Consider the following 1,153,433-nt stretch of genomic DNA (forward strand, 5'->3'; position numbering starts at 1 on the left):
GCTTCTTCAAGCAAAAAAATAACAGCTCCACAAACAGATGCGTGCGCCCTAGTTGTTTGCCAAGTTCTTATGTTTCTGTAATTTGATTTTTATATGAATGGGGTATAATTTCATGATGTGGTGTGATGAAGTAATTTAAATGTAAACATGAAGTTCACATAATAATTATAACTTGAAATTTTCCAAAATACATGAAATTACGCCAGTGTGATGAAAAATTCACCCGGGCCTATAGTATACTAAAAGAGGAATGTAATCACAGACATCAGGACGATTCTCTTATGCCAAGATTGATAGACCAATCAAAGGTGATGAGTAGGAGGCTGAGGTTAGATGGCAGCCCGGCAACACAGAATCTGACTTTCTAGATAGTACTACAAGAAATGGCAAATCATCCCTTTGTAGACCGATATGTAAATTCAGGGCCTGAATCACATAGGTTAATACATATTTTACAATTAAATAATAAATAAGTACTACATTTATATTTTTATCATTCATTTATATTTATATATATATTTGTAACTATTTTAAACAATAGAATTTATTTAACATAATTTCCTATGGAATTTTATTTCAAGTTCTACTGGACAGTGTTATGTAGTGCTAGCCCTGCTACAAAATTGTAAGTTCCTACAAAAGTCCAGTTTGTGAATATCGAACAACAGTAAACTTACTCAAAATTGTAAACTTACTCAAAAGTGCAGTTTGTGAATCAGGCCTTCAGGTGAAGCAAGCACTTCAGAGAATACTGGGATCTAGTCTCTTTTATTCCTAAAAAATCACCAGCAGCCTTGCACCCTATTTCTTCATTATCAACCATCATATAACAAGATGAAGTCAACATCAAGGCTTCAAACAATACATTGGTCCAATACGATGCACTAGCACACCTCTAAAGGCCAATGTAGGGTATGCAGCACTACGTTTCCCATTCAGGCATATTTACAAAAAATGTGCGTACGGCGGTTCCGCAAGTCTCTTTGCTGTGCTGCCTTATGCCAATTGAGAGGGCAGGAACGCACCATATTTATGAGATACAGTGCATTCCTATCCTTTCAGCCAGCACCGGCACACAATTTGGTGTCTAGCGCCCACAAGGGCACAACATGGTTCAAAGGAGGTCTGCATTGTTGGCAGGATTGTTTTTGCCCCTTCTTGCACATAAACAAGCCACGGAGACATTTTCTCTTTCTATTGTGCTGCAGAATGCAGCACACATAGAAAGGTGAAAAGATGAGGTGAAATAAAAATATTTGTCCTTGTTACACCTCACTTAGGCAGGTGTACGGTTTTGACGCATTCCTAGGTTTACACATCCCTGTAAATCTGGGAATGCGTCAAAACCCATGGTTGTTACCTGGGAAAACCCACTGGAATGCTTATGCAATCCCCCTAGTCGCTGTGTAAGGCAATGTAGCGACTTGTGCTGCGTTGCCTTACACCATATCTATGAGGCCATGAAAAGTCACATAAAGTGGCTTTGCATGGCCTTGTAGTCATGGGTCTGCACTCTGCACCACCAGAGTTTCAAATAAAGTGATGCGCTGGTGGTGCAAGGTGCTTGTAAATGTGCCCCTCAGTATGTAAACTGGACTAAATCTTAATTGCACCCAGTCATTGGCAGTCAAGAGTCTCTGCAAGGCTTTCCAACTCTCTGGTAATGAGAGCAAAGAGGCGACTGTTGATTCTATCTTCAAAAGCAATCCAGATTGTCCTCTAAGCATTGCACAGAGGTGCACAGTCACAGTAACCAATACATGTAAGAATAAGTGAAAAAAATAAGCCAATGCTATGTATATTATACAAAAACTATTAACAGAGCCAGAAGTGCCAAGATCAGCAATTAAACCAGCTTCCATCAGGCCACAAAGGGCCATGGCCTTTCACACCTTCCTATCTGGTTGAAAAACTGAAAGGATGGGGGGCCCAGCAACAATAAAGAAAATGATGAATCCCTCCTGCTCACACCTCCCACATTCAGGCACTATAAATAAATAAATCCAAGATTTGTAAAGTGCAGCAAATCACCCATGAGTGTCTCAAGGAGCTGAATTGTAGGCAAGGGGAGATAAGTGATTTGCAAAGCATCACAGGATGTTGAACCGATGCAGAAATTCGAACCTGGTTCCGCCAACTCTTAAGTCAGCAGCTCAAGCCATTGCGCTATTTCCTCTTCCCTGATGAGCTTTGAAACAGTCTTTCTCTTGAAGTGAAACAAAGCTCTGGAACTCCCTCTCACTAGAAAGTCACATAACTCCTGCTTAGGTTAAAAAGAATCTCAAAATCCTCTTATTTGAGAGACACTGTGAATAAAGCAAGATTAATTGCATCGCCTTTTGATGCTGTGTGTTTTAGCTTAGCCTTAGGGTTCTTTTATTACAAATGTTTCTAAAGTGCTTCTTTTTGGCATTGTTCAGTTGCTGATATGACATTCCTATTCCTTTTGTTTTGACCAGTAGCAAATTGGCTGTTTACTGATGTTTGCTTTGCGGAATGCATGTCTTGCTGTCTTGTAAAGAACTCTAATGCATTTGGACTGCATTTGGGTTACAGAAAACCATAAGTAAATAAAGGGCCACTGCTGTATTTGAGCATACTATGGGTTGTAGTCTGGAACATCGAGTAGAGAATATTGAGTTATCAGAGTATCAGTCAAAATACTGAGAACTAAAATATCAAGGTGGTAACTGCAAATAGGTAAGTTTGGATCCACTATTCTTAACTCTAGCTCAACATAGCTTGAAGCTGTATTGTCCACATACATATATGTGGAGTTAAGTACAGTAAGCCTATACCTAACTACATATACTTGGCTATTAATATTTGGGTTCTCAAAATGTTGGCAACAATATTCTTATAACATGATATTCCCTATTAGGCATTCAATACCTCCAACATTACTCTGTACACTATGGGGGTCATTCCGACCCTGGCGGTCCAAGACCGCCAGGGCCGGGGACCACGGAAGCACCGCCAACAGGCTGGCGGTGCTTCCCAGCCCATTCTGACTGCGGCGGTAAAGCCGCGGTCAGAAAAGGGAATCCGGCGGTTTCCCGCCGGATTTCCCCTGCATGGGCTGAATCTCCATGGCGGCGCTGCAAGCAGCGCCGCCATGGAGATTCCGACCCCCTTCCCGCCATCCTGTTTCTGGCGGTTTTTACCGCCAGGAACAGGATGGCGGGAACGGGTGTCGTGGGGCCCACTGGCATGGGCATGGGCAGTGCAGGGGTCCCCTAACAGGGCCCCACCATGATTTTCACTGTCTGCTTAGCAGACAGTGAAAATCGCGACGGGTGCAACTGCACCCGTCGCACCCCTGCAACTCCGCCGGCTCCATTCGGAGCCGGCTTCATTGTTGCAGGGCCTTTCCCGCTGGGCCGGCGGGCGCTCTTTTGGCGGTCGCCCGCCGGCCCAGTGGGAAAGCCAGAATGGCCTCCGCGGTCTTCTGACCGCGGAGTGGCCATTTGGCGGTTCCCACCAGGCGGGCGGCTCCCGCCGCCCGCCAGGGTCAGAATGACCCTCTATATTCCTCCAAAGAGAAAACATCTCAAAAAGGGAAGTAAGAACTTAAGGGATGTGGAACCTCCTGGAAAGAAGTCTAAAACAAGGAGCAAACTGAAACTGATAACAAAAAAGGGGCACATACATTAAAATGCAGCCATATATTACTTATACAAATAGTACCATGGGTATACCACTAGTATGATGTCATAGAGTAGACTGGCATGCAGTGGCGTACGGTGGAGTAGTGGAGTAGAGTGGAGTCGTGTCATAGAGTACAGTGGAATAAAGTGGTGTGGAGCATCATAGAGTGGAGTAGTGTGTCAGAGTGGGGTGGAGTAAAGGGTAGAGTGGCATAGAAGGAGTGACATAGAGTGTAGTACAGTATTGTATAGTGGCACAGAGTGGAATAGTTGTGCATTATCATATAATGGAGTAGAGTGTTGCACAGTGGAGTGCCATAGAGTGGAGTCCAGTGTGATAGAGTGGAGAGACAAAAAGTGTTACAGAGTAGAAAACAGTTTAATAAAGAGGAGCACAATGGAGTGGCATAGAATGGAGTGGTGTACAGTGAAGGGAATAATGTAGAGTAGAATAGCATAGAGTGGAGTGGCATAGAGTGGTGCGGCATGGAGTAGAATGGCGAAGAGTGGAGTGTCGAAGAGTAGTGTACAGTAGAGTGGTGTAGAGTGGCGTGGTGTAGAGTGGAATGGTAATGGATTAGAGTTGAATAGCATAGATTGGAGTGGTGTGTCATACAGTGGAAAGGTGTGGAGTGGAAAAGTGTGCAGTGGAGTGAAGTAGAATGGAGTGCCATACAGTGGAATGGCATAGAATATAGTGATGTAGAGTTGAGTGACAGAGTGGAGTGGTGTTTTGTAGAGCAGAGCAATGTTGCATGGAGATGAGTGTCATAGAGAAGTGTGGAGTGGTGTGTCATGCAGTAAAGTGATGTATCTTAGAGTTCTGTGTCAAAGTGTAGGGGTGTAGAGTGGAGTGCCTTAGAGTTGAGTGGCATAAAGTGAAGTGCCGCAGAGTGGAGTAGCATAGAGTAGAGTGCAAAAGAGTGTCATACAGTGGAATGTCATACAGTGGACTGCCATTCAGTTGACTGTCATAGTGTGGAGTGTTGTACAGTGTGGTAGCGTGTTGTAGAGTGGAATGGTTTACAGTGGAGTGGCATAGAGTGGAATAGTGCACAGTAGAGTGTCATAGGATGGAGTGGGGTAGAGTGGAATGGCTTGGAGTGGAGTAGCATAGAGTGGAGTGACATTGAGCGGAATAGTGTACAGTGAAGTGGCGTGGAGTGGCATAGAGTGAAGTGATGCAGAGTGGAATAACGTTGCGTGGAGTACTATAGAATGGAGTGGTGTAGAGTGTAGATGGAATGTGTGGAGTAGAGTCAAGTGGCATGTCATAGAGTAGAAAGGAGCAGCATAGAGTGGAGCGACGCATTGTAATAAAGTGGATTGTCATGTCAGAGTGGCATGTCATACAGTAAAGGGACACAGAGTGGAGTGGCATAGAGTGGAGTGTCATAAAGTAAAGTGACGTAGAGTGGGATGGCATAGAGTTGAGTGTCATAAAGTGGGGTGTTGTAAAGTGGAGTGTCATGCAGTGTTGTAGACTGGAGTAGAGTATAGGGGCATACAGTGGAGTACAATGTTGTAGAGTGGAGTGGCGCACAGTGGAATAGAGTGTCATAAAGTGTGGTAGAATGGAGTGGCATAGAGTGATGTGGTGTGGAATGGTATGCAGTGGTATAGAGTGGAGAAGTTGAGCTCATTGGAGTACAGTGCAGTATTGTCTCATTGAGTGGAGTGTGGAGTAGCATGGAGTCCCATTGAGTGGATTGGACTGTCGCACATTTCAGTGGCATTACTGTAGAGTGAAGTGGCATAGAGTGGAGTGGCATGTCATACAGTAGAGTGGGGTGAAGTGGCATGTGGTACAGTGTCTTAGAGTGGAGATGTGTATAGTGGAGTGGGGTAGAGTGAACTGGAATGTCGTAGAGTGGAGTAGCATGTGGGACAATGGAGTGGCTGATGTACAGTGGAGTAGAGTACCATAGAGTGGAGGATAATGTTGCAGAATGCATTGAGTGGAGCAGACTATTGTTGAGTGGAGGAGTGGAGACTATCGTAGAGTAGAGTACACTGTTATAGAATGGAGTTGCGTGCAGTTGAGTGACATGTTTTAAGAGTGGAGTGGCGTGTCACTGAATGGAGTGGTGTGTTCTAGAGTGGTCTGGAGTGGCGTGGAGTGTGGAAGAGTGGTGTGGAATGTCATAGAGTGGAGAGACGTGTTGTTGAGTGGAATGGTGTGTTGTAGAGTGGAGCGGCAGGGTATGGAGTGTCAGAGTGGAGTGGCGTGCCATCGAGTGGAGTGGCGTATGGCAGAGGGGCATGTCAGAGTGGAGGTGAGTGGTGTGTAACTGAGTTGAGTTGTGCAGAGTGTCATAGAGTGGAGTAGTGAGTTGTAGAGTAGAGTGGTGTGTTGTAGAGTGCAGTAGTGTGTCATAGAGTGGAGTGACATGTCATAAAGTGGAGTGGCATGTCATACGGTGGAGTAATGTGCTGTGTCATTGAGTGTCATTTAAACATATGTAGTGGGAAAATGGCTGTACAGATTTTGTTGAAAATTGCCAGGAATATAGATTATAGTGAAATTGGTTCAGTAGTTGTAAAGTTAGAAAGAAGAAAAACTTAGGGGGTCATTCTGACCCTGGCGGTAATTACCGCCATGGCGGAGGTCGGCGGTAGCACCGCCAACAGGCTGGCGGTGCACCGCTGGGCATTCTGACCGCGGCGGTTCAGCCGCGGCCAGAAAAGGAAAGTCGGCGGTGTCCCGCCGACTTTCCGCTGCCCTTGAGAATCCTCCATGGCGGCGGAGCACGCTCCGCCGCCATAGGGATTCTGACACCCCCTACTGCCATCCAGTTCCTGGCGGTTCTCCCGCCGGGAACAGGATGGCGGTAGGGGGTGCCGCGGCATGGGCACTGCAGGGGCCCCCGTAAGAGGGCCCCAAAAAGAATTTCAGTGTCTGCCTAGCAGACACTGAAATTCGCGACGGGTGCAACTGCACCCGTCGCACCTTCCCACACCGCCGGCTCAATTCTGAGTCGGCGTCCTCGTGGGAAGGGTGTTTCCCGCTGGGCTGGCGGGCGGACTTTCGGCGGTCGCCCGCCAGCCCAGTGGGAAAGCCAGAATGACCGCCGCGGTCTTTTGACCGCGGAGCGGTCTTTCGGCGGGAACCGCGTGGCGGGCGGCGACCGCCGTCCGCCGCGGTCAGAATCACCCCCTTAGTGATATATCTGGTCATGGTATACTATGCCAATTTTACAGTATACCGCAGTACATCACGTCTAAACAGTATATTATTGGGTAATGAAAGCCCTTACAAAACTAAAAGGCAGCTATATTTTGTAGACCACACTTAATCTGTGTTCTGGGTTTTAAGGGATTCTTTAGAGGGGACAATCACGGGAGAGGAATTGCTCTCACGAAGGCTTGAATGGCTTCTGAAGAAGCACCAGGACTTTGGCACCATACGACCCTACAGAATACCACAAAGATCCATGAATATCATGCTGGAAGTAAAGGAATGTCCCATTGTGACCACAGAGTGTCGTCTTTTGTGGCTACTCTGCCTCTTTATTGATTAACTATGCTAATAGGCCCTCAGACTTGTCACCCTCTGAGTAAATAACACCCTTCTTGCTTTATTGCTCCAACAGCACCACCTCATCCTCCAGAATCTGAAGGTAGCAAGTCTGGAGTGAAGGGTTGTTCATCATCATCTGTTTGATATTGAGAGATTGTTGTTCTATATCGTTCAAATCCCGATGCATTGCATGCCTTTCACCGAAGGTCATACTGACGTACATCCCTCAGATATAGAGATAGCCAGTGGCTGTGTACTAAGATGGTGCGCACTTCCAAAAAATGTTCTTCTTTGCTGGTATTAAAATCCCAAAAAGTACATATTATTGACAGTTAGACATATATAATATACGGAGTGCCAGAGTGGCTCCACACCCAGCCACAAGGTGTGTAGATTGTGATCCCGAAGGTCCACAATGAGTAAATTAAGTTGAAAGAACCACAGCACATCCAAGCATTCCAAATGTAAGTCCTTTATTCTTCTTGGGTATTCAATGAAAACAGCAAACGTTGTACCAATCCATGTATATACAGCCGACACGTGTTTCGTCTTGAAAACAACTTTTTCAAGGCTCATTAAAGACTTTAAGTTATTTGATTTGTGTCACAATGTGGTCATCTAGTAATATTCGGTGTAGAAGTTGCCGTGGTTCTTTCAACTTAATGTACATCCCTCAGATGACCACTTTAAAGGCCTTGCATTATATAGCCAGGGATGAGGTGGAGCCCATTGTGCTCAAAATAGTCAGTCATATGATCTGCTAATGTGCCCCAGAAGGCTGGATCCTCCAGCATCGAAGGTTGTAATAGCCAAGTGGGAATAGGGGAGGGCGCTCTGCCCTAGGAAAAAAAAGACATTATGGGATTGTGGTCCGAAACCATCCAGCCCAGGTAAACAAAAGATGAGAATGACGAGCAGAGGGCAAATGAATACACAATAGTGTTTACCTGCCCAGATAAACTTAAAAGTAGTGTACAAGGGAGAAGAAGTAGAGTTTGACCCCAGACTTTGAAGGTGCCAGGCATCCTGGAGGGACCTATAAGTGAGTCAAAAGACCAGGTTCTGAGCGCTGGCAACACCGGGGGCTTGAGGGTGAGGAGGGTGTTAACGATCTATCTGTTTCTCTAAGATGCTGTTGAAATTGCCCGCTGTGACTCAGGGGAAATGTGTCTGTTTTCCTAGTGAAGTAGAGAGGAGCTGCAGGAAATGAGCCTGGTCAGATTTAGGGGTGTAATTGCATCCTATGATAAGTGGGGAGCCGTCCAGTTTGGCTTCCAACAGGACAAATCTACCCTGGGGACTTAAACACAATCATCTTCACACACTATCCGTATGGAGACTTGAACAACGCTATATAACACACTATCTTTGTGGGGACTTGAACACCACTGTAATAGCATACCATCTCTCTGGTTGCTTAAGCATTCCTGTAATTACACATAACCACTGTTCGGACTTGAACATAATTAGCTTTGTACTCTCTGGATGGGGATTTAAGCTCTGCCTTTACCACTATTTCAGTGGAGACTTTAATACAATCATCTTCCCTCTATGTCTCTGTGGGGACTTGAACGTCAATATGATAACACAATATCTCCATGGGGAGACGAACATCACTATAAAAACACACTATCTTTGCGGGGACTTCAACATCACTATTATAACACACTATCTCTGTGGGGACTTCAACATCACTATATGAACACACTATCTTTGTAGGGACTTGAACATCACTATAATAACAAGCCATCTCTGTGGGTGCTTGAACATTCCTATAATTACGCACAACCTCTTTGTGGACGTGAACATCTTTATAGTGGGATTCAAGCTTTGACACACTATGTCAGTGGGGACTTAAACGCAATCATCTTTACACGTGATCCCTGTGGGGACTTGAACATCACTATAACAACAAACAATTTTTGTGGGGACTTGAACATAACTATAATAACATACCACCTCGGTGGGAACTTGACTACTCCTGTAATTACACACAAGCTCTGTTTGGACTTGAACATCATTAGCTTAACATTCTCTGTATGGGGGTTTAAGCTTTGTCTTACACATTATTTCAGTAGGGACTTCAACACAATCATCATCATGCACTAACTCTTGAGACTTGAACATCCCAATAATCTCAAACTATCTCTGTGAGAACTTGGACTTGATTACATTGAGTACTCCTACAATCATATGCTATTTTTGTGCCGACTTGAATAAAATTATTATGGTTGAAGTAGCCATGTCTGTACAGATGCTCGTGCTACTGTGATCACATACCACCTCTACTGATTTTATCACAAACCATCCCAATGTAGTAATGACATACCACCTCTGTGGGCATCATCTGACACTACCCCTTGTGCAGACTTTAACATTACATGCATTCCTAGGAAGATGTGGTCTAATAGCTATTTTGGCAAACATGTAAGCAGCTAATCCAGCTCTGGGTTCTATATGACCATGTTCCTTGGTTCCAAATGTTAATTTCTTTATGTGTTAGTTCCCTTATCTCCAAAACGTTTGAACACTAATAAATAGGTTAAATACATTTTAAAGGCTTTTTCTGTAATCATGAAATTAGATTTTCTGAAATATTAACATAATCTGGCTTTTGTGTACACACCTGGTATATATATTCAGCAATTCATATATAAATATGTTGCAATGTTTTTTGTGTATATTGTTGGTAAAATAAACATTTAGCCATGTGCCTTTGACTGTATTCAATCACAAATAGTATTATGGACTAGGTCCTCATAAGGATAGTAGCACGTGTTCAAGTCCCCACAGGGGTGGTTCTGTACGCGCAATTAAATAACTAAATATTTGCACATTTGAAGCAGGATCCTGAATCATGTTTTTTTCTCAACATTTTTATGTTTTCAATACATGTCAAAAATATTGGGAACGGTTAGGCCCCCCCATGCAGATATCCAATCAATCAATCAATAATTGTAAAGCATGGCTACTCACCCGTGAGAATCTCAAGAGGCTGGGGGCAAGGGGCCTCATCCAAAGAATCACGCCTTGAGGTTCTTCCTGAAGATGGTGAGCTACGGGCTTTGTCTGAGGTGCAGGGCGATTTTGTTCCAGTTCTTTGTTGAGGTGTAGGTGAAATATCTTCCTCCGGCTGTGGTTTTTCGGATGCGAGGGACGGTGGCCAGGGCCATCTGGGCAGAGCGGAGGGATTTAACAGGGGTGTGGAAAGAAATGCAGTGGTTCAGGCAGGTTGGTCCTGCGTTGTGTATGGCCTTGTGTGTGGGTGAGAAGCTTTAAGGTGATTTGATCTCAACCAGTAGCCAGTGGGGGGTCCTCAGGTGTTAGGAGATGTGTTCTCAGTGAGGGAGTTCCAGAATGAGTCTGACAGGGGTGTTATGGATGAGTTGAAGTTTTTTGATGTTCCTAGTTGAGGTGCCTGCGTAGAGGGCATTGCCGTAGTTGAGCATGCTAGTGACTAAGGCGTGGGTGACTGTCCTGTGACAGTCTGCTGGGATCCATCTGAAGATCTTCCGAAGTTTGCGGAGTTGGTGACAGAGTTTACCTGTTGGGTCTTGGATAGGGAGGAGTTGAGGATGATTCCTAAGTTGCGGGCGTGCTCAGTCGGTGCGGGGGGGGGGCGCTGAGGGATGTGGGCTACCAGGAATTGTCCCAAGCTGAGGTGGCGTTTCCGAAGATGATGAGCTCAGTCTTGTCGGAGTTGAGCTTGAGGCAGCTTTCTCTCATCCAGGTGGCGACGGTTTCCATTCCTGAGTGGAAGTTCCTTCTGGCCATGTCCGGGTCTTCAGTGAGGTAAATGATGAGTTCTGTGTCATCAGCGTATGACACGATGTTCATACCGTGGCTTCTGACGATGGCAGCAAGAGGGGCCATGTATACGTTGAACAGTGTGTGACTCAGTGAGGATCCTTGAGGGACTCCGCAGTTGACTCCTGTGGGTCTGGAAGTGTAGGACTGGAGTCTGACCCTCTGAGTCCTCCGGAGAGGAAGGAGTGGATCCATTCTATGGCTCTTCCACGGATTCCTATGTCATGGAGTCTGGTGCACAGAGTGCTGTGGGAGACAGTGTTGAATGCTGCTGAGAGGTTGAGGAGTATGAGTGCTGCGGTGTGGCCGCGGTCTAGGAGTAATCGGATGTCATTGGTGGCTGCCAGGAGTGCTGTCTCAATGCTGTGGTTGCTGCAGAAGCCGGGCTGGGAGCTTTCCAGGGAGTTGTTGGCCTCGATGAAATTCAGTAGCTGTGCATTGATTGCTTTCTCCAGGACTTTGGCGTGGTAGGGTAGCAGCGAGATGGGCAGGAAATTCTTAAGTTCTGATGGGTCGGCCAAAGGTTTCTTTAGGAGATGGCGTATTTTGGTGTGTTTCCAGTCCTCGGGGAAGGTGCCCATGTTGATGGAGCAGTTGATTGTGTTACGGAGCTCGGGGGTGACAGATGCGCTGGTTCTGATACATATGTGATGCGGGCAGGTGTCGGAAGAGGCCCCGGAGTGGATGCTGTTCATGATGTTGACTGTTTTCTCTGTGGTGAGCGTGGACCAGCTGTGGATGATATTGGTGGATTCTGGGGGGTGGGTTGGTCACAGGTTCCAGTGCCAGGATTTTCCGGGAGGAAACTGTTGTAGATGTCCTGTGATGGTGGGATGCTGGTGGCTTCAGAGGGAGGGATTTGTGAACTCGTTGATGACTGAGAAGACTTCCTTAGGGTTGCGTGCGGAGGAGTTGATGCGCTCCTGGAGTGCGTCCTTCCTTGCGTTCTTTATTTTTCGTCAGTGGGCGGCGGTTGTGGCTCTGAATGAGGTGAGGTCTTCGCTGGATTGGCTGTTCCTCCATTTTTTCTCTAAATGTCTGCGGGTAAGCCTTGATTCTTGGAGTTCGCTGGTAAACCAGCTGGCTTTCTTGGGTACACGTTTGGCCAATGTCAGCCGGAGAGGGGCTAGAGTGTTGGCGTATTTGGTAGTTCATACTTTGAGATTGTGCGCTGCTGTGTTGGCATCATTGGAGGGAGGAGGAAGGGATTTGGCGAGCGATGAGGTGAGTTACTCGTTGGTGATTTCATTCCATTTCCTATGGGGGGGTCCTGGAGGTGCGGGTGTGGCTGCTGGTTGTGGTGATTGTGAAGTGTTGGTCGGTCCAGTCTGGGGTGGAGATGGTCTCGATGGTGATCCAGTTCCTTGAGGTGAAGGTGGGGTCCAATGTGTGTCCTGCGATGTGTGTGGTGTGGAGACCAGCTGTCTGAGGCCGAGGGTGGCGAGGTTGTCGAGTAGAGAGGTGGTGTTTGGGTCGGTGCGGTCCTTGAGGTGGAAATTCAGGTCGCCAAGGAGGAGGTAGTCGACTGACGCCAGGTCCTCGGTGTAGTGATGTCTACGACATCGTCTATGAAAGCTGAGCTGGGGCTGGGTGGCCTGTACACCAGGGTGCCGCGGATGGAGGAGTTGTGGCTGGAGTGGATCAGGAAGCAAAGGTGTTCCATGGTGGTGCATTGTTGTTCTGGGACGGCCTTGACACGTAGTGAGGACTTGTGTACGACGGCGAATCCTCCGCCCGGGTGGGAGGGCCGGTCCCTTCTCAGGATGCTGTAACCGTTAGGTATGGCGATGTCTGGACCCAAGGTGGAGTTGGTCCAGTTCTCAGTAAGGAAGGCGATGTCCGGTTGGTGGTGTCGATCAGGCCCCAGAGTTCAGTGGCGTGTTTGTGGAGGGAGCGGATGTTCAGGAGCAGGCAGTTGATGGGGTTGTGGAGGTTGTTGGTATCTTTGTGTGTGGAGAGTACCTTCGGCTTGTTGAGGCTGACACTGAAGTTGCAGTTCCTGGAGGTGAAAGGTCCATGGGTGTCTTTGGGGGAGATGGTGCAGCAGTTGCTGAAACATCCAGTGTTAGGGCAGAGGAGGGTCTCAGAGTTGTAACAGAGGCAGTCCAGGGGGTGGTTTAATGGAGATCTAGGGTTCCTGTTGCTTGGCGCAGTCCAGGCACAGACAGGTGCAGATGGGCTTGCCACATATAGTCCCCACAAGTATCATAACATGTGTATGTATGTGTTTGTGTGTGTGTGTGTACCCACAAAGTTGTACACCCCATTGACAATGCTTCTTGATACAGCCTCCCTCCGCTTCACCCCTGAAGGAACCCCCAATTTTTTTCTCACAAAAGCACACATTTACCACAAACGATAAAATAGCAAAGCTGTGGATTTTCTGCACATGAAAGTTTCACCTGTCGTTTTAGCAACCGCAGATCCTTAACTCTTAGTTTAGGAATCTGCCCTAAAGATCAAAGACATAATGAAATGCTCTAAGGAGATACTATTTTTACCTTGACTGTGTTATATTGATAAAATTATTGTATTGTGCTACAATAATATACTCCTTTAGACATCCAGTATTAAATCTTGGTGGACTATATTTGTGCAAATATTTATAGTTTTTTATGTAGATACCTGAAACATCAAGCTATACTAACAATTGAATACACAGGCAACAGAACATACAAGAAAAGTCTTTTTTTTTTCTTGAATCAATGCTATTTCTCCACCAGATAGACCTTATTGAGCCACTTGCAAAATGGTGTAGATCTGGGGGAGGAGCACATCAAACATAATGCAAGGAAATTATTTTACTAGTTCTATATCAGATAGAGAATCAAGACCACTCTCTACGATAATATCTGACCCTTCACTTAAGCCCTCATTACAAGTGTGGCGGTCTTAAGACCACCACACTCACAGTGGTGGTCAGGCCGCCGCCAAAGTGGCGATCCAACCTCCACATTTCGACCGTGGCGAAAACGTCATGGTCGACCACCAGCACTACCACTTTTAGGCTGCCAGACAGCCTGGTGGTGCAGGAGGTCGCTGCCTGGGGATTACGACCCCCGTGTCTTCCAGCTTTTGCATACTGGTTCCACCAATATGCAAAGGCTGGTGGAGACAGGGTGCAGGGGGACTTGGCATGGACAGTGCAGGGGCCCCATGGACTGCCCCGTCGCGCTTTTCACTGCCTGACTTGTAGGCAGTGAAAAGTGCGACGGGTCCTGTCACACCTGACACACCACAACATTGCAGCTGGCTCAATTACGAGCTGGCGTCAATGTTGTGGTGAGTTTCCCACTGGGCCAGTGAGCGGAAATGCTGTTTCCACCCGCAGGCCCAGCAGGAAACTTGTAATAGGGCCAGTGGGTGGAAATTCAGAGTAGAGGTTTTTCGGCCCAAAGAGTTTAGCGGACGTCCTCCGCCACCCTCCAAACTCATAATGAGGTCCTTAATTTGTATGACTGAATCACTGAGCAATTTGTAAAGTGCTCGACCACTTGACAGAGTGTCCTAGAGCTGCAAAAAAGAGAACCAACCACTAATAAGATGAAAATAACTGAGTTTTAAGACCCTATAAGAAACAAAGATCCATTCAAAATGGACAGCAAAGGCTGAGGAAGCCTGTTCCATTCTTTACTTTCTAGGACCGTGAAGGACCAACCAACCTATCTGACTCAGCAGAATCTTGGAATCTTTGCCTACAAGGCTGATGTGGACCTGAGGGTTCCTATTCGAATGGAAATGCACTGCCCTGTATATAAGATATTTAGGACCATGTTTAAAGAAGGCTCAGTAAGTGGTAATAAGGGCCTTAAAAAGAATCATTTTTAGGAAGGTAGTGTAGATCTCTTAGATGCTGTGAAACCGAGTCTTATTTAGGGATGTTCAAAATAACTTGCATCGCTGAGTTTTGAATAACCTGAAAATTGCTCATCCATTTTTCAGGAAGGCCAAGATATAAGATGTTAGCGTAACCTAGTTTTGAAGTTACAAGCACATGCACCACAGTCTTGCATGGTGCGTGAGTAAGAAAAGGTAGAATTGTTTTTGGGGGGTGCAGTAAGGCAAAACAGGTTCCAAGTGAAGCCAAAATTCCGGGTTGGAAAGAAAGCTTGTCATCAAACCTGATATCCAAATCTTTGGGTGCTAGAGGTGGGGGAGGATCATTAGGCCAGCATTTATTAAACCACTAGTCTCTTAATTTACCGAAGTGAAGCATCTCAGTTTTCTCTGAATTGAATTATATATCATTCATCTGCTTCCAAGCTTGAATTTTCCAGGTTGCAGACTTCAGGACTGAGAAAAGATTTTGCAGTTTTAAATATTTTACGCAGAGTCTTGAATCTAGGCAAGGCGCTTGTTTTAAATTCATTGGCAGCCACCGTGAAGCTCAAGGGGATGGGCAGGCAGGGAGGAGGTATGGGGAGGGCTAAAAGAAAAATTAAAAAAACGTACCTTTTGCTATCACCGTCGCCACCTCACTCCTCTGCTCTTCTTCTGGTGTCCCAGCATTCACTGGGACACCAGCACCGGGACACCAGCACAGGTTCCCCAGCAATCCTGGTGCTACTTTCATGCTAAACCTAGCATGAAGGCACCATCAGGATTGGTCTGAGCGAATTGGACTGCTGCTAAGACACTGCCATGGGGCCTGCGCAGTTTTTCCAGCATGGCTGTTCAACACCTAAGTGCGCATGTGTGTCTGGCCGGCCTAAGACGGCCAGCCAAACACACATGCGCACTTAGGTGCACTCTCTCCTCCTCCTCCTCTCTGTTCCCCCCTCCCGTGGCCCAGCCCCGCCCCTCCCTTCAAAAAGATAAAATGGTAAAGAAATATCGTTTTTATTTTTCAGCTCCTGGCTTAGCCCGGGGGTGACGCTCCTTCGCCATTGCAAAGGAGCTGTCCCTGTTTAAATTCCCGATACTGTTGCTTGAGTGTTTGTTACAGTGATTCACCACTCAGAGGTTCCAGCCACAGATCAAGATCGTTCGAACAACAGTGAAACCTTGCACATGCGGCAGGAACCCAAACTGCAACATCCCTCTTCAGAATATTTGCCACCAAAGTGGTTAATATAATTAAGCTTGTGTAGTTCACCCACAGAACAGTGAGTTCTACCTGGGCACTGCATGAACTTCAATTCACCAAAATACCAGGGGTAGCAGAAGTGACATCACGTGCTCTTTGACCTTCAGTTTCATAGTTTTATTCACACACACATACACACATTCACACTTACACTCTCTCATGCAAACACGCACACACACAACATGCATTTAAAAGCGTTTTTACTTACCTCAGCTGTCAGGGAGGGCCATAGTCCAGCTAATTGTATTTTTATTACATTAATAGAGAATAATTAAACATTAATTACTAACAGTGTAATAACAAATGAGAGAAACAATGAGAAAGGAGTCTCAACCAACGTCCATAAAGACGCTGTGCTCCTGGCACTGATTTTTCCACCTCTGAAGCCAGGATTCGCAAGGGGTCACAAGGGTCACAAGGGGCAAGCCGGGTGGTCCCAACTGTGACCTCTGGCCACCCCTGAATGAAATCCAAGGGGTACTGTGTTAAATAGAAGAACATGGCTAGTGCTGGCTATGAATTAGATACGGACAGGTGCAGGTGGGCTTGCCTTTGGACATCAGTGAAGCACCTGCTGGGCGCGTCCCCTGCATGCCTGCTCCGGGTCCTGCTTTTAATAGCACACGGGGGAAGAAGATTAATTAGCACCAGAGTGCACAGTCCATCTAAAATGGAGGCTCAGGTTATCCCTAAAGAGAAAACAAAATGTGCACCTGTGCAGACGCGCCCTCTCTGCGCATCCAAGTAGCTGACCAAAGAGCAAACATAGAAACAGTAATTAAAACATAAACAAAGTGCAAATGTGCTATATAGGAGCAGAATGCTTATATCTAGAAGGCCTCTTTGTTCTATGCAATACACTGACTGAAACTACAAGGGCTTATCAGACAATAAATGTCTGAATAAAATAAAATGAGTTCCATCTGCTCCCCGGCAGTGTATAGCTGCAGGGCCTCTAGCACTTGCCTGCTGACCCAATCCTTGCCTCAACTGGCCACTAGATTCCAAAGTCTCCCCAGAAGCTCCTGCAGGTCACTGTCCAGCTCTGGTTCCTCAAGATTGTCCTGGCTGTCCTCCACGTGCTTAGCTGGCCTTGACCGCCCCTCATTGTCCTCATCTTCGCTCCTTCCTTGACCGCCCCTCATTGTCCTCATCTTCGCTCCTGTACCTGGCAGACTTGCATCCCTCCCAGAGCCTGAGGTATGAGTGCCAGCAATTTTAGCTCTGGCCATTGCGCACTCTTGTTCCCGCCTTGCACCTTAGGTTGACAGTGTACTGGTGCCACAAAGCTGATACTCTCTTTTTAAGCTAAAGGCGCTGCTCCCCCTAGGGCTCCATTGTTCCTGGTCAATACTGCAAAGGAGGGGTTGACTTTAAAACCTAACCAGTGGGCTAAATCCACTAGATGTCCAAGCTCTTTTACCAAAATTTGCTCAGGCTCCCTTTGTTTGCCTGTACGCCTGCTTGTTGTTACTGCAGTTCGCCAGATTGCCGCCACCTCTTATGTTTCAGCAGAAGGAAGCAGAATTGCTCCTGCTGCGGTTTCCACGCTTGTTAACCAAAGTGGCTGCTGTTTCCCCGAAGGGCAGCCGGCTCATATTCCTCAGAGAAGGGAAGGTGGAGCAGCTCCTGCCGCACTCCCTTTCTTTGTTGACCCATCTTCCTGCCGGGCCAGGCATGCACCATAGAGTATGTCTTGTGTGCTATTTAGAATGCCTCTTGCTTCTATGCACTACATTGACAGTGACCAGGAGGGCTCATCAGACAGTAAATGTCCAAATAAAATAAAATGAGTCTCCAAGGCAAGATAAAAACAGTTAAAAACACTGTAATCAGCAAAAACAAATACCTTAAGCTAAACAAATTATTTTCGGGTAATAATACCAATCCAGAAAAGCCTGATATCGCAGGGACCCTTAACGTAGGTGGTGTTCACCTTGTAGCTAAAGATATGATACATTTATACCATAAACTACGCACCCTGGATTTTATTTTCCTAATGTACTTGTTATAAAAAGTTAAAAATCAACAGTAATGCTCCAGCAAAACGTATAATGGATTATTATTTTTAAAAAATTCTTGAAGTATGAATCTGGTTGCAGAAGACAACAGACCTCTGTACAGATGAATAGTTTAAAGTATATAAATAGTAAACAATTATTTTACCTGTTACTATTATTATTATTATAATATTATTCATAAAAGTCACCCCTATGGGGTTACAGGAGTGGACGAAAGAAAACAAGAAATAGTTGTTTAGAAAATGTGTTCCTAATGTTCAAATTAATGCAGTGGTCAATCATCTATCATATCTATATATGCCTGGACTTTACTGAAATCAATAGGATAGGGATGGGAGGAGCCTTTCTTTCGGTGGTAATTTAAGTGGCGTCAATTTGCAAGTCGGAGGCTATTTAAATACTAAGACGCGTGATGATGTTTGGACCTCCTTCCACTTCTCTCCGGGAAGGTACTATAACAGCCCTGTAAGACAAGGGAGCAGAGAGAGTCTTATAGGATGGTGGAAGACCTGACAATGTAAAGTAAGAGAGTCTTGGTTAATGAATGGCAACTGTCACACCTTGGCAGATAAGGCACTGTGAAACCTCTAGGTTGCATAGGAGGCAGGGGGAATGGAGAAGTCAAGCAATGAAGGGGTTAAGATCAAGAGGCACACCACCTGGGCCTTCTTAGCAAGCTTCTGTATACAGTGTTTACAGAATGGTACCAGCCAGCATGTTGCAGTGAAGAGCAGGCTAAACCTGCCTCATTCTCTCCTCGCAGCATATATATATACATATAGAATATGTATATAGAATATAGAATAACAACATTTACATGGATAGAGCCGTATTGTGGGTGCGCTATATCGATGATCTGTTCATTATCTGGGATGGCACTGAACAACTATTGTTGGAATACATAAATGTACTAAATAACAATCAATTTAACATCTATTTGGAAGCTACTTTCAGCAGAGACACTAGTGCTTTTTTAGATGTTCGACTGAAAGTGGAAAATGATCATCTAGAGACAACTATATATCGCAAACCCATGTCCTGCAACTCCATACTACATGCCAACAGTGGGCATTCCATGGCATTAAAATGGAGTATACCCTATAGCCAGTTACTGCGGGCTCGCAGAATATGTTCAGATGAGAACAGATATGACTTGGAAGCCAGGGCAATGGTGGAAAGATTCCTAAGTAGAGGTTATCCTCCTAAAATTTTGATGGATGCACAGCACAGGGTCAAAAACAAAAGCAGAGATGAGTTACTCTTTAACAACACAGTAATCAGCAGTGAGCCTAAACAATCATCACTTAGAATATTCTTTCAATATAATCAACAACATGATTCATTAAGAACCATACTTCAAAAAAATTGGCACATTTTACAGAATGATCCCACCATTAGGGATAACATAGGTGCACATCCGTCTATAACATTTCGTAAAGCGCGCTCACTGGGAGATTATTTGACCAGAAGCTATTTCTCGATGAAAGCTAATACATCCTGGTTGAGCCCAAAAAAATTGAGGATTTTGGAAATGTGGCCACTGTAAGGCGTGTAAGTATGCCCATAACATGCAAAAGTATCAAACTTTTGATGGTCGCCAGTGTGATATTAAAGACCGAATCACATGTGACACGGAATTTGTGATCTATGTTATTGAATGTGGGTGTCACAAAAAATACATTGGGAGCACTATTCACAAGTTAAAAGTCAGATTTTTACAACATTTTAGAGCCATAAAAAGCCAAGATAGAACCTATGTTGGCTAAACATTTCTGGGACACACACAAAGGAGATTGTATTACATTATCCTTTTATGGTGTCAAATCCATCAAAAACAATCCTAGAGCTGGAAATAGAACATTAGAGCTCAGACAAATGGAATCGAAGATGATTCTATTATTAGGCTCTGAATCTCCTTGGGGGCACAATCTTGATGCTGAGCTATATGTCCATCTTAGATGATACTATAACCATCAATTGTATTCATTTTTTGAACTTAGAAAGAGACTCTGAATGTTTTTTAATTCTGTAAACATAACTGTGAATATGATATCATCTTACTATTATCATGTTTATGAAGGTAGATGAGAAGATTATAACCATCTTAAAATCCAAAGGGGTAACTATTTATGAACTTATATTTATTATTATTTTTATCCCCAATTGAAGTTTTAGGAACTTTGTAGAAAAATGGCCATTTTTCATGATTATATATGTCTCTTTTTGCAATTGGCTCTAGGATCATACCTTCCTTGTAACTTAAGAAACGTAACAAATTGAATTAACATATATATACATATAGGATATAGGACTAAAGAGAAAGAAACAAACAAAATCTTTTTAATTAATATTATATGTTTTTTAACACTTAGTTGCACTTTACATGCACATTTTGCACATATGACTATTTAATCACTTAACACTTTGCACTTTAAGCCTAGGCCCTGTTTAAATACAGATTAATTACATACATTTATAGAGCTACTCTTTATATAGATAAGGACGGAGAATAATTAATTCAAAATATACAGGTAATAGAGACGTATCTAAGTATCATAACACAATCAAATATGATTTTGATGTAAGGCACCAACTGGATATATATACAAAAAATAAAAAATAAAAAAGATATTGTAGGCCAATTGCTAATCAAGTAACTACAACACGAGACCATAGATCATATTTTATTGAAAGTTATTTAGATATTGCAATTTATTATTATCAATATGAGGTTGCATTGATGACACAGAAAAGATTTTGAATATAGATATAATGCAGTTGACTGTTGTTATATATAAAAAATTACATATTGAGAAATCTTTGTATGACAAATTAAGGTTTTTTATGATTAATTAAATAATTATTTAATAATCTTGTAATAATTTTCTATAGTTAATCTTTTACAGTTTATCAATTTTTAGGATTGATTCATGTGTAATAATAAATTATTTGTATTGGTTTTTAACATTTTGCAATATTTATAAAATTCGTGATAGGCTGATGGTGTCTATAAATTTAGAAAGCTATATATAAATATTTATATACCTGTGTAGAAGAATACAATCCATAGAAATTTAACAAAAAAAATACGTTAAATAACATTTGATCAATTTAATTGATTGTAGGTTGACCAGAATAACTGATAACTGTGGTCTTGATGATGAATTAACATACATTATCATTTATTGAATAGTTAACCTACGATTGACATCAGAATGAATCAATGATATGTATTGTTTATTTGAATTTTCTTAGGTGACACATATAAGATATCTATGTCGCACCAATTTAAATTATTTAAATCACGTAAAGTATTTCTATGGATGTAGGTGATTCTAGTATTAATTATGGAATTAAATTATAGATCTTTGCATGTTCAAAGATGTCCGCCGCTTTAGATCAAACTAGGTTGTTATGGAAATAAATGAAGGATTTTAACTTGCATTTAAATGATGCCGGCTTTGTAGCCAGATTTGTCCAGTAGAAGGCGTTTTGCTGAAACGCATTGACATCGTATTCCAGGACTCTGTGTTACCTGTATAAAGAAATAAACTAATGAACTGAATTCGAGCTTGCTGGATTTGATTTTGTTTCGATAACTGGGAACTAACCAATGGGATCGGTGCAGCCGTCAGATGGCCATCAGTCCATCTGTTGAAGATTTATATATATATATATATATATATATATATATATATATATATATATATATATATATATATCTGTTAAACAAAACAAGTAATATATATATTTAAACACTATTGATGTATATATACTACACGATTCCTTCTCCAGTTTATGCAACAGCAGAGAAAGCATTAGAATTCGGAGGGGTAAGATTTACTATTCTCTCTACATTCTGTGCAACAGTAGAGAAAGTGATGGACTTCGGAGGGGTTCAATTTGCAATTCCCACTCCAGTCGGTGAAATAGTAGGAAAAGCGTTGGACTTCGAAGGGATAAAATGTATATTTCCCACTCCAGTCTGTGCAACAATAGGGAAAGTGTTGGACATTGTACGGGTTAAATTTACTATTCCCACTCCACTCTGTGCAACATAAGGAAAGCGTTGAACTTCGGAGGGGTTAAGGCCCACATTTAAGAAAAGTGGCGCTGCATTATATGCAGCACCACTTTTCTTGTGCCCATCAGCATCCCGTAATGCCGCAATGTGTCTGCCGTATTAAACATACGGCACACTATGGCGCAGGTTAGGGACAATAGCATCAACACTTGTGATGCTATTGTACTACATTGTAGGATTAGCACCAAAAATGTTGGCGCTAATCCTGCAAGGTACATAGGGGCCCATTACGAATAATGGTGTGCCCCTTTTAACACCTGCTTTGTGCAGGCATTAAAAATAGCTGCGAAAAATGGCGCAGTTGAATCTTGTAGATTCCACTGTGCCATGTTTGTGGTACCTCTAATGGGAGCGCCCCCCTTGCGTACATTATGCCTGGTGCAGGCATGTCGTGGCACATGGGGTTACAAATTGTTGTGCATGCAATGCGCAACTTTGTGAATCTGCCAACATTTTGGTGCTACCCCAGAACAGTACATAGGGGGCCATTGTACATAATGGTGTGCCTCCTTTTAATGCCTGCTCTGAGCAGGTGTTAAAAGTGCCCAAACAATTACGCAAAGACATCTCATTTTTCCAGCCCCTGTAACAGGGGAATTCCCCCTTTGCATACATTATGCATGGCGCATGCATAATGTAGTGCAAAAGGTTACAAAATGGCACAATGCATGCATTGCGCGACTTTGTAAATATGGCGCGGCGAAAAGGCAACCTTAATGCCTCCTTAGTGTAAAAAAAATATGCTAAGGTGGCACTAAAGGGGTGCTAGGCCTTCTTAAATCAGGGCCTAATTCCTGTGCATTGTGAAAGTGAGTTGATCCATGACGTAGACCTGGGTCCCAGTCTTTTTAACACATATTAATTGACCATTCCAGCGATGGCATATATTAGTATGGGACAGAGTCTGATGAAGGACAATTTTATTCAGTTTACTTGTTGCACATTGGCACTCATGAAGCTGCTTTACAAGTAACTTGCACAGCGCACCGAGACACTTTATTTCCTGTATGCTGCTATGAATTGGATTTTGGATTTGTTTAGATGCTTTGCACCAGATTACTTGAAAGCTGCTATGGATCTATTTCTATGTATTCCGAAATTTAGTTGTTCGATGATGCGAATACTTTTGTCCCATTCTTTCTATCATATATTTTTATTTCGTCACATTAGGGATGGAATGTATTATCATGGGACAGAGTCTGATGTAGGGTAATTTTATCTTATTTATTTGTTGCACACTGACACTTTATCCACGATGCAGCTATACAAGTGACTCGACTACACAATGTTAACCAAATATGCCAATATGATGAGTTACTGTTGGGGACCCAATTGAATCATGGTGCATACACATATATAACATTTCTGAGGATCCGACTAGTGAATAATAAGAGCTTATCTTAAAACTGCTGCTATATGTAGCTTCTAGATATTCTGACATAGGTGGTGAATATTGCATTGATGCATTGGGGTACTTCATTTCATGTATGCTGCTATGAATCTGATTGCAGATTTGATATTACAGATATGGTTAGATGTTATGCACCTGGTTAATTCTACTATTTGGATGTTAGGATTCAGGTTTGTCAACTGTGGAAAATAAGGGGTTCTGTTGAACCTGCAAAATCATTTGCCCCTTGTCTGCCTCTCATATATTATGATCTTAACATTTTAAAAGAGATGTGTGTGTATATATGGGACAAAGTTTGATGTGGAGTATGTTAAGTTGTATATTGCACATTGACACCTTATCCGCAATGTTACTATAAAAGTGACCATTTTGCAAAATGCTTTTCAAGAATGCATATATCATAGGCTATTGGTGGGACTTCATTGAATCGATGTGCACATGCACACATACGCATGATTGGAGAATTCAAGTTCTTAAGTATTGTGTTTAACAACAGTCTCCAAAAACATTAGCCAATGACACAATGTATAACAATATCCTTTTCCAGGCTGCATTTATATCATATACAGGCATATTCCTAAACACTGACATGTTGTTTGTGATGTAGCTATAAAAGTTACCCTTTTGTACAAGGAAAAGTCAGGATGTAAAAACAACGCATCATTGTGTGGGGCTTGATTGAACTATTGTGATTATTCACATATTTACACTATTCTAGATTTTTAGAGCTCCATGTAGTGTTCTGTGATAATCTTCACCAACAGATTGTAATGACTGAATTCTTAAAGATGTATAAAATAATTTTTACACTAACTTTTACACTATTTTGTCACTTGTATGTATAATTATGTATACGCATTGCAATAGAGTGCAATTGTATTCTGTGGAAGTTGCTATAATGTGAATGCATATATTCATTCATAGAAACAGCTCTGAGTCAGAATCATGGCACCTGAATAAAGCCTCAATGGTGATCAGGCAGCAGGTAGTCTGTTAGGCTGAGGGAAAGTGCAATCAAAGATTGACTGGTTTTAGAACTATATAGATACATTGGTGGTGGGATGAGGATTGCCCAGTTGAAGGCGTGATCCAAAACACTTTGGCATCCTGCTTGTTTGATGTTCACATATGCCAGAATAAAAGTTGTTCACAACACACAACGTTTGGAATAATCATATGCCTACCCTCTACGTTGGTCCGGCTGCTTCACTGAAGTAACGTCACTGTATGGATCAATATATATTACCCAGTAGTGCTTGCTACTAGATAGTTATAGTTAGGGCCATGTGTCCATTGAAAAAGTGTTTTTTGACTTGCCTATATCTTTTGCACCGTTTAACGAATCTCCATGAAATTTTCCAAAAATCTGGCCCAGTAATTCTTGGTGCTCATGGAAAGTTTTGGGATGATCCGTGAAGCAGGGGCCGAGAAAAACATTATGTTTCCCATGTTAATCCCCATAGGATCTGTCAACACATGTACAGCCCAAACCACTGGACAGAATTACACCAAATTTGGCAGAATGCTAGCTAGCTGTCAGTACGCAGATTACTCCTTTTACTAATTGGTGTAAATCTGTTCAGTAGTTTTTGAGAAATTTAGGGAAATTCAAATTTGTTTATCTCTAGGCAAAAAGTTTTTGCGAACAGGTCCATCTGTCAAAATCCGAAACTTTCATCTCTGTCCCCTGCACGCGTACATGGGACAGAGATGAAAGGCTTCAGGAAGCAGGGAGGTGCTGTCAAAGCAGCTCCGTGCTTGCTGAAGCAATGGCACAGCCTTGGAAGCCTTAAGGCTTCCCCTGCAGTGCTAGGTATCCAGTAAAGGCTTTTTATTAAAAAAATAATTTATTAAAACAAAATATATATATATGCATATATATATATATATATGCATATATATATATATATAGGGGCTCTGCTTCACCGCTGTCCCAGAAACCCCATAAAGGGCTAAACATTTTTGTTTTTAAAACCATAGCTCATTGTGAAGGTTGCAGACGGTCACACTGAGCTTTGCGGGGTTCGAGGCCAGCTGAACTCATTACTTAAAAAAAAAAAAATATTAATAATATTATATTTAAAAAACAAAACAGATACATTTCTTATTTTCAATTGGAGACAAATATCTCATTCTAAGTATATCAGACATCAAAGCCTAAAAAACTCTTATCTCTCTCCCTCTCACTTTCTTTCTCTCCCTATGTCTCTCTTTCAATCAATTTTCCCCACTCACACACTCACTCAGACACTTACACACCCACTCACAGACCCACTCAGACACGCATGCACCCATTGACAGACCAACTCAGACACTCACGCACTCACTCACAGTCCCAGTCAGAACCTCACACACCCACTCAGACAGTTAGGCACCACCTCACACACCCACTCAGACTATCACAAACCCACTCACAGACCCACTGACACCCAGATGCACCCACTCACAGACCCACACACATATTGACACACCCACTAAACCACTGATGTACACACTCTCACACCCAGACAGACACTCTGACAGCCTTACTTACCCCCAGATACAGCCTCTCAAATCGATTCTCACACGCACAGAGGCCACGGCCAACTTCTGTGTTGCTTGCGCAAAGGGCCGTGCACAGCATCGTGTTGGGTCGTTAGAGGGGTTGGCTGCAGGCCAGCCCTTGCGAGCAACCCCTACTGCACACAGGAGAAGGGCGTGCACGGTTGGGTGCTTAGAGGGGGTTGGCCTCAGGGCCTGGCCGCAGGCCATGTGCAGCGGTGGTTGGATTCACGTGTAGCAATGAAAATTACTATATGTTAAAAAAACATAGATATTCACTGAAAAAAACAAAGGTTACAGGGACGTTATAGTTAGGTACTTAATTTGCTCGTACAAAACCATATAAATTCAGCAGTTATAATTAAAATTCTTTCAAGTAACTAACATGCGAGCCCAAATTAACTATACCTTGTGCCTTCACCATGGTCCAGTGCTTCATTATTAACCTCCTTGAGCTTTGGCGCTAACAGTGCAACACACTGTACATAAAACGCAGCCAGATAGCCATCACCATCTGGCATCTTACCAGTAGTTATGTCCTTTATGACCTTCCTGATCTTCACTAATTCAAGAGTGCTGCCAACTCCAGTGCCTGTAGTGCACTCATCTTCACTAAATGAGCCACATATGCAATCACACTCTTATGTGCTCCCTAGGCATTGTCTGTAAAATTTGATGCACTGCCTCATTTACTTAATCTTGCACCATCACTAAACCACACGTTTGACCTCATCTCTGTCAGTAGGCAATAGGTGTGTGCTACTCTTCTATATACAACAACCACGTCAACGACTTGTCCCCTTCATTACATTTCCTTTCCTGATGCTCTTACAGTGAAGGCGATCCAGTCTTCTCAGTGCGTTTTTATGAGCCTGAACAAGATGCTGATGCTGGTTGTTTCTCTCCCCTGGCTATGCTGTTTTCTTCCAAACTGAGTGACTCTTCAAACATAAGCACTTCATCATTCAGCTTTTTCCAGACTCCAAAAATAGTTGTAAAGCACTATGAAGGTATCCTAAAATTCGTAAGTATTCCAAGGATCTCTCTCTATAACCAAAATACTACAAAATATGCATCTGTATCATATCAGCACATACTCTGTATTGTATAGCCAAATATGAAGAATCCATGTTGATATCCTGAGCCTATGATGTCCCCAATCCAGTGGACCATAGTCAGAAAGTGCACATGGGAGATAACCATTCCATGATACACAGTTCTGCAATTGGGGAGAGTGTAATAGCAAATTAATTCTAGAATACAGCATATGCACACGTAAATAATGGAAATATATTCTGCCTTCAGATGTTGACTACACTAGGTATCGACCATCGACCATGCTTGCATTCATGTTCGCAAATCGGCTGTAGCCTGTACTGATAGCACACTCTGCAAAGGTGGCTATGATTTTTCAATATCACTGTGCGGGTCACCGGTTAAATCGCCACACCAAGGTATTGGTTGACCCATTCTAGAGTGCATATGTGTATGAAATTTGTCTAAAAATATCCAATGACTAGCAGTGGGTGCATATAAATTAGCTATTGTGAGTGCTCAACCATCTAATACTACATCCAGTATGACATATCTACCACCTGGATGCTTTTATTTATTTAGTTACTGTATTTATAGAGTGCAAGCATTCGTCCCCTGGGGAATATCACGGTGCTAGAAAGCTCCCTATCCTTCTAACTGTGAGCACTGGAATGAAATTTATGATTAACTGTTGAAAATACAATAACCTCTGAAAAGCCATGTTTTTCTTTTTTTTATAAACCAGAGATGATTGTCTAGGGGTGAAGTGTTCCAGTGGGTTGCTGCCAGATGTGAGAACGAGCAGCAACCAGCTCTAACTCTTTTTATCAATTTGGCTTTAGCAAGAGCACGTTCAGTGACCTCAGATCAAGCGCTGGATTGTAAAGTTCCACTTTAGCTTTAAGGAGTTCGGGTCCGGTGTTATAAAGGGCCTTATTACGAGCTCGGCAGATGGTTTAGGCCGTCCGACGAACGTCCGATGAGGAGGTTGCCGCCATAGTGGCTACCTCTCCACCAGGCTCATTAAGAGTTTCCCGTTAGGTCAGCGGGGGAAACCTGAGTTTCTGCCCGCTGGCCTAGCGGGAAACAGCCTACAGCATTGTCTCGGGCTCGTAATCGAGCCGGTGGCAATGCTGTAGGATGCAGGGGTCGCATTGTGATGGTGCTGGCCAGTGGGGCCCCCTGCACCTGTTCTCTGCCAGCCTTTTCATAGCAGTGTTACTGCCATGAAATGGCTAGCGGAGTACGAGGTCGTAATCCCCACCAGTGCTGCCCTGGCGGACAAGGACCGCTGCAATCGCCAGACCGTCAGGATCTAAAATCCTGGTGGAGCTGGTGGTCCCACCGCAGCCCAACTGCCATGGTCCCTAATATGCCGCTCTGACCACCGCATTGGTGCTGGTCTGACTGCCAGACTCGTAATGAGGCCCATAGTGTCTTGTGTGTAAAGCAGAGAAGTTTGAAGCTGGCTCTCTTTCGCAATGGCAACCAATGTAGGGTTGCCATGCAGGTGAGGCCCAGCTGCATCTGTCCATATTGCATACCACCCTGGCAGCAGTGTTTTAAATCATCTGGAGTCTCGTGGATATATAATCATCCATACCCACATACAGGGCATTGCCATAGCCAATCTGCAGATTATAAGAGCTTTGTTCTTTGCCAGTCAAACGGTATCCACCGGAACAACCTTCTCAAGAGTTTGAGGATATCAAAGCATTTGTCACAAGTGGCACTGACTTGTTCTTGCATGGAAAGTGAATCATCAGTGATGACCCCAAGATTTATTGCTGTTTTCTTGGTTTAGGCGCATCTCCTACTGCTCCAGGCCACCAGGAGGAGTCCCAGATTCGGTAGGCCCTAGTAAGCAACTAAGGGCCGTATTTTTAGGCCTCTAGCGCCACAGCAGCGTTACTTTTTGTGACGCTCCTGTGGCACTAAGCACTGCGCAGTATTATTAGAGAGAAACACTCCCAATCTGTTTACAAATATCTTCTATGCTGGGGTTCTCAGGAATCTAGCACACTCAGATCCCTGTAGAGCTATCTTCCTTTTCATGTGGCCAGAGTGCTACAGGTCATTTCCATGCTACAGCACCACAGCCGCTCACTTCGGTGATAATGCTGCATGGGTCTTCCATATTGTTAGAAATAGGGCTTCTGGTTGGCTACGGTATGCACCTAAGCCAGGCAGAACTCACCACTCTAATCAGGGAAGGGAGCTACACGCCCAAGATAAACCTGCTCACTCCCATAGTAGCTTGGCTAGAGCAGTCAGGCTTATCCCAGAAGCAATGTGTAAAGCGTTTGCACAACACACACATACACACCACAAGAGACTCCACACTCTATTATATGAGAATACACTGTATTGCATACAAATCACATAGATCAATAATTACTTTGCCAACAAGGCAATTGTACCAGCATCCCAATGAGTGCAATAAAATAAATATTTAGATGTTGCACATGTCATTAAAACATCCTTACTGCACCTATACTGTAATCTCTGGGAGAATACTCGTTATCCTGTTATATCAGAACAATCCCGACATACATCACCTCATCAGGGCACAGCATGCAGCAATTAGATGCAGAACACATAAGTGTTACCAAAACACCACGAAGGAAACATTACTGTGCATTATCCATCAATCACAATGCCCTGATTCATAAACATTGTACATATCATATTGCCACTAGAATAATACACATTATTCCGGGTAATACAATAGCCACCCATGATATAATTAGGGCATGAAAAGGCAGCAGTAAATGGGAGAAGACGCACCAATCGCCAAATATCGCTAACAGTAACAAAAGCAGGAGAAATCACCAGGTAACACTTAGAGTCCCCAATTTCCACCAAATGACAGTACGGGCATTGACCCAATGCACTTGCTCTCCTATGAGGGTCAATATGGTACTTATGTGGGCCGTCATGGAGGCAACCCCTTTGCTCCTCCTGAGGGGGTTGCCGTGGCGACCTACTACTTCAATGCGGAGAGACCACAGGCCCAACTCAAGGTAAGTAAATGCCACAGGGAGGACCACACACACACACAGCTCACGCCGTCAGAAGTCCCTGCTCACGGAAACTGGCTGCCCGTGAGCACGTGGCACAGCTCCTACAGCTCACTATCTGCCACAAGACATCCTCTACTCAGGGCTCTGGCATCAGCCTCCCAGGGCCTGCTGGAGGGCCACAACACTCCTCTACCCTTTGCAGGCGATAACAGCCTCACAGGGCCTTGGCAGGTTTACTTGGGCCATGGCTGTGAGAGCCAAAACAGATGATAGGAGTGCTGTTTCACTCAGGGCTCTGACAACAGGAGTGGATGCCTGCTTGTGCTCCAGGGGCACTAGGATGAGTGTGCTTCGTCTGCACAGATACCTCCTTCTTCCCGGCCCCTCCTCACAGGGGTAAACTCCGCTGCACTCTTGGTGTCGCTGTAGAAAGAAACAGCCTTGGGGGGAAAACAGTAGTACTCACCCAGCGCTGTTTCTCAGAAGGCTCCAGTACAAAATACAGTGCTCCCCAGATGCTATAGCTGCAGGGCCAAGGGGCAGCGATGAAACAATAGAAATCCTATGCTGGCCCCTGGAAGATCACTGAGGGCACACAAGCAGGAATGTAGGCAGCAGGCCAGCACATCGGATCCTTGTGGCAGAGAGGCAGTCCTTCTTGTGTCCCAGCAGGCAACAGGACACCACAACAAGCAGGTCAGTCCTTATGGCGGTTCCTCCTGGCTGCATAACAGTTCCTCTTGGCAGTGTGTAGTCTGTAGATCCAGCAGCATCTGGTCACACGTCCAGGCAGTATCTAAAAACATGTGGTCACAGCCCCTCTACTTATACTCAAAATGCTTTTGATATAGGGGGAACTTCAAAAGAGCCTCAGAAGTGTACAGCACCCACTTTCACCCCCAACCCTGGCTGCAGTAGGAGTAAACAAGCCCTTTGAGTGAGTGCAGGATATAGCCTATACAAATGTACGTGTGCCCCGCCTCCCTCTCTCCCAGCCCAGGAAGTCCTTTCAGTATGCAGATGTAATCCTGTTACACCTCCACCCTCCCTGTGTGATGGCTGTCAGGAAAGTATGTACAAAAACCCAGCTGTCACTCTATCCTAGACATGGATTGGAGTCAGGCTGCAAAGCACGAGTCATAAACACAGTGAAATACCCACTTTCTAAAAGTGACATTTCCACAATAGTAATAACAAAATCCACCTACACAAATAAGCAGGATTTCTCACTAACAATTTCAAACATACCAAACATGCCCAGGCCACTCCTCACAGATCAGGAATTACCACTTAGACATATATAAAGGAATTCCCAATTCAAACCTATGAGAGAAGCAGCACTCACAGCAGTGAGAAACCAAATAGGCTGTTTGCCACTACCAGGACATGCCACACAATGAAGGCAAATGTCCTACCATTTATCTACACAGCGCCTTGCCCATAGGGTTACCCAGGGTCTAACTTAGGGGTGACCTATATGTAGTAAAAGGGGAGTTCCAGGCTTGGCAAGTAACTTAAGACGCCAACTCAATATGGCAGTAAACTGTGCACGCAGACCATGCACTGACAGGCCTAAGACAGGTTTGAAAAGGCTACTTCTGTGGTGGTGCAAGCTGCGCTGCAGGCCCACTAGTAGAAATTAATTTACAGGCCCTGGGTATGGGGGATACCACTGTACAAGGGACCTACAGATAAATTAAATGTGCCAATCAGGTGTAAGCTAATCATACCAAGTTTAGAGGGGAGAGCATATGCACTTCAGACTGATCAGCAGTGATAAAGTGCCCAGAGTCCTAAAGCCAACACAAAGAGGTCAGAAAAATAGAAGGAGGAAGCCCAAAAGTTTGGGGATAACCCTGAAAAAGGGCCAGGTCCAACACATATCTCATGGCCCCTTTTATAATATTCTTGTGCTCAGAGGCCCCCCTATGTAATCGTTCTGTCAACAGTGGTGCCACAGACCTAGGACTCAACAAACAGATCTCTTCTGCTTTGCAGCTCCTCTGACCTTCCAACCCATGCTTTGTAGTGGGTGGTGGGGAAGGGAGGAGCACGCACTGGGCAGCCCAAACCATGGCAAACCCAGAACAGACAAGAATGCCCGGTCCTGACAGTGATCCTTATCGTGATGAGCTCCCTCGGAGCTAGGGTGTCCACCTGGCATGGAGGCAAATTCAGTACAGGATTGTAAAAAAATTCAAGACAAAAGGTCAAGCGTCAGGGAAAAATTCAAGTCAATGAGTCAAAATTCAGGGGAGAAAATTAAGATAAAAGGAGAAGCAGCCATACTCTGTTGGTTTATCAATACATGTATTTACTATGTTTTACATTGCAGAACTTATCCACTGTGCTGTGAACGAGACTGGTTCTAGGTATGCTACATTGAGATGGCACTTTATGTCCTTGTTCAATAGTAAATCGATGCCCTTGAGCATGGTGTCAAGGCATCACTCCTACCCACACATACCCAATCTTTCTTGGAGAGAAAGCAACAGCAACATTTTGATTATGTTTCTAAACATTTCAATACACATGCCAAACAGTTTAGGATATGTTAGGTAAGTGACTTTTTCACCTTGAGCTACTCTAGGCAGGTTGAACAAACACATCTGGCTCACCTGACCCTCTACTAGACGTCAAATCTAATAATATTACTGAGGCAGAGCAGATGGTGTGAGTCACAGTCTCACACCAATTGTTAGGATGTAAGGTACCCACATGTCGTGGGTATGTTAGTGCTTATCCTGACCTGGATTATTGGTAAAAAAGAAACAGACACATGACTCCTTACATGGGGATGAGAACATGATTTATTTTTATTTATTTTATATAATCTTTTATCTTTCTTTCTTTTCTCTTCTTATCCATCTCTCTAGTCGTCTTCTTCTGGGACTTTTTAGTAATAGCTTGTTTTTTTCTTTTCTTCCAAGGTATATCTCTGTTTCATGATAGGTAGTTCACCACAGAAGGATGGGCAAGAGTGGAAAAAGAAGGAATGGAGGGAAAAAGGTAAGTATTTTAAATTTTAGCGTTGACTAGTAAAACCTGGTGGGAGGGGGAAGGGAAAACAAAGAACCCAGGATCAGTGAGGGACCGTGCTAATAGTGTACATTTAGTGTATATTCTTTTAGTCTCAGCAGAGTGGCAACGTGCAGCCAAGGGAAAGAAAGAATAAAAAAAAACAAAGAAAATGATAAATGATAAATGAGCCCTGTTTATGTTCTGCTTTCTATTATTTTATGTCTTTTTCTGGCAGTTTCTTTTGGTAAATTCAGGTTTTCCTCTTGTCTCCCTCTTCTCTCATTCCTCTCTCCCCTCCTCCCTCCCCCCCCTTCCCCTCTCCCCATTCCCCCTTCCAAAATATGCACTGGGGTTCAGTATGCAGGCACGTACCTGCATTAGCCATGGTCTCCTGGGAGGTGGCAGGTAGTTTTGGCTCCTTCTGTGGTCTGCACTTCGTCGGCTTGGGATCTCGTTTCCCCAACATGTTCTGCCTCGCTGGGGCCTCCCACGCTCTCCTCTCCTTTCTCAGCATCCTCCTTTCATTTCTCTGTGTTCTCCTCCTTTCCTGGGTTTCTCTGTCCCACGTCTCTCTTCTCTAGGTCTTTCCCGTACGTGTCTTCCTCTGCCCCTTCCTTCTCGCTGGTGCCTCCCTTCTTCGTGCGCCGCTCCTCCTCCTCCTCCTCTTCCTGTGCCGCTTCTCAACCCTCTATTTCCAGGTCAGCATGCATGCTTCTACGTATGTAGCTTTCCGGGGTGCCCCCGGGGCACTCCTCTGTCGGCTCCACTCGCGTAGTGGTGTGCGACGTAGTTGTAACCCTGTTACACCACAACTTGTCTGTAGTCTCACAACACCAAGAAGACCCAAATGCTGCATTAGAGGACTCTATATTTATCTCGGAATTTAGGGCCGAGCACAAGACAAATAATTAAAGACCAGGATGAAGTCAGGAACAGATGGAAGATCCACAGCAACTGATTGAAAGGGTCATTGCTAAAAAACAGATAAATAAGAAAGAGAAAAACAAGGTGGGACCATTCCTAAAATCAGATAGGCCCTCCATGAATACTGGAAAGTATTGCTTACCTGGGGAGTAGTTTCAGAAGACGGGCCAGAAACAGAAGAGGCACTGTCAACTGGTTGAAGAAGCAGTACTCTGCCTCCCTGCCAAACTCTGACAGTGCAATGGTACACTGGTAGTGCTTGTGGAGGGTGTGCAGGGGCCCGCCCCTTGGAATGTTGGGCCCAGGGCAGTTGCCCACTTTGTCCATATCTTAAAATGGCCCAACATTCGATGCAAGCCTGAACCAGTGGTCTTGCTTATCCCTAAGTGCGAAAGAGCATGCAGAACCCTCACAATATTTGGGATACGAATTACACAATACACAAAATAAAAGAACATTATAAAGACTAAAATGCAGAAAGTGCTTCTTTAACACCTGGAAGTGTTTAAATTTAGTATATTAGATCACAAGATTGCATTGACATTTATTTGAAAGTTTATAAACATGAACTTTACATTTATTAACCCTTCCTCTAGACAAAGCCATGAATGAAAATTCATACAAATTGTCAGGTGTTCCATATATCATATTATTTTTATGGATGGAGGGACATTACAGACGACTTAAACATATAAAAGTGAGGGTTTCACACAGGCTACATCTCGAACTGAATTACTTGAATGTTCTCTCAAATGTCACTACCAAGTAAACTAGACGTATGACGTAACTTGTTTTGACTTAAATCACTTAATTTAGTCATGCAGATGAGCCGGGATTTGAACCCAGGTTTCCTGGTCACACACAGTGCAATTAAGCAACTAACTAGATTACTTTCTTTTTCTCAATTCCTTGTAGCACCGGAGGACACTGTTTTTGTACAATTCTGTCGGATGAACAGTACACTGTGTTAATCAAATACAGATCACATGTTGATTTGATACAATGTCTAAATACAGGGAGTGCAGAATTATTAGGCAAGTTGTATTTTTGAGGATTAATTTTATTATTGAACAACAACCATGTTCTCAATGAACCCAAAAAACTAATTAATATCAAAGCTGAATATTTTTGGAAGTAGTTTTTAGTTTGTTTTTAGTTTTAGCTATGTTAGGGGGATATCTGTGTGTGCAGGTGACTATTACTGTGCCTAATTATTAGGCAACTTAACAAAAAAAAAATATATACCCATTTCAATTATTTATTATTACCAGTGAAACCAATATAACATCTCAACATTCACAAATATACATTTCTGACATTCAAAAACAAAACAAAAACAAATCAGTGACCAATATAGCCACCTTTCTTTGCAAGGACACTCAAAAGCCTGCCATCCATGGATTCTGTCAGTGTTTTGATCTGTTCACCATCAACATTGCGTGCAGCAGCAACCACAGCCTCCCAGACACTGTTCAGAGAGGTGTACTGTTTTCCCTCCTTGTAAATCTCACATTTGATGATGAACCACAGGTTCTCAATGGGGTTCAGATCAGGTGAACAAGGAGGCCATGTCATTAGATTTCCTTCTTTTATACCCTTTCTTGCCAGCCACGCTGTGGAGTACTTGGACGCGTGTGATGGAGCATTGTCCTGCATGAAAATCATGTTTTTCTTGAAGGATGCAGACTTCTTCCTGTACCACTGCTTGAAGAAGGTGTCTTCCAGGAACAGGCAGTAGGACTGGGAGTTGAGCTTGACTCCATCCTCAACCCGAAAAGGCCCCACAAGCTCATCTTTGATGATACCAGCCCAAACCAGTACTCCACCTCCACCTTGCTGGCGTCTGAGTCGGACTGGAGCTCTCTGCCCTTTACCAATCCAGCCACGGGCCCATCCATCTGGCCCATCAAGACTCACTCTCATTTCATCAGTCCATAAAACCTTAGAAAAATCAGTCTTGAGATATTTATTGGCCCAGTCTTGACGTTTCAGCTTGTGTGTCTTGTTCAGTGGTGGTCGTCTTTCATCCTTTCTTACCTTGGCCATGTCTCTGAGTATTGCACACCTTGTGCTTTTGGGCACTCCAGTGATGTTGCAGCTCTGAAATATGGCCAAACTGGTGGCAAGTGGCATCGTGGCAGCTGCACGCTTGACTTTTCTCAGTTCATGGGCAGTTATTTTGCGCCTTGGTTTTTCCACACGCTTCTTGCGACCCTGTTGACTATTTTGAATGAAACGCTTGATTGTTCGATGATCACGCTTCAGAAGCTTTGCAATTTTAAGAGTGCTGCATCCCTCTGCAAGATATCTCACTATTTTTGACTTTTCTGAGCCTGTCAAGTCCTTCTTTTGACCCATTTTGCCAAAGGAAAGGAAGTTGCCTAATAATTATGCACACCTGATATAGGGTGTTGATGTCATTAGACCACACCCCTTCTCATTACAGAGATGCACATCACCTAATATGCTTAATTGGTAGTCGGCTTTTGAGCCTATACAGCTTGGAGTAAGACAACATGCATAAAGAGGATGATGTGGTCAAAATACTCATTTGCCTAATAATTCTGCACTCCCTGTAAACAAGGTACACAGTGAAGGTGAGGGACTGAGGAATAACATGCTAAAACACTGACTTTTTCAGTGGTTGAAGAGCATGAAAAAATATGGATACTGTGAGCCTGAGTGCAATGGGGATGTGGTCAATGATCATGGAGGCACAATCAAAGGCGTAGCTACAAAGAACAAAATATTCTGTGGCTATTTTTTTATCTTCCACCATCAGGTAACTGCATATAATATAAAGCACACCTTAAATGAATAGTAAATGGAAGTCGTCGAAAATCAGTGTGAAATACACTATTTTATGTTATAAAACCTCTGTTGGTTACTGTGATCACTATAGATGCACGTGTGTGCAACCAGAGGCCCAAATAACTAAATTCTGTTTGGTTCAGTAGGGAGTAGTCACTTGCATATTTTTTTTTTGCTAGGAGGTCCCTGCCCATTACAGAAAGCACTGTGAATGTGTGAGTCGTTATTATAAATTTGCATTACACACAGCATAAGATAGGCTGAGCGAAAATGAAGACATAAATCTAGGGTAAAATAAAGAAAAAGTGTTTTCAAATTGTACATTAGTAATGTGGAGATTGCACCTAGTGGAAACAGTTTTACAACTATGCATTAAAAGCATGCACTCCACAACTCAGCGTGGAACACCTCCTACAATACAAAACAATAAATCTTTGCCTTCAGGAAGCTTAAAGTGTCTGCATCAATTAACACCACTTCTACCGGCTCCTAAGCAGCCTATACATTTACAGATGAACCAACTGCACAGATTTACATTACTTCTCAGGCATCCGGCACCCTGATGATAAGGTTTGTTTCTTCTGTAAATGTCTGTCCCTTCCGCAGGATCGCAGCACATGAGCTGAAGCATTTAAACTGTAACATACATTTTTTAGCACAAAGGTTAAAATGACAGACAAATACCATCCACTAAAATCTTCATCACACACACATTAGGGTTTAGGCACAGACAGTCCATGAAAATTATGGACGAGTGGTCATCCTAGACGAAGCACATCTCCTCAACCTAAGCCTTGCTTCACGCAAGGTTGCGCGCTTCCATCCTCTGTTGGCACAACATATCATTTCTGTTCTATGGGTAAGGAGCTTTGCTATAGTCAAACCCCGTTACCACAAGACACGCACAATTGCTTCCGTGCTGACGGGAACTGACAATTACTGCAGGATTCCGTTGGATTCATTCATGGGTCCAGGAGCTGCATTGAAACATTCCTAGGCAGCTATGTTAGATAAGCAATTTCCACTTCATGATAGGTTAATGACACCTTCCTTGTTTTAGTTTTTTTAATTAACCACTCAAATTTTCCAAGCAGTGTTCCTAACTCTTTGTGGTGTTTCTCACTCGATGATTCAATCTCCAACTCTACCATCCGCTCTTCATCCTGGTAGGTGATAGCTTAATCTCCATGCTGTACTGAGGATGGGGTTGTCTCTGCAATGGTCCTACTTCTAGGGGTTCTTCCTACTTTTTTTCTTTACAAGAGTCACATGGTAGATATGTTCTATTTGGGCCCGCTGAGGCACCTCTACCCTCTACATGACTGGTGTAACTGTCTGCAAGACTTTATAGGACACTGGTTACCTAGTCAACAATTTATTCTCCTTAGAAGGCAATTTATCTCTAACCACCTTTGTATTTCTATAATACTCTTTTTTGTCTCTTGAGCAAAAATTCAGGTTTACTTTAATTTGTTCCTACAAATTGCTCAGAGTATTTTTAAAGTTCACAGTTGTATTATAATATGGCACATTCTTCTTTTCACTTCCCAATGCTTGACAGCCGTATTGTAAGATATTGGCTCTTGGTTGTCTGTGGTGTTAGACCTGGTCAACCAGTAACCACAACTTGTTAGACACAAGTAAACACCAAATTAACCTGTGCTCAACCCTCTGGTAGATTGCCACAGAGCAGTCAGGCTTAACTTAGAGGCAGTGTTTAAAGTATTTTTGCAACACTTCAGACAGTAAAAGGGTGAAAACACCACACAAAAAAGATACCACAACAAGTTCGAAAAATAGATAAAAATTAAGTAAATCAAACAAGACTAAAATGAAAAAGAGCAATAGGTAAATCCAGAGATATTGCGTTTTGAGGTCTTTAGGTAAAATATTGCCAAAAGGCAAAAAGCAGAAAGTGGTGACATCTGGTCACATCAGACCTGGACTGTCACAAGTTCAGGCCAACCACGATAGAGAGTGGGCTGGCTATGGGGACCCAGTTGGGCCTGCTGAACAAAGTACTTTAAATCCTGTGTGCAGAGCGTTGCATGCATGCAAGTAAAAAATGTGTCACACAGCCGAAGCGATGTGATGGTTCCAAGATTTGGCGAGGCTGAGGTGTGAGGTCCTGGTTATGTCAATGTCGAGCATTCTGTTGACGATCCTTGCGATGCGAAGTCTGGAGTTGGGGATGTATCTCGCAGAATGGGTGATGTACATGATATGAGGAGCTGCAAGGCTATGATGCAGAGTTGAGCGCCATCGTCGAGGCTGTCATCGACAATAGCTGCGAGGACCAGCACAGAGAAATGCGTCACGTAGCAGCAGCTCCGAGGGGCGATGCAGGCTGCAGCAGTGATTCCAGTCCTTGCAAATGGGTCAAATCCACACAGCTGTGGCAATGCGTCACGTCTGTTCAGGTTAGCACCGTGCAGCGGAGGAGACACATCAGTTCCCCAAGTTCACAGATGGAAAATTCCAGGTGCAGATGTAAGGTTGTTGGAAGCCTGTTATGTAACTGGGCTCCAGGTCAGGAGGCCAGCCAACTAGGCCTGCAGGTGGCATTTCTGACATCGCTGACAACTGCTTCTAGAGACTTAAAATAATCCCGGCCTATAGAATATTCTAGCCGATTTGTCTGTTTAATGTGTGCCAAATTTATCCCTCTGCCTTGATATGAGGTAGGTATAGTACTTTTTCTGTGAAAGGTTGTGGTACCACCAACTACTTTATCTCACTTTTCCTTACTGCGCTGTTTAACAATTCAACAGTCCCTTCATTATAAGGAAGTCTGTCCTACCTATTGAGGATCATACAACTGAACTGCTTGCTGCCAGGGATCCTTGTTGGGCCACCTGGAAACTTCTGTGATGCTCCCATCGTATTTCTGTGAGTAAGGATTCAGTGTTTGCCTCACATGGGGTATGAACTCAGGTGATCAGTGATATGCACAAGTGATGCCTGTAGCTTTCGAAAGGGCAGCCCAATGATGTTGGTTAATCCAATTCTTTTTACGGAGTGGTAGGGCACCTAAATATGTCTCCAAATATATTTTTTCAACATCTATTATAAACTATCAGTACTGGGTTGGAACCAATGATCCACAAGATCCTTGACATTGTGCTAGTGTCCATTTAAATTCTCTAAACCATGTCTGGTGGCCAATCCAGTCTCTCCAAGAGTGATGTTTTTTATCTCCACATAACAACTATTGCCTGCTGCGTTTACTGCTTGATATGTGGTTTGCAACTCCTCTGATAATAAGGGTGGTATACATTTCCACATCTAGTAGTCAGGTAGCATTTCAATTCTCAACTGTATCCAGTAGGTTTCCAAATCCCAACCCAGTCTTTCAAAGATGGATTTTGTTTTTTATTTCCACATAGCGAATATCATTTGTAGGATTTGCTACAAGATATGCAGCGTGCAACTTGCCTGGCAATAAGTGTGCTATATTTTACACCCAATGGTAGTCAGGTGGCACTAGAAACCACATGTTCAAAATTAATGAGCAAAAAATCAAGGCCCCTTCCAAGATTATATTTTTGTAATACAGACCTTGCTGATTACAGTAAGATCCCACAGAGCTCGCCTTGCCCTGCATTGTTTTTTCTGTCAGCGAAGAATAGCTTTGTCTCGAAACAAGGGGAGACCCAGCATAGGTCAAATCCAAACACTCACAAGCTTAGAGTGAGAGTTCTAATGAGAGGGAAACACATCTCAGGAATAGCCTCCAGGCATCACAGGTTGACTTGGATAGTATTTTACTAATCCAAAGCTGTATTACTGTACCTGGAGTGGTAAACAACTTTTGTCATTTTTCAGCTCTGTGGGACAGCACTAGTTAATTCTTTGCTTAAAGACTTTGCTGCAAAAATGACAAAAACCATTGTTGATTTTGTAGCTCAGCATGAGTAACTCTGTATTAATCCTATGCTTGAAAACTCTGCTACAAAAACAGATATTTGATCGGAGCCGATTTTGAGTGTTGCTGGTGTTGTAGAAGCACTCCAACAAGAGCAGATCTTGGATTTTGGAACTACCCAGAATTCCGAACCTTGTTCCGCATAATTTATGTGGTACTCTAAGCTTGTGAGTGTTTGGTTCTAACACATACTGGGTGACCCCTTGTGTTATGACAAAGCTATACTTCTCTAACGAGTTCTAATGAGAGCGAAACACGTGTCAGCAACTGCTTTTATGCATTCCAGTTTGGCTTGGATAGTATTTTACTAATCCAAACCTGTAATACGTGCCTGGATTGGTTAAAGACTTGTGTCATTTTTCAGCTCAGCATGATAGCACTGGCTAACCCTATGCTTAAAGACTTTGCTGCAAAAATGACAAAAAGCTTTGTTGCTTTTCTAGCTTCCCATGGTTAGCACTGTGCTAATCCTATGCTTGAAACTCTGCTAGAAAAAGAGACATTTGAGGTGGGCAGATTAAGAGTATCATTGGTGTTGTAGCACTCCAACAGGAGCAGCTCTCCACCTAAACGTGAAAACTACCAAGAGTACTTACCACTGTTTTGCGCTAAAATATATGCTGCACTCTAACATGTGAGTGTTTGGTTTTGTTCTACACTGGGTGGTCCCTTGTGTGGACACAACATCATACTTCTCTGATGAGCTCTAATGAGAATGAAACATGTGTTGGGACTTGCTTTTATGCATTCCATGTTGGCTAAGTTAGTATTTTACTAAACCAAAGCTGTAATACTGTGTCGGTGGGGTAAAAGACTTTTGTCATTTTTCAGCTTGGTGTTGATAGCAAAGGCTTATCCTGTGCCTAAAATCTTTGCTGCAAAAATGACAAAAGGTTGTCACTTTTTTAGCTCGGCATGGATAACACTGTGCTAACCATATGCTTAAAAACTGTGCTATAAAAGTAGTTTATATATTTTACAAATTTGTTTATATATATATATCCGGCCAAGTCAACACAGCCACCACGTCCTATTTTCACACCCTTAGGATGGAGACAAAGTGGCTACCAAATAACACATATGCCTTCATTACCAGCAGGCTAGGCTATGGGAACTCCCTGTATGCAGGAATCCACAAAGATACTACAGACTATCCAAAATGCAGCAGATAGACTCAACCTCCTCTGTCAGACTCGCATCAAACCACTTCAGACTCCATCATACCACCCCTGAGGTTCCCTTAGTGGCTCTCAATTTACAAGTGCACACAATTCAGGCTTCTCACCTACACATACAGAGAATTTTACAACTCAGGCCCAGTCTATGTGAACAGCTGCATACAATTCCATCAACCCTCCAGGCACCTCATCTGACCTGAACTCTTACAAGCACACATTTGTGTGTGTTTACATATATATATATATATATATATATATATATATATATATATTTTCTTTGTGTATTCATATATATTTTTTTTTTCACTGAAAAAACAAAGGTTACAGGGACATTACAGTTAGGAACTAGAATTATAAAAAAAAACTCAGTAGTTCACGAGAAAACCAAAGGTTAGGTCAACCTTATATTTAGGTTAAACTTTTACACACAAAAAAACATGGAATTCAGCAGTTACAGTTATACTTATCTCAATAAACTATAATTCGTGTCCTAAGATAAATATAACTCGCACCCCCACCATGTACAGTTTTTTCATCAATAAATTTATTGCAAATGTTGCAGTGATATTATGAATAATGTCATAGAAGATGACATGTCCGATGTAATATGTGGGGAAATTAGCAGTGCATGGCGAGGGTGTGGCTTGGACTAAACATGTAATTTTTTTTGGGAGGAGGAGGGCGCGGCTCACCTCCCCAGGCCAAACTCGGCCACGGGGACCCCATTCCCTGAGGCCTGGCCTTATGAGGTTTTTTTTGGGGGGGGGCAGCGTAGCCCCTCCGCCAAGGCCGATCTTGGCCCTGAGGACCCCAGGGCCCACACTATTTTTTTATTTTTCTTGGGAGGGGGTCACCCCCTCCTAGGGCCGATCTCGGCCCTGGGGACCCCATTCCCCAGGGCCTGGCCATTTGACCTGGATGTCCCCCAGGACACCCGGCCTCAATGTTGGAGACTGTTGGGGAGGGGGGTCTGAAGGCCCCCACGGTCCTAGCATGATCCCCACCTCCTGTGGGAGCCAGCATTGCTGTCACAGAGAGGGAGCTGCTAAAGCAGCTCCTTTTCTGTGAGAGCGAGCAGACAGAGGAAACTCTGCTCCGATGAAGGGAGAGCTTATTGACAGCACTTCAATAAGCATTGACCCTGGGACTTGGCCCACCCAGGGGTTTGAAAAGGACGAAACGCGGGAGCCTGCGCTTTGTTTTTTAAAACCATTTTCTCCGGATCAGCTGCGAATCGTGGCAAAAATTGAAAAAAAAAATTGTTTTTGCTCCGGGGGGTCACTGTGAGAACTTGGCACCAGAGCTAAGGGGTCAGGGTGTCTAAACCCTGGTCAGTATTCTTTTTTTCACATTAACAATTGTCTTACTTTTATGTGGTTGTGTGTTGTGCGTTAGCATATTTTCCCGAAATCCTGCCTTAAATTTTGCTTATCATTTTTCATTTTCCAAACACTCCCCATTGCCCCTCCCATATTTGCTACTAAATCCTTTACTGACGTAGGTGGAGATCTCTGCCACCTAGAAGCAGAGATCCCCAGCCATAGGTTTGTGAATTGCATTTTGTAGTACATTAAGTAGTACTACTGGAGTAGCACTTTACATACTCTAATATGCCTTTTGTGATTCAGGCAAGTGAGAAAAAATGGCAGTGGAAGCATTCTCCACCCAGCACAATGAAGGTGGAATAAAAATGATTTACTATATAGAAAAGTAAATTAAAATTACAGGATTTTGTAGAATATTATTGTTAGAAATGGGGTCTCTAGTTGGCAGAGGAATGCACCCTATCCAAGTAGGGACCATAATGACAGGGAAAGTCAGATACACAACCTAAATTAACCTGCACACACCTTCGGGTAGCTTGGCACAGAGAAGGCAGGCTTAACTTAAGAGGCAATGTGAAAAGTATTTATGAAACACTTAGGCCCTCATTACAACTTCGGCGGTCTTATAAAAAGACCGCTGAAGCCGCAGGTGCCACTATACCGCCAGTGTTGGCGGTATTTGTGGCTCCCGATTATGACTTTTCCGCTGGGCCAGCAGACGGAAACAGCGTTTCCGTCCTCTGGCCCAGCGGAAAATTCACATCAACATTGCAGCCGGCTCACAATAGAGCCAGCGGCAATGTTGATGTGCAGTGGGTGCAGCAGCACCCGTCGCGCATTTCACTGCCCAAAATTCGGGAAGTGAAATGCGCAATGGGGCTGTGCCTGGGGGCCCCTGCAATGCCCATGCCAAGGCACCCCGAGACCCTCTTACCGCCAGCCTTTCCATGGCGGTGTTTACCACCATGAACAGGCTGGCGGTTGGGGACTCATAATCCCCAGGGCAGCGCTGCTTGCACCGCTGCCCAGGGGATTTTGACCGCCTGGCGGAAGCCTAGCGGTCAAGTGGAGGGGCTGGCGCTATGGCCGTGGCTAATGCGCCACGGTCATAATACACTTCCGGTACACCGCCAGCCTGTTGGCGGTGTTAACAACAGTGTACCGCCGGCCACCAGGACCGGAATGAAGCCCTTAGTTACAGCAACAGAGTGAAGGACACCATAAAAAACTCCACAACAAGTTAATAAAATAAAGGCTATTTATCTGAGCTAAATGAGACCAAAATGACAAAAATCCAATAAATATTCATCCAGATATAGCTATTCAAAATCTGTATGTAATCAGTTCCGGTGGGAGCACCTGTGTGCTCCTATTCAAGTATTTACAGTAAGTTTCTTAGGGTCACAGCAGTCTCCTCCGGGACTCAACAACTGGGTTCCTGACACGTTAGATCGGGACACAACAATGCTCCACATTTTCCTAAAGTGATGTGCACAATGGAAACCTCCCTCGGTCCCTCGTGTTAGTGAATTCACAGCCCCTGCTATCGTGTAAGCACAGAGTCACTGTACCTTAAATTCACAACTCCAGCTGCCCACTAAAGCACAGTGCAGTCACTCGGGTTGCTCTTGCAACACAGGGGCGGGGGAGCTGCACTGAAGTAATCCAAATACCAGAGGCTTCCTCAAACGATCGGGTGCTGCGGCATCATTCTGGTTGCTCTGGCAACACAGGGGTGGGGGAGCCATGCTGAAGGAGGGCTTCCTCCAATACTGGGTTGTCAGCGCAAGAGTCTCTCAGCTGCAGGAGCAGCCCAGAGTTGAGGTGAATGCCCTGGATATAACCAAGCACTGGGTGCTGGGCACGTGCCGATCAGCAAAGTTGTAAGCGCTGATTCTTAGAGGCATCCGCGGTGGTGGGGATGCCGTTGAAGCCTTTAAAGGTCCTGAGACTTCAACAACAGGGGGACAAGTTACCAAGCCCTTGGAGTTCTTGGGTTAAAGAGGATGTAGATAGCCAGTTTCAAGCCTTCCTCACTGCAAGAAGTGGCAGGCAGCATACCAACACAGCAGAGCAAGTTGCAAAGTGTCAGTACCTCCTGGCAGCACAGCCATCAGCAGGCAAACACAGCAAATAAAGTGGCAAAGTGACAGCACAGCTCTTCTTCAATGCAGAGTCTCTCTTCAGGAGCCCAGAGTGAACTGATTACGCGGGGTTTAGGGTCCAGTACTTATACCAAAATGTGTCATTGAAGTGGTGGAGACTGCAAAAGAGACCTTTGAAGGTCACACGGTCCCTTCTTTTTTCTTCCCTGGCTCCAGACAGTCTACAGGGGGTGTGCAGCCCTTTGTGTGAGGAAAGGCATGGCCCTATTCAGGTGTAGGTGTCAGCTCCTCACTTCCATCTAGCCCACCCACACCCATCAGCCAGGTGATGGGCCATTAGAATGCTACCCCCAAGCTCCCTTTGGGTGTGATTGTCTAGTGGGAATGTACAAAGTCCAGCTGTCATCTACCCCAGACATTTATTTAGAGACAGGAAGAGGCACAGAATGGTTAAAGTAAGAAAATGTCAACTTTCTAAAGGTGGCATTTTCAGACTTACAATTTAAAATTGAACTTCATCATAAGTTGCGATTTTAAATTATAAGTCCAGAGACACCAAACTCTGTATTCCTATATTTTCCCAATTGGAAGTTACACTTATAGGATGCTTCAAGGTAGCCCCAATGTTAGCCTATGCGAGAGACAGGCCTTCCAGCAGTGAAAAACGAATTTAACAGTACATGTCCAACTTTTTAAATACACTGCACCCTACCCTCGGGGTTTACCAGGACTTCCTTAGGGGTAGCTTAAATGTAATAAGAAAGGAAAATTTATGCCTGGCAAGTGGGTGCACTTGCCAGGTCAAAATGGCAGTTTAAACACAGGCTCTGCAGTGTCAGGCCTGAGATGTTTACAGGGCTACTGTGGTGGGTGGCGCAATCAGTGCTCCAGGCTCACTAGTAGCATTTAATTTACAGGACCTGGGCATGTATAGTGTACTTTAATAGGGACTTACAAGTAAATTAAACATGTCAGTTGTGGATAAGCCAATGGTACCAAGATTAGAGTGCAAAGCACCTGGACTTTAGCGTGGTCAGCAGTGGTAAAGTGCCCAGAATCCTAAAAGCCATAAAAAATGAAGTCAGAAAACAGAAGATAAGAGGGCAAAAAGTTAGGGGAAACCATGCCACGGATGCCTGGTCTAAAAATTATGAAAAAAAGAAAAAGGACATGAAAGAACTTTGCAACATTATTTTCAACTTTATTTTTCCTTTCTTAGCCTACACACACCACACTAAGAGAAATCAGAAAACATTACAAAATATGTTGACAAGACAAGTGTACAAAAAAATATATAACAGCTAACAAGGAAATGGCTAACATGGTAGCCCCATGTTGTCGTTTGAAAGAGATAGTGGTTTAATTGGTGCTTTAAGAAGCCAAAGCATTTAAAGTAGTAAAAAAACAAATACAGATTGATGGCAAAACCCTAATAAAATTTAGAACTAAAAGAAGAACAATCATGGCTAAGAAATACTGATAAAATGTTAAAACATAAAAGAAGGTCCATGGGCAGTAATGGAGAGTGATAAATATTCATGTGGAGGTCAATGGAAGCAGAAGTGCAAAGCAGTGTTAAAATTATGAGCTAATATCAAATTATATTTCAGCTTTTTTTTAAGTCATAGAGACGTAGACAAAATTGGCTAAAATGAAAATGATCTTTGCATGTCTGTGGTATGGGACACTAACAAAAAATGAGGACCCTGAAGGCTATCCTTTGAATGGAGTGCAGTAGACTCTTACTGAAGAAAACAGAGTAATGGTTTGAGTTTCTGGTAAGGAAAAAGAGGTGCTAGAGGGATGGCCTGTGAAGCATAGGCATTACTAGGAGAATTTGATTAGCTACTTAAAATATACTTGAAGGCTGGTTCACAACTTTTTTGCCAACTATGTTCAGCTTATTACAGAACTTTACTTTTGTAGGGTATACTTACTCTGTAAAAAAGTGCTCAACGTGAGAATATGTGAGCATTCAGAACTTTATATTAAAAGGAAGAATACAGGAATTCTTGGTGGTGCAGTCTGCAAACGTTCTACACATTTGTACATTTGCAGGTATTCACATACATCTTGCAAGTATTTTCCCACCCTGGGAAATCACATAGATTTGCTTCTGTGAAAGGCAGGAGTTAATCAATTTAAATGGTGGGAATCAGGAGAAACAAAACCCACATCTTAATGAGATTGAAGGGGTCTGTATTATTCCACCGGAGGAAATATTTAAACCATGGAAGGAAAAAAACTGTATACTTGCGTCTCACATTTAATAATACTGAATCTTCCATGTGATATAAAGTCTGTGTTAGACCTGGCAGGCTGAGGTGGTGTTTCCCAAAACCTTTTTACTTTTTCTAATAGGTTTGAGCTGATTTCCCCTTAGTGGCCTTAGTAAGTACAGTGTAAAAGTGCATGCATGTATTCCCACATATGTTAGGAGGTAGAAATGGCCTGTATGTGCGCACTAGCACCACAGGTGTTTTAAATATGTAACTCGCCTGGCTTAGCAGGCCTGTGTGGCCACTTGCTTCTATGGTGCTCTTAAACATGTGTCCAGTCTGCCAATGCAAGCTTGTGTGTGTGCAAAGGCACGTATGCCCAGAGAGTGAAGAATACCAATGTGTGTTTTCACTACATATGAGAGCTGCTCTGTCCATAGGTTAACATGGGGGGAGTGTTACAATTACTCCCAGCTGCAACAGTGGATTGCAGCAGAGCATTGTCATAATGTTTATTATCATTGGATCCGTCTTGACAAAACCCTTTCTGTAGTAAAGGTGGTTTTGACAATAATCATGGAGAAATGCTACTTCTAGAAAGTGGTCATTTAAAATGTTAAAATGTTTTGTGGGCTTTTTAAATCGCTCAAGTCCACACTAGGGGATGGAGGAGCACACCTGTGCATTTCCCATCAACAGCTATAAAACCTAGGCGCACAACTGGAATGAAGACCTCTGCCATTTGTGGGACTTGCTGGACAGATTGTAGGGAGAGGTTATGACACTTGCCTTCTTGGTGCCAGATCATGGCCTCACTAAAGCTTGAGATCTGCATTCCACAGCCCCAGGACAGACAGGACTGAAATTTAGGGGAGACGTGTGGTTTAAAGGGGAATCCTCTGAACCTCCCCTAACTTTAAAGCGTGACCGTGCGTTGGACCTGGCCCTTTTTACAGAGTCATCCCAAAACATTTTGCCTTCCTCCTCCCATTTTTTCTGACGTCTTTATGTTGGCTTTAGGACTCAGGGCACTCCATCACTCCTGATCAGTGCTAAAGTGCATGTTCTCCCCCTTCTAAACTTGGTATGATTGGCTTACACCTGATTGGCTTATTTAATTTACATGTAAGTCCCTTGAACAGTGGTATCCCTATACCCAGTGCCTGTAAATGAAATGCTACTAGTGGGCTTGCAGTGCAGCTTGCACCACCCACAGAAGTAGCCTTTCAAACCTGTCTCAGGCCTGGGCCAGGGCCTGCATGCGTAGTTTACTGCCACATTGACTTGGCAAGTCCAACTACTTGCCAAAGCCTAAACTCCCTTTTTACTATACCTAAGCCAACCCTAAAGCAAACTCTAGATAGCCCCATGGGCAGGGTGCTGTGTATGTAAAAGGTAGGACATATGTTTTGATGTACTACATGTCCTAGAAGTGACAAACAGCCCATGTAGTTTCTCACTACTCTGAGAGCTGCTCCTCTCATGCCCTAACATATGTCTGAGTGGTATTGTCTGATCTATGAGGGCTAGCGTAGGCATTTTTGGTACGGTTGGAATGGTAACGAGAAATGCTGCTTACTGGAGTGGGTGGATTTTTTATTACCATTATAAAATTCCACTTTTAGAGAGTGAGCATTTCTCTGTTCTTATGACTCTGATGTTTTGCATCTTGACTTCAAGCCACGTCTGGGGCAGAGTGACAGCTGGGCTTTGTGCATACTTCTCAGACAGCCTGTACACAGGGAGAGTGGAAGTGTCACAAGAGTGCATCTGCAGACTGAATGGTCTTCCTGGGCTGGGAGAGGTGTAGGCGGGGCACACCTGCATCTGTAAAGGCTGTGCCCTGGCCTCACACAAAGGACTCGTTTACCCCCCTACAGATGTCTGGAGCCAGTGCTGGAGGAGAAAGTGGACATCTCTGGAACCAGTCAGTGCTGGCTGGAGCCCCCTCTTCCCCTTTGTGGAAGATGTGCAAAATGAGTATAAATACAGGGGGCTGTACTCCACATCTTTAAAGCACTTTTGGACTTGGAACCCAACCTCTGCCAGAGGGACTGTCTGACTGCAAAAATGAATCATCTGGACTGCTCTTCTTTTGTTGCCCTGCTGCCTGCTGTTTGCTGGATGGCCTAAAGGACTCATCTGGATGGTATTTAAGTGTGATGCTCTGTTGCCAGCCTTTCCCCCGAATCTGGACTGCCAGGGTTCTGTGGGGCAGCTACAGGGAACCACCACTGTAACTTCTTGTTGGGTGTGCTGGTCTGTCTGCCCCCCCCCATGTACCCTCCAGTGCCTTCTGAGGAGCTCAGCATGTGGGGAGCACTACATCCCGCTCCTTGACCCCATTTTACAAAAATGAGCATGAGAGGAGCGCTATACCTTTTTGAATCAGCACATGCAGAGCGCTTTATTTTTATCTTCCTGGGTGCAGGGAGTGCTTGGTGGACTCTGTGGTTGTACGCCTCCCCCACCCCCCACAATCGACACAGGAGAGGCTGAGAAGAGCTGCCGGCTGCCTCCCGGCATAAGTGCCCCGGGGCACTGGCAGGCACTCCCTTCTGTGGAACTCACTGCCCAACCCAGGTTTGATGGAGAGTGCGAGCCGGCATTTAGAAGCCAGAGGAGGGGGCACACTGATGTGCCTGCGATCCCGGAGCCTCATTGGCCAAGTGCGGGCGTCCATAGGAGTCTGGAGTGTGTAGCTGAGAGAAAGCAGAAGGTCCTGGCCGGGGGACTGAGGAGCCTGCAGCGCCTATGGGGTCCCTGAGGAGGAGTGGTGGCCGTGCCAGGGAGAGCAGCCCCTCCCCAGGGCACAGACTGCTCCCAGGAGGCCCACCCGATACCACCACATTCCTCTTGTTGCGGGTCAGGGCCCAACTGGTGTGCGGATTTCCTCCCCCCGCATCGGGATTACTCAGGGTCACTGGGGCCTTGTTGGCGTGGTGGTCACGGGTGAGAGATGATTCCCTGCCCACTGGGGACTGCATGTCCTGCGGCGGCATCTGTGAGAGGACCAGGGTCACCTTCCCTGTAGTACCGTAACTTCCATGAAAGGAGCGCAGGAGCTCTGGACCTGGAACGTGGAGGGTAAGACTTGGTTGGAGCGACATCGCTCAGAGGCAGTATCCCAGCTGAATGGACAGGGAGGAAAACCTCAACAGTGCCTGTCCAGCTGACTTTCTGGTACAGCATTCTTGGTAATAGGGGCGCAGGAGCTCCCGGTCTCCGCATGGTGAGCGGTGACCCACCTTACTGTTTCTAACATAAGCACAGGAGAGATGTGAGCCTCACAGACGTGGTTTATGGTGAGTCTTGACGGTACGGCGTTTGCACTACCGGGTTTACTGCCCTCATTTCTGTATTATTCACAGTGTGCCCTGGTGTAAGGATATATGTTGTGCTTACCTTAGGTGTATACCCTAGCCAACCAGAAACCCCATTTCTAACACCGTGGAACTAAGTATTGCGCCTGGAGACCGGATTTGCCTGGTGCAGAGCTTTCAAAGTCCTGCGTGCATTCAAGAAGTGTGACCCTTCAGCGTGGGACCACGACACTCATGGGTGTCCTGTTGGTAGTGAGTGGATTGACTGGTTGCGGGACCCTGCGTGGCCCACTTTTGTTGAGCATGCCTCATTTCTCTTGTGCGACACCCAACTGCATTTTCATTGTGTTTCATTGTGTGCGGTGTCCGATTCATTGGTTGTAACTCTCACAGGTGGGGGCCTACCCGGAGCAGTGTCACATTCTACCTCGTGTGGCACCGCCGAACTTGCGACTCTGTGTGTGTGACTGGATTTGTCTGGTGCGGCTCAAGTCATCACGCACCAGACGTTGTGCCTCATTCAGGGAGGCACAGGAATGGAACTCTTCATGTGTGTTCAGAATTGTTTGGTGCAACTCAAGCCACTGCGCACCAAACGTTGTGCCTCATTCCAGAGAGGTACGCAATTAGTAACTTTTAGTGTGTTCGGAATTGTCTGGTGCCACTCAAGCCATCTCGCACCCAATGTTGTGCCCCATTCCTGGGAGATACAGCATTGGTAACTTTACGTGTGTGTGTGGAATTGTCTGGTGCAACTCAAGTCATCGTGCACCAGACATTGGGGGTTATTCCAACTTTGGAGGAGGTGGTAATCTGTCCCAAATGTGACGGATTTACCACCAGCCGTATTACGAGTTCCATAGGATATAATGGACTCGTAATACGGCTGGTGGTATATCCGTCACTTTACTGTCACTTTTGGGACAGATTACCACTTCCTCCAAAGTTGGAATAACCCCCTTTGTGTCTCATTACGGGGAGGTACGGCATTAGTAATTCTTTGTCGGTGATCGGAATCGTCTAGTGCGACTCAAGTCGTCGTGCACCAGATGTTGTGCCTCCTTCCAGGGAGGTGCAGAATTGTTGGTGCAACTCAAGTCACTGTGCACCAGACGTTGTGCCTCCTTCCAGGGAGGTGCTGAATTGGTAACTATTTCTGCAATAGAGTGCCTGGCTTAGCTGGGCACCTCTGTGAACATTGTGAGTCCCAAGGCTTCCCTCCCACTGTGCTTTGCAGATTGGGGCATGTGTGGAAGACACGGTGTGAAGACCACTGAGTCAACTTCCAGAGTGGTGGCCAAACTTGCATTTGTCGAATGTTGCCTGATCAGCCGTTATCTCTTTCTTGACCCCCAACTTTGCCCTGGGACCCTTGCTGAGTATGACTTCGGCTGCAAGCTGCCTAGCATCCGGGGAAAGGGTGCTTTCATCTCCAGCTCATGGGGGACAGGGTAGTAGGAAATGGTGGAGGAAAGTTTGGACCCAGAGGGGTATGCGAGGGCAGTGATGACTAACCTGCTGGATATCAGTGCACTGCATTAGGGTGATGGGAGCGAGTGTGTGTGAGCGCGTGTTATACTAGCCTGTCTGATATCCGTGGCACCACATAGTGATGCTGAGTGAATGAGTGGGAGTGACTACCTGGAATTGACAACACCGGACAGCGGTGTCTTTGTCAGAGGACTATCACAGTTGACATTGGGTTTAACCTGTCCTTCTAGGCCTCGGAGCTATTTAAAAGTGCTGCAATTCTCTGTATGTACACATTGCTGCTATTAATGTGAACCCGGGTGCACTCTATAACTCTATGATATTGAACTGAGGTAATCGCTAGGGTGAGTCTTGTGCTGACAATATTTTGGCACCGCATGAAAGTGCTGGGAGGAAAAGTATTATTTTTCTCATTCGTACACACTGCTAATGTTGTTTTAACACAATTGGGCCTAGTACTGCTAGTGATAATTCTAAATGTGATTTAGGCATCGATTTACATGATGTTCATGTTGTGTTAACTAATGTGTGTGTTGAATAGAAACTTTCTTTGCATACACCTCATGTGAAGTCTCCTTTGTAATACTCAGTGTCTTTGTTGTGTGGTAGTGCAGTGCCAATGCTTTACACATTGCCGCGTGATACGCCTGACTGTGCTGTGCCAAGCTACTGAAAGGTGAGTACAGGTTATACAGTGAGTGTAATCACCCCCTCCCCCCGACAGAAGTGGTAGGTTCTGCCTGGCTAGAGCCTCACCTCAGCCAACCAGAACATGCCACCTCCAACATTTGGCAGTCAAGCAGTAGGATAGGACTTGCATTTGCACAGCACCAAAAGATAACTAACTGCCCGCCAGGACTTCACGTAGACAAAAGTGTTCCTTTGTTTTCCAAGGGCTCCCTAAAAGGGACAGTGAGGTAGCCGGGAGGGGTGACCAATTTTCTTCCTCATAGAGCTCTATTTCTACTTCCACTAGTTTGCTAACATGTCTGAGAGCCTACTTGAGGTAAAGTTTGAGTTGGCTGATCTGGACACCTACATAGTGACACAGCTCAAGGAGGTCCTGCCAGGCAAATAGGGTGGCTTACAGGGCAAAAGCTAAGAAGGTCTGGGCAGAGGCCCACCTCGAAGGGCAAGTGGACAATGGAGAAGAGTTGGAGAGTGGGGAAGAGTCAGAACAGGGCCAGGGGAGCCCTGATAGACAACCTACAGGGGGGGAGGACCCTCTTTTCCCAGAACTGGGGGGCCCTTCTAGAACCAGCAGCAGTATATCCTCAAGGAGCCGGTCCCCAGAAGAGCTGGAGGACAGGATGGAAGAAAGGAAGTTAAAATTAGAGCCTGCCAGGATTGCCAAGGAGTATCCCTAGCCCTGGCTAGATTAGAAAAAGAGAACGTCCTGCCCAGATTGGACAAACAGCAAGCTCTGGCTGAGAAGACACTAGCAATGGAAGAAAAAAAGATGACCCATTAGCCTAGCCTCAGAGAGTTGGACATTAGAGCCCTACAAATAAGGTCTAGCAACAGTAATGGTGGCAGCGCTCCTGTCTCACAGTGAGAGCAGAGGTTGAATTGCAAAGGATATGGTACAGGATTACCAGGTGGGGGATGACATAGACAAATGGTTGGCAGCGTATAAGGTGGCCTCAAAGGTACACCAGGTCTCTGAAGAAGCTGGGGAGGTAGTTTATGGAGGTACAAGACCTCGTGAGGAGTGACACTCTGCTTACCTTAGGTGTCGGGGACCAGACTAACTACCCTGCCATGAAGACCATGCTGGTTAAAAAGCTTCAACTGACCCCAGAAAAATACCGCCAGAGGTTTATGGCCAGCCGCAAACTAACCACACAAAACTGGGTTGACTTCTTTGATTACATGAGTAAGGCAATGAAGGGATGGGTGCTGGGCAGTAAGGTAAATGATTATGAGGGATTGTACAACTTAATCTTGAAGACGCACCTCCTCGAGACTTGTTTTACCAACCTGCGCCAACACCTGGTAGACAGCAAGCTGATAAGATTGCTGGAAGCCTACTGAGGAAGCCAATCTCTGGGCCAGCACCGAGTGTCCAAAAAGATCACTGAGGGGGGCTCCTAAAAAAGGGGCCTGCGCCCCCTCACCCCCCCAAAAAAGAAGCAGGGGATCACAAAAAGAAGGAACCTTCTGCCAGGCCCCAAAAACATTCCCCGGGGAAAGGGTCTGGCCCGAGTCCCCAATCTGGTCCCTCAAAGAAAACATCCCAGGACAAAAGCCCCCCCCCCCAAGATTTCGAGGTGCTACGAGTGCTATGGGTACTGACACTACAAGAGAGCTCTTAAGTGTCCAAAGCGAGTCCCACTCCCCCCCCCCACGAGGAGGGAAGGCTCCTGGGGTGGCTAGCGTGGTAATGGAGGAGGATGGAGCCCCCAGTAATGGGGTGGGAGGTTAGTGGTGTTACCCTAGTGTCCCTGTGCGACAGTGAGATGGTTCCCAGGATCCAAGGGCCTGCTAACAGCAAAATATAGGCAGAGGGTCACCGTCAATGGACAGGGGGGTAGAGGGTCTGAGGGCTGCAGGGGCCAGAATGACTATGGTAATGAGTCAGCTGGTCTCCCCAGAGCAGGTCATCCCCCAAATCACCCATCAAGTGATGGTTGCTGATAACAAAGAGGGTTGTTACCTGGAGCACACTATCCAGAAAGAAGTGGAGCTCTGGGCTCATGTAGAGATGCTGAGGTTACCCAAATGGATCTGTGCAACCATACAGTCTATGGCTACCCAAGAAGGGTATGTAGACCTGATGGGGAATATCTGGTGACCATGGACCTTGAGTCTTTATATACGAATATACCCCAGCAAGAAGCCATTGATGTTGTAGCACTATATCTAAACAGACGGGGAGATGATCCAGCATTGAGTTTCAATCTGAAATGTTTGGAAACTGAACTATTTAATAACTACTTTGATTTTAATGGCAAAATGTATCATCAAATCAAAGGAGTCAGTATGGGTGCTGCCTGTGCACCTAGTGTGGCGAACCTATATGTGGGAGCATTCGAGGACAAGTTCATTTACAACGAAATGGCCCCTTTCTATGAGAATGTGCAGGCCTGGAGTAGATTTATTGATGATGTTTTCTTCATTTGGAAAGGCAATGAAGACCAACTACTAGAATTTTACAGTTGGCTCAATCTGTGTGACAGCAACCTCAGATTTACGATTAAATACGACCATCATTTGGTTGAATTCCTAGATGTGTATATCAAACACTATCAAGGGCACTTGCTTATGACCCTATACACTAAACCCACGGCTAGGAACACGCTGCTTCACTTTGATAGTTTCCATCTCCGTAACCAGAAGCAGTCTATTCCTTTTTCACAATTCCTGAGACTCAGGAGAAATTGCACCAGCATGGCAGACTTTTTGAAACATGCAGCAGATCTTACGTGCAAATTTGAGCAGAGAGGTTATCAGATTAGAACCATCAAAGATTCCTTAAAAAGAGCCAAGTTTTACAACCGTGAGGCCCTGTTTTCAAAACAACGATGCAAGACCAGTGACCGGCTAGCCTGTGTGATTCACCATTCTACCCTGAATAATCAAATCAGGGGTATTATTAACAAAGAATGGCACATTTTGAATTCCAATACTGAAGCGGATAAACTTGAAAAACCATTGTTCGCTTTCAGGAGGAACAAAAACCTACGGAACCATTTGGTGAAATCAGCTACCAATTTTGTATCTACTTTTGGCCAAAAGTCACTAACAGGATCTAATCCAGTTACGGGCAATTACAAATGTGGCCAATGCCATGCCTGTGACTCAGCCATTGTTGCAAAAGAGTTTACATTCAATGACAAGACTATCCCATTTATGGACATGACTAATTGTAGATCTAAAATGTAATTTACTTGATTATTTGCCCCTGCAACCTGGGATATATAGGTGAGACCTCCAGGGAATTTAGAACTAGGCTATCGGAACATAAATCTGCGATTAGGACACAAAAGATCAACGCCCCCCTAGTTGCTCATTGGTTATCTTTAAACCACAAGGAGGTAGATATCAGGTGGATTATTCTTGAGAAAGTACTGACAAGAAATGATGTGGACCCTGAAAAACAAAGGAAAAAGAAAGAAGTGTTTTGGATTTTTTCTTTAAACACATATGAGAATGGCCTGAACGAAGATCTCCCTTGGAGCAATGCCATCCGAGTACTTATGTACAGGATTGCCTGAGGGGTCAATAATTTTCCAGCTGCCTACCACAGGGTTGCTTTGTGCTCTCCTGTGGTGGCCCTTTATCTTACTTTGAAGTGAATTCTTCACTTTATCCGATAAAACCGTTTTCGGTTCCTTCTTATAAAACCTTATGTTATCGATTTGTATTATATACACGATACGTATTGTATTTTACTAACCCATTTTGTGCCTACCCTTGGGACATTGAGTACCCTGTACTTTGACGTTCCAAGATGGCGCCCACTGTTTTGGGCGTGCTGGTAAGTGATATCTACTCTTTGGTTTGATTTAGAATTGGCCATTATTTTTTATTTTTGGTTATTTCCTTTTGCCACTACTATATGGCTATGACTCTACAGTTTGATTGTACCTCTTATTCTCTGTAGATTTTGGCACATTTCATGCTGTTTTGACGGTTCTAAGATGGCGCATGTTTGACCATTTCCTTAGATGGCCCCTACGGGCCTGTTTCTATGTTCATCGCATCACCTGTGGTGATTTGGTTTAAATAGGAGGCAGCTGGGGAAGTACGGGTTATTGCTCCTCGAGAGATCATTGTGCTGGTCATATGTCCTGGATCCTGCTGATACTGGTAGGCTAGCTTTGCTGAACCTTTGTGGATTGAATTATTTTATACCGTCTGGATTGTGTCATTTCTATCTGGCTCATGACTCCCCCCTGTTCCCTTGCAGTTAGCAAGTTGTTCCCTACCAGTTTGGTATCCTTGTGGGTTCCCCCTGTGGATTACATTTTTTAAACCATGTGAACTTGTAGGTAAGTCTGTAGTTAGCGATTGTACATATGAGCAGATTTTTTCTTTTCTATCCTGTGGACTTTCCTGCCCTGTGCAAGCTAATGATTTCATTATGTTTGCTTTTAGAGTGAGAAAGCATAGCTTCATTTAGCTATATCCATGTGTTAGTCCTTCATTTTGGACTACAAATTTGAAGTTGGAGAGTGTTTAATCCAGCCTGTAAGGGATATCTAAGTTCTTTCATATCTAAGGTATTTTATCTTATTTTAATATAAACAAACTAGTCTTTTACTATTCTTGACTAGATTCTCTCGGTGGTAATCCAACACTTTTATGCTATAGGTGATTCTATTTCTGCACTTTATCTAGTATTTTGCTGGACACTAATGGTGCTTTCCTTGGATCTTTAGATTTATTTACCTTTATTAAGCATTGGTTTTATAGATTTTGATCTTGGGCACTTTATCGGTGTTTTTTCTTAATTAAGTCACTTGAGTTGGTCTGGTTGCAAATCTGACATGATTCGAGCCTTCCCCCAATGCAAAGAATTGTAATGAATAATTTTGATGTTTCTTTGATAGGCAGATTACAAGATGTACGTATGCCAATTATACTGAATCATAAAGTCCTGATGAAGGTGTATTTATATTTTTCTTCACTCACCGAAACGCGCGTCGGCTTGTAAATTGGCATGTCTTGAACATTGGCATGAAGTGTTTGAAATTGGCAAATTTGAAGCCCTGACCAGGATTGGCTACCATCAGGCCTGTAACACGAGAATTTGAATCAGGAAATTATAACCTAGAATTGGCTGTTATTATGTTGAATTTTATACAATCCAAACTACAACGCATAATTGTAGCATCAAAGCAGTAACTTTATTGTGCTGTTTAAATATCCTCTCATGTATGAGGCGGTTGTAAATTTGTATGTATACTATTTTGTGATTTTGTTGGTTCTGTGTTATTTGTTTATTTTTGTGTATTTACTGGTATGTTATTTATGTTTTCATATATGTATGTTTCATTTAGGGTAGGGGGCTGTATTATATTTTTTTGGTTGATTCTATGTTGATTATATTATGTGCGAACTGAATGTTTAATTAGCTATAATAAATATCTAAATTGAAATATATTGTATGTTGTATATTTGAATTTAAGATTTCCATTCCTATGTTTGCCATGTTAATGGAGAGTAAACTACGTTATACTCATAATACCCAAGAAGGGAGCCAGAATGGACTGGAGACTGAAACAATGGCTCAGCCCCCTGCTAAGGGGGGAAGAGGGCAAGAACGGGGAAACCCCACCATGGAATGTACCCCCGGTGAGACAGACATGGAACTGTCTGAGGCTGCCCCGGCATCCACTGGAGAGGACATTACTTCTCCTGGTGCTCTGGCCGAGCTTGCCGAGTGGCATGTGCAAGGAGGACCCACCAGGAGGAGTTCTTTAGGGCACAGAGAGAGTGCCCCACCCTCGAGGGCGTGAGGCAACAAGCTAAAGCCCAAGCAGCCGGTGATGAATCCGGGACTCATCAACTTTACTGGGAGGACACTCTTCTGTATAGTGAGCTTAGGGCTCCTGGCCAGGGGTCCCAAAGACCCTGCTGGTCCCCCAGTGTTCCTACTGCAATTGGCCCATGACATTCCCCTGGAAGGACATTTGGGCAGAGATAAGACCTTTGCGTGACTTGCTCCCTACTTTTATTGGTCCAGGCTGAGAGTTTCTTTAGATGCATTCTGCAGGACCTGTGTGACCTGCCAGACTAGCGGCAAAGCAGGGTCAAAGCCCTCCCTTCAACCCTTGTCCATCGTTGACACCCCATTTGAAAGGGTGGGCATCGACATAGTACAGCCTATATATCCTCAGACGACAGCCAGACACAGGTTCATTGTGGTTCTGGTGGTTCATGCTGCTCGGTACCAAGAGGCAATTCCTTTGAGGACCATGCTGACACCAGCAGAGGTGAAGGCCCTGATGGGGATCTTTACCTATGTGGGATTCCCCAAGGAAGTGGAGTCTGACAGGGGCTTAAACTTTATGTTGTCTTACATGAAAGCCATGTAGAAGGAGTGTGGGGTGACATATAAGTTCTCAACCTTATAACATCCCCAAACAAATGGTCTTGTTGAGAGATCCAACAAGACCCTGAAATGCATGATCAGAGGCCTGCCAGAGGCCCTGAGGAAAAACTGGGATGCCCTCTTACCATGCTGTTGTTTGTCTACCAGGAGCGCCCTCAGAAGGGAGTACAGGGGACCTCTGAGTGTTTTCAAGTAGGGCTGGGAGCAGTCTCACAAGAGAACTCCCAGGGATGTATTAAGCTACATGCTGGCCTTCCGAAGTCAAATGGCCAAGTTGTGGAAGCAAGCCTCCCACAACTTAGAAGCCAGCCAGGGTGTCATGAAAGAGTGGTGCGACAAGAACGCCACTCGAGTGGAGTTGACACCTTGACAGAAAGTGTGGGTGATGGAGGCTGTAGAGCCGGGGGCCCTCCAGGACTGATGGACCAGGTTCTACGAAGTGATTGAGAGGAAGGGGGAGACCACCTACCTGGTGGATCTTAACACCCTGAGGCAGCCTCTCCGGGTACTACACATCAGTCGCCTCAAGCCACACTTTGAGAGGTCTAAGGTCACCATGCTAATAGTGATGGATGGAGAAGAGGAGGGCAGCAAGCCACTTCCAGACCTCCTGAGGAGAGGGATAGGTTAGTGGAAGGAATCATCCTGTCCCCCAACCTGACTCTCGACCTGCAGAGGAACTGTCACCAAGTGTTGAGGCAGTTTTCCATGCTGTTCTCCCTTATCCCGGGGACTACCCATCTGTGTACCCATGAGGTGAACACACGTGACAACCTCCCTTTCAAGAGCAAATCCTATTGGTTGTCGGATAAGATAGGTTCTAGCATCAAGGTGGAAGCGTCTAAGATGCTAGAACTGGGGGTCATAGTACCCACCAGACGCCCTTGGTCCAGTCTGGTGGTTCTGGTACCAAAAGCCAATGTGGCAGGCAACACACCTGAACTAAGGTTCTGTGTAGACTATAGAGGGGTGAACTTGGTGCCTCGGATGGGTGCCCATCCAATTCCCTGTGTGGATGAGTTGATTGACAGGTTGTGTGTGGCCCGGTACTTAAGTATCTTACCTCCGGGTGCTGGCAGATCACCCTCACCAAGGAAAAAACTGCTTTCTCCACTACGGACAGGCATGACCAATTCAGGGTGAAGCCCTTTGGGTTCAAGAATGCCCCCACCACCTTGCAGAGGCTGGTGAACCAGGTCCTTGCCGGTATGGAGGCCTTCTCAGCTGCTTACCTGGACGATATTGCCATCTTTAGTAACAGTTGGGATTGACGATCTCTTCCACCTCCAGGAAGTACTTCAGGCTCTGCAGCAAGCAGCCCTCACCATCAAGGCCAGTAAATGCCAGATAGGGCAAGGATCACCGGTCTATTTGGGACACCAGGTGATAGGGTTAAGATGCAACCCCTCCAGGCTAAGATGCTCCCCAAGAACCCAAACCGGCATCAAAGCTTTCTTGGGCCTCACTAGGTACTATCTGAAGTTCATCACGGGATATGGCATGCTTGTGGCTCCCTTGGCAGACCTGACCTCAAAGAAGCAGCCCTGAAATGTAGTATAGACTGAGGCCTGCCAAGCTGCGTCTGACTCCCTCAAGCAGGCCATGTGCACCGAGCTCCTGACTACTCGCAGGAATTCGTCGTTCAGACGGACACCTCCAAACGCGGTATCTGGGCAGTACTATCTCAGCTGAACGAGGAGGGCCTAGACCAGCCAGTAGCTTTCATCTCCCAAAGGTGACTTCCCAGGGAACAGAGGTGGAGCGCTATCGAAAGAGAAACGTTTGTGGTGGTCTGAGCCCTAAAGAAGTTGAGGCAGTATTTCTTTGGTACTCATTTCTTGGTCCAAACGGCCATAGACCCCTCAGGTGGCTGACAAAGAAGAGGGGTGAGAATCCACAGCTGTTGAGGTAGTCCATTTCCCTACAGGGGATGAACTTTAGGGTGGAGCACTGCCCAGGGGTAAACCACTCCAACGCCGACGGTCTATCTAAGTTCTTTTGCCTTAGTGAGAAGGACTACCTAGAAGGTGCGTAGAACCCCACCACTTTCAGCTGGAGGGGGACTCATGTTAGACCTAACCTTGATGAGGTGGTGTTTCCCCAAACTTTTTTGCTTTTTCTAGTAGGTTTTTGCAAGTTCTCTCTTAGTGGCCTTGGGGGCCCTAGCCACTTTCCCATGGTAAGTACGTTGTCAAAGTGCACGTGTACCTTCCCACATATGTTGGGAGGTGGCACTGGCCTGTCTGTGCGCACTAGCGCCATGGGTGTTTTACACATGTAACTCGCCTGTCTTAGCAGGCCTGTGTGCAGACTTGCACCTATGGTACTTTTAAACATGTGCCCAGCCTGCATATGCAGGCTTGTGTGTGCGCAATGGCACTCATGCCCAGAGAGTGAAGAATACCCATGTGTATTTTCATTACATACGACAGCTGCTCTTCCCATAGGTTAACATGGGGAAAGTGTTACAGTTACTCCTAGATGCAACAGTGGATTGCAGAGTAGTAGTCTCATAATGTTTACTATCATTGGATTTGTCCTAAAAAAAAAACTTTCTATAGTAAAGGTGGTTTTGTCAATAATCATGGAGAAATGCCACTTCTAGAAAGTGGACATTTCTCTGCCCTAAAATTCTTTGTGTGCCTTTTAAATTGACTCAAGTCCACACTGGGGGATGGAGGATCACATTTGTGCATTCCCCAGCGACAGCTATAAAACTTGGGCACACAACTGGGACAAAGACCTCTGCCATTTGTGGGCCTGGCTCGATTGACTGGAGGGAGAAGTTTTGACACTTGGCCTCTCGGAACCAGATCATGGCCCAACTAAAGATTAACATCTGCATTCCACAGCCCCATGGCAGACAGGATTAAAATTTAGGGGAGACGGGTGGTTCAAAGGGGTACCCTGTGAACCCCCCCAAATTCAAAGGCACACTACAATATGGTGCCACATTGGTGACACACTGCAGTTTGCCACACTGCAGCAAATAGGGAACGTGGGATGGAGACCATGCACTGCATGGTGCACTCTGTCAGAAAAATCTGTTGTGCACAAGGAGTAGTTAATGCCCTAGGAAAGAGACCGCACACCCTTCCTGCATCGTGGCTGGCCGTGGCAAACTAGTTGCTTCTGTGTGGTCCTCTGAAGTGTGCTCTCTAAAGGCTTGTTTGCTTGCCCCCTGTTCTCTTGTGGAGGTCTCAGAGACATCAAAGACCTCCCACGAGGGACCTACACCTTCTACCTGTGTCATCTGGAGTGCGGTACCCTCTTAAGTGCCCACATCATCTGCTGGACATCACTTGTGTGAGCGTGGAACTAAATATTGAGCCTGGAGACCACATTTGTCTGGTGAGGATCCTTCAAAGTCCTACCCGCATTTAAGGACTGTGGCCCTTCATCGTGGGGCCACAACACGCATAAGTGTCTTGTTGGTAGTGAGTGAATTTACTGGTTGCAGGACCCGTGTGGCCAGCTTTTGTCAAGTGCTGCATTTCTCTGGTGCGACACCTGAATGCATGCACATTGTGTGTGGTATCCAATTCACTGGTTGCGACCCTCGAAGGTAGGGGGTGTACCCAAAGTAGTGTCACATTCTACCTCGTGTGGCACCGCTGAACTTGTGTATGTGTGTGTGCGACGGGATTTGTCTGGTTCGGCTCATGTCATTGCGCACCAGACGTTGCGCCTCATTCCAGAGAGGTACGGCATTGGTAACACTTTGCGTGTGTTTGGAATTGTCCAGTGCTACTCAAGTCATTGCGGACCAGACGTTGTGCCTCATCCTAAGGAGGTACGGCATTGGTAACTCTTTGTGCATGATCAAAATTGTCTGGTGCGACTCAAGTCATCACGCATCAGGTGTTGTGCCTCATTCCAGGAATTCACAGAAATTAGTAACTCTTCGTGGGTGATTGGACTCATCTGGTATGACTCAAGTCATCACGCATCGGGCGCTGTGCCTCCTTCCAGGGAGGTGTGGATTTGGTACCTCTTTATCTGCAACTAAGACTGTCTGGGGCAACTCATGTCATTGTGTCCCAGACATTGTGCCACCCTCCAGGGAGGTGTGGAATTGGTAACTATTTGTGTATTGGAGTGCCTGGCTTGATGAGGTGTCACTGTGAACAGTGTGTGTCCCAAGGTGGCCCTACCCTGTGCTTTGTAGACCAGGGACTGCGCCAGAAGGCACGGTGCAGAGACCCCAGGGTGAGTTTCCTGAGTGGTGGCCAAACCTCTATTTGTCGATTGTTGCCCGATCATCCGTTATCTCTTTCTCCCCCACCTCCACCTTTGCCTTGGGATACTGAATCAGTGTGACTCCGGCTCATGGGGGACGGGGTAGTAGGAACTGGCAGGAGGATGGAGGAAGGTTTGGACCCAGAGGGGTCTGTGAGCGCAGTGACCACTACCCTGCCGGATATCAGTGGACCGCATTAGGGTGCTGGGAGCAAGTGTGTGCGAGTGCATGTTATATTAGCCTGCCGGTGCAGAGCTAGTGAGTTGGAGTGACTGCCTGGGACTGACTACACCGTACAGGTTGTTTCTTTGTCAGAGGACTACCACTGAGTTTTACCCGTTCGGCATAGGCCGCAGAGCTATTTAAAAGTGCTGCAATTCTCTTTATGCTGCTATTGATGTGAACGGGGGTGCACCTTACAATTGTCTGATTTGGAATTGGAATAATCGCTAGGGTGGGTCTCGTGCTGACAACGTTTTGGCACCGCATGAGGGTGCTGGGAGAGAAAGTATTATTTTTCTCATGCTAATGTCTTTTTTAACACAATCAGGCCTGGTACTGGTAGTGATAATTCTAAATGTGATTTATGCCCAGATTTACATGATGTTCATGTTGTGTAAACTAATGTGTGTGTTGAATACAAACTTTATTTACATACACCTTGTGTGAAGTCTCTTTTGTGATGCTCAGTGCATTTGTTGTGTGGTAGTTCTGTGCCAATGATGCTTTACACCTTGCCCATGTGATAAGCCTGATTGCTCTGTGCCACGCTACCCAAGGGTGAGAGCAGGTTATTCAGTGAGTGTAAGCACTCATACCTGACTGAAGTGGTAGGTTCTGCCTGGGTAGGGCCTTGCCTCAGCCAATCACAATGTGCCGCTTCCAACTATCTGCATGGGTAAATGTTTGAAATGTGAGTACCACAGGTATATTGTGACTATCGTAGAGTTCATAAAGTACTCTAAAGGCCCAATTCACGAAGACATTTAAATCTGTGAGCTTACGTTTGTGGCTAAAAATCCCTTCATATACTGCTGCTAGAAATTCAAAGAGATTTGTGACGTGCTTAAATCGTTTTACTACAGTAGATTTCTCCCCCAGAAGTGCAGAGAAATCTGCAGTAGTAAATACCATGCAAAGGATGGGAAGTTGAGGAACAATTTGTGGATTGCCTTTTGGTTTGTTAACACCCACAAACATGTATGTTCATAGGCATTCATAAACTGAAATCAGGCCCCCTCCCACCATGGAAATGGTCATAGATTTCTTCCCACCAAGTGCTGGGATAACTCCTCTTCCAGAATGGGAAGAGAATAGCTTGCCATTGAGCATAATTTTAGACTATGTAGACCTTAACACAGGGCAATTAGGCAGCCTAGAAAAAGTCATATGGCAGGTGCAATCTTTCACGTTTAAATGTGCACCTGACATGGCTTTTCAGGTGTACTATTACATCCGTTTATTAAAATAAACAGAAAAAAGTGTAATAGTAGGTTTAGTCACAGAGGTAGAACTCCATCCATACTTTTAGATTTTTCTTTGCGATTCCAGCACTTAAGATATCGAAACATCCAGAAGTTTACTTCAATTCTAGTGGTAATGGTATGAGAGCAAATGTCCAACGTATAATAAGTGGGCATTGTCAATTAGGCCCCAAATCCTCAAGTGGGATTCAGTACAAAGGGCCTGATTTGAAAGTCGGTGGACAGTTATCACGTCCGCTGAAACCTGAATCCCATTATGTTCTTAGGGATTTCGATGGACAGGATATCTGTCACCGTTGTGACGGAGTAACCCATTCGAGCTCCAAATCAGGCCCATAGTTTGTTAACATTTGCATCTGCAATGACTTGGCTAAGACAACAAATGAGAGTACTAGGGCTTGTGATAGGAGTGCTGAGGTTTAGGTATGGCTGGTCAATGTTGAAGTCAATTGATAAACTGAAGTAAAATACCGTTAATTTGTAAAGAAGGCGGTCATCACAGGTGGTGAAGGATGAGGGGAAGCAAGGGTTGTAACTGAAAGAGCAAACACCAGTCTTTTAGAATTACAGAGAATGGTGCAGCAATTATGTGCAATAAACAAAAGTGAAGGCCTTGTGTCTTGAATTCTGTCAGGATTGGGGGGGGGGGGGGGGGGAGTTTCGCGCTGGCCAACGGCCAGAGCTGCCGACCCGGAACCAGGCTCGAGTCCCGGCGTCCGCCCAACATCCCGTGCTTCTGGCAAATCACCTATTCCATCCCTGCCTGAAAAAAGATATGCCCTGTGTGATGTACCTGGTGCTCATGTTAAGTGCTCCACTACCTTCGGACGTATCTGCATAAATACAAGAGTCCGGAGATAAGTCTGAAACGGAGAAAGACACAGTGTGTGCTCAGAATACGATTTACTTTTTTTGAGGGTCAAGAAAGTAGAAACAAATTGATTCTTGCTGCAAAGAGAAGAGGCGTGACCTCAAAAGAAACTCTTTTACTTCTGAGCCTGTTTCTGTGTTTACCTCTATCACTCAACAGTTCTGAAGCCAGTTTATTGACCTACAAAGGTAATTGCTCAACGTCCTGCGAACTTAACAGCTGTGTCACAGGTGGCACCCGCCAGGAGAATAATTGTTTTTGATTTGTGATTCGATGGGAGTTGACCCTTACACTATCACAAACAACTTCGAAAGGCGGAAGACTTTTGCAACATTCACCACAGCACGGTGATCAGTGCTATTTTTTATGTCACGAGGACTAGAAACAGTCATGGAATTAGTGTACTGAAATGCCAAGCCCAAGGGAAATGAGCCAGACGTTTCTTCGTTAATGTCTCATTAGGCATATGCACAGATCTGGTGAGCTACAAACAAATCAATTCATACTGGTACAATATTTTCAGCGCAGTGTAGGGCTTGATTACACGGATATTTTTGATAAAAGACAAAAAGATCAAGGATTGAGATGCAGGTTTACTGTGCATTGTGCACCCTCGGTATGAATACACAATGAATGCACAGTCTGAGGACACATTAAGAGCACTTGATAAGTTGCTCGTAATGTGACATATTGAAGTAAACCATAGTCCTATGTGCATTGTGAGGACTGTCACACAACTGTACAGCATAACATGACCAGAGAGATCATTGACTGAGAAACTGTGTGTCCAGGAGGGGATTAAGCATCTTCTACCTCATGAAACTGACTGCAAGGCCGTGAGAAAATGCATGTATCCTGTTTCGAAACACTGGCTGACAAGACATCCAAAGTCACATCTCTCAACATATGAACACACATGTTCCATGTAAGGCACTCTGGATCTTGAGCGGCTATATGGTGAACTTTTGAAGTTAGGTGGCTGGTTCGTGGATGAACCTCCACACTCAAACACTGTTGATGGTGCTAGAACACAAGTTGTGTTTCTTCTTCTGAAACAGATCCTGAAGGCGCTAAGAAGGCAGCAAAAAGCCTCGGAGGTGCTAAGAATGCAGCAAAGGGAGCACAGGAGCAAGAATGTTTCAGAATCTGTTGATAACATTGCACAACCTTTCTTAAGAAATGTAACACAGATCTACAGGTTCTCCTGTATGGTTTGAAATGTCAGTCTATAATTCAAAGCATAGAAAGTCCACTGAAGGGAGAGTTTTATATCACCATCGATGTATGAGACTTACGTATTGATAAGTTACCATTGAAACCTGGTATGAAGTATAAGAACTGGGCAGTTCACTTGAATATGGGGCTCACTGCGCTGAACGGGGCCATTCAATAAAGACATGCTTTAAAATTCTCACTTGCCAGCTTGTTCTCAGAAACAACACAGGGCCACAGGCTGGTATATTTCCTCCACTTCAAGTAAAGAGATGGCCATCAAGACCACCAAGTGGGAGAAGCATCCTGAAGTAAGTTTGCAGCTAGGCATCTGGCAGGATTTACCACCTTAATTTCAGCGCTTTACAGATATATTTCGTTTGCATACCTCATTACATTCAGCATCACCTGTTTCTACGTTGGAAAATAATTTCACATTAAAGCATATTGATTATTTATGTGAAGGAACCAGAATCACTCAGCAGCACTTCTTGGAAGAGTGCAAGTTCTATGTCCCTCTATCCATCTGTCACCCTAGCTTGTGTGGTGACATGACTCAGCCCTTTTCATTTAAGTATCGTATGCCAACCATGATGACCGCAGTTCAACCTTCTTTTGCTTGCATGTTCCACTGGCAGTGGGCATCCATTCCTTCTTTACTGCCTGTTGTATGCTCTTTAGGTTTCTCTTATTGCAAACCACTTTATGCACATTTTATGTATCTTAGTTTGAATGGCTCTAGGCTCTTACCACTGATCCTGCTTTAAAGTACAGTGGGCATCTGCGTGGGCTGGCTGTATATATTCGCACAATGGACGTAATGCAATAGCTCCCTAGACTCTGAACTTTATTCTCCATTGATATTGAACACCTTTATATGTCTATGTATATTCATCAGATCCCGTACATTTCACTTCATTTTGTCCTAATTATTTTCACTATATTCCTTCATGGCCCATCTCACTCTCAAAGCCTCAATAATGCAAGTTCAGAATCTTCCTTTCAGCAAAATATGAGCACACCAATCTAGATCCCTAATTCAGCATTTTTTATTTTATTCTTAAGTCAAGAAGCTTCACATATTCTGACATCTGCGCACTCTGTGGCGTATCTCCTCCTGGCTACACCTCTCAAGAACAATGTCCTCCTCGACAGCATCACCATTTGAGAAAAAACTCAGCTATGCTATGTAGGCTGACTGTCCACTCGGATAGGACCCTAGATCATTTTTCTTCAACTTTATCTCAAACACATGTGAGGGAGATTCTATATAAGGTACAATTATATCACACTACTCTCTTTGTTACAGTTCAACTTTTACCATGTGATGTATATATCACCATATATAAAAATATTCCATGTGCCTGCTAAACTGAGCTGTTTGAGAAGAATACATGACATTACAGATGTGTTTGGTACATTAGCTAGCTACTGCTTGACATCAGCCCAGAGCAATAGTGAATCTCCTTTTAAATATTTTGAAAGCAGGGAGGGTCTTTTATTCACTCATTGTAGGAAGCTCTAACGGGTCTAGTACATTTTTAGAGACCAGATCTTACAGTAAGAATTTGCAGTACACTCTGCACAAACCATCCCGAGACCTCTTCGGTGATGCTTTACCATACAAGTGGTTGCTGGAAGAACAGTAGTAGCAATGCTCTGTTACTCTGATTTTGATAAGGCTCCTATGAAGCAATGGCCTTTCCTGAGCACTGAGTCGTATAATGTGATCTTTTCTTTGTATATTGTATTACATAACGTCTATGTAATATTAACAGAGGGAGCATGAATATGTATCACTACTTATAAAACATGTATTTTCTACTATATTCCGCAACAGGGCTTCTGACGAAAACAACTCAGATTTCCTCCGCCGCCTTCGGGAAACACTTTGAGAGCACTCTGCTCCCTTATTTGGCTTTGATGAACATCTCCTTGTCAGGAGTGGTAGCATCCCCGAGCTTCTCAGTCCTGGTCTCCACAGTGCCCGATGCAGACATAATTAGCACTGTTTTGTCATCTGTGTGTGCAACCTTTTGCTTCTGTGCGATGGCCGCACAAACGGCCACTATCTCATCACTTTCAAAGTCATAGTCTGGAATCAATTCTCGGGCAGAAGCATCTCTGTCTTCTGCTCCGGACAGCTCTGCCTTTTCTGCTCCTATTTTCTTCTCCAAAAGTTGCCTTGCCCATGACAGGTCTTCCTCCCACAATTCTCGGTTGTCTGGAAAGATGTGCAGCGCCACTTGGAAACTTCGAATGGCCTATAACGACAGAAGGACACGTGTCGACAATCTTGCAAAGTTGTACTCTTACGATAAAACACAAATACATTATTTAGATTGTATATTGCAGGATTCTCACCCTACTGTATGTTCAAATCCTGTTGTGTGAAACATTTATCTTATTATAATTACTTTTTAAAATTAAATGAGGCATCATGTACCATGTTTCTTTAAGGCTATGCATTCCCAATGTGCTCAGAAAGCAACCATTTTATAAACAGGTCTGCCTTTATTTGCAGACATTTAAATATATCTTTGCCTTTCTCAGCTTTAATAACCTACATTAGCTATCAATTTCCTAAGTAAAGGATGTAAAAAACGTGCTAGTCATTTTAGACATGGAGCTCAGGGAAACTGGTGCACTTTTCTCCTGAGACCCACCTCACAAAGATATTTGTGCCCATGGCCTTAGCTCAGCTGCTCAGAACCCTTCATCTAAGAGAGTAAATTCCTATTCCAGATTCACTAAATCACGATTGGTGAGAATGGACACTCTTAAATGAGATACACTGTACAACAACTTCCACTTGTAGGGCATGGAACATGTGCAAATAACTTTTCACACTGAATTGACTCCAGTCAGGGGTATAACTAAATCTGTTTCCAGGGCTGAAATGGGGAAAGAAGTTGGTGATATGATCTGCGCTTTTTGAAACCCTGGAACAGTGGATCCCAACCTTCTGACTTCTGTGGAGCCCCACTTTATCAATACTGGAACCCGAGGACCCCAATGAATCATTACTGGAATCTGGGATCCCTTACTGAGCCATTATTGAAAGCTGGGGACCTAATCTGTTAAAATTATTTACTTTTCTAAGCAGTCGCGGACCCCCTGAGAAGGCTTCGTGAACCCCCAGTGCAATGCGGACCACAGGTTGGGAACCACTGCCGTGGAGAAGAGAATGTGAGAGAGAGACAGCATGAAGACGGTGATGTGTGAAATTCGATCTCACCAATTATTATGTAATCATAAATTGAGACAAAATAGAGCAACAAACAACAGTAAACAGTAACTAGACCAAGGAGAAGTCCTAGTGGTAAGATGCAAAGACATCAAAAACAGATATAATATTGAATTTGTATGAAAAGTTCTCAAAACATAACCTCGTTGTTAGAAATGGGGTCTTTTGTTGACAGTAAACTTACCCCCTGTTCAGGCAAGGATCCGCAGGGTAAAAGAGAATCTCCCTCAGCTAACCCCTGCTTACCCCCTTGGAAGCTTGGCAGAGCAGTAGGCTTAACTTCAGAGTGCTAGGTGTAAAGTATTTGTACCAACACACGTTTAGAAAAATAGGAAATATTTATCTAAACAAAACAAGACCAAAACGACAAAAATCCAACATACACAAGTCAAGTTATGAATTTTTAAAGATTAGACTCAAAATTAGCGCTTAGAAACAAAAATGCTTCAATGAGATGTTAACACGGCGTTGTGACGGAGTGGTTCCCAACAACCCGACACCAGCGACGCCGGACACGGAGTCGTGTAGACCCCCAAGTACAGTACCTTTGGTGAAGAGTGAAAACAAGCCGATGCGCGAAGTCGGGGATCGTGGCGTCTGTGCGAAACGTTGAATCCACGCACTTCGAGTGGCGTCGGTCACGACGTGGTGCGGCGACTTCCACGGAGTCGCGGACGTCAGCGGGGCTGCAGCGGCGTCGGGCCTGCGAAGAGCGTCGCGTTCCAGCGAAGGTCACGGCGTCGGGTGCAGGCGGCGTTACCGGATTCAGCAGCGGCGTCGGTCCGGAGTCGTCCGAAGTCGATTTCCTTGGATTTCCACCAGCTTTCCTTCCAAGGGCCCAGGAACTGGATAGGGCGCCACTTGTCAGAGCAGGAGTCTCTCCAGAGACTCCAGGTGCTGCCAGAGAGAAGTCTTTGCTGTCCCTGAGACTTCAAACAACAGGAGGCAAGCCCTTGGAGATTTCTTCACAAGATGGAAGGCACACAAAGTCCAGTCTTTGCCCTCTTACTCTGGCAGAAGCAGCACTGCAGGAAAGCTCCACAAAGCACAGTCACAGGCAGGGCAGCACTTCTTCCTCAGCTATCAGCTCTTCTCCAGGCAGAGGTTCCTCTTGGTTCCAGAAGTGTTTCTAAAGTCTGTAGATTTGGGTTCCCTTCTTATACCCATTTTAGTCTTTGAAGTCATCTTTCTTCAAAGGGGACTCACACCTACTTGTGAAATCCTGCCTTGCCCAGGCAAGGCCTCAGACACACACCAGGGGGTTGGAGTCTGCATTGTCAGAGGCAGGCACAGTCCTTTCAGATGAGAGTGACCACTCCACCCTTCCCTCCTAGCAGAGATGGCTAATCAGGAAATGCAGGTTACACCCCAGCTCCCTTTGTGTCACTGTCTAGTGCGAGGTGAAAAACAACCCAACTGTCAAACTGACCCAGACAGGGAATCCACAAACAAGGCAGAGTCACAGAATGGTTTAAGCAAGAAAATGCTCACTTTCTAAAAGTGGCATTTTCAAACGTACAATCTCAAAATCAACTTTACTAAAAGATGTATTTTTAAATTGTGAGTTCAGGGACCCCAAACTCCACATGTCCATCTACTCTCTAGGGGAATCTACACTTTAATCATATTTAAAGGTAGCCCCCATATTATCCTATGAGAGAGACAGGCCTTGCAACAGTGAAAAACGAAGTTGGCAGTATTTCACTGTCAGGACATATAAACCACATTACTATATGTCCTACCTTATCCATACACTGCACCCTGCCCTTGGGGCTACCTAGGGCCTACCTTAGGGGTGCCTTACATGTAAAAAAGGGAAGGTTTAGGCCTGGCAAGTGGGTACACTTGCCAAGTCGAATTTACAGTGTAAAAATACACACACAGACACTGCAGTGGCAGGTCTGAGACATGATTACAGGGTTACTTGTGTGGGTGGCACAACCAGTGCTGCAAGCCCACTAGTAACATTTCATTTACAGGCCCTGGGCACCTCTAGTGCACTTTACTAGGGACTTAACAGTAAAACAAATATGCCAATCATGGAGAACCAATTACGTACACATTTTAAACACGAGCACTTGCACTTTAGCACTGGTTAGCAGTGGTAAAGTGCCCAGAGTAACAAAAACAGTAAAATCAGAGTCCAGCACACATCAACAACCTGGGGAACAGAGGCAAAAAGTTAAGGGAGACCACACCAAGGATGAAAAATCTAACACTCGTTATGTAACAATTAGTAATTAGAAACACGAAACAAATGCAGCAGGCCTGTAGTCTGTAGAATTTCTCGCCCCCAGTGATGCAGCGACTGATGGTTGAAGCTGTACACAGCGCCAAGCAAACCAGCAAAAACAACAACGTTAGGGGAAATTAGAGCCCTGGTGCCCAGAACTGCTGCAAGCAGGAGAAACCTCTCCACAAAGGCAGCAGAAAGCAAGAGTCCCTAATTACTTCCAATACTGTTGATCCAGAATTATGAAGGTTCAGTAGGCGCCAACTTATGTATACATTTAGGTCCAACATCCTGAGGTTACACAGGATCTCAGTATTCAGAGTGGGAAGACGTACTAATGTCAGCTCTTATGAATCTGTACTGGGAACTGTATTGAATACTTGTCTGCTGCACGTTTGGCACTTTTTGGTCAAAGCCTATTACCGAACTGTGGCAATTATTATAATCCTTTCCCCTTGGAAAACTGAGAAACAGCATGTTGCTTATACTATATATAGGCCATGTTGGGATGTTCCTCACCATGGGCAGATAACTGGCTCCTGAGAGTACTCTATAAACACAACAAAATTAACTGACTTCAACAAAAGCCTTGCATAGCATCAGCTGCTAAGATAAAGCTACAATATATAGGTAGGAGTAGATCGAACAAGGAGCCCTATTGCCATCCAACTCTCTTCTATATCTAATATGTGCTAGGAAATTACCAAGTAGGGGAAGTAAGTGTTGTGGGGCTGAAATACTAGTGGGTCAAGCCGTGAACTGGCCATTTCAATACTAATCTGTTTGGGGGCACAAAGGTTCTGAAAGCTAACAAACTGTATATAATCTATCTATAATGCTCCATTGCAAAGGGTGCCTGCAAAAACCTGCTTCAGCAAACTGGCTGAATCCTTCCTGTCAAACTGTGAAGTCCAGGAGCTCAGGGTCTCAGGCTCCGAAACGGAGGTCTGAGTGGAGACATGCCACCTGGCTGGATGCATGCAACAGAAAAGTCCACTTCTTAGGTTGACTTTACTCTTTGTTCAGCCACATTATTTAGACATTTAAGCAACTTCTTCTTAGGGGACCAGTTTGATAGCGACCACAGACACAGGACATTTTTCTCACAATCCATTTCTCAAATCTGCAGATTGCTCCCTCTACCAGCTCTGGCGTATAAACAGAAAAACCCTCAAGGGTGAAATGGGATGAAGAGATCACCTCTGAGGCAAACACGTGGATTAGAATACAATACTGTGCAACTGCATCTCGTCCCATCTGCCATATTAAGTGTTGGACACCTTTTACAGATTTATAATCCAGAACATTCAAAACACACTCAATACTCAATCTAAGTCTATTGAGTCCACTGCCAGACTTAAATTAACACGCATTCAGAAGGCCTTGAAGAGTGAACATGCATTACCTTCTACAGAAGAGGGCTTCAAACTGGGGGGTGGGCCCCTATAGGGAGGCCTCAAGTGATCCGGGGGGGGGGGCTCGCCAGACTCCAGCCAATAGAAGCATTATACAGACAAAAGACCTTTGTTATGAGCAGAAGCATGTTATTGCACTTTTAAAAAGGTATCAGTACTTAACTGCAATGTTTAAATAGGTCTAGACATATTTAAACATTGCCATCTTTATCAAGTAATTGTGAAAAATTCTGATGGGGCCCAATGATTTTTTTTTTCAACTGGGGGGGGGAGGGGCATTAAAAAGTTTGGAGACCACTGTTCTACAGCATCCTTTCTTTTCAATTGCAAAATGTAATCTAAAAAACTCTAGGGCAAACCTTAGGCTATCAATCTGGCTGTCCAAAAGAAAACAGAACAACGATTTTTGTGCCTGACTTCTGCATATGAGCAAGAAAAAGAATGGTAAACAATTGAGGTCTATGGACAACCAAACATTAACAGGAAACAATAAAGGCACCAATGAAAACATTCCTGAAGCTGCCTGGGTTTCATTCTTGAATTTTCACTTTTCTATTGACAACAAACAGGTGATTTTGTTACCTCTTCAGCCATGCCTAAATGACCACCCTGCCATCTTAGAAGCCCTACAGATTAATGTAACTGATCTTCCGGAGGAATGTTCAGGGGTTAACATTTCAAATAACTAAACAACCTCGACAGAAGACTGCTTCAGACTGAAACTGGAGAGAATGCAGAAAGACGAGGCTCCTTGCCCAAATTCGTTCCCAACAGCCCTCTTTACATTTGATCCCTCATTCTGGGCTGCTGCAATATCACCACTTGCAGGATCCTACTTGACAACCAACTGAATTCCAGACTCCAGGAGAGGATCGATCATTCAGCCAATCTTTGAAGAGAGATCAAAATTGGAACTTCACAACTACCGTCTTATAGTGCTTATTGACAATGATCAAAACTTTTCACCAGCCTCCTGCTCGACGACCAAAAAGCTGATGAACGATGATGAAGGTCAGATTATTCCCAGAAATCAGTGTGGCTTTAGAGACAACTGCGGCGTGACTACAAATCTGATGGTTCTGGCCCTAATCCCGACAAGGCCCTTAGGAGAGGATCTAACCTATAATTTTGCTTCATAGACTTTAAAGCTGCTTTTGACAGCATTCCCAGAGCTTTCACGTGGTACAAATTGTAGGACCGCGGCCCCAGCCAACTTATTGAGTCCAATAGAGAAACTCTATTCAAACACCTAGGTGTGGGTCAAACTAGGGGACAGAAAGCGCATCTAAAGAAAAATACCAACAAACTTGGGTTTGAAACAAGGCTGTGTACTCGCCCCCTTGCTTTTTAATCCTTACATCCCTGATCTGTTGGAGGACCCAGTTAAAGTTAACTGCCACCCTCCCAAACTGGGAGGCCAACGTATAACACACCTGTCCTACGCAGACGAGTTTGTGCTGCTAAGCCAAAGCAAAATTGGCCTTAAGCATCAAATCTTCACTAGATACTCATACACAGTCACAGACTGCATTGAAATAAACCGTACAGAAACCATGACAGTTACCTTTGGAAGAAAGCAGCAGGTCATGGCCGGTGGCACCGCAACAGGGAATGGGTTTCAGCACAACACCATATATAGATATCTGGGCATTTACCTGGACAGTCAAGGCTCATTTAAATCTCCCTTGTTCTCTCTGAAAAACAAGAGCACCAGCCTCATGTTCACCCTCACGAAACTACAGGGACCAAGCCTAGGCCTATTAAGGTGCTGAAAGCAAAAGTCATTCCCAAACTGTCATATGGGAGTGAAATCACTCTGGGCTTGGAGACTTCTGAGCTCGAGAAATCTGTTACTTGTAGCTATAAAGTTGCTCTTCAGCTGCCAACGAGAGCTTCACTGGCGCAAATGAGGCTAGAGTTCACCTTAAAGCAGTCCTGGGCCAGAAGCTGCATTTCTAAATTTCTGTCACAGGCTTCGACTTGCCCCCAAAGCACTATGAATGCACTATGATGCATGACTTCGAGAGTATGGGATCCTCATTCAGTTGCCACTTCCAAGAAAAATGAAAGGAACTTTCAGTTAAGGGGGCATGGGAGAGAAATCTGCCACACCAAGCATTTAAAAAGCTTTTGGCAGTTTCTGCAAAAACATTGTCAATATCAGAAGACATGGCTGCACTGTGCAAATGCACACGCATGGGTAGTAATTAATTCTCAAACCCCGCGGAGCAAGCAGAAGTTCTTCACATGCACTTACCCGCTATGCCTAAAAGCTAGGCTTAGGAAGTGGAAATTGAGCACTCATCTACCCGTGTGGTGAAACACTGCAACTCAACAAACAATATGTCGCTTCTGCCCCTCATAAAAACTTTGCATACCATAAAGCCCTTCAAACCTTTGTTGCACCCTTTGGCACTTGCTTTGCTTTCCATCTACATTGATGATAAGTATCTCTTTATTAAGGACCGCTCCTCTTGCTTTGCGGCTAGGTCTTTGTCTATAACATTTTTGCTTGTTTTATATTATTTTATCCAATTATTGATAAAAATTAATTCCCTTGGGAGTCTAGGGGTTTTTTCGCTATTTTTGTGTGCTTTAATGGTGGTTTGAGACGTGCTTTAAACTGTTGTTCGAATATGCTCATTTTTAAAGGTTTTCATTAACTGCACAATAACATTTTATTTACTTACTTACTGGACCCTAGTGTGATAGAACGTTTCTGCAGTTCAGTACAAACATAATTGAATTTTCATTGGCGTTCACACTCACTGCACTGATCCTATATTCCCACAATATATATTTATCATTTACTAGTAGTTACTAGGGTAACCCTATTGGACATACTTGTTTTTGTAATGACATCAGCACTTAAACTTCACAATGCTGCAGGCTCTAGTAATTTAAAAACATCTTTACTACTGCTACTACTAATAATATTATTGACAGTAATTTCATTGATATTAACAACTATAATATCTTGTCAGACCATTCTCCTTAACCTGGCATAGTTTTTAAACACTTCACTTAGCAGAGAGGTAATTTCTATCCCGTGCATATTACTTCATCCTTTGGAGAGATCATAATTAGGTGTCGCCTACAGACCTGTTTGGAACAATAGTTTAACTTAGAGAGTACTTTAGTTCAGCCCATTGCTTACATTTACCTGGCCTTGCTGTCAACCTCATTTGCTTGCTTCTAATTTGATGGCTATCTTCCTCTTCTTCTGTTCCCTTACCCCAGCGCATAGCTCCCTTGCCATTCTTCTAATTGTATAATTTGTATTTTTCCACTGTTCACATACAAGGAACAACTTTTTTCCTTTTCTTTCACCACTATATAGGAGTGCATTATTTCTTGTTCTTTCACTTGTCTGTTACTTTAAAAGATCACCCCCACTCCCTGTTGTTCCTTCCTCCTTAATCCCCGGCTAGTCTGTTGCTTCCCCACCGCTGGAATTTTTGTTTTGTTTTTAGATTTTTAATTCTCCTCCTCCTTTCAAAGCGTCTCCATTGATCTGCCCATTTCCTGAGGTTATCTTGCCCTCCCTGCAATGACTTCTCCCACCACTCTCTCCTCTGTTACTCGCAGCCCCTTTCGGTGCATTCTTTGCATTTTTTGTAAATAAGAGTTATTTTTTAAGGCCCTACTACCGAGCTACTTCTTTAGCTCTGATGAGTGTTCAGAAATGTTTTCACCGAAGATAAGCACCCACCAATTTGGATCAGTAAGTTAACAGTAAAAAAAATGAAATAAGCACTGCATGACATATGTGTGGTGAGCTGCGCGCATATATACAGAATCGAACTGTGGAATGTTTCTGTTTTTTTGGCCCTATGCTCTCCCCGATTGACAACCACGCATGTTTTTTTCTGTATGGCGATGCGATTCAACATCTGCAAAGCCAAACGGATGGAATCATCATTGGCAAGGTGAGACCTTTTGACTTTGCCAATGATTGATTTGCAGAGCAACTATTTTATCCCGCCAATCCGAGGTTTTCCTTTTTTATGTGGCTGGTTCACGAGTAACCTACGATCACGTTGCACCTAGACAAGCAATTACTAATCCATTTTCGACTGTGGAGTGTGCAATGATGTAGGATGTGCTGCTGGGCTCGTGTAGATTTCTAAATGTACATTATCTAATTGAAGTCAAGTGCTGCCGATCCACTTACAAGTCTGTATGTGGGAATTGGAAATGAAAGGGAGAAAAAGCAGAGAAGTGACCCACTAATGTAAGAAAATAAACTTGCCGACACAAGATGTGCGTAATTGGGCCTTTGTCAACGTTCATGTGCGTACCAAAAGGTTGTGTCAGATGTTCTTTTCATGCGTGATAATTTACAATTACTTTAATTATTTACACTGGTGTGGTTTGTCTATGCTCTTGTTCCGTTTAACGATTTTTCATCAATAACTTGCTATGCACTGAAGCCCACAGCTTACTTTTACTACCGTAGGCCTCGGGTGTAGCGTTCTGTGCAGGAGAACTGTACAGAGAGGTGCTACATATAAGAAACGAGTGGCTGTTCTTAGGGAAACTAATGCTGAAAGATGGCGGGTCTTGCGGAGCCGCGGGTCTTGCGGAGCCAAGGGCTGACGTCAGTCACTCAGAAGAAACCCCTGCTTCTTGCAGCGAGGCGGCCGTTTACTTAGAAAAGTCAGGCTACATGTGAACCAGAGTGACGTGGAACGATGAAAACACGCACAGAGATCGGGTTTCCCACAGCTCTATACACTAGGATTTATGGGTTCTAAAAAAAATTAGACTTACCAAAGACTTCTCTTTCCTGTCAACAAAATAAAACTGACATGTTTCAGTGATTAACCGCTGTCTGTATTACAGGCCATCCTTTGCTGTTCTTGCGTTCAGAAGCTCCTATTATGTCACTTTTTTGACTCAGTGGGCTACTTTATTGAAAGTGTGCTACGGGTAGAGTGCCTTTTGTTTAGTGCAACTATTTGTTTTAAGCATATGGCCTATTTTCAAATGCATTTTTGCCTGCATGCTTGTGATGGCCTGGTTAGAAGAAAACTACACTGCAGGCCAATATAATTATTTGCTTCATATACCCTGTAAAAACTGGGGTGCTTGGTGTTTTGTGTAGACTGGTCTCTACTAGTTTGTTCAACAAATTAGTCAGACACAAACACAGATGAGTAAGGTTCACGTTGAAAGGGCAGATGTTATATGAATGTATGTATTTGGTAATTCTATAGTGCAAACCTAGTCAAAGGGAGCAGAGCGCTGTGAATAATAAGAGAGGTAGCTGGGTTGTGGATAGATCATGCACTGTGGTGTAGTATTTTTTTAAAGAGGTGCATCTTCAACTCTTTCTTAAATTGAAGCAGCACTGGATAGATCCTGATGGATAGGAGGATGTTGTTCTAGATCATGGGTGCAAAGATGGAAAAGGCCTGTTGTCTTGTTTTTACTATTTTACACTTCTTAGTCGGTATTAGTGTCCTGGCAGGTGGTGTGCTGAGAACCACCAGAGATGGTAAGCAGTCTATAAGATAAGCGGTGTGTTGGTCGCAATAGCTTTGTAAATTATGCTGCTAGTTTTGAAGGTGTGGTTCGACAAGAGGTGCCAATTGAATTCCCTCAAGATGAGGGTGTTATGTTCCTATTTCTTGAGGCTCTGTGTAGTACTACCCCCGAGGGGTGCCACCATGAAGTCCGGGAGGTCATGAAGTACGGCATTACCACCATCCAAATGCAAAACAGTGAGGCCTTGAACATTAATTCTGAGGTTTTTAGGAAGAATTTGTATCACTTTCTTTAGAAGAGAAAACTGGTATCAGGCATCTTTGATTTTGTTTTGCAATGTGTCCCCTGAGGTTAGGTTGGTGTCCAGAGAGGATCCAAGTGACTGCATTTGCTAAAAGTTGGGGTTCAAAGCCGTAGAAGTTCATGCCACTATTTCTTGTTTGTTGTTCTTGTGAGATAATAGGAATTCTGTCTTGGTTGGGTTAAGCTTCAGGTAGGCACTGGACATTCAGGTCTGGATGATGTGAAGACAACTGTTAAAGAAGCTAGATGTCTGAAGAAGAGCAGACCTAAGTAGAGTTTTGTAGTGTCCCCATTGTAATTTTATGCTTGCTCTTCCTGGTTCTAGGCCCCTACCATGGATTTGCCATATTCCACGCACAGGTGGATCCATACAATATTCTGTTGGTGTTACTGCTTAGCTGCTGTTGGGGATTTGAAAGGTACTCAGGGAACTAAGAAAATAGACAAAATATACCAAAAGTGTTTTTTGATGGCAAAGATGTGTTGTGCAAAACAAATTTTGTTTTCTAAAAATGGCATCAAAAAAAGGTTTGCTTTGGTAATATCAGTATTTTCCTAGCTCTCATGAACAAGCAGAGTTGCAAAAAGAAAAAAAGAAAACATTTTTTAACCACAGTTTAAAATTTTTACAAGTTTTTCCATTTTTTGTGCGGATTAAACCTCCTTGCAGTTTGTGGTGGCAATAGGTGAGAAAGCCATGGGCGAACTCAGAAAGCTAAACATTTATCAAAATTAGATAACATTTTGAATACAGCAAGGGATGTAGTTCGCTCATTGTTTTCCCAGAGATGCTAACTGCTGAAATAAAAAAACATAATGAAAATAGTAGAAAAATAGCAATTGATGTCAACATTTTCCCCAGTGGCTGATTTACAAAAGTCATACATCATTGCATTTGTCAGACTCCTCTGGTTGCAGATATATATAGTACTTGTTGAAAAGCACGTGATAGCCAGATCCAACAAGTGAGCTACAGAGTCTAATGAGTTTTATTGTGTACCAACCATGCAACAATTGGTTAAAATCAAGGGGGACTACCGTGGAAACTTAGAAAATATCATATAAGGTCTTTATCTCTAAATGACGCTGGCAATGTCAAAGAGGAAAGCATGTACAGGGAGAACGGCACCACCCATTCGGATTATAACACATGACTTGGAAGTCCCCCGTCCTCCATCACCACTAAAAACTCAAGTGCCCTCAAGTTGCCAATGACCAAACATCATGCTTTATGAAAGTGGGAAAAGCGGAAACGGGAAATCTTCACACCGGAAGCCAGGACTTTATGCAGAGTCTACCCACCCGATCTCCTTTGAAGCAGCACAACTGTTCGGGCCTTAAAACCCAAACAAAATATGACGCACACACCCATGCCCAAAGATGGGTGGCACAAGTCCAACAATCAAACTATCACCAATGTTATTAAACACACCATTACCTCATAATGTGGAGCAAATGGAAGCACAGGGTAACGGAACTTACGATTCTTGTTACTCAGAACACCCAATAAGACAACAAAGAAGAACAGTCACTGCAAAGGTCCATAAGGCACACAAACACAAGCCAGTGGAGGGTCAGCCGCCTTCTGGGAAAAATAAGCATAATTTCGCGCAGTACGCCCCCAAATCTTATGTCTCTCGTAGACAATATATTGTCAAAGGAGGCTTCAGTACATCAAGAACAAACGGACTCTTTCCAAGTGAGTGCCAACTACTCACTGCATGGCTGCTCCCTCAACGGGATTAGGTTATTAAAGTCGATCAACTCAACACTCACGGCAGTCATGAATGCTTTGACGTGGCAATCCCACAAACTGGAAGTGAAGGTGGAATATATTTCCACTTACAATGGCAGAAATGGCCAAGAACATGGAAGACATTGAGAAAAGAATCACTACTAATGAATGTCTTTGCCTGGATATAGTAGAAAAGTGGCCCACTCGTCCAACAGATCTCTCAATAATGGTCGCCGATTTGAAACAATATCTTCAGCCAGGACCACAAACCACTGCGGAAGTGGAAGGTGGAATTAACAGTCTTGGGGAACAAACAGTGACAAGTGAAAAGGAACAAAGGGAAAATCGTACAGAGGCAGTGGGGGAGGCAGGGAAACAGATTGCAGTCTCCACCACAGGTGACTTAACCATCAAAACGACTATCAAACAGCTCCCCACAGTGGAATTAGAGAGACAGCCTGACAATGAAGAAAGAGCAAGACATCGAACTCCCATGCCGTTGTCACAGATAGCAAAAAAAAGTCTTAAAAACATCAATAAATGCTGAAGAATCAGCACGTGAAAAAAGGCAGATTAAAGGCCCAGCATGATCTACTGGGGGCGGAAAGCCATATATACAATCATCTCAATCAATAGAGCTCAAAATATAGCCCAACAAGCTTGAAAGCAAATGGGCTCTTCAACTTTAAATACTATCACATATCCACAAGTAGTGCAGCAGCAAGTTTGAGAGAGTAGCAACTAAACCAATAGCAAAGGGATAACAGAATCCCCTAGGAGGTCCATGTACGCAACATGCAAGATGCAAGGACCACGAGAAAACAACAAGTCAATGGAAACAGGAACGCTCAAATACTGGGCTAAGTTCTCAAGATACAAACACAGTACCATTGGATGCCATCAGGCACATGCATGAGGGATCCACAGGCATTTCAAACACCATCACTTTCATACAAGCCTGGGAGCAACAACCCAGAAACATCAGGGATTTAACAAAAAGCAAAGGAAAAAGTGGGTGTCCCCCTGTAGAGATGTCTAGGCTAACTACAACTGGAGAGGCACTTGATGCCCCCACGAAGGCAACTCATGCAACATACGAAGATCACGTGGTCTCAACAAGTCAAGGGGGCCCAGACTGCCCCAGCACTTGGATAAGCTCTCTTTGTAAATATATGGTGAAAGCGCAATCATTGAATACGGGCGTCAGGCGGGCCATGTATGAAACACCGGCGGATAGTCGCCAGTTGACAAAAGCAAACATATGGCCTCAAGCACTAGACATGGATTTCTCCAATCCAGAAGAAAAGGGAGTATCAACAAAGACAATATTCACCCACAATATAAATACTGCGACAAACTAGATGGTTTCAAATGATCCAATATTCTTAAACTCTTATAACACATCCCCTCATTAGCCTCCATCAAAAGTGAAGACATACTAGGCATCCGATTTGACTCTACGCCCCAAGGGAAGCAGCAAGAACCCCTAATAATAGCTTGGAAAAAGTAGGTATTGCTAAAAGGGTGTTAGTGGAGAAAGAGCACTTTGCAAACTGGGGAATTGCTGTGTGAACTAAAGATGTTGAAAAATATCCCCATTTGCTAAAAAACATGGGCGACTTCCACCAGTCACAGCCCACAAAAAAGGGAAATATGGTCAAAACAAGCTGGCAGCCTAGTCCCAGCTTTAGCAATTTAACTTTTGCCCACAAGAGAACAAACAACAATTTTGCTGCAGGGAACAGCAAGGGACCAAGCAAACGACTGGAGCTGGATCGCCGCAAGCCTTGCTCTGGATAACCCCAGACACCCCTATCAATAACGGCACGGCCACAGGAAGAGAAAATCACCAGGCCACAACAACGAAAATAATACAGTGGAATGTCGCAGAATCACTAAGGGGGTTATTCTAACTTTGGAGGAGTGTTAATCCGTCCCAAAAGTGACGGTAAAGTGACGGATATACCACCAGCCGTATTACGAGTTCCATAGGATATAATGGACTCGTAATACGGCTGGTGGTAAATCCGTCACTTTTCCGTCACTTTTGGGACGGATTAACACCTCCTCCAAAGTTAGAATAACCCCCTAAGATCCTACAGAGTAAGACTGCACTCACTTTATTGAATGAAGCAGGCCTTGTTTGCCTCCAAGAGACCTGGTCAACTACACTCGCACTTCTACCAGGGTTCGCAGAGATCCATAAGCCCGCAAAAAGGCTCACTTATTTGGAAGGCCAGCTGGTGACACACTGATACATGTAAATCACTCAGCGAAACCTGCATAACTGAAATTATAGTCAAAACAGAAATGATGCAAGCTGCTATTCTTGAAGGATATAAAACCAATGGAGGCTCACTGTCAATTGTAATAATAAATGTATATTTTATCTTTCAAGGCAGAAGGACACTGCAAAAAACAGAAAAGACGATCACTCTCTTGGAGGAACTAATTAGTGAGCACATGACATCAGAAATAATCTTAATGGGTGACTTCAATAAGCATAACCTTGGACAACACCAGCACAAAGACATCCTGCCACGTGAGTGGGAGATTTAAAACATTTCTAAAAGCCTACAAACTTTAATCAGGTCAGATAACAGCAACGAAAACGGACCCACTTATTAGACAGCCCCACACATACAATAATTCAACCACGATTAATTACATCTTTTTGAGCACCTATTTGAGTAACACCTTACTGGACCTCAACATAGCCTAGCGGGTACAAACAAAAGGTGAGGAACGTCATAAACTGATAAGAAGGATAACATGGACAGCACAAATATCAACCAGGGTGGAGGGCTGAAAGGACAGTGGGAGGGCCGGTCAATTAAAGTGCAAAATCAGGACTTCATCTAAGGCTGGTCAAACCTGGTTGTCGACCCACGCTCCTTCTCTTAGGAAACTGCTGACTCAAACACAAAAATTCTAATAATTTCACCATAGGCTTCGTGCAGGAGGTTAAAACAAGCATTCGCAAACTAAGGGGGTGGGGAGCCATACAGGCAAACAATAGACTAGGAACTATCACCACACTGCAAGAGATAGCAATGGCAACAAGAAAAAACACAAACTACTTCTATGGGCCCAAAAAAGGAAACAAAAGGAGGCCGAATGGATTAAAATCTTTGATCAAAAAACAAACAACAGTAATTTTGGCATTACACAAATACTCTATGCCACAGCAAGAGTGAGAGGCAGATTCGGTATCAGCAGACAAATGGGTAGCACATGTCATGACCCTATACTTTGAGAAACCAGATATTCAAATGGGGCAAAGAGAATCTTCACGGACCCTGTGTACGGCAAAGGAAGTCAAAACACTCATGCAATCCGTAGAGATGGATTTCGCACTATTGTAGGAACAGGCAACAACTAAAGTGCTGAAGAAGATCTGAAGGGATGGAGCACCAGGCCCCTACGGTCTTCCTGTGCCTCTATTCAGAGAAGACCCTCCCTTCTGGGCGGCCTCCTCTCTCCATTGTACCAAGAGTGCATAGTAAATGAGGACGTCGTCCCAGACTTGTGGTGGGGTTCCTTACTTCAGCCGATCTACAAGAAGTGGGACAATACAGACCCCCAAAAACTGCAGGTTAATTACACTATTGGACATCGAGGGGAAGGCATATGCAAGCATCTTACTAGAAGAGTTAGTTAAATGGGTCTCAGAAGAGGATCTGCTTCCCTTCTACCAAACCGGTTTCTGCGAGGGAGGATCAATGTTAAACATTATCGTGGACCTCTCATATATAGCTCAACAAGAAGCTGCTCCCAACTGCTTACCTGTGTTTGCATGTTTCGTTGAGAACTCAGCTGCGTTTGATGGAGTGGTGAGTTGCAAAACTGGAACATATCTAACAAACTGTTGAAAGCCACCATGTCACTCTACACCAAGACATGGGTATGCATAAAGTTCTCTGGTGAAACCGCTAAAACTCCGATGGATCATGGGCTCAAAAAAAGGCTGCATTCTTGCCCCTATTTTATTTAACTTGAATATGGCTTACTTGGCCCCCGCGCTATCAGGAGCCAACCTGGCGACCCTGAGGATAGGACAAGATCGCCTCCATCACATGAAAACAGGACTCTAGAAGGCACTGGATGCATTAAATAAATACAATGAAAAGAATGAACTTATTCCCAACCCGAGGTGATTTTTGTGTGCCAGCCAAAGAGAAGGGCCCAGAAGTGGAGGCTTTAGTAAAAAAAGATTGAGAGTGCCTGTACTTACAACTATCTTGGGTCATGGCTTAATGACATGGGGAAACCCACCACACAACAGCAAATGATGAAGATAAAAGGAAAAGTGGCATATGCACCCCGTGCAAAATAAACAACATTCATCAGTCTCGCATGGCATTTAGACAGTGATAAAATCAAAACTTATTCCCACTGTCAGCTATGGCCAGCTAGCGTATCCTAGCTTACTGGGGTCTGAATTAGACAAAATACAATGCACGGGGTATAAGCGAATCTTTCAGCTACCTCCACATATGCAGAATGTATTGGTTTGCTTGGAGTTTGGCCTCACACTACAAAATCTTGAATGCATGGCCATACGTGCAAAACACTTATTTCGGATAATTTCAGCTGCCGAAAACACAATGAAAGTGGTTTTAAAATATATGTTCGCCATTGGGACCAATACAAGGCACAGCTATTTGAACATAGCAGCAGAAACGTTAATTTTGGCCATAGAAAATTAGTGCAAAGACTTGATCCCTTATATTGCCATTAAATCCTCCGTAAATAACACCTACACCAACTGCCAGGAGGAACAGATATCAAGGCTTAGTTGGAGAAAGACACATATACCCCATTTATAACATCTTATACAACATGTAACACACAACCGTACCTGCACCAAGCATTGGACAAATGTTGCTTAAAACAAATACTGTGGGCCTGGTTAGTTCCTTTTCTCAATAAAAGAGCTGGACGTTGGCTGGAAATCTCTCACTAGGATTATACGATGCAGACTGTGGGAATCCAAAAAAGAGTCGCTGACCCATCTGTTATGTTGTTGCGCACTAAGGCACAAGGCTCAATGCAGGTTGCTGAAGACAATATTTTGTCATCATGGAACACGCACGGCTGCAGAGGTGCAAACCTCTTGTTTTCTCTAGAAACCACTTCGCATCTGCCAAATTTTGGCAAATTGGTCTACCGGGTGTGGACACTGCTAAATTATAGGTCACTCATGTTGCAATATGAGGGCCCTACATCGTAGATTCCGTTTTCCTTGCTGTAGGGGGTAGGTCATCATTTAAATACGTCCTTAACTAAGGTCTTGATCATCAACTAGCAAAATTAGCATAGCGTAGGAAATGCTTGAACCCATCCTGTAAACAAATACACAGCACAGGCGGTCTGCATAAATAGTTGTATAGGGCACTTCGCACTTTAGACCAATAGTGGCATGCTGGACTCAGCTATATCTATATCTATATATATATATATATATCTATATCTATATAGATATAGATATATATATATATAGACTCTTAATGCAGGGCTTTTATGAACTGAAACTGTTCTCTTAAATTTCTGATGAATGTATTTTTTTTAATTGCATGTCTTTTTTTTATCTATGGTATAATTTTAAGTAATCGCACCGTAAGTTTTCAAACTGAAATTCAAATACACATCTTTAAATGTGCTCAAAACACTGAGTTTAGCAATAGTGTTTATTTGTACAACCCTGAGTTTGGGGTTATCTATACTACCAAGTGGTTCAGAGAGCACTTTGAAAATGTGTTCTTTCTGGCACACTAACTTACATTTGGAAGCCAAATATGGAGAGAAATCCAATCGATAATAAAAAATGTTCTGCTGTTCTGTATTTTTACACTTCTCCCAATATAATGGTACCCCACTTGTTTGCGAGGGCCTATGGTCTGCAACAAAAAAGCCCTCCATCCGTAACATAAAGACATAAAGGGGGTCATTCTGACCTTGGCGGACGGCGGAGGCCGTCCGCCAAGGTACCGCCGTCAGAACACCGGGCGGTGATTCTGAGATTTGCCCTGGGCTGGCGGGCGGCCGCCAAAAGACCGCCCGCCAGCCCAGGGCAAATCAACCTTCCCACTAGGTGGCCGGCTCAGAATTGAGCCGGCGGAGTGGGAAGGTGCGACGGGTGTAGTTGCACCCGTCGCGTATTTCAGTGTCTGCTAGGCAGACACTGAAATACTTTGTGGGGCCCCCAGGGGCCCCGCGGCACCCCCTACCGCCATCCTGTTCCTGGCGGGAGAACCGCCATGAACAGGATGGCGGTAGGGGTGTCAGAATCCCCATGGCGATGGAGCGCGCTCCGCCGCCATGGAGGATTCTGACGGGCAGCGGAAAGTCGGCGGTACACCGCCGGCTTACCGCTTCTGCCCGCGGCTGTACCGCCGCGGTCAGAATGCCCGGCGGAGCACCGCCGGCCTGTTGGCGGTGCTACCGCCAACCTCCGCCATGGCGGTAATTACCGCCGGGGTCAGAATGACCCCCAAAATGTTTACCATGAAAAATTACCATTTCAAAGATGTGAGAGACTGCAGAATATGGGCCCGAGCTCAGCCGCCACCCAAAGAAACCTATCAAACCGAGACATTTCTGAACACTAGACACCAATGGGAGTCCATAGTGATGTGATTTGCGTGGATCCCACTAGCTTTTCTTACTTGGAATGCTCTGCAAATCTAAAAATTTGGTTATAATTACAAATGTTCCTTACATTTCTGAAGGAAAATTTCGGAATCTGCAGAGCATAAAAATGCTAACCAACTTGTGTGGCTGGCCCTATCACCTGCAATGGAAAAGGCCCCAATACACAACGTGGCAATATCAATTTTTTGTCATGAGAAATGACACATTTTGGTGATGTGGGTAGCTGCAGAATTTGGGCCAGGTTCAGCCGTAGCTTAAGGAAACCTATCAAAGCCAGGCATTTCTGAAAATTAGAACAGGGGAGTCAATATTGGATGGTGTGACTTGTACAATTCTTTCCCAGAATGCCCTGCAAACTTTAAACTTTGGACAAAATTACACTTTTTCTTGTCATTTCAATGAGGGAATGTTCCACAATCTGCAGGGATCCATAGAATGCCCACTACCCAACATTGCCACACTTGTTCAGACTAAAACAGTGCCCCACTTGTGTTGGTGTGTCTATTGCCAGTGACAGGAAACGCCCCAAAATACAATGTAGAGATATCAAATGGTCGTCATGAAAAAATAACCCATTTTGGGGATGTGGGAAGCTACAGAATTTGGGCCCAGTCTCAGGTGCCACCCAGGGAAACCTAACAAAGCCAGACATTTCTGAAAACTAAACACAGAGGGGAGCGCAGCATTGCCTGATTTGTGTGGATCCCACTATTTTTTCTTAAGCAGAATGCTTTGTAAAACCTAAACTGTGAGGGAACGTTCCAATATCAGCAGAGAACCACAAAATAACTACTAAGCAGCATTCCCACACTTGCCCCAATTTAAAAAGTGCCCTACTTGTGTAGTGGGCTTGCTACAGGAAGGGCCCTAAAATGCAATACAAAGATACCAAATTTACTTCATGAAAAATTACTGATTTGGTGATGTGGGTAGTTTCAGAATTTGGGTCCAGGTTTGCCATTGCCCAGGGAAACTTACCAAACCCAGACATTTTTAAAACTTATACCCCTAGGGAGGTCCATGAGGGTGTGACTTGTTTGGATTCCACTACCTTTTCTTACCCAGAATGCCCAGTAAAATTAAAACCTTTGTTAAAATTTGATATTTTTCTTATATGTATATGAGGGAAAGTTCTAGAATCTGTGGGGATTGGCAAAGTCCATACCACCCAGTAATCTCACACTTCCTCTGACAAAAATGGTATACCACTTGAGTGGCTAGGCTTAGCACCCTTGAAAAGAACGGACCAAAATGGGATCCATGCGAAGACCACATTGAATTCATACAGTTTTCACACACCACAGTGATTGAAAAAAAATATTTCAGAATGCCAGGGAATCTCTTTTATAATGAAATCCCCTGTAAAATCATTTTCTCAGGGACTGAAGACGACGAGACATTCACATCCTTCGCACTGTAAAGGTTAACAATGCCTCCAATGGGCACAGTCACTCACTCCTTAGTGGACTCCAAATAGACTCTCCTTAGTTGGTTTAACAGTGCCTACAGTGAGTAGCACCCCTGTTGTTCCCATGTGGACGCCATACAGAATCATTTTGAATGATTTAATAGTGCTTCAGACAGCTGTATCCGCTGTTATTACTGGGTGGACTCCATATATTATCCAGTTGGTTGGTTTATACTTGCCTCCAAAGGGTGGGCCTCCATCTGTCCTAATGGAACCCCATGTAATACTTCCCATGGTTGTTTAACAGTGCCTCCCACGGGTAGGATCTCCTGTTGTTCATGGGTGTACACTATATAAAACCAGCTTGGGTGGTCTAATAGTACTTGCAACAGGTGGCCCGCTATAGAATCTCAGTGTATTCCTTATAGTATACCCTTGGTTGGTGTAACACCACCAGCAATGGGAGCGCTCCCTGTTGCTGCTGAGTGGATTCTTTATAGTACCTCTCAGTTGGCTTAACAGGGCCTCCAATGGGAGCGTCCCCTGTTACTCCTGAGTGAACTCCATAAAGTACCACATTGGTTGGTTTAACAGCACCTCAAATGGTTTGAGACTCTTGATGGTATTAATTGGTCACCATATACCCTGGTGGGCCCCATAGAAGCACGTCAATGGCAGTTTCTTTATCTGACATAATCCATCACCTATTCTTATCCTCTCTGCAACACCCCATGCTTTTCTATAGCAACAACAGGCACAGCATGCTTCCATCTCATTGTTTAAACCTGAAACACCTCACTCAACATGTCTCTATTCCACTCTATGCCCATTCACTGTATACCTCTGTACTACATTGTATGACACTCAACAACATGCCAATCAACTCTTCTCTAAGATGTACCACTCCACTATATGACACGCCACTCCATTCTATGACAATCTCCTCCATTGTACACAACAACACTCCACTTGACGGTACTCCAGTCTGTGGCACTCTACTTCACCCTACTCCACTCTAAAACACCATATTCTACTTGATGGTAGTCAATGACACCCTACTGTACTGTTTGACATGCCATTCCACTGTACAACTTTCTGCTCCAATCTATGATACTTGACTCCACTATATGAGACACCATGCCACTACAATGTATAACTACACTACACTGTATGATACACTACTACACTCTACTTCACTTGATTCCAATCTACAAACCTCCACTCTGACAGTAGACATCTCCACTGTACTGTACGACACTCCACATAACAGCTCTCCACTTACGACACTGGACTGTACAATTTGAAACACATTTTTATTAACAATTTAAAAAAAACATTGAAATTCACTTAAAAAATAAAAGATGAAAGCTTAGTTATACTTAGGAAACCTTATTTTCCCTATAACAAATCATGTTTAAACTACACAAACTTTAAAAATTCTAAAGTTATAGTTGTAATTTTCATTTACAATTTATTTACCACCTGCACATTATTAAAAGTAGCGTCCTTCATTACACAATCTTTTAAGCTCACTAACCGGACAACACTAACTACAACTTGCCACTGTACTATGCACTATGTTCTCACAAATAATGAGACTCCACTGTACAACACTACACTGTACGGGACTCTCTGCCATTGTTCTGCACAACACTGCACTCGACAACACCGAACTATACCGCACTCTACTCCACTGAACTCCTCTCTATGCCACTACACTCTACAACACTCTGCTACTCTCTATGCCGCTCTGCAACACTCTACTTGATGCAACTGCAGCCCACAAAACTCCATTTCATGACACTCCAGTCGACGATACTCCACTGTACAACACTCAGCTCTACTGTTCGACACGGCACTACACTGTACAATACAGTGCTCCACTTTGCGATACTCCACTCCACGATACAACACACCACGCCACTCCACTATATAACACTTTACTCCACTGTATGCTACGTCACTCCACTAAGCTCAACTCCATTTTATTACACTCTACAATACTCCACTCTATGACACTAGACAGTACGACACTCTCCTTTACTGTATTGGACTACACTACACTTTACGACACTCCAATCAGTGACACTCCACACTGTGAGTTGAAACACATTTTTTTTAAAAATGCAAGCCCTTAACATACAATGAAAAAAACCAAAGGTTAAGGATCATTTATAGTTAGAAATACCTTATGTATTCTTTGTATACAAACCCAAATTAAAATACACAAACATTAAAAATTGTAAAGTTATAATTATAACTTAATTTTGCAAATTACTCACCACCTTCAAATTACTATGTTGCGCCCCTTCTGAACAGTCTTGCCACCTCACTTGCCACATTACATTAACTATAACTCATGACTTTTGCATGTCTTGTGTGTACCCTTGCATGCTACATCAGTTATAGCATCTGAAATTATAGCATTCATAACATCACTTAGAACTTCTCAAATTACATTATTTATTACAAAACAGTTCATGGTAAAGAGGCGAGTTATAGTTAGTGTTGTCTGGTTAGCGAGCTGATAAGAGTGTATAATGAGGGCCGCTACTTATATCAGGTGGTGGATAAATTGTAAATGAAAGTTATAACTTTAATTATAGATTTTTTACAGTTTGTGTAATTTAAACTTGGTTTGTATACGGAAAATACGTTTTCCTAACTATAACTAAGCTTTAACTTTTAGTTTTTTCATTGAAAAAAAAACTGTGTACTGTGATTGCATCAGGGAAGACTGATCGACTTCGTGCTTTCTATGTTTCTATGCATTCCCCATCCACCCCAGCACTCGGAGATAGCAGTCATGATTAATTCATGATAAGTGGATCTGCGTAGCTGAAGTGCTGACTGTATGTCTCCCATGTGAAAATCATTTCAAACTGTACCCTCCCTTCCTGCATAGATTACACAAGGAGCAGAACAGGAGAAAGTGTGAGGTGGTTTCTACACTTATTAGAGGTACTGCATGAACCTTTCCACTCTGGTGCCGCTCCGAGTTATTCATTGAAAATAGACTTCTTTACTAGGAGAGGTTCTGCTCTCAAAGGAGACCGTAACCAGATGTCTCATGGATAACCAGCCCGACTCCAGAACAGTTTATGTGCTGGTGATATCAAGATTCTCCCCCAAATTTATTTCAACCAATTACTTTTAAAGAGCCGTTTGCGTTTTGTAAACTTTCTGCACATCTGAGCTACTTCGAAACTCGAGTTTGTAGTTTAAAGAAACTGTAGGTCTACCTTGCAGCAGTTTGGGAGACCCTTCTGTTGAGATGCCCTACAAACTTGGTCTCCCAAGAATAATGCAGAGTAACAGCCAAAGTGATGAGACAGCTGCCCAGGCATTTGGGGGCTTTCATCCTTAACGCTTACATGTGCGGTTAAATGTTATCTAACCAAGAATGTCACTGATGATGTGTGTAATGTCACGCACAGTGTTATTTGAGGTGTCATGAGCAGTGCTTTGAATCAGTATGCTTCCTCCTCCCTGGGAATGAGCGTGGCTCTTGGGTCCCCAGATGACTCCCTCATTTTTTTTTAACAAAGAGATTTGGAAACCCCATTTGATGGGCAGCTCAGATTAAATTGTTTTGTTTCGGGATAGGCTCTAAAATGAAATTGACATATATTATTGCCTTATTACACTTTGTATTTCAGGAAATATTCACAAATCTGCACCGGCAGGTGCATTACCTCGCAGGGGTGTAGATTAACAAATGTATTGGAACTCTCAGAGCTTTCCATGTTACTGCTGGAAACGTGTGCAAGTTACATGTATCCAGGTGTAATCCTGGGAAGGTCGTTAGAACTAAATTTTTATGTAGAAATGTACAACTGTATATTTACTTGGAAGAAAACAAGTGCAAATGCACCAGCTAGCTTTTTTTTACATTTCTGTTTATTGTCATTTTCAACTTTTACTTCACAAATGTTACAGATGTATGTACACACCACATTCCTCAACTTAAGCACAAACAATATTGCTAAGCATGTAGGTCACCACATTATATCAATTTGGGCTATGATATAGAAAATAAGTCCTTTGCTGCTCCAGTCATTTTCCATGATTGACTCTGTCCTTACTAGCGAAAATTAAAATCGTTGGGTGGTGGTCTGATTATATTCAAGTATTCCCACTATGCACCCCAATCTTTGTATGTCCCAGTGGTTATCCCGTTGCAGGGCCGGCTTTAGCGCTGGTTACGACCGGTGCAAGTCTTTTGGCACCCCCAAGCCATGACTTCCTCCTCGGATTCCATCACTATCACTCATCAAAAGTGACCCTCATCTCTCCATAGCCCCTCTCTCATATAGCTTTCATTTGTTTTAAAGCGCTGGTAAAGAGTGACTTTACGAATCCACTTAGCTATCCACATAAAATACAGATCTGTTCTTTACAGCAGGCATATTAACCCTCTGTGCCAATTTATGGAGAGTTAAAACTGCCACTAGGGAAAAACTCCATCTTCTCTCTCCAGGAACATTAATCACAAGAGTAATCTTGACATTATTATTACTGATTCAAAGCTGGACGCACAAGGAACTCTGCAGAAGGTACTTTTTTTTTTTGGGCCGGACTGGTCGTACCTACCTAAAGCCAGCCCTGCTTCCTTGCCCTGTACACTGGTTCCTCCATGATGGAGCAACAATCCATTCCTCTGAGCCGTTCCGTTCAGGAAAAGGAAGGGCATCCTTTGACCTCCAGTGACGGCCGAGATCTCGCATGGCAATCATGCAACCAATGCCAGTCAGCTATCTTTGCCCCCTGTCTCTAATATGAGATGGTTTACTTACGTAGAAACCTGAATAAATGCCCTTAACGAGTGTGAAAAACACTTTTGTACACAAATGTCGATTTGTACTCATAAAATATGCTATTTGCACCTATAAGTCAAACTTGTGTAAACAAATTGCTGTGTTTTTTTCAAAAAACACTATTCTCATTTGCACCACCAGGATGAACCAAATACTTTTGGTCCAGGTTTAGTTTTGTTTCATCAGTGATTTTAGCTGTTAGTGAGCAAAAACGTTCCTTTTTTCACTTACAGTTTATTTGATGGCATTTCAGTGCTGTTGTATTGCTTGTGTTGTAGTAATTAGATTCATGTATGCCAAGCATAAGTGCAATCTACTAATATACTGTTGATTAGAAAGTCGTGTATGATTTTAGACCTCCTCATTTTACTCCTGCAGATAGAGTGAAAAAGTAGTGTTATTTACTAAACTTTTTTCATTTATATCGCTATCTCAATACCACTTGCAAGGCCTAAAGCTCTTTCTGTGTGATCAGCTATCATTGTGTTTATAGACCTTCAATTCCCATGACAGGACTGTGTGGTGCTCTTATTTGTGTCGGGTTCCAGGGATCCCTTTGGAGTTAAAGAGTGGATTTGCATTCAGTGGAGTACAGTGTTGGACAGTGGAGAAGCGTGGAGTATAGTACAGTGGCATAGAGTGGGACAAAGTGTAGTAGAAGGGAGGATAGTGGAGTGGAGCACACTGGAGTGGGGTACTGTAGAGTGGAATAAAGTGTCAGGGTGGAGTGGTGTGTCAGACTATAGTAGCATGGAGTGCAGTACAGTAGAGTGGCATAGTATACAGTTGGGTAAAATGTCAGAAAACTGGAGTATGTGTTGGACAGCAGAGTGTAGTGGGGTGTCATACTGTACTGGAAAGTGATGAAGACTACAGTAGAGTAGAGTGACATACAATCTAGTTGATTTTTGTAAAGTGGAGTAGTGTACAGTACAGTATTGTAGAGTTTGGTAGAGTGAACTGACATACAGTACTATACAGTACAATGACACAGAGTGGCATAGAGTGGAGTGGTGTCAAGTGGAGTAGTGGAGTACTGTGTCAGTGCACAGTGGAGTGAAATGGGGTGCAGTGGCATACAATGGGTTGCAATGAGTACTGTATTGTAGACTTGAGTATTGTAGAGTAGAGTGGAGTAGAGCTGTACAGTGGCATACAGTATAGTGCAGTGTTGTACAGAGGACTGGAGGACCATGAACAGGAGTAAAGTGTCAGAGAGTGGCATACAGTGTAGTAGTGAGTTGTAGAGTGGAGTTGCACAGAGTTGTCGAGTGGAGTAGCATAGAATATAGTAGTGTGTAAAACAGTGAAGCTGCGTAGAGTGGATTGTTGCATAGTAGCATAGAGTGAGGTACAGTCTTGTGCAATGGAGCAGAGTTGAGTGAAGTGGTGTAACGTAGAGTGGAGTAAAGCACAATAGAGTGTATTGGCGCATCGCAGAGTACCATGACATCAGTTAAGTGTACTGGTGTAGCGTAGAAAATAAACTGTTATATACTGGAGTGGGGTCTCGTACGGTAGAGTGGAGATTTGTATCATATATAAAAGTGTTGTATAGTGGAATAAAGTGTTGTACATTGGAATGTGCAGGTATACAGTAAAGTATGAAGTTGGACAGTGGAATGTATGAGGACAGAGTGGAGTAGAATGTTGCATAGTGCCATGAAGTTTGGTAGTCTTTTATAGAGTAGTTATATAGAGTGGAGGAGAGTGTCATACAATGGAGCAGTGTAGAGTGGATGGGAGTCCACTGTATTGGCATACAGTGGATTAACGTAAAGTAGAGTAGCATACAGCGGAATAGAGAACAATGGAGTGTAGAAGAGTGAAGTGCCATAAAGTGGAATAGCGTAGAGTAGAGTGGTGTAAAGTAGAGTGGCATAGAGTGAAGTAGGGTACAGTGGATTAGCATAGAGTGGGGTGGTATATATTGAAGTGGCGTAGCGTAGTCGAGAAAACTGTTATAAATTTGAGTTGGGTCTCACACAGTAGAGTGGAGTGCTGTTTTGTACTGTACTGGAAACTGTTGTAGAGTTGCGTAGAGTGTTGTACAATACAGTGTACGGTCATAGAGTTGAGTGCAAACCTGGATAGAGGAATGTACGGGTTAGAGGCAAGTAGCGTCTAGTAGAGTGACACAGAGTGTAGCAGAGTTTTGTAGAGTGGAGGAGAGTACACTGGAGTGATGTAAAGTGAAGTAGCATTCAATGGAGTGGTGTACAGTGTAACAGCATATACTATAGTAGAGTACAATGCAGTGGCGTACAGTGAAGGAGTGTAGACTGGAGTGGTGTATGGTGGGGTAGAGTGTAATACCATACTGTGGAGTGGCGTACAGTGGAGTGGGGTTGAGTGGAATGAGGTACAGGGGCAAAGACTAAAGTTGCATACAGTGTAACGACGTAGAATGGAGTGGCATACATTGGAATAGTGCAGAGTAAAGTACAGAGGAGTGGCACAGAGCAGAACAGCATAGAGTAGAATACTCTAGAGTGGAGTTGCATACAGTGGAGTGGTGTAGACTGGAGTAGTGTAAAGTGGAGTGGGGTAAAGTAAAGTAGCATATAGTGGAGTGGTGTAGAGTGGAGTGGCGTCAAATGGACTACCGCAGAATGGAGTGGCATAGAGTGGAGCGGTGCACACTGGAGTGGGGTAGCATATAGTGGAATGGCATACAGTGGAATAGCGCACAGTGGAGTGGTGTACAGTAGAGTAGGGCAGACTGGAATACCAAATAGGGAAGTAGCGAAGAGCGCAGCGGCATACAGTGAAGTGGTCCAGACTGTGGTGGACAGTAGGGTGGTGCACAGTGAAGTGGCGTACAATAGAATAACCTATCATAGAGTAAGGTAGAATGGAGTGGCCTACACTGGAGTGGCGAAGAGAGAAGTAGCATAAAGTGGAGTGGCATACAGTGGAACAGCATACAAGTGCATGGCACACAGCAGAATTTAGTAGAGTGGAATGGCATATACTGGAGTAGCATATAGCGGGGTGGCATACAGTGGAGTGGCGTACACTGAAGAGGTGTAGAGTGTTGTTGGTACAGTGCAATACAGTAGAGTGGACTGCTGCAAAGTGGAGTCGATTTTAGTGTAATAGTGTGGAGTGGAGTAGATCGGAGTGTTGTACAGTGGAGTGGCATAGAGTGTAATAGTATATAGTTGAGTAGCATATAGAGGAGTGATATATAATGGAGTGGTGTAGACTGGAGTGGTGTACAGTGGCGTGGGGTAGAGTGTAATAGCATACAGTGGAGTACATTGGAGTGGGGTCCAATCGAATAGCGTACAATGAAGTGGTGTAGAATAGTGTTCCATACACTGGAGTGGCGTAGAGTTAAGTAGCAAAGAATGGAGTGGCATACAGTAGAATGGTGTAGAATCGAATATCATTTACTGGAGTAGCATATAGCAATCTGACAAAGTGGAGTGGCGTACACTGCAGAGGCGTATAGTGGAGTTGCATACAGTTTAACAGCGCAGTGTGAAGCTGTGTACAGTGGATTAGCGTAGAGTGGACTGGCATTAAGCAGAGTGTTGTACAGTGGAGTGGTGTAGAGTATAACAGTGTATAGTAGAGTAGCATACAGTGGCATATAATGGAGTGGGTGGACTGGAGTGGTGCGCAGTGGCGTGGGGTAGAGTGTAATAGCATACAGTGGAGTGGAATACAGTGGAGTAGGGTCTAATCGAATAGTTTAGAATGAAGTGGCATAGAGTGGAGTGCCAAACACTGGTGTGGCGCAGAGTGGAGCAGCATACAGTGGAGTGGCATGCAGTCGAACAGTGTACAGTGGAGTGTTGTAAAGTGGAGTAGCATACAGTTGAATAGAGTAGAGGGGAGTTGCATACAGTAGAATTGAATAGTGTGGACTAGTGGATAGTGGAGTAGCATAAAGTAGAGTGGCGTACAGTCAAGTGACAGAGATTGGAGTGGTGTACAGTGTAATAGCATAGAGTGGAGAGGCGTAGAGTGGAGTCTCAGAGTAGAGAGGCATAAAGAGGAGTGGTGTAGAGTAGAATAGCATATAGTGGAGTGGGTACAGTGGTATGGCATACAGATGTATGTGAAATCTAGCAGCAATGTATATAATAGAGTGCAGAGTAATTCAAAACAGCAAATTGCGCTGACTGTCATTTCTCCAAATTTGACAATCAACACAGGGCCACGCATAGTGGCCTTGTGTTCTTTAGTAAATCTGACTTAGCATAGCATTGCCCATGGAACACCATGAGTGATACAAGGGTACTGCAATGAAATAATACATCTAGAAATAAGTTATATTTTGGGCCACGATATACCGTGATAACTTTGCAGTATACCGTAGTACGTGGTGATGACAAGCCAGTATATAATTAGGTAATGGCTGTTTTTAGTGAATGAAAAGGCAGCCAGATTGTTTTTACTATACTTTGGCTGTGTTCAGTGTTAGGGCCTTTGACATAGGTAAGTAGCAGGCTCCCACCTATTACCACCAAAGTTGGCAATAGGTAGGGAAATTTACTTACATTTTTAATCCATTTTTCAGTATGTTTATGGCCATTTACTGCAGTAGTTTCACACAATTTTGTGAAATTCCGCGAAGGTACTATATATCATTAAGTTTAAATGCCCTATACCTTAAAAAAATACTTAACTACGGTACCCAAAAAGCATCATCTCTGCAACATAATGTACAATCCTAACAAATTTCATGTAACACCATTTAGCCGTTTTCACACTACATCAAATACAATAGTCGATGGAAAAAGCATTGTAGGAAAAACACATTTTGGGATCCCCTTTTACATTTGCACTCCCTTAAGGATTCATTACAAAAATGTACATCATCTAAAAATGCTATAGCTCTGGAAAGTTTTGTTGTGATTCATAAAAAAGGATGGAATGTTATTATGGAGCTAGTATCTGAGGAATTCCTATCTTTGGGAATACTAACTATAACTACACAGTGGCAATCAGATTTAATGTGATTTTTTTCTTTTTATCTATTGTATTTGTTATGTATTTGCTTATTCGTTTACATAATTATATGACTATAATTGTGCCTTTTAGTTGTTCATGAAGTAATTCTGAAACTTTATATATGTAGTCTAGTTTATATTTGTGGGCTTATTTGCTACTTTTAGTAGGATTATGGTACATTTGAAGCCGAAAGTGAATGAAAGCCAATAATTGTTTCAAAATTAAGATTAAGCTTTTTTTTCCTAATGGTCAATTATCATGTCCTCCATACAGTAGTTTGTGTGGCTCACTGGTAAGGCAATTTTCCATTTTGTTGCACAGGGGTCCATAAAAAAGATGGTTTTTGTTTGGCTTGTTCAGCCACTTTAATTTTGGTAAGCTAGAGAGCATGTAAAGACAATTTACATAGATTAAGATATTTTCTAATTGCTATGTAATTGTTTATAGGTGTTCATTAGCATATGACCCGTAAATGGGTCTTTCAGTAGCTCAAGTAGTAAATCTGAAACTTTACATATGTAGTTTAGTTTATGCTTTGAGCTTCCTTGCTACTTTTAGTAGGATCATGCTACATACGAAAGCCAAAATGAATGAAAGTCATTCATTGTTTTTGTTATGAAAATTGAGATTATTATTTTTTTCCTAGTGGCCAATTATCATTTCCTCCAAATAATAGTCTGCGTGGCGCACTGCTAGGTCAATTTTTCATTCTGTTACACAGGCATGCATAAGAAAGATGGTTTTGTTTGGCTTATTTGGCCAGTTCTATTTTGTGAGCCAGAAAGCATATAAAAAAAACTTATGTAGATTAAGATGAATTATATTTGTTATGTATTTGTTTGTAGGTTTATAGGTGTCCATTACATGTGACCATAAATGGGTCTTTCAGTTGTTCATGTAGTAAATCTGAAATTTTATATATGCAGTATAGTTTATTTTTTGGACTTCCTTGCTACTTTTAGTATATTGTGCTACAAGAATTCACTGAGTTTGAAAACCTTATAACTTAGGGAATACTTACTCTACCTACCTGCAGTATCCAAAAGAATCATCTGTGCACCCTAATATCCAATGCTGTCAAATTTTAGCAAAAATCTGACTGGCTGTTTTCGCACTATGCGAAATAGAAAAGTGCATGTAAACTGCATTGGATTTCAAACCTGTTTTGGGATCCCGCTTTTTTCTTTGCATCCACTTGACGAAATATCATGAAATATTCAGTACTCAGACAATGAAACAGGGGCAGCAGGTCTGCAGAGTTTCACGGACATTCGCAAATTGAGAGCAAAGTTATTAAGGGGCAAGAATCCAAAAAATCACAATCTCTGGTCACCTTAACTATAACTACAGAGTGGCTATCACCGCTCTGTTATGGTTACATATATGAATGTGTATGCTTGTATGCTCTTTTAGGACTATTCTGTACACTTGTTTTGCTACTGAAATAAGTAACTTGACAATTGTGATTGTAAAGATGTTTCACATTTTAACTTTTGTCTGTTTTAATGCCTCATTGAGAACGTATTTCAAACTATCTGATATTTTGTAGAATATCATAGTATAATGCCAGAAAATAATTAAAACAAACAACATATTTAACATTACAATAATGACTTTTCTTGTAAGTAATGTAATTTAGCAATGTGTTGCAAAATGAATAAACTGCTATTTACTTTCTTTTTTATAAAGATTGCTGTGCAGCCTATGTTACTATGCTATATAATAGGTATAAATACTTAGATGTTTAGAATAGGGGATATATGTATACGTCATGATAGGGCACTGCTCAATGTATCCATTATGGGATTGTTTTTGCAGTAGATAGTAAGTAATTTGGCACTGACATTAGAGCAGAGGCCAAATTACATATAGGGTCCACTGTCCTTATCTGAGTCACGGTGCACCTTTAAGTGGGTGCGCCAGGCGCAAACAGGGACAGTACACTCTATTACAATTAATATGCTGCCTCTAGGGCAAGTGTGAACTCACACTGTCCTGAGGGCAGCACATTTAGAGCGGGTACTGAAAGGCACTGCCTGCACGGTAGAGAAGGGTAAGAGATAATCCTGCAGGTGGGTGCAGTGAGTGACTACACCCATCTGCAGTGGGATATCTGTGAGGTCCATGGGACCCCCTATTAGCCCTCAGGACGGCTGCCCTAAGTGGTGCATTGACAGTACATCACCTTTTTGTAGCGCAGCGTAAGTGGTCCTCCTAAGGGCATGTTTGCCTCTGCGCCTATGCTGATAATACGGCGAGGGCTCAGAGGCAAAGTGATTCCCTCATTTGCATGGGGCTACACCCTCATGCAAATGAGGGAACGCCCTATCAGGAAAGCAATTGCACTACATATGCACCAGCACTATCAGTAGAGAATGTGGCTCATTCTGGAATACGATAGTGCCCCAGGGTTGCAAAAAGGAGGGGCAAACGTTCATTGCACCCCCAGAGCATCATAGGCATGCGGCCCCAGGTGCATTTTTAAACTATTTCCTGAGCGGTTGTTTGAATATGCTGTTTATAATGTTTGTATATTGAATTCCAGATGCATTGATAGATGCTCTCAGAGTCAAAGGGTGCCCTTTGTAGAAAGCACGTGTATGCTTGTGCATCAGATATACATTCAAAGTAGAGGTTCTGGTTGGATAGGGAGGTTTTTTCCTATAATATATTACGTGATACGTAGTTTAAGGGCTGTCAGGATCTGATGGGCACGAAGTGGAGCACAGCCGTGATGTGCTCCTGCTTTCTTGGGTTAGCTACCAGTCTATCACATGTAATTTGCAAATCAAGATCTATTTCCCATAGGCAAAAACACAACTTGTTTTAGCAGCTAAGGTGCTAGCAAGAAAAGGCATGTTTTGAAGCAACTGCAATTAACAAAAAGAGTTGGAAGACAAATGGGGTGCATCTCAAACGGACTTGTTTTGTTGGCAAGGGATTCTATACTTGTGTATCTGTATTTATTTTTCATCAGAGCACCTCAAATACAAATCTCCGCATGAGGATATCTAGAAACATAGATGTTGGTGGTAATGGAAAACAAATGTCTGGTAGAGAACGTTGTGAGTAAGAAATTACAATATGATTCAAGCAATTACATCAAATGCTGTACAAAGTACAACCTCCTAAGACTCTGTGGTTTTACGTATTAATAAATATACATATTAATAAATATCTGACCTTCATTTAGTCCTCATCAATTTCTAACAGTAAATACATTTAACACACACAAATTTCACTAGGTCTTTAGTCATTAAGCAAAATAAATCAGTCAATATTCAGTAGCTTTTCCAACAAAAAAAAAGTGTTCCCTGTGATTCATCCCTGTGATTCATTAATGTCTGGAGCCCCAATTAGCAGCTATTACTTGAAGTACGTGTTTCCTGTAAACGTTTAACAGTACCTCACGCCACCTGGGAGGAATTCTGGTCTACTCCTCTCTGCCAAACTAGTTCGGTAAATCCTTTATGCACAGTTCTCTTTAAGAATGGACTGAATACAAGCGAGGCACATCAGAGGAAGAGCTCAGCAATTCCCTCTGCGAATGATGAATGCACATAGATTTCAGCAATTTCTTTGAAGAGGCAGGTGCAGTTTAACAGAACGACTGTGCACATGCAATGCATTTTGCTTATATAACTTTAGTGAATCAGCACATTTCAAAAATTCACTTTTTTGTTATGACTGTATGTTCCTGCATTTCGCCTTAGCCATGGAGCCACTGGCAGGGAAGCTTAAACAACAAGGCCAGGAGTGGGGCATAATGCTAGAAGGGGTGACACACACTGTCTTCCTATACGCTGACGACGTACTGCTATACATTGTGATATGTGAGCCAGCATATCCAAGATCACAAACATTATGATGCAGTTCCTGGCCGCCTCAGCCTTGGGAGTCAATTGGTCAAAGTCCTGCATGTTTACGATTAACCCCGAATGCCAACTGCAGCTCTTATTGGTGGACACGCACCTTCTCCGCTAGGAGGCACACACCTTCCATATGTGGGTATTAATATTTACCATACCACACAAGATCTCTTCAATGGCAACAACATTACTAGAGAAAGTGCCTCCCTCCATCCTCCAAATGGTGTTATGGAGCACACTCCCACTCACTGTTCTGGGTAGAGTGTCATTGTCTAAAATGGTGCTGCTCCCACAGCTACTATATTTCTTCCACAACCTCCCAGTGGGCATAACCCGGAGCACATTCCATGCCTTACATGCAATGCTGGGGGGCTTCCTCTGGGATAAAGGCAGGGGCCATGTCGCTCTGCACAAGCTGCAGCTACCAATGATAAACGGGGGGCTTGAGGTCCCTAACTTTGAATGTTATTACTTAGCTGGCTTCTAAGGACAGTCACAGTGGGTGGTGCAGGAGGCCTTTCTGCCAGGTGATAGGATTTACCGGGACCCCAACAATCTGCTACGTGCACCTTAGATCACCTTTTGCAGAAGCCTGCGCCTCATGCCCTTCAGGAACCTCATCGGGAGGGAAGGGCTGACGATATGAGAAGTGGCCGGAGTGAGTCCCCTGGGTCCTCAGTTTCAAAAATGCGTGATCATCTCTTTCGAGAATCTATAGACCGACCTCGTATTGCTGGCGGACCACTTCTTGGCCTATGGCTGATTGCTGGCCAAGATGGACCGACAGTGACAGATTGACGACACTTAGCCAGAACCTTACACACTATAGGCAGGGGCAGCCAGCTTATTACCTGGCTCACACGAGCCCTGGAACACACAACACAAGATACCTTGCTACTGACCCATAGGTGCTGGGAGTAAGATATAAGATGGGACTTGACACAGACAAAATGGGACAGAATACTGTTAAATCTGCGCAAACTGACCTGCAACGCCAAGTTTTTTGTACATCCAACATAACATCTTACATAGAGCCTATCTCTCCATGGGGAGGTTACACAAAATATTTGGGTCTGCCCCGAACTGTCCCTGGTGTCAGATACCAAACGCCAATATGGCGCATATGTTGTGGACATTTTGCTCGTGACAGTTGATTTGTGGCAGGAGGTCATGGATGCACTGACTGGCATCACAGGGCACGAAAACCTCAACACCATGGCGAGCAGATTGTTGGGACTGTTTCAGTGCAGGAAGGCAGGAGGTGCCACAAACTGTTTCATAGACCTAGCACAGGATACAATCTGGAGGTCCATTGCCAAGCACTGGAAAGCAAACACGTTGCCTGGGTTGAGGCATAGGTGTGCAGCAACACTTAAATGGGGTAAGGCTGAATCTGTAGCACTTAGGGGACAGGAGACCTAAGAACTGCGTAGAGTCCTCATACCTGCAGACTGGGACAATTCATGGTATGAGCTGCAAGTGTTTCACGAGAATCTCCCTGGGAGAGAAGGGATCGTGCCCAAGCTGCTGACCAATACGAATCTCTGAGATCCTAGGGATTTCCACTCCTCACTGCCCAGAACATTAATGCAAAAAGAGTGGGGGCCATACTGTGCTGGGGTACCGTGGGGTGGTGCCATGTTGTATGTTCATGCAATTGTCTCTCAGAACAAAGGCGTGAATGTGCGGAGAACTGACACTCGAGACGGCGATGGTTGTCTTATCTTTATTTTCCTATATTCGAAACTGCAACTGTCATGACTTACTGTTAACTAGGTTTTCATTGTTGATCTACTGAACCAATCACTCCTGTTGGACCTGATGTATTGCAATGTATGCACAGGGGCCACGATGGGGTCATCAAACATGGATGTGCAAGATTGATCGGTACGTTTGTCATGTGCCTATGTGATACTAATATCAAACGTAATAAAATTGGTTAAAAAACTGCATGTTCCTGCAGCAAGGCTGCAGGCACAGTTTTAAATGTCTAACCTAGATAAAAACCACACCTTTTGACAGAAACTTTCTAACAAAATCAAACGTACTTCGTGAGTTTAATTTCCTGTTAAATTACCATGCTTGCCTAGCCTCGTCCGAGCGCTGCCTGAGAAAGGTAAAGATAAGACAACATAATGTGGTATCTTGAAGGAAATGTTTGCTTTGCATCATTTGAGAGTTAAAATGTAAGAGGATTCTACATTCCTCAGGGAGACTGTGAGAGATTGTTGGAGGTTGGAGTTGGAGAGATCAGAGCTGCTTTGGAAATCTATGTGGATGGGATAATCCTTATTTTAATAAAGAAACTTCTGGAATCTACTATCTTCAGATTTTCCATCTTTATTACACTGGCGACGAGGATGGACATTTGAACCAAATAGATTGTGTGTAATCATGACAGATGCCAGTACCAAAGGCTTAGGGGCAGTATTATTACAAAAAGGGAATGATCAGGAATTGAAATCGGTGGTGTACAATTCAGGAACACTGAAGGGAGCAGAAGTAAACTACTCCACTATTGAGAAAGAGGCCTTAGCAGTATTTTGGGCTATCAATAAATTTAGGAACTTTGTGTGGGGAAGGGAGTTCCATGTTTACACGGACCACAAACCATTAGTGGAAGTCTTCATGAAAAAGGGGCTTGACCAAATCTCGAGCAGGATCAGTAGGTGGGTTGTAAATCTTCAAGACTTTGATTTCAAAATGTTTTATGTACCAGGAGCCTGTAACAAAACAGCAGATTGTTTATCTAGACTTGCGTCGGAATCCGAGGAGAACTTGAACAATTGTCAGGAACACGAATTTAGTGTGTGTAGTGTCACAGAAGGAATAATTGAACAAGATGAGTGGGTGAAAGCAGTTGCAAATGATCCTGTGTTACAACGGGTATGTAATTTTCTCAAAAAAACTTGGGATTCTGAGTTGAAGAATTCTGAAACATTTAGAGGATTCTGGAAAGTAAGGGATGAATTATCTGTGGCAGATGAGTTGTTGTTTCGGGGAGCAAGATTGGTGGTTCCAAATGTTTTAACTGAGAAAATTATTCAGTTGGGACATACGGGACACCAAGGTATGAGTAAAAGTAAATCTAGAATTCGCCTCAACTATTGGTGGCCAGGAATGGACTTAAATATCGAGAGAATAATTAGAGAATGCCCAGATTGTTGTAATAGTGATAAGATTTATAAAACAAGAGTACCTTCAATGTGTGTCAGGAGTTTAGCAAGCAGACCGTGGGATGTAGTTTCTATGGATATTGTAGGACCAGTTCATGGAAGAGCGGGAAGCAATTACATTTTAGTCTTAGTAGATCAATTCTCCAGGTGGGTTGAGATGGGTGTAATCAGCAGTGTGGAAACTAAGAGGATAATTGATCTGCTTGAAGAAATTTTTGCTCGAGAGGGATTCCCAATTCTATTTTGGCAGATAATGGTCCACAATTTGTCTCCAAGGAAATGGAGGAATATTTTAGGAGATTGGGGATCATGAATAAATTATGTTCGTTGTGCCAATCTGAAGGGAATGGAACTGTGGAAAGGTTCAACAAGCGTGTGAAGGAATGCGTGCAACTAGAGGTAGCTGCGGGGAGAAATTGGAAAGAAGGTTTAAAAAACTTTCTTGTGGCGTATCGATTTACTCCACATTTGACCACAGGAGCAGTCCCCTTAGAGATGTTCAGGGGCAGAAAAGGTAATACCTTGTTAGCTCCAGGATGGGTGCCCGGGGACAAAAATTAAGCAGTTTCCTGGGCTCAGGAGGAGTATGACAGAAGCAGTGAAATTGTTCGCATGGAAAACAGGAAAGAGTATTTTGATAAAAAGAAAAGCGCATGTGTTGTCAAAGTAAAAGTTGGAGATGAGGTTTTGATTAAGAAACCAATATTAAGCAAAAGTGGTAGCAAATTTTGGGGTTCCTTTGCGGTCACAAAGCTGTTAAAAAAGGCATTCAAGGTAAGTGATGGGAGAATATGGAACCTCAATCGTGTTGTGATCTCCAGGAAGAAAGATGTTTAATTTCTCTCTTTTCCATTCTCTAATGCAGGAGTATTTTATTAGGATATTTTAGCATCGTTTATTGTTATTATAAGATTCTTAGTTTTCTTTTAGCCCTATATTACTTATCACATTCTTTGGGGGGAAAGTGTGTGGTATCTTGAAGGAAATGTTTGCTTTGAATCATTTGAGAGTTAAAATGTAAGAGGATTATACATTCCTCAGGGAGACTGTTAGAGATTGTTGGAGGTTGGAGTTGGAGAGATCAGAGCTGCTGTGGAAATCTATGTGGATGGGATATTCCTTATTTTAATAAAGAAACTTCTGGAATCTACTATCTTCAGATTTTCCATCTTTATTACACATAATATGACGGAAGAGGGTGGATTTGTCTCTAGCTTTTTATTGAGTCTCAGGGACTGGAAAGATGGTACAAAGGCTGAGGGTCACAGTCTCTTGCTAACCCCCACTAACACAGAGCACAAAAGAAGTCACTAAAGCCTGTTTTTCCCTGTGAAACATTTTTCCTATAGCTGAAAACTGAAGCAACATCCGGAAGAAGAGAAACTTGTGGCTTGTCTGGAAGAAAAACTGAAGGCAAATACCATATTGGCATTTTTCTCTTTCCATTGTGCAGATGGACCTGTTTACAAAGTGAACTTCAGTTGCTACACAGAAATCCGAAGAACCATATATGACTGGGCAAACAGCTGTGGACCGGAACTAGAGTTTTGGGGAACCCACACATTCAAGTACTGATCGCCTTTGCCTTGCTTCTTTTCCATACTTATTTGGAGACCATTTGGTGTGCACTGTACTTATCCACATAATCTAATAGATAGATAGTACCAATGTACCCTTGTCCAAGGAACTAGCCATGGAATATTGGAAAAATTTGGAATCAGGAAATTTAAGTTAAAGAACTTTTGCTAAAGTTAGGGCTGCAATATCTGGAAAACTAAAACAATGTGGTAAGCCTACCATAAAAAACACAAACAAGTTGGCATTAATCTAGTGTTTTTTCCTGCTCAGTGTTTTTAGTGCAAACTTGAAGGACACAGTGGGACTGCTCAGCAGATATATTCCATTTCATTAAGCCCTCACCGCGATATCTTCCAAGATCTCAGCCTTTCCCCAGAAATAGTTTTTAGTAGGTTGGTAGAATTTGTCACTGGCACACCACCAACCTTTACCCAGCATGGTACTGAAAGTGACCTGCAAAAGGTGCCTAGGGGCCAGTCAACAGCATCCCATAAAAACACTTTTCCAGTGGTTTTAAGGGAGCACTCTTTGCTTTCTCTCTCCTACTCTTTATTCTTTTTTCTTCACGTCCGTACCATTTTACTGATTATATTTTTCTATTTTATCCAACTTTCTTTGAGAATTTTAATCTCTCTGTTTCTCACTTGTATTGTTGTTTTGGTATTGTTCCATATCTACCACATGCATGTTCCTGATGAAATCCTAGTTGCTTTGGTCAAGCTATAGAGAAGCTTGTGATTTTTAACAGAAACCAATATACCTGGAGTGTATGACGTTGGTACTTGTGAAAGCTCAGCCACCTCTCTCAACGAGACGGTGGAATCTTTCTCCAAAAGCTTAACAGTCCACTGAGCAGTGAAACATTTGTCTTTGGATACTAAAGTCTTAACAAATGGGGTATTTGCATTTAATGTCAAAGGGAAGCACACTATTAGAAATATTTTGCCAAGAGCTGAAAGCTTCCAGCCACATGCCACTATATTTTGGCTACCATATAATTTGTTTGTAATAATTTAGCGTTTTTATATGTTATTACTAATTTGAGGACTATAGCTAAAGAATTCAAAATAAAGTTTGTGTGAGAAATAAAATCAGTTGCCATTGTTTACTAAGACAGTGAAATAAACAAGTCTGTTTGTCCCTGTGAAGCACGTTTCCAGTAGCTGGAAATTTAAGGAATATCTGGAAAAGAGAAATTTGTGGCCTGACTAGAAGAAAAACACTAAGCAAATTAAAGTTTGATATTTCCTACTTCCCATTCTGCAGATAGTCTTGTTTACAAAGGGAACATCAGCTGTTGCACAGAACTCAAAGGAGACGCTTGGAACTGGGCAAATGGATGTGGACCTTAACTAGAGTTGTGAGGTGCCCAAACATTCAAGTCCTGATCATCTTTGCTTTGCTTCTCTTCCATACTTATTTGGAGACCATTTGGGTGCGCACCGCACTTACCCAAGTAATCGAAGAGATAGATAGAACCCATGCACACTTTTCTAAAGAACTAATCAAGGAGTATTGGAAACATTTCGAATCAGGAAACTGAAGATCATGATTTATATTGTGTTACACTGGTGCCAAGGAATACACCAAATTTTAGTTTTGAGACTACTTTTGCCAGATCAAGCTATATAAAAAAATTCAAAAACTTTACTCTGATATTCCACAGGAAAGACTTTTAGAAACATAATTTGTGTGTACTTATTTTTTTTTAAATGTCATGTCTGTGAAAAATGAATTCTTTGAGCTATAAATAGTGTCAGCAGGAGATGGGGAGAGAGAGAGCGTGAAATAGAGAGATATCATGACTTCCTCATAAAAAATAAATGATGCCAAGCACACTTGGGTCATGGAGGATACACCAGGTTATGTGTACTTGTAAAGTACACATTCACCGCAAAGGTACCCTGGCGATGAGCAGAAGTGTATACCTAGCCCTGCCTAGAGTGGGTTAGTTAATTGAAAAACCAGGGATTAGGATTAAGTTTTGATGTGAAGCGGGAGATCGTTCCATGCTTTAGGAGCAATACAAGTAAAAGGATCCAATGTGGATAGGGTGATTTGTATAGATTTAGCTTCATTAAAGATTTTTAATGTCTTCAGATGCGGAGGTATCCTTCACTTTTCCTTAATTCTTTTCTTCTACTGAAAAAGACTTCCACTTTGATTTAAGAGAAGAGCATTTTTAATACTACCTCATTCCAAGCCAAGTCATTAACGATACAGCTTCCAGTTCTGAACAGTTCACCAACAAATCACTGATTTCAACTGTGTTAGTCTAATGAGTTCAATGGAAACAAATCACAATTACAACACACAGAAGGCATTAAACCTTCATGCTAACGTCCAGGACTAAATACAGAATCCGCAATGACCTGTTGGGAAGTGGTCACCCTAAGTGCTGCCTACATTAAGTATTATAAATAATTTGATGTCAAAGAACCACAGCTATCTCCCTATACTGAAGGGATCAAGAGTTTTGTGATAAAAGAAGGCTCAGGATTCGAAAAACAGGTTTGTATAACAGCAGTTATGCCAATGTTTGAGATGCATCGTCAGCACAGACACCTCACTCTGGGACTCTAGCCTGCTTGAACCCTCAATCCTCCCGGCAACCCACGCAGAGAACTTCAGAATAGACAACCAACCCATCATGACCGGTCAAGTGAACGCAGTTTCTGTATTCTGCTTTCACACACTCAAGATGGAGAGGATCGTCAAGTGGCTTCCCATCAATGCTCACAGAACTGTCACCCAAGCCCTCACCACCAGCAAGCTGGACTACACCAACGCACTCTATACCAGAGTCAAAGCTCAACTGACCAAAAGACTCCAGACCATACAAAATTCAGCGGCCAGTCCCACCCTCAAATTCCGACCCCTGCACTCACATCTTCCTGAATCATATAGAGTTGCACTGGCTTCAAATCCACAAACAAACACTCTTATATCCCTCTTGCAGACATACAAAGACTTACACAACATTGGCTCCACATATCACACTAACAATATAAACTTTCGCAAATGTACCAGACAACTCTGCTCAGCTGGACTCCTATTTGCATATTCCCTGCACATGCAGAACAGATCCGGTGGTCGTGCCTTCTCCTGCTGGGCTAACTAAGCCTGGAACAACCTGCCCCTGCACATCAGAGCTGCCGTCACAGTTTTTGAATCCCACAATAAATTGAATACCTGGTTCTTCACCTAGCCCCAGCCCTGGCTCAGCCTGCACAGCTTGTGGTTCAGGATACCCTCCCATGTGAGTTCTACGTTATATAAACACACATAGCATAACATGGTAGAAAAAAGGGTTTTTAACTATTACTTTGATGTTCATAGGGTTGGGTTCAAACGTGCTGGCTTCCACGCACACCACATCACCCTGGAGTTCCCTGTTTCAGAAATTTCCGGTGTTGCAGAGTTCACCGAGTTCCAGCTGGCTCTGGACCTGCATGTTGCAGTCCTTGTGAAAAGAAATAGGAAACTCAGTCTTATCAGGCCTATTTTTGATGTTTGTAGAGCATGCTGGGTAAGAAAACATGCTGGAAAATACACATGTTCTCACACAATGAATTGAGACCTTAATACTTCAGCACTCCTCCACAGAAAGAGAGTGTTAATAGGATGTTTTGGTATTCTGGGTAAGAAAATGTGCTGGGATACATGCAAGCCAGGACATCATAGATTCCCAGAAGGTCTCCAGTTTTCAGAAAAGCCCTGGCTCGATATGGTTCTCTGAATGCCGATAACTAGAGCCCAAATATTGCAGCCAAAAGTATTTTATCCAAAGTGTAGCCTGATGCCAAGGTGGTCTGACATCCTACCCTTTAACCTTTCTCAACGTCTTTGCCTGGTACTCTGGTGGGTGTACTGGCCACTAGGGGACTGATTAGTGGTTAATGCCCACATCTGTCTATATAAATGCAACTACCATGTAGTATAGTCTGCCTTCTGAGAGAGGAAGAAAAACTGTCTGAGGCACATGGAATTGTGCGGCCACCCGATGCCAGATCGGAACTGTACCTCTACCCTTATATTATTTTTTCAATTTTTCTTTTGTCCTGGTATTTTAGCGGGCTTCTTAACAACCTGGGTGACAGACTGGGGTGTTCATACCCTATCTGACCACTCCAGGGAGGGCAAGAAACCCACAAGACAACCAGAGAAAAAGTGAGACACATTACATGGGTGCAGGGCTTGTCCATCCTGGCACTGGACTTCGTCTCCATCTCTGGACACCAGACAGTATTCCTGCAGCCACCCATCTTCCTACCCTAGGGGGACAGAAAGCAGACCAGGCACCAGAGATAGGTGTCCAAAAAAGGAATGGTATGGGACATTGGGCTCTCTTGGCATTGGGTTCTCCACCAAAGCATTAGAAATCATTGTGAATTCAGCCCTCTCTATGATCCCCCGGGTAACAGAATTGACCAAATGCACATTCCACACTATGGTGCCACAAACGCACATCTTTCCTCATCTTGGATTTCCACAGAAGGTTTAGGCAACCAAACCCCCTCACGCATTTTATCTCACCTAGACTGTGGCAAGAGACTATACCATGAAGTATCAATATCTACTATGTGACAGCTTCAAAGAATTCATAATGTAGTGGCAAAGCAGCTTCTGCACCTTAAGTTTCAAGACCACATCTCACTCAGTCCATGATGAACTAGGCAACAAACGGAAAAGCGTCAATAGTTTTACAGTTTAACTCAAGACATGTTCCCAGAAACAGACACTACGATCCAATATTACCCACCACTAACTGTCCTATCTTATCAGAAGAAATGTGCCTGTGGGACATCCTTCTCTGTCCAAACTGCCAAACTGGAATTCACTCCCAGCAACAATATGGTCTATCATAAATCACCTGGAGGTTAGAAGGAAGCTGAAAATGTGGCTGCTACCCACTTCAACTTCAGAGTATAAAGTAGAGTGAGGATCCCACTAGCATTAGTAAATGGGGTCCTAGAGTAACACCGAGAAATTAGATGGATGGTTTACTCCCGACCAATAAAATAAGTGTGTCTGCGAACAACATACCTAACATAGCATTGAAAAGATGGAATTAGCATTTTACATCTGGAAACGAAGATGAAATCTTGCTTCTACATCTACGGAGTCCCAAACAGCAACAGTCAATTTCAGTGGTACATATTGTACAGGATACAATCCTGTAATTAATGATAAAATCAAAATGTCGTCCTAAACTGGTACTCTTTGGCACAACACAGCAAGTGAGCTATCATCTCATTGTGAATGACTTGCATACCATTCTTATTATGTATTCTTACTAACGGAATCCATGGCATGTGACATATCTTTGTTACTACAGTGCTTGACCTTCAAGACTAAATCCAAAGGAGCTCTTCCCACCAGGCTCACTGACCCAGCCTATATAACCACGAACCAAAATATGTATAACTGTATTCTCCAATAACAATGCTGCCATCCAATAACACAGCGAACTTACTTGGACAACCAAACAATAGAATAATACACTCTTCCCCCATCTCTTTTATTTACACAGATTTAGGAATGCAAATCAATACCTACCTAAAGCATTTGCATTAATAACAATCAACAACTAACTTTCCAGTACACTGGGAATTGCATTCAACAATTCTGTGTACCAATTCTAACAATGATGCATATTTTACGACTAACTGCAACACTTGTAACTAACACTAAAAACGAATTCTGGGTTTCACGTAGTAGCAAAGTGTTCAAAATATTGTGGGTAGTACGTGCCACATATATGTACAATACAAGTTAAGCATTAATAAAAAGGATCAGTGGATCTGTGATTGGTGAAAGGAGACACTTGATGCTACAGAAGACATCCAAACAAGAATGCAACTCCAAACAAACCCCCATATACAAGTGCAGATGAACCGAGGAATTACTCTGCCTGCTGAGGAAACACTGCCCTGTGCTAATGTTTGCTTTACTGTTCGTATTAACTTCATCCCTTCCCATTTGAATCTCCCCTTAGTCTAGTCTAGTATATAGCATTTATAAAGCTCCTAAACCAAACAGAATACAGGCACTCTGCAGAGCCAAGTCAAGGGCTGCACCTCATGCCACATAAAGATTGTATAATATCAAAACAATAAGTTGGTTCCATAGGTGAGCGCTCACTAACTGCATGGGCCTATCCTCACATAGTTCTTTACAAATTGCAAAACACTTATTAACTTTAAGGTTTTGGCTCTAAAATATTTTGGGGGAATTACCGATGAAATCATAGTTTCCAGTATTTCGGGCAAATTTTCTAGATGGTTTTATAAACCACTGCAAGGGATATAAATTTGATGTGTGATGCAGTGGGCAGCCAATACAGTAGTAGCTCGTCCATATCTGGTGTTAAGGCTCCACCCTACCATTAATAAACAGAGCAGCAGAAATCTTACAAAATAATGCTCCAAATACATAAAGAATTAATTTTACCCTCTTAGCCTAAGTGTCATCTTCCAACAACAAAGATTTTTTTGTGTCTGTGCATATTGGGGTGTTGTTGCCACCATCCCTAAATCACTCAGGCAGACATGTTAACCTTCGTGAGACAAGAGTGAAGGGTAGCAGTCGGGCTTAACAAAGGCTCCTTAGGCGCATGGTGTAACAGGTCAGGACCAGAATAATGACGTCAAACGTGTCCTACTGATTCGACAGAAAACATAAGTGTTGCTGTAACAGAAGCATGCCACCGTGCTGATGAATGCATTTAGAGATATGGCACATTTCAGCACTGCTGTCTGAGGCACCGATGAACATAATAAGTTTTCTAGGTACGCCGACACGCACTTCATGACAAGGGCACATGTCAACTGCATTGGAAACTAAACATATGTCACAGCCCGAGCGAGCTACGTTCAAACCGCATTAAAAATATGAATTCTATTCTTGACAAGCCGGAAATACAGCACACTTCCACGGTTTGTTGTGAACAATCCCTTTGTCCAAAACCATCGATTTTAAGAGGACCTCTTTTCTCTGGGCATCATCCTACCACAAACACTTTTGCATAAGAACAGGTAAAGTGGTTTTCAAGGTGAAAATGTTTATAGTTATTTTTTTGTCTGAAAACATATGATGGAACTTTCTCCATTGCACTTCAACCATAATGTAGTTGTAATAACGAATGGCTGGTCAACTTGTAGGAAACTTAAAAAGATTTTATTTTCAGCTGAAAGTCCTTTTCCTAAACTCTTAATTTTGGAATGTATTGATGTGTTTTCACCTTGAGTTGATTTAGTGTTCTTACTGTGCTTTTTGTATGTTCTGGTTCATTCAGTACAGGGCACTAACTGTGATAAAACACACTATGTTGTCTGATAAATTATCCTGACCCATGTCCCCATGTACAAATCCAAAGATAATACTTTTCTATAATTTTTCATACATTAGTGCCATTTACAGTCCTGCTAAGGGGCCACTCTCCTACTACCATCGCTGTAAGATCTTGCATTATTATTCTGGGTGGGCGACTATCTACCTCAAGGAATAATCATAGTTCTTTTAAGGTGAACTCACAAAGTCACTAAATGAACCTAAGCTCAATCCCCTGCTAGCTACTGCACAGAGCAGACAGGCTTAACTTGAGGCAATGTGTAAAGTATTTAAGTATTTATGCAGTACCAAAACAGTAATAAAGTCAAAATGCACAACAATAAAAATCCCAAAACTAATTAGAAAAACATAGTAAAATTTAATTACAAAAAGTGACACCAAAATGAAAAAATTCCCATAAGGTGAACCAGAAAAATGCACTGTTTTAAGCTTTATACTGTAATAGGTCTAAGAAGCACAAAGCACCAATGATGGACAATGGTCGTGGCAGACCAGGACAGAGGCACAATTTGATGCTGACCACAAAGGAGTGCAGGTCGGATACACCAACCAGGTTTGTTCTGTTCAAAGATATTAACTCCTGACCTAGTCCATTAGGTCCTAACCCATCACAGGAGTACACTTGGGGACTTACAGGGTGTCAAGCAGAGGCCAACAGCAGGGTCCAGTTGCCACTGGTCAGATGGGTCCTTCCAGGAAAAGGCCTTTTGTAGCTTATTCTTGTAGCATGAGTTCCTGGGGCCAATCTTACCCACCTTGGGCATTTTAAAGATGGCAACAGTCTCTGGCCACATTAACCTTGGGCTCTGAGGGCTGGGTGTGTATGGGGGTGCTGTATGATAATCCTAGTGTCCTCCCACATCTAACACTAACATCCAGCTTAAGGCAGCCACTGTACCCAGAATAATCCCAGAGACAGAATACGGAGGGGCAAAAGCAGAGTTGTTTAGCAACCAGACAGTGTATCCACAAGATTTGTCTTGGCATTCTGTTCTCTTCCCTTTCAAGTGTGCCCCAAGAGTTATCGGTTGCTTCACAGACCTGCAAAGCAGGATTAGACGCTGGACTGTCAACAGCAACAGGATGGGCACAGCCCTCACCTTTCTACTAAGCTCAAAAGAGTCATCCTTGTTCATTCAGGTCAACTGGTCAATCACAGTGACCTACTGTATAGCTCCTGGGAGGAATTCACACATCATTCATACCTTAATAAGGCCACGTACAGGTTGAAAGAAGGTAGAGAATTAATGCAAATTAGCCTTCAAGAAATATAGGGGAAAAGGCAACTCTCTAAAAGTAATTTTTCCTTAGTATATATTAAAATTTGAATTCACAATTGAATTGGATTTTTAATAACTATTAAAAATAGTTGTTTAATTATTTTTCTAACTGGTCCCTTTCCCAATACAAAGTAGTTTGATCTGTACTCTTGTTTTCTACATAGAACAGCTAGAATTGCCACAGTGAAAATAACTTTTGGGTACTAGTCACTGTAAGGACGTTAACATTACATTTCTACATGTCCTGCTTTAAATACCATGCACCCTGTCTTCTGGGCTGCAAAGCATAGATAAGGGTGACTTGTTTATAAGTAAAATTAAGGTTTTTCCTAAGAAAAAGAGATCTTTTTGACAGGTCGATTTACAGTTTCTACACTGTTACAGTGAGGCTACAATGTAGGCCTAATACATGTTTGCACTGCCTCTGTAGTGGATGGCACAATAGGTGCTGTAGTCCACAAGGGACATTTGATGTTCCAGGCATGGGTACACTTTGTATCAGATACTAGGGACTTATAGGTAAGTCAAATATGCCAGTTAGGAGTATGCCAATTCAGCCATGTTTTAACAACACTTTACTACTGGTTAGCAGGAATAACGTGCACAGAATTCTAAAGCCAACCCAAATATAGTGTCCAGTAAAAGCAAAAACTGTTAGGTCACCACACAGAAAAGGCGGATTTCTAACAACTGCCTTTCCAGCATGCATCCTTACCCCAGTAATAATTCCACATTTAGCAGGTTGTCCTGCTCTAGATGCCATGTCGCTGTAAGGGTGGAAGTAAGTGTGGCTTGGATGCTGTTCTCACTAGACCAAATTTTAGTGAGGAAGTGAGGCCCCTCCATTTTTAAAGTTCACCAACCTCGAATAAGCTAATATGCAGGCGTCTCACCAAATCTGTGAACATATGCATAATAATTTTTTGATACCTAGTAAAGATCTTTTTGATGTTTCGAAGAAAAATAATCACACTAGTTTAGGCAAGAGCTCTTAAAGGCAGCCCTGTGCTTTTCTTCCAGGAAAGGTTTTAATTCTGTTTGCATTTTCAGAGAGGAAATACAGCTCTTACTCAGTTGACTGGCTTGTTGTTCCAAGTCAAACTGTGTGTCAAATAAGGCAACAAAGATCTCATTATGAGTGCCCCTGTAATTATGATGGGGGCCAATAATGGGCATTATTGTCCTCCTGGAATTATGAGCTCAGTGGATTTGTCATGGATCCGGTGTGCTGTGTCCAGAGACTTTGTCTGCACCAAGCAGGCGGAATCCCCGATCAAATCTCAATGGTAACATGGGGAATTACCAAAAATGGGTTTGAGGTTGAAGATTCCACTGTAATCCCTCTTTTTTTAGCAAGCACCTCATACTCCAAACATATTCCACCTGCTGAAGACAGAGGATTATCAAAATACCAGGAGTAAAAGCAGGGTACTTGCAAGGAGGCCCCAAGTGCTTTACATTTTTGAGATACATTAATACCACAGTTAGCTATCTTCATTAGTTCGAATGAAGATTTTAATTTGGATCGTACATGCCTTTAACTCAACACTTCTTTGGGGCTGGTGTTCTTTAGTAGAAGGAGGGTGACAACTGATTTCACATGCTCAGTATGAAGATCTTTCCCTGTTTACTAAGATTCTCTTAGCTTTGCAACATCTTTTTGGAAAAAATCTTGAACTATGAAAGGGATTTCTTTTGTGATAATTTTAAACTCCGGACATGCATTCACTTAACTAACATCTCTTAAAATGCAAAATAACTTCCTTCCCACTTGCAGTTTAGTAAAGCCTATTAGCTTTCACCTGAGGACATATTATAGAAGTGCCCCTGGGCGCAACATACACCCGGAGCACTTTGGTATTACAGAAAAGGGCCGCAAACGCTTGTGCGGCCCCTTCTGTAATACAGATAGCACTATGGCACATATAGCGCCAGAGCTATCATTGGTCATTGGAGGGTGTTCTCTCATTTGCATGAGGGTATGGGCCCATGCAAAAAATTGATACATTTTGCCACCGTGCTCGCACCGTATTACCGAAATGGGCGCAGAATCAAACATGCCTTTAGGAGGTCTAAAGAAAGTGCATCACAAAAAGGTGATCCCCTTTCAGTGCGCCTTCTAAAGGCAGGCCTTAGAGGTACAGGGGGTGGATGGGGGGAAGGGGTCCCATGGACCTCTTGGACATCCCCTTGCAGGTGGGTGAATCAACTCAATGCACCCACCTGCAAGATCTCTAATCCCCCTTGAAAGTGCAGGCGGAATGCCACCTGCACAGAGAAACACGGAAGAGCTTTTACACAGCTGCTCCGTATTTCTCTTAAATGTGCTGCCCTGAGGGCTGCACTAGTTCTCGGCTGCCCTGGGGCAGCGCATTCTCTCTAATGTGGCACACTTTCCTTGTTTGCACAGGGTGCACCGTTTGAAAGGTGCACCATGGCACAAACAAGCAAAGTGCAGTGGCGACTTGTGACTTTAGCAAGTGGGAGGGCGGGTAATAGTTAAAAATGCTTAAAACGGACAGTGAATAGTTTATAAATAAAAGGTGCCCCAATCACCTCTGCATTACGAATTGTATTCTGAAGTGCAGAGGGGATCAGGGCACATTCTATGTATAAAGCATTTACCCCGTTACAATGTAAAAAATAAACAAATTCTTCTTACCTTCAGCTTGCAACTGTAAATCCTCAAGTGTTCCATTCTACTGCATTGCGCTGCCTCCTTGCACATGTGTGCCTGCTGGTCGCACAGAAAGAAAGCACCAAGCACCCCAGGTAATCCAAGCACTGCTTTAGTGCTTCTTATAATAGTAAACAGCATTAAACCGGTGGCAGGATTAGCTGGGTCAGCCAAACACAATGCTCTGTCGGAACTAAGTGTGGATGTACCTCTGCTGTTCAAACTCCCTGGTTTATTTATTCTGCAAGCCTGAACTGCACGTGTTAGGCTGGCCACATCAAACATACTGGCCAGTCTGACATGCGCAGTTCAATTAGTACTGCCTCAGCTGCTCCTGGTCATCACTATCGATCCGAGAAAGACAGCCCTGTAGTTCCGCAACTAATGGAGAAAAAATGAACGGCAATATGGGGGAAGTATTTAGGGGAAAATAATTAGCTCATTTTAGGTGTAGGGGGTCAAAGCCCACACGCCTCTATGGAGTAACCACCTCTGGCAAAGTGTTGTATGTGTAATACGGCCCTTGGTGTGTTGCGGGCAGTAGAACATCCTTAGGCTAAAAGTCCCAGAGTGCCAGAAGTCATGTCCAAAGGTCTGATGTGGGGGTCCCCTGAGACTGCCTTTCAGAGCAGATGTCCAGAATCCAGCAGGTTTTGGCACTTGTCATATTCATATTCCTCATTCATACTGCTCTACAAAAGCCTGTGTAGTCCTGAGTCCAGAGGCTCACACACCATTGGTTCCTATGTATTCAGGACAGAGATCTGTTCCTCATGACTGCTGAACCCTTGACCGAGAGACAAAAGGAGTCCCAAATTCACAGATATCTAGTTTTGAAGCAAGTGACACATTCAAACACAAAACAAGAGATAAGCAATATGTTTCTGATCACGTAACTGTGAAAGCTGAACCCTGAGACATGTGAATCTCCCATTATAGAATCGTCTTTACTTGCCATAAAGGTTGAACCAATTGTATTGCTCATTTTCGTAAGATTCCTCGTGTTCATGTTTAGCAGCTGGAAACTTTGTTTAGAGAGTAATCAGAATTTTAGTGGGATGATCACAATCCACCACTCTATACAAAAAGCATAGTGTAGATGATCAGTTAAGGACCACCAACATTACCTATTGTGTGCTAGTCACACCATCCGGAACTATGCACAAAATCAAGTGTTGTGATGAGCCATTATGCAAGCAATACTGGTGAGCGAGCTGCCACATCTGAGGGGTGTTGACTGTTAACAAATAAGTAATTAAATCTAGGCGCTTGCTGCTTTCTGCCATCCTATATGTCACTTGTTCCCAATGAGTGAGTCAACGGTGTTTATGCTAACCAGTGGGGAAGGCATTACAGAGGGATCTTGCAGAGTTTCAGTGAGATCAACTAGCAGTTTGGCATATGTAGATGTTAGTGGTAAATCTGCAAAGTTAAACTAAGGCCTGTCATCTCTTGCACTGTGTAATGAGGGGGTTTCTGAGTGTGCTCCCCATTTGGTTTGGCTTTGTTTGGCAACTGCTTGCCTCCATATTTTTTATGCCACCCAGGTGGACCCCTGCAGACTCAGAAGCAGGGACATTAGGTGGGCTACCACTTACAGATTGTTTGCAGTAGGGCTGCACCTGAGCCCCAGATAAAGTGTTTATTGTTGGGTGTAACACCCTTGTGGCGCTTCCATCTTGAGTGCCTGTGCACAGTGATCACTCTCCTGAGTCTGTGTAGTTGTTGCAGTCGCTACCCCATGGTACATCACCTGTACTAAGCATTCCATCAGGATGGTGGGTGTTTGTGGCTTATGTGAATGTGCAGGGATGTATGGGTGAAAGAGCGGCATAGCATTGACTGCCAGAAGTCTTTGATTATATGTGATTGGGCGTTTAAGCTTTCTCTTTCACACAGTGTTTAGGGATTTAAGTAATTTGTATGCACCTAGGGTATGATGGTGAACTGCCCCACCTTGAGCATATTTAAAAATATGCATGAGCAGACCTGACTTGTCCTGGAAAACTTTTGCACTTTTATTTCTCTTGGTTAGAAGGGGCATGAACAATTCTCATGTTTAGGCTAGTGCTTTTTTGTTTACTGCTGACCTATGTTAAAGTGAGAGATTGGGAGGACTGCTGGGCCAGTTTGATAGAGGTCAAATATTATGTCATATTAGTGTTTTAAGCTACTTGTTTTCATGCTGCTTTTATGAGGAATGTAATCAGTTTGTTCATGCTCAGAGTGATACTAAGGAACATATCAACGCTGCCTTTTTCACATCTAAATAGGAGCACATATAAACGTTTATGGGTCTGTGCTCTTTGTTAAATATTAATGTTAAGTTCACTTGATATTGCTCAAGAACCACCCCCCTCCCCCAGGGGTATCTTTGCGCTTCCAGGTAGTCGACAGGCGAGAAATTGTTAGAACAAGACTGTTTTGAGCTTTTTCTTGAATTGAAGGTGGTCTGTACATGATCCAATGTAGAAGGGAAGTTTATTCCAATATACAGGGGCCACATAGGAGAAAGATCTGCCACCTGCTCTTGACTTTTTAATGCGGGGACTGTCAATAAGGCTTTGTTACTGGATCTGAGGCATCTTGTGGGGCAGTAGGACTTAAGCTTCTGGGAGAGGTATATGGGGCCTCTTTTCATTAGTGCTTTATGAATAAGGCAACAGATTCTGAAATTACTCTTTTTCTAATCGGCAGCCAGTGCAGTGAATTCAAAGGAGGTGCTGACGCCATGCCAGCTGGGAGATTGCAAATAAGATGTGCTTCCATATTTTGTACTACCTGGAGTTTTGCAAGCAAGGTCTCATTTGCAAAGCTAATAGAGCATTGCTGTAGTCTAACCTATTAATTGTAAGCCCCTGAATTATGATTTCCCTAGCTCAAAGCAGAAGAAAAGGGGGAGCTTTCCTCTGAAGGTAGGGCGTATGAAAGCATGTGCCAACCGTGGGTACAATCTGTTCTTCCGTGGTTAGCTTAAGGTCCAGACGAACTCAGAGATTTTTCATTATCTGTTTGGGAATAGGCACCCGGCCTAATTACTTAGGCCACCAATCCACTGCCCAAAGCTACTGGGCTTTCCAAAACAGCACGATCTCGGTTTTATTAGAATTCAGTTGTAGGCAATTGCTAGACACCCAGGCAGCAATTGCTTTCAATCCCATGAAAAAAACATTTTTGTTTTTTGCTAGATCTTTATTAAAAGAAACCACCAGCTGTGTGTCATCCGCATAGTACCGCAACTCCAGGCCATGTTCTTTCACGATGTTTGCCAAAGGGGCAAAATATAGGTTAAAAAAGCGTGGCCTTAAACAGGAGCCTTGATGTACACCCTTATTAATTTGCATTGTGTGTGATTTAAACGAGTCTAATAAGATGGTTTGGGTTCTATTATCTAAAAAAATGTCGGGACCATTTTAGGTCCACCCCATGAATTCCCACGTCTAGCAGTCTCTGTAATAGCCTTGAGTGGGACACAGTATGAAATGTGGCAGATAGATCCAACAACACAAGCATGACTGGAGTGTCGGAGTCAAGGGCTAACCTAATATGATCAGTTACAGTTACTAGAGCTGTTTCGGTACTGTGACTTGATCAAAAAACAGATTGAAAAGAATCTAAAATTTTGTTTTCCACAATGTAGCTTGTGAGTTGTTTATCTATTAGCCCTTCGGGAACTTTGCCTAGTAGAGGAAGAAGGGAAATAGGATGATAATTTGTCAAGTCAGAGTGGGTGAGATGAACCTTTCTTGATTAGGTCTAACTTGACCCTCTTTCCATGCTCAAGGGATTTTACCTGTATTGATTGGCAGGTCAACTAAAGAACATACTAGTGGCGCAAATTGCTTTGAGAGTAAAGCAACCATTTTAGGGGGACATATGTCAGCTGGAAAACCGAATTTTACTGATTTAAGAGCAGTATACATTTGCTCCGAGGTGAACAATGCAAGGTTTGGTAAGCCACAAAACATATTGGAGGGGGGAGCCTAGAGAATTGAATCAATGTCATTAAAATCAGGAGCCTATGGGGAATTTCGATATATATAAGATTTCTTTTTTGTTCAAATAAAACCGCAAAGGAATTGCACACGTTTTTGAGATTTCTTGCACACAGGCTCGTGGGTTAGTGGATTAGTTCAGGGTTTTATAGAGTATTTTGGGTGAGTTCCCAGCTTGGTCAATTTGATGAGTAATATACTTTTTTGCGGGCCTGTTCAATATTTCTGTGATATGCTCTGAGAGCTGCTTTGTAAGCTATCTTGTCACTGGTGTTACTAGTGGAGCGTCACTGTCTTTCAATTTTTTTGCATGCAGATTTCTCTAGAATCAGGTCATTCGAATGCCAGACTTCATGAATTCTGCATTTAGTTTTTGCACATATTTTTGCAAGTCCAAGTCCAAGGCCTCAGGGGTAGGGTAAAGCTCAAATTCCTTGGAAAAGGACTCGGGATTAACTCTGTGCCAGGATCGGAATACCCCTTCCGTTGTCACTATTCATTTTAGCACTGTCAGTATCAGATGATGATCAGTCCAGACCAGAGATAGAGGGGGTGCACAGGTAAGAGTTTGACAGGTAGGAAATGTTAGACCTGACAGCCTTCATGTGGTCTTCCCCCAACTGTTTGCCTGCCTCCCTCTATTTTTCTGATCTAATTTTTGCTGGTTGTAGGACTCTTCGCACCTTATCACTGCTGACCAGTGCTAAAGTGCTTGTGCTCTCTCCCCTAAACATGGTAACATTGGCTCATACCCAACTGGCATATTTAATTTCCCTATAAGTCCCTAGTAAAGTGCACTAGATGCCCTCAGGGCTTGTAAATTTAAAGCTACTAGTGGGCCTGCAGCACTGATTGTGTAACCCACGTAAGTAGCCCCATAACCATGTCTCAGGTCTGCCATTGCCAGCCCTGCAGTCTCAATGCCACTTCGACTTGCCATTTTAAACTACTTGCCAAGCCTTAAATGTCCCTTCACATATATATAAGTCACCCTTAAGATGGCCCTAGGTCACCCCTAGGGCAGGGTGCTAAGCAAGTAAAAGCCAGGACAAGTACACATGTACTTATACGTGTTACATGTCCTGGTAGTGAAACCCCCCTAGAGTTGTTTTTCACTGCTGTGAAGCCTGCTCCTCTCACAGGCCAGTATTAAAATTCCCTTATATGCTTTTGAGTGGTAATTTCTGATCTGAGAGGAATTGTTTTGTCATGTTTGTTATGGTTGAAATGGTAGTGAGAAATCCTACTTACTGGTGAAGTCGGATTCTATGTTACTGTTTCAGAAATGTCACTTTTAGAAAGTGGGCCTTTCACTGCACTTACTGCTCTCTGTGCCTTACAGCCTGTGTCCAACCCACATATGGTCTAAGCTGGTTGACCGCTTCCACCTAGACAGCCATAAACACAGGACACTCAGCTGCATCTGCATCCATCTGCATACTGATGGGTCTTTCTGGGCAGGAAGGGTGGAGGGGCTCTCATTTACACTTCAAAAGCCAGTGGCCTGCCCTTACACAAAGGCCTAATAACCACGTCCCTCCCCCCCCAACAGGGCTCCTGGCAGACAGGACTGGGCTGAAAGGGGAACTTGTGCACTTCAAAACCACTCTTTGAAGTTTCCTCAAATTCAAAGACACTTTGGGGTATATATACTGGGTCTGTGACCCTACCAAATCAGACACTTCTGGATCTACAACCAGACTCTGTCAGAGGGGCTGCCTGGCTGCTTCCTGTTGACTCCTGACTCTGCTGGAAGGTCTCTGCCTTTCTCCTCAAGTGCTCTCCAAGGGCTTGGATTGAGCTTGCCTCCTGTTCTGAGGTCTCAAAGCTCTCAAAGACTTCACCAAAGAGAAGAAAATCCAGCGTGTCAGAAAATCAACGCAACACCTGCAAAATTCGATGCAACACCTGTTGGATCGACACAGTGCCTTCCTTGTGGCTCAAAAATCATCGTATCACCTTCTGGATCGACGCAGCACCTCTTGCCTCTGCTCAACGCGTTCTGGATTTTCCACGCATCGTCCCTGGGTGTCAAAATATCGCTTCATCGCAATGAGAAGCAAGTCAGAAACTGACACATCGCCTTTCAGCGTGCAATGAAACAACGCATAGCCTTTGCCACGCCGGAAAAATCAATGCATCACTTTACTTGTCAATGCATCTCCTCCTCTGTTGCCCTCTGCATCGTTATTTTTGACACATCCCACGTGCTGTGTCTTAAAAGGATACAACCACTGATTCTTGTGGATTAAGATTCATTTAAACCTTTAAAAAGTGATAGTCTGAATTGTGAACATTGGATTTTTGTCGTTTTGGTCTTATTTTATTCAGATAAATATGATCTATTTTCCTAAACTGGTGTGGAGTACTTTTCGTGGTGTTTTCACTGTGTTACTGTATGAGTTTTTGCACAAATACTTTACACATTGCCTTCTAAGTTAAGCCTGCCTGTTCTGTGCCAGGATACCAGAGGGTGTGCACAGGATAATTTAGGTTGTGTTGTTACTTAGCCTGACTAGGATTGTGGTCCATACTTGACAGGTGCATATCTCTGCCAACAAGAGACCCAATTTCTAACAGTAAATAATGTATCCAGCATGTGACCAGCAACATGGGTCGGCAGATAACTTTCTGCTGTAAGCCTAGAGTTGCTAAGTCCGACATAAGTTGTGTGACATCTGAGTTAGAAGAATCTTCACCATGGAAGTTAAAATCACCAAGCAAAATGAAGTGCTGTGATGTGAATACGTGTGTCGCAATATATTCCATTAAATTATGGCTGAAATCTTTTTGGGGCCTGGGGGATAAACTAATGGCCTTCCGACCAGACAATGTTAAAACTCTATTTTAAAAGTGCTTATTTTTACCCAGTCTGTAATTCATGTGCTATAAGAGTGACCTTAATTGATTGTTTGTAAACTATAGCAATGCCACTGCCCTGCTTGCTGCCTCTGCCGAGCCTTAAAATGCAAGGAATAGCTAGTATAACGGCTGGTAAAGAGTAAGGGCCAATCCAGGTTTCAGTAAGGAAACCGATATTTGGAGCCCAGGAGGAGAACAAGTCCCAGAGTTTGATGGCGTGTTTAGGTAAGGACCTGATATTACACAGAAAACTGTTAAGACTTTCAGAGGCCGATAAATAGGGTAGATAGATAGCTGTAGTGATTTCATTACTAAGGGTTATATCTTCTTGTGGCAAAGAGGTACAGTCCTTGAACTGGGTATTCTTAAAAGTAACTCTGAAAGAGTCTTTACTGCAGTGAAATTGACATTTTGAGCAGGCCACCGGTCTCTCTAAATATGATGGGAAGAGGCAGGAGCAATAAGATTCAGAGGGATTCGGAGGGGTAACTAACCCTCTAATTCTGCACAACGCCTCTGTAGCGTATCAAATACTATTCGGGTTACTAACCTCAAAAAATGGGCCAGGGATCCTGGCTCCTGGTGGCAGTCGGGTGCAGATGAGCGCAGATGGGCTTGCCTTTGGTGTGCCTTCACCACGCTGGTGGCACGTCCGCACTGCCATCAAACTTAAATAGCAGGAGGGAGATTGACAAACAGACCGCAACTTCAATAATGGTGGTTCAACCAGGAAGTGTGGCCAAGTATGATTGCTTTCTCCACTCAAACTCTGACCGTGGCAGACCCACTGAATGAAATACCACGGGACCCGATGTGCAAAAATGTAAATAAGTACGTAAAAAGTCAAACAAAAATGTTAAAATCCCACTCACCAACTTTAAAAATCAGCCCCCAAAAAACACAGTGACTTGTTTGAGTCGCATTCAGACTACCTATTGCAGCGTGTCTGCACTGCCATCAAACTTAAATAGCAGAGGGTAGATTGACAACTAGACAGCAACTTCAATAATGGTGGTTCAACCAGGAAATGGGGCCAAGTATGATTGCTTTCTCTGCTCAAACGGTGACCACGCGGACCCGAAAGCAATGAAATACCACAGGACCCGATGAGCGAAAATTAAAATAAGTAAAAAGTAAAACAATTTTTTAAAAATCCTACTCACCAACTTTAAACACCAGCCCCCAAAAGACACAGGCCCTCATTATGACCCTGGCGGTCCTTTGACCTCCAGGGTTAATGTGGCAGTATCAACGCCAACAAGCTGGCGGAGTATACCGCCACATTATCAGTGTGGCGGGTTGGCTGCTGCCAACCCACCACATCTCCACTCATACCGCCATGGCGGTATGAGCCGCCAGGCTGGAGATGTGCATCCAACCTGGTGGTCCACACAAGGCCAACGGCGGTTTTATGAGCCGACCTAACGCCATGGTTTTGCGGCAGTAGCACCGTCACGAAAACCATAGTGGTAGGGCTACCGGTGACAGGGAATTCCTTCCCTGTCACCGGTAGAAGGCTCCCCCACACCCCCCAGCAATCACCGAAAATCCCCAACCCTACTAGAGTCACAGCACCCACCCAACCCATCACCACCCACCCCCCTCCCCAATCATGCACACACACCCACACGCACCATGCATACACCCATTCACCACCACTTCCATACACGCATTCACTCACACGAATACACACTGACATGCACTCTCTGTAACATACATACACACATTCACTCACATGTATACAACTACTGATACACCACAACACTCACAGATGCATTCATACATGCACACACAAATTCATACACACACGGAGACACCACACACAACATCCCCCACACTCCCACCACCCTCCCCAGTTGGACGTCTGACTTACATTGTCTGGTGAGGAGGTCATCCGGTAGGGAACGGTTAGGGGCGCTGCTACTGCCAGCAGCGCCCCACCAGTAGGACAATGCCAGGCGATCTCTATGGTTAAAATACGGCTGGCAGAGTCCTACTGGTGGGGCAGTGCTGGTGGTAGCAGCGCCAGAACACCACTGCCCGCAAGCATGGCTACTGCCAGATTTCCAACCAAAGTGTGGCGGAAATCCAGCAGTATCCATAATATGGCGGACGGATGTTCACCTCTGCGGCAGTATGTTGGCGGCCATTACCGCCCCGGTAGGCAGCAAATACCACCAATTTCATAATGACCCCCACAGTGACTTGTCTGAGTTGCGTTCAGACTACCTATTGCCCTTTAAAAAATTCTTGCTCATCATCATCATTAAATATTTATTTGGGAATGAATTTGAATCACAAAAGGTAATTTGCAGATTAATACACTAGTTTTTAGATTCTGTTGAGGTAATGTTTGATTACACACAGCATCATTTAAAAAAAAAAATCTGGGCTATGCATCTCCCCATGAATCGCCTTTTCACATCCACAACTCAAAGGGGTCCTAGGTTCAATGGATGAACAGCTAATTATTGAAACCAGGACCTCTGCACTGACAATAATATGTTGTGTAAGATTATAATGGTATAAACAAGACTACAAATACCCAAATGCAAAGAAATTATGGACTGGTTGAGCTACTCCTGCATAGAATCAGGCAAATTGAGAGCTAACTACATCATCCCTAAAAAAAGTGCATGGCCCAACTCCTTTACTGCCCCACACACTAACTTTGCCCCTCACCTCAATGCCTCCTCACATCTTCTTTGAACAGTTCCACTGTAAATTACACCCCTCAGTACCCATGGAAACTCCATGCCAATATGTCCACACTGTTCCTTCCCCACTAATGCCACATGCCTTTTTCCCCACGCCTTCCCTGCAGATACACGTATGCTACCAAACATCAATAGTCATATACTCACTTCCTTCCCACACACACAGTTTATTAATCCCCCCCCCTTTCAAATTATTAAATAAACTACAAAATCCAATGGTCCTTTAGGCCATGTATTTTTCAGTGGCTGAATGGAAAAAATAACAAGTCACCAATGTGATCCATGTGCTCTTTTCTGTACATTATTCATCCGTATGAAGAATCATAAACAAATATAAAACAAAATTGGCAATGCCTGTTTTTATTTGTAAACAGGTTTCTGCAGAGACGTGAGATACTGACAAAAGCCACTATAATTATGAGCGGTGTAGAATCGCCTTTCACTGGTCAGCATGTGTTTACATTGAAACTTAGGGCAGTAGCTGTACCATCAAAGGGGTCACATAATAGGCAGCTTGTTATCAGCATCTTTATGTTACGTGATTCTAATGAGAAGGATGTGAGGAATCCCTAACACAGCAGAGAATCAGGACTAAAAGAGCCAGTACTGTGGACAATTGGTTATATGCCTGGAAACATGTACCTTGAGTGAGAAGTGCCCTAGAGAGAAAGGAATATTACCTGTGTGTTCTGTCATGTTTCATGCATGCACTGCACTTCTTTATGAGTGGCGTGGAAAAGAGGTTGAGTAGGCGCCCAAGCTCTCACCTTAGTGGGAAACACAGATCCTGTGTAACCGGATATGCTCAATGTAACAACTGTATTTACTTCTGTTATTTTGTTGCTGATTAAATATGCGTGCTTGTCATGGACCAATATTTTACAGTGTATCTACTTGTATTTGTTTTATGTGTTGTAAAAGCACTGTACTTTCACATAAAATAACACCACTCACTGGACATCCTTTGCTTTATTGGAAATGTGAAAGTGTGCTGAATGGTACCTTGACATACCATTCAAGCCACCAACAGCAGCTGGGCCTTCACAGCTAAACCAAGCTACTTCGAAAGTCAAGGATGTTGGAGGCCAATTTTTGTCACAGACCAACTGCTCAGAATTCTGGTCACTGGGAAGCACCTGCAATCATCTTACTAGACTGCCTCTGTGACTGGATAGGGAGGAAAAGCCTGACACCATGCGTCTCCAATACTAAGAGCTAGGCTTTGGTTCCATGTAAAGGGAAGCTATCCTTTCTAATTCCTGTGTATTATGTGTAGACCAGTCTGATGGATGAAATATTAGCAACAGCAGACCCCCTATGTAATTGAAATAGCTGTTTACATATACCACAAAATAAGTTGTGTTTTGTCCACATTATGGTGGGGAAACCTGCAGAGTTCTGTATCTCTGGCCAGTTGTATTAATTCTGCCTGAGATGAAGAATAGGGAGCACAACAAAATACACGCCACAGGACACAGGTGGCACAACACCCTTACCAAGCTGACTTTACTGAGGCAAACTGAAGAAGTCCTCGAAACATCTTATTTCATCCACATGTGGCATTGGCTAATCTTAAGAGTTAAGTCTAATGCTACACTGCCCCCGGAGCTACGTCCACGCTTTATTAATACTCCCAATAAAACAGAATAAGGTTCTCTGAGGGAAGGGGGACAAATTCTACAACAGTTCAAAAAGCAATAGAGGTAACGGAATAAAGTTCACAAAATCAAATATTATCTAACTACTATAACAGAAAAAATGAGAAATTGCCTTTCTAATGAAAGGCAAAAAGAAAGCTTTAACATGCAGTGGGTGAAAAACGTTATCCTTTGAGCCGCACTGAAAAGTCAAAAAATGACTTGTGTTGCTAGAAGCGGCTGCATTTTTTCATCACAGAAGAGGTGGTGCGTCCTATAGAGGACCCTTGAACTGGGACCACGGTAGCATCTTCATCAGCAGCTCGTCACATGGAGGACCCTTGGACTGGGGCCACAGCAGCATCTGCAGCAGCAGCTCGCCACATGAAGGACCCTTGAACTGGGGCCACAGCAGCACCTGCAGCAGCAGCTCGCCACTCCTTTCATGCGAGAGCAGCTGAGGGGACACTGAAGGCAGCACAGACTGTGATGACTCAGGTGCCGGAGAATGCTACTAATGCTGCTTCAGACACAGCTTAGCGTGTGGGTGCCATGGCAGAGCCTCCTGCCTCAACACTGCACACATACACAAACTTTAATGAGTGCTCCTGTTTCGAAGCTTCATGCTGTGTCAGAGACTGGCTCCTTCACCATGAAGTGTGTATGTCTGTGTGTGGGCAAATACAATCATGTACCAATGTAACCTGGATGGTGGTACAGAGTTAAAACTCCACACTCCCAATGCATTTAATGTGGGCTGATTTAAATGTGTATGATAAATCCAGCAAGCAACCATAACCCATTGGTTCTCTCTTGGTATCGTGTATTAACTGCATAAGTTTTGGCAACAGCTAAAGGTATCCCTGGCGAGACCTAAACACCAGCTCACAGTGAAACACATAACTACAGTGACACAAGAAATATATAAAAAATGGAAAGTAAACATCTGGTCAAGATGTAGGCTTCAATATGTATTAATGTTTCACTGCCCCAACTGTATTCACTAACTATGGGCCTGATTATGAGTTCAGCGGATGGAAAAGCCCGTTTGCCGAAGTCCCGACGGGCAGGTTGCCACTAGTGCGGCCACTTCCCAGTCGGCCCCATTACGACTTTCCCACTGAGTCAGCAGGCAGAAAAAGAGTTGCCAACTGCTGGCCAAGCGGGGAAACGGCGTACAGCATTGTCGCTGGCTCATAATGGAGCCGGTGGCAATGCTGTTGTCGCAAAGTTCCCTGTCTGCAAAGCAGACAGGGAACTTTGCGATGGGGCTGGCCAGGGGGTCCCCTGCACTGCCCATGATAAGTGCATGGGCAGTGCAGGGGCCCCCATGAATCCTGTCTCTGCTAGCCACTTCATGGTGGTGCTACCGCCATGAAACCGCTGACAGATTAGGATCGCCAGCACTGCCAGTCTGTCCTGTGGAGAAAAACTGGAGGTGCTGGCAGTTCAACCGTGGCGCTACATTGGCGGCAGTCTGACTGCCACTGCGACCCTGGCGATCTTAAGACCGCCAGGGTCGTAATGAGGGCCTATATGTTTATTTAAATGCAGGCAAGTCAGATCTAAGGAGCCGGGGACACTTTATTGGTAATGAGTATGTAGTATAGCGTATATTACACAATATGCAACATGAACATCATGTTTTCAATCTTTTGCATGTGTGAGGGAGGTAAACATACTACCACTTTAAGAATGTACTACTCGTCACTGTGGAAATAAGTAGCAGAGCCAAACAACCTGCATTACATTATGAAATGATAGATGTACCCTATATAGGCAAAATTGTTTCTGTCACAGAGATGCAATAAATATAGGTTTTATTGCCCAAACCTGCTCTAGGCATGGATGTTCTGAAGGAAATCTTATTTCCAAGGGACGCTCCAATGACTTCTACCTATAGAGCGTGCAAAAAAGTTGTACTTAAGACTGAACAATGAGGAAAATGGCATGCTTGCAAAATTTATATTGATTGCACAAGAAAAATCCTTAACAGTAAGCACTGATGGTGTGCTCACGTCAGCAAGAAAAATGTTGTCAATAAATAATTACTCCTGACTCCAAAGAAACTGCAAAGAGGAGGCCTCCTTTTACAGTGTTAGCAATTACAGCTATTTATGATTAACCTTTTAAGACTGCTTGCTCAAATGATATTCGAAGGTGTATATATATGAAGAGCAGAAGTTCAATAAAATTAGGGAAGATGATTACTTGATCTGTCTAAATCTAAATCAAGAAGGTAAACAAGAGTAATGGTAACTGACATGTTAAGGCACACATTTCCGTAATATGACCAGCACTTTCTAGCAGAATTCAGGGGATAGGGTCCCCTGGGTCGAAATAGGCCTGGGGAGCAGGCCGTGTGCACCCCTCCCTCATAAGTATACAAGCGGGGGATGGGGTTCCTGGGGCCAAAATTTAGCTGGGTGGGGCACATGCCCCCTCCCTGAAAAAAATGCTCGAGGCCCCAGGGGATGTGGTCCCCAGGACTGAAATCGGCCCCTGGAGGGGGGCTACATACCCTCCTCCCCCTAAGAAGTACTGGGCCCCTGGAATGGGGACCATCGGGGAGGTTTCCCCAGAGATGGAGTCCCCAGGGCCAAAAGCAGCCTGGAGAGGGGGGGCAATCTCCTAAAATGCTCTAGGCCCATGGGGATGGGGTCCCCAGGGCTGGAATCAGCCCAGGGAGGGGTCTCTGTGCCCCCTCCCCTTTAATACGGTGCTGGACCCTGAGAGATGGGGTCCCCAGGGCCAAAAGTGCCCCTAGGAGGGGGGCCATGTGGCCCTCCCCCAGAAAAGTGCTCTGGAGCTGGAGGGAGGGGGTACCTCGGGGTCACAATTGGCCCAGGGAGGGGGGCTGTGTGCCCCCACTTCCCTTTAAATATGGTGCTGGGTCCTGCGGGATGGGGACATCAGGGTCAAAATCGGCCCTCTCCCCCTGAAATATGTTGCTGGGCCCCGAGGAATGGTGCCTCGGGCCTAAGGCAGCCTGGTGGTCGGGTGCCCTGTGCTGCCTTTGGGGGTCTGGCCACTACAGCATGCCAGTTCTTGGGGCCAATCCCACCACTGTGCACAGCCAAAGCAAGGGCCTTGCGCATCATGGGGTTACCTTCATGTGGCTCAGCCCCCCACCCGCCACGCATAACTGAAGGCCATGCGCTGCAGCAGTTGGACTGACGTATGTAATTACATATTACTTTACATTTAAAAAAAACTAGAAATTCACTGATAAAAACTAAGGTTACAGTGACGTTATAGTTAGGAAATAGTCTTTAAAAAACATAGAAATTCACAAAAAAAAATACAAAGGCTACAGGGACGTTATAGTTAGGTTCAGATTTAACAAATCCAAAACCACAGAAATTTAGCAGTCATAGTAATAGTTTTCTCAAAAAACTATAACTTGCGCCCTAAAGAAACTATAACTCGCACCCTCACCATGCACTGGTAATTACCTCACATATTACGTCAGTCATGACATCGTCTATGACATCATTGATAATATCACAGCAACATTTGTATTGTATTGTATTGTATTGTAATAGTATTTATATAGTGCTTACTGCCCCTGACGAAGCATCAAAGCGCTTTTCGGCGAGTAGCACGCTACTACGGAACCCAACAAGAATTAGTGATGGATTAGTATTGGGAAATATGAGTACAGTTTTAGTATTATTATGAGATAATTTGAGCCGCGGATATGAGAGTTTGTTAGTTAGATTGACTGGAGTAATGGAGGGGTGGAGGAGGAAAGAAATCCAGAAGTGTTAATTGGGGGTATATCCCTCATTTACTCATCCCAAGCGGGATGGAGGAGGGAAGAGTCTGTGGAAGGATTAGGGAGATCATAGTAGCAGGGTGAGATAAATGAGGGCGAATTTAGGAGGGTTATTTGGGAGGTCATGGTAGTAGAGTGAGGATTGGTGAGTTAGATGTGGAAGCGGAGGGAAGAGCTTAGGCAGAGTTATTTAGGAGATGGATTTGGGATAAGTCAGAGTGGGAATATAGGATAGATTGATGGGCAGATAAGTGTGATAAGATGAGAGCAGGGATTCATAGATATCTAGTATAACAACCCACCCAGGAGCCAAGCAATGACCCACGAACATGCCAAGCACAGAACAACATACACACATATATATATATATATATATATACACACACACACACACACACATGAATACACACACATATATGGACACATATATGTACATACAATACATAGTTAGAACCATGGGTAAATATACTTAGTCAAACAGGTTTAAAGAGTGTGTGTGTATTTTACTGTTATGGCATAGTAACGATACATATTTTCTAAAGAACTATACATAACTAGAAATATACACATAATCAGAAAAAATATTTATCAACATAGGTATATGCAGTCCATAGTTGTTTAAATATGGTGGTTATGAAGGAAAGAGCCAACTCTTAAGTAGTTTTCTGAAGACAAGAAAGTTATCTGTGGCTCTTATAGTTGGGGGTAATGAGTTCCATAGTTTGGCTGCTTGAACGGAGAAGGATGTACCACCTATAGTCTTGCAATGCTTTACACATTGCTTCTGAGATAAGCCTGACTGCTCGTGCCAAGCTACCAAGGGGGTGAACAGGGGTTATCTGAGCGGGTATCTCCCTTATCCTGACTAGAATGAGGGTCTCTACTTGGACAGGGTTCAAACTGACTGCAAACTAGAGACCCCATTTCTAACACATATGTCATGCCTTTTCCGGTGTTTAGCCCTCCTCGAGTGCACCAACTACTGAAAACATACAAGGCTCCATGTTTTCAGCCTGGTTTCTGCACTACTTTATCTTTTTATTGTCCATGCAGTGCAATTGCGCTGGGTTTTACATAGCTCGATCATGCTCAGTTTTTTGGTTTTCAATTTCAGCACAATTGCGCTGGGTTTTACATAACGCGATCATGCTCGTTTTTTTCTTTCAATTTATGTGGCATGAAAAGTCCGGTTAGGAGTTTACAAAGCTAATAGCTGTAACTCGAGCAAATGCGAGACCTGTTTTTTTTACATTAAGTTTTATTGGTACTTTTATAGAAATTAATTTTAAAAATGCTACAAAAGTTGTAGCATTGTACATATAGGCAAAAAAAGAAAAAAATGTCAATTGAGTTCAGCCCCATTTTTGACCATATAGTCTGTTGAACTTCTGCATGCCATGTCCTATAGGGCTGTGTGGTCTGTACCATCACTGGTGTGTCTCCCTACGGGGTGGAAGGTGTTGTTAGTGCTAGATCTGCTTCTCAGGTGGCAGGGGGGACTTTTCCAAATCTTATGTCTTTGTTTGACTCTCTTCCTTGCACTAAGGGAACCAGTGGCGTAGTCAGTGTGTCATGGGCCCATGTGCAAGGAAGGAAATGGGCTCCCTGTCCCTTGTGTGAACTGTGAAATACAGCAATAGTCGGGATTCAGTGGGCCCATCACGCCTCTGGGCCCCGGTGCCACTGCACCTACTGCAACAAAGGAATTTATGGCCCTGATGGGAATGACAAAGAGGTGGAAGAAAGATAGAGGATTGGGTGTGGGAGGTCAAGTCTGGGAGCTAAATGTTTGATGCTGATGGATAGTTACTATCTTCAGGAGCCAATATCTTGGACAAAACTGCCTTAATTTGGTCTGAGGCTCTGTAAATTACCTTTCCAAGGAGGCTATTCTAAATAGTTCTTTGAGCAAATTAGCGGGATTAGCCATTGCTGGTGACCACCAACCCTGGAGAAACACATACTTGGGCTCATGACAAAGTAGTCACAGCAATCGTTTCCAGTGCAGATTCACATCTGGGAAGTCATCTACATTGTGAGGCAATGTGAGTTAGGCTATCAGTCTTAGCTGAGGTTTGCTAGATTCATTCACTACACCCCATGTGCCAGACCAGCAGGAGCTAGGATGGGGAGAGAACCAAAGGATACTTCCTATATTGGAGTGTGCATCCTTGCTACTCCAGCACCTGGAATTCAGTGCGGCATCCAATGCCAATTATGTCAAATTTTAAAATATATAAATTTGAGTATAGCTTCTCTCATGCTGAAGACATGTATACTAAATAAGGTATAGTGGTTGCCTCATTGCAATTGTGATATAGCATGTGACCAAAAGGCTTATGTGCATTCTGCGGTAAGTGTAGAATGTAATTCAGCAATAAAAGCCTTATAGACCCTGGACCACATGGTGTGTGGGAACCCCAAGTCTGTGTATAATGTAATATTTGTGATTTTTTGGGAGATCAGGGAGAGGACCATGTCTTTGATTTTTAGAAGTATTGCTACGCTAGCTTCTAAGGTTGGTCGAAGTCTATGTTTAATTTTGCAGTTGTTTTCAGTTGGTCAATTGTTCTCATTCCAGTCTTTACTTGTGAGGTTGATCCCACCCCACGTCAAGAAAGAAATCAGGAAGTTGGAGTAAATACGCTGTAATCCTCTGGGTGCTATATAGCATCGTTTACCCATAATCTTTCCTGTTTTTTGCTGTCTTGTGACTGAGACAAGGAGTAGGACGTATGGGACCCATGCTAGACTTGGGCCACCAGCAAGGTGCCCCTAATCCTTCCTGTGTTGGCTAGTAGAAGACCTGGGTAGCAATTTGAGCATGCATCATGCTCCTCCAACGAGGGAGAAGCAGAGATCACTGGAGAAGAACGTAGTCATTTGTACCTGGAAATGGGATTGTACAAGATGACTTCTGTGCATCAATTCTAATATTGAATCAGGATTTATATTGCAGTCTGACGGTTTGCTGAGTCAGTTGTGCGTGTTGTGCAGGACACAAAGAGCGTTATCTTTTAGTTTACACCTCTTGGGGGAGGACAGAATTAGCTGCTCACGTACTTCATTTTGGAGAGGAAAATTCTGTGTTCTTGTTTTTTTTTCAGCATTTAAAAAGTGCACCGAAGAGGTACATTTGTGTTAGGCTGTTAGGACAAAGTAGAGCTGTCAATTACTTTGTAGAAATCACCTAGTCGAAAATGGACAAACAACATCTGAACCTGGGCTGAGGCAATTCCAGAGACACAGGCACCTAGGTTGGCATTGCCTCAACATGTTCTAGGTGTAATTTCAAAGCAATGAAAAGACCCTGCTACAAATATTGTACACTCTTCCATGTCTGATCTATCCAATTGAAGACATAGGACAAAAGATTCCTGAATCTGTGATGTTGGATGAAATGGTGAATTGCCTGCTGGGAAGAACTTCAATAGCTGAGGAGAATATGCTAAAGAACTTCACAGATAAAAAGATTAACTCTGCTTTGAAGAAGGTATATGCAGAACCAAGAGATCAGGCACATTTGGAGTGTATGCTAACCAATCCTTAATTACAGATTTCAGGGAGCGATTTAAGGAATTCAGAAGACCACAGAATGTTATCCATTATTGGAAAATATGGGAAGAAAACAGGTGGAATTTCTGTCTGGCATTTCCTTTGATGTAGTCCGTGCAACTACTCTCACAGAAGGTGCAGTGCAATAGGATCAGCAATTAGTTCACTGATACTGAAGAATGTGCATTAATATTACTATTTGCAGTAAAATTATTGATGAGAAAACTGTGCATGGCTGGGGTGCAAGTTATAGTTACCTTAGGGCATGAGTTATAGTTTCTTGAGATAACTATAACTATAACTGCAGAATTTCTATGGTTTTATGTCTGTAAAATCTGAACCCAACTATAACGTCTTTGTGTAAAGTAATATTTTTCGTTACCATACATAAAGCCAAGCCCATGGCTTGGCCAGATGGCCTGGTATGCCCATGCCCTGCATCCAACAACTCCTCCCCTGCAGTCAACCCTCCAGGGCTCAGGTTCTTCAGCTGCAGCCAGGCCCTATGGTCAACCCACCTGGAGTGAGCAAACCCCATTATGCACACTTCCTTTGGTGATTTCACACAAATAAAAATAAAAAAAGAAAAAAAAAAAAGTTTCCAGATGGGACCCATACACCAGGCCTAGGGGTCAGGGTATCCTTACCCAGCCCCCTATGTTTTTTTTAAATCTTTTTATTATAGGATTCAAGACCCCAAGTCCTAAGATGGCTGCCAGCACATTGTTGTTGATGTAGTAGCAGCCAATCAGATTCTCCAAGAGATCTGTCAGGTGTGTGGATACTCTTTGGTTTGAAATATAATTTTTTTTAGAGCATTAATCACTCAAAAACTACTGAACAGATATGCACCAAATCAGAAAAAAGCACTCTTCCTGGACCAGGATGTACCTTTTTGCCAAATGTGGTGCAAATCTGTTCAGTGGTTTAGGCTGTAGATGTGTCAAAAGTGCATATGGAAAAATTAATGGGTAAATCGGGCTTTGGGACCCTCCTTTTTTTCTCAGCCCCTGCTTGAAAGATCACATCAAACTTTCCATGTGTATATTAGCCAAGACGTTGCATTTGTTTGCAAAGGTTCATGGAGATCCGTCAAACGGCTCCAAAGTTCTTAGCAACACAAAAGGAATTTCCTATGGAAACACAATCCTATCTTTAGCTACCCAAAGGGTACTCAGCCCACTTTTCATTGAAATGACATTTTTTGATTTGTCTATAGATTTTCACCTCTTGGATGAATTTGCTCAGAAAAAGGCAATTTACTAACTGAGGGCCAGATTTATAATCTGGTGGATGGCCCGTTTTTCCGCCACAGCGACAGAGTAAATTACTCCATCATCCTGATGGCTGTACCGTCTGAGAAGTTTAAAAATGATTGCCGAGCAGGAGGTCATTTCTTAAAGCGGTTCCTGTCAATGCTTTTTGCAGTTTGGTGCAGGGCTCTATCTACATGATGGAGCCCTGCATCAAACTGTTTTATTTTTTGTCAAAGCAGGATCCTTTTTTTTTTTTAATTAAAAAAAGAAAATGTTCCCCTTGCCATAGGAGTTCTCTCCCATGGCGAGGGGATCATTCACTGCCTCTTAACACCAGGGCTTTCCTGGTGGTGACATCAAGTGGAAAGTAACCTTTAATTCTGCCTATCTAAATTGTGTGGGCAAAATCAGAGGTCTGCCTCCGATGGCCCTCACTCCACAAAGCCACTAGAGGGAGTTACTCATGCTGAAGCTGAAGTAGTCTTTGCTGTGATCAAACCAAAGGTCTGCTCGCATCTAAATTAAGCAGGCGGACCATTAAGTAGGCGGTAAGCACACTCCATGGCCATGGCATACTCCATTGCAGTTGTAATGGAGTATGGTTACTGCCAACATATAAATCGGACTCTTAGTCAGCTCAGTTTCTGTATGACAGGTTTCAAAAAGATCCATTCAACATAAAAAAAAAGCTAAGGAAGGAGGTGAAAAGGTTTGGTACTTCCCATTTTAGCTCTCTTACAACATTTTGCCAAATGATAGGGAAAAAAACACTGAATAGATTCTCTCCAAACTTGGCATTAAAGTAGAACTTTATTCGGGAAGTGTGATTTTTTTTAATTTGGTGTACATATGGTCAGTAGTTTTTAAGATACAAAAGGTGCCTGGTGGGATCTAAAGAGTTTTGTTATGTTATGTTGATTTGTATAGCACACTAATCACCCAAGAGGATATCTAGGTGCTTAGGCAAATTGAGTATTTACAAGGTGCGTCTATGAAGAGCCAGGTCTTCAGCTTCTAGTGAAATGCAATAAAGGAGGAGGCGTCTCTAATGTTTTGAGGCAGGCGTTCCCATGTCTTGGGTGCAGTGTAGGAGAATGAGTGATCTCCAGTTTTGCTTTTGCAGATGAGGGGTGTGTGTTTGAGTGAGAGCGAGGCACAGCGTAGGTGTCTAATAGGTTGGTGACAGTGTATGTATCTGGTCAGATATTCTGGTCCTGTGCTGTCTAGAGCTTTGTATGTACGCGTGAGAAGTTTGCTTTGGCGGCACTTGTGAATGGGTAGCCAGTGAAGCTTCCTGTGGTACGGTGTGATGTGGGTGCGGCATGGGAGGTTGAGTATGAGTCGTTCTGTTGTGTTCTGGATGGCTTGGAGTCTGAGTAGGAGTTGTTTAGTGACCAAGGTGTAGAAAGATTTGTCATAGTCCAGCCTGCTGGTGATGAGTGCTTGTGTGACTGTCTGTCTGGTGTTCTGAGACAATCATTTTAAGATCTTTTGCAGCATGCGTAGGATGTGGAAGCAGGAGGTGCATGATGCTTTGACTTGAGCTGTCATGTTGAGCTTGTCATCTAGGATGACCCCTAGATTTCTTGCCTGGTCTGTGGGTGTGGATGGTGGTCCTAGCTCCGATGGCCACCAGGTGGAATCCTATGAGGAGATCTTGTTGCTGAAGGCCAGTACTTCAGTCTTGTTGGAGTTGAGCTTCAGGCAGTTTGTTCCCATCCAGTCTGCTACTATGGTCATGCAGTTGATGAAGTTGATTCTGGTGGTGCTGCCTTGCCTTGCTGGGTTAACACTTTTGTTTGTATCTGCTGTTTAAACTTGTGAGTCATTCCTGTAAATCACATTTTCAAAGTTAGCATGATGAGCTGGAGTAAGACTGAAAAATGCTTTGGGTGGCCATCTTGACACTCGTGAGTTTGTACTGACTCACAAATTTCACGCCTTGCAAAAAAAAGTACATTTTTAAATAAAGTTTTTAAAATAGCCTTGGGGACCCTGCTTTTCAAGGGACAGCCACAAAGAAAAATTAGCGTGGTCCTGCATTCTTTCCAGAAGATACTCCCAGGAACTACCACCACCTCGGGCACCGAACACAATATTGAGCGTTGCTGTGCTGCTTTAACATCTGTCCACTGGGCCCCCTACCGCCCCCAAGACTGAGGACATCATTGAGAGTCACTGCTCGGAATCTCTCTGGTGCTGCCAGGGAGGGTCAGAGCCCCAGAGCACAGTAATGCCCTACCTCCCACGACCCATGCTCATGCTTGGGAGAAGCGGAGAGGACTGCACACAAGAGACTTCCCGGAGCTGGCCACGGTGGAATTAGGCTGCCTGCTGCCGTGCCTGCACAGAACAGTGCCAGCTGGCCAGCACGGCTCCCATGTGCCCATGGGGCTCATAGAGCCCAGGTGCTACACAAAACAGCAGAGGCATGTGGGTCCGTTTAAAAAGGAATGAACCCACAAGCACAGAATTAGTCATAAAAGTTTTACTAGATTTGCTGAGGTCCCAATCAGCTAGCCCCAAAATCACCCTTATAGCCCTAGAGTGTAGGGCTAAAAAAATTACATTTTTTTTCTGTGGTGCCTCATGTGTTCTGGGACTACAAGGAGTCCAGCAGCCACCTCCAGAGCCCCATCTACGATTTGAGTCAAAGTCAACCAAAATATCCCAGGCTCTGCGGCCAACCCTGCTTCTGCTTCCAGAGAAGGCTATGTGCAACATGGCTTGGCCGGGCATGGGTGGTTAGTCATAGGACCTAGCCAAAGGCGAGGCCTTACAACCAACTCCGCTGTGTACGGCCAAACATTCTTATGCCATAAACTCACACTGCATTCATGTGCGCACTATTGGAATGCTTTGTGTGCCATTTTTTTTACCGATTGGAGAAGGCAGGTGCCACTGTAGTCTGTAAATAAATAAAGTAAAATATGTTTAAGCAGTGATTTAAAAAAAAAAAAAAAAGTAGTGGGTGTTGGGGGTTAACTTTTGTAATAATTCATTTACTTTAATGGTTCAACTGTGGGCACCCCTTTTTTCGAAAGATCAGCAAAGAACTATAGCAGGAGACCATACAATGTTAAATGGGTATAGTAGGTATAGTAGGTTCTTTGTTAGGTTTGGTAAGAGCACAGAGATGAGGGGGGAAAGAAGCATATGTCAAACACTTCTGATGGTAATTTATACTTTTAGGGCCATATGTACAAACACATTTTCCCATTGACACAGAATGGGGAAAACCCTTTGCTACATCTGGCCCTTAGTCCTAAATCGCATTTCCTCTATAATAATGGAATGTCCAGAGAGCAGATTATTTTTATGCAGCACAATAGTTTCAAAATAAGATCATACACTCACCCAGATCACATGAGATGACCCTGCACAGAGCTTCCAGTGATTAATCCCAACTAACAGGGAGGGACCGGCTTAATGAGCCATCAAGCGGAAGTCGGACTGCAAACCATCAATAGACAACCGTTTACTTACCGGTACATCCAAGCATCTCCAACTAACTGGGCTGGGGGATTTGGTAACCCTATTTCTAAAAACACGGTCTCAACTTGGGGTATGTTGAGCCCTGAGGGTACATGACTCCCAGTCTGCGGGCCCTCGACTGTTTAGGAAATCAAAGATTAGAAGGTTAATAAAATATACAAACATAAAAACTGCAGAACTGAAATTTGATAACGTTCTGTAAATCTGAAGGAATGTGAAACTCAAAGCTAACAACTAAGTTGGTATTCTTGGCTTGATTCGTGGGAGCATTGGAAGTATAGGAAAAAACTCTAGTACGGGCAATTGGCTGCCTCATTTGTAGCACTGCTATGTGCCCACAAAAGCAGAACATACATTAGGACCAGCAAGACAAAGTGATAGTCAAGCATACTGCTTCGTCGTTTAGAAATCAAACCAAATTTAAAAAAGCTCCAACCCTCCAAATAAAATTAACATATCTGTTTTTTTGCTGAATTAAATCAAATATTTCATATTTACTGTATGTGATTGACGTATACTTGTTTCTGTATTTTGTGTATTGCTTTCAGGTTTAAAGAGTAGAAAATGCTTAGGCTGGGGTCCCCAGCTCTCCTGTAGTGATTCAGTTGAGGTTCCAGAAGTCAAAAGATTACAAACCAGAGGTCTAAAAGGAACCTACCAGTGAAATATGAAGGAGAGAAACTCCAGAGAGAGAGGAACCACTAGACAGGGGAACCTAGATGTTGTAGAAGAGCTTCCTAACATACGTAAAAAGGAAGAAGGATGGATCACAAATACTAAAATCCTCAACCTCACACTCAACACGAAATAGATTAGGTAAAGTCGAGGCCCCAGCATCTATGGAGAACTACTATTAGCCTCTAAAGGGCAATGCCCCCAATCCAGAACCCAGAACAACTTATGTGAGATGAAGCAAGAAACTCACAAAACCTGGATCTTTCAAAAAGACGGAGGCCTTCCAAACCCCACAGGGTTCCGTAATTATATTAGCCATTAGAGGAACACCAAGAATGATGCCCAAGTAATACAAATTCCAACAAAAGCCCAGCACTGAAGGAGATGTTGGATATGTTATTCAATTGCCATTGCTTTATTGTATTAGAGACTGTGATTTTTGCAAAACAAATGACAGTGCGTACATACGAATAGGGCTAGTTGGGCAAATAGAGTACAGGCTCCCACCTGGAAAACGCCATTCAATGCTATCCTGCAGCGATAATGCCATTAGGGGCACCCTAGACCCACTCTATTGCCCCCCCAACATACAGAGCTAAGCACTAGCACTACATCAGAGGCCAGGAGCAGTAGTTTGCAGTGTTTGGCGAGCCGCTCCAGGGCCCGGAGAGAGGCACCAAAATGGCGCATTGGGAGTGAGCGGCTTGAGAGCTCCAGCTCTTCTTTAGCTAACTGCACCCCTGAGAAGAGAGCCCCGCCGCACTACCAGGTGCACTGCCTACATTGTGGGCACCCCTTTTGAGGAGGTCAGCAGTGGAAGACTAGAAGAACTCCTGGGAGAGCTCCAGGGCCCCTGGGAGGAAAAAAAGAGCCAGGAGCCGCAAGGAGATGAGTTGAGCGGCCGCCAAGGACCGAGGCACCTAGTAGCACCACCAAAGCCCCTGCACAGGAAAGAGGGCAAAAGCCCTGTCATAAACTGTGCACCTCTCGTCCGGAATAAGCGCAGAGAGCCGAGCTGGGCAGACAAGTATCAGTAGGGTGCAGGGCCTCCTGGGAGGAAGGGTAGCTGCACTGAGGGAGCGGTTCTGTTTTCACAATGAATTGCGGGGCAGAGGCGCCACCAGGCCTTCGAAGCGCAACACAACAAACATAAAATTCTGCAATTCTAAGAAAATAGTGACTTGCCTCCTAATGCGGTGCCTTCAGTGAGTACCGACCCTGTACTGTAGCGGGCCCTGTAAAAGCCTGATGGGACTGTAACAACCCTGCTGCAGAGCCAACTATAGGTCACAAGGACCCCCTTTGGGAACTCAAAGGGATCCTAGCACCACTGCGCATTGCCCTGGAACATGGTCCTAGCTCCTCCTGACTACTGACAGGGGTCCCACAAACAAAATACTCCTAGACCCCTTGAACTGAGGATCAATGAACCTCATATTACCCGGGGATCCCCCAGTGGCAAACGGGACCTTTACATAAGCAATCCCCTTGAACTCTCCTCTATCACCCGAGGGGACACCCCGTGCGTAGGGCCTTCGATTGTTGTTGGCATGAAGGAGGCCATGAGGAGCTTCCACTGTCCTGGTGGAGGACCTACCCAATCAAACAGGAGCCCTGGGTATCCTAGAGCGGCAGATACTGGCCCCTTAAGGCAGACATAAGAGAACGAAGCAAAGAAAAGCCCCAGCGGCTCCCCAGGCATACATCTTAAGCTGCAACTGACAGAGACCCCTGCTACTCTCTGAGAGTCTGTAGCCCTCTTGAACCTGAACTGAACATACGTAAAGCTTGTTCACTCACAACCGGATCCAAGGGACTGTTCCCCTCTGTCTATCAGCAATGGCCAAGATGGCCCGAAAACGTGATGTGGACACATGAGGGGGCCCGACCATGACTGGACCCTCTGAGAGTATCTTAACAGGGCATACTATAAGCAATCACCGCCTCCCTGTAAGCCCTAGAGACCAAGATTGACACACAGGGGTAAGATCTAAGTCTCCTGAAAGATGATCATCAATGCCTTGATGAAAAAGTCACGACTACAGAGAGGACGATGGCCGAGGTGCATACGGAGATTGCAATCCTGAGGGAGCATCTCACTTCCATGGAGAACACACACTGGAATTCCGAGCAGTAGATAGTGAAAACAGGTCGTGAAGGAATAATATTCTAATTATTGGGCTTCCAGAACGCGTGGAGGGAAATAACACAATGTTATATCTGGAACGCTGGCTATGAGACAAGGTGGCCCCAAAGGGTCTCTCACCATACTATGCCCTAGAGCGAGCACACAGGATGCCTGCTCATTCACCTCCCCCCACGACCTGTAGTGGCTAGTATTTTACATTATAGAGATCAAGATCGTATCCTAGTTATCGCTAGAACCAAAGGGGACGTCAAAGTGGACAACTATAAGATCATGATGTTTCCAGATTTTATGAAAAAAGTTCAAAAGCACAGACCAACGTTCACCGATGCAAAGCGTCAACTTCAACAAATGGGCCTTTAATACGCCATGCTATTGACGGCTTGATTGCGGATGATGATTCCAGAAGGCGTGAAGCTCTTTCACACCGCACAAGAAGTGTGGGACTGGATAGAGACGCGACCACAAGCTGGTCCAAGCCGCGGAACACCACAAGAAGTGCTACAATCAAGAAGAAGGAAGCAATGATGGAGCTAGAGGAGCTGCAAAGCCCCAACAGATGCAGAAATGCAAAGAGAGCAAAAGCAAGCCCTGGCACTGGCAGCAGCGATAAGTGGTAGGGAATCAGGCTCGCCCTCCTCAGTGGGGAGGGAGAGGGACTAAGACTCAGATGGGTCTACCCACTCTAGCTCCCATGACCACTCTGAGGAGAAACTGCCTGAAATCACTCCCCGCACAGCAGATGAAATCGTCTGATGGTACTGGTGAACTGTAAGACTTGTACTGTACTGATGAAGATGGAGGATCTCATCTTACTGACATGTATGTATCCTTTATGAAGCTCATGGCATATCTAGGGTTTTGTAGTTCCCTTCTCCTACTAAGGTCCAGTGGGGGGGGGGGGGTTGCTGGGGCGGTGCAGCAGTTGGTTCACTACCCTCGTAGATATCTGGTTTTAATAGGTGCACCCCCGAATGCATGTTACTTACTCCTTGTTTTTGGATGGGAGGTGTTGGCCTGCTTTTCCTGGGGAGCTGTGTAAGTTTCTATAGTTTAAACTTGATAGGTGGATGGTGTGTGGCTCAAAACAATATTGTTTCTCTGATGGATGGAAGAACTCAATGGGAAAGTGTATTATGGACGTCCTGGGTTCCCCAGCTGGGTAGTGACTGTGTCCAATGGCCTCTGTAACATATAAGATTTTAACATGGAATATTAGAGGGATGCACACTATGACAAAGAGACATAAAGGCTTCTCATACCTGAATCAGAGGAGAGAAACAAATAGCTGTTCTCCAGGAGACACACCTAGTGGCTAAGGAGGGTCCAGCGCTACAGTGTAGTTGGAGAGGACAAGCCTTTTACACCACCTACTCGGCTTACTCAGGAGGGGCACTGTTATGGATTTGGCCTGGGGTTCCCTTTCAACATACGGGTCATCTGGTGGATCCGGACGGTCGATATGTGGCAGTTACAAGATGTTAAGATGGCAGGGAGGTCACTATAGGGAGTATTAAAGGCCCAGACAGATTTTTTGCCGACCTATCCCAAGTGCGTGCCCCCCACCTAGTGGGTTCTGTTATTTTAGGGGGCGACTATAACTGTGTAGCAGACCCTGTGAATGATAGACCCCACTGTCCATTATCAGACTCACCAGCTCACAGAATAGTCTGCACATCTTTCACATGGCAGAGGGAATGAGGATTACTAGACTCCTGGTGATTGCATCACTGTGGGGAAAAGGAATATTGTTTTTTCTCGGCCATACATGAACTAAATGTGTGGCTCAATGCAATCCTTGCATGTTAGATGTGCACAAGCAGGTCCATACCACAGAATAGCTTTCCCGTACCATATCTGAGCATAATCCCTTATTGCTTTGGATTAATTGGGGGGTCACGCTCTCTTGAATTCCGACCTGTAGACTGCGACCTGAGGCCCTGAAAGATCTGGTCTTTTTCAATACAATTGGGATGGCCATGAAACAGTACTTTGATGAGAATGCGGGGTCAACTGAATCGCCTCAATTGGAATGAGTACACATTTAAAACCGTCCTCAGTGGCAGATGCATCTCAGAATCAGTAGGAATTAGGAAAACACTCCTCCAAGAGATTATAACCTCCATGACCACGTTGCGGATGTGGGAACGGAGCAGATCTGGGCATCCTGAACTGCAGTCTGACCTATTAGGTCGAAATCATATGGTGAGGGCCCATGTGGAGAGGGATCGGACTGGGACAATGCTGTCGTGGTTAGCTAACCCAGGGGATCTCGGGCACACAAGCAGAAAGATACTGACTGGCAATTTTACGACTATTATGCTACCCTTTGTCGTAGTGTCACTGACGCCACTGAAACTGATATTGAGACCTTCTTGGTACCCCTACAAGTGCCCACAATTTCTCCTGAGGATGCTGAGCAGATATCACGATCCTGTAGATCCATGCAGTCATTAAATCCATGGCTCAGAATAAGATTCCTGGAATAGATGGCCTCCCAATCGAGTTCTACTCAGCCTACTTAAAGGAGCTCGCCCCCAGACTGGTGGTCCTCTATATTATAGCCAGACATACCGGCCTCTTACAGCAGTCGACTTGTGAAGCGTTGATCGTCTCCCTACTGAAACCAGGAAAAGAGACACACGATAAAAGGGCTTACCGCCCCTTATCAATGTTAAATACAGATTCTAAAACCTTGAGCAGGGTCTTGGCAAATTGACTGCCACCTCACATGCCTCAGTTTACCCACAGCGCCAAGGCAGGATTCATCCTGGGCCACAATACAGGCCATAGTATTCACAGATTATTTGCAATCTTTGAAGCCACCACATACAACAAAGAGGATGCAGTAGGCTTCTCTTTGGACATAGAGAAGGCTTTTGATAGTCTGGAGTGGTCATACTTGTACAAGGTAATGGAACACATGGGTCTGGATTGTGATTTTATAGCCTGGACAAGGTTACTATATACTGACCCGTCAGCTAGAGTGAGGACAGGTCGTATTATATCAGAAAGCTACAGAGTTTGGACGGGCAGAGTTGTCCCCCTCTCACCCCTGCTGTTTGCCTTGGCTATGGAGCCATTGGCCATCCATGCTAGACTGGGACATGCTTACTAGGGCATTAGTTTAGGCACCCAGACTTACCATATAGCGCTATATGCAGATGACCTGATTTTCCCTCAGGATGCAGGACTGAACCAGGTAGATGCCCAGGAAGTCTTGGAGTGATTCGCCGCCCTTTTGGGCCTTCGCATAAACTGGCAGAAGTCCTGCCTCTTCCCGACGCAAGCTTCCGGAGCTCTGCTGGCGACGTTGGGAGCTCTACTGTGGGAGCCCAGCTGCCTGACCTACCTTAGAGTATGAGCTTATCAAACCCCCACAGATGTGCTAGAAGAAAATATAAATAAGGCCATATGCATTCTGCAGAGTAGCGCAGACTTTTGGGGAATCCTCCCATTGTCAGTGGCTGGGAAAGCAGTGCCCCTAAAGATGGTTGCCCTTCCTCAGCTGCTGTATTTTTTTTGTAACACTTCCGATATGGATCCCTAAGTAGTTCTTCAGACACATTGATAAGATTATCACAGGTTTCCTTTGGGGATCAGGCTGTAGGAGAGTAGCCTTGACCACTCTTCAGCGGCCGGCGACGGAGTGAGGCCTAGCTGTGCCTGATTTCGAATCTTACTACTTGGTAGCACAGCTCCAGGTATTAAGCCAGTGGATGGCAGGAAGTCTTACCACAGGAAGGGAGATTCCCCCTATGCTCCAGATTGGAATGGGCTAGCCAAAGCACTGTTAGGGCTCCTGAGATCTAGTGCCAGTGACAGCACTGAATTTAAAGTTCTACGTCGCTGTTGCAGCTGAAATCTATATAGTATTTAATTGCATCAAAAAAGACAGTGAAGTGAAGAAATACATCAGGTATTATTCAAGAGTTCAATAAAATGTAGATGTAATAATTAAATGACAATTAAATGACAACAATCTGATATACTGTAGAGATCAGGAGTTATTTTTTTTTTAAAGAATATCTACAACAATTAGGAAATGGCATTTTAGGAAGTGCAGTTGAACAGCACCTCAGCACCTTTCTGACCAACCATGAAGAAGCAAGGGGCAAAAATAGTGTTTGTTACCAGTCGACAGTTCTACATGTGAACCTAGAAAGTATTTCAAAGCTCAAAATTATTTAACAGGGCAAGGGTGGACAACTAGGGCTCCAAGAGGTGTGATTCATTCTTTAACAGTCCTGTGGCAACCTTTGTGCTCAAAAGCTCCAAGCAGGACAACAGTGTGTGCCAATGTTGCAGCTTTTTTTTAGGTGAGCTAGGCACCTTGCCCTGATTGAAAAATTAGCTCCTGGATAATCCAGTTGAGTTCAAAATTTGATCTGAGTCTCTGTTCTTGGGATACCAGGCCACGTATTTCAGTAACTGGCTTCTTAACCACTCTTGTTAAGGTCCCAGCCAAATGTCCAGTCCCTAAAAGCCATTCTGGTTTTCTCCGGTCCTCTACTCCTTAGTAATTCCTCTCTTTTTTAGGACTAGAAAATATAATCCACATAAGTAGGCAATCTGGTTAAGAACTGAACCCCCCTTTTCCTTGTGGAGTGCAATTGACCAACTATCCTGGCACTGAGATTAGCTCATAGAAGCAGAGATTCTAGGCAAAGCACAAGTTCAGAATTCTACAGTATTCTACAGTCTTTTCCCGAATTCATCCAGGGAGATGCTTCTTGCTAGTCGCTGTTCCAGCAGCATTCTGAGTTCAACATGGTGGAGCCTTCCTCTACAGGGTAACTCACTAGTGACTGCTACCTCTCCATAAAACTCTCAAGTCAAATTAACACATACTCCTGCCTAACATTGCAGCACTTATATAGCCTTATGGCACCTATAAGTTAACCTCTTTCGAAGGGGTGGTGACAGGATATGCATGGGAAGGCTCTCTTCAAAGTGATTCTCCACACTGTTTTCCGTTCGGCATGTAATGGGTAAGACATACATCCTGGACTGTTTTTTGATGGCTACAGTAACACACCTATTTCATTTGTGTTCATGGATGCATGATAAACATAGGACCGGCCCCAGGATGCTTGTTTCCGGTCCACCTGGCTTGACAGTTCGGGCTGGATTTGCATATGGCTGGGTCCAAACTGGGGTGGCATTGTGAGCAAAAGAACGATGGGCACCTTGCCCTGATTGAAAAATTAGCTCCTGGATAATCCAGTTGAGTTCAAAATTTGATCTGAGTCTCTGTTCTTGGGATACCATGCCACGTATTTCAGTAACTGGCTTCTTAACCACTCTTGTTAAGGTCCCAGCCAAATGTCCAGTCCCTAAAAGCCATTCTGGTTTTCTCCGGTCCTCTACTCCTTAGTAATTCCTCTCTTTTTTAGGACTAGAAAATATAATCCACATAAGTAGGCAATCTGGTTAAGAACTGAACCCCCCTTTTCCTTGTGGAGTGCAATTGACCAACTATCCTGGCACTGAGATTAGCTCATAGAAGCAGAGATTCTAGGCAAAGCACAAGTTCAGAATTCTACAGTATTCTACAGTCTTTTCCCGAATTCATCCAGGGAGATGCTTCTTGCTAGTCGCTGTTCCAGCAGCATTCTGAGTTCAACATTGTGGAGCCTTCCTCTACAGGGTAACTCACTAGTGACTGCTACCTCTCCATAAAACTCTCAAAGTCAAATTAACACATACTCCTGCCTAACATTGCAGCACTTATATAGCCTTATGGCACCTATAAGTTAACCTCTTTCAAAGGGGTGGTGACAGGATATGCATGGGAAGGCTCTCTTCAAAGTGATTCTCCACACTGTTTTCCGTTCGGCATGTAATGGGTAAGACATACATCCTGGACTGTTTTTTGATGGCTACAGTAACACACCTATTTCATTTGTGTTCATGGATGCATGATAAACATAGGACCGGCCCCAGGATGCTTGTTTCCGGTCCACCTGGCTTGACAGTTCGGGCTGGATTTGCATATGGCTGGGTCCAAACTAGGGTGGCATTGTGAGCAAAAGAACGATGGATTAAACCCAGATCTGTGACTGGGGGTGAGTGTTTGCATTGTTCAGCACTCCGTCCATCATCCTTTTGTGTTGCTAAGGCTACAGTAACACATCTATTTCATTTGTGTTCATGAATGCATGATAAACATAGGACGAGGCTGACCTGTCAGTGCCAAGTCCTTAAAGGAAAGAGATAGGTTTCCCCTGATTGCTAGTATGTATGAATCTGGTGCAAGTACAAGGTAAGTTTAGCTGTGAAGCAACAGAGTACTGAGTAGTATATGAAGGCCCAGGATTAGGATTCTGATTGGTACAGTAAGGCAGGTGGCGTTTCAACTGTGTAGGCAGGTAACGTTCCCAGAACAGATGTGTTTTAAATTTCTTTCTGAATTGCAGTAGGGTTAGAGCAGTTATGATGTTAATGGGGCTGTTGTTCCAGATCCAGGTAATCATGTCTTCTCTTTCTTGCAATTCATTGTCTTTAGTCAGATAATTCCCTCGCCCCTGCAGTGATGAAGATCACAACTGAAGTGAATAACATCTTGGCCAAATCTTGTGTAATTTCTGATGGCCCTTAAGTGATGCACCTAGTCTTGGGGATGGTACGGGCCTGCATACGGAGCCAGTGCAAATCTTCAAACATTGTGGTAATATGGTCAAACTTTTTCATACCCTTGATGAGATCTGACTGTCTAAAGGATACCTCTCATGGGGGCCAACACAGTGTCTGGGAAGCTTAGCATAGCATTGCCTCCATCCGGATAGGAGAGGACAGCACTCACACTACTGTTCAAAAGATGGTTCTGGCAGTAAGGGTTTAACTTTCTTTGAGAGGGAGTGCTGGTACCACGCTGATTTGGTTGTGTTGGCTATGCGTTCCTTGAATGTCACTGGAATTAAATGTTTAGGTGCATCTTAGCCCAAATTGCCAGAGTGAGTTTTAAAATACTAGGTAAACTTTACCAATGCAAACCACCACAGGTAATAACAGAAACTTTACATCCTCATAAATTTTGAAACAAGGAAGTTGGTGCAACTTCTATGTTTTAAATCTGACCATTATGCCACTAAGATTTATATCTTGAAAGTGAAAGCGCACCAGTTTTGACATGCTAACATTAAGGTTTTGCCTGCATTGTGATAGACTAAGGGGGTAATTACGATCTCGGTGGGTTTTTCCACCGAGATCAGCGCTGAGGGTCGACAGAAGACCGCCAGCGAGAAGAACCCCCCGCCGGCCACATAAAGAACATCCAGCTGGGCCGGCGGGCGGAAACACTGTTTCAGCCCGCCAGCCCAGCTGGAAACAGGGCCTGCACATTGAGCCGGCGGCAATGTGGCAGTGCGGCGGGTGCAGCAGTACCCGTCGCGCATTTCACTGCCTGTAATTTGGGCAGTGGAATGCACAATGGGGCTATGCATAGGTAGTGCAGGGGCCTCTGTGGGGGCCCCCGAGTCACTCATTCTGCCAGCCTTTTACCGCCAGGGAAAGGCTGGTGGAATATGACTCATTATACGGAGGGCTGACCTGGCGGATCTGAAAGGGCGCCACCGCCAGGCTGCCTGGTGGCGGGAGCCTGGCGGTGGCGGCGTTTCATCCGTGGCAGTTCGGCCACGTTAGTAACATGGCGGTTTGGACCGCCATGCCGTTGGTGGCAATTACCACCACCATGGCGGTCCAGACCGGCATGTTCATTATGAGGGCCTATGTTTTTAATCTTATGTGTAGGTGGCTGAAAGTTTGCTGAACTCACACTGTGTATTTATTGGGTACTCCATGTGCGCAGACCTTGCACACTTTTACGGTGGACGTTTATGTAAGTCCAATGTGCCAATTGCAGTTTTTCAATCAGTCGTCATGTTCTACAGAAAAAGCATTTGCACTGACAGAGATCGAAAATACTAGCATTCTAGGTTCATAAGTATATAAAAATCAGCCTCTGTGATGGTGAACCACACTACCTAACCATGAAAGAGATGCCATGATCATTCTGCTTCATGCAGAAGATGGGTCACTACAACATTTAACATGGAGAAGAGAACTGAAAGCTTTAATAACCCATCCAAAGAGTCACTAAAGACTGCCCGCTTCGGCCCATTAACTCGGACAGCAGCTTCTTTTTTCCCGGAAATATGGAAGGAAGTGGTTGAAAGGAAACCAGAAGATACTCTACTAGAAAATCAATGATGATTACATCTCTTGAATCAATGGAATCTGTACCAACACAGAGTATCTTACAACACAAAGCAATGGAAGCTAGCATTTATAAAAGCATTAGTGTGCAATACTCAGACCACAACTGTCAGCCAACATCAGTTCAATCTATCAGAGAAATTGAATTCCCACAGAAAATGGAAGAGGTGGTTCTGGATTATAAGTACACTTTCAGTCTTCCTACTAAGAGGCCAGCTGTGCTATGACAAAAGAACTACTGATTTCAATTGCTTTTACAGCAAAACATTTTCTTTCTGATGCCAACGATTTGATATGCTGGTTTAGTTCTATCGAGAGTATGCAGAAAATAGGTACAGTGCGCTCTGGAAATTACATCAGGCATGACTGGAGATATGCGACTGACTCATTTATAATTTGTTTTAATTACATTTGTGCCTATTAGTAACACGTCCATGAAGAGTATGGATACTGTGAAAACAACACTGAAACTTACAAATCATGTTATGCAGTGATAAGATGTTAATTAGGCGATAAATAGGGGTTGGTATCATCAATCTGTTTCACCAGAAAGCAAAACGTTTGGTAAGAAGGGGTTACTTGGAACACAAACAGTTTATGTTTTTCTAGTTAGTAAAAGTTTAGATTGTTAAACATCTATCTGATTGCCAAGTCCCTTGCTTAGACTTCCACAGAAAAATACAATGTAATCAGGACTACACTGTTGATTAACACTCTGAAGGTAAATGAAGGAATTCTACGTTAATTCACAGTATTATTGCTACAACCACTACTGCCAGTGTTTCAGGTTCCCTTTTACTTCAGACAGCTGACTAACCTGGCCAGAATGAAGGCAACTCACTTTTAATGTCAGGTGCCCAGGCAATGCTAAAAAGCGAGGCGGCATGACCGAAAGAGTATGTCCCACTAGGGAAGCTGCAGCTTTGTGCACCATGGTTTCCCAGAGAGTTAAGCAGAGTCTTCTTCCAGGTATATTTGACACTGTTAAATAAGGTTGTGTATAGAATTGATATATAACAAACACAACAGTACGCCCCTTTACCTGGGGTGATGGAAAAAGGTAGACAGCAATACCTTGGCTGAGTCACCAAAAGCCTGCATTAAGGGAACCCAAGACTGGATGATGCCTAAGGAGTTGTATTAAACGGAGGAAATATATCAATTAGCCTCATCCCCAAATTTGACCTTGTTCAACTGACCCAAAACCTGTGAAACTGGGTCAAAACAAGGCGCTCAAGAGTGAAATCTGGGGTCACAATTAAACAAGAATCGTTCTATGCACCAGCACATGGAATCAGTTATAAGGCACATTATCACCTACATGTGACCAAAGTTGACAACAAACATCCCTTTCGAAGGGGCGTGGCTGGCAGCCCTTGGAGTAGACTGGGTTATCTTCTGGGTCAGTTGCCGACTGCCCAGCAATGAAATAAAACCTGTTTAATTTCCCACTCCAGAACGTGGAGACATCTAGTTTTCTGGTAAACCAATGCTGGGCGTTGACTTTATGCAGTGAGACATGACTGATGTGCCCCTGCATCAGTGAACTCATGATGGCACAAGGGAGATGAGAGGAGTCATCATGCATATGATGTAGAATAGCAGCAGACCTAAGGGTTTGTGGTTCGAACGTGACTCCATCAGGGTGGCCTAATATAGAGCTATTCAGTAGCTGCCTGCTCAGCAGTTATAAGGTCATGGCCGAGTCCATAGGCGTGGGAAAAACTGTACCTTCTTGGAGCAAGGTGGCATGGGTTGAAGTGCTGGATTCCTTTGTGGTGAGGCCACTTCCACCCTCTTGAAACTCCAGAATGACAGGACAAGGGTGGAAATAGGAGAATGTGTCCCCTGTTTAGAAAGATGCACCAGGTCTTTAATGAAGAGGGTGAAAAACTGATCTGCCAGTCTTTGCCCTGGCCTTTTTGGAGGCATGGAAAAAGAAGCCAATGAGTATTGTGGGGCTACCTACAACTGTAGAACCACTGGTAATACAACTGGCATTATCTCTCAACCATCCAACTCTGTCTTCCTTTGATGCCAAGCACACAGCAATACCACCTACACACAAAGCAAACAGCACTCACAAACTAGAGGACTTTGGGGGTGCCACGTGAGCAAACAGTAGAACACATCTTACTAGAAGAGCCTGGTTGCTGAAGATTCTGTAACTACTGGTATCCAAATTCAATAGGCCAGAGGACACAGTTAGGGTCCCTCTACCCTGCAAAATCAGAATGAGTGAAACAAAGCAGATTAAGCATCATCCTTGCATCACATTACCTTCGCCACAAAGGACAGGCAAGCAGCTCATTCCTTATCTCTTAATATCATAGCAATGACGAATCAGGTTCAGTCTAACTCATAAGGATGCCTTAGAGGCACTGGAAGACAAAATCAATACCATGCCGTAGGACTAAGGCCTTTTAAGAGCGAATCAGAATGATGTGGTGGAAAAGAGTGACTGTGAACAAACACCAACTAAATGTGTCAAGCCCAGAAATGAAGACACTACAAGAACATGTTGCCAAGTTAACAAGTAGAGCTTATTTTAGCATTCTGGGACTATTTATCTGTTTCACGCTAGTGGTCACAATAATAACCATATTATTTTTCATTTTCCTAATAACTGCAGCTCATGCCTTTTATCATAGAATGCAGTTCTATGATAAATGTATTAAAACATATTCTGCATTCCTTGTCTGTCTTCGCATGTATGAGACTGGTGCAAATAATTTCCCCAAGGAGACAAAAAAGTCATGCGTTAGGCTGTCACAAATCACCTTTACTTTTCAGGTTGGGTGAGGGGTTGCTAGCCAGCCGAAAACGGTTAGACCAACCGCTTCCAGTCGGTGCGGGACTGACTCAGTCACCCATACGCAGTGGTTCTGCCGCCCAAAACCTAAGCAGGCTTACCCTTGTGGTAAGAGTCCTATGACAATGAGTATTCTAAAAAGTTGATTCTGGTGCACAGTGCAAAGGGGAAATTGACATCTAACTGCATTATCAGGAGTATCAGGAGGAAGTGAGAGTTAATAACCTATAATGGAACTGGGTTTGAAACATGTAGTTTTTGTTTTTTTAGGAGCAGACAGGCTGTTACTGGCTAGGGTTGCTGCTGAGTCAATCTAACGTGTATGGAAGCAAGGGCATCAGCATGGCAATGCAACCAAAAGCCACAAAGTGAATGTCATACATAGCGGGGGCAGCCTGGGGGAAGAACTTTGGGAAGTCAGAAAAAGTGTCATTGATGCACATCACTATGACAACATTATCCAAATATGTTCTTTGCCAGGAAAGTTAGGGGACATGATCGTGTCAAAGAGATTCAATAATCACACATACCAGAGAAGAAGGAGATGCACATCTCATAGGGTCGGAGGTGGGACATGTGAAAAAAAGAAGGAGAGGGCAAACATTTTACACAATCCACTCAGCATTGAGGAAAGAAGAGAGAGATGACGAAGGCAGATTTATACTCATTATGGCAAAACTGGATTGCAACACAACTTTAATACACAATCTCAATATTTATGTACCCAGTGTAGCACAACCTGACTTCCCAGGTCATATGTCAACACACATAGCCATATTAGAGCATCTCCCATGATCACGGGTGGGGGGAAATCAAGATTCTACTAAATGAATACCTGGACTGATCCAGCCCCCTGCAAGGCATGGTTGCATGTAAAAATGTAGTCACAATGCACACCAAAGTGGACGGATGGAACCTGGGTAAGGGTCACTCCACAATCAGGGACTATTCTCAATCTGCACACATAGATGAAGTGTTTCTAGGCATGAACCAGGTGCGAGGCAGTCCATTATTGATGGTCCTGAAGTTGGCCAGACAAGAACTGTGCATTCCAAATTGACACAAGGAGGGAGACTCAGTCACTTATGCAGCATTTAAGGAGTCCATCAGAGATTGCTTTTCAAAGACACAGGTTTAGGCGAGGATGTCCTACTTGAATAGCAAGAGTTCAAAGTTGTGATCAGGGGGATAATCGGTGCTGCAATTGGACAATGGAGGTCGAATTAGGATGCTGCAAGAAACTAGCAATGAACAATCCTGAACAAATCACTAAACTCAGGGAGAAAAGGAAACTGCACATGTGTTAGACAGATTCTGGGTTTTCATTATAGGGTAATAGGGAATATAATGCAAGACGATATTCTCATGACAACAAAACTGGTTATTTACTCGTTTAGATCGGCTGGGGCTGACATGCCCAGTCACAACATTACATTTGGCAGACGAGTCATGGGTGATCTTGCAACTAGAAATGAATGCTACTTTTGATGAGTATTACAATACACATTGCTATATTCTCAAACACAAACCTGGATCATAATCTACTAAATCTCTACCTGAAGTGAGCCACATTACATAGACTACAACTGGACATGGGAGAAGCACTGGATGTATCTCTCACCATACGAGAAATAAAAGGAGCAATGATACACAAATATGCTTGGAAAGCTCCTCAGCTTCAAACATGCAAACCCTCAAGCACACATTATCCAGACCTGGATGCCTGGCGCCTAACTGGAGCAAAACCCAACCAAGACAAAACTCCAGTTATTTTACAAGAATAACAAACAAGAAACCTAATTTAATGACACCCTGATGGCTTCATACACCAACTTTCACTGAATGCCAAATCACTTGGCTTCACTCTGGATACCAATTTCACCCTCAAGGAAACCACTTTAAAAACTTCTACTCAAGTCCCTTCCATATCACGTCGGATATTGGGAACATCCATACTCCATACTGGTACCCCTTAAGAACAATCCTACACTCAGTAGTACGTCTCACGGAATGCCAGAGGAAACATGATCACATCAACCACACATCCTGATGGAATTCCATTGGCTCCCCTTGCCACCCTGAACCATCTGCAAAACCAGCTGCATCATTTGCAAAACCATTGTGACCCCATCATGACCCCAGCTAACTTTGCAGACACGCTCACCACTTAAGCTTGTTATTGGTACATCACGGATATCTTCAGACTGCAGACTCACATTTGTAAAAAAGAAAGAACAAGGCAACAGGCATTTTGAATTTACATACCCATAATCTGGAACAACATCACTATATCCTGTAGCATCAACTTTTCTCCAATTTATTTAGAGTTGGAGACGCATCTCTTCAAAGTACACTCCATCCCAATGCATCCTGCAGTCCACAAACAAGTTACTTCTCCTATTACACATTGACTTTATGGTTGCCTTTGATCATGTATATGACCCTGCTGCCTTTTGGCTAGGTTTACACTACAGAAATTAGCCAGGAGCAAGGCACTGGGAAACAGTGGTTCCCTTATCGACTTCCATGCCACAATCAGGGGCATTCTGGTGCTGAATAGTAATGTGTACCTATCTTTTGAACACAGACAGTGCCGCACTACCCCATACTACCAGGTTATTGAGTTATTACCCAAACCCCGCATTGATCTGACAGATTTGACATCATATTGCTTGCGATCATTACTCAACTTGAAAATACTGGATAAAATCCTGGCAATTGGTCTGCTACAGGTGTTGCCTTTGCTGATGCAACCAGGTTTTGTGAGAAGGGCACATCTACCATTATTCACAAAGTATTTCACATTTTGGGCAGGGTGGCAGAGGGCATATCTGATGTAGTAGTGGCCTTAACAGATATCAAGAGAGCCACATCATATTATTCATGTTCCTGGCCTGAAGGACCATTAAATGTTTACTTGTAGCATTGAGGAGCTTGTCCCTATCTCTATATATCAGATATATCTGTTGTTTAGCATACTTTTTGGGTGAATGTTCCAGTGGACACGCCTTTAGGTCCTGATCTTTTGTGCTATGTCTAAGCATATCCAACAACAAATGGGGTCTGAAAATAAAGATGGTGTAAGGATGCCACCTGCCTCTAGTGTATCCAGTGATTTTGCATTTTTCTGTACCTTGTTTTAACAATTCCCTACTGCGAACTACATTTTGAAATCTGTATAACAATATCCCTGTGGTGCTCATATTAAATGGATGGATGATATCCCCCCCCCCCAGTTACATGTGTAAGAAGAAAAAAGGCTGAGCATTAGTGTAACCTATCGGTCAGTACCATGTAATACAGTTGTGAGAAAAAGGGCACATCTACCAATTTTTATGTAAAAGTAGTCTGCTCAATATGAAAATAAATGCGGCAATCTCTTTTAATCATAATGCATGTGCCTTGTGTTTGCCATTTGCAAGTATAAGGAACAAACAGACGCCTAACGGCAGGTAGATCAATGAGCTCTAAAATGAAGAAAAGGTTTAAATATGTAACTTCTTGGTGGCAGCCCCTACATGACGGGAAAAATTGTAGATTGTGTTTAATGAAACTCAGGAATTTGAAATTAGTTAACAAATTTTATTTCTAAATTTTATGTACATAAAACAACTGACTCATGCTGGTACTCAGGGACTGGAACTCCTCTACAAGTGTCAAGTGGATGGCCTCCTGGTACCTGCTACATGGACAAAAAGGCAGGAGGGATCCTGACTTCGAGAAGGCCCGGCTGACCACTGCAGACTGGACCCTGCAGGAGCACTGGATTCATGGAAGACTGACCTGATGTCCTAGGGCTGCTGGAGTGACCAGGAGTAACCTTTTTAACATTTAGTAAAACGTTAGTTTTAATAATTTGTTTTACCTCTGGGGCACTGGGACAAATTGCTTAGGCTTCCCGAGGGAGGATGCACTTTCAACAAGCAAACACAAAAACAGCTTTGTCCCACTCATAGGTTTTTACCATGCTGAAAACAGTGGAACTCAAGAGAAAGGTGAAGTTTTCTAGCCTTGTGGAGTCTTGACCAGCAAGAGTGTGTGCTGTAAAAGCATTTTGAGAACGAAAAAAGTGACTAAGCCTGAAGGTAAAACTTTGGACCGGGGTGAAATGGCAAACCTATCCCTGCTACGAAGTGATCTTAGCAGCCACGGAATCCAGTGTTGTCCTGCATAGAACTTTTAGCACCAAAACAAATAGCTTCAGCAGGCAATACTCAACTTCAAGAGACCCTCACCAATTTCAGCTTTGGTTCTTGCCCCACTGGAAAACCTTGAGTTCCAAAAAAGTAGACTAAGTTCCACGGTACAAATTGTGCTCAATGCTACCTGCTTGCTGTAGCCAACCTCCGTACCATTGCAGTCAGCCTGAAATCATGCTTAGGTACCAGATCATCTGTGAACTGATACCTTACATGGGTGCTTTACAGTTTTAGGAACTTTCTTCCTTCAAATTTAAAAAATCCATATCTCCAGTTTGCTTGATCTGATTTTAATCGTTTTGGTGTATTTTTGCTCATTACCTTACTCCATCTTAATTGGTTTGGAATTTTTAATGTGTTGTTTTAAAGAACAAGTTACTTACCTTTAGTAACGCTCTTTCAGGTAGAGACTCTATCTAGCTGTAGATTCCTTTGCTGTTTTCAAGAATGTCCGCACCCCTAGACACAGAGCCACAAAAGCAAATTGGTGTGACCAGTGTGCAGGTTCCTAGACTTGGGATCTTATTAATGGATAGAGTCCAATCACAGAAAATGGAGGATGGGAGGGTCATTGAGAAATCTGCAGCTTGACAGAGGTTTACCAGAAAGAGCATTACTAAATGTAGGTAAATTGTTCTTCTGACAGAGACTTCTAGCTGCAAATTTCTCACCTTTTGAATAGATACACAATTAGAACCCATTTGGAGGTAGGGCTGTGACTGGACTCAAACCTGAAAGTCCTGCAGGACCGAGGGGGGCCAAATCCCCCCCACGGCGAACCGGGACTGTCAAGGCAATAGTGCTTAATAAACCTATGGAGGAATGCCCACGTAGCTGTCTGGCAAATGCCCAGGACACGAACATCACATGCCAAAGCAATGGTAGCAGATTTGGCCCTGGTAGGCAGATTTTTACCCACTGAGTAACAGATCTTAATACAGAGCACAATACAGAGGAAGATGATTCTCTTCTGTACAGTCTTGCATTTCTTCTATCTAAAAAAACCCACAAAGAATTGATCATTCACCTGGTGTTCTTTGGTACGATCTATGTTAAAGCTGACCGCTGTCTCTGGTCCAAGCAATGAAGCCTCTCCGCTTCCTAAGAGGGGAGAGGCGAAGCATAGAACATAGGCAAGGTGATGACCATGTCCGCACAGCCAGCTTGTCTGAAAAAAAGGTGGTGCATGGTGGGTTAACAGAGTCCACAGTTCCACACGTCCACAGTTCTCCTCATTGCCAAGTCTGAGTTGTGAATGATTACGGAGTCCTCATTAGGTTTAGCAAAACAGATTTATTGGTTAAATTGGCATAAACGTAAACCGTGTAGTATAGGATCACAAGAGATCACATCTAGTTCCAACGGCTTCGCTGGTTCTCTGCTCGAACATTCTCATGGAACCTTTACATGTCATACAAGAATATTTACTATGTCACTACAGAACAATCATGAATATAAACTAATCTAACGGATGACAGTATCACAGGTCCCACTGTGGCATAACAAAGGGAGAGGGAGAAAAAAATGTTGTAATCCTATGGAGACATAAACAGAGAGCTTATCTGGCAACGACAAAAAAGCTGGAAAAGCCAAAAGGTACCCTATCACTGTGCCCAGAGCAAAGCATTACTGGGCTAGGGACAAAACAAATAATGAAACATCAGATAACCTAGCCTGGGGGGGTCTATCTGCGGAGCACCACATCAAGCTACAAATTTGTCCCAATCACATGCGTATACAGTTTTTGTCAAGGGACGCCTGCCTGCCAAGATGACTTCAACCACCTCTGAAGTAATGTTGAAGGGGTTCAAGCTACTGTCTCTCATTCTTTAAGCATGGAGGTGGGGATTGTGAAGGCATGGGTGCTGAACCCTACACAGTTGCTACACAGTTGCTACAACAGTAGGTCCTCCCAGACGGGCAGTGTAAACAGATAACAGATGCTCAAGCCCAGGAGTTCTGGATACTATACTCTTCATGCTAAATCCGGAGCCACTAAGATGGCTTGGACGTGGTTGGTCCTGATCTTCTGGAGATCTCAGGGAGGAGTGGTCTTGGCATGAAGGCAGATAGGAGTCCCAAGTTCCACTCAAAGTGGAATGAGTCTCAAAGAGAGAGATGCCTTTCAACACACAGAACTGCTGACATTGCATATTTTTGGCAGTGGCACACAGATTGATCCAAAGTTCTTCCCATTCATGGAAGAGGCCTTGTGCCACCTCTGGGAATAACTGCAACTTGTGATCCCCTAGCCACTGACGGGTTAGCTCGTCCACCTTTGCATTGAACAATCCTTCCAGGTGGTTCACTACCAGGAAAATTCCTTGGTGGGTGCTCCAGTCATTTCCACGGGTGCAGGGCCTCCTGACACAGGGTCCTTGCCCTCACACCACTTTGCTTGTTGCAATACTACATGAAGGTTGTGTTGTCCGTGAACACCTGTACCTGCACCTAGCGTGATGGATGGAAGTATGATTTTCAACTCCAAAAGGAAAGCCCTCAGCTCCAGCAGGATATGAATCCAGCTCTCGGGTGGGAAAGGGAGAGGGGTATGCCGCTGACCCAATCACTGTCCAGTAATCACCAGCGCAGATTGTTAGCAGTCTTCTCTAAAATTTTAACATGGTTGTAGAGGTCACCTTGATGCAGGGCACACTGAGTCTTCCGATCCCACTGCGGAGCCTACATATGCCACCTGTCATGCTCAACCAGCAGAATGCAAGAGGCTAAAAGTTCAATCAGCCTCAGAGCAGACCTTACTGTAATCCAGGTCCGAGGCTGAAAGATCAGGATCATAGCCTGAATGTCCTGGACTCCCATAGAAAAAGACACACAACTGAGCCGTGTTCAGAACAGCTCAGATGAAAGCGAGCATCTGAGAATGAGTCGATGTGGCTTTGGCACGTTAATAGTAAACCCCAAGATAACAGGAGATTTGTGTAGTCTGGAGGTGCTTGGTGACTGCTTGAGGTTAGCCTGTCTTCAACAGCCAGTTACTGACTTAGGAGAACAATGGCACCCCTGACTTTTGAAAGTATGCTGCTACCACTGCCACCACTTGGTGAACACCCAAGGGGCACTGGTAATACCAAAGTGGAACACAGTGAAATGAAAATGTTTCCGTCCCACCATGAACAGCAGGTAGCACCGATGGGCCGGCAGGACGGGTATATGGAAATAGGCATCCAGTAGGGCCACTGACACCATCCTGTCTCCAGGGTCAAGGACAAGACCTGGGTCAGAGTGAGCATTTTGAATTTCTACTTCTGGCGGAAGGCATTGAGACACAAATCTAAAATAGGATTAAGGCCTCTTTCACTCTTGGACATCAGAAAGTAGTGGAAATAACAACCACATCCTACTTCTGGTGTGGGCATCTTCTAAAAAGCCTCTTTGGCCAAAAGAGCGTGCACTTCCTGGCAAAAAAAGAGAGATGTTCTTCTGTCAGCCGCTGGGGGGGGGCAGTTGATGGTGTGATGTTGAAGAAGGGTAGGGCATAGCCTTTACTAACAATTTACAGGAATCATCTTTCTCATGTTATGTTCTGCTAACCCGGCAACAATTGCTAGGTCCTGCCTTTCAACTCATGGCTGTGCTCGGCTAAGCACACACTGAAGGGGTTTGGCAGATGGGGCTGCAGGGAGGGGTGGTGAACTGGTTTGCCCATTGAGCTTGTCTGCGAGGGTGGTGGGCACCATGGCCTCGATCAAGAAACTGCTGGGCACCTTGTGGAGGTTGCACTGGCAGGTGGTTTGGGGCACCTCTGCCAAAGCTGCTGATGTGGATGACTAGGAAGGGCAAAAAAGCCCAGAGAGTGTGCTGCATCCCTGCTCTCCTTGAACCGCTCAAGAGCGGTCTGGGAAACAGGTGAATCCTGTTGAACTGCATGTCCACGAGTGACAGCTGAACATAACTTGAAAATCCAGTGGACAGCAGCCAAGTGTAGCAGCGAATGGCGACACTTATGCCAATGGCTCACCCTATGGAACTGATGGTGTCCAAGCCACAAAGAATGGTTAACTTAGCAGAGTCATGACCGTCCAGTATGGCCTAGATGAGGACAAGTCAAAGATCTTCAGGGATCCTTGGGAAGACTTGACCCAAAATGCCTGGGCATAGCACCCCAGCAGGTGGACAATAAGCCCTGTTTTCAGAATGTCTCCACCAGTTTTGGCTCCTGAAATGGGGAAATAGTAGGGAACATATTGAGGTTAGTCTTAAATGCACCACCAAACGTTCAGGAGAGGGGTGCTGAGATAAGAATGCAGGGTTGCCTGTGACAGGGCGGTGGCATTGTACAATTTGGAGGTTGACTGGAGGGCCAGAGCAAGTTTTGGCTCATGCCTCCAAGAAAGTATCTGTAAGGGTCTCATAAAAGACAATAGTGGCTCATTGGATGTTTGCCCTGGCTGAAGGACCTGTGTAAGAACATTGATCTTGACCTCCGAAGTGGGAATCTGGAGGTCAAGAACTTCAGCTGCTCTATGCATTTACCATGGCATAAGAAATACACACCTCAGTACCAATTCTCCTTGTGAAAAGGTTGGTCAATCTCATCACTCACATCATAATCATTATCCAAATCTGTGCAGACATGTAAAGTATGGTGGGCATTTGTCTTGGTGGAGGCAGGTCTAATCGAGGAAGCGGGCCTCCATGGCGGCAAAGCTCAGGCTCTGTCAAGGTTGAGCCAGCACCAGCCGGAGCTAATCCAGGTGGAGAACCTCCTAGCTCCATGAGGTCCGCAGGCTCATCAGAGGGAGCAGCAAGGATCCAAAGAGTTAGAGCATGGCCTTGCTGAACTCTTTGATCTGTTTAGGCATAGCAGATGGCCTAGAAACCCAGGATGTGCCGGAGCAAGTTGTGGGATCAGCTCCAAAGTTTAACAAATTTGGGACTGAGCTAGAGATATATGGGGACACTCCCACACCTTATCAGGAGAGTGTGAGTAGCAGGAAGGAGCTGGGTGCTGCTTAGATTTCTTGTGCTTATTTCCTCAACTTTAACTCAATTTTGATCAAGATGAAGACTTACCTCCGCAAGGTATCCCTTGACTTCTGGATCTCAAATGGGACTGCGACTGAACTTTCGACTTGGATTGGTTTTGTTGTGGAGTCTTTTGGTGCTTGGATATGTATAGTTTCACCTCACGGTCTGGTATTGCCTTTGGTTCATCAATTTGCAGTCACCGCAGGTCTTAGAGTAGCGGCTCAACCCCCAGCCACCAGAAAAATCTGATCATTATCTGTCACAGACATTTTTTGTGGCAGTTCTTACAGGTCTTAAAATCTTTCATTTTGGGAGGTTACATAACCTTGCACACGTTAAAACAGTTTTTTGATCAAGGTAAGGGTCTCAAAGTGATGAGAGGTAGTTCCGGATTCGTTGCTGGTGGTGTAGAAAGAAAGAAACTGACGGAAGTGCATGGAAGTGGCAACTATATAGGCCCTGCACGTCATTTTCAGAGAATAACGGCATAACTGTTGAGCTGTGCGGCACCACCTACTGGCACACACAGTTACTGTTCAAAAGTTTCTGGATCCAGTCTGACACCTGGGAAATATACAAAAAGTGAGGAATCAGTGGCTGAAGTCTCTAACAGAAATTGTAAATACTGTGTGACCTTCACATGCATTTCTCTGGGGATTGCCAGCTGTCAGTGCTCAATCTAGTGTTTTTAGCAGATATCCTCTAAGAATCTTGTTTTAGCATGTCCAGATTATGGGGGTCATTACGACCTTGGCTACCGCCGCCCGCCAAGCGGCCGCACTCCCGCGGCCCCCATTACGACATCCCCGCTGGGCCGGCGGGGATGAGGCCGCAACATAGGACCCATAGCAGACAGTGAAAAGCTGGCCGGGGCCCTGTTAGGGGGCCCTTGCATTGCCCATGCCAGTGGCATGGGCAGTGTTGGGTTTCCCAGGGGCCCCAGGACACCCCTTAGCGCCAGCCCCTTCCTGGCGGTGCAAACCGCCAGAAACAGGCTGGCGGTAGGGGGGTCATAATCCCCAGTGCAGCGCTGCTTGCAGCGCTGCCCTGGCGGATTATCACGCCGGGGCTAAAACAGCAGGAAACCGCCGGCCGCGGTCGTAATAAGGGCCTCCGTACCACCAGCCTGTTGGCGGTACGGACGCCACATTACCCCTGGCGGTCTCTGACCGCCAGGGTCTTAATGACCACCTATGTTTATTACATTGTTAGATGTTTCCACTCCCAAATGAATAACTCGATTTTGACACCTACTGTTTCTGAGTTCAGTTTGTATCGATCTACCCCTGCTCTGAAAAAAAGGGGTAGTGAATCAAAGAGGGAGAGAGATCTTTCTATAGGAAAGAGATTGTGGCTATTCTGGTATAAGAAGAAAGTTAGTTTAAAGTATAAATTAGGCTGCCCGTTTTAAATAAGAACTGGACATATCACACTGCAGAAAAAGGATGTGAAGGTCAGGTTAGGGAAACATCAGAACGTGAGCCTTGAAACGTACATAACTAGGATGAGGAATTTACGGTTTTAGGCACCTATCTAGACATACTGAACCTTCATGGCTTGCACCAGTGTCCATCCTGGAATTAACCTGCGTACCTGCGATGAGGATGCCAGCTTCTAAAAGGAGAACTGGAGTAGAGAAGAACAGAGGGAAGAAGGGCAGGAGAAGAGCAAGCTCATGCAGCCCCTCAGCATGCCTCTTCACAGTCTGTGCCCCCTAAAATGCAAATGTAATGAGAGAAATTGGCACTTATGCAAAAAAAATTGTCTTGAGATTCAGGCAACTAGTCTGAAAACATCCTATGTGTGGGAATCCCCTACCCTGTGAAACTTATTTGGGGACTAAAAATCTGCTAACAAAAAGTATGCGATTCTAACTGAGCTGAATGTCTTTTCCACATGGACCTCAAACTCGCTGCTCACTTGTATTCTTTCCAAGGATTTCACCTGCTTCAAGCAGGCGAAGTCTCTGGGTGAATACAGGAGGAAAATGTGGAAATCAGCATGTGAGGTCTGATTTCGGCTTGCTATTCCCCAAGAACTCAAAACCCACAGTAGTTCCCCTCCCTCTGAAATCACTTACACAAGCTAACGTGTACTCAGAAAGAAACTGGAGTTCTGTCCCTTAGTTCAATTCTGTGACTGCCAGTATGATGAGATGGGGATGGCCAATTTCAGCAACACTGCTTACATTCAGCAGCATGCCTGTATGATGGGAGATCACTCCCCAGGGCAAATTCAAGTTGAATATTGTCAGAGTCCCCTCAGATATGAACACCCCACAGAAACACAGCTATTTCTTTAGACGCAGTGCAAGTACATGCTGTAACAAATGCAATGCTGCGTGCAGCAGTTTACATAATCACTACATAAATAAGCAGTAAAAATGGGAAAGAGCAGCTTAGTGGACGATGCATCTCGGCAATGTCCCAAAGTGGTGTGGGAGTCCGGATGAAAACATGGTACAAAGGTATATTGTGCAGATGGAAATATGATACTACTCTTGGGAAAAACAGAAGGCTTAAGGACAATCGAATTCCCATAGAAAAGCATACATGGTTCGTGAACTGAGAAAAGCTGAATCTTAGCAAACCTTAAGTAGAAATGCAAACTTGAATACATTAATACACATACCTTATAATGAGTAGTGAAACCCCGTAAATGGTGCAGATTTCTAATAAGTGCTTACATAAACCAACGTCTTCTCTGTTAACTATAGTAATACAGTGTTTTAGTAAGCTTTTCTTCCTTTCTATTGCAACAAAATAAAGGACCTCAAGGTGAGCAAAAAATAGATTCGATTATTGCACAGGTGTTTCTCAGTAAATATAAAAAAAGAGAAAACACTATTCACATCATCTTACAGTGGGAGCGCCGAGTGGCACAGATAAGCCATCCTGGCATAGGGCTATTGTGTTAGTGTTACCATCTTATATTTTGTGGAGTCATAGCTATCAAATTCATAGTAACTAAGCTCTTCTTAAGTTAGCTTTTTAAGATCAATATAATATCAACGTATTATAAGAACATATTATAAGAATCATTTTGATCTTCAATCGCTGACCAGTCTCTGTACTGCAAGTCATAAGATTACAAAAAATACAAGTGACTTGCACTAACTCGTGACCCACTCAACATTTTTAGAGTTTAAATCATTTACATCATTCTCAACAATAAATAATGCAGAATATGTTGAGCCGATATTAAAAGAAAAAAACGTAGCTGCATTTTATTCATCTGAAGCCCCCAAACAGGGACTCCTTCCACACGAGTTCACCATCCAATAGCGGAGACGTCTGTAATCATACATAGCTAATACAAGAGCTAGGAAAAGAGGACCCTTGTTACAATCGCTATGAAGACAAAAACTTTCTTTCTAATGTATGCACAATTTCCTCCAACTGGTTTTATGGTTGACTCTATGAGAGGTTTTCAAAGAGGTAAATCTACACACTAATTTACTCGTACGTTTTGTAGTGAATTTACTACTTGTGGCTACTCACCATTTACAAATGTGAATGTAGTACAAAGTGTAGACTTACATGTCCACACCCCCTGAACCAAGGTGGAAGAGCTACATTTATGAGTGTAAAGTTACTATCAGTAACATTTTACACATAGGTGGAGATCTCTGCCAAAGGGACGAGATCGCCTGATAGTAATATATAAGGACAATTTAAGAAGTGTATAGTGCTTTAAAAAATTAGCAAAAATGTTTTATGTTAAATATTAATTTAAATGAATTTATATATTTATTTTAAATGTAGAAAATAAAAAATTCTATAGCACTATTAACGTAATTGAGAAAGACATATTTGAGTCATTCAGACATATTACATTAAACTAAAATATTTTTTTAAAGATTTATTAAGGAAAATTCTCACCTAAAGTGAAATATTTATATTTATTTATTGTGTATTAAAAAGTACTAAAGATTATGTACAGAAGTAATTTAAATTAATTTATGTTTTTAAAAAAAGTTGCTTTTGTTTTAAAAAGGTTATCGAAATGTTTTAAAATAAAATGCTATCCATTTGTTATTCATGTATAATTATTCCAATATTAAAATGTGTTCATATACATTTTTAAAAGTAGAAATACATATAATTTATTTTAACATTATTTCCTATTGAGTCCCATCATAAGGCCCTAACTCCATTATTTTCTATGGGAAGGTTATGCAGTGCCAGTAATTCGCCATGTGTGATGCTAAACTTACTCCAGTTCTGAGTTGGAGTACATGTATGGCTATTTTGTGTCTTTTGTGACTGTAATAACTTTAGCAGTACAATTTGTGAAAAGGAAGGGACTAATGCATTTGTGGGTGAGAGCATGTCCCCACCTAAACCCTTCCCTAGCTACACTTAATGCCTCCTCACTCCTCCTTAAACCCCTCCCACTTAGTCATTTGTATTCCCCATTTTACAGACACTCCCCCGTCCCTCCACATTTACTACAAAAGTGTATGCCTACATGTGCGGAGATCTCCACACAGAAAAGATAAGCAAGCCAGACACATCGACATCCATTAGTGAACAGCATTTGTAGTATGTGATAAGTACTATTGCAGTACTACTAAACATATTACAAAATGACATAACCATCAAAATAAAGAACCTAGAACAACAACCTCCCCTAGAATGGGGCCCCCAAACCATATTTTTTAGATGACAAGTCTTCTGATAAGGAACCCTGGTCTATGCCATAGAAAATAGCAGGAATTAAAGAATCCCAGCAGAAAAAGCCAAGAAAAAGGGCCACCCAAAAGGTGGCCTATCGACTTATGCGACGCTGGATAAGACTTTCAACATAAGCCAATTGGAAGTCAATTTGCCGCACACACTTAGCATAATAATACATAACTGGAACTTTGAAAGTTCTACAGGCCCAATTATCATCATAAATGCATACATTAACTCTAGCTCCTCTAAAAAAACATCAGAATATAAAGATGTTACAAAAACTCCTCATGAAATAGGAAGTCTTGCACAGTGGAATCCCATAAATACTCACTGGCAATTTTAATCTTAATCTGGCCAATCACCTGAGAATAAGTGGGGGCCTAAAAAGAACGGATATACTCTGCGGTATCCCGATTCAAATCTTTAAATTCAGCTACGCCAATAAAATAGACTATGAAGTCCTTCACACTTTGGAGGCTCCTGGTTTACAGGCACTGAACTGGAGCTGCCAGGGAGATGTTCCAATGTTTGCCACAGGAAAATCTTGCAAAACAAAATCTGTCTTGGTCTACACTTTTTTATCTCTCCCTCTTTTCCATAAAATTGTTGGTTTTAAAATAACTGCAAGGTGCTAAAGTGATCACTCTCCGCAGATCATCAACATCAAAAATTCTGAGCTGCTGCAAGCGCATAGATCTATTGGCACACAAGACACAGGTAGCCACTGGCAAAGGTTCAGGTGGAACAACCTCTTGCCGGCCCGTTAAGAGGATTGGGAGCAGACCAGTATAACATCTAACTGGGACCCGTTAGATCCAATCGCGCCATGGCAGAAGACCCAGGAGGAACTTAGGGCCATATGTACGAACACATTTTCCCATTGACACAGAATGGGAAAAACCCTTTGCTACATCTGGCCCTTAAGGCTAATTTCTTATAAACGTCCAAACATCGGTCCCTGCCAATGCTACGCCCTAGAAAACAAAAATGGTACTGAAGTACATCGATCTCCACTCAGGTCTTGCATCCCACTATGGAAACTTCTGAGATGTACGAAAGGCTTACAAAAAATGCAGTCTGGGTGGCAAAAAGGGCCCAAGTTGACCGGGATTCTAAAGAGATTGTGCAAGCCTACAAAAACAATAACAACAAATTGCTCTGGTTGCTATGAAACCGACTTGACAGAGATTCAATGGGCTTGGCAGGCAATAATGTCACGCAAGAAGCGTGGCTGATTTACAAAGGCTATCTAAAAGGCAGCCAGGATCTAAATCCTCCCTCCATATATAAGGTCAGCTCACAACGCCCTTGTCCTTCTCTTAGAGAAAAATCAAAGAGAAGATCAAGCAAAGCAGGAGTAATGGTGCCCCCGGCCCAAAATGTGTATACACACACACAAGACTGCGATTTCTGGAGTGCCTGTTTTCACACAATGTTTAACTTCTGTCTATCAGGGGAGGTCATACCAGAATCATGGATCAGGTCCATTTTCCAACCAGTCTACAAGAAAGGGCATTATGCTTACACCAATAGTTATTGTATGATTGTCCTTGTGGATACAGAAACAAAAATCTTTGCTGGTCTGCTATTGTCTGAATTGGAGGACTGGGCTGCAAAGAGAAAATGTAATTCCATTTAACCAAACAGGATTTGGGGCCAAATCTAGCACTACAGATAACCTGGTTGTGCTCTCTATGATAATTGAGAAATGCATGTTCAAAAAAACAACTGCTGTACACTTGTTTCATGTATTTCTCGAAGGCCTTCGACCATGTAAACTGAAACCATCTGTGGAGAAAGTTGGCCAGCTGGAACATTCCCACAAACTTAACACGTACCATCCAACTAATATATTTGAATAACTGGGCAAAGTTCAAACGTGGCCTGAACAAAGGGTTGTCGTCCAAAATTTCAATCAAGGGGGGTTTGAAGCAAGGGTATGTCCTTGCCCCAATACTTTTTAATCTTTTTATAGCAGACGTAAGTTCACATTTAGATGCAGGTAAATCTCATCCACTAAGCTTAGGGCATTGTCAAGTGTCTTCATTGCAATATGCAAATTTTTTAATTCTCATGAATCTGACTGTAATCGGACTGCAGAGGTTACTAAATAATCTTTACACCTACTGTATTGAAACTGAAATGGCTGTCAACCTTACAAAAAAGGTTGTGGTGTTTGGAAGGAAATATTGAAAAGAAAGGAAGTTGGTATTTGGGTCGACTCCCCGTTTCTAGAAGTACATGTTAAAAATACCTTGAAGCCTGGCTGCAGGATTGTTTGTCTTATTGCTCACATTAAATTCATTAAAGCCAAGGTTCGCTTCCTTGATTGCATTGCTTCAACCTTTGCATTGTAAATTAGACAGACCAACTATCTTGCCTCTTCTCACAATGATAAAGGCCACATTTATCTCAATAATCAGCTTTGGAATAGAAGCTTTCCCGGGAAAGTTTGGGGCTTTCCCAACTCTGCACAATGCAAAGTATTCCACCTCCTCTTTCACCGCCCTCAAAACACATCTCTATCCCGGATCCGGTTGGAATTTGGCCTGATCAACCAAGAACTAGCACAGAATGTCTCCATATTCAAGTACATGTTTCTATTAAGACCATCAGACCAGGCAACATTACGCTACTTGCTATGGAAAGAAATTCAAACTGGCCTTTTGACAAAAACAAACAGCTGGAAGCAGGTCTTTGAGCTGGCCCTGAATGACTTAAAAGCAAAAGACGTATGGGAACAGACATTACATCATAACTCCTTTAAAATAGCCCTAAACAAACCAATAAATAAATAAATAGGATCTCGTGGAACAGGGACAGACAAGATTTCAGCAAAAGAAGCCATGCATGGTTGACTATTAACTGCAATAAGCAGCCCTGCCCGCAGTCATACCTAACAGTTTACCTAGAACATTTTCTAAAAACAATTTGCTCCATCTTTGCTTTGGTTTGGGTCAACCAACTGACTGCCTGCCTAAATGGCTCCTGAAACCTTTTACCACTAAATGTAGATTTTGCCACCAACGTGAAGAAAAGTTGACTCATATCTTATTGATTTGTCCTATGCTACTAACTGAACACAAGGGTCTGCTGCAGAAAATGTCCAACCAGCATGGTATTAGATGGTGCTGACATGCATTACTCTTCTGTTTGAAGGGTGACGCCCCCAAAGCGAATGCAGCCCCCATTAAATGTATTATAAAAGCGGACAGACTACTGATAGCCAAAGGGCTGACCACTCCACTGCAGTCAGCATAGTAAGCAATAGGAGCTACCAGCACAGCATTGTAATATTGCCTTTAGTTTATGTTTCCTTGGGTACGGTTCGCATCGATATCTCCATCTTTACCTCAGGAATTAGAGGGCTTATAAATGTATGGACGTGGTGATACCACCTGTACTAGAGCGTATTTTTTTTCTTTGCACTTTACAGCGAAATTTGCACCAACATATTGACTTTAATGTATGTTTCCTTCGGTGCGGCACGCATCAATATCTCTAATTTTACCCCAGTACATAAAGAGAATATGAATGCATGATTGTGGCGATACCGCCTGTTCTAGAGTACAGTATAGTTTATTTCTGCGCTTTATACCGAAATTTCCACCAACACCTTTGCATTTTATCTTAGAAGCATGAAGAGTCAATATAAGATACTGCGGGAAACCTATAACAAGACTATTAAGCAATATGAGTATGAGGCGGCCTCGTGGCCAGCAGTGACAGTTCTTCGTTGATTTATTCTTTGTACTTTATACGCTCGGTTTGCACCAACTTCCCTGCATTTTAGCATGGGAAAGCCAGGAGCTACAACATCTGGCGCCGAAGAGGCACGTAGAAGACTAGTCCGTGCACTTTCTTCTAACGTTCCCACGCTCACGCTAAACTACTGGTCTGTAATAATGGACTTATTCGTTTTTGATGTCCATTTTTTACATGCATTTTAATTACTTTAACATTTCAATCTTTGTATTGTGTTGCAAGATATGTTGTGGTTTTAACTAACTCAAAATAACAAAAAAACATATTTTGAACTTTAAACTACAAAATGCAGTTTGTTAATAGGCCCCTAAAGCTCTTACAGAAACAGCTAAAGATTCTTATACAAATATTGCATATAGGCGTTTAGTAATCAGTTTTGGTGCTATGAATTCGAGGATACATTCGATGCTAAAATATAGAACCAAATGGCAGTTTAGCACTTCATATAATTATGTGTAATTTTTCTGACATTTTGTGTAATTACACAAAAGCAAGGTACGCATATTTTGCCCCCCCCCCCAACCCCCCCAAAGCAGAAAATATATATATCGACAATAAGCTGAGCTTTGGTGTTTCCCTGCAAGTGGACAAGTGGAGCCTCTGCTGCAATGAAACTGGCCGATATTAGAGGTCAACACGATGACACAAGAAGGTTTACACAATACTGAGTAGTACATTTTAAGTCTTTTGCAAGGATAAAGGGTCACGCTTATCCAGCTACATATATTTAGAGGTATGCAGCTGTGAGTAGGATATTTTCCCCAAAAAACGAAATGTCTCAAGTGTTTTCTTCCATGCCACACAGACAGCAGAAATATTTGTGTCTCCAGAACATATTTTGTTTTACAGTAGTTAATCAAAGCTGGCATCAGATTTGAGAAGATTGTTACACAATTTGTGTAATTTCGACAAAATGTCAAAGCACAAACCAAATTTCAAACATCTCGTTTGTTTACAAAGTTAGAGCAATGTGACTTTTCCAGCTAACGGTGAATCAAAAGCTAAATCCATCCCTGACTTGAAGAGAGAAACCAACAAGCTAATGCAGCTTTGTGTGCCACGACATTTATGCTCTCTCCACTTTCAAAGGCTTCGTGGCCAGTAGGGGGAGTTTAGAGAATGGATACCTCTGCATGAAACTGTGAATGAGGCCGACCAGCCACGTCGCACAGCTGTATTGAGCACATGTATCTCCATGGGCTGTTTCTCCACTGTTTGAGGTATGAATCATGCCTATTATTTAGAATGGGTGGGCTTATATGTATTGCGCCGGTTTGCTAGATTGGCACTGGGTAAAAGGTGCATCATTCAAAGGGTGTAGAGTTTCTGCTGAGTTCCTGCTTTGCCTTTTGAATGATACAGAAGAAGATATCTCCTTTGCATCAAAAATTAATCTTTGTCCCCAAGAATTTGCTACAGAATTGTGGAAGACCACTTTCTGTGAAGACCTCAGGAAGACTTGGGCTTAGTTTTTTTCACCAAGCTGGTGAATCGAGTGCATCTAATTTAAAGCTTCGTTCTTCTGATACTACTTGATTCTGTGACCTGCTGCATCAAAATGACTTCCACAATATTATCTCTAGGAATGAAGGTAAAAACTCTGATTAACACAAATATTCAACATCTACTGTAGCATGTGCACTTGCAGGTTGGTTTACCGTATCATGATCTGACTTTCACAAGGGGTTCTTCTCATTTCTTTCAAGATAGCTGCATACCCTATAAGTCAGCTTCCCTGCAGGGCTACTATAAAGGTTTCTGAATGGTGAATTGCTAGATCAACCTGCAGATTTAGGAGCAGACTACAAACTCTCTTCAACTAAGATGGCCTTGTACTGTGTTGCACCCTCAGTTAGATGAGATCCAAAAAGGGAAATGTCCACACACGCTTAATCCAGTTGTTATATAAATTAGTGAGCCGGGTCAGGAGAATAGACTGGATCATCTGATGAAGTAAAGGAGAAGTTAAGAGAACAAGGAACTTTTTACATCTGTGATCCTGCACTTAGGCAACAAACAACACATAATTTAAAATTATACAGCAAACAGGATATTCTCCCCATACTAAAGGACATCTGTCTCCCTTGAAGCTGAACATATTGTAATGGAAACCTAAAAAGCCAGCACATTAGATGTAAAACTATTCTACTCTCTACTTTTACAGGAGAATAAAAAAGGGTATGTCTACTTCTTTCATCAAACAGTTATTCACTGTCATGTGCCACCACATACATGGTGAGTCGATCCTCTATAAGTGAAGAATTTAGAATGTTGTTCTTCACAGTCATAGGCCAAGTCTCTTTTAAATTAATAGAACATATGGCCAGGTTGATATGGTTGGTAAAACAACTGCTGCCACTAACACCCCTGATGAAAATGACAAACCCAAAAACCCTTTTAAGAGGGACGTGACAATGGGCCATACATATCAAACCCATTTGGAAGAGGTTGCATACCCAGCTTAGAACCCGATTTTTATCAGAACCAATTTCAGTCTTTCTAGAAAAAGCTGAATTTGTATTACCACCTGAGACACCCGATTTGCAAGAACCCCAGCAAAACCAGAAATCTTCGAACCACGATATTCCTTGAAAAGTTCAGATAAACCTTTCCATTTACTTCTAGATTAGATGGCCTCATGAGTGATCAACAAGCGATACACACACACACAGAGGAGATTACACAGCAGGACAGGACCCATCTTTTAAAACCATATGTGTATCACAGAAATCACTCAAATTGATTGGTAAATGTCTGCTAGCACTTTTTGCCACTAAAAGAAGCAGACACCTATGGTCTCTAAAAAATGAAAAAAAAGCTGGAATCTACGTCAAGCAGCAGAACGAGTCAGGGTCAAATGGTCCAATACCTGGGCCAAACTGTTAGCAGTATGCTTAGCAAACAGCAGCATGGGGTCATAAGTAACTTCGGTTACAGAATGAGAAAGTAAATTACCAATAAAGGCTTCTTTGTTTTTCAAAATAAACTCCTTCATTTGATTTTGTCTGAGTGACTAGATCAAGTCATGAAACTCTCCATTTTTCAAAAATTTTCACCAAAGGAGAAAGACCTCCCCCCTCCCACCCTTGCTGAACATGTAATAAGAACTTAGAGTTCATAAGGCACAAAGTGTGAAGCCAGAATATTCACAGATGTTTTAATGAGAATGACTAACTGAACAAATGATTTGTGTAATGATAGGACTTTATGCCTAAAAACAGCCCCAAATTGACAATGCAGCCAGTGTACTAACGGACCAACAGAGATACATAAATCAAGTAAAACTACAAGGAAAGAGGACTTGCTGGTTAACTTAGAGGATTAAAAAAGTAACTTTACTATTAACAAAGATGTTAGGCCATGTTTGGGGACCATCTGGCAGATAGCAGCTCCTGGGCCTCAACTATGGGAAGTGAGGTTGTTTCAATTTACTGTCCTGAAGAATAAACTACGAAGACTTTGAAAACTGGGTCAAGTACAATCCCTTCAGCACGTGACTCTGAGTGGTAGCGATGACGAGTAATTGCGGCTTCCAGAGAGGTAGTGTGTATGTGTACAAGCTCAGGACTCAACAATCACAGAGCAGTCACAGCGTAATAACAGATTCCAGAACCCAGTGCTTTACTTTCAAGAAAGAAAAGAACTTTAATGCACACCACAATGGAATTCTATAGACATGACAGATGCAAGATGGAATTTAGTGCCCTGCGGGCTGAGGTCAGGCTGTGCCTCTCTCTGCTAACTCTTCTCTGTGTGCCCTCACCCCCTTTTTGGTCTAGGCAGTTTTCCCGTAGGATTAAGGAAATAGCGTATTTATGGCTCAGATTATCCTCTCAGTTGTTTGTGGTGCTCAGCCTCTCACAATTCAATTGCTAAGATCAGTTGCTCAGTTCTTACCACACTTTGTGGATCAGTTCATTTGGCAGCCACTCAGTTTTGTATACCAAAGCCAGCTCCTTGCCACTTCTGAGGGGGAAATGGTGTAAATCAGTGACTCTTTTTTTTCCGGTTTCTTAATTGACTGCAGGCATTCTGCTGTCAGGTGCATCCTCAGTAATGCTGCATATTTTCCATGACTGTAGGCAGCAGTTTAGTAGGTAGGGACTGTGGTCCCTGCAGAAGAATGGACCACGTACGGAATTGGTGGGTAGTTATTAGACCTGTCAGACTGTTAGACCAAACTTTTTGCATGCGCTCACTCCTTAAAACATGCTAACACTGGTCTAGTCCCAAATGGAATATTTAATTTACTTATAAGTCCCTAGTAGAGGTACTACATGTTCCCGTGGCCTGCAAATTAAACTCTACTGGTTGGTCTGCATCACTGATTGTGCCACCCAGGCAAGTAGCCCCTTTAAACATGTCTCAGGCTTGCCACTGCAGCTTGTGTGTGCAGGTTTCAAACTGCCATTTTGACTTGGCAAAATAAACCTTTTGCCAGGCCCAAACCTTTCTTCTTCATACATATAAATCACCCCTAGGATAGGCCGTGTTCAGCGAAAGGGGGCAGGGTGAAGTGTATTTAAAATTAGGATACATCATTTTGGGTTTTACATGTCCTGTAATGAAAAACTCAAATTCATTTTTCACTACTGAAAGGCCTACCTCTCCCATTGGATAACATTGGAGTTACCTTAATACATTTAACAAGCTGTATTTTCCAAATGGGAGAAAGTGACCAGTTCTTGTTTGGTGTCTTTGAAATTGTAACAAAAAATACTCTCTTGTGGTAAAGTCAGTTTAAAAATTGCAATTTTGAAAATGCCACTTTTAGAATGTTGGCATTTTTCTGCCTAAGTTATTTAATGCATGTAGCCTGTCTCTGGGTCACGTATGGCTGAAGGTGGGCTTTGTTTATTCCTCCTAGACAACTACACACAGTATATAGCTTAGGTGTGCCTGGATGGGCCATCACTGGCAAGATGGAGAGGTGAAGCTGGGCACAGCCCTACTTACACTTGAATAGGCTGTGTCCTGCCTCCACACAAAGGACAAAAAGAACAGATGACGGACGAAATATTGAACAAATCAAACATTCACCCCCAGTCACAGATCTAGGTTAAGTCCATTGTTTTTTTTGTTTGCCATGCTGTAAGGAAATGCCTCCTTGGCATGGTTGCCCCCTGACTTTTTGCCTTTGCAGATGCTATGTTTACAATTGAAAGTGTGCTGAGGCCTGCTAACCAGGCCCCAGCACCAGTGTTCTTTCCCTAACCTGTACTTTTGTATCCACAATTGGCAGACCCTGGCATCCAGATAAGTCCCTTGTAACTGGTACTTCTAGTACCAAGGGCCCTGATGCCAAGGAAGGTCTCTAAGGGCTGCAGCATGTCTTATGCCACCCTGGAGACCTCTCACTCAGCACAGACACACTGCTTGCCAGCTTGTGTGTGCTAGTGAGAACAAAACGAGTAAGTCGACATGGCACTCCCCTCAGGGTGCCATGCCAGCCTCTCACTGCCTATGCAAGTATAGGTCAGTCACCCCTCTAGCAGGCCTTACAGCCCTAAGGCAGGGTGCACTATACCATAGGTGAGGGTACCAGTGCATGAGCATGGTACCCCTACAGTGTCTAAACAAAACCTTAGACATTGTAAGTGCAGGGTAGCCATAAGAGTATATGGTCTGGGAGTTTGTCAAACACGAACTCCACAGCACCATAATGGCTACACTGAAAACTGGGAAGTTTGGTATCAAACTTCTCAGCACAATAAATGCACACTGATGCCAGTGTACATTTTATTGCAAAATACACCCCAGAGGGCACCTTAGAGGTGCCCCCTGAAACTTAACCGACTATCTGTGTAGGCTGACTAGTTCCAGCAGCCTGCCACACTAGAGACATGTTGCTGGCCCCATGGGGAGAGTGCCTTTGTCACTCTGAGGCCAGTAACAAAGCCTGCACTGGGTGGAGATGCTAACACCTCCCCCAGGCAGGAGCTGTAACACCTGGCGGTGAGCCTCAAAGGCTCACCCCTTTGTCACAGCACCGCAGGACACTCCAGCTAGTGGAGTTGCCCGCCCCCTCCGGCCCGGCCCCCACTTTTGGCGGCAAGGCCGGAGAAAATAATGAGAATAACAAGGAGGAGTCACTGGCCAGTCAGGACAGCCCCTAAGGTGTCCTGAGCTGAGGTGACTCTAACTTTTAGAAATCCTCCATCTTGCAGATGGAGGATTCCCCCAATAGGATTAGGGATGTGACCCCCTCCCCTTGGGAGGAGGCACAAAGAGGGTGTACCCACCCTCAGGGCTAGTAGCCATTGGCTACTAACCCCCCAGACCTAAACACGCCCTTAAATTTAGTATTTAAGGGCTACCCTGAACCCTAGAAAATTAGATTCCTGCGACAACAAGAAGAAGGACTGCCCAGCTGAAAACCCCTGCAGAGGAAGACCAGAAGACGACAACTGCCTTGGCTCCAGAAACTCACCGGCCTGTCTCCTGCCTTCCAAAGAACTCTGCTCCAGCGACGCCTTCCAAAGGGACCAGCGACCTCTGAATCCTCTGAGGACTGCCCTGCTTCGACGACGACCAGAAACTCCCGAGGACAGCGGACCTGCTCCAAAAAGACTGCAACTTTGATTCAAGGAGCAGCTTTAAAGACCCTGCAATCTCCCCGCAAGAAGCGTGAGACTTGCAACACTGCACCCGGCGACCCCGACTCGGCTGGTGGAGAACCAACACCTCAGGGAGGACCCCCGGACTACTCTACGACTGTGAGTACCAAAACCTGTCCCCCCTGAGCCCCCACAGCGCCGCCTGCAGAGGAAATCCCGAGGCTTCCCCTGAACGCGACTCTCTGAAACCTAAGTCCCGACGCCTGGAAAAGACCCTGCACCCGCAGCCCCCAGGACCTGAAGGACCGGACTTTCACTGGAGAAGTGACCCCCAGGAGTCCCTCTCCCTTGCCCAAGTGGAGGTTTCCCCGAGGAAGCCCCCCCCTTGCCTGCCTGCAGCGCTGAAGAGATCCGTTGATCTCTCATAGACTAACATTGCGAACCCGACGCTTGTTTCTACACTGCACCCGGCCGCCCCCGCGCTGCTGAGGGTGAAATTTCTGTGTGGGCTTGTGCCCCCCCCCGGTGCCCTACAAAACCCCCCTGGTCTGCCCTCCGAAGACGCGGGTACTTACCTGCAAGCAGACCGGAACCGGGGCACCCCCTTCTCTCCATTCTAGCCTAAGCGTTTTGGGCACCACTTTGAACTCTGCACCTGACCGGCCCTGAGCTGCTGGTGTGGTGACTTTGGGGTTGCTCTGAACCCCCAACGGTGGGCTACCTTGGACCAAGAACTGAACCCTGCAAGTGTCTTACTTACCTGGTAAAACTAACAAAAACTTACCTCCCCCAGGAACTGTGAAAATTGCACTAAGTGTCCACTTTTGAAATAGCTATTTGTCAATAACTTGAAAAGTATACATGCAATTGAAATGATTCAAAGTTCCTAATGTACTTACCTGCAATACCTTTCAAACAAGATATTACATGTTAAATTTGAACCTGTGGTTCTTAAAATAAACTAAGAAAATATATTTTTCTATAACAAAACCTATTGGCTGGATTTGTCTCTGAGTGTGTGTACCTCATTTATTGTCTATGTGTATGTACAACAAATGCTTAACACTACTCCTTGGATAAGCCTACTGCTCGACCACACTACCACAAAATAGAGCATTAGTATTATCTATTTTTACCACTATTTTACCTCTAAGGGGAACCCTTGGACTCTGTGCATGCTATTCCTTACTTTGAAATAGCACATACAGAGCCAACTTCCTACATTGGTGGATCAGCGGTGGGGTACAAGACTTTGCATTTGCTGGACTACTCAGCCAATACCTGATCACACGACAAATTCCAAAATTGTCATTAGAAATTGATTTTTGCAATTTGAAAAGTTTTCTAAATTCTTAAAAGACCTGCTAGGGCCTTGTGTTAGATCCTGTTTAGCATTTCTTTTAGAGTTTAAAAGTTTGTAAAAGTTTGAATTAGAACCTAGAACCAGTTGTAGATTCTTAAAAAGTATTCCAACTTTTAGAAGCAAAATGCCTAGCACAGATGTGACTGTGGTGGAACTCGACACCACACCTTACCTCCATCTTAAGATGAGGGAGCTAAGGTCACTCTGTAAAATAAAGAAAATAACAATGGGCCCCAAACCTACCAAAATACAGCTCCAGGAGCTTTTGGCAGAGTTTGAAAAGGCCAACCCCTCTGAGGGTGGCAACTCAGAGGAAGAGGATAGTGACTTGGAGGACAATTCCCCCCTACCAGTCCTATCTAGGGAGAACAGGGTCTCTCAAACCCTGACTCCAAAAATAATAGTCAGAGATGCTGGTTCCCTCACAGGAGAGACCAACACCTCTGAAATCACTGAGGATAACTCCAGTGAAGAGGACATCCAGTTAGCCAGGATGGCCAAAAGATTGGCTTTGGAAAGACAGATCCTAGCCATAGAGAGGGAAAGACAAGAGATGGGCCTAGGACCCATCAATGGTGGCAGCAACATAAATAGGGTCAGAGATTCTCCTGACATGTTGAAAATCCCTAAAGGGATTGTAACTAAATATGAAGATGGTGATGACATCACCAAATGGTTCACAGCTTTTGAGAGGGCTTGTGTAACCAGAAAAGTGAACAGATCTCACTGGGGTGCTCTCCTTTGGGAAATGTTCACAGGAAAGTGTAGGGATAGACTCCTCACACTCTCTGGACAAGATGCAGAATCTTATGACCTCATGAAGGGTACCCTGATTGAGGGCTTTGGATTCTCCACTGAGGAGTATAGGATTAGATTCAGGGGGGCTCAAAAATCCTCGAGCCAGACCTGGGTTGACTTTGTAGACTACTCAGTAAAAACACTAGATGGTTGGATTCAAGGCAGTGGTGTAAGTAATTATGATGGGCTGTACAATTTATTTGTGAAAGAACACCTGTTAAGTAATTGTTTCAATGATAAACTGCATCAGCATCTGGTAGACCTAGGACCAATTTCTCCCCAAGAATTGGGAAAGAAGGCGGACCATTGGGTCAAGACTAGGGTGTCCAAAACTTCCACAGGGGGTGACCAAAAGAAAGGGGTCACAAAACCTCCCCAGGGGAAGGGTGGTGAGACAACCAAAAATAAAAATAGTCAAGAGTCTTCTAAAGGCCCCCAAAAACCTGCACAGGAGGGTGGGCCCAGAGCCTCTTCACAAAACAATCCTGGGTACAAGGGTAAAAACTTTGATCCCAAAAAGGCCTGGTGTCGAAACTGTAGTCAGTCTGGACACCAAACTGGAGACAAGGCCTGTCCCAAGAAAAGTTCCACTCCAAACTCCAATCCAGGTAACACTGGAATGGCTAGTCTCCAAGTGGGATCAACAGTGTGCCCAGAGCAAATCAGGGTCCACACTGAAGCTACTCTAGTCTCTGAGGGTGGGGTGGATTTAGCCACACTAGCTGCCTGGCCCCCTAACATGCAAAAATACAGGCAGCAGCTCTTTATTAATGGGACAAGTGTAGAGGGCCTGAGGGATACAGGTGCCAGTGTCACCATGGTGACAGAGAAACTGGTTTCCCCTGGCCAATACCTGACTGGAAAAACTTATACAGTCACCAATGCTGACAATCAAACTAAAGCACATCCCATGGCAATGGTAACTTTAGAATGGGGAGGGGTCAATGGCCTGAAACAGGTGGTGGTCTCCTCAAACATCCCAGTAGACTGTCTGCTTGGAAATGACCTGGAGTCCTCAGCATGGGCTGAGGTAGAACTAAAAACCCATGCAGCCATGCTGGGTATCCCTGAACTGGTGTGTGTAAAAACAAGAGCACAGTGCAAGGCACAGGGTGAAAAAGTAGAGCTGGAGTCTGGAAAAATGGCCCAGCCTACCAAGAGAAAAGGAAAGTCAGTTGGGAAACCAACTGCAACACAGTCAGAAAAAGGGAACCTCTCTTCTCAGGAAGAAGTTCTGCCCTCTGAGGGAACTGAGCCTTTGGAGCTTGAACCTTATCAGGTTGAGCTCTTGGGCCCAGGGGGACCCTCAAGGGAGGAGCTGTGTAAGGGACAAGAAACCTGTCCCTCTCTTGAAGGCCTTAGGCAGCAAGCTGCTGAAGAGTCCAAGGGCAAGAAAAATGGAACACATAGGGTCTATTGGGAAGATGGACTCCTGTACACTGAGGCCAGAGACCCCAAACCTGGTGCCACTAGGAGAGTGGTAGTGCCTCAGTCGTTCAGAGAGTTTATTCTGACCTTAGCCCATGATATTCCCCTTGCTGGGCATTTGGGACAAACCAAGACGTGGGAGAGGTTAGTCAACCACTTCTACTGGCCCAATATGTCCCAGAAGGTTAAGGAGTTTTGCCTCTCCTGCCCCACCTGTCAATCCAGTGGTAAGACAGGTGGGCACCCAAAGGCCCCCCTCATTCCACTTCCAGTGGTGGGGGTCCCCTTTGAAAGAGTGGGTGTGGACATAGTTGGTCCACTGGAACCTCCCACAGCCTCAGGAAATATGTACATCCTAGTAGTAGTGGATCATGCTACTAGGTATCCTGAAGCTATTCCCCTTAGGTCGACTACTGCCCCTGCAGTAGCCAAGGCCCTCATTGGTATCTTTACCAGAGTGGGTTTCCCTAAGGAGGTGGTGTCTGACAGAGGTACCAACTTCATGTCAGCATACCTAAAACACATGTGGAATGAGTGTGGAGTGACTTACAAATTCACTACACCATACCATCCACAAACTAATGGCTTAGTTGAGAGATTCAACAAGACATTAAAAGGCATGATCATGGGGCTCCCAGAAAAACTCAAAAGGAGATGGGATGTCCTCTTGCCATGTCTGCTTTTCGCTTACAGAGAGGTGCCACAGAAGGGAGTAGGATTCTCACCCTTTGAACTTCTGTTTGGTCACCCTGTAAGGGGACCACTTGCTCTTGTTAAAGAAGGCTGGGAGAGACCTCTTCATGAGCCTAAACAAGACATAGTGGACTATGTACTTGGCCTTCGCTCTAGAATGGCTGAGTACATGGAAAAGGCAACCAAAAACCTTGAGGCCAGCCAACAGCTCCAAAAGTTTTGGTATGACCAAAAGGCTGCACTGGTTGAGTTCCAACCAGGGCAGAAAGTCTGGGTTCTGGAGCCTGTGGCTCCCAGGGCACTCCAGGACAAATGGAGTGGCCCTTACCCAGTGCTAGAAAGGAAGAGTCAGGTCACCTACCTGGTGGACCTGGGCACAAGCAGGAGCCCCAAGAGGGTGATCCATGTGAACCGCCTTAAGCTCTTCCATGACAGGGCTGATGTGAATCTGTTGATGGTAACAGATGAGGATCAGGAGGCAGAGAGTGAACCTCTCCCTGATCTTCTGTCATCAGACCCAAAAGATGGCTCAGTAGATGGAGTGATCTACTCAGACACCCTCTCTGGCCAACAGCAAGCTGATTGTAGGAGAGTCCTACAGCAGTTTCCTGAACTCTTCTCCTTAACCCCTGGTCAGACACACCTGTGTACCCATGATGTGGACACAGGAGACAGCATGCCTGTCAAAAACAAAATCTTTAGACAGTCTGACCATGTTAAGGAAAGCATCAAGGTGGAAGTCCACAAGATGCTGGAATTGGGAGTAATTGAGCGCTCTGACAGCCCCTGGGCTAGCCCAGTGGTCTTAGTCCCCAAACCTCACACCAAAGATGGAAAGAAAGAGATGAAGTTTTGTGTGGACTACAGAGGGCTCAATTCTGTAACCAAGACAGATGCTCATCCAATTCCTAGAGCTGATGAGCTCATAGATAAATTAGGTGCTGCCAAATTCCTAAGTACCTTTGACTTGACAGCAGGGTACTGGCAAATAAAAATGGCACCTGGAGCAAAAGAGAAAACAGCATTCTCCACACCTGATGGGCATTATCAGTTTACTGTTATGCCCTTTGGTTTAAAGAATGCCCCTGCCACCTTCCAAAGGTTGGTGAATCAAGTCCTTGCTGGCTTGGAGTCCTTTAGCACAGCTTATCTTGATGATATTGCTGTCTTTAGCTCCACCTGGCAGGATCACCTGGTCCACCTGAAGAAGGTTTTGAAGGCTCTGCAATCTGCAGGCCTCTCTATCAAGGCATCCAAATGCCAGATAGGGCAGGGAACTGTGGTTTACTTGGGCCACCTTGTAGGTGGAGGCCAAGTTCAGCCACTCCAACCCAAGATCCAGACTATTCTGGACTGGGTAGCTCCAAAAACCCAGACTCAAGTCAGGGCATTCCTTGGCTTGACTGGGTATTACAGGAGGTTTGTGAAGGGATATGGATCCATTGTGACAGCCCTCACTGAACTCACCTCCAAGAAAATTCCCAAGAAAGTGAACTGTACTGTGGAATGCCAACAGGCCTTTGACACCCTGAAACAAGCAATGTGCTCAGCACCAGTTCTAAAAGCTCCAGATTATTCTAAGCAGTTCATTGTGCAGACAGATGCCTCTGAACATGGGATAGGGGCAGTTTTGTCCCAAACAAATGATGATGGCCTTGACCAGCCTGTTGCTTTCATTAGCAGGAGGTTACTCCCCAGGGAGCAGCGTTGGAGTGCCATTGAGAGGGAGGCCTTTGCTGTGGTTTGGTCCCTGAAGAAGCTGAGACCATACCTCTTTGGGACTCACTTCCTAGTTCAAACTGACCACAGACCTCTCAAATGGCTGATGCAAATGAAAGGTGAAAATCCTAAACTGTTGAGGTGGTCCATCTCCCTACAGGGAATGGACTTTATAGTGGAACACAGACCTGGGACTGCTCATGCCAATGCAGATGGCCTTTCCAGGTTCTTCCACTTAGAAAATGAAGACTCTCTTGGGAAAGGTTAGTCTCATCCTCTTTCGTTTGGGGGGGGGTTGTGTAAGGAAATGCCTCCTTGGCATGGTTGCCCCCTGACTTTTTGCCTTTGCTGATGCTATGTTTACAATTGAAAGTGTGCTGAGGCCTGCTAACCAGGCCCCAGCACCAGTGTTCTTTCCCTAACCTGTACTTTTGTATCCACAATTGGCAGACCCTGGCATCCAGATAAGTCCCTTGTAACTGGTACTTCTAGTACCAAGGGCCCTGATGCCAAGGAAGGTCTCTAAGGGCTGCAGCATGTCTTATGCCACCCTGGAGACCTCTCACTCAGCACAGACACACTGCTTGCCAGCTTGTGTGTGCTAGTGAGAACAAAACGAGTAAGTCGACATGGCACTCCCCTCAGGGTGCCATGCCAGCCTCTCACTGCCTATGCAAGTATAGGTCAGTCACCCCTCTAGCAGGCCTTACAGCCCTAAGGCAGGGTGCACTATACCATAGGTGAGGGTACCAGTGCATGAGCATGGTACCCCTACAGTGTCTAAACAAAACCTTAGACATTGTAAGTGCAGGGTAGCCATAAGAGTATATGGTCTGGGAGTTTGTCAAACACGAACTCCACAGCACCATAATGGCTACACTGAAAACTGGGAAGTTTGGTATCAAACTTCTCAGCACAATAAATGCACACTGATGCCAGTGTACATTTTATTGCAAAATACACCCCAGAGGGCACCTTAGAGGTGCCCCCTGAAACTTAACCGACTATCTGTGTAGGCTGACTAGTTCCAGCAGCCTGCCACACTAGAGACATGTTGCTGGCCCCATGGGGAGAGTGCCTTTGTCACTCTGAGGCCAGTAACAAAGCCTGCACTGGGTGGAGATGCTAACACCTCCCCCAGGCAGGAGCTGTAACACCTGGCGGTGAGCCTCAAAGGCTCACCCCTTTGTCACAGCACCGCAGGACACTCCAGCTAGTGGAGTTGCCCGCCCCCTCCGGCCCGGCCCCCACTTTTGGCGGCAAGGCCGGAGAAAATAATGAGAATAACAAGGAGGAGTCACTGGCCAGTCAGGACAGCCCCTAAGGTGTCCTGAGCTGAGGTGACTCTAACTTTTAGAAATCCTCCATCTTGCAGATGGAGGATTCCCCCAATAGGATTAGGGATGTGACCCCCTCCCCTTGGGAGGAGGCACAAAGAGGGTGTACCCACCCTCAGGGCTAGTAGCCATTGGCTACTAACCCCCAGACCTAAACACGCCCTTAAATTTAGTATTTAAGGGCTACCCTGAACCCTAGAAAATTAGATTCCTGCGACAACAAGAAGAAGGACTGCCCAGCTGAAAACCCCTGCAGAGGAAGACCAGAAGACGACAACTGCCTTGGCTCCAGAAACTCACCGGCCTGTCTCCTGCCTTCCAAAGAACTCTGCTCCAGCGACGCCTTCCAAAGGGACCAGCGACCTCTGAATCCTCTGAGGACTGCCCTGCTTCGACGACGACCAGAAACTCCCGAGTACAGCGGACCTGCTCCAAAAAGACTGCAACTTTGTTTCAAGGAGCAGCTTTAAAGACCCTGCAATCTCCCCGCAAGAAGCGTGAGACTTGCAACACTGCACCCGGCGACCCCGACTCGGCTGGTGGAGAACCAACACCTCAGGGAGGACCCCCGGACTACTCTATGACTGTGAGTACCAAAACCTGTCCCCCCTGAGCCCCCACAGCGCCGCCTGCAGAGGGAATCCCGAGGCTTCCCCTGACGCGACTCTCTGAAACCTAAGTCCCGACGCCTGGAAAAGACCCTGCACCCGCAGCCCCCAGGACCTGAAGGACCGGACTTTCACTGGAGAAGTGATCCCCAGGAGTCCCTCTCCCTTGCCCAAGTGGAGGTTTCCCCGAGGAAGCCCCCCCCTTGCCTGCCTGCAGCGCTGAAGAGATCCGTTGATCTCTCATAGACTAACATTGCGAACCCGACGCTTGTTTCTACACTGCACCCGGCCGCCCCCGCGCTGCTGAGGGTGAAATTTCTGTGTGGGCTTGTGCCCCCCCCGGTGCCCTACAAAACCCCCCTGGTCTGCCCTCCGAAGACGCGGGTACTTACCTGCAAGCAGACCGGAACCGGGGCACCCCCTTCTCTCCATTCTAGCCTATGCGTTTTGGGCACCACTTTGAACTCTGCACCTGACCGGCCCTGAGCTGCTGGTGTGGTGACTTTGGGGTTGCTCTGAACCCCCAACGGTGGGCTACCTTGGACCAAGAACTGAACCCTGTAAGTGTCTTACTTACCTGGTAAAACTAACAAAAACTTACCTCCCCCAGGAACTGTGAAAATTGCACTGTGTCCACTTTTGAAATAGCTATTTGTCAATAACTTGAAAAGTATACATGCAATTGAAATGATTCAAAGTTCCTAATGTACTTACCTGCAATACCTTTCAAACAAGATATTACATGTTAAATTTGAACCTGTGGTTCTTAAAATAAACTAAGAAAAGATATTTTTCTATAACAAAACCTATTGGCTGGATTTGTCTCTGAGTGTGTGTACCTCATTTATTGTCTATGTGTATGTACAACAAATGCTTAACACTACTCCTTGGATAAGCCTACTGCTCGACCACACTACCACAAAATAGAGCATTAGTATTATCTATTTTTACCACTATTTTACCTCTAGGGGGAACCCTTGGACTCTGTGCATGCTATTCCTTACTTTGAAATATCACATACAGAGCCAACTTCCTACACATGCCATTCCAGTTTGGACCCAGCTATATGCAAATCAGTGTTGCACCTGCACCCCAGGGGAACAGTCCACCCTGAACTCCCAGGCCAGGTCCTACCTGGACAGGAAAGAAGCATCATGGGATCGGTTTCCAGGTATCACCCCTAGCAGCCAGGGTAGCTTGAATCCAGTGGCACAGTGAGCATGGGGCCCTAATGCGATTTCTGGTCAGTAAAAGGACATTCAGCAACATTTTTCTAATGCGGGCGGCTGTGACAGTTCGCAGTCACAAGGCTGCGGCTAGAGTTGAAAATTTGTTTGAGTGGCAGCAAAGTCAGATCAAGTAGTTGCTCCCTCTGGCAACCTGCGTGGTGCCGTTGAAGATGATTTTTCAGCTCGGGACACATTACCACCACTATATCACCGAACAGCAGAGTGACGTGCCTATTTCCATCCGTTGGCGGAACTCCGTGGAATTTCGCAGTTTTTATGTAACTCTGCAGAATTCCACGAGTTCCACCCACCACTACACAATATCTAATGGCGCTTTAACATAGGACAAGCTCTAGTGAAACAAGAACCAAAGATTGCCCTCTGAAAGAAATCTAAAAGCCAGAGGGCCTGCGTGTGCCCAAAAACAATATCTCACATCATACAGCATCAGGTCAAAGTTCAAATGACACCCTCACCTGGCACCGGCTGAAAAAACGAATCGTTAAAAACAAGGTTGCATTAATGTGCTCCAAATGCCACTAGGTATTTGTTTGTGCTGTTTGAGACTCGTCGTGACTGAAAAGAAAAACATTAAAGGAGTACGAATGTAAAGAATGTGCTTATCTGTAACATTTAACTGGAGTAGAAAATACGCACGTGGAACACTTATGCCAAATGATTACTTGTTCTATTCATAGGATTTGCGATTTGTCGCAGGAGTCTGCAGGGGGTAGTGTTATACGGAGGGGTGGAGCCTGTTCAAGGATACAGCTTCCATAGCCAGAGAATGCACAGCAGCGTGGACCTTAGGAGGGAGACCCTAATAGGGCCCTGGGCATCTCTGTTTGTCTTAATAAGGGCTGTGAAATAAAAAGCTAGGTTTGGAGCCGGCCTCCATAGAAAAGGAGAAGCAGAGCAGACACAACTAGAAAGAGTTTTCCTTATTTTTCAAGCTTCTTTTAGAAAGCAGTCTCATAGAGGGGGTCACTCTGCAAGGTTCACGTTTCGGGTGGAATCTGGTTTCATACAAGTACCAGCAACATCAAGGCACTGTTTGTTGACAGTGGTAACATGAGAGGCTGCTTATCTTCCCCACGCCTTCCCCTTCAAGAAACACGGAGCCTTCTTGCGTGACTGTGACTGGAGCTGCTCTCTGTATGCAGTGTGCGTGAACCACAAATTACACAACTGCGTATGTTCATTTCTATACTGATATGTACTTACTGATACATGTACTAAAATGAGTGCTCTGGTCCTTTCTCCTTTGTGTAAGTACAGCTCACAAAACATTAGCTCCTTTTTCAAAATATTACCACAACATGCCTCAGTTAAATGCACATTATTCGAAGTGGCCCCACTTAAAATGTGTTCACGTAATCTAAATGAACGTTGTACTTCAGCACACCATTGCTTGTATTTCACTTTTTAAAATGGAGGCTGCTGCTGCTTCTGAACACCAGTACTGTGCTGGCTACACTGTGTAGGGGAATGGAAAATTTCCAGTAAGCTGACGTTTGTGGCTCTGAAAAAACAGCATGTGTACTAATGGTGATAACTACTGTAGGGAGTTTTCTGCTGTCATTTGAAGAAACAAATCAGATGTAACGCGTCCCACAGCTGGCTTTATTACAGGGTAAAGTTAGCCATTATGTTCTAACAGATAATGGTTAACTTTAGCCCATAAAGAAAGCCAACTTTAGACCAATGAATGGTGTCAGCATTGAATACAGACACGTGCTAATGAGCAACGCCTCATTCTTATTGACTGACTATAGGGCAGATCACTTCAGAGTTTCAGAATTTTCAGGTGGAAGAGGGGGTCAAACATAGGGAACTTGCTTTAAGACTTCAAGCTAATAACCAATCACATCAAACAGCAGAGACTTCCGAAAGCTGTTGCACACTATGACCGACCTGATAAAACAAACCGAGTAGTCAGAGTGGACAGTGCTTGATAAAATGTGTTGCTCCTTAAATTATCTTAAAGTCTCCAATTCCGTCCACTTAAGCCAAGGTGAAGGTTAATGTGCTTGATCTCAAACAGGTGAAGGAGCGTCGCCACCTTGGCTGAGCCAGCAGCATGTGTGTGTGTGTATGTGTGTGTGTGGAGGGGAGGATAGGGGGAACGGGGAGTGGAGGGGTTGTTGGGCCATGGGAGGTTGAAGGGGAGGAGAGAGTACACCTAAGTGCACATGAGTGTTTGGGCAGCCGTCGCAGGCCGGCCAAACACACATGCGCACTTAGGTTTCTCCAGCCTGGCTGTGTTTATCAGCTGGGTTGGAGAAACTGCACAGGCCCCAGGGATGTGTCTGGGCAGCAGTCCAAGCCGCTCAGACCAATCCTGACGCTGCTTTCATGCTAGCTTTAGCATGAAAGCAGTGCCATGATTGCTGGGGAGCCTGTTCTGGTGTCCCAGGGAATGCTGGGACACCACATCGAGGGAAGAGGAGCGAGCAGGAGACGGCTGCGTCCGTTGAGGTTAGTTTATTTATTTATTTATTTATTTTATTCCCTGCCCCACGCCACACACCCCTGTCCTCCTGTTTCCGTCCCCGCCCCTCCCCTTGAGAGCTGCGGTGGCCGGCGCTGGTGAAGATACATGACCGAGAAGGGCATTCATCACCAACAGTGGCATAAGGCAAAATAATAACACCCCCCTATAGAATGTGCAGAGAGGACCCCGAATCTCATATTTCACAGATAATCATTGGCCTTGGCTGAACGGTGTGGTTCGGGGGTCGTGAAGGGTGGTCTGCCTGTACCCCCGTACCAAAGGGGCCTGCGTCATGACCCTGCTCACCAAAAAGAACCAATGTGTTCTACTTTATGTTAAGACAGAGACTAGGAACATACATGGACCATATATGATGTGCGAGCCTGAGTGAGGGCACAGGCATCCACCCTTACAACCCCGCGCTCATGCTCACCTTTTCGGAGCTGTAAGAAGTAGGCGCTTTAAGCCCAGTGTTTACAGCAGCGGTTTGGTCGTCGTCTCAAGTAAAGATGATTCAAGCTGATACACTGGTGTCGACACATAATTACTCAGTGCTAATCTGAGTTTTGACTTCGGTGCATTAACAGACAAAACCATTTTACGCGGCATTACCTGCACAATGTAGATAGATTATGTTTTTGCTGCACAATAAAAAAAAGGTTTGGCATCAGCTCCGAACATTCTGTGCTCCAGCAACTAAAAGACTGAGTCATTTGTTCTCGCTACCATCCCAACATTTTTCTCAGGTTGGTTTTCACGTGTTTGTCGGGTGATTGCAATCTTGGTGAGCCCAACGCGTGGTAAAACGCACCGCGTTATTGCCATGGAAGACAAGTTTGTTTGGAAACAAAGCTGCAGCACAGAAGGCATCTCAGAATGCTATTTTCAGGCAATGCGTATTTCCCGAAATACTTGAAAAACAGTATTGTACTGAGGTAATGGTGATGTCATTTGACTAGTGCGCGCAAAAGGTGCAAAATACATCTTTTCTTTCCAATGAAGATTTAATTACAAAAAAATAAAAATAATGACAACAAAACATTAGTGTCAAAGACAGTATTTTAGCCACGGTGCCTTGATGTTTACATAATAATTATGCATGGAAATATAACATGGAGGCGGAACTGCTCACAATTTCAGGCACACACTAAAATGTGTATTGAACAGACCCTCATTGGTTGGATATGGGGGTTGGGGTAACATGGGGGTATTTACCATAGCCACTCCCCCTAGCTGGCTGTGTACCAAAAACTGGCAACTCTCTCAAACACCATAACATTGTTCCCAGGCTTATCACAGCCACTGTCCTGGTCGCGTCGCAGATGGCTACCATTCCTTCCCGGTTACAAGTTAGATGCAAGCCACCAGACCCCGAAAAGCTGGTAGCTCGGGTGATTTTCAGACAAACAGAAGAACACAATCTCCTAGACGGCTCTCATGCTGCTGAGCACTTTATACTTTCAGTGAGGTACAGGATGAAGTTGGTGATAATGATATCTGGAACTTTGCTGTGCAGGTTGTTCTATGACACTGAACAATCACCACACCTGTTACTCTATGACCCTGAAGCATTACTGGGCCTGTTACTCTATGACCCTGAAGCATTCCTGTGCCTGTTACTCTATGGCTTTGAAGCATCACCGTGCATGCTGCAGTATGACCCTGAAGCATTACTGTGCCTGTTACTCTATGACACTGAAGCATTACTGTGCCTCTTACTCTATGACACTGAAGCATTGCTGTGCCTGTTACTCTGACCATGAAGCATCACTGTGCATGCTGCTTTATGACACTGGCCCTAAAGCATCACTGTACATGCTGCAGTATGACACTGACCCTGAACCATCAATGTGCATGCTGCAGTATGACACTATGACCCTGAACCATCATTGTGCATGCTGCAGTATGATACAGAACCATGAGTTTGCATGCTGTAGTATGACACTCTAACTCTGAAGCATCACTGTACATGCTGCAGTATGACACTGAACCATCCCTGTGCATGCTCTAAAAAGACCCTGAACCATCACATTCATGCTGCAGTATGACACTAAGACCCTGAAGCATCACATTCATGCTGCAGTATGACACTAAGATCCTGAAGCATCACTGTACATGCTGCAGTATGACAGTGAACCATCCCTGTGCATGCTCTAAAAAGACCCTGAACAATCACATTCATGCTGCAGTATGACAGTAAGACCCTGAAGCATCACATTCATGCTGCAGTATGACACTAAGACCCTGAAGCATCACTGTACATGCTGCAGTATGACAGTGAACCATCCCTGTGCAAGCTCTAAAAAGACCCTGAACAATCACATTCATGCTGCAGTATGACAGAAAGACCCTGAAGCATCACATTCATGCTGCAGTATGACACTAAGACCCTGAAGCATCACTGTACATGCTGCAGTATGACACTGAACCATCCCTGTGCATGCTCTAAAAAGACCCTGAACCATCACATTCATGCTGCAGTATGACACTAAGACCCTGAAGCATCACTGTCCATGCTGCAGCACGCCATTATAACCCTGAAGCTTTGCGGTGCATGCTGCAGTATGATACTAAGACCCTGAAGCATCACTGTACATGCTGTAGTATGACACTGAACCATCCCTGTGCATGCTCTAAAAAGACCCTGAACCATCACATTCATGCTGCAGTATGACACTAGGACCCTAAAGCATCACTGTGCATACTACAGTATGACACTAGGACCCTGAAGCATCACTGTGCATGCTGCAGTATGATACTAAGACCCTGAAGCATCACTGTGCATACTACAGTATGACACTAGGACCCTGAGGCATCACCTTGCCTGCTGCTGACACTAGAACATAACTGTGTTATGTTTTTGTCCAGCTCAATGTGGCTGATGTCTTTTGTTTGCAACGAGGTTAATCTGCGTCCGTGTCTTTTGCGAGATTCAGTTTTAAAATACTCTGCCCTGATTAATCAAGGCCGGAAAAATCAGTGACTCCCTCGTGAAGAAGGTACAGAGAACACCCCGCAAACTCCCGGGGAGACCTGCGCTCCATTGTTTGCTATGAGACGAGGATCCTTTGTTACTTAGCAAACAGGGCCACAGATTAAGAGCAAGTCAATGAAAAACACAACAGGCATTGTAACGGGGAAAATGAGACATGTATTACTAGCTACCGAAACTTATAAAAAAACAGAAGAAAATCGATAAAAGGAAACTGTGGATACGCCCAAGTGAGCATAGGTTAACGAGAAGTCATAGAAAATATCTCCAAAAACTCAAGAGTTGTGCCAGCCAGCATCTATCCTGCAGTACTAAGCACCTATTCTGCCTCTAAGTGATGGTAGTATCACGGTAAGTAAGGCTGATAAATCTGCCATAATTAAAGCAGGAAATAAATCCACTACTATGTTGTCTGATTTAATTCTAAAAACAACCACCGGAAAAACAAGACAGGAAATAGCAGAGAAAATGTTAACATGACAATGCAGATGTGCCCAACAGCTGGACTAAAGAAACAGGACTGTGGGTAATCACGGAGTACCTTCTGACTAGAGGTACATTTGCATTACTAGCAGATACAGACAGAGATCCTGCAGCTGGCCCCGGCCTCTGCATTAGACTCCACTGGTGTATTTGATTACACGCTAAATTCGCTGAAACTCGAAGTTACTTTTTCTGTGTCTTGAAACACCAAAAAAGCTGTTAATAAACTGAAGCAGAGCTTGAAGGTACAAATGAAATATGTGTGAACATAGCTTTAGGGAACAACACAGGAAAGAGTTGTGTAATATCAATGCTTAATTTGTGCTTGTTGTTTCCGGTGCTGAGCATCGGCACTTATTTGTGAGGGCCGGGGCTTATTCTTATGCCTCAAGCATTTGCTGCGAGCAAAAGACACATATGAGAAAGACGGAAGAAGGAAAAACTAAAAAGCGTCATAAAGGGAGAAACTAGAAAGTTGCAGGATGAGCTGAAGGGGCAGGGGAGGCCGTAAATGGATTGAAGAGACCCGAGATAGCTTCAGGATTACGCTGCCTCAGTATTCAGTGCTGGCAGATTTAATTACAGCAGTCTCGTGTTTAAGAGAAGGGCTTTGAGCACCAGCACCTCTTTATTTACAAATTAAGCAATGTGTAATATACTGTATTGCATCACCTGTATAGCGCTTCATAACTCCGAGGAGGCCGCGACAAACTTTGATTTTTATATTATGTTGAAGTAGAACAGTTATTTTTTTGAGTGACTTTGGCTAGTGCAGAAACTTCGGAAATAAATGGTACCTTGTGACCATGTCAAGAATTTTCTCCAATATGCAAATGCCTGCATTTTTCCACAGGGGTCTGTATGCCGAATCACTGGTAGTAGGCATGCATTTTGCCATGGGTGCCCTTCCTTATGCCAATAATTATCTCCAATATGCCAGCAGTAGTATTTTTACCTTGAGTGCCGCCATAAGCCCAGAATTATATTAAGCATGCCATGGCTAGTGGCAGACATACAATCATAAAACAAACACACTCTTACTTACTCACACTCACTCCAACAAACTCCCTCTCACATTCACTCTCTTCCCCCAACACTAACTCTCACTCATTCTCACTCCTTCTCAGTTACCCACACATAAACATACCTGTACACACTAGTTCTCACTCTTACAAGCACACATACACTCCCGCAACTGTTGCATCATTGATAGCTCTACACCCCTGACTCACTTCCATGCCCCTCTCACAATCTCCAATCACTCACTCCTAACACACTCAAACTCCTTCACTCACTCCCTCACACTCACTTTTACTGATACACACTCTCAAACTTAGATTCTCGCTCACCTTCACTCTCTATGCCACACACACACACACCCTTTCCCTCAATCTTATTTCCTCTCAATTATTCACAAACACATTAACAACCTTATATACAGATTCATTGGAAGCATTTGATTTTTTACTTACCTTGCTTCCTTTGCCGGCAACTTGGAGGCCCAACAGCAGGAGCAGAGTTTGATATTGAAACCAGCAAGCCACATTCCTAATGATGAGCTAGACAGAGTAGCAAGGCCGGGTTTTAAAAGGGGAAGATCCACCTGTCACTGTTTCTTGATATGACTGGAAGAACTTGCCTATAAGAAGCCGTGACGGGTGGGAGCAATAACCAACCTCCCTTGTCCCAACTGGCTTCCTTGGGGTCCTCTGGGAAGGGTCCTAAAACGTGAAAACTCCAACAGCGACTTCCCCATGTTATCCTATGGACACTGACCTGGGGTTACAACTCTGCACACAGGCGACTGGGGAATCTTACCTACTTACCTTTGGGGTTTTAGCACTTTCCTGCCCTAAGGATTCTTGAGTAGTAGTGTGGGTTGGGAGTGATTTTCTCATTCCATTATTTTTAGAATACGGTTTGGCCCCCCCAGTGGGGCCCATATTATTCTATGCCATTACTTACCTGTTGCTAAGTATATTTTTGTATGTTTATATCTCCGGTTAGGAGATATACCAAAGTTAGTTCTAGAGTGTGTGTTTCAATAAATATAACCTCATTGTTAATTTCTAACACTGTTGTGGTTCTTTCCTGTGTGTACATCACTGACTGACCTATGTGGTATTTGCAATCACTTTACACCCTCCTGGATAAGACTAAACTGTTCTCTACAGCTACCCTTATGAGCGCTGTGGTTTTCTGGAACCGCCTACAATATCACTAAGGGTTACTTGGACTCAGTACAGGGTGCCTCACCTATAAGTGTTCACTATATACTGAGCCAGCCTCCTACAGTCAATATGTGCAAAAAGCAATTAAGAAGAATTAAAAATATACTAAGCCGGCCTCTTACAGTCAATATGTGCAGAGAACAATTACAAAGAATTAAAAAATATCTTCTGTGCCACATAGGTCTCTATTTGCTGCACGGTCACTCCAGCATCTGCTTTATACAGCTTTTCCCTATCACGCCAACAAAAATGGCAGTCGAAAGCGTCCCGCTCTAATCGGTTAGGAACAGCGAACTGTTAAAAATACCCCACAGTAATCAGCTACTAAATACTGTTAAAAAAATCAAAGTGCATCAGTATTTGCAAAGAGAAATTATAAATATTTCAAAATATCTCCTGTGCCACTGAAGTCTATTATAGAGTTATAGATGGGAAATGGTACAGTGATATCCCTGTATACAAAATCGATGTAGCGCCATATGATACAGGACTGCCTTTCACTAAATACGTAAAGCAACCTTTAACATAAAAGAAAAGCGGATAATTTCTGCAAGAAAAGCGTCAGACAATATAGGTTGTTGCTGTTATAGTTCTAAGAGAGTTTGCTAAACATTTTTCCTGGGTTACTGTAGGGCTTGTGACTGGTGTTACTTTGGTCGAGAGGTGTTTTTGATATAAATACACCCCACCACCATTTCTGTGTTCGCTGTAATGTCCTAGGTGGCCAATGGTATGCCCAGACGTGGGTCCCTGCCTCACTGCAATTCACTAATGAAGCCTAACATGGCTGCATACAGTCTGGGGTTGCTTGTGTTTTATTCTGAAAGGGGTCCTCGCCTGGCAGTTTGTGACGGACTGTTCCCATGAGGGCCAGGTCTGAATCGTATAAGTTTGGACTCTGTCTACCGCAGCACAATGGGTGAAAAATGAATGGCTGGAATGCTACACGAGGCGGCTGTCAGTGATTCTGATTATTTGCAAGTATTCCTCCCATCACTTTTTGTGTATTTGCTACAAATATTATGTCTACGGCTTCAAATCCCAGCTCTAAATATCTTAAATAAGTCTTTCAGTGCAAAGTAGGATGATAGTCCATAAATTCCAGCTTCTCTGCAACAAAGGACTATATGATGTACATCCTCATAAAAGGTTCTGCAGAGCAAATGGCATCTCATACTTAGATGGCCATTACCAATACGTCTCCTTCTTGACATCTTCGAAATCGGCATCATTCAGAATGAAATTAAAAAGAAAATATCTCTCACTGGCAAGATGCCATTCTGCAGTAACGTTGATGGCCGAGTCAATTTAATAGACAAAGTGCACATGTTCTCTGAATTGTCCTACCTACAGCTTCCAATAAGCACATTCATGGAACTGCAGTTTTTCCTTTGCCACACAAAGATGATTTTCCTAGTTTGTAGGTTTCCGTGCACTTTGGAGTACAGCAAGATGCCCTGTCATCCCGCTCAGACACCCCACGGATTGCATTAGTGTCTAAAGTCATTTTTTCATGCAGATTTCAGAGCCATGGGAAGCTGGGTTGAAATAGCGGTGCCTTCCACAACATGAAGAAATCCATTACAGGCTATAATTGCACTGTAATGTGGGCCTGGCGTAGATTAATGCAAAGCACTCTAGGGCTGGTACCATTTGGAAACATCCTTTGTTACTATCGACCTCTCAAATGATCTCACGTTTTTGCAGTTACAACAGCTCAGAGCGATGTTTCTATGGACTATTAGCAATTATAATCATACTACTTTCGATAGAAGACAATAAAAAAGGACTCTCTACGGAAGATAAAATAATAGGTATTACAAGCCAACTAAATGGTACTCATTTTAGCAATCTTTTTAAGAATGAAAGGTTGAGTCAGTTCCACGGGATGTAAGATGCTAGTGGCAGAAATGCTGGTAAAGTCCATCTTTTTACAAATTAAATTTATGTTCAACTGCCATGCTCTTGTCACACTTATTAAGCCCATAACAAGTAAGCATCAATAATTGTGTGTAGCTGTGTCTTGTTCCTTATTAGATCCTACGGGTAGCAGATCCTGCCTGGCCTATTCGCTGGTTCCTGCTATAACCACATAAACCTCTAGTCATTTTACACACTGATCTCAGTATGTGGGTAGTATTGTTACTACTGATGCGGACTCGGTCTGCTGTGGATGGGGCGCTGTGATGCCAAACGCACCGGAGGGATACCTCTATGAGCTGAATGTCTGTCGCTCGACAAAGCGGTGATCAGCAGGTGACAACATCACACCCGACTCAGCCACCCATCCTCCCAAAGGAAGGTAAATTGAGACCATGAGTGAACAGTAGTAACGGCTGTTTTTTTTATAGCACTTAGAAATGGCAGAAGTGCAGTATGAAGTGCTACATAAAAAACACAAGTGATTACTTCTGCCATTATTGGCTGACACAAATGTGCACCTGAAAGAAAGCGATTGACAAATGCATCACCTTACTGCATAGAACAGGAAAAGCAAGTATGAACTCTTCGTTGATAATCCAATTACCTGATTTATAAATGGGTGGCTTCCCTTAAGGCATCGTTCTATTGTTTTGCTCTAGTCTTCCAACTAAAGTTTTTGAGGCTGGGTTCCCATCTGTAGCCACATTAAGGGTATAAGGGATTCGTTTACTATAAGTGAGCTGGCTGTAGCTCCTGAGCTGTGGCGCACTGGAGGAAGAAGAGGGCAAGAACCAGAGTAATCTAACCAATCATAAGCACCAACCAGCAGTCTCTGACCTTGCTATCAGGCCTGGAGTGTAAAATGCACTTGTGAGGCTACCACTGACAGGTACACGGTTGTATGTCACAATATCGAGGCCAAGAATATTGCTCTGCACATATATCAACGCCACAATATTTATTACCAACATATCTACTTTGTAAATATATATAGAGAAACATAAATTTAGTATCTACTGCTGCAATGTGTATATAATTGCATACCAGACACAATTGTGTGGAGGAGGAGTCAAAGAATATTAATTAATGTTCATTACTTTAGACATGCACATACAGGAAAAATAGGAACTTGCTCAGAAGTCTCCAGCGAGTAGTAGAGAAGTATTTCAAACAGCTGAAAGTAGGTACCCTTTTAGTAGGGCAGGATGGTAGATAAACACTGAAGTGTATGGGAGTCTTGTAACCTTCAGTTTCAGAACCACACGTTCGTGACTAACATAGAGACAGAGAGTGGATTATACAGAGACACTCTTAGATAACTATTGATATCTACTGTTAGATTAGATGGCATGTTTAATACTGTACATTATTAAAGATGTCAGTAGTGGCCCGTAATGTGCAGAATGGGTGGGGGGAGCGCCACATACGCTAACACACTCATTCAAAGCATGCACACACACACATACACAACATATACACACTCTCTCTCTTTCACACATATACTCACACCCACCACATACATTACCACACCCATTCAAAGCATGCACACACACACACACACACCACGCACACATATACTCACATCCACCACATACACTACCACACTCAAAGCATGCACGAACATACTACACGCACTCTATCCCTTTCACACATATACTCACACCCACCACATACATTACTACACCCATTAAAAGCATGAACACACACACACACACCACGCACACACATATACTCACATCTACCATGTACACTACCACACCCATTCAAAGCATGCACGCACATACCACACACATGCACACTCTTTCGCATATATACTCACACCCACCACAAACATTAGCACCCCCATTCAAAGCACACAGACACACACACCACGCACACACTCACACACATATACTCACATCCACCATGTACACTACCACACCCATTCATAGCATGCCCGCACATACCACACACACGCACACTCTCTCTTTCACACATATACTCACACCCACCACATACACTACCATGCCCATTCAAAGCATGCACACCCATTCACACATACACACACGCATGCATGCATGCACATATGCAGCCAAAATTGCAAAAACAGAAACAAACCGGGCTGCATCTCGGATGGCAGTACCTTTTGCAGCTCAGCTGCTTTCCTCTCGCAGGATGTTTTGTCTGTTCACCGGCAGCACAATATGTGGCTGAATAAGAGCCCAGTTCTGCGGCCGCAGGGGGCCCTTTGTAGGCATCCCTGAAGAATAATGTCCCATTTCGCCTACCTACAAGGGAAAAGGATTTACCATTGCCTATCTCTCGTCATATGCTTTAGGAGTGGCCTGGAACCCAAAAGTAAAACTGATCAGATCAAAAGCAGAAAGCTTGACACCAGACTCAATTCTCTTTAGGGTTGGTAACTGGCACAGAGGCATAAAATCAGGTCACATTCATTCCAGTCCTTTTTTATGTGTTAGTAAATAAATAGACACTTTCAAATATTGCTGCATATATTTGATTATATATTTAAGCAACTCCAGCTAAGGGTTCTCATGTTAGTGCCATTAAAAGAAAAATATAATGAGGCAAAATGCCGAAAGAAGATTGATAAGAGATCTGAAAACCAGTGATTGTTCCGCTCGGAAACAGTGGGGTGCTGGATGTAGGCAATGTGGTCTAAAGACTGCATCATGCCATTAGTACTAAATTATGAAAGGGGTTTGTTGGGTGTACAGCCCACGGAAGGCGTTGGTCGGTAAACAACCTTGGATATCCCATATGGCAAATGCGTCCAAAGAGGAAGAGGTTAGCACTATATACAACCTACAGAATCTACAGACTTGTACACCAAGTGCATTGGATGACAGACAAAAGCTCTCTAACGGAGGTCTGATAAAGACACTGTTTAATAGTTAAGATTTAGCTTTTGAAAGAGTAAGCTTGCACACCTCATCGTGCATACCTAGCAGTATAAAGCAAGCAATGGCAAAGCCACTCGTCTCATTTTGCTAATGCTTATTGTTTGCTGCTTCAGGCTTCTCCTGCTGATATTGGGTTTGCCCGTGTTTGAAAAATGACATCACAGGCATTGGCAAAGCAAACTGCAGTGACCATCTCTGAATGTTAACTTATTTTCTTTCAAGAAGGCCTCCACCTTGTGTGTACATGTAATGTGGCACCTATTTTAAAAGTGTAGAAAATACGTTTCCAAGATGGACAGCCACTGCTAGTGCATACCACTGCGACTGTGCCAACACTGGTTAAAATAACAGCTGCAGCAGCAAGTGGCAGACACTTAAAATGAGACATGGGAGGGGAGCTAAAGAGGCACCAAGACACAGAAACAGAGCAGGGGGGAGTAAGAGTAAGAAGGGAGGAACCATCAAGAAGAAATTAGATACTAGTTCTTCATTATTCATATAGACACATACTTGAATCATTCGCTGCTGTCATGCTGGAAATCTCTGGTAACATTAAGTTGCAGAAAACAATGTTAATTTGAAAAATAGTTTGTTTAGTAGCTCTGCCATCTCAATTGAAACAACCGAACTTCAGCCCATGAGGTAAAAGTGCTGAGCTCTCCTTCTCTCCTTAGAAGGCATCCTAGCTCAGATTTCGTACCGTAAATGTGAGGAGTGCATATCACAGCATTGGGCCTATGACCACTGCCGAGCCAGTGCTATGTTCGCATCCAGGAAGTAATGTCTGGTGAAGTTATGCCAGCTTTTCCACACGGCTGCACTGCAAGTTTCCTGTAAAGACACTCCACCGTAGAGTGCAAATGTTGCTGCCATGCTTCTAGTGGAATGCACCCTCATTCTGCCTTGGAGAGGATACCTTGTCTAGTTGTGACAGAAGGTGATGCAAGCAGGCAGCCAGCATGTGATGCCTCGTTTGGACAATGGGCGGTCTCTTCCTGGATGTTGGAATGAGACAAATAATTGACCTGAAGAACGTAGAGTCTTAGGTTTTGTCCATGTAGAATCTGACGCACCAGCAGACATGCAGTTGGCACAGGGTGTCCCAGCAGACGTGGATGGAGTGGGGAAGAAAGATGGCAGGATGACAGGTTCATTCAAGTGAAAGTCTAGAGGCTTATGGCATGAATCTTGAGTTGGTCTGTAAAATCACTTTGTCTCTGGTGAAGTGAAGGTGTGGTTCCTTAACAGTGAATATCTGTAATTCTTACTATCTCCTTGCTGAGGTGAGAACGAGTAGAAGAGTGGTTTTCCACAAAAGGAAATTTACTTACACTCTAAAGACTGGTTTCAGAAGAGGCAGAATTAGTTGGTTCTACTCAGTGTTTAGCTCCCAAGCAACTACAGGACGCCTCACTGGAGGAAAGTCCTCAAAGAGCCCTTTCATGAATTGTTGTATAATTCTCTGTTAGATTAAAGAGGAGGAAGAATCTTTTGCCTTTTGGAATCAGGACAATGCGCTCAAGCGAACAAGGACTGATGAATACCTAAGACCACTCTTTGCTAGCTCTAGAAAGTACAGTAGCACCTCAAGAGGTGGCGGCCCCTGAAGAGGTGACTGCTTTATCTTTGCCTCACATGCAGAATGTTGAAAGAATATTCAGATGGCAGTACATTAAGCGATCAGGAAACATACAATCAGGTTCAGCAACTTGAGGTCGGGATGGAGAATCTCTCTCTTATGTTCAGAGAGGAACCTGTGATGATTCATCTTCTGGTTGAACCATGATTCTGGTTGGTATGTGGACAGCCTCAGTAAGTTGATGTACCAAAAAATGACAAGGCCATATTGGGGGCAATCACAATCAGGGAACAGTGGTCTGATTTTTGTCTTCCTCAGTACTCTGCCAAAGAGGGAAAATGGATAAACAGTGTCCGAAACTGTTCTGGAGTTGCTTGTGTTTGCTTCTGGAAGAATTACTGTACCCTACTTGCTAGGGGCTTATGAAGTGTGATGGGAGTATGCCAGTTGAAGATACATTTAATTTGTAAAAAGATGGACTTTAGCAGCAATTGTTCCTCTAGCAGGTAACATCGTGTGGAGCTGATTCAACCTTTCATTCTTAAAATGCTTGATAAAAACAGTACTATTGAGTTTGCTTATAATACCAATTGTTATCTTCTATAGACATTTCTCTTTTTTGTTTGCCATATTCCCCTTGCGAGTAAAACTGCATCTATGCCTATTCCGACAGATCAGGACTTTGCTTCTCCTTGCCTTACAGTGTAATGCATCAAGGTTGCATTGTCCATCTGGATCAACACTGATGGTTTTCCTGACCTCTGAAGGAATAACTGGAGGCATAGTGTGATGAACCGTATTTCCAGGACATTTATGTGAAGTTTTTTCTCAACCTCTGACCAGAGGCCTCTTTTGTACAGCTCTTGCATGTGTGTGTCCCATTCTTCCAGCGATACACGTGTTGTCATAGTTATCCTGCTTCTGGAGGTTAAAAAGGAACACCTACTTTGAGGTTTGATGGGAACCTCCACCAGAGCAAGGGTTGTTTGAGCCATCGGGAGAGTTTCACTGTGTTGCTCCTCAAGGCAGTCACCTGTATCCACTGCAGAGCCAAATCATGCTCAATATGCCTCATCTGAAGACTCTGGAAAGGAATCAGGCTGATGCACTAAAATGACATGAGACCTAAGAGCAAACTATATATCCTTATGGAATCTGCTACTTCAAGCAAAATCCCTTTGCCACGGCCTGGAGTTTTGTTGCTCTTTCTTCCAATGGGAAAACGTAATCTTGCTGTGAATTCATGAGAATCTCCATGAATTGCAACCTTGTTAAAGGATGGACGTAATATTTCTTGATGTTCAAAGTCAGTCCTTGTTCTTGGAATAACATGCAGCTGTGGAGACATAAGTTGTGCCTTAGATGGAGCCTTAAAAAGGCAGTCATCCAAGTATGGACAAACGTGGTGACCTTGTAATTTATGGAGGCAGCTACCTCCGCCGGATTTGTAAAGATCCATGGGTCAGACTGTGGAAATGCCTGGAATTTATAATGCTGCCTTGCCAATGAAAATTACATATATTACCTATTATTTGGATATATCGGGGTGTAACTATATATCCTGAAGATTGAGGGAGATGAGGTACTTCCTTATTGAAGCATCAGATGGACTTCCTGGAGCTGTACCATTTGGAATTATTTTTTGCTAGGAATTTGTTCAATTTTCACCGAGCCAACATTTGCCTTCACTTGGCGGGATTTTTCTTAACCAAGAGAAAATCAGGAGTAGAATCCCGATTTCTGTGGTTCTTTTTGCTTGGCTTGTTTTAGAAGAAGGATAATGTTTTGCTGTGGCTACCGCAAGTGCAGTTCAAGTACCTTTCCGGGTGGAAAGGTGGGTGTTTTCTCTATAAACATCAGCCTATGACCAGATTGCACCATTTGGACCACCCAACGATCAGTAACAGAGATTCTTCTCCACATCAGAAGCACGGTAAAAGGTAGGGGAGCAGCTGAAGCTCTCTTCCGGTTGTCCTAGGAGTGTGAATAGTATGCTCCTCTCTTCTTTCCTGATATCCTGCCATAACCTTGGTGCTGCCCGTTTCCTGAATAGTAGCCTTGATAATAGCTTGAGTGTCTTGGAAGTCTTCCTTGTTCTCCTTATTAAGAGAAGCCCTCTCTGTAGACATTAAATTTCTGTGAGCCACAAAAAACAGTGGAAGTGGGGATTCTGGGCTATAAAACTGTAAAGCCCCTAGGGTGTGTGTCATTTTTTGTCTTGACCAAAAGTTTTCCATATTTCCTGCGAGGGCCAGATATCGTGCCAATATATTCTGCAATGCGGCCTGATAATAAACTTGAAAATTAGGGAGTGCCAGGCCACCCTGATTACTATTCAACTGAATAACTGAGAGTCTTACCCTTGGGGCCTTCGCATCATAGAGTCCAGTACATGGAAGTAAGAACTATTTATTCTTATTGGCACGTTATTAAATAAAAAAAGCAAGAACGGGAAAATTGACATCTTAATTAAGTAGACTCTCCCCATCAAGGTCAATGGTAGAACTCTCCATCTGTCTAAAAGCGCTTGTACTTTTGCCAGCATTCTAACATAATTAAGATTAAACATTTGACCATAATCCTTTGTGACATAAATTCCCAAATATCTGATAGGTTCGAATGAATTAGCTTGGTGATGCAAAGCATACAGAAGATTCTCTACTTCTACGTTAAATAAAAGGACCTCTGTTTTATTTTCGTTAATCTTGTGTCCCCCTATTTGGGTGAACTCTTTAATCTTATCCAGTACTCTTTGAACGTTGCCGATCTCTGGTTTTAAGTATAAAATTATATCTGTAGTATTGGTTTCTAAAGTAGTTTTGTGTTCTATTCATTTTATTATTGTAGTTGTAATGGTATGTTCCATCCTCCCCTGTCCCGGCACAATGTGATCTCTTGGAATGTGTTATCATTCTAAAGAGATCAGTTGGAGAGGACAGATTGCTGTGTCAGGTGTGGGTGGAGTTTCTTTGTGTGATACTTATGAATAAATCTACAGAAATATCTCAACTGGATTCCAGATCTTCTTCATTTCATTGTGCAGCGTTTACTACAATTTTGGCGACGAGCTGTGGACTTTTGGACCTTTCTGAAACTTCAACACATCGTTTCTGTTTATTGCCACATCATTTTATTATGGAGGTATTGTAACTTTCAGTCTTGTAACTCTTTTCAACTTTAACACAGATTTTATCTCTTTGAATTTCATTATTTTCATCCGTGTAACATTATTTTTCACACAGACTTCGTTCAGCTGTTTAGTTGCCAAGCAACGCGCTTTTGATTTCCTCGCGCTTCCTGCTTGGAAACCAAGTGCATTTCTTCACGCTTTGCTCAGCTGTTCTGTTACCTGGCAACAGAGCGTGTGTTTCAAACGCCGCGCTGTTGTTTTTCTCTTGTTCCTGCTTGGAAACAGTATCGCACTTCATAATCTCGCACCAAGCTCTTTAAATCATCAAGATTTCAGTTCGAAACAGCACGCTTTTCATTTCCCCGCGCAAATTGCTTGGAATCTTGAGCGCATTTCAAGGTTTTCACATTTTGGACTTTCTTGCTCGTATTGTGCAGTTTGGTCACACATGAAGTTGTTTCAAAATTTTGATATTTGGCAATCAGAAATATCTTCTTTAAATTATACCAAGGATTTCACATGTAATGCTTGAGACTTTTAAATGGGAAGAATGGACAATACGGAAAATTTAAATTAAAATTGAATTAAAAAGAAATACATTTTTTTTTGTTTTTTTGAACATTACTAAACGAAATAATTTTTTTCAATAAATATTTGTCGTCGTTATGCAAAATATTTCACCACCTCCATTTTTCCTATCAGTTCCTGGAGAACCACCTATTCCATGAAAAAAATGGAAAAAAGTGTTTTTAACTTATCTTCGTGTATGTGGCAGCAATTTATCTGCGGATAGGAAAGCATCTCTTCTTCAACACTGTCTTGGAGCTGAAGGGCAAAAGATTTTAGAGACGTTACCATCAATCACCTCGTCAGATGGTGCAGAAGGAGATTCTTCGGTTAATGAATTGGACATTTGTTTGCTCAAATTGGATAAACATTATTTACCGAAAATTTCTATCGTTTTACAGAGATATCATTTTTGAAAATGTAAACAGAATGATGATGATGAATCTGTGGAAGAATTTGCGAAAATTAGCAGCTCAGTGCAATTTTGGTGGAACTCTTGAGGAACGTATTCAAGACCAACTTATGCTTGAATGTAGGAGTAACAAGATTAGGGAAGCATTATGGTAAAAAAATGATCCATCTTTTGAGGAAGTATTAACAATTGCAAAACAGGTTGAACACTCAGAAATGTGCATGGATAATCTGAAGAAGTCTAAGGAGAAACTAACTACTGTCCAATCTCTGAATTTTAAGACTAAGGACAAGACTTTTGCTGATAAAAAATTCAAGTTAAATTGTTTTAGGTGTGGTTCTGTTTCTCATTTAGCTAACTGTAAAGAATGTCCAGCTGTGAGTGTAATTTGCAACAAATGCAAGAAGAAAGGGAATTTTGCTAAATATTGTAGGTCTGGGACTAAACTAAAAATGCAAGTCAATGAAGTTGAGTGTGATGATGATAACCATGACTTCATTTTACAGGTGATCAATGATGTCAAGTGTGTCTCCAAGGTGGGGTGTTGCGATTATCCATCTGATTTTGTGGAAGTGAATGGTGTGAGAGTAGAAATGATGATGGATTCAGGTGCAAAACTAACTTTGGTATCTGTCACAGATTTTGAAAATGTATTTAAAGGGAATGTGGCTTTGGAAAAACCTGATGTCATGCCTTATGGTTATGGTGGCAAACCTATTGATCTTAAGGGATATTTTAATGCTTCCATAATGTTTAAAGGCAACAAAATTTACGGGAAAGATTATGTTCCAGTTGTAGGAGACACCATCTTAAATTGGCCGCATCAGAAATTATTAGGTATTATTCTTAATCCAAATTCTGTACCTCAAGTCCAAGTTCAAAATATATGTGACTTTGGTGGAGAGTTGTTGAGTGAATTTCCCAATGTTTTCAGTTCTAAAGTGGGATGTATTAAAGGTTACAAGCATCACATAGTGTTAAAAAATGGTGCTTTACCTGTTGCATGTAAGGCAAGAAATATTCTGTTTAGTTTGAGGGAAAAAGTTAAGCTTGAAATTCAGAATCTTAAATCTCAAGGAATAATTGAGGATGTAGAAGCTGCTCAATGGATTGCGCCCATAGTTGTAGCTTTAAAAAAAAATGGGGATATCAGGTTGTGTGTAGACTTGCGCAACCTGAACAAAGAAGTTATTGAGGACAGATTTCCATTACCCAATATCACTGAAATGGTGGGGTCATTAGGCAAAGCTAAATACTTCACTACTTTGGATTTGAGCTCTGCCTATCATCAGGTGCAATTATGTGAGCAATCTAAATTGTTAACATCCTTCATAACGCAGTTTGGTGTGTACAAATTTAACCGGATGCCTTTTGGTCTTTGCTCAGCAGCATCTCTTTTTCAAAGACTCATGTCAGATATATTGGGAAATACAGCTAATGTGAAGTTTTTTCAAGATGATGTGCTCATATATACAGATACTTTGGAGCAACATAAAGAGAGAGTGAAAGCAGTTTTGAAATTTTTTGAAACCAAAGGAATAACTCTTAAAAGTGATAAATGCAAGTTTTTTAAATCAGATATTACATATCTGTGGCATGTAAATTTCTGGTAGTGGTGTCAAACCCAAGGATGATTTGGTCAAAACCATAATCAATTTGTCTACGCCTGAGAAGAGAGAAGATGTTCAAGTTTTTCTTGGAATGGCTGAGTATTATGCAAGGTTTATTCCTAACTTTGCTAGGAGGTCTGACTCCATTAGAAAGTTACTTGGAAAGGTGTGATGTTTGATTGGTCTGAGGATTGTCAGAAGGAATTTATAGATCTCAAACAAGCTCTATCATCTGCTCAATCTTTAAGTAGCTTTCTTCCAGGTTTGCCCTGTTGTATTATAACTGATGCATCAGAAAAAGGCTTAGGTTGTGTTCTTAAACAAGTAATTGATGGAAAAGAAAGTATAATCGCTTTTGCTTCTCGTGGATTACGGGATGCTGAATGTAGGTACTCTACTATAGAGAAGGAAGCATTGGCCATATATTGGGCCATTAAGAAATTTAAACAGTTCCTTTGGGGAAGAAAGTTCACATGTCAGACTGATCACAAACCTTTGCGTGAGATTTTTGAGAAAAAAGGATTAGACAATGTTTCATCTAGAATTTGCAAATGGGTTGTGGGACTACAAGATTTTCATTTCTCTATTAATTATGTTCCAGGATGTGAAAACAAAACTGCGGATTGTTTATACAGGTTGGGAGTTGAGAATTTGGAGGAGAGAGAGAAAGATGATTCTTGGTGGATTGATGAAGAAGTCAAAGTATGCAGTGCGACGGATGGGTGCATATCAGAAGATGAATGGTAGCATGAATTAGGTGAGGATAAGGAATTGTTAGAGATCAGAGATTTATTGTTGTCCGGGAAAAGTTGGAATGATTCTGAAGGTAAAAATTTGTCTTTTAAAAAAGTATGGGACGAGCTCTCTGTTCAGAATGGGGTAGTTTTGAGAGGTTGCAAGTTGATACATCCACAGAAACGTCTTGAACGTCTAGTTGATCTGGCTCATTCTGGCCATCATGGAATATGTAAGACTAAAGAAAGGATGCGAGGTGTATATTGGTGGCCCGGTATGGATTTAGTGTTGGAGAGAAAAGTCAGAGACTGTGTTGAGTGCAAACTTACTGACAAGTCCTTGAAGGTCAGGACACAACCCATGGAGTTAAAAGAGATTCCTAAGGAAGTTTGGGAAGAAGTTTGTATTGATATTATGGGGCCCATTTGTTGCGGTGGTGTTGCCAAATATGTTGTTGTACTGATGGATGGTTTATCACGGTGGCCAGAAGTATTAATAACTTCAGAAATAACGTCTATGGTTATTATTAAATTTCTTTCTAACGTGTTTGCAAAAGAAGGAAATCCAAAATGTATTTTGTCAGATAATGGGGTTCAGTTCACCTCTAAAATGATGAAGGAATTTTTAAGATCTAGAGGGATTGTTCATAAAAAAACAGCGTTGTGTCATCCAGAGTCGAATGGAATGGTTGAACGCTTTAACAGAACTCTAAAGGAAACTATTCAGCTGGCAAAACACTTGGGTATAAATTGGGAGAAATCAGTATCGTCTAAAGTGGAGGATTATAGGTTTACACCTCATTCTAGCACGGGTTTATCACCGTTTGCGTTGTTCAAAAAACGTATACACCACACCATGATTTTCCCTCGTTGGGTGAAGGAGTATGTTTCAGAACAGTTCAATTATGATGAGCAGAAGGATTTTGCGCTGAAGAAAAATGTGTACCTTCAAAAGAGAAACAAATGTGTGTATGATGCTCGTAAATCAGTCAAACATATTGATGTGAAGGTGGGAGATTCTGTCAAAGTAAAATTGCCTGGTAAATTTCATAATGGTCAATCTCATTACAGTAATGTATTTAATGTGATAAAAGTTTTCAAAAAAGCTGTAAAGCTTGACGATGGTCGTATTTGGAATGTAAACAGAATTGTAAAGGTATCAAATGTATTTCTTTTTTTTTCAGTTTTTTTTTTTTTTTTTGTATTCGCATTGTTTAAAGAGAGGAAGGGATAAGGGATGTTATATTTTCTTTTGTTTGTTAATAAGGGAGATAGTGTAGTATTGGTTTCTAAAGTAGTTTTGTGTTTCTATTCATTTTATTATTGTAGTTGTAATGGTATGTTCCATCCTCCCCTGTCCCGGCACAATGTGATCTCTTGGAATGTGTTATCATTCTAAAGAGATCAGTTGGAGAGGACAGATTGCTGTGTCAGGTGTGGGTGGAGTTTCTTTGTGTGATACTTATGAATAAATCTACAGAAATATCTCAACTGGATTCCAGATCTTCTTCATTTCACTGTGCAGCGTTTACTACAATATCATCAGCAAAAAGCTTAATTTTGGGCATATCTGCTATAGGTGACATGACTTGCTTCGAGCTCCGTATTATCTGGGCGAGAGGCTCAATGAAAAAGGCAAAAGGTAAAGGGTAGAGAAGATATCCCTGCTTAGTAACTCTTTTGATCTGAATGTTGCCTCTAATCTTTGAGTCAATAACGATTCTAGCCTGAGCACCCTGATACAACCGCCTTATCATTGAAGTTAATTGTGAAGGGAAACCAAATTTAGTTAGGATGTAAACCAAGGTGCCCCAATTGACTAAGTCGAAGGCTTTCTCTGCATCTAGCATTATCATTACAGCAGGAATTATGCTGACCGAAAAGTACTCAGTTGCCTGTATCAAAAAGTTAGTATTGGATGTCATCAACCTGCTAGCTACAAAGCCATTCTGATCCTTATGTATTAGTTGTTGCACAACTGGTGTAATCCTGATAGCCCAGACCTTTGTTAACATTTTATAATCAGCATTAAGTAGACTAATTGGACGATATGCATCTGGTTTGAGTGGGTTTTTATATTTTTTTTAATAAAAAGTAACTATTGTTGATTCTTTGAACGTGGATGGTATTTCTGCTCCCTCGAGTATTGCATTATATAATTCCGTCAAAAACAGTACAAGCTCTTCACCAAACGTTTTATAAAATTCTATTGGAAAGCCATCACCAACACAAGCTTTAGCACTTGGCATTCTCTGGATAGCTTCCTTAATCTCCGATGGTGTAATCTTCTGTGCTATATCGTTTTGAACCTTGAGTGGAATTTTAAGTAACGTGATGGGCTTATAATACTGATCTAACTGTGAAAGTGAAACTGCGTAGTCATTCTCATATATTCTGGAATAATGTGAGATAAATACTCAAGCTATTTCCTTGTCCTCATTAACAATCGCACTAGTCTCGGGATCCTGAATTTGATGGATTGTCTGCTTTTCGTGGTTTATGCGAGTGGTCCAGGCCAAGTGTTTACCTTTCTGTTGACTTTCTTCATAAACCTGCTGCTGATAAGCCTTCAAGCTAGTTACTTATTTGAGGATAAAAAAATCTTTAAGTTTAGCCCTCGTTTGATTGAGATTATTCTTTGCCACTCCCTGCCCTCCTGTTTCCATACACTCACTTGTCGCCTTGTCTATTGCCATCTGTAGTTTTTTAATTTGATGCTCTCGTTGTCGTGTCTGGGATACTTTAAAATAAATTCTTTGGCCCCTGGCTGTAGCTTTAAATGCTTCCCATATATTAAACAGAGATGCAGAATTCTGACTGAGTTGGAAGAACTCATATATGAATTTACTCATGTCTGTGACCCACCGCTGATCAGCTATCAGTGATCTATCGAGCTGCCGTCTGGGTCTCTCTTTAGGAGCCACCTCCAGTTCTATCGTCACCATGACCACTGAATGATTGGGAAAAGCGTTTGCCCAAATATACAAAGCTACCTTCTTCAATGAGCGAGATATTAAAAAGAAATCTATCCGGGAGGCGATTTTGTAACAATGTGAAAAGCAAGTATTTCTAATGTCTACAGGGTATTCTTCTCACCAGGGATCTATTAGCTGAAAATCACTTTTTATTATATTCAGAAGTCTTTTGGTTTTAGGCTTTAGTTGCCTTTTCGCCCAACTAAAGGTATCTAGTACTATAGCTTGAATATAATTAAAATCCCCTCCAAAAATCAAGGAGCCCATGGCACTCATTGCTATATTATAAAGTTGCATTAATGGCTGTCATTTCTGTCGTGATGTTCTGTAGGGAGTCATTTACATGCTTTTCAAACAAAGTTTGCCCATCAAAAGGCATGTCCAATATTTTAGCCAAAACTTCTGGATGGAACAGAATTGATCAAAGCCATACTTGTCTGCAAAGAAAAACTGCCACTTGTAGTTGTCGAAGCCTCTGCATCCTGAGAGGTCAGACAACAAACATATCCCTATGGCCTCAGACCAGTGACAGCATAGCTATCCCTTAATTTACAAACCTTTACAGGCTAAGTCATTTGATAGCAATGCTATTCCACGGCACAGGCACATCTGATGGCTCAGATATCTGAGAGAAAATATATAATTTGAATTATTCAGTTCTTTCAGACTCCTGCTCATGAACACAGAGATTGAAGTGAAGCAGGTTTAGTATGGGTAAGAAGTCTACACGCGGAGCCACTCAGCTCATTTGAGTAAGAGAGGCCTATATATTGTCACCACAAACAAATTGTCAGATAGGACTATTCAATTAGGTAAATGGAGACCCGGGAGTATAAATCTTGACAAAAAAGTCATTATAATAATACAATTACTGAACCAACTACACGCTGATTAGAACCAAGGAGAGAGTAACAAGGGACAAATCCTGGGAGGGGCGCATTAGTCACACAGAGATGAGTTACAAACAGACTTAACTGTTCCTTGGTAGGGCTCTGAAAACTCAGAACACAAAGGACAATGATTTTTTTTTTTTTAAATACCCCCGACCCATAATTAACTATCAGCCAATACTATCATACACTGTTGTCAATCATCTAAAAATGTGGTTATCCCTCTGGTATGGATAGTGACTAGACAGAATCCTTAGATATCACTCTAACAATATCGGATATTAGATAGGGCTATGAAAACTCACAACACAAAGGACAATGATTTTATTTTTAATACGCCTGACCTAGTGTCAACTATCAACCAATAGCATCTGTTAGAAATGGGGTCTCTAGTTGGCAGTCGGTTTGCACCCAGTCCAAGTAGGTACCCTTACTCTAGTCAGATAACCCCTGCTCACCCCCTTGGTAGCTTGGTACGAGCAGTCAGGCTTATCTCAGAAGCAATGTGTAAAGCATTTGCACATAACACACAGTAATACATGAAAACACTACAAAAAGGATACCACACCAGTTTTAGAAAAATAGCCAATATTTATCTGTGCAAAACAAGATCAAAACAATAGAAATCCACATACTGTGTTAAAGATATGAATTTTGCAAGATTTACTCAAAAATACAGTTCCTTGAAGTCAAAAGCTCCACCTGGGGCTATCACGGCGTCATGATCAACAAAACCAACTGTTCAGGCTAGCTGCGGCTCCGCAGGCGATCCACGGTGTCGGGAAGACTTGTAAACAGTACCTTGGATTGATATGGCGTCCTAATCCTCGTGGTGAGCTCAGGGGAGCGGCGTCATTGACATCATGGTGTCGGTGTCAGTGCAGGAGTCATTGGGCCCTTGAAGTCACACATGTTGCAGACCGAACTCCGGGCTGATGAAGTCAGGAGCACTGGCATGGATGGTGTCGGGGCTGTGGTGCAAAGCGGGACAATGCGATGTGTGGTGCCCACAGGTCACGGTGCAGGCAGCGGCTCGGTGACGGCATCCAGCGGCGTTGGTGAGACCAGGGCTGCGGTGTGAAGCGGGGCGGTGAAATGTGCATTGTCCACAGATCACAGTGCAGGCAGCGTCGTCGTCGTTGCGGAAGCGCTGTTGTCGGTAGGCCCAAGCCAGCGGTGCGGGACAGTACTTCGTGTCACTCACGAGTGGTATCCACAGGCCACGGTGCAGGCAGGGATGCCTGGTGACGACACTGGATTCAATGGTGCTGGCTTCGGTGGACCGGGGCTGCGGTGCAGGACGGTGCTTCATGCTCCTCATGAGCGTTGTCCACAGGCCACGGTGCAGGCAGCGGCGCCGGTGTCAGCAGGAGCGTCACCGTCGGGGAGGCCCAAGCTGCGGTGTGAGCAGGCGATGCCGGAGTGCGGGGTCCACAGGTCACAGTGCGTGCAGCGGCTCGATGAAGTCGTCTGATGACGGCGTCGGTGAGACCAGGGTCGCAGTGCGAAGCGGGGCAATGCGACTCCATGCAGCATTGGCAGGAAACGGTGCAGGCCAGCGGCCTCGTTGGTGGCGCTGCAGTAGTTTTTCTTCTTGTACAGGACAGAACACACAGTTCCCAGTGCTGCAGGTCGAGGAAACTGAAGTCTTTGGTGTCCCTGAGACTTCAAACAGGAGGCAACCTCTACTCCAAGCCCTTGGAGAACTTTCTCAAGCAGGACACACAGCAAAGTTAACCCTTTGCACTCTTTTAAGGCAGAAGCAGCAATTGCACTCCAGTCCAGCAAAGCAACACAGCAAAGGGACAGTACTCTTCCTCCAGCACTTCAGCTCTTCTCCTTGGCAGAGGTTCCTCTTGATTCCTGAAAGGTTCTAAAAGCTTGGGGTTTTGGGTCTTCTTCTTATACCCTGTTCTGCCTTTGAAAGTTGGCAAACTTCAAAGCAAAGTCTCAAGTGTTTGCAAGATCCTTCCTTGTCCTGGCCAGGCCCCAGACGCACATCAGGGGGTAGAAGACTGCATTGTGTGAGGGCAGGCACAGTCCTTTCAGGTGTGAACGATCACTCTTCCCTCCCCTTTAGCTCAGATGGAGCATGGCTACATCCCACCCCCTTTGTGGCACTGTCTAGAGAGGTGCAAAACAGCCCAACTGTCAAACTGACCCAGACAGACAATCCACAAACTGGCAGAGTCACAGAATGGTGTAAGCAATAAAATGCCTACTTTCTAAAAGTGGCATTTTCAAAAAGACAATTTAAAAATCAACTTCAATAAAATATATATTTTTAAATTGTGAGTTAAGAGACACTAAGCTCCACATTTTTATCTACTCTCAAGGGGAATCTGCGCTTTAAGGATATTTAAAGGCAGCCCCCATGTTAACCTGTCATTCTGGGTGTCCGGGGTTCAAGAGGTGCAGGTCCGGTTCTTCTCACCCAGGCAAAAGGGTAGCAGGTCAGCACAGCAAGGAAGAAGCACAATAAGGCACTAGTCCAGCAGGGCAGCAGTCCTTCAGCAGCACAACAATCCTTCTTCCTGACAGAGTATGCACAGGTCCGGAAGTGTACTGAGGAGTTGGTGTCTGAGGTCTAGTACTTAGGCCCAGTAGTGCCTTTGAAGTCAGTGAGAAGATTCTAGCGTTTTTCCATTTGAAATCCCCTGGCATTCTGTCCTCCCTGTCCTGGCTCCAGACTAATTACAAGGGGTATTCAGCACTTTGTGTGGAGGCAGAGCACAGCCTATTTAAGCGTAAGTAGGGCTGGGCCCAGCTCCTCCCAACCATCCTATCAGTGATGGCTCATCCAGGCACACCTAAGAACTCTATTGTGTGTGGCTGTCTAGGAGGAATACACAGGGATCAACTGTAAGCTACACCCAGTCATCTGACCAGAGACAGGCTACAGGCACTAAATTGCCACTAAATGGCCAAAGCAGGAAAATGCCAATTTTCTAAAAGTGGTATTTTCAAAATTGAAATTTAAAATCCGACTTCGCCATAAATTAGGATTTCTCATTACAATTCCAAAGACATCAAATATGAACTGATTATGAACTTTCATTTGGAAATTACAGCTTATTAAATGTAATAAGGTAACGCTAATGGTATGCTATTCTATGGGAGAGTTAGGCCTTGCAAGGATGAAAAACAAATGTAAGAGTTTTACACTACAAGGACTTATAAAACTCAGAAATACATGTTCTACATTTTATATACACTACACCTTCCTCCTCTGGGCTGTTTAGGGCCTACCCTAGGGGCAAATTATAAGTAAAACAAACAGAGCCAATAGGTCCTATCTATGCGATTGTGTTTTAGCCATGTTTTAGCCATGCTGTGCACCAGTGTGGCTGCTTTTCAGCATGGCTAAAAGTTAGTGGCATGGAGCAGGGTGGAGTGGGGTATATTGGAGTGGGGTACACTGGAGTGGGGTAGAGAGGCATAGGCTAGATGGGAGTACAATGAGTGGGGTTGATTGGTGTAGAGTGGAGTGGAGGCTAGAGAGGGGTAGAATGGATAGGAAGGATTGGGGTAGATTGGAGTGTGGAAGTTGGATAAATTAACATGGTAGATTGGAGTGTGGTAGATTAAATTGGGGTCTATTGGGTGGAGTGGTGTGGATTGGGGTGGAGTAGGGTAGATAGGAGTGGAATGAGGTAGACTGGAGTGGGTTATATTGGGGTAGATTGTACTGGAGTGAGTTGGGGAAGAGTGTAGCACAGTGAATTGGGGTAGATTGGATTGGGGAAGACTGGAGTGCAGTAGATTAGAGTGGAGTGGGGTAATTTCGAGTTGAGTAGTTTGGAGTGTAGAAGATTAGATTGGAGTGGGGCAGACTGGATTGGGGTAGATTGGAGTGGGGTGAATTGGAGTGGAGGGAGTAGATTGGAGTGAGATAGAATAGGGGTAGATTACAGTAGATTGGGGTGAACTGGGGTGGATTGGAGTAGGGTAGATTGGAGTGGAGTCAGATAGTGTGGTGTGGGGTAGATTGGGATGGGGTGGGGTAGAATGTAGTGGGGTAGATTGGAGGGGAATGGAGTAGAATGGAATAGAGTAGATTGGGGTAGATTGGAGTGGGGCAAACTGGATGAGGTAGATTTGAGTAGGGTGGTTTGGTGTTGAGTGGAGCAAGGTAGACTGGAGTGGGGCGGAGTGGGATGGATTTGGGTGAAGTGGGTTAGACTGGAGTGGGGTAGATCTGAATGGAGTGTGGTATGGAGTGAAGTGGAGTAGGGCAAATTGGGTAGAATAGAATGGAATGTGTTTGACTGGGGTAGAGTTTAGTGGAGTAGATAGATTGTATTGGAGTGGATAGACTGGGGTAGAGTGGAGTGGGGTAGAGTGTAGTGGGGGTGGAGTGAAGTGGAGTTGGATACATTAGATTGTAGTTGAGATTGTAGTAGAGTGGGATAGAGTGAGGAAGAGTGTAGAGGGATAGATCGGGGGGCTGGGGTAGACCAGGTGGATCAGAGTAGGGTAGATTAGAATGAGTTGGGTAGTTTGAAGTGTGGCAGATTGGAGAGGAGTGGCGTAGATTGAAGTGGTGTAGACTGGAGTGGGGTGGAGTGAGGTGTTGTAGATTGTAGTGGGGTGGGGTGAAGTGGGGTAGAATGGGGTAGAGTAGACTGGAGTAGAGTAGACTGAAGTGGAGATATAATGGGTGGTCTAGATTGGGGTGGGGTACCGTAGAGTAGGGTACAGTGGGGTGGAGTGAGATAGATTGGAGTGTGGTGGAGTGGGGTAGACTGGGGTGGAATGGGTTAGACTGGAGTGGAGTGGCATAGGTTTGAATGGAGTGGGGTAGACTGGAGAGAAGTGAACTGGGTTAGATTTGGGTGGAGTGGAATCACAAGAGCAAAGCAGTAAAGATTAATTGCATGAATGTCAATGACTTGTCACATTATGCGAAACAGGAGTAGAAATTCCATTACTTCAGTAATAAACACTACATTATGGTAGAGTGGCGGGGATAGACTAGGATAATAGGGTAGATTGGAGTGGTGTGGGGTAGATTGGACTCAGGGTAGAGTGGGGTAGACCGGGGTAGAGTGGCTTAAACTGGGGTAGACTTGGGTGGGGTAGATTGGAGTGGAGTGGAGTAGATTGGGGTGGAGTGGAGTAGGCTGGAGTAGCGTGGGACAGCCTGGAGTGCGGTAGATTGGAGTTGAGTAGTTTGGTGTGGGGTAAATCGGAGTGGGGTAGTCTGGAGTAGAGTGGAGTGAGCTATATTGGGGTAGACTGGAGGAGAGTGAGGTATATTGGGGAAGAGTGGAGTGCTGTGGATTGGGGTAGATTGGAATGGGATAGACTAGAGTGGGATAGATTGGCGTAGAGTGGAGTGGAGAGGAGTAGAATGGAGTGGAAAGCGGTAGATTGGAGTGCAGCGGGGCAGACTGGAGAGGAGTAGAGTGAGGTCGATTAGGGTGGAATGGGGTAGATTAGGGTGGAGTGGGGGAGATTGGAGTGGATAGATTGGGTGGATTATGGTGGGGTAGATTGGAGTGAAGTGGGGTAGACTGAAGTGAGATAGATAGGAGTGGGATTCTTTGGCGTGGGGTAGATTGGAGTGGAGTCCACAATTACTTGTCACTCACATTGTTTCTCTTTGACACAGGAATGACAAATCCAACCCCCACCCTGGTTTGGTGCTTGGCTGAAGGCAGTGATTAGTTTGTAGAAGAATATGTGCTGGAGTCTAAAACTCTGCTCAGAAAGCCGTGGCCACTGCTATTGAATTCCGGTGCATCTAATACCAAGGCTGTGTAGTCTTGAATCCATCTCATGCCTCTATAAGCCACTGTGGTGCACACCCTGACCCTTAATCTCACTCCTGCTTTATCCCTTTGTACCGGTTTTCGGTCTTTTTCTTCCTCCTTCTTTACCAATTGTTTGTTTCCCTGTTTTGCTTTTGATAAATGTCAGATGAGGAAATAAAAGTGCAGATCACCAAAAATGAGTGCTGATGAGCCCCATCGGCAACCACCAGCTCAAATTAAGCACCGGCTGAAGGAGACCTGAAGAGTTTCTAGAACTCAAGGCAAAAGAAATAGAGGACTAAAGATGAAATGTGAACAGATGATGAATATGGAGCAGTGCTAAAAAAGTTATATATTAATTATTTCAATATCATCAATCACAACAAAGCTGCTCAGTCACAAACATTCTGGTGCACGACCATAATCTTGAGTCCTGATGACATCAAGGTTTTACAGAAAAGAAAAACCTCTTTCACACAAAAGGTGATGGGGGGAATGCTTGCAATATGTCTAACCACTGGCAAAATCACTTGGGTAGTGTTCCAACCCATTGTTCTATTGCCCGTCATGCCACCTCAGTTTGGACCCAGGAATCTGCAAATTGATCTTGACCCTTACTCCAATAGGAGCAGTCCAGCCCGAATTGCCAGGCCAGGACCTCCCTGAAAAGGAATACAAGCAATCCAAAACTGGTTAAATCCTGATTGGGGCTCTTCTGCTGAGTATAGCTTAGTACCAGTGGCACAGTGAAACCGGGACCCATGTCTCGGCGCACCCTTAAACTTAAAGCGATTGACAGTGGTTACCCAGTTTAAGATGGTTAAGGCAGTGGTTAATGTATGGTCTTCTATGGTCTCATTCAATGGGGCATTAACTTTGATGGAACCCATTTTATCAGCTAATGCCCCCCCATACCAATTTGGACAATATTTCAATCACACCTGGATCTACATATCAGCTATCTGCTATGGGTGACGAAGCCTGGTACTGATCTGGAGCCACTTCTAATCATATTGGGCGTGGGTTCAATTATTTCTGGTGTCACTATAGTGTGTGTTGCATATTCTAGCTAGTAGAGAGCTATGATACAATGATTATTACTCTTTAATGTCAGGAATTGGGTAGTTCTGGCCAAGTACATCTCTTGTGGCCTCATCTAGGGTCGGATGTACGACCTCCAGTGTTTGTGACTCGCGGATTGCAAACACTGATGTACAATAGTGTCTGAGATACTGTTTGTGATTCCCAATGGACTAGCCTCATTAATATCCATTAGGCAGGTCGCATTTGGCAACCCAATAGGAATGGTCTGCACTCACAGGGATTTTGGACAGCTGGGCTCAGCCGACCACCATGTCTATGACTGCTTTTTAAATAAAGCAGTTTTTTTTTATTTATTTTTTTAAATGCAGCCCATTTCCCTTGAGGGAAAACGGGAAGCATCTTGTAAACAAGCATTTTCAATGGAATGGGTCTCCCATTTGCACGGGTTAGAAGTATTAGTGTTGTATGTTCCTAACTGGACTTTTCTTGCCACTTAAATTCAAAATGAAAAGTAAAACAGTTGACTTAAGCAAGCCGATTCAAAGCACCATGGCCGCCATAAGCACGAAGAAGAGACACAAAAAGAAAAATAAGTTTGCCTGCAGTTAAACATATCAGCAATCGTGCAATAATCCATGTAACAGGGGCAGTCTGCAAGGCAGTGACAAAACTGCCCCAAGGAGGGACAAACATAAAGCATTTACCAATGATAACAAAGGATTTTTGAAAGGCAAGCCCAGGAACGATTGAAAGTGATGGGTGTGTGGTGGGTGTGGTTAAAGGCCCACAATACTTACAACAGGTCTAAGCGCTTGTGCACTCGAACTAATAAAAATAAAAAGTTTTCTTTTCATTGTTTAAGAGTAGGGAGTGGTCTGTAGAACAACTGCCTGCTCTGAAAAAATGTTGGTGCCCCTATTCGCAAAGGCGAAGGGGTCCCTTTGATACCCCTTCCCATTTGCGAATGGGTTACCGCCTCTTTCAAGGAGTCCATAAAGTGCGAATATTTTGTGACTGCATTCCCGGTCACCAAACATTCATACATACCAGTGCGACTCGCTATTAGGAAGGGATGCCCTTTACATGCCCCTTCATAATGCTGAATTGCAAAAGCAAAATGTGAGTCGGTAACAAGGTACAGACTCGCATTTGCCTTTGGTACATGATAAAATGCATTTTACCGGTTGCAAACGGCCTGATGGGCCATTTGCCACCAGTAAAATGTGTCGTACATATGGCCCCTAGAGGAGAGCTAGATCTTCAGTAATCTCAATTCTATGAGGTTGTCAGTAGTTTTCATCTTTGCTGGAAGTAAGAGCACAGCTTTAATGGTGAAAAAAATATAATATTTGCACTTTTTCGTGTAAGGCAGGAATTAGTTGTGGTGCTAACCTGCTGAGGTTTACCTCTTTATACATGTAGGATATGGTGGGAAACAGGGGTGAGGAGGTTAGCAGGAGTAAAAGTTATTCTTTAAGAGGGAAGCCTGGGCAAGGTTGAAGGTGGGTGGCATGGGTCTGTCTTTTTTAAGGAGAGGGACTGACAGAGTGAGACAAAGGACAAAGGACAAGAGACATCAGGTATGCTTTATGTTTGCCACACAAAACATCTCCTCATCTTAGGTTAGTTCAGGGATAAGGAATGCATGGATATTGAAGACTGACTACCAGCCCAATGTAGTGGACTGCTTTTCCTGCCTGGATTAACACCATAGCTTCAGGTTAGTCTTCCTTTCTGTATCTGCTCCTACATTATGATTATTCTGATATTTCTCCTTTTTATTTCTGCCACAGGCGGTGGGTGGATGGTGTTCTCCATGCATAACCATTCGTAATCTGAAGAACTTCCTCCTATTGTCCCTGATGCTTTATTAAACAGACCCAGTTAGTGAAAACGGCCTTTCCTAGCGCAGATTCTGCACTGAAATATGCACTTTTCCTCTACCTTGTTCTTATGCGTAAAGACGAAATGGTGACAAAAATAACAAGCATTTGAAAATACAATGGGTCTCACGATTAAAATGCTTAGCGAGTGCCTTTGCCAATGTTTTTTGCCAATCCAAAGCGTGTGAATGTGTCAGGGTGCCTGCATATGTATGGCCAGAACTGCTGAAGTGGATTTTCTATAACAGGAAATCCATGCTAAGACTGCTTCTGTCACGCATGCGTCGTGATGGATTCGCCCTCGAGTCAGGACACATGGCAGCCACTTGTATTCGCCATGGCGGATGGCCATGATAGAATGGCAAACTAAATGTAATAAAGAACAAGCATTTACAATGCATCGGGTCTCGCGTTTGCTCATGTTAGAGCTGATCGCGTTGTAAACTCCTAACCCGACTTTTCACCTATCGGGCAAAAGTGCATTTATGTACATAACCCGAAAAAGTGAAATCAAGTATGTAAAGCGCTCGACTTCTGCCAAGCGAGATCGGGCTCGTAAATTAGAGAAAAAAAAGTCCACGAGCCCGATGGAAAACAGCGAGCCTCGCATGTTTTCTGTACTTGGTCGCTGCGCTGGAGGAGGGCTAGCCGCCGGAAAAGGCATGACATATGCGTGCCTTCCACTAATGAAAGCAACCAGATTTTATTAGGGGAAGCCCACGAACCAATAAAAAACACTGACGTGAAGTTGACAGGGCGCCGAGCCCTTTTCTAAATACAAAACAGTCTCCCTGCTAAACGCTTGCGCGAGCGCATGCAACACAGGCTCGACCCTAAAAAGTAAAAACCAAGTGCATGTGAAGCATAAACAGGGAAGAGAAGGGGTCAAAGAGCATTTTGGAACTGTCACGCCACATTATAAAAAAAGGTAAAAACAACAGTTTAAAATGTAATACACACAACTGGGAAGGTGAAAGTAAAAGCAGAAAAATGAGGGGGAAGGAAGAGAAAAAAGCAGGGAGAGCAGGGAAACACAAGCACTCATATTAGTTACCAGCTGGCCATATTGGCATTGCCGAGGCTTGTTTCTACATGTGCTACCCTGTGGAGAAGTGTGGCACAATGGTTAGAGCGGCAGACCCTGAAGCAGAGTTCTGGCTCAAGACCAGCGTTCAAGTCCCGCTTCGGCAGGTCTTGGGCTCAATTCCCTTGGACCAGATAATTCTCGCCTCAGTGCCTAATCTAACTAATGAGTCCCACTCTGCAACTCTGGGCAATAGCTTGCTTAATCTCCACACCGGCCCCAACAGCGCTTGGATGCCTGGCTTCACCCTGGGGGTGCCCAGGAGTGGGCACCTCACAGGGAAAAGCCAGGAGGGGTTCCATAGCGGTATGAGTACAGCGCCTTGAGACCCTAACGGGTGAGTAGTGCGCTATACAAGTGCAAAGTTTACAGTTTTACAGTATGTTTCAATTTAATAACCGCGTGGAAAAGCAAATAAACAAAAATGTGAAATTAGCATTGGTTTTAAAATTAAAACAACATTTACTAAGTAAAGTTTTAAAGAAAGGAGAAGTCCAGGGGTTGAATTACTTAAACTACCTAAGAGCAAATAGGGTGAAGGGTGTAATTTTGCTGAATTTCTATTTAGTAGGTCATAATTTCTTACCACAGCTAATAGTAATGTTTGTATTATGTCTACATTAGCAAAATACGAATAATGAGTTTTGCAACCATAAATCAGCAGACTGCCAATACAAGAAATGGTCAACAATTGCAGATCCTTAAAAAATGTATAGTAGTGCTAAATATTCGCCCCCCCAAAATCCCTTTGAAACATTTGCTCTACAGCATTGGTTCCCAACCTTTTGACTGTAATATATAGTAAACTTTAAAAAGGTGTGTGTTCAACTCTGTCCTAAATAAGAGCATCTTTGGGGAGGTGCTGATCAATACCAGGCTGTTGTTGCAGATCTTGGGTGCACAGATGGAAAATGCCTGAGGATTTTTTTTCCCTTTTCTGCGCTTTATAATATGTAGGGTGTATGCTGTTCCTTGAGGCTAGGCCCTATGCCACTACGGACCAGAAATGGGGGGCCATGTAATGCCTTTCTGCCCGGCAGTTATGATTACTAGTTGTCATACCCCCCCACCAGTAGGTTTACCACTGAGGCAAGTGTCAGTAATCATTCTTGATTTAAAAAAATAAACAATCTTGGGTGAAGCAATTCGGAGGTCTCATTGAGTGACACAGACACACAACCAGACAGTTAAGGAACTTCTGGCCCCCTATTACAAACAGGGATAGTGTACCCTATTATGATAAAGGTGCTTTCCTCAGGGCAGCCGTAAACTCATGTAGAAATATGGAGTGACTGTCTCAGAGCTAATCTGCATTTCTCTGTGCAGGAGGCAACCCACCTACACTTCAAGGAGGTGTCCGAGATCCCTCTGCAGGCGAGTGCAGTGAGTGACTGCACCAGCCTTGTTGCAGGGGGATGTCTGGGGTCCCATGAGGCCCTATTTTCCCCCTCCAGAGGGCTGTTCTCAGCAAACGCAATGACAATCTTTTTTGTGGAACACTGTCAGTCTGCCTCTTAATGGCCTGTTTGCCTCTGCGCCTGCATCCATACCACGACATGCAATAGATCTAAAATGAGTCCCTCATTTGCCTGAGGCCACAGCCCCATGTGAATGAGGGAAACCCACTCAAGATATCGCTGGTGCTACATGTATGCCAGTGCTATCAGTGTTATAGAAAGGACTGCACAAGCATCTGCTGTCCCATCTGTAATACCACAGTGCCATTTAAGCACACAACCATTGTAAATGCGCACCCCGGCCGGGGCTCTATGTATAATACGCCGCTGGTGGAAGACAGGAGGTGCCCGGCTCACTGGCTTTGTGACTAACAATGCACAGAGCAGGCAACACTAGTAAGGTTGGTGCAACACATTTCATTAGCTCTTGCCTATGTTGAAGCAGTCTTTAGTAACAGCAGTTGTGTAATACAGTTGGAGGGCAGAATGTTTTATAAGGAAACTACAAAATAAATGCAGTTTGGCTATGAGGGAAAGATGAAAATATTTATCATGCCTTTGTGTAATGCAACAGAGAACGCTACTCAGAGACACTCAGTCTGTGAACATATACAGGAATGCATTTGAGTGAACCTGATAGACTGATTAGGTGTGCAGCATTTATTGCAACATGCTGCATATTTAATCACCAAGGCCAGAAAAGATGGCAATCCTCCCTGGGGGTAATGGGTCTAGAAATTTGCCCCGTGGTTGAAGGTGGTCAGGTGAGGTTGGAGGCAGGCTGTCTATCAGCTTCTGCAGGCCAGCACCGTCAGGCTCAGAATCTTTTTGATTTAGAATGGGGAGAGGGTTTCAACCACTTTTCCACAGCTGAATACCATGCATTATGCTTCCCTTTTTTCATGCTTGATTCACCTTGTAGGGGAAGCTCTGATTATTTCTGCCTGTTCGAAATGGCATTTTTGCAGGGTTACCCCCAAACGTTTAGCCTTTTTCCTCTTTTTTTTCAGATCTGTTTTTGCTGGTTTATTGGCTGCATACTTTACCACTGCAGACCAGTGCTTAAGTGCAAGTACTCCCTGTGTAAATTGTATTGGTGATTTGTTTAGCCATGACTGGCATATTTGATTTACTAGTAATTTCCTAGTAAAGTCACTATGTGTGCCCAGGGCCTGTAATTCAAATGCTACTAGTGGGCCTGCAGCACTGATTGTGCTGTCCACATGAATGACCATATAAACATCTCAGACATGCCACTGCAGTGTTTGTGTGTGCAGTCTTGTGCTGCCAATTCGACCTGGCAACTGTACCCAATTGCCAGCCCCACACTTTCTCTTTTACTACATGCAAGTCATCCCTAAATTAGGCCCTTGGCAGCCCCATGGGCAGAATGCAGTATATTTAAAAGGTAGGACATGTACTGGTATGTTTTACATGTCCTGATAGTGAAATACTGCCAAATTCGGTTTTCACTATTTACCAGGCCTAGCTCTCCTACAGGTTAACAAGGGGACTACCTTTAAATTTATTTTAAGTGCAGTTTCCAATTGGGAGTAGACAGAGATCTGGAGTTTGGGGTCTCTGAACACACACTTTTAAAATACATCTTTTGGTAAAGTTAGTTTTTAGACTGTCAGTTTGAAAATGCCACTCTCAGAAAGTGGGCATTTTCTTGCTTAACCATTCTGTGCCTCTGCCTGCTTGTGGAATCCACGTCTGGATCAGACAGACAATTGGGCTGTTTGTGAATTCCCTCTAGACAGTGACAAAGAGAGCTGGGGAGTGTCCTGCATATCCTCATGAGTCTCCTGGGATACAGTGGGGAGGGAGGAGCTGACACCTGCACCTGGAAGGTCTGTGCCTGTCCTCACACAATGAAGTCTCCAACTCTCTGGTGTGTGTCTGGGGCCAGGCCAGGGCAAGGCAGGATCTTGTCACCAACAGATACTTTCCTTTGAAATTTGCCTCCTTCAAAGGCAGAAATGGGTCTAAGGAGTGGACCCAAAACCCCACAGAGCCATGCCCGTTTCGCATCACAAACCTGGTCTCACTGGCCACCTAATGCCGTCACCAAGCCACTGCTTGCACCGTGACCTGTGGGCCCGCACTCCGCACCCCATGCTCACACCGCAGCCTTGGTATCCATGACAACGCTCTACGCTGACATCAACATCGCTGCCTGCACTGTGGCCTGAGGACACAGCTCGTGAGGTACACGAAGCACCGTCCCCTCCAGCACTGCAGCCCCGGTCCACTGACACCAGCACCATCGACTCCAGCATCATCAACAGGCGCCCCTGTCTGTACCATGACCCATACCGCCACCTTGGGCATACCGACGACAGCGATCCAGCAACAATGATGCCGCTGTCTGCACTGCGACCTGTGGACACCGCACGTCGCACCGCCCCAGTTCACACCGGTACTTGGACAGGGTGTAAACTGACTGCCAACTAGAGACCCCATTTCTAACACTGCCCAACAGATTGCATAAAACGTGTTTATGCAACAACCCCTCAGGACATCTTATACCAAAGCTTTTCCATGGTGAGAGCACTGGATGCACTACATATTGTTAAAGTGTTCTCCCGAGGGAGGCAGTGCTGCCTACTGTGATGAAACTTCAACTGAACGTATCTTGTTCCACTGTAGGGCATTTCTCTGAGTTTTCAATGTTATTTTGGGCGCTGCATCCATTAATTTGGAAATCTGTAGTCAGGCAGCTTTATGAGGTTGTGAAAATGCATTTCCATGATCCATTATCAGTTCCTATACTATTTGTGCTCCTTCACAACAAAATTACGCGCATCTTCTAGACATATGTGTTGCATACTCATGCAGTGGATGTGCCCACCTCTAAGTGTATGCAGGGTGTATTGCCAGAATGAGGAATGCACATAACCTACCTGGAAATGATATAGATACTATGCTTGTAAATGTAAGTTTAGCAACAACAGTATTTTTTTAAGCTTGCCATCCTTGCCCTGCTATAGCTCTATCTTACTGACTGACAAATTAAGTGTTGCTTTTATCAATTTAGCAAGGGTGCCAAGGATCCTAATGAAATTGCCTCCCTGCCTCCTCGTGAGGTATCAATAGAAAGCACAATAGGAGTGTTGTTGCCCCAATCACACTATTGCTCCCTGAGACAGAACCACCTCCTGCAGTAAATACGGTTAGGCTTGTGCCTGCTTCACTGAAAGGTTTCATGCCATGTCATGTTTCTGTCTTTCAATTCGGAAGCTGCCATAGGTATTTGGTACTCACATGAATTCCAGACTCCCTGCCCACTTTTAAGGCCACCAATCCATTACCAGATGGTCACAAAGATGCGTGTATGAGGTGTAATCAGAGATTCCACCCGTTGGGTGTTGGGAATTTTGGCCACTGTAAAAGGTAGGGAGGGAAACGTCAACAGGCTCTTAGATCATCAGATTGGGACACTGACTTGAATGTGTGCACCGGTCCTTAGTGTTTGTAGGTGATACCCCAGAGTTTTTTCAGAGATAGGGTAGCCTCCGCTGCAGAAGTTCTTCAGTTGGTGTTATTGATTATTCTCGGAACAGGGGCAGGGAGATTGCTTTAACAATAAGTGTGGAACCTTCTTACCCAAATGACTTGCTGGTCTGGTGTAGGATGCCCCAATATTTGATTTGGTGGCAACAGCACAAATTCAATATATTGTACTGGGGTTTGATGACTATTTTGATACTAGACAGAGGTACCTTTGAATAAGAAACATTATTCACTGCTAAAGCACTGTGACCCCTTGACAGCAAGATACTCAAAAGTTACTGATTTAGGGTGATATCTGAGGGGCAAATCTATAGGGTTGTAACCAAACAGTAAAAAATATAGGTGTTGTAAACTGCATACTGTAAGACATCCCGAGATATCCAGCAGAGCAATTATACCTTAAGCGTGAAACCTGATTTTCCTATTAGAAATAACCAGTCTGCTCAAAAGTATTCAGTTCAGTAATGAAGCTATTCATAACAGTTTGCCAGTACAAAGATGATACAATTAATAGAAAATTACGTCAGGGATCTCTAACCTTTTCAATAATAAGAGCACCTTGTCTTCAATGAAAATCATTCAGCGCTACTAATATTATTCCAGGTGTCATAGGGACTAAATCAGACTAGATTAAATTAGTGACCACCATATGCAGGACTACCAAACCAACAGTGATCACCTCAGTGCATCAGGCACAGTCACCAGCAGTAATAAGAGATGCTTTGTGAATCTGCAATGCCTCTACTTGGGTGAAAGAAAACAGCTATTTTTACAATGCCTATATTACAAAGGTAATAATATTAGTAATAATTCACCCCCACGATGCATGATTTATCAATTTTCACCTCTAAATATATTTTCTAAATTCAACCATTTTTCTCCAAACATCCGCTTATGAGTTCTAAAAATGCATAAATTTTCATCTTGAATACACACTTCAATTTTGGTAACCATATATTTATTCTGACAAGCAAAAGGAGAGCTGTTTAAGACTATGCGAAGAGCTACCCGTAGCAGCAGTCTGGTTTAGGTAATGTAGGCATCAGGCTATTTTTATCAAGACTTATTTTAAGTAGAGATATTGACATTAAACTTAGTTACCTACATAATATGTAGTCTGAAAGTGTCCTGGCTGCAGGTGTGCCAAGAACCATCATAGGTGGTACGCCTGTGTTCAAGGTAAGTGGGGATGCTATTTGCGATGGCTTTGTAACTGATGAACTTGATTTTGAAGATGGAGCGGGCCAGCATGGGAGCCAATGGAGTTCCAACACAATTGGGGGGGTGAGTTTTGGGGGCAGTTCAGGGGAGAGGGTGTGTGACTATATTTCTTCAGGCCCTGGGTGAGACATGCTGTGGAGTGTAGGATGACCTTAGGGGTGTCAGTGAGGGGTCTGGAAGGCCAGAGAGCAGGGAATTACCACCATCAAAACAGTCCTCTGAGTATATAGAGTGGAACGCTACCTCACACCCGATCAGAACCCTGCCAGGAGGCCAGAGAGAATACTTTGGACAATTACCTGGCCACCAGAGCGCTTTTTGGAGCAAGATCCAAACTTTACAGGATGACCGCCATAAACGATAATGGAGTGGTCCTGAAGCTGCAGGATGCAAGCTCAAGGTTGCTCCTGATGCTTTGCGGTCCACGGGGTTTAAGTCTAGTAGAAACCTCAATCCATAGTGGGGTCACAGAGTTCTGGGCCCTACGAAGTCCTCCTTGCAGGGTTGCCAGGGCCGCCGACGCAGACCTGGTATTTTTGCAATACAGCAGCCATGGTGCAAACCTTTAGTGGAGGCTAGTGTTCCTTTGGGTCGATGAACCTGATCACAACCAATACCCACAGGTCCAGCAGACATGGGTGCACTTTTTAGCTATTTCGGAATTGTTCTTATGAGCACCTGACATCCGGCAGCGGCAAAACTTCTACAGCGGCTACCGGAGGTGTGTATTAGGCTCCTGTAGCTTTGATGTCCCCAGTGCTTTCCAGGGGAGCCAGTCAACTGACTCTTGGAGTCTCTGCTTCAGTCTGGGGCCAGGGATCAGTGCTTCCTCGATCTAGGCATGCAGAACAGGGTCCAAACTCCACTAGCCCAGGGTGCAGTAGGTGCAGTTGAGTCTGCATCGCAGCCTCTCTTAGTGCGCTTCCAAAAGATGCAGAGTGGTATTCTTCTCGTCCTCTTCCCTGATTCAGTGAGTACTGAAAGTCAACATGCAAGGAGTGTCATATTTATCCCAGGAAAGTGCTCTGAGAGGACCACACAGTGACTATTCAGTGGGCTCCTGGGATCCCTCCTACCTAGTGACGAAGTTCCTTTGATGTGTGGCATCTGGCTACCCCAGAATGCCACATTTTTGTCCCTTCCTAGATGGCACGACCCTTCCTTGGTTCCTCCGTAGAGGAGTGGCTACCTAGGGACAATACACCAAAAGTAAAATCAGTTTTGGGGTGATTTTCCCACCTCTTGCCCTGTCTCCTTTCTGTCTGTAATGATAAGAGGTATCCTGCTCAGGGGTGTTGGGCCAGGTGGCCCATCAAAGGCACTTTTCCCATTGCCCTGAGGCTAATCGGCACTGCCTTTGTCCTTGAGCCTTGGAGTTGTTCCTACCTGGGGGGGGAGGGGGTAGGGGAGGAAGAGAGAGAGAGAGTGGTCACTTTTGGAAAAGTGACTTTATAATTACCCAAGCATCAGGTCACATTTTCTGTCACAAATAATTTGATACCTCAAACGACCTGGTTTGGTAGTCTCAGTTAAAAGTTAGCCAGGTGAGGACGCCACGCAGTACCCGTGTTTTAGCCAATTTGGAAATGTTGTGTTGAGAGATATTGTAATACATATGTCTTGCTTAACAAAAAATAACTCACTCCCAAAGGACTCCAAATGCCTTTCTTAGAGGAGACATATATGTAATGTTAAGGGACAGGGTGGCTTTGCAGAGTTGAACTGACAGTAAAAACACAGTGGCAGGCTGGGAGTGGTTTTGCACCTTGTCACACAAAGGGTGGCACACGCAAGGCTGCCTTATCTGCTCCTGTGTACCCTTGGTGCCTGATATACTAGGGACTTATAAATAATTGGGCAAGTCCAATTCAACATATACTTTGCTTGGGGTCAGAACACCAGCACTGAGGTCTGGTTAGAAGGCCTCATTTTACTCTCAGAGTTGTAAAACCAGCAGCATCAGTCCAAAATGGTGGGGGTGAATATGCAAAAATAGGCATTTCCTTACAGACAAACCACTGAATCAGGAGCGGGGAAGACAACAAGTAATCAAGTCAAAAGCAAGAGTCTGACCCAAATCTCACTCTAAGTAAATCTGATGTGCTAGAAACAAAAAGGCTGCCAAAAGACAGCAAAAACCGCCTGTAGCAGAGATCTAAAAACTGCCAACCAAGCGCATATTGGTAGAGTAGCGATAACCAGTTAAATAACATTGCAAGAACTTCACTTATACTCAGAGCCGCTGGAATTATGCAATTGTGCAGCTGCAGCGATTTTTGCATAATTATAGATTTACCACTTTTGCCACATGATGCATCATCTGTCGCATAATCTACAGATTTTAACGAAAAAAATTGTTTCGAGCTCAAACAGTTCAAAAGTTACTAAAAATGCAGCGATAGGGGTTGCCGTGCAGTGAAAGCCCCTCTGCAAAGCTAGATAGGTCACTTTTCTGTTGCTTGTAGCTATATTTAGGTGTTAAACGGGTGCTAATAAGATGCAACCAATGCAAGTAATACTATTGTAAAATGTGCTGCATTATGCCACATATTTTGCCTTTTGTTGCCGCATAATTTGGCTCTCTCCTGCCGCATATTTCCAGCTGCCCTGCTTATATTAAAGAACCCAAGTATATTGACATTTGGAGGCAATATTTTCAAATTTGATTAATAACATATATAACTAACTGACATTTTTCATTTTCAAATTTCTTCTTGATCTTTTTCTTCATGCCAACATATTTGGGTTTTTTTGCATTTGTTTTTCATTTTGATTATATGAGATGAACTCTGTTATTGATTACAGTATTTATTTTTTACTTTGAAAGAGCGAAAAATAATGTATATACACTGCAAATCATGATAATAATGACAGTTCTTATGTTGGTCACCTTATATACTGAAGAGTTTTCAGGCAATGATACATGGTGTCATTAGCCAATTCAATGGTACTCCTCTTATCCAACTCAGCAAGAGAGCAAACACACTGGGATCTGAACTAGTGATCTTCAAGTCTAGACACCGATCTCAGCAAAGGGTGGATCCGGCCATTGTACTGTATAATCCATTACAGTGCATTCTTTAAGTCTGTCTTCACAGCACAGCTGTTGCTAGACCTTATGTGATCAACAGAAACAGAACTTTCAGAACCATTTCTGGAGAGTGGCTTTGACTTCTCTTACGTGTTAACTTCCTTAAATTCAGCATTTGATTGGCAAACGTTGTGTTTCCCCTGAAAAACAGTGCATGCATTACAATGTATGTATGCCTTGTTGTAAAGTTTGTACAATATACTGTCCTGAATTTGTTACGGTGGTACGCCACTACGTCGTTTGTCAGATGCTATAGGTCTGAGTTGATACTATCAAACGTTACAGCAAAGGCAGTAGGCCGAATTCATTTACTGTGAAAGGCATATGACAATGTCAAAACCCGTGCAAGGATGGGTTGTAATTACATTTTGATAGAGCCTGTATACAGGAATTGTGTTACATAGAATCTCCCAGATTACCATAATAGGCTAAGACTTTGGTGTTGCTTACCCTCTCTGACAAACACTTTGTGTACAGGATTTGCACTGTGAGAATCCCTGTTATGCCCAATTGGTGGAGTGTATATTAATTTGCCAAATGTATGTCTCTAATTTTTGACTGTATAAAATGGTTGTCTTGTAGAAAATCCTTTGTTCACTACATAGGCCTGAATTCGGTATGGTAAAAATTCAGTGACGCCATTTGTCAGATGTCTTATTTCTGGCCTTTTATTAGCAAAATGTACAACAAAGGCAGTAGGCCTGGAAAACATATTTTAAAGTCAAAAGGCCTTTAAAGGTTGATTATTATTACATTGTGGTAAAACCTGTACACAGTTGTCAGAGTTTACCATATTAGGCAAGCATTTTGGTGTTGGTTACCCTCCTTAACAAATCCTGAGGGTTCAAGACTTGCACTGCGAGAATCCCTGCTATGCCCTCATAGGAGCAGTGTATATTGTTTTACTAATTGTAATTGTTAGCATATTTGTCATTTCATCACTGGTTTCCATGTGGGAATGCCTTGACTCAATATGTCAGGCCGATGTCACTCATGGTGAAAAGCAAATGATAAAGGCTATTGGCCTTATAGCGTCGTTAGGAAAAGTTAAGTCAGATGCCATGGGTCCAATCTGTTTATTATAAAAACTTACATCAAAGAGTATAAGGCTGACATATTTATATGGAAACACATATTAAAGCCAATAGGTCTTTCAGAGAGGATTGTCATTATCATGTGTTAAAGCCTGTAAACAGGTATTTTATTGCACAGAATTTCACAGGCTTACATACTTAGCAAGAGTGTTAATGTTGGTTACCTGATTACCTCCTCTATAAAACCCTAAAGGTAGAAGATTTGAATTGCAATAATCCTTCTTTGTCCTCCGAGGAGAGCTTGTATACTGTTTTGCCAGCTGTAATTTTGTAAATACTGGTAATATTATGACTGCTACCTTGTGGGAAGGCAATAGTTGTTGTGCTGCATTCCACTTAAAAAAATGTTTTCCACATAAGTGTAATTCTATAACAGTATGTCTGATGTTTGGTCTATGGGAAAACTTATAGTCAAAACAGTAGGACTGAGTTTTTTCACGGTGACAAATCATTCATAATGGTTATAGGGCTAAATGGTCTATTGGGAAACATTAAGTCAGATGTCAAATATTTGATATTTTATTAAACGCTATGAGAAAAGCAGTAGGCCCGATTTATTGCTTGTGAGTGGCATAACAGGCATTTAAAGGTGGATTATCAGTTGGTCACCATAGCTGACAAACTCAGGGCGTAAATATGCACTGTGATATTCCTTGTTGGACACTCAATGAGAGCTTGTATCTATTTTTGTCAAATATAACGCGTTTTCTCAATTTGTCAGATATATTTGCATATTGCATATTTGCATACTTGTAGGTTTAAGGCTGAATGCCTGCATTGTGTGAAAATGTATGCACCATACAGTAGGTCTTACTTAGGTAGTTATAGCGAAAAGCAAATACCAAAGATCTAGGCCAAACTAGTTAATTGGAAAATTTGTGAGATGCTAGAGTCTGACTTATTTATTGTGAAAAGCATAAGTTAAAGCCAAGATTAGAGGTTGTTGTTATACTGTATTAAAGCCTGCACTCAGGTTTTTTTGTCACAGATTACTATGGGAGGCAAGGGTTTTGGTGCTGACTACTCCCCCATCCCCTCAATATTTGGACTGTGAGAATTCCTGCTAGGCCCAATTGGGGGGAGGAGGGTTTATTGTTTTGTCAATTTTAGTTTTGCAAGTTTATACCTTTATGCATCTATGACTGGTGGTTGTCTTGTGACAAAGCGTATGCTCAATACAGTAGGCGACTGTTGCTCATGGTGACAAGTAAAGTAGAAAGGCTACAAACCTGATTGGTGAATTAAATAAAAGTTTATGTCAGATGCCTTATATCTGTTCTGTTTAATAAAAAAAACTAAGACAAAGATAGCATGACTGGATTATTATGGAAAAACATAATAAAAAGATTTTTTTTTTTACGGGTAAATTGTTAGTACACTGTGTGAAATCCAGTGGGCTGGAATTTTGGTACATGAAATCTGACAGATTTCTATAGTAGGTATAAGATTTGGTGTTTGTTATTCCCCTCCGACAAGCTCTAGGGGTAGACTTGCATTTGAGCAATGTTGGTATGTCACTCAGCAGGGGTGGCTTTTTGCTTTGTCTACTGCAATTTATTATGTTTATAACTTTATGCATCACATTTAGCAGTCTGTGTATTAAAGCACTTTTAGATACGTCCTGACAGCGTTAGCCTGTCTGCCAGGCTCTTGTAATAAAAACACTCGTAGAAATACCTATAAAGGCTTTGGGACCGTCCTCTTCAGCCATTGGCTCTACTGCTCTCTGACTAATGGCATTTGTCCTCACCACATGTGCACATCTGCCTGAAATCGAGTACATTTCAGGGCCAGGGCTTGTGCGCCAATTACTTTAGTTTTGCATTTTCTCCTTTTTTGCTTCATTCTCTTTTTTAACTTTGGTTATTTTTGGAAGCGCGTGAACACTCCCTAGGTAATGCTTCTGACTGCTCGTTTACAGTTCATTTAATCTGCAATGCACTGCATCCCACGTGTCCACTGCTTCTAAATTACATGGCTGTCTTGAAGGGCAGTGCCTATAGCATATCACCATTTTACCATTTCAAGATGACACCTACATTTAAAAGCAACACATCAGCCAGCTGAGATTGGTATAGCAATAAATCATTATGCACAATGCCTTTCCAAGATGGCTGCTCTGCTCACTGCTAGGTTTTTTATTTATATGAACTACAAGCATATACACGCCATGTTTAGGAGGTAGCACTTTTCTTCTTTCACGTCCATTCTTTTAATGTATCTTGTATACCTGTGTTGAGTTTGTGTTGAGTTTGTATGTGTTTCATTATAGATGGGTGAGGTGAAGAATATAAGAATGAGTCTAAGGGTTAATAAATGGATGCAAAAGTGCAAGGATGAGTGACAGAGTTCATGTGTGCTGAGGCAAGGGGTTCGAAACTTACCATTATCTGAAAAGGCCCTTTGGATTATGAGTCAGACCTACTGACCATGCCTGTTTTAAAATGCATTTTATTATAGCATGACTATTAACCGCACGTTTGTACTCAATGTATATGTAAAATGATTAAAGAAAAACGCGCATTTGGTGCTGCATAATTGAAGCAGTGCAAATATGTCAGTCGTATTTGTGATCGTGGTAGTATAGTCAACTTCATCGATTTCATCACACAAATACTGTAAAAACACACCAACATAAAATATTCTATGATACTTTTTGTGGCTGTTGACAGTTTCAATGTCAAAAGCAATCAAGCAAAACATAATGTATGTAACTTGACAGCATACGTGATTGGCTGCGATGTTGACTTGGTGTTTCCAGGAAATTGCAGAGCGACATTATAGGGACATAGAGGTGGAAGCCCCATAGTACATTATAAATGCATGATTCCCGATGCATGCGGCCCACACAGCACTTCTATTACATTGTATTCCCAGCGGGGTGCATTAGGCCCTGACCGCTAAAAGCATAAATGCATACCAAGGCCTTTGTAATCAGCACTAGGAACTATGGCGAACCATAAGCCTCTGGCGATGTGGCAAGAGTCTGTCGTTAACATATATTGTTTTTCAAATGCAAAAACACTGGACAGGCTGATGTGCACTTCAGCCCCATGGTATGGGCAGGACATGCTTGGATGCATGCATCCAGTTAAGTGTGGGCACGTTTTACAGCTCAGGAGGACTTTGCATGTAATAATATACTAGAGTAAATCAAATCCCAGTAAAAATGAAAATCGCTTTCCAAATTAGAATAATCTGTGAATTAAACTGCTGCTATATAAAAGGTTTTTGTAAACTGCTAATAAACACAAACACAACATCAATAATAAAGCTAAAATAAATAAAGCAATAAACGAAATAATATTAATTACAATAACAATCATATTTACATTCATCATAATACTAATGGTTCCACTGAAAAACGAGGACTAGAGCACGAAGCCTTATGAATAATTAAAAAAAACACATCAAGGTCTGCCCATCCAGTAAAAGTTTTCTGCCAAAGTCAATAAAGTAAGGTAGCGCTGCTGGGACAGGTGGAATGTGCTGCTGGGGCACCGAGGACGGGAAAAATATGGAGAATGATGAGACGAATTGTACTTACTATCAGTATATTTTTAATGAAGTGGGAACATAAACCAGCTTTAGTGTAATTACACTGGGGGTTCCAGACCTAGGGACTTTCATATCCTCATCCGTTGACTGGAGAAGACAAGGACGTCAATTACGCCTAACCAGAAATAGCAGGGACTAATCAGAAGTAGGAGGAACTACCCCTGACTTGCTCTTTGCTACCCCTGGTCTCAGCGGTCAAGAAGATAGCCACAACAAAAAAACACAAACAGCCTTAACAGTTTGCACAGCTTCCCCCTTGGCCTTTCCTTAGGTGATTAGCTTTGGAGTGGCTATGTTAAGCATCGGGGTCCACACTGTGATGGCAAGAGGGGTTAATGAGTGCCCCAGATCACTTCTGCTGCCATCTTGATGAACTCCTTAAATAGTAGAGTATTTGGCAAACATTTCAAGGTAGGGATTTCTATGTCTTTCATTAGTCCCAAACAACTCTGACCTCTTGGTCAGCGTCTGTTCGTCCACTTCTGTGCAACTCCACCTGTTTGCTGCTGCTGCTGCCTCTGCTACGAGCGAACGGATAGCCTTCCTGACTCTCAGTTCAAGGCCCACCTCCAGCCGCAGGCTCCCAACTGGTGGCCTAGTGGCCATCTGAGTGTAAGTATCTGCTGTCTCTTTTCTTTTTGCAATTTTTTCTGTCATCTTTATTTTTTCTTTTCATTCTTGTCTCTTTCTCTCTCCTTTAAGCCTTCCACTCTCTCTGCACTACATTCCCTGCCACTTCTGCCCCTACGGGCCCGCCCCGTCCCTCCTGCAAATCGCCCTCCCAGCTGACTGGATCCCCCCCACCTCCATCCCCTTCTTAACGGTGGCCACTGTGCACAGAGAAGATGGCTTCTCTGACCTCCTGGTCAGTGCCCATTCGCCCTTCTCCGTGCAGCTCCACCTGTTCGCTGCTGCCTCTGCTGCAAGTGAACTGAGAGCCTCCCTGACTTTCAATTCGAGGCCCACATCCAGGTGCAGGCTCCTGCCTGCACCTCATCCCTGGTGGCCATCTGAGTGTAAGTATCTGCTGTCTCTTTTCTTTTTGCTATTTTTTCTGACATCTTTATTTATGTTTTGCTTTCTTTTCATTCTTGTCTCTTTCTCTTTCCTTTTGCTCTCTCTGCACTCCGTTCCCTGCCACTGCTTCCCCTGTGGCCCTGCCCCCCTCCCTCCTGCAAAGCACTTTCCCACCCTCCCACCTACCAGCTGACCAGACCCCCTGCCCTTCTCCCTTTCTAAATGGCGGCCGTGAGCAGAGGGCGGACTGTTGGCGCACCAAAGACAAGCCCACCTGCGCCCATCTGTGTCTGGACTGCACCCAGCACCACGAACCCTGGTACTCTGACCTTCCATCGCTGCATCTTGGAGACCCTCCACGTGATGAAGACAGGACGCTCTACCGCCTGCCAGTTCGCATCACACAGAAACACCCATGGACCGTTCCTCTGCCTCTACTGCCACTGCACCCTCACCCCAAACCAAGCTCTGGACCCCCCCTGCCACAGAGCCACCAGAACCACCGAGCACCTCAGTTGCATCCTCCTCAATGTTCGATCCCTCACAAAAATGCTGTAGAACTCTAGGACCTTCTAGACTCCACCCACCCAGACATCGCCTTTCTCTTCGAGACATGGACAAAACCAGCATCTACAAACTGCTCTGCAAAGTCCGTCCATCTCGCCCAGGCGACGGCCTGGCCACCGTACAAAAATCCACCCTCCATCTGACAACCAACACGGAAGAACACTCCTCTCTTATGAAGCACCTCCATTTCCAGATTCACACCATCCCAAGTCTACCTTCCACAGCACCCTCATCTACCGGCCACCCGGCCCCCACCCAGCCTTCGTCAACTCCATTGTCGACATCATCTCTCCTCACGCTCTCACCTTCTCGAACTACTTCCTCCTTGGTGACCTCAACTACCACATTGACAACAGCAACAACACCAACACCGCTTCCCTGCTCGATAACCTCACCAAAATAGGACTAAAGCAACTGGTAACCTCGCTAACACCATCACTGGAAACGCACTCAACGCCATCTTTTCCACCAGCAACAACATCACTGTCTTCAACACCTCTATTCACCATCACCTCACCGACCATCCATCTCTGCACATTCTGAGCCCCAAGCAGAAAATGGAACCAGATCACTGAAGAACAGCTCACCAACACCCTCAGCAAGTCTCCACCACACCTCACTGCAGACGCTAACATTTCAGCACAGAAGTTCCATCAATGGATCTCTGAATGCACCAAAACCCTAGCACCTCTCCGTAAGAACTCGGGCAAACAGCACCTCAAGAAGGCAGCTGGTTCTCTCCCGCACTCCAGGAGCACTGCAGACAGCTAGAGATAAAATAGAGTAACAGCAAGCCCCAGAAGACTTTGAAGCCTTCAGAGCTGCCACCAAATCCCACCACCACCTCATCAGAGTTACCAGGAAAGCTGGCCTGCAGGATCGTATCAGCACCACCGCTCACAACACGAAAGAGCTCTTCGTTGTGGTCAAGGAGTTTGCCAAACATCAGTTGGAAACAGCAAAACTCCTCCATCTCAAGACTTCTGCGACAGGCTAGGCACCTTTTCTACTGGAAAATCAAAGACATATACCCAAAGACCCTCCGAGCCCTCCTACAACCCCCCAGCTCCGACCACCCCCGAACCATCACAGATCCTGCACTGCTGGACCACCCTCACCACAGACGAGACCCACACCATCATGAGTAGCAACCACTCCAGAGACCCTATGGACTCCTGCCTTTACCACATTTTCAACAAAGCCAACACCTCCATCGCGCCCCCGAGCTAGGCCACACACTCAACTGCTCTATAGATACAGCCACCTTCCCAGAGATCAGCTGTAGAGTTCCATAGGGCTCCTCCCTGAGATCCACACTCTTCAACATCTACATGGCCCCGCTCGCATCCATCGTCAGGAACCACGGGCTGAACATTTGTCTCTTATGCTGATGACACACAGCTGATCATCTCTGAGAGAAAACCCCACAACTGCCAAGACGAATTTCCATAATCAAATGGAAGCCGTCACCGCAGGATGAAGGATAGCTGCCTCAAGCTAAACTCTGACAAGACTGAGATCCACATCAGCCTGGAAGGACTCCTGATGCCATCCACCCTCTGCGCCCCCTCCCACCCCTACAGATCATGCACGCAACCTCAGCTTCATCCTGGACTCATGAAGGATAGCTGCCTCAAGCTAAACTCTGACAAGACCGAGATCCTCATCCTGGAACCCTCCACATCAGCCTGGAATGACTCCTGCTGGCGATCCACCCTCTGCACCCCCTTCTGCCCCTACAGATCATGCACACAACCTAGGCTTCATCCTGGACTCATCGCTCACCATGAAATGCCAAGTCAACTCAGTTGCAGCCTCCTGTTTTCACATTCTCTGCCTGCTCCAGAAGATCTGCAAATGGATCCCAAAGGACTGCTGCAAAACTGTGTCCCACACCCTGGTTACCAGCAGAATCAACTATGGCAACACCCTCTATGCCAGCACCACCCAGAAAAACCTGAAGAAACTACAGCACATCCAAAATGCCTCTCCCAGACTCATCCTGGACATTTACCGCTGTGAACACATCTCCAATAACATAAGAGACCTTCACTGGCTTTCCATCGAGAACAGGATTAACTTCAAACTCCTCATACATGCGTATAAGGCCCTCTACGACCTAGGACCCACCTACCTCAACGTCTGCATCACCTTCTACTCCCCCACCAGACCTCTCTGCTCAACAAGCACTAGCCATCGTACCCCGCATACGGAAGACATTGGCTGGTGGAAGAACCTTTGCCTTCCTCGCAGCAAAGAGCTGGAACACCCTGCCCCTCCACCTCAGGCAGTCACCATCGCCCCATCAGTTCAGGAAGGACCTTAAAACCTGAAAAACCCCCTCAGCGTCTTGTGACCCCTTATGGGTAAGTAGCTGCCGCTTTATAAACTTTTATTTGAACTGCAGCTCTGAGAGGACACATACCTGTCAGGTTAGACATCTTGTGATCTAAATATACAAACCTATCTTAGTTACAATAGAAATGGGAATATGCATGATCTCTTTATTAAAGAGGACACTAGTACAAGTGTAATATCCTTTTGTGCAGAATGCGAAAAACGTGCACTGTCTAGAGTTGATCTAATGACGCACACAACACACCAACCCCAACTCCTCCAATACCACCTTCATTAGCCAATCAAACACCTAAAATAAAATAAATACAACATAACAATTTAGAGGTCAATGGATTACCTTTACAGTCACTTATGAAATCACATTTTCTGAGCTTGATATTCAAGAGTTGATCTATAAAGATGGACAGAACAAGGTTCAGGTTCCAGCCATAAGCTGATTCACTCATACCTGGATCAGATGTTCTTTTGCAAATCCACTTATCATCCCTATTTTTAGACAAAAAGAAAGAGATGGTGTTCATGGACTGACATCTGGGGTAGACAGAGGCAGAAACTGCTCCCACTGACCTGCCGTCTGCTATACCAGTTACTGGTCTTCCTGCCACTAGTCTTGAGGGATCATGAAGGCAGGGACAGCAACAGAAAGTAAACTCTTCCATGAATCATAAACACTTTCTGTAATTTCCAAGCTTGCCCTTCCCTTAGCCCCATCCCAGAAAACATTAGCTTACTGAGAGACTATGTAAGAGGCAAAGGGAGACAAAATATTTGTGATGTTACCTGCAATACACTTGGCACTTTGGTGAATTGAAGTCCAGGCTGACATACTCATCTGCTATATATTTAGCAACACAAGAAGACATTCTAATAATGTCTTCTTGAATGGGCTTGTTTGAACAAATTTAGCTAAGTTTCAACATCGCCAACTGGACAGGTACACAGAAAGAAATCCTACTGATGCAATCAAAAAGCAAATCCATCTAATCTCATACCATACTATTTCCACTTGTGGAAAGTTCTAGACTGGTCTATAACTTTGAGCTCTGATGCAGAAATGGTGAGATGCCCATGTTGCAGAACAGAGGAAACTCGAGAGGATAACACAGTTGGAACAACAAAGCGTTGCCTTAACAGTTCTTCCATTTACTTGGATATGTCCAATGGTTTTGGAAAGAAATGTTTCTTTTCACTCCTGGGGCCCTCCTAGACTTTCTTGCTCCAACCCATCAGGAGGAATCACCAGTATGTGAGAGTGTGGCTGGGGAACAACCACAGCTCCTTCAGGTGAAGGAAGGTAAAAGCAATTTTGTTTTAGGGCTCAAGAGAGGAAGAGCGTCAAAAGGAGGTTGATAATTACCAAGAAAACAGTCAATACTGGATGATGGGAACTCTCCAATCACTGGCTAGGGCTCATTATAAGATTTGCACCTCCCCACCACCTGCTCAGAACATTCCTGGACCTGAGCAGAAAATACATATAACAAAGAAGAGTAATTTGTGGGGGCCACAGGGGCATCTGGGGAAGCATACACCTATCCAGGGTAAGTGTGCAATCCTGAATATGGAGGTGTCAGAACAGAATCAGTATCCACACATGAAGGCAGATGTATTCAAATGTTTTGTGTCTCTCCTGGAAACTACTGCAAGACATTAGGGGCACCCCAAAGGAATCACTGCAGTTCAGCAGTCTTGAGAGGGTTTTGTGGATGTGTCATTAAGACAATGGAAGGTTGGGTGAATGCCAGCAAGGTCAACATCTATAATGACCTCTATAATTTTTTTATGTGGAAGCACACTTTGAGTCACGGATTTACAGACTCAAACCAGCACTTGACAGATTCCAAGCTCTTTGATTAATGTGAGTTTGGGGGGAAAACTGATTCAAAGAAGTTGCCACGGAGTAGCCACTAGAAGGGTGAATCAGGCCCAAGCGGACAGGGTTCCCAAACCTCTAACAAGACAGCCCCTCTTCAGGAAACCAGGAAAGCAGGAACCCAGAGTGTGTGGGGGGAAGAAGGACTTCGAGAGGGCAAGAGCTTTGTCTGACATCAGTCAGGACACAAGATGGCACACTGCATGCCACAGGAAGGCACTCACTGGAAAGCATTCTGCAGGGAAGGCTAGTATAGTGCTGCGGGAGGTAATTACTAGGAATTACTGGGTACAGCATGCCATAGTGTAATTAGTTGAGAGGTGGAATAGAAGATCAGCCAGTGACCATGAAGTTTTATTTTAAGTCATTCTTGATGATCACAGTTACCTGGGTCCCTATTGATGCTCTGTGGGATAACTATGCCAGTTGGACTCTGGTGCTGGAACAGCTGGTCTCAACAGAAAACAGAAACAAACCTACAGAAAAAGATATGTAGAGTGAGGAATGCCTGGGGGAAGAGGGTGAATGCTGTATGGTCACAGTCTCTTTAAAGTGGAGAGGATAGTTGCCCAGGAGAAGGTATCTGTATGTTTCTGCTTACCAATCGGAGCCTTCGTAGTGAACTTCAATATCGGGTAGAAGAATCAGTGAGTGAGAGGATCACAGGTACCTCACTGCAGGTTTCTATGGGTACTGACTCTAAGGTTAGGCTGAAGGAGTCCAAGAAAAGAGTATAAGTGGGAAGCAGGTGCCACCTGAAGTGGGAGGAACAGTGGACCACTGATTACTTCCTCTGACAAGAGAGAACCCGAAAACTGGTAGTGGTGCGATCACGTCTCTCCCAGTGGGGCTGCTTCCGCTGAGAGACAAGCAACAGAAAAGCCAGACCAAGCATGCTGTTGCACGTCACAGAGTAGTCCACTCTTGTCACGGGCTGTGTATTCATGCTGGAATCCCTGAACTCCCAGGCAAGTGCCCAGTCTCCGGGTATAGATTCTTAGCTGTGAGGTCAGTCTCACTGTGATGCGTCTGACATGTTAATAGTGCAAGTTGAAGGACGGTGCGTGTAGAGTGAAGCAGTAGCCCTCCACACTGAACGCATAAGGTGGTCCAAGAGGCCTTAACAGAGCTTCTTAGCCAGTGGCTTACGAATGGAAGAGATTGCTAAGGCAAGGAACGTCATGGGTTTTCCCTGCATTGTCCTCTCAAAAACATTTCATGGAACCTTGTGTGGAGTCTTAAACCCTGTTCCTGACTATGCCCTGAAATAAACTGGCACTGGGATGTGTGATTCCTCCAGGGCTGAATGAGCGGAGAAGGCTTGGATTATGTCCAGATAGGTTCCTAGAACCTGTAGGTGAGTCCTTGTCAGCCCACAGGCTGCAAGTGAGGCCTGCTCAAGGCACTCGATTTGCACATTTACCTCTGTATGGCCTGATGAAATCAAATTACAGCTGTCAGGTATCTTGTTGGTTACACTCCAGTCATACGTGGCCATAGGAAGTAGACAGAGATCTGACATAGGTGTCAAAATAGGCCACATAAACTGATTGGTCATGTTGGTATTGTTTGCATAGTGAGACCCATTTATGAGTAGGCAAGTACTAGTCCTCTCACATGTGGAGTCTACAGATAAGCAGGAAGTGTCCCCAGAGACAAGGTTAGTGGCTAGGGCAAGTCTTGGCAGAAAGATATAGTGCCAAGAAGGGTATAGAACAGACAAGTGCCACTGCAGAGGTTGTAAATTTGGCACTGTTCTCTCACCTGAATAAGGAATTGCATCAAGGGATTGATCAGCTTTCCCTAACTTTTGAATGGGAGTGGCCTGCGCACCTTGAGTGTGCTATGCTACTAAAATTGTACAGTAAAATTGGTTCACCCAATTAGTGATTTTTAACTCTTCACTTAAGCCTTAGTAAGTTGGAGCATAAAGTCCACCAGTGGGGTGAAGGGTAAATGTAATACTGTTGCAACTACAAACAGGAATCAATAGAGAGTAGCCTTGGTTCCACAGGGGCGATGCAATTGCCATGCAAGAAAGATTTCCTGGGTCTTGACCTGGAACCTCAGCCCGGCATTGGCGAGGGTAGCCCTGGAGAGTTTCCACTGGTGGTAGTCTGCTCTATCCACAGTACAGAGTGCTGGACTGCGAGTGCTGAGGGAGTACAATGCGACAGAGGCTGAGATGCCAGACAGATAAAAGTCCAGATGTTGAGCATTCAATCGCTCTTCTAGTGCCTCCCATACAAAGACAACAATATTATCCTGTGATGGTAGATGTGGTTAGGGTTACATTCATTCTAAACCAAGATGGTTGTCTTCCCAATTTCTGCTCCAAGATCGTCCTTTTCTAAGATGGAGTTCGCCCATTTTTTGTTCTACTCATGTTTAAGTGAGTTTGGAACTGAGAAGGTTGTGAGGCATATGTGTGCATGGAACAGTATTAAGTCAGTCTCAGTTTTGTAACAGAGTGTGATCCTAGTGCTATTTGATGAGGCTATTGTGGATAGATTCTCAGAAGAGCCAGCTGGGCAAGGTAGCAGAAGGACCTGATTATCAACCACTCAAAGTGGCTAGCATGATAATTAATTCCAGAGAGACCAAGAAAATATTGGGTTGGTTTCTCCATTCTTTCTACAAAGGACAACTGATCAGCAGTGCAGTGAAGTGAAGATAAGTGGGGCAGATTAAAGAATTTACCAGAAATAGCAAGATAAGTATGGCATTTTTGACTCAATCATGAACTTGTGCAGCATCAAGAGTAACCTCCACACTCTTTGAATGTGGTGGTGCACTGGAATACCACATACCAAAAGGAGTCCAGATACTGGGGCCTGAACAAGGGATTTTGTCAAAGGAATTCTGAACTTGGATGCACCATGAATATTGAGACCTTTGTCACTACTGTTCATGCTTTTCCATTCGGTTATTGCTCTGTAAGGTATGGTTCTAGATACTGTTCTGCATAATTGACAATGAAGCTATGGTTTATACCTTTTCAACCTACTTATAATGCTTCAGTTTCAGCAGGTGGAAAGCCAGAGTGGGCTGGTGATTCTGATAACTCATTTTGCGCCGCAGCCTCGCCACCAATGCCCATGACTGTAATGCTGCCGTAGTGGTGACAGCAATCAGGACAACTCCTCTTCTTCTGCCATCGACCTACAGAATCAGATTCAGAGCTAATTTCAACTGATGGCCCGGTGAATTTCAGGATCACATGGAGAGTCTCACTAACTGCTAGTTCATTATTCAAACAATCTTGGTCTCCCAGATCTGATTACTGAAAAGTCTGGGATGCTTGTGTTTGCTTGTGCCTAGGATAATGGTTAGATCCTATGGCATCTTTCTTTCCAAGCCTTATATACCCTACTGAATGGGCAATAACCTATAAAAGTGTTTTTTGTGGATGCTGACCATTTATCTGGTCAGGCTATGAAGGAAGTGAAGGTTAAAATCCTTCCAACAAATAAAATCACAAACAGCCTTTTGTGGTAAGGTTCTTGAATGCTTTGCTCCCTTCCAAATCCAGAAACACCATTCTGTTAGGACTGACAAGGCCAACTCAGAAGCAGTCACAGTATTGTACAGTTTTCTGTGGAAGCCGTCACAGCTCCCATGCTTTTCAATTTGTACATGTAACTGAGGGAGGGCCCAGGTATCACAATTCACCAATAGGCATAGGACGTGTTATTATATTTGGTGATACTTGCTTGAGTTACACATGATGAAGATTAGATCCATGAATTATATCCTGGTCAACTCCACCAAAACACAGTTGTGGCTGTTACTCCAGTGACTCTTCTGACAAACTATCCTGGGTATCTCAGTTTTAGGATGACAGGTTTTACTTTATTATCTCCTTGTAAGGCAACTATCTGGATCCTTTCTTAGACACTCGCCTTACAATCGGTGACCATGTGAACAAAGTAACAATATTGGTAGACTAAGGTCCCTCTAAAGAATAAAGCCAAATAATGGCCCCTTCCAATGATTTGTATTTAGTAATGCACACCCTAAGTGAATACTCCAGGAAGCCTGCCACAATTTGCACTGGGCTCCTTGCAACCGACATTGTTCTTTTCTTTTTATGGACTGCCAGGGGGATCAGCAATTGGATCCGATGAGGAATCCTGCTGACCCAGTCACAGGAGGGTCTGGGGACGGTTAGCTGGATGGGGAAAAGGAAGCGTCACTACATTGAGTCCTTAAGGGATAGATGAAGGACTCAGCCACAGTTCTCTGGGAAGGGGCCCTACAGGGACAACATGTGTGTTCTTGCAGATTTGTCTTGTTTTTCATACTTTGAGATCTCTGTTTTTTTAACCGTACTTACTCTCTGCCTTATGTGATGTTTTTCTCCATACCTAGGCTCATATGTAATATCTTGTTTAATATGTAAGACAACTATCAACACTGCATTCTGCTGCAAATCACGTCTTTGTTTTATTTTTCTTCACTATTTGCAAAATGATAAACCATTTTTTTTTTTTTAAAGACATGCTGTTCTTAACCCTTTCACTCACAAATGTTAATGTCTAAATATATGTGCCTGCCCCACTGCCTCTCACCTTTGGTTTTAATAAGAGCTGTTCTCCACACGGCAACTTAAGTCTGACATCTGGACATCTAATGAAAAACTGAATTTCTGGTATGCTCTACGTGCCTGGGCCCTGGGCAGAGATTGCCATATTGAGGCCACCAGAGCTGGTGTGCTTCCTAAAGTGGTGGGTACTCCATAGCACACAGATGCAGTGTTTCACTATGATCACTGACCCTCCTTAATATTTTCATTCTTGCTTGCAGTTTTTGTGGCAGATCTGAGTGTACATTTATGCCCATGATACATTTTAACACCTAAGTGCAGCACTCACAAACATGATGAGTCAAAGTCTTTTAAAAGTAACACACGGATCTATATAGATTGATTTGCCAAGCTCAAAATTCTAACTCAGCAAGGAAGGCTATAAAGTAGAGAAAAAACTTGTTATTTCCCTTGCACAAAATCTTTTTGGTGTATACTCTATTTAACCACAGATTCCTCACTTGTAATATACAGGGAGTGCAGAATTATTAGGCAAGTTGTATTTTTGAGGATTAATTTTATTATTGAACCACAACCATGTTCTCAATGAACCCAAAAAACTCATTAATATCAAAGCTGAATATTTTTGGAAGTAGTTTTTAGTTTGTTTTTAGTTTTAGCTATGTTAGGGGGATATCTGTGTGTGCAGGTGACTATTACTGTGCATAATTATTAGGCAACTCAACAAAAAAAAATATATACCCATTTCAATTATTTATTATTACCAGTGAAACCAATATAACATCTCAACATTCACAAATATACATTTCTGACATTCAAAAACAAAACAAAAAAAAATCAGTGACCAATATAGCCACCTTTCTTTGCAAGGACACTCAAAAGCCTGCCATCCATGGATTCTGTCAGTGTTTTGATCTGTTCACCATCAACATTGCGTGCAGCAGCAACCACAGCCTCCCAGACACTGTTCAGAGAGGTGTACTGTTTTCCCTCCTTGTAAATCTCACATTTGATGATGGACCACAGGTTCTCAATGGGGTTCAGATCAGGTGAACAAGGAGGCCATGTCATTAGATTTCCTTCTTTTATACCCTTTCTTGCCAGCCACGCTGTGGAGTACTTGGACGCGTGTGATGGAGCATTGTCCTGCATGAAAATCATGTTTTTCTTGAAGGATGCAGACTTCTTCCTGTACCACTGCTTGAAGAAGGTGTCTTCCAGGAACCGGCAGTAGGACTGGGAGTTGAGCTTGACTCCATCCTCAACCCGAAAAGGCCCCACAAGCTCATCTTTGATGATACCAGCCCAAACCAGTACTCCACCTCCACCTTGCTGGCATCTGAGTCGGACTGGAGCTCTCTGCCCTTTACCAATCCAGCCACGGGCCCATCCATCTGGCCCATCAAGACTCACTCTCATTTCATCAGTCCATAAAACCTTAGAAAAATCAGTCTTGAGATATTTCTTGGCCCAGTCTTGACGTTTCAGCTTGTGTGTCTTGTTCAGTGGTGGTCGTCTTTCAGCCTTTCTTACCTTGGCCATGTCTCTGAGTATTGCACACCTTGTGCTTTTGGGCACTCCAGTGATGTTGCAGCTCTGAAATATGGCCAAACTGGTGGCAAGTGGCATCGTGGCAGCTGCACGCTTGACTTTTCTCAGTTCATGGGCAGTTATTTTGCGCCTTGGTTTTTCCACACGCTTCTTGCGACCCTGTTGACTATTTTGAATGAAACGCTTGATTGTTCGATGATCACGCTTCAGAAGCTTTGCAATTTTAAGAGTGCTGCATCCCTCTGCAAGATATCTCACTATTTTTGACTTTTCTGAGCCTGTCAAGTCCTTCTTTTGACCCATTTTGCCAAAGGAAAGGAAGTTACCTAATAATTATGCACACCTGATATAGGGTGTTGATGTCATTAGACCACACCCCTTCTCATTACAGAGATGTACATCACCTAATATGCTTAATTGGTAGTAGGCTTTCGAGCCTATACAGCTTGGAGTAAGACAACATGCATAAAGAGGATGATGTGGTCAAAATACTCATTTGCCTAATAATTCTGCACTCCCTGTATTCCCTAGGCACCAGACTGGATGTGAAAGTTTTCAAAGCACTTCTCCCACATGCTGCAAGGTGGCAGCATGTTGCTCCGCATTAATTTCGTTCTGCCGCCGTAGTGATGGAGCGTTGCTGCGTATAGGCGCCTCCACTGCACACTTACAACAGAATCTTGATTGATTCATTTTATGCCCTCCAATATGGAACACATAGCAATTGTCAGTACCAGTGTGCAGATCCCTAATTTTGGACTTCCTTCTCTGTGAGAAGGAAGTGAGAAATCTGCAATTAAATACAGTATCCAGCAGAAAGAGTGTTACTGAAGATAAGTAACTTGTTCTTCTGATGGATACTTCTAACTGCAGAACCCTCACCTTTAGAATGGATACTAAAGCAGCACCTCCCCTAGGTGGAGGGTCTATGGAATGAGCTCAGATCAAAAAGCCCTGCAGGACCAAAAGGGTGAAATGCCCATCCCATTAGAACTGGCTAGCAAGTCAGTAGTGCTTCATGAAAAGTTGCACTGATACCCATGTCACAGACTGACAGATGTCTAGAACCAGCAGTCCATGTCCCAGAGAAGTTGTACCACCTTTGCCCTGGTGAAATGAGCCCTCCATCCTTTCAGAGGCTGCTCCTTGGCCAATGCATGTCAGAGCTTAGTGTAGAAGGCTTTCCACCTAAACAAGCCCTTTTCTACAATGCCTTACCTTCCTTTGTGTCAAAGCCCAGTTCACCTGAGTTCTTGTTCAGTTCTGATGGAGGTTGAAGACAATCCGACCCCACCCTGAAACTGCTTGTTCCAGCACACTAGTTTTTAAAACAGTGCACTAAGAACAGAAGCTCAAGGGAAGGGGGGAAGTGGATAAAATAAAAAAAGAGAGACAACACAGTTCTTGCGTTTCCACTGTTGAAGTGCTGCACAAATCTGCGGCCCTTTCTGACTTCTGTAGAAACTGGTGCCTAATCAAACATAAACAAAGAACAGATAAGTGCAACCTATTCCTAAATGGGTTCCTGACTATCCCTTTATTTATTAGAAATTCTTTTCTAAAAGTACCTCTTGGATCCTGGTCTCTAGTTTCCAGGTTTGGAATGTGTTACTGCTCTGGAATGTGTTTTCTATTACTGTAAAGCTTCTAAAACATTAAACAAATACCGTTATCAGAATTACCAATATCAAACATTCATCATAATATAACTAAAGCCTAAATTCCCAATAGCAGACTCACTTTTCCCATATTTCCAGAATCTTTTATAAAACAAATACTGTACTTTTACATCAAAATACAGCATGTAATTTGTGCAAGTCCTTGATTTACTGTTTGCCTTGCTGTTAATGGTTTCCACTGTTCGATTCTTAAAAGTTCCATGAGAAAAAACAATGTTTGCTTCACAAAGTTCTGCAAAATATTCTTGTAACAAAGAGTTTGAATCACAATGTTCGTGGAAGGTATTTCGTTTCAAATTGTCTATACACGAATCCAGAAATTGTTGTCAAAGTTCTTTCAGGTAATAAAAGGTTTTGCACTTACTTGTTGCTGGCAAGAGATACTGATCAGTCTAACCTTGTCTTCTTTCTCTTTTGCAGGTTACTCATAGAAGAGAGGCTGAAGCAAGGAGGAACCGGAAACCGGAAGAAGGAAGAGCCAGAAGCTGCGCCCATTGAAGTCAATGAAAGTCTGTAAAGAGCAGGAGTGCCAGCGCCGAGGGATCTGTTCTCAGGTAAGCGGGAGGTAGACGAGCACAAGCACTGGGTGAGGCTCGGGGGATGCCTTTTATAGACAGGGCTGGGTGTGGTTTGAAGGGCTGGGTGTGGTCCTCACATGCTGCACATGTTCTTGGAAGGTGTGCAGAGCTGGGTGTGGTTTGAAGAGCTGGGTGTGGTCCTCACATGCTGCACATGTTCTTGAAAGGTGTGCAGAGTTTCAGTTATTATACAAATGAGTTGGATTAACACATGGCCTAGGGAGGAGTATTTTAAAGAAGCCTTGGTAAAAGCAAGGCCCAATGTGTAAACAAAACAGCACATTAAACAACATACACAGAAGCCTGGGGGGGGGGGAAGGTGAGATAACAAGAAAGGCTTTCAATAGTAAGTTTAAAAGGGAGCTATTACAGAACCCACTAGTGCAGTGAGAGGGGACATGCTCTTTGCTGTGTACAAACCCTAACAGTTGCCCCCCTCAAAGGCCCTCCTACAGGACGGGGTTTTCCTGGATGTTTTAAATAAAACCGTCTAATCAGCTGTGGGGCATGTACATATGATGCTGGTTCCCATGAATTCTCAGATTCATCATATCCTTTCCATTCTACTAAATAAAACAGACGTCCACTAATTCTTTTTGAGTCTTTTATGCTTTTCACTTCATATTCCAGATTTCCCTTAATTGGTATGGGTGGAGGTGGTGGTTCAGGTCGGGTTTTTGAGTTGTACGGCTTAAGCAAGGACACATAGAATGTAGTATGTACTGGATATTCTTTTGGTAAATCTAATTTTACTGTTACCGGGTTTACTATGGCAGTTATACTAAAGGGTCCAATGAAACGTGGTTGCAGCTTTCGGGATCCCTCTATGTTTAGGTTCTTTGTGGAGAGCCATACCTTGTCACCAATTTTATACATTGGGGCCTCAGACCTGTGTTTGTCTGCTTGTCTTTTCATGCTTTCCTTGTACTTTAATAAATGTTTCCTGGCTTTGTCTTGTATGTCACCTAACCTCGTTAGTCTATCCGTTACTGTAGGCAACAGGGAATCTTCTAACAAAATGGGTATAGCTCTTGGATGATACCCCTGCAAGAAATAGAATGGTGAGCAAAGTAGAGCTGAATGCTCAATATTATTATAAACAAACTATGCTACAGGGAGAGCTTCCAACCATTCACTAGAATAATCAGCCAATAAACAACGTAGCGTTTGAAGTAAGGTTTGGTTCAGTCGTTCAGTCTGTCCATCTGTCTCTGGGTGGAAAGCAGTGGATAAGGCCACATCTATTTTCAGTTTTTCACATAATTTTTTCCAAAAGCTGGAGTTGAACTGGCTCCCTCGGTCTGACACCACTTTGCTTGGCAAACCATGTAAACGCACAATTTCCCTTATAAAAATATCGGCAAATTCTGCCGCCGTGGGTAATTTCCGTAATGGTACAAAATGTGCCATTTTAGATAAACAATCCACTATAACCAACACTGTTGTGAAGGATTTTATAGGTGGTAAACCTACAATAAAGTCTACGCTCACAGTGTGCCAAGGTTGTTTGGGTGTTGGCATTGCTATTAACAAGCCGTCAGGAGCCTTATGAGAAGATTTATGTCTTGCACAAATTGGACAGGTAGTGACAAATTGCTTAATGTCCTTTCTTATAGTGCCCCACCAAAAGTGTTTTTGCACATTTTCCAGGGTTTTTACCCAACCAGGATGACCTGCCAACGGTGAGGCGTGATGCCAAATTATCACCTGTGTTTGTAATTCAGAGGTGGGCACTAACAGCATGTTGTCGTGATACAATAAACCTCGTTGTATTATGTTATGGGAATCCTTTAACCAATCCTGAGGTGCTATTTGCATGTGTGCATTATATAAATCTGTGATGAAATCCTTCTGTTGTACTGGTGCCAACAACTTTTGGGGAGGAATAATGGGTTCTCCTATTTTATCTTGTTTCATGTCTGAGGTATGTCCGTATCTAGATAACACATCAGATTGAATTTGTTGTGCACCTGGTCTATAGGTTATAACAAAGTCAAATGTGCTAAAAAAAATTAACCAGCGCATCTGACGTGGTGTTAGTGCTTTAAGTGATCCAAAAAACTGTAGGTTCTTATGGTCAGAAAAGATTGTAACTGGGTACTTGGCTCCCATTAAATGGTGCCTCCATTCTGAAAAGGCTACTTTGATAGCTAGTAGTTCCCTTTCAGCCACAGTGTAATTTTGTTCAGCTGGCAATAACTTTTTAGAATAGAAGGCTATAGGATGTAACTGGCCATCTACTGCATCTCGTTGAGAGAGAACTCCTCCTAAAGCTACTTGTGAAGCATTCGCTTCAACAAAAAAGGGCAAGTCAGGATCAGGATGTTTCAGAATTGGGGCTGAAGTGAACTTTTGTTTTAGGAGTTGAAAGGCGTGTGCCGCCTCATCAGTCCAAAGAAATCGTTGCCCTTTCCGCAACAAGGTAGTTATTGGGGCCGCAATGTCTGCAAAATGTGCAATAAACCTCCTATAAAAATTGGCGAAACCCAGAAATTTCTGAATATCTTTTACAGAGGATGGTTCTGGCCAATCAGCAATAGCACTGATTTTCTTTACATCCATAGTTATTCCTTGAGGTGACAGGCAGTATCCTAAAAAGTCCACCTTGTTGACATTAAAAGTACACTTTTCTAACTTAGCAAAAAGATGATTTTCTTTTAACTTTGATAATACTGCACTAACATGTTGGGTATGTTCTTCTGAGTTCTTAGAGTAAATGAGGATGTCGTCTATGTATACTATGACACAAACGTCCAGGAATTCGTGTAGGACCTCATTTATAAAGAACTGAAAGGCCGCAGGGGCATTACATAACCCAAAGGGCATTACTGTGTACTCAAATAAACCAAACTTTGTCTTGAAAGCTGTCTTCCACTCATCCCCCTCTTTAACTCGGACCAGGTGGTAAGCTCCCCGCAGATCTAGTTTAGTGTATACAGTAGAATGTCTTAATTGATCCAACAACACAGGTATTAGAGGAAGAGGATATTTATTCTTTATTGTAGCCTTATTTAGTCCTCTATAATCGATACACGCGCGCAGGGATTTATCCGGCTTCGGGATAAAAAAGAGTGGAGATGACACCGGAGATGTGGAATGACGGATGAACCCAGACTGTAGTAGGTCATCTAGGTAGGTTCTTAAGTATTTGGTTTCTTCGTCAGTCAAAGCATATACTCTGTTATTAGGTAAAGGGGCCCCTGGGATAAGATCTATACGGCAGTCATAAGACTGATGTGGGGGCAGCACACTAGCCTTTACTGGATCAAAGACGTCTTTAAAGTCAGAATATTCAGGAGGGAGACTTGGTTCATCTTGTGTAACACTAGCACAGTGTAATACTGTGCTCTGTTTTGTACCTGCCTCTTGATAGCAATTGGTTCTACAGAAAGAGGAATCCAAAGTAACAGTTCTATTCACCCAATCAATTTTTGGGTTATGAGTTGTTAACCAGGGTACCCCGAGAATCAAACCAAAATTAGGAGTATCTATCAGATCAAAGCTAATCACCTCTGTGTGCCCGTTCTGACAGACCATAACAAGTGGACTTGTTTGTTTTGTGATTAATCCAGAGGTCAATTCTGACCCATCCACTGCACATACTGCTTCTGGACAAGGCTTTAGGCACATAGGAAGTCCTAAGATTTCAGCTAACTTATTATCCACAAAATTTCCTGTCGCGCCTGAGTCCAGTAGGACAGGGAGAGAATGCCTCACTTGGGTAGTAACAATTAAAACGACCTGAATTATGAAATGTCTAGGTATGTGCGGTACCCTGAAGGCTGCAGCATTAGAGGTTTGATTAAGATGTTTTCTCGAACAAGTAACCTCTCCCCTTGTCGAGCTTAATCGTTTCCCGATTCAGTTGAGGAGGTGGAGGAAACAGCACCCTTTCGTGGAGTTTTAGGCTTTACTGGACATTCTCTGGCAAAGTGACCTGCCCTGCCACAATATAAACATAATTGAAATGTTCTCCTTCTTTCTTTTTCCTCTGATGTGAGTAGACCTCTGAGTGTCCCTATTTGCATAGGCTCTGGTTCAGGGAGTTTATTATCTGTGTCTTTCTTCTCGTGTCTAATAAAAGTTAACCGTGATTCCAGTTTGTATTTATCTCCCTTTCTTTCTCCTAGTCTATGTTCTAATTTCACAACTAAATCTACAAAGTCCGAATAGTCTTTTGGCAAATCAACGATATGAGCCAGCGCGTCTTTTAACTCGTCTCTCAAACCTTTATAAAAAAGGGAGACACGCTTTTCTTCTGGCCACTGTGTCTCGGTGAGTAAACGATTAAAACTAGTGAGATAGGTCAATAAATCCTTGTTACCTTGTTTAAGATTTAAAAGCTCATTATCACTTGCCTGCATGAAAGTGTGTTTTGCAAAAAGGCTGGTCATGGTACGTTTAAATTGATTCCAATTATGGAGGATGGGATCATCTCTATCCACAAAAGGAATTGACCAATTGGCTGCTGTGCCACCCAAATAAGACAAGACGAATGCCACTTTCGTATCATCAGTACGGAACTCTTGTGGCTTACAAATGAAGTGTAATTGACATTGATTGATAAAAACATGGAATTTGTTACTATCTCCATGACAACGTTCAGGTGCTGCTAAGGGCACAACATTAGGAACATTAACAGTAACCTCAACTGGGGAAGGCAAAGTTGTATGTTTTGATGGCGCCCCTGTCTCTGAGGAGGTTTTAAACAAAGGCGTAGAACCTGTGTTCCACTGAGATCCCCTAAATTTATACCTGCTTAAATCCTGTTTTAAAGAGGTATTCTCCATCTTTAATCTCTCTATTTCCTCTTGCATATGTTGCAAGATGCCAGACACTGATTCATTATGAGCCAAGTCCTCATTTAGGGCCTGCGCCATATCCGTGACGTCAATGCCCTCTATTTCTTCCCCGGTATTCATCGTCCACCAGAACTGAAATTTTTTAAGGCTTGTGCTTCTGTCAAAGCCCAGCTCACCTGAGTTCTTGTTCAGTTCTGATGGAGGTTGAAGACAATCCGACCCCACCCTGAAACTGCTTGTTCCAGCACACTAGTTTTTAAAACAGTGCACTAAGAACAGAAGCTCAAGGGAAGGGGGGGAAGTGGATAAAATAAAAAAGAGAGACAACACCGTTCTTGCGTTTCCACTGTTGAAGTGCTGCACAAATCTGCGGCCCTTTCTGACTTCTGTAGAAACTGGTGCCTAATGAAACATAAACAAAGAACAGATAAGTGCAACCTATTCCTAAATGGGTTCCTGACTATCCCTTTATTTATTAGAAATTCTTTTCTAAAAGTACCTCTTGGATCCTGGTCTCTAGTTTCCAGGTTTGGAATGTGTTACTGCTCTGGAATGTGTTTTCTATTACTGTAAAGCTTCTAAAACATTAAACAAATACCGTTATCAGAATTACCAATATCAAACATTCATCATAATATAACTAAAGCCTAAATTCCCAATAGCAGACTCACTTTTCCCATATTTCCAGAATCTTTTATAAAACAAATACTGTACTTTTACATCAAAATACAGCATGTAATTTGTGCAAGTCCTTGATTTACTGTTTGCCTTGCTGTTAATGGTTTCCACTGTTCGATTCTTAAAAGTTCCATGAGAAAAAACAATGTTTGCTTCACAAAGTTCTGCAAAATATTCTTGTAACAAAGAGTTTGAATCACAATGTTCGTGGAAGGTATTTCGTTTCAAATTGTCTATACACGAATCCAGAAATTGTTGTCAAAGTTCTTTCAGGTAATAAAAGGTTTTGCACTTACTTGTTGCTGGCAAGAGATACTGATCAGTCTAACCTTGTCTTCTTTCTCTTTTGCAGGTTACTCATAGAAGAGAGGCTGAAGCAAGGAGGAACCGGAAACCGGAAGAAGGAAGAGCCAGAAGCTGCGCCCATTGAAGTCAATGAAAGTCTGTAAAGAGCAGGAGTGCCAGCGCCGAGGGATCTGTTCTCAGGTAAGCGGGAGGTAGACGAGCACAAGCACTGGGTGAGGCTCGGGGGATGCCTTTTATAGACAGGGCTGGGTGTGGTTTGAAGGGCTGGGTGTGGTCCTCACATGCTGCACATGTTCTTGGAAGGTGTGCAGAGCTGGGTGTGGTTTGAAGAGCTGGGTGTGGTCCTCACATGCTGCACATGTTCTTGAAAGGTGTGCAGAGTTTCAGTTGTTATACAAATGAGTTGGATTAACACATGGCCTAGGGAGGAGTATTTTAAAGAAGCCTTGGTAAAAGCAAGGCCCAATGTGTAAACAAAACAGCACATTAAACAACATACACAGAAGCCTAGGGGGGGGGGAATGTGAGATAACAAGAAAGGCTTTCAATAGTAAGTTTAAAAGGGAGCTATTACAGAACCCACTAGTGCAGTGAGAGGGGACATGCTCTTTGCTGTGTACAAACCCTAACACTTTGTCCCATAGAACACTCTGAATCTATTGAGGTCTGTAGGAGGCTGGCTTGGTTTGTAGTGGGTACCTTGGGTACTTACACCTTATGCCAGGTCCAGTTATCCCTTATTAGTGAAGTAGCAGTGTTCTAGCAGCTTAGGCTGATAGAGGTAGCTATAGCATAGCAATTTAGGCTGAACTAGGAGACATGCAAAGCTCATGCAATACCACTTTATAGTTACACAGAACCTATACACAAGTAAAGACAATACTCAGTGTTACACAAAAATAAAGGTATTTATTTGGGTGACACAGTACCACAAATATCTTAGAGACAATACTCCTTCTGGAGGTAAGTATTATACACAATATATACACTAGACACCAAAATTAGACAAGTAAATAGCCATAGAACAATGCAAACAGTAGGAAATCCTAAAGAATGCAATGGGAGAAAATAGGTCTAGGGGCAACACAAACCATATACTAAAAAGGAATGTGATCATGAATTCCCCCCTAGACAAGTGTAGTGTGTGCAGAATCGCTGGGAGAGTAAGAATACAATAAAGGTAAGGAAATTACCCCACCCGAACTCAGAAAAGCAGGAGTAAAGTACTGCAAGTTTCCATAGGACACATTACACCTCGTTTTGGGGATTTTGCAGCAGCCAACCAAGTCTGCAAAGAACAACTGCTGGATTATTGGACCTGAAGACCTGCAAAGGAAGGGGACCAAGTCCAGAAGTCGAGAGAAGTTCCAGGAAGGACAGGAGCCCCTGCCAACCCAGAAGAGGGTGCAAAAGAAGAGGCCCTGATTAGTTGAAGACTGCAGAAATGCACCCTAGGAATATGCCAGCAGGTTCCTGCATGATGCAAAAGATGTCCCATAGCGTGAAGATCGTTGCAGATGGGATTTCGTGTTGGAAGTCGCCAACAAGCCTTGGCTACGACAAAAGTGCATTTTGCATCAAAATTGCCATGGATGGATCCAGGAGGGACCTGGGGGCCTCAACTCTGTGTCAGGAGGAAGAGACGACTCTCATCACTTTAAAGAGCCGCCAGGATGCCAGCCAGCACCCCCAGAAGCCGCAGGATCAGGGTTCAAAGAAGGTGCAAAACACGGTTGATGCTGCACAATAAAAGAAGGTCCAGCGTCGCCGGAGAATAACTCAGCGAGTTGAGCGTCGCAGGATGGAGTGCTGGGGACCTGGGCCAGGCTGTGCATGGAGGAATTTCGCAAAGAGAGCACAGAGGCCTCAGGAGGCCAGGAAGACACAATACACAGGGGTACCGTCGCTCTCGCGGAAGACAAGGTCTTACCTCCTCCAAATTGCGCCAGCAGGACCTCAGGACAGTCTATGTCGATGATGTTCACCCTCTGTGTCCTTAGGAGCACGCTCGTCACTGTGAGAGGAGCCCCAGGGTACCGGTCGTCGCGTTGGAAGGTGCCTGCTTGGAGCAAGGCAGTGACTCTGTCACTCAACGGGAGATTTCTTCGGTCCTTCTGGTGCAGGATGAAGACAGGGAGTCCCCAGAACATGCACACTGTGGAAACTGTTGCAGTTGCTGACTTGGAGCTGAGGTTGCTGAAGAAAAGTGTTAGACACTTTGTTGCAGTTACAGCGTTTCTTGGAGCAGGGTGCGGTTGATCTGAAGTCAGAAGAGTCTGAAGTTGTTGCAGAGGATTCCTGAAGGAAACTTGCAAGCAGAATCTGAAGAGAACCCACAGGAGAAACCCTAAATAGCCCTGAGACGGGGATTGGCTACCTTATCAGGTATGAACATATCAGGAGGGGTCTCTGACGTCACCTGCTGGCACTGGCCACTCAGAGCTCTCCAGAGTGCCCCCACACCTTGCAAAGCAAGATGGCTGAAGTCCGGGACACACTGGAAGAGCTCTGGGCACAACCCCTGGGGTTGTGATGGACAGGGGAGTGGTCACTCTCCTTTCCTTTGTCCAGTTTCCTGCCAGAGCAGGGGAGAAGGGGTCCCTGAACCGGTGTAGACTGGTTTATGCAAGGAGGGCACCATCTGTGCCCTTCAAAGCATTACCCCTCCCCAGCCTGTAACACCTATTTCCAAAGGGAGAGGGTGTAACACTCTGCTCTCAGAGGAATGCTTTGTTCTGCCTTCCAGGGACTGGGCTGCCCAGACCCCAGGAGGGCAGAATCCTGTCTGTGAGGTGTCAGCAGCTGTAGCTGCAGTGCAAGCCTCAGGGAGATGGTTTGGCAGTACTCAGGCCCATGATGGAGCCCCCAGGATGCATGGAATTGGCTCCCCAATACCAGATTTGGGAAGGGGGGACAAGTCCATGATCTTAGACATGTTACATGGCCATATTCGGAGTTACCATTCTGAAGCTACATATAGGTTTTGACCTATATGTAGTGCACATGTGTAATGGCATCCCCGGACTCACAAAGTCCGGGGAAATGGCCCTGGACTATGTGGGGGCACCTTTGCTAGTGCAAGGGTGCCCTCGCACTTAGTAACTTTGCACCTAACCTTCAGCAAGTGAGGGTTAGACATATAGGTGACTTATAAGTTACTTAAGTGCAGTGAAAATGGCTGTGAAATAACGTGAGCACTATTTCACGCAGGCTGCAATGGCAGTCCTGTGTAAGGGTTTGTCTGAGCTCCTTATGGGCGGCAATAGAAATGCTGCAGCCCATATGCATCTCCTGGAACCCCAATGCCCCTGGTACCTAGGTCCCACATACTAGGGACTTATAAGGGGGTCCAGTGTGCCAACTGAAATTGGTAAATGTAGTCACTGGCCTACAGTGACAAATGTAAAAGCAGAGAGAGTACAAGCACTGAGGTTCTGATTAGCAGAGCCTCAGTGATACAGTTAGGCACTACGCAGGCATACACATTAGGCCACAAACTATGAGCACTGGGGTCCTGCCTAGCAGGATCCCAGTGAGACAGGCAAAACACACTGACATATAGGTTTTTATCTATGAGTACTGGGGTCCAGGCTAACAGGATCCCAGTGACACAGTAAAAACACACTGACACACACACTCACAAACAGGCCAAAAGTGGGGGTAGCCATGCTAGAAAGAGGCTACTTTCCTACAAGGTCCAACGGATAGAGTTGCTCCTTTTTGCAGGGATGAGGAGGGGCAAAGGAAGTTGGAAAGGTGATGGAATGGCCAGCATGAAAAGGAATTACAACTTCAGGCAAAAAGGCTGCCCTGATCCCCAACACCATTTTGCATGGGAAAAAGGTGGAGTACGATAACTGCACTGAGCGAGCCTGGGCCTCACTCAAGTGACAAACTGAAGTAACTGCAATGAGGTAGATTGTTTTGAGAGTCTGAAAACACAATGAGCAGCTGTGCGTCGGCTTGAAGGGGGGTATGCATTAGGAATGCCAGGACCAATTTAAAGATCCCACTGCAACATCACAAACGATTTGCGAAGGAACATGTGGAACAGTCCTCTAAAAAAAATCACATCCCAATAGATGATTTACACAAGGATGATTGGTAGGGCAAAAGCAAAGTGGCAAAAAAGCCAGACAAATCACCTTTAATGATTCTGACTGCAAGAACGTACTGGGCCAACAATAAAATAAACAACAAAACATCTGACAGTTTGGCTTATAGGGTGCCTGCACCTCAGGCTCCACACCAGACCTCAAATTTGTCCTAGCGCTCTATGTAAATACATTTTATAGAGGGACGCCTGGCTGTGAGGATGACCTCTACAACCTCAAGAGGTAGGTGGAATGCAGTCAATTGCTTCCACTCAGTGTCCATGCATATAGATGTATATTGTGCAGGCTTGGATGCAGCACCCTGCCCTGAATCTGAGAGAGAAGATCCTCCTTATGTGGTAGCCTGTTCGGATGACAAATGCTCATGCTCAGAAGCTCTGAATACCACACTCTCCTGGTCCAATCTAGAGTCATTATGATGACTTCGGCCTAGTTGTTCCTGATCTCCTTCAGAACTCAGGGCAGGAGAGGCAGTGGCGGAGAGGCCTACACGAGTCTCGCCCCACACTAGTCTTAAGGTGTTGCTTAGAGAGAGCCTTCTTGGGAACTCCATCACATAGAGCTTTGGACACTGCACGTTCTTGACATTGGTCAAAAGATCTAGCCAGGGCTCTCACCACTGTGGTAACGCATCCTGTGCACTGGGCTGCAAACATAATTTGTGATCTGCCAGGCGTTGCCAGCTGAGCTTGTCTACCCTAGAGTTTTTAAAATCTCAGCAGGTGGTTAACAATCAGGAAGATGCCTTGATGCTCTAGCCAACTCCAGAGATGCATCTCTGCTCATCACAGAATCCAGAACCCCACTCTCCATGGTTGTTGCAGTACCACACAGCAATGTTGTTTAAGGCTTTGTACATCTCCATTAGGCATTTGAAGAGTGCAATTTGTGAACTGGAAGGCAGTGGAGCTTTTTGAGGTGCGGAGTGATGTGAGTGCTGGGTGGGAGGTTAAGGGTGAGCCTGACCACAAAGTTTTAAATGGTCTGGGATCTTCTGGTCACATGAGCATTGTTTTCAGCATACAGTGTGTTGCTGTAGTTCAGCTTGCTGGTGATGAAGGCTTGGCTGACAGTTCTGGAAGCGTTAGTGTGGAGCCATTTGAAGATTATCTTGAGTGTATGGAAGCAGGATGGAGACTGCATTCACTTGGCCGTTCATGGCAGGTTGGCTGTCCAAGGTTCTCTGCGGGGGTTGTTGGGAGGTGCATTGGTTCAAGTTCGGCAGGCCACATGGTGGAGTCCCAGAGGAAAGGCATCTCTGCTGAAGATTTCCATTCACATCTTATCTGTACTGAGTTTGAGTCAGTTTATATTCATCCAGACTGAGTGGCGTTGAGGTGGTTGTTTCTCGGGCGGGGGGGTACTACTGTGGTGTGTTTCCAGGCATCCAGGCAGGTGGCTGTGATGACTATTTTGTTCAGGACTGGGGTGAGGGCTGCGCTGAGGTGAGGGCTGCGCTGATGGGGTCCAGTCCTTTGATGAAGACATGTTGAGTGCAGGGGTCCGAGGGTGCTCTGCAGTGTATGGACTGCAATGCTATTGCAGTTTCTTGAGTGGTGATCCTTTGTTTGTAGCGATGGGCTAAAGGGTTGCAAGATTCCTGTTAGCTCTCAAAGTTTTTGTAGATACTGGTGACCTTGTTGCTGAAGAATAGGGACTGTTGCATGCAGGGGTCTTGAGATGAAGCAACACTGGTGGGCCCTGCTGCTGGAGAGGTCAAGTCTTTTATTATAGCAAGATTTCCTTGACACTATTGTGCTGCTTTCAATGCAGTTGGTGAGCTGGAAGGTTTGGTGGCTCTGAATTGCTGATAGTACTGTCTGTGTGCGGATTTGTAGGTGCACTTGTCGGTGTCTTTCTGACTGTCCCCATCTGCATTTAAATTGCTTACAGTGGGGTTTAAGGCTGAGCTCTTCCATGTACAAACTTCTTTGCAGTCTGATTCTTTTGACAACGATGGTGTTGATAGGAGTCGGCGTAATCTGTGCAGGAGGTGATTCAGGTGTTGATGCTGAAGATAGATTTGGGGAGGTTATTGTTGTGTTGAAGCCTGTGGTGTACAAATTTGGAAAACAAGGACAATTCTGAAAATCTTGTTCCAGTCCTGATATAAAGATTTAGTGATTGTGTTTCTGTGGTGGTGTGGGATGGGTATGCTGAGTTGATGAGGGTGGGGTTAGCCACATGATCAGTGTGGGCATGTCTAAAGTGATGTTGCTGAAGCTGGTGAAGATGGGGAACCAGTAAGTATCCAGCAGTGTGTATGGGGCCTTCTACTCGCTGAGTGAGTCTGAGGTTCGACAGGTTTCAAGAACCCTCAAACTTGCTATGTAATAACAACGAAACATAAAGGAAAAGCTATAGTAGTGCTGGTAAAGAGGTATCCACAGTGGGAAAAGCGATGTCCTTATTGGAAGATAGTTTGTCGAGTCGTGCTACACATGTTGCAAAGACAATGCAGAAGAAAGGGATCCAAGATGGCCGACAAGAAGTTCAAATGCTAAGTTGTAGTTCTAGTCTTGCACTCAGTCTCGTTGCTATGATACGAGCGCGCTGCTAGAGAGCTTCGCCCTTCAACTGTGACCTGGCAGGAATCCAGATGTGTTGAGAGAGCTCTTGTTGTGAGGCAAATGTTTTCTGAGGCAAACTTGGATTCGCATGCATTTCACGGACTATCCGAGTTAACTACAGTTAATATTTATTTGTTTAGAAGCAAATGCAGTGACAGAAGGTTTTTGCAGCGTATAAAAGAGTTTCTGGCAGGAATTGACTCTTGTGAACATTCAAAGAATATAAAGATATTATCAACCGGAGTTCAAAAAAGTTACTGAAGAATGTTAACATGACGAATTTAAAGAAGCATACAGATTATTATTAACAGAAAAGGTTAATATAAAACAGACAACAGGAAATATAATTTTCACGCATTATACTATCATATTTGACATATATATATATATATATATATATATACTAATCTTCGCAGAAAAAACAGAGAACAACTTCTAAGAAAATCATTTACTATTAATTCCTATTAATTCAAAATCCAACAGTAATAGAGAAAGAGAGAGGCAAAATCCTCAGGGAACTCAGGGTAAGAGAGTGTGATATAATTGTCAGTGAAATTAATCATTAGTAAATGTAAAAGGATGATGTAGTTAAATAGTGTTTCCCTAGTAATTGTAATTGGGATTTTGCTTGTGCTGTTATCCAGTTAAAACAAGAAGTGAATGGCAGACTGAGTATTTGAAGAAACCCCATCTCTGAGGCAGTCTCTCTAAATCCCATTCCCCTTTCCCCCTCCAGGGTGCTCAAAACGGAGATTCTATTTCATTGCGAGTAGTCTAGATTGGGACTGAGGATTTATCTTCTGCTCCTGAGGAAATCGAATCAAGGTACTCTGAAAACAGGTCCCATAGCTGAAAGCCTGCATTCGATCCGCTGTCTCTGCCAAGAAACACTGCCCGGGTTGATGGCAGGAGCGGGAAAAGTGGATACTGCCGGGACTTCAGCCACCCTTCCTGCTATGCAAATTTGGATGTGCCTTACCAGTAAGAAAAACATTGTGGTCTGACCTCTACTTCTGGGTTGGCAGTAAGTGGTGGGGGAGAAAAGGAGAAAACTAACTGGACACGAGAGGACAACACATGCCGTCACTGCAGCCACCAACCCACAAAGGAAACACGACCCCCCCTACCGCCAAACTCAAAGCTAGGGATGGCGCATTGCCACAGTACGTTGGGTGGACACTGCACAGGAGGTCAGGACCATTGAAGGCATATACATGTCACAGTAAAAAAAAATATATCACTGTGACATGCGTATGTCGGGCTAAAATTGTGTCACACATGGCTGGGACACATTGGCACAACACAGATATTGCACACATACACAACTGTCATTGTGGTGTCATCATTCATTGCAAAATGAATGCTGGCACCACAATGACGGTATACTCACATTGGACAACGGTGTTCATGTTTGCACATCACAAGGTGACCTGTACGTGTAGGTTTCTATTATCTGTTGTGTATGTGAGTCAGTATGTGTGTGTGTGTGTGTGTGTGGACTGGCTGCTTGAGCTAGAAGGAGCTTGAGTGGGTGGTGTGATTGTGTCTGTATGTTTGTCACTTGCATGTGAGACCGATATTGTGTATTTTGCGTTGCCATTTGGCACATTCAGTTGTGTGGATGTGTTTATGTAACTGAGTGTGTAGTTATGTTGATTGTTGTGGTTGTGTTGTGTGTGGGTGAAGTGTCAATGGTGTTTGTATCTTGTGTCATGGATGTATGTCAGTGTTTGTTTTCAGTATGTATAGGTTGTGTTGTGTTTGAATTGTAATGCATGATGGTGTGTATGTGGTGTGTTGTGAAGTGCAGGGGTACACATATGGCTAATGGTCAGTGTGTGTTTGTGTGTGTGCCACTTACCTCTGTTCCACAGCCCCTGCCATTGTACAAAGTCCATTAAGTCCCCCCCCCCATCTCCCTCCGTAAGAAATCCGTCACCAATCCACAGCTGGCAGAGCTTTAACATCTAAATACGGCGCACGGAATGTAGTTGGCTTGATGGTCTTTTCAGGTCCACCGCCAACACGGCTTGGCGGTAACACCATCAAGATCTGAATCAGACCCTTAATTTGCAAAGGCATAACATTTTTTACTAATAAAGCTATACAGTCCACAAACAGTAATGTGTGGAAAACGGGTTTCAACATATATTTGTCATTTTCAAATCACCAAGTAAATTATCTTGATTTGTTTTCATCTCATTAAAATCTTTGAGTTCATCACACTTCAGAATTAGAAAAAATGGTTTAATGTGTGTTTTTCTAGCCATCTATATATTTCAAAGTATTTGTACAGTTTATTACATATACATTGTGTTGTGTATTAAAAAAGACATACTGCTCAGTTTCCTTTCACACCAGCAAGACTGTCACATAGTTCATTTTACAAAGAAAAATAGACATCAATTTCCATGTTAAAAAACATAAGCAGCAATCTGTCAGAAGACATAGTCTGACATTTGAGCTTTGTCTTTGAATGCACAGCAAATGTAACAAGATAAAAACAAAATACACAGACCACTTTAATGCTCATTCACGTTCAGAACTCCAGCATGACGTTTTTTGGGAGTGCTACAACACCCCGGCACCCCTACATCCAGCACCTATGTCTTCCCCTTCCTCCAGCAGTATCAGATGGTAGTGTCAATGTCTTATACCCGAAGCAGTACCAGACTGTAGCACGATAAAACATAAACAAGGATTGGAAACACCTGTAGACTTTATGCTTGCACTTGAGTGCTGATGAAAAAATGCTCGCTGGATTGCAAAACAATTAAAATGTGATTGATTGTTATATACAATGTATGACAGACTAAAGTATTAAATGTGTAATAACAGTATGCACTTTTCAAATGTAAAATAGTCCCTCATGTATTCCAGTGGAAGTGATAGGATACACAAACATGACATGTAAGGATAAAGTAAGACTAAAATACTCTTGTGAGCAGATCAAAGTTGTGCTTTACATTATCTCATCCCAGTAGCTGAAGGATCCTGAACCACAAAGCTGGGAGAGGCTGATAAAGTCACTTAGATTAAGCATAAAATACAATATCGTCATAATGAATGGTTCAAGAACTAATACACAACAAAGCTACTGACATGAATGAGCAGTACAGAAGGAGCACATACAAGACTCTGGAAAACCACATAGATGCTGCTTCTCTATATCAAATCTAAGAAGAAGCGTACAAAGTTGAAGCTGGACTCAAACCCATGCTGTCACTCTATCAAGTGAGAAATCTGATAGCGTCAAGGTGCCAGTCAATCTTGCTTCTGAGACCAGATTGTGGAGCCGATTCCTCAGCTGGTCCATGCTCCCCAAATTCCCCAGGTCATCAGGGGTGCCGCAGCAAATGGAGGCGTTTTAGGTAATCATCCTGCTTATTGTTGACACTTTTCTAGTTCCCCCTGGTGCACCTTTGAGTCCCAAGGGATGTGTAGCATTTAATGGGGTTACTGCTGGGAAAACCGTTCTCAGCATCATCTGTGCCCCTCAAACCCACCCCCGGTTCTACACTGACTCATGTGCTGACTTCCATTTTGGCATCAAGATCTGTGCTGGTTACATTTTCATTTACACCAGTACCAACATCCCTGGCTGCAGAGGTTGGGTCTCTGTTGGCTCTGGTATCCGACCTTAAGCCAAATCTGCTTCCTTCCTGACCGAGGTCACATCTTGATTCCAATTCAGCTTGCCCAGTCCCTGTACAATGGGATTCAAGCAAAACATTTCCTTTTCCACAAAGCCTTTCTCCAGGGCCTCATCATGTCTATGGCTTGAATTCTGAATTTTGGGGACTGAAAACCTCCAGACACATGGTTGGTATTGCCACTTGCGATCCCAATAGAGAAAAGAGGAAAGCTGAGGAAGAATACTCATTCCCCCTCATCCATCTGCACAGAAGTGACATCATTGGATTTCCCATTAGCAATCTGCACAGAAGGTGATATCATTGAATTTACTACCATCATCCACCTGCACAGGTAGAGTCATCACTGGTTTCCTGCCAAAACTCTCTTCCCTTAATGGAAGCTGTTCGCAGATGTGACGCTGGCATGCTAAAGGCAAGTCTGTCTGTTCTCGTCTGCACATAGCACCTGATTCTCCACCCAGCTCAACCCCCTCCCATTGCTACATCACCGCAGCCCTCTGCACCCTGAATCCCACTCTCATCTTCCAGTGCTACACCTCTCCACACAAGACTAAAGGTGCTTTCTGATGCTCCACCTGCCATTTCACATGCACCCTCCTGCACCCACGCCCCCAACCCACTCAACACACACAGTCACAGACACCAGACACCTTTCTGCCCTACATGCTCTTCAACACTCGCTCTCTCACTAAACACACCACAGAAATTTGAGATCTGCTACACAATGCACACTGGACTTGTTCTTCTTGACCAAAACCTGGCTGACTCCCTAGTTTACCCTTGGCATTGGCATGGCAGTCCTCCCCATATATAAGATCACTAGGCAGGCCATAGCTGACAGACCAGCAGGTGGAATTGCTATGGTCTTCAAAGAATCAAGCCAATGCTGCACTACCACTGAAAGAACCACCAGTAACATGGAATACTGGACCTTCAAAACCCTCATTACCACCAACTAAACCCTTAGTGGCACACTTGTCTACTGCCTTCCCGGACCACGTGTCAACTTCAGCAGCATCACTGTGGACTCCATCAACCCCTGATTATTGACTCCAGCACCTTTAAGCACCTTGGTGAACTCAGCTACTACCTAGGGGACCTCACCAATCTGCACATGATCATTACCGCCAAGATATAAATCAGGCCTTTAGTGGCGATTTCAATGGAAAATGTGCTGTTTTGACAGTATGCTACCACATGGTGCTTTAGTAATACATTTGTGATAGTGTGCTCCAATGTGCACAAACAGCTATATACTACAACCTTACCACTATCTTGCCAAATGGACGTCACTCATTTGCTACACTTGTTCTTTTTGTGGTGCTTGCATTTTTCATAATTAATATGAGTTCAGTGATGTAACTTTGATGGCAGCACCCCCACTTTGAAAACTGTTACAGTGCCACTGGGGGTAGAGCAATTAACACCGAGGGGAGGTTTGGCTCAAACTTCATATCCAATTTCATCACAAACAATCACGATACATGCACAGACTCACAAACACACTCACTACAGACCTCAAATATGTTTTTATCACTTATTCTACAATTCTCTTCTAAATCTCTCCCTCTAGTAATAATATTATGACAACTAGAGTCCACGTTCATCAACAGAGTATTGCTTCTGGCACTATCATTCGGGGGAAAGGGCAGTAACAAGTGATAATTGTCCCTTATGTAGGCTGTCACATTTTGCTTAGTGTGCATTTATCTGCTAGTTTTTAGATCGATCGCGCAAGCACTTCTGACCTGTTGTTAGTATTGTAGGCTTTTAACCACACCCACCTCACACTCATCACTTTAACTCATTTGTGGGCTTGCCTTTCAAAAATTACTTGATGTCACTGGTAATTGCTTTATGTTTGTCCCGCCTTGAGGCTGTTTTTGTCATGCCTGGCATACTGACACACTGTTACATGGATTATTGCACGATTGCCGATATACTTCTGCGTGGGCAAACTATTTTTTGTGTCTCTCCCCTTCATGCTGCATATCAGCCATGGCGCGAACAGCGCGAGCAGCCATAACATCGTGAACTAGATCAGTGATACTGGAGCACTGGTCACATTGTTCACATTTACCTAATCAGTAATTTCTTGTGGCTTTCCCCTTAAAACACTTGAAATTGGTGAATGGTGTACCGTAAAACAGAAATCCTCAAAGCACAATTGGCTTTCCCGGCACAGGGGAGAGCCGATATTACAATATTTACTGCACTCTGGAAAGCTCGCCCCATAATGGTTTGCAATGCATTACTTTTATAAAACTTTTTGCTCATAACTCAGCCTATGGTGGTCCTAGTACAATGGGACCACCACCAAAACATTCAGCATGACACACTATTTCTGTTTAGGTCATCTACGGGTCCCCACACGAGGTTAGTGGGGACCCCAAAATAATAACTTCCCCACCATTCAGTATTTGTTTAAGTTTTCACACACCTGGAATTTTTTTTTACAACTGAGAGTAGTTTGTGTTTTAAAGGCCTTCTTTGCAATAACATTTCTTAGGTCTGCTAGCCCTGAATATATGTACTGCACTATGCCCAATAAAGGCTAATTATTCAATTACACTGCATTACTTTCTGCCATTTTCTTTTTGTGTGGTTATGCCCTCGAGGGGCTAACTATATAGTTACATGACCATGTTTCTTACAAATGTTATTTTCATTGTGGTGTTCTCTAGGAGCCGTTCAAAAGCATTACAGTCATATCAACATATTAAAACATTCATGGCATGGAAACCTGTCCCATAATGCTTTGCAGGGCATTACTTTTACAAAACATTTTTGCTCATAACTGTGCCTGTGGTGGTCTTAGGACAATGGGACTACCTTCAAAACGCTCTTTCTGTCTACATCCTCTCTGGGTCGCCACACTAGGTTAATGGGGACCCCAAAATAATAACTCCTTCTAAAAACATCTGTGTTCTTATGGCTGCAACTTTTGTTTAACAACTGGGAGATGTTTTGTTTGAAATATCATTGCAGTAGGCCTGCTAGCCCTAAAAACACCCAGTATGGGCTAAGTATATGGTTACACTGCATTACTTTCTCTTGTTTTATTAATGGGGTTATCTCCTCTAGGGGTTAACAATATGATTACATGACCATGTTTCTTACAAATAATATTTTTGTTATAGTGCCCTCCAGGGGCTGTTTTGAGCATTACAGTCTAATGCCAAAAGTTTATTTCTGATAAAGGTTTATATGATAATTGTATATGTTTTAATATTCTCTCCTTATTACAGTTATCAACATAATTAACATCCTTATTACACCATGACTGTTTGAACACTTGATATGTTTGGGTGACCCTACTAGTTTTTTTCTCTCCTTACTCCTCTGTGGCAGTCTTGTGTTTTTTTGGGGGGAATTGTGTTAGCCAGCAACTCTGATGGTGGGGGGAAAAGAAGGTGGTGGGGGGGGGGGGGGGGGGGGGGTGAAAGTGGTATTCTATTGGAATGAGCATGGCAGATTTAAATTGGATGCTAAATGGCAACAATTTCATTTTTTGCTGCAGATAGAGGAAGAAGGTAAGTGGAATTGCTTTAGTTATATGCAGGGTCACTGGAATTATATGGAAAGAAAAGACTAAATTATGAGGCAGGGTTGACCAATTTATGTGGCAAGAAAATTCCAATTATTAATTTCCAATACCAATAGCTTAAACTTAAGCAAATGCGATACCTGTTGCATTGAAAATGCTTGTTAAATCTTGAAATAGCTTCCAGTTGCATATAAATGTCTGTTCAATGCTACAATGCAATAGACAAACCAAAGAATATAAACCTACTTTGGCTTATGCCAGCCATCTATTTACTTCACTTAGGCATTATCACCTGGCCTACTCCGATGTGTCAGCAAAATTACCCTTTGTCCTGAATTTTGTGGTGACATTTGAAACTGACTAGATTTTTAAGTTGCCGCCCAAAATTTGTCTCCATGCCAGGTGGCCAGTTGGAACCAGTATAACTCACAATCAGATTAGAAGAGCACTGAAGCACCTTTCGGGTGGACCTGCCGATTGCGTCAGTAGGATACGTATGTCAGTTGTAATGAGTTGTGACTTTTTTTTGGTGGGCGAATCCGATCTCACTTACTCTAGAATGATGCTATGTTTCATTTATACACGGAGATCTGAAATGCCAGATTGGAAGTCAAATATAATTTCAGTTTCAGCTTTCAATTAATTAAACATATGGTTCCCCAAAGAAGATGAGGTTGTAAAATACAGTAATAAACTTGTGATTAAGAACGGTGCGAGACAGTTTAAGAACCAGGCCGATTTATGATTGTCTAAATTCACTGCTGCAGAACAAACTCACGCCATAGAGTCAGACTCGTAAATCACTGGAAAGAAGTGTCTCGAGGTGGTGATAGCAGTGCCAACATGGAAACAGACACGTATGCCCACTGAACTATTTTGCCTGCGCCAAGGGGAGGTACTGTTTAAGTCCTGTATATCATACCTTATATCTCCATGACTGGTAGACATAGAAAGCAGACTGACAGTGCTTGGCATCGGCGCCCACCGAACCTAAAAGTTAAAACACATAACCGGCCACATCCGCTCCTTACCATCGTGATTTCTCCTAAGCCAAGCTGTGCTCTCCCCAGGGTCTGCCAGGCTTCCCAGCACAGTGGATTCCGCGCAATCGCCAAGTTAGCAGTTTGCACTGCTGGGAACATTTCATGCAGACACAGCAACACCTGTTAATGCAATAAATTACAGATTAGTAATAGACCTCCTTAAATGGGGAAGTGCAGAACAAAGAATTAGCATTTATGTGTGACGTCCTCCTAATTTAGCAAATAAAAGGTTTATCACACGTCTCTAGGCCACGAGGACACACTTTCCCCAGTCCAGAACTTTTCATTTACAAATTACATTTTTAAGATGAATACACCTAAATCGTTTAATTGAACTGAATGAAGATACCAACTCCCAGAATGCACAGCATTTGTAATGGTAAACCCAGGACTGAAAACAGTTCTCCTAGTGATACTGGCCATAGGTATGGACTTAGATATGGACATAAATTCCAAGGTAGAAGGTTAGCCTTCAATCTAATGATTTTTCACCCAACACTGAGCCAAGGCTACTTAGGACTCCATGTCACAAGATCACATCTCTTCCAGTTTTGTACTTTTCTTTTACAAATAATTGTTTTTAGATGGGATAGTTCAATCGTGTCAACTAAAATGCATAAAGCCTACAAGTCCCAGAAAGCAGGAATCTGATTAATGAAAGTCTGGGACGGGAAATTAGTTATCATAGTGAGATGGTTGTAAACATAGTTATTTAAACGTTACCTTCTGATCACTTGTTTAAATGTCACCCAAAGTGACTAAAACCGCAGAAAACCAGAGTATCTGAAAAAATATTGTCAACCCACCTCAATCCTGAGTCTACACTTCTAATCTATAATGCAAGTGTGTAGGAAAGTACCATCTTGCCTGGCATGTTACCCCCATATTTCACTGTATATATGTTGTTTTAGTGTATGTGTCACTGGGACCCTGCCAGCCAGGGACCCAGTGCTCATAAGTGTGCCCTGTATGTGTTACCTGTGTTATGCCTAACTGTCTCACTGAGGCTCTGCTAACCAGACCCTCAGTGGTTATGCTCTCTCTTTGCTTTCCAAATTGTCACTAACAGGCTAGAGACCAATTTCACCAATTCACATTGGCATACTGGGACACACTTATAATTCCCTAGTATATGGTACTGAGGTACCCAGGGTATTGGGGTTCCAGGAGATCCCTATGGGCTGCAGCATTTCTTTTGCCACCCATAGGGAGCTCTGACAATTCTTACACAGGCCTGCCGCTGCAGCCTGAGTGAAATAACGTCCACGTTATTTCACAGCCATTTACCACTGCACTTAAGTAACTTATAAGTCACCTATATGTCTAATCTTCACCTGGTGAAGGTTGGGTGCTAAGTTACTTAGTGTGTGGGCACCCTGGCACTAGCCAAGGTGCCCCCACATCGTTCAGGGCAAATTCCCCGGACTTTGTGAGTGCGGGGACACCATTACACGTGTGCACTATACATAGGTCACTACCTATGTATAGCGTCACAATGGTAACTCCGAACATGGCCATGTAACATGTCTAAAATCATGGAATTGTCACCCCAATGCTATTCTGGCATTGGGGAGACAATTCCATGATCCCCCGAGTCTCTAGCATAGACCTGGGTACTGCCAAACTGCCTTTCCCGGGGTTTCACTGCAGCTGCTGCTGCTGCCAACCCCTCAGACAGGTTTCTGCCCTCCTGGGGTCCAGCCAGGCCTGGCCCAGGAAGGCAGAACAAAGGACTTCCTCAGAGAGAGGGTGCTACACCCTCTCCCTTTGGAAAAATGTGTCAGGGCTGGGGAGGAGTAGCCTCCCCCAGCCTCTGGAAATGCTTTGATGGGCACAGATGGTGCCCATCTCTGCATAAGCCAGTCTACACCGGTTCAGGGATCCCCCAGCCCTGCTCTGGCGCGAAACTGGACAAAGAAAAGGGGAGTGACCACTCCCCTGACCTGCACCTCCCAGGGGAGGTGCCCAGAGCTCCTCCAGTGTGCCCCAGACCTCTGCCATCTTGGAAACAGAGGTGTTGCTGGCACACTGGACTGCTCTGAGTGGCCAGTGCCGGCAGGTGACATCAGAGGCTCCTTCCGATAGGCTCTTACCTGTGTTACTAGCCTATCCTCCTTCCTAGGTAGCCAAACCTCCCTTTCTGGCTATTTAGGGTCTCTGCTTTGGGGAATTCTTCAGATAACGTATGCAAGTGCTCATCAGAGTTCCTCCGCATCTCTCTCTTCACCTTCTGCCAAAGGATCGACCGCTGACTGCTCAGGACGCCTGCAAAACCGCAACAAAGTAGCAAAGACGACTACTGCAACCTTGTATCGCTGATCCTGCCGCCTTCTGGACTGTTTCCTGGTGGTGCATGCTCTGGGGGTAGCCTGCCTCCTCTCTGCACCTAGAGCTCTGAAGAAATCTCCCGTGGGATGACGGAATCCTCCCCCTGCAACCGCAGGCAACAAAAGACTGCATCACCGGTCCTCTGGGTCCCCTCTCAGCACGACAAGCGTGGTCCCTGGAACTCAGCAACTCTGTCCAAGTGACTCCCACAGTCCAGTGACTCTTCAGTCCAAGTTTGGTGGCGGTAAGTCCTTGCCTCCCCACGCTAGACTGCATTGCTGGGTACCGCGTGATTTGGAGCTGCTCCAGCTCCTGTGCACTCCTCCAGGATTTCCTTTGTGCACAGCCAAGCCTGGGTCCCCAACACTCTAACCTGCAGTGCACAACCTTCTGAGTTGTCCTCCGGCGTCGTGGGACTCCCTTTTGTGTCTTTGGGTGAGCTCCGGTTCACTCCTCTTCCAAGTGCCTGTTCCGGTACTTCTGTGGGTGCTGCCTGCTTCTTTGAGGGCTCCCTGATTTGCTGGGCGTCCCCTCTGTCTCCTCATCCAAGTGGCGACATCCTGGTCCCTCCTGGGCCACAGCAGCATCCAAAAACCCTAATCGCGACCCTTGCAGCTAGCAAGGCTTGTTTGCGGTCTTTATGCATGGGAACACCTCTGCAAGCTTCTTCACGACGTGGGACATCCATCCTCCAAAGGGGAAGTTCCTAGTCCTCTTCGTTCTTGCAGAATCCACAGCTTCTACCTTCCGGTGGCAGCTTCTTTGCACCCTCAGCTGGCATTTTCTGGGCATCTGCCCACTCTCGACTTTGTCGCGACTCTTGGACTTGGTCCCCTTGTTCCACAGGTACTCTCGTCCGGAAATCTACTTTGGTTGCTTTGCTGGTGTTGGTCTTCCTTGCAGAATTCCCCTATCACGACTTCTGTGCTCTCTGGGGAATATAGATGCACTTTACACCTACTTTTCAGGGTCTTGGGGAGGGCTATTTTTCTAACCCTCACTGTTTTCTTACAGTCCCAGAGACCCTCTACAAGCTCACATAGGTTTGGGGTCCATTCGTGGTTCGCATTCCACTTTTGGAGTATAAGGTTTGTGTTGCCCCTATACCTATGTGCTCCTATTGCAATCTACTGCAACTTTACATTGCTTGCATTACTTCCTTTTGCTATTACTGCATATTTTTGGTATTGTGTACATATATCTTGTGTATATTTGGCATCCTCATACTGAGGGTACTCACTGAGATACTTTTGGCATATTGTCATACAAATAAAGTACTTTTATTTTTAGTATATCTGTGTATTGTGTTTTCTTATGATATTGTGCATATGACACTAGTGGTATAGTAGGAGCTTTGCATGTCTCCTAGTTCAGCCTAAGCTGCTCTGCTATAGCTACCTTCTATCAGCCTAAGCTGCTAGAAACACCTCTTCTACACTAATAAGGGATAACTGGACCTGGTACAGAGTGTAAGTACCCCTTGGTACCCACTACAAGCCAGGCCAGCCTCCTACATTGTAATTTAAACATAGCAAAAAGGGTTGGATCATGACGTCGTATGTTAGACAACAGCATGGAATTAACACACACAGTAACATACTGAATGGTTTACTAGTTGTATTGAGCTTGTGCTAATCAATCACTGGCATTTCTTCACTGTGCTACCCAAAATTCGTTGGCACAGAGAAATCTATCAAAACCTTAGTTAAAGTTTGCAACCACAGTAGCTGCAATATTTACAAACTGCCACCATGACTGGCTGGCCTCCAGGTAATAGGTGAAAGGTTATATTAAGAGTTTGGTGGGTGGTATACACTGTCACAAATGTGGCGGACGGGCTGTCCGCTGTTAGTACAAGTCCATTAAACAGTAAGGTCCTAGTAAAACTGAGATATAATTAATTTCATATCCATTAAACATTAAATGAATATTAACATTAAATAAGGCTCTTTATACAACTGGGAAATTTCTAAATTCATCAATTACATACCAAATTCAATCACATTAGGGATACCAACAAATATTATACAACACAACTGCAAAATAGCAAGAGGGCCACCAGAAAATGGCAAATAGCTGGAATTGTCACAGTGCTGATAGGCCCAAAGTTCTGCTCATCAGCCCAGCACATCCGTCTGTCACCCCCTTCCCAAGGCCACTAATAAATGGGCCCACATACCGCACCAAAGCTAAATGCCCATCTATTTGGATTCATTTCCTTCTCCGTTTTTATACTCCAAGTCGGCTTCATGCAAACAAGTATATTCTTCTACTTCCGCCTCCTAACTGGGATCAATCTCCTGCTGCTCCTACTACTATGCACCAGACTAGTAACTCTCTGTACTCATATCCTTTTTGTGGGCGAGCGCAAAGCGCTGCCTCCATTCTGTAATATCTCTTTGGGCTTCAAACCACACCCATGTCACGTCAGTCACTTACATTGGTTCGTGGGCTTGCCTTTTAAAATCAGTTTGCTTTCATTTGTGAAAGGCATGCATACGTCATGCCTTTTCCGGTGTTTAGCCCACCTACACAGCACTGGTATTCTACTAAAAACATGCGAGGCTCGATGTTTTCAGCCTGGGGTCCGGACTACTTTATCTGTTTATTTTCCACGCAGCACGATCGCGCTGCATTTTACATAGCGCGATCTTGCTGCATTTTTTTTTCTTTACAACGCTAATAGCTCTAACTCGAGCAAATGCGGGACCCGTTGCATTGAAAATGCTTGTTTGAATACTGTAAATCAATTTATACAGAGCTCCATACTAAGCAATGAATTTAAGAAATTAGATTTATCAGGCAGTAAAACAACAAAATTCAAAAGCATACAAATTTAATAAAAGCTAATCTGATATAAGCCTTTAGTAAAAGCATATAAAATAAAAGAGCTCTGTTATATGATGTACATGCATATAAAACAAAAGACCTTGTTGTAGGATGTGCTGAAATGCTGTAACTGGCTTGTTTGAACTTATACTTTTGTCACACCCCCTCGTTCTTTTAAAGCTTTCACCAACAGTTTTAACAGTAATTTATGTTCTGATCACACAGCCTGTCAGGTACACTCCAACGACTACAAATCAGCTTCAGTAAGTGCTATGAAAAAACACTTTCAGACATGCACTGAGAATTCATAAAACTTAATTAAAAAAGCGATTTCGAATCTTTAGGTGGTGTCTGTCAGATTGTCATGACCATACCAGCCTCACCAATAGATCTTTGTGACACTCGCCAGTCATTTTCCATAAACAATGATGCTCTGTAGGTTTGCATTACCACTGCCACCACAGTCTGCAGTCTCTAGTCTTCGCTCTTCTAAATTTTCCTGCACATCATCACTCTCCAAGCTAGCACAAATCTCTGAAGCCAATATGAACAATATCATTAGCTCTTACAAGAAAGCTTCCCTTTCTTGGGATATATGAAAATGCCAAAATCATCAACTTTAGCTTCATTATTCTGACACCAATCATCATCAGTCTAGTAAATTCCTCCATTTTCATTGGAGCCATCACTTAAGCCTGCAAACTTTCAATCATCACTCCACGTCCAATGAAACCAAATGTTGGCCCACAAAATCTATCCAACTATAGACTCACCTCAGGCCTACCTACCTTGAGTGACCAAGGCACTTAAAACAGTCATCACCTGGCAACTGCCAATACACTTGGAACCACATGGCCTGATAAGAGGCTTTTAATCCCCATCAGGGTATGGCAACCATCAGGAAAGACCTGCACATCTCCCGCAACCAGAGCACTCCAGTACATTCATCCGGTTGGATCGCTCACCCGTCTTTGACTTTCAGGTGCTAATCTATACACTGACACTTAGTCCATATCAGATTAACTGTACTGTGATGGTGTGTGTCACTCCTTCTGTCAAGTGAAGCTAAGCACCATCATCTCAAGAACAGCGCATATCAAATGGGGCAGGGCACAGGCTCTGCCTTGTCAGCAAGTGCGCTCGACCCAATGCTTACATGGCTACATTCACTGCTGTGATCTTAGACACCTACAAGCATGGTTACCAAATATACAAAGATGACTTACAGCTAAGCTTGAAGTTTGACAATGAACATGGCATCCTCCACCACCTATATCACTGCCTCTGCAGGTTTACTACTGGAAGAAGAATAAATGGCTTAGCCTCAAGGGTGACAAAACTGAAATCTTGCTCCTGGGCAATGGAAACTTCCTTCTTCCATTTATCTTGGCCTGTAGTCTTTTCCAACCCTGTGGATAAAGTAGGTAATTTGGGGATACGAGTGGATGGTGATGTTTAATTTACTCCTAACTGAGCATGTTCTCAAAAACGGCAGTCTACTGTCTTATTTCTACTGAAAGGGATTCTGCTGTTACTTCAGTGCTCTCAGAAAATCTCACCAAACCTTGCTGTTGTTATACCTAACCTCGATTACTGAAAAGTCTTATTTAAAACCTTACCCATGATTCTCTCTAAAACTCTAGAGAGTTTAACACCGTATAGCCTGCCTGTACTTTATTTTACATGACACAAGCACATAACTCTGGTCTGGAAACCCAATCAAACAGCATCCAGTAAAAGAAAGAATGACCCTCAAAACTCTTTGTGTAGCACAACATACACTCTATATGTGATTACCAAACTATCTCACAAAGATGTACACCTCTTTTCTATTGAAAAAACACCTGCTCGACCAGCCAATATCTCTTGATGACTTTATCTGCTGGACAGAAGAGATTATGCTTTAGGTTCTCCTCTGTGGGGGACCTGACTACTACATCTGAAACTTAAGGGGGGGGGCGCTAAATTTAGAAAATCCTAAAGATTCTTCTTTTCTCCCCCTCATTCATTTAATCCAGGCCTCTTCAAGTCATGCTTCCTCAGATGGTACTCAAAGCCCAGGGTAGCTGGATGTATAAGATAAGCTTGGCTTTTTCACTGTTATCTTCCAGGGCTCAGTCTTTGTAAGAGTTTGTCATATTCTTGGTACATCTTTGATGACAGGTTTCCCTGTTACACCCCTGCTTCTCATCACCTAGCTCCACAATGCATTTTCCTACATCCCACAAAATAGTTAGCAAAGCACTTTGAGACACCACTAGGTGAGGTGTAGCACTTTACAAAAAGTATGTAATACATTTTTCATAAATATCTCAATTACTCTGCTGCTGGTATCACTTCATTAACTGTACCTCCCCAAAGAGAACCAACTGACCAAATGTTATCATAAATAGTGTCAAGCTCCCCCCAAACCTTCTTATTTTAGGCCCATATAGAAGTCAAGCTTCACTCAAACAGAAAATGAGGGGCCATAAGAGGAAAATATGGATGGGTGTTTCAACATCCTTTTCACACAGGCACACTTACAATCTTATTTTGACTTATATGATTCACTTGCCGTACATAAACTACTAGAAGTTGCTTGAACTTAAAATGTATTCATAGTGTTAGAATGTTGGGAGGTCTACACTTCATGTTCCAATTTTATTCACTCCTGAAACATGGTATTTGACTTCTGGAATAGCTTAGACCTTCTTAGATCTCAAAAGAATGAAGTGCTGTAACTGGCATGCTGACAAATCAACTCAAATTGTGCATAGTTTCAAAAAGTTCAATTATGGAGTAAAGGAGAGAATGAAATATTGTTTCATCTTTTAAATATAAACATAACATGCATGGTTTGCTTTTAAAAGTATCACTTAGATAACAAAAATCTAAACCGCTAACATCAGTTAGGAATGTGCAACAAACCTAACATTTGCATTGTCCAAGCAATGCACTATGATAAAATCTGTGCAATCATCATATTTTGCTTACCTCTATTTATACATGTTTTAAATTATTAAAGGCAACCTCTCTGAAGTTTAGCAGCTGTGTGTGCATGAGGCCGTTCACATTCCTGACTGATCTAATATCCCTGGGGCTGATCAAAAAAGTTAGTAGCTTGAATTACAAACCCACAAGAAAATGAGGGAAATCGGGAAACCCACCCAAGTAACATATGACAACCAACACCAAGATTCTTTTGAGAAGGGAGATCCACCTCAAAAAAGGAAAGACACAGACTGCATGGGAGCATGGACCACTTGGCCCTAGGAGGTGGGTGTTTTCTTTGGTCCATGGGGATAGTAATGGGGCCAGCCTTAGGTGTGGTTTAGGGACAGAGGGCAGTGAGTAGGGCATGTTTCTGTTTCTGTGGTCAGAGGGACCCAGGAATACGTTTTTCCAGAAAGCACCTCCCCGTGACAGGAACTAGGCCACTTTGCTGACAGACCTGGAGGCAGAAGCTTCAAACGCCTGTGAGAAAACCAGAAGAATAACTGTAAACTGTGAAACATCTTTCTAGTATTTTCTCAGGAGCATGGCCAGCCTTGTTGAGGAAAGTGGTTGATGCTACTGTAGACAAATCTCACAAGCAGCTTTCACTTGACACTTTGTTGTGGACATGTATTGGGGTGTATAGACCCTACTTGCAAGTCGAACAGATGGCTTGAAGTAAAAAAACAATTCTGAACATTTTCAGACGTTTGGACTCCTAGTCACACAATTACAGAACTTCTTCGAAAAGTTTTTTGGTTGTTTTTTAATTCGTTTTTTTCATCATATACAAAAGAAACAAAACATCAAGCTGTCAGCTAACATTGCAGTACATACCATAATAGACATAAAACAGTATAAGTGATAGAATGCACACAAATACATGGATTCAGTACCTTCGATCACGAATATTGTGCTGTGTAACTTTTAGTCCCACTTTCATGGTGTGAGCGGCACAGCTCCCTGTCTGCTTAGCAAATAGTTTGTGAAAGGGGTCCATATATTTTAAGGACGGGATGCTATGGGCAGTTCCTCTGCATAAGTTTCTAGAACATCTTTACAATAAGTCACTTCTTTCAGCCACTTTGCATGTGTGGGGTATGCGCTTCCCCCCCCCAGTGTATTGCCACTTGTCGTTTGGCCAGTAGCAGTGCTATTGCTGTGAATCGGCGTGCCACCGGCTGCAATGATATCACCATGTCCAGCAGACACATCTGAATTGTACATTGCACTGGCCCCGCGATTATGTAACACAATGTGTCTACCACTTCTGCCCAGTACTCCCTTATCCGGGGGCACTCCCATGCCAAGTGTACGAATCCCGCTCCTATCAACCCACATCGAGCACATCATCTGTCTGCCCGTAGTCCATATCGTTGCATTTTAAATTTTAAGTGGCGGAAAATACATCTGGTGCAAATATGTGTGGTGGATGATGCGCAGGTTGCAGTTAGAGGTGAGGCAGCTAGTTAGTGAGCAGCAGTATTTCCAGTTGTCTTGTGCCAGGGGAGTTGAGAGGTCGACATGCATGCTAGGGCTTTGTCAGTCGATAATGGGGCATCATTCTGTGTGGCTGCATATAATTTATTGATTGTCTCCTATCTGGGCTCGTAAGTAGGGTATGTTGCGCTTCCAATGCTGGGGTCTCAGCCGGGAATGTCGAGTATAGGCCCTTTATGGCATGTGTGAGGCTTTGATAAAAGAAATTAAAAAGTGATGTGGCATTGTGCATGTGTTGCAAATCTGCCAGGCCCACAAAGGTCCCACCCGGGTAGAGATCTTCCATGGTGACAATTCCTACTGATTTCAGCAGGGTCAGCGCCCTTGGCTCATGTATGACCGACAGCACCGGGTGACACTCTAAGGGTAATACCGGGGCATACAAGGGCATTCATCCTGCCCGTGCCCCAGTGCATGCCAGGCTACAATTGTGCATTCTATTGTGCTAATCTCTGTGTGAGGCGCGTCTCTACTTGTTTGTGGCAGCACATGTCGCAATAGCATAGGATGCACTTCTTCCACCTCTACAGCCAGATGAGGTATATATCTGGACGCGCGGTACCAGTAGTGTGCATGTTGCGCTTGCGCACATAAGTAATATAATTGTAGGTCCAGTACTATAAAGCCGCCTTTTTCATGCGGAAGCGCCAGGGTTTGCCATCTCAGTCTTGGCTGCTTCCCTGCCCATATTAGCTTGAGCAATTGCGCTCTAAGGAGCCTGAAAAACCTGCCGGTTAGTATGATAGGGATATTGTTAAACAGACACAGAAAGCGGGGTAGCACCACCATCTTTATTATCACCACTCTATCTGTAAAGGACAGTGGCATTTTTATCCAGCGCTCCACCAGGCCCTCTAGTTTTAACAAAGATGCACCGTAGTTGGCCTGCCAGACCACTTTAGGGCCCCTGTGTATCCATATACGTAAATATTTCACAGCATTCATGCACCATTTAAGCAGGTATTACAGAAGTATTGACGTCGTTTGGGTCATCAGTGGCAAGATCAAGGATTTCTCCCAATTGATACTGAGCCCACAGTGTCCTTCGAATCTTATGTATTCCCTGAGTATAACTGTCAGCTGGGTTGAGGGGTTTCTTACATACACTACCATGTTATTGGCATAAAGTGACACTCCGACCGGACGCTGCAAAATCGAAGCACCGCTTCTGTATGCCTCTGCCGTATAATGCAGGCCAGTGGCTCCACCACCAGAGCAAACCAAAGTGGGGACAATGGGCATCCATGCCTTGTCCCGCATTGTATAGACACCAAACTTGACATATACTGATTTACTTGAATCCGTGCCGTCGGACTGCTCTATAGTAGTTTAATCCATTGGAGATACATATTGGGCAAGCCAATTCGCTCCAATATCACGAACATGTAAGGTCATTTTATAGAGTCGAAGACCTTGGTGACATCCAATAATACCACAGCCACCTCAGTTAGGGGTACAAGCGATGTAGCAGTGCAAACAACATACACAGATTGTGGGTGGTGGAGTGATTTTGGATGAAGCACGATTGGGTCAGGGAGAACCAGATATGGCATGAGGGGCTGAAGGCGATTTGCTATTATCTTTCCCAGTATTTTCACATTGTTATTTATTAAGGACAAAGGGCGATACAACCTGCACTGATCTGGTTCCTTGTCTTTTTTGAGCAGCACTACAATAAGGTCTTCCCTCAGATCTGCAGGGAGTTCCCCTCTTGGGTAGGCTTCGTCATACATATTATAAAGGTGGGGGATCACCTGTGCAGCGTATGCCTTATAGAATGTCCCAACAAGTCTGTCAGGGCAAGGTGATTTTATGTTTGGTAGAGTCAGTATCGAAATTATGGACCTTGTCCAGATCTATGGGCCTCAAGAGATACTCCCGCTGGGCACCCGATAGCCACACCAGGGTTACATCTTTCAAGAACCCCACAATATTTGGCTTATTTGCTCTGTCAGGAGAGGGGTATAGTGACCCATAAGAGGCTGCAAAGACTTTCAAAATCCCTTCTGCATCCCAGTGCTCCCGGCCGGTGCAACCTTTTATTTTGGTTACTTGCTGAGCACTCCTGGCTTTTCGTAGTTAGGGCACCCCCTTCTCCATATGCCCTAGCCGCATACCGACGGGAATTTTATGTATCTCCGGAACAACAGTGTCCTGATATTCACTAATATGGTCCTGGATGCATGATAACGCTGGGAGATCCCCTATTCCAGCTGCTGGATATCACTCTCAGTCCTACCCAGCTGGGTGTGTATATCCCTGAGTAGTCCCAATTTTGTCCCAATGCAGACCCCCACACATTGTAGCCTTAAAGGCCTCACAGAGGGTGCCCGCTTTGTCACTGAGTCTTTGTTGGTATCAAAGTACTCATGTATGGCATGTCCTATTGTGTCCCTGTATACTTGGTCTAGTAGCACTGTATTCTGAAACGCCATGTGTATGGTCTGAACGACAGCGTGCGAATTGTGATATCTAGACTCACTGGTTTGTGATCGGAGAGCATCCATGCCAGGTGCTGGACTTTTGTTACCCACAGGCTTGCTTCTTCTGACACCAGCAAGTAGTTAGCATGCACCGTGGACGCATATTGTGCCCTCCCGCGCTTCCTTGTTATGCAACCTCCAGACATCTACCATATTAAAGTCTGCCATGGCTTTCTTGAGTATTTTTGCAGAGCGACAGTTGTGACTCGCAACCCCTGTCGACCTGTCATTTTGTGTATCTAATGTTATGGTTAAGTCCCCTCCCCAGAGGATCACCGCTGGTGGCAGGGTGCGCAAAATATTCCATAGGTCAGTGTAAAATCTATGGAGAAGTGAGAATGGAGCACACAAAAAATAGTATCCCTCTATTAGCAATATTCAAGTAGTCATTACTCACTTAAACGTATAGGAGAAACGTAGTATGAATTTCCACAAAAGGTGGTATCAGTGAAATGTATAATAATTGAAAAGTTAAAAAAGCAGAACATTTTTAATAGATAAATCATGAACATTGAATTTAATGCGTAACAAAAAAAAATATTGTTTCAATGGAATTTTTTAACAATACAACTAGAGTTTCATAACAAATAACCTATCCATACATGAAAGAGTTCTCCAGAAATTAGACAGATGTATGTGTTAAATCGACAAAAGAGTGGTTCATCCCCTACTATGATCATTCAAAGTCCAACAGATAAGTTTTAGGGTTGGAAACTATCCACTCTGATGATTAGGAAGCGGAAGGATTTATCTTCATCCAACAGAAAGAAGGATTGTCCGGTTCCTCCAAATTCAGCCGACGCGTATTTCGTCCTGCTAGGGACTTTATCAAGGCTGATAAAAACAAATATTAAATAGTTTGTTTGTACCTATTATACCGCTAATATCCAAAATAATAACCTAAACATAACAATATCCCACAGTATATCGGCATGGGAATGTCGATATAAGTGTCATAAAATTGTAAAAACCTCAGTGATAAGATACACCATGATACCATAAATAGATGTTACCAGTTCTTAAGTGTATTAAAAGCAAACAGAAACCATACTTCTAGATACCCTCACTTAATATCAGAAAATGTATCTACGCCAAAAGAAGTGAAGAAGGGAATGAGGGAGGTGTAAGACCAAGATAATGTGTGGAAGACACCAATAGGCAAAATGACCTCATGCATACTTATTGTGTTCCGTTCAAAAGATCCAGAGTTTGTGAAGATTGCCACAGAAGATCGAATATTGTGGATAGTTAGTGATTTAATTTAGAGCTGTAACCCCAAGTGGGTATATTGATAACTGAAAAGATATATTGGATTTTATACCTTTCTCTTTTTGAACTTTCGTTGTTTCAAGTAGAAATGTTAGTCCAAAGTTATTCAAAAAATCACGAAGAATCTGTAAGAGAGGGAACCATAACTATACCTTGTTCAAAAAATAGAACCAAAGGTATTTTGTGTTTAGTTTAATCCAGCAGTCTCACTGACCTGTGATTAGAGGTCTCCACTTTTGAAAAATGTCTCTAAAGGTCCAAAGTGAACCTGACATCCAAATATAGGGTGCCTAAGATGAACCAAAGTGAGAAGGGTTCAGTATATTAATCCAAATGGGAGAAATAAGTAAGTTTAAAGCTCCCCACAATGTCTGCAGAGTCCAAAGAAGTAAAAACAAACACTATTCGTAAGTGGCTTCTTAAGTATGAAGTATCTACTGGGGAAATCCCCCCTATATACTGTCCCTAATTTACCTTTACAAATAGTATGTTGTCCTATAGTCGGTCCTTCGGTAACGGCTTCCAAAAGCCAATGCCTCTGAGACTCGTATTTTAAAGGAGGGAGCGTAATAGAAGAAGGACTCCTCCTTTTCAATGGGCACATTTATATGAAGGTAGTCATCAAAAGATGGGCGCCATCTTTAAATTCACAACCGGCATTCATAAAAGATGGCAGGTTGTCCGGGTATCAATGTAAAGAGAAGGCAATACATCCTCCTGATAGGAGAATTATGAGAGGGCAGTAATTCCTCGCAAAGCCTAGAACAGCGACAAACCGGCCAATAACGCGCGGCGCTAAAGTTCGTGCGTAATTCATGAAATAAGAAACACGAGCAAATAGTGATTGTAAGGTCATCAACCAATTCTAACCACCCTAATCCTTGTTTGGTTATATTAAATGCACAGCCCATCACCCAAAAGGTAATGTGTGACTGGAAGGCAGTTATCTGGAAAAATACAAAAAAGTACAAAAAAGAGGCTGGTCCGCATCCACGGTGTTAATTAATATACGGTCGCCATCTTAGAAAGTCCATCGATCAGTTCCTCAATATTATATTAGTTGAAAACGACGAGACTAAAACGTGTGTATGATAACGTCTGATTGGCGGTGGCACTCTTACTGCTCTCTCAATGTGCGTATCAAGTGTGTTTCCTGTGGGAAAGAGATCTGTATGTAATGTCTATCAAGGTAGGCCAGTACTTGCTGAGTTTTGCGGGGTTACTGAGTTCCCTTACATTTCAGGTCAGGAGACACACAGTACCCGAGCTGTGGGACTGCCGATTTGGTATTTCACGGATAAAGCCTATGACAGTGGTGTGTATATGTGTTTGATCATCATACAATGACTCCGTATAAGGCACATCTGCAGCAGCAACATGACGTAACCCCAACATTTCCCCCACCCACTTCAGCATCCCAATTATGCTAAAAAGACTCCCATCAACTTGCAGAGCATGTAATCTCCGTATTTTGAATTCCTCACATAATTTTGTCATTAGCAATAAACACTACAAGCAAACCATAGATCAGTTCCGTTCAGGATGCACCTTCAGATGGGCGCTCAGAGATCCGATATCCCCCATCTAGCAGGGTAACCGTGATGACTCATGTTGGCGGGACAGGTTATTTCTTTATACGTGAATGATCTATTATGGAGGGCCTGTGCCACTGACAGCAGTTACTGCAGTGGCGCCCTTCATGTCACGCTTTACAGCGTCCACTACGCCGGGTCCACAGCTTCCTACATAGTCTTGCCTGGTTGATTCAGCAAGCAATGGTGTCTCAGGTGGTCATTCTGACCTCGGCAGTAAAAGTCGCTTACCGCCGGTCAGAAGACCGCCATAACACCGCCGCGGTAAACCGCCACGCTCATTCTGACCCGCAACTGGCAAACCGCCAAAAACCCGACAACAACAAAAGTCCGCCACACCAAAGGTCAGCGGGAAACTGGCGATGACCAAACCTCCACCGTCACGCCAACAGAAATACGCCCATACCATTCTGACCCACAAATCCCCGCAGCGGTCTTTCAACCGCGGTATTCCATTGGCGGTACACACTGCTGCGGTCAAAATACGAACACCTTTACAAAACACAGCCACATTGGACAAATCAAAATATACACACCTGAGACACATACACACACCACTCCCACACACCCAATTAAGTATAAAACACACACACACACATCACCCACAAACCCTTACGACCACCATTGCGACTGAAGGACAGAGAGAGACAGCACAGCATAGAGTAGACCATCACACAGAGGCAAATCACAACATCACCAACACAATTTCCACGCACAAAACACCATACACCACCACACTCACCACCCTCTACAACACATACACCACCCCTCACCTCATCCACACCACCCCATGTCACCCCAAAGACACCCCAGGTTCACTGACGCAGAACTCAGGGTCATGGTGGAGGAAATAGTTCGGGTAGAGCCCCAGCTCTTCGGGACACAGGTGCAGCACACCAGCATTGCCAGGAAGATGGAGCTATGGCAAAGAATAGTGGACAGGGTCAACGCTGTGGGACAGCATCCACACAATCGGGACGACATCAGGAAGCGGTGGAACGACCTACGGGGAAAGGTGCGTTCCATGGTATCAAGGCACAACATTGCGGTGCAGAAGACTGGCGGCGGACCCCCACCTACTCCCCCCGAATTCACAGCATGGGAGGAGGAAGTCTTGCACATCCTGCATCCTGAGGGCCTCGCAGGAGTAGGCGGAGGAATGGACTCTGGTAAGGCAAATCTCCACTACTTCATTCCCCCCACCCCACCTGCATGCCAAATCATACCCCCATCCTCACCCTCACCCCCATCACACCAACGCCTTGCAAATGGCTCACCATCACAACCCACCCATCCCAAAACCTACCCCTGCATGCCTCCCCAAAGCATGGACACCCATCACCAAAGCATGCCCAATGCACATACCCATCTCCCCCACAAGCCACCGTCACAAAAGCCCCCACAAGGGAATGCCAGCACTGAGGTCCACGGCCACCCACCCATTACACGAAATGCCACACACAGAAGCAATAACCATGCTCTTATACCCCTGCAGGACCCGAACGCCACCACACTGCCACGGAGGGTCCAGAGATGTCCATCCCACCCCCAGAAGAGGCCCCCAGTGATGACAGCAGCTCTGTCTCCCTGGACCCAGATGACCAGCCCGGCCCATCGGGGACCTCGGGACAGTCGGTTCCCCACAGACAGCCACAGGCTACACCAGACCTAACCCCCTCTGGGAACACCAGCACAGCTCCCACCCAGCGGGCCCATGCCTCTGTCTCCAGGACACGTCAATCAGCGGTGTGTCCACCACTACAGGGCACCCAGGTTGACCCACCACCCCAACAACAACAGGGACCTGGGGGCAGTGGTAGTGGGCACACCGTCCAGGGGACAGAGGCCCAGGGAAACAGGGGAACTGGGAGGGCTGCTGTGCGACAGGGGGGGGGGGACAGGCCCAGGGAACCGACTCTCCAAGAGGCCCTCTCCTCCATCATGGGGGCATACCACCACTCCCAGGAGACGATGGCTACGGTACTGGCCAGGTTCCAGGAGATCCAGGTCATGCAGGAGCAACAGTACATGGGGTTCAGAGAGGAACTGAGGAGCATTAGTTCCGCAATGGGGACCATCGTCCTGGCCCTAAACCAGATAGTCACCACATTGCGGGACCATGTGGCACCACAAAGGGCCCCTGTCACTAGCCTGGACCAGGAACAGCCTACCACCTCCGCCGGCGCTAGTGGACAGGAGGCCCCCACACAACGACAGGGCACCAGAACCCCACCTCCTGCAGAAGAAGAACCACCCCGCAAGCGGAACCTGAGATCTCACAAGAAGACAGAGTAGGATGCCAAGACCCCCGCCAGCAAACGATACCCCCTGATGTCATCCCACTGTCCCACATTGTCACCCTGTCCAACTTTGAACTGCCCCTGCTCCATCCTTCCACAGGCATATGGACAATGCACCTGTGAGACTGAGAACTGGACTCTGCCATGGACATTACTCCACCATCACCCATCACCGTTTTCCAATCATTTAACTAATTTTAGCACTTTAATAAATTCACTTATTGCACTTAATAAATCTGGAGTCTGCTTGTATTTTCAAAAAATGTATTAGACATAACGTTGCCAAAATGTTCAGTTACATTGTGATGACAACATACCACTGTCACACAGCTGTAGTCCATGGGCAAACAAAGCAGAGGTCACGCAGTGGGGCCCACAGCTCTGAAAACGGAAGGGAAAGTCACAACTCAGTTAACAGGAACTGGGGGGGAACTCAGACAGTAGAGAGGCAGGAGACTTAAAGTAAATGTAAAATGGCGTGGTTGATTCGTACCTGTGTGCTACTGAAAATACTGTTGTATCACTGTGTCCCTGTTGTCTGTGTCGTCCCCGTCGTCTTCCTCCTCTTCACTCTCCACAGGCTACACAGCTGCTACAACACCACCATCTGGACCATCCTCCTGCAGGAAAGGCACCTGGCGTCGCAAAGCCAGGTTGTGAAGCATACAGCAGGCCACGATGATATGGCACACCTTCTTTGGTGAGTACATTAGGGATCCACCTGTCATATGCAGACACCTAAACCTGGCCTTCAGGAGGCCGAAGGTTCTTTCTATAACCCTCCTAGTTCGCCCATGGGCCTCATTGTAGCGTTCCTCTGCCCTTGTCCTGGGATTCCTCACTGGGGTAAGTAGCCACGACAGGTTGGGGTAACCAGAGTCACCTATTAGCCACACACGGTGTCTCTGTAGCTGTTCCATCACATAAGGGATGCTGCTATTTCGCATGATGTACGCGTCATGCACAGACCCAGGGAACTTGGCATTTACATGGGAGATGTACTGGTCAGCCAAACAGACCACCTGGACATTCATCGAATGGTAACTTTTTCTGTTCCTGTACACCTGCTCACTTCCACTGGGGGGAACCAAAGCCACATGGGTCCCATCAATGGCACCAATGATGTTGGGGATATGTCCAAGGGCATAGAAATCACCCTTCACTGTAGCCAAATCGCCCACCTCAGGGAAAACAATGTAGCTCCGCATGTTTTTCATCAGGGCAGACAACACTTTGGACAAAACCTTAGAAAACACAGGCTGAGACTTCCCTGATGATATGGCCACTGTTGTTTGGAATGATCCACTTGCCAAAAAATGGAGTACTGACAGAACCTGCACCAGAGGGGGAATCCCTGTGGGTTGGCGAATGGGGGACATCAGGTCTGGCTCCAGCTGGACACAAAGTTCATGTATAGTGGCTCGGTCAAGTCTGTATGTCAGTATGACATGTCGTTCTTCCATTGTCGACAGGTCCACCAGTGGTCTGTACACGGGAGGATTCCTCCATCTCCTCGCAAGTCCCAGCGGACGGTGCCTAGGAAGGACAACATGGAGCACAGAGTCAAGCAACCCACAGGTACGTAACCACAGCTTGCACAAAACACGATTCGCTATGCATTGAATGGCTTGTATGAGTGGCAATGCAAGGCCTAGGCCTGTGTGACGCAGTAGAAATTAAGCCATGTGGGCCCTTGAAATGGCGGCTGCCTGACCTGTGAATTGTGACAATGGGATGTGAGGTCAATGCGCTGGCGTGGCACACCGTGGCGGTAGGCGGTCGAAGACCGCGGCGCGAAGCAGCATTGGTTAACATTGAACCCTATGGGTCTCAGGAGCCAATGGCGATGTGCGCCGGCGGTCGCGGTACGCACCGCCGCGGTATGCACCGCCGCGGGCGTGACCGCCATTTTCTAACTGCTTAATCACTCGAGACCTGATCATCCACAGGAGAGGACCTATACTGCAAGTGCTGCTGTGACCTCGGTCTGGGAGATACAATGGCTGCTGCGACTGGGGAAAGGGCCCCTGCCTTCACATCTGAGGAATTGGAGAAACTTGTGGATGGGGTCCTCCCCCAGTATGCGCTACTCTACGGTCCTCCAGACCAACAGGTAAGTACACAGGGAGCACGTAGTATGGGCTATGCCTGTGTTGAGTGGGGTGGATGTAAGATGGTGGGAGGGGAGCAAATGAGGAGTGCAATGCATGACAGATGAGAGCATGTGCCACATGGCAAGGTTGGGGAGGGGGGGCCACTCACATCGACCATGCAGGAAAGTGATGATATTTCTTGTTCCACCCTGTCCATGTCACATAGGTCAGCGCCCGTCAGAAGATCGACATTTGGCGTGCCATCGCCAAGGACGTCCGGGCCCTGGGGGTCCACAACAGACGGGGCACCCACTGCCGCAAGAGGTGGGAGGACATCCGCCGCGGGAGCAGAAAGACCGCTGAGGCTCTGCTGGGGATGGCCTCCCAACCTAGGAGGGGTGCCACACGGCAATTGACCCCCCTGATGTCCCGGATCCTGGCGGTGGCCTACCCCGATTTGGATGGGCGCGTGAGGACATCACAGCAGACACAAGGGGGTGAGTATCAGCACATTCTGCTATATTAGCGCACAGTAGAGGTGTCTGGGTGGGGGAGGAGGGCTGTGGCTATCTCTAGGCCAGGGCGGTTTCTGTAGGCTAGGCCCCTCCGTTAGGCATGGCCCTGTGCCCCCGCCCCCCTCCTCTGTAGGGTGCTAAGTACAGATATCCATGGTCCGGCCTCACCTATGTGTGCATTTGTCGTCCATAGACTTGTAGGCCAAGTCACAAAAATTGAGTAGTGTACCCCGAGTGCGCGGCGTAGTGCAGGGGGCTTCTGTGTCTGTCCTCTCCGCCAACGGTGCCGCCAATGCATGCACTCAACATGTCTTTCTTTCTTCTCCCCCCCCCCCTTTTTTTTGGTTTTCCTGTTCATGTGTGCATTAGCATCATCAGGCGGAGGAGAAGTGGCATCGGCGCACAAGGGAGCTGCATCTCACATGGCCCCGGAGGGCCATGCAACCGCCTCAGAGTACACCAGTGAGACGGAGGGCGAGGGGAGCTCCACAACGGGGACCCGTGGAGACGTCAGCGACACCGACATGTCCTCGGAAGGGAGCTCCCTTGTGGTGGCGGCAACATCCGTGCCCACCGCAACAACAGGTACAGCCGCCACCCAGCGCACCAGCCCCGCCCTCCCAGCAGCCCCTCAGCGTTCGCCCCGTGCCCGCTCGGCCAGGAAGCCGGGCATCTCCTTCGCCCCTGGCACCTCAGGTCCTGCCCCAGTTACCCCTGCTGCCCTCAGTGCGGAGATCATTGACCTCCTGCGGACGCTCATTGTTGGGCAGTCTACCCTTTTGAATGCCATCCAGGGGGTAGAAAGGGAGGTGCTTCGGAGCAATGCATACCTGGAGGGCATTCATTCGGGTCAGGCTGCCCATCAGCGATCGTTCAACGCTCTGGCCTCAGCACTGACGGCAGCAATTGTCCCTGTGTCTAGCCTCTCCCCTCCAACTTCCTCAACCCAGTCCCACTCCCCTGTTCCTCTGCCTATCCCAGACACACCTACAGACCAGCCTGCACACACCTCAACACCCAAGGGCAGCTCATCCAGACGTAAGCACCACAGATCACACAAGCATTCACCCAAGCAACATCCACATGCAGACATGCCAACAGCCACTGCCTCCTCTGTGTCTCCCTCCTCCTCGTCTCCCTCCTCCCTCCTCCCTCCCTGTGACGTCTAAACTCACACCTGCATGCACACCACCATCAGCCAGTACGTCCATCACCACCACACCCACCAGAACAGTCCGCACACGTGCAGTCACCACCCCCACTGCCATTTACACGTCCCCTGTGTCCTCTCCCAGTGTGTCTGTCACCCCCTCTTCCAAACCACACAAACGCAGGCAGTCACCCACCCAACAGCCATCCACCTCATGACAGCCTCCAGCACAAGCACCTGCACCCAAAGACACCACACTTGACTCTCCTACAACCACATCCTCTTCCTCCACTCCCATACCCACTACAACTACCCGTCCCTGTCTGTCTAAATTGATTTTCCTTTCCAACCTTGACCTCTTTCCAACAACTGACCCACCCCCTCCATCTAATAAGACTCCAATCAGCACCTCAGCCACCACAAGCCCTGCACCTACTAGGACCATCGTTCAGGGCTATTGGAGTCCACCAGATCCTAGGGCAGGAACATCGGCCAGCAGCAAGGGGACAGCCAGCCCACCCCCTGGGAAAAAAACAAAAAAAGGGAAGGGCCGGCGCGACAGGCCTGAGACGGCTGCCCCCAAGGACACCACCCTTGCAACGTCACCTGGCCCATCCAGAAAGGGAGGCAAGGGCCCCAGAGTTTCTGCCAAGGAGGGCAAGGGCAGGAGGGCGGACAAGTCCGGCAGCGGTCGAGCTGCCCAGGAGGGCCCCACCAGCCCCATTTGGGGTGTGACGGAGGACACCCACAGGCCCAGGACTCCAGCACAGGAGGGCCCCGCAAGCGAAAGGTCAGATGGCGACTGAGCGGCATTTATTGGCCAGATCTGGTTCCCTGGGAACACAAGACAAGCACCGCTGAACAGGGCCCCGCCGTGACAAGCACCGCTGAACAGGGCCCCGCCGTGACAAGCACTGCTGAACAGGGCCCCGCCGTGACAAGCACCGCTGAACAGGGCCCCGCCATGAGAAGCACCGCTCCGCTGGGCCCTTCATCCCAAGCACCGCTCCGCTGGGCACCGCCGTCTCTGCACCACTCCGCTGGGCCCTTCCTGTCAAGCACCGCTCCGCTGGGCCCTTCATCTCAAGCACCGCTCCGCTGGGCACCGTCGTCTCTGCACCGCTCCGCTGGGCCCTTCCTGTCAAGCACCGCTCCGCTGGGCCCTTCATCTCAAGCACCGCTCCGCTGGGCACCGCCGTCTCTGCACCGCTCCGCTGGGCCCTTCCTGTCAAGCACCGCTCCGCTGGGCCCTTCATCTCAAGCACCGCTCCGCTGGGCCCTTCCTGTCAAGCACCGCTCCGCTGGGCCCTTCCTGTCAAGCACCGCTCCGCTGGGCACCGCCGTCTCTGCACCGCTCCGCTGGGCCCTTCCTGTCAAGCACCGCTCCGCTGGGCCCTTCCTGTCAAGCACCGCTCCGCTGGGCCCTTCATCTCAAGCACCGCTCCGCTGGGCCCTTCATCTCAAGCACCGCTCCACTGGGCACCGCCGTCTCTGCACCGCTCCGCTGGGCTCTTCCTGTCAAGCACCGCTCCGCTGGGCCCTTCATCTCAAGCACCGCTCCGCTGGGCACCGCCGTCTCTGCACCGCTCCGCTGGGCCCTTCATCTCAAGCACCGCTCCGCTGAGCACCGCCGTCTCTGCACCGCTGGACCATTGGCAGGGCTGGATCTGTGTCGGGCAGGGCTTCACGAAGCACTCTGGCCAACATGCCTCCTCCATAACCAGTGGAGTCTGTAATCCACCTGATGGGCTCTGGCTTTGCACTCCCCCGGATGGTACAGTGGGCAATCCACCCACTGTAGAGACTTGAGTGACTGTGGCTTTGCACTCCCCCGAGTGGTACAGTGGGCAATCCACCCACTGTAGAGACTTGAGAGACTGTGGCTTTGCACTCCCCAGGATGGTACAGTGGGCAATCCACCCACTGTAGAGACTTGAGAGTCTGTGGCTTTGCACTCCCCAGGATGGTACAGTGGGCATGGAGGCCCCTCGTGGATCTGGCGTCGTGGACTCATGTGGCTGAGGTGCCCCATCTTCCCTTCCCCCTGAGGTGCCTGTGGTTTTATCATCTGATGCCCCAGCAGTGTTCTCTCCAATGGAAACGGGTCTCGTGTATGGGCTTTGCCCATGTGTTTATGCACATTGGCCCACGAACAATGGAATGTAGGCAATATGTGCCAGACTTTTGGACTATGGATATATTGTTAATGTGGTAATATATTTATTTGATAAATCTCATTTTTCACTTCAGTTCAAATATGCTTTAATATACTTCAATTTTAATGAACATTTTATTTTGTCTTTGCATTATTCCGGGGGGTTTGGGGGGTGTCACTTTGACTTGTTGCTCTGCATTGGTGTGTAGGGATTTTGGGGGGGGGTTTGTCACGTATGTGTGTGCCGTAACCTTTTCTCCTCCCCCCTCCCCTGTGTCGTAGGTGCAGTAGTCACCAGTGTCTTCTGCGCCAGCGTTTGTGCTCCTGGTAGAGGAGCAGGAAGACAATGGCTGGTAGGATGTTTAATTCGGGTTCCATGCTGTCCAGATTCCTCATGGAGTGTGTATAGGTGAGCGTTTTCCCGTTCGTAGTCTGTTTCCGCCGTGTTTTTATCGGCGGGGCTCCCGCTCCGGAAAAGGTGGCGGATTGGTGGGTCGTGATTGGGTGGGCGGTACATTGTCTGCCTCCTGTCTGTTGCCGGTGACCGCTGCGCTGTTTGTTTGTCCCGCCGTGGCGGTCGGAGTGTTAAAGTGGCGGGCTGTGTTGGCGGTTCCCGCCAGGGTCAGAATTCCATTTTTTTTACCGCCTGCCTGTTGGCGGGTTGGCCGCCGCTTTAACACCGACCGCCAGGGTTGGAATGACCCCCTCAGTGTCTTATCATCCATAGGGAGCTGGGCAGGGCCTCAATCGGAGTCCGCATCAGTTTCGGCTTCTGGAGAACAGCGTTGTTTGTCTTTCCCTAACAGTTTGTTGGTGGCCTCCATTGCAGCTTGTAGTAAGTTGAAAATTCTTGTTTTGCCCAAATGTTCAATCCGCAATCTCACCGGGTAGAGCATGGCGTAAGTGATTCCTGTTTGTTGTAGTTTACATTTTACTGGAAGCCATTCTTTGCAAGAAGCTTCTATGGTGGATGTGAAACCAGGGTAAAAGGATAGATGATTTCCCTGGCAAGTGATTTCTTCTTTCTCGCGGCCCATTCTTAGGATCGTGTCCCACTCCGTGTAGTTCAGCAGCTTGGGCATGACATGTTGTGGCAGTGCCCCGGGAGGGGGTTTCGGGGCAAGATATCTGTGGGCTCTCTCCACCACAAACATTCGGAACAGGGCATCAGATCCAAATATTTCAGTAATGAAACATTCTACATATGACTATGTTCCGTATGCTAGTCGACTCAAGGAACCGTGTTATGCGCAGGTTATTGCACCTTGAGCGTGCCTCCAGATCATCGTTTTATACTTTAATCACTGCCAATACTCTCTCCATGTTCAACATTTTCTCCCCATTCATTAGAGATTCATCTTCTGTGTTAGATACTCTTTGCTCAACGTCAGTGAGGCGGGATTCATGCTGTTCCAATTTAGTGGAGAGGTTGTCAGGGAGGTCTAGTATATCTATCTTGCTATTGATCATTTGTAGACTTTGCTGCATGGCAAGTAGAATATTTACTAAGAAGCTTGCAGGCTGGCTTGGCGCTTCTTTGTCTGCCTCGGCTTCTGCCGGCTCGCTGGAACTTTTTTGGCCTTCAAACATCAATCAGGTTTACGTTTTTTCTGATTGGCCCATTGTCACTGTGGGCTAGCGCCAGGAAGCCCGTATGCTGCTTTCTTTTCACCTAGGTCAGGATGGGCCCCTGAGGGCATCAGCTCTGGGCAGCGCGCCTCTCAGTCCCTGGCACGATGTCAGGCATCTAAGGGGACACGCACTATCAACCTTGCGTGCAGGGTCAGTAGGCCACCCACTCTGCCTGCGATGCTGGGTGTATTGGTGCTGTGCTTATCTTCGTGGCTATGGGCCTGGACCTGTGCAGTCCATGCCTTGTGCTGTCCACCCTTCCTCTTCAGTTGCATAAGCGCTTAGTCAATCCCCCAGGCGCTTGTCAGGATTTACAGCAGTCGGGGTGGTGGGAGACGCCCCAGCGCAGTAGTCCCAGTCCCACCTCAGGCCCAGCAGGTGCAGCTCCGGCACAGCTCCTTGCACTGCTGAGGCATCAGCTAACGTGCCCGCACCCAGCCCGGACAGTCTCTTGTGTCCCCCTCCCTGTCCCACTGGCTGCTCTGGGCCCAGTGTGATTCTGCTCTTCTTTCCACCATCAGGCAGGTTCTTCGGGCCTCCCGCCACGTACGCTGCGGCCGTAGTCACCGCCCCTCCTCACCTCACGCCGTGCGACCGCCTGGCACCAGCAATCAGCGGAGGGATCGGCCCGGTAGAGGTGCTCTCCCTGCGTGTGTTCTGTAGCTTGGTGTGGGTCTGCTGCAGGGCACAGCTCCTCCGTCAGTGCGCTCGTGTTGCGTCACCATTTTGAAACCCGCGCTCGGGCCCATCTGAAAATCTTCTTGGGGCGCGCCAACAGTCACCTCGCCCGCAATTTGCTTTTGCGGTGGCCTAGCACCCCATCTGTATCTCCGACTCCATCGAGGCCCACATAGTATGTGCCCGTGCCAGGATTATGCCAAATAATTTGCTCACGCCTGGCGGAGATGCACTACAGTGAGGCCATCCTGCCGTAGGCTTTCTAGCCCCCCCCAACTTCTTCTGAAAGTTACGACGTAGAAACAGTTATTATCTCTGCAACCAGAACAATGTATAGTGAATATTTTTGACTTTCATACTTTTTCTAAAGGCCTAATAATTCCAAACCACCAATTCATACTTTCCTGCGCTTCATGGAATGGAGATCAGGAGGGAGTGGGGGCAAGATCAGCTTCTGAGCATGTCCACTGACTTTAACTTTCCCATTTTTTCTTATGGAAAATTGTATACATTTGCAATAATTCCGTATATCGACATATGATTTTTTTAATTTTTGTGCTATTTTTCAGCTTATGTTTTATTTTTTATCTTTTTGACCAATTGTTTTCAACTGTGGTTAGTTTTTGTGTTGTTGCACATGTACCAGACACACCTATCTGCAAAATACCTTGCAGTTTGAGCCAGCTGCGAAGGATACGCCAGTTATTCCTCACAGAAACTAGTTTAGGGTTCTTTGGACCTCAGCTAAAGCTCATTGTGATCAAGGTTATGAACTCTCTCTCTCTCTCTCTCTCTCTCTCTCTCTCTCTCTCTTTCTCTCTCTCACTCTCTATTAGCTTAAAAATCGTATTTCCTTTAGGCTTGGATTCCAAGTAGGCTACTGTGATCCACCTTTAAATGCCCTTCCCAAAGCTGGCTGCAGATAAAAATTGTCCTTCCTTTTAATATTGCATGGCCAGCTTTAGTAATTCTCTACGGTTCTTCCCACAGGTGCTGGATGGCTAGCTCTCCTCAAAGAAATCCAGCAACCCTTGCTATCATGCCTCCCTTTAGCTCCTAAGGTTATAAACTGGTTTTCTGATATGGATTTATTAACCTCTAATGTGATGCTGTGTAATGATTTTATCAGTCTGATACACCATAGGACTATGACCAAATTATGTTTAATGTAAATGTATAAAAATGTCTTGTGAAAAAAGCAACAGCACTCACATAGCTCATGAGGTCTTTTGAGCTATCTCATCTCACATTAAATGTGATGTATACTTGCTCGCCATATCTAATTTGCAAATGAAAAAGGAGGCTAAACTCTCCATGTTTTAGTTTCAGTCCCATATAACAATAAATCAGAGTTTAAATGTAATACTTGTAAATAAATTCACATCACGACCAGAGGTGAGGATTATACAAGTTCAACATCCAGTCAGGTGACAGGAGTTCTCAACATGGTCCTTCATTGCTGTTTAAACTCCCTCTTTCTTAGCGGCTCAGCAGCTTTAGCTAAGTCACTTTTTCTGCTATCTACTTCACTTGTGTAAAATGGTTGTATATGTATTATTGGCAAAACTTCATGTTTTAACTGACAAAAGCCATTTCCTTCCTAGATCCCTACATCAGATCCCAGGACTGCTAAGCACTCCTTACGTATATGCCCATACTTCCAGCAGACATTCCACCGCCCCACGCATCTCTCACCGAACAGAGAGATTCCAGTGTGCCCTGCCGGAGCCCTTAGAGCCACCAAAGCCTGTCCGCCTTGCCTGGGTGATGCCGTTTGGAGTGTCTGTATTCCCTCTGTTTAACTTGATACATATTAAAAGCATGAGATGCCCTGCGGGGTCAGCATTGACGGCAGAGCAGGCCGGATTTGGTACACGCAAGCCCCATCAATATTAAGGGGAGAGTGTCCCTTGGGCTCACACCCTTGAAATTGTGTGGCCCACCTTCATCTCCTGGGTTCCCCAGTGCAATCACCATGCACTGCATGCACAAATTCAATGACCAGTCTAAGTCACATTGAGTGCCTCAGTTCCCCTCACTTTTCAACTGGGTCCGTTTATACAGACAACACAACTGTGTTAGTGCCCCAACTCCTGAGTTTAACTAGTGCAGAGCTCCCAAAGCAATTATAAAGAGCAAGACTCTCTTTCTTACATGCAGTGGGACGAAGAGTTTTATGAGGCTGTAGATGCCTCCATCTACCATGCTGGCAATGAGGCCATGGGACCCCTAGAGCAATGCCTTGTGCACCAAATAACGTGAGAATGCGCCAAACTGCAAAAGCCTGATATGCCTCTGCAAGATCCCCAGGACCCCACCACTCCCATCTAAGATACTTCGGGTGAGGTCACCCTGCACAAAAGAGAAAATGCAAACAAGAGGGTGGATCACAACATGTTTGCACGCCTTCTTAGCCCAGGTGCCCCCTTCCTCCACGTTGAACCAGCCAAACTTTCTGATACCTACCCACGCCCTTCATACCCAAATTCTCTGGACCAGCCGGATAAGGGGTGATTTCTAGGTGGATTCAGACAACAACACAGCCCGTCTAGACCCTGGGGTCATTTCCCAATCCAGAGGTTTCGTCAGACATGTTGAACCGTGGAGACATTATTCATTCCAGATCTGCAGAGTGGGTCTCAGAGGATAAGGCAGCAAAGTGCATGGCAGGACGTCTTTGCAATCCCTTACTGAAGGAAGCCTTAGGGCAAAGTGTCCCCGCCACTCCCTAGAAGGAAAGGTTGCCCTGACACCAGATATAGACCCCAAGGGAACCACCTTCTTGGCCAAGTTCATGAAAGACCCTAAAAAGGGGATTGATACGTCATGGCATTCATGCCAAGACAAGCTGTTGGATGCCATATGCCTATGATGAAAATATTAGATATGGCAGAAGAGGCTAATGGATCCTGCTCTCTCATCCTTCCGGATGGCCTCTTCGGGTGGGCACAGTGCGCTATCATATTCTTAGGAAACTCAAACTGCCCCCTGTTTACTGAACGCCACAGGCTGTTATTACTCAAGGCTGACCCTAAATTGGGTGATCTTGCCTCCTCTGAGGTGGGAGTTGTGGCCCAAAGAAGTCTGTTTGAAGACCCCTTCATGAAGGAGTTGGGGAAGGTTGTGGCAACATTTACCTCACTTGACAAAGCAAAGACCAACATCAAGTGCATATTTACCACTAGGGTTTCACAAGGGGCGGGTCATGGTAGGGGGCGCTTGACCGGCCACTTCTCCTCTTGAAATCCCCCTAGAGAACAAGACTCCGGATGTGGCTAGTGGCAGAACAGTGTAAGCTTCACCTCCTTCTCCTTCACGAGATGCCAGCGGGTCCACGGACGTGGGTTTCAAGGGCCACCCTAGCAACTCCACTGCCATTGGTATTTGCATTCCCATCTAAGGGTAGGGGGCTGTCTGACACCTTTTCTGCAGGAATGGATATCCATCATCTCAGATGCGTGGGTCTTGAAAACACTACAGGGTTTCCACATAGAGTTTTATGGGTCTCTCAGGCAAGAGTCTTGACCACATCCCATCTGCTTCTCCCAGCACTTATCGATGAGAAGGTCAATGCCCTCTTGGAAAAAGGGGCTATTTGTCATTCAGTGACACACCCCAAGAGGGTTCCTCAGCAATCTTTTCCTGGTCGACAAGACCGAAGGAGGTCAGAGACCGATAATAAACCTCTGGGAATTCAACGAGTGACTGGTTTACTGCCAATTCAAGATGGAGGGCATCCACCTCCTCCGAGATGTGTTGCTTCCATTTGACTGGATGGTGCGTCTAGACCTAAAAGACACATACCTATCAGTCCAATCTTTACTCCACACTGTCCGTTTCTTTCGTTCCCAGACATTCACATTTTCCACACTTCCATTCAGCTTTTCTTCTGCACCAGGGTGCTTCACAAAGGTCCTCAAGCAAGAGGTAGAGAATCTTCGGGCGCAAGGAATAAGGCTCATCATCTATTTAGTCAACATTTTCCTTTTAGCCCAGTGCGCTGAAAAAATTTCCTCCATTAAACTTCAAACAGCGGTAAACCTATTGCAGGGACTGGGGTCATCATCAACGAGAAGAAATCACTCCTGTCCACATCTCAGAAAACCACCTTCCTAGGGTTCGTGATTGATTCTACCACAACCTCTTTGAGTCTACCTTCTCGGAAAATGGCAAGGATTCGCCACGAGCTAGGCCAAATGTTGACCAAATCTCACACATCTCTCTGCCATATTGCATGCCTGGTGGGCTTTCTTTCATCCTTGATTCAAGCAATCTTCCCAGGGCCCCTCCCCTATCGAGCACTCCAGTACCTCAAAGAGCATCATCTAAGGTAAGATCTCATCTACTCCCAATCTGTGCCTCTACCAGGCGCGACCAAGGAAGAAATTGCCTGGTGACTCGCACACATGGAAGTGTGGAACAGGAGAGCGATCTTCGGGTCCACTCCGGACTTGGTAATAGAGTCCAATGTGAGCAGGTCAGGATGGGGAGCCCAGTGTGGGGATTTCTCCACAGGAGGGAGTTGGCCACCACAAGAACAAAGTTTACATATCAACTATTTGGATCTCCTCGCTGGTTCTTCCGCGGTGCAATGTTGAAAGACAGGATTCAATCCTCCACCCTCCTAAAGATGGGAAATCTCTCTGCGGTGTGTTATATCAACCACATGGGTGAAACACGGTCCAAGGCTCTGGCAAAATTAGTGCAGAACTTCTGCCATTTTTGTCTGGACTATCATATTTCCGTACCTATGGAATACCTTCTGGGCCAGTCAACCTAGGTGGCAGATTGGCACTCCCGGCCTTTTCGGGACTTGACACTATGGAAACTGGACCTTCAGGTCTTCCGGTTTCTCTCTAACAAGTGGGGTCTGTTTTCAATTGGCCTGTTTGCCTCCCCTCTCCATCACAAGTTAGCCAGGTTCTTCAGCTGGAAGCCAGACCCTATGGCGGTGTCAACAGACGTGTTTCTCCAGGACTGGAGTCAGGTGAAGGGATATGTGGTTCCCCCTTCTCAATGATCACCAGAGCGCCAGCCCAGATGAGGTGACAACAGGCAGAGATGGTCATGGTAATGCCATTGTAGAGGTCTCAAGTGTAGTTTTCCCCTATTTCCTAAGATTCGGTTGAATCTGTAGTTAGCTTCACAGAAGTTGGTGATGGAAGAGTCCATACAACTGATGACCTGGTGGATTACAAGCAACACTGGGTGATTCCAGGTCTTTCAAGACACGTTGAACTCCTTCTGTCCAAAGCCTAGGCTGACAGCATGACCAAACGATATTGGTTGGCCAGGACACAATGGACACATTGGTCTTTGCGATGGGGTGTGAATCCCATTGGAACAGATTTAGTCCAGGTCATCTCTTTCCGGTCCAGCCTGACTATGGAAGGTTGTGCATATTGTTCCATTAATACCTTTTGGTCAGCCATTTCAGTAGGTCATTTTCCAACTGGTGGCACCCCGGTTGGGGAGCATCCATTTGTTTGCAGATTACTTAGAGGCATTCACCTTTCCCTTCCTCTGGAACCCTGTTATTCAGTACTGTGGGATGTTAATTTTGTGATAAATATTTTCCTGTCTTGGCAACCAAACAGATTTCTGTCCCCGAAAGAGCTGTTAGCAAAACAGGCTATGCTCCTTTGTCTGGTGTTGTGTGGGCACATCTCTGACGCGAGAGCACTTGACCTGTCTGGTGGGGTGTTTTCACCAGATTGGGTTTCCTTTTCTGTCAGGACACGAACCAAGTTTAACACTAGGATAATCTCTTACTTAGCTTTTTGGGATGTCCCTAAGTTGTGTGTAATTCAGTGCCTCAAGGCTTTTGAGCTGATAATGGAAGAAGTTCCCCTTTTCCGTTGATAGACAACATAGCATTACAGAAGTCTTTTAAGGTGGTGCCATCACCTACGATAGCCCAATGGGTTTGTTGGGTAATGCAGGAGGCCAGTATTAATGTTAGGACATTTGGAGCTCAGTCGGGTAGAGGAATAATGGCCTCAAAAGCTTTTTGCTTGAGTGCACATTTACAGGACATAATGAATGCTGCAGACTGGTCCTCAGACTCCACCTTCAATAGGTTTTCCTTTAAGCTGGTACGGGACGTGGCGCCTCCGGTCCTGACATAAAAAGAAATTTTGCATAGCTTTCGTAAAGGATTCTATTACAGACACGGGGGCAAGGATTAGCCCACCTAGGCGATGAATACCTCTTGCTTCCCTCCCCGTTCTGGAGTAAGTAATTTGTTTTCAGTTTTCTTGACAGTTATTTTCGATATGTATGTATTCTGTATGATCACACTTAGCCATCTCAGAGGCATAGTTTATAGTTATGATTGTCACTTGATGAAGATTTTCCCTCAGACAGGTCTGATGGTTTGAAACAGGAAACGTGAAATTCGATCTGTGGTGTGATTCATGCGAAGAAAGCGGGAGTCTGAACAGCAATGAAGGACTATGTTGAGGACTCCTGCCACCTGATTGGATGTTGGACTTATTATGGTTTCCTAATGTTCTGTGAACAGTAGTTTTATTTTTTAAGTCAATAAAAACGTTGCTGTTTTTTAAAGATTGTATTAAAGGGAAGAAAGCATGCATTATCCTCGCCTCCATGTCCTTAATAGAATTGAAAATGTCCTTACGAAAGCCAGGCAAATTTTCATTGCACAAGATTGAGAGGATATGGCCTTGTCGAAAGGTGCAAGACATAAACCTTACTCAAGGACATAGGGCCTGATTTAGAGTTTGGCAGACGGGTTACTCCGTCACAAACACTACAGATATCCCGTTGGCCACATTGCAATGTCCATTGGATATAATGGCATTGTAATACGGTGGAGAGGATATCCGTCACGTTTGTGACAGAGTAACCCCATCCTCAAAACTATGAATCAGGCCCATAGTTTTTTAACCCGGACGCAATATTTTAATCACTTGTGCAAAACACCCTTAAAGGTATACTCACAATCATGAAGCAGCACCTTGTCTTCTATAGTGTATGTGTACTTTTTATTAAGACACTGGAATGTTGAGAGCTGCATTGAACCTAATGCAGTAGATCCGTTCTTATAATGGCTGGTATAAGCCAAGAGCAACAACATTCCAATGCTTGTCTTTAGGTTCCTCGCTTTGTAATTTAGAATATTCTACCCTTAGAGGGTGCAATGTTCTAATAGCCTTATAGCCCTTCTGCCTTGGGCGATACCAGTTGTTAAGGCCTTCTCCCTCGTTATCGGTCCTCGCCTGAGACTTGAGCCCATAACTCGGCTTCAGGCTCTTTAACAACTGGTATAGCCCGTTGCCGCGGGTCATAAGGTGATAATTAGCACTTGGAGGGATGACATGAAGTGTTTCACAATGCTGAGAGACACAAAAGGAAGAAGAGTGTAGTTGGATAAGTGGCAGGCAGTTGCAGAAAGCAATGCACTAACATAATTAGTAGTCTAGGCTTCCTATGTGATGCAGAGTATGTGGGTTTTCTGACGTCTTCTTCTGAATCTGCACGTTGAAGAAAAAAAAGCTTTAACACAACAACATCCTTAGTTTTTTGATTTTGGTTGTTTGATTACCAGTTCTATGCCTGGAAACCTGAGACTGGCCCAGCTTTACAAGCTTACAGCTGCCTCTGTTTGTGAATACCAAAAAGCAGTGAAGCCCAGATTTACAAAGGATTTTCATCAGGGTTACATTACTTGTTTAACATAGACCTGCCACAAAATCCATTTTGCATTTACAAAGCAACGCAAATTGTTATAGCGTTGCTTTACTAAAAGAAAAAGTAACGTAGCACATTGTACTGCCTTGCATTACTTTGCTTCAGGGAGGGGGTTCCCATGCATCCACTCATGGATTTTGACACAAACCCATATCAGCAAAAAATTATAGATGTGGATTTCTACCAAATGCTGCAGCAATGCAACAAGAAGAAATATCTTTATATCTCCTTGTTATTTCTTCTTGCATGTGTACTGCATGCTGCAGCACTCACGTAAAGAGTAAATAGCCTCAATGGATAGTTTTTGTGCAGGAAATTAGTCCTTCACCGCACAAAAAACTATCCTGACCACAACACAGACACCCATGCACTATGGCAGAGGGGTGCCTGTGTGGGTGCTAGACAGCATACGTGCACCAGCACGTGGAGGCAACAGAACTGCACAATTTCTTCAAAGATACAGCACAGTTCTACTCACTCCAGTTGACGCAACACAGTGCAGCAACTTTGCTTGCTGTACTGCATTGCTTCACTTGTTTGCAAATCTAGCCCTAAATGTGTACCCATTGAAGGATTACTTCTATGGTTGCAGATTTACTACTTGGAACACTGGTCACTATATACATTTAAGTTACTCTATCAAAAAATGACCTCGTTAAAACCTCTTGGTGAATCAGAACAATAAGGAAAAACCAACAAAGATATAACAGACTCAACATAGGAGTCCCAGACCCAACTACCAAGCTAAGAATGCATTTATTTGGGGGATGTCACTCTGCATGATCTGAACAGCATTATAGGAAGTGACATTACTGAAGTTAAAAAAACTACTAGAAGTAATAATAAATGAAAAAAGGACATTACAGTAGGTGAAAGTAAATTCTGTATACCAATCAATGATTAACTACTCTTCTTTCATGCTATTTTAGGAATGCAATCTTGAAAACACAGAAGCACAGGTAGGATAGCCCAAGAGCACATCACAGCCTAGCTACAGTCATCAAACACCTAAAAAAGGTTCAAATGAGTAGATCAAACCAAACATAATGTGCTTTGGCAGTTTCAAATACTCAAACATTGCCCCAAAAGACCAAAAAGAATTTCTACGTGCTAAGCAGAACTAGGCTTGGGTGAAAGTTAAATGAAACTGATGTATTTTGCATAATTGTGTGTCACACTTGTAGCATGAAAATCCCGGAATTATACCAAAACCACCATGCGTAATTACGCACCAATCCCTGTAAAAAGGGCAGTTTTCCATTATGTGTAATTGTTTGTAATTTCACATAATTTTGTGAATTTTGCATAATTATGAGAGAGCAAATTCTGCAAATTTCGCACACTCCCAAGAAAAAATAATAGACATAAACCCAAAAGCCTAATGCTGGGCATTGTGTGTACTGACTATTGGCTCATTTACTTTTTATCAAAAACAATCTAGCCCCGTGTATAAAGATGTTTATCATAGAAAACAGGGTCTCTGTTCAGACACAATATTTAGTTCTGTCCTTTTCCCATCACAACTGGCTGTATGCAAGGAAACTAAAATGCTTAATCTGGCGCAGGCATGTTTAGCGTGATAAAGGTTTCGAGTAGCATACACCTACTGTAGGGGTATGTTTAGCGTGATAAAGGTTTCGAGTAGCATACACCTACCGTAGGGGTACTACTCATAAGAATTGCTTGTCTTTATTTACATGAATGGTATCCGAAAAGGGTTCCAAACTACTGGTTCCACGTCAGATTTCCATTCTAACCATTGACTGACCGAGGGATCTGCATTTAGATAAGGTTCATGTACATTTATTTTATAGGAACATCAAAATAATCTGGCAAGGACCCTGCCCTCTTGGACCTAGCTGGACAACCCTGGTATGTAATAATTCAGTATGTCATGCATATAGTGCATTCTACAAATTGTAATGACTCTTGGTACATTATTAATACGTTTTACAGAACAGATAACATCTCATTGATCTAAAAAACATGAAAGGGTGATTCATCACTGACAACGATTTTAACTTGTCAGCAACAGTTTAAATGCGGCTCTCGCTAACAAAGGACACGCGGTACTGCCCCAAGCTCTGTGTTACAACTTCGAGCTACTGTAAAAAACACGTTTTACCATTACACCACAGTAGCAGTGCTCACTTTATAGACTGAAGTGACCCACCTTCAGGGAACCTTCCCTGTGACTGCAAGCTTTATACAGATTTAGGCGCCATGTTTACAGTTCTGAACTACAGCATCAGCTGCACAATTGTGCGAATATAACCAGGGGGGAGATACCCATCAAATAAAACATCCTAAATGCTTATAGTACACGTTTTTATTAGGACTTGAATACAGAAAGGGTATTTATATGATTTCACTGACTGACAACCACTACTGCCGCACATGTACCCTCGGGTAGGGCCTAAGAATAGCCCTACCTCATAAAAATCCCCCAAGCATCACCTAGATGGGACCGCGACTACGCTAAAGGCTGGTCCAAGTAATAGGCCACAATGGGTGAAGTCAGGATAGGATAAATGAGGGTGCGTCAAACTAAGCTAGGAGCCAGGTGGCATAGCCAAAGCAGGACATGGTGGAACATCACTAAGATATTCCGTATATAACTGCAGTATAATAAAAAGACTAATAACACACAACATAAATTGATGAGTCATTTAATAGGCCAAATCCTTTTGGACGAATCGTGTTAGTTGAATGGACGTTATCGCACCAAATATAGACCTATCGAAATACTAATTTTGAGATTTTTGTTTTTAACACTTGAAATATGTATTTTGGTTGTTGGCTGCTATGACTTCCCTAGGTGACAGGTGGGGTCCTTGTTTAGGCACTGTAGCAGCACCAACATTTACTTTTTTGTAAACAAGTTCAATCAACATATACCCCAGATTACAATTTCTGGATGTGCTGCAGTTTTTACACCCCTACCAATTCTCTTATATCAGAGGACATGGTGGAAACCTGTAAGGGTACTAGTGGCAATTTACAGTAGAAACAAATTGCGTGAGGGCACTCTGGGACCAATAAAGGCACCTAGGGGTAAAGGGTCCAAACCAGCTAGAACAGTGGTTCCCAAACTTTTGACTTCTGTGGTCCCCCACTTTATCAATACTAGAGCCCGAGGACCCCCGCTGAATCATTATTGTAATCTGGGGACCCCTCCACCCCCACTGAGTCATTACTGAAAGATGGGGACCTAATCTTTTAATATTGTTTAATTTTCTCAGCAGTAACGGACCCCCTGAGGAGGCTTTGCGGACCCCCAGGGGTCTCCGGACCACAGGCTGGGAACCACTGAGCTAGGACTCTGGAGAAATGTGTCCAGTATAATTGTATTTGGCTAGGCCTTGGTATAACAGTGAAGAATGTTCCAAGGAACATGGTGAAAAAAAGAAAGGTCTAGGCACACATAATTGAGGGTCTAACTGTTGCACAGCCCGCGTTAGGTCTCCATTTTTAGATTCATATTTTAGCTTGACAACTTTTTTAATGGTCAACTTTCACATAGCCACCTACTAACACGAGAATGTGTTGCTTATGCACTTATTGCTGGTAGGCATTGTCGCCCTGTAGTCTTCACATTCACTCCAGGGACATACAATCATAACGCAAATGCTTTGTTTTGCTTCTCTGTGCTCATTAGGAGACAACCCATTTTTGCTTGACAAACCAAAGTGGCTGTTCTGTACCTCTGCCACAGTGTGATAGAGCATTTTTATTATATAAACAGTGTCCGTGCCACCCTCATTGAGAGGAGTATGCATGCTAGATGATCATGGAACCCTTGTGAATTGAGACTGACTGACCCCTGCTGACTCCAACCTCCATCCCTCAAAGGAATATCACCCATACACTTAGACTGGCTTCCTGGTACCTAAGACCAAGGTATGGCTGGGGGAAGTTTAGACTATCCCAATTGATCTGGCAGAAGGGTTCTCCAGCCATGCTCTCTTTAGTATAGCATTAGATACAGATAGGCGTGAGACAACATTAGTAACAATTAACATGGTTGAATTGTTTACCATTCTAAGGCTGATTATAGTAACATGTCTCATGTTCCTAATAATCGCAGCTCATGTTTTCTTTGCAAGAATATGATCATTTCAATAAATGTTTTAAAAATACATTTTTGTATCTTTCTTGTATTCTTGTGTTTACCTTGGGCATGCAAGGGTGACCAAACGAAAGGGAAGATCTCTTTCCATGGATTCTTTGGGAATCAGTGTCATGTTCGAGGTTACCAATAACATCTATAACCTTGATCAGTTTAGGGGGTTTGGATGTGGTACTGTGAGCTAGCAGAAACAAACCAGCAATTTCTGATTATGTATGTAGACTAAGGGTATGATTTAGATCTTGGCAGTCTTATCACTGTCCCGCCACTGCGGCGGTCCCATGCACTCCATCAAGTTATCAGAGTACTGCCTGATGTATCTAGATGTCAGCGGTTAGGAAACAAACCAACCATGGCAGCGGTTTCCCACTGATGGCTGGTTCTACTCCACCGCCATCAGCTTGGTGGTATACCCAGGACCTGATTTAGATGTTCCCATTGTACCAGCGGTGTGACAGTGGCAGGCTGGCGATGAAGTGTGAGTGTCCCCTTGGATATATGTGTTGATATTGGTGTGTTGCATACAATGTATGCAACTACCTATGTCAACACATATTTCAACTCCAAGAAAAACATACTTACATGTACACCGACCGTACCGACTCACCCCTTTACGTACAAGTCCCATGTATTGGTCACCGTTGGGTCCGGTAATGAGGGGGGTCAGTGTCCTTTGGGGTGAAGTGTCTGCAGAAATTACAGGAGACCTCCAGTCTTGTTCCAATCAAAAAGGTAACAGAAGAAGAAGGAGAAGGGGGGATTTCACCCCATTTTCCCCAAATCCACCAGCCTTGAGTTGGAGGTGTTCCTCCCACAGTCGGCCTGGAGGAAAGGCACTTCTAAATCAGCACAGTGGTAACAGTAAATGCAGTCTCATTCCTGTTTCATATTGTGCTGTCGACAAGGGTTGACACTCCTGGCAGAGTTGGCAGGACTGCGACAGTCTGTTGGCTGAGGTCCCACCAACATCTAAATCGGGCGAAGGGACCACAAGGCCGGCAGAAAGGAATACCATTGAAGAAGAGACACTGAGGCTGTTATCGCCAACATGTATTCTGAAGTTCTTATTATTATATACACAGTGCTGATAACCTCATAGGAACAGTATAACATAACAAGGATCCAGTGAAAAACCACCAGAGTATCCATGGACAGGTCTTAATGGTGTGTGAGCATCTGGGCTATGGCCCAGCATAAAGCCTAGTTTAAGACCTCAGCATGTGTCAATGTAAACCTGTTAAAACTGCCCCCGATAAGGAGGTGCTGAGGGCACCAGCCAATACAAGACAGGTGCCCAGGAAGACATTTGGGAAGGAGATTATGGCCCTCATTACAACCCTGGCGGTCAGTGTTAAAGTGGCGGTAATACCGCCAACAGGCCGGCTGTAAACAAAATGGGATCACGACCATGGTGGAAACCGCCAACACAGACAGCCACTTTAACACTCCGACCGCCACAGCGGTAGCAACAAACACCTCAGCGGTCACCGCCAACAAACAGGCGGAAGACAATGTACTGCCCACACTATTACAAGGCACCAATCCGCCAGCTTTTCCGGGGTGGTACCAATGCCATCAAAAGCACGGCAGAAACTGAACAACGAAGGGGAACCACTCACCTCTCAACACTCCACGAAGAACCAGGACGCCATGGAGCCCGAATTGCAGATCCTACCCATGTTGGTGTATCTACTAATACACCACGAAGTAGAAAGAAGGCGACAAAGGTGAGTACTGCACCTAGCACACAGGGGAGGGGAGGAGGGAAAAGAGAGTGACACAAACACACGAGACACGCAACACCCCCACCCTCACCCAAAACAACATACATACACACACACACATATCCAACAACATCACAGATACACTCCGTCACCCCCTGGAAGAACGCAAGGACAAAAGAAAATTAGTTTAACTAGTGTTATATTGGAACAATCAGATATATCAAGAGAAAAGCAAATAATCAGTATACACAAATATTTACATCAAGTACACAAGTCTGTACACTGTCCCTTGTAAATGTCCGTGGACCTGTGGTCCCAAAAAGCATGGGCGCAGCCCCACATGACACCTGCCTCAAAACGGAGAGAACACTGCAGGGGCACCAGGTCGGGAAAAAAACAGGCACCTCAGGGGGAAGGGGAGGGGGGGACACCTCATCCGGAAGATGGTATGACGCCACTGCTCCTCGAGGGGGCTACATGCCCACTTCCTGGTCCTGGGGAGTGCAAAGCCACAGTCTCTCAAGTGGGTGGGTTGCCCACTGCTTGGTCCTGGGGAGTGCAAGCCACAGTCTCGCAAATGGGTGGGTTGCCCACTGCTTGGTCCTGTCTCTCAAGTGTGTGGCTTCTTCAACTGGTTCTGGAGGGAGCCTTGTGCCCATTGTGCTCCACCCTGCCAAGGACTGGGTTAGTGGATGCATTTCTCCACTGGTTCTGGAGGGGGCTTTGTGCCCAGAGTGCTTCATCCTGCCAAGGACTGAGTTCGTGGATGCATTTCTCCACTGGTTCTGGAGGGGGCTTTGTGCCCAGAGTGCTTCATCCTGCCAAGGACTGGGTTAGTGGATGCATTTCTCCACTGGTTCTGGAGGGGGTTTTGTGCCCAGTGATGCTGCACCTGGGGTGTGGCAGTTGACATCCTCTCACCTGGGTGTCTGAGCCACGCGATGTACCTGGAACAGGTAGCATGATACTCCATGGAGGCAGAGCCACACTGCATCCTGCGGCGACATAGGCTGCCAATTGCTGGTTGTGCCAGTGCTGGAGGTGGTGCCTCAAGTGGCGTGTCCAGGGTCCAGGACGTCACCTGCAGACTCGGACAGCTGCCCGCTGGGGATGTTGCTGATGTTCAACAGAGGTGTATCGGCTGGGCCCGTGGCGGGGCAGATGGTGGTGCAGGTGGTGGTGGCTGCGGCGGAGATGCTGCCAGTGCTGGCCATGATGCAAGTGTCTGTTGTGGTGGAGGGAGAAACCATACCGTCTCCGGCAGCCTCGGATGGCTGATCCTTGGGGAGGATGCTTCAGCCTGACGTTGTGGTAGCAGCGGTGCAGGTGGCCGTCGGAGCAGCGGTGGTGACTGTGGTGCAGGTTGTTGCCATTCCTGATGATATGGTGGTCACCAGCCCCTCACCAGGAGGCATCGTGCCCTGAGTTGACTTGCCCTTTAGCTTGTGGCCCTTCCCCACCTTGGCAGTCGCTGCAGGGACTTTGGCACTGTCCTCTCTGTGTTTGGGCGAAGCCTTGCTGGGTGGGTGGGGTGACTTTCCCCTGCTGGAAGCCTGGCCCTTTTTGACCTTTGCAGGTGGTCCTTCTTATCTGTAGGTTGTACACTGGCAGCTCTAACGGGTGCCCCCTTTGAGCCTCCTGGACTTGCAGGGACCACGGACCACAGCGGATGCAGATTTGGTGGCTGAGGTGCTGGGCTGGGATCTAGACATCCTGGCCCTAGGGGAAGGATGGGGGGAGGTGTAAGGAAGAGGTTAATGTTAGCTAGGAAAGGTTTTTTAGACACACTGGAATGGGAAGAGGGTGTGGGAGTGGAGGAAGAGGTAGTGGTTGTAGGAGGTGTACGCCTGCTGAGTTTGGGTGAAGGTGCTTGGGCTGGAGGCTGTTGTGAGATGGATGGCTTTTGAGTGGGTGTGTGTCTGCGTTTGTGTACTTTGGGAGGAGGGCTCACAGACACACTGCATGATCTGAACAGCATTATAGGAAGTGACATTACTGAAGTTAAAAAAACTACTAGAAGTAATAATAAATGAAAAAAGGACATTACAGTAGGTGAAAGTAAATTCTGTATACCAATCAATGATTAACTACTCTTCTTTCATGCTATTTTAGGAATGCAATCTTGAAAACACAGAAGCACAGGTAGGATAGCCCAAGAGCACATCACAGCCTAGCTACAGTCATCAAACACTTTGGCACAGGACACAGGACACAGGAGACATGTGAATGGTAGTGGTGATTGCACGTGAGCAGTGTGTTGTGATGGGCGTGCTGGTGATGGAGGCTGTGGCTGATGATGTAGTGCATGCAGGTGTGACTGGAGACGAGACTGGGAGGGAGGTGGAGGACTTGGAGGAAGTGGATGTTGGTATGTGTGCATGGGTATGGTGCTTGTATGAGTGCCTGTGAGATGTGTGGTGCTTATGTTTTGCTGAGCCACTTTTGTGTGTTGATGTGTGTGCATGCAGGTCCGATGGTGTGCTTGGGATAGGCTGAGGTAGAGGAGATTGGGTCTGGGTTGAGGAAGTTGGAGGGGGAGGCTGGACACAGGGACAATGGCTGCCATCAGTGCTGAGGCCAGTGCCTGAAATGCTCTCTGTTGGGCCGCCACACCAGAATGAATGGCCTCCAGGTATGCATTTGTTTGCTGCAAATGCCTCTCAACTCCCTGGATGGCATTCGGAATTGTTGACTGCCCAACAGTGAGGGATCTCAGGAGGTCAATAGCCTCCTCACTGAGAGCGGCAGGGCTGACTGGGACAGGGCCTGAGGTGCCTGGGGCGAAGGAGATGCCCACCCTCCTGGGTAAGCGGGCACGGGAAACTCACTGAGGGGCTGCTGGGAGGGCAGTGCTGGTAGGGGGGTGGCGGCTGTACCTGTTGTTGGGGTGGGGACAGAGGTGTCCGCCACCGCCAGGGAGCTTCCATCAGAGGAGTCGCTGTCGCTGGTATCCCCTCCTGTCACCGTCGTGGAGCTCCCCTCGTCCGCAGTCCCACTGGTGCCTTCACACTCCGTGGATTAACCCTCCTGGGCCATGTGGGATGCAGCTCCCTCCGTCGCCGGTGCCTCTGCTTCCTAGCCAGATGATGCTAATGCACACAAGGACAGGGTGACAAAACAAGAAGGGGGGGGAAAGACAGAGGACACACATGGTCAATGCCAGCAACACCACTACTGTTGGCGGACACAACACACAGGGAGCAGTCCTATGCACTAAGCCATGCACTACCAGTTACAAAGAAAGTCATCAGCCCATGGGGTACAATGCCTAACGCCATTAGCTGCACCCCTGAAACCCACAGGACCCTGCCCAGTAGTAGATGCCCACTAACACAATTGGGGTTAGAGTGCTTCAGAGCCTGCCCAACAAGGGACCTACAATGCCATGTTCGCCCTGGCCTAGGGGCACCCACAGCCCACATCCCCCACCCAGATAATTCCTAAACCACGCAGAGTCAGCTTGATGACACTGTACTCACCTCCTTGTGGCTGCTGTGATGCCCTCAAGCGCCCATCCAACTACGGATAGGCCACCGCCAGGATGCGGAACATCAGGGGGGTCATTGTGCGATGGGCACTCCTTCCACGTTGGGAGGCCAGCCCCAGCTGGGCCTCCGCCGTCTTCTTGCTCCAGCGGCGCAGGTCCTCCCATCTCTTGCGGCAGTGGGTACTCAGTCTATGATAGACCCCCAGGGTCCGCACATCCTTGGCGATGGCTCGCCAAATACCCTTCTTCTGGTGGGCGCTGACCTAGAGGAAAGGTACAGGAGGAAAGGAAATTCCTCACCGGTCCGGACCATCAGACCCTTTACCCAACAGTTCACAACCATGCCCTGACGCACATACACTGACCATCCTCACATGCAGCCCTCAGCCCCCCCCCCAACATGTGGCTTACATCCACACCACTCCAAACAGGCATTGCACATGCATCATGCTCACAGTGTACTCACCTGTTTGTCTGGAGGACCATAGAGTAGCGTGTACTGGGGGAGGACCCCATCCACCTGTTTGTCCAACTCCTCCGTGGTGAAGGCAGGGGCACTTTCCCCAGGCACTCGAGCCATTGACCCTTCCAGACTCAGGTCACAGCAGCACTTGCAGTGTAGGTCCTCTCCTGTTGAAAGTCAAGTATCAAGTGAGTGAACAGATAGAAAATGGCAGTCATGTCCGTGGCAGTGCGTACCGTCCCGTCTGCGGCAGTGCATACCGTCACCGCCGGCGTACATGGCCATTGGCTCCTGGAACCCATAGGGCCCTATGATAACCAATGCTGAGTTACGCAGCGGTCTTTGACCGCCTACCGCGACGCAGCACAAGGCCAGGACAGTTACCTCATTTCCCCTTGTCCCTCCTCACAAGTCAGGCAGCCGCCATTTCAGGGGGCACATGGCATGGCACCTAACTGCGTCACAGCACATTTTGGCACATATACGGACTAACTACGTCACACACAGATTTACTAACATTACTGCAGACACACTTGTGCAACCTATGTGGTAAATGACCCTCTGCTCACCGTTCTCCTCCATAGGCTCCAACTGCCGGGGCAGATGATGAGATGGCGGCATCCTCCGGTGAACAGACCCCTGGTGGACCTGTCGACAATGGAAGACAGACACATCATAATCACCTTCAGACTTGATCATGCCACAATCCAAGACCTGTGTGCCCAACTGGAGCCAGACCTGATGTCATCTATCCGCCATCCCACAGGAACCCCCCCTCTAGTGCAGGTCCTGTCAGTGCTCCATTTCCTGGCAAGTGGCTCCTTTCAAACAACAGTGGCCATGGCATCAGGGATGTCTCAGCCAATGTTTTCTAACGTGTTGACCAGAGTGTTGTCTGCCCTGTTGAAACACATGCACAGCTACATCGTGTTCCCCCAGGTGGAGGATTTGCCCACAGTGAAGGCTGACTTTTATGCCCTGGGACATATCCCCAACATCATTGGTGCCATTGATGGTACACATGTGACATTTGTCCCCCCCGCATAAATGAACAAGTGTACAGAAACAGAAAAAGCTACCATTCAATGAATGTGCAAATGGTGTGTCTCCCGTGTGAATGCCAAGTATCCTGGCTTTGTGCATGACGCCTACATTTTTTAGGAATAGCAGTATCCCTTATGTGATGGGCTAACTCCAGAGGCACCGGTTGTGGCTAATAGGTGAGCCCAAGGTACCACACAGTATGAGTAGGTGTCTGGGTAGGGGGTTGTCCCTAAGGGTTAGTGTGTGTCTAACAGGTATCCCTCGACATTTGCAGGTGACTCTAGTTACCCCAACCTCTCATGGCTACTGACCCCAGTCAGGAATCCCAGGACAAGGGCAGAGGACCGCTACAATGAGGCACATGAGCGAACTAGGCATAATATTGAGAAGACGTTCAGCCTCCTGAAGGCCAGATTCCGGTGCCTCCATCTAACAGGTGGCTCCCTATACTACTCACCGAAGAAGATGTGCCAGAAAATCGTGGCATGCTGCATGTTGCACAACCTGCCATTGAGACGCCAGGTGCCTTTTCTGCAGGAGGATGAGCCTGGTGATGGTCTTGTGGCAGCGGTGGAGCCTGTAGACAGTGAGGAAGAGGAGGCAGAGGAAGAAGATATTGACAACAGAACGAACATCGTCATGCAGTACTTCCAGTGACACACAGGTAAGAGACTGTAACTCCTCCTCACATTTCAGAATACTGTACGACATTGTACAAGTCAGCCTCTTAACCTCTGTCTATGGACAATGACTGTTCACTTTGGATTTCCATTTTTCAGATATGAGTACCCCATTCTGCCTTCTGCTATATGTACTGCTGCCCAACAACTGTCATACATTATGAGTAAATGAACATTTACATTGCTATTTGTTACTAATGTTGTCATTATACATTTGTGAAAGATCAGACTGACTCCAGATTGGTTTGTGCTTAAAGGGTGTTTATTTAGGGGCTAATGAGTATAGGGGTATGTGCAAGGGGCTGGGGTGATGGTGGAGGAAGGTCTATAGTAGAGTCCAGTCTCTTGGTATCACAGGTGATTTGTACAATGGGGCATAGGAAGGGGAGTAATGGCAGTTCAATTTGGACAGGATGGCATAGTGGGACAGAAGGGTGACAATCAGGAGAGTCTTATTTCCTGGCGGGGTCTTGGCAAGGCTCTCTGTCTTCTGTCTGGATCGCAGGGACCGTTTGCGGGGAGGGGTGCTGGTGGTCTGTTGGTCCTGTGGCGGGGCCTCCTGTCCACTAGCGCCTGTGGAGGTGGAAGGCTGTTCCTCGATTTGGCTAGTGTCAGGGGCCCTTTGTTGTGCCACTGCCTCCCTCATGGTCCTGCCTATGTCAGCCAGCACCCCTGCTATGGTGACCAGGATGGTGTGTATGTTGGTGAGGTCCTCCCTGATACCCATGTAGAGTCCCTCCTGCAGCCGCTGGGTCTCCTGAAACTTGGCCAGTACCGTGCCCATGGTCTCCTGGGAATGGTGGTATGCTCCCATGATGTTGGTCAGTGCCTCGTTGAGGGTTGGTTCCCTGGGCCTGTCCTCCCCCTGTGGCACAGCAGTCCTCCTAGCTTCCCTGTTGTCCTGTGCCTCTGCCCCCTGAACCATGTGCCCACTGCCACTGACCCCAGGTCCCTGATCGTCCTGGGTTAGTTGGTTTGCCTGGGGTCCCTGTAGTGGTGGACACACTGCTGATTGACGTGCCCGGGGGACAGTGGCATGGGCCCGCTGGGTGCGTGCTGTTGGTGTTTCCTGAGGGGGGAGGTTCTGTGATGGTTTGGGACTGTGGCAGGGTAACTGACTGTCCAGAGGTCCCAGATGGGCCAGGCTGGTCATCGTGATCCAGGTATGCAGAGCTGCTGTCATCACTGTGGGCCTCTTCTGTGAGGTGACTGGATATGGCTGGCATCTCCTGTCCGATGACGTTGGGTAGGGGTCCTGTTGGGATGTAAATGCATTGTTATTGTATCTGTGTGTGTCAGCTTGTGAAATGGGTGTGTTTCCCTGTATTAACGTGCTTGCACTATCGCTTTGGGCCTTGTGTGAGTGGTGATTTTGTGGGTTGGGTGAGTCTCTCTATTGGGCATGCTGTGGTGATCGGTGCCCATGCAGGTCGGTGATAGATGTCCATGCATTGATGTTGCATGTAGGGCTTGGTTGTGGGAGTGGTGGGTTGTGATGGTGGGGTTTGTGGGAGGTGGTGGAGTGATGGGAGTGAGGGTGAGGGTAGGAGTATGTGATGGCATGCAGGTGGGGGGGTGAAAGTAGTAAAGCTTTGCCTTACCAGAGTCCAGTCCTCCTGCTACTCCTGCGAGGCCCTCAGGATGCATGATTGCCAAGACTTGCTCCTCCCATGTTGTTAGATGTGAGGGAGGAGGTGGGGGTCCACCGCCAGTCCTCTGTACGGCTACCTGCTGTCTTGATACCACGGAATGCACCTTCCCCGTAGGTCGTTCCACTCTTCCTGATGTCATCCCTTGTTCTTGGATGCTGTCCCACTGCGTTGACCCTGTCCACTATTCTCCACCATAGCTCCATCTTCCTAGCAATGGACGCCTGCTGCACCTGTGATCCGAATAGCTGTGGTTCATGATACTGTGGGCGTATTCCTGTTGGTGTTGACGGTGTGGGTTTTGCTATCGCCAGTTTATCACTGAACTTTGCTGTGGCAGACTTGTGTGAGTGTCTGTATAGTGGTGGATTTCTCAGTATGGGTCATAATACCCGTAGTGGATTTCCGCTGCAGTCACGGTATGTTAGTGGCCGTCAGCACGGCGGTAAGTGGGATTAACCGCCAGGGTTGTAATGAGGACCAATATCTGTTACAAGCACTCATGGGCATCGAATCACCAAAATGCCAGGGCTAGTGGAAGTGACATCATACTCCAATGACCTCAATGACATCATAGAAAGTGGCATCATATGACTCTGATGTTTTCCAGGAAGGCATGTCACATGACCTAATTTCAGAATAATTGAGGATTTGCTTTGGATAGTATCTTGAAGTAACACAAAGTTGAGCTATGCAATGGTTTGCATTATTTTGTCTCAAGGGGGTGTTCCACGGATGATGTGGGGGGGGTTCCCATGTAACCACCCATGGCTTTTGAGACAAATACCTATCTACCAACATTGGTAGAGAGTAATTTGCACCAAACTCTTATGCCTTCTTGAAGCACACTAATATTTTTCATTTCTTCGTGCTTTGCAACTTTGCATGTGTGCTGTATTGTGCGGAACACATACAGAGTGGGAAACGCCTTAAAGCATAGTTTTTGTATTGGAAAAGGACACCTTCCAGGACAAAACCTATGCATCAGAGAATACACACACCTATCACTCTGCTACAAGGGTGTGTGAGTTGGAGCATGGCTACCAAAAGTGTGCTAGCGCACTAGGAGATAAAAAAATGCATCCCTTTTAATGCAAGGAAGCGCAGAAACTTTGGTGCGTAATTGCTGTGCGTCAAAGAATAGTAACTTTGGGCCTTAATCTCACAGAATGTCACTCACTATGTTATTTGAATCTTATTCATTTTCACTCACACACACGCTTATACATATAGAAAGATTTTCTCACACATACACATGCTTTCTCTCACTTAAAAGTGCTGTCACCTGGAAGCACGCATACAATATACATTTTAAACTATTTTTACTTACCACAGCTGCCACCATAGGTCCTACGTGTGTTCCATTTTTTTTTATATATTAGTTATTAATACTATTCATTATTAATTAAATGAGAAACAGGCAGACAATAAGGAATGCAGAACCCCCGCCTCATCTTGGCACTGATTTTGCCACCCCTAAGGCCAGGGGTCGGAAAGGCAGTACCAGGAGTCGCAAGGTGCAAGCCATGGGTCGTTGGCGACCACTAGATGATGTCCATGCCAAACTTCTAAATATTCAAACACACAAAAAACGTGCACACACACAGGCAAACACATGCACACACAAATGCAGGCCTTACATTACAAACAAATGAGACGCTATGAGTAGGCATATATAATGTATGCCACCATTGTGCTTACATCCCCAAATGTATTTGTATAAAAGTATTCTTTGGAGGCCAAACCGCCCTATGGTAGCAAATCACTATTGATTGATAAATTGAAATCAACAAGTAGGGGGAAGGCACACGGATTGGTACAAGTAGACAATGACAACGTAAAAAAGAACTTTAGGATGATCACACCAGAACTGCGTCTGGCTAACATCAAGGCAGAACCAAAGATAATTGTTCACTGAAAGATCTTCCTTAAATGTAAACGTTACTACAGGAAAGCAACGCTGGGCTACGTTAATAGGAATCCTCTCGGAAAGCACCCACAATCAAGGAGTCCAACTAGGACGACATGTGTTCGCCTTTGACCCCTCTGCGTGATGTTTGCTTCAGAAGCAGGACAGGCTAGCGCATGCGCGCAGAGATCTGCTGTGTCTGCACGTGTGCTCTCCCGCAAGTGGGCACTGCTGTTTACCAGAACATTATGTAAACAAAAGGATGGTAGTGCACGTGCTGCTTTATTCAGCAGGGCAGATAGTAAACAAAGATAAAGCGTGTACTGTCAGATAAGGGGCACAAGCTAGAGGCTGGGGGTCCCAAGCAGGTCAAGGCCAGGTAAGAGCCTTAAGACTAAGGCCCTCATTACGAGTGGTCTGTTATCATTCCCGTTATTTACTCGCTCTAGACCATGGATACTCAAAGTAAGGCCTGCGGTCCTCATGCGGCCCCTCTGACCTTTACATGCGGGCCCCTTAGGCAACAGGAGCACTGGGCAGCTGTTTGCTCCAGCGCACTAACAATAAAAATATTAAATAGACACTCCATCATTTATTTCAAACTTAATTGGTGTTAAAGAAAGGAAGTAACTTGGGACTTCTGCACTTAACTCTAGAAACGCCTTCATTTTTAAAGACATCTTGCAGCATAAGTGTAAAACTAAGACAGTCTCTTCAAAATAAAAAAAGTGTATTTAGTTAACATGCAAAACCTTTTCGCCTTAGCACAATTTATTTTATCAGTGCATTGAGATGTATTCATTTGAAAGTGATAGTTTCCAAGCATAAATTTGGAAACATTAATGCTTCCCCTTACCCTGAGAACACCACCAATAGTAGATTAAAGAGGCAAGTCACTTGGTATGTGCACTTTATGGGTGGCCTGGGTTCCTATCATACATGAACCACATTATAGTTTATTAAATCAAACATAGAAGCAGGTTTTGTGCAGCACACACCATGAATCATATATTTTGAGGTCCTCTTAAATGTGATAATGCAGAGAAAGGAGGGAAAGAGAGATTTAAAAATTGCCTAGGATCACAGAATTTGGAAAAGTGGGTAAACCAGGATTAATTCCAGGTTTTCCGGTTTCCTATTCTGTATTTTAGCCACTAGATGTATATTCTTTGTTTCTTCCATAGCTACCTTGCCCCTAATCCCCCCCCAGCCACCCAACCCCACCCAACCACCATTGCCCTGGCATCAATGCGGCCCCCAGGCACATCACAGACCAAACTTTTTGGCCCCTGGGAAAATGTTTGCGAGTACCCATGCTCTAGACCATTGGGTGGAAACCAGATGTATGGTTCCGATTTCCGCGTGTTTTCTTGGTCCGCCACCTGGAGATTGTGCTTGCTTGAAGCAGGTGAAATCTCCAAGCGAAATCCCGCTTATCAACACTGTTCTTGCTGAACCCATAGCTATGATGAGACCGGTAACTATCATTACCAGGGCCATCGGAATGAATGAGCTGTTCATCCTGAAAGCGCCTCCTCCACAATGTGGCAGTCTATCTAAGAATGCAATAAATAGGTACTAAAAAGTGAGGAAAAGATTTCTACATTATTTAATTTAAGAAAGGTTAATGTAGGCCAAACAGCATAATTAGAACAGGAACTGTGAGTGGGAGGACTAACAAGCGACGCTGAAACTTCAATAGGCGCTCTAGCTGTGGAGGAACCAGATAGATGTGCGCATGATGACACAGGTGGCCAGCAAAGTCATGGGCACCAGTGAGAGTGCAGGAGTCCCATCTCAACATCTTAAGATGGGTCAAAATCCTAACTGGAGCATAATTACACTGTGTAAAGACATACTTTGTTCCAGTATAAATGAATTACTGAAAATGATGGTGGCACAATAAAAAGGTGTTTGATAAGACGTGTTTAAGGCACATAATAAAACTTAACTAATATACAAAAAATTCCATCCGGAGAGATAGACCCGAATATCACAATAGGTAGTTGCGTGCGTCACTGGTCAGATAGGAGGCCTAGAGTTGAGTTCTGCCAAGTTAGTAAAGGATTATTAAAACTTGACATTCCAAGGCCTGCCTTCTTCTCCTTGCATAACCTAATTGAATCAGTCTCCCGGAAACATGAGTCATTTGTTATCTAATTACAAGAAAATACATTTCAGTTGGGTTTGAGTGTGGTAAAAATAATTTTCAAATACGAGTTTTTCGTTGCAAAACAAATCTTGAATGCTCTTATAGGAATGTTCCATTTCTTAGTCCAAGCCAAAATAAAAGGATCAGACTGCATAAAGTGATAAAAATAAACCTCCCGCCGATATTCTCAAGATCCATCGAAGTGTTGTATTATACTAGAGAATCCTAACTTCCCTACTCTTGTCCGATTGTGGGATTCTGGGCAAATCACATTTATATTACTGCTACAGCCTTTAACAAATGTCATTTTTCACTCGTAAATGAATTTACTTACACCGAGGAGTTCATGGAGAAAACCTAATTCCGATGGAGAGTGGGCATTGTCCGGGAAGTCTGTGCACACCAACTCATAGCCACTTTATGGGTAGTGACAAATCATTTTTTTGACCATTTACCATCCTGGAGATAGAAATGTACTCCTGTCTAGGGCAGAAATAAATTATGTTCAGGGACCGCACTACCCCCAAATTGAAGTTGGTGAAGGAAGGGGTTTCTTCGTGGGACAACTATACACGGGATAACTATAGGGGAATACAAATAATGCTAAAAAAATGCAAATGCATTTGCACAAGATCAGTTTGTTTTTGTTTTCGCAAAAAAATCAATTTGCTGCACATTTCCTGGATAACATCTTTAAATCTGCGATGACACAGTAATCTGGAGAAAGTTTGTAGATTACTGTGATGAATAAAGCAACAGCCCTGCTAGTTTGTAAATCTCGAGACAAAGATTATCCCATTTCTTTTTTAACACGGCCCTATACATTTCTGTATGTCAGTTCTCTGATCCGATGAACACATTTGGAGCACGTAGAGCTCATTCAGTGACCAGTGTGCGCTATATCAGAAAATCAATAATTCACTCACTCATTCATTCATGCACAGTCTCTGCTCTTAGTCTGATAGGGCAGTATCGAATCTCTACTAATCTACTAAAATGGGTAACATTTAATGTGATACTCTATAAATAATTAATTCTCCTAGTAAAGATCGTGAAGTGTTGTACAGGAGAAGTAAATGGTTAATGCAACTGTGTTTTTAGATTGTTAACTAGGTGTTGTGCCTGTTCAGCATTAGATAATGCAGGCACTGAAATACTCCGGATTCAGCAGGGTGATTTCAGCTCTTATCTGCTGCACTGGCCGCCTTTACAATACCTTCAAGCAGTAATGTCCGTGGTTTGCTAGACCTTGAAATGTTTTGGTTTGTGGACAGAGTGTCTGGAAACGAAAATACCGAGACTTTCTAGTCCTACAGAATAAGTACTTGTACTATTTTTAGACGATATTGGCCTCTTCGAATTATTGCAAACAATTGATTCTTGTAAAACATGGTTTTATAATATTGTGAAACATTAATAGGTCCCAAGAGAACAAAACATGACGTCTTGGCATTAAAAAGAGACACACAAGGGCTGCACTTTCCTGGACTTCAAATACCGCGTCTTCCCCGTCTACTGCTGTAATCTTCTGACTAAACATAACGGTGCTTGACTACTGGAGTTTATTGTGTTACCACCACGGTTATTATCGACGGTCAGTGACTTTGGTAAATGGCTTACAATAATACTTTACAGATTCAGACTAGAGCAAGACTGGACATCCACTAAGGATATCAGGGTTCTTAACACCACCGCGAAACTGCGCCCCAATTCTCAAGTGCCTTTGTGGTAGCAAGTGGTGTCAACTACACCTGGGACAAATTTTAATTACGTTGGCAAATTTGCATATTTCTCTAACTTTGCATTATGGGGCATTGCTGGAAAACTGCATTAAGCAATTTCGCATACGTTTTCAACTAAAGATCACACAGAATACAAACCATTTATTTTTTTTCAAATCCCTTGGCAAGGCCTTTCACAATAATTCAGATGAAGACCCACCAGTTGGAAGAACCCGCAAACCCAGGGGTGATACAGGAGGACTGTCCAAATATTGAGAGAGCCATTAATATCCTTAATCTCAAGTCAGACTCAAACACGTTTTTGACATTAAGAGCTGTGGTAGATGGGCACACTTCAGAGAGAACTCTTGTTATTGGCCCATTAGATTTAAGAGTTAAGACAATACATATTTATTTTCTATCCACTGTCAGTGAGGTGGCCTGAAGTAGTCACACTTGTGGTCCTCTGAAAAGAAACACTTTCTCTATACCATTAAATATTCTTTTCTTTCATACAGTGTCTGCTCAAAGGCCAGGGAACAATATGATCTATCTTTCTGCATAAGTACATCTTGTCCCTCGGTTGGTGAAGTTCAGTATCAGCATTGTCGCTCATGAACACTTGAAATAGACGTACCTCTGGTTTTCTATTGTTTCTCTGCTAGAAGTCCATTTTAGTTGCTGTAATTATTTTTGAGATTTAATTACTTAAGACGTTTCTCTTTTACAATGCTTTTGGTCCTTTCTTTTTTCACGTGTGCCCTAATGGGATAACATGTTTCCCTAGTCTCCCATGATCATCCCTTTCTATATGTAGCGGCTTCTCTTACGCATCATTTCAGTGTAAGCTTTTTTCACCCCGTGACATTTATTCTTCTTAGCGTGATCTGAAATTATTTCAGGCTTGCCATTTGTTGCCATGCTTATACGCACCTAATGATTTTACATGACTTTTAAAGAAAATAGAAACCTAATTTATGTTGTGCCATTTGTTTTAATTTATCCATTCTCTTTCCGAGGTCCTACTGTCTATTTTTGATGGCCTTGCTAAAACGTGATTTTATTGTATTTGTGTACTTTCCAACCAGTACATTATTCATCTAATGACCTAAGCACAATACATATTTTGTTCCTGTGCTGCGTAAGATGCTTGCCAGAATTTTTCTTCGTTCCTATCTGTCCTTTGGCAAACTCTTGCTCAAGTCCGGTCTCTAACGAACCTTCGATAACCCTGATGCATAACCTGTTAATAATAAATGTTTTTAATTGTGGTCTCTACGATGTTTAAAATGTGCAGATTGTTTCTCCTTAAATGAATAATTTTCTAGCATCTCCATATTGCTTGTAGAGCGTTATCACTTGCCTTGAGCTATCAAATTTAAAATTACCCATTACCTCTAGCGGGCAATCTTCCTTTCTGAGGGAACGTGCTCTGCACATTTACTTTGCATCTTACAGCAGTACACGCCTGTTGAATGTTTTGCAATGGTATCCGATGTATGATCCACACAAGGTAGAATGTATGAAATGAGAGGTTTCCAAAGAAGAGGAGCCCATATCCAGAGTGATCAAATAGACCACAAGTTCAGAATAAGCCTCAAATCTGGAATCTGCTTGCTGTAGCGTGGAACAAGGAAAGCACATAATGTTCCTATATAAAGCAAAATCAGATTATATGGATCATATAAAGATCATGACAGTAAAGCACATAGGGGGTGATTCTCACCCTGGCGGGCGGCGGAGGCCGCCCGCCAGAGTTCCCCCCTCCAAAATACCGCTCCGCGGTTGAAAGACCGCTGAGGGTATTTTGGGATTTGCACTGGGCTGGCGGGCGACCGCCAAAAGGCCACCCGCCAGCCCAGTGCAAATCATCCTTCCCACGTGGACGCCGGCTCAGAATTGAGCCGGCGGAGTGGGAAGGTGCGACGGGTGCAGTGGCACCCGTCGCGTATTTCAGTGTCTGCAAGGCAGACACTGAAATACTAAGTGGGGCCCTCTTACGGGGGCCCCTGCAGTGCCCATGCCATTGGCATGGGCACTGCAGGGGCCCCCAGGGGCCCCACGACACCCCATACCGCCATCCTGTTCAGATGGCGGTATGGGGTGTCAGAATCCCCCATGGCGGCGCAGCAAGCTGCGCCGCCATGGGGATTCCCAGGGCAGCGGAAAACCGGCGGGAGACCGCCGGTTTTCCCTTTCTGGCCGCGGCTGAACCGCCGCGGTCAGAATACCCTGTGGAGCACCGCCAGCCTGTTGGCGGTGCTCCCTCCAACCCTAGCCCGCCGGGGTCAAAATGACCCCCATAATGTAGAATGCTATATAAAGAGATGCAACAATACTTTTGATGTTTTCCTGAAATCTGAAGTAGCCGTTTCATTTCCTCCTTAATTTGTTTTACTATTTCGAGTTACTTGCTTGAGTCCTCTGCTTTTTGCTCTCCTTTAACACTATTGTAAACTGCTTTCAGAGGAGGAATTTAATGTACCTATGTCTATTTTTCATTTTCAAGGACGTGTTCTCTGTGCTAGGAGATAACATACTCTAGGATATGCCCTTCTCTATGCCAGAGACAAATGCATCTTCAAGGTTGTTTATCTTCACCACTTTAGCTGTCTTTCCTACAGCCAAGTTTCTTTGAAGCACTGTGTTGTTACAACTTTATCTAGTGTGTTCGCCACACCTTACCCTTCAATATATGTTTTTGAACTGTCTATTGGCGGAGTCGGGCAGTGTTCCCATTGTGCATATGTAAAAACAGTTTTTGGAGTACTAGCTCTGTGAATGGAATGATGTCTATAATGATTATAGCAGAACATATCTTCACAATTTCCTTTCAATTGGTACACATCATCACTTCCAAAAACTGTATAATACTGTATATCAGACATCATAGTATCAACCTGTTTTTAGATCCCAGCCATAGAAATCACTCCGGGTATAATTACATCAGTGAATGAAAGGTTGAACACATAAGGAATTTGAATGATCTCTGTAGGACCATATATGTCAAATAAGACTTTATCCAAAACAATCCCATCAGTAATTGGCACAGCTGTAATGTTCACTAAGGACAAGTCTCTGCGTATTTTATGTGAAGAAAAGTGTAGTTTTAGGAATTCATACACCAGTTCAACTGTAGAGCGACCAGGAAGCTAATGACCATGTAAATGAAGAAAAAAAACAATGACAAACCCAACCCAAAGAAGAAAAACAACCACAGTCAGCGATAACCATTGATAGTTCCAAGGACGAGTAAGATAGTTAATTTTTAGCCAATGTATTAGCTTCCGTGCTCTTAACAGTTAAGTCACATTTGAGGCGGATGAGTCCCAAGAAAAGTCATCAGCATCGACAAAGTAACTGTCATCTGTACAAACAAATGCTGGTGGTGTATTTGGAAGAGGAAAAACTGATGAAGATTCTCTCAGTGGTGTGTACTATGTTACAACATCCGTTTGTGTGGATTTGTAGAAGGTTGCTCCATATCAGCAGAATACAATAAAGTAGTAGTCGTCAGTGGACCCAATGAAAGCTCATTTTCCATCCTTCCCAAGCTCGGAGAGGTATCAGTATTGTTGATGATGACTTGTAGGGGAAGATCCTCGTTGGTAGTAGGAGAGATTCGGGTACTACCTTGGAGCCCCCTAGATCTGCTGTGCAGGATCGACCACATAGTGTAGTTTGGCATTGTCGATTGAGACAAAGCGATTCTCTTTCAAACCAGGCACCAGAGGAAGAATGACAGTTTTTCTACTGTGTATTCCCAGGACTGGGACCGGTGCTCAATAAGAAGGACCAAACTCATTTTTCACAGCAATCGTTTCACGTACTAGATCCCCTAGCTTGGGAATCCAGTAGGTAGATGTCACTGGTACATCCCTAATTCCAGAGGATGCAGCACTGGCACATGCGTTGTCATCACAGAATTGTTGTAACTCCTGCAAGACAGTGATACGTTCATTTATGTCAAAAGGTGTATCTGCTGCGTCCATGCCAGGATCATCAAGATCTGGAACATACATTTGAGTTCCAAACAGGCACTCATATGAAGTTCGCCCTCCCAGGGACCTTCTAGGCAGATTATTAAGTGCTCTCTGAACTCCATACAGGTGTTTGAGCCAACTACAACACATGCCAAATACTCTAGCTGTTAATGATTGCTTTAGGTTGTGGTTTCGTCGCTCCACAACACTATTTCCCTCGGGATGAAATGGAGATGAGTAATGCAGTTGGACCCCTAAAGAAGCCATGATATCCCTGTAAGCCCTTGAGGCAAAAGCAGGGCCCTAGTCAGAATGGACAGGCAACAGCGTATGTACCGACAAAGACTTTCAAATCTTTAATAACAGTTCGAGCGTCAGCCAAGCGTTATGGCCAAACCCATAGAAATCTGGAGCATGAGTCTACAGTGACTAAAATGTATTTGTATGCACTGTCTGGTGCCATAAGGCCACCATGGTCCAAGTACGCACATTGTAAAGGTTTGTTGGAAATTAAGAGGGGTGTCTGTGGTGGGCACTTAACGCTGCAGCCTTTTATTTGTTGACAGATGTCACAACAAAGGACATACTGTTTGGCCTGTTTGTAAAGACCTGGCCACCAATAGCGTGACTGCAATATTGAAATTGTAGCAGCCACACCAGCATGTGCAGATGCAACTCCCTCATGCGCTCCTTTTACTAACTCTGGTCTCAGGTCTTTGTTGGGAATCACTCGGACCCCCATGCCTGGAATTTTTACTTCTGCGTCAAACATGCCTCCCATCTGGTAGGAATATTTACTGAAATAGGCTGTGGGCATAGGTGTGCCCTCAGCCGTCGCTCCTATAGCTGCTAATGTTTCATCACCCACTCTTGTTCTGGAGCATGTTACTGCTGGGACCAAAGCCATTGCTACTGCCTACTATGCTGCTTCATTAGGTAGGTAGGTCGCTCCCCTGCTCACGCAGCGCCACCAGTCCCTGACTGCCCTCCTCACCGTTCTCATCCTGTGAGTGTGTGCGAGTGTGCCCCCTCTTTACCCGTGTACCCCGAGTGCTTGTGCTGACTGACTGACCGGAATCCTCCTTTCTTCCCGTGTATCCCGTGCGTGTCCCCGTGAGTGCCGTGTGCCCCCTCCTGCCGTTCTCCCTCATTTTCAGCCCCTCCCTTTAGAGTTTTACCTGGCCTCTCGCCGTTTTTTGCCGCCGTTCTTTTTGCCGCCTTTTTCGCTGCTTTTTCTTTTTCCCGCCTCCAGATTCCCCCGCCCGCCCGCCTCCCGCCTCCCAGCTGACCCCTCCTCCCCGGCTACCCTTAAATGGCGGCCGCTGCGAGGCAGAGGTAGCGACCACTGACCCTCGGGTAGGTCGCTCCCCTGCTCACGCAGCGCCACCAGTCCCTGACTGCCCTCCTCACCGTTCTCATCCTGTGAGTGTGTGCGAGTGTGCCCCCTCTTTACCCGTGTACCCCGAGTGCTTGTGCTGACTGACTGACCGGAATCCTCCTTTCTTCCCGTGTATCCCGTGCGTGTCCCCGTGAGTGCCGTGTGCCCCCTCCTGCCGTTCTCCCTCATTTTCAGCCCCTCCCTTTAGAGTTTTACCTGGCCTCTCGCCGTTTTTTGCCGCCGTTCTTTTTGCCGCCTTTTTCGCTGCTTTTTCTTTTTCCCGCCTCCAGATTCCCCCGCCCGCCCGCCTCCCGCCTCCCAGCTGACCCCTCCTCCCCGGCTACCCTTAAATGGCGGCCGCTGCGAGGCAGAGGTAGCGACCACTGACCCTCGGGTAGGTCGCTCCCCTGCTCACGCAGCGCCACCAGTCCCTGACTGCCCTCCTCACCGTTCTCATCCTGTGAGTGTGTGCGAGTGTGCCCCCTCTTTACCCGTGTACCCCGAGTGCTTGTGCTGACTGACTGACCGGAATCCTCCTTTCTTCCCGTGTATCCCGTGCGTGTCCCCGTGAGTGCCGTGTGCCCCCTCCTGCCGTTCTCCCTCATTTTCAGCCCCTCCCTTTAGAGTTTTACCTGGCCTCTCGCCGTTTTTTGCCGCCGTTCTTTTTGCCGCCTTTTTCGCTGCTTTTTCTTTTTCCCGCCTCCAGATTCCCCCGCCCGCCCGCCTCCCGCCTCCCATCTGACCCCTCCTCCCCGGCTACCCTTAAATGGCGGCCGCTGCGAGGCAGAGGTAGCGACCACTGACCCTCGGGTAGGTCGCTCCCCTGCTCACGCAGCGCCACCAGTCCCTGAATGCCCTCCTCACCGTTCTCATCCTGTGAGTGTGTGCGAGTGTGCCCCCTCTTTACCCGTGTACCCCGAGTGCTTGTGCTGACTGACTGACCGGAATCCTCCTTTCTTCCCGTGTATCCCGTGCGTGTCCCCCTGAGTGCCGTGTGCCCCCTCCTGCCGTTCTCCCTCATTTTCAGCCCCTCCCTTTAGAGTTTTACCTGGCCTCTCGCCGTTTTTTGCCGCCGTTCTTTTTGCCGCCTTTTTCGCTGCTTTTTCTTTTTCCCGCCTCCAGATTCCCCCGCCCGCCCGCCTCCAGATTCCCCCGCCCGCCCGCCTCCCGCCTCCCAGCTGACCCCTCCTCCCCGGCTACCCTTAAATGGCGGCCGCTGCGAGGCAGAGGTAGCGACCACTGACCCTCGGGTAGGTCGCTCCCCTGCTCACGCAGCGCCACCAGTCCCTGACTGCCCTCCTCACCGTTCTCATCCTGTGAGTGTGTGCGAGTGTGCCCCCTCTTTACCCGTGTACCCCGAGTGCTTGTGCTGACTGACTGACCGGAATCCTCCTTTCTTCCCGTGTATCCCGTGCGTGTCCCCGTGAGTGCCGTGTGCCCCCTCCTGCCGTTCTCCCTCATTTTCAGCCCCTCCCTTTAGAGTTTTACCTGGCCTCTCGCCGTTTTTTGCCGCCGTTCTTTTTGCCGCCTTTTTCGCTGCTTTTTCTTTTTCCCGCCTCCAGATTCCCCCGCCCGCCCGCCTCCCGCCTCCCAGCTGACCCCTCCTCCCCGGCTACCCTTAAATGGCGGCCGCTGCGAGGCAGAGGTAGCGACCACTGACCCTCGGGTAGGTCGCTCCCCTGCTCACGCAGCGCCACCAGTCCCTGACTGCCCTCCTCACCGTTCTCATCCTGTGAGTGTGTGCGAGTGTGCCCCCTCTTTACCCGTGTACCCCGAGTGCTTGTGCTGACTGACTGACCGGAATCCTCCTTTCTTCCCGTGTATCCCGTGCGTGTCCCCGTGAGTGCCGTGTGCCCCCTCCTGCCGTTCTCCCTCATTTTCAGCCCCTCCCTTTAGAGTTTTACCTGGCCTCTCGCCGTTTTTTGCCGCCGTTCTTTTTGCCGCCTTTTTCGCTGCTTTTTCTTTTTCCCGCCTCCAGATTCCCCCGCCCGCCCGCCTCCCGCCTCCCAGCTGACCCCTCCTCCCCGGCTACCCTTAAATGGCGGCCGCTGCGAGGCAGAGGTAGCGACCACTGACCCTCGGGTAGGTCGCTCCCCTGCTCACGCAGCGCCACCAGTCCCTGACTGCCCTCCTCACCGTTCTCATCCTGTGAGTGTGTGCGAGTGTGCCCCCTCTTTACCCGTGTACCCCGAGTGCTTGTGCTGACTGACTGACCGGAATCCTCCTTTCTTCCCGTGTATCCCGTGCGTGTCCCCGTGAGTGCCGTGTGCCCCCTCCTGCCGTTCTCCCTCATTTTCAGCCCCTCCCTTTAGAGTTTTACCTGGCCTCTCGCCGTTTTTTGCCGCCGTTCTTTTTGCCGCCTTTTTCGCTGCTTTTTCTTTTTCCCGCCTCCAGATTCCCCCGCCCGCCCGCCTCCCGCCTCCCAGCTGACCCCTCCTCCCCGGCTACCCTTAAATGGCGGCCGCTGCGAGGCAGAGGTAGCGACCACTGACCCTCGGGTAGGTCGCTCCCCTGCTCACGCAGCGCCACCAGTCCCTGACTGCCCTCCTCACCGTTCTCATCCTGTGAGTGTGTGCGAGTGTGCCCCCTCTTTACCCGTGTACCCCGAGTGCTTGTGCTGACTGACTGACCGGAATCCTCCTTTCTTCCCGTGTATCCCGTGCGTGTCCCCGTGAGTGCCGTGTGCCCCCTCCTGCCGTTCTCCCTCATTTTCAGCCCCTCCCTTTAGAGTTTTACCTGGCCTCTCGCCGTTTTTTGCCGCCGTTCTTTTTGCCGCCTTTTTCGCTGCTTTTTCTTTTTCCCGCCTCCAGATTCCCCCGCCCGCCCGCCTCCCGCCTCCCATCTGACCCCTCCTCCCCGGCTACCCTTAAATGGCGGCCGCTGCGAGGCAGAGGTAGCGACCACTGACCCTCGGGTAGGTCGCTCCCCTGCTCACGCAGCGCCACCAGTCCCTGAATGCCCTCCTCACCGTTCTCATCCTGTGAGTGTGTGCGAGTGTGCCCCCTCTTTACCCGTGTACCCCGAGTGCTTGTGCTGACTGACTGACCGGAATCCTCCTTTCTTCCCGTGTATCCCGTGCGTGTCCCCCTGAGTGCCGTGTGCCCCCTCCTGCCGTTCTCCCTCATTTTCAGCCCCTCCCTTTAGAGTTTTACCTGGCCTCTCGCCGTTTTTTGCCGCCGTTCTTTTTGCCGCCTTTTTCGCTGCTTTTTCTTTTTCCCGCCTCCAGATTCCCCCGCCCGCCCGCCTCCCGCCTCCCAGCTGACCCCTCCTCCCCGGCTACCCTTAAATGGCGGCCGCTGCGAGGCAGAGGTAGCGACCACTGACCCTCGGGTAGGTCGCTCCCCTGCTCACGCAGCGCCACCAGTCCCTGACTGCCCTCCTCACCGTTCTCATCCTGTGAGTGTGTGCGAGTGTGCCCCCTCTTTACCCGTGTACCCCGAGTGCTTGTGCTGACTGACTGACCGGAATCCTCCTTTCTTCCCGTGTATCCCGTGCGTGTCCCCGTGAGTGCCGTGTGCCCCCTCCTGCCGTTCTCCCTCATTTTCAGCCCCTCCCTTTAGAGTTTTACCTGGCCTCTCGCCGTTTTTTGCCGCCGTTCTTTTTGCCGCCTTTTTCGCTGCTTTTTCTTTTTCCCGCCTCCAGATTCCCCCGCCCGCCCGCCTCCCGCCTCCCAGCTGACCCCTCCTCCCCGGCTACCCTTAAATGGCGGCCGCTGCGAGGCAGAGGTAGCGACCACTGACCCTCGGGTAGGTCGCTCCCCTGCTCACGCAGCGCCACCAGTCCCTGACTGCCCTCCTCACCGTTCTCATCCTGTGAGTGTGTGCGAGTGTGCCCCCTCTTTACCCGTGTACCCCGAGTGCTTGTGCTGACTGACTGACCGGAATCCTCCTTTCTTCCCGTGTATCCCGTGCGTGTCCCCGTGAGTGCCGTGTGCCCCCTCCTGCCGTTCTCCCTCATTTTCAGCCCCTCCCTTTAGAGTTTTACCTGGCCTCTCGCCGTTTTTTTGCCGCCGTTCTTTTTGCCGCCTTTTTCGCTGCTTTTTCTTTTTCCCGCCTCCAGATTCCCCCACCCGCCCGCCTCCCGCCTCCCAGCTGACCCCTCCTCCCCGGCTACCCTTAAATGGCGGCCGCTGCGAGGCAGAGGTAGCGACCACTGACCCTCGGGTAGGTCGCTCCCCTGCTCACGCAGCGCCACCAGTCCCTGACTGCCCTCCTCACCGTTCTCATCCTGTGAGTGTGTGCGAGTGTGCCCCCTCTTTACCCGTGTACCCCGAGTGCTTGTGCTGACTGACTGACCGGAATCCTCCTTTCTTCCCGTGTATCCCGTGCGTGTCCCCGTGAGTGCCGTGTGCCCCCTCCTGCCGTTCTCCCTCATTTTCAGCCCCTCCCTTTAGAGTTTTACCTGGCCTCTCGCCGTTTTTTGCCGCCGTTCTTTTTGCCGCCTTTTTCGCTGCTTTTTCTTTTTCCCGCCTCCAGATTCCCCCGCCCGCCCGCCTCCCGCCTCCCAGCTGACCCCTCCTCCCCGGCTACCCTTAAATGGCGGCCGCTGCGAGGCAGAGGTAGCGACCACTGACCCTCGGGTAGGTCGCTCCCCTGCTCACGCAGCGCCACCAGTCCCTGACTGCCCTCCTCACCGTTCTCATCCTGTGTGTGCGAGTGTGCCCCCTCTTTACCCGTGTACCCCGAGTGCTTGTGCTGACTGACTGACCGGAATCCTCCTTTCTTCCCGTGTATCCCGTGCGTGTCCCCGTGAGTGCCGTGTGCCCCCTCCTGCCGTTCTCCCTCATTTTCAGCCCCTCCCTTTAGAGTTTTACCTGGCCTCTCGCCGTTTTTTGCCGCCGTTCTTTTTGCCGCCTTTTTCGCTGCTTTTTCTTTTTCCCGCCTCCAGATTCCCCCGCCCGCCCGCCTCCCGCCTCCCAGCTGACCCCTCCTCCCCGGCTACCCTTAAATGGCGGCCGCTGCGAGGCAGAGGTAGCGACCACTGACCCTCGGGTAGGTCGCTCCCCTGCTCACGCAGCGCCACCAGTCCCTGACTGCCCTCCTCACCGTTCTCATCCTGTGAGTGTGTGCGAGTGTGCCCCCTCTTTACCCGTGTACCCCGAGTGCTTGTGCTGACTGACTGACCGGAATCCTCCTTTCTTCCCGTGTATCCCGTGCGTGTCCCCGTGAGTGCCGTGTGCCCCCTCCTGCCGTTCTCCCTCATTTTCAGCCCCTCCCTTTAGAGTTTTACCTGGCCTCTCGCCGTTTTTTGCCGCCGTTCTTTTTGCCGCCTTTTTCGCTGCTTTTTCTTTTTCCCGCCTCCAGATTCGCCCGCCCGCCCGCCTCCCGCCTCCCAGCTGACCCCTCCTCCCCGGCTACCCTTAAATGGCGGCCGCTGCGAGGCAGAGGTAGCGACCACTGACCCTCGGGTAGGTCGCTCCCCTGCTCACGCAGCGCCACCAGTCCCTGACTGCCCTCCTCACCGTTCTCATCCTGTGAGTGTGTGCGAGTGTGCCCCCTCTTTACCCGTGTACCCCGAGTGCTTGTGCTGACTGACTGACCGGAATCCTCCTTTCTTCCCGTGTATCCCGTGCGTGTCCCCGTGAGTGCCGTGTGCCCCCTCCTGCCGTTCTCCCTCATTTTCAGCCCCTCCCTTTAGAGTTTTACCTGGCCTCTCGCCGTTTTTTTGCCGCCGTTCTTTTTGCCGCCTTTTTCGCTGCTTTTTCTTTTTCCCACCTCCAAATTCCCCCGCCCGCCCGCCTCCCGCCTCCCGCCTCCCGCCTCCCAGCTGACCCCTCCTCCCCGGCTACCCTTAAATGGCGGCCGCTGCGAGGCAGAGGTAGCGACCACTGACCCTCGGGTAGGTCGCTCCCCTGCTCACGCAGCGCCACCAGTCCCTGACTGCCCTCCTCACCGTTCTCATCCTGTGAGTGTGTGCGAGTGTGCCCCCTCTTTACCCGTGTACCCCGAGTGCTTGTGCTGACTGACTGACCGGAATCCTCCTTTCTTCCCGTGTATCCCGTGCGTGTCCCCGTGAGTGCCGTGTGCCCCCTCCTGCCGTTCTCCCTCATTTTCAGCCCCTCCCTTTAGAGTTTTACCTGGCCTCTCGCCGTTTTTTTGCCGCCGTTCTTTTTGCCACCTTTTTCGCTGCTTTTTCTTTTTCCCGCCTCCAGATTCCCCCGCCCGCCCGCCTCCCGCCTCCCAGCTGACCCCTCCTCCCCGGCTACCCTTAAATGGCGGCCGCTGCGAGGCAGAGGTAGCGACCACTGACCCTCGGGTAGGTCGCTCCCCTGCTCACGCAGCGCCACCAGTCCCTGACTGCCCTCCTCACCGTTCTCATCCTGTGAGTGTGTGCGAGTGTGCCCCCTCTTTACCCGTGTACCCCGAGTGCTTGTGCTGACTGACTGACCGGAATCCTCCTTTCTTCCCGTGTATCCCGTGCGTGTCCCCGTGAGTGCCGTGTGCCCCCTCCTGCCGTTCTCCCTCATTTTCAGCCCCTCCCTTTAGAGTTTTACCTGGCCTCTCGCCGTTTTTTTGCCGCCGTTCTTTTTGCCGCCTTTTTCGCTGCTTTTTCTTTTTCCCGCCTCCGCCTCGCGTGCAGCGGACGCGCGCCGCTGGCGCGCCGAAGGCGCGCCTAAGGCAAGCCCGTCTGCGCCCATCCGCGCCTGGACTGCGCCTAGCGCCACAACCCCTGGCCCCCGCGACCCCCACCTCCCCCGCCTGACCTACAACTCCGCCTTCCTCACTGCTCTCAACCCCGGCCGCACGCCGGCCTGCTGCCGCGCCACCCCGAAGCGGACCCACGGACCCTTCACCTGCCGCAACTGCCATTTCACCTGTCTACGAACTCACACCACACCCAACAGGAACGACTCGCCCAGAAACAACCTCAACTGCATCCTGGTCAACACCAGATCAGTCCACAGGCACGCCATCGAACTGTGAAACCTCATCGACTCTACAAACCCGGACATCGCCTTCCTCACCGAGACCTGGATGAACCCCTCCTCGGCACCCGACATCGCCATAGCCATCCCCGACGGCTACAAAATCATCAGGAAAGACCGCACCAACCGCACCGGAGGAGGCATCGCCATCGCCCACAAGAGCTCCATCCGCATCTCAACCTACACCGACAACTCACTGCCCGACGCCGAGCACCTCCACTTCTCAATCAACAGCGACCCCAAGACCACCCTCAGAGGCACCCTGATATACAGACCACCAGGACCACGCACAAAGTTCAGCGAAGACATCGCAGACTTCATCAGCCCACACGCACTCCCGTCCACCAACTACATCCTCCTAGGGGACCTCAACTTCCACCTGGAGAATCGCACCGACAACAACACCACCGCCTTATTGGACAACCTCGCCAACCTGGGACTGAAACAACTAGTCAACACCCCCACCCACTACGCCGGACACACGCTGGACCCCATCTTCTCCTCCAGCAAACACATCTCTTTCAGCCACACCACTGTACTCTCCTGGACAGACCACAGCTGTGTCCACTTCAGCTTCAAGAAAACCAACGTACACCACCACGCCCAACAACCACCAAGAAGACTGTGGAACTGAATCTCCTCGGAACAACTCATATCGACCCTCTCTCAGAACCCACCCACCAGCACTACAGACCCCAACGAAGCCGCCAACAACCTCACGAGCTGGATCTCAGACTGCGCCAACCTCCTGGCCCCCCTGAAGACCCAAGCAAACAGAAACAGCCACAAGAAAAATTCCTGGTTTACCCCCGACCTCAAGGACTCCAAAAAAGAATGCCGCACCCTCGAGAAGACTTGGCGCCTCAACCAGACCGACGAAAACATGTCTGCTCTCAAAAACGCCACCCGCAAACACCACCAACTCCTCCGCGCAGCACGAAAATCAGCCTTCCAGAACAGACTAGACAGCAACGCCCACAACAGCAAGGAACTATTTGGCATCGTCAAAGAGCTCTCCAACCCCGACGCCGAAAACAACTCCATCCCTCCCTCACAGGACCTCTGCGACTCCCTCGCAGCTTTCTTCCACCACAAGATCACCGACATCTACAACAGCTTCACCACAACCAACTCGAACCCTCCACCGGAACCCGCCACCGACAACACCACCATCCACACCTGGAACTCAACCTCCACTGAGGAAACCACCCGCGTCATGAACTCCATCCACTCAGGATCACCATCCGACCCCTGTCCGCACCACATCTTCAACAAAGCCGACAACATCATCGCACCCCACCTCCGAGACGTCATCAACACATCCTTTTCCACCGCCACCTTCCCGGAGAACTGGAAGCACGCTGAACTGAACGCCCTCCTAAAGAAACCAACAGCAGACCCCACCGAACTCAAAAACTTCCGGCCCATCTCGCTCCTACCGTTCCCCGCCAAAGTGATCGAGAAAATCGTCAACGCTCAACTCACCACCGCCCTGGAAACCAACGACTCACTCGACCCCTCACAGTTCGGCTTCAGAGCTAACCACAGCACCGAGACCGCCCTCATCGCAGCCACGGACGACATCAGATCCCTGACCGACAAAGGAGAAACCGTGGCCCTCATACTCCTGGACCTCTCTGCAGCATTCGACACGGTCTGCCACCGCACCCTGATACGTCGCCTAAGCAACGCCGGCATCAGAGGCAAGGCCCTGGAATGGATCACCTCCTTCCTCTCCGGAAGAACTCAGAGAGTCCACCTCCCCCCCTTCAGATCCACGGCTACGGAGATCATCTGCGGCGTCCCCCAGGGATCCTCCCTCAGCCCCACCCTCTTCAACATCTACATGACCCCCCTGGCGAACATCGCACGCAAACACGGACTCAACCTCATATCCTACGCAGACGACACCCAGCTCATCCTATCCCTCACCAACGACCCCACCTCAGCAAGAACCAGACTACACGAAGGCATGAAGGAAGTAGCGAACTGGATGACAGACAGCCGGCTTAAACTGAATACAGAGAAAACGGAGGTCCTCATCCTCGGCCCTACACCTACCGCCTGGGACGACTCCTGGTGGCCTCTTGCCCTAGGCAGCACTCCCCAACCCACCGACCACGCACGCAACCTCGGTTTCATCCTGGACTCTTCCCTCTCCATGACCAGACAGGTCAACTCGGTGACCTCAGCATGCTTCAACACCCTCCGCATGCTCCGCAAGATCTTCTGCTGGATCCCCACCGACACCAGGAAGACCGTCACCCACGCCCTCGTCACCAGTCGCTTGGACTATGGGAACGCTCTGTACGCCGGCATCACCATCAAGCTACAGAGGAAACTACAACGAATCCAGAACGCTGCTGCACGACTTATCCTGAACATACCCCGCCACAACCACATCTCCGGACACCTGAGGAAACTCCACTGGCTCCCAGTCAACAAGAGGATAACCTTCAGACTCCTCACCCACGCACACAAAGCCCTGCACAACCGCGGACCAGAACTCATCAACCACCGCATCTCCTTCTACACTCCTCCTCGCACCCTACGCTCGACCGGACAAGCCCTGGCAGCCGTACCACGCATTCGCAAAGCCACTGCCGGAGGCAGGTCCTTCTCTTACCTAGCAGCGAAGACCTGGAACTCCCTTCCCAGCCACCTTCGCGCCATACAAGACCACCTTCACTTCAGACGGCAGCTCAAGACCTGGCTCTTCGAGCATTGAACCCCCCCCCCACAGCGCCTTGAGACCCTTACGGGTGAGTAGCGCGCTTTATAAATGCGACTGATTGATTGATTAGTCAAAGTGTTGCCTTCAACGTGTATTCCAACACGTTGGTGTCCTAGTGTGTGTACAACATGGGCATTGGGTAGTTTCTTCTTCAGATCCACTATCGTCCCCCAAAGAAGTCTGTGTTTTATGGCATTACCTTTTAAATCTCTGAACCCATTTTGTCGCCGGCATTCAGTAATGCAGGTATTCATTGAAGGACTGGACACAGTAATAAGAGTCACAGACAACCAGAGTCATCTGCTCAGGATTCGTACCTTCCAGTGCCATAACCAGAACCGTAAGCTCTCCAAGCTATGCTGTACAGTCCCCTAGTGTCTGTGTGTATGTTTCTTCTGGATGGAACTTGCCATCCTTCATATACCCACTCACGACTGCACAAGCAGCTGAGTATTGGTGTTTGGTGCCTACAGCAGGTTGTGCTGAACCATCGGTGTACAAAATTGTTTTGTATTGTTCAGTAGGAAATGTATTTGCTGGGACTGGATATTCAAGTTCGTATTATAGGAATTCTTGGGTCTGTAATTTGGAATCAAACACATAATCAACATCAGTGGCCATCAGAGACGTTCCCATTGAATCCAACGTGGATGTACTGCTATAGGGTCGGAACGCTTGCCTTAATGATAACATCAAGGGTTGGGAGTGGGGATACGACAATAATGCGTTTCCCATGGGCCAGAGGTCTCTCTTTAAGGACCGCCATCTGAACAGCAGTGAGAATTTTCTCAATTGGAGCAAAGCGTTGTTCAGCTATAGAGTATAGGTGTGATTTATATGCAATTGGGACGGTCTCACCCTCAATGAAATTCACATAGGTGAAACCAATGGCACCAGCAATTACTCTGATGACCAAACGTTTTTTGTTGCCCCTTGTGTGTAGAGGTTTTGCTTCAAGCATGTCTTTTTGTAGTGCTTTGAGAATGCGTGTATGTTCGACTGTCCAGAATCTGCTAGTAAAATCAGGACGTAGTAGGTCATATAATGGTTTAATACGTTGTGCATAGTCTGTAATGTAAGTTCAGCCAAAATTCAGGAAGCCCAACACTGATTGGAGCTTTTTTATTGTATTTAGTGGTTGTAGTTGAGCGAATGTAAAAAAAATTGGGGTACCAGGCTCTTGCCTTCATCTGACAACTCGTATCCCAGAAAAAGGACACTGAGAAATGTGTCAACACCAGGGCAGTGCGCGCTCTATTGGCGACTAGAATGCAAAAACCAAGCACTCTCAAAACAACGTAATTTATGCATTGTGCTGATATGTTGTTGTTTAACCTTTTGCAATGCAGAGTTCAATCCTGAAGACTTAATTTTAATGTGCTTACAAATGCTGTTCATTTGCAATGTATTGCTGCAGGCTTTCAGAGAGTGTTAGGGTGTGGTCCCTTTCCAGGGCCTTCTAGAGACTTTCTCTGCAACATGCCTGGGTGTGGTTGTGGGCTGGGCCAAGACTCTATAAAAAGGAGCCAGCCCAGCTCCAAGTGCTCACTATTCAGAGGTCCCGGTGCAGAGCAGCAGCTACTTCCTGAGCTCCTGTCCCGGTGGCCTATTTGATCTTCCAGACATCTGACTTTCATTCTTCATTTGGAGATCCTTGTTCTGGGCGGTAAGACAGTGGTTGGGCTGGCCTCCCGACGCCGTTATCAAGAACTCTCATGTTCTTGGGCTTAATTCTTTTATGATTTGACAGAGTACTTTGCACGTGTGAAATATGCGCTTGAGTGTTTGTGACATTTGCAGGGTGACTTGCGAATCGGCAAGATGCGCAATTCGTTTCATGATAATTTAATCTTGTTATTCATTGCACGCTACCATTTCTTGACATTTGCATGGTGGCTTAAGAATCGGCAAGACGCGCGATTCGTTTTATGGTGTTTTAACTTTGTTGTTCATTGTGCGCTACTATTTCTTGACATTTACATGGTGGCTTAAGAATCGGCAAAAGACGCGCGATTCGTTTCATTGTACTTTGATCTTGTCATTCATTGTGAGCTGTTATTTCTTGGCATTTACATCGTGGTTTACGAATCGGCAAGACGCGCGATTCGTTTAATGATGATTTGACTTTGATATTCATTGCGTACTATAATTTCTTGGCATTTTACATGGTGACACTCGAATCGGCAAGACGCACGATTCTCTCCTCGAGTTTAATTCATGTTGTTTATTGTATGCCACTATTCTAAGATATTTATCATGTAATATTCGAGTTGACAAGTTATGTGATCTGTTTTCCTGAATCCATATTGTGTTATTCATGGTGCACAATCCTTTCATGGTGTACTATATATATATATATATATATAAATCTACAATATGCACAATTTGTGTTGAAACATTTTAAGAGTACTCAGAAGATCAGAGTTTCTAGATGCAATATTGTATGGTTCTAGTACGCATTCTCAAAAAAGGATTTATATGACTGGTTTAAAATTTAGTCAGAATGTTTTTCTGATTCTCATGTAAAGGAAAGTACTTGAATAAGAAAGTTTTCATTTAATCCATCTTGATTCCCTTACAGGTACTCATCAATCTTGAAACTTAGTCATTTTAAACTTAATTCTTAGATTGTTCATGTTTTCAGAATGACTATGCTTAGAATCATAGTCTAGTATTGATTTCAGGAGATATAATTTTCATATTGTGTGTTCTAACCTTTTTCTTACTACAGGTCTCCTTCCCAGATGTTACCCTTCCTAATCCCCTTTTCCCCTCTTGAACTCTCTTAGCCTCTGTGATTTATCTATCAGAGTCTTGGAACTGTTCAGTGGTGGACGTGTTGGGAACGTGCGCAGACCCCGAGGATCTGGTGACTCTGACAAAATGCTAGTTTTGTTTTTTTAAAGTTAAATTTGTAGCCGACTTCGGCAAATCCTACAAAAATGCGGGCTACCCGTCATAAATGTTGTATGAGGTCATCATCCATGAGATATATATCATTCACATAGGACAACGCCTCAGGTTCTATGTCATGTAATATTGATGTCACACGAGCTGAGAACAGTCCAGGATTGTTCTTATAGCTTTGTGGAGTCGGCACAATTTTTTCTGAGAGCCTAAGTGCTGAAACTTGTTAAGTCCCTACTTTCCTGTGCTATGTTTTGTTGTTTGTTTTGTATTTTCTTCTCACAATGTTGTTCATGTGTGTTTTGTATAGCATATGTTTTTGTGTGACTATTTAAATGCCTATAGTCTAAGACTATTCTATATGAGGGGTCGGGTTTAGCGACCAGAAATAATGGATTATTCATTGATGAGTCTGAGTGTTCGATAACACCCTGTTACTCTAGTTGTGTGGGGATTTCCCTCACTGGGGCCTTTGCATCGTATTTTATTGGATATTGAGGTTGGGGTTGAGGTTGGGATTTTATTGGTATTATGTGGTTGGGAGAATCTTTGTCCCACCCTACGTGACTGCGATATAGTGCAGGTGCCTGCATCACTGCCAATCAATGGCATATTTTTCAACGGGCTCTTTCGTGACAAGGGGCGAGAATGATTTTTCAATGATGTCCTCTCCATATGTGAGATCACGGACAAATACCGGTGACCAATCTTTTTCGGCCAGCAGTATATCATGAATAGAGGCAACGCAATCACAAAAGATGGCATCTATTATGCGCTCGATGTCCCCTTTTAACTGAATAGTTACTTTATACACTCTATCTGGCGTGGAGACACTCATGCGCGCAGTCTCTACTTGTAAATAGTCATCAGTTGCTTTCACCTCCAGATGCTCTAGAAGATCCCGGCAAACTATTGTGACTTCTGCTGCACTGTCTAGCAGTGCTAGCCGCCCACTTCTTTTTCTTTAGTAAAGCCCTCTTCTTGAGTGGCATGTCGTATTGCAACTGTTGCCTCTTTTTCCTTTTTAAATTGTGGTTTCTGCTGTGGAAGTTTCTCTTCTTTTTTAACAGAAACTTCTGACGAGCGTTGCGAGTCCTTTCTCGGTTTCATGTACTCGGTCCGCTGATCTGACCGCCCATGTCTCCCACTGCATTTTTCAAATGAGTCGTGAAAGGAATGAGATTGGCGTATATCAGTATACTGATATCTGTCAGGCGTTTTTATATGATCCCTATTTCTAAGATTATACCTATTTTGTGGGGTGTCCAAATGCTACCCTTTCTTTTCTAGGTGTTTGTTGTTTTTTATCCCAGCATTTTTAGAACCCTCAGGTGTCTGCTTGGCAGCACCCTTATTAGATCTACCTTGTACTTGTGGATTAGTTGGTCTGGCTTCCAGACTATCTCGACCTTTACTGGAGTATGTTTCAGCCATAATCTTTGGCAGCTCACATTCTTGATCCTGTACCGTAACATCAAGAAGCCGCATATGCACTGTCAGTGCAACTTCTTCCCCCTTAATATTACTTAATATGGTTGAAGATACAGCAGCAAAATTACCCATTAATTGCATCCCCAAATCTAGGACCGGGGCAGCCCTGTATGCATCGTGAATTTGTTTCAAGACCAGATTGAAAAGCGTTGGTGTACCACGTGCGTTTGTATATAGCGCGGCAAAAACCGAGCCCCATATATTGCAGTTTTCAATTGTGGGAACCATCCCAAAAGGCAAGCACATTGTCAAAATTCTATTTGTAACTTGAGGTCCCGTATGGAGAAAGACCGCTTCCAGTGCATTTATTTTTTGAGCTAACCAAAACGGAATCTCCTCCCGTTTGGCGGGTACTTTACCCATGATTGAATGTACAGTTGCAGGATTAATGCCTGCCGTTGCTGCATCTGCGACACATGGCTCTTCCCTAATTGTCAGGGGGAGCTGTTAGAACCAAATGCAATCACTTGACAATGGGACAGCCAGGAATATGCTTGTACTCAACCTCTTGTGGCTGCTATGCTTCCCTCAAACACCCATCAGGCTCGGGATAGGTCACCGCCAGGATGCGGGCCATTAGGGGTGTTGGTCATGGTCCGATGGGAACACCACCCACATTGAGAGGACACCCCCTGCTGGGCCACCGTGATCTTTTAGGCCCAGCGTCGCAGGTCCTCCCACCTTTTTCTGCAGTGGGCACTCCGCTGGATGTGGACCCCCAGGGTCTGCACCTTCTTGGTGATGGCTCCCCATAGTCCCTTCTTTTGATGGGCGTTGACCTGCATGGATGCAAAAGACAAATCAAGACATCATGTTCACAAGTCTCATCACAAATGGTTGAGTCACATACATGTCCGTAACATCAAGCTAGAACTTTCCTATTTGTCACTATTCCCCAAGAGTGACACATACAAGCTAATAAGTACAGGGAAATGACTACAGACATACATTTCTCCATCTGCAGACTAAACCACTACCTTGCTCAGGCCTTACAATGACTAAGCAAGCTTACTGACATCATGTAGGCCATGCTCTAGCAACCTGACTGTGATTTGAGCCACTATGAGACATATCATACGTCTGCAGCTTCTGATGGGTAAACTCCTTAGGGATGAATGGACCAACACATTCACATTATGTGAGAATAAGTCTCTGCATACAGTCCCTACAGGTAACTGCCAGAGTACGAACACCTACATTACACATGGACAACAATGAAGGGACTGCCATGGTGTATACGTAAAGTGTCTATCCTGTCCATGTGTGGACATGTGGACAAACAAATGCAGACTCATGCCAATTCAGGGGGTGGGGTTCTGTGTTATATTTCTGTACCACAGCACACTCGTTTGGACATAACTGCCCATCCTACAGAGATGGCATCCAGTAAACAAAGGCATGCGTTGTACAGTTTCTGCTATGTGACCAAGCTACTGACTCACATATCAACACACTGTCTGCACTGTGGGAATGTCATTCATGCAATCAGCCTGCACTGGACAAAAATGACCTGTGGGAAGGTGACAACAGGGCTGTGGGAGTAAGGGACCTGTCAAGCGTCAAAGACACACATTGACAATGATGATAAGTTCACATGTAGACTAGATTAGTAACTTACCTATGTACCCATCCCTAATCTAATCAAAGGAGTAAGGCATTCTGATCAGGATTTTACACCAGAGCCTCCCATTGCCTACATGACAGGATCTGCTGGGGTACAGGGAGTGGGCACAGTGCCACAGTTGTATAGCCACAGTGACTCCACCCCAGCCGAGACTAGGGCCCATACTGGGAGATACATGTGATAGACCCTGGGCTCTGCACGCTGAGCAGACAGAACCTACATGACACTACATTCCCTTCACTGCCCTGCATGACTCACACAACATGCATAGGCAGCTCATGCTGTCATGCACATACATGTTGTCTGACATATACAACAATCATGAGGAAAGAGATGTCAGTGGATGAAAGTAATGTCTCCTCACCTAGTTATGTACATCCAACAGAAGGAGGATCTAGGAACCCAAAAACTCCACACAACAAAATGTGAATGAACTTCACATTTGGCAGTGGCCACCAATACCTGCGCATTGTCCCTTTCCTTGATTGCACACAGACTGCACCTAGAGGCACATTAATAGTCAACCTGGCACACATGATCACATTCTAGCCTGTGAAGAGGGAAAGGATGGTGAAGTACAGAGGAAACTGTGCACATCAGGGACTCACCTGCTCCTCTGGTTCATCATAGAGCTGTCCATACAGGAGTAGAACCTCGCTCACTAGCCTCTCCAGTTCCTCTTGAGAGAAGGTAGAAGCCCTATCACCTGCTGGACATGTCATGATTGCACCCAGATGTGGTACGAAGCAGCTCAGGTAGTGGAGGTCTTGCTGACAGCAGTGTCAGGAGTCAAGTGAGTGATTTTGCAGAACATGGCGGTCACATCCGCCACATACGCAGTCGTCACCACTGGCGGACACAGCCATTGGCCCACAACCGCCACTAGCAACAACGTTAGCCTGTGGCTTGTCCACCGCAGTTGCAACCGCCTACCGCCATGACAACTTCCACCACTGGTCATGGGCGGTTCCTAATGTCCAGTGGAGTAGGTCAGGCAGCTTAGAGGCCTGATATGCGTTATTGGGCTTCAAAAACTGTGTCACACCTCTGAAAATGTTGTTTTGAGCCCACAAACATGCTTATTCTATTTTGTGATGTAGGTCCTACTACTCAAACACCATTGTAGTATGTTGCAGGGAACAGATGGCATTTAACAGTGGGGCACTATCCAGCCCGCCAAAGGTCATTTTTGAGGTCGGAATATCCAGTCACATTTTGAGGGGCAATTGTGATGCACATATTTGAGTTTGGTCCAGTTATATGTTGTAGAAATATGTGGAAAGCCACGGAAGAACAACACATCATGCTCCTTTATAGTCAGAATCTGCAAACAATAGTGGACCTATGTCATCAGTTGGAGTCAGATCTGATGCCAGCTATTAGTTATACAACCAGCACACCACACATTGTACAAGTAATGTCAGTATTGCATTTCCTAGCCACAGGGCCCTTCCAACATACAGTGGTCCTGTCAGCTGGCATGTCCCAACCTATGTTCCGTCTGGTGTTGAAGGATGTCCTCTCAGCAATGTTGAAACACCTGGACAGCTACATCCATTTTTCTGACATCAGGATTTAGCCCATGTTAAGGTAGACTTTTATGGTTTTGCACACCTCCCACATGCGGGGGACCACAGATTGCACACATGTTGGCTTGGTCCCACTGCATGCCAATGAACAAGTAAACAGCTACAGAAAGAACTTCCATTCAATCAATGTTCAAGTTGTCTGTTTGCTAGACCTTTACATTTCACAGGTCTGTGCCCATTATCCAGGTTCAGCCCATGATTCCTCCATAATGCAGAACAGCACTATACCCCAGCTGATGTCACAACTGTACCCAGAAAGGACCTGGCTGGTTAGTAAGTCACATCTGTCCTGTTTGTGTGTGTGTGTGCAATGTCTGGTGCTACAGTCCTGAAAAGAGGGACAGGTTGCACATATGTCCTATTCGTTAACAGGAGACTCTGCATATCCAAACCGTCCTTGGTTGGTGACGCCAATAAGGAATCCAACTACGCCAGGTGAAGTCCGCTTCAATGAGGACCATGGAAGAACATGGCGCGTAGAGGAGCGGGCTTTTGGGCTCCTGAAAGCCAGAGTTAGGTTTCTGGACTTGATCGGTGGAGCCCTCCTCTACTTACTTAGAAAAGTGTGTCAGATGACTGACATGCTACATGCTCCACAACACTGCCTTGCAGAGGAATATCCTGTACATCCCACAGGAGGGGCAGCCTGCAGTGCCACTGGGTGAGACTCATGAAATGCAAAGTGAGGATGACAGCGGTGAAGAGGAAGGAGCTAACCTGTGGAATGATCTCTTCAGTAGCTACTTTTCTTGAGTGTAAGTATGTCATTTGATGTAATGACTGTGGCTATATGAAGAACTGTAAACTCCAAATAAATGCGATCCCATATGGGGAAATGGTGAGAGCAAGACGGAACTGTAGCAGAACTGAAGATTTTGACATATGTTTACATGATATGGGACAACGTTTTGCACAAAGGGGCTACCATGCTTGGGTGATCGAGAGAGCTAAATTGAAAGCCAAACAAATAAGTATGGAAGAGACACTTCTATCACGAAGTAACAAGGATAGACAGCGGGACAAGGTTACCATGATTACAGACTTTGCGGTATCCTCTAATACGTTGAGAAGGATATTGATCCGTCATTGGGATATCCTTAGGCAGGATGAGACATTGACAGATTGCATAACAAGTAGGCCAGAGATAACTTACCGCAGAGGTAGATCAATAATGAATTTTCTATGTGCTCGTTATCCTCATCATGTAAATAGAAGAAATTGGTTAGCGGAACGGAGCAGGGGATTTTTCAAATGTGGACAATGTGTGGTCTGTAATTGGGCTTGGCATGCAAAGAAGGAATTTACTGAACATGATGGTCATCAGTTTAAAATACAATCTAATATCCCATGTGGGACATCGTTGTGATTTATGTAATATTATGTAAATGTGAGCGCATATATGTGGGGAGCATGATTTGTCCTTTGAAAGGCAGAATTGGGGAACACATGAGGGCTATTAAACAGGAGGACGTTAGATACACCATTGTGCAACATCTAAAGTTGTGTGAAGAACCGAATGCGAAGAAGCACCTAAAATTCTTTGGTATTGAACATGTACATGCTGACCCTAGGGGAGGCAACAGAGAACTTCAATTAAGAAGAAGAGAGTTGATGTGGATTATGAAATTACGGGCGGTAGAGAAAGGTCTCAACGCGGATTCAGAACTTGAGTATTTCTTAGGAACCTAATATTAATGTGTTTAATATAATCTTCCCTATATGTGCTTCGATAGTTACCAGTGCATTGCTTATTAAAATGATCAAGCACCAGGTAGATCAATAGATTTCAGCTGGCTTTAGATGCCAATGTGCAAGTACACACACATGTACATACTTATTTATTGTATCTTATGACTGGACTCACATCACAATCCTTTATTATGACATGGTTATGATTGTGTTAGATACTGTAAATACAATGTCTTTCTGACAATTTGTAAAGGGTAGAATATATAAAGGTTCTTAAGACACTTGAACTAGTGACGTTTATAACCTTAGGATTTGCCTTAATTTTGGTGGACATGTACGAATGATGAATCAATACAGATAATGGTGACGGAGGACCATAACACTTCCGGGAATACGATTTATATTTGGTTAATATGAGTCCTATTTCTATTTCCATGAATGGCTGACTATTTAAAGGGTTAAAATAGTTAACGGACTTCAAGATATAACATAGGGCCAGATGTAGGTAGGAAACAATTAGCGAGTCGGAAATTGCGAGTCGCTAAATGGTATCCAAGAAGAAAAAGCTACTTCATTTTGCGACTCGCAAATGAAGTCGCACCGCAGATTGCGAGTCCGCTGTTTGCGAGGTCGCTTTTTGCGACCGCGCTAAAAATGAACACGCAAATTGCGAGTGGGTGTCGCAAATTGCGACTGTGCCGCAAATCGAATGCAGGTGCAGCAGAACACCCTGGAAAACACTTCCTGGCTCTTGATGATGACATCACAGCCAGGAAGTTTACTAATACACCTGGGAGGAGGGAGGACCACACCCATTTTAAACTGCTGAACAGCCAACAGGAGGAACAGCAGCTACAATGGCAGAAACTCCTAGGAAGAGAAAAATGAAATTTGCTGAAAAAGAACTGGAGGTGCTGACGGAGGAATGCTGCCAGCACCACAAACAACTTTTTGGGAGAGCAGCCCTCAGTGTGCCAGAGGTGGAAAAAAGACGGATTTGGAGTGACATACAGGACCAAGTCAACTCAATGGGTGTGAGCCACCGGAGTATTGAGGAACTAAAGAAACAGTGGTATGACCTGCGCTCCCAGACCAAGGAGAGGGTGGCAGAGCGGCTCCGGGAGATGAGGGGCACTGGAGGGGGACCATCCACCATACCACCACCCACACCCTTGGAGGAAAGAGTGGAGGAGACCCTGGAGCCAGAGGCAGTGTCCGGGATAGGAGAGCTGGACACGTCTGCGCCAGGACCATCAACCGGTGAGTACCATGAGACATGCATCTACACCCATATCTGCCATACCCCCACCCACCTAGTACACAGCAGCATGCACAACCAAAATAGCTCCATTTCAGAGTAGCAACCACCTGCATGGTGCATTATGGGCAATGTAGTCAAGTAGGCAGTTGATAGGCAACAGTTTATTAGGGAGCAGATAACAGATGGTAGATACTGACTGTGTGTTCCCTATGTCCCACAGGTCTCCCACACAACACCACCTCCAGCCACAGCGTCCAGGGGCCACAGGTCAGCCACCAGCCAGCACAGGACCCAGGACCAGCCACCACGGGGACCTGCACCACCCAAACACAGTCCCCTCCTGATGCACCAGTGGCCATACTGGAGAGTGAGCCAGCACCCGGTCCCAGCCACAGTGCCAGTGTACAGGACACGGAACCTCCACTGCGTCGCAGGTGACGTCTCAATGTCCCTCCAGTGCCACAGGGTGAAGCAGGGGACGCCTCCATGTCCGCCACCGAGGCTGCACTCCTACATGGTCAGCGCCTGCAGACAAGAGAGATAAGAATTATTTCAGGGGCCATGCGGCACATGGAACGCAACCAGACCACAGGGCTGCAACTGGTCCACACTGAGCTGCAACAGCTAAACACCCATGTTGGTGACCTTGCACTCTCAATGAGACAACTGGTGTCAGAACTTGTCACCGAGAGAGAGGGTGCAAGGCGCCGTGACCGGCAGCTCATCCACCGGCTGGACCGCATGTCTGCCTCCATCGTCCGGCTGGCTGTTAACACCACTGGGCTGTCGCGGCGCACGGTCAGCCTCCAGGTGGACATGGGCCACTTTGCCAGCGATGTGGCACGTGGGCTGGGACGTATTAGCCACGCAGTTGATCTTATGGAGGCACAACAGATGGCTAGGGGCGCAGCAGACACGCTGCAGGACAGTGAGGAGGGCTCTACCGTTAACAGTGTCTCAGCCACAGACACCAGGGTGTTGCGCAGTGGTAGCGCACGGCAGGGCACTGCAGACGCACCAGGAACCAGCCATGCTGGGCGAGCACGGCGTAGGGTGGGAGCTACGCACTGTCATTGACTGGAGGCACATGAGGTTAATGTGTCCTCATGGCAGGTGGACTTTTACAGCCCCTGAACTGTAGTTTGTGTAAATAGTTTTTTGGTGCACATTATTAAAGTCCTTGCTTGTTCCACTTCACACCTGGACTCTTTGTGTGTGACATTCGTGTGTGTGGTGACAGTTAGCACATATCTTCCAAAGTATTGGTTTGAAATGTGGTCCTGTCTCTGTCTGCCTTGATTTGCAATGCTTCTATCCCCATGATGGCGATGTGGTAGCTCTTGCTCGTCATCCTCCGAATCTGGGTCTTCTGGTGTGAGAGGTAGCCCACGTCTGGTGGCAATGTTGTGCAGTATAGCGCATGCGCCAACGATCTTGAAAGCTGTTACTGGGGCATACTGGAGGGCACCTCCACTTCTGTGGAGGCATCTGAATCTTGCCTTTAGCAGTCCAAAGGTCCTTTCTATAATATTTTGGGTCCTCCTATGTGCACTGTCGCCTCTCTGTCTCATTGCTGGGTGTTAAGTACTGGGTAAGTATCCATGGTCGTAGTGCATATACACTGTCACCTGTTTGGCACAAAATGTACAATGTTAGCTAGGCATAGATGGGTTCCACATTGACCTGTGTGTATGTCTTCAAGGTGTATTCAGCTATACCTAAGAGGTATCCGTCTCCAAACTCCCCACGTTCTAGGCGTTGGTGTATACCACTATGCCTGAAAATGTAGGAGTCATGTGTACTCCCTGGAAATTTGGCAACCATGTCAGTGAGAACATAATGGGTGTCACATACCACCTGGATGTTCAGTGAGTGGGTACACTTCCGGTTGCGGAACAGATATTCCAGATTTGCAGGAGGGCATATTTGTATATGTGTCCTGTCTACACACCCTATTACATGGGGGAAGTTGGCAATCCTGTAGAATTCCAACTTGGTGCTGTTGATTTCTGCCTCATTCCTGGGTCAGTATATGTATCTGGACATGTGTGTGAGTATGGCATCTAGGAATGATCTGAAGAACCATGAGAGTGCACTTTGGGATACCCCACCTGCCACAGCAATGACCCCCTGATAGCTACCCGAGGCCAGGAGGTGCAGTGAGCATAGCACTTGCACATGTGTGGGGATGGCGCTTCCGCACACAGTCTGGCGTTGAAGCTGCGGATTGAGTAGATCTATTAAATCTAGGATTGCTGCACTGCTAAGTCTGTATTTATCATATATCTCCTCCTCAGTTTGTTGGAAAAGTGTCTGCCTGGTTCTGTATATCTTCTCCTGTCTCTGGCTCCTCCTCCTCCTCATCTGCTGTGCGGCGTGGGCTCTCCTCCTCACTGCTATCACATATATCTCCGCCATCTTGAGTAACCCAGGTGCCTTCTGGGTCTCTTTTTATACTTTGGTTCTGGTTACCACCTGCTCTGAGTTAGTGGTAAATTGGAAGTGCAAAATGGGCTTTTTGAGACTAGTCGCAATTTGCGAGTGGCTATTGCATATGGTTTGCGACTCGCAAATAGCGACTTCCTATTTGTGGGTCGCAAAATGGGGTCGCTATTTTTGAGAGTTGTTAATGGCTCGCGTCGCATTTTGCGATTCGGAAATGGGATTTTTGCATCCCATTTCCAATTTTGAGGGGTCGCAAATTGCAATTCGGGCCATTTGCGACTCGCAAAAGTTTGTTACATCTGGCCCATAGCGTACTTGCGGTGATGGACAAGACGAACTAATCAGGTGAAGAGACTTTAATCTTAATTTTTTAATTTAGCGCGGCGTGGTACTGATAATTTAAGTATACATGTTTGACAAGTACTGGAATGACAGGTTTAACTGTCTGTAACAGCGTAATTGTGGCAGTCGACAAGTTACGATAGTTCGGTGAGGGTACTTTGCTTTTTTAAGTTCAGTACGGCGAGGTGAATATTTTATATTGTGGGTAAGTACATATGAGTGAGTTATTTTGCATAATACGCTAACAACATTTCTAAAGAGTCTGAATAGATCGAGGATCGTAAGATGAGATAGGGTAACGTACTTGCGTCGATAGACAAGTTGAACTAATTATGTGATGAGCGTTTATTATATTTTTCATGTTTGAATTTAGTGCGGTATGGCACTTGAAATATAAATAGACATGTTTGCCATGCATTCACGAGAAAGGTCATACGATAATGAACAAAATGACAGACTAAGCTGTCTACAAATACGTATCCGGCAGGACATGGTAGGTAGTTTGGTGAGGATACTTGGATTTTTAAATCTCAGCGCGGCGTGGTGAAGGTATTGTTTTGCTGCTAAATATATACAAGTGAGTTACCTTAGGTAACACGCCCATGATAGCTCAGCCTGGGAGACCGTTGGTATTGGAGTACATTTAATTAACAATATTCTGACCTTTTGCCGGTATGCCAGCTTTTTGAAGGTATGTTCCGAATGCTCGTATGCTTGTTTGACGCGATTTGTTTTTTGTAGATTAAGTACCAACTGTGCTTATATGTGGATCTATTTACACGGCAAATTAGAAGGAAGAGTTTGTAATAGGCATCAACAGGTATTATATTTAGGTGATAGATAATTCCGTCTTTTGCGGTTCTAATTCACGTGTCACTTTATTTGTGTTTTTGATTACACATGTGTTTGCTTGCACATTGGGACACTGGAACTTTTTTTTGAAATAAGAATCAGACTATGTATTGGACACGAGTTCAACTAACTTTATAATGAACGCAGCTTAATGATTGTTCTCAAAACATCACTTTATCACGTAATCCTCACAAACACTAACTTGATTTTCTCATTTTTGTTATGGTTATTAATTGTGCAATGGCTTTTCTTTTGATTTTCTCTTTTAGATTGCTAGTATTGTGGTAGTTGGCACAAATTATTAATTATTAGCATCCCACTCTTTGCATGAGAGATGTTCTCAATTGTACTTTCAATGATATGATGTATTTGAAGATTGTACAGATAAGTTGTTATATGTATGCAATTGCAGCCCTGATGAAGTCACGGGTCACTCCCCTGACGAAACACGTCTTGGCGACAATTGACAAGTGATGGTTGAATTGTGCAGCGAGAACTCAAGACCTGAAGAATAAAAGACACGAAAACTATTCTCACAATGGACTTTGTGCTTGATGTGTGCCTTATATAATATGATACTGTAATCAGTGATGTGATCACTGTATGGAAGAAGTTAAGGGTGATCTTCTTTTAAGTGCACCATCAATATCATTAGATATAAGTGGATAACTGACAGGCAGCGCCATACACTCCTTACATTCAACCATTAACACAATTACTTGCAGAGGAATATCCAGTACATCCCACAGGAGGGGCAGCCTGCAGTGCCACTTGGTGAGACTCATGAAATGCAAAGTGAGGATGACAGTGGTGAAGAGGAAGGAGCTAACCTGTGGGATGATCTCGTCAGTAGCTACTTTTCTTGAGTGTAAGTATGTCATTTGATGTAATGACTCTGGCTATATGAAGAAATGTAGCTGTTAGAATGTGTGGAGTAGAGTGTTTAGGCAACAACTGGGTGCTAATACTCTGCAATATTCAGCCAAAGGGCACTTGAAGGGTTAGCCTTTGACATACCCCCACCTTGATGTAGCTACTTTGTTTGTGTCAGTCTCATTGCAATATAATTTCCATTCCAGACGCTTGCCACATGATGTGTGTAATAGGATTTTTTTAAAGCCTATACTGCTTGCTTTGTCTTTGTACAGGTACCTTCACCATGACATCCTCATGTGGGCATTTCAGAGTTGTGACACTGGTAGGTATCTGATGCTGTTCCTACATAGGAAATGGACATGGATTGTTCCAGGTAATGTAGATCACAGATTTGGGGTGTTTGAGACCTGTGCCAAGGCAGCTTTAGCATTGATTGGGTGGAAGGTTAGAAGTGCACATTGTACATGTTTATTGTACTGTGTTGGGCTGATTGCATCATGTGTGCGATCATGTGGCCTTGAAATATGTTGTCAACAAGTGCAAGCAAGGCATTCACCCTTCACATAGGCTAAACATTCTTCTTGTATGACCTCCAGGTGGCTGTAGAGGTGTTTCAGCATTGAAGGCCACAGTACCTGTACCACAACACTGACGTGTTTGTGTCATACCACCAGATGCATGGTCAATGGATTATGATGGACCTATGAGCAGGGACTGTTGTACTGCCCTCTCTCTGTACCTTGGTTTATGTGATGCTGGATTACTTTGGTTTGGTATGTGATAAGGCTTAAGCTGGTGACACCATTCACTTTTCTGCTGGCCTATTCTACAGGACAATGTCTGACAAGGCCCTTTCTTCTGTGGTCTAGAGGCAGTACCTAGGTATGTGTACCTTGACACAATATGGGTCAAACATACTTGACTATGACAGTCCAGACAAATGGACAGCCTATGTGCTGTACAGTGAAATAAAATGTTTGGTGTGACCGGACACTTGTAGCAATGTGTTAGTGTGTGTTGGTAGTGATCCTTAGCAGGACACTCTACCTGTAACATATCCCTCCTTGCATTAGCATCTTGTGTCTTCCTCATTTGCTTCACATAGTCTTACATCTCTACATAGCAAAATGTGGAACAGAAGCATGCAGTCACTGAATTTGTAATAGGTGGATTTAATAAAAATGTGTGCATAAAATAATATTGGGGCATAGTTTAAAAAACTGTGAAGGGTTCAGTTATGGTGGATGAAATCAATGGAGTAGATGCCACACCATTGTAAGTCCAAATCCAAGTGTACTCCTCCTATTGGAAATGGAAGGTGGTTGAAGAACATTCAACAGAGTGAATAAGTGGCACACAAAGGAGGTCCTTTAGGAAGAGGTCACTAGATGGCAGTGGTGGGTGTTTTGCCATCCACACCTCCTGAAGTCTTTGCTGGACATCCCGACTTACAGGGGGGGCCGGCTGAGGTGGGGCGAGGGTGTGCAGGTGGAGGATCTGCTGCCTGCTGCTACAGAGGCAGGGGTGTCTGGAGTAGGTTTTTTCCCTGACAGGGCCACCCTTGCAGTGGCTGGCACCACTGAGGGGCCTGGTGTTGCTGTGCCAAAGGAAGTGGTAGAATGTTGTTGACAATCCCTGAGGGTACTGTTAATGTCCCTCTACACCCCTGTTATGGAGGCCATGTTGGTAATGTGGGCCTCCCACTGCTCACGCATATCCCTATGGATGTCCCCATGCAGCTGCTTGATCTCCGGGAGTTCTGTAAGTACCTGGCCCATCATCCCTTGGGACTCCTGATAGACCCAAAGACATGGGTGATGGTGTCCTGGTCAGGAGCATCCTCAGTTGCCTCATCCCACTGGCCCCCAACATCCCTCCTACACACCCTACCCCCACAAGCCTGTGCCCTTGCCACCGGGAGCCCCCTCCTGCTGGTTCCAAGACCATCATTGTCCAACGTGTTATGCTGCGACTCAGGATCTTGGACTGGGGGCATAAGATGGTATCCACTGTCCTAGGGATATATGATGGGGGGCGAATGGCTGCCTGTGATGTCGAGGCAACCAGGCTCGGAGGTGTTGATGTGGGCACAGTGAGCCTCTGTGTGGCCAGTGGCAGGTCGACCTGTTGATGTGAAACATACAATGTTACTGCTTGTATTTTGACATCTACATTGCAATTTTGCAAAGAGCTTGTACATAGTTGATTTGTAGGTTATACTTTTGTGATAGGTACCCGTGCTTTTGTTTGTATTGACATGACATTTGTAAAGCATGCCAATTCCATTTAAGTCAAGCAGCTGCTGAAATGTGCAGGTCATTAGCACTATATCTCGCCACCAGTGCAGGCAAAACAGTGGCTAGGCAAGATGTGACTTTGAACATTTTGAGGCCTAGTTGATTGGTATGCAGGCAGACCCAGGAGTTTGTTGTATATGCAACTGGAGTCATGTGGTCAGTGCTTTGTGAATGTGTCTGCTGCCAATACCATTCTAGTAATACATCTTGAGGCCTTTGGGATCCTTGTTTTACACACAGTGTAAGGTGTCCTTCCTGTCCTCAATATTTTCATCTTGGGCCAGCATGTCAAGATGGAGCTAGGTAGCAAGGCACATCTCAGAGTTTAGCATGATCTGTATCTTGGTCCCCCCCAGGTGAGTAAACTTCAATTGAGAGTTAGCAGGCAAGGGTTTTTGGGCAAGTGACCACTGTTCTGTTGTTTGGAGTCACTTATACAGTGAGTGCCTCCTGCGAGTTGCAGTCAGGTCACTCTCACTATTTTCCAACACTTGATAATCTTCCCAGGTAAGTAATTTACTTTCCAGAGTTCACTAACAGATGCATTGTGGCAAGTGCACATTGGGCTGGTGATTGGAGTTAGGGAAACAGTACCTACTGGGCGTTGCAGTCAGGTCATTCCCTCTACTTCCCAACACTTGACAATTGGTATCCTCCCGGATGAGTGTACTTAATTTGGGAGTTCACTAACAGCTCCATTGGGGTAGATGCACACTGGGCTGGTGACTGGAGTTACTACACCAGACCCTCCTGAATGTTGTAGTCATGTATCTCCCTGTACTATACACAGTGTACCCATGTTATCCTCCCAGGTGAGTGCTCTTTCACTGAGAGTTAACAAACAAGGGTATTTTGACATGTAAACACTGGTCTTGTGTTTGGAGGTAGAGAGACAAGGCAGTCATGTCACTCCCTCTACTTCATACACTTGAGAAATGTCATCCCCCAGGTGGGTGCACTTTATATGTGAATTCCAAAACATGTTTTGTGGAGAAGAGAACACTGGGCTGGTGGCTGGAGTGACAGTAAGGGAGCCTCCTGTGATTTGAAGCCATTTAACTCCATATACTACACACTATACAAATGGTTTCCTCCCAGGTGAGTATATGTCAATTGAGAGTTAAGGCACTGGGGTCTTTGGAGAAGAGAACACTGTTCTGGTTTTTGGAGTCACTGAAACAGTGCCTGCTGTGAGTTCCAGTCCTGTCACTACAACTACTCCACAATACTTGACAAATGTTATCCCCAAAGGTGAATAAACGTCATTTGGGGATTGACAAACAGTGTGTTTGGACAGGAGAACACTGTGCTGGTGTTTGGAGTTATAGATAGAGGGCCTGCTATGAGTTGCAGTCATGTCACCCTCGCTGATACACACACTGTACAAATGTTATCCTCCCAGGTGAGTACACTACAATTGGGAATTAACAAAAAAGGGTATTTGGAGAAGAAGACACAGAGCTGACTGAACGGAGTAATCGTAACAGTGCCTCCTGGCTTTAACAGTCATGTCAGTCCCTGTACTACACACACTAATCATATGTTATCCTCCCAGGTGAGCACACTACAATTTGAGGTTAACAAGAGTATTTGGAGAAGGAAACACTATGTTGGTCGTATGAGTAACAGTAACAGTGCCTGCTAGGAGTTGTACTCATGTCATCCCTGTACTACACACACTATACAAATGTTATCGTCCCAGGTGGGTACACTTCAACTGGGACTTTAAAACATGGGTATTTGAAGAAGGAAACACTGGTCTTGTGTTTGGACTTGTAGAACAGTGCCTGCTGAGAATTGTAGTCATGTATCTCCCTGTAATACACACACTATACACAAATGTTATCCCCTCAAGTGAGTACACTTCAATTGTGAGATGGGGGGGGGGGTCTTTGGACTGGTGGACCCTGGGCTGGAGAGTGGTGTGACAGTAAAGGTGGCACAAGATGAGCAGTGATATAGCATGTTGGTGACATTATTAGTGTTGTGACTTACCAGACTCTACTCCCCCAAGTATTTCTGTCAAGCCCTCGGGATACAGGATAGCCAAGACCTTCTCCTCCCACGGATAGATTTGCAAGGGGTGAGTGGGAGAGCCACCACCAGTTTTTCTAGCCTGTAGCTGGTGCCTGGAGAGCAGGGAACGGACCTTTCCCGTGAGGTTGTTCCACATCTCCGTGGTGACCTCCCTAGTGTGCAGGGTGGTTCCTACAGCATTCACTCTGTTGACGATCCTGTCCCATATTTCCATTTTCCCACTGAGAGGAGTGTGCTGGACTTGGGCTCCAAACAATTGTGGCTCCAGTCTTATGATTTCACCCACCATGACTCTTAACTCCTGATCTGTGAAATGGGGATTTCTGGAATACAACATAGTGGGAAAAAAATAAATAGAAGAGTGACAGAGACTTACTAAAGAGGGGTGGTGCAAAAGGGTGTGACTGGACAACAAAAGTGTGTGCTGGGTGTTGTATGCAATGGTGAAAAAAATGGTGCCTAGTGTCTGTGCAGAGTGGGAAAAAGTTGCTCTGCCTTGCCTGGTCCTGCTGGGGAAATGTAGAGGGTTGTGATGTGTGAAGGGGTGTGTTTTATAGTGTCCTTTGCAGGTGTGTCCAGAGTGGCAATGTGTGACAGCTGTGTTGTTTTCAAATCCATTCAATGTGTATTACTTTGGTGACCGCAAACAGACCCGGTTCAGACCGCAATTGGCTGACTGCCATGGGTGCCTGCCATTGCAACTTTGGGATTGTAATACGGTCAGTGGTTGGTCGCTGTGGTGTCAGGCCTAGAGCATGGACCGCTTATTTCCGGTCCTCTGCCTGCTGCTGTTCTGTCTTTTTTGGTTGGCAGTTCACGGTCCTGCCTGAGTAGCTCTTAATAGGGCAGTCTGAAAGACCGCCAACATGGCAGTCTTTTTTGAATCGCCAACATGGCGGTCTGGCTGTCCAACTACTAAACTTTTCTTAGTGCAGTACTCATGTCTAATATTCTAAAGAACAAAACTGGGTTGGAATTACCACTGAATCCATGACCCCATTACAGGACTGTTAGTAATCCAGAAAGCATGGACACCATATAAACAAGTCTTTTAGTGGGTTTGTGTGGAACTATCATAAACTTGACTTTAATGCTTAAGCGTTGGAGCACTGAACTAAGTTCAGCCAACCATGGAATGGAAAGCCAAACATTCTAATACTAGGCCAGAGCCCTCTCCGAGGGATACCACAGCCACGACCACAACAGGGTTGTGGTGACTGATACATCTGTTAGGGCTGCTGGCGGTATTGGAAGCCCATATCAAAGCCACATAGGGGTCGAACTGCAGGTGTGATTTGCGAGGGGGAGCAGAAAGGCCCAAGGAGTCTGCTGTGATCTTACTATCTTTGAAGCGCTCCAGAGCCAAATCTGCTTTATTACCAAACAATCAAGAGCCATCCAATGGCATGTCCATGAGCATGAAACATGAAATAACCCTCTCAGACTGGAGGTAAGATGCTGGCACTCCCACAAACAGACCACCAGCGACAGACCACCAGCGCAGGAAGTGCCATATAGAGGAGCGCCCCCACGAGTCTCGAGTCCACACCAAACCTAGGGCAGGTGATTCAGGAGCAGTGACATGCATTGCAGGTGGCTGCTAGCATTCAGGAACACGCGTCCCAATCTGATGCTGCTACAGACTTGATTGGATTTTCCAGACAGGAGAGTTCATCTGCCACCTGGCCCTCAAAGCCAGACACAGTGACGCTGCCGGGAGTTACACCACAAAGAGCGGATTATCTCCTATAAACCACAGGATGCCAGCTCCCACTCGCTCACTGATATTTACCCAACAACGGTAATGCAGTGACCACACGCTGGTCACTACACATTGGTTATTGACTCCCACCAGGTTTACTCTTTGAAGCTGCCCTGTCCTCCTCTCTTTCTCCCCCATCTCCCTCTTCCCTTCCAACCTCTCCTCTCTTCTTTCTCCTTCTACTAACATAGTCACCCCTCTGCCATTCGAGACACTCGCCTGGCATTTAGACTTTATATAGACTTGTCACAATGTTCCTTATTCTGTAGACACCACATTTACTCTTGTGCGGGGTTACTAATTATACTGCATAACAGGGGGGTCTCACTTGCCTGTAACCCTTACATTGAAGTAACATACTCAGTTGGTCTGTTACTTCATGTGTGAAATGTTAGATAGTTTGGACAGATGCATGTTGTCCCAATGGTATTTTTTGTTTGGACTTTATAGTTTCTTTGCTATTGTCTAATGTTTGGTTCTCTTATCTGCACCCAGGTGACACACACATTGCACTAGGTTTGGCACTTGTCCTTTTAGAAATGATCAAACCCCAAAACTTGACTCAATTAGTGATATGCCAGCACCAATGTGATAAAATGGAATGTTCGGGGCATGCATATCCCTTTTCGTAGGTATGCTGTTTACTCCTACCTACGCCAATGTTACACCCACATTGCTTATTTGGAAGATTCACACTTGATCACAGCTGAGGCTCACAAACTGCCGAGACACTGGTGTGGGCAGGTATATTCCACTAATTTTTCAACATATTGAAGCTGGGTACTGGTGTGATTCAGGGCTGGTGATCCCTTTCTGGCGGAGTATACCAGAATTGACCTAGACGGGAGGTATGTCTTGATCAAGGGTAGACTAAATGGCCGCCACATGGTGATAGGAAGCCTATATGCCCTCAGCACAGACCAAGCAGCGTTCCCCACCAAACTGACCAATGTCCTGTCGGGTTGGAGCTGTCTACCTTGATTACTTTAAGTGGACTTCAACAATGTGCTGCCACTTGACTTAGATTGTTCATTTGCCCCCTCCCCAATAGGCTGCTACGATGAATGTCCAACACCTCACAAACTGGCTCAGACATTGGCACTTACTGAATATTTGGCTTGTACGCAATGCCACCACCAAGGTTTACTCCTTTTATTCCTGTCCTCATGATTTACATGTATGCATTGACAACGTTGCTGGAGCCCCAAACTTCCTCTTGTCGCGTAGGCTCTCATTATCCTAATGAGACTACTGGATTTTGAGCAACAAGATCATCCACGATGTGGGGGACTGAGTCTAGCCCACAGTAGATGACGCTTGTCACTCCAAATCCGGGTTTTGCTCCGGCTAACTAGCAGAGCCTCATCTCTCCCAAATGGTAGAGACAATTGGGCAGCCGAGCCCATGACATCTTAATAATTCTCAGGGAAGTCGTGGTCACTCAGGTCACAACCGGATCTCTCATACACAGTGCGGTCTCATATATAAATGACAAAAGGCAGTATAAATTTTAAAGATTGGTTTAATAAAATGACTGCATTTTAGATAGCAAAGCGTGAGTTGCAATAACCAGAACTACACAACACAGTAATATTAAAATAGTGACGATGAGAGTGAAGCACAAGAATAAAGCTATCATAGTGCCGCTAGGTTATTCTCTCTCTAAGTTATATTAGACTGACCCAATAGCATGAGGTTACCTTTCAGCCACTCCCAGTTTCTCAAAAAATAGTTCTAAAATTCTGGGGCTTATCGTTCCCATATTTACAGTATAAAGACAGGCCAAATCTCTCTGTATGGTTAGGTGATCGGCTGGGATAGCAGGTCTGTTCTACAGTGAATAGTACATAGCACACAGTAAACGTTTGAGAAAATTGCCTGTAACTCTCTTCCTGTGGTAAACAGGCTTGGCCAGAAGCCTTCACTGGTGTTAGACTGTGACAGTAGCTAGCTCAATCTGCCTTGTAAGAGAAAGTGGGTCACTGAGTCTGATTAGGGTTAGAGGGAGAGTCTCTTACAGACTGTTCACTTAGTCTGTGCTAAAGTCACGGAGAATGGCTCCCTTAGGCTGCGCAGGTGCGAAGAAGAACTTACTCCACGTATGGTGGTGTCAGGAAAAGGCTTTCACCAGTCTATGCTGGTGTCAGGAAAAAGGGAAAAGGGCTTTCTCGGTCTGTGCTGATGTCAGGTGTTGGATCGCCTTCAGGCTGTTTGTGCTTGGGAGAGAGGCTTACACTGTCAGTCCTGGTGCCAGGGAGAAGAGGTCCCTCAGCATGTGCTGGTGTCAGAGAGAGGTCTTCCTCAATTTGTGCTGGTGTAGGGTGAAGGATCTACCACATACGTTTTATGTTGGGAAAAGAGGATTACTCGGTCTGTGATGGTGTTGAGAAGAATGGCTCTTTCAGTCTGTATTGGGGTCAGGAAAAAGAGCTCCCTCAGTCTTTGCTGGTGTTTGAGTAGGAACTGAGCTCCGTCAGTCTTTGATTCTGTCTGATAAGAGAGAGGAGTTTCACATGTCTATGCAAGCTTTGGACACCCCTAATTTTGTACAGATTTGAAGTAGTGAGGAAAGATAGAAGGTACTTGGTGATGGGAACAAGGAAGAGGTGGTAAACAGATTAATTTGTTAGGAGAGGAAAGGAGAAGAATAGAGAAACAGAGAGAGACCATGAGCTCTCATAAAATAAATGAATGCATCAGCATGGTCTCTTGACAAGTACATGGAGAAAGCAGGACTTCAAAGCAGAGCACAAAAGAAATTCAGAGGACATAAAAACGTTCACACACTCAATAGCTTCAATCTTGCATCAATATCCAACTACTACAGCAATACCACACTGATGGATTCTTAGGTTTGATTTATTCTAATTGCATTGTATTGTACTGTAATTGCTTTCCTGAAATGCTAACTTAGTTAGCGATTAACCCAGTGGTTATTAGTTATTTTAGTAAATTTGTTGGTTATTGGGTTAATCTCGTGCTCTGAGGAAATGAAAGCATTTCCTGCAGTTTCGAGTGGTGGTTTAAGTAAACCACTTTGCTGCCAGGCCTTTTTCCCCTCAGGTGCCAGGCCTTGTTTTGGCTATTTGGCGCAGTTCGTACTTAGGCCCTCATAACTGTTTGTCCACATTAGCTGCCCAAATTTGCATCCTTTCTTTCCAACATCCTAGGGATTCTAGAGGTACCCAGAGTTTGTGGGTTCCCCTGGAGGAGACCAAGAAATTAGCCAAAATACAGAAAAAAGGCTGCATAAGAAGGCTGTGAAACCAATGTTGGATCCCAAAAAGCTAAACATTTCTGAAAAGTAGACACAATTCTAAATTCACCAAGGGGCCATGTGTGTAGATCATACAAGGTTTTCCTACAAAAAATAACAGCTGAAATAAAACAATATTGAAATTGAGGTGAACAAAAAGCCATTTGTCTCCACGTTTAACTTTTTCCTGCGATGTCAGATTTTCAAAAGTAATTTACTGTTACGTTTGCTGGACTCTTCTGGTTGAAGGGATATATTGGGCTTGTAGGTTCATCAAGAACCCTAGGTTCCCAGACCCAATAAAGGAGCTGCACCTTGCAATGGGTTTTCCTTGTATACCTGGTATACAGCAATTCATTTGGTGAAATATAAAGAGTGAAAAATAGGCATCAAGGAAACCTTTGTATTTCCAAAATGGGCACAAGATACGGTGTTGAGAAGCAGTGGTTATTTGCACATCTCTGAATTCTGGGGTGCCCATACTAGCATTTGAATTCCAGCGCATTTCTCAAATGGATGTCTTTTTTACACACTGTCTTACATTTGGAAGGAAAAAATGAAGAGAAAGACAAGGGGCAATAACACTTGTTCTGCTATTCTGTGTTCCCCCAAGTCTCCCGATAAAAATGGTACCTCACTTGTGTGGGTAGGCCTAATGCACGCGACAGGAAACACAACATGGACACATCACATTTTTACAAACTGATGTGTTTTTTGGAAAGTGCTAGCTGTGGATTTTGATCTCTAGCTCAGCCGGCACCTAGGAAAACCTACCAAACCTGTGCATTTTTGTAAACTAGACACCTAGGGGAATCCAGGATGAGGTGACTTGTGGGGCTCTTACCGGGTTCTGTTACCCAGAATCCTTTGCAAACCTACAAATGTGGCCAAATAAACACTTTTTCCTCACATTTCAGTGACAGAAAGTTCTGGAATCTGAGAGGAGCCACAAACTTCCTTCCACCCTGCGTCTCCCCAAGTGTCCAGATAAAAATGGAACCTCACTTGTGTGGGTAGGCCTAGTACCTGCAACAGGAAATGCCCCAAAACAAAACATGGACACATCACATTTTCCCAACGAAAACAGAGCTGTTTTTTTAAAAGTGCCTAGTTGTGGATTTTGGACTCTAGCTCAGCCAGCACCAGTGGAAACCTACCAAACCTGTGCATTTTTTAAAACTAGACACCTAGGGGAATCCAGGATGTTGTTGACTTGTGGGTCTCTCACCAGGTTCTGTTATCAAGAATCCTTTGCAAACCTCAATATTTGGCCAAATGAACACTTTTTCCTCACATTTCGGTGACAGAAAGTTCTGGAATCTGAGAGGAGCCACAAATTTCCTTCCACCCAGCATTCCCCCAAGTCTCCCGATAAAAATGGTACCTCACTTGTGTGGGTAGGCCTAGTGCCCGTGAAAGGAAAGTCCCCAAAACATGATCTGGACACATCAAAATGATCAAATACAAAACTACCTGGTTTTGTGGGGCACCTGCGTTTTTGGTCCTGGGCTCAGCAGCCATAAAGGGAACCCTACCAAACCCAAATATTTCTGAAAACTAAACACCCGAGGGAGTCCAGGGAAGTGTGACTTGCGTGAATCCCCCAGTGTTTTCTTACCAGAATCCTCGGCAAACCTAAAATTGAGCTAAATAAATTGAATTTTTCCCACATTTCTGTGTGGGATCACCGCACCGGGACAAATTTCCTGCCACCCAACGTTCCCCCTCAAGCTCCCTGTAAAAATGATACCTCAATTGTGTAGGTGGGCCAAGTGCCTGTGACAGGGAAGAGCTAAAAACATGTCTAAATTGAGGGGGAACCAAAACAGGTCCTAAAGGGCAGTTTGAAAAAAAAAATGTTTAGGCTGACAAGTGGGGCAGAATTTTTATTGGTATAGGTGCGACAATGCTGGGTGGTAGGAGTTTTGTGGATTGCTGCAGATTCCGGAAAACTCCATCACAAAAACGTGGGAAAAATGTGTGATTTCCAGCAAAATTGGAGGTTTGCAAGGCATTGTGAGTAAGAAAATGATGCAGGGTGCATGTGAAGCACACTGCCCTGGAGTCCAAAAAGTACAGCCCTCACCATTCCAAGTGGGGCAATTTTGAGAGTTTGACAAGATCTCATGACCCAAATGTAAAACCAAAACCCAAACCCAAAATAATCAAATGTCCTCTTGCTTGCCGTGGGATAACATGCTTTAGTGTGCGGGGGAGAGCTGAAAGACTGTTACTCCCTTCAGTTGGGTGGTGGGCATAACCATGCCCATTCTGGTTGGTAGCCATCAACCCATTTTTTTTTTTCTAATTCCATGGCATTTATTAGGCTTTCTGACACCCCCCCCCCCACCACCACCCCTCCAGGCAGTGGATCGGGGGTATTTGCAACAACTTGTCCACATTTATTTGGGGTGGGAGTATGGCCATAACCCCACCCTCTTTTTTTGAAAACATAGGCGGTCATTCTGACCCTGGCGGTCAAAGACCGCCAGGGCGGAGGACCGCGGGAGCACCGCCGACAGGCCGGCGGTGCTCCAATGGGGATTCCGACCGCGGCGGTAAAGCCGCGGTCGGACCGGCAACACTGGCGGTCTCCCACCAGTGTACCGCCGCCCCATTGAATCCTCCAAGGCGGCGCAGCTTGCTGCGCCGCCGAGGGGATTCCGACCCCCCCTACCGCCATCCAGATCCCGGCGGTCCGACCGCCGGGAACCGGATGGCGGTAGGGGGGGTCGCGGGGCCCCTGGGGGCCCCTGCAGTGCCCATGCCACTGGCATGGGCATTGCAGGGGCCCCCGTAAGAGGGCCCCTAAATGTATTTCACTGTCTGCTGCGCAGACAGTGAAATACGCGACGGGTGCAACTGCACCCGTCGCACAGCTTCCACTCCGCCGGCTCGATTCCGAGCCGGCTTCATCGTGGAAGCCTCTTTCCCGCTGGGCTGGCGGGCGGCCTGAAGGCGACCGGCCGCCCGCCAGCCCAGCGGGAAAGTCAGAATTACCGCCGCGGTCTTTCGACCGCGGAACGGTAACCTGACGGCGGGACTTTGGCGGGCGGCCTCCGCCGCCCGCCAAGGTCAGAATGAGGGCCAGAATCTTCCCTGGTCTCTGGTGGGTGTTCTGCCCCCACTGGGGGCAGATGGGCCTTTCAAAAATAGCCCGATCTGTCCCCAAGTTGGGCAGATATGGCCAACAGTAATGTACCCCCATGGGGAGCGACCCTTGCCCAAGGGGCTGCCCCCCAAACAAAGCACACACATACATACCAATCAATGGTGCCTAAGTGGTTTCCGCCCCCACCCCTAAGGGGCAAATCGGCCTAATAGAAATAGGCTGATCTGCCCCAAGGGGCAGAAATGGCCTAAAACATATTTGCCCTTCCCCCCCAGGGGAGCAACCCTTGCATAAGGGGGTCGCTCCCCCTGCATGAAATTGGCAAAAAAAATAATCCCTGGTGTCAAGTGGTTTCTGCCCCCCTTGACGGCAGATTGGCCTAATAAAAAGAGGCCGATCTGCCCCCAAGGGGGGCAGAAATGGCCTAAAAAGATTTCCCCCCCGGGGAGCGACCCTTGCCTAAGGGGTCGCTCCCCACGTCTAAAAAAGATAAAACAAACAAAAAACAAATGATCCCTGGTGCATAGAGGTTTCTGCCCCCCCCCCCCGGGGGGCAGATTTGCCTAATAACAATAGGCTGATCCGCCCCCAAGGGGGGCATAAATGGCCTAAAACAAATTTGCGCCCCCAAGGGAGCGACCCTTGCCTAAGGGTCGCTCCCCTCACGTGAAACTGACATAAAAGAAAAATCCCTGATGTCAAGTGGTTTCTGCCCCCCTTGGGAGCAGACTGACCTAATAAAAATAGGCCGATCTGCCCCCAATGTCCTAAAGTTAATTTTGCCCCCAGGTGAGCGATCCTTGCCTAAGGGGTCACTCCCCACATCTAAAAAAATAAAAGAAACAAAAAAAAATTATCCCTGGTATCTAGAGGTTTTTGCCCACCCGGGGACAGATCGACCTATATAAAATAGGCCGATCTGCCCCCAGGGGGGTGAGAAATGGCCTTGAAATAATTTGTCGCCCAGAGGAGTGACCCTTGCCCAAAGGGTTGCTCCCCTTTATTGTAAACAACAACAAAAAATAAAATCCTTGGTGTCCAGTGGGCTTTTCTGCTGTCCAATGGCATCGCAGAAATGCAGAGAGAGAGAGAGAGACATCAAAGGAAAGGACCTGAGCGCCACAGCAGCATTTCTGCTGCCAGATCGCATTGCAGAGAGACATTAAAGGAAAGGCCTCTCCTTTCCTTTGATGCCTCTTTCGTCCGCTCCGCTGGTGCTCCCCCCGAGGGCCCATGTCAGGACGAGGTGGTTACGTTCCTGGCGCCTGAGCGCCATGGCAGCGGACTTAACCACCTCCTCCCAGGCACCCACAGGGGTTAATAGCAGTTAGGCGTGAATATTAGAGTGAGTGAAAAAATAGGATAAGGAAATAGAATGGAGGAGGTTAGATATTGGGAGACTGCTAGGAGAGCTTAGACCGAAGGGGCATTTGAGATTTATGAAAATGGAATGAGTAGGTTGGAAAGGTTTGGGTATTAAAAGAATGGTTACTCAGAAGGAGAATTTATGATTTGAAAGGCAGGTACCTGAAGTGTAGTAGAGAGTAAGGCAGGCGTGCAAGTGAAAGAGTAGGGTACACTCAGAGGCACTACAGCAGGCACAGGATGGAGTGTAAAGACTGTGTTATTTAAACAGAGAAGCAGTAAAGATAATAATCCCTAACTATAACTCTGGTTAATTTTCATGCAGGGATTTTAGGAACAGTGAGATAGGATGCAATCTAGGGGAATATAAAAAGCAGAACGAAAGGTTGAAAGTTGAATGCCTGTGGGCAGGTGATATATGTTATTAAGTCTTTGGTTATTCCATTTGACTGTTGATGGTGTTCATACAGTCTGTCCATTTCTACATGAATATTGAACATTAACTGAAACTGTTCGACTTTGTACTTATTTTTTAATATGAAGTACTGAGTTATATGGCTTGTCCTGATAGTGGGTCTTTGCTGTTTACTAAGATTTTGATGAGTGGCCACTCACGGGAATTTGCATTGCTTTATGTATTTGTTTGAGACAGGTGCAAAAGTGTTATGTTTCTAGGGGGATGTGGATCTCCAATCTGTATCCAACAACTGAGCTTATGTGGATTCTTTATTCGACCACATTGAGAATAACCAGGTCTCCTGAACTCTAGCTGATTATTTATTTCTTTGATCTTTGCAGGTAGAGAATTCAATAATTTTGTGTCTTGAATGGAGACAGAAATGCCACCAAAGCATTTCATCCTGTAAGCAGGATTTACTAAGCATGGTGGCACACTGGAACAAAAAGGACTGGGTTGTCATAATTTAGTGATTTTTGCTTGAATGCACTTCAGTCCTTTACCACGTATGGGGAAATCCGGGGTGGGCTGTGTGTGTGTGTGTGATGCAGAGTTTTTGGAAAGAGGATCTTTTGGTTATTGAGATACAGTGCACATACTTTAAGAAAGGAGAGGTGCAGGTTTGTACAATTACATTTAGAAGCAGTCATGCTGCTGAGCTTTAGATTCTTTGTAGCCTTCTGATAGTTGAGAGTGGAATGTTAGATTAATATCTGTCAACACAGTCAAGTTTGGAGAAGATTAGTTAAGTTGCTTGGATCTTTTGAGAAAAATCAAGCTGTAGAAAGATGTGTCAAGAATTTTCATTCTGTAGAAAGTTGATTGAGACAGCCTGTCCACTTGAGTATTCATCGAAAGTGTAGACTCAAATATGACTTCAAGATTTTCACATTAATAGCTATTTCTGGCAGTGACTCAGTGCGTCTGTCCCGAAAGATACATGGGCATAATTTTTTAATTCACTGTCGGAACTTCAGTTTTAGAAGCATTAGGTTTGAGGTGATTCCACGTATTCCATTGATCTGCTAGTATACTGCAGGTGTTAAGTGTTGATGTCCCTTTCACATTAGAGTTTCCTACTTTGATAATTAGCTGTGTGTATAAAAATATTAGAAAATGCTCCACGGCATTCAGTACCTTTTAGTTTTCCACAACTGTTACAGGCACACCACCATATACACCTTTACTGTGAATGAAATAGATCCCACTGACTCACTTGACAGCAGATAGCAGATACTTATTTGTTTACAGAAAAACTATCCCATGAGATGTACACTTCTTATAGCTTATGTGTGAGGTGAGAGAGGTATCTCCCATGTTTCAGAGGACCAAAAGGTTCAAGCTTCAGACAGGAGAACTAATTCTCATGTTACACAGAAATTCTGATCTCAAGGCTTGAAAAACAAAGTTATCTCAGCAGTAACACTGGTACCTTATCTTCAAGTTTAGACATTTGAGCTTTCCTATGGGATACAAAAACAGATGCTGCCGATTCTGGGTTTAGGCAACTGAGTTCTCCTCTAGGCCACACGGACCTTATGGGTTCAGGCATTTAACAGCAGAAATAGGACTGTCTTCCCAATACACCAATTTTGTTGTTAACTTCTGGATTCACAGATGACAACAGACAAAGGGGGTTATTCTAACTTTGGAGGAGGTGTTAATCCGTCCCAAAAGTGACGGAAAAGTGACGGATTTACCACCAGCCGTATTACGAGTCCATTATATCCTATGGAACTCGTAATACGGCTGGTGGTATATCCGTCACTTTACCGTCACTTTTGGGACGGATTAACACTCCTCCAAAGTTAGAATAACCCCCAAAGTCTCTGCGACGGTTGCAGCACTGACCTTCAGATTTCTATCATAAATCACAATCATGGCTCTTGAATGTAACAGGCCATTAGCACTGTCAATCAAGATGAGTGACCAAAGTCACTATCCTGGAGAAAACGTCATCATATTTTGTTTAGCTACTCACACATAAGACACACCAACATGTCACTTAATGCAATGAATGCAATGTTGCCTGTGGTCAGTTGTCACCAGTCTAAAACTACCCAAAGATGCCCTAGAAATCTCAAATGAATAGAGTTACTCTATTAAAGCATGCTAATGTAATAGCATGTATGCCGTCTGACATCTGTCTCCCAGTCTTGACGTGCTACACCTTCCAACTTTGAATGGTGAGGGTCGAGCGATCCTGAAGGGGACACTTACAGATGAAGTCATCCAAAGAAGACAGACTCCCCGGTGATTTTTTACATGACTAGGAATTAAATTTTCATGCCCGATCTAACCAAGGCACTCGAAGAGGGGATGGCTGCTGGATCGCTGGGTTCACATCCAACAAAGCAGTTATCACCCTTCTCCCCAAGGACAATAAAGGCCACTTATAGTGTGCCAGCTACCTTCTGAATTCCCTCATTAATGTGGATCTTCCCTCAATAATGTGGAAGTAATGTAAAACTGATGGCCAGGATCCTGGCGACCCAGCTGGGGAAAGTGATCCCGCAATTCGTTCATGACATCCATGTGGGTTTTGTACCGGGGCACAGTTCTCGCAGTTACCTATGAACATTGGTGCATCTTTTGTGGAGTACAAATAGTGATCTGTGAGAGGTGCTAGCATTCTCTCTTTATGCTGAAAAGTCCTTTGACTGAGTCAAATGGCCATACTTAATCTAGGTTTTGTCCCATAAAGGGCTGGGGAATGATTTACGTATTTCTGCTGTACGATTCCCCCTCTGTCGTCTTTCGAAGTGTCCTGTGGAAGGTTCCTCTCAGACACATTCCGATTTTACCACAGCATTCGTCAAGGCTGCCCCCTTTCCCGCTCCCTTTTTTCCTGGCAAAAAAACACCTGTCTGCCGCGATCTGTAGATCAAGAGAAATGCTCGGGATACCCACAGGAGCTGGTGAAGTCAAGATTATGAGCTCTGGAGCTGTATTCTATTGATTTCTGTGATACCTGTCTGTATTTCTCACAACAAATGCCTCTCAATGCCTTTTTGATTTCCTCGCTGGCACTGTATTGTTTAAATTTACAATAAAAAAAAAAATCACTCAAGAAGGTGCTGAAGCAGCACCAAAAAACAAAACAAAAAAATGCTGCTACTATACCAACTACAGGAGCTAGATGTTTGTAAACATACAAGTACTATATTATGCACGCTGCAATGGCTCCTGATCATTGACCGAGTAAGATAATGAATCTTAGTTAAGATTTATAATACCACAAACTCAACAGAAGCCAACCCAAATACTCACAGTAGCTGTAACTCTATGCTTTTGAACGCCACTCCAGATTACAAGATAAGGACATGCTCATTTCTTACAAGCTATAGCAGGGAAACAGTGGAAAGACTCCCTGTTGAGCTAAGGATTATTTTATAACTAGAGACTTCTTATTTTGAAGTAGCTGGTGACACTACAGACGTGTGCTGGTGACTGAATGCCTTCAGGTGTAGGCACTGTACAAGTGTATTTTGGCTTCACTTAGCTTGATTTGGCCACTAAACCACAGCATCATAATCCAATTTAGATTTAGATACTGTCGAAGAATGAGTGTGAGACCTGACAGCCATTAGGGTGGTCCTCTCTCAAAGCTTTTGCTTACTCACCTCCTGTTCCTGAAATTTGTTTTTGTTGACTTTCGGACTCTGTGCACTTTACCAGTGTTAACCAGTGGTAAAGTGATTGTGCCCACTCTTTAAAACATGGTAAAATTTGTTTAACCTGATAGGCACATTTACTGATAAGTCCCTAGAAAAGTGGTACAAAATGCACCCAGGACCTGTAAATCACATGCTATTGGTGGGCCTGCGCCACTTATTGTATAGCCCTTTAAGACATGCCTGAGGCCGGCCACTGCATTGTGTGAGCAGGTTTTAACTGCTAATTAAACTTGGCAAAATAAATCTTTTGCCACACCTAAACCTTCTTGTTTAAAACATATAAGTCACCCTATGGTAGGCCCTAGCCAGCCCACAGGGCAGGGGGCTGTGTATTTAGAAATTTTGACCTGTACTTTTAAGCTTTACATGTCCAGGTAGTGAAAAACTCTTCATTTCGTTTTACACTATTGCAAAGACTACCTCTCCCACAGGACAACATTGGTTACCTTATTATATTTAATAGTTATACCTGTACTTTTACGTTTTACATGTTCTGGTACTGAAAAACTTGTCAATTCCTTTTTCACGATTGCAAGGCCTACCTCCCCCATAGGATAACATTGATTACCTTATTACATTTGATAACTGTTGTTTGGGAACCAGTTGAAACATCATGTTTAGTTTCTAAAGAACTGTAATTTAAAAACCTCTTTAATAGTGAAGTCAGATTTTAAGTCACAATTCTGAAAATGCCACTTTTAGAAAGTTGGCATTTTCCTGTCCTAAACATTTGGTGCCTGCAAAATGTGTCCTGGGTCACATGACTGGATGTAGATGGCAGTTGGCCTTTATGTATTCCTCCCAGACAATGAGACAAAGGGGGACTAGGTATTGGCAGGATGGTCCATCTTGCCAGGATGGGAGTGGCAGAGTTGTTCCCTGCCCACTTATACTTCAAAATGGCAGCCTCAGCCCACTCACAAAACCAGTCTTTCACAACCCTACACCTCTTGGAGCCTGGGCAGGGAGGAAGGAAATTACTGAACTAGCTCTGGTGAGAAAACTCTATAAGTTTCTTCTGGTTCAAAGCTAGAAACAGATATATAAATAGGACAATCAGACTCTCTCTTCAGTTTACTCCTGGACATGTGGACGACCTCCAGAAGGACTGCCTGGAACTCCAGAGGACTGCCCTGCTGCTTCAGGTCAGCCTTGTACTTCAGAGGACTGCCCTGCGGCCATCAGAGGACATCCCTGCTGCTTTAACCTTGCCTTGCACTCTCACAGGACTGCTCTGCTGCTTGAGGCCTGCTTTTTTGCTTGATGCCAGGACTACCTGAGTGACTCAAAGGTTTGGATGGTTGACCTCCTGTTCTGATCTACAGGTCCTGCTGCAGTGGACCTGCCTGGGCCCTGCTGCTCTCTGCTGGTGTGAGTTCCTGCTATCCAAAAGCTGCCTCACCAGGCCCGGGACTCTTGGTCTCATTTGAGCTCCTCCTGTGAAGAAATAGAGAAATCGTGATGTTTTAGGCTCTTCGCGCTCATGAATTTGCCCGTTTGCACCGAGATCTTGCCACCCACGACGACTGCCAGCACAAAGCTTTGTTGAACCAGACTCTGCAATACAGGGACCCCCAGCAACGAGCGACGATGCAAGATCTGCTCTTTGTGTTATAGCAAGGACAGCCCGTGGTGACTGCCAGTACGAAACTCCAGCAACAACCATCTGAGACACCCTACAGGATCTTTGCGCTACAGCAACAAACTTCCACGTCTGCTCTTTGTGCTACAGTGATAATCATCTGCAAAGCTCTGCCTAATGGTCTTCTCCACCACAAACAGGACTTCTCGCTCCAGACTTTGAGAACATAACTTTTTCAGCAGGTCTGACCTGGTCCCTGTATCTGGCACACGCTTCAAACAGTCAGCCTTAACTTGTGACTTTTCCCCGTCTAGCACGACCAAATGACCGTGAGTGCATTTAGGCACTATGCTTATGTAAATCTTTAAAACTGCATGTCACCAGTTCTGCTCATTGGATTTTTGTTGCTTTGTTCTCAAATTATTTATTTAATTTTACTCAGTTTCCCAAAATGGTGTGAGACTTTTCTTGTTGCTGTGTTTTCACTTTATTACTGTTTAAGTGCTGCATAAATACTTGACACACTGGCCCTAATTACGAGTTTTGTGAGCTGCCTGAACCCCCGCCGGCCCTAATAGGAGTTCACTGCAGGGCCGGTGGGTGAAAACAGTGTTTCCACCTGCCAGCCCTGCAGTGAACAAGGCCTTGACATTGACGCCGGCTCCTAAGAAGCCAGCGCCATTGTGGCTCTGCGGCGGGTGCAGCAGCACCTGTTACGCATTCCACTGTCCGTAATTCAGGCAGTGGAATGTGCGACGGGCTGTGCATGTGAGCCCCTGCACTGCCCATGCCAAAGGGGCCCCCCAACAACCCCATTCTGCCAGCCTTTCGCCATGGAAAGGCAGGTGGTATGGGGACTCGTAATCCCAAGGGCGGCGCTGCAAGCAGTGCTGTCGTGGAGGATGAAAACCACTGGGACCACTAGGCTGCCGGTTTGCGTCAGGCTGGCGGTGGCGGTGGTCCGACCGTGGCGGCTCTACCACGGTCATGTGGGACCGCCACCACGAGTCAGGCGGTCATGCGACCGCCAGACTCGTAATGAGGGCCCTTGTCTCTAAGTTAAGCCTAACTGCTCTTGTGCCTAGCTACCAGAGGATTAAGCAAGGGTTAATTTAGTGACTTTTGTAGGTTACCCTGACAGCGATTGTGATTGTTGCTTCAGAAGAGTCTTCACTCTCCTCAACCAAAAACCCAATTTCCCACAGTAGGTCACATCTGTGTTTGAATTTTTTTTGCATCAAAAATAGTCTTGTTAGCTCTTCTAACATGGACGAGTAGTAACTATCGGTAGCTGGTCTTATTTATTTTTACTAGGGGTCTCGGTAAAGAGTGATATTCTTAGAAAGAAGCCGCTTGCTTGCCTGGGTTCACGGTACTGCCAGAACACAATACACAATACAGGGAAGTGCTAATTTCTTGTATAAGCATAGCTAAAATATAATGGATCAACCACTACACCAAGCACATCTTAAAGGCATAGAAGAGATTAAAAAAATGCTACTTTGAGTTATCTATAAATCACTGTACCCACTTTGCAGAGAGAGGAAAACAATTTATGAAGCAATCATTTTGCAAGATTCCGAGCAGGGTAATCTATAACAGAGACCAAGGAATTAACTTGATTGCACTTCTCAAACTTTTCTTCCATATAAAACTGGAAGAAAGCCAACAATTGCTGCAAACTGTTTTATTGTTCCTCTCTATAACAATTCCCTTACAATGCCCTCAGGAATGTTCAAACTGTTTTCAATGCGTCACCTTGTGCTACAAAACATAAAGGCATGATAGCACCAATGACAACAAAAAAATCCCCTGCGGGGAAATGACAAACAGTGGGATGAAATGCACAAGATAATGCAATATTGCCTATTTTGAATTGTAATTCTTCAGAGATGACCCCACAATATCAGGCTAGCAAGTAGGGCAGCCACCCAAAATCAAAACATATTAAAGTATCTTATTAACTAGTTCAACTGAGAACAGCTGATTGCGCCCTATTTTTACTACAATTCCTGCTAAACTCAAAAATCAATAAAATATCACACTTTTTCGGTATTAGAAGTCCCTTCACCATCAAAGTTTAATACCAACTAATAGTTTGCAGATTAAATATTTTTCAAAAATTCAGAGGACAAGTTATTTTTTTGTTAAAATATGAAGTGTTCGACGGTACTACAGCTATCTGGAGAGTAGGTAATGCTGCTTTCACCGTCCCACGAAGCTGTTATACTATTACAGACGTAATGGGACGTTCAGTCAGTAGATATCCTGGCACAAAGTCATGTGCTCTGCCGCACATCATGTTGTTGTCAGAAGGAAGTTACCCAGTTCAGCTTTTATTTCCGATTGTTGCTCAATGTTTACGAGCAGTGGTTTTATTGTGTGTTTGGATTCGACATCCTACAACCATTATCAAGGCAGACAGGAAGCAGGTATTCGACAAGCAGCATAAAACAATAGCTGTCCCAAATTCTTACCGATCAGCCTGAATGCACAGAGGAGTGTCACCATGTTTTCTTACACTTGCGGGTGCCTGCCTATATTCATCCATCCATAAGATAACCTGTATCTTCGACAAAGAGAAATACGAAACATCGTGTTCTTACAGGCTACTAGGAAAAGGGGCTGCAGAGAGTGTGGGAGAGGAGAGAGTAGGTAGAGGGAAGGGAAGGAAAAGAGAGCGAGTGTGTGTGTGTTTGAGTGTGATAGCGAGAGAGAGAGAGAGAGAGAAAGAAAGAGAGAAAACTCTAGCCATTACTATGTAACATATTTAGCAGATAAATCGGTATTCCCATCTGCTTCTACTGGTCCAGGGGAAACCCAACATAGCCATTGCAGAAAGACACCCACGCGATATGTTGTGTGTAATACCTTGATTTTTACTGTCACAATATAGGAGATGGCACACAGGAGCGCTCAGCCCAGACTATCTTGCTGGTTACATGGGCAAAGCCAAAACCAAATAAATATGCTTACTGTAGCAATTAACCTTGGCTGTCCCTGTAGTTGAGTCCAACCAAAGATGAGGTAATCACAAGAGAAGTCAGACCACGATTCACATACTCATTGTTAGCCACAGTGAATGAATCTTTATTTCTGGGGATGAGGTTCAATATCAGGTCTTTTCCTTTCACTTGGGAATGAGACAGCATTAGCCTCCAAAAATAATCATAGTAGTTTGCTCGATTTCTCTAAGGTTTGGGCAGTGGAACAATAATCCAATAACTGAGTGAAATAGTGTTAAGTGTTAACTCAACTGTCTCTGTGGGAAATATGAGGCTTAATATTTAGGTGCGAGTGTAGTTAAAGGTGAGACCACCCCACAGGCCTAGGAGATGAACTCTACTTGTCCTCTAATTTACCCACTTGACTGGCAGTCCTAAAGTGGCCATCTACCATGTGTCACCCACTTAAAGCTTCACTACAGTTGCATGTATCTGGCTTCTGAACAACTTTCCTTCATCTCTAGCTCCATTCTAGGTTTCAGAGATGGTCAGGGATCAAGAGAACTATACAAACGATCCTGCAAGTGACTCAAGTCAATTTAGTGCAAACTCGTCCAGTCCATGAGTGTCAGTGGGTCATCTCCCATTGCTAGAGATGCCTCTACTGAGCTGAGGATTCTCAGAGAAATACAACACTTTCTTGCAGAACAGACAAAGTGGAATGACTTGGCTATTAATCACAAATCTGCCTTGCTTGGCAACTTGTTACTACTTCTTGAGTGCTGGCTGTAATTGTCAATACCACTAGCATAATATGCTTGTTATCTGGTAGTGCTAAAGAAAAACTAACTCAGGAATCGAACATGAAAGCCTATAAGGGGCTCTAAGGTTCAAATCAACATGCCATGTTCAACTGCGGTAAAAGACGCCAGCAAGTCAATCGATATGAGTGGATAAGGGTCTCCTTTGTCCGATATGAGATGCATATCATCCAGCATCTTTAATGCAACTGTTTTGATGCTATAGCCTAGGCAGAAGAAGATGCTATAAGGAAATTACAACATTCTGTTGATTGGCAGTGCTTTGCTCCACAGCTTTCCCTTAACACAACAAATTATACAAAGTTGGATTGCAAAGTAGATCAGGATCAAAATTGTTTTTTGAGAATAGAGTGAATTAGACAAATATTTAGACAGTGCAGAAAAATGTTGTGAGTAACAAATACAGCCATTTGCGATATTAATCAAGACAATTGTTATAGATGTGTCCTAAATTGTCTTAGTGGTGATGCATTCCAAGGATTTGAATCTCCCAGAAGATTTCAAGTAGCCTCTATACCAAAGGACATGGCAGAGTGTGCAAAAAATTAGGTTTCCAAACAGGGATCACACTTGTCCACCTGTGAGTTACTTCAGTACTTCAAGGAACTGTCCGGTCTGGAAACTGCATCATATCTGCCAGATACCATAGAAAGGTAGCTTTACGTAACGTCTCGCACTTTGTAACGAGAAGTCACTGAACACAACAATGGGCTACAAATCTTTATTATGGCCTAACCTTATGTAATATTACAATGATTAATAGAGTGTAAGCAATGTGAATAAACAAGTGAATACAAAAAAGATAACTAAAATTCTAAACAAATCTTAACAAAACTCAATTTTGGTTTCTGTGGTTCTGATGAGATGTACCCAGTACCCTCACAACTAGCTGCCTGGTATCTTTGCAATCCGGGATTTGTCAGCAGTACAACCCATGTGCTTATTACCCATCTTTTGGAGTGCCCCCTAAGCAATGCAATCTCTTTTTAAATAACAGCTAAAACATAGACTATTCATTTTTTTTTTTATAATTAGTAAAAAGCATGATAACAGGCAGTTCTTGCAATACGCAAGATGTCTTTGAAACAAAGTCATGGGAATTACACATTTCACAAAGCGGTGGAGCAGAGCAATATAGACTCCATCCTTTACATGTCATTATTGTGCAAATACGCATTTGACATTATATTTACTGTGTACCTTAAATAATGGTAATATATGTGAATACTTAAATGCATTAACAACATGTAACCACTGGCTGAAGCTTTATAATGTATGCACTAATATTCATTTGAAAATGCTTACGTGAGTTCATTATTCACATTTTATATTTACATTTCATAAGTAAACATGCATTTTTTTTATTTGTGTTCTTCATTTATTTTGAAAGTTTTATCTGTGCAGGTATGGCCTTAGATTCAAAATGTACATTAAAGGTTTAGTTAAAGTTAGCCTGACTAAAGGCCTTATTTTTTTTAATTTATTTTGCTTGGTTTGTGTGTTCTTTCTTTTGCAGTTGTGTTTCAAGGTTTCAATTGTAGAGAGAAGGAGTATTGTTATATGTATTAGTTTTGCTGATGGTAAAGCCTGAGAAGAGAAATCTTCGCAAGAGACATGAAGATCTAATGAGCAACTGAAGTATCCCATTTATTGCGTTCTGGGACTGGGACTGGGGGATGTTCAAGGATGCAGTAATTGTCAGAGTTCTGTGGGATGAGAAATTTAGGTGAGACGATTGGCTCCTAATTGGGAGAGAAGAGATACGATTGATGTTGAAGGGTTCTGTTTTTTTAATTAATGCTTACGTTGTAAGAAGTTAAAGCAGCCACTGCCGGAATGGCGGGTCAAACCGCCATGATTGTAATGAGGGCCTAAGTCTCTTATCTCTTACTATTGTTAGGTATGTAAGAGCAGCAATGCCTAGAGTTCATCATTTTACAGACTCCGCTATTTTTCGCTAAAAGAATGTCTAAAGCAAGAAGATTTTTAAGAGTCATAGCTCTATCCGTAGCCAATTCAGTATCTATCAGCGGTATAGCCCCTGAAAAATCTGTCAGTATGTTATCCACAATAGTAGACAACTTTCAGATCTTGGTGGAATTTAAGATGACTCCCACTGAAGAAATCACCACACCAAATATATCTCACACTATAGCAGAAAAGGTCTCCCTCCTCTGTCTCTTATGATGTAATTCTGTCATTTTCGGAAACCTTTTCAAATCCTCCATCTGGTAAATCTTTGGGAATACTATCCCCAAATAACATGTCCCATACCATCCTCTTGGAAGACGGTCAAAGCATGAAGTCCACAAATATAATATATCCCTGGAATCGCGGGGTCCTGCCCATTCAACATAACTGTCCATTTACTATGAAACAAAAACACATGCCTACATTCACTCGTACCCACAAATAAAGTATCAGTGTGTGATTTTGGCCTATATATACAAAGCTTTCCTACGTGTAATGCATCTAAAGCTAATTACCCTTGCGTCTAAATTGCAGTGTAAGCATAATCATTTTTGTAAGTCCTTTTCTCTAAATCTTTTTCTATTTTCTCCTTCAGCGCCTTTCTCCTGTCATCAGTGTGATCTAAGAAGCTTTTCTCTAATGGTGTAAGCAAACATGTAACATTATTCTTGTGAGCATAAGCTGCCCCAAACGTTAGTGTAGGTTCAAAGAATCTTCTAACTTATACTATATCATTATCCTTAGCTACTCTACTCAAGTATCTAATAATAGGAACAAACGAAAACACGAGGTCAAGATTAGAGTAGAAATACTGAATTTACTCCTGGTTATAGAACCTTGTTAGTAACAGACTACAACTTATCCTGTATGTTAGTGGAAGACTATGATAGGTGACTCCTTCCTCCTCTGATGAAGGAATCTGCTTACACACAAGACAATCCTTTGCATCCATCATCTCAACATACTCACTCAAAAAGTGATAGAAAACACTAGAAGAAAGTTCTCCTTGAGCATTAGTAAAGTCATGCAAATACTTCTCATCTAATTTAAATCTCTCTAAGACCGTTAATGTAGTAGTCTCAAAAGCAGAAGTATGGTTGGCTCCTTTTACATCAAGAACAGACATACCCACAATCAACACTATAAACAAAATTCCACACATAATTGCCAAACCAATGCTCATATATTTACAGCGCCTAACATCCCTAATTTGCTAATCTATATCAGCCATGATATGTAAAGAATCAGAAAGCATAAGTATCTTAGAAAACGTGCAGCAAAAATCTTAAAAAGAAATTTCTTCTTTCCACAGTTCAGTTTCACTTCCTGGAACCCTTCTCCTTTGTCAAACTCAGCTAGTAGTTTGTCAAACTCAGGTTTCAAAAGTCAAATCAGGTTATCAATGTCTTTTCCAGTTACCTTCAACAGTCTGTTTCTCAAAAATATTTCCCAGATTGTTTCAACAGTTCAGTTCATAAATCTTCTTCAGGTTACCTCAAAATACTGACTCGGAACTTCCCTACCAAAACAAAAAGACAAACTCTTGTTGCCATTCATTTGTAGTTGCATACGCCCATTCAGGACCTGCGTATCTTCGACTTGCTATTTTCTTTCTTTTCAACTTCCAATCACCATTCAACTCTCCATCGCTTAGTTCCTCTTTTCTCGTAGTATCTACTTCTTCCTCTATTGTTTGATCAACAATCACCTCTTTCCTTTTCGCCACTTGTGAATTCGTCCACTTGCTTCCTTTCCGTGTACCTTCTGTCGATATTCTCTTCAGAAGAGAACTAAAGTCCTTTTCTTTCCCTGTGGTGTTTTCTCTTGACAGACCTGCAACTGGTTCAGGAGGAGTCGCATCACCTTGACCTCTTCCAATGTGGCTCAAATTAACCACAGTCCCTTTCCCAGCATTAACTGCTGACAAATGACACATCGGTGACAGACTGCTTCAGCTGGTTGTCTAACTTGGGGTTAAACCAGTCAATTTTGAACAAATGTACCATGGCATCCCTACCAATCTGTACCTGACAATGATAGTACTGCGCCATCTGAGACAAGAGGCTATTTGGCAAAACCATCTGACCCTCCTCAGATACGCACAACTCATCCTGTCTTTGAAAACATTTCATTTTGCTCCATGACCTTTTCTCTTCCTTGTCGACATTACTCTGCAAATTTTTTAACTCTTCTAAAGTATCAACAACTTTTAATGCAAAACTAGAACATGTTGCATCCTATTCAGGTAACAATTCCTACTTGTCTTTGAACGATATACAGTTCAATGCACAAAACCTTGCGACTTTATCTGCATATCCATTTCCTAGTGACACATAGTCCATTGACTTTAGATGTGCACTACATTTCACCACAGCAATTTCTTCAGGGAGTTGAATCGCATCTAACAACAGAAAACCTCTCTGTGACCACAATTGACCAAAATCATGAACTATTCCTAATCCATATTGGCTATCTGTGTAGATGGTGACTCTCAATCGAGCAGAAACATGGCATGCCCTAGTAAGAGCTACCAATTCCGCTATTTGCGCAAAATACACTCCACAAAGCCAGGAAGCTTCTAAGGTACGTCTAATCGTGCACGCTGCATATCCTGCTCTCAGGGTCCCTGTGCTGTCTCTCACACAAGAACCATCAATGAAAACAATTTGGTCATTTTCTTCCAATTGGGTATCTCTAATATCAGCTCTCGGTTTTGTGCACAACTCAGTTTCTTCGAGACAATAATGTTCAACATCCTCCTCATTCTCAATTTCTGTAGAATCACTTGGAAGTAAGGTTGCCGGGTTCAGCACTGTACATCTTTTCAGTGTCACATTTGGAGCACCCAAGATGCTCGTCTCATATCTAGTCAGCCTAGCACCAGTCAAGTATTGGATTTTCGTCCTGGTCAGTAAAATCACAATCGAGAGAGGGACCATTACAGTCAGGGGATATCCCATCACTCCTTCACACTGTGAAAGACTCTGACGAACTGCGGCAACTGCAGGCAAACAACCTGGTAAGGCTGCTACAACTGGGTACAAAGTAGCTGAAAAATATGCTACTGAGCGATGAGCACCTCCATGGACCTGGGTCAAGATAGACAATGAACATGCATCACGCTCATGACAAAACAATGTGAAAAGCTTTGTGTAGTCAGGCATACCCAACGTTGGAGCTCTGCACAAACTCTCAACTCAGTGAACGCCTTCATCTGATCTTCATCTAACACTATGGGGTCTGTGACATCTTTATGAGTCAGCTTCTGCAATGGCTTTGAAATTTCTGAAAAAGGTGGAATCCATTGCGACAATAGCCCACCATTCCCAATGATTGCAGTATCATTGTAATCCTCTCTCTGGATATTTTCCTCAACCCTTTCTCAATCTGGTGACCCAAATACTTCACTACCTTCTGACAATACTGCAATTTCAGTGGTGACACTTAATGACCATACTTTCCCAAATGATTCAACAGGGCAATCAAGTTGTACTTACACTCGTCCCTTGTCTTGGATGCAATCAATAAGTCATCAATGTATTGCACCAGAGTCGATTGGAAAAGCAATTCTAATGACTCCAAATTCTTAGTCAAGATCTGATTAAATAAGGAAGGTGATTCTTTGTACCCCTGAGGAAGTCTGCACCAGCAGCAAACTCTATCTAAGAATTTGAAACTGAAGAGAAATTGACTATCTTCATGAAGAGGCACAGAAAAGAATGCTTGTGACAAATCAGCCACTGTGAACCATTCTGCATCACATGGAATCTGGACCATTATTACAGTTGGGTTGGGCACTACGGGACAACACTTAACCACTATGTCATTTATTTTTCTAAAATCTTGAACAATTCGGACCTTCCCACATGGCTTCTTCAAACCCATTATTGGTCAATTACATGGGCTGCTCAACACCTCCTTCAAAACTCCTTGGTTCACAAAATCTGCAATTATCTGAGCCACTTTCATCAGGACATCTTGTGTCATGTTGTACTGGGGAAGCTGCGGAAACACTGCATTCGGCTCCACTCCTTTTATTAAACCCACTTCTTTCCCTGTCAAATCCCACACATTTTCTTGCACTGTTCCTTGCAAATCAGAATGAAGCTTTCTCACTGTGAACATCGGGAAAAACTCAATCAAGGGGTACTCCTCACTTGTAGTTTCACACTCAGTTTCCAGGGCGGGATCTTCCTCATCGTCACTATTTGTCTGGATCTTGATTCCATCATTCGAGCAAGTAATCAGACATCTTGTCTTACATAGCAAGTCCCTTCCCAGGAGGGATACCGGACCCGAATCGCAAACTACAAACTTATGCAGTCCCTGGAAATTTCAACTTGCACTGGACCTGTAATCGGGTTTGTCAAATACTGATTCGCTACCCCCCACAACCTGAACTATTCGACTTGAAAGGGGCAAATTCGGAACTTCTGCACTTCTCACAGTAGAGCGTGTAGCTCCTGTGTCTACCAGAAGTGAGACTCTGTGATTCATAACCTTGCCTCTCACATAGGGTCCTCTCTGATCTACTTCTAGAGAAGTCACAAGCACAAATGGCTCCTCATCAGAACTATCACTCATCCAGTCACCACTTATTTCATTCTCACTGTGTAACGGGAATTGGTGCACCGCGTTACTACTTCTGTCTTGTCTCTGACCTGTGACCTGCTGAGGAAGCATTATCTTTTGCTGCTCCATCGGGGCTTGCAGTATCTGCAATTGCTGTTTATGTACCATGGGAACCTGCTGCTGCATTGGTTGCAATTGTGACACTTGTGCTCAGGGCATTTGCACCTGCTGTATGGGCGGGAAATTTTGCACTTGATTCACATTATTCTGGAAATTTGGATTTGGACCTCTCATTCTCAGTCCTCTCACATTTTGAAATGTATTGACGTTGTTACCTTGCTGAACTACACCCTCTTGCACCATCATCGGCCACTCCCGCTTCCAGTGTCCCACGGCTCTGCAAATGTGACACAGCAATAGCTTCTTCATTCCCTGCACATCATTCTGAACCATCACAGTATTCGAATCCAGACCGCGATTCATATTACCTCCACGACCCCTACTACTCATCTGAAGCTGGAACACGGCATTTCCCTGCTGCTGTGGCATTGGTTGCACAAAAGTCCCCTGCACTCCTGTTTGAGCTGCCTTAATTTGCATCACCATCGCCCTCTCTTTCAACTTTTTCAGTTTCAACTCAATTTCATCACTACAGTATTTTGCATACTGCACCACCTCATCAACTGGCGTGGCTTGCCAGCAAATCAAATGACTCTTAATCATCTGACCTTTCTCAGGTCTCAGTCCCTCCACAAATATGAACACAAAATGCAACATGTCCTTCGGCTCAATGGCTTCCTTGCCACTGTATTCCTTGAGCGCCTTCAACAATTTCTCATAATACGCATGTATCGATTCCTTCACCTCCTGCACTGTCCTGTCAATTCGCTGCCAATCAATGTTTTTGGGCGCAATCCTCGTCTTTAGGAACTCACTCACCTTACAGTAGTGTTTCAGTACCTCAGGAGATGGTACACCTGTACTCTTATCTCTTTCTGGGTCACTTATAGGCCAATCTACAGCTCTTTTACATTCAACCCACAGATCAGCTGGAACCACTATTTCCAGTAAGGTATTTAAGTCTTCCCACAGACATTTCGAGAGCTTCACAAATCTGTCCGTCTGCGAATACCACTCTACCGGCTTTTCCCTCAGCTTTGGATAATCGTTTGTGAATGACAGAATATCACTCCTACTCCAAGGGACATGAACAAAATTTCCTCCTGGAATGTCTCTCATTTTTAAAATCTTTACTGGATCCTTGTCCTGTTGCACACTTTCAGGCACCTCTAGAGAATCTCGTTTCCTTTTGCCTCTTTTTTCTTTACTCATCTGCCTTCCCACTTTTCTAATGATACCCAAACCTAAGCACTCTGCGATAATTCTTTAAGGTGTGCCTTCATTTCGGCAGACCTCATGTGTTCAAAATCTTTTGCCTCAAAATCTAATCAGTAGCTTCTCTTCAAATGCTTTGTTTTCTAAATTTCTACGCCATGCTTCTCTACCAAATCTGCTAATCTCTGATGTACCTTGCTCACCTCTCTTGTGATTCTCGGGCATAAGTATCCTAACTCTGCCTCTGTGTAGGACTCTAATCTTTTCCCCCTCATTGTTCCCTGAACCAGTTCGCCTGCTTCCATGCTTGATCTGACACAATTTATCTGCTCTTCTCCCTTAGAAGTTGTCTAGCCACTCAGTCAACTGTTGAGCTGTCAATCCCTGTAATGAAATGTTACTTGCGTTCACCGGTGGCACCTGTTGTACCACTGCATTTGATGTCTGCGGTGTCAATAATTTCAGGCTCTGACCTGCACTAGGTCCATTCACGGCATCTGGAAGTGCAATGAGTGGACTGAGATCTAACAATGATCTCGATCCATCAAAGGTATGGCCCATAGAAGAGACTACCTGAGCTTGCTCATTTGGTCCCCTTCCTCACTAGACTTTGGGACATCTGTCCTTGTTCACTCATGCTTGGTTTCTTCTGCGCAAATAATGGTACCATTGGACCAACAGTAATCGGCAGCGATATTGCATCTGGGGCTGCTCTAGCACCTGAACATTGTGGGAGAGTAACTCCCATGTTTAATTCATAATTGGTGTCAAGTCTGACTGTGTCCCTGTTATTGGCATAAATCTCAGCATCCCCTGTGGTTGTACCTGGGGCAACAAAATCAGGGTCGGCTCAGTCTGAACCAACAGTGGTCTTGGAACCACTTGCTCCGCAGGTACCACTAGGTTCGAAGTCGTCTCTAAGACAGGCACATCAGATTCTCTGTATGGGTGGCGGATGCATCTGTGCCTGAACTACTGGAGTAGTCAACACATTAGGTACTTGCACCACACCCTGTGTCTGGCTAGTATTAACCTGCACTGCGCTCACTGTTTCCAACGTCTGTGCTGGGGCTGTTGCATCAACACTAGTATTCACACCATCGTTGTGCACCACATACGGTGGTGGTCGATCTCTCAGTATCTGTGTAACAAGATCTTCAGCATCAGAGTCCTCCTCCACTATGGAAGACTTTCTTGCTTCCTTACTCTCAGACGGACCCTTATTAGACTTTCTAGTTGCCTTCTTTCCTTCCGTCTCATCCTCCTGTGTAATGGCAGGAAACAATTTAACATCCTGCAACGTCACTGATCTTCACTTCTTCTGTTCCCAATCCCATCTAGCCTCTGCTAAGGACTTGTCTACTTTTCTTACTCTCCTCTCGAATTTCAGTTGCTGTTGCTGTCTAGCCACCAGCTCCCAAACTGCTAATGCCTCAAACTGTGCTCCCAAACTACTAATGCCTCAAACTGTGCTGGTCTCAGAAGGGGCTTTGATTCCTACAGCGCCATCCACAATTGTTCCAAAATTCTCAAATTAAACTTCCCATTCTCAGGAAACGCTAAGCTCCCATTTTTCTCTGCTAACGTGCACCATTGCTTTAACCAAAGACATGGGGTGACCCCTCGCTCTTCCATTACCATGTAAACCGGTGTACCCTCTGGTGGTGTAGGCTCCCCCACATTCGCTCTAATGTACATATCTCCTTTAGGGCACTCTTCAATGCCTTGAAAAACTTCATATTTTCTACTTTTTGTGTATTCAAAATCAAATCAGGAAATTACTTTTACTCCCAAGATTCCTTTCACCCACGTTCTCAACCAATCGCCTCTCACAGATGGCTGCCAATCTGTGCGCGACCCTTCTCACTAACCAACCTATCCCAGCGCGGCTCTAATGACGTCACACTCACACGTACTATGTCTGACAAAGTCTTGCGGCTCATCCTCCTAACTCTATTTCTCTCAAAACAAAGGAAAAATATTGCGAGCACTAACCAAAACTCAAAACACCAAAAACAAATCTGCTGGTTTAGTACAGGAAAGGTAACACAATCGCTTCAGAAGCCATACGGATTTTCACTGATGGCCCTTTCGCTCATGCAGCTAGTCCTCTTTCTTGGTCTCCCAGATTCGCAAGCAAAATTCGACCTGCAAATTTTACTCTCAACTGATCAATGGGTCTGTCCTGGTGCACATAGGATTCGCCAAATCTCAGTCCTAATTTTTTCTCTCGCCCACTTTACTCACACACTGACTCGTTGATCACGCCCGATCAACCTACTAAACCAGACAGATTACAACATATAACCAAGTGTGTCACACACTTTTCAATATACTTCGGAGTCTTAGGCCAAGCAGAGTCCGTACATCAACAACCACATGTACAGTTTTTGAGCATAAAGTGCCACACACATGTGAAGTTCAACGACTTCCTTACTCTCATACTGTGGAGTACGCACACTCCTACTAAAACTTCATCCAGAGTACACAGACTCCTTAAATTCCCTCACATAGGTCACAATTCACCTGCGATTTGCATAAGCTGTGCAAGCGCAACCTATCTCTCTCCTTCTATCACTAGAACGCCGAGAACATACCCAACATCACTAGCAGGATCCAGGATCTGGGAAAGTCATTTCTAGACTCAAGGGAACATCATTTTCTCTACAAATGCCATTTTGAAAAACAAAATCCAAGTCTTAATGATAGTAAATTCTTAATGAATCAATCTTAAACTGTCACCATAACCAAGAACACCGGTCCATCAGTCTATTACCACAACTGTTAACACCTGTCACTTCGTCCTGGGCAACTATGGTAAGCTATCAAAGAGACTAACCTTTAATGTACCACCATAACTGTTAATCACCCTATACCAGACACTTATGGCAAGCTCTAAAAGAGACAAACCATCAGTCTGCTACCATAACTGTTAACAGGTCAGTCCTCAGTAAACTTACAAGGGGACGCATATAGGTCGATTAACCTTTCGACTCGTTTAAGATGTTCTTACCATAGCTCCAATATAGGGAACAACAATCAATACACAATAATAAAATAATCATTAGTCAAATCAATAATCAATAATCAGTAGAGTCAGTAATTGTCACACACCATGACTTTTCAGCCATGAATAACCACACCGTTAGTAAAAGTTTAGTAATTGTATTTCCCTTATATTAATTGATCTTAATCATCAACTCAAATCAAACTAATTTAATAATGCTTGGTAATCAACAAGTCGCAAGAAACATGATCTAATCAAAGCTTAAATCAAAAGACATTCCAATGCACTACACAAATCATTAGTAAAACCCATTTCAGCAAGGCTATGATATCCATAAAGTCAGCAAAATAGTTTGTCAACCATTTGTCTCTGCAATTCGTCAGTCGTCAGGTGAATAACCTCAACTAACCCATATTAACATCAGCATGCGGGGCTTCATGCAAAACAATTTAGAACACAAATTTTGGAAAACATCTACCTACAGAAAGTATTAAGACAGCGCAGATAGAACCTGGAAAGAAAACACATAAAAATGCAATTCAGTCATTGTCATATGGACCTATCCACAGTATGGGTCAGCAAGCAGAATCAGTCTTCGACCTCAGGTCATCAATCGATCAACAAAACCTCAGGCTCTCAGACAGAGAGTATTAGCCCAATGACCGACCAAGTCTCTTCTTCTTGACAGCGGTCTACCTAAAAATCTGGATAATTCTTCTCTGTCACGTTGTTATATCAAAGTCACCCAAACTATCCCCTAATTTCCAATTGGTTAATTAATCTTACGTTATTACTCTGTTCAATAGTGTCCGTATACCAAATCTATGAATTCTAATATTTCACACTTCACACGTCGTTGATTGGTCTGCTTTACGATGTCCTTATCATCTGGCTTGTCAGGTATCAAATTTGTTGTATCTTCGTCTCCAGTCAGTGTCTTCATTATTCGCGTCCTGGGAAAGTACACCTCATGCACATTACACACATTTGGATACATTACCTGTCCGTCAGTTTCCTTAGAAAGCTTCTGCTAAGCATTTATTAAAACAATGAACATTTCACAGTTAGTTCACTCTGTCAGCATTTTTCATTAAACGCATACAGCTTCTGCATGAAGCCTGGCACCTAGGCCAAGGCATTTGCTAAGTTGAGGCCTACAATTAATAAGCAAAGCATAATTCACAACCCTTAATATGACATATTACTACATTAATCTAATTCATTTTTCAATAGGTTATATGGATTAATTATAAATTAGTACATTTCGTGAATACTGGTGGCCATTCTTCGAGGTCACATTTTCAAACGTGCACATTATTTTTCTACGTTATTCATTTTTTTACATAACTAATTTTTCAAAATACGTAAACATTTAATTCAAAATTCTAATTAAGACATCTGCTTCAGCACTATTGACCAGCAGGTGATGCTATGAACATCTATACAATTCTGACAATGAGGAAGTGAAGAACATGCAACTAAAATTAAAGAAAGATGTGCCATGTCTAGAAAAAGGGCACCTCCAAGACACAATAAATGTATGCAACTTACCATGTTCAATTGCTGAAATGGCAGTCGAAAGACAACCAGGATGGACTGTCTAACAATTAGGTTTGACCAGAATTTGGAGAAAATGCATTCTCCTCAAGTGCTAAAGCTGTAGAGGGAAGCTATTAACAAAGGAACGTTGCAGTAATTCTTACAGGAAGATATAATACAAAACCAATGAAGACCTGAATAATATCAGTCCTAAAGACCAGTACCACTAAGAAATTTGGTAATCTAATTATTAGCAGCATCAAACACATTTTGTAAATGTAAAATACATATTTATTTCCTTCTTCCTAATATGTCAAGACAATTAATGTTACCTGCTGGTTAGAGGTTATCATGCAAGACTGAACTGAAAGGGGCTGACACAAAAGGCCTAACCTCTTGATTTTTTCTTCTGCAGCACAGGTCGTTGCTCCCCTCCTCAAGCAACAGAAATTATTTCTGTGCAGCGGGTCATGTAAGCATAAGTTCTCTTTTATTGGTATTCAGCAAGCCACACAGAAGCCACTATGGATCCCCCTATGTCTGACATATTCACCACTCATTTACCTTTTGAGAATTAACACCAACAACAATTCAAGAATTTTAACTGAAATCATTTTTTTTTCCTTTTATAGTAATTCGGCACCACCACTAAGGTGGCATCTTAGGACTGCTACCTTACCAGCACTTACTGGGTGCTTTCTTCCCTTACCTGCCAATGTGCTCATGGCAATTTGGACATTATTCAACTGCAATGACTCAAGGTCCAAGTATAGTGCATATGTGACCTTAACTGAAAACAAAGTGATAAAAAGTGCCCACACAGCAGCACAAGTGTGACTGAATTCAATGTTTCTATATATGTGGAACATGAACACAGCCCGTAGAACACCCTGGGCATCAGTAGTGTATGAAGGTACTACTCATTGCCTAGGCAGTGGCGTAACATTAGAGGCTGTGGTGCGGAGGGGGCCCGAACTTCAGGGGGCCTCCTAAGCACATCCAACTGTGCACGGGCAGCAGGCCCTTGTCCTGAGCACTCCTGACTGGGTCGCAAGAGGGGGTTCCATATACTCTGAAGGGGGGCCCCTTAAGTTTTGCTACACCACTCTGACTAGGAACAGGCCAAATGATGTGCAGAGACCAGAGAGAAATATAGAGACAGAGGGGAAAACATCTTCAAACTTAGCTTACATTAAATAAGGCATTTATTAGGACAAAGCCCTGAACGTACAACAAAACCAAGGGTGCCACTAAGAAATTACTACAAGCACAACTACATACAGTTGAGTCAGAATGTAAAATTTCCAGTTTGAGGCTGAAACATCCTGTAAAATGCAGTAAATGTTACGTTTCCCAATCCTTTGGATCACCGGTTATTATTGACATTTGAAAATACATTTTTTGATATGTCTCTCTTTCCCATGAAGAAAGCTTTATTTTGAACTGATGAGAAATATTTAAATATTTAAGACTATTAATAAGCAAACTATAAGAAAGAATACGCGTAAACAATATATATTTGTTTTAAATATGAAAGGTTACTGTGGTTACAATTAGACTTTGACAGTGTTAATCATAGAAAGTGAGATAAAGCACAAAATAGTCACTTAAGTACATTATGACTTAGATATTAGTAACTCAAGACCAAAGCATAGCTATATTTAACTCCTTCAGTGCATTTGATGGAATGGTTCCTGCTTGCAATTTCGCCACTGGTAGATCTGCAGTTTGTGTAGCTGCAGGTGTTTGGTGAGAAAACCTTTTTTCGTACTATCTACTCTAAATGAGTATCATTTCCCTGCATGAATGTGTTTTTGTAAATGGTGTCATAATAGCTGCATGTTTAGCTTCTGTTTTATTGTGTGTGAAAATCTCCTTGCATTTGTGTAAAATGTGTATTGTGTTGTCTTGTGAGTATTTTTTTATGTTTTTCCTTTCCAGTGGGATATCATTGATGCTTGCTGTGTCTATGCAGAGTAGGTGCTGGTGTGTCTAGCTTTCTGTGACAAGTGAGTGGTATTGTTTTTGAGTATATTGCTCTTTGTGATAAAGCCACACTTTGTTTGCTACTTATTTTACACATAAGGTTGTTGGTATGCTTTTGAATCTTCCTCTGACAATGATTATGACACTGACTCTTCATCTGAGGCAAAGGAGGCAGTCCAAGATTCTAGTAGTGAATTTTCTGTCTGAGAGGAATCATCTGATGATGAAGCAAGTCTCAGTGAGGACAAGGTGCCTCTTTTAGAGGAAGACACTGATGTGCCGATAGTGCAACAAGTGGCATCTGGATTGCAGCCTGGAGCTGCAAGGTTTCCCACTAGAAAAGCTGAGCTCTGAGTTTAACTTTTTTGATGGGCTTGATAAGGAAGCCGCTGCTGTCTTCATATTGGTCTACTAATCCCTGGATGGCAATAGCTGTATTTCCTGCAACCATGAGTCGTGATCTGTATTTGCTTCTGCTCCAGATGCTGTATTTTGTTGATAATGCTTTAGCGTTGCCAGACGATTACCGTGATTGCAACGGCTTTTTAAGATTTATCCTGTCCTTGATCACTTTGTAGATCCCTTTTCAGAGACCCTGGATGTCTAGTTTTAAAACATGTACAGATTTGCTAGGTTTCCCTAGGTGCCGGCTGAGCTAGAACCAAAAATCCACAACTAGGCACACTTCAATAAACAAGTCAGTTTTCAGTAGAAAAATGTGATGCGTCCATGTTGTGTTTTGGGACGCTTCCTCTAGCAGGCATTAGGCCGACCCACACAAGTGAGGTACCATTTTTATTGGGAGACTTGGGGGAACACAGAATAGCTAAACAAGTCTTATTACCAATTGTCTTTCTCTGTATTTCTGCATCGCAAACGTAAGACAGTGTGTAAGAAAGAAGTCATTCTGAGAACTGCCCTCTAATTTACATGTTAGTATGGGTACCCACAAATTCAGAGATGTGTGAATAACCACTGCTTCTAAACTCCAAATATTGTGCCCATATTGGAAATACATAGGTTCCTTGATACCTATTTTTCACTCTTTATATGTTACCAAATGAACTGCTGTATACCCTGTGCACAATGACAACACATTACAAGGTGCAGCTCATTTATAGGCTCTGGGTACCTCAGGTTCTTGGGGGGCCTACAAGCCCTATGCAGCCCTGCAATCAGACGGGTATATTGCTTTCAAAAACTTGCCATACTTGAAAAAAGTTACAGATGAAAACATAGACAGAAATGGGTGTTTTTTTTCAACTCAAATTCAATATTTTTTTCATTTCAACTGTTACTTTCTATAGGAACACAAATGACTCCTTGCTACATTCAGAATTTTGTCTACTTTTCAGAAATGTATAGCTTTCCGGGATCAACTATTGGTTTCACGCTCATTTCTGTCACTAACTGGAAGGAGGTTGAAAGCACAAAAAATAGGAAAAATGCAGCATGCCCAAGTAAAATGCCAAAACTGTGTTGAAAAATGTGGTTTTCTAGTTCTAGTCTGCCTGTTCCGGAAAGCTGGGAAGATGGCGACACTTTGTTGATGCAATTTTCAGGAAAAACCAGATTTTATCTGCAGCACTTTTTCCCATTTTTCCCCAAAAAACAAAATGTTGCAGTATTTTGGTTAATTTCTCGGTCCCCTCCAGGGGAATCAACAAACCGTGTGCAGTTTTAGAATCCAAAGGATGTTGGGAAAAAAGGACGCAAATTTGGCGTGAATACCTTATGTAGACAAAACTTTATGGGGCCTAAGCGCAAAGTACCCCAAATAGCCAAAAAAAGGCTTAGCATGGAGGGGTGTGGGGGGCAGGGAGGCCTATTAGCGAAGGCGTTGAGGAACCTTAAACTATTTGGTATCTGCATAGGTGCATAACCCACTGGCAAAGTGACCAAAGTGCTGAAAAGACAGGTGTTTTGAAAAGTTTCCGGAGAACTGCAAACAACAGGGATAGGCAAGAAAAAACACATTTACATTTTGCAGTATATAACTTTGCTATAATATATTTGCTAAAACATGTATAAAGATTACTAGCCGTACAAATATATTACCTGGGACTTCATTTCATACAATGCTGCATCCTCAGGTGTTAACTGAATTGCTTCATCCCATTTTTGGACTGCTTCTCGGTACCTGAAGGGATAAAATAAAGATACATTTTGATAATATACTGCAAACAGTTTCAAAGGATTTTCTAGCATTACACACAATTCTAAATAATTCACAAACATCATTTTACATATGATCTTCTCAAGAGCATATTTTTTTAAGTTCCAAATTTAGCATGCAGAATCAATCCAGACACAGGGCCTTATTACGATCTCGACAGAGGGGTTTCCTCCATCACAAATGTGACAATAGACTCTCTGCTGTATTATGATCTCCATTGAATATAATGGGATCATAATACGACCAACAGTATATCTGTCACATTTGTGATGGAGGAAACCCCTCCACCAAGGTCGTAATAAGGTGCATAGTGTTAAGCTCTCTTTGGAACTACGACCTGAATTATCCAACAGAACATGAGTATCCCTCATTCATACTTGGAGGGCTGGAATCTGATTAAAATGGGATTCAATGAATATGAAGGTTATGCTCTAAAATAGCAACTCTTTAGAACTCCAGGAGAGTCGTCAATAACTGTTCATTGTGTTACCTTGCAGTCATCTGCAGACGTTGCAAAAAGGCTCCTCCTCAAGGTCCCTTCTGCTAACCTAAGCAATGGAGAACATTTTCCAATTGAAAGGTGATGTAGAGGCAAACCAAGTGATGACCATGCATTTATGATTCGCAAGATGGTCAGCAAACAGAATGGGCAATCTTTCTTCTCAACAAGTGGAGTATCTGAATAGACGATTGCCACGGACCTGCAGATGAACACTTAGAAAAAATGGAGATCGAATGGGAGAGCCAATGATGTCTGTCTGAGGCTGCACCCATTTCACGTTGAACAATACCTGGATGCTAGAACCCCTTGAGAATGACTGGCACTTAAGACTGGAGGTAGAGATCAGCAATTCAGAGGTGTCCCAGTGAAGTACACAGATGGTGTGCACAGGAAACCAGTGTTCAATACTAGGCCACTACCTGGAGAAAAGAAATGCAATAGCAGCCTTCTTGGACAGATTACTTCCCTCGGGGTTATTAAAAGCTCACCAGGTGGGAGTTATGGTCAAATGTAGCAAAACAAACTGTGAAATGCTGAGGGATCAAAGCAAAAGGCCCCTACTTGAAGAGGGGGTTGGAAGTGCTTCATTACTCTAGATCTGAGTTGTCTACAACAGATGTTTCCGCCCTGATCAATGAAAATGAGTCCAACCTTACAATTATCCAAGTCACAAATGTGACTGTGTTAGACAGCAATGACAACACCAGAATATCATGCTTCATCAGCGTGACTAATCTACTGCCTGCCATAACAGTAAAATAACCTTAGCAACCTACCGCCACATTTCAGCATGAATTATCATTCAAATATCGGATTTAAATATGTTTTGGTAATTACATAATTCAGTCTCCAAATTGTTGCCTATTAGTGAAACACAAAGGTGTTGCCATCACATGCATTCTGTTCTATTCTATGAGTTATTGTGTTGTGCATGTCTACCTGGAGGCCTCCAAGTGCTAGAATGGAGACCAAACAAGGGGAATAAACCTAGATGCTACAAGGAATAGAGCCAGCTATTACCAGCCTTACGAAAGGACAATTCACTGGACAGCAGATGAATTTCCAACAGAATGGAGCTCTAGAGTCTAGTGGCCTGCTAAGAAAACAACTGCCTCACCCTCACCCCCAGTGGGCTTGTCTAACTCTCTGCACTTGGAGTGAGAAGTTGAAGGATCTGAGTGATCTGCCTGGGATCTAGGGGAGTAAACCAATGATTTCAATAGAATAGGGTCTCTATTATAAAAAAAATGCAGTGTCTTGAATTGAATTCACTGTTCAACTGGCAACCAGTGGAGAGCTTTCAAAGCCCACGTAGTAGGTTGACTCCTTTGGGAGATTCATAAGAAGTCAAGCAGCGGCATTCTGGATCGTTTGAAGCCTTTTCAACACATATTAGGGACAGGTAATGTAAAGGGCATTGCCATAGTCCAGGAGGGAGATAACCAAGGTTGCCTGGACAATAAGCTTTCTTGCTTGGAAAGGTAGCATATTTAATCCTTTTCTCAGGAGGCTTAGGACACCAATTCAGAAGGCAGACAATTTATTAGCTTGGTGCTCCGTGGTCAGACTGGAATCTAGCCAGACACAAGACTCCTTATCACCTCTTTAGGAGGGGGACGGCCCGCCAAACAATCAAGGGAAAGGGCAGGAGCCTTCCTGTTGATGTTGTTGCCCAGTACCATGACCTCGGTCTAGTCCTCATTGAGCATGAACTTTCATTTGGCCATCCAGCTGGCCACTTCCTATAGACAGGGGGGCCAGGTTGAGATGGTCAGAGCTGGAGCCAGGAGCGATGGAAATCACCAACTGGGTGTTGTCTGTGTATGAGACCAAAGACAACCCAAAAGAGTAAACAATTTCAGCCGGGGGAGTGTGTAAAGATTGAAAAGGGCGGGGCTCAGAGAAGAGCCCTGTGGCACTCCACAGCTCAATGGGAGGGTGTCAAAGTACCAGGACTCACGCAGCACCAGGAAGGTCCTTTTCTTGAAGAATGACGATTTCATGGCCTGGCCTTCGTTACCCACTTTGGAAATCATGTGGATAAATAAGGAATGATCAACTGTATCAAAGGCTGAGCCGTGTCTCCTTGGTCCAGAACTGTTTTTAGTTTCTCAATCACAGTCAGTAAGGCTGTTGCCGTGCTGTGCCTAGGTCTAAACCCCTTTTGAGAGAGGTGCAGTATTTCATTGGATTCCAGGAAGGCAGAGAGTTGTTTATTGACAGGTTTCTCGAAAAGTTTGGCCTGGCCATGTAAAAGCGAGATTGGCCTGGAGTTGCTGAGACAGAGTGGGTCAAGTGCAGGTTTTTTTAATAAAGGTTTTACAATGGCGTCTTTCCATGGCAGCGGGACATCGCCACTGTAGAGGGAGAAATTCAACAAATCGACCATGGTTGAGGCAATACAGTCACCTCCCTGGCAAATTATGTGGAGAGGAGCAAGATTGAGGGGGGATCCTGATTTTACATCGGTTAGGTGATCCTTAAGCATGTTTATCGTGAGGTTAGAAAAAGTTGTAAGTGGCTCTCGTGACTGAGCAAAAAAGGGCTTTTTTGCCTTGGAAGTATATTCAACACAAGAAACAGAGAAGAAAGAAGAGTGGATATCCAAAATATTTCTTTGGAAAAATACAGCCAACTTGTCACTGAACTCAAGGGAGGCATTCGAAACCCTCAGTGATAACCTTCAGTATTTAAAATACCTCCTCGGGTGACTTCACTGAGCGTTCAATTTTCCTTGAGAAGTTTGATGATTGGGCAGATCTTATAGCAGCATAGTAGCTTCTGGTAGCGCTCCTAGACCAATAATTTTACTTGCCTAGTCATATGTTTTCCTCCAACCGCTTACATTCTTTTTTGAAGCAGAGAGGCTGGAGTAAAACCAGGGGGACTTCTTTTCCTGTTGCATAGCCTTCACCCTAGTTACTGGAAGAAGTTGATCCAAAGAGGTTATAACCCAGTCATTAAAACAGAGGGAAGAAGGAGTAATTGGATCGATTAGATTGGGTTTAGTGGACTGTAAGACATGCAACCAGGCTTCCAAATTAGACTTGAACCAACGACATTCCCTTCTCGCACCAAGCAACAGATTACGAGGGGCTGATGGAAGTGCCAAATAGAACAGAAGTAAAGAATGATCTGACCAGGACTGAGGAATGGGAGTCGGCACCAGAAGAAAATCCAAATTACTAAACACCCTGAGTAGATCCTGTTACTAGTTGCTTTAATTTTAGGGAAGCTAAATCTGATTCCAGACATTTGGCAGGCCCACTGTTAATTGCGTCCAGGTGTAGGTTAAAATCTCTAAGTATGGTAAAGTTTGCCCTGTTTACTGCTAAATCAGCAACCGTATTTGAGAAGATTTGCAAAATTTTGAGTAAGGGCCTGGTGGCCTATACAGTAAAACACCTGAAAAGGTGAAGGTGGGTGTCAAGGTCAAAGAAAAGATGAGGCCTTCACAGTCCGCACCCTCAAGGGGAGAAAATGTACCTCTTAGAGTGTCTCTGTAAATAATCGTGACTCCACCACCCGCTTTCCCAGTCAGGTCAAGACCGGCAATAAGGTAACCGGGAGGGAGAGCTTGTACCACATCAGGAGCAGAGCTTTCGTGTAACCAGGCCTCAGTGAGGAAAAGAATGTCTATGGCCGAGTCACTAAGTAATGAAAAGATATCTAATTTGTGAGCTGCCAGGAAGCGACAGTTGACCTGTCTTTCACAGAAAAATGTTTTTCCAACCCTGGAGGAGAAAAACCACAGCATTCACAAGTTAAAGAGGGAATGTTGGGATCAATGGTGTGGGAGCAACAGTCAGCTAGAGGGACTTGAAAGTCTAATAGTTGCATAGTAGAATAATAGATTTTACCTGAAGAGGGAGAGGCATAGTCCCTAATCCTACCTACAGGACGTGGATGGGGGCAGACAGGCTTGCCTTTGGTGCACCCTGGGCATGCCAGCGGTGCCTCTGCACTGCATCCTTCATTTATAGAAGGAGCGCTGGATCAATTAAAGCATGCCGAGTAAGAAAAATGGCAGTCAAAAGAAATATCAAGTATTATAAAAACTCCCTTCCCCTGTGCGAAAATTCCCAAGTTAAAATCGCCAGCAAAATACATTTAAAACAGCAGTTTTCATAATATTACCCGCTTTCTACAAAACCTGTTGATCGTGTGTCCATGCTGCGTCCTTCATTTATAGAAGTCACGCCAGAAAACTAAAGTATGTTTGCCAGGTAAGAAAAATAGCGGGCAAAAGAAATATCAAGTGTTAAAAAACTCCCCCTGTGCCAAAATTCCCAAGTTAAAGTCATCAGCAGACCCTTTCAGAAACCACATAAAAAACATCAGTTTTCAGAATATCAACCCCTTACTACGAAACCTGTTGATCAAACGTCTGGGTTGCAACCTTCATTTATACAAGGCACGCCAGAAAACTAGAGTACATTTGCAGAGTAAGAAAAATGGCAGTCAAAAGAAATAACAAGTATAAAAAAAGCTCCCTTCTCTTGTTCAAAAATTCCCAAGTTCAAATTTCCTGCAGACCCTTTCAGTAAAAAACATTTGAAACAACCCCATGCTAGGAAACCTGTTCATCACGCGTCCGGGTGTGCCCAGAAGTGTGTCCCGTGCTTGCTATGGCATTGGATTCAAGCTAGTCTGGCTGATATGGGGTGATACCCCTAAACCAGTCCCGGGATGCATGTTTCCAGTCTAGGGAGGACATGGCCTGGCAGTTCAGGATGCACTGTTCCCTTGGTGAGCAGGGTCAAGAATGATTTGCATATGGCCAGGTCTAAACTGGAATAGCATGGCGAGCAAAAAAACTGATGGATTTAACCCAGATCTGTGACAGGGCGTGAATGTTTGATTTGTTCAGCATTCCTTCTTTTTTGCATGTGTATTATTGGGAGCATTTCCTTACAAACTGAAGTAATCACATGTGTGCGGCTGTAAGCATGTAAATGCATTTGTATGTCCTTATCCCACAAACAGCAAACTCAACAAGTGCTTAACAGGTAATTCAAGTACGCTTACTTAGGTTCTTCACAACCTACCTCATGCAGATTATAATACGGTCTGTACCCAAGCTCCACATTTTCACTAATACTGTTTGAATGTTATATGTCTCCCCTGTCCCAAACACATGGAAGCAGCACACATCTTTATCCATCTTGAACATAATTCTGGGCCTTATTTATATATTGGCGGACGGATTACTCCATCACAACAGGATGGCTATCCCATCTGCTGAAACCTAAATCCCATTATTTCCTATGGGATTCAGATTTTGGCAGATGGGATATCCGTCACAGTTGTGATGGGGTAACCCGTCCGCCAACATCCAAAACAGGCCCTCAGTGTCCGTCCAATATCACCAACTGTCTAGACCGTATCCAAGGTTGAATGATAAAAAGTATCTTCTTTTTCATTCCTAAACAATGAAACACTCAATTCTAGTCTTGAGAAAACATCACACTGTTTTGTTTCCTTTCAATTGGCCTTCTGCCATAAAATCTATTCCCGCTGTCCCTCTGAATGCTTGATTAGACCTCTCTTAATGCATGACCTGCACTTGGGACAGTGTAGAGAGCTGACAGATTTAGTTCCAGCCCCATATGTTTAGAACGGTTGACTGTTGCATGAAGGTACTGCTGATAGGTATAGATGAAAATATTGTGTTTCCAGAGATGAACAGCCACCACTGCATACACTTCCAAAAGGTAAAAGGGCGGAATTTAGGTTTAGAGACAGGACTTTGTACACCCCTCTGGCATATAACATTATGAAACGCAATAACGTCAACCTTTTTCTTCGTGATTGGAATGCGAAGAAAAAAAGCAATGCTTAGGAAAAAATGTGTAGCAAGAGCAATGATGTATTCAAACCCCTTATTAAAGCTGGGGGAAAATTGGCGGAGGATCAGCATTTACATTTCTATTTTCTGATATGTGTTTGCTATTTTTAGTTAACAATATATCTGAATTCTTACTTTGAACTTTTCGCTCACGTCAGATAGTAGACCAAGCAAATCTCTTTTTCTTTTGAGACAAAAGGAACTGGCTGCATAGCCAGCTTCTGGAGAAACTGATGGACTTTTTTCCAAAGTTGTGGGAGATGTAACATGCAAGGCGTGTTTGAGGGAATGGTATCTTGGTATATAGACCTCAAGGTATAGCCATTTTGCACAATATTTAGCACCCATCTGTCCTTGGGAAGTCTATTTCACATTGACAATAGTAGGTGATGCTTTCCCCACTGGAATGGATGAGGAAAGAGAGGAAAGAGAGGAAAGGAAAAAAGTCACTTCTTATCAGTATTGGCTAGAAGTTCGTTTGCAACCACAGATCAATGTTGACCACCTCTAGCTCTTTGTTCATGTTGTTACAGGCTACTGGGGTAAGGGGCTGCAGAAAGTGTGGGAGAGAGTAGGCAGAGGGAAGGAGAAGGGAACAAGAGAGAAAGAGAGGGTGAAGGAGAGAGAGAGTGTGTGTCTGTGTGTGTCTCAACATTGGCCTTCGTATAAGCACCAATTAGCTTTAAAACAGAAAGAAAAAGGAAGATTCAATATTTGTGTTGTCCATCTAGTTTAAGAGCAGTCAAGCTCTACTTAATAAAACATGTATGCATAAATATTCTTCTAAATCCGAGTTCCACCAATATGGTAATAGAACCCTTTAATCTTTCGTCCAATATCTTTTGAAAATTCTCTTTCTTCTTTGATAATTGTCTAGAAATACCATAGATGATTTCACCAAGCCTTGTCGTATTTACCTAACAGGGCAGTTGCGAATTTTAGAGAGACCACACTAGATCATGGCTACAATAAGAAACATATACATTTCTTGCTCCAGTAGCAAAAGGAAGCAGAGGCCTATAAGGCTTAATGTGATTCTCTAGTTTTTCACATATGTACCTGAGTTGACTTTTGGTGTGGAAAACAGAATTGCTCTATTTCACCAATCTCAGGAACAAAACACTCATATTATCAAGAGTGACAGAAACCTACATAAAGAAGTTTGATTGTATGCCGCACAGCCAGAAATGGATACTAAGATTTAAGAGGAGGTTGAATACATGTTTAGAATAGAAATACATGGATGAACAAGATATTTCTACAAAAGATGAGCATTATCTTCAAACACAATGATGTGCCAACCAAGATTATGAATCTTTGTTTGGTGTCTTTGAATGATGCAATTAACTTGGCTTCCTCTGAAGTTTGGTTTTTGTCACACAATGCTGTATTTTACAAAGGAGATTTATGAGTACTTGATGAATCCTTGCATGGAGCTAAAATAGGCAGTGGAATGACAATTAAAATCATGGCATGTCAGTATGGTCACTGGGGAAAGGCAGCCGGAGCCCTTTGCCCCAGGCAGGTGCAACAACTGGAGGCCTAGCACCTGTGTTACAACGTGTATTTACATAATTGAAGCAAGAGTGAACAGTTTCTTCATGATGCAGCTGTTGGGACAGAAAAGTCCTTTGCATGCTGAGAGATGTGTACCTCTGTCCCTTGTTGTCTGGATCCCTAATGCTGATTCCCATAGGTGAACAGGGATAATGCGTATGTGCCAGGACATAGGCCTGTTGTGGTCTTGTTGGACCGGGAGGAGTGCCCAAAGTGCTACCCTCATAGTGGTGGAAGGCTACTGCCTTCACCTGGAGTTTAACAGCACAAGCACAGCGGGGGCAGCATTCTGTATGATGATCAGTAGTAGTGAACAGGTCCTTTTTACCTTGTGTGACTGGAGTGAGGCCTACAGCCCACTGACCATTTTGAATGCTCCGCTGCTGTAAACATTAACACTACACCTAGGGCAAAGTGTGATACAGTGTGCACATGGTAAATGTGTGAGCGCTGGCAGGGAGTACTTTTAAGATAACACAATCTAGTGCAGTACAGAGAGACTGAAGCACTGAACAGTGTGCGTAGATTGACTACATTTGCTGCATGTGGGAATGCTAGTGGGAGCATTATGCATGAGTATAACAGTACTAGACAGTGAAGTTGCTGTGAATATACACTGCGCGCAGAAGTACCTTCAATGGTACATGACATGACAGACCTTGGGTTCCATTTTAGGAAGCCGAGACCTGCCTGGTTAAAACATGAGAAGCAGAGAGATCCTCCCAGACAGATTTGCGAATGGCTGCATTCCTGTAAGCTGGGTGGGACAAGCACTAGATGAGGGGAGCCTCATCCAGTGCTCTTTGATTCAGTGTTAGATCACAAGGAAGGGGGCCTGGATACATCTCAGGAAGAGGTAGATGGGGCTGATAAGAGAATCATTAAAGGTAGGGCTGCGGGCCCAAGATTAACCTTTGATGCACATATCACTGTGGCTGACATCCAGGTGTGAACTCCGGTCACTCCCATGGATCTTGTTGTGGATTAATCAGCTTTGGAGTCCTTCCTACTGTGAAAGACATCCTTTGGGAAGAAGAATAAAGAGGGGAGTTGTCCATTTCAAAGAAGCAGAGCCCCAACATAAAACTTGAAAGGTCCAGACCTTATATCACATTTTGTGTCCAGAATAGAACTAAAAGAGAGTCTAAGACCCCATGCTTTATCTTCCGACAAGCCAGCTGCGCGGCACAAGGGGAGGAAGACCTGCAAGACTTCTGCCTGTGACCAGGACTAGGGGAACAGCCTGCCAGTTTCCCTGATGGGTGAGGGGATATCACCCAGGGAAACCAACAGCGCCTGCTCTGGAGTCTGAAGCACCAGTACCTGCCTGCTCGTCCTGACCAGTGTGCCCATGACGGAGAGAAGAATGTTGAAGGAAGCAAGATCCAGCGGGGAGCCCATTTGTGTGGGACTCCTAGCAAGGTGTGAGGAGCAGGGCCCCATCGATCGGGCCATTGCCCAGATGCTGCATTGGTAGTCTGGTGATCCCGTATGCAAGGAGGCGCCACTGTGCAAACAAGGACAAGTGTTGCACCAATCGGGCCGTCGCCCATGTGCAGCATGTTGAGAGAACAGTGCACCAAAGAACTGCAGCATCGTGCGGGCCGTCGCCTGTGTGTGGGAAGCTGCTGCGATCCTGTGTGCCAGGGTTGCAGGAGAGGCAAACTTAGATCAGCATTACCCAACAGTGAGGTTTGTTTGAGCGAGGGAGTGCCACTCAAAGTGCTGAAGCCTGAGGTCCGGATCAATGCCTGTGACCCAAAAATTGCTGCTATATCCAAGACAAGAGTCTTTGTATCCAAGGAGGCCCAAGAACAGAGAAGATGCCGTCAGAGTCATGCTGGAGCAAGGAGACTGTCCCCATCCCCAGCAAGGAAGAAAAAGGAGTTACTGCATGAGGCTGGATCTGGAGCACCTCCAACAGCCAGGACACTGGTAAGCGCAGCACATGAGAGGTAACTGGCGGCTGCCTGGAGCTGTGCGTGTAAATGCGTGCAGCCTGACTTTTCTGATGCGGGCTAGGACTGCATTGCACCACTGCCAGTTTCGTACATCCAGAGAGGGTAAGCTGAGAACTGGGTCTACTGGACCCCGGCAATATACTGCCTTTGGTTCTTGCAACCATACTTGACTCTAAGTAACTACACCCTACTGAGTCCGAGAGGGGGATACCCCATGAACAAGGCCTAATAGTTTCTATGCCTGGATGTTGCCGCATGTGAACAGTAAATAACGGCACACCACTTACATGGGAACTGGGTAGACCGGGAGTGGCCTGACAATCATTAATGTGCCTACCTCAAATGGAGGGCACTGCGTTATGGCTTTTTTAATGTTGTTTACTTTTGAATGTGCAGAATTAGATTTAAAATACTTCTTTTATACAATATAAGTTTTGACTGGACATTGATTTATAGTGTGTGCTGCTTGCACATTGAGTTATGAGTCAAATTGCACTAATCTGTATCCACACTACACTCTGAGGGAGCCTTGACTGCTCGCACCACACTACCTAACTGAGATTCAGGTGCAGAAGGAGGGGCTTGACCCAGTTGAGCGGGACACATAGTAGGGTGGGCCCCGGGACATCAGGGGTAAAAGGCCTCAACCACCTCGGTTGGGCCCAGAAACTCCTGCGTGCCTGTGGCCCCCTGAGCAGGGCTTTGACAGCAACTAACACTGCAGCACCACCAGGTAGCTCCAAATACTATGTGATTCCCCAAAAATGTCCTGCAAATTGGATAAATACTCAATATGGGCCCCACATAATTTTTGGCGTGTTTCATGAAACATCATTTTATTTTTCACTGGAGGTGAAGTTGAAGCAGAATAAAAATGTAGGTGAGTATTCTGGAGAAAGGCTGGTTTTTTTTTATTGTCTGTAGTCCTAATAACTACAGAATTAATGGTAAAGCTGACAACAAATGAGTTTTGACGCTAAAGGTTTTAACATCCTACATGATATAAATGCCAACATCAAGAATTTCTTTGATGACAATTCCCTTCTCAGCTGAGCTTCGGAAGTCAGAGAAGCATGTCATGATGGCAAGCACTTTGCTGGTGAATGGCAGACACAGGAAGTGCTCATACTCCTGTAACTCACTGTGGTGGAAAAGGTACCTTCCTGGGTTTTTGCATTTATCCCCTTGCCTCTCACTCTTTGTTTCGAGGGTGTGAACCAACATTAATTTTCAAACTTGGCAACGCTCTGCTGAGTGAGAGTCATGTAGAAACACCACACAGAGCCCAAGAGGATCCTTCGCAGATTTTTATGAAAATATATCACAACCCAACATATATTTGCAAACTGCATGTTCACCACTAGGTCTCTTGCTGCTGAATAAACTGATGTTTTTTATACTGTACACAAATTAACTCATCTAATTGTTCTCAATAGAATGAAAGGCTGACTGGACGAGCTAGGATTCAAACTTGTGACCATGTGATGAAACATATATTCCTGCAGCGAATGGATTAGCCCAATCAGTCCTTAAGGCAGTTTTTATTTTGCTAGTAATGTCGGTCTGAAGTAAAAAATGTCCAACGAACAAAAAATATTAAGTTTTTTTTTTTTACAAAAAAATAAACGTTCTGAGGGCAGAATCCACTGCTTTAGGACCCAGCTTTACAGGAGCCAGAAAAACAGAACTGAGAGTACAGTACAGGGCATTCTGGAACACCACTGGTGCTGCTTCACCTGAAAAGGCTTTGTTACATTTGAAGCTTTACATATTTTCTGCCTTTCTGGCACCATTTTGCTCTTTTTCTTTACTTCTTCATTTAAAATGTTTAAGAGGCTTGCCATTGCCAAATAGATTTAAAATAGTAGCATTTTCAATAAGTTCTGACCATATCTTTAAATAAAAATAAATAAAAAAAAATTTGGTAAATGAAGCTGACAGATAGAATTGTACATTTAATTTAGATTTTAAAATGTCTACATTTTAAAACTGCCTTTTTGTCAAAAATATATTAATATTATATAACTGTTCCAGGATTCCACACATGGGCAGTACACTTTCTGTGTTTATTACTACAAATTAGGATCCCATAATTGAGACTAATGGCCTGATTTAGATCTTGACTTGACAGTATTACCGTCAATCAGACCCGCAGTGGTCCCAACTACTCCGTCAAGCTGACGGTGTTTCTCCTGCCGTGCAGCCGCCGACAGCATCGACGGAGTGCACTATGTCGCACCAGCTGTATCCCGTACCCAACGCGGCAGACTGCAATGATGCCGATTAGCACTCCAGTGCCATCATGACCATGGGATTCCGCCAACCATACTTAGAGAACATAGTCGTGCTATATCAGCGGCGGGCCCATGACAGCTGGAGCCGGTCGTGAGACCCATTCACCATTGTATCATGGCTGTAGCCATTGGTTGAATGCTAGCAGCCCACACCTGATATATATATATATATATTAGTGAATTGAGAACACCTGCAAAACACACTATAAAACACACTCTATTTTGTGATCTTTTGCGAATCTACTTCAGCAGGCTATTTTCCAACAGAAACCGCCACACGGGAGCCAGTTTTTTCCCGTTTTCATCTCCCTCTGTGCTTTTTGTTACTATAGCCTTAGAACCCGCCGTAGCGGGCTCTACCGGCTATTAAAGGCCCGCTCCCCGCGTTAAATGCCTGAGCCGAAGGCGAGGGCATTTAACAAGGGAGAGGGACTTTAATAGCCGGTAGAGCCCGCTACGGCGGGTTCTAAGGCTATTAGAACATTCTGCCACACAGGGCAGAATGTTCTATTAAAAAAAGAAAATGTTCACGGAGCCCGAGGGGATTAAAATCCCCTCGGGCTCCGTGAGGCTTTGTTCACAGCTGTTGCTGTGAACAAAGCGAACATTGGAATGTTGGCGCTGCGGGCTTTTACCGGCCAGTAAAAGCCTGCAGCACTCCATTGTTTTCAATGGAGCCCCCAGCATTCCAATGTTCTAATATTACTTTTTTAGATTTTCCTGAAACTTTGGGGGAAGTAGATTCTTTTTATCTTATTCACTATGGCAGGGGTGAGAAATCCATGTTTCACAGAGGGAGAATTGAGAGTCATGGCGAATGAAATTATAGAGGAGCCACAATTGCTTGGAACTCTAGTACAAAATACTACAATTTCTCAGAAAATGCAAATGTGGGACAGAATAGTCAACAGACTGAATGCTGTATCTAACAATCTGCGCACACAGGAGGATATTAGGAAGAGGTGGAATGACTTGTTGGGTAAAATCCGTTCCCTTGCCTCCAATCCTCACCTGGTGGCCCAGAGGACTGGTGGTGGTTCTCCCAGCCCCCCATTACAACTCTTTCCCTGGAAGGAGAAGGTCTTGCAGATCCTACATCCTGAAGGCATGACAGGAATCCCTGGTGGGTGTCGAGACTGGTAAGTTACACCTATGCATGCTTCACTAATCACAAATGGAGTCCTTGCCCTTAACGTAGCTGTATGCATCTATACACCTACCAAAATATATATATTTAAATTCTAGTTTTAAAAATATCTTGTCTTATCTAAATTAGTAGCATCATGGTTGTTACAAGCTATTTAACAATGATGAATATGTATTGTCAGACTGTGTGCTGTCCTTCATGTAAGACCCCTTGCATTTGCCTTGTCATTTGCTGTATCTCAACATAGGCTGTTTTACTTAAAAAAAGGTTCCAAACTCCATCCACTCGCACATGAAGGTATAGTGCTTCTAAGTGATAGCTTATCCTAATAACATTATACACATGTGTGTACATATTTCAAATCTGTGCTTAATTTTCACTGTATAAATGTATATAGATATGTGTTACCCACTTTTTCACAAGTATTGTCAATAGTATTTAAATGACTACAACTACCATAATGCCCTGCTTTTGTCTCTGCAAAACAATAGTGCAATGTGATGTAGCTCAACCTCCCTTTCCTTTCCATAGGGCAAAAAGTCAAAGCTTTAGGTAGATGACATTCACCAGTTCATGGTATGTATTGAACTTTAATCTGCTGTGTTGATCCAGTAGGTTGTCACCTTCTTGTCACTACATTGAATTGATCTACTTGCTTGCATAAATCATGGTTTGTGGACTCAAAGGTTGCTGATTATACGAAGTATTGATGCACAAATTACTTTGCAGTGTTAATATGATAACAAATGCCATTAAATAGAATAAGTTGTACCATAGTTTGTTTTTGAGCCTGCTAGGCCTTGAAACACACAGTTCTCAAATCTCCTCTCTCCTGTGTTGAGTTGCATGTCTGGTACACGGAATGTACACTATCTATTTTACATTTCATGACACCTCTCCATCAATGTTACGGAAGTGTGCCTTTGTGCACATGAAGCTGCATGAGTAAAAAGTGAAAAATCACAGAAAGGCCTCAACATTCATTAATCATTATTTTTCTTTTCTTTAGGTTGTGTCATCTGCAGCTGAAGACAGATCTGAGGTACAATAAGGAACTTTAATATCTTTTTATTTTTTAATTCAAATTAAGGCCAATACCCAGGGCCAGTGGACCACTGTCTGGAACTGAAGACACCTCCATTCCAGGCCAGGATCAAGACTTCAGGACAGACACCACTTCTGCAAGTCCAGATGATGAGGGGATGCCTGGTCCATCTGGTCTGTCTGGGCAGGCAAACCCGCTGAGTCACACTTGGCCCACACCTACACCTCCCACCCCAGCTGCTACAACAATTCCACATAAGGATACCTCTACTACCAGTGTCCAGAGGATCACAACTACCATCTTGTACCCCCCAGTTCTGACTACTGTTGAGCAAAAAACAACTTTAGTTGTGCTAGAATCTAGTGGGATAGGCCACACTACCTCAAGGGCATAGGGTAGTCGAGGTAGGCATTGTGGGAGGGAATTAGTGGGCCAGGAAAGTGAGGCCACTGGCACCATTGTCACCCAGACTATCATTGACAGTCTTGGGAGCAATACAACAGTGCTAAGAGGTGATGGGTCAGGTCCTAACACCGATCCAGGACCTTGAGAAGATGCAGAGGGAGCACATTCAAGACTTACAGAATTACAACTCAAATTTGTGTTCCTTAACTAGGGGTGATGTCTGACATTTTCAATCATTTGTGCAGGGGTTTTCTTGTACCATCTACCCCTGTCAGTGGTCCTTCTGCATCAGAACACAACACACCTTCTGCAGCCACAGATAAGAATGCTCTGCCACAGGAGGAGACGGATTCACCCTCCCCAGGAAGGATGCTCGTCCGAACCACCAGGAGAAGATGGCAAGACCTCCACCACCACCTCGAAGAGAAGACAAACCTAATTCCCTCAAGTGTGTGTCTACCATTCGCTCTGTGGACTATTACATGGACACATTTATCTTTTCTGAGGAGAGATGTATTTTGTACAATGGACTCCAAACACTTTGTCCTCAACAAATATAGTTTCATCCACCATAATGGACTTTTTTCCTGTTCATTATCATTCTGGTTTTACATCTATTGTGCTCATCGTTTTGTACAAAATAAATGCATATAAAACAAAGGAGAAGAATGATGTTATTTTTTGTAGTAATTCCTTCTATATGTCTTTTGTACACCATTACTTTTGTAATCTGTCAAACAATACAATACTAAACAAATAAGAGATACCAACAAGGTAATGTGTTTACCATGTCAAAAAGATAGAAAACAAAACAAAGAAATCTGAATATTATGGTATCATACATTTCTAGGTAACATGATTGTGATGCAAACAATATGCATTTCACAAACCATGCAGAAGCCAAACATTCTGTACCATTTAGACGTTGACATGCCAGAACCTTGACACCATGGAAGAAAGGGAGTATTACATGAAATCAAATTAAATAGGCAAACTATTATTAATGTGTGCCCTCAGATGGAGCCAGGCATCCTGACCTCACAATAGGAATCCTACATCTATAACACCAATAGTGTACATCATGGCAGTCACAAAATTTGAGGCCACGTTACCATTACAGGACTCTGTGTCAGTATCTGGTGCAACGCCACAACCACCATTCACTGGTATGCTAAGAAAAGGTTCTTTTAACTATGAGGTGACACATCAACAGCTTCCTACACTGAACACAAATTGAAGATTTAGCCAGTGTGAAGGAAGACAAGTATGCTATGGCTTGAAATACAAATGTTGCTAGAGAACGTTAAGCAGCACATATTGCCTTGATGGCAACATCCAACAGTAAACAGGTCTGATGCACTGTGGTTGAATGGAAGGTCTTGAGATTGAAAGTTGCCTCTGTACAAGATCTGTCCATCCCAAATGGGTGTCTGCCCCAGGATCAACCCATATTCACTTTGTACTTTCCAGCAGCAACATATCACTGCAAATGTCACAACTCTGAAATCTCCAAATGAAGATGACATGGTAAAGGACCCCGAAATAGAATAACAAGGGAAACATAATGATTTCACATGTTTAATTTGACTCAAAAGATAAGTTATGAGGACACATACTTAGCACACGCAAAGTTAATCTATGTCAAACACAGTGGTCAATGTAAGGAAACTCTGATCCACAAACATCTTTGCCTGGGACATCAACTGACCATTCTGACCACATTACCATTGCAGGCTGATATGTTCCCCATGTCACAAGTTGTTTTGACACTGGATGTCACAATATGTAAGGGTACACGTACACTCGGGTGAAGAAGTGGTCAATTACATCTTGACATAGGTCAATTCTTCCTCTTCACCACAGTCATCTTCATTGGGCATTTCAACATCCTCACACAGTGGCTCTTCATGGTCTCCATCCTCTGCGATAATTGGGATGTTCCGTTGCAGCGCATTTTTGTTCAGCATGCAGCAGGCAACCGTGATTTGGCACACTTTATCGGGTGAGAAGAGGCTCCACCTGAATCTGGCCTTCCATGGTCCTCATTGAAGCGGACTTCCCCTGCTGTTGTTGAATTCCTCAGCGGAGGCAACAGCCATGGTCAGATAAGATACGCTGAGTCTCCTACATGTAATCAATAAATTGACAGATCAAAATCCTATCAGGCCTAAACTAGAATTAAAGCAAATGATCCTCAAGTCATATTGTACTTAGCAACAAGCCAGGATCACTCAGAATCAAGTTGTGACATTTGCAGGGGTATGGTGCTGTTCTGAAGTACAAAGTAATCATGTGTTAACCCAGGAACGCGAGCACACACATCGAAGATGTATAAATCCAGGAAGCAGACAACTTGCACATTAATGCAGTGGAAGTTCTTCCGATTGTAGTACACCTATTCCCTTGTTTGTGGCACAAGGCAACGTATGTGCCATCAAGAGTCCCAACTACATTTGGTAGGCCACCCAAATCATACAATTTTCCCTTCACATTGGCCAAATCCTGAGCTCTTAGAAAGTGGATGAAGCTGTTCTTCTTGTACCACACAACTGAAAGTTGGCTGTGACATGCCTCAAGACACTGCCACAGTGTACTGAAAAGAACCAGTGGCCACAAAATGAAGTACTGCCATGGGTCTCACTACTGGTGTTATTGCTGTTATGTTCCTATAGCTCCAGCTACTGACATAAATCCAGTATAGTTTGCCTATTTAATCTAAACTTTTTGATTATATCCCTTTCCTTCCTGGTGGCGAGGTCTTAACACGGTCTGAAGACTTGCAGACACCTTCTTCTACCCATCCCAGGATTCATATGTCTGCATGTAAGGAAACTAGACTATCAATAAACATTATCACACAAGACTCACAATCAACACATTTTATGTCTATGTTAGATTAGAGAACAGATTGGGTCATATATGTTAACATAATTTTCAAACATCTGTGCTACTGCAAATTGATATTTTTTTGCATGTCTGACATTTTCTATAAATAATGTGTGAATAATACATTTGAAATGCATTATTTGCACATTCCTTTTTTTATTTTAAATTACCATCAACTGAAGTATTACATACACCACTGCGCTATTGATGTCAAATACAGTAATTGTTCACTGTTTATGTGTCATAGCTTGCCAAAAACAGTGTCAAACGTATCTGAGATATGTACACAAATTAGCCATCATTTTGAGCGCTGGTCACACACAAACGATTCAAAAATATACAGCTACACATCCCAAAATGGCAGCTGCCTGACCTTGCTGTCAAGACACAGGCAATCCGACGGCTGTCAGCAGAAGTTGACCATGCAGTGGCTGGAACACTCCACGACGGACATTGCCATAGGGTAACGTATGTGACGGCTATGCATTAAAGCCAATTTCTGTGTCCATCTCCGTTGCAGAGTGCATACTGCGTGTACTTGTGTGTGGCATATTGAAAAAAGCTCACTTGCCTCCTAACACTGCAGCCAACAAGACCTATCTTTTTGTTGCTGTAACTGACCTAAATAGGCCAGGATGCTGGGAAAAGCACGTGACAGGTCCCCTGCCTTCTCCCCTGAGGAACTGTAGCTCATCATTAGGGAGGTCCTGTCCTTGTACAACCAGCTATGTGGGACCCAAGACACAGAATGGGAAATGTTTGTAACTTGTTCCCTCTTTGTCCACAAGCTATTTGGTCCCTTTTTGTTCATCAGTGAAGTACTGTGATTGTAGTGTTGTGACCTGAACGATTTAGCTATGTACATGTTTGAGATTGTTAGAAATGTCTGTACATTGAAATGAAGACACCTGAAAGAATTAGCAGAGTTTTCAGTGCATGTTACTCACATTTCCAGGTTTAATTAGCCAAAATATAGGCACCCTACTTCCAGTGGCTAGTAGCTACTGTACCATTAGTTTAAGTGGAAATATAGAGCCCAGGTTGAATAGAGAGAAATGTGAAGTAAAGTTATGGAGGTGTCTGATGCTGTTCAGTCAAGTGAATGCACAACCCATATTTTGGAATAGGAGTAGCTTCATGTTTTAAACATGTCATGGTGCCACATATGGGGGAAGGCATTTCCTGTGCTGCTAGTCAAAATGACCCAGGTTCTCAATCAGCCATACAAGTATGTCCCATTAGAACGCACACTTTTTCATACATCACCCCAACCCATAATCTCACTGACACGTGGCAGTCCTCCAATACTGCCCTTAGTCACTGCATGTGGTGCAAACCATAGTGGCAGCTGCCTGACCTTGCTGTCAAGACACAGGCAATCCGACGGCTGTCAGCAGAAGTTGACCATGCAGTGGCTGGAACACTCCACAACTCCACTTAGAAGGTTAGGCATAGCGAAAATGTAGCTGCGTGTGTGATTATGTGAAAATAATGTCAAGCCTTTAGAAGCTCTCAATGAGTTGGACTAATCAGGAGTGAGTCTCACTACATGAAAACATCCTGTTGGTGGCATACCTGGAGCTTGATGGGCATTTGAGGGCCCAACAGAAGCATAAAGGGTGTGAGTTATTGTATGTAGCTAATCTTGTTGTTTAACGTTTATTATTTACAGCAATGTTATTTGTCAACAACATGATGACTGACACACATCCAACGCAGACAAGGATTTCTGAGGTGGATGTTTTTCAGACTGTGCCTGATGATGTGTTTGGTGTATTGTTTTGTGGTAAAGGTTGTCACTAGATTCCTCATCACAAGCTAAGTACTGTTTTGATCAGACACATAACTGCATGCCAAATGTGTACCTGCATTTTCTTCATGGTATGGGAGACATTTATACCAAACATGCCCCATTTGAGGATTGGGTCAGGTGTGATTATCCATCACAAATGTAAGTAGGTAATGTAATCCCTATTCCTGCTGACATGGCATAGTAAGCACTAATGAAACAGTTCATGTTTCAGACTTTATATTGGTAAATTGGTTCAATGAAAATATGATCACAAGCATAGGCACCAAAAGGACTGGAAATGTTTACAATGGCATCATTCCATGTCAGAAACATGTCAGCAAAATGTTTCAATAGCAAAATTCAGTTCATTTCATTTGGACAGTAGCAGGTTGTCATGAAGCCTCAGTTCTTCTCAAATGTGGATGTAAGCTAGTCTGTGTCAACCAACATGAATTTTCATGTCAGAATCTATTGACTGAAACAGACAGGAATATGTCCACATTGGTGACGGAGTTACACATACCCCAAATGACATTTAAGTGTTCTTAGTTATGTCCAGATGAGAAAGTAATAATGGTAGCAAAGTGATATTTAAAAGGACAATTGCAGATGGAAAGTTCCATCACATAAATGTTGGCATATCCCATCTTGATGAGACAATATCAGATCCAAAACATATCTCTTTTGGATAAGTGAAAAGGTTTTTGCTCTGTACTGAAGTGGTTTTTATTGTATCCAGGCCTGTGTATTTACTAATGCTCTCAAGCCACTTCTCATGCAGAGAAATAAAAGTGGATAAAAGAAAAAAGTCAGACATAATATGGGAGCTAGCATGGGGAATTTCTAGACCGTGAGCAAATGGTTTGCGGAATTCTTCCCTTCAGGCATGAGATACTGATGAATAAGAAGCCATGTTTAAGTACCTTGAAGCTAGTTTAATATGTAGGCTTGGCACATGTTTTGTGAGCAAAGTTCATGTTCGAATCTATTTACCCAGATACCCTCAAACTGTTATATTGGCCTTTACAGCATCATCTGGGCAAGGTAAAGATGACAGAGGCCACTTCGGCGGGGTAGGAGCTGGGCTCTGTATTCCTGATGCAGACACTACTGACACCAATTGCCGTGGAGAGTGAGGGAACTGTCACGAAGGCCATGAGCGAATCCATATAATCTTCGGAGGCTTCCACAGGTGACCATTCCCTGGTGGTGGCAGACCCTAGTGCGACTACTCCACCTGCATCGTTGTTCGCCACCTATTTTTCCATCTCCACCCTCCCTCTTATTCCCCACTATTTGGCTGTAGCCACTACTCTAAAGGGATAACGTCACCTTTGATGCAGGCACCTCCCCCATGCCCGTCTCCCAGCCTCTGCTCAATGAGGAGGCTACTGATCTATTGTGGACTATTGCTGTCAGCCAGACCGTACTACTAAAAACCATCCAGGGACTTAGTGGTCAGCTTACCTGGATGGCACTCACGGTGCCATGCCTGGCCTACAGCTGTCATTTCAGGGTCTGGCCTCCTCATTGACCTCAGCCTCCCACTCACCCCAACATCGTGCCTCAACTCCCACCCGTTTCCCATCACAAATCTCTCTTCCCAGCCCTATCCAGAGCACAAGCACACCTTTATACTCACCCACGCAAACACACATAAGCAGCACATCCTCACATAAACCCAATCACAGTAAGAAACGGAGACACACACACATGCAGACACCACACACTCCATTACCATCACAAGCATACCCACAGATACCACACCAACCCCAACAAACACATCCACACTCACTCACCAGCATACCCGCAGACACCACACCCTCATGACAGACATGCACCAGCACATCCACAGGCACCACACACAGCACCTCCAAAGCAGACACATCCCCACACACATACTGTACACAATCACCTACACTCACCCATACAACAGACATCCAGTAAAAAACACAAACCAAAGCATACACCACATACACCAGACTCCGAGACACCCACACCATCAACAGACACATGCACAGGAGACACTACCACTCCCTCTACCTCCCAAGCCCAAATCCCTCCCAAACACCATACCTGTTTCCCCAAGGCAGACCTAATGTTTGCCCTGGCCATGACCCCTTCCTCTTCCCAGATCACCCCACCCAAGTGTCCAGGTACCCTTTCCTCACCCCAACCCACCCCTTCCATGCCCCAACCCACCCCTTTGACATACCAACCCAACCCTTCCAAACCTCAACCTACTCCTTCCAAATCCAAGACCACCCCTTCCACATCCCACCCACCCAACCCCTCCACATTCCAACCCACCTCTTCCAAATCCAAACCTACCCCTCCCAAATCCAAACCCACCACTCCCAAATTCAAGGACCCCCTCCCCCAAGTAGGATCATTGAGGTGCCTGCTCTCTGCTCCAAAGATGCCCCTTCAAGTGGAGGTTTATTCTTGGAGGGCATACAGGAGGCAAGTTATGAGCATGCAACCCATACTGTGGTCTCATGGCCTAGTGCCTTTGTTTTTTTCTTTGCACAAACATTTACTATAGCTTATGAGAGAGTTATCTCATCTATATAAAATATTTGTTTGGAGAATACTTTTATCCTGGCCTTATTTTTTTGATTATTACTAATTGTTTGCTGATGAGCTGACAAGCACAGGTTGTATATTTTAGTTATTTCTTTAAATGAATGCATTGGTGGTGTACTTTTGTGATGGACCTGTTAATTTTGGTGCAAGCATTAATCATGTTACTGAACACTTACACCAAAATTATATGTGTTTCTGATATTGTGAGAGAGGAATGCATGTGTGTTTATTGTGAAGTGATGTGTCAATAATATTAACATATGCATTACACAGGGAACATACACTTTACAGTTACATGGCATCTAATGTTTGTCATAAATTGCACAAACCAACAGCTTTGACATGTTTGCAGTTTAGAGGTAAGATTGGTTGTACATTTTGTGTACACCCACTTGTAGCATATTGTAGTACAATTGCTACATTATCATGGATCGGAGTAGGTCCTTTTGGATATACTGTTTATGTATATGATATGGTAGTTTAGGGAAGATTATTGCACACACCTGTAAGGATACATTTCTACTTGGGATTGCTGTGATTTATTGTGTAGGTGTCCATTGCCATGAAAGCAGTTAGCACCATATTGGTAGGTGTTACTAATATCTAACACTAATATATATTCTATCTGTGACATTACGCACATATTCATTGCATATCATTGTACTATTGCTTTGAAGTATTTTTAAACATTCACAAGTCCAGTGGGAATGTAAACCAACAATTCTGAGGATGACAGGTAATACAGTGACTTACCTTCTGTTCGGGTGACAATGGGGTTGGTTTTTATCTTGGTCCAGCAGCAGCAGCTACAGGAGGACATGTATTACCATGCTCATGGTGGCAGGAAATGGGAAAACTAATTCACCAACTCACGTGTGGAGGTTTAACCGCCACGGTTGACTTGGCGGGAAGGCACTTCATGATAGTCTTGACGATAAAAGCGCGTGATGCCCCACCACCAGCTGATTTTGTCTATGACCCTGTTGACGCGGGTGGAGATTCATATCTATATAGATCGGGCATCCCGCCTAGTAGGTGGACGGAAACTCTGAAATAAAATCGACGGTGGGACCGTTACTGCCAAGATCTAAATCAGGCTCTAGACTATTTTTTGGTGAAAGCTGGAAAATTGAAACTGGATATAATAGCAGGAGGAACCGGATATCCACGAAGCACTGTTTCGTTCACTTGAGGATGAGGATGCACAATTAAGTGATCCAGCAGCTTTTTCACAAGCTTTCTCGCATTGAAATCCCACTTTTTGTAAACTCAGTGACAGACACAGGGATGTAATGCAGGCCCCTATCTTTCCTGCAGTGCAGAGGGCCCCCCAAGACTTCAGCCCCACTCCCTTTTTCTATACAATACAGCAACAACATTTTGGTTACTTGGACAACTGCACGTAATCATGCAATTGTATCTACCAATGCTGTCTAGGAGCCTCTACAAACTCAGATAATAGGCCAATTATAAGAAATATACAAAGGGCATCCTAAGTTACAAGCCATTTCTACACTGCACTGCCACTGTATTGCAACAAGGAATGCACCGCAATATTTTTTTTAAAGGAAAATTGGCATCCAGTTTCTAAGTATGGTCTCTTAGGTCAAGTAAGGACATTTCGAATAGTAAAACTTAAGATTATGATTCAGTTATAGCTATGGAAAGGATTGATTTTCAAGCAATCAAAGTACAAAATCATTTTTTTACAGAATATTTTTTTGTTGTTGCATTTTTCAAACCTTATATCCTCATGTTAGGGAATCTCTCTGCAAATATATGTACTGCATCTGCTACAACATGTAGTTAGCCAACAACATTTGATGCCCAACAAGCCCTGCATGTGCCTATATATACCAGTAATCAATAAATCAGGGGCAGCTTCTCCGCTAAGGCAGAGGAGCATTGCCTCGCTGGATTTTTGAAAAAGGAGAAATAAAACGATAATAATGTATGCAACGTGATCATCATTTTATTTTTCCTGGGAGTAAGGGGTGGGGCTGGGCTGGAGGGAGGGGGCTGGAGGAGGGCTATGCACCACAAGGTGTGCATGTATGTTGGGCCATGTTCTCTATCTGGCCTATTGCACAGTGGAGAACATGCACAGGCTCTGACTACCAGTCTGAGCGACAAATCATGCTGGTGACAGCCGCGTTGTGATTGGATGAGAGCCTGTTTGCACCCGGGGACAGGAAGAGGACAAGGACGGAGGGGAGACAAATGTGTCTCCCCTCCAAGGTAAGTTTTTTCTATTTTTTATTATTATTATTTTTTTTAACTCCCTCCTCCCACATCCCATTGTGCCCCGTCCCACCCTGCCACCCACGTTCAGTGGCAGCCGCCACTGCAATAAGTGACAATATAAAAGCAACCAGAAAATCCAAAACTTGTGTCTTTTCAAGGTACATGAATGACAGTAAATCTTGTAACTGTATTGTGTGCAACAAATAGAATATTAAAGGTAATGCACTTCTGCATATAAACTTTGCAAATGTCCATGCTTTTTCCCTCCAAATTCACCACAGTCTTGTGTTCTTTCTCATATATTTTCTGTATTGCAATCTATATACTTCTGTCAGTTTCATCAACAGATAAGTAGTGGCCTACAGTGTTTATTGTATTGACATGGGACTTCCAATGAAGGGATATCTGCAGTGACGTTTTTCTCATCATATTACTCAAATGGATCCTAGCATTATTTCTAAAAGTTTTCCCTTTCCAATAGATCACTATTTATTAACTGCAATTTTTACAATCACGACCTCTGACAACACAACTATACACATTTTGAAGACAATCCCCAAGGATAATTTTCTATTGATTTCACTCTTTTGTAATTAAACCTATAAATCAAGCTCGTCCTTTCCGGGGGTCATGAAAATAAATGATGGCACAAACCACCTAAGTCAACAGTTATATATATTTATTCTCTCATTTTAAACCTGTAAGTCACATCGTCTAGAAGGGTTTTCCAACTGAGCCTCCAGACAGAATCCAATTACGTGTGTGACGGCTCAAGACCCTCTCTGAGTCACTAGCTATATATTACCTAACGATTTCTAGCTTAAGAGCAGAATAAAATGTAGACTAGTAGCCACTATAAAATTGTCGGACTCACGTTACATTTGTATAGTTAAATAGTATTCTCTAGATTCTAAGGTTGTGGCATATGTAGGCATCTGCCTCCGGAGCCACCAGCAGCATTCTGAAGATGTACAACTGTATGAGGCATTTCGCAATGATGTCAGAATTGCCACATTCACAAGTGTAAGATTTTGGGAGTTTTTTGTGGGTTTCTGGATGAGTTCCCTGTAACAGTAATCACACCCACGAACTCATATGTTTTGGTATATCTGCCTAGCCCTTGCAAGAAGGTCCCCCTGATGGAAACGAATCAAAACTTGCTTATGTCAAAGGCAAGAGGTGGTGCCATTCTACGGTGGCAAGGGGGAGGGATCACCCCCATAATTAAGTGGCCTATAGGCAAATGCGAGAGGTGGAGGGAAACACCTACATTACTGAGTGTAGAAGAGGGGCAATATGTTTTCTCAATGATTATTCATATAGTAATTGACTATCAACTATTCTGATTTTCTCTATTATAAGAAAGACACGCTTGCAAGTTAATAGTCTCTATGAAGCAACTACATATCACAGCCTCTAAGTGGGGTACCTACTTATTGGATGTGCATCTAAGAGCAGTTAATGCCTTGTGCAAAGGGCAGTAAACATGGTCAACAATGGGCAATAAGGATTATGAGTTTTTTTTTACAATTTTGAACACAACTTGCATTTGCATCTCTATAATGTTACTGTGGTCAGAATGAACAAATTGTTTATCTTCGTCAGCACTCATTCTGGAGGACACTCTAGCTAACCCTCACCAATATCCCTAGGTAGCAGACAAGATCCAGCAATTTTTGTAGCAGTGCTCCTACACAACAATAAGTAGTGTCATGAAGCTCTGAGCAGACTCTATACTGCCCCACAAATGAAGGAGCAGAGCCACATATAAGGACTACAACTATGCACTGTCAGTAGTTGTATTTTTCTTAACCGTGCCCTCAGATACGTAGAGTGAACAATTGTTGGTAACCCTCTGCTGATCACTAATTTGGACCTTTTTCAGATGTTAAAAGAAGTCTACTCCACAAGGATAAGCAGGACTGCTGTGAGGAATCTGAGGTTAGATTATCCACTAGCAAGAGTGTTATCAAAGGCAAGTAACTTATTTCTCTGATGGATACTTCTAACTGCAGATTCAGCACCTTTAAACAGCAGTACCTCAGCAAGGTGGAGAGTTAGGAGAGAAGACTCAGATCAACATGTCTTGCAGAGGGGATGAAGTGTCCTTCCCATCGGACTTGCCTATCAAGACATTAGTAATTCATGACTATACTCACCAATGCCCACATTGCGGCCTGACAGATACTCCTACAACAACCTGCTTCACAGCCACTACTTAGTAGATCTTAATGCAGAGGCCTATCCCCCTTAACAAGGTATTTTTCTGCACAGCTTGCCTTTTTCTTTACTCTAGAGAACCCTGCAAAAAGTTAGCTGCCAACTACTTTGAGAGTGAGGGGGGCAAAGAACGCTGGAAGACTGATGGATTTCCCAACATGAGAGTCACAACATTAAGTAAGAAGGATGCTGTGCTCCTCAGCAACAATTTGTTCAGAAAAAGTATGGTGTAGGGCAGTTACACGGAGTGCCTTTGGTTCACTCATATGACAAACTGAGGTAATCACAATGAGGAAGACAATCTTTAAGGTCAGAAAGTTCAGTGAGCATCTATGTATTAGCTAAAAAGACGCACACATGAGGAATGTCAAGACCAAGTTAAGGTCCCACTGTGGAATCTCAAAGGGCATGGGAGGAAACGTATCACACCTTTGATAAATCTCATCATAACAGGTTTTTGAACAAAGATAGTTGGTCCAGCAAACTTAGATGGGCTGAAAGAGCAGATAAATAACCTTATACAGAAGTCACTGCAAGGCTTTGCTGTGCTAAACACTTAACAAATATAAAGACATGTGATATGTTTGCCTATAAGATGTCTGTATTCAGGGAACCACATAAGGTCACAAAACTGCCCCAGCACGCACATTAGTGGATTTCATGGAAGAGCACCTAGCAGCAAGGATGATGCTCACGTGATCCGTCGGCAACTTGAATACAATCAAAGGGGCTGTAAGTTGCATAGTTTCAGTTGAGGACAATGCCCTGTTGCAGAGACAGGGTGGGGCTTCTGAAAGTGGCAGCCTTATCGGAGGACAGCTACTTGTGCCCAGAAGTTAAGGATATCAAACACTAGTGGTGCAATCCACAGCCACCAGGATGGCTTGAGCTCAGCCGCCCTTCATCTTCTTCAGAACTCGGGGTTGGAAAGGGAGTGTCAAGAAGGCACACAGATGTACCTTGCTCCATTCCAGTTGGAAACAACAACACTCAAAATCTTTAACTATAAGCATTTTTAACGGTGGAGGAAAGATCTAGCTAAGGTTTCCACAAAGGTGAAAGATGCACCATTTGGGATGTAAGTGCTACTCATGATGTGCCAGAAGACATCTGCTCAGTTCATCCGCTCTGGTGTTTAGGGATCCTGTAGTGTGGATGGCAACCAGAAAGATGCTCTGAAACGCCAGCCACCTTCTGAGGTGCAAGGCCTCCTAGCACAAGACACAAGACCCCACTCCACCCTCATTGTTGAAGTACCACATGGTGGTTGTGTTATCTGTGAGAACCTGCACCAGTCTATCTTTGATGAAAGGCAAGAAAGCTTTCAGAGCCGATGAATGGCTCACATCTCCATAAAACTGTTGTGGAGCTGGCCCTCGACTGGAAACCAGAGTTGTCTGATCTTCACCTCTCTCTGGTGACACTTTGTTGTCAGCAGTGAAGCGTCCATCACTACTGTTAGGTCCGGGTGGAGAAAGGAGAGTGGGCTCTTGCAGGACAAACCGTGGTCGATCAGCCACTACTACAGATCTTGAGCTGCTAGCTCCTAAATCTGAATTATGTCAGAAATACAGGCCTGACACTGAACCCACTGGGACTCTAAGTTTCACTGTATGGTTTGCATATGCCACCTGAAATGGTCGATGAGGAAGCAGGATGCTAAGAGACCAAATAGTCACAGAACCACCCTCACTTGGATCTAGGAGAGATCATGAAACACTGGAATCAGAGCCTGAATGTCCTGGACTGGTTGCCATGGAGGGGAAGCCCTGAACTCCACCCAATCCAGAACTGCCCCAATGAATTAAAGCCTCTGAGAAGAAACCAGATGGGACTTCAGCTCATTTGTGATAAAAGCCAACAATGTAAAAAGTCCTGCTGTCCTCCAGAGGTGGTGCATGTTTGATTGTAGCAAGATGGCCTTTAGCACCCTGTGGTTGATGTACGAGAATATAGCAACTTCTGAAGACGGGCAGCATCCACTGTTATCACTTTTGTGAACACCTGAGGGGCTCTGGTGAGGCCAAAGAGGAGCACAATAAAATGAAAATTCTCCTGGCCCACCCTGAACCTCAGGCAACTTCTGTGGCACTGCAGGACTGGTATTTGAATATATGCATCCTGCACATTCAAGGACACCATCTAGTCCTCTGGGTCCAGAGACAATAGGATCTATAACATGGTAGAGTGACAGTGTCTGTGAAGGTATCTTTAAACAGAAGTAAGAACTCAGAACTTCCTGCACAGGCTGGAGGATTACTGTTAAAACATTTATTTCAGTCTCAATAGAAGGCAGGTGAAACTCTAAGACTTTGGAGCCCTTCGAACCACCACTAAAAATAAGGCACTATCCTCAGTTGGTTCTCTTTCAGGAGACATGTCACGCCCACTGATGTTTTGTAAATCAAGGTATAAGGCAGTGTAATGAGGGCAAGCTGCCCCCCTCACTATCAACATCATCAAGATCTTGGGGAGCACCCTGCTATGGCACAAAGTCAGAACCAAAAGTATAATGGAGCCTCTGCTGATAGCTGTTGCATGACACTTGATTCTACTTTTGTAATTTCATAGCATAACTTAGGCCGATGTCAGCACACGTCAGACATTTTTGCAGGCACCAGTGGCATCCGATTGGTGTGCACCAACATGGATAATTGAGTCAGGGTGGAAGTCTGCACCAGAGTCATTAAGGGCCTGAACACAGGACCCAAGGGGACAGACAACCCAGTGAGAGACTCGCTGGCAGTAACCCAACTAGAGGCCCCAAACAACTGAGTCCTGTGGCTGTGGCTTGGAGCAGGAGCAGGATCTATGCAAAGGGCACAGCTTCTTCTTGTGTTTGATGACATACAGCTTTACCTTCTGGTCTTAAATCACCTTTGGGTGCATTAGGGCACGTTCATCAAAAGGCTTAGGGTGGTTTATTGAGCAGATGCAGCCAAGATACAGCTTGTGCAGATCTGAGGCTGGCATCTGTTTCATGCAGCTGCTGCATAGTTTGAATCCTGTCATTTTCACTGGGGACATTGTTCTCTACCATACTGTGAAAATTTGGAAGTCATCGAAAGATCCAACAAATTCAGCAGACGAGTCCCCTGTCTATCTCAGAAGGCGTGGAAAGAAAGGAACTGAAGTCAGCATGCGGGGGGTGATGCTTATATGCAGCTATACTCCATCACTTCCAGAGCAGTGTGGAGCCGACATGTAGATGCATAATGCTGTCTAGTGGTGTATGGGAGCCCTGCTACAGAAAATCTCTGGATCCAGCCTGGCAAATGGGGAATATATATATATATATATATATATATATATATATATATTGCAAGGCGAGGAATGTGTGGTTAAAATTATTCTTCAGAAACAGATACACAAGGCCTACGACACCACACTCAATGTACAGATAAAAGTGCCACCCTAACTAATGTGGCCTTTTGTTAATTGAATGATGAACACATTCAGGACACAAATAGTTAAAGAGCATATATAGCTTCACAGAAAACGAGTCATCTGAATGAGTCAGACAATAATAGAAAGTCAGGCAATTGGCAATGCTTTCTTTTAGATGGAATTAAGGATATCCTTAATATGTCACAAGACAGAATCGTTACTAAGCGGATGCAAGCAGATTGTTTTAAATGCAACGGACCAGTAGCGTAACTGTGCTGAGCTTCATGACAATTTTGGGAACTAAACAATGCAGGGATGCCGTAAATGATCTCAAGTTAAGGGTCTCTCTTCTGAAGGCGCCCAGAGCCATTTAATCTGACCTTGGCATTCATTTGGCATGTGACTGAAAGTGTTGGCATGGCCAGAACTGGTGAATCAGCACTAGTCATCTTTTGTAAAAGAGGTTTGCACGTGAGTGGCTTCAGCTCTTAATAAGTAGATGATTCTGAATGTGTAAGGACTGGTGATAGGGAATTCAGCCTTTATTCTGTTTATTGTTTTAAGGGGCATTCAACCAAACCTAATTGAGGTGAAGTATTGTAGTATTATTGGCAACGTTCTTATTTTTAGGACTGGCCTTACAGACAGCTCTAGCTGCTTTGCTAGCCCCAGGTTTTATAACATATCCTTAATAATAATAATAATACACATTATGTTTGATCAGACATTTTCATTCAGTGACGTGTTCTGTCATTTCCATTTGCTTGCACCCTTCACATACTATGGTATGGAGCAATGGCTAAATTAGTCACTTGCTATCTTGCACTGTGAATGAAGGCACTATACATAATCACATATGCACAACAAGCTGGAAGGAAATAAGTGTTTTTGGCTGTCAGGGCCAGAGTGCCTGGGGTACTGGGTCCCTCGTTTATTTTACATTTCTTTATGTGTGTAATTTGTATTTGCAAGTTGAGAATGTCTGAAAAAACATTAACCAATATTCGTTTAAAATGTGTGTGTTTCTTTCCTCTGGAAAGTACTTTTAGACATGTATCCACACTTAAGCGTGGAATGAAGAAAAGTGTGAAATGATATCAAGGCTTCACTAAACACATACACAAACCAAGCAGAGGGTCCAATTAGAAGTGTGCCCAGGCCATGCCAGCATAAAGAATACCAAATGAACATAACCATTTAGTCTCATGGCCGTACACACGTTATTAATCTGGAAGGTTCAATACATAGACTGTGTGGTGTTGTATTGAACTGTATGATTTGTGCAGTCCTTTCCACCGCTAACAAAGCTCTCAAGTGGAGAAAGTAGTTAGTCAGTTTTTTTTACACACCAGTGATAGAGTGTTGGTTTGAGGTGTAGATTGAACATACAATGTTGCTGTTGTGCGTGAGGTTCGGAGGTGCCCTCCCATCACGTCACAAAAACTTGTCCAGAGACAAGGCTTGGGCAACCAGGGCCCCAACCTTCAAAGGTCCCAGGGAAAGGGAATTTTCTCTCTATAAAACTTTTGTTTATTTCTTTATCACAAACCCTCATCTAACTAACACACAAGCCTGCCGGCACGCACGCACACACACACACACACACACACGATGAAAAAACCCTTGTGGGAACTATATGTGGATACCTGCCTTGTGGGGACTAACCTTTCCCAATGTTTTTAAAATATACTAATAACAGAAACGTATTAAGAAAAAAATCATGATACAGGATCCTGCTTCATATTTGCAAATATATAGTTATTTAATCACGTGCACGGAACCATCTTTGTGGGGACTTGAACACGTGCAACCATCCTTGTGAAGACCTACTCCATAATTACCATTTGGAATTAATACAGTCAAACGTGCATTTCTAAATGTTAATTTTATCAACAGTATAAACAAATAACATCATAAACTACTCATATATGAATTGCTACATATATGGGATATATAAAAGATAAATTGTTCTAATAACTGGTCAGAAAATATCATATCATGATTACAGAGAGGCACTTAAAACTGTATTTTACCCACTGCCTAGTGTTCATAATCTTAGGAATTAAGGGAACTAACACATACACAAATAAATTAAAAGTTGGAATCAAGCAATATAGCCATGTTTGATGAGTTGCTAACATTTTTGTCAAAGTATCGATTAAACCGCATCCCTCTCGGAAAAAAATTAAGGTTTATATCTGCAAGGAGATGGTGTGCGAAGATGCAAACAGAGGTGGTATGAGATCTCCCTAGCAAATAGCTATGATAAAAATACCTGAAGAGTTAAAGTGTGAAAATAACTATCGTGAAGTTGCTACAGAGATAGTGTATGATTATATGTGGTCAAGTCCCTACAAGGATAGTGTGTGATTACTGGGTTGTTGAAGTCCCCACAGAGATTGTGTAGGGTTATGGAAGTGTTCACGTCCCCACAAGAATAGTGTGTGATTACTGGGATGCTCAAGTCCCCACATAGATAGTGTATGACTATAGATGCGTTCAAGTCCCCACAAGCAAATTGTCTGACACCTGGGTTGTTAAATTCCCCACAGAGACAGTGTGTGACAAGGATTGTGTTAAACTCCCCGCTGTAACAATTCTCAAGTTCCCATACACAAAGTGTGAAGATAATGTTGTTCAACTCCAAACAGATATTGTATGTAATTGGAGGAATGTTCAAGTCCCAACAGAGAAAGTGTGTGGAGGTAATCATGTTCAAGTCAGTGAAGAAAATGTGTTGTTAAATTGATGTTCTAGTCCCCACAAAGATAGTGCATAATTGTAATGATGTTCATGTCCCTACTGAGATAGTGTGTGGTTATTTGGATGTTCAAGTCTGCAAAGAGATGTTGTGTGAAGAAAGTCTTTTTCAAGTCCTCACTGAAATACTTTGAAAAGACACTTATGAAGTTACACCCCATGTAGGAATATAATGATGTTAAAGTTCTCAAAAAGATAGTCTGTTATTACAGGTATGTCTAAGTCTCTAGAAACATAGGCCCCCATTACAACCCTGGCGGTAAATGCCACCTACCGCTGTGCTGACGGCCGCCAACATACCGTGACCGCGGCGGTATTCTGCTACGGGTATTATGACCCACACTGAGAAATCCGCCACAGTACAGACACCCACACAAGTCCGCCACACCAAAGGTCAGTGATAAACTGGCGATAGCAAAACCCACACCGTTACCCCAACAGGAATATGCCCACAGTATCATGACCCACGAATCACCGCGGCGGTCTTTCAAACGCGGTAAACCATTGGTGGTACACACCGCTGAACTCAAAATACACACACATTTACAAAACACCCCCACATTGGACAATTCAAACAACACACACCTGACACGGATACACACACCACACCCACACACTCACACCACTATAAAACACACACCCACATTACCCACAACCCTTTACAGCAAAAAAAACAATGGCACACAGAGAGACACAAGGCAGGAACACCCACTCAATCAAAGGCACACAACACCATCACCCATACACCGTCCACACACAACCTAGCATACACCACAACACATCACCCCACACATCCTCACACATTTCACGAACACAACATCCATGGCACCCCAAAGACACCCCAGGTTCTCAGAGGAGGAGGAGCTAAGGGTCATGGTGGAGGAAATCATCTGACTAGAGCCACAGCTTTTCAGATCACAGGGGCGGCAGACGTCCATAGCTAGGAAGATGGAGCTATGGCGGAGAATAGTGGACAGTGTCAATGCCGTGGGACAGCACCCCAGAAAAAGGGATGACATCAGGAAGAGGTGAAACGACCTACGGTGGAAGGTGTGTTCTGTGGTTGCAAGACACCAGGTAGCCGTACAGAGTACTGGCGGTGGACCCCCACCTCCTCCCCCACAACTAACAACATGGGAGGAGCAAGTCTTGGCGATAATGCATCCTGAGGGCCTTGCAGGAGTAGCAGGAGGACTGGACTCTGGTAAGTCATATCTTTACTATTATATCCCCCACCCTACCTGCATGCCATCACTCCATCACCTCACATATACCCCACATCACAACCCACCCATACTAATACCAAGCCCTGCATGCAACACCAATGCATGGACTCCCATCACAGACCTGCATGGACCACCATCACCACAGCAAAGCCAGTACATCACCACTCACACAAGGCCAAGCTGACAGGGAAATCACAATCATAGAGGGAAACACACCCATGCACAATATGGCCCATGCAGATACACTAACACTGCATTTGCTTCCCCACAGAATCCATAGTCAATGTCACCGGAGAGGAGGTGCCAGCTACATCCAGTCCCCCCACAGAAGAGGCCCACAGTGATGACAGCAGCTCTGCACGCCTGGAATCTTCCTTGTACGCCCATGTGCCTCATTGTAACGTTCCTCTGCCCTTGTCCTGGCATTCCTCACAGGGGTCAGTAGCCATGAGAGGTTAGGGTAACCAGAGTCACCTGCAAATATCGAGGGACAACTGTTAGACACACACTAACCCTTAGGGACAACCCCATACCCAGACACCTACTCATACTGTGTGGGGACCTTGGCCTCACCTATTAGCTACACCCGGTGCCTCTGGAGCTGGCCCATCACATATGGGATGCTGCTATTCCTCAAGAAATAGGCGTCATGCACAAAGCCAGGAAATTTGGCATTCACATGGGAGATGTACTGGTCTGCCAAACACACCATCTGCACATTCATTGAGTGATAGTTTTTTCTACTCCTGTAAACTTGTACATTTCTCTGGAGTGGGGTCGGGGGGAAGGACAAATGCCACATGTGTACCATCAATGGCACCAATGATGTTGGGGATATGTCCCAGGGCATAAAAGCCAGCCTTCACTGTGGCCAAATCCTCCACCTGGGGGAACACGATGTAGCTGCGCCTGTGTTTCAGCAGGGCAGACAACACTCTGGTCAACACGTTAGAGAACATTGGCTGAGACATCCATGATGCCATGACCACTGTTGTTTGGAAGGAACCACTTGTCAGGAAATGGAGCACTGACAGGACCTGCACTAGAGGGGGATACCTGTGGCTTGGTGGATAGCAGACATCAGGTCTGGCTCCAATTGGGCACACAGTTCTTGGATTGTGGCACAATCAAGTCTGTAGGTAATGATAATGTGTCTGTCCTCTATTGTCGCTAGGTTCACCACAGGTCTGTACACCGGAGGATGCCGCCATCTCATAATCTGCCTCGGCGGTTGAAGCCTATGGAAGAGAACAGTGAGCAGAGAGTCATATTCACACTTATATTGTACGAATGATGAATTGTTGACTTTACAGAAACAGTATGTGAATTCAAGAGTCCGTTGATGTGCCAATGTCTGCTGTGACGCAGTTAGGTGCCATGCCCTGTGCCCTCCTGAAATGGCGGCTGCCTGACCTGTGAGGAGGGACAAGTGGAAATGAGGTAATTGCGCTGTGTTGTGCGCCGTCGCAGTAGGCGGTCGATGACTGCCGTGCAAATTTACATTGGTTATCATTGGGCCCTATGGGTTCCAGGAGCCAATGGCGATGTACGCCAGCGGTGACGGTACGCACCACCGCGGACGTCATCGCCATTTTCTATCTAATCACTCACTTGCTACCTGGTCTTCAACAGGAGACGACCTACACTGCAAGTGTTACTCTGACCTGTGTCTGGAAGCGACAATGGCTCATGTGTCTGGGGAAAGGGCCCCAGCCTTCATGTTGGAGGAGTTGGAGAGACTGGTGGATGGGGTCCTATCCCAGTACGGACTACTGTATGGGCCTCCAGACCAACAGGTGAGTACACTGTGGGCATGATGCATGTGGCATGAATGCATGGAGTTGTGTGTGTGAAGGCCTTGTGTAAGGGGGGTGGGTGGATGTCCTCTTCGTGGTGTACACATTGTGTGATGGGCTATGTGTGTGGCAATGGTGATGGGAACGGGTATGGTGGGCCATATGTGTAACAAGCAGGTCTGTTTGTCTAATGGTATTTTCCTGTGTGTATTGCCTCTGCAGGTCAGCGCCCATCAAAAGAAGGGTATATGGCATGCCATCGCCAAGGACGTGTGGACCCTGGGAGTCTACTGCATGTGGAGAACCCACTGTCGCAAACAGTGGGAGGACCTAAGACGCTGGACACGGAAGACGGCAGAGGCCCAGCTGGGGATGGCCTCCCAAAGAGGAAGGGGTGCCCGTCGAACCATGACCCCCCCGATGGCCTACATTCTGGCGGTGGCCTATCCAGAGCTGGATGGGCATGTGAGGGCATCACAGGAGCCACAAGGGGGTGAGTACAGTGCCCATCATTAAAACGTACGCATGGTAGGGTGGAATCCGGGTGGTGGATGTGTGTCAGTTGGGTGCCCCTACGCCAGGCCTGGCATTGCAGCATAGGTCCCCTGGTGGCTAGGGTTCTGAAGGGATAATGTGCCCGCTCACCCAGGAGGGTGGGCATCTCCTTCACCCCAGGCACCTCAGGCCCTGCCCCAGTGAGCCCTGCTGCCCTGAGTGAGGAGACTATTGACCTTCTGAGATCCATCTTTGTAGGGCAATCAACCATGGCGAATACCATCCAGGGGCTGGCAGCCCAGAAGCAACAATCTAATGCATTCCTGGAGGGCATTCACACTGGATTGGCGGCCCAACAGAGATCGATTCAGGCTCTGGCCTCCTCTCTGATGGCAGCCATTGTCCCTGTTTCTACCGTACCCCCTCCAACTTCCACTGCCCAGTCCCATTCTCCTCAACCCCAACCCATCCCAGGCACACATACAGACGAGCATGCACACAAGACAACACCCAAGAATGTCACAGGCAAACAAAAGAACCACACTTCATCACACAGGCACTCACACAAACACACTCCAGTTGCAGACACAACAACATCCACTATTTCCACTGTTTCCCCCTCCTCCCCCTCCACAACCTCTCTCCCAGACACGTCCACACTCACAACTGCATGCACTACATCATCTTCCACTACCAGCATCATCACCACAACAAGAAGAACACACACCTCACTGGCAGACACCTCCACAACATCCATGCACACATCCACTGTGTCCTCTCCCACTGTGTCTCTCCCCCCTCCTAAAGTACACAACCGCAAGCACTCATACATCCAACAGCCATCCACCTCACAACAGCATACAGCCCATCCAGCAGACACCTCCAACATTCACTCCCTCATCCTCCATTCCCATTCCCTCTCCCTCTTCCCGCCCTAGTGTCCCTAAAAAACTGTGCCTATCCAATCTTTCCATCTTTTCCCTACCACCCCATACTGCACGTATGGCCAGGGCCTCACAAACCCAGCCAAGCACCTCTGCCACACAGTTTACGGGCCCAGTCCTAACAGCACCCACTTGTGGTGGAAAGGGATCCAGGCCACATATACTTAAGGGGAAGGAGCCTGCACCAGCCAACCTAAAGGAGAAGGAGCCTGCCCCAGCAGGGAAGAAGGCCAGGGAGCCTGCACCTGCCACCCAAAAGGCCAAGGAGCCTGTCCCAGCAGGCAGGAAGGCCATGGCGCCTGCACCAGCAGCTGTGACGGAGCCCCCACCGCCAACCATGGTTGTGCATCTGTCCGAGGGTGTAGGTGATGTGCAGGTGCCTCCCCCCACCAGCAGCACCACCACCACAGTGCATCCGACCGAGGGTGCAGGAGATGTGCAGGAGCCTCCCCCCACCAGCAGCACCACCACAGTGCATCTGTCTGAGGGTGCAGGGGATGTGCAGGAGCCTCCCCCCCACCAGCAGCACCACCACAGTGCGTCCGTCACGGCTGGCGGACGCAATGTAATACTGCCTCCATGGGCTGCTGTGCAGGCTGCACCCTCCAGAACCAGTGTGGATGACACCCACTCGAGAGACTGTGGCCCATCACTCCCCAGGATCAAGCATAGGGCAGGCTGCCCTTTCAGAACCAGTGGGCATGACACCCACTTGAGAGACTGTGGCCTTGCACTCCCCAGGATCAAGCACAGGGCAGTTTGCCCCCTCCAGAAGCAGTGGGCATGACACCCACTCGAGAGACTGTGGCCCATCACTCCCCAGGATCAAGCACAGGGCAGGTTGCCCCCTCCAAAACCAGTGGGCATGACACCCACTCAAGAGACTGTGGCCTTGCACTCCCCAGGATCAAGTACAGGGCAGGTTACCCCCTCCAGAACCAGTGGTCTTGTTTCATCTCCCGGCTGACGTGCACCCCACCCTGTCCCCCTGAGATGCCTGCCTATTTATCAACTGATGCCCCTGCTGTGTTCTCTCAGTTTTGAAGCAGGTGACAAGTGGGGCCTTGGACTTTGGCCTGTGGCCCATGCAAATTGAGGACTGGGCTGTGTCCCTTTTTCTGTAAATTTGTGTATATATGTTAAATTGCCTAACTTATTATTTCTACTGTGTTGATCTTATTACAAACACTTTAGCTAAATTGTTTTGTCCTTGTATTATTCAGCCAATTTAGGGGGATTAACTTGTGCAGCTGGTTGTGTGTATGGTGTGTGTGGGGGGTGTATGGTGCGTGTGTGTGTCACTCTCGTTTTCCTTCCCCCCCTGTGTGCTAGGCGGCTGTACTCACCGTTGTCATCTTCGCCGGCGTTGGTGTTTGAGGTGGAGCAGAATGTAGAATATCATCGGGAAAACATGCAGTTCTGGTTCCATGTCGGCGTGGTTCTTCCCTTTGTCTCCAATGGTGAGTCCTTTCACTTCTGTGCAGCGTTTCCGCCAGGCTTTTGATGTCGTTGGTGCCGCCCCAGAAAAGGTGGTGGATTGCAGGGTCTTAATATGGTGGGCGGAACATTGACTTCTGCCTGGCTTTAGGCAGCTACCGCTGTGGTGGCTGTTGTTTCCGCTCTGGCGGTCGGTGTGGTACATTGGCTGTCTTTCAGAGATCTTTCCGCCATGGTCATAATTTGGTGGTAGTAACTGCCAGCCTGTTGACGGTATTACCGCCACTTTATCACCGACCACCAGGGTCGTAATGAGGGCCATTGTCTTCGCAGTGGAGGGGTCTGAAGGTAAACCTGTTAATGTCTCCACAGAGATAATGTTTGAGCTAATCTTGTTTAAATGCGCACTACAATAGTGTGTAAAAACACACATGTAAAGTGTGAACATAAGAATGTTCAAGTCCAAAGAGATGTTCTGTGTGAAGGTAGTCATAGTGAAGTCACCTCCATGTAGTGTGTTATAATATTTTTCCTGAGAGACAGTAAATGAAGGTAACTGTGTTCAAGACCAATGAGCTTGTGTGTAAAGATAATAATGTTGATGTCCCCAGACAGACAGTCTGTGAAGATAACAATGTTCAAGTGGAAATAGTGACAGTATGTGATTATAGGCATGTTCAGGCCTCTACATAACTAGTGTGTGATTATAGAATTGGTATAGCCCTCACAGATATGGTGAGTAAAGTTAATCTTGTTCAAGTCCCTACAAAGATAGTATTTTACTATGACATTGTTTAAGTGCCCACAGAGATAGTTTGTTGTTATTGTTATGTTAAATACCCCACAGAGATAGTGTGTAAAGGTAACCTTGTTCAAGTCTTAACTGAAATAGTGCAAAGACAATGTATAAGTCTCCACACAGGTAGGGTGTTAACATAAGGATGTTCAAGTCCAAAGAGAGATTGTATGTGAAGGTATCATACTCAGGTCCTCTTAAAGTTAGTGTGTTATTATAGTGATATTAAATTACCCCAGAGACAGTTTGTGAAGGTAATTGTGTTCAAGGCCAGTAATACATAATTTAAAGATCTTCATACCTCCAGGCAGATAGCGTGTGAAGATAATGATGTTCATTTCCAAACGGAGATAGTATGTGATTATTGGCAAATTGCCTCAAAGATAGTAAGGTATTATAGTGATGTTCACTACCACCAGAGGTAGTATGGGAAGGTAATTGTGTTCAAGATCCCTGAGACTGTGTAAATATAATATTCATATCCCCCAACAATGTGTGAATATAATGATGTTCAAGTCTAGATGCAGATGGCATGTGATGATTGTCATGTTCATGCCTCTACACAGCTAGTATGTGATTATAGTAATGTTGTAGCCCGCACAGAGATAGTGTGTGAAGTTAATATTGTACAAGTGCCAAAAAGATAGTGTTTTATTACAATGATATTTAAGTCCCCATAGAGATAGTACGTGATTATTGTGATGTTAAATTCCCCATAGAGATAGTGTGTAACAATTATTGTGTTTAAGTCATCACTGAAATAGTGTGTAAAGACAATTTCCAAGCTGCTTCATAGATAGTGTGTGGGTATTGGGATCTTTAACATCCCATATACTGTGTTAAGACAATGTTCAAATGACCGCACAGATAGAGAGTGATGATAAGGATGATCAAGTTGAAAGAGAGACAGTGTTTGAGTATATGAACATGTAAGCCCCAAAGACATGGTGTTTGAAGCTAGTCCAATTCCTCAAACATATAGTGGGTGGTTATAGGGACGTTCAAGTCCCCCAGTGTGAAGATAATCATGTTGAAGACCCAGTGAGACAGTATGTAAACGCAATGTTCAAGTCTCCTCACAGATAATGTGTGAGGATAATGAAGTTCATGTCCAGAGGCCAACTAAGAAAAGAAACCCCCACCTCCAAGACAAACTTTCTAAAAATAGAAACCGAAATCTATAATTTCATACAGAATTTTTATACGTAGGCTACCACAAATCAACAACTGATATGACCTTGCCTTATTTTATTATAAATAGTATTTCAGTCAAGAAATAGCATAGCGCAATGAATCAATAATTATTAGGAAAAATAACTACCCCACTCCCTAATACATAATAATTCTATACCTTTCGTTAAAAAAAACATAACATTTATAGTCTCCATAACAAACTGTAATGCCAGCCCCACCACCAGGGGAAGACAACATATAAAGAAGATTAGCACTGTTACCAAATAAGCATCTTAGACATGGCATTCATAAATAAGAAAAATGTTAGCGACAAATAATAACTTCCCTGAATACAATCACTTAGAGTCCCTCTAAATGGGATGCAACAGTGTAATTCATTTTCAGAAAATCACAAGATAATCACAAATCGTTGTTGGTGAGATGGAAAGTTCACATCTTCAATGATTAATACATCTGTTCATGAAAAGCAAATTGTCAAACTCACAAACAAGGCAATATACAAAAATCCTTGTGTAGGGTTCATGTTCAACAGCCATATGGTATCAATGGTAAAGCTGTTGTAGAAGTGCTGACGCGTGTTTTGGTGCAAGGAGACCAGGAAGCCATGCACCTCCCTCAGGGCACACTAAAGATTGGCATGAGAATAAAAAACTGAAGGGAGAAGGGGAGTCCCAATCATGAAGAAAGTATTTCTCCACAATGTAGTCCAAATGTCCAATTAAGATATAATTTCTACCTAGCAAATGCTGGAGAGAAAATATGGAATTTTCCTGACACCTATAGGAAATAGGGCAATACAAGACTAAGGGCCTCATTACGAATCTCGCGGTGAAGAGACTGCTGTGGAGCTGGCGGTCTCCCACCCAGACCAATCACAAGTTTTCCATTGGGCTGACAAGTGGAAACCAAGGTTTCTGTTGGTTAGCCCACTGGAAAATGTGGCGCCATTGGACTAGGCTCCACATGGAGTGGAGTCCAATGTCATCGCACAGGGGGGCTGCCCAGCACCCTTGGAATGTGCATTGTCTGCAAAGCAGACAGCGTGAAATCCGAAGGTGCTGGGAAGGGGGATCCCACACTGCCTTTCTACCAGCTTTTTCATGGAAGTTAGACCGCCTTGAAAAGGCTGGCGAAAAGAGGAGTTGTAATCAGCCAGGCGGCGCTGAATTCAGCACCACCCTGGCTGGTAACATGCCCGACTGCCATCCCCCCGTTGGGATCTCTGATCATAGTGGAGATAGCGGTCTGTTGCGCGTCTGCTCGCCAACCTTGTAATGAGTCGGTCAGACCTCAATATCCACGTTGGAACGACTGCCACAACGAGTCTGGCAGTCTTGTGACCGCCAGACCTGTAATCAGGCTCTAAGTCCCAGAATTAGTTATCTTAAAGGTCCTTGTAGACCCAGAGGCAGTACATTCAAAAAGTCGGTCCTAAGCAGGAATTACACACAATTCCTCTATACGCATGTATGTGTGTGTGTGACAATGCAGCACTCTGTTCAGGCAGGCGGACTGGAGTGAAATCCACAAGATCAGTGAAGGGCAGCCATAAAGAGGAATTGTTTGTAAGTCCTGCTTAGGACCGATTATTTGATTGTACTGCCTCTGGATCTGTGTGTCCCTTCTCTGAAGTCTTGTTGCATTACTGGTGTCCGTCAGCTCCTCACTTTTTAAACACTATGTTTTTCTTTTATGTTAAACACTCAACAGCACTGTATGAGTCTCATGGGCTGCTCGTGGGGCTGAGGAGAGGCAACCGTCCGTGCAGGAGAAATATGGGAGCACCCTCTATGGAGAGTCTTCAATCGGGGTCAGCCCTCAAGGAACTTGCTATGTACTGCCCTGCCCAGACTCCTGTCTGTGGTCATCCCCAGGATAAGGTCTGGTGTTCAGCCTGGTGCAAGCTGCTCTCAGGTCGCCCCTGAAACTACCACATAATAATAAGGTATTTGAGCTGGGAGTGGTGCAGGGGCTTTAAATCTTTTTTTGAAAGATTTCTTAATAGAAGTTATACCATAAACAATCAATAAAAGAAAAAAGAAATTCAAACAAATGTGCTTCATCTTGCCACTGAGTAACTCTGATATAGATTGACAGTATTCTTCCTATATCTCTGTACATTTATCTATAGCCTGTAAGCATCCATAATCAATCTTATTCCTACACAATACTGCAGTGAGTAATGCAACACTCCATGTTGCGTTTTGCGCCTGTGGAATATCTCTGCCGTTGGTTGTGAATAGAGGAAAGATATCTATGCCGAAAAAAATAGATTTTGCCCGTGTGTCCCCAGACATGTGTGACACAATTGTCCCCCCAAAATATGCTTATTACAGTGATTTAAAAAAATTTATTGTGACATACATATGCCTGAAGAAGTCCCAAATTCACATGCAGTGCCCATCAACGTACCCTGGCAACGTGGTGTCCCATTGTTTGAGTCCAGCGAAGGGGGGTTGTGTTTTCTCAGTGGTTCTGAGGCAGCAGTGATGGGGTGTGTTGTCCAGTCATGTCCCGTCGAAGACGGGGGAGGGAATGGTGAAAAAGGGTGAATTTTCACCCTCTTTTACCCAATCCACGAACTCAGAAGTGGAGGTCAGAACAACACTTTTTTCTTGGTATTAAGGCACATCCAAATCTGCACGGTGAGAAAGATGTTTGGGGTTTCACTTTCAGCCACTTTTCCTCTATGGTGCCGTTGATGCTGGTGGTGTTTCTTGGCAGAGACAGCGGTTCCAATATGGGTTTTCGTCTATGGGACTGGCAACATCTAAATACGGAGGGTGGACGGTCGTGGTGGGTGAAAGTGTCAAAACGTCGACAGTGAGACCATTACCTTCAACATCTAAATCAGACCCTAAGTTACTATCAATTGAAGGAGTTAGGGGTATCCTGTAGGTAGTCATCCAGAGAGCCAAACAGGGTCTCCTTGTGCAAACGAGAGCGTCTGGGTAGTAATAGATGCCGTAGGTGGTCCATCTGGCAATGTGGGAGAGTTAAGGGCAAACAAGCAGTAGTGCAGGGCTGAAATCTGCACACCCCATTGAGTTTCATCGTCAAGAAGAAGATAAGGAGCGGCACCACCCTAGAAATTATGAGGTATAGAGACAGTGCCAGTAAAGAAAAAAGTTAGCAACTTTTTAGTGCCAGGTTCAGCCCCGCATTAACAATGGTGACGATGATCTGGGTGGTGTGGATGAAGATTTTGTCGGAGACATGTGCATGGAATTGCGGAACATGAAGTTACCAGCTTGTTGTGGGGTAGTAAAAATGTGGTATTTTCTTCGGAAGGAGATGCAGAGACAAGGTAGGTAGAGGATCACGAAGGAGATGGTAGCTAGTTTCAATTTCTGCTTTGTGGGTGCAAATTTCCTCCGCGCCATTTGGACTGCAGTGGTGAAGTCTGGATATATGGCCAACATGTTGCCATCAAACTGCAGATTCTGCTTTTCCCTTGCTAGGTGGTGGGCAGTATCCCAATCATGATAGTTCAAGAGTCCGATGGGGGCGCGAGTTATAGCTACCATAGGGCATGAGTTATAGTTACTTTAAATAACTCTAACACTAATAGGTGAATTTCTATGGTTTGTTGCTTTTAAAATGTGAGCCTAGCGATTACGTCCCTGTAACCTTTGGGTTCTTTAGTGAATTTCTATGGGTTTTTTTAAATTCTATTTCCTAACTATAATGACCCTGTAATGTTTGATTTTCTCAGTAAATATATATCCTACCTACTGGCGGCCAAACACTAGGTAGTTAAAGTTAGGACCATAATTTCATAGGAAACACATTTTTTGACCTGCCTATGTCTTTGTCACCGTTTGACGAATGTTCACAAAATGTTCCCATTTTTTGGGTGGTGATTCTTGTGCACAGAAAGTTTCAGAGTGATCTATTAAGTCTGGGCTGAGTGAAAGGGGGTTGAAAAAGTTGTATTTCCATGTTAATTTCGATAGGTCCTTTGAACACGACTACAGCCTGAACCACAGATGGATTTACACCAGATTTGGCATAAAGCTAGCTTTTGGTACACAGACTACACTTTTATTCGGTGTAAATACGTTCAGTAGTTTTTGAGAAATTAAAGGGAAAGTACATTTCTATATCTCTGGCCTCGACAACTTCACAAATAATGATGAGCTCATGCAGGGAAATGCAGAGCTCTGATTGGTTGCCAAAAATGCAACATATTGCATCAGTTATGACATGCTAACATGTAAAAAAAAAAAGGTGTGAATGTGGGTTGGAAGTTTGTGGAGGAGTGGGTGCAGGACCTTGCTGAATGCCAAGCCTGTTGGGTATCCCAGGCAACACACGGCAGAAAATATAAGAATATATGGGGGGCTGAGCACAGTGCCTGGCAGAAGGCTAGGCCCTAAGGCTAACCCTCGCTGCGTAAGGCCAAAGGCTGTGTGCAGCAGGGGATGGGTGTTCAGTCTGGTTTGGCAGGCGCTTTTTGGAGGCGGGGGATTTTCCATGCCTTGCTAAAGGAACATGGAGCTGGTATTACCTGCACACTGCATACAGGGTGTTGGGCGCAGGGCTGATTGAATTAGTTTTAGTATGTGTGTTATGATTTGCATTTTAACTGAACTCCATTATATCATGTTGTTATGTATTTTAATTGAGGACTGCAGTTATATTTTAAACCAATCTGTACGTCTGACTTCTGTGGCCTTCTAGTTTAGTTTCAGTGCTCTTATAAATTGTAAATTTGTAAACAAATTCAATCTCTATGTCCTGTTTGTAAGGCTTTCTTGTGTATGTTCGGTTGTTTTATAAGTCGTGAGGCTATACACATTTAACTTACAATATATTCCTAATTGAATCTCTGCTACTTACCTCTATTTCCTGCCCTATCCATCTACCTATCTTTGCAGATCTTTCTATATACCTGTCTATCTATCTGTGCAAATCTGTCTAGCTCTCTGTCTATCTATCTAAACCTATGTATCTGTCTTTGCAAGCCTCTCTCTCTGTCTTGATAAGCTTCCTACCTGTCTGGGCAGGCTTCCCTATCTGTCAGTCTTTGCAAGACTAACTATCTGTCTTTACAAATCTCTCAATTTAAATAAGTTTGGCAAAACCTTTGTTTTTTTTTCTTAACGGGTATATCTAACATATTTACATACAGCAGTTTTCAGCCAGACTTCATCCATTAGTATGTTTTTGTGTCATTTACATTTTACATCCAGCTACCACAACATGCATCATGTGGCAATTGATTAGCACACTTCAGCCACTGGGTGGGCTGACTTAGGTTGAGAGACAGCATGATGCTCTTTCACAAGGAACACATGAACACAAAAAGCAGTTACCTTCTCTGTCAGGGGCTACTGTGGTAATATGTGTTGCTTTCTGAAACTATAAAAATATTGTTGCCGTTAGCCACTGATAGTTTTAGATTGATGAGAACTCAGTTGCTTCCCCAACGATAAAGTTTTGCACCAACCATGACAGAACAAAGCAAGAACTGCAAAAGGCAGAAGGATGGCGGGCTATTGGCTTTGCTAATGCTTGCTTGTTTTGCTATTGTCATTGGCATAGGTTGACAAATCTTCACAAGCATGTGGCCAAGAAATGTGGTGTCCTAAAACATGTTAATTCCTATAGGATATTTTAGGAAGTGATACAGGAAAAACATCTGAATCAAATTGTACCAAATTTGGCAAAACGTTAGAACTTTACTCAGAAAGCTTTCTGTTCTTTATTTGCTATATATCCGTTCAGCCATTTCAGAGAAACCTCTGTTAAAAGAGGTGAACGGGGTGGTTCTGAAGGGGTTAAAACTATATTGATATCTGGGCAGTTGGTCCCATTCAATGTAAGAAATTGGGTTATTAGTTGTGAACGATGTGGGTCCTGCACAAATAATAAATCTGCAAATATCTGGTAAGTGGGAACCAAGTACCTCATTGTAGCATTTGACTCTTTCATGGTAGTGAAGCAGAGCAGCCTAAGGCCTACTCAGTGGAGGTGGCATTGGCTAGTAAACTCCATCCGCTGGCATGCAGTAACAGTAATCAATAATTTATTTCCAAGTCAGTAAAGTACACTTATTACGCACAACTTACTAAATAATATGCATTCAATTCGAAATTCATACATATGTTAGATAGAAAGTTCTTTGGTGACATCCTCATATCATGTTCATTCTAATGGGTCCTGAACCCCATAATCACAATACACCAAACTATAACAGATGCAATTTCACAATGTAAGGGGATTTCATTGTAAATAAGGAAGCCCTACTGGCTTTCTCGGGGTGTTTCCACATTAATAAATTCAGTCACACGTCATGGGAGTCACCAATAAAATCAATGAAGACAATAAAGATATTCAAAAGTTATCAGCAAAGTATTTATATACAAAACAATCACAGACATGTGTCAGGCTTCCTTTTATACTCCTCGGCCACGTAACACAATCATAGGGACCATAGGCATTTGGTCGAGTCAGGCCATCAGAACAGTATGTCACCAATGGAGACAAAGTCGTTTCCGTCACTGACATACTGAAAGTTCACCCAACTGTAAATGAGGCAGGAAGACCTTGAGGCTGGCAGAGAGGGTACTCTGTCTCCATTGAGGTGGAGTACTGTCGTCACCAAACTCTAAATCAGCCCCTAAGACTGGCCAGTAGAAGGGGAGCACAAACAAAGATAAAGAGAGACACACAAACATGGAGTGAGGCAGAGAGACGTGGTGAGTTCAGGGGGTTCCCTCACCTTTTCTTTCGCTTGAATGCTGACTTTTTTATGTATTTCGACCAACTCTCTGTTTCTGCCCCTCTTGTCTCTCCTCTCCCTTTCTTCTTTTCTCTCTCTCTCCGCTTTTTTCTTTCCCTAACTACCTCCCTCTACATCTCTCTGTAGCTATCATTCTGTATTTGCCTGTCTTTCTCTGACCTTTCCTTACTGTTTCTCACCCTCATGGTTTCTCTTTTGCAGTTTTCTCTCTCTTTCTCTTCCACTATCTCTCTTTTTCTGTGTCTCTTGCTGTCTCTCTCTGTCTGTCTTTGTCTTTCTGTGCATATCCATTTCTCTCCTTTGTGCTCTGTTTTTCGGACTTTCCATGCCTTTACCTATCAGTCTTTATTTCTCCTCCCTGGCTTCATGTCAACCTGTCCTTGTCTTTGTTTTGTTTCTCTCCCTCCCTGTCTTCCTCTCTCTTTCTCCCCATCTCTCCCTTTCCTAAGCCATTCTTATTATGTTGGACAAACTGCAAAACTTTTGGCATTCTGCTTGTTATTTTTGCAGCCAGTTTTACAAATTGAAATGCTTCAGCAGAGCAAATCGTTGATTAGGATTGGCTGTTCTTAACAGCAGCTGGTGTGTCTAGTTGTGTGTAGTCCACATCTTCAGAGGCGGGAATCTTTTTTTAAATACTGCCTTCTGTCCTCGATTCCACGGGGACAGTAGACACTTCACCCTCTTAAATCTCAAATATGCTTTTCTGTATCTACAAATGTATGTCATTAGCGTCCCTGTGATATCACACTAGATCTCACCATTTCTGCTTTCTCGCATATTCCACATACCAGACCTCTATGCCCCATTTTCTCCTGTTTCCACCGCTGCTCTTTCCATTTTCCCTCCGTCTTCCTTCATTTGACAGACTCCATCTGTTTTCTGTCCCTCATATTACACTCTCCAAACTTTCCATGCTCTATTTTTGCACACGGTTCCTTCTCCCCTTCTCATCCTTATATGCCCCAGTCTCCGTCCCTTGCATTCTGCCCTTCCCAGTATCTGTCCATTTGTAGCGCACATCAGCTTCAATGTGAGAACCTTATGACAATTCCACAAAACGTCTCGATGTTCAGCTTGGGAAGGGGACAGAGAAACATTAGCCCCTTTTACTGAATGTAACCGCCTGAGGCAGATGTAGACGTGGACAGAAATAATTATTTGTGAATGTATATGTGCTAGAAGAATTCGGTCACATTTAAATGTATTGTGCACTTTAAAGTTACACATGTTGCTTTAATGCAGATCGCTGGGAGCTGGGAGCTCTGTTTGGACGCCTTAGCCCCATGCTTGTGGCTTGTGGCAGTCAGGGTCTCAGATCAGTGACAGCTGATGCGCATTGATTCTCAAAGGTGCGTGCTTGGCAGCATGGCCCATCCCCCAGGCTGCAACCTAACCTGACTTCCGGCGCTCGGCCTCTTCTCGTGCTAATGGGCCTTTGTTTATGCGCAGGTATATATTTGCATGTAGATAGCTTCCCAAGGCAGATAATTTTAACATCTCCAATGGTGTACCGAAGAAAGGGTTTTGTATACAGGACAGAAGAAAACCAAAAAAAAAAACGGCTTACATGCTTTAACTTCTGTGCAATTGCCAATTGCATGTGAATAATGATTCCTTCTTTGTCAGGAAATTATTCCTTTCATAGTGATGTGCTTTTACATGTTTACATTAAAGGAAGTATTCAAAATGCAATGATTTATTTGCAGACTCTTCTGAAACTGATAATTAGCTCAAGAGGGTACTGGTATTTTAAAAATAATACCTTACAAATCACATCTCTCTTTTTTTTTTTTTAAGATTCACTTTCGTGTCCTATTTGAAGTATTGAGATAAAATGCAATTGTGTCTTAATTGAAACTGGTTGGCCCAGAGGCCCTGCGGGGTGAATACAGGTGAAAACTGAAAACGCGTTTTAAAACATACATGGAATGTGCAGAATAACATAAGCGCACATTTTATTACAAGTACATTTAGGTTTTCTACAGAGAGCAATATATTTGTTTATATCACTGTTTTACTCTGGGAGGTAGAAAACAACGTGCATTTTCTATGAGCATTCTAACATGTCACAAAAGCAAAATTGCGAGTCAATATTGTGAGTTTGCCTTCATTTTATATTATGTCACTTTTTGTTTTCTTTCCCTTTATATGGCACGTAATTTGTTTAACTCTCACGATTTATTGTTTCCTCCACTGCATTGTTACTCCAGGGGACCTCATTGTATGCTGTTTCAATTGTGGTCAATAGTTCAGCAGCAGTCACCCACCATGCAGTCCAGAGAGGAGCTCATTCACCAGTCCTGTCTAATACCGCACTGATGGATGAACGCCTTCCTGGGCATGAAGAGTGTCACAGGAGGCGCTCACAAGTCAGTTGTAAAAAAACTCTGTTCCCTGAAAACTCATTTTGCCTTTCGATAATATCATATTTTAGAGTAAATACAGCAAAATACAATTTTGTTTTGCAACCAACATCCTATTTTAATTCCTCAACAAAGAAAAGCTTGGTAACTGAAATGGGTTGTTTAATAATCTGTTAAAAGTTGTGAAACAGTGTTAAATGTATTTGCAGATTATGGTTGATAACAGATTGATAAGAAAATAGTCTCTATGATACATGGGTCTCTTTCACCGAGTGCCCTTCCACTGTACGACTGCCGCCTAGACACCAGAAAAACCTTAATTGCAAAATGTAAAGAAATACCTCTTTTTGTATAACCACCCTAAAAGTTAGAACTGATGCTACTGGTTTTTCGACTTTAAGAGTGCACTGAGGCCTGCTAACCAGACCTCAGTGCCAGCGTTCTAACCCCTTACAAAAATTAACGTTAAATTGACGAGCCCCAGTTGGCATAAGCTAATCTATTTATAAATCCATGGCTTATGGTGCCAGTGGAACCCAGTGTATGTAGAGTCCACCAAGGACCCAGTGTATGTAGAGTCCACCAAGGACTACAGCACTGATTATGCCACCCTGAGTGTGACAAGGCACAAAATGACTTCCAGCCTGCCACCACAGCCTGGAAGAGCTGTTTTGAAACTGCTAGTTCGACTTTGACATTTAAACAAATGGCAAAGCCCCGGAATCCCTTAATAACCTATATAAGCTCCCCCTAAGGAAGGCCTGCAGATCCCAAGGGCAGGGAGCAGTATATTATTAATTGGGACATATACTTTTATATGTCCTGGCAAGAAAAACTTCCAAGTTGTCTTTTTACTGTGGGAAACTTGATAGCCCCATTTGCTAGTACAGAGTTACAGGCTAGCTCAACCCTGATAAATTCTGAATTGGACTACTAAAAGGGGTACTTCAAGGTATCAAATTACTTGTGGCATTAACCCCGACTTAATGCTCAGTTCGGATTTAATGTCAGTTTTAAGGAAAAGCAACTTTTAGAAGGGTACCACTCGGTTGCCAAGTTTATCCAGTGACCATTCACAGTTACCAGCCACTAGAGCCTTCTCCCCTTCTGGGGAGTGGTGTAAATGACTCCCAGGCTCAGGAGAAATAGAGGCCTGCTACAGAGGGAGCTGTCACCTCCTCCTTGCCCTAGATATGCAAACTTATTTTCTCTTTAACATGTCAAAAACTACTGAACAGATTTACACCAAATAACTGAAAGTGTAATCTGAATTTTAAAAGCTACTTTTCTGCTAAATTTGGTGTAATTCTGTCCAGCAATTTAGGCTGTAGTCGTGTTCAAAAGTCCTATGGGAATTAACATGGGAAACACAATTTTTTTTTACCTCCCCTTTTTCTTTTTCTCGTCCCCTGCTTGACGGATCACCCTGAAACTTCCCATGCACAACACGAATCACCAGCACACTTTTTTAGAAAATGTTGTGAAGATTCGTCAAGCAGTGCCAAAGATACAGGCAAGTCAAAAACACTTTTTCTATGGAAACAAGGTCTATATATATATATATATATATATATAGATATATATATATATATATATATATATATATCTATATATATATATATATATATATACTCTATATATATATACACACTGAGTGACGGTCGCCACTAGGTAGTTATAGTAGTTAGGAATTACCATAGACACAGTATTTATGTATTGCCAACAACTTTGGCGCCACTTGATGAATCTACATACAATTTTCTAAAACGTATACTTTTGTCAGTTCAACCTCTGTCTTAAACGTTTTGCAGTGATCTGTCAAACGGGAGCTGAGAAAAAGGTGGGTCCCAAACACTTTTTCCCCATTTTAAGTCAATAGAATTTTTCAAATTTTTTAACAGACCTACAGCCCGAACTGCTAAATGGAATTACAACAAATTTGCCAGAAAGATCTTGGTACACAGATTGTGCTTTTTGTTATTTGGGGTAAATCCGTTCAGTAGTTTCTGAGATAGTAGAGTTAAAAAAAATATAGCTACACTGGGAGGGAGATCCTTTTGGGATCGGAACCTGCACATCCCAGTCTGGATCCGCAAGGCCCTGATTGGCTGGCCACAACCTGACAGAAAAGTTGCATCCGCCATTTTCTTTTGTTGCCTTGGCTCAGGGGGTGGGAAAAAATCTGTGAAAACACACATAAGGGAGCAAGATACAGGTATCCGGACCTCATAGGTCACAGAGGTGGACTCCTTGTGTGGCACAAAATTGCCCAATATTTTTTTTCAGCTGACCCTCGGATCCATGGTTGGATCCTCGGATCCGTGGACACACAGATCCACTGCTAGATGCGCGGATCCAGAGATTTAAAAAAAAATAAAAATCCACTGCATCCAATCTAATGCTGCGCACGGCCAAATGCTGTGCGCAGCTTGGGTTTGGGTGCATGCAGGAGGGTTGGCTTCTGGGCCTGGCCATAGACAACAGCTGAGACGCTGAGCCAAAGGCTGCAATCTGCACTGATTAGATTTACATCTGTGGATGCTAAAAAGACCATAGACGTTCAATGATAAAACCAAAGGTTACAGGGACGTTATAGTTAGTTCTGAATTTACTCTCACAAAACTAGAGAAATTCCACAGTTATTGTTAACTCAAGTAACTATAACTTGAGCCCTAAGCTAACTATAACTTGCACCTTCACCATGCACTGTTTTCTCATCAATAATATTATTGCAAATGTTGCAGTAATATTATCAATGATGCCATTGAAAGTGTCATCAATTATGTAAAATGTAGAGTAACTAGCTGTGCATGGAGAAGGCGCAAGTTATAGTTACCTTAGGGCGCAACTATAACTGCTATTTATTTCTGGTTTTGTGTGAGTAAATTCAGAACCTAACTATAACGACCCTGTAACCTTTGTTTTTTCAGTAAAAAAAAAATATATATATATATATATATATATTTATATATATATATATATATATATATATATATACACAATTTTATTTGCTAATTATAAACTTAGACAAGGTATGCAGCTTTTGTAGTGCATAAGTTAGGCATAAGGATATTAGGTTTTGACAACACAAATGTGTAAACAGATATATGTGAAGGCCCCTCCATTCTAAGCCCCTCCACTCTACCCCATTCCACTCTATGACCCTCTGATCTAGGGTGCTCCGATCTAAGACCCTCTGATTTACGACGCTCCGAACTACAAGCCTCTGCTCCATGTCACTCCACTCTAAGCCACTTCATGCAATTCTATGACACTCTACACCCCTCCATTTTACAACACTCTATTCCACTCTATGTCACTCTATTCCAAACTATGACAATCTGTGCCCCTGCACCCTATAACACGTAACTCCACTCTATGCCAGTCCACTCTATGCCTCCCCACTCTGCGCCCTTCCATGCTATAACCCGCCATTCTGCCACTGTCCACTCAATGGCCCTCCACAACATGCGATGCTACTCTATGACACTCTATGCCATTCCACTCTATGGCACGGTATGCCACTCCACTCTACGACATTCCACTCCACTCCACTCTACGTCACGCCACTCCACTCTATGCCTCTCTGCTCTACTTTACACCACTCTACTTGCTCTACTCCCCATCGTGTCACTCAGCTCTATGCCCCTTTGCTCTACCACACTCCACGCCACTCTGCGCCACTCTGCGCCACTCTATAGCACTCCACTTAATGCCCCTTTACTCTACTCTGCAACACTCCTCCACACTCTACTCCAATCTGCTCAACTCTATGACGCTCTCCTCTATGACACTTTACTCCACTCTACAACACTTTAGGGGCCAGATGTAGGTAAGTGACAAATTGCGACTTGCAATTTGCGAGTCATAGCGACTCTCAAATTGCAACTTGCAATTCGCGATGCAGAAAGGTGTCTCAGACACCGTCTGCGACTCGCTATGGGGTCGCAAAGACCCACCTCATAAATATTTATGAGGTGGGTCGCTGTTTGCGACCCCATAGCGAATCCAGGCACTCACGGGGATGGTGGCCTGCTGGAGACAGCAGACCACCATGTCCGTGACTGCTTTTCAATAAAGCAGTTTTTTTTTTCTCTTTGCAGCCCGTTTTCCTTAAAGGACAGTGCAATCAAGTCCCCACAGCATGAGTGTGTTATCACACCCAAGTCCCCACAAGGATAGTAACAAAAATAAAACCACACACACACACACACACACAAAAAAAAGAAAGCAAAAAAAAAAGGACAGGAAGTTGCATCTTCTCAAATACAAACAGCAGGTAAAGAAAGAGGTTCATACAAAGCCGGGACTGGTGAACGGCAGCAGTACTCGGTCGAGGGATATGTGTGACTTAGTGGACGGAAAGCGGGTCAGTGTAAAGTACGATTCAGCAGGACTGAGGATATAAATACGTTTCTTTATTCTAAGGTGAGTCACCAATACACGAACATTTCAAGCAACAACCTCTCTTCATCGATCCCTCCCACCGATTCAGTCTCGCTCTAGTCTCAGGAGGAATCTGAAACATTGAGAGGAACACGCTCGTGGAAGGATAAGGAGCGCATACAATGTAAATAAACAATTCCTTTTTGAAAGGCAAATGTGCACAGAGCCGCCTCTAGGGCGGTGCGAGCGGTGCCACCACACCGGGTAATCACTTAGGGTGGGGGCGTTGCGTTTGTAAGTGTATAATGATTTTGAAAGCACCTGCTGCAGTGATTCCTTGCCTCCAGAAGTTTTCAGGCAACAATAAAAATGTCAATATAACTGGTGATTAATGTTCTGCCTGGACAGATATCAGAGTTTTGAGGGGCGCTGCTAAAGGGTGCTAGAGAGGCAGTCCATGGTGGAGGTAGTCATTGGGGTTGGTGGATGCGGGGAGACAAACAGACATTGTCGCACAGGGCACCACCAGCGCTAAGGCTAGCCCTGGTGATAAATATATACAATTTCAAAACAATAAAATGTAACAGTCGGTTCAAAAACACCACCAGCATGTCTTTTTGAAGACAGGCAATTCGATGTGTCCTAAGTCTCAATTTTGCCTTTCCATATGAACACTGGTTTTGTTTTGAAGAACTTAAGTTGTCTGACTGGTTGGCAAATGGAGATTTTGTCATGCAGGGGACCACGTCATATGTGGCTTCATACATCGCAGTGTCCTCTGATTGCCAAAATAGAAAAATACATTGGTCTGTCAGGTGTTCCTGTCTGCAGTTTAAGTCCACACGGAAGCAGGGCAGATTTAGCCTTCATCTTTATGGGGTCAATAAACAAAGTACTGACATCATTGTTTAACAGCAAACACAGGTTTTTACTGCTCTATAAAACAGCACCTTGATTTTAGTAATTGCTAAATAAAACTCAAATTATTATTGTAAATTCTCTCCTGTCCAGGAAGGAAAAGTGATGGTGAAATGTAAATCTGTAGTTTCTTAGTAAAGGATGACTTTGCAATAAGGAGGTTTTATTATTGTTTCCCATTTGAACGATGCAAACCATGGGTTTATGGAAGTGGTCTTGATCTTTGCTTTTAAGAAAGTGATTTTGGATAGCGATGAAGAGTTTACATACTGTTTTGTCTATTAATAAGCAGCTGACCCTATTCTTGCATTTTAGGTTCCACCTTCTAGCCTTAAGACCTTCCTCCTCTTCAGTTCACCATGGCTGAGGTAGACAACACTCACTGAGATTGCCAAAGATGCAGTCATGAATCGCTTGATCATAGGATGACTTTGGTACAGTATAAAACAATGACATGTGTTGATACATAGTGCTGTGATGTCACCAGCTAGTTGGAGTCAGTGGTAAAAGTGCAATCCTGGACTAAGAGTAAGGCTTTCCAAGCATGTGCCTCTATGTTCCTTGCCACATTATGCACATAGCGGTGAATTAAAACATTGATGCTGGCATATATCTGATACAGCTATCGAAGAGAAAGAACCATAAGGAAGAACATGTAAAGTCAACACACATGACTGTGGCGCTTGCACTTAGCACACATCATCACGAATAAACAGTTCAGACCTCAGGTGCATTGTTGTCTTTGGCAAAATATCTCTTTCACTCCTGGGTATTTCGGGAGTGCTTCAAATCTCAATAAAATGTCGCATTTGGGTGGTGAAGATAATGAAGAAAATAGGTTGCAGGTTCATTGCTATCTCAAGTGCTCATAGTGGATTACTCAGTTAACAAAACCTCAAAAATATAAAGACATTTACAAGAATGGCACATTACTGTGCAAAAAATACAGCTACATATTAATACAAAATATGTAAAAGAACTGACCTTTATATTGCCAAAGGGTTCGCTTTCCCAGTTCTTACACATCTCTCTTCATGAATGATCTTCACAATCTTGCCATAATCCCATGATCCTGAACCTCCAGAAGAGTGTGTGTGAATGCACATTAGAACATTGGAATTTTGGGGCCTCCGTTAGAGACAATGGCGTTCTCTGGGTTTTTACTAGCTGGTAAAAGTCTGAAGCGTCAACATTCCAATATTCTTTGTTCATAGCAAAAGCTGTGAACAAAGGCCTCAGGCAGCCCAAGGGGATTTTAATCCCCTCGGGCTCCGTGAGGACTTTGTTTTATTTATTAGAACATTTTGGTTCTAATAGCCTTATAGCCCTTCGCAGCTGGGCTATACCAGCAATTAAAATCCTGCTCCCTTGTTAAAGGCGCTCACCTTCGACTCAGGCCTTTAAAGCTGAAGCGGGCCTTTAATGGCCGGTATAGCCCACTACGGCTGGCTCTAAAGCGATCGTGGACAACAACTATTTCACCCTCACTTTCCCAGCCTCTCCTTCTTACCACTCTACAAACACTAGAATTTGCTACATATGATATTAACCAACTGCTCGGATCCCTAATCCAGAGGCAATGATGCAATTTCCTTAAATAGAGGACATTTCCGACCTGGGCAAACCTTTCTGCCTTGTAATCGACTTTGAAGCTAATAGACTGTTGTTTAACATCACTGACAATCATATCCTAGATGTGTTTATTTCATAACCACACATGTTACTACACCAAGAGGAGTTATTTGCTTCGAGCAGGAGAGAAGGGCATATGTGGTTGTGTTCATTTCTCATTTTTGTCAGGGTGATGAGAGATATTCAGAGCAGGGTTATGGCACAAAATGACTCTTGAAAATAAGAGGAGGCATTTGAATTGCATATTATTAAATGTATATCAATCAGCTCAAAGAGTAGCAACATGTTTCACTCCATAAACTGCAATTGTTTAGATTGCAGATCAGCATAATCTCCTACTACTATCTCAAAAATAGGTACTGTCATGCAACATCTCTCTGTAAATTGTCAAAGGAAAATATTTTTGACTTCTATATTCCACTTTATTTTCATCTGCTTATTGTACAGTGCTCTGATGCCAACTTTCCTAGTCTCCTCCACCCAACCCAGACATCTGGGCACAGTAGGCTTCTGTCGATATTGAACATATTCAAGGACTGTGAGTCTGCTCAGCCTTGAGGCAGCAGAACACATTTGAGGGTCTCGCCTAATGACTCTTGTGGACCACACCAAAAACCTACAGTGGGATTAAAGTTCAACCATTGCCTACCATTGGTTGGCTTTATTGTCACTCATTTGCTTACTTCTTATTGAACAGTTTGCCTTCCTCTTCTTGAGTATGCCCCTCCCATGGAGCAAATACCCTCTGCCATCACTTTGACTGGATTACATGTATTCTTCTATTGCTCATACTCAGAGAACTGTGGCCCTAATTACAAACCTGGCAGTCGGTGGAATAGTGGAGGTATTACCGCCAACAGGCTGGCAGTACCTACCTCCACTATCATGACATTGGCGTTTGGGCCAAAGCCAAACCACCAATGTATCACACCGACCGCCACGGCTACTAGGCCGCCCATGGCATTATGAACCCGCCCAATGCCATGGTTTCAGTGGTTTCGGTACCGCCACTGAAACCATGGCGGTAGGCACTAACAGTGCCAGGGAATTCCTTCCCTGGCACTGATAGGGGTCTCCCCCGCCCCACTCCCCAGAATCCTCCACCACCATCCCCCTCCCTCTCCTGAACCCCCGCACATTTACACACATACACGCACACACATACACACCCATACACACACGCATACACACATTCACCCACGCATTCAAACATTCATACACACTCACAGCAACACTCACAAACATACATCCAGGCACACACGCAATCTCACAACACAACATGCATGTACATTCACACCAACTCATGCACACACGCATGCACGCATTCACACAGTCACCCCCACTCACGCACACAACAAGCCTCAGCCATCTCTCCTGTCAGAGAACCCGACTTACCTGCTTGCAGGGGGTCCTTCGGCAGGAGATGGGACGTGATGCTGCTGCCAGCTGCAGCATCCGCCAGCAAAACACCACCAGGCCGTATCATGTAACATAATACGGTAGGCGGTGTTTTGCTCGCATGGCGCTGCTGCTGCCACCTTACCGCCGTCCGCCGCCATGACCGTTGACGGAGTTCCGCCAGCCTTCTGGCAGTATTCCGTCTACGGTCATAATGGCATGGACGGTCGGTAGCCACGGCGACGGTATGTTGGCGGCCGTCGCCGTGGTGGTATGCGGCATTTGCCGCCAATCTCATAATGAGGGCCTATATATTTTCTTTTTCTTTCAGCACTCCATGAAAGGGCATGTTTATGGCTCTATCCCGTGCCCTGCTTCCCCCAAACACCCTCAAATGCACCCCCATGTGTTCCATGTTGCTCCCTCATCCCACAACCCATGCTGTGATTTGCTTTCACAACCCTTCTCTGCCATTTTTATTATTTTTTTGGCCTCCACTGAGCCCAGCTGTGTCTCTTGCACAATCTTTATTGTTTCCCCCATCTGCACCCCACCTACTCTTCGTTAGTCCCCGACCCCCATTACATTTTTTCTGTTTATTTTTTTTTTTTAAGGGAGGGGGTTCCGCATCTGTCATTTGCTGCTGCTCTCCAGTGTACGAGTGCTTTTGTTCAAATCAAAGTTAATTTCTCAATACAAATGATGTCCAATCTTGGATAGGTAAACACATTTTAAAAATGGTGCCCAGGTCATAGCTAAGGGCTCAGATATGCGTGGTGAAACGTGCACAGACATGTTATCACACATGTGTGCGCCTAGAGAATGACATGTCTGCCAGTAGCATCCACGTCATTGTGCCTCTTTGTGTTTTTTTTCCTCTTTTTTGCTCATGGTAGACAGCCTTTGGAAAAAAAAATGTTTCCCTTTGTAGATGCTGTACAACATTGGCAAAAAAACTGGCAAAGCCAACACCTCAAAAAGGTGAGATCTATTGTCTTTGCTAATATTTGTTCGAATAGGCACATACATGGACTGGTCCCACAGAAAAATAATACTTTTCACTACTGTTCCAGAACCTGGAGTTATGTAAAATGCGGGTGATAGAAACAAGAATTACACAGCCTATTGACTTGCATCTCTAGGGACTGGCTATGAATAATAATTAGTGCTAAATGTTTTACTGTTTTTACAGGGATGCAGCAAGTACCAGTTTCATCACTGTAGTGGCAAATTGTAGTCTTCAGCATCTCTGTTTTGTTACTATCTACTTCAGGAGATGTTAGCACCATTTTACAGTATAAAGACAAACAGGCACATCAGAGCAAGATAATAATAATATGACTATAACTGGCGCTCTAAGATAACTATAACTCGTGCCCTCGCCATGCACAGTTTTCTTATCAATAATGTTATTCCAATGTAGCGGTTACAATATCAATGATGACATAAAAGGTGTCATCAATGATGTAATATGTGGGCATCAGTTAAACTTACCTTATGGCGCAAGTTATAGTTACTTGAGATAACCGTAAGTATATCTACTGAATTTCTATGGGTATGTGTGAGTAAATTCAGAACTGTAACATCCCTGTAATCTTTGTTTTTTAAGTGAATTTCTAATTTTTATACCCTATTTCCTAATTATAACGTCCCTGTAACATTTGTTATTTTCAGTTAATTTGAATGGGTTTTTAATGTAAAGTAATTCTAATGATTTTAGTACTTCCATTTTTCTCCCTGAAAGTAATTGGGGTGAAGCCGATGAAGATGGCCTGGGGAGGGGGCCACATGTTTCCCTCACTCTCATTTTTGATGTCCAGGCCCCAGTAGAAGGGGTCCCAGGAACCGAAAAAAAGGCAATTAAAATTGATCATATCAACGGTATAACTGCATTAAGAATAAATTTGGACACCTGGCTCTTTCCAAAAATTATTACTCCAATTGATATCAAAATGTGATTCAGAAATGATAGTAAATGAAAAACTCGAGCCAAACAAAACTTTGGTGCAAATACCATCAATAAAAATATCCCACTCTCTAGCTACATATGGTTTTTCATCAACATTATTTGATTTCTGGTGTTCAATCAGAACAGTTTTTTGCATATTGTTTCTTCTGCAAAGAAGTATATTAATTCTAACATCATACTCCCATCTCTCTACAAGATTATTTTTTGTATTACTGCTTTGTATTAGCACTATCACATACATTAGCATAATGAACCAAATTCCTACATTTTAAACATAGTTTCCTTAAAGCTGAACAATTCTTAAAATTAGTGGCATAAGGTTTGGATCTATACAATGATATTTAGACTTGCTAGAACAGGGGTCCCCAACCAATAGCTCAGGAGCTACTGGTAGCTCACCAGCTCCCTGGGAGTAGCTCATGGAAGGGTAGTTCAGATCCTTGGAGTACACTCAGCCAAACCAGTGACAGGTCTCTATCATACCAAATAAACACTCACTGTGACAACTTGGGACAATGACAGCCTCCAACATGACCACCTTTCTCCACTCGCAGACTAGCAAAGTTGAATAGCGAATAATCATGCTGCAGGCCTTGCTCTATCAGTCACACTGTGTATATGAATATTCAGCCATGAAAAAATGCCTGAAGGAGCAAGGGTAGAGTGGCTTGTGTGTGGGTCTGCAGGGGGCAACCATTTTCAGTAATCCTATATGGGGCTGTCAAAATTGGAATCTTAATGGATGTGATCATATTGTAACTGTGATAATATTCATGAGTAGCTCAGGTGATATTAACTGATCAGAGGTAGCTAACATCATAGTAAAGTTTGGAGAATACTGTGCTAGAATAATTACTTCTAACCTTGCAACTATCCATTGGTCTGACATCACCTCTGTCTCCTGATGTTTAACCACAAAACATACAACCTTCACCATATGTCTGTTTAGAGTCAGCTATTTCTTTTGTTGAATGCATGGATATTTTGAAACATTTGCAATGCCAGTACTTTCTTCAAGGTTTAGTATCCTTAAGAAGCTTTTCTTTAATTTTTCTATTGTAACAATGCACACCGATCCCAACTCTTACATAAAGATGCAGTAAAGTTCTGATTGAGAAGCCAAGACTCTCAATGCCCCTACATATGATTCAATAGGTTAATTAGAAGTTGCTATGTAGTGTAAGTTTAGTTTCCTTCACCACCAAACAGTTCATCTTTGAAAATAGGTTTGTGGTGATAAGCCACTTCAATATCTTTATCATAATCTCCTGCTGCTACATATGTTGGAAGTAAACATCGTGGACGATGGCTAATATATGTTTTGTGCCTGTTCACGCAGTGAACTCAGAGGTGCAGATTTATTTCTACAGGGGCTCATTTGCTGTCAACTGCAATTAAAACATTGTTAAAATAAAGAAACCTAGTTTTCCATTCCATACGTAGTTTACCTAAATTCCTCAGAAATAGCAGTTGGTTATAGCGTTGCATGCTGTACAATTGAGAAGGACAAAAAATCTGAAGTACCAGTGGAATTGGAAAATATGAAATAAAAGAGTGGGCAAGGCTGGAAAATAGCAGAGCATATATGCCGCAAGACAATGACGCTTGGAGGTTCTTAATGAAAACTTGACTAAGCTTGATTTAAATTAGCTGGCACATATAAATGGAGGACTGTCTGGGTAGCAAGATATATCCTTGATAGAAAAAGGCAGGAGTGTGGTACCAGCAACCTCAGCGCAGCACAAAGAGTTTTTGAGGTACTTTAAATCAGCGTGAATTATGCCCAAAAGCTTGGCTTAGCTTCTTTGGATGATTGTAGCACACAAAACAGCAGATCTGTTACAAAAGTGATTCCCAGGGCAGATCACTCAGTCACTCAGTGTGTTTGTTCCCGGAGCACTCGGCTTTGTTTTTGATGAGAAAGAAAAGGCAGACTTGTTTGTCAACCTGCAACACCGCCTCGCAGGCCTTGCAGCTCCTGTTAGTGCAAGAGCAAGGCATGGATGCTATGTTGGTTCCAGTAAGGCTCAGGAAATAATCAGGAGGTAGACAATATTTTTACATCTCTGGCACCACTGTGCTGCCTCAGACTCTCATAAGCGTGGAAGTGAGGCTTGCATGGGAGTGCCGGAGACTCTGAGCCAGGCTTGAAACAGATTGGTGCCCTGGGGCTTGACAGCCAATGTCGGTAACCTGCAAAGAAATTGGAGCCGATAAAGAAGTTAGAAGCTCAGCCCAGCACCTGTCTCCAAAGGCGAAGTCCTTAGGTCTGCTGCTCAAAACCTGCTCTAAAGAGCAAACCTCAAGGGATCCATAAATGTCATGCATGAGGGAAAAGCCAGAAGGGAACAGCAAGGGGAGCAAGGGACATAGTGGAAGGAAGAGAGCGAGAGTAAGGAATGGAGTAGAAAGTAGGAATGCATAGAGAACAGGAACATGGGAGCGTATCTAGAAATAAAGTGACTATAACGCCACTACACAGGTGATATCTGCTCAATGGATGCAGACCCAAACGGGTTATTAGTAGCTGACAACCACGTCTCCTGTAATGAACAGGATGCAGTGATAGCAGGCAGTAAAGAAATGATGAATATGTTGGCATGGTGCACAGCATATCTGGCTTTGATCAGTTTACACCCAAGGAAGGCACTTATTTGTGGTAATGACAGATAATGGTTTCCTGAGCTGATTACCCAGGAAGGCGTCTCCAAGACGTTAGAAGGCAGTGAGTAGGGCTTCTAGTAGTAAACTGCAGGGTTTGTTGAAATGAGTAAGCGGGTGTAGAATGTGCCACATAGAAGCAGCTGAGCAATAGCTTTATTGTCTTCTACTTTCCCCAAAGTGAAATGAATAGGAACTAAACAGTAGAAAGTTAACCTGAGCATTGCAAAGTTTCAATTGTTGGGCGTGGGAAAGGTTCATAATCCTGGTGTGAGGCAACGCGGATGCATCACCAACCCAACCATTCAGCCTGTTGGGAGTAGATGGTGTGAATGTCTGTGGGAGTGCACAGCACTAGCCAGGGGCTCACGGGAACCGTGGCTCCTTAGGCCTCCGTTTTTAATGCCGCCGCACAGATGAGTGTCAGTTGAAACACAACATCCTGGCTGCCACAAAAGAGGTCAGTAACAGAAGGCCGATGGCTAAATCACAGTAAGTGCAGGGAGGCAAAGATGAAAAAAAGGTATTGAAAGTTTGACAATGAGAGAGCAAAATAGAAAGTCCAAGGAGAGCACCATTTCCAGCACAGCAGTTTGCAGGCAAAGGTTCAAAGTCATGTGCCTGCTTCATGACCTATCATAACTGAATGCATCAAATGATGCTTGAACACAATATAGCTGTCAAGGTTTGCTGGAAGTCCAAGCGTCCTCAAACAAGAGGTCAGAAGTTGGAGGTAGGCAGCCGGAGCACCAGTAACTGTAATGAGGCATAACTAAACAGAAAGCACTGAAGGCAGAAAGGATACAACCCCTCCAAGCAGGAAAGACAATTGTCCTGGCATGAAATCCTGAAAGTTGGCAAGGCGCGAGGAATCGTGTTTGGGCCTAAACCTTTCCAGTCACAATAATTCAACGTAGCCCTGCCACATGAACACGTGCAAGAAGTAACGAGGCAAGGGTAACTTCTGTTTCACACCCACTGCCAGCACGAGAGAGAGAGAAGTGTCATCAAAGCACTTCACTTAGGGAATAGGAGAGGAATGCAAAGACCACACAGAAGACCCCTAACACTAAGGAAGAAAATAAATACTTCTGAGGACACCTTAACTGAAGAAACAAAAGCGAAAAGGTTACACGAACTCAAATTTCTGAGCTCAGCCTTCACATAGGCATTTATGATACCATGGAAAGGCAGGCATTGTCTGAAAGGGAATGATCTGATAATGGGAACTTCCCAGGGGAAGGCATCTGTGCATTTCTAAAATAATACATGTAGTTGGCTATGGCAGATTCTTTTAGGAGGCACAAATGAAACACGTGGCAGAGAATATTATACAATTGAGTTAAAACAACACCCTTGCAGCAATTTAACTAGTCTCCTCAAACATATATTAAATAGCCTCTAAATAACTCCTATGACAAATTAGTAAAGTACATTTACATTGCTCTACAATCAAGGTAAAATCAGCCACATACAAACCACATAAATCTCTCAAGATTCAAGCCACGGTATTGCCCATAATGAAACCTGGATTGGTTGCACACACAGTAATCAATGTTCTTCATGGTCACTAAAATCACACACAAATAGGCCATAAAAATAGAACCACATAACCCATAACACTCACCACTCATAACAATCAATTCACAAGAACAGTAGATAAATATATTTTATCCCTATCCCTATTTATGACTATCTGTCAAAACTGTGCATCTCTTCTCTTTATAAGGCTTAATGCAGTCATATATGGATACTGAACATTACAGGTACATGTCCATTCTGATTGGAGCTGGAACTTTAAAATCGGATGCAAAATGGGGCTTGGGACTGTCTTTAAATCACTGCTTCTCTACAAACTGGTGCTTGGTACTTGGTTTCTGAGCATGCAGTTTTCGGTAACACTGCTAGGAAATGTCATTGCAAAATAGTGTATTAAGGAGAATACAGTACGGCTATTCCAGTGACAAACACCTAAGCTTACATGTATGGAAATCAGGTAGTGCTGTCCAGTGACCTTCTAGGTCATCGTTATGTTTCTGTTGATGTTATTATTTGGGATACAAGCATACTGATCCTACAAATAAGGGTTAATGTGTACAAGGTAACCAGCTGCAATTTTCAGTAGCTTCATTAAGTGGGACATTGTGAAAAAGTGACACCGATCCACAGAAAATTGAAACAAAGTATTTATTAAGACCAATCCCACGCTGCTTCTTCTTCCAACCACAATTTGTAAATCAAATCGTAGCATTCTATCTCGCTTATTAAACATTGTATACTTAACATTCTAGAACTGGAAATACCACATATCCTCCTACCCTTAAATGTCAATAACAGAACAACATATCAAGAAATATACAATGAATGCAGAAAAAGGAAGGGAAACAAAGGGGATAAATACAATCTAGTATTAAAGGGTTTGTATACATACAATACAACTATGTAGTACAATTACAAAATGCTCTTGCTGTACAAAAAAATCATAACACTGTGTACAAGAGATCACACATAATCTTTCAGATTAATTGGTTTTTTATAACATCTCTCACTCCTCCTCAGAACACACCAAACTTTAGCAGTCACAGCACCTTCCACATATCACCCTTTCTAACAGATCTCTTACAACATGGACACTTCGTAATCCTATTCAAATTCCATATTGTTTGATCTTCTGGTCTACCAGTATTCTTAAAAACCTTAACTACATTCATAGGGGCAAGAGTTAGAATGTAAATTACCTTCTCTAGGATTTTTAATATTCACCACATCACCGAACTCTGCCATTGTCTTTGTGGGGGATTTGCGAGCATCAAATAATGTCTTTCTCTTCACAGCCTTTCCCTTGTCCAAAATCTTCAAATCATCCTTCCTATTTTCCACAACCATGTCACTCATACCTTAGACCAAACCCACAATGAACATATTAAAATATTTGCTTCTCTTTTCCAAAAACATTCAAAAGGATTAATAGCTGTGGTTGAATGAAGCGTAATTCTATAAATCCCCACCTTCTTCTCCAATTTTTTCTACCAGCACCAACTGTTTAAGGCGCCATTCTGAACAGTTTCTTCTAATACCTTGTTAGAAGTTTCTGGATGATACAAACAGTTCTCTTATGTCTTATTTCCCTTTTTAAAAGAAATTCTTCCATATCTCTTGAACCAACTTTACTTCATTGTCTATTAGGACAGTAAGGGGAAAACCTTTCCTGATAAAGATCTGATCAAGGTAGCTAATCACATCACATGATTCAAAGGAATTAGTAACAGTGACTTCAGGCCATCGTGAATGCATGTCTTCCATAACAATGAAATACTTGTTCACACATGAAATGTTGATGGCCCCCCAGATATCAAAGGCCCCATCATCCCAGGGCCTTTTAGATAATTCTATTATGGCCATTGGTTGTGTTCTACATTTTGTGATCGTCACTATTGGTACACTCCATACATTCCCTTACAGATCTTTCAATATGAAAATCCATCCCTGACCACCAATACAGTACTTCCAATCTTTCTTTAGTCTTTGCAGTCCCTGGGTGACTTTCATGATCAATATCGATAAAACTACTTTTTAGATTAACAGGGGGAACTAATCTCGCCCCTGCAAAAACAAACCATTTAGTTGTGAAAGTTTACTTCCAACTTTCCAAAATCCTTTACACTGAAGTTTAGATTCACTTTTCCAACCACAGTTCATGCCCTTGAAAACCTCCTGCAATACTGAATTATTTTCCCTTTCCTTTATCCACTCTTCTTCCTTAATTATCCCTTCTCTGACTATACACACATCAAAATCATCCTCAACAACATCATCTTCCAAGTCTCCTGCGCTGTCTTTATCCACTGTGAGAAGTGAACAGCAGTCAACCAGACAGTTCTTCACCCTTAATACATTTGTTATCTCAAACAGAAAGCCCTAAGGGGACACCAACCATTTTCTGATGTTTCCTGAGGTGGCATCAATTCCTTTTTTTTCAAGCACTTCCTTTAAAAGCTTATGATCTGTATTAACTTCAAAAACTATGACCCCACACAAGTTTTTGTAACTTTCTTATTGCACAATATACAGCCAAAGACTCTTTCTCTATCAAAGAATAGTTAAACTCAGCACCTCGAAATCCTTGATAAAATAGGCATAACTGTATGTTCAGCACCATCAGTGTATTCTAACAACACAGCATCCACACCGTTAGAACTAGTATCCTTCATGATTACTGTGCTATCACCAGGTTCAAAGCTTTGTAGATTAGGAGCTTTCTCCAAAAAAAATTTAAAGTATGGAACTCCTTTTCACACTCATCATCCCACTAAAACACAGGTCCTTCCTTTAACAAACTCTTCATTCTTTGAGTTTTCTTGGTAGTTGGAAGAAAATGTAAATCAAGCTTCCTTATACAGATCTCACCCGGACTGCGAACATGAAAGAGTGAAACAGATCCAGAGTAAATTGAAACAAAGCATTTTTTAAGTCCACAGGATTCACCTCTGCCACCACTCCTAACCAGCTGCAAATCAAATCCTAACATTCTGGGGGTCATTCTGACCCTGGCGGTAAAATCCGCCAGGGCCAACGACCGCGGGAGCACCGCCAACAGGCTGGCGGTGCTCCCATGGGCATTCTGACCGCGGCGGTACAGCCGCGGTCAGAAACGGTAAACCGGCGGTGTACCGCCGGTTTCCTGCTGCCCTGGGGAATCCTCCATGGCGGCGCAGCTTGCTGCGCCGCCATGGGGATTCCGACCCCCATACCGCCATCCTGTTCCTGGCGGTTTTGGCCGCCAGGAACAGAATGGCGGTATGGGGTGTCGTGGGGCCCCTGGGGGCCCCTGCAGTGCCCATGCCAATGGCATGGGCACTGCAGGGGCCCCCATAACAGTGCCCCACAAAGATTTTCAGTGTCTGCCATGCAGACACTGAAAATCGCGACGGGTGCAACTGCACCCGTCGCACCCCTTCCACTCCGCCGGCTCCATTCGGAGCCGGCATCCTCATGGAAGGGTGTTTCCCGCTGGGCTGGCGGGCGGCCTTCTGGCGGTCGCCCGCCAGCCCAGCGGGAAACCCAGAATACCCGCTGCGGTCTTTTGACCGTGCAGCGGTATTCTGGCGGTCCCAGAGCCAGGCCGGCGGCTTCCGCCGCCGGCCGGGGTCAGAATGACCCCCTCTATCTCAAACAGTAAACAGTGCATGCTTCACACTCCAGAATGGGAGATACCGCACACATATTTTTCAGAAGACAAAAAGCAATAGTTAAGCACTAAACTGCTGGTCCCACAGAGACAAAATGCTGACCCAAGTCCACCTACACATTGCGTGCCTCCCAGCAATTTGTGGTGAACATTTCCGGAAGACTGGAAGGAGTGGTGATTGCCTGCTTGTCTGTTCATTGAGGTTGTCTGTCTGACTACATTTTCACAGTTATTCTGCCATTCTAAACCTAATTTTTAGTGGCCTAAATAGTTCATAAAATTATATGCTGAGTCCTGTCCTGATAAAGGCCCAAAAAGTATTTTCCAGGGGCCAAAATGCTATGACCCTAATAAAGATGACAAAATGGGCATAAACAAAAATAATAAAGAGAAGAGGATTATTTCACCATGTCTTTAAAGTAGCCTTACCCAGTATGATTAATGCAAAAATCAAAAAATGTAGGCACTAAGAAAATAATTCACAAAAGCATTTGTAAGAATGCGAAGTATTACTAATAGGATACTCTTTATATGCTTTTACACGTCTTTGTGATTCAGCCCCCAAATTTCAAGCACCTATCAGGAAGAGTACAAAGGGACCACAGTCCTTTTTGTTTGTATTATTTGTTTTGGATATACCCTTTTTATTCCAATCCTGAATGTTTTCAGACCAATTAGAAAGGCATTTAAGAGTTTTTAAATTAGTTCTACAGGAGTACTCTTATATGTGTTTGTGAAACAACCCCAAAATTGTTATGTTTCCCATCTTTCAAAGAAAAATCGATCAGTACAAAAAATACACATAATCATGTACTGACATTTGCTGATAGTTATGTACTTGGTAATAAAAATACCGACAATTACAAATTCAAGTTGGAGCATGAGCTCACAATGTTTTTTTTTTTAAATACTATTGGTCACTACACTGCACAAACTATGAATGAATGTCAAAATAAAGAGAAAATAAAAACATGATCTATAAAATATCATTTTTATAGTGTTGGCAAGTATGCACATTAAATTTCAGAAATGTACAAATAATTGTGAAAAGTTAACAGGCGCCATGACAAATCCACTCATTACACCCATGTGCACGTCTACATTGACATTGTATTTCATGCAGCATTTCAGGCTTGATACAGCCTGACAAATTCTACCCCAGAGTACTGACAGGACCTGGCAGCCAGAGCAAAGAAAGTATGTACAATAAGCAAGGAGACAGCAGCTTTTGAAAATGACCCTCCCTGAAAGGGAACCCAGGACACTGATCTGAATGAGTTAAATAATCCTCCATGCGCCTATCCACACTAAAAGTAGTAGAAGATGTACAAATCAGGCTAAGAAAGCCACTAAAGGTGAAGAGCTGCCTCAAGATGGAATATACTAGACAACAATTGAGGGAAATGTAACTGTTTTACCAGAGGTCAATATTTATGAGTAAATACTTAAGTTATTCCAAGAAGGGATAATCGGGTATGGCGGTCCTTCCAGGAGAAACTCTTTAGTCTCTGTGACCACAAAACCAATACACTAGGTATGGTGGAGAATGTGTTTATGTATGTATGCATGTATGACTGATTTGCAGAGCGCTGCTAATGCTCAAAAAGAGCTTCTCTGCACTCATACCCCCGATAGGAAATTGCGAGGGAGGAGAGCACAGAGTGTAATTAGCAAATATCAACTTCTTATTAAATATTAGCAAAGAACCACATTTTGAGATTCATCAAGAATCAAGAGTTGTCAGATGTGGCTTGGAGGGTCAGAAGAAGTTTGTTCCATAGTTTTCCTCCTGCAACTGCTGTAGAGCAGCCTCTTCTCTGGGGTCTGCTGAATTTGGGGAGGGTGGTGGTGTGCAGATAGTGTTAAAAGACATCAGAGGTGTGACAGGTAAATAAAACTTAAAAGCTTCAGTAAATTATGGGGTCCGGAGTTGTGGATAGCTCTGTGATATGCGTTCAGGTCTTAAATGTAATCCATATGGTCAGCCAATGGAGATCCCTCAGTTTAGAAGATATGGAGCAATGTCTTGGAAGATAAAGTAGTAAACTGGCACCTGAATTCTGTACCAGATGGAGTTTCTTAATAAGCTTGTTGGGACGACCCAAATAAAGCGAATTAGAGTAGTCTATTTTTCATCATATATGCATGTGAATCACAGTTTTTCTTGCACTTTGGGCAAGAAGGGCAAAAATACTGCAAGAGTTTTAAGGAAACCTAAGCAGGTACATGTTACTGCAAGAATGTGGCGTTCAAAAGAGCGCTGTTATCGATTTTAACACCAAGGTTTCTGACCACCTCTACTGGAGAGGGAGATGGACAGAGTTCGGGTTGACACACAAGGTCATTCCAAACTTGCTGGTTGTTTCCAGGAATAAGTAGCTCAGTCTTGTCTGACTTGATTTTTTTATGATTCTCATTTATTCATGATGCTACAGATATAAGGCATTACCTGAACCTTTGTTGGTTCGAATCATTATTTTGTCCAATAAAACAATCAAGTGAATGCCATCAGCGTAAAACCAAATTTCAAAGCCAAATCCCTGGAGCAAGTCTGCTGGAGGGATCACATAAATGTTAGAGTGTAAGGCTCAAAGATGACCCCTGTGACACTCCACAAACCGGTAGGATAGTGTTCGAAGAAAAAGGGGGAAGATGTACTGCTTGTAGCCTGTTTGTGAAGAAGTTGGAAATCTAGGCGAGGGAGGGCCCCTCAACACCTATCTATTAACCTGTGCATGAGGATGGGATGGGATATGGTGTTGAAAGCTGCTGATAAGTCTACGACAATAATGAAATCTGTACCTCCATTGTCCAAGATCTGTTTTAGGTGTTCTGACATTGTAAAAATAATTGATTAGCTGCTATGTAGAACACGGAAACTGAATTGTGAAAAGCCTAAGATGATTTTGGTTTCAAGAAATGAAGACAATTGATGATTGAAGCATCTTCACTTGAGCTTGAAGACGTGAGATCGGCCTGTAGCAGGGATGTCAGGGTCTGCATTGTTCTTCTTCAAGACACAAGTGATCTGTGCTAATTTCCAGGTGTCATGCAAGTTCCTCCTTTGGGAATCGATGGGGACAGGTGTTCTTGGGTGAGGTGGATTTACAGCTATACATAAGGTTGAACATTTCTGGTGTGTCCTAGCCAAATTAGTTTTTAACATAAAGAAATCCTAAGGGGATGAAGTTTAGGTGCACATGAAGTCAAATGACACTCATTTTCTTGGAAAGTTTATATTTCCAAATTATTTCTAAAAGAAGAAGTGAACCATCATTGACAAAAATGTTTACTACCTAGTTCAATATTGCAAGTGCTGCTATTTTCAGGTATTTCAAAAGGAACTATGGGCATAATTTAGATTTCGGCAGATGGGTTACTCCATCACAAGGGTGACGGATATCCCGTCTGCCGAAGTATAAACCCCATAGAAAATAATGGGATTTATATTTCAGTGGAAGGAATATCCATCACCGTTAGGAAGGAGTAACCCATCCGCTGAAATTTAAATCAGGCCCTTAATCCTGAAGACAGTTAAAGGTGTAAACTATATCTACATCTCTGACACAGCTAAAAGTCTTACACCTGGTAATAGCAATCTTCAGTAACACACTGAGGAGTTGTCCAGTTGCACATCTTTACATCAGAATGTCTCCTGGCATTTTGTGCTTCACCAAGTTTTTCAGACCTGTTGTATCAGAGCTTGGCGGAGAAGATGATAATTTGCGTAGGTTACATAATTGTCACTTTCTAGGCAGGGCACATGCTAAGAATGCATATCTCGTCACTAGTCCAGCACAATTGAGTAAGATGGAAATCTTGCTCAGAACGACAACTGGAGGTTCTGGGATTAACTAAAACAGAATGGGCAGAACCCCAAGGCATAGGCTTCAGACAATTCATGTTACTGATACAAAAACTGAAATGTTAATGAAGAAACAGACTGTCACAGTACAAGACTGTCCAGGTTGGTACATCTCACATTATTTTCCATAGCTACGTGCCTTCAGGAATCCACATATTTTAGAAAAAGGATTTGACAACTCAAAAAAAGTTTTCTCTTACAGAGGAAGGGCCCTCATCAAAGAAGGCCAGGACAAAGCTACAACGGTGCCTCAACCATATGAAGGATTGTAATGCAATGCCATGCTGGAGAACATGATGTAGGAACAGGAGAGCCAGTGGCTATCTGCTGAACCAAAATATAATCTTGATTCATGCGCTTTCATTTAGACCTCAGCATTGGCTCTAGGCCAACGTACTTTGTCAGAGCTGTGTTTTGTTTTAAAACAACAGCTCTGGCATACTACTTGAGGAGACCATTAGGAAAGGTAAAAGTTTTGCACTCACTGACCATCCCAAAGGTAATAATGCAGCATCTTCTTCTCATTAGAGGGATAGTAAGTAACACTGTACTGATTAACACCAGCACATGAACTAATCATGGCTATACTGGCAATTACTAAATGGCTGTTTACCATATACAAAATGGAATCAAGTTAAAAATCCTTCATGATTTCACATACTATTTTTATTCTAAATTTGAATTTACTGCATTTTTATCATTGCAACCAGTAATGTTTTGTGTACTGGGAGAGTCTAATATTTGTCTCTTTGTGGATAACTTCAATTTAGGCTTTCCACAGGAAGCCATGGCCTTTGCCTTTCTCTGAGGAATTATATATTTATTAAAAGCGTTTATTCAGTGTTTGCAAGACCACACAGTGTTAACAGGTTCTAAAAATAAAGAGGAATATATAGCATAGAGTGATATCAAGAAAAGATGAGAGTGAAATTCAGATGAGGCTGTGGTGAGATTGAAGTGCAACTGAGATGAAGTTGAGGTGAGGGTGATTAAGGAAGGAAACCTTTGAGGTTATGTGAGGTTTACAGTGATGTGATGGTGTGGTTGAGGTGACTGTGAGGTCTACAGAACGAGCTGCATGCTTTCTAGAGATGGAAGAACTGAGGTGAACCTGAGATAAGGGTGACATGAGGGGTGATATTGAGGTTAGGTGAAGTGAGATTGAGTTAAGGTTGCATTTAGGCTTAGTTGAGGTAAGCTTAAGATAAAGGAGAGGAAGTTGAGATACAGTGAAGTGGAGAGGAGGGTCAGTTGTGGGGTTGAGATGAGGTGCACTGAAGTGAAGAGAGGGATATTAAGGGAAGGCTTAAGAGAAATTAAGTTGGTGGGAGATGTAATTCAGGTGAGGTTGGCGTGAGGCTGCAACGGGAAGGAAAGAGGCCGAGGTGAGACTTACGGGGAGATGTGGCAAGGCTAAAGATAAATTGGGCACAGTTAGAGTCAAGATGTAAATGGGCAGTGATGAAGTGAGATGAGGTTAAAGTTGAGGATAAAATGGGGCACAATTAATGTAAGAAGGGGCCTACATTGGGGAGAGAGTAACATGAAGAAGTGGTGAGCATGAAATTGGGCATAGGTGCAACAGAGGCAGTAAACCTTGCATGGCCTGCGGGATATTCAGGGACAGTAATCCCTGTGGATGGAAAAAACCAGCTCCTTAAAGCTTACCGCCTCCTGAACAAACAAGCCATGCATCACTTTAGCCTTTATAATTGACCCATGGAAGGATAAAGATGTGCTTTAAATTCTCCCACAACTACTACTGGCAGCGCTTCATCCAACTCAATCTCATGTGCGGCCCCCAGTAACCATGTGAGAAGAGACTTGAATCACACATGACCTAGTTGTTATCATTAGTCATATAATTCATTAACAGAAACGTAGAACTGCGTAGAGATAGATGAGTTTAGCATACCACTATTGTTGGAAATGGCCCTTTTTGCAGGGTTATCCCTAAACTTTTTGCCTTCTTCCTCCTATTTTTTCAGGTCTGTTTTTACTGGTTTATTGTCTCTGCGCATTTTACCACTGCTAATCAGTGCTAAAGTGCAACTGCTCCCTATAGAAATTGTACTGTTGATTGATTTATCCATGATTGGCATATTTGATTTACTGGTAAGTCCCTAGTAAAGTGCACTAGAGGTGCCCAAGGCCTGTAAATCAAATGCTAGTAGTGGGCCTGCAGCACTGGTTGTGCCACCCACATAAGTAGCTCTCTAATCATGTTTCAGACCTGCCACTGCAGTGTCTGTGTGTTCAGTTTTGACTGTAACTTCGACTTGGCAAGTGTACCCACTTGCCAGGCCTAAACCTTTCCTTTTCTTACATGTAGGGCACCCCTAAGGTAGGCCCTAGGTAGCCCCAAGGGCAGGGTGCAGTGTATGGTTAAGGTAGGACATATAGTAATGTGTTTTATATGTCCTGACAGTGAAATATTGCTAAATTCGTTTTTCACTGTTGCAAGGCCTGTCCCTCTCATAGGTTAACATGGGGGCTACCTTTAAATCTGATTAAAGAGTAGATTACCTTTGGGAGCGGATGGACATGTGGAGTTTGGGGTCTCTAAGCTCACAATTAAAAAATACATATTTTAGTAAAGTTGATTATAAGATTGTGCGTTTGAAAATGCCACTTTTAGAAAGTAGGCATTTTCTTGCTTAATCCATTCTGTGACTCTGCCTGTTTGTGGATTCCCTGTCTGGATCTGTTTGACAGTTGGGCTGTTCACACCTCTCCTCTAGACAGTGACACAAAGAGGGCTGGGGTGTAGCCTGCATATCTTAATTAGCCATCTGTGCTGAAGGGGAGGGGAGGAGTGGTCACTCACACCTGAAAGGACTGTACCTGCCCTCGCACAATGCTGGCTCCGACCCCCTGGTGAGTGTCTGGGGCCTGGCCTGGACAAGGAAGGATCTTGCAAACACTTGAGACTTTGCTTTGAAGTTTGCAAACTTCAAAGACAGAACTGGGTATAAGAAACAGACCCAAAACCCCAGACTTTTAGAATCTTTCTGGAATCAAGAGGAACCTCTGCCCAGGAGAAGAGATGAAGGAGGAGTACTGTCCCTTTGCTGTGTTGCTTTGCTGGACTGGCCTGCAGTTGCTACTTCTGCCTGAAAAGAGTGGAAAGGGTGAACTTTGCTGTGTGTCCTGCTTGAGAAAGATCTCCAAGGGCTTGGAGTGGAGTTTGCCTCCTGTTGCAAGTCTCAGGGACTCCAAAGACTTCAGTTTCCTCGACCTGCAGCACTGGGAACTGTGTGTTTTGTGCTGCTTAAGAGAAGAACCCATTGCGACGCCACCAACGACGCCACTGGCCTGCACTGTGAGCTGCCGACGTCGAATGGAGTCGCTTTACCCCGCATCGCACCGCGACCCTGGTCTCACCGACGCTGTCATTGGATGACTTCACCGAGCCGCTGCTCGCACTGTGACCTGTGGGCCCCGCACTCCGGCGTCACCTGCTCACACCGCAGCCTGGGCATCCCCGACGTCGCTCCTGCTGACACCGGCGCCGCTGCCAGCACGAAGCACCGTCCCGCGCCGCAGCCCCGGTCCACCGACACCAGCACCATCAGCTCCAGTGTCGTCACCAGGGATCCTGGCTTGTGGACACCGCTTGTGAGGGTCACGAAGCACCGTCCCGTCCCGCACCGCTGGCTTGGGCCTACCGACGACAGCGCTACCGCAACAACAACGACACTGCCTGCACCGTGATCTGTGGACACCGCACATTGCACCGCCCCGCTTCACACCACAGCCCTGGTCTCACCGACGCCGCTGGACACCGTCACCGAGCCACTGCCTGCACTGTGACCTGTGGGCACCGCACGTCGCATCGTCCGGCTTCGCACCGCAGCCCCGACGCCATCCACGCAAGCGCACCTGATTTCATCAGCCCAGAGTTCGATCCCCGAGGTACATGACTTCAAGGGCCTGACGACTCCTACACCGACTCCGGAACCAACGGCAACAACGCCGCTCTCCGGAGCTTACAGCGAAGATCACGATGCCCTGCAAATCCAAGGTACTGTTTGCGGGTCTTCCCCGACACCGTAGCTGGTTCGCAACGCCCCGGCCGGCCTGAACTGTTGGTTTTGTTGATCACGACGCCGTTATAGCCCCAGGTGGAGCTATCGACTTCAAGGAACTGTAGTTTTGAGTAAATCTTGCAGAATTCATAGTTTTCTTACTGTATGTTGGATTTTTATCGTATTTGGTCTTGTTTTATATAGATAAATATTGGCTATTTTTCTAAAACTGGTGTGATGTCCTCTTGTAGTGTTTTCACTTATTACTGTGTGTTATGTGCAAATGCTTTACACATTGCTTCTGAGATAAGCCTGTCTACTCGTGCCAAGCTACCAAGGGGGTGAGCAGGGGTTATCTGAGTGGGTATCTCCCTTATCCTGACTAGAGTGAGGGTCCCTACTTGGACAGGGTGCAAACCGACTGCCAACTAGAGACCCCCTTTTCTAACAACTATGAACAGTCTGCTGCTGACCAAAAGGGGATTCATTTAGAGAGCTAGATTCAGATTTCATGACCCTGCAGCTAACCAGTCTATATTGAATTTCCAAACTATTTCTCTAGAGAGTTCCCACCCAACCAGTTCACAAAACATCTCAGGTCAGCCCCAGTGAACCCCCTATTCATCCATAAAAAAAAGTCACATACAGTTTCTGGGATGACTGTTGCATAACTGTAGCTCCACACTCTGGAACTCCCTGCCACGGCCCTGCTGACCACATGAAGTTTGGAAATCCCATCTGCTCCTCTCTATGCATGGGTAGCAGTCTGAAATGGCTTTATAGAAGTGTGTGAGTGTAAGAAAGTGACATTACTTGAGAAGGATGCGAGCCCTTCACAAGTAATAATTCTGCAACTTCCCCTTTAATGAAAACAAAGAATGCCACTGTAGCACATGCCTCCCTCAGTGTAGCAAAGCAAAGAACAGCAGTTCTAGGCCTACTTAGGGAGGAGGTGTCTAGGTACTAGTCCTGGCCTGCCGCCAGTTGGCAATCTCATGTAAAACCTCACGAAGACCCAGCCTAATGCAGTGGTGGGCTGAATTGGTCAAAAGGGTGGAAGGTCAGAGAGCTATCTTACAGGGAGAGGTGAAGCAACGCATCTGAACCCCAGCGTACAGTCAAGTAGGGGATACCATCTTGAAGGACTGTTCCCTGGTGGATGGCTCTGGAAGACTCTGGACGCCCCCTGGGAGTGAAGAAGAAGACTTTGACTAAATGTACACCCATAGCCACAGAACACAGTTGCCTATCCAACCTACCCAAAACACACCCCTCATGATGCCTCTGACACACTTGTTCATATGGCATGGTCACGGTGGAGGACTTGTCAACATCACTGTACCATCAACTTTGCTTCCTCTACCTACTACACCCACTCCAACAGGATGATATGTTTTAGGTTAATGTTTTATTTTGTGTAGGTTTGTTTTTGATTCCAGGCACACTTCTCCACCAACTAAGCCCCCTCACAAAGCGATTGAACTGGAACTCCCATCACCTTACTATGTGCTCCTCCTATTGGTGGGGCCCCTACCCTCAACCTCATCTTTGGTACTCCCATATTTACAATCTCTAATAATATACATGGTTATAGGCAGGATTACAGGGCTGATTGTAAATGTCTTTATACCTACAAAAATCAATAACATTTTGATAAAAAAGTGAGGTGGTGTGGGATAGTATCCTTAATTTGCTGGTGAACAACAAAATGAAAAGTACTTTACTACACACACTACTAAATACTGTGCATTAATTACAAACATATACAATCAGCTAGATGGAAATGCATATAGTGACACTACTAGGACATCTCATACCTGCGGCAAGCCCTGAACCTATCATCATAATCCCCCTAGGCCTACTCGCTTTTTTTTGGGTGTCACCCTTGCAACACCATTGGCATCAATAGGGATAGCACCTTTGGCAGCCCCACAAACACACTGATTTGCGTGTTATGCCCCTGCCCTTCCTGCAGCACCACACAGCACCACATGCAAGTTTCCAGCCGTTTGCAGGGCTTATTGTTTGCTCCAGCTCAAAGTGGTGAATAAGTTATTAGTGGACTTGCAGTTTGCCAAAATGCTTTTAGAACTGTGGGCTCATGGCTCATTTTTTATTTTTTTTTAAAGCAGGGTGCCTGTGCCCACTTGGGCATCCACGTGCTGGTCATAACTAGCAGGAGAGGCCCAAGGCCCGTGGTCCCTGCTGGTTGCCCGCACCAGCATACATTTCTTAAGAAGCTAGCATAGGAGCTGGCTTTGTTCTTCTCTCCTGCCTATTTGGAGCACAGTAGGGAATAGCTGATGGGTGCACCAGCCTTCCTATAGAAACAGACATGGGTGAGCGGGTGCTGCACCTGTCACACTCCCAGGGTTTGGGTCTGCCCTGGGGTCCTCCTAGCTTTGTTATGCAGTTCCATGGTGGTGGGATCCCCAGGACACTTCTCAATGTGTAGGGCACTGGGGGATAGTGCCCCCGGGGCCATAAGTGATCTCGGGGAGGGGGCTTGATCCACTCCCCCCTCTCCATAACATATACCAGTAAGGAGATTGTGCTGACCCCCAGGGGCTTGGCTCTCCCTGGGGATTTAAGATTAATGCAGCAGAGCACTGTTTGTTTTTCTACCTGGTCCCACTGGGATGCTGATTGCTCCACCATGTAGGGTTGATTGTCACAACTCTAGTCTTGCTTTTGCTCCTGGTTACCAACAGGAGAATTGCCTTCAGCCTTCTTGCCTCTAATGGTTACTTTCATGTTAGGCAGCTTGATTTTTTCTGCTTTCTTGCCAGACCTACCTTCACTGCCAACAACCAGAACACCCTCCATGCCACATTTGCCAGGTTATACAGCCTCCTGGCTACTTGCAGGGCCCCTGTGTGTTGGCTGTGTCAAGGGACAGACCAAAGACATCACAGGGGAACCCTCCAGATCCTCAGTAGGCATAAAGGGGCCAGTGTCACTGGCCCTGGTGTAGGAGGCTGGCCTGGCTTGTAGTGGGTACCAGAAGTACTTACACCTTGTGCCAGGTCCAGTTATCCCTTATTAGTGTAGAAGAGGTGTTTCTAGCAGCTTAGACTGATTGAAGGTAGCTATGGCAAAGCAGCTTAGGCTGAACTAGGAGACGTGTAAAGCTCCTACTATACCACTGGTGTCATATGCACAATTTCATAAGAAAACATAATACACAGATATAATAAAAATAAAGGTACTTTATTTTTATGACAATATGCCAAAAGTGTCTCAGTGAGTATCCTCAGTAAAAGGATAAGTTACATACACAAGATATATGTACACAAACCAAAATTATGCAAGTAATAGCAAAAGGAAGTAATGCAAGCAATGTAAAGTTACAGTAGATTGCAATAGGAGCACATAGGTATAGGGGCAACACAAACCATATACTCCAAAAGTGGAATGCGAACCACGAATGGACCCCAAACCTATGTGAGCTTGTAGAGGGTCGCTGGGACTGTAAGAAAACAGTGAGGGTTAGAAAAATAGCCCACGCCAAGACCCTGAAAGGTAGGTGTAAAGTGCACCTACAACCCCCAGAGAGCACAGAAGTTGTGATAGGGGGATTCTGCAAGGAGAACAAACACCAGCAATGCAACAACAGTGGATTTCCGGACCTGAGTACCTGTAAGACAAGGGGACCAAGTCCAAGAGTCGCGACAGTGTCGAGAGTGGGCAGGAGCCCAAGAAATGCCAGCTGAGGGTGCAAGGAAGCTGCCACCTGTTGGAAGAAGCTTAGTGTTCTGCAAGAACGAAGAGGATTAGGAACTTCCCCTCTGGAGGATGGATGTCCCACGTCGTGGAGAAGCTTGCAGAGGTGTTCCCATGCAGAAAGACCGCAAACAAGCCTTGCTAGCTGCAAGGGTCGCGGTTACGGTTTTTGGATGCTGCTGTGGCCCAGGAGGGAACAGAATGTTGCCACTTGGATGAGGAGACAGAGGGGGCACCCAGCAAGTTAGCGAGCCCTCACAGAAGCAGGCAGCACCCGCAGAAGTACCTGAACAGGCACTTAGAAGAAAAGTGAACCGGAGTCCACCCGAAGTCACAAAAGGGAGTCCCACGACGCCGGAGGACAACTCAGAAGGTTGTGCACTGCAGGTTAGAGTGTCGGGGACCCAGGCTTGGCTGTGCACGAAGGAAATCCTGGAAGAGTGCACAGGAGCCGGAGCAGCTGCAAATCACGCGGTACCCAGCAATGCAGTCTAGCGTGGGGAGGCAAGGACTTACCTCCACCAAATGTGGACTGAAGAGTCACTGGACTGTGGGAGTCACTTGGACAGAGTTGCTGAGTTCCAGGGACCACGCTCGTCGTGCTGAGAGGGGACCCAGAGGACCGGTGATGCAGTCTTTTGTTGCCTGCGGTTGCAGGGGGAAGATTCCGTCGACCCACAGGAGATTTCTTCAGAGCTCCTGGTGCAGAGAGGAGGCAGGCTACCCCCAGAGCATGCACCACCTGGAAACAGTCGAGAAAGCCGGCAGGATGAAGTGATACAAGGTTGCTAGTAGTCGTCTTGCTACTTTGTTGCGGTTTTGCAGGCGTCCTGAGCAGTCAGCGGTCGATCCTTTGGCAGAAGGTGAAGAGGGAGATGCAGAGGAACTCTGGTGAGCTCTTGCATTCGTTATCTGGTGAGATCCCCAAAGCAGAGACCCTAAAGAGCCAGAAAAGGAGGTTTGGCTACCTAGGAAGGAGGATTGGCTACCAAGAGAGGTAAGAGCCTATCAGAAGGAGCCTCTGACATCACCTGCTGGCACTGGCCACTCAGAGTAGTCCAGTGTGCCACAAACACCTCTGTTTCCAAGATGGCAGAGGTCTGGGACACACTGGAAGAGCTCTGGGCACCTCCCCTGGGAGGTGCAGGTCAGGGGAGTGGTCACTCCCCTTTCCTTTGTCCAGTTTCGCGCCAGAGCAGGGCTGGGGGATCCCTGAACCGGTGTAGACTGGCTTATGCAGAGATGGGCACCATCTGTGCCCATCAAAGCATTTCCAGAGGCTGGGGGATGCTACTCCTCCCCAGCCTTCACACCTATTTCCAAAGGGAGAGGGTGTTACACCATCTCTCAGAGGAAGTCCAATGTTCTGCCTTCCTGGACCAGGGCTGCCTGGATCCCAGGAGGGCAGAAACCTGTCTGAGGGGTTGGCAGCAGCAGCTGCAGTGGAGACCCCGGAAAGGCAGTTTGGCAGTACCCGGGTTCTGTGCTAGAGACCCGGGGGATCATGGAATTGTATGCCAGAATGGCATTGGGGTGACAATTCCATGATCTTAGACATGTTACATGGCCATGTTTGGAGTTACCATTGTGACGCTGTACATAGGTAGTGACCTATGTACAGTGCACGCGTGTAATGGTGTCCCCGCACTCACAAAGTCCGGGGAATTTGCCCTCAACGATGTGGGGGCACCTTGGCTAGTGCCAGGGTGCCCTCACACTAAGTTACTTTGCACCCAACCTTCACCAGGTGAAGGTTAAATGTATAGGTGATTTATAAGTTACTTAAGTGCAGTGGCAAATGGCTGTGAAATAACATGGACGTTATTTCACTCAGGCTGCACTGGCAGGCCTGTGTAAGAATTGTCAGAGCTCCTTATGGGTGGCAAAAGAAATGCTGCACCCCATAGGGATCTCCTGGAACCCCAATACCCTGGGTACCTCAGTACCATACACTAGGGAATTATATGGGTGTACCAGTATGCCAATGTAAATTGGTGAAATTGGTCACTAGTCTGTTAGTGACAAATGTGGAAAGCAGAGAGAGCATAACCACTGAGGTTCTGGTTATCAGAGCCTCAGTGAGACAGTTAGGCATCACACAGGGAACACATACATATAGGCCACAACCTTATGAGCACTGGGGCCCTGTCTGGCAGGGTCCCAGTGACACATAGACTAAAACAACATATATACAGTGAAATATGGGGGTAACATGCCAGGCAAGATGGTACTTTCCTACACCTGGGGAGACCCATCCTACTCCTGGGTGCTAGCTGAAGTCAAAGTCCTAAAGACCAGTCTCAGTGCATCAGGTTGCTTCCCCTTCCAGCTGGGCATTCTTTTGCTGTTGTCGCTCCCAGGTGCAGTGTCTTCACCCTTGTGCACGGATTTTTAAAGAGAGGTGGAAAGTTCTAGAAGGTGTGCACCTCTGCTCAGTCTGAGGGTGTCACAGCATCACTCCACCACTGAGTCAACCGGCCTGTACAGCACTCTGGGACATTTTAATATGGTGACTTCAAGTGGTCTATGAATATTCCCTGAGAGCTTCAGCCCCAAACCCAACAGATATAGTTGCCTGATCCTTCTCACCAAAACTTTAAAGGGGATCTCCTCCTGTTTTTGGCTTCAGAGGTCCGGCCTTCCTCTTTTGTTTCTGTGGGCTTGCTCAGGCCAGACGCAGTGTGAGAAGTTAATTAACACATGGAGATTTCTTCCCGCCCTCTCCTTTCCCAGGAACTAGATCAAACACTGTTGATAAATCTATTGTGTGTGAGGGCCTTTAATCCTTCTGCTGGTCAACAGAGTAATTATTGTGGCCCAGTACTGGGGACGACGGTCTATAATCTGATTATGGTTGAAATATAACAATTCTTAAAGTACCATAAGGAGAGCAATTATCCTAACAGTGGATCTGCCATTGGTGTACATGTTTACTCTAAAAATTATACCTGACCACTATTTCAGGGCCTAAGTATGGTGACGTTGCAGTGGCATATTACAGTGAGCAAACAGCCTTTTCAGTAAGCTCTACAGACCTACACTTTGAATGTCCACTCACATCATGATGCCTAGACCAAGTTAGCACCATTGTCTGAAGGGTCCCTTCTGAGACAGGAAACCTGTCCACAAATATCAGTCTGAGCTAGACGATACTCTCACACACTGACAAGTTCTTATGTAACAAACCAGGAGCCTCCTAACCTAGCTGCACAGCAGCGACTTTGTCTTATAAGGCGGACACTGGCCTCAATCCATTTCTACAGAGTGTACCATGAATGAAACCTAGTTAGTGAGTCGAAACCCAAAAAACCCAGGGGGCTTAAATAGGCAGAACCTGCTTTGCTACAGTGAGCAATACCAATGTTATAAGTAATTAAACAAACATTGTGTGGCATTATTGCTAATATCGTTAGAACCCTACAAACCTGTGATTGGACCATGAGTCTGTTCTCACCTGAAGAGAAAATCAGTCATAAATGACATGTTGTTACTTCGCTTTTAATGACACTGTCAGAAAAGTCCACACGAGCAGCAAGCCTTAGAAGAGGCATAGGTGAAATCAGGGCGAGCCTTCAGAAAGGCAACGTAATGCTACAATATGAAACTGTCATACTTTATACCAGGTATCTTTGTCCACATTACAGGGTCCATTTCTTGACAATTAGGCTGTGAATCCAATTCCGAGAATCTCTGAATTTCCTTTCTCTCTCTTGCAAAGCTCATTGCTTGTAGCATCATGGCCCTTTTGTGGAAGTGCTCGGCTTCATCATTCCTCTGTAATAAATGCATTATCTTCAAGTTTCTCTGCCCTGACACACTGCCTGGCTTCTTGTATACTTATTACGGTATGCTACTGTCCTTGTTCCAACACACATCACACTTGGTTCTTGTTCTCAGTCTAGGAGTTCCACTTTCTATTGATCTGCATGGTGTGAAAACCAATGCATGGAATTCTGAGAAATATGAAACTAGAACAAAATATTTTTGGATTATAACACTGAAAAGCAAGTGAGGAAGGGTAGCATGTAAAATATACATATGAGAATGTCAGGTAAAGACAGAATGTACTACTGAACAAAGCAAATAACATAAGTTGAAGAACTCAAAGTACTGACATACATTTACATTGATCATTATGAGTTTAGTCCTAGGGGACAGTACTAGGGATAGAATCAGATAGCAATCAACACTGTGCAAAACATTTTGAGATATTTGCTAATAGCAGTTCAGGTCCAGTGGCCAGTCAGGACAGCGGCCCCCAGGGAAACCACAGATCTAGGAATAAAATGCATGTATATATGTATGTATATATATATACAGGGAGTGCAGAATTATTAGGCAAATGAGTATTTTGACCACATCATCCTCTTTATGCATGTTGTCTTACTCCAAGCTGTATAGACTCGAAAGCCTACTACCAATTAAGCATATTAGGTGATGTGCGTCTCTGTAATGAGAAGGGGTGTGGTCTAATGACATCAACACTCTATATCAGGTGTGCATAATTATTAGGCAACTTCCTTTCCTTTGGCAAAATGGGTCAAAAGAAGGACTTGACAGGCTCAGAAAAGTCAAAAATAGTGAGATATCTTGCAGAGGGATGCAGCACTCTTAAAATTGCAAAGCTTCTGAAGCGTGATCATCGAACAATCAAGCGTTTCATTCAAAATAGTCAACAGGGTCGCAAGAAGCGTGTGGAAAAACCAAGGCGCAAAATAACTGCCCATGAACTGAGAAAAGTCAAGCGTGCAGCTGCCACGATGCCACTTGCCACCAGTTTGGCCATATTTCAGAGCTGCAACATCACTGGAGTGCCCAAAAGCACAAGGTGTGCAATACTCAGAGACATGGCCAAGGTAAGAAAGGCTGAAAGACGACCACCACTGAACAAGACACACAAGCTGAAACGTCAAGACTGGGCCAAGAAATATCTCAAGACTGATTTTTCTAAGGTTTTATGGACTGATGAAATGAGAGTGAGTCTTGATGGGCCAGATGGATGGGCCCGTGGCTGGATTGGTAAAGGGCAGAGAGCTCCAGTCCGACTCAGACGCCAGCAAGGTTGAGGTGGAGTACTGGTTTGGGCTGGTATCATCAAAGATGAGCTTGTGGGGCCTTTTCGGGTTGAGGATGGAGTCAAGCTCAACTCCCAGTCCTACTGCCAGTTCCTGGAAGACACCTTCTTCAAGCAGTGGTATAGGAAGAAGTCTGCATCCTTCAAGAAAAACATGATTTTCATGCAGGACAATGCTCCATCACACGCGTCCAAGTACTCCACAGCGTGGCTGGCAAGAAAGGGTATAAAAGAAGGAAATCTAATGACATGGCCTCCTTGTTCACCTGATCTGAACCCCATTGAGAACCTGTGGTCCATCATCAAATGTGAGATTTACAAGGGGGGAAAACAGTACACCTCTCTGAACAGTGTCTGGGAGGCTGTGGTTGCTGCTGCACGCAATGTTGATGGTGAACAGATCAAAACACTGACAGAATCCATGGATGGCAGGCTTTTGAGTGTCCTTGCAAAGAAAGGTGGCTATATTGGTCACTGATTTGTTTTTGTTTTGTTTTTGAATGTCAGAAATGTATATTTGTGAATGTTGAGATGTTATATTGGTTTCACTGGTAATAATAAATAATTGAAATGGGTATATATTTTTGTTTTGTTAAGTTGCCTAATAATTATGCACAGTAATAGTCACCTGCACACACAGATATCCCCCTAACATAGCTAAAACTAAAAACAAACTAAAAACTACTTCCAAAAATATTCAGCTTTGATATTAATGAGTTTTTTGGGTTCATTGAGAACATGGTTGTTGTTCAATAATAAAATTAATCCTCAAAAATACAACTTGCCTAATAATTCTGCACTCCCTGTATATATACACACACACTGAGAAAGATACTATTTCTCTCTCCATATATATATAGATCCCCTTTTTTTTGTATACATCTGGGGTTTCCCAGGGGGGTAAACTTTGTAGGTTGCTCTCCCGCGCTAGGGTTCACAGGAAAGATTATATGGGAGCTTGTCCACTCACTTCTTCACAAAGGTTATAACCTTTATGTGGACACTTTCTATACAGGAGTAGGGCTGTTCCCTGAACTCTATGGTACAGTTCGTTGTCACTGCAAAGGATTTCCACAGGAGCTTGTTTGCAAGAAGCTCCAGAAATCCCAGAGTACTGAACTGTGTTCCAACGCGGTGCTCGCAGTCAAGTTCTTGAATAGGCGTAATGTGTACTGGCTCACTACAATTCATGATGAGAGCACTTTCTCCAACACGGTTTGGGGTCAGATGGTCAAAGTCCACAAGCCCAACTGTATAGCTGATAATACACGGGCGGAGTGGGCAAGAATGACCAGGATCTTCAAGCATACAATGTGAGTCATAAAGCTTGCACTTGGTACAAGAAACTGTTTACCCACCTAATCCAGATGGCAACATACAATGCATATGTTGTTTATTGTCAGACAACCACAGGAAGACTCATATCTTTCCGTGACTTTTAGTTGTCTGTGATTAAAAGCCTCACTGCTGCTACAGAAGCGGAAACCTCCACTTCATATGTTCTGGAGGATATGGCAAGGCTGCAGGAGCGACACTTTGCTGATCGCATTTCTAAAACACTCAAAAAGGGTCGTCCATGTTGTCATTGTAAAGTGTGGTCGAAGCAAGGAAAGCGGCAGGAAAGTCGTTATTACTGCCCCCAGTGCCCATCTCAGCAAAGCCTGTGTTTTCCTACGTGCTTTATGTTGAATCATAATAAAGCAAACTTCTGGGAAATTGACTGAGGTGGAGCTGCCTTTGGGTAAACCTTTCAGTAGCTGTGCATGGATACCTAATGTCCATGGGCCACTACTTCATTAGGCATACAGCCACAGAATTGTAGTTCATCTACTTCAGGAAACCATGGACTTCCTTATGGCCTGCTCAACACCTTTATCCGCTGTCAGAACACGGTAGGTGTTCTGTGCGACGACTAACGTGCATTATACTCCCCACACTGCACATACTAGTGGACATAACATATGCCATGTTGTCACAAAGTACCCTCTGTGGCAACATTTTAAAGGCGTGACTGAATTTGAAAGTGCTTGTTAGGGAACTTATGTATGCTACACAAGGACCACCCTGATTTCCAATGAGAACCAACGTGTAGGCCAAACAAATGTCCTTTACGACATATTCACGAACATTTCTAATTGCTTTGAAAGTGTGCAAACTCAATTTGTAACTTCACTATCAAAGCAAAAGTAGAAGTGTCAATGAATGAATCCCACAGGATATTTGTAAGGCTTTTTAGTTTAGATACCTCAGGTAGTATTGACCAGCATGTCTGTCTTAGTGTCAACAGTAGATATGCTTGCTCAGTTCGAGGAATAGGCCTCACAGTACATACTCAGACACCCCCAACTTGCACCTACAAAATGGAAGGAGCTGGATTTAGCACAGTAAGTGCGCTAATGACGCATGATTGACACGTTTTCTTGAGCTTCAAGTAGCTAGGGACGTAAGGCATTAGTATAGGTTCACTTAGCAATTATACAGGATTAGTCAGGACTCTGATGCAGACAGAAACATGAACGGGATAAGAAAAGCTTATGGTAGGTGTGCTTTCCCATGGATACTGCATAGGTAGAGGGCAGCTTATAAATGTAGTACAGATACACGTGCCATGACATCATCTATACCTATGGATTCAAACCCATTGGTGCCGTGCTCACACTGAATTACTATGACACGTATGGCTGAATGTTTGACCTGCTTGCCATGTTCATCCTCTGTCAGAACTTAGTAGATGTTCAGTGTGTTGTATGAAAAGTGCAGTAGAGTCACAGCACTGCACATAACCGTGGATGGGGCATATGCTATGTTCTCATGGACTACCCTGTATGCTAAAAACTACCCTTCTTCATAGTTTATGACATTCTCTTCAGGGAACTTCGTGAACATTCCCCTGAATATCCGGATTGGTTTAAAAGGTAGATATGCTCACTCAGTTCGAGGATGCCTCGCAAGGCATCTTCGGACACCCCCAGCTTGCATCCACAAACTAGAAGGAGTTGAATTTAGCACTGCGAGTGCGTTAAAGGCACATGAAAGACATGTTTTACTGAGCCCCACATGGCTGTCATGGGTGCCATTAATAAAGGTTCACTACGCATGTGTTCGGTAATGTTCAGGAAGAAGGAGGCAGTTACTTGACAGGTGGTAAAATGTAATCAAACATATTCCATCCTGTAGTTTTATGAATGTGATGAAACCCAGTCGGGAAGCAGTAAGTTGATTTAAGTGCACTGATCGGTTGGATTGGGCCTGTGGCCAGCGGTATGAAAGTGTTGTGTTGTGAGGGAATGGCATGTGACTGGACCATAAAGCTGTTGGTGCAATGAAGAGGCTTTATGGCTTACCTTCAGAAGGCTTGGTTTCAATATTCAAATATTTTGATAAGTATTTATGCTTTGAAACCAGAATTTCTGGAAGTGCTAAAACCAACCAGCGTGAATGGTTGATTAACTTTAACAAACTAGTACTAGATTTATATCTGTGGCGGGAATATGGCCCTTACTAAGAACTTATCGGTTTTCTTTTGTCATTATGGGTAGCTTTGGATTTTGGGTCCTAGCTCAGCTGGCACCTAGGCAAACCTGCACATTTTGGAACACCATACCACCAGGGGAGCCAGGTGTTTAGTTTTAAAAAATGTTCAGTCTGGCTAGGTTTCACTAGGTGTCGGCTGAGCTACGGCCTAAAATCTCGAGCTACCCATTTTGGAAAAAAAGGTTCAGTTTTCAGTGGAAAAATGTGCTGTGTCCATGTTGCATTTTGGGCCGTTTTCTGTCACTGGCACTTGCCCTACCCACACAAGTCTGGTATAATTTTTACTGGGAGACCTAGGGCAGTGGTTCCCTACCTGTGGGCCGAGAACCCCTGGGGGTCCGCGAAGCCTCCTCAGGGGGTCCGCAGCTGCTTAAAACATTTAATAATATTAGGTCCTAGCTATCAGTAATGACTCCTCGGGGGTCCCCGTGTTCCAATAATGATTCAGTGGAGGTCCCCGGGCTCCAGTATTGATAAAATGGGGGTCCACAGAAGTCAAAAGGTTGGGAACCACTGACCTAGGGGAATGCCGGGTGGAAGAAAGTCTGTGGCTTCCTGCAGATTCCAGAAGTTTCCATTGCAGAAATGTGAGGAAAATGTTTTATTTAGTCAAAAATTTAGGTTTGCAAGGGATTCTGGGTACACAAAAGTGGTGAAAGCCATGCAACTCAGCCCACCCCACATACCCCTAGGTGTCTAGTTTTAAAAAATGAACAGGTTGGCTAGGTTTCCTTAAGTGCTAGCTGAGCTAGGGTCCAAAATCTCAAGCTACCCATTTTGACAAAAAGATTCAGTTTTTGGTGGAAAAATGTGTTGTGTCAATGTTGCATTTCGGGCCGGTTGGCCTACCCACCCATGTGAGGTACCAATTTTACTGTGAGATCGGGGAGAATGCTGGGTGAAAGGAAGTTTGTAGCTCCCGCAGATTCCAGAACTTTCCAGCACAGAAATGTGGGGAAAATGTGTTTTTTTTAGTCAAAGTTTTAGGTTATTAAGGAATTCTGGTTAAACAAAAGTGGTAAAAGCCATGCAACTCAGCCCACCCAGAATACCCCTAGTTGTCTAGTTTTCAAAAACTAGCAGGTTGGCTAGATTTCCCTAGGTTTCGGCTGAGCTAGGCTCCAAAATCTCGAGCTACCCACTTTAGAAACAAGCATTTGCAATGCAATGGGTCTCGCATTACGTCGAGTTAGCTATGAGCGTTGTAAACTCCTAACCGGACTTTTCTTGCCACATTAAATGAAAAAATAAAAAACTAGCGTGATTGCACTGTGTAAAACACGGCAAAATAAAGAGAAAAAGTAGTCCAGAAACCATACGGAAAACATGGAGCCTCGTATGTTTCCATTAGTTTACTGGTGCTCCCGAGGAGGACTGAGCACCGGAAAAGGCATAACGTATGCATGCCTTTCACGAATGAAAGCAAGCGGATTTCAAAAGGCGAGCTCACAAACCAACGAAAGTGACTGACATAACATGGGCGTGGTTAAAATCCACCTAAAGAATGATTAGAAGAGGGACGGAGTGCTTTGCACTCGCCCCTAAAAAGTTCCAGTTTTTGTGGGTAAAATGCAGTGTCAATGTTGGATTTTGAGCCATTTCCTGTTGCAGGCACTAGGCCTACCCACCCAAATGAGGTACCATTTTTAACTGGAGACCTGGGGAAATGCCTGGTGGAAGAACGTTTGTAGCTTCCCACAGATTCCAGACCTTTGCATCACAGAAATTTGAAGATACTTTTTTTTTTAGTCAAAGGTTGAGGTTTGCAAGGGATTCTGAGTAAGAAAACGTGGTGAAAGCCATGCAAGTCAGGTTGGCTAGGTTTCCATAGGTGCCGACTGAGCTAGGGCCCAAAATCTCGAGCTGCCCACTTTGGAAAAAAGGTTCAGTTTTTGTTGGAAAAATGGACTGTGTCCATGTTGCGTTTTGGGCCATTTCCTGTAGCAGGCACTTGGCCTACCCTCCCAAGTGAGGTACCATTTTTATGGGGAGACGTGGAGGAATGCTGGGTGGATGGACGTTTGTGGCTCCCCACTGATTCCAGAACTTTCCATCACAGAAATGTGAGGTAAATATGTTTTTTAGTCAAAGTTTGAGGTTTGCAAGGGATTCTAGGTAAAAAATAAATTGGTGAAAGCATGCAAGTAGCCCACCCTGCATACCACTAGGTGTCCAGTTTTAAAAAATGTACAAGTTGGCTAGGTTTCCCTAGCTCCCGGCTGAGCCAGGGTCCAAAATTTCAATCTACTCACATTGGAATAAAAGGTCAAGTTTTCGGTGGAAAAATGTGCTGTGTCCATGTTGCGTTTTGGCCCCTTTTCTGTTGCAGGCACTAGGCATATATCCACACACGTGAGGTACCATTTTTATTATGAGATTTGTGGGAGCATAGAATTGTGGAACATTTGTTATTACCTATTGGTTTTCACTGCATTTGTGCCTTTAAAATGTAAGCCAGTGTAAAGAAAGATGCCATTTTAAAAAATACCCTCCAAATCACATGCTAGTGCGGGTACCCACAAGTTCAGAGATGTAGAGATAACCACTACTCCTAAACTCTATATCTTGTGTCTATTTCAGAAATACATACGTTTCCTTGCTACCCATTTTTTATTCTCATTATTTTGCTGTAAGAATTGGTCTATACTCAGTCCTCAATGAAAAAACATTTTACAGTGCAGCTCAGTTATTGGCTCTTGGTACCTTGGTTTTTTTTAAAACCTACAAACCCTATATATCCCCGCAACCAGAAGGGTGTAGTGGAGATAATGATATCCCCCTTCTGTCAATCAGCCATTGCGACCAAAAGTTACAGATGAAAATGTTGTCACAAATGCCTGTTTTTTCTGACTCATTTTTAATATGTCTTTATTTTAACAGTTCTTTTCCTTGGCAAAACCCTGTGGTGGATCTATACATATGGCCCCTTTCTGAATTTGGAATTTTGTCTACTTTTTGGAAATGTATAGCTTTTCTGGATCACCCATGAGTTTCACACAAAATATAGGGAGTGTGGACTACCTCTTAGAAAAATACCAAAACTGTGGTACAAAATTAGGTTTTTGGATTCAGTTCTGCATGTTCCTGGAAGCTGGGAAGATAGTGACATTAGTACAGCAAACCGTTTGTGGGTGCCATATTTAGGGTAAAACAACAGTCACTTTTATCTCGAGCACTTTTTCCATATTTTTTCTTTAAAAACTCTTAATTTTGCTATACTCTGCCTACTTTCAAAGTCCGCTCCAGGGGAACCCACAAAGCCTGGTTACTTTTGCAATCCCCAGAATGTTGGAAAAAAGGACGCAAATTTGGCATGGGTGCATTATTTGGAAAACAACGTTAAGGAGCCCTCAGCATGAACTACCCCAAATAGCCATAAAAAAAGGCTCAGCACTAAGTGGGAGGCCCAGCAGCACAAGGGGTTAAGTAGAATAGTATTTTCTTGTAAACATAAATAAATATTTCCCCACGTCCTTATGCCAGGTATTAAAATCTCAAAGCTATTATCGCCCGACGTCTGTGTTCTAAACTTGCAGCATTTAATAACAGCAGCCACATATTTTTCTGTTTCTTTGTGCAGGGTGATGGCTCACGCAATGTACATGTCGATAAAGTGTTGGCTAATGCTGCAAAAGCCGACACCAGAGAATAGATCTAAGCTTTCTGTTGCAGTAACTTTCCATTCTTTAGTTATAAACCTTGCGACCCAAATCGAAGATCAATTTATCTAAAAAAAAAAATCACATCACACTGGTTCTTTTTTTAACCCAGCCAACAGCCAGCATTACATAGGAAGAGGGAGATGGAGACGGAAAATTTGCGATAAGTATGTCATGCAGTGATTGAACAACTTCTCGCTATGCACCAGCAGTGATCAACAATTAAAAGATGATAAAATTAACTTTGCCACTGTGAGCGCATTGCGTCTATTTTTTAGCAGTTTTTACGGCCCACCACCCGTGGAGACCTGCCGCACGCCGAGCTGGTAAATGTTTTTTTTTTTTTTTTCTAAAAATGAATGCCCGCGCCAATTTCCTGATTGCTAATTCCTATGTGCACATGCAAACAGAAACATATGAGTCACTTCCACTTTACTGCTAATTGGATTTCATTCTATCTCGGTCACAGATAACTACTTCCTGTACCTCACGCGATAATCGCTCACTATTTTACAATCTGCCTCAGCCGACAAGAACAGTCTTTCTTTATTAATATTTCATTACAGCAAATTGGAATTAAGTGAAGGAGAGCATTGTAATTATTAGATGAAAACGCGGAGGTGCTTATTTGGCCCCGCGTACAAAGATGGCCGACACATACAACATGCCACAAATTGTCTACACAGTAGGCACGCCGTGGAGAAGTGCATGTGCAGGGTCGGATTGGGATCACAATTAGTCCCCGGCACTCCGCAAAAAAGTGGCCCACTTTCACGGATCCTGATTTGCTTACTCTCACTGGACTTTTTTTGAGAATTGTTTGGTAAATTAAATATGTTAACGCTTCTAGAGCCAGTGACATTGGTATAACAAGAAGCACTGCGTTTTGGCCGAATGGACAAGGGGAAATTAAGTAGCCTAAAGGCCACAACACTTGATCTGGCTAAGTTTGCCACCTGGACGGTATTTTAAGATGTTCTGAATGGTATGGCATTGAAGAAAATCACCCAAAGAGGGCATTTCTTCCTCTGTTCTTTAAATAGTAAATGTAGGGAGAAAAAACATTAAAATGAGTTCAAAAGCTGCCTTAATGATCCGTGACTGATAGTTAAACTAAACAAAAGCAGAAAAAATATGTTAAAAAGGAATAGCGTCATTTTTATGGGAAGTGTCCTGTTTAATTATCTTTGTCCAGCCTTTGCAGTATCTGGCTAGGTTTTTTTGTTACTATTATTTTTTGTAGTTTTATATAGTATGAACTTGGCTGAAGGACACTGGATTAATTTACATGAGCACTAGTTACATTACACAAGACTAAATTCATTTCTATTTAAGGTAGGGAGATTCAAAGATTTGCCCTGAATCACAGGATGTTAAGCACCAGAACTCGAAACTGGCAGCTCTGACCACAATGTAACCCCCAACAAGGCCTAAAAGACACTGGGGCCTGGGTGACAACACCTGCCCTTGCCCCCTCCCAGAGGCTGGCTCTCTTATCCTCTCCCCAGACCACCATAGCCTTAGGGTGATGACCTGGCATCAGGACTGGCTGCAGAGCAGGCTGGGTGCCAGTGCCTGCCTGCAGCGACGGGAGCAAGAGGAGCAGGTCGGCGGTGGAGAAAGTAAGTTAATTTTTTTTAAAATAATGAAATGTACCCCTCGTGCTCCCTCTCCCCACCGCCGCCCCACCCAGTCACGCCGCACCGCGCCTTATTAGCGCTGCGAGCCGCGACGGCCAGTTTGACTTTCTGTCGCCCCCTTATTAGCTGGTGAGCATATTCTTTTTTGGTGCTAAAAGGCTAGAGGATCGGAAAAGAGTGAGAATTGCAGAAAGTAATTGTAGGAAGCGGGCTCTGTATATACTAAATCAAAAGGATATATAGTGTGCACAGAGTCCAGGAGTTCCCCAAGAGGCTTGACAGAGGCAATAATAGATAATACTCATGCTCTATTTGTGGTACTGTGGTCGAGCAGTTAGGCTGATCAGAGGGTATTGTTAAGCAGTTGTTGTACACACACAAGCAATAAGTGAAAACACACACTCAATGACTTAACTCCAGGCTAATAGGTTTTTATATAGAAAAATATTCTTTTGTTAATTTATTACTAGAACAACAAGGTTCACATTGCAGGTAAGTATATTCAATGAAAGTTACTTTGCATAGGTATAGTTAGAACTTTGAATCAAAACAATAATGTAGACAGTTTTTCATAAAATGCCAATAATCTATTTTAAAAGTGGACACAGTACAATTTTCAACAGTTCCTGGGGGAGGTAAGTACATTTTAGTTATCACAGTAAGTAAAGCACTTACAAGTTCAGTCTTTGGGGCATAGGTAGCCCACCGTTGGGGGTTCAATTCAACCCCAAACACCCAGCAACACGGGGCCGGTCAGGTGCAGAGTTCAACCAGGAGCCAAAATAACATGGGCGCCTATGGAGACAGGGGGATGTTCCGGTCCCGGTCTGCTTGCAGGTAAGTACCTGCGTTGTCAGAGGGCAGACCAGGGGGGTTTGGAGGAGTACTGGAGGGGCCCCAAGTAGGCACAAAAACCACACCCTCAGTGGAACGGGGGCGGCCGGGTGCAGTGTGCCACAGGGCGTCGGGTTCTCAACAGAACTCTATGGAGGGACCAGGGGGTCACTTAGGCGCTGCAGGCAGGGCACACGGGGGCCTCTTGGGCAAGCCACCAACTGGGCAAGGATGAGGGCCACCTGCCGGTCGTTGCTGCACCAGTGGTCAGCTTCTCACGGGCCTGGGGGCTGTAGGTGCAGTGCTTCTTCCAGGTTTCGGATATCTTCATCCCGGGCAGTAGCGGTCAGGGAGCTCCTCAAGATTCCCTCTGCAGGCATCATCGTGGGGATGCAGGGAGGTAAGCCCAGGGTGGACACGTCATCAGAATCGCCTGGGGGTCCTCTCTGGATAGTTGGTGTCCCTGGACACGGGCCGGGGGCGTCGGGTGTAGAGTGTTGGCGACTCACGCTTCTGGAGTGAGGTGGGAGTCCCTTTAAAGATGGATGTCTTTTCTTCTTGTTGGGCAGAGCCTCTCCCAACAAGAGTTCTTGGTCCTCGGTGATGCAGGCAGTCCCCTGGAGGATTTTCAGGGGTCGCTGGACCTGCAGAACATGTCGCTTCTCGGTTGCAGCGTCTTTGAAGCAGGAGACAGGCCGGTAGGGCTGGGGCCAAGTCAGTTGTTGTCTCCTTTTCGTCTCTGTTGGGTTTTCAGCTCAGCAGTCCTTCTTCTTCTTGTGAGGTCGTGAGGAATCTGAAGTCCTGGGTTAAGGGTTGCCCCTAAATACAAAATTTAGGGGTGTGTTATGGTTAGAGGGCAGTAGCCAATGGCTACTGTCCTTAAGGGTGGCTACACCCTCCTTGTGCCCACTCCCTCTGGGAAGGGGAGCACATCCCTATCTCTATTGGTCTTAATCCTCCAAAGCAAGGTGGAGGGTTTCTCAAGGAGGGGTCACTTCAGCTGTGGTCACCCTAGGGGTGGACCTGGCTGAGAGGGTGAATCCTCCTTGTTTTTCTCATTCTCCACTGGATGGAGTGCCCCGGGGGCATAATGACACCAGGCCTGAGCCTTTGAGGGTCACCGCCAGGTGTTACAGTTCCTGCAGGGGGGAAATGTGAAGCACCTCCACCCAGTGCAGGCTTTGTTCCTGGCCCCAGAGAGCACAAAGGTTCTCACCCCAGGGGGTCAGAAACTCGTCTCTCAGTGGCAAGCTGGCACAGACCAGTCAGTCTTGCACTGAAGGATTGGGTAAAATACAGGGGGCATCTCTAAGATGCCCTCTGTGTGCATTTTGTAATGAATCCAACACTGGCTTCAGTGTGCGTTTATTATTCGGAGAAGTCCGATACCAAACTTCCCAGTGTTCAGTGAAGCCATTATAGAATTGTGGAGTTTGTTTTTACAAACTCCCAGGCCATATACTTAATATGGCCACACTGTACTTACAATGTCTAAGAATGGACTTAGACACTGTAGGGTCATATTGCTCATGCAGCTATCCCCTCACCTGTGGTATAGTGCACCTTGCCTTAGGGCTTTAAGGCCTGCTAGACGGGTGACTTACCTATGCCACAGGCAGTATTTTGTGTTTATGGCATCCTGAGGGGGATGCCTTGTCGACTTTGCCTTTTTCTCCCCACCAACACACACAATCTGCAATTGCAGTGTGCATGTGTTAGCTGAGGGGTCCTTTAAGGTGGCTCAGCATATGCTGCAGCCCTTAGGGACCTTCCCTGGTCACAGGGCCCTTGGTACTACTGGTACCTTTTACAAGGACCTTATCTGTGTACCAGGTGTGTGCCAAATGTGGAAACAATGGTACATTTTTAGTGAAAGAACACTAGTGCTGGGGTCCCAAGCACACTCTCAGTCAAGTCAGCATCAATATCAGGCAAAAAGTGGGAGGTTACTGCAACAAGAGCCATTTTCCTACAGTAATGTATGCATTTATAGCACTGTTTATTTTCTACTTCTGCCACTGCCTTCATGACCCCTGAGAAAAAGCTTACAAGTGCAGTGCCAAGGGCATCAGAGGGCTCATAAGAGGTAACAACTGCCTCCCATTGCAACACCTTTTGACAAGCATGAGTTGTGACCGAAAGGAATTTAAATTAACACTTTCTAATCAAACAAGCATATGTGACATTGCAGTACTGAACTCTGAGGCTTCATGGAGTGCAAAAAAGCACCACCCGATCGTTCGAGCAGAGCAGGAAGCTAATGCAGCTTAAAAGAATCTCCCAGCTGCGTCGCCCCGCAAGCAGCAGCAGCTGCAAGCCTTTAACAACAAAACGATAATAAACCGTGTTTATTGTTTAGTTGTTAAAGGGGCGGGCCATGGGAGATGATGCGGACGGCGCGGATGTGTGTTTGGCCGGCCGCCCGTCTCAGGTCGGTCAAACACACATGCGCACTGTGCTCTCTCCATCCCGGCAGCATCAGGATTGGCTGCAGGGCAGGCTGGGAGCCTGTGCCTGCAGTGACCAGGAAAGAGGGAAAGAGAAGCGGCGCAGTGGCAGAGCAGGTTACGTTTTTATTTATTTTATTTTTTGATTAAATGTTTTTGTTCACCCCGTGCAGCCCACCCACCCCTTTAGTGTGCAGCGAGCCACGAGTGATCTTTACATAGGTAGTAAACACTTGAAAACAGATGCATACACACCCAAAACAATGGAAGACAATTTCCGTCTAAGTGCATGTGTTATGTTATGCTACGTTATGCTATAGGCATTTGTATGGCTGGCACTCTACCATTAGTATGCCCTTGCACCACATGGGGTTGCCTTGGAGCGTTTCAGCATGAAATTCTGGGCTTTCCATCGCAGAAGGTCATTGATTTGTGGCTATTTATTCTCCATTGTGTTCTGTTTAGACTCTGCTTGGGTGAGAGTTCCATGTTTAATGAACCATAGGAGTGTGAATTCTGGTCTCAGAGGTCCTCTGTGGAGCATTTCCCAATTATTTTTGCATCTCTTAGTATGATAACATGTCCTTTGTATGCCAAATTGTTTTCAATTAAACTGCTAAAATCATCTCAAAAGTTCAACAGGCTATCAGCCTCTGTTCAAGATGTCAGAGCGTAACATGAAAGTAGAGCTAACAGGGCTGGTGGATGTAGCGGAGCAGTGCGACGGTAGGAGGAAAATGGAGGGCCTACTAGTTTGGAAAGTGTAAGAGGGAGTGAGTGTACAGCCCATGGTGCGATGCAGCAAGTGGCAGAAGAGAAGGTCTTCTAGATTGTTTTTCATGTTATTCTCTTTGAGCGAATCAGATTACAGCGTGGCTACCTTTCATCTGATCATGGAAAGATATGGGCTTTTATAGCAAACTGATGACTGCTGAACTTTGAAAATAGTTGCACAAAGTATAAGTATTGTTTAACAATACAAATAAAAGTAACTGCACAATACATCTTCCAACTTTCACTGAGAATGCATTTTTTTTCTAATAACTTAGGTGTCATCTAAAGAATATGCACAAAAGTTGTCATTCAAAGAGTTCTTTCAGCTGTGTTTGGGCATTCCAAGTTTTTTTCAGAGGGGAAACGATAAGGAGAGGTAAAAAATAAATAGTGTTTCTCACACATGTCTCACAATCATATAAAGATCAAATTGTGAGTTTAGTACGATTGTGGAGAAATGGAGGGGTGGTTAGAGGGAATTCACTCCAAAACACGTGGGGTGGTCAAGTTAAGCTCAATGTTCTAAAAGTATGTAATGCATCTTGCCATATGCAGAAAGCATTTTACAACTTTACCAGTGAGTTTCATCCCGCACTGACTCAGTTCTACTCAATCATATGGAGAATAAGCTGCCCTAAAATAAATTATGTCAAATGAGCCAACAGCTTCAGTGAAGTTCCAGCCAAGATTTACAACGAGTGTTCAAGAGGCCATAATTAACACACTGGTTGGCAGTTCTGGTACAGACCCCAAAACAGACCAGATTTTTAGATCTTGTCTGTGATAGAGCATGCTAGACAACTCTAGGTTAGGCACCCCTCGTTTAATCTCACCATGCAACACCATGAAGAACTCTATTACACCAAAAAATGGATTGGATCGATGGGCAGTATTGAAAGTTAAAGCAATCATTAGCAATCACTTTAAAACACAAGTGGAATATAGAGAATGTGGAACTAGGTCTACAAACACTAAAATAAGAATCCAAGAGCCTTATCAAATACAAGAAAAGTTGTCTTCACATAAAAACATGGCTGGCCCTCTGGGATTCATTAAGGGACAGTAGCACCAAGAGATTCTAGGAACTGGTCAGCTGAGGCTCCCAATGGTGAGCCAGAAATCTAGATACCTTTGTCCCTTCTGCTGCCTGGCATGATTATTTATCAACACTACAACTAAGCCTGTCTCAATGGTTCAATTTTCGTATCAGTCTCACTCAGTTCTCAAGGAAAGAAGGCAGTGTACTAGCCCAATGCATCCTACTACTACAATACCAGCTATTATGGAACACAGCACTAAGTTTACAGAAGGTGACATCAGTGCAGCGATCCTTAGTCAAAAGTATCATACGGCCCCCCGGCTCAGAGGGAGTATCAACCTACTTTTTTTATCTGGCTTGTCAATCTGTTCACTAATTTTAACTACTACCTACAAACCAATCTGCCTCCGAGTGGGTGTTCCTGTGTCCTGGAGAGTAGAAATTCTTATACCACTCCACAAAGAAGGTTTGGGGACTGACTCTGCCAACTTGCTGGAAAGATTTACGTCCAGTTGCTAGTCACCCTGCCTGGACGAATGGGCCATGGATAATGACATTATTTCCCCACTGCAAGCAGGCTTCAGGAAAGTTCAAGGTACAATTGATTAAGCAAAGAGACTGACAGTATAGGCCTGAAATATATGCACATGCAAGGTTGTACATGGCTTTTCCTGGCCTCAAAACAGCATTTGATTCTGTTGCTAGACCACTGCTGTGGCAGACCTTTTTAGCTCATCAGTTAGATGTGGTTCAAGAGGAGAAACATCTTCAAGTTTTGCAATAAATACTGGTGTGAGGCAAGTTTGTGTCTTGGCTCCAACATTAGTCAACATCTTTATTAACGATGTAGACAAATTCCTGTTAGCATTGGACCATGATGTATCGCCGACTTGTGGTGTACAAACAAACACACAAACTTGTTATACACTGATGATGCAGTTTTTTTTGTCTTGCACCAAATTAGAAATGCTCAAAAGTCTGAGGGGCTTTGAGGAGCATTACAAAACAAAAAATCTAGGATCAACATTTTGAAACAAACTTAATCTGCAGATGTAATCCAAGGAATAAATTTAAAATCTATGGAAAGCCCATGGATCATGTGAATTATTTAGAATACTTGGATGTGAGATTTGATGCAAAAAAGTGTTCGTCTTCTCGGTTACTAAAAAGTGAAGTTACCATGAGTGAATACGCCAATGCAGTCTAAAGATTCTCAAATGACTATGGACGCTGACTTTTCACCCCCACTCTTGAGGCATAACGAGCAAAGGCCATTGCAGCAGGTATCTATGAGGCCAATTTGTGTGGGCACAAGAAAGCTGTTAGCCTGGTACGAACTGAGAACCGGTTTCTAAGATGTTTCATTCATTTTGGACCAGGGACTCTGATGGTCGCTCTCAGGTAGGAGTTGGGTATTTTTTCAAGCTGCTCAGCATTTAGCACAATTTTGTACTCGATTAGTATTGAGACTAAGCAATAGGTCACCCTGAGGTCTGATCTCACCCTGAGTCTATTTCTCTAATGAGTGTGCAGACAGAAAAAGAGTTCTTGGAATATAATATTACACCACCGAGTGGTAACTTAAGGCCCAATTTAGATCTTGGTGATCTGACTGCCGTTCCGCCGCCATGGCGGTCACATTTTCTCCATCAATTTGACAGAGTACTGCCCACAGTATTTAGATGTCAGCAGTTGGGAAACAAACTACTGCGGCTTCCCATTGCTGGTCGACTGGTCCCCGCTGTATTGGTGGTGTGATGGCAGTGGGTTGGTGATGAAGGGGAGTGACCTGTAGGATATATGTGTAGATATAGATGTGCTGCATGCAATGTATGCAATAACTTATGTCTACACATATTCCAACTCCAAGGAAAACAAAAAAATATAACCTACTTGTATGTTGATGGTCAGGTAGCGTTCAACGGTACAGGCTCACCCCTTCCTGTACAAGTCCCATGTATTGGCCATCTTTGTGTGCGGCGACAACAGGGTCAGTGTCCTTCAGGCTGAAGTGTCAGCAGCATTGCCAGGGGCCCTCCAGTCCTGTACCTGTTGAGAATAAAAAGAAGAGGGAGAAGGTGGGTTTTCACCCTTTTCTCCCCAATCTCCTAGCCATGGGTTGGAGGTCTTCCTGCCACAGTCGGCCTGGGGGCAAGGCACATCCAAATCAGCACAGCGGTGATAGTGGCTGCAGTCTTGCTGCCAGCCACCGTTTCCCATTCTGCAGTCAACGTAGTTGGGATTCCTGGCAGAGTTGGTGGGACTGCGTGGTGTGTTGGCTGCAGTCCTCTCCAATATCTAAATCAGTCGAGCGGACCGGCAGGCCGGCAGACAGGAAAACAGTCGAAAAAGTGACAGCGGAACTGTTACTGCCAACATCTACATCAGGTCCTTAGTAACACACTGCCAGGCTTTTAGACATTTTCCTGTTTATGAGTGCTACTTGGACCAATTATTTCCAGAAATAAGAATATAATAAAGTTCAGGTGAGGCACACTGCAGGAAAGATCATACACAAGTTATTGGTCAGTAGCTTGCAGTTGTAATCTAGGGGGCTAAAAATCCATTACAAACTTTATTTTACTCTGAACCATCTTGTTGCAGGCTATGAGGTAGCATCTCCACACTCTCTTCTACAACTATTTTACACATATTCGTTTTTATAAATGGTTTCATAGGAGGCTTCAGACATATAACTTGGCTGGGAAAGGCCTTTTTAGTATTTTTTCCCACCACAACCTATTAATTGTGGCTCAGGAAGTTATGCTACGCGTTATCCGTTATGAAATATGGAGCGAGAGGTTGCGTTTGGCATCAATTTAATTTCACTTTAAAAATTAGGAGGCGTTGCACTGACTTCGTATTTTAAATGGACTCTACTTTAATCACTTTTTGCAAAGTTTTGTATTAGTACTCAGTTCAAGCACCTTATGAGCTTTTTGTACAATCTGTAGGTAGTAAGACTTGCAGTTTTTACTTTTGTAATTTAATGAGCGTGATCTTACTTGATAGGCATTCTTAGGAGCTGATTTTTATTGGGGTTTTCAATTACCATCAGGCTACATTTACCGCTCTTCAATCTAGCAGTTTGTGTCACAAACACTTTATCAAACGATTTGCACTAGCACAGGAATTATGAAGCACTTACACCTTACCACAATACTCTTTTTGTACAATGACCTAAAACATTGTTACAGCCAATTAAGGAATCGTATAGCTGTTTTGTTTCAATGTAATTGAATAAAAAAGACCTTATGGCACTGCACTACAATAGTGGCGCTGAATGAGAAGCTTCGGAGGACAGTTTGTGGGGGGTTAGATATGATGTTTATAGTTCGTGCATTTATTATTAGTTTTAAGGTTTTTTTTAGTAGATTTTGGACTTATGTTGTATATTGTATGGCTTACATTTGTAATTTGAAACAACAAAGTTGTTGTTATCATTTGAAGGCTCATTTGTTCCTTAAAAAAATAAAAAGGGCTTAGAGCCTGCTCACCATTGATTGGCTTCATCGTCACTCTCATTCCCTTACTTCTCATTTGTCAGTGTGTGCCGGATTCACTTTCTTCTTTGTGTGTTTGCCCCTTTGATGGAGCACTGGACCAAGTACTGAATTATTGCATAGTTAGTGTCCTTCTGCTGCATGTTCTCCGAGTGAGGCCCTTCGCTACTGTAGCCAAGGATTTATTTAATGTTTAAAGGCATTTTCTTTCTTTTCAACGTGAAAGTGATGCCACATGCTCACACACCTTCCTCAGGGGCTTAGCTTGGTTAGTATGACTGGAGGGGTGAGAGCTTCAGATTTCCCAACAATCACACTGGCACATAATGTTAAAATACATAATACAATAAGCAGAGTGCACAAGAGGAGCAGTATAAAGGGAGAGGAATGCGGATTTGTAGAGGTACTAAGTGAGAGAAAGCACATTATTTTGTGGAATAACCAACATATTTGAAGTCTTGTGTGCATGTGTTTTTGTCTGTGTGTATGTAAGAATATTCCAGGTGAAATCCAACAGACACCTCACCAGCACCTGTACCCAACTATTTATGACAAAATATATTTATTAGGGGGGTGTAACACTCCAAACAACCCCCTGAAGCTACGCCCCTTGGCCTTCCTGTTACTACCCCAATAACATCTCGGAGAAGGATTTGGAAGGCTGCGGGCAGTGGCCCTGCACATCAAAGGCTAAGTGAGTGTTCTGGTCCAGAAGCCATGGAAATGGGCAGAACCGCGAGCCCTCAAGGGAATATTGTCACCCGCTTGCAAATTCCACTAACAACAAAAACACCAGGTAGAAGAGGAGCTCCCAATTCAGGGCTCCGGAACACTGCCATCACAGGGTTGGCACAGAGACACAAACATGATTTCAGACACAGTAAACAAAATCACACTAAAGTACACATGCATGCAGAAACAAATACACAACCACCACTACACAAACTGAGAAGCAAATGCACCAACACAAGTAAAACAACCATATCAAAACACGCCTTAGGTAGAAACACATACCCCCAACTACATTGCCACCTGGGCGCACAATTACTCAGATGGATGAGCAGAAACAGATACACAAACACAAAGCCGCAGTCACACCACACTCAACAGAGCAGAATTTATTTTGGCATATGTTAGAGAGCAAACATTATTAATAAAAATGTGTCACTAAAACATAATGTGAAATATGACGTAAGTCAGATTTCATTCAGCTTCAATTCTGTTCAGATGCTTCTTGCCTATGATTTTACAGTTCAGTTATATTGGGCCCAACTTTACTGAACTGTTTCCCTTTCATGTCCTGATTCTGACTAATGAAGACCTGATATTCCTGCGCTCTGTTGATGAAGATACTACTGACTGCTGATCCATTTAGGAGAGGTATAACCAATGTGCATTTGAGTTTCTTTTGCAGGTTTTTCTCTTAAGAAAATCCAACTGCTCATTTTGGTTAGCACAATAATTAGATTTTTTGCAAATGAATTTTTCCCTATTTTTTCTTTTTGCATGACGTTCACACATGCTTTTTCAACTAGAGTAATAGTTAGGGACGCCCTACCTAATATCTGATTTCCAATGTATATTAATTGATGGTGATTTATTCAACTGCACAAACTAAATGTATACTGTTTCTATTATTCACGTAATTCTGTTGCTATTCTGCATTGTTCTTTTGGAGTGTTTAGTGATAAATGCTTTGATTAGATTGAGATTCTTCAGGCATTTTGGACAGCCTGTGTTGTTTCTTTATTTCTATCATTTGGTATTCCGCATGATTTACTTGACTTTAGCATTGTTAATCTAAAGGGAAATAAATGTTTAAACTTTACCAAACTGGTGGGGTGATTCATGGCCACATATGTCATGGTGTGTATACATTTCTGACTCCACATTGAAATTTTGATTATTGAATGAATTATTTGATGTTTATTAGCTCATATTATCTGACTGGATGATTTCAGACTCCTGTTTGAGTCAAAAGGTCCGAGCTGACCTCTGAGGGTAATAGATGACTTACCCTATACAGTACGTGTCACCTTATCATAACAGTAGAAAACAAACCAGGTCTGACACGCCCACACATACTTAAGACAACCAAAACAGAAATTAAAATGTTATTCACTTTTGGGGCTAGTCACTTTCAACCTTGTTTGTTAACAATGCATACAGGTAAACCTGGGCTGTGGTCTCACATGGCACACCCTGCTCTGAGTTTCATTCACATCACTCTGCAAATCTGAATAGCATGCCATGCCCTTCACTTTCAGCGTCAACCTCCCTCCCACTACCACTCCGCCATGGTATTCCTTGCCGCAGAGACACCTGCAGACCTCGTCATGAGGAAGGATAAGCCAGTAAATCCTACTCCCTGGATTCCAAACTGAGACATGTGTGACCTTGTGTATGTGTGTGCTTGCAGGTAGGTTACTTACTTAGGACACAGGCAGGTAATATCTGTGCCCTCAGATTTTATGATGAACATGTCAATTTTACAACATCAACTCAATGTTTAAAACTATTGAAGTTTACCAAATACACAGTGGAAACCCGCTGGTCACTCCCTCACTTGTACCTGAAGACACCTGAACAAACGAAAAGGTCACACAGAACTTCAGACTGGCAGGATGTGCTGAGGGTAGGAGCAGGGCAGCTGCTGTGTAATGGAGTAATGACGTGCACTCCACTGCATGGGCACCAAAGGGTTAGGAGGGAGGAGGGGTGTGCTGTTCCGTGCTGTACACTGGGGATGTGAACTCAACTGAATGAACACTGAAGTGGGGGAGGCTGAGGAGATCTCATGTGATGCCTGAGCCCCAGTGCTGTGCAACGAGGATAGTGTTGTGCAACAATGGTATTTACTCCATTGAAAGAGCAAGGGGAGCATGTTGTGCAGTGGGGCCATGGTGTGAAGTGAATCGAATGAGCAGCGGAAGGGGTTGGGGGTGGGGCTTGGTGTGGTGCTCTGAGACCCAGTACTAAGCAAGCAGACCAGGGTGTGGACTCTAGAAGCCACAGGTGCTATCTCTCACAGCACACAGAACTGGGAGAGATAGTTTGTGTGGAGAGGAGGAAAGTATGTTGGAGAGTCGTCTTATGGTGAGACAGAAATCATCATACGACTTGGTGCCTTAGGCTGGGGTTATTCCTAAAACCATTAAGGTGGGAGCGTAGGCTCCATTTATGAGGAATTCCCTCAATTAGGCCCCCCTCAGGACGACAATGACTTAGGGATTTTTTTTTTTCCTACACAAGAATGAAGAGCTGAGTGTCATTCGTGCTGGCTCTGACGCTGGGTCTGTGCGTGTGTATGTATGCATTTGTTTGTGTGTGTCTGTGTGTGCATAAGAGAGAGGGTAACCGTGAGTCTCTGTCTGGAGTAAAACATTGGGGTGTATGTGCACGCTTCCCCATGTGAGCAAGTTTCCCAAGAGCAGTGAATATTCAATACATAAAGATGTTATGTAGCAGAGAGGAAAAGTCTATGCTACAAATAACCATTGAGTGACCATTCGAACATGAAGCATGGCGCCGAGCCGCAAGGAGAAAGGATCGCGGTTGGGATTAAAAGCAAAACAAAAACCAGACCGGAAGAAAAAGGAGGAGCCCATCACACACTGTACAGGAGGAAGCATGACGTAGTGTGATGGCCAACAAAAACATTCTCTTAGTGAAATCCTCTTGGAGGGAACTAAAGCACAGGAGGGAGGGCTATTTTAAAAAATGGACCAATAAAAAAGAAGCATTTAACAAACAACAAATAGCAAGAGTGGGTGTGGTTAAAAACCCATACTGAATACAATACATCTTGTAGACAGTGCTGCACGCTGCCTATGCTCTACCTTAAATTAAAGTGACAAGTATATGACTGCAGTGGTCCCAAGCCCATGTGCAGTGATCTCACACCATACACAGGCAGTGCGAGTTCCCTACCTTCGAGTCCGGAGATGGGTGGGGGGTCATGTTTTCTCCGTGGTCTTGTGGCAGCAGCGATGGAAGATCTTGTCCAGTCGAGAACGGAAGTGGATTTAGGGAATAAGGTAAGCTTTTAGTGCATTCTATCTCTCCCCCCCCAAAAAACATCTTGTCAACTCTGATGTGGAGGTCAGACCACCACAGTTGGCTCAGCAGTAAGGCATATCCAAATCTACTCGGAATTCAGATTTGCAAGAGTCCTGCCTCCAGCCACTATTTCCAATGGCGCAGTCGTGGCAGATGAGGATTTCTAGCGGAGATGACAGGATGCAGGCAGTTTATTGACTATGGGATGGCCAACACCTAAATTGGGCAGGCGGATTGCCACATCTTATCCAATGACTGGGCATACCATACTATATTATACAATGACCGGCCAGACCATACAATGACATATTATATCATACAGTACAATAACAGGCCATACAATAACAAGCGATACTATACCATACCATACTATATAACACCAGGACATGTCATACCATACATTGACATACCAGTCAGTCTGACATAAAACTTTATTCAGCACATTTGAGCACCATAAAAGACATCACATCTAAAAAATGTCTACCATATTTACAACCATATAACAGCATAATTATTTTCATAATATTCCTTGATTATCCTCATCCCTCAATGAGCACCAGTAAACCGTTGTAATCAATGAATATAATGAGAACCTACACATAAGGGCCAAATTAAGAATCGAGGCCATTAGTCATGCAGAAAAGGTTCTACCTCTCGTAAACATATTATCTCCCTAACCTGCCAAAGGAAGTTTGCTATAGAAAAGCAGTTAAAGGGGTATTCTAATGGGATGAAAATACACAGGGTGACGGTCTGCATTGCATATACTTTAAATGTTTCAGCAGGGCAGTAATTCATTGATTCCTAGGTATTTGATAACAACCACAAATAAACACCAAACGTAGGATACTTTGATCTGGAAATGCATCACAGGGACAGACAGGCAAGAAATACATGAGGTATTTTGGTCTTTAAAAACTACTAAAATATGTACTTATACTAAAATAGTCATGTATACAAAACTAGTCAGCATAGACCTGTGTTGCTCATTAGTTACCAAAATAATGTAAAGCTGAATGCCTGGGTGAGGTAACAGGAGGACATGCCGCAATACTGTTTGTTTTAGGTTGAAGCCTACGCTAAAGACATCTTGGGGACTTTCAGAAAGTTGACCCAGGAATGCATTCTGCCGGTTGCTTGCCATTGGCTTTGTGGTTTATAACTCACATTTTCTTGCTTTCCATTTGCTGGCTTTATTTGTTTTAGGCTGTCCAGTTTGAGTTTGTACCTTCCCTTGCCCAAATCCTATTTACAGTATCCTTCTAAGTGCTCCATTTCTGTAAACAAGCCTGTAAATCTTGTTCCTATCTCACCACATTTGCTGTGTATCGAAAGACCGAGGTCAAATGCCAGACGTTGTCTTCCGAGGGTCAGGGATGTGGAATGCCTATCTCCCGACGCCCGGGACATATTGTTTGGGGTGAAGGGCAACACGTTTTCATGTTTATTTTGTCCTGGAGACAAGGAGCCCCAATCCCCTGTAACACAAACCCTTGTCTGCCAGTTTACAGAGAATGGAACTATCTGCAGTTGAGGTAATATGTTAATGCTGTTCAAACTTGTATTTATGGTTCATGAATGAAAAGTCATCATTATTAGGGTGAGTCCTGTAAATAACGTTTTAAGGTCACACTTCACTACTGACAGTGGTTCCAGTAAAAAAAAAAAAGTTTACATACATTTGAAAAGTTTAACAATATAAGGCTAAGTATAATGCTCCCAGAATGCTCTCAGATTAGATGCAAATGTTTGCAGAAGCTTCTTCAGGAAGAACCTCAAGACGTGGCTCTTTCAGATGACGCCCTCATACCTCCCTCCCCAAGCGCCTTGAGACCCTCATGGGTAAGTAGCCGCGCTTTATAAAAACTGATTGATTGAAGCTTGTAAGCAAGAGTGATGATTCTTTGCTTTTAAAATAAAATGTTCAGAAACAAATGCAAGTAGGAAAAAAACATTTCGCTACTATGAAATTTTAGGTGCTATTTATGAGTTTTTAGCAAAATGTGTTGATGCATGCTAGTATTTCCAAAAAATATTCCTTATGGAAAATCAGTGTAGCCATTTTCAACAAGATTATGGGAAGCATGAAAATAAACAAGCACTGGCAAAGCCAACCGATCAGACATTATTCTGTGAGTCTTTTGGTTTTGTCAATGCATGTCTTGTTTTGACATTGCTTTTGTAACACTTTATTGTTGTGGGAGCTACCAGGTCCTTGCCCTTGTAACACACACTGGCAAAAAGAAAAAAAAAGTTTGTGGTCTCAAAAAGCACACATTGCCACCAGTGGTGTAGCAAAGGCCCTGCAGCCGCCTACAGGAGGGCCCCTCAGTACAGCACCTGCTGTTGTCGTAGTTTGGACTCTTGCTCTGAGCAAGACTGCTGGTCTCAGGATGACAGTACTTTCGTTTGTAGGTGACTAAGTTTCTTCCTACAACTAGTTGTAACTGTTGTCCAAACCTTACCGGCTTACTAGCAGTACCTCACCAGAAACACTATAGTAAAAGGTGATTTGTAGCAGTCGCTTACGCATGGACTCAAAGTACGATATCTCAGGGTTGTCGTGGTTAAACGGAGATTACCCTTTTCTCATAGATTTATTATGTCTCATACAAACAAAGGCAATAACACAGATGCAGTGAAGTTATAATAGTTTTTATTCAACATAACTGCAATTTGTGATAAGTTGCATGAACTGCAATGATTAGGATAATGAATATACCAAGCAACAATATTGTGAAGAAGAGAGTCATTGTTATAAAGACCCCCACCATTGTACAATATATGAAAGAATATATGTATATGTAAAAGTTGGAATAAGCCCTAGTACCCTAAGGAGAATAGGTCTAACCTCCTACCTAAAGGAGAGCTGGGTTCGTTAAACCTAATCTGCCAAAGTCGTGTCCATGAGAGGAGCCCCCAACCCTCGTTACCTTGGAATGAGGTCTCTATCTCAGACTCCGCAGGAACACGAAGACTGGGTGAGCGTCAGGATGACTGCAGCATTGGTATCAGCGATGGTGGCGATGCCCTCTGGTCGGAATCCCTCTGATTATCTATCTAAAGTGTGTTGTATTTATACAGATCTACAAGGTCCCCTGACATAAGTGTTATTCATAACAATAGATAACAGGCATGCTTAGGACGGCAATTAATATCAACAATCCCTCGAAAGTATAGAGCGGGAAAATCCCTAAGTGTGGATACCTACTGTATGTTTGTCTTTCGTGCTTGATCTTGACGCCTTGGCGCAGTGACACTGATAATAGAACCCACAACAAGTGGCCTAACTATAAACAAGGCCGCCATCTTAAAGGAAATAAATAATTAAATGGACTAAGACAGAGCAAGCTAAGTAGGTTAAAAGTCACTGGGTGACGGGGGCACGAGTTTACAAGCCTACGGCTAAGCTAACTCCTGTTATCCCGTTAAAACAAACTAGGATTCACTACACCCTCCACATTGCCGTAACAGGTATGATGAAGATAAAGCAACCCAAACGCTAAAAAAGCTGCTACTGAACTAAAAGCCAAAAAACTAAAACAAAAACTCAAGCTAAAAAATGTACTTAATGATAAAATAAATGCTGTGTGTTAAAATTCGTTTAAAAACATACAGAGATGTTAATATCAACCATGACAAGTATAGTAAACTTTTAGTATAATCGCTTATTTTGGAACCGGGAACTGGTAAGCAAATTCATCAAATCAAGAGTTATTTGCAGGATCTTGAAGAATGTCATCGAAGTCACCATTCAAGGATCTTAAAAACGAGTCAACATCGTCTGAAGTGAAATCGAGAGCTGGACGGACAAACGGATCCACAGAGCAGAAGTGAGCCACATTCACTGGTGTATCGACACTTGCTGTAGCGTCCTCATCCATGTTAGATCTTATAACAGAAGGCTCATAGGTGGCCTCGCGGAGCAACCTCAGTCTCAAGGGGCATGACCGTGTATGAACCCTCATCGGGGACATCAGCAGTTCGTGGTCCACAGGAGATGTTGGTGCAACAGCAAGACAGACCATAGGCAGATGTTCAAAGAGACACCATATGCAGCGGAATACCGGTTGTACACACCAGAGTAGAGGCCGGAATGACAATGAGCAGTCAAACTCTAGTTCCACCAGCAAAGGTGTACCGAAGATCCGAACCATGCGTTCACGGCACAGCGGGGTTGACGGGAGCGGCTCCATTGCTCTGTGTCGCTGAAAAAAAACAACCACCGCGAATCAGAAAAAATAGCAGTAGCAGTCCGCCAATTAAAGCCAAAATAATTGGAAAGCCACCAAACACACTGGAAAAGAGAGAATGGATGGCTGATGGGATGACTCCGAAGACAGTCTGGAAGATGGACACGAAACCAGACCCGACAGCCTTAAAGAAATGAACAATCCCAGTTGTGCTTGAAGCATTGAATATTCTGGATACCAGTTCTCCAAAGTGTTTGGTGAAATCGGTATTTAAAAGGGATTGTATCTCGGCTGATGATCTCGCAATCTGGAGAGCATACGTCTCTTTTGCGGATGTCAAGGCGACCTGTTTTTGAAACAATAGCGCCTTTAGTCTACTCAACTTGTCATAGTTCACATTAATAGTATCAATGTGGGGCCACATTTCAGATACTTGTATCTCTCGTGTGGGGGGAAACAAAACATGGCCACAACACGTAACGACCTTCGTGACTGAAATTGCGTAGGCAATTCCAGGTCGCAAGCCGCAACAGCTGTCATCGTTCAGTAGAACATAACTCCCATTAGAAAGTACATGAAACACTGAACGAATCAAGGGGACGGGAGTACCCTTCAGAAAACAGGCCAAATTTGCGACCCCCGCATTGCAAAGACCGCGAAGAGAGACCTGTTTGCATATCATGGAATGACGAACAGCAGTCTCACATTCACTTCCGCTAAGAAAGACCTCCTGTTCACCGTTCAAACATCGATACTCAAAGGGCAACTCCCACTCTTCCTTAATAAAGCTACCTCCTAGCCGTTCATATCGTCCCACTGCAAGATGTTTCAGGCAGCTCGAGAAACGAAAGGTCGAAAACGGTAAATTAATAATGCTGTGTAAGAGCCAGATAGTTGAAGGACTCTCTGCTACCGTGAAGGGCAACTTATCTAACTTCTCCACTTGAAGCAAGGTGAAACGAGCCTCCCTTTTAGCCATTGTCTCTTGTTCCCTGGAAAAATTAAAAGCAGCAAATAGTTCACTCCCATTAATGTATTTCCATGGAATGTGGGCACTTCTCAGTGTCTGCAATGCCCAACCCAGCTGCATGATGGAACGTAGCTGTGTTTGCCCATGATATAACCGGGACAAATCAGTCTGAGTGATATCAATAGCAGATGACACTATATTTGACAGTGAATAAATCCTGTTTGACAGCGTGTTCATGACGTTGTCGACAACAGCCAATGTTTTTTCCAAATTCTCCTTATCAAGTTGCCTTAAATGTGCAGCAGCCTCAATTTGGGAAAGTTTCAAAATTTCATTATACATAGCATATAAAAACCGTTTCGAGCGTTGTTTCCTAGGACCTAATAGGAAATCCTGTAAGTCTATACTGTCAGAAAGAGTGTTCAGGTGTTGTTTAACCGCTGTTAAAGTGTTTGTCTGCACCCATTGCTGACACAGCTTACCCACATTGTATGTTGTAATTATACCAGTATGTTGACCTGATAGAAAGCGAGGGTCTGGCCTATGAATGGAAAAAAAACCTGAATAGTTCAAAAAACGCCTTTGACACTCATCAGTGTCGGTGGGCCATACCAACCATCCGCCGGGACGGGAAAGTGAAGAATTATAAGCACCAGCCTTAACCATTGCATCTAGCCTATCCTCTGAAACATTAAGAAAGTGTTGGCAATCTTAAAATTTTGTCGGAGTAGGGATACTGGGCGTGTTCAGATCTTTAATTTTTGCTAACCCTAGACATGATGTCTGCTCAACAGTGTCATTTAAAAAAATCATTTGCACAGGAATCAAGCATGCTCGAAACAAAGCTTCCCTACCCTGTATTTGCCAATCTTGTGTCCCCCATACACTCTTCAAATCGATAGTGTTTTTCCAATATTCGTAACCCTCAATCGAGAGCCGGGAAACAAAGGGATCCGAATAAATCAGTTTCGTATCTGTTAGCAAAATTTTCCTAAATTGCGCTGGAGGTAATTTAAAATAATACGATTCAGCTTTCTTTTTATCATGCCCAGAAAAGTATGTGAATTTGTCACTGTAATACTTTGGACTCCCCACCTGTGGTGATGAACAGTGTTCCCATTGTGTGTAGTTAAAGAGAGGCCTATATCTATTTGCACGGTGCAGGTAGTGATGTCCCCAATTGTTATAGCAGAACATTTCCCCATAATTCATTGTATAATCATATACATCATCACTTCCAAAAACGGAGTAGTCCTTCATTTCAGTTAGCATTGAATCAACTGTTTGGACATCCCAATCATCAGAGACAACATTAGGTGTAATAACATCAGACACTGAAATTTTGAACACGTATGGTATTTGAATTATCTCTGTAGGCCCGTATATATCGAACGGAACTTTGTCCCATACAATCCCATCAGGAATTGGAATAGCTGTAATACTGACAGGGGACAAAGCACGACGGACCTTATGTGAAGAATGATGTGGTGTTAAAATTTCATCAACAGGCTCCACAGAGGAGCGATCAGCGATATAGTGACCATTAATCAGTAAAAAGAAAACAGTCACAAAACCAATCCATAAAAATAATGCAATAAATGTCAAACAGAACCATAGATAGTTCCATGGATATATCAAATAGTTCATCTTAAGCCTTCAATAGAATTTGCTACTATTCGAAAGTTTGTCAGTCTCAGTTGAGGATGAATCCGAAGAAAAATCATCAATGTCTACAAAATAGTCAGAGGAAGTCTCTGCAAACACAGGACCTGGTGAATTCTCATCCACCGCTCGTGGAAGTTCTTGATAGACAACGTCATTAGACGTGGAAGTGTTCGTGTAAAATACAGCCAAATCCTGAAGCGGGGTGGTCACCGAAGTTGTTGCTGGAACCAACAAAAGTTCATTTTCCGCCCTCCCCAAGGTCGATGAAGTGTCCTGAACAGCAGTTGACATAGTTGCATAATCAGTAGTAGTGATATTCATCCTACTATGTAGATGGATGTCCTGTTGGGTAGTGAGAGGGGATCAGGAACTACCCAAGGAACCTCCTGGTCTACTGTGAAGAATCGGCCACATGATGTAATTTGATGTCATCAATGGAGATGAATCTGTTTGATCTGGAACCAGACAATGGTGGAAGGATGACAGTCCTGGTGCCTTTTATCCCCAAGACCGGTACAGGTGCTCTGTATGATGGACCAAATTATTTTTTTACAGCGATCTTTTCACAAACCAGATCCCCAACGTTAGGAATCCAGCCAGTCGAAGTTTTCGCCAATTCCCTTATTCCCAAGGTGGCAGCACTCGCAGATGATTTATCATCACGGAATTGTTGAAGCTCCTGTAAAACAGTGAGACGTTCTTTTATTTCAAACGGTGTTTCTGCTGCCACCATACCAGGGGCATCGAGATCGGGGACATACATAGGTGTCCCAAAGAGAACCTCATATGGAGACTTTCCCCCCAAGGACCGTATTGGCAGATTATTCAGTGCTCTCTGGACCCCATATAGGTGATGTAACCAACTGCGGCCTGAACCTAATACTCGAGCTGTTAAGGACTGCTTTAGATCACGATTCCGCCTCTCCACGACCGAATTTCCCTCGGGATGGTATGGTGAGGAGTAATGGAGTTCAACACCCATAGTTCTCATGGTGTCCCTAAAAGCTTTAGAGGCAAATGCAGGGCCCTGGTCCGAATGGAATGCTGCAACGCATATGTACCGATAAAGATCAGCAAATCTTTTATAACAGTCCGGGCGTCAGCCGACCGCTGTGGCCATACCCACAGGAATCTAGAACAGGAATCTACAGCCACTAAAATTTATTTATATGCACCATCAGGCTGCAAGGGACCACAATGGTCCAGGTACACACAATGGAGTGGCTTGTCTGACACTAAGAGGGATGTCTGTGGAGGGCGCCTGATATTTGAGCCCTTAATCTGCTGACAAATGTCACAGCAAAGGACATACTGTTTAGTCCGTCTGCATAGACCAGGCCACCAGTATCGTTGTTGTAGTATTGTTATAGTGGCCTGTATACCAGCATGTGCAGAAGCGACACCCTCATGTGCAGCTGTAATCAGCCCTAATCTTTGGTCTTCATTGGGGATCACTCGATCACCTATCTCAGGAATCGTTGCGAAAGCAACATTCTGTGCACTGATATGATAAGTATAGTTCGTAGGGTATCCTTTCGGAAGGGTCTTGCCTGCAGCCGAAGCTTTAACGGCAATCAGTATTTCATTATCCAACCTCGTCCGAGAACGAGTCACTGCAGCCACAGAAGCCGTAGCTACTGATGCTTTGGCTGCTTCATCAGCCAATGTATTGCCGGCAACGTGTATTCCTACACGTTGGTGTCCTAATGTATGAACCACATGGAAGCTTATCTTTAAGATCAGCCACCCTTCCCAACAACATTTTGTGTTTAATGGTGTTCCCTTTAGAATCTCTAAACCCGTTCAGTTTCCAATGATTGAGATATTCATTGTATGACTGGACGCAGTAATATGAATCACAGACGATCAAAGTCTGTGTTCCTGGCTCAGAATGTTCGAGCGCTAGAAGAAGAGCCTTAAGCTCGGCCAACTGGGCTGTGCAGTCCCCTAAGGTCTGCATGTAGGTATTGTGAGGATGGAAAACTCCGTCTTCCATTACCCCGCACACGGCTGCGCAAGCTGCCGAGTATTGATGTTTAGTCCCCACAGCCGGTCCGTCAGTATAAATAATGGTATCATAACTGTCTATTGGCAATATATGTAGAGGAGCGGGGTACTCCTGTTCATACTGGAGAAATTCTTGTGTCTGAAGTCTTGGGTCAAACACATAATCAACATCAGTGGCGGTCAGAGACGTTGCCCATTGAATCCAGCGTGGATGCAATGCCTTAGCGTTTGGAACGCTTGCTTTAGTGACAGCAATAATGCGTTTCCCCTGTGCAAGTGGCCTCTCCTTTATGACGGCCATCTGAACTGCTGTCAGAATTTTTTCTGTAGGAGCGAAACGTTTCTCAGCATTCGAGTACAAATGTGATATGTATGCTATCGGCACCGTGTCACCCTCATTAAAGGTGACATAGGTAAATCCAAGGGCACCAGCTATTATTCTGATGACCAAATTAGTTTTATTGTCACGTGTGTATAAGTGTCTAGCTTCCAGCATGTCCCGTTGTATGTCCCTAAGGATGTGTGTGTGTTCAATCGTCCATCGTCTGCTACAAAAGTTGGGCTGAATTAAGTCATATAGTGGTTTGATGCGTTCAGCATAATCTGGAATGTATGTTCTGCCAAAATTAAAGAAACCCAGTAATGACTGTAATTTCTTAAGCGTGTTTGGAGGCTGTAGCTGAGCATACTTTTCTAGGAAGTGCGGGGCCAGGCTCTTCCCCTCGTTTGATAGTTCACATCCTAGGAACAATACACTAAGAAAGGCTATCTTGCTTTTCTTAAAATTAAATTTATAACCGAAGGCTGCAAATCCCAAAATGATCCGATCGACCCTCGCAAGATGAATGTCGAGGGCGTCGTCAGTGAGATAGATATCATCCACATAGGATAATGCATCGGAATCAAGCTCGTGCAATATTGATGTTACACGGGCTGAAAACAGCCCTGGGCTGTTGTTATAGCCTTGGGGTAAACGACAAAAGCGTTTCTGAGAGCCATAGGAAAATGCACTTTGGTCCCTACTTTCATGTGCTAAATTCTGGCAGAAAAACCCATTAGATATATCCAATGTAGTTTTATATATTTTTTACGCACTATATTGTTTATCAGCGCTGTGCTGTGTGAATTTTGTATAGCATACGTGCGTGTATGACTATTTAAGTGTCTATAATCAACCACTATTCTATATGAACGATCAGGTTTAGCAACGGGAAATAATGGATTATTCATTGCCGATGAACAGGGCTCAATCACTCCCTGGTATTCAAGTTGTGACAGTATCTCCGTCACCGGAGCTTTCGCTTCATGTTTAACAGGGTATTGTGGCTGCGGGTGTGGTGTAGACCTAACGGGAATAACATGACAAGGAGAGTCCTTGTCCCAACCTACATGATTACGGTATAGTGCAGGTGCCTGCGCTAAAGCCCATTCAGCAGCATATGCTTTTTTGTCTGCCTCCGGAACAAGATCGGAGAAAGAAGGCAAAATGACATCTTCCCCATGTGGGAGCTTGCGGATATGTTCAGGTGGCCAGTCTCTCTCGGCCAACAGGATATCACTAGTAAGTTCATCCCAAAATATTACACTAATAATACGTTCCACGTCTCCCTCTATCTGAATCTTTAAATCATAAACCCGATCAGGTGGGAGAACGCGGCCATCCGCTGTCTCAACCACGATGTAATCGCTAGTTGCTGTCACAACCAGATGATCTTTCAGACTCTGGCGACATATCGTGACCTCTGCCGCGCTGTCCAACAGAGTCACTGCCCACCTCTTGTTCCTCAACAGTGTTCTCAATACTACTGGCATTTTTAACGGTCAGTGCTGCCACTTTCTTCTTTTTAAATTGTGGCTTTTGCTGAGAAGTCTTTTCTTCTTTTTTAACTGTAGACTGTGGCGAGTCTTTCTTTTCTTTCACGTATTCCGGACGTCGATCTTGACGGCCCCCTCTCTCGCTACGTTTATCCGGTGCGTCCTGAAAGGAACGAGAAGGACGTGAATCTGTATATCTGTCTGGAGTTCGAATGTTATCCCTATTTCTGAGATTCTACCTCCTTTCGGAGTACTCCGGATGTGGAGAATCAGCTCTTTTATTTCGCCTGTCTTTGAAATCTTTTTGTTTGTCCCAGCGCTTTTTAGAGCCCTCTTGGGCCTGCTTTGTACCTTCCTTATGGGTGGTAGACGTTATGTCCAATTTTTTTGGATTAGCTCCCAAACAATATCGTCCTATACTAGTATAGGTATCGGAAATTATTTTCGGTAGCTGTCTCTCTTGTTCCATATTTGGAGTTTCCCGGAGATGCTGGCGTATTGCCAGTGCCACCGCTTCCCCTTTAATATTACTTAGTATTATCGAGGAGATGGCGTCAAAGTTACGCATCAATTTCATCCCCAGATCCAGGGCCGGTGCAGCCCCATGCTCATTTTGTATGTGTTTTAACACTTCCGGTAAATTGGCAAGTGTAGGGGTACCATGTGTGGTAGTATAAACGGCAGCGAAGACTGTACCCCAAGTGGCACATTCATCCACCGAGGGAACCATCCCAAACGGCAAGCACATAGTGAGCAATCTATGTTTTTCCTGTGGCCCCCGTATGGGGGAACACAGCTTCCAGCTGATTTGTTTTCTGGGCAATCCAGAACGGTATTTTTTCCCGTTCCGTGGACACTTTACCCATAATAGTGTGCACTGTTTGTGGATTAATCCCAGTAGCCAATTGATATCCACCAGCTACTGGTGGTGCTGGACGCGCTGGTGTAGTGTTCAATGTTCGCATTACGAACTGAACCAATCGTCTATATAATGCCACTAATTCATTATATAATATTCGTAAGTCTGCGATCGGCATAGTCTGTATGACCGGGTGAGGTGTATATGTGGCAAACATGGGCCATGTAGGCCCCTCATTACTTAAAGGACCTAGCCTCACCTGTCGTAGTACATGCGGTAGGGCGCCTTCAAAGCAGTTCGGATGCTCTTGATATGTGAGCGATATTTCATGATACTGGTATGCTTCGTATCTTACTGGTACGTTTGAAACGTCATATGTGTGAAATGTGTGCGTTCGTTGGTCAGTCGCAGGAAAGGCAACCCAACAGTAAAACGTTTCTGTTTGGTATGCTTCAGCCGCTTCTATAATCAGAGTAACACCCCCGCCTTCTTCTGTAAGCCCATGCGCTAATAAATGTTGTGTAAGTGCATGTCTAGCATTTGCAGGAATGTCTATGGTATTAGCCATAGTTGTTTAGAGAAACGGAACACCAAAAAATAGGGGAAGCTTTTCCTTTTAATTAGTTCGAGCTCGAACAACCTATAGCCTAATTAGGTGTTACCTGTTCAGCTGAGGAGAATTCTCCCAAAGACCACGGACGTCTCCGTATAATGGTACTGAGGGTACCTGTTGTCTGTGAGACAGTGATAGTCAGGGTATCCGTAAATTAGTGCCTAAACACCATCGTTGGTGGCGCCATGTCGTAGTTTGGACTCTTGCTCTGAGCAAGACTGCTGGTCTCAGGATGACAGTACTTTTGTTTGTAGGTGACTAAGTTTCTTCCAACAACTAGTTGTAACTGTTGTCCAAACCTTACCGGCTTACTAGCAGTACCTCACCAGAAACACTATAGTAAAAGGTGATTTGTAGCAGTCGCTTACGCATGGACTCAAAGTACGATATCTCAGGGTTGTCGTGGTTAAACGGAGATTACCCTTTTCTCATAGATTTATTATGTCTCATACAAACAAAGGCAATAACACAGATGCAGTGAAGTTATAATAGTTTTTATTCAACATAACTGCAATTTGTGATAAGTTGCATGAACTGCAATGATTAGGATAATGAATATACCAAGCAACAATATTGTGAAGAAGAGAGTCATTGTTATAAAGACCCCCACCATTGTACAATATATGAAATAATATATGTATATGTAAAAGTTGGAATAAGCCCTAGTAAACCTAAGGAGAATAGGTCTAACCTCCTACCTAAAGGAGAGCTGGGTTCGTTAAACCTAATCTGCCAAAGTCGTGTCCATGAGAGGAGCCCCCAACCCTCGTTACCTTGGAATGAGGTCTCTATCTCAGACTCCGCAGGAACACGAAGACTGGGTAAGCGTCAGGATGACTGCAGCATTGGTATCAGCGATGGTGGCGATGCCCTCTGGTCGGAATCCCTCTGATTATCTATCTAAAGTGTGTTGTATTTATACAGATCTACAAGGTCCCCTGACATAAGTGTTATTCATAACAATAGATAACAGGCATGCTTAGGACGGCAATTAATATCAACAATCCCTCGAAAGTATAGAGAGGGAAAATCCCTAAGTGTGGATACCTACTGTATGTTTGTCTTTCGTGCTTGATCTTGACGCCTTGGCGCAGTGACACTGATAATAGAACCCATAACAAGTGGCCTAACTATAAACAAGGCCGCCATCTTAAAGGAAATAAATAATTAAATGGACTAAGACAGAGCAGGTTAAAAGTCACTGGGTGACGGGGGCACGAGTTTACAAGCCTACGGCTAAGCTAACTCCTGTTATCCCGTTAAAACAAACTAGGATTCACTACACTGTGAGGCTGGAGGGGGGCTCCATGTTATTTGCAGGGTGGGGCGTTCCAGTTCTGTTACGCCACTGATTACCATAGTAGTTCCTGGCACTGAACAAAACTACTTTTTGTGCCAATATGCTCCGTGTGGAAGACAGTAAAGGCAGCCGATAGACAGAGAGAGAAATAGAAGTTTAATAAAAACATCTAATTAGGGACCCAATTCTTAAAGAAAGTCACAAAAAGGCACCCATGGTATATGTCTTTGAATTAGTGGCTTTCCTGAATTCACAAGAACTTACAGAAGTAGACCAGGAAATTGTACTCCTAGAAAATATTTTTGAACTGTATTTTAGCACGAGGAAATATTCATGCGTAGATTTGCTAATGTGAAAATCTATTGAGTGTTTACAAGTTAACTTTCCCTCCAACCCTAGAAGAACTTCTACTTCTGCCATTGTCAGGAGTACATTTCCAACCTTTCTTATTATGGGAAAAGGTTAGAGAAGAGCTGGTGAAAATCCATAAAACATGCAAGTTAGGAGGTTTGCAGACTCAAAGGCATTCCAGCGCTGGAACTATTGCTTACTGGTTCCTCCAGCCCCAGTATGTAGATCTGCGGAAAGGTGGTAAAATAAGGAAATTGCTATAGTAGGGATTGAAATTGCAAGTATTCAATAGTATAGTAGTAGCCCTGGCAGAATCAGAGAGGCTATTATCAGAACTCTTACATAATGAGACTGTTGCCATAATTTGTCGCCGCACTTCATGGCACTAAAGAGACAAGTAGATTATTTTACAGGACAAGCAGATTTAAAAAGCAGCCTGTCCTATGGACAAGTAGATATTTTATTATATTCCACACCCCTGAAGGGTGCTTGTTTACTTTTTGTTCTCCGACTTCAAAGTGAGAGGATTTATGTGACAACCTTGCTGGATACTGGGAGTAGGAAATAGTTTTTTTCTAGCACACAATATTTAAATGGGCTGTGTAAGTATTTCAGAATATATCAGAAATAGGACCACAAATGTTGTCATGTCTGAAGTATGTTGGAAACAAATACTTTATCATGATCAAAAAAAGTAATTACACTAGGTGATGCAATTTCCACACATTTTCATTTGTGCAGTGTATAGTTTTATTAGTAAAACTGTATGTCTGTGCAAACGTAATGGTAATTTCAATTGAAAATGTGTTGTCTGAAATGGCAATGTGCTACCACACCATGAATACTCCACTATACGCCACTCCACTCTACTCAGCACCACCCCACAGCACTACACTCTACTCTGCACCACTCCACTTTACACAACTAGATTGCCACTGCACTTCTCACCACAACACTCTATGCCACTTCACGCTACGCCTCACTATTCCACCCTGTACTAGTCTACTCTATTCCAATGCACTCTTCGCCATTCTAAACCAAAGCACTCTACACCACTCCAGTCTAGGCCATACAATCTACTCTGCACAATTACGCCACTGCACTCTATGCCCCTCTGTAACTCTGCACTCTACACCACTGCACTCTCTGCCAAAACACTCTATGTCAATGCACTTTACTCTAACACTCAACCATATGTCGCTGCACTCTACACCAATCCACTGTACGCCACTCTGATCAACTCTGCACCACTGCACTCTATGAAACTGCACCCTACACTACTTTACTCTACGCCATTTCACTCTATGCAACTGCACTCTATCCTGCATCATTCCACTTTACGCCACTTCACTGCTTTCTGAAACAATCTACTCTACGCCACTGAACTCTACGCCACTCTGATCCATTCTACTCTATGCCATTTCACACTATGCCACTCTACTCTTAACCACTGCACTCTACACCGGTGCACTCTATGCCACTGCCCACTGTTCTGCATCACTGCACCCTATGCAACTCTGCTCCATTCTACACCACTGCACTCTGACACTCTACTCTGCAACAGTGCACTCTCCGCCACTGAACTCTATGCCATGCTACTCTGCACCATGCCATTCTATGCCACTGCACTCTATGGCAGTATACTCTACTCTGCACCACTCTATGCTACTCTACTCTGCACCACTCTATGCCACTCACTCTACTTTGCGCTTCTGCATTACTCAACTCTTTGCCATTCCACTTTACACTGCATTCTACGACACTGCATTGAACGCAGCTAAATTCAATGTCATTGCACTCAATGCAAAAACAACAAATAATGGACGGAATGCAGAACAAATCAAAACATTCACCCCCAGTCACAGATCTGGGATTAATCCATCAGTTTTTTTGTTTGTCATGCCATTCCAGTTTGGACCCAGCCATATGCAAATCAGTCTTGACCCTGTTCCCCATGGGAACAGTCCAGCCCGAACCTCCAGGCCAGGTTCTCCCTGGACCAGAAACAAGCATCCTGGGACCGGTTTCAGGGTATCTCCTTACATCAGCCAGGCTAGCTTGAATCTATTAGCAAAGCAAGCACAGGACCCACGTCTGGGCATACCGTTCCCACTTGGGGCAACAAATGCAAAAATTACAGATAATGGACAAAATGCATAACAAATCACACATTCACCCCAGTCACAGATCAGGGTTTAAAACATCAGCTATGGTGTTCTAACCGCCACATTACAAGTCTGGCAGTTGGACCACTAAAAGGCTGCTTTGTCCGCCAAGGTCTCTGATCCCGACGGGCTGACTGGCGTCTTGGTTGTGATCAGCCAGAGCGGTGCTGAAGTCAGCGCCACCCTGCTGACTACAGCCATGCTCTCTACCAGCCTTTTTATGGCTGTCCAACTGCCGAGAAAAGGCTGGTGAAGAACAAGTGCAGGGGTCTGACATTGTTGGGGGCAGTGGAGGTGTTGCCCCCCAGCACCGTCGGAATGTGCACTGTGTGCTCAGCAGACAGTGCACATTGCAAGGGTACTGAGGAGGCCCCCTGTGCAGCAGCATTGGAGCCGAGTCCAATGCCACTGCACTTTTTCCACAGGGCTGACCGGCTCTTAATAGGGCAGATGGGGAGACCGCCAGCTCTGCTGCTGTTTCCTCACCACGGGTCTGGTGGTTGGGTTTTCTGATGGCCAAACTCCTAATCAGTTATTCATAAAAGTGGCAAAATTAGCAAGCAGGAGCTGTAGAGTGTTCCCGGTGCACATCATCAAGACGGATCATTTACATAAAACAGAATAGGCATAGGCTGAGAATCTACTTGGAGAATACCACAGGCGCTGTCCACTGAAATGTTTATACGTTGTTTAAATAAAGTCTTAAAAAACAGAACAGGATGCAACCCTTTCTTCCTGTCTAACTCCTCTACAAACATCAAACTATTTTGTGCATTCAACCTTTCTGCCATACTGGATACATGCCACAGGTGCAGTATACAAAAGTCCCAACAACTTTGATTGGTTTACACAATCAAATGCACATGACAAATCCATGAATGCCATAAAAAACTATCCATTTTACTGGTAAGGCTTACTTATTAATTAAAGATAATGAAATATCATACCAAACAATGACAGACCATGCCATAATATACAATACAATGACAGGCCATACAACACCATACCACACTACACTATACAATGACAGGCCATACCATACCATACAATAACAGGTCATAATATACCATGCCAAGCCATACCATATTATATAATGGCAGGCCACATCACTCCATACCATACAACACAATGACAGGCCATGCCATAATACCATACTATTGAATGGCAGGTCAAACAATGCAATGATCCCATACCATAGCACACAATGACAGATCATACCATACCATACTATAATATACTATGACAGGCCATACCATACTATACCATGACATAGTATACCATACCATACCGTACAATGCAATACCATACCAGACTAAACAATACTAGGCCATATCATACAATACAATGACAGGCCATACAACATCAATCACAACAAATCACACTATATATTGACAGGCCTACCCTATCCTAACAGACCACACTATCCCATTCCGTATCATACTACAAAATGATAGGCCGTATCACATCATGCCATACTATACAATAACAAGGCATACCATATAATGGCAAAACATATCATACCATGACTCACCATACTGTACAATGACATGCTATATCATACAATACCACACGATACCAGGCCATACCCTACTATACAAAGACAGGCCACATCATACCATACTATACAACATGAATAGAAAATGACAAAGCCATAGAATCTTGCACAGTCAAGAACTGTTGACTTTGCCAATGCTTGCTTAATTTAACAACACTCTCGTTACGTATGGAGTCCACCGATCATGCCTCATGAACATTGGTGCTAAAAAACAGCCCCGGATAGTTCCACTATCTAAAGTTCGACATGGATGCAGCCTCTTTCTGCCAGGGCAATAGAAGCTCTCAGCAGCAGCTTCAATGTGTCTATGATTTGCTTGAATTAGACAGGATTTGAGGAAAAACTAAATTTAAATACACATTCTTAGAACATTCCATTTGCAGGAGTGGGCAATATGATAAAATATTTACATTACTTACTGTGGTAGTGTGCCATGTTTACATGGATAGGTGGCTTTGGTGTAAGATGCTTCGCACTGTATTATTTCGAAACAAATAATGATACAAATGTTACAATAAGAACCAAAAACCCCTTTATCTGTCACTTTTTCTATCTAAATGCCTTGCAGTCTGCGCACTCTCTTCTTCTACATACGCTATTGTGGAGTACAAAAAAACAGCTAGGTGTAACCGTGATTTTCAGCAAGGTAAATTTGTGTAATAGTCCAAGGTTTAGCTTAGCAAGAATTGCCACATGACAAGCGCCCTTCAGGAAAGACCAGATATTGCCACTTCCAAGCTCGTAATTGCCTCTTTAACAGTCTCCCTCTAGTGCAAATCCTTTCTTCCTCCTGTAGAACTAACTGACTCAGTCATAGATTAAGGCATTGAGCATCTGTTGTGCGGCAGATGACAAACATCTGAGTGATCTGACTGGATTTGGTTGCTGCTATGCCCTCTCGAGTTGTCTTTCGGAGGTGGTATCAATGATAAGGTCTCACCCAGACCCAAACCGGAAGCAACAAGAATAAGACTGATGAACCCAAAGTCCAGGTCAAAATGCCTTCCCATCCTGATTTGAGGGACTGCAGGGTACATAGAGGCCTAAGCCTCTCATACTCCTACAATAACAACAGTACCAGACTTAGAAAGTCTCAAAGGTTAGCGTAGGAGACATGATCCACTGGATACCAGCGACACCTAGTAAGAACACCTAGTAAGAACAGTAGTCTCACATTGATACCACAGCATTCTATAATGCTGTGTCACCCTTCACAGGCAGGTGGATTTCCCATATGTTTTCCTCAAGGAATTTGAATTAATCTAAAGCCTTCATAATGGCAATGCCCACCCCCCCAAATATTCAGTTTCAAAGCAGGGGATAAGCAAGTCTAAGAGGAGGACCACACTAGTGGAACTTCTAGTACACCTGATACAGATGGTTTCTACTGGATCTTGCTGCGACCCATGCATAAACCGTAGACATGTCGCCTGATGAAAACAAGTAGTGGCAAAGCAACTAGGTCTGGCCTTGGCAAGCTGTTTTTATTGCAAACACAGGCCCCCCCCGCAAAAAATGAATATGCCGTCGTCTTAGCTTAATGGTCTTATGCATGCAAAAGAAATATCACATTAAAAAAAATAACCATCAAATGTAATTTTAATAGAACAGTACTGGTGCTTTCTGTCCAGCAGTTGTACTTAGAAAAGGTATACAGTACTGGTGCTTTCTGTCCAGCAGTTGTACTTAGAAAATGTATTCTAATCCTTTTTAGTTTTAATACTCATCACAGGAAAATATAATTCTTTTTGACACAAAGAAAATTTACTATTTTTTAATAATTGAAAACTGGACTCATATTTAAACACATAAGAATGTCAAAAAGTACCAAACTGTTAAAAAAACATTGGCAAAGTAAAATACTGACCCACCAGCACTGGCATTTAAGTACACTATTTTTTTAATTGGCTGTAGGCTTGATAAGGTGAAAGTCGGTCTTTCATCGTGCAAAAAATCCAATTAAGTAGGCTGATTGCCACATGTTGTGTGCTGCGATGTGCGTGACCAACGTGCCAATGAAAGCTAAACAGACAATGGATGAGGAAGCTGACCCAAATCATCTTTTGGTGTATACACAGGTATGCATTTTTTACCTATACATTTCCTGATTGCATGTGGATGGCGAATCACATAAACCTGTGCCCAGGCCAGAAATAAAAACAGACATTTCTACGACCAAAAACTACCGATGTAACCAATAAACTCCACTAGGCGTCAAATAAAGAGAACCAATATTGAAGTGGAATCAACTTCAATGTCTATAATAGTTAGAATAGGCTAGCTGAATGACCTTGCAGTTAAAACTTTGGGGGATTATCAGTCAGTAACCGCTCAACAGGCATGTCTCCCCCTGGCATCTACTGATACCGCTGGATTAATAGGGTGGGGTTGGCAGAAAAGGCTCAGTTCATTGGGCGGAACAATTTTTATTGGTGCTACCCCCAGACTCACGAGGTGTTATCCTTGAGTAGCTCCCTGAAATATGCTGTAATTGTGGTGAGGTTCTGATGAATTAATTGACCATGCTGGGGAAACTGCACAGTTCGGTGGTGAACACCAGTGAATTCAGTGTTTTGATGTCTTGCACTTTAGCAAGGTCTAGGGACCACCCCTTTTCTCGGGATACTGGTACTTCAAAAACGAATGGAATTCTTCAGGAACTCACACTTTACCCAGTGGAGGGTCAGTCCACTGGTCTGTAACCTCGTGAGTACCATCCATACCAGCTGGTAGTGTTCTACATTTGTGGCATGGATGAGAAATTCATCACTCACATTGAGCACTCAAAGCAAACCAGCCAGCCCCAATCACAGCACGACTTGAAACACTTCTGCGGTACTGGAAATGCTGAAATTGAGCTGCTTGTATCTGCTCAGTCCTACATGTGTGAATGTGATGTATGTGGTGGAGATTCTTGATGCCGGTGCTAGGTGGATTTGATGGTACCCAGAACTCAAGTCGTTTTTATTCCAAATTGTATTTATTTGAGCTTTTCCCATTTACAGTTGAAACAGGAGTATGTGCGTGCATGCACATGCTGTGTCACATTGCATTAGTCAATTTAAATAACATTCCTACAGTAGTGTATAATTATTCCCCACATGTGACAGTCAGTCATTGTCATGTTGTGTGTGTGTGTGTGTGTTTGTGTGTGTGTGTGAGAGAGAGAGAGAGAGATAAATAAATAAAAAAAAATATATATATATATATATATATATATATATATATATATATATATATATATATATATATATATATATATATATATATATTTGGGCACCGATTTCACATACCCCAGCAGCGATGGGGTCCATCTGCAGCTTCGGTCTAGTCATGTCTTTAAGCATTTGTGTCAGTTTCTGCAATAGCAAGTAATGGGTGGGCACTGCCACTCCAGATATATAAAGCCCACTTCCAATGAGTCACATTAACTATTATTGTGTATGCCACATTTTTACAATTATAATGCTGTGTAGTATAGCTGATATAAATATTTATAATGTATAAGTCGTGTTTCAAGTTCATTGACACTTCCATTGTGTTTTGGCACCAATATTCCCATTGCTTATCTGTAATTGCAGTTGAAAGGTCGTGTGACCAACATTACCAGGATCCACGTTTAGGTTTAGGCATGTTGGCCAAAACAAGTGTGTAGAGCAGCGTGATAGTGTGTTTGGTCAGTGGGCCTGCAGCAAGCAGGCCAAACAGACGCCAGTCAGCAGGTTCCCACGGATAAGTTGGTAAGGCCTCTTGCACTGATTCTCACAGTCTGTGGTAGATAAATGTATCTAGTGGGGTTAATCAAGAAGTCCTCTAGGAATGTAAAGGTGCCATTGGTATAGAGGTCTCTCAGTGTGCTAAGTTGTCTGTCACAGACCGTTTTTATGGTTGTCGTCTCAGTGGTAATTTGGAATTTTGGGTTGTATCGAAGCCTGATGTGCGGTAAGTATAGCGTGTCCCTGTCACACAACTGTGCCAGCTGTGACCATGCCAACAACGTGCAGTCTACTGTGTGGATTTCTTTTGGCCTGGTGTTTTTTTTTCATCACTACTATGTTGAGGCTCCAAGAAACCACGAATCGTTGCTCTAGGCAATGATGATGATGTACTTGACTGTAATTGTGGTACTGATGGGCCTTGTGCAACATAATAAAACTCAAAATGGGAAACTCCAAAGCCTCCCTGGTTGTATGGTCGCTGCAAGACTTTCTAGCCTATGCGTGGCTGTTTTCCAGCCCATGTTAGTTTAATCAATAGTGTCTGTAGCTGGGCGACGAAACTGCAGGGTAGGGGAAGCTTTCACGGCATTGAGGGACAAGACTGACACCTTCCTCTCTGGAGGAGGGGATTTGGTATAGTACTGTGAAGAATGTTCTCAGATAGCCTTTCTATTTCAACGCTGTGGACATGGAAGTGACATGCACTAGGCATAGTTCGTTGACCGTTTTGCAGCTTAGCATTCATCCTGGTCTGTTGTGTGTTACATACACTTTAGCAGTTACTCTATGGCCTTGGTGCTCCATAGGCGCTGTGAAGACTCCATCAAGCAGCAAAGGTGTAGCGTGCCCATAAGCACTTACTTGTATATGGGTAGGTTTTAGTGCCACCAGTCAGTCAGCTCATTAAAAAGCTTCCAGGCCAACACATTGGCCAGTTTCAGTGACAGCCATTACTGGGTTTTTCCCTACTAGGTCTCTACACTGGGGTGCTGACTTCAGCAACAGGAGATGGAGATTTGCTTTTTCACTATCATCATCCATGTCAGATGGTCCTTACTCTGGATCTGTCAATGCCATTGCTCTCACTGTTGTCTTGCTGATCCCCAGTATGCCTCAGGAGGACCAGCACACCTTAAAAAAATGGATGGCTTTCCCACAAGTGGCACATTTTCTCCCCATTTCCAGGACAGTCACTTTGCTGCTGCATCATACTTCTGCATCTCCCACATGGGCGCTGGGGTATAGTGTTTCTGTCTGCTTTTGTTTTCCCGGTGAGTCTCTTAGCTACCTAGTTGACTGCCCCAGTTTTGGTTGGTTGTTGAGAACTGCTTCTATGTGTGATGCCTGGGCATGGTATAGTTCTTTACAATGGCCCAAGGTTGGCTAATGATTTGCGTGGCCCTTGAAGGATTTGCTCCTATAGTTCGGTGGATGCACAGCCCTGTATTATTTGAGCTCAGATTTCTTCTGGCTAAAAGGTGTAGAACATGTCTACAGCTTCATCTGCTCCCTGCTTTGCCTGGCAGAATACAAAGCATTTATAGTCTGGGTTTGCTAGTGGTTCTAAATAGGCGTTGACAGGCTGTCACTGATGTGTCGTAAGTATATAAGGAGCGGGTATTTTCTGTTATCTTCCACAACCAGGCCTGTCCAGACGGTGGGACTGCTAAGACAAATGGTTCAATGGCAGGGATGTTGGCCACTGTAGGGGTGGTGCTTGAGACCCCTGCTACTGTGTACACAGGTGGAAGGAGAGCGATGTGCCTCTGTTGGTGGAGCCCCCTCCTTTGCCATGTTTGGGATCCATGGCACCTTCGGCTGGGTCAATCATTGTCTTGTGGGGCTTTCCCTTCGTTTCTGAGCCTTGCTGGCACCCTTTCTCATGGGCCCTCTATGCATGTACAAACATACCTATGCATGCTCTCGTTTTCTAGCACCCTGTTGTGGCCTCTTGATTGCACTGCACTCTTTGAAGTATGGGTGTGCCTGATGTTCTGGTCGGCCATGCTTTCATCTTGCATTAGCAAAATGGCAGGCTTTCCCCCAAGTGGTACATTTCTTCCTCACTGCCTGGCAGTCACCTTGATGCGGCATCAAACTGCTGCATCTCCCAGATGGCCATGGGGGTTTAGTGTTTGTGTATCCTTTTGTTTTCTTAATCGGTCTCTTCATCAGGGGGTACCTTTATCGTGCTTCAGGTTTGCCTTCCCATCTGCTCTCAGTACAGGCTCTTCTCTGCGGTGGCGCTCTGTGGAGCGGGTCTCTACAGGCCATTGCTCGGCAATTTTCCAGCAGCTGGTAACCTCTGGGTGGCGCTGCCACTCAAGTCAGTAGGCATTCACTTGGGCTGCTGTTGTGGTCTACTTTCAGGCATGGTGGGTCCTGCATCTGTTCCTCATCGCCAAGTGATATGTCTTGCTGCTGGAGCACAGCCTCAGAGCACAAATAAGAAGGTGACACAGCATGTGTTGGTGGAACATTTTATCAACCAACCTGTCCCCCTCATCTCATAGATTTTATAAGCCTTGGAGACCTCACCAGGAGATCAACCAGCTCGGTCATTAACCTAGGGGAGGGAAGATGTTGCAGCACACTATCACAGCCCCATAGCGCAATCATAGTAAAGGCTACTAGTTGGTAGAGACCTCGATCCATGGTATCTTTAACTTCGAGTATTCCAAAATGTGATTTCTTCAGTATTTGAGGTCACCTGTAATAATGGCCTTTTGTCTGTGTTTCAATAATAATGTCTCCCACGTTGTTTCCGAGATGGGAACAGTGCATGAGTTAAGTATGACCTTGCAAGGATGTGCAGGAAACAGAGGCTGCAAGGAGGGGTCTGCTTCCACATCTCATTATCACCTAATAAAGAAATGTATTTCAGCGCTTGCTTTGGAAACAGGTAATGTGGCCTGAGGTCAGCAAGGAAAATGGTATAAAAGTGCTTTCAATAGCTATAATTGTCTATGGTTGAAACTACTGTTGCTTCCTAACAACAGCAAAACACAAATCACTTATGAGACAAAAGTGTGGAAAGACTACAACCTTAACCTCGGCTAGGAGAGCGCACTGACATCTGTGCACTGAGTGCACGTTGCCCTTTTTAATTACATAAATTTGTTGACTTAGTGGAGACTAATTCGATTGCGCACATGTTTACTACCGTGTGGACTTCAGACATCCTGTCTATATACCATGTCGATTTTCTGGGCGTGTTGCTTTCTTTACTTCCTTTTCTTAAAGGCGCGGCTCTGCCAGCAGCAAGATTGAAATCTGTCAGAGGACTGATCGCAGAGCCTTCTGATCTTCAGTGGATGCCAGTGGCGGAGCTGGCTGGGGCTTGTACAACGCGTCGGTGAAACGAGGATGCTCCCTCCTTGGATGCCTCACTTTACTAAGGACTAAAGCAACATGTTACCCCTGAGTTCACCGCACCTTGAAATGCATATAGTCCTCATTTAATACTCCTTCTCCTCTACAAAGTATACTTAAGTTTATCTTTGAAGTTTTCTGTTATTTATCTATCCATGCCTCTTATACTGTTTTGGCAATGTTGTACTCCTTTTGTAAAGTGCTCCAACGCCATTGGACCGCGTGTCTCTACACAGGACCTGATAAATAATTAAACAGATACATCAAGTAAATAAATCAATTTTAACAAAACAACCAATAGACCCGACCGGCAGGAGAAGGCATGCAAGCATGCCAGGGGCAATACCTAGGGTGATTGACCACGCATTCGGCCAGCAATGATATTAACAAATGATTCAGCCAAGGTCGACCACCAGGCCCCTATCCTTTCCTTCTAAACATTTGCATTTTTTGAGATCGCTTGCTAATGGGAAAATTGCGATTCTTAGATCAAGCAGGAGTGTGCATATGAAGCCCACCTGCTGGCATGGTATCAAATATGGATCTCTTAAAAAAGAGTGTAGCGCTACTGATGGGCAGAAATGGGAGTGAGGAGGGCTGGGAAAATGCAGTTTATCTTGTCTAGTGTGCACAAATACCTTCAGAAAGCTGAAGTTAAAGGCTGCATTAAGAGTAATCAAATTTGCGGTCCCACTTTCACCATCCCAGAGAAAGTGGTAAACATAATTGAGGTTAGATTTCGGACTGTGAAAGGATAACAACCACATAATAGTGTCATTTATGCGCACAAGGGTACGTATGTATGTTTCACCATTCACAAACATTTTTGTTTAAAATTATTTAAAAAACTGAAAATTGTATACAAGAGGAACAGTAAGGTGAAGATTAAAATACGGCATTGATAGGGCTCATTATGCACCAGCTACTGACTAGTGTGCCGGTGTCTCTGCTCAATGGCCGATTTCTAAGATAAAAATGAATGTCCAACAGAAACGACAGTAGTGAGGCCGGGGTGTAGAAGTGTCAATAAGTGAAGTGATTTGTACAATAAAACTGTGATCAGTATGCAGTTAATTAAACTGCAAACAAACAGAATTAAGTGAACGAGCGGAGGACAAGTTGGCCTGCTGCCTTAACCATCTGTGCAGCAGTGGCATGAAATGTGGCTTCATACCGAAGACGAAAACGAGATACATGTGGTGTGTACCAGAGGCTTGTGCCCAGCAAGCCGCAGCTTAGCCGGCGGCAGAGTTTGGAGTCTGTCCACTGACACAAGCATCACTGTGGATGGAGCGAGAAGAGGTGGGATGGCAACTGCTGCACAGGTCAGACTGCTATGGCAAAGGGAGGCAGCAGAGAAATAAAGCTAAGGAACAAATGTGTCTACGGAGAGAAAAGTGAGGGATTATGTGATGCGTGAGCCAAGACAGTATCCTGTGTAAAAGACTCCGCACAAAATGACTTCTAGAAAGTGGTACTTGAAATAGAGATTCTTACTGAAAGCGATTTATCTCTGTAATGTCCCGTAGAAAGAACAAATATGAAATGCAACATGAGTGTAACATCAGGATTAATCTACGAGCAATCATTCAGAATTGATGAAGAGCGAAAGAGAAGGTATCATGCTAATGAGCCTTTTTACAAGAGCTCCTACCGGGCAGCAAAGGCTGCATTATTGAATACATCATATTTTAATCAGCAACATAAAATGAAATACCTTCAAATGATTGATGCTAATGTAAACAATTAAAGAAGAGAAAGGGAGTCCATGTATTACATAAACCTATGCATTTAATGCCAACTGAAATCCATATATTATATATGGATTGTAAATCACATTCCAGAGTTTCCTATGTTTTAATCTACCTACGTAGTATAATACAATAGAACACACAAATACAGGATGAGCAAATGCTTCAGTAAGCAAACCTGAAACAGTCCCCACTACCACAGCCCCAGTAATTTGATGCACGATTAGCAGAGACACAACAGTCACCAAAGTAAAAACTCTAAGAGCTTACCCAGTTCTTGGTATCCTGAACTGCTTACCGAAGTCCTGGTTCATGATGGCAGTGACATAACGATTGGTCTGTAGGCTGAGAGCGACACATGCAACTGCTTCCAAAATCTTTCTGGGAGACAGCCCATTATTATGATCCAAATACGCATCCCTTTGAGTGAGTCCCACTAGTGCAAGTAGAAATGTGAATGTTTCCCAAATAAAAACATGCCGTTAATGTAAGGAAATGCCCCTTTTTTATGATCACCCCCAAATTTTGGACAGATGCTGCTGGGTTCTCGACTCAGAGTACACTGAGGCCAGACACCAGTGCCAGTGTCCTGACCCTTAAACATGTATCTCTGATTCACCCAAATGGCATAGGCTAGATGACTTTCAAGTCCCTGCTGTATGGTAATAGGCGTAACCAGGGCCTGAAAATCAGAGTGTCCCCTCAAGGACTGCAGCACTGATTGTGCCACCTAAAGTGAGACAAGGCAAAACATTACTATCAGTCTGCCACTGAAGAATGGAAGGGCAGTTTAAAATTGCTAACTCGACTTTTCCATTTAATGCAATAGCAAAGACCATATTCCCTTTATGGTATGTGTAAGTCACCTCTACACCAGGCCTACTGAGTCAGAAGGCAGGGTATTTAAGAAGTAGAACATGTGTTTAACATGTTCTAGTAGCACAAATTGTAATTTTTGCAGCGACAGACCTTGATAGCCCCACTGGCAAGTAGGGAATTAAATGCGGACATCTCAGCTGTGCTAACCTCTGAATGAGACTACCAAAGTTGGTACATCAAGGCATAAAATAACTTGCTATATTAAGCCTGACTTGATGCCCAATTTGAAATTAATGTAACTTGTTGCTGCATGCAACTTTTCGAAAGTTGCTACTCTGCTGCCCAAGTTTTCCAGTGGCCACTTTCTGAGGAAGGCCATGAGAAAGCCCGCTGCCCACCTTGAGAGACATATACACAACTCCCTGGAGAGCTAACAATAGAGGCCTGCCCTTGGTGGAGGTGTGACCTCCTCCTGGAAGGAAGGTACAAGGGGAATTAGCCCAAAAGGCGAGCTTCAAACGGGGAAGCACCTTTGAAGAGCAAACCCTAACCACATTGGAGAGGGGCTGTTCAGGCTGGTGTTGGGGACAGAGAAGAGGAAGCTCTGACCAAGCCAGTTTTCAAATTGGCATGTGGCCCACAGGTAGCCACATGTCTAGGGGGGCTACAAAGCTCTTGCTGATTAGAGAGGAGTTCTGCCATGTTGAGAGAGGGCAGAATGGAGTCTTCTTGGATAGCTAGATGCCACACTTCAAATGAAGTTGTCATTAGGTGGGAGTTAACCTAATAGCCCATTGGCTAGTGACCACGACCTCCAGGATGGGGGTAAATTGACTGAAATTAAACTCTGAAATAAACAGAGGTGCCGAGTTAGGAAGAACTGTAGAACTCTGAATATTTATCTTCTGGCCTACAGAGGTGGGAATTTACCTATCTCCGACTCGCTATGGTGAAAAGTCTGTTCAAGTAGATCAACGTAGATCTCTAAGTGACACAGAAGGTAGCTGCAGTCACATCAGCTTACTCTTATCAAACTGAGACTTCCTCCTATTTTACTTAACGTGGTTGATGAGGGCTGTCACACAGTTGCTGCGGTCTTTAAAATTCAAACTCAGATTATCCTTTATTTGGTTTAGTTAAGGGCCGATTCAATAGCTGCAAAAAGCAGATTTGCTAAAAGATTGTCTAGTATGAAAATGATTACCTTTAAAGTGTTGAGCTAAAGGTCCATTTTCAACAAGGGATCTCTGGCTTGTAGGCACTGTGTTCTTGGTATGATCCACAGTTAGCTCCTTGATTTGCTAATCATAAGCTGATAATGGTACCGCAGTTAAAATAACTTATGATTTGGAGGAAGGGTATTTTCAGTGCAAGCTGCCAGCTTATATAGTCCTCTCCTGTCCGAACTCTGATGTGTACCTGACCTTTTTTTTATTTTCGGAAAATACACTGAAGACATCGTTTACTCCTAAAGCTTTACCCTCTTTCTGTTGCTTTTTTTCATTTTTATTTGAATTGTTTCCCGGATCTCTCTCTATAGCACCATGAGGGTGTTTTGGCCGATTACGTTTTGTGCTTAAAAACCCAGTTAACATAATATTAAACTTCACACTCTTTGACTATGTTTGTTTAGGTCCACGGTGTCTAACATGTATAGTGAAAGTATCAGGCTTAGTTCCAGCTTACACTTCAACTATCTATAAACCGACACAAAAGCTGTCAGGAACAGAAATCTCAATCAGTAGTCCAAGTTTTTTATGCAGTCCTTCATCGCTTCCGTGGACTGCAACTCATCTAGCATAATTAATCATTTTACTGACCTCATCGCTGCTAATCACAAATATGGGTGACATCCTGACTTCCATTCAATGTTTCTACAATTGCTGTTGCTTTGGATAATGTTATGTGGCAATCACAACAGTAAATTCTTCTTGTCTTCAGATCCCCTTACAAATACATTTAATAAAATATTTCTGTTCTGTCCTATTGCTCTTTATTTAAAAGTCGAACTCAGTCAGAAGTATGTTCAAATCTACCAAAGGGACCGGAGAAGAAAACATGCCAATGTAAGTGTGCACGCTCATTACGTAATATTAATTAGCGTGTGTTTCAGCACATCAATTCTTGTATTCATAATTTAAAATGGAAGCAGCAGCTCATGCTCATGTTAAACATTTTCTCTGTGGTCAGCATTCTTTTAGGATCAAGTATTTTGGTTTTGTGCACCATCTCTGTGACTTTTAACAAGTGGTTTGAAACCCTAAACATTCCATCACATGCGACCAAAGCCATAGCTCCTTCACTAGTGAAACGTCGGACACATTTCCCGGTGCTTAGTTTGAGCCGGTGGTTGCAGGTAGGCTACACTGGCGCTCATTTTTGGGGACCAACACTTATTTTCCCCCATCAGACTTTGACTAAGAGGGAGCAAAAAACAAGAGGGGAAAGGAGGAGAAAGATAAAGATGGAACAACAGTGACAAATTGTAGGAGGCTGGCCTGGTTTGTAGTGGGTACCAAGGGGTACTTACACTCTGCACCAGGTCCAGTTATCCCTTATTAGTGTAGAAGAGGTGTTTCTAGCAGCTTAGGCTGTTAGAAGGTAGCTATAGCTGAGCAGCTTAGGCTGAACTAGGAGACATGCAAAGCTCCTACTATACCACTGGTGTCATATGCACAATATCATAAGAAAACACAATACACAGATATACTAAAAATAAAGGTACTTTATTTTTATGACAATATGCCAAAAGTATCTCAGTGAGTACCCTCAGTATGAGGATAGCAAATATACACAAGATATATGTACACAATACCAAAAATATGCAGTAATAGCAAAAGGAAGTAATGCAAGCAATGTATAGTCACAATAGATTGCAATAGGAGCACATAGGTATAGGGGCAACACAAACCATATACTCCAAAAGTGGAATGCGAACCACGAATGGACCCCAAACCTATGTGAGCTTGTAGAGGGTCGCTGGGACTGTAAGAAAACAGTGAGGGTTAGAAAAATAGCCCACCCCAAGACCCTGAAAAGTAGGTGTAAAGTGCACCTATATTCCCCAGAGAGCACAGAAGTAGTGATAGGGGAGTTCTGCAAGGAAGACCAACACCAGCAATGCAACAAAGGTGGATTTCCGGACGAGAGTACCTGTGGAACAAGGGGACCAAGTCCAAGAGTCGCGACAAAGTCGAGATTGGGCAGATGCCCAGGAAATGCCAGCTGAGGATGCAAAGAAGCGGCCACCGGATGGTAGAAGCTGTGGATTCTGCAAGAACGAAGAGGACTAGGAACTTCCCCTTTGGAGGATGGATGCCCCACGTTGTGAAGAAGCTTGCAGAGGTGTTCCCACGCAGAAGGACCGCAAACAAGCCTTTCTAGCTGCGAGGGTCGCGGTTAGGGATTTTGGATGCTGCTGTGGTCCAGGAGGGACCAGGATGTCACCAATTGCGTGAGGAGACAGAGGGGGCGCCCAGCAAGATAGGGAGCCCTCACAGAAGCAGGCAGCACCCGCAGAAGTGCCGGAACAGGCACTACGAAGAAGAGTGAACCGGAGCTCACCCAAAGTCACAAAAGGAGATCCCACGACGCCGGAGGACAACTCAGGAGGTTGTGCACAGCAGGTTAGAGTGTCGGGGACCCAGGCTTGGCTGTGCACAAAGGAAATCCTGGAAGAGTGTACAGGAGCCGGAGCAGCTGCATATCACGTGGTACCCAGCAATGCAGTCTAGCATGGGGAGGCAAGGACTTACCTCCACCAAACTTGGACTGAAGAGTCACTGGACTGTGGGAGTCACTTGGACAGAGTTGCTGAGTTCCAGGGACCACGCTCGTCGTGCTGAGAGGGGACCCAGAGGACCGGTGATGCAGTTATTTTGGTGCCTGCGGTTGCAGGGGGAGGATTCCGTCATCCCACTGGAGATTTCTTTGGAGCTTCTAGTGCAGAGAGGAGGCAGACTACCCCCACAGCATGCACCACCAGGAAAACAGTCGAGAAGGCGGCAAGATCAGCGATACAAGGTTGCAGTAGTCGTCTTTGCTACTTTGTTGCGGTTTTTCAGGCGTCCTGAGCAGTCAGCGGTCAATTCCTTGGCAGAAGGTGAAGAGAGAGATGCAGAGGAACTCTGATGAGCTCTTGCATTCATTATCTAAAGAATTCCCCAAAGCAGAGACCCTAAATAGCCAGAAAAGGAGGTTTGGCTACCTAGGAAGGAGGATAGGCTAGCAACACAGGTAAGAGCCTATCAGAAGGAGTCTCTGACGTCACCTGCTGGCACTGGCCACTCAGAGCAGTCCAGTGTGCCAGCAGCACCTCTGTTTCCAAGATGGCAGGGGTCTGGAGCACACTGGAGGAGCTCTGGGCACCTCCCCTAGGAGGTGCAGGTCAGGGGAGTGGTCACTCCCCTTTCCTTTGTCCAGTTTCGCGCTAGAGCAGGGCTGGGGGATCCCTGAACCGGTGTAGACTGGCTTATGCAGAGATGGGCACCATCTGTGCCCATCAAAGCATTTCCAGAGGCTGGGGGAGGCTACTCCTCCCCAGCCCTGACACTTTTTTCCAAAGGGAGAGGGTGTAACACCCTCTCTCTGAGGAAGTCCTTTGTTCTGCCTTCCTGGGCCAAGCGTGGCTGGACCCCAGGAGGGCAGAAACCTGTCTGAGGGGTTGGCAGCAGCAGCAGCTGCAGTGAAACCCCGGGAAAGGTAGTTTGGCAGTACCCGGGTCTGTGCTAGAGACTCGGGGGATCAGGGAATTGTCTCCCCAATGCCAGAATGGCATTGGGGGCCAATTCCATGATCTTAGACATGTTACATGGCCATGTTCAGAGTTACCATTGTGACGCTGTACATAGGTAGTGACCTATGTACAGTGCACGCATGTAATGGTGTCCCCGCACTCACAAAGTCCGGGGAATTTGCCCTGAACGATGTGGGGGCACCTTGGCTAGTGTCAGGGTGCCCACACACTAAGTAACTTAGCACCCAACCTTTACCAGGTAAAGGTTAGACATATAGGTGACTTATAAGTTACTTAAGTACAATGGTAAATGGCTGTGAAATAACGTGGACGTTATTTCACTCAGGCTGCAGTGGCAGGCCTGTGTAAGAATTGTCAGAGCTCCCTATGGGTGGCAAAAGAAATGCTGCAGCCCATAGGGATCTCCTGGAACCCCAATACCCTGGGTACCTCAGTACCATATACTAGGGAATTATAAGGGTGTTCCAGTATGCCAATGTGAATTGGTGAAATTGGTCACTAGCCTGTTAGTGACAATTTGGAAAGCAAAGAGAGAGCATAACCACTGAGGTTCTGGTTAGCAGAGCCTCAGTGAGACAGTTATTCATCACACAGGGAACACATACAGGGCACACTTATGAGCACTGGGGCCCTGGCTGGCAGGGTCCAAGTGACACATACAATTAAAACAACATATATACAGTGAAATATGGGGGTAACATGCCAGGCAAGATGGTACTTTCCTACACAAATAGAGAAAGCAAGGATGCAAAAGAGTCTTAAAGAATGGATGAAAGAAGCCTGAGGTTGAATCAAGGCTATGCAGCCTTGGTATTCGGCACCTCCTCGTCCCCGCAGACACTCATCAGCTTCCCGTCCCCGCAGACACTCAGCAGCTCCCCGTCCCTGCAGACACTTAGCAGCTCCCCGTCCCCGCAGACACTCAGCAGCTCCCCGTCCCAACCAACACTCATCAGCTCCTCCTCCCCGCAGACACTCAGCAGCTCCCCGTCCCCGCAGACACTCAGCAGCTCCCCGTCCCCGCAGACACTCAGCAGCTCCCCGTCCCCGCAGACACTCAGCAGCTCCCCGTCCCCACCGACACCCATCAGCTCCCCGTCTCCACCGACACTCATCAGTTCCAAGTCTCCATCGCCACTCATCATCTCCCCGTCCCCATCGCCACTCATCAGCTTCCCGTCCCCGCAAACACTCATCAGCTTCCCGTCCCCGCAAACACTCATCAGCTTCCCATCCCCGCAGACACTCATCAGCTCCCGTCTCCGCCGACACTCATCAGCTCCCCGTCTCCACTGACATTCATCAGCTCCCCGTCCCCATCGCCACTCATCAGCTCCCCGTCCCCATCGCCACTCATCAGCTCCCCGTCGACACTCATCAGCTCCCTGTCCCCAGTGACATTCATCAGCTCCCCGGCCCCGCAGACACTCATCAGTTCCCCGTCCCCACAGACACTCATCAGCTCCCCGTCCCCTCAGACACTCATCGGCTCCCCGTCCCCGAAGACACTCCTCAGTTCCCTGTCCCCACAGACACTCATCAGCTCCCTGTCCCCACTGAAACTCATCAGCACTATATGAGGGCTTCTGAGTAAAACCCTGGCACTTACTTATTATTTTACAAATTAAGCACTGCGATTCACCCATCTCATGGGTGTCCTGACATAACAAGTCTATAGAAGAAGCATGTGTGGGCCCAAAAACATAGTAAATCCCACTCAGACCTGAGAGTAAACCATCAGCGTGTTTTCTATGAGTCCAGTAAAGAAAGGTCTTGGACGCGATGCACTGTTGTAAGATGTTCAACGTGGGAATGTTAGGGGCTGGTGTAAAATTGGGGGACACTTTAATCGTCCTACAAAACTCAGTGTTTATCTTCCAATTTCAGATGCATTCTAAAGCAAAAACATATTTGTAATAAAATGATGGAGCTAGTGGTGTGAAATAATTTACCACAGGCAATTAGTGGCCTCACCATACGCCCAACCTTCACAACAGACATATTTACCTAATACCCCTTCGGTGTGGCAAAGCAGTGCTTAAAACACTCTGTTACTTCATCTGGGTGACAGACACATTGCTTGCTGTCCCGTCCACCAACTTTCGTTACATGAAGTCCAGAAGACATGCTCTCATATGGTACAAAACCAGAATGGGAGCACCCTGCTCACACTCCAGCATACAGTTAGCCCCAGAGCATCATGGTAAATGCAGTATGTTAGAAATGGGGTTTTTGGTTGGCAGTCAGGTTGCCCTCTGTCCAAGCAAGAACCCTCACTCTAGTCAGGGTAAGTCACACACAATCCAAAATCAGCCTGCGCTCACCCTCCGGTAGCTTGGCACGAGCAGTCAGGCTTAACTTAGAAGGCAATGTGTAAAGTATTTGTGCAATAAATCATACAATACCACCATATAGCACCACAAAAATACACCACACAGTGTTTAGAAAAATATATAATATTTATCAGGATAATTGTAGGTCAAAAAGAATAAAGTTGCAAATGGAAAATTGTAGAAATATCACAGGGAAGTGATATAAAGTGTCTTAAGTCTTTAGAATGCAATAAAGTGTCTTTCAAGCACAAAGTACCTGGTTTCTGGTGGGAAATCTCCTCAGAGGACCACGGGAGAAGAGATGCGTGAAAAAAGGGTGTGTGCGTCGATTTCTCCTCAGCACACAAAGACTTGCGTCGTTCTTTTCCACGCGGGGAAGTCGGGCGTCGTTTTCCGGCGCGCAGACAGTCTCTTTTCGTGGATCGCGGGGATTACCAGATGTCCCGGGTCTGTGCGTGGATTCTCCTACTTGTTTTCCGGCTGCGCGTCGTTCTGCGGGACTGCGCGTCGAAGTTTCGATCTCACGGTAGGCGTCGCGTCGATTTCTCCTTGGAAGTCGGGCGGCGTTGTCCTTGCGAGGCCGTGCGTCGAAATTTTGGTCTCACGGCAGGCGTCGCGTCGATTTCTCCTCGGAAGTCGGGCGGCGTTGTCCTTGCGAGGCCGTGCGTCAAAGTTTCGCGTTCACGGTAGGCGTCGCGTCGATTTCTCCTGGAAAGTCGGGCGGCGTTGTCCTTGCGAGGTTGTGCGTCGAAGTCTCGATCGTCCCGAGAGCGTCGCGTTGATCAGCGTCGGTGTGCGGCGTTTTTCTTGCCACGAAACAAGCTGTGCGTCGAAATTTTCGGCGCACGGAGCGTCCAAGTGAAAGGAAGAAGTCTTTTTGGTCCTGAGACTTCAAGGAACAGGAGGCAAGCTCTATCCAAGCCCTTGGAGAGCACTTTCACAGCCAGACAAGAGTTCAGCAAGGCAGCAGGGCAACAGCAAGACAGCAGTCCTTTGTAGAAAGCAGACAGGTGAGTCCTTTGAGCAGCCAGGCAGTTCTTCTTGGCAGGATGTAGTTTCTGGTTCAGGTTTCTTCTCCAGCAAGTGTCTGATGAGGTAGGGCAGAGGCCCTGTTTTATACTAAGTTGTGCCTTTGAAGTGGGGGTGACTTCAAAGAGTCTCTAAGAAATGCACCACGTTCCCTTTCAGCTCAATCCTGTCTGCCAGAGTCCCAGTAGGGGGTGTGGCAGTCCTTTGTGTGAGGGCAGGCCCTCCACCCTCCCAGCCCAGGAAGACCCATTCAAAATGCAGATGTATGCAAGTGAGGCTGAGTACCCTGTGTTTGGGGTGTGTCTGAGTGAATGCACAAGGAGCTGTCAACTAAACCTAGCCAGACGTGGATTGAAGGGCACAACAAGATTTTAGTGCAAAGAAATGCTCACTTTCTAAAAGTGGCATTTCTAGAATAGTAATATTAAATCCGACTTCACCAGTCAGCAGGATTTTGTATTACCATTCTGGCCATACTAAATATGACCTTCCTGCTCCTTTCAGATCAGCAGCTGCCACTTCAACAGTGTATGAGGGCAGCCCCAATGTTAGCCTATGAAGGGAGCAGGCCTCACAGTAGTGTAAAAACGAATTTAGGAGTTTTACACTACCAGGACATATAACTACACAGGTACATGTCCTGCCTTTTACCTACACAGCACCCTGCTCTAGGGGTTACCTAGGGCACACATTAGGGATGACTTATATGTAGAAAAAGGGGAGTTCTAGGCTTGGCAAGTACTTTTAAATGCCAAGTCGAAGTGGCAGTGAAACTGCACACACAGGCCTTGCAATGGCAGGCCTGAGACAAGGTTAAGGGGCTACTGAGGTGGGTGGCATAACCAGTGCTGCAGGCCCACTAGTAGCATTTAATCTACATGCCCTAGGCACATGTAGTGCACTCTAATAGGGACTTACAGGTAAATTAAATAGTCAATCATGGATAAACCAATCAATAGTACAATTTACACAGAGAGCATATGCACTTTAGCACTGGTTAGCAGTGGTAAAGTGCTCAGAGGTCAAAAGCCAACAACAACAGGTCAGAAAAAATAGGAGGAAGGAGGCAAAAAGTTTGGGGATGTCCCCGTCAAAAAGCCAGGTCCAACATGACCCCCCACCAGCCTAAAGCCAGGGGAGAACAATCACTATCCTGATGTACTTCCCTGTTTGAGGCGACAGAACAAGGACCCAGGCCCACAACAGCAGGGGCATGCTCCAGTTCTTCGCCTTCCTGACTCCAATTGGATCCCTCTGTCCATACTCTCAGGGCCCACTAAGCCCATCCATGGGGAACCTTTCTCCTTTCCTGCGGATCTCATCTGTGCAGCACCTAACCTTACATTGCTCACAGATGTATCCCAGGAGCAGGATAGTACCACCAGGACCAACCCAGTGGTGTTGTCCATTCTATCCCCGGGGTGTGACACTTGTCCCCTCCCCAGGGATAACTCTGTCCACCCGGACAGCAAGCCACTGTGGTTACTGACAGTTGTCAGGGATGAGAGCCAGGCCCCAGGCCTCTCAAAGCTCTCCCACCACTGTGGCTGTGGAGAGTGGGGGGCGGTAGCCCCAGGTGCTGGGCACCCTTTAACCACTCTCCCTTCCACCAGGTCAGGGATGACAGCCTGAACCGGGTCCTCCCCTCTGGGGCTCTGTACCCTCCCTCCTGGAGCGGTACCCCCAGAGTCCACCATGGTCAGGGTGCTTATAGAAGTCGCCCTGTACCATTCCTCCACCAGTGCAGGGCTGTTAACCTGCAACTGGCCCTCCAACCTGGGGTCTGTACCTTCAGGTTGGACTAGGGCCCGGGGTGAGGCTTCCCTCCCCCTGCCCTCCCTTCTGGGGTCCAGCACCCTCCAACTAGGAGTGGCCTCCTCAGAAGACAATAGGGTAGGGGCACTGTTATCAGTAGCCCCTCTCTCCAGGTCCGGGGGGACACCCTGAACCTGGTCTTCCAGCCCAGGGTCTGTACCCTCAGACTGGATCACTGCCTGGCAAACCAGGACTTTCTGGGAGGCACACCTACCCCCCACCAGGTCAGAGTTTAACCTCTGCACCTGACCATTCAACTCAGAGTCGCCACCCTGAAGTTGAACAATTGCCTGGCACGCCAGGACTTCCTGGAGGGCACACTGATCCTCCACCAGGTCAGAGTTTAACCTCTGCACCTGACCATTCAACTCAGAGTCACCACCCTGAAGTTGAACAATTGCCTGGCGCACCAGGACTTTCTGGGAGGCACACCTACCTCCTACCAGGTCAGAGTTTAACCTCTGAGCCTGGTTCCCCAACCCAGGGTCACCACCCTGAGGTTGGGCAATTGCCTGGCACACCAGGACTTTCTGGGGGGCACACCGACCCCCCACCAGGTCAGAGTTTAACCTCTGAACCCGGTTATCCAACCCAGAGTCAGCACTCTGAGGTGGAACAATTGCCTGGCACGCCAGGACTTTCTGGAGGGCACACTGACCCTCCACCAGGTCAGAGTTTAACCTCTGAACTGGGCCATTCAACTCAGAGTCACCACCCTGAAGTTGAACAATCGCCTGGCACGCCAGGACTTCCTGGAGGGCACACTGACCCTCCACCAGGTCAGAGTTTAACCTCTGAACCTGGTTCTCCAACCTAGGGTCACCATCCTGAGGTTGGACAACTGCCTGGTACACCAGGGCTTTCTGGGGGGCACACCTACCCCCCACCAGGTCAGAGGTTAACCTCTGAACCTGGATATCCAACCCAGAGTCACCACCCTGAGGTTGAACCATTGCCTGGCAGGCCAGGACTTTCAGGGAGGTACACCTACCTCCCACCAGGTCAGAGTTTAACCTCTGAGCCTGGTTCTCCAACCCAGGGTCACCACCCTGAGGTTGAACCATTGCCTGGTATACCAGGACTTTCTGGGGGGCACACCTACCCCCCACCAGGTCAGAGTTTGACCTCTGAACCTGGTTAGCCAACCCAGAGTCACCACCCTGAGGTTGGGCAATTGCCTGGCACCCCAGGACTTTCTGGGGGGCACTCTCACCCCCCACAAGGGACACGCCGTCCCCAAGGGCCACACAAGAGTCTGGTTGGCGCAGGTCTCCCGACCTCTGCCCATCCGGCAGAGTCTGGGTTTCCCCCAAACCAGAAACGGTCTCACCTGGGTCATTCCTGGGGGGCTCTGCTCTCAGAGCTGACCCCTGACTTTCAAGATCCTCCACTGGGGTCTGCCACCCCCTCTCAACCCTATGTCTGGACTTCTGCACCCCCTCACTAGGAGTGGTACTGCCAGACACCAGAACTGTTGGGATGCTGTCTACAGTCATCCCCCCAAGTTCTTCTGACACTGCGGGGCTTCCCTCAAAAGGTGGCCCTACGGTACAGGTTAGGCTCTGAGACCTACCTGGGACACTACAATCCTCTCCCACCTCACCTGGTCGGGAACCACCTAGACCACTCCCTTCAGGAGCACCCCCAAATGCCTCTTCAGACTCTCTGGTACTCACCCAAAAGTCTGCCTCCACTGCAAGTTCCCTGGGGTCAGAGAACTCACACTCCACCTGGTGTTGGCGTAGCTCTGGAAAATAAGGACCAGACATATGCTCTCCAGCAATTACATCACTCTGCCCTTCACATGTATTAACCACAGTACCCTTCACCCAACCACCCAGTAACTCAACCTTGGAAAAGCACTCTACTTCACCCTCCTGAGACTGGTGAGACAGTATCTGTCTGTCCCTGACACTCAACCCAAACTCTTCTGGGATGTCTCTACACTCTATATCCAGGACGTCCACCAGGGGGGAACCCTTTTCTCTGTCACTCTCTGCTAGAGTCAGTAAAGTGTCCCTCCCCCCAGTAGGAATATGACTCCCTGTGCCAGTTCCCCAATCCTTCTCAGGGACCCTGTGCATAACGGGAACTACCTCATACCCTTGAACTGCCTGGGGTGTGTCAACTCCCTTCTTCAAGTTGGGCACCACATCTCTGGGCTTGTGCCCTTCTTCAGCAGTACTAGATGCAAGATTTTTGCTGCCACCATCTGAACTGGACTCAGCCCTTCCGGCCTCCAGTTTCAGCTCTTTACAGCTCAGCTCTTGAGCTGCAATCTTTTCTTCTTCCAGGGCTAAGAGACTTGCTGCCTCAGCCTTTTCAAGAAACTCATCTAGCTCTTCCATCCACCGTGCTTGAGCCATGAGCCATTCTTTTTTCACTGGGTCTCTTTCCTCATCTGAGTCGTCTTCCTCCTCATGTGAGTAGTCCTCCTCCTCCTCTGAGGGGTACTTAGTCATTTGGTTTCTTGCTGCCTCTCTCTCTGCCCATCTGTCTTCCTCCCAGACTATGTAGGCATGTAGCATCTCTGCTTTAGTAGATCTCTTTGCTACAGGAAGGCCACATTCTCTGCAAAGCTTCCTTAGGTCAGCCTTAGTGAGGTGGTCAGTAGGCAAAAAGAATAAGTAGGTAAGCGATCCCATTCTGATAGGATCTTACCAGCAAAAACCAAAATCCAAAGTCCAAAATATCAATAGTATATCCAGGAGGACATCAGAGACCAAAAGTCAAAAGAGATGAAAAATCAAGTTGACCTTCAACTGTGGGTAGGTAGTGAAATACTTAGCTACTGTATGTCACTGCACAAACACAAGTCCTATCCTCACCGCTGATCACCAATGTTAGAAATGGGGTTTTTGGTTGGCAGTCAGGTTGCCCTCTGTCCAAGCAAGAACCCTCACTCTAGTCAGGGTAAGTCACACACAATCCAAAATCAGCCTGCGCTCACCCTCCGGTAGCTTGGCATGAGCAGTCAGGCTTAACTTAGAAGGCAATGTGTAAAGTATTTGTGCAATAAATCATACAATACCACCATATAGCACCACAAAAATACACCACACAGTGTTTAGAAAAATATATAATATTTATCAGGATAATTGTAGGTCAAAAAGAATAAAGTTGCAAATGGAAAATTGTAGAAATATCACAGGGAAGTGATATAAAGTGTCTTAAGTCTTTAGAATGCAATAAAGTGTCTTTCAAGCACAAAGTACCTGGTTTCTGGTGGGAAATCTCCTCAGAGGACCACGGGAGAAGAGATGCGTGAAAAAAGGGTGTGTGCGTCGATTTCTCCTCAGCACACAAAGACTTGCGTCGTTCTTTTCCACGCGGGGAAGTCGGGCGTCGTTTTCCGGCGCGCAGACAGTCTCTTTTCGTGGATCGCGGGGATTACCAGATGTCCCGGGTCTGTGCGTGGATTCTCCTACTTGTTTTCCGGCTGCGCGTCGTTCTGCGGGACTGCGCGTCGAAGTTTCGATCTCACGGTAGGCGTCGCGTCGATTTCTCCTTGGAAGTCGGGCGGCGTTGTCCTTGCGAGGCCGTGCGTCGAAATTTTGGTCTCACGGCAGGCGTCGCGTCGATTTCTCCTCGGAAGTCGGGCGGCGTTGTCCTTGCGAGGCCGTGCGTCAAAGTTTCGCGTTCACGGTAGGCGTCGCGTCGATTTCTCCTGGAAAGTCGGGCGGCGTTGTCCTTGCGAGGTTGTGCGTCGAAATCTCGATCGTCCCGAGAGCGTCGCGTTGATCAGCGTCGGTGTGCGGCGTTTTTCTCGCCGCGAAACAAGCTGTGCGTCGAAATTTTCGGCGCACGGAGCGTCCAAGTGAAAGGAAGAAGTCTTTTTGGTCCTGAGACTTCAAGGAACAGGAGGCAAGCTCTATCCAAGCCCTTGGAGAGCACTTTCACAGCCAGACAAGAGTTCAGCAAGGCAGCAGGGCAACAGCAAGACAGCAGTCCTTTGTAGAAAGCAGACAGGTGAGTCCTTTGAGCAGCCAGGCAGTTCTTCTTGGCAGGATGTAGTTTCTGGTTCAGGTTTCTTCTCCAGCAAGTGTCTGATGAGGTAGGGCAGAGGCCCTGTTTTATACTAAGTTGTGCCTTTGAAGTGGGGGTGACTTCAAAGAGTCTCTAAGAAATGCACCACGTTCCCTTTCAGCTCAATCCTGTCTGCCAGAGTCCCAGTAGGGGGTGTGGCAGTCCTTTGTGTGAGGGCAGGCCCTCCACCCTCCCAGCCCAGGAAGACCCATTCAAAATGCAGATGTATGCAAGTGAGGCTGAGTACCCTGTGTTTGGGGTGTGTCTGAGTGAATGCACAAGGAGCTGTCAACTAAACCTAGCCAGACGTGGATTGAAGGGCACAACAAGATTTTAGTGCAAAGAAATGCTCACTTTCTAAAAGTGGCATTTCTAGAATAGTAATATTAAATCCGACTTCACCAGTCAGCAGGATTTTGTATTACCATTCTGGCCATACTAAATATGACCTTCCTGCTCCTTTCAGATCAGCAGCTGCCACTTCAACAGTGTATGAGGGCAGCCCCAATGTTAGCCTATGAAGGGAGCAGGCCTCACAGTAGTGTAAAAACGAATTTAGGAGTTTTACACTACCAGGACATATAACTACACAGGTACATGTCCTGCCTTTTACCTACACAGCACCCTGCTCTAGGGGTTACCTAGGGCACACATTAGGGATGACTTATATGTAGAAAAAGGGGAGTTCTAGGCTTGGCAAGTACTTTTAAATGCCAAGTCGAAGTGGCAGTGAAACTGCACACACAGGCCTTGCAATGGCAGGCCTGAGACAAGGTTAAGGGGCTACTGAGGTGGGTGGCACAACCAGTGCTGCAGGCCCACTAGTAGCATTTAATCTACATGCCCTAGGCACATGTAGTGCACTCTAATAGGGACTTACAGGTAAATTAAATAGTCAATCATGGATAAACCAATCAATAGTACAATTTACACAGAGAGCATATGCACTTTAGCACTGGTTAGCAGTGGTAAAGTGCTCAGAGGTCAAAAGCCAACAACAACAGGTCAGAAAAAATAGGAGGAAGGAGGCAAAAAGTTTGGGGATGTCCCCGTCAAAAAGCCAGGTCCAACACAGTACAAGTTTGTTTTTAATCCATAACGTAAACTAAAGTTGTTCACCTTAGTAGGTGCAGCAAGTGCTGGAAATCTCTAGACACCTGTTTCTGGGTAATTCCTTCATCAGCAGAGAGCAGCTTTGTCTGTGGGGTTGCTTTAAATGCTGCCAAACGTCCTCTCAGGTTTGTGTACCACTCACTGGCACGCAGATGCTTCAACCAGAGCTCATCAGCTCGTTGGCTCAAGGGAGCCTTCTTAAACAGAAAAAAACAGAAAGGGAGCACCCTGCTCACACTCCAGCACACGGTCAGCCCCAGTGCATCATGGTAAATGCAGTACAAGTTTGTTTTTAATCCATAAAGTAAACTAAAGTTTTTCACCTTAGTAGGTGCAGCAAGTGCTGTAAATCTCTGGACTTGTTTCTGGGTGATCCCTTCATCAGCAGAGAGCAGCTTTGTCTGTGGGGTTGCTGGAAATGCTGCCAAACGTCCTCTGAGGTTTGTGTACCACTCACTGGCACGCAGGTGCTTCAACCAGAGCTCATCAGCTCTTTGGCTCAAGGGAGCCTTCTTAAATAGAAAAACCAGAAAGGGAGCACCCAGCTCTCAGATGCTGCCTGTACAACTTGGGAGAAATATAGAAACGTTTGACCCAGAGCTCCAGAATTGCAAAGAAAAAAAAAAAAAAAAGAAAAAGTGGCAAACCTAACAGGCCTGGCTTTAATATGCTAATGCACGGCTGTGTTGCGATGAACTACCACATTAATTAGAACCATGCCCTATTGCTTTGCCATTGCTTGTTTTACTTTAAGCAGCTGTATCGTGTGGCATTTTGCGTGTGTATATAAACAGATAGTGTATTTGTGCAACTCGCAGGATTCCTGACTAAAACATCAAAAAAGCCTGCTGCAATGAAAAAGAAAACCAACATGGATCACTTTCTTTTTTGAATTCATGATATTATGTGTGATGATTCAGGGGACTGGTGAGCAGTGATATAGTCCCTCGTGCATTTCAATGCAAGCACTTCATGGGAGGCAGAACGATGCATCCAACAATCAACAGCATGAGGCAAGAGAGAAACACACCTTTGGTGACGTCAAAACCCACGCTATGTCTGCTTTAAAGAACTGGTAACAACAGGTCAGCAGACAGCTGTGATGTCACCCCAGACCTAAGAAAACAAGCATTTTCAATGCCATGGGTCTAGCGTTTGCTCAAGTAAGAGCTATAAGCGTTGTAAATTCCCATCTGGAATTTTCTTTCCATATAAATTGAAAATGAAAAGCAGTCGCTGGGTGTAACTGGGGGCGCGGGTGGCGCACGAGTGGGTGTGCGAGGGAATTAATTAAATTAAAAAATAATATTAATTACACTTACCTCCTCCTTTGCCGTGATGTGCTGCTCCTCTCCCTTGACGTTACTGCAGGAACAGGCTCCCAGCCTGCCCTGCGCCAATCCTGACACTACTTAGAGCAGGAAGACTGGGAGCCTGTGCAGGCTCTCTCCCGCCCAGCAACACAGTTGCTGGGCTTCAGACAGCCTATTGCGCATGTGAGTTTTGCCGCCACAAACATAGTTTATTACCCTTTCCTTGTGAAAGGATTTGCAGCGGTTGCTGCTGGCTGGGGGGAGGTGAGGGCGGGCTACGCTCCTCCGCCCTAGCTGAGGAGCCGCCACTGATGAAAAGTAAAACAGTTGACACAACCGGGGCAAATTCAAAGCGCCATGGGCGCCATGAGCATGAAGGAGAGACAAAAAAGGAAAAAGAAGTTTGCTCACAGTCAAACGTATCGGCAAACGTGCAATTATCCCTGTAACAGGGACGATGGCCAAGGCGGTAACAAAACTGCCTCAAAGTGGGACAAACGTAAAGCATTTACCAATGATAACAAAGGATTTTTGAAACGCAAGCACATGACTGAGCGATAGTGATGGGCGCGTGGTGGGCGTGTTTAGAAGCCCACAGATAGATTACAACATACAACACGTCAGAGCGCTTGCGCGCTCGACATACGAAGGACAGCAGCTCCAACTGCAATTAAGATATAATAAAAAGAGTGGCATTTAAAAAGAGTATAGTGAATAAGAGTAGGATAATTAGACCATTACTCCACAAAAAATATGTCCTCGAAATCAAGGTCAACTGAAGCTCACAAGCTGTATGAGTGAGTTGAAAGCTAGGCTGCTGAAAAATGCAGTAGATCTTCAGGTCCCAGGTTTGAGTTGCAGTTTAGCTGACTCGGCCTTGCTTCGAGATGAGGAAACTGGGTACAATTTAATTAGGCACGACAGACCCTTTTATTTACAGCTTTAGGCAGGAGCATGGTATTTTACAGAGTGTTTAAAGGACAATTTTGAAAATTTAAAGCAGCACATGTTTAATGGATAAAATACACAATTTACATTAGTGAGGGTATGTTAAGTCATCTTGGAGTTCCTTGGCCTCGTGCACCCTTGGCCTCCTTGGTGACTTGCAAATCGTTCCACTATAGAATAGGAAGTACATTATTCCTCGGGTATATTATAATATCAAAAAGAGAAGTGACAAAACTTTTACACTTTAGAACGATAAATATGGTTGTCTTTCCCCGTGACATGGAAGCTCACAATGCAAAACGCCACCATGAGAAAAAGATGAATTATTAGGGCACTTTGGAGAAAATAGACTGGAAAACACCCTTGGAACTTCCACTCAGGGCACTGCCCTAGGAATGCTGTGATCCTGTATGCACAAAACATGTGGCTGTTCTTTTTAGTTCCATATTGAGGAGTCATTTAAAACAATTAAACTAGGCAATGTGCTGCATGCGTCATGGCACTCTTGTTAATAAAGCACCAGACAAGCGCGCCAACGCAAAAGAGATCATGTGCATCAGGAAATCCTGCTTTAGATGTGAATATGTCTCACATTAATCACGAAAATTGGAAAGGTGCCATGTTTTCTAGTAAGGGTTTAGATGAAATCGACCACGGTTCTGATGTGTCGATCAGAATTATAAAACAAAAGGGCATGACTTCCCCATTACGTGTGAAGCTGCGAATCCCGCCCAGCTTTGCGTGCTGCGAGAAATCAAACTCATTTATCTATTTGTTAACAGTGAAAACTGTATAAATAAAAATTGAGAAAAGGAAAATAAAGAAAAATAATTGTACTTTAACAAATGTAGATTTATTTCGACGCCCGCAGCATATTAGGTGGTAGAATACACAAGAAAAACACTGTAGGTAGCAGGGTAAAAGGCCTACATATGCAAACCAGGACTGACAAAGTCAATAGGTCTCACATTTGCAAGAACTATTGGCTTTGTCAATGTCTTTTAACCATTTTGGCGGCCAGCAGTGATCAGTTTTCTCTCAGAATGGGATTATTTTCTGTCTTCACAAAAAGGTTTTCAGGAACAAATAATAACAGGGTGAAGGCAGGGGAGTGTTTAAAGAGGTGGCAGGAATGTGTCCTCCTTGAGGAGACACAACCTCTATCACGCATCCTTCACTGCGCACATTTCCCATTCCCACGCATTTGTACCGTTCCCACGCAGTACTTTAACCACACCAGCATTTTTTTTTAAATGCCATACTTTTTATGTTATTCAAAAAAAGTGATTTTAGGGTTTAAGGACGGGTAGAGGTAAGGGTGTGTTTAGGGTTTATGGACGGGTAGAGGTAAGGGTGTGCTTAGGGTTTATGGACGGGTAGAAGGAAGGGAAGGGTGATTTTAGGATTTAGGGCTGGGTAGAACAAAAGGGAGGCAAGAGTGATTTTAGGGCCCGGGGTGCGAAGAGGTAAAGGGAGGTAAGGGTGATTTTAGGGTTTGGGGGTGCACAGACATGAAGGATGGTAAGGGGGGTGACTTTAGGGTTCCGGGTGGGTAGAAGTAAAGGGGGTAAGGATGATTTTAGGGTTCAGGAATGGGCAAAGGTAAAGGGAGGAAAGAGTGATTTTAGGGTTCAAGTGGATAGCAGTAAATGGAGGTATAGGTGATTTTAGGGTACAGCGTCATTAGGTAACATAGATACGGGTGATTTAGGGGTTCAAGGGTGTGTAGTGGTAAACAAGAGGTAAAGGTGATTGTTGGGTTTAGGGGTGGGTAAGGTAATCTGAGGTAAGGTTGATTTAACTGTTTAGGGTGAGTAGAGGTCAGGATGGCAAGGGTGTTTTAAGGTTTTGAGGGTGAGCAGAGGTAAATAGAGGTATGGATGATTTTAGGGTCAGAGGTGTGTGTAGGTAAAGGGAGGTAAGGGTGATTTTAGGGGTTGGGGTGATTATAGGTAACAAAGGTAAGGGTGATTAAGTGGTTCAAGGGTATTTAGAAGTAACAGGAGGTAAGGGTGATTTTAGGGTTTTGGGGTGGGTAGAGGTAACAGGGTAAGGGTGACTGAAGGGTTTATGGGTAGGTAGAGGTAATTTGAGGTAAGGGAGATTGTTGGGTTTAGTGGTGGGCAGAGGGTGATGAGGTAAGGGTGATTTAAAGGTTTGGATGGTTAGAGTTTATGGGAGGTAAGGATGATTCAAGGTCTCGGGGTGGGAATAGGAAAATGGAGGAAAAGGTTATCCAAGAGTTGGGGGTGCATAGAAGTAAGGGGTGGTAATTTTGGGGTTCAGGGATGGGTAGAGGTCAAGGGTGGAAAAGGTGATTTTAGGGATCAGGATGGGTACAGGTAAAAAGAGGTAAGGGTGATTTTAGAGTTTGGGGTGGGCATAGGTAAAGGGAGGTTAGTGTGATTTTAGGGTTTGTGTAGAGGTAAAGGGAGATAAGGTTGAATTTAGGGATCAGGCGTGAGTAGAGGTAACAGGAGGTAAGGGTGAAACATAAACCTTTTGAAAACACAGCATGTTCGATGATGAATAAAACATTCTTTAAACTATGTAAGAGGTAACTAGCAAATAAGTAAATTTGACACAGCTAATTCAGAAAAACATAATGTATGATAACAGTCTCAAACAAAGAGTATAATTACAGCTCAAGCAAAAGCAAAACAAAAAAAAGTACTGCAGTTGCGGAGCAAGCAGCGTGCAAGAACGCTGAGCGATACATCAATTAGTACTTTTTCCATGCTCCAGGAAAGAAAGCAAACACACTGAGAAAAAGTAAAGCCAACGCGCTGTCACGCGCACACCAATGAAAAGGAAGAAAATAACCAGTGATCATGAGGCTAACCAATAGTAAGTAACGGGTGAGCAAAAGGCCCCTTCGTTTGGAGGTTGTTTTTTTAAAGAAACAATAGATCATTGGAAACAACAGCATATGCACTGTCTCAGACAAGACCTAAAAACACATGTGGGCGAGGAGGGACTTAGGGCCTGATTTAGAGTTTGGAAGATGGGTTACTCCGTCATGAACATGATAGATAACCCGTCCGCTGCATTATGAACTCAATAAGCTATAATGGGATCATAATACAGCGGCTGGATATCAGTCATGTTTATGAAGGAGTAACCCCCTCTGCCAAACTCTAAATCAGGCCCATAGTCCGAAGACACAAAAAAAAAAAATCAAAGCTAAATGGCAGAGGGTCTGATGATGGGACACACATAGAAACCCATGGAAAAAAATATTTGAAAAAAGCTATCCCCATCAAAATAATAATTTTTTAAAATATTAGAAATGTGCCTTAAATTAAGCAGATCACATAGACCCCTGCTTATTAAGTTGCTTTACCATGAAATTAACTTAGTTAACTATATGTGGAATAACTTATGTACCAACAATTTCAAACGGGTTAAAAATGCAATTTCTTAATTCTATAAAGAGACTAAACATAAATAAAGCCTTGTATGGGTTTAAGATTGAGATTTCTCACCTCAGGTGTTTTATAAAGTGGGTAGATGTGCTCTAATCTATGAAGTTCTACCCAAAGCGAACACTGAAGAGGAGTGATGCTGCTTTAAGATAGTTCTCACATTGGACTACACTATACACTGTTGATGAGGAAACTGCACAGTGCTATCGCTGGGATGTCCAGAGCAGTACACATCAAAGTTTCAGAAACAGACACGCCCTTGGACAAACCAGCCAGTAGGGAAGATCACAACAGCAGTAGAATTCTTTAATATGAGACCAAAGGAAATCCAGACGGAAGAACACAAACTGAGTGGTTAATTTAGAACTTCGCGATTTAGGGAATATTTTATGGTGGAAAAGAATTGGAATCATTCCAATATTCCAACTAGACAGCTTAACCAGGCAGGATAAGAAACCTAATTTAAATTAATTATAGCAAGAGGAATGCACTGAAGAAATGCATATTTAAAACAAGATGGTGTTATTCAGATTTAATTTGACAAACAATAAATAAACCAGGCGTAAAACAAAACAATAATCCGAATGTTGAAGTTATTAATGGTAGCGAGAAGAGAACAAACATTCTATGTAGAACTGAAGCCTGATAAAGGATAAAGGAAGTGAAATGAATATAACAATTTGAGAAAATATTTCCAAATGAGGCTGTTGAGACATGAATGTGTATCTGGTATCCTGATGTTTTATTTTTGGTCTTGGCATCACTCTAATCTAGCATTTGCAAGAGCTATGGGCTTGTCCCTGACAATGAGAGGCCCTAGACGTGTCATGTGAGCTAGAGGGGCGCCCTATACATGCCCTCATTTGAGACAAAAGACTTCTGTCTCTGCTATTTGGTTTAGAAAATAGAGTGGTGGTGGCGCCATACCCTATTTTAAGGATCAGTAGTTTGGCAAAATCTTTTTATTTGGATCACTGAAGTAGAGGCCAATTTGTCCCCTCATGTAAAGTTCCACTTCTGTGCTCTCCCAGTCACTTGCACTTACCTCCCACGGGCATGTTAAGAATGTTGGCGTGTACAGCCACTGTGATATACACCTGGTGTGTGTGAGTGAGTCAGAGTAATGAAGGACAGTGGTACCCATTTTGTATGCCCCTGGCCTGGTCTTCGGTAAGATGGAGGGTGAGGACTGTGCTCCCAGACAATGGATGCATAATGCTCACACTTCTGTAGCATTAGGTAGGAGTCCTAGACACAGATGTGAAAGGAGTGGAGTCAGGGCTACTTGAGATACTCTATGAGGCCTTTTAGTTAGCCAAGAGCTGCTGATTAACTTTCTTGAACAATGCCATTTGGTGGATTAAAGGATTGATAGGTGAGACTGCAAAATCTGTTGTGAAAGTTGAGGAAGCATTATTGTGAGATATGCCGGTGTTTGCCTGATAACTCTTTTGTGGGTGCTCTGGGATGGGGATGAAACAGCTTTGTGAGAAACATCAATGTCTGTGTCAGGAGAACAGCCTAGAAAGGAAAAATAAAAGAAGTACCACCTTAAAATGGTTGTACAGTTTGAAACAGTGAAGCCACATCTATCTGCCAGTTGTGTATAAAAGTGGCATCCCAGCTACCGTACTTGGTTCCGGTTCCTCTATGACTAAGGAGAGAAACACTCTGAAGAGTACTTAGAGGGCAGATCTCCATCCAAGGAGGGCTCCTGCCTTAAAAACTATTTCCCAGAAGTGAGGTGCCATCACCTGGAGTTGGGATGTCTTGCCCCCCACTGTCCCTAGGTTCTCTTCCACAGTCCTGGGTCCCCCCTTATTTCTCTAGGGGTCCAGAAAGTTACCCTGAGAAGATGGACTTATCCCATGAAGGAGCGAGTCTTGAAAACAAGTGCACATATGCATTGGTGGTGATGGAACTGCACCTGGGTTACAGTCTGTCTACCCCGAGAGAAACAAAGGGAAACCCAGAACTGGGGAAGAGAACCTGGGGACAGTGGAGGAAGAGAGGGAGTGGGTAGGAGCAGCACCTGCCAATCCTGCCAATGTAGCACTGAGAGATACTAATTTGTTTTGATTGTTGTAGTGTGTAGTATTGAATGCAACTGTATGATTGCAATAATTCAATTACTTTAAAGAAAAGCAGTGGGATGGATATCGACTTTATTGGGTATGTAGATTAATTGTTGGGTCCTGAGCTTGAGTAACCACACACTACCTCTCTGCGAAGCATATTACTGCTTGCCCATGCTACCCTGAGAGTCACACGAGTAAAGGGTTATACTTAGCCACGTTTGCACAGCCTTAGTGGCACGGGCTCTGAAACACCAGACGCAAACAACTTCAACCCCCGCAGCTCAGACCCAGTAGCTAATCCTGTGGTTTCCCACGGGATCCAACAATGGAACTTTATTGTTGACTAAGCAGGTGTCCTTCATTATCTGGACAATGCAAGTTACACATTTTTCATTCAATAACCAACCAATTTTATGATTGTGCTTGTAGTCAATGCTTAATTTGTGAAAGAAAAGATAATAGGAGTAGGCAACCAAAAGATGAGGTTCCAGAATTCCAAGGCTGATTAATATTGAATTCTCGTCATGCTTTATTTTTCCACCACCCAACACTTCCTCACTCTTTATTTCACTCTTACGTTCTCCTTTTGTCACTGCTTTCATATCTTTCTTTAGCATCAAAACCACCTTTATAGAATAACGTACATCATGTAATTGACATCCCAGACATCAACTCACAGCATTCAGAACCCTCAGATCTAGGGTCAAACAAAGCAAACCATTGTACACCTCCACAGTCATCCTGGGAACATGTGATCAAGACTCCATTTCATGCATTTCCTGTTTCTTTGTGGAAAGGAACTCCCTGGTTGCCTTAGGGGTTACAAACACTCCCAGCTCCGCCCACTGCCTGTCCTATTCCTCTTCCCAAGACCTACCTAATGGTGGTTGCAGCACGGACCAGCCATTAAGGAGGAACCTCCTAGCCCCCCTAGGACTTCCAACCAGGCTAAGCCCTTCTGGACCCCGCTCCAGTGCTTTAGAGGTGCCCAACTCACTCCTCCTACCTCTCCTTGGCACCCTCTCTCTTGCTTATCATCTGTGTGGTTCCCTTACCCTAACTAGAGTGAGGATCCCTACTTGGACAGGGTGCAAACCACTGCAACCTAGAGACCCATTTCTAACAATGGCATTTATTTTGCAACCTTGATTTTGTACTGCTTTCACCTTGTTTCCAAACACTAATCTTACACTTTGCTATAATGTTAAGTTTCCATATTGTCGTTTTAGTAACATTAAATTTCATTAATACGAACACACACCTAAAATTAAAGTACACTTATTCTAAATTAATAAAAGTGCACTATATTATTCTTAAGCTATCCATTACACAAACATAAATTAAATTAAATACTTTAAATTATGTATTAGTATACAGTAATACCAAATATAATACTAATTTTTAAAATTATTTAATTAAAATAACTTTATTGGAACTGTGATGCAAACCTAATGCAAAAATGAATACAATTTGGAAAAGTTAAATTAAATAAATGCATCCTGTATTAAATTCTTTCTTATTATACTATACAAGAATTCAAAACAATTCCAAAAGGAATGTTATGCCTATTTGGATCCATAAACACATATTTTGTGTAATATGCTTCATTTACAGAAAATGTTAATCAATGATATTAGTACTCATCTCGACCCCAAGTGTAAATGCTATAAAAACTTTTCAATGTAAAACATTTAAACTTAAATTAATAGTATTCTAAGACTAATCACACTTGTTATTTTATGTTAATTAAATTATGGGTCAATTAACAACATTGATACTAACCGTCGCCTTAAATTTAAACAGCACAAGCATTTACGTTATTTACAAATAGGAAACATAGTAACCCTAATGCTAAACATAACCTTCAAAGTGGTTTCACGTATGCTTTGGACGTGATGGTCATAGAAAGTAGAGAATGTTAAGGTGCTGGTCAATCGACGGCAAGGAAACAAAGGTCAGATGAAGTATGGAGTGCAGAGCAAGGGAGTCATATGATAAAACGTGTCTCAAGGTTTCCAGTGAGTCTAAAAGGATAACACAGACGGGGAGATACTACTTCCTGGAACAGCCTATTGCAGCACAGCCTTCCCATCCATCAAACCAACCTCTGGTCAGCAGCCAGGCAGCCCAAATAAAACAAGATAAAAAGTGTGAAAGTGCAAAAAATACATGCGCTGTATTCAGCCTATAACAAAGGGTCATGATTGCCATTTGATTCTTAATACCAGAGAGTCTAAACAGTAGTAAGAATATTTATCTGTGCTGCCCAGCTGGTTTTGATTAGAATAGCATACAGTGCACCTCCTATTCCAGTCCTCCCTATTCGCAATTCTAAAGCCCTTTTGCCCTCCCCTGTGCGTCCCATTTTGCTATGCAGTAATGTACCGGGTGTGTGCCAAGTCCAAACCGGGCGTATTCTGTGAGAATTAATAACTTTGCTAGTAAAGACCTCTCAATAATACTTAAGAGTACCAGTTCCAACAGTTCATAACCACCCCAACAATGGTAGAGTTCAGTAGTTTGGCTCTGGCCCATTATTTCCCAGGACCTATCTGTCTCCATGAGCAAAGTGCCCCAGCCAGTAACATTTCACAGAATGCTTCAGATACTGTACAATACTTAAGGCACCTCTGTGCATGTGAGCATGAGGATTAGTCTGCAATCTAAACCACTGCATACTGGGACACAGTGTGATTATGTTCAGTCTGCTGTTCAAATCAAGTGCCAACTGCAAAGCCTCCAAGGGAGTTCCCAGACCTAATCTCAGTGAAGATGTCAACAATTGATTTGCTGCTCAATGGTTTAGACATACCCCCAATCCTCTGCCACATAGAGAGGTGCGGCTGTCACCCCCGAACCATCACACCTTACCACCACACCTGCACTGGGACTCAGAATGGCCACTGCTTTGTAGACCAATGAGCGGTCTCGAAGGCCGACCTCAGGTTAATAAAATCAAGTATAGGGATGAGTTAATAAAATTGTAATACTTTGACGGATTATATACCATCTGTACACCTGTTTGATGGTCCCTAAGCCATTCTTAAAACCAGCCTGCGAAACCCTTAGAAAATCATTGTACTCTATCCACTACTGAATATAGTCACGCAGCATTTTGCCATATTTTTTTCTAGCCATGTGAAGCAAATATGTTGGATGGTAATTAGAATAGTGGAAGCAGGAGCTTTGTTTAACAAGGGTATAATTATCACCAATCTCCGAGAATCTTGAATGAGAGGGCTGCATAGTATTGTGTTAAATACTGAAGCAAGCAATGGGGCTCAGTTCTAGAGTCTGCCTTAACCAAAGGTTATTGAGGACAATTTTCGAACAGTTCAAATAAAATCTGACCTCCTGCTGGGATTCTCCTAATAACCATATTTAACATAGAACCTTGACCCGTGGCTGGAACAGTTGACTTAAGTGATTTATTCACTCTTAAGTTCTTACTCCAATGGTAAACCAATCTGACATTTTCTTGTACCCTCAAATTACAATCCCCAAAATCGTTCACTATCCCTTGACTGAGGAGCAATTTCAAAGCCTCCCTGGCTCTCTGCTGCATCTCTTTCTTGTCAGTATCCTCATGTTTCAGTCAAATATGTTGTTGCTGTTTGCAATAGGGTAGCATATAACATCTCCATGTAAGCACCTATATTGCAATCCCGCCCACTGATCTTTCTCGAATGGCCTTGGTAGAAGGTTTACAGAGTGACACAAAGCTGTCAGCCACAATTGTCCATATCTCCTGGAAACACCAAATTGCCTATAGGCAGAGATAAAACCACAATTTCTTATCTTCAATTTTTTGTCTAGAACCTTCAATGTTGCAGCTCATAGATCTAAGAGGTGGCTCCTCTGTTGAGCTCCTCCTACTTAGGTTAAAGGAGCTCCTCTTAGCTTTCCCAGGATGACATGCTCTGTCCTATGGTAAAAACAGCTCCAGCTTGGTAAAACGGGTGTGTCCCGGTCTCGATGTACTGCAAGGTTCATATGCTATTAGTATCATGACAATGTACCTGCTTCGTTACTGTTGCACAATTCCTTTCAACTTACAAATTCCTGTTTATTTTATGCATAGTTCCAGGAGCGTTGATAGGGTCCCCCAAGTTTTTGAAAGCTGCTTTGCCTGGCATTTGCCCTTCATAATTGTACTGATGGATCGTGGAAACAAAAATCTTCCTGTTGTTAAAAAGAGGGATTTCATTCTCGGAAAGCAAATTAAAGGCACTACTGCACCTCGCCACTGGGCTACCTTCCTGTCTTTGGTTAGGTTGTTTATGTGGATCATACACAATGAGCCACTGAGTATTTCTGGGGAACGTACCAGCCTTTGGAGCCTACAAGGACTGACTATTGCATTGCTCCATTTTTAAAGCATGCTTTCTGTTTATTTTCTTCTTATCAATAGAGGACAGTAGAAGATTTTAATCTCTACTATCAGTCACTACTACATTAAAATGCGTAAGTTGCTTACATGCCGCATCACAATATAGCGCATCCCTCCCTCTTAAGGTCTGTGTCTCTGGCTGGATATTGTCATTCTCACTCGGCACAAGAAGGTCTATAGCTTTTATAAATACTAAGCTCTGCTTTTTTGTTTTCCTTAATTTCTTACACTCTTATAGTTTCTTGTTCTTCTTTCTCCTGACCACTGCAAGGCGCTGATTGACACAACTAGCCTTCAGGAAATCAATACTCAAAATAAAACAATGAAAATACAGTGAGATATTCACTATTACAGAAAAGAGAAGGTTTATCCTTACTTGAAAAAAGGAATTTTACAAAGGAGAAACGGGGAATTATCCAAACCCAATTTTAAAAAAAAGGTGTTACCTTCTCGGAGTCCTCAAGTGACTTAGACTCGGACCGCTAGATGCCTCAAGAAAATCAAGTGAAGACCAATATCAACAGCATCCTTATATTTATATTGAGGTCCCCAGAGGGTTCAACAGAGGAGAGGCAGTTGAAGGGCACAATGTGGTTGGTTTGGGAATCAATAAACTCTGGACCAGCGCCAAAATAGGAACTAGTTTTCCGAATGGTAACTAGGATGTCTATGCCCATATTTAATTTATCATCCTATATTTTACAACAGGATGAGATAAGTGCCCTTGGTAAAGGCATTTCCTTTGTATCTTCATATCGCAATGACCCTTTCCAAACATGATAGGAATTACACAAGTTCTTCGGACAATTAATTAAAACATTTTTTGGGAAAAAATTAATCCATATTTAAGTGCGATACAACAGGACTGCATTTACCATTAAGATTTTAACCCTGGCACCATCAGGTAGCTAAGGAAATAATCTTATTTGAGAATGTGGCTCTTACTAAAATAGATCAGATGTTCACTATAAGAAATATATAAATAAAGTACAATTTAACAAAGAATGAATCCCTAGCGATTAAACGTCTAACAAGCATGGACAATCTGATTATTAAACTGGCAGATAAAGGAGGTTGTATTGTCTTGCAAGATAGGGAAAATATTTGAATGAAATTGAACGTCAGCTTTCAGATACCTCCTATTATAGGAGACTACAATTGGACACTACCAATAATATTCATCATGAAATTAAAAGACTGACTGACTATACTAGAGAAGAAGACTGGATTAGCCAAAATAAACTCACCTTATTAAACAACCTAGAGGATCGTATTCCAACTTTGTATACCCTCCCTAAGGTCCACAAAGACTTTAACACGCATTTCCTGGATGCCGTATTGTATCTGGTTGTCAATCAATTTTAGAGACATTGTCTAGATATGTGTTTTCTTCTCAAACATACAGTAAAGTTCACATGCTCTTATGCAAGGGATAGCATGATGGCAATCCGGAAAACTAAGAATTTGGATTACAATACAGAAGCAGATTCTTTGGTGACTCTTGATATAATTATTTTGTATACTAATATCCCCTATGTTCAGTCCTTGAGGATAATAGAAACCTTATAGGAAGAGTAACCACATCCTCATCAGGTTCCCTCAAAATTCATTGTGGGCTGTGAGGAAATAGCTCTTACACAAAGGCATTCTTGATTGAGAACAGATTTTGCTAACAGGTCAAAGGGATCTCTATAGGTGCTACTTGTGCATTGAATATAGCGATTATCTATGTAGCGGATTTAGAAGAATGCTATATTTATGATGGGACTCCTAATCCTTTTTTTATTATATCCGCAAATGTTTTTGAATTATCTGTGATATCCTTATGGTGTGGAGAGGCACTAAGGAATCTTTGGATTCCTTTATTAAATTGGTTGAGTGCCCTAAGTAAAGATTTACAATTCACTATAACATCTAATGTGTATGAAATCAATTTTTGGACCTACATTACTCCATTATACCAGTGCCTATCCTGAGATCTGAGAAATAACCTTCCACTGCTTTGATGTAGTTCCTCCATGTGCAAAGGAACTGCATCAAAGCAGTTGATTAATTTAAGGAGGCAGAGGATTTATCAATTAGACTCCAGGAGTGTGGCTATACTAGCAAAATGATGAGGGAGGCTTTAAGAGGGGTATGGTACAGTAATCGTGACAGTTTACTAACGGAGAAAAAATACAAGAACAATCATGTAATGTATGTGTTTCTACATTTGGTAATAGCTGCAACGAGATTAAAAAGATTTTAAAAAAGAACTGGATTTACTTGTGTCTGTCAGTTTCAGTATCTCTCCTCCACTTTTTGCTTTCAAGAGGCCTCCAAACCCATGTGATAAGTTGGTAAAGGTGTTTCTGGAGCCGCCATGATTGAGAGATGTCTCAGTAAGTTTGGAACTAGGATAGGTCTGAGGTGATTTAAGTGTGGGCACTGTCTGCTTGTGGTACCACGGCTAATCTGAACAGCTTTTCTTTCAACGATAAGACATGGATTATCTCAGGTTTTTCAATTTGCCAATCCTCAAATGTAATTTACTTCATTGCATGCCCTTGTGGGCTTTGCTATATTGGCAAAACTGGACAGCAAGTTAAAACCAGGATCTCCTAACACCAGTCCAGAAACAGGTGGAAGGTTTTGTTGTCACCTATAGTAGAACATTGTTTGCAGTAGAGACACAAGATAACATATATGTTCTGGATTGTTGTGGAAACAAACAGGATCTAGAAATGTGGTAAAAATACTGAAAAGCTTTTGGCTGTCAATGAAAATCAGTGGATTTGGAGATTCGACACAGTAAAATCAGGGTTGAACATAGCTCTGGAATGGCACTATCTGGTCAGTCTATAACAGAATCTAACTTATTTGATGAATGTTCCCAGTAATAATACAGTGCATTACTATATGTTCTTTTATGTGAATCTTTGGACTACAGGACATGCCTTAATTGGAAGATTATAGTGCACTTCCATATGGACATTCATTTACAGTCTTGGAGCACTGGGCGTATAAAATGAATAGATTCTGAGTAGGCTATATCAGTCTGGTTGAGGAGATGCTTCACTGAGGATGGTAGCTTACATTGTAGTTGGAATTATATTTATTTGTCTAGTGCATTTATAGGTAGTATGGAGCTTCGGATGTAGTTGTATTTGCGAAAACTTAAACATACTACACTAAATGTTTCAGAAGTGCCACTGGCAGTTTTCAAAGACTATGGATTCGATAGAACAATTCTTAGCATTTTTGCTATATCGTGCAGGCATCAGAATCATTAGTTGAGGCAGACAGATTGATCTAGTTTCCTTTGGTTTTCTGGAGCCTTTCAACCACTATTTCAGTAGCTGAGTTTGAATTATTCCAAAATGGCTTATGGTTTAGTCATTATATGTATTTGTGTGTTCGGCCAATTGTAGCGTTTGTGTGCACTTTATTGCGCTTGCTGTAAGTGGAGCTGTTTTCAGCTATTTGGCGTGGCAGGCTAATAATGCCGAGTCCATGTTTTCTTCTATAACTTTTTCCGGCTATGGCGGATTTTTGAAAGCAATATACAGTTGCATCTGCAGGACTCTTCTGGTTGCCGGGGTACATAGGGCTTGTAGGTTCATCAAGAACGCTAGGTACCCACAGCCAATACATGAGCTGCAGCATGCAATGGGTTGTCATTATATACCAGGTACCAGCAATTCATTTGGTGAAATATAAAGAGTGAAAAATAGGTATCAAGGAAACCTTTGTATTTCCAAAATGGGCACAAGATAAGGTGTTGAGAAGCAGTGGTTATTTGCACATCTCTGAATTCCGAGGTCCCCATTATAGCATAGGAATTACAGGGCATTTCTCAAAAAGACTTCTTTTTTACACACTGTCTTACATTTGGAAGGAAAAACATGTAGAGAAAGACAAGGACCAGTAACATGTGTTCTTCTATTCAGTGTTCCCCCAAGTCTCCTGATAAAAATGGCACCTCACTTGTGTGAGTAGGCCTAGTGCCCACGACAGGAAGCACAACATGGGCACATCACATTTTTACATTGAAATCAGACGGAAAGTGCCTAGCTGTGGATTTTGGTCTCTAACTCAGCCGAAACCTAGGAACACCTACCAAGCCTGTGCATTTTTGAAAACTAGACACCTAGGGAAATCCAGGATGGGGTAACTTGTGGGGTTCTCGCCAGGTTCTGTTACCCAGAATCCTTTGCAAACCTGAAAATTTGGCAAAGAAACACTTTTCCCTCACATTACACTGCTGCAAAGTTCTGGAATCTAAGAGGAGCCACAAACTTCCTCCCGCCCAGCATTCCCCGCAGTAAAAATGGTACCTCACTTGTCTGGGTAGGCCTAGTGGCCGCAACAGGAAACGCCCTAAAACACAACATGGACCCATCACATTTTCCCACAGAAAACGGACCTGTTTTTTGCAAAGTGCCTAGCTCTGGATTTTGACATCTAGCTCAGCGGGCACCTAGGAAAACCTAGCAAACCTGGACATTTCTGAAAACTAGACACCTAGGGGAACCCAGGATGGATTAACTTGTGGTTCTCTTACCAGGTTCTGTTACCCAGAATCCTTTGCGAACCTCGATATTTGGCAAAAAAACACCTTTTCCTCACATTTCGGTGATAGAAAGTTCTGGAGTCTGAGAGAAGCCACAAATTGTCTTCCACCCAGCGGTCCCCCAAGTCTCCCAATATAAATGATACCTCACTTGTGAGGGAAGGCCTAGTGCACGTGACAGGAAATGCCTCAAAACACACCGTGGACACATCAAAATTATCAATTACAAAACTACCTGTTTTTGCGGGGGTGGAGGGAGAACCTGCGTTTCTGGTCCTAGGCTGAGCAGCCATCTAGGGAAACCTAACCTACCAAACCCAGACATTTCTGAAAACTAGACACCTGAGGGAGTCCAGGGAGGTGTGACTTGCATGGATCCTCCAGTGTTTTTTTACCCAGAATCCTCAGCAAACCTCAAATTTAGCTAAAGATCACATTTTCTCGTCATTTCTGTGTGGGATCACAGCACCGGCACACATTTCCTAACATCCAATGTTCCCCTCAGTCTGTCGATAAAAATGATACCTCACTTTTGTAGGTGGGACAAGTGCCTGTGACAGAGAAGAGCCAAAAACATGTCGAAATTGAGGGGGAACCAAAGCAGGTCCAAAAGGGCAGTTTGAAAAAAAATAGTTTTTAGGCTGACAAGTGGGGCATAATTTTTATCTGTATAGATGCAACAATACTGGGTGGTCAGAATTTTGTGGAGTCCTGCAGATTCCGGAAGGTTCCATCACAAAAAGGTGGGGAAAATGTGTGATTTCAAGCAAAGTTGGAGGTTTGCAGGGCATTGTGGGTAAGAAAATGGTGCAGGGTGCCTGTGAAGCACACCACCCTGGACTCGCCGAGATGTTTAGTTTTCAGATGTGTCTAGGTCTCATAGATTTTTTAAGATGGCAGCGTCCCAAAGTCCAAAAAGTGCAGCCCTCACCATTACAAGTGGGACGATTTTGAGAGTTAGCCAAGCTCTCATGGTCCAAATGCAAAATCAAAACCCAAAATAATCAAGTGTCCTCTTGCTTGCCGTTGGGATAAGATCTTTTAGTGTGGGGGGGGCTGAAAGACTTCGACCCCCTTCAGTTGGGTGGGGGCATAACCATGCCCATACTGGTTGGTAGTCACCACCCCACTATTTGTTTTTTTAAATCCATGGCATCTATTAGGCTTTCTGTCCCCAGGGAGTGGATCGGGGGAAATTGCCCCATATGCCCACTGGTCCCCATTTATTTGGGGTGGTGGTATGGCCATAGCCCCAACCTATTTTTTTGAAAAAAGTTCTTCCCTGGTGTCTGGTGGGCTTTACATAAATTGGGCCAATCTGCCCACAAAGGGGGCAGGAAAGGGCAACAGTAATATGCCCCCATGGAGAGCCACCCTTGCCCAAGTGGAGAAGTGTGGCACAATGGTTAGAGCGGCAGACCCTGATGCAGAGATCTGGCTCGGGACCAGGGTTCAATTCCCACCTCGGGGGGTCTGGGGCTCAATTCCCTTGGACCAGATAATTCTCGCGTCGGTGCCTAATCTAATTAATGGGTCCCACTCTGTAACTCTGGGCAATAGCTTGCTTTATCTCCACAACGGTCCTCACAGTGCTTGGATGCCTGGCTTCACTCTGGGGCTGTCCAGGAGTGGGCGCCTCACAGGGAAAAGCCAGGAGGGGTTCCATGGCGGTATGCGTACAGCGCCTTGAGACCCTAACAGGTGAGTAGTGCGTTATACAAGTGCGAAGTTTACAGTTTACAAGGGGCTGCCGCCCCAAACAAAACACACACACACAAATTCCGGGTGCCTAATTGGTTTCTGCACCCCTTGGGGATAGATGGGCCTAAGAGAAATAGGCGGATAAGGCAGAAATGGGTTGAAATAAATGTGCCCCCCAGTGGAACGAACCTTGCCTCAGGGGTAGCTCCCCCTGTGTGAAACTGACACAAAAAAATCCCTGGTGTCTAGTGCTTTCTGCCCCCTTTGGCTAGCGCACTCCGTGGGCAAGTGCCAGGACATAATGGTTAGGTCCTCGGCACAGGAGCGCTGTGCCGCGGGACGTAACCATTACATCTCCGGCACAGAAGGGGTTAAGTTGGTGGGGTGTTCACATAACATTTTTATAATATACTGTTTATGGTGCATATAATTTGCATAAACGAACTGGTGTTCTGTTCAACTTTCTCTTGCTCATACCACCTTCCAACCAGGGTCTCGCTGCAAAACTATCTCTCCCCTTGTTTCTGTGGAGCATTGAGTGAATGATGTCAATACAATAGCAATGTTCAACATTTATTAGAAAATGTGTATGTGAATGAATTTTTTGTGATGTACCTAGAGTATCATTTCCAAGTTCCGCAGAAGACGTGTTGGTGCTAGTTCTATAAGCCTTTGTTTAAGAAATGTTTCATTTGTATTATACATCCCTGGAATGTAGCTGCTGAGGAAGAAAGTAGAAGATTTTTCTTACCTTAAGAAATGGGTTAGAGGTAAATAATTGTGAAGTTTTTGGGTTGTTGTTTTTGATTTGCCAGTGTGACCCTAACCAAGATTATCCCATGCTGAATTTGTGGAATCTATTAATAGCTTGTGTGATTGGTCTTTTGGGATTCTGTCTTTCTGTGGGATTTCTTTTACCATTTTCCTAGTAGGCAGCTTGTCATGCTGTCAGTGCTCTTTATGAGTTGACACTTTGAATTTTGTGCCTAGATTTTGCCTAACTAGGTATTATATAGTTTTACAATTTTTATATTTTGCTCTACTTCTGGAAAATGGGCCTTCATGGAAAATTCATGCATTTTTCTCTGTATCACATTTTGACAATTCTGTAATAAACATACTTTTCACTCTGTTGTTGATCTGCAACTCAGTCTTTCATGCTTCGAATTATTTTATTCTGTTAAACTCTGCTAAACTGCGTTTTCCTGATGAGGAGTGTGGCCTCCAATCGCTAGGGCAACTGGAAACACCAGAGCCAAATTATTTTTGGCAAATATTGGGGTGATCAAATATTAGGTTTCAGATGATTGTCGGGCTTCGGCTCCCACAGAGAGCAGTACTACATATATGGCCATAATCACACAGAGAGTAGTAAATCTACACTTGCTAATTTACACTTACATGCAAATGTAATTACTACTTTCTGTGACTGACAAACATTCCAAGGAATCTGCATGGAAAGTTGTACCAGGTAAAAGTTTCCCTACAGACTCATCAGAAATGTATGTGGCATTCGCATCAGGATCTATTTGCCTCTTTTCAAAGTTCTCCACAACGCAGGAACCCCAGTGTAAACACACGTTTTTTTCTCCATAGGGAAAGTATTTTTCCCAGTGGAGAAACTCCTTACCCTGCATCCCCATCTAAACTGTAGGCGGTCCACTCCCCTTACCATCCTGGAAAGGGATATCTACCAGCACTTTGAGTAAAAAGCCCACCCTTGCCAATGTAGAAATGTGAATAAAAAGAGTTTGTGAGTGCCCTCAAACTTCACAGGCTAACCATGTCTTGTAACTCCTATTTACTCACCCGTTGGCTGGGATTCATGGGTGCGCAGAATGTGGCACTTGTGGCGGAGAGCTGCACCTAAGTACATGGGTCTATCTGCCAGAAATCCTTTTGTGAATTTTCGACAGGCATAAAACAGGAAAATTAGATTATAAAATACATTTAAGACACAAATACCTTTGTGAGTAGGGCTCATTGCGTAAACTAATAGGGAATTCACTGTGGGAATGATATAGCTTTGTTAACTGTCGCTGTTAGGCAAAAGAAAGCCATAATCATTCCTAAAAGCCAATAAGGAATATTAAAAAAACAGGAAACTTTGTTTTGAAGCTACTACGCAGGGGGCCGAGACAGCACTCTGGACCAGTTTCAGCCTAGGTATAGACTCTGTGGCATCCTTGCGCTCATGTCATTGCAAAACTCTAGTTTAGATGCTTTGTCTTTTCACCATGCATTTCATATTTCCCTTTATTTCCCAATATTTACTTAGATGGAGCTTCTATGATCATTCTGCTTAGCGAGAAAAAATAACCCTTTTATTTTACAATAGTTACTTTTATTCTAAGTCCTGTATAACAGAACTATTATTTTATTGCAAGCAAATGGCAGTGCAGCCCGTTGAAACAGTGTTTCAAATGAAATACTTGTGTGGGTTTCCAATATTTTAATTAATGTCCCTCAAATCACAGTCCCTTGGTACACATTCTGTTTATCGCATAGCTCCCATTACAGCGCTTAATTGCCTGTCATCAGAAAGATGACAGGCTCACAGGATAAGTTCAGGGCCATAATCTGTTACAGGAAAACATCTGGCACTTATGGAGAAAATAAACTGTACATTACTTGTAGTAGGATCCTGCCTAGAGGAAGTTAGAAGTGAACGTAATGGCACAGCTTAAACGCTTTTCTTTGGTTACACATGAAATATATTTTTTGAAATTGTAGGTCGGACTAATCAGGCTAGTTACAAAGGGCTCTATCTCTTTTTAAATAAACTCATCTTGCAGTACAGGATACATGTCTCTACCTCAAGGTGGTCCGAGTGGGACGCAGCTTGCTCAACAGTATAGAGCAGGAGAGGAACGTTCCAAGGCACGACTCAGGGCTACAGATGCTTTCAACTCAACATCTTACATTTGATCCTAAATGATTCTGCATGAACTGGGTACATATTGGAAGAACTGGTTGCTAGAAAATGTGAATTTAGTTGTGGTCTCCGTTTCTTACAAAGACACATTTTACACAAATTGTACCCCACCCTTTGAGGTGCCTAAGGATTTGGCACCAAAGATATTGTAGGATACCAATAATTACAATGAAAAAGCTCATTTCCAAATCAATGCTGCATCTTTCTTTTTAAACAAAAAACACAGATTTTATCTACAGGGCAGTTAGGATAAGGAAACACATGAAAATGTGGCCCTAGCATTTTTTTAAGCTTTGGGTCAACCCAGATCTCAAGTTTAGGTCACATACGGTTAATCTCTATGACAGTGCGGCCTCTTAATATATAGGGAAAAGGTTGGTTGTCATTGCGGACATCAGGAACTCATGGGCAAGAATCAAGTAAAACATGTCCACAAATGATGTCTCTCAAAAATTAACCAAATGAACAGAGCTCTCTAAAAAGCTTTAGGGCGGTAGGGGAACAGCTAACATAGTACTGTTGTCTAGTTATGGTCTCTAATTGTATTGGACTCTAATAGTAGGTCTTTAAGAATATTCCAGCTCATGGGAGACCGGTGATGGTCCATCCTGGTTACAAATTCACAGTTAAATGTAAGTGGACTATTTGTGCCTTTTTGGACCAGTACCAAAGTACATTCCCCAGGGTAGCAGCACTTCAAGAACAATAACTCAAAAAAGCTGATTTGTTTTGACAGACTACGGCAGCCTAAGGACCTAAATGTTCACCATCTGGACTGCGGAATCAGGATATAAGTTTAGAAGGCCCGGAATAATCAATGATGCAGGAATCAGTTCTCCAACCCCAGCCAAACACAACCGTAAGACTGGGGGAAGAGGAAAATCCTTAGCGTTTCTGTGATGACTGAAAGTGCAATTGGGTGATCCTGTAAAGTCAGTACTGGAACTGTGCAAGCTGGAGACAAGATATAGTTGCCATCCATAAACATGTTCTAAAATGCTTGTATAAAAAGTTCGCAACTTTCTTGTCATACAGATGTTCTTAGATAAGGTCTGATCCTCGTGGCCCTCAGGTGGTGACTACCTTGCAACATTTTCAGTCCATTTTCAGTCAGCTGGGTCTTACTGATTGTCGTCTTGGTGGTCTCTTCCAATCTACACAAGGCAGTACAGCTTCCTCTTCTTTCACTGAAGGTAGCTGCAGCAGTGTGTCTTCAAACGCCTTGACCTAGTATACTGTAAAAGGCAGAGTCCATCTCGGGAAAAGTTCCCAATGAATAGGTGTTCAGAGTTTCCTTCTGATGCCTAGTCAAAGCAAAAGGTGATGGGAGACTAATTATTCTGCTTTGGTACAATGGTTGCAAGTCTGGCCAACGAAGTCCAATCTGTCTTTAATATGGCAGCTCTATTCTAATCAGGGCAGAGTGTCTTTTCTCAAGCATTGTTCCTGTTCCCCAGCCTCTTACAGAGAAGAGAAAAAGAGAAGCGACTCCAGTAAACAAACAATATAATGCGGGCTACGTCCAGTATCTTTTATCCCAGGGTGTCTGGTTGCTAGGTGATGTCCGGCATGGGTCATGAAGAAAGCGTAGCAAAGATATTTATTATTGCTGTTTGTAGGCAGGCTTTTTTGTGAAAGGTATGTATGATATTTCAGCCCACCAAACATGCATGTTGCCGAGTGTGGAAAGACAGACAAATACAATGCGCAGGGGGTCCATTATTTTCTACAGCAGGATGATGTTACACAAAGGGCACCATTCTTTCTGCATATTGTCTCCCAAACACAAGAAAAACATAGTATGCCACACGCTCCTCACCATACTTTAGGGAGAGAAGAAGGGAAGCAAGAACCTTACTTGTGTGACTACACAGATTTGATAGGTGGGACAGAGCTATGAAGCTACCTCTCTACTGAGTTTACAGGAACTAAAGAGAGGGATCAATGTTCCAACAATAGCTAAAACCAACCGGCAGTCTCATCGCAGCCTGGCATGAGAGGGGTAGTAGCCAGTGGCATGAAATATGGGTAGAAATAATGGAGTATTTCCAGCTGACTCGTGGATTGCCAAGTCCACTAGAATAAAGGAGCAATACAGATTGGGGAAAGTCAGACACAAGCAGGGTGTCACAGCTCTTAGTCTTGTGAGGATTTTAGTGTCTCAGTAGAAAGGTTAAAGGATATCAAGAACATGGAAGTGGAAATACATTCTTCCCCAGTGTATGGGTTAAATGGACCTTTGCAAGTACTGTGAAAAATCTTGTACCGATTTTGAAAAATTACACTTTACAACTTTATTTCAATATTTAAAAGACAGAAATATTAGATTACTGCTCACTTATTTTTCACTTAGGCGTACAAGTGTCATTGTCACGCGCAAAAGACTAAGAATCTGCAGACTTCTACGGTCATAGATGGAATTGGAAAGTCACCAGATCGATGGGATTTCTACAATACGCAGGTTGGGTAAGGTGTGTGAAAATGTTTCCAGGGGGAAACAAAATATGGCATGTCCACTGAGAATGTAGGGAACACACACAAAATGAGACCTTTGCGTAAATTCACAAAAATACCTATGACATATTTTCAAGGTAAAGGCACCCTGAACATTACATTAAAAAAAGATTGGTGTAAGTGTGCATTTAAAGTGAGAACGTTCCCCAAATATCCCCTATAACCTGGGAGGAGTGGGGTTATGAAAAGAGGATTTGTACTATGTGTAAAAAAGGAACAGCATATTCCCCTCTAACCTTAGATCTGCAAGACGATTGCTTGTGGATAACTGTCAAGCGTACACCTGGAAATCTAGGACCTGCATATTTGCAAGTGAAATTTTAGAGTTTTATTGTAAGAACTATACCGTATATAAATGTATGCGATTCATAGGCCTTCTTCTGCATGAGTAAATTAGCATATTTGAGAACATGTTACTCATCCAACAGCTGTGGGTGCTGGTCATGTTTGCAGTTTCCACGTAAAGAGAGAACTTTAAGGAGAATGGTGACCAGAACTGACTGGAACTACTTAAGAGCTATTTATGTGCTACAATATTGAAAAAAACAGAAACTTCTGGAGTGCATGATGACTAATCACTAAGCGAGTTCGAGAAGCAAGTTCGGTGTTTGGACCCACATCAATAGGTATCTCAATGCAACGTGAGATACTACAAAGAGCAAGCAAATGCATTGCACAAACAAGTATAGTGTCAATCAATTAATCAAAAATGTGTTTATTCAGACACTAATCTTTCAACAATTTCATCATAAAACAGTCCACAATAAATACTAAAGAAATACTCAATATATATTAAAATACTATAAAACCACATAAAACAGTCCCAAGCAAAGCTCATAATAAAGTATAACACATTTAATAAATTAATACCTCACTAACACTTACTTTACAGATGTTAAATACCTCCCCATTGCACATGCTAAATCAAGATACCTCATGTTCACCAGGAGGATTAATGCTAGGCTTCTTTCCCAAACAGCATATTCCCTTAAACTGTGTCTGAGTAAAGTCTTCCTCTGGGGCAGAAACCATAAGCAATCTAAAATAATATGTGGGAATTAACACAACGTTTTTAGGCCACACTTACATATGCTATTATCTCTTAGTGGGGAAGATAAATACTGGACTCACACAGCATCTAAGACTTAACAACTCCAACCTTAGGTACTCATTAGGTACACATTCTAGTTATTTCAAATCATCTTTCCTTGCCATAAATTTAGTTAATCTTCTCAGATTGCCTTTACTTATTTCTAATGTTTGTTGCAGTTTTATATTTTATTGGCAGTCGTTTAGATATATCAGCAAACGTGTGCCTAATGATCAATGACCATTTTAATTCACTTTTTTGATCACTGTAGACATAAAATTGGGATTTTCATTGTGTTACCCTGATTTATTCCATTCCAAAATCTGATCACGCTTGCGTTAGCTAAGTGGTTCCACGCCATTAGGCCAGTCTTTATCTGCACAGCCTGAATTATCGAGGAAGGTGGCAGAGGCAAATGCTTTTTCAAACACCTACCTTCCTCCAGATCCCAATTGGTCTTTCCACTTAAACAAAGCACTTCAACTCCGTATTGAAACTGGGGCTGGGGCTGGATCATTGCTTGATAGGCTAGGCTGCTAATACAGATCTTAAAGAAGGCACGCTGTATGCTTTACCTAATCTCTTGAGGCCACTTACGGTTGAATGGGCTCTTGTTTGTAATACTTCAATGCGGTCCTCCGAAGTCAATTTATTAACAAATCACATTCCCAGAGATCCGAAATTAAAGTCCTTATTTCCAAATGGCAGCAATTTGGTGTTATCCAATTTTATTATCATTTTAAACTTTTTACAGTAAGTTGAAAACACATCTGGTTTCCTCTGCAAACCGAATTCCATCAGGTCTATAATGACCAGATAATTAGTATTCAGAAGACAGCTTCAACTTTGGGCTGAGCTATATATGGGTTTCGGGAAAATCAGCTAAGGATAGTGAGAACAACAACAGTGCCAACACACAGTGTTGTCTTATGTCATTCTTAATAGATATTTTTTGTGATAATGAGCCTTGCGTATCCACTTGTGCCCAAGTGTCTCTATGTAGTTCTTGTAGTATTAAGAGTAAACCCCTTGAAATTTCCTACTTTCTCAGACATTCCCACAGTAGTTCCCGATCAACTATATCAAAAGCTGAGTGGAAATCCACACAGCAGCAGTACAAATCTCCTCTTTGCTCCACGGATTTTCGGGTTATGGCCCATAAGCTGATACAGTGGTCTGCAGCCGAGTGCCCCTCGATAAACCCACCTTGCTCCTTGTGGCTTATATGTTTTGTCTCTGCCCATTCTTTCAACATCCCTAAGAGAATTTACAAGAATATTTTCCCCCACCCCTAAAAGATTTATTTGTCTATAGTTTTTGGAGGCTGAGGTATCTCCCATTTTAGAGATGGGTTTAATCACCACACCCTTAAAGCTAGTTGGAAAAATTCCTGTTCTTAAGATTCTTTGAAACAGCAAATAGAGTAAGCTGGACAACCAATCTATATTTGTTTTTACAATTACCCCTGGTAAGTTAACAGGTCCAGCTGCTCTAGTCAGTTTTAGTGCTAAGGTTTCTTTGATTAGCTTCACTGACATTGGCCCTCCTATATCTTCTTCTACAATAAATCTGGCTGGGCAGCTTAAATGTACCCATTCATCAACCCAATGTTATAAAATTCCTCCAGAAATTGCATCCAAGTAGCATCTCCCATTAAGCATCTCAGCTTTGTCTCTTTCTTGCTAAGCCCATTTGGGACCAGGTCTTAAAATCTCTTGGTGCTTTTGCTGCAATAACTTGGTACATGATTTTGCAGCATTTTTCTTGATGGACCTTTTTCTTATTACAAATTAACACTTTATACTCCTCTTTAATGTTAGTAACCTGGGCTTTGGTCTCTTTATTCTGGGAGAGTCTTGCATATTTTTTCAATGTTGTTGTCCCCTTTTTTAGAGTCCAGCATTATTCATCAAACCACATGCCACTTTTCAAGTAGCTTCTCCTTTCCCTTGTTATTTTCCCTGGTTTGATTATCCTTTAAGCAAGCTACCACCTGGCTAATTATTTCCTCACATCAACGAACAAAATTCTCAGGAACCTCATAAGCAGAGATCACCCTATAAATTTGCTGAAAATCTTTTAACAGTTAGATGCATCTCGGTTATTCTTGTTGTTAGGTGTCTAGGATAATCCATTTTTAGTGGAAGTACTTGCTCTCATTTTTGCTGCATTCCCAGATTTAACCACATATGTAAGGGGAGGTGATCACTGCCTTCCATATGCAAGACCTCAAATTGCTCTACATACTTATGGTTCCAAGCGTACAATAGGGCAAAATCAATAAAGCAATTCTGGATCCCATATACTAAGGTTTTCTTGGCTGTGGTGCCCCTTGGCATACAGCCATTTAGACTAAGCAGACCATCTGATGAGAGGAAGTTTGTTAACGAAGAGTACCTCGGAGAGATGTAGCTTTCTGTTAATATGGAAGGACAGATGTTATAGGCTGACATCATATCCTCGACTAATAAGTTGGTCTTACAGGGAGCTAATATATGATTGAACTCTCCCAAAAGAACCATCTAATATATTTGGATAGCTTGAGGAGATTTCAATCACATCATCCTTCTGAGCACTATGATTACCAAGGTCTCCAACTTGTATATAGATGTCCATCACAATTATACCCTTGAGAGTAATCCTCACATTGGGTAGTTGTATATAACATGCTAATATCCAGTTTGTACTAATTTCCCATACCTTAGTAGCCACCTTAGTCAACATCAATTTTGGGTGCCACCTAAGGAACGTCCTGAGGTATTTGTAAAGCTCTCTGGAAAGCCTGCAGGAAACCATTTATCTTTGGAGGATCTGCGCACAGCTAAGTTTCCTGGAAACAAAGGATCTCATATTACTTAATTATATGTCTAAACATCTCTTGTTTCATTCAATTATTTATTCCATGAAGGTTCCAGGAAAGCATGATAATTCTGTGCGCTGATTCACATCCCTCTTCCACATCACTTAATAAATCTGAGCACACTTCACCTACATGCTCCATGCTCAAATTAGGTTACTGATTAGGACCAAAACCCTTTGGTGTCTCATTACTACAGCCTTCTAAGGGTAATGTGATCATCACAGTGCCTTCCCTCCCATTTATTATATACCTAGTGCGTTGTTGCTCATTTTGGACGTGCCATTTTACTAGATTCATACTAAGTGCTGGATGATATTGTAATATTGTAGTTTCCTGGGGCCTCAATAATGGGAGTTCTCCTTCTTGTATAAACCTTACTCCTTGGTTAAGTAGTTTGCTTTGAGCTTTTAAAAGGGCATCTCTTACAAGCTGAGAGAACACAGATATCTGTGTCAACTCATTCCCGGAATTACTTTGAACGAAACCCATTTGCTTCATATCATTAGAAAAGATTAGGCGGAGGCTGGGGCATTTTAAAAATATCTCAAGTAACGTAGAGCTGTGTAAAGGCTTTACATTTCTTTCCCTTTTAGCATGCATACGGTTTAGGTCAGGCGCCACAATAATACACAAATTATTTCCCTCCTTTCTTGCTGCTTGTGTAATTCCCTTTCCTTAATGAGCCTCCTTTATTGCCTGCCTGAGTGTCAACTCCTTCAAGCTTGTTTTTTATCGTGACAGCTAACCACACTTTCCCTTGCAGGTTTTTTAGCGAGCACTCTGGCCTGTTGTAATCTATCTGTGGGCTTTTAACAACGCCCACTGCAAGCCCATCACTATCACTCATTAATGGGCTTGCCTCTCAAAAATCCTTTATCGTCATTGGTAAATACGTTATGTTTGTCCCCCTTTGGGGCGGTTTTGTTACCACCTTGGCCATCGACCCTGCTACATGGATAATTGCACGATTGCCAATACGTTTGACTACGTGTGAACTTCTTTTTCCCTTTGTGTCTCTCCTTCACGCTCATGCTCATGGCGGCTGTGGAGCTTTGAAGCAGCTTGTTCATGTCAACTGTTTTACTTTTCATTTTCAATTTATGTGGCAAGAAAAGTCCAGTTAGTAATTTACAATGCTAATAGCTCTAACTCGGACAAACGTGAGACCCACTACATTGCAAATGCTTGTATTAGTAGGGACTTCAAATTTCTCCCTATTTTCAAATTCTGTATCCCGAAACCTTACCATCTAGGGGTCCTGTATTTTTAAAGTATTATTGGACCAACTCCCAGATTGATCGATTACACCCCACCTTGTCCTTTCCCTCCTAGGGCCAGTCAGTTCCCCTACTCAGTATTGGTTTTATGCTAGTTTTGGTATTTGTACTGCTCGACAAAACTGCCCTATAATCTAGATGGCTCCTTGTGTTGTCATTTATAACTCATACCATTACAATAGCTTGCAAAGTCTTAAACATTAATATCATTACGTCCAACATGGATGCAGATTAAATGGAGAACATAACTATATCCAAGGATGTAGGGTCATCTTGGGGGACAGAACTTGATTTAATCTCATTAATCATATCCCCTGGGTCCCCTAAGTTAAGATCCTGAGTGTTATTAGTTACGAGACTACTGTCAGATCGATTGTCATCTTGGTTAAGGTCCAGCTTTGTGTTTTCCAGTAGAAGTTCAAATCCTTCTGTTGTCATAACGTCCAGGGATATTATTAATTATACCTTCCCTAAATAACTGAGGGTAAGATGACAGCCTTGGTTCAAATCTTCCTAATCCCATGTCCGTATCATGCAGCTCAATTTCTGAGTGCTTAGAGCAGGCATAATCTCTTCTCAGGCCAGAGTTAGACAGTTTTGACAAATATGAACCTCCGCTCCTTACATCTCTGCTCATGATATGCCTTCCCACTACGTCCTTTATAGATCTAAACAGTAGAGAGGCCTTAGGAGTAACTGCTTCAAACTCTCCCCCCCCCAACATATGTTTACTCAACATCTCTATTTCCCCTCCTCTTATGCTAACCACACAGGAGTTCTCGGGGGAGGGGGGACCGGGGGTAGTTGGCCAGTTTCAGCATTCGCCCCTTGTCGTTCCAATTCCTACCTACTGCTGATTTTCCCATCCCTCCAATCTTAATCAGTAGGATCTTGCTGAGTATTTTATATGGGAGTTTTGCCTACTTCCTAGGTACTTCACCTCTAACTAGGCACCAGTGGCGTCCTTTAATTGGTACAATCAAGCTCAATAAAGCTCAATTCGCAATTACACATAACTAAAGTAGTATGTTTACTTAACTATTTAATAGGAACTCAGCTAAAACTCCTGTCCATGTGTACCTCCAATTGATTCTTGTAATCCCAACCAAGTAAGGCTAAGCCCAGTTGCCTCATAAAAGGTAGAAGTAAACGTTTTGAGTTTCAAAGCCAATCCATATGGATTTTCATTGCAGTCTTCTCAAAACGCTGAAAGTTACTTGGGCCTCTCCACACACTCACCATTACACAACTACAACTAGGGGGCATGGAGGACCTCTACCACCACACAGCCGCGTGTCTAACCCACCCTAGCTCCCCAGGATGGGCAGGCACAGTTATGGTGGTTAACCCCTGACACCCCACCCCTGCCAACCAAGGTGATAAAAGAGGTGGGGGCAGTAATGAGATGCGAGTACCCAAAAGAAAAGAGGCTCTTGTCTTACCACCTCACTGTGGCTGCTTAATCATGTCTTCACTTGTGCAGGGTCCCATCCGGGCACAGGCAGTGTCACCACCTACTCAGCCACCAGTTGCACTGGTCAGCATAAGAAATGTTTCTGGCACCAGATTCCGAAAGCCCCCGACAACACTGTCTGGAGGGCACAACGCACCGCTTACGAAACGGAGAAACGCCAAATGGACATCCACGACCTCCCAACATCTCCTGACGCTGCAGTGAGAAGCCAGGCCAATACCTGCTCTGAGCCAGATGCTGTCTGCAGCTGCAGGTCACTGGAGGACTACGTGGTTACATGGTATGCTCGCACTGCGTCCTGTCCTTGAGAGTTTCCTGTAGTGGGCATGAACACTATACAAGTGTAGTTAAACTATATTAAGAAAAGGTTTGGCAAAGGGAAAAGCTCTGGCTTTGTCAATGCGTGTTTGGTTGTATCCCTTTTTTTTTTTTTGCAAAACTTTGCTGATAAGGAAGCTGAGAAACCCTCATCGATCTCAAACAAAACAATTGGCTAAAAGCAAAAATATTTTTTGGGTCTCCAAAAGCACACGTTGTAATAATGTTTTTTGGCACTGTAAGTGCTCTCCTTGTGAACGGGACGAATGCTATCACTCACACTAAAGGAAGTGGGCTGGCTGGAAACCTTTATAAGTAGTAAAACTAAAAGAGCCCGGAATGCGCAAGACCTAATAATGACAATAGCTTGGCTACCTAGCATCATTCCTGCACTTGGCATTTAATGAAACTTATTGAACTGCAAAGAAGAGCAATAGCATTTCTCACATTGATTTCTGAAGAGGGCTTTCAGCAAAACCTCAGTACACTATGGGATACTACTTAAAGAGATTTTGCAGGTGCACCTTAGAGACTTCTCTAGATCCCTTAAGTGAGCATCAGATAGGATACATTACATTGATTTCTGAGGCTCCCAATTGAGTACATTTTATTTAGTTCACTCCGAAAGCAGAAGTGTTGGCACTAAAATGAGGTTAGTTGGAGGATACTGTGACTAAGTGGTCGAGTTCATCTTTCCAAGGAATTTGTAAAAAAAAAAAAAAAAAACAACGCTGCCAGGACTAAAGCAAATGGATTAACACATCTAAAGTACTCATTCTTTTTGTTCCTCAAACGTCCCTCAGTCGCCCACAATGTGCATTGTTTGGTCATGAGAGTGGCTGAGAGGTTTCCTGACCTACTCAATAGATGGATAGATGGGCCCCTAGCTAAAATTTACTATGCACGCTCACGGCTCAGGTTAAATGTATCTACGCAGTGATTACTGGTAAAAAAGAGGAGAGTCACGCGTTTGCTCTGAAATTTCTGGAGAGACCAAGCAAAGTGACCATGCATCCGTTGTTTCGACAATCTGCCCATAAAAAGGCAAGCTGTAACCAGCAGCAACGAAGAAGAACGAAGCATCACTTGGAGAGAGGAGGTTACTTGCAGGCTGGTTGAGCAGCACTTGTATGGATGGTGCCAAGGACTGTCATGGCCTTTAGAAAGGCTCAGCACTCCCGCACATGCTGTGCATGCTGCACTGTAAGATGGAGGGTGGGATGCTCCTCTTCAGCCAGGATACTGAAGAGAATGGCTTGTGACAGAGAAGAAAGAACCATTTAGCTGTCAGGTAGTGCCCTAAACACATTAATAAAAAGAAAAGAGCCAGATGGAAAAATGCCTGGCCCACATTTATGCCACAGACTGGGCAACACATTGCGTGGATATAAATGAAAATGTACACAATGCATACCTCCATTTAATGGCCTTTAATAATGGATTTTAATGCTGTGCGAGAATAGATGAGGCCCGTCCCTCTGAGCGTCAGCTAAGAGATTTGTCCTCCAAAACAAAGTTGATTTTCATGTAAAATCGTCCCCAGCCCTCCCATGTATCACTACGGTCAAGTGACTCCTCCCTATTTCCTAGGACGCGCGGTAGGATAGATGATGGAACGCAAGGATGGATTTCCGTTTTGTTCGGTTAGGGTCGGAAGGGCCAGAATCTCTGTTCTGCAGACAACAGAAACTACGTCATGTCCACCCCTCCACGTGTGCAGCCCCTCCCTTCAGCGTATAAGTACAAACAACCTCACGTAGGGCTTATTTAAATGTCTCCAGCTGTGCCTGTGCAGTAACACGTTTTCTTACAGCAAGGCTTAAACGCGTCTGCTATAATTTACCCTGTAATGATAATTCAGCAGCAGCGCTATCAATGCATACTGAGATATGGACTTACATTATGCCCTGTATACGCTACACTCAACACTCCAATATCCACAACTTTATACAGTTCCCAGTTACACACTATTGAAAACACTGCATGCGGAACAGATGCTTCACATCAGGACACTCTTCTATACGTTAATCTATAGGTATCACTCACATCAGCACCACAAACTTCCCTTATATATTTGTCAATTCAGAAACGTGGCACACCTCCATCCTCTCACAACATAGAGGTGTTCATCCCACTGTTGCCCTCTCGCCCAGGAACGGCATACCACACACAAGACATACTGAAGCCCAGAAGAGGCCGCACAGTTAACAATGTATCTTCCTGGCCTGTCCCTTTAAATGAACCCACGACCCTAGCACTTCAATTTCGTTGCAGTTTTATTTACTAGCAAAAGAAAGAAAACAGCATATCAAATGAACCATCCCACAGCACAGGCAACGCCTTTTACCTAGTCCTCATTGCCATGATTTTACTCTATTGCTGTCTCCCAATGCCAGCTGACAGGTCATAATGCTACCCACTCCTCCACCAATCAGATTCCATCCGTCCTCCAAGCCCACCCAAAACCTAAAAAACATTCAGCGACCCCGGACAAGAACTCATCAGACCCGCCCCACACATAATCTAAACCCACTTTCTGGCTGTCTCAACTGCACGCTGAAAATCAACACAGATAAACATTCCTTACTTAAAGGAGCCTCTTACAACCACGGAAGGAAAATAAAAGATCAGCGAATAACGGAAAATGTAACACAAACCTAAATCAGTAGGATATGTAACACACCTGAAAACTCTAAGCAGCCTCCTGCAAACATCATAAAAGCTTCTAATAAGAGTAGTCAAATGCACCAGTCTTCTTCTTCCAGACCCACCAGTAGTCTATTCAGACAACAAATTCAGTACCATCAACCGAGTCTTCATTGAGCAGATAAAAGATGAAATACTACATTAGCAGCATCAAACGGACTACTACCACTTTCCCATTCCACCATGCAACTTACAGGTGAATCAAATTCAATCGGTTCTGTACCACAGGTCCTCCCGAGGCCATTCTAGACAAAGAGGACCTCATTTCCACACTGTTGAGAAACCATGCACCTGTAGACACACTCACATCGCTCCTCCATATAGTAAAGGCTTCTTTAACATAAGGCAGCTCCCTCCGATAGTAAACAAATGGCAAGGATGTTGTCACTCATGAAGAATGCAGATTCAAACACTCACTATTGAAGAGAACTACCTAAATACAAAGCTGCCTTTCCTTAGAAAGATAATTTATAAAAACAAACAAATGCTTGGATTTGATATACAACTCCCCTTTTACTAGCCAGAGATAATCTCACAGAGGAATTTTGTAAAACTGATGACCCCAAGAGCGCAAGATTGGTCTGACAGCGTCCTGCGAGTAATAGGAATAGAATGCAAGTGATAAAAGGTGCAAAAAGCAATCAGGAGTAAAGTACTGAGGTGTGACTTCGAGACAGTCTTCCAAAGATCCACATTCTTGTTTCCACCTCCTCAAAACAATGGGTTGTATAGCTGGATCATTGAGCCAGATGCTATCTTTATCAAATTGTGTACATTATAACGAGTAAGGGTGTGCCAAATACTATTTAAACCCACTTCATTCACACCATGAAAAGAATGTTAAGTTTGGCAGTGGAGGAATGAAAGAGGCCCTTTCTCTGGAATCCATTACCGTTTTTGCTTTTAAAGATAACTTTATTTAAACGTTTGTGATTATACAGTAACACAGGGAAATTCTTAATTGCTGAGATTGCAAGCAGGGTGATCACTCGTCTATGCAACAACCAAGGCACCTTCTGATCTTGCTGGGGACAGAGGGAGAGTGTACAAATTTCTCTCTACACCGCCACACTGGCCATGGTCTCCAAACATAAATCATAATGTTTGGATGCATACTGTCAGTGTCAAGGGATATTCTTGGCCTTAAAAGCAGAGCATTACTTACAACTGTCCTACAACATATATGTATCTGTGATGTGAGGGAGCAAGATAAAGAGACCCTTTGGAAAGTAAATTCTGAAAGTGTTTCTTCTGACTGTGCTTCTACAGTAGAAGGTTCTACACTATTTGTGGTTGTAATAGATATTTTGTTGCATTGGTACTGGTACTGAAGATGCACAAAGTGAGCAAAGAAGAACTGCATATAATAGCTGAACCTGGGAAATAAACAAGAGCAGGTCCATAAACTACGTGTAACAGGGAAAGAACAAGTCTATACGGCCTCCTGTTGCTCCTAGGAGACTGAGGGAACTGGGAAGTTCAGAGGTGCGGAATTTAATAAAACATCTACTTGTTCATGTGACAAGCTGCTTTATAAATCTCCTTGTCCTGTAAAAACATCTACTTGTCCCTTTGCTGCCATAATTTGTTGCTTAACTACATGGCACCAATCCCATTATATAAGATCTCTGATAGCCTTGCTGATTCTGCTAGGGCTAATACTATAGTACAGCTTGAATACAAGCAATTTCTTTATTTTTACACCTTTCCGCAGATATACATACTGGAGCTGGAGGCACCGGTAAGCAATAGTCCCAGGGATGGAAGTTCCTTTTGAGTCTGTGACAACCGACTAACTTGCATGTGTCGATGGTTTTCACCAGCTCTTTTCTAATTTTTTCCGTTGCTGACAAAGGTTGGAAACTTACTCCTGACAAGGGCAGAAGTAAAACGTCTCTCAGGGTTGGGAAAAAGGTGGTTGGAGGGAAAGTGAACTTGTAAACGCTCAACAGATTTTCAACTACACATGCATATTTGCTTGTGCTAAAATACAGTTCTGAAATATTTTCCAGGAGTACAATGTTCTGGCCTACTTCTGTAAATGGTTGTGATTTCATGAAATACATAAATTTGCACCAATGCAAAGACATCTACGCTGGAAGCACTTTTGTGGCTTTCCTTAAGAATTGGGCCCCCAATTAGGTCTGGGGTTTACCAAGACCTTTTGTTTTTATTAAAATTCCATATTCATTCATTCATTCATTCTCTCTCTCTCTCTCCTTGTGTCAACTAGCTTCACTGTAAATGATAGCAATATGCTCTGTCAAAAGGAGCACATCAGGACACAAAATAGCTTTGATCCGTGGACAAACTACTATGAGCAATGTGTGCTTTTTGAGACCAACATATATTTATGCTTTTTGCCGACGTTTGTTACAATGGTGAGGGTTCAGCAGCAGCTGCCACAACAAAAATGTTTTACAAAAGCCATGTCAAAACAATACACGCATTGACAAAACCAAAAGTCTGACCATCAATGTCAGACCTATTGGCTTTGCCAATGCTTGTTTAACTTCATGTTTCCCATAATCTTGTTGAAACTGGTTACACTGATTTTTTCATTATGACTATTTTTTGGAAATACAGCATGCATCAACACATTTTGCTAAATGATGCTTCAAACAAATGGTACCTAAAATTTAAAAGTAATTTAGCAAAAAAATGTTTCCTAGTTGCATTTTTTGTGAACATTTTATTTTGAAAGCAAACAATCATCACTCTTACTTGCAAGCTTCTGTATATTTGCATCTAAGTAGAGAGCATTCCTGGACCATTATACATAGCTTCATATTGTTTAACTTTGCAAACATGTGCACACATGTTTTACTGGAACCACTCTCAGTACTGTAATCCGGGATTACAGCCTAATAATAAAAGCTTTCCTTTTAAGAATTCTAAATACAAGTTCGAACAGCATTGACATAAGGACACACATTACCTCAACTGCAGACAGTTCCATTTCCTGTTCCATATTGTGGTACTGTAAACTGGCAGTCAAAGGGGTTGTGCTGTTGTGGGTTGAGCCTGCTTGTCCAAAAGGCAAAATAAACATGAAAAGGTGTTGTCCTTCACCCCAAACAATATGTCCCGGATGTCGGGCTATGGGAATTCCACATCCTTGGAAGTTTGTTTTCAGATGCACAAGTGGGGATTCCCATCAAAGTGGGTGTGCTTGAGTTTAGCTCCTTTCTGAAGTAGGGAAACGGAGGGGTCAATCTGGTGCAGAAGTTTTGTTTCAGAATCTTGGTGCATAGCATGCAAAGGCTTGACTTCTTCCTGTGGAGGGTACGTGCTTGTTGATAAACCTTGTAGGAGATGCTTCAAGTTGTGACGATGATACAGGTTTGAAGGGGCAACTAGTGCATTACCATTAGAAGTAATCAGGTTGTAATTTTTGCCTTTGATAAGTACTGGTGTGCAATGCATTTTTTTGTGGGGCTGGGGTAGGAACAGAGATGTGTCAAATAGCCAGATGACAAGTGCTTTTTTGATCGTTCTGAGCTTCAACAAGGCAAAGGAGCGATTTATTCTAGGTTGAAGGAAGTTGCTGTCAATGAATTCTAGTGATTTTGAGCAATCAGGGGTATGAATTCATTCACCTTTATTCTTAGTAGATAGTTCTGCATCTGATCTTAGATTTCTGTTGTCGAAGATAAAGATGAATTTGGTCTTTATCTGTTTAAGCTCAGTCAACATAGGTATATGACATCAACGTTTGGATGATGGTAAGTCAGCCTGGGTAGGAGGATTTTCTTGATTGACAGACTTCTGAAGAGAAAAAACTAACTATCTAAGGAGCACAGTACTATTAGTATATGGGTGTGAATCTTGAGTCACTTGTTTACAAGGCAGTCTAAAAAATATTCCATGTACAAGATGAATGTTATATGTGCCTTCTTTGAGATAAATGAATATGCCATTTTAATTCACTTTACTTAGCCAAAGTGAGGCCTGCAAGGCTCCGTCTCCTGACTATGCAGAAAAATGTTTAGTTATTCTTGCTAACGTGACATTCTTGTCAGACTTCATTCCCATGAAATGCTAGCTTGGTAATAGATGTCCTGATGTTGTACAAATAGTGAGCCTGAGAGACTAACCTTGAGCCCAGTACATTGAGGAACTGTGGCGATTGATTCTATGCACTTGTTTCAACCCGTACCGATGAGCTAAGATGGATGCCTTTCTCATGATGGACTTGGGAATCTTTCCTGATGTTACAGTTCCATGTCGTATGATGGACAATTACAACTTTCGAGTCATGAGGAGTGATGAGTAAATTATCTTCTTCTATGGACTTTCATATACCGTTCCCTAGCTGGATTAGCAACACTCTTCTTTCCCTTCCATTTAGGAGCAGACCCCCTGGACTCTGAGAGATATAGACCTATCTACCCTTTATTCTTCTACAGTGCTTTGCTGAGACTTGTAAGTTTTTCCCCTGACCCCAAGAAGAAGACTCTTGACCAAGCTTCTGAAATGCAGAAGCCTTTCCTTTTAGCTTATTTTTTGCCAAACTTGACTAGACACCTATTGCCCCAGATGCCATTTTTACAAATTCTTTTTGTCCATTTTCTTTTGACTTTTTGTCCACACGTGTTTAGCTAAACACATGTTAACTTTTGACTTGCTAATCTGCAGGGTTTTCCCCTTACCCTAGCAAGCTAAGCTTAGATGACTTTTAAATTGCCTTGATGCTTAAAAGAACTGAACAGCGTTTGGTTTCTACTCATCAGATTATCTTGTTGATGTCTTTTATTTCCACTGTCAACTGTTGAGTCCTTTTGATGTTAGTTTGTTTGAATCTTTTTCGCCTTGGTCAACCAATGGTGATTCTGTATCTTTATAACTTTGTTTTGAGAACTGTCTACATGGCTGAGTCCGACCTTGTTAAAAAAAAAAAACTTAACTTTTTTCAGACTAGAGATTTCCTTGTGTGGCCACATGGGTCATACTGTCAGTTTAAACAGTGTTGTTTAAAGGAATTCGTATTGAACTATTTCTCCACTCCTTCACGATGGGTGAAAAGATGTGTTGACGTCGCCTAAAGCATAACCCTGGGGGAAAAAATGCTTTATCAATAGTGAGGTGACAAATTAGGGCAGAGCTCTCATTATATTACAGTTTTAATAACAGTCTCTCCAGCTATGCAAAGCTTATATTATATTACAGTTTGGCGTCTAGCAAGGTTGTGATTTTGCAATACATATGCAAACCTACATACATGGCATAGAAGAAGGCAGGAAGGGGTACTTCTGGGGTGGGTGACCTGGGAGTCTGCATACACCCCCAAACTTTACATATTTAAGGGTAGTGACTCATTTCTCTCTAATCTCTTCTCACATTGGAAAAGGGTGGAAATGTACTAACAAGGGCAGGAGTAAATTTTTCCGGGGATGTAGGAAAAGTGAATTTGAAATCGATGAGCATATTTTCCCATTGGCAAGTGTATGTGTGTATACTTGTACAAGGGAAAATGGAAATCAAACGTTTACAACATGTATGATTTCAAGGCAATCCTTATGAATTCCTGAATACCCTAAACGTGCACCAATCCAAGGATATATACAGTAACCAATGACACTAAGCCATAGCTTTTTATTATAGCTGTGTGTATGTCGTATAACATTCTATCTCACAGACGTTAGTAAAAGCAATCGAATAATGGCATTGCATCTATAGTGGTTAGGTGCAAACAATCATGATAGTTTAATTTACGTTTGTTCATGCATTGTGTAATACGTGCGATGTCACCTGGTATTGTTGACAGAAAAGGGTATTTGTTAAGATGAAACAATGTGTGAATATCTGAATTATTTTTATAATTTGATGTTTTATGTAAATTAGATTAGTGTTATTAGTTGTTAATTGTCCTATTTTCATACCATGATTCCTGAAAAGTGCATAATATGCAAGCAAGCGTCCCAACTGCTAATGTGAACAATGACGGAGCTAATGGGCACGCTTGTCACATAACCCTGCCTAGTTCCCATTTTTTGGGCAACCAAGGAATTAGTCTTAACGTTTGTTGTGGGGGATGTCTATAGTTGTTTCACCCATTTTATAAGTTGTGGGAGAACGTTTGAACATATAAGCACTTTGAATCAAAAGTTCCTATCAACTGTATCAAAAGCTTTAACTCTGTCAAGCAAAGCCAGAGGACAGCTGTTGATCTCAGGATTTCCCTTTCTCCATAACATGAGGTAATCTAAGGAAATTCTGATCAGTTTCCCTACTTGGTATAAAACCACACCAGCCCTGTTGCTCCATAGTATTAAATAGCTGTTTGAACCTATTTGCCAGCATCTTTCCTAAAATGTTATTGCCGGTATTTAATATTGATATGGTCAATACTTTCTATAATAATCAGTGGCTTCAGCCCACTACTTTGGCATCATTACTATTCTGGGTTTTCTCTTGGCATCATTTTCTCTTCCCTTACCTCCTATGCTACTCAAGCCCCTCTCCCTTACTTTTTCCTCTGCTGGAAGTGGCTGTTTAAGCCGGTCCCTCCACTGCCTAGTTCTGAACAGTCGCAGAGCTTCAAGTACAATCCGAAGGCAGTCGGGGAGTGGTCTGGGGAGGTCTAAATGAGTAGGTGTCACAGGCCTCTGGCAGAGATCTGCACCTGCAGTTCATGAGCTTGTGCAGGGGGGACTCTTCTGGGTGACAATAGAGGCCTTCCCCTTTGTTCATAGCTCCCAAGTGGCCCATAACTGCAATGCAACCTCATTTCACTTACAAACATTCATACATGTAGGCTAAAAGACTTCAATGGGAAGCTTGGGGTGGAAAGTAGCGCACCATCTGGGATTTTCCACACCGGAGGCTGCAAATGTCTAATGATTTACTTGGCAAGCATCACAAAAAAGTTTTGTTTTAGAATCTCTGCATTTGGACAGCATCAGCCGCCGTGCATGCAAGATGCCCAGAGCAACAGAGTATGATGTTACTTGATCGTCTTTTTTTTCTTTTCATCATTACAAAGTTTATTGAAACAAAAACAATATGAAACAAAGATACCATCACAACTGGTTATCTCAAATTACACGTACATGTGAAGTAAGAAGGAATTAAACTCAAAATATTCAATGTTGGAATAATAATAAATCAGGTTCGCGGACTAATATGGACATACAGAGAGAGAAAACTGAAATTGTTGAAAATAGAGTACAATGAGATAGAAAGATCTGCTATTTCTTCTTTATTAAACTGGATTCGTTTGACTATTCATGTGTGTTTGTATGAGGAGTAAATGAAAGGGAATTTCAACTGCTCAGCATATTATCAGTCTATCTTTATGTAACTTAAGGACTTGTCAAACATTCACTTTTGTAGATGTTTTCAGGCACCAGGATAGCATTTTATGAAAGCCACAAGGCATTAGAATCGTGCTTAATGACTCTTACATCGGCCTTCATATTTAGTGAGAAGAGGTTTTTACCAATGAAGGTAAGCGCACGGATCTCACATTCACATCTATATTCAAAGAGGAAAGCAATAATCACACCTACACCATTAACCACAAATACACCGTAATCATAAAAATGCCCTATGCTCTTGGCAGGCACGTTTGTGATATGAAATACACCTGCATGGTTTGCATCAAGAACTGGGGCTCCCTAAGAGGGTCTGCTGTGAATGGACCCTCCGCCCCCTATGAATACACAGCAGCTGCTTGGTCAACGCTGGATGCTATTCTGGTGCATAATCAATTCAAAAGCACTTCATATGGAGGACCATCAACAAAGACCGATGCCACTTAGTAAGTTAGAACATTCATTACTAGTGCTTCCTTGGTGAGGCATGACTTGATCAACAAGGGTTAAAGATAACCCGTCGCTCCACAATGATCACTTGCGTTCCTTGAACCATAAGATTTAGAGCAGCTTTGAAATCTCAAAATATCATCAGCCAAATCACAGGCTTATGTAGCCCTGCACACCATTAATTATGCGGTACAGTGCTTGCCAGTATGATGATTCATCTCTCAAGAATCAGTTCCTTAGTCCTGTGTCCCTTTATATTGGTTATGCTGCTTTCAATCTGAACTATAAAAAAAATACAAGTGACTCTGGGACAAGACACATCTGACTAGAGAAGACTATGGGTAAGTTAAAGGCTGCATAAACGGCAAGGTCGCCAGACGGTTAGGTGCTTACTGATGTAATCAATGGTAGACAGACTGAAGCTTCTTCAGTAGCTGTTGATTTATATGGCAGCTCGATCAGGTTAACAGCATGATGTCCAGGATAGGCTGAGGAGGAATGGTTTAGTAATCTTAAGCAACTGGTTTTGACATATAGGTAGCACCCATAAAAATGTAAACGTATTGCAGCAGATAGACAAATGCCTTACATAACTTTATATTTAGAGACAACAGTAAGTCCGCATTTAATCAGATCTACAGATAAATGGTGAAACAGGTCTGCTCACAATATGAGAGTTGTTGGACCTGGTCCTTTTTGCAGGGTTTTCCCCAAACGTTTTGCTTTCCCCATCCTGTTTTTCTGACCCTCTTTTGTTGGCTTTAGGTCTCTGGGCACTTTATCACTACTGATCAGTGCTAAAGTGCATCTGCTCTCTCCTTTACACTTGGTATGATTGGCTTACACCTATTGAGCACATTTCATTTACCTATAAGTCCCTTGTACAGTGGTATTCCATATACCCAGGGCCTGTAAATTAAATGCTACTAGTGGGCCTGCAGTGCAGTTTACACCACCCACAGAAGTAGCCTTTCAAACCTGTCTCAGGCCTGCCACTGCAAGGCCTGCATGCGCAGTTTACTTCCACATTGACTTGGCATCTAAAGTTACTTGCCAAGCCTGGAACTCCCCTTTTACTACACATAGGTAACCCCCGAGGTAGGCCCTAGGTAGCCCTACGGGCAGGCTGCTGTGTAGGTAAAAAGGTAGGACATGTGCCTTCATTGTGTGGTATGTCCTGGTAGCATATTTGGTTTCTCACTGCTGTGAGTGCTGCCCCTCTCATAAGTTGGCATTAGAAATTCCCTTATACATGTCTAAGTGGTAATTTCTGATCTATGAGGAGTAGTGTGGGCATGTTTGGTATGTTTGGAATGGTGGTGAGAAATCCTGCATATTGGTGTAGGTGGATTTTTTAATACTATTGTGGAAATGCTACTTTTAGAAAGTGGGCACTTTACAGTGCTTATGACTTGTGCGCTTTGCAGCCTAACTCCAATCCACAAGTGACAGCTGGGCTTTGCGCATGCTTTCCAGACAGCCATCACACACACAGAGGGTGGAGGTGTAACAGGATGACATCTGCATACTGACTGGCCTTCCTGGGCTTGGAGAGTGGGAGGCTGGGCACACTTACATTTCTATAGGCTGTGTCCTGCCCTCACTCAAAGCGCTTGTTTACCCCCTACTGACGTCTGGAACCAGGGCTGGGGCTGAAAGGGAGTGTTGTGCACTTCTAAAGTTGCTTTGAAGTGCCCCCTAAATCAAAGGCATTTTGAGTATAAGTTCAGGGGCTGTGTGGACTTGTAACCAGAAGCTACTGCCTCTACAGACTGCACACTGCCAGAATAAACTGTTATGCTGCCAAGAGGATCCGCCATTGGACTGACTTGCTTGCTGTGCTGACTTGCGGCCTGCTAGGCTATAAGGAGGATTGCCACTCTGGTCAAGGACACTGCTGTGCTGGCCTGCTGCTAGTTCCCTGCACGTTTGTGCTTCACACTTGTTCTCCAGGGGCTGGGTGGTGTGCCTCCTTCCCCCTGTCTTGCTGTACAATTGAACCTCACTGCTTGGTGAGCAGGGGTTATCCTGGATGTGTAGCTCCCTTACCCTGACTAGAGTGGTGGGTTCTTCCTAGCTTAGGTGCCTACCCTAGCCAACCAGAAACCCCATTTCTAACATTGGTGGGCCGCGGTGAAGATAGGACTTGTGTTTGCACAATACCATAGTGACTCATTATTGCACTACTCTGCACTTAGATCATTACGTGTTTTGTTTTCTCCTGATTCTCTCATTGGTCATTCTCCTGTTTCAGCTCTTATGCCTGGAAATCTTGTTGTTGCACTTGAATTTTTGGTATCTTGTCAAAATGGGGTTAAGCTTCGTCCTAGACAACCTAATGGATTACAGCAAGGAGGAATTAAAGGTTTTCTGTAGGGAGAGGGGACTACCAGAGAGTGCAGACATCGTGAAAACCTTGTAGTATTTTGGAAGAGGCAGTGAAAGATTGTTAACACAGAACCAGGAGGGTAGTGGTTCTGAGGGAGACCCAGGGGAGAACCCTGAGTTTAGTGAGGATTCTCCGTGGGAGGGTTCCCACACCATATCCCTAGAGGGCAGTGATCCTAAAGAGACTTACCAGGAAGGAGAGAAGGACCAGGCAGAGATGCCAGTAGACAGTGAGGACCCCACAGATAGGGAGTCCCTTGCTGGGTCCAGTGCCAGGAGCGGGGTCACCTCCCTTTCCCTGTCCCCTGAGAAGCTCAGAGAGAGGTGGGAGGAGAGGGACATGAGGTTGCAGCTAGCGCAGCTGGCTTTGGAGGAGAGAAAGACTGAGGTGTAGACAGCCTTAGTCCAGGAGAGGATGGCAGAGGCTGAAAAGGTCTTTGTCAGGGAAAAAACTCGCTCTTGAGCATAGTTTGAGAGTTCTGGTCTAACAGCTCTACAGGTGGAGTCCAGTGGTGGCAGCATTTGGAGACTAGTGTCAGGAACAACCCACTCATTCCCACAGATTGGTACCTAGGTTCACAGAGGGAGATGACATACATCAGTGGTTGCAGGAATATGAGGAGGCTCTGGTAGCGCACATGATACCTGGGGAGGATTGAGGGACTGGCCTGGGGAGCTATATTCCTGAGGTGAGGAGGGATGCCCTACTGGCCCTAGAAGGGAGTGGCACGCAAAGGGTATCCCCCCATGAGAGAGGCACTGATAAGAAGCATGGCTTCACCCCTGAGGAGTACAGGTTGAGGTTCCGGGCAGTAGGAAACTGTCTCACCAGTCTTGGGGGACGCTTGTGGAGGATTGTTGCAAAGCACTAGAGGGTTGGGTGAAGGGTAGCACAGCAAACAATTTTGAAGTGCTGGTCAATCCGATTGTCAGAGAGCACACGTTCCATTGTTGTTATCCAGGGCTATGCCGACACCTGTTGGAGAGTAAGTTCTCTGATCCCAGGGAACTTGCAAAGGAGGCAGACCTCTGGGTGAGCACCAGAGATTATGGAAAGGCATTTGGGAGTGATCCTAAAGACAGTGGCTAAACGTAAACGTAAACTCAGGTTTCCCCCAACTGAGGGAGGCGGGTAAGGTTCTGAGTGACCCAGACAGGTCTCCTTGGAGTGGGGTGGGGGCGGGGTCCCGTGTCCCTTCTCAGAGTAGGAGGAGAGGTGGAGGTGGGAGACAACCCAGGTTGCCCTATGTCCAGCCCCATAACCAGCGGGAACCCCAGGAAGAAAACTTAGTCTGTAGTGATGGGCCATCTACTGAGGGGGGCCCATATTGTCAGGAGGACTTGGTGGGTGGGGTGGCTGTCACCAGCCTCCTGCCAGTCCTGGTGTCTGGCAGTACCACTCCAGGGTGCAGGGTTCCAGATGAAGGAACGTGAGGGGGAGGCAGTCCTAGTGGGAAACCAGAGGGTCAGGAGCCAGCTCTGAGGTCAGAGCCCCCCAGGAAAGACCCTGATGACACCACATCTGGTCTGGGGGGGGGGGGGCATCATGTTCTGCCAGATGGGCAGGGGTCAGGAGACCAGTGCCAGACAGACTCTTGCACAACACATGAAGAATGTGTTTCCCTTGGAGGGGGTAGGGTAGGAACACTCCCCAGGAAGCCCTGGCTTTCCAGCCACAGATCCAGTCTGAGGGTACAGGCCCTAGGTTGGAAGGTCAGTTTAAGGGTGTCAACTCTGACCTGGAGGGTCAGGCGGTTACCATAACTACCCATACCAGTGTGTCTTCTGGGGTACCCTCCTTGGTGGGGGGTTGCAGAACTCAGGGTTTGGGGGCACCGGGAGGAAGGTCTCACTTCTGATCGCAGTTCAACCAAATGGTTCAGACTTTGGGTTGGGAGACCAGCTGCAGGGTGGACACCCTGGACTGGTAGGAGAATTATGCAGGGCGGCTGTCACCAGACCCCTGACAGTTCTGTCATGTGGGGCGGGTACCCTCCTTGGTGGGCGGGTACCCTCCGTGGTGGGAGGGTGCAAAACCCCAGAAGGAGGGGTAGGGGAAGAGGGCCTCACCCCTGACCCTGTCCAGCCTATGGGTGCAGACCCTAGAATGGGGGATGAGTGGCAGGGTAGAACCCCTGAACTGGTGGGAAGTGGAATAGAGATAAGATGATATGCAACTGGAGCTGCTGCCCCTCACTCTAAGAGATTTCAGTGACCAAAGGCCCCTGGATGGCCTGGCTCTGGCCACCGACAGCTAAGGTTGTCTGGGCAGCATAGACAGTGGCATCCAACTGGGTTGAGGTTCACGTAAAACTGGAACATGCCCCTGCATCCATGTTCTATCGCCTCAAGCAGGGAAGCCTATTAAGGAAATGATTGGTTTACCCTGGCTTTAGGCTGGTGCGGGTCGTGTTGGACCTGCCCCTTTTGCTGGGTTATCCCCAAACTTTTTGTCTCCCTCCTTCTGTTTTTCTGACCCTCTTTTGTTGGCTTTAGGACTCTGGGCACTTTATCACTGCTGATCAGTGCTAAAGTGCATGTGCTCTCTCCTTTAAACTTTGTATGATTGACTTACGCCTGTTTGGCACATTTAATTTACCTATAAGTCCCTTGTATGGTGGTATCCCATATACCTAGGGCCTGTAAATTAAATGCTACTAGTGGGCCTACAGCACAGCTTGCGCAATCCACAGAGGTAGCTTTTCAAACCTGTCTTAGGCCTGCCACTGAGCAAGGCCTGCCTGCGCAGTTTACTGCCACATTGACTTGGCATCTAAAGGTACTTGCCAAGCCTGGAACTCCCCTTCTACTACACTTATGTCACCCTTAAGGAACGTTCTCGGTAGCCCTGTGGGCAGGCTGCTGTGTAGGTAAAAGGTAGGACATGTGAGTTCATTGTGTGGCATTTCCTGGTAGTGACAAATAGCCTTTTTGGTTTTTCACTGCTGTGAGTGCTGCCACTCCCATAAGCTGACATTTGAAACTCCCTTATATCTAAGTGGTAATTTCTGATCTATGATGAGTAGCATTGACATGTTTGGTATGTCAGGAATGGTAGTGAGAAATCCTGCTTATTGGTTTAGGTGGAGTTTTTATTACTATTGTAAAAGTACCACTTTAAGAAAGTGGGCATTTGACTGTGCTTATGAGTCTTGTGTTTTGCAGCCTGAGTCCAATCCATGACTGGGGTAGAGTTACAGCTGGGCTTTGTGCATACTTTCCAGACAGCAATCACACAGGGAGGGTGGAGGTGTTACAGGATTGCATCTGCATACTGAGTGGTCTTCCGGGCTTGCTTACCCCCTACTGATGTCTGGAGCCAGGGCTGTGGCGAAAGGAGGTGTTGTGCACTTCTAAAGTTGCTTTGAAGTGCCCCCTAGATCCAAGACATTTTGAGTATAAATACAGGGTCTGTAGCCTCATGTTTTGAGACACTGTGTGGACTTGTAACCAGATGCCTCTGGCTCTACGTACTGCATATTGACAGAAGGAACTGTTATGCTGCCAGGTGGATCCGCCATTGGACTGACCTGCTTGTTGTGCTTACCTGTGGCCCGCTAGTCTATAAGGAGGATTGCCTCAGCGTGTGGTGAGCAGGGGTTATCTTGGATGTGTAGCTCTCTTATCCTGATGGTGGGTTCTGCCCGGGTTAGGTGCCTACCCTAGTCAACCAGAAACCCCATTTCTAACAAGAGTGTATGTGATGGAGTTCATTATCTTGACCAATACTTGGTGGTGACTTCCACCAGTATCCAACTGACAATTTGTGATGCACTGGAAGAGCGCCCGGCAGACAGCCAAACTTTGTCCTCCATCACAAGGTCCCTAGTATTTCTGGGACAGTTCTACCACACTTGGTATTCGCCATATTGGTTATCATTAATACTGTATTGCTGGGAGATTACAAATTATTATCAAAAGGCCCCCATTGGATCAGACATAAAATGGGAAAAACTGAATTACCACTTACATTTCCACATAAGAACCCAAAATTCTGGACCTGTATTTGGGACAAAGTCCTCCAGGTTTGACCTTGAGATTTTGCCCACGGAAAACAATGTGGTAATGCGAACAGGTCACTCGTAATGGAGACTAAAATGACAGGGTATATGTTTGGATCTTCAAGTTCCAACTCAGTATTTTAAGCTGCGGAGACCTGGCCAGGGCAATTTAAGAATGCTGAAACTCATCTAAGATCTATAATGCATGGAATGGAATGGAATGTCATTTAATTTTATTTACTTTCATTATTATGTTGCACTGCATAACCAAGGTGGTGCCAGCACGCTTTACAACTAACAGTTTGGTGTGGAGCTCTCCTGCATTGAACAATATTTTGTAGTAAGTACTAATGCAGAAACCACGAGTGAATTATGGAACAAACCTAGGACTATAAAAATGTTACAGAATAATGTGGGGAGTATAACTTGGAGAAATTAAGAGTTTTGAGAAAGGGGGCCTTCAAGAACATGTCATGTCAGGGGAACTCGAAACTCAGTATTGTTGATAAGGACAAGACTATTACATCTGCCTTCACACTCTTCTTTTAAGGAGGAAGAAACAGGAAAATATGCCATCGCGCTAACAACTTTTAGTGCCATCTCTTCCCATCATCAACTCTGCTTGCTCTTTACCTACCACCTTCCCATCCCTATCCTTTTACTGCTTTTTGTTTCAGTCTTTTTTTCAAATTTAAAGTTTATTAGAAGTAAGTTGACAAACCATACATATGTAGGTAATTGTGGCTTACAACAAGATAGTGAGTAATAATTGATTATAATATCATTATAACATCATGTATGCCAGAATCAATACTAATCTATACAAGCAAGCAGCTTGCTCAGACTTCTTATTAGGATTCAGTTTCCAAACAGGTGATAACGCTTGCATATTAGATCATCTCTGAAGAACAAAAATGCTCGTGTCAGTCAGGTTTAGGTGAAGTTATTCATATTAACAATGTCACTGAAGACATCCATTGCACATCAGAACATCTATCACACGCCAGGTGTGAGTTCTCGCTAAACATTTTTATATAATTAATTAATACTACTATGTTTTACCTCTAGTAAATTTGTTTCACTACAGTAATGTATCCTCATCATCTTAGGTAACAACTGTTACTGACGCAGTAATAGAAGCCTACTAGCGGGAATTGGGTGGTAGCACTGTCAACTTTTTCAAAGCATGGGTCTTGGAAAGAAAACTAACTGAAGCTTGTCCATCTTTAGGAAGTCTGCATTTCATGTTTTTTCTGTCAGGGTCCTTCTTTTATATGGGCACTTGATGATCTTGAGGCTGTGCGTGTCTAAGAGAGCCCACAGACAATACTCGGAAGAGTTTATCGACCCCGACGAGCTTCTGGTCTACTGTACATAATTTATTAAGGAACGGTTCATCATCTGGACGGACGTTTTGGGCACAAGTCTCATGGGGAACAGCTACAGAGCTACATCTCTCATAAAAAGACATCAGTCCAACAAACAGAGCAGCTTTCTCTTTATTCGGGTCCCAAAGAGTGTTTAGAGGATAACAAGGATCCAAAGTTAATGAAAGAACACTAAGACTGCAGCCTCAATAGTTCGTGATAAAGAAGCGAGTGGATCTTGAGTGCGCAGTAACATGGACTCATGGTGGAGTTGGGTCATGCCTACATTCTGTGGCCTCGTGGACTGACTTGCTAAGCGAGTTTCTTGTCAAACAATATACAAAGGCTCCCATATATTAGGAAAGTAAATATACATCTATTACAGTTTTTCAGTAGTGCTCGTTATAGAGCATCTTAATGTCCGAGTGGAATAAGTATATAAGTGACAAATAAAAATAAAAAATACAGCCCTGTGCACTTCAATCCAGTGCAATCTGAACGAGACCATTTCTAGTGTATTTGTTTTACACTGCGCCAAACCTGGTACAGTACAAGGATATGTAAAAACAAAATAAAACAAGGTATGTAAGTATAAGTTCCTACTGGAGCAGAAAATAGTCTGGTAAGAACCACCACTTTCCAATATCACTCTAACTTTAATTAAAAGGCTTATTCATTTGAATTAGAATCATACATGGATGACGTTAGTAATACTGGGAGAATAATTTTATATAGATTATATATGAATGCCAAAGCAAACCATTCCGCTATCTGTTGAATATTAGGATGGTGTAATCTCATTGGACTGTCAAATGCCGCAAATGAAAATTCTCTTGATGGGGTATGAAACCGATGCCTCATGTTCTTGGCTGGAACACAAGAACAACACTGTGCGCAGTCTGCCGCCCAACCCTCAAGATTACAGCTCGTGATTGACTTGATTACACCGTATTTTTAACATGGTCCCGGACAGCGTGCAATCCTTGAGATTTAAAAAAAGAAAGTGGTGAACATGTGCTCTCTAGAGGCCATACCAGAATGAGATTTGGAGCATTCAGTGGGATACAACAAAGTTAATATTTGAAAAAACAAATCGCTTACGAGAAGCATAAGTCATATGTCCATTTTAATGAGCGCGCAAGTCGGTGTAACTGATTTACGACATGAGGTCTGCTAGCCAAGCCAGAAGAAAAAAGTGAGCATACAATTTTTCATCTGCTGCTATTAGAGCAACTGTTTACAGACAAAACACTACAGATGCAGTGAATGCAAGCAGCCATCACCAACAGTGCAAGGATTCTCAGTGCTCAATGTGCTTCCAGATTTTTTTCGGGCTTTTTACTGCTTCATGCCACTACCACTTGTTGGAGCTTTAGGACTCCTGCCTTATATCACCTTATAGAAGGGCATGACCCTGGTAGTTATGTCTCATTTAGTAGCCCAGCCAATGACAAAAGCAAAATGATCTCCTAAAACCACTAAGGAGAAAACACGATAAAATTAAGATCTGAATATTGAGGAATGGATAACAAGTTTTTTTTTATGTGCTCACTCTGACTGGCCTGTGCTTCAAATTACAGCCACTATGCTGACAAATATATAAAAATGCAATATTTTGGTCATCCAACTTGGCAGACCGAGGTAACTCGTGCAACAACAAACGTGGCATTATTATCAACATTATAGCACTTAGGAGAAGTGTACATGTTACTATACAGGCAGCCTTGTTAGATGAAATATGGTTTAGCGATTTGTAGCAAAACAGGAGCTTTATAAAAAACGTTATCAAATAGCAAAGTCGTGAACGTAAATTGAGAATCGGCAAATTCTAAGGCCAGTGGGCCAATAACAGAAACGTATCCTTTAACCCTTCAGAGTTAATGTTTAAAATAGAGTAAGAGTATGTGACAGATTTTGCCCACGGAAAACAACAGTGCTAGCGTGCGTTGGCTTGGAGACTACACCAATAAAGCACATCTTTCTTTTTTTTACACATTCAAAAAACTACACATCTACCTTGAGATTTACAGGTCGCTTAGATTTTCCACCTTTAGGACATTTACAACCATCCACTGGTGTATGCAAGAAAAACTATAGAAATAGGAGATATACAAACTCCTACTACCTCATATGTCGTCCTGTGCAAATGTCTAGAGATTTCCATGAATTCTCCTTCTTACATACCTTATCCCTGCAGAGTTCATGAACTAGCAAGTTTTGAACACAAGTCCCTTATCAGTTGAAGGAACAGATGACATTTGCTTGGGGCCTAAAAATAGGAAATGAAGGAGTGCTTCAAGGCCTGTTGCCTGCACATACTCTTGTGCCAATAAGTAGATCAAGCAAAGAGAAAGGTATATATGACCAATTTAGATTCATGGAATTAAAGCTAGGGTCCCAGTTCGTCTGGGAATGGGTTGCAGCCGGTATATCATTCATGGCTTAAGGCTTCTGGGAAGACTCAAGTGTTTTTCTCTCTGAACAAGACTAAAAGGATAGGTCCAAGCTTTGAATATATTAGAATTATGGTTGCAAGGAAATGTGAAAAAGACTCGGTAAAAAGAGGACAGCCTTGTGGTGGCTAACAATCTAAATCATTGGGAGTTGCAAAGGGTTTAGTCTGAAACTGATGTAACGCACTGAGAAAAAGATTGCAATTAACAACTCCAGTCACTGTGGCGAGACTCTGCAACAACAAATGATGGTCCACCACAACAAGTGCTGCGGAGCCGCCCAATAACATCAACACAACTCACTTTTACTTGTCCACAAAGCAGTGGATTTTATCAGTAATTACCAATATTGCAGTCTCTGACGCATGATAGGGATTGAACACTGACTTCCTTGTGTCCGTAAGACAGCGGCACTCTAAATTAGTCTGCAGCTCTTTAATTACCTTTTCTAAAAATGAAGTTATAAAAAAGTTACATATCTTTGGGAGCTTTATTTCTGATGGATTTTCCAACAGATTTCTCAACTTATTAATATCTTCTAGGTGCCAGACTGGACCTGGAGCCTTTCACCCCAGCAATAGTTTTATAGCATCAACAGGTGGAGCCATGTGCCCCAGCTGCAATTCTACCTGCTCAGGGTGTATAGAAGTGGCCAAATGGCGATCCAGTGTAATTTCGTGGTACTTCTTCTGTGCCCTACTATGAAGCACACAGAGAGGAGCCAAGAAAGCATCACAGAGAGCATCAGTGACAGCGACTAAAAAAGCATGATATTTTTCCATTCTTCTATATCTTAATACTCATAGTACTAACTCACAGGGAGGAGGGATGGCGGTAAAAGATAGAAAATCTGCCAGAAACATTGTTACAAAAGGTAAGCAACATTTCCTTTCTAGGATAAGTACTGCTGCAGACTCCTCACCTTATGAATGAGCTCCAAAACAATACTCTATAGGAGATGGAATTAAATAATGCCAATTACACAAAAAAGTGAAGTACTGTGAGGGAATAAAAATTTGAAAATGTATATAACGATGATCGCATGATTGCCTAGCAGATGACAACCATCAGAACATCTTGGGGGGGAAGGGTGGGGGGGGTGTGGAGGGGTAAAGAGAGCAGCCATGGACCTGGTGGAGTGAACCCACATGCCAGCAGGAGTGTCTTTCTTGGCCAAGGCATTGCAGATGTTATATAAAGGGTAGCCCAATGAGAAGTGATGGGCCAGGCTAACGCTTTACCCTGCTTGGCTCCTGCAAAACACAGAAATACCTGATCATCCACTCATCCACTTTGTCCTGTTATACACAGTCGATGCAGTAAGACATTGCACACCTCGGATCAGCACTATTGTCTGACGTGACTCAGCAGTATTAAGTAAAGTATTACATTTGATCAGGTAAAACGTATTTTTGCCCCCCAGAAAACTTTTTCGTAGGCAAGTGAATGGCACAAAACGAACGTCACTTCCTGTTCTGAGGATCGGAATGAAGTTTACACTCCGGGCCCTTGAGGAAAAGACAACTTGGAATGTCTGCTCTGCTGTCATGTTGAGGATGCCTGCAATGTGTGACGTTATCAAGAAAACGCCCAGATCATGGGCCCAGTCGGGCAGTGGAATTACCTCTTAACACAGGGTTTATGACCCAACACCACTTAGTCTGTTGATGTGATATGCAAGAGAACAGAATGGCACTCCCAAAGATTGAAAGAGAAAAACCTTCATGCCAAGACGGAATGACTGCCGACCAACACATTTATGAGTAGGCCCTGCTACAGACATCTGTAAATACCATAGCCCAGTGGTTAATTTGTGAATAAAAACGTGCTGGTGTCCAAAACTCTCCTCTGAAACACGCAGCTGCTGTATACTGAGGCAGCCTAATCAAAAGGCCCAATCGGGCCTCTTTAATCCATTTACAGCCACTCCCTGCATCTTTAGCTCACTTTGCAGCTTTCTGCTTTCTCCCTTTGTGACGCTTTTCCATCTTTCTCTTCCTCCGTACTTCCCATCAGCGTCTTGTTCGCAGTAAATGTCTGATGCAAAAAACAAAATAAGTGCCTGCGCGCAAAAATAAATGCCGGTGACCCCACTGTAAAACACTGGCTCAAATTAAGCACTGCCATGGCATGTAACTGTGAAAGGCTGAAGGAAAGCCACACCAACAGACTAGAGTGATCATAGCACCAGTGCAGATATAGGAGGACACAATAATAAATAGGCACCAGTGAGCAGAGGGTCTCCTGATGCTAGAGTTCCATTAGGCACCACTGGAGAGCTCTCATTCTCCATCTGGCATACAGCACCAATAGGATGCATGTGACCATCAGGCCTAAGAGGCAGAGGGCATGCACAATTGAACGGGAATCATATCCCGAACATCTGCAATCCTGCGAAAAGGAGGAAAGGCCTTCCTACAGGTTACATCTAACTCTGCTATTATGAAAGTCAGCCTCCGTGTGGATTTAGATGAGACTTCAGTGTGTGCACCCAAGTCATGAACGGGGTTCATAGTGCACTGAATATGTTCTGTGACTAGTGCAGGGGACCCTGCCTTTGCAAGCTAGTCATTCTATAACTTATTACAATTACAAATTATCATTCTTTGTGTCACATTTATTGTTAACATGTGGTGACCATGAGCTATAGAACTCTGAAAAAATAAATAAATAATTCTAGTAAAGGAATACATTGAATCCCAAACTCCGCCATGAAGCAGCCACTGCAGCTTTCACCATCACCTCTGTTAAAACAGAAAGTGCAGACATCACCCTAAAATGCAGAACTCTCAACTAAGAGTCCTTAGACCTAAGGTAAAACTCAGATAGTGCCTGTGTGCAACTACGATGGGCAGATGAAAGTAGGCATCCTGAAGGTCATTGGGCACCAGCCAATCTCCTTTGTTGAGGGCCAACAGAACCTGTCTTGAGCGCAGCATCTTAAAGTTATCCTGCTGAATCAAAAGAGGCAAAAATTTAGGACGGGTCTTGGATCTCCATCCTTCTTGGGGCCCAATAAGTAAAGGAAGTAAAACCAAGTGTCTCTCCTACATTGGCACCATCTCTATGGTTCTTTTGTTTAGTGGGGGAAATTACTCTGTCCCCAAAATAGAGGTGCATGCTAAAGACCACTTTCTGTAGGAAGGCTGACAGACTGGAGCAGAGCACACAAAGGGGATTAGCTAGATGAACCAGCAATTTGTCATAATCGTCCCCTAAAAGGTTGAGAATTGGGAGACTATACATCCCCACCACTGGACGTTGGTGGAGTGAGGAGGAGGGGAGTGAAAGATGTTTTAATGCAACAGGGTCAGCAGAAGATGGTAGAGACTAGAGCTGCTGGTGGTGGCAGTGATGGCGACTCATAGATCCATCACTCCCCAAAAGGAGCGATTTGTGGGTGTGTTTGATTCAGCTGCAATGTTGGTGATACCACAACTTTTGTGCCCTGAATGAGCCGCAAAACATCCTGTACTGTTTCACCAATGAGGCTAGGCCTACCAAGGGTGTCTAGGCTTTTCTGTTTTTTAAGCACTCCAGGAAGGGGTTGGCCTACTTTCTGAACAGCCACTCCCCATCAAAGAGCATATTTATGAGTTACATAGACATCTCCTGAGAATACAAGGGAATACATCCAAGCGTGGCAGTGTAAAATGACAGCCATGCTCATGGATCAAGCCATGATGTTAGTGAAATCCAGACCAGACTTTAGTATCTGCTTGAAAGCGCCTAAACCAATGTTGGTCACAGAAAGGATGCTTCTTGTGCAATGCGGCCTAGTATGCAGATGACATTTGTCATGTGGAATGCGAGCGACAAGAGGCAAAGACATTTAGGTCAATAGGTTCTAGGCTCTTAGACTATTGGTCAGCAGGAGTCATAGGAAAGGAATCTGGGATCAATTTAAAGGAGGTTTGTGCCACTCTCTGATTAGGAATGTGACAAAAATGTTTGGTTGCAAGGTGCAGGTCTGAGTTGTCAAGTATTCTGGCCAAGGACTGCCGGGGCCAAAGAACGGTTCCTACTGGGTTCCAGACTGCCTAATTAAAAATTAGCAGAAGCCCTGAAACTGCAAAGGAAGGTTGCAAAATTTCTCTCAAAATGTTAGATTTGGCCTTAGTGGTGGGACAGGCTAATTCCAATGCTTCTGCACCACTGAAGCGAAAAAACAAGAATCCCTCAGAAGAAGGACCAAAGGGTTCAGGGAGAACTTCATCTAAAGTAAATGGGGTACCCCTAGCAGTGTATTTAAATAATTTACAGTCAAGGGGACGGGGTAAACAGGCATTCATTGAAGAAAAAATGTTACCCACTTAGCCAGTACGACCGAATCAAATGGTCAATATTCTGGTCAGATTAAACGATATAGAAAGGACATGTTTATTTAAGTGGCTACATCTGTTTTACGAGGGATGTTATTATAAACACTATATTTTGCTGATGAATATGTTTATGGAAATTGTATTGCCGATAAGAAAGACGTGTGTGAATCAGAATGTGTAGTCTATTTCTGTGGATGCTGTTTTAGAACATTTGGAAAGACTGACATGAACACTATAAACGTATGTGTAGAGAATCTAAGTAATATATGTTTATAAAGTATGTCATATTATATGAATTATATACCAGTAAAAGAAATGTACTAGTGACAGTGAAAATATCAGTCTGTCCACATTTGATTTGGTCATATTGGATAAGTGGATAATCTCTTTTATTTAATGTAAAGTAGATCCCTTTCTGGACATGTATCTGGACTACTTATGTTTTGATAGTTCGGGAATACAGTAGAACCTGTGATGTAAGAGGGGACAAGGTTGTAGGTCTCCAAATCATCACCCTCCATACAACAATAATCTTTATTAGGCATGACAAGATCACTAGAGTCAGATGCGAAAAATTCCTCTACAGGCACAAATCTCTAGTCCCTATGGAGGAATTGTGGCTAAGGTTTGCATTTTTTTCTTTTGTCACTCACAATCTCAGCTGACTTTGGAGCATTTGGAGGATGCAGAGAAATCCACTCAAAAGGCTGTGACAGCGTTAGTGCTACAAGAGACACAGAGTGCACTGGGGCAGTGCGTTAGAGGACTTCATCAGAAGCAGCACCAAGGATGGAGCATGTGGATGTGCAGATGACATCAGCTTTGGAGCCACCTGATTTGCCAAACCTGCAAGAGTGGGACTATTCTTAGAAGTTGCCTAGAGGCTAAAAAAGGCCATCCAGAGAATATCATTATGTCCCACGAGAAAGCCTCGACCTGCACAGGGTCAGCTGATAGTCTCAAATTCCAGCTCTATCTTTTTAATGAAAGAATAAGGTCTTATAATGATGAACAGCCCAGCGTTGGGACAACAGTGTTGAGATTCCTAAGGATCCCTGAAGCTGGACCCTTTCCTCAAGAATGAAGAGGATGTATCCCTCCTATTTTGCTTTTTGTTGGCATATCTCTAGCTAGATTGTTCCTTGTAGAGAAACTTAGTTGAAAGGGAATCACTGTGGTATATCCTTGCAGGCCTCGGATGAAAACAGCTAGAATTCTGGCCCTCAGTTGGAAATCAAAAGTATCAAAGACCAGTAGTTGCTGTTCCTAGACACCAAACAAGCACATCTTCTTATGGCAATGGCAAAATGGTTCCCCAAGAAATCTTAGAAGGGGACATTTGATCAAGGAGATTTTTAAAGCTATGGAATTTTATATGTGAAGCATCAAGAACCCTCGACTCATGTTGATGACGCTTACAAAAACTGGGCAGGTGGAGTAGCGGGTGAGGCTGCCTGGTGCCACTTGGTGACACTGGAGAGCTAATGCTGTTGCCAAAAGTTGCAGGATCCAGTCAGGCACCTGGAGGATATTCATAGGGCAAGTAATTTGTGGGGACAAATACCTATCGGAAACCCATCAAGATCTCAGAACTGCAATAAAGTGTCAGCGACCCATATCATCCAAGCAAAGGTTAAGTTTATTTTAATAGCAGAGAGGTGTCTGATAGATTCTCGGAGTCCGGAATGCACTCTTCTTCTATAGATATGCTGTATAGTGACATCTTTCTCATAGTAATCTTCTAGGAATGATGACAAGATCCAATTAGAAACTGCAGCATGCACAGTCAGTGGGCTTTAATTTCTTAATTTGCTCCTAGTTTCCTTGGAAGACATCAAAAGCTGGGTGAACTCGACATCAATGATATTACATGAAACAACAGGCTTAGCAGTCAAGTCATGTTTTCTCTATAGTAAAAACTTTGCTTTACAAGAACTCTGTGATTTGTGTTCCTTGCTTATGGGTGGTGTGTTCGTGCACTTGGAGCCCTCTCCTATACAACAAGAAATATATGGACACTGCTTAGGCTTTCCCGCTCTGAAAATACTCACTTCTAACATTTTAGTAGTATTCATTTGTTTGAGTCTAGGGCGGGAGTTGTCACTGAAAATATTTGTGGATACCCCTGTCTGACAAAAGCGAGCCACGGTCTCCATTAACGAAACCGACCGATGTGGATTATTTAACTAACGCTCCCCCTCTCTCTCTCCATCTCTCACTGTCTCTCGCGCTCTTTCACGCTCTCCCATTCTCCAGACACTGCTGACTACAGCAATTCAGGGCCCGTTTCCCACTTCATTAACTAAATAAAATAAATACAGGAGACGGAGAAGATTTAAAATACCCTTATGAATCCTACATGTAGCTGCATTATGAAGCTAACCAGTATAGAAGCAATCTAAAATCCTAGTGGTAACAGCAGTATCTACCATGTGGTAAAAACTATGCATAGAGTCAGATAAAAAAAAAAGGAAGTGTATATTCTTTGAGGTATACTCTTCAGAATACGGGTCTGGAATTAAAGCAGCCTGACAGCTCGAGTGAAAAAACACTACTTCTGTGCAAGTTCTTTACACTACTAAACCTGAAGAGGACTCGGGTCACTGCGAATGCATCATTTCGCATGCAGTGTTGGGCCAACCTCGCGCCTCTCATTCTCATCATCCCGCAGTCTGTCACTACAATGCAGCTTACACAATTAGTAAACCGGAACACCTACGATTAAACTATCTGGTAGTCTACAATTAGCAAGCGAAGCTCCAAGCTTGGAAACCTCCTAGTGGCTGCTCATTCATGGATTTAATGGGTGGACTCTTATCTGCACGCTTGGAGAGAATTACCTCGTTGTGGAATCCCCTTGGATTAACTGCTGTCTCTGGGCTTTCACTGGTCACTTACGATGCAAATATCTTCTTAGATGCAACTGAACTGACTTTTACATATGTAAGTTCAATCAGTCTGTCACTGAGATCCCGAGTAGACTCTGGTTACAATGAAATGCTTCAGTCTTAGCACGTACAAGCACTCTGAATATAACAATTACACCTGGTGTCAAATATCTGATGGTGACCTGTAGGTACAGCAGCAAATCCAGAACCAGAAAACACAAAGCACCTTGAGATGGCAGCACTCAAAGTGAAGATTATATTTAAAATACCTTTTATTGATTGTCTTTCTCCAGCTACAGTACTCTTGGGCTGCATACATGGTACTCTAAGGCGTGACCAAGGAAGCCATGGTCATGTAACTTCCCCGAATAAAATTAAATTCAAAACAGAAAATGACTACCTGAAAAAACAACACAGAATAACAACCCAATACAAAACAATTTTCTAACAAAGATGACAATACATTGAAAAAAATAATTATAAGGAAAACGTAGGGTAAAACCTGCCCAGGTTCAAGTCAAGAACTTAACTAACGTTAGCAACAGTGATGCCGTATAAAATAACCCACAGCATTCCAAATAAAAAGCAAAACTGTGTTTTAAACTCCATTCATGTCAATTTACTGAATGCCCTCGACACAGTTACCTGCAGCGAACTAAGCCTCACTGTCAGGCTAATTTTAGATGCTTAAGGTTCTGTTTCACTGCCTGACTCCTGGAGAAGAAGCCTGACATGAGCAGCAGTCTGAGTTCAGCATATGCCCCTTCCCACTTCCTTCCTAATGCAGACCGCCAGCTGGCAGCACGTCCAGGAAGCAACTAATGATTAAAACATTAAACCGGCCATAATAATTGATTTAAAGTTAACAGACAAGATGCAACACTGATACAAATGAGCTCCCATAAAGAGAAAATAATGTCTTTATCTTCAAACCTCTTGCTGTCCAGATTCAGATTGTTGATTTCCTACTTTAAAAGAATTATATTTAAATATAATAATATTTAATGAAGTGTAACCTTTTATCATTTAAATTCCGCCTTATCTGGCCACATACTCCTGGCTCATTAATGTTTGGGAACGCTTCAGTAGTTGGGACAATGGCCACAAACTGTTGAACTAACAGCTATACAGTAGTCAGGATAATTTAGAAGGCAGTTTCAATTTCCAATTGCATTAGTGAATTTGTCGGTCTGTCTACAGACAGCTTCAGTCGTTTACCGAATCTCATGTGATTGCTATAAATAAAATATAGAGAAAATACTTTCAAACCTCATTGAACATTTCACGTTGGTGATATCAGTTCGGAAGGTCACTCCCCTCACCCTCGCACAAAAGGAGACTCCTAGTACTGCCTGAACCGCCTTCCACCCCAGTACCTGTGCACTGCCAGTGAAACCTGCAGCACTCCTTGGGCGCTGTGGAGGATTCATTTGAAAACAAACAGCAAAGAGGCCTGCTGCAGGAACACACAGAGCCTCATGCTGCCTGTGCTGGTAGCGGCATTGTAGCGGCATTGTAGCTGGTTGGGAAGCAATGTATTATTGGCCTGGTTGCACTCTTGCACACTGGGAGTGTGTTAAGGTTTGTATGGAGAGAGGTTGAAGTCATGGATAGCTCAGCTTACCATAGTTGGCCAATTTCAGGGTTTTTGTTCTCTTTACAAACCATAACAATACTTAAACTGTGTTTAAGAGAATTTTTGATTTTTTAAAAACATACGTGTATGTCTTCCGAGATGAAGAATCCATGATTTTCAATTAGCAAGCTTTTCATTATTTTTGGACCGTTTCACACAAAACCGTATGCCCCTTTGTTGTGTCCAAGCCCTGCTGCACACAGCTGAAGACCATGCGCAACAGGAGTTGACTGCTAGGCCCTGTGTCCCACCTTCCATGTGTCTCACCTCCCATCTGTCCAAGTACTAATTAGTCTTTCCATCCAAGCATAACATTGATCAAATGTATTGCGCATTCTCATCCCCAACACTGACATTTACCTTTATAATGCAAACCACAGCACATTACATCATACGGTATATGTTTGCAAGTACATATCTAGATATATGTATGTGTGTGTGTGTATATATATATGTATATCTATGTATATAAATTATCTACTGGCGGTCGTCAATAGGTAGTTATAGTTAGGACCATTTTCCATAGACCAAGAGTTTTTTGTTTTGCAAATAACGTTGGTACCGTTTGACAAATCTTTGCAAGATGTTCAAAGCATATACTTTAGTCAGTTCAGCTGCTGTCCTAAGAGTTTCAGATAATTTGTGAAGTGGAGGCCGAGAAAAAGGGGGGGGGTCCCAAAACACTTTTTCTCCATTTTACGTCAATGAGATTTTTCACATTTTTAAAGACGACTACAGCCCAAACCACTAAACGGAATTACACCAAATTTGGCAGAAAGCTAGCTCTTGGTCCAGAAAGCGTGCTTTTTGTGATTTGGTGTAAATCTCTTCAGAAGTTTTGGAGATCTTAGAGTTTAAAAAATATAGATATCTAGCGATGCGGAACCTCCGCTGATCCAACTGTCTCCAACCTGATTGGCAACAAGGAAGTGTTGTCAGCCATCTTGGGACTCGGCTTCAGTCAAGTCTACAAAACAATGTGAAAAAAAGAAAAGGAGCCAGGTTAGGGACACCTTGAGCAGCTAGCCTCAGTCTAGGGGTACCTCAGGGACCCCACCAAGTCTAAAAAGCATTTTGTTGTGTGTAAAACATCAGGAAAATCAGCAGATCTGAATCCCTCCCCGAGGCAAAGTTTCAATTGTATGCTGGGGGAGCATGCCCCCCGCAACCCCGGAGACTGCCACCTCCCTGGGGCTACAATAAAATAATGAAGGGGGTCCGTTGCATCGCGCTCTAAGGTAACTATAACTTGCGCCCTCGCCATGCACTGCTAATTACCCTATAAATTACAGCACTCATGACATCTTTGATAACATCAATGGCACTGTAACATCTGCAGTAAAATTACTGATCAGATAACTGTGCATGGCAGGAGTGCGAGAGTGCGAGTTATAGTTACCTTAGGGGGAGAGGTATAGTTATTTGAAATAACTAACTAGAACTGCTGAATTTCTCTGGTCTTATGCAAATGAATTCAGAACATAACTATAACGTCCCTGTAAGCTTTTTTTTTTTTCAGTGAAAATATATGTATATATATTCGTCAATCCGTGCCAATAGTATATATTATTTACTCACTGCCGGTCGCCATAGGGTAGTTCAAGTTAGGTCCTAGCTTCCATAAGAAAGCGTTTTTTGTTTTGACAATTATTTTGGCGCAGATTGACGAATCTTCATGACATTTTCAAAAGTAGTTTCCACCCGAGTTCATCTGCTGCCTTTAAAGTTTTGGGATCATTTGTCAAGCGGGGGACGAGAAAAGGGTTTCCCAAAACGGGTTTTCCCCATGAATACGGATTTTAGACACAACTATAGTCTGAACCACTGGATGGAATTACAACAAATTTGATAGAAAGCCAGCTCTTTGCCCAGAAAGAGCCCTTTTGTGATTTGGGGTAAATCTGTCTAGTACTTTTGGAGTAATTATAGAAAAAACAAAATGGTATATCTAGGGGCGCAGACCCTTCGCAAATCCAATAGATCTCATGCTGAGAGCTGATCGGCTGGCAACACTTCAATCAGGAAATTCGGGAAAAATAAGAGGGCAGGATGGAACCCACCAGGGCCAAAAGCATTTTTTTTTTTTTTTACATATTTTGCAGCGAAACTGCAGAGGATCAGTGGATCCTGGCAGATTTTTTTTTTCTTTTTTCTTTTTTTTTAAAGTGTGGTCACCGCGCTTGTATAAACCTGGCCCCTGGGTGGGACAGGTCCCAGGGGCAAAAACAACTGTTTATGTTGGGGAGAAGGGGGAGCATGCGCCCTTCTCCCAATGGCTGATATCCACCCCCCGGGACTGCCACCTCCCTGGGGCAGGCCACATAAAATTGAGGTTGAGGGGGACCATGCGAGGGAAGGCCGTTTATGTCCCCATGGACCACCACCTCCCCAGGGCTTGGCCAGAATTAGAATAGGGAGGGGCTGTGTAGCCCCGCCCTTCCAGGACTTATTCGGCCCTGGGGACCACAATCTCCCCAGGGCAGGCCCTGAAAATAGAAAGGAGGGGCTGCGGGTCCCCCTCCCGGAGCCATTAACGGCCCAGAGGACAGCTCCGCCAAGCGAAAGCAAACAGTAAGTCCGCTCCAGCAAGTGGGGGCAGAAAAACTGCTCCCGCTCGCTGGGAGCAGACTTTACATCTGTTTTCCTGCCCGCTGTTAAGCATGTAGGAAAACAGATGAAACAATTGATGCCACATGCAGGGATCAGCATTTCTTGCTGCTCCTTGCGTGCGAGAGCAATGGCGGGTACCGCTGGAGGTGGGGAATTGGCAGTGGCTGTGGGGGCTTTGAGGCTCCACCTGCGGTCCCAAAAGGTGCACACTGGGTGCCATGGGTGGGGCAAGGGCACTCAGTGTGAAACTGGCTGGGCCCCAGGGATGGGCCCCTGGGGCTAAAATTGGCCCAGGGAGAGAGGCTGCGCAGCCGCTTCAAATAATTGGTTGGGCCCTGGGGATGGAGCCCCTGGGGAGAAAATTGGCCCAGGAAGGGGGGGTCATGGGCTCCCCCCTTCCCTTCAACTAACTGACTGAGCCGCCAACCCCCTTCACTTCTACTAAATAGCTGGGTTCTGGGAGATGGGGTCCCTGGGGCCGAAATCGGCATGAGGAAGGGGGCCAGTAGCCTCCCTCCCTGTTAGTAATTTGTTGGTCCCAGGGGATGGGATTCCTGAGGCCATAATAGACCCAGGGTGGATGGCTATATGCCCCTTTCCCGGGTTGCCTAAATATGGGGGGAGAGCTACAGGGCCAGCTCACATGCCAGGCCCTGGGGCCACCCCCCACCATGCATGGTCAAAGGTTGTGAGAGGAGTGGGGGTGTCGTGGGTGGCATGGGTGTCTATGGGGGATGGGGTGGGTTGGCTGCTGCGCCTGGTCACAGACCAACCCCCGCTGCACACCGTGAGTGGCCGTGTGTGGCCGGGGTAGGATTAATGTAAGGTAATTAAATATTACTTAACACAAAAAAAACATAGATATTCACTGAAAAAAACAAAGGTTACGGGAACGCTACAGATAGGAAATGGAATTTACAAAACCTTAGCAATTCACTGAAAAAACAGAGGTTACAGGGACATTATAGTTAGGTTCAGATTGTACACGCACAGAACCATAGAAATTCACAGTTAGAGTTTTACTTATTTCAAGAAACTATAACTTGTGCCCTACGGTAACTATAATTCATGCCTCAAAAACTCTTACTACCCCATACATCACTGTATGAGAGTGCCCTTTTTGGATGGTCAACCCCACACGTTTTGCTCTAGATACTGTTGGTTATGACTCTGAAAGTACACTGGCGCCTGCTAACCATGCCCCAGTCTCAGTGCTCTCTCCCTAAAATGGTGTATGTGAACTGGTAGTGCCAATTGGCAAGGACTTTAAACCCCTTATAAGCCCCTTGTATAAGGTACCAGTGGTACCCTGGGCATGGGTGCTATAGGGGTCACTAGGGCGTGAGGCATTGTTTGTGCCACCCTGAGTGACCCAAGTAAACTACTGACAGCAGGACTGCCATTGCAGACTGAAGGAGCAGTGTAAACTGCTCGAACTTGACTGTGTCCACACCATGCGTGGCAAAGTCAAAACACTATCTTTAATATATGTCCACCACCCCAAAGGAAGGAAGAGTGCATGATATTATAGATGTGGGCATATAAGTGCAAGCTTATATGTCCTTATAGTGGACTTTTCCATTAAAGGCTACTATGGGTGATTGGGGTTCCATAGGAAAATATGGACTGGCATGCAGGCAAACCCAAGGTCACTAGCTCCATTATGGTACCGTCAATATAGGTCACATATGGTATCAAAAAATTTGCCTTTTCACCCCTGATGCAAATCTCGTGTCGAGGGTGATGTGGCTTGGCTCCAGGTGGCAACCTTAGAGGTTGACCTCCTGGTTGCCCCAGTTTTCCTGTGCTGCAAGAGAGTATTCTACCCCCCTAGACAGAAATGTGAACACTTCCCGAAGTCAGAACAAAGGCCTGGATAAGAAGGAGGTCACACCTCCCTCCCTCACAGGAAGGCTAGTTAAGTGGCACACCAAGGCGGTGAGTTTCAAAGAGCACACCGCCTCCGATATGCAAGCAGGCTATCCCGCAGTGGAGGTCAGAGCCGGTCCCATGCTCCCAGGCACATCTGCACCCGGGCAGGTGGGAAAATTAGTTAGTCAGGAGATGTATACCCTTGTAAGGCTAGCCACATCTCTAGGGTGGGCTACCTGGTCTTTACAGCAGAGGACAACTTCTGCAACTTGAAAAGTGGTAAAATAGAGAGTTCTGGGTAGAAAAGGTGCCCAACTCAACGGATGTGGTCACCTTAGGGGTAGATTAGCAGCCGGGACTCATAGCCCATTGGCTACTTGCACCCACATCCGTAACACCACTAAATCTAGCAATCAAGGGGAACCACTGGCACCAGAAACTCAGATCTGAAACTACTTGCAAAGACAGGACAGAAGGAGACCCGCATCAATGACAACAGAAATCGGCACAAACCAAAGGTGTGATACCGTGAACCTGTGGCAACCTTTCTGGACCTGCTCAACTGCAACTTGTCCTGGAACAAAGTTTGATTCAAGAGAGAAGCCTCTGTGAGCAAGACCAGCCTCCCATGGACTAGTGGCACTAGTTCCCTGCACACTGCAGGTAAAAAGCACCTACCAGAACCAAAGAAGCAATGACCATCAGGTTGCAGTTGGCACCATTTTCCCTAGGGCCTTCAGAAGGGGAGATACTTTCTCCTCCACCTTACCACTGCCAAGGATTGTTGGTGGGCAGCCCAATCATCACCACCTTTACTCGATGCTGCAATGTGAGGGCACACCACCACACCTGCATCCAATGTCACCAGTGGCTCCGCTGTCAAGTTTTTGCATCTGCTTCCTCGCCTGCACTGTCACAGTGGTAAATCCAGCAACTACAGCTTCCATTCAGCACCAAGGATAGCCAAGCACACCTTTACACCGGAGATGGTCAAGCTAGGCAGAGTTGTTCTGTCTGGTGTTTCCTGGTCCAGGGGCCCACACAAGCTTAACCCCCAGTGGGCTCCCACAAACCTGACCTGCAAGTGACCAAGTGTCTCAAGTCTCACTTTTCAGCACCTGCAGCTCCTGTGTTCAGCAACAAATAAGGTCAGGAAACCTCTACGCCCAGGCCCCAAAAGCCAGGTGAAATGGATCTGACTGTTGAAGCATGGTCCTGGGACCAGCACCTACTTAACTACAAGTGGGTTCCTCTGAACTCACCCCATAAGTGGGTGAGTGTCACTAGTAATTTTCCACATTGACAGCACTGGTAAAAGTTTAACAGCTTGAATTGTACCGATTTATTTTTCATTTGAAATTCCATAACTCCAGTATACATATCTGATTTACTTTAGGGTGTCTAAAGTAATATAAAAATCTGCTTTATTTTTATAAATTGGTGTAAGATTTATTTTGAGTCATGTCAATTACTTGTCATCCATGTTGGTACTCTGAAATGCTAGTAAAGCCTGACTGTTCTTTGCAGCTATACACAACCCATTATTTAACCATAAAACCTTCTTTGTAACCCTATACACTACCCATCCTTAAATGCTAAAATAAACCCTTACTGCCCCATACACAAGCTCATCCCAGAAACCCTAACCCTACCACCTAGACACTAACCAACCTACAAATCCTTTGCTAACTGCAAAGGTCAACCTACCCCTGACCCCTTTACTCCTCGAAAACATTACCAACCACTACCCACCCCATATGCTCTTACATGCTTTGTAAATGTAACACATTGAAACTTACCTCATAACTTTTTCAGTGTAGTGGTACATGAATCGTAGTGGTCCCTCATTGTACTGGATGTGCTGTAGTAGTATAGTAACTCTTTGCAGTGCAATACCTGCAACCACACACAGCAAGGGTTGTTCACATGCCAATTCTCACATGCACTTAACCGCTATTGCAATGTGTGTATGTTCAACCATTCATAGTAAGGTCAATAAACCAGCTGCGTACAGCGTTCGCACAGGTAGGTCTGGATAAACATCATGGAATGAAATGAGTAGCCAATATATCTCAGTAGTAGCATCAAGTGCAACGATTAATGGAGTAGCATCTGCATAGATGTAAAAACGCACCACTGCTTGGTGGAGAGGTCTTGCAAGGGGCCACATGTACACGTTAAGTAGAAAGGGTGGGAAAACTGACCCTTGGATGACCCTGCAGTCAATATTGTATGCCTTCAAATAGTACAAGGGAAGAGTACCTATTTGTGATTGCCCTGAAATTAAAGTTTTTATCTACTTCAGGAACATACACGTGATACCTACTGCCTCTATGGTCTTAAACAGGATGTTGTGGCCCGTTATAGGAAATATACAATAGGTCTAAGAGTACTAGAATGACATCACTTCTTTATCAAGGAACAGGTTAAGATTATCAAAGGCCAAAAGGACCAACAGCTCTGAGCTATGATCGGGACAAAAGCCTGCTCGTTGCTACGTCCATTAGGTCGTTAGATTATGGAAATTGCTGAAACTGATGCAGGGCCATATTTTCCTGTTTGCCCACAACTGTTTATTTACCAGAGGTCTTACTAAGGCTGTATCCCAGGAGTCTTGAAAAATGTCATGCCTTAAGGACCTGTTGAGGACAGTCAGAAGGATGTCGTTTGGGTTAAAAGGAGTGGATGAAGATGCCATGCTGGAAAAGGATCACGGTTATAATACCGTAGCAGCTAAGACAATTTAATTTGAAAAAAACCCACAAAGTACAGTTTTGGTTATAAACTGAAGCCGAAAAACAATATATTAGCCAGTTATGGTTAATCCTGAAAGCCACAGATCATGACACTGCCATGCAAACCAGAACACTCAGACTAAACATAATGCTTACAACCCAACAAATTTACACTAACCGCACATCATTAAATAACAACACACATTAAAACTAATACATACATTTATATTCATAAGCGATTCATTGATAGTATTAACAATACTGTGATATGCAATCTCACTTTTTACAGTGTTAATGTCTTTTGTAATTGCATCCGACACATCAAGAATAAGGGCATAAGCATTGCGTTTGGTATGCCAGTTAGGGTTTGCATGGCTGTTGTGCATGGTATGTGTTATGGAACTGACCATAACTGGTAAATTACAGTGATTTATCAGTTTTAGTTCATTGCCTTCAGTACACATGCATATCTTTCAATTTCTGATAGGCGCTTCAATACACAAGGCTGATTAAAGCCAATAGGTCTCACTATTCTGTAAGTGAAAGTGCTTTTTCATTGTTTGGCAAGTAGTGCATTGTTGTATGAATGGCTGAGCATGTAAATGTGAGAATGAGTCAACTTTTGAATGAATGAGTGAGTGTAGTGATTCACGGTCGAGTGCATGGATAATTAATAGGGGAGTGAATGGGTGTATAAATCACTGAATAAATGAGTGTTCGGAGGAATGAATAGATTAGTGCATAAACGGGAGCTCCAGTGCATAGATAAATGGAGGCAGGTTACACCAAGCTTAGAAGCTGAGGGGCCAATTCACAGACTTAATTTAGTAGCATGTTTATTAGTTCTACTTCAGTACTACTAACCTACTACAAAATGTTATTCACTAACCTAAGTATAAAGGTCTATAGCTATGCCTCTCCCATCTTTTTTGTGGAGAGATCTCTGCTGCGATTATGGAACTCTCCGCACATATAGGTATACATGTTGGTCGTAAATGCAGGAAGGACATAAGCATTGGCTGGAAAATGGAGAATGTTTACAAATAAGTGGGTGCAGTTCGAGGTGGATTATAGAGGGGTTCAGGGTGCTAGGGAGGGTTTCGGGTAGGATATGCAGCAACTCACAAAAAGAATAAGCCTACCGCTATTCATAAACTGCACTTCTATAGTGCCGATGGCAAACCAATGGTAATGCAACACCCTCCCATAGAAAATAATGGTGGTAGGACTTGAAATAGATCACACAGGAAATAATATTAAAATTAATTAATTTATATATTTTAAAAATTATATATAAATTTAATAATAATTCACTGTTAAAAACTACATCTAAATTATAAATAGCTTTAAGCAATACATTTTCAAAATATTTTAATTACATTTTCTAATTTAAAAATAAATGTTAAATAATTTTGTAAAAAATCTATACAAATTAATTCTATACATAACCTAACACATAATAAACCATTTTACTTTTGGTAGTTTTTATTAATCTTAAAAAATATTTGTACTCTAATTTACTCTACTTGCATTAATTAAATAATTAATGTAAAAATAAGTTAATAGTCCTGTAGCATATATAAGTAGTCTGTCCTACTTTTTGAAAATAAATATATAAAATTAAAGATTTAAGATTTAAAAAATGTAAACTATTTTTACTTTGAAAAACTTTTATTATCAGACTGAAGGAGTCGTAGACGAAACCCACCATCCCAACTGCTAGCAACACATTCAGTAGATTGGTCAGTGCTCACGGTATTGCAGCAGGATTGCATAATTCATGACGCTGTGATATTGCATACCATTTCTACCCGAAGAAAATTCCTATAATCAGAATATATTAACTAACATACCGGTATAACCATACTCATAATGTGTAGTTTGGCCGGGCATCTTGTTTTTAATGCATGATCTCCACAGAGGAACAAGACTCTGGAAAATTGCTCCGCTCTTTTTCCAAACAGGGACTATCAGATAGGTAATAATACTGAAAGTCAATTATCACCGACATTTAAAGTGCGCCAATAAATTTATTTTGACATTACTGGTCATCGTGGAAGCCAAATGTGAAATGTCAAAGCTTTAAATATCCCATGTACCGCAGCGGCCATCACTGTGTGAACCCGGTCGCATAATTACGAAGAACTTTTCATCCGAGAGTGCTTGGATTTTTATAATTATTGTTTATAAATTAAACAGCAATTTCCTCTTTGAAATGAGAGTGAAAAATTGGAAGTTTCAAAACAGCAGATACTAATCCAGTGTCAAATGAACAAACCTTGGCAACAAAAAAAAAAAAGTTTCAGTGTTCGATTCAAAATGTATAGGCAAATCATGGGAATAAATAGTTTTTAAACACTTCTAAAGATGCTGCTTAAAACTCAGTGATGAAATTATGACACTTTGGCAAATAATCATATACGCCTCGCATAAAAAGATTTATCAAAAGGAAGCAAACTAAGATTATTTTGTTTGAGAATCATAAAGTGATGAGGGGTAGAGGATTGTAGCAGCAGGAGAGCTGGATTTATTCAGGAGTACACAGAAGCAGATTACCTTTTGGTGCCCCTGGCACTGCTACTGCAACCCCTGGTGTCAGAAGTCATGAAGGCAGTGATCGTACAACTAAGTGAACGTTTTGTGCTCTCCACAACTTGCCTTTCCCCTGATACCTTAGCAGCAAGTAGGCGGCTTTGAGCTATTGGTGGGCCAAGAGATAAACTCTGTGATGTCATTAAGACAGCTCAGAAATTGTTTGACGTCACTTCTGCTACAGCTTGAATTTTGGTGCAGCAAATTTAGGAATATTAATTCTTTAACCCTTAAATTTAAAAAGCATAAAAACAGGCGTATGAATTATGGCTGAATCCAGTTCTTTAATGTAAACTACAGAGACTTCATTGGGTTAATCATCACAACTCTGGAGAGACTGCAATAGGCAGAGTATGGGTTAGAAAACTGCAACCATTTATTTCAATCAAGTATAGGCTGCCAGAAACTGAAGGTTTTTGGCAGGCTATACTTGGGGTTTTTAGCCGTATACGGGTCAGGAGATGATACAGACTGAAAAATCCTTTAATGAGGTTTGTCAAGCAGAAGAATTCTGACAAGTGTTGTTTCTTTAACTCCATCTTCGAGTTTATGATAGGATCAATGTCTCCTGTCTCACAGGTTAGGACATTTGCGATAACTTTGAGTGATATATTAAGGAGAAACAGGCAATGCTAACAACATATCATGCTGATAGAATTAACATGTATACTGTTCAGGGTCAGGGGTCCATAGGTAGTCTGAAACTGGTGAGCCTTAGTGTAGTAGTTGAATGAGGTTTACAGGAGGTCCTATAAATCGTCTCGGATGGACCCACCTTCCCATATGTAGAATGTGTGACTCTCGAGCAAAGGTAATTCCTTCCACATTTAAAAAACAATGTACTTAAGACTTCTTTGGGCTGAAACAATCTCATTTTTTATATTTTCATTATCTGAACTGCATAAAAATATTGCCTTGACGCATAGCATATTAGTGCAGTTATTCCTTAGCCAACTTTGGACTCAAAATGCACATATTGCCTCAGTAGTCCCTGGCACTGTAGGGGAGTAGTTATTGTGCGTATGTGCTGTTTGTGAAAGAGCAGAATGCCATCACTCACTATGAAGTTAGTCAATGGCTGAAGTGGGCTGACCCATTGCCCAAAGATGTATGCTCCAGTGGGCCTAAAAAAATGTGTGACCCAACAAGAAACCGATGAATATTACAAAAAAGGCCCTCTTAGGAATAAGTTGATTATGCATATAATTTTAGTTAAAATCAAAAAGTCTGGGCTAACCAGACCTAAAAAGGAGATTGTATTTGTTAGAAATGGGGTATTTGGTTGCCAGTCAGGTTACCCCCTGTCCAAGCAAGGACCCTCATTCTGGTCGGGGTTAAGGAGAATCACCCTCAGTTAACCCCCACTGACCCCCTTTGTAGCTTAGCACAAGCAGGCAGGCTTAACTTCAGAAAAAATGTGTAAAGTATTTGTACCAACACACACACTAATACAGTGAAAACACTACAAAATGACACAACTGAGGTTTAGAAAAAAATAGATAATATTTATCAAAACAAAACAAGACCAACACAACAAAAATCCAACATACACAAGTCAAGATATGAATTTTCAAAAGAATTAGAGTCCTAATCCTTAGAAAACAGTGAGAATGCTGTTGTTACACAGAGTACCTGATTAGTGTGAAAAATAAAGCCGCATAGGCGAGCGTGCACCAGACAAGTCAGCGATACGTTGATTCCTTACTCGCAAGTGAGACCGTGCATCGTTTCCTTCTCCGGTCGGGTCAGTGATGCCCTGTTTTTCTCCTTCGCAAGAGAGCGATGCGTCGATTTCTGAACGGGGCACCTCCGATCCACACAGAGTGGGGTCGCCTCAGACGCCCAGGGACGATGCATGGAAAATCCGGTCACACGGTATCAGAAAACTGCTCTGTGTGGGGTTTGCGTCATTATCAGCCTCCGTAAGCAGGTTTGCGTGTCGTTTCTCCAGCGGCATTGTGTCGATCTCCCAGCCGTGATGCAGGTCGCGCGTCGATTTCCGCTGCGAAGCCGGCAGCACTTCGTTTATCAGCTGCGTCGTGGAAGGTGCGTTGTAAATTTACCCGCACAGCGTTGTGTGTGTGGATTTTCAGTTCTTAACTGCCGGCTTCAATTCTCAAGGGTGCAGGGACTGGATAGGGCACCACTTGGCAGGGCAGGAGTCTCAGCAGAGAGTCCAGATGCTGGCAGGGGAAGTCTTTGATGGTCCTGAGACTTCAACAACAGGAGGCAAGCTCAGTTCAAGCCTTTGGAGATTCTTCTCAAGCAGGAATGCACAACAAAGTCCAGTCTTTGACTCTTTTCACAGGCAGAAGCAGCAACTGCTGGATAGCCCAACAAAGCGCAGTCACAGACAGCACTTCTCGTCAGCTCTTCAGCTCGTCTCCTTTGCAGAGGTTTCTCTTGATTCCAGAAGTGATCTGATTTTCAGGCGTTTTGGGTCCTCTTCTTATACCTCTTTCTGCCTTTGAAGTAGGCCTACTTCAAAGAGAAGTCCCTGTTGTTTACAAGATCCTGCCTTGCCCAGGGCAGGCCCTAGACACACACCAGGAGTTTAAAGACTGCATTGTGTGAGGGCAGGCACAGTCCTTTCAGGTGTGACGACTCCTTCCCTTCCCTCCAGACCAGAAGGTCTATCAGGACATCAGGCTACACCCCAGCTCCCTTTGTGTCACTGTCTAGAGGAGAGGTGCAAACAGCCCAACTGTCAAACTGACCCATACAGGGAATCTACAAACAGGCAGAGTCACAAAATGGGTTAAGCAAGAAAATGCTCACTTTCTAAAAGTGGCATTTTCAAACACACAATCTAAAAACCAAGTTCACTAAAATATGTATTTTTAGGTAGTGAGTTCAGAGACCCTGAACTCCATATGTCTATCTGCTCCCAAAGGGAATCTACGCGGTGATCATATTTAAAGTTAGCCCCCATGTTAACCTATGAGCGAGATAGGCCTTGCAACAGTGAAAAACGAATTTGGCAGTATTTCACTGTTAGGACATGTAAAGCACATCAGTACATGTCCCACCTTTAACATACACTGCACCCTGCCCACGGGGCTACCTTGAGCCTACCTTAGGGGTACCTTGCATGTATAAAAAGGGAAGGTGGCAAGTGGGTACACTAGCTAAGTCGAATTGGCAGTTTAAACTGCACACACAGGCACTGCAGTGGCAGGTCTGAGACATGTTTACAGGGCTACTAGTGTGGGTGGCACAACCAGTGGTGCAGGCCCACTATTATCATTTGATTTATAGGCCCTAGGCACCTCTAGTGCACTTTACTAGGGACTTACTACTAACTCAAATACGCCAATCATGGAAAAGCCAATCAACAATACAATTTACACAGAGAGCACATGCACTTTAACAATGGTTAGCAGTGGTAAAGTGCCCAGAGTCCTAAAACCAACACAAACGGGTCAGAAAAAATAGGAGGAAGGAGGCAAAAAGACTGGGGATGTCCCTGCAAAAAAGGCCAGGTCCAACAGTGTTTAAATGAGTGGAAGATGGTGCTGTTTTTTTGCTCTAGATGCACATGCTACACACAAGTGTTTAAGGGAGTGAATGAGCCCCATTCAAGCCACAAAATTACCAGAGTTAAGGAACTCTTGTCTTGGAGAGCTGGTGTGAAGATTTATTTTTAAAAAAAAATTATTTGAGGCATAAGCTACAGTTAAAAAAATACAAAATGCCACCTTCTAAATATGGGGTCCATAGGCTTTAAACAAAATCTTAAATTTAAAAATAAATGTACTATCACACATAATTTTAATAGAACTCTGTTTGTGCTTGCTAGCAGGCAGTTGTACGTAAGACAGTCATAGAAACTCTTTTTTGGTGTAATTCGAATCACAGATGAACATGATTCTTATTTGTACAAAGCAAAACAACACATTGGTTCTGAATTACTGTATACGGAAGCCTTGAAGTCTCCCCCAAGGCTTCTCTATGTATGTATATAATCATGTATGTTCATTTAGGATTTTTTTTAACTATACATATACAATTAGTGTACTCAGAAGCCTCACCTAAGACCTTTCTATGTATGTATTTAATCATGTATTTTCATTCAGGAATTTTTATTATTGTATTATAGATAATACATAAGGCTGGCAGAACACCTAAAAATGTCCCAATGCCAGACCTAAAAAAAGACAGAAAACAGACCTTCTCCAACCACGTTGCCGAGGTGTGGAATAACATTTGCTTCACCAAAAGTAATTCTACAACTCTCTTCCAATTCAGGAAGGAATTTAAGACTCAACTCTTGACACTACAGAGCCACACGCCCCTCACCTGCATATTGTAAGTGATCATCCAATTACAGTCCTGGCTCTTACATTGTATAGTACTCCCAAGTAAGATTTGTGTGTTATAAATATCTATACATACATATTTGCAAAGAAGAAATACATTATATGCATTGAGAGAATTTTGTGACATCCATACGATTCAGACCAACAGACGAGGGTTGAACAACATGGCTTTCACTGGCACACTGGTTTGAAATCCCCCTAAGAACTCAACAGGCTATTTTAGAACATGTTTATGTCACATTCCCATATTGTGTGTATTTTTAGCATTGTTATTTAATGAGGTAACAATGTTAAAGATTTGTTTTATATCTATGGTAACAGGATTTGTCATTTTGCTATACAGCGCAAAAATACATTAAAAAAAGAAATCCTCTGTTCCTTTATAAGCCATTGAAGACCTCAGTGAATTTTGCTGCCATGTTTTAAATTCTCTGAAGCTTCCACATCTGACCTTACTGCAGGCCGAGATTGAGTGTGGTTCTGTAGTCTAAGTGGGCCAGAATCGTAGCACTGACTACTGGGCTCATTTTTTCTACTCAGCGAAGGAACGAACCTTCTTGAACACCCTGCGGAGTGAGAGACAGCATTAACAGATAAACTGAATTTAGTGATCAAAAGAGAGTTCCTGGTTGGACCAGACTTCCAGATTTTTACCATATCAGCTGGGTCCCAATGATTCCCAAGGACCCAGGGCACAAACCAACTGGTTATTGCGCATCACCAGGATATTCATTTTGTTTCCTTTTAGTTTTAGAAAAATCGGAAACATCCACTCCTGAGCTGTGGTGATGAAATCACTAAAGTACACAATGCTTGATAACATTTCAGTAGGTTTTGCACTATGATTTTAGATAAGATGGCGAGAAGCATGATAAATCTATAGGGTGTCAAGCCCTAGGAGTCAAGATTGCCCTTCTTTAAGGTGGAGGGAGTGGATGACTTTTTGACAAACTAAGCAAAGGTCACTCAGACAGCAAAGTATTAATAACACCTGCAATGCTGGACTAATGGCTGGACAAGAGAGACTAACGAATGGTGAGAGGGCAAGAATAATTGGAGGACCCTGACTCGAGCTTTCCAGGGCAGAGCTGTACACAGCACAGGTCATCAGAGGTAGTGCATCCATACAATCTTCTTATATCTCTCAAAGTTTATTCGGTACAATATACCTTAAAAGTACATATAATTCATCAAAATCAATCCCAATAAAATCACTACCAGCAATAAATTAAATCACCAAAAAAGTTAAGATCAATCTTCTTATTATTGGTGACTACTACTAGACTATACGGGAATATACTAAGAGAATTAGAGACCGCCTTTTAAGTATATACTGCAAGTTGACATGTATTATGTATATATTCCGCATTTTATTCTTAGTTAATATACATATACATATCACATTTAAAGTGACCTACTGTAGTTTTAAACAATCTCAGGCACATTCATGTACCACAGACCCTGACTAATTATCTGTTTTAAATTAATGTTTGTATGTTCCATGAAATTAAATGCGCAGTGTGCGGTGCACAATACTGGAGATCGCAATTATTGTTATTTTGTAATTAGAGTATTTTCAGCCTATATAGGGAGTACTGCAAAGCAGCATGCATGTCTGTTTGTCATAAGGAAAGTACTAAGAAGAGGACAGCTGTCTATTTGATATACAACCTTGATGACACAGCAAAAGTCTCAGATGGCCAAGCCCCCATGACATACTCCTTCTTTCAGGCAGATGCCATCCTCTGTCAAGTAAATTCACAGGTCTTCCGCCAAGCATCCATCCGAAGGACACAATCACTCTGGGGCGTTTGTGCTCAGTTTATAAGTCGCCATTTTGAAAGAGAACATACCCTACCCCATCATAGCTATTTTGGGTGTTTCGCAGCCTGACCTAAGGCTGACATTTTGTGGAGTCCTCCTTTGTCCTACTAGGTTGCTACAACTTAGGACCATGTCCCAATAAGACTTTTCTCTTGGAGTCAATATTTGCCTAAGACTGGAGTTCCAATGAGCATTGTTTGCTATGTGCATTTAGGTTATTGAGTGGAACAAACATGGTGCTGCGAGGAAGAGCATATGTTGAACGAGGTAATAGTTGGAAATCAACAACTCCTAGGATTGCAGGGGGCACAATTCTCATTCATTTTTCTAACAATCTGGGGATAGTGGAACACATGCTCTGTTCTAGTGGAGAAACTTTGGGTCAATGAACCTTGTGGAAAGAGAGTTCATAGACCTCTCTTGCTTAACCTTTAATTCATGGGGCTTTTAAAGACAAGGTTCTTTAGATTTCAGAACATGAAGAGTGAAAGATCTCTAAAGAGAACCTTTCTAAAAGCATCAATGCCATTCACTCTGTGATATAGCGGATAGCAGAACCCAGCTGTGTAAAGTCACAAGGAACACTAAATTAACCTGTGCTCAACACTCAGGTAACTTGGCACAGAGCAGTTACGCTTAACTCAGAGGCAATGTGTAAAGTATTTGTGCAACACTTCAAACAGTAACACAGTGGAAACACAGCACAAAAGGAGCCCACAACAGAGTTAGAAAAGCAAAGCAATCTGTGATCAATAAATCAAGACCATAAAGACAAAAATCCAATTAGTAGTATCGGCGATATTAAATTTTAAAGATTTTAGCAAAAATAGCACCAAAAGGCGTAAAGCACCAACTTTGGAATTACAGTTGTGCTGGACCAGGAAAAAGTCACAAGTGCAGGCCAACCACGATTAAATGCAAACTGGCTATAGGGATCCAGTTAGGCCCGCTGAACAGAGTACCTTAAACCCTGGTTTGTAGAGTGTTACAAGGATCCACGCTGAGGATGCGCTTACCACCGAAGCGATGCATCTGTTTCGAGATGCAGCGAGGCTGCAGTGCAAGGTCCTGCATCATTGTCAAGGATCCTATCAACCAGAGCTTGCAATGCAAAGTGTGGAGTCGGGGACGTGTCGCACAGTCGGTGCGCTGCATTGGTTCCAAGAAGCTGTGATGCAGCGTCAGGCATCGCCATCGAGGCAACAACGAGGGATGCAAGAGCCTGCGCTGAGAATGTGTGGCGCATCGGTGGTTCCGAAGCTGCAAGGGGCTGCAATTCGATGCAGGTCTTTGCTACAAATCCAATCCACGCAGTAGAGATGATGTCTCAGCTCTGCTCAGGGTTTCACCACCCAACAGAGGAGATGCATCCATTCCCCTGCACCCACAAATGGTAGAGGAGCATTTTAGGCCCGCAACCAAGGCTCAAGGCCTTGGATGGCACCACTTGGCAGGGTAGACTAACAGATGGCAAAGTGCAGGTGCTGGGTCAAGGTTGTTGGAGCTTTCGGTCCATGAAACTCAAGTCAGGAGGCCAGTCAATTAGCTCTTGGAGTCACTCTGGAGTTCTGAGTTCAAGAGATGCAGGTCAAGTCATTCTTACCCAGGCAAAAGGGCAGCAGGTCAGCAAAGCATGGCAGCAGTCCAGCAGGGCAGCAGTCTGGCAGAATGGCAGTCCTTTAGGAGCTCAGTAGTCCTTCTTCCTGGCAGAGTATTCAAAGGTCCAGATGTGCACTTAAGAGTTGGAGTTGTGGCTTTGAAGTGGGGAGAAGCTACTAGAGGTTTCCATTTGAAGTCCCCAGGCATTCTGCCTCCCCTGTGCTGGCTCCAGACTAACTACAGGAGGTAGGCAGCTCTTTGTGTGGAGGCAGGACACAGCCTATACAAGTGTAAGTGGGGCTGGGCCCAGCTCCTCCCTCCCATCCTGCAAGTGACGGCCCATCCAGGCACACCTAAATTCCCTATTGTGTGTGACTGTATAAGAGGAATACACATAGCTCAACTGTCAGCTACACCAGATATGTGACCCAGGTATAGGCTACAGGCACTAAGTGGCTAAGGCAGGATAAATGCCACCTTTTTAACACTGGCATTACAAATTTATTGTTACCATAAGTTAGGATTTTCCATTACAATTCCAAAGACCAAAGAAACCAAACATGAACTGGGCACCTGCTCCCATTGGTAAATTACAGCTTATTAAATGTAACAAGGTAACTCCAATGTTAGTCTATGGGAGAGGCTAGCCATGCAGTAGTCAAAAATGAATGTAAGACATGTAAAACTTAAAATTACGTGTCCAAATTTTTAACTGCCGGAGGGCTGTGTAGGGCCTACTCTAGTTGTGACAAATGTATTAAACAGGGAGGTTGGGGCCTAGCAAAAAGGTTTAATTTGCAGGTCGAAATAGCAGTTTAAAAAGTGCACACGCAGGCTGCAATGGCAGGCCTGAGACATGTTTAAAGGACTACTTAAGTGGGTGGCACAATAAGTGCTGCTGGCCCACTAGTAGCATTTAACCTACAGGCACTGGACACAGGTAGTGGCACTATACCAGGGACTTACAAGAAAATTAAATATGCCAATTGTGGATAAGGTAATGTCACATATTTTAAGGAGTGAGCAAATGCATTTTAGCACTGGTTAGCAGTGGTAAAGTGTGCAGTCCTAAGGCCTGCAAAAGTGAGATCAGCAAAAGGGAAGGGGAAAGGCAAAAGGTTTGGGGGGAGGCCCATTAAGGTTGATAGGTCTAATACCAACGAAGACAAGCACACTCAGTTCACTTCTCTTGTACAGTTTTAGGGCTTGCACTGACATTTATTATCCACGTCACAACTAAGAGAAATACACAGTCAACAGAGATAAGGCAGAACTTGTTTTAAGTTTACACTTGAGGCTAGACATTCAATAGATAAATATTAACCTGACATCCTACTAATACAGCTTTATGACACCTGTGTAAATGGTCCAAAAGCCCAAACCCTTGATAGAATAAACTCCTTGTCCACCCAGCTTCAAAAGTAGAGGAATGATGAGTCTCAATAAACTGTGTTTACTTAGTACCTTAAATGGAAGGTTTACTGTCTCACAAAACATGCATGAAAAACAACCTCACTGAATTGCAGTGGCGTACCATCATATGACATATTTGTATTATTTGAGATGTTCTTCAGGATTATAAATTAATGATGGGAAATTCAAGTTCTTGGACATTGCACTTATTTTTCGTATGAATATGGTTGATGGGGGTGTAAGATGCTGGGCAAATCATAACAGCCATACCTTCTTAATTTATAAACGATTAAGTGCCCTGGCCTAAAGTTTTGTTCAGAAAGGCACAGCCATTGCTACTGAGGCTCAGGGTGCCAAATACCAAGGCTGTACAGTCTTGATTCCACCCCATGCCTCTTTTTTTCACCACCAGACACTCCATGCCTCTTTATCTCACTCTTGCAAGTTCCTTTTCATACCTGCTTTCTCCCTTTGCCACTATGTTTCTGTCTTTCCCTCCTACCTTATTTCTCCCTTTTGTGTTCTTTCTCTACTCTGGACAAAGTTTGTTGAGGAAAAGTAAGTGCTGCTCCCCATAAATGAGTGCCGGTGGGCACCAGCTCAAATTAAGCACTGACAGATGATTCTTGAATTGTAGGCAACATCGAAATTGTAGGTGAGCTCCCAATTAAAGGCTCTGTTATCGATGACAGAAGGGAGGTGTTCCAAAGCTGATAATGCAAGGTCCTATGGGTCACAGTGTCAGAGTTCCCAAGATCCTCTTCACAAATCAGTATTTGTTTAAATACATCTACTTCTGTTTTCATTGCCACAAAATCACAAAACGTACATTACCTGTAGTGTCTACAAGTCGAAATGCAGAAAAAACAAGCTTATAATGAGCTTGTGGGCTCTGTCCTTATTAAGAGGCAATTCTATAGCTTTAAATGAACGTGCTATGTTACAACCTTTTATTGACAGTACAACGCACAGTTACACTTTTGTTTTTGCATTACTGCTTGCACAGACTGAGATTATTGCCTGAGCAGTCGAGTTTTGCACAGGGACATAGCTATAGGGGGCATTTGGGGTGTTACAACACTCTAATAAATGTAGTATTTGTAGGCGGTGCAAACCTGCAGGGACTCCCAGTCGGGTGTGCTTATGTCAATGTAGGATTTCCCCTTGGATCTCAAATAACAGGAGACATAGAAGCTTGTCTCTCAGAATCTCTGAAGTATTTATTTAAACTAAAGGTGGGTGAGAAATTCTGCTCTGCCGGCAGAGTTGGCAGAGTTTTTCCCACTCCACACTCTGCGCGGAGTTTCGAAAAACTCTGCGAAATGACGCAGAGCTGAGTTTTTTCTCTCACACAGGTCACTGATGTTAAGTTGACGAGCGAGAGAAATCGCTAAATTGGCGAGCACTAGCAAAATTTCTCAACGCGGGTGGTCATAGCAGGTCGCTACCGCTCGGGTTGAGAAAGCCGCTGCTCTCATTGAGGAAGCAGCCGCTCGCGTAAAAATCTACTCGTGCGTCAGAAAGAAGTTAGCGCCCTCTGGTGCTCTGCTGCTAGCAGAACTCCATGTAGCATTGCAGAGTTGTTTCTGCACTTCGCGGAGTCTGAATAGCAGAACTCCACAAACTCCACCTAGGTCCATTTTAAACTGACCTAGGTTCGAACTAGACCCCCGACCCCACATACAGGCACACAAAAAACAAAGCCTATAATTAAGGCATTTACCGGTCTGATGGCTTTGTAACGTCAAAACAAAATGCTATGACGCACTATAGTTGTCTGGGAAGCACCATAAACAGGCAGGGATATTGTAGACAAACAAATGTTCTCTGCTACTAGGACTTGGGCATATGCTATATCACAGAACTAATATGAAATGTAAAAAATCTTCAAATGACATACACATGCACACACTGTTATTGGAACCTGTGGCCTTCAGGTTACACACAAATCACTCTAGCAGACACTCAGCCTCCTCAGCTATCTTCATTGGGACAGCAGCTGTAACTTGCAAAAGGCAAATAATTTACTGGCACTGATCGCCCCAGTCCTAAAGCTCACCATTGCACAATGGCCATTGACAGTAATTGTACTTGATTATATGGGTGGCTGAGCTAAGGTTGGAGAATGGTGGCCAGTTAAGGTCAACCACCACTATATTAATGTCCCTGTTCCATCTGGTAGCCCTTCGGATCTGCAGGAGGCTGCTCAGTGGAAAACAGAGAGGCCTGACATGCAGGCATTGCAGAGGGAATACAGTGTTAGTTTGAAGGATTACTTTTCTGGGGTGAGCAACGATCCTTCCAATCTATCAGCAAGTAAATCCGCATGGTTACTTTCTAACCTGGGCTGCTTCTAAATCACAACGGGGAAGGCAATTCTTGGCATTACTATGGTGTCAAAGGGTGGGAAGAGTCTTCTCTTCCTCCCGCAGACTGGAGACACTGCACACGCATGGAGTGCCAGTGGAAACTCGCCACTGGGAATTACCTCTACCTGTGAATTTGGAGGAGTGTTCTCCCTTCTTACACCCTGCTAACTAATGGAATAATTGTGTAGCCAGCACTGCCACTCAGTTCTTATATCACAACGGTTTGGCAGGCCAATGAGACTGGATAAGGCAGAGGTGGTGCCATCTGAATGGTGCTATCCCATCTTCTACCCTGTACTTGGAAGCTGGGTGGAGACTGGGGGAACTTTGTTGTGGAAAGTTACAGACCTTTAAGCCAATTCTGAAAATGACAGATTTTCGCTGGCAGATTTTCTGATTTATAAAGTTTTTTTTGTACAGCACTCAGACACTCGAAAGGTAGGAGAGATTTGAGATCTTCAGAATGTTTCTTTTCTTCATAATATTGTTTTTCTTACCACTAATCCCCTCATCAATCCCTCAAGATACTAACATCGCATAAACCCATTCACTCCTTGCTTGTTGGATCATATTTATGTTACCTACAACCTGGTGATTGCTGGGAAATCCCAGGCTCACAACTCTGACCCAACTGTACTAACAGTCAGGAGATTAGCACCTAGGTAAAGGCAGCGGCTCACATGAGGCATATGGTAGGGAGTTAAGGAGAGCTTTACACATGATGAAAGGTGCTTTGAAGCCATCATTCTAGGCAGATGGTGGAATGAGCGATACCACAAATGGATTAAATTATCAAGTATGGGCCTTTGTGGTATGCCTGGATCTATGCTGGATCAATTTTAAAACACTGTGAGTGATAACTGAATACTTTTTATAGGACTGTTCTACAGATTTTCTGTATCAGGGAGGAACATTTTAACGTACAATAAATGAAACAACACATTTTCAGTATTTTAACAAAATAAGATCATCTTTGATCGTAAGATCAAACATTATTGGTGAACTGAGGCAAGATGTGCGAAATCAATGAATACATACATGTTTGCATCTCTATGATGCTCTTGTCCTCAAAAAGAAAAACTTTCGCAGATATCAAGGGGGGGGGGGCTACGATTTATGTTTTAAATGGACAGATTGTACCACTGTCGGTTTTAGTCTGCACTATTTCCCATCTCCTTTTATGTTCTCTCATGGTTGTGAATATTTTTGTCTTTTTCTTTGCTTTTCAGCGCAGACCTTTTTCCAAGATTTGTGTTTTTCAATTACCTGGAATCGTCGCTACAACTAACCTGCACGCACCTGAATACCCTCACACCATCTCTGAATGCCACAGAGTCTTCAATAGTCCATGAGAGCTGTCATGTCAACAGCACCCATCTGGTGCATCCTTCTGGAAGAAACATACACCTTATTTGCGGAGATAAAGAACGAACGAAAGAGATCTGGGGCCAGGTGTATGTAGCATAAGGTTTGCAATTTCCGAATAGCAATATTTTGCGATTCACTATTAGGAAATCGCAAACTGCTATGTACAATAGTGTGTTTAACAGTGTGTATTAATGAGACAGGTCTCTTGCAACCCGACCTGCCTCATTAATATTCATGAGGCAGGTCGCAATTTGCGGCACATTTGGGAATGGCCACAATCACAGGGATGGTGGCCTGCTGGGGTTAGCAGACCACCATGTCTATGATTGCTTTTGAATAAAGCAATCTCTTTTTTTGTGTAATGCATCCGGTTTTCCTTAAAGGAAAACTGGATGCATTACAAAAAGAAAACTGAAAAGTTTTTCATTTTTTAAGAGTAGGCAGTGGTCCGTCGGACCACTGCATGCTCCTAAAAATGTTTTGCATCCCCTTCCCCTTTGCCAATGGGTTACAAACAACTTGAAGTTGATGGTAACAGATTGTTTTGAGACAGCATTGCGGGTTGCAAAAAAAATCATACCTGGCCCTGCGAGTTGCTAATAAGAAGGGATGCCCCTGGCGCACCCTTTCGTAATAGCGAGTCGCAATTCCTATTTTGTCGGAAAGATGTTACAGACTCGCAAAATAGGGATGTTACATAGCAGAAAAGCCTTTTACCAATCACAAACGGTCCGATGGGCAGTTTGCGACCAGTAAAAGAGCTTGATACATCTGGCCCATAGCGTTGGCAGCTGTTGGGGCATCAGTTTATCGACGGAAATTTGTAGATTGTGAATTATTAGTTCCAATACAACATCTAAAGCAATGCTTTCATTGACCACATTGTTACATATATCTATATTTTTCATGGTGAACTTATATAATTGTAACTAAAAAAGACAAGTAAGTTTTGCATTCTGTGAAGTTGCTGGGTACAATAGGGGCCCATTTCTAAAGCTTTCCTGGAAATGTACAAATTACGATTACATGAGACTCGCAAAGTTAGAGACGAACAAGTTAAATGTACAGATACTAAAAACAAAGTTACACACAGAAATGTATACTAGTACTAAGTAAGTTACTTATGCACAGAATGTGAGTAAATGTGAATGGTAAATTTCAAAGGAGTGTATTCATCAACAAGGGGGGAGCGCCAGAGAAGTGGACAGGTATCTGTAGTGGAAATAATGTGAAAGTCCCAGCCAGAAATAGACTTTAGTGTTATAATGCAGTGGGGCAGAACAAAGATGGCCGTCTAGCAAGTCGTGCCCCTTCAAAGCTCTGCTACGTTGCCTTCATAAACCCCCTTAAAAATGCACCAGATCACTGCAATAATGCAAAAGGGCTGCTGTCTGAATTGACACTGGCTTCCTTTCCTGGCACCTGTACACTGAAGTGTAAAGGAGGTCATGGCAGCATAAGGAGGAATATGTCTGGTTAGGTTCTGTGGAAGAATCATAGCGGACTAATGCCTCTACTACACTTGTGTGTGTCACAGTACTGAACCAGAACATTGACAACTTCAGTGACTGAGGGAAGGGCCTCTAACGTAGACAACAGGATGACTGGACACACAGACATAATAAATGTGGTGCAGAACCCTTTAAAAGACAATGAAGAAAAACGCTCATATTTAGAGAAATGATCAATGTGCAATAACATAAGACTCCTAGAAATACCAGCCGGAACTACAATCTACCCACTTAAAACTCGGCAAAGCTTGATGCCATTACAGTTCACTGACACAGAGGTAGTCCTTGGCCTGCAGATGGACGCCATTGCAGCATAAGCCATCAGGGTTCTCATCTAGAATGATAATGAGCTGTATGTTGCACTACATTTTCAAAGTGGAACTTTTTAGGGAGCCGGAACGAGGGGGGCCTTACAATGGGAACTGGATCTCCTTCTACCTGGATTTTGGAGCAGAGGCACTACCCTTTAAGAGTGGTCAAGTAAAAGATCTAATGAAATAATATCCCACAGGCAAAGGTGGCTCATCAAAGCTACGCACTAATACAAAAGGCATTTTTTTAATGTGGCACAAAAAGAACTGCTCTATGAAGAGATGTTGTACATAAGTAGACAATGACAACTTTATGTGAGGATCTATGAATAATAGACCGGTGGTACTATATATTAGTCATATTAGTCATAACACGTATCTAATCCCGCATGGCGGTGCTAATCTGAATAATTCAAAATTTTACCTCCCCAATAGGTGACAGACTGTTACTAGTCGTGGAGGTGCTTTGGAGGGTGCAGTTCCAGGCAATCATTTCTCCACTGACTTTTTCTCATCTAACATGTATCTCTGATACACAGTGGCGACTGGTGGAATTTGAAAGGGGTGTGGCGCCTCTGGTATGCTTTTAACATGTGGGGGCGTTTCACTTTAGTACACAGTTTATATCACTATATTGAGAGGCATTTATTAAAGCTGCTAATAAATGCCTCTCAATACAGTGTTATAAACAGGTGTACTAAAGTGAAACGCTCCTGCATGTTAAAAGTATACAAGAGACTAGAGCATTTTTAAGTATGCGAGTTCAGGAAGCACACACCCTGTACTCACATATTTAAAAGTGCTCTCTTGTGTGCTTTTAACATGAGGGAGAGTTTCTCTTTAGTACATCAATTATATCACTATTTTGAGAGGCATTTATTAACATTTTTAATAATGCCTGTCAATAGTGTTATAAACTGATGTACTACTGTAAAAGCCGCCTGCACAATAAAAGCACACAAAGAGAGCACTTTTAAATTTGTGAACTCTAAGTGTGTGCTCTGCTGTGCCCAGCCTGCGGTTTGTAAAAACCAGCCACAGGCTGGCAGGCATGATGGAAGGCCTCCAAACCCCAGCCACACTTACCTGCAAACCCTGCCCTGGAACACGCATGGTGGCCCGCAACAGGGTGTGCTGCTGCTGTTCCAATCCAGGATGGAAGGCTCGAGAATGCCAAGCGTGCCCTCTCGGCCTCTGATGGCTCGAGGTCACGGAGGCTTGTGACTCTGACCTCGAGTCACGTTTGCAATCATTCACAGGCTGCAAGCAACACCCTTTCCCAAAACGTAATGGGTGACGAGTTGGGAAAGGATGTTGCTTGCAGCCTGTGAAAGTGATTGACAGGCAGTTTTTGGAATACAGCTCTTGTGCTTTAGACGCCCAGGACTGCTCGTAAATATGATGCTGCTGGCATCATGAATGGGAGGTCTCTTCAGACCCCTTAACATTGTAGGCCAAGGCTAGCGCTAGGTCAGCCCTATTCCTGCATAGAGATATTTTTTATAAAAGGAAAATGCTGAGGGACACATGCTCACTAGAGCACGTGTCCCACTCTGAAGTGTGTGGCTGCCTGGCTCATCACAGCAAGTGCAAGAGGCAGCCAGGCACTTAAGCAGCACACGCTTAGAGTCCTTATTTAATTTTTAAAAAAAATAATAATAATAATTATGTGGATGGTAATTGCTCTTTGCAATTACCATACACTCAACTTGAAAAACGATGTTGGCTGCATCCTGGTGCCCTCTAGTGGTAGCCGCGACCAGGGGCGTAGGAGACACTACATTTCTGGGGGGTACAGGGACAACCTTGAGGTGGGCCCCCTGCACAAAGTTTGCACCCAAAAGGGTTGCAGTAGGGGGTGGGGGGACATGAGGGGTGGCGGTCGCTTCCAGTTGAGTCCTGTGCGGCCTGCAATTTCCTGTCTGCTGGGCCCTTTGCTGCCTGTTAGGCAGCAACAGGCTCTGTGCTGCTATTCGCCTGTGTAAAGTCCTAAGAGGCCTGTACTGCCTGCTGGGCGCAGTGCTTCCTGTTGATTCCTGTGCTGCCTGCCATGCACTGCGCTGCCTGTTGGGAGCTTTCTTTCTAGTCAGGCTGTGTCAGTCTCTGGGCCCCCGCCTGCCTATGAAGGCCAGTAAGGCCTATGATTGCTGCTAGGTCCTTGTCTGACTGTCAAGTGGCAGTCTCTCTGCTGCCGCATTCCCGTGAATTGCTGTGCTGTCTTACAGGGCTGGCCTTAGTGCTGGTGGCACCCTGTGCAACATTGTTTGTCGGCACCCCCCAGTGACCACCTCCGCCACGGATTCCCTCACTACTATCCATCACCACTCTCTCTCAGATGCATTTCATTAGTTTTATAGCACCACTCATACTGGGAAATATCCCTTACAACGCAATCAATGCAATGCATTGACCACGCTGCCATTACCACACATATGGGTCTAGAACACATGCCTTTACCACACATGTCTTTACCACGCATATGCGTGGTTACAACATAGAGAGCGGTCTAGCTGTCCGGGTGGAACAGGAAGAAGCAGAGGAGAGAGAGGTAAGAAGGGCTGTGGCCGGGTTTAGGGTGGGAGGTTGGGGTCATTTCTAGGACAGGGTAGGGTCGGGGTAGTTGTTAGGACAGGGTGGGGTAGGTTTTAGGGTTCAGGACGAGGGTGTGGGAGTCAAGTAGCTTTTAGGACAGTGTGGGGTAGGTTTTAGGGTACAGGGTGGAGGTCATGTAGTATTTAGGACAGAGCGGGGTAGGTTTTAGGGTTCAGGGTGGGGGCAGGGGCATCAAGGTAGTTTTTAGGGCAGTTCAAGGTGGGTTTTAGGGTTTAGAGTGGGGGTCAGGGTAGTTTTTAGGACAGGGCAGGGTTACTTTTAGGGCTCAGGGCAGGGGGGTTTAGGGTTCAGGGCAGGGGCAGTTTTAAGTGCTTGGGCGGGGTGGAATATGGTATCAGGTGTAAGGGGGCAGGGCGGGGAGAATTTACCATGCATGTTCCTTTACCAAACATGCTTTTACATTGAAATTTGTTGTAAAGGCATGCGTGGTAAAGACACAGTCGCTGTTGAGACCGCGATGTTAAGGCGTGCATGATATACGCATGTGTTGTTCATCATTCATCCCTCATACCAGTCTAGGGTGTCAAAGCACTTTACATCACACAGACATTACGCAGAGACAATCATCATATGTGTGTAAATCGGTGTATATGAAATGTTACATAAGACAGAGGACTACAAGGTGTATGTGTCACAAGTCATCCATACTAGTAGCAGGTATAGTTTACGAGTGCTTTATTTGGAGAAGCGCAAACTCAGAATTTAAAACATAACACCATGGTTGGGGGCTCACTTTAATAATAATAATTGATTTGTGCTCAAATTAACTTGTTTTGCAACATTAAGTTAATGAAAAAGTGGGGGGAAATCATAACGCTCTAATCTATACCTTGATGTTTACATGCAGCTCTTTGATGAGTTAATTGCTCACTGTTCTATATTCAGTTTTAATTTATAAATTGCAGGGGACAAAAAAGGAGCTCTCTGATGTAGGAAGTTGGCCTGGTGTGTGGTGAGTACCTATGGTATTATCACCTTATACCAGGTCCAGGTATCCCCTTATTAGTGAAGTGTAGGCAGTGTGCATGAGCAGCAAAGGCTTATCTAGGACACATGCAAAGATCATGCAATACCACTGTAGTCACACTGCACTTACACACATGAAAGAAACACGTGTTATGAAAATAACGGTTCCTTATTACAGTAATACAAACACTAAAACACTAGATAGGCAATACTCTAATAGAACGTAAGTAACACACTGTTATATGTACAGTAGCAATCAGAAATTGGCATAAAAAGCAATAGAAAACAGTGAAAAGCAATAGGCAATATTGAAGGCCTAGAGGGGACCAGACTATATACTACAAAAGTGGAATGCGAAAGCCGGGTCCCCAACCAAGGAAGTGGAATCGGTAGAGGGGAGCTGGAGGAACTAGGAAACCCCAAAGGTAAGTACCAGAGTGCACCCCAGTGACCAGGAGAAAAGAGGTAAGTTACTGGTTTTTCCCCAACCCACCAAAAGGATTTCAGAGAAGGATATTGCAAAACGTAGACAAGTCTGCAAGAATCTAGAGGTGGATCCTGGAAGAGGAAGACCTGGACAAGAAGGAGACCAAGTCCAGTTTACGTTGGAGTGTCCGGTCGTGGCAGGAGGCTCTACCCACCCATCTGTGGATGCAGGAGTTGGTCGATGGGGAGACGAAGCCGGTCAGTAATGCAGCACTGGAGCAGATGAAGAGTTCCTAGGTGATGCAGTCGACGTCCCACGCCGGATGAAGAATTGCAGTCAGTCTGTGGTATGGAAAACCACCAACAAGCCTTGGCAAAGGCAAATGTTGCAGTAGGAGAAAAGTGGAGCTGCCGGGGATCAGCAAGGTCCAGGGGGACTCAACCCATGGAGGGGAGTCCCAGGTGACCCTCAGCAAGGCAGCGAGTCTGGAGAAGGAGAGGCAGCTCCCACAGAAGACCTACAGGCAAGGAGCCCAGGAGCTGCAGAGAGGCCCATATAGCACACCTGAAGAGAGGTCCCACGTCGCAGACGAAGCACGTTGAGGGCTGTGCTTCACAGAGAAGAGTGCTGGGGGCTGGGGCTAGACGGAGCCTGAAGATCCCTTGGAGGAGATAACAACAAGCCTTGGTAGCTGCAAGAGATGCGGTGCATGGGAAGGCAATGACCTACCTACTCCAAAGTTGGACAGCTGGTAGAGAGGAACAAGGAGATCACTCCAGACTACCACCCCTGACGCAGGATCCATGCAGCTCAGGAGGAGAGGAGATCCACGTAGCCGGTTGTTGTTTCAATTGGTGCTTGCGGATGCAGGTAAGTGACTCCTTCACTCCAAGGAAATTCCTTCTTTCTTCTCATGCAGACTGAAGACTTGCTGCCCTCAAAGGAAGCACAGCCGGGCAAATTTTGCAGTTGTTGGAGAAACAATGTTGCAGGGCGAAGTCGTCGCTGGAGCTGCAGACTGTAGGTTCCTGTGAAGTCCAGTTGCGGTTCCAGTGGGCAGAAGTCAAAGTAAACGTTGCAGAGGTGTCCTGCTGGAATCTTGCACGTTGAATCTGAGGACCCACCCAAGGGGGAAACCCTAAATAGCCCAGAAAGGGGGATTCGTCACTTAGCAGGGTGACCACCTAGGAGGGAGCTGTGATGTCACCTGCCTGACCTGGCCACTCAGATGCTCACAGAGGCCTCTGCCCACCTTGGATTCAAGATGGCAGAATCAAGTGGCCACCTGGAGGAGCTCCGGGTACCACCCCTGGGGTGGTGATGGACAGGGAAGTGGTTACGCCCATTTTCATTGTCATGTTTGGCGCCAGAGTAGGGGCTGAGGTCCCTGAACTGGTACAGACTGGTTTATGCAAGGAGGGCACCAACTGTGCCCTTCAGAGCATACCAGTAGCGTGGGAAGGCTACCCCTCCCAAGCCTTGTAACGCCTATTTCCAAAGGGAAAGGGTGTTGCCTCCCTCTTCCAAAGGAAATCCTTTGTTCTGCCTTCCTGGGCATGAGCTGCTCAAGCAGCAGAAGGAGGGCAGAAATATGTCGGAGGGGTATTAGCAGAGTGGGCTGCCCGGAAAACTCCAGAAAGCTGGTAGGAGCAATGCTGGGGATCCTCTAAGGAGCCCCCAAAGTGCATGGAATCATACAATCAATACTGACAATAGTATTGGGGTATGATTCTGACATGTTTGATACCAAACATGCCCAGGTTCGGAGTTACCATAATGTAGCTGAACATAGGTCCAGTACACGCGTAAAATGGTGTCCCTGCACTCACGAGGTCCAGGAAAATGGAGCTGGAGTTCGTGGAGCACCTCTGCTCCTGCAGAGGTGCCCTCACACACAGGGACTTGCACTCTGGGCTAGGAGGGGCTACCATTGGGGTGACTTACAGTGACCTGGTGCAGTGACCTGAAGTGAATGGGTGCATGCACCTTTTCACGCAGGCTGAAATGGCAGGCCTGCAGACACATTTTACATGGGCTCCTATGGGTGGCATAATACATAATACATGCTGCAGCCCATGGGGAACCCCTCATCCCCCAATGCCCCAATGCCCTGGGTACCATATACTAGGGACTTATAAGGGGCACCAGTGTACCAAATGTGGGGTGTGTATGGTCCAAGCAACCAACTTTAATGGGAGAGAGCACTGGGGTCCTGGTTAGCAGGATCCAAGTGAACACAGTCAAAACATACTGACAACAGGCAAAAAGTGGAGGTAACCATGCCAAAAAGAGGGTACTTTCCTACATCTGACAAAAGCAGTAACCCACTGACCTATTCACATTATATGCGCTTTGTGATCTGTATGTAGACGTCCATACAGCAGACATAGTAACCCTGTTCGTTATGAGTCAAAACTTCCACTAGACAAAACTTCAGGAAGACCATTAATCACCGGAATTATCTTGAGATTTTTATTGTTGCCTGAAAGCTGTTGGTGGCAAGGAACACCCAGCAGGTGCTTTTAAAGCCACAATAAACTTGCAAACACAGCGCCCCCATCCTAAGTAAGCACCTGCTGCGGTGGCACCGGTTGCATCGCCCTAGAGCCGGCCCTGCTGCCTTAAGTGGCCCTGTCAATCTCTCAGGCCATCTGGTTGTTCCTGGGACTCATGCTGTGTGCTGGTCTCCGCTGTCTATCCAGCAGTGTCAGGCTCTGTTCCACCGCAGCCTGTGAAGTCCTGTAAAGCCTGTGAGTTGCCACAGTGCTGGCTTTGCATCTACAGGCCATTGGCAGGAAATTAGATTTACAGACAGCCCTTGGCCTTCAGAGTGGGCTGTCACAAATGCCAGGATGGCTGAGGGAGAGACAGGAGACCGGAATGTTGAGGGGGCAGGATGTCAACTTAGAGGACAATAATTAGCACTGGGGGAGGCAAGCTGGAGACAGAGGAGAGAAGGGAGTGAGAGAAAGGCGACAGAAACAGGGGCCCTAACAAACATTGTCGCACAGGGTGCTGCCAGCACGCTAAAGCTTGCCCTGCTCATATCTCACAGTAACTCAACAATACTGAATTTAAAAAGGGAGATAATCGGCAACACAATACTGTATTTAAAAAGAAAGGGAAATACTTGGAAATACTTTATTTAATTACCCAAGCCTCCTTACCTTCTCAAATATTGCTGCTGTCTTCAAGGTTCGATCTTCAAGGGACAGGAAGGGTCAGGCTCAGGAGGGACGGGATGCAGGCAGCAATCAACAAAGGGCCTCTCTCATCTCCCTTTGTTCTCAGAAGTGCATAATGCAGGCTGCTGATGATGGCAAGGTGAGAAAGAATCCTTTGTGTGCTGCAGCACAATAAAAGGGCAGAGGGCGAGTGTCCTGGAGGCAGGTCACAGGTCAAGTGCAGGGCCAGTATAGGTAGCGCTTTCATGCGCTAATGGCCCTGCGAATTACAGAAGAGAAGGGAAATTCTTCTGTCCCCTTTCCCCCCCCACCCTTGTCCCCTGTGTCCCCCCCAATCCAAAATCTGGGGGGGGACATATCCCCGCGTCCCCCACACTTCCTACGTTCATGGCCGCGACTGCTGACACACTGGTGTCTCTAAACTGCCACTTCCCAGCAGAGCACCCACTTCTTCCTGCAAGGTTCAATGGCTGGCCTTACAGTAACTGGTCCATTTACTGTTTCTTTGACTGGTTAATCAGGATGGGTGACTACTATTGAGAGGCACTGTGCCTCTTGAAACAACCTATTGCAGTCTAAGTTGGAATTATTTGCACAGCATGCAGAGATGCTGAACATGCACACCACATAGCAAAAGGAGGAATGGTACACACAACTAATTGGCAATAAAGAATATGGCAGAAAATGTATCATGATGGAAGGTGAAAGGTATTAATGGTATAATAGAGACATAGGTTCTGGTTCTCTAAACATAGGAAAATATACTTATTGTTATGTTACAGGAGACCCCTGTAAACAGTGGAATATCAAAACTGAAATCTGAACTTTTGCCACTAAAAATGAATGCAGTATTTGCCACAGTGGGAATTGAAGCCATCTTTAAAGGAAGGGGTTGATGGAGAGCAAAGACAGATTAAACAGACATGACTTTTGACAGTATGCAGCTAGGTACAGAATGAGTAGTATAGTAGAAAAGGCCTGGCTGATTAATAGAGACAGAAAGACAATCAAGGTATGGCTCAAGAAAGTCGCAAAGTGATGTGGCAGCATAAAATAAAACCAGAACTCTTAACATTATAACTCAGAGCTCTATAATCAACAGAGCAGAGTGGATGAAGCCTTGTAACGTAATTTTTGCATGATGTGGCTTTTCCAGCACTACCTTCAGATCTAACAGTAACCCTCAGTAGATGAACAAAGACAGATGACACGCGTGGGTGATTAGAAATGCGAACATGGGTAAGACACCCTGTAGAGAAGTGTTACTGCTAGAAATCTATAAAACATTCTCCAAAATACTGCCCCTTACACTCCTAGAAACATGCAATCATGCTTTAACTACCAAAAATGACCAAAGTCTGCAAAGAAGGCAATGGTGATTCTGTTCCCTAAACCAGGGAAAGACACATTGGATTGTCACTCACACCACCAGTTTTCTATGACACACCCTGATAATAAAATAATAGGGGAGATAATGGTGAGTAGGTTTTTAGAGTGATACGTAGATTGATTAATCGTGACCAATCATGTTTAATCCCTCAACACAATACAAATTGTAATGCGAGGCATCTTTTCCTGTTACTTGAGAAAAATCAAGAATACTCTGTCCCTCACTCCATCTCTAGCTCGAACAGTCACAAGGAGTTTAACACCATGGATATATATGTTGTAAGCACTAAAAAAATCTGCGGGATTATTTAGACCTTGGCTTGCAGCCAACGTGATGTCACTGGAGGCCCTAGCCTGGCAGAGGACTGTCCCTGGCTGCTCCAATGGAGGCATTGAATCTGAGCTGAGTGGTAGCACAGTTATTTTTGTTTTCAAGAAGCAAACTTCCAAAGTGGGACTATGTTTCTCAAAAACAAAAAAAATGAACTAAAATCCAGGAAGCTTTGTCCTTTTTCTTCATGCCCATTGGCCGTATTTCCTAGATGGGACTGCCATGCTTCACATTGCAGCCCCAGATTGAGAAATTGGAGACTATTGCTAGAGAGTTAGGCTACCCCGTCCTAAATGGAGTAGGGTGGACATCATTGTGGCCTATGGACCATCAGGTCAAAAAGTTAAGCCAGAAGATCAAGCACTTCTCCTGAGTCAACAAAGCAGGGGAACACTGAGCTTGATGGGGTGTTACTGCGATGCTGCTTCTCCACCAAACTCTAAATGGCCTCTTTATTTTTAAAGGAAGATACATATCAAGTGGATGACTCTATTAAATACAGAGTTGGTAGCACATATAAAAATAAACAGCTTTGTACTGTTGGGATGAGAAATACACAGGGGCAAGGAACAGGGGTGCGTGCTGTCACTCCTAATTTTTATACTAGTCACGCAGCCATTGGTGCAGATACTGAAACCTAGATTTGCAGGTTACAAGGTGGTATTAGAAAATAAAACACATACTGCTTCTTTGTAAGCAGATGCTGATTTACTGTATATGAGGGAGCCAAATATAGTTTACGAAAGAATGCTAGAATTCATTGAGGAATATTGCCTGGCCTCTTGATTTAAGTGAATTGAACCAGCTTTGAGGTGTAGCCAGTATTGCACTGATATACTAGAAATTGATCTGTTATCTCAGAACACAGAAGGGAACCTTAGCATTATATGGGGGTCCAAATTAGTCATCACCTAAAGAAAGTACATTATGAAAATGTGTCAGAAAGTATCCAGAAACCGGAGAACTGTACGACAATTTGGCTAGCCTCCATAATCAAACTGGGGGGCCTCAAGTGATCCCAGGGGGCGCGCCAGACTCTGGCCAAAAGCAGCATTATACAGATAACAGGCCTTTGCTTTAAGCAGAAGCATGTTATTGCATTTAAAGAAAGGCAACATTACTTAACTGCAATGTTTAAATAGGTCTAGACATATTTAAACATTGGCATCTTTATAAAGTAATTGTGAAAAATTCTGAAGGGGGGGCCCAATGATTTTTGTTTTTCAACAGGGGGGGCGCGGCATTAAAAAGTTTGGAGACCACTGGTCTATAATGTCTATAATGTTGAAGGTGATTATGATAACCTTCTTTTTGTATATCTGGCAGAATATGACAGAAGAGAACTCTCGGGTGGCCTGTTAAATAATGGCTTCCCTCGTGGTGAAACTACTGGAGTAGCAAAGCAGCACTGAATGCTGCAGCCTCCCTCTCGTGGAAGAATGGTAGTAAGCCAGGGCCGGATTTCAGAAGGTATCATGCAGAGGGCAACGTTCAAAATTAGACCAACTACAAAATGGCAGCCCTGCCTTAGAAACAGCTACGATTAAAGTACTGACTGAACCATTATACCTAGTGTCATCACCACTGAAACATGATCTACACAAAAAGAACATACCCACTCATGTTATACTACACGTGAGGTAAAGACCACGCCTACTAAAAACCTCCATCTGCAAATATTTTCGGAAGAAAGCTTTGCTGTTGCAATGCGCAGTCATTTGTTCCGGTGGGCGTGAATTGAAGCCATAAGGCTTCTTTCACAAGTGTATGACTATGGCAGCCTCCTGAGATTCAGGGATTACTGTAATATATGAAATGTAAGAAACATACACATCCTAACATACACAGCAGGGGCAGCTACACGGATACGTTTTCTGGAATCTCTCAGACTTTCTCTGCATCAGTTATCCAACCCCTTCCTTTCTGTGTCTATCTAAAGCTAATCTAAGCATTGAATAGGAGCCTGTGTGAGATGCCTACATGGCCTTGCTCTCACCCACATACCTTAGTGGAACTCTCAAGCTCTCAACAGCTATGGTGTCACCAGGCAGGCTGATAATCCCATCAAGAACTGGACAAGCCTTTCCTTAGCCTTCAGAAATAAAAATGTGTTTACAGCTTGCGACCTTCAGCAGTCCCATGGAACCAAAGATCCCGCTTTCCCATAATAGGATTCTAATGCAGCCTATATACTCTACTTAAAGTTTGTTGAAAGTTACAGAAACAATTGATAGAGCAGCTAAAATATCTTTTTCCCTACTTATGTTTTTTAAGAAGTTTCACCTGAACATAACTGGAAAATCAAGATACCAGATTATACGGACACAAACATTGCACAATATATTTGAACAAACTGAATTATCACACTGCAATGACACGATCATTGAACAATTCTGGCTACTGTGCATTTCTAATAAAAAAAAGAACATGCGTTTAAATAACTGGATATGTGAAATGCGATGGGGAGTACCTAACGAGGAAAAATATGAGGAAAGAATATGAAGATTATATCAGAACCAAAAACACGTACATTAAATGCTTTAGTATGACACAATTTCCAAGTCGTAAAAGAATTACAAAGCGGTAACCACTATGTTGATTACAATACCAAGAGAAAAAAGGGAAACTTGATTTGGAGACAAATATGGAAGACATGCAATGGTGCTCATTGTTTTCAACTTGAGCTCTCTATATTTCTTGCATTAACCCAAAGAGATTCTGAGTTATATGGATGAACTGTCGACATCTTAAACACAAAAGAACATGTGTTCTGCTCTTTCCTGGACCAGTGCACCTACCTGTTCATGATCTGGCCTTAGCTCTAGTCATATCCATCTCTGAGTGCAGTTTACCAAGCCATGCCAGAAATAAGAATGGTAACTAAGAGGGAGTTAAAAAGAGAGGACAATGCACCTCTGGCCATGAGCATGGATACATCTTTTCCAAAATGATGCCATGCAGGCTTGCATCACAACTTACATCACAACATGCACCCCTAGAAGAGCTACACACACTACTCTCAGTGATGGGGGGCATTATTATGAATAATCTCCCTGTGGCTATTCATCTGCCTCCTAATATCTCCTTCACACGACATGGAGACAACGCCTGTTCCAGGCACCTTGGGGCCTTAGTTCAGCAACGGGTGATCCCAACACCAACAACAGTTTGAGACACAAAGCACTCCATAAGAGTGTATGAATTCCCACACTCAACTATGCAAGCAGCAAAGTGAAGACTTTGTGATTGAGGATATATGTAAATACTATAACAATTGCTCACTTATACATTTTATACTACACAAATACATTGCATGAACGTTTAGAGCTCCTGAAAAGTAGAAAATGTAAGAACAGCAGGCCGCGGAAAACCAACCGACCTTTAACTCCAGTACTGTGCACAGACAGGCATAAAGAAACACATAAAATGGCGAGTTAGGTAATATGTAACTACCAAACGGCAGATTCCCAGAACTGCTCGAAGCAGCACTAGTTTTACTATGATTAAGAAGATGTTGTCGCGTCACTACTACAGATAAGATGCTTTGCAGGGTTAACTGATTTGTAGGTATAAAATGGGAGCAAAACACTACAAATTTTCACGTTTCACACTGCCCTTAACAAAGATGCAGAAAAAGTTAAAATGCCACAAAAAGTAGCCATATACTAATGTAAAGAAACAAAACCTTTATCCATCAATTCGTTATTTCGTGGGGAGCAAAAATATAATTATATGTTGCTTGTAAGCGCCCCCACACACCAAACCACAATGTAAGTCAAAGCCTAGCAAGCTCCTAGAGGATTGCTAGTTTCAAGTAGCAAGCTTCCAAGTCAAGCAGATATTCACACTGGTCATTTCCATTACAGGAGGATATATGAGCAAATGAAGGCCAAACTGAGTGCACCATAATAATCCTCCTTCCCTACTGGAGCTACTACCATATTGCACGCACTGGGTGATTGTCAAAGAAAGCTGTGCATGGAAATGCACCTAGTGAGTTACAAAGGATTGTTTTTTCTAACACAAAACATAAGAAGTGAATGCAGCAGGGTGATTCATGGCCATACATTGCTTATCTCTATTGGCCTCAGGTTGCCAATAAATCCTTTACAAAATGGTCTTGGAAGCAAATGATTAACGAATTGAACACATGATGATAGCTTATGGGATGTCACCAGGACTCTGCTAGAACCTTTGCTACTAGTGATCATAAGGTGGGTGCGATTCCTTTTAAATCTAATTTCAGCTTTGATCACAAAAGTGTTATATTTAAGAACTGCCTGCAAGTGCATCTTGACCTGGGGCAGTGTTGCTGCCATAAATATGTGCAGCTCAGGACATTCCTGCTTGTTCATGTAGGCATGTACAATTATTGGTGGTGGCATTACACCAAGCATTAGAGAAAACTAGTTCACAGTGTCCCTAGTACAATTAATGGCTAAAAAGAAGCACCACTTGGCAAATATGAATGTCCGTTCGAGCTTCTACCTCACCGGTGACATGTGGTAGTTTTGAGGTAGTTAGAACCATCTTGAATAAGGATTTTTTAACACACTGCACTAAGAAATAAAAGGTACAGAATTGGCCTCAGCCCCTACAAGGTGTCAAATAGTCATGCAAAGTGGATCTCTTACTGTGAAGTCAGGCCTTCTTCCCTTTTCTGCTAGGGTGTGTTTTCTAGATGGATAACATTGTCAACTATAACTTTTCACATGAGGGCCATCAGTTAGAAGGTAGAGAATACACTCTAAATAGGGCAGACTCGACATTGGTCATTCTGGCAAACTCTAAATAATCTACCTAGATTTGAATGGTGCAGTGCACACACCATGGACTTTCTTATGGTCTGCCTGCTAGAGCTCCCTACCTGAGGAATATTAGTCACACAATGCCAAGTTGTTTTTTTGCCCATAACCAACTGTATGGGATTTTGCCTTCTTCTTGAGTTAAGGTTTTGATGGACATGATCATTCTGCTATGTAGAAGATGCCAGTATGGATGATAGTGTATTTTGTTGTCAGCACTGAGACAATTGTTGAGTAGAATTACTACTAGAATATGCCAACATGCATTACCTTATTAATGAATAACCTCCAACACTCATTAACACATTGATATCATTGGAGAAGTAATTTGGTTTAGGTAGACATTATTAATCCGGGCCAATTTTTTCTGTATGACATTTTTTAAAATGGTGGATGTAATATTTCAGGAACCATGAAACTTATGTACTTCATTTAGGTGTTAAAACATAGGTTTTGGGGGTCAAGTAGTCTTATAGAGACAGAAAATAACTTCTCAGAGCAACCCTTCCGTGATTTTCCAAAATGGAGTATCTATAATAGAGTGTTTTAGCAATCATATTGGTAATTTATTATACTATTGTTTTTGCTTCAGGTTTTCCATTGATTCAAATTCGTAAGCATGACCGAGAGTTGCTAACTTCAAAATCTGAGAATTCCTTCTGCAGCTGGACAGAAGAGAGTTCGAGATGCTGCAGAAATACAGCAAGATGAAGTTCATAAGTGATTGAAACTGATGGGTGAAGAGGCTCAAATATTGTAATCATTGTAACAAGTGCTACAAGCCGTGTACAATGGATAAAGTTTGGAAGTAATTTGTTAAAAAGTAGCAGAAACCAGTGAATCACAACAAGAATCTGAGTCTTCTGAGAAAGTGACAACAACCAAACCCAATCCCTGTCCACTTAGAAGATCAATGGCTACCTCTCGTTCACCTCCAACAGATCAGAAAGCAGAGGATCTTCAATGTTTTATCTGTGGTTTAGCTAGAACAAGGGTCAAATGGATTGACGAAAGAACAAAGTACAGAGTATGTGAGTCTCAAAGGGCAAACATGTTTTTATCTGCAGCTAGTTTCTCAGAAGATGAAGTTTTCCGCCGAGTAGCTGATCTAAGCAGAGAGGTGAATGTATTGCCAGCTGATTTGTATGCCCACCTGAACTGGATGCTTGCATACATTCGAAAATATGAATGTACAACGAGCTCCCAGCAGCAACATAACAGCTAGCCTTCAGTTAATTTTGCACTCTTTGTGAAAAAGTAAATTAAGTTTTAGAGCCACTCTTGAGTGCTGGCTACGGGTTCACACTCAGTGAGATCAGAGAAATAATGGTCAACATTGATGAAACTGTATTGATCCATAATAATGAAATTATGATTTTTCTGGTAAGAATGTACATTGACAGGATTTGTTTTTGTCAATTTAACAAAAGAATGAGCCACTTATAGTGTTCTCAGCTGGTTTCCCTCCTGAAATTCTTGTTGCCAAAATAAGTTCACAGAATGAAGTAAAAGCAGCAGGAACCATTTTAAGAAATGTCGTGAAAGGTTTAGATTTTGGACTTAATGACAGATTTGGTGATGCCCCAGAGCCCCACAAATCATGGGAGTCAACAAGAATGCCTGATGTTGTCTTGACATTTTTTACATTGTTTAATATCTGCAAAGCAAAATTGTTACAAACTAATGTTCTTGAGTTTGGAACACAACCCAACAATGATGATGGTTTTGAAGATATAAGGGAAGAAGTGGAAGACAATCCCATGAACCGACAGGCGTGTCATGTACAAATGTACTATCTTTTCCAAATCATGTTTTATTAATTACACCACGGCAAAAAAAGAAAACTCCGCTACACATGGCGACTACTCATGCAATCTATGACAGGTGCAATAGTGGAGGGCTAATCCCTTCAATTAATAGGATTGGTGTATCAACAAGTTATAATCACACAGTCCAGAGCAGGAACTTGTTAGCAGCCCATGCTGTAAAATCTTGTGGATCTGACAGCACACCACTTTCAAGTCACTTTACCATGAAAAGACTTAAAATTGCTGCTCTTGATAATTTTGATTTTGAAGACAGCTCTTCTTTGTCTGGAAGATCCAGTGCACATGATACTACCCTGATAGTGTTTTTCAAGACCATACCAATGAAGTAACTGCTGGAAAACAAGCTGTGTCAGCTGTAGGCAAAAACAAGCGAAGCTGCAAACTTATAACCCAACTGCATTGCCAATGTGTACAAAATCACTAAACATCAACATGTCCCAGTCTACCAAAAAGCTTTAAAGTGGCTGAGGACATGGGGTCTTCTTCTACCTGATGCTGTGATTCGCAAAGCTGATTTAACAGAATTTGTCATTTCACTTATTTGGTGTGGACTGAAGGATGAAGAAAAGCCACTTTCTCCGTGTCCTCTGTGGACTGGAATTCATGCTCTGATCTCCCAGAATACCGTCCCACTGAAGAAGGTTGGGTTTCTACCAGTGATACCCTTTCCAGTCACAAACTATGCAACAGTATACACAGCTCTAAAAAATGTCCAAAATGTGTGTGCTCTGCTTGAAAGCCAGCCTATCCAACCAATTTTCTGTAATGAAGGTGTTTTTCGTATTGTAGCTGACATTTTTATGAGCAATCCAGTAGAATTTGATTAACTTTCTCCAATGGTGGGTGTTTTCCATATCACAAAAGTTGTGTTGCGCTGTGCAGGAATTTATCTCTGTGGATGTGGCATAGATGATGCACTTACTGAGGCTGAAATCTTTGGAAGCAAAACTGTCCAGTCAATATTGAGCAGACCACATTATGTTTGTTCGTTACAAGGTATGCTCACCATATCTGAGGCTACAGAAACATTGCACCTGAATGCTTTCTGGATCAAGAATGACAAATTAGGTTTTGCATATCTTTTGTCAGAAGTGAACATGGCACAAGGAGCACTTCATTCAAAAGGCATTATGCAAAGCCAGGCAATGTTCAATACACTCAGTGTAAAATCAGAAAACCTGAAAAACAAGTTTGTAGAGTTAGTCAAAGAAAGTGAAGAAAAATCAGAACTTTGCAAGTACTGGGGAAATGTTTTATACATGATAGCTCAAGTAAAAAACCTGATACATGCTAATTGGGAAGGTGACAGGAAGCAGCATGTGAAGAATGGTGAGTCCCTGATTACTGTGTTTTGCAAATTCGATTGCATAAACTACCTGAAATATGGGTCCTAGTTTATGAAAAGAGTGAAGAAGTTAGAGGTGGAAACACCACACCTCTACAGAAAATTAATCCAAAGACATTTGTGGTGAAAGACAGAAACGGAAGGTTCAATGCTGTGGCTCCAGATATGAAACTGGAACAGACGATCCAGAGATTACAGAAAAGCTCCAAGGGAATTGTTGGTCAAACACGTAAAAGTGAATGTGTTACTCAACGGCAGCTAGCTTATCATGAAGTCCTTTCTATTTGCAATGCTTTACAAATTCAAAATTAATGAACCATTGTGAAACTGTTTCTCACCACAAACTTGTGGGTAAGAAAGGGGAACTTTTTAATAAACATGTTGACAGCCTTCTTCATTTCATGCAGCAGCAAGGAAACCCCTTTTAAATGACTCATCCGGTGCGACTGCACATCTCTGTGACCGAACGATATGTGTATACCGACATAAAGACATGTCTGCTAGATGTCCTGAAACATGGATCAAAACTATACACAGAACTGAAGCAGGGGAGATGTGTACTGAAAGAGAAAAAGCTGTTTGGCATAAACCCTAAAGCTAAACGTACATGCTTTAATTGCCATAGTAAGAGTTTCCTCCAACCAGCCACTACAAAACAGGTTACAAAAAAACAGCATTCGCAAGCACATAGAGATGAATGTAGCAAAAGAATAGGGTGAAATTTATCAAGGACATTCTGTTGCATGATCTTCTTCCAACAAACGCATTATTTGAAGGAGCTTCTGCAACCAAACCAGTGAAGCACAAACTTGTACAAGAGCTCAAAAAAAACCTTTCACCTGAAGAATTTCAATTGGAAAAGGTGACCTATGTGAAAACTGCTGTTGTTGTGTACTATATGTCACAATTGCGAACGGTCAAGACTTCTTCCATGCAAAACTTTAGAGAGGTCATTCACACTATTCTACAGATATCAAAATCATTATGCACCTTGCAAGAACTGTACATTGTCTTTGACAGTTATCTTGAACAATCTGTCAAAGAATGCAAGAGAATCGGACGAATGTCTACAACTGGAACAGATGACCTTACCTGCATCAACAATTCGACACCTATACCTGTACAACTTGATAAATTCTGGTCATCTTCGAACAAGAAGAACTTGGAGATGTTATCTCGCCAAAACATTGCTGATGCTTTGGTGAACACTGAATTTCCAATTATTGCAAGTGGAATGATTGTCAATGAGGAGTTGGTACCTGCTGAGATATTTTCAAAAGGTACAGGCCATATTTTTCAAGAACTTAACAGCAAATTGGAGTAAGCTGCCCTTTGTGTTGTGCCACATGCTCAGTGGGCTGTTTGAAATGGTTTCAATCGAGTAATTGTGCTGTCAAATGACACAGATGTTATTGTGCTACTTAGATTTGTTGCAATGTTCATAAGTCAAGGATTGTCAGAGTTATGGATACATTATGGAACAGGTGAGAAAAGACACTTAATCCTACTTTATATTCTGTATAAGAAACTTGACCCATAGATGCCCAGTGTCTTATCAAGGCACATATTGTTAAGGGTGATGACACTATGAGCAAAATTGGAACAAAACTTGGAGCTTTGATTGCTGAACCTGTGAAGTTTCCAAAAGGATTTGCTGAGACAGAGGAAGAATGTACCTTTAAAGACATAGAACAATACCTTGTGCGTGTGTGGAAAATGAGTTCTGACTGTCACACATTTGACGATCTTCTGTACAGTGAGTTCAAAAGATCAGTCCCGCTAGGTGACATTCCACCGATGTCATATTCTGTGCATAGACACATTAAAAGAGTGTACAACTTGATTAGACACTTTGCGGCTCTTGCCCCAGGCATGGATAGCTCATCACACTTTCTACCCTAACAGATACATTATAGCAATCTGTAGTGGAAAAACAAGAGAGTTTTTTTACTTGCCTATATCTTTGGCACCGTTTGATGAATCTTCACAAAAGTTTCCAAAACAGCACCCCAGTGATTCTCGTTGAGCACGGAAAGTTTTGGGGTGATACGTCAAGCGGAGGCTGAGAAAAAAGGGGGGTAAAAAACTGTTTGGTTCCCATGTTAATTCCCATGGGACCTTTGAATGTGACTACAGCCTATTAGATCTGATAGCCTTAGGGTGGTCATCCCCCAACTTTTTGCCTGCGTCCCTCCATTTTTCTGACCCTGTTTTTAGGACTCTGCACACTTTACCACTGCTGTCCAGTGCTAAAGTGCATATGCTCTCTCCCCTAAACATGGTAACATTTGTTCCTACCCAATTGGCATATTTAATTTACCTGCAAGTCCCTAGTAAAGTGCACAGCATATGCCCAGGGCCTGTAAATTAAAAGCTACTAGTAGGCCTACAGCACTGATTGTGCCACCCACATAAGTAGCCCTTTAACTATGTCTCAGGTCTGCCATTGCAAGGCCTGTGTGTGCAGATTCACTGCCACTTGAACTTGGCATTTAAAACTTCTTGCCAAGCCTTAAACTACCCTTTTTCTACATATGTCACCCCTAAGGTAGGCCTGAGGTAACCCAAACTGCAGGGTGCTTTATAGGTACTTATGTGTTTTACATGTCCTGGTAGTGAAAATCTTATAAATTCATTTACCACTATTGTGAGGCCTGCTCCTCTCATTGACTAGCATTAGAACTGTCCTCATATACCTTTAAGTGGCAGATTCTGATCTGGAAGGAGTAGCCCTGTCATATTTAGTATTGCCAGAATGGTAATAGAAAGTCCTGCTAACTGGTGAAGTTGGATTTATTATTACTATTTTATAAATGTCACTTTTAGAAAGTGGGCATTTCTCTGCACTTACTGCCATCTGTGCCTTACAGTCTGTCTCCAATCCACGTCTGGTCTGTGCTGGTTGACAGCTCCCCTTGTGCATTCCACCCAGACAGCCATAAATACAGGACACTCATGTCTCCCTGGGAAGGAAGGGTGAGGGGCTCTCTCTTACATTTCAAAGGCCGTGGCCTGCCCTCACACAAAGGACTGATAACCATCCCCCCCCCACAGGGATCCTGGCAGACAGGACCAAGCTGAAAGGGGAACTTGTACACTTCAAAACCACTCTTTGAAGTTTCCCCCACTTCAAAGGCGTTTTGGGTATATAAACTGGGTCTCCAAATCATACACTTCTGAACCTACACCTGGACTCTGTCAGAGAGACTGCCTAGCTGCCCAAAGGACTCATCTGGACTGCTTTGCTGAAGGACTGCTTTCCTGCTTGTTGCCCTGCTGCTCCTGACTCTGCTGGAAGGACTCTGCCTTCCTCCTAAAGTGCTCTCCAAGGGCTTGGACTGAATTTGCCTCCTGTTTCTGAAGTCTCAGGTCCAACAAAGACTTCACCTCTTTGAGAAGATCCTCGTGCATCGAAAAATAGGCACAGTGCCTGCAGAAGTTGACGCAAAGCCTGCATCGCGGCTCGGAAATCGCACCGACCGGAACGACGCAACACCGACTTCCCGACGGGAAATTTGATGCAGTGCCTGCCTTGCGACGGAAAATTTGATGCATCGCCTACCGGATCGACCCAGCCCCTGCTCCTTCTACTGACGTGTCAAGAATTTTCAACACATTGTCCCTGGGCATTAAAATATCCCGGCATCGCAGTGATGAACCAAGACTGCGCTCCTGAAAAACAACACAACCCCTTGTAGTGTGGAAAGAAACAATGCATAATCTGTGCCACGCCGGAAAATCCAATGCAACACCTTATTTTTCCACGCATCCTCTCCTCTGATGTCCCTGTGAGTCCTTATTTTTGATGCATCCAGAGTACTGAGTGTCACAAAGTGACAACTATTGATTTTTAAAGATTGAGACTCTTTTAAACCATTTAAAAACGATATTTCAACTTGTGCTAATTGGATTTTTGTTGCTTTGACGTTATTTCATTGAGATAAAGATTATCTATGTTTCTAAACCTGTGTGGTGTATGCTTGAGGTGTTTTCACTGTGTTACTGTATGAGTTATTGCACAAATACTTTACACATTGCCTTCTAAGTTAAGCCTGACTGCTCAGTGCCAAGTTACCAGAGGGTGAGCAGAGGATAATTTAGGGTGTGTTGTGACTTACCCTGACTAGGACTGTGGTCCCGACTTGGACAAGGATGTATACCCCTGCCAACTAGAGACCCCATTTCTAACACTGGTGATCAGCGGTGAGGATACACCTTGTGTTTGTCCAGTGACATACAATAGCTACTTGTACACTACCTACCCACAGTAAAAGGTCAATTTGATTTGTTTTCTTTTTGCTGCAATTTCCCTGCTTGACATTCTTTAATCAATCCTACACATCATGTCTCTGGCTGGGTCCACAAGTGGAGGTGGGGAATTTGACCTGGGTAAACTGGAGGAATACACAGTTAACCAGCTGAAGGGCTTTTGCAAAGGGATGGGGGTACCTACCAGTGGAGACTCCAAGAAGGAGTACCAAAAGGCGCTGAGGGCATGAGCTGCAGCCCGCTCACAAAAGCAGGATGAGTTGGGGGCGCAAGTGGATGGCTCTCCGAGGAGCTGCCATTAGCAGTGGGGGATGACACCCCTGGATTTGTGCCCCCTACAAAACCAGAGAGCAGCTCTCAAGTCACGGCCTGACTGCAGAGGAAAGGAGAGAGGAGAGAGAGTTCAAGCTGAAGTTGGCAAAATTAAAGATGGAGGGAGAGGAGAGGGAAGCTGAGAGAGCTGAAAGAAAGGCTGAGGCTGAAAGAGCCTTAGCTGAGAAGAAACTTATCTTGGCTCATGAAATGAGTCTGAAGGAGCTGGAGCTCAAGGCTAGGCAGTCTGAATCTAGTGGTAATGGTGGCAGCATACCTACAGTACCTGATGTCAACAAGAAGGTTCATATACCCAAGTATTTGGTGCCCAGTTATATGGTGGGAGATGACACTGACAAGTGGTTTTCTGCTTATGAAGTTGCACTGAGGGCACATGGGGTTCCTCAAGGGCAGTGAGGGGGGGGCGGGTCTGTGGAAACACGTGCATACACTTGGGAGGGACACATTTCTGACATTAGAGGTTGGGGACCAGAACAACTACACGCCCATAAAAACCATTTTGATTGCCAAAGATTCAGGGACAGTAGCAATCGCCCCAACAAAACCTGGGTAGATTTCATTCCTTTTTCCAGTAAGGCATTGAAAGGCTGGGTGCGGGGAAGCAAAGTCAGTGACTATGTTGGGTTCTACAGTTTAATCCTGAGAGAGCATATGCTCAGTATTTGCTTTACAGAGTTGCGCCAGCACCTAGTTGACAGTAAGCTGGCTGATCCCAGGAGGGCGGATCTCTGGGCCAGCACCAGAGTGTCCAAAAAGGTATCTGGGAGGGACACCCACAAAAGGTGGTCGGTGTTCCCAACAGGAGAAGGAAGGGGGAGAAAAACTTAAAAATAAGGATTTCTTTAAAGGCCTCCAAAATAATTCCCAAGGGAATAGTGGTAAACAGTCACAGTCTGATCCTAAGAAGAAAGGGTTCTTTGATCATAAGTCAGGGAGGTTTGTACCCCAATGTACAAAGTGCTCCAAATATGGTCACTCTAAGGGCGACTCCAAATGTCCAAAGAAGGCACTGCCCCCCACTGGTGGGCAGACACCTGGGTTGGCTAGTGTAGTACTCGGGGAGGAGGTAGTCCCAGTTAGTTTTGGGGAGTATATAGAGGTAAATCTAGTGTCCCTGGGGGATGCAGATATGGTTCCAAAAGCCCACATGTCTGCCAATACTTCTAAGTATAGGCAGTGGGCCACAATTAGTGGGCAACGGATGGAGGCTCTGCGTGACACAGGTGTCATCATGACCACTGTCAATCGTCAGCTGGTGTCAGCAGAGGAGGTCCTACTAAACATATTTCACCAAGTCATAGTTTCTGACAATCGTGGGAGAATCTACCGGTGGCTCTGGTTCCCTTGGAGTGTGGGGATGGGCTGTCTCTGGTACTCTGAAAGTAGCTATGAGTTCTGCCATGCTGTAGATTGTCTGTTAGGCAATGACCCAGAGCGCACTACCTGGAGGAAGGTAGAGCTCAGGTCTCACTTGGAGATTATGGGATTGCCTGAGAGGGTCTCTATGACCACACGGTCCATTGCTGCCCGGGAGGGAAGTCGAGGGCGTCTGGAGGCTCGAAGAATGGCCCAGACAGCTGCCAAGGAGAGGGGAAAGGGGCGCAGGAAACCAGTCCCAGAAGTTCCCACGGTGGAGGTTGACGGGTTCCCTGAGGAGGAGACCCCTGAGCCAACTGGGGAGGACATTGCTGTCCTGGGTGACCTGCCTGAGCTTGCTAGCTGGCAAGTTAAGGGTGGTGTTTCAACTTGGCAACAAGGTATGGTCACAGAACCAGTATAGCCCAGGGCTCTCCAGGACCGCTGAACTGGCCCATATGAAGAAAACGAGCAAAAGGGGGGGCACTTACTTAGTGGACCTCCAAACCCCTAGGAGCCTCCGAAGGGTGCTCCATGTAAATAAACTAAAACCTCACTGTGAGATGTCAGAAGTCAGCATGCTCCTGGTGACAGATGAGGGTTTGGAGGAGGAAAGTGACCCTCTCCCTGACCTCCTCTCTGCACAAGAAAGCAATGGGTCATGGAGGGTGTCAACGTCTCTGACTCCCTGACCCTAGACCAGCGACTGTTAAAAGTTACCAGTTACTGGAACAGTTTTGCTCCCTGTTTTCCCTTACCCATGGACTCACACATCTGTGGGTTTGTGATGCTGACATGGGAGACAGTCCCCCTTTAAAGAACAAAATGTACAGGTTGTCAGACAAGGTGAAGGCCAGCATCAAGGATGAAGGTGCCAAGATGCTAGCTTTAGGGGTAACTGAAAACTACTTGGACAAAGGTGTATATCTCTGCCAACTAGAAACACCTTTTCTAAAACAGCCCAAACCATTGGACGGAATTACACCAAATTTGGTAGGAAGCTAGCTTTCAGTATGCAGATTATGCTTCCACTTTTTTGGTGTAAATCTGTTCAGTAGTTTGCGAGAAATTAAAGAGAAGGTAAATTTGTATATCTAGGGCCGTGGATCCTCCCCGACCACTTCATGAATAATGACAAGCTCGTGCAGGGAAAGGCACAGCTCAGATTGGCTGCCAACACTTCAACCACAAAGTGTTGGCAGCCATCTTGGGACTCGATTTCAGCCGAGCACCAACAAAAAACGCAAACAAAAAGGGGCAAGGGTAGAGATACCCTGATCCCTTAGCTATGGTGTTGATCCCCCTCCCCTCCCAAAAAAAGTAATATTAAGGCAGGGCCCCGGGGGATGGATTCTCTGAGGCCGCAATCAGCCAGTGGAAGGGGTTCACATGGCCCCCATCCGACCCCAAAAAAATTTAGAACGCCGGACCACAGGGTATGGGGTCCCTGGGGCGAAAATTGGCCTGGAGTGGGGGGGCATGCGGCCCCCCTCCCCCCAAAAAATAAACATATTAATGCCGTGCTCGGGGGACTGAGGTCCAAGGGGCCGAAATCAGGTAGGGGGGGCCACGCTGCCCCATCTCCCCCCCCAAAAAAAATTTTTAAGGCCAGGACCCAGGGGATTGGGACTGCAGGGCCGAAATCAGCCAGGGAAGGGGAGCCACAGGGACCTGCGGCCAAATCCTATTGAGCATGGCCAAAGCCTGTGCACAGTGTGGGGCTGAGTGATTAAGGGGGTTGGCTGCAGGGACTGGCTGGAGGACCACCAAGGTTGGGTGGTTATAGAGGGTTGGTTACAGGTCCTGGCCAGAGGCCAGGCTCTGCTGCCAACAGCCGCTGCACACGGCCAAAGGCCGTGCATAGCCGTGGTTGGATTAACGCATAGTCAGGAAAATTACTTTACGTTACGAAAAAAACATAGAAATTCACTTTAAAAACCAAATGTTACAGGGACGTTATAGTTAGGCTCACATTGTAAACATACAAAACCATAGATATTCACCTGTTATAGTTATCCAAAGTAACTATAACTCGTGCCCTAAGGTAACTATAACTTGTGCCCTAGCTATGCACTGCTAATTAACTGACAAATTATGGCACTTATGACATCTTTGATAACATCACTGATAATATCAATGTGATATTTGCAGTAAAATGTCTGTGCTTGAGATGTATATATTGTGTTTGTAGCACTAGGCAAGGTGTCAAAAATAAACAGTGTAATACTGTATCCTCAGTGCCTTCTTTAAGAAAGCCGCAGGGAAAAGCACCTTTGTGACTTCTGTCAGCCAGTGCATCTCTCTCCGAAGCCCCCATAAACAAAGAATGATTCCATATTTTAATCCCCACTTGCTGACACACCCATAATGCATTCCCAATAGTAGGTTTGTCACAGCAATCCTCCTTTTATTTCACCACCAAAGCAAGAGCTCTTTAGTAACATCCGAGTAGCAATACAATGCAAGAACATCTTAATGACTCCAAGTGTATAACACCAGTTCTCTGGGGATGAGTAATGGGTCAGATTCCATTTTCTAGCTGGGAAACTGAGCAGGTCCACAGTAGTATTGATGCAAAACATAATTGCTAATATTGTTTCCCTGTCCAGAGGATACAAAGGCCTAAACTCTCATCTCATATTAGCGGCAGGAATGAACATTGGTAAAATGCTGCAAAAAACACACACACTTGCATGAACACACTCACACCAAAGCTGTCCACCGTCTTATCCTCACAACTGGCTTCACTAATGGCTCCAAAATATGTGCATCATTAAATTTATTTTTCCTGTCAAAGTAAAAGGGCTTTTAAAAATGAAAACTTTTACTAGCACATACTCCATGAGAGTAGGTCTCAAGGGGCTTCTTTACATCACATTTGAGTAGTTCGTTCTGCTGTAATTTCCTTGCCGTTTTGCAACTTGCCTTTTCATTTTTCTATCATAAATGAGGCAACACAAGATTCAAATGAAAGGGCTAGGTCACTTCAGGGATGCCAAAAAAGAGTAATAGTCCTATGATGTCACTCTCTCTCTGATGTCACTCTCTCTGATGCCACGTCTTGTGACATTATATGCCACTTAGAGGGGCCTCACATCTTCCTTTTCACCTAGGGCCCCAAAAGACCTAGGACGGGCTCTGCCAAAAGCTAGTTCACCCAGAGTCAGACACAAGTGGTCAGAAGATCCGCGTTTATTGGCGTCATTGCAAGTGTCTGCCAAGACCTATTGGTACACCGAGAGGAGGAAAGTGTGGGTGGTGGACGGTAGATCCGTGTCACACATCCCTGCCGGTTAGAGGATTCTTTTATATAACAGTCTCTTAACGAAAGTCCATCTTAACGAAACAAGTGAACATGTTTTGAACACTAAGGAAGAAGCATGCTCACGAGTGCTTAGCTGTAAACAACCCCTCAACGCCCCCAACTCCTGCATGTCCCCTGTCCACCAGGTAATTGATTTCCTGGCCTTCAGGCGACCTTACTTTCAAGATGTAAGGAAGTCGGGAGAGAAACTGCGTTTGCTTACTAGTGAGCACTGCCTTGGCAGGACTAGACTCGGGCCACAGTTTGTTTCAAGAGCACGCTGGCGGCTTTCAATAATGGATACTTTAGAATGCTAATTCTTGATGACTTTTAGTAATGCAGGACTGTTTAAGTGAACTGTTTTTTCTACAGTGTAGTGTATGGCCCATTTTGGCTCTTAAATAATAATAAAATAATAAATAAAAAGAACATAATTCGAGGTGGCTGTTTTTTTTAAATGTGTTCAGTTTAGAAAATTCCATTGCCTGCTCAAGGCTAATGCAAGGGTCACCAGCTCCATCTTCTGGTGCACTGTAAAAAGACATGCACAATAAAATTCTTGTATTACTATTAAAGTGCCTCAAAAGGAGTTTGGAATGCTAGGGGAGCAGCCCTACGGGAGCGATCACTTGGTTCTGTATTGTAACCCATCCATCGAAACGTACACGTTTTATAGAAAATTAGGGATCGGGGACAATAAATAGTCTTTCTCTTTTGGGGGGGCAACAAGAGTAACTTATTACAGAAGTAAAAATAGCATGTGGGGGAATGGCACTTGCATGAGCCGTTTAAGGAGAATACACACCACGAGTAACAAGTAGAATGAAGTCAATCTGAGCTATGTGCCTAGGGTTGAGGGATGGTCGCACACTGTGCCCGTAGACTCAGGATGCACCTCACTGACGAAGCCAAACGAGGCAGAAAAATGCCTCTCTTACTTGGGTCAAGCTTCAACTGATATGTAGTCATTGACTGACAATGGCACGGCCAAACTAAAAACGAATAAATGGTCGCCATTTCAAAAGCAAAAATGCAAAAAAAGGAACAAAAAGCGAGACAATGCGGATAGATCATGAAAATCACGGGGCAGTAAGAGTGGAACATGCTGTTGTTAAAGACATTTTCTGCAAATATTAAGTGGAGCAACGGATGTGAAAGTTCGGGCTCTTACCTGAAGGGATAGACCGTGCTGGGTCAGATGTGGAGTTTGTCTCGCGACACTATCCCTAGAGTGGTGGTAGCGCACCATCCAGAGTCCTCTTCCACTCATTGGTGGGGCTCGCCCTAAAGGTACGCAAAGCAGAACTGCAACAGAAGCTCAGCGCCTCTAAAGCATGAAACAACTCACGTAATTTATCTTTTTGTTTCAGGCAGCACAGGAGGAGGTCAGCTGCATGAGCCTAGCAGAGAGAAGGTAAAGTGTGGAGGAGGGCAGGGGAACTCACGGGAAAGGTCCTGCCATAGCTAAGGTCTTGTATACCTAACCTTGTAAACGTGTGCATAGATTTACAAGGCCACGTTTACATCTGGCCTTATGCTCCGTATGAAAAAAAAAAGATACATTACATAAGTTCATTTCAAAGTTTAGAGGCACCTGTTTAAAGGAGAGCATGCCTTTCGACTCTGCTTTGCAGGAGGAGTTGATGTATATATATCTATATTATATATATATTTATATTAAAAAAACCTAGTGGCCCTTGCCACTAGGTAGTTATAGTTAGAACCGCCGGTTGACGAATCTTCGTTAAATTTTCCCCAAAAATTTGACGCTCATGTGAGCTGGTGTCTGGAAAGTTTTGGGGTGATCAATCAAGCAAGGGCCGAGAAAAACAGCGGGTCACAAAATGCTTTTTCGCCATTCATTTGTCCATAGGGATTTTGAACAGTGATAGTACCTGAACCACTTGACAGAATTAGACCAAATTTGACAGAAAGATAGCTCTTGGTCTGAAAGCGATCTTTTTGTTATTTGAAGTAAATCCGTTCAGTATTTTTTTGAGCAATTAAAGAAAATCCAAATTTGTATATATAGGGATGCGAAGGCTTTGCAAACTCTCCCAATCTCGTGCTGAGATTTGATGGCTGCCAACACTTCAAGAAGGAAGTGTTGGCAGTCATCTTGGGACTCTGCTTCAGCCGAGATCCAGAAAAAATAATGGAAAAAACACAATAGGGACACTCTGACCCCATAGCTCTGGAGGACCGCCCCTCCACCCCCAGAGCTAAAAAGTGCCACAAGTCGCAACAGATCCGCGGATGCAGCGAAAATTAAAACAAAACAAAAAAAACAAGCACGGGCTCCCGCTCTTGATAATGCTGAAGTCCCCGGGTGGGCCAAGTCCCGGAGATATTGTCATTTTAATGCAGGGACGCGCGGCCCGTCCACAGCCCAAGGGAGGGCCACCTCCCTGGGGCACCAATGCAAAACTAATGTGGGTGGAGTCACCCAGCCCCCTACCCCACAGCCCCAGGGACCGCCAGCTCCCCAGGACTAATAAATCCAATGCAGGGGGCCACCCGGCCCCTCCGCCGCAGCCCAAGGGACCACCACCTCCCCAGGACTAATAAATACAATGCAGGGAGAGCCATGTCCCCGGGGCTTAAAAGAAATGACACACAGCAGCCTAGGGACCACCACGTCCTGGGGCTACTTTAAAAAGACATAGGGGGTCTGTTGCGGACCCCACCACCTTCCCGGGGCTACTAATGTTGGGGGGGGGGGCGCAGATCCCCACAAGGAGCCACTGATAGCCCCCAGGGCCGGCTCCTGCTCTGTCCCGGGGTCCCCACCCGTTGGACAAAGGTGTTTGCTGTGAAGTCACAGCAAACACTCTGCTTGGATGAAGTGAGGGATGTCAACAGCTCTCACTTCATGTGCAGGGAGGTTTCCTCTTTTTCCTGCCCACGCAGATGCAGGCAGGGAAATAGAGGAAACATTGCTCTCACAGAGAGGGAGCTTCTTTAGCTGTGAAAGCAATGCCAGCTTCCACAGGAGGTGGGAGCCGGCTGGGACAGCAGGGGCCTTCAGGTATAACTTGCACCCTCGCCATCCACTGCTAATTACCCCACAAATTACAGCACTCATGACATCTTTAATAGCATCACTAATAATGTATCTGTAACATCTACAGTAAAATTATTGATCACATACACTGTGCTTGGTGGGGTGCGAGTTATAGTTACCTTAGGGCATGAGTTATAGTTACTTGAGACAACTCTAACAGGTGAATTTCTATGGTCTGGTACGTTAAAAATGTGAGCCTATCTATAATGTCCCTGTAACCGTTGTATTTATTTAGTGAAAATATACATATATATTTATACATATACGTGTATACACACCCACACGGCTACACAAAAACCATACACAATAACTGGAACAGGCCAGATATACCGTGATCATTGGCAGCCATTAGTCCTATTTCTATTTCTGGCCTGACCAGTTTTTTAGCTTCTCAAAATCTGGTTCACCTAGCTATGAAATAAGGAGAAAGAAGGATAGATAAGAACAAGGACGAATATGTAATGATGGATACAAGGAAAATCCCTCAGCTGTAGTGTTTTACACAATATCAAATGTATTTATAAGACATGAGATAGGAAAAAGAATGTGACTATTGTTGGAAAGGTAGAGGAGAATAAGAGACAAAGGACTGTATTCACAAACGTATTTTTACACATAGCATAAGCTCATGGCAAAAAAATATCTCACTGATATCTGGCGAGAATTCAGAAAAGGGATTCTCAGAAGACATAAATGGATTTATTACGGAGGCTTTCTCCAGGATGAAAAATGCCTTCCCTTGCAGAGTAAAAAATATGTATTTGCAGAGAAGCATCACTCCTAGTCTGAAAATATTATGCTAAGTAGAATTTCGCACATGGGCGATTGGACCGCCACATTTTACTCCCAACAGTATACTTTAAAACATGAGCCTAATACAGTTTTCCAGGTGTACTACTGAGCATGTTTGTCAGTAGAAAGACCATCATAATAATTCGTTTAGATGGAAATGTAATTCTCCACCTGTATTTTTACGCTTTTTCCTGGAAAATGCCCAGAGTAACTATGGGCCAGTCTTTCCTATCCTTTTGTCAACACTGATTAAGGACAGAAAGAAGGAGGCTATAACCAGGGAAGGCTTCCCTGAAAAAGAACTTGCGTGAAGTGATCAGGCCAGCAGACACACAAAACTAAAAAATAATACAGACAGACATCACAGTGCATGGCACTGGTGTGGCGTCTGCTTATTTCCTGCCCCAAATCCACAGGGTTAATGGTGCACACAGTAGCAACTTTTTCCCTAGTGTTCTGCGACCTAAACTGCAGAATTCTTCACAGTGGAGAACCAAAGCGGAGGAAGAGAAGTGGGGCCTGCTTGCTAGCCATGAAAAGCAAGAACAAACGTTTGTGAATGTTTTATGTGCGTGTGTAGAGGAAAGCATCTCTGCATGTGCCTCTGTGCGTGGGCACGCATTGGTGTGTGGGTACATGTATGTGCTTGAATGTGCTGCCACCTGGAATTTCGGGGGGTAATTCTTACCATAATAGGTGCTTCTGTGGCATAGCCAAGCCCAACCTTTTGAAAACTTCTGGGGGCTTAGTATATTGGTGGTACTACATGGCATATTTGGGACTTCGATGGCACTTATCTTGGTAACTATATCTTGGGAAAACGGTAGGCCAGCTATTGTTTGTATATCTTGACATCTTAAGGTTATCAGCAAAACACTGGCCCAGTTCCTGGAAATCTGGGGCCATCCAGAGCACGGTAGTGCAAAACGCTGGCCTTTGCATATATTTGGAAATTCTTGACATATGATCTGCATCTATTGACATACAAGTCAGAATCTAAGCATGTGCCGAAGCACTAAGTCAGTACTTGATGAAAATGAGAAACTGATTCGGGAACTATACGTGTATTTACTGAAAATGGAAAAGCGGTGCTCCAGCACAAACGTGATTTTTTCCATGAGAATAAAATGAGTTTCAGGAAATCAGTAAGCCTGTAACCCTTCTAAGGAGGGAGGACCCTCCCACCCACGTCTACCCCGAACTCTCTTCAAGACAGAGGAACTCTCTCACTCGCTCTCTGGCTGTATTTCGAGATAAGTAATATACCCCGGACCTCAGTCGCTACTGGTCAACTCCCAGTCTTTACTTGTGTGACAGGGCCCACTTCCAGTCCCATCTCATAATGCCCTATTCCAGTTATCCATCCATCCATCCATCCATCCATCCATCACAGGGCAGTACCGCCTGTAACACTACTCTCTCGCACTCACTGACCTCCACCACTACACTTCCGGTGCTGTCTCGTAAGTTTAAGGTCACTCTTGCAAGTTCAGTCGCCCCTCATTCCAAATTAACTCTTTTCCCCAACCTCTGGCACTGCTCTGGAAAATGTGGAAGCTGGCTCCACTGTTAAAGAGACCTAAATAACTGCTAACTGGAACCGCGTGGGCTGAATCATGATGAACGGTACTTCAAAGCTTTTCATTTGTATGCAATTTTCGGTGTACTGTAATGTTCAAATGTATACTAACACGATTTAGATAAATGTGTATCGATGTGTGGGTTCCAGGTATAGTCGAAGGCCCTTTCTATTTTTTTTAGAAAAATACTTGCAGCCTTTCAAAACGTGTGTGAAGTTGCAGGCATGGTCTGAGGAGTGCTACTGCCATCTACTGGACAAACTAGGTAGCGACTGGGAAAGCAGCCCTGGCAAAATGCTCGAACCAGCCCCGCTCTCTCCATCTCCTTGCACAATCACTCTTTCTCTTCATCCATTCTCCCTCTTTGTGCTCCTTTCTATCTTCTCACCTGCTCGCTTTTTCTATACGTTCCCGCTCCCCATCCCTCTTCCTCTCTCTATTGTAGCCTCTCTATATATGCTGGATTTAACCTCGGGCAGCTGGGGAAAAATGACAGAGGCACCAGGAGTGACCCTGGGCTTTCAAACCCGGACTCCAAGGGCTCCAACCGAGCAGGTAACTGCCAGGTGGAATAGAAGGCCTGCCCTATTAACGTCAATTCACCAAAATGCCAGGGGAGCGGAAGTGACGCCGCACGCCCATCACGCCCCTTTTGTCCTTAAATGTCGCTTTCACACACACATGCTTACACATTCTCACGCTTACACGCACCCTCTCACGTAAACACACAGCCACCTGCAAGCATGCAAACAACATACATTTCAAGCCATTAAAAAAAAAATATGAACCGTCCTTGTGTTCCAGGCACTGACTTTGCCACCTCCGAGGCCAGGGGTCAAAAGGCAGTGTGAGGGGTGGCAGAGGGCAGCATGGCCCTATCCATATGCTTCCCTGGTTGTCCGTGAAGGCGTCTCTCCTAAAGATGCAGAGATATTTTGGGGTAGGTTCTGAAAGTAAGAACAGAGGCTAACGTTCTGAAAGTATGCGGGATAAGTGCAGATTTTGTATTCCAAAAGAATTACAAAGTAGAGGATATGCTTTACTCTACGCTTATTAAAATAAAGGAAAATCCTCGCGGCCACAGTTCATTCCATCCTTTCTAGCGTATTTGTGCCATTACAAAAGGGGCTAAATATATGAAAATCAGCCTTGACCTGGCCACAGAATAAACAGACGAGCAAACTGGTAGGCCATGTCAACCGTGCACAGAAACAATGTGAGGGCCTCAAATTTCTTTCATTATGAGTAATAAAGCCATAGGTGGCATCTGGAACAGAAGAAAGACATGATACTATCCATGACATTTTCCTTTTCCATGTTAACTGAACATGGATGTGTTATGTTGAACTGTCACAGTACACAGACATCAGATGCATACACAGGATCAGTGACTGCAGTATGTGCACCGCAGGTTTACCGATTACCATATACATTTACCCCATGCATCCATATCACGGAAACACACATCTTTACAGTTGTGGACTTTCCAGTTGTGACAGTCCAACGCGCTGTACTGAACTGAACCAAGTTTACAAGTCCTAGAAAGCACTGAAGTGGTAAAGGCACACCAAGGACTGACTGCCAGAGGTGTGTCCTCGATAGAGTCATACAAGTCTAAACACTAGACTCCAGTCTGCTGGGTATGTTTACCCAGTAAGAGAAAATACGTCATATTAAGAAATACTTTAAAGGCAGAACAACAGCTAGTCATCAAAGCATTTAATATCCAGTTTCTAAACAACCAGATAACAAGTGGAGCATTTCACACGTATTTCCGCCCTGCCCTGTTGGGTGCAGTGCTAACCGTCTGACACTGCTTCCATTTTCTTACGATAATGGCATTACTCCTAGTCCTACTCCCTCGCCTTCCTTTTAACCAATGAGGCCTCCCGCCTCCCCCCAGACCCTCCTTTCCCCTTTCAAGCCCCCCCCCCACCCTTATCCCCTCCTGTACAAAAACCAAGCCCAAGCTGCAACTCGGACAGTCCGTACCGGGAGGGTGGGAGGGAACGGAAAAGGAAGGCGAGGGAGTAGGACTAGGAGTAATGCCATTATCGTAAGAAAATGGAAGCATTACCTCCCGTCCCTCCCTCGCCTTCCTTTTAACCAATGAGACATAGCAAGAAAACACACAGGAGACGGACATCGAGTTGCAAGACCTTTATTTAACATCCCGCACCAAGATCATCCCAAAAATTACCTCATAGAGGATAAGACCCGGTGACCTAACACCGACTCCAAACTACCCAAGTCCGACAGCCTGTAATGACGCACAAACGTCGAAGGAGAAGCCCAAGTGGCGGCCCTGCAAATTTCCACCACAGACGACCCCTGAAGCTCCGCCACTGTAGCTGCCATGCCTCTGGTAGATCTCCCCTGAATCCCTTGAGGAGGAACCACCTCTTTCAAGGAATAGGCCAATAGAATTAAAGATCTTACCCACCGACTCAAGGAAGCCGTGGAAGGTTTTTCACCTTTGCGAGCCAGACCAAAATTAACAAACAGTGAATCCCCCTTACGAAAAGGAGCTACCACCCGCAGATACTCTAACAAAACCCTGCGTACATCCAACAAATGCAAACGGACCTCCTCCCTTGAGGAGGGATTCGGACAAAATGAAGGAAGGATGACCTCCTGCCGGGAATGGAACGAAGAATTGACTTTTGGAATAAAGGAAGGCACCGGAACCAGAACCACCCTATCGTGAAAAATCTTACAAAAAGGAAAGGAACAAGCCAATGCCCCCAATTCCCCCAACCGACGAGCCGAAGTAATGGCTACCAAAAAGAACGTCTTCAAAGATAGATGGCGCAAATCACAGTCTCCCAATGGTTCAAAAGGGGCTTCCGTCAACACATCCAAAACCAAGGACAGATCCCATGAAGGAAAAGAACGTACCGGGCGAGGAAATAAATTAATAAGCCCTTGAAAAAATCTAGGCATCAAGCGCCCTTCATCCTGAAGATTACGCCATGGACCTCTGAAAGCCTGAATAGCCGCCCACTGTACCCGAAGAGAAGCCACTGACAACCCTAAATGAGCACCGTCCTGCAAGAACTGCATCACTTCAAAGATAGAAGCGCAGGTAGGATCCAACTCATGACTTAAGCACCATGACGAAAACACCTTCCACTGTCGACCATAAGAAAGCAAAGTGGAACGTCTCCTTGAAGCCAGTAAGGTAGAACTCAAAGCCACAGGCACCCCCAGACCTGTCAATCCCCGTCGTTCAACTTCCAGGCCGTCAAGTGCAACCTCCTCAATGACCCCAATGGGAGGCAGGGAAACTCCAGGGGAGACGGACAAAGGGGCAGAGGCCACATCCTCCCGTCCGCCATCAGCCTCAACAACGGGAACCAATTCGCCCTCGGCCAAAGTGGCGCAATGAGGATAACCCTGGACCCCAGATCCTTCACTCGTAACAGAAACGCCCTGAGTAGTTGAAAAGGAGGGAACGCATACAAAAGGCCCTGCGGCCAAGGACACGACATCCCGTCCACCTCCCATGCTTGGGGACACCGAAACCGGGAGCAGAAGCGATCCACTTTCGCATTCCCTGCGGACGCAAACACATCCAGCACTGGAAGACCCCAAAGCCGAACCAGATGCTGAAACAGAGACTTATGGAGAGAGAAAAGTTGAGAGGAAGGAATCACTCTGCTCAGCAGATCCGCCCGAACATTTACCACCCCCCGAATGTACGTAGCCCTGAGAGAAGGAACCCACTCCTGAGCCCACACAAAAATCTCTCCGACTAAATTGAACAGAGGCCTTGACCTGGTCCCCCCTTGCCGATTGAAATAAGCCTTGGCCACTAAGTTGTCTGTGCGAACCAGAACCGCTGATCCCCTCAGGGAATCCTGGAAATGGACCAGAGCCAGGAATACCGCCCTCAATTCGCGCCGACTCGCCTCCCGAGGGGACCAAAGCCCCTGAATCTGAGCCGACCCCATCCATGCCCCCCAACCGGAGAGGCTGGCATCCGTCGTCACCACCACGGGTCTCGGAGATGATAAAGACACCCCTACCCTCAGGTGGTCTGCATCCAACCACCATTGCAACTCTCTGTGAATCAATCCGGACCCTGGAACCCTGTCCTTCAGAGAACCAGACCCTGGTGCCCACCTTCTCAAGAACCATGTCATCAAACACAGGAGATGGAAACGTGCCCAAGGAACCAGAAATATCACCGATGCCAAATGACCCTGCAGCCGCAACCATAGAAGAGCTCGGGGAGCAGACAGCAACAATACCTTCGTTACCAAAGCCTGGAGTACACCCAACCTTTTTTCTGACACAGTCACCAACCCTGGAAGTGTCTGAAACCGAGCCCCCAGAAAAACTAGATCCTGGGACGGCACTAAGTCTGACTTCTCCCAATTGATTAAAAACCCGTGGTTTTGCAGGACCCCCAGAACTTGGTCCACCTGCCTCAGCAACAGGTCTCGTGATTGAGCATGAATCAAAATGTCGTCTAGACAAGGATGCAGAAACACCCCTTCTGAATGAAGCAAAGCCACCAGAGGAGCCAGCACCTTTGTGAAAATTCGAGGAGAAGATTTTAGACCGAAAGGTAGAACGCAAAACTGATAAAAGTTCCTGAGGTTTGCTGTGGGTCAGGACCATTGAGAGGATCTTGCCACAGGTACGTGTAGGTAAGCATCCTGTAGATCCAGTGACACCAGAAAGTCCCCTTGCCTGACCAATGGAAAAATAGTCTGAACGGACAGCATGCGGAAATGCACTGTCCTGATCCAGGTATTCACCTCTTTTAGATTGAGCACCGGTCGAAATCCCCCTGAAACTTTCTGCACAAGAAACAAGACCGAATAAGGGCCCTGGCCCCTTTCGTCTAGCGGAACGTGGGAAATGGCTCCCTTGACCAGTAAGTCCCGCACTCCGTCCAATAATGCTCTTCTCCGTGACCCCTCTGAAGGCAGAGGAGTGGGACGTACCCCTGAATCTGGAGGAACCCTCACAAAATCTATGACATAACCATTGTTCACAATGTCTAGAACCCAATGATCGTTTACACTGTCCTCCCAAGCTGAAAGAAAGTGACTCAGTCTTCCCCCAACCGGCCCTCTGCCAGGCCCACAGTGATTGTCAGGACCCCTTCTTGAAACCACCCCGGGTCGCAGGAGCAGACTTCTTAGGCGAAAAACGCGGCTGAAAATGCCGTTTCCTAAATGAAAAGGATTTAGCATCCCTAATAGGAGAAGATCTGGAATGCTTCTTCCACTCTTTACCCGAAGAAGAACCCCCTTTATAAGGTAAGGCATGCTTCCGCTCCTTAAATGTCTTGGAAAGCATGGATGGCAATTGTTCTCCAAACAAGTTACGACCTTCAAACGGCAGTCTCTCTTGTACCAATGACTGTGACGCATAAGCAGAATAAATCCCTGCCCTCAGCGCCAGATTCTCCGCAGCAAAAGCCCTCTTAAGACCTGAATCCACTTTACGGTCTGTGGCATCCGTAGGCACACAATCCTCCGGATTGACTGCCGTTTTGCCAATCAGAGCCGCCAAAATAGAATCCAGGCGTACTGAAGGAGGTAAAACCTCCTCACCCTCAAGCAAGTAAAGTTTCTGAAGGAATCGTGGAACCTGAGCCTTATCCACATCCTTCCACTCACGAAACACCATATCCTTCACAGGTCCCTGAAAAGGCATGGCAAACTTCGAAGGTGTCTGATATTGAGGAAATAAATGAGAATCCGAGTTTGTAGGTTGAAACACTGGGAAACCCAAATTGTCCCGAACATGTGCCATCACTTCCCACATTTCTTCTCTGTAAACATATTTCCCCCCAGATGACGTCGATGGGGCCTCATCCTCACTCTCTGATGAGGACTTCCTTGCCGCTACCGATGAGTGCGCAAGCTTAGGCTGACCAGTCCTGGCCACGCCTGCTTGCAGTGCCCTGGTAACAGCCACCTCAATCATATCCTGCACCTCCTCTCTGGACATGAGGGGAGTACCCCTGCCTGGTAACTGTGAGGTCTCAGGAGTAGCAATGCTAGCCTCACCTCCCTCCTCCGAGGAGGAGGAAGAGACAATCCTACGTCTCTTCGCTGGAACTTTAGGCATGGTAAACCACCAAATAACACTGACACTCACCCCAAAAAACTACCCTACATATAGGCACCTGGTCCTCCCCCAACAGGGCTCCACCAATCCCTAAAAAGTACAACTACTTTGGGTAAAAACCACGGGCAGAACGCCCGTCCTACCTGAAGAGCAGCTCAAATTCGAAGTCCCTCATTTCCCCGCGGCTCCGCGGCGCGGAAACCCGGAAACCGATGCCCCAGCCACAGAGGGCCGGCAGACCCCGTCAGCCGGCCCCCAGTACACGCCTCCTGAGCAGCCATGCTGCTCGTCAAAGACACGACCCAGCCGGCGCACTCCTCGCGGTGCTCCGCGTCCTGAGGAGTGCCTCCACCGACGACCTCCAGGCCCCGCCGTGCAGGTAAGAAAGGGAAAGAAAACCGTCTAGCGTGGACTAGACAAAAGAACAGGAGGGGATAAGGGTGGGGGGGGGGGGTTTGAAAGGGGAAGGGAGGGTCTAGGGGGGAGGCAGGAGGCCTCATTGGTTAAAAGGAAGGCGAGGGAGGGACGGGAGGTAATGTGCCTTGCAGTGGCTGGACACACAGCTCAGGTCACGGCACGCCTGCCTGTGTTGGGCCTTCTTTTGAGCTGCACAAGACCATAGGTTTAATTAATAAATGCGAATTTATATCGGTAGGTAAAGTGGCAGAGCCAAGTAAGGACCCGTCTCGAGGGCTCGGTTTTGGTCTTGCTTGGGCTGACCAGACCACTGGCAAGACTTGTAAAGCCTTGTCACTGGCCAAAGCCCTGCCAGTATCCAAAGTCCATTCACTAGTCAGTAGTCAAAGCCCAGTCAGCAGACAAAGCCCTACCATTAGCCTAAGCATATTCTGGAAACCATAAAAGAAACAAACAATGCATGTCGAATATAAATCCAGAAATATACATTTATTTTGATCATATCATTTTGATCTGTTTGATATGATCTGTTATTTACAAATTTTTCAAAACGGTAAAGAAATAAAGAAATATAATTCTAACAAAATTACTGGAGGTCCAAAGAGAAAAAATCTACTCTCATTCTATCACTCCTACAGGACAACAAACAACCATAACACCATCTAAAAACCTTACAAATAGAAGACAATAACCTAAATGGAAATAAACAAAGGTAAAAGAAGTGCGAAGCAAAATATAAAGCAAAATATACAATTATAAGGAACAGAATATAATAACTATACCAGACAATAAATCAATTGTTCATGACCGATGTTAAACATACAAAAAAACACAATAATAAGGCTTTAGAGATCAAACTAATTATGCTGCAATCTAAAATGTGAAAAGGGTACTAGTTTGTCCTTCTATTTGCTTTTAAATGGCCAAACAATGCTGGCAGTCCAGTCTCAATGCCATGTTCTAATTAAGTCAGAGTAACCTGATGGTGATTAACTGTTTCTCTGTGTTTAGTCAACACGAAGATAAATATGTAATTATTTTGCTTCCTGTTAATCCGAAATAAATATAAATGATCCCCTAATGTTGCCATCTGTTTTTATATCTGTTGACGCTCGGTCTTAAATCACTCCGGTGTCAAATTCATAGGTTCCTATTAATTACTATTTGGAACTAATGTGCCTGCCTGTTGTTCACCATTTGGCACTAATATGCCTGCCGACACGCGTTTCGGTGGATGCAATTATGTTTCAATAATCACTTTCTTCAAGGCAAAATTTGATAGATATATATAACAGTAGACCTCCAGGAAAACCTAGGTATAAACACAATAATACTTTTATGGCTCCCGGAACAAAAATAATAATAATATACAGCCAACTAACATGCAGACCTTAAAGTAGACTGGAATATCCAAAGCCCATAAATGAAACCACCTAGAAGTGACATAAAACTAAAAGCCGATGCACCATATTCATGCAGTTAGACACCCAAACACGTGTAAGAACAAAGAGATAAAATGAAGTGCAGAAACCGCCACCGCATCTACTTTCATCTGACAAAGAGATATCGTCGGCTTAATCATACCTGTTTTATCCAAAGAAAGATGGCAGATACACACCAACGTGCGATACCTTCTTTATATAGTTTGATGTAATACACAGAGGATATCTGAAAAATAATCCATGACCTAAAAAATTAGGCGCCTAAACTTCGAGAGTCTAACAGAAAGCTAACGTAACGTGTAGAGCGTAGACCTAATGAAATCAAAAAACTGTTACAAATATGGACTGGAAAGTGAAAAAGGACCAACCTTATGACCTGCAAAGAACTATTGTGTGACAGCCATCTTGGAATGTAAGTGAAAAAAATGGAAAAAATAAATAATTCATCTGACAAATGTATCGCAAAAGCCACCCAAAAAAGGTTTTTTGTGTATACATATGGAAAAATCACATAAATAGCGATTTCTGCAATCAAAAACTATTTCGAGGAAGAGAGGAGAATGCTTTCATAATACCAAAGGAGGAGAACTGAACGATGTTAAAAAACTCGGTAAACAGAAACCGGTTAAACATACATCAGGAATTGTAGTGGTATCAAGAAGGTTCTGCCTACAGCTAGTAATGATTAAACAGCATTTTGCCAAGGCATTTCTTCATTCAGGCCATTATTGAATGTGTCTAAGTTGTAAATCCAAAAGGCCTCTCTCTTCTTTCTGATGGCATTAGGCTCTTGTCCAGTCTGGGTAACAATGCTTTCAAGCATGGTCCATCTAATTTCATATTCTCCATGACCTGTGGACAGCCAGTTTGAGCCTGAACATGAAATTCTAGTAACTATGGATTTAGAAGCATTGTAAGCAGAACCTTCTTGATACCAATACAAATCCTGATGTATGTTTAACCGGTTTCTGTTTACCGAGTTTTTTAACATTGTTTAGATCACCTCCTTTGGTATTATTAAAGCACTAGCCTCTCTTCTTTGAAATAATTTTTGATTGCAGAAATCGCTATTTATGCGATATATATATATATATATCTACACACACACACAAAAATATTTTGGTTGACTTTTACAATATATCTGTCAGTTGAATTTAAATTTTTTCCATTTTTCCCTTACATTCCAAGATGGTCGCCACACAATAGTTCTTTGCAGGTCATATGGTTGGTCCTTTTTAACTTTCCAGTCCATATTCGTAACTATGATGTGGGTTGGTTGCTTAAAAGACGGAAGAGCAGAGAGTTCTGTTTCTCTTTGAGTGACAGAAAGATACGTATAAATTCTGGCTATCCAAGTAAGTCAAAATAACTAATCATAACTACACCGAATGCACAGAGCTCTAGATTTCCCTGTAGAAAGGAGACACTACATAAGTGTTTCATTTACTTAATTTTTTCTGTTACCTTTTAGGTATGTATTTAACATACTCCTGTTGGTTAACAGTTTTTTGATTCATTAGGTCTGCACTCTACACATTACGTTAGCTTTCTGTTAGACTCTCAAAGTTTAGGTGCCTAATTTTTGAGGACCTTGATTATTTTTCAGATATCCTATGCCTATTACATCAAACTATATAAGGGTCTTGCACGTTTGTGTGTATCTGCTATCTTTCTTTGGACAAAACAGGTATGATTAAGCAGAAGATATCTCTTTGTCATACGAGAGTATTCTGAGGGGAATACATACCCCTTGGAACAAGTAACTAAGATTTACAACACAGCTGTTACAACACAGAAGTAAAATATTAACAGTTACTTTTAATATTATTAAAAAAAAAAAGAAAAAAAAAATCAGCACACATTTGAATTAGGAAACCCAGTTTCCTCAAATAATAAGAATGGCGTAACTCTGTATTGGAAGAAGCCAACGGATTCCAGGAGTGCAATGGAATACGGTATTCCAGGAGAAAAAATGGAAGTGTTGTAGTTGAGTAACTAGAACTCGAGGTCAAGTATTACTCTGGTATGGTACTAAATTCTGTAGGCTTTGTCACCAGAGTTCTAAGGATTAATTCAAGACAGTCCACTAGAGATCCTAAGAAGAAGGAGGAACTTTACTCAAAGGGTTGTATTAACATGTGTACGGTTTGTCTGGGAAGAAGACATCGCTTGACTACTATGCTGCACACACAAGATCTACTTCTAGTGCAGGCTGTCATCTGTAAATGTTACTGTAGCTTATAAAAAACTTTCATGGTCAGTTACTGACTGCCTGCGCTTAGGTTTGTTTTGGATATTCTTTTTCCCTTTCAAAATAGGTTAGAATACAGTTAGAATAATTAATTTAAAAACATACCTCTCATTTTCAGCCATTATTACTCCTTCATCCTTCAATCGTTTACTTTTTACCAGGTTGTCTTCTTCGAGGACCTGTTTTTTTCGTTTTATTGCATTAAGCCAATCCACATCCTCAGATCGAACCATGCTGCTGTCTTCTGCCGCTTCAGCTTCAAACTGCTTTGATGTAGTCTTTGATACTTTCTCACCAATCTTCCTCTTCCAACCAAAAGAAGCCATTCTACATAAAACAACAGCAATGTTACTGCAAGTCGCCAACTGAAATGGCAGTGCATTAAAAAGAGACACTACTTCACTGGTCTTGGCATGCACACTGAAGTGGGCCCTTGTTCCATGTGTTGAAGCTTCCTGTCTGCATATGACACATGTTACAAATGGAGTCTCCGTTCAGCAGTCAGTTTGCACTCTGTCCAAGCAGGGACCCTCACTCTAGTCAGGGTAAGGAAGTTACACTCCTCAGATAACCCCTGCTCACCCCCTTGGTAGCTTGGCAAAAGTAGTCAGGCTTATCTAAGAGGCAATGTGTAAAGTATTTGTACAGTCACACAAAGTAACAAAGTGAAAACACCACAAAAGGACTTAACACCAGTTTACACAAATAGCCAACATTTAGCTGAATAAAACAAGACCAGTAAGGTAAAAATCTAACATACACAAGCAAACGTATGAATTTTCAAAGATTAAACGTCAATATAGTACTTAGAAACACAATTGCTTCGATTTGGTGTTATCATGGAGTTGTGACGGAGTCATTCCCAACAATTCGATGCCAATGGCGCAGGTCACAGAGTCACACGGACCCACAGTACCGTACTTTGTGAAAATGAGGAAACAAGCCAGTGCACGGGGTCACAGATCGAGGCGTTGCTGGATCCGGTGCAGCACCAGTTCTGGTGCTGAAGAGCAGAGGAATGGAATCGTTGATGCGAGGTGTCAGGTCCTTGTTGCGGAGCAGTGAAGATGAGGCGGCATCGATGCAAAGCATTGGTTCCTTATGCTCCGGTGGAGTCGATGTCCGGCAGTCAAGACGCAGTGGGGGGACCTCACAGGGTCGCGATCATGCTACAAGGCTGCAGCCGTGCAGCTGAGTCGGGTGTCACAGACATTGGTGTTATGGAACTCGGGACTCACGAAGTCACAGGATGTCAGCGGCTGCTGCGGCCTCGGACCTGGGATGTCGGTCGGGTGGTCATACTCCAGCAGGAGCCGCGGCTTCAGTTGCAGGCGTCGTTACAGCATCAGGCATTGGCATCAGTCCGGGCGTCATCTGAAGTCTGTGCGCATGGTTTTTCTTGTTTTTTTCACCAGCTTTTACTTCCAAGGGCCCAGACACTGGAGGAGGCACCACCTGGTGAGTTAGAGTCGACAGCAAGAGAACCCAGAGGCTGGTAGATGAAGTCTTTGCTGTCTTTGAGACTTCTTAACAGGAGGCAAGTTCAGTCCAAGTCTTTGGAGAAACTTCACAAGCAGGATAAACAGCAAAGTCCAGTCTTTGTCCTCTCTAAGACAGAAGCAGCAACTGCAGCTAACCCAGCAAACCACTTACAGCAAAGGGGCAGTACTCCTCCTCCAGCTTTTCTCCTTCTCCTTCCCCTTGGCAGAGGTTCCTCTTGATCCAGAAGTGTTTTAAAAGTCTGGGGTTTTGTGTCCACTACTTATACCCATTTCTGCCCTTGAAGTAGTCAAACTTCAAAGGAAAGTCTCTGTTGTTGACAAGATCCTGCATTGCCCAGGCCTGGCCCCAGGCACACACCAGGGGGTTGGAGACTGCATTGTGTGAGGACCGGCACAACCCTTTTAAGTGTGCCAGCTCCTCCCTCCACACCCTAGCCCAGGAGACTCATCAGGATATGCAGGACACTCCTCAGCTCCCTTTTTGTCACTGTCTAGAGGAAACTCACAAACAGCCCAACTGTCAGTCTATCTCAGATGTGGATTTCACAAGCAGGCAGAGGCATAGGATGGTTAAGCAAGTAAATGCCCACTTTCTAAAAGTGGCATTTTCAAACTGACAATCTAAAAAACAATTTTACCAAAAGGTGTCTTTTTAAATTGTGAGTTCAGAGACCTCAAACTCACTCCAGATTTCATCTGTTTCCAATGGGAAACTGCACGTAAAAAATATTTAAAGGTAGTCCCCGTGTTAACACATGAGAGAGCTAGGCCTTGCAACAGTGAAAACCAAATTTAGCAGTACTTCACTGTCAGGACATATAAAACCCATCAGTACATGTCCTACCTTTAACATACACTGCAACCTGCCCATGGGGCTACCTAGAGCCTACTTTAGGGGTACCTTACATGTACAAAAAGGGAAGGTTTGGACCTGGCAAGTGGGTACACATGCCAGGACGAATTGACCTTGACAGTGCTAAACTGCACACACAGACACTGCAGTGGCAGGTCTGAGACATGTTTACAAGGCTACTCATGTGAGTGGCACAATCGGTGCTGCAGGCCCACTAGTAGCACTTGATTTACAGGTCCTGAGGACCTCCAGTACACTTTACTAGGGACTTACTAGTAAATCAAATATGCCAATCATAAAAAAGCCAATTACACATACAGTTTACACAGCGAGCACTTGCACTTTAGCACTAGTCAGCAGTGGTAAAGTGACCAGAGTATCAAAAACCAGCAAAAACAAAGTCCAGCACACAGTCACAACATAGGAAGCAGAGGTAAAAAGACAGGGGAGACTATGCCAAGGATGCTAGGTCTAACACCCCATAGCTGCTGCTTTGTATCTAAATTCAATGCTCATGTCCAAAAACCATCTAAACAAGTGTACTCTTGCTACTCACAGGAGTGTCAGTGCTGCCAGCGTGCACTTCATACATACATAAAAACATGCACACACAAGTATGTATGTATGTACCATCTCCACTTGGAGGAGACAAAAATACCCCATATTTCTCTGCTTTGCCTCAAAAGGGAAAGGGTGCTTACAATACCCAAAATTATCCATATTCCTATGTTTCCCCGGGAAAGTGGAGGGGGAGGGTGCATTGAAATAGGTAGCAGCGGCGGCTCCTCCACTAAGGCGGAGGAGTGTAGCCCCGCTGCTTGCAGCAGAAAGAAAAAGAAAATGATAATAACGCTCTATTATTATCATTTTATCTTCCGCAGAGCCTGGTTAGGGCAAGGCAGGGCTGGAGGGAGCTGGAGGAGGAGGAGACAGAAGCTGGCAGTACAACAGCTGCCAGCTTCTGTCTCCTCCATCTCCAACAGTCGCAGATCCCAAGTGTACATTCGTACGTGCTCGAACTCAGTAACATCATAATCACTGATATCAATTACTGATGTCACTGAGCACGGGCCGATGTCACTAAGCACGAGCCATCACAACACATCTTCCCCTTCACAGAAAAATAATAAAATACACATTTAAAAAAACAAAAAACAAGAGAGAATAGAATATAGAACAAGTATAAATATAAAAAAAACTTCATACAAACCAAACGTAATCTCGTAATCTACTTGGTTTCCTAATTAAGCGTCCATATCTAATAGTTTTCCTTGTAGACATCATATTCTGCACCAAAATCTGATTATTGGTATTTCTTTCATCATTTGAATTACGTCCTAACTCATTCAGTCTCAAATCCTTCCAGTCTGTTAACCAATCAAACTTACACTCCTTGTGTTCCGGAATGACCCTTTCCCCTTTCATCCCGGCTCAGAAAGGATTAGCATCTCTGCACAAAGACAAAGATGACAGATGCCACACTTTCCCATCACTCAACAATGCTGAATTACAATATGTTTTTTCTACCCTTATAGGATAGGAAAATTGGTTAAGTTCTTTACCAATAAAATCAGGCTTCCTGATTTTAACCAGATCACCAACTTTGATGTGTTGCCTCTTACACTTGTATTTTGTATCAAAATACAATTTGCTTTGCTCTTGGAAACACATACCGTTTTGTTTCATCACTTTAAGAGACCGATCCACCTTTGTATCACCTGTCTTCCAACCCACATTGTCTTTACAAAAAAGAATTCTACCCCTCATTAACAGAAAAGGTGAAAACCCAGTGGAATTGCAGGGAGTAGTTCTTTATGCCCAGATATTCTGTTTTAATTCTTCTCTCCAATTCAATTTGTTACTAGGCAAGCTGAATGACCCCTTTAATCACACGGTTAAAACTCTCTACTGCACCATTTCCAGCTGGATGATATAAGGAAGTAGCTTTATGCGAAATACCTTTACTGACCACAAAATCTGTGAATGCATGAGAAACGAATTGAGGACCATTATCACTCACAATACATTTAGGTAAACCTTCTTTCAAAAATACATTGTCCAAAAAACTCACACACCGCCCTGTTAACAATTTCTACTTCCAGCCATTTAGGGAAATGATCGACTAACACCAGTAAATACTTCTGCTTATCTCCATACATTACAGGTCCTGCAATGTACTGTATTGGTTTATTTATAGAGCGCATTCCGGCCGAAGCATTGAATCGCTAGACAAACCGGAGACAAAGGAAAACTGCACAAGCCACCTTAGCAAAGACCAATTTGCAAAAAGCCAGGTTTTAAGGCTCTTCCTAAAGGCCAGGTGAATCGACATTTGATGGAGCGAAAGGGCCAAGCCATTCCAAAGCTTGGCCGCTTCCACCGTAAAGGCGCGGTCTCCCCATCTGGCCTTGTTACAACGAGGCACCTTGATCATAAATTTGGAATAGGATCTCAAATGTCTTGGTGGTAGATAAGGATACAGCATAGACTTCAAATAATTGCATCCCTCCGACTGTAATGCTTTATGGGTAAGGCAGAGTGTTTTAAAAATGATTCTCTTCTTAATCAGGAGCCAGTGTAAGGATGGCACACATCTACTAGCTGATGAAAACTGAGGGAGATTCAAAGTTAAGCATGCTGCCGCGTTCTGAATAGACTGTAATTTGCCTAAAGAAGATTTATTTGCATTGAGCAGCAATGAATTACAATAGTCAAGTCTAGAAGTGACTAGCGCAAGCACCACCGTCCGCCTTAAGTCATCCTCTAAAAGATGTAAAATTTTCTTAAGTGTTTTTAGTATCCAAAAACAGATCTTAACTATATGATTGATCTGTAACTTAAAGGAGCGTGTGTTTTCAAAAATAATCCCTAGATTATTTGTGACGGGCACGCGTGGCAGGCAACCCCCGCACGCTGGGGGCCACCAAATGTTGTCCCAAGGGGAGTTTTTACACCCAAAGCACATAATCACCGTCTTATCCCCGTTAAGTTTGAGCCAATTACTGGCCATCCAATCATTAAGTGCTGTCATGCAGCATTGAAAATTCTCCTTAGTGTCCTCCCAGTTACAAGAAACGGGCACAATCACCTGTGTATCATCTGCATATGAGATAATCTGGCAACCAAATGAATGTCAATCCCAATTCTTTCCCATGGTCTATTGGGACAAGTTATAGGATGAAGTGGCGGTTTTAACGTGACCTGAGCTTTGTCAGACTTGTTACATGCGTGACAATCCCTAACTTTTCTTTCAATGTCTAAGTCCATACCTGGCCATCAATATGTAGACTTAACTTTATTATTAGTTTTTCCAATACCTAAATGACCTTCATGACAAATATCTACAATTCTTTGTCTTAAACACGTGGGTGGAATCACCTTGCCATTCCTTAGTACAAGACCACCTTCTAAAGAAAGTTCATGTCTTAATTCCCAGAATACACTAATACAATGATCTATGTGTTGTTTCTTAGGCCATCCATTCTTAATGTACTCACTTAAAACTGTGAAATTATCATCCAAAACCTGTGCTTGTTCCCATTCTTCACTAGTTATACCAAGAAAATCAACCAAAACATTGGCTACCGTGAACGTGTCAAAATCGGTATCCTCGCCACTCTGTAAAGGTAAAGGTATCCTGCTCAAAAAATTAGCCACCACATTTTTTACCCCAGGTACATATTGTATATTGTAATTGTAATCCAATAATCTAACCGACATCCGAGCTATACGAGGTGAAGCTGAAATTAACCTCTTTGTGGTCAAAACTTTGGTTAGCGGTTTATGGTCACTTCTTAGTACAACATGGTACTCCCAAATGTAGTGTCTGAAATGTTTGAAACCCCAAACACAAGCTAACATCTCACGCTCAATTACAGAATATCCCTCCTCTGCAGGGGTGAATGAACGCAAGACAAAAGCTATGGTTCTTTTGACTCCCTCTTTATCAATTTGAGTCAATGTAGCACCAATGCCTTTCGCTCTAGCATCTGTAGTGACAATACTTTGTAATGTAGGATCAAAACCATACAATGGTGGAGCACCAGCAACATTATTTTTAATCTCTTCAAATGCAATATCACATTGTAAATCCCAAACAAACTTGTTATTAGCTTTTAGTAGTTGTCTCATGGCATACGTTTTTTCAGAAAAATTGCTCACAAGTCATCTTTACATTGAGGTCTAGGAGCACCTTTAACAGCATCGATTCACTCTCCTTTAGGTTTAATACCTACTTAGGAAATCTCATGTCCTAAGTAATTTATTTTTTTCCAGCAAATTTGCACTTGCTTAATTCAGCTGTTAATCCATGTTCAAATTAACCTTTGTAAAACCTTATCCAGGCATGCTCCTCTCTGTCCTTCCCCATTATCATAATATCATCCTGAAAAATGAGTATATTCTTCTGGTCTGATAACACCTTGTGCATTAATCTGTGAAACATTGCTGCCGCTGAGGCCAACCCAAAAGGTACCCTTTTAAATCTAAAGCATCCAAAATGTGTTATGAAGGTTGTAAAGCTTCTGCTCTCAGCATGTATTGGTACCTGGTGATAAGCAGCTTTGAGATCACTGCTGGAAAACCACTTAATCCCTCTAGTACACGCTAACATCTCATTAATTTTGAGTAATGGAAATTGATCCACAAGAATGCTTTTGTTGAGATCCCTAAGGTCAACACACAGCCTAAGCTTCCCATTCTTTTTTTTGGCTACGACCAAGGGTGCAACCCACTCTGCTGATTCCACAGGTTCAATAATACCTTCAGATTGTAACTTTTGGGGCTCTTCCTCTACCTGATCCCTCACTGAACAAGGTATGCTTCTGACTTTATGTATGCATGGAGATGAATTTCCTGTATTTGTATTTTGTGCTAGAACCCCTTAAATTTCCCAATTTGCCTGAGAAAACCTTGGGACATATTTTTGGAAGTTTTTCCATGAATTCTGCATCTTGTTGCACTACCGACACTGGCACCGAACTACTGGGATCGAGAATGATACTGAGTTCACCCTGGTCCTTCCACCCAAGAACTGATGGGCCTTTTTCAGAAACATAGATCTTGCAATGAGCCTGCTTATGTTTGAATTTAACTAACAATTTCTTGTAACCAACTATATTAATAGGCTCCCCGTGAATGTTTTAGGTGAAATATCAGGTTCTTCAAAAAGATTACCCAAAACAGGTTCAAAACATTGTTGTCAGACCTCCTTATTCACAATTGTGTAGGGAGAACCAGAGTCAGCAGCTACTGAAATGTCAACCCCTCCATTTCGATACTTGGCATAACGGTCTGTTGGTGCTCCCATTTATATTCGGTAATTTATCATAAATGTTTAAAATGCATAAATTTGAGTCTGACTCCTCTGAGGAACTATTGTTATCTATGTCATCATCATCATCCACACATTTCACACACGTATCTCTACCCACACTGTTTCTCTTACAACACACTTTAGAAAAATGCCCCAGCACTCCACAATTGAAGCATTTTTTATTACGAGCAGTGCACTTCCTGTCATTAGATATATGATATTTGCTCCCACATCTGATTCAAGATTTCTTGTTTTTCAAATTTATGACCTCTTTACGTGTAGAACCACTAAATATGTTATAAATTTTGTTGTTCTTCTTCACCATGGCTATAACAGAATTGTCTTCTAACTTGGAAGCCATCCTATCCTCACTGTGCAAAACAGCCTTTGCGCACCTTCTCGTAAGTTCAGCACTTTTAACCAGGTCTATGACTTCCTGTAACAATGCTTCTCCTCTTGCCCAAAGTTTCTCTTGAGTGTGAGGATTCCCTGTATGCATCACAATTTGGTCTCTGATGAGATCATCATGATTCCCAAATTTACACGAAAGTGCTACATTTTTAAGTGTTTCAATATAATCCTCCATGGTTTCATCTTGTTGTTGCTTCCTATAAAAACATTTGTAGCGGTCCACAGCAACACACACTGTTGGTTTAAAATACTGAGTAAGATCTTCTAGTGTGTGAATGTACACATCGCCCTGATCAGGTGCTCTATTTTTCTGTATTAATACTGTTGTATACTTTTAATCCTTTAGCACCTAAACAATGTAGCAGTATTTTCTTTTTCTTCTCAGGTGTAAGATCCTCTTCATCTTCGAAAGTCGAAATGTAATTTTCAAAATATTCTCTCCAATCTTCCCACTTAAAGGTAGGTTCACCATTTTTAGGCAAGAGCGGTTTGGGGGCAGTGAGATTCCACACGCTCCTGATGCCATGCTACACTACTTTCACATAAAACTTGACATAAACCACTCTTTAAAGCAGATGTATGCCATTTACTCCATGTAACTTAAAGGATTTCAAAATATGATGCGGATAAAAAAAAGATATACATATATTTTTTTGGTATGTACACTAACAGAACTGGAACATAGAGAATTCAAAATACGTTATGGGTAGTATGGTAAACTACTCCCTGTACGTGTGTTGAAGAGATTATGAATCAATCAGCAGGCTTGTCAACAAATGTACTTAAATATGCGGCGAATGATATCCAATGACAGTTGCTTAGTTACCAAATGCTTTCAAACGTGTCGAAAATAGACCAGTGTGAAATCTGTGGAGCCGGGAGGATGGTTGCCTAGTAACCGAACAGCAACAGGCAACATGTCACGGTGACGTTGTGTGGGCTCAAGTAAAGCTGCTCGCGGACAATACGCAGGCACGCGTGATGGTGACCTTGCGCGAGCTTAAGTAAACCTGCTCGCGGACACCGTACTTGCTGGAGGCCGCACACGCACACAGTACAGGTTTATCCTACCCCAAAAACGTGCAGATAATGCTCCGTTGAGGACAAACACCGTCAAGCAGGTCCGGACGCGACCTCAGTCAGCCAGGATTGAAGGACTCCAAAATGCATTTTATCGGTTCGTTGTCAGGTTCACAAGCTCATCGCCAACTTTGTTAAGAAGGCACGACGGTGGAGGTAAATAAAACAAGGTTTCATTTAAATAATGAAAATGACCCCAACAGTACAACAGACTCCAGCTTCTCTCTCCTCCGTCTCCAACAGTCGCAGATCCCAAGTGTACATTCATATGTGCTCGAACTCAGTGACATCATAATCACTGATGTCAATTACTGATGTCACTGAGCACAAGCCGATGTCACTAAGCACGAGCCATCACAACAAGAACATACTAAAATCGCATCTCTGAGAGACAAAAGTGATAAACTTTGTTTTTGTGACAAAGATACTGAGGAATTTTCACCACACTTTTATAAGATTTCATAAAAATCATATATAGATTCAACCAACTATGACTTTTCTTTGACATTATTCACCCAGAAAAAGCCAAGTTTGCCATGCCTTCACTCAATGACACATTTAGTATCACCGAAATAAATGTGGCCATTCACTATCTAAATAAAATAAGTCTTTTGGTCCTGATGAACGTCCTGCTGAATTTGTTTTAGACACTTTAGGAAATATGATTTAATAATAAATGGTAAAGGTATTTTTAAGGAAAACATGATATTTCTTAAGCATAATACAAAATTCAACCTTTATATCTAGTTATTCCCCTATATCAATGAACTTTGGAGGAGGTGTTAATCCGTCCCAAAAGTGACGGAAAAGTGACGGATTTACCACCAGCCGTATTACGAGTCCATTATATCCTATGGAACTCGTAATACGCCTGGTGGTATATCCGTCACTTTACCGTCACTTTTGGGACGGATTAACACTCCTCCAAAGTTAGAATAACCCCCTAAATGTAATATTTTTTCTAAAGCTTATACCGTACACTAGAAAACGACATCAGTAAATTATTCAAAAAGTACTAAAAATAGATACCCTCAATTGTAAATTGTGGGTTCCCTTAACAAAACTGGAGCCAACCCTCTCCCATCAACCTAAGTGGCATGCATCATCATCAGGTTTGCTCCACACCCGTCCAACATTCTTAGGGCGAAAGGATGGGTTTTCAAATGTTTAGGGAGCATTTGGGGTGGAGATGTATATATCTCCCTATAGCAATATTGGGGTGCAACACAAGCAGTTACAAATCTCTACAGATAGCCCAAAGAGATATTTATTATTGGATTCTATGGGGCTATAAAAAGCAAATGAGTATGGCGATGTTACGAATAGTTATCAATCCATAATCCCAATGGTCAACATGAGATACACATGAATATTTGATTCAGATACACAGAGGGTCAAAGTGCTCAGTGTGAGTGCTTTTGTGCCAGAGATTCTGTGCTCCAAAGAAAAGCAAAAACAATTATAGCAATTAATCACTGAAAACATATGACGTATAGGGAAATGCATAGTTGAACACCCCACTTAATATCATTGAAGTGAGGCAATGTCACACTCATACTCAGGATGTACAATGGCTCCATGGAGGGAAGTACAGAGGAAGCCTTCTATAGTCCCTCACTGGAATAGTTAAAAGGCAAATAGGTTGATTGTAACAATCTTTCTCAGTGGGAATGTGACTCGCAAAAGCATTAGCAAAGTAAAAAAGTAAGCGAAGACCTACATCAGCTGTTCCCATTCTGTGGTCCACAGCCCCCAAGGGTCAGTGACACATTCCCAGGGGGTCCGCAGGCCTGGGCTGGCAGGAAGGCACTTCTCCAGCTGGGGCCTCTCTTTTATATGTATTACTTCCTTTGTGCAGCAGTTTTAAAAGCACTGCAAAGTTTCCTGTACATCCAGCACCTTTCCAGCAAAAATAAAAGCACCAAGATAACTCTGTTGATTAATGTACCTGCTGGAGACAGATGGGAGTTTTGTCTAGTGGAAGTTTTGACTCATCTAAGGTAGCGCAGATGGTTAATATGCCTGCTGCAAAGAACGTGCATCATGCAAAGAACACTATTTTATGTGCATAGCACAGTGGGTTACTGCTTTTCCCATCACAGAGATTCTTTTGTTACTGTGCAGTTCATAAGCTACAATAGTAATCTAGCACAGTGAGCTATGAACTGCTATCAAAGAGCTGCATTCAAACTGCATTGCACAAATTAGAAAGTTGGTTTTTTTCCGCAGTCTTTCATTTCCTTATGCTGCTAAAAAAAAAAAAGGTTAGCTTGCGTAGAAATACATTCTAATTATTAAAGTCAATGCTGAGTGGCAGGGGTGTGGAATTTAATATATCTACATGTCCATGGGAGAGGTTCCTTCTTAAATGTACTTGTCCTGTAAAAAAAGCTACTTGTCCCTTGGTGCCATGTAGTGCAGCGACAAATTATGACAGCAGTCTCATTATGTAAGAGATCTGATAATAGCCTCTCCGATTATGCCAGGTCTACTACCATAGTAGGGCTTGAATACTTGCAATTCCAATCCCTACTACAGCAATTTCCTTATTTTGCCACCTTTCCGCAGATCTACATATTTGGGCTGGAGGAAGCAGTAAGCAATAGTTCCAGAGCTGGAATGCCATTGAGTCTGCAAACGTACTAACTTGCATGTTTTAAGGATTTTCACCAGCTCCTCACTCACCTTTTTCCATAATGAGAAAGGTTGGAAATTTACTCCCGACAATGGGCTCCTATGACCCAAGCCTGGGACATATTGTTTGGGGTCAAGGGCAACAAGTTTTCATGTTTATTTTGTCCTTAGGACAAGTAGGCCCAACCTCCTGCAACACAAACCCTTTAGCTGCCAGTTTACAGAGAAGGGAACTGTCTGCAGTTGAGGTAATGTGTGTCCATATGTTAATACTGTTTGAACTTGTGTTTATGGTTCATTAATAAAAAGCCTTCATTATTAGGGTGAGCGCTGTAAATAAACGTTTTTATGTTCACAATGCACTATTGACAGTGGTTCCAGTAAAAAACAAGCATTTGCAATGCAACGGGTCTCGCATTTCTCTGAGTTAGAGCTATTAGCACTGTAAAGCACTGTAGAGTGTAAACTCCCAACCAGACTTTTCTTGACTCATTAAACGGAAAACAATTTGCGTGATCGCGCTGCTAAATAAGCAAGATCGTGCTGCGAAAAAAAAGAAGAGAAAAAGTAGTCCACAAACCGGACGGAAAACAGAGAGCCTCGTATGTTTTCAGTACTTGCTGTGCCCAAGGAGGGCTAACCACGGAAAAGACATGACCTTTGCATGCCTTCCACTAATGAAAGCAAGCAGATTTTAAAAGGCAAACCCACGAACCAATAAAAGACACTGATGTGACATGGATGGGGCTCCGAGCCCTTTACTAATTACTACAGCGTCTTGCAAGCGATATGCATGTGCAAGCACATGCTACGCAGGCTCACCCCTAAAAAAAAAAAAAAGTGTACATACATGTTTAAAATGTTTAACTATATGAGGCTAAGTATAATGCTCCCAGAATGCTCTCTGATTAGATGCAAATGTTTGCAGAAGCTTGTAAGCAAGAGTGATGGTTTTTGCTTTTAAAATAAAATGTTCAGCAAAAAAATGCGAGTAAGATAAAAAGTTTTGCTACTATGAAATTTTAGGTGCTATTTCTTTGAATCTTCATTTAGTAAAATGTGTTGATGGATGCTAGTATTTCAAAAAAATATTCCTAATGGAAAATCAGTTTAACCATTTTCAACAAGAATATGGGAAGCATGAAAATAGACAGGCAAAGCCAACTGATCCAACATTTTTTGTGAGTCTTTTGGTTTCATCAATGCCTGTCTTGTTTTGACATGGCTTTTGTAACCCTTTATTTTTGTGGGAGCTGCCAGGCCCTCACCATTGTATCAAACATTGGCAAAAAGCTAAAAAAAGTATTTTGGTCTAAAAAAGCACACATTGACACTAGTAGCCTTACAAAGGCCCGGCAGCCCCCTTCCAGGGAGCCCACTCATCACAGCACCTGCGCTGATGGAGTCTGGAGAGAGGAGACCCTCCATGTTCTTTGCAGAGGAGCCACCTTCAGTTTCGTTACGCCTTGATTGCCACAGTAATTCCTGGCACTGAACATAACTACTTTGTGTGCCAATATGCTCCTTGTGGAAGAGCAGAATGCAGTCAGTCACAGTAAAGCCAGCTAATAGATAGAGAGATAAATAGAAGTTTAATAAAAATAAAATGTCTTTCTTAACGCCAGACTGAATTAGGAACCCAATTCTTAAAGAAAGTCACAAAAGTGCACACATGGTATATGTCTTTGAATTAGTAGTTTTCATGAATTCACAAGAACTTACAGAAGTAGATTAGGAAACGGTACTCCTAGAAAATATTTGTGAACTGTATTTTCGCACAAGCAAATATGTATGTGTAGATTTGCTCATGTGAAAATCTATTGAGCGTTTACAAGTTCAGTTTCCCTCTCACCACTTTTTTCCCCAACCCTGGAAGGACTTCTACTTCTGCCATTGTCAGGAGTAAATTTCCAACCTTTCTCATTATGGGAAAAGATTAGAGATGAGCTGGTGAAAAACCTTAAAACATTCAAGTTAGTAGGTTTGTAGACTTATTGGCATTCCACCCCTGAAACTATTGCTTATTGCTTCCTCCAGTCCCAGTATGTAGATCTGTGAAAAGGTGGCAAAATAAGGAAATTGCTATAGTAGGGATTGGAATTGCAAGTATTCAAGCCCTACTATAGTAGAAGCCCTGGCAAAGCTTGGACAAGTAGATATTATATTAAATGCCACACCCCTGATTACACATCCCTGCCACTGTGTTATGTTCTGAATGCTGCTGAATTTGTGCTTCTCCAGACCAAGCACTCTTAGAAAATGCAAACTAGTGTGGATTACATGTGAATCCTATAGCTAGTAGTCCCCTGTAAAGTGCTCCAACACCCTACACTGGTATGAAAGGTGATGTAAAACAAATGAATTACATGTGAAAGAGAGGCTATAGAGAGATGAAAGGCCCTCATGGTTTTCCTTCCAATCCCAACCACATAATTACATGAAAAAGCTTTCTCAGATCTTATGCACCTAAAAAATGAATACAGAAATCGCTGGGCAAATGTAGAATCTGATCTGAGGGTTCATTTTTCCTAAATAAAACCAAACATTGAAACGTTAGTCGCTGATATGCAGCGCCAGCCTTCCCATTAAAAATGTTTGATTTTTGCATATTTTTTCAATATAAAATAATCTTTAGTAATTTGAGTATTTGTTTGGTATGTACTTGTTTATGTATTTTTTACGAATTACTGTTTAATGTTTGAAATTTAAATCGAACAGATTACTCTGGGGTCCCCCATTGAAGTTGGATGTTGGACTTGAGGTGCACTGGCTGACCTGTGTTTTGCTCTTTTGGGTCCAGTATTTTCTTGGCAGTGGGACTGAATATTAATAGGAAAGGAAGTGGCCTCGTCGGTTTAGAACTGACGTGCCCTGATGAAGCTGCACCCGAGGTCCTTGTACTGGGACAGCAGAGTGAACTGACTGTAAGAATTGAGGTGCACTGGCAGACAGCGTGTGTGGGGTTCTGACACGGCTGAGAGCTTGGAGTTGTGTGAACTGAGGTACACTGATGGAGCTGCGCCCGAGATCCCAGTACTGGAGCATCAGAGTGTGCTGACTGCAAGAACTGAGGTGCTCTGACAGGCAGTGTGTGTGGGGTTGCTGACACTGGCACAGTCAAAGGTTTGGAGTGTGTGAACTGAGGTGCACTGATGGAGTTGCGAGTGGGATCCCAGTATGGAGCAGGAGTGGGCACTGTCTCTAAGGATTACGGAGTCCTGGTAGAGCTGCATGCCAAGCCTATAAGCAATTACAAGTGATCCTCCGCCCTTGCTCTAGGCACACTTGATAAAGAATATTCAAGCCAAGGAAGGGCAGGAGCCAGGCAGCTGAGAGAGGGTGCAGAGAGCCCACAAACACCAAATGTGACCAAGGTAACAGCCTGTTTTATAGCCTTGTGTACAGCTAAGCTAAGAGGAAGGATGCTCTGCAAATGAAAAGGGAAGCTTTCCTGGACAGGAGCAGGAAACAAAGTTAAAAAAAAGTCCCCTACAGACTAGATAAACAGGACAAAGTGTAATTGTACAGTAGTTGGTCACTGCTCCCACACAGAATGAGGAGGGACAAAGAGGCATAACTGACCACTAGCAAGCAACGATTTTTAAATGACACTGAAACTAACAAATTAAATAGCTGGAAGACCATAGAGGAAGTATACTTAAAAGTATACACGAGGTTGAACACTTAGGCTCGACCTAAAAAGTATGGCAAAACATACTTAAGATACAGAGATCAATTGCAGCAACTTCATAAGTTACCTACCATTTTACCTTTGTGCTGAAACAGTACAGGAGATACTAAAACTGTCACAGTAAAGAAAGTAAGAATAGTTAATCCACAATAAATCTTACCAACAATGTCAATCTGGCATGATAAAAAAATAAATATCAATCAAGTTAGCTTCATTGGCAAGATTGGATCGATTAGCTATGCAGACACGTCATCATGTCAAGGTGTTTCCCAAAAATGTTATCAGTTCAAAAAAACAACTTGGTTTAACCAACAATCATTATAAACGACATCTGAGTTTTAATTAAATCTTTTCCAAAAGTTTCCATGCAGTTTTTCATCCATCTCACGACCTCTAGTTAGCGGACACTGGTAAAGTCAATAGGTCTTACATTTGGTTGCCAATGCAGACGTATTGTTTTTCTATAACAAATGTACTTGTTTTAAATGCTGTAGCTTTAATGTTTTTACAAAAAAGCTTTACATAATTGTCTGAAATGATTGGCGGCTGACGGTTATGCTCATCACCTCAGTTTCTCATGTACATCTCATGCCTCTGTCTAGGTGAGCAACAGGGAGCATATTCAATTATACAATGATGAATTTGTGTGGTACCCATTTTAACCTTTAACATTTTGTGGATAGTTTTGACTATGGAGGCGTAGGGCCAAATCTGTGATCACGTGCATTAAAGGGGTAGCTTAGTTATTTGACTTATCTGCCAGCAGTGCTGAGCGCCCATATGTAATTAATAGTGCACCTACTGACATGCGTTCCAGCAAAATACAGTCGGTCGTAAGCACCCTCATATTAAAGCCAGAATTAGGACACTAAAGTAGGCAGTTTTACTGTCTTCGTCAGGGGCACGGGCGATTGGTACATGTGACCCTCACTGTGTCCAGAACAGGAACTTGGTCTGCTGTGTCGATGGAGCATTGTTTCCTGCTAATATGCAATAAAAGCATTTGCCCATCTAAGCTACACATTGTTTTTGTAGATGCTCATGGAGGCAGGCAGGAGGTATGACGGCCCCTCAAGACCATTCATTTTCTATTTGAGTCAAACATACTACAAGAGGTAGGGAGTTGTCTGCGGCACTAAATATATTTACAGCACACGTGGTTTGGGGCTTCAGGCTAATTAAAGAGAAGGAGACATTGGATGTTATGGCAGCAACTGCCTAGGTAAGATACTAAACTATTCCACAAGGGCTGCTACAGTTGTTCATTTGACTCCCTATCTAATCACTCAATGAGGCCATTGTTTGCAAATGACTCCGATCTGAAGTGATAATGTTAGTAAAGGAAAACCCACAAAACCATATCCTGCTGCTGTGAGTCATCTCCCCCAAGTGCATACAGTTCACTGCACTTCCTGTTGAACCTCCTACTTTTCACATTGCGAGGATCCTCGCTACACCTTTGTAAGCCAGACAGCTAATCCATATCATATTTTCCACAAGGTGGTGGATAAATGCAGTTGGTGAGTGTGATGTGTTAAACAAGATAAAACAGTGGTTACTCCAGCATGAGGGTGCGCGCGCACACACACACACACACACACACAAACCCTCCCTCCTACCAAGTCCCCAGGGCAAGCTTTAGCGCTGGTGGTGCCAGGTACCCCCAATCACCTCCTTCTCCATGAATTCCCTCGCTACCGTCCCACACCTCCAACAGTGCCCCTCATCTGTACATAGCCCCTCTGTCACATGCATTTAATTTGTTTTAAAGCTCTGGTTGGAGATGGCTTCACTAATAAAAATGTATTTCTACCTAAAAAAAAACCTTTCCAGCAACATTAGGAATAGATAATGAAAGACTGGGGGAAAAACATAACAACCTTACCCATACTATGCAGTGTGCATGCAGCTCTTTGGTGACAGTTCATACTTTTCTGGGCTATATTACGATTATAACTCATGAACTGCAAGTAACAAAAGGATCTCTCCAACAAAAGCAAGAACCCACTGAGTTCTCCACATAAAATACAGTTATGGGATCTGCATGGTTGACATTCTTTGTAGCAGGCATATTAACCCTCTCCACTATTTTCCAATGAGTCAAACTGGCACTAGACAAAATTGTGATCTTTCTGCAGAAGGAACATTAATCACCAGTTATCTTGACATTTTTATTGTTGCCTGAAAACTGCTGGACACATAAGTAACTCAACCGTAGGTACTTGCAAACCCATAAGTTATTTCTAAACACAATGCCCCTCATACCCAGCGCCTGGTGCGGTTGTACCAGTCACACCACCCCTTAAGCCAGCCCTGCACATACCACAGATGCATTTTTTCACATCAACACCAAGACTGTAGCACTTTTACAGCATGCATTGAATGCCAACCATTGATAGCCAAGTATTCTATCAGGGGTGCTTTGGAAATGATGTCCCTGCTTCAGCTGTTAATTGAAAAGAAAGTGGCTGTTAGAAATTGGGTTCCTGGTTGACTGGGGTGTGAGCCTTGGTCAAGTAGCAATCACAACCCTAGCCAGGGTAAGGCACAAACAAAGCCCAAATGTACTTGTGCTCACCTACTGGTAGCTTGGCACAAAGCAGCTAGGCTTAACTTAGAGGTAATGTGTACTGTATTTGTGCAAGACTTTAAACAGTACAACAGTAAAAACACCACACACAAAAGTATCCCAAACCAGGTTAGAACAAAAGAACAGAAGTTTATAAGTAAAACAAGAGCAAAATGACAAAAATCCAATCGGTAGAACCGGAGTTATGAATTTTTAAAGAATAAACTGCAATATAGCATCTAAAAGCATAAAGCACCAACAGCTGCTATCTGGTCGCGTTGGACCGGTCGAAGTCAAAAGTTCAAGCTGACCGCCATGGAGCATGGGTCCGATACAGTCCCAGATTAGTCCCGCTGAAGGTTTACCTACTCAAGTTTGTGTGAAGAGTCCCATTCATGTTGGCGAGGGTTTGCGAGGAGCAAGGACAGTGTTGCAGGCGGTTGTCAGAGTGGCGTAAAGAGCAGGCTGGGTGTAGCAGACAGGCAGGCTGAAGCTTCATGTTGCGGTCCCCCGTGGGTTGATGATGCTGCTGTGCAAAGAGATGGGCTGGTAAAGGCTCGCACTGGATTTCGGTGCGAGAGGTGCAGCTTTTGTGTGAACTGACCCATCTGACGTTACGAAGAGTCCAAACGCTTGATTTGAGAGCCTGCTGAGCCATTCTATGGATCCAGTACCAGAGGAGCACCACAAGGGGGTCTGGAACTCACTGAAGATGGGTCTAGGAGCTGTTGGAGAGCCTTGAAAGTCTCTGAGACTCAGATCAGGGGGCCAGTAGACTTGCCCTTTGAGTCACTCTGGGGTCCACGGTTCAAGATGAAGTCGGAGGTTCTGTTCTTTCTCCCCAGGCAAGAGGGCAGTAGGTCTGCACAGCAGGGCAGAAGTTACTTCAGAGCAGCAGTCCAGCAAAGTGGCAGTCTTGTAGCAACACAGTAGTCCTTCTTCCCGGCAGAGTAGCCACAGGTCCAGAAGTCTACTGAAGTTGTGGTGTCTGAGGTCTTTTTTTTTTTTATACAGCGTAGTGCCTGTGAAGTGGGGAGGAGATTCTAGAGGCATGCCTTTGAACTGCACAAATGTCCTGCCTTCCAACTTGAAAGGAATTCCATACCTTCTCCAGAGGCATTCCAAAGGTTTAAGAAATGTCAGTCCCCATTCCATATATTTATGTCCAAAAAGATCACAAATCATTTAAAACAACCTGTGTAATTACCATCTCATTTCATTATATAACATGATTCTATTTAAGATATTTGCCATAAAAAAAGACTCAATAAATTACTGTTTAGTTCTATGTATATATGTTTATATAAAATACATAGGCTGTATCCTCACATATGTCCAAGTTTAATAAATCCTATGTGGTTTCGATCCCTCCCTTCCCTAACAGCAAGCAACCACTTATGTGAGTGTGTTTTTGTTAACTTTATTTATGTTTGTTGGGCATATTCTATAATACAATCCTAAATATAATATTAAAATGGGAGTTACTACATTTTATTCAAAAGGATCACTCTTTGTTAATATTATGTATGCTTACTATATTTACTGGATATGCCTTTGAAAACTGTTTGATAAAAATCTCTATTAGTAACATTTAATCTAAAAAAAGCAATCTTCAAGAAAATCGCAAAGATGGAGGAATCTTTTTTTTAAATCCTGAAATTACCTAAGGATATATTTATAAGTTCATAAAGCTCTTCCCTCAGATAGGATACACCAAAAGGTCAGCTGAGTCTCTGGGAATGTAAAGAACTGGCCTGTCTTACGTACAAGGACCCTGCTCACACCGCATTGCTAAAGCGAAATATTATGTCTTCTTTTAAAAAACTAGAACAGTTAACACACTGGTACACTGGTACAAGAGACTGATTTCAACACAAGTCCAGATGTGACCATTAATTCGGATGGAAACAGGCAGGGTTGGAAATGGAGAAAGTACACACTGGATCACCAAGCAGGGTGCAACAAAAATGGGGCTTAGCCAAGAGAAGTGGAGGTAATGGCAGCCGGGCGATCTTATTTTTGGCAGTCTCTGCCCCATAAGAAACTGTTAAGGAAAATGCAATAGTAAAGCTGCTCTGGTTTACTCAACTGGTCACAAATAGGTTGCGTTTTGAGATAGTTGGGGGTTAATCACTGCTCGTGCAGAATGAAATGTAATGGGATATCTAAACGGTTTGCAACCTAAACATATTTATCTTTTAAAAATTACATCATTGCATTAATAGAACACCAACTCCAATGCTGTTAACAGTAGCAGATGAGGGACTCCGTAAACGTGGTACTTCTTATGAGAATAATCAAATGGGATGGTCAGGAACAGAATAAACAGAAAACATAATGCCGGTTTTGCTCCCTAGGACAATGTTGGAAATTTAAATCTTCTTGCTGGTAGGTCCCCAGACTTCTTCCATCTCTTTCACGAGTTTGCATCAACATTAAGTCACTGTTACTCTAATAGAGAATAAACTCTGAACCTAACATAGTTTTATCAACTCCCCACCACCCAGAAGCAAGTTCATGCTACATTCCCTCACTCACTATCGACACACCCTCAGCAATGTCCTCAACGCCTTCTGTTGCTGTCTACGTACACTTTTCCATGGTGTAATTTCCCTCAGCAGTTTATTAATTAATTTTTGGCGTTTTATATGTATGCCAAGAAGCCATGGGGAACATCACAATGCCTCCTAAAAGTTACAGGAATTATAATAAATTTTGTACAATAACTTAGGAGCTAGGAAAATTGGAGAAGAACTTAATTCGATGTTATCTAGAACAACTTACATCTTCAATTTACAGATCAATATATATATTTTCCTTAAGCAACTTTTCTGATGTCACTGTGCCATTGCATGATTTTATAAGTATTACTGACCAAACTACAGGGTCAGTGCCCAGATGATGCTCTTGAAACAGACCTAGTGATGTATGACGATTCAGCAAGAGTCTATGGTCAGTTAAAAAAAATAATGTTATAGTAGGAAACATCCAAAGCTAGGGGCAGAGGGTGGGGGTTAAATGGGGAGCAGAGTTAGGGGGGTAGGAGGAGCGACCAAGGTATTTCTGAAGAAGATATATTCAGAAGGAGCTGAACGAATTTAGTATCCTAATGGAAATGTGTGAAGAGTTCCATAAGTTAAGTGCATTGCCTGGTAAGTGAATGACCTTTTATATAGGCATCTCACCAATATCAGGAGCAACTGTAGAGAGAGGAAGGATAGGTGCGGTCATATTTCTGTAAGTTTGACACTCACCAGGCTGCAGTAGGGGGCAGTTTTTTAAAGGTCCCAGATTATTTAGGTAGTACAGTGAGACGTACGCTCAGCAGCCTAGACGGATGAGTACAAATGCTTACACAACTATTTTTAGGTCCTCAGTTGGCATGAAGGGATTGAAGTTTAAAAAAAGTTAGAGTTGGTATAAGGTCCCAAATACCATATTTTAAAGAGCTGTGTGTTCAAAAATTGCCTATTGGGAAAACTAGTAACTTTGCTGATTCTACAGTTTTAGGATACTACATACCTAATTATCATCCATCTGTAGGTTTTGGTTTGGATTCAAAAGAGAGTTTTAGTTCTAGGTTTGTATAGCTTCACATATTTTTTAAACAGGATATCAGGATTGAGTAGTCACCCCGACAAAAACAAAAAAGAGGCGAGTGGCATGCCTGGCATATCATTTTGTTTCAAACCAAGCATTCCAGACATATTTATTTTTTTCGCTTGCGAGACTCTGTTGTGTACAGCAAAGGGCTTGGAGCTCGCATGTCACTCACCATTTGTTGGTTTGCGTGGCACTCTTTTTTAAAGCCTTGCAATTAATCAAGGCACGCCTGGCATCATTTCCGTTCCTCTGTGTGGCCCAACCACTGATTGATTCAATTTAATTAGTGCCCATCTGCTGCTCCCGACGTCACTTTTGTTCTTTTTAACTTCTAGTGCCATGCAAACAGGAGCCTTGTGTCTGGTAAAACCATGCCTATCAGGACAAACAAAATTGCAAGGTTTTATTTTTTAAAGCTAACTTTATTTTTTTGCTGGTTTGTCTTTTTTCACTTTCCACTCATGTATTCTTTTGTTTATGCTCGTGGGCGCTCCTCTCAAACGATGACAATTAACTTGTTTGAAATATTGCAAAGCTCCATTGTTTCTTTATTATGTGTAATTTCTGGACGCTTTAACATATAATTGTGTAGTACACCCCAATCCACCCAAATCCAATCCACCCACTACAATTCACCCCAATCCACCCAACTTTAACCCAAACCAGTCCACCCTCCCCAATCCAATCCACTCCAACGCGCCTCACTCCAACCCTCCCAACCCACACCAATCTAATCTGCCCCACTCCAATTTACTCCAATCTAATAAAAAACAATCTGCACTACTCCAAAACAGTCTGCTCCACTCCAATGCAAAACAATCTGCCCCACTCCAATCCAAGACAATGTGCCCCACTCCAATCCAAGACAATTTGCCCCACTTCAATCCAAAACAATCTACCCCACTCCAATCTGCCCCAATTCAGAACAATTTGCCCCACTGAAATCTGCTGCACCCCAATCCAAAACAATCTGCCCTACTCTAATCTGCCCCAATGCAATCCAAAACAATTTGCCCCACTTAAACCCAAAACAATCTGCCCCACCCCAATCCTCCTCACTTTAATCCAAAACAATCTACCCCACTCCAATATGTCCCACTTCCATCTGTCCCACTTCAATCGAAAACAATCTGTCCCACTCGAATCCGCCCCAATCTAATCTGCCCACTCCAATTCAAAACAATCTGCTTCACTCCAATCCACCACACTCCAGTCTGCCCCACTCCAATCCAAAACATTATGCCCTACTCCAATCCAATCCACTTCATCCCAATACAGTCCTCCCCACTGATCCCAATTCACCTCACCCCACTCCAATTCACCCCACTCCCATCCAATCCACTCCACACCATCGCAATCCACTCCAATTCACCCTAATACAAACTGCCCCACTACAATCCAAAACAATCTATCCCACTCCAATCTGCCCCATCCCAATCTGCCCCATTACAATACAAAACAATCTGCCCTACTTCAATCCATTGCAATCTGCCACACTCCAATCTGCCCCACTTTAATCCAAAACAACCTGCCCCACTCTAACCTTTTCCACTTCAACCCACCCCACTCAAATCCAATCCAGAACAACCCACTTAAATCCAAAACAATGTGGCCCATTCCAATCCACCTCACCTCACGCCCAATCCAACCCACTACAATCCAGTCCACCACACACCAATCCAACCCACCCCATCCCACTCCACTCGATTCCATCCCACTCCATGTCTTTCCACCCTACTCTAGTCAACTCCATCCCACCCTACTCTAGTCCAATCCACCCCACTCCTGTCCGATCCACCCCACTCCAATCCAACCCACTCCAACCATACCACCACACTCCAATCCAACCTAACCTACTCCAATCCAACCCAACCCACCCCAATCCACCCCACTTCAATCAAATTCACCGCTACCCAACCCACCTCACTCCAATCCAATCCACCCCACTCCAGTCCAATCCACTCCAATCCAACCTAACCTGCTCCAAACCAACCCAACCCACCCCAATCCAATCCACCCTACTCAAATCAAGTTCACCGCTACCCAATCCACCTCACTCTAATCCAATCCACCCCACTCCAATACAATCCATTTTAATCCACCCCACTCCAGTCCAATCCAGTCCACATTACTATACCCCACTTCAATCCAGTACAACCCTCTCCAATCAATCAAGCCCACACCAATCCAATACACCCCACTACAATCAACCCCACTCACTCCAGTCATCCCCTACCCAATCCAATCCAACCCATCCTAATCCAATCCAAAACACTCAATCCAATCTATCCCATCTCACCTTACTCTACTCCAGTCAGTCCAATCCACCTCACTCCAATCCACTCCGCCCCACCCCGATCACCCCTCTCCAGTTCACCACACTGCAGTCCACCCCACTGCAGTCCAATTCACTCCACGCCAATCCAATCCACCTCTCCCCAATTCAATCCACCCCAGTCCAATCCATCCCAGTCCAATCCACCCCACCCCAGTCCACCCCACCCCATTTCAATCCAGTCAAACCCATCCCACTCAAAACCACCCCACCCATCCCAATTACGTGCACTGCACCCTAATCCTCTCCAATCCACTCCAGTCCAATCCACTCCACCCACCCCAGTTCAGTCCACCCTCTACTCCATTATAATCCATCCACCCCACCTACATGCAATTCAGCCACACTCCAATCCACCCCAATCCAATTCAACACACCCACCCCAATCCACTTCAACCCACATTTCAATCCACCCCACCCTACACCAGTCCAATCCACCCCACTCCAATCTACAATCCACCCCACTCACTCCAATCCAGCACACCCTACTCCAGTCCACCCACTCTATCCCAATCCAATCCACCCAACTTCAGTTCAGTCTGCTCACTCCAATCCATCTAGCCAACCTCCATCCAGTCACTCCAATCCACTCCACTCCAATCTAATCCACCCCACTCCAGTCCAATCGGATCCACCCCACTCCAGTTCAGTTCAGTCTAATCCACCTCACCCCATCCCATCCCACTCCAATCCACCACACCCCAATCCAATCCACCCAACCCACCCTAGCACTATCACTCCAATCCAAACTCCCCACCCAATCCAATCTAATCTAATCCAAACCACTTAAATACACCCCAATCCCATCCACCTCACCCCACTCCACTCCAACCCACTCCATTCAATCCACTCCACCCCAATTCACCACATTCTACTCCAATCCACCCCACTACTTCAATCCACTCCATCTCATTCCACTCTACTCTACGACACTTTCTGCCACTAAACTCTACTCCACTCTACTCCTTTTTCAATCTACGACATTCAAACAAATCCACTCTGCGACACTCTGCGACACTCTACTCCCCCACTCCACTCTGACTTTCCACGCCACTAACTTTTAGCTGTGCTAGAAAGGAGCCACACTGGTGAACAACATAGCAAAACACGTTGCCAAAGCCAATAGTTCTTGTATAGGCGAGACCTATAGGCTTTGCCAATGCTTGTTCTTACTGAGACCGTTTTGGGTCCCATAATTGCTGGCCCATAGGACTTAAAGTATAAATCACTTATGGGGCCCAACAAGGCTGAAACTGGTCTGTGATTGCTGCTGTTTCCTTTCAGAGGTGAAATGGCCTGGTAGTTTTGCCTGCACTGTTCCTACTGAGGCAGGCAATATTACAAAATAAAATGATGGACGGAGTGTTGAAACTTTTCAAACACTCACCCCCACTCACAGATCTGGGTTTAATCGATTGTTATTTTGCTTGCCACGTCACCCAGTTCAGACCCAGCTATATGCAAATCAGTCTTGACCCTGCTCCCTATGGGAGCAGTCCAGCCCAAACTACCAAGCCAGGTCCTCACAGGACAGGATTCAAGCATCCTGGGACCGGTTTCAGGGTATCACCCTTCATCAGCCAGGTGCAGCAAGCAACGGACCCACGTCTGGGCATACCCTAGCCACTTAGGGCACACAAGGCAATATCACAAAATAAAATGATGGACAGAGTGTTGAAACATTTCAATTAAAGTCTGGGATTAAACCCAGATATATGACTGGGGTGAGTGTTTGAAAAGTTTCAACATTTTTATGTCTACAAAAAGCTTTTGCAAATTTGACAATCCGAAACCTGTTTGAAAGATAGGATTCAAACCAACTTAGTGCAACATTATCAATTCTAAGCCTTGTTTGACATGAGCATGAAATCCTCTTCTGCACTCCCCAAAGGGCAAGAGTTTGCCTAATACAATTAAGAAGCAGTTACCACTTTCATTGAAAATCTTTAGAGTAGGGGTCTCCAATGAGCCCAGCACAGTATGTAATTTAGAAGTTCTAGCCATATTGAAGAAGGCAGGGCTACACATCTCCAAATCTTTGGAAGTGACCCCTAGCCAAACCTATGGCATGTAGACATATTTAGATACACACACTGTAACACCCCACAGTACTTATCTTCATTCTCAATGTAGAAATGTCACAAGAGAATGGTCCCTTTGCAAGCCCCACTCTCAGTCATATAATGTGTGTAAAAACTGGACTATAAAAGAAGTGCCAGCAATTGCCAGACTGGAGGCGCTAGAGTGTAGGACTGCCAGAGACACCGTGAAAGTGATTGAGAACCATAAGTTACCAGCCATGTAGCCAAACTGAGCAAAGGCTGGGTTGAGAAAGAGACAGGTAATGGCCTTGTATGTTTTAGATGGAGGGATTGGCGTATTTATATGTATGTATCTATATTTGTTTAAAGGTTTTTGAGTGCATTTGTAAGCAGCCATTCCTGGTGTATCAAATGTATCTAGTGCCACCAAAATAAGGGATTCATTTATACATGTTATGTTTATTTCTGATATAATTTTGCATTTGGATAATAATGGTCAACCGTGACATATGCTTGGTATCCTTGTAGTATCCATGGCATAACCGCACCTATCCTTGACATATTATGAGTATGCTTGACTTTACTGTGCCATCAATCACACAATCTTGGTCATCTTTGGAATAATAACGTCCATGACTGACAGGATATGGGAGCTCTTAGCATTATGGCGGGCAACAATGGCACTATGGGGATCTTTGCATGTGCTGGTATAATTTTGAAAGATGGATCAGAATAGCAGAATCAGTCTATGTAGATATTTGTAATAGGGAAATGATAAGCTGAGGTTTAGAGACCGTGCATGAAATCTGATTTTTGAAGCATACATTTTCAGTAAAGACAAAGGTGGTCATTCCCACCTCGGCGGTAAAAGGCGCGTACCGCCGTGAAGAAGACCGCCATTACACCGCCGCGGTAAACCGCCATGGTCATTCTGACCCACAACAGGCAAACTGCCAAAATACAGACATCCACAAAAGTCCGCCACACCAAAGGGCAGCGAGAAACTGGCGATGACCAAACCTCCACCGTCACGCCAACAGAAAAACGCCCACACTATCACGACACACGAATCCACGCGGCGGTCTTTCAACCGCGGTATTCCATTGGCGGTACACACCGCCGCGCTCAAAATACACACACATATACAAAACACAGCCACATTGGACAATTCGAAATACACACACCTGATACACATACACACACCACTCCCACACACCTAATACAATATAAAACACACACCCACATCACCCACAAACCCCTACTCCTAGAGATTCGTGAACACGCACAGAGATAAGAGACCCGAGCACACAGACTTGCAATTCACTGTCACCCAGCTATACTACCACACACGCCAAAATACACACCAATACACATCACTACACTTAGCACCACACAATCCACCCCACACATCACACAAACCACCCCATGGCACCGCAAAGACACCCCAGGTTTTCTGATGCTGAACTCAGGGTCATGGTGGAGGAAATTGTACGGGTAGAGCCACAGCTCTTCGGAACACAGGTGCAGCACACCACCATTGCCAGGAAGATGGAGCTATGGAGCAGAATAGTGGACAGGGTCAACGCTGTGGGACAGCACCCAAGAAATCGGGACAACATCAGGAAGAGGTGGAACGACCTACGGGGGAAGGTGTGTTCCATGGTATCCAGGCACAACATCGCAGTGCAGCGGACTGGCGGCGGACCCCACCTCCTCCCCCAGAATTTACAACATGGGAGGAGCAGGTCTTGGCGATCGTGCATCCTGAGGGCCTCGCAGGAGTAGGCGGAGGAATGGACTCTGGTAAGTCATATCTTAATTACTACATCCCCCCAACCCCACCAGCATGCCAACTCATACCCCCACCCTCACCCCCACCCCCATCACACCTACTCCTTGCAAATGTCTCACCCTCACAACCCACCCATCCCAACACCAAGCCCTGCATGCGACCACTAAGCATGGACACCCATCACCTAAGCATGCCCACTGCACATACCCATCCCCCACCCCCCCAAACCACACTCACAAAAGCCCCCACACAGGAATGCAAGCACAGGGGTACACGGGCACCCACCCATTGCACTCTGTTCCTGTTCTCTATGTCGTCCTCTTCGCCTTCCTCCTCTTCACTCTCCACAGGCTCCACAGCTGCTACAACACCACCATCTGGACCATCCTCCTGCAGAAAAGGCACCTGGCGTCGCAAAGCCAGGTTGTGAAGCATACAGCAGGCCACGATGATCTGGCACACCTTCTTTGGTGAGTACATTAGGGATCCACCTGTCATATGTAGGCAGCGGAACCTGGCCTTCAGGAGGCCGAAGGTCCGGTCGATCACCCTCCTAGTTCTCCCATGGGCCTCATTGTACCGTTCCTCTGCCCTTGTCCTGGGATTCCTCACTGGGGTCAGTAGCCATGACAGGTTGGGGTAACCAGAGTCTCCTAATAGCCACACACAGTGCCTCTGGAGTTGACCCACCAGGTAAGGGATGCTGCTATTCCGCATGATGTACGCGTCATGCACTGACCCAGGGAACTTGGCATTAACATGGGAGATGTACTGGTCCGCCAAACACACCATCTGGACATTCATGGAATGATAACTCTTCCTGTTCCTGTACACCTGTTCACTCCTGCTGGGGGGGACCAAAGCAACATGTGTCCCATCAATGGCACCAATGATGTTGGGGATATGTCCAAGGGCATAGAAATCAGCCTTCACTGTAGCCAAATCCCCCACCTCAGGGAAGACGATGTAGCTCCGCATGTGTTTCAGCAGGGCAGACAACACTCTGGACAACACCTTGGAACACATGGGCTGGGACATCCCTGATGATATGGCCACTGTTGTTTGAAATGACCCACTTGCAAGGAAATGGAGTACTGACAGCACCTGCACTAGAGGGGGGATCCCTGTGGGTTGGAGGATTGGTGACATCAGGTCTGGCTCCAACTGGGTACACAGTTCCTGTATAGTGGTTCGGTCAAGCCTGTATGTCAGTATGACATGTCTTTCCTCCATTGTCGACAGGTCCACCAGCGGTCTGTACACAGGAAGATTTCTCCATCTCCTCGCATGTCCCAGTGGACGGTGCCTATGAAGCACAACAGCGAGCACAGAGTCAATCAACCCACAGGTACGTAACCACAGCTTGCACATAACACGATTCCCAATGCATTGAATGGCTTGTATGAGTGTCGATACAAGGCCTAGGTATGTGTGACGCAGTAGAAAATAAGGCATGTGGGCCCTTGAAATGGCGGCTGCCTGACCTGTGAAGTGCGACAATGGGATGTGAGGTCAATGCGCTGGCGTGGGACACCGTGGCGGTAGGCGGTCGAAGACCGCGGCGCAAAGCTGCATTGGTTAACATTGAACCCTATGGGTCTCAGGAGCCAATGAAGATGTGCGCCGGCGGTCGCGGTACGCACCGCCGCGGTACGCACCGCCGCAGCCGTGACCGCTATTTTCTATCAGCTTAATCACTCAATACCTGATCTTCCACAGGAGAGGACCTACACTGCAAGTGCTGCTGTGACCACGGTCTGGAAGAGACAATGGCTCATGCGACTGGGGAAAGGGCCCCTGCCTTCACTGCTCAGGAGTTGGAGAAACTCGTGGATGGGGTCCTCCCCCAGTATGCGCAACTCTACGGTCCTCCAGACCAACAGGTAAGTACACTGGGAACATGCTTTGTGGGCAATGCCTGTGTTGAGTCGGGTGGATGAAAGATGGTTGGGAGGGGAGCGATTGAGGCATGCATCAAACGACAGATGAGAGCATGTGCCACATGGCAAGGGTGGGGATGGGGGGGCCACTCACAACGAGCATGCAGAAGGTGATGATTATTCTTCTCTCCCTGTACATGTCACATAGGTCAGCGCCCACCAGAAAATCGGTATTTGGCATGCCATCGCCAAGGACGTCCGGACCCTGGGGGTCCACCAGAGACGGGGCACCCACTGCAGGAAGAGATGGGAGGACATCCGACGCTGGAGCAGGAAGACGGCGGAGGCTCAGCTGGGGATGGCCTCCCAACGTGGGAGGGGTGCATGTCGTACTTTGACCCCCCTGATGTCCCGGATCCTGGCGGTGGCCTACCCCGAGTTGGATGGGCGCGTGAGGACATCACAGCAGACACAAGGGGGTGAGTACACTCAAATCCTGGTTACTTTGCGCGCAGTAGAGGTGTCTGGGTGGGGGAGGAGGGCTGTGGGTATCCCTAGGCCAGTGCGATATCTGTAGGCTAGGCCCCTCCGTAAGGCATGGCCCTGTGCCCCCGCCCCCGCCCCCCACCTCTGTAGGGTGCCAAGTACAGCTATTCATTGCCCTGTGTCATGTATGTGAGCAGAGGTCGCCCATAGGCTTGTAGGCCATGTCCCACGGATTGCGTAGTCGACCCCAAGTGCGCGGCGTAGTGCAGGGGGCTTCTGTGTCTGTCCTGTCTGCCAATGGTGTCGCCAATGCATGCACTCAACATTTCTTTATTTTTCCCCACCCCCCTTTTTTGTTGTCTTCCTGTTCATTTGTGCATTAGCATCATCAGGCGGAGGAGAAGTGGCATCGGAGCACGAGGCAGCTGCATCTCACATGGCCATGGCGGGCCATGCAACTGACTCGGATTTCACCAGTGAGACGGAGGGCGAGGGGAGCTCCACAGCGGGGACTCGTGCGGATGTCAGTGACAGCGACTCGTCCTCTGAAGGGAGCTCCCTTGTGGTGGTGGCATCATCCGTGCCCCCCGCTACAACAGGTACAGCCGCCACCCAGGGCACCAGCACCGCCCTCCCAACAGCCCCTCAGCGTTTGCCCCGTGCCCGCTCACCCAGGAAGGTGGGCATCTCCTTCGCCCCAGGCACCTCAGGCCCTGCCTCAGTCACCCCTGCTGCCCTCAGTGAGGAGGTCATTGACCTCCTGCGGACGCTCATTGTTGGGCAGTCTACCCTTTTGAATGCCATCCAGGGTGTAGAAAGGGAGGTCCACCAGAGTAATGCATACCTGGAGGGCATTCATTCGGGTCAGGCTGCCCATCAGCGATCGTTCAACACTCTGGCCTCAGAACTGATGGCAGCAATTGTCCCTGTCTCTAGCCTCCCCCCTCCAACTTCCTCCACCCAGACCCAATCCCCTGTACCTCTGCCTATCCCAGACACACCATCAGACCAGCCTGCACACACCTCAACACCCAAGGGAAGCTCATCCAGACATAAGCACCACACATCACACAAGCATTCACACAAGCAACATCCACATGCAGACATACCAACACCCACTGCCTCCACTGTGTCCCCCTCCTCCTCGTCTCCCTCCTCCCTCCCTGTCACGTCTACACTCACACCTGCATGCACAACATCTTCAGCCACTACGTCCATCACCAGCACACCCACCAGAACCCCCCGCACACGTGCAGTCACCACCCCCACTACCATTCACACGTCCCCTGTGCCTCTCCCAGTGTGTCTGTCACCCCCTCTTCCAAGCTACACAAACGCAGGCAGCCACCCACCCAACAGCCATCCACCGCACGACAGCCTCCAGCACAAGCTCCTGCACCCAAAGACACCAGACTTCAAACTCCTACAACCACAACCTCCTCCTCCACTCCCATACCTACTACACCTACCCGTCCCTCTCTTCCTAAACTTACTTTCCTTTCCAAACTTGACCTCTTCCCAACAACTCCCCCACCCCGTCCATCTAAAAAGACTCCAATCAGCACCTCAGCCACCACAACAGCGGGCCCTCAGAAGACAGTCTGCCATGGACTGTGGAGTCCCCCACCCTCAAGGGCAGGAAGCTCAGTAGGGAGCCAAGGCACGGGCAGCCCACCGCCGCAAAAACATGCCAAAATTGTCAGTGCCCGGCGCGGGAGGCCTAAAACACCTGGGACAAAAATTCCTACCATGGCTCCGGCAGGGAGTGTGGTGCCACCTGGCACACCGCCAAAGGTGAGGAAGGGCCACAGGCGATCAGGGAAGGCTGGGAAGGGCAGCACGCCGACAAGACCGCCAGCAGCCCAGCTGAGCAGGAGGGCCCCGCATGCCCCATCCCAGGTGGGCAGGAGGAGACCAACAGGCCCGGGACTGCAGCCCAGGAGGGCCCCACCAGGCCGATCCCAGGTGGGCAGGAAAGCGCAGCCAGCCACAGGTCAGGTGGCGAATGACCTCCACGCCATGGGCTGATCCGCTGAACTGGGCACTCATCCGAAGCACTGCTCCGCTGGGCCCTTCATCTCAAGCACCGCTCCGCTGGGCACCGCCGTCTCAAGAACCACTGAACTGGGCCCTTCATCTCAAGCACCGCTCCGCTGGGCACCGCCGTCTCAAGCACCGCTGAACTGGGCCCTTCATCTCAAGAACCGCTGAACTGGGCCCTTCATCACAAGCACTGATCCGCTGGGCCCTTCATCTCAAGCACCGCTGAACTGGGCCCTTCATCTCAAGCACCGCTCCGCTGGGCACCGCCGTCTCAAGAACCGCTGAACTGGGCCCTTCATCTCAAGCACCGCTCCGCTGGGCCCTTCATCTCAAGCACCGCTCCGCTGGGCACGGCCGTCTCAAGAACCGCTGAACTGGGCCCTTCATCTCAACCACTGCTCCGCTGGGCCCTTCATCTCAAGCACCGCTGAACTGGGCCCTTCATCTCAAGCACCGCTCCGCTGGGCACCGCCGTCTCAAGAACCGCTGAACTGGGCCCTTCATCTCAAGCACTGCTCCGCTGGGCCCTTCATCTCAAGCACCGCTCCGCTGGGCACCTCCGTCTCAAGAACCGCTGAACTGGGCCCTTCATCTCAAGCACCGCTCCGCTGGGCCCTTCACCTCAAGCACCGCTGAACTGGGCCCTTCATCTCAAGCACCGCTCTGCTGGGCACCGCCGTCTCAAGAACCGCTGAACTGGGCCCTTCATCTCAAGCACCGCTCCGCTGGACCCTTCATCTCAAGCACCGCTCCGCTGGGCACCGCCGTCTCAAGAACCGCTGAATTGGGCCCTTCATCTCAAGCACCGCTCCGCTGTGCCCTTCATCTCAATCACCGCTCCGCTGGGCACCGCCGTCTCAAGCACCGCTGAACTGGGCACCGCCGTCTCAAGAACCGCTGGACTGGGCCCTTCATCTCAAGCACCGCTCCGCTGGGCCCTTCATCTCAAGCACCGCTCCGCTGGGCACCGCCGTCTCAAGAACCGCTGAACTGGGCCCTTCATCTCAAGCACCGCTCCGCTGGGCACCGCCGTCTCAAGAACCGCTGAACTGGGCCCTTCATCTCAAGCACTGCTCCGCTGGGCCCTTCATCTCAAGCACCGCTCCGCTGGGCCCTTCATCTCAAGCACCGCTGGCCCATTGGCGGAAGGGGCAGGCCCGCATCTGTGTCGGGCAGGGCTGCACGAAGCACTCTGGGCACTAGTCCCCCTCCAGTACCAGTGGAGACTGATATTGACTTGAGAGACTGTGGCTTTGTACTCCCCAGGATTGAACTGTGGGCAAACCACCCACTGTAGAGACTTGAGAGACTGTGGCTTTGCACTCCCCAGGATGGCACAGTGGGCAAGCCACCCACTGTAGAGACTTGAGAGACTGTGGCTTTGCACTCCCCAGGATGGAACAGTGGGCAAGCCACCCACTGTAGAGACTTGAGAGACTGTGGCTTTGCACTCCCCAGGATGGTCCAGTGGGCAAGCCACCCACTGTAGAGACTTGAGAGACTGTGGCTTTGCACTCCCCAGGATGGCAAAGTGGCCATGGAGGCCCCTCGTGGATCTGGCGTCGTGGACTCATCTGGCTGAGGTGCCCCCCCTTCCCTTCCCCCTGAGGTGCCTGTAGTTTTCCTATCTGATGCCCCTGCAGTGTTCTCTCCGTTGGAGTCAGGTATCCTGTGTGGGCTTTGCCCATGTGATTTTGGCCCAGTGGCCCACGAACAATGGCTGATACACATATCGGACTGGACAATTTATGTATATAAAGTTATAGATGTGTGATATATTTTATACTCAGTCATACAATATATTTCTAAGTTTATAATCATTTCCTTTTGTCTTTGCATTCTTCGGGGGGGTTTGGGGGGGGTTAACTGTGATGTGTTGCTATGCATTGATGTGTGTGTTGTAGTGGGTGAGGGTGAGGGTGGGTGTGTCGCATATGTGTGTCCCTGAAATTTTTTGCCTCCCCCCCACCCCTGTGTCGTAGGTGCAGTACTCACCGTTGTCTTCTGCGTCGGCGTTCGTGCTCCTGGTAGAGGAGCAGGAAGACAATAGCTGGGAGGATGTGGAGTTCTGGATCCATGCTGTCCAGATTCCTCGTGGGGTGTATGGAGGTGAGAGTTTTCCGTTTGAAATGTCTGTTTCCGCCGTGTTTTTATCGGCGGGGCTACCGCCCCGGAAAAGGTGGCGGATTGGTGGGTTGTGATAGGGTGGGCGGTACATTGTCTCCCGCCTGTCTGTTGGCGGTGACCGCCGCACTGTTTGTTTGTCCCGCCGTGGCGGGCGGTGTGTTAAAGTGGTGGTCTCTGTTGGCGGTTTCCGCCAGGGTCGGAATTGCATTTTTTTTACCGCCAGCCTGTTGGCGGTTTTGCCGCCGCTTTAACACCGACCGCCAGGGTTGGAATGACCCCCAAAGTTTTCTTTGAGTATGTTAACCCAAAATGGAAAGTGCATATTTGATAGAAAAACATGCAATTTGAGAAACTGGTATGCTAACGTTTGAAAAACAAAATGACTGACAATCCAAAACACAGTTAAGCTGCTCTTTCAATGATAGGTCATACACAGCTGTGGACAATTGTAGTGTTTAATATGTCATTGGTGCCTGTGGAGGCTTGCTGCTTTGGCTGTTATTTACTGGTCACGTTGAGGTATTTTATTATGGTAAAGCATTCCCTGTTGTTGTTAATAACCCTGTCGTATGCAGTGGGGAGATTGGTGTTTCACAACATCTATATCGAATTTTAAATACTGTCCAGACCAAAAAAATTGATCTGCAATATGTACTACCACAATATCATAAAGATAAGTATGTGTGAATAAGCATAATTGTATTTAAATTCTTAACTCCACATCTATTTATCTTGAGGATATATATCTTTTCAAGGTACAGCGATGTGGAGTTTAGAATAGAAGATCTATAGTTACCTAAATATATGTACCTTCATGATATTGGATTAATCATTATTTTGGATATGATATTTTGGCATTTCTCAATATTGTGACATATACCTGGGTGGTCACTACTAGTAATAGTGACAGGTGTGGGTGTGGTCACTCTGGTTATTGTCTCTGATGTGGTCACTACTGCAACAACTGTTGAAGTCATTATTAGCTTGGTTACTATTTTCATTATTCAGAAGTAGCCTTTGTTGATTAGAAGGTTGGAGAATCATGTCAGAGCATTCTCTACCACCGTAACCATCAGTGCAACATTCTCAATGGAAAACTGATGCAAAATCACCAAGATAAGTGTTTACTTCCAAATATTTTCATTACAAATTGTAAGTCAGTGATGGGCTGGATGTTTTTGAAGCGAGTCAAAAACTGTACCACACTGGAGGTAAAAGTCTATGATTGCTCGCCAGTTTAGCACCAGTGCATGACTTACTTTTTGCTAGATTTGTCGCGCCGCGTGGTGCGGCGCGAGCCGAGTGTTCGGCTCGGGCCGCGCAGCGCGTTTCCAAGACGCGGCGCGCCCCCAGCCTTTCCTGCACATTACGAGGCCCCAGAATTGGCATGGGGCCTCGCTCTGCTTTTCCTCACCGCATTTTTGGGGACTCCTGACCCCTCTTACCTGTTCTTGCTCCTTCTTTTTCTTTTCTTCTTTCTTGGGTCTTTTTGTTGCACCTTCCTTTATGTCTTTTCCCCCTTCCCAGGTTACCTTTTTCTTCCCAGCATTCCTTGTTCCCTATTCTCTATGGCTCCTACTCTATTCTGTTCTATGTAGTTTTCCCTGTCTAAGATGGTGTCCTTTTACTTCCTGTGGGTCACTTCCTGTTTTTTGGTATTTAAGGGATGTGTTTTCTTCTTGTCTTTGCGCTGCAACACTTTCTGTTCGGATAGTGTCTTCGCTCCTGATTTCCTTGCCTTTCGGTTCTGGATTTCATCATTTCTGTGTTACCTGAATTTTTTTCTTTTTGATTCCTGTTCTATTGTCCTTGTTTTCAGGAATCTTTCTGTTTGGAGGTTTTTTCCCCTTTTTAAAGGTTTTTTTTCCCTCTGGCGCTATTTTCTGAAGGGCACGGTCTGTTCTTGGCGTCTCCATTGCCTACAGCACCGTGGCTACCAGAAAGAGTCGCCCCTTTTTGGGCCAAAGCCGAACACTGAAGACCCACGCCACTAGATCTGCAAATTGCAGGCGCAAGCAGCACGTGAGTCGTGACAAGATTAGGTGGTGTTTTTTCTGCCTTAAAGAGAATTTTGCATAATATTTACTAGTTGCTTGAGTGAATTCCCACATTCGTTCCAGGTCCACAGGCCTCAAAAAATGTACTCACCCACTTGCTATGGCGAGTCATACTTCATCTGGTTGAGCTATTTATAGTGCCTACTCACCCCTTATGGCAAGTTGACAAACAATAGGTGTTCTCTTTAGTCAGAAAGTGAAAGAGCAATAAAGACACCTTCAAATCTTGTTCTTGTCACGTTTGCTCTGTGTTCAGAGACAGAGGTCAAAGTCAGTTAGTCTTTTTTCCTTCTGACTGTGGAGTTCCAGGATTTTGTTAGTTAAACTGTCTGATCCGCTGTAAAAAGTGTGAAGTAAAAGGCTGGAGGGTGTCAGTTTTTCCTAACATACAACATGTAAATAACGAAGTCAATTGTACAAACGTTTCAAAGTATATGTCAGTAGTTGTGAAAACCCATTTTTTGTACTTCTGTGTGATGGAAAAAAATCATTTTACTAGGATAAAAATAAATCAGAACACTTTATCTGGTGATGTGCAAATGATAAGTATATCAGTAAAGCTGCAAGTTAGTGGGAAGGTTTTTGGACATTTCCTGGGAAATTACTGTTTGTAAAGGACAGTGTACTACCATACCATGCTTTAGTAACATAGTTTTTTAAAATGAGTGTTTAAACAAACTGAGAGACACTCCTGCCCTGATGGCAATGCTATTAGTAAACTAAGAGAAGTTATGGATCATGTGTACCCTACATGTGGGCTAGGTTCTTATTATACATTGAGCAAGCATTTAGTCTATTGAATCAAACTAAAGAGTTTTTTTGTAAAGCAGAAATGTTGAATTCACATATTTGAAGGTGCACTCATATGTGAGAATGAAGAAAAAGGTGACTGTAAAATAAAATATTTTCCTACAATCACACAATTTGAGACGCATTTATGGGTAAAGTATATTACAGCTAGGTCGAGCAGGCTATTCAAGTTCCTCAACCTGCAGGTCTAGTAACATTTTTATGAATCTTCGAGGTCTGGTCCATGTTAAGCCTTACTGGTCATAAAGATGTTGGCAACATATCAGAGGAGCAAAATGCCGGTCCCATAGATGTTTCTGTTTATTTTATTTTGTTGTGGGAAAAAATTCAGCAGGAAGTCACTGGGAGCTATTACCATAAGGCTTATAGGTGGTTCTTAAAGTAGAATTTATTTAATTTAGACATCACTTGTGTCCTTTTGGGGGTGTTTTGGAGGTTTGGTTGTAGCAAATTATGGGGTGTTGGTGTTTACTTTCATATGTATATTATTATGCCAAGTCATGACTCATATCTTCAGAGAATTTATGGAAGGCTCATCTGTTTAACGGATACTTTGATATTAACTATTTCTTTTAGCAATGTAACTCTATGAGGGAACAATTATAAGGCAGAGTTTTGTTTAAGGGTGGCCATCACTTTGAACTCTCTCACCTGTACAACTGTTGACTCAGCTGCATTCAGGGGACACACACCACCACAATGTGCACACCTCCGGGCACGGTCATTTCCGCTACAGTGGGACTTATGCAGAAACATTACTGCGGGGCAAGGCCCAGTCGAAGCCTGCAGAGGGAAGGAAGCTAGGAACCAAGACGACCACGGAATAAGGAAAAGTGTCTGTGTAGATGTGTAGGAAAGTCACACTGAAAATAATTTTTTCCAATATACTTGTTGCACTGTTGACAGTTATGCGCAATGTCAATAAACCCTGAATCTCCCACTGCACAGGGCAATGACTGGAGGAACACTTCATGGGCCTATGAGCCATAAACAATCACCAAACTTCTGATCACGCTGCATTTTCATTCCTATTGATCATAACGCATTGGATGTTCGAGGAACAAGCTGGTGTTCATGCAGAGGCACAACAGAGAGCTGTGATTAAAGAACATGGGGCCCTAGGACGACTGTTAAGAGATTTGTAATTAATATGACTCGTCCTTGTAAATATCACCTTTATACATTTCTCAATACAGAGACCTTCGTCTACACTATACCCATGAACTGAACAGATTAATCATGAATGTTATAGATTTAACAGTTACTATTAATGTTTGAAACACGGACACTAACACCAACATGGGGCATTAGAAAAGCTTATCACACAACCGGAAACACAAAACGAGGAAGTGGGGAGAGCATAAAGTCAACTGACAGGCTGTCAGAAAAGAAATTGTGCCACAGCACTTCCTTTGGCAACAACACACAAGTTAAAAACACAAATGAAATAGTGGAAAACCTTTCCAACAGACTTGCCCGTTTAATACTAACAACTGACCTTATGCAACAGATCAGTGGCAGATCAGTCACTATGTTATGAATGAGACATTAACCTGGCTACCACAGGAACCAGAGGGTGTTTGTACACCTAGAAGTATACGAAAACAAAAATCTCACCGAGAATAATACCATAAACACCTGGCAATTCAATGTGTTCTCCACTTTAACACTTAACTTACATACTATGGAAGTTGGGAGTGCTATCCATAAATGAAACATAGATAATATTTGCTACTTGAGGCAACTTTTAAAGTTATTCCATAGCAGAAATTTTACCCCACATCATTTTTCTGATCCTTGTCACTCGATGTAGGAGGAACTAGGAAATAGGACCTAATTTTCAGCGTGAAGTGGATTAGGGACTCTCGATGCAAGGAACCCAGTAGGAGACAACATGGATTGGGATTAACTTTCTGGGTTTGTTAGGTCGAGCATAGAAGCGCAAGCGCTGCTTTTCTGACATGTTGTTATCCACCTGGGCTTTAAACCACGCCCACCTCATGCCCATCACTTTCACTCATTTGTGAGTTTGCCTTTCAAAAATCCTGTGTTATCATTGGTAAATGCTTTCGGTTTGTCCCGCCTTGGAGAGATTTTGTTACCGCCTTGGGCACCGACCCTGTTACATGGATAATATACAATTTTTGCAGCACACGCTATAAATTACTTCTCTCAGCCTATGTAGAAGGTGATGCAGAATAAATTCAATTGAATGAAAAGAGTCCTCCTCCAGTCAATTTCGTGAGCAAATTCTTGTTTCATTCTTCTTGAGCTTGTTCCCACTTCATCACATATTTTCCATAGAATTCAAATTTATATCAGAGAAATCACACCTTCGCCCATCCAGTCAACACATGTTTCGTCTTGGGAGTGCCCATTGACTTCTTCAGGACTACCTATAATAACATTTTCATTTAATGTAAATTAACATATGTTGTTGGTAACTCATTATCTACCATCAACCACTTTGATAGATCTCTCATTATACATGCTCAGATGTGGAAACCGTTAGAATCAAAATCCAAAATTCTAGGAAATGTGCCCTTACCAGTTGTGATCATAATTCACACTTAGTATGGACCCTAATTAATTATTTGCTAACTAAAGTTTCAAATATTAGTCCCAACAAATCGTTTTCTTGTGAGAGATGTGTAAAGTAAGTATTAAAAAGTATGTGAAATACATAGTGTTTATGAAAAGGTGCCCACCAAATTAATGGTCAGTAACGTGTGATAAAAGTAATTGAAGTATCCCTATAATACACCTGTGCAACATGGATAATTGCACTTTTGCCGATACTTTTGACTGCGAGGGAACTTATTTTTATTTTTGTGCCTCTTCTTCGCACTCATGCTCATGGCAGCCATGGCACTCCGCTCGCTTATTTCAACAAAGGTTTTACTTTTTATTTCCAGGTTGAGAAAGCCGTGCGAGCGCAGTAGGTGGGGGAAAGCAAAAAAAAAGACCACACTACTATGTTTAAGTGTTTTTATTTTTTGGTAGGGGGACCTTTTAACCGTTTTTAACTTCCTCTGAAAGGTTGCTTTACACGAGGGTTGGGTTGACATTTGGGCCTCCTATTGGGTGTGTTTAAGTAGGCTGTTGTTGTCTCTCAAGCATTGTTTTCCTTCTACAACCAGATAATCGCATCACGACATGCTGATAGGATCAAACCGTAGAAAAAAAAAAAAATTAAATAAAGTGGTGTCAGCTCTGTCAGGCAGAGCTTCGTTTCTAAGAGATACCATTTACAACACTGAACCTCTAACTGCTATTGGTTCTTTTTATTTCAGGGTAATGGGGTTCTTTTGTGTTGATTATCGAGGTAAAAGGGAAGGCAGACGGTTTTCTTTCGGTTGTTACAGAACAGTCTCATTGCCTTGTATGAGATCGTCTGCTATCTATTTTCCTAAAGCCACCACGACTCTGCCCCACAGCTATTACATTAATATTGAAATATTGTCCTTGTGGCGCCAGCAGTTTAACTTGTAAAGGGAAGATGATGTCATCCCTGTATGCCAAAACCTATACACACTGATCGAAGACCGAAACATTAGACAGAATATTGAGTGAGCAGGTAAAAGATAGCAGTTTCGCCATTAAGATAACTTTGGTGTCTCATGCATTCTCTGAACTGAGATAACACACGCTCTTCAGCTCAAAAAGGCACTATACTCGGGATTATGGTTCATTAAGGATGTTGCCCCTTTACTAGAGTGACCAGATTCTGAGGAGCAAAAACCGGAACAGGTCAGACATAAAAAAAGGACTAAATACATTACTCACTTTTATATCTGGCCTGTCCCTTTTTTGTGTAGCTTTGTGAATGTGTGCCTATACGCGCGTGTGTGTGTGTGTGTGTGTGTGTGTGTGTGTGCCTATGTGCGCACACACACACACACACACACACACACACACACACAAGACTACATTTATAAAATTAGCTGTGGTTTGACCTCCCACCCTGCACCCCCAACCCGCCCCCACCAACCTCTCTCTGCTCCCCACTCGCTCGGAGCAGACGGGAGACTGTATCGCCTGACAGTAACAGATAAAATAATGTAATTATTTCATATTTTGTAGGCCTCTCTAACTTATGCTTCCCTAGATGATCTGACTTTTGTCCCAAAAACCGGGACATTTATTTAATAATAGGACCTTTGTCCCAAAAACCGGGACATTTTTTTTAAATTAGGAGAAGCGTTGGGACACCGGGACAGTCCTCTAAAAACCGGGACTGACCGGGGAAATCCGGGACGTCTGGTCACCCTAAAGCGACGAATTACTTCAATTATTTTTTTCAACATACTTTCCTTTAAGTGCTTGTACGAACCTTTGGTGTCGCTTGTAAAAATCTAACCTTTTATTGTCTCCTTCACTTAAATTTGTACATACAATGAAAATTGCCTTAATGTTCGTGTTTTTTACGCTTGATTTTTTTTTTTCCATTAGTCTCATTTATTTACAAAGGGTAGATGCTTACATTTAAATGTTATGCAAGAGGTCAAACTGATATTTGAGACACAGGCAGTTTAAGTGACTCACCCAGAATCACAGGGCTTTGAGCCGGCGCAGGGGCTTGAACATGGGCTCCAAAGTGGGTAGCTCCGCCCGTAACAACACACAACAATGCAGCACTACAGTTTTCTTACTAAAATATTGATAAGGAAGGACGTTTACGTTTTTTCTTCCATGTCATTGAGAATGCCTATAAGAATACTCCTACATATGTTTTTGATACTTGTATCTGTGTTTAAAACAACTGCTTTATACCCTTAAAACAACAAGCTATAAAAAAAATACATCCTATTATGGTAATCACTTCATTTTTAATCTCATGGGTGTCCAACTTTGGCCCAAAAGGTAAATCATCAAAAGCATAATTATATTCACCTAAAAACACATGCCTATTAAGCTTCTTCCACTACATTTAGAAACAAACATATTCTGATTCTTTGTTTATTTTACTATATTTTCTACTCTCAACAAAAAACTACTCCCTTTTGCTGCCAAAGAAAAACATTAATTGCTCTTTTAATCACACATACTAACCAATTCGTGCAATGACAGTAACGGTCTTCACTCTCCTGTTATTAAAAATTGCATTTTTTGTTTTGGGCCCCTTTAAGTACACAGCATTTCTCTTCATATTCATACACAAAGCTTTATTTTTTGGAATAAAGTCATTGACACTTTGCGGTATGTTCTTTTTTTTGTTGAAGCACTCCATAGGATGGCATATGTTTCCAGGTCATCTCCTTGATGTGCTTCTCTCCTCGGCCTCCATGTCGCTCTCCCTCTTACCCGTTTGCTTTTGTTCCCCTCCATGTTGTTGCTTGCCTGCCCTCCTCCCGCTGGAATGTTGCAGCTTGCCCCCACCCTCTGCCCATGTTGTTGCCTGACCCACACATTTTCGGTGTTGTTGCTTGTTTTCTGTGTTATTATTCTGCCCCTTGTTAATCCATGGCGGGTATCCCACCAGATTCATGGCAACCGCCCAAAGTGGTGTTAAAAACCAGGTGAGATTAGCACGCTCATGTTTCTGAAAGCTATGAAATACCCACGAGTACTGCGACCAGTTGACCAGACTCCTTTTCTATTGGACGCAAAATGTCCGTATCCGGCTTTTTGCGATAGGGTAAAAAGGTAAATGGGAGTGCTTTAGTTATTTGCAGGGCCAATGGAATTATCGGGCAGAAAAATATCAATTTATGAGGCAGGAGTTGACCAATTAATTAACAAGAAAAGTCCAGTTATGAATTTACGACGTCAACAACTCTAACTCAAGCAAATGCGAGACCCATTGTATTGCAAATGCATGATTTATTTTTTATCATGGAACTATAACGCACGTTTCTATCTACTGAAAGTTATGGAGGAAGGCAGTGCTGCAAAACACAAAAACACCACGAGAGGGGAGTAAATACACGTGAATAATCAGTAGGAATTGAAGAATTATATTAAATATAAAAATACAGCCGCTAATTCAAGGTAAAAACCAACATTTGTCGAGTGATTAAAATATTAAAGTTTAAAATGGAAATTATTTTTATGGTTTAGTATCCAGAGTATACCGACGAATAACCTCGCCTTACACCCATCAACTTCTCATAACTAATCATAGAAAACATCTACTAATAGAAGTCAAATTCGCCACAACGTGTTGATTTTAAATACTTTGCCTGCGGTGGCCTGACTGTGGCGGGTGGGGGGGGGGGGGGGGGGGAGGGTGTGGGGAAGGGAGCAGGGTAGATACAAATCTAATTTTACAAATTGCGTAACAATTACACGCTGTATTTCATAGAATACAATACAAACGGAAAGGAGAGTCTGAAGATTCCAAAGAAAACACACTGGCCAAGAGAGTGTAGGTAGAATGAAAACTCGAAAGAAAAGAAAAAAGTGAGAGGGGGAAATTAAGAGAACTTTTAAGTTAAATAAAAAGACAGAAATAAGCAGCGAAAAGAAGGAAATTAATAAGGAACGATTATAACTATTGAATAGAGGCAGAAATGTAGGCAGGTGGGGGGGGGGGGGAGAGAAATGTGGAGACAAAGAAAGCAGAAGCAAAGAAATAAACCATAGAGGAACTTGTTTTGTCGCTCCGCTCTCGCTCTTTCCATATTATCTTTCGGGCTCTGTTCAAACTGTTGGGGGTATTTTCACTCCCTTTGTAGGAAAACCACGGACTATGGAGTGCTTAATTGGTAAATAAAAACGTGCCGGTGCCCAAAGCCCTCCTCTTAAATACGCGGCTGCTGCAATTAAATGTGGGAGCACGGAATACTGAGGCAGCGTAATCCTGACGCCATCTCGGGCACCTTTAATCCATTTACAGCCACTCCGGCCCCTTCAGCTCACTCTTGCAGCTTTCTGCTTTCTCCCTTTGTGACGCTTTTTCGTTTTCTCTTCCTCGATTTTGCCAAATGTGTCTTTTGCTCGCAATAAATGCTTGAGGCACAAAATTAAGAGCCCGCCCTCAGAAATAAGTGTTGTGAGCACCGAAAGCAACAAGCACAAATTAAGCACTGCGACTATGTCGTTAATCTACATTCCAAATCACAGTATAAAATATACGCGGATACATCGAAAATCTGGCATGATTCCAGCCTTCCTAGATGTACATTGGAAATAGGGATGCCACCTGACCAGTATTTTACCTGCCTGCCCAAGGATTTCATGCCATAACAGCCACAAAAAATACAAATCAGGAAAATTGCCAAAATCTTCTTTTCCCTCATAAATACAAAGTTGAAATTAACAAAAGCAAAATGTAAACATGGCAAAAGAATGTTCATGCAGTCTAAACTGTTCTTAAATGTTTTTTCAAAGCAAGTGGAGGCAGAATTGTATAACAAAAGGAATACAGAGGAGTTTGCACAAACTATTTATGAAGTAGCACCTCCTGGCCCTTCCATAACTCCAAAACATTTCCTCCGAGAAAGGTGGCAAGGCTAAATGGAAACATTTGGATTCTAGTTTATGCACAAACCCGCAACTACGAATTTAGAATAAAGCAGACCTGAATATAGACAATGATAAAGGGTGAGGTGAATTAGTGATCCCGCTAACTAATGGTCAGAAATCAAATCAACAAACCCAATAGCGTTTCTACTCAAGAGAAGAGCATTTATGTTGTTTGCATTGAAAAGAAAAGTTCTGAGGCTCGAGATGACTCCTAGTTTACTCGGATGGACCAACATACAGCTATATACGTTGTAAACCTACTCCTTAGTGATATTCAAAAGACTTTTGGTTGGTATATGAGGCAGGTTTGCAAGGTAAAAAAAGAAAAATCATGTAATTCGGATTATAAAAACTCAAAAACCCATTGGGACAAATAAAGTTACAAAATCAAGCAGTTGATGTTCTTATTGGTCTGCAATGGCTAAGTCCTTAAAGTGCAAAACGAATCAACACATTTTAAAAGTGAATCTGTAGGGTGGGGATGGCCATAGGGAAAAAAGAGAGATATTTCTTATGATTCGGCTAGTCAGCATGCGATCCTAAAGCAGAGCTGCAATGCCACAAGGACCCTCTGGGCTCTAACGTGATCCAAACTAATAATGAGAGCCAATGCTCGGGGCCTGGTGGTGTGCAGAGCCATAACACTGTGCACCACCCAGGTAGATAAAATATAAAGTTTGTGCCTCCCTGCTCTGATTCCCATTTCTTTCAATGGAGAACAATGGACACCAGCACAGGTCTGCCATATCACCTTTAAACTACCTGAATCACTGCATCACTGCAGCACAAACCTGGCAAACGTATGGACAGGGGCAGCCTGTGATGTCACCCATCTCTCTGGCTCCTAGGCAGGACAGTGGTTACAAGTGCCAGGGCCTAGAGTCCTACCATATCCATGTAACAGGTATCCCCTGGCCTCAGACTCCAGCTTTTCCTGCTGGGAGCACCAGTCCACTCCGCGATACAACTGAGACAGTGTGGGGGGTTCGGTAGCTGTCCCCATAAGCACTCGGTCGGCCCTCGAGCCTCAACACGCTCTCAAAAAATGCCCAAAAGCAGCATCTGTGGTGAAAGTTCCACTTTCCATCTCAGTACAGCTGGCAATTCTGTCACCACAGTGGTCCAGTACCGTGTTACCACAGGGCAGGTCCAAACCATGTGTGATAGAAGTGTGCAGGGGTTTCTGAACAACGACAACAACAACACAAACTGCAGAATTATAGTGTACTTCAATTTATACTATGTGGGGATTATGAAATACTGAAATTGATATTATACAGAAATTTATGATGTGGAAATGTGTATACACTGGGGCATTTTGGAAATCATGGTATGAAAATAAGAGAAGCGTGCAGAATAGACAACACTGTAACACTGCAATATGGAAAAACTGGAGAGATTATGGAAAAGTAAATTTTTTTGCCAACCAGGACAATGTGCAGTCAGCAATCAGAGGAATTATGGAACTCTGCAAAGTGTGCTTACTGGAGGATCAGGCAGATTGTGGACCTTTCTTAACTGGAGTATTATGGGGCACTTCCATGTATGGAACGCAGATCGTTACATCTGTTTTGCTACACTAATTACATCAGGCAACTAACAACACTAGTGCTCGAAGCCAGTATTTTCCTTGACAAAGCCCTTGATAAATTAGCCTCTATCTGGCACACTTGCTTTCTGGTGTCTTTCCTGCTGTTGTCTCAGAAACTCTCCTAGAAACTTTAGAAAGCATGTTTTAAACACAAGCCCCTACACAAGGTCTTCCTCAGGCTAATCAGGGGTATTTTTCAGGGTTATCGCTCTTGAAGACGTCACAGCGCTGCATCGCTGATACTTAAGACCCCAACAAGGCCCAAACTGGAGTAATGATGAGGTTGATTCCTCCTCTTGTGTTTCGCTATCCAGCAACGACGACAACCAGACTGTTCACGTGCCAGACTCGCCCCCCCCCCCCCAACACTTGAGGTTCCAAATACTAAGCAACACCTAATGCCCGTTTCATTTAAATCACCCTTGCTAAATGTACTGGGGCAACCCAAGTTCGATCCCTCTGAGCTGAGGCATCGCAAGTTCCGCCACTGGCTCTGTTCCTCCAAAGTGGCTTACTTTGCTCATCGCTGTGTTTTTCCCAAGCTAGTGTAGTCTGTTAGGGTCACGTTCCATTTGGAATGTCCCTCTCCCCGATAGCAGGTAAAATATGCTCCACTATCGAAATTGATCCATGCCGGTTATCCTCCATGCAGAGCTACTGTTGAGACAATCGTTAAGTTGTTGACCATGCATTTAGACACTGCAAGGTCGCAGTCTGAATCCTTCGAAATCCCTCATCTACCTGCTGGATGCTCTCAAATGAGCTGCTGCATACCCTAGTGATGATTTGAAAAGCCTTTTACAGTTGGGAACAATGCACTCTGTACTTCCTGGGAGAAATACATACTTCCATATCTACAGATAAGCTCCTAACCATCATCCTGACCATATAGATCTTGAAATCACTGAACTATACGACGTGGTCTCCTCTTTGGGGACAAGTTCATCAAGTAGCTCTTCAAATAGATTTCAATGTTTAACTTCCCTGACAAGGCTCAGTCAAACATGTGGAGAGTCTGCCCAAAGCCTTGTATTTTCTCTCTGGCTGCCAAACACTAGGGATGCTTATCCAGTCACCACAGTGGTCCCTGACCCAGTTGTTATCCCTTTCGTAGATGCTCTGGCCTCTCCTTCTGCCCTTCTATGCCTACCTTTCACCCACGAGGAAGCCGTCCCTAGCGATAATTCGACCACAGACTCATGCTACCAAGCCTCCCCCTACTTAAATTAAGGAAAATAACCTGCTCCTATTCTTCCACACTCTTTCCCACAGGTGGTCGCATTGCTCAGTTCCTCCCAAAATTAGGATCGATAACATTCAACCCTTGAGTACTTAAAACCCTCTATGGCTGCTGTATCCAATTTAGGGCTCTTCCCATCCAATCTAGTCCCAACCCTCAAAACTTCTGACAAGAAAAGACTCCCCCATTCACACACCCACCATGGTCTCCATTTTTCTTATGCACAACAAAGAGAAACTATCATTGGGTGATTGCCATCACTTCAAGATGGATGGCATCCGTATCTTACAGGACAGTCCTCTTCTGAAGTTTAAATGGTCAGACACAATCTAAAAGGCTCATTTCATTTTTCAATCCCAATTTGGTACGAATACCAACCCTTCTTGAAGTTTCAACTGCTAGCACAGGTGTATTAATACACATTAATATTGAGTGTTCATGTATTTTGAATAATGGGTTTGTGTAGAAAATATAATAATGTAGAACAATAATGCACAAATTTGAAAATGTGATTACGAAGAGTGGCCGCCAATGTTCACAAATTGTACTTATTAGTAGATTAATATTGTGAGATGCTGAATATATGTTTTACTAATGCAGTAACATATATTAAAAGTTATGTGTTATGTTCTAGCTTTATTAATTGTAGGCCTTAACTTAGCGAAGGTCTTGGCCTACTTGCCAGGCCTCATGTCAAAGCTGTATTCCTTAACGTTTAATAAATGGCTGTCCTAGAGAGTTAAACTGTGATTTTCAATTTTGCATTGTTTAAATGTGCTCATAACTAAAGGTTCTCATGAGAACCACTGCTAGAAGATGCTGTTCCTGCTAATGTAACATTGTGTGTGTAATGTGTGTGAGACTGACTTTTTCAGGAGGAGAACAATGGAGATACAGACTGGAGTGGAAGCTGCAACAATATTGTTACCTGACAAGTCGGACAATGAGGACATTGCAGGACAACCAATCAACGACATGTGAACGGAGTAATGGTAGAATTCATAGATTTGAAGTTTTAGTTTTATTGGATAAAGTGTGAACATGCGATTAACTGACTAATAGGGATTTGAAATATAGCTTTAGTAGTTTTAATTTAACAGAACTTCACTGAGAAGAAAGCAGCATTTAGGCCAGCATTCTACATTTGCCATAGCTCATTCTTTCCTATTTTGCGTCCTGCCAAGAGACGTGCTTAACTTTAATGCTTAAAGACTTTGGTGGTCATTACAACATTGGCGGTAAAAGCCGCTTACCGCCGTGCAGAACACTGCCAACACACCGCCGCGGCCACGGAAATCCGCCACAGCTATTATGACCCACAGCTCGGAATCCGCCAAAATTCAGACACCCACACAAGTCTGCCACACCAAAGGTCAGTGATAAACTGGCGAAAACAAAACCTCCACCGTCACGCCAACAGAAATACGCACACACTATCACGACACACGAATCCACGCGGCGGTCTTTCCACCGCAGTATTCCATTGGCGGTACACACCGCCGCGCTCAAAATACACACACGTTTACAAAACACAGCCACATTGGACAATTCGAAATACACACACCTGATACACATACACACACCACTCCCACACACCCATTACAATATAAAACACACACCCACATCACCCACAAACCCCTACAACCAGAATCACCGAGAGAAGGCCAGAGAGAGAAACCACAAACAACTACCAAGCATCCACAGGCACACAATACCATCACCCACAGAACTTCCACGCACCTCACACAACACACCACTAAATATCACCCCACACATCACAACACACACCACCCCACACATCACCCACACTACCCCATGGCACGGCAAAGACACCCCAGGTTCTCTGAGGAGGAGCTCAGGGTCATGGTGGAGGAAATCGTCCGGGTAGAGCCAGAGCTATTCGGAGCACAGGTGCAGCACACCTCCATAGCTAGGAAGATGGAGCTATGGCGAAGAATAGTGGACAGGGTCAACGCAGTGGGACAGCACCCAAGAAATAGGGTTGACATCAGGAAGAGGTGGAACGACCTACGGGGGAAGGTGCGTTCCGTTGTCTCAAGACACCACCTTGCGGTTCAGCGGACTGGCGGCGGACCCCCACCTCCTCCCCCACAACTAACAACATGGGAGGAGCAAGTCTTGGCGATTCTGCACCCTGAGGGCCTCGCAGGAGTAGATGGAGGAATGGACTCTGGTAAGTCAAATCTTAACTATTACATCCCCCACCTTCCTGCATGCTATCGCATACCCCCACCCTCGCCCTCACCCCCATCACTCCAACTCCTCACAAATGTCCCAATATCACAAACCACACATCCCAACACCAAGCCCTGCATGCAACAACAAAGCATGGACACCCATCACCAATGCATGGCCACTGCACATACCCATACACCCCCCTAAACCACCATCACACAAGGTGTCACACAGGAATGCAAGCACTGGGGTACACGGTCACCCACCTATTGCACACAATAGCACACACAGATGTAATAAACATCCTTTTATAACCCTGCAGGACCCCCTACCCAACGTCACCGGACAGGAGGGTCCACACATGTCCACAACACCAACAGAAGAGGCCCACAGTGATGACAGCAGCTCTGTCCAACTGGATCTAGATGACCAGCCCGGCCCATCGGGGACTTCAGGACAGTCGGTTCCCCTCACACAGTCACAGGCCACCACAGAGCTTCCCCCCTGTGGAAACACCAGCACAGCACCCACCCAGGGGGCCCATACCTCTGTCCCCAGGACACGTCAAGCAGCAGTGTGTCCACCACTACAGGGAACCCAGGCTAACCCACCACCCCAACAAAAACAGGGACCTGGGGGTAGTGGGCACACCGTTCAGGGAACAGAGGCCCAGGGAAACAGGGGAACTGGGAGGGCTGCTGTGCGACAGGGGGAGGACAGGCCAAGGGTACCCACTCTCCACGAGGCCCTCTCCAACATCATGGGAGCCTACCACCACTCCCAGGAGACGATGGCAACGGTACTGGCCAAGTTTCAGGAGACCCAGCGCCTGCAGGAGGAACAGTATTTGGGCTTCAGGGAGGAACTCAGATCCATCAATTCCACCCTGGGCACCATCGTAGGAGTGCTGAAGGAGGTACTCAACACCAGGAGGGACACTGTGGCACAACAAGGGGTCCCCTGACACTAGCCTGGACGATGAACTGCCCACCACCTCCGCCGGCGCTAGTGGACAGGACACCCCGCCACAGGACCACCACACCAGCACCCCACCCCCTGCAGAGGGAGAACCACCCCGCAAATGGTCCCTGAGATCCAGGACAGCGACAGAGAACGATGCCAAGACCCCCGCCAAGAAATGAGACCACCCTGATTGTCATCCTTTTGTCCCAATTTGTCACCCTGTCCATCCTCAAACTGCCCCAGCTCCACTTCCTATGCTCATTTGTGCAATGCACCTGTGCGACAAATAGACTGGACTCTGCCATGGACATTCCTCCACCATCACCCCTCACCATTTTACAACCCCCTCCAATATTGAGCACTTAAATAAACACACTTGAAACAATCTGGAGTCAGTCTGTGATTTCAAAATAGTGTATTAGCAATTACAGTGTTAAAATGCTCTTTCAAATGTAATGTCAACATACCAATGTCACACAGCTCTAGTCCATGAGGGAACACAGATGTCACACAGTGGGACCCACATCTGTGAAATCGCAAGGGAAAGTGACAACTCAGTGACTATACACTGGGTGAAAACGACAGACAGTAGTAGTTTTAAAGTACATGTAGTAGGCAGGTTTGTATTCTTATCTGTATCTCACTGGAAGTGTTGCAGGATCACAGAGGTCCTGTTGTCGATGTCTTCTTCTTCTGCTTCCTCGTCTTCACTGTCCACAGGCTCCACAGCTTCAACACCACCGCCATCTGGACCATCCTCCTGCAGAAAAGGCACCTGTTGTCGCAAAGCTAAGTTGTGAAGCATACAGCAGGCCACGATGATCTGGCACACCTTCTTTGGTGAGTAGAATAGGGATCAACCTGTCATATGGAGGCACCTGAACCTGGCCTTCAGGAGGCCGAAGGTCCGCTCTATTATCCGCCGAGTTCGGCCATGGGCCTCACTGTAGCGTTCCTCTGCCCTTGTCCTGGGATTCCTCACTAGGGTCAGTAGCCATGACAGGTTGGGGTAACCAGAGTCACCTGCAAATGGCGAGGGACAACTGTTAGACACACAATAACCTGTAGGGATATCCCCAGACCCAGACAACCATTCCCACTGGCTTGCTTCCAGGTGCTTACCTAGTAGCCACACACAGGGCCTCTGGAGTTGACTCATCACATAAGGGATGCGGCTATTCCGCAGGATGTAAGCGTCATGCACTGAGCCAGGGAATTTGGCATTCACATGGGAGATGTACTGGTCTGCCAAACACACCATCTGCACATTCATGGAATGATAACTATTCCGGTTTCTGTACACCTGTTCACTCCTGCGGGGGGTACCAAAGCCACATGTGTCCCATCAATGGCACCTATGATGTTGGGGATATGTCCCAGGGCATAGAAGTCACCTTTCACTGTAGGCAAATCCTCCACCTGAGGGAAAACGATGTAGCTCCGCATGTGTTTCAGCAGGGCAGACAACACTCTGGACAACATGTTGGAAAACATAGGCTGGGACATCCCTGATGCAATGGCCACTGTTGTTTGAAATGACCCACTTGCAAGGAAATTGAGTACTGACAGCACCTGCACTTGAGGGGGGATTCCTGTGGGATGGCGGATAGCTGACATCAGGTCTGGCTCCAACTGGGCACACAGTTCCAGGATTGTAGCACAATCAAGCCTGTAGGTGATGATCACATGTCTTTCCTCCATTGTCGACAGGTCCACCAGCGGTCTGTACACCGGAGGATGCCGCCATCTCCTCACATGTCCCAGCGGACGGTGCCTATGAAGGACAACAGCGAGCACTGAGTCAACCAACTCAGAGGTATGTACCCACAGAACACGAATCATAATCCGAAATTTGGCCTGTATGAGTGTTGAGGAAAGGCCTAGGTATGTGTGACGCAGTTAAAAATCAAGCCATGTGGGACCCTGAAATGGCGGCTGCCTGACCTGTAAAGTGGGACAATGGGATGTGATGTAACTGCGCTGGCGTTGTACAATGTCGCGGTAGGCGGTCGAAGACCGCGGCGCAATTCTGCATTGGTTAACATTGGACCCTATGGGTCCCAGGAGCCAATGACGATGTACGCCGGCGGTGACGGTACGCACCGCCGCGGACATGACCGCCATTTTCTATCTGTTTAATCACTCGATACCTGATCTTCGACAGGAAAGGACCTACACTGCAAGTGCTGCTGTGACCTCGGTCTGAAAGAGACAATGGCTCGTGCGTCTGGGGAAAGGGCCCCTGCCTTCACATCGGAGGAGTTGGAGAAACTCGTGGATGGGGTCCTCCCCCAGTACACGCTACTCTACGGTCCTCCAGACAAACAGGTAAGTACACTGGGAGAATGCTGTATGGGCAATGCCTGTGTGGAGTGGGGTGGATGAAAGATGGGGGCGGGGGGAGATTGAGGCGTGCATGAAACGACGGTGAGTGCATGTGCCAAATGGCAAGGGTAGGGATGGGGGCCAATGACTGTGACGTTGCAGTTGGTAATAACTTTTCTTTTCCCCATGTACAATTCATGTAGGTCAGCGCCCACCAGAAAAAGGATATTTGGCGTGCCATCGCCAAGGAAGTCCGGACCCTGGGGGTCCACCACAGACGGAGCACCCACTGCCGTAAGAGATGGGAGGACATTCGCCGCTGGAGCAATAAGACGGCGGAGGCCCAGCTGGGGATGGCCTCCCAACGTGGGAGGGGTGCCCGTAGCACCATGACCACCCTGATGTTCAGGATCCTGGCGGTGGCGTACCCGGATTTGGATGGGCGCTTGAGGGCATCACAGCAGCCACAAGGGGGTGAGTACACTCTCATTCTGCTGATTTTGCGCGCAGTGGAGGTGTCTGGGTGGGTGAGGTGGGCTGTGGGTTTCCCTAGGCCAGGGCGAGTTTGCTAGTTAGGTCCCCTTGTTCTGGCAGACCCTGTGGCACCCCACCCCACCTGTGTACAGTGCCAAGTTCACCTAGTCAGGCTCCTGTGTCATCCATGTGTGCAGATGTCGGCCCTAGCCTAGTAGGCTATGTCCCAGGGATTGAACATTGGAGCCCAAGTGCGCAGCATAGTGCAGGGGGCTTCTGTGTCTGTCGTGTCCGCCAACGGTAGCTGTAATGCATGCACTCAACATGTCTTTCTTCTGTCACCCCCCCCCCTCTTTTTGTGGTCTCCCTGTTCTTGTGTGCATTAGCATCATCAGGCGGAGGAGCAGTGGCACCGGAGCAGGAGGGAGCTGCATCCCACATGGCCCTGGAGGGCGAGACTACGGACTCGGAGTTCACCAGTGGGACAGAGGGTGAGGGGAGCTCCATGGCAGGGACAGGAACTGACACCAGTGACACAGACTCGTCCTCTGATGGGAGCTCCCTTGTGGTGGCAGCAACATCTGTGCCCCCTGCATCTACAGGTACAGCCGCCACCCCCCCTACGAGCACCGCCCTCCCAGCAGCCCCTCAGCCTTTGCCCTGTGCCCGCTCACCCAGGAGGGTGGGCATCACCTTCACCCCAGGCACCTCAGGCCCTGCCCCAGTCACCCCTGCTGCCCTCAGTGAGGAGGCCATTGACCTCCTCAGGTCCCTCACGGTTGGGCAGTCTACCATTTTGAATGCCATCCAGGGTGTAGAAAGGCAGTTGCAACAAACAAATGCATTCCTGGAGGGCATTCATTCTGGTCAGGCGGCCCTTCAGCGAGCTTTTCAGACTGGCCTCAGCACTGATGGCAGCCACTGTCCCTGTCTCTAGCCTCCCCCCTCCAACTTCCTCCACCCAGACCCAATCCCCTCTAACTCAGCCTATCCCAAGCACACCTTCAGACCAGCAAGCACACACCTCAACACACAAGGGAAGCTCAGGCAAACATAAGCACCACACATCCCACAGGCACTCACGCAAGCATCACACACATGCAGACACACCAACATCCACTGCCTCCACTGTGTCCACCTCTTCCTCGTCTCCCTCCTCCCCACCAGTCTTGTCTCCACTCACACCTGCATGCACTACATCTACAGCCACTACTTCCATCACCACCACACACACCACCACACCCCGCTCACGTGCAGTCACTACCCCCACTACCATTCACACGTCCCCTGTGTCCTCTCCCAGTGTGTCTGTGATGCCCCCTCCCAAGATACACAAACGCAGGCACACACCCACCCAACAGCCATCCACCTCACGACAGCCTCCAGCGCATGCACCTTCACCCAAAGTCACAAAACAAACACCTCCTACAACCACAACCTCTTCCTCCACTCCCAAACCCCCTACAGCTACCCGTCCCAGTGTTCCCAAGAAACGTTTCCTTTCCAACCTGGACCTCTTTCCCTCACCTCACCCGCCCCGTCGGTCTCCTAGGGCCTGACTCTCCAGGTCCCAACCTAGCACCTCAGCCACAACATCTCCGGGACCAGTGGTGCCTGTAGTCACCGGAATCTGGAGTGCACCGGCCACCAGGGCAGCCAGTGTGGCACAGAGCCACAGCACAGACAATCCCCCACCTGTCAAGCATCAAAAGTTGGCCAGTGCCCGGCGGGACAGGGGGAAGACTCCAGCCACCAAAGCCGCTCCCAGGGGTACAGGTGGGAGTGTGGAGTCAGCTGCGACACCTTCCAAGGTGGGGAAGGCCCACAAGAAAGTCAGCAAGTCTGGGAAGAGCAGCACGGCGGAGAAGACCGCCATCATCCCCGCTGCCCAGGAGGCCACCGCCACCCGCCCAGCTGCCCAGGAGGCCAGCACCAGCCCAGCTGCCCAGGAGGCCACCGCCAGCACCAGCCCTGCTGCCCAGGAGGCCAGCACCAGCCCCGCTGCCCAGGAGGCCACCGCCAGCACCAGCCCCGCTGCCCAGGAGGCCACCGCCAGCACCTGCCCTGCTGCCAAGGAGGCCACCGCCAGCACCAGCCCTGCTGCCCAGGACAGGTCCGCCAGCACCAGCCCTGCTGCCCAGGACAGGTCCGCCAGCACCAGCCCTGCTGCCCAGGACAGGACCGCCAGCACCAGCCCTGCTGCCTAGGACAGGACCGCCAGCACCAGCCCTACTGGGCCAGACATGACCGCCAGCAGTTGAGTCACTGCAAAGGACCCCTCCGCCAGAAGCACCGCTGAACAGGGCACCGCCGCCACAAGCACTGCTGAACAGGACACCGCCGCCACAAGCACCTCTGAACAGGGCACCGCCGCCACAAGCACCGCTGCCAATGACACCGCCGCAACAAGCACTGCTGGCCCATGATCGCCAAGGGCACTGACGCTACTGAGTCCGTCACAAGCAGGATGAAGCACTCTGGGCACAAAGCCCCCTCCAGAACCAGTGGAGACAAACATCCACTTCCTCAGTCCTTGGCAGGTTGAAGCACTCTGGGCACAAAGCCCCCTCCAGAACCAGTGGAGTATCACATCCACTACCTCTGTCCTTGGCAGGATGAAGCACTCTGGGCACAAAGCTCCCTACAGAACCAGTGGAGTATCACATCCACTACCTCAGTCCTTGCCAGGATGAAGCACTCTGGGCACAAAGCCCCCTCCAGAACCAGTGGAGTATCACATCCACTACCTCTGGCCTTGGCAGGATGAAGCACTCTGGGCGCAAAGCCCCCTCCAGAACCAGTGGAGTATCACATCCACTACCTCTGTCCTTGGCAGAATGAAGCACTCTGGGCACAAAGCCCCCTCCAGAACCAGTGGAGACTGTTATCCACTTGAGAGACTGTGGCTTTGCACTCCCCAGGATGGAACAGTGGGCAAACCACCCACTGTAGAGACTTGAGAGACTGTGGCTTTGCACTCCCCAGGATGGAACAGTGGGCATGTGGCCCCCTCGTGGATTTGGCGTCGTGCACTCAACCGGCTGAGGTGCCCCCCCCTTTCCCTTCCCCCTGAGGTGCCTGTTTTATTGCTATCTGATGCCCCTGCAGTGTTCTCTCCGTCATGGTCGGGGATTGAGTGTGGGCCTCGCCCATACCGTGTGGGCCCAGTGTTCCACGGACTTCAATGGAGCACTACCTGGACTACTATTCTTGGTGTATATTTTGTTTATACTGTATATATATTTTTTTGCGTACTGGATTTTAATTTATTACAATGGTTACACTCATTTCCTTTTGTCCTTGCATTCTTCCCGGGGGTGGTTTGGGGGGTGTAACTGTTATGTATCATGCTGTATTAGTGTGTGTGTGTTGTCGTGGGTGAGGGTGGAGGTGGGGGTGTTGCGTGTGTGTGTGTGTCACTCTCTTTTCCCTCCCCCCTCCCCTGTGTCGTAGGTGCAGTACTCACCGTGGTCTTCGGTTCCATGGTGTCCTGGTTCCTCGTGGGGTGAGTAGAGGTGAGCGTTTTCCCTTCTAAGTCCTGTTTCCGCCGTGTTTTTGTTCGCGGTGACTCCGCCCCGGAAAAGGGGGCGGATTGGTAGGTTGTGATACTGTGGGCGGTACATTGCCTTCCGCCTATCTGTTGGCGGTTTGTTTGTACAGCCGTGGCGGTCGGAGTGTTAAACTGGCTGTCTTTGTTGGCGGTTTCCGCCACGGTCGTGATTCCACTTTTGTTTCCGCCAGCCTGTTGGCGGTCTTACCGCCGCTTTAACACCGCCAGGGTTGTAATGACCACCTTTGTGTTTTCTGAACTTTGATGCTGAATCCTGATGCCTTGCTGATCGACTGATGTCCTGAGGACGAAGACTGACTCTGCTTGCTGATCCATACTGAGGATAGGTATTATGAACTAGACTGTTGACTATTATGTCTATTTGCTTTTTCTTTCTAGATACCAACTGCACTGTTTTGATAGAGCCATAGTTAGATGTTTTCCAAATTGGTGTTACTAAATTGTTTTGCAAGAAGCCCAACATGCTGATGTTAATCTGATGTAAGTTTAGGATCCTCACTTATGAAATTGTACTAATAGGAAATAATGTTTGATGAATTTCTTTGCTGCATTTGAATGTATGTAATCACTTTGACGCAGTTGACTTTGTTATTAATTTACACCGTAACCTTAGAATGTGTTGTAGTTCAAGCTTTGATTAAATTACGTTTCTTCTGCCGCTTTGGACAGCCGGTATTGTTTCTGTATGTGTTTCATTTGATTTTGAGATTAATCTACATGACCTTAGCATTCTTAATATAGGGAAATAAATATTCTAACTTTTACTAAAAGGTGTGGTTATTCATGACTGAAAGGTCATGGTGCGTGACAGTTATTGACTCCATTGATTATTATTGTTCTTGATTGTTGTTGATTATTGATATTGTGTATTGGTTATTGATCATTGATTTGCATGTGCTGGAGTTATGGGGGGAACATCTTAACTGCGAGTCAAAAGGTTCATTGACCTTTTCGCGTCCCCTTGAAAGTTTACTTATTAAGGTCAGATGCGCTAACAAAGATAGTAGCAGAGGTAATGGTTCGTCTCCTTAAGAGCTTATCAAAGACGTCCAGTACAGAGTAAAAGGTGTTAACAGTGATGGTAAGAGAGGTAATGGTTAGTCTCCTTAAGAGCTTATCATAGACGTCAGGTACAGAGTAACAGGTGTTGACAGTGTTGTTAAAGAGAGGTGAAGGTTTGTCTCATTAAGAGCCCATGATAGATGTCCAGAGATAGTAATAGGGGTGAAGGTTCATTATTATTGAGAGTTAGATTTTATTCTTCAAAGATGCAAATTGGAGAGAAAATGATGTTCCCTTAAACCCAGAAATGACTTTCCCAGAATCCTGGATCCTGCTAATCGTTGTTTGAGGATGTTCTAAGCGTTCTAGTGACAGTGTGAATGAAGCAGGTTGCGCTTGCGCAACTTATGCAAATCGCAGGTGAATTGTGAGGTTTGTGAGGCTTTAGGGAGTTTGCGTACTCCAAATGAAGTTGTAGAAAGAGTGTGCATACTTCGCTGTGTGAGAGTAGGGAAGTCGTCTAACTTCATAAGTGTGTGGCACTTTCTGCTAAAACATTGTCCACGTGGTTGTTGATGTACGGACCCTTCATGGTCTAAGACTCCAGAGTATATTGAAAAGTGTATGAGACACTTTGTTTTATGTTGTAATCTGTCTGGTTTAGTAGGTTGATCGGGCTTGGTCAACAAGTCAGTGTGTGAGTCAAAGTGAGTGAAACAAAATTTCGATTGAGATTTGGCGAGTCCTATGTGCACCAGGACAGACCCACTGATCAGTTGAGAGTAAGTTTTGCGGGTCAAATTTTGCTTGCGAATCTGGGAGACTGAGAAAGAAGGAGTAGCTGTAAGTGTGGGAAGAGCCGTCAGTGAAAAATCTGTAAGGGTTTTGAATCAATTGCGTTACCTTTCCTGTAGTAAACCAGCAGATTTGTTTTTTGTTTTCTGATTAGTGTTTGCAATTTTTGCATTAGTTTGTGTGAATCGGAGTTGGGGAGGGCAAGCCGCAAGACTTTACCAGCCGCAGTACGTGTGAGTGTGACGTCATTGGAGCCATGCTAGGATAGGTCGGTTAGTGAGAAGGGTCGCGCAAGGATTGGCAGCCGTCCGTGAGAGGCAATTGGTTAAGAAAGTAAGTGAAAGGAATCTTCGGATTAAAGGTCACTTCCTGATTTGATCTTGAATAACAAAAAAGGTCAAAAAGCTTTAAAGAGTGTCTTAAGAGGAGATACGTATATTACAATGAGTATAGGCGAGGCTACATCCCCAGAAGGCACACCAGCTTACATTGTAATGGAAGAGAAGGGTTTCGCACCATGTCTTTGGCTAAAGCAATGGTGCAAATTGACAGAGAAGGATGGGAACTTAGCGTTTCCTACAAATGGGACGTTCAATTTGAGGGTTTTAGAGCATTTAAGGATGGTGCTATGTGAACCAAATCCCCTTCCAAGACGAGCACAGTTTGAGGCATTAGCGATTTGGGAGCCAGTAGCCAGACAGCAACAGCAACAGAAATTCGAGAGGAGGATGAGAAAGGCAGAAAAGACTTTGGCAGAGGCTAGGTGGGACACTGATCAGAGAGGTTGGAGGATGGAGACTTTGCTTGGAATTAAGTTGTTTCCAGCATTTACGCAGGACAATGAGAAGGGAGGAAGGAAAGCTACTAGAAAGACAGAAGTCCGTCTGAATGTAGGGAGGCTAGAAAGTCTTCACCAGTGGAGGAAGAATCAGATGATGATGAGTTTATTACGCAGCTATTGAGAAATTGCCTACCACCATATACATCACATGAGAGTGGTCCAAGTACCAGTGCTGATCCAACAGCCCTGACACAGGTTAATGGGACAATGAGTCCGCAGGTTAATGCTAGCCTGACACAGAATGCAATGCAGAATGGTCTTAATGTGCCTACTACTTCTGTGGTACAAAGCCAGGTGCATCCGCCACAGGTTAAGAGAATTTATCCTGAGGTGCCCATTATGGAAACGACTTCAAACTTAATGGTGCCTACGGAACAGGGTTTCCCAGAGACCAATGTTGGCTCAGACTGAACCAACTCCACTTTTACTGCCCCAAGTGCAGCCGCAGGAAAAGCCAAGATTTATTCCAGAATAAACACAGTCAGGTATGACTTCGATGATAAATCAGAACATGGGAGTTACTCTCCCACAGAGTGTAAGTGCTAGACCAACCCCAAATGCTATATCGCTACCTATTACTGTTGGTCCAGCCGTACCCTTATTTGCACAGAAGAAAACTACTGTAGGTGAACAGGGAACCATGTCCCTGAGTATAATAAGGGGAGGTCATAATGAAGATGCTCGAATAGTCTCTCCAGTGGGACAGACTTTTGACGGATCAAGATCACTGTTCAACCTTAGTCCATTTGTAGTACTTCCAGGTACTATGGTAGGGTCATACGTTAACACCGCAGACCCCGAACGCAGTTGCCCAGCAGGTGCCACCAGTCCAAGCAAGTAACATTTTGTTACAAGATTTGACAGCTCAGCAGTTGACTGAATGGTTATACAAGCTGAATACCCAACAGAGTGCTCCGGAGGAAGAGGAGTGTTTGAATTATGCTAGGCTAAGCATGGAAGCGGGTGAACACATTGAGGGAACTATGGGGGTGAATAGGTTAGATTCCTACACAAAGGCAGAATTGAGATATTTGTGGCGATTACGAGGAAAGTGAGCAATATGCATCAGAAATTAGAAGACTTGGCACAGGAGTAAAGCATAGAAATAGAGAAAACGAAACATTTGAAAAAGGAGTTACAGACTAGATTTCGAGGCTGAAGATTTTGAACACATGAGATCTGCTGGAATAAAGGCACACCTTAAGGAATTGCTTCAAAGTGTCCAGACTTGGGGAGCATTAGACAAATGGGAAGGCAGATGGGTGAAGAAAAGAGATAAGAGAAAAAGGGATTCTGTGGAGCTGACTGCAAATGTGCAGCAAGATGAAGATCCAGTGAAAATTGTACCAATGACAGAGATTCCGGGGGAAATTTTGTTCATATCCTGTGAAGCAGAGGTGGAATTCTGTCATTTACAAATGATTATCCAAAATTGAGAGACAAGCCAGTAGAGTGATATCAGAAGACAGACAGGTTTGTGAAGCTCGCAAAGTGTTTGTGGGAAGACTTGAACACATTACTAGAGATAGTGGTTCCAGCTGATCCGTGGATCGAGTGTAAGAGGAGTGTAAATTGGCCAACAAGTGAACCAGAGAGAGACAAGAATATTGGTGACCATCCCCAGAGGTAATGAAATATTACTAAAAGGTGACTGAATTTTTTAAAATGAGAATTTCGCCCAAGAATATTGATTGGCAGAGTATTGACAGGACATCTCAGGAACCAAAGGAGTCGATACATGCGTATTATGAGAGATTGTTGCAGGTGTTCAAGCATTACAGTGGTATAGAAACAATTGAGTCAAAAGACATGTTCCATTTTGTGTTCAGATTTGTGGAAAGATTGAGACCTGAGATTAGCCAGATGATTAAGAGTCATTTCGTTTGCTGACAAGCAAAGCCGATTGATGAGGTGTTGCAGTATGCAAAATACTGTAGTGATGAGACTGAGTTGAAGCAGAAAAAGCTGAAAGAGAAGGCGATGGTGATGCAGATTAAAGCAGCACAAACAGGTGTGCAAGGGAATTTTCCACAACAGTTGGCGCAGCAGCAGCTGGGAAACATGATGTTTCAGCCCCAGATGAGAGGTCGAGGTCGTGGAGGAAATATGAATTGTAGTCCAGATTTAGGTACTGTAAGGGTTCAGAATGATGTGCAGGGAATGAAGAGATTATTGACATGTCACGTTTGTGGATCCGTTGGACATTTTTCAAACTGGAGTGTCCAATGATCAATCAATCAATCAATCATAGTATTTATAAAGCGCGCTATGTACCCATCAGGGTTTCGAGGCGCTGAGGGGGGGGGGAGGGGGGAGCGCTGCTGGTTTAGCGGTCGAAGAGCCAGGTTTTGAGGAGCCTTCTGAATGCGAGGAGGTCCTGGGTCTGGCGAAGAGATGTGGGGAGAGAGTTCCAGGTCTTGGCGGCGAGGAAGGAGAAGGATCTGCCGCCGGATGTCTTGCGCTGGATTCGGGGTACGATGGCGAGGGCGAGGTTGGCGGATCGGAGTTGACGTGTTGGAGTGTAGAAGTTGAGTCTGGTGTTGAGGTAGGAGGGTCCGGTGTTGTGAAGTGCCTTGTGAGCGTGGGTCAGGAGTTTGAAGGTGATCCTCTTGTCTACCGGGAGCCAGTGGAGTTCCTTTAGGTGAGGGGAGATGTGACTTCGGCGGGGTATGTTGAGGATCAGTCGGGCGGAGGCATTTTGGATACGTTGGAGGCGTTTGATGTCTTTGGTTGGGATGCCTGTGTAGAGTGCGTTGCCGTAGTCAAGTCTGCTGATGACGAGGGCCTGGGTCACCGTCTTTCTGGTTTCTGTTGGAATCCACTTGAAGATTCTGCGGAGCATTCGAAGGGTGTTGAAACAGGAGGAGGAGACGGCGCTGACCTGTTTGGACATGGTGAGGGCGGAGTCCAGGATGAAGCCGAGGTTTCTTGCGTGGCTGGCAGGGGTGGGTGGGGGTCCGAGGACGGAGGGCCACCATGAGTCGTTAGGTGGAGTTGAGCTAGTTAACGTTACTGTAAAGCCGAATGAAGTTTTTCCTCAACTTCCGCATTACCACATGGCGCAAGATGTCCTTATGAAGGTTGCACAGATAATTGCAGACTTTGTAAAGCAAGGGGTTCTGAAGGAAGTATTGAGCAGTCCATGCAATTCACCAATAATGGGTTTGCAAAAGCCCTGTGGGAAAGTTTGAATTGTCCAGGATTTGAGGAAAATAAATGAAATCGTGGTCAAATGTTGCCCAAAGGTGCCAAATGATGGTGCAGGAAGCTGTCGTTCAGCAGAGTAATTACATCAGTTCATTCCAGAACATGAAAGGGCTGACAGTGAGAGGTCCTAATCCAAATTTTCAGAATAATGTGAACCAAATGCAGAATTTTCAGCCCATGCAGCAGGTGCAAATGCCACGCATATAAATGTCGCAATTGCAGCCAATGCAACAGCAGGTTCCCATGGTACCTAGAAGGCAAATTCAAATACTGCAAGCCCAAATGGAACAGCAACAGATGATGCTTTCTCAACAGGTCACAGGTCAGAGGCTTAACCAAAGTAATAACACAATGCACCAATTCCAGTTACACAGTGAGAATGGAAGAAAGGATGATTGGGTGAATGACAGTTCAGATGAGGAGCTATGTGTGCTTGCCACTTCCTTAGAAGTAGATCAAAGAGGTCTCTATGTGAAGGGAAAGGTTATGGGTCACAGAGTTTCATTCTTGGTTGACACGGGAGCTACACGCTCTACAGTAATAAGTGCAGAAATTGCCCCTTTCAGACAGAACAGTTGAGATTGTAGGAGTAGCGAATCGGTATTTGACCAACCCGATTACACAACCAGTTCAAGTTAAAATTGGCAACTTTCAGGGATTGCATACATTTATAGTCTGTGATTCAAGTCCGGTATCTCTACTGGGAAGAGACTTGCTGAGTAAAACAAAATGTTCGATTACTTGTTCAAATTACGGAATTGAGATTCAGACGAATAGTGATGATGAAGATGACCAAGCCCCGGAGTTAGAAAGTGAGAACACAAATCAGGAGTACCCTCTGATTGAATTTTTCCCGCTGTTCACAGTGAAAGAGCGTTATCCTGAATTGCCTGGAACAGTTAAGGAGAAAGTGTGGGATTTGACAGGAAAGGAAGTAGGTCTGATAAAGGGAGTTGAGCTAGTTAACGTTACTGTAAAGCCGAATGAAGTTTTTCCTCAACTTCCGCATTACCACATGGCGCAAGATGTCCTTATGAAGGTTGCACAGATAATTGCAGACTTTGTAAAGCAAGGGGTTCTGAAGGAAGTATTGAGCAGTCCATGCAATTCACCAATAATGGGTTTGCAAAAGCCCTGTGGGAAAGTTTGAATTGTCCAGGATTCGAGGAAAATAAATGAAATCGTGGTCAAATGTTGCCCAAAGGTGCCAAATCCAGTTGTGATAATGTTTCAGACTCCATGAGTGGTCCAATGAGTGGTTCACTGTCATTTATTTGTCGCAAGCCTTCTTTTTTTTGTGCCTCTTCATGAAGATAGTAAATTTTTCTTTTGTTTCAAATTTCTGGATCGAGTTTACTGCTGGTGCAGAATTCCTCAAGGGTTTTCAGAGTCACCTTCCATATTTAATCAGATCTTGAAAAAGAATTTGGAGTCGCTGGAATTGCCTTTCCAATCGACCTTGGTGCAGTACATTGATGACTTGCTGATTGCCTCCAAAACAAGGGACGAGTGCAAGTATGATACGATTGCCCTGTTGAACCATTTAGGAAAGAATGGTCACAAAGGGGGTCATTCTGACCCCGGCGGTCATGGACCGCCGGGGCCAGGGTTGGAGGGAGCACCGCCAACAGGCTGGCGGTGCTCCACAGGGTATTCTGACCGCGGCGGTTCAGCCGCGGCCAGAAAGGGAAAACCGGCGGTCTCCCGCCGGTTTTCCGCTGCCCTGGGAATCCCCCATGGCGGCGCAGCTTGCTGCGCCGCCATGGGGGATTCTGACACCCCATACCGCCATCCTGTTCCTGCCGGTTTGCCCACCAGGAACAGGATGGCGGTATGGGGTGTCGTGGGGCCCCCGTAAGAGGGCCCCACTTTGTATTTGAGTGTCTGCCTTGCAGACACTGAAATAAGCGACGGGTGCCACTGCACCCGTCGCACCTTCCCACTCCGCCGGCTCAATTCTGAGCCGGCGTCCACGTGGGAAGGATGATTTGCACTGGGCTGGCGGGCGGCCTTTTGGCAGTCGCCCGCCAGCCCAGTGCAAATCCCAAAATACCCTCAGCAGTCTTTCGACCGCGGAGCGGTATTTTGGAGGGGGGAACTCTGGCGGGTGGCCTCCGCCGCCCGCCAGGGTGAGAATCACCCCCAAAGTGTCTCCGCTTAAATTGAAGTAATGCCAGAAAGTAGTGAAATACTTGGGTCACCAGATTGACAAGGGATCAAGAAAGATATCCAGAGAAAGGATTACAGCCATATTGCAGATAACTCCCCCGACCATACAGAGAGATGTCAGGATGTTTTTAGGGATGGTAGGCTATTGTCGCCAATGGATTCCAAATTTTTCGGTCATTTTGAGATCACTGCAGAAGCTGACTCATGAGGAAGTCATTGATCCTATGGTGTTAGACCAGGCTGAAATGAAAGCATACAATGAATTGAGAGAGAGTCTGTGCAAGGCTCCAGCGTTGAGATTGCCGGATTACACAAAACCTTTCACATTGTTTTGTCATGAGCGTGATGCATGTTCTTTGTCTGTCTTGACACAGGTCCATGGAGGTGTAAACCGCCCAGTAGCATATTTTTTAGCTACCTTGGACCCAGTTGCAGCAGCCTTACCAGGTTGTTTGCGTGCAGTTGCAGCAGTTGGTCAGAGCCTTACACATTGCGAAGGCATTGTGATGGGACATCCCCTGACTAATTGTCCCTAACTCTATTGAGATTCTACTTACAAGGACGAAAACACAATATTTGACTGGTGCGAGGTTGACCAAATATGAAACAAGTATTCTAGGGTGACCAAATGTGTCACTGAAAAGATGGTCAGTGCTGAACCCGGCAACCTTACTTCCAAATGAAAATGTAGAAATTGAGTAAGTGGACGATTTTGAACATGATTGTCTTGAAGTAACTGATTTGTGCATAAAACTGAGACCTGACATTAGAGATAACTGATTGGAAGAAAATGACCAAATTATCTTTGTTGATGATTCTTCTCTAAGTGACAATGCAGGGACACTGAGAGCAGGATATGCTGTGTGCACAATTAATGGTATTTTGGAAGCTTCTTGGATTCAAGGAGTGTATTTTGCCCAAGAAGCGGAACTGGTAGCCCTTACTAGAGCGTGCCATGTTTCTGAGCATCTGAAAGTTACAATCTATACATATAGTCACAGTATGGATTTGGGATAGTTCATGATTTTGGCCAGTTGTGGTCACAGAGAGGTTTCATGACCTCTTCTGGTTCACCAGTGAGATATGGTGAAAGCATTAAAGAATTGTTACATGCTATTAAAATGCCTGAAAAGATTGCTGTGGTGAAATGCAGTGCACATCTGAAGTCGCAAGATTTGTGTCATTGGGAAATGGATATGCGAATCAAATTGCAAGGTTCTGCGCACTGAACTGTATATCATTTAAAGACAAGTGGGAACTGTTATCTGAAGAAGATTAAACATGTCCAAGCTATGCATTGAAAGTAATTGACACCTTGGAGGAATTGAAAATGTTGCAAAATAATGCTGACAGGAAGGAAAAATGTTCATGGAGCAAAATGAAATGCATGCAAAGACCAGATGAACTGTGGGTTTCAGAAGAGGGCCAATTGGTTTTGCCAAATAATCTGTTGTCTCAAATGGCTAGGTACTATCATGGTCAAGCACATATTGGGAGGGATGCAATGATTCGATTGTTTCAACCCAAAGTTTAGACAAGTTGCTGAAGCAGTTTGCCGTCATTGTGTCATTTGCCAACAACTATATGCGGGAAAAGGGACAGTGGTTAATTTGAGCCACATTGGAAGAGCGGGAGGTCCATTCAGCAGAATGCAGATGGAATTTATTGAATTGCCTGTATGTGAAGGTTTGAGAAATGTGTTGGTGATTGTTTGCATTTTTAGTCACTGGATTGAAGCTTACCCTACACAAAGAAATTATAGTTTCACAGTAGCGAAACTACTGCTTAGGGAACTGATACCGCGTTTCGGGTTTACGATCTCTTTAGAATCAGATTGGGGAAGTCACTTCCACAATGAAGTAATTAATTTACTGTGTGCAGCATTGAACATTGAGCAGAAGTTGCATTTTAGGTACCACCCTGAAGCATCAGGACTAGTGGAACAGATGAATGGTACCTTGAAGTCAAGAGTTGCAAAGATGTGTGCATCCACGAATTTGAAATGGCCTGACGCACTGCCTTTAGTGTTGATGTCAATGAGAAACACACCCAACAGGAAGACAGGATTGTCGCTGCATGAAATCCTTATGGGCTAAGCCATGAGGTTGCCAGCGGTGCGTGCAAATGCACTTGTCAACATTACAGATGATATGGTGTTGGACTACTGCAAAGGTCTGGCTGATGTGGTTCGCTCTTTCTCTCAGCAGGTGGAAGCCACCACACTGCCACCGATCCATGACCCAGGGCACAATCTGAGAGCTGGAGACTGGGTTGTGGTTTGGAAACATGTGACGAAATTGTGTTTGGAGCCTTGTTGGAAGGGACCGTATCAGGTAGTTCTGACAACTACCACAGCTGTGAAGTGCGCTGGGATTCCGAACTGGATTCATGCGAGTCATACGAAGAAAGTGGCATGTCCACTGGATCATGAGGAAGAAGAGTTGTTGAGCGTACCAACAACAGCGAGACAAGTCTCAGGGCCAAAAAGAGAACAAAGAGGAACCGGATCAGAGCCCGTTGAGGCCGGTTCAGTCACTCCTGTGAGAGACAAAGGAGAAGACCTCCAAGAGGGTGAGGGAGAGCCTATCCCAATTGAGACAGCAGGACAGCCTAGTCAGAGGAGGGTTTTCCCAGAAGCAGCAATCTTGAGAGACAAACCGAGCAATTGCAAGACCCACAGGAGAAAGGAGTTGAGGTGGATCAAAGCCATTGTGATCTGACTCCTCCTGAACCGATTTCAGGTCCGTCAAGAGAAAACACCACGGATCAAGGAGAAGGTTCAAATTTTACTCTGAAGAGAACACTGACAATAGGTCCACTGAAGGGAGATAAGTGGCTGGAGTCGCAAGTAGGAAGAGAAAAGGAAGTGGTTGTTGAGGTAACAATCGAGGAAGAACTAGATACAACAAGGAGAGAAGATCTGAGTGAAGGAGAATTGCATGGTGATCGAAAGTTGAAAAGAAAGAGAATAGCAAGTCGGAAATACGCAGGTCCTGAATGGGTGTATGTAACTACAAGTGAGTGGAAGCAAGAGTTTTTGTCTTTTTGTTTTGATAGAGACATTCCAGGTCAGTATTTTGGCACTTGAAGGAAGCTGATGAACTGAACTATTGAAGCAATCTGAGAGAAAATCTTGAGAAAGAGACTGTTAAAAGTAACCAGAAGAGACATTGATAACCTGATTTTGAAAAGCTGCTTACCGATTTTGACAAGGGATCCTGGAAGTGAGACTGAAAGCTGTAAATAACTGCTGAAAGAAGAGTTATTTTGTATTTGATTTTTGTTGTAGTTTTTCTAAATTTCTTTTTGATTCTTTAAAGATCATGAGTCACATTAGCCAGCAGGGTAGAAATACTAGGCGGTGTAAATATATGAGCACTGGATTGGCGATTATGTGTGGGATATTGTTTGTGGTGTTGATTGTGGGTATCACTGTTCTTGATAAGAGTGAATCCAACCATACTTCTGCTTTTGAGACAACTACTGCACTAACAGCAATAGATAGGTTTAGGTTAGATGAGAGGTATTTGCATGGAGAACTTTCTTCTAATGTCTTCTATCACTTATTGGGTGCGTAAGTTAAGACGATGGATGCAAAGAATTGTTATGTGCTACGCAGATTCCTTCATCAGTTAAGGAAGGAGTTACATATCATAGTTTGCTACTAACTTACGGGATACGTTGTAGCCTGCTACTAACAAGGTTTTATAATCAGGAGTACATCCAGTACTTTTATTCAAACTATGATATAGTGTTTTTGTTGGTTCCTATAATTAGGTATTGGAGTAGAGTCGCTAGGAATAATGACATAGTAATAGTTAGAGGGTTCTTTGAACCTACATTGACGTTTGGCACAGCTTATGCGCACAGGAATAATCTGACATGCTTGGTTACACCTTTAGAGAAAGGTTTCTTAGATCACACAGATGACAGGAGAAAGGCATTGAAGAAGTAGTTAGAAAAAGGCTTGGAGAAAAAGACTTACAGGAATGATTATGCTTATAGTGCAATTAAAACGCAAGGGAAATTAGCTTTAGATGCGCAACAGGTAGGGAAACTTTGTTTATACAGGCTTAAATCATGTACTGACTCTTAATTTGATGGAACAAGTGAATGCAAGCATGTGTTTTTGTTTCAGAGTAAATGGATGTTTATGTTGAATGGACAGGACCCGGCGATTCCTTGAATTTATTATATCTGTGGTCTTAGTGCTTATTACCGTCTTCCAAGAGGATGGTATCGGACATGTTATTGGGGGATAGTTTTCCCAAAGATTTATCAAATGGATGATTTGAAGAAGTTTCCGAAAGTGACTGAATTACATCATATGACACAGAGGAGGGAGTCCTCTTCTGGTACAGTGGGAGATATATTTGGAGCAGTGACTCCTTCAGTGGGAGTCATTCTGAATTTGATAAATATTTGAAACTTGTCTATTATTGTGGATAACATGCTGACAAACTTTTTAGGAGCCATACTCCTGATAGATGTTGAGTTAGCTGCTGACAGAGCTAGGACTCTTCAGAATCGTCTTGCTTTAGGCAAAGGATAGTGGAGTCTGTAGAATGATTAATTCTAGACATTGCTCTTCGTATATTCCTGATAATAGTAAAGAAATTAGAGGCTTAATTACTAATCTGACTAATGAAAGTGCTGATTTGAAAGAATTGAAAGAACCAGGTGTTTGGGAAAAGGTTGGCAAAGGTTTTGCATCAGTGGGAAATTGGTTCAGCAACATTTGGAATGGGATTCTATTGAAAATCTTGCAGGGAATATTAATTATTGTGGTTTGTGTAATTAGAATATTGGGATTGTGTAAATTATGCAAAAGGATTACATTGAAGAGGTCAAAGAGTAATCAGAGGAGGGAAGAAAAGAAAAGGGAAAAATTGTACAGGGAAAATTCAAAAGGGAAACAAAAATATGAAGGGATTGAGTTGACAGAATTTTAGCTGATGCAAAAAATTGTGGGTGATAGTTAATGTGGTGAGACATTTAGTCATCAGAGGAGGGATTGCTAGCCGAGGTGTATAAATAAAAATTATTAACGAGTGTTCATGTATTCTGAAAATTGGGTTTGTTTGGAAAATATAATAATGTAGAAAAATAATGCATGCATTTGAAAATGTGATTACGAAGAGTGGCCGCCAATGTTCACAAAGTGTACTTACTAGTAGATTAATATTGTGAAATGTTGAATATATGTTTGACTAATGTAGTAATATGTCATATTAAAGGTTATGTGTTATGTTCTAGCTTTATTAATTGTAGGCCTTAACATAGCGAAGGTCTTGGCCTACTTGCCAGGCTTCATGTCAAAGCTGTATTTCTTAATGTTTAATAAATGGCTGTCCTTGAGAGTTAAACTATAATTTTCCATTTTGCATTGTTCAAAATGTGCTCATAACTAAAGGTTCTCATGAGAACTGACTGGTAGAACAGGGGTGGGGGATTTGTATCGCCCGACACCCTGGACATGAGGATTCACTCACAAGCCACTTATTTCAGATAGGAATCTGAAATCTTCGTAAATGCGCTTTTTCCTAGGTAATTACGGTAACCAAGCTAGTGCGGAAGTTGCAGGATTGACTTTCACAAGCGGGGTCAAGGAAGGTCCTGTGACGGGTGACAAGTTTATATGAGTGGACAGGAATGCAGTGTATTCAGATTTTCAAAAAAAGAGAGAAGTCAGAGGAGCCTTGCAAGCTGAAGTTGAAAGGAAGATGAACAAGGAGGATGTAGTAATCCTGGGCTCCCTTAACTACATAAAATGTTACAAATACAAGTTGTGCTGTTCGGAAAAAAATACACAGAATCCTCACAGCTTGATTCACTGCCTGATCGCACCTGAAATCAGCATCCCGTGGAATAACACCAGAAAGCCTGGAAACCAGTACTTGCAGGAACTATCCGATCCAATTGCACAGCGTTTCGAAGCCCCTGATTCAAGGAACCGCTGGGACAGTCCTGTATTCACTATGAAGAAAGACGACATGCTGCTATTTTTATATCTGTGATGCCACTTTTCACTGGAAAGCCCATCCTCCCACCCAGTCGACCCAAATACAACTGCTTTCATCCACAAATTGCATGCAAAAGCGGGACAAAATCATGCAAGATGTTGTGACAGAATTTCTAAATGGGCAGAAAACCAGTGTACCAGGAGACTTGATTATGAAGCATGGGGCTAATGAAAAAACATAAAAATATGTTTTTGACAGATTCACATTGAAGTGGCCTGGGTTTGGCTCATGTAACTTTTCACTTTCCAAGGGACTGTCCAGAGGAATAGATGTGTTAATTTGTGTAGTAGGCTCTGAAGACCAAAAATAAAGTGCTTGTGGTAAATATGTGGCAAGATAAGAGAGATGGGGCATTGGTCAGGTCACGGCCCTGCAGGTGAGACTGACCCTTGTTTGCATGGAATAGTTGGATAAATCTAGCAGGACTCCTGGTGCACGCAGTGTAGGCCAAAAACATACAAGGGAAAATAGTAAGGAGGCCAAGAGGCCCATGAACTCTTCCACCGATTGTAAGCAATGCACAATTCAGTGAAAATGTCTGTTAATATGTCAAAGCCTCAATATGGCTTCAATCATACATGCCAACAGTTTCAAATTATAAAGAGGGTGATTTAAAAAGAAAAAATAAATAAATCGGGGGACTGTATTTTCCAGTATACTTTCATTGAAGCAGAGGCATTTTCAAGTGGGAGAGCTAAAATAAATCTGCTTTTGACTTCAAAAAACTGTAGTCTCCTGTCTGAATCGGGTCTGTTGGCATCTATGGCTCCAACAGTTTTCAAGGGCGTCCAGATTGGCTCATACAAAGCAGCAGGGACAAAGTGATGTGTGAGAGGATGGGGGGGCTCTAAATCAGGCAGCTAGAGATTAACAGTGTCCAGGTTAACTGACATGCCTAATACACGGCGGGAGCTCCCAGGAAGCACTTGCCAGGAGCAAAAAAAACAACTATATCAGATGAATGGGAACCAAGCCCCCACCTCACTTTGTCAACCGAGAGGCAGGCAGCAAGCAACAGAGTGGGACATGGGACATGTTTCAAAATGCTCAAGGCGTCTTTTACTATGTTGTCTCAAAGGCATTTATTTCTGAGTGGAAGTTGCACTGTAAGAGTACCATTCCTTCCTTTCTTCACTTGGAGCTCACTGGTAATGTTAAGTGCACCCAATGTTTCCCCAAGCTGCCCATTCCTTCTTCTCCCTGTCTTCCCCAGTTCCCTAACTTCACTGTATTCTATTCCTGCTCAAGTAACCTAACTGATCAGCTATTACACTTTGTGTTTCACCATGCATGACTCGCTTACCCTGAGCCCAAGCCTAGTCTCCCACAGGGTCTGCCAGGCTCCCCTGGCCAATCACTAGTAGTCTGACCTGCGCTCTCTCTCTCCCCCGTTTAGCTTAAGTATTTGGATCCTTCCCTCTAAATACCTCTTTGAGTTAATACCACACCATAATCATAAATGCCTGCCTGAGACTCTTGTCTGATGCCCCCAGACCTGCTTCGTATCCTTCAGTTGCTTGTGCCCAGTCCCATCTTTTCCTCCCACTACCCACTAAATATTTAGCACCTCAACCACATTCTACAGTGCTGTGTCCTAGCCGTTTCAGAGTTCTCCTCTACAAGCCAATACTTGTTGTTACTATAGTGCTTTGGATCTTCACAAGTCACCTGTCATATTTTCAAGCACTATTAAAAACAGACTTTACCACTACTCGATCTGATGCTATTCAACTGCCTTATAAGGATGGATGGCGGAGTCTTCCCTGCCAAGAGTTTTAATTTTCTCTTCCAGCTTGGGCATAAAACACAGAGAGCATTCAAAGTGGAGTGGAAGCTACAACAATATTGTTACCTGACAAGCGGATGATGAGGACATTGCAGGACAACCAATCAATGACATGTGACCGGAGTAATGGTAGAATTCATAGATTTGAAGTTTTAATTTATTGGATAAAGTGTGAACATGCGATTGATTAACTGACCAATATAAATTTGGGATATAGTTTTAATTTAACAGAACTGCACTGAGAAGAAAGCAGCATTTATCCCAGGATTCTACATTTGCTGTAGCTCATTCTTGCCCATTTTGCGTCCTGACAAGAGACATGCTTAACTTTTATGCTTAAAGACTTTGCGTTTTCTGAACTTTGATGCTGAATCCTGATGCTTTGCTGATCGACTGATGTCCTGAGGACGAAGACTGACTCTGCTTGCTGATCCACACTGAGGATAGGTATTATTTGCTTTTCCTTTCTAGGTACGAACTGCACTGTTTTGATAGAGCCATAGTTAGACATTTTCCAAATTGCTGTTACTAAATTGTTTTGCATGAAGCCCAACATGCTAATGCTAATCTGATGTTAGCTTAGGATCCTCACTAATAAAATTGTACTAATAGGAAATAATGTTTGATGAATTTCTTTGCTGAATTCGAATGTATGTAATCACTTTGACACAGTTGACTTTGTTATTAATTTGCTCCGTAACCTTAGAATATGTTGTAGTTCAAGCTTTGATTAGATTACGTTTCGTCCGCCGCTTTGGAGAGCCAGTATTGTTTCTGTATGCGTTTCATTTGATTTTGAGATTAATCTACATGACCTTAGCATTGTTAATATAGGGAAATAAATATTCTAACTTTTACTAAAAGGTGTGGTTATTCATGACTGAAAGGTCATGGTGCGTGACAATTACTGACTCCATTGAATAATATTGTTATTGATTGTTGTTGATTATTAATATTGTGTATTGGTTATTGATCATTGATTTGCAAGTACCGGAGTTATGGTAGGAACATCTTAATTGCGAGTCAAAAGGTTCATCGACCTATTCGTGTCCCCTTGTAAGTTTACTTATTAAGGTCAGACGCGCTAACAGACAACTGAAGCACCAACTGAATCAGCTTTGGTTCCTTCCTTTTGGCCAGTCCTCTGCCCACATGATGCTTCACCGCTGTGCTCTATGAACCAAATTGCAGGCCAGAATATTTCCTTTGAATCCATAAATCTTCAATAACCCTCTGTGAATACCTGAGCTTTGTAGTCTCCATCCTCCACAATTTGGGCTTTCTCGTCAATATTGAGTTGCCCGGCTGTACTCTTTCATTGAGGACATTGGGGGTCATTACAACATTGGCGGTAAAAGCCGCTTACCGCCGTGCAGAAGACCACCAATACACCGCCGCGGCCGCGGAATTCCACCACAGCTATTATGACACACATCTCGGAATCCGCTGAAACTCAGAAACCCACACAAGTCCGCCTCACCAAAGGTCAGTAATAAACTGGCGAAAACAAAACCTCCACCGTCACGCCAACAGAAACACGCCCATGCTATCACGACCCACGAATCCATGCGGCGGTCTTTCAACCGCGGTATTCCATTGGCGGTACACACCGCCGCGCTCAAAATACACACACATCTCCAAAACACCGCCACATTGGACAATTCCAAATACACACACCTGATACACATACAAACACCACTCCCACACACCAAACACAATATAAAACACACACCCACATCACCCACAAACCCCAACGACAAAAAATTAGAGACGAAGGCGACAGAGAGATAGCACAGCAATAGGCAACCCCACCACACAGAGGCACACAACACCATCACCCACACAACATCCACGCACAAAACACCACACACCACTACACATCACCACACTCATCACCACATACACCCCACACACATCACCTACACCACCCCATGGCACGCCAAAGACACCCCAGTTTTTCGGAGGAGGAGCTCAGGGTCATGGTGGAGGAAATCGTAAGGGTAGAGCCACAGCTATTTGGATCACAGGTGCAGCACACCTCTATAGCTAGGAAGATGGAGCTATGGCGGAGAATCATCGACAGGGTCAACGCAGTGGGACAGCACCCAAGAAATCGGGAGGACATGAGGAAGAGGTGGAACGACCTACGGGGGAAGGTGCGCTCAGTGGTCTCCAGGCACAACATCGCGATTCAGCGGACTGGCGGCGGACCCCCACCTCCTCCCCCACAACTAACAACATGGGAGGAGCAGGTCTGGACCATTATGCATCCAGAGGGCCTCGGAGGAGTCGGTGGACGAATGGACACTGGTAAGTCTAATCTTAACTATCATATCCCCCACCCTACCTTCATGCTATCACACACCCCCACCCTCTCCCCTCCCCTATCACTCCAACTCCTCACTAATGTACTAGTAACACAAACCACACATCCCAACACCAAGCCCTGCATGACACAACAAAGCATGGACACCCATCACTAAAGCATGCCCACTACACATACCCATTACAACCCCTCAACCACCATCACACAAGCCCCCACACAGGAATGCTAGCACAGGGGCACACCATGAGACACACAGATGCAATAATCATGCTTTTGCACCCCTGCAGGACCACTACCTAACGCCACCAGACAGGAGGGTCCAGACATCTCCACCCCACCCACAGAAGAGGCCCACAGTGATGACAGCAGCTCTGGCCAACTGGATCCAGATGACCAGCCCGGAACATCGTGGGCCTTGGGACAGTCGGTTCCCCTCGCACAGGCACAGCCCAACACTTACCTTCCACCCTCTGGTAACACCAGCGCAGCACCCACCCAGCGGGCCCATACCTCCGTACCCAGGACCCGTCAATCAGCTGTGTGTCCACCACTACAGGGAACCCAGGATAACCCACCACCCCAACAACAACAGGGACCTGGGGGCAGTGGCAGTGGGCACACGGTCCAGGGGACGGAGGCACAGGAACACAGGGGAACTGGGAGGGCTGCTGTGCGACAGGGGGCGGACAGGCCCAGGGAACCCACTCTCCACGAGACCCTCTCCTCCATCATGGGAGCCTACCACCACTCCCAGGAGACGTTGGCTATGGTCCTGGCCAAGTTTCAGGAGACCCAGCGCATGCAGGACTAACAGTATTTGGGGTTCAGGGAGGAGCTCAGAACCATCAGCTCCGCCCTGGGCCCCATCGTAGGGGTGCTGAAGGACATACAGAAGACCATGAGGGACACCGTGGCACTCCAAGGGGCCCCTGACACTAGCCTGGACGATGAACTGCCCACCACCTCCGCCGGCGCTAGTGGACAGGACGCCCCGCCACAGGACCACCACACCAGCATCCCACCCCCTGGAGACGGACAACCACCCGCAAGCGGTCCCTGAGATCCAGGAACAGGACAGAACACGATGGCAAGACTCCCGCCAAGAAATGAGACCACCGTGATTGTCATCCCATTGTCCCACTTTGTTACCCTGTACAGATTGGAACTGCCCCAGCTCCACTTCCTATGCCCATATGAGCAGTGCACCTGTGAGACTAGTAGACTGGACTCTGCCATGGACATTCCTCCACCATCACCCATCACCATTTTGCCACCCCCTCCAATAATTAGCACTTCAATAAACACCCTTGAACCACAAAACAATCTGGAGTCAGTCTGTGATTTTGAAAATGTGTATTATCTATGACAATGACAAAATCCGTTCGAAAATGTAATGTCAACATACTATGTAACACATCACAAGCCCATGAAGGATGCAAGCAGATGACACACGTAGGTAACCACACCTGTGAAACCGTAATGGAAATGTACCACTCAGTTAGCAAATACTGCTTCAAATTGACAGACAGGATAGAGGTAGAAGTGTGAAAGTAAATATAACAGTAAAAAAATTGTTCTCACCTGTGTGTCACTGGAAATATTGCTGTATGACAGAGTCCCTGTTATCAATGTCTTCTTCCTCTGCTTCCTCCTCATCACTGTCCACAGGCTCCACAGCTGCCACAACACCGTCATCTGGACCATCCTCCTGCAGAAAAGGCACCTGGCGTCGCAAAGCAAGATTGTGCAGCATACAGCAGGCGATGATGATCTGGCACACCTTCCTTGGTGAGTAGAATAGGGAACCACCTGTCATATGGAGGCACCTGAACCTGGCCTTCAGGAGGCCGAAGGTGCGTTTGATCACCCTCCTAGTCCGCCCATGGGCCTCATTGTAGCGTTCCTCTGCCCTGGTCCTGGGATTACTCACTGGGGTCAATAGCCATGACAGGTTGGGGTAACCAGAGTCCCCTAATAGCCACACACGGTGCCTCTGGAGTTGACCCATCACATAAGGGATGCTGCTATTCCACAGGATGTAGGCGTCATGCACTGAGCCAGGGAACATAGCATTTACCTGCAAGATGTACTGGTCTGCCAAACATACCATCTGTACATTCATGGAATGATAACTCTTCCGGTTCCTGAACACCTGTTCACTCCTGTGGGGGGGGACCAAAGCCACATGGGTCCCATCAATGGCACCTATGATGTTGGGGATGTGTCGCAGGGCATAGAAGTCACCTTTCACTGTAGCCAAATCCTCCACCTGAAAAACGATGTAGCTCCTCACGTGTTTCAGCAGGGCAGACAACACTCTGGACAATACGTTAGAAAACATAGGCTGGGACATCCCTGATGCCATGGCCACTGTTGTCTGAAATGACCCACTTGCTAGGAAATGGAGTACTGACATCACCTGCACTTGAGGGGGGATACCTGTGGGATGGCGGATTGGTGACATCAGATCTGGCTCCAACTGGGTACACAGTTCCTGGATTGTGGCACGGTCAAACCTGTAGGTGATGATTAAATGTCACTCCTCCATTGTCAACAGGTCCACCAGCGGTCGGTACACCGGAGGTTTCCGCCATCTCCTCACATGTCCCAGCTGACGGTGCCTAGGAAGGACAACAGCGACCACAGAGTCAACTAATTCTGAGGTATGTACCCACAGCTACACAGAACACGACACAAAATTCAAAAATCTTCCTGTATGTGTGTTGAGTTCAGGCCTAGGTATGTGTGACGCAGTTGTAAATGAAGCCATGTGGGCCCCTGAAATGGCGGATGCCTGACCTCTAAAGTGGGACAATGGGATGTGAGGTAACTGCGCTGGCGTTGTACACCATCGCGGTAGGCGGTCGAAGACCGCGGCGCAATGCTGCATTGGTTAACATTGGACACTATGGGTCCCAGGAACCAATGACGAAGTGCGCCGGCGGTGATGATACGCACAGCCGCGGATGTCACCGCCGCGGACGTGACCCCCATTTTCTATCTGTTCAATCACTCGATACCTGATCTTCGACAGAAGAGGACCTACACTGCAAGTGCTGCTGTGACCTCGGTCTGGAAGAGACAATGGCACGTGCGTCTGGGGAAAGGGCCCCTGCCTTCACTACACAGGAGTTGGAGAAGCTCGTGGACGGGGTCCTCCCCAGTACACGCTACTCTACGGTCCTCCAGACCAACAGGTGAGTACATAGGGTGCAAGTTGTATGGGCTATGCCTGGGTGGAGAGGGCTGGATGTAAGTAGGAAGGGGGCAGAGTTATGCGAGCATGAAGGACTGTGAATGCATGTGCCACATGGCAAGGGTAGGGATGTGGGCCACTCACTTTGACGGTGCAGTTGTTAATGACTTCTCTTCTTCCCATGTACATTTCATGTAGGTCAGCGCCCACCAGAAGAAGGATATTTGGCGTGCCATCGCCAAGGAAGTCCGGACCCTGGGGGTCCACCAGAGATGGAGCACCCACTGCCGTAAAAGATGGGAGGACATTCGCCGCTGGAGCAAGAAGACGGCGGAGGCTCAGCTGGGGATGGCCTCCCAACGTGGGAGGAGTGCCCGTCGCACCATGACCCCCCTGATGTTCCGGATCCTGGCGGTGGTTTACCCGGAGTTGGAAGGGCGCATGAGGGCATCACAGCAGACACAAGGGGGTGAGTACACTCACATTCTCATGACTTTGCGCGCAGTGGAGGGGTCTGGGTGGGGGAGGAGGGCTGTGGGTTTCCCTAGGCCATGGCGAGTTCCGTAGGCTAGGCCCCTCCGTAATCCAGGCAATGTGCCACTCCACCCCACCTCTGTAGACTGCCAAAAACAGGTATACATGCCCCTGTGTCATCTATGTGGGCAGATGACACTCATAGGCAAGTAGGCCATATCCCAGGAACTGCATCTGTAGAGGCCAAGAGCACGGTGTAGTGCAGGGGGCAGCTGTGTCTGTATTGTCCGCCAACGGCAGCGGTAAGCCATGCACTCAACATGTCTTTCTTCTGTTTCCCCACCCCTTTTTGTGCTCTCCCTGTTCTTTTGTGCATCAGCATCATCAGGCGGAGGTACAGGGGCACCGGAGCACGAGGAGGCTGCGTCCCACATGGCCATGGAGTACCACACCACGGACTCCGAATACACCAGTGGGACGGAGGGCGAGGGGAGCTTCACGGCGGTGAGCGGATCAGCAAACAGCGACACAGACTCGTCCTCCGATGGGAGCTCCCTTGTGGTGGCGGCACCATCTGTGCCCCCCACTTCTACAGGTACAGCCGCCACCCCCCCTACCAGCACCGCCCTCCCAGCAGCCCCTCAGCCTTCGCCCCGTGCCCGCTCATCCAGGAGGGTGGGCATCACCTTCGCCCCAGGCACCTCAGCCCCTGCCCCTGTCACCCCTGCTGCCCTCAGTGAGGAGGCCATTGACCTCCTCAGGTCACTCACTGTTGGGCAGTCTACCATTGTGAATGCCATCCAGGGTGTAGAAAGGGAGTTGCAACACACCAATGCATTCCTGGAGGGCATTCATTCTGGTCAGGCTGCCCATCATCGAACCCTGCAATCTCTGGCCTCAGCACTGATGGCAGCCATTGTCCCTGTGTCTAGCCTCCTCCCTCCAACTTCCTCCACCCAGACCCAAACCCGTGTACCTCAACCTATCCCAAGCACACCATCAGACCAGCCTGCACACACCTCAACACACAAGGGCAGCTCAGGCAAACATAGGCACCACACATCCCACAGGCACTCACACAAGCATCACCCACATACAGACACAGCTACATCCACTGCCTCCACTGTGTCCCCCTCCTCGTCGTCTCCCTCCTCCCTCCCAGTCTCGTCTACACTCTCACCTGCATGCACTACCACAACAGCCACTAGGACTCGCACCAGAACACCCAGCACCACACCCCGCTCACCTGCACTCACCACCCCCACTACCATTTACACGTCCCCTGTGTCCTCTCCCAGTGTGTCTGTGACGCCCCCTCCCAAAGTACACAAACGCGGGCACACACACACCCAACATCCATCCACCTCACGACAGCCTCCAGAACATGCACCTGCACCCAAATCACCAAAAGTTACACCTCCTACAACCACCTCCTCTTCCTCCACTCCCAGACCCCCTCCAGCTACCCGTCCCAGTGTTCGTCAGAAACTTTTCCTGAGCAACCTTGACCTCTGTCCCATCACCCCCCCCTCCAATTCATAGGTCCCGTAGTAGCACCTCAGCCAAAAAGATTCCGTACCAGTGATGCCTATTTGAGGTATGTGGAGTGCACCAGGCACCAGGGCAGCCAGTGTGACACGGAGCCAAAGCACTGCCAGTCCACCCCCTGTGAAGCACCAGAAGTTGGACAGTGCCCAACGGGAGAGGGGGAAGACACTTGCCAGCAAAGCCGCCCACAAGGGCCCCGGGGGGAGTGTCGAGTCAGCTGTGACACCTCCCAAGGTGGTGAAGGGGCAGAAGAAGTCTCCAAAGTCTGGGAAGAGCAGCACGGCGGAGAAGGCCGCCATCCTCCCCGCTGCCCAAGACGCCACCACCAGCCCCATCGTCACTGGTCAGGAGACCACCGCCAGAGTCAGTGCCCAGGAGGGCAGCACTATCGTCACTGGTCAGGAGACCACCGCCGGAGTCAGTGCCCAGGAGGGCAGCACTATCGTCACTGGTCAGGAGACCACCACCAGAGTCAGTGCCCAGGAGGGCCCCGGCAGCCACAGCCCCGCTGGGCAATGAGGGACCGCCATGGCACACAGCGCCGCAGCACAGGTCAGAGACAGCAAAGTCAAGCACCGCTGAACAGGGCAAAGACCGCCGTGGCAAGCACCGCTGAACAGGGCAAGCACCGCTGAACAGGGCAAAGACCGCCATGGCAAGCACCGCTGAACAGGGCAAGCACCGCTGAACAGGGCAAGCACCGCTGAACAGGGCAAAGACCGCCATGGACAGCACCGCTGAACAGGGCAAAGACCGCCATGGCAAGCACCGCTGAACAGGGCAAAGACCGCCATGGCAAGCACCGCTGAACAGGGCAAAGACCGCCCTGGCAAGCACCGCTGAACAGGGCAAGCACCGCTGAACAGGACAAAGACCGCCATGGCAAGCACCGCTGAACAGGGCAAAGACCGCCATGGACAGCACCGCTGAACAGGGCAAAGACCGCCATGGCAAGCACCGCTGAACAGGGCAAAGACCGCTGAACAGGGCAAAGACCGCCATCGCAAGCACCGCTGAACAGGGCAAAGACCGCCATGGCAAGAACAGCTAGCCCATGAGCAGCAGGGGCAGTGACACAACAGGGACCGTCACGGGGTGAGTGATGCACTCTGGGCACCAGTCCCCCTCCAGAACCAGTGGAGACATGCATCCACTCCATCTATCCTGCACAGGATGAAGCACTCTGGGCACCAGTCCACCCTCCAGAACCAGTGGAGACATGCATCCACTCCATCTATCCTGCACAGGATAAAGCTCTCTGGGCACCAGTCCCCCTCCAGAACCAGTGGAGACATGCATCCACTCCATCTATCCTGCAGAGGATGAAGCACTCTGGGCACCAGTCCCCCTCCAGAACCAGTGGAGACATGCATCCACTCCATCTATCCTGCACAGGATGAAGCACTCTGGGCACCAGTCCCCCTCCAGAACCAGTGGAGACTGTTATCCACTTGAGAGACTGTGGCTTTGCACTCCCCAGGATGGTACAGTGGGCAACCCACCCACTGTAGAGACTTGAGAGACTGTGGCGTTGCACTCCCCAGGATACAGCACTGGGCAAACCACCCACTGAAAAGACTTGAGAGACTGTGGCTTTGCACTCCCCAGGATGGTACAGTGGGCAACCCACCCACTGTAGAGACTTGAGAGACTGTGGCTTTGCACTCCCCAGGATACAGTAGTGGGCAAACCTCCCACTGAAAAGACTTGAGAGACTGTGGCTTTGCACTCCCCAGGATGGTACAGTGGGCAACCCACCCACTATAGGGACTTGAGAGACTGTGGCTTTGCACTCTCCAGGATACAGCAGTGGGCAAACCACCCACTGAAAAGACTTGTGAGACTTTGGCTTTGCACTCCCCAGGATAGTACAGTGGGCAAACCACCCACTGTAGAGACTTGTGAGACTGTGGCTTTGCACTCCCCAGGATACATCAATGGGCATGGAGCCCCGTCGTGGATCTGGCGTGGTGCAGTCATCCAGCTGAGGTGCCCCCCCTTCCCTTCCCCCTGAGGTGCCTGTTGTATTTCTATCTGATGACCCTGCAGTGTTCTCTCCGTTCCAGGACAGGTATCGTGTGTGGGCCTCGCCCATGCATTTTGGGCCCAGTGGTCCACGGACATTGAAATGTGCATACCTGTACTACTAATCGTGATGTATATATTTGGAATGTTTATATATTGATGTATATATGAGCTTACTGTTTTTTGATACATTACAATGGTTGAACTCATTTCCTTTGGTCTTAGCATTCTTCCGGGGGGGTTAGGGGTTGTTCGGAAATTCATTGGTGTGTGTGTTGTAGTGGGTGAGGGTCGGGTGGGGGTGTTGCATGTGTGTGTCCGTGACTTTTGCCTCCCCTATGTCGTAGGTGCAGTACTCACCGTTGTCTTCGGCGCCGCCGTTGCTGATGTTCGTAGAGGAGCAGGAAGACAAGCGCAGGGAGTATTTGGAGTTCCAGCTCCATGGTGCCCTCCTTCCTCGTGGAGTTTGTTCAGGTGACAGTTTTCACATTGAAATGTCTGTTTCTGCCGTGTTTTTATCCACGGTGAATCCGCCCCGGAAAAGGTGGCGGATTGGCCTGTTGTAATACTGTGGGCGGTACTTTGTCTTCTGCCTGTATGTTGGCGGTGACCGCCGCGCTGCTTGTCTGTACCGCCGTGGCGGTCGGAGTGTTAAAGTGGCTGTATATGTTGGCGGTTTCCGCCACGGTCATAATTCCCTTTTTTTTTTCGCCGGCCTGTTTGCGGTATTACCGCCGCTTTAACACTGTCCGCCAGGGTTGTAATGACCCCCATTGTCTCTTGTACCCTGAAACTCACCACAATGCAGTTATCCCTCATCAAATGGAAGTTGAAGTCGATCCTGTAAGTCCGCTCCCTCTGACAATGCTAGCCTGTCTCATAAGTCTTCAAGCAGTCTCCAAGCCATTTTTCCAGCACCTCTTCACTATCTAGCCTTTCAACCTTGGAAGACCTTTCTCCCTTCTCAGGGCCTCACATATTTGGACCACATCTCCCTAGATGTCAAATTCTATTCATAGCTGCATTTTTGCCTGCTGAAAACGAAGGCCATTAATGGCAAGGCCATCTTTGATGTGTCCCTGATCTAGTCATCAATTTGGATGTCAGCAAGTAGTGTTGGGTTATCAACACCAGGACCCCAAACATAGGTGGTATTTGATATCCATTTAAGAAGAAACAAAGCAAGCACAGATATGACTGTTGCACCCTCCTACAAATGGACAATTGATCTGCTTTGAACACACTTGGTGCTACAACGTCAAGGCGTCTCTAAGACAATTCAAGACACAACAATCCATCACTAATAGTGGTGTGCCTTACAGGGAACTCCAATTTCACTGAGGATTGATTTTTCAGACATCTTTACACCTTCACCACATAGGTGCCGAACACAAATGTTTTTCACTGTCTCACACTTCTTAGGGACTTTCTGGACCAAGATATCTTTAGCTGGAAAATGAAAAACGAGTTTCCTACTCTGTGCGTTGGTGCCTCGAGCCAAATATTTGGTTGACCCAATGCCTTTTTTCAGGACTAGTCCCTATTCTGTCTTTATGCATTCCCTCCCTTTGTCTTTTTCTCCCGAGACCTCTTTTTGGCAAGATGTTTTCTCTGCAAGATGTTTTGCATCACCTCCCATTGGCCTTCTCAGACGTTGTTTCCCCATTTACTGGAACGTACCATAGACTTCATGTACCTACTCCCTCTCATCTCTTTTCTTAGGCGCAGAGGGTCACCCACATAACCTTATACTGCAGGGTTATTGTTAGACATTTCCTCTTTCTGCAGGGTGTAATGCTACCTGTATTTAACCACCAGCTCCGTCTTGACCACGGAGTCCATTTTGTGCTTAGCTTAGCTTTATACATTGTCACATTGGTCACCCAGGTATTTTTCCCTCTTTCTCCGTGCATAGCTTGTGCAATGAGTTTTTGCTCTTTCCCACCAAGGATGGGTACACAACATGGGGGAATATCACAGATAACATGTACCAGGCTGAGAATGTTTATGGTAAGGTAGGGAACAGTTCGGTCTTGGAAAAACACAGTGAGAGTTGGCCAGTCTCAAGTGTGTTCCTTTCCAACACTCACCTAGTGCGGTCAGCATTCGAACAACAACTTACTGTTTGGGAGGGGGAGTTTCTAGAATTCTCCTCTCCAGTTTGTTTAAAGAATATAAGAGGAGGAATTTTGACAACTTGGACTAGAGGGAACTCATCCTGAGGGGGGACGCCTTGCTCAGAATCACATGTGGTTGGAAAAACTCCATCTGTCTCGGTTGTGAGGGTTTCTCAGCCTGATGCTGGCAGATGAGGGGATGATGTCGATATCAAACCCCATGGTGATGCATTTTCAATTCTTATTTTTAGCTTTGCGTAATGCATGCGTGAATGCATAATCAATATATATATATATATATATATATATATATATATATATATATATATATATATTATAACCATTGTTGAATTCTGTGATCAGTATTATTTCACTGCTGTGATCATTTTCAGAAGTGCACAAGTGTTTTTGCATCTGAAATAAAAGCACACGTTATTCTTTTTGTGCATGAGATTTGGGAAGTGTCTTAATAAATTAATTACTCAGACTAAGAGTGCTGCATTCTTGGCATTCCTTTTATTTAGTCTCCTCTCAGTCTGCACTACAGCAGAACACAGGGTCACCCTAAATGTTTTGCTCATTCCTATTTTTGATAGGTAAAATACTCTATGCACTTTACCCCTGCTAATCATTGGTAAAATATGTGTGTGCTCCTTTCAACATTAAGTATACAAACAAGTGATGAATATAATTCTTGAATTAATTTCAGCCACTGGTAATTACTAGGGCCGCATCCCGGTGAATCGTTATTTTCTACACCCTGCCACCTCACTTTAGACCCATCTATATGCAAATCAGTATTGACCCTGCTCCAATTGGAACAGTCCAGCCCCAACTGCCTAACCAGGTCCTCCCTGAAGTGGAACACAAGCAACCCAGAACCAGTTTCACACAAGTTATGGGCTCATCATTTGGGTACAGCTTGGGTACAGTGACACAGTGTGTACGGTACCCACGTCTCGGCATACCCGTCCCACTTACAGTTACTAACTGAAGTATACAAAAAACGTGATGAATGGAATGCTTAAATTAATCTCAGCCACTGGTAATTACTTGAGGCCGTATCCCAGTCCACGTTATTTTGCACACCATGCCGCTTCAGTTTGGACCCAGCTATATGCAAATCAGCCTTAACTCTGCTGCAATAGAAACAGTCCAGTTCAAACTGCCAAGCCAGATCTTCCCTGAACCAAAACACAAGCACCAGGATCAGTTTATTCCTGAGCTCATCATCTGGGAACAACTTGAATCCAGTGACACAGTGTTCATGGGACTGTTCCAACTGTAGCAGGGTCAAGACTGATCCTGGTGTTAGATGTGGTAGGACAATGGAATTATCAGGGTACACTCCACACACACATCCCCAGCCCTCAGAGCCCAAGTTTAGTGTGGCAGAATACTTTGGCCAAAATAGGTAGGGTTAGGCCTGGGAACCTTTACCCAATTGGTTATGGTGTCCCAGGGGGTCATTTTCTCCCACTAGCTCAGGCCAGGCCTAAAGGTGGCACCCCCAGGCACCCCCCAAAAAAATTCAATCTTTTTTCTTTTTTAAACTGCACCCATGCCAATGTCAGTACTATTGGCTTAGCTAATACTTGATTCTGAAGTCACTGAGGACTGTTACAGATTCCTGGTCATCTTTACATTACGTTTTAACCAATGTGGGCACTAATCAACCCACACAAACGCTTTGAAACCACTGGTCCTAATTTCCCTGTATATGTTCAAGACGGGGGTAAATTACCAGATTGACATTGGCAATGCCACCAAATAACAAAGTCCTGAGGAGTACTGTAGAATCAGTAGTGTCTATTGCCAGCTTTATACTCCTCTACGTTGTGTGCCCAGTACACTGGGCAACTAGATCCAGGCTTCAAGAGGTGATGCAGTATTTCTTCAAATCTACAGCTTGATTTGCCAACTCATCGATGTGGCTGGGACACCACACAGTTACCAGGTCCATTTATACAGAGCTGGCACAAGCTGTATGGCAAGTTGATGTACATATGATTGCAGAAGGTGATCATATCATTCCTGGTGACCACTGATATCACAGTCCGAATAATCTTATCAGTGTGTTAAAAGACTCATCAAGTCTTATTGAAAATGATCAAACATCTTAAGAAATTCAAGATTTGTAGGCATAAATTGGCATTCTTGTAGTGGATGGTTCTACCAAAGTTAAATTATAATCATTATCCCTGTGAGGTTTGATATTAAACATTTGCTTCTGACATACATTAAATTCTGAAGATTGCACTATTATTATCAATGACGAGCATCATCAGAAGTAATATAATTTTGGGGTGAAGTTTGGCAGAGTCTGGCCTAGTGAAGAACAAAAAATAAGTTTAAGGTGGCAAGGACAAGGTGGCCAAGGTGGCTAACACATCCTAGAAAAGCTCTGCATCATGCCCAGACATCCTGCAACATACTGACACAAAACAGACTACTTCGACCCAAATACCACAGCTTTTTGTCAGACACACTCTGCAAAAGAGGTGGCTCCACTTCCTGGGCTGCTGCCTGTTGCACCGGCTGCCTGGAGTTCTTTGGAAGCCTGGACCAGCCCTAGCCTTGGGGACAGGTCCGAGCCAACAAGGCTGCATGGACTGCTAGAGCAGTTTCAGCTCCGAAGTGCAACTTTTCCTGATGGCTGCTGGTGGGAATTCAGCCCTTGCAAAATAGCACTGGCATAGTAGTGCCTGCAGCAGGCAACTTGAAACAGGGCGGCGTTACTGGAGTGGTTCTTTCCCTAAGGATCCCCAGACATTGGGCACCTCTAACACTTGCAGCACCCCATGTCTGAAACAGAGCTTCCATGGTGTGGTCCTCAACTGACACACCATTCCTCCTGCTCAGCTTCAGACTGGAAACTCCCCTGGACTCTTGCCTGACATAAGCCTGTCCACACTAGCTGTGCATGGCTTCCTGGTGGCATAAACTTCAAGCCCCACTACTTGACCTGGTCTTGGGGCATGTGGGCTGAAGGGGATTTGCAAGTAGACTCTCACCAAGGTGTGGCCTTTTAGCCTGACTGGCATGCTTGCGCCTGACTCCCCCCCCCTCACTGGGACTTGCATAGTTGTCAGCCATGGAGGTAGGTGCCTCACCACCAGTCTGAGGGGTGAATAGCTTCAGCCACACAGCAAACTGGGAAAACATCTGCAAACTCACCTCACTGTAATGATGATTGCAGTATTTGGTCACTGCTGCCAAAAGCCCTGGACTGAATTCAGAGAAGGATGATGGGATCACTTGAGAGACTCCCTCCAGTCCCTTCCAAGTCATCAGACCCCAGTCTAGGTGGCCTCCCACAACATTGACAGGGATATACAGCTTAGCCATCTAAGATATTTACTTATGGCACTAGGATGGTGCTCTGCAGTAGATATGAGGGGGGTACCATCCCTAGAACTGAGTGGATGTGAGAAAGGATTTGGCTATTCATGCTATTCTCTGGGAAGTCATGTGGCTGTTGGCTGTGGGGACAGACCTGTCAAACTGTAGGAAACACTGTTGAATGGGTGATCTGTGGAGCACCAGCGGTCTTGGAGGAGCGCCTCACACGTGAATCGATAGGTGAGACTGACCATCGCAGTTCAATTACAACCAACAAATCCTGTTGCCCTGGGTTCTGATAACTATGACCAATCGCAGCATATCAGGTATGCAAATTCCAGACTACTCCCTACTATCAGCAAATGATGGGACTGATGATCTTTCTTTGAAGTAAGCCTTATCTCCAGTCATTGGCCTCAACTTGCTGAGGCAGAACAGTGTGGAAAGCATCCATCCAGTCCTTCTCCCACCTGGGAGGGGCATAGGTCTCCTTCACACTGTCATAAACATTAGCCACACTCCTAAGCAGGGGACAACTGAGAAATATATACAGCTGACCTTTACGTTTTCTAAGGCTAAATGCTCCTTTTAGTACAAACCTTCAGCTGAATGGTCCCCTTCACTAGGAACGTGGCCATCGAAAAAGAGGCATTTCAAAGGGAAGAAAAAGCATACTGGATAGGATTAGGGATACTGCATGGCACATCTCTAAGGTGCAGAACTTGGAGAACTTAGTGGAAACACTGCAAGCTACAGTGTCTCAATTGTCAGCATAGTCCATTACAGTGGAAGACTGGGTCAAAGATACTGAAGTAAGAGACCAAAGAAACATCGTACACTTCAGACGTATTCTAGTGGGTACAGAGGGCATCCACCTTGAAAAGTTCCTTAAGAGATGGCTACAGTAACTAATGCCCAAAAAGAACCTTTGAACATGCTTTACAGTTGAACAAAAACACCAGGCACTTGCTCCTAGATTGCTGCCAGGTAAACCACTGCATGCACTAATTACTGGGTTCCTAAACTCCAAGGAACAAACCAAAATCTTAAGAGTGGTGCAGGGGATGAAAGTGACTCATTACAACGTACATCAGATAATGCTACAGACAGATGCAACATCAATGTAAGTCATTCATAGAAGTCCAGAAGATATTCAGGGCGATGAACTTGTGCTACATGTTGCCCCTCACAGCAAGGCTATAGAGACTGAAAGTTCTGTTTTAGTCCTGATTCTTTTTCTTTAACACAGAGGCAGCTTGGATGTGGATTGAGGAAAGACAGTGCCAACACTAGAGGATGTGCACCTCACCTAAGGGAAAGCAACTGCCACATAAGGGAACAGAGTAAGAAACGCTTAAGTGGCACACTCCAGATATACCACCAGCACATTTCTACTAAGTCCAAGACCAGTTATGGCTTGTGTGATGCTTCTTTGACATCTCTCACCATTAAGATCAAAGGACAATCTACCATTGGATGATGATGAGTCCACCACCCCTACACCACTGGACAAATCAGAAGTTCAAGCCAACGAGCACACAACATGACTGTGGGGGAGTCATGCCTCACCTCATACATACATTTTACAAAATATTCATTTTAATGCATGCTTTTCTTTTATAGAGGCCTAATGTCTCCGTATTTGGACTTCCCCAGAGTCCCGAGTTTCATTTCACTGTTCCTGGTAGTGCATTGGTATTAATATGAGGTTTGAGAATGAAGGAAGCATCACTATCAACCTAACACTTCACTAGGTAACGAATACAGCAGATACTTGAAGTGTGGGATGTGGTAGTAGAGATTTCAAAGTTGTTGCTTGTTGCTTCAATTTCATTGTCTGGGCCAATGCACTAAATCACAAATAGGAGTAAGGGGTTCTTGTAACGAAGGTAGGTCGGTAGTGTAACAATTGTGACACTAGACCACCCGTGGCCCTCAACTAGAGGTGAAGTGTGGGTGAGCTGTAGTGTGGTGTGTGGTCTGGGAGGGGGATTTCCTTTACGGACTAGGTGGTCTCACACACTATATAGTGTCATGCTTCATCATATGACCACCTAGCCCCACCCAGGTAGGACGGTGCCACCTGGGCGGACTCAACCTCACTGTTAAAAGAACAGGAGGGAGTGCGTAAATTAATTTTATTTCTGGAAAAGGGATCCAGCTATGCTAGGGAAATAAAAACACCTACTCAGATACCCAGGTGAATTTTTAATAGAGTTTTCTGTGTGGTGTGGTTAAAAAGGACTGGGGCACCGTCCTACCTGGGTGGGGTTAGGTGGTCATATGATGAAGCATATGTTTTTGGGAGTCGAGTACGGTTGTGTTCTTCCTCTATCCCCTTTTCTCCCATATACTCTCTCTTAGTGTAATGTTGTGGGCCAATGCACTCCCACTTTACATGTTCACATATTCCTACTAAAGCACATGATGACTGACATGTCCTACATTTGCACTCCTCCAACCTTCAAATGTCTCACAGGGACCATCAATGGGATACTCAATAAGGTAGAGAGGGGATCAATCCTTAAAGTTGCCAAGCAATATGAGCTGATGTACTCATGCTTGCTTGGCAATAACTGTAAATGCCTTAAAAGCTATGGGTTTAACAGAGACTACCACTTGGACGTTAGCAGGGGAACAAGGGGAGTAATAGTCCTGATCAGATGACAATGCCCATTGCGAGTGACTCATATATGATAGACAATATATGATACACAATTCCAGGCATGCTCCCGTTTGCAACCTGTAGACAATCCCTCTGGCTTTGTGACATAAGGAGAGACTTCCACCCTCATTGACAAATATACACCTTTTCTGGGACCCATATGTAATTTTCGAGTCTAGACTACTTCTTCATCCCAGAGGCTGAGAAGGGGGCGACCATTGGTGTCGATGTGTGCTCATGACTTGTCAGGCTGCACCCCCCTCAACATAGAACTTCAGGTGGCCACAGCAAGGTTTTGGCTTAGTGCATGGTGGATGTCCAAGCTACAGGTCAGGGAAAAACTGGAGGAAGAAACTTGTCAATATTCTGAGACAAATACTAAGTCAGTAGAATATCCTATTACCCTTTGGGAATCCTACACAGCTGTGATGAAGGTGGTGCTATTAACATCAAGTTGCATTCCAGAAATCCTGGGCCAACATAATCGCCCACCATGAAGCAGCAATATGGGAATCAGAGGATAAGTAGAGAGGAGAAAAGTCAGAGGAAAATCTCCAGGTATGAACACTAGTGAAACTCTAGCACTCGACCCAGGACAAGGCTAAGAAGATATGACAGGAGTCCTTGAGCATGGTGTACGGCCAAGAAAACAAGACATGTAGACTGCTTTACTGGATGAATTGCAGCGAGGAAGAAAGTAGACACATCAGCACCTCCTTAATAATAGCTATGACTTATTAACACACCTGTGGATGATCACCTGAAAATGTACCCAGTAGTATCAGGTTTTATAGGAATCCACAAGGCCCACATTCCACACTGCCCTAGCCGCATATATGTTCTCTCTCTTTCTCGGGAAAAGCCCTGCCTGATCAAGTCCTAACAACTGAGGAAATCTCATACTCCTTAAACCAGCCCTCATACATCAGAACATCAAGAGCTAAAGGTTTCCCAGCTGCATTTTTCAAGTGCTTTGCAGGCCCTTTGGTTCAACATCTCCATCATACTGTTTATGGCATCAAGGGAAATTAAACACACACTTATCAAGTATATTAAGGATAAGTTAAAATAATAAAAGTAGAAAAAAAGAAAAATATAGTCCCATAAATGAGGACATGTTGAATAGGTATTGTGCATGATTCTTTAAAGTTCCAACATAGTCACCACATCTAGTGGTAACGTCGGCCAAGCTGGTTCAGTAAAACAGTGATAAACTATGCATACAACCATTTCACCATGAACGCACAATTTAGACGTAGCCTTAAGGAATGGGGCACACTCAGATGACATGATTAGCTAGCAAGTGACCTGGTAGTACTGTCTGGGAGCAGGCAGGCAAATATAAGAAATAAATACATCTAAAAGAGTACCTGTAAAATAGGAAAATTAGACCCTGAAGGTCTGGTCCATATTCCAGGCATTGAATTGCACTTTACGTGCATGTGCAAGTAGCCAGGAAAAATGTCACCTTTTGGGTAATAGAGACAATAGCTCTTGTGTGTTGACCCACTGCCACATGCTACATGTTGTCACAGGAGGAAACAGAATGTGAATAACACTTGAACAGTGCAATAGCTGAAGAGGGCTGAACCGGAGCATCTCTCTGTCTGTATGTGTGTGCATCTGTTTGCATGACTTTTTTTATTACAAGAGGCTGGCAAACAGCTCAAGCTGTCAGCCCAGAAGCCAAAACATTTTTCTAGTTCCATTACACTTGTCGGTCCAGCCAGCTGCCCACCTAAACTTCGTTTGGAAGATTCCATATAGGTCCTCAGCCCCTCTCTGCTTCAAACCAGCAAAAGTCTTAACATTCTTAGTTTTATCTTTGTATTTTAAGTGAATGGTAGTGAACTGAACTGCTTTTGCGTATCTGTAGTTCTAACTTGGAGGTCACATGCTTTGGGAAGATACCTTGTGAATACTTGACTGTGTGTGAAGTGCTTAACTAAGAATTGTGTCTTTTTCTCAAGTCCCTTCCTCTGGACTTCTTGTCATTTCTCTGCTTAAATTAACTTGAAAACAGAGTTTTAGCACAACAGGAGTTTGGGTGACACTTCAGACTCAACCACCAACTATTCTTAGTATAACACACATACGGTTTTGAGTCAACCCTACTGCCTGTCATACCTCTTCATAATAAACAAATCAGACCACACAGCATATAATTTCCAATGAACCAATCAGCCTATACCCTTTATCATTAGCTTGTCATCATATGAGGCCTGCTGTACTGAGCACAAGCTTTCCCACAAGAAAACAATCAATCATGTGTCATACAACTGTTGGCACACCAATATAGAATTCCTCTCCAGGTTGGTCCTACTAGGATTACAAATACGTAGCTTATATTCACGGGCTATGTCTCAGAGGGTACGAATGCCAAATCACTTGCCTATCTATCTACAGAGTTTAAATTAGTATAATAACAACCCACCCCAAAAAACGTTTATTGGCCTTGGAATAGGCTTTTCACAATAAATATGTTAGAACTACTGCCTTTGAAGTCACTTATCATAATAAGCAGATCAGATCTATGAAATCCGACATATGCTATCACTGTCTAAGACCATAACAAACACAGACCTACTGTACTGGGAATATGCTTTCCAACAAGCGAACAACGAAAAGCACCTTTTCTGTGGAAGCACACAACATCAGGCCAATCAAATGCTATAGGAAGGAATATCAAGAGGGCAGAGGTAAACTCCATCTCTCAATAGTGCTTCTTCAAGCTGTTTTTCTGTTTGCCACATAAGGTGGCTACTTTGAATGTAAATAATGCAATGTTCCTATTATGAGAAAATTTCGGAGGATGGGACTAAAGGCAAGTTAAAGCTCTTTAGACTTAGTATGAACTGAAGGGTGATAAGATTACTAATGTAAATCAATACTCAATTTTTTGAGCAATGAAAGGTTGGGACTAATAATGAAAATTACTCATATTCACATACATATATATATATATATATATAGAGAGAGAGAGAGAGAGAGAGAATATGCACACCAGTGACCCTAGCATACCCCTCTATCAAGATCTCCAACTAATTGTCGAAAACAGCAGTTCTAATAATATGTGAGACTTTGAGAACTTACAAGTGGCTTTTCTACAAAACTGTTAAAAAAAAAAAACACGTGAGAGGTACTGTTTTCCATCATCTGACAACCGCAACAGGTATTAGACAAGTAGAAGTAACAAAACTGGGCTGCATGCTTTTACTTGCTTTTAATTTTATTTTGCAATGAGTCCTACAAAACTTGTAGCTTTTAATGTTGTTTAAATCATTAAGTTTCAAGATCTCTATGGCAACAACTCAGCAAAATTCCAATGGAAACGAGGAAAGATAGCATAAGCTTTGATTGCCCCTTCCCTCCAATGAAATCAACAGTGGACAATTCTTCCTCCGTTAGCCATTTAGCAGCTTGTTGTTTGTTTCTGATTGGCTACAAGAAGAGCTAGGAATGGGAACTAAAAGTAACCATGGATGAGAGTCTTGTTTCCTTTCTGTTCCTGACACTGCTCTTAAAAGTCATCGGACCAACTACAAATGATGTCCGTGAGTTTCTCTAACATTGAAAAATATATCTTCTCACAAACCGGATGAAAAATAAAGAAGCCACCCTGTTGTGCGGCCTCCAATTGTCACTGAGTTGACAAGCTGGTTACGTCATCTGCAATTTGCGGCTTTTTTACTCCTTAGCTAAACACCTGTACACAAGCAAGCTTGGGCTTTCACACAGCATCACACTGAACCACTGGCAGGCCTCCTTCTCAGTATGGTTTCTCGAGGGATTACATTTCTACTTCCACTGATAAGAATAATTCATGAAAGCTAACAGAATGAATATGGGCAGACTGTTGCTCATACTAGCTACACAAGTTATGTTGACAAAAACAAAAAATACAGAGAGGACTCAGGATCAATTTATTTTCCTCAACTGAAGACACGAGAGGTGATGGTATCAAACGGCAAAAACACTTTTAAGACCCATCTTTCATACTAATAAAGTTACTATTTGAGAACCTGAGGATCACATGGCAAACTTACGAAAAAGAAGTCAGCGAAATTAAAAAACAAAATAAAAGCCTAAATATATAAAATGTGGCTAAGAAAAACCATGTAACAGTTAAAGAGATTGTGAACAGGTACTAAGAAAAACATAAAGAAAATAAGCATTGACAAAGCCAATAGGTCACGCCTATACACGAGCTATTGGCTTTAGCAATGTGTTTTTGTCATGTTGTATACAAGTGTCATAGACTGGATTTGCTGGAGTAGAGTGTTTTAGAGTGGAGTAGGAGGAGTAGAGTGTAGTAGTGGGAGTAATGTTTAGTGGTTCAGTGCCAGAGTATCAGAGTGCAGTGTTGTAGAGAAGAATGTTGTAGAAAGGAGTGTCGTGGAGTGGACTGGAGTGGCGTAGAGTGGAGTAGCATGGAGCAGGGTGGAGTGGATTGAAGTAGCAGGTTGGATTGGATTGGAGTAGATTGGGGAGGATTGGGCTACAGTGGGTTGGATTGAGTGAAGTGGAGTGGGTTGGAATGTGGGGTCTGGATGGGGTGGATTGGAGTGGGGTGGCCTGGGTGGGGTGGATTAGATTGGAGGGTAGTGGATTAAAATGGGGTGGGATGGATTGGATTGGGGTGGAGTGGATTAAAGTGGATGGATTGCATTGAGGTGGAGTGGAGTGGGTGGGGTGAAATGGACTGAGTGGGGTGGACTGGACTGGGGTGGAGTGTGGTGGACTAGAATGAGGTGGAATGGAGTGGGCTGAATTGGATTGGCATGGGATGGATTAGTGTGGAGTAGACTGAACTGCAGTGAGGTGGATTGCATTGAGTGGGGTGGATTGGATTAGGGTGGGGTGGATTGGATTGAGGTGGACTGGAGTGGGGTAGATTGGATTTTGCTGGATTGAGGTGGACTGGATTAGTGTGGGGTGAATTGGATTTCAGAGGGTTTGATTGGGGTGTGATGGATTGGATGTGGGTGAGGTGAATTAGACTGGAGTGGGTTGGACTGGATTAGACTAAAGTGGGGTGGATTGTTTTGAATAGGAGTGGGGCGGATTTTTCTAGATTGGAGTGGGGCAGATTGCTTTGGACTGGAGTGGGGCAGATTGCTTTGGATTGGAATGGGGCACATTGTTTTGGACTGGAGGAGGACAGACTGGAGTTGGGTAGATTTTTTGGATTGGAGAGGGGCGGATTGTAGAGGTGCTAGTTGTTTTGGATGGAAGTGGGGCAGATTGTTTTAGATTGGAGTGGAACAGATTGTTTTAGACTGAAGCGAAGCACATTGGTTTGGATTTGAGTAGGGCAGATTGGTTTGGATTGGGGCAGATTGGTGTGGGACAGACCGGAGTGGGGCAGACTGGAGTAGGGCAGATTGTTATGGGCTGGAGTGTAGAAAATTGTGATGGATTGGATTAGAGTGGAACTGGGTGGACTGAATTAGAGTGGGGTGGGATAGATTTGTTTGGGGTGGACTGGATTGGTGTGGGTGGACTAGACTGGATTGTGGTGGACTAGAGTGGGGTGAATCGGGATGGAGTGGATTGAGGTGAGGTGGGTTGGATTGGAGTGGGGCAGATTGGGGAGGAGCAGGTTGTAATGGATTGGAGTAGAGCAGAATGGAGTTAGGCAGATTGAAGTGGACAGATTGTTTAGGACTGGGGCAGATTGGAGTGGGGCGGATTAGAGTGTGGAAGATTGTCATGGATTGGAGTAGGATGGATTGGAGTGGGGCAGATTGTTTTGGATTGGAGTGGGATGGATTGGAGTGTGGCAGATTGTTTTGGATTGGAGTGGGATGGATTGGAGTGTGGCAGATTGTTTTGGATTGGAGTGTGATGGATTGGAGTGTGGCAGATTGTTTTATATTGAAGTGGGCTGGATTGGAGTGGGGAGATTGCTTTGGATTGGAGTGGGGCAGACTGGAGTGGGTGGATTGTTTTGGATTGGAGTGGGGCAGATTGGAGTGGGACAGATTGATCTGGGATTGGAGTGGGATGGACTGGAGTGTGGCAGAATGTTCTGGGTTGGAGTGGGATGGATTGGAGTGGGCAGATTGTGATAAGAGTGGGCAGATTGTTTTGGATTGGGGTGGACAGATTGGAGTGGGGTTGATTAGAATGGGGCAGATCATTTTGGATTGGCATGGGATGGATTGGAGTGGGGCAGAATGTTTTAGATTGAAGTGGGCCAGATTGTTTTGGTCTGGAGTGGGGCAGATTAGAATAGGGCTGACTGTTCTGGATTGTAGTGGGGCAGATTGTTTTGGATTGTAGTGGGGCAGACTGGAGTGGTGCAGACTGCTTAAGATTGGAGTGGGGCAGATCGTTTTGGATTAGAGTGGGGCAGATTGTTTTGGATTAGAGTGGGGCAGATTGTTTTGGATTAGAGTGGGGCAGACTGTTTTGGATTAGAGTTGGGCAGATTGGAGTGGGGTAGGTTGGGAGGATTGGAGTGAGGTGGATTGGTGTGGGGTAAAATTGGAGTGAGGTGGATTAGAGTGGGGTAGATCATTTTGGATTGGAGTGGGGCAGATTGGAGTGGAGTTTGGATTGAAGTGGGGCAGACTGCTTTGGATTGGAGTGGGGCAGACTCTTTTGGATTGGCGTAGGGCAGATTGGAGTGGGGTGGGTTGGAGTGTGGTGGATTGGTCTGGGATGGATTGGTGTGGGATGAGATGGGGTGTATTGGCATGGATTGGAGTGGGGCGGATTGGAATTGGATGGATTGGGGTGTACTGTGCAATTATGTGTTAAAGCATCATTTCAGAAATTACACATAAGAAAGAAACAATGTTGCTTTGAAATATTTAGAACAGGATAATCCTCATCTTTTGAGAACAGCAACCACAAGCAAAACTGAAAGAAAATATGAGTGCAAAGTGAGAAAAGAAGACTTGACAAGATTAACTAATGTTAACTATGAAAAATAAATCTTTACAATTTTGTTTGTGCTGCTGGACACACTTGTGCTAGTCACACGCCTTCTGTTTGCATGGCACTAAAAGTTAAAAACAACAAAATAGTACCTCAGTCACGTAAGGAGCAGCGGCTGAGCAATGATTACGTTGAATCAATCAATGCTTAGTCCATGCTTCACAAAGAGGAAGGGAAATTATGCTAGGCCTGCAGTGATGAAGTATGAGACTGTAAAGAACTGTGCCAGGCAAGCCAACAAATGGTAAACAAGGAGCAAGCTCCAAGCTCTTATTGTTAACAACAGAGTATTGTAAGCAAGACACATGAGCTATTGCACGCTCTCTGCGACCCCCCAAAAAAAGGCACTAAACTGAAAAAGAGATGAGAGAGATAATCACAGTGTAAAACACTACTCTTATACAAAATGTGTGCCCTTAGCAGAACAAACATACAAGTAATTTTGAGTAAGGAATGATGCTCTGAATTAGGCACAATAAAAAAAACTGGATGGGCCAATAAAAATGAAAAACCCAATACTAGTACAAAATCAAACACAGAGAGAAAACATTTCTATGGGATTAAAAATACATGAGACTTGTGCAGAGAAACATAGAAACCCGAAAGATGGGGGCAAAATAATCTCAAAAAAGCAAAGACATGGGAGAGGCACGAAGAAAAAGATAACAAACACCAGGCAGAAAGAGTAAAAACAAGAGAATCAAAAAAGATAACAATTGAAAAAAAGAAAAAAAGTAATGCATCTATCTGTCCTGCCATTTGATAAGTTTTGTTTTGACCAATGACTTTGTGTTTCACCACTGCGCATATTAGTTGCTCAATGTTCACCAGTAGCACATGGTATGTTTTGCTCAGTTGAGCCACCTATGGGCTTTGACATGGCATTAGCCATTACTTTCTGTATTCAGTTTACCCGCCTATGGGCTTTGACATCGCATTAGCCATTACATTCTGTATTCTGCCTATTGGCTTTGACATGCTGTATCCAGTCTAGCCGCCTATTGGCTTTGACATTGCATTCCTATTGGCTCTGACATGATGTATTCAGTTTAGCTGCCTATTGACTTTGACATGCTATTAGATATTCTGCCTATTGGCTTTGACATGATATTATACATTGCATTTTATATTCAGCTCAGCTGCCTATTGGCTTTGACATGATATTATACATTGCATTTTATATTCAGCTCAGCTGCCTATGGGCTTTGACATGATATAAGACATTGCATTTTGTATTCAGCTTAGATGCCTATTGGCTTTGACATGACACTAGACATTGCATTTGATATTTAGGTTAGCTGCCTATTGCCTTTAACATGACATTGCATTTGATATTTAGGTTAGCTGCCCATTGCCTTTAACGTGGAGTTAGACATTGCAGTTGAGAATCCAAGCTGTATTTTTCCAAGCTGTGTTTTTGCACCAGATGAACCAAGATGTTTTGCTCTCACAGTAGACTAGACCTGATAAGAGAGGGTACATGGGCGTTGTTTTTCCTCGCTTGAGCTTGGGAACAGGAGTAGTCTTGGAGACCTGGCCAGTCTCCAAAAGGCTTGCTCAGTTTCCCAGGTCTGAGAGGAGGGGGCACACCTTTGTAACGAATGTAACAGGCTGCAGAGAGTGAGATTCGAATCTGCCGGACCTCGTGCTGGAGCTTGGCGCCAGCTGCCAGCATCCCGTGTGGGTAGATGAAACTCTTTCTCGCGGCTGACAGGGGTCATCAGCTTGCAGACCTTAGAAAGATGTAGCTGTAAATAGTTCCTACACGGTGAAGTATTTGTTTTGCTTTGCATTCAATATCTTATAAATATAACCTGCTGTGTATATTGCAAACTGATATATTTTGTTTGATTAACGCGGACTGGAAAGCTACTAATTCGTCATTCATATAACAACAATAAAAGTCTTCTTTGACCTCAGAAGTACATTTCTGTTGTGTTATGTTAGTGCTTAGAAACTAAATAAGAGGAAAGCACTACACTATCTGATAGATTATCAGAACTAGAACTGATAACACTCAGTGAGAGAATATCATTCTCACAAATGTCACAAACTGATTCCTTTGATCTTAAAGTGAACACTTTTAGGTTTGCTGTCATTTTTTATATCACTTCTTCAAAGTGTAGGAACATTTCAGAAATGAGTATTTGAGTAATGGGACTGCACAAGAACTTTTGGATCACTAAATGTTGCCAAATGAAGACATAGATTTATAATGGGTAATGGGCTTAAATTGAAATTTGAACTTGCTCTGACATCTCCCCATCCATGACAACACTGATGATTCTACAAATGCATTTTACATGACATTGAAAATAAGAAAGACAATCACAATTGGTTTGCCTAGACAAGAAAAGGAAGTGCTAATTAACATGAGAATTTATAAATTCATCATTATAATGAACGAAGATAAAGGAATGAATGTGGAGATTATAAATTTGAGTGATCAAGATACAGAAGCACAAGTCAAATCCAGGACAAAGACCTTAATAAGAATGTGCATAATAAAGTTATAAGCAATGCCAAACGTCAATTGCTCGCAATGGTATAACAAGCACTGGCAAAGCCCATAGGTCTCGCCTAAGCAAGAGCTATTGGCTTTGCCAATTTGTTTTAGCCACGTTGTACACCAGCTTTTATGCTGTTCAGCATGGCTAAAAGTTAGTGGCATAAAGAAGAGTGGCGTGGAGGGGAATAGAGTGGGGAGTTATGGAGTGGTGTAGAGTAGAGGTGAGTACAGTGGAGTGAAGTGGAGTGTCATGGAATGGCATAGTATTGTGGACTGTGGTGGAGGGCACAGGATGTCAGAGTGGAAGGGCGTACAATGGAGTAGAGTGGAGTGTCAGAGTGCACTAGTCTGGAGTGGCACAGAGTTTTGCGGAGTGGTGTAGAGTTGAGTGGGCTTAGAGGGTGCTGCCTGGAGCGGAGTAGAGTGTTGTAGAGTAGAGTGGTGCAGAGAAAAGTAGATTGTCACAGAGTGGAGTAGTGTAGAGTAGTGTAGTAGAGTGGAATGGCATAGAGTGACGGAGTGGAGTAAAGTGTCGGAGAGAGGAGCGGCATAGAGTTTCAGAGTGGAGTGGCATAGAGTGGCATGGAGTAGCATAGAGAGGAGTACTGGAGTGGCAGAGTGGAATGGAAGAGTGGAGTAGTATGTCGTAGAATACAGTGGAGTAAAGTGGCGTGGAGTAGAGAGAGTTGCATAGAGCATCAAAGAGTGGAGCAGTGTCACAGAGTGGAGTAGAGTGTCACAGAGTGAAGTGTTGTAAAGTAAAGGCATAAAGTACAGTGGTGCAGAATAGAGTGGCATAGAGTGTAGTGGCTTAGAGTGCACTGGTTTTGAGGAAAGTGATGTAGACATAGAGTGCATCGGTGCAGAGTGGCGCTGCGGAGAGTAGCGTAGAGTGGTACAGAGTAGAGAAGAGTGGAGTGGCACAGCACAGATTACTGTGGCATAGAGTGGAATTGCATAGAGTAGAGTGGTGAATGGTGGAGTGGCACAGGGTGGAGTACAGTGGCACAGTGTCCAGTGCTGCAGAGTAGAGCAGAGTGGCATGGAGTAGTTTGTTTCAGAGTAGAGTGAAGTGGTGCAGGGTAAAGTGAAGTGGTGCAGGAAAGAGTGCAGAGGTGTAGAGTGGTGTGGCATAGAGTGCAGTGGCGTGCAGTGCAGTGGTGCAGAGTAGATTAGAGTAGCCTAGAATGTAGTGGAGTTGAGTGCACTGGAACAGAAATGGGGGTGCAGAGTACAGTGCAGTGCCATAGAGTGTAGCAGTGCAGAGTAGCATAGAGTTCAGTGGCAGAAAGCGTGGTCTTGCAGAGTGTCTTAGCGTGCAGTGGTGAAGAGTATATTGCAGTAGAGTGCATTGGTGTAGACTGCAGTGGTGCAGAGTATAGTGTTGCAGAGCAGACTGCTATAGAAAGTAGTTACATACACTACAGTGGTGCAGAGTAGAATAGAGTGAGGTAGACTGCAGTGACTAGTGCGCAATGGCGCTAGTGCTCAGTGGAGTAAAGTGGTGTACAGTACATTGGGTAGAGTACAGTTATTTACAGTAGAGTGGTGCAGACTGCAGTGGTGTAGAGAGCACTGGTGTAGAGTGGAGTGGTGCTGAGCAGAGTGGAGAGGCCTAGACTAGAGTGGTGCAGAGTGCGGTGGCGAAGAGTGAGGTGGTGCACAGTAAAGTAGAGTGCAATGGCGAAGAGTGAAGTTGTGCATAGTAAAGTAGAGTGCAGTGATGAAAAGTGGAGGCATAGATTGGTGCAGAGAAGAGTACACAGGTGTAGAGTGAAGTGGTGTAGAGTGCAGTGGCGTAGAGCACAGTGGCACAGAGTTCTATGGTGCAGAGTTCTCTAGGCCAGAGTGCGCTGGCACAGAGTGGAACAGTGCAGAGTGGAATACAGTAGATTAGAGTGCTGTGGCACAGAGTTGATCGTTTCAGAGCAGAGTGAAACAGCATAGAGTTCAGTGGCATAGAGTAGAGTGCCATAGAGAGCAGTGGTGCAGAGTAGATTTGAATGGCTCAGAGTGGATTGGCGTAGAGTGCAGAGAAGTAGAGTGCAGTGGTGCAGGGTAGAGTGCAGTGGCATAAGGTGGAGTGATACAGAGGAACGCTGCATAGAGTGCATTGATATAGAGTGGGATAAAGAAGAGTGGTGCAGAGTAGGTTGCAGTGCAGTGGAGTGTAGTATCAGAATGCTGTGGCGCAGATTAGATTAGAGTGGATTGGCGTAGAGTGCAGTGGAGTGGTGCAGCGTAGAGTGCAGTGGCTTAGGGTGGAGTGATGCAGAGTAGGCTGCAGTGTCGTAGAGTGCATTGGCACAGAGTAGAATGGTACAGAGTTCAGTGGCAGAGAGTACAGTGACGCAGAGTAGATTGTCGTAGAGTGTAGTGGTGTATAGTAGAGTGGCATAGAGTGAATTGGTGTAGAATGCAGTGGGGTGGAGTGGTGCTGAGTAGAGTGGCATACAGAGCAGTTGTGAAGAAAGAAGTGCAATGGCATAGAGAACAATGGTGTAAAGTGCAGTGTTGCAGAGTAGAGTATAGTTACGTCGAGTACAGTGGTGCAGAGAAGACTGGCATAGAGGGCAATGATATACAGTGCATTGTTTTTAGTAAAGTGGTGTAGAGTGCATTGGCATAGAATGCAGTGGTTACAGTAAACTGAAGTGGCATATAGTAGAGCAGTACAGAGTAGAGGGGTGTGGAGTGGAGCAGTGTAGACTGCAGTGACATAGATGCAGTGGTGCAGAGTAGATTAGAGTGGTGTTGAGTGGATGGCGTAGAATGCATTGGCTTATAGTGGAGTGGTACAGAGCACAGTGCATTGGTGTAGACTGCAGGGTTGTACAGTGGAGTGGCATAGAGTGGAGTGGCATACAGTGAAGTGGTCTAGAGTACAGTGGCGAGGGGTACAGTGCTCCATAGTGGAGTAGAGTACGTTGGTGTAGAGTGATGCAAAGTACAGAGCCATAGACTGAAGTGGTGTAGAGTGGAATGGTGCACTGGAGAGTGCAGTGTGGATTGGCATAAAGCAGAGTGGCGTGGTGTGAGTGATGCAGAGTGGAGTGGGATAAAATGTATTATGCATGGTGTGGTAGCACACAGCCATCAGAGACAAAACAACTTGTATTGAAATGGCCATTACATTTGCACAGACATATAGTTTTTCTGATAAAAGTATAAAGCTCACAAACTATAATGTGTGGAAGTGTCATCACCTAGTATATAGGTTTGTTTTGATGGTACTAAACTATTTGTTTCCACCATACTTCAGAATTACCCCAAGTCACCAGCATGATTGTCACATAAATCCTCTCACTTTGAAGACACAGAAAGAAAAGTAAAAACCAAGCTCTCTTGGCAGACGGAGCCTGTCAGCAAGAGTAAAAGGCCTGTTAACCGAAAGGGAGCACTTTAAAGGATACTGTAAATAAGATTTTGGCAAGGGAAGGGACAAATAAATTCAAGCTAGACAGCCTAAAACAAATAAATGCAAATGGGAAGTAAGAATATGTGCGTTACAAACCAAAAGGCCTTTGGTAAGCAACGGGAGAAATATATTCCCAGGGAAGCATTCTGAATGTCCTCAAGATGTTATTAGCAAACCAGAAAGCTGTGATGTCTGGTAGGTTTCAACCTAAAAATGGTATGCCATCTGATTACTAAATTGTGATGAATTTCTGTTTTGAAAACTGGCTAATGTTTTATACATGTGGTCTATTTTTTAACCAAAATACACAAAGGTATGCTCCCTCTCCTGCCAGTACGTCAATTAAATCAAGGAACATCTGCCTCATAGAAAAAATATCCCATTATGTGCATACATTTTTATGCACAATGTTATCTACATTACCCTTTGTTTTTTAATAAAAACATAACTTTGTAATTAAAATAATGGATGCCTGTTAGAAATTGGGGTCTCTACTTGGCAGAGGTATACACCCTTGTCCAAATAGGGACCACATTTCTAGTCATGGTAAGTCACAACACAATCCAAATTATCCTGTGCCCACCCTCTGATAGCTTGCCACTGAACAGTCAGGCTTAACTTAGAAGGCAATGTGTACAGTATTTGTGCAATAAATCATACAGTAACACAGTGAAAACACCACAAAAATACACCACACAGGTTTAGATAAATAGATAATATTAATCTAAATAAAATAAAGTAAAAACAACAAAGTTCCAAAAAGCACAAGTTGAAATATCACTTTTAAAAGGTTTAAAAGAGTCTCAATCCTTAGAAATCAATAGTTTTCTTTGTAACAAGCAGTACCTGGGATGCGTCAAAAATAATGATGCACGGGCCCCTCAGAGGAGGAGATGCAAGAAAAAATAAGACGATGCATCAGGTTTTGCAGGTCGGCACAGAAGATGCGTTGTTTCTTTCCAAGTTGCAAGGGGTTGCGTCGCTTGTCAGGAGCACAGTCTTGGTTCCTCACCGCGCTGCAGGGATATTTTGACACCCAGGGACGACGTGCTGATAATCCTTGACACGCTGGTAGAAGGAGCAGGAACTGAGTCATTCCGGTCGGCGGTGCGCCGATTTCCCAACTGCGATGCAGCCTTTGGTCAATTTCCGCCTGCGTTGCACTTTAGATTTTCAGCGCACAAGGAGTTTCTTGAAGAGGTTGAAGTCTTTGTTAGCCCTGATACTTCAAAAACAGGAGGCACGTTCAATCCAAGCCCTTGGAGAGCACTTTAGGAGGAAGACAGAGTCCTTCCAGCAGAGTCAGGAGCACCAGGCAGCAGGGCAACAAGCAGGAAAGCAGTCCTTCAGCAAAGTAGTCCAGATGAGTCCTTTGGGCAGCCAGACAATCTATCTGACAAAGTCCAGGTGTAGGTCCAGAAGTGTCTAATTTGGCAGGGCCAAAGATCCAGTTTATATACCCCAAAATGCGTTTGAAGTGGGAGAAACATCAAAGAGTGGGTTTGAAGTGAACAAGGTCCCCTTTCAGCCCAGTCCTGTCTTCCAGGATCCCTCTGGGGGGTTATCAGTCCTTTGTGTGAGGGCAGGCCACTGGCCTTTGAAGTGTAAGAGTGAACCGCTCCACCCTTCCAGGAAGACCCATTCAGTATGCAGATGAATGCAGATGGGACTGAGTGCCCCGTGTTTATGGCTGTCTGGGTGGAATGCACAAGGGGAGCTGTCAACCAGCACAGGCCAGACGTGGATTGGAGACAGGCTGTTAGGCACAGGTGGCAGTAAGTGCAGAGAAATGCCCACTTTCCAAAAGTGGCATTTCTAAAATAGTAATATTAAATCTAACTTTACCAGTAAGCAGGATTTTCTAGTACCATTCTGGCCATACTAAACATGACAGGGCCACTCCTTCCAGATCAGAATCTACCACTCAAAAGTACTTGAGGGCAGTTACAATGCTAGTCTATGAGAGAAACAGGCCTCACAGTAGTAGAAAACAAATGTATGAGTTTTTCACTACCAGGACATGTAAAACACATAAAGGCCTCACAGTAGTGGAAAACAAATGTATGAATTTTTCACTACCAGGGCATGTAAAACACATAGGTACAAGTTCTGCCTTTTACCTGCATAGCACTCTGCCCTATAGGTTACCTAGGACCTACCTTAGGGGTGACTTATGTGTAAAAAAAGGGGAGTGCAAGTCTTGGCAAGTAGATTTAAATGCCAAGTCGACATGGCAGTGAAACTGCACACACAGACCTAGCAATGGTAAGCCTGAGACATAGTTAAGGGGCTACTATGTGGGTGGTACAGTCAGTGCTGCAGGCCCACAAAAGCATTTAATTTACAGGCCCTGTGCACATGTACTGCACTTTACTAGGGACTTACAAGTAAATGGTATGAGCCAATGTTACCATGTTTTAGGGAGAGAACACATGCACTTTATCACTGGTTAGCAGTGGTAAAGTGTCCAGAGTCCTAAAGCCAGCAAAAATTAGGTCAGAAAAAGGAGAGGAGGGAGGCAAAAAGTTTGGGGCGACCCTTCAGAGAGGCCATTTTCCAACAATGCCCAATCTTTATATACATTTTATTCATCACACCCTTGGATTATAGACAATGCAAATGTCTTCAAACACAAAATCAGCCAGCTTTTCCTAAATACAGAAATACTACAAGAAATGGCATGTTTCACATTAAATCACAACTATTTTTGTTTCAAGACACTCTCCAGACAAAAGGGAGGAAAAGCTATTGTCTCACGTGTTTCTACCATGTATTCTAACTAATTATTGGGCAAACATGAAAGACTATGCATGTAAGATGACGACAAATCAAAATATGAAAATACCATGTTTATACTCAGGTAAGGCTACAACACCGAACTCACTCTTTTACACTCCTTACTGAACCACAACACAACAAACAGAGAACTAATTATCGGGTACAACTCAATACCTATCGCATTTCTAGACAATGAACAATAGGTGCCCAGTAACACATATGAAAGTAAACTCTACCATGATCTACATCTAGACACCCTAAACATCAAAACAGCAACATACCATATAGTAAACTTTTAAGAATGTAGTGAAGAGAGTATGTATGAAACAGAAGTGAGAGTTACAAGTGAGAGATTTAAACAAAATTACTATACAAGAAACATTGTTAGAATGGCAATAAATAGAGCCAAGAGGATACAGAGAAAATAACTCCTTATTCTATTCTACAGATACTTGAGCAACAAAAAGTTCCATGGTCAGGTTTCTTTAAACGTACACTGCAGAAGCAGGACAAGTATACAATATGCAAATAAGACATTGCTAACTGCCCACACTGGATCCACACATCATCAGTTACATCAACTCAAAACTCCAAACAACATATAAAAATAACAAACACATGCTCTCAAACATATAATGAGCCCCAGTAAAACAAATGATTATTTGATACTGAACACCAGGAACATGACTCCCACTGATGCCTAAAGGCTTTTAGAAGTGTGGCAAGAGTATATGTTATTATGATTTCAACAAACAGCAACAAGACACGATCATTCATTGAACTTCCTTCTACTCTAAGCAACAAAAAATCCCTTTGCCAGGCCAAAAATGTCTCTAACTCATTCTCCCAGTGAGCATCACGAAATCTCTTAGTACCATCACCAAACTCCCTTCGCTTCTTCAATCTCAACCTAACAAAAGCATCAACAAACAAACTATATCTGCAAAGAAAAATAAAATCGTTTATTCCCCAAACAGATTTTAGGACTGCTGTTTAAACCTGTTTTGTTAACACATTACTGGATGCAAGGTTCTCCTTGCTGGACTACTGAAATCATCAACTGCACCTTTCAAAACACTTCTACGTACGGCAGCCCAACTCATCTCTAATACAAAACGATAGGCCATATCGCCGCTATCTTTAAGAAGCTACACTGGCTAATTCTAGAAGCCCCCCAATTCCTTCAACATGTTCTGTCCACAAGGTCATCCACACCGGCCTTCCATCCTATCTCAAAGACAAACTGCACAAAACCAGGAGCGAAAGATCCACAAGAAGAAAAAACAACCTCCTTCTTGAGATCCCTAAATCAATGAAAAGTAAAACAATCGACAAATCTTATGGACTCCTTCCCTTCCCTTTCCTCTCCTCTTCTTGGTAACTTCTTCGTGCTATTTCTATATCCAGCATGTTCTCTGTAACGCCCTCCCCTGCCCTTGTGACCCCTAGAACAAATATCTTTAGTAAGTGTGAAAGATTCATGCTGATGCTTTCCAAACGTATCTCTCACCCATTTCTTCAACAAAAGCCCTAAACAGCTTAACGAGTAGATCAAAACAACAAACATAGAGTAGTACTCACTGAGTCCTATGAACTACCTTTAGGACATGATGCTTCTTTTCTGGCATCCAGTAGGTCTGCTTTGTGACTAATGCCCACTGAGCAGAATATATGGCCCAAGAGTCCTACAATGTTAGTTAGAATCTTCATTACTCTCTCTTGTCATGTATAACACACCGACACCATGAAGTGTAAAATGTTTACTGTAGACTACCCAAACAATAAGAAGCTCACGAAGAATCTAGACAAGAAGGCATTCTGACCGGAATCAGCTGGAATTCAATGCACCAGCAGAACCTCGCACAGCATTCCATAATATGATAATTGACAACCTATCCATTTGAACTCCATCATGCAGAATAGATAACATTCACACATAAAGGATATGTAACATTCACCATGTTGGTTTTAGTTGTAATCTGAGTTGTGAAGAGATGTTGTGTGCCGACCGGCATCTCCATCTCACTGAATACACACCCAGGCATCCCCGCACCAGGTGGAGGGCATAAATAAAAGAACACGTGATTGAGCAGGCTCAGTCCTGAGACAGCAAAACCTATTTGCCAACATTTTTTAAGCAAGAAAGATAGAAATATATAAACAGTAAATAAGGGAATGTATTTTACCTTTTGACTTGCATTTAAGTGGAAGCACTTTTAAGCGGAGGGAGAGGCTAAAATAACGCCATTTTTACTTTAGAAATCGGGGTCTCGCTACTGAATTGGTGAGCTGGTATATATGCCAATGTAAATCGAATGTAGTCAGGATCATCCTCCGCATGAAGTGCCCGCCACTAGCTTTCAGAAAAGCGCTGATGTCATTCCACAACCCATTCACCTGGCTCACATTCACAGCTATGCAAGTTCACCAACAGAAATTGGCTGCAGCTGACATTGTACTAAAGCAAGCAACCTCAGTTCAGAAATGTTGTGCCTTGCCATCCATTCAGGAGGATCATCACCCCCATACCCCAATTTACTTAAAAATGAGGAACCTGGCTGGGAGTACTGTGTAAGAACTGAGTTGTGCTGAACCGAAGCAATACTACTAGCATCGAATGTATAATAAAATACACCTCAAAAAGAGAATACAAAAAAGTTGCAAACACTTACAGTGTGTTGCAGTCAAGGGAGCAAGATCGGAGCCAGCAATATCAAGCAATCCAGCCCAGGAGAGTTGCAACTCCTGCTTCCACCGACACAGCAGATCAGTCACAGCTCAATACCCACAGATGTAATGCTCTGTGTACTACTGTACTGCAACTTCCTTATTCGCGTGACGACACACACGAATCGTCCAATAATATCGTAGTCTTCTTTTTTACGTCGCCATGAATCTGCCAAACCTCTACGGCTATTGGTTAATGTAAACTAAGCTGTGGTTTGTCCACGGACTGGGCTGGCCTGTTGTATAAAAAGTTTATACTGTTTATATTGTCAATTATTTTCGGTAAAGTGGGATAACAGCTTTGCGCTGTAGATCATGTCTCAATATAGTATGAAAAGGAAGCCATCTTGGAATATGCCCATATCCCAGGTGTGACATGGTAGTTTGTCAATTTTTAGTACCTCTATGTATACAACGCATTGTGTATTAATAAGCTCCGTTTTCTTGTAACGCGCTATTACAAATCGTACTACCATCATTGGATCCTTGCAGTCCGAACACATTTTAGAACATATGTACACGTGTAGTGTGCTTCTTGCATTCATTGTGTACTGTGCTCCGCTCAACTACGGGGTATTACTTGCAATCCGATCTAGATTGGTTTTGCAATCCTTACACTGCAGCACACGTTTGTGTCGGTATCGGGTAATATTGCACACCCATCTGATAACAGTGCGCTTCTACAGCTGCAACATAAGATGGGTGCGTTCCCCGCGATCTCATACAGAGATGGTCAAGCATAAATTCCCCTCCCCCTCCCACCTCCCTCTGCCCGAACCCGCCCCCCCGTGCAATGCGCAGGTTCAGTTCCTGGTTCAAGATGGCGGCTGATAAACAGAAGCTTGATGGGCGGGTGAAGATCGGCCACTACATTTTGGGGGACACGCTGGGAGTCGGCACTTTCGGAAAAGTGAAAGGTGACGTGCAGTACGTGGAGGGTGGTAGAGTATCTCCTAGGAGGGTTGTTGTATGAAGACAAGAGGCGGTTCATCTTTTAATGCCAATACTTGGGCTGATGGGGGGGAGAGGGGATCTATAATTGTAATAATTTGAGGGTGGGGAAAGTACTTGCACTAATAAGGAGTGAGGTTAAGATCAGTCATAGGTATTCGGCTGTGTGCCTGGTTTTGTTGGAAGCATAATCTTTCGAATTTCACTAGGTTCATGCAGCGTTTATCCATTGCCTTGTTGTTCTGTATGTAGTAAGCAGATTACACCCCAAAAGCCCTTTGGGGTGCAGTGGACATGAAGCACCGATGCAGAGCCTATTCTGCATGTGTGGCGAATGCATCTTGGGTAAAACTTGACAAATTGTCAGAAAACGGTAGTTTTGTAAGGTTTTCACAAATTGGTACTTTTTTTTGTGAAACACCGAACCAGACTAGATGCTTCAGTATAGTAGCCGCCTCAGTCAAATCACGCCACCTCACCCTTTAGTGCATTAATGGCTATAAAATGTACACTTTCGTTAAACTACACTTAATCCCGCGTTTTAAACTGCGACGTATAACCCCCTCCGCCCAACACCCTTTTACCAAACTGCAGGTTCGCTGTATGTTGTCTCTTCTGCATGATTCAGCACCTTAAGGCATTCCAAAAACTGCATGTTAACAAAAGCACAGCAGAGACGCTTAGTGTGCACTTGTGATAGAGTAGCGTCCTGTTAAGGGTAGGTAGAGGTATGTAAATGCAGAAGACATACTATGCAAATGAGACGACATTTAGCCAGGCATTTGTCATGGTCTGGCTTGGTGGAATTTAAAGGTTATTTGTGACATGCTTCTTTGGGTATGTTTCCATACAGGTTCTTTTTATACTCCAGGCTAGTAGCGGGCATTCCGTTACTGACTTTAAGTGGCTCGGGGAATGCAAATCAGACAGGCTAGTTCTGTTGTGGGAGTCTGTGTATTTATCCTTTGTTATTTGTTGGTTTTGTTTTCACGGACTTGACGGGTACCCTACCAATTCCTTTGTGGTCCCTTGTCGGGGTTTCCGTGGCCTTGTAAGGCTAACTGGCATGTCTCTGCTATTGTTCCGAAGGCTGCGTTTGACTTTGCCGACCACCATTCAGTGTACAATGTTTTATGTCGATGAACAGAACTCTGGCTTTGGCGTTTGCACATTTTCGGTGATAAAAGTATAGTTGTTTGTCTCTCTTCTTTAGGGTTCTGACTGTATTGCACACGTAATAACAACATGGGCAAATGTCCATTCCAAGTCCTTCAGTGGTGAGTGGCTGGCTGTATTATTGGTATTTCAGAGTAAGAGCCTAAATTATCTGGACCTGTAAGCTCATGAAATTCTAATTACGAAATCAGTGTACAATACAAATAATACTGGGCATTTGCTAAGTCTGCGGGTGCCTGTCTCCTGTTTAAAGGTTTTATGTCCATTTTTGTAACAGGCGAATTAGTGTGTTTCATTTGTGTGCAGGGATCTAATCATTTTTTTTTAACGTTGACCTCCTTTAATCATAACTCTGTGCTCCCCCATAACCATCCGGATGATCTTAAGCCACTGGGTATTTTCGTGTTTAGTCTCCATTTTAAAATTTGTGAATGAAGCAGACAAGGCACAGGAGATGTAAGTAAGAATATGTGCATTGCTCAGTGGGCTCTATGTATTCTTTTTAGTTACAACTCATGTGGTCAGCTATTTTCGTGTGATGGAATTAACTGTGAGGTTACAATGTCCAAGGGTGGTGACTTTATGCCCACAACTACAGTCATTTCAACGCATGGACTGAGTTGCAGCCTTACCGGCATTACTAAAAGTTTGCATTGTATGTGTTTTGAGGCTTATATCTTAATAGCTGCTTAATTCAAATGTCTCCCCGTGATGATACCCATTAACCTAGAATATTTTAATAGAATGGCTTAGTCACTGGTATACATCCAAAGTGTAGTTTGTTGCTACCGTAGATTTGCAAAGTTATTTTGCATTTTTGCATCCGTACTCATCACAACTCCTTAAATGGATAATTGCTTCCCTGTTTGGCTGACTGTCGTTACTCGGGATAAAAAAAAAAAAAGTTGTGTAAAAGGAGCAGTTGGTCTGACTAATCTCAGGCTAAGTTGCCGTATTAAATAAGCGTACTAATGATCAAAGCCACTGTCAAATTGTCACAAAAGTTTTCATTAACTCTTATGAATAAAAATGGAGAAAAGACTTGGGGGACGGCGGAGAGGTGGATCACATGACATAGAATGCCATACATACCTTAGATGATCACATGCAATGAACTGCAATCTCTTCATGAAGGATCTCTGTTCCTTTTATACACCTAGGCATGAATTGCTTATGTTCAGTACTGGGTTGCATTCATTTGGTGCGAGTTAGCCAATGCCATCTGTGCTCTAACTCCACATATAGGGAAGAGGATGTGGCGTGGCGGGCAGATCTGCTGACGTTGGAGCTAGGGAACCAGGTTTGAGTCTGTGTCAGCTCAACATCCTGTGATTCTCCATTAAGTGCTTCCCAAAAATGAATGTGTCCTTGTGTAACGTAACCTGTGTGTGTGTAGTTACAGGGACGTTACAATTAGGTTGATGTTTTACCCATACAGAACCATAGAAATTCTGCAGTTGTAGTTGAGAGCTCAGCTGATTTACCAAGTGGCTCAATGAAATCTTTGGCCAACATTTTAAACATCACCTTGGTAGTGTACAAATTAAAAAAAAAAAAAAAAAAAACTGCTTACTCCAGTTCAGTCATATATATCTGTTGCCTTCAGAATAAATAAGTCATAAGAAGGACCTGTTATGATGCCTTGAATATGAAGTGCCTCAGTGAATATTAAGTAATTTGATGACAAGTTATGTGTCAGAAGTAATGCTACAGACCAACTCAGTCTGAAACGACATCCAGGCTCTATGATCACAAGAGGAGTATTATTTAGAATCCCGAAAAGGTTATGTAATATGGGTCCCTCTAAGAGCTCAATCTTAGAACCAGTACCTAATTGACCACCTAAAGTTAAGAGGAATTAATTTGACATGGTAAATATCAATTGATGGAACCACCAAATGGCCTCCAAATTTGTGATTGAAACTAAGAGGATGGGGGAGAATGATTTGTATTGCCATGCAAAGAGTTGAGCTTAGTGGAAGTTGTGGTTTTCCAGCAATGGTTATTGTAAAAGTTTCTTGGAACTTCTACCATTTTACCACCTTCTTAAAGGGCTACTGTCCAAATAATATTTGCAATAAATAATACAATCAAATTTCATAACCCAGTTATTACTTTCTTCATCTTTAATACATTTGCAATATATCTATCACAGGCTGGAGTCCTATCCCTATTTGATCACATAGTACAAGATCATCTGCGTAATATGGTCCTCTGATCTCCAGAGTAGGGGAAAAAAGATGGCGTGTTGCACAGGATGTTGTAAAGATTAGCATGGTACAAGTTAGTGTTAGTTCTTCTCAACTCTGCTGTACTTCTCTGCCAATAAATTCTTAGTCAAACATTTGACTTTCGTGTTTCCGGAGGATATATACAGGATTTTAGATGAAACTGTACAAAATTCTAATTAAGGCCACTGAGAGTCTTATTGAATGAAATGTACTCCATAGAAGCTATCAATCAATTAGATTCTAGGTGTTTATAGAAACCAATAAAGATATTGACATAGTCAACTAACATGTTGAAGCATGTCTAGCAAAGACTTTTAAAATCACTCTACCATACGCAACTGATAAACCTTTCTGAATTCCTCTGTGTAATACAGAATTGTATTAATTTCAATCGGAGGTAGGCGTTTATCTAAAAATATTTTGGAGAACAGCTTTAGAGATGGGGGCAATGGTAAGTCACAGGATTGCAGGGATCACATTTTTAGGTTTCGCCTGCACAGCGCTTGTGAAATCTATTGTATTAATATAAATCTTAAAAGGGGCTTGCATCCTGCCCTACTGGTTGCCACTCACTTTTCCTCTGTTTCTATTGGCTGCAGCATATTTCCTGCATTTACCAATGCTTGTTTCTCATGCTTGCTCTTATCAGTTTCCCGTTGACAAAGTACTGTTTTCATCCGCTTGGTGCGACTTTTTTTTTTAAAGCTGTTGCTTGCACTTGGTGTGTTTTTAATGTGCTGTATCCTGCACAGAGGTTGCACTGTGCTTAAGTTTTATTTTTTTTATATAGATATAGATAGTTATATATATATATATATATATATATATATATATAGTGTGTGTGTGTGTATATATATATATATATGTATGTGTGTGTGTATATATATATATATATATATATGTATGTGCCATAACCTGCACAACACGTTTTTTTAAACTCGTCCTGTTCACTTCGTCATGGAAGGCCCCACACCGGATCTTCTTGTTGGCTCTTTGCACGCATCCTGTGCTCCACTATTTAGACTTCTCCCTGGGAGGTGCTTAGTGTCGTGGCTTGTCCAGGGAAGATGTTGAGTGCTCCCTGCATTGCAATATTTGGTATCCCCTTGGCGCCGGCTGGTGATCTGCAGCACCATCTGGAGGAAGTCTCTATGGTTTGACAAGACTCTCACAAGCTTTTAACTTACAGTGTTCAGGGTGTTTTCAATTTAGCTGCTCCCACCTTTAAAGGGTTTAGAATTTTCCAATGCTTGGTCTATACCAAGACTCCTTACTATACTGTTCTTGTTAGCTCATCCAGTTCTCTAATTACTATGCTTGGCTTATGTGCAAGAAGCAAAACACTGCCTGCTAACAGTCAATATTTTGGGCGGGTGTTGCATCGTTATACTTCGAGGCATTATTTCTGTGTTCTTATGCTTTGCCATATTCTAAATACAGGACTTTGGGCAATAGACATTTCAGACACATTCCACGAATAATGGGTAACGTCAGTGATTTCTGCTTATTAACCATATAACAAACGTATAAGTATGCATTGGGAATAAAGTAATCCGAGGGTAGTCTTCATTTGTTCCAGTTTCTTCCTCTAAAAACTGATTTTCATCTCCTTCATCGTCACTATTTGTCTGTACTTCAATTCTGTCATTGGAACAGGTAATCAAACATTTTGTTTTACACAACAAATCTCTCCCCAGTAGGGATACTGGACTCGAGTCACAGGCTATGAACCTATGTGGCCCCTGGAAGTTGCCGATCTCAACCTGCACTGGATCTGTAATCGGGTTAGTCAAATACTTATTTGCTACTCCAACCACTCTTAGGGTACGCCCTGACAGAGGCAATCTGGGAACTTCTGACTGTGGAGCGTGTATCTCCTGTGTCAACCAGAAATGAAACCTTATACCCCATCACTTTTCCTTCGACATATGGGCCTCTCTGATCCACCTCTAAGGATGCTGCAAGCCTGCACTCTTCACTGTCTGAGCTATCATCTGACCACTCTTCATTCATGCCATTTTCACCTCGTAATGGGAACTGTTGTACAGTATTGTTTTGATTTGTTACCTGGCCTGTGACCTGCTGAGGAAGCATCACCTGTTGCTGTCCCATCGGAGCCATTGGTAATTGCATTTGCTGTCTAGGCACCATAGGAATCTGCTGCTGTACTGGCTGTAATTGTATTGACTGAAAACGCAGCATTTGCATCTGCTGCATGGGCTGTACCCTTTGCATTTGCACCAGATTGTTCTGAAAGTTCGGGTTCTGATGTCTTATTTTCGGACCTCGTGAATTTTGTAATGTACCAACATTAGTACCTTGCTGAACAACACCATCCTGCACCATATTCGGGCACTCCTGTTTCCAGTGTCCCCCGCACGCGTCACATGGTCACATCTTTTTCGCCCCTTGGATGTCATTTTGAATTACAACCGTATTCAAATCTGAACTTCGGTTTACAAACCCTCTGCCTCGACCTCTCGGCTGTGCCTGAAACACACCATTCATCTGCGGTTGCTGCTGTATCATCTGTTGAACTCCATTTCTCTGTATTCCTGCCTGTGCGGCCCTTATCTGCATCACCATCACCTTTTCTTTCAACTTTTTCTGCTTCAACTCAGTCTCGTCACTGCAGTATTTCGGATACTGCAGCACCTCATCAATCGGCTTAGCTTGCCAACAGATCAAATGATTCTTAATCATCTGACTAACCTCTGGTCGCAACCCTTCAACAAATCTAAACACGAGATGGTTCATATCCTTTGATTCAATTGTCTCAGTACCACTATATTGCTTAAACGCCTTTAACAGTCTCTCGTAATAAGCATGTATTGACTCTTTAACCTCTTGAGAGGTCCGGTCGTTTTTTTTTTTTCGTTTTTTTTCTGCCAATCAGTCACTTTCGGCGACACCTTTTGTTTAAAAAACTCAATCACTTTATGATAATACTTCATCACGTCTTCTGAAGGTGCCCCAGTCACCTTATCCATTTCTGGTTCCTTTGTCGGCCAATCAACACTTCTCTTACACTCAAGCCATAAATCAGGCGGAACAATGATCTCAAACAAAGTGTTAAAGTCTTCCCAGAGACATTTCGCGAGCTTCACAAACCTATCTGTCTGTTGGTACCACTCAATCGGTTTCTCTCTCAGTCTGGGGTAATCGTTAGTAAAGGATAGAATGTCTCCTCTAGTCCATGGCACATGAATTAGGACACCACCAGCTGTTTCTCTCATAGGCAATATTTTTACGGATTCCAAATCGGGTGAAGCCTTGGCTTGATTAGATCCTGGGCTATTTCCCTTTTCCTTGTCTCTTTTCTTTGCCCATCTGCCTTCCCATGTTTCCAGCGCCCCCCAAATTTGTGCGCTTTGCAACAACTCTCTCAAATGTGCTTTCATTCCCGCAGACCTCATGTGTTCAAAATCTTTTGAGTCTAAACTATAACTTCTTTTCAAATGTTTGGTGTTTCTGATATCAATATTGTATTTGTCTGCCAAGTTCGCTAATCTCTGATGTACTTTGCCTACTTCTTTGGTAATCATAGGGCATAAATATCTCAATTCTGCCTCCATGTATGACTCCAATCTATTTACTCCCATTGTGCCTTCCACTAACTCAGCAGCTTCTGCCCCTAGTCTCACGAAGTTCAGGTATTCATCCTGTTTTTCTTTCTCTGGTTCAATTGTAACCGCTGCAGTCTTTTGTGAGGTATAAGTCTTTTCTAACCATTCATTTAACTATTGGACTGTAAAACCCTGCAACGAAATGTTCCCTGCATGTATCATTGGGGAATGTGAGGTGTTCATACTCCTTGTTTGTGGAGTTAAAACTCCTAACCCTGCTTGTCGCATGGCTTCGAGGGGTGCTCCTACCGGATTAAGGTCCATTAAAGGCCTTGTCTGTTCAAATGTTTGCTCTCCCGGAGCTATAATCTGGGGAGTTCCCATCGACCCTCCTCTTATCACATCTTGAGTCATCACTGCCTGATCACGCATGCCTGTTTTGTCCTGTGCATATAATGGTACTGGTGGACCAACAGTAATTGGTAATGATATGGCAGCAGGTGTCTGACCCGGACCCAAACTCCGTGGAGCAGTAACTCCATATGTCTGTTCTAAGGTACCCGGGACAGGTACTAATGGCGGTCCAGCCACCGGGTTATACCCTGGTATCAGCTGTGGCTGCGAAGCAACTTCGGAGTTGATTCAATCTGTATTAGCTTTTGGCTTTGTATATATCGGGTCTGGCGGCACTATCAAATTCGTAGTTGTTTCAAGTACTGGGACATCTGGGTAGATTCTCTGTATCTGCGGTGGAGGCTGCAACTGTATCGGCATGTCTGGTGCAGTGGGTACATTGACACCATTCTGTATCGAGACAGTATCGTTATTCTGTACCGTATCAGTAACACCCTTTTCCTGCGTCTGGTTCCCAGGGTCTGTGCTAGTACTTGGAGCATTGTCGCTCACTGCATAAGGTGGCGGACGATCATGTAACAATCTGTCCATAAATTCCTCATCATCTGAATCGTCTTCCTCTTCCCAAGATCTTTTATTCTCTTTAGGTTTGTTTGAGTCTTTATCTGTTTCGCAAGAAGCTTTCTTTCCTGGCGTCTCCTCTCCCTGTGCTATTGCTGGGAACAGTTTTAACCCATCTACAATTCCCTGTCTCCACATTTTGTTCTCATTGTCCCACCTAGCCTCTGCATAGGATTTTTCTGCCCTTCGCAATCTTCTCTGAAACCTTTTCTTGTCTATGTTTAAGTGCCATCAAGTCCCAGATTGCTAACGCCTCATACTGAACTGGTCTTGGAGGTGGTTTCTGTGTACTTAACATCCACCTCAAATTCTCTAGTACCTTTGGATTGAATGTTCCATGCTCTGGGAACGCTAGACACCCTTCTTTCTCTGTTAATTTGCGCCACTGTTTCATCCATAAACAAGGTGCGACACCCTTCTCTTCCATGACTATATAAGCTGGGGTACTCTCGGGTGGTGTAGGTTCCCCATCGGTTGCAACAATATACACATCTCCTTTCAGAGCGCTCTTAAATGCCTTAACAAAATTCATTTTGTGATTCTCTTATTTGTATTTTAATCGGAAAGTGACTTAGTTCCCAGGACACTCTTCACCCACCTTTCTCAACCTATTGCCTCTCACGGACGGCAGCCAATCCGTGCGCGACCCCTCTCGACAACTTGACCTATCTCAGCGCGGCACCACTGACGTCACACTCACACACACTGCAGCTGACAAAGTCTTGCGGCTCGTCCGCTCCTCACTGAATCCACACAAACTAATGCAAATTATTGCGAGCACCTTAAATGACAACACAAATCTGCCGGTTTACTACAGGAAGGGTAACTCATTCGCTTCAGAACTTTACAGAGATTTCACTTGAAGCCTCAGCCGCTACTTTCTCCTTATCAGTTCCCGCATACGCAAGCAGAATTCGACCCGCAAATTCTACTCTCGACTTGTCAATGGCTCATCCTAGTGCACTTTAGAACTTGCCAAATCTCCATCGACGGTCTCACACATACGTTTCAATTCAAACTTGACTTGTCAACCACGCCCGATTGACCTATTAAACCACACAGATTACAACATAAACCCAAGTGTCTTCTACACTTGTCAACATACTCCGGAGTCTTAGACCTCAACAGGTCCGTACATAAACAACCAACCACGTGGATAATTTTGAGCACCAAGCGCCGCACTCATATGAAGTACGCCGACTTCCTACTCTCATGCTGTGGAGTACGCCCACTCCTACTAAACAACACATATTTTGGCCTAATTACACACGAACCTTCAGAATCACCTGCAATATGCATAAGCTAAGCAAGCGCAAAGACCCTAACCACATACACTATGGCGCCGAAAACATTCCCAACTCACTTAGGCAGGCTCCGAGATCCCGGGAAAGTCATGGTGAACTTAGAAACCCATCATGCCTTCAATTTGCATTATCACAGAAAACAAAGTTAAACAATGAATCTCCGTTCTAGGGCCCCAAGGGCCAAACCGTCACTCTGCTACCAGAACTGTTAACGCGTCCCTCTATGTCAATTTTATACACATCCGGACTCGTTTTAGGCCGATGAATCTTTTGACCCAGTGGTGAGACACCGTAGAACGAGATAACTAATCAATATGTCAAGTAATATATCAACAAGATCACTGATATTTATCACCACAATACACTGTACTTTGGATAAAGACATTAATCAAATTGTCGACGCAACCATGACCTTTCAGCCATGAATAACCACACCTTGTGATAGCATTTTATGAGTTTTATTCCCTATTGATTACAATCTACTAGCAAAGTGTCAATCTCAAAACCAAGAAGCATATATGCATAGTCACAATATGGTAACTGCAATATGACTTCAATAATGCGAAGATCACAAATATGAGAGCATAACATAAAGTAAACATAGATCAAAACACATAGAATATCAAGTAAGTCTTCGTTCAGCATGGCATAATGTTAGTCATGTCAATTTGTGTCAGTCAGGGTGATTTACCTAACCTAGCCTCTAATTAGCATTGGCATGTTGGACTTCATGCAAAACAATTTAGAACACCAATTTGGAAAACATCTAAACTTATGGTCTCTAATCAAAAATACAGCAGTTGGTACCTAGAAAGGAAAAGCAAATAGACAAATTACAATGTCATAATTACCCTCCAAGGATTGTGTCAGCACACAGGATCAGTCTTCGTCTTCAGGACATCAGTCGTATCGCCATCAATCTAACTCAGTCTAGTGGAGAGGGGACACTTCCCTCTTAAGGAGGAGAAGCATAAGACAGTCTATGGGTGAGGATAATTTATTAAGTCTCAAAAGTCACCGAACAGAGTGACAGAGTTTCTGGATAAAATCGATGGCATTCCATATCTAATTCCCCGACTCTTCTGTGTCATGAGTTTTTATCCCTTCTTCGCAATACCTTCCCCCAAAATTCTATTGGATATTCGCTATACCCCACTATCTTTAACCTATCAAATTATACATTAGGTAATCCTAATTGTCACCCCACGATAATTTATAACACTTTGATTGGTCTTCGTAATTGACGTCTTCGTAGGTGGCACATCCGAGGTGTTGTGTCATCATCTTGGCACGTCTCTCGGGTCATGAGCTTCTTTATCCATGGTCAAATGGCCTTGCACATTCCTTTGGTATACTTTTGTTTCAATTCTGTATAAAACTTAAACTAAGGCAGCTAGTATGCGGATGGGAACAGGATGAAGTTAGCAACATGAAACAAAGGAAAGGAACAAACGCTGGGTCATGGCCCTTTACGAGTCAGCACACTGAAAAACAGAAAATATGCTTTAATATGAGAGCTACACAGCTAAAATCTTCAACTCACGCTAACTTAAGGCCTATGGGTTTTTAAAACAAATGCAATATTCGTACGCGTTAATATATACGATTAATCCTGATGCAAGCAATTTTTTCTTACAATCGACATTAGTTTATGTGCACAGTAGTAACTTATATAATCATATTGAGAATACACACTAAGCAACTAATATTTATGGTCATTTTTCATATGCAGCATTGTTAGGCATTTATATAAGCATTTCACTTTTAATATATGTAATATTTAAGCTGCGCTTTCTCTGTATCTTGAATTTCTCTACAGTTTTTGATAGGAATGTCCACACTTCCAAACCAAATGCTTTCTCAAGAGCGAGGAGCTTTATTGCTGGTCCCTAGTTTCTGGCCAGTGTCATGCAGACACCACATATAGTTGTTTCTCATCGCAGACCCTTATTTAGATAAGCGTTTGACCAGGATGCTAACTTACATTTTAGCATCTGCTCCTGGTAATAAAGTGAGCAGGTAAGATGATTACTAGGTGGTTTCCTATTTATTTTTCATAGAAAAAATAACTATTTTAACCTTTTTTCCAGGACTAGAGAACATTTCTGCTCTACATTATTGTGATTAGCACTTTCTCCACGTGTTGTACAATTTGATAATCCGCTTATTATAAAGTTCCCATAAATCTCATCAAGCCACAGGACTTTATCATATGTGTCAGTATGTTATTTATTTGATACTGTGCCAATAAGGCACATAGCTATCATCTATACCCATCTGAAAAGGATGATGGTGCACAGTATGTCATGGATGTGTGGAGCTAGCCTCTCACAGAGGAGAGGGAGCCTTATGCTTGCTTACAATAAGTTGCAACACTTAAACAGACTTTCAGTAACTTATATTGCACAACTATTCACCAAGCTACAACTTAAAACAAAAAAGCTTATTAATCACATAGGCGAAACCTAATGCATTTACCAACGCTTTTGAATATTGCCACACAGAACAGCACTATTTCACATATCTGGAATTGCTTGGCCACAAAGTATAGTGTTAAATAGAGAAGCCAGACCACGTGCTTGCCATGCTGTATTGATTTGTGTTAATTTATATTCCAAGCATTGGGGACAGAATTCTGTGCAATGGTCCCATCAAATAATGCATAGGTATTTATTTCTGGCATGTTAAATTGCATTTCCAGGGAAAACTGTGCACAAGACATATTGATTGCTCGTCAGGCAATATTATATATTTAGGATGCCTTCATAACGTATGCTTCCAGTGATGTACAGCTTGGTGGGTTGTGAACAAAACTGAACCCATAACCTTCATTAATATTTTGTTTGAAGGTGATGAAGGATTCCTGTGATTCATTACCAATAGGGGTTACAGTAACTCTTTTGTAGGTTTTATGTTTGGTTTCACAGTGTTGGACTTGAGATCAAATGCGGCAGTCGGGCATGGAGAGGAATGTCTGGATTTGAGAACCAATGTTTGGAATTTGCGTAAGGAATTGTACTACACTGAGAGCCAGAATTCTTTCTCTTTTTTTTTTTTTTTTTTTTTTTTCCCCCCCCTGAAAGAATAGGGAGTAGGGAATATTGAAAGGCTGGGTATTGGAGCTGACAAATATTAGGGATTTATAGACATTTGTCAAAGTAGTGTGGAAGGTAGAGTAGGAGGAGCTCTTTGCAGACTTAAACCTAGTTGAGCTCTCCAGTACCAAGTTTTTGGCAGTGGAAGGAGGAGGTGTAAAACCATGCATGCACCGAGCAGCAGACAAAGTCCGCAAAGGCTCTATTCAACAAAAATACACAAAAGCCATGAGCTCTAATTGTTGCACAGATTCCATTTGGATTGCCTAGCACTTTACAGCCCCCTTCCTGCGATAAAGCATAAGCTTCACTGGGTCCCAGTAAAGAAAGTAAATACAGAGAAACTCATACACTGTAAAAAGCTGACCACTGTTACTGGGCCAACTATCAGTTCCAAGTAACGCCATAACTCAGAAAGCATAATTCAAAATATGTATTATGGAACATGCTCGCCACATGCAGCGAAGTCGCTTGACTTTTCTGGTGGATATAGCTAAATGAGTGCTGTTCGTTTTAACTCCTATAAAATAGGAAGAGTGGAAAACGGTGGTATGCTACACAGAGGATGAGACGCCTGTAGTTGACGCCTAACTTGGCGTGAAAGTGTCTGAACTTTGATATGAGTGTGTTGACTGAGGCTGTCTGTTACTGTACATTAGTACTTTTGTTTATTACCAATGCTGTATCTCAGGTCTGGTTTTCAGTTGCATATTTATGTGGGTTCTTCTTGATTTTGAGTTGATTTGCATTTCTCTGCAAAACAAGGAAGCTGTGTTGTTGAACATTAGTGAGGAGTTTTATGTTGGCCTTGTCTGTGATGCTGGTGCGTAATGTGTGGCATAATGGCTGGAGCTGTCAGCTTTGAAACTGGGGAACCAGGTTTGAGTCCGACCCCAGCCCTAACATCCTTTGATTCTGGGCAAATCTCTTAATCTCTCTGTGCCTCACAAAAAATCAGACCTTGTTTAATGTAATCTGGTGCTCATCTAAAGTGCTGTGACATATTTGAGCCAAGTTTGTGCCACATATACTTGCAAAATGTGTATAAAGTTTGTAGATACCTACATCAGCTGGGATTATGCACACACTGGGTTGGTCTCTCTTTTCTTAAACAGTATGCTTTCTTGTCATTTCATAGGGCTGTTCTTTTAAACAGTCACAAATTATAACTTTGGAATGTTGCGTGCTCCATTGAAAACAATAGAGTAGATCTGGGCTTCTCATATAGCCTTAGAGCCCGTCGTAGCTCGCTATACAGGGCATTAAAGTCCCGCTCCAGCGTTAACAAGGGAGCAGGGCTTTAATTGCCAGTATTGCCCAGCTACGGAGGGCTATTACAACATCCTGCCACTGGAGGGCAGAATGTTATTATAAATAAAACCAAGTCCTCATGGAGCCCGATGGGATTAAAACCCCCTGAGGCTCCCGGAGGCTTTTGATCACAGCTGTTGTGAACAAAGAACATTGGAATGTTGACGCTCTGGGCTTTTACCAGCAGCCCCCAACATTCCAGGGTTCTAATAGCTGGTAAAAACCTGGAGCTCCAACATTCCAAAATTTGTCTTTAACAGCTGGTGCTGTGAACAAAGGACTCACTGAGCCTGAGGGAATTTCAACCCCCTCGGGCTCCGTGAGGCCTTTCTTTTACTAATTAGAACATTCTGCCCTCTAATGGTGGAATGTTGTAATAGCCGTATAGCCCGCAGTAGCTGGCCTATACTGGCCATTAAAGGCATGTTCCCTTACTTAAAGGGCCTCACCAAGGATGTTGGGAGCTGCTTTGAAGAGAATGAAGTGGCTGAGGTCTCTTAATGGCTCCAATATTCCAATGTTTGTATTTGTTTCTCCCTTTTTAGGTTGAGTGCGCAAGCATTTTGACCTGTTGAAAGTATCACACCCATATCTTTCACTCGTTCATGGGCTTGCCTTTCAAAAATCACTTGATGTAATTGGTAAATGCTTTGTTTGTCCCGCCTTAAGGCTGTATTTGTCACGCCTTGCAGACTGTCCCTGTAACATGGATTATTGCATGATTGCTGATATACAGTGTGGGCGAGCAAATTTATTATTTTTTTCCTTTGCCCCCCTTCAGTCCACGTGTGCTCATTTGCCACCTTTCCGTATGTGACTTCGTTTTGAGTGTGTGTGTGTGTGTGTGTGTGTGTGTGTGTATATGTGTGTGTGTGTGTATATATATATATATATATATATATATGTGTGTGTATGTATATATATATTCGCACTATAATATTCCCAGTGTATTTATTTTAGCTCTGTCCTGTTTCACAAACAGTAGTATATTCCGATTATTTCTTAGCCCACAACACAGTCGATGATGGGGCTAAGAAATGCCACAAATTTAAAACTTAATTGGAGTCTATGGAACTGTTCAATTTCAGCTGTCCGCATTCAAGCTGCAAGAGTGCCACATTAATCCTGATCATTATGTAACGGATCGGAAACGCAGTGGGCTGTTGCATTTCAGTCCCAGCCTTGTAAGTTGCAATGAGTTGTGCAACTGACGAGCATCTGTTTTGACCACCACTTGAGTTTTTATGTATCATAGGCAACAGTTGGGCCAAGTTGCTAGCCATTTCTCTGGATCCATCTGCCCTTTTCACAAGGGAAAGAGTTTGTCATAACAGATATAAAATAGACAGCAGCTCACTGGGAACGTCCACGAACACTAGAGCCTTTGTTTGCATTTGCATCGCACAATCTTCAGAGGCCACGCACCAGGGCCCTTGCTCGTGGCTGGGATGCAGAACTTTACAGAATGGCTATGATGGGGTGAACGGCAGGCTCTGTATCCGTTTGTGTTCGAGGCTTAATTTTCATGGTTAACTTTTGAGGTTGCAGGGGACTCCTTGCTACAAATAGAGATGAATAGTGCAAATTGAAGTATCATTTGTTTTGAAGCTTAGTTTTCGTAATCGATAAGAAATGCATTTTTATACTTCGTGGATCTGTGTATTTATTTGCTAAGGTTATCATTTTAATTTGTGGGCCTCATTTTTAGGTCGAGTGCAAGCGATTTGACTTGTTGTAAGTATTGTGCGCTTTTAGCCACACCCATCACTTTTACTCTTTCGCGGGCTTGCCTTTCAAAAATCACTTGATGTCATTGTTAAATGCTTTGATTGTCCCGCCTTGAGGCTGTTTTTGTCACACCTTGCAGACTGCCCCAGTTACCTAGATTATTTCACGTTTGCCAATATACTTCAGTGTGGGCAAACTATTCTTTCCCCCCCCCCCCCCCCCACCCGTGCGTCATGGCGGCCATGGTGCTCATAGTGCAGACGGGCACTACAACGTGAACTCAATCGGCGGTATTGGAGCACTGGTCACATTGTTCACTCAGTTACCTAATCTGAGTCATTTCATTTGGCTCCCCCATTAAAACACTTGAAATTCGTAAATGCTTTACGTAAAACAGAAATTCTCCAAGCCAAAGAGGCTCTCCCAGCACAGTGGGAGGGCCGGTAGTACAATAGTTAATGCACTCGGTAAACTCAATCTATAATGCTTTGCACAGCATTACTTTTACAAAACAATTTTGCACATAACTCAGCCTATGGCATTTCTAGGACAATGGGGCAGCACCAAAACGTTCAGGATTTGTATAGGTCATCTCTGGGTTGCCATACTAGGTCAGTGGGAACCCCAAAATAACCCCTCCCACCACACAGTATCTTTTTAATAACTTTCATGGCTACTACTTTTGTTTTACAGCTGGGCATACCTTGGGTTTTAAGGGCCTTGTTAGCAATATAATTGCTGTAGGCCTGCTACCCCTGAAAATCTGTAATGTACTATACCCTCTAGGGACTAAATATATGATTATACTTTGCCATTTACCTTTTGTGTGGCTATGACCTCTAGGGGCTAACTATATAGTTAAATTTAAATGACTGTGTTTCTTACAAATGCTATTTTCATTGTGGTGTCCTCTAGGGACTGTGCTAAGCAAAACAGTCATAGCAACATATTAAAATAATTGTGGTGCGGGACCTTACCACATAATGCTTTGCAGGGCATTACTTTTATATAACATATTTTTGTTCATAACTCAGCCTTTGATGGTCCTAGGAAAATGGGACCACCTTCAAAACACCCTTTCTATCTAAATCATCTCTGGTCCCCCACTCTAGGTTAGTGGGGGCCCCAAAATAATAACCCCTCCCATCATTCAGTGCCTTTACGTTTTCTCTGTTCTAGAACTTGTTTGTTTTTACAGCTGGGAGAAGTTTTGTTTTTTAAAGGCCTTGTTGGTAATATCATCACAGTATGCCTGCTAGCACTAAACACTCCCTCTACAGCAGTGGTCTCCAAAATTTTTAATGCGCCTCTCTTTCTCCTCCCCCCCCCCCCCCCCCAAAAAAAAAAGAAAAATCATTGGGCCCCCCTCAGAAGTTTTCCCAATTATTTTATAAAGTTGACAATGTTTAAATATGTCTAGCTGTATTTTAACATTTCAGTTAAGTAATGTTACCTTTTTATTAGTGCAGTAACATGTTTCTGCTTAACACAAAACACTTATCTGTGTAATGCTTCTTTTGGCCAGGGCCCACTTCTCCTTAGCTTTCCTGTTGCTTGTCCTGTTCACTGCTTTCTGTATCTTTTCTTGCATGGTCTTGAAGGTGGGTAGTGGGAAAGAAAGAAAGTGATCAACCCAGGCAGGCAAGATCAAGGCTAGGAGATGCTGCAGCTCCATCTCCACGAGCTCCCTTTCAACACACAACGCTCCCAGCCAAGGCAAATGACCCATGCACACAGTTAGGGCTGTGCAGGCTACTTCTGGCCCTGGCCAGTGTCGTCTCACTGACCCCACCCGTAAAAACTGTTACAGCTCAAGGTTCTTAACGTAGACCCCATCCTACCACTCCTGCGTTGCTTGCCCACCCATTGTTTGCCCCATCCACCAACCCCTGTCACTGCTTTACCCTTCGTTGCTTACGTGCCCCTTTTCTGTTTTATTTTAAATGCAGCACTCCATATGTTACGGTGAAGCACTCAGTTTTATTTTCAAGTGGAAACGCAAGCGTTTTTTTAAAACTTTTTTTTATTTTTATTGGAGCGCTTAATATAAGCACCAGTTGCATCACACATCAACACTTTCTTTTATTTATTTTTTTCTTTTCTTTTTTCTGCAAATGGGTAGATTAAGCAATTGCCTATTATCACGGGATCTTGAGCAGATATTGACTACAACCAATTTTTCTCAGTTCCAAGGTCAGCAGTTCTAACTTCGACATGCCTTACTTGTATTAACCCACCACCGCCCCATGGTTTGTAATACCGCCATGTATTTATCTTAATCTTGTATTTAAAAAAAAAAAAAAAACTACTGACCCAGCCAATAGATCTTGTTTAGGTGAAACCTATTTCTGAGGTTTGGTCTATAACTCTGGTTCAGGGCCTTTAACAACCAGTACCTTCAGCAGTGAGCTACTAAGCTAGAGTAACTCTTCCAACTCACCTTAATTGAAGAAGGCCATGGGCTAGTGAGAAATCAGAATTCACCTTTTCCCACTTTTTGTTCATTGAATTAAGATTACATTTCCACATACTCTATCCCTATATTCAACTTCAACGGAGACTTTCATATTTTGAGTACAGTAACCTAAGCAACCATTGTTGCTAATGTGAGCATACACTCATTTTTGCAGGGCACCACAATTCTTTTTAATTTTTAAATCCTTTTGGCTGGTTTTTAGATTCTGCACATTGGGGTGCTGTGGTCCAGTGCCTCGTGTACCTGCTGTGACCCCCTAAAACATATACAAATTGGTTAATATTCAAGCTGCAATATTATGCTATCTATTTTGGGTTTGGCTACGAAAAAAAAATTCAACCACTATTTTTAATGTTTTTTTTTTTTTTTAATATAATTGTGAAGTTACATTTATAATAAACATGTAGGGAAAGTAACTTTTAGAATGTGACCTATTTCCTCCCTCAACCCTGAAATCACATTTGTATTAACTTGACAGCTTCTCCCCTGGCAATGCTTGACATTATTGAAGTTTGAAAATTGCTTCCAGAGCATAAGAATTGCTTGGACCTGATGACAGTGTAGTCTAGGTGAATGGCAGTTGATCCATATCCGGTCAGGGTGGACAGCTGAGGTAGTTACAGGAACGTTATTCCCTTAAAAGGGACAGAGGTGATGCCTGCCCATTCATCACAGATAAGTGTAAGGGAGACCTAAAGAAGGGGAAGTAGCCATCTGGGACTGGCCCAGAAGCAGTTTGGGTTACTTAGGAGGAAGAACATGCTCATTTCCCCAAACACACCCCTATCTTGCACACAAGTGTCCTTCAGGGCCAGAAGGTCTATGCTATCTTGGATTAGGAAATGGTGCACTGTGGGCTAGTTTGTAAGGCAAACAAGGTGTGCTGTAAAAGTGGCTGGGACTGCCTCCAATAACTTTTTCCCCATTGGTTAGGGGGTATCAGGGAGTCACCCTAAACCACTGGTACTGACCTGCACTACACCCACAGCTCCTTAGAACAATTTCTGTAATTGTGGAAGAACAGATGGAGGACTTCACCTGTTTGAGACCTGTTAGGGCATCTGAAGGGCAGGACTTCCTCCCTCTTGTAGTCCACTTTTTTATTGTTTATTTGTATTTTTTTTATTTTTTATTTATCTTGGATACAAGACTCAGTTAGCTAACTCTGTGGCTACAGCGACATCAAAAGCTGCACAAGGCATTTTTCTTGAAGTGACCAGTTGCTACTGGAAGGGGAGCGAACCTTGCTGGTGGCGTCTGCTGGAGTGAGTCCTTACCCATAAGTGTTACCTTTGAGGTCCTGGGAGCGTTAGTGGTGCTCAGAAGGACTTGCTTTGAAATCTATGAAAAATTTGGACTTTAATAAAGTTTGGACTTCCAGACCTAATGAGGACTGGGATCAACCACCTAATCCAAACTGTTCATGCCATGACCCCACTGGGCAAGAAAGTCAGGTTGTTCCTACCCTGAACTTTTGCCATATGAAAATCCGGTTCAGTTAATGTTCTCGGCAAGCTTTTCTGACTTCGGTATGACCTTCTTTTATACACCTAGCTGCTTTGTCCTGCTGGTGGAATACAAGCTCCCAAAAAAATTTGAGTCCGAAGGTACAACTCTTGACCCGGCGAACGTGCTAGAAGTATCGAGCTGATGAGCGGGTTTTCCTCGGTGCAAATTTAGACTCTACTCGTTCTGAGCTTTTTCAGCCCCAAACAGCTTCAGCAGGACCTTGTCTAATGACCATCTGACTTAAAAGGGGCTTTGCTGTAGGCTACCGGTTGCCTTTGTCCTCTAGAGGATTTTGACTTTCATTTCAGAGACTTAGTCAGAAAGTAACATCTTTGACAGGGCTGAACTTTCTTGGTGTTTCCAATCTGCACTCCCTTGTAGTCTGCTTGAAATCGTTCCTTAGTCCTGGTCATTCACAAACTGGAATTACTGATGGCACTTAGCAACTTTTTGTTATGATTTTATTTGAGAGATATATATATATATATATATATATATATATATTCTCCTTTAAAAGAAAAATAGTCTCTGGCTTCAGTTATTGGATTTTCCTCATTTTGGTGTCATTTTAATTACCTTCATTACTTTTAAATATTAGAATGGGTTTTGAATTGTGTTGTGTTACTTTCAAAAGATTTCGCCTTGTGTTTTTTTTTTTTTTTTTTTTTTTTTTTTTTTCTTTTTTTTTTCTTCTCCAAGTTGAGCCCATCTGCTATACCATGGTTGACCATAAGTTTAAATTTTTGAGAACTTGATTGGACTTAACAGATTAGTGACTTCATTACTTGTGGTGGGCCACCATTCACCCCAATTGATTTACTTTTGTACAGCGGACCAGTGATTTGAGAATTGATTCAGTATATTCTCCAGACATGGTCTCTTTAGAAAAAGCTTGCTTGTTTTCTTAAAGGATGTCTATCAGGAGTTATCATATGGAAGACTTCAACCACTGCCACCTCCTTCCTATTTTAGTTTGTGCCAAATGTCCATCATAACCACAGACTCCCAATTTCAGTGTTAACCTCTGGTGACTAGTAGTACAACCTGTTTGTTTAGTTCAATGGAGGGGAAACACAAGGTTGTCAGAAAAATGGGAATAGAAAAAAAATTGAACACATTTTCAAAACTACATAGGGGGAAATCATTGCAACAGTACACCAGCCAAACATTAACTATTAATCAATCCAATGTATTTTGTGTGTTCTATTGACTGTAGTGTATATTTGGCAGATTGTGGCAAGGCATATAAATATTATTGTGTTTGTCACTAACCTAAGAATAACATTAATGTGAGGAGTACAATATTTTGCACTGTGTTCACTAACAAGTGGTTGTGCCACATCTTGGTAAGTTGGCTGTTGCTGTTGTTACTTATATTTAATGAAGGCTAGTAGGAGGCTGAACCAACCCTGTGTATTGCATACAGCTTGATGTTTGTTCTTTGTTTTACGATTGCATGAAGTAATCTTTATTTAGCTCCCTTTAAAGCAGCACTTGTGAATAATAGATTTTGAAGAACTTCTTGTTGATGCGAGCTATCTTCTTTAAGAAGAAATTTGTCAGTCTTCCGATTAGTGCAGAGCTCACTGTCGACATTGTTCGCTCACTGATCATCTTGTTAACCTTTTGTTACCTTGTCAACCACTGATATCCTTGCAAGCTGCCTGAGTTTGTGCTCCATGTACTGTGGGCTATTATCTTGATCTTAAAAAAAAAAAAAAAATAGACGATGAAGCAGTTGCCTCTGTTCATAGTTCGAAGCTTGGCTGCCTCATTTACATTTTAAGTGCTTTATGACTTATTCTAGCATCCCCATAATATACCATCTGTGGTTTACAGCTTCTAACATTTTAAGGCCTAAACATTTCACTACAGTTCACACAGAACAGCACCTGTACCTTATTTGGATAGAAAAAATAAATAAAAATGGATTGAAACCTAACCATTCACCCAAGTAGATTTCCCCTGCTAACTGCATATTAGAAAACAATTGTGGAACAACATGAATGTAAAGACCTTTTTTTTTTTGTTTTCTACTTCTACTGATTGCGTGATAGGGGACTGAGGAGGTACTGGGGGGGGGGGGGGAAGCTCTACATCTTTTATCATAAGTCATCATTACTAGGCTTCAGCTTGCTTACACTGATACCAGTTTTAAAGCTGCTGAGGAATGTGTTGCTTTTATTTTCCATGAATGACCTTTCAAGTTTGTAGCAGGTGATTTTTCCTTTTCAGAAAACAAGCAAAATAATTTTGACATAAAACAAAAAAAAAATCTTTAAGACAGTCTCCTAAACTGTAGATAAAACAATTTAACAACTAAGCACTTCTACAGAATAGAGATCACATTATCAAATCAGACTACATAGATAATCAAAATGTTACTGCTGACAATCCTAGGTGTGATACTATACTTTAAAAAAAAAAAAAAAAAATTTAAAATCCTGTTATAAGGCTGGAAACAAAATGCGGATAGTCTGTAACAATATAAACATCCGATCAATAGTTTTGTGAAGCCCAATTACAGATTGAGTCCAAATATCTAAAAGCTTCCGAACCTTGTGGATTTAATTTAACCGTACCCTTAATTTTAAAATTGTACTGCACTTTTGTTGGTTTGCAAGGGGTTGTAATTATGGAAGTGTTAAGTGATTTTGTCCTATGACTTTCAAGTGAGTAGTCAAATCATTTGCCATTAAACAATTTGTCACTTTATCTAGAAACCTCATTCTCCAGGACCATATGGTCTCTTGTTTTCTTGAGTGCTAGACAACTGAGTAAATTATAGTCTTTAATATAAGGTTGAGTTGTCAGAGAAGATTTTTTTTTTTTTAAGCTCTTTTCTGCCTAGCCTCACTTATGATGATTTCATCTTTGCAAAAACATGCCACATTAGGGTGTTGAGAGGTAATCAATTTTGTTCCAGTATAGCAAGGTTTGAGGGTGTAGATAAGCTGTTACAGTCTGTAACAAAGGACCACTGTAGTCTTCTTTGAATTTCTTTAAAGCTATTGATTTTATGGTGTCTATATGCATTCCCCCATGCTAAAGTTTTATTGAAAACCATCCCCATAGACCACATATTCCTGTGCTTTCTTCCAAAGGCTATTATTTTAGTTGTATCTATCTTAATTGTCAGTTTGTCTGACAATTCCAGAAGTCATCTCATTTCCTCTCAAACCCGATTGGGGTGAAGTCCATTATTACCATGTCATCTGCCTAAAGGAGACTTTGTATATGCGCCACTCCCATCTTGGGTGAAAAGGCTGTGGAGTTTGCTAATAATTGGAGAAGATCAACCAAATAAAGTGCGAGAAGGGTAGCTGCTAAGACTTGGCCTTGGCATAGCCCGTTCTCTATTTTTATTTTCCTAGACAGGCTGCATTTTACATTAAGTTCTATTCTTGTCCAATTCTTCCTAATTTTGCTCTCTCAGTATTTCAGAGAGTCTGCCCATGATTTCTAGGAGTTATAATTTTGCCCACAAGATTTCCCAATTAATCCAGTTCTATGCAGTTTTAAAGTCTACAAAACATCAAAACCATGATCCTCCGTTTTCATTATATTTTTTGTAGCAATTGCCTAGAAACGAACAGTGGTGTATGGTTGACTGCCTTTTTATTTTATTTTATTTTTTATTTTTTTATTTATTTTTTTATAACCCTCACCCATTCTGTAAGTATTAGATTCGTCTGTGAAATCCAGTTTGTGTGTTCTTGAAGTATTATGGCATAACCTTGAGGCCCTCCATCAATTAAGCTGACCAAGTGGTATTTTTTTTTTTTTACATAGTGTGATCGTCCTTTTTATGTATGGGTTTATTAATTCCAGCTTATTGGGATACTCTATTGGAGGTGAACATGTGAAAGGCACAATAGTGTTTTGGCCACATGTATTTATAATTGACCCTGATGGATTTATTCTGGAAACGGTTGTTTATTCTCAATACAATGAACCAAGAGATAATGTCATCTGCTTTAAGCCCTCACTTGGAAGCGTATCTCCTTGGCTGAAAGGTACTTTGAACAAATGTTCGAACCAGGCTTCTTCAATTACTATAAATTTGGATATACAATGTTTCCCACTACTGAACCAAACAGGATTCCGGAACTTATACATGTATTTAGTTGCAATCACTATAAGCATTTCCTCCCAGTTGGTATTATAAAGTTGGATTTTGTTCTGTAGTATTCAAGACTTGTATTCTTTCTATACTTCTCTATACGTTCTCACCTGATGTTCAATTAATCTTTCTTAGCTGTGTTTTTCAGATCTTGACTTCTAGAATCAAACCAAATATATATATATATATATTTTTTTTCTTCTTTTTTTTTTGACATAGGCATTGCTGCACCATTCTTTTGGTATTTGACTTTCAAACCAAAGTATTCAAGTCCATGCGACCTTGAAGCAGTTTTAAGAGTAGTAATTGCCTGTTTATCTGTATAGTCAAGCGATTAGGAAATTCTATTTCTAATGGACAGTATCCCTTTGTGCCATTTTCAACCTCAGGGTCTCTTATTGGGTAATAGTTGCTTTCAGTTTAAAAAAAAAAAAAAAAAAAGCTTGAATATCCGGCCTGCAGGCGTATCGGATTGAAACTTAGGCATACTTCACTCCAGTTCTCTAGCCATTTTAACATGTCCACTGCTAACTTAGTTCCCTTTCATTCAGGAAACACTGCACATGGGATATTGCAGTTCACTAACGTTTCCTGGGTGTGCTTTAGCAGACCCAGAGGTTGCTCTTACTTTGGGTCAATCTATTGGCATTAAAGAAACTAACTGACAAACACCAGGCGTGAATGGTGTCCTGATGGACATCTTCTAAGCGAACACTGCTTCATGGGCTCCTTAAATTAATGTTTTATGTGCTGCAGTTAATGTCCCAATTTTTGGAAAAAGACAGTCATAGTTCCAATTTTTACATATATATATATATATATATATCCAAAATTAAGTTGCGCTGTTACCACCCTATCTCTCAAATTCTGGGTAGAATTCTTTCAAAATTAGTAGCATGAGCAGCAGAAAATAATTTTTAATGTGAAGCCCAATTTAGGTTGGTCTAGAATCTGTACAGTGGAGCAATGTCTAATTTTGTGTCCCTTGGCAGAGAAATATATCAAAGCCAGGAGAGGTGTCCTCCGCATGGCGTTTACGGACTTCTCCTGTGTATTTGACATTGTATTAATTGACCATGTAAATCGCTTCAAATTGTGGACCTTGATGGCAAAGCCCCTTGCCTCACTACTTAAACTTACACGCAGGCAATGTAATCCTCCGATTTAATTCTAATTTTGGTATATGGTAGGGCTGCATTTTGGCTTCGTTTTTTTTTGTTCCTTTTTATATATCAATGGACTGGAGATCCAGCTTTCCTGTAAAGGAAGGGATTGCCTCCTATTGATAAAACGTCCGATTTCCATCTCTTCTCTGTGCTTTTGATGCAGTTCTTATTTCTAGCACTACAAAAGGGCTGTAAATATTGTTGGATGCCATTGCTTTTATGTAGGATTCGGATTTAAGGTAATGTAAAAATACTAAACCCAAATCTAATACAATAGATGGTACTCCTGCAGTGAAGGTTAAATAATTTGAATTATCTAGAGATTACTTTAGAACGGAGCAAACCTGTGGTCATTTATTCAATTTAAGAACACAGCAGCTGCATTGAGTAATAGACTTGCTCTTTCGCTTTGCTTTATGGGATGGAAGATTGGGGCTATAGTAATGCAGATACCCTTCAAAGGGAGGAAAATACTCTTCTATTCAAGCAGTTATCTATACTGCAGAGCACTACAACATATATTGCTCAATACGAGATAGGACTACATTATTTAGCGTGTACCTTAAGGAGTTCGCCTCTGGGTCAAAATTTGGCATGTGCCCAAGGCAGGTTTATTTCAGATTAATACTCGGTGTGTTTAGCTCTAGACAGCATGTACAAGATTCCCTCGCTTCCCAATGTAAAAAAGACTTCTCTTTTGATAGGGCCCCCCCAGAGATTTGAATGAATCCTGACACTCTGTATAATGGCGCTAAAGTGTGTGAGAAGCTTTTGTTTGTGTTTTTTTTTTTTTTTTTTTTTTTTAATTGGTGCTTTATGATTCAAATTGCCAAGGCAGATATAATACAGACGGTTGTAGACTATTCTACATCAATTACTACAGCAAGAATTGAACCGTATTGCCACTATATTCATGATATACTGTATAGATTTTACCTTACCAGTTTTTGAGCACGGACATTGCATTCTTCCTTTTTTTTTTTTTTGTGGCCTTTCCAGAGCTGGGATCTTGGTTCCTCAAATTTTTTAAAATGTGCACGTGATAACCGTTTGGCCCAGAGTGTGATGCACTTTATGTTGCACTTCATAAAAATCCATGCATGTTCACTTCCTTGCACTGATTCTTCGAGCGACTAATAGGATGTCTACGAAGAGTTTGCTGTACTTAAAGCATTTAGGCTCCCAGGAAGTCCTCATGCAGTAGTTCTTGGGTACTCTGAACATTTTCCCTGTGGCCACAAATTTTTCTGTGATGTGAATGAGGGCCACATTGATATCAGCAGGGTGGCAGTTGGGAGCTGTGTGGGGTAGACTATAAGGTGGGGTGCAAGGGAACCAAAGCTTACACCTAGTGTCTGAATTGCACAATGTGAAACTAGAAACTTGGGACTAAACCCGGCTTCTCTACATAACCAAATTTTGTGGTCCTAGGCAATTGTTTTATTTTACCTTACCTCCTTTTTCTTCATTATTATCACATATAAGAGGACCTCCAAATAAATAACTTCATGATACCTTCTACATTTCATTTAATAAACTATAATGTTCTTGTATGATGAACACCCAGGACCCCCAAAGAGTGCACACAACAGCTGGCTTGCCTCTTAATTCACTATTGGCACTGCTGTCAGGATGGGGCTTGGTGAATGAATGTTTCTGCATTCATTCTTTAAAACATTTATTTCCCCAAAATACTTAATGCACTGATATAATCTGATGTACCACAGTGAAACGGTTTTCCATTTTAATGTAATACACTTTTTTTGAATTTGGACCAAGTGTGTTGTGTGTGGTTGTGTGTGGGTTTTTTTTTTTTTTTTTTTTTTGTGGTAACTTTTAAACTGTTGCTGTATATATCCGCGCAACCAGAAGAGTCCAGCAGACGTAACAGTATATTGCTTGAAAAAATGTGCCTTAGCTTGGAATTTTTTTTATAGAAGAAATGTCCTCTTTGTGGTGTGTGGGGTGTTTTTTTTTTTTTTTTTTTTTTTTTTTTTTTTTTTAAATACCTCCATTTCAATATTTTATTTTTATTTTATCTGTTACATACTGTAGGAAAACCTTGAAGGATCTACACAAATGACCCCTTGCTGAATTTAGAATTTTGTCTACTTTTCATAAATGTTTAGCTGTCTGGGATCCAGCATTGGTTTCACACCCAATTCTGTCACTAACTGGAAGGAGGCTGAAAGCACCAAAAATATTTTTTTTAAAAAAGGGGTATATCCCAGTAAAATGCCAAAATGGTGTTTAAAAATGTGATTTACTGATTCAAGTCTGTGTGTTCCTGAAAGCTGTGAAGATGGTGATTTTAGCACAGCAAACCCTTTGAAGCCATTTCCAGGGGGAAAAAAACACAAGCTTAATTCTGCAGCCCTTTTATTTTTTTAACAAAATCTTAGCTGTATTTTGGCTAATTTCTTGGTCTCCTCCACTAACAAACTCTGGGTACCTCTAGCATCTCTAGGATGTTGGGGAGGGGGAAGGACGCAAATTTGGCATGGGTAGCATATCTGGACAAAGTTATGAGCGGGCCTAAGCGCAAGCTGCCCCAAATAGCCAAAAAAAATGGCTCCGCACAGGAGAGGAAATGGCCTGGCAGCGAAGGGGTTAATATGACTGACTCAAATCCTGTGCAGTGTTTTCTGCTTTCATAGTAATGCATCAAGCATAGAAAATGCAGTTCGGCCACAGTTTGCATTAAAAAACTGACTGCAGTGTTTTTTTTTTCTTCTACTGAGCTTAAATGTATGCTGAATGTAACTGACTGTACGAATTCAAGGTCCCTTGTCTGCTTTAGGAGCACTGTGTATTGTTTTCACTCATGGTATAAATAGCACATTATTTTTCCTATACAAAGTCGGTGTTCATCAAGCTTCATCTTAATTTATGGATTGTTGTTGGTGTGTTAGTTTTTTTTTTTTTTTCTTTTTTCTTTTGGTTTTATTATTGGTTCATGTTATATATCTTTGTTCGTGTAGACCTATGATGCGGCGTATCGCCATGTTGAGTGACTTATATATGTATTAATTTTTTTCCTTCCCCCTCTCGCTTCCCAGGTTAAACCTTTAAAATGTGCTGTTTCTGGTATGTGTGCCAGACTATCTTTGCCTTTTTAGCAAATAGGTCTCTGGTATCTTACTCTACATTTAGACATTTGCCCTCACTATCAAAGGCAGTCTCAACATTAGACAGGCTGCTGATTCATGTTGACTGCTTGCTGATTTATATTTCAACTTTCCTCGAATTACAGGAGTATATTTAGGCTGCATCTATGCTAAACTATATTTGTACTCTGGCTAATTATTTGCAGTTGAACTTTACCTTATGTATTCACTCAAAACGTGGGTTTTGTTTTGTCCTTTGTTGATGGTGCAAATGTGAATCTGACCATTTTGCCTTCTGTAATGACTTTAAAAAAAAAAGTGTGTGTGTGTATATATGTGTGTGTGTATATATGTATGTGTGTGTGTGTGTATATGTGTGTATATATATATATATATATATATATATATCTATATCATTTTCGGCTAATCAAGTAGCACAGGCCAGGCAATCTAATTTAAGGCCCCCAGAAGGCAAGTTCATTACACCTCTGGCCTTTCCAGCCTGTAGAGAAAAAAATACACAGGTCAAAAGTCCACCTTTTAAAACATTTCTCCCAAAACACCTAAATGTAAAGGTGGCAAACGACCGGCATCCCTGGCTGGGGCTCCAAAAAATTGTTTATATGGAATAAGTAAAAATCTTTATGTTGAAGGATCTTCATAGTCCCCAGTCAGCTTGCATTGGTCCTCTCTTCACACCAGTTGTACATTAAGCAAAAAAGAAAAAAAAAAACTATGCATAGACCAAAATGATTGGTTTGCTTATTTTGTCCAGGACTAGTGCACCACAGCTTCATGACTGTGACAGAGGCACAAGCTAAAAGAAGCAAGTCCTCTACACAACAAACCTGTTACCAGAAAAACACTTTGCCAGCTTTTCTGTGTTTTATCAGCAAGTTATGACTTAGTATTAGATTTAAGTTGTGAAAGAAGCTTTTTTTTTTTTTTTTTTTTTTTCTCCTTTCCCCCTGAGGGAACAGAACTAGAGAAACAGTATCAAATATATGGCACCCCCTGCAGTATAGTGTTGAAGACTGCTAGTAAGGTCCTAAGTCACCTGTCCATTAGAAGGGAGTGAGACAATATTCTTTTAAGGTTGCAGTTTGATTAGACTTAAGGAACTCCATGGTGGATCTGATGTAGCCAGTTCTCATCATGCAGCCATATTATGTAGGAGTGCCTGCGTAAGATGTAGGTGGTTCTGCTACCTTGTCTAGAACAAGGTGAAGATATTTTTTTACTATGTCCAGAACTGAACACAAGGTTTAACTTCTGAAAGCAAGTTCTGTATGGTTAACTTCTTGCATACCTATCGGGTGTTGACCCAGAGACTTGAGAGATTCTTCCACAGGTGAGCAGCTTAGTTTCAGACAGAAAAGCATCAGCTCCAGTATTATCACTCACTCTAGCAAGGCTGGTCAAATGGATCATGATCGAGGTGTGCATTAGTCGTTCTTTTGGCATGCATGCTGTTAGAGGGGCTATATCCACCAAGTGCTGCGTATTTGCTGCTCGATTGGCAGATATTCCATGCGCCACAGATTGGTCATTTGGTTCCAGGTTTAGGATGGTTTACTTTAAACCAGTGAGTAATTATTTTTCCATTGTAGTACTCAAGTTTAAACTTGTATAATTATCACCTGCGGTCCTGTTGTAGAACGTAAAACATTGGGGCATGGCTTGGAGCATCAAGATGGCAATCAGAGTAAGTGCTCTGGACCCCTCCATCTACTACCATCCACGTGAACTTGGGATGCTCTGCCTCCTTCAGACTACTGAGTAATGTCCCCAGTCCTGCCCGCTACCATTGGCTGCTGCCGCGTTTTTTATTTTTTATTTACTTATTTATTTTTTAATATCCACCACACGTCCAACATCCTGTTTACCGTAAACATTGCGATGGCATAGAGGAATCGCTGCTGCACTGCCGGCTTTTAGTCACTGTTGCGGCCCACACACTGCTTGGTGTGATACTGTGGGCGGCAGCTTCCCAATGTGCCCAGGGATCTGCTCTTTGGACTCACCCACGCTGCTCCGATCCTCCTGCAGATGCACCCTGGGGCCTGCATGCAACACTCCAATGACGAACCCAGACTCCCAACTTACCAGGAGGGCCTCTCTGGGGCTGATGAGTCGTCGCCATCTGGACTTTCTCAGATCCCAACCACTGAGCTGTGGGCAGCCTGGCCATAGCTCGCACAGAGATGAGCGCACACAACAGAGGTGAGGGAGACACTGTTTCCTCATGCATGGCCCTTGAATTGGACCCAAGAGGCTCTGAGGCCTGGTCTATCCACGCATGCAGAGGCACTAAGGTCATGGCTCCTGCTTTGGGAAATGGCACCTTTCCCTAAGGCCCTTCAATACCTGCCTACCTTCCAGCTCAGCCTGTGCGCAGTGGCCTGTGGGCAGGAGCCCCTGTGTCTAACACCTATGTAAGGCCCTGAGGGACCCCCTCTCAATCAGGAGGCCAGATTTCAGTGTCCAGACATCTACTCTAGGCTGGTTACCCACATGTGAGTGGCACTTGTGACCCGTTCCTGCGTGGCACATAACTGGAGCCCAGAATACCTGTGGCCACGTGGGCTTGGCTGTGCGGGTACACTGACTGCTGGCATCTGCTGAAGTGCCTATACTGATCCTTAAACACCACATGCATGGCCCGACTCCAGGGTGCAGGCCTGCAAATGTCAAGGCAACCCCTCACCCACTGAACAAGTGAGAACCCCTTAACCACTGAGCCAAAGACCTATAGTGACAAGACACCTCATTTGCCTCCAGGTGCCTGGCCCACCATGCAGAATGACTTTGGTACCTCACTTGACCTTGAGACGTGAGGAGTGAGGACGTTTTCATCCCTCCTGGGCGACAAGTGACATCCCTGACGTAGTGGAGCTGAACAGAGGGTCTGCCTATCGGGGGGGGGGCCCATGAACTTCCTCTTCAGTGGACCCCCTTCTATCATTGCAGTCTTCTGTAGACCTTCACTGCATGATACCGATGCCAGAATAGAACTAACATACCTGCCTACCAGCCCTGGCCTTGTGGAACAACCACTTGGAGAGAGGAACTCCTAGTACTGTTTGACTCATCACTGACCTCCAGAAATAAAATAGCGCATGGACTCTTGACGTCCTTGCTCATAGTCGAAGGCCCCATTAGGACTTGATGCTTGCTTCTAGAGTCTGGCTGCTTGTGCTCCCGTGTCACAGCGGTAAGCATGACGACTTGCCCCCCAAAAAATATTGGCAAAGACAAACCCACTGGACCAGTGACCCACCTCAAACTCTGATGGATCAGTACACTACAAATCAGTCAGGAGGTGCCATCACTGACATGCTTCGTCGACCGAGGGTAGCCTAGACACGATTCTTCATGATATTCACACACCCAGACATCCATGGAAACCAAAATAGGAGAGGCACACATTGACATGATCCTCATGCAAAAGGACCTATGTAACGCCACAGCTAGAATCACTGAGACTGAATCGCGGCTATCAAACGTGGAAGATGACATTACTACCTTGAAGTTTCAGGTCTTATGGCTCGAGTCACACACAGCTGAGCTCAGTCGCCGCTCGAGGTGCAATAATCTATGCTTCTTAGGTATAACTGAAAGAGTGGAGCCTCCGCAGGCGGCAGCATTCCTGGAAATGTGGATTAGATCTTGGTTGCCCGTGAATCGTCTATCCCCATGGTTCGCCATCGAAAGGACTCATCAGGCCTTGATGGCCAAATGACCTCTGGGAGCCCCCACACAGGCCAATGATTGCTCGCATTCTCAGTTTCAAGGACCGATGCAATTTTACAAGGGGTCTGCCCTCCCCCAGATCTATCCTAATAGAAAATAAAGTGCTTATCTTTCCAGACTACACCAGAGGTGCAACCACAGCATTGTTACTACACAGCAGTTAAGCAAAAACTGAGTGCACAACCTTCCCTACAGGCTGCTGTTTCTGGCCTTGCTCTGAGTGGTCTTTACCAACAAAGCTCCATTCTTTGACACCCCAGAGGCGGCCTGGACATGGCTTACTGAGGAACGACTGTTCCGCATATCAAATGCCTTCCCCACCTTCTGCCCAAGGCCCACTGCAACAGCCAGACAGTACTCCCAAATAGAAGAGCACTTGCTCGTGGAGGGGATGCAGTGCAAAGCGGGCAACTTCACCATCTCGAAGATCTCACTATGCTGATTCTACCTGCCTCCCTGCCACCCATTGTGACAGACTCCTCTCTGGAACATGGCAACCCCTGTGTGCTGTCCTCCACATCTTTGGCCCTCCAGGTGGAGGACACCGACCTCTTGCAAAGTCCCATGATCTGACCGGATGAACTCCCTACTCATTGACCTTGTCCAGGTGATGTACTCGCCCACTTGTTATGCTACCCTACATCCCTCAAATTGGAGGGGTCCACAGCCCCACTCCTGAGTCCAAGTTGTGTTATATTCTTGTTTATAGTTTTTGTTGTCACTTCTAGGTGTGAAGTATTGGTGGGGCGGGATTGATTGTGAAGAGGGATGGGGCAATTGTTATGTTGCTGTTTTTCTCTTGTGTTTTTATGTACATTTCCGGTTTTCATAGCAGTGCTCCGATCCAGCACCACCCACATCCATTGTTTGGTACATTGACACTCTTTACATGCATTACGAGGACAACATGGCTTGCGTCCCTCACAATCTTGGCTACGCCTTCTTCCACCTGCCAATATGACCTCCACATTCCCTGAACCAGAACCTATGCAAGTGCTCTCCTGGAACGTCAACGGTCTACTGGACTGGGTGAAGCACACAGCGGTCCTGAAATAGGCACATTGACTTCTCCCTGCAGCCCTGTTACAGGCATCTATTAGGGAATCACTGTTCTTTTCTAGCGCACCAGGGGTTTTCTGTTCCGGGTTTACGCATGGCTCTCGGAGTGGTGATCCTTCGGCTCTCCTCCCCACTACTAGTGCCTCACGAAATCGGAGACCTTTAGGGGCCACTTCCTCACAGGAACAATAGGAAGACACTGTTAATTTTGTCTCTACTTATGTGCCCCTGGTTGCCCTGGACACCCTCCTCAGAGATTGCTCTGAAATGTTAGTAAGCCTTCCTGAAGGGGCTGATTGGGGGTGATTTCAATGCAGTTATGGCTTCAAACTTGGACGCCATGGATGTTCTGCCCACACGTATTCGGATGGGTGATAGACGCCTCTCAAACTGGACCTGTGCTATTGGTCTCTGACGTATGGAGGACATGGAACTCTTGACAGCACCAGTACACTTGCACTTCTGCGGCGCACTGCACCCATTCCTGCATAAACCTCATATTTATGCCCACCCCAGATTGTCGAGCAGTCATACATCTAGATCCTCCCCAACAGTATATCTGATCGCACTCCCCTTCCCCTTGGCTGCTCCACAAGCGATCCTTGTCCTACATGGTGACTCAATGCCTGTTTTTGCAGGACAAGACCTACCAATAGGCACTGGACAGACACTTAAATCCTGTTTCCAACTGAACAACATACTGTGTGCTGCTAGCAAAGACACCATTGGAGAGTATGCCAAGGGCTATCTAAGAGAAGTGGGAGCCCAGTCTCTACACCTTTCCCAGCTGGTGCCCCAAGCCCCTCATCTAGAGGAGCAATTAACCACCAAGTTAATGTCTCCCGGTAACTCAGGCTTGTAACCCAGTCTAATTTCTTATGCCTTGTAATGTGATCGGATTCTGGTTGTGATAAAAGCAAGAGAGCGATTGCATTATATTCCTTCCTGTGTCCTTAATAGACCTGAAACGTCTTTATTCACACTAGCAAGAAAATGTTATATAGTCAGTGGTCAGGGTTGATATTCATCTGCTTCCCATTCCAAAGCTTGCATTTTGTTGCTTCCAAGCATTTCTTAAATACTGCTTTTTATCATGATTTTAAGTGGCTGCATTGAGGATTGTTTGCTTGTACTGTGCATAAGAGGCAGTAACTATTTTTTGGGAATTGAACCACTTCCCCAAATGGTCTCCTTCTGTCAACTTCTAGTAGGAAAACAAGCAGCTCAGAGCAAATGTTGAAAGTAGTGTTTCCTTTATTGAAAGGAAGACATGAGTACTGTTGGCCCTCTAGACTGCTGACCTATTCACTTTCAGTATGTATACTCTAAATTCTGTGTAATTCCCTAGTCTAAACTAATCTCAAACGTGTACTGAAGATGGCAGAAGTCGTACAAGTTTGACACCACTGTAGTAGGAGATGAAAGGATGTGAATGTATTCCATATTTTAGGACAAAAGTCTAGGTAGTAAATTGTAGGTCTTCATTTGTGTGTGGGCAGGGCTTAACTTTAATTTCACATTTTGGATGTGTGTGTGTGGCTTTTTTTTTTTTTTTATTTATTTTTTTTTCATACATTGTTACATAATTTGTGTTTCCTTTACAGTTGGTAAACATGAGTTGACTGGACACAAAGTTGCAGTGAAAATATTAAATCGCTCGAAGATTCGAAGCCTGGATGTGGTTGGAAAAATCAGACGAGAAATTCAGAACTTGAAACTTTTTAGACATCCACACATAATCAAACTGTGAGTCCTTTTCTTCAAGTGATGTGGGTACTCTATATTGTTCAAGGGCTTTCACATTTTTTTTTCAACCAGTAGTTTCACTTTTGTATTGTCTTAATGTCTGCATGTTTATTTGCTCTGTGTGCATGTGTTTCTTAATTGGGTCTACAAGCATGTGCGCTATGTGTAGGTTACTTCAATGATTCTGTAAGATAATCTGAATACAATATAATACAGTGCAGCAGGCATGGTTACAGTAGTGACTGTCCACAGTACTGCACATACACAGCATTAGTGTACCATAATGATGAGACTAATCATTTCATCACACAGTAACCTGCAAATAAATCGGAAGAAACCCACAATGACCACAATCCAGCTTATTGCTGTACTTTTCCACTGCTCGTTAATGAATTGACTTTTCAGCAGATCATTTCTTATACCATTTTCGAACTCCTCTGGGGTATGTTTCTAATTATCTTCTGCTGCTTGTTTTTAAATTGTTTTTTAAATATTTTTTTGTCTCCCAGGTATCAGGTAATCAGCACACCAACTGATATTTTCATGGTGATGGAATATGTATCAGGGGGAGAACTGTTTGACTACATTTGTAAAAATGGAAAGGTAAGATAATAGCTCACCCAGCCCACTCAAAGATTATACTTCTGAAAGGTTGTAATATTTTAAAAAATGTTTGAGGATTAACTATTCATCAGTCTTATTCTCACTCCCATCTACATCTGGAATTAACTTAAAAGAATGTCACCACATGCTTTGTTTTGCTACTGCTGGGATCTGCTGGTATTTTGTGTCGCAGAGCATCCATGGCTCCTCCAAAAATTGAATCTTTGTCCTCAGACCGTTTAATGCTGCACAGGAAGCACTTTCCTGGCTCCTGTACAGATTGAACTCTGGGGATCGATCCCACCATGTAGAAAAGAACCTCTAAGATTGAGAGCATAGAATTGGCTTGGACACAGTGGACACTGGCATACATGTTTGACTTTATCCTGCCACTTTATTTCTTATTGATTGTTGGGGGGGGAGGGGGGGGTGGATGTCACACAGTTAATTTCACTTGGCTGTTGTAATGTGTATATGCTGTTATGGGGTCTTCAGGTCACAACAGATGTCATTAGTTCGTCCTTGGCTCTCTGGGCCAAGTTGCCAGTAGTGCTTCCGTAATGTGTCCTTGATGTACATGCTTACCTGGGTTGTTTTATTTATTTATTTTATTTGGGGCGGGGCGGGGGGGGGGGGGGAATGGTCAACATTTCTTTGAAGCATAGTTTAGTAAAATTTGTTAAATCTTGCTAGTATGTTCATAATGGAAAGTCGGTGCAAGCGGTTTCCAGATGAGTAATGGAAACATAAAAATAAACCAGCATGGGTAAAGCCAATAGGTCTGATATGGGTGGCCAGTCTTTTGGTTTTGTTAATACATATCTTATTTTGACATGGCTTTTACAAAACATTGTTGTTGGAGCTGCTGGGCCCTCACAATTGTAACAAACATTGTCCCCAAAAAAAAAATTTAGCTAAAAAACCACACACTGCCACAGTAGCTTCCTGGCACTGAACAAAACTACTTTGTGTGCCAATATGCTCCTTGTGAAAGAGCAGATTGCTATCACTCACAGTGAAGGCAGCCAACAGTTGGATGGATAGAAAGACTTTTAATGAAAACCAAAAAGTCTTGGTTAATACCAGACCTAATTAGGGGGTCAATTCTTAGTCACAAGTGTACCTAGAGTAGGTCTCTGCCTGCATTAGTGCAGATTTACATATTTCATGAATTCACAAGAACTTTCACAATGAAACTAGGAAATTCTAGTCTTAGAAAATATTTGAATTGTATTTTAGCACGAGCAAATACGCACATGTAGATTTGCTCATGCGAAAATCTGAGAGTTGACAATTTCACTTACCCTTAAATCACTTCTTTTTTTTTTTTGCCCCAACCCTGGAAGAAGCTTTACTTCTGCCCTTGTCAGAAGTAAATTTCCAACCGTTCTCCGTATGAGAAGATTAGCGAAGACCTGGTGAAAGCCCACAACACATGCAAGTTAGTAGGTTTGCACAGACTTAAAAGGTAATTCCAGCCCTGGCACTATTGCTTACCTCTACCTCCAGCCCCAGTAGGTAAATCTGCAGAAAGATGGCAAAATAAGGAAATTGTTAATATTAAAGTCCTACTATAGCATTAGCCTGGCATGATCACAGGCTATTAGAGCTCTGATATTATGAGATTGATGGCACCAAAAGGGCAAGTAGCAATTTTTTAAAAATTTGTCGCAGCACCAAACGGACAAGTAGCATTTTATTATTATTATTTTGAGGTAGGTGTGTGTGTAAAATATATATTAATATATCAAATAGATTTGTGAAGCAACTTGTCACATGGACAAGTCAATATTTTAATTTCCACACCCTTGTACCGAAATGGCAAAATAATGAAGTAATAGTATTGCAAAATATGCTGCATAATTTGCCTTTTTCTTGCTGCATAATTTACTCAACGCTGCCGCATAATTTGGACTGCTCCTGCAGCTTGAGTCCAGTGGCCCTGCTCTTAGTTAATTAACAGCATTGTCATCGGGGCAGGGGAAGAATGTTTCTCTAATCATGGTTCAGAACTAGCTTTTTAAGTGACAAAATCATGAAGTGTTAGCATACTACTGTCATTTCAAATCGGCACATTTTATATTGAAATAGCCACTAACGTTCAAAGTGACATGCCGTTTTACTGATACAACTATGTAGTGTACAAACAGTAATGTTTGGAAATTGAGTTTCTACAAATAATTGTCATTTGAACATCACCAAGTGAAGTGTTCTATTTTGTGTTGCTCAGATTTAACTCTTTCCACCACACTTCTGAATTACAAGTGCATTTGGAATTCCTGATATATTTTGAAATATTTGTACTATTAATTTGAACCTATTTAAATGTTTTTTTGAAGTAAAAAAACGACATCCTACAGCTCTGTTTCCAAAGGATTGTGAGGCCACTCACTCCTGGGCCCCCCCCCCCCTCCCCCGTACTACATTTAGAAGATTTTGTAAACACCAATTTTCAGGATCAGATAAGCAGCACTTGGTAAAAAGGCACTGACATTTGACCTTCCCATCCTTGAACAGACAACAAATGCATCAAGATAATACACCAGTGGGACCGGTTTCGGGGTATCGCCTCCTCATCAGCCAGGCTACCTTGAATCCAGGGGGGCAGTGAGCAAGGGACCCACGTCTGGGCATACCATGGCAATTTATGGTGAACGTAGCAACACAAGATAATGGACGGAGTGCTGAAACATTTCAAAGAGTTTCCTCCAGTGACCGATCTGAGTTAAATCCATTATTCTTTTGCTCACCATACAGCTCCAGTTTGGCAGTTCGACTGCCCTTCATGGTCTGTTATGCTGCAGCTGTCCCCCCTGTCTGTCCAGAATGGTCAGTTTGCTGCCCTTGCCTCTTTTCCTGCTGGTCTCTGTTGTCCATGTGCCTGGCCCTGTCCCCACCCTATTGCTTCCCATGGTCCGTTGTGTTGCACTCCCATCCCGCTTGCCCTGTGTGGTGTATTGTGCTGAAACCCCTGGTGCTTCTCCTGTAAGATCAGCTTGGTGACCCTGCTCATCTCTTTCCTGCCCTCTGTTACCAGAGTCCATGCCACTCATTCATTTCTCCTGCCCACTGTGATCCAATGTACCATATATGCCAAAATTTTTAACTTTACAAGAGAGAGTTGGAAAAAGAAACCTGGGAAATTGATTTTTCCCAATTGACTTGCAACGCCTGACTCATTTCCTTTAGAAATTATAAAACGGAGTGTCTTATTCCCATAGAAATTATGGTTAGTGCTCTTTAAAACCTAAAATGAGAACATATTTTCAGAGTTCTCAAATGGTAACAAAGCACGTTTAAATTAGTTGATTCTTCTTCTTCTTCTTCTTCTTCTTCTTCTTCTTCTTCTTCTTCTTCTTCAGATTCTTCTTCTTCAGATTCTTCTTCTTCAGATTCTTCTTCTTCAGATTCTTCTTCTTCTTCTTCTTCTTCTTCTTCTTCTTCTTCAGATTCTTCTTCTTCTTCTTCAGATTCTTCTTCTTCTTCTTCAGATTCTTCTTCTTCTTCTTCAGATTCTTCTTCTTCAGATTCTTCTTCTTCTTCTTCAGATTCTTCTTCTTCTTCTTCAGATTCTTCTTCTTCTTCTTCAGATTCTTCTTCTTCTTCTTCAGATTCTTCTTCTTCTTCTTCAGATTCTTCTTCTTCTTCTTCAGATTCTTCTTCTTCTTCTTCAGATTCTTCTTCTTCTTCTTCTTCAGATTCTTCTTCTTCTTCTTCTTCAGATTCTTCTTCTTCTTCTTCAGATTCTTCTTCTTCTTCTTCAGATTCTTCTTCTTCTTCAGATGATTCTTCTTCTTCAGATGATTCTTCTTCTTCAGATGATTCTTCTTCTTCAGATTCTTCAGCTTCTTCAGATTCTGGTCAAATCACTTAAGGCCTCAATAAGAGTTCAGTGGATGGGGAAAACCCATCCAACAGGAAGGTTGCTGCCATGCTGGCTACTTTCTTGCTGGGCAGAAACCAAGGTTTTCGCCCGTCATCCCAGCGGGAAAGTGGCGGTAGCAATGCTCAATGCAGACGGTGAGCATTGCGAAGGTGCTGGGCAGGGGGACCAATGTACTGCCCATGCCAAGTGCATTGGCAAAGCAGGGGTCCCCCCTGTGGCCCCCTGCACCTGTTCTCCGCCGTGAAAAGGCTGGCGGTGAACCAGGTTGTAATGCACCGACCTGGCTGATTCCTACCTCCACCACTGTCAGCCCGTCGGGCTCACCAATCCCAGCGGGTACGTTTGACTGCGAGCACAGTTCTGTTTCTTTTTGGATCTCGCTCATGGCGTAGAGCTTTATATCTGATCACTTAAGTAAAACAGTTTTAGCTTTCAGTTTCAATTTGTGCCAATAAAAGTCCAGTTAGGACTTTATAACGTTAATAGCTCTAAGTTGAGCAAATACGAGACCCATTGCATTGCAAATGCTTGTTTCTCATGTGGCCGTCTTGGGATACTCATTTGTTATGAAGCTCCCTAATTTCCTTATTTACTTCAGTATCCTCTGTTGCAAATGCTTTCAGTTTACCACTGCGATTCCATCAAGCTGGCACTCATATGTGACTCATTTTTTTTACATAAATTCAGAATGTTAGCACTGTAGTTGCTCAATAGAACACTTTAAGCTGCTGATCACCAGGGAGTTAACTGTCAGTCTACTGTGGGTGTTGGAAGTGCCTGTTGTTTTCCACATGTCTGAATGTTTTAATGGAAGAAAAAGATAATTGAGAACTCTCTTAAAGCATGTTCTAATTTTATGGCATGAGACAGAGGTAACATTATTCAATCTCCTTTTATTACCCGCTCACAGCAGCAACAATAGAAAGAACTTAGAACATTGTTAACATTCCAGTAAACTATAAAGTTCAGCAACCAGTAGCCTTTTTCCTTCTTTTGTTGCTGCTGCTCACAAGATAAGTACCACTCTTTCCTTATCTTTTCTTAGTGCTATTTTTTAATGTGCATTTATCTGTTTGATTTGATGTATTTGTGTTTACTATTCGTGCTCCCTGAAGGTTCTTTATATTCGTGCCACTTAGTTTTCTCTTTCCCTGGTTTCCTTACAACCTTCCACTATAACAATTTATTTTCCCTTGTTTAGTCTCATGAATGGATTACAGCTCTTTATACATAGTGGGTTTGGGTAATTTCTCAGGTTTGTGCCATTTTTAATACTACTTTAGTACGTTCTTTTTACAAATAATGCGCCGGCAACCCAATGTGTCTGCCTTGTGAGATGCTTCTGCAATATCCTGTGTGCCTTCCCTCTACTTCTGGCTGCCTAGTGAGGTAGTCTCATCGGCTCTGCCACACACCTTCGTCCGACTGCCTTTGGAGGAAGAGACGTTGGCATCCTGCTGTGCGCGACATAAGTCACTTCATTGGGAAGCCACATGCCTCCACTTAACGCTTCACATTTACATCAGCCGTTTCAACTAGACGGCATGATCAAGCGACACACCCTGCTTACTGGTTCCTCCCTGGCACAGAGGGTTAAAACAGTCGATCAAGCCACAAACTCTGCTTAGCGGTTGTATCCCTTCATCTCTGCTTGCAAGGATCACTCCTTAGAGGAAAGTACCTCTTGGTCTTGCTTTAGATACCCTTTCCCTTTAGAGGAAAGTACCTTTCACTGAAATTACTTCATTTTCAAACATCCCTATAATGCTTATTTTTAATAATTGACTCTGCCATTTATGTTGACTAGTTTTTGTCTGGAGGCGTTTTGTTAACTATTAATAATGCACTTGATCTATTAAGAATGGCTGAGAGCTAGTTAGAACAGATTAGAGGACAAGCCGGAAGGTATGGTTAACAAGGCTGTAGGTCATCTGATGGGGTCGCTAAATGATGGCATCAGTATGAAGTTTGCAGCTTTATCTAAAAAGGATATGATTACTAATCCTGACTATCAGCCAGAATGTTCAGCCTGGGTAGCCAGCCCTCAATGGAAAAGAATTTCAAGCACCAAATATAACTTTAAAAATAAAAAAGCAAAATTGACAGGTACGGGTTTGACGCATGATGTTGGTCACATGCTTCTGGCACTGTGGATGGGCAGGATGGAGGCCCGAACTTTCCCGTACCTATTGACACTTATGGAGATTCTGAACACAAAATTAATCTGTTTGATTTTTGTTCCGAACTGTATGGTTTGGAGACCGAGAAAATGGGAATGTCCTAGGAGAGATCAAACGCCTCTACTAGACCCTCTGTCATGAGATGTTCGATCCTCTTTTGATTAAACATCCTCTTTCCTCCATAATGAGCTCTGTCAAAAGATGTGGCTGACTACATCTCCTTCTGGTTACGAAGAGAGATTCCTAAAGAAATAAGATCACGCTTAAGATTGGAGTGCCCACTTCCTTCCCTCCTAAAATTGCTATGACCCCTGATTTGAACACCAAAGTGGTAGCCTTTAACAAAACCGGCAAAGACCCCAGAAAAGGTATTGATGGCGGTCTACAATCCTGCCAAGATCGACTCTTGGAAATCATTGGTCCCCTGGCAAAAATATTTGAGATCACTGAGAATGCCTATTTGAATGATATCCCAGTGGATGCTAAGGAATTATGCTATTGGGTGCAGTGAATCCTCTGCCTCCTGGGCAATGCTAATACTGCCTTCTCTAATAAAAGAAGGAAAAGCATTCTTCTTAAAACTGATCCAAAATTGATTTTATTGGCTAACAAGAAAGGAGGTCTCTGCTCTCAAGGACACCTCTTTGGAGAAGATTCCATTAAAAACATGGCAAATTATGTTGGTGTTATTAACTTCTATTCAAACACACAGAAAGACATTAAAAAGATTTCCAAGACAGAGGTTTTTGTTGGGGCTGGGGAAAAAGCAGGCTCTGTTCCCCAGCCGTGGACAATCCAACTCTAGACCCTATTTGGGATGTGCAAGATTCAACCAAACTTCTTCTGGGTCCTTCCAGGGTTTCTGTCCCCAAAGACAAATTTTGCAGCAGACCCTTTAGAGGGAATAGAAGACCAAGAGGATTTTTATCAGGTAGGAGTTTCACAAGACCTTTCAGATACCCCCCTATAAAGGTGGGAGGCAGATTAGCCTAGTCTTGTGGGAATTTAAGACTAATAACACGGGACCCCTGGGTTTTAGAAACTGTCTGGGGAACCAAATTGGAGTATATAAATACCCCGGTTCAGGCAAACATTCCTTGAGAAATTACAGGACTTGTTGGGCAAAGGGGCCATCCATTAAACCGCTTATGGGGAATCTAGGTATCATCAGCAATATCTTATTTGTCAAAAAGAAAAAGGCACGCAGCCAGTAATAAACCTAAAAGATTTTGAATGATTGTTTAGTATATCACTACTTCAAAATGGAGGCATTTACCTGTTTAAAAAGACGTCTTAAAGGGGACTGGTTAACAAGAGTAGAGCTAATATGCTTATCTAACTATACCCATTTGGCCGCCTCACCATAAGTACCTGCAGTTCAGATGCAGGGGAAAACTGTGGCAGTTAAGCCGTCTTCCATTATGCCTTTCTTAAGCACCTTGGTGCTTTACAAAGGTTCTTCGCCTAGTAGCAGCCTGGCTACAGTCGAGGGGAGTGAGACTGATAATTTACCTAGACATTCTGATTATGACCCAACAAGAGAATGTTGTCTTAAGTCATGCACAATTGACTGAAGACTTACGGGAATTGTCCTTGACGTTGAGACACCCTGTTTCTGGACTTTGGCAGACAGGATTCAAACAGAGTTGAGCTTATCACGAGGAAAACGAAAGGAGTTGGCGACAAAAGTGATACTCCTAAAAGTTTTGGCAGGAATTCGAAGTCTCTTGGCCTTCACTGTATTCCCAGGTCCTTTTGTACTAATGGGCCCTTCAGAGACGGAAGACCAGATCCTGAAGAAAAATCCAGTCATACTTATAGATATCTCTAGATCGGGAATCCATGGCACAGTTGGAATGGTGGCTCAAGAATGTAGAGACTTGGAATGGTAGAGCAGTTGTCGGGAAAGAATCAGAGTTGGTGATGGAATCGGATGCAAGTTTAGAAAGCTGGGGGGGAAATGTGGGAATTCGTCCACAGGTGGCTTGGAAGATTTCGAGTGACAGTGGGAAATCCCAGGTCTTTCGGTGAAAGCCTACAGACTTCTATCAGAGTCCTGCCTTTCAGGAACCAGAAAGGCATATCGACTGGCTTGGAAAAAATGGGTTTCTTGATGTATTCAACAGAATTATGTGAGTTGTTTGGAGCCGGTTTATCCTATAGAACAAAAAACATATATCACTCAGCGATTGCTGCTGGTCGTTCTTTAGTAGATGTCTGTAGGACAGAATACATTAACCACAAAGATTATGCGTAGTATGAGAGTCCTCAAACCTCCTCTTCCCAAATATTCCTCTTTGTGGGATGTTGGTCTGGTCTTAGAAGTTATGATGATCTAGGGTGATAGTGTAGAATCAATCACGCAAACATTTGTCCTCCAAACTGACAGTTTTGCTTTGTCTGGTATCCTGCAGAAGTTCTTCTTATGTAAGGACTCTGGATATTACTAATAGTGCTTATCAACCACAGGGTGTTTTCTATCTAACCAGGAGATTTTGTTTTTTAATACCCTTATTTTGAATCGAATGAGAGACTTGGTGTAGTTAAATGTTTGAAACAATGAGAACACAATGACCCCAGACTTTGGCAAGATGGGTGAAAGAAGTCATGAGATAGGGTGGTGAGGATCTTCGTATGTTTGGAGAACATTCATTCAGGGATGCATCAGCATCTGAAGCTTTTGTTTTGGGTGGCAGATTTTGGTCAAATGAATACATGTTTAAAGCCTGTGATTTTAAACCTTTGGTGAATGTTCTTGATAATGTTTTGACAGCACTTTAAACTTGCATAATGTTAGCCTCCGTGTCATGCAATAAAATGTAGATTTTTTTCCACACCCTGATGGGAAGAAAATATGGATTTTATTAAGACACAGAGGCTAGGATTATTTCCACTTTTTTTTTCTTAATCCCACCCTGATGAAATCTGAATTTTCTTTCTTCAGATTAAGTGTGCCTTCAGTGGTTTTCTGATTTGTAGTGGATAGTGCTTTTGGATCAGTTGTCTTGGGTTCTTAATTCTTGATTTGGATTTCACTTGTTTGCAGCGTTCAAAGAAGGAAGATGGCTGCTGGTTGCTAAGCTTTATAGTTTATTGGAATGCTAACAGTGTTACGTTCTTTCTATTGTTGCTGTTGTGCGCAGGCAGTAAAAGGATATTGCATAATCCTAGCCTCTGTGTCCTAAAAGAAAAATCTATTTTTTTTCTGCCCTTAAGGCAGTGGAAAATCTACATTTTTCTTTTGATACGACTAACCATTCCCATAACAAAATGAATCCCCTCATTTATTTTTCCTTTCTAAATTATTTTAAGTTTTACCAGTTTGCTTCAATCAAGATGGCTTTAGGTGTGCCACACTTGTCATTAATAAGACTGTTAGATCTCTAGATGATCTTGAGAATACTCTGGCAGGCTGCAGTAAAACAAGGGAATCAACTGATAGTCTGCTCCTGTTGGAAGTACGTTTTACTGAGCGTGTCAGATTGCATTTTCATATGGCTGGAAAAGGTAGTGTGAATTTACAGAAAGTATGCTGTCATTTTAGCTTCTGGAGCACCTTCCATGACCTCCATGGGTAAATCATGAGAAAACAGTTTTCTCTCAAACATGATTCATGAAATCCCAACAAAAGGCTTTTTCACTGGGTAAAATCACTATAAATTTCCAAAATGAGTATGGTACCATCAACAAATGATTTATGTTGTAACTAAAATCTGCTATCACCCCTTATTTGTTTTTATCTTTTTTTTTTTTTTCTTTCTTTTTTTTGTGACCCTCACAACCTGCCATTAACTAAAATTCATTTCAGTGGGGTGTTATCATGTACATTGATCCCAAGATGGCTGCCATCACTTCTGGTTGAAGTGCTGGCAACCAATTGGATCTCACCATGATATCTTAGGCTCTGTCCAGATATCCAAATTTGGTTTTCTTTGGATATCTCAAAACCCACTGAATGGATTTACACCAAATAACTGAAAGGGTGCTTTCTAGACCAAGTGCTACCTTTCTGCCAAACTTGGTGTAATTCTATTCAGAGGTTCTGGTTGTAGTTGTGTTGAAAATCTCTATGGGAATTAACATGGAAAGCACCCCCAATGCCCCCCCTCAGGTTTTTTCCTTTTTTTTTTCTGCCCAGCTTGACTGATCACCCTGAAACGTTTTATGCAAAAGACGCTCTCTCTCTTTCTCTTTCTTCCTCCCCCCCCCCCCCCCCCCCCTCCAGTTCCATGGAATGGAAGTTCTACTGTCACTAACGATTCACTTGTGCAGTGAAGGAGTTAAACTTCTTATTTGGATGTGTGTTCAGAATTAAAACTGACCACGCCGTTTAAGGAAGTGACTTTGTTTCTAGTAGAATAGCCAGGTGAGTAATTTCCTTACAGGTATTGAATTCTGATTTGGAGTACACTTCAGGTACAAATAATGTCACTGTTTAGCAGCAGTGAGGGCCGGTGGAAAGAAGGCGTTGAGCAGTGTTTTGTTACTGGGTTATAGTGGGGGAGAGAAAAAAAGAGTGCTGTGTTGTGAGTTGCAGGAAAATATTGTGCATCTCAACTATCAGCAAGATGGATTTAGTCTTTAGGGTAAGAGCTGATTCCGCATGATGGACAGAGGAGTGCATTAGTGGAGCTGGCACATAAGGGACATTAAGGTGTGCCAGAAAGAAAGACCGACACAGGTTAAGGTAACTAGGTTTAAAGGTTCCAGTAGAGATGTTGGTTAGGGACTGGGTGTAGTGTCTATTCAATGATAGTGCTTAAGCCTCTGATACAACCCACGTTGATGAGAAAAGTACCAAAATGTACTGGGGGAGAGGAGGGAAGGGAGGAGGAGAGAAGTGTGTTGTGCATAATGGTGGTGTTCAGTTTTATGTGTTGGTGCTCATTCGATGTATTACCACTAGTGGTGTTTTGTTGAAGCATGTAATAATTTTTTTTTATTTTTAGAAAAGCTTATGGCAGAAAAGGAATACAAAGAACTCTTTTGTCGGAGAATGGTGTGCAATTGGTCTGGAGTGAGATGAAGTTTGTCAGGGAAAGGGTAATTATTTACAAGATGTGTTCTGTATCATCCTGAGGCTAAAGGAATGGCTGACAAGCAACAGTGTGCTGAAGACTGCTCAGATTGCCACATGTGGTGGGAAGGATTAGAAGGCAGAAGTACGTGAGTTGAAACAAGTAAGCTACCACCGCATTCTACCACTGTGACAATACCCTTCAAGTTCCTGAGGGGTTAGGATACCCAGTACCATGGCATCCACTGTGTGGATGATTGAAAAGGATACAAGATTGGATGTGCAAGTAAGGGTGAATGTGATTGGAGGTGAAAGGAGATCATACTGCTTCCTTCTCTGTATGACTAAGACAAGAAGGCTTTTTAAAAGACTGTTCTAGCTGTTGGGAATAGGTCTTGAGTATAGTAACCAAGGAAGCAAATGTTCAAAGCCTATCTGGGTAATTAAGTTAAGACCGGACTCCCGAATATGTAATCCGATCAGTGTGGTGATGAATGTCCTGAGGGCAAGAGTGTCTGAACTAATGGTACAGCAGGAGAATCTGTAACGATCAGTGTTCCAATGAGCAGGAGCAATAGAAAGGTAAAGTTATCCGAATACTTGCTTGATTGCAACTTATATTGATGTTGAGTTCTTGCTATTACTGCTATATTTCTTTCTATACTTTTATAATCTATTATACATAAGCAAATGGCAAAATAAAGTTACATAAAAGTAATAATGCAGCAACAGGAAATAATATAAGGTGGTGTGTGTTTTTTTTTTTTTTTTTTTTTTTTTCTTTTTCCCCACCTTGCATGTGTTTTTGTTGTGCATGAAGTGTTAAAACACAAGATAAGTGGGTGATGATACAATGGGATATGGTTTGTGAACTTTGAATAGAGAGCTACTGGTTCCTGGATTGCTGAGGCGTTTCACAATATGGCCATTCCTGCTGTGGGTTCTACCAGTTTTGTGCAGATTAGGTATTGGGTGAGGATAGGCATCAAACATTTATAGCAGATGACGGAACCCCAAAATTTCTGTCCCATATTTAAAGTTCTGTGGAAGCCTTTATCAAACAATAACCATTCATTGGTTTTTGGACTAGTTCACAAACCTAACTCAAAATATCTTTAAGTGAACGAACTGAAATTATTTGTATTGACTCTTGCTACTGTCCTCGATTCACACCCATGTTGTCTCCATCTACTTTTTCCCTTCTTTGGTCCCTTTAGGTCAACATTTCTTCTCATGGCTGTACTCCTAGGCTGTTTGTAGCTTGCTCGGCATTCCCATTTATTTACATTAATTTGCAAACTTTACTGGACACCTCTTTCAGTTGGTATACAGGGCTTCCTGGGGACTAGTTTGTCTGCTCCATCCAGAAACTGATAAGCAGCGTATTACCTTTGCCATATTTTATGTCCTTGTGATTTATAGTAGTACTCGATATCTGAAACTGTACATTACAAGTAGTCTCCATGGCCTGTGATACTGTTACTTGCCAGTTGAAGGGTTATTTTCACCCAGATATGTCTCTGACACATAGAGGAAGGGTTAGGATTATATTAGATTCCACAGCCACTAGCTTTCAAATACCAGTTTACACAATGTGAGTGTTCCATAGCCTCAGGGAGTACTGGGCACATTTTACAGAACTTTCACTCTGCACACTGATAAGTGTCAAAATATGTGAAGTTTGTTAACCAGTACTCCCGTATCATGAATGTCAAAGCATGTGTATATATACAATTTTGTTAGAGACCTAGCTAGTGAATGTGTTGTAGGGCTGTGCTACGCTCGTCCCTCCTGAAAGCCTCACCGATGAGCTCTTGGATATCATGTATGCACTTTGCCTATCCAGTCTCCTATATCAACTCACTGGTGGGCCAGAGCAATTCTGCAGTGACCGATATCTCCAAAGAAAGACACTGAGTGCTCCACCTTAGATGGATTAATACCTCAACACAAACTAAATTGCAGACTAGCTGTGTGGCTCCCTTGATCTAGGGGTATGGCCCTTCCAATAGGTGTACTGAGTGCAACAGAAAACAACTGAGTTATTGCCCTGTTAAATCTGGGAGCTTGTTTTTTGCTGAGTCGCGGCCTTGGTGCACAAGTTTGACTTGCTCATAGAACCTGTATACTGGAGATAGTGAGGTGTCTCGCTGTGGAGAGGTTGGGGCTTGTTGCTGCTCAGGGTGTGCACACAGGGAAACTTCTTATGGAGGACTTGGTATTGACTGCCAACCTAGCTATGCAGCTATAGATTGGGTCAGAAGGCTCAGCTTTGCAGACAGGTGGAGTGTTTACAGTAAACCTGTGCTGCTTTATCTTGGAGCTGCTGAGTTGGGTCTAATGAGTGGTAGTGGATTTAGTCCTGTTATTCTCCCATCCCACCCCTTTTTTATTATTATATTTTTTTCTGGTGAGCTGCCAATGGTGCCTGTTATGAAGAAGCTGGTATGACTTACTAAAAAAAACAAAAAAAGAAAGTTCTACAATCCAATAAATCAGTTGGGGATTTATAGAGTGTGGCAAATCACCTGCTGCGAATGTCTCCAGGCGCTGGAATAGTTAACTGCTTTTTGGTGATTGTTCATTCGAACAGCCAGGTCTTGAGTCCTTTCGTGAATTCCCAGAGCGGTGGGGCGGTCCTTAGGTGTAGGGAGGGGGGAGAGAGTTGTTCCCAGCTCCTTGAGCTGCCTGCAAGAAAGAGGGAGCTGGAACATAGGTGTCTGGTCAGTTGTTGGCAGGTCATGTGTTTGATGTATGCTGGCCGTTCATTGTGCAGGGCTTTGTACACATGGGGGTCAGCATTTTGAACAGGCATCTCTTCTAGAGAAAAAGCAACATTGGCTCCTGGAGGTGCGTTGAGGGTCTGTCTGGGGAGGTCAAAGGTCAAGGAAGAGTCTAGCCACGGAGGTGAGTGTGGTGTGTGTGTGTGTGTGTGTTTTTTTTTTTTTTTTTTTTTTTTTTTTTTTTTTTTTGTGTGTGACAAGGGCATGACAGTCCTTCTGGTATTGACTGAGAGACACTCAAAGATCTTGCAGAGAATGCATAGGGTGTTGAAGCAAGCGAATGAGACTGTACCTGTTTTTTTTTTTTTTTTCGTAGATAACTTGCTGTCTGTGAAGATGCCAAGGTTGCTGGCATGGTCTGTTGGAGTGTGGGATGGGCAGAGTTCAGCAGATCACCATGCATCGTTCCATGGTGAGGTGTTCCCAAAGATGAGGACTTCCCTCATGTCCATTTTGAGCTTGAGACAGTTGTCCTTCATCCAGTCGGCGATGTTCGTCATACACCTGTGGAAGTTGGCTCTGGTGGCAGAGGGGTCTTTTGACAACAAGAGGGTGATCTGGGTGTTACCGGTGTAGGAGATTATGTGGAGTCCGTGCGATTTGACTGTCGGCCAGGGCGGAGCGGGGGTATATGTACATGTTGAAGAGGGTGGGGGCTGAGGGGCGATCCTTGGGGGATGTCGCAGATGATCTTGGGTTTCCAAGGTGAACTGATTCTCTGGGCTCTTCCGGTGAGGTATGAAGCAATCCATTTGAGGGTATCTTCCTGGAATCCAATGTGGCGGAGTCTGATCACAACATGTTGAGAGACAGTGCTGGAGGAGGATGAGGGCTGTATTTCACAGAAGTACTGAAGGGCCCTTATGTGGTCTGTGGCTACGATCGCAGCTGTCTGTCACAGCTGTCTCGGTGCTGTGCTTGGAATCTGAATTGAGTGGGTTCCAGGAGGTTGTGTTTAGTGAGTTGCTGGTTGATTGCCTTTTCGAGAACATTCGCTTGAAAGGGGAGCAGGGAGCTGGACCACTTGTTCTTTGGTTCTGCTGGGTCGGCAGAAGGTTTTTCAGGCGTGGGCTCACTTTGGCGTGTTTTAAAGTCCTGAGGGAAGGAGGCTGCTGTGATGGAGGTGTTCAGGATTTTCTTGTGCTTGTCACCAATCGTCTTGCTCCTGAGGTTGACAGGTGTCCCTGGTTGCTCTTGAGTGCACAGAGTTCAAGTTCATGATAGAGATTGTGGCTTGAGTTGTGAGAGGGATCCACTGTGTGAGCAGGTTCAGGGTTTGTGTTTGTGAGTGTGAGCAGGCTGATGCTTTCAGCAGCAGGGGGGGTTTGAAGTGTTATTATTGGAATAGTCTATGTAAACAACAATACATTTACATATACAAACTAAGTTGCATTACCACCACAAATTCCCCTGTTGTGAACTCTCCATCAATCCCGGCATGAAGATGGGGCGGTGTGGTCAGGCAGGCTCTGAGACCTAGGCCTGAGGTTGCTGACTGACTGGTCACAGGTGGGGTGGAATGTAGCTGCCAGACAAATGTGCAAACCGGAAACTTGGATCGGATCCCACAGATAGGTGCAGCAGCATCACAATTGTCCGAGGATTGGCTCCAATAAAACGCCAAAGTAGTGCACACATTCCCAAAACATCATAAAGCTGGATGCCACATGTAGTTGGGAACACTTGACCAATCGGAACACAGCACACACAATTCACAGCTACCACGCACCCCTCAGGCCAGACTTCTGGACACATACTCGCTGACCAACATTGTGTCGACGTAAGGTCAAGGCCCGTCGGCATTTGTTATCTGGGCCTCATTTAGGACTTTATGACAACTGTTCACGTTTTTAACCAAGAAAGGAATGCTTTAATTACTTTGTGGCACTCGGAGAAATTTATAAAACTCCAAATTGACCATTGAAAGATGGTCCTCGGACCACAGTTCCTGTAACTGCTCTTCTGGCCGCAATGTTTAATTAAACTATCCATTCCTGTTTTTCTAAACACTTTTTTTTTTTTTTTTTCTTTTTAAATGAAGGGGCCTCCACCGAACAACAAGCTGAGTTTAGGCATGACAGGCAAACAAGCCCAGGCAATCCGAGCACCACCCCAGTCCAGTGCTAGAGCTTCCCAATGTTTGTTCTGCCGCCCCCCCCCCCCGCCCCCCCCCCCTTTTTTTGTTTTTTTGTTCAGTCTCGTTCAGTCCACCAAACCTCAGTGGCATAGGAAACCCACAGTCCTGATTGACAGGGAGATTCATAGCTGTTCTGGACAGTGAGATAACCAGCGGGTGGGGAAAGGGATCCCAGTCTTCAGGAACCCAACAAAGAGTGAGTACTGACTGGCCCGAGCACATGACAATTATAGGGTAACCCGAGGGAGACGGTAGCGAGAGATGAAGGGGAATTCTTTGCGTGCCCATTCTGCGATCTCCTGGCAGACCAGACTAAGGAGGGGAATTGATTTGACCAAGTCTGGCCTAAGAAAGGGTTATCGGAGCCAGAGGACATGGCTATGGCAAAGAATTGCATGGAATTTTCCCTACATGCAGCAACACCTTGTAGGGTGGGCAAGAAGGGAAGAGAGTGAGCACAAGAAGCTGTTGCATTGAACCAGGATGTTACTGCAAGCTCCCAAAGTGGAGAGCAGGCGATCCTGGTAAGAACAGCTGTGACCGCAATGTCTCAGAAGGCGACGCTGCCAATGATGGTACTACCACAGAGGTTCAGAAAGAATAAAACCTATAGTAGCAGGATTCAAGGAGGAGGTACAGAACTCCCAAAGCCAGTACTAGGTCACTATTCCACAATTTCCCCAGCTTCTCCTCCCTCCCCCCCCCCCCCCCCTTGCCAGAACCAGATAAGCTGTGGGGGTCAAAATAGGCCAATCATACATCGGTGGATCTCACTCACTTTCACGTGTCCCATACTGTCGGTGACTCAGCGATCCGATGTTGACACCAGGGCAATGAAATCATGTTTAAAAGAAGGGATTGTTCCTTTATCCAAAGACTCCATGGATACGCAGGTGTTCTTGGGCATGGATTTGAGGGTCCCCTTAACAAAACCCTTGGAGTTGGACGTGGGAGGCAGCTGCGTGAAGGAACGACTGCTAGATCACCCCTCATCTCCGACTAATCTCTAGGAAGAGACTTAATGGCAAAACTAAACATGACCATTAATTTCTCAGACGATGGGACAATGACCTAATCAACCCTTGGGGTTGCCCCCATCAAGACTCATTTCTTTAACCCACCCACACTGCACAGACTGGCCGATAAGGTCAGCACCTGCTGACCTGACAGCCTTCACCAATGCCACCCTGATAATTGCCCCCAATGCACTTGGGACTGCTGGGTCGTAGGCTACAGCTGCCCTGCAAATTTGTGTTCTCCCGGAAGGGTCACCATGATTGAAACCCCAAGATGAGAGCTTTTTGTTTTGAGGCTGTTGTGGTGCTGCCCGACTACTGCTAGCCACCGACCTTGCAGATGCAATGTGGGCATGTATCATCCTTCTTATGCCTAGTTTCAGTATACGGGGTTGTAAAGAAATGGCTCCCTGTTGCAGTTACCCCCCACTTTTTGCCTGATACTGATGCTGACTTGACTGAGAAGTGTGCTGGGACCCTGCTAACCAGGCCCCAGCACCAGTGTTCTTTCACCTAAAATGTACCATTGATTCCACAATTGGCACACCCTGGCATCCAGATAAGTCCCTTGTAACTGGTACCTCTGGTACCAAGGGCCCTGATGCCAGGGAAGGTCTCTAAGGGCTGCAGCATGTATTATGCCACCCTAGAGACCCCTCACTCAGCACAGACACACTGCTTACAAGCCTGTGTGTGCTAGTGAGAACAAAATGAGTAAGTCGACATGGCACTCCCCTCAGGGTGCCATGCCAGCCTCTCACTGCCTATGCAGTATAGGTAAGACACCCCTCTAGCAGGCCTTACAGCCCTAAGGCAGGGTGCACTATACCATAGGTGAGGGTACCAGTGCATGAGCACTGTGCCCCTACAGTGTCTAAGCAAAACCTTAGACATTGTAAGTGCAGGGTAGCCATAAGAGTATATGGTCTGGGAGTCTGTCAAACACGAACTCCACAGCACCATAATGGCTACACTGAAAACTGGGAAGTTTGGTATCAAACTTCTCAGCACAATAAATGCACACTGATGCCAGTGTGCATTTTATTGCAAAATACACCCCAGAGGGCACCTTAGAGGTGCCCCCTGAAACTTAACCGACTATCTGGGTAGGCTGACTAGTTCCAGCAGCCTGCCACACTAGAGACATGTTGCTGGCCCCATGGGGAGAGTGCCTTTGTCACTCTGAGGCCAGTAACAAAGCCTGCACTGGGTGGAGATGCTAACACCTCCCCCAGGCAGGAGCTGTAACACCTGGCGGTGAGCCTCAAAGGCTCACCCCTTTGTCACAGCACCGCAGGACACTCCAGCTAGTGGAGTTGCCCGCCCCCTCCGGCCCGGCCCCCACTTTTGGCGGCAAGGCCGGAGAAAATAATGAGAATAACAAGGAGGAGTCACTGGCCAGTCAGGACAGCCCCTAAGGTGTCCTGAGCTGAGGTGACTCTAACTTTTAGAAATCCTCCATCTTGCAGATGGAGGATTCCCCCAATAGGGTTAGGATTGTGACCCCCTCCCCTTGGGAGGAGACACAAAGAGGGTGTACCCACCCTCAGGGCTAGTAGCCATTGGCTACTAACCCCCCAGACCTAAACACGCCCTTAAATTTAGTATTTAAGGGCTACCCTGAACCCTAGAAAATTAGATTCCTGCAAACTACAAGAAGAAGGACTGCCTAGCTGAAAACCCCTGCAGAGGAAGACCAGAAGACGACAACTGCCTTGGCTCCAGAAACTCACCGGCCTGTCTCCTGCCTTCCAAAGAACTCTGCTCCAGCGACGCCTTCCAAGGGACCAGCGACCTCTGAATCCTCTGAGGACTGCCCTGCTTCGAAAAAGACAAGAAACTCCTGAGGACAGCGGACCTGCTCCAAAAAGACTGCAACTTTGTTTCCAGAAGCAGCTTTAAAGAACCCTGCAACTCCCCGCAAGAAGCGTGAGACTTGCAACACTGCACCCGGCGACCCTGACTCGGCTGGTGGAGAACCAACACCTCAGGGAGGACCCCCGGACTACTCTCCGACTGTGAGTACCAAAACCTGTCCCCCCTGAGCCCCCACAGCGCCGCCTGCAGAGGGAATCCCGAGGCTTCCCCTGACCGCGACTCTCTGAAACCTAAGTCCCGACGCCTGGAAAGGACCCTGCACCCGCAGCCCCCAGGACCTGAAGGACCGGACTTTCACTGGAGAAGTGACCCCCAGGAGTCCCTCTCCCTTGCCCAAGTGGAGGTTTCCCCGAGGAAGCCCCCCCCTTGCCTGCCTGCAGCGCTGAAGAGATCCGTTGATCTCTCATAGACTAACATTGCGAACCCGACGCTTGTTTCTACACTGCACCCGGCCGCCCCCGCGCTGCTGAGGGTGAAATTTCTGTGTGGGCTTGTGTCCCCCCCCGGTGCCCTACAAAACCCCCCTGGTCTGCCCTCCGAAGACGCGGGTACTTACCTGCAAGCAGACCGGAACCGGGGCACCCCCTTCTCTCCATTCTAGCCTATGCGTTTTGGGCACCACTTTGAACTCTACACCTGACCGGCCCTGAGCTGCTGGTGTGGTGACTTTGGGGTTGCTCTGAACCCCCAACGGTGGGCTACCTTGGACCAAGAACTGAACCCTGTAAGTGTCTTACTTACCTGGTAAAACTAACAAAAACTTACCTCCCCCAGGAACTGTGAAAATTGCAGTGTCCACTTTTAAAGTAGCTATTTGTCAATAACTTGAAAAGTATACATGCAATTGAAATGATTCAAAGTTCCTAATGTACTTACCTGCAATACCTTTCAAACAAGATATTACATGTTAAATTTGAACCTGAGGTTCTTAAAATAAACTAAGAAAAGAGATTTTTCTATAACAAAACCTATTGGCTGGATTTGTCTCTGAGTGTGTGTACCTCATTTATTGTCTATGTGTATGTACAACAAATGCTTAACACTACTCCTTGGATAAGCCTACTGCTCGACCACACTACCACAAAATAGAGCATTAGTATTATCTCTTTTTACCACTATTTTACCTCTAAGGGGAACCCTTGGACTCTGTGCATGCTATTCCTTACTTTGAAATAGCACATACAGAGCCAACTTCCTACAGGGGGTGACTGATCAGATCGTCTATGCTGATTCATTTAAGGTTAGGCTAGAACTGAGGAACAGGGCTCCCTTGCTCATGCTGTTATTAACAGCAGGGCAGGAACAAAACTTGTCAGCGGTACCACTACAGTTGTGTGCTAAGGGTCCTTATGCCATGGGGCTCAGTAATAATGCTGAACCAGTAAATATAACAATACAACAAGGGGCAATCCTACTCTGGGTGTGTCAGTACCTTCTCTCCAAGAAAGCTGATGAGGGTATAGCACCCACATTCACAGCAGTAGTAGATCAGGGGGTCCCCCACATGGGGTGAGGGGGGGGAGAGAGTCTCCTCTCTGCAATACACCATTGTTTTTGTTTAAAAAAAAAAAAAAAAAAGGAGCAAGGGAGGGGCCTGGTGCAGGACCTGCGCCCTCTCAATGACTTCCCCATGGTGCCAGACCCTTCATATTAACTAACATACCCAATGTTATTTCTCTGTGATAGACATCAAGAATGATTTTCTTAGCATCCTGCTGCACTCCAACAGTTCGTACCTGACCACGTCCACTTTCCGAGGGGGTTCAGCTGCTATGAAGAAGACTACAGCAAGGGTACTGTGAGCCATCCAGTATCTGGTACAAAGTAGAGAAGGGGACTGGGAAGTATGTTCAGCAGGAGGTCAGTTATCTGGGTCAGTAATCACAGTGGCTGGTCAGTAAATTACGCCGGAACGCGCAGATTCTATCAGGGCTATGCCATCACCAAAAATGAAAAATGGCATTCAAAAGTTTTTCGGGCTATGTAACTTCGTCTGTCAGTAGGTCTTCGACTACAGCACACTAGTTGCACCCTTACTTGAGTCCATAAAAATAGTCAAAATCTGGCCTCAACGAACCTGGATGCCTTAGATCCACTCTCCTTCTGCAACCTCAAAACAAAACGTATTCCCTCGTATTAGGAACACCTGACTTTAAGAAGGAATTCTTCTTATTTAGCAAAGTGACTGGCGAGTCATGTCAGCAGTCCTGATACAAGTATCCCTGGGGGCACAAACCTCTGTGGTTACTACAGCAGGCTCTTAGACTCAATCATGCTGGGTCATTTCCCCTGCGAGCAGGCACTGGGAGCAGCCGCCTTTGGTGTCGACCAAAGCACCTCCATTGTGATGGAGGCACCGTTGACACTGTTTGCAGAACATTCAGTATTTGCAGTTATCTAAAAGAGCAAGAGCACACTGACTACGCTACTGGTTTCGAGTTATGAACTGATTCTCCAGGCCATCATTAAATATAGTTTGATGCCACCTAGTAAACCCATCCACCTTCCTGGCTTAGGAGGAACAAGAGGGAGAGGAGAGGCCCATGACTTCACAAAATACACTCCTGAGAGAACAGCCAGGTGGAGGGGAAGGGGGAGGAGGATGGGGATGGGCGGGGGAGGAATCAACTCCTAGATTGTGAGGCACTAGTCATAGACTGGTCCTCCACTATGGATCAAGAGACTGGGGTGCCACACAGGAATAGCAGTAGTAATGGCCCATGGTCCATAGTTATAAAACTGCAGGTCACCATGCAGCTAACTCTTCTCTCCCACCTCTTAGCCCAGGCGGCACAGCTGACAGCATTGATGAAGACCGCACCCAATGCTCTGGAAAGGCATTGGCCATTTACTCAGATTCAGTTCAAGTTACTACCACTGTGCACTCCAGCATAGGACTGTGGAAAATGCAAGGTTTTCTGAAATAAGATGGCACACCTGTCGCACATTGGAACCTCTTAGAATTACCGTTGAAAGCGCTGACCCTACCTAAACGCATGGCTGTAGTAAAATAAGCTGCTCATACCGGTGGCAAGGATTTCGTATCCTGAGGAAATGTATTAGCCGACCAGTCTGCAAAAAGGGCAGGTTATGGTACGGTTGGGGGAAGGGGGCACGTATTACTTTCCTTACAACAGGCATCGGAGGCAGAATCCCCATAGGACAAATCTTACACGGAAGCGGCCGGTTTGTACTAGAGGGAGTTGCAGCAAACTGCATTACCTGAAGAAAAGGACGATGGGTAGCCAGGAGCTGCACGCAAACCGCACAAGACCTCCTATACCAACATACCCACAAGGAAGCCCGTCATGGTGCTTAGTCAACATAGCTTTGGTCCTGTTACTTACCAATGCACATAGTCAACAGCATGATAGCAGAACTTCAGAAGGACGGATTCATTCTCATCCTTGCCAAAACTGTGCCGTTCTATTTAAATGTATTCTCCATCTGCCAGTTATACTCACCCAAACCTATTCTCAAGGTCGTGTCATTGGCTAATCGCCCAGACCAATAGGGCCTTTCAGGGATTACACTGACTTCTTTGACAAGATCGATGTGCAAACTATCAGTACCTGTAAGGAAATGCCTCCTTGGCATGGTTACCCCCTGACTTTTTGCCTTTGCTGATGCTATGTTTTGAATTGAAAGTGTGCTGAGGCCTGCTAACCAGGCCCCAGCACCAGTGTTCTTTCCCTAACCTGTACTTTTGATTCCACAATTGGCACACCCTGGCATCCAGGTAAGTCCCTTGTAACTGGTACCCCTGGTACCAAGGGCCCTGATGCCAGGGAAGGTCTCTAAGGGCTGCAGCATATCTTATGCCACCCTGGGGACCCCTCACTCAGCACAGACACACTGCTTACCAGCTTGTGTGTGCTGGTGAGAACAAAACGAATAAGTCGACATGGCACTCCCCTCAGGGTGCCATGCCAACCTCACACTGCCTATGCAGTATAGATAAGTCACCCCTCTAGTAGGCCTTACAGCCCTAAGGCAGGGTGCACTATACCATAGGTGAGGGCACCAGTACATGAGTACTGTGCCCCTACAGTGTCTAAGCCAAACCTTAGACATTGTAAGTGCAGGGTAGCCATAAGAGTATATTGTCTGGGAGTCTGTTTTACACGAACTCCACAGCACCATAATGGCTACACTGAAAACTGGGAAGTTTGGTATCAAACTTCTCAGCACAATAAATGCACACTGATGCCAGTGTACATTTTATTGTAAAATACACCCCAGAGGGCACCTTAGAGGTGCCCCCTGAAACCTTAACAGACTATCTGTGTAGGCTGACTAGTTCCAGCAGTCTGCCACAACCGAGACATGCTGCTGGCCCCATTGGGAGAGTGCCTTTGTCACTCTGAGGCCAGTAACAAAGCCTGCACTGGGTGGAGATGCTAACACCTCCCCCAGGCAGGAACTGTCACACCTGGCGGTGAGCCTCAAAGGCTCACCCCTTTGTGCCAGCACCGCAGGACACTCCAGCTAGGGGAGTTTGTCCGCCCCCTCCGGCCACGGCCCCCACTTTTGGCGGCAAGGCCGGAGAAAATAATGAGAAGAACAAGGAGGAGTCACTGGCCAGTCAGGACAGCCCCTAAGGTGTCCTGAGCTGAAGTGACTCTAACTTTTAGAAATCCTCCATCTTGCAGATGGAGGATTCCCCAATAGGATTAGGGATGTGACCCCCTCCCCTTGGGAGGAGGCACAAAGAGGGTGTACCCACCCTCAGGGCTAGTAGCCATTGGCTACTAACCCCCCAGACCTAAACACGCCCTTAAATTTAGTATTTAAGGGCTCCCCTGAACCTAAGAATTTAGATTCCTGCAACTTACCGAAGAAGAAGACTGCTGAGCTGAAAACCCCTGCAGAAGAAGAAAGAAGACACCAACTGCTTTGGCCCCAGTCCTACTGGCCTGTCTCCTGCCTTCTAAAGAACCCTGCTCCAGCGACGCTTTCTCCAGGACCAGCGACCTCTGAATCCTCAGAGGACTGCCCTACTTCCAAGAGACCAAGAAACTCCCGAGGACAGTGGCACTGCTCCAAAAGAACTGCAACTTTGTTTCAAGTAGCAGATTTAAAGACCCCTGCAACTCCCCGCAAGAAGCGTGAGACTTGCAACACTGCACCCGGCGACCCCGACTCGACTGGTGGAGAACCAACACTTCAGGGAGGACCCTCCGGCGACTCCGAGTCCGTGAGTAACCAAAGTTGTCCCCCCTGAGCCCCCACAGCGACGCCTGCAGAGGGAATCCCGAGGCTCCCCCTGACCGCGACTGCCTGAACTCCCTTTCCCGACGGCTGGAAAAGACCCTGCACCCGCAGCCCCCAGCACCTAAAGGAACGGAACTCCTGTGCAGGAGTGACCCCCAGGAGGCCCTCTCCCTTGCCCAGGTGGTGGCTACCCCGAGGAGCCCCCCCTTGCCTGCGACGCTGAAGAGATCCCTTGATCTCTCATTGATTTACATTGCAAACCCGACGCTTGTTTTTACACTGCACCCGGCCGCCCCAGTGCCGCTGAGGGTGTACTTTTTGTGTGAACTTGTGTGTCCCCCGGTGCCCTACAAAACCCCCCTGGTCTGCCCTCCGAAGACGCGGGTACTTACCTGCTGGCAGACCGGAACCGGGGCACCCCCTTCTCTCCTTTGAAGCCTATGCGTTTTGGGCACCTCTTTGACCTCTGCACCTGACCGGCCCTGAGCTGCTGGTGTGGTAACTTTGGGGTTGCTCTGAACCCCCAACGGTGGGCTACCTTGGACCCAAACCTGAGACTTGTAAGTGATTTACTTACCTGACAAAACTAACAAAAACTTACCTCCCCCAGGAACTGTGAAAATTGCACTAAGTGTCCACTTTTAAAACAGCTTATTGTGTTTTATGTGAAAAGTATACATGCTAATGAAATGATTCAAAGTTCCTAAAGTACTTACCTGCAATACCTTTCAAATGAGATATTACATGTAAAATTTTAACCTGTGGTTCTTAAAATAAACTAAGAAAAGATATTTTTCTATAACAAAACCTATTGGCTGGATTTGTCTCTGAGTGTGTGTTCCTCATTTATTGCCTGTGTGTATGTACAACAAATGCTTAACACTACTCCTTTGATAAGCCTACTGCTCGACCACACTACCACAAAATAGAGCATTAGTATTATCTCTTTTTGCCACTATCTTACCTCTAAGGGGAACCCTTGGACTCTGTGCATACTATTCCTTACTTTGAAATAGTGCATACAGAGCCAACTTCCTACAGTACCCAATTGTAGTGGTCTGCCCATAATCTAGGTTGATGAAAGCTGGTACTTGCAAGCACTGCAACTTCAAGGCAACCTTCCTTGTCGGAGGTAATACCATTTCAGCCGTTCAGACAATCGAAAGCTCTTTGTCAGCTCCATGTGAGATCACTTCTGTACCCTGTTAGGAATTACACATACACTGGCTTCAGTGTACTACCCCCAAAGCAACAGCGTTGTTGAGAAATTAAACAGCCGGATAAAAACTAAATACAGTCTGCACCTGCCTGCCCCACTCCACTGCCCTATGCCTTATTTACTTGTTTACACACTCAGCACTGATCACCACCTCACAGCAGATTGCAATTGGTAAACTGACGCTCAGCGCCAAAAAAAAAAAAAAATTGCATGTGTATCTCTCTGAACTAACCAAAACAGCTAATTTCCCATCCAAACGGGTCAGTCATCAGAACTCCAAGTGCACCACCGCCAAGGTACCATATCAAACACCCCAACCTGGCCAAGAAGACTACATTCAACATTTTGTAAGGAAATGGAAGCAAGTCAGATTTGAAGTGCCCTACTGAGTGATTTTTGCCACCCTCAAAGTGGAGGGGAGAGATGCGTGGGTTTACCTTTCCGACATACGTCTGAAACCTTACAAAGCTAAATCTCCCCCCTTCCCAATTAACTGCACCACAAACCATCTTTGAACTTTTGAAACTAAAACTCCAACCACCAGAGGGCTGCTAACATCTCCTCTGGATTCATACCAAGATGTTTCAGAATATTAAAGTTTGCACGTATACATTCTCAGTCTATTATAGGTACTGCATGTGTTTGCTAAGGAACTCCCTAATCTTATGGCGTCTATCCACATCACCTTTAAATACACTGCAACCAACACTAGCATTCCACATGAACCACACAGGTAAAGGATATTGATCTACCCAATCTGTTCATTCAGGTCTTGTAAGTCCACACACATCTGTGTGGCTCCATTGGCCTTCCGAGCTAACACAACTGGTGCAACCCAATCTGACGATTCAGTAGGCTCTAACCTCACACTTTCACAGCTTATCCAATTCTTCCTTAAGGTTTTGCCTCAAAGTTAATGGTACCTTAGGTACTTCATGTACCTTCGGTTGAGCATTCTCTCTTACTTTTTATTTTGTGTACGAATCCCTTGAACAAACCCAAATTATCATCCAGTATTTCTGGATATTGGTCTTCCTATTTATTAGTTTTAATGGTTGTCACTTATACATACTCCTGTTGCAATATGACCTGTTTTGGATTGTTCAGATCTAACAATAGCCCTAGGTTCCCTTGGTCATGCCATCCTAGAAGACATGCTTCATCCTTGGCTACATATACAGTTCCTTGTGTCACATTACTTTTGAAAATCAATTCTGCATCAAATCCACATAAAACCTCAAAAGACTTCCTTTCGTATCCCACTGGTTGTATTTTGGAATGACCATGCAGTTCCTTGGTTTTTAAATAACCTGTTCCATTTTGTCTCACTTAGTAGAGTGAATGAAGATCCTGAATTTGCCATGCCTCTCACTTCTATCCCATTTATTACTACTTGGCAGAATGGTCTTTTTGATCCTTGTACTGCCATCGCATATATTGGTGACTCGGCTTCACCAGTGACACATTTCATCTTTATTACCTTCATCGTTCAGATCTCTATTATTCACTTTGTTCCAATTTGGTTTGCCAGATGACTTGCACACCTTAGCAAAGTCCTTCCCCCTTTTTTTTATTTTTTTATATATATATATATATAATGTTCAATGGCATGTGTAGCTGCAGATACACATGCTGTGCACAGTCCGCCATCTGGTGTTGGGCTCGGAGTGTTACAAGTTGTTTTTCTTCGAAGTCTTTTCGAGTCACGAGACCGAGGGACTCCTCCCATTTCGACTCCATTGCACATGGGCGTCGACTCCATCTTAGATTGTTTTTTTTCCGCCATCGGGTTCGGACGTGTTCCTTTTCGCTCCGTGTTTCGGGTCGGAAAGTTAGTTAGAATCTCAGAAAAAATAGTCGGTATTGTTTGCGTTCGGTATCGGGTTAGTTAGAACAAATTGACACCGAATTTTGAAGAGCTCCGGTGGCCCTTTGGGGTTTTTTCGATCCCCCGTCGGGGCCTGGTCGGCCCAGCCACGTTCGACTTAAAGGCTGATGGAACAGACCCCATTCTGCTTCTGCCCAAAATGCCATAACAAGTATCCGGATCAGCATCTGGTCTGTAACTTGTGCTTGTCCCCCGAGCACAAGGAGGATACTTGTGAAGCCTGTCGAGCGTTTCGGTCGAGGAAGACGCTGAGAGACCGAAGAGCCAGGAGACTACAAATGGCGTCCACGCCGACAGGTCGAGAACGTTTCGAGGAGGAAGAAGAAGCTTTCTCCATCCGCGAGTCGGATTCTGAAGAACTCTACGCCGAAGAAACACACCAAACCTTGAGTAAGACGTCGAAAATCAAGACTCACGAGAAGTCCACAAAAGCCCAGGGGACGCCACCGCCAACAGGCCATGGCTTAACCCGAAAACTAGGTGACCGATCCAAGGCACCGAAAAAGGGCATGCTGGTGTCGAAGTCATCCGACTCCGGTCGAGATACCGCCACACAGCAATCTCGGAGCCGAGACAGTGGCTCCGAGAAACTTCGGCACAGAGACAGCGGCACCGAAGAATTTCGGCACCGAGACACCACGCCAAAAACAAAGAAGGTTTCTTCGGAGCCTAAAAAGACTTCCGAAAAGATTTCGGTTCCGAAACCTCCAGCCTCTGAGCCGAAAACTAGTTCCTATACAGAGGAACAAGGATTCACCTCCCAATTACATAGATTTGGATAGGAGCTTCAAGCGGTAGAGCCTGACTACACGCAAAGAAGGCTTCATATTCATGAGGACACAGGGAAGATGACCACTCTTCCCACCAATCAAAATAAAAAGGAAACTTGCCTTTCAACAAAAGGACAAGCAACCACAGGCAAAAGTGGCAAGAAAAACAACCCCGCCACCGTCTCCACCACCATCAACACATTGCATCACCAGCAACAACTCCACCACTGATGCACTCACCAGCTCATACTACAATGAGTCGGGATGATCCCGATGCATGGGACCTTTTTAAGATGCTCCAGTGTCTGACAACAGCCCAGACTCCTATCCCACAAAACCGTCACCACCTGAGGACAGTACATCCTACACACAGGTGGTCGCAAGGGCAGCCAAATTTCACAACGTCACCTTACATTCTGAACCAATTGAGGATGACTTTCTGTTTAACACCCTATCCTCCACCCATAGCCAGTACCAAAGCCTTCCCATGCTCCCAGGAATGCTAAAACATTCAAAGCAAATATTTCAGGATCCAGTTAAAGGCAGAGCCATAACTCCAAGGGTGGAAAAGTACAAGCCACCGCCAACAGATCCAATCTATATTACAACACAACTAACACCAGACTCAGTAGTTGTCGGGGCAGCTCGTAAGAGAGCCAACTCTCATACCTCAGGAGACGCACCACCTCCAGACAAAGAGAGCCGCAAATTTGATGCTGCGGGAAAAAGGGTTGCAGCACAAGCAGCAAATCAATGGCGTATTGCCAATTCACAAGCACTTTTGGCAAGATACGACAGAGCTCATTGGGATGAAATGCAACATTTCATCGAACACTTACCCAAGGAGTTCCAAAAAAGGGCGCAACAGGTGGTAGAAGAGGGACAAAGTATCTCAAATAATCAGATACTGTCTTCCATGGATGCAGCAGATACAGCTGCAAGGACAATAAACACTGCAATCACGATACGAAGGCACGCATGGCTGCGCACTTCAGGGTTCAAGCCGGAAATCCAACAAGCTGTGCTCAATATGCCATTTAATGAACAGCAATTATTTGGGCCGGAGGTTGACACTGCCATTGAGAAACTCAAAAAAGACACTGACACAGCCAAAGCCATGGGCGCACTCTACTCCCCGCAGAGCAGAGGCACATTTCGGAAAACACCTTTTAGGGGAGGGTTTCGAGGTCAACCCACAGAAACCACAACCTCACAAACAAGGCCTACTTACCAGGGTCAATATCAGAGGGGAGGTTTTCGGGGACAATATAGAGGGGGCCAATTCCCAAGAAATCGAGAAATTCCAAGGCCCCAAAACTCCTCAAAATAAACAGTGACTCACAAGTCACACAACCCCATCACAACACCTGTGGGGGGAAGACTAAGCCAATTTTACAAACTTTGGGAGGAAATAACAACAGACACCTGGGTCTTAGCAATTATCCAGCATGGTTATTGCATAGAATTTCACCAATTCCCTCCAAACGTCCCACCGAAAACACACAATGTCAAAACAACATAGATCTTCTAGGACTAGAAGTTCAAGCATTGCTACAAAAGGACGCAATAGAATTCGTGCCAAATCTACAAAAAAAAACACAGGAGTTTACTCACTGTACTTTCTAATACCCAAAGAGGACAAAACTCTGAGACCAATACTAGATCTCAGAACACTAAATACCTACATCAAATCAGACCACTTTCACATGGTCACGTTACAAGACGTAATCCCACTGCTCAAACAGCAAGATTACATGACAACATTAGACCTAAAAGATGCGTATTTCCATATACCAATACATCCTTCACACAGTAAATACCTAAGGTTCGTATTCCAAGGAATACATTACCAATTCAAAGTGTTGCCATTCGGAATAACAACTGCGCCAAGAGTTTTTACAAAATGCCTGGCAGTAGTAGCTGCACATATCAAAAGGCAGCAAATACATGTGTTCCCATACTTAGACGACTGGTTAATCAAAACCAACACGCTAAGACAATGTTCACAGCACACAAACTACGTCATACAGACCCTTCACAGGCTAGGTTTCTCGATCAACTACGCGAAGTCACACCTTTTGCCGTGTCAAACACAGCAATACTTAGGAGCGACAATCAACACAGCAAAAGGGATTGCCACTCCAAGTCCACAAAGGGTTCAAACATTTCACAAGGTAATACAGGCCATGTATCCAACACAAAAGATACAAGTCAAAATGGTAATGAAACTCCTAGGCATGATGTCTTCATGCATAGCCATTGTCCCAAACGCAAGATTGCACATGCGGCCCTTACAACAGTGCCTAGCATCACAATGGTCACAAGCACAGGGTCAACTTCTAGATCTGGTGTTGATAGACCGCCAAACATACATCTCGCTTCTATGGTGGAACAGTACAAATTTAAACCGAGGGCGGCCTTTCCAAGACCCAGTGCCACAATACGTCATAACAACGGATGCTTCCATGACAGGGTGGGGAGCACACCTCAATCAACACAGCATCCAAGGACAATGGGACATACATCAGAGGCAGTTTCACATGAACTGTTAGCAGTATTTCTAGCGCTGAAAGCATTTCAACCCATAATAACCCAAAAATACATTCTTGTCAAAACAGACAACATGACAACAATGTATTATCTAAACAAACAAGGAGGGACACACTCGACACAGTTGTGCCTCCTAACACAAAAAATATGGCATTGGGCGATTCACAACCACATTCGCCTAATAGCACAATTTATTCCAGGGATTCAGAACCAGTTGGCAGACCATCTCTCTCGATCACCAACAAACCCACGAATGGGAAATTCACCCCCAAATACTAAACAATTACTTTCAAATTTGGGGAACACCTGAAATAGATCTATTTGCAACAAAAGAAAACTCAAAATGCCAAAACTTCGCATCCAGGTACCCACAAGATCAATCCCAAGGCAATGCTCTATGGATGAACTGGTCAGGGATATTTGCGTACGCTTTTCCCCCCTCTCCCTCTCCTTCCATATCTAGTAAACAGGTTGAGTCAAAACAAACTCAAACTCATACTAATAGCACCAACATGGGCAAGGCAACCTTGGTACACAACACTACTAGACCTTTCAGTAGTACCTCATGTCAAACTACCCAACAGACCAGATCTGTTAACACAACACAAACAACAGATCCGACATCCAAATCCAGCATCGTTGAATCTAGCAATTTGGCTCCTGAAATCCTAGAATTCGGGCACTTAGACCTCACACAGGAATGTATGGAGGTCATCAAACAAGCTAGAAAACCTACCACTAGACACTGCTATGCAAATAAGTGGAAAAGATTTGTTTATTACTGCCATAATAATCAAATTCAACCTTTACACGCATCTGCAAAAGAAATAGTAGGATACTTGCTACATTTGCAAAAATCTAACCTAGCTTTCTCTTCCATTAAAATACATCTTACGGCAATTTCTGCTTACCTACAAATTACGCACTCAATTTCATTGTTTAGGATACCAGTCATAAAGGCGTTTATGGAAGGTCTAAAGAGAATTATACCACCAAGAACACCACCAGTTCCTTCATGGAACCTTAACATTGTCCTAACACGACTCATGGGTCCACCTTTTGAGCCCATGCACTCTTGTGAAATGCAATACTTAACGTGGAAAGTTGCATTTTTAATTGCCATCACATCTCTAAGAAGAGTGAGTGAGATTCAAGCATTTACCATTCAAGAACCATTTATTCAAATACACAAAAATAAAGTTGTTCTACGGACAAATCCTAAATTTTTACCAAAAGTAATCTCACCGTTCCACCTAAATCAAACGGTAGAATTACCAGTGTTCTTCCCACAACCAGATTCGGTAGCCGAAAGAGCACTACATACATTAGACATCAAAAGAGCACTAATGTACTACATTGACAGAACAAAACTAATTCGAAAGACAAAACAATTTATTTATCGCCTTTCAAAAACCTCATACAGGAAATCCAATTTCAAAACAAGGCATTGCTAGATGGATAGTTAAGTGCATTCAAACCTGCTATCTTAAAGCTAAAAGAGAACTGCCTATTACACCAAAGGCACACTCAACCAGAAAGAAAGGTGCTACCATGGCCTTTCTAGGAAATATTCCAATGAACGAAATATGTAAGGCAGCAACATGGTCTACGCCTCATACATTTACCAAGCACTACTGTGTAGATGTGCTAACTGCACAACAAGCAACAGTAGGTCAAGCTGTATTAAGAACATTATTTCAAACTACTTCAACTCCTACAGGCTGTACCACCGCTTTTGGGGAGATAACTGCTTACTAGTCTATGCACAGCATGTGTATCTGCAGCTACACATGCCATCGAACGGAAAATGTCACTTACCCAGTGTACATCTGTTCATGGCATTAGTCGCTGCAGATTCACATGCGCCCACCCGCCTCCCCGGGAGCCTGTAGCCGTTTAGAAGTAGATCTTAAACATTTGTACATTTGTAAATATATTACTTAAAACTTTATTATGTACATACGCATTCACTCCATTGCATGGGCACTATTACTAGCATACACAACTCCTACCATCCTCTGCGGGCAAAACAATCTAAGATGGAGTCGACGCCCATGCGCAATGGAGTCGAAATGGGAGGAGTCCCTCGGTCTCGTGACTCGAAAAGACTTCTTCGAAGAAAAACAACTTGTAACACTCCGAGCCCAACACCAGATGGCGGACTGTGCACAGCATGTGAATCTGCAGCGACTAATGCCACGAACAGATGTACACTGGGTAAGTGACATTTTCCATCTTATATATATATATATATATATATATATATATATATATATATATATATATATATATATATATATCTATATATATCTATATCATTTTGCACATGTTTTGTCAGTAGCAGGGCATATTTTAGCATTACCTAAATGTGAAGTACTACCACACCTGTAACACCCCCATCGGCCTGCTTGAATATCTTCTTTCCGATGTTCTGCTCTTATTCTGCTTCTGTTGGCATTCTTCCTTTATAAACTTCTTATTTTTATTTTTAACAACTAGTACACCCTGTGATTGAGGTTACGTTTTATTTTCCGTAATCGCCATTTGTTCCATATAAGACATAACCTTATGGCCACTTCCAGCACCTTTTTGTAAGGTTAAATTGGGTGTTAATAAAGCTTCTTGCACTTTCTTATTATTGGTCTTCTCTCACAATTGGTCTCTTATTTCTTCTTCAAACCCCTTGTACTCACAGGATACGGCTAACATTCTTAGTACACCTACATAACCTGATGCAGATTCACCATCTACTTGCACCCTTCTATAAAATCTGTTTTTTTTAAAGTGACTTTTAAATCTACTGATATCTAAGATTTAATTGCTGTCTCATATTCATCTTCAATTCCATCTCCTTCACCTTCTATTACTAATAACAATTCTTCGGGTGCATGTTTTAGTATTTTCCATCCTTCGGTACCCAAACAGTATCTTAGTATTGCAAATCTCCTTTTATATGTGAAATTGTCTCCTTCTAGTGCATCCAGATACGCTTCATATGTTTCCTTCCACTGTTCTCAGTTGGAATCGGGTGAAGATGGATTGGGAACAAATGCAGAAGGTGGCATTATAGATTGTTGCATTGTAATGAAAGACCGTGCCAGTGACTGAAACAGATGAACTGGAGAAAGTTGTAGATTACTATAAAGCTTATCCCAACCTAAAACCGTCAATGCCTATTGCGATATACAGTTCTTGCAAAGTATGAGTATCACTGTCAAAATGTGATGCTCGCTGCTTCAATGGTGTGCGTATCACCAATGACACGCACCTTGTACTATTCCTCATGTATGCGCTGCAAAAAGATTAACATTAGCTGTAGGACACTCACAGCAAGAGCTGTGAAACAAAGACTTGGGAGCCCTAGAGAGGTTTCAAACCCCTCAGGCTCAGACAGGCCTTTCTGTTTAACTAGAACATTCTGCCCTCCTGGGGCGGAATGTTCTAATAGCCTTATAGCCCGCTATGGCGGGCTATACCTTCCATTAAAGGCCTGCAAGCTTGTTGCATGCTGGACCAGGCCTTTAATGGCCGTTATAGCCCACTACGGCAGGCTATAGTACGTCCTGCCGGCCTTGGGGTTAGGCCTAAAGTTCACTGAATATGTTCAACCACGGAATGCTTAGCCAGTAGCAAGTGAAGACAAATGTGTGCACATTTGTAGCTAAGTTTGCATTTAGGATAATGAGGTAACACAGTGGTAGCTTCCAAGAGTTTTTCCAGACAAACAAACACTTATACAATCAATAGGTTTTATCAGGAAATACTTTTTTCAAGGTTGTAGAAATACTGTATATAAAAGCACAAATTGAATCAATTGCGTACAAATGTACTGACTTTGTTGGTGCCTCTTGTCTTCCTGTTTGTGTTACACTGTCAGAATTTCTGTTGCAGTCAGTATATGTTTAGGCAATCTATTCAATGCCTTCCTTTTATACCATATTTACATAGAATAAAAATGTTTGTTGAATTTACTGCTAGGTTGCTTTATGTGCACTTTTTTTTTTTTTTTTTTTCTTTTTTTTTTTTTTTTTTTTTAACCATTTGCTGATGGAAATGGATAAATCTTGATTTAAGAATAACTTGCAATTACGTTTTTCAAAAGGCAAATGTTTATAAACTAAAAAAACTAAATTGCCCTTTTTCAATTGAAGGGGAAATTATGGTCCTTACACAAAATAAGAAAACCTCACTACCCTTACCAAAGTGTGACTAGAATGGCCAATGGTTCTACCCAATGAACAAAGGTGCATGTCGTCTGGCCTTTGGCCAGGTAGGCTTTATGATCATGAGTGCCTCAACCCTCTTGCTGCCCTTTGTACAACACTAGAGGTGGTTTCTCATAGTATTTGGTTATGCCCAGACAGCCCTGTTATTGTGATCAGAGGCAATGCATTGAGGGGTAAGATGGGTTACTCATTATCAGGCAGTTCTCTGTACTTTTTAGGATTGATCATAACCATTATGCCCCTCCAGCTAAATCGTGTGTCTGGGGGGGGAGGGTGGAGGGAGGGAGTTGAGGGGGTGGTATCTGCATTTTAGTTTTAATAGATGTGTAGCTTCTGAGTATTCAACCGATACTACCCTTTAGCGCATATTTGTGTTTTTTCTTTTTTTTTTTTTTTTTTTTGCACATTAGTACATTGGGAGGAGTCTGCATATAACACAAAATTGGAGACTGATATATTGTTTAATAAAGATCTCTCTACCATACACATTTGCTTGCATATATGGGTTTTATTTTTTCCTTTATGGAAAGTCATATATGTAGTCTGCGAGTGGAAAGAGGTGAATTAAGTAATTGATGTGAGGATAGTTAGGTCATTGTAAAGCTACAACCATGTGCAGTAAAGTCTCAAAGCAAATTTTCTCTTACATATCCCGAAGATCAGCAACCCATGGTATATTGCAGGCTGACGTTAATGACTAAGCAACTCTTGATTGTAATATGATTGAATGGGAAAGGTGGGGATGTGTACTGACTGATTTGACTGTGTGCCAGTGTTCGTTTTTCGAATCTGACAAAGGCTATAGATCTGGCATCGACTACTGACCTTTAAGGTTTGACAGTGTTTGCTTGTTTTCGTATGTGTGTCTTCATTCAAGAGAAATACTCCATGTCCCAGTGTAAATATTACATAAAAGCACACGTTGCACCAGAAGTCCCTGGCACTGAAAGAATGTTCATGTTTTGCCAGAGCAGAATGTGGTCACTCAGTATGACAGCTGAGGTGGGCAGATGCAGTGCACCATGCTTTATTGGTGTCGTAGCAAGATGTGAATTACATTACATGAGACCAATGGACAACTAGGACGTCCTTGTAACTATGTATATGTTTGTATTAAAAAAAACAAATAGTCTTGACTAATGCCTGATCTAAAAAGTAGAAGCCTTTCGTATTCAGGCCATATCTTGATGGTATTTGTAAATAGTCTCTCAGAGGGTGGTATCTTAGGTTGCTGAATTCTAAATTGATTCAACGCGGTTTCCATTAAATATGCAACATGAAAGCATTTTGATATTCTTGTGCACAATGGTGGAGTATTTATCAGAGCTGCCTAGAGTGATGTTGCTCATTGCTCCATGTTGTTCTGAGCTTTTTCTGTTCATCTTTAAATGCCCGGATCAGTATGTTCACTCTTATTTGCGGAACTGGTGTTTCTGGGATAACTTTTTAACAATAATGCTTTAGTGGAGAATGTCTTGTTTATTCATTCTTTGTGTGCTTTTTGTTCTCCCCATGGGTGGGGAAAGTGCTCTTTTCTGTAACTTGGCCAACAAAACACATTTGGGATCTAAAGGCAGTTGTAGGCGTTCATAGTGGAGTTTTGCTAAATTTAGCATAGTCTGCTTAAACCTTGAAAGGGTTGTTATCCAGTTGCATCAGGCAGTGACTACGCACACACTAATTATGAACAGTTTGATTTAAGGTGCAATATTGCAGTCAAAACTTTGAGGGTTGTACCTGTGCTACACAACTTGTTGAAATAAAGCAAACTCCCCACATATGATGTGCGTTGGTCAAACAAGGAGACTCCAGTTTAAATTGCATATATGTTAATTTGGGATTTAAGGAGAGCATTAAAAGGACACTGCCAGAACAGAGGTAAGTAACTAATTTGGAAGCATTGAAGCACAGGCAGAAATCCTAATGTTTCAAAATATATTCCTGCTGTGAATTCAAGATCATATTCATATTTCTTTATTGCTAAATCGTATGCTTTTATAAATTTGCATCTTCCTGAAAGCTATTGCTATGTAAAAAAGGAACAGTTTTTATTACAAAAAATACAGTATCTTTCTTCTTCTTCTTAGTTGGATGAAAAAGAGAGCCGACGTTTGTTCCAGCAGATTATTTCTGGTGTGGATTATTGCCATAGACATATGGTTGTCCATAGGGATCTGAAGCCAGAAAATGTGCTCCTGGATGCTAATATGAATGCTAAGATTGCCGATTTTGGTAAGGTGTTTAAAATATGTCGGCATTCAATGCTGTAGCAAGATATGTGGGTTTGTGAGACTTATTAGTTTTCTCTACCCTGGTCGCCCTGCCACAATGTTCTTTTCCCCTATAGCGTGACACGTTTGTGTAATTTGCATTTTTCAAACGTCATAGATGGTAATAATCATATTGGCTCAAATTATGCAAACTCAGCATATTGGCTCATTATGCAAACTCAGTGTATCAACTTTGCATGGCATATGGGATGCAGGACATGTACTTTTTTTTTTTTTTTTTGTCCTGTCCTGATTATTCAAAGTTGGTAAAGAGACAATATCTCTCTGAATTTTAATGTGTAAATTAAAACTGATGAATTATAACCTAACCAGTTGTGGCCGTGGGGGTGGGGGTGGAGTGGTTGGAGGAAAGTTAACTTTAAATGCTCAACCGATATTTGCATGAGCAAATCTACAATGCATTTTTGCTGGTGCTAAACTGCAGTTTCAAATATTTTCTAGGAGTTCTGGCCTACTTCTGTAACTTCTTGTGAATTAATGAAAGCCATAACTCTGCATTAATGAAAGGACATATCCCATGGATGCACTTTTGTGACTTTTCTTAAGAATCCGGCCCCTAGGTTGGTCTGATGGTAACCAGGACCTTTTTTGTTTTTATTTAAATTGTATATAATTGTTTATCGATTGGCTAGCCTTACCTGTGACAGCATTCTGGTTTTTCACAAGGAGCATATCTGCATGCAAAGTAATTTTGTTCAGAGCCAAGGACTAATGAGATGTTTTTTGGGTAAAAAAAAAAATATATATATATTTTTTCTTTTTGCCAATGTTTTTGTTATAATGGCATGGGCCGGCAGCTCCAACAAACGTTTACTAAAACAATGTCAAAACAAGATGCACATTGACAAAACCAAAAGGCTGACCACCGGTGTTTGACCTATTGGCTTTGCCAATGCTTGTTTATTTTCATGTCTCCCATAATCTTGTTAAAAATTATTACCCTGATTTTCCATTAGGACTGTTTTAGCATGCATCAACACATTTGACTAAAAGATGCTTCAAAGAAATGGTACCTAAAATTTCACAATAGTTTAGCAACACTTATATTTCCTAGTTGCATTTTTTGTTTTTTGTTTTTTTGGCTAAATTAATATTTTGAAAGCAAAGATTCAAACTTGCTTTCAAGCTTCTTCAAATGTGTGCATCTGAACAAAGAACATTCTGGGAGCATTTATGTGTAGCTTCATATTGATAAACTTTGCAAATGTCGGTACACATTTTTATAATAGAACTGTTCTCGGTGCAGTCCGAGCTTACAACATTTCCTTGAAGTGCTCACCCTAATAATAAATGCTTTACATTAATGAAGCATAAATACAAGGTTGAACAGCATTAATATTAGGATCCAAATAGTACCTTAACTGTAGACTGTGCCCTTCCCTGATCCAAAATATGGTACTGCAAACTAGCTGCCAAAGGATTTGTGCTGCATGGGGTTGCGCCTACTTGCCCTAAGGACAAAATAAACATGGAAAATTGTTGTCCTTGACCCCAAACGATAAGTCCTGGGTGTCGGTCTATAGGAATTACACACCCCTGCAGAAAACATTACACATACCTGACAACTCTTGCTGTTTTTGTGTGCAAAACAGATTGATGCTAGCTGCATATGTTTGCTGTGTGTTAAAGAATCAAGATGACTGGGATGATAGTAAAGGATGCTTACCTGTGACATTTCTCTGAACTTATCCGATCAGCAGTGGTCTTCAGCCTGTACATGGAGCCGAGAATTAATGATAGATTATACTGTTACAGTCTCCTGTTTACATGACCGCCGCTTTTTGGATGATTGCCCTGCCATCATTTAAGCCTGCGTGCATTATGCCTCCCTTGGAGTCAGCACTCTTATGGTGGAATTTTTGCTCACCATAGAGTACTTTACTCACTCAGTGAACCTTTACAGCTTCACTTCACAACTATTCAACAGTCCCAAGTTACTGGCAATCAACAACCTCCCAATTTATTAATCAGAAGACGAATATTGCTTGGCCCAACTGTTTGCAAGTAAAGGCTTTTCTTTGAGAATCATTTCAGATCTTCTGTATAAATTCTGGCTGTCTTCTCAGTAGTCTGTGTCCTAGGGATTGGCATCTTGGGTGGAGCATTCAGGTCCTCGAAGAACATCCTCAGTCCTATGACCTACCCAAGCAACAGTATTGCATCTATATTAACTCCACTGAACTTCTAGTATAACCTTTTGAAGTCTGTTGTGTTTTCTGCAGAGGTTTACCTAATCCCTTCCTATCAGCAAGCAAGATCAATGCCTCTCCTCTAGGTCTTGTAGCATGGCTAGACCTAGACCCAAGATCTCCAATAAGGCAAGGTTACAAGTCTTCTACTAAAAACTATAGAAAAATATAGAATGCATCCCACTCTGACCCAGTAGGTTCCTTCCCTTCTCTTTCCATATGGAGCAGATGTCATCTTTCTGCTCTATTTTATATAGCACAGAAAAATTTATGTCACATTCTGAGCCCTGAAAATCCCTCTAGATTGGAGTGTAGCTGCTTTCATGAAGGTTCTTATTGATAAGTGGTGGCCCAGTGATTAGTTGAAATTGTTACCTTTTTTCGATTAGAAGATGTTGGTTTTGAATAGGTTTATTTGTTAGATTGATTTGGGAAAAGATAAATGGGGGACATATAGGTATGAGAACTTTCAACACATTTTCCTAACTCTGTACCTTAATACTTGAGTCATTGACTATCTCTGGGTTTTCCGGGAAAGCAAGGCAACCGAGATATAACATATGCTGTGTCGTTTGAAAGGAACTCGAGCTAGATGATTGGAACTGTTAGCAATCCTTCCCAACTTCTTGTATGTGGCCTGATGTTGATCTGCATGGTGCAAGATATGGCTGACTAAAAAAGTTGATGGAGAAGAGAACCATTCAGTTTCAGCATTTGCTGTAACAAAGAATGCTAGTCCATTTATGTTCCAAATCAGTGGCCTTTATTTAGGAAGCATCAAGATATTTGTCAGTGCTTGATGTTGATCATTGGGTCCATCTTACAAGCCTTGGCCTTAGAGTTATTGAAAGTGTGAAATCACATAGAGCCCAGATTTGTACTTTAATTGTTCGGCTTTTCAAGAACTGTACCCTAAGATTTTTTTCGAAGTCGATCCGGAAATAGGCTAGCGCCAGGTTATTTTTGCTATTCAAATTTGAAGTTGCTTGCTGGGGCAGTTATTCAGTTTTTGTGCCACTTAAGGTAGTTAAACTCCCACCAGAAGTTTGTGTTTTCAGCCAGCTGTTGCATTGCTTGGTTGCCCAAGTGGGCATGGATTTGAATGTCGTCTGAGGATTTGGGATTGCAAAAGGTACTGGTAAGTAATTGGTGCCAGCATCTTGTATGAATGTTGAGCAATGAAGATCATGATGATGCCGTTCAAGACCTGTGCTGCCAATCCTTCCCCTCCCTCCCCCAAATACAAAGCAATCCATAGAACCATATGATTAATTATGTTCCAAGTCATAGACGAGACCACAGATGATTCAAGTAATACAATTATTTCTGGTTGACCAATGAGGCGAGAGGAAAGCAGACCTCCCTGATAATTGTTTTCTTCCTCTTTCCTCCCCAGCCTAGATATAAAACTGGACTGTCTTGCAAGGAGGCCTGGGACTGTAGAGGTCTGGTGGGCTAATCATTTAGTGATTGGTTTAGACGTGTAATTTTATAGTTCAGAGATCTGGGGCTCTACATTTGTAGTGATGCATTTATAATCCTTGTATTGATTGACCATTAAGTAGGACAATTCATCACTGTGGGTAGTTTGAATGAAGCAATCGTAGAGGTTTACATATTACTTGGCTATGGGGCGTAATCTTGACAAACTTGCCTCAAAATTTAGCAAGTTGTAGGAAGCTTGATTAAATGCATATGCCTTTCTATGATAGGAATTGAAGGTTAGAAGACCGACAACAGGAAAAAATAGTTTTTTGTTTTTTTTAAAAACCTTTTTTTTTTAAAAAAATAATAAAAAAAGGTTTTCAGGAGTTCTGTCAGAATGACTTCGACCACATGGACGGAGAATAAACATCAGAGAGATTCTGTCTGAAGTGCTACCACAAGTTCACCCACAAAGACCGCCATGATGTTTGCAACCTTTGCGTGCTGAAGGACCACAGCTTGGAGGGCTGGGACATGTGAGTTCTGTCCAGTTCCCTAAAGACCAGGGAGAAGTGGAAGTGGGCTCATGACACCATGGCACAGTCGCGGCAGATAACATGACTAACAGACCTTGGGTCGTCAAGGGACCAGAAGAACCCAAATGAAACTGAGGTGGCATAGAGAGTGCTCAGATATCAAGAAGGTTGCTGAAACCAAGGCTTAAACTTTAAAGAAGACATGGAGACTAAGCGCCAGTTGACACCATAAAGGTGCAGTTCGGGCCTAGATGAGGTGTTTGGGTCAACTCCTTCAAGGCTCACCTGACACTAAGGGTCAAAATATGCAGTTGGCTGTAAACCTTTGTAACTGGCCTCCACTGCAAAAGGGTCTCGAAAGAAAGGTAGCGGCAAAGAGCCTTAAGAAAAAGGAGGCCTTATCTTTGAACAGAGACCTCTAATTCCCAAAGGGCAAATATTATCTATCCCAAGTTTTCCTCACAGTCCTCTCGTTATTTAATAGGACATGCCTCAGAAGTAATGACTTTTGCTGAATTGTCACTAGAAGCGCAAAGCTTGTACATATTGATTTGGTTTCATAGCGTCTTCTAGTATCAGAAATACCGACCTTCATGGGACCGTTCAGTTATCCTTTTCCTTAGACCATTTGGAGGAATTATCCTGTCCCCTCATTGGGTTAGTCTCACTTTCTTATTCCATAATGCATTTTTGAAATAGCCCTTAATTTTTACTTGAATCTTCCACTTTTCAAGCCACCCTGCAGATCTCTTTTATCTGGAGAGCAGGTCTGTCTCGTCGCCCACAGAACATTTTGAATCCCAGCGGAGTGAGGTGGACTCTGTGCTCCCTCCTTCGAAGCTTATTTCCTGGCAGCTTAATTGCATTATCTGTCACGCTCGACGGCCTGGCAATATATGGGCGAGGCGACAGACTCTCGCCACAGCCTTACCCCGGCCCAACTGCGCAACTTGCTCTTGCCTAAAGTACTCTCCGCCTCTTCCTGGCCTTGAAAGGTGGCGATAGTGTGAACTTACATGCTCCGCATACACAGGCTCTCAAAAGGGAAACCGTGCGATGCAACTAATATTCCATTGGTGGGCCTCCATCAATTTCCAATATTTTTACTCTGTGCGGCAGCTGAGAAGCTAGACCTCAAGCTCCATCCACACAGTGAGACCTGTATGCCGATGGTCACCTCCTTCCCTTTGTGCATCTCAACGAAGAGAGCTCTCTACCTGCAGGGCAATTTCTCATAGATCAAGAACTTCGAACCACGTCTTGACGGCTCTGGGGGGCTGCAGAAGCTGAGCCGCCTGCACATCTCACGACGGCTGCTGCTCTCCACTTCCTAACCTAGCTCTACAGAGCTATCCAACTTTCAAAGACGCCATGCGATGTAAATGGGAGGTAGACCACTCTGGGCAAGGAATTGTAGATGTCCATATCCCATCCAAAACTGGTTTCACACAACTCCGGCTTCAAGAATATTCAATTTTTACCTCTTGCATAGAGCTTCTCACCTCAGCAAGCCTAAATCATTACTTCCACACAGCACAGCTTACCTGCCCACGCTGCTCTACTCTAGGAGCTGATCTCTGCCATATGCTATGGTCCTGCCCCTCCTCACACCAGTATTGGTCCTCCGTTTATGATGCACTACGTGAAGTTACAGATATACCCGACCTGCACACTTTGGAGGCTGGCACACTAGGCATATTTAAACGGAAGAAAAGTCATAAGGTTTGCTCATGCTTTGCAGCTCTGGTCCTCCTACTGGCCATACAAACGCTTACTTTGCACTGGCACTCTGCTTCCCCTCCTTTCATGGCAGCTTAGACGGGGGCAGTATTCAAATGGGGTGTGGCTGAGGAGGAGGTGCTTTGTAGAGAGGAAGTATGTGGTCTCCAGACACCTGATCTCGAACCACTGGGCCACAATACTTGCCCACATTCAACAGCCCCCAATGACGCCAGACCTCCCTAGAAACCCTGCAAACACCTGTAGCCTGCTCTGATTGTTTTTTTTTTTTTTTTTTTTTTTTGATTCTCCATCGAATATGCCAAATCATTGAGTGAGTGATAGCTGACCCCTACTCGTAGAGCGCCTCTCCCGGCATCTCCTACGACCCACTCAGGGTCACCCTGGAGTTGACACCTCGTCCAGACTTGCTCCAAATATCCAATCCCCACCACTACCTCATTTCCCCTGCCCGGCCTAATGCAGAGGTGTAGGAAGTTGGCTCTGTATGCACGATTTCAAAGTAAGGAATAGTATGCACAGAGTTCAAGGGTTCTCCTTCGAGGTAAGATAGTGGCAAAAAGAGAATTCTAATGCTCTATGTTGTGGTAGTGTGGTCGCGCAGTAGGCTTCTCAAAGGAGTAGTGTTAAGCATTTGTTGTACATACACAGGCAATAAATGAGGAACACACACTCAGAGACAATTCCAGACCAATAGGTTTTTGTTTAGAAAATTTTTTTTTCTTAGTTTATTTTAAGAACCACAGGTTCAAGATTTACATGTAATACTTCAAATGAAAGATATTGCAGGTAGGTACTTTAGGAACTTTGAATTAGCAAAATAGCATATACAGTTTTCACATAAAAGACATAGCTATTTTAAAACTAGACACAGTGCAATTTTCAACAGTTCCTGGGGGGACTAAGAGTTAGTTAGTTTTTGCAGATAAGTAAACCACCTACAGGGTTCAAGTTTGGGTCCAAGGTAGCCCTCCGTTGGGGGTTCAGAGCAACCCCAAAGTTACCACACCAGCAGCTCAGGGCCGGTCGGGTGCAGAGGTCAAAGTGGTGCCCAAAACGCATATGCTTCAATGGAGAAGGGGGTGCCCCGTTTCCAGTCTGCCAGCAGGTAAGTACCCGCGTCTTCGGAGGGCAGACCAGGGGGGTTTTGTAGGGCACCGGGGGGTGGGGGGGCGAGGGGGACACAAGTCCACACAAAGTACACCCTCAGCGGCCGGGTGCAGTGTGCAAACAAGCGTCGGGTTCACAATAGGATTCAATGGGAGACCAAGGGGTCTCTTCAGCGATGCAGGCAAGGGGGGGGGGGTGCTCCTCTGGGTAGCCACCACCTGGGCAAGGGAGAGGGCCACCTGGGGGTCGCTCCTGCACTGGAGGTTGGATCCTTCAGGTCCTGGGGGCTGCGGATGCAGAGTCTTTACCAGGTGTCGGGTCTTTGAAGCAGGCAGGCGCGGTCAGGGGGAGCCTCGGGATTCCCTCAGCAGGCGTCTCTGTGGGAGCTCAGGGGGGTCAACTCTGGCTACTCATGGTCTCGCAGTCGCCAGGGAGTCCTCCCTGAAGTGATTGTTCTCCACAAGTCGAGCCGGGGGCGTGCGGTGCAGAGTGCCAAGTCTCACGCTGCCGGCGGGAAACGCAAGTTGTTTCAAAGTTGCTTCTTTGTTGCAAAGTTGCAGTCTTTGGTTAACAGAGCTGCTGTCCTCGGGAGTTCTTGGTCCTTCTAGATGCAGGGCAGTCCTCTGAGGCTTCAGAGGTCGCTGGTCCCTGTGGAAAGTGTCGCTGGAGCAGTGTCTTTAGAAGTGGGGATACAGGCCGGTAGAGCTGGGGCCAAAGCAGTTGGTGTCTCCGTCTTCTCTGCAGGGTTTTTCAACTTAGCAGTCCTCTTCTTCTTAGGTTGAAGGAATCTGAGTTCCTAGGTTCTGGGGAGCCCCTAAATACTGAATTTAGGGGTGTGTTTAGGTCAGGGGGGTTAGTAGCCAATGGCTACTAGCCCTAAGGGTGGCTACACCCTCTTTGTGCTTCCTCCCTGAGGGGAGGGGGGGCACATCCCTAATCCTATTGGGAGAATTCTCCATCTGCAAGATGGAGGATTTCTAAAAGTCAGTCACCTCAGCTCAGGACACCTTAGGGGCTGTCCTGACTGGCCAGTGACTCCTCCTTGTTTTTCTCATTATCTCCTCCGGCCTTGCCGCCAAAAGTGGGGCCGTGGCCGAAGGGGGCGGGCAACTCCACTAGCTGGAGTGCCCTGGGGTGCTGTAACAAAGGGGGTGAGCCTTTGAGGCTCACCGCCAGGTGTTACAGTTCCTGCAGGGGGAGGTGTGAAGCACCTCCACCCAGTACAGGCTTTGTTACTAGCCACAGAGTGACAAAGGCACTCTCCCCATGTGTCCAGCAACATGTCTGGAGTGTGGCAGGCTGCTAAAACCAGTCAGCCTACACGGGTAGTCGATTAAGGTTTCAGGGGGCACCTCTAAGGTGCCCTCTGGGGTTTATGTTACAATAAAATGTACACTGGCATCAGTGTGCATTTATTGTGCTGAGAAGTTTGATACCAAACATCACAGTATTCAGTGTAGCCATTATGGTGCTGTGGATGACAGACTCCCAGACCATATACTCTTATGGCTACACTGCACTTACAATGTCTAAGGTTTTGCTTAGACACTGTAGGGGCATAGTGCTCATGCACTTATGCCCTCACCTATGGTATAGTGCACCCTGCCTTAGGGCTGTAAGGCCTGCTAGAGGGGTGACTTATCTATACTTCATAGGCAGTGTGAGGTTGGCATGCCTCCCTGAGGGGAGTGCCATGTCGACTTAGTCGTTTTATCCCCACTAGCACACACAAGCTGGCAAGCAGTGTCTGTGCTGAGTGAGGGGTCCCCAGGGTGGCATAAGACATGCTGCAGCCCTTAGAGACCTTCCCTGGCATCAAGGCCCTTGGTACCAGGGGTACCAGTTACAAGAGACTTACCTGGATGCGCCAATTGTGGAAACAAAAGTACAGGTTAGGGAAAGAACACTGGTGCTGGCGCCTGGTTAACAGGCCTCAGTACACTTTCAAATCAAAACTTAGCATCAGCAAAGGCAAAAAGTCAGGGGGTAACCATGCCAAGGAGGCATTTCCTTATAAGAGGTGTATACAGTGCCATCCCAGTGCCAGAACTATGCCTTGTCTGAACCCACGGAATTCACCTAATTTAACACTGAGCATACTTGGCCTTCAATTCTTATTCAATCAAGCGCTCATCCTGCTCAACATACTTGGTCGAATTTTTAAAGGTGTCTAAGATTATTTATTACTTGGACAAGAAAATCAGCCTTTGGGTCCAGTTTTATTCATATTACCTCTGGAGGAGCTTACCATACAACAGTCATCCCTCTCTCTTAGCAATATAGACATTCCCTCACTCATGTCTGCTAGCAAAATCTGACTGTGGCTAAAAAAAAAAAAATCCAGTTTTTTTTCTTTTTTCAATTTTGTGACCAGTGTATCATCCTGAACGTATGACAATACAACTTCTTTTCCTTCCAAAGGTTATGCACCACCTCTTTTCTGAGTATGGTGTACCATGCACAGGAGTCAACCCATTGTTGTGCTGTAACCGTCTTCATCGATCTTAGTTTCTCAAAGTTATTTTTCTCACCCACACTCACCTCCAACACGCAAGACCACTTTCGGATCTCTATCTACACTCCATTCATTACAAGCTTTGTTATCCTCTGATATAAGGTTACTTTCTTCATGACAGTACTCATGTGTACTCTACTAAAGTGTCCTTTCTTGTCACACCTGGAACATACATTCTCAATTAATGTGATTAACTACTACACCCAGAGCAACTGGTTGGTCCTTTTTCCCTTCCTCCCCATGGAACATTCATTTCTTGGGTTTACTCTGTATTGTTTTTGTTCACAGCATGGACCTTCAATTTAGGATTTCCTCTAATTTCTCATACAAACCACTGAGTGTTCTCTTCCTTTAGCAATATCTAATGCTGTATTGAGTGAAATATCTGTACTAGCCCACAACCTTTCCTGTACTTTGTTTTTAGTTTTCACAAGTGTTTCATCCTTTGCAATTTGTTCATAGTTAATATATCACGTCATGGCTAGTTATCTCAGAGCAGAAACCTAGTCTTCAGCATATTCTCCTACCCCTTGTTTCCTGGATTAAAACAGTAACCCTTGTATCTCAGTATTTATATTTGTCCATACCTTAAATCCATTTGTTTTGAGGCATATTACTAGACATCCAAATTACCCGATTGTACTAAAATAGGTAGTTTTGGGTCAAAAGAATACAAAAATATACCCAAGTAGTGCTCCAACAACGATCATGTTTCTGCCATGCAATGCTAATATCCCAACATAGGCTAAGAGCCACAGTTCCCCATGCCTCCCAATCATATGTGGTTCACCTATGGTAGGTAGAGATGATGATGGTGTTGGTGGTACTATACTCTACATGCTTGTGGTTACTAATGTCGAAGAAGAGTAAATTAAACAAAATAAAACCACCAATGTAGTTACCGTTGCGTGTTATTTGATGCTGCAGGCAGTTCAGTACTTTTCCCCTGGTGTCTTAATTTCCATTTACAAATTTCAACGCAAAATAACCATTTGCATCAAGTAATTGTTAGAAATGGGGTCTTCAGTTGGCAGTCAGGTTACCCCCTGTCCAAGCAAGGACCTCACTCTAGTCAGGGTAAGTCACAGACAATCCAAATTATCCTGTGCCCACCCTCTGGGAGCTTGGCACTGAGCAGTCCGGCTCAACTTAGAAGGCAATGTGTAAAGTATTTGTGCAATAAATCATTCAATAACACAATATAGCACCTCAAAAATACACCACACAGTGTTTAGAAAAATATATAATATTTATCTGGATATTTGCAGGTCAAAGCGATCAAAAGATGCAATAAGTAAATGTAGAGATCACCTGAAAAGTGATATAAAGTGTCTTAAGTCTTTTTAAAGCAAACAAAGTCTCTTTTATCACAAAGTACCTGGTTCGCGTGAAAAATATCCGCAATGGGCCGTAGAGGAGGAGAAGCATGGTAACAAAGGAGGTGTGCGTCGCTTTCTCGGGCCGCACACAGTGATGCGTCGAGTTTCCACGCAGGCACGGCTGTGCGTCTATATCCGGTGCTCGGTCATGGATCCTCTTCAGGTTGCGTGGTTTTCAGAAGCCCTGGGGTCTGTGCGTGGAATCCTGGGCTTGTGGCGCGAAGTCACAAGCGCTTGTCGTTACGGTTCAGCTTGCAGTGAATTTCTCACTGCATGGCTGGCTGTGCGTCGTTTTTAGCAAGCTGTACATCGAATTTTCACCGCACAAGGAGTCCAGTTGCAAGAGAAGTCTTTTTGGCCCTGAGATTTCAGGGGGCAAGCTCTATCCAAGCCCTTGGAGAGCACTTCCTCACCACAGCCAGGGAGCAGCAGGGCAACAGCAAGGCAGCAGTCCTTCACAGAAAGCAGTCAGGTGAGTCCTTTGGGCAGTCAGGCAGTTCTTCTTGGCAGGATGCAGGTTCTGATTACAAGTTTCTTCTCCAGGAAGTGTCTGAGTTGGAAGGGGCAGAGGCCCTGTTTATATACCCAAATGTGCCTTTGAAGTGGGAGTGACTTCAAAGAGTGGCTTAGAAGTGCACCAGGTCTCCTTTCCGTTCAATCCTGTCAGCCAGGGTCCCAGTAGGGGGTGTGGCAGTCCTTTGTGTGAGAGCAGGCCCTCCACCCTCCCAGCCCAGGTAGACCCATTCAAAATGCAGATTTATGCAGGTGAGGTAGAGCATCCTGTGTTTGGGTGTGTCTGAGTGAATGCACAAGGAGCTGTCCACTAAATCCAGCCAGACGTGGATTGTATGGCACAAAGATTTTAGTGCAGAGAAATGCTCACTTTCTAAAAGTGGCATTTCAAAAATAGTAATATTAAATCCAACTTCACCAGTCAGCAGGGTTTTTTATCACCATTCTGGACATACTAAATATGACCTTCCTACTCCTTTCAGATCAGCAGCTACCACTCAATGTATGAGGAGACAGCCCCAATGTTAGCCTATGAAGGGAGCAGGCCTCACAGCAGTGTAAAAACGAATTTGGGAGTTTTACACTACCAGGACATGTAAACTACATAGGTACATGTCCTGCCGTTTGCCTACACAGCACCCCTGCCCTATGGGTTACCTAGGGCATACCTTAGGGGTTTCTTATATGTAGAAAAAGGGGAGTTTTAGGCTTGGCAAGTCCTTTTTAAATGCCAAGTCAAATTGGCAGTGAAACTGCACACACAGCCCTTGCAATGGCAGGCCTGAGACAAGGTTAAGAGGCTACTTAAGTGGGTGGCACAGCCAGTGCTGCAGGCCCACTCGTAGCATTTAATCTACAGGCCCTGGGCACATATAATGCACAGTACCAGGGTCTTATAAGTAAATTAAATAGTCCAATTGGGTATGATCCAATGTTACCATGTTTAAAGGGAGAGAGAGCATATGCACTTTAGCACTGGTTAGCAGTGGTAAAGTGCGCAGAGTCTAAAAACCAGCAAAAACAGTGTCCAAAAAGTGGAGGGGGGCAGGCACAAAGTTAGGGGTGACCACCCTAAGGCTGTCGGGTCTAACAGTAATGTTCTGGAGTCATTAAATATTGTCAACCAGCATCATGTGGTGTTTTCCTGGGTAAACTCCCTGTCACGTGCTTATCGTTGTTTGGTAATGAAAGCCCAAGGACCTTTTTCAACTCGTTTATTTGCAATAAAACAAATTTATATTTTACCGTAATTTCAGGATAGGGCGGCCTTCAGAGATGGCCACTTGTGTATGACGTCACATTTTTACTCTCCATTGCCTGACTAAAATACAAGCTTATGCCCCCCCCGTAGCAACACAGAAATGCTTATGATCTCAGGAAACAAGCATTTGCAATGTAATGGGTCTCACATTTGCTCCTGTTAGACCTATTAGCATTATAAATTCATAACAGGACTTTTCTTGCCACATAAATTGAAAACGAAAAGTAAAATAGTTGACATAAGCAAGCCGATTCAAAGCGCCATGAGCATGATTCAAAAGACAAGGAAAAAAGTTTGCTCGCAGTCAAACATATCTGCAATTATCCATGTAACCATGTGTAGGAAAATGCCACTATTGGCATGGGCACCCCCCACTTTTTGCCTAGTGTTGATGCCAGCTTTGATTGGAAATGTACAAAACAAGGCAACAGTGACTGAAAGAAAACCGCACATCTCTAAGGATATTCCAATGTTAAATCTGGTGCTCAAAACACTGAAGCACATCTGTCGCCACTATGTGCAAACTGGAATCGTGAAAAAAGTTAATAACTAGAACAATAAAAAAATAGTGGAATACTCCGTTATTGTATAGATCATCCATATAAGTCATTGGCAAATTTATAGAGCCACTATATACATCGAAATATAAACAAATATGTAATGTGCAAATTCAAAGTTAATAAAAAAGGGTGTTGCACATAAAGAAATAAACAATCTTTAATAATATATAAACTAAATATTATGAAAACATGTTGTCATCAAATCAGTGGTTATAAAAACACATGAAACAAGACCAACATAGACTCTCCTAAAAATAGTTGTACAGTAAATGGTGTTCATACGTAAATGGGTCCACTAGCGAAATTGAACCCAATCAAAAAGTCTGGATGCTATCCCAAACACATTGAGATGCACTTTAGTCCATGAAATACTTCATCCAAAGAATTGTGATAAGCCCAAATCTTCAATCCATATGGGGTCCTTAAGCCCTTCCAGATGACACTGTAGCCCATGCGATTACTTTGTCCATGTGATGATTTAGCTGATTTTTGCCAACACTAGTTTTGTCCTGTTCTGGGACTTTGTCAAGGCTAGCATGGTATTAATAACAAAAAGAAAATAACTTCTCCATCGGATGTGTGCGTATGAATTTACTACAGTATAGGTCCAACACCCAATTAATATATTTTTTTAAATCTATCGACTAAGGAAAATACCTATTGATTTTGATAGCAAGTGATGTATCACTAGAGTATGAAAGTGTTTATCATTAATGAACATATAGTACACCACCCAGTGGTACAAATAACAATTAGATGAAAAGAAGATCCATTGATGTATAGCGCATGCTGTTTTTAGTATTGTTGTGTAGAAATTGAAAGTCAAAAGAAGAAAGGTAGAAGTATCCATAAAATAGGATGTAGTAACAAGTCGAAATATACCTTATACATCATTCCTAGTTAGCTTCCTCTTACACCATTACATCAGATCCAATTCTGAAAAAGTGTATTGAAAAATGCAATAAGTATCACAATTTCCATTAATGTGCTTAAAGGGTCATATTAGCTTTGTCACTATTATGTCTATCCTGGTCTTGCTCATGACACTCAATAGATACTATAGAGGTCAATTCAAGAAAATTGGCTCCACTCCCTAGCGGTGACATGAGCATAGGCCCCTCGAAAGTTAGCCCCTCCAGTAACCAACGATTTTGCAAAACCAACCGGCACTATGCCATAGCTTTTCTCCTAATTCCTGACAATGGACATGGAAAATTAAGATGTCCTAATCGACCATATATAAAGAAGGCTGCCGAAACATATCATGGGCAAAACCAAGAATACTACATTTATTTGGTTGTCCTGACTTGTCTACCAACTTGTATGCCGCCAGCTTGGCGGCATACCCATGTATATAAACTAAGTCTAAAAAGTTTTGTGAGCCAGACCATTAATATATATGGCGTCACAAGTGAAAGCACACTAACCGAAATTTGTCAATTTATAGGATGGCCAGACTGTGAGGGTTAAATATTGGTATAACGTGTATTGTGAATACACAGAACAGGAAAAATCCCAAACACAAACTCAACAGATCAAGTGCCATTCAAAACAGAAAAGGGGGACAAGACACGTCATGGAAAACACAGACCTGTTCCATATGTGACTGTCCTAGCTATTCTTTACAAAGGTAATTATTGGTGCATTGTGTGGTGTCGAATAGTCTTATACAAAAAAAAGTCATAGAAGGCAGAGAAATAAACTCCCTTCCATGTAGAGAGTAATACTTAAATTGAATAGAAGACCTGTAAGTAAACATCAACCACTTCACATAAGACTAGTATATGTTGTCAAACCCAATTTCCAGCAACACGTCAGTCATTACATAGGCGGCGAGTAATAGTATTTGACTATATTTAAAACCCGAGAGGCCAAATTATTTATCTACTAAATTGAAGTACTGAGCTCACCACTGCAAGTCATTATATACAACTATCTACATACATCTGCGAGGAATAAGTAGTAACCAACTTAACCAATCCGTCACCAATTGGTATTACTCATTTCAACCAGTATCATTTAATCCAAATAGTTAAGTGCCTATCAAATGCAAAGAAAGGCTCGTTTGGAGAATTAGTTTAAAGAATTGTTTAAAAAATTGGAAAGTGCATAGAAAGAGAATGTATAGTCATAATACTCAGAAATATCCCCAGAATGAGAGAAAAAAGGTTCGTAAGCATGTAGTGGGAATACCTGTAGATATGTCATGTCAATGTCACAGATCATATACCACACATTTTACTATGACTAAATTATGCTTGTTTGGTGTGACTTTTTATATCAATTTAAAACCAAACAACATGGGGATATATATCTAATCTGAAAAACATAAATATCCCCTAGGCCCATAAATTCATGATTAAACCCGGCAAATTTATGTAGACATATAGGTCTGTGTACCATACTCTATATATGCTTCATAAAAAATGATGCATCTCACCATCCATATTAATATCCAGTTCTACAGATTGGAGTCCAATAATCCATTCCTTCTGAGATCCAACACCCTATTACCTCATCTAGGGTGTACTGGAGTATGGCTAATGGCCATATATTTTATTGTTGGGGTCTCTAATGTCACGTTTTTGACTAAGGTGACGTACCAAAGGTGATGTGAGGTCATTGTTACGTAAGGAACACGTATGTTCTTGAATCGTCTTTTTAAGGGTCCTGATTGTACTGCCTACGTAAATTTCCCCACATTCACACAATATATAGACAACATATTTCGTATTACAGTTTATAAAAGTCTCCACTTTGTATTTGTTGGTGACATTAAAATTGAACTCCAAGGTTTTATGTAAGGCTGTGTTACACATGTTACAGTGTCCACATTTGTAAAAACCACATATATTGTTAGGGAGCCAACTTTCCTTCTCTTTCGGGGGGGGGGGGGGGGTGTAAATAGCTTTGACAGGCTAAATTTCTAATGGGTTTTACCCCTCTTATGGATCATTTTTGGCTTTGGAGGTAATATATTCAAAAGGGTCGAATCAGTATGTATAACACTCCAATGCTTGAATAGAATTTTGTAAATGTCATGACTATTTTGACTAAGATGTACAAGAAGGTGTGTGTGTGTGTGTGTGTAGTTTTTTTTTTTTTTTTTTTCTGGGTCCGCCTTCAATTTGCTGTGTCCCTTGATCAATGTTGCTCTTGGTAATTTGTTGTTCTTACTTCTAGCCGAAGCTAGCAGTTTCCTTGGATAGCCTCTTAGGAGAAATCTATTTTCCAAGAGATCAAGCTCCTTTTCTGTTACTCCCGTTTGACTACAGTTCCTTTTCATCCTGATCATTTCACCAAAAGGAATGGCCGATATTTGAGACTTTGCATGATTGCTAGATGCATGTAACACAGCATTACATGCAGTAGGTTTTCAATAAATTTTGGTTTGGACAGTATTGGCAATACTGTAAATTTCCAAATCCAAAAAATGTATACATTTTTTTTAATAGCGTCGTCATTAGTATATTGTAGTCATTCGTATTGACATATTTACAAAATTCCATCAACCAAGATAATAATCTTGTCCAGATCATTAGTACATCATCAATATACCTACCCCAAAAGAGAATATGTTCAGTCCAATGCGGTGGGCCCTTTTGCCAGATGCGTGTCTTTTCAAAGGAACCCATGTACAAGTTGGCATATGATGGTGAAAATTGAGAGCCCATAGCTCCTTGGGCTTGTCGATACCATTTACCCTCATGAGTAAAAACATTGTTGTCCAATATGAAATCAATCATTTGAAGCAACATGTCCGTATGTTCTAGATGTGATGCTGAACAATTGGAGAAAAAAAAACATACTGCTTCCTATCCCCTATTTTTGGGTATGCATGTATAAAGTGACACAACATCCATTGTTACTCAGGTCATCTCAGACGACCACATGATGTCCTCAAGTTTCCTTTGTGTCTTGCAAGAATGATGGCAGATTTTTAAAAATAGGTTGCTGTCAATATATTCCAACAACCTTTCAGTAGGTGTGCCAATCCCTGATATTATTGGTCTTCCAGGTGGTGATGTTCTATCTTTATGTATTTTAGGCAGTGTATAGATACATGGTACTTTAGTATATTGATTCTGTATGTATCTAAATTCTAGGTCTGACCAGACCTTCATCCTGCCCGTTTACATAGGAGGGAATCCATTTTTTTTTTTTTTTTTTTGTTTTTTGTTTTTTACAATTGTATTCATAGGATTCTCCTTCAGTTTTACAAATGCTGTCCCCCAACTGGCCAGCAATTTCATTGGTATAGTTGTGTCTATTTAGGATGACAATATTACCCCCCCTTATCCGCTTCCTTAACAATCAAATTGGGGTTGTCACTCAGATTTTGTAAAGCTAGTTTTTCTTTTTTAGCGCTATTGTGTGTTATATGTGATTTGCCCAGTTTGATCAACATGTCTAGTGTATGCAAGTCTTTTTTACCAATTTTCCAAAGATATCAATGACATTGTCAGCAGGTAACATTGGCATACATTTCGATGTAGGTTTGAGTTTACTATTTAAAGAGATCCTGCCTGATTCTCAAGTCATCTAGCAGCTGTTGTTTATCCAAAACTTTGCTATCTATTGTATCCAAAGAGAGCAGGGTTTGAAAGTGATCCTAATAAAACATTGCCTAGTGAATGCACAATAAGAGATAGAGGACAAAGTTGAATGTTGGTCCTTTTTATAAAAATATTTTTTACGTTTTAGTTGTTGTAAAAACTTAAACAAATCAATCTGGACCTGTCTAGTTACAATAACTAGAGAGACAAAAACCTAGTCCTTTGCCTAGTACATTTATTTGTTCCTGTGATAATGTATGATCTGATAAATTTAGAATAGAGATACTGTCATAAGTAGTGGTATCGCTTGCATTCTCTTTGTAAGGACACATTATTAGTTGTTGTGAGACTTGTTCTTGGCCGTCCTGGCTTGAACTCCCATAACTGGATTTCTTGCAATATCTCACCTTCCTGAGACCCCTTCATATTCGTCTTGTTGTGGAGTAGTCTGTTAAAAAAAAAAGTCTCATTACCCAGTCTGTATCGTTTAGCCTCTTGCAAGAAACTTGGTCATTTGAGCATTATTGGATGTACAACCCACATTGTCGCTCAGTTGTCCCTCACTCTCGGATATCTCTCGTTTGACAAAGTCCTAGAACGGGACGGAACACGCGTTGGCAAAATCGGCTAAATCATCGCATGGACAGTCATTGCATGGGCTACAGTGTCATCTGGAAGGGCTTAAGGACCGATATGGATTGAAGATTTTGGCTTATCACAATTCTTTCCATGAAATATTTCATGGACTAAAGTGCATCTCAATGTGTTTGGGATAGCATCCAGACTTTTTGCTTGGGTTAAATTTCCCTAGTGGACCCATTTACGTATGAACACCATTTATTGTACAACTATTTTTAGGAGAGTATGTTGGTCTTGTTTGGTTTTTATAACCACTGACCCAACACCGCTTTCGTAATATTTAGTTTATATATTAAAGGTTGTTTATCATTGTTTTATGTGCAACACCCTTTTTCATTTACACTTTGATTTTGCGTATTACATATGTTTATATTTCAATGTATATAGTGGCTCTCCAGATTTGCCAATGACTGTTATATGAATGATCTATACAATAACTGAGTTCTACACTATTTTTTGATTGTTCTAGTTATTAACTGGTTTTTCACGATTCCAGTTTGAACATAGTGGCGACAGATGTGCTTCAGTGTTTTGAGCACCAGATTTAACATTGGAATATCCTTAGAGATGTGCGGTTTTCTTTCAGTCATTGTTGCCTTGTTTTGTACACTTCCAATCAAAGCTGGCATCAACACTAGGCAAAAAGTGGGGGGGGGGGGGGTGTCCATGCCAATAGTGGCATTTTCCTACACCCGGTTACATGGATAATTGCAGATATGTTTGACTGCGAGCAAACTTTTTTCCTTTGTGTCTTTTGAATCATGCTCATGGCGCTTTGAATTGGCTTGCTTATGTCAACTAATTTACTTTTCATTTTCAATTTATGTGGCAAGAAAAGTCCTGTTATGAATTTTTAATGCGAATAGGTCTAACGGGAGCAAATGTGAGACCCATTTCATTGCAAATGCTTGTTTCCTGAGGTCATAAGCATTTCTGTGTTGCTATGGGGGCATAAACTTCTATTTTAGTCAGGCACTGGAGACTAAAAATGTGAGGTCATACACAAGTGGCCATCTCTGAAGGCTGCCCTATCCTGAAATTACGGTAAAATATAAATTAGTTTTATTGCAAATAAAGCGAGTTGAAAAATGTCCTTGGGCTTTCATTACCAAACATCGATGAGCAAGTGACAGGGAATTTACCCAGGAAAACACCACATGATGCTGGTTGACAATATTTAACGACTCCAGAACATTACTGTTGGGGGTGACCACCCTAAGGCTATCTGGTCTAAGTTTTTGCCTGCCTGTATGCTAGCCCAACTGCTAGTGCAAGGCTGACTGGTGTGTGCCAGCCTGCCACTTCCAGAGGAGTTTCTGACCACATGGGGTGAGTGCCTTTGTGCACCATGTGGTCAGAAACCAAGCCTGTCCTGGTTGGAGGTGCTTCACATATCCCCTTGCAGGAACTGTAACATCTGGCGGGGAGCCTCAAAGGCTCAGGCCTGGAGTTACTATGCCCCAGGACACTCCATCCAGTGGATAATGAGAAAAACAAGGAGTCACCCCCTCAGCCAGGTCCACCCCTGTGGTGACCAGAGCTGAAGTGACCCCCTCCTTGAGAAATCTTCCATCTTGCTTTGGAGGATTTTGACCAATAGGGATGCCCCCCCCCCGAGGGAGTGGGCACAAGCTGGTGTAGCCACCCTCAAGGACAGTAGAAATTGGTTACTGCCCTCTGAACCTAACAAACCCCTAAATTTAGTATTTAGGGGTGACCCTGATCCCAGCTCTTCAGTTTCCTGAAGACCTCAAGAAAGGAAAACTGCTGAGCTGAAAACCCAGCAGAGAAGAGATGACACCAACTGACTTGGCCCCAGCCCGTCTCCTGCTTTGAAAAGCTGCAAGAAAAGAAGCAACGTGTTCTGCAGGACTAGTGGCCCCTGAAAGTCCTCCAGGGGACTGTCTGCATCACAGAGGACCAAGAAACTCCAGCGGACCTGCCCAAAGAAAAGATCAAGAACCTCACTTCACAAGCGTGAGTCCAACCACTTTGCACTCGACTCCCCTGGGCCATGTCCAGAGAAATCAGCTATCCAGAGAGGACCCCCGGGTGACTCAAACGACGTGTCCACCCTGGCCTGACCTCTCTGCATCCCCACGGTTGCAGAGGGAATCCCGAGGACCCCCCTGACTGCGACTGGCCGGGATGAAGATATCCAACACCTAGAGAAGCACTGCCCCGCAGCCCCCGGAACCATGAGAAACCAACTATACCGGTGCAGCAGTGACCAGCAGGCGGCCCTCACCCTTGCCCAGTCGGTGGCTTGCCTGAGAGGTCCCCCTGTGCCCTGCCTGCAGCGCCTAAGTGACCCCAGGGTCCCTCCATAGAGCTCTGAGAACCCGATGCACTGTTGGCACACTGCACCCGGGCGCCCCCGTGCCACTGAGGGTGTGTTTTTTTTTTTTTGTGCCTACTTGGGGCCCCTCCAGTACACCTCCAACACCCCCCCCCCCGGTCTGCCGCGGGTACTTACCTGAAAGCAGACTGGAACCGGAGTACCCCCGGTCTCCATAGGCGCCCATGTTATTTTGGCTCCTGTTTGACCTCTGCACCTGACTGACCATGTGTTGCTGGGTCCTTGGGGTTGCCTTGAACCCCCAACAGTGGGCTACCTATTCCCCGGAGACTGAACCGTAAGTATGGTACTTATCTCAGGAACTGTACTTAACTTACCTCCCCCAGGAACTGTTGAAAATTGCAGTGTCCACTTTTAAAATAGCTTTCTGCCATTTCAAAGAAAACTGTGTACACTATTGAATCTGTTCAAAGTCCTGAGTATTACTATGCAAATTAACTCATCTTATGTACTTACCTGCTAAATGAATCTTGTGGTTCTAAAAATTAGCAAAAGAATATATATATTTTTTAATATAAAAACCTGTTGGCATGGAGTTAAGTCATTGAGTGTGTGTTTTCAATTATTGCTTGTGTACAACAAATGCTTAGCATTACCCTCTGATAAGCATAACTGCTCCACCACACTACCACAAATAGAGCATTAGCATTATCTATTATTGCCTCTGTCAAGCCTCTTGGGGACCCCCTGGATTCTGTGCACACTATATCTCATTTTGATACATACAGAGCCAGCTTCCTACACCAGGTCAGACTGCAAGGAGGTAACAACCGGAAAGCATTTACCAGTAATAACGGTTTTTTGAAAGGCAAGCCCACGAATGAGTGAAATTAATAGGCGTGAGGTGGGCATGGTTAAAAGCCCACAAGACTTACAACAGGTTAATATGCTTGTGCCCTCAACCTAAAAATGCGATCAGGTGACGGGGAGTGCTTGGTGATCTATTAAAGAGTTATTAGGTGAAATCAAGACTACACAACCTTGGTATTCGGCATCCCTGAAGTTTGTAGCTCTGGCTGCAGGCTTCTGATCAGAACTTTGGGCACAGACATTTATCATTTTACAAATCAATCACTTGATCAAACATTATTAAAGAAATTAAACTTCCTCTTCGTAGCCATATCCACATTGAGCAAATGTTCCTGTCTGAACAGCTCTTTTAAAACATTTGTTCATTTTTTGTTTTTCCACTTCTGCAGGCATCCTCATGGGCCTGCCCAGGCTTCTTAGTGGCCCTACAAACAAAGTCAACAGTGATTGGAAATATCCGCACATCTAAAAAAATATTCAGAATATCAATAATATAGTGCTCAAACACTATGATACATTTGTTGCCGCTAAGTGTAACCTGTAATCACAGAAGCAAAAAAACAGTTAACCAGAAAAAGTGTAGTGGAGCACTCAATCTATATAGGACCTTCATATAATAATCAATAAAGCCATAAAGAAAGGGGGAATTAGATCAAAGTGTACCAAATTGAGAGAGCATAAGCAGTTGAAAATGAAGTTATTAGGTTGTTGAAATTATGTATATCATCCACAATTGTAATACTAAATTATCTATACATTACAGTGTGCAATATATTGGAGTATCCTATCCCTAATACCATAAAAACTACCCAAATACGATGCTGCAAAATAAATGACTGTCAGTTAATGTGAGGATGCGCTTGATACTTTAAACCCAAAAGTTCATTCTTTATAAATCTTCAAACATTCCAAGTGATCCTCCATCCACGCAGTGTGAAGACCAAGAGTCCATTAGGCAATTGAGCCCTGTTCTTCAATCTTTATGAATCTTCCACCAGTAAGAAAGGAATTTCAGTCCATCCAAGATTTGCAGTCTTTCTAGGTCTTCCACCACTTGAATAACCGTTTCAGCCCATATGAGGTTTTTACATTTCAGCCCATATAGGGTTTTTGTCCAGCCCATATAGGGTTATTGCAGATACATGTTTCGTCCCGTTCTGGGTGGACCTGCACAAGAGACTGACACGCACTACTGCTCTGTGGATCCATTTGCCCGCCCGGTGATCGATCTAACATCTGACGATGTGGACTCATTTCTTAGGTCCTTGATTGGTGACTTCGATGACACTCTTAGAGATCATGACTATAGCAAATAATTTGATGAATTGGATTGCCATTCCGATTAAAAGTATGCATTCAAAATGCCTTTACTTTGGCCAGCTGTGCTTGTCATGGTTGACATTAAACATTCTCTGTAAGTAAAAAATATCAGTTAAAAATACAATCTTTTAACAAATAAAAAAATTTAGCTAGTTTTTATGGTTTTAGTCAGAGCAATTTTAGTGTTTTGGATTCATTTACCTTCGGTGGCGTCCAGTTATGGCGTCATACTTGTTACGGCAATGGGGAGGGTGTTAAGAATCCTAGTTTGTTTTAATGAGATAGCAGGAGTTACCTTAGCCTTTGGCTTGCAGACTCGTGCCCCCGTCACCTAGTGACTTTTAACCTACTCAGCTTGCTCTGTCTTAGAAGAATTAAATAATGAAATGGGCTAAGATGGCTGCCTTGTTTATAGTTAGGCCACTTGTTATGCTTTGCATTATCAGTGCCACCGCGTTAAGGAGTCAAGAGCAAGTGACAAAGACAAACAATAGATGTTCACACTTGGACTTTCCCTCTCCATGCTTTCGAGGGAATTGTTTATATTAATTGCCGCCCCAAGCATGCCGGTTATCTATTGTTTGGGAACACACCTACGTCAGGTGTCTTAAGTAGAACTGTATAAATACATCACACTTTAGACAGATAATCAGAGGGATTCCGACCAGAGGGCATCACCACCATCGCTGATATTGATGCTGCACATCGTCTTGACGCTGACCCAGTCTTCATGTCCCTACAGCGTCTGAGATAGAGACCTCATTCCAAGGTAACGAGGGTTGGGGGCTCCTCTCATGGACATGGCATTGGCAGATTAGGTTTAACATACCCAGCTCTCCTTTAGGTAGGAGGTTAGGCCTATTATGATAGGGTATTAGGACATATTACACACCTTATGTCTTCATGTTATTGCAAGATGGTGAGGGTCTTTGTAATAATGACTCGTCTTTACAATTCTGTTTCTTGCACTATTCATTATCCTAATCATTGCAACCCATGCAACTTAATGCAAATTGCAGTTGTGTTAAATAAAAAACATTGAAACTTTACCGCATCTTTGTTATTGCCTGTGTTTGGATGAGACATGAGATATCTGTGAAAGGAGTAATCTCAGTTTCACCACAGCACTCCCTGAGATGTCATACTTTTGAGTCCATGCGTAAAGACTGCCACAAATCACCTTTTACTGTTTGGGTTTTTGGTGAGGTGCTGCTAGTGAGCCGGAAGGGTTGGGACGACAGCTGCGACTTGTAGGAAAGGCATAGTCGCCTACAAACATGAGTACTGCCATCCTTAAACCAGCAGTCTTGCCTAGAGCAAGAGTCTAACAACGACAATAGCATCAAACTTAACGAGGCTCCTCCCGTGAGCAGTTAGAAAGTTTGCGCGCTGTCAATTTCTAAAGGGTTGTTTGCTTCTCACAGTTGAATTATTATACTTGATTGTGTGAAGTCAGGATGTCTGACACTCACCTGTTTGAGGTTAGGATCTTTTAATTTGTGATGTCATCATGATTAAGAGGCCCCTTGCTCAATCATTAGACATCCAGGCAGATCATCTTGCATACTTGACAGTTTGTCATATCCCCATTCTGGTGCCGAAATTGTAAGCTCGATCGCACATCGCAGCCCAGGAGAGGCCTTCAAAGCACTTCGACATGGCATTTTTTTTTTCCCTTTCATGGGCAAACAATGGAATGTTGTAGGGTGTGTGTTTTTTTTTTTATTTTTTTTATTTTTTTTATTATTTTTTTTTCTCTTTCTTTTCAAGGTGAATGCACGTTGTCCAACTTCTCCCGGGGCTGCTGATTTAAAGCTCTGTAAACCCCCAGGGAGCTGATTTTTAATTGCCTCCGATGAATAGGTCAGATCGCCAACATATTCAGCACCTTCTGGTTGCAAAAAAGCACTGGCTTTTATTTCCATTTCGAAAACCTTTCTTTTTACTTATTAATGGTATGTAGGTAAAAAAATATATTTTTAAGAAATTGAAGGGAAGCCACAGGTTGAGAAATGTAGTTTACAGAATTATGCATTAAAGGTCTACTTAAAATCATTCTTTCTATGTCACTTTTTTTTTTTTTAATTTTTTTTTTTTTTAATTTAAAGTTTTTTTTTTTCATAGCCTCGGCTAAACAAGCGCTCACAAACCTTTTCCTCCATTTTTAAAGAGGACTTGAATTTCCCTTCCTAATTGGCTTGAACTATTGATGAGGCAGTTCCTGTTGAAAGAGAACGTCTCATTTAAATAGGTGTGCTTCGGTGTATTCAGTTCTCAAAATTTTGCAATTGTAAAGTGTAACACTAAAGATCAAGCAATGATGGATGGACAGGACATGCAGCAAAGTAGGAAGAGTTAGGGCACAGGCACACAAGGACGGAACATTAACAAGCATTTGCAATGCAATGGGTCTTGCATTTGCTCGAGTTCTAACCAGACTTTTTCTTGCCGCATAACCTGAAAGTGAAGATTAAAACAGCTTCACATAAGCGAGCCGATGGCTGTCATGATCGTGAAAGAGACACACACAAAAATAAACAGAAGTTCGCTTGCAGTCAAACGTATCCGCAAAAGTGCAATTATCCGTGTAACAGGGTTGATGTCAGGCAAAGCGCTCCAATACTGCCTAGCGAGATCGGCTGCGTATGAAATTAAAAAAAATAAGTATTCCAGAAGCCCTGCAGAAAACACAGAGCCTTGTATGTTTTCAGTAGTTTGACGGTGCTCTCAGAGGGCTAAACACAGGAAAAAGCATGACTTATGCATGCCTTTCATTAATGAAATCAAGCAAACTTTTAAAAGCAAGCCCACAAACCAACCAAACTGATGGGGGTGACGTGAGCACGTGGTTTAAAGCCCACAGACATTACAACAGGGGCCAGAGCGCTTGTAGGCTCAACCCTAAAAAAAATTCTGTGCTTCCCCTCCATGTAGAACATACAGGACTCACCGGTTTTGCACACTTTTTTGAAAGATGCTGATAGCACGCAACAATAATCAATAACTGGTGGGTCAATATAGTTTATTCTTTTCTTACCATATTCTGCAGATGCTTTTCTTTCTTCTTTGTTACTTTTTTTTTCTCAACTGGGTTGAAGATTTTCAGAGACCGAGAAAGGTGAAATCACTGTAGTGGGTGCTCCTCCCACTCTTCAACAGAATTGCAAAAAATTGGCCATCAGTGAAGTTGTAGAGTCTTTATTGCGTTTGTACAGCTCTTAGCTGTCTCCTCAAACAATCTTCCAGTTTGTTCCACTCAAGCCTCTTATGTCACTGTAACCTACATCCTCTGCAAACACGAGATCAAATTGCTACTTCCATTGCGGACGAAATGGAAGTTGCCACGCAGCAGATATAAATTGAAAAATAATCCCAAAGTTAAGTACTCTTGTATCCGAGTGACTTCCGTTCTGTCTATGGAACATTTTAGCCATGGATCTTTCAGGACAGGAAGATGTCTGAGAATAATCTACAGAGAACCATTCCTGAGAGAAGAGCTATCAGATCCAAAGAAAACCTTATGCTTTTTGCAGAGCATTTTGAAACTGACTATCCATTTCAAAGGTACCCAATGCCGTGCTATTCATCTTGCTCTTAGGTTCTTAAATCTCTAATCCAGGCCCATTTAGTTCAGTCATACTCTTTCTGGGCTATCTTCGCCACCTTAACATTGAGGTGCTCCTTGGAAAATATTTAACTCTAATTGACGTCTTATCATGGCTCAAGCCTCAGAGAGGGGCAGGTGTTGTGCAGGTTGTGGGGTACTGTAATGTTACTGGGGCTTTTTTGTACATACATACATGTCTTCCAGGTTTTTCTACAGGAAGGCAGGCTTAGTTGCATGTTAATTACACATATGGTACAGTGCTAATGGAGCACATCTTTATCCTGGACCTTGTGGTTTTCCTTAAAGTTTTTTTATTTTTTTGCCCATTTATCCAACTAGGGCTATACAAATGACTTAATATAGCAACATACAATTTAATGACTGTGGATGCCAAATGTAGATTTTTTTTTTTTGTTTTTGTTTTTGTTTTTTTTTGTTTACCCCTTTGGAGCAGATTTTAATAATTGAAGATTTCCTTCAAGCTAATGAACGTTTATTCTTAAGTATTGGTATTTGGGTTAATCTAAAATGATACTAGAATTGTTTTTTATTAAATTAGTCAGCCTTGAAGAAGGATTGTCTGAATCCGTTGTGACTTCTAGAAATGAAACGTTTTTTTTGTTCTACTCTTTTCTGTAAAGAAAACAAATCTGGGGGAAAAGCTAGCTTTTTGGCCCAGAGGTGCAAAGGTTTGTTTCGTAAGTGACTATTTTCATGTCTATCGACTTGGGTCCTAGTATTTTACACTGGCCAAAAGTCTATGCTAATTGCTTCCTGGAAATGCAGATATATAAGCCTTGTTCAACTTGTATCAAACAATCCTTTTTAACAGTTGTTTTGTCCCTTAGGTCTTTCAAATATGATGTCAGATGGAGAGTTCTTGAGAACCAGCTGTGGGTCACCAAACTATGCGGCACCAGAAGTAATTTCTGGAAGGTAAACCTTGGTGTATTTATGATACATTATTTTGGTAGTAAACCCTCCTCTCAAGGGTGACATCTATTTCTTCCGTGAGCAATAAACTTTGTGTTACTTTACAGACTGTATGCAGGTCCAGAAGTCGATATCTGGAGCAGTGGTGTGATTCTGTATGCATTGCTCTGTGGAACACTTCCATTTGATGATGACCATGTGCCAACGCTTTTTAAGAAGATCTGTGATGGTATCTTTTATACTCCTCAGTATCTAAACCCTACTGTAATTGGCCTTCTTAAACACATGCTTCTGGTCGATCCCATGAAGAGGGCAACAATCCGAGACATAAGGCACGTATGTTAATAGTTGGCAGCTTATCTTAATTATACTTTACTTGAGGGGGTGGGGGGTGACCAGATTACAAGGAAAAGATGGAACTTATTTGATCATATATGGTACATTGAGTGTTAATCTGTTATGCCCTGCTGAAGAGGGGGCAGAATGCCAGTCTTTCTATTTTTAGTACACTCGAGAAATAGAGGGGAGCCCTCTATAGGTTTAGTCAAGTCTTATATGAACTGTAAAGCTATTACTAATCAATGATTTTATTAAGACAGTCCATGTGTTGAACATCCTGATTGAAACTGAATAATAAAGGCATTGTTTGCTTTTGGAGATTGATATAAATGTATTATACGAATCCTGGGAGCACCAAATTAACTGTCTTCGTAATGTCATTGTGTGTATATGGTATAGGGAATACCTTGGTCATCTATAAAAGCTTTGAGTAAACCTTCAAAAATGGGGGTCTGTGACAGTTAACTCCCAGGGGTTAGCACTTGTTTTGAATATATTGTTCAGGACTTATGCTTGTGTGATGCATTTATGCCATAACGTATAAAAACTAGAGGTGGGTGGAATTGGCGGAGTTTCAGTCTGCAGAATCCCGCAGAGTGGGCACTGCAGTGTTCATTGCAAACCCCTTGTGCCCCTACATACTTATGTAAGGGTATGGAGAAGTGTGCTGTGCACTCCAGTGCAACGCATATCCCTCGGTGACCTAGTATGTAAGGGCACCGAGGGGTATCCACTCTAATGCATCCCCCCTGTGCTCTTATCTACTTATGTAAGGGCACTGAGGGTATGCAGTGCACTGCAGTGGTGTGAAAAGGGCTATAAGAGGACGCAATCCCTCGGTTTAAATGTCACAAGCAAAAGCTTAATCTACAGTATTTTTTAACATGAATAGACTACTCCCTTTTACAGCCCTGTGTAAAACCATTACAGTGCTGATTTAATTCCGCCGGTGGAATCCATTAAGTTAGTAACTCAATTACATTACTCCAGTTCGGCTGGTATAATTAAAAACTCTCCCATCCCTAATACAAATGGGTTTATTAATTTCTATTATAATTTGTAATTCGAACATTGGGGGGTACACTTCACCTTTTATCAAGACGTTGATGTAGTCATTTTAACCTACAGAATTTGTAAATGGTAAATGTTGAGTTGGTTGTGGAACAGCCCAGTGACTAACAAAGTAAATGGTAATTGTTTATTTTGCTGAACTTTAGCTCTTGAAAGGGGAGCGCAATTCATTAAGCAATTATTTTAGTCTGCAGGAGCTGGTCATTCCTTTGAGAGGTTTACTTTAGCTCATGTCTACATGCATGAAAAAAACGTTTTCCTACTCAGACTTAGCACAGATAAAGCTCTGAAACTTAAGTGTTTTACATGTTATATTTTTGTGTGTGTTCACATCCACCTGATTGTCAAGTAGATTTTCAGCAATTACGTTTGAACACAGTTCCTGAGAGAGAATCAAGTTGCATTTCTCTTCATCCAGTGATTCATATTCAGGATAGGATGCAGGTTATCCTAGTCAGTAAAAGCCTTCCTGATTAGAATCTTTTTCACGGCGTCAAGTCATTATTGTTTTCTATACATGTGGTCTGATTCAATGATGATTACACTTTTCAAATTGCTACCATCCCAGGCACTAAGTCAGAAGGCCTAGGCCTGGGTATGGTATCTGCGTTAAGATGATCCAGAATCCAAAGTGCTGTACAGGCTGATCAGTACCCATGGTCTGCCAGGTGTTTTCCCAACTGAGAAGAGCTTGAGGCCTCAGGAGTGTTATAAAATTATCATTGGTACTCAACATTTCTCACTTTAATTTAAAGCTATTGACCATTAAACTGTTAGCCATACAGTTTCTTTCATGCCAGTCCATGATTTCAAATGGAAGTGTGAAGCAAACTTATTTGGTGCTTTTTCCTCTTTCCTCTTTTTGTGTAGGGAGCATGAATGGTTTAAACAGGATCTTCCAAAGTACCTGTTTCCCGAGGATCCTTCATACAGTACAAACATGATTGATGATGAAGCATTAAAAGAAGTGTGTGAAAAATTTGAATGTCCAGAAGACGAAGTGCTCAGCTGTCTTTACAGTCATAATCACCAGGACCCTTTGGCAGTTGCTTATCACCTAATTATAGATAACCGAAGAATAATGAATGAGGCCAAAGACTTCTACTTGGCTACAAGTTCACCTGAAGCCTATATGGATGAGCCTAACCTTCCCAGGCCGCATCCTGAAAGGGTGCCATTCCTGGTAGCTGAAATGCCACGACCACGTCATACGCTGGATGAATTAAACCCTCAAAAATCAAAGCACCAGCTAGGTGTAAGAAGGGCCAAATGGCATTTAGGTATTAGGAGTCAAAGTCGGCCAAATGACATCATGTCCGAAGTCTGCCGAGCGATGAAACAGCTGGGTTATGAATGGAAGGTAAGAATCTAAGAGTTTTTTTATTGTTCCTGTAGACCAGTGAGTAACTGGATAGACTAGCCAGATGCTTTTAGAGGCCTCAGTACAGAAGATTTGAATGTTACAAGATGGTACCGTATACTGTGGTACAATAAGTAAAAAGTACATCTCTCTCCTAGAAAAATTAAGAAACAATTTAAACTGCCACAAAAAAAGCCTTAGATGGCGCGCATTTCGGTGGGCTTACGCTTCCGAAAAGTGTTCATACTGCAAACAGCCACCTTCCTCGGGGCATTAGATCCATTATTGCACATAGCATCATTTCTTCCAATCTATGTGTGAGTAGAAAAATATATCAATCTATCTACATCATAAATAGATGTACAGAGGGCATCTAAAATATGTCTGTTACCATGTGTGTGCACCGGAATCTGTGAGTAAAAAGGCCTTCAAGGTCACCAAAATGCTACTGAAAAATGACAGCCATAAGAAACCTCGAGATATAAAGAAGTTCAATACAAAGGCCTGCATAGCATCAGTACTGAGAAAGTTGCAGCTTATAACATCATTACTTGCAACGGACGCTTGCCTCAGAGTGAAGAGCAGCAAATGGCCCTGCATGCAAAAAAGATTGGACCCATAACCAACCTCGTGAACTGTTAATAAGTTCTGAAAACTTGTGTAATAACCGAGTTCAAAAAAGTGTAAACTAAACTTTTTCTTATAATATTCTTACCAGGTCAGAGCAAACAAAGAAAATAGCCACAAAAGTTAAGGAACGGGGGCAGTTAAAATTGTTTGTTCATTTTTCTACGAGAGAAATATACTTTTTAATTGTACGCTTCCCTGAATATCTCTCCCTATGAGGTCAGGGACCCTGTGCTTCTTTGTTTGACAGTATACTGTGGTGCCAGGTAAAAGTCACTTTGTTTGTTTATTCGGGCTGATAGCTTTCATAGGTTTCCCTCCAATTATTATTGGTTTGTTTTTTCCCTCTGGTATTAGACTGAACACCTATGCTAAAATTTTATATGCAGCACTAGTGAAGTGTGTTTTCTGTTGGATGTCATGAGGCCCAGTAATTTGTAAATGTCGCAGGAACTCCACGGTTTCAATATAGGATCACATTATGCATGTTGCCTGTTGTGTAGTTTTTATATTACTTGTTTATCGCGCGGCAGTTAGCTTAATGTTGCATTTTTAGAAATAAATCACCTTTCGCTTTCTAAAGACTAATTCTGTCAGTACAAGGGAAGCTTGTTAAGGCTAGTCTTTGCAAGGCACAGATAACCATGTGTACTGATGGCGATTAGAATGTTGAACTTGCATTTACCTTTCACGAACAGAATATGGATTAAATAATGGACAGTGGTAATATTTGAAAAGTGGTTTAGGCTTGGTCATTGTGATGATAAAAGCCATTTTTTAAATTGACCCATTAACTATTTTATGGGTCCCTGTGAAATAATTTAATCGCTGCATTGTTGTGCAATAAAAGATTGTGGTAGAATTACAAACTCCCTTCCAGATGCTCCATTCTCTACGATTTTTGTGTTGCACTGCATGCGACATACAAGTAAGAGCTCAGGATTTTATACATAGTCCACATTGAAACATCTGTCAATTATTTATTCCCTTTTTTTTTTTTTTTTTTTTTTTTTTTTTTTTTTTTTTTTTTTAGCTAATGTTTTCTTTCTCATACTTCCAGAGACATAAGGACTTTCACCTTGTTGGCAACTTAATCTAGTCCTAGCTAAATTGATCCGCCTCTTTTGATCCTATTCGTATGGTTTTGTTAAAACCTCTTTCATAGAAGGCAGCCTTTCTGGTTGCAGTTACTGCTCTGTTTGATTACTGATGGCTTCCTAGGAACTCTGTGGTTTTTGACTTCTGATTGTGAGGACTCAACAGTGTAGGACATGCATTGTCTTGAAACTAAGTTTTAAAAAGCAAGAGAGGGCATGTATGTTGCTCATCTTGCCCTATAAATAAGATAGTAATTCATTGAATGCAAAGAAGAGAATTAGTTATGCTTGTGACAACTAAGGACCTTTACAAGGGATCTCTATAAAAGAATGTCTCAATGCATATAATCAGTGGGAATACAAAATGTGATAGCCAAAAAAGTGAAATGTTTATAGTCCTGTATCCTCCAAACAGAGGGATTATAGATTATTTTCTAATATATAATGCATCTGGAAGGATAAAGTCTCTTGGTATGGAATAATGGAGTTCCATTGCTTAATGGTGCATGAGATAGGCACGCAACCTCAGAAAACCGTCATTAAAATAATCTGGAATTAGATATCCTTGTATGTTCAGGTTAAGTGTTGATACTTGAAACATTGATACTTGTGTGAAACACAAAGCACCCGATTGGTGGGAAGTGGCATCTAGGCTAGTGGCAGAAACGTAAGAGAATTAACATTGTTAACCTCTTTGCTCTATATCTTCCTCCTGGATTAGTTTAAGATAGGCTGCTGTGGATCCTTACTCCCTAGAGCATTTAAGTACCCTGTCCTTGGGTTGTTTAGGCATACACTTGTATCCGATTTAGCAATTTACAACTAGGCACTAATCGAAAGGATAGTTTACTTTTACACGCTGTGATACAGGGCTTTTCCAGTGGTGCAATATTTCGGTTTTGGTAACGATGTGATAGTATATATTAAATGCAATATACTTAAACCTACGTTGGTTTATGGGCATTCTAATAATGCAGAAAGTGGGGGGGAAAATTGCACAGAAGATGTGTTTTTTTTTTTTTTTTAGACCATGCAGACTAGTTAAACAAATTTTTTTGATCTATTTTATTTGTTCCCTTTTTACTTGATATTTCAAACATCTTGCTAAATGGGATCCCAGGTATTCTCAATTTAATAAGTTGTTCCTACCTGAAGTCTACAGGCAGCTAAAACAGTTGTAGCGCAAATCCAGTTGTGTGCATGCTGCTTTTTTTATCTCCTTTCCCAGAATGTAAAAACTTATTTTCCTCAAGCCAGTTTGGGATATAGTTAAACATAGTAAAAAGTAGGTGGAGACTTTGGTACACCCATTCCAAAAAAATGACTTTTTGTTGTTTCAAATTCTTGACATTAGGGAAAGGAAGTGTCATAAGTTACAGCAAATACCGATCTTAAGAGTTTGGAGCTTTGTTTTCTGGGTGTCCGTATGTGTTTTTTTTTTTTTAAGTAGACTAATACCATTCTAAAATTTTGATGTTGGGCCAAAGTTTAGTCTTGTGAAGGACCGACTAACACTATGAAACGGTTTTCAAAGTTTGCGATGCAGACTTGTATTGCTTCTGTTTGTTTTTACATTTTTATGGTCCGTTTGTTTGGCAGTAAGTAAAGGGCTAAAGATAACCTTGTCTTGAAATGAAGAAATTTGCTGCCTTGGTATGTTTGTTCGCTATAAATTTAACTTAATTTATATTTTAAGGTTGTAAACCCTTACTACTTGCGTGTCCGAAGAAAGAATCCAGTATCTGGCACATTCACAAAAATGAGCCTCCAGTTATACCAGGTGGACAGTAGGACCTATCTCCTTGACTTTCGCAGCATTGATGGTATGTTGTATGATTTTGGGAAGCTGAAACGTTGTAGTAGAAATATATTTTTGTTCTTTAATGAGATCATCTGTTTGAGTCACTTCTTTCTTGGATGTGTGTATATATATATATATATATATATATATATATATATATATATATATATATATATATATATATATTAAACACAACCCTGAAGAAAGAACATTTGCACCGGACACCTGGGTCCAAATTACATATTAGGCACACTACACCTGTTTGCATTTAAATCCCACCTCTACCTTTCACTGGAGGCAGAATGCCCTTTGCACCATCTGCATTGGGATTCAAAATTGTTGTGCCATTTTTCACATTAAGCAAGGAGGGAAGAAGAGGAGGGATAGGAAGTGACTAGATAATTCTGACATGTATATCACCGCAGAGCGCACAATCTTCAAGTAGTAATGTTAGAATATTAAACAACATGGGAGACGCAGTGAGCATAATTGACGTAATGTGCATCCTGTAATGAACATATCATGAGCATCAGACATTATCTATTAGGTATGTATTGAACAATAACCACTAGGCATCCGAGAGTATTCATTGGGGGGTAGGTCTGGTCAGGAGGTCTAAGACGTACATGGCATTGGTATGGTCATATGTGGTTGGGGGAAATGGGAGGGGGGCGGGGGGGAGTTGTCAGGCAGAGTCATGTGATCCAGAAGGTATTTCTTGCTAAAGTTACTAGCCATGTTACCAAGCGGCTGTCTTTTTGTGGGGGCCAGTGCTTATTTGTCCTCATCGGGCACTGACAAGCAAGAGTGGAAAACACACACAGGTGGAAAGGAGGAAGCGACAGGAAAATGTCTCAAAATAAAAAAGCAGGAACCTGCAGGAGTGAGATAAAAAGGTAGGAAATGTCTGAAAGTGAAAAGAAGTTGCTTGAGGTCAATTCGAGGCTAAGCAGCCTTGGTATTCTGTGTGCCAACACTTAAAAGTACCAAACGCAGGTTTAAGCAGAGCTCTATTCACTGCCACTCGTTCTATTACAAATCAAGTACTGATTACTGGTTGAGTTTTCTCAGACCATCCTCTTGACGGGAGTTCTGAATTAGACAGTATTGGAAAGATGAGTTTTGAAATGTTAGATACTGTAGAAGAATGTCATTTTTCAGTATTGCTTTTTTAAAACGAATAATTTTCCGGCTGATTTTCCCATTGCCCTCAAGTGCGATGAAGAGACGCTTCTTTGTTAGGCGCATAGCAAAGTGTGATTGGTTTGGCCTCAGGATCGAACCACAAATTGAGTCTTACTGTACAACAACTAGTAGAGCACATAGGTAAATGTAAGCTCAAATTAATATAAATAACCTTTCAGCATTTAAGGCCATGTTTTCCATGCTCTGAGGATTGCTTGCTTAACATATGGACATATTCAAATAAAGCTGTGATTCTGTAATCTGAGAACCACCTTTACAGGGAAATCCATATTTTTTTTCAGGTAGGATGGGGCGAAGTCCAACCTAACGAGGTTCTTGCTATGGTTTTATACACCCTGTCCACCCCTGACCGAGTTAGGCTTAAGATCAATTTAGTAAGTGTTAAAATGTACTACTAGTCAGATTCAGTGAGGTTACACCAAATTGGTGCCTTTCACGAACAAAGCGCATGATGCTTGCAACAATCTTTGCTTGTTCTTGAGGGTGCAGTACTAGGCTTAGGAGGTGCCAGTCAGTTGGCAGCCGTCTACCATAACTCGGGACCCTAAATCTATGGATGTTTCAGACGGGCACATTTCTTAAGTACTCCTGTCCACTGCCCTCAAATACTTTTTCCTTCACAGACATCCCTTATCTGAATGTGTTGAGACCCCACTCCCCCAATGAAACCTCTAATCCTCTGTGCCCAATCCAGCTGCAAGATGCCACCCCGACTCTAGAGATAACCAGAGTATTGGCATAGGATCCCAGGGGCAGCCAGGACGGTGAAGACATGGCTTTGGAGAGAGCCTGGTGGATGTGTGTGTGCAGTTTCTGAAAATATAATATTGCGGTTAGGCATGTGCTGCACCCTCTGTGGCCTATCCTCATGCCTGGAGGCTGACCGAAAAGGGCAGAGCGGCAGAAGTGTCCAAGATAGTGGCTGAGCACCGCATTTGACTTGAGTGGCCTAGCCTGTGGAATGACCTGGAAAGGAGGGCTTAGGAATGAAGCTTCACTTGCTGGCAATTGAGATGTTTACAGAACCAAGGTGCAGTGAGTAAGAATTTCCATGTCACCAGAGTACCTCTGCCTCATGTCTGATGGGAGGGATCTGGTAGAATGGCATGACGTAGAGGGGGTCTTTTGCTGTGGGGGAACCTCCAGAGCCATCTGGAGCAGTGTGAAAAAGGGCACTTTGTGCCACTACGAGCGGAAGACACTCTGCTGTCCCCACCTGCCCCCTTTGCCCCCTTTTTCTGAGGGGCGTCAGAATCTCCAGGAACCAACAATTGGAAATTGCATGTATACCACAGATTCCCAAATTGTTCCAACTGGTGTCTTCCTCATCAAATTAGGAAGGAAAATACATACAGTCAAGATCTTATCACTACCAATGACTGTTGCTACAGTGATATGACAATCCCTGCTCCTGTATGCCCCCCATGATCTGCTGGTGATGGCTTGGAGGGAGCAACATCCACGTACTTCCACTAGAGACAGGCCATGATGCTTATGATGTAAGGGAAATTCAGTTGCTGGGGGCAAAGCAAAGAATTAAGTGCTATTTATCAGCTGAAGAGGATTGGGGAAAGACAATCCCTGCAGAATTGAAGAGTGAGATCTCCTGTGGTGTCTTCAGAAATAGTGTTCATCACACAGAAGGATTGGAGGGCCTCCCATTAGCTGAATACCATTTCCCCAAGGAAACACAACAACGGTCCTTTGTAGCAAAATCAGTGTCTAAATGCTGGACCTGGGAAACATCAAGAGAATGTTTTGGGGGGAGGGTTTGGGTAATTTGTAGGCCTTTGGAGAAGCAGGTTGCTCATGGGAAACCTAACCATACAAAGCATTGTCCAGATGGGCATGGGCATATATCTAGCACAATCAACGCAACATTCTGAACAACATTGTCAAAGACCAGACACAGATCCTTAAAGGATGACTGGACAAGTTTACTAAGTGATACCCCATGGACAGCACCTACTGGGGCAATAATCATCTGGAGTACCCAGCTGCATTTTGCTGGGAAAACCACCGGTGCCTAAAGAGGTTAGCCTGCAAGTAATCAAAGGACTTCAATCAATTAGTATTTGTATAGTGCAGCACTGTCACCCATAGGGGTATTTGAGTGCTGAAGGTGCTGTTTTTGGTTGAAAGCCAGGCCTTGAGTTCCCTTCTGACGTCCGCCAGGGAAGGAGCTGTTTGGAGATGGTGGGGCAGGTCAATCCATGTATTGACTGCGATGATGGAGCGGCCCCTGATTGGGCTGCTCTGGTAATGGGGGTGTGCACAAGGGCGAGTGAGGAAGAGCACATATGTCTTGTGGGTACGTAGAAGTTGTGTGTGTGTGTGTGTGTGTGTGTGTGTGTGTGTCCTGAACTGGCATCTCTTCTGTATGGGGAGCCAGTGGAGGTTTCTGTGGGGGTAGGGGGGGGGTGATGTGGGTCCTTTTAGGGAGGTCTACGATGATTCTGGCAGCGCCACTCTATACGAATTTGAATAGGCAGACTCTGCTAGGATACCATCCTATTGCACCAGTGTTACAAACTAGGTCTCTAGCTGAAGGGTTATGCACCCTGTTCAAGTAGGGACCGCAACCCTAGTAGGGTTAAGTCAGATAAACACTATAAATGAGCTTGTGCTCCCCCTCTGGTAGCTAGACACAGAGCAGGCAGTCTTAACTTAGGAGACATTGTGTAAAATAATTGTGCAGCACTTAAATCAGTAAAAACACTATACAAAAATAATCCACACCATGTTGGGGGAAAAAAATAATTTAATGAAGAAAACCAGACCCAAACTACGACAATCCATTAAGTAGAAGTCGAGCGATGCATTTTTAAACAGTATTTGCAAACAGAAACTTAAAACTCTCTAACCAGGGCTGTCTGGTTGAGCTAGACCCAGGTAAATCCTAACCGCGATTGAGCGCAGGCCAGCTACAGGGACCAACCTTGTCCCACTGAAACAGTATCTTGTGTGGAGGGTTGCATCGACATCAAAGATCTGATGCGAGCAGAGGAGAGTGTGTTAAGGTGTTGTGTTGGTTCTGATCCATGCAGTCCGGGATGCGTCCTTGTCAAGCAGTGCAGTCCATATGATGTCCTTGAGATGCAGCATCGAACCGTTTATGATGAAGATGCATCATCAAGCCGCGCAGCCCATGATGCAAAGGCAATGCGTCTGGGCTGACTGGGATGCACCAATACAGAGCCGTGCAGTGGGTTCTGCAGTGGCTTTGTCCTCAGTAGCAATGAATTGACCTTGAGGAGAGAGGCAGTGGTTACGATGAGTGCAGTGATGGCGATGTGTTTTCTGTCAAACTGCACCAGAACCCACTTCCAAGGACCCAGGAATGGATTGGCACCACTTGGCATAGTAGGACTAACAGTTGGCTGAGTCAAGAAACTGTAGCAGAGTTGAATGAAGTCTTTGTCCCGAGACTCCAATGGTTTGCTGGCTTGCCTCCTGCTCTGGAGTCACTTTGGTTCTGGGCCTATGGAGATGGAGGTCGAGTCCTTCTCACCCCCAGGCAAGGAGGGCAGCAAGGCAGGCACAGCCAAGCAGAAGTCCAGCTGACTGATAATCCCTTCAGCAGCACTGCAGTCCTTCTTCCAGGCAGAATGCCCTCTGGTCCAGAAGGGTACTCATTTGGTGATGTTTGGGGTCCAGTACTTCATACCCAGTTGTGCCTTTCAAGTGAGGGAGACTTTAAAGACAGGCCTTTGAAGTGCAGAGTCCCTGCCTTTTGTTCCCTGGCTCCAGAGACACCACAGGGAATTATGCAGCCTGTTGCGAGGGCTCAGCATCAAGCCCATTCATTTGTAAGTGCCTGCTCCTCCCTCCCATCCTCCCCAGGATGACTCATCAGGATGTTAATGGCCCCTCAAAGTGTGGATGGCCCATCACACACCTAAGCTCTGTGTAGCTGTCTAGAGAGTGCACAAGAGCCTAGCTGTCACCCACCCAGAAGTGTATTTGGAGACGAACAGAAGCACAGAATGGTTGAAGTAAGAAAATGCCAATATTCAACACAAAGCCAGTTTTGCTGGACTCGCTCTCCCCCTAGATGAACAGCAGAACTCAAATTTAACCATCCGTTTTCTTGATCAACTGTTGGAATGTCAACAGACTCTAATACACGCTTAAACCTGATGTCTATTTGAAAGCAGCCATTTGTGTAATGGAGCCTGTCTCGTCACAGATTGTCTTCCATAATTGCTGCTGTAATAGTAGGGGCAGGTAGAGAGAACTGTGACGTGCTTTGGGTTCTTTGTAGTAGGGGTGGGTATGTGTATTTATTTATATATCTCGCACACGTACCTTGTTTTAACAGTTAATGGAGTATGCACGTCATCTCTAGTGCTTAGTGCATCTGAGGCATCCTCTTGTTTTTTGTACTTGGAAATGCTTCAAATGATGAATCGGCGCGGCCACATAGTTTGCTACCCGAGCTTCAGCAAAAGTAAACTAGTCTTTGTAGAATGGGTTCATTGTGTGATGTGAAGGGCGAGAGGATCAATTTTAACAGCTCGTATTAACTGTAATATAAAATGGTTGCAGTGCAACAGGTGAAAGTTCAAATTAAATATTTCTTTCTGCCCACAGATGATGTGACAGAAACAAAATCTGGAACAACTACTCCTCGCAGATCAGGTTCAGTCAGCAACTATCGATCGTGTCAGAAGAATGATTCTGAAAGTGATCTTCAGGGCAAATCCTCAGACGGGTCTCTTACCTCTTCAGTGACCTCATCAGTTGACTCTTGCACTGCGGATTTGGTCCCAAGACCTGGGAGTCACACAATAGAGTTCTTTGAGATGTGTGCTAATCTTATAAAAATACTTGCACGATAATTAGCTCTGGTTAGCTTATTTCTGCTGCAGCAATAAGCATGCCACGAGACGTAGCCAAATGCTTCCAGTTTTTAATCAGTGTAACATAAACATGCGCTGCTCAGCAAATTATCCACATCAACAAAAATGCGATTTGCACATGAATGAAAGGATGTTTTTTAAACGTTGGACCACTAATACACGGGAATTCTTTAGTGGTCATTCATTATGTATAAGGTTGGCAACAGCACACAACTGTATAATGTTAGTTGTCCATTGTTATTGCTTGTGCATGGAATGCACAATACTTGCAGACTTTAACATCCCACAAGGACCTTTTATCATTCTGTTTTCATCTTAGAGCGTAATTCTTCAATGTGTTTTATAGAGGTAGGTGTAAATTGGCAGCCCAGTAGCCAATGGGGCCTTTCGGTTAAACATAGATGTGCTGCTACTACTGTATGGTTTGGATTTCAACCCTACTTGGTTGTCTAAACAATTAGTGGTGTGGATTTTATGGAAAGGTGTTTGATCGTAATTCCTTTTTTAAAAACTTGCAATGTTTTGGTTAATCAGAACTTTTTAATTATTTGGGATAACTTTTATAAACCGATGATTTTAATTTGTGTTAAATTTGTCAGTCTGCATTTATCGTGCACTAAATTACATATAGTCTGACAGATTTAACTCTAGCATTATTAGTCGTTTTAATGTTCTACAATGGGTCCTCATATCACGTGTCCCGTCTGCCTGCACTGTAATACATCCTTCTATGTGACTCCAACTTTACAAATGGTGGTTAAAGTTATTTTGATAGCTTTATTTGATTTTGTTTATAAATTCAATAACTTGTTTGCTTTTATCAGACTGGTGCCTCTTCACTAATGTGGTTCCCCTGTACACAAAGCAGTGGCATCACTTATTAAATGGGGTCCAAGTGAGTTTTTTTTTTTTTTTTCTTTTTAAAGGGCTGGTTGTGTGAAAGACGTTGTGCCCCGCGGGATCAGATGGTATGAGAAGTTTGTGCTTGAAGGTGGATGGAGTGATCTGGAGAACAAATACCTCTAAATTGGGTCCAATGTGTTAAACAAATAGTTGGTTGTTTGTCAGTGTAATGTTTTAACAGAAATGAGACATTCAAGTAAATTCAACTCCTATTTATGGATGTCAGTTGTACATGTGTTCCTAAAAGAAACTTTATGGTAATATGTTTGAGCCAGAGGCATAGACTTGAAGGCATGTTAATTATTGCTCCAGCTATGTACCATTTGGTTTCACATATGTTACAATGCTCAATGTTTTACTAATCTCATGGTGTGCAACCATTTTCAAGTTGTAGGATTTTTTTTTTTTTTTTTTTCTTTGGTCAAGGGACCTGCTGAAAGTTCAGGTGACTCTCCAGTTCGGGGTGCTCTCTGGAGGACAAAACTTGTCTTTGTATGGCATATTAACTGGTAACTTTCAGACTATGCAACAGAAACCTGACCGTCTTTGTCTGCACACAACAACCTAGAAATATTGTGCTCCTTTGAAGGGGGCAAAAGTATTGATAGAGACACTGAAACCAAATGTATGGAATTGTACACATGCTTATTGTATCTATATCTTGTATCAGAGAACATACAAAGGCGGTATAACACTGAATATCAAAAATAAAAAGTCCACCCCAATTCTGACTTCTGCGCCATTTTATATAATTGTTCTGTTCCTGTTTCTTCTGTTAGAATTGCTGCATCCTGTGGTGGGGTTTACAAGATGATGTGATGGGTTTTACAAAATGAAAGGGCCGTTTTTTTTGTGAAACCAAACTTTTAGTGTAAGCCTCTAATCAAATTGGAGGTTCTCAATAGCATTAGTTACTGAATTACATGCATCTGCTTGTGTTTAAATATATAGAGCGAGAAAGGTATCTGGCCTTTAGATAAGAAGTTAAAATCCTGTATGTTCATGACTTGTATGAGCATATGCATTTCTAATTGGTTTCACGAGATGAAAAGTGGACTTGCTTAGTGGAACATTGCTATTGTTTTGCATTGGGTTTTCTGGTGTTATTGTGAAAGCTGTTCTCTAGCATTGTACCTTTTTTTAGGTTTTGCCTGCACAGCCTTTGCGCTGTGCTTAGTCTTTTGTAAGTTTAAATAAAAAAATGTAAAAAGGGGATTAGACACCCCCCCCCCCCCCACCCCCGCCACCTTACTTACCTGAACTTACTACGGCTTATTCATATGTTGCCCAAATGTAAGTGCTTCTGATTGTCCATCATGTAGTCTCCATGTTGTCCACTTTCACTTCTGCTCTTGCTGTTCTGTCCTTGCCTGGTGTGGAGCTTGGACCCAGTAGTGTTTGGCCACTAGCCAGTGTCCTTCCACTGGCTACCGCGCACAACTCCAGGGGCCTTCGTTTGAAGTTTAATATCTTCTTCTTTTTTTGTTAACGTTCATATATTATGCTTTTTACAGAACCTAACGTATGCCAGTTGAAAGTTTCAGTGAGGCTAACATTTTAATAAAAGGTCCCTATTAAAATGATCACTGGTCGTGAGCGACTTGCATTAATACATCATGCAGTAAGGAAAGACTTGTGTATTGCAGATTTCTTTTTTTTCTTTCAAAATAAACATCCCACAATGCAATTAATTCTTAAGTATTTTGTTTAGTTTCTAAAATAGACTGCACATTTTTCAATGTGCTTTACTCCTCTCCTAGAGAGTGAAAATAGATGGGGGAGGGCACTCTCCAGATAATATACCTTGGCTACTTCATAGGCCTTGCCAAGCTGCCTGCAAAGGAGAAAGAAAACCAGCATTGACAAAGCCAATATGTTTGGTCTATGCGTGTGCTATTGACTTTGTCATTGGTGTGTGTGTGTGTGTGTGGGTGTGTGTGTGTGTTTTTTTTCTCTTTAACACAGAGATGATGGGCTTAAAAGAAAATAAAGGTAGTGGATCCAAAATGATGCAAGGTTGCAAAATAGCTTTGGGGGAGGGGGTTGGGGTAATTGTCTCAGGATGAGAGTTCCTTAGAGGACATAAAATAAAAGAAAAAAATTGGGATGGGGCGTGTTAAACTTTCCAGTCTCTTCCGTCCTGGAGGTCTACAGAGCACAAGCCCTAAGTGTAGTGCGATATGGCACTGAGTTGTGGGGCCACAGCCAAGTTGAAGGTGTACTTCTCTCGGAGAATCAGTTTATAAGATTGTTGTAGCTCCCGCAGGGCATCCCTTTACTACCCTTGCAAATGGACCTAAACAAGATGAATAATAGAACAAGATTAAAGCCCATTCTTTTTTGGCTAAATCTGGTCTACAGAAGAACTGGTCCATTGCAGGTCTGCCTTAAGAGATAACTAGTAGGCCTCAGGCACTGTACATCTCCTTGTTAAGAACCTCCAGAATTATTTAAGCAACTTGGGTGTGGACAAGCTCTGGCTTTAACCTGGTTCAATCACTCCTAGTTAAGTCCCACTGCTGAAAAATTCCTTTTGTCAATTTATCCAGAATATTTGTATGGAGCGTCTCCCTGTGGATCATTAACACATTTTTGATCGAAAAATGGATTTCAAATGTTTGAATATTATCTTAAATACCTGCAAGTTCTTCATATTCAGTTAAGGTTGGACACACTCCCATTGACCTTCGTGAGCATCTGGTATGACACCTTGCTTAATAAGGACACTCCTGGCGTGTAATGCTCCTCAAAGACAATCGGCATGTAGGGTTTCTTTTTTGGTGGTGGGGTGGGGGAGGGTTCTGTCCTGCATATAAATTTGCCTGAGAAAAGTGGATTAAACCACCAGGAGGCCTTATGGATTTGCCAAGCGAACAAGCATCCAAAGGTAGTGTCTTATGTGTCTAGTTTCTTGAAAGCAGCTTTATTTGTAAGAAGCAATTGCTTGAACTCTTTAAAACCAGTCCTGTGAACTACCCAGTGAAATTTGTAGCCCTGCTGTAGGGGAATGTTTACACAACTGTGGTATATACTGATTGCATGCACTGTTTTTTTTACACTCTACTTTTTTTTTATTTTATTTTTTTATTTTTTTTATTTTTATTGCTGTTGTTTTGACTGTGTGAAACTATTTTGTTTTAAATGTTATGATTGTGTCAATCAGTTTGTCAATTCGAGCTGACAAATGAATTGACCATGAGGGTTGATGAATGAATGACAAAAGGGTTATGGAGAGCACCTGATTTAGATGTCACCCTAACTACTTCCACAAATGGGCACGAACTGACAAACGTGATGTATGCACCTTTGTCTCCCAAAAGAACACAAATCAGAGGACTGCATTGAGCAAAATCTCAGCCCAAATCATTCAGATCAATTAAGAAGCAGAGGTAGATACACTGTCATGGTACTGTCCCATTATATGCAGAAGATGCTCAAAGGACAGGGGTTGTCCAGCACCAATAAAATGCACAATGACACCGAAGTAGCCTAGTGAGAAGGGCACACATAGTCTGAGCTGACATTTTTGGACTGTGAATGCAAACTCTGTCTCCATGCAAAAATCTTGTTCAACCAAAGGCAAGCAGAAGTCAAGAGTCTCATGTGTATAACAAAGACATTGTAGGAGGCAAGCCCTCTGAAGTGGCCTTGATGCCTTTAAGCAATTGTGTTATTAGTTGAAAGGGGGTGTAAGTACCCACCTCAAGTAATAATCCTAATCCTTGCCCAGTTGAACCACTAAAGTCACCAAATAAACCTGAGCTCAATGCCCATGGTAGCTAGGACACAGTAGGCTGGTTTACCTTGGAGGCAATGTGTAAAGTATTTCTGCTGTTCTACAAACGTGTGATAAAGCTGAAACTGTAAAATTCCCAAACGGGCAAAAATCCAAAAAGAGGAACCAGAGATAAGGTTTAAAGTAAATATAGTACCAATAAGTACAAAGTGCCATATATAGTCAATGGTCACAGTAGGCAGGGACCTAGGTGTGCAGTTTGATGCTACCTCTGATGGGAGGGCAGGTTAGACACACCAACCAGGTTTGTCCTGCGCAAAGGTTTTACCTTCTGACTTTACCCCTTTAAGTCTCTATCCACCACAGGAATACAATTGTTAAGCCCTGAGGACCTCAAGGGAGGCATCGGGAGGCTTGCAGGATAGCAGGCAGTCAAGTCCAGGTCGAGTTGCCACAGCGTGGCAGTTACAGTAAAGGTCTTGTACATTGTTACGTTTCTGTTGCTTGATTAGGAGGGCAGCCTTAAGACCCGTGAAGTCCACTTCTTTGCCTTTGGTACAAGAGGGGAGAGCAGGTCCAGTCATTTTAGGTTCTTCTCAGATCTCAGACACCAGGTTCAGACCTCTTATCTGCCACAACGCCAAGAGTGTTCTGAAGTGGGTGCCTGGAGATGCCACACTTATGCCTGGCCTGAACTAGTGGGTGTGAATTGCATCTGGTGATGTCCTTATCAATGGCGTCAAGGTTCCATGGGCTAACCCTACCAACTTTGGGCATTTTCATGAAGGCCAGAGTTTTTGGCCACACTAAACTTTGCTTTGGGCTGGGGGAGGTGGGTGTGTATAAACACACTAAAGTAATTATAGTTTCCTCCCAGTTCTAACATGAAGATTCAGTTAGTCTGGCCCTATACACACAGCTAGCTCAGACAGGTGACTGGTAGAACAAAATTGAGTTTTCAGCAGCCAGTCATCGGATATACAAGAATTGTTTTGGCATCCTCTCTTCGTCCTCTAAAGTATGCCCAAAGGGTCCAATGGAAACCCCCAGCAGACCTGTCAAGCAGGATGTGGCAGAACATAATTATTTAATCTCAAGAAGGATCCTAAAAGTACACCCTGCATATTCTGTCCGGTTCAGATGGGCGTTCTTTGCCTGTTCAGGTCAGCCCATTGTTTGTTCCTGGGAGCAATTTCATACCTATTAAAATGCTAATTACCTGCTGGCAAAAGTGGGAGAGTAAAACGCAGATCTAGCTTCCAGGGACTTTAGAGAGGGCAAAGGTAACATTATAAAGGTCCCCTTTCCAAAATATCTTTCAAAAATACAACTTCACTAGTGAATTTGGACTTGTAATCAGTATTTCAAAAAGTGAAATTTGTAGTGGTTTCTTATCTGGAGAGAGAATTTATTAAACTAAAATTGTAACCCAGTGCATTTCTATGGACCAGCCAATTCTATAGCTTTTATGGCTTTTTCATTGTAAGGACATTTTTAACATTAAAGATAGGGAGACTTACTAATATTTAAAGAGGCCTACGACATGTTTTATCAAAAATTATTTTGGCAGGTTGAGTTTGCAGTTTTTAAAACTGCAAAGTCGGGCTACAATGGTTGGCTTTATAGTGCTACTGCAGTGGGTAACACAATGATTACTGCAGCCTTGTACCTCTGGTAGTATTTGTATTACAGGCCCGAGTACACGTGCTACCATGTACTTAGAGTAAATTAAATATCCCAATTAGGAGTAGATCAAACACTGTCACTTTAAGTCTTCTAAAAGTGGAAGATTTCTATAGCTAGCAAAAATCGTTTCAGAAAAAAGGCTTTAAAAAAATCTTGGGTCTTGGGTTACCCTGCAGAATGGGTAAACTTCCTACCTGCTGAAACGTGTTGGGACACATGGAAAGGAGAAAAAAATAGCATTGCATAAAGGAAATCTTGACAATGAAAAAGAAAAACGACTATTGTAGAAGCCTAACTTCATATATGAAACAAATCCACAGTAAAGATCAAAGTAATACCTTATAAAATACAACAGCTTGGAGACAGCCCCCATAGGTGTATTTTTACAGAAGGTGACCCCCACCCATGTGAATCGTAGTACTTTTAGTCACAGTATTCTTAGCAACTCCGCGTTTGCGTAGATTTTCATCTTGTGCTTGGGACTCAAATCTATGTGACGAAGATCACCATCATTTGTTGGTCTTTTATAGGTCCATTGTGGCAACTTGGTCGTCATGGCTCTCCCAAACATCAGTGGCAGGATTTTTACCTCTGTTTGAATGAGAAGTCGACCAATAGGCTGCACGAAGAGCAAGCTTCCCCAGTGCTGCATGCTAAATGGTCTTCTTGAGTGTGCTCATAAAATGCTCAATAGTGCCATTTACTTGTGAAGCATCAGAAAAGCATACATTCACATCAAAATTATTACGAAGGTCTCTGAATTCTCAACTGTTGGGGATGTGAGAGGGGGGCATTATTAGTCCTTCGAATTGAAGGAACACCCCATGTTGCAAAAATGCCATCTAACCTCTAACTTTTTCCTGAGTGATTGAGAGGTCTTCTACCAAACGAAGGAAAGTACTCATTAATGACAACCATCAGGTGATGTCCATTGTCAAGGGGTCTGAAGAAGTCCACAACGATTCTCTCCCACACATGCTTCAGAAGCTAAGATGTTTAATTCCCTTTCCACTCTTTAATCAAGATGAGGAAACCAAAATTGTCTCCGAGAGCCCGTCTAGTGGCAACAACTCCAGTGTCCTTCATGAGTCACTTCAGCTACCTGTTGTCGCAGACTCTCTGGTACGACCATTATCTAACCTCGTAAGACAAACTTTTTATGTACATGACAGTTAATCTTTCACATTTGTGATTTTCTGATATTCACTCATTTGTAAAAGGTTAAGTGCTGTTTCCAGGATTGATGTGAAATCCAGGTCTAATGTGAAATAAAGTCTAAGTATCAACTTGTCACTACCAGTGCTTGTGGCAGTAATGGTTATTTCCAGTAAAATAGCGGAAGGTGCATTGAACTTTAGTATGAAGTTAATGTATGCTTAAGCCGCTTTGAAAATTGAACTAGGACACTGTACTGGCATTCATGAAAAATAGTCAGCAGGGTTTTGATCTTTCCCTGGTCATTGCACAATAATGTAGTTATATTCCTGTGTTCGTAAACACCAACGTTCAATACGAGGAGGCATCGTGGCTTTAGGATTGGCAAAGGTGATAAGCAATGCTTGATGATCAGTTAGAAGAGTGAAGTTCTTTCCGTATAAATATATGTGAAAATGTTCACAAGACCACACCACTGCTAAACTTTTTTTTAGGTTGTAAATGGGCACTTTCAATTTGTGACAGACTTATGTTAGCATATGCCACAATATGCCTTTGACATATAACAGCAACCTCTGAAGCTTCAGATCAAGGTGGGCCATTTCAGTGGCATTCTCAGATGCATGTTTGATTTTCTTGAAGATCTGTTCACATGTGACCAGTGAAATGAAGCATTTCATTTTGTTAAGTCTCTTAAGGGAGTCCTTACTGTGGCAAAGTCACAAATGTACCTAGAACAGTCTCTGTCCATGCTAAGAAAAGAACGTAACATGGTAAGGCTTTGAGAGGGACAGGTTGCAGAAAATGCCTGTACTTTGGCTGTATCTGGAATTATTCCCTCATCAGAGAAAATATGGGCAGAGTAATCAAACTTGTATAAGAGCTTAATCATGTTCTTTTCATGTGGCCCTGAAAGCCCAATATGTCATCACTGTAATTGAAACAGTTTGTGACCGGCTGTATGATATGTTGAAAGACATCTTGAAAATTCTGCAGCTGAGGACACACCGAAAGTTAATCTTTTATTTCTGAGCATACCAATGTGAGTGGAAAAGGTAGTAATGTACCTGCAATTTTCTTTAAGTTCTAGTTGATAATACCCTTTGTTCAGATCAGGCGATGGCACCATTTACTTGTGTAATCATTTCTGCATTGTGTGGACCTGGATGTCTTTCTTTCAATTGCTTTGTTAGCTTGATGCATATCAACACGAGTGCATACAGCTCCTTCACGGTCCTTTTTGGGCACTATCACTGTGGGTGAAACCTTAGTGGTACAAGAGATCACTCAATGATACATGCTTTAGTAAGGTCTTACTTTTTTTACACAGCTTTTTGTAAATGAAATGCCTTTGAGCAACAGGGCGAACATTTCATGGTCTTAAGTTTTCCTAATGTGAGAAACAATGATGGAAACATTCACTGTTTCGTGATGAGCATTTGTTCAAGTTTACAGACACTGTCCCAATTCAACAGTACTGAAACTGAGTAGACTGGCACTTGACACAGTACCTTGAAGCACGTGATTGGGTGCGTGTCTTTTGTATTTTTTGTGTTTCATAGTTGCTATGAATGTAACTTGAATTTTTAATGGTGTTCATGCAGCCCATGTATACACTTTAGTTTTCAATGGTGTGAGACGAGGCATTGGATACAGTTTGTAGTACTGCTCCTTGGCATAATGTTTATTGATGCACAACAGTCTGTAATAAAAGGTGTGAAGCAACCATTCACCTTAAGTATACTTTTTTTTTTTTTTACAATGTGTGAATGACTTTTTTTTTTTTTCTTTCCCTTCTTAGACTTGTCCATTTCCTTGCATGCTGCCAGTCCTACATGCATACAGTTCTCCAGTTCTCTGAGGTGACAGTTGAATTTGCACACCCATCTTCACTGTCGCTTAACAAGGACACTGAAGAGCTCTTGGAAGAAAATTTAGATGACTATTTACTTCGTGTTGATTTTCCTCAGCTGATGTTGCCACTTTGTCTTGTGTGCGCGAGTAGAAAATCGCCTCTGGAACATTTGGGTGTCTTGTTTTTTGGGTGTGACGCACAGTTTTTTCCCTTCGCCTTACCAACAGTTACAAAATGTTTTTCTTTCCCACCTTTGCAAACTTGTCCAGTGGGAGGGACTTTCACCTTCATATGGAAACGAAAGTCCACATCTGAACCACTTTTTTATTTTTTTATTTTTTTATCATTATTAATTTGGAGACATCACTTTGTGTCCTTAGCATTGTGTTTCTGTTTACTTTTCATGTTTATGACTGACTCACTTTGGGCATCTTTGGCCTCCATGTCTGCAGCTCATCGATCTGCACGTCCCTCAGCTCTTGCAGCCATGAGTACTCGCTCCAGATGAAACAATCTGACCAACAACCATCTATAACTCTGAGATGTATGGCTTCGTCATTGAATTCAGTGAATTTACAATGTTTGAGCGTATCACATCTTTCAACAAATTTGTCAATCATTTCACCAGCTCGGTCTTTCCTGGTTGAAAATATATCTTTCGCAATCAACATTCAGTATTGGATTGAGCTTGGTACTTAGTGCCTCTTGATTTGACAGTATGAGATTTCACCAGCATGTAGTATTTTCTTAGTTCTTTTACTCCTTCACCTGCAATATTCGTAAGATATTTAATCTTTTTGTCATCTGCTACTTCCAGTGCATCAATGAACTCATCAAATGTGGGTATCCAGGCAGTCCATCTAGCACCAATATTCTGCTTCTTGGCAGTGTTGAATGCAAGAAGGAAGCAGCGTTCTAACCATTTGTAAAACTTACTGATGTTAAAAGGGGGACTCTCGCAGCATCCCTCTGCTGTACGCTGGGACCTACTTCCTTTACGGCATCTATGAGGCCCTGCAACATGCTGGCATCAAGGTCGTCGTGGAAAATTTGAGGTGATGTTGCCTCTTTCTTCATGGCCATTGGAACCCTTCAACTTGTCAGACACTTTGGGTTGATCTGAGCCCCACCCTGATGCTTTGGTGGCATGCCACTTCAAGGATTGACCACTCTGTAAGCATAAGATAAGCCCTGTGCTATCACTTGCGTCTTTGCCCTATGCTTATATCTGATTGGTTGCTATTCTTTCTGTTTTTCTTTATACTGTTATCTCTGCCTTTATTGCTTCTTTGTACTCTGCGATCTCCACTTTTAGTCCTTTTTTTAATTTTTTTTAAACACCTCATTCTCACTGCCTTCAGCGCTACTGTTCCACATCTTACAGCTGTGTTGCATTGTGGTTCAGTACCTCTTTCTTGACGTCACCAGCAGGTTCCTGGCCAACAGTACACACATTTCTCTGGAAGGCCTTTGTCTTCTAATGCTGAGCACTAGTTGGTGTGGTGCTTTGACTCCACATACGCCAACCGACAATCTTCACTTCGACTGAGGCACATGTGGCACGCACAAGCATTTTGCTGGACTGCGGCAAACACCTGGGGAGAGCAGTCTGTTTTTTTTTGGTTTAAGTATCCCCTATCTTGCTGCTAGTTTAGCGTCCTCCCGTGCCTGAGTTCTGGCAAATGATTACACCACACACACAGCTTGGTTTTATACATTTATATTCTTCAGCCTGTAACCAGGAACTCCACATTCTAATCATAAATTCTATTAACCACACCGAACACTTATGTCACAGTTTTAAGGAGTTTGTCAGGAATCAAAAGGGTCCTGTCCTCTCGAACGCTCAAGACAACCTATTTATTTTACTATATTTGGATTTTAACTCGTGCAGTGTTCTGCAAGCAAAGGCATAGCTCCTCACACTCCAATTGTGTCGTTGTTTCCTTTTGTTTCTCAAGACTTTGCGGTTATCCAAAGCTCTCCACAGGTCATCAGACCTTCTGAAGTTCTGCAAGCTTCTATTAAGCATCACCAAGTGGAACCTGAAACAGACAGGATTCTGCATTCCTTCTTCTGAAACAGAGTAGATGACACTGCGTGTCAGTGGCCATCATTGGCTCGTCGTCCTGCTCAATGGCATGTTGTATTAAACTACATTCATTTCCCCAATTTTTTTTTTTGCAGGATTACATATCTGGGTTACAGAATAATATATTGGGGTATAGGTTAATATAATGCAGAGGATTGCTAATCTTCCCAAACCAATTAGGAGAGCCTCTGGTATCCAAGTTCCCATCCACCATTCCAGGAAGCCATTGAGTCTCAATCCCCATGCCGATGGGGTGGATCTCATCTGTGGTTTGACAGATGTTGTCAGGACTATTAGTGCAATATAATATTACAGTATTAGTGGAATATACCATCTGTTTGACTTGCAAAAAAAACACTGTTTTAGACCAATACGATATTCAGAGCCTGTTCTAATGGCAAACTTTATTATGGCCATAGTCTCCTCTGTAATATTTATTTAAGCTGTGGTCGTTTCCTCGGACACAGGTCCTCCTCAATCATTCTGGTCAATTCATTTATCCGGCGACTGTTGTGTGTTACTATTCAGGGGTGGGTGCAACACCACATTTATCTACCACGTTACTTTGTTAATCTGAATTTCGTTTCTGCTTACATGCAGTTTTCTTGGTATCATGAAGGGTGGGTAAAAGCTCTCATGTCATCCACTCCCCAGGGCAGGTAAAAGTAAGCTGACTATCCACATATGACAAGCACTCACTTGGATCCAACCACCTCTGAAGAAGGTCCTGTACATAGCTCATCCTCCCCAATTAGATACATGTAACCCAACAAATCTATGCAATTCTTGCAGGTGTTATTTCCCACACACATACGTTCCTGTACTGAGGTATTGTTTCTCATTTGTTTTCAATGACATGATATTGTATAGCTTGGTATAGTTGATACAGATGATTAAATAAGTCTTTATTGTATGTAAATACTAAAATATTCTTTATAATAAGATACAGTAAAAACATGAATTAAAAACCACAAGCTTTATAAAACTTCAATAAAATCCTCATCTCAATTACATTTCCTTAAGGCATCGGTCAATACGATCTAAACATTTGGTCAATTTCCCAATACCTTCACAGTCTTTTGTGGAAACAAATATGTAACAGTCCCATTAATAGCTCTGCAGTTGTTGGAAACAAATACATTTCTTTTCTCGATACATTTGCATTTTTCCTTGAGTGTAATAGGAAGGAAAAAAATATTCAATTGACCCCTCCTTATACATACATAGGTGACGCCTTTTGAAGGTAAACAATTAGTATTCCAAAACCCTTCAGATTGCAGCATAAAACATTTTAATTACATGTTGGATCCAAATAATGATTTTAAATATTCTTGTTTTACACTGAGAGATGATTTTGTTACATATTGATACAGGTTGGCAAGAGCGATGCATAGTGAAAAGGACAGCCATTGTGCATAATGATGTCACTACTCATTGTTCTGTTTAGACTATCAATTGCCCATCAACATTAGACTAATTCATAAGCCCTTTCCTTGGGAACTCTATCATACTGGGCTATTAAGGTCAATTCTTCCTGCCTTAGGCCTCTGGTGATACAGGAAGTGTAATCTTTCTTCTTGGCATGCCCTTTTGAATTACGGAATTGTATGTTATAATGGCCTCCCCCATAAAACATTTCCTTTGTAGACTCTGATTTTGTTAATGGCACTTCAATGTAAGTCACATGGTCTTTGGTGCCTGTGGGCAGATCAGTGCATACATAACTTGCTGTTTTTAAAATAGACATATGTCTCCAAAAGTGAAATAATAAATTCCTTCTCATACATATATTCAATGAAAAAACCAATGGTTACATGGACATTCTAGTTAGGTTCTGTACTTTTACAAAACCATAGATCTTCAGCAGTTCTAGTTAGTTATGTCAAGTAACTATAATGCGCGCCCTAAGGTAACTATAACTCACACCCTTGCCATGCACAGTTTACTTATCAATAATTTTATTGCAAATGTTGCAGTGATATTATCAAAGATGCCATACACAGGATCAGTGATATAATATGTGGGGTAATTAGCTGTGCACTGCGAAGGCTCAATTTAGTTACCTTATGGCGCTAGTTATAGCTACTTAAAAGCTTGAACTACTGAATTTATGTGGTTTTGTATGAGTAAATTCAGAACCGAACCATAACGTTCCGAATTTTTTGTTGTTGTTTTTCATTGAATTTTTTAGTTAAAGTAATTTTAATTACTGTTAATCCAACCCCTGCTGTGCATGGCCTGCATCCACGCCCTGCATTTAACCCTGCGCCACGCACGGCCTTTGGAACAGGGCCTGTGTCTCAGTGGATCTGTGAGTGTGTCTGAAAGTTGGTGTGTGTGTGTCAGTGAGTGGGCGCTTCAGTGAGTGCATGTATGAAAGAGTCTGTAAATGTAAAAAAAAAATTTTTTGCACATTTTCAAATATTTGCAAATAACCTTGAATATTTGGGGGTATTTGCGAATATCACGCATGGTAAAGAAAAATCATTTTAAACCTATAATCTGGCCCTAAAACACCCTCATATTCACACCCTTGGGTTCAGGGCACCTCACCCCTCCTCCCTCCAACCCCTTATTCCACTTATTCCTGTTTTCAGCCCCAGGGAGACTCTCTGGGAACATAGGTCAGCCACAAAAAAAAATGTCTAGTCCGGTTGTGCCCAGCCAGTTACAGCGCTTCTATTTGTGTGTGCATTCGCAAATATGTGATAGATCCACATCCCTAGATAAACACATTTATTTTCAAGTTAATATCTCACAAACTACCAAACAGGTTTACACCAGATAAGTGAAAGTGTAATCTGTGTACTGAAAGCTAGCTGTCTGCCAAATTTTGTGTCATTCCATCTAGCGGTTTGGGCTGTAGTCATGTCTGGCTGGAATTAACATAGGAAATGCACAAGTTGATTCACCCGCTGCCCTCACAACCATTTAATCACTCCAGTGCAACTGTTTGTTTGGAGGAAAGCAACAAAACACAGGATTTTCTGCAGAGTGAACGTTCTGTGGAGATATCTTTTATTTTTATATAATTTCATCCATCCCTCTGCTGTATCCACAGTAGCAGAGAACTTGCTTATTAATTTTTTGTTATTTATAGTTCCTTTCCATCAATCTCAGGAACTTTGTGTTCCTTGAAAATTATGAGCCACTCCCTTGTTCTTCCAGAGATCTCAACTGTTGGGCACGGTGAAGTAATTAATAGTGCACTTGCTTGTGGGCTTCCTTGACTGTTGGTTGAAAACAAATAGGTGTGTTTTTTTTTTTTTTTTTTTATATAAATCTTAAGTTACAGTGTATTGTGAAAATAGCATGTAGCTGTTACTTGGAGCCAGCAATACTTTGCTGCACCAGGATTTCTCTGTGTTGTAGCCATACACTCATGACCTTACTCCGGCACCCTTTACTGCAGTGACCGTTGTTAACGGCTCCTATTATAGGCCCTTCCACCAAGGTTGAAAGTAATGGCATCTGGTGTGGTCCTTCACATACTCCTGATATTCATCTTGCTCCGAGTTCTCTGTAGTTTCTGGTTAATCACGAAGGGTCAGGCAATGAAGATGCGGCTATATATCTAGTAATTTCTTGCCATAATTGTAATACCAAATCCACTCTCCTTTCCATTGCGCCTTATACTTGTGGGTTATGGGCACAGTGGAATTTCTATATCGCCCTCACCTTTGGCGAACACCTTTATACATTGGGATACGCATGTAAGTTGCTGTCCAAGTTAGGAGCCTTGGACCCCTGAAGCGCTGAGTTAGTCCTTTCAAAAGGCATTTGGCAACAATTAGGCTTTACAGTTCTTTGTGGCGTTAACCTCTTCTTATGTAAACAATCACCAGTACCTAGTTGAGATTAGAGGTAAGGCCATTTTGAATAAAGTCCATTCACAATCTCCAAAAGATCACAGTAGTGAAAAAACAAATTTTGGAGTTTTTTTTTTTTTTTTTTTTTTTCCTCTCGATACCAGGACATTTAAAACTTAAAAGTATATGTCCCACCTTTTAATTATACAGTACCTGGTTCTAAGGGCTACCTTGGGCCTAGCGTAGAGGTGTCTTATATGTAATAAAAGGAGAGGTTAAGGCTTGGCAAGGGGTTTTAAATGCCAATGTGAAATGGCAGTGTGACACTGCATTCAGGCTGCAGTGGCAGGCCTGGGGCAAGTTTTAAAGTGCTGCTTAGGTGGGTGGCACAAGTGCTGCAGGCCCACTGGTAGCATTTAATTTACAGATCTTGGATATATGGTATACCACTCTACACAGGACTTACAAGTAAGTTAAATATACCATTTGAGCATATGCAAATCAAACCATGTTTATGGGGGTTAGCACAAGTGCTTTAGCAACACTGGTTAACAGTCTTAAAGTTCAGAGTCCTAGGCTGACAAACTAATTCAGCAAAAAATTGAGAGAAATGGCAAATAGTTTGGGTGCAACACTGCAGAGAGAGCCTGGTCCAACACTGATCACTTGCATTCATTGAGTTCCGTTCATTGCCGTTTGAAGCTCACAGAATAAATATCGCCATACCAGACCACGCTCTCCCCTCTCATTTATACACAGATGTTAGCAATACCCAATGCACAATTTCCATACTAACTGCACAGTAATTTTATTAACTCACACAGTTAACTCTAAACTGTTGCACAACTACTCAGGTATATGGTAATCCCACTCGATTTCTACAATTACCCTTACTAACGTGCATACTCCACGTTTAACACTTTCACTTGCTTAAGCCCACTCTTCCTCTGCGCTCACATTTTCTTTTATCTGTGTGTACCCAACTCCTAGCATTACTAGGATCATTACCGTAACAAAAGAACACTGAATAATTCTTCAAATATAAAAGCAAAATCATGCTGAAAGCATGATCGCTGACATGTGAGGGGAGTGAGAATGCACTTTTAGAGACCAAGAAATTTAAAAACTGGTTCCTTCGGAATGATGCTGTGAGCGGTTTGTGAAGAACCCTTTTGACCTCCCCATACTCTTCCCCCCCCCTACCCCCACTCCAAAATTTGTGTTGACCAAATTGTTTTGCATGAAGCCCACCCATGCTATTCTAATCGGATGTTAGTTACGGTTCTCACTGATGAGGTTTGCTACATTTAATAGCAGTTGATGTCTGTCTTTGCTGAATCTAAATGTATGTAGTATAGTTTGCGCAGTTATTCTTGCTATTAATTTGTACTGCAACCTTAGAATGCGTAGTAGCTCAAGCCTTGATTAAATTGTGATTCTTCAGCCAGTATTGTAGCTTAATCTCAAAATTAAACGATAAACATTACAGTAGCATTGTTAATATAGGGAAATAAATATTCTAACTTTTACATAAAGGTGTGGTTATTCATGACTGAAAGGTCATGGTGTGTGACAATTCCTGACTCCTATTGATTACTAATGTCATTGACATTGATTATTGATCTGCATGTACAGGATATATGGTGGGAAAACCTTGAAGCGAGTCAAAAGGTTCATCTATCTATTATCGTCTCCTTGTAAGTTTACTTATTAAGGTCCGACGCGCTAACAGATAGTAGCAGACTGATGGTTTGTCTCCTTAAGAGCCCATCATAGCAGCCCGGTACATGGTTCGTCTCCTTAAGGGCCCATCATAGTTGCCCGGTATATGGTTTGTCTTTCAAGAGCTCATCCTCACTGAGATTTGGATATATTTTTCAATGAAACAAATTGGAGAAAAAATGTGCTCCTAAGTTCTTAAAAAGACTTTTCCACCTACTGGCGGCGGGATTGGGCAGCAACTGAAACAAACAGTGTGAGCTGCTTAAAATGAGGAGGTGCGGGGGCGTGGCCAAGATGGCGGCGTGAGCGGACGTGTTGGTCCGAGCTCTGCCGCCTGGGCCCTTAATTAGCTATGTGGCTGCGGAGCTAGCTGGCTGCCTGGTGGTGCCCCGCCGTGACGCCTGGGACCGGAGTAGGCATTGGGGGCTCTGTGCGAGCCCGAAGATCGCAAGGCTGGTGCTGCCGAGGGTGAGGCTCCGGGTCAGCGCCTGAGGCTGGAGGCTGCGGTCTCGCCTGCGTGGTAAGCCCGGGCCTGATAGACCGATGGTCGGGCGCCGGGGGATCGGCGGCGCCCTTGGAGAAAGCTGCGCCCCGCTGAGAGGTGAGGCACCCGCTGGAGGCCTGGAGCCGGGGTGCTGGTGACGCCCGGGGCGTCCCTGCTGGGCCTTCTGGGGGGGGGGGGGTACCCCAAAGAGGAGAACGAGCTGATCAGGGGGCCTGGCGGTCGATTGGAGCGGAGGCCCCGGAGAGGCGCAGTGGACCAGTGCTGCAGTCTAGCGTTGCAGGCAGCACGTGAGGGCCTTACCCAATGCAGAGGTGAGCGGGGCTGCCAGGAGGCCCACAGACTGTCCCGCGACAGAAGGCTGGTGACCCCAGTAACGGTCTGAGGCCTGGAAGACATGGCCTACAGTGACATTGCGTAAAAGGCCAGTCTGGGATATTCCATCACCTGCAGTTAGTGGGCAGAGGGGATGGCGACCTCCAAGCGGGACCGGACGGTGCGAGATATGCTGACCGGGGGGGTGTCGGGTGCCAGGAGGGGCTCCGGAGGAGCCGCCGACCATGAGGACCCCAGAGACAAGAAGGGAGATGACAGAAGACGAGGCAGCTCCAGTTACTAAGGGCTTTCTTACCTCCTTGTTTGAATCACTCAGGAGCGACCTCCAGGAACGTCGCAAAGACATATCTCATGAGGTAAAGGAGTTGAGCTTTCATCCTTGGGTGAGCGGATGGCGCAGGTCGAGGATGGTGAAATTGCCTGCGGCGAGGAGGTGGCGGACCTGCAACAGGAGGTTATACGCCTGCGAAAGCAGCAGGATCTCCTACAGATGATGGTGGAGGACTTGGAGAACCGGTCCCGCAGACGTAACATCCGTATCAGAGGAGTGCCGAGTGGGGCTGAGAAGGAGGACATTGGAGGCTTTGTGGTGGCATTGTTTCGCTCTGTCGAGGGTGATCTCTCGGGACTCCTCAAGCTCCAGAACAGAGTCCACCGCATGGGCCGCCCTGGAGGAGCTGGGGATTGCCCGCCGGACATACTGGCATGTGTCCATAATTTCGGGCTGAAAGAAACCATACTGCAAAAGGCGCGCTATCTTCCACAGGTCCATTTTAGAGGTCATCAGCTTCAACTATACCAGGACCTTTCGGTTCGGACTTTGCAAAGGCGGCGGGAGTTTAAACCCATCACAGAGCACCTGCGTGAGCGAGCGGTGTCCTACTCGTGGGGCCACCCGTTCCGCCTTGTTTTTTGCTGGGAGGATCAGCTTCGCCAAGTGAAGTCAATATCTGAGGCTAACCGGATCCTGGGCTTGGAGGAAGATGCCCCGGTTTCGGGTTCGAAGCAGGGTCTGACCCGCGGGGACCACCCGCGTTGGCGTAGGAAGGAAAGATCTCGGAGCGCCAGTCAGCAGTGAGCAGTGTGGCAGCTGGGACAAGTGCCTAAATAAAGAGTGGTGAGGGCCCGCTGGCTGGCTGGAGGCCGCTTGTCACGGTCCTGTGGCTGAGTGAAGAGGGTCTGGGCGGCGGAGCCGGGGGACCTGGTGGATGAATATGTGTGGTTCTATGGCCCAGTGGAGACTTTTATCTCTTAGGATGTTTGAGAGGACTTTTTTTGGTATGAGCACCCGTTGTGCATTTTAGTTATGTTTGAATGCTTCCCTGCGAGCTCGGTCACGGATGGTTTCGGAGGGTTGGCTATGAGTTGGAGCGGCAGAGGAGCTGCTCGGGATCCTTGCCCCTCCGTAGAACTCCTCCCCACCTGAACAGCTGTTTTCCCGAGCTGTATGACGGTTAGGTGTCTTAGTTTAAATGTCCGTTGGCTGAATAATCCGACCAAGCAATTAGCGATTGTCCGGTTTGGAGAAATCTGGGTGTCATATATGTTTATTGCAGGAGACACATTTATTGCATAAGGACACATTCTGCATGCGCTCAAGGTGGTTTCCTAGGCAGTTTTGGTCCTCCGCAACTACAAAGCATGCTGGGGTGGCGATATTGCTTTCCAGGACCTTCTCTGGGTAGATAGAGGGGAGGATACATGAAGTTCAGGGCAGGTTCCTGGCCATTAGAATAAGACTTGGGGCTTTCTCTTTCACTATCGCTTCTCTTTATGCTCCGAATGCCCAACAGGAGGCTTTCATGAGACAGGCGATCTCCCCAACACTTAGTTCACCAGATAGTGCTATTTTGGTAGGAGGGGATTTTAACTTTGTGATGGATAACGAGCTTGACCGCTCAGGCCAACGCTTTGGACAAGCTGAGGCATTATCGGAGGCGGGGTGTCAGTGGCTGGTTGATTGTGGGCTGGAGGATGTGTGGAGAAAGTTGCATCCTACTCTCAGGGATTACTCCTTTTACTCGGCGGCAACCAAGACTTACGCTCGGTTTGATCTTTTCCTGGCCTCGCAGGAATTTGCCTCCCGGGTCAGGGAGGCCACGATTGAACCCAGAGCCTTGGCCGATCATGCCCCAATTACCGTGGATGTTTCTGTGGGGGTGGGACGGGTGGGCACCCCGAGCTGGCGCTTTAGGGATTCCCTGCTCCAGAGTGAGACAATGGTAGGGTCGCTTCGACGTGCAATCGCGGACTACCTTAGCTTTAATGATGATGGTAGCACCTCAATGGAGACAGCGTCCCCAATGACCCTCACCCCCCAACCACCCCCCCACAACCATAGGTGCAAACCCTGACTTCAAGCCCAGACTTCGTCTGGAAGCTCTGAGATGTTGGCACGAAGGGGGCTGTAAAAGGGTGGGAGGCTTCTTTGATGAACAAGGGGTCCTGTCTTTTGATCAGATGAGGGAAGCATATGGTTTGACGGAGGCAGATAGACTGATGTATTACCTGATACAGCACTGGGCTCTGCAGCCAGCGAACAGAGCGTTAATAGATAGGCCTCTTACGCCATTTGAGAAATGGCTCTTGTTAAAGAAAGATGATAAAGGACTCATCTCAGAACTTTATCGGCCTCTGCAGGGGAAACAGCGCCCGCCTAAGACTGCGATGGGAGTTGGAGAGGGAATTCTCGGATGAGGAATGAGACAGTATCTTCTATAGAACACATCACACAGCCTATAACGCAGCAGGGACGGAGACGTCATACAAGGTGGCCTCCTACTGGTATTACACCCTGGCGCGTATACACACATGGGACCCCGTTAAGTCTGACCTCTGTTGGAGGGGGTGCGGGGGCACGGGTACACTTGTGCATCTGCTTTGGCATTGTCCCCAACTTAATCGCTATTGGGAGGGCATTATTGATGAGATTGACATAGCGTTCCACACTAAGATCCCCAGATTTCCATCATATAATCTTACTCTGGCTGCCCAATCCCCTTACCTTTCCTTTGAGGTCGCTAAAAGGGAGACAGATGGCCCTGGCATTTAACGCAGCCTTACAGATGATCCTAGCTATGTGGGGTATGGATAGGGTCCCGATGCGTAACGCGTGGCTCCAGAAGCTTTGGTTTATCCTTGCCATGGAGAAACTCACACTGGCCTCGCAGCAGCAGATGGGTAAATTGAGTGAATTATGGAAGCCATTCCTGCAGATTTTATCTGCAGAATTTACAGTTGACATGCCCGGCGTATTTGAGAGTCCTGAGATTGACCTGAACCTTGACTAGAATGCTTGATTGAGAGATTTCAATGGGTGGCGAGATGGTGGGAGGAGGGATGGAGCGTGGGAGAGACAGGAGGATGACACGGACGCTGAAGGGAAGCATTATTGATATGATTTATTTGTTTGTGTGTTTAATTTTATATGCTGGACTCGCAGTCTGGAAGACCTTTAAACTAGCTCCGCATGCTAACTGTGTCGCTAAGAAGAGACTTATAGTGAGGCTGCTTTGAGCAAGAATCAGAGACAGTCTAGAAAGACTCTTGTCAGTAGACTTAGAGCTCCTGCAGCGGAGATGTATATCATTTATTCTACTGTGATGTTCTGTACTTAAATTTCGTATCTTGTATCTACATGTTTTAGTGTTTGAAATAATAAACAGATTTGATCCATAAAAAGACTTTCCCAGAATCTTGGAGCTTTCCAATGGTTGTTTGAGGATGTTCTTGGCATTCTAGTGATAATGAGAATGAAATAGGTTTTGCGCTTGCACAGCTTATGTAAATCGCAGGTGAATAGTGATGTTTGTGAGGGTTTAAGGAGTACCCCACAGAGTGCTGCTAAGGGAGAATAGTACTTTAACTGTACAAGACTAGGAATGTGTAGGACTCTAATCTATTCACACCCATAGTTCACCTCAATGAGCTATGGCTGTGAATAGATTAGAGTCCTACACAGAAGCAGAACTGAGACACTTGTGCCCAAAAATTACAAGGGAAGGGTGCAAGTGATTCAAAGATTAGCAGACCTGGCAGAGAAGTATGGCATAGAAATAGAAAAAAATAACCTTTGAAAAAAAAAGTTACATGTTAGATTTTGACACAAAAGAGATCTGCAGGGATGAAAGGCACATCTTAGGGAGCTACTCCAAAGTGTCCAGACATGGGGAGTCTTAGACAAAAGGGAAGGCAGATGGGCAAGGAAAAGTGATTCTGCTGAGCTGACTGCAAATGTGCAGCAGAGTAAGGATCAAGTGAAAATGTTACCAATGAGAGATTCCAGGAAGGAACTCTGTTCGTGTCCCTTGGAGCAGAAGTGACATGCTGTCTTTTACAAATGATTATCCCAGGTTGAGAGAGAAGCCAGTAGAATGGTACCAGCAGACAGGTTTATGAAACTTACAAAATGCCTGTGGGAGGACTTGAACACTCTTTTTTTTTTTTTTTTTTTTTTAAATAGTCGTTTTGTGGATGGAGTGTAAGAAGTATAAATTGTCCGACAAAGGAACCAGAGAGAGATCAGGTTACGGGTGCGCCGTCTCCTGAGGTAATGAAATATTACTACAAAGTGATTGTGTTTTTGAAAACAAGAATTTCAAAACATTGACTGGCAGAGAATAGACAGGACAGCTCAGGAAGCCGAGGAATTGATACATGCATATTATGAGAGATTGTTGCAGGCATTAAAGCCTTACAGTGGTACGGAGACAATTGGGCCGAAAGACATGATTCATTTTTGTGTTGAGATTTGTGGAAGGATTGAGACTTGAAATTAGCCAGATGATTTAAGTGTCATTTGATTTGCTGGCAAGCGAAGCAGATTGAGGTGTTGCAGTATGCAAAGTACTTAAGTGACGAGATTGAGTTGAAGACGAGAAAGTTGAAGGAAAAGGCGATGGTGATTCAGATTAAAGCGGCACACACAGGGATGCAGGGAAATTTTCCACTGCAGCAGGGAAATATGGTATTTCAAAATCAGATGAGAGGTAGAGATAGCGGATGAATTGGTAATGTGAATTGTAGTCCTGATTTGAATACTGTAGTGGTTCAGAATGATGTGCAGGGAATGAAGAAATTGTTGCCTTGTCATGCTTGCGGAGCGGTCGGACATTGGAAGCAGGAGTGTTTGATGATGGTGCAGGAAGTGACATCAATTTGTTTCAAAACATGAGAGGGCGAGAATGAGAGGTCATAATACAAATGTTCAGAATAATGCAAATCAAATGCAAGGCTTTAAACCCATGCAGCAGGTGTGAATGCAATGTATACAAATGGCACAGCTGCAGCCAATGCAACAGCAGGTTCCAATGGTACCTAGCCAACATATTCAAATACCTCAAGCCCCAATGGAACAGCAGCCGGTGATGCTTCCTAAGCATGTCCGAGGCTCAACCAAAGTAATAAAACAGTTCACCAATTCCCGTTACACAGTGAGAATAGAATAAACAATGATTGAGTGAGTGAGAATTTGGAAGAGGAAGAATGTGTGCTTGCAACTTCTCTAGAAGTAGATCAGAAAGGCCCATATGTGAAGGGTCACAGAGTTTCATTCTTGGACACAAGCTACACGATTCACAGTGAACTGCAGAAGTTCCAAACTTGCTCCTTTCAGGAAAAACAGTCCAGATTGTAGAGCGAATCAGTATTTGACCAATCCAATTATAGAACCAGTTTAGTTTGAAATCAGCAACTTTGAAGGCTTTCCCAAATTCGTAGTCTGTGATTCAAGTTGTGTGTGTCCCTACAGGGAAGAGACTTAGTGTGTAAAATCAGGTGCTCAATTATTTGCTCAAATGATGGAATTGCTATACAGACTAATAGCGATGATGAAGATGATCCAGAGACAGAGTGTGAGACCACATATGAGGAATACACCTGATTGATTTCTTTCCGGTATTTACAGTGAAGGATCTTCCTCCTGATTTACAGGGAACGGTTAAAGAGAAAGTGTGGGATCTGACAGGGAAAGAAATAGGCCTGATAAAGGGAGTTGAGCCAGTTGAATTCCTGTAAAGCTAAATACAATTTTTCCTCAGATTCCCCAGTATCATATGCCACAGGATATCCTTATAAAGGGTGCTCAAATAATTGCTGAATTTGTAAACGAAGGGGCTTTGAAACAGGTGTTGAGCAGCCCATGTAATTCACCGATAATGGGAGTGAAAAAGCCCTGTGGGAAAGTTCAAATGGTCCAGGATTTGAGGAAAATAAATGACATTGTGATCAAGTGGAGCCAAATCCAGCTGTGATAATGTTTCAGATTCCATGTGATGCTGAATGGCTAACTGTCATAGACTTGTCACAAGCCTTCTTTTCTGTGCCTCTCCATGAGGACAGCCAATTTCTCTTTTGTTTCAAATTTTTAGACAGAGTTTACTGTTGATGTCGAATTCCTCAAGGGTTTTCAGTTGCCTCCATATTCAATCAGATCTTGAAAAAAGAATTTGAAGTTATTGGAATTGCCTTTCCAATCGACCTTGGTACAATACATTGACATGTTGCTTGCGTCCAGAACGAGGGACGAGTGCAAGTATGACACTATATGACCATTCTTTCCCAAATGGTTCAGCTAGGCAAAAGTCTTCCCACTGACGCTACAACACTGTCAGAAAGAAGTGAAATATTTGGGTAACCCGAATGAGAAGGGATCAAGAAAAATATCCCGAGAGGGTCACCGCCATATTGCAGAGGGGTTCCCCCAGCCACACAGGTAGGCTACTGTTGCCAATGGATTCCCAAATTTTCAATTATTTCCAAGCCTTTGTAGAAGCTGACCCATGAGAAGGTTACAGATCCCACAGAGTTAGACCAGGCTTGCATGAAAGCATTTTCTGATTTGAGTTTTTGTAATCCGGCATACCCAAAGCTGGAGCTTTGCACAAAGTCCTTCACATAGTTTTGTCATGAGCGTGAGGCATTTTCTTTGTCTATCTTGACACAGGTCCATGGAGGTATAAACCGCCCAGTAGCATATATTTCAGCTACTTTAGACCCAGTCGCAGCAGCCTTACCAGGTTGTTTATGCGCAGTTGCAGCAGTTGGACAAGCCTCGCACCGTGTGAAGGTACACCCCATAACTATTATTGTCCCACATTCCATTGAGATCCTACTCACGAACACGAAAACCCAGTACTAAGAGGTGCTAGATTGACCTGTTACAGGCATTTTGAGGTCGCCAAATGTGTCATTGAAAAGATGTACAGTGCTTAACCCGTCAACCTTACTTCCAAATGAAAATGTTGAAATCGAAAAATTGGAAGACGTTGAGCATGATTGTCTTGAAGTAACCGATATGTGCACAAAAACGAGACCTGATATTAAAGACGTCAGATTGGAAGAAAATGACCAAATTATCTTTGTTGATGGTTCCTGACTAAGGGACAATACGGGAATACTGAGAGCAGGATATGCTGTGTGCACAATTACTGGTATACTGGAAGCGTCTTGGCTTCGATGAGAACATTCCGCACAAGTAGCGGAACTGGTAGCCCTTACTAGAGTGTGCCATGTTTCTGCCCAGCTTAAAGTTACCATCTATAAGGATACGCTGTATGGATTTGGGATAGTTCATGATTTTGGCCAGTTGTGGTCACAGAGAGGTTTCATGACCGCTTCTGGTTCACCAGTGAGAAATGGTGAGAGAATTAAAGAACTGTTGCGTGCTATCCAAGTGCCTGAAAAGATTGCCGTGATGAAATGCAGTGCACAACTGAAATCGCAAGATTTTGTGTTCATTGGAAATGGATATGCGGATAAAGTCACAAGGTTTTGCGCATTGAACTGTATATTGTTCAAAGATAAGTGGGAATTGTTGCCTGAAGAAAAACATGTCCAAGTTTTGCATTGAAAGTAATAGACACAGTAGAAGAATTGAAAACATTGCAGAATAATGTTGACGGTGTCGAGACTGGCAACTCAACTGAAAAGCAGGATGTCTGCAGGGGTGATGGTATGCCCCCTGACCTCCTGGAACACCTCTCAGCACTTCCTGGTGGACACAGAAACCCCAACAGGTGTCCCAAAAGGAAAAGGGGAGTGGAAGAGAAAGAGACAAAACTCTGCCACGTCTTGCCAGTCCAGCCAGGCACCCTGTATCTTTTTGGGGGGGGGGGGGGGGGGGAAAGGTCATTGTTGACAGAGTGATAGTTAGTGCACTCAACTTCCTTTAAACGTAATCTCTTTCTGATATGGGCACAGGAGCGGTAGAAGAACACCAGGATGCCCCAGCACTTTTCTTGGATCATAACTGTTGGCACAATTACTAACACTGCATCACAAAAAACCCAAACTGAGTACCATAACAAGTACTGCTACACTAGGGCTGGCTTCACAGAGAATCACTGTTGCACACTACAATTAGAACTGTGGTTGCACTTATCATGCACAAGAAAGACAAACCAGGGCATTAATTATATCACATATAACTTTCCTGCATGCATTGGGTAAACTAAAAGGAACAAAAACAATCCAAGAAGCACAAATGTCCACTCTGGGTTTAAACAGTTAGGGTGGCACAGTTTGTGGTGTGTGCGTGGGAGAGAGAGAGAGAGAGAGAAAAAAAAAAGAAAGAAAGAAACCAACCCCTCAAACCTGAAACACGGGCATGAATGGCACAATGTAAATCCAAGAGTTATGCTATTAGAGAAAGAAAAGTCACATAAATGCTCTTAAGATTGCACTGTCACTTTTTGTAGTACTTGAGCTCAAGCAGATTTCCTGAAGTACATTTAGGCAAGTAACTACAATAATAATGTAGAATGTTCAGAAATGCATTTGTCTCTTCAAGTTAAGCGCTCTGCCAAAATACGAGGTCTGAAATACACCAACTATTCTAGGAAAGTGCGGCGTTCAAAGAACAAACTCCCTGGAGAATACTAGTCACTTAGGTGCAGTCTTTTCCAGAGTGCTGGAGGAATGCCTGGTGTCAGCTGGTACAGGAACGAAGAAAAGAATTGCCTCAAAAGTCCTGAATATGAGGAGGACAGCAGGGGCTGGACTGCCAAATCAGATGCTGAGATCAGGAAGCAAAACAAAGCCAAGCAGGGAGGCATGCTTCACTCTATTTATAGCCAATCAGGAAAGCAGTTGAGTTTCCACATGTGGATGAGTCACCACACCCAATTAGAAGCACATGTCTGCACCTGCTCACATTAGCAAACAAGCATTGATAAAACCAATTGTGTAACACAGCACTTTATGTTTACTTAGAAACATGAAGGTTTAACCAAGAACAGAGATATGATTTAACCCTAATCTCTGGGGATGCTGACCGGTAATGCAGGAGGCACCTTGGGGAGTCCTGACAGACGGGACCAAAAACATTCATGGAGCAAAATGAAATGTGTAGAACGACAGGATGAATTGTGGGTTTTAGAAGAGGGTCAATTAGTTTTGCCCAACAGTCTATTGTCTCAAATGGCTAGGTATTATCATGGTCAAGCACATTTTGGGGGGGGATGCCAAGATTCACCTCTTCAAACACAATTGGGTCAATCCGAGGTTTAGACAAGGTGCTGAAGCAGTTTGCCATTTTTGTGTCATTTGCCAGCAAATTAATGCGTTAAAAAGGAAAAGTGGTTAATTTGAGCCACATTGGAAGAGCAGTAGGTCCATTCAGTAGAATGCAAATGGATTTTAGTGAGATGCCTGTGTGTGGAGGTTTGAGATGTGTTGGTGATTGTCTGCATCTTTAGCCATTGTATTGAAGCGTACCCCACACGGAGAAGTGACATCCTCACAATAGCGAAACTATTGCTTAGGGAACTGATACCATGTTTTGGGGTTTCGATCTCTTTAAAATCAGATAGAGGAAGTCACTTCAACAATGAAGTAATTAAATTACTATGTGCACCATTGAACATTGAGCAGAAGTTGCATTGTAATTATCGCCCTGAAGCATCAGGACTAGTGGAACAGATGAATGGTACCTTGAAATCCAGAATGGCGAAAATTTGTGCTGCCACGAATCTGAAATGGCCTGAGGCACTGCCATTAGTTCTGATGACCATGAGTAACACAACCAACAGGAAGACAGGATTGTCACTGCATGAAATCCTCATGGGCAGAGCAATGAGGTTACCAGCAGTGGCTGCGAATGCGCTTGTGAATATTACGGATGATATGGTGTTGGACTACTGCAGAGGTCTGGCTGATGTGGTTCGATCTTTCTCTCAGCAGGTGGAAGCCACCACTCTGCCACCAATCCAAGATCAAGGACACCCCCTGACAGTGGGTGACTGGGTGGTGGACCTGAAACTTGTGCAGAAGATGCGTTTGGAGCCTCGCTGGAAAGGCCCATTCTAGGTGGTTCTGACCACTACCACAGCTGTGATGTGCGCTGGAGTTACGAACAGGATATGTGCAAGCCACACGAGAAAAGTGGCATGTCCATTAGATGCTGAAGAGTTGTTGAGAGTACCAACACCCAGACAAGCCTCGGAGCTGGAAAAAGAAGAAAGAGGAACTGAGGCCGGATCTGATCCTGTTGAGGTAGGTTCAGTAACTCCTGTGAGAGATGAAGGAGAAGACCTCCAGGAGGGTGACAGTGAGCCTATCTCAATAGCGGCAACAGGGAGAGCCTAGTCAGCTGAGGGCTTTCCCAGAAGTGGACGAGCTTGCGAGACAGACAGAGCAAACGCCAGTTCCCGAGGGGGAAGGAATTGAGGCGGATCAAAGCCTATGTGATCGGACTCCTGAACCAGTTGCAGGTCCGTCAAGAGAGAATCCTGCAGAGCAAGAAGTTTCAAGTTCAACATTGAAAAGAGCCCTGAAAGGAGATAAGTGGCCAGAATCCCAAGCAAAGAGAAAGGAAGCAGTTGCCATGACAACAATCGAGGAAGAAGTAGATACAACAATGAGAGAAGATATGAGTGAAGGAGAGTTGCAGAGAAATGGAAAGTTGGAAAGCAAGTCGAAGGTATGCAGGTCTTGAATGGGCGTATGCAACAAGAGAATGGCAGAAATAATTTTTGTCTTTTTGTTTTGATCAAGACATTCCAGGTTACTATTTTTGCACTTGAAGGAAACTGATTAACTGAACTGCTGGAACAAAATTGAGAATAAGTAAGAGAGAGACTGTTGAAAATTAACCGGAAGAGACTTTGATAACCTGATGTGACTTTTGAAAACCTGGCTTGACAAGCTGCTAAACCGACTTTTGACAAACTTAGTGAGATTTTTTTTATTTTTTATTTATTTATTAGAAAACGGGGTCGTGGAAGTGAGACTAAGATCTGTGAATACCATCTGAAATAGATGTTTGTTTTGATTTTTCAAAATTTCTCTTCTACTTTCTGATTCTTTACAGATCATGAGTAACATTAGCCAGCAGGGTGGGAAAAACTGGTGCTCTACATGAGTGTTGATTTGGCAATTGGATGCGTGATATTAAGTATGACTGTTCTTGATTAATAGTAAAGCCAACCATACTTCAGCTTTAGAGACAACTACTGCATTGGCAGCAATAGAGAAGTTTAAGTTAGATGAGAAGTATTTGCACACAGGTAATATACAAGGGGAACTTTCTTCTAATGTCTTCTATCTCTTATTAAGTGAGTATGTTGAGACGGTGGATGCGAAGAATTGTTTTGTATGTACACAGATTCCTTCATCAGTCGAAGGAGTTACATATCATAGTTTGCCTCTTATGTATGGGATAAGTTGTAGCCTGTTACTAACAAGATTCTATAACCAGGAGTACATTCAGTATTTCTACTTCAACCACCCTGTGGTGTTTTCGTTTGTCCCCATAGTTGGGTATTTGAGTAGAGTAGCTAAGGATAATGACATAGTATTAGTTTAGGGTTTCTTTGAGCCTACATTAACTTTTGGGACAGCTTACGCTCACAGGAATAACCTGACATGCTTGCTTACACCTTTAGAAAAGAGCTTCTTAGATCACACAGATGACAGGAGAAAGGCATTAAAGGAGAAGTTAAAAAAAGGGCTTGGAGAAAGGGACTTACAAGAATGATTATGCTTTTAGTGCAATAAAAACACAAGGAAAAAGCTTTAGATGGCAACACATAGGGAAGCTATGTGTATATAGGCCTAAATCTCACACTGACACTTTATTTTTGTATGAACAAGTGAATGTAGACGTGTTTTTGTTTCAGAGTAAATGGACGTTTATGTTAAATTGACAGGATCCAGCAATTACTGGCATATATTCCATCTATAATGCTTATTACCATCTTCCAAGAGGATGGTATGGCACATGTTATTTGGGGATAGTTTACCCAAAGATATTTCAACTAGACGACTTAAAGAAATTTCCGAAAGTTATTGAGTTACATCACATTAGACAAAGGAGAGTCTCCTTCTGGTATAGTGGGATTTATATTTGGAACAATGATACCTTCAGTAGGAGTTGTTCTGAATTCGATAAAGATTTGAAAGTTGTCTACTATTGTGGATAATATGCGGACAGATTTTCAGGAGCCATACTCCTGGTAGACACAGAATTAGCTGTGGAAAGAGCTATGACTCTTCAGACCCGCCTTGCGTTAGACATTCTTTTAGCAAAAGATGGCAGAGTTTGTAAAATGCTTAATTCTAGGCATTGCTGTTCGTTTATTCTTGATAATAGTAAATAAATAGGAAGCTTATGTACTAATCTGACTAATGAAAGTACTGATTTGAAAGAGTTGAAAGAACTAGGTGTTTTGGAGAAAGTTGGCAAGGGATTTGCTTCAGTGGAAAATTGGCTCAGCAACATTTGGAAAGGGATAATATTGAAGATAATACAAGGGATATTGATTATTGTAATTTGTACAATTGGAGCATGGGGAATATGTAAATTGTGTAAAAGGATTAAACTGAAGAAGACTAAGGCCCTCTTTACAACCCTGGTGGAAAATCCCGCTTGCCGACGGCAGCCAACGTACCGTGACCGCAGCGGTATTCCGCTACAGGTATTATGACCCACAAAGAGAATTCTGCCACACTACAGACACCCACACAAGTCCGCCACACCAAAGGTCGGTAATAAACTGGCGATAGCAATATCCACACCGTCACGCCAACACAAATACGCCCACAGTATCATGACCCACGAATCAACGCAGCGGTCTTTCAACCGCGGTAATCCATTGGCTGTTCACACCGCCGTGCTCAAAATACACACACTTACAAAACTACACCACATTGGACAATTCAAAATACACATACATACACACACACACACCACACATACACACTCGCAACACTATAAAACACAACCCCTTACAATGAAAAATTTTAAACAAGCAGAGAGAGAAAAGCAAAGACCACACCATCATCCAGAGGCACAGAACACCATCACAGATACACCATCCATGCACATCACATAATACATTACAACACAGCACCCCGCACATCACCTCACACATCACTCACACCACATGATGGCACCTCAAAGACACTCCAGGTTTTCCTAGGAGGAGCCTAGGGTCATGGTGGAGGAAATCATCGAGGTAGAGCCACAGCTATTCGGATCACAGGTGCAGCAGACGTCCATTGCAAGGAAGATGGAGCTATGGCGGAGAATCGTTGACCGGGTCAACGCCGTGGGGTAGCACCCAAGAACAGGGGATGACATCAGGAAGAGGTGGAACAACCTATGGGGGAAGGTGCATTCCGTGGTTGCAAGACACCAGGTAGCTGTACAGAGGACCCCCACCTCCTCCCCCCACAACTAACAACATGGGAGGCGCACATCTTCGCAATTATGCATCCTGAGGGCCTCGCAGGAGTAGCAGGAGGACTGGACTCTGGTAAGTCAAATCTTTACTACTAAATCCCCCCCACCCTACCTGCACGCCATCACAAACTTCTAGGCCTACCCTCACCCCCATCACTCCAACACCTCAGATATACCCCACTAGCACAACTTACCCCTCCCAATACCACGCCCTGCATGCAACAACAATGCATGGACACCCATCACAGACCTGCATGGACACCCATCACCACGGCATGCACACTAGATAGACTCGCCCAGCCCACCTAATCAGCAATCACACAAGGCCAAGGCGACAGTGCAAGCACATTTATACAGGGAAACACACCCATTGCACAAGATGACTGTGCACGCCTGGATCAGGATGACCAGCCTGGCCCATCTGGGACCTCTGGACAGTCCGTTCCCCTGCCACAGTCCCAAACCACCACAGAGCCTCCCACCTCAGGAAACACCACCACAGCACCCACCCAGCGGGCCCATGCCACCGTCCCCAGGACATGTCAATCAGTAGTGTGTCCACCAGTACAGGGGCCCCAGGCAACCCCACTAACCCAGGACAATCAGGGACTTGGGGTGAGTGGCAGTGGGCACACGGTTCAGAGGACAGAGGCACAGGACAACAGGGATGCTGGGAGGACTGCTGTGTGACAGGGGGAGGACCGGCCCAGGGAACCCACTCTCCACGAGGCACTCTCCAATATCATGGGAGCATACCACCATTCCCAGGAGACCATGGGCACGGTACTTGCCAAGTTTCAGGAGACCCAGCGGCTGCATGAGGGGCACTACATGGGGATCAGGGAGGACCTCACCAAAATATACACCATCCTGGCCACCATAGCAGGGGTGCTGGCTGATATGGGCAAGACCATGAGGGAGGCAGTGGCTCAACAAAGGGCCCCTGACACTAGCCAAACCGAGGAACAGCCTTCCACTTCCACCGGCGCTAGTGGACAGGAGACTCCGCCACAGGCCACCAGCACCCCACCCCCTGAGAAGGAGAACCACCCCGCAATCGGTCCCTGCGATCCAGGCATAAGACAGAGAACATTGCCAAGACCGCCGCCAGGAAATAGGGCTCTCCTGATTGTCACCCTTCTGTCCCACTCTGTTACCCTGTCCACCTTGAACTGCCATTGCTCCCCTTCCTATGCCCCATTGGACAATGCACTTGTGATACAAGGAGCCTGGACGCTACCATGGATCTTCCTCCACCATCACCCCAGCCCCTTGCACATACCCCTATATCCATTATCACCTAAATAAACACCCATTAATCAAAAAACAATCTGGAGTCAGTCTGATCTTTCACAAATGTATTATCACAACATTAGCAAAAATGTGTAATGTAAATGTACATTTACTTATACCAATGTATGACAGTTGTTTGGCAGCAGTACACATAGCAGAAGGCAGAATGGGGTACACAGATCTGAAAAAAGGAAATCCAAAGGGAACAGTCAGTGTCCATAGACTGAGGTTAAGAGGCTGCCATGTACAATGTCCTAAAGTATACTGAAATGTGAAGAGGAGTTAGTTTCTTACCTGTGTGTCACTGGAAGTACTGCATGATGATGTTCATTCTGTTGTCAATATCTTCTTCCTCTGCCGCCTCCTTCCTACCTGTCCACAGGCTCCACCGCTGCCATAAGATCATCACCAGGCTCATCCTCCAGCAGAAAAGGCATCTGGCGTCTCAATGCCAGGTTGCGCAACATACAGCATGCCACAATGATCTGGCACACCTTCTTCGGTGAGTAATACAGGGAGCCACCTGTTAGATGGAGGCACTGGAATCTGGCCTTCAGGAGGCCGAACGTCCTCTCAATATTACGCCTAGTTCGCCCATGTGCCTCATTGTAGTGCTCCTCTGCCCTTGTCCTGGCATTCCTCACTGGGGTCAGTAGCCATGAGAGGTTGGGGTAACCGGAGTCACCTGCAAATTTCGAGGGATACCTGTTAGACACACACTAACCCTTAGGGACTACCCCAAACCCAGACACCTACTCATACTGTGTGGGGACCTTGGGCCCACCTATTAGCCACACCCAGTGCCTCTGGAGTTGGCCCATCACTTAAGGGATACTGCTATTCCACAAGATATAGGCGTCGTGCACAGAGCCAGGATATTTGGCATTCACATGAAAGAGGTACTGGTCAGCCAAACACACCATTTGCACATTCATTGAATAGTAGCTTTTTCTATTTCTGTCCACTTGGTCATGTCTGCGGGGGTCGGGAGGGGACAAATGCCACATGTGTACCATCAATGGCACCAATGATGTTGGGGATATGTCCCAGGGCATAGACGTCACCTTTCACTGTGGCCAAATCATCCATCTGGGGGAACACGATGTAGCTGCGCATGTGTTTCAGCAGGGCAGACAACACCCTGCTCAACACGTTAGAAAACATTGGCTGAGACATCCCAGATGCCATGGCCACTGTAGTTTGGAAGGAGCCACTTACCAGGAAATGGAACACAGACAGGACCTGCACTAGAGGGGGGATAACTGTGGGTTGACGGATAGCTGACATCAGGTCTGTCTCTAATTGGGCACACACTTCCTGGATTGTGGCACGATCAAGTCTGTATGTGATTATGATGTGTCTGTCTTCCATTGTCGACAGGTCCACAATGGTACACCGGATGATGCCGCCATCTCATCATCTGCCCCAGCGGTTGTAGCCTATGGAGGAGAACGGTGAGCAGAGGGTCATTTACCACATCGGTAGCACAACTGTGTCTGAACTCATGTTAGAGAATCCATGTGTGAAATCGTGAGTCCCTATAAGTGCCAATATGTGCTATGATGCAGTTAGGTGCCATGCCATGTGCCCCCCGTGAAATGGTGGCTGCCTGACTTGTGAGGAGGGACAAGGGGAAATTAGGTAACTGCACTGGCGTTGTGCAACATCACGATAGGCGGTCGAAGACCATCGCGTAACTCCGCATCGGTTATCATTGGGCCCTATGGGTTCCAGGAGCCAATGGCGATGTACGCCGGCGGTGACAGTACGCACTGCCGCGGATGTGACTGCCATTTTCTATCTGTTCACTCACTTGATACCTGACCATCAACAGGAGAGGACCTACACTGCAAGTGCTGCTGTGACCGGAGTCTGGAAGCGACAATGGCTACAGTGTCTGGGGAAAGGGCCCCGGCCTTCACTGCGGAGGAGTTGGACAAACTGGTGGATGGGGTCCTCCCACAGTACACGCTACTCTACGGTCCTCCAGACAAACAGATGAGTACACTGTGAGCATGATACGTGGGCAATGCCTGTTTGGAGTAGTGTGGATGTAAGGCACATGTTGTGGGGTGGGCTGAGTGCTGCATGTAGGGGATGGTCAGTGTATGTGCATCAGGGCATGGGTGGGAACTGGTGGCCAATGGGTATGACAGTCTGGACGGGTGAGTAATTTCCTTTCCTCCTGTACCTTCACTCTAGGTCAGCTCCCACCAGAAGAAGGGTATTTGGTGTGCCATCGCCAAGGAAGTGTGGACCCTGGGGGTCTATCACAGATGGAGCACCCACTGCCGCAAGAGATGGGAGGACCGGTGTGGAAGGGGTGCCCATCGCATCATGACCCCTCTGATGTTCCTTATCCTGGCGGTGGCCTGTCCGGAGTTGGATGGGCGCTTGAAGGCATCACTGCAGCCACGAGGGGGTGAGTACAGAATCTGAAAGCTGACTTTGCGCGCATTAGGAGGTACCTGGGTGGGGGGTGTGGGCTGTGGGTGCCCCTAGGCCAGGGCGAACATGGCAGGGTACTTCCCTTGTTGGCCAGGCTCTGAAGCACTCCAACCCCAATAGTGTTAGTAGGCATCTTCTACTGGGCAGGGCCCTGTGGGTTTCAGGTGTGCAGCTGATTGGCAGTAGGCATTGTACCCCATGGACTGGTGACTAGCTGTGTAACTGGTAGTGCATGGCCTAGTGCATAGGGCTGCTCCCTGTGTGTTGTGTATGCCAACGGTAGTGGTATTGCTGGCATTGACCAAGTGTATCCTCTGCCTCACCCCCACTTTTTTTGTCACCCTGTCCTTGTGTGCATTAGCATCATCTGGCAGAGGAGCAGAGGCACCGGCGACGGAGGGAGCTGCATCCCACATGGCCCATGAGGGTAAATCCACAGAGGGTGAAGGCACCAGTGGGACAGAGGGTGAAGGGAGATCCACGACGGCGACAGGAGGGGATAGCAGCGACAGCGACTCCTCCTCTGATGGAAGCTCCCTGGTGGTGACGGACACCTCTGTGCCTAGCCCAACAACCGGTAAGACCGCCACCCCCCCTACCAGCACCGCCCTCCCAGCAGCCCCTCAGCGTGTTTTCTGTGCCCGCTCACCCATGAGGGTGGGCATCTCCTTCACCCCAGGCACCTCAGGCCCTGCCCCAGTCAGCCCTGCTGCCCTCAGTGAGGAGGCTATTGACCTCCTGAGATCCCTCACTGTTGGTCAGTCAACCATTCTGAAGGCCATCCAGGGTGTCGAGAGGCATTTGCAGCAAACAAATGCATACCTGGAGGGCTTTTATTTTGGCGTGGTGGCCCAACAGAGCGCATTTCAGGCTCTGGCCTCACCACTGATGGCAGCCATTGTCCCTGTGTCCAGCCTCCCCCCTCCAACTTCCACTACCCCGACCCAATCCCCTCCACCTCAGCCTATCCCAAGCACACTTTCAGACCAGCATGCACACACATCAACAGACCAAAGTGGCTCTGGAAAACATAAGCACCACACATCACACAGGCACTCACACTAGAACCATACCCATACACACATACCAACATCCACTTTCTCCACTGTCTCCCCCTTGTCTCCACTCGCATCTGCATGCACTACATCATCAGCTACTGCCTCCATCACAGTATGCCCATCACAACACACTGATCACGTGCAATCACCACCCCCACTACCATGCACATGTCCCCTGTGTCCTCTCCCTGTGTGTCTGTGAGCCCTCCTCCCAAACTACACAAACGCAGGCACACACCCACTCAACAGCCATCCACCTCACAACAGCCTCCAGCCCATGCACCTTCACCCAAACTCAGCAGACGTACACCTCCTACAACCACTACCTCTTCCTCCACTCCCACACCCCCTCCATCTTCCCATCCCAGTGTGTCTAAAAGACTTTTCCTAACTAACTTGAACCTCTTCCCTACACCTCCCCCCCCCCCCCCGCCCGTCCCCTATGGCCAGGATGTCGAGATCCCAGCCCAGCACCTCAGCCACCAAATCTGCATCTGCTGTGATCCGTGCAAGTCCAGGTGGATCGAAGGGGTCACCAGTCAGAGCTGCCAGTGTGTCACCTCGGAGCACCCGATTCCGCCACCTGCAAAGGTAAAAAAGGGGACGGCTTCCAGCAGGGGAAAGTCACACCACACACCCAGCAAGGCCTCATCCAAACACGGACGACAGTGCCAAGGTCCCAGCAGCGACTGCCAAGTTGGGGAAGGGACACAAAGACAAAGGGCAAGTCACCTCAGGGCACGATGCCTCTTGGTGAGGGGCTGGTGACCACCATTTCCTCAGGAATGCCAGAGTACAACAGTCACCACCGCTGCAACGACCGCCCCCTGCACCGCCGCTGACACAATGTCAGTCTGCAGCATCCTCCCCAGGATCAGCCTTCCGAGGCTGCCGCAGACTGTATGGTGTCTCCGTCCACCACAACACACCTGCACCACGGTCCGCACCAGCAGCATCTCTGCTGCAGCCACCGCCACCTGCACCACCATCTGCACCGCCACGTGCCCAGCCAGTACCACTCTATCGGACGTCAGCAGCATCACAAGTGGGCAGCCGTCCGAGGCTGCAGGTGGCGTCCTGGACCCTGGACACGCCACTTGAGGCACCAGCACTGGCACGAGCAGCAGTTGGCAGCCTAAGTCTCCGCTGGATGTAGTGTGGCTCTGCCTCCATGCAGTATCATGCTACCTGTTCCATGTACATCTCGTGGCTCAGATACCCAGGTTACAGGAGGGTAACTGCCACACCCCACGTGCAGCATCACTGGACACAAAGCCCCCTCCAGAACCAGTGGATAGATGCATCCACTCACCCCCTCCTTGGCAGGATCAAGCACTCTGGACACAAAGCTCCCTCCAGAACCAGTGGATAGATGCATCCACTCACCCCCTCCTTGGCAGGATCAGGCACTCTGGGCACAAAGCCCCTTCCAGAACCAGTGGATAGATGCATCCACTCATCCCATCCTTGGCAGGATCAAGCACTCTGGACACAAAGCTCCCTCCAGAACCAGTGGATAGATGCATCCACTCGCCCCCTCCTTGGCAGGATCAAGCGCTCTGGGCACAAAGCCCCCTCCAGAACCAGTGGAGGAAGGCATCCACTCGAGAGACTGTGGCCTTGCACTCCCCAGGAGCAAGAAGTGGGCAAACCACCCACTAGAGAGACCGTGGCCTTGCACTCCCCAGGACCAAGCAGTGGGCAAACCACCCACTAGAGGGACTGTGGCCTTGCACTCCCCAGGACCAAGCAGTGGGCATGGAGGCCCCTCAAAGGGCAGTGGCGTCGTACCATCTTCCGGCTGAGGTGCCCCCCTTCTCCCTAAGGTGCCTGTGTTTTTTTTCGACCTGATGCCCCTTCAGTGTTCTCTCCGTTTTAAGGCAGGTGTCATTTGTGGGCTTCGCCCATGCTTTTTTGGACCACTGGTCCACGGACATTTACAAGGGACAGTGTACGGCCTTGTGTATATAATGTAAAATGTGCATATTCTGTTTATTTAAATTCTACTACTATATCTGAATGTTCCAATATAACACTGGTTAGACTCATTTCCTTTTGTCCTTGCGTTCTCCCAGGGGGTGACGGGGTGTGACAGTATTCTTGTTATATGTGTTTGTGTGTATGTTGTGGGTGAGGGTGGAGGTGTTGCGTGCCGCGTGTGTCATTCTTTTTCCCTCCTCCCCTCCCCTGTGTGCTAGGTGCAGTACTCGCCCTCGTCTTCGCCGCCTTCTTTCTACTTCGTGGTGTATGAGAAGATACACGAACATGGGGAGGTTCTGCAATTCAGGCTCCATGGTGTCCTGGTTTTTGTGGAGTGTCGAAAGGTGAGTGGTTCCCCTTCAATGTACTGTTTCCACCATGCTTTTGATGGCGTTGGTACTTCCCCAGAAAAGCTGACAGATTGGCCTCTCATAATAGTGTGGGCGGTACATTGTCTTCCGCTTGTCTGTTGGCGGTGACCGCCGCTTGGTTTGTTGCTACCGCCGTGGCTGTCAGAGTGTTAAAGTGGCTGTCTATGTTGACGTTTCCGCTGTGGTCGTGATCTCATTTTGTTTACTGCCGACCTGTTGTCGGTCCTACCGCCGCTTTAACACCGACCGCCAGGGTTGTAATGAGGGCCTAAGTATAATCAGGGGAGGGAAGAAAAGAAAAGGAAAAATTTGTTGAGGGAAAATTCAAAAAGGGAACGAAAATATGAAGGGATAGAAATGACAGTTTTGGCTGATGCAAAAAGTTGTGTGGGAAAGTTTGGTGTGATGACACATTTAGTCGTCAGAGGAGGGATTGTTAACGCTGATTTTATTAATGGATATTCATGTATTTTAAGTGTTGAATTTGCATAGAAAATGTATTAACTTAGAAGAAAAATAATGCACGCATTTGAAGGTGAGCCCACATGAGTGCCCACCAATGTTCACAAAGTGTACTTATTAATGGCTTATTAAAATTAAATGTTGAGCTTATGTTTTATTACTGTAGTCATGTCATATTAAGCGTTCTGTATTAGCTTTATAAGTTTTTTACCCTAGAAAGGGAAGGTCCAGATTTCCTTCCTATGTAAATGCCACATAAGGGTTGAAAATTTGGTGGTGAGACTCAAACAGGGGGTATGGACCGGATTCCCCCTCAAAAAGTAGAAGTCCAGAACTGATTGAGAATGAGATCCCCCAATAAGTTATAATATGAATAGAATAATTTTTAATGCAGTCTTTTCGGTGATCAGGTAGCCGTACCGTTCATAAGTTATTTAGTAGAAGAGTTTTTATGAAGTTTTAAGAAAAGGACTTGACAAGTTGCAGACTGAGTACAGCTTTTATTCATTGGTTCCAAAAAATACAGGCTAGTTGAAGATTGTAGACCAAAACACAACCGACACGTGTTTTGCTCTCTATGGTGAATCCACCTAGGGATTCCTCAAGGCATTGTAGTATTCATATAAAGCAACACATCATGTCGTTAGCGGTCATTGTAATAATCATGAGTAGCAGCATATCATGTCGTATGTGGTAAACTTTTGTCTTTTTGCAGCTTCGAAGTTCTCAGTCGTTCTTGTCTTTGAGAGCTCCACTTCCCTTTGCTTCTGTACTTCAATCACCTGTGAAGGCCGCAATAGCACCGTACATTCTTCTGCATGGGACCTTCTTACTCCCAGCAGCGCTGGCTGCGTTGCGTAGCCCGCAAGAAGATCACTGAGGAAGAGTGCACTGAGGACACTAGGTTCCACTCCGAAGCCTTTCATTTTCACGTTGCCTCAAATGTCCCAACCCTCATCCCTGGAACTGCTGTACGGGTGAGGCTGGAGCAGCTGGAGGCATTTTGCAAGGTGAGAAGTACATTGAGCTGCCCTGCATAAGTGTGCAATCTGCATTTCACTATTTACCTTTCATGCGACGTCCTTCCACGGGGCTCAACTGCAGCTGCAGCCTAGAGACACTGCTTGCTTTCCCTTCCATTTTACATTCTCATTTGCCACAGTAGTTTTCTCACACCCCCACCATTGTTTTACCATCTGAATACTGTGCTTCTGCTTGCTGGCCACCCACATCTTTGTTGCCTCCCTGCCAACTTAATCCTGGCACATGCTCTGCCTGGCTCTGTTTGACAATTCTGCAGAGCCTGAGGAGTAATGCACTTTATCCTGCAGCAACACACTACTAAGGCCCTAACACACCTGCAAAGTTCCCTGACTTCCTTTGAGCCACACAAGGATCTGGAGTCTCTTGGCTGGGAAGGCGTGGGGGTTGTGACAGGAGGCTGGAGCTGCCAGACTGACTTTTCTTCTGACCTCTTCTTCCCAACTCCTTGTGCTGCCTACTGCCTCAGGCAAGCGGGTCATGGGCTCCAGTCCTCCCTCTGACTTGATATTTCTGTGATTTTACCTGTGGTGGAATTCTTTTCACCCCCATGCCTCAACTCCCCCCTTCTCTCTCTAGTGGAGTCCCTGTGTTTGCTGCTGTGCTGCTTCTTACGTTCTCACCCTCCATACCCTCCCTCTTCAGCCACTATGGGCAAAGACAGATCTTCAGTGGCTAGCTCACTACCTAAAAATTAAAAAGTTCACTACCAATACCATTGATGTCACCAAGAAACCCAGAGACTTAGACCCCTGCCAGGCGTCCTCTGCACTCTCTGATACACATCACATCCTCCAGGCTATGCATGCATCCCGAGACGCTTGAAGACCAAGATTGGAGAGGTGGGCATTGAAGTTGTCTTACTTCAGCAAGATCTTAGAACAATGGCGACTCGGGTGACACAGGTGGAAGGCTGGGTCTCCACACTAAAGGACAACTCTTCTGATCTTAAATTCAAGGTGGTGTCACTAACATCAGCAATTCGTACTCTGGAGGCCAGAGTGGAGGATGCTGAAAAAAGCCTCTGAAGGAGCAACCTTCGCTTGGTGGACTTCCTGGAGGGTGCGGGATCACCACACCCAATAACTATCAAGGAGGACTGGCTCTGTTCCAGGTTGCTGGACAGCTCCTTATTGCCCTGCTTCCTGGTCGAGTGGGCACATTGCTCGTTGTATCAGTGACCCCCCGCAACCTCCCCTTTCCTCCCTCGAGGCTTCTCCACATCCATTGAGTGTAAAACTCTTAAACTTTCATGACCTCAAAGCGGTTCTTCGTGAGGTCCATACTCAATCCCAAATTCTTTATCAATCTTCCCATTTTGTTGTGTTCCTGGACTATACTAAAGCAACACAAGCTCAACGGAAATCCTTTGATGCTGTTAAACAATAACTCAAAGCGATGTCCATTCCCTATATGTTGCTCTTCCCAGTGAAACTTGTTCACAGCTCACGCTCTGTTATTTGACACTCTTGAAGCCGTCTGGGAATAGCCCACTCAACAACAATCTCTCAGCAAATATAACCCCCCACAAAGGGGCCTGCAACATACACTCACTGTTCCGAGATCAACTGATGACCAATCCAGGTCTCGTCGTCATCACAAATCTAAGCGGAGGAAGGGAAGGCAAAATCACTTTTCGGCAGCTTCGGACACTGACCATAATGACTCCCAGCCTGAATCAGGAGACACTGCTGCACCTCTGCTGTCCCAGGCCCAGTCTGTCTGGTAGTGGTGACACCACAGCTGTTATGGACCTTCAGTGGACTCACTGACATTGTGACTGCCTCTATAAGCAACTTATAGACTGAACCCTTGACCCAGGGTTCACAATGACATCTATATAATTTCATGCAATATTCGATGATGGGGAAGCTTTCTTCAAATGCCCTACTATACAGGGAGTGCAGAATTATTAGGCAAATGAGTATTTTGACCACATCATCCTCTTTATGCATGTTGTCTTACTCCAAGCTGTATAGGCTCGAAAGCCTACTACCAATTAAGCATATTAGGTGATGTGCATCTCTGTAATGAGAAGGGGTGTGGTCTAATGACATCAACACCCTATATCAGGTGTGCATAATTATTAGGCAGCTTCCTTTCCTTTGGCAAAATGGGTCAAAAGAAGGACTTGACAGGCTCAGAAAAGTCAAAAATAGTGAGATATCTTGCAGAGAGATGCAGCACTCTTAAAATTGCAAAGCTTCTGAAGCGTGATCATCGAACAATCAAGCGTTTCATTCAAAATAGTCAACAGGGTCGCAAGAAGCGTGTGGAAAAACCAAGGCGCAAAATAACTGCCCATGAACTGAGAAAAGTCAAGCGTGCAGCTGCCACGATGCCACTTGCCACCAGTTTGGCCATATTTCAGAGCTGCAACATCACTGGAGTGCCCAAAAGCACAAGGTGTGCAATACTCAGAGACATGGCCAAGGTAAGAAAGGCTGAAAGACGACCACCACTGAACAAGACACACAAGCTGAAACGTCAAGACTGGGCCAAGAAATATCTCAAGACTGATTTTTCTAAGGTTTTATGGACTGATGAAATGAGAGTGAGTCTTGATGGGCCAGATGGATGGGCCCGTGGCTGGATTGGTAAAGGGCAGAGAGCTCCAGTCCGACTCAGACGCCAGCAAGGTGGAGGTGGAGTACTGGTTTGGGCTGGTATCATCAAAGATGAGCTTGTGGGGCCTTTTCGGGTTGAGGATGGAGTCAAGCTCAACTCCCAGTCCTACTGCCAGTTCCTGGAAGACACCTTCTTCAAGCAGTGGTACAGGAAGAAGTCTGCATCCTTCAAGAAAAACATGATTTTCATGCAGGACAATGCTCCATCACACGCGTCCAAGTACTCCACAGCGTCGCTGGCAAGAAAGGGTATAAAAGAAGGAAATCTAATGACATGGCCTCCTTGTTCACCTGATCTGAACCCCATTGAGAACCTGTGGTCCATCATCAAATGTGAGATTTACAAGGAGGGAAAACAGTACACCTCTCTGAACAGTGTCTGGGAGGCTGTGGTTGCTGCTGCACGCATTGTTGATGGTGAACAGATCAAAACACTGACAGAATCCATGGATGGCAGGCTTTTGAGTGTCCTTGCAAAGAAAGGTGGCTATATTGGTCACTGATTTGTTTTTGTTTTGTTTTTGAATGTCAGAAATGTATATTTGTGAATGTTGAGATGTTCTATTGGTTTCACTGGTAATAATAAATAATTGAAATGGGTATATATTTTTTTTTGTTAAGTTGCCTAATAATTATGCACAGTGATAGTCACCTGCACACACAGGTATCCCGCTAACATAGCTAAAACTAAAAACAAACTAAAAACTACTTCCAAAAATATTCAGCTTTGATATTAATGAGTTTTTTGGGTTCATTGAGAACATGGTTGTTGTTCAATAATAAAATGAATCCTCAAAAATACAACTTGCCTAATAATTCTGCACTCCCTGTATATGTGTTTAATTATTGTTGAGGGTTTTTCTGAGGGAGACCATGCTTACCGGGAAAGTGTGGGGGAGGTGAGGATTTTTACATGGGGTGTTTTGTATTGCTTTTCTCTGTCCTTTGTGTTCTCTTGAAAACATGTTCCTCCTAACCACCTGTATGGTTTGTGACTGCGCTTTCACTATCCCCTTATCCATGATTACATGACCACCACAATGCCCCACATGGAGTTCTCTCCTGGAATGCTAATGGCCTGTTAGATCGCATTAAATGCATCACTATCCTTAAATCCCTTCAGTGCCACCACCCCAACATGCGAACTAGGACACATCTCCTGGGCACTCATTGCCCCATCTTATGCAGGTTCGGTTACAACCGGGCCTTCCACTCAGGTTTTGCCCAGGGCTTCAAAGTTGTGGCAATTCTCCTCCATAAATCCCTTCCCTTGGGGGGTCACTTAAATGTTTCATGATCCTCAAGGAAGGTTTGTCGGCCACCCTGGAAAGAAGACCCTATACCCTCTTCAGCCCCTATTCCCTCCTGACAACTACACCAGCCCACCTATCAAGACGTGACCCAATTGATACCAATATTGCCACACTGTACACTGGTCCTTGGGGGTGACTTCAAAGCAGTAGCTGAGCCGGCCTCTGATATTTCCAGCCCAGCCATGCCCGCTCCTGTTCCTTTTATTACTAGCTGACATCACTTGTGCTATGCGATGACTGTACGGTCTGGAATCCCCAAACTACTGCATACACGCACACTACACCATCCACTTGCACTATGTTCCATATAGACTACATTCTTCTTCCAGCAACTGACCTTTCAGCTACATCTTGGTCCTCCATGCTTCCTCATGGTATATCCGGTCAATCCCCACAAACTCTCTGCCTTGGCTCACCAAGCCCCCATAGATGCCAAATGTGGAACCTCAAATCCTGGTTCCTCACAGATGACCACTTAGTAGCACATTTGGCCAAGAACTTATAAATGTATTTTGACACCAGTAAAGACAGTCGACAGTCGATAGCGGGAGCGACCTATGGGCAGCTGGTAAACTGACATGCCGGGGGTGGCGAGAGGATAATTGGGGCATGGGAAGAGGGAGAGGCAACGTGACATAGCCGAGCTTGAAGCCCGCATACTCGCCACTGAAACCTCACTGGCACTTCACGCAACGAACCAAGGCGTTGACTCAGCAACTCAAATTATAGATAGAAAGGCGCTGCACAATTTGGTCTTTTTAGGTCTGCCAATGTTGGTGAGCAACAATGCAGCATGTCTATGAACACGGGGACAAAAGCAGCGTTCTCCTCTTCCGACTAGCTACCAAAAATGTAGCGCCAAACTTCAGCCCTCCCTGGAGAACCCATTCAGGTGCCCTAAATACACTGGCCATGGACATCACGACTGAGTTTGCTGCCTGATATGCCTGCCTAGATGCTCGCTAACCATGTCCTTCAACTGAGCATGCTCAGCCACTATTGGCAGACACACCTCTCCTGATTCTAACCAGAGTCCAACAGGCATCTTTAGATGCACCCCTCACGATTGAAGAAATTCAAGTGGCTAGCCAAGACTTAAAACCCAGGAAGATGTCACGCCCAGACAGATTTCCTCTTGAATATTATTCCAATTGATGTCATATCTTATTCCAGCACTTACTCTAGCTCTATGAGGCTATACAGACCAGGTCTTTTCCACAAGAAATTGATTTAGCAACCATATTCATTATCCCTAAGACAGATAAACCGTCAACTGACTGTGAGGCATATGTCCCCCATTTTATCAACACAGATGTCAAGATGTATGCCAAAACCCAGACGAGCCAGTTTCAGACGGTTGTGGGTTCCCTAGTCCACCTGAACCAATGTGGCTTTATGCCAAATCGTAGTACACAAGACACTGTATCTGGCACTTACAGGTTTTCCTTGCCCACATAGTTGACCTTCCAGTAGAAACAGCCCTACTCCTGTTCGATTTTGAAAATCATTTGACACTGTGGACTGGGCTACCTAAAAATGGTGCTTATACAGATGCGATTCAGTGCCCGATTTCGGGGCATGGTGTTCTGTAGGAAAGTTGAAGGATTATGTGTTGTGGGGGGATTAGTCCCCACCATGTAATATTCTCTCAATACCCCAAAGATGGTCCTTGATCTCACACTAGTAAATCCTTAGCTCACTCCTGGTAGTGTGGCAAAGAGCAGCTAGGGTTTACCTAGAGGAACCTGTGTTAAGCATTTTAGACCACCAACATGGATGATAAGTAATTGACTAAACTCGAAAGAAACCTGACGCCAGTTTATAAAAATGGAGCTTGTTTTTATCTTAATTTGGACATCAATGTGAATAGAATTAAATCCTTATAACTGGAGGTATAAGTTTTAAAAGAAAAATTAAATCACAGCAGAACTGGCATTTAAACGTTGCTCTGCAGCCTATGAAATCTCAGTAGTTGCAAAACAGTACTTAGAAAGTGAGTTGCGTGGAACCCTTTTGGGGTTAAGGTTGTGCAGTCCCTAGGACCAGATCACTGTAGTCAGTGCAGTTTTACCTGTTCCGTGGCGTCCGGGTGCAGAGTTGTCCTGGCTGTCAGTGGTGCTGAACATGACTAATGCTGAAGTCAGTGGCAGGGAGCCACTGGTGACAAGCAACCACTTGGAGCTCAAGCTGTGGGGGGCCCCTGTAGAGTTAAGGTTGTGCGGGTCCTGAGACTAGGGCACAGCAGTCAGTTCACTTCTACCTGGTCTGTGGGGTCTGGATATAGAGTTGTTCTGGCTGTCAGTGGTGCTGAACCGGACTCACACTGGTGCTCAGCTGAGGCTGGGTTGCAGATGTCCGATACAGGCTGCATGCTATTCCCTGCTCCTGCAGCTTCAAGTGTGGGGGTTAGTTACCAGATTGGCAACCAACAAGCCTTGCTAGTGGTAATGGTACTGAAATAATTTGGGGACTTCACAGGGTATGGGGGAGTGGTGTAGTGACCTGAAACTTTGAGGCAGGTGAAACTACAACTCCAGGAAGACACTGGACCACCTGGCTTTCGTTGATCCCACTGTGGGCTCGGTGGCTGGTGAAACGTCTGATCTTGTGAGTGTTTTTGCCTGCGGTTTGCAGGGGACTAGTGCCAGTAGTTCAAGGGAGTCTGAGGGTGCTTCTGGCATCCACGAGGGTCCCACTCGTTGGGAGTGACTAGTTACAGCCAAGAAAAAGGGGGGTTCATGCATTTCCCAGTCTGTTCCCTCAGGAACAGAGTATCCCTCTTTGACTTGGTGTAGTGGGCTAAGTCTGGTTGTTGGTGATGCTGAGCTCCTCCTGGTCCTTCTTTGAAGTTGGTTGATCAGGGAGTCCCTAAAATCCTGAATTTGGAGGGGTTAGGGGTGTGGAGCATAGTGGCAAATGGACAGCTAGGTCACACAGCCAATCCTACCTTGAGATGACCACATCTGGTAGGACAGGTCACCTTTAGCTGCCCGCATCTCTATTCTGCCACTCCTAATTTAGTGCACAGACCTGGCTGCTCACTCTAGAGGTGTGATCAGCCTGCTGGGAGTGTGCACTGCCCTGCATACCTAACTTCCTGCATTACCAGGAGCAAATGTGCCTGTGGCAAAGGGAGGGCTGTTTGCTACATCAGGGACAACACAGTTGGCTATCGGGTGGTGAAGCCTTTAAAGCTCACTGCCCTGATGGCTCTATTCACAAGCCCGGCTGGGGGAGCTGGAGGTGTGACCTCTTTCCTGCCTCAGCCTTTGTTTCTGATAGTGCCCAAGCTGCCTGGCAGGAGGTCAGAAACCTGACTTGGCTGCAGCAAGCATGGGAAAAAGCGCAAGCTGACAAGCCAGAGCACAAAGAATAGTGGCACACAGGTGAGCAACCTCTAGTGTGCCACCTCGGTGCACGCCAGCCATCCCTTGACAGTAAATTTGTGTTTGTTTAGAGAAAGCAAGTTGTTGGACACCAAACAACATATCTAGGCGGTATCATAATGGAGCTAGCAGCCTGGATCTGTCTAGGCTTAAGTCACATGTTATGCCATGGTCCGTCCTATACTTATAGTGTACCTAAATGGAAAGGACGCTAGAGAGACACATATGCTTGTGCTTATATGCCTGCACCTTAAATATAATGCACCCTGCCTCCTGGGTTGCAGAAGCCTACCTTAGGAATATCTGACATATAAGTAAGGCAGTGCAAGGGACTGTGCCACTCACGGTGAGGGCACAGTCAAACTCGAGCAGTTAGCATCACTCTTGCAGGCCTGCCATCAGCAATTTGTTTGAGTCACCTAGGGTGCCACAAACTTGTGCTGCAAACCAGGGAACACTTTACTACCTATGCTATGGGTTCCATTTACTAGGGGCTTATAAGGGGGTAAAGGTTTGCCAATCAGTGAATCACCATGTCGACAGATCAATTTAGGGAGAGAGCACAGGCACTGGAGTGTGTGCACCGGAAGCCTTCTAATCAGTCATAGACATCAGCATTGGGAGCAAAAAGTGGAGGGTGGCCATACATAAAAGGGCACTTTCCTGCATGTCCATTCTTTACTCCCACTTGATGAAGCAGATTATGATTAGCGGAGTGCTATCTGAAACATTTACAATTGAACGGGACACTCGTCGGGGATGCCCCCTTTCCTCTCTTCTCTTTGTCCTTGTCATTGAGCCTTTTGTGTGATTATGCAGATGTAATGTGGAGATGAGGGGTTGGCAGTGGGTGGGGGCCCCTGAGGATAACCACATGATGTCCTTCTTTACCTTGCAGACCCTCCTACCTCTCAACCACGCGCCCTTTAACTCCTATGCCTCTGGCCTCCGCCTTAACAAGGAGAAGTCCTTACTTGTTCCGCTGCAGGGAGACAATGCCTCAAGTGGTTGGCAAGAAGGTATCCCTGTTCGTCGTCTTAGTTTCAAACACCTCATGATTCATATTGCAACAATACCTGAGTTCTGTCAGGACCGGAGGCGATGATTAGGCTTTTCTTTCCTCACTCTTATTTTACCAGTAGTCATTAACATTTGTATTTAGTCAGAACAAAACTAAATTTTCCATGTGGCTGTAAGAAAACGCAGAAACATGTCAACCAATCAGAGTCCAGGAACACTCTTCTCGGCTCCCTGCAGACGATCTATCTCCCTCTTTCTTCACTGCTCCAGCAGCCTCAAGTGTTTTCACTGCTGTGCTTATTTATTATTATAACGGCATTACTTGATTATGTTAACCCCTTTGCTGCCAGGCCTTTTCCCCCTCCTGTGCCGAGCCTTTTTTTGGCTATTTGGGGCAGTTCGCGCTTAGGCCCTCATAACATTTTGTTCACATAAGCTACCCACGCCAAATTTGCGTCCTTTTTTTCCAACATCCTAGGGATTCTAGAGGTACCCAGACTTTGTGGGTTCCCCAAAAGGAGGCCAAGAAATTAGCCAAAATAGTGAAAATTTCGTTTTTTTCAAAACAATGGGAAAAAGGGGCTGCAGAAGAAGGCTTGTGTTTTTTTCACTGAAAATGGCATCAACAAAGGGTTTGCGGTGCTAAAATCACCAGCTTCCCAGCTTTCAGGAACAGGCAGACCTGAATCAGAAAACCCAATTTTTCAACACAATTTTGGCATTTTACTGGGACATACCCCATTTTTACGATTTTTTGTGTGCTTTCCGCCTCCTTCCAGTCAGTGACAGAAATGGGCATGAAACCAATGCTGGATCCCAGAAACCGCAACATTTCTGAAAAGTAGACAAAATTCTGAATTCAGCAAGGGGTAATTTGTGTAGATCCTATAAGGGTTTCCTACAGAAAATAACAACTGAAAAAGAAAAATATTTAAATTGAGGTGAAAAAAACATTTTTCTCTACTTTTTACTCTGTAACTTTTTCCTGCAATGTCAGATTTCCGAAAGCAATATACCGTTATGTCTGCTGAACTCCTCTGGTTGTGGGGATATATAGGGCTTGTAGGTTTATCAAGAACCCTAGGTACCCAGAGCCAATAAATGAGCAGCACCCTGCAGTGCGTTTTCATTCTATACCGGGTATACAGATATAAAGAGTGAAAAATAGCTATCAAGAAAACCTTTGTATTTCCAAAAAGGGCACAAGATAAGGTGTTGAGGAGCAGTGGTTATTTGCACATCTCTGAATTCCGGGGTGACCATACTAGCATGTGAATTACAGGGCATTTCTCAAATAGATGTCTTTTTTACACACTCTTATATTTGGAAGGAAAAAATGTAGAGAAATACGAGGGGCAATAACACTTGTTTTGCTAATCTATGTCCCCCCAAGTCTCCCGATAAAAATGATACCTCACTTGTGTGGGTAGGCCTAGCGCCCGCGACAGGAAATGGCCCAAAACACAACGTGGACACATCAAATTTTTTCATATTTTTGGCCTCTAGCTCAGCCGGCCCCAGGGGGGGGGCAGAAATGGCCTAAAATAAATTTGTCACCCAACCCCCCTCCCCGGAAGTGACCCTTGCCTACGGGGTCGCTCCCCCTGAGTGACATTGGCGCCAAAAAAAAATCCCCGGTGCCTAGTGTTTTCTGCCCCCTTGGGGGCAGATTGACCTAAAATCAGCCAATCTGCCCCCAAAGCGGGCAGAAATGGCCTAAATACAATTTGCCCCTCAAGGGGAGCGACCCTTGCCTAGGGGTCGCTCCCCATCTCTAAAACAAAAAAAAACAAAAATTGCCCTGGTGGCTAGAGGTTTCTGCTCCCCCTGGATAACAATAGGCCAATCTGCCCCCGGGGGGGGGGGGCAGAAATGGCCTAAAATAAATTTGCCCCCCCACACCCCTGGGGAGCGACCCTTGCCTACAAGGTCGCTCCCCTTGCGTGACGGCGCAAAAAAAAAGATCCCTGGTGCCTAGTGGTTTCTGCCCTCCTTGGGGGCAGATTGACCTAAAATCGGCCGATCTTCCCCCAAAGCGGGCAGAAATGCCCTAAATACAATTTGCCCCTCAAGGGGAGCGACCCTTGCCTAAGGGGACGCTCCCCATCTGTAAAACAACAACAAAAATCCCTGGTGCCTAGTGGTTTCTGCCCCCGTGGGGGCAGATTAGCCAAATTAAAATAGGCTGATCTGCCCCCATCGGGGGCAGAAATGGCCTAAAACAAATTTGCCCCCCAGGGGAACGACCCTTGCCTAAGGGGTCGCTCCCCTTATGTGAAAAACAAACAAAAAAACAAAACTCCCTGGTGTCTAGTGGTTTCTGCCCCCCTTGTGGGCAGACTGGCCTCATAAAAATAGGCCAATCTGCCCCCAAGGGGGGCAGAAATTGCCTAAATATAATTTGCCCCCTAGGGGAGTGACCCTTGCCTAAGGGGTCGCTCCCCACCTCAAAATTCAAAAACTAAACAAAAAAACAACCAATTATCCCTGGTGCCTAGAGGTTTCTGCCCCCAGGGGGGGGGGCAGAAAAGGCCTTAAAAAAAAATGCCCCCCCTGGGAGCGACCCTTGCCCAAGGGGTCGCTCCCTTATGCCAGTTTCCATGTTTCAAAAAGACATCCCTGGTGTCTAGTGGGCGTTTTGACAGCCGGATTGCTTTACAATCTGGCTGCCAAAACGCAGAGAGAGACTTCAAAGGGAAGGAAATACATTTCCTTCCCTTTGAAGCCTCTCTGCCTCCTCCACGTGATCGGTAGAGAAATGCTTTGCATTTCTCTTCCGATCATCGCGCTGGAAGCTGAGCTTCCAGCGCAAAGGAGGAGGCATTGTGATTGTCAGCGCGCGCTCGCGCGCTGACGTCACAGGGGGGGTGGGGGAGGGGTCGGGGTGGAAGGGGAAGGGCTTCCCCTTCCATCCCTGACTTGGCGGGGTGTGGGGGGAACCCCACAGAGGGAGCGCTAGCGCTCCCTCTGGGCTGGGTGCCCAGGACGTAATGGTTACGTCCTGGGCAAAGCAGCACTGCCGCAGGACGTAACCATTACGTCCTTTGCACAGAACCGGTTAAAGCTATTTCTGTCACTCAGATGCGGTTTAATTACATCTTCATGTGCAATTAGATTTTTTTCCCTGCCCCTAGAGGGCCCACGCTATTGATAATGCACTCAGTGCCTCTAACCATTACTGGGAATCGGGTGCAACTCGACCGGCCTCGTATTGTCACTGGGGAAGAACTCTGAGGCCATAATAAAAATCTTCCATAGATGAGCCACCGCCTGGAGTCTGAACACTCCTCGAGGGGTAAGGTCAGCCTCAGTCGAGACATTTTACTTGGGAAGCGACACAGGTGGCAATTATTATCCCTAGTCTAGACAAAAGGGAGTATATTGTCCCAAAGGCTGTTTCAGGCCTGATTCCCGGTTCCTTCTGGGACCCCCGATATACTGGGTTAATCCCAGTTCTGTATTGCCCTCCTACAACTGCAGTATTGCTTAATACTCCCTGCTTTCAGGATGCAGGACTCCCAAGAGTACATGGAAGGATAAGAAATAACCTATCTTCCCATTGATGAATAGTTCTGCCAGATCATGGATGTCTCCATCTTCAAGGCAGTGTCCCAGGCAGTAGTGCCCTTGGAGAAGAACATTCTCCAAATAGGATCATAGTACCATAAACACCTTATCCAGAAGGAAGATCTTTCCCGGCCCCCAACACCTCCACGGCAGCCCTCAGCACCGACACCAGACATGAAACGCAAGCACGCCGATGACCCTGGGGTCAATCTCGACACCTTTGCCAGCCTTAAGAAGGCCTTCATGGAATCCTTCAACACTCCTGAGGAGATCACTAGCACCTTAGGGACCCCTTAGATGGTGATGACTCTCCTAACATTTCGGATGGGGATGGTGATTCAGGCAGTCCCTGGTACCCTTCTGTTAAGGACACATACCCAGAAGGGAATCCTACACAGGATTTATCTCCCCAACTACCTGTGTCTGACATGCTAGATCCAGATGAACTTGTACATCCGCATTAGGCGGAATGGTTCCCGGCGCCAAAGGTGTTCTTCTATGTAGCAGGCTGTTTAAGGAATTCCTTGGATAAGGAGTGTAGGAAAGAAGCATCTTTCTGACTTAGTTCCCCACACTTTTTGCCTGGTGTCGTGTTTAGACTGTAGTACACTGCGATCCTGCTAATCAGGACTCCAGTCGCTGTCCTTTCTCCTCTAAATTTGGTTGCTGGTAAGCTTTTACACCCACAATTGGCATACTGGTGCACCCATGTAAGTCCCTAGTATATGGTACTTGGGTACCCAGGGCATTGGTACACCAGGGATCTCCCATGGGCTGCATCATGTATTATGCCACCCATGGGAGCCCATGCACACTGTCTGCAGGCCTATCATTGCAGCCTGTGTGAAATGGAGCATGCACCTTTCACTTCAGATATAAGGCTTGCCTTATATTGCAGTCACTGCACTTGGACACTGTATGTCACCCTTCTGGTAGGCCCTTCAGCCCAAGGGCAGGGTGCATGTCCCGAAGTGTGAGGGTACTCCTGCATGAGAAGAACCCCAGACTCCATTCTCTGGGCTTTGTAAGTGTAGGGAAGCCATCTTAAGGTATGTCGTGGACACTGGTCAGCACGATTGGTCCTACTACATAATCCCTCCACCGAATCTAGGCATGTTTGGTATCAAACATGTTGGAATCATGCCACTACATCGATTCCAGTGCTAGTTGCATGATCCCATTTATTTAGGAGAGTTCCTTAGAGGATCCCCCAGTTCTGCCTGTGCAGCCTTATGGGGACTAGCTGCCAGCCCACACTGCTGATTAACCCAGACGCTGTTCTGCCCTCCTGCTGATGAGCTCAACTCAAGCAGGGGAAGCAGTACAACGTATTCCCTGCAAGAGAGCAGTGTGACCACCTCTCCCTTTAAAATAGGTGTCTCTGGGCTGGGGGGGGAGGGGCTCTGAGTGCCACCAGACTACTGTGAAGGGCACATTTGCTGCTCTCCTTGCATAATTCGGTGTGCACCAGCTCAGGAATCCCCGTTCCTGTTCTGGTGTGAAACCACACAGAGGACAGGGGAGTGACCACCACCCCCTGCCCAGCTCCTCCGCTAGGGAGGTGCACAGAGCTCTGTCAGGTGGCTGGTTAATTTTGTCATCTTGGAAACAGGGTAGGCAGAGGCCTCTGGGGAACCTTTGATTGGTTAGGCCAGGTAGATGATGTCCCTGACCCCCCCTCTAATAGTTGGGGCACTTCAGAGATTGACCAATCTCCTTTTAGGATTGCTTAAGGGCTCGCCCGAAGATCGGTCTTCAGATTCGTTGAGCAAGACTCTTCAGGGAACTCTCTGAAAGACATCTTCTGCATCTAGGCTCCAGAACCGCTGCTGGTCTGCTTTTGGAACTGAAATCAGACTATATCCCGTTGGGAGGGCTCCCACTGCAACACTGTTTCTCCAGCTCCTGCAAGATTTCTGCAACACCCATGACTGTGCATTCTTCAGAGTCACAAAGACTGCCTGCATTAAGAAGCAAGCAAGCAAGAAAGAATCTTCTTGGAGTGAAGTAGTCACTCCCCTGCATCTGCAGGCACCTCAAGACAACAACGACTGGCTGGTGGATCCTGCTGTCCCACAGACAATGAAAAGGCTCTGCTCACAGGCGTGGTTCTGTGGTCCTCTGTGTCCAACTTGTCTTCTGACCAACTTGGAAAATGGTGGCCCATGGCTGCAGCCACTGGAATGGAACCACTGTGCACTGAGACTGTTACTCTTGCCAAGGCTTGTTGGCTCTTCCTCCAAGAGGTCTTCGAGCTTCAAGAAGCCCCAACTTCCAGCACTCTGCAGCTCCAAGGTCAGCTACCACTCTGCAGCTCCTGCAACGTGGGACTCCTGTTTTGTTGTGCTGCTGAGGCCTCCCTGCGACTCCAAGGCTGCTGTCAGTGGGTCACCTGTGGGGGCTCCTCCGGCTGGCATTCCCCTCCGCTGAAGGCCTGCCCTGACTCTCTTCCAGGGGTTGATTCACTAGGACTTTGCTGGTCCTCAAACCTTAAATCTTCCTTGCAACAACTATTTGCATTTGCCAAAGCTTGTTGGTGGCCCTGCTAGTCAATGGCCCTCATGCAATCCAGTGACCGATTTGGGACAGCTTGTGGGTGAATCCAAGGATCTTCTGCAAGCCCTGCACTCCGCAGCTGAACTTCTCCCTTCACCATCCTGTAGGAACTTCACCTCCAAGAGGGTGGGCATTGCCTACCTGCACCTCGTGGACATCTCCGAGTGGTCTGGACACTCCATTCTTTTTCAGGTTCTTCATGTCTGGAATCCACCATTGGGTTCCACCAGTCTTGTCCAGTGGTCACACGAGCATCTGGACAACCGAGTCTTCCATTGACTCCAGTGAGGGTTTCCGATGCCACTTTACTCCTATGCACCTGGGCTTGCTGGTGTAGCTACTCCAGTCTTCTGGGTATCCATGGGTGGGGACAATCTCCAGCCTTCTTTGTGCCAACTGGTTTCATAGGGGTTCACTGGTAAGGGTCCTGAATCCATAAAAATCCAACTGCGACAGTCCTGTGTTAGCATATGGGAAACCCGGCTTGATAAGAACTCTTCACCCGGCCGCCTGTAGGATTGCTAGTACTTACCTCTGGTAATTCTACTCCAACAGCCCCTGAGAATCATCTAACACACTTACCTTGGTTGGGCACCTCCATTCTTAAACGGCCTTCTTAGTATATGGTTAGGGCACCATGTATTTTATGTTTTTCCTGCTTGTTACAGTGTGTATATTTTGTGTGGAGATACACTAATGTTAGTAAATTCTTTGTGTTGTAATAAAGAATACTTTATTTTTGCAACACCTGGTGTGGTTCTTTCTTGTGTAACAGTTACTTTCTGATTATCTCCTCCTGGATAAGCTTTAGCTGCTCACCACAGCTACCCCTAGAGAGCTTTTGCTCCCTGAACAGCTGAACACTATCGCTAAGGGTTGCCTGGACTTAATATAGAGTGCCACACTATAGGTGTGTGCAATTGCTTACAAGCAGAGTGCCCTCAACCTTCCCTAGAAGGCAAAGTAGCCCTCACACCCGAAATTGATGGCAAAATGGCCACAGTTTTTAGCAAAATTTGTACAGGACCCAAAAAAGGGAATCGACCGGTCAAATTATTAGATGTAGCTGGGACCCTATTCAAGATATTGGACATGGCCAAGGATGAGAAAACCTCAGGCTCTATAATCTTTCCAGAGGCATTATGCAACTGGGTGCAGAGGGCCATACATTTTCTAGGGAACGCCAACTGTGCGATTTATACCGAACTGTGCAGATCCCTCCTGATCAATATAGATCCAAAATTGGGGGAGTTAGCCAAATCAGAACAGGGTGTCCTAGCACGAGGCAGCCTCTTTGGGGATCCCTTTATCTGGGAATTGGGAAAATTCGTTAATACTGTTAAATTCGCTGGACAAGGCCAATCGTTGTTTAAAAGAATCTTTACCCCCCTGTTTTTGCCACAGCCTATTTTGGCAGGGGGCGCTCGACCGGCCAAACCTTCCATCAAGCCTCCTTTAAAAGTTCGGACACCTGACGAGGACAATACCAAGATGCATCAAGGTTTGGGAATTTCTATCCACCCAGAAGTTACCTCCAGAGATGTGGCTCACACAGTGGTTCCAGAGGCAAAGCTACCTACGCCAATCCCCAAGGTGAGTGAACCCTTCTGAGATTTGAACAGTCTTGGGGGCAGATTGGCACAGTTTTCCATGCATGGGAGGTTCTTACAGCAGATGCTTGGGTTCTTGAAACCGTAAGGGGTTTCCAAATAGAATTGTATGGCTCCCTTTCCCAACCACACAGGCCAAGACCACTAAGTTTATTTTATTATTATTATTATTATTATTATTATTATTATTATTTTCCCTTTTTCTGGAACCAAAGGCATCTAATAGACTTGCCGATTACTCCACTCTTGGAAAAGTGTGCAATTGTCCCAGCTTTGTTACACCCACATGGTTTGCTCAGTAATCTATTCTTGGTGGAGAAGAGAGACTGGGCCAATGTCCAGTCCTCAACCTGAGGGAATTCGAGTGGTTGGTTTACCACCACCTCAAGTTGGAAAGTATCCATTTCCTCAAGGACCTCCTACAGGCCAACGACTACATGGTATATTTGAACCTAAAGGATGCCTATCCCAGCCCTTGCAATTTCTGGGGTTCCTATTGGATTCAATCAACGCCACCCTGAGTCTTCCATCTTAGAAGCTCACAAACATAAAACAAAACTAAAAGGGATGTTGTCCAAACCTTCGACATCCCTGTGCCAGCTGGCTCGCATAGTGGGTCTCCTTTCATCATCCATACAAGCCGTCTTTCCTAGTTTCCTCCACTATTGAACGTTACAACATCTCAAGATCTTCAGTCTGCAAAAGAGTCTTACCTATTCCCATTCCAATCCCCTCTCAGAAGAGGCCAAGGAAGAGCTGCAGTAGTGGATATCCCACATGGAGGCCTGGAATGGCCATGCCATCTTTGGGTCTCAACCCGACCTGGTGTTAGTCTGATGCCTTCTGTTCCAGTTGGGGGAGCACATTACTGGAAGTTTTCCACAGGCGGATAATGGTCATCCACAGAGCAGTCCCTTCACATATCTGCCTGGAATTGATGGCAGGTTCCTTCGCAGTGAAATCTTGGACAAAAGACAGGACACAATGTTGTGTCCTTCTCAAAATTGACAATGTAGCGACTGTCTGCTATGTCAACCATTTGGGGGGAGGAGGAGAACAAAACCACAACCATGTCAGATCTAGCTTGGACCCTTCGGACCTGTTTCCTGGCCAACCAAATTTCAATCAGGGCAGAGCACGTCCCAGGAAAGTCCAACCTAGTGGCGGAATGGCATTCCCAATATTGGCAGGATGTCAGCCTCTGAAAGCTACACCCATGGGTGTTCCAGGGGATTCAGTCCAGGTGGGGTCTCTTTACAATCAACCTCTTTGCATCTCGGCTGGACCATCAGCTGAGCGGTTATTGCAGCTGGCGTCCGGATCACCATGCAGTGTTTACTGATGAGTTTCTCCAGAATTGGAGCAAAGAACAGGGATATGGATTTATTCAGTTTGTGATGCTCATGAGTGTCATCTTAGGTACGGGGGCAACAAGCGTCATAGTGGTTATCACCCTGATTCGGAGATCCCAAGTCTGGTGTCCAGTTCTGAAAGGACTTTCTTCGGATTTTCTAATCATTCTACCCATGTTTCCCGATCTCCTCCAGGATCCCCAGGGGAGCCATCACGGTTTAGTTCTATCAGGCTCATTCTCTCTCATGTCATGGAGGATTACCCAGAGCACTGAAAAGTCTCAGGCATTTCACAAGAAGCTGCTTCTTTGCTCGCCAGGGCCTGAGCAGATAGCATGACTAAAAGATACCGCTCAGCCTGGTGCAGGTGACTGGGTTGGTGTCATTAATATCAATTGGATCCTGTGGGGGCAGAAGTTGTCCACATTTTGAATTTTCTGGCCTCCCTTGCATCGGAAGGTTTGGCCTATAGGTCAATTAAAGTTTCGATCACCCAATTTGGCAGGTCATTGCCCAATAGATGGGTACCCGGTGAAAACTCCTTGGAAAAATACGATTCTTTTCCTCCTGAACCCAGGTATTTGATGCTATGGGATGTTAACCAGGTCTTACGCCCATTTAAATCATGGCCTTCAGATAGGTTTCTTTCAAGAAAGCAGATGTCATCAAGGCTAGCTACCTTCTTGTGTTTAGTTTCCTGTTGACGATTTTCCAATGTGAAAGCCCTGGACATAACAGGCAGAGTGTTGACTCCAGATGGAGTGAATTTTCATATTTCTAGATGAACTAAATGTCATTCTAAAATTGTGTCCCACCCGACCTTTGCAGATGTCCCAAAATTGTGTGTTGTGAGAGCAGTGAAAGCTTATGAGGATATAACTGAGGAACTTCGGCCCCATGGAGAGAAACAGCTGCTTATTGATCTCACTAAATCTCATAATGTAATTTCTACCCCTACCATTGGAAGGTGGGTCAAATGAACCATGCAGGAGGCCAGTATTGATATTTCCCACTTTGGGGCACACTCAATGAGAGGGGCTATGGCCTACAAAATGTTTTCATTGGGAGCCAGTCTAGAAGACCTTCTTAATGCAGCAGACTGGTCTTCAGACTCTACATTTAAGAGATTCTATTTTAAACCAGTCACAAACTTGGCATCCTTGGTGGTGGATAAGCTTTAAAGTAGTCTAATCCTTGCTTCTGGTCCTGACGTAGAATGAAAAATTTCCTAACAATCATAACAAAGTTTCAATTCTATCACAGACACAGAGGAGAGGATTAATCCCTCCCAAACCCCTTTTTCATACTAAGTATTTCTACGCACCCTGCATATGGTTATATCTGTGATGAGAAATTCATGTAAGGACATGGCCTGAACTTGAGTGTAATGGGCTGTGCCTTTATTTAACAATAGATTGTTCAGTTAGCACATATACATGGTTGTGTTTTTTCATCTGGGACAGACTCCAGTTCTTTTCTGCGCTAACCTTACGCGTAGATCCGGAGAGAGCTACCATTACAGTTGCTTTTTGACTGGCCTTTCGACTTTTTATCCAAGTTTTTTTACTTCTGGTGCATCAGTGTCGTCAAGGAGACCGGCCTCAAGCCCTGCGACTCATGTCACCACATGATGTCTGTGATGTAACCACACCTGCTGTGTCTGTGGTGCTTGGAGCACAACCTGGAGTTGTGCTCCGCCTACCGGGCCATGAACCCGATGGCTTTGAGGGAGCAGTCCCTAAAGCTGCTCATGGCCTGGCGCCCATCTCCACATCGCTCTTGGTTGAAAGGAAGGTCCGAGACTGCTCGCGGAGCCATTACCACTCCTCTTCCCATTTGAAATCGTCAGGACATTCTGGTAAGCACAAGAAGAAGTCGAAGAAGCACATGCATACTTCAACTTCACCCCGTTGGTAGGACAACGCGATGCAGGAGAAGGAGTGTCCTCGCTCTAGGCCTCCATCGTTGGAGCCTGTTTCTGGGTTGGTTCCGTGCCTTCCCGAGTTTGCGGGAGCCTGCGGGAGCCTGAGCCACCCCTGCCCACTTAAAAGAATTTTACAAGGCCACGCACCTCATTTTTGGGCAGTCCAGCCCTGTCAGGGAGCCTTTGGGACCCGCAGGGTTTAAAGCGGCCCGCAGGGTTCCACGCCGGCAGCTCAGCCTCATCTCCGAGGGACACCCACAAATCTTCTTCCGGATCTGAACAGACGTTGGTCGTACCATTGCGACCTTCCCTGACAATGGCTCTGGTGTCAATGATCCTGATGTCGCCCAGGCGGTGTCGATCCTATACTCCTCGCTGACATGGAAATGGGAGTGGTGTCGCTCAACACAGATTCAGACTTCGGCAGGGGCTGGGTCCCTAGATTGGATCTGGACCCTTATTTTTATGGGTACAAGTTTGGTGAGGGTGTGGAGGGGTTGCTAGACCCTTTAGAATTCCAGCTTGAAGACACTATGGACTGGGCTCAGGAACTCGGTGAAACCAGCGGTCTGGATACCTCCCCTGACGCTGGTATGCTTTCTCACCCCTACCCTGGCTATGAAGGAAGGGGTCGTCTTACTCCATAGTGGCGCGAAGAGCGGCCACGGTCTTGGGCCTCAAGCTGCCTTGGGTGACTGTCAGGACCAATCTCGTGACTGAAGCGCTTCAGCCTGGGGCTTCCACATCAGAACCCCTTTTTCCCTACAATGAAGCCCTCACGGATGTTCTGCTGGGGACCTGGTCCAAACCTAGCACAGGGGCTCCTGTTAATAGGACAATAGCCAGTGCCACAGGGTTGTGCCTAATGACTCAGCTTTCGTGCCCAAACACCCCACCCCGAGAGCTTGGTCATCCAAGCCTCAACATCCCATTGTGCATTCACTTCCGCTCCCCCAGATAGGCAATCAAAGAGGCTGCATCACCTTGTTTTCTTCCTCCAGCCTAGCATTGCAGTCCGTGAACACCACATGACTTTTGGGCCACTACACCCTTTCTCGCAAATAGCGTAACTATAAATATTTTTTTTTTAAGACTGCCACACAATTCCATAGCAGTATTGGTTGCAGATCCTGTGATAAAACCAAATGGAATAAAATGTGACGGTAAGAACAAATTGATCCCTGGTACTCCGATAACATGGGAGAACCCCATATCATATTTCCAAATGCCCTCTGTATCCTCATTACACCTTGCTGACATGTTTAGATCAATTTGAGTAAAAAAAGCAGGAGTCCCATATAATAACCATTTAGGTGAAAATTGCCTTCTATAATAGATTGCTCCTTTCAGAACATAGAATGTTTATTGACCATTTTCCACCTCTCAGCCATAATCCCTAACCCCTTCTGCTTCAGCCATTTCTGGTGCACTTTACTAGTAACGTCTACCTCAACCTCTGCAAACCTCACTTTCCAGTATTTAATTGATCATTACATAGCTGCCTCCATGAGGTCTGCCGTGTGGTCAGAATTAGCCATTACAGTTTTTGGGGTCCAGTGTTTTCAAGAAATGTGAAAGCTGAAAAAAGGACCACCGGAGTGGACATCTGTCAAATGTGATGACAGGTTCAATATCTGTCCATTTGTTCCAACCCTTGTTTTCAATGAAATCTCTAGGATATTTATAGCCATCTATCTTCTAAATAAATTTTTGTCTAAATGTGGTGAATGCACTACTACAATGTGTTTCCACTCTGTTGGACTCATTCTGGTTGAAATAGTGCAATATCTAAACCATTTTTATTTTTATTTTTTTGCTTTCACTACAAAGTTTTTTAGCAGACTTTCTTGCGGAATTTAGACAAAATTGAAGAAGTTGTGAATGTTATATTCTTGGAACACTTGATCCAAGAAAAATCTATCCACAACATTATATTGAATTAGGGTGTTAAAGTAAAAACAGGAATCTGCAAAACTCACAAAATAATCCTTTAGATTAGAAAGAGCAAGACATCTTTTACTGGTTTGTACAAAATATTCGGGCCCACTCGTGGCATTTTATTCACCCAAAGAAATTCTGAAACCATTCCTTCTATTTCTTTGAAAGACTTTATGTACAAAAAACAAGGGAGTGCAATAGGTAGAAAGTTCAATAGTGGTAAAAGCAGACATGTTCTCCTTCCTATTATGGGCAGGAGTAGACGATCCCATCATGAAAATGAAAACTTGATTTTCATCTAAGTGGTAAATAATTCAATTCATACAAATAGTCTACATACCCTGTGGTGTAAATACCTAGATAACGATTGGGTGTATGGTTAACTAATGGCCGAAGTACAGAGAGTAAAGGAACTACCATGAAGTTACATAATAAAATTTCTGTTTTTAATTTTATTAGTTTTATACCATATTTCAGTTGTCCCAGCACTTGATTCAATCATTTTGCCAATAGCTTAGTGATTATTTTTAGGCTTATAGGTCTATAAGAGTTAATGTTCCCTGGATTGTTGTCTTTTTTGAGAAAACTGACCACCACAGCTGTTTTAAATGAGGGTGGGATGGTGCATCCATATAGTATGTAATTTGCTAATTTAAGGATATATTGATTTAAAGTATGCAAAAACATCTTAAACTCAGTTGGAAAGCCATCCATGTCACAAGCTTTACCACCCACTAGAGACTTCATCACTAAATGTACTTCTCCCAGCTTAAATAGAGATGATGTTGTGCAGGATATCCTCCTAGTTAGTCCTGACCACGGGATATTGCCCAATAACTCTCTAAGCTTAGCATTATCCACGAATTGTTCAGTCCCATATGTTGTTCCCCATAGTTACCTGACAATATTTTGTATAGTTCTGAGATCAGTGCAGGGAGTATTTGTCTCCGTATCATAGTGAATTAATAGTATGTTCTGCTCATTTCACCCTACCAAACCAACCCAGAGTCTCCTGGGATTAAAAACCTATCCAAATACTCAGTCTCCTCATATATCGTTTGCAGATAATAGATCTACATCTGTATAGCCCTCTTGAGTGCCTACCTACATATTCAAAGCTGATCTATACATCTCATCATTTTCATGTAGTGTCTTTAGGTGAAGTTCCAGATCTTCCGTTAATTTTCTGTGAACTCTTTTCAGCTGTATCCCTCAAAATCAGACAGGTTTTAAAATTTGCCTTGAAGGTGTCCCATACAATATCAACACTCATGGTACCATCATTTATTTCAAAATATTGCACAATCTCTGTCTAAATTTCCTGAACCCTGGTTACTGCTTCCAACTTAAGTGTATTAACCCGTTCTGTGCCTTGGACGAGGTGACCTCGTCCAAGACTACAGTTACCGTGTGCCTTGGACAAGGTCACCTCGTCCAAGGCACACGGGAACTTGGGGGAGCGCTAGCACGCCCCCCCCTGTGCACCCCCCTCCCCCCGAAGGCGGGGATGGAAGGGGAAGACCTTCCCCTTTCACCCCCGACCCCCCCCACCCCCGGCAATCCGATGACGTCAGGACGCGCACAGCGCGCCGACATCATCAAGTGTTGCCGGACGCGCTGGAAGCCATTTGCTTCCAGCGCGTCGAGGGGAAAGGACCCATAAGGTGAGTCCTTTCTGTTTTTGGGGGGGGGGGGGGAAACAGAGACGTGGGAAAGGAAAGGGTTTTTCCTTTCCCCCTATGCCTGTTTTCACAAGATTCCTGCTCCATGATCGCGGGCAGGGCCCGCGGTCGTGGAGCAGGAATCTCCACTAGACACCATGGATTTTTTTGCCTATGTTTCTTTTGGGGTCGCCCCCCTGGGGGGCAATTTTTTTTAGTATTTCGCCCCCCCCCCTCCCCCCAGGGGCAGATCCGCCGATTTTTCGGCGGATCTGCCCCTGGGGGGGGGAGGGTGAAATCCATTAGACACCAGGGATTTTGTTTTGTTTTTCTATTTTGGGGGCGACCCCTTGGGCAAGGGTCGCCCCCCTGGGGGGCTATTTTTTTTTCGGTTTCGCCCCCCCGATGGCAAACCAGCCATTTTTTTGGACGATCTGGCCCCCGGGGGGGGGGGGGGGGTGGAAGCACACTAGGCGCCAGGGATTGTGTGGTGTGTGTTTGGGGCCACCCCTTGGGCAACGGTCGCCCCCCCTAAAGTGGGGAAAGTTCGTATTGGCCATCTCTGCCCCCGCCTGCCTATTTTTGTAGGCCTATCTGCCCCCAAGGAGGGCAGAAACCACCAATACGCCAGGGATTTTTTTGGGGGGTTTTGTTTTTTGCTGGGGGTGCCCCCTTTGGGAAGGGTCACAGAGGTGTTGCCCATTTCTGCCCTCCAGGATCCACTTAGGTACCAGGGACAACTTCTAAGTTCTTGGTGGTGGGGTGTTTGTCAACTGGCGAAGTATTTGTATTTGTGATTATAACAATTTATTTCTTCTTTTTCTTCTAGTTCAACGCTTTTGCTTCCTTTGCTGTGGATCCTTGCGGTTTTGGCAGTAGTTGTCCTGCGGTTTGCATAGTTGCATGTTTTAGGTAAGTGAAAGCAATTTACTCCAAAGGAATATTGTTGACATGCATGAATGACATGTTTGTAGGTGGTGTACTAAATGCAGTATTGTGTGTTTGACATTGTCCTTAGATTTGAGCACAGTGATGTTTGTGTTGTCTTATGTCTAATTTTCTTTTTTCTTTTTTCTTTTTAGTGGGATATCATTGGTGATTGCTGAGTCTGTGCAGAGTAGTTGCTTGGTGAGTAGCTTTTTCAGGCAAGTGAGTGGTATAGTTTTTTGTAGTACATAACTCTTTGTGATAAAGCTACACTTTGTTTATTACTTATTTTAGTGCTAGTTGTTGTTGGCAATCTATTTGTTGTTAGTGAGGATCATGGCTAGCCGCAGAGTGACCGCTCAGCAGGTTGTTCGCATGCTCTTTGAGTCGTCTTCAGACCATGATTACGACACTGACTCTGCATCTGCGGCAGAGGAGGAAGCAGGAGATTCTGGAAGTGAGTTTTCTGTCCGAGAGTATTCTTCTGATGAGGAAGCTACTCTCAGTGCAGATGAAGGGCCTGTGTTAGAGGAGGACATTGATGTGCCAAGAGTGCAGCAGCCTGGGGCTGAAGGGTTTCCCATTAGAAGACCTGACACCTGGATTTCCTCAAACATGGAGCAGCCACAGTTACCTGCATTTACTGGTCTCCCAGGGTGTAGAGTTAATACGCAAAACATTTTGCCTGTTCATTTCTTTCACTTGTTTATGGACGATGTATTTTTGGAAGAGATTGTGGAGCAGACAAATGTGTATGCAGAGCAATATTTGCGGGACAACGCTGCCAGACTTAAGCCTCAGTCTAGAGCTACTCAGTGGGTTCCCACATATTTGGAAGAGATGAAAAGGTTTTTAGGTTTGACTTTTTTGATGGGGTTGATCAGGAAGCCGTCACTGGCTTCTTATTGGTCTACTAGTCCCTTGATGGCAACCGCTATATTTCCTGCAACTATGACACGTAATCGGTATTTGCTTCTTCTTCGTATGCTGCAGTTTGTAGACAATGCTTTAGCCTTGCCACGAGATCACCCTGATTGTGACCGTCTTTTTAAGATTAGGTCTGTCCTTGATCATTTTGTGGATCGGTTTTCAGAGGTCTATGTTCCAGGCAAAGAGATAAGTGTGGACGAGTCTTTGGTCCTTTTCAAGGGGCGTTTAGTTTTTAAGCAGTACATTGCTAGTAAAAGGGCACGGTATGGGATTAAATTGTATCTGCTGTCAGAAAGCAGTACAGGATATGTGTATAATTTCCGGGTCTACACTGGTAGGGATTCCAGTATTGACCCTCCTGGTTGTCCGGCCACTTTTGGAGTTAGCGAAAAAATTGTGTGGGAACTTGCTAGACGGCTGTTTAACAAAGGTCACCATTTGTACGTAGATAATTTCTACACTGGAGTGCAGTTGTTCAAGGAGTTGTTTAGAGTGGACACTGTTGCTTGTGGCACAATCCGTTCTAACCGGAAAGGCTATCCAAGGGAGCTTGTCTGTAAGAAACGTGAGGGGACAGTGCAGTGCCTTGCGGAATAATGAGCTACTAGCTATGACATTTTCAGACAGGAGGGGTGTGTACATGCTATCGACCATCCATGATGAGAGTACTTCCCCTGTGGTTGTTTGGGGTCAGGTTGCTGAAGTGTGCAAACATGCGTGCATTTTGGACTACAATAGGCACATGGGTGGTGTTGATAGAGTAGATCAGAGGTTGGAACCTTACACTGCTCTTCGTAAGTCTTATGTGTGGTATAAAAAGTTGGCCCTACATTTATTTCATTTGGCAACTTTTAATGCCTTTATTGTATACAAGGATTGTTCACCTGAGTCAAGGATGACATTTGTTAAATTTCAGGAGTTGGTGATAGAAAGCCTTATTGTGGTGGAACCAGCAAGAGTTCCTAGAGTAGAAGTGGTGGAGGATGTGGCTAGATTGAAAGATCGGCACTTTCCAGATCACATTCCTCCCACTCCCAAAAAAGACTTTCCCACAAAGAAAAGTAGAGTATATGCCCGGAGATTAATCCGGAGGGAGAGCCGGATGTACTGCCCCGAATGCCCTTCAAAGCCTGGGCTGTGTGTCCCCAGCTGTTATAGAAGTCATCATACCAAAAAAAACTTCTGGGAAATACCGTGAGCGTAAGCTGTCTGTTTTATATTTTCATATGTTTCACGGTTGGCATCTCTGTCATGTATTTAGTTAGAGCTTTTGTGTTTGTAGTTTTGTGCTTATTTTATAATTAGTGGTTTCTTTGTTGTTTATAAACAAAAAAAAGTGATGGCGGTGTGCGTGGGGTGGCGCTTGGCTGGCGGTGTGCGTGGGGTGGCGCTTGGCTGGCGGTGTGCGTGGGGTGGGGTGGCGCTTGGCTGGCGGTGTGCGTGGGGTGGGGTGGCGCTTGGCTGGCGGTGTGCGTGGGGTGGGGTGGGGCTTGGCTGGCGGTGTGCGTGGGGTGGGGTGGGGCTTGGCTGGCGGTGTGCGTGGGGTGGGGCTTGGAAGGTGGTGTGCTTGGGGTGGGGCTTGGCTGGCGGTGTGCTTGGGGTGGCGCTTGGCTGGCGGTGCCAGCCAAACGCCAGTCCACACTCCCATCAGCTGGTGTGATTCTTGTATCAGGCATGTGGGCGTATGTAAGTGATGGGCCCTTGAGTGGCGTGGTCTGTCGATGTGAGTGTTGTAATGTGCTGGGCCCGTGGCTGGCGGTGTGAATGGTCTTGTGCGTGTCATGTATGAAAGGTGTGTGAATGGACTGTAAAGCGGTTGGTGCCTTGTCACGGCTTTACAGCTCACGGGCTGTGAGTCATTGGTTCAGTTTTTTGCCTTTCAGTTATTAACAGTGCATTTCATTTTTGTGAAATCTCTTGTTAATAAAATTTGACCCACTGAACCATCACTCACCCTCGTGCCAAATCCAACCAGTATGTGTGGTAAAAATGACAAAACCTGCTCCACTGTAATCAGGCGTCGCAGCACACCTGTGATACGCTAGGTGCCTCGGTGGGACCCCGATGATGAAGCATGCCACCAACTTGGTTGGTGGGTGAGGGGTCTTTTTCACATAACCTAAGTGTGTTTCTTTTCACAATTTTAGTGTTTGGCACATCACGGACGTATGTGCACACATCAAAATGATATATTACAAAAATACCTGTGTTTGGGGGGGAGGGCCCACCTATGTTTTTGGCCCTGGCTGCGGCCTTCATCTAGGGAAACCTACAAAACCCAGACATTTTTTAAAACTAGACACCCCAAGGAGTCCAGGGAGGTCTGGCTTGCGTGGCTCCTCCAACATTTTCTTACCCAGACTCCTCTGTAAACCTCAAAATTTGCATAAAAACGCATATTTTCCTGACTTTTCTTAGTAGGATCACCGCTCCAGCACAAAATTCCTACTCCACAGTTTTCCCCTCAGTCTCCCAAGTAAAATGACACCTCACTTATGTGGGTCCCCAAAGCAGAGTCCGTCTAAAGATGTATAAAAGAATATGTCCTTATAAACTCGCTGTGCTATCCCCTCTATCTCTACAAGTTTTGGGCCTTATTCTGTTGCAGGCACCTGGGCCACCCACACAAGTGAGGTATCATTTTTATCGGGAGATTTGGGGGAACGCTGGGTGGAAGGAAATTCGTGGCTCCTCTCAGATTCCAGAACTTTCTGTCACCAAAATGTGAGGAAAATGTTTTTTGTTTTTTTTTAGCCAGATTTTGAGGTTTGCAAAGGATTCTGGGTAACAGATCCTGGTCAGAGCCCCACAAATCACCCCATCTTGGATTCCCCTAGGTCTCTAGTTTTAAAAAAATGCACAGGTTTGGTAGGTTTCCCTTGGTGCCGGCTGAGCTAGAGGCCAAAATCTACAGGTAGGCACTTTGCAAAAAACACCTCTGTTTTCTTTCAGAAAATTGGATGGGTCCATGTTGCGCTTTGGGGCATTTCCTGTCGCGGGCGCTAGGCCTACCCACACAAGCAAGGTATCATTTTTATCGGGAGACTTGGGGGAATGCTGGGTGGAAGGAAATTTGTGGCTCCTCTCAGATTCCAGAACTTTCTGCCACAGACATGTGAGGAACATGTGTTTTTTTTAGCCACATTTTGAGGTTTGCAAAGGATTCTGGGTAACAGAACCTGGTCAGAACCCCACAAGTCACCCCATCTTGGATTCCCCTAGGTCTCTAGTTTTAAAAAATGCACAGGTGTGGTAGGTTTCCCTAGGTGCCGGCTGAGCTAGATGCCAAAATCTACAGGTAGGCACTTTGCAAAAAACACCTCTGTTTTCTTTCAAAAAATTGGATGTGTCCACGTTGCGCTTTGGGGCATTTCCTGTCGTGGGTGCTAGGCCTACCCACACAAGTGAGGTATCATTTTTGTCGGGAGACTTGGGGGAACATAGATTAGCAAAACAAGTGTTATTGCCCCTTGTCTTTCTCTAAATTTTTTCCTTCCAAATATAGAAGAGTGTGTAAAAAAAGACATCTATTTGAGAAAGGCCCTGTAATTCACATTCTAGTATGGTCACCCCGGAATTCAGAGATGTGCAAATAACCACTGCTCCTCAACACCTTATCTTGTGCCCTTTTTGGAAATACAAAGGTTTTCTTGATAGCTATTTTTTACTCTTTATATTTCAGCAAATGAATTGCTGTATACCCGGTATAGAATGAAAACGCACTGCAGGGTGCAGCTCATTTATTGGCTCTGGGAACCTAGGGTTCTTGATGAACCTACAAGCCCTATATATCCCCGCAACCAGAGGAGTCCAGCAGACGTAACAGTATATTGCTTTCAATAATCTGACATTGCAGGGACAAGTTACAGAGTAAAACGTAGAGAGAAATTTATGTTTTTTTCACCTCAATTTCAATATGTTTCTTTTTCAGTTGTTATTTTCTGTAGGAAACCCTTGTAGGATCTACACAAATGACCCCTTGCTGAATTCAGAATTTTGTCTTCTTTTCAGAAATGTTTAGGTTTCTGGGATCCAGCATTGGTTTCATGCCCATTTCTGTCACTGACTGGAAGGAGGCTGAAAGCACAAAAAATTGCAAAAATGGGGTATGTCCCAGTAAAATGCCAAAATTGTGTTGAAAAATTGGGTTTTCTGATTCAAGTCTGCCTGTTCCTGAAAGCTGGGAAGCTGCTGAGTTTAGCACCGCAAACCCTTTGTTGATGCCATTTTCAGGGGAAAAACCACAAGCCTTCTTCTGCAGCCACTTTTTCCCAAAGTCTGGGTACCTCTATAATCCTAGGATGTTGGAAAAAAAGGACGCAAATTTGGCTTGGTTAGCTTATGTGGACAAAAAGTTATGAGGGCCTAAGCGCGAACTGCCCCAAATAGGCAAAAAAAGGCCTGGCACAGGAGGGGGAAAAGGCCTGGCAGCGAAGGGGTTCAAATGCCAACTGATTGGAGAACAAATCTCCCTAATACCTGACAGGTGCCTCTTAACTAACGAATAATCTGAAAAACTGTTTGCTAAATTGTCATAATGGTGTAGAATGTCCACTTCTGAATTACTGGACATTCAGAAGTAATCCAGTCGGGCAACTGATTTATATCTACTTAACATGTAAGTATGTAATCCTCCACAGATCAATTCAATTTAAGCTACGTAGACAATCATGAAATACTCTGGCAGTTTTAGGTTTATTTTGTTTAACCGTGGCTGTTGATGAGTTTAGACCTGGCTGTTGAAGAAAATTGGAAATCTCCCCCTAAAACCAATTTACCCGGAAGGAGCATAATAGATTGAAATAATTACACCAACTGGCCAGCATTATAATCAATATAACCATGCAACTATCACTGCTTCCATGTCTATCTGGCAATGAACCCTTCTTCATCAGTCTGAAAGGAGCAAACTTTACATCTCTGCTTTTTATTGACAAAAATCGCTACGTCTGTGCGTCTATGCCACACAACATGCATATAAAATCTGTCTAGTTTTTAACTTGGAAGTCTTGATTTTTATCTTGCTTTATACGAGTTTCTTGAAACAAAACTAAGGGCCTGATTATGAGTATGGCGGTCCAAGGACTGCCACACTTGCAGTGACAGTCGGACTGCCGCACTCCAGGCGGTCCGACTGCCACATTACAACCCTAGAAGTCGGACTGCCAGGGGACCACCATCCCCTCCAGGAACATGGTTCCCGATGGGCTGACAGTGGTCTGAGTTGAACTCAGCCACGGCGGCTCTGATCCCAGCACCGCCTGGCTGTTTACAACTCTGCTTTCCACCAGCCTTTCCCTGTTGGTGGGGACCCCGCCATGGAAAGGCTGGTGGAAAGCCAGTGCCGGTGGTGTGGTGGGAGAAGCGAGGGGAGGGGGCACTGCACTACCCATGGCATGGCCAGTGCAGGGGATCCCCTGCCCAGCACCATCGGAATGCACACTGGTTGCTTTCCAGACAGTGTGCATACAGGTGGTGCTGATGTGCTACGATATTGGCCTCTGCTCCCTTAAAGGAGCCAAATTCAATTTCGTAGCACTGTTCCCAACGCTTAATACAATGTTCCCGCCAGTCTACCCGGCGGGAACGTTGTAATATGCTTGGGTGGGATGCCACTGATAGGATGGTGGCGTCCTCCCCGCGAGTTTGGCAGTTGGCTCATCTGACTGCCAAACCTGTAATCCAGGCCCTAAATTGGGGGAATTATTTTTAACCCATGCCTTGATAGCCTTAGGTTTGTTGTTTAACCCATTGTCGTGAATCAATATAATTTTCAAGAGGTTAATTTCAGTTGTAGCACTCATCTAAAAGTTTTGCAGCTTAAGACAACCCGTGACTCTTGTATGACTTTTTTTTTTTTTAGGTAACTACCCCTAATATTCTCCAAGACATAACACCCAAAATACAAACATACAGTATCTAGAGTGCCATGCCTGAAGTGCGACCTACAAAGAAAGTGCTTATGTGCTAAAGTGCTGTAAAAGTTTGTCTTGCATTTCTTGACATGGCACTATCACAGGTTATATTAGAAAACCATGCCGAATTAGACATGTCCATTAATATTATAAACTGAGAAAGTGCGAGAATGTAAACATGTGAATCAAAGGACATACGTGCTGGCAAAACCCAGCAAGTTCACACGGTTTGGATAAGCCTTTACTATAGCAACCTTTACCATAGTTGTGCACCATACCTCGATATACACATTCATTTTTAAATTGTCTCATACATTATACTGGGGTACTTGTGGGACTGTGCAGAGCAGAACCAAAGAAATGGCAGAAAGTATCCTATGATATGATCACCTTCTAATAATAATGTGAACTCTTCTATTTTTGTTTTTAAATGCTGTACCCCAAATTTTTTCCTCATTTCCTCAATTAACATGAAAACCTTCCCCACATCGTTATCGCCCTGCTGTGACCCTGAGTTAAACATCATTGTTTTTCTCTATTGGCCTGATGTTCCTCTCTCTGCCGATTTTTCTCACATCCCTTAACCCAAATTCCCCTCCCCCTGTAATAACGCAAGAAGAATAAAAAGTAATTTCCTAGGCCAATCTAAAAGTGTGATATTTCTTCCAGCAATTCTTGCTTCTTCCTTTGATCCAAACAAACCGAATTGCCCTCTATACAGAACTCTCAATTTAGCCTGGGCTCCTGCCAAATGAAGAGGAGCTAACAGCGTCTTAAAATCCCTATGGCAATGAGCTGACTCAACTGTCCTATTTGAAAAGATCTTAATAGAGAATTCTTTATTCACTTCAATTGATCTTTCCTGGATTTCTTTTTTTTTAAATATCTTCAATACAAAATTCTGGAAAGTTCACCAGCAGTGTTTGTGGGTATTTAGGATTTGGTGAAGCACGTAGTGGAATTCGATGTGCTTGGAAAGTAGATAAGTCTTTTGTACATCCTGGGAGAACATGTTGCTTTAGTAGATCAGTAACATATGCAGTTGTACCCGAGACATCTTCTAGGAGCTCTGGAATACCTATTTTATGTAAGTTCACCCTCCTAGAGCGGTTTTCCAAAACCTCTTGTTTACTTTGCAGCGGTCTTATCTCTCTTTCCCCCTTGTCGACCACGCCAATAGGCTTTGCTAATATGTCCTTACAGCTCAAGATATGGTGTTCCATTTCCTCCATCCTGTCAAACATTTAAATAATTCTCACATCCATTTTCATCAAACACTCAGACAGTTGATTTGCCACATCTACTTGCAAATGCTTCATCTCTCAGATCTCTTAATATTTCCCCCAGAATGTCCTGCATTGCCTCCTGGATTTTTGCTCCGACATCCATCATCAAAGGAAACAACAAGCACAATTTCCCTTCCTGGAACCACCCTTATTTCTTTTTCCTTCTGCGGTGGTCTCTGAATTCCAGCAATCTACATTGCTAATGTTGAATTAAAGAGTGTGGATGCTGTTCTGTACACTCCATTCACAAGGTACCAACCTTAAGATTGTCCCCTTTTACAGGGTTCTCCAGTTGTCTATTCACTCCATTATCCACTCAGCTGAGACCCCCAACTTCCTTCCAGATTTGCCTGGGTTCTGAAGAAGACACCAGAACGGAATCTGGTTCCTGAATATTTCCATCATGATATGACTTACCTTGTGTAGCTCAAGATAAGTGTTGCTTCTTACCCTCCAAGACTTCTGGTATGCCTTTCATATTTACTGACATTCATTCCTCAAGTTTCGGGGTGAACCCTAACACGAGGGCCAGTGCACTATCATCTGCACCTGCTTCTACAGCATTTTCCTGACTGCGTACAGGCCCATAATCAGAGGGAGGTGTGGAGGAAGAGGCAGAAGATTACGGGTGGTGTCGTACTGATAGTGCCATTCCCCAACCAAATGCGTGGATAGCTTTTATCTGTGTCAAACCCCTCAGAGTCACTGAACTTACATTGAGAAATTAAGTTGATATGAGCAGAAAAGTGGGTACTGTAAAAGTTCTCTCTCTGGAGAGAGTTTACTCTTTACCACACTGTTTGTAGACAATGAGAGAAATGCACCACAGAGTAGTAAAAGTGTACACTTTATGCAACACTTGTTAAAAAAGACGCTATTCACTTTCAATAACCAGGGTCTGGAGGGTGCTAAAGATCACACTGCCTGCAGCCTTCATACAGTGGTGGCAATTCTACAGGTAGCCAATCTTCTGAAGGAAAACAAGCATGTGTACATGGGTTAGTATTTTATGTAGAAATTATCATACTAAGACAATCTGCCTTATAACTCATGGCTGTTTACAATACTTAGTATCTACTCCATAGAGCCTTTTTCCTGTTAGAAATGTTTTCTACAGAACCAAAAAAACTTGTTTGGGGCATGCTGAACACAAGTCATCAACTGTCATCTGCACACAGAGTTACTCTGCAATGCAAAGATTTATAACATGTTTAATATCTCAACATACTTATGGTGCATTTGCCTGTACAAAATTAGGTAGAAATGTAATATGGTAATTACCTGCCACTATGTAAACTATAAAGCTAATTAGCATACTCGTTGGATGATGTCATCAGTGATGTCATTTGAGATGTCATAAGTGATGTAATATGTGAGGTCCTAAACAGTGCATGAAGGAAAGCAAGTTATAGTTAGCTTTAATAACTAAAACTAGTGAATTTCTGGGGGGGGGGGAGGTTTGTCTTGTTTTTTTTATTTTTTTTATTCAAAATGTTAAAGTTGTCAATGACATATTATGGTATATGCTTTAGTTACTGCCTACAGAAGACATGGGTACATGTGTTGAAGACATAAAAAAGGGTTGTGAGAAAGATAATGATGTGCATGTCAAGGGCTATGTTTAAGATGTGGCAAACCTGGTCATTTTACAAAGTATAAAGGCTATAGTGGATGTAAGACCACATGTAAAAGTTGTGGACCAAAAGGTCATGTTATCAAATGCTTCTGTGGCACTAACAGGTCAAAGAAAAAATAAATTCAGTAAGTGACATGTGAGGAGGAGTAAGATTATGAGAGTGGAGGCGATGACCAGTTAATTCTACAGGTGAAAGAAGGGACTAGTGGCCCCATGGAGATTCTGAAATTGAAGGGAAGCCTGTTTGTATCTTTGTTCGATTCAGGGGTAAAAATAACTTTAATACCTAAACAATGGTTTAAAGTCTTGATTCTGAAAGTGAAGTTAAACCAGACACAAGTCTGAAAGGGTATGGAGGTGAGCCCATAAAGTTGGGTTATTTCAGTGGGTCCGTTCAATTTAAAGACCAACTAACTGCAGGAAACATATATGTCTCCATGAGAAGGGACTCTCACTAGCTGGTTTCATCAGAAGGAACTTATGGTTTATCTAGATCCGAACGAGAGTCCTGCGGTTAGACTTAAGCAAATTTGGACAGGTTGATGAAATAAGTAGTGGAAGATCAAATTATGAGCAGGAATTTCCAGAAGTATTTCAAGAGAAACCTGTATGTTTGCAGGGTTATGTGCATAGCATCAGGATAAAAAAAGGTGCAACACCTGTTGTAAGTAAAGTTAGGAGTGTACCTCTCATGGTCAAGGACGAAAGGAAGATAGAGTAGGACAAACTGGCAGAAAATAATATAATTGAGGAAGTTGAAGCTACCAAACGATTAACTCTGGTGGTAATGACGGAAAAAACATAATGTGGATGTCGGACTATGTGTAGACGTATGTGGGTTGCATAAATGTGCTGTGGAGGACCATTACCCATTGCTCAACATTAATGAGATGCTGTCAGTGTTGAAAGGGGCTAAACATTGTTGTCTATAGATCTGATATCAGCATTCCGTCAGGTCAGGTTACATCATAACTCCCTTGATCTTCCATCTTTTTTCACACCATTTGGGACATTTAAGTTTGAAGAATGCCTTTGGGCTCATCTTGGTGACTGCAGTATTTCAACTAGTGATGCAGAGAGTGTTAAAATGTGTATAGGGAATCAAAATTTACCAAGATGATGTATTAATTTATGGAATGAAGGTGGATGAACACAAACGTTTGAAATACTGCAGAGGATGAGGGAGTGTGGTCTAACTTTAAAAGCTAAAAAGTGTAAATTCAATATGGACTTGATCAATTACTTCGGTTCTAATCCCTCAGATGTTATTTTGTGTCCTAAGAAAGAATTAGTAGACAGAATTGACAAGTTAGCTAGTCAAGCTTCAAAAGAAGTAGTAGTCAAATTTCTCGGCATGACTGAGTGCTATAACAAATCTGTCAAGAATTATGATGAAAAAACAAAAAACATACAATTACTGTTAAAGAAAGGTGTTTCCATTAAGTGGGACTCAGTATGTGAATCAGAGTCCAAAGCAATGAAACAATGTTTGGGGAAAGCTTCATGTTTACAGAGTTTGAACCTGGACATGAAACTATCATGTATGATGCTAGTGCAAAAGGCCTGGGGGCTGTTTTATTACAAAATGGAGTGGAAAGAACAATTGTATTTGTTTCTAGAAGGTTGAAAGGTGTGGAATTAATTTATCCCATCATGTAAAAGGAGACCCTAGCTATAAAGAAAAGGAGGCCCTAGCTATCTTTTGGGCTGTGAGAAAATTCTTGTGGGGTGGGAGGTTTAAAATATACATAAATGGATCACAAACCGTTAAAAGAGATTTTTGGGAAAAAGATTTGGAGATTAAATTTACCAAATGAACCATGGGAGGATGTGGTCATTGATATCATAGGCCCTATTAGGTACTCAAGTACAGACAAATATGTAATTGTTTTGATAGACATGTATGATTCTGTGGAAACGAGTGATGTTATCATGTTTCTTGAGCAAATCTTTCAAATCAAATCAAATCATTAACATTTATAAAGCGCGCTACTCACCCGTGCGGGTCTCAAGGCGCTAGGGGAAAAGAAAGGGGGGGTTAACGCTGCTCGAACAGCCAGGTCTTTAGGAGTCTCCAGAAAGCGGAGTGGTCCTGGGTGGTCCTGAGGCTGGTGGGGAAGGGAGTTCCAGGTCTTGGCCGCCAGGAAGGAGAAAGATCTCCCACCCGCCGTGGAGCGGCGGATGCGAGGGACAGCAGCGAGTGCGAGGCCAGAGGAGCGCAGGTGGCAGGTGGGGACGTAGAAGCTGAGGCGTCTGTTGAGGTATTCCGGTCCCTTGTCGTGGAGGGCTTTGTGTGCGTGGGTGAGAAGTCGGAAGGTAATCCTTTTGCTAACTGGGAGCCAATGCAGGTGTGTCAGGTGTGCGGAGATGTGGCTGTTGCGGGGTACGTCTAGGATGAGGCGGGCCGAGGCGTTTTGAATGCGTTGCAGGCGATTTTGGAGTTTGGCTGTGGTCCCGGCGTAGAGGGTGTTGCCGTAGTCCAGGCGGCTCGTGACGACGGCGTGGGTCACGGTTTTTCTGGTGTCAGCGGGGATCCAGCGGAAGATCTTACGGAGCATGCGGAGGGTGAGGAAGCAGGCGGAGGACACGGCGTTGACTTGCTTAGTCATGGTGAGAAGAGGGTCCAAGATGAAGCCGAGGTTGCGGGCGTGGTCTGTGGGGGTCGGTGCGGTGCCGAGGGCCACCAGGAGTCGTCCCAGTCGGACGGGGTGTTGCCGAGAATGAGGACTTCCGTTTTTTCAGAGTTCAGCTTTAGGTGGCTGAGCCTCATCCAATCTGCGACGTCCTTCATACCCTCTTGTAGGTTGGTCTTGGCGCTGGCGGGGTCCTTGGTGAGGGAGAGTATAAGTTGGGTGTCGTCGGCGTAGGAGGTGATGATGTCGTGCTTGCGTACGATGTTGGCGAGGGGGCTCATGTAGACATTGAAGAGTGTTGGGCTGAGTGATGAGCCTTGAGGTACGCCGCAGATGATCTCAGTGGGTTCTGAGCGAAACGGAGGGAGGTAAACTCTTTATGAACGGTTTGCGAGGAAGGAGGCGATCCAGTCCAGGGCCTGGCCTTGGATCCCGGTGGAGCGGAGGCGGGTGATTAGGGTGCGGTGACAGACGGTGTCAAAGGCAGCCGAGAGGTCGAGGAGAATGAGGGCGACTGTTTCACCGTTGTCCATCAGGGTTCTGATGTCGTCTGTGACTGAGATGAGGGCAGTTTCAGTGCTGTGGTTGGTTCGGAATCCGGTTTGTGAGGGGTCGAGCAGGTTGTTGTCTTCCAGGAAGGTGGTCAGCTGTTTGTTGACGGTCTTCTCTATTACTATGGCTGGGAAAGGCAGAAGAGAGATGGGGCGGAAGTTTTTCAGGTCGCTCGGGTCAGCCGTAGGTTTCTTTAGTAGGGCGTTGACTTTGGCGTGTTTCCAGCATTCGGGGAAGGTAGCAGAAGAAAAAGAAGAGTTGATGACGGTCTGGAGGTGCGGGGCGATGATGTCGTCGGCTTTGTTAAAGATGAAGTGCGGGCAAGGGTCCGAAGGGGCGCCGGAGTGGATAGAGTTCATGATGGATTTGGTTTCTTCCGTGTTGATGTGGGTCCAGTTGTTGAGGGTGATGGTCGGGGTGCGGGTTCGGTGGTGTTTGGTTGGGTCTGGTGTCCGAAGCTGTCGTGGAGGTCGCTGATCTTGCGATGGAAGAAAGTGGCGAGGGATTCGCACAGATCCTGTGAGGGTGTGACGGCGTTGGCGTTGGCGCTGGGTTTGGAGAACTCCTTGACGATGCTGAAGAGTTCTCTGCTGTTGTGGCTGTTTTTGTCCAGTCTGTCTGTGAAGAAGTTCCTTTTGGCAGCGCGGATCAGGTGGTGGTGTTCGCGGGTAGCGTTCTTGAGGGCGTTCATGTTGTCAGCGGTGTGGTCCTTGCGCCAGGCTTTCTCAAGGGCGCAACAAGTTTTCTTTGATTCTTTGAGGGTGTCAGAGAACCAGAGAGGTTTTTTGGTGTTGGTCTGTCGATGCGTGCGTTTGAGGGGAGCAAGGTTGTCTGCGCAGTTGGAGATCCAGTTTGTGAGTTTGAGGGCTGCGTCGTTGGGGTCGGTGGTGAGGGTGGGTTGGTTGGCAGCTAGTGCGGAGAAGAGTTGCTCTTCAGGGATCTTGTTCCACTGTCGATGAAGGATGGGTTGAGTGTGGAGGTGGCGGGTCTCGCGTCGGAATGTGAAGTGGACGCAGCTGTGGTCGGTCCAGTGTAGGGCGGAGGTGTGGCTGAAGAAGACGTGTTTGCTGGCGGAGAAGATAGGGTCGAGCGTGTGTCCGGCGATGTGAGTGGCGGTGTTCACCAGTTGTTTGAGGCCGAGGTTGGCAAGGTTGTCGAGCAGGGTGGTGGTGTTGGGGTCGTTGTTTTGTTCTAGATGGAAGTTGAGGTCGCCTAGGAGGATGTAGTCCGGTGAGGCGGGGGCGTGCGGGGAGATGAAGTCGGCGATGGCGTCGCTGAAAGGGGCGCGTGGTCTGGGAGGACGGTAGACGAGGGATCCTCTGAGGGTGGTCCTCGGGTCAGTGCGAATCTGAAAATGCAGGTGTTCAGCGGCGAGAGGGGTGTCTTCGGTGGAGGTGGTGACGCTGATGGAGTCTTTGAAGACGATGGCGATACCTCCTCCTGCTTGGTTGGTGCGGTCTTTCCTGGAGATCTTGTAGCCTTCGGGGATGGCGGTGGCGATGTCTGGCGCAGAGGAGGCGTTCATCCAGGTCTCCGTGATGAAGGCGACGTCCGGTGCTGTGGAATCCAGGAGGTCCCAGAGTTCGACGGCGTGTTTGTGGACGGAGCGAGCGTTGACTAGGATGCACTTGAGGTGGTTGATGGCGCGTGGGCTTGTGGTCGTGGTAGTAGCGTGGTGGAAGATTTGTTTGCAGGAGTTGCAGGCGAAGGGTCCATGGGTGCGTTTGGGGTGAGCTTGGAAGCAGGTGTTGGAGCGTCCTGGGTTGAGGGCGTGGAGGGTGGTGGGGTCGTAGCGGATCAGCGGGGCTTGGGAGAGCTTGGGACCAGGGGTCGTGGCGCTGGGCGAGGGCCAGGCGCGGACGGGCGCAGACGGGCTTGCCTCTGGCGCGCCAGCGGCGCGATCGCGCAGCGGCCGCCATATGAGGTAGGAGGGGGGGGGGTCAGCTGGGGGCGAATGGGAGCTGGGGGGCAGGGGAAGGCAGGAGGTCGCGGCGGGAAAGCGCGAGGGGGCGACAGGTAGAGTGAGAAGAGCTGGGGGAGGGGGGTTTATGGGTGGAGGGGGGGTGAGTGTTAGGAGGTTTAGGAGATTAGGGAGAAAGATAGGAGTAGGGTTGTGAAGATAGGGGAGGGGGGGTTGTAGAGGTGGGTGAGGGTGAGAGGTAGAGTGAGAGGATAGGAAGATCGGTAATAGAGGGGGTGGCGGGAAGGGGGGGAAAGATAGAGAAGTAGATAGAGAAAATAGATAGAGAAATCGATAGATAGGGAAATAGATAGAGAGATAGGAAGATAGGAGGAGGTGGAGAGTGAGGGAGATTAGATAGTGGGATAGAGAGATAGGTAGATAGGAGGAGTGAGGGAGGGAGGTAGATAGTGAACGGGTTAGATAGGGGAGATAGAGAGGGGGATGCGAGTGAGGGAGGGGGATGAGGTAGGAGCAGGAGGGCAGGCGCGGGGAGAAGAAGACGGAGGAGGCAGAAGACCAGAAGAACAGAAGACCGGAAGAACACAGAAGAACACAGAAGAACACAGAAGAAGATACAGAAAACAAAGAACAGAAGGCAGAAGACCACAGAAGAAGAGGAGGAAGAAGAGAAGAAGAGAGAAGACGGGGAAAAGAAGAGTACAGCAGAAGATTACAGACGAGGAGCGAGGAGGAAGAGCAGAGAAGAAGAAAAGAAGAAAAGGAGCAGGAGAGAGGGTGAGTAGCGCGGGGCAAAGCGAGGGGCTGGGAGGTGGGGGGTACTTACTGTTAGGTGGGTCTCAGGAACTCAGGAACCTGGAGGAGCTGCAGCGGCAGGGGGAGCGACCTACCACCCTTTGAAAGAAGGGTGTCCTTCCACCATTTGAAATGACAATGGGGTACAATTTGTGTCTCAAGAATTGAAAACATTTCTGAGAGGCAGAGGTATTAAGCATAAGAAATAGGTGCTTTATCATCCTGAGACAAACAGCATGGTGGAGAGGCTCAAGAAAGTCTTGAAGGAAACAAATCAAAGAGCTGTAGCTAACCATTTGTGTAGGAAGAAAGACATTTGGAGTAAATTAAGAAATTATCTAAAATTATAGAATGCCACCACACAAAACAACTGGGATCACACCTTGAGTTATTTCACTAAATAAAAGCTAATACTTTGGTGTGCCCTTAATGGGTAAATAGTAAGTCAGATAATGGAATGAGAGTGGACATGATGTAAGGGAAAAAGCGAATAAAAGAACTGAAGAAGAGGACGGAATGTAAAGCTGGGTTTGACAAACTAAAGGCTGTAAAGAAAACTGAGGTGAAAGTTGGTGACGTGGAAAGGATCAGAAATCCCGGTGCAGGGCTTTGTAAATACTTTTTAAAAAAATCTGCCCCATTAAAAGTAATTAAGATTTCTGAAAATGCTATAAGAACAAAAGATCATAAAGTTTGGAATCTTTTATTAGAATCGCAAAAATACTTAACCCTCTGATTTCATGTGGGAAAATTCAGAAAGAGGATAATGAACCCATTATGAGAAGAAGTGTAAGGTCTTGCAGAAGACCAGAATATTTGAAGGATTGTATGGTGGAAGAACGAATGCCTAAAGCATGCATGCCAGAACGTTGCGGTCTTAAGAACGACCGCGTCTTTAAAACACAACAAATTCTGTTGTAAAAGCATGTATGGTAAAGGAAGATGCAAGTTAAATTCTCCCAGCCCTTAAAACTGCCCCTTCCCCCCCCCCCCCCGGGCCCTAACGCCCCCAGCCATGAGCCCTCAAAAGGATCACACTCTGGCACTGAAACTACCCGACTCCCCTCCTAACCCCGAAAACCTTGCCCCCTACTTTAAACAACCCTGACCACACCTTGAGCCCTAAAACTGATCTCAGCCCTTAAAACTGCCCCTTCCCCAGCCCATACCCTAAAACCCTACCCCAACGCTTACAACTACCCCCAACCCATCCAGTCCAGAGCCCTAAAACCCTGCCCCAGCCCCCACAACTACCCTGAGCCCTAAAACCTCCCCCTTACCCCCTAATAACTAAACTACCCTGACCCCCAACCTATGCCCTAAAAAAAAAAAATATCCTGACCCCCCACCCTGCCTCTAAAATCCATACAACTCCGACCCCCCCACCTGCCCTGATCCCTAAAACGTCCCCCCTGAGAAGTAAACTACGCGGAACCCGCACTCGCCCAAAGCCCTAAACATTATCCCTACCTCTCCACCCCTGTCCCTAAAAACTAAACTACCTCGACCCCGCCCTGAGCCCTAACACAAAAAACTGACACCCCACCGCTGCCCCTAAAAACTAAACTACCCTGACCTCCACCCACCCTGAGCCCTAAAACCTTCCCCCTAATAAATAAACTACCCCAAAACACCCCACCCACCCTAAGCCCTAAATCCTCCCCACCAATAAAACTTACCCACCAACCCTTCCCCAACCACACTTACCTCACTGCGTCCTCTCCCGACCCTTCCTCCTCTTCTTTCCTTCCTTCTCTCACCTTTCCTTAAACCATCCCCACCCCTAAAAAATAAACTACCTGCCCCCACCCTAAGCCCTAAAAAAATACCCAAGCCCCTCACCCTTCCCCTAAAAAGGAAAAAAAAAAAATCACCCTAAGCCCTAGCTCTAAAAAATATATCCCAACCCCCCCGCCCCTAAAGAAATAGATCCCAAGCCCTTAATCCACCCTCCACCCCTAAAAACTACCTGCCAACCCTGCCCCAGGCCCACTTACCTCACCATGCCCTCTCCTGATCCACTCTGCCGTTTTCTGCGCCTTAAGCATGCATATGCGTAGCTCAGCACATGCGTGGTTAAGGCACAGAAAAAAAGGCAGTCGTTGTTCCAGCAAGCATGGTTACGCTTGCGTGGGAAATGTCTGCGTTGTTCATAGCACGTTGTTTAGGACATTTCCCTATTTGAAGGCTTATATATAATTTGTGAAGAAAATTCAATGTCAAGTTGTATCCTAGCAGGATCAATTTGACTAAAGCAATTTTATGAAATTGGCACTTAAAATGATTAACAATACCATACTTGCATACTAATCCAACAGAGATTTTATGTGTTTAGTAATAGGAGGCCGATGTGTGGAATGTGCTTAACTTAATGTCTACAGCCCATAGAATGTCATTAGTGGAATTAGCCATGGAACTTGTGAGATCATGGTATTCATGGAGCTTGTTGTCATTAATGAAATGTAAAGAGGAGATTAAAATGTGAGAGGGAGTTGGAGCAAGGCAGGAGCAAGACAGGCGACTGAGGTGATTCAACATTACTTAAATAAAGAAGATTGACTCACTATCAATTGTCTCAAGCAACTTCCTTTCACATATTCACCTAACTATAACATCACTTTAACCTTTCTTTTATTCAGTGCCTTTCTAAGGTTTTTTAAAACAAAAAAATATATTTTCCTCATACCTATCTATAACTATGTATATATATAGATATATTGATATAGATATAGATATATTGATATAGATATAGATATATAGATATATATATAGATAGATACAAAACATTACATAATGGCAGTTGCCACTGTATAGTTTTAGTTAGGGCCAGGTTTTCATAGGAAATAGTTATTTTTGGTTGATTATACTAGAATTTTCATGAACCTTTCCAAAGAAAAAGGTTCATCTACCCTCCTGAAACGTTTAGGGGTGACCTGTCAAGCAGGAGCTTAGAAAAAAGGGGGGAGGGTCCCCAAACGTGTTTCCTCCATGCAATTGCCAATAGAAAAATTGAACAGTGCTATAGCATAAATGGCTGAATTAAATTACACCATATTTGCCAGAAAGATAGATCTGTGAGAAAACAGGGCTGATTGCAGAAACCCCTGAACGTTTGCCTCCATTTTTCTCTTTTTGCTGGTGTTTTCCTGATTCTGATGGTGCCCTGGGTACTGCTAACCAGTCCCAGGGCTTGTGCTCTGTATAAAATAAGTATGCAAATTAAGCTACTTATAATAGGCTATGTCAACCTACCTACAAGTCCCTAGTATATGGTAGGGCATGTTTGTTTAGGGACCCCAGCATAGGTATTGCACCCATAGGTGCATTGCTGAGGTGCCCAGGGTCACTTTAAAGGGAGGCCTGCCTTGCTGGCTGCTTTTAAATTAAAGTTAAATGCAAATTCGACTTTGGAATTAAAAGTAGTTCCAAAGTCTTAAACTACCTTATTAAAAGTCACCCCTAAGGTGTGCCTTATATGCCCCTAGGGTTGGGTGCCATGTAACAATAAGCAGGGACCTTATAAAAATAGTTTTATAAGCCCTGGTGAGGTAAAACAGCCAGATTAGTTTTTCCCTCACTGTAGTAAATGGACTCCATGGGGTAAAATGGGGAGACTTTATTTTAATTAACAAAGTCCCCTGAAGTGTCAGATACCTCGAGTTTGGGATCAAATTGTTTTTTATAATAAATCCCACAACTTACAATTGTTGGATTTAATATAACAAGTTCAGGTAAAGAGTTTTAAACTCTACTAAAGTTTCCAACTTCAGCTCTGTAGTGCCCTTCTCTGGTTGGCCAGCTTCTGGGTTGTGAAGTGGCCTGGGCTGAACACAAAGGATGTGCCTGGGGGGAGGAGAACTACCTCAGCAGATGGGGAAGCAGGAAGATGGGAGGGCTGCCAAATTGGACTTCAAAGACAGGGAAGGATATTTGGACTAACCCAGCACCTCCCTCACATCCTGCAACCCCTGACAATTAGGTGCAGTCTTGATTAGATTAGGAGAGGGGTGTGTTTAGGATTTTTAGCCACACCAGTGGGTGGGCTCAGCCAGATGTAATCTCCAAAAATCCATTTCAGCCATGATGGATTTTGAAGAATGTTGCTCCCTGGGATTCATTTTTGACACTCTTCCCAGGAAGTGGTCATTACAGGGAGAAGGACCCTGCCTCTGATTGGAGAACCAGGCCCCCCTGTTTTTCACCCAGGAGCAAGGATAAATATGGCAGAGCTGCACCCACACCTCAGATCACTATCAGATCCCTACAAGGAAGAACACCAGGAGAAGAAGCACTGCCCTGCTGGACCCCTGACCTGCAGCTGGACACTGCACTCTGAAGGACTGCACCAGCTGCACACTTAGGCTTCACCACAAGAAGGACTTTGCCTGGCTTCATCTGGTTCAGAGAGGGACTCCCTGTTTGCTACAGGTGAAAAATTGCTAACCAGAGTCCCCTGTCTCAGATCCTGAAGAAGCTGACCACTCTCCAGTGGTCAATTTGGAGTTTGAGCCAGGTGTATTCTGAGAGTTGTAGTCCGCACCCTCAAGGCGCAACTCAGAGCTTCTGGAACCTTGGGGTGAGCTGTGGACTCCAAAAGAACCTTTAAAGATCCTCTGGAAGAAGATCCAGACATTTGGAGAAGATTGGAGAACTTTTTGGAAAAAGCTCTATAAAGGGACTGACCCCGCTGCAGCAACACTAGCCGGCTTGCCTCAACCCTTGCTGTAGCCGACAGGGCTCCATCGTGGTCAGCCTTAAACTTTGACTTTGCCCCGGTCAAGGTGCAACCAGATGACCAGTTTGGCACTATTAGTTTCTAAGCGCTAAAAAACACCTAATTCTTTAAAAAGTCATATCTCCGGTTCCCCTTATAAGATTTTATTCATTTTGGTGTAATTTTAAAAATATAGTCTATTGTGATAAATTGGTGTTGGAGTTTTATTGTGTTTTACTTATTTACTGTTTTGTGATTTCTAAATGCTTTACACATTTGTCTCCTAAGTTAAGCCTTGTTACTTGTTGCCAAGCTACCAATGGTTGAGCTGGATTTAATTTATTGAGACCTAACTGGACCTCAGTGGAGGTTAGTGGCCTATTGCTAAATGTAAGTACTTAGCTGCCCTTAAAAATAATCCACTTTCCAACAAGATCTTTATGAAGAAAGTGTTTTTTTGGGTTTGGGGTTTTTGAGGTATTGAGTGTCAAAATGTATCGATAAATCAGGCCAGTGTAATACTGCGGGATGGGCAGATTAAAAGATACAATAAACAAAGATGTTGAAGCCTCCATTTTAGGACTCTGGGTCAAAGTCTCCATGTCCTGAAAAAGCACATAGAGAGGGACAGGGATGGGATACCCTGTTCTCCTAGGCTTTGGGGAGGGGGTCAAAAACAGAAACTGAAAAAAACCTTTTTCTTGGAGTACTGCAGTAACAAAACAAAAAAACAAAAAAAAAACATAGGGCTAACTCGCCCGTTCTTTTCTTTTATCCTCCCTACCCCCATCCTCTGAGTGGACTAGGGACCCTGGTGTTCAGTGTAGTACTGTTTATTTTAATATCTGGGGAGGGGTGTGTAGGTCCCCATCCCTGATGTAAAAAGCAAAACAAAAAAAACAATTGGGGCTCCCATCTACCCAGGGGCATATGCTTTATATGCATTTATTGGGATGGGTCATGCATTAGATCCATCTCCCGGAATTAGTTGAAGCCCTGGAGTCCCAGTCTCCCTGAGTGGAGTCCCAGGACTTCATCTCTGGCACCCCAAATGAAGAGGAGCGGAGGGGGCAGTAGTGTTCACCCTCCTGCATTATGGAGAAACCCCCTCTCCTTGGGGGCCAACGCTTTGTTAGTGGGGTCTCGGAATCCCATCCCTAAGACCCCAAAGTTAAGAGAACGGGGTTGCTGTCTGGCAGCATTGAGTTTTATTTATAAAAACTAAGGCGGTCATTCTGACCGCGGCGGGCGGCGGTCGCCACCCGCCATGCGGTCACCGCCAAATGGCCGCTCCGCGGTCAGGAGACCACGGATGCCATTCTGGCTTTCCCGCTGGGCCGGCGGGCGACCGCCAAAAGGCCGCCCGCCAGCCCAGCGGGAAAGCCCCTGCAACATAGAAGCCGGCTCCGAATGGAGCCTGCGGTGTTGCAGGGGTGCGACGGGTGCAGTAGCACCCGTCGCGATTTTCACTGTCTGCAAAGCAGACAGTGAAAATCTTCATGGGGCCCTGTTAGGGGGCCCCTGCACTGCCCATGCCAGTGGCATGGGCAGTGCAGGGGCCCCCAGGGGCCCCACGACACCCGTTCCCGCCATCCTGGTTCTGGCGGTGTAAACCGCCAGAAACAGGCTGGCGGGAAGGGGGTCGGAATCCCCATGGAAAACCGGCGGGAAACCGCCGGTTCCCCTTTTCTGACCGCGGCTTTACCGCCGCGGTCAGAATGGCCCTGGAAGCACCGCCAGCCTGTTGGCGGTGCTTCCGTTGCCCTCCACCCTGGCCGTCCTAGACCGCCAGGGTTGGAATGAGGGCCTAAGTCTCCTAGGTTATTGAATGCATGACCCCAGGAGAGCTGTCAATCATTTTAAAGTACTTTGACCTGAAACTGTATACTCTTCAGCTAGACGGTTGCAAGCACGCCTGGTCCTTAGTAAGTAAACTTACAAGGGGGTGTGTATAGGCAGATGAACCTTTTGAATCGCATGGAGTATCCTAGTCATGCAGTGACCACCATATAGTATCTAACATCAATAACCAAGAAAACATTTTTATGAAAAACAACTTTGAACCATATTAATCAAGAATAACTACTACGCAGGAAAGAGTTAACAATTTGATTTCCCTATTGCTTACAATTCTAAAGCATCTGTTAGTTCAATCTTTATTCAAATCAACTCTTTATTAATTCATTAGTTAAAAGGCATTATTCCTTAAGCCAACATATGCGACAATGTAAAACCATAAGCTGTGAACACCAGCATTAATAATGTAATTCAGCAATTAGATTCATCAGTCATTTGTCACGGTCAACGTCACCTGTAACAGCCTACCTAACCAAGATTAGCATTAGCATGTGGGTCTTCATGCAAAAACAATTTAAAGAAAACATTAATTTGGAAAAATCTATTTAAGTGAGAATCTCTATAAACAGCGCAGTTGGTACCTAGAAGAAAGGGCAATAAAATCATCAGTCACATTTTCATAGCTACCTATTTAGAATGGATCAGCAACAAGTCAGTCTTTGTCTTCAGGTCATCAATCAATCAGCTACGGATCAGGCTCACAGAGTGTAAACCCAATATCAGCACCTCGGACAGCGTCTCCTGAGGTGATCAATTCTCCCCTCACATCTGCTCTCGCAGCCCCTTGTCATGACTTTTTATTAGGGTCTCCCAGTCCATCTCCCTCATTTCTAATTGGTCAGTCGGTCTGCCATTATAACTTTTAACCTATAGTTTTTGTTCACCAAATCTTCTAATTTTCATACATTTCAAATTACAGAAAGTGGGTTTCTTCATGCGATGCCCTCATCATCCGGCCCTCCAGGTATCGAAATTGTTGCATATGGCTTCTTCGGTCAGTGCCTCTATTGTTCAAGTCCTGGGAAAGTACATTTAGCCTACTCTACACATAATTGTATCAAATTGTCTTCATCATCTCCTGTCCACCGTTACATTGCAGAAAATTCTAGCTAAGTAACTTGAACTTTGCGCGGTTCAAGGTTGCAGTTCCCGGTTACCAGTCCTTTGCAAAGCGTTCGGTTTCTTCATGTTCAGAGTGTGCAAGGCCCAGTGGAACTAGGCCTTTAGTTCAACTAACTTAATAATACAAAGCAGAGGTTATGCATCTTTTTATGACATATTACTACAATTTTTCATATCTTTTCCTTAATTCGTACATTTTTCAGTTGTTTTAGTATACATGGTGATCATACCCCCGAGGGCACATTTTCTAACGTACACATTATTTTTCTAAGAGTAATTTCTCTACACATTTTCTCATTAGTAATAACATAAAAATCATTAATAATTTTCTTAAGTAGCATATCTGCTTCAACAGTGTACAGCCCCTTGTGGTTGGTCCTTTGGCTGCATGTTGTAGCTGGAAGAATGTTAAAAAAAGAATCAAACACATGTATGGTTGTTGGAAATAAACATGATCTATAATAAATGTTGCAGTGAAGATGTTTTTTTAGCATTACAGTGTGTTAATAAGGAAAGCATTGGACGGTGATTAATGATAAATTGTCGTGACTTTTTGACAGAGCAAATTGGTCTGCAGTATATATGTTGATGTGCTAACTGGTCACCTCCTACAGCCAAGATGCTGTTAAATAGTTTGATGTTGGAACCCTTTGAAAAAGCCAATTGGGCCTGCCTTAAAGTGACAATTCTCTATATTACTACATTACAGTTCAAAGAATCTCAGAAACTGAAAAACACAAAGGTTAAAGTGACATTATTGTTAGGGGAGCAAAATAAAAATGCCCTCAGCAATTCACTGAAAAAAACAACGGTTAAAGTGATGCTATAGTTAGGTGAAATTATTGATTACTTTGATTAACTTGATTAGGATTTGTCACACACCTGGAGAATGTGTGTTGCTATATCTGCATCAACCTGGGCCCTTTTGAAAAATGCAAGATCTTTTTTTGTTGAGGAAGGGCTGCTTTTAATATAATTATGGTTAGGGCTGCACCAGCAAGGAGATTACATATTAATATTTGCATTTGGACAACTTTGCCACTTCATAGAAATTTTCTTTTTTTCTTTTTCTTAATGTTGCATCAATCAGGTATCATGAATTAGATATTCAGTTTGAAATTGTGTTTTCATTCATTGTATTCTCATTTTCGTTTTGCATTTGCTTTGAATCGATGGCATGAATTTTTGAGTGAGTGGCTCTTCCATGTTTGTCAGTGCTTTGTTACGTGGGGTTCACATCATGTTTAAACGTCTGGGTAGCATGGCGTCCGCTTGTTCGAAAAAGGCTGAGTTTGAGGCTGAAACATGTTACTGTGTGGCTACGCAGGAAATAAAATTTAAGACTGGGTCCTGAATTGTGTGTGTGTGTATGTATATATATATATATATATATATATATATATATATATATATATATATATATATATATATATATATATACATACATACACACACAACCTGTTGCCAGTAGGTAGTTATAGTTAGGACCTAGTTTCCTTGGGAAGAGCATTTTGGTTTTGCCAAAACAGTTGGCGCTGTTTGATGAATCTCCAAGAAATTTTGAGAACTTATAGTCGGTTCTGCTGCAGTCTTGAAAGTTTTGGGGTGTTGTCAAGCAGGGGCAGAGAAAAAGAGGGATCTCAAGTGCATTTTCCCCATTCATTTATCCATAGAGTCTTTAGACACACCTACAGACCAAACAGCTAAACGGAATTAAACTAAATTTGGCAGAAAACTAGTTTTTGGTGCGCAGATCGTACTTTGTGATGTGGTGTAAATCTACACAGTAGTTTCTGAAATATTAAAGGTTAAAAATATAGATATCTAGGGATGCGGATACTCTGTGGATCCAACTGCCCCATGCTGATTTAGTTTTGGCCGCCAACACTTCAACAAGGAAGTGTTGGCTGCCAGTTTGAGACTCTGCTTTAGCCGAGTGCCACAAAAAAACATTTAAAAAAAGAGTAGGGATACCTTGAGCCCCTAGCCTTGGTGCAGGGATCCCCCAGGGCAAAAACTTAAAAAAAAAAAAATCAGATAACTCCGTAGGCAGATCTCCTGCTCGTTTCTGCGCCACTGGATTCAAGCTAGCCTAGCTGATGAAGGGTGATACCCTGAAACCGGTCCTAGGATGCTTTCTTCCAGTCCAGGGAGGACCTGGCTTGGCAGTTCGGGCTGGACTGTTCCCATGAGGAACATAGTCAAGACTGATTTGCATATGGCTGGGTCCAAACTGGGGTTGCGTGGTGAGCAAAAAAACAATGGATTAAACTCAGATCTTTGTGATTAGGGTGAATGTTTGCATTGTTCAGCATTCCGTCCATCTGTTTTTTTTTTTTTTTTCGTTTTTTTGCCTTTGCATTCAGAAAATGCCTGCAGCACTTAAAAGAATGTGCTTTCTGCATTTAATGCATATATAAAACATAAATGAATTAAACAAAAAATGTGATAGCTTAGTGTACTTTAGATGTACATGGTTCCCTCGTGCATTTCAATGCAAGTACTCGTAAAAAGGTGGAGTGATACCTCAAACAAACTAAATTTACAGTCATCACTCTCTCTGTTCATGTCAGCCTTCTCACAGTTGCTGTAATGTTGTAATGCTGCTCAACTGCTATCTATAAAACCCATCAGTTGCAGTCTTACTAACCTGTGTCTAGATCCCATCTTGATGCAGAGGTTCTAGTGAGCTCCCAGTACTAAACACACCCTCACCAAGCCTTCTTTCCCACACTTAGGCCCTCATTATGACTTTGGCTGTCTTTTTCCGCAAAAGCCGCCACTGGACCGCCGTGCTGGCGGTATGCAGACCACAATATTATGACTGCTGGCAGCTTTCCGCCATTCTTTAGGTGGAAAGTCTCCAGCAGTCGTGCTGGCACTCAGCGGTGCAGAGGTGGTTCCACCGCTGGCCCCGCCAAAAGGCACTCCGCCAGCCGTATTACGACCTGTAATACGGCCTGGCGGTGTCCTGATGGTGGGGGCTGCTGGCCCACGGACCTGTCCCCTCAGGGAGTAGCACCTCGTCGGACAATGTAAGTGTCCTCCACAAGGGGAGGTGGGTGGGATGTGTGAATGTATGAGTGTGTGTCATGAATGGGGGATGGGAGGGAGAGTATTTGTGCATGCATGTCTGTGTGTAAATGTGATGTCGATGCATGTGTGGCTGAATGTGAATGCTGGGTCAGGGTGCATGTGTGCATGCATGTAGATGGGTAGGGGTTGTATATGTATTTTGAGGAAAGGAGGGGGTGGGAGATGGAGTGTGTATGTGTATCAATGGGAGGTGAATATAGTGAGTGAGTCGGGTGTTGTGCGTGTATGGATTTGGGGGTTGCGTTTAAGGGTAAAGGTGTTGTGAGTGAGTCAGGGTGTACGTACCTGCGTGTATTCGGTGGTGGGAGGGTTAGTACGGGGATCGAGGGGTGGGGAGTAAGTACGTGTATGCGGGGGAGTTGGGAAGTTACTGGGGGGTTTGGAGAGATGGGGAGGTGGAAGTCTTATGAGGGAAGGGGAGATGGGGAATCTTGGGTAGATGGCTGGGTGGGGGAGTTGCATTCCTGTCGCCGGTAGCCTTTCCGCCAGAGATTTCGTCCTGGCAGAAATGGAACTTGTAATACCGCCAGCGGTGTTTGGTAGACCACTGGGCCGGAGATGCGTATCTCCGGCCCGCTGGTCTGACCTCCCTGGCAGTAAGCATGGGAAAATAGATGTTTGGCACGGGCCACACCGCCACACTCTTAATTTGGCCGTCCACACTACTGGCCCGTTGGCGGTGGGACCACAACTGTGAGTCTGGCGGTCTGAAGACTGCAAGACTCATAATGAGGGCCTTAGTATATTTCAAATTATATTCCAAATGTGTATCTCTTGTGCACTTTACAATTGTACTGCTACTCTGTATGTTTGTTTAGTAACTGGGGACTAGAAATACATATATATCTCACAAATGCCATATGATTATATTGAACCTGGTTGTTTGCAAAAATATACTTCTCATGAAATTTATTTCCCTCTTTCAGATGTTGTGCGAGTTGTTATCATTCGTTTTAAGTCGCGCAATTGTTCCTCGTGATCTAGCAGTGCCATGTTAAAACCTCCAAAATAAATGAAAATCATGTACCAGACAGTAGCTTGAGGAGAGATGGAAATACTTGTCCAGGTTGATCTCAACTGCGAATAATAATGTTTTGAACTCGTGGCCTGAAGGACTTTTCCAGAGAAGTTTCAGTAGAAGGGTGGGGAATTACCTACATTCTACTATGCATATTGTTAAGCAGTAGGCTTTATAGACAGTTTTGGGACATCAGTAGTAAATGGCATTACCCGATAAACATACAGGAAAGTAACTGCTGATTACCCAGGACCACGAGTAAAGGCCGCCAGAAACTTGTAAGCTAGGTAGGTTTCACTCGACAGCGCAGCTGTCATCAGAACTTGTATGATCAAAAACGGACCTCTCATACACACATACATACATACATACATACATACATACAGGTATTGCGGTTCACTCTAGATGCTGATTCACCCGAGAACAGCTTTTGATTTGACAAAATGTGTTGCACAGAGACTGTTTTCTTTCAAAGCAGCTGTGAACATTGCTATTTTGTTTTGTTTTTCAAGATGCGTAAGCCAGCTGACTTTTGTGTGGAATGGTGCTTGCCTTATTGATAACACACATGGCACTTCGGTGCAATAAAACAAAGGCCCAGATAGAAAAAGCTCTTGCGTCTTCCATGCGCCGTACATGTCAGCGCAAATCCTTAAGTCAGATTTACAAAGTAGTAGTAGTGTTCATTTTGTGTGACTTCTCATGCCTTGTGTGGCACAAGCTGTGTGTAGGGAAATTCCTCCCTTAGCATGGTTACCCCCCAATTTTTTGCCTTTTGTTGATGCTAGTTATGATTGAAAGTGTGCTGGGATCCAGCTAACCAGGCCCCAGCACCAGTGTTCTTTCCCCTAAACTGTACTTTTGTTCCCACAATTGGCACAGCCCTGGCACACAGATATGTCCCTTGTAACAGGCACCCCTGGTTTTAAGGGCCCTGTGGCCAGGGAAAGTTTCTAAGGGCTGCAGCATGTATTATGCGACCCTAGGGACCCCTCACTCAGCACATGCACACTGCCTCACAGCTTGTGTGTGCTAGTGAGGAGAAAATTACTGTCGACACAGCACTCCCCTCAGGGTGCCATGCCCACATCCCACTGCCTGTGGCATAGGTAAGTCACCCCTTTAGCAGGCCTTCCAGCCCTAAGGCAGGGTGCACTATACCACAGGTGAGGGCATAGTTGCATGAACAGTATGCCTCTACAGTGTCTAAGCCAAATCTTAGACATTGTGAGTGCAGGGTAGCCATAAAAAGTATATGGTCTGGGAGTCTGTCAAACACGAACTCCACAGTTCCATAATGGCTACACTGAAATCTGGGAAGTTTGGTATCAAACTGCCCAGCACAATAAATCCACACTGATTCCAGTGTGGGATGTATTGAAAAATACACACAGAGGGCATCTTAGAGATGCCCCCTGAATACCAGTCTGACTCCTAGTGCTAGGCTGACCAGTTTCTGCCAGCCTGCCACGACCAGATGAGCTTCTGACCACATGGGGTGAGTGCCTTTGTCACTCTGTGGCCAGGAACAAAGCCTGCACTGGGTGGAGGTGCTTCTCCTTCAGGAACTGTAACACCTGGCGGTGAGCCTCAAACGCTCATGCATTTTGCTACAGCACCCCAGGGCATCCCAGCTGGTGGAGATACCCACCCCTCCAGACACAAGTCCGGAGGAGATAATGAGAAAAAAAAAGGAGTCACCTACCAATCAGGACAGCCCCTAAGGTGCCCTGAGCTGAGGTGACCCCTGCCTCTTGAAATCCTCCATCTTGGCTTTGGAGAAATCCCCCAATAGAATAGGGATGTGCCCCCCCCTCTCTTCAGGGAGGAGGCACAAAGAGGGTATAGCCACCCTCAAAGACAGTAGCCAGTGGCTACTGCCCCCAGACCTAAACACACCCCTAAATTCAGTATTTAGGGGGGACCCTGAACCCAGGAAATCAGATTCCTGCAACCTACAACAAGGACTGCTGACCTGAAAGCCCTGCGGAGACGAAACTGACTTGGTCCTAGCCCTACCGGCCTGTCTCCAGACTCAAAGAATGAGCACAGCGACACATCCAGCGGGACCAGCGACCTCTGAGGACTCAGAGGACTGAACTGCACCTGAAGGACCAAGAACCTCCTGAGGACAGCAGCTCTGACCAGAAACAGCAACAAAATTGCAACAAAAAAGCAACTTTAAAGAGACTCTCACTTCCTGCCAGAAGCGTGAGTCTTCACACTCTGGACCCGATGACCCCTGCTCGAATTCAGGACAACCAACACTGCAGAGGCGACTCCAACAACGTGGACACCCTAAGGTGTCCAAGGGCAGGCCTGTCTTGTGCCCATCATCGCCCAGAAGAGGCCAGCTGGGCCACTTCTCCTTCATGCTTACATGCTGCCCTTTGATCACTTTCCTATTACCTGAGTCTGCTCGCTGTGCTGCCCTTGGGTGGACATTGGCTCTGGTGAATGAAGCATTCTTACTCCCTGTACTATTCTTGTATGGTGGCATTTGTATCGTGGGTAAACACAATGGGCAAAAGGAAAATCCAGTGGGACAAAGTGACTACCTCTGCTAATACCCCAGGAGGTATTACCCTGGATTCTTCTTTGGTCTGTGCAGTCACGGTTATCACTAAGGAAATTGACTGGCCAAAAGGCGCCTCTCAAGGGACTTTGATACTCACACTGGCTCTTTAGTTTTCCTTTCGTCGTCCCCATATGGTCAACCTGCTGGTTCCCCTGCTATAGTTTAATCTGGCTCACTGCGGGTAATGTCAGGTATGCTTTCAGGTCAGACAGCTAGTCAACCTTCTTCTACCACCCCTTGTAATTCAGATGCTATGCTGATCAATGACGGCGAATCCTGTGCCAAGAGGAAGCGCCATACTGAGCAGGGGGGCTATGCCAAAACCTCAGTGCAATTTTGATTTTACATCTGGCCAGGAGTCTCTGGTTGTATCCATGGACACTTCAGTGCTGTTATCAGGGCAGGACTTGAATAGGCCTACAGCGAAGCCGACACACCTCTATCCAGAGATTGGGACAACATTTTGGACAGATTTTCATCTATTGTGCATGCATGTTTCTCTCCTCTGTTGTATGAGATCTGTTTCCTGGAGAATTCTGTTGGACAGTTGGTCTCCTCTTTGAATGCTACCACAGGTAGGCAGGTCTCTGCAGATATACAGCTGCAATAGCTTCCCTTCTGCTGTCCCTGCACCTACGAATGTAGGCTCTGTTTTGTCCCATCTCCCCCACCAAGCTTGAGCTGACTCGTCCCCAGTTGTCAGGAATAGGAGGAGTAAGTGACCAAAGGGGTCTTGGTTAGGTTGTCTAGACGAGAGAGAAATGTGCAGCCTCTCCCTCCCTTCCCCAGCCTCAACTGAACCTCCCCCCGATTGTTGTCCTTATGTGATTATTTTAACATCCCACATCAGGGATCTGGCGCAGTCTTGCATCCAGCTTAAGAACAAGGTTTGTCATTGGTTGTGCCGACACATGGACTTCAAAATGCAGGAATATGATGATATCCTATTGGTAAGGAGGCTGTGTTAGGTGGGTCTGTCCCCCAAAATCACTGCAGGGGATTGTGTGGTCATTAAGTGTAAGAGCCCTGGTTTGGCTCAGCAATTTGTCACAAGCGGGGCTAGAGCCCATCTGGGGTTTTCTTTAAGCACCTAGGGTAAGGGAGTCTTTGTTATCCAGGGCCGCAACTGGTGCCGGATTTTGGGTCCCAACCTCTAATAGTTTCTCTCTCTCTTATCTGTGTTGGTTAGGCTACACTGACGCCGGTTCTGTCTATTAGCCATGGTAATATATCGGCTGATGATTTAGTGGCCCATACTTCCCCACCCTTGTCAATTTGGGGCACTCCCCATTATCTCCCTCTGTTTCCTTTTGCTCCAAATCTATTCCTTCTGAAGAATGTACTGTACTTTGCAGATGTGGCAAACCTTCAATTAATTCTTCTATAGTTTTGGACTCACAAGTTTTAGGTGACTCTGCCCTCCATCATCTGCCCTCCTTTGCCAAGATTGTCTCCTGGAATGTTGCAGGCCTGGCATCTAAACTTGAATGTCCAAACTAGGGTATATTCATAGACTTGTTTGATATTTGCCTGCTTCAGGAGATTTGGTCAGTTGCCCCCAGCATTGAGCAGGGTTTGTTACTTTTTCTCAGGTGGCTTCCACCTCAGGGAGGGGCAGACCTTCGGGTGGGTTGTCAGTTTGGATCAAAACTACCCTTGGTTGTTTGTCAAAGGAGATTGCATTGGGTCGATGATGATGCACAGTGTGTTTCCCTCTCCTATCCATCAGGTAGGGTTTTTTTATTTATTCAATGTATATTGTAAACATGAGCGCTATGGTGTGGAGTTAAAGATTATTGATCTGATTGGTACACATATAGCAGCCCTGCCCGCTGATACATTTAAAATTGCGTCAGGAGATTTTAATAGTAAATTTTAGAAGTTGTCTGTCCTCCTATGGGCAATGAGGATCAAATATTGGGGATACTAGCTTCACTCTCCCCACAGTAAAGAATGGTCCGCTGCTGTGCTTCAACTCAATGCCTTTGCATATAATAATGGTCTCCAGGCATGTAATGGGAGAACAAATGCTGATAAAAAAGAAAATCATAGTTATCACCCTCAGTGTACCAGCCATATTGATGATATTTTATTAGCTATTAGACTATGGCAATCTCTGGTAGATATGGCCGTAGTCCGTAGGCAGAATAGTGATCACAATGCCTTGAGACTGATGCTGACACCCTGGGCAACAGCCTCTCCAACACTTTGAGCCGTTTGACAGAAGGTTGGTTCCAACTAACAGCCTGCGTAGACTCAAATGGTGTTCCGTGGCTGTGTCAGACACTGCCCTGGGTAAAGTGTTCGAGGCCATGTCTGAAGGCTTGGAGGCTGCAGCCTCCGAGATCAGGACCTCGGACAATCCAGCACTTTTCCTAAGACTGAGTGAAATTCATAATTTTATTTTTGAATCACTTGAGAACATGTTCTTGGTAGAATCAAAGTCCATTTCTAAGAGGAAGAAAGAGGCTTGTTGGTAGCAAAGTGATGCCAATTAGCAAGGCGTGCCTTTATCGATCAACTAAGTCTGGGTCTCGATCTGCAATCCGGACGGCTAGGTCACTATATAAAGATGTGATTACTAATGCGAAAAGAAACTGGGAACGGTTGAAGTGGGTGTCAATTTTGAGTGCCATCCTAAATAAGGCCCACCGAGCCTTCTGGCACATTGTCGCCAATAAGGATCCTGGAACCATTCCCCTATTAAATAGTAACATTTCTGCTGTTGCACGGTTGATCATTTCTCTCAGTTTTATATTCAGGAGTTGTTAATCAGAGGCTGACTCGGGTAACCCCAAACACCCATTGCTAGGGCAATGAGCTTTAATCCCCCCCATGCCATTTTGGCCGAGCCCTCCACTGAGTTGGCGGCACAAGCATATTATAGCATCTCTGACATTAAGACCTCTAGAGCCTTAGACTGGATTATACCTAAAAAAGTTCCTGGGCTGGATAAGGTGCCTGGTGATTTAAAAAAAAAAAAATCTTATAGGGATGTTTGGTGTCCTTACATTTCTCTCTATTTTAGTGCTTTAATGAATGATGCACCATTGCCCCCTACTTGGGCAGAGGAAGAGAAAATCCCAATCTTTAAAAAAAGGCTCTAGGTAGCAGCCCTCTAACTATAGGCTGATCAGCCTCACCGATAGCACTCAAATGATGTGCAGCCGGATCATTTTGAACAGGTTGAATGAGTGGATGTCTGAGTCAAATGTGTTAACTCCATTGCAGGCAGGGTTTAGGTATGGCATAGGCACAACCAATCAGGTGTTCCGGCTGCAACTGTTATATTGGAAACATGTGGTTCTGAGGGGTAGGAGTTTGTATGTTATTTTTGTTGATCTCCAGCCTGCTTTTGATTTAGTCCCGGAGACGTATTGTGGAAGGTATTGGGGGTGATGGGGGTCCCCAGGTACGTTATAGAGGTCTTAAATAGACTACATTTAAATGACTATGCACAGGTTAGGTGTTGATCCCATGGTGAATTGACAGACCCCATCCCGATTAACAGAGAAGTCAGGCAGGGGTGTGTGCTTGCACCAACTCTCTTTCCTCTATACATTAATGATCTAGTGTCACAGCTTGAGAAATGTGAAGGAGATGTCTCACACTTTGCTGTGGCTAGGATCCCATCCCTACTGTTTGCAGATGATACCCTTTTGCCATCCAAATCCCCTATAAGGATCCAACATCTCTTGGATTGCTTTGGGGCCTTCTGCAAGCACTGAGGGATGGAGATCAACCTCGGGAAGACCAATAATATGGTTTTAAATCCCTGTCAAACTACCCATGCCAACCTGACCCTTAATGGATTGGTCCTGGAGTGAGTTCAGGTGTTTGACTACCTAGGGGTCATGCTCTCAGAGCGACTCGATAAGTGATTCCATATTCGGGTGCGAGGGCTTAAACTAGAGCATCTCTGTGGGGGCATTTTGAGGGCGCACCTTGTCTCCCTTTTTCACCCTCTGTCTCCAACTCTTGCCATCTATCATAGCCAGACTCTTGAAGTGACCCTGTATGGGGGAGAGCTTTGGGGTTTCCAAGATTTACGATCACTCGAAGTTATAGAGAAATCGCTTTGAAGGATCCTTTAGAACTACTAGTTAGTGCCCTGGTTGTACCCTTACGCCTTGATTACAATCTTAGATGTATTAAGGATATGGCTGGATTAAGACCACTTTTGTACTGTATTGGCAGAGGTTCTTGGTCACACCAGAGATCATGCCCTTTTGTTTGGCCTCAGGGGATGTTGTGGGGCAGCCTGGGGCCTGCAAGATTCTTTGGCTTCCGACTTTGAAGGATGGATTGGGCAGTTTGGGTGTAAGCTGCTGATGCTTGCTTAATTTCAAAGTCTGAATAAACAGGTGCTTACTGGTGCTACATGGATAGTAAAGCACTATGTTCTCACAGGGCTGGCGCGCTCACTGATTCTTTTTTTGGAGTTTAAAGCAAACTATTTCCTAGCTTATCTGGATGATATCGAACCTCCCATAGCAAAGGCTTTACTTGTTAAATTACGCCTTAGGACTCTTCCCATTGGAATTTTTACAGCTAAATATAACCATCATGCTAGTGAGTGCCGTAGGTTCTGTCTGTTTTGCCCACGGGTGAACAGGTGGCAGAAACGGCTGAGCATGTCATACTCTTCTTTCCAAAATATCAAAGCACTAGGAATAAGAGGATTGTACCTGTTTGCCGCAGTTTGGGGACACGGAACTTTAGGGTTGCATTTAGAATTATAAGAAGTGATACCAGGCAATGCATTGTCTTCCCTGTATCACGTTTCTTGATGCCTATGTGGAGGCTTAGACAGCTTAAATCATCAAGTTTAACAGTTTCATTCTGAGCCCTTTTTCTTTTTAAAGTGTCTTTTTTTAATTGTTGGGGTTTTGGTGCCTTGGCTCTGTGTGAAGTGTTTTAAGTCTATATGGTTGAGGATTTTATGAATTGACTTCTTTGTAGCACTATGTAAAGATGTGACAGATAAATTTATGATATAGAGCCCTGTGCTGTTATCTTATCTTTTTATCTTTTAATTTATGAATCTGTTTTTAAGTTGTTCTTTTATGGCCATTGTGTCGAAATAAAGATCTTCTGAATGAAATGAGGGTCATTGATAACAAAAAGGTCTCTCAAGATGGCTTGCCCAGAAAGAAACACCCAAATATAACCCAAATATTGCCTAATGACAGGAGTGTGCAAAACTGTGCCAAAAATAATCAAGTGATCAATTGGATAAAAACATAAAAATAGCAAATAGTTTAGATACCATTTGTTGCTATTTGGGAACTCAGAAAAGGTGTCCTCATTTTAGTTTTCTAGAGCACGAATTATAATGTCTAAGAAAAAAGAACCTATTTAAGTTTTACAGTTTGGATTCCGTCAAGATGACATTGTTAACTTTGTTTTTCAAAAATAAATGTCTTATTCTATAGAAAAATGGAACTCTAGCTAACATAGCAATTGTAGGTCTCGCACTCCATTTTGTTTGTGATGCTTGCTGTCAATGTGTTCTGTATAATGTGGACAAACTTGTATTTTCATGTCTAAGTAAAATAAGGTTTGAATGCATTTTCATGGATAAGACAATGACATTACCAACCTTAAAATGTTGTTTCACCAAAATTGTATATGTTCACTGTTTCACATAGTTGTCTTAGTAGAATCACACAAAATGGAGCAATATTTATTCTAGTACATGTTGTGCCTGTGAGAAGGTCTATGTCATAGCATTATAAGAGACTTTGAAAATGTATTTTCTAGTTACTGTTTCACTCTAGTTAATTCTGAATGGCTTATTCTGTGGGAACCGTGTGCAACTGCATTGAATGTATGAAAACCTTTGTTCAGAACCCTATAAAAGTACAATCTTTTTTGGACGTGTTACGGACAGTTTTCTTCATTACTTTTGGAGGTGAATCCATGCTGGATTGCTCTCACATTTTTTACTCTATTTGCTAACCGGAACTTTACTGAGTTCTTTGATTCTGTATTCTAACTGAACTTTGCACTGTGATTTATTACTTGATTTGGCAGCATGTCTTACAATCTGAAAATAAACCTTTAAGGTTTAAACCTTCTTTGTCTCATCATTTTTGTAGGGCCAAATGAAGTCTACGTGTCTAAATTAAAATTGTCATTTAGAATGCTTCACAGAGAAACAGGCCTAGAAAGAAACACAAACATCTATTCAGAAATCATCACTGCTCCCGGTCCATCAGTCTCACAAACAAAAGAGATGGGGAGCAACGTCCGATTCTGGTAGCAGAGAATGATTTGGGCAGGACCTGTTTATGTAAATTGGATTTAGAGACTGGGAACTATACATTTTGGTTCAGCTACTCTTCCCACAAGATTAAAAACTGACCCTTCATCAGGTCTCCTTTGCTGATTTCTGACATTCACGTGGAGTAACGGCATTTGTCTTGGAGTTCATGAAGCTATTTTTGTGAGTATCAATAGGGAAAGACATTGCACATGCTCTAAATAGGAAGAGAATGTAAACTAAAGTGGGGCATGTTGGCACTTGTAGTTCAGGGGAGAGCTTAGGTGAATTTGAATCTATGTGCTATTTGAATTTGATTTGTTTACTTGTAGAAACAATGTTTATTGCCATTTTGCTATTTTTTTGTTGACCTCTGAAAGTACTATTTGAGACGTGACAAAGATGACTTGCAGTCTGTGATTTCACTTATGCTTGTTACGCTAAATGCTGTGATATAAAGCTGTGATTTAAGGTGCTGGACTTGTCGAAATCTGTGATCTCGCTATCTAGTTGATTTGTTGAATTGTCTGCTAAATGTTGATGTGTGTACTGGAGAGCAATAGAGGCATATCAGGATAGGGATTGTTAGACCTGGCATCCTTGGTGTGGTTTCCCCTGTCTTTTTTTTTTTTTGCCTCTGCTTCCTATGTTTGACGGGGTGCTGGAAATTGTTTTGCTGGTTTTGGTACTCTGGGCACTTTACCACTGCGTACCAGTGCTAAAGTGCAACTGTATGTGTAATTGACTTTTCCATGATTGGTATTCCATGATTGGTATATTTGATTTACTAGTAAGTCCCAAGTAAAGTGCACTAGGGGGGCCCAGGGCCTGTACATAAAATGCTACTAGTGGGCCTGCAACACTGATTGTGCCACCCACATGAGTAGCCCTGTGAACATAGCTCAGACCTCCCACTGCAGTGTCTGTGGTTTTAAACTGCCAATTCGACTTGGCAAACCAAACCTTCCCTTTTTGTGCACATAAGGCACCCCTCAGGAAGGCCAAACGTAGCCCCATGGGCAGGGTGCAGTGTATGTGTCTGGGTCTGCGCACGTTCCCAACATGTCCACCACGAGACAGCTCCAATACTCTGATTAGAATGTCACAGAGTCTAAGAGAGTCCAAGAGAGTCCAAGTGGGGAAAAGGGGATTAGGTAGGGAACAGCTGGGAAGGAGACCTGTAGGAAGCAAAAGTTTAAAACACACAATATCAAGATTATATCATATTATTCTTTACTAGACTATGATTCTAAGCATTGTCATACTGTAACAATGGATAACTTAAACATGGACTAAATAACTAGGCCTCAAGACCTGGGAAGGAATTAAGAATGATTAATACAACTTCACAATGCATCGCTTAATGAAATGTTACACATTGACTAGAAACATAAAAACCCTCTAGAATTATGTTTTCTGAGGACAAAGAAATAATCTGAACTTTTTTCTGGAACACCATAGGGGTTGTATTAAGGGACTTATTATGCACATATAATGTAACATCTAGAATTCTAACACTTAGTTTTTAAATGCAGAAACATGAATTGTGCACATTGCTGATTTCAACAAGAATATGCAAATGCTATGAAATAATCGCGAACACTGCAAACGATCTGAAACATCAAGTTCAATTGCGGGAAATGAATCGCGCGTCTTGCCGATTCAAATGTCACCTTGTAAGTGCCAAGAAATGGTTGCGCCCAATGAGCATCAAGAGTTACACACAAGGAATGAATCGCGCGTCTTGCCGATTCGAATGCCACAATGGAAATGCCATGAAGTGGTTGCGCACAATGAGCATCAAGAGTTACACACAAGGAATGAATCGCGCGTCTTGTCGATTCGAATGCCACCGTGTGAATGCCAAGAAATGGTAGCGCACAATGAATATCGCGAGTTAAGCACAAGAAATGAATTGCGATTCGAATATCAGCATGCAAATGCCAGAAAAAGCCAAGCGCACATTCACACGAACAAGGTAAAATCTTTGATCATGAAAATTAGGCCCAAGAACTCGAAAACCTTCGAGAACGGGATCGGGGGCCCAGCTCGACCTTACCGCCCTGATCAAGGATCACCAACACAGTGAAGGGCAAGGCCTGGAAGATCAAAGTAGGCTTACGGAACAGGAGCTCAGGAAGTTGCTGCTGCTCTGCACCGGGACCTCTGAATAGTGAGCACATGGAGCTGGGCTGGCTCCCTTCTCTAAAGTCTTGGCCCAGCCCACAAACCACACCCAGTCACGCTGCAGAGGAAGCTTCTAGAAGGCGCTGGAAAGGGACCACACCCTGACACGCTCTGAAAGCCTGCAGCAATACATTGCAAATGAACAGTATTTATAAGCACCTTGAATATAAGTCTTCAGGATTAAACTCTGCAATGCAAAAGGTTAAACAACAGCACATCAGCATGATGCATGAATTACGTTATCTTGGAAGTGCTGGGTTTTTGCATTCCAGTCGCCTGTAGAGCGCGCACTGCCCTGATGTTGACAGTATGTCAAAGGTTGTGTTTTACGTGTCCTGACAGTGAAATACTGCCAAATTCAGTTTTCACTGTTGCAAGGCCTACCTCTCTCATAGGTTAACATGGTGACTGCCTTTAAATATCTTAAGTGCAGTTTCCCATTTGAAGCAGATAGAGGGCTGGAGTTTGGAGTCTCTGAACTCACAATTTAATACATCTTTTGGTAAAGTTGGTTTTTAGATTGTCAGATTGAAAATGCCACTTTTAGAAAGTGGGCATTTTCTTGCCTAACTGTTCTGTGCCTCTGTCTGCTTGTGTATTACACATCTGGGTCCGACTGACAGTTGGGCTGTTGTGAATTCTCTCTAGACAGTGACACAAAGGGAGCTGGGGTGTAGCCTGCATATGCTGATGAGTCCCCTGGGCTAGAGTGGGGGCGAGGGGGAAGAGCTGACACACCTGTAAGGGCTGTGCCTGCCCTCACACAATGCAGTCTCCAACCTCCTGGTGTGTGTCTGGAGCCAGGCCTGGGCAAGGCAGGATTTTGTGAATGAGAGACTTTCTTTTGACATTTGCCTATCCAAAGGCAGAAAGGGGTATAAGTAGTGGACCCAAAACCCTAGATTTTTAGATTTAGATTACTTCTGGACTCAAGAGAAACCTCTGCCAAAGAGAAGATCTGAAGAGCTGGAGGAGGACTACTGCCCCTTTGCCTGTTACTGGGCTTTGCTCGATTGGCCTTCAGTTGGTGCATCTGCCTGAAAGAGGACAAAGACTGGATGTTGTGGTATATTCCTACTTGTGAGGTGTCTCCAAGGGCTTGGACTGAGCTTGCCTCCTGTTTTGAAGTCTCAGGGCCTCTGTCAGCACCTGGACTCTCTAATGAGACTCCTACCCTGCCAAGTGGTGCCCACTCCAGTCCCTAGGCCCTTGAGAGGTGAAGCTGGTGACCCACCACCTGCATTGTGGCTGAGAAATCGATGCACCACCTGCATCGTGGCTGGGAAATAGACGCATCACCTGCATCACGGCTGGAGAAATGACACAACACCCGCTTGCGGCTGCTAAAATCGATGCAACCCTCACGCAGTGTGGTTACTCATCACCGTGTGGCCAGATTTCGCACGCATAGTTACTGAGCGTCAAAATCAACGTGAACTTGCCCGAATTTGAGGTGCCACATCCAAAAATCAACACATCGCTCTCTTGCAGGAGAGAAAAGTGATGCATCCCCTACCCGACCGGAGATGGAACGATGCACGACCTCACTTGCGAGTAAGGAATCAATGCATCGCTGACTTTTCCAACTCACGCATGCCCGTGCAGCATTATTTTTTATGTAAACCTGGTACTTTCTAACAGGGATGTAATATCAAACTGTGTGTGTGCTCTAACCTGGATTGGTGTCTGTTTATACTTTGGTGCACAGGAGTAAACCCATTGGATCGAAGTAAGCTCCAATAGGTCAAGATTTTGCGGCCGTAAGAATTAGAGTGCCGTAGAAAGCTAAATCTATATCTTTAAACCGTGATTTCCTTTTCTATTTAGGTAAAACAGACAACACTTGTTCACAAAGTATTTGCTATTGAAACTACACTATATGCTGTTCTGTTGCGTCATCGGGTATTGCACTGGGACAGTTCTGTGTAGAGAGCAGCACTGTGACTCATTGACCATTGGTTGAAAGGTTGTTGAGGCTTTACTGAATTTGATTGATAGTTATAGACGTTTCAGTGTGGACTCTAGTATTTATATATAAGCACGGAAACATGGAAAATAATTATTTGAAAGCTGTCAAAGCTATTTGCAAGGGAGAGGAAATGCCACCCGATGACTCACCTGCTAGAGAGATGGCAACACAGAATGGGCTATATGTGTATGTGCTTTAAACAATGTCAAAGGTACTCTGGGAAACACGGGGATATGCAATTCCCTTTGCACAGCACATATAAAAAGGCTTGGAAATCTGTGGAAGAGAATGTATGAAATGCGCAATTTGGGACCAGGTAAGGAATGTAAAAGAGTGTTAGAGATATAAGGTTCAGGCTCAAAATAAATGTAGCAATTGGTTAGAAGCACAATGTAATGAGAGGCAAAGATTCTGGTGTGAAGATATTATGAATGCAGTAGATGCCTACCGCACAATTGTGATAAAGCTTCAGAACAGCACAAAAAGCAGGAGAATGTCACAGGGACCGAAAGTGATGAGGATGAGGAATAGCTGGATGATTTGTTGCGATTAAGACCAACTTCCTATTTAGTTCAGCCGGCAGCGCAAACCCTAAAAGAGATCCTTGGAAGGAGAAGCAGTGGCAGCCCTCCTTATAAATCTACATGCACCCCCCAATATGCACCCACAAGCAGCCGAAAGTTCTTCGGCCTCCGACCTCCCCCCCCCCCCCCCCCCCCCCCTCCCCTCCAAATGCCAGCAGTTCACAGCACTTCCCAGATTTGAGCAAGAATAAGCATTTCCCTAATGGAAGTAGTTTGGAGAACTTCACAGACACAGGCCTCACCGACTCCAGCTAACATAGGGACCCGAGAGAGAGTCTACGGACACTGCTATAGGGCCACTGTGTTTGCAGGACCAGAATCATCACCTCAGCTTAAAGAAAATGTTCCCCAAAAGATTAATGTTTTGCAGTTGAAAACAGTTTGTGGAGATTTTGAAGAGAAATCTTGGCATAGATTTTCTAAAAAAGCACAGTGATTGGTGTATATGAGCAAGGAACCTGCTAGAATTGCGCGTGAGGCATACACATAAAAGGAGGCTTTAGTTGAGTAGTTTGAAGTTGATTTGTCCCAAAGGAAGAAGTTATGAATTTATTTCGAAATGACTGAGTAACAAGGATTTGAAAGCAATGAAATTTCGTCGCTCAAAAACACGTCAAGGAATTGGTGGATAGTATCAAAAAGTGGGACAATTTAGAAAAATTCAAAGAACAGTGGTCAAAAAAGTATTGGTTAAAAGAAGAAAATGGAGAAAGATGGTGAGAAAGGTGACAGGGCCAATAGTATAGAATTTGAGCGGATATGTCTCCAATTTTGCTCTTGGTTTGCACTCAAATTAACAATCAGATACAAAAGAATGTGATTTGTTAGCTAACAAAGTCTCTGGATGATGTCCTTTGGTATGCAAAAATACTGCAATGATACTCATGATGCAAAACAGAGTGAAATGAAGGAGAGTTACATGATAGCACCAAGTTGCCACAGAATGGTGGAAATAGAGGTTCAATGATAATGGACTCTGTTCTCTGCAATTTGATTCTCAGAAACAGAATGGGGCAAGGCAGGTACAAGTTCCCTTTTCCGAAGACCCCTCTGCACAACATGCAGAACCAGAAGTGCATGAGGCAAAATGTGCTGGACTGGGACAAAGTCACAAGTTCAGGCCGACCATGGTGGAGTATGGGCCAGATACAGTGACTAAGTTAGGCCCACTGAACAAAGTACCTTAAATTCTGGTTGCAAAGCGCTGCAAAGTCCTGCATCAAGGATACTTTGCACAGCGGCAGTTAAGATAAGCTGGGACTGTGATGCAAGGTCCTGCACTGAGGAAGCATCACGCAGTAGCAGTTCTGAGAAGCTGAGGAATGTGATGCGAGGTCCTGCATCAAGGATGCATCATGCAGCGGTGGGTCCGAGGAGAAGCAGGACTGTAATGCGAGGTAGTGCATCAAGGATGTGTCATGCAGTAGCGGTTCTGAAGTCCTGCGTCGGGGATGCATGAGGTAGTGGTGGTTCCACTGAGACCACAGTTTGGCTGGCTGAGGGCCTTCAAACCCACTTCCAAGGGTCCAGGGCTGGGGTGGCACCACTTGGGGGCAGGACTCAAAGCAGGCATGATGCTGGGTTTAAGGTTGTTGAAGTCTTTTCTGTCACTGATGCTCTAATCAGGGCGCCAGCCAACTAATCCTTGAGTCACTCTGGTGGTCCTGGGTTCAAGATGTAGGGCTAGTTCTTCTTACTCAGGCAAACAGAGTGGCAGTCCTTCTTGCAGCAGAGAAGCACAGCAGTCCTTCTGAGTCGTCCATAGGTGTACTGAAGAGTTGGGTCTTATGGTCCACTATTTATCCTTGGCGCCAGCTTTGAAGTGGGAGATGTTTCCAGAGGGTTCCACCCCCAGAGGTGTTTGGAATTTCCTTCATTCCTGTCCTGAACCCTGCTTATGTTGGGGCACAGATTACTAGTGTAAAACCCTTTGCGAGTACTGAGGCCGAGCCTTTGTGATGTGCATGTGTGATTGATGACAGCTCTCCTCCTCCCTCCCCCTCCCCCCCCCCCCCCCCCCCCAATCAAGTCAGATGGCCCATCCTGCCAACACCTATTTCCCCTTTGTCTCGCTGTCTGGGACCAATACACAAAGACCATCTGCCAACTCCACCTAGCCACATGATCTAGAATACAGGCTGCAGGCACCCAATGGTTGGGACAAAAATGCCAACTTTCTAAAAGTGGCATTTTCAGAATTGTAACCTAAAATCTGACTTTACTGTATTCTGACCTGCTCCCAATTGAGGTTTATCACTTATTTAATGCAATAAGGTTACCCAATGTTATCCAAAGGGAGAAGCATGCCTTGCTGTAGTGAAAAATGAATTTAAGAGCTTTTCACTATCAGGACATGTAAAAGTTAAACGTGCATGTCCAACCTTTTAAATACACTAGACCAGTGGCGGCCCATCCTTTAGGGCGGAGGGGCCACACACCCCCACCCCATGAAGAGTGTCTGTCAATGCTGAACAAAGGTCAGCCTGACAGACACTCTTCATGTTCAGGTCAGGCAGCCAGGAGCAGACATGCGCGATTTGCGCAGACTCCTGGCTGCCTGAGCTGAACTTTGCTGGGCTGAGGAGATCACGACCCTTATGGGCGTGACCTCCTCGGCCCAGCAAAGTTGCCTCAAGGCCCTCCCCTGGGTGACGAGGAAAGCGTCACCCATTGACACTCTCCCTGGGCGCTTCAGGTTTAAGCCCTGAAGTGCCCAGGGCGAGTGTCAATCAGTGACACTTCGTCACAGAGTGGGGTGGGGTCAGCAGTCTCACTGACCCCATCCCACTCTGTGACGAGGCTGGGACTGCTGCCTTCCCTCATTGGCTGACCTTAGGTCAGCCAATGAGGGAAGGCAGCAGTCCCAACCCTCCTGGGACCCGGAGGCTAAAGGTAAGTGTGTGTGTATGTATGTGTGTTATATTTTACATTGAATGTTTGGTGTGTGCGTGCATGTTTGAGTGTTATGAGTTTTATTAATGGATGTGAGTGCGTGCATGTGTGAGTGAAAGAATGAATGTGTGTGATCTTGTAAAATGAATGTTTGGTGCGTGTGTGTATATGTTTGAATGGAATGAGTGTTGTTAATGGATGAGCATGCGTGCGTGTCTGTGTGTGAAAGAATGAGCCTGTGTGTGTGTGTGTGTGTGTGTGTGTGTTTGTGTGTGTGCCCCGCCCGCCCCCCTCCCAAAGCTGCCGGCCGCCACTGCACTAGACTCTAACTTATGGACTGTTTAGAGCACACCTTAGAGGTGACATATGTATTAAAAAGGAAAATTGAGGCTTGGCAAACGTTTATTTTGCCAGGTTCAAATGGCTGTTTAAAGCTGCACACACAGGCTGCAATGGCAGGCCTGGGACATATTTTGAAAGGCTACTTAAATGGGTGGTTCAATAAGTGCTGCAGATCCACTAATAACATTTAATTTAGGCCCTGGGTACACATTGGGCTTTGAAGTAAATTCTATGTTCCAATTGGGTGTAATCCAATTCTACCATGTTTAACAGAGAGGGCGCAAGCACTTTAGCAATGGTTATCAGTGGTAAAGTGCACAGAGTCCTAAACCCAGCAAAAACAAGAGGATTGAAGGCAAAAGGTTGGGGGGAACCCATATCAAGGATGTTGGGTTCAACAAGCAGTGATGAAGAAAGCATGGGATTTCACAAGAAAGGAAACCCTTGCAAATCAAACAAAGGCAAGACTCTGTCTTTCCATATGTGGCCCAGTACAAGCTCTCACCAAAGCAATAGATGGAATAACGCCTATTATTGAATGAATGTTAGAAGAAGGCATTCTAAAGGAAGTCATTGGGAGTCCATGTAACACTTTGATAATGGCAGTTCAGAAACCAAACAAAAAAATAAAGGGTAGTACAGTATCTTAGAAAGATAAAAGTGTTGTTCCATGCTGTCCGTCAGTACTAAATCCTGCTTTTTTTTTCTCCAAATTACCGATATTGCTGAATGGTTTATGACCGTAAGCATTCATTTTGATTTCCTTACATGTGGACAGCCAATACCTTTCGACCTGCAGATTACAATATAAAACACTTGTGTTGTGTAGGGCTCCCCATGGTATACAGAAAGGCCCTCATTCTTTAACCAGATACTAGGGAAAAGCCTAGAGACCTTACAGGTCCTTGCAGTTCTATATTAATGCAGTACATCAAGAATCTATTAGTGGCATCTGACCAAAAAAGCCTCCAGGCAGGACACAATTCCCTGGTTTACCGTCTTGCTGAGAATGGGCACAAGGTTTCCCCCGACAAACTCCAGTTCTGTCTCCTATTTAGGGCACCAAGTTGAGAAAGGAGCAAGAAGAATGCCTCATCTCCACAGTTCTAACAATGAAGCACCCATCCACAGAGCAGTAGGTAAAAATGTTTTATTGGGGAATGGTGGGTTACTGTCACCAGTCAATCCCAAACCTTTCCCTAGTGGTGAACCCAAAATAGAGGTGCACGCACAATGACATCAGTGACCTGGTACCATTTGATGAGGAATGCATTACAGCCTCACTCTAGGAATGTCTGTCCTTAATAAAGAGTTTGCTCAGTACTGTCATGCACACCTTCAGAATGCATTGTCTGTGTTGGCACAGACCCATGAGGAAGTGAAATGACTGGTCGCGTACTTCTCAGCTATGCTTGATCCAGTGGGCGCCGCACTTCCTGGTTTCCTAAAATCAGTGTCTGCTGTTAGTCTCAGCATACAGCAGTGTGAGGGCATTGTGGTAGGTAACCCACGTGTTGTGATGGTTCCGCATTTAATTGAAATGCTCTTGATCTGCTCTCAAACTCAACACATGACGAATAGCCACCTTACTATGAAATAAACAAGTGATTTTGGTAGCTGAGAATATGTCATTAGGGCACTGTAATGTACTCAGTCCTGGCACCCTTCTTCCCATTCCTAACAGTGATTCCAAAGAGGATAAATTTGACCATAGTTGCATAGCTGTAATGGGTTTATGCAATAAGGTGAGACCAGACATTCTGGATGTACCACTTGATGAATCTGATCATTCACTATCTGTACATGGCTCTTGTTTAAGAGACAGACACGTAATTATGAGAGCATGAGCCATTTGCCCCATGAATGGTGTTGTGGAAGCATCTTGTTCAATTTAACCTCTGCACTAGTAGCTGAACTAACTGCATTGACAAGGGTATGTTGTGCATCTGATGGGCTTAAGGTTACAGTGAGAAAGGCATCCTTTCAGCATGTTTACCCCAGAGTTTTCTGACTGGTACTGGTGGTAACTGACCCTGACTGTTCGCTGGGCTGTACTAAACAGGCCCAGGGACAGTGCTCTGAATAAAAGGTATATGGTAAAGTGTCATAATTACAATTGGCAATGGCAAAGACTTCTGTAAGTCCTTAGTAGATAATAGGAAAGGGTGATTTAAACTACGTCTAAGTCCCTAATAGATAATGATAATATGGCAGGGACATTTAGAGGCCCGGTAGATTTCCTGCACTGGAATGTGCACTGCTGTGTTGCCAGCTGTAATTTTTAAAGGCAGCCCTGCCTTGCAGACTGTCTTTAAAAAGTAAAATATGTGCAAACTCGACTTTGGGATTTAAGGTACTCCCCAGGTTATAAACTACCTTATGTTTACTTATAAGTCACTACCAAGGTCTCCCCGAGAAGCCCCAGGGGTGGGATGCCATGTAACTATAAGCAGGAGCATTATCAAACATGCTTCCTGGTGAAGGAAAAACTGCACCTTTAGTTTTCCTCATTGTAGATACTAAGCTCCATAGGATAAAATAGGAATATTTTGCATAAGCATAAGTATGGCTAGGAGGGAGCTAAATGTGTCATGAAAGGACTCAAATGAATTGTAAAGATTAATCCAATAACTTGCCATTGTTGAATTTATCATATATAGTACAGAAAATAGGTTATAAGACTTTCTTTTCTGTAAACCAAATTCCAGCCTCGAGTGGTCTCTCCTGATTGGTCAGTCCTAACTGGATTAGCCAGGCTGCTTTGAGGTTATAAGTGGCCTTGAGCAGAGATTATCTAATGGAGGTTAGCAGGCCAAGAAGGTGGGTGGGTGTCAACATCAGGGCAGTGCGCGCTCTACGGGCGACTGGAATGCAAACACCCAGCACTTATGAGATAACGTAATTCATGCATTATGCTGATATGCTGTTGTTTAACCTTTTGCAGTTTAATCCTGAAGACTTACATTCAAGGTGCTTATAAATACTGTTCATTTGCAATATATTGCTGCAGGTTTTCAGAGTGTGTCAGGGTGCGGTTCCTTTCCAGGGCCTTCTAGAAGCTTTCTCTGCAGCATGACTGGGTGTGGTTTGTGGGCTGGGCCAGACTCTATATAAGGGAGCCAGCCCAACTCCACGTACTCACTATTCAGAGGTCCCGGTGCAGTGCAGCAGCAACTTCCTGAGCTCCTGTTCCGGGGGCCTACTTTGATCTTCCAGGCCTTGCCCTTCCTTGTATTGGTGATCCTCGATCAGGGCGGTAAGACAGAGGTCGGGCTGGGCCCCCAATCCCTTTTTCGAAGGCATTCGAGTTCTTGGGCCTAATTTTCATGTTGAGAGAATTGGCCTTGTGCATGTGTGCTACACTTTCTTGGCAGTTACATGGTGGCATTCGAATCGGCAAGACGTGCGATTCATTTCTCGTGTTTAACTCATGATATTCATTGTGCGCTACCATTTCTTGGCAATTATATGGTGGCATTCGAATCAGCAAGACACGCGATTCATTTCTCGTGTTTAACTCTTGATATTCATTGTGTGCAAGGATTTCTTGGCATTTGCATGGTGACATTTGAATCGGCAAGACGCGCAATTCATTTCTTGTGTTTAACTCTTGATACTCATTGTGCGCAACCATTTCTTGGCATTTACAAGGTGGCATTCGAATCGGCAACATGTGCAATTTATTCCCGCAATTAAAAACTTGATGTTTCAGATCGCTTGCAGTGTACGCGATCATTTTATGGCATTTGGATATTCTTGTTGAACTCAGCAATGTGCACAATTCATGTTTCTGCATTTAAAACTAAGAGTTAAAATTCTAGATTTTACTTTATATGTGCATAATAAGTCCCTTAATACAACTCCTATTGTGTTCCAGAAAACGTTCAGATTATTTTCTTGTCCTCATGCCAAAAGACCATGTTTGATTTTGAAAACATAATTCTAGAGGGTTCTTATGTTCCTAGTCACTGGGTAACTTTTCATTAAGAGATTAATTTGAGAAATTGTATTAATCATTCTTGATTCCTTCCCAGGTAACCAGACATTTTGAGGCCTAGTTATTTAGTCCATGCTTAAGTTGTCCATGGTTACAGCATGACAATGCATAGAATCATAGTCTAGTAAAGATTAATGTGATATAATCTTGATATTGTGTGTGTTTAACCTTTTGTTTCCTACGGGTCTCCTTCCCAGCTGTTCCCATCCTAATCCCCTTTTCCCCCGCTTGGACTCTGTCTCTGTGATTATTCTATGAGTCTAGGAGCTGTCTGGTGGTGGACATGTTGGGAACGTGCACATACCCGAGGATCTGGTCTTCCTGACAGTGGGCAAATTAAACTGGGCTTCAAAAGGAAGCAGAACAGAAAGGAATGTCAGCCAGGCCACCCTCTCACCTTGTACCACACAGATAGATAGTAGGCCCAGGAAAGGAATTTGCAGATGTCTTGAGGGAAGGAGTGTAATGAAAATGAGCCACCCCAGTGGGTTGGTTCAACCAGGTCTTGCTCCTCTGGAGGAAAATCGTCCATAATGGAATGTTAAAGTACAGTGCTTTATGGGACAAGAAGATGCCACACTTTGGAGGAAATTGTCATACTTTTGGGTGGCACCCTGCAGCTCATTGGACCAGAGTGCTCCCTCCCTGCCCTCCAAGATGATTGAATAAAAGTGGCTGATTTACACTGCAACTCAGATCTACTGCTTGAAACCACAAAGGACTGCCCTGCTGGCACCCTGTCCTACTACCCAGAGGACTGCACATTGAAGTATGGCTCTATTACATACTGGAACAGCAGCCCAAAGGAATTTGCCTTGCTTCAAAAAGCACTCAGGAGTGGACTCCCTGAAACCAACAGGTAAACAGAGCTTGCCTGCACCAACTTTCACAAAAGTCCCCAGCCTGGAGTTCTTCCAGTGGACGTTTAAGGATTTGGCCAGGTACATTGTGGGAATTCAAGTCCCAAACTTCCAAAGACCATCTCAGGGCTCCTAGACCCTTGGATTTGTGTCTTGGACAAGTTGAGACCCAAAGCGGAAAAGGAGATCTAGAAGTTTGGAGTAACTTTTAGAAAAAGCTCCATAAATCGACAAACTCGCCTTCGTGAGTCAAGCTGACTACCTCCATCCGTGACCTGGCCAGGATTTCAGGTTTGTCACGCTAAAAGTTCTGGAGCTCCAGATGTCCACGATTTGACCGGGGCCCCACGGAAAAGCAGCGGTTTACATCGCATTCACATTGAAATCTGCTTTCTGAGGAGGACTGCATGACATTGAGAGAGAAAAGCAGCAGGAAAGTTTGTAAGTGCGAAGGTAAAAGTTTGACCGAGGCCGTCCGATCATTGTATCTGAGCAGGGCTCCATCGCAATTAGACTCAAACTTTGACATTGTCCCGATCAAGCGTGACCAGATGTCCCTGATTGGATCTATTGATTTCTAAGCAATAGAACTCATATTTATTAATTTAATCTTTAAAAATTCATAACTCTATTTCCCTTCGATGGATTTTGTCATTTTGGTGTCATTAAAGATAAAAATATTTACTATTTTTATATATTGGTGTAAGGGCTTTTTTGTGTGTTGTTTTACTTATTTACTGTATTGGTGTATCTAAATGTTTTACATAACTGTCTCCTAAGTTAAGCCTCCTGCTTGCCAAGCTACCAGGGGTTGAGCCAGGGGCTGATATTTTGAGGCCTTGACTGTCCCGAACATTGTGGGGGCATAATAACCAGCCTCCAACAGTTACCATTTATACCCTGGAGTCGTAGTGCTGCACAGCTTTGGGCACCTATGATCGCAGAGAGAGTTTTTGGCCTCCTCCGGTTTCCCTATACAAAATAGTATTTTTGTCATGAATTTGTTAAATGCATTCCAGTTACCCAGAGAAATAGCAGCAGTGAAGTGTGCTGTCCACAAGAATAGCAATGATTTTGTCACCATTGCTAATCTTTACACAGATGATATTGCCAAGTATTGTGCTTTTGGGTCCAGCACATTTTTCTTGGATGAACCATGTAGTAATAAAGATGGAAGTGTCCCGAAAAAGCTATTGCACACTGTGCAGACCTTTATTGAGCTCTGAGAGTTCCATAACAAGGGCAGGTTGTGTGAAAGACCCCAGCGAGATATTGCGTGTCCAGTCTTTTAAAACCAGTTCTTCCCGATTCCATGTTGCAAGATATTGTTTGGTATATACATGGCCTGACCCACTTTCGTGCCATAACTGAAAATGTATGTGAAAGATGTATTGTGTGGCAAAAAGTAAATGCCAGGATAAAGATTATTTTGACCATGAGTCACATAGGAAGGTTAAATGTCCCATTCAACCATCTTCAAATCATTTTTTTTTAAATGCTCTGCTGTAACCAGCTATAGTATATTCTAGTAGTTGTGTGCTTATTCTCATGCTGGGTTGAGACATAACTGACTAGGAGATGCAATAGCCTAACTGTGGTCAAACTACTCTTGAAGGAGTTGATTTCTAGGTTTGGCATTTTGGTTTATCTTGAGTAGGACTAAAGCAGTTATTTTAAAAGTCATTTTATGGATCTGTTATGCACAGGATTAGGCAATGACCAGATGTTTCTCTGCATTTATAGGCTGGAAGCATCTGGAGTGGCAGGGAGGGTCAATGGTACGATTAAAGCTGAGCTGGCAAACCATATACCTTCACATCTTTAAAATGGCAAGATGCACCTCTGCTGAGCATCTGAATCCTTCAAATGAACAGTCCTTCCCCTCCCGACGAAATCTTGATGAGGAGAGCCATGAGAATTCCTTCTATTTCTGCCTCTGCAATTGTGAATAATCTGGGTGACCTAGTTCCCTCCATAGCAATGTTGATGTGGTGTGTTCTAACTCTCATTAGGTTGAGATGGCAATTTGAAGTTTCAAAGGTGTCCGAGGAAGAAGAGGTTCTACGTCAGCATCTGCAGCACCACCTGCCTGAACAGCAGCCAGAGTGGAGCCAAAGAGAAGCACTAGAGCCAATGATCAGAGAGAAACTCAGAGATCAGGACTGAAACTCTGCATCTGCCGAGTCCTTGGGGAGCTCTGGGGAGAAGACCTCTGCACAGTTAGTCAAAAATTATGCAGGAGAAGCAGTAGGGGTGAAGCCAGTCTCTAAAGATGAAAATATGGTTAATGGATCAGAAGTGGCATGTACCTCAAAGGAAAGAATGCATCATGAAGAAGAATGGCCAAAGAATGTAGGTACAGAAATGAGACAGCTGTTAAGACAGATCAAAAACACCAGAGACCATTAGACGAATAAGAGCCGGAAGAGCAAGAGGATGCAGAACAGGAAGAGCTTAGTGGTAGTGACAATGAGCAGCCAGAAGACAATAGACCAAGAAGATTCAGAAAAGTGAACATGAAGTGAGAGGCAACACTGACTCAAATGATTGCCTTTGAAGAGCCCTTATTAAATGCAGAAGGAGTAGTCAAAGTGTAGGAATTATGCCCGGATCTTTGAGCTTGCAAACCCCCCACCCCTGAAAAAATAAACATTTTTTTCCATTTGTAACTTAGACAATCAGTTGAAGGGCTCTAGAGACCAAGGGTAGCAAGCTGAAGACAACAGTCACTTTAGAGATCTAGGAAGAGTAAGAACTGTAGCATAGAGTGTGGACTGAATTGACGAAAACAAAGAACTGAACTGCTAATGAACATCGAGATCAAAGGACAAGTTTTTCTTTTTGACTCTGACTTGAACAGTAAATGTGCTTAAATGATATGTTAATCTAAGTGTGCTGTAAAATAGTCCTTGTAGTCTTGGTGATTACATTAATAACCTCTGTAGTTGACTTGTTGGACGTCATTTCTAGATGGATATGCTTCACCTAATAATAAGGTAAATCAGATGCTAGTAAGTAGTAAAGAAAAGTTAGCAGGGAGATTAGCACATAAGGCTAACTCTGAAAGTATCTTTTGTTGCAGTGTTTATTATCAAATGTTAACGGAGTATGTAAGGTTAATGAAAGTAGAAAACATCTATGTCAGTCAGTGAGACACATCAACTTTATTGGTTACTTAAAACCATACAAGAAGAAACAATATACAATATGCAAAGATAAAAAAAAATAGTTAAAGTTAAAATTATATACAAAAAAAATAAAACAATTGCAACATAAAATCTTCCTTCTAGTAAATACAGCAACAGCTTATACCATGCACCAAAATAACCAGGTTAAAATAATAGTTCCCATAACAACCCTCTTGAGGATAATCTTAAAAATCTGGTCCTCTCCACTAAAAAACACTAGCAATGTGCCAAATATCCATTATGCTGCCAAGCAACTGAAGGTGATCAGTGCTGATCTCGTCTGAACAAACCTCTTCCCCTTTAGGAGTGGCAGTATAAACCATTGGCGTGGAGCCCGAAAATACCTACACAACAAAACAAAATGAAGGGTATATTGCACTAACTGGTTGTCACACAAGCATGGAACTCACATCCATCAATTTCGAATCCCCTGGGGACTGGCTATCAGCCAATGGAAAAGATTTAACCTGAACTTTGTCAGGAGAAATCTATGATAGGGTTGACTGGTCTCAACCAGGTAAGGCTCAACTGTAAAACCTGTTTTAAGCAGGATATAAGACTGTACAGAGGGCTTGGATAATTCCCTGGCTACATGCATAATATTTGCCACTAGTGTGAATCGCCTTTGCGCTCATTTCAGATCCTTTTTGGTAAGCTAAGCTCGGGACTCAAACATCTCCGGTCATCCCAAGTTCTAAGACAGACTTTTTATTTGTTTCAACCAGCCAATACTGTTCACCTTCTCCAGGGCCAAACAATCCTTAACAATCTTCTGATTTAATTCAAGAGCAGGATTTGTCCAGATCCTAATCCAGAGTGCCAAAGGAGCTATGGCCACCTGATCCGAGAGATACCCCATCTCCAACTACTCGTGCACTATGTCAGCAGCTACAGACTGATGTAGTGATAACAGCCAGCACAGAAATTTCTTTTAAACAGCCTGTAGGCCCTGCAGTTGCTATATCCCCTTACCTCATTGCCATAACATGCAATTGGAACACATTTAGATTTGTATACTTTTAACAAAGCCTGCATTGGTCTTGCACCCAACCTTTCAGCAAAATCGAAAACTGCCTCTATAGCGCCAGTCAGGGCATATCCTTTTTCTTTCCGAAGAGGAACCCAAGACCCATTCTCATCAAACATGACGCCTAGGTAAGAAAAACTTGGACTCTCATGATCTCATTGGTTACCCCAAAACGTTTTTTCCAAGTTCTTCGTGTGGAACCCAGAGCCATTGTATGAGAATTAGCGAAGTTCGTACTCAGGTCAAACGATTCTGTAAATTCTATGTGCCCCTTGACTAAGCCCTGCAGACCGACAGCAGTCCTGGCTAACAGGACAGCGTCGTCTGCATACAGGAGATCTGGTACATACTGGTCACCCACCCATGGGACATCCCTCCCTGTTTGTAGTACTCAGTGCAGCGCCCAAATTATTCCCATAAAGTGTAAATAAAAAGGGGTCTAGCCTTGCTTCACTCCCGCTCAACACTGAATGCTGAAGATAGGCTTCTGTTTTGATTATATCTTACCAGATATAATCCGATTCAGGTGTAGATCATGCAGAAAGTTAACTAAGCAGTGCTCCACCCCATAGCAATCTTAAGGAACCACAATTTCGACCTATTAAATGTATCAAACGTGGCCATTACATCCATGAAGGGCTAGGTGCAGGGATCTGCCCTTCGCTACTGTATATTTTTCAATCAGAAGGTGAAGGTTCAGACATTGATCAATGGTACTTTTACCTACCCTGAAGCCATATTGCAGATTCAAAATTATATTATGTTCCTCTGCCCAGTCAGTCAGTCTAACTAAATCTGCTCTCCCAAGAACCTTCACTGTTGAGTCAATAAGGGAAATAGGCCTGTAGCACCTTGGGTCGTCCCTAGCCCCTTTATTAAATACCAGCAAAATAATAGAATGCGACCAGGATGAAGGAAATACGGTTTTGCAAACTGCGTTAAAAACATGGGTTAAAATGTTTTGCCCAACGGGGGGCATTACATATATACAAGTCCACCAGAACCCCATCTGGGCCAGGCACCTTGTCTTTAGACAATGATAAAATTGCGAGGAAGACGTCCCCTTCATTAAAATTAGTCTGCATGACCTTTCAGCCTTGTCTCAGGATGGATAGTTTGGTCCACTACTGGGGAGTCTTACATACCCTTAAAAGGAGTCACCCAGGTCTCAGCAGAAATAGTGCAATCAATTGGGTAGTCGGATACCCCTGAAAAGAACGTTTGATTCAGAACTTCCCAAAATCAGATGCTGTTATTTAAAACATCCACATCCAAAAGCTCAGACCAAGCACTTCCTTTAATTTCCTTTTTATGGGCTGCCATGGTGAATTTATATATTTTCCTTCTCTGGGCTACTAAATTCATATCTCTGGATCTTGTTTCAGAGCTTCTAACAGCAATCTATGCACTGCAGAACACACCAGATCAAACCATCTTTCCTCTCCTTTTAGTGAACTGCCTGATGGCCTCGTAAGGCTAGCTGCAACATGCAAACAAATCGTTAAAAAAAGCACTCATAAGATCCACCCCAATGCGTCTTTATCTAGGCAAACAGGTAACCCTACACTACATGTGGTGAAAAGGCTCTTGATTAATTGCTCATTAACAATCTTAGCCTGCTGGCTTGACCATGCGGGACAATGTCTGAGTTTGAATGCCCTAAAACTGGCTTCTCCTTTGGTCCCCTTACCCCAATCTGGGACAAAGATAAAAGGATGTGGTCACTAAGGTGAGTCCACTTGATATCAAATAAAAGAACATGCCTGCCAGAGAGGATATGATAAAGATAAAGTCAATTATGGTGTTAGCGCCTCTTCCTGAGAAAGTTTGGATACCCACTGGGACCTACCCCCCTCATGAGTTGTAGGTTACATTCTGTAGAGACTTCTCCTAGCAACATTCCATATGGGAGTGTTCAAATTGCCCTTCTCTGATGCTGGCCACGTCCAGATCATCATCATACACCCTACACCTGTTATCACAAAGGTGCACATTAAAGTCCCCTACAAGAAAAGTCCATTATGGAGAATTCAATGAATGAATGAATGACTCAATCAATCAATTTAAAAATCAACATTTATGAAGTGCGGCTTATCACCCATGGGGTCTCAAGGCGCTAGCTGTGGGACGCAGGTCAGTCGAAGAGCCAGGTCTTGAGGTCTTTCCTGAACTGAGCCAGAGATGGGGACTGCCTGAGGTGGAGCAGCATTGTGTTCCAGGTCTGGGCGTTGAGGTAAGAGAAGGATCTTCCTCCAGCTGTGTTCTTCCAGATCCTGGGGATGGTAGCGAGGGCCAGTTGTGCTGAGCAGAGTTGCCTGGAGGGTGTGTAGAAGGAGAGGAGGTGTTTGAGGTAGGCAGGTCTGATGTTGTGGAGGGCCTTGTATGCGTGGATCAGGAGTTTGAAGGTGATGAGTTTATTGATTCCGGCATAGAGTGCGTTGCCGAAGTCAAGTTTACTGCTGAAGGCATCCTTCTCAGCTCATCACTGTCCATGGCCCGCCAAGTCAATTCCATCTCCTCATCATGCTTCCACACTCTTTGCCTGCTCCAGAGGATTTTCAAGTGGATCCCTATCGACACAAGGAGAACAGTCGATTCTCAACAGCAAAAATATTGAATAGATCAATTTGTTCAGACATGTGTAAGGAAATGCCTCCTTGGCATGGTTGCCCCCTGACTTTTTGCCTTTGCTGATGCTATGTTTACAATTGAAAGTGTGCTGAGGCCTGCTAACCAGGCCCCAGCACCAGTGTTCTTTCCCTAACCTGTACTTTTGTATCCACAATTGGCAGACCCTGGCATCCAGATAAGTCCCTTGTAACTGGTACTTCTAGTACCAAGGGCCCTGATGCCAAGGAAGGTCTCTAAGGGCTGCAGCATGTCTTATGCCACCCTGGAGACCTCTCACTCAGCACAGACACCCTGCTTGCCAGCTTGTGTGTGCTAGTGAGGACAAAACGAGTAAGTCGACATGGCACTCCCCTCAGGGTGCCATGCCAGCCTCTCACTGCCTATGCAGTATAGGTAAGACACCCCTCTAGCAGGCCTTACAGCCCTAAGGCAGGGTGCACTATACCATAGGTGAGGGTACCAGTGCATGAGCATGGTACCCCTACAGTGTCTAAACAAAACCTTAGACATTGTAAGTGCAGGGTAGCCATAAGAGTATATGGTCTGGGAGTTTGTCAAACACGAACTCCACAACACCATAATGGCTACACTGAAAACTGGGAAGTTTGGTATCAAACTTCTCAGCACAATAAATGCACACTGATGCCAGTGTACATTTTTATTGTAAAATACACCCCAGAGGGCACCTTAGAGGTGCCCCCTGAAACTTAACCGACTATCTGTGTAGGCTGACTAGTTTTAGCAGCCTGCCACGAACCGAGACATGTTGCTGGCCCCATGGGGAGAGTGCCTTTGTCACTCTGAGGCCAGTAACAAAGCCTGCACTGGGTGGAGATGCTAACACCTCCCCCAGGCAGGAATTGTCACACCTGGCGGTGAGCCTCAAAGGCTCACCTCCTTTGTGCCAACTCAGCAGGACACTCCAGCTAGTGGAGTTGCCCGCCCCCTCCGGCCAGGCCCCACTTTTGGCGGCAAGGCCGGAGAAAATAATGAGAAAAACAAGGAGGAGTCACTGGCCAGTCAGGACAGCCCCTAAGGTGTCCTGAGCTGAGGTGACTCTGACTTTTAGAAATCCTCCATCTTGCAGATGGAGGATTCCCCCAATAGGGTTAGGATTGTGACCCCCTCCCCTTGGGAGGAGGCACAAAGAGGGTGTACCCACCCTCAGGGCTAGTAGCCATTGGCTACTAACCCCCCAGACCTAAACACGCCCTTAAATTTAGTATTTAAGGGCTACCCTGAACCCTAGAAAATTAGATTCCTGCAACTACAAGAAGAAGGACTGCCCAGCTGAAAACCCCTGCAGCGGAAGACCAGAAGACAACTGCCTTGGCTCCAGAAACTCACCGGCCTGTCTCCTGCCTTCCAAAGATCCTGCTCCAGCGACGCCTTCCGAAGGGACCAGCGACCTCGACATCCTCTGAGGACTGCCCCTGCTTCGAAAAGACAAGAAACTCCCGAGGACAGCGGACCTGCTCCAAGAAAAGCTGCAACTTTGTTTCCAGCAGCTTTAAAGAACCCTGCAAGCTCCCCGCAAGAAGCGTGAGACTTGCAACACTGCACCCGGCGACCCCGACTCGGCTGGTGGAGACCCGACACCTCAGGAGGGACCCCAGGACTACTCTGATACTGTGAGTACCAAAACCTGTCCCCCCTGAGCCCCCACAGCGCCGCCTGCAGAGGGAATCCCGAGGCTTCCCCTGACCGCGACTCTTTGAATCCAAAGTCCCGACACCTGGGAGAGACCCTGCACCCGCAGCCCCCAGGACCTGAAGGACCGGACTTTCACTGGAGAAGTGACCCCCAGGAGTCCCTCTCCCTTGCCCAAGTGGAGGTTTCCCCGAGGAACCCCCCCCTTGCCTGCCTGCAGCGCTGAAGAGATCCCGAGATCTCTCATAGACTAACATTGCGAACCCGACGCTTGTTTCTACACTGCACCCGGCCGCCCCCGCGCCGCTGAGGGTGAAATTTCTGTGTGGGCTTGTGTCCCCCCCGGTGCCCTACAAAACCCCCCTGGTCTGCCCTCCGAAGACGCGGGTACTTACCTGCAAGCAGACCGGAACCGGGGCACCCCCTTCTCTCCATTCTAGCCTATGTGTTGTGGGCACCACTTTGAACTCTGCACCTGACCGGCCCTGAGCTGCTGGTGTGGTGACTTTGGGGTTGCTCTGAACCCCCAACGGTGGGCTACCTTGGACCAAGAACTAAGCCCTGTAAGTGTCTTACTTACCTGGTTAACCTAACAAATACTTACCTCCCCTAGGAACTGTGAAAATTGCACTAAGTGTCCACTTTTAAAACAGCTATTTGTGAATAACTTGAAAAGTATACATGCAATTTTGATGATTTGAAGTTCCTAAAGTACTTACCTGCAATACCTTTCGAATGAGATATTACATGTAGAATTTGAACCTGTGGTTCTTAAAATGAACTAAGAAAAGATATTTTTCTATATAAAAACCTATTGGCTGGATTTGTCTCTGAGTGTGTGTACCTCATTTATTGTCTATGTGTATGTACAACAAATGCTTAACACTACTCCTTGGATAAGCCTACTGCTCGACCACACTACCACAAAATAGAGCATTAGTATTATCTCTTTTTGCCACTATCTTACCTCTAAGGGGAACCCTTGGACTCTGTGCATACTATTCCTTACTTTGAAATAGTGCATACAGAGCCAACTTCCTACATTGGTGGATCAGCGGTGGGGTACAAGACTTTGCATTTGCTGGACTACTCAGCCAATACCTGATCACACGACAAATTCCAAAATTGTCATTAGAAATTCATTTTTGCAATTTGAAATTTTTCTAAATTCTTAAAAGTCCTGCTAGGGCCTTGTGTGTTAAGTCCCTGTTTAGCATTGTCTTTTAGAGTTTAAAAGTTTGTTAAAAGTTTGAAATTAGATTCTAGAAACAGTTTTAGATTCTTTAAAAAGTCTTCCAACTCTTAGCAAAATAATGTCTGATACAGAGATGAATGTGGTGGAACTCGACACAACACCTTACCTCCATCTTAAGATGAGGGAGCTAAGGTCTCTCTGTAATATCAAAAAAATAACCATTGGCTCCAGACCTACCAAAATTCAGCTCCAGGAGCTGTTGGCAGAGTTTGAAAAAGCCAACCCCTCTGATGATGACCTCACAGAGGAAGAGATTAGTGACTTGGAGGCCAATGTCCCTCCTCCAGTCCTAAATAGGGAGAACAGGACCCCTCAAGTCCTGTCTCCAACTGTGTTAGTCAGAAATAGTGAGTCCCTCACAGGAGGGTCCCACATTTCTGAAATCACTGAGGATGCTCTCAGTGAAGATGACCTCCTGTTAGCCAGGATGGCCAAAAGATTGGCTTTGGAGAGACAGCTCCTAGCCATAGAAAGGGAAAGACAAGAGATGGGCCTAGGACCCATCAATGGTGGCAGCAATATAAATAGGGTCAGAGATTCTCCTGACATGTTAAAAATCCCCAAAGGGATTGTGACAAAATTTGAAGATGGTGATGACATCACCAAGTGGTTCACAGCTTTTGAGAGGGCTTGTGTAACCAGAAAAGTGAACAGATCTCACTGGGGTGCTCTCCTTTGGGAAATGTTCACTGGAAAGTGTAGGGATAGACTCCTCACACTCTCTGGAAAAGATGCAGAATCTTATGACCTCATGAAGGGTACCCTGATTGAGGGCTTTGGATTCTCCACTGAGGAGTACAGGATTAGGTTCAGGGGGGCTCAAAAATCCTCGAGCCAGACCTGGGTTGACTTTGTTGACTACTCAGTGAAAACACTAGATGGTTGGATTCAAGGCAGTGGTGTAAGTAATTATGATGGGCTGTACAATTTGTTTGTGAAAGAACACCTATTGAGTAATTGTTTCAATGATAAGCTGCATCAGCATCTGGTAGACCTAGGACCAATTTCTCCCCAAGAATTGGGAAAGAAGGCGGACCATTGGGTCTAGACAAGGGTGTCCAAGACTTCAACAGGGGGTGACCAAAAGAAAGGGGTCACAAAGACTCCCCAGGGGAAGGGTGATGAGACAACCAAAACTAAAAATAGTAAAGAGTCTTCTACAGGCCCCCAAAAACCTGCACAGGAGGGTGGGCCCAGAGCCTCTTCACAAAACAATGGGTACAAGGGTAAAAACTTTGATCCCAAAAAGGCCTGGTGTCATAGCTGTAAACAGCATGGACACCAAACTGGAGACAAGGCCTGTCCCAAGAAAGGTTCCACTCCAAACTCCCATCCAGGTAACACTGGTATGGCTAGTCTCCAAGTGGGATCAACAGTGTGCCCAGAGCAAATCAGGGTCCACACTGAAGCTACTCTAGTTTCTGAGGGTGGGGTGGATTTAGCCACACTAGCTGTCTGGCCGCCTAACATGCAAAAATACAGACAGCAACTCTTAATTAATGGGACTAGAATAGAGGGCCTGAGGGATACAGGTGCCAGTGTCACCATGGTGACAGAGAAACTGGTTTCCCCTGGCCAATACCTGACTGGAAATACTTACACAGTCACCAACGCTGACAATCAGAGAAAAGTACATCCCATGGCAATGGTTACTTTAGAATGGGGAGGGGTCAAGGGCCTGAAACAGGTGGTGGTCTCCTCAAATATCCCAGTGGACTGTCTGCTTGGAAATGACCTGGAGTCCTCAGCATGGGCTGGGGTAGAACTAAAAACCCATGCAGCAATGCTGGGTATCCCTGAACTGGTGTGTGTGAAAACAAGAGCACAATGCAAGGCACAGGGTGAACAAGTAGAGCTGGAGTCTGGAAGAATGTCCCAGCCTACCAAGAGGAAAGGAAAGTCAGTTGGGAAACCAACTGCAACACAGCAAAAGAAAGGGAACCTCTCTTCTCAGGAAGAAGTTCTGCCCTCTGAGGGAACTGAGCCTTTGGAACTTGAACCTTATCAGGTTGAGCTCTTAGGCCCAGGGGGACCCTCAAGGGAGGAGCTGTGTAAGGGACAAGAAACCTGTCCCTCTCTTGAAGGCCTTAGGCAGCAAGCTGCTGAAGAGTCCAAAGGCAAGAAAAATGGAACGCATAGGGTCTATTGGGAAGATGGACTCCTGTACACTGAGGCCAGAGACCCCAAACCTGGTGCCACTAGGAGAGTGGTAGTGCCTCAGCTGTTCAGAGAGTTCATCCTAACATTGGCCCATGACATTCCCCTTGCTGGACATTTGGGACAAACCAAGACGTGGGAGAGGTTAGTCAACCACTTCTACTGGCCCAATATGTCCAACATGGTTAAGGAGTTTTGCCTCTCCTGCCCCACCTGTCAAGCCAGTGGTAAGACAGGTGGGCATCCAAAGGCCCCCCTCATTCCACTTCCAGTGGTGGGGGTTCCCTTTGAAAGAGTGGGTGTGGACATAGTTGGTCCACTAGAACCTCCCACAGCCTCAGGAAATCTGTATATCCTGGTAGTAGTGGATCATGCTACCAGGTATCCTGAAGCTATTCCCCTTAGGTCGACTACTGCCCCTGCAGTAGCCAAGGCCCTCATTGGTATTTTTACCAGAGTGGGTTTCCCTAAGGAGGTGGTGTCTGACAGAGGTACCAACTTCATGTCAGCATACCTAAAGCACATGTGGAATGAGTGTGGAGTGACTTATAAATTCACTACTCCATACCATCCACAAACTAATGGCTTGGTTGAGAGATTCAACAAGACATTAAAAGGCATGATCATGGGGCTCCCAGAAAAGCTCAAAAGGAGATGGGATGTCCTCTTGCCATGTCTGCTTTTCGCTTACAGAGAGGTGCCACAGAAGGGAGTAGGATTCTCACCCTTTGAACTTCTGTTTGGTCATCCTGTAAGGGGACCACTTGCCCTTGTTAAAGAAGGCTGGGAGAGACCTCTCCATGAGCCTAAACAGGACATAGTGGACTATGTACTTGGCCTTCGCTCTAGAATGGCAGAGTACATGGAAAAGGCAACCAAAAACCTTGAGGCCAGCCAACAGCTCCAGAAGTTTTGGTATGACCAAAAGGCTGCACTGGTTGAGTTCCAACCAGGGCAGAAAGTCTGGGTTCTGGAGCCTGTGGCTCCCAGGGCACTCCAGGACAAATGGAGTGGCCCTTACCCAGTGCTAGAAAGGAAGAGTCAGGTCACCTACCTGGTGGACCTGGGCACAAGCAGGAGCCCCAAGAGGGTGATCCATGTAAACCGCCTTAAACTCTTCCATGACAGGGCTGATGTGAATCTGTTGATGGTAACAGATGAGGATCAGGAGGCAGAGAGTGAACCTCTCCCTGATCTTCTGTCATCAGACCCAAAAGATGGCACAGTAGATGGGGTGATCTACTCAGACACCCTCTCTGGCCAACAGCAAGCTGATTGTAGGAGAGTCCTACAACAGTTTCCTGAACTCTTCTCCTTAACCCCTGGTCAGACACACCTGTGTACCCATGATGTGGACACAGGAGACAGCATGCCTGTCAAGAACAAAATCTTCAGACAGTCTGACCATGTTAAGGAAAGCATCAAGGTGGAAGTCCACAAGATGCTGGAATTGGGGGTAATTGAGCGCTCTGACAGCCCCTGGGCTAGCCCAGTGGTCTTAGTCCCCAAACCTCACACCAAAGATGGAAAGAAAGAGATGAGGTTTTGTGTGGACTACAGAGGGCTCAATTCTGTCACCAAGACAGATGCTCATCCAATTCCAAGAGCTGATGAGCTCATAGATAAATTAGGTGCTGCCAAATTCTTAAGTACCTTTGACTTGACAGCAGGGTACTGGCAAATAAAAATGGCACCTGGAGCAAAAGAGAAAACAGCATTCTCCACACCTGATGGGCATTATCAGTTTACTGTTATGCCCTTTGGTTTAAAGAATGCCCCTGCCACCTTCCAAAGGTTGGTGAATCAAGTCCTTGCTGGCTTGGAGTCCTTTAGCACAGCTTATCTTGATGATATTGCTGTCTTTAGCTCCACCTGGCAGGATCACCTGGTCCACCTGAAGAAGGTTTTGAAGGCTCTGCAATCTGCAGGCCTCTCTATCAAGGCATCCAAATGCCAGATAGGGCAGGGAACTGTGGTTTACTTGGGCCACCTTGTAGGTGGAGGCCAAGTTCAGCCACTCCAACCCAAGATCCAGACTATTCTGGACTGGGTAGCTCCAAAAACCCAGACCCAAGTCAGGGCATTCCTTGGCTTGACTGGGTATTACAGGAGGTTTGTGAAGGGATATGGATCCATTGTGACAGCCCTCACTGAAATCACCTCCAAGAAAATGCCCAAGAAAGTGAACTGGACTGTGGAATGCCAACAGGCCTTTGACACCCTGAAACAAGCAATGTGCTCAGCACCAGTTCTAAAAGCTCCAGATTATTCTAAGCAGTTCATTGTGCAGACTGATGCCTCTGAACATGGGATAGGGGCAGTTTTGTCCCAAACAAATGATGATGGCCTTGACCAGCCTGTTGCTTTCATTAGCAGGAGGTTACTCCCCAGGGAGCAGCGTTGGAGTGCCATTGAGAGGGAGGCCTTTGCTGTGGTTTGGTCCCTGAAGAAGCTGAGACCATACCTCTTTGGGACTCACTTCCTAGTTCAAACTGACCACAGACCTCTCAAATGGCTGATGCAAATGAAAGGTGAAAATCCTAAACTGTTGAGGTGGTCCATCTCCCTACAGGGAATGGACTTTATAGTGGAACACAGACCTGGGACTGCCCATGCCAATGCAGATGGCCTTTCCAGGTTCTTCCACTTAGAAAATGAAGACTCTCTTGGGAAAGGTTAGTCTCATCCTCTTTCGTTTGGGGGGGGGGGTTGTGTAAGGAAATGCCTCCTTGGCATGGTTGCCCCCTGACTTTTTGCCTTTGCTGATGCTATGTTTACAATTGAAAGTGTGCTGAGGCCTGCTAACCAGGCCCCAGCACCAGTGTTCTTTCCCTAACCTGTACTTTTGTATCCACAATTGGCAGACCCTGGCATCCAGATAAGTCCCTTGTAACTGGTACTTCTAGTACCAAGGGCCCTGATGCCAAGGAAGGTCTCTAAGGGCTGCAGCATGTCTTATGCCACCCTGGAGACCTCTCACTCAGCACAGACACCCTGCTTGCCAGCTTGTGTGTGCTAGTGAGGACAAAACGAGTAAGTCGACATGGCACTCCCCTCAGGGTGCCATGCCAGCCTCTCACTGCCTATGCAGTATAGGTAAGACACCCCTCTAGCAGGCCTTACAGCCCTAAGGCAGGGTGCACTATACCATAGGTGAGGGTACCAGTGCATGAGCATGGTACCCCTACAGTGTCTAAACAAAACCTTAGACATTGTAAGTGCAGGGTAGCCATAAGAGTATATGGTCTGGGAGTTTGTCAAACACGAACTCCACAACACCATAATGGCTACACTGAAAACTGGGAAGTTTGGTATCAAACTTCTCAGCACAATAAATGCACACTGATGCCAGTGTACATTTTATTGTAAAATACACCCCAGAGGGCACCTTAGAGGTGCCCCCTGAAACTTAACCGACTATCTGTGTAGGCTGACTAGTTTTAGCAGCCTGCCACGAACCGAGACATGTTGCTGGCCCCATGGGGAGAGTGCCTTTGTCACTCTGAGGCCAGTAACAAAGCCTGCACTGGGTGGAGATGCTAACACCTCCCCCAGGCAGGAATTGTCACACCTGGCGGTGAGCCTCAAAGGCTCACCTCCTTTGTGCCAACCCAGCAGGACACTCCAGCTAGTGGAGTTGCCCGCCCCCTCCGGCCAGGCCCCACTTTTGGCGGCAAGGCCGGAGAAAATAATGAGAAAAACAAGGAGGAGTCACTGGCCAGTCAGGACAGCCCCTAAGGTGTCCTGAGCTGAGGTGACTCTGACTTTTAGATATCCTCCATCTTGCAGATGGAGGATTCCCCCAATAGGGTTAGGATTGTGACCCCCTCCCCTTGGGAGGAGGCACAAAGAGGGTGTACCCACCCTCAGGGCTAGTAGCCATTGGCTACTAACCCCCCAGACCTAAACACGCCCTTAAATTTAGTATTTAAGGGCTACCCTGAACCCTAGAAAATTAGATTCCTGCAACTACAAGAAGAAGGACTGCCCAGCTGAAAACCCCTGCAGCGGAAGACCAGAAGACGACAACTGCCTTGGCTCCAGAAACTCACCGGCCTGTCTCCTGCCTTCCAAAGATCCTGCTCCAGCGACGCCTTCCGAAGGGACCAGCGACCTCGACATCCTCTGAGGACTGCCCCTGCTTCGAAAAGACAAGAAACTCCCGAGGACAGCGGACCTGCTCCAAGAAAGGCTGCAACTTTGTTTCCAGCAGCTTTAAAGAACCCTGCAAGCTCCCCGCAAGAAGCGTGAGACTTGCAACACTGCACCCGGCGACCCCGACTCGGCTGGTGGAGACCCGACACCTCAGGAGGGACCCCAGGACTACTCTGATACTGTGAGTACCAAAACCTGTCCCCCCTGAGCCCCCACAGCGCCGCCTGCAGAGGGAATCCCGAGGCTTCCCCTGACCGCGACTCTTTGAATCCAAAGTCCCGACACCTGGGAGAAACCCTGCACCCGCAGCCCCCAGGACCTGAAGGACCGGACTTTCACTGGAGAAGTGACCCCCAGGAGTCCCTCTCCCTTGCCCAAGTGGAGGTTTCCCCGAGGAACCCCCCCCTTGCCTGCCTGCAGCGCTGAAGAGATCCCGAGATCTCTCATAGACTAACATTGCGAACCCGACGCTTGTTTCTACACTGCACCCGGCCGCCCCCGCGCCGCTGAGGGTGAAATTTCTGTGTGGGCTTGTGTCCCCCCCGGTGCCCTACAAAACCCCCCTGGTCTGCCCTCCGAAGACGCGGGTACTTACCTGCAAGCAGACCGGAACCGGGGCACCCCCTTCTCTCCATTCTAGCCTATGTGTTGTGGGCACCACTTTGAACTCTGCACCTGACCGGCCCTGAGCTGCTGGTGTGGTGACTTTGGGGTTGCTCTGAACCCCCAACGGTGGGCTACCTTGGACCAAGAACTAAGCCCTGTAAGTGTCTTACTTACCTGGTTAACCTAACAAATACTTACCTCCCCTAGGAACTGTGAAAATTGCACTAAGTGTCCACTTTTAAAACAGCTATTTGTGAATAACTTGAAAAGTATACATGCAATTTTGATGATTTGAAGTTCCTAAAGTACTTACCTGCAATACCTTTCGAATGAGATATTACATGTAGAATTTGAACCTGTGGTTCTTAAAATAAACTAAGAAAAGATATTTTTCTATATAAAAACCTATTGGCTGGATTTGTCTCTGAGTGTGTGTACCTCATTTATTGTCTATGTGTATGTACAACAAATGCTTAACACTACTCCTTGGATAAGCCTACTGCTCGACCACACTACCACAAAATAGAGCATTAGTATTATCTCTTTTTGCCACTATCTTACCTCTAAGGGGAACCCTTGGACTCTGTGCATACTATTCCTTACTTTGAAATAGTGCATACAGAGCCAACTTCCTACAACATGCAATTGTAACTCTAAACAAATCAATGCATTTAAGTCTGGGCTGCCTGCCCCACCTCACTTTGAAGCAGGAGATGAAAGCCAGGCAGTAAATCAACTTTCTGCACTGTGAAGCACGACGCAGGGCTTACTGCTCTAAAGCCCTTCATTGCCATTGTGGTCTATGGCAGTATCCACTATAGGTCAGAGATGCTTTTAGCATCATGGGTTTGGGTGTTGGAGTCTCCATCCCTACGTAAGGACAGCCATCCGTCATTCATAAGTATAGATCCCACCCTTTACCCATTTGTCACTCAGTAGGAGTGAATGGAAGCACATGTAATTTGGTGCCTTGTCTTTGAGAATGGTAAGTGTTATAATGCTAATCTCAGATTCTTTTTATTGTACTGAGACCCCCTTGTCACGCTAACCTCCCATACAGGGACACCCCCGGCCCTGGCTGCAGATCACTGGTCTTCAGAAGTGGAGCTACTGTATTTGTTCCCTCACGAAATTCATCCAAAAGATGAGCAAGGTTCTCTTGGGCAATTGATCCAAATATCTGAGTCAAGCGCAAAGGGAGAAATATGTGCTTACAGTAAAGGCAATTATCTGCTGTATGGTGTTAAAACTGGCCCTATCGTCATGCCCTTAGCAGTAATGGCAAAAACATGGATTGATATGCGAACAATGGATGTTAAAATGTGATTTAGTTCCTCTCTTAGTTCCCGTTTTACTTAATGTTGCATTTGCCAAGAGGGTTAGCTGTTTCATCGTGCTCTGTTTCTGTATTTCTTTTCATACATTATTTTACTCATCCATAGTGCAAACTTTGAGTCGTGCAAGGTGTTTATGAGGGGTTTGATTGTGAGCGCAGGTGCTGAGGCTGAAGGCAAAGCAAAGCACCTGAGAGTTGGTTGGCATCTTTTCAGAGCACACAGAACAATGGTCGTGTATTCCAGTTACAATTGAAATTCTGTGTAAATGTGTGTGAAGGGGTTGCTCAAAGGTCAAACTATTTAGAAAGCAAACGCAAATAAAAATGCTTTAATGTGAATGAGTGCAGTGTATGTTTGGGGTGGTAAAATGAGGGCGATGCGAAGAAGTGCATTCAGGCGAGAGTGAAAAGAGGGCACTGAAGAGGAAAGAGAGGAGGTAAAAAATGTGCAGATGGATGAGATGTGAAAAGAAAAAGGGCTTACATACCTAACATAAAGCACACAACTGAAGGCCATACACCTTCCACAGGTCTCAATAATATTTAATTCACAGTCTCACAATTTCTAATCATTGTTGTTACTCATTTATCTTAAACAGCAAACAACCATTGAAGAAGCCAACAGTACTGACAGATTTTAGGTGTATGTCAGTTGTTATATTTCTGGATGCAATAACACCTCAGAGAAAAAACAAAATACAGGCCAGGTGGCACACTATGGGGATCACAGAATTGTATTTTCCATGTTCCTTTTTAGAGAGCCCCCACTTTTTTCATCCCACTTAGAGACTTGTCTGCCCAAATTTCTGTATGACTGATTGCAGCCAGCAGCTGTGGGTGCTTCCTGGTGTCTGATTAGAGCATTTTCTTCCAAAGTTGATGCCCAATGCAGTGCAAAACACTGGATAAGCACACAGTTTAGAGGGCCTACATTTTTGCTGTGTTCAATTTGCACATTAAAGTAAAGGGTGAACATATTAATGCAGTAAAATATGGGGCAGCTTTTAATGTGTTTAATATTTCAAGACCATACATTCCGACTGCTTTACAAACCTTGCTTTCTCATTAAACGTATTTCATTTCAATGCACCATGTGTCAATCTTTTTTCAATTTTTTCCTGAGGAGGACCCAAACAGGACCATACCTTTGTCCCTTAAGCTTGCTCGCTTCGCTCTCTACATAAAAGTCATACCCAGACCTTTACACCCCACCTCTTCCAAATGTCACCAGCTGCCATTGCTAGCTTTGCTTCAACATACACAAACACTTCACTGGCATAAAAATGTTCAGTTCGTGGGGTGGCTGCAGACTCTGTTTTCTTGCCCCCAGCATTCCATGCCCACCGCAGAGAAGAAGGGGAACACCAATGTGCTAAAAGCGCTTCCCTGGTCCTGCAGCCGCAGCTGGGGTGGGTGTAGGAGGCTGGCCTGGCTTGTAGTGGGTACCAGAGGTACTTACACTGTGTGCCAGGTCCAGTTATCCCTTATTAGTGTAGAAGAGGTGTTTCTAGCAGCTTATGCTGATAGAAGGTAGCTATGGCAAAGCAGCTTAGGCTGAACTAGGAGACATGTAAAACTCCTACTATACCACTGGTGTCATATGCACAATATCATAAGAAAACACAATACACAGAATTACTAAAAATAAAGGTACTTTATTTTTATGACAATATGCCAAAAGTATATCAGTGAGTACCCTCAGTATGAGGATAAGTTATATACACAAGATATATGTACACAAACCAAAATTATGCAGCTAATAGCAAAAAGAAGTAATGCAAGCAATGTAAAGTGACAGTAGATTGCAATGGGAGCACATAGGTATAGGGGCAACACAAACCATATACTCCAAAAGTGGAATGCGAACCACGAATGGACCCCAAACCTATGTGAGCTTGTAGAGGGTCGCTGGGACTGTAAGAAAACAGTGAGGGTTAAAAAAATAGCCCACCCCAAGACCCTGAAAGGTAGGTGTAAAGTGCACCTACTACCCCCAGAGAGCACAGAGGTCGTGATAGGGGGATTCTGCAGGAAGAACAAACACCAGCAATGCAACAACAGTGGATTTCTGGACTTGAGTACCTGTAAGACAAGGGGACCAAGTCCAATAGTCGGGACAGTGTCGAGAGTGGGCAGGAGCTCAGGAAATGCCAGCTGAGGGTGCAAGGAAGCTGCCACCAGTTGGAAGAAGCTTGGAGTTCTGCAAGAAAGATGAGGACTAGGAACTTCCCCTTTGGAGGATGGATGTCCCACATCATGAAGCTTGCAGAGGTGTTCCCAAGCAGAAAGACCACAAACAAGCCTTGCTAGCTGCAAGGGTTGCATTTAGGGTTTTTGGATGCTGCTGTGGCCCAGGAGGGACCAGGATGTCGCCACTTGGATGAGGAGACAGAGGGGGCGCACAGCAACGTAGGGAGCCCTCACAGAAGCAGGCAGCACCTGCAGAAGTACCTAAACAGGCACTTAGAAGAAAAGTGAACCGGAGTCCACCCGAAATCACAAAAGGGAGTCCCACGACGCCGAGGACAACTCAGAAGGTTTTGCATTGCAGCTTAGAGTGTCAGGGACCCAGGCTTGGCTGTGCACGAAGGAAAACCTGGAAGAGTGCACAGGAGCCGGAGCAGCTGCAAATCACACAGTACCCAGCAATGCAGTCTAGCGTAGGGACGCAAGGACTTACCTCCACCAAACTTGGACTGAAGAGTCACTGGACTGTGGGAGTCACTTGGACAGAGTTGCTGAGTTCCAGGGACCACGCTCATCATGCTGAGAGGGTACCCAGAGGACCAGTGATGCAGTCTTTTGTTGCCTGCGGTTGCAGGGGGAAGATTCCATCAACCCACGGGAGATTTCTTCAGAGCTCCTGGTGCAGAGAGGAGGCAGGCTACCCCCAGAGCATGCACCACCTGGAAACAGTTGAGAAAGCCGGCAGGATGAAGCGATACAAGGTTGCTAGTAGTCGTCTTGAGACTTTGTTGCGTTTTTGCAGGCGTCCTGAGCAGTCAGCGGTCGATCCTTTGGCAGAAGGTGAAGAGGAAGATGCAGAGGAACTCTGGTGAGCTCTTGCATTCGTTATCTGCTGAGATCCCCAAAGCAAAGACCCTAAATAGCCAGAAAAGGAGGTTTGGCTATCTAGGAGGGAGGATTGGCTACCAAGAGAGGTAAGAGCCTATCAGAAGGAGCCTCTGACGTCACCTGCTGGCACTGGACACTCAGAGCAGTCCAGTGTGCCACAGACACCTCTGTTTCCAAGATGGCAGAGGTCTGGGACACACTGGAGGAGCAGGTCAGGGGACTGGTCACTCCCCTTTCCTTTGTCCAGTTTCACGCCAGACCAGGCCTGGGGGATCCCTAAACCGTTGTAGACTGGCTTATGCAGAGATGGGCACCATCTGTGCCCATCAAAGCATTTCCAGAGGCTGGGGGAGGCTACTCCTCCCCAGCCCATCACACCTATTTCCAAAGGGAGAGGGTGTAACACCCTCTCTCAGAGGAAATCCTTTGTTCTGCCTTCCTGGGCCAGGGCTGCCTGGACCCCAGGGGGGGAAGAAACCTGTCCGAGGGGTTGGCAGCAGCAGCTGCAGTGCAAACCCTGAAAAGGCAGTTTGGCAGTACCCGGTTCTGTGCTAGAGACCCGGGGGTTCATGGAATTGTCCCCCCAATGCCAGAATGGCACTGGGGTGACAATTCCATGATCTTAGACATATGACACGGCCATGTTCGGAGTTACCATTGTGACGCTGTACATAGGTAGTGACCTATGTACAGTGCACACGTGTAATGGTGTCCCCGCACTCACAAAGTCTGGGGAATTTGCCCTGAACGATGTGGGGGCACCTTGGCTAGTGCCAGGGTGCCCACACACTAAGTAACTTTGCACCCAACCTTCACCAGGTAAAGGTTAGACATATAGGTGACTTATAAGTTACTTAAGTGCAGTGGTAAATGGCTGTGAAATAACGTGGCCGTTATTTCACTCAGGCTGCACTGGCAGGCCTGTGTAAGAATTGCCAGAGCTCCCTATGGGTGGCAAAAGAAATGCTGCAGCCCATAGGGATCTCCTGGAACCCCAATACCTCAGTACCATATACTAGGGAATTATATGGGTGTACCAGTATGCCAATGTGAATTGGTGAATTTAGTCACTAGCCTGTTAGTGACAAATTTGGAAAGCAGAGAGAGCATAACCACTGATGTTCTGGTTAGCAGAGCCTCAGTGAGACAGGCATCACACATGGAACACATACATATAGGCCACAACCTTATGAGCACTAGGGTCCTGGCTAGCAGGGTCCCAGTGACACATAACAAACATACTGACAACATAGGGTTTTCACTATGAACACTGGGCCCTTGCTAGCAGGATCCCAGTGAGACAGTGAAAACACCCTGACATATACTCACAAACAGGCCAAAAGTGAGGGTAACAAGGCTAGAAAGAGGCTACTTTCTCACAGTGGGACTATGTCCCCCAGCATTCCTTGCCTGCAGCAGAGGAGGAGGGGCACACCAGTGCGCTAAAAGCGCTTTCCTGGTCCCAGAGTGCGGGTGACTGCAGAGTCCTTGTCGCAGCTGGGGTGGGACTATGTCCCCCAGCATTCCATGCCTGGCGTAGAGGATGAGGGCACACCAATACACTAAAATCACTTCTCTGGTCCTGGAGCACGAGGCGTGCCCAGGCCAAGACTGGGTTTGTGTTTGCCGGGCCACCCCTCTTGGCTGCACAATCGGCAAGCCTCCTTTTTTTCTGAAAACAGTTATTTATTTATTTATTTATTCACAATGTAGTTATACTTTGGTGAGTTCTAATAATTTCCTATGGACTGGGCTGCCATAGTGTGGTCAGGTGGCTCTAGAATGGGAAAGAGGGTAGCTGCAGATAGACCCCCGCAGGACAGGAAATTAAAAAAAATCTATGCTGCATCCATCTGTACTCACAAGGCAACTGATGATTTGATACAAGAGGTGGAATCCATTCTAAAACCTGCCAAATAAGTTCTTTCCTCTCAGTGTGGCTCTAGAGTCCTGTCTATTTTTGAAAAAAACAAGTGTGTGCCTGGAACCTAATGATCTGGTCCTTTTTTGAGCCCACAGACTCTAGAACCCAGTGGCCCACTGGCGTCTTATTACATCCACCCAAATCTTTCACCACTAACTCAATGGCAAAGTCTATGGAGCCTATAAATGGTTGACTACTGCATCTTTACTAACTGTCCCTATGGTTGAATGACACAACAGATTTGCTCTTCTCGTTCCAACTGAATCGGTCCCATTTATCGATGTAACCACAGTATCCACTGATATGGGGACAATCAAGGGTCCTGTAGCTTCTGTGCCATTTTTGTCTGAAGGTAACAACAGTGTTCGAAATGAGGAGATTAAGGTTATAGTACTGCTGTTAAGAGAGGAGGTCATGCACTCAACGGTCGATGTGAAGGATTTATCTTTCAATATAGTAGATTTTCAGTCTCAAGTTCTCCTACGCAAGGAAGGGATTGCTATTGGTGGTCACCATGTACTCCACGCCCTCAGGAGCAATCTTGACGTATATCCTGCACCTAGAAGTGTAGCTTTTGATGGAAGGCAATCTCAGGGCTCGGTGGGCTCGGATGGAGTCTACAGTGTCACTGGGACAGCTATTGAAATCCCCCCAGTTGATAGCCACCCTGTTTCTACTAATTCAAGTTCAATTTCCTAGGCAATAGGATGGTGCCACAAGTTAATCATCCAAGATTGGCTAGGTATAACTCATTCCAGACTCATGTGATAGATAATTGTGGAGAAAAACCACATTATACGGCAAAGGTTCCAAAGATTTCTCCTGCCTCTAAAGACTGGAAGGAATCTATGAAAAACAAGGTAATGCACTGGATTAGGCATTCGCGCTATTGTCTCTTTACTATAAGGTCAGATCTTCATCATGTTCAACGCGTATCCCCAAATAATGACCCTTACGATTATATTTGAATAAAGGGAGGTGGCCTAGCGGAGGGATTAGTGGACCTTGATTTATTTCAAATCCAACTAATGGTTCTTGTATCTGATTCAAACTAAAGCCCCCTCTCCTTAAAGGTTGGGTGAGATTTCAACAGCGCTCCAGCTACAGAGGGAAGTTCTTGATGTTCAACTATTAAATAGAATGCTGGGGCAGTACGCCTCGTTCTGACTTAAGGAAAGTAGACTGACTGACTAGCCATTCAGCAGTCTTACTCACCAGCCCACTATCCAACTTATATGAGGATGACTTTCCTTCCCAGAAGCAAATATGGGGTGGGGGAGGGTCACAGGATTTTGGTGAATAATTGCAGTGAGACATGTCAGCCTGATCCAGTCTCATGTCCTTCAACAAAATTGTAACTTTTAATTGCTGGGGCACACAAGCAGAAGCGAAACGCTTTAAGACTACTTTCCTGGAATGTAGCTGTACTAAATTCTAAGATTAGGGATCCAAACTGAGTTAGTTTAGTTGATTCCTTTCATGTGTGCTTCTTCCAGGAACCATGGGCTGTTTTGCCACTTAACAAACCAGGGTTTCTCAATTTTAGTGTTGCTGCAGTACCATCAACTTTGAGGTGTACCTCTGGGGAGTTAACCATCTTCAGAACTTCACTTACTATATAGATCAAGCTATTCGACGTAAGATCCCAAGCTATACTGGGGCTACTTATTTCTTCATAAAGGTTCCTGGCTGTAAAAAATTGTAATGTCTATAATCGTTGTTTCAAGGACAAGAAGGACTCTTTATCTAGGCAGGTTTTGGATGACTATCTGAATGTAGATGCTATTAGTCATCTTATGCTAGTTGTGGGTGACTTCAATATGACCTTTGAATCCCACAGAACTATATGTGATCTGACGAAAGAGGAAGAGAGGGCTTGGACTATTCCCAAGTCAACTATTCCTTATATAGGTAAAATAACTCCAGCCGCCTCTCAACTATCCCAACTTACTTATGGGTTACGGACATGTAATGGTCAATCACTCTGATCACATACCCTGGCACACCTTCAGGAGGGCCATGAGTAAAAGCAGAATTTATTATATCTTGTTGGATTTACGCTTGTGTGCAAATTTGGCGAACATGAGGGTTGTAGACAGGGCAGACAGTCATCACAATGCTGTTACATTAATGCTGACAGGCATTACTATTCAGGAAAGGGCGGCGACTGCCATTCAGTCAGCCCCTGTCTTTCACTCCAACAATAGAAGGACTATCAGTTGGCCAAGGGTAGGAAACCGGTATCTTTGCAGATGTCCCCATCCACTTTTTGCCCCCTTTTAGAATTACTAGATGCTTATTTTTGATTCTTACAGTACACTGAGTCCTGCTACTAGGACCTTGGTGCCAGTGCTCTTTCCTTAAAACAAAGTATGTATGATCGTTTCACAATTAGCACAGGACTTTAGCAACCATGTAGGTCCCTAGTAAATGGTACCCTTGGTACCTAGGGAATGGGTATTAAAGGGGGATCCCTAAGGGATGCAGCATATCTTATGTCACCCTAAGGGACACATACACAAATTGCATACAGCCTGCCATCTAAGACTGTGTGTCAGGGTGCAAACCCTGAGTGAAAACACAACATGGCACTCTCATTGTGTGCAATGCTAAAGTCACTGCATTTATTATAATTAAGTCACCCATACAGGAGGCCTTAGCCCTGAAGCAGGGTGCATTATAATATATGTGCCCCTGTGATATCTAGTTCTGTTCCTAGATATTGCAAATGACCGGGCAGCCACCTTAAAGCATGTACTGGACACTGGTCAACACCAGTGACCCAGCTACGCGATGGCTGCACAGAAAATAGTGGTGTTTGGTATCAAACACCTCGTCTTAATAACTCCATACTGATGCCAGTACCGGATTTATTATGACATGCACCCAGAAGGCACCTTAGAGGTGCCCCTTAAAACCTACTAGTCCTCTAGCGTGTTGGCTGACTGGTATCAACTAGACTGCCACCACAGACACGTTTCTGACCCCGTGGAGGTGAGAGCCTCTGCTCTCGAGGGGCAGAAACAAAGTGTGCTCTGGCAGGAGATAAGGTCGAATGGACCCCAGCTAGTTGATTCCGAACAATATAAAACAGCCAGGATTTTATCTAAACGAGCTGCTTTACCCTCCCATTGAATTAATTGCCATCCCAGCCTCTTCTAATGTGAAAACAATAAGATTCAGAATACCCTCCTCTATACTCCTTAAGGGCCTATTGTTAGTATCGTCTGGGTCAATACCCCAATCATTTGACGCATATAGCTCCTTAAAGTGCTTGAACCATAAATCTGGTTAAATATGAAACTCATCTAACTTAATAGGATTGCTACTGCCTTGTACACAAAGCTGCCAGAATTCCATACTCTTTTTGTTTTTCAATTTGTTTGTTAGATCACGCCAGTTTTTCTTCTCCCACTCCCTCTTACTGGTGATCTGAATGAGCTTATACTTTTTTTTAGCAGCTGAAATTACTTCTTTCACATCCCTCCTTGATCGCCTTAAAAAACTCAGACTTGTCCTTCTTGCATGAAGTAATGAAGCTGCTGGTACCTACAGCTGCACTTTTATGCGATGAAGCCAGCTTAGAAAAGTAATATTTAAGGCAATCTACCATACTCCCATGAATAGATATCTTATCATAAGAAATATTGAAATATGGTTCTAATAGGTCAGGAACAGTTACATAAATCTATGCATATTTTTTAGGGCAATCTTTATTACGTAGTGTGGGAAGCTGGCTATGTATGTAGTATACCAATGTAAAGGGACACTATGTAGATAGTCCAGGACAACCCCTATTGACTGACATGAGTTAAAATAATAACCCTAAAAGCTCTCTTTTTTGGTAGTGTGGGCGAGCAGTTAGGATTATTAGAGGAAAGTGTTAAGCATTTATAGCACACACAAAGCAAATAAGCAAGACACTCAAAAAAGAAATCCGACACCAATTGATAAAAATAAAAATAAAAAATTTATGAATTTAGATACAAAGATCAACAGAATCAAGTAAGTACTTTTTGAGATGATTTTTTTTATGTTTCAAAAGCTGACACTAAGCGCAATTTCTAGAGTGGTAATGTTATATTATGGGGAAAAACATATATTGCATTTGGGCACTTGTCAGCGACTTACAGGACTGTTCTCCAGAACTTAAGGTGAGTATGGGGGGGGGAGTATAGGGCAATGTCCAAGGCCACACCAACAGGTCACCACGGGGCTCTGGGACGTTCGGGTACAGAGGTGCGTTACGGCGTTAGGTGTCCCATTTACTTTCATTGAAATCAGGTCTGGTTGGAAAAAACCAAGTAGGGATCGGGGGACCAGTCAGGGGGAACCCGCAGGGAGGCCCAACCCTTTAGATGCTTGGGCATTTAGGGACTTCCTGCGTGAAGTAACAAACCAGCTGGTACCTACAACAGCACTTTTATGTGATGAAACCAGATTAGAAAAGTAATGTTTAAGGCTATCTGCCATACTCCCATGAATAGATATCTTATCATAAGAAATATTGAAATATGGTTCTAATAGGTCAGGAACAGTTACATAAACCTTTGCATATTTTTTAGGGCAATCTTTATTACATAGTGTAGGAAGCTAGCTATGTATGTAGTGTACCAATGTAAGGGGACTCTATGCAGACAGTCCAGGACAACCCTTATTGGCTGACAGGAGTTAAAATAATAACCCTAAAAGCTTTTTTTTTTTATTTGGTAGTGTGGGCGAGCAGTTAGGATTATTAGAGGACAGTGTTAAGTATTTATTGCACACACAGAGCAAATAAGCATGGCACACACTCAAAACAGAAATCTGACACCAATTTATAAAAATAACATTTATTTTTTTTCTGAATTTAGATACAAAGATCAACAGAATCAAGTAAGTACTTTTCAAGATTTACATTTTTTATGTGTTTCAAAAGTTGACACCGAACCCAATTTCTAGAGTGGTAATGTTATCCTATGAGGCAAACATGTATTGTATTTGGGCACTTGTCAGTGACTTACAGGACTGTTCTTCAGAACTTAAGGTGAGTATGGCCGGGAGTATGAGTCAAGGTCCTAGGCCACACCAACAGGTCACCTCTGGGGGCTCTGGGGTGTCTGGGTACAGAGGTGTGTTACAATGTCGGGTGTCCCATTCACTTCAATTGAGATCGGGTCCGGTTGGAAAGAGACTGCAAGCAGGAACCGGGGGACCAGTCAGGGGGAACCCACAGGGAGGCCCGACCTTTGAGATGCTCTGGCACTTAGAGACATCATTGGTCCACTTCTCCTCGGGCTAGGGGGATCAGTGCAGTGGTGTCTTGGCGTTGGGTTTGTGTGCTGGAGTCACTCGTAGTTAGAGGGGGGCCTGCAGAAAGAGGCTGCAGACAACAACGTGAAGTCCAGTCTAGCCATGCCCATGGCTGAGCTTGACTCTTGTGGGTCTCAGAACCCTGCGGGCATTGTCACCCCCATGGACTCGGGCTGTGTGCAGCGGGTGCAGATGCACTTTGAAGTGTCAGGTGGTGGCGGTGGGGGATTCACTCTTTGCCTTAGGTTCTGCAGAAGGAGGGCAAGCAGGTCAGCTGGGACACTCTTGATGTGGGTCTCACTGTCACTGAAGTGCCTCGATATGCAGTTGGTTTTCCTCGACGTTGGTGCCTAAACTGAACGGAACACGCATTGGCTGCTGCAAGGTGTATCCCAGGGGTTTGTGCTGTGCAGCTCCGGTCAGTCCTGGCGTCCCACACTTAAAGGGAAGATGAGTCTGGCCTGTAGAAGCATGGGGATCTCTTCTTGGGCAGCTGCTGTGTCGGTAGTCCCAGTAAGTGGCAGGACAGTGAACTGGACCTTGTCTCTTTGGCGCCTATGGCTGCAGGGGAGTAGCTCCTTTATTTCAAGGGAGATTCTCTGATGAGTGATGAAGCTCTGTCAGTCTACCGGGTTCCTTGAAGTCTGCACAGAGGTAGAATGAGAATGTTTCTTCCACGATTGTCAGGGGCAGCAGCAGGCTGGCAGGGTTGGCGCCAAGTCAGTTGTTGCTCCTTTGTTCTCGGGTCGGCACTCTTTTTTTTTTAATCCACTCCTTCTCTTTCTCCATTGCAATCTGAAGTCCAGGTGTCAGGGGGTCCCCTACATACTCAATTTAGGGCTGTTAAGGGGATTGAAGGATAATAGCCATTGGGCTATTTGCCCCTGGGGTCACTACACCCCTTTGGGGAGTGGCCATCACCCTGGCTTAGATTTCCACACAAGATGGTGGAATTCCTAACTTTGTGTTCACTTCAGGCTGGTCACCCTAGTGGTTTGTCCAGTCTGGCAGGGCAACACACCTCCTGCATAGCTAATTTTCCTGCCTGTCTTGTTGCCAAATGGTCCTCGGGGAAAGGGGTTGCCTCTCCCAGGTCTGGGGGAAGCTGGGCGGTTGCATACCAAAAGCAGCAGGGGTGTTGAAGTCCCTGGCTTTGGTGTGCAGATTTACTAGCCACCCTGTTGGCTGGCTCTCCACAAAATGGGCTTTCCAGATCCACTTCTATCCCCAATTGTATGATTGTATAGTAAGAGCTATGCACAGGTCAGATGGCGGTATGGAGGGAGTTGAACATCTGGATTCCAATTGAAAGGTGCATCTCTCAAGGATGCGTCTTAGCTCCAACCTTATTTACCCATTATATTAAATGGGTAATTGAGAATTTGTGCAATTGCAATAATGACTCCCCTGAATTGAGAGATGAGAAGATCCCTGCGCTCCATTTTGCCAACAACACCCTCTTACTGTTAGACCTGGCATCCTTGGCGTAGTCTCTCCTATCTTTTTGGCCTCTGCTTCCCATGTTTTGACTGAGTGCTGGATTCTGTTTTTGCTGTTTTTGGTACTTTGGGCACTTTACCACTGCTGACTAGTGCTGAAGCGCAAGTGCTCCCCATGTAAATTGTATGTGTAATTGGCTTTTCCATGATTGGCATATTTCATTTACTAATATGTCCCTAGTAGAGTGCACTAGAGGTGCCCAGGGTCTGTAAATCAAATGCTACTAGTGGGTCTGCAGCACTGGTTGTACCATCCACATTAGTAGCCCTGTAAACATGGCTCAGACCTGCCACTGCAGTGTTTGAGTGTGCAGTTTTAAACTGCCAATTTGACCTGGCAAGTGCACCCTCTTGCCAGGCCCACACCTGCCCTAAGGTAAGCCCAGGGTACCCCCATGGGCAGGGTGCACTGTATGTTAAAGGTGGGACATGCACTGATGTGTTTTACATGTCCTAACAGTGAAATACTGCCAAATTCACTTTTCATTGTTGCAAGGCCTATCTCTCTCATAGGTTAACGTAGGGGGTGACTTTAAATATATTTTAAGTGCAGTTTCCCTTTGAGAGCAGATAGAGATATGGAGTTTGGGGCCCCTGAACTCCCAATTTAAAAATACACCTTTTGGTAATGTTGGTTTTCAAATTGTCTGTGTGAAACTGCCACTTTTAGAAAGTTGGCATTTTCTTGCTTAAACCATTCTGTGACTGTGCCTACTTGTGTGTTCCCTGCCTGGGTCAGAATGACAGTTGGCCTGTTTGTGAATCCCCTCTAGACAGTGACACAAAGGGAGCTGGGGTGTAGCCTGCATACCCTGATGAGCCATCTGGGCAAGAGCTGAGGGAAGAGTGGTCACTTACACCTGAATGGAGACTAAATTGTGTGAGGGCAGGCACAGCCCAATCTCCTGGTGTGTGTCTGGGGACAGTCCTGGGCAAGGCTGGATCATGTGAACAACAGAGACTTTCCTTTGAAGTTTGCCTACTTCAAAGGCAGAAAGGAGTATAAGCAGTGGACCCCAAAAAAAAGATTTTTAGATTACTTCTGGAACCAAGAGGAACCTCTGCCAAGGATAAGAGCTGAAGAGCTGGAGGAGGAGTACTGCCCCTTTGCCTGTGCTTTGCTAGGTTGGCCTGCAGTTGCTGCTTCTGCCTGAAAGAAGGCAAACACTGGACTTTGTGGTATATCCCTGCTTTTGAAGTGTCTCCAAAGGCTTGGACTGAGCTTGCCTCCCGTTTTGAAGTCTCAGGGCCATCAAAGACTTCCTCTGCCAGCACGTGGACTCTGCTGAGACTCTTGCCCTTTCAACTGGTGTCCTAACCAGTCCTTGGGCCCTTGAAAGGTGAAGCTGGTAGAACAAGGACTGAAATCCATGCACAGGAAACCTGTGTGGGTAAAATTTTGACTCACCACCTGCAACGTGACTGTAAAAATGACGGCTAATTGCCTCGTGGTTGAAATCAACGCACCACCTGCATCGCGACCGGGATATCGAGGCATCAGCTGCATCGTGGCTGGCTAAACAACACAACAGCCACTTGCGGCTGCTGAAAATGATGCAAAACCCTGTGTGGCTTTATTTTTTATGCAAACCAAGTACTTTGTGTAACAACAACGTTTCCATTGTTTTCTATGGAGTAAGACTTTTTAATTAAAAAATTCATAACTTGACTTGTGTATGATTAAGATAATTATTGGCTATTTTTCTAAACTGGTGTGGTGTCCATTTTGTAATGTTTTTGCCGTATTACAGTAAGTGTTCGTACAAATACTTTACAAATTGCATTTGAGATAAGCTTGACTACTTGAGCCAAGCTACCAAAGGGGCGAGCAGGGGTTGTCTTAGGAGTCTAGCTCCCTTACCCTGACTAGAGTGAGGGTCCTTGCTTGGACAGAGTGCAAACTGACTGCCAACCAGGGACCCCATTTCTAACACTTACTATCAATGACTCCAGGGGGTCTGCAAACTGTGTTAGGGAAATTCTCCAGTTTCTGTGGCTCGTTTTGGCTAGAAATAAACATTAAAATAAACAAAGTTTATGGCTTTCAATCTGCCTAGGTCCTTTAATGAGAACATATATATGCAAGGTGTTTCCTTGGAAGAAGTGCAGGACTTTGATTACCTCGGAGTTCGGCTGACGAATACTCTCACATGGTCAGCGCAAACAGTGAAAAGCAAGGCACTCCTGCAACAAAGGGCTGAGACTGTGTTGAGGGCTTTGAAATCTGCTAAGGTTGTAGTTGACTAAAGATCTGATACATTATCAACTCGGACTCAGGGAGCTAAAAGATCTGGACATTTGGGTTACGACACCCTGGCTCACATTTGTTAAGTCCTGGCTCTTAAATCTTGATATGAGTGAGTTTTGGAATAACTCAAGCATATGCAGTAAAGGGATGGTGAAACAATTGAAGAGCAGATATTGTGCCTCTCTGAATAACAGATAACTTCCGAAGTCTTATTTGGGAGGCTTAATAGAAAAATGTCTTAATGTACAATATGTACCCTAATTTGAAGAATTCCTTGGTAAGAGAGAGCCTCCTGAGACGAAAACCCTTTCCTTGAAATTTCAGTATGGGGTCTTACCTGTGAGCAAGCTTAGGAACACTTGGAGCGTGCAGTCAAGAATATCTCCAAAATGCCCATGTTGTGTATAGTAGCACACTTTATGTACTTTTGTCCAGCATATGCTGGAATTAGGACATCTTGTTTGGTCCCCGTGTGCAGGAAATTGGGGGTTGAGGAATTGTGTAAATGCCCTCAGGATTTAACTACAGACAGCACTAATTTATATGTGTATGCTTTGGCCAAATGTTTGCATAAAGCTTATACCTCCTTCATTCTGCAGCATGCATAGGAAGAGCACAATGCCAGAAATGATTGTTTATGAGCGTGAAGGTGTTCCTTCCTGCACATAAACAATCATATGTAAATGACAATTTGACTCTCCTGTGTGTGCTGCATTCTACAGCTTACACAAGTGCCAAAGTGCCATTAGTGATTGTTAATGTGCGGGAAGGGACATCTTCACACACATAAACATTCACACCCCTCACAATGGTGCAAGGATGCCTGCATTGATGCTTCTCAGCTGAATCTTGCACCAGCACGGGGGACAACACAGGGGTGCCCCATATTCATTTACCTACGGTGCATCCTTGTGTTAACAAAGTGACGCAGTGCGCCGCTGACTATTTTTTCACAGCACGGTACTGCACCACTATTACATAAATATGGCCCTAATATGACAATGAGCCTCAAATATCAAGTGAGTGACGTGACTTGTCAACTGCCACAACACAGATAGACTGGTTTTACACCATCTCTTTGCAGAGCATGATGGCTCTCCTGCGGATTTGCCTGTCCTGGAGTACCCTGATGACCAGCTGGCATCTATCAGCCAAGAGACCCTCCAAGAAGTCCTTGTAAACCTGCAGACACCACCTCCAGTGGCAAGGAGGAGTATTGAAGTAGCAGACATCCCAGAGGCCCCACTTAGCACCCCAGTAGTATGACCTGCCAACACCGACACAACAGAGGACTCCGAGGATCCAGGCACCAGCTTTGAGAGGACAGTGGTAGGAGTCCAGAGGGAGCTGGCCAAGTAGGGGTGGGTGAGGATGCAAACTATGGCAGCCAGCCTTGAGGCGATGCGGACGTGCACGGTCACAGCAACAGAACAGACTGCGGCCAACCGACGCACACACTCCCCAATGCGTGGAGTCCAGGAGTGTCTGAGGGACATAGCTGCTGCCACGAGGGAGAGGCCACAACAACTGCCCTCCCAAACTGGCATCAGCTTGCTTGAGGGCAAAATGGACTCCATGCAACGGGAAATGGTCTTGCTAAGGGCAGACATGGCTGTCTATCACAGGGATGTTGCAGCTATACTTAAAAATCAGCAGCTCCTCCTTGCTGCAGTGATCCCATATGTTGTGCCACAGATGGCAGCTGCAGGAATTGGGAGTCCTGATCTCCAACCACTGAAGTGTGTGTGGACCCCTCTACCTTCCCACTACCACCATCAAGAGTAGCGGAGGCACCACACACATCGAAGGATGAAGATGTGGAACAGATCATCTTCACCCGTAAGAGTTCCCGGTAGCACCAGCCCATGCCACCTCGGACGTGTTTTCCTTTGTCCTGTGCTTAACATCATGCCAGTGTTAGCACTATTGCAGATATGCACTCTTCCTGAACACACTGTTGACCTTTCTGCTATGGACTGTAATTGCCTCTAACTTTTCAATTGGCAATTTTCGTTCACCTGCACTGTAAGACACTTTACCCAAACATGTCCCATGACATGTCCCTCAACCCTGAACTTGTGTTGAGTCACAATTGGATGGATTCCACGAATGGGGTCACAGACCTGGACATTGTAAATATTGCACTATTACACTTATTATTAAACACCACCTACACAACCAGCATGTTTGTGTGTGTTGTGACACATCTACTATGCCTAGGATTTGTAATGTGTGTAACATGTCTCAAGTCAGAGAGTGTCAGTACAAGAGTGCATGAATATGTGGGCACATATCTATGCACTTGGTTCCTACATGATGTACCTCGATGCTGGTCTCATCCCATACAAGCAGTTCACTGAATGTGTGAAACATGTTGAACACATGTATGCTACACCCACTACATATTGCCCGAGAACTGTTTCACAGCCATTCCTGCAGTATCGTCAGCGGGGAGTACCAGTAGAACACATTGGTGTAAAACCGAGGGACTCAACCTCATCTATTATTGCCACTTGTCAGTTTAGCAGGATAGGAATTACATGTATGCTGTTGTCAAATGTCCCACAGTGGCCAACATTCTGAAACAAAGCCCATGCAATGACAGCTAAATTGCCACACCTACCTGTTCTACGCATGGTCAACATAGTCACCTTAAGTGGTGGGTACATTGGATGCCAGATGCACAGATAAGTAGATATGTTGTATCTGCCAGTGTGACAGCTCAGTCATAAGGAGGTTATGAACATGTCAAGAGAGTGATCTCGATGCAGGACGAAGTCCCTAGGAAAACACACAATTTTCACTGCACACCCATGGGGAAGACCCTGACACCCAACGATTGACACATGAAGTAAGGGAGTACCCAGCGTTATTTCTTATGATAATAAAAAAACTTTAACAAAATTATTAACAACTATCCTAACCTAACCTAACCTATCCTAACTAAACTATACATAACCCACAACAGACCTTAACTACTCTATGCTACACTTACCTAACACATTTAACAGCACACTCTAAACATTCGCCCCAACTCCCCTTATATCACAGGACACATGCAGGACAATATACACTAAACTACACATTTACTAACTATAACTAAACAAATATATCTCTCTCTCTCTCTCTCTCTATATATATATATATATATATATATATATTTGTTTTAATAAACACATAAAAGCCCCAACATCACCACCCACCCACATAGTAAAACATAAAAAGTACAAAACCCACCCCCAAACCTACTTATCCTAAGTAACCTATTCTAACCTACAACTAACCCCCTAATACCCACAAAAAAATAGAAAAAAAAAAGAGGAGGGAGGGGAGTGAACTTGGGAGGGGTGACATCATGCCATTCAGAGGTTGGCCCTTTTCAGTTTCCTCTTAATGTTCTTGAGGGTCTTTGCGTTCTTTGCCACCTCCTTTTCTATTGAGTCCAACTTTTTGAGCATGTTTGTCACATCCCTCTGTAAGTCTGTGATAGCACTCATGTCCATGTAAGAAGGTGTGGTTGGCTGTGGGATGGAAGTAGAGGGTGCAGCAGCTAGAGCAATAATTATGTTGGCAGCTGTGGGCCCCTGCAGAGCTGTGGTGCTTGATCCACTCTGGGTGGGCAGTGTGGGTCCCCCTTGGCTCAATGCCCGCCACTCACCAGTGGATCGCTCCGAGCGATAGCAGCATGCCATCCTCCTGAACACAGATTCCACTGCCAATATGTGCCGATAGCACACTGCCCTCTTCTGAAAGGCACGGAGTTAGTCGTTATTCATGTTGGCAGCTGTTAAAATGAGACAGGCAACCATCAGTGTCAGCATTGTGTGGAGTATGTACAGAAAATTAGCTTACAGGCTACATCGATTTGCACTTGCACTCCTACTCACATTCTGGATGATACAATGGCCCTGATGGATGAAACGACTATGCTGCCTTAGTACCATTTCCTTGACACCATAGCCACGCACAACAAGATTATAAAACAAACTAAATTAGATCTGCATCGATTTTGTACCATGTTTGACAATGCAAAGGCAGCGTCAACTTCATATTGATCAGGGCCACTATTCCTCATCATCTGTGTCAAATTTTCAAACATATATCACCAGAAACTTGCATCTGTTATTGGGAATATGGGATGAAGTTGGTAACCATAAGGGTTCAGTGTTGATAGGTACACATGCAAGCCTGATCAAAATTACTGTCACCTACACTGTGGGCATCCCATCTACCTACAAATGTGTTGTTCCCAACCCCTGTGCCTCAGGGGATATGCCCATGCAGATCATCTTCTCAACTGTCCAGGTCATCCACCAATGCATGCCCACTCATACATGGAGTCAGGGAGTGGACCATATGTTAGGTGATGACAAAATGAAGCTGGTATCCATACGTCTATCACATCTACATTTGTGTGTCCAGGTGAAGACACCCATCAATACCTGATCAGCCAATACCATCACTCACACACCCATAACATCACACAATTGGACTTGACCTTCATGCACGTCTATTACATTCCATGTAAGTGTCACATAAGTGCAGTACGAATTTAGTAGCACCATGCTGGGGGACAATTGCCCAACCAGTCCTACATGTACATTACAATACAGGGATGCACCAATTTGTCTACAAAATGGTGCATCACTGTTGTGAGAATGACCGTATGTTCCAGTGCCACTATTTTCAGAATGGTGCACATCTAAGTCACATATGGGCCTACATGTGGCTTGTCATCACCTTGTTTACACAATGCTGCCCATTGAGCGCCACAAGAACACAAGATATGACTCTCTGAACGTGCATGGGGAACAACTTAAATGTGGCACAGTGTCACCATCCAGCCTGCTTTGATTTCTGATCATTTTACAGCTCATCACTTCTAGCATTGGGTGTAACACTCATGATTCACTCACACAAAACTCTTCAACACTACACAGGACAGACAAAATCACACTAACTGGATACATCTGGGTCCTCAAATCGTGCCACTTTGCCTATGGTGTAGGGGGCAGGTCGACCTGAAAGATATGGATGGAAAACCATGGTTAGTATCATAACACTGTCACTTCTAGTGGACAACGTATAGCAGTATGTACTATTTCAGAAGAGTGAGGTAATTATCCAGGTTGTGGACAGTGCAACAGACACACCACTGCAAACTCACAATGAGACTGCTACTCAGGTGAGTGAGAGCCACACATTTGCACTCTTACACTGGGACTGAGACTTGTGTAGTGCTACACCCTGCAACAACCCTTTGTGGCCAATCTGTAGAAGATGGAACTCCATGGAATGAAGGGGAGTTGGGTGCTCTGCAAGACAACTGACTCAGGTATTCTGGCTTGTCCTGCAAGGCAAACAGAGGCACTTTGTGGAGGACAAGCAGCTACATTTTTAGTCTGCAATTTTCATGCATGGATTGAGTAATCCATGACTGATGTGTCATAGTTGGCTGAAGGCATCAAATGCCCCATTGCCAGTGCCCCCTAAGGTGGGTATGCCACTCTTGTAAACATAATGGTAGGGATGATATTTGTGAAAATCTGACAATGTTGCACCATACACGGATTGTCCTACTTTATCACAATCCACTTACATATGGTATGCTGGCAGTGTCTTGGCTTATCATACATGACACAATGCTGGGGCACAGATGTTGCCATGGGCCCTGAAATGTGTGACTTAGTGATGGCTGTGCATGACTCACCTAACATCTGACTTGCATTGGTAAAATGGTAGGATATGTGAAGCCCATGTCTATACTGGCACAGTGACACTTCATTCTGGTTGCATGCAACCTGTCCACAAGCAATGCATGCAGCACGCCAACACATCTGCTACTGTCATTCAAGTGCGGTGAACAGTAATTAGTTTGCTAATGGGGTACTCACCAACAGGGCCACCAATCACCACACCAAGATGGTCCAGAAGATACTGCTCCTTGGCCACCAGATCTGCCCAGTGATGCTTGAGCTGGTGGTCGTTGTGACTGCTGTGGTACGCCCTCTTCAGGTGGTGGAGCATCTTGCCCCACCGCAGCTGCCTCGCCTCCATCTGGTAGCCCTGGATCACACGCCCACCCATCTCCAACAATGGAAGGTAGTGGGCTACCAGCCACACAAAGCCTCCCAGCTCCTCCTCCTCCATTCTGGTCAGCCTCCCCTGCCAGACATTGCACTGGGGTACAGGTTGAAAAAGAAAAATGTAGTAGAAATAAACAGACGTAAGGAAAGGAAACTTAACACCCAAAAAAGAACTAACCCCACCTATACAACTAACGCAGATAGACACCTCACAGCACAGGTACAAGGTAAAATACAGTTGACACACAAATCCACAGACACTGGGACAAATAACAATCAAATACAACAGAAAACACAACAGAAGGGACATCTGCGTCATTTTTTTTTTTTTTTTTTTTTCCTCCATTCCTGATTGCGTGATTATGTCAATTGTTAATGGATGCACCCTGTATCAACATACTAATTTCATGGGCTGGGCTGCAGTTTGGCATTTTGTGTATGGCCACATGTGGTAGTCCATTAAACAATGTGATTTGTGTGTGATTGGTCTGTTACACCAATGTGTGTTACAGAATCAACAGCATGCACATGAATACACGTCATGTATATGTATGTGTGACAACAGTGTATCCACATATGCACGGCAGTCAGTACTATACAAGAGCCATGGTATGTGATTGTGAATTTTGATCACTTATGTGCTGTGTGTAGTTGTCTTACAGAGCATCACATTTCAGACGTCATGCACAGCACAGGCATTGTTGATGATGGCTGATGAATGTAATCTGGCAAATGTTACCTGACAAATGTCTCCATATGTTGCTCTTGAGTATATGGATGACTTGTGTGTGGACTACACATATGTTGGACATGTGTACATATTTGTTACATACTGTGATTGACACACTCTGCCTACATTCCAACCATATAATGTATTGAACACAACAGACAGTTGAAAATCATTACATTTTGCATTGTGATCAAAATTAATTTGGGGTGGACCTGCAGCTCTAGCTGCATATGTTCTCATCCATTCTGATGTGCATTCCACAGACGTGTCAGTCCAAAGTGTGATGTCATGTGTACCCAGTGACAGGATTGGGCCCCATGGCAGTGGCAGGAGTGATTTCCATGGATGTACTGCACAGGCTCCATTTCTCACATTGCTTGTCATACCAGGGCTAATCATGTTGAGCATTGTCACCAATTATGTGCCCCCTTTGTCACACATGCTCCATGCAGCCATTGCACCTCTCACACTGAGTTGTGTTAGGGGATCTGTTCAAACATTACAGTCCCACCATATTTTGACATCCACTGCCTCATGTGTGGCCCCCTTGCTTACCTCCTATATGGACATGTTGTGTCCATAGCTGTGTGTGATGAGCTATTGCTGTACAGGTTGGCAACGTGGATGTAATTAATATGCTGTGGTCCATAGACTGTCCTTCAGTTGTCACATTCAAGTGATGAGGCTAATTGTGATGTGTGTGATGGTAGCAGTCCACTCTTATACTTCACATGTGATGTTGTTTCAGTACTCTCCAGATTAGTGTTTGTTACATGCTCCTGCAACATTTGAGGTATGCAAGAATGCCCATGTATGACATGTTACTTGGCAACCCTTTGTTGTCCCCTGCGCCAGTTGCTCATGTGCAGCCATGCACCAACACTACCTACCCTCCACCAGGGTACATGGCTGGCTGCCTTGTAGAGGTGGATGTATCTGTGCACGATGGTACACCGCCCTGTACATATGCTTTTTGGATGGCCAATTGTCTCTTTCTGTGTGTGCAGCATGCATTGGTGCCACATTCATCTGAGTTCATAGCACAGTCTACTTCCTTTTTGGTACCTTCATACAGCACCCGTGGGGTGGTATTTGTTTGTGGCACTGGCTCAGGTTTTAGGGGACAGCTCCATGTGAGTCGGCATCATCATGCTATGTATCTTGTGGTGACAGACCTGCAGCGAGAAACAATTCAAACCCCTTCCACTCTACATAAAGCATTGGAAGGGTGGCCAATTTAAAATGTGGCTTCAAGTCATTATGAAATGGTCATCTGCCAAGATGTACATACAGTGCAGGCCATGAGTATGGAACTGTGGGCTATTACATTGTTCCCTTGGTGTTCCTGAGTGGCAGCTAATGTTTCACTCAGCCATGAGGTGTCCAGGGGTGTGTATCCCGTTGTCACAGGATAATCAATATAACTATCAGTGTCTCTCCTATCTTCCTAAACATTAATGTGCATTTATTCTGCTGACTCATGCACAGTGCAGGCTATGGGATGGAGCTCAGCTACTTAGCAGATGTGTCCCTTGGCACAGAACATGTGATGTCAGTGATGTCCTGTTTTCTCCTACTGGGTCCCACTATCACATCCATGATCTGCACTGTCTGACTGTGTCTCTGACCCCTGTTAGGACATGTATTGTACCTGGTACAGACATGATGGTGTTGAGTCAGTGAGTGTTGCATGTGAGGTTGCACTACAGTAGGTGTGGTACCACTTCTGACACATCTGGCACATGTTATGTGATAGGCATTGATCTTGTATTCCTGTTTGTGTGAGCCAATGCGTCAGGCAGATGTCTCTGCACACTACAGGTAAGTTAGGTTTTTGTTGATGAGATGCAGTTGATATAGACGCAAATTGTGTGGCGTTTGATATTTGTTCTGGCAGTGATTTGCACGGCATGACTTGAGGCATATGTTCCTATTTGGAAGTTACATGACATGGGCATGGTGTATGCCTTTGATGTGTCTGTGCTATTGTTTGTTTGGTGTGGTGTGTGTGTTGTGTACATAGTGGGCAATCTGAAGGCAGTGGTCTGTGTAGTTCTGCTGTTCTCAAAGGGTACATGTCTTCACCTGTCCTTCCTGTGGTGTGTCTGTCAAGTTGTGGATGTGTTACGTACATGTGAGTGTATTTATTAGTGTTGTGCACTGATTGTGCTGTACTGAAGCATGGTGCATATGTGTTATCACCGGCACATGTGTGTTACCCTGGCTATATGTTATTGTGGTGGTGTATGTCTTATGTGTCTGACAGGGTTGGTGTGTTGTGTATACATTACTAGATTTGATGACTTACCCACAAGTAGGCCATTTCCAAATTGTCTATCCTGGAATTGTTTGTTGATCATCCTGGATATGTAGGCGTCATGGACACTCCCAAGATACTGGGCCAAAATGTTTATGAATATTCTGTGGTGGTCCACTATGCCCTGCACATTAATGGAATGCCTGTGCTTGCGATTCCGGTATAAGTGCTCTGTTGCTGCAGGTGGTACGAGCTGGACATGGGTGCAGTCAATTGCACATGCGGAAAGCCATGGATTTCATAGAAACACGGTTTGTTCTCCTGCTGCTTTTGCTGGGTATTGGGGAAGATGATGTGACGGGGTGTCAGGGAGATGATAGCGTCTAACACCTTTGGCAGGAATGCAGAGAACGACGACTGTGAGACACCAGCAACCAGTGCACCTGTTGTTTGGAAGGAACCACTTGCAAGCATGTGCAGGACAGCAAGCAGCTTTATCATAGGTGGTATGTTGTGTGGGGTCTGCAGGCTGGCTGCAATTTGTGGCTCAATGTGGTGCAGCAGGTGTAGTATGGCTTGCGGGTTGAGTCTGTAGGTTCTAATGATGTCTAGGTCCATGAGGCCCAGGAGGGTTGTCCTTGTTCTGAAGACCCTCTCCTGCCTTCTGCATTGCCTTTGTGGGCCGTGTTGTTATGGTGGTGTGTGCAGGAGTTGTTGCTGTTCTCTGCGCCGTCTAGCAAGCTGTATCAGTATCACCTCCTTCTCCTGTGGGTTGTAATGTTGCTTCTGTGTGTTCTCCTTAAGTAGTAGTGCGTTTGCCTCATTTTAACACCTACCCTGACCCAGGCATTACATTTTGATGCAAATCAGAGTTAGTCATTTTTTGGGTCTGCCTCCCACCCATGAGTCATTTTTGCCCGGGTGGTTAAATTCAGCACTAGGGTGTTTGAGTCATTTTTTGGACAGGAACACCTACCTTGCAAGGAGGTTTCATGCATCTGAAAAATGATGTTAACAGCAATATTTTGACGGTAGACGAATCTAGCATCAAAATTTAAATATGGCGTTGGGTTTGCACTGAATTAGCGTAAAAAATCCAAATGACGCTAATTCAGCGCAGACTGAGTATGAACGCCCCTTAGTGATCTGTATGTGATTGCATTTTCTGGTGGTTAAGCTGTACTCGCACCTTGTATTATGTATGTTTAATTACTTTTTATATCTTTTTATCATTGTTGCTAAATGCATATTGCTATTTGAATTGCAGTATTTGCACAAATGTCCCTGAGACTTCACTGATTTGTTTGAACATTTTTTTGTGTTTTTATAGTGATCTTCTGTGGCCGTGATTGTTCGAAATAAAGATTTGAATACAAATAACTTTCAGTTAGCACAGTCTTGACATGACTTAGGCAAAGCAAACACCACACAAACTCAACTTGTTAGAGTTCCTGTACTACACATGCGTGTATTTAGTATTATTAAGTTCTCCTACGTTGCGCTCTGGTATGCCTGGTATGCCTTGTGCAAAAACAAAAGTTAAGATTCATGAGTCTTGCAAGTGTGTTAACTTGCAGAATTCTGTTTCTGGTTCCAAATGTTCACATTTAAACATAAACGTACACATAAATGTGGCTAATTGCCGTGTCTACAGAAGGCAGAGCTAACAAATTTACTTTCTATCAATAATCAGCCGTGTTACACACTTTGCATGGGTGGCACATTAAACAACACAGATACCACATTATAAAAGCCCAACATATGAATTATGTATATGAAAAGTTCCCGTTCAAGTTGAGAACCAAGGCTTACAACAACAAATACACACTAGCACTATGGAGCATGAGTGTATGTGTTGGCACATGCTGAAAAAAATGTCCAAACTGTTGATAAACGTTTCCAAGTTAGCACATCATAGTACGTAGATTGGTGTTCTGCCCTTTACCTATGGCGTTACACACGCCCAACCAATGCACTAACTCAGACACTCTTGATCCAGATGGAAAGGACGTATGTTTTATATAAAACATAATTATTATACTGTAAAGTTTACAGCTAAAAAAAATCAACAATTGTAATGCATGTTTTGTCTATTAGTTATGCGTACACTCCTATGCAACCCAAATAAAAAATGTATCCACACAATAAATTATGATTAAAACGTATGTATTGTGCCTTTCTTACTGAGAAACTGAAAATTTGAGAATAAAGACCATTGTTACATTTATTGGTCACACTACTATCATGTGATACGTTTTCGACCGATTACACAAAGTAAACCAAGTCAGCACATAATCAAAATCCCTTTAATTTGTGTATAATTGTAAATTATAAATACTTTGGTATTTTTTATCAATTTTAAATTGTCTTTGTTTTTTTTAAAGGTAATACGTACACAAAACAGTAGTTTTCTTAAACTATCCTATAATGACAGCAGCAACACTATTTTCTCACCATGATACAACCAGCATGGTTTTATTATTCTACATGACAAAATATTTGTCAAATAGTAAAAAGAACATGTGTATATAATGGGTAATTGTACAAAGAAATCTCTGCATCATCAAAAGGAGGATAACTGCTTAAAATATATGAACAGAGGGCTCAAGAGGACTGGGTTCTAGCTCCACTTCTTTTCAACATATACACAGCTGATATAATATCGTGCCTGTTGACAATTTCAGTTTTTTTCCCCAAAACGGAGTACCATACATATACTCTCCCCTTCAGCACGCTGACGACATACTAGAACATACTGCAATTGGACTACAATGAGCGCCTACAATCCTCCACAGTTATAACAAAGAAAATGAACTAAAGTTTAACAAAACTAGGATAATTCATTTTGGCAAATCAAATTGTACACACACCTGGTCGATTGGAAGAGAACAAATATCACTGCCAGTCTCATATTTGTATGTGGGGGAGTGGCAGGATAACAAGCTAAGTTACGGTTGGCAACTCTCCGCTAACCAGTATTGGGCAAGGACCCTTCAACTTAAATTAAGGGAAATAATAACATTTTCCAGGTCCTTTGGGCAGAGTTCTACATTTTAGATCTTTTCAAGGTGAAACCAAATCCAGCAATCAACTAAGGCCCATATTTATACTTTGTTAGCGCCGCATTTGCATTGTTTCTTGACGCGAAATTGGCGCAAACGTACAAAATATAATTGTTTTTTGTAAGTTTGCGCCGATTTTGCATCAAAAAATGACGCAAAGGCGGCGCTAAAAAAGTATAAATATGGGCCTAAGTTTCACCCACTTATGGAGTAAGGCTACATAATGAATTAGAAAAAAAATATTTCAGCAGCTGTCCGCTTTGTTTTTGGGCACTCAAATAGCATGCAGTCTAGCCAACTAAGGCCCATATTTATACTTTTTGACGCAAACCAGCGCCTGCGCAATTTTTTTTTACCGCCGGCTAATGCCATTCCTATGCACCATGCGGGTGCCTTATTTAAGGATTGACGTTAGCCGGCGCTACGGGCTGGTCAGAGTAAAAATAAATGAATCAAACCAGGCAGCGCCGGCGTAGGGGAAAATGGGGGTTGTGCGTAAAAAAATTATGCAAGTCAGGTTTGAGTCAAAAATCATGGCTCAAACCGGACTGGCACCATTTTTTGGCACACAGCCCCCATTGAAATGACTCCTGTCTTAGCAAAGACAGGAGTCATGCCCCCTTGCCCAATGGCCATGCCCAGGGGACTTCTGTGTGTTAAAAAATGGCGCACATCAGGCTGTGCGCCGTTTTTTAAGACCCGCCCCCTCCTGTGCGTCAAAACGACGCAGGTGTATACATAAGGCGCACAGGCCTTAAAGTAATTTTTTGGATGGGAACGCCTACCTTGCATGTCATTAACGCAAGGCGGTTTCCCGCATCCAAAAAATGACGCACACAGAGGTTTTTGGACGTCCGCGGGGTAGGGAGTCATAGTTTAAATATGGGGCAAGGTTTGCGCCGAATGTGCGTCGGAGTATAGATATGCCCCTAAGACTTGAATTTGGCTTAATCAGTCATGCTACTATAGCTGATCTCCAGTTTGTAAAATACTGCCTAGGGCTGAAAAATACATTGGCAGGGTCTCTAAAATCTTTGGGGCAGATTTACTCATGCAACAAAGTACAGCAAGGCAAATTTCTGTGCTGAATGAATGGGAGAGAGCTGAAAAGCACCATATCTACTAAGATGAGGGTACAAGCGGGAATATGGTGTCTAACCAGTCTTTTTCACAGGGTGGATGCCTTCTGCCCTGCCGAGGCATTAGGCCCCACAGAAATATGCTAGACTTGTTCTAGTGGAATTTTCAAACACATTTAGCAGTGCCTGCACTTTGCTTTCATTCTGAGCAGCATCATTCAAGTGGGAAGGGGGCTTATCAAATTCCATCTACGTCCAGGACAAAGGCCAAAGTTAAGGGGCCATCAGGCATCCTTTTGGTGGAATATCCTGGCTGGGAGCTATCAGGAGTTATAGAGCTTAAAAATAGTGCTGTCCCTCATGTCACAAAAGTCATAAAGATGTGACACGTTTAAGTTTATAAAAGTTAAAAAAAGAGAAAAACTAACATAGAAAGCTACACTGACACACATTTTAAATGTGCACTTTCTTGTATTTCAAAGTTTGACTTAGGTGCCTATTGAATTCAATCACGTTAAAAGGATAAAACTGATGTTAAAATGTAATTTAGACTCTAGACCAACAGTGCAGACAGAAATAGTATTGAATTATTTGTGATTAAGAAAAAAAAATAATGACTTTAAAAATATGTGCAAGTGAGAGAAATGCACTTCTCTGTCATACTTAACGGAAAGCAATAACAAAGTTTTTTCATTTGAAATGAAATATATGATTCAAATTAAGGAAATATTATTGGTGATGAATTTATTAGTTGGCATATTATGTGTTTTATTTAAACATATTAATTAATTGCATTTTATATTCCTTGTGCTAGCATGAATTAGATCTACAGAGCTTGTATTTTGTAGACATGTAAAAGTATTGATTTAATTTTTCATAACACAAAGTCTTCTTTTAGATTTCATTTCCATGAGAAGCAAAGTCCTTTTGTAATAGACTCATTGTTTTAAAGTGGAAATATTCATTTGTTTGTCCTTGAGAAAGAACATTGCCAGAACATGGACTAGGATTCTATACATTTGCTTCAAACCTGCTTGGGAAAGGAGATGTTCCCATGACAGACCTGGAAAGATATGTGACTATGTCAATTTGGAGTCTTTCGATTACCTTTTATTGGTTGATGCCTATTCAACGTAACATGAACTCACTCCTTTGGTGAATCAACTTAATTTGTGTAATTTGAAATACCAATGGACATTTGAACTTTGGTCAGTCTTGAGCAGACATTTGCAGCTTGCAGAGGTTGTCCTGATGCTTGCTGATTTGAATGTCTTGCTGATGAGGATTCCATGAATGCTGTATTCCTTGGAGAGGTATCTTCCACTCTGCCATAAGCCCTTACCTTTGAAGTGCCTTTTTTAGTCTTAGTAATCCTTTTATTTTGCCCCTTCAGAAGACTCGTAACTGAGCTTCTGATATGCTGATGCTTTTTCTTTGTTACCTATCTTTTGCCAAACTTAGGCCCATATTTATACTTTTTGATGCAAATCTGTGCTAGCGCAGATGTGCATCAAAAAGTATAACGCCGGCTACCACCATTCCAACACGCCAGCCGGGCGTCATATTTATGGAATGACAGTAGTTGCCGCTGCGGCCTGGTTAGCGCCAAAATAAATGACTCTAACCTGCCAGCGGAGGCGTAGGAAAGACTGGGGGTTGTGCGCCAAAGAATGGTGCAAGTTAGGTTAGAGTCCAAAATATTGACTCTAACCTGACTAGCGTCATTTTTTGGCCCACAACCCCCATGGAAATGACTCCTGTCTTAGGAAAGAAAGGAGTCATGCCCCCCTGCCCAATGGCCATGACCAGGAGACTTCTGTCCCCTGGGCATGGCCATTGGGCACAGTGGCATGTAGGGGGGCCCAAGTTAGGCCCCCCCATGCCACTTCTACGTAAAAAAAGTAAAACAAATTCTTACCTCTACTTACAGGTGATGGATCCCCCAATCCATTGGTGTCCTCCAGGGGTGGGTGAGGGTGGCAAGGGGTGTCCCTGGGGGCAGGGAAGTGCACCTGTGGACTGCTTCCATGGTCGGACACCATGGAAATGAGCCCACAGGTCCCTAAACCCCTGCACCGACCAAGGCGTTAAAAAATGACTCTAAACCGGTTTAGAATAATTTTTTAAGGCCCTTCCCCTCCCGTGCGTAATTTTTGCACAGGAGTATAAATAAGGCGCAAACGCCTTTGAGTAATTTTTTGCCTGGGAACACCTAACTTGCATGTCATTAACGCAAGGTAGGTTTCCACGGTAAAAAAATTACTCTTACGCCATAAATTTGCTGCTAGATGGGTCTCCCGCCAAAGTATAAATATGGAGTTAAGTTTGCGCCGAATTTGCGTAAATAAAAATGACTCAAATCCGGCACAGAGTATAAATATGCCCCTTAGTTAGTGACCTGCAGTTCGAGTTTATCTTTTTCCAAATTATTGTTGTCCTTTTTTGTATTTTGCCCACATGTATTTCTCCCCACACATGTATTTCCCTGATTTGGTTAGCTGTAGGGTTGACCTGTGCCCACCCAGCCAAAGATTATTGACTCTGCTAAATTTGAATTGACTAATGATTGTAAATTTTGAGCAGCAAATAACATCTGTGTCTCAGATATTATTATTGATGGTATGTTACTCGCCTAGTTTTATTAATGTTAGATTGCCTGAATTTATTTTTATGCCTTGGGCAACCCTTGATGATTATGTATCTTTATAACTTGGTTTTACACACTGTCTTCATGACTTTGAATTTGTGGTTGCAATTAAACTTAAAATGTTATCCCTGATTTGAGTTTTCCTTTTGTGGCCACATTGATCATGGCATCTAAATTGTTGGGGGTTTTGTTGTAATTTTGTTGATGGTTCACCCCACTACTTACTGGGTCCAAAGGTCAGTTGACCTCCTTGAGCATTTGATTCCTGTGAAGGATGAAAAATGGGTCCACAGGAGCCTCACACCTAAATGTGATTGGTGGGGGGGGGGGGGGCGGGGGGGGGGGGTTTGGGGGGGAGGAACATTCATTATCACTTTACATGTACTTAAAAGAGGCATGCTTTTGACTTTGTGCTATTTCTTAGTGCAAGAGCAAAGCATGCACTGTTAGAATGTGATGTGTTGGTTGGTCCCATTATTGTACACGCACAACAATTTAAATACCATTTTTTTGTTTTAATTCTTTTATAGCGCTACTCACCCCAATGCAGGATGTCAGAGCACTTTATATCACATGTACACGTTGTACATTGACAATTGCGTAAATCAATGTGTAGGATGTTACATAAGACAGTGACAATTTAAGAACTGCAAGTAACAAAAAGGTATCTGTGTTAAAAGCAGTAACCCACTTCACCAATTTACATAAAATAAAAATCTGTCATCTGCTGTGCTTTGCAGGAGACATGTGCTACTTTGATTCAAAACTAGGACTAGATGGAACACAGATTCCTCCAGGGTTGTATTACCATTATTCCCTGAGATTTATTTGGCACACAAAGATCTCTGAGGCAGGTGCCTTAACCCTACAAGATATTTTAAAATGAAGACTTTGCATCCAATGCAGCAGAACAGATTTACTGCCAAGTTTCTCTTTGTTGCCAATGTGTTTGTGGTAGGGTTTTAAAACAGAAATGAATAAGTTGAGGGCCCTCTGATTTTGCATCTGGGTTATGTCACTTTTTTGGCACAACCCTGACGCAAAATCTCATTAGTTAAATATTGTAATGCGCTCAAATGTGCTCATGATAAACATATGTATGAGGTCCTAAGATCTGATGTTACTTCTTATGATGTCACTTCTTATGATGTCACTTCTTGTGAGGTCATAAGTTGTGATGCTACTTCCTGTTATGCCATGTGGTTTGTCAAACACCATGATGTCATGTGCCATGATGACTCTTACATACTGTCTAACTTAGTTAGTCTCCCCCCCACCCCCCCACTTCTGTTTTTTAGGACTTGTGCCCTGACTAAGATGTGGTTCTTTTAGGCTCTCTCCCTGTGCAGGTGCACTTGAGGCTGCCCAGCACCAATGCAGGCACCCTTGCACTATGGTGCAAGGGTGGCTTTGTTATTGGTATACATTCCTGAACAAAAAAAATCATTTGAAGGATATTCCTCTTCCTATGTGTTTCTGCAGAGTTCAGCACATATAGAAAGAGAAAGTAACATGGAAAAAAAAAAAATAATTCTTTTTGTTACACTTCACTGGGGAAGACATGGCATTTTGATGTATTCCCAGGCCTACTAGCGTTAGTAAATCTGGGAATACATCAAAATCCATGGGTGGAGCATAGGAATGCCCATGCACCACCCATGGAACACTTTCGCAATGCAAGGTAATGCTATATGCATTGCGTTACTTTGTATTTATTAAACCACGCATAACCACCCAAAGTGGCTTTGTTTAATTTAGTAAGTGCTAAAAGGATGTTGCTTCTGGGCTGTGCCACAAAAGGGACGCAAACCAGATGCAAAACCTTAGTAAATCTATCCCTTCATTTAGAAGATGTTATGTGAACACTCAAAAAAAAAACACTATTGATAGCATAAGTAATTTGCATAGAATGCTCAACATGATGAGGCTGATTGATGAATAGCAAAAACACAATTAAGATCTTGGCTAAAATCCTACAATCAGGATGTCACTTAACTAAAACAATATGATGCTCAGGTTTTTACTTGTGCTACACTGAACTGTTAAACATAGAGGGAAATTGCTAAGCAATAAGGGCCTCATTACTGCAAGCCTCAGGGTGCTGGTTGGACCGCTGAGGCTGTGGTGGTCCCACTACCTTATTATAAATTTGGCAGTCAAACGGGCAACCGACTGCCGTCTCCACCAGGATCCATGATCCAGATGTGCTGACGGCGGTCCTGGTTGTAATCAGCCTGGGCGGTGCTGAGTTAAGTGTCGCCCTGCTGATTATAACTTGTTTTCTGCCAGACTATCCATGGTGGTTCCCCACCATGAAAGGCTGGTGGAGAACAAGTGCAGGAGGACCCCTACCCTGCACCATCAGAATGCTCACTGTCTGCTTTGGAGACAGTACGCATTCTGAGGGTGCTGATCGGCCCCCACTGTGCCATGAGATAGCGCATTCCCCCCCCCGTCATACCGGGTGCTATTTCAAGGTTTCCGCCGGTCTGCCAGGTAGAAACCTTGTAATAGGGCGGGGGAGCCATGGTGGTGGCATCCTCCCCGCTGGTTTGGTGGTCCTGCATTGGGACCGCTAAACTTGTAATGAGCCCCCCAAGTCCTGCAAATGCTGCAGAGGATGTTGCTATTGTCTTGAATCACCTGCGCATGTAATCTCTCTGTTGATATCTATTAAACCTTTGTTAAAAAATATCTGCAACCGTTGCATTATAATGGGCATCTGCAGAGTTGAAAAAGCCATAACCATAATTTACAGGGTATTGATTACAAACCTATTTGCCAATTGCATGTCCCAGGCCCAGCTGTCCCTGTGCTGTTGCATCGATCTTGCTCCTGTCTTCTCACTGCTTTTGCCCCCTGTTTTTGTGTGCATTCTCCTTTCTTTTCCCTTGTTTTAACTGCTTTCCCCCCATTTTTGTGTGTGCTTTTTCCTTGATTTTTCCTCATTTTCACTGCTTTCTCATTGCTTTCCCCCGTTTGGTGTGCCTTCTCCTTGCTTTTCCCTTGTTTTCAATGCTTTCTTCTTGCTTCTTCCCCTGTTTTTGTGTGCTTTTCCTTGCATTTACCTTGTTTCCACTGCTTTCTCCTTGCGTTTTCCCCAGTTTTGTGTGCCTTCTCATTGCGTCTCCCTTTTTGTGGGCGAGCGCAAAGCGCTCCGTCAATAAAGTAATCTCTCTTTGGGCTTCAAAGCACACCCAGGTCACGTCAGTCTCTTTCCTTGGTTCCTGGGCTTGCTCTTTAAAATCTGCTTGCTTTCATTTGTGAAAGGCATGCATACGTCATGCCTTTACCGGTGTTTAGCCCGCCTACATAGCACCGGCAAACTACTAGAAACATACAAGGCTCAATGTTTTGAGCCTGGTTTCTCTACTACTTTATCTGTTAATTTTCCCCGCATCGCAATAACGCTGGCGTTTACATAGCACGATCGCGATACATTTTTTTTCATTTTCAATTTCAGCGCGATTATGCTGTGTTTTTATTCTTTTAATTTGTGTGGCAAGAAAAGTTAGGTTAGGGGTTTACAACGCAAATAGCTCCAACTCGAGCAAATGCGAGCCCCGTTGCATTGAAAATGCTTGTTTTTTCCTGCTTACTCCTTGCTTTGTCACCCTTTTTTGTGTGCCTTCTCGTTTTCCCTCATCAGTGCTTTCTCATTGCTTTAATCCCATTTTTTGTGTGACTTCTCCTTGCTTTTCCCTCATTTTCGCTGCTTTCTCTTTGCTTTTTCTCTCTTTACATCTCCCGCCTGCCACCTATTTTTGCTGGCCTCTGACCTACTTATGGAGGCCGCAGCGTGGATGCGCTGCCGGTGTGCCAAAGGCGAGCCCATCTGCGCCCGTTTGCACCTGGACCATGCCCAGAGCCAGGACCTCTAGCCCCTGACCCACTCACAGTTATGAAGCTGCCAACCTCCGCGCCCTAAACACCGGATGACCCAATAAACACTTCTGCCATGCTGCACCACACTCAACAAGAACCGTTCTCCTGCGCCAGATGCACCTTCTGCTGCATGACCACCAAACCGCATCACAGCACCACTCCGAACTCTCACCACAATAAGGCAGAAGCACCACACCAACTCCACTGCCTGCTCCTCAACACATGCTTGATGTGCAAGCACTCCACCAAAATATGGGTACATCACTATTCTCATACCCAATATCCTCTGCCTCACCGAAACCTGACTCAAACCCATGTGGGCCCCAGACATTGCCACAGCAATCCCCGATGGATATAAAATCACTCACGAAGACCGCACCAGCAAACCAGGAGGAAGAATAGCCATAGTCCACAAAGAAACCATACAGTGCACCACCTCCATGGACAACACTACCTTCCCCCCCCGTGGAGCATCTCAACTACCATCAGAGGCACCCTAGCATACTGACCCCCACTTGCCAGCTTCTGCAACATCATTGCAGACTTCATCACACCCCTAGTCTTAGAATCCAAGGACTACATATTCCTTGATGACCTTAACTTCCACATCGAAGACAACAACAACACCTCCTTGACAGTATGAGCTGCCTCGTAATAACCCAGATTGTCCACAACCCTACGCACACCGCAGGGCACATGCTGGACCCCATCTTCATCTCTGTCAGTCGCGTCACATGAAGCCACGCCACGAAACTCACATGGGCTGACCACTCCATTGTCCACTTCAACATCTCCAGCCATCGCACTGACAGCCCCAAGACATCCAGGACACCCCACCAGGCCTGGAGCAAAGTTTCAGAGATCAGTTGGACTAACACTCTCAACATCTCCAACCCCACCACTGCTACTGACCTTGAACAAGGAATAAAAAACTTCAGTGCCTGGATTACCAACTGAGCCGACAGCATCGGCCCCGTCAAAAGCAGCATCCAGAGAAAACCCTCCAAAAACGGGCAGCTGGTACACTTTTGAACTCAATACATGAAAACGAGACAGCAAACATCTGGAGAGGAACTGGCGTGTCAGACAGGACAGTTTTCAAGACCTCCCTCAACCTCTACCACCGCCTGCTGCACTAGCCACCCATATGGGAACCAGTAGCAACAACACCAAGGAACTCTTTAACATCGTTAAGGACTTCTCCAACCCGGCTGCTAATGGAAACAACATCACACCCTCACAGGAGCTGTGCAACAAACTTGCTGATTTCTTTCACAAGACTGCAACCATATACAGGATCTTCGAACCCCAACCTACACCTATGGACTTCATCAACCGATTCGCCGCCACCACCACAACTAACCGATTGGAACCTTCTGTCAACCCAGCGCACCACCCCCCACCATCAAATTCAGCCCCCACACACCCCTACCCGTTCCACATCTTCAATCTCAGAAACCAAAGGATTAACCAGGAACTCACCACTGTACTCAACACCTCCATCACCACCGCAACCTTCCTGGATGCCAGGAAACAAACCAAAGTTAAATCATTACTCAAAAAAACCACCATAGACTCCAGCGTACTCAAAAACTAATGGCCAATCTCCCTGCACCAGCTAAGGTCCTGGAAAAAGTCATCAACAAACAACTCTTGACCTACCTGGAGCAGAACCAGCTACTCAAAGCCTCCCAATCCAACTTCTGTAGCAATCACAGCACTGAGACTGACCTGATCGCAGCCACTGATGACATCTGTATCCTCCTTCACAGAGGAGAAACAGCACTCCTAATCCTCCTCGACCTCTCAGCCACCTCCGATACCGTTTAAAGCACACGCTGATCAAAAGACTCCTCCACATCGACATCAAAGGGGACGCAGTCAGATGGATGACCTCCTTCCTCACCGGAAGAACCAAGAGGATTCACCTACTGCCTTTCACCTCCAAACCTAAAGACATCACCTGCGTGACCTTCCCCCCCCCCCCCCCCCCCCCCCGGGATCATCAATAAGTCCCATACTTTTTTATACATATATGACCCACATTAATCAACAGTCAGATCTCACAGCCTCAACATAATCTCTTATGTAGATGGCACCCAACTCATTCTCTCACCCCCCTTTGACCTCATCACTACCAACTTCACAAAAGCATGATAAGTGTCGCCGACTGGATGAAAGAAAACTGCCTGCAGCTAAACACAGACAAGACTGAAGTTCTGATTGTTGGCAAGAGCAGCAACACATGGAGCAACTCCTGATGGCCTTCAGAACTATGCCACTTGCTGCAGGAAAACAGTTCTGCACGCAATACAGACTCCCTTGCACCATTAGGCCCTGATTTATACTTTTTGACACAAACCTTTTTGATGCAAACCTGCGTTTGCGTCAAAAAGTTTAACGCCAGCTACCACCATTCCTAGATGCCAGCCGGGCGTCATATTTAAGGAATGACGCTAGCCGGTGCTAAGGCCCGGTTAGCGTCAAAATAAATGACGCGAACCAGGCAGGGGAGGTGTAGGGAAGAATGGGGGTTGTCCGTCTAAAAATGGTGTAAGTCAGGTGAGCGTCAAAAATATTGACTAACTGACTAGCGTCATTTTTTTTGCAAAGACAGGAGTCATGCCCTCCTGCCCATGGGACTTCTGTCTCCTGGGCATGGCCATTGGGCACAGTGCCATGTAGGGGGGCCCAAGTTAGGCCCCCCATGGTACATTAAAAAAAATTACGAAAAACTTACCTGGACTTACCTTGGATAGGTCTCCTCATCCATGGGTGTCCTCCAGGGGTGGGTTAGGGTCTCAGGGGTTGTCCCTGTGTGCATGGAAGGGCACCTGTGGATTGCTTCCATGGTCTCTGACCATGTAAGTGGGCCCACAGGTCACCTAACGCCTGCCCTGACCCAGGTGTTAAATAATGGCGCTAAACAGGCTTAGCACCCTTATCTAAGGCCCTCCTCCTCCCATGCGTCATTTTTGCATGGGAGAGAAGGCGCAAATGCCTTAAAGTCTTTTTTTTTTTGCCCAGGAATGCCTATCTTGCATCTCATTGACGCAAGGTAGGTTTCTATGGTAAAAAAAAAAATGACGCAAACTCCATAACTTTGACGTAGACTGGTCTAGCACCAAAGTATAAATATGGAGTTAAATTTGTGCTGGATTTGCGTTACAAAAAAATTACGCAAATCCGGCGCAAACAGAGTATAAATATGCCCTTATGCCCTTTAGTGTTCAGGAATCTCATACCAGAGATAAAGGAGCCCATCTTTTGCTCCAGCCCATGTTGAAATGAGATAAGGAAGGGGTTTGATGTACTTCTCAATTTCTCCACCTTTTGAAGGCTCTTCTTGAATTTTGCTACGTCAGTTAAAGATTCATCAGTTCCCTAGAGCCAAGAATAAGCGACATTCACAGTCTGAGCCAAGTTCTTGTTTGGGCTCTGGCATCCTGGGACTCCTTCAAGAGTGCCTGCCAGAGTCTCCATCCCCTTCTCGACTTCTTCCGCTAGGGGTAGCTGTGGACTTTCCTTTCAAATGTGACTTGAGGGTCATCATCCACAGGAACACGCAGAGCAGATGTTATTTGGGAAGCAGTCTGTTTTATGTATATTTTATAATAGTTACAGGTAAATAAAAGTAAATCAAAATGTTATTTATGGAAGAGGAAATAATAATCACATATCCTAGATGTACAACAATATAAGGGCTCATAAATGAAATTACATTTCCAAGTTACCATCTACAAGAAAACTTTATTTAAGCAATATATTGACAAAAGTTACACAGTAATACCAAGACCAGACTGATGATAGAATGGGAAAGAATGGCATGATGACAACATCATGACTAAGGGAACATCTGGTCAAGAACACCTCACTAATGATTATTTAGTTACCTTATAACTTAGGATATTGATGTCTATATCTCCTTCCTCTGATGAATAATCATGCTGCTCATGCTTCCTCCGAGGAGCAGACAAAGGGGTAGGGGGAAGTGTCAAGGCAAAGCAATAATGATGTACGGAAGGAAGCGACTGTAGGCCGCATGCTAGCTAAAATGTCAGTAAGTGCTGAGAAAGCTACAGTCCCTGGTAAGAGTCTGCTGTGACTGTAAAACTGTGACAATGTTAGGCCAATATTTAAATTTTTGGGATCGCATTTGCCTCATTTATTGACGCAAAAGCAGAGCAAACTTAGAAAATACAATTATATTTTGTAAGTTTACACCACTTTTGCGTCAAAAGACGATGCAAATGCAGCGTTAAAAAGTATAAATATGTGTCTTAGGCCCTGATTTATACTTTTGGTGCAAAAATGCACTAACGCAGTTTTGCACAAAAAGTTTAGCACCGGCTTTTCACCACTTCTGTGCACCATGTTTATGGAATGGTACAAGCCGGTGCAAAGGGTAGGCTAGCGTGGGGGGGGGGGGGGGGGGGGGGGGGGGGAGGGGAGGGGGTTTGCACCAAAAAATGTTAGGCAGGTTAGAGTAAAAAAGAAAAAAATGACAAACCTGCCTAGAGTCATTTTCTGACGCAAAACCATCCATACCACATGACTCCTGTTTTAGAAAAGACAGGAATCATGCCCCCCCCACCCCAATGGCCAGCGCAAGGGACCAGGGTCCCCTGGGCATGGCCATTGCACCTGGTGACATGTAGGGGGGCTAATTTCAGGGCCCCCAATGGCACTTTAAAAAATAAAATACTTACCTGGGATGGGGTTCCACCCATCCTCCGCTCTCCCTCTGGTGTAGGTGGGGATATCTCTGGTGCCTGGGAAGGGCACCTGTGGGCCTTATCCATGGTGTTCCACCATGGAAATAGGCCCAAAGGTCCCCCAATGCCTGCCCTGACCAAGGCGTTAAATAATAGTGCAAAGCAAGCTTTGCACCATTTTTTGACCCCCTCCTCCCTCCCGTGTGTGATTTTAGCACAGGGGGCATAAGTACAGCGCTAAGGCCATAGAGTCATTTTCTGCACCGGAACGCCTACTTTGCATCTCATTGACGCAAAGTAGGTTTCCACGTGCAAAAAATGACTAACTCCGTAAATTTGGCTCTAGACGGGTTTAGCACCAAAGTATAAATAAGGACTTAGTTTTGCACCTAATTTGCATAAAAAAAACAAGCATAAATGTGCCCCTTAGTGTTTAGGAATCTCATCACAGCGATAAAGGAGCCCATCTTGTAATGAGATGAGGGGGATGGGTGTTCCCTGGCTGCTTCTCAATTGCTCCACTTTGAGAAGGCTGGTGGGGTTCTCTCTTCACCTTCTTGAATTCTACTATGCTAGCTAAAGAATCATCAATTCCCTGGATCCAAGAATAAGTAACATTGACCGTCTGAGCCAATCTGCCATCCTGGGACTCCTTCAAGAGTGCCTGACATCCCCCTTCTTGACTTCTCCACTAGGCATAGCTGGTTCCTGTGGACTCTCCTTTCAAATGCGACTTGAGGGTCATTGTCATCCACAGTGACACGCAGAGAAGATGGGAGGAGAACTATCCAAAACAATGTCTGCAAAGGTTTCATCATCCAAGAAGGGCAGGGTGTGTTCGAAGGCAGCAAACGTCATTATTGAACCTTTCCTCCAGAGATAGATTTTCAACCTCTGAAACATATTATTAAAATTGTACTGTTAGATTTTGAATGACTATTTCAAACATTATAACAAATTACCAAAAATAAATATTATTCTTGACAAATTGCCTTTATGAAAAATGTTGGATTAAAAATGCTAACATGTACAAAACATCTGCAGGGTGGCTGGCGTGAGTGCAGCGTGAGAAGTGTTGGAGTGCAGGTGCCTCGTTGGAAGGCAATAATTATTGCGAGAATGATTGCCTTTATTTGATTATTGGCTTTAAATGTGATGTGTTATATTCCCTGTAGCTTTAAGTGAAATTCACGCTTGTAAGCAGTAGAGTGCAGGGGGATGGGGAGTGACTGTTGAGTGAGAGGTGTACGAGTTGTGTGATTGCAGGGTTAGGCGTGTTAGTCCGGTGTGGCTGCAGCGTGAGAGAAGGGAGTGAGTCAGGGTGGCTGGCGTGAGAGGTGTTTGAGTGCAGGATGAAGGTGCCTCGTTGGAAGGTTGGTGGCGAGTGCAAGGCGAGAGGTTTGAGTGGTGTGTATGAGTGAGAGGCGAGTTGTGTAAGTGCAGTGCCTTCAATGTCTCAGTGGAGAGTGAGTGTGCAGGATACCTAGTGTCTAAGGGGAAGGTGAGTGTATGAATGCAGAGTGAGCAGTCGGAGTGTGTTGGGTCGGATGTGTGCAGTTGGCATGAGTGGTGTTTTAGCATGTGAGATCAGGGTGAGGGGTATGTGAGAAATGTCAGTGCGGGTAAGCGTGCTAAGTGGGCAGTAGGAGTGTGCAGGGTGAGCGATGGCAATGCGTCTGGGGTGAGTGCAAGGTGAGAGGTATGTGAGCAGATGGACAAGTGCAGGGTGGGCATTGTGAGAAGATGGTGTGCAAGTCCAATCTGAGAGGTGTGGGAGTGTGCAGGATGGGAGGTGTGGGAGTGAGCAGTGTTTCAGTGTATAATGTGAGAAGTGGGTGAGTGAAGGGTGAACAGTCAATATAAGTAGAGTGACTACATGGTGTATGAGTGCGAAGTGAGGGGGCGTTGGGTGGGTGGAGGTTGGGGGTGGAAAGTGAGGTATAAGAGTGCGTGATGGTGACTACAGGGTGAGAGGGATACGAGTGCAGGGTAGGCAGATTGTGAGTGCAAAGTGAGGGAGGTGCCCAAGTTAATGGAGAGAGAGCTGCACGCTTTTTGTGAGGGAAGGATACTGCACATGAAAGCCAGTCCCATTAGCATCGCAGTTCTGGTTTCAGACACTGAAAGAAACTGGCTGTCTTGCAACTTTGGAAACCTTCATGGTGACCTTTTCTGAGATCAAATAGTACTACATACCATAGGTTCTTATGTGCCGGAGTGACTTTGGGCTAATGGTGAAACGTCTTTAAAGGAAGGCATAGTTCTTGTGAAGAAAATAAAGCTGTCAAAATGTTGCACAAAAGCAGCGTTAGCCAATAAGCGAAAATAGAAAGTGTTTACCAAGTAACAACTTTCTCCAACAATCAAAGAAAACTTTAGATCAAAAAAACAAATTTGCCAAAAGCAAGAAATCTACTGAAACAATACCGGAATATCGAAAGGATGCCTTAGATGTGGAAACAAAGATCATCTATCAAATGAAAAATGGTGTCCAGCATTAAAGCCAAGATGTTCTTAATTGTGGAATTATGGGACAGTTTGTAAGTGTTACAGGAAAAGACTAATGCAACTTTCAAATATATCGCTAATGATTCAGTCTATCCCTCAGAACTTGAGGAAGTAGATGTACACTGTGTTAAGCATAGAGTATGATGTATTGGGGTTAAATGCAAACAAAGAGTGAAACTTCGGCGTCTCATAGCCTTAGGAGAGGTGCCTTTAACCACTGTAGCAGATGAGATCTCGCTACACTATAATTAATCATGCTGTGTGGGTAGAGAAATTTCAAAATACTTTAGGTGAATTCTTCCTACCTCGGAACATACACCCAGAAAGCTTTACGAGTGCACCAATATCCATGGTTAGGTAGAGTTGTTAAATTAATGTAAAGGTAGAGTAAGAAGAAAAGTTGTGAGTTGCCGAGAGGTCCTTCTGTGCTAGCTTGGATTTATCAATGGAATTTAGGTATTAGCTTGAATCCAAATAGACCGGAACTAGTGGCACTGATAAATAACAGACGTACAATTAGTTTCCAAAAGTGTTCACTGGAAAGGTGGGCGTTACAGGGGTTCAAACATAGAAGTGTTTTTTTTTTTTTTTAAATAAAGAAACCATACCCCAATAATTCAAAGTGAGAAACATCCCTTTTAATACCAGTTAGAAAACACTGAGGCTAGTGAATGCCGGTCTCCTTGGTTGTAGCATGCCATGCCAATGGAAAGGTCAGGTTGTGCATCGACAAACAATTTGAACCAACATTTTTTGGTTGAGAAATTTCCCCTTCCCAAAACGGATACAATACTGGTGATTACCAAGGGTGGTAAGTGCTTCACTTACCTCAATTAAGCATCAGCGTACCACCAAAAAAGCAAACATCACATCCTATAGATGTATCCAGTTCAATTAAATGCCATTTGGCTAAGCATCAACTGCAGCTATTTTTCAGCAGCTAATGTGTCAGCTTTTATGGACCATAATGATGTTTTCTTACAGGATGAGTTTCATAATGGGCCAAGAACAGTATTTAAGGGTAAGGAAAGTGATAATCGTTTTAGTAAGTTTGCATTGCAATCCATAACGTACTTGAGCTAGGAATTCACTGAACATAGGACTAGTTCTGTGGAGCTATCCAGAATGCACCATTCCCCTGCATAGCTTTGATTTGCAAGCCAAAACCGTTGTTACCGGTGACACCAGTGGTTGTTCTGTTGCAAATATGAGAGAATGCAAAACAACCAACTAATTTATGTGCTTCACGCTTTCCATTTCCAGAAAAAAAGTTTTAAATAGATCGAGAAGGGCTGGTTTGTATATGTGCGTGAACAAGTTCAGACAGTATGTATGGGAATCTGGATGTGTAATATGTACTGACCATAAACCACTTCTTAAAATTTGAGCCACGCCAAGAATGTAGACGGCGCTTCTAAGGTTAGCTAGAACTTTTTTTTTTTTTTTAATTGAATTATACCTACAAAGTACTGTATTTACCAGGATCCAAGAATAAAGTTGCTTTTTTTTTTTTTTAAAGCAGAGCTCCTTTGCAAATGACAGCGAGTGCAATGTGTGAGAAGACCAGAGGGGCAGCAGTAGATAATGGTGCCAAGGAAGTGATGTCAAATGATCTGTGAGAAGTTTTGTACAAAAATGATGCTTATACTTATTATAAGTCGAGGTATTTATCCAGTAAATGGCCATTTGGAATTGTGTGTGGAAGATGAAAGGAGACATTTTGGAAAATTATGGATTAGCTGTTTTAGGAAGGAGGATGGACTCCCATTGATGAGTAACAAAAGAATTCCACCGCATGAATTTAGAAAGAAAATCTTGGATATTATTCATGAAGGTCATTTGGGAATAATCAAAAATAAGAGAATACAACTCAAATATTGGTGGCCTGGTACTGATATTGAGATGGGAGTGGGACGCGACTGTGGAATGTTTGGCAGCAGACAAACCCAGGTTACCTTCAGACGAGTATCTTTTCTTGAATGCCCCGGGGCTCCATGGAAAGCATTAGCCCTTGATTTTTTTGGGCCCAATTTTAGACCAGAATGTGTGACGTGCTGATGGACCGATTTTCTAGATATCTTTGAGCTATGGATAAGGCTGACACCATAGTTAAGTTCCTTGATTTAATAGTCCGGAGAGGAGGTATTCCTAAATCAATATGTAGTGATAATGGGCCACAATTTGAGTCAGCTGTGCAGAATTTTCTATTTAGGAGTAACATGTAGGAGCATACTTTCTTGCACCATTCTTCTGGCAATGGCGCTGTGTAACGCTTTAACCAAGTTCTGATGGAAAGTATCATAAATGACTTATGAACTGTAAGGATTAGGAACTAGAGGTCAAGAAATTGGTGTGGGTTTACCGCACTTCTCTCAGTGTGATATAATAATCCTTTCAAAATTTTGTGATGGAGAACTATACACCAAAGATATCAGCATGGTTAAGTGGAAAAAGGTAAGACTGTTTTCTTTAAAAGTTTAAAGAAAACATCGTAAGGCACATGCACAAAACAAATGAAAGTAGTAAAGTTCACCGTAAGAGCTTGTTCGTGGCCAATGAACAACTTAAAGGGTCTGTTTGAAGTGATTAAGTTGCTCAACAATTTAGCAAAGATGGAGTGCTGTAAAGATTCAGCATTTTAGTAAAATGGTTAAAAGTTAGATAGTTGGACGCCTTAGTATCAATGTCAGGAGTGTCCAGGTTAATATACCCAAGGGATGCCTAATAGATGTTCACATGGAGGTTAATGAAATAATTAGTGAGTCGTTTCTGCAGCATCTCAACCTGAAATTCAAGCAGGAACAGCTATACAAAATGTGGTCACATGCAGAGCTAGATGAGTGCAAGTTCTTAAGAACTTTGCTGACTATATCTACAAGGCCACGCAAAGCCACTTTGAGCTTTTCAAGGCTTTGTCGATATGGTGAGACAGCGCAAGAAGGGTTGCATTGCACTGAATCTGGGAGGCAATTCCATGGATGTTGCATTGGGCTTTCCCACACAACCCCAGGGATTTTGGCACATTCCCATACTTACAAGGCATTGTAAACCTGGGAATACATCAGAATCTTGTTTTCCCAGGGGTGACGCAACAACGAAAAATCTATTTGTCCTCATTTTTCCTCTGTGTGTGCTGCATACTTAGAGGGGGAAAAAGCCTCCATGGATTGTTTTTGTGCAGGATGGTGTCCATTCCTGCACAGAAATCACCTTGTCGGTGATGCAGCCATCCTTCGCACCATAGTACAAGGGTGCCTGCATCGCAGACAGGCAGCCACCTGTGCGCCAGCGCAGGGGGGGATGACAAATGTGCTGTATCTTGTAGATATGGCACATTTCTACCTTCTCCCTAAGGCACATTACTTGCTACGCTCAGTACACCACAGGACTTGTAGATAAAGTGCTTAAGTCTGGTTTGTTCTGAATCTTCAATGTTTTTTTAATAGCACTTTTTCTTGCAAGATGTATAGTTTAAAAGTAAGTTACTCCCCGTTTAGGAGGAATTAACAGAGAACCGTTCAAATAATATCTTCAGGGCACTACATTTGCTGCACCTCTGCACCATACGAAATCAATTACCTCTTCAATTGAAGAGCTTCTAGATTCACATGCAGTACATAACTGCAGTCTAGCAGATGAGCCCACAAGTGTTATAATATTTTTTTTTAAAGTCTATGTGGAGTATGGCATCAACCATAAGCCCACAATGCCTCACTAAGCGACAACCCTTTTTATTCTTTTTCTGTTTATTCTCTACTGACCCCATTATTGGAGAGATAGGAAGCCACATGTGAATCTATAAAATCTTCAAGATGAAAAATCGTAATTACATATAAGGGGATTCTTTTCAGCATGGGGAGTCATATAGATTCACAAACTGCACAAAGGTTGCACAGCAGCATTACTCCCCCTGGGAAGGGGGAAGGTGAAGGGGTGGGGGTTTAGAATAAATACAAGGATTGTTAATATTTTTGATTGTTGATAACAGCAACTCATGTAGCAGTGATGCAAATGTTAGGAAGTCCATTAAGTATGAGGTACCTATCACGGTTGCATCAAAGGACCATTTTTCTCGTCCCATATTAAGTATACTATCCATTTCAAAGTGCAATTCCACTGTTTCAAGAACCAGACAATTGTAATTCTCCTTGGTTTGGGTGAAAAACATGCCCCCTTCCTTCTCCCTGTGAGTGCTCTACTATATGTGGTAAGGTATGTATGGCAGATGTGGACAGAAGGATTGGATGTTTAGAACTTCTGTACTATCAGGGGAGAGATGGGTACTAGTGAAAAAGCATAGGCAAACCTCCTACAGCAGCTTATGGACTGCATCATGTTGTGACTGGTAGTTTCTGGATGCAGAATGCCATTTTGCGAGCTGCAAACGGATCAACCTGTGGTTCTCCACTGCCAGAAAATTATCTAGCAGCTCTTGCTTTAATTCCCATTTGGTGAGACGTTTACCCTTGCAGCGCTAGTCTGGGTGCATTTTCTACTTCGCAGACAGGTGGATTACTTATAGCTTAAGTGTCTTGCTACTGGCGACTTCCAAATAGACTGCGAGTTTGGACTCTGGATAATAGTCATCTCAGTTCTGTAGTTGCCAGTCCTCTTCTTGCAAGGGGAAGATCTCCTATAGCGACGTTACTCAAAGTGCGGCCCCACGGACCTATCTTGGCGGCCCGCGGACGTCTGAGAAACGCCATATAATAATGACCACAGTACTTAAACATAGAAGAGGGCGGCGGGAGCATGCGCAATAGTGGTTACTTCGCGCATGCTCCCGCGGCCCTCCTCTATGTTTACCTACGGCGGCCATTAGTTATGGCGTTTCCATGACGATCCATCATTATCTTCTGGAACCTTAGAATCTTGATAAATGTCTGACAAACCTCAAGTCCAGTATTGATCGCAGAAGTCTTGTTCTGCGAGCAATGAAATACGTCAGGGTTTTATTCTCAGCAGTACACGCTTTTGCTTCTTTTTGCAATAGCTCATACACTTTTTCCTAGCACCTCATGTTTATTTTTTGTTTTGGGCCATTTAGTGTGCGTGGGAGGTTTGTACGAATTTGATGCCATACTCGACTTATCAAATGTAGTACCATTTGTCTGGGGTAAAGGGTTTCTAGAGCCCTTTAGGGTAGTGGCGGCAATGTTAAAATCAACTGGTGGATTCTGAGGCAGCTTGGTACAAGCTCTTGACTTGGATCAGTCAAGAGTGGGTCTATGGAACTAGTCTGATATTAGGGAATAACTAACACTTCCATGCCCTCTTATCTACAACACCAACTCTAAAGAGATGACTTAACTGCTGGGTAAAGCCATGGGACAAAGGCTGGTACTTCAGGCTTAAACCCGGAAAGGTGTAGCCAACTATTTACCTATGTCAGCTGTATCTAATGAAGACTTACGACAGGAGCCGGCACTATTCTATGACTGCCTTAGATTTCTTATGGTACTCATCAGGAAAGCACCAGCAGCTGCTCTTTCAGGCACTGCGGCCTGCGCCTCATGTTCTAAACACATGACCTCTGCCTCCCCAAGTTCTGGTTCTGCCGCCTCCTGTCTTTATGCCATGGGGAAGATGCACCCCTGCGACTCTTCGAAAAGCCTCTTCTTGACCAACAGTTTTATTTTTACCTACAGTGCCCCTCTCCTCCTCTCAAAGACAGTGATGTTGGAGGCGTTCTTGTCCCCTTATCTCCCTTAAGCATAAGCTTATTTCTAAGCGGAGCCTAGTTCTGTGGCCGACGACACAAACCGGATGTAATCATTTAAGATTAACTTCCTATAACAGTTTGGGCTGAATTCGAAGACTGCCCATGGCTTCAAGGACCTCACCTACAACCACCACCACTCAGGCTACATCCCAATTTTAATGGTTACGTCTGCCTCCAACTATTAAGGACATAGATCAGACATACTACAGCACAGGTATCAGGAAAACTGCAACCCCCCCCCTCAATTAAAAACACCATCTAAAATAAAATAGCTTGCCATGCGAACTAAGATTACAGATCGTTAGCATTCATTGTTACAACACTGCTAATGTCAGACCTGTACATAGTGAAAACGCCAGGGGTCAAATGACACCTCACATGTCTTTACAATCCTCAATTAACGCCTTGGTCATTCCAGACAAACTGACGACCAAACTTCACATAGCACTGTCTCAGACGCCTTTTAAGACGTGGCTAATTACTTGTTTAAAAACATGAAGTGAACAAGGCAGCCCAAAAGCATAGACGGCTACCTTTAAGAACATACAGGCATAAAACATCACCCATGTTGCAGCTGACTGGGCGTGCATGGCATACATGCAACCCACCCCAAGTGTCTGAAGACCAACATCAAACTAGTGCCACCTTGTGATGACACCATGCCTCGAGCACAACCACTACCTACTTTTCATAATCTTACAGGGCCAGGATGGGTAAACCACTTTCTTAAACAAATTCATGCCCTTCACAGAAACTTCAGTACTTTTTTTTAAAGCATACGATTCTAGGTAGTATGAATAGCACTGATACTTTAGAGGGCAAACCAACTATCCTGCCACTGCACACCCTCCCACACCAACAATTATGGCATCTGCACTGTAAAAGCAGATTTAAAAAATCCACCTTAAGATGATTCAGTAGGGATCCCTGGGTTCCAGTAATGATAGTGGGAGATGTTTGACATCTACTCCAAATTCAGATATGGATTTGGTTTCATTTAGGCTTGCTGTGAGATCCATCTTTTCTATGCTGCCTTTACTTCGCAACAAATTTTGTAAATGTGGTCAGTCCCCTTAGAATACACCAGTCCGATCACGTCATAATATAAAAGCAAACTCCCCATCAAGCATGTACCACACTGAAACCATTTTGAAACACTATCCAGTCCATTTAAGTGAAAGCATTTGAACAGTGCATAACTTGAACATTTCTGCACTGCAGAAATTCGAAGTTGCATTATATATGTTATTAAAAAAAAGGCACAAAGTGGTGCCAAACCAACCTCCAATCATTACAGTTAAAGTAAAAATGAATTAACATTAGGAGTACAAGTCCAATTTTGCTTAGAGAAACAATACTTTCTTGGAAGGAGCATTCTGACAGTTTATCACCAAGTTTTGCATGCTGTTCTGTAGAAACAGATTTAGCAACTAGTTTTACACAGAGGGAAAAAAAAGTAAACTTCCGCTGATTAACAAAATGTACTCTTAAGTTTCATGTGGCATATTTTATTTTAACGAAATATTTATGAAGAACTGGATGCCGCAACTGCTGCCCTCTTCGGTTTTGGTGTTGTACCCTCACGGAATCCATTCCTGCAGTTAAAGATAAAGCATAATTAGCGGCTGTTGAAACTCAAGGAATTAGTCTCAACCAAAGGTTATTTACTAATATGAGATTTTAAGACATTCAATACAGAAACAGTGCAAATGCAAACTGCTTATCTCAGGAAATAACTGAAATCACTTGATTTCATATGTTCAGACATTTATTTATTAACATCACTGATAAGCTGTGCAAGTAGTCTACCCACTTCAGAAACTAAAAAAGCCAACTTAAACTTTAAATAACATTGGGAGGTCGAGGGGAACAGTAGGCATTCGTCTAAAAAACGGCGGGTTACACGGCTCTTCTGTAGTCACTCGACAGCTACTTCACCTCAAAGGCCAGGTAAGGGAATCAATGTAGATGGAGAATTCACAGCATTTGCTAAAACCAAAGACACAATAGTTTGCGATGTCTTGTGCAGAAAAGAAAACCGCATAAACAGGACTAAACAATGGCCAGTTTAAATACAGTGAGGCACTAGAAAGGGCACTGGCCTGGTGGCTCAGTGGACTAATGTATCCACTCAAGTAATCTGTGGCTGATGGTCACCACAGCTTATGAATCTCTGAAGGTTGATTATTTCATGCTTCCCAGGCAGATAAAATTAATACCTCAGAGTCGTGTAACAAGCAAGTGATAAATAGCACTAACAGGCCACCTTATGGTGCATAAGGCAGTTTACAAATACATTTTACAATACATGGGAGCCTGCAATTCCTATATAAAACCTGGTTTCCAATTTCCTTGTTAGACACATTTTTACATGGCTAGTTGCTGTGATAATGAAATGACGCGGATGCCCAATTTGTTATTTCAAGTTCTGACTTCATGCCTCCTGCCAGCAGCCCTGGTACAAGGCATGTCAGAGCTTAATTTCTGCTGCAGTTAAAAGGTGGTACAAAAATCGGAGTTTATTGGAATTTGATAATGGTCAGTTATTCTAAACCAGTCAAGAGCATAAGGAAATATTTATGGCAATATTTTTTATCTTTAAAAAAAACCTCCCCCTAGCTTTTTTCTACACATTCCGAGTCACATGACTCGGACTATGCCTTAGAATAGACCGCTATCCTTCGTCAGATTTTTTGATGTACTTGAGACAGCAAGGAAGTAGGAGGGTTGCAGGAAGGGTGATGTGAACATGTATTAAAAAGAATAAAGTACTCCTTTGAGTGCAATGTAAGGATATTGCAAGTCACTAGAGACCCATGACCTTCTAAAGAGATTGTGCATTTTGCCTCGGACCTCTAAATGGTGACTGAACTCCTCGGTGACTTGCAATATTCTTGTAATATTACAGGGGGTACTTACTCCCATACATAGTTGAGCAAAAAACTATATAATGTTATCTTACTGTAATGCACATGTGCTAAGGTTATAGGGAGGTTACAGTCAACTATAATGAAAATGTCACTTACCCAGTGTACATCTGTTCGTGGCATCAGTCGCAGTAGATTCGCATGTTCTGCAATAGCTCGCCATCTGGTGTTGGGCCGGAGTGTTACAAGTTGTTTTTCTTCGAAGAAGTCTTTCGAGTCACGGGACCGAGTGACTCCTCCTTTTGTCTCCATTGCGCATGGGCGTCGACTCCATCCTCGATTGTTTTTCCCCGCAGAGGGTGAGGTAGGAGTTGAATTGTAGTAATAGTGCCCATGCAATGGAGTGACTAAGTATGCACTTATTTAAGGTTGAGATGATACATATATAAATAATTGAAGGTAACTTCCAAACTGCTACAGGCTCCCGGGGAGGCGGGTGGGCACATGCGAATCTACTGCGACTGATGCCACGAACAGATGTACACTGGGTAAGTGACATTTTCAGTTCGATGGCATCTGTCGCTGTAGATACGCATGTTCTGCAATAGACTAGTAAGCAGTTATTTCCCCAAAAGCGGTGGATCAGCCTGTAGGAGTGGAAGTAGTCTGAAATAATGTCCTTAATACAGCTTGACCTACTGTGGCTTGTTGTGCGGATAACACGTCTACACAGTAGTGCTTGGTGAATGTGTGAGGCGTAGACCATGTGGCTGCCTTACATATTTCTTGCATTGGGATGTTTCCTAGAAAGGCCATGGTAGCACCTTTCTTTCTGGTTGAGTGTGCCCTTGGTGTAATGGGCAGCTGTCGTTTAGCTTTAAGGTAGCAGATTTGGATGCATTTAACTATCCATCTGGCTATACCTTGTTTTGAAATTGGGTTTCCTGCATGAGGTTTTTGAAATGCAATAAAGAGTTGTTTAGTCTTTCTGATGTTCTTTGTTCTGTCGATGTAATACATTAATGCTCTTTTGACATCTAATGTATGTAGTGCCCTTTCAGCTACGGTATCTGGCTGTGGAAAGAACACCGGAAGTTCCACTGTTTGATTTAGATGGAACGGTGAAATAACCTTTGGCAAAAATTTAGGATTGGTCCTTAGGACGACTTTATTTTTGTGTAGTTGTATAAAAGGTTCCTGTATAGTAAACGCCTGAATCTCGCTTACTCTTCTCAGGGAAGTAATGGCGATGAGAAATGCCACCTTCCAGGTTAGGAACTGTATGTCGCAGGAGTGCATGGGTTCAAAAGGTGGACCCATAAGTCTAGTTAGGACAACATTTAGGTTCCATGAAGGAACAGGTAGTGTTCTTGGTGGTATAATTCTCCTAAGGCCCTCCATGAATGCTTTAATGACTGGTATTTTATATAGGGAAGTTGAATAGGTAGTCTGCAGGTATGCAGATATTGCTGCAAGGTGAATCTTAATGGAAGAGAAAGCTAGGTTAGATTTTTGTAAGTGAAGCAAGTAACCCACTACATGTTCTGGAGTTGTGTGTAATGGTTGTATTTGATTAATATGGCAGTAGCAAACAAACCTCTTCCATTTACTTGCATAGCAGTGCCTGGTGGATGGCCTTCTTGCTTGTTTTATGACTTCCATACATTCTTGGGTAAGTTGTAAGTGCCCGAATTCTAGGATTTCAGGAGCCAGATTGCTAGATTCAGCGATGCTGGATCTGGGTGTCTGATCTTTTGGTTGTGCTGTGTCAACAGATCTGGCCTGTTGGGCAATTTGATGCAGGGTACCACTGATAGGTCTAGCAGCGTTGTGTACCAGGGTTGCCTTGCCCAAGTTGGTGCTATCAATATGAGTTTGAGTTTGCTTTGACTGAGTTTGTTTACCAGGTAAGGAAGGAGAGGGAGAGGAGGAAAAGCGTAAGCAAATATCCCTGACCAGTTCATCCATAGGGCATTGCCTTGGGATTGCTTGTGTGGGTATCTGGATGCGAAGTTTTGGCATTTTGCGTTCTCCCTTGTCGCAAACAAGTCTATCTGAGGTGTTCCCCAGAGTTTGAAATAAGTGTTCAGTATTTGGGGGTGAATTTCCCATTCGTGGACCTGTTGGTGATCTCGAGAGAGATTGTCTGCGAGTTGATTTTGTATCCCTGGTATAAACTGTGCAATTAGGCGAATTTGGTTGTGAATTGCCCAATGCCAAATTTTTTGTGCTAATAGGCTTAACTGCGTGGAGTGCGTCCCTCCCTGCTTGTTTAGATAATACATTGTTGTCATGTTGTCTGTTTTGACGAGAATGTATTTGTGAACTATTATTGGTTGGAAAGCTTTTAGTGCTTGAAAAACTGCAAGAAGTTCTAGGTGATTGATATGCAGTTTTGTTTGATGTACGTTCCATTGTCCTTGTATGCTGTGTTGATCGAGGTGTGCTCCCCACCCTGTCATGGAAGCATCTGTTGTTATTACGTATTGTGGCACTGGGTCTTGGAAAGGCCGCCCCTTGTTTAAATTTATGTTGTTCCACCACAGAAGCGAGAGGTAAGTTTGGCGGTCTATTAACACCAGATATAGAAGGTGACCCTGTGCTTGAGACCACTGTGATGCTAGGCATTGTTGTAAGGGCCTCATGTGCAGTCTTGCGTTTGGGACAATGGCTATGCATGATGACATCATGCCTAGGAGTTGTAATACCATCTTTGCTTGTATCTTTTGTGTTGGATACATGCGTTGTATGATGGTGTTGAAATTTTGAATTCTTTGTGGACTTGGAGTGGCTACTCCTTTTGATGTGTCTATTATGGCTCCCAGGTATTGTTGTACCTTGCGTGGCCGAATTTTGGATTTTGTGAAATTGACGGTGAACCCTAGTTTGAAGAGGGTTTGTATGATATGATTTGTGTGATTTGAGCACTCTATTAACGAATGGGCTTTGATTAGCCAGTCGTCTAGATATGGGAACACATGTATTTGCTGCCTTCTGATGTGTGCAGCGACTACCGCTAGACATTTGGTAAAGACTCTTGGTGCGGTTGTTAATCCGAAAGGCAGTACCTTGAATTGGTAATGTATTCCTTTGAATACAAACCTTAGGTATTTCCTGTGCGATGGGTGAATTGGTATATGGAAATAAGCATCCTTGAGGTCTAAAGTTGCCATGTAGTCGTGCAGCTTTAGCAATGGCAATACTTCTTGTAGTGTGACCATGTGGAAGTGGTCTGATTTGATGAAAGTGTTGACTACTCTGAGGTCTAGGATTGGTCTCAGTGTTTTGTCCTTCTTTGGTATCAGAAAGTACAGTGAGTAAACTCCTGTGTTTATTTGTGTGTTTGGCACTAATTCGATTGCATTCTTTTGCAATAGTACCTGCACTTCTATCTCTAGGAGATTGGAATGGTGTGTTGTTAAATTTTGTGCTTTTGGTGGTATGTTTGGAGGGAACTGTAGAAATTCTATGCAGTAACCATGTTGGATAATTGCTAGAACCCAAGTGTCTGTAGTGATTTTCTCCCATGCTCTGTAATAATGACCTATTCGTCCCCCCACTGGTGTTGTGTGGAGGGGGTGAGTGACATGTGAGTCACTGTTTAGTAGTAGGGGTTTTGGGGCTTTGGAATCTTCCTCTATTTCTAGGGAATTGCCCTCCTCTATATTGTCCCCGAAAACCTCCTCTATACTGTCCTTGGTAACTGGACGGTGTGGCTTGTGAGGTGCTGGCTTGTGTGCTTTGACCCCGAAACCCCCCTCGAAAGGGCGTTTTACGGAATGAGCTGTAATTCCCTCTGCTCTGCGGGGAGTAGAGTGCGCCCATGGCTTTGGCAGTGTCCGTATCTTTTTTGAGTTTCTCAATCGCTGTGTCCACTTCTGGACCGAACAGTTCTTTTTCATTAAAAGGCATATTGAGAACTGCTTGTTGAATCTCTGGTTTAAATCCAGACGTTCGGAGCCATGCATGCCTTCTGATAGTTAGATGTATTAATTGTCCGTGCAGCTGTATCTGCAGCGTCCATGGAGGAGCGGATCTGGTTGTTGGAGATGGCTTGTCCCTCCTCAACCACTTGTTTTGCCCTATTTTGGAAGTCTTTGGGCAGATGTTCGATGAGATGTTGCATCTCGTCCCAGTGGGCTCTGTCATAGCGCGCAAGTAGTGCCTGGGAGTTCGCGATGCGCCACTGGTTTGCAGCTTGTGCTGCGACTCTCTTACCAGCTGCATCAAACTTGCGGCTTTCTTTATCTGGGGGTGGTGCATCTCCAGATGTGTGAGAGTTGGCCCTTTTCCTAGCTGCTCCTACAACAACAGAGTCTGGTGGCAGCTGTGTTGTGATGAAAGCTGGGTCCGTAGGAGGCGCCTTGTACTTTTTTTCCACCCTTGGTGTGATTGCCCTACTTTTGACCGGGTCCTTAAATATGTCTTTTGCGTGCCGGAGCATACCAGGGAGCATAGGCAGGCTTTGGTAGGAGCTGTGGGTGGAGGAGAGTGTTGAACAAGAAATCATCCTCGACCTGTTCTGAGTGGAGGCTTACGTTGTGAAATTGTGCTGCTCTAGCCACCACCTGAGAGTACGCGGTGCTGTCTTCTGGTGGAGATGGTTTTGTAGGGTATGCCTCTGGGCTGTTATCTGACACTGGGGCGTCGTATAGGTCCCATGCGTCCTGGTCTTGGTCACCCTGGCTCATGGTGGTGTGAGCTGGGGAGTGTGATGGCGTTTGTGCTGGTGAAACGTTAATCACGGGCGGAGGAGAGGGTGGTGGTGTAACTCTTTTCACCACTTTTGGTTGTGGTGCTTGTTCCGTCTGGAACTCCAACCTTCTCTTTCTCCTAATGGGGGGAAGGGTGCTTATTTTTCCTGTCCCCTGCTGAATGAAAATACGTTTTTGCGTATGGTCCGCATCAGTTGCTTGTAGCTCTTCCTCAAACCTATGCTTCTGCATTTGGGAGGTTAGCGAGTGCTCTTCTGTATAAGAGCCTGAAGCTGGGTCGCTTGCAGTTTGTTTCGGCATCGAAACTTTGTCTGCGTGTTTTTTCGGCTCCGAGGTGACTTTTTTCCTTTTCGGGGCCGAAACCTCTCGGCGTCGATCTGTTTCGGTGCCGCTGTCTCGGCGTCGAGCCGTGTCCACACCGGCATCTCGGTGTCGAGGCTTGTCTCCAGCACTTTCTCGGTCCCGAGAAGGCTGCGTGCCGGTGTCTCGACCGGAGTCGGACGATCTCGGCACTGTTTGGGCCTTTTTCGGTGCCGACGGTCGGTCACCGATTTTATGGGTTGAGCCATGGCCTGGTGGCAGTGGCGTCCCCTGGGCCTTGTAAATGTTTCTTTGTGTGGTTTTCGACGTCTTACTCACGGTTTGTGTATCGTCGAATCCTTCGGAGTCTGAGTCTTGGATCGAGAAGGTACCTTCCTCTTCCTGTTCCTCGAACTCCCGTCGGGCTGTCGGTGCGGACGCCATTTGAAGTCTTCTGGCTCGACGGTCTCGGAGTGTTTTTCGGGACCGGAACGCACGACAGGCCTCGCAGGTGTCTTCGCTGTGCTCAGGTGACAGGCACAGGTTGCAGACCAAGTGTTGGTCTGTGTAGGGGTATTTATTGTGGCATTTGGGGCAGAAACGGAACGGGGTCCGTTCCATCGGCGTTCTTCAGCACGCGGTCGGGCCGACCAGGCCCCGACGGAGGATCGAAAACTACCCCGAAGGGCACCGGAGCTCTTCGATCTTCGATGCGGTGTTGAGTCTAAGTATGCCGATCCCGAACGCAACAATACCGACGAAAATCTTCCGAAATTAACTATTTTTTCTGTTCCGAAACTCGGAGCGACAGGAACACGTCCGAACCCGATGGCGGAAAAAAAACAATCGAGGATGGAGTCGACGCCCATGCGCAATGGAGACAAAAGGAGGAGTCACTCGGTCCCGTGACTCGAAAGACTTCTTCGAAGAAAAACAACTTGTAACACTCCGGCCCAACACCAGATGGCGAGCTATTGCAGAACATGCGTATCTACAGCGACAGATGCCATCGAACAGTGCATTTACAGCAGATTAAATCCGTAGAGTATTATATATTCTGAGCATTAAGTAAACTACTAACAATTCCCCCACCCCCGATTGTGGGATAATGAATACCGATCAATAAACAGTTACTCTTTGGTCAAGTAAGTCTATACAAAAAGCCACAAAACGTACCTGAATCGACGGTAGACAACCTTCAAGTGTCTCATACGGCCGGTACCTGTGGTGTTGCGCCTCTTGGCCTTGACACTCCAGTTATCTATAATAAATAACTGCAGTTAGAAACTTAAAATATCTAGATTTTCAAAGCATGCATGATGGCTTTCTAGTAGATTTCAAATGCAAACCTGCAGTATTTTGAAGTAAAATGACAAACTTCAAACTGGGTAAGGTGTACTCAACCAGACACTGCCTGTGTCCCCTGGTAAACAACACTTCACAATTTACTTCCTCTAATCACTCACCTGTTTTTTGTGCAATTTCTCAATCACTGGAAAACGGCGACAGGGACAGAAAAAATGTCTGAAGTGGTCAGGGAACAGGGCAAGTAAACACTATTACTGAGTGCTGTAAAATGAAACTAAAAGAAAGTAATACCTCCGAAAGAACAAGCAGCGGAAGAACGCACTCGGTACAGAAGCAGTTCTTAGACCATGCTCCAGGGGAGTGCCAGCCTGCAGGTGCTGAACAAATAAGCCAGCAACTAAGTGACAATGAAGTCAACCAATGTTAAGCATTGGGCAGACTCCAAGCCCCTTGTAAGTTAATAGAATGTTTTGCAAGAGAAAGCATTGAGTGGTCCCAGAAGAAGCCTAACACATGATCAAGACATGGTTTCCAAAACAGATGACTAACGGTAAACTGAAAAATAGAACACAAGGACTGGGAAAGGTCAGCCTGCTTCAAGCTGCCACACTCGAGACAATGTTTAAAAAACAAATTATTGTAATACTAACACCGCTAAAAGCAGCAGAGCTACAGAAATGCCACAAGAGAGGCTATAGTCAGATTCAGCTTAGTTCAAGGGGAAATACTGGTACCACTAACTCAAGCTGACTGGGTGCTGACAAATATCTTGCATCAAAATCTCTTGCACCCCTGCCAAAAAAATATGATTGAGTTGGATGGGCCCAAGCGATTACCAGTGGCAGAGATTAGTTCAAGCATTCCATCCATTACAGTGTTTTGATTAATGAAAGGACGACTAAACAAAAAGGGAGTAGAAGTGGGTAGCCTCAAAAAGGTTAAACTTGGGAGACTGCTAAAGAGATGGCAGGGAGTGAAAAGGGGAGCACAAGGGCGGAGAACATGAAACAATTAGCAGTAGACCAAAACATGGAGATGAGAAGCAAAGTATCAAGAAATGAGGTGAGGCAAGCAGTCTGGATTTTGGGGAAGGAAAGAGTATTTTAGCCCCGGATAATTGTTATGGTCAGCACCATCATCTAGGTATAACAGGACAGTAGCCCAAGATGCAATTTACTCAAACTGTATGTATCCTGGGTTTTGAGAGCACAACTCAAACAAATCCATTGCTTGCAAAGGTACTGAGTAGGCTCTGGGTCCACCTCTTACAAGGTAGCTTTCTCCGAACAGCCTTTTCTAGCCATTGGCTTCAGACTGTCACTACAGCTTTGGCTCAGCCCAGTGCAGTATGCATCTCTCACCTAAAGCTATTGGCCGTTTGGATAGGTCCTTCCACCTCATCAATCCTGCTCCAATGTGCCAAAGCTGCATGCTTATTTGGATACCCTGTAAATACATTCCTAGCAGTGATGCAAGTGTTTACTAGTATCACACTGAATAGAGAAAATTGGAAGTTCATTTACAAAATTAAGTATGGTCCTAAGAGATACAGTTCTATGTTGGTCAGCCACCAAGCAAATTAGGGTGCTTTAATGCCAATGTAACACATGGCAGCATAATATTTGGAGGGTTGCATTTCCCAGAGCCACCCTCAAGGAGACTACTACAGAAGAGGTTAGAAAAGGCAGAAGACAAGCTTTAAAAGACAATTAGAATGGTGCACTGCAGCAGTAAAGAGTGGTGACTTCTACGTGCAATAGTCAACACTCAAGACACAACGAATATGTCTAGGGGTATCCGAGAAACTCATCCGTAAGGGTCCCTAGCACAGAACAAAGTTATTGCCTGGAGGTTCAATGCTATGGTAGTGAGATCTAGCAGAACAAAGTAGAAGCTTATTCAAAACATTGGATGTCATGTATGAAAAGGAGAACCCTCCTGCTGTAGCATGCTCAATAGGAGACTGGAGGGCAAACAAAGTTGACTGGAAGCAATCAAAAAATGTATAGAGCATGCTACTCACCAGTGAGGGTCTCAAGGCGCTTGTGTGTTGTGGTGGTGAGGGAGGGGTTACAACCATGTCTTGAGGTTTTTTCTGAAGAGTAGGAGGTCTTTGGTTTTGCGGAGGGAGTTCCAGGTCGTGGGGGCGAGGTGAGAGAAGGCCCTGCCTCTGGGGTGGTATGTTGGACGCGGGGGACTGTAGCTAGTGCGAGGTCGGCTGATCGGAGGTTGCGGGTGGGAGTGTGGAAGTTTACCCTTTTGTTGAGGTAGGTCGGCGGGTTTTGTGGAGGGATTTGTGTGCGTGAATGAGGATCTTGAAAGGGATTCTCTTGTCTATGGGGAGCCAGTGAAGGGATTTGAGGTGTGGTGAGATTCGTTCATGGCGGGGAGGCCGAGGACAAGGCGTGCAGCTGTGTTCTGGATTCTCTGGAGTTTGCGTTTGAGTGTGGTGCCGGCGTAGAAGAAACACAGTACTGTATACAACTGCTAAGGCAGAAGTGCCCAAGGTTGTGAAGTGTTTTGCAAGTATAAGTAATATAGTTGAAGGAATGCTCAGGGAGGCAGCCAATGAAGATTGGGTGAGCAGGCGGTGACAGTGGTATGACAAGACAGATTGAGAACATTCCTGGCAGTTTCGTTCTGCATCACTTTTCAAGTCTCTTGGTAAGGCATACTGAAATAACAGGGCATTTGTGTAGTCCAGTTTACTTGTAGTAGGTGCCTGGGATACCGTCTTCCCGTGTGTGCAGAGGCAGCCATTTAAAATACGTTGAGCATTTTGAGTATCAAAGCAACAGACAACCTTGGTTCACCATAGAAAGCTGATTAACAATCCTCAAATATATGGCGGTTTGTGAGGACTTATGGGGAAGGGCAGAAGGTTGTGTTATTTCCACCAAATAAGACACACTGGTTTCTCACTCAGTCAGCCAATACACAGCCCATCCAGTCGGCTACTGCAGACCTAGAGAGAAAAATTGGTCTGGAAATCAGAGAGGTCCTTCCAGGAGGATCAGGGAAGTCTCACTGGCTTAGAACTTAAGATTTAACAATAGATGCTGCAGGGTTAAACAATGTGGGGATCAGTGCAGATCCCTGTGGCACCCCCTCACAAAAGTAGGATAGATAGGCCGAAAGCGTTGCCAGAAGGCTGATTATGTGACTGATCTCAGTCTGTTATACAAACTAAAGATTGTGCTTAATTGAGGAGGAAATAAGCAGCAAGCAAAAACAATGCAGAGTACGTGTATAAATGACTATCTCCAATTACATTTATACGAAAATGAAGTAATGCTACACCCGAGGAACAGAATATACGAGTGCATAGTCATTGCCAAATAGAAATAGGTGTCGAAACAAAATGTATGTTTAACTTTTTTAAAGTTAGTTTTGCTGTCAAATAATTGTACCTTTAGTTTCCTGGTCACGAACCTTCAAACAATTAGGAACGGGCACAATTAATGGATTCTCATAAGCTAGCGCCCAATGTTTTCCAGGGGCAATACATTTGAAAATGTATTTCCAGATGTATGGTGTGCTGCTGCGCACCAGCAGTACATTAAAAGGTTAAGAATGCAGTTAAAGAGGATGAGTGCACATGCGTTAAACTAAAATAGCAACATGTTTCTTTCAAGTATCTGTGAAGATACTGTTCTAATGAAGCCGACATCGCAAAAAAAAAAAAAAAAAAAAAACACACACATTGCTTTATGTAGCAAACAAGCCATGTCTGCTGTTACAACTCAATTACCCCACCCTAATTCATTTTCTCCCTTGACACTGTCCAGCACTCCCTGCCCAGCTGCTAAGTTTGCCCTATATGAACAGCAAATACATACGTTGATGGCAAAACCCGAACAGGTACCACTGATGAGGGACAGAAGGAGCCGACCAACACTCCGGGATTAAAAAAAGGGGCCACTGGAACTATGCAGTAGACGAGGACCCAATTATGTGGCATTGTTGACTAAATCATGAAGAAAAGGCATACTATGTAGCGTAATGCAGCCCATTTTTTTTTCAATTAGCATTACCTCATTTCAGCATTTTTACATCTCAAATAGTATGACAATTCACTTAGTATCAACTTATTACCCGTATACAGCAATAAGAAACTGAAAGATAACCAGACCTTTGAAAACGCATGAACACGAGTTGCTACATTTTAGCAACTTTTGATCTGTTCGAGCTAGAAACAATTAGTTAAAATCAACAGATTAGGCAGCAGTTGATTATGTAGCAAATCCCATAAATATGGGGAAAAAACGCTGCAGCAGAATTTCAGTAATTTATCATATGCCTGATCCAGCACTTCCCAAGGCAGTGGGATTATCTGCAGACGCTGCACTGATGTCTTTTGGCTGCTTGGCAGCAACGTCTGTCCAGATGTAAATGGGCCCAATACATACTGACTGCACTAGATGCATCCAAGAAAGGAAGCATAGTGTAGCGTGGCCCAAAAGGATTCACAGCTCCACCAGTAGGCAGAAATCCAGGTTGGGATCATGTGGCAAGTTTTTTTTTTTATTGGTTTGTAAATAAACCACTCAAGTGATACTAGTGTGATAGCCACCAGACACGGACATGAAAGTTCAGATCTATGCCAGGCATCAGATTTAGATATTTGCTGCCTCAATGAGATCTGGCTAAATATGTCAAGTTATATTCTCCACGAACTGGTACCACTAAACTACTAAATTCTTCACCAAGATAAAGGATGTGGCAGGGGTATCTATTTATTTGTCCTTAGCGCTTAGAATACTCATATTCCAATTAAAAAGAAACAGTCTAACATGTCCGTATGGCCGGGGGGGGGGGGTCAACTGTTTGAGGCAGATACAAGAAAGGTTACTGGCTTGTTGCAATCCCACCCTTCTAGAAGTCACTGACTTTGCCAAAGAGATTGAACGGGCCATGGTTTCTTCATAAGCACTGAAAGCAGTTCAGGTGAATGTGTTGCCTACACCCGTTTCCGATACAGGCAACTACTCTTATTGCACTGGTCTTCAGTAAGGCTCCCCGATTTCCGGTTTTACTGATTTTTATTAGGTAAATACACCCAGAAACAACGCGTTTCCTGTCTTTTTTTTTATTCTTAAAAGTAGTAAAATACTGAAAACTGCCTTTTTTGTGAAGGACTATGCAGTCTCATTAATTCCAGGCAAAAGCTAAACAGATAGAAAGGGAGTTACAAAACAGATAGGATTTCCTTAAATACAGGCATATGTTAATATAAGTATTATAAAGCTAATATGCATGTATGGGCGTGGTGTTTTGTTGCATGTGACTGCTTTATTTGCTAAAATGCGACAGGCTTCTACGCATGCATGTCTTAGAGGTAAATGTGAAATACACCATTTAGGACTCCATTTTTATTTAAAAACACACAAAGAAATAGACAAATAAAAATAAACTGGCCCAAAACTAAATATGGATTAATGTAGATGAAAATGTAAAAAAAATAAAAAAATAAAAAGCCACAAACGTGAGCCAGTCATACGTTATGACCATCCTATCAAACTAAAGCTGAAAGTGCAGCCTGTAATTCACAAAGTTTGTCAGATTCCTTAGTGCTGGAGAGAAACCTGAACAAGTCCTAAAAACACTATGTTCAGAGGGCATTATTACACCCAGTGTCTTCTTAAAACGTTTCTCCTGTAGTTGTGGCAAGAAGAAAAAAAATCTGGGTAAGTAAGATAGTGTGCCAACTTACGCACCTTGAACAGACATACATCATCGCATTCTGGGATACATGAACCACTAGCTAATTTGGGAAGGGCAAAGGTAATTTCCTTAATCGGCTTGCTTTCTGTGTACCGTCAAATTGATCGCACACCGTGTTGCAAGAGCTGACAACTTTTATAAACCCCTTTGGTGCATACAACTATCTTAGACTCATTTTTAGACTAGCTACATTGGTTAGTGTTTTCCTAAAGATAAGAACCTATTTGGGAATATGGATGGTGTGCAGGCGTTTCTGAGTAATGTTCTAGACCTGTTTAAAACAGTATGACCATCAGACAAGTTTGGGTGCCATTTCTTTGTATGGTATACAACCACAATTTTGTTTGATTAAAGTCATTGGAGATGCTTCTCAGGTCCATCTTGGGGTTGGCAGAATACTATGCCCGTTTTTTGTACAAGGGTATGCTTAGATTTCTGAAATATTAAGCTTTACTAAAAACAAGTGACATTTTGATACAGGTAATTTGAATGAAGTTTAAATGTGTCGAAAAATTTGATTTGGATGGCTCTTGCTGAACACGCTTTTGAAGCTGGCAGTAATGGCTATCACTGTGGATGCTAGTTTAACTGGATTGGGTGTTGTCCAAGTCAGTGGGTAGCTGGGAAAGATCAAATAGTGGCGTTTGTCCCCCTAAGTTTGAAACAATCAGGAAAGCATTACCGCACTATTCAGCATGAGGCTTCGCCATGCACACAGCAGTACAGAAATGCAGAATGTACATCTGGGCTTGTGAATTAAAATGATATACTGATCACGACCTTTAGTTCACATTCTGGGTGGAAGCACAGCTAGTAATTTGTCTGCCAGACTAGTTAGACGTACCAGATTTTCAAGAGTACAACTTTCAGGTCGAATCATCTGACTGGTGGAAAGAATAGCCATGCTAATTGTCATGCATGTTGACCGAGAATAAGATTTTAGATAAGAATGTGTGGTTGCAGTGTTGGATGCTGATAATGAATATGGCAGTACGGTTAACCAAAAAGAATAGCTGGATAGATATCAGTCCGATGACAAACTACAGGAAGTAAAAGTTTGTTATGAACAGCTGGCGTGAAGGAAGAAGCGTGTCCGGTAATTGAAAACACATTTTTTCCAGGTGTAGGAGGAATTACCTATTGTCAACAACATGGCCATGGGGTGATGTGTCTGACAATTTGAGACATTATTAGATTAGCATATCAAGGACATTCAAGTATTACCAAAACTTGAGACCAAAGCAGTTTTATTGGTGGCCATCTACATATAGTCAAATAGGTCGCTGATGTGCAGATTAATATGCCAAGCAACACAGTTTACAACTCATCAGAAAGCACTTTGATCCACTATCTCAGCTTTATATTTCAAACAAGAACAAACCTCCCGTGTCCAACTCCCACTAAGACAGCACGCAACTTGACCTTCAACCCCTAAATCAATTAGGCCGCAAAAAATAAAATGTTACTAGACCTGCAGGTTTAGTAACTTGAACAATCTACTCGACCATAACTACAATGTACATGACACGTAAATGGATTTCAATAGAGTGACCATAGGCAAATATTTTAGTCATTGACCTAGCTACTCATAATGCCCTCCCACTGATGGTACTCACTTTTGACACAGCAAAGGCTTTCAACAGTCAACTGGTCTTTTTTTGCATAGGGTGATCCTGCAATGCAATTTGGGGGTTGTCTTCTCCACAGTAATTAGGGATATTTATAAGAAACCAGCGGTCAGGGTCCTGGTTAATGGGATCCTGTCTGAGCATTTTAACATCAGAAGAGGGACCCGTCAGGGGTGCCCACTTTCAACCTTTACATAGAGCCATTGGTCAATAAAATCAGATTCGATCAGGTTATTATACCTTTTAATTATTGTGGGTGGGAGAAGGTGGCCTTGTTTGTAGATTTGACGATCTACACCAACGACCAGGAAAGCTCTCTACCAACGATTCTTGGCACATTAGAAGGCTTTGGGAGACTGTCAGGTTACGACGTTAAACAAAAGACAGAAATTATGCTATGGAATATTAAGCACAGTATTCCTCCGTTAAAACAAGATATTAGGTACTTGTGGGTTCAAGTGACAATGGATCTGGATAAAACAAAAGTTGCAATCACGTCCAGAAAAATGTTTGTGGGGTGGGCTTACACCGTTTTTTGGGGCATATCTAATATCTTGAGAATGTTGATCCTTCTAAAATGTACTTTCCTGTTTAATGCAATACCTCTGGAATTTAAAGCAGCCTGGGTAAAGAAGTTTCAGTGGGACTAGGTAATTTTATTTGGGTTCCAAGAGGAGCAAGAACTGCAGAGCAGAAGCTCTGAGGGAAAAAGGAGCAGGAAGGAATAGCAAGCTGCGACCTTTACAGCTATTGTCTGGCTTTTCAACTAAAATATATTGTCGGCCTCCTTTTGAACAGGTCCACTAACTCCCCTTCTAAGCGCCTTGACAGATCATTTTCTATACACATTTTGCCACCCAAAGTACTCCAAAAAAAGGTCACACTAAAGATTTTAGAAGCGGCGTGTAGAACCTGGTTATGTGTTAGGCGGACATTGGGAATACCTTATTACAGCAGTTTCGCCACAACTTGGGACTCACCGGGAACTCTGGAATGTCTTAAAGATAAACTAGCTATCCTGCTGAGGGAGAAAAGCTCAATAATTGGGGACAAATCAGGCCGGGCAATGTTTTGAGTCCGCTGTCCTTTTTCTTAGATAGTATTTGATTTATACAGGGTCCCCATGGTTCTATCAGTTGGTGAGGTGGACTAAGGACTCTTAAGAATGAGGAGTTTAGCATTCTGGAAGAAAAACTTCAAAAGAGTAGACGTAAAGAGGCTTCACAGTGGTATTAGATGCTGGTAGATTCAGGGGAGAAGAATTCAGCTTGCCAATAGAGATCTGGGGAAGGGACCTGCCGTCGATGGATGTCACAACTCTATGGCATTTATCAATGTCCATGCTCTGGAAAGTTTATAAATCTGCACCCCTGAGAAGAAAGCATCTTTTCACAATATACAGAGCATATTGGACACTGAAAAAACTGGGAAAAATGAGTGGGTGAGCAGAGGCGACCTAAGTGTGACAAAGGAGAAAATGATGCCCACGTGTTTTGGCACTGACCCGTGAGTCACCTCTTTTGGCAAGTGATTTTAGAGGTCACAGGCTTAGAAGTAGAGGTAAGCCTTCCCTTGATTATTTTTGGTGATTTAAAAGGTTGGTGAGTCCTCACTAAAAATGGAAATGTTGCAGAAACTTCATATTAATACTATTAGCACAATGGGAAATATGCATGAGGTGGGTGCCCCTTCACCCCCGATACTAGCAGAGTAAACTAGCTTGGTTTTAAGGATTAACAAATTAGATAGGAACACCTCTTGTTCATAAAAGAAATTGTGAGTTGTGGGGAAAAAAGACAACTGACGTAAGGAGTGGCCAATGATTAAGTGTCTATACCAACAGCTCTGTTAATGGAAAGGCTGAGAAGGTTCTTATGCAAAGTTTCATTTTTAGCCCTGGCTGGTTTGATCGAGAGTAGCTTGTGAGCTGTGCTGAGACAGGTGGAGATGGTACTTTTCCCTTGAAGGGAAGGCCTCCCTTAGCCTATGGAAGACAAATAAGCCCTCCACCCCCTTCCCAAAAACCACACCCAACAAACATGAACGAACTTTTGACCTCCATCTCCCAGCAGAGAGAAAGTGTGACGAGAAAAAGATTTAAAGCCCCCCTTCATTTTCTGAACAGATTAACTGTTCCTTGTCAAATCGCCAAAAAGGAAGAGTAGGGCCTAAAAATAGTTCAACCTCATCAAATATGGCTAATTGCCATAGCGAGTGGGCAAGCAGAATGAGGCCTGTCAATGCAGCCACCAATCGAACAGATCAGTGCTTCCTAAACTGTCGGTTGTGGTGGCTTGCGAAATGTCCAGGCAATAAATAAAGATGCCTTTCAAATGTTAGGCTATGTCTTCTGACAAATTACTGCTTTTTTCTTTAACAGGAGAATTGGTATTTACAAACTCCTCTCACTTTGCTGCCAGAGGGAAAAAAAAAAAAAAAATAGGAAAGTAATCTGAAAATCTTGCTGGGATATTCTAAGCTGTAACTGAACTGCTCACACTGAACAGTGAGGAAACCAACAGGAAGCACTTACTTGTAATGCCAAAGTGTTATGGAAACCGAGTTTACAAGGATCATGATACAAAAAAAAAAAAGTTAGGATCTTTTACTTTGTGATGCACAAATGATAAATATTCACTGAAACCTGATGTCCACATGCGTGCAATATAGTCTGACCAGTAAAACTGCGCAAAAATTGAATAGCCATTGAAAAATATGCTAAGTGACAGTGCACTACCACATGGTGCTTTAGTTACATTAAAACACTGCACGTCTCATGTCCATTCACCCTAGGCGGGTCATAAAGGTTTGGGAAGCACTCAGTTTACTTGCATTTCCTTTGGAAAATCCACCAACTACAAAGTAGCCACAAAACTGACCCAAAATGTGGTCAGGTGGGACGCCTATAGAATTTTTAGTCAACGCCAATACTCCCCACTCCTCCACACCCCCAAAAAATAACCTTAATGCTAGGCTTAAGCAACAAGAGACTTAGCGCACCTAGCTAGACAGGCATGTCAAATTTTCAGACACTTCACTGGCGCTAGTTACACCCCGCTCTGAATTAACCTAGGCAAGGCATTCACACTACACAAAGCTCTAAATAAATTCTAGTTGCACTGTATTTGAGCATCTCATTTGCAGCCCATGAAAATAGCTAAGGTTTGTGCACACACAAAAAAAAAAAAATGTTTTCCATTCCCTGAACACCACTACGCATGTTCACCATAGTCACTGTTTAACCTAAAGTTCCCTTAAAACATCCTTTAGTCTAGAGGTGTCCGTCTATACACTGTGACCCTGTCACTCCATTGCCACTAATGCCTCTTTGAAAACCCCAGTCATTTCCAGTCGGCTCTGCAAATTACAGTAACTGAAGCTCTAAAGGGCAGCAACAGGAGTCATTGACCCACAAGTCGTCAATTATGATAGAACCCTGAATTATATATTGTACTGTAATAGTATTTATATAGCGCTTACTACCCCTGACGAGGTAGTCGAAGCGCTTTTCGGTAAGTAGCATGCTACTCTGGAACCCAACAAGAATTAGTGATGGATTAGTATCGGGAAATATGAGTACAGTTTTAGTATTATTGACCGGAGTAATGGAGGGGTGGAGGAGTATATCCCTCATTTACTCAACCAAAAGGCTTGGGATGAGTAAAGGGGGATGGAGGAGGGAAGTGTGGGGAAGGGTTATGGAGAGCACAGTAGCCGGGTGAGATAAATGAGGGAGAATTTAGTAGGGTTGTGTGGGAGGTCATGGTAGTAGAGTGAGGTTTGGTGAGTTAGATGTGGAAGCGGAGGGAAGAGGTTAGGCAGAGTTATTTAGGAGATGAAAGTAGTAGAAAGGATTTGGGATGAGTCAGAGTGGGAATGGTGGATAATTTGATAGACATGACATTTGATGATGGGTAGATAAGTGTGATAAGATGAGAGCAGGGATTCAGATATCCAGTATAACAACCCATCCAGGAGCCATGCAATGACCCACGAACATGCCAAGCACAGAAACATATACACATACATACATGAATACACATATGTACATACACTACATTATTAGAACCATGGGTAAATATACAAGGTGTAAGTACCTAGGGTACCCACTACAAACCAGGCCAGCCTCCTACAATAGTACTTCCGTTCGGTTCACAAAAGGCTACCAAGAACACAGTTTTAGACAGAGGTTTAGTGATCTTAGTTTAGAGTTTATGGGGTGCTTAAATATCAACTCCTGGCAAAAGATTTCAAAATTACAGTACATGGTGTGGGGTAGCAAATTTAGACATGCATACAGTTTACAGGACGGATGTGTAGAAGTGTGCAGATTATATTGGCAGTTCTCACATTTACAAGAGGCTCAGGAGACTGGAAAGCCTGATCAAATACCTCATACTAAATTATCAGTATTCCCCTTAGAATTTTTATGTGGCTACCCATTCAAATTGCCGGCTTCAGCTTCTGGTAAGACTTGTGTAGACCAGAGTGACCTCAATCAGTTTAGTGCCAACATTTGCCCTAGTCATTCATTCATATATATTGCAGTTTTCTAGCATGCAGACAAGACTTAAATTGGGTGGCGTGGGTCAAATAGCTTTACACAGAACCTAATTACAAGTGAGAACCAACACATCAAAACGTTGGACTGTTTTTTAATAAGGCCATTTCCATGGCTCTATATAGACTTATCACAGGTGACTGCGATACAGAAGTAACTGATATTTTGATCCTCTTTAGAAGGTTTTGAAGAAATTCTTTTGGCACACACTCAGGCAAGGGTCGTCAAAGTGTTCTTTTCATTTGGAAGGCTGTAGCTCAGTAAGGAGGATACAATATGTTCAGTTTACACAAGGCTAACATAGGCACATAATGCACTGGGAGAAAGATTTAGTCACACTGGCTGGTGTGAAAATGTAAGAGGTGGAACGAGCCAGCCCATTTAAACTTCTATGAGCTGGTCAGATAACCTCTGTTACTGTTGGACACTTGTGTACAGTTATCACCATGAATTGGAGAAACTGGTAACACCTAAGCATCCATATATGTTAGGTGATGGGCTTCACATCAGTCTGGCCTGAACAATAAGGCGGATGTACCACAGAAGGTGCAATGTTAAATTAGTGATTGAGAGACAAACAAGGAGTTTACCATTTACATATGTAAGAGGTCATAGTTCACCCACACTGCAGCCCTGATGAAGGAAGTCTTTCAAGAGTACCCACCAACAATTAGAGGAACTCCCAATTTCATCCAAAAACTCAAATTACCTGCACAACGCCACTAGGATTCACTCCGATCATCATGCAGATTCCACGGAATGCAGTCTTTTATATCTTATATCATTATTTACTTTATGTATCCCTTGATGTACGAGTATAAATATCACTGTTGAACGCACCATGTTAGCACACACTACTTTGGACTGGGGATGCCAGTTGCAAATCTGTCCTCTTTGTTGCAGCAAAATAAATAGACCTTGGTCATTGACTAAACTCCTTTGTAAATGCATTTGTACATATTTTTGGAACGTGCTTTACAAGAGCATTAGATGAAGGAGAGGGGGCAAGTGGGCAAGGAGGGGGCAACATGGAACGCAACAGATTGGATCTCAAGATACACCCTAGGATTACACCGACCAATTATAAGGGAAAAATCACGGCGTGACAAACCATTTTACTGACTTGTTTGTGCATTTTGTGTTTTAACGTCACTGGACAGACACGAATGTTCGAACATGCCATGCAGGACGAGTGCGCATACGTGGGGGATTATGAACGACGTTTGAGAAAGGGTACTGATAGAAAGTAATTATTCTGAAGCAATGGGAGGGAGGAAGGCATATTGGAAAAAAATACTCTGTGCCTGTGAATGCGTCAGTCTGTAGGAGCTATGATACCCGAGTTAGGGTTTGTGCTCTCATAGAAGTTCAACAAACTCAGGGGATGAAACAGTACTTGGGACACTGATATGAGAGGAACAACAGGAAATAATATGGCAAGCACAGTAACCAATGAAAAGCAAGGAAGCAAGCGAGCAGCATGTAAGCCCCTTTTAAGATTTATATTGAATACAATAGGTTTCCCAAACACAGCACAAGCGCTGTGCAGGCGAAACCTAACAAAATATCCCTCTATTTCAGCCAGAATAAAGAAAGAATTGAATAAATACCAAAATGAAATGTACTAACCTTGTCTATTATGCTGTTGACAACCAGAGGGTTTTTCAAAATATGTTGCCCAATTCCAGTGTTGAATCATTCCTTGTGTCTTCACTTCATATCAGAATAGGTATGATTAACATCAACAATCCTAACCACCACTTCACCCTTTTGCTCTTAAACTGTTAGTTTTTGAGGACAGCCTCAACGCTGCCCCAATTTAGGAAAGTGTTGAAGACTCGGCTCTTTAAAGAACACTTCACTATGCCGTAGGTCAACAACTCTGTTGTTTTTATTGCTCGCTAACATTTAAGTTTGCCCTTGACCGTGTACAGTGCTCTGCTGCTTTTTGGCTAACTTTGTGCTATGGAAAAACACATACATAGCTTTGTTATGACCCCAACAGTTGAAATTGGATCATTGCCTCCAAGCTGTAAGATATGCCTTAAATTATTAGAAGTTCCATCTACCACTTAGCATCTGAAGACTAACACCCTGCCTGATAAGACTAACCATGCTAAACCAACTCATCACATGCATGATAACCTGTGTTTGTCCTACCACTAACCACAAGATAAACAGAAGATATTTGAAAGTCTTCCAAGACTTAACTCGTGTCACCATGATATCCTGTATCAACTCACTACCTGATCTCTCATTTATAAATCCCTTTAGTACGCGCACCCTCCCCCGGGTTCTTGAGTAGTCCCAAAAAGGTACTACCGTTGACGCATGATCCATTCCTGGCCTAGGCACACTAGTGAGGCAGAGTTTTTACCAGGACAGGTTGAGGAACCCTGGGTGGTAGAAAATTTGTGGATCCCACACACGTAATTTACGTCGCAGAAATGAAAGGAAAAGTAGTGTTTATTTAATGTTTCACCTTTGAAGTGAAGGGTATTCTGGGTAAGAAAGCTTTTTTTGCGGGGGGGGGGGAGGGACACACTAACCTCGATGTCCACTTTTCATTCATCCGTGGATTTGATCGGTTTCCCTACATGGTTGCCGATCCAGTACACCTACCATTGTTATAATTGCCACAATACGTTTTGGGCCCCTCCCAGAAGTGGGCACCTGGCCTACCTCAACAGCGGAATGCCAGGTGGAAGGAAGTTTGAGGCTCCTAACAGATTTCAGAACTTCATCACAGAAATGTGAGGCATGTGTTTTGTATGGTCAATGTTTGAGGTTTTCAAGGTGTTCTGGATACAAAAAAAAAAAAAAAAAAAACATGGTGAGCCACAAGTCAGCCCACCCTGGATGCCCCTATGTAGTGGTTGAGCTAGGGCCCAAAATCTACCCATCCACATATGGGGGGGGGGGGGGGGGGGGGGGGGGGCAAGTTTTCGTTAGAATAATGTGATGTGTCAATGTCGCGTTTTGGGCCATTTAGGTCATGGGCACTAGGTCTATCCACACAAGTGAGGTACCATTTTTATCAAGAGACTTGTGGGAGCAAAGAACAGTAGAACATTTCTTATATACCTGTCGGATTTTGTTGAATTTGTGCCTTTTAAATTGGTTTGAAACACCATACTAAGCATACACTAGTACTGGAACCCACAAACTCAGAGCTGTAGGAATGATCACTGCTTCTAAACTCAATATCTTGTGCTCATTTCAGCAATACACACATTTCCTTGATAACTGCAGTTTTTACTCTGCCTATTTAGCTACAAGACAAAATCTAAACTATGCACTCTAAAAACCATTGTATGGTACATCTCAGTTGTTGGGCTTTTGGGTACCTTGAGTTCTTGGAGAACCTACAACCCCTATGTATCCCTGCAGATAGAAGGGTCTAGCTGACAAAAGTAAGAAATTAAAATGTTGCCAACGATGCCTGATTTTTTTCCTACTAATTTTTAATATGTTTTTACTTTAACAGTTAATTTCCTTGGCAAACCCTTGATATCTACACATGACCTCTTGCTGAAATCTGACTTGTGTCTACTTTTCAGAAGTCTATAGCTTTACTGGATAACCAATGGGTTTCACACTGGTTTCCACCACAAACTGGAAGTATGTTGACAACCCACAAAAAATATAGGCTACCTCTCTGCAAAAGGCCAAGACTGTGGTACAAAATTAGGCATCTGGATTCAGCTCTGCATGTCCCTAAAAGCTGGGAAGATGGTGAATTTAGTACAGCAAACCGTCTGTGGATGCCATATTCAGGGAAAAACAGCCACTTACCCGGAGCATATATTTCTTACTTAAAAAAAACAAAACCTCAAAATGTTGCTTTGCATATTTTCGTCAGTCTCCTCAAAACCTGGGTACCTTTACAATCCACAGGATATTGGGAAAAGATGACGCAAATTTGGGTTAGATATCTTGTATGGAAAACCTGTAATGGAGCCAGAAGCGTGAACTACCCCAATTAACCCCCCCAAAAAAGAGCTCATCACGCGGGGGGAGGGGTTAAGGGGTCAGACAAGCAACTAACGATCGGTAGACGCTTGCTAGCAACTTCACAGCATAGATACATGCTGACCTACCCTTAACCAACTAGGCAGACCTGCAAACACCCAAGATATCTAACACAAATTTCTAATCACCATTGAACTAAAAAATATTGAGAAGTAGTGACATACTCTGAGCACAACACAATAAAAATAAGACTTATTACACCTCATCGCAGCAATATCAAAGAGCTGTTAGCAAGCCCAACCGACCAGATCTCAGACTCCCTCCCCCTCACTTATTCCACCAGTTACCGTCCCTCAATTCATAACGTCTCATAGAAAGCTGCCACAGCCAGCATAGAAAATCAGTTTTAGAACATAAAATCTACCAATGCAGTACAGGAAAACCTATAAAGGTAATAAGGGATGCCTGCATACCGCACCAGTGTTCCCTGGAGTACTCAAGTACCAAACCAAGATTTTCTTTTTAGAAAGCCTCTAACATTAGAATGCATTCAAGCAAGTTAGTTGCCCTTACGTCGCAGTTCAATGTTGTCGGTCTGCACTTTCCTGTTCACTGTTTGTGTCCACTTTACTGATTAAGTGATGAGTGCCATTGTAGCGTTATGGTGCCTAAAAGATTAAAAATGTACTATGAGAGACAGAACTTACGACTTTCATCTATGAAACTGCTGCCCCACGCAGTAAGTTCGGAAGAACGTCACAAATCCAACTACTCTGCTTACTTTAACGACGTCAACGTTCTAATTAATTCAGAATGTTTGTTGTGTTGTCCAAGACTTCAGACCATACAACACCAATACACAACCCGCTACAGCGGTACTAAAAATGTACAGAGTTAAGATCTACTTACACTTTCTCTTGCGCTTAGCGGGATATCCGCACTTGCCACAGGTACATTTCTGGAGATGATAAGCCTTGGATCCACAACGACGGCACAGTGTGTGCGTCTTGTTTCGGCGTTTACCAAATGACGACGTTCCCTTCGTCTAAGATAAAGAAAAGACAATCAAAAAAGTAAAGGGACAGGCACATTTTGGAATTGAACGATGCAACTAAGGCGCTTGTTCATCTCAGTAAGAAGCTGAAATCACTTAGTGTCATATGTTCAGACATTTAAATAAAAACATCATTGACAAATCATGCGCCGAAGTTTGACAAATACATTAGCCATCAAATAATTTTAGAACAAAAAAAAATGACGCCTAACTTTATAAAAGTTAAATTCTAAATAATGGCAAACTTGGAAAAACAGTTAACCATGCAATTTAAGTGTATTTTTCTCATCAAATCAGAGATGCGCGTCCACCTTAATTTCACCGTGAGCTCAGTTTCATTCAACCCTTGAAAACGATTAAAATGCACGGTATCATAATTCTGTCGGTCGTGACAAGGTGGTATTACCCATATTAAATGTAACTGACCAAATCTCACTAATGACGCACGCGTATGAAGCTCAGAGCAGCCGCTCAAACTGCCAGTATTCGTCCCTCCTACACTCCTTCCTTTGAAATGTGCAGAGGGAGTGAAAAATAGATCACTAAGTTAAACCAAACCGGCAACAGTGAAAATGTATGTAAGTAACAGACAGGTTTCAGTAAACTAAGTGTATCTGTTCTGGCTGCCGAGGAACGAATACATTAACTGTTTACCCTACACAAAACCTGCTGCAGTACAGCCACACGACCAGCCGAGTATCGAACACAGTCTACTACCTAGGCTAGGGCTACCAAGAACATAGTCGGAAGATACAAACACCGCCCTGCTCTATAGCTCTTGTTCCTGGCTCCCTCAACATGCCTAAAAACCGCTAAACCGAATAAATACCAACACTAGTAAAATGCTCCTGTCTTCTCCGAACAAAACAGAGTACTGCCGCGTTTAAAAAAGTCACCAAAGCACGGATGGGTTTGGATAAAACTCGACCACCATTCTATAGACTCACCATCTTGCCCCAATGGCCGACACGTTAGAGACCGGAAGCTTGTAATCACTTCCACTATATTCGCACTGAGTACTTCCGGTGTACCTACTGAGTTCGTCCTCCGGAAACAAAGAGCTGTGGGCGGCGATCAAACGGCATTTTCTTGAAACTCTGGAATGTGAAGCCACCGGTTTATTACCTTCTTGTGTTCGTGCACGTTTTTTTATCATAAAGTTTAATTTAAGGTTAGCGCTTGAACTTCATTGTAAAGGTTGCCTGTTGTGACACAACCCAGTTCCCGTTTACGACTGATCCAACAAACCCAATCCAATATGGCCACTTTATTTCAACTTAGCTGCAGTTCCAGTTGAAACACTAGACCGCATTTTCTTAAAAACTAATGTGCTTCAAATCGATCATTTCAAAACATAAAAACGTTTACTTTGCAGCCAGCATTGTAAAAAAAAAACAATCCAACATTTTATAGCCTTCGTGAACAAGTCGACCAGAGCTGCGGTTTTCGGAACTGTGGGACAAGGTTCCATTCTCGGCGTCTGCTCACATAATGTGATTCTGGCCAAAGCTCTTTAATCTCCCCTTGTTCTTAAGAAAAAGCACAAGCACTGGCAAAGCCATGTGTCTTGCATATACGAGAGCTATAGGCCAGCTGCTCTGGCAGAGTGCACTGCATGGCACACTGTGCTACCTGGTGCCTCAGTCAGTACAATTCAAGAAAGTTAAGCACTGTGTAAGAACTGGAGGCAAGGAATAGGCATTTCTTTCTTCACTTTAATTATTATAGCCGTGTTAGGGCGACAGACCTTAATAAGTAAATTTACAAGGGGATGCAAAAAGGTCGATGAACCTTTTGACCAACGCTTGAGATGTTCCCACCTTTTAGGTCCTGTACCAATGTTGATCAACAACTAATTGTCACTTATTATCATCCATCATCATCTATAACATTAGTAATCAGTAGGAGTCAGTAATTGACGCACCATGACCTTGCAGTCATGAATAACCACACCTTTATGTAAAAGTTAGAATATTTATTTCCCTATATTAACAATGCTAATGTCACACAAGTTAATCTCAAAATCAAATGATAAACATACAGAAATAACACTGGCTGGCCAAAGCGTCTAAAGAAACGCAACCTAATCAAGGCTTGAGCTACTAAACATTCTGATATTACAGTGCAAATTAATAGAAAGAATAACTGCACAAACAATATCACATACATTAAGGGCCAGATGTAAAAAGGGTTTTGCGACTCGCAAACCGCGAAAAATGCCGTTTGCGAGGTGCAAAAGCCTCTCCGGTATGCAGAAATGCATTTTGCGAGTCGGATCCGACTCGCAAAATGCATTTCCGACTCGCAAATAGGAAGGGGTGTTCCCTTCCTATTTGCGACTCGCAATGCTATGCAAAAAGCGAAAGCGACGCGAAAGCGGTCGCAAATGAAATTGCAGTTACCATCCACTTGAAGTGGATGGTAACCCAGTCGCAAACGGGAAGGGGTCCCCATGGGACCCCTTCCCCTTTGTGAATGGAAACAAAAATAATTTTTCAGGTAGGGGTCCTGTGGACAACTGCCTGCTCTGAAAAATACCGAAACAAAAGGTTTCGTTTTTTTTTCTAAGTGCAGCTCGTTTTCCTTTAAGGAAAACGGGCTGCAGATAGAAAAAAAAAAAACTGCTTTATTAAAAAGCAGTCACGGACATGGTGGTCTGCTGTCTCCAGCAGGCCACCATCCCCGTGAGTGCCCATACTCGCAATGGGGTCGCAAACTGCGACCCACCTCATTAATATTAATGAGGTGGGTCTTTGCGACCCCATTGCGAGTTGCAGAAGGTGTCTGAGACACCTTTCTGCATAGCAAATTGCGACTTGCAATTTGCGAGTCGCACGGACTCGCAAATTGCAAGTCGCAATTTGCTTTTTTGCTACATCTGGCCCTTAGTTTCTGCAAAGAAAATACCTCAAATGTTATTCCATATAGCAAACCTCATTAGTGAGCGTCCTAACTAACATCAGATTAGAATTAGCATGCTGGGCTTCATGCAAAACAATTTAGTCAACACAAATTTGGAAAACATCTAACCATGGCTCTATCAAAATATTGCAGTTAGTACCTAGAAGCAAAAGCAAATAGACATAGTAAACATCATTACAATTAGCACACCTAACCTCGGTATGGATCAGCAAGCAGTGTCATTCTGTGTCCTCAGGACATCAGTCTGGTCAACAAGGCATCAGGCAGAGTTCAGAAAAGGCAAAGTCTTTAAGCATTAATGTTATGCACGTCTCTTCTCAAGACGGAAAAAGAGGCAAAATGGGCTTGGGTAAAAGGCAAGTGCTCGAATGGCAATGACAAAATGCTGTCTTCTTCTCATTGCAGTCCAGCTAAATTAGATTTCCTAAAACTACTTCCCAAGTCCCTATTGGTCAAGGGATCACATGTTCATGGTTTGTCCAATAAAACAAAAACTTCAAATCTACATTTCTACTAGTACATGGTTCACATGTTGATGATTAGATCCTCTTATACTGTTCTCATCCATCCAGCTCGTTAGGTAACAACATTGTTGCAACTTATATTCCAGTCAGTATGGTCATTGTTCTTCTGAGAAAGTCAGTCTTACACATGTTATATTTACACTGTCACATTCTACAGGAACAGCATCTTCTAGTAAGCAGTTCTCATGAGAAAGACTTTTAGCTATGAGCACATTAGGTCAGCACAGTGGAAAATCACAATTTTATTCTCTAAGCAAACATTTTATTAAACGTGCAAGAAATGCAGCTTGACATGAGGCCGTGCAACCAGACCAAGACCTCTGCTAAGTTAATGCTTTCAATTAATAAAGCTATTACATAATGCATAACCCTAATTATGATATATTACTGCATTAATCAAACATGCTCAACATTTCATATTAATTAAGCCATTTATGAGTACACTTCGTGAACATTGGCGGCCACTCACATGGTCATACTTTCAAATGCGCACATTATTTTCTCTAGATTATTACATTTTCTACGCAAATTCAGCAACCAGGATACATGAATATTCATTAATATTTTTGTTAAAACTCCTGCTCTAGCTGCATTCACTTTCAAAGAACACCTTTACGAAAAAATAAACACAACCAGAACTAACAAATCACATCACGTTCCCATGTTATATATATATATATATATATATATATATATACTTTTGTATATCTCCATGAGATCCCTTCCTATTCCTCTTTCTTCACTGCTATGTTAGTTAAATCACTCGTTTTTTAAATCCTGCGTTTTTCCATACATATTACTGTTACTGTGGTGAATAATTGACACAAGGCATTTTTCAGAGCATGGTAGGCTTCTTGCCCGAGCGCTCTCCTTCTGTTGCTACACACGAGCCTACTCGTCGGTGCTGCATGCCCACAACAGAGGTCATGTGCAACACAGTCTGTTAGGGAAGACCTCCGCGCTCCCTCAAAAGTGTGTCACTTGTTAGGGAGCCCCCTGGAGAAGATTCCCCCTGTAGTCCCCCATGCCCCTGACCCTCGTTTGACACCAATAGGATTTTATTACAAGACTGGAGGCTCACCTTATGCAATCTTTTCTTGCTTTAATTTTTACAGCAGTCAAGGAAGAACTACATTTCCCAGAGGAAAACGGCAAAACTACAAGGTGACATCATAAAGGGACAACCAATAGGACGTCGAGTATAACAATAACTATGTTGACTGCGAACAACAAGTCCTCTTTTCTTGCTGCTCACAGTCAAGATAAGTTCTTTTACATTTGTCTGTTTATTTGGTGTTACAATATTTTTCAATTACATGTTGTTTTAATATTATATTTCCCATATTCCCTTCTGTACCTTTCTATTGTAACATTGCATGCCCTAAGGCTTTGGGTGATTGCAGCACATCTTGTAAAGGTCGTCATTCTGCCGTTTGGAGACACGCTGTGCTGCTGTGCACCCATTTGCTCCTGTGTTTCTCCTCAGCTTTTGCCACTTTGCTCCGGTCTATATTTCACAACACAGAGCTTTCCCTCTGGCTACTCCCCCTTAGGAGTGGCCTCTTTAGATCCAGCCTTCCTACCATTACAGCGGTAGGACTCCGTTTTTGTTTACATTCCACCTTCCTGTCACAAAGCCACTCCCCTCACTCCCAATCTCTTTTAACCCCTTTTTTGCTGGCATACATTTTAGATTTTTCATAGACAGATAATTCCTTCACTGCAATTTTATTCTCAGTATGTCTGAGGAAGAGAAATCCCAATTATTTAAAGATAATTTAAAGTCTTTTATCAAAGACTCTGTCCAACAGGCTGTATCTGTTTCTATGTTGGACATTTCCAAATATTTAGAAGCCTCTTTGACTAAGATGATTTCTGCCAATAATGTGTCCTCTGTCAGAGGCAAGAAACGTGCAGACACCCTTTGTGGGTCCTCTACAGGCATTTCTGTTTGATCCTCCCTCCTGAGAAATTCCTAAGTCAGGGCCCCCTTCATATTATGCAACTAAGAGACACAGATGATGAAGATGATACTTTTAGTCACACAGATGACTTAGACGGATCTACGGATCCATATATTTAAAGGCCTCCAGAGAAAAGACAAACAATTTCTCCTCCTGATGGTGGTGTTGTTCACCCTGTGTCTCAAGATTTAGTGGACTATTTAGGTGTACCTATGTTCAACCCTTCTTTCATGATACACCCTAATTCTATGGAATGGTTCCCTGCCGATCATGTCACAGACTATGTTTCATTTTATTTACGCAACGCAATGGATATGATTACTAGAAATACGTTGAAATTGGAATGGCCCCGTCCCTCCTTACCCAATAACATCACGGCTACCCCAGTCATTGACCCAAACACACTCCTGGTTTTCACAAAATTCAGAAAAGACCCTAAAAAAGGGGTGGATAGAGCTTGGTCTAACTGCCAAGATAAACTTTTGGACTTGGTAGGTCCTCTCACTAGGATTTTGGATTTGGCAGAAGAAGCCAAAATGGAACAATCAGCAATAGATCCTGTCGTACTTTCCAATTGGCCCCAACATGCTGTTTGTATGCTGGGCAATGGTAATACTCAATTATCTCTCGAAAGAAGGAAAAGTCTCCTCCTAAAGATTGACTCAAAACTGGTGCCTTTGGCCTCCAAGGAAGACAGTCCTTTGGCTAAAGGATTATTATTTGGAGACTCATTTATCGAGGATTTAGGCAAATATGTCTCTACTTTTGCCACCTTGAATAAGGCCCAACTTTCTTTAAAATTTTTTTTTTCTTCTCAGGCTTTCTCCAGGGCCAGCAAAGGCAGGGTCGCTTTGCCGGCCTTTCTTCAAGGATCAATACCCCAGCAGAGACTCCTCTTCCCCTTGTTTTTTCTCAAGATCAACAACAACTCATTCACAGCAAGATCTAGTCTCTTCTCATCAAACATGCCACAGAACCAGTCCTTTTTGACTCTTCAGGTTTTCTCAGCACCATTCTTCTTAGTTCAGAAAAAGAACCAAAAGTTTTGACTTGTTTTGAACCTAAAGAACGTCATCAACTTTGTAGTTTCTCGCCATTTCAAGATGGAGACTATTCTACATCTCAGAGACATCTTACTCCAAAGCGATTGGTTGGTCAGATTATATCTTCAAGGCGCTTACCTTACTGTCCCAGTTCATCCTTCCCACAGGAAATGTCTCCAATTTCAATGGGGAGGTTCTTTTTATCATTGCAAAGTTCTTCCTTTCGGCTTCTCCTTAACTCCTTGGTGTTTCACCATGATTCTCAGGCCACTTGCAGCCTTTCTCCGATCTCACGGTGTGAGTTTGATCCTTTATCTAGACGACTTTCTCCTTATGGCCCAGGACAGAGATCTTCTTCTTTCTCAGTTACATCTTTGTCAAAATCTTCTCCTCAAGTTAGGCTTTCTCATCATTTCAAGACTAAAGCGATTGGCAACTGCATCCTTCAGTGTTCACTCATCTTACTTCCATCTTTGGCAACATATCAATAGATCTCTTCGCCTCTCGCATCAATTCTCACCTTCCTTCTTTTTTCAGTTGGGGACTGGATCCTCAGGCCCTGGTTACAGATGACTTCCTCCAACATTGGCCGCTAATGCTTCTTTATGATTTTCCTCCTTTCCTTTTCATTCCTCACGTCCTTGCTCAAGCATGCAGATACCAATCTTCAACTGATTCTCATAACACCATTTTGGCAGGCACAACCTTGGTATCCAACTCTGTTGGAACTGGCAAAGGATCGTCCTGTCTGGCTTCCTCATTTCCCCGGCTTAGTGCTGGATCCTCGGGGTCAGCAATGCTACATGATTCTCAACAATTCCCTTTTTCTCATTGCTTGGAAGTTTTCAGGACGTCCTGGAGAACCCCAGGAATTTCGGAAGATGCTATCAAGCTCCTCCAACAGTCTCAAGCCCCTGGTACCCAGAGGGCCTATAAATCTGCATGGGTCACATGGTGCAACTGGTGTATGGACAGGAATTCAGATCCATTTTCAGCTAATGTAATTCTGGTAGTAAACTTTCTTGCTTCCTTGGTGTCTCAGGGTAAAGCTTATCACACTATCAATACTTATAGATCAGCAATTTCAGCTGAACATTACAGAGTCAACAGCAGACCTATTGGTGAACATCCTCTGGTTTGCCAACTATTAAAGGGAGTAAGATATGTTATACCTCCAACTCCTAAATATAATATAATGTGGGATGTTAATTTGGTGTTGACATTTTTCATTGCTTGGCCAGAGAATGGATTACTTTCTCTTAAGCAACTTTCTGAAAAATTAACTATGCTTTTATGTTTGATATCTCTAAAATGCATTTCAGATGTTAAAGCATTGGATGCTACCTCTTTCTTCTTCTCTCCTTTTTGTGTTTTTTTTTCGGTTTCAGAGGCGTACTAAGACTAACTTGGCTTCTATTCATTATCCTTTTTTTCCCTCTCAACCAAAGTTGTGTGTTGGAAATTGCTTAAAGAGTTATGTAGCTCGCACTGCAGATTTGAGATCATCCTCGTCTTCCCAACTACTAATTTCTTTCCAAAAACCCTACAAACCTGTTTCCTCCCCTACCTTAGCCCGTTGCGTCAAATGGATCATGTCCTTGTTGGGAATTAACATAGACTACTTGGGTGCCCATTCAGCCAGAGGAGGGATGGCCTCTCAGGCTTTCTGGGCTGGGGCTTCTTTGCATGATATTCTCAAATCTGCAGATTGGTCTAATGAAAACAAGTTTAGAACTTTTTATTGTAAGCCGATTTCACATGCTTCTGATTCTTTTGTTCCTCTGCTTTGAACATGCATAACATGAGCCTCCGGTCTTGTAATAAAATTGAGATTTTCTCTCTGAAATCATTCTGCAGCTCTTCAGTTTAAAGACTGTTTTATGGACTTTTTTACTAAGTTGGCTACCTTTTATGCTGTTTTGTTATTCATTTATACACCTCTTTAGTTCTCGCATCATGAAAAGAGGACTTGTTGTTCGCAGTCAACATAGTTATTCTTATACTCGACATCCTGTTGGTTGTCCCTTTATGATGTCAGCTTGTAGTTTTGTCGTTTTTTTCTCAGGGAAATGTATTTCTTCCTTGCCTGCTGTAAAAATGAAAGCAAGAAAAGACTGCATAATACTCGCCTCCGTGTCATTAATAAAATCTAACCTTTCTGACACCAAGGCTAGGAACATTTCAATTTTGGCCTCATTCTGAGCAGGTCCTAGCTCACAGTAGGTCGTAGATGCCACCTGGTGGCCAGTTACTAATATTGCAGCCTTAGTCTTGCGCACCTGCCGGTAGGCTGCCCTTGATAAATAAATAGGAGTTTTTTGACCTGAAGGTGGTCTTTTACAGTGTGTTTCATCCTCACATTATGGAACCCTTTAGAGACCATGAGTATTCACAATACTACAAAGGGAAAGAGGAATGGCCGCCCCAAGAATGCCGTTTGCCTGAAAAGGTGGAAAGACACATCTCTCATGTTTTTACTAAGGCGCTGTCCCCCCTCAGGATCAGATTAACAAAATAGCAGAACAGATTCGTAGGGCTTTTAGAGAACCCAGATTGGTGGTGGTGGGGTCTAGTGGACTGACATCCTTTCTTAATAAGAAGGCCCACAAGTATGACATGGGGCACCTGGGGGGGGGCTTCAACAGACTTTGCAAAGTCTTCCATAGGAATGCGCATACACTTAGAAACGCACCCTACTGGGAGGAGGTAATACCCAGGGAAATCGGTGACTTCGTTAGCTCTATTGATGAACGCGATCCTGGGTTCCCTGATAAATAGGAGGGTGATACAGAGGATGACAACTTGTCTGAGGACGAACCAGGCTCCAGTAGGCCCTGGTGGCCCAGCTCTAGTGCATCAGATTCACAGGACGGGGACCTTAGATAGTCAGACATGTTTGATCCCAGGGGCATCTACCATCCCCGCTCATTGGAATGATTCCCTGAACAGATGGTGGCAGTCTATGTTGCTAATAAGTTTAGGCAACACTTAGAGAAAGAAGTTTGGGCCCGTCTTCGGCAGAGTGCCTCAGACCTTCTCTCAGCGGGAAAATGGTCCTGACTCCGGAGATTGATAGCAAAGTGTGTACGTTCTTCGGGAAGTACATGAAAGACGCCAAGAAGGGCATAGATCGATCATGGCACGCTTGCCAGGATAAATTGCTGGATCTGGTGGGCCCTCTCATGAAGATTATTGAATCTCAGGGTCGCCCATGCCCACGGACATTGTGGCCATCTGGGCTCAGTGGGCCTTGTGCCTTTTGGGAAAGTCCAACTGCGCACTGACAGTGAAATGGCGCAGATCTCTCCTAATCAAGATAGACCAGAACTTGGGGTGCTGACTACTCCGAAGGCAGGTGCCATCATGCAAGAGAACCTCTTAAGAGAACCCTTTGTTAAGGAGCTAGGGAAGTTCGTAGTAACTTTATCTGCATTGGACAAGGCACAATCATCCATCAAGGCCTTCCCAGGGAAGGGTTTTGGCAGACCTGACTAAGAAGGGGCCGTTCCTTCAGCCATTGCCTTCAGCAAGGCTCCTTTTGAGTGCACAATAAGTGCAACAATGGATCGCATGAAGGGAGACAGTCAGGGGCCTTTTTCCCAATAGAGACTCTGGCAGGGGCAGCAAGGTGAGCAGAGGTGCAGCAAACACCTAGGAATATTCTTTCTTTCCCTTAAAACCTAAGGGGGAGGCTCCAGTGGTTCGTACACAAATGGAGGGAAATAATCTCAGACCCATGGGTTCTAGAAATGGTAAAAGGACTTCACATAGAGTTCTTGAGCTCCCCTCTGCAGGTAATTCGTCCATGACCTTTGACTTTTTCAGCACAGGGTGTGTACTATAGACAATGAGGTCGACAACGTCATGGCCAAGAGTGCAATTTGCAGGTTGATATTACATCTGAAAGGGTTTTTAAGCAACATTTTCCTAGCCAAGAAAAAAGACAAGAGATTCCGACCCCTCATAAATTTGAGGGAGTTCAATGAGTGGCTAGTGTACCACCACTTCAAAATGGAAGGTATTCACCTCCTGAGGGATAGCCTCTTGACAGGTAAGGTTAGACTGAAAGAATGCATATTTTACAGTCCCACTCATTGCTCCTAACAGGAAATTCCTTCAGTTACTTTGGAGTGACCAGGTATTGGAATCCCAAGCCCACTCTTTCAGCTTCTCCTCTGCACCGTGGTGCTTTACCAAATGTCTGCACCCAGTGATGGAAACTTTGAAGACGAGAGGAGTGAGGATGATCCTCTATCTGGACGACATACTCTTGATGGATCAATCACGGTAACAACTGATCTACAATCTGAACATGACTATTGCGCTCCTCCAAGATCTGGGGTTTGTGATCAACGACAAGAAATCAGAGCTCTCCCTGACTCAGATGATGTCCTTTTTAGGATTCATGATAGATTCGAATATCAGCACTCTCAGTCTCCCGGAGACTAAAGTTTTCAAGATGAAATAGGAGCTGATGGAGATATTGAGAAGAGATAAGATTTCCCTGAGGCAACTGGACAGGATTCTGGGACTTCTGTCTTCTGCAATGCAGGCTGTCTTCCCCGGTCCATTGCATTACAGAGCTCTGCAGCTTTTCAAGGCAGCACACCTCAGAAAGGGTCTAACATATTCTGAGCTGGTTCCCCTTAATCCCGATGCCAAGATCGAACTGCAGTGGTAGCTAGATCACATGGAGGCCTGGGAAGGTAAGGGAATTTTCTGATCCACCTCAGACCTAGTCATAGATGGCAGGGTCCTTTGCCATCAAGTTCTTGACCAAGGACAAAGTCTTCTGCTGCATACTCTTGAGAATGGACAACGTCGGTGGTTCAGTAGAACAATCACCTGGGGAGCGCAAGGTCAAAAGCCCTGCCAGACCTGGTGCAGGACTTCTGCCACTATCGCCTGTAACAGCGGATATCAGTAACTGCGGAATACCTTCCAGGGGAGCAAAACAAAGTAGCAGATTGGAACTCCCGGTACACAGTGGACAACATCGATTGGCGGTTGGACTCCAAGGTTTTCACAGCCCCCAGGGACAGACGACCTTGCCAGATGGATCTCTTCACAACCAGACCCAGGTACATCAGCTGGCATCCGGACCCCGGGGCGGCCGCTGTTGATGCTTTTCTGCAAGATTGGTGAACAGGGCAGATGTATGCCTTTTCCTCTTTTTAGAGGATTCCAAGAGTAGCAGCAGATGTCAGACATCAGAAGACATCGTTGGTGTTGGTGACTTTGATTTGGAGAACACAGGCTTGGTTCCTGATGCTGATGGAGCTAGCTTAGGACCCGCCCATAGAACTGCTATTCTTCCATTCATTGCTGCAGGGTTACCTACGCTGGCTACATCCCCTGTTCCTGCAGGCTCATCTCAGACTCATGGCATAGAGAATTTCAGACGACGTTGGCAAAACAACTGACTTTCAGAAGAAGCTTCAGGTTTCATCCAGGAAGCTTGGGACTCGGGCACCAATAAAAGGTATTGTTCAGCATGGAACAGATAGAATCATTGGTATTTGGAAAGAACTGTGGATCCCACAGAGGCAGAAGTTACAGATATCTTGGATTTCTTGGCAGGGCTGGCTCACTCTGGTCTAACTTACCGCACCGTGAATTTGCTAAGATCAGCCAGTTCGGCAGGTTATCCCTCTGAGCGATGTTCCGATGGGAGAACATCCTTCAGTCTGCAAACTGATGAAAGATATCAGGCTGACAAAACCCCCAGAGCCTAGATATTTAGGATTATGAAATGTTAACATTGTACTTTGTTTTCTTGTGCGCTAGCAGGACAACCAGTATCTCTCTACAAAATAACAATCTGCCAAATTGGCAGTGCTTTTGTGTTTGATTTTCTGTAAAAGGGTCTTGGGTGTGAGGGCATTTGATGTCTCGGCAATAGTCTTCACTCTGATGGAATGATCTTTACTGTCTAGGAGAACAAAGACGAGTACCAGGTCGTTATCCTAGCCTGCTTTTAACAACACACCCAAAATTTGTGTGGTCAGATGTCTTGAGGAGAGGATGGCAGAGGTAAGATCAGCAGGAGAGAGCCAACTCCTTATTACTATAAAGAAATCCTTCAGGGCAGTTTCCACTCCTTATGTTGCCAGGTGGGTAAGATGGATCATGACGGAGTAAGGCATAGCTGTCCGGAGGTTTCTGGGCCAGATTCAGTGTCACTTACATGTCATGCAATTAGGCCGTCTGGACTCTAAAGGCGATTGACCTTTTGTGGGTGGTGGGGGACATAGAGACTTGTGTCCCAGTCCAGCGCCGCACTGTCTTTAAAAGGTGGACGCTCGCAATGATGACATGCGGGCGGTGATGCTGACTCATTTCTTCAGCAGTGCACAGAGCCCCGAGAGACCATTGGCCACCTCTAGGATGCCTGCTGCAGCACAACACCACTAGCATAACTGAGCACCACAGAGAGCTCAGGACGCCTCATAGTCTATGCTAGCCACATTGATTTACAGTACTCTGAGCCCCTGTTGAGAAATAATGTGTCTGCCTTTTACAAACGCGACTCCAGCACTAGCAGCAGCATTGGAACAATTTAGTTATCAGAGAGAGAGCACAGTAGTCCCAGTCGATGTGCAAGCAGCACTGTTAGACACCACCACGACGCTCCAGCTTTTTTTTCCCAGTGGTAAGTGAACAGTTAAGGGACTAGCTGTAAAGTGAGCATTCCAGCCCTGGCCTCGTCTTATTGTGGTGGAAGAGGAGTGTGAATGCTGACTGACCACCATTGTTGAAGCATTTGGCTAGCCCTGCTAGTGGCCAGTGCAGGCCTGGTTTGGAGCTTCTTATTATTGTGACGAGTAAGAGCAGTTGATATAACTGCAGAGCACTTGGCTAGCCCCGTTGGTAGTTTTAAGGCTCTGATTGTCAGATGGCACCAAGAATTGTAAAGTGACCATTTCCTAGGTGCTGCCTGTTGTGTGATTCATACGATTTGTAGCATTGCAAATCCTAACTTTGTAGTTTTCTCTTTTCCTATCATACCCATTGGCATAGAAATCCCAGCATGTAAAGTACATATAGTTAAAACAGGCATTTGCATTGCAACGGGTCTACCGTTTGCTCGCATTAGAGCTATTAACGTTGTAAACTCCTAACCAGACTTTTTTTGATACATAAACTAATAATGAAAAGTAAAACAGTTTCACATTTGCTAGCCGATGGTCACCATGACATGCAAAGGCAAAGCGCTCGACTTCTGCCCAGCGAGATCGCGCTGCGCAGGAAATGAAAAGATAAAGTAGTCCAGAAACAAGCTGAAAACATGGAGCCTCATATGTTTTCAGTAGTTTACCAGTGCGCTCGGTGAGGGCTAAACACTGGAAAAGGCATGACGTATGCATGTCTTTCACAAATGAAATCAATTGATTTTTAAAAGGCAAGCCCACGAACCAACAAAATGACGGGCGTGGCATGGGCGTGGTTAGAAGCCCACATAGAGATTGCAACATGGTCTAGAGAGCTTGTGCACGTTCGACCCTAAAAACAGGACTTGTGATCATATCCAAGCACATTTCTGAAGGAGCTAGTGGGCCGTTTCCTACACTACTGTAGTTTGAGGAGCTACAGCACAAGCGTCCCCTTTATTATGATTGTGTTAGTGAGAACATGTACTCTGAAACCTCATTAGTTAATGCAATCACTTCAGATGTCTGTGTGTCTAACCAGGGAAACAAGGAACCAGATCCTGGTTAGCTCAAGAGAAATAGTGACTTGTGTATTTACAGTGCTACGAGTTCCCAGATTGTGACTGAAAGCACTATAAATATGCAAGTCATTATTTTAAAATTTATATGACACACAGTATATGATAGGTGGCCACAAAATGTGAAGAGATGTTTTTTACTATAAAATAACTCCTTTGAAAATATATATTCTTAGCAACACACAATCAGACTGTAAGTACAAACCGATGTAATTAGCGTCTTTTAAAAGGAGCCACTCCAGAACCCGGCTGGTAACTCACTCTTATATTATCTCTAAAACAGAATAAATATTTGTGACCAGCATGAAGGTTCAAATCACTCTGGCATCAGAGACAATCACCACATTTGGGTTGTCACATTTGTCAAGCAAGCAGGCTGGCCATTTTTCATGTTTTGAGATTGTAAGACCATCTTAGAAAGGGAGAGAGGGTAGCAAACTTCTATTTCAGATGCTTTGAAACAGTTTCAAGATCTTTTTAGAGCTTCTCATTGTTTAAAAAGGTGTGATTTCTGATATTTATTTCTTTTCATGCACTTCATTGTTTAGTTTAAGTCACGAGAAAGTGTTACTCTAAAGCCCATATTTAAGAAAAATGACGCACAACTGCGTGCAGTTGTGCATCAACAAAATGACTGCGAGCTAACGCCATTTTCTAGTGCCATCTGTGTGCCATATTTATAAATTGACTCACAATGGCGATAAGGAATGGTTAGCGTACAAAAAATGACAGTAAACTGTTACATGCTGTAAGTAATAATGACGCTAACGCTGCAAAAGTGGTGCTAGAATGTTTTGCTGCACTTTTTTTACGCAAAACGTGTTAGCATCATATTTACCATTATTAGCGTAGAAAAAAAAACACCCAAGCAAGAAATAAAAAAAAATCGGAAGACAAGATGGAGAATGCAGGCCAGGAGAGACCCCAGGGAGATCCCAATCAGCCAAGTCCCAGACAGGAGGGTCCAGCAAAGTGCCTGGAGAAGGAGAAGAGGAAGTGGAAGTGTTGCTTTAATGAGGAGGAGAACAACATCTTAGTCTGAGAATTGACGGAGCGCCAACACCAGCTCTTTGTCACCTCCAGATTGCCAATAGGTAAGAGAGAGGCTATATGGCAGGTAATAGTAGATAAAGTGAACAGTGTGGCAGAGGTGAAGAGGACTGTCATTGATTGCAAGAAGCACTGGCACGATTGCAAGCGCAGAACGAAGAAGAAAACTGACCAGGTACTGAAAGGCAATACTGCAGACTGGAGGTGGAAGTCCTGCACCCCAGGAGGACCTGGATGAGCTGGAGGGGGTGGTGGCAGCGGTCATAAAGGAGGAGCTGGTCACTGGAATTGCAGGGCAGAACAGCGCAGATTCCAAGAACTACCACAAATGCAGAAGTTGCGGGGGGCTATCTGTAATCTCACAAATAGCAGAAGGGGGAGGCACAAGAGACCACTGAATGCATGCAAAAGGGTTGCATTGGGACACATAGGGCCAGAATCAAAAGGCCCCATTGCCACCTGAGCCTCACTTTTAGTGACACTCTGGTGGCGCTATGCACTCCGACATGTACACAAAGTGGTCCTAAGCCACTTAGGGCCAGATGTAGGAAAGAAGCAAATTGCGACTTGCAATTTGCGAGTCCGTGCGACTCGCAAATTGCAAGTCACAATATGCTATGCAGAAAGGTGTCTCAGACACCTTCTGCGAGTCACTATGGGCTCGCAAAGACCTACCTCATTATTATTAATGAGGTGGGTCGCAATTTGCGACCCCATAGCGACTCAGGGCATTCACGGGGATGGAGGCCTGCTGGGAACAGCAGACCTCCATGTCCGTGACTGCTTTTAAATAAAGCAGTTTTTTTTTCTCCAAGTGTAGCCCGTTTTCCTTAAAGGAAAACGAGCTGCACTTAGAAAAAAAAACGAAACCTATTGTTTCGGATTTTTTCAGGGCAGGTAGCTGTCCCTTGGACCACTGCCTGCTCTGAAAAAATAATTTTGGGTCCAGTCACAAAGGGGAAGGGGTCCCATGGGGACCCCTTCCCGTTTGCGAGTGGGTTACCATCCACTTCAAGTGGATGGTAACTGCAACTCCATTTGCGACCGCGTACGCGGTCGCAAATGGAATTGCATACCACTGCGACTCGCAAATAGGAAGGGAACACCCCTTCCTATTTGCGACTCGGAAATGCATTTTGCGAGTCGGTTCCGACTCGCAAAATGCATTTTTACATAGCAAACACGCATTTGCGACTCGCAAATGGCGATTTTCGCCGTTTGCGAGTCGCAAAGTGTTTGCTACATCTGGCCCTTACTGTGGCTTAACACCACCTTGTAAATATGGCCCGTACACACGCAGCACTTTGTCTGGAAAGGGCATACAATCAGTGTGGCTGTGCCACTACAACACCCATTGCATATTGTTGTTGCCTCAGACCCAAAACAACATATGCACCAGAGACCTTGACTAAATTCAACACCACCCCAGGTGTGGTGTCAGGATGGCGCAAAAAGGCAAAATGCTTTCCATCCTCCTTGTATCATTGCCTTTCTCATGTGTGCTGCTTCCCGCAGCACACATAGAAATGCCACCTTGCCAAAATAGATTATTTATGTGCAGGAAGGGACACCTTCCTGCATATAAACCATCTATCCCTTCAACGCAGGTGCCCTTGCACTATGGTGCAAGGAAGCCTGCGTTGGTGCAGGCGCAGGGGTGTGAGGTATTCCATAAAATATGGCACATCCCTGCATTTCAAAAGTGGCACAGCACACTGCAGCTATTTTTGCCACTGCATCGTGGTGCTCCACTTAAGAAAAAATCAGGGTCTCAGTGTGCAACTTGTGGTATGCAACCCGCAAAGGATGGCCCAATAACAACTCTCACACACCTCCATGCACCATTGGGGAATGAGCACAAAAATGAACTTATACAACATATGGGTCATGTCTGTGATCATCATTCTTGCTCCTGTATAAGTAGCTTCAATTTCACCATGTAACAAGATTGTCTGTGTTGTGTGAATGGTTGGTGTTGTGCATAAAGGGGAACTTTCATGCGTAAGAACAGGCTCAAATGGCATCAATGTTGCACTATGGGCACAATGTCACTAGCCCGTAATGCAACAGTACCATCATACAAATAGTTTCCAGTGTGGATCCAAGCTGGCCATTCCCCTCGTGCCACATTAACAAACTCTCAAAATGCATGCATTGATCCACATTGCACATCCTTACACCAACATATGCCTGTGGCAGATATGCTGTATGCAAGGAAATGTACCTAATGTAGGGGGGATAAACTAATGGGGCTGACAATCCCTTATGGTTGCACTATGCCATCCAATTAGCACATCTGTGGGGCCTGCTAAAGGCAGATGACAAAGTAACACAAGCATTGTAACCAATGGACCTCCCTGTGCTTTGCTGCACTAGTGCCATCATTCATGCTGCCAATGCAGTAAAGCACCAAAATAGTGACAACACTCAATACACTACTGTGGTAATGTCCACCATGGTGAATAGGAATGTAAATGATGTGCTACTATAGTGTCAGTGGCCGGGCCAAGGACCCTGCAACGAATATGGTGGTGTGGGATCAATGCACAAAATACCTTGAAAAGTTGCCCCATGTGTGATGCACAATGCAACATATAATTAACAACTACAACCTGGGATCTATAACATGTCACTGAGCCTCAAGTAGCAAGTAAATGATGAGCCATGTCAACAGCCACTGCAATCAAAGATTGACATTTCACTATCTCATTGCAGAGGATGATGCCTTACCTCCTGGCGACCTGCCTGTCCTGGATTTTACAGATGAAATGGATGATGAGCTGCCGACCATCAATGAAGAGACCCTCCAGACACAACCTCCAGTCGCTGGTAGGACACACAGCATTGCGGGGTCTCCACATGAGCTACCAACACAGAGTACCAACCAGTCATGCCACACCCCTGGACTCTGAGGACCCAGACATCACCTTTCAGAGGACAGTGGTAGGAGTCCAGCTAGCGCTGGCCAAGCAGGTGCGGTTGGAGATAGAGAACATGGCAGGCCGTCTAGCGTGAGTTCAGAGGTGCCTCAGACCAAATAAGGACAACTCAGCTGCCATCAGAGGCACCCACTCCTCGCTTCGTGGACTCCAGTAGTCCCTGTCCAACATAGCTGCTATCACGAGGCAGAGGCTTCAACAATTGCCCTCCCAAAGTTGCAGCAGCATAATAGATAACAGGCTGGGGGCGATAGAAAATGCCCTGGAGTCCATAAGGTGGGAAGTGGCCTCCCTCAGGGAAAGCATGGCTGCCTTCCACCGTGATGTAGCTGCGGTGTGAGAAACCAGCAGTTCCTCCTTGCTGCAGTGATGCCTTGTGTATTCCCACAAATGGCAGCTGCCGGAACCTTTCATTCCACATCTTTATCCCCTGATGTGTGTGGCCCCCCTCCGTTTCAACAACAGCACCACCCATGGCATAGGAGGCACCACACACATCAGAGGATGAAGATGTGGAAGGAACAACATTCACCTGTAAAACCATCCAGTAGCAGCAGTCTGTGCCACATGGACAGCATGTCCTTAGTTCCGTGCTTAAGATCATGCCAGTGTTGTGACAGCTGGCAATGTGCCCTCTTCACTCAACCACTGTTGACTTATCTGCTATAGACTGTCATTATCTTAATTCCTACCTATTGTCAATGTTGACACCTCCTCACTAATGCACACTTCTCCTACCCAGATCTCATGACATGTCCCTAAGCCTTGGACTCAGAATGTACAACAAATGGTTGAGAATCTCTCATGGGGTCTGTGTACTGGACATTGTATTGCACTGGAAAATACACTTGCACATGTAAATAAATATCCATTTTCACATGTATCATGTCATCTTTTACTGTGATCCATCAACTCATCTAATTGTATGCATTATGTGAAGTTATGTCAATGAGAACAGAACCCAATTAAATGTGTGGCTGACTGTCAGACACAAAGCCACACATTAGGACTCTAAAATAAAAAAGGAGAGTGATGGTGTTGTGGGCTACAACCAACTTACAGAGCCTTAAAAACCTGTATTGAACAGATATCCATGCAAGTTGACATATGGCATGTATGGGTCAGAACCAAATGTCTGGAATGTTCCCTGATGAGAGCACCAGTACAACTAATATGTGTGTGTAAGGAAATGCCTCCTTGGCATGGTTACCCCCTGACTTTTTGCCTTTGCTGATGCTATGTTTTGAATTGAAAGTGTGCTGAGGCCTGCTAACCAGGCCCCAGCACCAGTGTTCTTTCCCTAACCTGTACTTTTGATTCCACAATTGTCACACCCTGGCATCCAGGTAAGTCCCTTGTAACTGGTACCAAGGGCCCTGATGACAGGGAAGGTCTCTAAGGACTGCAGCATATCTTATGCCACCCTAGGGACCCCTCACTCAGCACAGACACACTGCTTGCCAGCTTGTGTGTGCTGGTGAGAACAAAACGAGTAAGTCGACATGGCACTCCCCTCAGGGTGCCATGCCAACCTCACACTGCCTATGCAGTATAGATAAGTCACCCCTCTAGCAGGCCTTACAGCCCTAAGGCAGGGTGCACTATACCATAGGTGAGGGCACCAGTGCATGAGCACTGTGCCCCTACAGTGTCTAAGCCAAACCTTAGACATTGTAAGTGCAGGGTAGCCATAAGAGTATACGTTCTGGGAGTCTGTCAAACACGGACTCCACAGCACCATAATGGCTACACTGAAAACTGGGAAGTTTGGTATCAAACTTCTCAGCACAATAAATGCACACTGATGCCAGTGTACACTTTATTGTAAAATACACCCCAGAGGGCACCTTAGAGGTGCCCCCTGAAACCTAATCCAACTACCCGTGTAGGCTGACTGGTTCTAGCAGCCTGCCACACTCGAGACATGTTGCTGGCCACATGGGGAGAGTGCCTTTGTCACTTTGTGGCCTGTAACAAAGCCTGCACTGGGTGGAGATGCTATCACCTCCCCCAGACAGGAGCTGTAACACCTGGCGGTGAGCCTCAAAGGCTTACCCCCTTTGTTCCAGCACCACAGGGCACTCCAGCTAGTGGAGTTGCCCGCCCCCTCCGGTCACGGCCCCACTTTTGGCAGCAAGGCCGGAGGAGATAATGAGAATAACAAGGAGGAGTCACCGGCCAGTCAGGACAGCCCCTAAGGTGTCCTGAGCTGAGGTGACTCTAACTTTTAGAAATCCTCCATCTTGCAGATGGAGGATTCCCCCAATAGGGATAGGAATGTGACCCCCTCCCCTTGGGAGGAGGCACAAAGAGGGTGTACCCACCCTCAGGGCTAGTAGCCATTGGCTACTAACCCCCCAGACCTAAACACGCCCTTAAATTTAGTATTTAAGGGCTCCCCTGAACCTAAGAATTTAGATTCCTGCAACTTACAAGAAGAAGAGGACTGCTGAGCTGAAAACCCCTGCAGAAGAAGAAAGAAGACACTAACTGCTTTGGCCCCAGTCCTACCGACCTGTCTCCTGCCTTCCAAAGAAACCTGCTCCAGCAACGCTTTCCCCAGGACCAGCGACCTCTGAATCCTCAGAGGACTGCCCTGCTTCAAGAAAGACTAGAAACTCCCGAGGACAGCGGCCCTGTTCCAAAAACACTGCAACTTTGTTTCAGAGGAGCAGATTTAAAGACCCCTGCAATCCCCGCAAGAAGCGTGAGACTTGCAACACTGCACCCGGCGACCCCGACTCGACTGGTGGAGAACCAACACCTCAGGGAGGACCCTCCGGCGACTCCGAGACTGTGAGTAACCAAAGTTGTCCCCCCTGAGCCCCCACAGCGACGCCTGCAGAGGGAATCCCCAGGCTCCCCTTGACCGCGACTGCCTGACTCTAAAATCCCGACGGCTGGAAAAGACCCTGCACCTGCAGCCCCCAGCACCCGAAGGACCGGAACTCCAGTGCAGGAGTGACCCCCAGGAGGCCCTCTCCCTTGCCCAGGTGGTGGCTACCCCGACGAGCCCCCCCCCTTGCCTGCCTGCAACGCTGAAGAGACCCCTTGGTCTCCCATTGATTTACATTGGAAATCCGACGCGTGTTTGCACACTGCACCCGGCCGCCCCAGTGCTGCTGAGGTTGTACTTTTTGTGTGAGCTTGTGTCCCCCCCGGTGCCCTACAAAACCCCCCTGGTCTGCCCTCCGAAGACGCGGGTACTTACCTGCTGGCAGACTGGAACCGGGGCACCCCCTTCTCTCCATTGAAGCCTATGCGTTTTGGGCACCACTTTGAACTCTGCACCTGACCGGCCCTGAGCTGCTGGTGTGGTGACTTTGGGGTTGCTCTGAACCCCCAACGGTGGGCTACCTGGGACCCCAATCATAACCCCGTAGGTGGTTTACTTACCTGCAAAACCTAACAATACTTTACCTCCCCCAGGAACTGTGAAAATTGCACTGTGTCCACTTTTAAAACAGCTAAATGTGTTTTATGTAAAAAGTATATATGCTACTGTAATTATTCAAAGTTCCTAAAGTACTTACCTGAAATACCTTTCAAATGAGATATTACATGTAGAAATTGAACCTGTGGTTCTTAAAATAAACTAAGAAAATATATTTTTCTATAACAAAAACCTATTGGCTGGAATTGTCTCTGAGTGTGTGTTCCTCATTTATTGCCTGTGTGTATGTACAACAAATGCATAACACTACTCCTTTGATAAGCCTACTGCTCGACCACACTACCACAAAATAGAGCATTAGTATTATCTCTTTTTGCCACTATCTTACCTCTAAGGGGAACCCTTGGACTCTGTGCATACTATTCCTTACTTTGAAATAGTGCATACAGAGCCAACTTCCTACGTTGGTGGATCAGCGGTGGGGTACAAGACTTTGCATTTGCTGGACTACTCAGCCAATACCTGATCACACGACAAATTCCAAAAATTGTCATTAGAAATTGATTTTTGCAATTTGAACTATTTTTCTAAATTCTTAAAAGTCCTGCTAGGGCCTTGTGTTAGTCCCTGTTTAGCATTTCCTTTTAGAGTTTAAAAGTTTTGTGAAAGTTTGAATTAGAACCTAGAACTAGTTTTAGATTCTTAAAAAGTATTCCAACTTTTAGAAGCATAATGTCTAGTACAGAGATGAATGTGGTGGAACTCGACACCACCCCTTACCTCCATCTTAAGATGAGGGAGCTAAGGTCACTCTGTAAAATAAAGAAAATAACAATGGGCCCCAGACCTTCCAAACTACAGCTCCAGGAGCTTTTGGCAGAGTTTGAAAAGGCCAACCCCTCTGAGGATGGCAACACAGAGGATGAAGATAGTGACTTGGAGGAAAATTCCCCCCTACCAGTCCTAACTAGGGAGAACAGGGCCCCTCAAGCCCTGTCTCCAAATATAGTAGTCAGAGATGCTGCTTCCCTCACAGGAGGGACCAACATCTCTGAAATCACTGAGGATAACTCCAGTGAAGAGGACATCCAGCTAGCCAGGATGGCCAAAAGATTGGCTTTGGAAAGACAGATCCTAGCCATAGAAAGGGAAAGACAAGAGATGGGCCTAGGACCCATCAATGGTGGCAGCAACTTAAATAGGGTCAGAGATTCTCCTGACATGTTGAAAATCCCTAAAGGGATTGTAACTAAATATGAAGATGGTGATGACATCACCAAATGGTTCACAGCTTTTGAGAGGGCTTGTGTAACCAGAAAAGTGAACAAATCTCACCGGGGTGCTCTCCTTTGGGAAATGTTCACAGGAAAGTGTAGGGATAGACTCCTCACACTCTCTGGAAAAGATGCAGAATCTTATGACCTCATGAAGGGTACCCTGATTGAGGGCTTTGGATTCTCCACTGAGGAGTATAGGATTAGATTCAGGGGGGCTCAAAAATCCTCGAGCCAGACCTGGGTTGACTTTGTAGACTACTCAGTAAAAACACTAGATGGTTGGATTCAAGGCAGTGGTGTAAGTAATTATGATGGGCTGTACAATTTATTTGTGAAAGAACACCTATTAAGTAATTGTTTCAATGATAAACTGCATCAGCATCTGGTAGACCTAGGACCAATTTCTCCCCAAGAATTGGGAAAGAAGGCGGACCATTGGGTCAAGACTAGGGTGTCCAAGACTTCCACAGGGGGTGACCAAAAGAAAGGGGTCACAAAACCTCCCCAGGGGAAGGGTGATGAGACAGCCAAAAATAAAAATAGTAAAGAGTCTTCTACAGGCCCCCAAAAACCTGCACAGGAGGGTGGGCCCAGAGCCTCTTCACAAAACAATTTTGGGTACAAGGGTAAAAACATTGATCCCAAAAAGGCCTGGTGTCGTAGCTGTAATCAGCCTGGACACCAAACTGGAGACAAGGCCTGTCCCAAGAAAACAACCACTTCTAACTCCACTCCAGCTAACACTGGAATGGCTAGTCTCCAAGTGGGATCAACAGTGTGCCCCGAGCAAATCAGGTGTCACACTGAAGCTACATTAGTCTCTGAGGGTGGGGTGGATTTAGCCACACTGGCTGCCTGGCCTCCTAACATGCAAAAATACAGGCAGCAGCTCTTAATTAATGGGACAAGTGTAGAAGGCCTGAGGGATACAGGTGCCAGTGTCACCATGGTGACAGAGAAACTGGTTTCCCCTGGTCAATACCTGACTGGACAAACTTATCCAGTCACCAACGCTGACAATCAGACTAAAGTACATCCCATGGCTATGGTAACTTTAGAGTGGGGAGGGGTCAATGGCCTGAAACAGGTGGTGGTCTCCTCAAATATCCCAGTAGACTGTTTGCTTGGAAATGACCTGGAGTCCTCAGCATGGGCTGAGGTAGAACTGAAAACCCATGCAGCCATGCTGGGTATCCCTGTACTGGTGTGTGTCAAGACAAGGGCACAGTGCAAGGCACAGGGTGAAAAAGTAGAGCTGGAGTCTGGAAAAAGGGCCCAGCCTACCAAGAGAAAAGGAAAGTCAGCTGGGAAACCAGCTGCAACACAACAACAAAAAGGGAACCTCTCGTCTCAGGAAGAAGTTCTGCCCTCTGAGGGAACTGAGCCTATGGAGTTGGAACCTTATCAGGTTGAGCTCTTAGGCCCAGGGGGACCCTCAAGGGAGCAGTTGTGTAAGGGGCAAGAAACCTGTCCCTCTCTTGAAGGCCTTAGGCAGCAAGCTGCTGAAGAGTCCAATGGCAAGAAAACTGGAACACATAGGGTCTATTGGGAAGATGGACTCCTGTACACTGAGGCAAGAGATCCCAAACCTGGTGCCACTAGGAGAGTGGTAGTGCCTCAGGAGTTCAGAGAGTTTATTCTGACCTTAGCCCATGATATTCCCCTTGCTGGGCATTTGGGACAAACCAAGACGTGGGAGAGGTTAGTCAACCACTTCTACTGGCCCAACATGTCCCAGAAAGTTAAGGAGTTTTGTGTCTCCTGTACCACCTGTCAAGCCAGTGGTAAGACAGGTGGACATCCAAAGGCCCCCCTCATTCCACTTCCAGTGGTGGGGGTCCCCTTTGAAAGAGTGGGTGTGGACATAGTGGGTCCACTTGAACCTCCCACAGCCTCAGGAAATATGTACATCCTAGTAGTAGTGGATCATGCTACTAGGTATCCTGAAGCTATTCCCCTTAGGTCGACTACTGCCCCTGCAGTAGCCAAGGCCCTCATTGGTATCTTTACCAGAGTGGGCTTCCCTGAGGAGGTGGTGTCTGACAGAGGTACCAACTTCATGTCAGCATACTTGAAACACATGTGGAATGAGTGTGGAGTGACTTATAAGTTCACTACACCATATCATCCACAAACTAATGGCCTTGTTGAGAGATTCAACAAGACATTAAAGGGCATGATCATGGGGCTCCCAGAAAAACTCAAAAGGAGATGGGATGTCCTCTTGCCATGTCTGCTCTTCGCTTACAGAGAGGTGCCTCAGAAGGGAGTAGGATTCTCACCCTTTGAACTTCTGTTTGTCCACCCTGTAAGGGGACCACTAGCTCTTGTGAAAGAAGGCTGGGAGAGACCTCTTCATGAGCCTAAACAAGACATAGTGGACTATGTGCTTGGCCTTCGCTCAAGGATGGCAGAGTACATGGAAAAGGCAAGTAAAAACCTTGAGGCCAGCCAACAGCTCCAGAAGTTTTGGTATGACCAAAAGGCTGCACTGGTTGAATTCCAACCAGGGCAGAAAGTCAGTGTTTTGGAGCCTGTGGCTCCCAGGGCACTTCAGGACAAATGGAGTGGCCCTTACCCAGTGCTAGAGAGGAAGAGTCAGGTCACCTACCTGGTGGACCTGGGCACAAGCAGGAGCCCCAAGAGGGTGATCCATGTGAACCGCCTTAAGCTCTTCCATGACAGGGCTGATGTAAATCTGTTAATGGTAACATATGAGGATCAGGAAGCTGAGAGTGAGCCTCTCCCTGATCTTTTGTCATCAAACCCTAATGATGGCTCAGTAGATGGAGTGATTTATTCAGACACCCTCTCTGGCCAACAGCAATCTGACTGTAGGAAAGTCCTGCAGCAGTTTGCTGAGCTCTTTTCCCTAACCCCTGGTCAGACACACCTGTGTACCCATGATGTGGACACAGGAGACAGCATGCCTGTCAAGAACAAACTATTCAGACAGTCTGATCAAGTTAAGAAAAGCATCAAGGTGGAAGTCCACAAGATGCTGGAATTGGGAGTAATTGAGCACTCTGACATCCCCTGGGCTAGCCCGTGGTCTTAGTCCCCAAACCTCACACCAAAGATGGAAAGAGAGAGATGAGGTTTTGTGTGGACTACAGAGGACTTAATTCTGTCACCAAGACAGATGCCCATCCCATTCCTAGAGCTGATGAGCTGATAGACAAATTAGGTGCTGCCAAATTCTTAAGTACCTTTGACTTAACAGCAGGGCACTGGCAAATCAAAATGGCACCTGGAGCAAAACAAAAGACAGCATTCTCCACACCTGATGGGCATTATCAGTTCACTGTTATGCCCTTTGGTTTAAAGAATGCCCCTGCCACCTTCCACAGGTTGGTGAATCAAGTCCTTGCTGGCTTGGAGTCCTTTAGTGCAGCTTATCTTGACGATATTGCTGTTTTTAGCTCCAACTGGCAGGATCACCTGGTCCACCTGAAGAAGGTTTTGAAGGCTCTGCAATCTGCAGGCCTCTCTATCAAGGCATCCAAATGCCAGATAGGGCAGGTAACTGTGGTTTACTTGGGACACCTTGTAGGTGGAGGCCAAGTTCAGCCACTCCAGCCCAAGATCCAGACTATTCTGGACTGGGCAGCTCCAAAAACCCAGACTCAAGTCAGGGCATTCCTTGGCTTGACTGGGTACTATAGGAGGTTTGTGAAAGGATATGGATCCATTGTGACAGCCCTCACAGACCTCACCTCCAAGAAAATGCCCAAGAAAGTAAACTGGACAGTAGAATGCCAACAGGCCTTTGACACCCTGAAACAAGCAATGTGCACAGCACCAGTTCTAAAAGCTCCAGATTACTCCAAGCAGTTCATTGTGCAGACTGATGCCTCTGAACATGGGATAGGGGCAGTTTTGTCCCAAACAAATGATGATGGCCTTGACCAGCCTGTTGCTTTCATTAGCAGGAGGTTACTCCCCAGGGAGCAGCGTTGGAGTGCCATTGAGAGGGAGGCCTTTGCTGTGGTTTGGTCCCTGAAGAAGCTGAGACCATACCTCTTTGGTACTCACTTCCTAGTTCAGACTGACCACAGACCTCTCAGATGGCTGATGCAAATGAAAGGTGAAAATCCAAAACTGTTGAGGTGGTCCATCTCCCTACAGGGAATGGACTTTATAGTGGAACACAGACCTGGGACTGCCCATGCCAATGCAGATGGCCTTTCCAGGTTCTTCCACTTAGAAAATGAAGACTCTCTTGGGAAAGGTTAGTCTCATCCTCTTTCGTTTGGGGGGGGGTTGTGTAATGAAATGCCTCCTTGGCATGGTTACCCCCTGACTTTTTGCCTTTGCTGATGCTATGTTTTGAATTGAAAGTGTGCTGAGGCCTGCTAACCAGGCCCCAGCACCAGTGTTCTTTCCCTAACCTGTACTTTTGATTCCACAATTGGCACACCCTGGCATCCAGGTAAGTCCCTTGTAACTGGTACCCCTGGTACCAAGAGCCCTGATGCCAGGGAAGGTCTCTAAGGGCTGCAGCATATCTTATGCCACCCTAGGGACCCCTCACTCAGCACAGACACTGCTTGCCAGCTTGTGTGTGCTGGTGAGAACAAAACGAGTAAGTCGACATGGCACTCCCCTCAGGGTGCCATGCCAACCTCACACTGCCTATGCAGTATAGATAAGTCACCCCTCTAGTAGGCCTTACAGCCCTAAGGCAGGGTGCACTATACCATAGGTGAGGGCACCAGTGCATGAGCACTGTGCCCCTACAGTGTCTAAGCCAAACCTTAGACATTGTAAGTGCAGGGTAGCCATAAGAGTATATGGTCTGGGAGTCTGTCAAACACGGACTCCACAGCATCATAATGGCTACACTGAAAACTGGGAAGTTTGGTATCTAACTTCTCAGCACAATAAATGCACACTGATGCCAGTGTACACTTTATTGTAAAATACACCCCAGAGGGCACCTTAGAGGTGCCCCCTGAAACCTAATCCAACTACCCGTGTAGGCTGACTGGTTCTAGCAGCCTGCCACACTCGAGACATGTTGCTGGCCACATGGGGAGAGTGCCTTTGTCACTCTGTGGCCTGTAACAAAGCCTGCACTGGGTGGAGATGCTATCACCTCCCCCAGGCAGGAGCTGTAACACCTGGCGGTGAGCCTCAAAGGCTTACCCCCTTTGTTCCAGCACCACAGGGCACTCCAGCTAGTGGAGTTGCCCGCCCCCTCCGGTCACGGCCCCACTTTTGGCGGCAAGGCCGGAGGAGATAATGAGAATAACAAGGAGGAGTCACCGGCCAGTCAGGGCAGCCCCTAAGGTGTCCTGAGCTGAGGTGACTCTAACTTTTAGAAATCCTCCATCTTGCAGATGGAGGATTCCCCCAATAGGGATAGGAATGTGACCCCCTCCCCTTGGGAGGAGGCACAAAGAGGGTGTACCCACCCTCAGGGCTAGTAGTCATTGGCTACTAACCCCCCAGACCTAAACACGCCCTTAAATTTAGTATTTAAGGGCTCCCCTGAACCTAAGAATTTAGATTCCTGCAACTTACAAGAAGAAGAGGACTGCTGAGCTGAAAACCCCTGCAGAAGAAGAAAGAAGACACCAACTGCTTTGGCCCCAGTCCTACCGGCCTGTCTCCTGCCTTCCAAAGAAACCTGCTCCAGCGACGCTTTCCCCAGGACCACTGCACCCAGCCGCCCCAGTGCCGCTGAGGGTGTACTTTTTGTGTGAGCTTGTGTCCCCCCCAGTGCCCTACAAAACCCCCCTGGTCTGCCCTCCGAAGACGCGTGTACTTACCTGCTGGCAGACTGGAACCGGGGCACCCCCTTCTCTCTTTTGAAGCCTATGCGTTTTGGGCACCACTGTGAACTCTGCACCTGACCGGCCCTGAGCTGCTGGTGTGGTGACTTTGGGGTTGCTCTGAACCCCCAACGGTGGGCTACCTTGGACCCCAATCATAACCCCATAGGTGGTTTACTTACCTGCAAAACCTAACAATACTTTACCTCCCCCAGGAACTGTGAAAATTGCACTGTGTCCACTTTTAAAACAGTTAAATGCGTTTTATGTAAAAAGTATATATGCTACTGTAATTATTCAAAGTCCCTAAAGTACTTACCTGCAATACCTTTCAAATGAGATATTACATGTAGAAATTGAACCTGTGGTTCTTAAAATAAACTAAGAAAATATATTTTTCTATAACAAAAACCTATTGGCTGGAATTGTCTCTGAGTGTGTGTTCCTCATTTATTGCCTGTGTGTATGTACAACAAATGCTTAAAACTACTCCTTTGATAAGCCTACTGCTCGACCACACTACCACAAAATAGAGCATTAGTATTATCTCTTTTTGCCACTATCTTACCTCTAAGGGGAACCCTTGAACTCTGTGCATACTATTCCTTACTTTTAAATAGTGCATACAGAGCCAACTTCCTACAGTGTGGAACAGAAGAGGCAAAATTGATCAGTGATGGGCAGCTGTGAGTGTGCCAGGATACATACATCAAATAAGGTGAAGTAATATGTGCTACACTTTACAAGATTATTTGTGACAGTCCTTGATGATGACAGTTGATGTTCCATTCTTACCAGTCAAAGATTTTGTATACATACACAATGTGATTGTCAGGAACTGGGGATGACAACTGTTTTGTGTAGCTGATGTCATATTGCAGCCAATGTGACAGCTCCTTGGTCATAGGTGATACACATAGTCATACATGTAAATCAATACAGAAAGCATACCCTAAGGCATTCCTCAAACTTGGCCACTGCACACATGAGGACACCGACATTCAACCAATATGGACACCTAATTGTCTACAACTAACAGGATTTATTGGTACTTAAAAACAACACCTTATTAAAACCTGACCTATACACTATCCTACACTAAGTTAACCTATACTAACTTATATAAACTTACTCCTACAGCTATCTATCCTAATCTAAACTTAACTTATACATTTAACGCCACACACTAAACATTGTCCCCCCACATCCCCTTAAGATACAAGATACGAGTAGGACAACATGATCTAAAGCTACACATATACTAACTTAACCTATATCCTACACAAATATGTATATTTTCTGTACATTTTTTGATGGATTAAAAAAAAAAACTGGCTCGTTAACAGAGAGCCCCATACATGACCCCCAGACAACCCCCAAAACGAAAATAAATACTAAAACCCACTCCCAACTATACTTACTCTATCCTACAACTAATCAAATCTGTTACCACAAAGTGGAGCAATGCATGCTTTCCACCAATTTGACACCCCTTGTGCTACATTAATCCTTGGCCAGTCATCATGAATGCAAGGTGGGGTTCACCCAGTAGGCGACAGGAAAAATGTCACCGGCTATTTTAAGGAATGCCAAAGCATCATTCATGTTTCCTTCGGTTAACACCTGCTCAAAGCAGGTGTTACAAGGGGGCACACCATTTCTTACAATGGGCCCCTATGTACAGTCCATATCGTTTGCCCTAAGCCTGAACAGTACATCTATATTGTCAACAGAGTTTGTACCTATTGTCCCCCTAATCTGTGGCATGGTGTGCAAAATTTCTTATGCGGCACACACATGGTGGCTGCGTGGGTGCCCTAAGTGCAGCGACAGTATTCCCTCTTATTGAACTACATGTGCACATGCATGTTTTACATCTCCTAAGTACTAGGTATACACTCAGCATCCACATTCTATACACACATGATGTGACCAAGCTCACTCACAATTATCATGATGGGTATAGCATGTTGGTTAATCTGCACACATCTAGTTTGCTACAATCCGTAGACATGTCCCACATCCATCTGGAGCAGAGTTGAAATCTCATTGTGTACTCAACTGGCTGTTGCCTAGCACAATAAGACTTTTTGCATGGCCGCTGCCTCACTTAATTTCTGGAAAGAATAGTGAGGCACAGGTGGTGCAAGTGTCTCCTTCATAGGCCCCCTATAGACTTCAACACATGTACATCATTTGTACCATGTCCTGAGTAACTTAAAGCAATGTGTGGCACACAGTATTGTAAAATGTGCTGTGACAAATATGTTGTCAACAGGCATGCTAATCAGGTAACCAGCACCTTTGACACAATATCGTGACTGACATCACTGTGTATCTGGGCATGCTTTCCTTTTCCTAACACCGACAATTCCATAGCAGCACAGGTTGGCAGATCAGCTTAATCTACATCCTCAACACTGCATCAGACATGATGTCAATACCCTAACTCAGATGATGTTATCTAATTGGTCACACATGCCAATTCGTCATTGCATTTCACACATCATACCATCCCATACAAAACCTTGACATGACACATGTGACACACAAGGTGACACTTACCGGCTGCAATGGGGTCTTCAAACTGGGACACCCCTCCAGTTGTGTAGCTTGGAGGGCCACCTGCAAGACATGACAGGAACACATAGTTTAGTGATTTTTGAACATTTATGAGCATGGACAACTGTTACACATTCAACTTGTTAAGCTGATTAAGCAAGTCAACTTTGTGTTAGGACTGAACAACTGCCAACCATTACATTTCTCTCTGTAAGACAAAGGGCCAGATTAAAGAGGCCATGGCACCACCAGAGCATCACTTCCCGGACATTCCTGTGGTTCTTTTCACTCATATGTATAAGGAGCTGTTATGCTGCTTTTTGTAGCGTAACGCCTCCATGTACATATGGGGGTAGCATGACACAGTATTTTGCATCATGGTTGTTGCAGTGGCCGTCCCATTGTAACTCCCATAGCTTTGACGTGGCCCCAGATTTTCAAGACATCTTACTTGTTGACAGCACCAAAAGACTGACAACAGCCCAGGGGTGGTGTAAGCATGGCAAAGAGTTGAGGAATGCATGAATAACTCCTTGTGTCTTGCTTCTTATACGTGTGTGCTATTTGAAGCCACACACAGTAGAGGTAAAATGCCATGGATGTTTGCTTATGTGCACATAGGTATCCCTTCCTGCACATTTACAAAATAACATAATGGATGTCTTGGCACTACTATGTAGGCTGCATTCTGCAGCACACATAGAAGTGGCATATCACCGTTGTAGACTGTTTACCTGCACATAGACACTCCCCTCAACACAGATACACTTGGCGTTGGCGCAGGCTAATGAGTTATGAGCCGGTGCAGGCACATATGCAGGCCTGCCCCGTACTCTAGGTAATACAGGGCAGACCTGGGTTTAAAATTCAGCACAGCGCAATTCTGCTGATGTTGGCACAGCACTGTGCTGCACCTGTTTCTCACATATGTGGCTCATAGTTATCACACAAGACCATGCACAGATTTGGGTGGCAGACATATGTACATGTTTCAGATACATATATAACAATATGGGGGGACAGCATACTGGCCATTGGCTAAAGCATTGACTCTTGTAGTTGATCTATGTGAAGAGACAGGCAACCACTCAGATGCTTGCTTGTTTTCAATCACATAGCACCAACATATATCTTCATCATGTATGTAATAAATGGCACACCATGGTGTATGTCAGGACACTGATGTTGGGAACCCTGTCAGTATGGTTGCACTTGGCATGTTTGGCACCATACATGAATATGCTACACGTGCAAAGTGGAAATTGGCTTCTTGATGACAAGGGAACAGTCATGTGATGAACCATAAGCTGACTCGTATAAAGGAACATTGTAACCAAGTTGATTTTCAGGCTATGTTTTTTGGGTGCCACCTATAGCAGGAACACACAGCTTGCATTCCTCAGGCCTGGTTCTACCGTCATGTGGCACCAGCCTTTCACACTGCCACAATGCTTGTACTTGTCAAATTTTTGACATACGGTTAGGTAGTAGTTGCCTCCATTGGAAACATTACCTTAAAACAATTAGAGACAGATGTAGCATCATGAGATAATCACTCCTGCTTACATCTGTGTAACTGTCATGTCACTCTGCACATACATGACTCTTGGCACACACACACCCATGACCGACAATACTCCTGCGTCATGTTTCCCATCACTTCAACTTTAAATACCCCATTACCCAGTTGTAATGACCATGATGGACATGTAATTTGGTGCACAGGAAACATGTACCCTTGCACCATTGCAACTGTGTCTGATATTTGACAATTTATGGTGTATATGCAATACACAATGTACACAAAGAGGGATGAATTTGTTGGCACCCAGTGCATAGCTAAGCTCTCTCAAATGCCATTTGTTTTAGACACTAAGGTGTCCATTATGACATTGGCAGTGACTGTTAAAGTGGTGGAAATACCGCCAACAGGCTGGTGGTAATTACCGCGAAGGAGGGGGCTCCTTGCACAGCAGTCCCCGGAGGGTGGCCTACTTGTCCACTGCTGGAGGAGGGGGCTGCCCCATGTCAGCTGGAGGTGAGGGCTCTGTGACTACTGGTGGTGGTGGTGATACCCTGCCAGCCTTTGCTGGAGATGAGGGCTGCTGTGTCTCAGCTGAGGAAGTTACCTCCTGGGCAGCCACTACTGGAGGTGAGAGCTGCTGTGTCTCAGTTGTGGAAGGTGCCTCCTGGGCAGCCGCAGCTGGAGGTGAGGGCTGCTGTGTCTCAGCTGTGGAAGGTGCCTCCTGGGTAGCCTCTGTTGAAGTCTAGGGCTGCTGTGTGGCAGCTGGAGGTGAGGGCTTCTTCATTTTCATGGCAGGGGGTGAGGGCTACTTCCCTGTCCTGGCTGTTGGAGTGGGATCGTTCCCCTTCCTGGCTGTGGGTGTGGGATCCTTCCCCTTCCCGGCTGTTGGAGTGGGATCCTTCCCCTTCCTGGCTGGTGGAGTGGGATCCTTCACTGTCTTGCCTCCATGACTAGGAGGTGCCTCCACTGTCCCCGTGGACTGTTTGGCTGAGGTGCTGGGCTGGGTTGTTGGGACCCTGCTCTTACGGGCAGGACAGGGGGGTGGGGAGGGAGGGAAGAGGTAAAGTTGGGCAAGAAAAAGCTTCTTAGGTACGGTGGGGCAGGATGAGGGAGGAGGAATGGGAGTGGAGGTTGAGGGAGTGGTTGTTGGACGAGTACGTCTGCTGGACTTGGGTGCAGGTGCATGGGCAGTGCACTGATGTGAGGTGAATGGCTGTTGGGTGTCTGAGTGCCTGCGTTTGTGTCCTTTAGGAGGGAGGGGACAGACAGGGTGTGAGAGGACACAGGGTACGCGTGGATTGATGTTGTGGAGGTGTCTGCAAGTGAGCTGTGTGTGCTGCTTGGTGTGGTGATGCTGGTGGTGGATGTTGAAGCAGTGCATGCAGGTGTTAGTATGGACGTGACTGTAAGGGAGGTGAAGGAGGAGTAGGAGGGGGAGACAGTGGAGGCCGTGAATGTGGTTGTGTGTGCAACTGTCTGGTGTTTGCGTGAGTGCTTGTGGGCTGAAGTGTAGGGCCTGTGTTTGACTGTGCCACTCTTGCGTGATGTCTTGTGTGCATGCTCGTCTGTATGTGTGCATTGGATGGGTTGGGGTTGAGGAGACTGGGACTGGGAAGTGGTAGTTGGAGGGTGGATGGTAGGAACAGGGACAATGGCTGCCATCAGAGAGGAGTCCAGAGGCTGAATCGATCTCTGTTGGGCCCACAATCCACTGTGGATGCCCTCCAGGAATGCACTGCATTGCTGCATCTGGGATGCCAGCCGATGAATGGCATTCACAATGGTTGACTGCCCTACAGAGATGGATCTCAGGAGGTCAATAGCCTCCTCTCTCAGGGCAGCAGGGCTCAATGGGGCAAGGCCTGAGGTGCCTGGGGCGAAAGAGATGCCCACCCTCCTGGGTGAACGGGCATGGGCAACTCACTGAGGGGCTACTGGGAGGGTGGTGCTGGTACAGGGGGTGGTGGCTGTACCTGCAACTGGGGTGGTCACAGAGGTGTCCGCCACCACCAGGTAGCTTCCATCGGAGGAGGTATCTGAATCTGTGTTGTCACCTTCTGTCTCTGCCATGGTGCTCCCCTCGCCCTCCGTCCCACTGGTTCCCTCGGCATCAGTGGACTCAGCCTCCTGGGTCCTGTGGGATACAGCTCCCTCTGTTGCCGGTGCCCCTGCTACTCCGCCAGATGATGCTAATGCACACATGGACAGGATGACAGAAGAAAAAAGGGGGGGAGAGAGAGAAAGGGAACACTGGGTCAGTCACAGCACCAACACTACAGTTGGCATACACAGCACCATCACACCTAGATGCCACAGCAAGACGAGGGCCAAACACCGCCATCTGCACCCCTCCTGGGACCCACTAAGCCCTGACTGACTTGGAATGCAAACAAGCTAGGTTACCTGGATTTACCATACACCCATTACCCTTGAGCTGGATCCCACTGCTATATAAGGCCTGGCATTAAGGGGCACCCACTAACTCACACCCACCATTCGGATCCCATGCCACCTACCAATTATTGTAGTAATACCCACTGTACTCACCCCCTTGTGGTGCTGTGATGCCCTCAAGCGCCCATCCAGCTCTGAGAAGGCCACAGCCAGTATGCGGGAAATCAGGGGGGTCAGGTTCTGACGAGCACCCCTTCCTCATTGGGAGGCCATCCCCAGCTGGGCCTCCACGGTCTTCCGTGCCCAGCGTCTCAGGCCCTCCCACCGTTTCCTGCAGTGGGTGCTCCGCCTGCTGTAGACCCCCAGGGTCCACACATCCTTGGCGATGGCATGCCACAATCCTTTCTTCTGATGGAGGCTGACCTGCAGAGGATACACAGACAGGAGGACACCATTAACCATACAATCCAGCCTGTCACACATTTGGCCTACCAATCCCGTTTCCATCACCATTGGCACACACATCGTCCGGCGCCCACCATGTACACTACCACCAGACATCCTCCCCGATTACACGATGCTTGCACACACATCCCCATGCATCCTTCCTACATGCCTTGTGCCCATGGTGTACTCACCTGTTGGTCTGGAGGCCCATACAGCAGGCCATACTGGGGTAGGACCCCATCCACCAGTCGCTCCAACTCCTCCGAAGTGAAGGCAGGGGCCCTTTCCCCCATCACATGGGCCATGGTAGGTTCCAGAGACAGGCCACAGCAGCACACGCAGTTTAGGTGTCATCCTGTGGAAAGTCAGGAAACAAGTGAGGATTTGGATATAAAATGGTGGTTACGTCCACGGCGGTCTATACCGTCACCGCCGGCGCAGATACCCATTGGCCACTGTACTCCATAGAGCCCCATATTATCCAATGAGGAACTGCACGGCGATGCAAGACCGCCTTCCACCGTTATAATGAGGCACCTGGGAAAATAAGAAGAATAATTGAAAGGACCTTCGGCCTCCTGAAGGTCAGGTTTCAGGTGCCTCCATCTGACAGGTGGATCCCTGTGCTACTCACCCGAGAAGGTCTTCCAGATAGTAGTGGCAAGCTGCATGTTACACGGCAGAGTTACCTCACTTCCACCTGTTCCAAGATACAGGACAGGCGGTCGCCATTTCATGGTAGTAGACAACAATCAGATAAACCATAACTTCATCATTATCTAAAATAGCACATACATTACCATCCCCACTGTCCCATCACATTGATGCTGTATGTACAATGAGGTGGTGGTTCTATTGTTCAGATTGTGACAGCCTACTCACTCTTGTGTCCCTTAGATACCCACCGCTGCAGATGAATAGGGGTAGGAGACAAACCCCTGTGTACAGATCCCTAGTGGACTTGGCAACGCTGGAGGACAGGCTCATTATACTCACCTATAGACTGGACAGGGCCACAGTCATAGAGCTGTGTGCCCAATTGGAACCTGACCTGATATCAGCTGTCCGTCATCCCACTGGAATCTCCCCTCTTGTGCAAGTGCTATCAGTGCTCCATTTCATGGCAACTGGTTCTTTCCAAGTGACAGTGGGCTTGGCAGCAGGAATGTCACAGCCAATGTTCTCATTCGTGCTGACAAGGGTTCTGTCTGCCCTGGTGAAACACATGTGCAGCTACATTGTTTTTCCCCACATGGAAGATTTGGCCACTGTTAAGGCAGGATCATATGCAATGGGCCCTATCCCTAGTATTATTGGGGTGTCTGACTGTACACATATTGCGTTAGTCTCCCCCACCAGAATGAACAGGTTTTAGGAATCGGAAGAGTTTCCACTCCCTGAATGTGCAAATGGTGTGTCTGGCTGACCAGTACATCGCCCACGTCACTGCCAAGTATCCTGAGTCAGTGCATGATGCCTTTGTCCTGAGGAATAGCAGCATCCCAAATGTGATGGGCCAACTGCAGAGGCACAGGGTGTGGCTAATAGGTGAGTCAGAGTACCCATCCACTGTATGTCAGTGTATGCCTTCAGGTGTTATCCCCATAGGATTGTGTAAGGCTAAAGTTTGTCCATCACCATTTGCAGGTGACTCTGACTACCCAAACATTTTGTGGCTCCTGACCCCTGTGAGGAATGCTAGGACAGGGGCTGAGAACCGTTATAATGAGGCACCTGAGAAAATCAGAAGAATAATTGAAAGGACCTTCGGCCTCCTGAAGGTCAGGTTTCAGGTGCCTCCATCTGACAGGTGGATCCCTGTGCTATTCACCCAGGAAGGTATTCCAGATAGTAGTGGCATGCTGCATGTTGCACAACCTAGCCCTCAGATGGCATGTGCCTTTTCTGCAGGAGGAGGAGCCTGGCGATGCCCCTGTGGCAGCAGTGGACCCTGAGGACAGTGAGGATGAGGAGGCAGAGCAGAGGATGTGGGCAACAGAACATCAGTATATGCCAATACTTCCAATGATACACAGGTGAGACAGTGGAACTGATCATTGCTCTGAATATTGATTTCATCTGTGTGACTGCGGCATGATGGCATTCACTTCCTTTGCATCTAAACTTACTGTCACCTATGGCTAGTAATATTACAGATGTTGGTGATCTGACAACAGTGTCCTGATGTGATTACTACAGACAGATACAGGTCATTAATTGTATGCTATCACAGTGTCCATATCATTTGCACCATATGTGACTGTTTCCCTAAATGTACATTTTCAACACATAAAATACTATCAGTCAAGTTTATTGTGGTGATATAAAATTGAGGGTAAAGTGCAATGGAATGGGGTGATGGTAGAGGAAAGTCCAGGGTATTGTTCCAGTCTGATTGTAGCACAGGTGCAGTATCCAATGGGCCATAGGAAGGGGAGCAATGGCAGTTCAAAGTGGACAAGGTGACAGGGTGGAACAATCAGGAGAGTCTCAATTCCTGGAGGTGGCCTTGGTCTTGGCAAGTGTCTATGGCTTCTGTCTGGGTCGCAGGGGACGTGGTGCGGGGTGGTTCACCTTCTGCAGGGGGAGGGGTAATGGTGGCCTGTGGGTCCTGTGGCGGGGCCTCCTGTCCACTAGCTGCAGTAGAGGTGGTGGGCTGGTCAATAGACTGGCTAGTGGATTGGGCCAGCTGGTGTGCTGTCAATTCCCTCATGATGTTGGCCATGTCTGCCAGCACTCCTGCCACGGAGATCATGGTGGTGTTGAGTGCCTGCAAGTCCTCCCTGATCTCCTGTTGGTGTTCCTCCTGCAGACGCTTGTTCTCCTGCATGTTGTCAAGGATCTGGCCCATTGTGTCCTGGGATTGATGGTAGGCATCCAGGATCTTGGTGAGTGCCCCCTTGAGAGTCAGTTCCCTGGACCTGTCCTACCCTTGGTGCACAGCGGTCCTCCCAGTGTCCCTGTTGCCCTGTGCCCCTGTCCCCTGAACGATGTACCCACTACTACTGACCCCAGGTCCCTGATTGTCTTGGGTGTGAGGTGTGGTCTGGGGTCCCTGTACAGGTGGGCACACTTCTGATTGAAGTGTCCTGGGGACAGATGTGGGGGGACGCTGGGTGGGTGCTGTGATGTTGGATACTGATGGAGGAGGTTCTGTGGTGGACTGTGAGTGGGCTGGGGTGACGGACTGTCCAGTGGTTCCTGATGGACCAGGTTGTTGATCCAAATCCTGAAGTCCAGAGTTACTGTCATCACTGGGGACATCTTCTGTTGGGGGACTAGTTTTTCGTGGCACCTCCACACCGCTGACATTGGCTGGGGCACCTGTGGGATGTAAGTGATGTATTATGCTTCTTGCCCGTGACATATTACACATTCCTAGCTTCCCCTCCATCGTTGCTGTTTCCCTGCCACCTTTGTTTGTGTATGGTGATGTATTGTGGGATTGTTAGTTCACATATGCTGTGCAGGCTTTGGTGATGGGTGTCAATGCAGGGCTGGGAGGGCTGGCCATGCATTGGTATTGCATGCAGGGCTGGGCATTGTGGTTAGTCATATGTGTAGGTGCAGTGTGTGGGATGTAGTGGAGTGATGGGAGTGAGGGTGAGGAGGTGTGATGGCATGCAGGTATGGGGAGTGATAAGTAATAAATGTTGACTCCACAGTGTCCAGTCCTCCGGCAACTCCAGTAAGTCCTTCATGATGCAAGATTGCCAAGACTTGCTCCTCCCATGCTGTCAGCTGTGGGGGGAGGTGGGGATCCACCGCCAGTCCTCTGTATGGTGAGCTGGTGCCTTGCTGCAATGGAATGTACCTTCCCCCGTAGGCCGTTCCACCTCTTCCTGATGTCTTTCCTTGTTCTTGGATGCTGTCCCATGGCGTTCACCCTGTCCATGATTCTCCACCATAGCTCCATCTTCCTGGCAATGGATATCTGCTGTACCTATGCTCCAAAGAGCTGTGGCTCTACCCTGACTATTTCCTCCACCATGACCCTCAACTACTCATCTGTGAAATGGGGGTGCCTTTGTGGGGACCTGGGTGTTGTGTAGTGTGTGCAAGTGTGTGGGTGTTGGGTAGTGTGGTTGGGTGTGCGTAGTGGTGTGCGCCAGGGATGTATGCGTGTATGTGGTGTATGTGTGTCTAGTTGTCGCAGTGGTCTTGGTGTCAATATGGTGGCAATAATTTGTATTTGTAAAGGGTTGTTGGTTATGTGGGTGTAAGTTTTATAGTGCTGTGGGTCGGTGGGTGTGGTGTGTGTATGAGTGTCAGGTGTGTGTTGTTGGTATTGGCTAATGTGCAGTTTAGTATTTGGGTGTCCATTCTAAGCACGCTGGTGTGTACCGCCAATGGTTTACTGCCGTTGAATGTCAGCTGTGGTGATTCGTGGGTCATGATGTGGTGGGTGTTGTTTTGTTGGCATAACAGTATGGGTGTTGGTACCGCCACTTTATCACTGACCTTTAGACTGTATGGGTGTTGGTACCGCCACTTTATCACTGACCTTTAGACTGGCGGATTTGTGCATGTGGCAGTATTCTGGTGGATTGGTGTGTGTTTCATAATATGGAGAACGGATATTCGCCACCGCAGCGGTATGTTAGCGGCCATCACCATGGATTTACTGCCAATGTCATAATGAGGGCCTAAATTTCCTCTCCTGACCCTTGACAAAACATGATGCAGTCAACCGTATGTCCCCCTGCCATGCACATGCAAATAAGGATGTTCAATGCAAAAGGGATACTTACCAACTGGTCCACCAATCTGAATCACCAGGTGATCGAGCACATCTCCCTCTCGTGCAATCAGGTCTGCCCAACGGTGTTTGATGTGGTGGTCCGTATACACAACACCAAAGATCCTCCCTAGGTGTTGGAGCATCTTGCCACACCCCAGTTTCCGTGCCTCCGTTGGGTACCCCTGGATGACCCGGCTTCCCATACTCAACATCAAGGGGAGGTAGTGCTTGGCCAGCCAGATGAACCCTCACATTTCATCTCCACTCATTCTTTGTGCTCTCCCCTTCCCCGACATATTGCAGTTTCCCTCCATTGCAAATAAAATAGCCCCACAAATAATAAACACTACCCCACCTAACCCCAAATACCCCAACATACTACGCTACCCCAAGACAAACATCCTAACATTACACAAGACTTAGCAAAATTACAAAATTGACAGGACAGCAACAGGACACAGCACAAAACTCAGAAAAACCACCACTCCGTGGCCAGCACCAGCACCACACACACTATCACAATCACAGAAATAAATACTGTGAAGTAAAAGTGAAAGTGAAATCACTGAACCATGTTTGCAGCAAGGAAGTCCTGTTTCATCACTTCCTGAGCATGAGCGTCATATTTTCTGATATGCTTTGTTTTTTTTTCACAAATGACGGTCATTCATGGTATTTTTTCAATGAAGGCTGTCAAGGCCTGTTGACTTGAGATTGAAGTGCAAGAGCCAGGTGTCATGTTATTGGTTAGCGAAGTATGGAGTATTACCATTTGCGTGATCAAATTTGACGCATGATTTGCGTGATCAAATTTGACGCATGACGGTCAAGCATGTTTTTTTTCCCGTGAAGGCTGACAAGGCCTGTCGACTTGTGACTGATGCGCAGGGCCCAGGCATCATTTTATTGATTAGTGATGTATGGAGAAATGCTATTTATTTTTGATGTACGTAACGCCATTGATATACAGTGCAGGGTTAGGGTCAAACATTTGTCCCTAACCCTAGCCAGTACATGTGGTCCATTGATACCAATGGTGTTCCTCCTTGTCGCACCTCCTCAGTGCTGGCGTTACAACTACTCTCCTGAGATGTGACACAGTTTAGTTCCTTATTTTCAAGTACATCATTTTGAAACAGCCCCTGCCGTATGTAGGCCCCCCTTGCATACATCTTGCCTGGCATAGGCATGATTTTTTTACAAGGGGTCGGAATTGGTGCAACGCATACATTACGTCACTTAGTGGATCTTAGCCTTTGAGAGCCACATAAGCAAGAGTAATGTGACGTTAATGTGCAGCATGGAGGCGCTAGACCCTCTTACATCACAACCTATGTTCCAACATTCTTTGTAACTGTTGTGGTTGTTTCCTGCTCTCTGAGGTATGAGCAACTTTCCAATGGTATATGTAGCAGAAAATGAGTACACCATGGACAATCTGGTGCAAAGTGATTTAATGGTGATATTTTCAGGGTGATTTTTGTTGTACAGTATCTAGATGTAGAAGTTCAGTATAATTTATTGTCTCCTGCAAACTCCTGTTGTTCCCCCACCACCTGTGCTGCACCATTGTCATCCTCCTTCTCAATGTGGACATTTAGCAGTTCATCTCAGAGGACACTAGTCCGAATACATATGTTATGCAAAATTGCACATACAAGGATCATCTTGCATACCAGTGGTGTGCATACATCAGGCTTCCTCCTGTCAGGGCCAGGCACTCGAACCTTGACTTCAGGAGCCCAAATGTCCTCTCCACCACATTTCGTGTCCTTCTGTGGTCTTCATTGTATGCCCGCTCTTCCTCCGTTGTCGGGTTGCCAAAAGCAGTCCTCACCCATGGCTGAATACTATAACCTTGGTCGGCTGCAAAGGAAGAGGAGAACATGTGTATGTCATGCACATTTGTGGTTTCATATGTGCCATGGCAGATGTTAGTCTTAGATTGAGTGGTGACTCAGACTTGCATCTGGTATTGTGTGTTCCTGGTTGGTTGAATGGTTTAATTGGTGTGTGGTGATGGACATTACTAATATGGGTTGTGGCTCAGGGACCTGGTGATTGTCAAATTAAATCTGGACTGACAGTTCGACTATGCAAATTATGTGTTATTTTGCCCATATATGTGTCCTAATGTTAGTAGAACCTATCACCTCCTTGTATCACAATAGTGCCATTTATATTGACTCTATGGTAGCCATATGTAGGAGACTGGCCTGGTTTGTAGTGAGTACCAAGGGGTACTTACACTCTGCACCAGGTCCAGGTATACCTTATCAGTGTAGAAGAGATGTCTAGCAGCTTAGGCTGATAGAAAAGGTAGCTTAGCAGAGCAGCTTAGGCTGAACTATGAGACATGCAAAGCTCCTACTATACCACTGGTGTCATATGCACAATATCATAAGAAAACACAATACACAGATATGCTAAAAATAAAGGTACTTTATTTTTATGACAATATGCCAAAAGTATCTCAGTGAGTACCCTCAGTATGAGGATAGCAAATATACACAAGTTATATGTACACAATACCAAAAATATGCAGTAATAGCAATAGAAAGCAATGCAAGCAATGTACAGTCACAATAGATTGCAATGAGAGCACATAGGTATAGGGGCAACACAAACCATATACTCCAAAAGTGGAATGCGAACCACGAATGGACCCCAAACCTATGTGAGCTTGTAGAGGGTCGCTGGGACTGTAAGAAAACAGTTAGGGTTAGAAAAAGAGCCCACCCCAAGACCCTGAAAAGTAGGTGTAAAGTGCACCTAAGTTCCCCAGAGAGCACAGAAGTCGTGATAGGGGAATTCTGCAAGGAAGACCAACACCAGCAATGCAACAACGATGGATTTCTAGACGAGAGTACCTGTGGAACAAGGGGACCAAGTCCAAGAGTCACACTCAAGTCGTGAGTGGGCAGATGCCCAAGAAATGCCAGCTGAGGGTGCAAAGAAGCTGCCACTGGATGGTAGAAGCTGTGGATTCTGCAAGAACGAAGAGGACTAGGAACTTCCCCTTTAGAGGATGGGTGTCCCACGTTTTGAAGAAGCTTGCAGAGGTGTTCCCACGCAGAAAGACCGCAAACAAACCTTGCTAGCTGCAAGGGTTGCGGTTAGGGTTTTTGGATGCTGCTGTGGCCCAGGAGGGACCAGGATGTCGCCATTTGTGTGAGGAGACAGAGGGGGCACCCAGCAAGACAAAGAGCCCTCTCAGGAGCAGGCAACACCCGCAGAAGTGCCAGAACAGGCACTACCAAGAAGAGTGACCTGGAGCTCACCCAAAGTCACAAAAGAAGGTCCCACAACGCCAGAGGACAACTCAGGAGGTCGTGTACTGCAGGTTAGAGTGTCGGGGACCCAGGCTTGGCTGTGCACAAAGGAAATCCTGGAAGAGTGCACAGGAGCCGGAGCAGCTGCAAATTACGCAGTACCAGCAATGCAGTCTAGCATGGGGAGGCAAGGACTTACCTCCACCAAACTTGGACTGAAGAGTCACTGGACTGTGGGAGTCACTTGGACAGAGTTGCTGAGTTCCAGGGACCGCGCTCGTTGTGCTGAGAGGGGACCCAGAGGACCGGTGATGCAGTCTTTTTGTGCCTGCGGTTGCAGGGGGAAGATTCCCTCGACCCACGGGAGATTTCTTCAGAGCTTCTAGTGCAGATAGGAGGCAGACTACCCCAATAGCATGCACCACCAGGAAAGCAGACGAGAAGGCGGCTGGATCAACGATACAAGGTGCAGTAGTCGTCTTTGCTACTTTGTTGCGGTTTTGCAGGCGTCCAGAGCAGTCAGCGGTCGATTCCTTGGCAGAAGGTGAAGAGAGAGATGCAGAGGAACTCTAATGAGCTCTTGCATTCGTTATCTAAAGAATTCCCCAAAGCAGAGACCCTAAATAGCCAGAAAAGGAGGTTTGGCTACTTAGGAAGGATTATAGGCTAGTAACACAGGTAAGAGCCTATCAGAAGGAGTCTCTGACGTCACCTGCTGGCACTGCCCACTCAGAGCAGTCCAGTGTGCCAGCAGCACCTCTGTTTCCAAGATGGCAGAGGTCTGGAGCACACTGGAGGAGCTCTGGGCACCTCCCAGGGGAGGTGCAGGTCAGGGGAGTGGTCACTCCCCTTTCCTTTGTCCAGTTTCGCGCCAGAGCAGGGCTGGGGGATCCCCGAACCGGTGTAGACTGGCTTATGCAGAGATGGGCACCATCTGTGCCCATCAAAGCATTTCCAGAGGCTGGGGAAGGCTACTCCTCCCCAGCCCTGACACCTTTTTCCAAAGGGAGAGGGTGTAACACCCTCTCTCTGAGGAAGTCCTTTGTTCTGCCTTCCTGGGCCAAGCCTGGCTGGACCCCAGGAGGGCATAAACCTGCCTGAGGGGTTGGCAGCAGCTGCAGTGAAACCCCAGGAAAGGTAGTTTGGCAGTACCCGGGTCTGTGCTAGAGACTCGGGGGATCATGGAATTGTCTACCCAATGCCAGAATAGCATTGGGGTGACAATTCCATGATCTTAGACATGTTACATGGCCATGTTCGGAGTTACCATTGTGACGCTATACATAGGTAGTGACCTATGTATAGTGCACGCGTGTAATGGTGTCCCCGCACTCACAAAGTCCGGGGAATTTGCTCTGAACAATGTGGGGGCACCTTGGCTAGTGCCAGGGTGCCCACACACTAAGTAACTTAGCACCTAACCTTTACCAGGTAAAGGTTAGACATATAGGTGACTTATAAGTTACTTAAGTGCAGTGGTAAATGGCTGGGAAATAACGTGGATGTTATTTCACTCAGGCTGCAGTGGCAGGCCTGTGTAAGAATTGTCAGAGCTCTCTATGGGTGGCAAAAGAAATGCTGCAGCCCATAGGGATCTCCTGGAACCCCAATACCCTGAGTACCTCAGTACCATATACTAGGGAATTATAAGGGTGTTCCAGTATGCCAATGTGAATTGGTGAAATTGGTCACTAGCCTGTTAGTGACAATTTGGAAAGTAATGAGAGAGCATAACCACTGAGGTTCTGGTTAGCAGAGCCTCAGTGAGACAGTTAGGCATCACACAGGGAACACATACATATAGGTCACAAACTTATGAGCACTGGGGTCTTGGCTAGCAGGGTCCCAGTGACACATAACAAACATACTGAAAACATAGGCCCTCATTCTAAGTCTGGCGGGCGGCGGAGGCCGCCCGCCAGACTTCCCCCCTCCAAAGTACCGCTCCGCGGTCCAGAGACCGCGGAGGGTATTCCAAGTTTTCCCCTGGACTGGCGGGCGGCCGCCAAAAGGCCGCCCGCCAGCCCAGGGGAAAACGACCTTCCCACCATGAAGCCGGCTCGTAATCGAGCCGGCGGTGTGGGAAGGTGCGACGGGTGCTACGCAGACAGTGAAATACTAGGGGGCCCTCTTACGGGGGCCCCTGCAGTGCCCATGCCAGTGGCATGGGCACTGCAGGGGCCCCCAGGGGCCCCACGACAATCCTTACCGCCATCCTGTTCCTGGCGGGCGAGCCGCCAGGAACAGGATGGTGGTAAGGATTGTCAGAATCCCCTCGGCGGCGCAGCGAGCTGCGCCGCCTTGGAGGATTCTTAGGGGCAGTGGAAAACCGGCGGGAGACCGCCGGTTTTCCCTTTCTGACCGCGGCAAAAGCGCCGCGGTCAGAATGCCCAAGGGAGCACCGCCGGCCTGTCGGCGGTGCTCCCGCCCCCGTTGGCTCTGGCGGTTCTCTACCGCCAGGGTCATAATGAGGCCCATAGTGTCTTCACTATGAGCACTGGGCCCTGGCTAGCAGGATCCCAGTGAGACAGTGAAAACACCCTGATATACACTCACAGGCCAAAAGTGGGGGTAACAAGGCTAGAAAGAGGCTACTTTCTCACACCATACAAAGCCAAACTCAGGCCACAATGTTACCATGTGGCAATGCGCATGCAGTGCAACACTTAGGGCCTCATTAGGAGTTTGTCGGGAGGAAAAGTCTGCCCTCCAAACTCCAGCGTTCAGGAGACAGCCAGTGCCAACTTCCCACCGGCCCTATAATGAGTTTCCCACTGGGTCAGCAGGCGGAAACACAGTTTCCGCCCATTGACCCAGCGGGAAACGCACAACAACATCAACACCGGCTCGTAATACGGCTGGCGGCAATGCTGTTGTGCATCAGGTGCACCACCACCTGTCTCACAAATCACTGTCTGCAAAGCAAAGCAGACAGTGATTTGTGCGACAGGTCTGGCCAGGGGGCCTCCAAGTGCATGGGCAGTACGGGGGCCCCTCTGGGGCTCCTAGCACCCTGTTTCCACCAGCCTTTACATGAAGGTAAAACCGTTATGTAAATGCCGGTGGAGAGAGGGGTCGTAATCCCCAGGGCAGTGCTGCATGAAGCGTTGCCCTGGCAGATTGGAATGCCAGCACCGCCAGGCCGTCAGGCGGCCAAAAAGTGGCAGTGCTGGCGGTCTGACCATGGCCGAACCACCACGTCATAATGTGGTGGTCTGTCCGCCGCCCGCCACCATGAGTCTGGCAGTCCCAGGACCGCCAGACTCATAATTGGGGCCCTAGTGACTCTATGTGGCAGATTATGCCTGGCCAGCCATCATGTGTACAAGGCTTTGATTAACACAATAGGAGGTCTAGCAAAATTGGTGCAGAGGATTCTCCAAGGTTCCTAGACATGATTAATCACAGATACTTTCAACAACTGCAGAGAGCAGGCGTTAGGAGGGGGTTTTGAATGGGTCCCTATGTACTGTGCATGAAAAGGTCAGGAATGTTCTTAATACTCCTACAGAGTCCAACTATGGCATCCATTATCTTGACACTATTTCACATATTCTGCACCATGGTGTGCCGTTTATTGTATACGGGGCCCACATGGTGGCAGTAGAGAGCGTCAAAGGGGCACAATTATAGTGTTGCTGCTGTCGATGCTGCGCCACTTTCCTGACATGTGACCCTTAGTTTCTTCACTTTAGACCTGCAGATGAGTGATGTTCTGGGACTTTGAACCTATTTTGTGTGTTGTGTGCCATGACATAGGTGTTGTGCCCTGTATAGCATGTGATTCCCACCCCTTTTCCCTTGGAAAAGCTTCCTTGCACAAAGTTTTTGATGTTGGAAATTTGCTGGCTGGTATACGTAGCTTCATGTGGATCACAGGCACAGTGTGGCACCGTTGTATGGTATGTTTAGTGATGTATGCATGCGTTTTCAGACACCTGTGTGACAGAAGAGGGAATGATGTGTTTTTCTGCAGTGCCCTGTAGTGCATGACCAGTCCTGCTAAGTCCAATGTCTCCTCATTCACATGCGTCTCTGGCCTCTTCCAGTACTAGTACATTGTCAGTAGTCCAGCTGCAACAGTGCCCTGTTGGTACCCTGGTATCATGTTAGGGAGTTGTGGAGTTATCAGGTATGATTGTAGGTGTGCTGTGAGGTGTCCATCCCTACACATGGTCTTTCATGGCTGTTGATGTTGTATTCCTATGTGTGCAGCACAATGCACCAGACAGGTGAAGGTGGACACAATGGGCACATCTGGTATGTTTAGATGATATGTAGTTGGTGATGGCAACACTCGGATGGGATTTGATATTGGTGCTGCCGTAGGCTTCTACACCAACAAATGTGGGGCTGTGCCTATATGTGACTTTCTTTACATTGACATGGCCAGTGCCATTCACATTGCTGAGTTATTCCTTGTTAGGTGTTATGTGTGTGGGATCTGTATTTAGTTGTCAACCAGTGGACACTTATAGTGGTTTGGTCTGGTATGGTGGCTTACCTATGAGTAGCCCATTACCATGTTGCCCATCCAGAAACCGCTTGTTAATGGAGGAGTGGCGGAATACGTAGGCATCATGGACACTGCCGGGATATTGGCTAGGATGTTTGTGAGGAGCACACGGTGGTCTACAATGTCCTTCACATTTATAGAATGGGTATGTTTGTGGTTCCTGTAGAGGTGTTCCGTTGCAGCAGGTGGCACAAGTTGGACATGGATGCAGTTCATAGCACCCAGCAGATGGGGGAACCCAGAAATTTGGTTGAAACCTTCCTTGATCTCCTGCTGCATTTGCTGGGTGTTGGGGGAGCAGATGTGATGGGGTGTGAAGCGGTTGATTGCGTCCATCCAGAACCTTCAGAAGAAAGGCTGAGAGGGATGGCTGGGAGATGCCACCCACTTGTGTGTCAGTTGTCTGGAATGATCCTGACACCAGCATATGGAGGCCAGCCAGGAGTTTGGTCCTGGGTGGAATAGTTTTTGGAGTTTCTACCCTTGCATTGATGTCTGGCACAATGTGGTGCAGCAGGCATACATGGACTCCTGCTTCCTACTAAGTTCTGATGACATCTTGTTCCCTGAGTGCAAGAATGGTTATGCACTGTCGAAATATCCTCTGCCGCATTCTGCACGGTCTTTGTGGCTGCTGTGGTGGTGTTTGGGGTTGCTGCGGTGGTGCTGTAAGGACATGTTGTCGTTACTGTCATCTACGGCGTGTGCCAAGCTGGAGCATTAACAGTTCCATGTTGTCCAGGGGGTTGCAAATGCTCCTCATATTGTCCTTCCTTATGTAGTAGTGGGTGGGCTGCATTTTAACGCCTGGTCTGACATTTGACTGTAATTGGACTTTTTGTCATTTTTTGGGACCGGTTCCTTAATGTGTGTTGTTTTCACATCGGACAGTAAATATGGCACTGGAGGACTTGTGTAATTCTTTGGAAGGGAACACCTACCTTGCATATCATTGTTGCCAAATGACGCAAGGTGGGGTGGCGCTCCCAAAAAATGAAGCTAATGATAATATTTTGTTGCTAGACAAAATGTAAATATGGTGCTAGGTTAGCGGCACTTTTGCATTAGAAAAAATGGCGCAAAGGCGGTGCTAAGTTTTATTAAATATGGGCCTAAGTTTCACACATTTAGTCATTGAATGTCACTCATAAGTGCATGAAAACCATGAATTTCCACACATAAGCAATCTAAAAACTTAGAAGCTATGATTGGCCTTAAATTCGAAAGTGTTTTAGCCATGTTGTACACCAGCGTGGCTGCTGTTCAACATGGCTAAAAGTTAGTGCTGTAGAGGAGAGTGGCATGGAGTGGAGTGCAGTATGGTATAATAGAGTGGTGGAGAGTGGGTCGAGTGTCATGGAGCGGAGTGGAGTGGCATAGAGTTATACATGCCAACATTTAAGAAGAGGAAATTGGGAAATTTAATAGAAATAATCGGGATCATATATTACCCCCATTGACTTCTACAGAAGGAGAAGCAATTCAGGTGGGAGACAGTCAAAATAAAGTCATTTTTGGCTTTAAAAATCAGGAGTTTTCCTCCTCAATCAGGTTTATTGGCATGTATGGAGAGTAGAGTCTTGTGAAGTGGTTATATAGTGGAGTAGATTGTCATGGAGTGGTGTAGAGTGTAGTGCGTGTAGTGGAGTGACGTAGACTGAAGTGTCATAAACTGGAATGGAGTGCAGTGGAGTACAATGGTGTAGAGTTGAGTGTCATAGAATGGTTTGGGGTAGAGTGGAGTAGTGTAGTAAAGTGGAGTGGCACAGAGTAAAATGGTGTAGAATGGAGTGGCGTGAGGTTGTGTAGAGTGGAGTGTCATGAAGTGGAGTGTCATATAGTGAAATATGGTAGAGTGGAGTGTCAAAGAGTGGAGTGGAGTAGAGTGTCATAGAGTGGAGTGGCATAGTGTGGAGTAAGATGGCATAGAGTGGTGCAGAGTGGACTACAATGGTGTGACATAGAGTGGAGTGGCATAGTGTGTCGCAGAGTGGAGTAGGTTAGAGTGTCACAGAGGTGAGTGGCGAAGAGTGTCGCAGAGTGGAGTGGCATAGAGTGTTGTAGAGTGAAGTGTCATGGAGTGGAGTGTGGTAAAGTGTTATAGAGTGGGGTAGAGTGTCGTGGAGTGAAGTAAAGTGGCGTGGAGTTGCACAGAGTAGAGTGTGAGTCATAGCATGGAGTGTCATAGAGTGAAGTAGTGCAGAGTGAAGTGCACAGAGTAGAGTCATGTTGCAGAGTGTAGTGACGGAGAGCAGCATAGAGTGGAGTGGTGTGGAGTGTTGTAGAGTGGAATAGAGTGTTATGGAGTAGAGTGTCTTAGAGTGGAGTAAAGTGACGTGAGTGGCATAAAGTGGAGTAGTGTGTCATAGAGTTGAGTAGCATGGAGTGGAGTTGTGTAGAGTGGAGTAGATTGTCATTAAGTAGCGTAGAGTAGAGTAGAGTAGAGTTGAGTAGAGTGGCATGGAGTGACACAGAGTGGACTAGCAGAGAGTGGAGTAAAGTGTCATAGAGATACTTAAAGTGGAGTGGTATAGAATGGAGTAAAGTGATGTGGAGTGGCTTAGAGTGTAGACAAGTGGCAGTGAGTGGAGTGGCTTAGAGAGGAGTGGCATAGAGTGGCATAGAGTGGAGTAACATAGAATAGAGTAAAGTGGCATGGAGTGTCATAGAGTGGAGTAGAGTGAAATGTTTTGAGTGGAGTGGCAGTGAGTGGAGTAGAGTGTCCTTGAGTGGAGTGGTGTAGAGTAGAGTAGTGTGCTTTGGAGCATCGCAGAGTGGTGTGTCGCAGAGTGGAGAGGCGTAGAGTACTGTAGAGTAGAGTGTTGTACAGTGAAGTAAAGTGTAATGGAGTGGTGTAGAGTAGAGTTAAGTGTTGTAGTGAGTAGTGCCATAGAGTGGAGTGTCGTAGAGTGGAATGGCATAGAGGTTCATAGAGTGGAGTGGCGTAGAGTGACGTGGAGTGGAATGGCGGAGAGTGAAGTGGTGTAGATAGAGTGGCATAGAGTGGAGTAGAGTGTCGTAGAGTCGAAGGGCATCGAGTGGCATCATTCGAGTAGACTGTCATACAGTGGAGTGTTGTAGATTTTTATAGAGTGAAGTAGAGTGGAGTCCCGTAGAGTAGAGTCTCCAGAGTGTCGTAGCGCACTTCCATTACAAACAACACATTTTCAATTGAAATTACCACTACATTTGCACTGACATACAGTTTTTCTGATAAAACTATGTAGTGCAATAACGTGTGGAAATAGGCGTCACCTAATTTACTGAGATATTTTGATTGTATTAAAATATTTATTTCTATCAGACAGCAGAATGACAAAAATATGCTTTATTTGTGCTTTCCCAATTCTGATATATTCTGAACTATTTGTACAGTTCATTTACTGGCATTTAATGGTTGTTGTGTGCTAGAAAAAATAACATCATATAGACTTTCCTTTCACACCTTCAGGTCCCAGCAAGACTATCACATAAGCCCACTTACTTTGCAGTCAGAGAAAGAAAAGTAGACACCAACTTCCCTCTGTAGACAGAGCCTAGCATTTGACCTCTGGCTTTGAATGCACAGCAAATGTGACAAGTTAAAAGCAACATTTTAAAGGCCTGCTTATTGCTCTTATACTTCTGAATTCTGGCCTGGTTATTTTTGGGGGATGTCAATACCCCCGCCCATACTCCCAGAGCTCCCTCAGCTCTTTTACAGGTAGGGCTGAGAGCAGAAGTGAAACTGTCAGCTCCCAAAAAGCCTCAACTACATATTATGGAAAAAAGTGCTACGGCACGGCTAGTTCTGGCCGCGTCCTAGCATTTTGTTGGGGGCCGGGGGTGGTGGGATATAGCAACACAAACAACAAGAGCGCGGGTTGATGGTAAGGGGCAAACAGACTTGGGGAATGGAAAACAGCCTTCTCATAACACGTTTTCCTTATGGAGGATGGGGAACCAGACCGACAACGGGAGGGTCAGGCTGGGAGGGAATAAACAATACAGACAACTGGAGGCTGAGGGGCCGAAGGGAATACGTAACAAGGACAGAAGGTGTGGGAGGGAAGAAGCAAGACAGACAGTGGGAGTGTGGAGGAAGGGAGGGAAGAAGCGACACAAACAACGGAAGGATGGGGAGTGGGAGGGGAGAAGCAACACCAAGATGACAAAATAGTACCTTGATGAAAGTAGCGTAAAATGAAGCAATCATTACTTGGGTCATGCTGATAAAGCTGTTTTTCTGAAATCTAATGCTTGCACTAATAAAAACTTGAACTCTGCTTAAGACTGAGATATCAGGCCTCAGATTTCCTGTGACGTTTCATTTCACCACATGGATAAACTCCTCTTTTCATGTCTCAAAAGAATAACGTTTAAAAGTGTTCCATGGACAGGGACAGCGATCTTCGCAGGCTGTTCCAAATAAAAATGACTATTAATGATTCCACCTAGCTACAGAATAACACATAATCTAACAATATTTCTTCCAGCGCAGGTAGCTTTCGTGTGAAGCTCTGTGGTGTAGAATTATGAAAGATTGTCGAAATGTATTAATTTCCAACACTTTCACTCTAGTAATTTTGATTTGTTTAATTTGTGAGAATCATGTGCAAATGTAGGAGTAAACGTATAAGCTTATTTGTTCAGAACCAGTGCTTAATTTTTAAATAAAAAGGTGCCGGTCCTCAAAGCTCTCCTCTTAAACACGCGGCTGCTGCAATTAAAAGTGCGAGCACATAATGCTGAGACAAGCGTAATCCTGAAGCCACCTCTGGCTTCTTCAATCTATTTACAGCCACCTCCTGCCCCTTCAGCTCACTCTTGCAGCTTCCTGCTTTTCCCCTTTCTGACGCTTTTTCGTTTTTCTCTTCTTCCGTCTTTCCCACATGTCTTTTGCTCGCATGAAATGCTTGAGACAGAAAACTAAGCGCCGGCCCTCAGAAATAAGCACAAATTAAGCACTGTTCAGAACCTCATAAAGTGTTCTCATTTGCATGCATGCAAGAGCTTTTCCCTTACCGACCCTTTGAAGTGAATCCATGCGAGATTTCTCTCCCATTTTAAACTTTATAATTTGCTGACATGAACTTTCTGAGTTCTTTGATTGGTTTCTGTAATGCAATTGAGCTTTGCACTCTGATGTATTAATTAATCTATCTTGGTTATTCCAATTGATTTCTGTGCAACAAAACACTGAAAATGCAACCTTTGTAGTCTAAGACATTTATGTTTGTCGTTTTTGTAGGGTTTTTCATGTTAAATTCAAATTGTCTTCTAGTAAGGTTTAAATTGAGATGCTGTTTCAGCAGGAACTACTACATTCCTTATGGGGATTTCCTCTAATAACCTTTGATGTCTCGATATCTTGTTTTTGGGTGTTTTGTGTAGTAGCACTAGACCCAACCTCAGGAATGGAGTACCATTTTTATCAGGTGAAGTGTGAGAATGCTGGGTGTTAGAAATTTTGTCGATTCTTGCAGCGTCTGGAACCTTTTCTCATAGAAATGTGAGGAAAATGGGTTTAGCCAAAGTTTGAAGTTTGCAAGGCCTTCTGGGTAAAAAAATGTCTTGGGAGCCAAACAAGTCCGTTTGGCGTCAAGTTTGCAGAAATGTCTGGCTTTTATTAGCATTAGATGTCATTGCATAACCACTGTTCCTAAACTCAGAATCTTGTGTATATTACGATAATGCAGAGGTTTTTTTCTTACCCATTTTTTATTCATTACATTTTACAATATGAATTGCTGTATGGTCAGTACACAATGAATAATTATAATAAGCTGCAACTCAGTCTTCACATGTTTTTAGAGAATGTACATACCCTATGTACCGCTGCGACCAGGACAGTCTATCAGATGTAATAGTATCATACTTTTGTAAATTGGCTATAGTAGCACAAATTTACAGATGAAAACTTTGTCACCAATGGTTATTTTTTCATACTAATTTTCATGCTTTTTTATTTCAAGAATTTGTGTATTTGGGAAAGCTTTGAGAGGCTCTCCATCAATGATCCCTTGCTGAATTCAGAATTATGTCTACGTTTATTAAATGTATTGCTGTCCAGAGCAATCTATTGACTTAACACCTGTTTCCACCTCAAACAGCACCTAAGCTAAAACCATAAAAATTTTGAAACATGGACTACCTCTTAGGAAAATGCAAAAACTGTGGTCATATTTTTTACATAACTTAGCTTGTGTTCCTGCAGAGTATTTGTCTCTAAAAAAAAAAAAAAAAAAAAAAAAAATTTTTTAGCTGTATTTTAGTTATTTTTTCGGTTACCCCAGGAGAATCTAAACACTCTGGGTACTTTTAGGAAGTTAGAAAAAAAGACACAAATTTGGCTTGGATAACCTTTGTGGAAAAAGTTATGGAGGTTTAAGTGCAGACTACTCCAAACATCCAAAATTTGTTTAGCAGAACATGGCAGGGGTGTAAGAGTTTGGGGGGGAGGCTTAGCAGCCAAGTGTTTAATAAACACAGCAACCACCTAACAATATTCATGGTTCTTTGAGAAATGAAACTAAAAAAAATCCTACTAAGATGGCTATCCACCCAGTAGCAAAGCGAGGATGCTATGGGCCTGGTGCAAACAAGGAAAATCGTCCTTTTGACTACTGTCAGGGTGGTAAAATACACCAATGATCAGGTTCAATGGGCCCCTCAGGGCTCTGGGACTCAGGGCTACTGCACCTGCTACGTCAATAGTAGCTCTGCTTCTGTATCACCAATGGCATTCCAAAAAATGCAATAAACACTCATGACTGGTGTAGCTCTGCCTCTTTTGCTGTGAAGACACCTTGGAAATTCAGCATGTTCAGGAGCTTACTCCTTTCTTTTGACCTGTTACTGAATCCAAAAGTGTGAGTAATTAACTGATACCATTAAACATTCCAATAAGTAACAGAAGTGATCATAAAAGAATAATGTAGAATTTCATATCTAGATCCCTGAAACATTAGTGTTAGAAATGGGGTTTCTAGTTTGGCAGTCAGTTTGAACCCTGTCCAAGTAGGGACCCTCATTCTAGTCAAGATAACGGAGATACCCGCTCAGATAACGCCTGCTCACCCCCTTGGTAGCTTGGCATGAGCAGTCAGGCTTATTTCAGAAGCAATGTGTAAAGCGTTTGCACATAACACACAGTAATAAATGAAAACACTATAAAAGGACACCACACCAGTTTTTGAAAAATAGCCAATATTTATCTATATAAGACGAGACCAAATATGATAAAAATCCACCATACAGTGATGGATATATGAATTCTACAACATTTACTCAAAAATACAATTCCTTGAAGTCAATAGCTCCATCTGGAGCTATCACGGCATCATGATCAACAAAACCATCAGTTCAGGCCAGCTACGGCGTTGCGGGCAAGTTACGGTGTCGGGAAGACCCGCAAACAGTACCTTGGATTTGCAGGGCGTCGTGATCCTCGCAGTGAGCTCCGGAGAGCGGCGTCACGGTGTTGGTTCCAGAGTCGGTGCATGGGTCATCTGTCCCTTGAAGTCATACACATTGTGGATTGAACTCCAGGCTGATGAAGTCAGGAGCGCTGGCATGGATGGTGTCGGGCTGCAGGGCGAAGCAGGACGATGTGACGTGCGGTGCCCACAGGTCACGGTGCAGGCAGTGGCTCTTTGATGGCGTCCAGTGGCGTCGGTGAGACCAGGGCTTTGGTGTCCCTGAGACTTCCAACAGGAGGCAAGCTCTACTCCAAGCCCTTGGAGAACTTTCTCAAGCAGGACACGCAGCAAAGTTCTCCCTTTGCACTCTTTTCAGGCAGAAGTAGCAACTGTAGGCCAGTCCAGCAAAGTAACACATCAAAGGGACAGTACTCCTCCTTCAGCTCTTCTCCTGGGCAGAGGTTCCTTTTGATTACAGAAAGATTCTAAAAGTCTGGGGCTTTAGGTCTTCTTCTTATACCCCGTTCTGCCTTTGAAGTTGGCAAAGTTGGCAAACTTCAAACCAAAGTCTGAAGTGTTTGCAAGATCCTTCTTTGTCCAGGCCAGGCCCCAGACACACACCAGGAGGTGTGAGGGCATGCACAGCCCTTTCAGGTGTAAGTGACCACTCCTCCCTCCAATCTAACTTATATGGCTCATCAAGAGATGCAGGCTACACCCTGCTCCCTTTGTGTCACTTTCTAGAGGAGAGGTGTGAACAGCCCACCTGTCAAACTGACCCAGATGGGAAATCCACAAACAGGCAGAGTCACAGAATGGTTTAAGCAAGAAAATGCCTACTTTCTAAAAGTTTCATTTTCAAACTCTTAATCTAAAAACCAACTTCACTAAAAGATGTATTTTTAAATTGTGAATTCAGAGACCCCAAACTCCATATTTCTATCTGCCCTCAAAGGGAATCTGTGCTTTAAAGTTATTTAAAGGCAGCCCCCATGTTAACCTATGAGGGAGATAGGCCTTGCAATAGTGAAACCCGAACTTGGCAGTATTTCACAGTTAGGACATGTCAAACACACCGGTACATGTCCTACCTTTTAAATACACCGCACCCTGCCTGTGGGGCTACCTAGGGCCTACCTTAGGGTGCCTTACATGTACCAAAAGGGAAGGTTTGGGCCTGGCAAGTGGGTACACTTTCAAGGTCGAATTGGCAGTTTAAAACTGCAAACACAGACACTGCAGTGGCAGGTCTGAGCCATGTTTACAGGGCTACTAATGTGGGTGGCACAATCAGTGTTGCAGGCCCACTAGTAGCATTTGATTTACAGGCCCTGTGCACCTCTGGTGCACTTTACTAGGGACTTACCAGTAAATCAAATATGCCAATTATGGATAAACCAATCAACAGTATAATTTACCTAGGGAGCACTTGCACTTTAGCACTGATCAGCAGTGGTAAAGTGCGCAGAGGCAATAAACCAGGAAAAATATAGTCCAGTAACCTATACAAAGAGGAGGTCAGCAAGCAAAAAGACAGGGGAGACACGCCAAAAAGCTGCCAGGTATAACGCATGTCCCCT

General features: G+C 44.4%; 3 protein-coding genes, 3 non-coding genes and 1 pseudogene across 8 annotated transcripts; 2 read left to right on the forward strand and 5 right to left on the reverse strand.

The window, feature by feature from the left end:
- Positions 1-68,397: 68,397 nt before the first annotated feature.
- TTC33 (tetratricopeptide repeat domain 33) lies at positions 68,398-779,689 on the reverse strand. Its single transcript, XM_069221386.1, has 5 exons — positions 779,551-779,689; positions 670,762-670,983; positions 395,633-395,714; positions 273,575-273,706; positions 68,398-69,628 (listed from the first exon to the last, which is right to left on the reverse strand). Exons 2-5 carry the CDS (start codon positions 670,980-670,982, stop codon positions 69,275-69,277), a joined length of 789 nt encoding a protein of 262 aa, XP_069077487.1. The 5' UTR covers position 670,983; positions 779,551-779,689; the 3' UTR covers positions 68,398-69,274.
- Positions 732,331-741,930, forward strand: LOC138295288 (protein KTI12 homolog; annotated as a pseudogene).
- A 683-nt stretch (positions 779,690-780,372) lies between the features above and the next one.
- Positions 780,373-893,982, forward strand: PRKAA1 (protein kinase AMP-activated catalytic subunit alpha 1). 3 transcript variants are annotated; one of them, XM_069221397.1, is made up of 9 exons: positions 780,373-780,522; positions 814,740-814,881; positions 815,391-815,484; positions 852,336-852,480; positions 879,907-879,994; positions 880,099-880,327; positions 882,276-882,761; positions 886,182-886,308; positions 892,086-893,982. In XM_069221397.1, the coding sequence occupies exons 1-9, from the start codon at positions 780,399-780,401 to the stop codon at positions 892,331-892,333; spliced, it is 1,683 nt and encodes a 560-aa protein (XP_069077498.1). In that variant the 5' UTR covers positions 780,373-780,398; the 3' UTR covers positions 892,334-893,982. The 3 variants fall into 3 exon arrangements, with proteins under 3 accessions (XP_069077498.1, XP_069077505.1, XP_069077512.1); XM_069221404.1 differs by having other exon boundaries at positions 880,099-880,323; positions 882,272-882,761; XM_069221411.1 differs by having other exon boundaries at positions 893,281-893,445.
- Positions 893,983-1,071,740: 177,758 nt separating this feature from the next.
- On the reverse strand, positions 1,071,741-1,097,459 carry RPL37 (ribosomal protein L37). Its single transcript, XM_069221423.1, has 4 exons — positions 1,097,325-1,097,459; positions 1,096,233-1,096,368; positions 1,079,307-1,079,391; positions 1,071,741-1,071,843 (listed from the first exon to the last, which is right to left on the reverse strand). The coding sequence occupies exons 1-4, from the start codon at positions 1,097,325-1,097,327 to the stop codon at positions 1,071,774-1,071,776; spliced, it is 294 nt and encodes a 97-aa protein (XP_069077524.1). The 5' UTR covers positions 1,097,328-1,097,459; the 3' UTR covers positions 1,071,741-1,071,773.
- Positions 1,071,966-1,072,042, reverse strand: LOC138292301 (small nucleolar RNA SNORD72). Its single transcript, XR_011202643.1, has one exon. It is a non-coding gene; the product is annotated as a small nucleolar RNA SNORD72 (small nucleolar RNA).
- On the reverse strand, positions 1,091,703-1,091,832 carry LOC138292257 (small Cajal body-specific RNA 24). Its single transcript, XR_011202623.1, has one exon. It is a non-coding gene; the product is annotated as a small Cajal body-specific RNA 24 (non-coding RNA).
- Positions 1,096,445-1,096,521, reverse strand: LOC138292303 (small nucleolar RNA SNORD72). Its single transcript, XR_011202646.1, has one exon. It is a non-coding gene; the product is annotated as a small nucleolar RNA SNORD72 (small nucleolar RNA).
- Positions 1,097,460-1,153,433: the final 55,974 nt, after the last annotated feature.

This window comes from Pleurodeles waltl, chromosome 1_1 (assembly GCF_031143425.1).
Source record: "Pleurodeles waltl isolate 20211129_DDA chromosome 1_1, aPleWal1.hap1.20221129, whole genome shotgun sequence".
NCBI lineage: Eukaryota > Metazoa > Chordata > Amphibia > Caudata > Salamandridae > Pleurodeles > Pleurodeles waltl.

Coding starts and splice junctions, on each gene's coding strand:
- TTC33 (XM_069221386.1), bottom strand. CDS start 670,982: ATGGCTTCTTTTGGTTGGAAGAGGAAGATTGGTGAGAAAGTATCAAAG. Junction 273,707..395,632: donor TGTATGAAATGAAGTCCCAG/GTAATATATTTG, acceptor TTGCATTAACAG/GTGTTGCTGTGTCTGCATGA. Junction 69,629..273,574: donor GCTTAGGAGAAATCACGATG/GTAAGGAGCGGA, acceptor CTGTCGTTATAG/GCCATTCGAAGTTTCCAAGT.
- PRKAA1 (XM_069221397.1), top strand. CDS start 780,399: ATGCGCAGGTTCAGTTCCTGGTTCAAGATGGCGGCTGATAAACAGAAG. Junction 780,523..814,739: donor CACTTTCGGAAAAGTGAAAG/GTGACGTGCAGT, acceptor TTTCCTTTACAG/TTGGTAAACATGAGTTGACT. Junction 880,328..882,275: donor CAATCCGAGACATAAGGCAC/GTATGTTAATAG, acceptor TTGTGTAGGGAG/CATGAATGGTTTAAACAGGA.
- RPL37 (XM_069221423.1), bottom strand. Junction 1,079,392..1,096,232: donor CGCTAAGCGCAAGAGAAAGT/GTAAGTAGATCT, acceptor TATTTATTATAG/ATAACTGGAGTGTCAAGGCC. Junction 1,071,844..1,079,306: donor GTTGTCTACCGTCGATTCAG/GTACGTTTTGTG, acceptor CTTTAACTGCAG/GAATGGATTCCGTGAGGGTA.